This window comes from Triturus cristatus, chromosome 8, assembly GCF_964204655.1.
Source record: "Triturus cristatus chromosome 8, aTriCri1.1, whole genome shotgun sequence".
NCBI classification, from domain to species: Eukaryota; Metazoa; Chordata; class Amphibia; order Caudata; family Salamandridae; genus Triturus; species Triturus cristatus.
This window is the reverse complement of record NC_140591.1, coordinates 800,031,695-801,185,127: the sequence shown is the minus strand read 5'-3', so window position 1 is coordinate 801,185,127 and position 1,153,433 is coordinate 800,031,695. Positions and strand designations below refer to the sequence as shown.

The following is a 1,153,433-nucleotide window of genomic DNA, read 5'->3' as shown; positions in this document are numbered from 1 at the left end:
GAGATCTGGGCCTAAATCCATCGTTTTCTTGCTCACCATGCCATTCCAGTTTAAACCCAGCCATATGCAAATCAGTCTTGACCCTGTGCCTCATAGGAACAGTCCAGCCCAAACTGCCAAGCCAGGTCCTCCCTGGACTGGAACCAAGCATCCTAGGACCGGTTTTGGGGTTTCACCCCTCTTCAGCCAGGATAGCTTGATTCCAGTGGCATGGACAGCATGGGACTCACGTCTGAGCACACCCGTCCCACTCGGGGTGACAATTGCATCAGGGAACAGATTTACAAATGCAGACACACACACAATACACATAACTACTATTCACCACTATAAACCAGACATTCCTGTAGCCTGGCACACCACACAAGCACCACTTATGCTCAGTTAAAGCTTCCTGTTAGTAGATAATATACATAAAATCTGCAAATAAATACATAAAGTGTAGTATCGGCATTCTTTGAGAAATATCTCTGAATCATGATGATGTACATTTATTACATTGAATATGTACATAACTTAACAATGACTGTAATTTCTTGAAAACTGATTCTTTGAAGACCAAAACCATAGTTGGATGGGCCTCATTTCTACCTCCTCCTCATTTCTTTTCTCCTTTCTTGCAGAGTGATGCCCAGGATGGATTGTAGGTAAAACCTCTGCACACTAATTCAAACCACTGTTATTGCATCCGGTAGAGGGTCAGGCAGAAGAGATTAAAAGGAAAGCTGTAAATCCTCATTAAAAGTATCTGTCTAACCATACAGGCACTGCAGTTGAGCAACTTGGGGTTAGGTGGAAGAACGTGCCCCAGGCCTCGTCTGGTGCTTGATCATTTTTTTGCAGGCGAGCACTCTTTCGTGGAAGGTGATCCATTGAGCTATTAATGAAATAAAATAATGCACTGTGACATCACACACAAACGTGCTACTAAATTACCCTGACCTTTTTTTTTTCAGTTTTATATAGCGCAAACCCGGCCCGAATTTTTGCATGGGGAGATTAAGGGGCTTCTTTATGAGCCCCTTGCCTCGCTGATCGTCTCTTTTTGTGACGCACCGGCTGCTTAAAAAATGCGCCACTTTGCACCATATTTTGTAACCCCCTGCATCAGGTATAATGTATGCAATGTGGGCGTTCCCCACAAAAAAGGGTAGTAGAAGTGGCGCAGTGAAAATCTATCAGATTTCACTATCCCACTTCTAGGACACCACTGCGTCATAACCTTACACCTCTCTCACAGCAGGTGCAAGCCTGAGACTGATGCAGGCGCCTTTAACATCGACTTGCCCATGTGTAATGACACATTGCTGGATTTGCATCTGTTTTGCGGTACACTCTTCCAATGCGTCATTACTGCGCCAACAGATACATCAGGAATATTGACGTATCAGTTGACTCCTTGTAACATAGAGCACTGTACAGTAAATACGGAGCATCCAAAGTGTCACAAGGAGAGCGCACTGAAAAGTGTTGCATCATTGATTTCACCAAGCGATGTGAGACTTTTCATAAATGAGGCCCTAAATGGTTTGCCCAGAATCACAGGATGTTTGAGTCTCCCGCCAGACTCTAACCTGGTTCCCTAGCTTCAAAGTAGGCCCCACCCTCTCCCTTGTGAATAAAGGATAACTCCTGCTCCCTATCATTCTGCGGATCCCTCTTCTGTACTCTTAATAAAAGCTCCAGCGTCAGACAGCTAAGGTTACATGTAGTTACACAAGTTGCTAGTACTGACAAACGTTGGTTCGCATTCCTTTATGAACAGACAGTGTCCGATGCAGACTCTCATTTAAAAAGCCCTATTGGGGTACACCATCTCTTCAGTTACAGTGTCTCCGTATTTCTCGATACAAATGGTACTGTGTCAGGGTGTTCCTCTTTGACTCCTGGATTTTGCATGTTTAGTCGTACCTGGTCATTTTTGCACAGGTAGTGAGAACAATGACACCCACCCTCTTACACTATTGCATTGCAAACCTACTTTAGAAGGGTGTGCAAGAAAGGTTAACTTAGCACTATTTTATCAGCTATAGAGAAACACATTGCGAATGATAAAATGCAGTACTGGTCACTGACAACACTGGTGAAAATAACCTGCATCACATTGTGAGCCTCTCTTTTCATTTTATTTAATTTTTATGTTATGATGCAATATGTACAATAATCCAGGTTAAGTACATTGGGATACATGGAAATTCTGCAATCACTGCATAAAGATATGTGACTTTTTTATTGTACATGACATCCCTAATCACTTGAAAAAGAAAAAGTTGTGACTATTTCAAGGTAATCCTTTATTACAGTTGAGTTATGACAACATAATCACTGCTGCCGGAGTCAGCAGACAGTGTGAAGAGCATTGTCCTCTGCAGACACCATCTGTCACTGAAATAACTGAATCAAAGGATAGATTTCCAGATTCTTATTAACATTTCATTCTGAAAATCCACTCATTGTTTTACATTGTTAATGGCAGAATACTTATTCTACTGCTGGGGATCAATGTATTAGAGAGGAAATCCCGTTGCAGGTTATACAACAATCTACACCACACTTAGCTTTCATAGTGTTGTACATAAAATATGTGCTTGCTATAAATTACAAGCTGTTGATCAGTGTGTCTGTTTTAACAATACAGATTCCACATTTTCTGCAGTAGGGACATTTTTTATTGAGAAGGAGCAACAAGACAAGAAATTAAATTTTTTTTGGGGGGGGGTTTGATGACATATATATGTATATTGTCTACTGTCCATGAGAAGGGTATTATTTGACCACTCAGAGTGCAGTGACCTTATAAATGCCCCGACCTTTACCTTGTGCCTCTCTTTGACCATTCATTCCTTAATTGTTTGCCATAAATTTATACCATGAGGTACAGAGTTCTATGAGGTACTCTATGAGGCTAAAGGCAATGAAAGCACAATAGTACTTGCAATGTATTAATGCTGCTTAAGCAGCTTCCATCTCTGAGTGATGTACCAATCTCTTTCATGTTTAGAGCATCAAAAAGCAGGATAGATATGGAAGAAAGGAGAGCGTGTGAGAAAGATATCGGGTGTGTGAGAGAGAGAGCGACAAAAAAAGAGAACAGCAAGGCTGGTGGCATTACCAGTCCTCGGGGTGTGGGGGGTGCTGATACGAACTGTGTCGTATTCTGTAACAGATGTGGGGCTCAAGCACTTCATCCTGGCTATTGTATTGCAAGGCTAGATCGATCTGGGAAGGGAGCTGGGGATTGGTTGCATTCATAAAGAAACCTTAAAAGGCATGTTTTCCCCTCTTAAGATTGATAACTGTGAAAGTCTTGTCTTCACCCTTGCACTTAGCCTCACCTTCACTTTTCTTGTATCTTACTCTATAGACTGCCAAGCACCTATGCTCATTTTTTACAGGTCCTCCCTGATTTGGTCACAAGTTTAACCGGAAACAAGGCCAATTTCACTGTGCTTGGTGATTTCAATCTTCATATTGATGATTCTAACAATGCGGCTGCAAAAAATCTGTTACTTGATCTTGTATCTATGCAACTGCTTCATTTGGTACAAAGGCCTACTCATGAAAACAGCCATACCATCGTTTTTGTTTTTAGTAATATGTCTACTCTTTAGGTGCAGAGTCCTATTCTTCTCACGTGGTCAGGACAATCTATGTTCCAAATCATCTTGCCTCCTTTTCCCACAAGAAGTTTATAGACATCTACGCATGTGTTGTTGTCCATCCAACTGTGTGGGGGTTGCGGGTCATATGTTTGATATGTTTTACATGTTCTGTTGCATGTGTTTTTCTCTTTGTGTAGTTACCTGTGAATCTTTTACTGTTACCTACCTGTACACGAGCGCCAGTGCAACCAAGGACTCTACATGGTCACATGTGCGCATGCATGCGGGGGCAAACATGAACTAATACCCAAGTTTCATTGGACACTTAAGACTGTGAGATATACATGAACTACCATGTCCTTATGTCCCCTCTCAACTTCCCTTTCTCCTTTCCTCGCCTACATATTCGAGATGTATTGGAAATGCTCATATTGACCTTGTCCTCCCAGATTTGTTATGTTGCATTGGGACATGTACTAAAACTGTATCAGCATCTGTATGTGACGCGATCTGTAACAACTGCAACGCCCAACAGTACATATATCTGTAATTGCCATGATACGCTTATATGAGAACTTAATAAAAACAGATTCACAAAAAACGAAGGTTAAAGACATCTACTACTCATTTTCCAATGGTTCCTTCACCAAGTAGCCTTTAGGAAGCATGCCTAGTTTGACGCAGTCAAACGGTACTCTCTCTACCTTTCTTGACCTTACTGCGAGTCTTCTCAAAGACCTGTTAGGAGCAGTAACTTTAGACCGATTTCTTTAGCCACCGCTACTTCTAGAACTGAAAGGGGAGTTCTGTGGTGTATATCTTCTCCTATAGGTTTTCATCTGTGGTGACTCCATGAGACTTTTTGTATAGTATTCATCCGTCACATAAGGATAGGTGGTGTCATGGCTAAATTTCTTTATTTCCTTCTGTAATTTTGTAATTTTCAACTGTGTCAGGAAGTCTTTTTGTTGTGACAAATCCTTGTTAATTTCTTCCAATCTTTTTATGTGGGTTGTAATTTGAACAGTTTTTTTCAAATTGTTCTCGCTCATCTGGATTAGGATTAGCATTTCATCAGAGATTTGTTTGGCTGTGTTAATAATTAACACAAGCCAGTCCCTGGTACATTTATATGCCACATAGGACCATTCTTTCAGAAAGATCTTGTCGCTCAAGAAGATCCATGGTTCGTGGATAATGATTAGTTCCTATGGGGCAGCCTTTGCCCGCAAATATTCAGTCATCATAGCGCCATGCAGCGCTGTCTTGATCAGATTGCGTTTTAGTTGTGTTAGGGATTCCCAATGATTAACCTGCGCTAACGCCAGTGATACGTTCAAGTTTCCCAGTAGTGGTGGGGCCAAGAGAATGGTAGCCACTGCTTCAGCATCAAATGCTAGTTCATTAGTTTTAGACATGATTGTGAAGTGTGTTGTCTGCATGGGCAGGGAGGGTTTGAACAAGTTAGTGTTCCTGGGATAACTTTAACCTCCAATAAAGATTAGAAAATAAAAAGCTATAGACTCCCTGGGACAAGCTGCCGCTCTAACTTACTTTACCACGTTAGACCACCATTATATAAGGTACGAGTGAGTGAGAGAGGGTTTTATTTCCCTTAAGGGAAGCGGAAAGGGAACCGTTTGTGTTCTCACTAAAAGTCACAATAACCACACAAAAACAAACGGACCCCTACCGTCTGGCTTATTGCACTTTGTTATGTAGGTATTTCCATAGGAAAAAGTGAACACCCGAGGGGAGGGGGGGGGGGGGGGGGGTGAGGCCATCCTGATTAATTTTTTGAACACTGATGTGTAATAGGAAATACTGCAAGTGGAAAGTGGCCAGTTAGTCTTTGCACTTTTTATTAAGGGAATACCTATATAACAAAGTGCGATACGCCAGAAGGTAGAGGTCCGTTTGTTTTTGTGTGATTATTTTGATGAATCTCCCCCACCACCAATCTGCAAAAAAGGTTCTGAGGAATCTCCACTGGCTCCCAGTTTACTTATAATCCCACAAGGAGAAGGTATACTGAATGACTAGTTGAAGCCTGCCTGTTGCTGGACTTTCTTTCCCACCTATGTTAACTTAAAGTACCACATTTATGTGAAAGTACTGTTATGATTTTGAATTAAACCCAAACAACTTAGAAATTTCTAAATGTAAACCGTAACTTGCACACCAAAGGCAATCCTCATGACTTTACCCTTGATCTGACAGATACATTTTTAAATGTTTTAAGTTTTCTTATAAATGCATTACCTATCACATTACCCTTAACACTATGAAAAAGAGATTACTATAAATGTAGTATTATTTAGTGGTTTAGGCATGTATTGTTTTTAGTAATGTTGTGCTTTTAGGGACTGTCACTAATTGGTATAAAACATGTGCAGTAGTAAGTTTTGCATTTAGTGTTTGCATTAGGGTTTACAGGTCTATCATGCGAGGTATGGAATGGCAAACAAACTTTAGCTTAAAGAGTTCAGTGTTTTTTCAATTTTATTTCATAAATATAGCTGTACATAAAGGTGTTCGAACCACAGCTGACACAAACATGATTTTACCCATGTCTTTTTCAGTAAAGTATTTATCATCTACTACATCCAAATTCTACAGAAGCATTCCCTGGCCCACGCAGTCAGCCACTTGCTGTGAGTTGAGCCAATGGCCAGGCCCTGGTGCTATATATCCAATCCTCCACAGGGCTTGGCCTACCACCGGACCCTGTCCAACCTTGCATCTGGGCAGCTCCAAGAGTAGCCATTCACCCACTGCACATGACCTTCAACTATATGCAGCATTGGCTGGCCACAGTGCCTCACCCACTGTGGGCTGCCATTTCCTGCTATTCACTGCCTTCAGTCATGTGGAGTGGGCTTGCCTGTAGGGCCTGGCCTACAGGAAGGCCCCCTGTGTAATTGCTGGGGGCAGCAAAAACCCACGGTGCATCATTACTTGGCAGCCAAGCTGAACCTGGCCTCCTTTTTCTTTTTTTTGGTTTTGCGCCTCCAGTTATTGTTTGTAAACCAGCAGAAGTCTCTGCAAAGGGTCCAGCAAGAATCCATGAAGGTTTGCAGACCAAAATGAGCTTCTTAAGAAAACTGAAAACACTTCCTCCCTCCCACACGCCCAAGGACCTCATCATGGCATCCAAGCTCTGGTGATTCCCAGGTTGGAATACGGTAGTGCTACCCTAGGTGGTTTTACCAAATCTACAAAGGCTCCATTAAGGGCCTCCCTTAACTCTGTGGCAAGACTCATCACTGGATCTAAAAGAAACAACCCCACCACTCCTGACTTGAAATCCCTCAACTGGCTCTCCTACGAAGCCGAAATTCACCTGTACATTGCCTGCATGACCCACAAAGTCCTACTCTTCAATACTGAAAGTTACCTGGCTCAGAAGCTTGTACGATCTAGAGGTTCCAGATTCTCTATCGCAACCTTGGCCAAACTGCAGACAACAGCCGTCAGGTACCCGGATGTTTTGATAATACACCTGGGCGACAATGATCTCGCACAGCTTGAGAGGAAGGAACTCCTCCATGACATCTTGCTAGAGCCAACAGGTACGGCGCCTGGTCCTTTGGCAGCATCCTCATTATGTGGTCAGAAATCTTTCCCAGACAGACCTGGCGTGGGGCCATGTCAATAGGGCAGTGGAAAGTTACAGGAGGAAATTAAACCTCGCATTCAGCAAGTCTGCAAGGCAAATGGCTTTGAGAGTATCAGGACTGGCTCATCAACCAAATGCGCCTGTAATTGTAACCATGGATGGGGTGCACCTGTAAGATGAAGGCATCAAGGTGTTCTGGGCCAGCCTATGGGCAGCCATGACAATGAAGAGCTGTGCCTAAGAAAGACAGAAATGTACCCCGAACTCAAGGGGGAGCAGTCTGGAGACATGAGCCCCACAGGCAGCGAGGCAGAAAAAGAGGAACGACTGTTGGCAAAAGATGTACACTGGCAGGAGAGTGTGCCGATTGAAGGCCACCTACCTGGGAATGTCCTATTGCAGGGCAAGTCGGCCAATGGGGGGAGCAAGTGGATTAGCCAGACCTGCTGGATGGCAGGGCACAAAAGTGGACAGACAAGATAGCGAGTTGAGCCTAACATCAGTTAGAAGCTACCCACCCCCCTCAGGGCAGAGAAAAATCCTCAGCAAAAAAAACTTTATTACCCCACAAAAGTGGCGAGTATGATTGATGGCATATCAACACGTAAAGGGTGTCATAAATTATGATGGAAAATGACAATACATGGTTTATTTATGGCAAATATGATTTGACCTGTCACCTGTTTATGACCCTGTTAGAATGATTTATGATAATTGTCAAAGTGATTTATGAATGCAATGACAAAGTATCAATAAAAAACATGTTGTTGTGGTTAAGACATTGATTTATGCAGGACAAGATTGTGAGCGTGAGGTTCCCGAAAGGGTAAGGTGACATCAATCATGGAACCTTGGGATTGGGACAGTTGAGGGCTGGAGTTGGCGTTAAAGGTTGTGTGGTCCTATATCTCAGCACTTGTGCCAATAAAATTCAAAAATACATTTCCATGTGCAGCGCTTATTTTTAAGAGACACCTCAACATATTTTGGTGACAAGCAGGCCTTTTAATTTGGTAACAGGACTACCAACTGAGAACTTTGCGTAGCCTTCCTGCTGTCACAAGGGGGAGATGCCGAAATGAGCATCCAGCTTTGGACATCAAGCGGCGGACAGCAGGAAAGTTTGGGGACTACTAATGCTGCTGCGCTGTTTGGAAGAGAGAGTGTCTAATGCCTAAGACTCTTCCACAACCCAAAACTGCTATCTCTAGCAGGCTGTTTGAGGAACAGTAAGACTATGTAATGTTAAGCTCTTCAGGGTGGCTGTGCAAACATTGAAGTGCTTTTACAGTTTTTTGACGGATTAGCACTGTTAACTGTAGCGGCATACTATTAAAGGTAACTTGTGGAGAATAAGGGTTATCGAAATGTGCGGTCTTCAAACTGTGCCTTTTGCAGTTTCATCCAGGATTCCATGCTGCCTGGTGGCTCGAGTGTGCTCAGTGACATCTGCCAATTAGGTGTACTTGCATCTAAAGACAGACTCACGTATGTGGGTGTGCATGACGTCAGCCATCTTTGATTGGGCTTTTGCTTGCTGTTCACCATGATATGCACACCAATAAACACTGCGTGTCAGGGGAGAGTTTTGCAATGCACGTTGTTGATCTCGGCTCACAGTGGCAGGCACATCTTATTCCTTGCACGTGTCTCACAACGTCTTTATACTTGGTTTGATACCCCCACCTTGTTGTCAATGTGTATTACAATTTTCTCATGATTGAGTCATTGGAAGGATGAGGCACCTTGTTCTTTACGTGTGTCACAAACTCCTCATTTGTTTTAATTGTTGGATGAATTGGTGACCCCCACAACTAATAATTTATACTCATCATTGCTTTGCAGGAAGTGGTGACTGGGCTTGTAGTATCTGGGTTCTGGGCTTGCAACGAAAGCCAATTTGTCAGGGGATTTCGACCAGGTTGGTTCTTCCATTTTGAGGAGTTGTTGTATTATTGTACTTTTCTCCTCAATGTTGCAATGATGACCTCCAATATGTTCCAGCCACTAGCATTTCTATCAGAGAAGGGGGAGCCATTGCTCACTTTGGAAGCAATGGAGGAAGTTATTTGAATCCTACCTGGTTGCTAAGGTGGAGAACAGTTTGCTATACCTAAGAAGTAAGCTATATTGTTGCATGACCTTGGTCTAGAAGGAAAAAACATTTATGAAAGTCTAGAGGAAATATCGGTGGGAGGTGGAGATCGAGACCTTGGGGATCAGTGTGAAATGTCCTTAATGATGCTGGAGAAGCATTTTGGTAGTAGGAATAATGTTGTTCACAAAAGACATGTTTTTTTCAAGAGCTCAAGAGAAAACTGAGGAATTGGGGAACTATGTAGCCTCTTTAAGAACACCATCTCGTACATGTGACTTTGGGAAATTAACAGACTCAATAATAAGAGACCAGTTGGTGAGATGCACTAATGAACAGAGAGTGCAATGGAAACATTTAACTAAGGCTCATGATCTCAAGGAGGATTTAGCCGACATGGAGGCTATGGAGAATGCTTCGACCAGGGTTTGGGACGTCTGAGGGACATAATCGGTTGAGCGTATTAATGAAATTGATGGAGCCAGCTCAGTTGTAGGAAAGGAAAGTGAGATGACTAAAAAGGGCCCAGGCTAACTTTAATTCAAAGCCTGCTCAAACTGGAATGAAGGCCAAATAATTCAAATGTTACAGGTGTGTCAGTACTGCATATCTTTCTAATAGTCCCAAGTGTTTTGCCAGAAATGCCTACTACAAGAATTGTGGGGAAAAAAGGCCATTATACCATGGTGCGTAAGGCCACAAAAGTGAGAGTTGTGGAGGAAAATAAAAGAACATGATGGTAAAGTGGTGTTAACTGTATCGGAGGACTGTGTGACTGATGGGTGTAGTTTGAAAATGTCCCAAGATGTTGTGATCATTGGTGGAGTGACATTGAGTGTTTTGATGGATTTGGGTTGTCCCAAAACCATGGCAGGTGAACAGCAATGGCATACAAATTATGGAGGGGAGGACATTAAGTTGCTGTGATCTGATATCAGTCCAGTGGGTTATAATGGAACGTGGATTGATTTGTTAGGTTACACCGTCATGAGGATTCGATTCTGGGTGAGAGAGAGACTGTGGGGAAGGTGTATGTTGCCAAGCACAGGGATAACCTTTTTAGGTTGGAGACATCGGGGGATATGAGAATCATCCTTAAACACAATTCATCCAAGCCTATCATGTTGGAACCAAACAATGGTCAAGAGTATGACATTATGAATGACTTTCCTAGAGTAGTTACTAAGAAGTTAGGTCTGTTGCATGGGTTTGAGCACATAATTGTGCTGAAGAAGAATGTGATGCTGTGTGTGTTCAAAGTCAGGAAGGTTACCAACCTGATGAGGAAACCCCTGAAAAATTGGTTGGAAAAGTTACTGATATTGGGCATTATTGAGGAAATAGAATCCTCTGAAAGATTAGCTCCGGTGATCTTAGCCCCTAAGGATGGAAGAAAGAATGTGAGGCTATGTGTGGACTTGAGATGATTGAACACACACATCTTGGTGGATCGGTAGCCTCTCCCAAATATATCGGGGACCTTGGCGTTTCTCAAGGAGGCCAACATTTTCAGCACATTGGACCAAGCCTCGGCCTATCAACAGGTTTACCTACATACAGAGTCGAGGCATCTTACATCTTTTGTCACACCGCTAGGGGCTTACCAGTTTCTGAGAATGCCTTCTGGGCTGGCATCTGTGGCAGCTTGCTTAAAGAGGGTAATAAAACAGGAGTTTAAGGGGGTGCCACAGGTTTCATTTTTCCATGATGGTATTGGTGCACAACAAGGATAAGCAGGATCATGATGTCGCCTTGAGACAGGTTCTGGAGAGGGTGCGAAAGGCAGGGTTGTTGTTGAAGAAAAAAAAATGCAGATTTGGTGTCACGACGGTCACCTATCTTGGGCACAAACATTCTTGGAAAAGGATCAGTCCTAAGCAGGAATTAGCCAAGGATATTGTTGAAGCTCCACGTCCCAAAAATAAATATCAGGTCAGGTCATTCTTCGGGTTGGCAGATTTTTGTTCCAAGTTCATTACCAATTTTGCAAGCATTGTGCATCCGTTAAAGACTTTGCTGAAAAAGGGTGTAGTGTTTTTATGGTCTGATGACTGCAAAGTGGCTTTCCAGGCAGTCTAAACAGTTATTAGAAAGTTACCCATACTGGGACTCTTTGATGTGTGTAAACAAAATGGTACTGACTACTGGACTGGGTGCTGTTTTATCTCCGGTGCCTGAATGAGAGCAAAGGGTAGCAGCATTTGCACCACGCTCCTTGAGGTGGATGGAGGAGCGCTACTCTGTGATTGAACAAGAGGCGCTGGCAGTAGCATGGACAATCCAACATTTCAGTTTTTATCTGTGGGGAATACCTTTTGTGGTGAGAGAAGATCAGACCATCGACCGTTAGTACAGATTTTCATGAGTAGGGATCATTGTTGCGTAACACCAAGGATCAGGAGATGGATGGAACGATTGATAATTTCAATTTTCAGGTGGAATATTTACTGGGAGACAAGAATGGAGCAGTGGACCACCAGTGGATACTCAAAATGTTATTACAGAGGTGGAGCAATGTATTGATGTTGTGGCAGTATCCTGGGTGAAGGAGAAGGTCATAATGGAGGGTGAATCGGTGCAGGCGAGGACAGATGATGCGCTTTCCAAATTTTGTCTGATCTGGTGCTAAAGTGGTGGCCAGTTCATTAATATGTCCCTGGTTTGGTGAAGGACTTTTGGAATGTGAACGAGGAGCTGACCTTTATTGATGGCAACTTGTTCAGGGGACCAAGGTTAGTAACGCCAGCCGGGTTATGAAAACAGATTGTGAACCTAGGGTATGAGGGTCACCTGGGAAGACATTTTACAAAGTCTTGCATACCGGAACTGTGTTGGTGGCCGAATTTGGATCAGCAGGTGGAGAATGTGACGGTTGGCTATGTGCCAAGAATGAAAAAGGCAAAGCTGCATGTGCTGTACCACTTTCTTCCGTTGAGATACCCGGAGGAACCTTGGAGAAAACTAGGGTTGGACATTATAGATCCTTTTGAACTGTTTTCCCCAAAGGAACGGTATGTTTCGTTGCTGGCAGATTACACAACTAAGTGGGTGGTCACAGTTTGTGTGAGTGTGATAAAAACTAGTACAGTCACTGATTTCCACAAAGATGAGTTCGCATATGAGGGTGTACCAGAAATCATTGTTCCTGACAATGGGGTTCAGTTTATCTTGCATGAGATTAAAGAATTCTTGAGAACCCTGTCCGTTGAACATCACAGATCAGCTCTGTTCACAACTCAATCGAATGGTATAGCAGAGAAAATGAACCAACTAGCCCATTCTGTGTGTGCACGTCTTTGAAGGAAATGTTGAGGGAAACTTAGTGTGCACATCGCAATGCTCCCAATTCATTTACCTCGAAATCACCTTCCCAGATGTTGAAGGGAAGAACTCCATATTTGGAACTTAAACTGTGTCTGGTGTTGAGAGTTTGGTGGAAAACAGAAAGAAGATGGTCAGGATGGCAGAATTACCAAGAGAAACACAAATCTTGGTATGATAAAGGGAACTGTGCCACATTGGTGGTGTGGAAAGTCGGTGACACAGTTGTGGTGAGAAAACCTGGATTTGTCAAGAAGGGAAGAACCAAGTTTCTGGGACTATTCAAAGTATAAGAAGTAAAGAAGAATGTAGTGGTGTTGGACTCAGGGGATGTGTTTAGTATGTTCCAGTTGGTAATGGCAGATGAGAATGTATAAAGAATGTGTGATGCATCTGTTTCACTTGATCTGGAGGATATTCATCCAGGGGCACGGGGAAACGCTAATGTCTGACCAGCTTAAATTCAACCCAAAAGAGTCCAGTGTGGTGTAAGGACTATATTGTTAAGTAGTGGTACAGCTGCTACAGTTGTGTTTTCTTTATTTGGCATTTTTCTATGCTGTAGGCTTACCTTTCCTGTTGGGTTGTTTTCCACAGGAGGGTATAGTTGAATATTCTTTCAAAAGGAGAGAAATGTGTTATGTTTAAGACATTGATTTATGCAGCACAATATTGTGAGTGTGAGGTTCCAGAAAGGTTAAGGTGACATCAATCATGGAACCTTGGCGTTGGGACAGTTGAGGGCTGGAGAAGACTTTGAAGGTTTATTTTTAAGGCATACCACAACACATTGTTGAATGTAGATTTAGATTCCATATATAGGTTTCCCGATGTGTGCCCTTATATAGGTACAATTCATATTGCCCTTATTTAGGCATAGAAAATCCAGCCCTTATTTAGGCATTGTCCATGCTGCCCAAATACAGGCATGGTCTCCTACATCCATCAATCCACGTCACAACGAGTTCTTGGAAAACCAGACTCTTAAGCCTTTAGGAATTTCCCTTGCTTGGATATTGATTTCTCCAAGAACTCATTATTATGCATGAACATCTATTCCTTAGGGGTTCATTCATGATGTTCCGATGCCTGATTTTTTTACGTCAATACAGGCATTCCTAAACACCTTCAAGGTATAAATATACCCGCACTTGCCCTGGTAAACCACGGTTCCGGTATGGTCCATTTCGACTGCCTACTTGCGGTTCGCCACAGCAAGTTCGGAAGGAGATCGAGTTTCAGCCTGATGCACTGACCAGACGCTGTAATCCTCCTCGCAGAGAATCCAGCTGTTGCAAGGTGTTAGATATCGAGTCCCGGAAAGAGATTCCAACCTCACACATTCTAAGGTATGGAGCAGACTAGAACTTAGAGAAGCTTTTGGCAACTCTTGGCAAGACTAAACTATAGCTAGCTATACTTTAGAAAACAGCACCTATTTCTTACCTCATACTACACTTAGGTTAGGTACACTGGGGTAGAACAATTTAGAAGCATCAGATGAGTATCCACATTTTAGCCTGTTTTATTTATTTATGTATGTATATTAATTAATATATGTCATAGCTACAAACCATGTTATTACAGTATTATTTTATCTTACTGCTAACTCTGTACATATTGTACTTCGCAGCCTGTCTTCCGATTGTAGCAGTTCATATCTCTTGCACGAGAAATAAGACTTTTAAATAAACCCTTTTCTATTGAAACGCCCGTCTCTCTATTTCTATGCAACTCTGTAGAAATGAAGCATGCACGATTGACTGAGTGAAACTGTTATCTATTGGTTCCACGGTTCTGAGATTGTTCCGATCCAAGGGAAACAAAGTTGTCATGTTTATGCTGTTGTCAGAAACGAATCCCTTCTTGTATTTTCGAGAAGTTTCTAGTGACCTCTGAGTTATCTGGCACACACAAGTAATTAAGTTTTAATGTACTCGATAGAGACATGCTTACCTCAGTCCTATGTCAAAACTATAGTGTATATTATTCCAATGCGCAGAGCCTATCAGGGATATAGGAACTACACTACATGGCGCCCAACGTTTTGGTAAGGCACTAATTTAATGCTAGATAGTGAATTAACTCAGTCGTGCTTTTCTCAGAGACCCCTATACATAATACTCCATAAGACGTCTGGAGTGGGTAGGGAAATATCCGCCATAGCTGAATAGGACAAAAATCCTATGTATTAGCTGTTTGGTTTGTTCACCGTTGAAGGATACAGTGTTCCAAAAATATTGTGCACCTTATCTTTGTTCCCTTGAAACTTGCTCTGACACTTTCATTAAATAATTACCTAAAACGGCACAATCACCGTTAATGGTGGAGCTGTACCCAACGATGTTGCGGTACTTTTTGATAAAACAGGTTTTAATGAAACCGATGAAAATGCAAAAATCATCGCTCCAAATTTAAGGAGAGCCATCACTCTAAAACCTATAAAACCTGGCCTAACACCAAGAGGTGGTAGAGCAGTTTTTGTGATAAAGGCACATGAATCTCACCAGACAGAGGTATTCTATTCATGGATAGTATTCCCATAATCAAATTCAGTAACTAAAACGTTTCACTTCTACAAAGAAGATGAACCACCTGAGGAATATATTCCTTTCTCTAACCATGTTCCAGTACATTTAAAATATACTTATGCCAGGAAATGGGCAGTGGCCCAGGCCCCAGCATTATACAAGAATCATGTAGGATGGGATGAGGACTCACCTCACCACAAAATCCAGTTAAAAAAATCAAACAACTGCACAAAGGCAGTAGCCAGTTAAGCAAGAAGCTAAAAAACAAGTCAGGGAGATGTTACATCAACATGAATACCAGGGGGTGATTGAAACATGCACCTCATCAATAAACAATCCTTTGTTTCCTGTTTCCTAACCAGACAATACATATCGTCTAGTTTTGGATTACAGACACTTAAACTCTTGTTGTAATTCATTTGCGGTGCAGAATGCACATAGTACAGCATTAATGAATAACATTGTGCGTAAAAAGTACAAAACCACATTAGACATTTACAAATGGTTTCTTTTGTCAAAATATTGCGCCTGAAAGTAGATATCCCACAGGGGTTCAAAAACAGCCTGGGGTTATTCTCAGCAAGGGTAACAGAGTAACTGCAAATTTATGATGACGAGGCATTGTCATATGTCGATGATATATATCTGACAGACGATGACCTGGACAGACACTTGAACAGGGTGAACACCATTATCTTGGGCTTCGCCTCTGAGGTTACAAATACAACTTTAAAAAGTCCAGAATTGCCCATTTCAACGTCCTTTTCCTAGGATATGAACTTTCAAGTGAAGGCAAAAGCCTGGCAGCCAACTTTTTAGAAAAGTGTGCACTGCTCCAACCTCCAAAAACGCTGAAAAACTTACACTCGATTCTAGGTTTCCTGAATTTTGGAAGAACATACATTCGAAACTACGCAGAGAGGGTTAAACCTCTCTACGAATTATTCAAACCTGATTTCAAAGCCACAACTAGGACACAAAAACACACAGAAATTCTGTGTTCACTTCAAGCTGACATGTAAGCAACTAAACACTTACAAACATGCATAAACGTACGCAACTTAGTGATCCAAATCATTCCGGGTCAATGCGGATTCACCTACTTAACTTTTAATGAAGGTGAAAAAGTACCAATTGCATACAAATCTTATATACTCAAGCAGAAATGAAATTCACTTCTACAGAAAAGATTCTGACAGCAGTTCAAACCGCTATAGCAAAAGAAAGAGCCCTGGCACAGGGGTAACGCATTATGGTCGTGACTCCTGTACCAGCCTTAGAGGCAGTTACTAAAGCTAGCATTCCGAATGCAAAAGCTTTACATCCGAGATGGATACAGTGGCTTAATTCTCTTGCTGCAACTGATGTTAAATATGTTTTTGATCCTTATTTGAAAACACAAGCATTCCTGCAATACGAACACAAATGTCCTCTGCCTACTGAAATTCTCCCTCTTGATCAGTACAAATTTATAATTTATACTGACGGATCTGCACAACCCGCTACGAGGAGTAAACAAGCTTACAGTGCAACATGCGCGATCGTTAAAGGTCATATGCGCGATGGCAAATTCAGTCCAATGGTCACAAAAATACAATCTCTAGGAGATTGTACAGCTCAGCGAGCTGAACTACAAGCATTTAATATGGCACTTGAAAACACGGATCGCAAATTTCCCATACTCATAGTGTGCGATTCTTTTTACTGTGTTCAATCTTACAATTAATATTTACAGAATTGACTTCAAAATGGTTTCAAATATGCAAAAGGTGGCACAATCAAGCATAAAATGCTTTGGGAACAAGTAGTTCAGTTACGAAACGGACTACAAAACACTCACGTGATACACACGCTGAGTCATCAACGTGATGGCGTTCACGTTGAAGGGAATTCATTGACTGATGAAGCCGCGAAAGGGGCTGTGCAAACGGCTTCCGTTGCGGCAATCCCTCGTTCAAAAACAAAAATAGACAGTGAAAGAATGCTGGCTGTCAATGCTTCAAGCAAAGGCAGCGGTCCAGCGTTACCTAAAAAATTTCCACTCAAATACTCATATATAATTTATGCGAACAGTGTTCTGTTTGCTTGATTCCCTGGAGTGGGGGATAGGGTAATACCAAACATGGAACGAAGAGCAGCTTTGATTTACGAAGCACATCTGGGAGAGGGTCTGACAAATCAATTTTAGAACTAAAAGAGATGTATTGGTGGCCAGGAATGAATACATTGATTCATATCTTCATCAATAACTGCATAGACTGCAATAGAGATCACAGTACAGCACGCCACCAGATACCTGACTACAATATAGCCAGCCCAGTTCAGACACCATTATTAGACAGCATTAGACTATCTACATGCAGGCGTCCTCTTGGACAAATGCTATCCCACAAACACTAAATCTAGGTTCTTATGGATGTGGCCTCAGCGCTTGGCTGACAATCGAACTGTTATAAAAGATTTCCGAATCTTTATCGGCACATACTTTTTAGCTCTCGAGCTTACAAAGAAGCCATGGCCACTTTGGGCGTAGCATTGCGGTATTCTTCTCCATTCCATCCTGGGGGAAATTCTGTTGTGGAAAGGAAAAACCAGGACATAAAGCAGTCTATAACGGCTAGGATATTAGGTTTGGGTGATGGGTGGGTCAAACATCTTTATGGGGTCCAGCGCGCACTTAACAAGTAGCCAAGAAGTTCTCTAGGGGGTGTCACTCCATATGAAGTTCTATTTGGAACTAGAATGTTGGTACCGGACTTTGATAGGCAAGGCACAGTTATGGAAAATAAGAAATTTGATATCAAAGATAATTTGTCTGTTTTACAGGACTTAAATGAACTAAGAACGAAACAAAGCAACGTGCTCCTGAAGCCAATCATCATTGGGGAAAAACCGGCCGTCCCAGCAAAGCCTGTCTGGATCCCAAAGCTTGGTGATCTAGTCAAAGAAAAGATCGCGGACAAGAAGGAATTTGGGCCTTCTTACAGACAACCAGTACGTGTCCTAGCAATCCACGGAACAAGAACAGTACTACTGCCGCCCCTTTGTGGTAAAAAGGAGAAAAGATTTGAGTCCATCGACCTGATCAAACATCTCAATGTGGCCGATATTAAACAGTAGGCCAAGTGGATTCCGAAAATCCAAGAGGTTCAAACTGAGAGACTCATCACCTTTGAAGATTCTGCAGTGAGAAATGAAGGACTAAGCAACAACGCTATGGAACTCGTCACACTTGAGACCCAAATAACAGTTCATCCTGATACACCTGTCTACAACGAAGTAACAAGTGATCAACTGGTTCCAGTGATTTCAACGAATCCTGATGCAATTCCAACCATTGACAGAACTGCCTCTGGCTATTTCATTAACTTTGATATGTTTTCTGAGGATCCCAGTGAACCGGAAACGACGCCAGCACAAAGAACTTTCAAAGAACAAGCAACAGACTTTTTTCATCTCCTGAAAAAGACTTATCTGGTTTCACCATGGATTGAACTTTGGATTGTTTTGGGAATATTCTTCTTTCTACTTTGGTTAGCTCTGGTATTAACTCTGGGTATGCTGATAAATGGAAGATATCTTCAAATGGACACAGCAAGTAAGAGAGTGAACTTCCTTCTCCAGCCACACAAATCATCCCATCGTGAAGCAAGAGACTTGTCAGCAGTAAACATCACAGCCGTTCCTATATATGATGGTATATTTTGGGACCAAACTCAATATGAAATTTTTGGCCCGTCGGAGCTTTTGAAGATTCCACATTTCTTTAAGATTTCATTGACTGACTTTATTACCTCTAGTACCTTTTCTGGTGATTGGGACTTCGAGACTGTTAATAACATGATGTCTGATCTAGAGATGTCTACAGTATTCACGAATCATGAATATTTAGAGGGTTCATCAGACTATGAACAAATGTATAGTCATAACCGCTATGGTCATCATTTCTGGCATAAATCTGCAACACCTAGAAATGTATTTATATACAACCAATGGGAACATTGTAATACACCTCCAAAGGGTAATTCGAAAACTTTTGCAATGGAATTTCCATATTTTTCAGGCTACAATTTGTCTAATCCAGAAACGTTTTACTTTAAAAATGTGAACAAGACAGGAATTAAAAATATGTTAACCAATACAAAACAGATTTATTCTGCAGCCTTTATTGCTACCCCTGTCTACCACTGTCTACCACTGTCTACCACTGTCTACCTCTGTCTACCTCTGTCTACCTAGGTCCACCCCTGTCTACCTAAGTCCACCTCTGTCTACCACTGTCTACCACTGTCTACCTCGGTCTACCACAGTCTACCTTAGTCTACCTCTGTCTTCCTAAGTCTACCTCTTTCTTCCTAAGTCTACCACTGTCTACCACTGTCTACCTCTGTCTTCCTAGGTCCAACACTGTCTTCCTAGGTCTAACTCTGTCTAACTCTGTCTTCCTAGGTCTTCCACCGTCTACCTCTGTCTTCCTCTGTCTACCACTGTCTTCCACTGTCTACCACTGTCTACCAATGTCTTCCTAGGTCTATCTCTGTCTTCCTAAGTCTATCTCTGTCTTCCTAGGTCTACCTCTGTCTACCTCTGTCTTCCACCGTCTTCCACCGTCTACCTCCGTCTTTCTCCGTCTTCCACCGTCTTCCTCCGTCTTCCTCTGTATACCTCTGTCTACCTCTGTCTTCCACCGTCTACCTCTGTCTACCTCTGTCTACCTCTGTCTACCTCTGTCTACCACCGTCTTCCACCAACTTCCACCATCTTCCATCATCTTCCACCATCTTCCACCGTCTACCTCCGTCTACCACCGTCTTCCACCGTCTTCCACCGTCTTCCACCGTCTTCCTCCGTCTTCCTCCGTCTACCTCCGTCTTCCTCCGTCTACCTCTGTCTTCCTCCGTCTACCTCTGTCTTCCTCCGTCTACCTCTGTCTACCTCTGTCTACCACCGTCTTCCACCGTCTTCCACCGTCTACCACCTTCTACTACCATCTACCTACGTCTACCTCCGTCTACCACTGTCTACCACTGTCTACCACTTTCTACCACTGTCTACCTCTACTTCTATCTACATCTATCCACCTCTACTTGTATCTACATCTATCTAACTCTATTTCTAGCTACCTCCATCTATCTGCCTCTGTCTGCCTCTGCCTGCCTCTACCTCTATTTACATCTACGTCTATCTGCCTCTGTCTGCCACTGTCTACATCTATCTTCATCTACCTACCTCTACCTACCTCTATCTACATCTATCTACCTCTACCTCCATCTAACTCTATCTACCTCTATGTACCTTTAACTACATCTATCTACGTCTACCTCTACATACATCTATCCACCTCTATCCATCTACCTACCTCTACTTACATCTATCTACATCTACCTCTATCTATGAAAATGCAGCTCTGAGCACATGCAAACTTGAGTCCAAAGAAAGTCACCTGAATGTTGTCAATGTGTCTATCTTTTCTTTAATCAGTCAGCACTTCTTGCACCAGGCAACACGTATTTCGTCTTCGGGTACAGTCACCCACGACTTTCTGAGGGCTGGAATGTTAAGTAAAATTGTCTTACAGATACATCCAATACTAACGATTGCAAAAACGACATCACTCAAGTGCTTATGGGTGTAGTCCCCACACTGATTCACCGGGAAAGAAAAACAGAGAAGGAAAATACTTATAAAGTCATGTCAAGTATAATGATGAAAACCATGCTTGAAATTTAATTTTAAGTGCAACAATGTAGTGCTCACAATATACGGTGATCGTCATTACAAAATTCACCTAATTATAAGAGTCAAATGCATACATTTTAACAGAACATCTTTGAACCTAGCTTTCAATTGCCACTACTACCACTGAGTTTGTGAAGAAAAAAGATAAACATTAGACAAAAGCCCCACTAATACCCAGTGTAATATTGCTATCAAGAGCCCAAGTACCAATAATATCACCCTAATAAGTGATTAGCTTTATATTCAGTAAAATTCTCCAGTCTAAAACAAAAAGTCAGTCAGTTCCACTGGATTCAAGCTAGCCTGGCTGATGAGGGGTGTTGCCCCAAAACCGATCCCAGGATGCTTTTTTCTGGTCCAGGGAGGACCTGGCTTGGCAGTTCGGGTTGGACTGTTCCCATGAGACACAGTGTCAAAACTGATTTGCATATGGCTGGGTCTGAACAGGGGTGGCATGGTGAGCAAAAGAACAATGGTTTTAACCCAGATCTATTGACTGGGGCTGAATGTTTGATTTGCTCTGCATTCCGTCCATCATCTGTGTGCCTTTTGCTTTCTCGCCCTAAGTGCACCAAGTATGCCCAGACATGGGTCCCGGGCTCACTGTGTCTCTTGGTAGCTAGAATGGCGGATGAGGGGTGTTGCCCCAAAACCGATCCCAGGATGCTTTTTTCTGGCCCAGGGAGGACCTGGCTTGGCAGTTCGGGTTGGACTGTTCCCATGAGACACAGTGTCAAAACTGATTTGCATATGGCTGGGTCTGAACAGGGGTGGCATGGTGAGCAAAAGAACAATGGATTTAACCCAGATCTCTTGACTGGGGTTGAATGTTTGATTTGCTCTGCATTCCGTCCATCATCTGTGTGTCTTTTGCTTAGAACCGTTCTAACACTCAAAGGTTGCATATATGTTGTATGTGGTAATCAGAGCTGTGCTTGTACCATGTGGTTTTGCTGCTCTTGTGCATGAATTTGAGGTGAAAAGAAGTGACAGGTTGCGCTTCACTGATTCTAATGTATGGATGGATAGAAGTGGTGAGTGCCTTGTGGCTTATGTTTGGACTATTTTGGTTTGGGATAAAGGGTATTAGTGCAGAAGTGCAAACAGTGTTTCATGCAGTTAAAGGCCCATAAGTTCACCCAATCGCCCCCAAAGCAGCTTCTGTAGAAGGAAAATGCAAAACAACAGTGCATATTGCACCTACAATACACGTTGCTAAACACTACAATTAACTGGAATAAGAGAGGATGGACAAAAAGGGCAGGGCCAATAAATAATATCATTTATAGAACTAAACGACAGAATATAACCTGTCATTAAAGATTCTGTTAAATAGCATCCTATGAATGGTTTCAAGGCCCTAAGAAAATAAAAACAGTCCATAACAATTATATTTTGTCATAAATATTTATGTTTCAGCTCCTTGGGGCTCACAAGGGTTAGGAAAGTGCTACAGAAATGCTGATATAATACACAGTAACGGTCTTGCTCATTTACATTTTATAGGAAACTTGCATAAACTCTCATTTGTGGTACTTAAGAATGTGACGTGGTACTACTGCAGTGTAGTTGGCATTGGAGAAAGATATGCTAATGGAGCTGTTTATCCCTGTTTATCTGACCAAGCCTTTGACACCTTGCAATTGGGTTGAAGAGAGTGCGAGACTGCAGGGGGCACAAGAAGCAATTAAAACAAGAAGCATTGGTAAATGCATTAGGTTTCACCTTTATGATTAATATTAAGCTGTTTTTTGTTGTAAGTAGTAGCTTGCTGAGGAGTTGTACAATATAAGTTACAGAAAATCTGTTAGTGTTAGGACTTGTTTACGTACGAAAAGGCAATATATTGAGCTGTTACTAGTGGAATAGTGCGGGTAAGTAATAGCAATATTTTGAAAAGTGAAGTGAAAGAAGGAAATATAATTAATTGATGTAAAATCTATATATGCCACTGCACCTGCTGTACCATTCAAATTAAGCACCTAGTGCCTGCAAGAAAACTGCATTAGTGACTGCCTGTTTAGTAGAAAAATATAGCAATATTTGGTGTTTAGAAGAGTTATGACAACTTTTGACCCAAGTGCCAGTGCACTTGCTGTACTAAGTAAGGGGGGGAAGAAGAATAACTGGGTTCACCCTCCTGCTGTACCATTCAAATCACGACCCTATTGCCTGTAAAGTAAATGCACTTGTGACAGCCTTTTTAGTAGTTCATTATTGAAATATTTGGTGTTTAGAGGGTTCCTAGAGCTTTGGACTCTGGTATCACTGCACCTGTTGTACCATTGAAATCATGACCCTTGTACCTGCAAGGGACTGCATTAGTGACTGTGTGTGTAGTTGTAAAATATAGCAATAATCCATCTTAAGTGGGGTGCCTGGAGCTTTTGGTCCCAGTGCCATTGCACTTGCTGCACTATTAAAATCATAGCCCTAGTGTCTGCTAGATAACTGCACTTATGACTGCCTGGTTCTCTGCTCGTTGCATATTTAATTTTGCTGGTGGTGTGCTCCCTACCTGTTGCGCTCCTTGGGGGCTGGTCGAGTTTCGCCTGCTGTGTGCTGTCTCCCCTGCTTGCTGTGTACTCCCGCTGTCGCTGTGTGTCCAGCAGCAACCGCTGTGCGGAGACTTCGCAGGACTACAGCACCCAGGCTCCTGTGCTGCAACTTCCGGAGGCGGACACCCTGCGTTTCGCGCCAGAAGGCGCTTTAAAAACATCACCGCCCTCGGCGGAGCAGGTTCTCTGCTCGTTGCATATTTAATTTTGCTGGTGGTGTGCTCCCTACCTGTTGCGCTCCTTGGGGGCTGGTCGAGTTTCGCCTGCTGTGTGCTGTCTCCCCTGCTTGCTGTGTTCTCCCACTGTCGCTGTGTGTCCAGCAGCAACCGCTGTGCGGAGACTTCGCAGGACTACAGCATCCAGGCTCCTGTGCTGCAACTTCCGGAGGCGGACACCCTGCGTTTCGCGCCAGAAGGCGCTTTAAAAACATCACCGCCCTCGGCAGAGCGGGTTCTCTGCTCGTTGCATATTTAATTTTGCTGGTGGTGTGCTCCCTACCTGTTGCGCTCCTTGGGGGCTGGTCGAGTTTCGCCTGCTGTGTGCTGTCTCCCCTGCTTGCTGTGTTCTCCCGCTGTCGCTGTGTGTCCAGCAGCAACCGCTGTGCGGAGACTTCGCAGGACTACAGCACCCAGGCTCCTGTGCTGCAACTTCCGGAGGCGGACACCCTGCGTTTCGCGCCAGAAGGCGCTTTAAAAACATCACCGCCCCCCGCGACGCGGGACCGCGCGCGGGCAGCGCCGGGCTAAGCCCGGGCAAAGGGCGGGCCGTTGTGTGGCCGTTAGAAGGCCGGAGGAGGTCGGGTTGGGCTACCCCCCTTGATCGTATCAAGGAAAAGGATATTGCAAGTATAGTATTGTTAATGGATATAGTCAGTCTCACTTTTTAATTGAGTGTTCAATGGGATAGTTATATAGATCCTACTGAGCCGAAGTGATTTAGTCTCCCTTGTAAAAGACATTTACCTTACTGTTGTATTTAATTCCTTTTGTTGTACTAGTGTTGATCCCGCTCCTAGTGCTCTGTTTGTATTGCCAATTATATCATTAACTGTTATTGTTGTCATGACAAAGGCAAAAGTAACAATGGACAATTACTTAGTTAAAAGGGTCAGTATAATTAATAGTGAAAGACGTAAGTCGTTAGGGAAGGAGACCTTGGCAGACAATTTTGAGCCATGTACAGATGATAGTATTCATAAGCCAGCTACAGGGGACTCATTAACTAAAGCTACTCTAGTGGGGAATTTGACTCATTGCACTGTGGGCAATGATGCCGCTAGTCCAGGTCAAGATTTATTGGAGCCCCCAAGTGAGCTTGAATCCCTTCCATCACCTCCGAAAAGAGCTGTTAGGAAGTGTAGAAAGTCCCATCCTAAAAAAAGTAGTGTGCACCACAAGGTTCCACAAGATCAGTCTCGGAGAATCACTGTGGCTAATGCTAAAACACAGACATTTATCGAGGTTGAGAACTCTACACTCCCGGAAGCTATAGCTAAAGTTTTAGATGAAAAACTAGCGCTTATGACTAAGCCCCTTATAGATAAAATTGAAACCCTGACAATAGAGGTATCGAGGCTGGGTGGTCTTTTAGACGAATTAAAACAGTCTATTGTCTTGCCTAAGGCACCATTGCAACCTGTTTCTACTGCCTCGGAACCCCCCTTAGAGGAGGGGACCTTAAGTGGTTCTAAGAGACTACTGCAACCTGTTAGTGATGGTATTCGAACTAAAACAGTTACACCTAGTCGCAAGGGACCTATAGTTACTGGACATAAATCAAACTACGTTCAACTCCCTCCAGCCTGCGAACCATATGTGGTTATTTTGTCTAATGTCCCTTCACCTGACCCCGTAACCTCTAAATCTCCATACGAAACACATGACTCACTTAAGAGGAAATCAGTTGCCTGGTTAAACAAAAATTGCGGTTTTCCTACTAATTTTTCAAACCAAATACTGTCAACCAGACGAGTCGAATGGTTAGGTACCACAAGGAAAACATGTAAGGGGGATTGTGTTATAATAAATTTTAGACATCCCCAACATGTGGCAACTACTCTACTAAGGGCAGCCTCTCTTGTTTTAGGAGAAAACGCCGTGCATGTACATTCTTTGGGCTATTTCTACAGACACCTAGATAGACCATTACAAAAAACAGCTAGGGGAAGTCTTACTTGTATTAATAACCAATTACCATTTGAAATTCCTATGGAGAATAGATACACAGTGTTGAGCGACTTAGATGAAAATGATTGACTCCCAGAGGTCGGTAAAAATAAAATTGTACTCCCATTATTGGTTGCCCACCCATTAGAGATTTTAAACGGTAGTGAAATCTTTGATTCTAAAGTTAGGGTGGCACCGAGGCTTCCATCTAAGCCATTGGATGGGCAACCACTACCTATAGTTGGGTCTTCTGGAGATAAGCGGGAAGAGCAAGCTGTAGCTGGTTTAGCTATAGCTTCAAGGCTAATTCCAGCATGGGTAAAGCCCTTAGGCGATGCAACCGACACTGACGTTCACCAAGTGGTGGTAGATAGCGTTCCAGTGTTTGATATTGTTAGCAACAACACTGAATTAAGGGAACCTCCTTTAAGGACTTCTGTGAACCCTAATGTTAGTTTACTGTCATGGAACATTGCTGGCCTCTCTAGGAACCTGTTGGACGTTGCAGTATGTTTATTTTTTGATAGACATGATATTATTGTCCTTCAGGAAACCTAGATGGTAGATCCCCCCTATAGAGTGGGTTATAAAACCTTTAGCTCTAAAGCGACACTGTCAAACAGGGGGAAGAGCATCTGGGGGGCTGGTCATTTGGGTCAAGGTTTCCTTAGAAATAGAGGTTAGCCAGTTGTCTATTTCCTGCCCTGATATATTAGGATTAAAAATTGTGACTAGTAAGAAAAGCCTTATTTACTTAATAAACATATACAATAGACCATACCCATCTAATAGAGAATCCAAGGTGATAGAAATTTTGGATTCCACCTTGGAGGGATTGGGAGACAATGATCCTTTTTTAATTTGCGGAGATTTTAATTGTAGATACGAACCTATCCAGGTTCTAGATAGATTGTTTGATGAACAAGATATGGCTAGTGACATAATGCCCCTGGAAGCTTTAAGCTTTGCTAAAAGTACAATAGCTGCTACGCAGATCTTACAGATGACTGTGTCACATGATTTAAGATCATGTAACGGCCGCTTCCCCTTAGATACCCCAGCAGCTCCCACTTATTTCAAGGGAAGCCTTAGGTCTCACATTGATTTTGTAATGGCCTCTCGGAATTTATGGAGATCACTAATCGATTTTAAGATCGATTCTAGACTGGAGAGTGATCACTTTCCCCTCCAATTATGGTTAGATTCTACTCTCTTCTTTCTTAGATTATCTGTAGCAGGTCCATTAAGTTCTCCGATTGGAGATACACAGATTTCTAACAATAGGCGTGTCATAAAATGGTCTTATATTGCGGGGAAAAAAGAAGCACTGACCAACATTTATGATAAATTCAGTGAAATCATTGGGTTGACCCAAATGCCTTCTTTAGGCACCCGGGGAGTTCTTGATTTACATTTGCAGTTGGTCGACGCTCTATCCCCCCTTTTGAGCAAGGTCTATAAAAAAGAAGTGAATAAAGCTATGGACCATGTAGAGTTAGAAAATCAGTGGTACAACCAAGATTGTAGGGTTGCAAAATCACAGTTGATCTGTGCAGTAAAAAATGGGAGCTAATGTGATATTAAAAGTGCAAGACAGGCCTACAAAAATACCTTGAACCAAGCTAAAAAAGAATGGGATGCTAATTTATGGGAAGATTTATTAACTGCAGCTAAGTTACATGACCAAAGCACATTCTGGAATTTAATTTCTAAAGGGAATAAGAAGGGTAGATCATCCAAGGACATATTTTTGGACGAATCGACTTGGTGTGATCACTTTTCTAAATTTTATACGATTAGTAAGGATGATCTGTCCCTAGACAATGTAGATATTATTTTAGATAGTAGTACTACATTATTGCACTTTACCCTAGAGGAAACAGACCAGGCACTATTAGCTGTTAAAATGGGTAAAGCCCCTGGTCGTGACAAAATTCCTGGTGACTTACTGAAACACGATGTTAAAGTGTGGGGGCCATATATTAATTTTTTAAGTAATTCGATTGTGGCCGGTACACCAACTCCAGAATCATGGAAAGGGGCAGAAATCATAACAAATTTTAAAAAAGGTGATCGCCATGATCCAAGCAATTACCGTCCTATTAGTTTAATAGATGTTTTACAAAAAATTTTTGCCAGACATATTTTAAATAGGATTTTAGATTGGATTGAGGAGACAAAACTATTGTCCAAATACCAAGCAGGTTTTAGATCTAAAATTAGCACAGTAGACCAGGTGTTTAGATTTATGTGTATTTGCTGGAAATATGTAAAGATAAGGCAGGGTAGTCTCTACGTGGCTTTTGTAGATTTAAGGGCCGCTTTCGACCTTGTTCCCCGTAGGTTGTTGTGGTCCACATTAAAGAAGTTAGATATTCCTGGTGAACTTCTAAACGAACTCATCAAACTTCATACAGGGAACTACGCAAAAATAAGATGGGGAAAAGCTGGAGAACTATCTAAAGCGATCCCCGTAGATAGAGGGGTGCGTCAAGGTTGCGTACTAGCACCGACATTGTTCTCACTGTATGTCAATGATATTCCAACTTACTTGAGGAATTGTTAACCCAGATTGGTCGCACACTGCTAAACCTACCAGGCGTGTTCCCCCAATGAAAATGGTCCCTGAAGGTCAGCGTCGGCGGATACACCTATGCTCGAGTGTGAATGCAAGTATGCGTGGCGTGTGCCATCCCTGGACACGTGTTTCGAGGTAGTTGCCTCTCGTCAGCAGGGAGTAGGAAAATGTGTGGGGTTGCTGTGTAAGCTGCTAAAATCGTATCAGGTCTAGTACCTCTCGTAGCGCGCAGGTGCGTAACCATGAGTCCGTCGACTCCACCGGCTCAAGGGAGCCTGAATATAAAGTTAACCCAGATTGGTCGCACACTGCTACACCTACCAGGCGTGTTCCCCCAATGAAAATGGTCCCTGAAGGTCAGCGTCGGGGGATACACCTATGCTCGAGTGTGAATGCAAGTATGCGTGGCGTGTGCCATCCCTGGACACGTGTTTCGAGGTAGTTGCCTCTCGTCAGCAGGGAGTAGGAAAATGTGTGGGGTTGCTGTGTAAGCTGCTAAAATCGTATCAGGTCTAGTACCTCTCGTAGCGCGCAGGTGCGTAACCATGAGTCCGTCGACTCCACCGGCTCAAGGGAGCCTGAATATAAAGTTAACCCAGATTGGTCGCACACTGCTACACCTACCAGGCGTGTTCCCCCAATGAAAATGGTCCCTGAAGGTCAGCGTCGGCGGATACACCTATGCTCGAGTGTGAATGCAAGTATGCGTGGCGTGTGCCATCCCTGGACACGTGTTTCGAGGTAGTTGCCTCTCGTCAGCAGGGAGTAGGAAAATGTGTGGGGTTGCTGTGTAAGCTGCTAAAATCGTATCAGGTCTAGTACCTCTCGTAGCGCGCAGGTGCGTAACCATGAGTCCGTCGACTCCACCGGCTCAAGGGAGCCTGAATATAAAGTTAACCCAGATTGGTCGCACACTGCTACACCTACCAGGCGTGTTCCCCCAATGAAAATGGTCCCTGAAGGTCAGCGTCGGCGGATACACCTATGCTCGAGTGTGAATGCAAGTATGCGTGGCGTGTGCCATCCCTGGACACGTGTTTCGAGGTAGTTGCCTCTCGTCAGCAGGGAGTAGGAAAATGTGTGGGGTTGCTGTGTAAGCTGCTAAAATCGTATCAGGTCTAGTACCTCTCGTAGCGCGCAGGTGCGTAACCATGAGTCCGTCGACTCCACCGGCTCAAGGGAGCCTGAATATAAAGTTAACCCAGATTGGTTGCACACTGCTACACCTACCAGGCGTGTTCCCCCAATGAAAATGGTCCCTGAAGGTCAGCGTCGGCGGATACACCTATGCTCGAGTGTGAATGCAAGTATGCGTGGCGTGTGCCATCCCTGGACACGTGTTTCGAGGTAGTTGCCTCTCGTCAGCAGGGAGTAGGAAAATGAGAGTGGGGTTGCTGTGTAAGCTGCTAAAAACATAATCAGGTCTAGTACCTCTCTTAGCGCGCAGGTGCGTAACCATGAGTCCGTCGACTCCACCGGCTCAAGGGAGCCTGAATATAAAGTTAACCCAGATTGGTCACACACTGCTACACCTACCAGGCGTGTTCCCCCAATGAAAATGGTCCCTGAAGGTCAGCGTCGGCGGATACACCTATGCTCGAGTGTGAATGCAAGTATGCGTGGCGTGTGCCATCCCTGGACACGTGTTTCGAGGTAGTTGCCTCTCGTCAGCAGGGAGTAGGAAAATGTGTGGGGTTGCTGTGTAAGCTGCTAAAATCGTATCAGGTCTAGTACCTCTCGTAGCGCGCAGGTGCGTAACCATGAGTCCGTCGACTCCACCGGCTCAAGGGAGCCTGAATATAAAGTTAACCCAGATTGGTCGCACACTGCTACACCTACCAGGCGTGTTCCCCCAATGAAAATGGTCCCTGAAGGTCAGCGTCGGCGGATACACCTATGCTCGAGTGTGAATGCAAGTATGCGTGGCGTGTGCCATCCCTGGACACGTGTTTCGAGGTAGTTGCCTCTCGTCAGCAGGGAGTAGGAAAATGTGTGGGGTTGCTGTGTAAGCTGCTAAAATCGTATCAGGTCTAGTACCTCTCGTAGCGCGCAGGTGCGTAACCATGAGTCCGTCGACTCCACCGGCTCAAGGGAGCCTGAATATAAAGTTAACCCAGATTGGTCGCACACTGCTACACCTACCAGGCGTGTTCCCCCAATGAAAATGGTCCCTGAAGGTCAGCGTCGGCGGATACACCTATGCTCGAGTGTGAATGCAAGTATGCGTGGCGTGTGCCATCCCTGGACACGTGTTTCGAGGTAGTTGCCTCCCGTCAGCAGGGAGTAGGAAAATGTGTAGGGTTGCTGTGTAAGCTGCTAAAATCGTATCAGGTCTAGTACCTCTCGTAGCGCGCAGGTGCGTAACCATGAGTCCGTCGACTCCACCGGCTCAAGGGAGCCTGAATATAAAGTTAACCCAGATTGGTCGCACACTGCTACACCTACCAGGCGTGTTCCCCCAATGAAAATGGTCCCTGAAGGTCAGCGTCGGCAGATACACCTATGCTCGAGTGTGAATGCAAGTATGCGTGGCGTGTGCCATCCCTGGACACGTGTTTCGAGGTAGTTGCCTCTCGTCAGCAGGGAGTAGGAAAATGTGTGGGGTTGCTGTGTAAGCTGCTAAAATCGTATCAGGTCTAGTACCTCTCGTAGCGCGCAGGTGCGTAACCATGAGTCCGTCGACTCCACCGGCTCAAGGGAGCCTGAATATAAAGTTAACCCAGATTGGTCGCACACTGCTGCACCTACCAGGCGTGTTCCCCCAATGAAAATGGTCCCTGAAGGTCAGCATCGGCGGATACACCTATGCTCGAGTGTGAATGCAAGTATGCGTGGCGTGTGCCATCCCTGGACACGTGTTTCGAGGTAGTTGCCTCTCGTCAGCAGGGAGTAGGAAAATGTGTGGGGTTGCTGTGTAAGCTGCTAAAATCGTATCAGGTCTAGTACCTCTCGTAGCGCGCAGGTGCGTAACCATGAGTCCGTCGACTCCACCGGCTCAAGGGAGCCTGAATATAAAGTTAACCCAGATTGGTCGCACACTGCTACACCTACCAGGCGTGTTCCCCCAATGAAAATGGTCCCTGAAGGTCAGCGTCGGCGGATACACCTATGCTTGAGTGTGAATGCAAGTATGCGTGGCGTGTGCCATCCCTGGACACGTGTTTCGAGGTAGTTGCCTCTCGTCAGCAGGGAGTAGGAAAATGTGTGGGGTTGCTGTGTAAGCTGCTAAAATCGTATCAGGTCTAGTACCTCTCGTAGCGCGCAGGTGCGTAACCATGAGTCCGTCGACTCCACCGGCTCAAGGGAGCCTGAATATAAAGTTAACCCAGATTGGTCGCACACTGCTACACCTACCAGGCGTGTTCCCCCAATGAAAATGGTCCCTGAAGGTCAGCGTCGGCGGATACACCTATGCTCGAGTGTGAATGCAAGTATGTGTGGCGTGTGCCATCCCTGGACACGTGTTTCGAGGTAGTTGCCTCTCGTCAGCAGGGAGTAGGAAAATGTGTGGGGTTGCTGTGTAAGCTGCTAAAATCGTATCAGGTCTAGTACCTCTCGTAGCGCGCAGGTGCGTAACCATGAGTCCGTCGACTCCACCGGCTCAAGGGAGCCTGAATATAAAGTTAACCCAGATTGGTCGCACACTGCTAAACATAGGTGTATCCGCCGACGCTGACCTTCAGGGACCATTTTCATTGGGGGAACACGACTGGTAGGTGTAGCAGTGTGCGACCAATCTGATGTAACTTTATATTCAGGCTCCCTTGAGCCGGTGGAGTCGACGGACTCATGGTTACGCACCTGCGCGCTAAGAGAGGTACTAGACCTGATTATGTTTTTAGCAGCTTACACAGCAACCCCACTCTCATTTTCCTACTCCCTGCTGACGAGAGGCAACTACCTCGAAACACGTGTCCAGGGATGGCACACGCCACGCATACTTGCACGCACTCTTGAGCATAGGTGTATCCGCCGACGCTGACCTTCAGGGACCATTTTCATTGGGGGAACACGACTGGTAGGTGCAGCAGTGTGCGACCAATTTGATGTAACTTTATATTCAGGCTCCCTTGAGCCGGTGGAGTCGACGGACTCATGGTTACGCACCTGCGCGCTAAGAGAGGTACTAGACCTGATTATGTTTTTAGCAGCTTACACAGCAACCCCACTCTCATTTTCCTACTCCCTGCTGATGAGAGGCAACTACCTCGAAACACGTGTCCAGGGATGGCACACACCACGCATACTTGCACGCACTCTTGAGCATAGGTGTATCCGCCGACGCTGACCTTCAGGGACCATTTTCATTGGGGGAACACGACTGGTAGGTGTAGCAGTGTGCGACCAATCTGATGTAACTTTATATTCAGGCTCCCTTGAGCCGGTGGAGTCGACGGACTCATGGTTACGCACCTGCGCGCTAAGAGAGGTATTAGACCTGATTATGTTTTTAGCAGCTTACACAGCAACCCCACTCTCATTTTCCTACTCCCTGCTGACGAGAGGCAACTACCTCGAAACACGTGTCCAGGGATGGCACACGCCACGCATACTTGCACGCACTCTTGAGCATAGGTGTATCCGCCGACGCTGACCTTCAGGGACCATTTTCATTGGGGGAACACGACTGGTAGGTGTAGCAGTGTGCGACCAATCTGATGTAACTTTATATTCAGGCTCCCTTGAGCCGGTGGAGTCGACGGACTCATGGTTACGCACCTGCGCGCTAAGAGAGGTACTAGACCTGATTATGTTTTTAGCAGCTTACACAGCAACCCCACTCTCATTTTCCTACTCCCTGCTGACGAGAGGCAACTACCTCGAAACACGTGTCCAGGGATGGCACACGCCACGCATACTTGCATGCACTCTTGAGCATAGGTGTATCCGCCGACGCTGACCTTCAGGGACCATTTTCATTGGGGGAACACGACTGGTAGGTGTAGCAGTGTGCGACCAATCTGATGTAACTTTATATTCAGGCTCCCTTGAGCCGGTGGAGTCGACGGACTCATGGTTACGCACCTGCGCGCTAAGAGAGGTAATAGACCTGATTATGTTTTTAGCAGCTTACACAGCAACCCCACTCTCATTTTCCTACTCCCTGCTGATGAGAGGCAACTACCTCGAAACACGTGTCCAGGGATGGCACACGCCACGCATACTTGCACGCACTCTTGAGCATAGGTGTATCCGCCGACGCTGACCTTCAGGGACCATTTTCATTGGGGGAACACGACTGGTAGGTGTAGCAGTGTGCGACCAATCTGATGTAACTTTATATTCAGGCTCCCTTGAGCCGGTGGAGTCGACGGACTCATGGTTACGCACCTGCGCGCTAAGAGAGGTATTAGACCTGATTATGTTTTTAGCAGCTTACACAGCAACCCCACTCTCATTTTCCTACTCCCTGCTGACGAGAGGCAACTACCTCGAAACACGTGTCCAGGGATGGCACACGCCACGCATACTTGCACGCACTCTTGAGCATAGGTGTTTCCGCCGACGCTGACCTTCAGGGACCATTTTCATTGGGGGAACACGACTGGTAGGTGTAGCAGTGTGCAACCAATCTGATGTAACTTTATATTCAGGCTCCCTTGAGCCGGTAGAGTCGACGGACTCATGGTTACGCACCTGCGCGCTAAGAGAGGTACTAGACCTGATTATGTTTTTAGCAGCTTACACAGCAACCCCACTCTCATTTTCCTACTCCCTGCTGACGAGAGGCAACTACCTCGAAACACGTGTCCAGGGATGGCACACGCCACGCATACTTGCACGCACTCTTGAGCATAGGTGTATCCGCCGACGCTGACCTTCAGGGACCATTTTCATTGGGGGAACACGACTTGTAGGTGTAGCAGTGTGCGACCAATCTGATGTAACTTTATATTCAGGCTCCCTTGAGCCGGTGGAGTCGACGGACTCATGGTTACGCACCTGCGCGCTAAGAGAGGTACTAGACCTGATTATGTTTTTAGCAGCTTACACAGCAACCCCACTCTCATTTTCCTACTCCCTGCTGACGAGAGGCAACTACCTCGAAACACGTGTCCAGGGATGGCACACGCCACGCATACTTGCACGCACTCTTGAGCATAGGTGTATCCGCCGACGCTGACCTTCAGGGACCATTTTCATTGGGGGAACACGACTGGTAGGTGTAGCAGTGTGCGACCAATCTGATGTAACTTTATATTCAGGCTCCCTTGAGCCGGTGGAGTCGACGGACTCATGGTTACGCACCTGCGCGCTAAGAGAGGTACTAGACCTGATTATGTTTTTAGCAGCTTACACAGCAACCTCACTCTCATTTTCCTACTCCCTGCTGACGAGAGGCAACTACCTCGAAACACGTGTCCAGGGATGGCACACGCCACGCATACTTGCACGCACTCTTGAGCATAGGTGTATCCGCCGACGCTGACCTTCAGGGACCATTTTCATTGGGGGAACACGACTGGTAGGTGTAGCAGTGTGCGACCAATCTGATGTAACTTTATATTCAGGCTCCCTTGAGCCGGTGGAGTCGACGGACTCATGGTTACGCACCTGCGCGCTAAGAGAGGTACTAGACCGGATTATGTTTTTAGCAGCTTACACAGCAACCCCACTCTCATTTTCCTACTCCCTGCTGACGAGAGGCAACTACCTCGAAACACGTGTCCAGGGATGGCACACGCCACGCATACTTGCACGCACTCTTGAGCATAGGTGTATCCGCCGACGCTGACCTTCAGGGACCATTTTCATTGGGGGAACACGACTGGTAGGTGTAGCAGTGTGCGACCAATCTGATGTAACTTTATATTCAGGCTCCCTTGAGCCGGTGGAGTCGACGGACTCATGGTTACGCACCTGCGCGCTAAGAGAGGTACTAGACCTGATTATGTTTTTAGCAGCTTACACAGCAACCCCACTCTCATTTTCCTACTCCCTGCTGACGAGAGGCAACTACCTCGAAACACGTGTCCAGGGATGGCACACGCCACGCATACTTGCACGCACTCTTGAGCATAGGTGTATCCGCCGACGCTGACCTTCAGGGACCATTTTCATTGGGGGAACACGACTGGTAGGTGTAGCAGTGTGCGACCAATCTGATGTAACTTTATATTCAGGCTCCCTTGAGCCGGTGGAGTCGACGGACTCATGGTTACGCACCTGCGCGCTAAGAGAGGTACTAGACCTGATTATGTTTTTAGCAGCTTACACAGCAACCCCACTCTCATTTTCCTACTCCCTGCTGACGAGAGGCAACTACCTCGAAACACGTGTCCAGGGATGGCACACGCCACGCATACTTGCACGCACTCTTGAGCATAGGTGTATCCGCCGACGCTGACCTTCAGGGACCATTTTCATTGGGGGAACACGACTGGTAGGTGCAGCAGTGTGCGACCAATCTGATGTAACTTTATATTCAGGCTCCCTTGAGCCGGTGGAGTCGACGGACTCATGGTTACGCACCTGCGCGCTAAGAGAGGTACTAGACCTGATTATGTTTTTAGCAGCTTACACAACAACCCCACTCTCATTTTCCTACTCCCTGCTGACGAGAGGCAACTACCTCGAAACACGTGTCCAGGGATGGCACACGTCACGCATACTTGCACGCACTCTTGAGCATAGGTGTATCCGCCGACGCTGACCTTCAGGGACCATTTTCATTGGGGGAACACGACTGGTAGGTGTAGCAGTGTGCGACCAATCTGATGTAACTTTATATTCAGGCTCCCTTGAGCCGGTGGAGTCGACGGACTCATGGTTACGCACCTGCACGCTAAGAGAGGTACTAGACCTGATTATGTTTTTAGCAGCTTACACAGCAACCCCACTCTCATTTTCCTACTCCCTGCTGACGAGAGGCAACTACCTCGAAACACGTGTCCAGGGATGGCACACGCCATGCATACTTGCACGCACTCTTGAGCATAGGTGTATCCGCCGACGCTGACCTTCAGGGACCATTTTCATTGGGGGAACACGACTGGTAGGTGTAGCAGTGTGCGACCAATCTGATGTTACTTGAGGAATTGTGCCCATGACTCCCCGAAGCTAGATGGTGAACCAATCACTTCCTTGCTTTTCGCGGATGATACTATCCTTATTTCCCAGACCCCGAGAGGTTTGCAAAATTTGGTTAATTCCTTTCAAAACTATTGTGTGGAAAAGGGGTTAGAAATCAACCCAACCAAAACAAAATATATGGCTTTAAACCCAACAAAAACGCCTAGGAAAAACTTGTTCTTAGAGAACCGTATACTGGAACAGGTAGAAAGTTTTAATTATTTGGGTTTGTTGTTAGACAATAGATTGACTTGGCGAGGCCAGCAGAACAAAAGTCTATTGTCCCTCAAACAAAACTCACTTCCTATCCTAAAGGTTCACGGAGCAAGTAGCTCCAAAGCCATCTCACCGGCACTGGAGGTTTTTAAAGCTAAGGCTCAATCAACAGCCCTTTATGGTGCCGAGATTTGGGGATACTGTAACTCCGCCAAATTCGCGCTGATTGAAAATAAATTTGTGCGGAGTCTACTTAAAGTACCGACTCGTACTCCCGTTGTTCCCTTGTTTTTAGATATTAACCTTAAAAGAACAGAGCACTTAGCTTTATTAAGACCACTATTGTATTGGATTAGAGTATGGTCAACCCCTGAGTTGAGAGATTACAAGGCTGGTTTGATTGAATTGATTAAACTGGACGTGTATTTGAAAACCCCATGGTTGAAGTTTATTTTCACGTCACTCAAGAGATTAGGACTCCTTAACTTCTGGGAGGAGCCCCACAATTTAACCCAGTCTTCTAAAAAACTCTTTAAAGTTACCTTTTGGTCCCATGTTAATGGTGAAATAATTCTGGGCTCTCGTATAGGTATTTTGTCTCAACATTTTTCAAATGTAAAAGATTCACCTAACTTTGAGGAATTCATGGATGCGATTGCCCCCCCTCTAGCAAAATCTCTCTACCTACAATTTAGGTATGGGGTGTTATTGTTAAACTCCTATACATGTAGGTGGGCTGGGGAAAATGGCCTGGAAGCGTGTACTATGTGTTCTCTTGGGACCAGGGAAGATACTCCCCACATACTGTTTTTTTGCACTGCTTATAAGTAACCGAGGACCTCTTGGATTAAACCCCTTTTTAGAAATATGGGGGTTGAGTCATACAAAGTAGCGGAACGCATATTAAAATCTAATTCCTCTCAAGTGATGGTATATGGTATAAGTAGATTTTTACTCAACGTATATATCATCAGGAAACGCTCTGGTCACAAATTGTAGTTGTAGAAGGAGGAATTAAGGATCATCCTGCTCATAGTTTTAACTTACTAAGTCTACCTCAGTTTTAGCATTGTTAATTTTATTGACTCTGGCTTTTAGATAATTTAATATGCTTATTTATATTTTATCTGGTATTGCTTAACCATGGAGAATTATTCACCCTCATTAATTGTATGTAAATTGTATGTCATGAGTTATATGTATTGTTGTTCATGTATTTGACTTTTATGGCTAAATACAGCCGAAATAAAGTATTGACTGACTGACTGACTGCCTGTTTATTAGTAAGATATAGCAACATTTGGTGTTTAGTAGAGTTATGACAACTTTAGGCCCAGGTACCACTGCACCTGCTGCAACATTTAAATGAAGCCCCTTTTAACTGAAATTGTGACTGCCTGTATATTAGTAAAATCAATCCGATAATGCCTACAAAGTGCAAAGAAAGGTACTAATGCATTAATAGGAAATGCAACAGACGTTCTAAGGCTAAAGCATCTGCTTTACATAAAGTAATAAATAAGCAAGCATTCCCGCATACGGTTAGAAGTGGTCTGCCTTTTCCCTGACAAGAGATCTAATCTTATAGTTAACAGTCCCTGAAGTCTGAACAGGGAATGGGGCTTAAACAGTGTGAACAGCTTTAGTAGTTGAGAAGTGTTGTAAAAGTGTGCAGCTAGGGGAAGATAAGTATCTGTAAACTACATGCTGTGCAGCCTTAATGAACGAAAAGTTCCATCCACTAAAGTAGATTTGGGGGGGGATGGGCAAGACCTCCTTCCCTCTTAGGAGAACCACTGGTTGCCGTGCACTAGGGACTCTGTACGACGCTGATGGGGTTGTGCCCTTCACACAGTTACGCACTGATTATGGTCTCCCTGAATCTGAGCGCTTGCACTATCTGCAGCTCCGGCACTGGGCCTCACACCCGGATAATAGATTGCAGGCCCATAGACATCTCACCCAGTATGAGAGATGGCTTATCACACGTTCTTCAGAAAAGAAGTTAATTTCGGACCTGTATGGAATGCTTCTGTCCCGCTATATTTATACCATTCATGCAGGTCGGGCCCGATGGGAAAGAGACTTGGGTCGCGATCTCACTAGCAAGGAATGGGAGGGGGTCTGCTATAGGGCGCGACACACTGCGACTCACATAGGTCTCACTGAAACCTTTATTAAGCTCGCATATTACTGGTATTACACCCCCGAGGGCATGCACCACTTTGACAGTGCACATAGTCCGGATTGTTGGAGAGGGTGTGGGAAAGTGGGTACACTTGTCCATCTACTATGGGAGTGTGAAAATCTGACACCCTACAGGACTCAAGTCCTCGATGACATCGATAGGTATTTAGACACAGAGCTTCCTCGACTCCCAGAGTATGTGCTTTTGGGGGTTCCTAATCCGCTCACCTATTCTCGGAAATACATGAGGGGAGAAACAAATCGCGCTTGCGCTGGGCACTGCCACACAAAACATTCTCATACATTGGAAATCCGCACGTATTCCAACACTCACCGGGTGGTTTCACCGACTGTGGCATATATTATGCATGGAAAAGATTTCGCTCACCATGGGCGGCAAAGGCTCGGGATTTAGCAAACTATGGCAACCTTTCCTGGCTCTCTTGGCACAGGACTTTAGGGAATTGACATGCCCGAGTTACCTGCGCCTTCTGCGCTTTGCACCACCAAATACTCACACGTCAGGGTTAGCCTCTCAGGCTAGGGTGCCACTCACATATAGATGGGCTGGGTTGGGTTGGGGGGGTGGTGGGGGAGGAGGGAGAGCGCTATCCTACTCCTTTTCTTTTTCCTTTCTTCCTACTCTTGCGTTATGGTGGGGGATTGTATTTCTGTTCTTATTTCTATAGATCGTTTCACCTTGTTATCTTATATGTCATTCGTTCGCACTGGGGCCCTGCATGGCCCAATTGGTTGCACTGCTCTCTTGCTAGTATACAATGCTTGACATTTATTTCAATAAAAAGATTTTAACCATAAAGTAGATTTGGATGAGTACTTTGGCCTTGGGAACTGATAAGGGAAGCCCCTTTAAAGATACATTAAATTCAATTGATTTTGCAAGCGCTGAGCAGGCAAAACCTAAAATAAACAAATCCTCCTTTACTTCTGAAAAGCTGTGTATGGCCTGTGACATACTAGAGTCCACCAGACTCATCAGATAAGAATCCTGTGCCCTAAAAGCTTTAGCAGCCTGGTTACAGCACAGGAGGCGGATGAGGCAGGGGATCTGTGGTCCTTTTAGAGCAACGGGCATAGTGTTCTTGTATTTGAGAAAAGAGACATGCTGACTAAGTCAGCATCCCATTTAAACTTCATTCGTTTTTAAGTCCCCCTGCTTTTAATGCACTGAAAAAAAAATAACTTTAAACAGGGACAGCTACATTGCTGTCTCTTTTAAAACTGCAGGGTTGTCGCTCTTCCCCCCTCCCAACTTGTGTCCCTCCCCCACCTTGTCCCCCACATTGCAAAATCTGTGGGATATATCACCTGCATCCCCCACACTTCCTAAGACCATGGTGCCTTGTCAGGGGTTTGACCATAGCTATTTGGCAGCTCTGACAGAGATAATTCACCAGTGTTTCCTGACAAATATGGCAAAAGATGACCATGTCTTTGCAACAAACTAAGCTGAAAGGTTCTCTTTTCCCAAAAAGTAAACATTTTCTTTCTTATATAAACACAAACTCTGAAGGGTGGAAATAGTTTTTAGAAAAATGTAATAAACTAATTAGCTCTCATGTTAGAATAGAGAATTATTTTAGGGGGCATGCCCCAGCTTCCTGGAGTAGTGTTACATCCATCTTACCATTTCAACTCTGAAAACTCTTGGGAAAGTCCCTGTTTCTTTGGCAGGTGTCCTGTAATATTTATGCTTTCAATTAATTTAAGGTACAATTATATCTAGCGAAAGGAGATTTTGTATCAAAATGTTCCGCTGTAAAAATATCGTTTAACCACGAAAACTATTAAACTTGAAGAGCCTTGATATAAGAAATTCTCTCCTCAAACCCCTCTTCCAGATGGGAATACACCCATATGCCAGTAATAAAGGTTAACGTAAGGCCGTTCCACAACCTACAAATTTGCTCTGCACTTTATTTTCCCTTTCTTTTTTTTTTTATCATTTTTTTTTCTGGCATCACTCTCTGCAGGCACACTCAAGTGCCTTGCAGTGATAGTTTGCAGGGTGCGCCATATAATGTATACTTTGTTACTTTTTCTAATTGCATTTTTGTTTTATTTATTTTTTGTATTCTGGTTAGGATTCCTAGATCACAGAAGTAGGTGCTGGTAAGAGGACTTAGGATAAGTAAAAAGACTGTGGTGCCGATTACGATCCGGTAAAAACCGGGTACGAACCGTCGGTCGGAGCGTATTCCCCGTCCGACTCGTACCCGGTCGTAAAACTCTACAAACATGGAATTACGATTCGCACGGAAACACCATTTCCGTACGAATCGTAAAAAACACCGACCGACGAAAATATACATACGAATGTGATCCGGGAATGCTGCGACGTGACGTCGGGACGCTTTCAGGCAGCGTTTCACGACCCAGGAATTACGATTCGAACAGACAGCAGTCCGGACGGCAATATTTTCACGGCACCCAAAAAGTGCCGGAAAAGCGAAGTACGGCGCGAATCGACCAGAGTAGGTGGCCCGGTACGCGCCGACCCCCCCCCAGCCCCGTACATACGCGCCGACCCCCCCAGCCCCCGTACGTACGCGCCGACCCCCCCAGCCCCCGTACGTATGCGCCGACCCCCCCCCAGCCCCCGTACGTACGCGCCGACCCCCCCCAGCCCCCGTACGTATGCGCCGACCCCCCCAGCCCCCGTACGTACGCGCTGAACCCCCCTGTATGTACACCCGTGTACGTTCGAGTCGTACCCCCCCCGTGTACGTTCGAGTCGAACCCCCCCGTGTACGTTCGAGTCGTACCCCCCGTGTACGTTCGAGTCGAACCCCCCGTGTACGTTCGAGTCGAACCCCCCGTGTACGTTCGAGTCGAACCCCCCGTGTACGTTCGAGTCGTACCCCCCGTGTACGTTCGAGTCGAACCCCCCGTGTACGTTCAAGTCGTACCCCCACCCGTGTATGTACGGTGCGTACCCCCAGCGCTACGCGCTGGGGGTACGCACCGTACATACACGGGTAAATCGTACGAGGACGTGTCGGACACATTTTCCGACCCGAGGACGTGTGGGGAATGATTCCCAATGCGGTTCGTATGGACTTTTTACCATGCGAATCGTGATTGCCAGTTCGTACGGCACTTGTACGATTCGTACGGTAAAAAGACCGGATACGAGTCGCACGGGGAAATTTTTTACCGGATCGTAATCGCCACCTGTGTCTTTTGGGTAGGGAGGTCAAAAATGGGATCATCACAAATGCATGCCATGTAAACTGTGGGCTCTGAGACTGTATCAACCTATTTGAACACATTTTCTATTTTGATACAGCAATTAGATAAAATCATTTAAAATTACACTAACTCCCAACCCCACATCTATACTAAACTACCACAGAAAGTGATAGGTTGTTGTGTATGCCATAGAAAATATTTAAATGTTTCAGAGCAGGTCTATAAAAAGTGGTCTTCAGCACTTACCTATTGTGTTTCTGTGCCCAATGCTCGTTAAACTGCATTTCGAACTTTTATTCCACTTCAGTACTAACATATAGTCCACTTTGTCAAACAATTTATTTTAAGCCACTTCTGCCAGGATATTTAAAGAAAGCTTTAAATTAAAGAACAGCACTGTTTCATGAATTGGCACTTATACTGCACAAACTTATCAGGATAGCAACAGAGTAACAAACACCAGTTGGGGATTTGTATTTCCAGTAGCATTACACTTCACTTATTTACAATCACATTTTGTACAAATCCACAATGTCAAGCTCGAGGCAATGCAATTACCCCAGATTCAAATGACATATAGAAACATGGTGGAGTCAGGATTAGAGTCCAAGCTGTAAGTTACAAGTCTACAATTTAGTTAATACACCTAATCTTTTGCCTTGCATATGTATTCTCGTATATTGAAACAAATCCCCAACTTATACTTAACTAGCATCAAACAAGCATTGCAAATCCAACCGATCTAGTGTTGAGAAGCTGCTGCAAGTATCTTTCCATGAGCACTTATTATAGGCATATAAACTGTCTTAGTGCACTTCACCTGGATATACAATTACTATTTGAGCAAAGTAAAGGTACCTAGGGTTTGAATTACTGTAAACTGAAGACAGTTAAGGCCCACTAAAAAGGACTTAAGAAAAATATTGTAATACTAAATAATAGAATGAAAAGAAAGAGTACTGCTTAAGTAAAGTACTGTTGAACAATCCCTGGAACTTCTGTATACTTTTAAGCCAATTGTGTACTGGTAATCAGGCACTGTCAGTGACAAAAGGAAAAGGTCCTAAGAGGGAGGCCCATGCTGCATGTTTTAGTAGGCGTAAGCATAATGAGTGACTGGAGTTAAAGAGGCCAAAACAATGAAAACGGCTGACCTGAAGCACCTGTACCAATATATTCATACTCAAAAATGTTTTCATGCTAGCTCTTTGACAGACATAGAAACATGCTTTGGGAGAAACCTTAACTTCTGGGGCCTTTACATTTAGATTCTTACATTTCGTTTTGATAAAGTTAACACTTTTTTAATTTAAAAAAACCTCTCAATAAGCATACACATGAAGAAAACTGCTATAAGCCTACATGAACTACATATGTATATTTTGCAATGACCAGTGCTTAATTTAAGCCGTGGTGAGGGCAGGTTTGGCCCACCTCCACGTGTTTTTGGAGACTGGCACTTATTTTTCCTCTAACTTTGATGCAGAGACAGAGAGAAAACCACAAAAGGAGGAGCAGAGGAAAAGAATGATAGAACACCAGTGACAAAAAAAGAGCATACTACAGTAACAGAGCCAGGAAGTGTATAGTGGTGAACTACACAATATACACTCAAAAGCAGAAGCATAGATTAGAACCCACTTTGGAAGTAGACAGCTTAGCCACCGCACCACTTCCGTTAGTTTTTTACCCATCAGTAGATTTGCAAAACGTAACTGCCTCAGCTGCAATGTAACAAGCAGTTAAAAAATGTGCAGACAAAAAAAAGTATATTAAGTTATTTTATTAACTTATTGATTGTTGACACGATCTACACTTTTAACTCATCATTTAAAATATATTATCTACTGGCGGTCGCCAGTAGATAGTTATAGTTAGGACCAAGTTCCTGTAGGAAATCTGAAAATTCTATTTTGAATAACTTTGGCGCCGGTTGACTTATCTTTGTGAAATTTTCTAAACTAATGGGGCGCTCCGCTCAGCTCCTACCCTGAAAGTCTCGGGTGAGAAAAAAGGGGTCCCAAAACGCATTTTCCCCATGCATTTTCCCATAGGACCTTTAGTCGAAGGTACAGCCCGAACGGCTGAACAGAATTACTTGAAATTTGGCAAAGAGGTAGTCCTCAGGTCAGGCATGTGCCTTTTGCTTAAATGGTGTAAATCCGTTCAGTAGTTCCTGAGAAAATCAAAAGTAAAATCACATATATATCTGGGTGGAGCCTAACCACACATCTCATCGTGAGATCTGATTGGCTGTCAGCACTTCATCCAAGAAGTGTTGGCAGCCATCTTGGGACCAATATACATGATAGCACCTCATTAAAAAGCATTGCAGTTAATAGAAGGTTTTAAGACTTTAGTTACATTATAAATCATTTGTTGATGGTACCATACTCATTTTAGGAATTGTGGTGTGTTCTAAGGTGATTTTACCATGTGAAAAAGCCTTCTGCTGTGATATCATGAATCATGTTTGAGAGAAAACTATTTTCTCATGCTTTTCCCACAGAGGTTTGGAAGGTGATCTATAAGCTAACTGAGAGCATATTTTCTGTGAATTCACATTATCTTTCTCAGTCATGTGAGAATGAAGTCTGACATTCTCAGTAAAACATGTACATCCAACAAGGGCAGAGACTGTCAGTTGATTCCTTTGTGTTCTACTGAAGCTTCCCAGAGTGTTCTAAAGAACAACTAGAGCGCTAACAGTCCTACTTATGACAAACGTATGGCACACCTGAAGCCATCTTGGTTGGAATAAAGTGGTAATTCTTAAAACATTTAATTTAAAAAGGAACAAAATGAGGGGGTTCATTTTGCCATAGAAAGTATGATTAGTGCAGCAGAAAGAAAAATTAGGGCACATTTTGAGTGACTTCTCAAATCCTCTTCTATTTCATTAAAAAATTCTAACATGCAGACTGAAACATGCACTTTCAATACCAGCAGCAGACTTCCCTGGTGAGCAGTAGCTTTACTACAGTGATCTAATAAGCAACTAGAATGCTAACATTCTGAATTTATGGCAAATTTGTGACACATCTGAATGCCTTCTTGATGGAATCAAAGTAAAAAACTGAAAGTATTTCCTACTGAGGAGACTGTAGTAAATGAGGAAATTAGGAAACTTCATAACAAATAAATCTCCCAAGATGGCCACGAGAGACAAAAGAGCCCAAATGTAGCCCAAATATCACCCAGATGTAGCCCAAGTATAGCCTAATGACAGAATGTCCCAGAGTGTTCTTAAGAACAACTAGAGCGCTTACTGTCTTACTTATGACAAACGTATGGCACACCTGAAGCCATCTTGATTGGAATAAACTGGTAACACTTAAAACATTTAATTTAAAAAGGAACACAATGAGGGGGTTCATTTTGCCATAGAAATGATGATTAGTGCTGAAGAAAGAAAAATTAGGGCACATTTTGAGTGACTTCTCAAATCCTCTTCTATTTCATTAAAAAATTCTGATATGCAGACTGAAACATGCACTTTTAATACCAGCAGCAGACTTCCGTGGTGAGCAGTAGCTTTACTACAGTGATCTAATGAGCAACTAGAGTGCTAACATTTAGAATTTATGGCAAATGTGTGACATATCTGAATACCTTCTTGATGGAATCAAAGTAAAAAACTGAAAGCATTTCCTACTAAGGAGACTGCAGTAAATGAGGAAATTAGGAAACTTCATAACAAATAAATCTCCCAAGATGGCCACCAGACACAAAAGAGCCTAAATGCAGCACAAATATCACCCAGATGTAGCCCACATGTAGCCCAATGACAGAAGTGTGCAAAACACTTATTTTTTGTGTATTTGCAGTTTTATATAGTGCAGAGTTGTCAGGTATTGGAATGCTTTACATGAGCAGTGGTTACATCACACAAGATCAAATTCATTTTGGTTGTAGACATGGAGAGATTAAGTGATTTGACCACAATCACAGAATGTTGAGCTGAAGCAGAAACTCCAACCTGGTTCCCCAGTTGCAAAGTCTGCAGCTCTGGAAGTAACACCACATCCTCTCGCCAAGGTGCAACATTTAATCAAGTGGTCAACTGGATAAAAAAACATAAAGATTACAAATAATTTAAAAGTTCTTTGTCGCTATTTGAAAACTCAGAAAATATGTCCTCATTTTAGTTTTTTAGAGCACTAACCATAATTTTGATGCAAATAAGACCCTCTCATATATGTAATTTCTAAAGGAAATACTCTAGGTATTACAGTTTTGATTACATCAAGATGACGTCAGGCGTTCCACACTTTTGTAATAAATATAGAATGTTAGCAATCTACTTGTTCATTGGGATACTGTTGAGAGGCAGAGGCCAGGGGCACGGACTCTGAAAATCGAAGGCAGGTAGGAGAGTGCAGAGGCAACAATTTGACCACACTGGGCAGGCAGGAAGGGCAGTGGCAGCACAACAGACAATGGAGGGCAGTGGAAAGGGGGGCAGGGGCAACAAACCAACAATAAAGGACTGGCAAGAGAGGCTGTGGCAATATAATAGACCATTGTGGGCAGAAGGAAGAGGCAGCGGTAGTACAACCATACATGCCAACAGACCCGTTTCAGCCAGGAAACGTCCAATGTTTTTAAGCTCAAATGGGTTTTATTTGATCTGTCTCCTGTCTACAATATCCTCTTTTTCAATGTAACTCAAAGGGGAAAATCAATACCCCAGTTTTTTTCAAAATCTCCCTCATACCAAGTTCAAAATGTTCGCAAGTATGGTACATTGAATCATGGTAGGCAGGAGGAATTGGGGTAGGGACATGGACTCGGATAACAGAGGACAGGAGGGACATGGAGAGGTGCACCAAACTGACCCTACAGGCCAGGCATCAGGGTTTGCAGCAGCACAATACACCACACAGCGCATGCAGGACGGGAGTGCAGCACAACAATCCATAGAAAGCAATAGGGAGGACGCAGGACCATGCACATGGACAACAGAGAACAGATGGGAAAGTGGCAATGGTAGCTAGCTGACCATAATGGACAGACAGGAGAGAAAGCTGCAGCATAACAGACCATAACGAGCAGGAGGGACGGATCAGGGGCCTTACAATGGAACAGACAAGCCAGGAGGGAGGGAATAGGGGGTCTGCACATGGGAACAGAGGGCTGGGGGCAAGGTGGTAGGGCAGGAGCAGCAAGATGACCATGGAGGTCAGACAGGATGGGCACTAGAAACAAGACACACCATGGAGAGCAACAATGAGACTATGGTGGCATACACACAGACCATGGAGGGAAGGTGGGAGTGGGTCAGGGGCAGCTAGCTGACCACACAGGGAAGGTGGGAGGGGCCATGGCAGCACAGAAGACCATGCATGGCGAGCGGGAGGGTTAGTGGCAGCACAATGGCTATGATGGGCAAGAAGGAGGGTGCAGGGGCATGCACAAAGGACCATGGAGGATAGAAGGGAGGGTCAGGACCTGGGCACAGACAAGAGAGTTCAGGGGAAGGGGCCTCACAACAGACCGTGCGGGCAGGCAGGAGGAGCAGTTGCAGCACAACAGATCAGGGAGGGCAGAAGGGTGTGGCAGTAAAATGAACCATGGAGGACAGGAGGAAGGGGATAGGGGCATGGCATGTGGACAGGCAGGGTGGAGGTGGCAGGGACAGGTTACAGTCATCTGACAATGCTAGTCAGGTGGGAGGGGAGTGGCAGCTCAACAGAACACTCAGAGTAGATAGGAGTGGCAGGTCCATGGAACATAGTGGGCAAAAAGGATGGAGCAGGGGCATGCACAAAGACATCGGAGGGCAGGGGGAAGGAGAATAGGGGCAGCAAGCTAAGCACAGAGGCTAAGCAGGAGGTCAATGATGGGCCATAGAATTGGGCAATGGAGGGCAGGAGGAGTGGACTGGTACATCATGCTAAATGGAGGGCAGTGGCAGCACATCAGACCATGAATGGCAGGAGGGAGGAGGCTAGTCCATGGATTCAGACAACAGAGGAGGTGGATGGGGCAGCAAGCTAACTGTTCAGAGAAGGTGAGTATTAGGAACTTTATTGTTTTTAAAATGTGTGTCTGTGCGAACTACTTAAAATATGAACAAGTTGAAGAACCAGAACCTTTTGGGCCTGGCGGCGCAGGGTACACCTTAATCTCCGGGGTTCTCCTGCTCAGCTACACAGAGACACGGGACACTCTGTTAGGCGTTAGAAGATCGGATTTATTAGCTGCAGTTAGTACAGTTATCCCAGAAGTACACGAGGTAGGTTCTCAGGAGACTGCCACTTCACTCCGTGGCGCACAATCTTATATAGTACATATGTGAAATATACATTAACCAAATACACACCCAAGACATACAAGAAAGAGCCAATAAGAAAAGTTGGAAAACAGAACAGAACCAATAGAAAAGGTTTGAAAACAAAGTATCAGATAACTCAACGAAGCCTCTCCTCCGACTGTGTTTGTCACCCCTCCCTCGAACTAATTCATTAACAGATCTGCAACCAACTTGCAGGTGGCGAGATACGTTTGTGTGTTTTGGAGGACAGTTGTGAAACGAGAGAATGCTAGCAGAGGACAGCGAAGGCCAGACGATAAGATTAAGTCAGAAGAGAATAGTGTGAACCAACAGATAGTTGAGACGGGGATTAGGAAAACCAGACAGGGATTAGTGTACTCGGCCAGTCCTAACACCAGCTTTGTAAATAGAGGCAGAAGGCTTATTTCGACACGAAGCTGCAGGAAAAGCAGAATAGACTTTGTTCGCCGTGCTGCCTGAGTGAGGGCAACACAAAATGGCGGCGGAGCACAAAATGGTGGGTCGATTCGATCACGATCAAAAACCGAATTTTCTCAAAGTATGCAGCATAATCTCACTTTTATTCAGGAAGAAGAGGACGTTTGTGACTGTGACTCCGGGCTCACTTGGCAGAAACACCCCCTGACCCTCCACCCCCATCGCAAAATGTAATGCCCGTGAAAAGGGTAGGTGGACGCAGTGTTATATAGAACATAGTCCTGAGAGCACGATTGAAAATGAAAACTAGATGTAGTATATGGTATAAACTATGCACCAAAAAGTGTGATATAAGATGAACCGGGGCATGAAATATAATATGCAATACATTGTGCGCAATGACAGATTCATTGGAGAGCGCGAGATAGCACAGGTACTAGCGCGTGCTATGCGATATGCGCCTTGAAATGTAATATGCACAGGGCAGTGTTGTGTAACATAACTAGTCTCTAAAGTTGTAATATAAAATATGTGCTGGGGAGTGTAACGTTGCATATGCCCTGTGACAAAGATATGGATCCCAGATTGTAATATGTATGGCATAGCGCTGTGCGTTATAACATACACATCGAGGAAGGCACGTTAGATGGGGCAATATAACCCGTGCGAAGGCAAGTGTGGCATGACATATTCACGGGGTGGTGTTACAGTGCACATGGGCTAGAGAGTGTCATAGAATACGCACTAGCTGGTGGAATACAACACAGAGTTGTGAGGAAATCGGCGGGCACTGGTGGGTGTAACACAGCATTGGGCTCAGCCACGAGCACGCTGTGACTCTCAAGTGAGGTTTGTCTCCTTTCCAGAGAGTAAAATAAAAAGTATTACACATCCGGCGGTGGATGTGTTTTTTATTAACCGTGAGGGGGGTTTCTTGCATAGTTTGGTCGAATTTTTGTAGAATCCCCTTTGAATGGCTTGGTGTGCGTGTATATTAAATGTGCCCGTCAATAGCTACCCATGTTTGTATAAATAAACGACAAGGGTGTCTACTTGGAGAGTACCCACCGGCGTGGCTCCGGGATTAGGCACGGTAGGGCGTCAGACACGTCAGAGCTTCACTAGCGGTGTAAATACATTCCATGTGGATTAATTCTATGCATAGTCGCCTTTTAATGAATATCACGCAAATCGTCATGGTGATAGGTACATACGGTTTGTCCAGCATGTCCTAGGTGTTTCTATAAATATATATATTTTTAAAATAATAAAAAACAAAGGCCGGCCCCGGGGGATGGGGTCCACGGAGCCTTAAGTGGCCTGAGGAGGGGGGCAACGCAGCCCCCTCCTAAAGAATTTAAATTAAAAAAAGGCCATGACCCAGGGGGTTGGGGTCCCCGGGGCCGATTAAGGCCTTGGTAGGGCCAAATTTATTTTTTTCAACAAAAAAAATTAGGGTGCAGGCCCTGGGGGATGGGGTCCCCAGGGCCAGTAAATTAGAAAAAGAAGGGGGCATCGCGCTGGAGGCCACGCCCCCTCCTTGCAGTACTCTCCAAACGCGCCCCCTGGCCAGTTGTAAGTTGGGGAATTAATTCCCCTTCAATACTGAGGGTCCCTGAGGGCCAACTAGCCCAACAGGTATCTCCAGTGTGCGCTAGGGAGCTGCGTTGCAGACAGGTGTTCTGAGGCCACGCCCCTTTTTACACCTCTATGCAACGCAGCTCTGTGGCGCTTACTGGAGGTACCTAGTGGGCTAGTTTGACCCTAGGGACCCTTAGGATTCAAGGGGACTTAATCTCTCAACTTAGAACGGCCACAGGGCGCGTTTAAACAGTGGTGAAGGGAGGGGACGGGGCCTGAGGTGACGTGTGCAAACACGCCCTGTGGCGCATTTTAAGTTGGGGAAATAATTCCTTTTCAATCCTGAGGGACCCTGGGGGCCAACTAGCCCACCAGGTGCTTCCAGTAAGTGCCACTGCTCTGCGTTGCAGAGAGGTGGTGCAGATTGTGCCCCTTTTTACACCTCTCTGCAATGGCGCTTACTGGACGTACCTAGTGGGCTATTTTGCCCCTAGGGATCCTCAGGATTCAAGGGGACTTAATCTCCCAACTTAAAAAACGGCCACAGGGCATGTTTACACAGTGGGGAAGGAAGGGGACGGGGCCTGAGGTGACGTGTGCAAACACGCCCTATGGTGCGTTTTAAGTTGGGGAAATAATTCCCCTTCAATCCTGAGGGCCCCTGGGGGCCAACTAGCCCACCAGGTGCTTCCAGTAAGCGCCACTGAGCTGCGTTGCAGAGAGGTGGTCCAGGCCGTGCCACTTTTTACACCTCTCTGCAACGCAGCTCTGTGGCGCATACTGGAGGTACCTAGTGGGCTAGTTGGACCGTAGGGACCCTCAGGATTCAAATTAACTTAATCTCCCAACTAAAAACGACCACAGGGCGTGTTTACACAGTGGTGAAGGGAGGGGACGGGGCCTGAGTTAACGTGTGCAAATAAGCCCTGTGGCGCGTTTTAAGTTGGGGAAATAATTCCCCTTCAATCCTGAGGGCCCCTGGGGGCTAACTAGCCCACCAGGTGCTTCCAGTAAGCGCCACTGAGCTGCATTGCAGAGAGGTGGTCCAGGCCGTGCCACTTTTTACACCTCTCTGCAACGCAGCTCTGTGGCGCATACTGGAGGTACCTAGTGGTCTAGTTGGACCCTAGGGACCCTCAGGATTCAAGGGGACTTAATCTCCCAACTTAAAACGGCCACAGGGCGTGTTTACACAGTGGGGAAGTGAGGGGACGGGGCCTGAGGTGACGTGTGCAAACACGCCCTGTGGCGCGTTTTAAGAGGTAGTTTTAATCCCCTGCCCTATTATATACTAGGGGCTTACAGAGGAGGTCATGCTGATCACAGGGGGACCCCAACGCATAGTGTTCCCTAGTGTATGTAGGTGTTTTCACTGTATTCTGAGTGTCTTTTAACATAGCACTGGCTCTAGGACTGGTTAGTCAGACTCAGTTACCACCAGTATCCTTCTGAAACAGTTGAGGGTACAGGATGATTTTGCAACAAGGCTTCTTTCTGCTCTTCTGTTTGTTCTTTCTGCACGTTATCCTTCTTCCTGCACTTTTCTTCGTCTTTGAGGACTTCTGTTGCTTCTTTCTGCATTTCTTTTTTTTCTTTCTGTGCGTTTTTTCTACTTTCTTCACATGTCCTATCTCTGTAGGCACAGTTAGAAATTGGCATTTAAAAAACCTTTGAAATTCACTGAAAAAACCATAGGTTTCAGGCACGTTATTGTTAGGAATTAGCATTTAAAAAACCTTAGAAATTCACTGAAAAAACCATAGGTTTCAGGGGCGTTATAGTTAGGTGGACTTTTCACTCGTACAAAACCATTGAAATTCCCCCGTTATAGTTAGTTCAGCTAACTATAACTCGCGCGCCCGCAATGCACTGCTGATGACGTCACATATTACATCACTCATGACATGGTCAGTGACATCACTCATGACATCACTGATGACATCTCAAATGACATCACTAATGACATCACTGATGACATCATCCTTGTGATAGAGTGGCAGACCTCCTCTTCCCCTAATATAACCTTTGATACACACATTCAAAAATAGAAACTACAATGTTCAAAACAATGGACATACCAATACCAGTTACAACAACCTATTCAGTAATTCTAAGATCCACATACACATCCACTCATTCACCAACAGTCCTATACAGTCACTCATACATGTACTCACTCATCATATGTACTCACACACCTATCATCATCATCATTCAAAAAGTCTTTATTTATGATTATTCATCTTAAAAGACATACTATACAAATCGATTTAAAATGCAACAATCAAGTTAATAACATCATAATTAAAATGTGATAACACAATTCATAAAATGGTCATAAAATCAGCTTTATAAGTAAAATGGAGGGAAGCTAAGTTGGGCTACAATCCTCCGCTCCTTTCCCTGATTGCCCAAGACCAACTAAGAAATTTGGCTACTCCAACAATAATTAAGTCTTTGTCACCAATTTTTAACAACCTTTTAGCAGACAGGGCAGAGGCTGTGCCCAGTGAACGACACAAGGGTTTGAGCCATGTGTTTCTAGGTAGTTGGTAAGCTGGGCAGACATAAAGGAGATGGCTTATGTTTTCAGAATGATCAGGGCAGAACGGGCACCTGTCTCCCAGGCCTGTTTTCCATTTTCTGGTAAAATCCCTTAAAGGGAGCGTTTCCACCCTGAACTGATGAAACAGCCTACGATCTCTGGGCTTGGTGATCAGGTCCCAATAAGCTTCAAGAGAAGGTTCGTCTTTAAAGTCCAAAAAGGCTCTGGTCAAAGGAGAGTCCAATAGTGTGTTATTCCTTCTTGATTTGACCAAACACCAGAAAGCCACTCTTAAATCTGATTTTGTTGGGATAACAATAGATGACGGAGAAAACCAGAGGTCTCTCATGCCCATATCAATAAGGAGGTTTTTGATGGTTTTTAGCCATGAAATCTTATTGTGATGGTCCAACCCCCTTACTTCGAGTAGGGCCTTAGAAAATTGGACTAATTCCTGATTCGTCCACAACCTTCTCCAGAAATATAACATTTTTAGCTTGACAACATCCTCAATTGGGTTGCAGCCAAGATCAAACAGTAGGGGAATTTGTGGGGTCGATTGTGGGAGTCCTACTAGCGATCTGAAAAATTTATTCTGGGCCAGTATTAGGTCTGACAAGTTGCAATTCCCCCAGATTTCTGCACCGTATAAAACGGCTGGGGCTATTTTTGTTGAGTACAACTTGATTACTGGGGCTATAGGTTTGCTGGTGGATAACCTGTGTTCTCTTAATAGTGCTCCCGCCAACTGTGAATGTTTTAAAGCCAAAAGCTTCATCTGGGGGGCCCAGCTCATTTTCTCGCCAATGGTAATGCCCAAATAAGTAAAAACATTGGCCTGTTCTAGTGGCTTCCCCCCCATAGACACTTTTGCTGCAACATCACCTGCCCCATGAAGGACCATAAATTTAGTTTTGTCCACATTAATCTCTAACTCATGTTCACTGCAAAAAGCCTCAAAGCGATATAACGCCCGTTGTAGTCCCTGATGAGTTTTAGATAATATCAGGGTGTCGTCAGCGAACATGAGTAGAGGAACCCTTTGTCCATCTAGTTTTGGTGCGTCAGTGGGGTGGTCCTCAAAGTAGTGTACTACACCGTTAATAAACAACGAAAACAGGGTAGGTGCCAGGACGCACCCCTGCCGGACTCCCTTCTCGACCTTAAATCTATTAGTGACTTCGCCAGGTTTCCCCCACCGAACTTGGGCATAGTTGGAGCTGTGGAGCTTAACCACAAAGTCAACTAACTCCCTGGGCATCCCTAGCCTTAGTAGGACTTCCCATAGTTTGAGTCTTGGGACGAGGTCAAATGCGGATTTTAAGTCCACAAAGGCTGCAAAGATGAGGCCCTTGCCCAACAAGACCTCCTTCCAATAAATTAAAACAAATTTAAAAACCTGATCCAGTGTCCCCATGCGTGCTCTAAACCCTACTTGGAGGATAGATAGAATCTTATTATCATCAATCCAGCTGTGTATTCTACCTAGAATGACACGAGCAATAATTTTTTGCAGTGCGTCAATAAGGCTTATTGGCCTGTAATTCCCTGGGGCAGCACGATCTCCTTTTTTAAAGATCGGTATTATTTCAGCGCCCGACCAGAATTCGGGGAAGGAAGTTCCCCCAGCCAGGGAATTCATTAGGTTAGTAATGTAGGGGACCCAAAGATCCTTATCCTGTCTGAACAGGTCTGCAGGAATGCAGTCTGGACCAGGGGCTTTGCCACTAGGTATATTTTTCAGAACCACTTCAATCTCCTTGGTGCTAAATCTTAATGGAACCTCTATATTTATTTGTAAGATGGCGGGACTAGGAGTTCGAACTGGGCCCTATTGATATTGTGCCTTGAAGTGGGCAACCCAACTATCAGGTTCCACATTGTTGTTTTTGGTTAGAGGCCTTCGTCCATCTCCCCGCCTTATTAAGTCCCAGAAATGGGACATATTCCTGCCTTTACAGGCTTCCAGCAGGTCCTTCCAACGACCCTCATCCCACTCTTTTTTTGCATGTTTTATGGTGAATTTATAATTTATCCGTGCCTGCTTGATCAGTACATAAGACCTAGATTTAATAGCAGACAAAAGGGCTTTGTGGGTGGACCTACAATGAGTAATGGGCTCATATTTCTTTTTACTCCCCATGGGTTTTGTGTTAATGAAATATGTCTTAAGCCTATTTATAAGGTCCGAGTGGATTTTTGGCAATTTATCATTAAGGGACTCTTGTGTGTTACAGGTGTTTATTTCGCCCAATGCACTTGATATCAGGGCCCTAACACCTAGCACCTTTGTCTCGTCCAGTGCCACCTTGTCCCATTTAACCCGTCTAAAGTCATTGCCAATTATTAGTGGGGCACCACTTTTTGTTGAATTTTCACTGGTCTGTTGTGCAAATCCCTGGATGTCCACTGTCAAAATCAGTGGGTTATGATCACTTTCTGGTCTAGTTTGTATAACCATGTCAGACACGATGTACCAGATTTCCAGGTTGACTAGAATGTGGTCGATTCTGCTTTTCGTTCGACCGTTATTAAAGGTCGGTGCTCCCTGGGCATCAGATTTTGTTCTTCCGTTTGCTGCCCTAAGACCCCGTTCCAGACACATCCCTTTAAGCTGAAGCGCTGCCTCAGTCCATTTGTTTATAGGTTTGGAGGTTAGCAAGGGGATGCCCCAAAGGGCATCCTCCTCCTCGCTCAACCTACCATCATCGCCATCCAGGGGTTCAAAACATGTATTGAAATCCCCCAGGATGATCAAGTTGTTTTTGATGTAGCCTTCCGCAAGAAGGGATTCCAGTACTGTAATGGTCTGGGAGCTCTTTCCACCCGCTTGTCCCCTGGCATATACATTAACTAGGGATAGTGTTGGCCCATTCTGGAATTTGAGTTTACTAGCCAGGATGTCCGGGTTGTCTATAGGAATTACATCAATAGAGACCCCAAGAGTTTGTCTAACCCAAAACGTCAAGCCCCCTACCGGTCTTCCCCTAGGCCCCTTTCTCGCGGGTCTTGAGAAGTTCAAGTATCCAACGTTATATATATTCTCTACAGCCCATGTTTCCTGGAAAGCCCATATATCCACTTCATTAACTAGGGTTACCCAGTCATCTATGTCAACCTTGGATTCCAGGCCGGCGATATTCCAAGAGGCAATGGCCATGGAATCGCTTGTGGCTGGGTTGGTCGAATTCCCTGCAGCATTTGGATGCACAACAGGGTGTCTATCGGGGCTTGTTTGTGATATATGGATTGCCCTAGATTGGGCAACGGGCTTTGGCCGTAGAGGTTGGTTGCTTATTGGGGCCTCTGGGGTAGTAATAATTGCACCTTCCATATGTGCTCTTGGGCCACCTGTTCTTTGTCAATCTATGTCTTCGAGAGAAGACAGTGCTTCAAAGCGATTTTTAGATACAAATCCTTGCTCGGGGCCTAATGTGGCTCTCCCGAAGGTTTGATCATTTATTTGGTGTCTTACTGTGTCCTGTTTATAGAAATACCCTAATGGCAATACCCGGATTGATGACCAATCGGATGATAGATATCCAGTGGATTCAAGAATATCATAGACCAGATCCGGTGACCTAAAGCTTAGAACCACACAGTCCCCAGCAAAAGATTTTTCAGAGTGACCTACCCAATCTATCCTTCTAACCATTTTAAAGTCCCTGTATAGCCTATTGCCTATATTTGTCATTTTGTTTAAATAGTGCAGGGCTTTGTTCTTGAGAGACGACCAGTGCTCTTGTGAATTGTGTGGTAATATGGGCACGTTTGCCAAGATAATGGTATATGGGGTTGCTTGAGGTGGCAGATGAAGAAAGGGGCACCTGGGATAGTCGCCTGTCTTGTTGTTGGTAGCCTGTCCTCGAGTCTTCATAAGAGTCGAAGTTCCGTTGTTCGATGGTACTACCATGGTGGATATGGGTGGCTGTTTTTTTGCCCTGACTACCCCCTCTTGATCTCCCACGCACCCCATTCGGTCTAGAGAAGGAATAACCCTGATCTGATTGTCTCGATTTTCCTTGGCAGGTGGCAGGGATAAGGGCGCCTCTGCTACTGCCTCAGTACGAGATTTAAGCGTAGCCGCTTCCGCTGCACAAGCACAGGCCTCCTCTATTTTATCTAACCTTAGGACTACCATATCAAGGCGTTTGCATATTGGCTCCAAAATGGTAGCTAGCTTTCCTTCTAGGATAGAGACAAAATCCCTCGTAGTTAGTAAAGGGTTTGCCACTGCTGGGTCGCTAGCTGTGACTTTGTTAAAGGAAGTATTAGAGTCACCTAGGGCAGGGGTGTTGGCCGGATCGTTAGTAGCGGATGTGGTAGAGGCTTTTGATTTGGATCTAGTGATTTTGGGTGTGTGACAGCCCTTCTTAGCCTTTGTGTGTTGGTCCTTAACAATTTTCCCTGCAACTTTCGTTCCCTTGGTCTTAGCCCTTACAGATCTGCTCTGGTTGCTCTGAATGGTAGTAGCGGGGGGAGATACAGAAACAGTTGGAGCAACGCTGTTAGCAGGAGTCAGGGACTGGTCGAGGGAGTCATTTGATGACCTTAGGGGACTGGGGGCATAAAGTGGGGTGTTAGAAGTGGCCCCCCCTCCCAACAGCCTAGGATCCAATAATAATCTTCTCTCAGTGGCCTCAATTTTGTGTATCAACACTGATTCTGCACGTACTAGGAAAGCGTCTAGAGTGCCTACTACCTTGTCTCCGGCTTTCCATTTCGGCATGTTGACGACAGTGGAATTGTTGTCTTGAGAGCTCTGCAGGGCTCAGTATCGTGTCCCCGTGGTGCCAGGCCAGTGTCTGTGGGCAAGGCTAGCAAGGGTTAACGGGGAGTGGCCCAGCCCGGCCTCCCTCGGCCCCGGACGGCCACAGACGGTCCCGCCCTTGTCCCGGGCTTCTCCCGGCGCCACCCGCGCGCGTCCCGCGAGGCGGGAGTCAGAGCCGGTTTTTGTGCGCCTCCTAGCGCGAAAAGACGGCGTCGGCGGCGACTTCCTGCCGCTAGGGTCTCTGGGAGTTGGAGTCCTGGGACCGCGCCGCGGCCGCTGAAGATGTGAGAGCGGCGGCGGAAAACCGGTCAACCAGGGCGTCGAGCACTTGTCAGGGAGGAGATCAGCGTGTCACCACCACGGCCCAGGGAAGGTAGGTAGACACACCTTTACATCCTGTTACACAATGGCACTCATCCATAGAGTTACTCACACACATAGTCACTCATGCTAATAAAAAATCAAACATCCATTTACTTGCATATACAGTTATACACGCACCACCACACTTACTTCCACAGAAACTTACACATACTTAGTCTTTTAAACAATCACTTATAGAAACACATACTTATTCATACAGGAACTCTTTCAATCTCTCACTCTCACATATACTCACTTATATACACCAATAGTCACATATACTAGTTTAAAACATATGTAGTTACTCATAAAGACACTATTGAGACAGTCTATCACTCACTAACACACCCATGCACACACTCATCCACCCATACAGTCCTGCACACATGCTGTCTTCAACACATACAAACAGTGAGTCACTCATTCATGTACCTATGCACTACGTAATACCCCCCACCGAACCATACAGACACTCATACACTCATACTGATACTCAAAAAACCAACTAATAACCTATATAGACACTCATGTAGCTACTCACCAACCCATGCAGCCACTTATACACAAAGTGAGAGACTGATACAGATATTTACACATTTAAACATTACTCACTAAGCCATGTATTCACTAAGATACACTTAATCAGTCAGTTATACAATCAATTTTTCAAAAACAAATCATCCATTTAGACACTTATATACCCATTTATTCTTCCATCAACCTTGAGATATACATATATAAAACATATGTAATTTTCAGAAAAACACACATTCACTGGATGATGTCATCAGTGATGTAATTTGAGATGTCATGAGTGATGTCATGAGTGATGTCACTGACCATGTCATGAGTGATGTAATATGTGACGTCATCAGCAGTGCATTGCGGGCGCGCGAGTTATAGTTAGCTGAACTAACTATAACGGGGGAATTTCAATGGTTTTGTACGAGTGAAAAGTCCAGCTAACTATAACGCCCCTGAAACCTATGGTTTTTTCAGTGAATTTCTAAGGTTTTTTAAATGCTAATTCTTAACTACAACGTGCCTGAAACCTATGTTTTTTTCAGTGAATATATATATATCTACTGTCACAAAACAAATGTTGTTTTTAAAAAAACACCACTAGTGAAATTGGGGGGGGGGGACAGGAGTACTTAAAACACTCCTGCCTGATGCCCGTGTAAGCGAGAGCTCCTCCACGGCAGAGCAGCACTGACAGTTCGTGCATGGACTGGAAGCCCTCAGTCAGGGCCTGAAAAGATGTTAAAAATTTAGTCAGTGCTTTAAATGAATCCAAAGACACCTGAATGGAGCCTAACCCACAGTGGCCCCACCCTGAGCCTGGAGAGCAGTGAGCAGGGCTACAGAGCCAGTGTTTGTCAGGCTGTTAGTTTCAGAACGATTAATACCTCAGCCAGGCAGCAGCCTCTCCGTGATGACAGTCTGTACTGCGACCTCTCTTCTCTGACCAAGTCCGATCAGGCAGCGGCATGATGAGGCACCGGGACCAATTGGGCACAGGCAGCGGTGCGAGCAGTGGCTGCCGTAGCCGCTCAAACCAAAGGAAAAATTCATAATTGCCACTTCCTCGCACCGCAGCCCGCCCCCTCAGGAGCAACTGAACTTGCCATCTCCCTGAATCCAAACGCAGCCGCCCAGGTAGTGAATCCAACAGCCTGCTAACACTCAGCAGCGCAGGCCTGCATACTGACTTAAACAGGGCAGCACTGTGCAGGGTGCAGAGTAGTTCAGTGCCCGTCCATAGTCTGTCCAGTGCTTAATTTGAGCCGGTGTTGTGTAATGTCCGGTTACTTACCGATAATATTCATTATCGTAGCCCTCACCCTCCCAGTCCTAATTACATGAGCATAGCTCCTCCCACCAGAAACTCCCAAGCCACTCAAAACTCACCCCTTCCCTCCTGGCCACACCCACACTCTGCGGCATATAGCCATGTGACCCACCTGCCCACATCCTGTACCACCAAGCACAAGAAGCCGAACGGGGAGGGAGGAATGGGAACCTGGACTGGGACGGGGAGGGCTACGACTCGGAGTAATGAATATTACAGGTAAGGAACCGGACATTACCTCCTCAACAGCCCTCCCCGTCCCAGTCCTAACTACATGAGCAGATACCAAAGCAAGAATCGGCTTCACTCAGAAGCAAAAACAGACTTTATTAAAGCACAGATAAAAGTCACACCACCAGAGCAGAACGCAACACAGCGGTCCCAAACCCATCAGACTCAGTCCCACCCACCACCTAACGATAATGGGACATAAAAGTGTGAGGAGAACTCCAGGTAGCAGCCCTGCAGATCTCTGCCATGGAAGCCCCCTGAAAGCAGGCCCGGGAAGCAGCCACCTCCCTAGTCGACCGCCCCTGAACCGAGCCAGGCGCCATCACATCACAAGCCTCATACGCAGCACCCACAACCCAGCACAGCCAACGACTGAGAGTAGCCCCAGAAGGCTTCAGACCCTGACCAGACAGCCAAAAGGTCACAAAAAGGGAATCTACCTTACGAAGAGGGCTAGTACGCAGCAAGTACACCTCCAGAGCCCCCCGAACGTCCAAACAGTGCAGCCGCATGTCAAATTCTGAAAGAGGATCCGGACAGAAGACAGGCAACACCAGATCCTCCAAGCAGTGAAACAAGGAAGGAACTTTTGGAACAAAGGAAGGATCAGACCGCAGAACCACCCGATCAGGAAAAAAACACAAAAAGGGCACAGAACAAAGCAAGGAGCCCAACTCACCAATCCTCCGAGCCGAGGTAACAGTGACAATGAAAAGTACCTTCATTGTCAAAAACCGCAAAGATACCTCAAGCAGAGGTTCAAAGGGCACCCCCTGCAAAGCCCCCAAAACAAGAGGCAGATCCCAACTAGGCGCAAAGGACTTTATGACAGGCTTCTGGAGGAAACAACTCTGCAACAACCTGGACACCAGGGGAACCACCGGCTCACAGTCCGAACCCCGAAAGGCCCGAACAGCCGCCCACTGAGGCCGCAGCGAGGTCACAGCCAAACCCAGGTCGAATCCATCCTTCAGAAAATCCAAGACGCGCACCGGATCCATCTCCAACGCAGACCATCCCCGATCCGAACACCAAGACTGAAACGACCCCCAATGCCTGGCATAGGACCGAAGAGTGGAAGGGCGCCTAGACCGTTGAATAAACTCAGCCACTGAAGGAGAACACCCCAAAGCCACCAGGTTCATCCTCTCAACAGCCAACCCGCCAGACGCAGATGGACCAGACACTCCCGAGACAGAGGGGGAAACAACAGGGGATAAGGGACCACTGGCAATCTCCAACAAGACCACACCGACAACCTCAACAACAGAGGGAACCAAGGCCTCCTGGACAACTCCGGAGCCACCAGGACCACCGAGGCCTGATCCAGCTTGATCTTCAGCAGGACCCGTGGAAGAAGAGCAATCGGGGGAAAAGCATACAGCAAGCCCCCCTCCCACCCGAAGGACAGGGCATCCACCCTTCAAACCTCTTCCGAGCGAACCAGAGAGCAAAACCTCTCCCTCAAGGTGTTCCCCAGAGCGGCAAACAGGTCCACCACTGGAACCCCGAACCGAGTCATCAGGCAACCAAACACCTCCTGCATCAGGCACATGTCGGACAGGGAGGGAAACACCCGGCTCAGGCGATCTGCCTCCAAGTTCAAAACCCCCGGCAGATGCAAAGCCCTCAGAGATAACAAGTGCAACTGCGCCCACATGCAGATGTGGTGAGCCAACAGGTTGAGGGAGGCCACTCTTGCACTCCCCTGGCGGTTGATATAACACACCACCACAGTGTTGTCCGTCCACACCAAGATATCCCTCTGGAGGACCCAAGGCAAAAAATGAGCCAACACCAACTGAACGGCCTTCAACTCCCTCCAATTCGGGGACATGCCTGCCTCCAGCACAGACCACAGCCCCTGCACTGACTCCTGAGCCAACACCCTCCCCCAAACGAGTACGCTGGCATCTGTCGTCAGGACCAACCTCTCCTGGGACACAAAGGGCGAGCCCTGTAAGAGAATCCGTTCCACCAGCCACCAAAACAACTCCCGGGTGATGGTCACACCCCCCGGAATCAACAGCTCGTAAACCAGAGAGGCCGGATCCCAATGCCTCAGAACATGATTCACCAGGGGGTACAAGTGCAAACGGGCCCAGGGAACAATCATCACAGTAGCTGACATCAGCCATTCAACATGCAACCACTGGCAAGCCGTGGAAGACTGCGCCCCCAACACCCTCCCCAGCTCGTGCACCAGAGTCAGCCTGCGGGGTTCCGACAGGAAGACCTTGCCCTCCCGAGTATTGAAACCCCCCCAACAAACAGCAGTTCCTGAGTGGGGCAAAGATGGGACTTCTCCAAGTTCAGAATCCACCCAAACCGTTGAAGGAGCCTGCAAACCTTCAGGGAATGTGCTTGAGCCTGCAGGAAAGAAGAGGAAGAAATCAACCAATCATCCAAGTAAGGGAACACCTGGATCCCCTTGGCATGCAACAAACCCACCACGGGTGCCAACACCTTAGTAAACACCCTAGGAAAGACAGACAGGCCAAACGGCAATACCTGGAATTGGTAATGATCCACCCCCACAGAGAAACAAAGGAACCGTTGTGAGGCCTTGTGCACTCTCACATTAAAAGTAGGCGTCCCGGAGATCCAGAGAAGCCAGGAAATCCCCCACCGATAGGAAGGGAAGAATCATCTGCAGAGTCACCATTTTGAAGGACCGATGAGGGATACACAAATTCCCAGCCTTCAGATCCAGCACAGGACGGTAGTCTCCATTCGGCTTCTGGATCAGAAACAAGATCGAGTAAACCCTCCCGACCCTGCTGACTCACAGGCACTCTCACCACAGCCCCTTTGGCAACCAAGTCCCGGACTCCGTCCATCAGAGCACGACACTTCAAGCGAGATCTGGGAACAGGGGTAGCCCTGAACACATCCACCGGAGGAACTCGAAATTCGATCTTGTAGCCCAGCCGGACCACCTGCAGGACCCACTGATCTCGAACGAATGAGCTCCCAAACAGGAAAAAAAGACTTGAGGCGACCCCCAACAGGCCTCCCCCCTGAAATCTCCACATAGTCACGACTTGGAGGAACCTGCAGAAGAGGAAGCCCCCTGTTGACCCCAGGATTTGTGGAAGGAAGAGACACCCCGGCCACGTCCCCTACCACGAAAGGGCTGGGCCGCCATCTTAGATTGAAAAGCCTGCCCAAAAGCCTGCTTATAACCCACAAACTTCCCCTTCTGAGTAGAGCAGACCGGAGCCAACAACTTCTTATCCTCAGCTGTCTTTTTAATCAGCGCCTCCAGGGGTTCCCCAAACAGTTTAGTGCCCGTGAAGGGAAGTTTCATCACAGCAGCCTTCTGAGCAGCTTCCTCCTTTCAAGACTTAAGCCACAGCTGCTGCCGAGCAGCCAAAGAGGCCTAAGCCGCCGCCGCTGCACTCAGGGAATCGAAGGACAAATCCGCCAGGAAACGCAACTGTTGTTGTAACAAGGGCAAAGATTCTGAGGATCCTTATCCTGCAAGAGCTGCTCAGAAATACCCTGACAGTCTTTTAGAAGTGATTGAACCAGATAGCTGGTGTAAGAAGCATACCGGACAGCAAGATTAGAGGCAGCAAAGGACTGCTTCAAGGCCCCCTCAACCCGCTTGTCCCCAGGATCCGAAGGAACAGCATCCTCCAACACCACCAGGCTCTGAAATGCCATACCAGCCAGCAGGGAATCCACCTTCACCACAGCTGGGAATTCCTCTGCGAACCCCTGTAAAGGATACCTCTTCGCCAGAAACCGGGGAAAGGTATGTTGGTCAACATCCTTCCACTCCCCCTCCAGCACATTCCTCACAGATTTATGAATGGGGAGGCACTTCGCTCCTTCTTCAGGTAATTGGCGAAAAAGTCTTCAGACTCTCCACCCTCCAAGGTACTAGGGAACCCTAAATTGTCCCGAACATGCTGCAGAACACAGCGAAGGTCTGCACCCTGAACAAAACGACCCTTCACCTCATCTTCAAAATCAATGTCCGGATCGACCTCCGCCGAGGCATCCAACCTTTGCTTTTTAGGCCTCGGGGGACCACGAGCCTGAAAAGCCGCAGCCACTGCGGCCTCAATCATCTTCTGCACCTCATCCAGGGAAGGAGCAGCAGAAGGCCCAGCAACCGCCACCTCCTCCTCACCGTCGAGCACAACAGAACCTCTACCTTCCATGAAGGACACAGTAAATCAGAGAAACCACACGTCCATAAATACCCAGACCAATCAACCAAGACCTGAAGGGCCAATCAGTGAAACACCACCACTTATAGCCAATCCCCAACTGTACAAAAGGCCGGCTCCAAAATGGCCAATCAGAGACAATGGAGCAAAGTATAAAACTACTAATCACGCAGGCCCCTGCCATAAAGAAAACAAGTGGACGGTGCCTCAGAAGCCTCCCACAAGAGAGAACACTCCAGGTAAGGCCCCCCAGACACGACCACAGCCCCAACCATATAGGACAGAACGAAACACCAGGCGCAGAACCCAGCGCACCTAATGAATAAACTCAGCCACTCTGGAGGACCCAATTGCATAGACTGCCAGGAACCACTGCTAAATGCCCTGCAGGCATTAAACAGGCCGCAACACACAGCACCCGCTGCTCCCCGGACTTCAAACCAGAGGCCACATCACCTAAAAGCACACAGCGCCCCGCCGGACCTCTTTCAAAACACCCCTTTCTTAGTAAATCAGATCAAATCATGGGCAACTCGGTCTTGCAAATGAGAGCCCCACAAGCAGAAGACCTCAGAGGAGGAGACCTACCCCCACGCCTTTGGTGTGCAGAGAAAGGCACAGCCGCGCCCACACACCTCCCCTCCCTCCCTGGGTATTCCCGCTAGAGCAGGGAACCACCCGGAAGAGGAGAAGCCACAGCAGGACCGAAACCACGACACAGGCAGCCCGGTCCCCAACACCTGAGTCCCGCTACAGCAGGCACGTAGGGCAGAACGACGGCCGCTCAAGCAGACCGCCACACACTTACCTACGGGAGGCGGAAGGCCCCCCCCCTCACGATGAGACAATCCCGGAAACAGCTCCAGCAAACAGGATGTGGGCAGGTGGGTCACATGGCTATATGCCTCAGATTGTGGGTGTGGCCAGGAGGGAAGGGATGGGTTTTGAGTGGCTTGGGAGTTTTTGGTGGGAGGAGCTATGCTCATGTAGTTAGGACTGGGACAGGGAGGGCTGACGAGGAGGTAATATTTGGTATCCCCTGGCTTTGGCAGACTCCCGACGTCCTGCCTATTGGACAGCTGTGACGGCCCACGGGCAGCTCCTCCCAGTTCAGGAGAGGCAGCCTGGGCTTTAGCAGGCAGAAACAGCAGCGCACCGAGCCGAGTAGCTGTCAGTAATGCACACATTGCTCTGGTTAGCGCTTACTGGGACACTCAAAAAGGGTGTAATAAATAATTAACTCTTTCATTTCTTGAATCTGCCGTGGCCTCTGACTACTTGAAGGGGCAGCCTCGAGATATTAACTACATGTAGAACAAAGGAGAACAATAAAGGGATATCTCGAATACAAAACGAAACAAAAACATTAAGGAAATGGAATGAAATCACCACGAGTTAAACACAATTAAAAGGAAGGTGAAAATATCGCAGTAATGGAAAAAGCAAGGAAATAATGCAAAAATTAAAGAGGAAACAATGAATAATTTCAGGATTGAAAACGAACGAGAGAGAATGCATGACAGGAACATGGAGAAAGAAAACATTTTGGCTTTTTAATGAAAAACATATTCAAAACCTTAAAGATACTACATGGACAGAAACAGCAAAAGCCTTCCTTATTTGTGTGTAGACATGTGCCTGGTGGTGATATCTCATACGACACCTCTCTGACTCTCTGTTCAGCCCAGAGGTGATTATACAACCAATTCACATGGACAGCCGAGCCAAGGGTCAGCCATGGCTCTTAGAGCCCGTGCACAAGCTGGACCTTGAAAATGATTGTATTATTGTATTGTATTGTATTGTCATTTATATAGCGCGGTTGCTGCCCAAGGGCGTCCAAGCGCTGAAGCATAAGACAGAACTGAGTATGACGGATGGGTTTAAGGTTCGGTGGACCTCGCAAACAGGTAGGTTTTCAATTGTTGCGGAAGGAGAGTAGGTTTGAATTAGTCCGGACCTGTAGGGGGAGTGAGTTCCACATCTTAGAGGTGTTTAAGGAGAACATCCTGCCTCCGGACCTAGCTCTCCTGACTCCGGGTACCACAGCCAGGAAGGCCTCCGTAGATCTAAGGTTTCTGTTGGGGTGGTATTGCGTGACTAATTTGTCGGTGATAGCTGGGCCCGACTTCCAGAAAGCCCGGTGGGCAATACATAGTGCCTTGAATGCCACTCTTTGTCTCACTGGAAGCCAGTGTAGGCTGTTCATTGCGGGTTTTGCTGACTGAGTCCGTGGGATCTGTAACAGGGTGCGGGCCGCACAGTTCTGCACCACCTGTAACTTTCGCAGGGTCATCTCTGGAGCTCCAACATACAGGGCATTGTTCGAATCTAGCCGGGACAGAATCAGGCCCTGTATTGCCACTTGTTTGGCTTCCATTGGTAAGAGGGGGAGAACTTTCCTTAGTGTTCTTAGTAGGCCGAAACATGTGGCGGATAGTTTGGTGGCCTGAGTAGAGAAGGAGAGGTTTTTGTCAAGCCAAACTCCTAGACTTTTTACGCTGTCCTTGGGAGTTGGGGGGGTACCCAAGCAGGGAGGCCAGTGGGGGGTGAGAGACACTGGGGATGCTGAGCCCAGGAGCATGAGCTCAGTTTTGTCTCTGTTAAGCTTTAAGGAGGAGCGTGTCATCCACTCCTTAACATCCTCAAGGCATTTCATCAGACCTGCTGACATATGTTTGGTACCCTCTTGAGCCAATGAGACCACTAGCTGGGTATCGTCGGCATACGATACAATTTTTATACCGTATGGTTCGACAATCCCAGCCAGTGGCCTCATATATACATTAAACAGCGCAGGGCTCAGTGAGGAGCCCTGCGGTACTCCACAGTTCAGAGATATACTGGCTGATACTGTATCCCCGTCAAAGATCTGGAAAGATCTGTTGTTAAGGAAAGATTCAAACCATCTCAGAGCATCGCCTGTGACGCCGATGTTGCATAGGCGGTTCAGCAAGGTGGCGTAGCTGACCGTGTCGAAGGCCGCGCTTAGATCAAGGAGGATCACTGCCACTGATCCTCCCTGATCTAATATCTTTCGCGACTCTTCGGTGATTGCAAGCAGGGCAGTTTCAGTGCCGTGCTTGGGCCTAAAACCTGTCTGGGTTGGGTCCAGGAGCAGATTGTTTTCCAGGAATTGTACTAGTTGGGTATTTATGTACTTCTCCAGCACCTTACTTACCCAGGGAAGTAAAGAGATTGGGCGGTAGCTGGAGTAATCTTCTGGGTTGAGAGTGTTTTTTTTTAGCAATGCCCGAACCATGGCTCTCTTCCATCCAGTGGGTACAGTACAGGAGACGATGGAAGAGTTGAGTAGGTCTAGTACCACGGGAAGTATAGATTGGCTTGCCTGAAGTAGTGTCTCCGGAGGGGCCGGGTCGCGGGGGGAGCCAGATTTAACTAGCCGTGCCAGTTTATGAAGGGTGTCCAGGTCTAGTAGAGGGAAGCGTTCCAGAGTAGACTGGTCTGAGGGGGGGGAAGTGCTCAGTGGAGTATGATTGGATATTCCTGAGTTATTGGCTACTATCGGGAAAGAGGAGTATATTTGAGAGACTTTGTTATGAAAAAAATCTGCTAACTCGTTACACTGTTCCGGCGTTTTTGTCAAGGGGGGGGCAGTATTCGCTTTGATGCAATTTTTTACTATGTGGAAAATCTCCTTGGGTTTTGAGTTGGCTGCTATAATTTTATCAGCAAAGTAGGAGGCCTGTGCCGTCCTGATCCCATTTCTATAGGTTTTGATTGCCTCTTTATATTGGGATTTTTTGTCAGGGTGGAAATCAAGTCGCCAGGCTCTCTCTTTTTTCCTGCAGAGGCGCTTTTGGTCTCTCAAAGTGTCTGAGAACCAGGGTGCAGTTTTGTGTGTCCTCTTTGGAATGGATTTCCGTAGAGGAAGGATAGTGTCTAGTGAGTCCCTGACCCAACTCTCGTAATTTTTATTTGCTTGGTTGGGGTCTATGCAGGGTGGTGGGCAGGAGCGCTCTAGGTTAGTTACCCATGGCTCTATAGGGAGTTTTTTCCAGTTGCGCTTGGTTATTATCATTTGGAAGCTTAGATATTAACAGTTCTGATGACAGCGCTGCACTCAAAAGTACTTATTAAAATGGATAGTTTCCTAAAAATTGATTTAGAACCATTTCTCCCTCCTCCCCTACACTGGTGACAGTGCCAGTAGTAAAATAAGAGGCAGGACCATTTTTATATGAATCCTGTCTGCGTCCCAGATCACAATCAAGCAACATTATGGTCTATTAAATCAAAACACTGGGCTTTTATGCAGCTGGTATTCTGAATTCACGTATTTGAAAGTACTTGCGAAGTAAAATATAGGTCTAAGATCTCAAAATTTAAGCATGGAAGCCGTGATTTATCCAGGCTTTCTGGTTTCACTTCGTGAAAATCAGACACTATGATTTGTCTCCTTATTATGTTATGGTTCTGTTTTTACCTCTTTGTGCATTTTTCAGCAATTTTTATATAAAGCAAACTCAACGCTAAGGCATTGGGGTGGTTTAAATCAGCAATATTTACATCAAACATGGTCACATTTCTCTTGGCATGGGGAGTTTAAGTGATTTGCCCAGAATCCCATAATAAGAGCAGATGTTGGGACTTGAACCTGGATACCCAGTTCCAATGCCGACAGCTTTGACTGTAAATGTCAGGGTAGAGCAGAGACCAGCAGAAGGGTAGAGCAATTGATGCCTTCTGCCTGTGTCCTGGGACATACATAGCTGCCAAGGTTTCAGATTGCTTCTGTGAGGCATTTTCATAATTTCAGTGTAATTATGAGTGACATTCGACGACTATGAGTGACACTTTTTTGCGAGCAAAATGAAACATATGAAGACAAGGGAAACATATATAAATATCAGGAAATGACACCTGTTGGAGCAACAAGAAACTCTAAAACGATTTTAAAACTGCTTTAAGGTACCAGAAATGGAAGGGCATTAGTGACCTTGCAACTTCATTGTAGTTAAACAAATGTATACCCATGATATTAACAGACTGCAGGATTGGTAATGTGAGCACAAGCAGAAGGAAAAAATATCTTCTAAAAAATGCTAATGTGAACTGTAGCATAAAGTACAAATAAAAGCTGCATTGCTGATTTTGAATACGTTCAGGAGCCGGGTGCACACATGTGAAGGGCAGGAAGTTCGACCTGAGCTGATAGCTATAGCGCAACATTAAGTTGTGCCAAGGCAGGTAAACTAGTTTCCAAAAGTAGCCTCATAATCCATTTCGTTTTCAGGCAATTATGACATTTCTTATCCAATATAAAGTTGCATTCTGGGACATATAGTTCAACTTTTCTTTGTACTGTTAACTAAAAAGCCAGACCTTACTGAAAATGTTTGATATGACAGATTACACAATGATAAATAAAAGTTGCTTTAAAGACAAGAAGACATGTAATGTATTCCATTATTTGAAACATGATGCTCTGCACGTTGTGTACTCATGAGACAGCCTATTTGTACATGTTGCTGACACTGTGCATTGTAGCTAAATCTTTGGTTCTTTAAAGCATTTGAATCCCTTTTTCTGAGACATAATTCACCAAGCATGTTCTTACTGTTCGTGCATGGACCCTTATTACCATATCATCTCCCGCTAGGTCTCTGTGTTATTAATTGGAGTACACCGTTCTCCCTTCCTACACCTATAACATCACAGAACGGTCACTGCCCTTCTACATAGGTGCTACTGCTTGCAACCCTAGGTACATCTGTGGCATCTCTCACCGTTCTAGTAGTTGCAGAGGGATCCTGCTGTTGGGCGTCTACACATGCGTATGGACTGGCCCAGAGTTCTGCTGACAGCTTCGGTGAGGTGGAGCCAGGCCACGGGGGACTCAGTCCTCCACAGTGGAGGTTCTCGCCTCTCAGAGGTGAGCAAGGGTTCCTCTAGACCATCGAATGGCACTGGACTATGTTAGAATAAAAATGTTCATGATTTCATATTGCCCTGTGTAAGTTAGCATTTGCTGCGCCATTTCCTTTGCAGGCGCCATTTTAGGCAGTTCCAAACTAAGTTAGTTTGATTCCGAGAAATTTTACAGTCTAAGTTTCCTTTTTGCCATGTAGGCCTGTTCCCGTAATGAGTACATTTTTCCTATTAGTGCATATCTTTCTCAGTAGATAGAGGCCTACTTCCATCTACTGAGGCCTACTTCCATGCGACGGGTGACGGGCCCGACTGGAACCTTGTACTTTGCAACTTTGTGTAAGATACGAGTGCTGAGATAGTTTTTTCTTGTCTTTCATTGCTTAGCAGCACCTGCTTGGAAAATTCCACTATGGGCGTGTTTTTGCCCAGTTACGAAACATAAATAATGTATCTCTATGTTTGTCGATTTCACACCCTCTGCAGCACTCCTAGAGACTGTTCAGACTGGGCTCCGCTCTGAGTGTATATAATAAACATTTATTGCTATGTATTCTCTACTGTCTGACCAACTCTTCATTTGGTATGGAAGGCTGAGAGGTGGCCATTAGTGACCCGAGTGACCCTTACCGAGCCACTTCCTTCAGTTGGCACCCGAACAGGGACTCCTTTGGGGGATTGACCCATACCCTTTCGTGGACGGAGGGGGGGGGAGATCGAGGTCATCGTCGAGTCGGACTGACGGTTCAGGGATCCCTGCATGAGGAGTCTCAATTGCTTGCAGCTGCCCCGTCTGTCCTGCCGGAAGGTGCCTTGCCTAGTGGTCATCCCAACTGGGGTCCTGAACGGCAAAACCCTTGGATCTGACCGTTTGGTCTGAAGAGTCGGCAGTGGAGAATTGGTTCGTTTGTGCTACTGGTATCAGGTGAATTTGCTTTGGTTCTTTGTGGATATGGTGCCATTGTGGTTTAAGTTTGGTACAGCCTTACGGTTGTTTTGTTAAAAGGTACTTGCAACCTTCTTGCCAGGTAAAAATAACACATTTTGTTTTCTTTTCGAAATGCCTGGCTTCAGCAAAATCTGGACTTTGTGTTGTCGTTGTTGTTCTGCAGATGCTCGGTTGGAAGAAGCTCAGCCGGCGCCTCCAGAAGGCAGCCCTAACTTTGATATGTATGTGAAGCATGGTCTTGGCCCTAATATGTTTAGTACATTATGGCACAAATATACGAGGGACAATGCCGAGTTACAGTGGCCGTTGATGGGCACTTTTGATGAGCAAAAGATTGGGGGGCTCATTTATGAGCCCCTGCGTCACTTTTGCGCCACCGGTGCGTCACTTTTTGTGACGCACCAGTGGCGTAAAACATGCGCCATGATGCGCCATATTTACAAAGTGACGCATCTACCTAGATGCGTCACTTTGTAAACCCCTGCGCTACATCATACCTGCGTCAGGTATAATGTATGCAGGGTGGGCATTCCCACGTAAGTAAGCATCGTAGAAGTGACGCAGTGAAATCTACGAGATTTCACTGCGCCACTTCTAGGGTGCAAATGCGTCAATATCTTGCGCCTGCCTCACAGCAGGCGTAAGACTGACGCAGGCCCTTTCACATGGGGCTTGCCCCATGTGAAAGGACACATTGCTGGAGTTGCGTCACTTTTGTGACACACTCCAGCAATGTGTCACTTTTGCGCCTACAGATACGTCAGAAATACTGACGTATCTGTGACTCCTTGCAACATGATGCGTCATACTGTAAATATGACGCATCATTGGAGTCGCAGGGAGGGTGCAGTGAAAAGTGACGCATCACTGTTTTCACGCAGTGATGCGTCACTTTTCATAAATGAGGCCCTGGGTTTTTACAGGAACAGTTGTTCAAAAGATGAAGTAGGCAGTCAATGTTTGATTCTCTTCGGACTTGGCAGGAGGAGGCTAGGCTGAGACGATTAAAAATGAAGAGGGACGCACAAAAAGGTAAAATGCAAATATTGACCCAGAAAGCTGCAGTATATGATAGTGAAAAACAGGAGACAGGAGTTGAATGTAAAGATAGAAGGTTTCGGTTACATATTGATAAATCTTATTTGGCTAGAGAGGAAAATGATGCTTTTGTGGAGGAGCTTTTAGATACTCGACCTCTGCCTCCTTATGCCCCGCAGAGGATATAACCCACTGTTCCATTACAGACACAGCAGACTGTTTCATCTGCTTCGGCCGTTTCTATGTCCACGGCTGTTGTCTCAATGGCTTCGGCTAATGCCTCTCCCGCCCCTTCTTTGTCCTCGCCATCTTTGATGACTGTGACCCCTAGTATTTCTACTGCTCCAACACCTGTATCTTCTGTTCTTTCTCCCCCGGTGCAAGAATTGATAACGATGGTGCCCGCTACATCTGTTGCATCTCCTTCTATGGTTTTTCATCCCCTGACACTCCTAACAGCTGAGACGCCAGTAGGTGGGTTTGAGGATAGAGATTGGGCAAAATTTAGGGAGAAAATGGGTTCGTTGGTACGTTCTGATGTAGGAGCTGAAGAGAAGGATGTGCTAGCAAAGCAGGCTATGCAGTGGGTTACTAATCAGGCTAAAAGAGGCTGCTTCCTCTACCATAATGACTCTTGCTGACATTGAAGTGTTTTTGGTCTTTGTTAGAAATGGGGGTCTCTAGTTGGCAGAGGTAGGTACCTTTGACCAAATCGGGACCTTTGCTTCTAGTCAGGGTAAGGGGGAAACACACTGTAGATAACCCCTACTCACCCCCTTGGTAGCTTGGCACGAGCAGACAGGCTTATCCCCAGGGCAATGTGTAAAGTATTTGAACAAACACCCACAGTAACACAATGAAACACCACAAATGGACACCACACTGGTTGTTTATAAAAATAGAGGTATTTTTATCTAAATTTAGGCAAGATCAAAATGACAGAAATCCCAACATACACAGTGACTCTTCTTTAGAATGTTCTTCATAAAAATAAAGTGGTAGATCTTTAAGACAATGTAAAAACTGTTCCAGACGTATGGAAGGTTACTTTTAAAACAAAGGCTGTTTGCTTAAAACTTGCTGTTCTGAATGTTAAGCACTTGTCGATCGGATTCAGGCAAATTACTGATTCCGGGGTCAGTTGCGGTAAAAATATGCTCCCGGAATTGAGGAGAAGCAACAGGCTCTGTGGAGCGGGCCACGGTACCGCAGCACGTTGGTTGTGCCGGTATGGGCTGTCAGGGAAGTTCCTGCCGCGGAGGCTTCACTTTGGTGATGCCGATCGGGGCACTCTCTCACTCTCACCCAGCAGCGCTGGACCGGAGTCTGAGCGTTTACCTGGGGGGGCTTGTTTCGCGGTCTTCTTTCCTCACGTCGGACGTCCTCATAGCTGCTCCGGCACCAGCAGCTGTTCCCTCGCAGAGGAGGAGACTCCTGTTGCCAGGCGACGCGCTAGAGCCAATCGGGTCACAGCACTCTCTTTCTCTTGGCACGTAACTCGGGCCAGCGGCAGTGACGCTTCTTCATAGTGGTTCACGATCAGTTCCCCAGCACGTAACTCGGGCCAGCGGCAGTGACGCTTCCTCACTGTTGTTCACGATCAGTTCCCCAGACACGATCACACGCACATCATGGCGTGGAGAGGCTCTTTTATGAAGTGAAGTATTCCTCAGCACTTCGAGCCTCACGAAGGGTGCCCAGACACACGCACTCAGCGTTTCAGGAATCTTTTGGAAACTTTTATAACCCTGTGTTTCGATAACTGGAGGCCAGCTCTCCTCAGGGCCTTGGAGACATTTCACTTCTGGACACAGCACACAGCAAAGTCCTTGTGGCAAGCAGGGGGGACACAGCACACAGCAAGGTCCCTTGTCCTCTCCTTAGTAGAAACAGCAAACTGCACGACAGCCCCAGACACACAGCAAGGGCAGTTCTTTTCCTCAGTCTCTTCAGCTGATCTTCTTTGGCAGGGATTCGTCTTGATCATGAAGTAGTCTAATTTTCAGGGGTTTCAGCTCTTACATTTATACCCCAAAAGTCTTTGTTCTCTTTGTGTAAGGGGGTCCTTGACCCAGTCTAAACCAGTTCTGGGTGCACTCTGCCAGTGCATATCTTCTTCCTTTGTGAATGTGGGCCAAGGTCTTCAGACGCACTGCAGGAGGTGGAGCCAGCATTGTGGAAGGCAGGCACAGCCCTATTCAGGCCCAGGTGCTACTCCTCCCACCACTCCAAATGCAGATCAGTCTACTCAGCCTAGTGCTGACTCACCCAGACTCCTGGGGCCACCCCAGCCCCTGTCACTCTCAAGCCAAACAGTCAATCCGCAAACAGGTAGAGGCACACAGAAAGGTTGAACAAGAAAATAGCCACTTTCTAAAAGTGCTATTTTCAAACCAAGAATTTAAAAACCATCTTTACTAAAAGATGTGTTATTCAATTCTGAGTTCAGGGATACCAGACTCCAATTTTCCATCTCACTCCTATGGGAAGATATGCAGGTAAACATGTTACACAGCATTCCCCATTCTGTCCTATGGGCAAGGTAGCCTTTCAATAGTGAAAAATTGGCAGTATTTCACTATCAGGACATGGTACACATATCAGTACATGTTGTACCTTTCACATACACTGCACCTTGCTCATGGGGGTACCTTTGGCCTGCTATAGGGGTGTCCTATGTGCATAGAAAGGGAAGGGTATGGCCTGGCAAGTGGGTGCACTTGTCAGGTCAAAATGGCAGTTAGCAACTGCGCGCAGGCACTGTGGTGGCAAGCCTGAGACATCTCTTTGGGGCTACTGATGTGGGTTGCACAATCAGTGCTGCAGGCCCACTAGTAGTATTTGACTTACCAAGCTTGGTACACTTAGTGCACTTTACTAGGGACCTACTGGTAAGACAAATATACCAATCATGGATAACCAATCACCATAACAATTTATACAGGGAGCACTTGCACTTTGACACTGATCAGCAGTGGCAAAGTGCCCAAAGGATTGAAATCAGCAAAATAAAAATCCAGCATGGCATCAAAAACATAGGAAGTAGAGGCAAAAAGTCAGGGAAAGCCACGTCAAGGGTGCCAGGTCTAACAGTCTTCTTGATCCGGTTGATATCTGGCAACAGGTGCATACTCAAGATCATGTTGTAGAATTGGGTGGTATGTGGGATGCGATTAAAGGATGGGATCAGGAAAGGAAGCCAGGCGATAAGTCCCGTGCCGAGATACTTGTTTTGCCTGGTCGTATTATTACATACATGCACACTCTTATTCCACCTAAGAAGGTAAGTTGGGATAGGTTGACAGCTTGTAGGTAGAAGAAGTATGAGAGTTCTTCAGATTTCTTTACTTGGTTTGAAAATACATTTTTGGATTATAGTGGGCAGGATATGTCCACTGAGAGAGGAGTTTGGCTGTTTGTTGACAGGTTTGTTTCTAATCTTCTTCCTGAAATAATGACTCGCTTGCAGGCCTCTGAAAGTACTTAGTCTACATCGTCTCCCTCTGTTATTTTGAATATGGCTCAATATTATGAACACCGTGATCAGGAGGAGAAAGATAAGACAGATAAAAAAACAGAAAGATTTGAAGACGAAGGTGTTGTTGCAGCAAGCGTTTAGGGAAAATAATAGGGTACGGGGTGGTCCTTCCAGGCAGCTTCTTCGAACTAGTAGGCAGTCATCAACGACACCTTTAGGGTCAAGTCAGTGTGCGAACTGTAAGGAGGAAGGTAATTGGTGTAGCAAGTGTCCTGTGCTTTTACAGAAGGTTGCGGCTCCTAGAGGGCGAGGTTCGCGTGGAAGAGGTAGTGGGACCGAAAGAGTTCAGAACGTATTGGTCTCACAGGGTCATTCTGATAACAATTATTTTGATAACCCTCGTGATGGACAGTATTATCATGATGATTATGATACGGATGAGGTGACACGGATGTCTTATAGTTCGGATAGCCAGGGACAGGGTGAGGGACCAGTCCAGATACCTGTTGATCAGCGTGGTCCTTATGTCTCAGTGGACTTGCAAGGCTCGACTAAGGAACTTTTGGGGGACACAGGTGCGACAAAGATCCTGTTTCTTGACATATGGTCCCTGGGGTGGCTCTGTCTGGCCACAATAATGTTTTGGTAGGTTTTTCAGGTGTACCGGTTGTAAGCCCCATCTCACGTCCTCTTACATTGACTGTTGGCCCTTTTACTGCGGCGTCCCCATTCTTGTTGACATCTAATTGTGGCAATAATTTGATGGGTTTCCATTTGCTGAAGCAATTGCATGCTACTATTTCTTGTTCTCCAGCGGGTGCTTATCTTACCATGGGCCCAGATGTAGGTACTACACAATGTTTGTCTCAGGATGCGCCTCTTCCCACCGAATTGGCCGAAGTACCACCCACTTTATGGGCGACGGGTGACACAGACGTAGGTCTGTTGCATATACCGCCAGTTTCAATACAGGTTAAAGATCATGCTATTTGCCTCTCATTCCTCGGTATAAAATACCTCAGGTGGGGGAACGGGCCCTTCTCCAGATTATTCAGTATTTGATACCAAAGGGAGTAGTTGAAGAAACGTCTGCTAATATTTGCAATAGTCCCATTCTTCCGATTCTTAAAAGGACACCTTCAGGCTCCTCTGATGATCATGAGGATGTTTATCGTTTTGTGATTAATCTGCATGAGGTTAATACAATTGTAGTTCCCCAGTATCCAGTGGTTCCTGATATCACTACACTTTTGACAATGATTTCTTCTACTGCTAAATTCTTTTCTGTTATTGATATGAAAAATGCCTTCTTTATTATTCCTATTCATCCGGACAGTAGATATTTGTTCAGGTTCACACTAGCTAGTAGGAGTTTTAGATTCTGTCAAGCTCTTCAGGGCTATACAGAAAGTCTGAGTATTTATAGCCAGGCATTAAAAGGTCAGTTGGATTCTCTCTCGCTTCCCCCAGGTAATGTATTAGTGCAGTATGTTGATGACTTACTTATTGCCTCTAATACAGAACAAGGTTGTAGAGATAGTACAGTTTCATTTTGTTGCATTTGGCGCATCATGGACTTAAAGTTTCTCTTTCTTAATTTCAGTATTGTCGACAGGAGGTCATCTACTTAGGTCACCTGCTCTCAAAGGAGGGTAGGAGGTTGAACCCTGAGCGCATCAGTACCACTGTGAAAATGCCCATTCTACAAAGTCAAAAAGTTGTGCGCGCTTTTATACATATCACTTCCTACTGTCGTCAATGGATACCTAACTATTCTCTGCTAATTAAGCATTTGCTTGCATTAACAACTAAAGAAGTGCATGAGCCTTTGCCTTGGATGCCTGAATGTCAGCAGTATTTTGAGCAATTGAAAACTGCACTTTGTTCGGCTACAGTAATCGGCACCCCTAATTACAACAAGCGGTTGCTCTATGTCCATGAGATGGCTGGTTGCACACTCTGTGTTCTAACACAGGAATTTGGGGATAAACAGAGACCTTGTGCTTATTTTTCTGCTGTGCTTGATCCTGTTGCAAGAACCCTTCCGAGCTGTTTGAGAGCGGTCGCGGCTGTGGCCACTTCAATCAGACAGTCGGCTGGACTCGTACCCGATACTGACCTCATGGTACCCCATGCTGTGGACATGCTTTTGAAAAAGACAAAGACACACTACTTCACCAGTGCATGTCTTACTGGTTATGAATTGACCTTTTTTGCTAAATATATTACGATCAAAGCTGTGCCACTCTGAATCCAGCCACGTTACTACCCCTTCCTTTTGAGAATGATGCAGTTGAGAAACATGATTGTATCTTCCGGATGGAAGAAGAGATAAAAGGATGGGTAGAACTGACTAATGTCCCCTTATCTGACCCTCAAGGGGAACTATATGGTGATGTTTCTTGTTTCAAATTACCAGATGGCACCACTACTGCAGCTTATGCTCTGTCCTAAGCTCGTATCCCACTACGTTGCGTACAGTGGTAGAGACATCGCGGGTACCCTACCAGTCAGCTCAAGTTGCTGAGCTTGCTGCTCTTATTCAAGCTTGTGAATTGAGTGAAGGACCGGTTGTCAACATTTATACTGACAGCCAGTATGCCTTTGGGGTCGCACAATATTTTGACCGACTCTGGGCCAAGCGGGATCCTTACTTCTCATGGCACCAAGATTCTACATGGGCACCTTATATCCGCTTTAACGCTCCCTAAGAAATCGGCTATAGTTAAGGTAAGTGCCCACAGGAAGGTTACTGATGATGTGGGTCAGGGAAAGGCTTTTGCTGATCTGACAGCTAAGGAAACGGCTCAAACAAAGATGAAAAGAATGTTTGTAGCAGATCCTGCTAGGTGGGTTCCTTAGGTTGTCATGTTTGAAGATACCCTTGAAAGTGTAAAGGAGATACGAGTGAAGCCACAATAGAGGAATTAGCAGAATGGCAGGAAAGTAAAGCACAGTTGAATGAAGAAGGATGTTGGATTGATAAATCAGGGAAGCAGAGATGGATGTTACCAGATGCATATGTTCTTCCCATGGTTACTATGGCACATGGTCCAGCTCATATTAGTGCATAAGGCATTTGTAAGTTGTTAGACCCTGTATGGCAGACTGACAATATTTCTATGACAGCCGCACATTTGGTGAAATACTGTATGGTTTGCATGATGCATAATCCAGGGAAGGGTACCCCACATCACCCTGTAATTTAGCACCACCCACCTTTCCTTTTGAAGTCCTTCAAATCGACTATATTGAATTAGAGAGATGTAATAATCTAAAGTATGTTTTGGTGGTTGTATGTGCATTCAGCAAATGTGTTGAGGCTTACCCCACCAAAGATAATACAGCCATTACAACTGCAAAGGTAGTCCTGAAGGAGTTCTCTCCTCGTTTCGGCTGGCCCCGAGTAATCTGGAGTGACAACAGAAGGCATTTTAATGCAAAAGTGATTCAATTAATTTGTGAGGGTCTCCATGTCAAACAAAAATTCCATGCTGTTAATCATCCACAGTCAGCGGGTTTGGTTGAGAAGTGCAATGGTACTCTGAAACTGAAATTGGAAAAAATTCAGGAGACCACAGGGTTAAAATTTCCAGATGTTTTACCGTTAGCACTTTTGTCAACAACAACAGCACATTCTAAGACAGGATTGTCTCCTTACAAGGTCATGTTTGGGCGCCAGGAAATGTCTGGGGCGTCCCGCATCCTCGTAGGTTTTCTGATATTGAGTACCCTGTGTTGCTTGATTACCTTGGCCAGTTAACAGAAAATGTGCGTTCTACTCACCAATAGGTGCAGGACTGCCTACCTCCTATATCAGAGGGGCCAGGCCATGACACTCAGCCTGGAGACTACATCTTGATAAAGAATTTTCAGAGGAAGAAAAGTTTGGAGCCGTGCTGGGAGGAGCCTGAACAGGTTCTATTGGAGACAAGCAATACTGTGAAAGTTGCTGGCCGTAAGAACTGGGTCCATGCATCGCACTGTCGCCGGATTCCTTTGTTATTGCCTTATGATCAGTGGGTCAATGATGGAGTAAGGGATGTTGAGTGTGAACAGGTCCCCAGGATTGTTCCTTTCAGCGATGCAAATCAACGTGGACCCAGTCGGACAAGGAGAGTGAGGAGGCTCTGAATGAGGCTGTTCCCCTGGAAATACGAGCTATCCAAAAGCCTTTGTTCACGGATCACACAGTGCCTCTGGCTACCAGGTACAATTTGTGCCCTCGGCTGAAGGATACGGATTTGAAGGAGAAAAGAGATTAGGGATGGACTGCGTAAGATAGGTTGTACTGAGCTGTGGTACCAACGGAATTAGCCGAAACTAGTGAAGAACGTTTGCTCACTTTATCTTAGTTGTTCAAATATTAGTTAGGAAAGACTGAAGTATACTGTGAGGATATACCATCTTGATCGACGTGGGATACGAGCTTAGGACAGAGCAAGCTCCACCGCCGGTGCTCAAGAGCGCCCACGTATTGATGGACAATAGGAACCTATACCAGTGAGGCTCTGACGGATACTGGGAACTTACATATTCTCCTAGGATTCTGATCCCTTCCTTATCAATCGTTATGCATCCTTTTGGTAGACCGGTTGCTGAGGAACAGCAGCCAGTGATTCTTATTGCCCAGCATAATATGGTGTGGACCCGCAAACAGAAGATAACATGTGTTGCTTTTGTGGTTTTGTTGCTAATAATACTGTGTAGGGTGTCATGGATTTTGGGAAAACGATCAAAATGTGCCCTTACGTAGTACAGGTAAAGTTATTTCCCCAAAAAGAAATAAAAAACAGTCCCAAGTAATGTATTCCGAGATACACATAAGAGGTTCTTTGGAGAAGGAACAGCGTGTTACCCCACTGAATCTTTCACTAGTTTATGGACTGCATATCCATTGTCACTTGTGAACTATACATATTCTTGCCCACTGCAATTTACAGAAGTGAAGGGAGTTTTTGGTTTTGGTTATCCAGGTCCTTGTTTATATTATAGAAAGCCACTGGGCGTGGGTTATCCAGTGTGATGACAACACATATTGCGACAACTTCTACATGGAAGAACAGAATGTCACACTGGTGGGTTGGCATTACAAGGAATTGATAGTCACCCGGGAGGCTTGTTATTATCCTGCTTGTTGCACTATCATGAATAGTACGGACATTTCTTTGTATATCAATTGTTCTGAAATAGTGTTGTACAAAAATACAATCTACTTAGTGAATGACAAAGATCCAAGTACTTTTGGAATGAACACCAGATATGCTGCAGTAGATTATGAAGGGCCAATCTATGTACACCCGGGGTTTTACTTTTTGTTTAACTGTACACATTCCAATGTTCACAATGGCACAGACGACGTGCCTCTTGGGATGGTGTTGCCCTTAGGTGTACCTTGTAAATACGCTAAGCCTAATGTCCATTGGGTTAAAAGGATTTTGGCTAAATAATTCTGTGAGGGAGTGACTAATATAGAGGTCAATACTTATAGTAATGGGATCACTTTTGGATACATCCTTTCTTCCATTTTTACTTTCGGTGGTAACTCTATGGCTAGGGGTGAGAAAGCTGGAGAATACATTGGGTGCTAGTTACAAATTTTATATAATACTACCGTGGCAGCTTTATGTGACATTACGACTCAGTTGGAAAGTGTGCAAATATATTCGGAACAGACTCGATATGCGGTTGAATTTATCTTAGCCGAGAGTGGTGCTGTATGCGGATCTCTGACATATTATCGAAAGACACATTATCGAACTACACAAATATCGCAACAAAAATATCGACATCAAAATTATCGACATTGTATACTTAATTAAAAAACTACACTAATATCGACACTACAATATCGTAATACAATCATATCGATCACACAAAAATCGCAGACATCAATATCGCAATACTAAATATCGACATAAATAAATAAATATAACACATGTAACAAATATCGATAACCAAAATATAGACATCAATAATATCGTTTTTTTTAAATATATTGACAATTCTAATACTAATAAAACCAATACTTTAAACAACATAAATACAATATTTTCCTAAAACATACATTTTCCAATTATATTCTACTTAAACATAAACATAACATTTATAACTATATAAATATTTAACAACATAATAAAAAAACACAGAAATAATTATCACATAGGCATTTCGAACACATTCAAAAAAATTAAAACACATTATAAACAATCTTTTTCTATATAATTATTTAAAACTCTCCTCCTTTAAAACTAAATATACTCTTACTTAGCATTTTCCATAAAAGGAAACCAATTAAATAAAAAAAATTCAAAACATCCAATAGAAAGGCCACATACAGAAAGCAACCAATAACATTCAAGAAACAATTTAAAACCACTATATAAACCAATTAAAACAATTCTTCTACTGTGCCTTAAACCAAAGCATTGAACGAAGAAGAAATTCTGCTAAACAGAAGAAACCTACATCCTACTACTATTTTAAAAACGTAAGTAAATTATCTTTTCTAACTAAACTGCCAAATTAAACTAAAACACTAATTTATCTTTACTCAAATAAATAACTAACTTATATATTCCATCTCTTTATGTTTCCACTACAGATATTACTCAAAACAGCTAAAGAAAAGATTGAACATTGCCAGAAAGGACTCACTAAAAAAGTAAGTATACTATCAAAATACTTTCTAAAATATTAATTAAATCCTACTCAAACCCCAAAACATCCTAAACCCCTAAACAAATCCATGTTCTCTTTTTTAAGTTTTTAAAAACCTGTATAAATTAACACCTATAGTCTATACCAAACAGCAATACCACCCCACTTAAAAAAACGAAAACAACCAAAACAATATATGTTCTTTAACTTTCAGAGACTACATCAACTAAACAGCATTTTGTCTACAAAGAACATCTTCATTCAAATACAACCAAAAACACTTGGTAAGTATATATAAAAAAGATTGTTTTTTGCTATTGTCATAGAAATATATAAAGTACTATTGCATATATTTTCATATACATTTTTTCCAGATTTCTAACACATCACAATGACAGAAGAAGCCCAATTTATAACATCGCAGAAAGGAAAATTCCTATTGTGTTACATGGGTTACACATACACCCAAGAAAAGCAGACGGAACGAAAAGTGAACTGGAAGTGTTCTAAATATTATTCTAACAAATGCTACGGACGAGCAACAACAAGAGAAACAACTGTACTATATACAAGAGAGCATAACCATCCACCCAATCTCTCTGAAATAGAAGTCAGATCAACCCTTGAAAATATAAAAGAATTAAGCACTGGTTCACAAACTGCTACAAGTGTCATCCTAAAAGAACTATTACCTAGAGTGCCCAAAGAAGCAAGAGGCCAATTACCATCAATTGCTTCTATAAAAAGAACAATTGCTAGGACCAAAAAATCAACCACAACAACAATACCATCCCCTAAAACTTTTCAAGATATCATCATTCCACCAGAATTAACTATCACCCACAATAATGAACCTTTTATTTATTTTTATAACAAAAGTACAGAAAAAAGAATTATAATGTTTGCTACTGCAAACAATATAACTAAACTCCAACAATGCCAAACATGGATGATGGATGGCACCTTTACAATATGCCCAAAACCATTCTACCAGCTTTACACAATACACGGTCAATATCACAACACTTCCATACATTTAATCTATGCACTATTACCTAACAAACAAAACACAACATATAATGAAATGCTAGGAAAACTAAAACAAGAATCAAATGATTTTTCCCCTGAAAGAATTATCATAGACTTTGAGCAAGCCATGATAAATTTTATTCTAAAACTGTACCCCCATACAGCTATCCAAGGATGTTACTTCCATCTAAACCAATGTATATGGAGACATTTACAAAAATCTTCACTAAGTGTAGAATATGCCACAAACATAACTTTTGCACATCAAATAAAACTTCTAACAGCCCTAGCTTATGTACCAACCACAGATGTTGCAGAACATTACAATCTTTTATTAGAAAGTCCATTCTACAAACAAAATGAAGTAAAGTTATCTCCCCTCTTAAATTATTTTGAGGATACCTGGGTGGGGAGACTACACAGATCAGGCCATAGACGTCAGCCCAAGTTCCAAATACCTTGGTGGAATGTATATGTAAGTACACTCAACCAACAAGCCAAAACTAACAACGCAGTCGAGGGCTGGCATAATGCATTCCTAACTTCTACTGGGAGAACAACACCAACACTACAAAAACTACTAATTGCCATACAAAAGGAACAAAGTTTCCAAGAATTAAGAATGCAACAATCTGTCCTACAATTAAAACCAAAACAATCTAGACAAACTACTCAAATGTATAATTACCTACAACAACAGGTACAGCTATACCCGTCCACAAGAGGACTTGAGTACTTAAATATAATAGCTCAAACTCTCTTCCTAACCCTTTGAAAAATATTAACCCACAATTCTACTAAAACAACTATCACAACATAAAGAAACCACTTTATTATATCACATATTTAATTATGTGGTCTAAAATATATAAATAATTTATATCTACATATATTTAGACAACATAATTAAACAAAACAAGTACACAACAACAATATTAAATATATAACATTTGCCCACCCACAATTAAAATATTTAAATGAACTTACCTGTCTAGTTGCTCCAATAGGATAATAACATTCCTTCCAAATAAATCCAGGTAGTTCAAAATCCATAGGTATCAAAAATGAATCAAATAAAATGGAAAAATACAACTGTTTTTCGAAAAAAATGTCTACGCCAAAAAACGACAATCCATGAACCATAAAAATCCCGAAAAATATTAAAAAGATAAATAACCGCTCCTGGAAACCCGAAAAATAAAGGAAGTGTAAAATAAATATTAGTAAACACAACTAATACACACTTCCTTAAAAAAAAAAACGGTGTTTGAAAGAGACGAAAATATCTTCTCCGTAAAACCTACAAAAGAGAAACAAACATTCCCACCCACACACAAACACACATAATGCACCTAAAAACATCACTGCAAACATTATTCAAAGACTATAAAACTTTAACACACCTAAATAACAAAACACTAACAAAGCCGCAAACACGGAACACAACGTAAATTATAAAACCGTATACAAACTATTACTAACACCCTAACTTCTAAAACATCAATCCATACACACTTATTACAACATTACTACTTCCACAAAACACTTAAAACTATTTAATAATAAAGAAAATAACTCTTACCTTCTCAAACGCGAAACAGCTCCCGACCGCGACCTGGATTCTACCAAAATAACCCAAAACAACAGCGAGCGGTTACAAAATAAAAGACCCAAACAAACATAACAACTAAAAAAATACCAATAAATGCCCTAACTATTTATTTAACATTACACATTACTTTAAAAATGAGTAAGACATTAGAATAAAATACTCAAAAATAATACCTATTTTTTTTATATATGTGAAAATTATTTAACTTACAATAATAAATATAATAAAAAAATATATTTACTAATATAATAATAAAAATGTATATATTACCAAAAAAAATGTATGAACATGATATAATTAATATATTGTATCTACAACATACCAAAAATAAAAATAAAAAGAACTATTCTAAAATGTAAACATTTTCAATATTAATTATCTAATATTAATATTAATGATTAAAATAAATTAATCATATATTTCAAAACATACAATTTCTTATAAATTCAAATAAAGTCAAAAAATATTGAGAGTACACAATATAAAATTAAAAATATTAAACAGCTATAAAAATCAGAAAAAAAATATTTTATTTATGTTGTCTGTTCATATATTAATGTCCAAAATATACATTACAAAAATATATATCCATAATAAAAAACATTATTACAATAATACAAATGTTAAATATTAATTATTTTATTATATGTTTATTTCAATGATTTAATTATTATAATATGCGTAATAATAAAAAATATTTTCTCTGTAATTAATATACATTCCAACAACTATAAAACAAATCTTATTTTCCTTTCTACTATTTTATACAAAAATTTGCAATTTGCATTCTGATATAACTTCTATATTTTATCCAACCAAACTAAAATCTACAGATTTATTGTAAATTAAAACAAAGTAATTTAACTGTTCCTATTCAACTCTATATTTAATTATAATAATTGCTATTTAACAAACGTAATTAATGTACTACTCCCACTACAGACTGAACTTAATTAATTTACTATTCTCACTCCAAAATATATTTAATTAGGGTAGGTGCTGGACACTGAACTTAATTAATTTACTATTCTCACTCCAACCTATATTAAATTAGAGTAGGTGCTGGACACTGAACTTAATTAATTTACTATTCTCACTCCAACCTATATTTAATTAGAGTAGGTGCAGGACACAGAACTTAATTAATTTACTATTCCCTCTCCAGTCTATATTTAATTAAGATAAGTGCTGGACACTTAATTAATTTACTATTCTCACTCCAACCTATATTAAATTAGAGTAGGTGCTGGACACTGAACTTAATTAATTTACTATTCCCACTCCAGTCTATATTTAATTAAGATAAGTGCTGGACACTGAACTTAATTAACTTACTATTCTCACTCCAACCTATATTTAATTAGAGTAGGTGCTGGACACAGAACTTAATTAATTTACTATTCCCTCTCCAGTCTATATTTAATTAAGATAAGTGCTGGACACTGAACTTAATTAATTTACTATTCTCACTCCAACCTATATTAAATTAGAGTAGGTGCTGAACACTGAACTTAATTAATTTACTATTCCCACTCCAGTCTATATTTAATTAAGATAAGTGCTGGACACTGAACTTAATTAATTTACTATTCTCACTCCAACCTATATTTAATTAGAATATGTGCTGGACACTGAACTTAATTAATTTACTATTCTCACTCCAACCTATATTTAATTAGAGTATGTGCTGGACACTGAACTTAATTAATTTACTATTCCCACTCCAGTCTATATTTAATTAAGATAAGTGCTGGACACTGAACTTAATAAATTTACTATTCTCACTCCAACCTATATTTAATTAGAGTAGGTGCTGGACACAGAACTTAAATAATTTACTATTCCCACTCCAGTCTATATTTAATTAAGATAAGTGCTGGACACTGAACTTAATTAATTTACTATTCTCACTCCAACCTATATTAAATTAGAGTAGGTGCTGGAGACTGAACTTAATTAATTTACTATTCCCACTCCAGTCTATATTTAATTAAGATAAGTGCTGGACACTGAACTTAATACATTTACTATTCTCACTCCAACCTATATTTAATTAGAGTATGTGCTGGACACTGAACTTAATTAATTTACTATTCCCACTCCAGTCTATATTTAAGTAAGATAAATGCTGGACACTGAACTTAATTAATTTACTATTCTCACTCCAACCTATATTAAATTAGAGTAGGTGCTGGACACTGAACTTAATTAATTTACTATTCCCACTCCAGTCTATATTTAATTAAGATAAATGCTGGACACTGAACTTAATTAATTTACTATTCTCACTCCAACCTATATTTAATTAGAGTATGTGCTGGACACTGAACTTAATTAATGTACTATTCCCACTCCAGTCTATATTTAATTAAGATAAGTGCTGGACACTGAACTTAATTAATTTACTATTCTCACTCCAATCTATATTTAATTAGGGTAGGTGCTGGACACTGAACTTAATTAATGTACTATTCCCACTCCAGTCTATATTTAATTAAAATAAGTGCTGGACACTGAACTTAATTAATTTACTATTCTCACTCCAATCTATATTGAATTACAGTAGGTGCTGGACACTGAACTGAATAAATTTACTATTCCCACTCCAAAATATATGTAATTAGGGTAGGTGCTGGACACTGAACTGAATAAATTTACTATTCTCACTCCAATCTATATTTAATTAGGATAGATGCTAGACACTGAACTTTATTAAATTACTATTCCCACTCCAGTCTATATTTTACTAAGATAAGTGCTGGACACTGAACTTAATTAATTTACTATTCTCACTCCAATTTATATTTAATTAGAGTAGGTGCTGGACACTGAACTGAATTAATTTACTATTCTCACTCCAATCTATATTAAATTAGAGTAGGTGCTGGACACTGAACTGAATTAATTTACTATTCTCACTCCAGTCTATATTTAATTATAATAGGTGCTGGACACTGAACTGAATTAATTTACTATTCTCACTCAAGTCTATATTTAATTTAGATAAGTGCTGGACACAGAACTTAATAAATTTACTATTCTCACTCCAATCTATATTTAATTAGGGTATGTGCTGGACACTGAACTTAATTAATTTACTATTCCCACTCCAGTCTATATTTAATTAAAATAAGTGCTGGACACTGAACTGAATTAATTTACTATTCCCACTCCAAAATATATTTAATTAGGGTAGGTGCTGGACACTGAACTTAATAAATTTACTATTCTCACTCAAATCTATATTTAATTATGGTAGGTGCAAAACACTAAACTTCATTAATTTAGTATTCCCGCTCATAAATATATTTAATTACACTAGATCATGTATACTGATCTTAATTAATTTTATATTCCCACTCCAATCTGTATTTAATTACAGTAATTGCAATACAAATAATAAATATTAATATATAAAAAAAATACGTTTTAATCATTATTAAAATGTTTACATAAAACAATACCCACACTTATCCTCTACAAATCCAACTCCCCAATCTAAAATGTATCCCAAAATATTATAATATAATATATATTTTTTTAATATAAATTACTCAATATTACTAATTACCAAACATCCCACTCCTAAAAGAAAACATAAAAAAAAATTCAAATTAAATTTATTAAATATTCCAAATTAAAAACAAAATTTTACAACACTTCCCACCCTTATCCCCTGTAACCCAACATCCCACTCCGAAAATTAAATATAAAATTCTAAATTACATTTAAAAATTATTTTAAAAAATTTAAAAACATTCTAAAATATATAAACATTTTTAAAACACTTCCCACCCTTATCCCCTATAACCCAACATCCCGCTCCTAAAATTAATTTTAAAATTCTAAATTAAATTTAAAATTTCTAAATAATTTTTTTTTAAAATTCTAAAATATATAAACATTTTTAAAACACTTCCCCCCCTTATCCCTATAACCCAACATCCCGCTCCTAAAATTAAATTTTAAATTCTAAATTAAATTTAAAATTTCTAAATAATTTTTTTTTTAAATTCTAAAATATACAAACATTTTTAAAACGCTTCCCACCCTTATCCCCTATAACCCAACATCCCGCTCCTAAAATTAATTTTGAAATTCTAAATTAAATTTAAAATTTCTAAATAAATTTTTTTTAAATTCAAAAATATATAAACATTTTTAAAACACTTCCCACCCTTATCCCCTGTAACCCAACATCCCGCTCCTAAAATTAAATATACATTTCAAATTAGAAATAAAATTTACTAATTAAATTTTACAATATATTACAAAAATATTTAACTTTTTTAAAACACTCCCCACCCTTATCCCCTATAACCCAACATCCCGCTCCTAAAATTAAACATAAAATGCCAAATTTATTTCAAATTTTCTATTTAAATTTAAAAATATGTTACAAAATTAATAAATATTTGTAAAACACTCCCCACCCTTATCCCCTATAACCCAACATCCCGCCCCTAAAAGAATATAAATATTTCTCATATTATATACATTTTAACTATTTATACTAACAACTTCAAAATATTTACTAAACATACAATAACGATATTTTAACATGTCGATCTTATTACTAACGATATAACTTACATCGACATATAATTAAAAAATCGATATTATCTATTTCGATATTTTGTACTTTAGATATTTTTGACTCGATATTTATGTCCCTCGATATTAAAAAGTCGATATATAGACTGCTCACCGGTGTATGCGCGGTAGTCGGAGACCAGTGTGGTCGGGATCAAGAATATGGAAAAGGATATTACGAAGCACAATCTTGATATCCTTGAGAATGTCAAGGGAATGGAAAGTGAGAATTCGAGTTGGCCTCTTTTCGGAAGCTGGGGCTGGATTCTTGAAAAGGTGATTTACCTGATTGTGATATTAGTGATTTGTTGTGCTCTTATTCAGTGTCTTCCTTTCTGTTGCTCTTACTGCACCACTATTCTCACCCCTAAACGGAAAATATCGATTCATGATACTAACACTGCAATTATGGTACAGAAAGAAATAGACTACCTTATGAACATTGATGAGGGCATTTGAGACTTCTTCCCTCCTTACAGTTTCCTTCCCCCATGCTGAAAATATGGAATTCTCAAAATGATTCACTGTTATAGTTGTTTGTGGTTTCTTGTTTTACTGATTCTATTTTTTCCTTATTGCTGTTAATAAATGTTTTAGCTCATGCTAAATGGAGGGTCTGTTAGAATAAAAAAGTTCATGTTTGCACATTGCCCTGTGTAATTTAGCATTCGCTGCACCATTTTCTTTGCAGGCGCCATTTTAGGCAGTTTGAAACTAAGTTACTTTAATTCCGAGAAATGTTCCGGTCTCGGTTTTGTTTTTGCCATGTAGGCCTGTTCCCATAATGAGTACATTGTTCCTATTAGCACATACCTTTCTCACTAGATAGAGGCCTAATCCCACTTGTCTCGTGACAGGCCCGACTGGAACAACCTTGGACTTTGCAACTTTGTGTAAGATACGAGTGCTGAGACTGTTTTTTCTTGTCTTCCAGTGCTTAACAGCACCTGCTTGGAAAATTGCTTGTCGATTTCAGTCCCTCTGCAGCACGCCTAGAGACTGGGCAGACTGGGCTCCGCTCTGAGTGTATATAATAAACAGTAATTGGTTTGTATTCTCTACTTTCTGATTGACTCTTCATTTGGTATGGAAGGCTGAGAGGTGGTCATTAACAGGCCTCTTCCTTCAACTAGGTTACAGGATCATGCACTCTGCCCCCGCAGCACCTACTCCGACAAAATGAGGGGGTGCTACATTACACCGATGATTTGGAAGCAGAGGCTGCACGCACTGCGTCCCCTCCCAAGGATCACCTGTCACTGGCTCCTTCTTCTTCTGGGCTCACCCCGAGGCCTCCGCAGTGTATTGGGGCACCACAGTGACCAAAATCACATCAGGAAGCCTTGTCCAAAGGAATAGCTAGCTTTATGAAAGATACAGGACCTCATACCTTGATATCAGAGGAAAAGAAGTGAATTACAAAAGGAATGACATTACAGAAAACTGCCAGGCTCTGAAGCTGTGAAAATCACGTACCTACCTGGGGGTCAGGTTGCAGTGCAAAGGCACCAGACCCCCACTCGGGCAGCGGCTGCAAGTTATCTGGGAGTCCGTACAGGTGATCATTATGCTGCTGGGTCTCGTCCAGCTCTAGAGGTACAATGCGGTGGGAGTTGCAGCACTGGCAGCAGGCTCCGAGCTGCGCTGGCAGGCTTCCAAAGTTAAACTATGCTGCAGCTGTGGCCTACAGGTGTGGGTCTCACACAGTGTGCCCTGCAAGGTTTTCTCGGCAGCAGCAATTGGGCAATGGCGCTCGTGACATCCTGAGGTAATCAGAGGTGCTGCGCCAGAGTGTGGGGTGAATATCATGTCATACTTTGTAGGCAGCTGAGTGAGTTGACTCAGCCCCCAAGCCTGCCACAAGCAGTGCAGATGCACTGCTGCCAGCTAATAGGCTTTACTCTATTAGTGTGGTTTAATTTGCGGTGTTCAGCTCCATCTTGCTAAGGAGTCACTATAAATGCATGACAATGCATTTCAGTGTGGAGATGCGGACCACCACACTGAAATGCATAAGTCTAATTCCTGATGTGTGGTACTTGGCTAACTGGTTACATGACTGAGATTTACTTAGCTGTTGGTCTTTTTATATTTCTCCCAGTGAGACAAAAGGGGATTAGGCGTTGGCAGACTTGGCCACCCTGCCAGCATGGCTGGGGGAGAGCTGTTCCCTGCCGAATTACAGTTCAAAAGGCTGTCTCCAGAACACACACTAAGGAACCTGGCAAAGGCCTTTATTCACCCGAGACTTCTTGGAGCCTTGGTAGGTTAAGGGAAGAATATTCCAGAACCAGATGTGGGGGTAGCATGGGAAATTCCCCCACTTCAAAGGCTGGCACAAGGTATAAATAGTGCACCGCAGAACATCTCCTCAGTACATTTCTGAACTTTTGGAAGACTTCAGAATGACTTCCTGGACCCCCAGAGGACCGCCATGCTGCTTGAGGCCTGCCTTGGTTCCTAGAGGTCTGCACTGCTGCTACCAAAGGACTGCTCTACTGCTTGAGGAATGCCTTGCTTCCCAAAGGACTTCCCTGCTGCTAGAGGCCTGCCTTGATGCTTGAAGGAGAACCGGACCATCTCCATGAACTTAAGACCACCAGACATGAGTCCAAGGGATAGTTGGCTGGCCTTCTGTGTGAGCTACAGGAGCATAACAAGCTCCAGAGACCTTGAAATCTACACCTCACCTTTGCTGGAGTGAGTGTCAATCCCTTTGGTGCCTCCCAGGTTTTGCACTCTTGGAAGTGGTGTTAAAGGTCCTGCTCCTACCTTGCTCTAAAACATGGAACTTCAAAAAAGTTTAACCAAAAGTACTAGAAAAACTGACAGAAGACAAGGAGCTACCTGATCGTTGATCTGCCCAAGGAGAATTGCCAGTTGGTCTGAATTTGCAGCAGCTCCTGCTACATTATTCCATGCAGGAGCAAATCCTGTTCACCAGGACCTGTCAGTGACAGTGTTCGGCCTCATGGAGCCCTATTCTGCTACAGATTGTAGCTCTGTCACACTGGAGTTTATTGCTTCCAAAACCTTGTCTAAGTCCGAAGGTAAACATTTTCACCATGCTTGATGGTAACCAGCTCCGCATTGATGACGACAAACTCCTCAACCTGAACATCCTGCTTCTACTGCTCAGAGCTTTTACCTGCCATTGTCAATGGCTTCACCGAGACTTCATCCAGCGCTCCCTGGCGATGACGACTCCTCTTTGGATGCCGTCTGCTTCCTTGCCCTGGAGAACTCTACCATCTCCTGGACGTTTTCTTCAAAATGAAATCTCAGTCCAAAATTCAGCCAAGACAAAGCCCAATCCACCTTGTGTACCTGACTTGTGACTTTGTCCTAGTCTCACACAAACAGATACGCACGGTTGGCATTTTGGCATTTTAGGTGCTAGATTTCACTGAAAACTTAGAAAGAATCTGGTTGTACTGATAGGATTTCATTTTGTTTTGGTGTTATTTTATTTATTAAAATGTATCTTATTTTTCCAAATTGGGTTTGGTATTTTACTTATGTTGTGTTTTCACTTTATTATTGTTCGCTGCATAAAAACTTTACACAGTGACCCTAAGTTAAGCCTGAAAGCTTTTGCGCCAGACTATCAAGTGACTAAGCACAGGTTAATTCAGTGAGTTTTGTGGTTCATGCTGACAAGGATTCTGGTTGTTGCTTGAGTAACATTTCATCCCACTCAAACAATAACCCTATTTCTTACAAAATAGTAACTCATTATTTTAAAAAGACATTCTACTGCTGCTTCTAAAGAAGCAGGGTGATGACCAATCCATATTCTTTGTCTAAAATATGTTCTTCATTACATTTTGAAGCCAACATGCTTCTTCCATACTGTTAAAAATTGAGTTTCTGGTTGGCAGAGGTATGCACTCTGTCCAAGCAGGAACCACAAGCCCAGTCAGGGTAAGAGTAGTACACACTTAAAGTTTACCCTGGCTCACCCTCTGGTGGTAAACAGCCATTATAACGAGGCTGTTACCACGCAAGTTGTTACATCGCATGCGTAACAAAGCATGCGATGTAACAACGACTACCATTATAGCGCAAACCATTATATCACATTCCCTTTTTAAACGCATGCGATGTAATGGTTATCCACATCATACTGAGAAAACTGGGCTGTTCTGTTTCCTCAGAACGACGTGCACTGCCCCTCTGTCGATGCTAGAACCAGGAGAGAGGAACCACGAGGAGAGAGAGGTAAGGGGGATTGTGCTTGGGGTGGGGGTTATTTTTTTAAGGGTTTAGGGTAGTGTTGAATTAGTGTAGTAATGCTTGTGTAGTGTAGGGTTGTGTTTTAGGATTTAGGGTAGTGTCGGGGGGGTTCTGCAGGGTAGAGTTGGAGTGTAGGGACCAGACTGGGGGTAGGGGGAGGGTCGTGCTGGGGGTAGTGTTTTAGGGTTTAGGGTAGTGTTGTGGTGTTTGTGTAATGTAGGGAAGTGTTTTGGGGTTTAGGGTAGTATTGAGGGGGTCGTGCAGGGTAGTTTTAGAGTGTAGGGGCTAGACTGGGGGTCAGGTGGGGGTAGTGTTTTAGGGTTTAGGATAGTGTTGTGGTGTTTGTGTAGTGTAGGGTAGTGTTTTAGGGTTTAGGGTAATGTTGTGGTGTTTGCGTAGTGTAGGTTAGTGTGTTAGGATTTAGGGTAGTGTAGGGGGGTCATGCAGGGTATTGTTAGAGTGTACGGACAGGACTGGGGGAAGGGGGATGGTCGTGCTGGTGGTAGCGTGTTAGGGTTTAAGGTAGTGTTGTGGTGTTTGTGTAGTGTAGGGTAGTGGTTTAGGATTTAGGGTAGTGTCGGGGGTCGTGCAGGGTAGTGTTAGAGTGTAGGGACCGAACTGGGGGTAGGAGGAGGGTCGTGCAGGGGGTAGAGTTTTAGGATTTAGGGTAGTGTTGTGGTGTTTGTGTAGTGTAGGGTATTGGTTTAGGAATAAGTGTAGTGTTGGAGGTTGTGCAGGGAAGTGTAGTGTTATTGTAGGGAGAGGACTGGGGGTTGGGGGAGGGTCGGCGAATTAGTGTAGTGTCAGGGTTTCTGCAGGGTAGTGTAGTGTTATTGTAGGGAGAGGACTGGGGGTTGGGGGAGGCTCGTGCAGTGGAACTACATTTGGGATTAGGGTACTGTAGGTTGGAGTCACTTACCTTGCAAATGTTTACCATGAGTATACCTTTACCACGCATGCCTTGGCGTTGAAATGGCATACGTGGTAAAGGTATAGTCCTGGTAAGTTTTGCTTTGTAATGGTACTCGTTGTAATTGACATCACGTAGTGATACCCGCGTTGTAAAGGCATGCGTGGTATTTCTATGCGATGTAACAAGTGCTATTCCCCTCTGGTAGCTTGGCACAGAGTTGTCAGGCTAAACTAAAGAGGCAATGTGTAAATTATTTGTGCACACACACAGTAACACAGCGAAAACATCACAAGAGTATTCCACACCAGTTTAGATAAATAGCCAATATTTATCTGAGTAAAACAAGACCAAAACAACAAACATTCAACATTCACAAGTCAATTTTTCAAGATTAACTCAAAATGCAGTACTTAGAAGTCATTACCTCCTCGTAAGTTTTCCTCGCCACCTGAGTTCCACAGCGAGTTTCAGCTCCACAACAGAACCCTCCAAGCAATTTTAAGCTTCAGTACTCCCATCCCTCCCCAACATGGCTGCCCACCTTCACCCTTGACCCAGTACAAGAGGAGGTACGACCTACCCCACTTCCTATTTTTTTGTTCTATGCTGCAGACTCTCAGAGCGCAATATGCAGGTAAATGGGGCGAGGTTATGCCTTAGCCGGCCCTAACGCCTGGGGTGGAGGCCCTGCCAAGCGGACTCTTGTTGTACTCCGTTTTTCCCTTATTCTACTGGGTTTGTCAGCGAGGCGAGGCAGAGCGAGCTTATTGTGGAGGTTGGAAGCCATGCTTTAGCGGGCTCATTCTGGGGCGTGGGGGCCGTGCATCACAGGTGCTGGTTGCGGTTCTGCCCCTACGCCTACCCCTTTTTTTCACAGAAAGTCCTGACTATCCGTGGGGCTTTGTGGGTTGGCCCCCTGTTCGGGGATGATTGTTGACTTTTTTGGAGACTTGGTAAACGTCGGTCTCCAACCAGTGGGTCCTGCAAATTGCCAGGGATTTTCTTTGACTCTCTATCCCCAGAATGTTTTGTCCACACTTCCTCACCATCAACTTAGTCAAAGAGGGAGGCACTTTTGGTGGGTGTTCAGGATCTTCTCAAGAAAGGGGCCATTCCTCCTGTTCCGGCCTGTCAAAGGGGTCAATAGGTCTTCTCCATTCTTTTTCTGGTAAGGAAGGTTTCTGGGGAATTCAGTCATGTGCTGGATTTGAAAAGGGGGAACTCGTTTGTCCCTCATGTTAAGTTTAAGATGCTGTCTTTGCAGGAGATCCTTCCCTTACTGGTTCAGGGGGATGTGTTAGCTTCCTTTGATCTGCTCGATGCCTATCTCCATGTGCCCATTCACCCTGCATCCCAGCAGTTCCTGTTTTGTGTGGCACCCAAGCATTTACAATTCTAAGTACTGCCATTTGGTTTGTCTTCTGCCCTGAGGGTCGTCACTAAGGTCCTGGCTACCTTGGTTGGTCTCATCCATAGGGAGGCAATTCGGGTGTCCCCGTACCTTGATGACTGTCTGATTTCTACCTCTTCTTTTTCCAAGGGGACTCTTCACATCCAGAAGGTCTGTGAGATTATGGAGAGGCATGGCTTCCTGATCAACCACAAAGAGTTGCATCTGGTTCCCACCCAGGAGTTAGTGTTTATTGGGGCTCACCTGGACATGGTCAAGGGATTGGTGTTTTTGATGGCCGGTGAGGAGGGCAACCTTGAGGAGGGACCTGGGTTGTCTGCTGGCCTAGGATTCTGCAACGGTGCATCAGTGGTTGAGGTTGCAGGGTTTGATGTCGGTAGCGACAAATGTACTGCCATGAGCTCGTTTGCATCTGTACCCATTGGTAAACCATGTCCTGTCCCATTGGTCCCTTTGTTCCGCTGCTGATGATCTACCAGTGGTAGTGTCCCCTCAGATTTGGATTGCCCCGGGTTGGTGGTTGGTGGGGTCCAATCTTGCCAGAGGTCTTCCTTTTCAGGTGACCCCTTCCCAGGTGGTAATGACAGATGCCAGCCAGTTGGGCTTGAGGGCAACCTTGAATTCTTGGTCTGTGCAGGGTCTCTGGGATCACCTGCAGGCTGGTTGCTCGTCCAACTTACTGGAGCTGAAGGCGGTTCAGATGGCTTGTCTGGAGTTTGCATCGGCCCTTCGGCGGCATCATGTTCTGGTCCGAACAGACAATCAGATGGTGAAGGGTTACCTCAATCCCCAGGGGGACTGCAGAGTTCAGTCCCTGTGGCTCCTGGCTCAGAAGATTCTGACCTGGGCGGAAGCCACTGTGTTGTCTCTGTGGGTGGTATATCTCCTAGGGAAAGAAAAGTGTGGGGCAGATCAACTGAGCAGGGTTCCCCCCATGTCTTCGATTTCACTGTCAGGGGAGGTGTTCCATGTGCTGCAAACAAAGTTTGAGCTTCCAACAGTGGACTTGTTTGTGGCCAAGGACAATGCTCAGCTGCACCACTTCTGCATGATTATTCCCTGTCCGGAGGCATGGCGGATGGATGCAATGTCATTCAGGTGGTCGGACACTCTGCTTTACCATTTCCTCCGATCCCTTTAATTGCCCAGGTTCTGTGCAAGATGTGCCTGGACACGGCATTTGTTCTGTTGATTGTGCCAGGCTGGGTTCACCGCCCGTGGTATTCTCTTCTGAGGGAGCTGACCATTCAGGAGTGATGGGCGATTCCCAATCTTCCTTATCCGCTGAGGGATTTGCGTCTTCCTGTGGGGGTTCTGTGTCTGCTCCATCTTCAGGACTGGCTCTTGAGAGGGTAAACCTCTTGTCCTGTTGCTACTCCGAGGAAGTGGTTGCCTAGCTTCAGGGTACCCAACGACTGGTGACTCTTCAGTCTTGTTCCCGACATTGGGGGTCCTTTTGTAGGTGGTGTGTTTCAGTAGACCCGATCAGGGTGCCGGAATTTCGGTCGTATTGTTTTGCGTTGGGCCTGGAATGATTTGTCCTGTCCCAGGCTGGGATCTCCCGTTGGTGTTACAGGCCCTTCAGGTGGATCCTTTTGAGCCCTTTGGGTCTGTGGACATTAAATTCTTGACCACGAAGGTAATGTGTCTGGTGGCCATTGAGTCCGCCGGTTGGATTGGAGAGTTGGGGTTGTTATTGGGATCTCCTCCTTTTTTACTTGTCTTGCCAGATCGTGTTGTCCTTTGCCCTAATCCTAAATTCTTGGCCAAGGTCCCCTTAGTTGCCAACTGTTCCAGGTAGGTCACCCTGCCAACTTTCTTCCCGGTGCCTGGCCTGGTGAGATCGGGTCATAACCTCCTCTTTCCACCCTGAGTAGGTGGATTAAGCAGATGATCCTTCTGGCCTATCGTTCCCAGGAGTCGGAGGTGTCGGCCCGGATTCAGGGTCGGTCTACCCAGTGTATTTCTGTCTCCTGGGCCTCTTTCAAGGGGGTCTTGATTGAGTATATATGTAGGGTCTCTATGTGGGCCTCTCCTGACGTGTCCATGGACCTCTAGTGTGTGGTGTTGGATGGGGTTTTGATGAGGCTGTTCTACAGGCTGGCTTTTCTCTGCACTTGATTGGAGCTCCTTCTGTTGGGTGTCTGTTTGTTTTTCCCCTCTAATTTGTTGTGTGGATTGAAAATGTGTTGTTTGCCACAACCTTCTTGTTGGTGGCCATGAAGCCGCTTGGCTTTGGTATATGCTCACTGTGTAACTCAGGTGGCGAGGAAGACTTACGAGGAGGTAATGCCCCAGTTACTTACCAGTAATCTTCATTACTCCGAGTATGGTCTTCCTCGCCACATGAGTTCCCATCCCTCCCTCCCTGTTTGACTATCAGCTTCATGTGGTTGCTTGCTGGGCATGGTAGTTGTACAGGAAGTGGGGTGGGTCGTGCCTCCTTTTGTACTGGGTCAAGGGGGAAAATGCTTGCCCATGTTGGGGAGGGATGGGAGGAATGGAGCGTAAAATTGCTTGGAAAGTTCTGTTGTGAAGCTCACTGTGTAACTCATGTGGCGAGGGAGACTAAACTCGGAGTAATGAAGATTACCAGTAAGTAACCGGGGCAACAACTCCAATTGGGGCTATCAAGTCGTGCTTGACTAGTGAAAATTCAAAAGTTCTCTCCGACTGCGATGGAGTCATGCACACCCGCTTTCAGTACCTTGGATACATCGGTGCTTGGGGACGATGCAATGTGCAATGTAAGAGGATGCATCGCGGCTGCAGGTGATGTGTCGGTTCCGGGGGAAGTGGAAGGTCGTTGAGGTGTTGGCACTCGGGGACAATGCATTGCACAAAGTAGGTAATGCACCAGTTGCAGGTGTGAGGCTTTGGTTTCCAAAGGCAGTGCAGCGTCAGTGATGTGTGAATGTCAAGAGCGCAGTGAGTCAATTTGATGGTGTTGTAGTCGAACAGCTGGGCTGAAAGCGATGCGTCAGTTGGCAGCCACGCAGGGCCGGTAATTCATTGGAGTTGGGACATTGCACGATGGATGTCGGTGATGCGGTGTCCGAGACTCACGCAAAAGCAGTTCTTTGTAGGTACTGTGCAAATTCGGGGCTTCGCTGAAAGACAAGGTCAAGGGTGTTGCGTTGTGCACTTGGTGAGCATTGTCCATGACTTTGGTGCAGGCAGCGGCGATGCGTCCGTTTTGCAGGGATGTGCAGGTTCCAAATGATGCTTCGGTGTCATAGCCATGGATGGGGGGGCAAGCAGGGCCCAGACAGGCCATGATGTGCTCTGGCCCCCCAACTGAAAGCCTAGATCTTTCAGTTTCTGTTATTTGCTAAAAATATGGCTAAGCTTGATATTTGTGAAAGTGCATGTGATATTCGGCCTAAACTATACCTGCATTACCAATACAGAAAGAACCGTTGCTGTCTCCAGAGTAAGAGAGTGAGGCAAGGAGACAGACAGATGCAAGGGGGGGCTGGGCTAATGCTGTCATGCATACCCCGGTGCACTGAATGATAGTAATATGACTTATGAATCATCAGTACGGCCTCTCCTGGAGCCTCACTACCAAGGATGACATGCAGCATGAACACACTGCTTCTGGGCCTCTCTTATCTGTCCAGCAAAGACCGGGATGGTAGTGGAGTCAATCATGTTTTAAAGCATAGTCAAAATGGGCAATTGCCCAGAGCCCACACAGGGTGGCCACCTGATATGTGGTCAGGATAGTCCCAGATCATCAGTTTTCTAGGTAACAGCTGTGTTTTTTTTAATAGCACATCTAAAACAAAACAGATAGAATAAAATACTGCCACTGACCCGCTGTTGTAAAGCCATTGTAAGGGATGACATGTTGGACTGCGTGTGTGCACTATGTTTCTATTAAAGGTGTAAGACATGTGCACATTGCGTTTCAGTCTGTAGACAGGCTCATTATAGAGCCAGAACTACAAGACAACAATGGAAGAACAGTGTACATGTACACAGGCCTTATGAAACCCTCACTTACTCTGCTGATCTCACATAAATAGTATACTTCACCCAGCTCTGCCATAAAACAGTCAGGCAGACATCTTTGACAGCAGTAGCAGTAGGATCCCAGGCAGGCTGGTGGGTTGGGGTCTGGGCCTCAGTTCAATATGTTATATCAACTTAAGCAAGAGCCACGCTTGATATCTTTTAATTTTACTTCCCTATCTTGCATGGCACGTCTGTACAACTCTCCCTTGAAACAACAGATTCAGACACTTACTCAAAGGAAAATACGTACAACCATGCACACAGCCATAAATCCATCTGTATGGACAGAACCACAAACATAAAGGTATCCATGCCACAGACCAACATGCAGTATATAAAGTCACAAATACCACCCATGCAGACAGACTAACAGATGCAGGCCCTATGCTCACCTGCCAACATTGTGATCAATGTGTGCCTCTGTGGCTGTATGTAGACTGCCTCTGGTAGCAATTTCTTGTGGAAGTGGAAGTGGTATTTAAACACCTTTAATAGTCATTGGGGCATATTCTCAAGGATCTATCGGCACTTTTGCGCAGCCAAAGTCACGATAAATTCATGGCCCCATTCACAAGCTGGTGCTAACAGCCCATATCACCAGTTTACCTGCGATAGCAGCCGCAAAAAACATCGCCACAGATGACCCAGGCAACTGTTGCTAATGAGATGAAGAGTAGGCGTTCCTGAGCAAAAACCTGTGACAACACCACTCCGCAACATTCTCAATGACCAGCCAGATCTGCAAGAAGATCACAAAACAGGCGATAAGGCGGCAGGAAACTAACACCTGCTCTGACCTGGTGTAAAGTCAGATGAGAACCGGCACCAGACAAGGGAGCACAGCCCAGAGCCACACATGAGGAACAACAGATGCCCAGAAGCAACAGAACATGCAGCCCAGAGTCCCAATAGGGCAACAACACCCACTGCCACCACCCCCAGGCCCACTAACCATTCCGGGACCCTACCCTGCCCCCCCACCCTTTTGGACAAAGATATTGCACATCAACTCCACAAAACAATGATCCACACAATCCGTCTGTAGTCGCACAATCACAACACCTAACATACATGTGTGGTCAGAAAAAGGAAAAGCATACATTCACCTCAGAATATCCAAATAATCCGTTTATTATAGATTAAACCCAAAACAACAATTCGGAAGAGTCATATCAGGTCTTGTCAGGACATTCTGTATGTCACAGCCTGCAAGACAAAAACCTAGATAAGAAGGTGTGTCATGGGCTCATCAAAGTACAGAGAGAGAGAGAAAGAGAGAAAGAGAGGAAGAGAAGGAGAGAGAGAGAGAGAGAGAGAGAGAGAGGGAGAGAGGGAGGGAGGGAGCGAGAAAGAGATGGAGAGAGAGAGAGAGAGAGAGAGAGAGAGAGAGAAAGAGGGGGAGAGAGGGAGAGAGAAATTGAATGAGAGAGAGAGAGAGAGAGAGAGAGAGAGAGAGAAAGAGAGTGAAAGAGAGAGGGAGAAAGGGAGAGAGAAAGAGAGGGAGAGAGAAAGAGAGGGAGAGGGAGAGAGGGAGAGAGAAAGAGAGTGAGAGAGAGAGAGCGGGAGAGAGGGAGAGAGAAAGAGAGTGTGAGAGAAAGAGAGAGAGAGAGAGAAGGAGAGAGGGAGAGAAAAAGAGAGTTAGAGAGCGAGAGAAAGAGGGAGAGTGAGAGTGCTGACACTGCAGACCCAGGCCTCACTGTTCACCTGCTGCCACCGGTGTGTCTCCAACCACATGCCGGTACTCACTGCAGTACCCCAGGTCCCTCATCTGAAACACTTTCCAGAGACATGAATGGCAGAGTCCATATCGTACCACACGCCATCATCGCTTGCCCGCCCCTGCGCAAACAGGCTGCTACACCCCAGCCACTCCCGCTGCCCAGCGGAGATTGACCACCCCTGCGCAACCAGGCCTCACTGCTCACCGTCGGCCACCGTCGTGTCTCCAAGAGGGCCCACCATGTGCCGGTGGGAGCTCCAAGCCCGGGGCCCGCGACATTGGCACCCTCCACATCATGCAGCCCCACACTGCGGACCACCAGATCACACACTTGATTCTGGGTCTTGATTTCACTATTGGCAGAGAACATATCAGTGCACACGGCATCATCGCAGGCTGCCCACCCGCTCAGCTCTTGAGGTGCCACTAACTCTGTGAACCGCTAGGCGACGCCATGTGATGGTAGGCCCACACTGCCCGCTGGCTCAGGCCTACACTGCGGTCCGGCAGGGCTCACACTAATGCTACCAGTCTGGGCCGCCAGGACGGCGCATCATCGCAGGATGCACACCCACTCAGCACTTAAGGTGCCCCTACCTCAGTGCACCGAAAGACACTGTCCCGTGGCGGTGTACCTGTGCCTGCCGCAGTGTATCTGGTGCCACCAAGTCTGTGCACTGCAAGCCACGGACCCTTTATGATTGAGTCTCGTGGTGCGGACGCCATCATGTCACCACCGGCACTGGGCAATGTGCTGTGCCCGAGCCCTAGGCCCTCATGCATAATTGATAACCACATGGAGACACCCAGTTACGTAGTGGAAATGGCGTCCAACACGTGTGCCAGGCCCTTTTTATTGGCATGTTCACATGTTCTGTGACGGCTGTGCTGGATGGGGGTGGTGTGGGTGTAGACCAGCCATGAGGGAGTGGCTGTGGCATGCTGACAACTAGACCTGTGAGCAGCAGATCCCTCAGGGAAGACCTGGGACATGTAGCCTTGTCGTCCCCCCTGTGAGCGTAAGCGGAGTGGGCTGGCCTGGCGTATGCCAGTCCAGCATAAGGGTGTGAACAATGACCCCCGAGCTCTGGACGTGATTCCATTCTGGGCTGGACAAGGAAGTATCATATGCATGTGTCTCTGTTCTAGTGTAGGCGCCACCCGGAACACAATTGCAATGTGTCACCCTGTGACCCAACTCCCACAACATGAGCAAAATGGATGTAAGGGGGAATCATTGACCCTACATTCATCCATATCTCCACACTTGCAAGATCATAGACATGACACATCGGTGTAACAATGTATGTTTATTGCACATTCAATGGAGTGTTGTGGCTGGAGCAGTACGGGGCCATGCAAATCCCACCTTGAATTGTTGGCCCGTGGAGGGCCAGCCAGAGTTCTTCAGTCCACAGTCTGATAGCTGTGTCATTGGTGACCAAAAAGAATTTGGCAGTCCATGTCGAGGTCCAAGGTGGGTGTCGCAGAGTGCATCGGGGACAGTGGAAGTTGATGATGCAGAGGGCAGAACCAAGTAGAAACAGGCCATATGGCGGAGATGCATGCTACTGCGTCCTTCTGACCATGGAGGCAGATTCATCCACATCTTCGTCCTCTGCTTTTGCATGTGGGTGGTGGTGGTCTGTCTCCAGCACTGTGTGGCAGTGACACCTCAGGTGCCCGAGGTGGAATGTCTGCCACACTGTGTGGCACTGACACATCAGGGGCCAGAGATGTTGATGGAGTGGTAGCAGCAGCATGCATCAGCGCAAGGCCTTGTTGCAGCAATGCCATTAGGATGGTCTTTAGGGCATTGAGGGACCCAGCTACCTCTCTCTGGTGTGCTGCCGTGGCAGCCGCTCTTTCTGCCCGCGTCTGCTCCATGTTCTCCATGAGCCTCTGCATGAGTCCCAACTTCTGGGCGAGCTTGCTGGAGCCACTCTGACTGGACAGTCATTCTTGTCTCAGAGTCAGGACTCTGACAATGTCAGTCATGGTTCATTGGAGAGCATGGAGCAGACTGTGGGTGTCGGTTAGGGACTGTGAGTGGTCCATGATGGGACTTAAACACCCACTTATGGCATCTAGTTTGTCTGCCATGCGGTAGAACCCCGCCTGCACCTGTTCAGCCAGCTTCTCCTGGCACCCCAACACACGGTGTTGGAAGGCCTGTGTTTGTCGTGAGGGTCCTGGGAGGCAGCCATGGTGCTGGCTACTGCCTGCTGTGTGTTCTGTGTAGGGGGTGGGTTCTGCTCATAGCAGCTAGGCTGCCCTGCTCCTGGAGGTGGGGTGCGGAGGCTCTCCACGAGCTTTTGGAGGGCGTCGTGGTCGATGGTTGGTGGTCCTCTTCGTCATCGGAGAGGAGAGGTTTGGCTGCTCTGCAGGAGGTGTTGGATTTCCCCCTGAAATGTGAAGGGGAGATGGAGTTTAACATTGTGTTGACATGTGTTGACGCATTGTACATGTTTACATTGAGACTGCATGACAGTGTACATTTTGAGTGTTTGGGGGGGAGCTGCCTATTTGACGCGGGACAGTGAACATTTCGACAACATCATGTATGTGTCTTTGTACTTGTAACTCATCATCTCACATTTCCCTGCTATGCCAAATGTGATTGGCCAGTGTCTGCACACAAGCGGCACCAGTTGTGTCCTCTGTTCTGTTGTGGATGTGTTGCGGTTTGTACTACATTGTTGTCAATGTTGCTGTGCTCTGCATGTCATGTGTCTGTGCTGCATTTTGGAAGAGTCGCCCCTGCAGCTCTGATTTGGATGCACCTTATCCCTTTGATGCGGTGTGCCTTTGACTTCTGTGCTTATATAGTGCTGGGATGTTGCGGACTTGGGTACATTGGGCTCTTGTTGGGAGTTGGGACTCTGGGGCATGGTTTGTCCGCAGTTGTGCTATGCTTAATTGTGCATGTGTGCCATTGTGCCCATGTCCCCCCGTCCCCCCAGTCCCTGGTCGTTACTCACCCTGTTGCTGTTGTGTCCAGTCATGTTGAGCAGTGTCCGGTCCCCCAACTCCTGCCACCGTCTCCCCACTGATGACTGTGGACACCATTTCCTCCATCTCGTCCAGCTCCTCCTGTGGCGCTGGGCTCCCACCTCCAGTCTGCATTGCTGCCTTCCGGTTGTTTGCGAGTTTCTGCTTGGTTTTGCGCTTGACATCATTCCAGCGCCTCTTGACCTCTTCCATTGTCTGCTTCAGCACTCCGACTGCATTCACCTTATCCACGATGGTCTGCCATATTCCATTTTTAGTTGCCAGTGAAACAGTGGAGGTGACGAACAGTAGTTGATGGTGTTCTAGCACCTCCGTTATCAGGATCTTGTTTTCCTGCGGACTGAACCTTTTCTTCCTACTCTTCTTGTCCTCGCCATTCCCTGACCCCGAGGTCCCAGGCTGGTCCTCAGGGGGGCTTGTGGGGTTCTGGTTGTCCTCTGCACTTGCTCCGGCTGACTCCATTACGCTTCGCTGTTGTTTGGCTTTTGTATGTGTTTTTTTCCCAACTTTTATAGTGCATTTTCCCGCATATCACCTGGGGATTGCAGGCCTGTGGCTGGTTTTCGCTGATTTTTGTATCACGATTGGCGTCATCGCCGTTTTTTTCACATTGGTGTTTTGCATTTTTGCGGCATTGCGTTGATTTTAATGCGTTCATTTGATGCATTGCCGTGGGTCTATCGCAAGGTGCCGCCATGTTGAGAATACCACGTTAACACCGGGTTATTTTCCCGCAATAGACTGCGATGTGAAGAGTTGCGTTAAGCAACTTTTGCTGTAGTTATCACACGTTCTTGAGAACATCTCCCATTGTTTCTAAAGGATGGAGCTGTTGTTTTGAAAGAATGCATACTGGTAAAGGGGAGTGTTGGTTTAAAGTTAGAGGTCCCTCTGTCCATCTATGGATTTCGATCTTACAAACACCTAGAGCTAAAATCTCTTCTCTGTTAGAATCTAATAAAAGTCATGGATGGGGGGGAGGAGGTGCAGTCTTTCCTGTCTATGAGAGAAGGTATTTATGATTGCTGCTGATCAACAAATAGACAGACACTCATGCACACAAGCTTTCAGAAACACAGGCTCTATGTGCACAGACCAACATCCATACATACTATTTTGTTCTGCAGAAGGCTCTGATATCACCATGTGCACATCTACCAATGGATATTAAGCATGTGCACATCAGCCTGTGCTCACTACTCCACATCACACTATGTCTTCCAATATATACCAGTCTGTGCCCCTTACTGTCAATCACCCTGTCCTCCTAAATGCACAGCATTCATAGCTCCCAATGTACATCGGCTTGCACTTCCCTGACCTGAAGCACGCTATCCTACACTTCCATCTTGCAGAATACCAGTTAGTACTTTGCTGCATATCATCTTTAAGCCTTTGTTGCACACCACACTAATTCTCCCCTGATACACATAGCTTTTGGCCCTTGCTCTTGGGTGCACTCATGTTCTTCCATATCATTATGTGAGAAGTTGCACCAGTTCTGATCTTTCTTGGATTTCTGGTGCTTGTTGCAGGGTAATTTTAGGGCATGGGCAAATTGGCTAATTTCTCAAGACCTCCAGCATCCAAAGGGCTCCCTGTTAAAGTGATCAAGATAGCCAGAAGAACACATCTTTGTTTGTCTGATGGGCATGCACACTTCAGAGAATCTTAAACCACATACCCACCTACACCACCTTAACCATCATGTTCCCAGGTATTTTGTGGTAATTATGTTAAAGAATAACCTTTCTGTCTTATGTCTCTCTTTTGATCACCATATCACCTCTTCTATCTTATCACTCTCTCTTTTCACCTCTACCAAACCCTACATTATGTACCTCTATACTAACTCACTGCTCCACTGAATCAAAGAACACCCTTGTGGGGCCTAGCTCTCCTTTCCCACGTGTGTCCTACCTAGCTCACAGAAATGCAGCAATACACAAATTTGTCTCAGAAAATTCCTCTACCATCTCATGTCTTTACCATACCTGGGTCTTCCAAAAGGGAACCTAAGATCCTCCATTACAGACACACTTGCACTCAGTGCATGTACACAGCCACAGCACACATACTGTCCAGCACTTTTACCTCTATGTATTGTGCCTCCACAAGGACCCATACACCCAGCACACACATTCACCATGTACACACTGCACAACATTATTTTGTTCATATGCTGTACTTCTCATTGGTACACATATACCGAGTACATGCATTCACCATGCATGCACTGCACAGCACTACATCCGTCTCGTTCTGTTCTCCTCGTAGGCACGCACACATCAAGCACATACACTCACCATGAAGCACTGCTGAGCGCTGCCCTATCCCTGTATTGTACCCTTCCCAGGCACACATACACCCAGAGCTGAGTCACATCTATTGCACTGTGTAGCACTTCCACATCTACCTGATGTAGGGTAAGGGTGCATTAAGCACACAGGTGTGGAACTGTAGGTCTCACTTCAGTGACAGGATAAAAAGTACCTGTTAACTACAGCTGCTTTACTCCTGGTGAAGGTGGTAGCCTTCCACCACCATGATGTCGTACTTTAATATTCGTGACCGCGTAGGGAACAGGGCCCTACCCCTGTCTATCTTGGTATTAGCAAACCGCAAATGGTTAATGCGGTATGTACGAGTGCTTTATATATCGTTCTAGCTATGAATGCACTGTGTACACGCTATTCTGCTTCACTACGCGGGTTCCATTTTGGAAGCAGTGGCCATCTTGTCATTGCCCTCACATAGGCTATAATGGAGTAAATACGGGCCTCACAGTACATGGGCTTCTCCTCTGACTTCTCTGTGACCTGGGCAGCTGGCTCTGCTGCCCCGGGTCAAACTGGTCTCACGAGCTCCCCTTCCTCCGTCCACCTGTGATTAGCATCAGGGCTTGACCCGTCATAAAACCCTTTCATTCTACACAATCCTCCGGCTAATCTCTTTCACACCTGCTTGTTCCTGCTTTATGACTTGTTTCCCAAAACAGGAGATGCTCATGTTTATTGGGGGGCCTATTGATATCAAATGTGGGATCTGAACCTTACTGTGTAAATCATTGTGGGCTGGGCGAACTGGAATGTGGGATGGTCATCATGACTCTGCCTTTTCTTTGTAATGTACACTTGTAATGGCCGTATCATAAAACCTAGGAATGTATGCTTGAGGCAAGAAAAAGGGTATTTAAGATGAAGTCCGTTCCTATGATTTTCAGCAGTCTCCTGAGAACATACACGCTGTTGTACTTCTAGGATACCTGTAATTGGTCTGCAGCCAATAAATGAATCTTTGACTTCACCCAGAAGACTCTGTGTTTCTGTAGGTCTGGAACAGGGTGAACCCAGAAGTCATAGGGTGTGTGCCCCTGCACCGCTGGGTCTAAAATACCCAGTACTTCAGTTTGGTGCCCAACTCGGGACGATTTCAGCGGTACCGGTCCAAGCCAGAGGTTCGTGAGGAGCTTCGTGTGGAAATTCTGGAGGAAGGCCGCCACTTCATCGACCCCTGCATGTCGACGTGGTCCGAAAGTCTTTTCTGCGAGGTTCTCCGCGTCCCGACGGCTACGAAGGACTGCTGCCCTGATTAATCGACCTGTTTTGGACCCTTGACGAGTTTGAGAGAGCGAAACAATCGAGAGAGTCTTCTGGTGACGTCATCGATCGGCAATATTCAGTTAAGTATAAGTGGAGCGTCTCCCATTTGTTTTTGGTATCCTTCGGGATCGTTTGATTTGGTAATTTGGTAATTTGGAGTTTGCAAACGCCAAAGCCAGAGGACTCGTGTATTCACGAGACTATCGTAATCGATAATCCTTTGACGTTTGGATCTAGACTAGTGAGCGAAGATGCCTGGTTCTGGAATATTTGGTAGATTATTCTGTTTGGGTTGTGGAAAAGATTTCCAGCTAGAGGAATCATGTCCGGTTCCTCCGGTTGGAACTCCAACTTATGAGCTCTATGTAAAACATGGTGTAGGCCCCATTGCATATAACGAAGTGTGGATCCACTACACTAGGAAAGACGGTGTTTTAAAATGGCCCCAAAATGGTAGTTTCGATACCGATATTTTAGATAATTTGGAAATTAAATTGTTTAAGAAGAAAGCCCGGCCGGCGATGTTTGACTCTTTCCGCTTATGGCGAAAGGAAGCCAAACAAAAGGAAATTAAGTTAGCGAAAAAGAATAAAAGAGAGAGAGGTATGACAGTAATGCAAGCAGCTGTACAATTTAAAGACAATGAGGAGGAACAGATGAATGAGCAATTGCACAGACAGCGTAAGTTAGGGATTGACAAATGTTACCCAGCTTTACCACATTCTAAGCAGAATGAGTTAGAAGAAAAGGAGAAAGATCCCCTGATGTCGCATTTGTTGAGTTCGCCACCCCCATATGCTCAAAATGCCATGGCACCTCCCCAGCTTGTGAATATGCCACCCCCAGTCAATATACTGCAAGCCTTGCCGCTACCGCCAGTTGCTTTGCAGCCGGCTCCTATCCATATAGCGCAGCCCTCTCAAGGGCCGCCAGCTGTGTTCCCGACTGCCCCCGCGCTTCCTGCGACTTTGCCTAATTCAGCAGCCGCCTCCCCTGACATTCTTCCTTGCACCACTCCAGTACCTGTTTCTACATCCTCTTTTCTTCCCTCTGTTTTTCCCCCTGTTTCTGCCTCAACTTCTCCTTCAGCGCGACAGCGTTTAGCTAATGTGGTTACTACATTAATGTCGCCTCTCTTTGAGTCATCTGGTGCAACTCCTGGTTTACAGCGTAAGCAATTGCGTAGCCAATTGCCTAACCCTGATGAGAAAAAGGTAATAGACAGCATGGCGCGTAGATGGATTGTTTTCCCTTCATTGTATGATGTGGAATCAGTTGTCAACGTTTTCCATCAGTGGGATGCCCCAAAACAGAGATATGTGTTCGAGAAAATGTGCGAAATTCTCTGTGAAGAATTGGAAGATAGTGGTAAAAATCCAAGCCCGCAGGAATTGTGTAGAGTGAGGTTTGATTTTGGAACTGGTATAATTGTGGACCGCGAAGTAGATAAAGCAGTTGCGGTTGTATTGTCCTTCAGGAATGATGATTGTCAACAGTCATTGTTTGAACAAGATGTCCTTGTGGGGAAAAAGGTAAAAGCGCGACAATACCCCATGAGAGAAGTTCCCCCGGTATGGAAGGAAGCAGTTGCAGCTGGTGCCGGTATCGCCGCTGTGCCAGCGCATTTCCAGCGTGTTTGGGTGCATGTTCCATGGAAGCGCTCTGAGGTGTTAGCACTTAAGCAGTCCTTACCTGATCCCCGTAAAAACCCAGCAGGTTATTATAAAGAGTTGTCACAGACGGCAGGGTCATGCGTTATGAATCTGGCCGACATAGACATGTTATTTGGTAATGTTGTTCCACAGCCTCTATGGGGATCAATTCGTAATGCAGATCACGATGCAGAACTAGGGGATACATGGGCTAACATCGTTGCTGCTGATGCTAGACAAACTGGTGGCGCGAAACCAGAACCTTTAGTAGCTGAACTGCCTGGTAGAATCATCACGTATATGAAGACAATAATGCCCGCGATGCGCGTAAATTGGGACAAGTTATCTGCATGCAAGCAGAAGAAAGATGAGACAGTGTCAGACTTCTTTACTAGGTTTGAAGAAACATTTATTGACCACAGTGGGCAGGATATGAGTACTGAGGGTGGCCAACGGTTATTTGTGGATAAGTTTGTGCAGAATTTACTTCCTGACCTGTGTAAAAAGTTGAAAGACTCAGAGAGTTCTTGGGCTGTTTCTTCTTCAGCGCAAATACTGGCTACTGCACAGTATTATGAAAATAGAGATAAAGACGAGAAAGATAGAACAGAGAAGAAAACGAAGGAATTAAAGACAAAGGTCCTTTTACAGCAGGCCTACCGCCACGTGGAGGTCAGAATAATTATAGACAACCCCAAGGTGTCTATCACCAACCCCAACAGTTTCAGAACAACCAGCAAATGAATGGGTATTATCAACCACGTGTCCCTGTAGGTCCCAACCAATGTTCATACTGCAAAGAGGAAGGTCATTATAAATATAGTTGCCCTAAATTAATGCAGCGGAATGGTAATGTGTATGGCGCAAGAGGTAGGGGTGGTCAGCAAGCTCCTAGAGGCAGAGGGCGTGGAAGTGTTCCCCAGAACGCGCGTCCTCTTCCGCCCCAAAGTGCCATTAATAGCTTTGATCAGCAAGCTAACGCGACTAGTAATACGGCCCAGTATTATAATAATGATTATTATGCAGAGGACGGCGATGCAGAAAATAATGATTACTAGGACAGCCATAGACAGAGAGAGGGAGTTGTTTCAGTGCCAGTGGATCAGAGTGGACCGTATGTTGAGGTGACTACAGCAAATGTAACGGAGCCTTTTCTGCTAGACACTGGTGCTGCAAAGAGTTCAATCATGCATTCAAAACTCCCTGGCGCACCTTTGTCTGGCGATATAAATGTTTCAGTAGGTTTTTCTGGCGCCCCAGTTAGGAACCCGATTTCTAGTCCCATGTCACTTTCTGTTGGGCCTTGCGAGCTGAAAGCACCCCTGATCCTAACAACAGGTTGTGGTGAGAATTTGCTGGGATTAGATTTGTTGAAAAGATTGCACGCTACACTGTATTGTTCGCCTTCAGGAGTACAACTTACATTAGGCAAGAAAGTGATTTCCCCAATGTACTTGTCTAAAAATACAATGCCGCCTGAAGTGTCATCCCTTCCGGATGCCCTTTGGGCTACTGGTCCCAATGATGTGGGCCTCTTGGAGATACCGCCATACGTGGTGACTTTAAAGGCTAATGTCAGACTGCCACGTATTCCCCAGTACAAGATCTCTAATGAAGGCCAGAAAGCATTGTTAGACATTGTCAGCGACTTAATTAATAAAGGTGTGGTTGAAGAGACAAGAGGCAACGTTTGCAATAGTCCGATTTTACCTGTCTTAAAACGAACGGACCCTTCACAGCCACCTGTTTACAGATTTGTGATCGATCTTAGAGAGGTTAATAAGATTGTTGTGCCACAGTTTCCGGTTGTCCCTGATATAACTGCCTTGTTAACGATGATTCCAGCCTCTGCTGCATGGTTTTCAGTGATTGATTTAAAGAATGCTTTCTTTAGTATCCCAATTGCAGAAGAGAGCAGAGATATTTTTGGCTTTAGTCTGGGAGGCCGAAGCTTCCGCTTCAAACGCGCTCCCCAGGGCTACTGTGAAAGTCCATCAATATACAGTCAAGCTTTGAAAGCGCAGCTTGATGCACTTGTTTTACCTAGTGGCGCTATCCTGATTCAGTACGTGGACGATTTACTAATCGCTGCGGATACTGAAAAGATTTGTAAAGAAGCCACATTGTCATTGTTGCGCCATTTATCTGCTTTCCATCACAAAGTGTCTCTCTCTAAGCTGCAATATTGTCGACAAGAAGTGACCTACTTAGGTCATCTCTTATCGAAGGAGGGAAGGAAACTGACCCCAGAAAGAATTCAAGCCATTGCACAGTTGAGTGTGCCAAAAACACAGAGAGAAGTGCGTGCTTTCTTGGGCATCACTTCATACTGTAGGCATTGGATCCCTAGTTTTTCTTTGTTGGCAAAACCTTTAGTAGCCTTAACATGCAAAGACACACCGAATCCTATCCCATGGTCTGAAGAGTGCCAGAAAAGTTTTGTGGAATTGCGTAATGCATTGTGTTCGGCTCCTGTGTTGGGTACCCCTGACTACAGTAAGCCTTTTACATTGTATGTTCACGAGAAAGATGGATGTGCGTTGTCAGTGTTAACACAGCCTTTTGGCGACAGACCGCGCCCATGCGCATATTTTTTATCAACCTTGGACCCTGTAGCGAGGGCATTGCCAAGCTGTCTGAGAGCGACAGCTGCTGCAGCAATGTCTATCCGACAATCTGCTGGTTTGGTAATGGACAATACATTGATTGTTATGGTTCCACACGCTGTAGACACATTATTAAATAGGACCAAGACACAACACTTGACTAGTGCGCGATTATCAGGCTATGAGCTTACACTGTTAGCAAATCACATACACATAAAGAGATGTAATACGCTGAATCCAGCTACGTTATTGCCAGTCCCCGCAGACTCAGACGAGATTGAGCAACATGACTGTCTGTTCAGGACAGAAGAAGAGACGAAAGGGAGAGTAGATCTAAAAGATACTCCCCTGACTGAGTGTGATGGTACTTTATGGGTGGATGGTTCATGTTTCAAACTCCCTAATGGTGACACGACTGCTGCATATGCTATCACGACTTTACACACGGTCGTGGAAACTGCACGAGTGCCACATAATTCGGCCCAAGCAGCAGAATTAATCGCCCTCACGAGAGCATGTGTGTTATCTGAAGGAATGAGAGTAAATATATACACAGATAGCCAGTACGCCTTTGGCGTGGCTCATAATTTTGGGCGTTTGTGGAAAGAGCGTGGGTTCCTGACTTCGCATGGAGCTAAAATTCAGAATGGCAAGTTGGTGAATGATCTCCTTGAGTCACTGACCCTACCGTTGCAAGTTGCGATCATGAAATGCAGTGCGCACAGGAAAGTCACAGATGATGTTGGACGTGGGAATGCGTTTGCTGATGAGACGGCGAAAGAAACAGCACAGAATGTGAAGACTAGAATGTATGTTGCAGGCCCCGCAAGATGGGTTGACGATGTTGGGATGTGTGAGAACACAATAGAGAGCGTGAAGTCGCTTCAAGCTGAAGCCACAGAGAAAGAGTTAAGTAAGTGGAGAGAAAGTATGGGTAAGTTGGATGAGAATGGTTGTTGGATTGATCTGACAGAACATAGGCGATGGTTGTTGCCTGACGCATATGTGCTCCCAGTGGTTACCATGGCACATGGAATGGCACACATCAGTACGAAAGGAATTTGTAAGTTGTTGGCTCCAGTATGGCAGAATGCTGGGATTCCCAAGTGTGCAGAGAATGTGGTCAAGAATTGCATAGTATGCTTGAAGTATAACCCTGGTAGGGGAACCCCAACTCCAGCTGGTCACTTTGCACCCCCATCATGTCCATTCGAAGTTTTGCAGCTGGACTTCATTCACATGGAAAGATGCAACAACCTGAAATATGTACTGGTGCTTGTTTGTGCTTTCTCAAAATGGATAGAGGCTTATCCTCTGAAAGATAACACTGCCCTATCCACAGCCAAAGCCCTTGTGAAGGAATTTTTCCCTAGGTTTGGGATGCCAAGAATGGTGTGGTGTGATAATGGAAGTGAGTTTGTGGGTAAAGTGATGAAGAATGTATGTGAAGGGCTAGGGATAAAGCAGAAGTTCCATGCTGCAAATCACCCCCAATCAGCTGGACTAGTAGAACGCTACAATGGAGCCTTAAAGCTCAAGCTGGCCAAAATCCAGGCGAGCACCGGTCTTAAATGGCCTGACGCTCTGCCTTTAGCACTCCTGTCCACCAGAATGACCATACACTCACGAGTGGGACTTAGCCCTTACGAGGTCGTCTTTGGCCGCCCAGCCAACGTATGGGGTGTACCGAGGCCTACGAAGTTTAGTGAGATTGAGCATCCAGTACTACTCGATTACTTGTATGATTTGACTGTTAAACTGCGTGTTTTGCACCAACAGGTACATGATACTCTTCCCCAAGCTTCTGAACCTCCCGGACACCCTATCAACCCTGGCTCGTGGGTCCTGGTCCGAAATTTCCAGCATAAGAGCAACGACAAACCTCGCTGGATCGGCCCTCACCTTGTACTTCTGTCGACAAGGTCAGCGGTGCGAGTAAAAGGGAAGAAGCACTGGATCCATGGTACCCACTGCAAAGTAGTCCCCTTGCCTCTGCCATATGACCAGTGGGTCCAGGAGGGTATCGCCGACTCTGAGACAGACACTGTGCCTCGTTTTGTACCATTCAGTGACGCACGCCTAAAAGACACAGTTTCAAACCAAGAGAGTGACAATATTCTGCAAGAAGCTGTGCCACTATCAAATCGACTGGACACCACTGAGCCTGAACTTTTGTTTCAAGACCAAACAGCACCTGGCCGTCTCCGCTATAATTTGAGACCAAGACCCATGGACAAATAAAGATTTCCTTACTATTTCCTTTTTGACATTTTTTGCTCTCCCATCTGAAGGACTTTCTTGATTTTTGTTTTTCGAACCACCATCCGGGTTCTGCCGCAGGGTCGCGGTGCCAAGACTTTGGGGTACAGGCCGAAGACGCTAGGTCAACGATTCTGGTTGGTCTAGGGCGTTTCCCTGGACTGACAGGCGTACTCCTTAGCAGAAGAAACTCATCCGCCGCGAGCGGCCCGATTAGAGGATGGAGTTTTTTAAGATGGAGAGACCCATTGAAGAAATGAACTTCAAAGCAAGGATGTGTAGAATTGTAAAAACTAAATGTTTTGTATTTTTATGCCTTTTTACACTGTGTAGTATAATGATGTTTATTGTAGGATTTGTGTTCTTCTCCGCTCAAAAGCCCATTGCACCCACTGAACAGTCTATACCTCTTTCTACTGCCTCCTCTCACTCTTTTCACCCTTTGTCTGAGCACGAACAGACCAGACGATCAGAGTTTGTAAATAACTCGTTTATCCAGCTCTTGCACCAGCACCAACTGGTAATGAATACGACTAATTGCTGGGTGTGCGGGTTAATGCCACATACCGTTAACAAGGGTATTCCTTATTTGGTGCTGCCGTATAGTTACAATGGATCGTCATGGGCATTCCAGACCATGTTTCTCTATGCTCTAGATACATACTCCCCTCGCCAACCGCGTTCCATTAGACCTATCACCAATAATAAGGCTTTGATGAAAGGAGTTGCCGATATGAGTAGGGATATTGATGCATACTCATCCATTCCCAAAGAAGAGCTGAGACCTTATGTAGGATGGAACGCGACGGGGTATAGTATTAGTCTGGGTGAAAGACAGCGAAAAATCTCATCTCCAATCTGGGTCGTACCCCACATGGGTCGTTTCTGCTTACAGGGTAATGGTCAGAATCCTAGAGCTCAACTGGGAAGAAGTGACTGTACTGAAACGTACACTTTCCCGTCACAGTTCTCCCCTGCGTTTTTGGCTGCCAAGGGCACATATTTCATCTGTAATGACCGAGCATATACATGGCTGCCCCCTGATTTCTCGGGCACATGTTATATTGCGAACTTGCTACCGCCGACATTTACTGCTGCCTCTGACTATCACAAGACCAGAGTTGTGAGAGGTGTGATTAGTAAGGAGGATACTGCCGGTCAGGAAGCGGGAGACTTCTTCTTGGGTTTCCTGCCGTTTTGGGGACCTATGGTGAATAGTAGGAACCTGAGACAACTGACACGTGTGGTTGAATCCACTATAAATGTAACGGCTGGTGCCCTTGGTAATCTGACGGCTGAGCTCCAAGCGGATCGCCTTATGACTTTGCAGAACCGCATGGTTCTAGACGTTATTCTCGCAGACCGCGGTGGGGTATGTAAGGTTATTCAATCCAGTTGCTGCATTTTCATACCAGATAACGCTCCAACAGTGTATCAAGCCATCTCCAAACTCCATAAAATATCTGAATCCATACACGTGGATAAGGGAGATTGGTCACTGGTGGGGTGGTTCTGGGAATTGATATCTGCCTGGGGTTGGAAAGTTCTGATGGTCATTGGAATGATCTTAGCCATTCTTTTCCTGTTCTGTCTGTGTATACAGTGTGCTCCTACGATATGTGGCCTCTGTGCTACCTTATGTGTAAGGAAACCTGTATCGAGGGACGAGCTAAGTAATAGAATGATGCTACAGCAACATCTCCATGACTTCGTGAACATCGACCTGGACTCGGATTAAGATGAGTATAGTGATTGCCTATGTAAGGGCAAAAGGAGGGTCTGTCGTACTTTAATATTCGTGACCGCGTAGGGAACAGGGCCCTACCCCTGTCTATCTTGGTATTAGCAAACCGCAAATGGTTAATGCGGTATGTACGAGTGCTTTATATATCGTTCTAGCTATGAATGCACTGTGTACACGCTATTCTGCTTCACTACGCGGGTTCCATTTTGGAAGCAGTGGCCATCTTGTCATTGCCCTCACATAGGCTATAATGGAGTAAATACGGGCCTCACAGTACATGGGCTTCTCCTCTGACTTCTCTGTGACCTGGGCAGCTGGCTCTGCTGCCCCGGGTCAAACTGGTCTCACGAGCTCCCCTTCCTCCGTCCACCTGTGATTAGCATCAGGGCTTGACCCGTCATAAAACCCTTTCATTCTACACAATCCTCCGGCTAATCTCTTTCACACCTGCTTGTTCCTGCTTTATGACTTGTTTCCCAAAACAGGAGATGCTCATGTTTATTGGGGGGGCCTATTGATATCAAATGTGGGATCTGAACCTTACTGTGTAAATCATTGTGGGCTGGGCGAACTGGAATGTGGGATGGTCATCATGACTCTGCCTTTTCTTTGTAATGTACACTTGTAATGGCCGTATCATAAAACCTAGGAATGTATGCTTGAGGCAAGAAAAAGGGTATTTAAGATGAAGTCCGTTCCTATGATTTTCAGCAGTCTCCTGAGAACATACACGCTGTTGTACTTCTAGGATACCTGTAATTGGTCTGCAGCCAATAAATGAATCTTTGACTTCACCCAGAAGACTCTGTGTTTCTGTAGGTCTGGAACAGGGTGAACCCAGAAGTCATAGGGTGTGTGCCCCTGCACCACTGGGTCTAAAATACCCAGTACTTCAATGAGGGTAGACCTTTGGGGCCCCAAGTCCAACAAGACCACAATCCGTGAGGCAGGCCTATGTCATGGCATGCATGTGTGATCTGTGTCTGCCTATGACAGCAAAAATCAGTAGTAGGGATCCTTGAAACCAGAAGACCGTTCTGTTCTCTTTTTATTTTTTTATTTTTCCAAGGTATACTGCCCAGGTTTTAGTGCACATGTATTTTCCCCATCAGATATTTTACTAACCGTGTCACCCCATCTTTTTTACCCTGAGCCAATGTGACTTTAGCACACCTCTTAGACAACTCAGCTTTTTTCAGAATAATGTCTTTAAGACAGGATTCTCCTTCAACCCACATTCTCTCCTGAATGGATTTGTTCTTTACATACATAACAATTTGGGCCCACATGCATCAAAGCAAAAACCGGTCGCAAACGGGCAGATTCTCAAAATCTGCCCCTTTGCGACCGGTATTTTTGCATTTGGGATGCATCATCCCAAAAGCAAAAATTGCAATTTAAGTAATCTCTAAATTGCGATTACTTAAATTGCGATTGCATTTAAGGAATCTCAAATTGAGATTCCTTAAATGCAATGCATTAAAGTAAAAATATTAGCGATTTCGCTAATGGGGGAGCAAATTACCATGAAGTTGAACTTCATGGTAATTTGCAAAAACGTTGAAAAATGCACTAAAGTGCATTTTTCAAAGTTCCATTTTACACACACACATGCCCTTGGGGCATGTGTGTGTGCAAGATGTACTCATATGCAGATTTCAGGGGTGCAACAGGGTGTCCTTTTGACACCCTGGCACCCTTGAAATTGCATGAGCAATTTGTGATTCTCTAATTGAGAATCGCAAATTGAGAAAGCCTTCCCATTCATTCCTATGGGCCTCTAGGCCCACAGGAATAAATGGGGAGGTATTCCTTAATTGTGACTCGCAATTTGCGAGTCGCAATTAAGGAATGTTTAGAAATTGCAATTTTGTAAGCGATTTCTACATGCATAGCCTTTTGCTATTCCTTATTAGCGAATCCTTATTTTTCGCTAATAAGGAATCGCAAATGGCATTGTTGATGCATGTGCCAGTTGGTCTCTTAATAACTCATCATGTGAATTGCCAAACCTACACGTAATAGCAATATTTTTAAGTGCTGACACATAACCCTCCCTTGACTCATGTTTTTCCTGTTTTCTTTGAAAGAAAGCATGTCTTATAACAGTGCCAGATACTGTGAGTGAGGAGTGCTCATCCAAATCTAGTAAAGCCAGTTTGAGAATATCTGGGCCCGTCTCCATGCAGAGAAAGTTTGAATGGTACACTCCAGGGAGATGCCTGCGATCGTCATCAGCCAAATTGGTGAAAATGCCTAGAGTTAAGAAAGTCAGATCAGGCGGTAGAGCCTTCGGTGTATCAGCTGCCAGACTATGGAATGCGCTTCCGCTGGAACTGAGACAAGTCAGCGATCTTTTCCTTTTTAGGAAGAGATTAAAAACCTGGCTATTTCCCAGTATCTAAGATGATGTCTGCTCCGAGGCGGTCTACCCACAATATGTGCCCTCGTGTTGTTTAGCACCAGGGTGCCTGCAAGGTGATAGTGCGCTCTATAAGTGTTATAAATAAATAAATTCCCAGAGCTGCTTTCACGCTTCTGTAGCTGGCTACAGATTCTCAAACCTTCATGTCCCAGACAATACATTAAAATTATTTTTTGTCCGTTCCAGTTAAAAAAGTTCCACTACTATCCTCCAAATTGACTATGTAATTCAGAAAATACTCCTTTCACTCATTACATTGTATAGCTTGCGCTCCTTGCGAAGACAAGAATTCTTTAGGGGAACTCAAATGCAGACCAGGACTTGGTACTGAGGGTGGTTCAGATGTAGATGTAGACATATCTCTATTATACCAGTTAAAACTTCAAAAAACGTAAACAAATAAAAAGGAAACACCTCCAAAAACACACCTGATTTTACGGCTAGTATATAATACAAGAATTGATGGACTTAAATAAGTTGCGTCACAGGAGGGGTTCAGATTCAGTATAATAAGCAATTGCACTAAATACAAATGAATGATACAGATGAGGATATCACCATAGCCACACTCTCACTTACAATCAAAACTGGTGAAAAAAACAGCAAATAACGTTATGGCTAAAGCATTGGTGAGTGTATCACCATGGATCCAAAAAGTGCTTTAGAAAAAAACACTAAACAAAAAAACACTAAATACAAATAAAAGATACGTGGGTACGGCGAGATTGCTCAGCTCGCTGCTAAATTATGTAGTAACCTTCCAGGACAACAGTTAGGTCAAGAAGTACTTTATTTGAGCTATCTCATACAGCTTCATGAACCTGTCCCAGCACAGGTAAAGTACAGCATCATATGACACAAACATTCGAAAGTGCATGGACTGGAAACACCATTCTGACTCTAAACCCCACATTCTACTCATATAGTTCTATAAGAAACACCATTACTACACAGATCATATTTCCATGTGGCGATCAATTGACGACAGGTCTTGAATGAGGTGGCTTTCTTCTCGCTGTGAAATAGAAATAAAAACTGCTGCTCTTTATACATTTAAGCAACTTTTAAAAACAATACTTCTTTAAGCACATTTAAGAAAAGCCATATTTGCATTAAAAAGAGCCAAATACTCTCAGGGCTGCATTTATGAAAAGTGACAAATCGCTGTGTGAAAACAGCGATGCGTCACTTTACATTGTGCCCTCCTTGCGACATGCTGGATGCGTCATATTTATAATATGACGCATCATGTCGCAAGGAGCTCAGATACGTCACTATTTCTGACGTATCTGTAGGCGCAAAAATGACGCATTGCTGGAGTGTGTCACAAAAGTGACGCAACCTCAGCAATGGGCCATTTAACATGGACAAGTCCCATTTTAATGTGCCTGCGTCAGTCTTACGCCTGCTGTGAGGCAGGCGTAAGATATTGACGCATTTGCGTCCTAGAAGTGGCGCAGTGAAATCTCATAGATTTCACTGCGTCACTTCTACGAGGCTCACTTGTGTCAGAACGCCCACCCTGCATACATTATACCTGGCGCAGGTATAATGGGGCAGATTTACAATAACTGGCGCACATCTGCAGATCAGCAGGGTGGCGCCAGTTATTTTGTGTGACGTTAGGAACCCCTTGCGCCACCATGGATGCGCTGCATTTACAATGCGTTGCACCGTGGCGCAAGGAGAGACAGATGCGTGACCCATCTGTCAGCGTATAGGTGACGCAGTGCTGGAGTCATGTCTCAAGCACGACGCAACTCCAGCACTGCTCGGGGGCATTCTATACTTGTAATGCTGCATCACTCCTTATGCCTGCTACAAGTAGGTGTACCACATGCATGGGTCTACTCAAAGGTCTCCTTCTGGCTATTTCAGTCTAATCCTGCAGAAGTGTCTTATGCTGTTGTTGCTCACTATAACAAGAATAAATAATTTTTTATATGGCCTTAGCTCATTCACTAATATGGCTGCCAACACTACTTCCCATGATACATTTCTGTTGCAGCATGCTAACATTTAAATCAGTGGGTTGGAGCAATAACCCTATTTATCCTGAGAATCCTGTCATCCCCCAATTATTCCAACCGGCAGCCTGGCCCGGGTTTTATGGGTGGCCGTCGGGATATTGAACCGACACCTGCCATAGGGTGGCCATCAGGGTTTTAAGTCCAGGTGATGTTCCTGTGCTAAACGAGTTGGGTGAAAGCAATGCCATTCTTCCCTCTCAGCTAGACGAAGCCACTAGCCCACTACAGGATATTAACCCGCTCGCAGGAAGACTAAGTGGGGGTAGTAGATTATGTTTTATAGACCCGACGGAGGGGGCACTAAACACCGAGCCCCGTAGGGAGCCGGTTGCGGCGGATCCAGACTTTAAGATCTTTAGCTGAAACGTTGCGGGTATCTCGAGGAAGCTGGGACTACCAGACTGGAACGCCCTTGTGGAGGGTTACTCAATTTGCATCTTTCAAGAAACATGGTGCAGGGAGCCCTGCCATAAGGTAGGATATTCAACATATTTTGTTCCAGCTGTCCCCCCTGGTTTAGGGAAGGGACGCCCTTCGGGTGGTGCCCTCATATGGGTTGATGTCGCTCTCGATTGTCAGGTGGTTCAGCACCCCACCAACTCTCCCGATCTCCTCAATATTACTATAAAGGGTGCATGGGGTGGCCTCCTCCTGGACATTTTTAACATCTACGCCAGAGGCACGAAGGGTGGTATACAATCGGCCACAATATCCCTATTAGAAGGTCTGCTTAGGCAGCGCCCCAATAAATCTCGCATCTTGGTAGCAGGAGACCTGAATTGTACGTTCGAGCCTTTGGGCTTGGACGATACATTGGGAAGTGATGAGGAGGACTCCAGGAGGGGGATTCCTGCCCTAGCGCTGCCTCCTATCAAGAGGTGGACCCAAGTGGCGGTACAAATTAATTCCCTCAACATGGAATTTGATCTTAGGGCTGTTAATGGAAGGTCAAAGTCTGACCCAGCGGGAGCTCATACTTACAATAGGCCGAATCATACGTCTAGAATAGATTATATTCTTCTTGACGTAAGTCTATGGAGCATCTTGAAGGATATGGAGATCATACCGACAACTGAGAGTGATCATAATCTCCTCTCACTCGCCCTCTTTCCCCAGTGGTTAACTTCCAAGGGGGGATTACCATCTTATTTAGCTTCAAACCCCCACAAAGTTTTTCCATCCAATTGTGGTAGGCGGCTGAAGTGGGCTAAGCTTATCATGTCTGAGGAGAAAGTGGCAGATATAGGGGCACTCCTGGCTGCAGCACAGCACAAATTGGAGTCGCTGACCCGATCGCTAGAGGAGGTCACGCCGACCTTCTGCGACTTAACTAGGGCTCTGAGCAACCTGTTTATTCTCCCTAGCATGGTTCTTCGTGCTAACAACAGGAAGTTGCTGCCCAAAACGCAGGGTTGGTTTACAAATAAATGCAGAGTCAAGAAAAAAGCGCTGGTAGGGGCTGTCAAATCTAAATCCCAGGTTGAAATTAGGCTCGCTAGGAAAGATTACTCCCAGACCTTAAAGGTAGCAAAAAGAGAGGGGGAGGAGAAGTTCTGGGCGGACCTCTTGACTGCAAGCTTGGACAGGAATGCTAGGGGATTTTGGAGTCTGGTAAGAACCAGGGATAGGCCTGTTGGCACACTGCTGACATGTAATATCCCAGCTCAGAATTGGTTTGGTCACTTCTTGTCCCTTTATACCCCTGTCGAGGGGGTCCTTAATGATTCCTTTGTTCTGGTGGTCGAGGCTAGGGACACTGAGGCCGATGCCTTTACTGACAGAGAAGTGGAGGTCGTAATCAAGTCCCTGGTCCCCCTAAAAGCTGCTGGGCCTGACGGGATACCCGGTGACTTGTTACGTGCCAATCCCAAGCAATGGGGGAAGTTGGTTTCCACTCTATTGAATGCTATTATGGGGGGAGCATCTGTACCTGAATCCTGGAAAGGGGCGGAGGTTGTCCCGATATTCAAGAAGGGATGTCGGGACAACCCCACCAACTATAGGCCCATAAGCCTTATTGATTCTTCCCAAAAGGTGGCAGGGAAGGTAATTCTGGGGAGGATCCTCCAATGGGTGGATGACTACAAGATCCTGTCAGATTTCCAGGCTGGTTTTCGCTCTGGAACCGGGACCATCGAGTAAGCCTTCAGACTGGCGCTCCTGCATTGGAAGGTGGTGGTGCTGGGCAAGGGCAGTCTTTATTTGGCCTTTATCGACCTCAAGACTGCCTTTGACCTGGTACCTAGGGAGGAACTGTGGAGGGTCTTGCAGGGTTTGGGGGTGCCTTCTTATATCCTACCACTCCTGATAAAACTACACACAGACAATTATGCGCAGGTGCGGTGGGGTAAGAATGGGGAGAAAACTGACAGAATTCCAGTGAGTAGGGGCGTCCGCCAGGGATGTGTGCTAGCTCCCACCCTATTCTCTCTCTATGTGAATGGTGTGGTTGAGTATCTGCTACAAGAACCTGCTGATGCAACCTCCCTGGCGGGCACTCGAATCCCCACACTGCTCTTTGTAGATGACACTCTCCTCATTGCAAAGACCCCCCAGGGCCTCCAAAAACTTCTTAACCGCTTCCAGGAGTTTTGTTCCCTTAGGGGTTTGGTGATCAATGTTGACAAGACCAAATATTTGATCATGAATCCTCCTAGGAAACTGGGGCGCCTCCCGGTCTTGAACTCTGCTCACCTGGAGAGGGTAACAGAGTTTGACTACCTGGGAATTCGCCTTAGCGACTCTATGAGTTGGACTCCGCACATTCACAAGATGCTCCTTAACCACAAAAGGGTGGGTGGTGTGTTGCTTAGGGAACATCGTTCTTCCACAAAACAATTTATTGCCCCAGCTGTGGAGATTCATAAAGCTAGAGGGGTTAGCGCTGCCTTGTATGGGGCGGAGTTGTGGGGTACAAGCAATCTTGATGTACTTGCAAAATCAGAGAGCAAATTCTTGAAAGATCTGTTGGCTCTCCCTTTGAGCACACCCACAGTTCCAGTGTTGCTGGATCTAGGCTGCAGATCAATTGCGGATCAAGCTCGACTTCGTCCCCTGCTCCTGTGGGCCCTCCTGTGGAGGGTGCCCAAATTAGCCTCCTATGCGGAGGGATTGTCCGAGGTGATGTCAATGGGGGACTGGCATAGGATTAAATGGCTGAGGGACGTTAAACATCTTCTGGGGGAGTTGGGCTTAGGTGAAGCTTGGGTTACTCGATCTGCCCCTCCTAAAGCCACTTTAAAGAAATTGTATTGGGATTGGGTTTCGTCCAAACTCACTGTCGATCCACGCCTATGTAAGTCAACTGTAGCCTTTTTGAGGATTAAAGACGTGGTAGCTTACGAACCCTATCTCGACATGATTTCCATTCCATTTGATAGGGCTTTATATTTTAAATTTAGAGTAGGGATCTTACCTGTAGGTGACCTGATATCCCGGTGGAAATTGTCCCCCCAGCCCTCCCCCCTCTGTGCCCTTTGTTCTACGCGGGCCGAGACGGTGGCACATATTCTTTTTGAATGCCCTGACTATTGCCTTCCTAGGAGGCGATGGCTCAAACCACTTTGCAGACAGTTGGGAACTCGCTATCACACTGTGGCCCTACGCATTTTATTGTCCGACACATCCACTTTGGTGGTTTGTGGTGTGTCTAAATTTTTAAAGTGGACTTGGTTGAGTCGTGCAAAAAGGCTTTCTGTATCAATTTAATCCTGATTTTAACTGTATTAATTGTTTTATTTGTTGTTTTCCTTAAACTGTTGAAATGCTTTTAAAGATATTTTTTGTATCGAAATAAAGCCTATCAATCATTTAAATCAGTACATTTTTGTCCAACCTTTTTTCATTTGGAGAGAAAGAAACAGTGGCTGAGTACAAGTTTGGCTTGGGTGTAAGTATGTACTTTTATAAGAAAATTAACCTAGAGAATGGGAACTGGCTGTATAGTATTAATTTATGATATTGCCTCATTTCTCTCACAGCATTGCTTAGCCATTATAAAGAAGCATTGCAGGGCCAAAAACTGAAAAACGTTTAATCAGCCATTTGAACACTACATTATATAACAGAAAATACCACATTAAGAAAGATACTTATCCTCACCGAGATCGCTGCTCCACCCAGATAGGTACAATGGAGATTATTGCGAAGTAATTACATCTTCGAGTAAAAATGTGTGTATTGCATGTTTTGGTGCTTTTATTGCACAAAAAGCAGTGGTATAAAACCCATGTATTTTTAAGGAATCATTGACACATTTTTCATGGTCACATGTGAAATGCAGATTTTGTCGATATAATGGTAGTCCCCAAACCACTATGCAGAGGCTTTACTTTGTCCGGTCTACTAGGATTATGCAGCTTGGAGGACCAAAGTTATCTTTATATTATGCGACAAAAAATGTAAATTACGTGTCACTTTGTCTGGCGGCATTATTTTCAACTTTTTGACATAGAAACAACAATTTTAATGAAATCTGCACATTTGGGAAATTATGTGGCTAATTCAGTAAATCTTTAATTATGCTGTAAAGTCTGCAGCCACAGATTCACATAAATCCACAGACTCACCTTTGCCTATTGTTTTATCAAGAATGTATTTATGAAAGATAAACAAAACCTCAACATTTTAATTCCAGTCAATGTCAGATGCGCTTTTAATAAAAGAGTTTGTAATATAAAAAATACATAATGGGTGCTTTGTCATTGCCATCTCAGGCATTTGAAAACTACAGGGCCAAAGATAGCTCCAGAACCCCTCAATAATAATGTTGGACCAGATTACATAGTTAAACTTTAGGCATGCTCGTTATGTACTTAACTTGAAACCATTGTGAGTATACAACTAGATAAACTTCATCCTTAAACAAGAGACAGCTCAATTAGGTACTATCCATGTATAACACATAAATACTCAAATAATTAGCATTCGGTCTGCTCACTAGACAGCATGAGGAATAGGGTCTAATGGCTATGTTGAAACATCCACAGAACATGAGTGTTCACAAAGAGTGATGAAATGGAATGCTTGAAGCTTTTTTTGAAAGTTCTATTACATCAACTAAGGAAGGAGATGTAGCCTAGTGGCTAAGCTGTCGATCTGAAGCCCATGGTTTGAATACAGCTTGGCATTGACTGAAATGTGTCCAGTGTGAGAAATCAGTTAATCGCAATGTGCCTAAAATTTAAATGTTTAAGATTCTAGTGTGGGTGACATAAAGATTTAAGCCACTATTTTCATTTTCCATCACCTCCCATAGTGTGCAATACTCTTTTTCTCTTGGGCTATGTCCATGCTGTAGAAATACCAACACATGCATGCTTGTACAGTGGGAATAGGTACCCAGCTTATTATACTCTGTGGATACCCCTTCCTTCTGAGCTGTTGGTGATCCACCCTCATTTTGTCACAGTCAGATAGAAGCCCTCCACGATATTCTTTATCACGGTTTATTCTTCACACTCAAGTCTACTTCTCAATGTGTGTGGGTGCACTTTCTTGGGCACATTGGGAGATTTGCCCCACACACAGCTTCTTGTTCTCTGGAAGCATTTTATCATTATGCAGTTCATGCTACTTTTAATCAGAAAAGACACTCTTCCAGTAAGCCTTCAGTGCTTTCTTTTCTGTGTGTGCGGTATGCACAGGCTTCGCTTGGTGGCAATCAATTTGCAGACATCCAAAACTTGCCAGTCTAATGAACATTCTCTGAGCTTCAGCAGTGCTCGGTGTTTCAGGGGAATGCATTGGAGTGCACAAAAGATGTAGCTTTAATGTGCTAAACCAGGAAATAACTGGCAGGAGCATAAGCCTTTTCCATGCATCAACACATTAAACCAGACCTATTGGCCTTCCAAATGTGTATTCTAATACAGTCTCTGTCCCCAGTATGTGAAATGGAAGCCCCACCATCACTGTTTATTACTAGCTCCCCCAAAGTTCTGGTCTGTTTGACCCCCTGGTTTTCACCCAGCAATATTGCTAATATGTGTATGGTCAAGAAATGGAAACAAAACTCTGATGGAAAACAAACCCTCAGAATCTCAACTGGATGAGATTTATTGCACGTGAGTCTCTTACTTCATGCTCAAATTCAGCTTCAGTTACACAAAATATGCTATCAAAATTAAACAAATAGATTTTCTGAAAAACATCTTAGCAGAATATGAACACTCAATCTAGTGTCTGATGTGCTATATATAAATGGTTAGTATAACATGCACAGAGCAGTGTTATGGTCTGTCAGACACTTTGTGAGCATATCTGTCAAGTGCACTCTGAGCTGAATAACTCATGGGTGTTCTTAAATGAAATCCTAATACAAACGGAGGTGCAGTGAAGTGATCTGGTATGCCAAAGATCACACAATTCCTTTAAGCAGGGAAGCCATGTTTGGAGCCTGCAGTGCAGGCTCGGGGCATTATATTCTCATGTAACCAGTTTTACACCAAAGATCAATCCCTCCAGCATGGTGCTCTTACAGAAAACATAAAAACTAAAGCAGATAGCGTTCAGTTATGCAGGCATGCAAAGTACACAAATCTCATGATAAGTCGATCAGATGCTATGCCACATGTCTTTCTAAAAAAGAGTAACCTTCTAGAGATCCCTTGAATATGAATCGCAGTGAAAGATGCAATTGTTTTTGATGCCCATTGAAACTTCTTGTTGATTATCCTGGATAGGGAGCGAGATCTGACACCTCTCTCCTTGTTGATATGTGCCTTCATCGTCATATTGTCTGACTTTATTAATACAGCTCTTCCCTCTATCTGAGATGCAAAGTCCTTCAGGGTAATCTCAATCCCTCTAACTGTTTCTATTTAAAAGATTGCTGATTATGTTGCTGGGACCTTAATCCCTGCACCGGACGAACACCTAACCATGCGCCCTACCCTTGCAATCTGATATCTGTTGTGATGATTACTGATTGGGAAACGGATAGAAGAATCCTCTTTAGCAAATTTTCCGTATTTAACCACCAGCTCAAGTCTATTTTTGACTGATAATCCCATACGATCCTCATCGCTGAGTCCAGAGAGCTTGGTAACCAATTTTCTAGGATGAAATTCATGATCTTGTGAAGATGGAACCTGTCCCATGGCAGAGCAAGAAGATAGCCTCATGGTCCCATTAAACTGCAACCATGGAGATATTTTGTAAGCCTTCTGTGAGAGAAGAGAATTTATATGCTATGGATCTTTGCTAGTCTCTTTTCTGAGAAAGTCACTTGTCCACAGTCTGTTCAGAACCTTGCTCCTATTAATCACAGATCCTATGATACCAAAGATTATTTTATTTTTCCCAGTTTATTAGAAATCAGTGGACTGGTAGAACCTTGAGGACCAGTTGTCCCAGTAAGGGTGTGTGAATGGCTCCTGTTGATGGAGTATGGATGCCATTAGAACCTGTATCTTTCTAAAAACCCTCAGAGATGATTTTAGACTGAAGGTGGAACTGTAAACTGTAAATGGCAAACCTATAGAGTGAAGAGCAGCAACCTCTGATGACTTTCTTGAATACGCACATGCAAGTATACATCCTGAATATCTATAGCAGTGAGCTAGTCGTGTGTGTGTGTGTCATCAAATTGAACCAGAAAGAGAATTGAATAAACTCCATTTCCTTGCTCTGAAATGGGAACTTGACTGATGGTCCTTTAGTCATGTCAGGCTTGTATCCCCAACTTTCAACTGGTCCTTTGGCATTTGTGTAGGGATGAACTCCATCGCTGGAGGCCACTCTAACAAGTTTATCGCATAGCCTTCTTTGACAATGTTCAAGGCCCACTGATCTGTCACATCCATCTTCCAAATATGATGGATTTTTTTTTATCCTAACTCCCACTGGATGTCAGTCAACAGCTTGGCCCATTGTTCCATTAGTACCAACAATTCTCAGCAGTCGGCGTCTTCATGAATGGCAACTGCCAACCTATCAAAATCTCTAATGAGAGAGTGAGCTGCAAATGTCCTAGCTTTAAGAGGCAACTAATCTGCCATAAATGATTTTTTCAAAGTGGAGATTGCAGTTTGATCTGTGGGGCACTGTCCTCAGGATTAATTGAGGTTCTACTGATTGAGGTAATTAAAATGCCATTCACCTTGATAGTTTGTGGGAGAAATTAATCTCCCTGTTGTAGCATATATTGTTTCTGAAGAAACCTAGGGATGGAAGCATGATCTAGTTTCTTCCATTTCCGCATCACCAGATCCTTTATGTTCCCATGAAAGGGCGTGGCCAATGTTGATGACACTGCATATTCAAGAAACAGGCCTTCCTCCTCTTGCTATTCTGGGAGCAGTGGAAAGTACAAAATGGGTCTAATATGAGATAAGATGCCCACCATCTACTCCCTTCTCACATATTTTCCAGTTAATGTAGTTTGGATCTCAAAGTCCGTGTGAGTCAAATCTGGAGTAGAACTCATGCCAGAAGTCTAAAGCCTTAGCTGATTTAATCTTACTTTTGGGCTTGTCCACCACCGCTTTTGCTACTGCTTCATTAATCAATTCCTGCACTTCTGTGGCTGTCAAAAGGGTAGTGAAGTTTGGAGAGGGTGAAGGAGATTCCTCAGACCTACTGCTTCTATTTGGGATCAGACTCTCATCATCTGAGGAGGACAATAAAATATGCCTCCTCTTAGATACTCTTTTAATTTCCATTACTTCACACACAGTGACAACATCGTAAACATGTCTGCCAGTTAAGAGCACATCCAGAATGTATGAAGGAACAATAGAGATTTTCATCAGCAAATCATTTGGACCATTGACATAAAATAGTAGCATAAATGGAGCCCTATAGAGCCACATACTGTTTTTCTGCCTACAAAGAGAGACCCCCTCTGTTTGGCAAAGGCAGCACTGATCCAGCACATCAGCTACTGCTCTTTCCCCTGGACATGCAGCCCCAGCCACAAAGACTGTCAGACTCTGTCATGACCATTCCAACAGCAGCGGGAATCAGCCTCCTAGCAGACTGATAGACCTGTGGGACTCCCATGATTTTTGCCAGAGAAACTGCCTCGCAACTACTCCTTGAACAACAATGCTAATTCTTCTTGATCATCCAAGGTGCAGCTGCGGCATTGGCAGAAGGTGCATTGCAGGAAAGCCAGAAGACTAAAACAGAAAATGGTGTGCTTGGTGGAAGGGCTTTTAATTCTTAGCAGTATCATGGTAATAGTTCTAGGGAGGCAAGGCTGCATCCAGTGTAATGGACTGAAGCAAGCGATGGACGAGGGGGTGACACAGCTTTAAGCATTGAGGAGATGTGGTTTAGGTGGTTTAGTGCCTAGAGTTATTTTTATGGCCTCGGTTTAACATCTTGTGATGCTGTCCAAATTACTTAATCTCCCTGTATCTAAAAAAATTGATTAATGTAGTCTATTTTTGTTGTAAAGCGTTCTAATGTCATCTTGCCAAATGTTCGTTATGAAACTGCAAAAAACTTTCTTTACGGCTGCCACTGATCCTCATGGATTGGGTGTAATGAATAAGTGTCTCTTGTTCCATCTAATCTGGAAGGGCAAATTTAAAACGATTATTCCATGATCTCTTCCTGAGAGGTTGGCCATTCTATAGTCCCTCCATGTCCAGTCCTTGCTTTGACTTTCTTATATCACGGTTTGTTTTTGCATACAGTTGAATTTGTCAGACCTGTCTCTCTGACTTATTCCCCAGTTGTATTTTGGCCGATCGTCTCCCTGTCCCTAATTCATATTGTTCGGTAATCCATGAGGATGCCTGCTTTAGTAATCTCAGTTGGTAGGTCCGCAGTGGATCTGGTGAGGCTCCATTATTTATCTTTGTTCATAGATATACATTTTGACAACTGTAGTGTCACACCAATCCAGAGGTGCCATTGCAGCTTGATATCTTATGCATCATGCTGGTCTACATACTTTCCTGATTCTTGTAGTACAGTCTATGGATGCCCAGGTCTCATTTTTATTCTGTTCTTCACCGTGCCTCATGATGTATTTGAATTCTACATCTCTCTGGTGCTGCCTTTCACTGGCTGTTAGTGTTCCAATAAGACTTTCCTTTGTCTTCAGTCGTGCAGGTTCTTCTTTTGGTCCTCGGATTAAGCTGATTTGCCTACAGCCAGATCTGAGTTTCGGCCAAATTTTTTTAAGTTTTCAAAAAGATAGGTCTTTTGAAGATCCTACATTGCACATTCACAGGACATGCTCAACGGCCCACAATTAAATTGAAAAGTGTTTAAATCCACAATGTTACACCTGACCCTGCACAGTAGATTATGACCACGTGGGGTTCATCAAAAATCCAAAAACATGGACCACATCCTCCTTCCCACCAATCCTGTGCATGGGCAGAACAAATGTGCAGTGAGCCATATCCAGACAGGAGCGGGGACAGGTCCTGACTAAAGTTCTCTACCTATATTTTTCCCATACTATGTAAAGGTCACACTCACATACAGCAGGCATACTTATAAGGCCTGAGCCTATGTGTAGCATGTCTCTGAATCCCATGCACACCTCCTATACATTGTATGTCCACAAACAGAATAAAACAAGGTATTTATTAAAAACCATATAATTTTCCCGCTCTGTTTTAATTGCCTGTAAGAAATTGGGTTTCTGTTTGGCAGAAGAATGCAACCTGTCCAAGCAGGAACCACAATCCTAGTCAGGGTAAGTCAGATACACACCCTAAATTAACCTGTGCTCACCCTCTGGTAGCTTGGCACAGAAGAGTCAGGCTTAACTTAAGAGACAATGTGTAAAGTATGTGTGCAACACTTCAAACTGTAAAACAGTGACAACACCACACAAAAAGATACCACATCTAGTTAGAAAAATAGAGATTAACAAATGTATGAGAGGCAACACAAAGCTGGATTCGCTGTGTTAATACAGTATATAGCTGATTGTAGAGTCCACACAAAACTTGTACAGTTCAAGTGTTCTTCATTCCATAATTCGGTGTAACCACAGTCACAGCCAACACGTTTCGCCCAAACATGGGCTTCTTTAAGGCAGAAAATGTTCAGAGTATTCAAAGGATCCTAGTTAATCCAATTCAACACGACGAATACTACGGCACCACAGGCCCCCCATGGAAAGGATGTTACATACGAAACCTTGAATTGGATTAACTAGGATCCTTTGAATACTCTGAACTTTGCTTACACCTGCATACGCCTTTCCACTAATTCAAGAGCCATTACATGGCAAGGCATATTATATATAAAGATACCATTCTTTCCGCGACAACCATTGTGCGTCTTCGCTTTACATTTTCTGCCTTGAAGAAGCCCATGTTTGGGTGAAACGCGTTGGCTGTGACTGTGGTTACACCGAATTATGGAATAAAGAACACTTGAACTGTACAAGTTTTGTGTGGACTCTACAATCAGCTATATACTGTATTAACACAGCGAATCCAGCTTTGTGTTGCCTCTCATACATTTGTTAATATATGTTTAATTCATGGTCTTTTAAGCAGCTGGCCATTTGAGGTGGGCAATACCCTCACTACTGTATAGTGACATGTCTTGGCAGTGCATTCATGTTTTAACCTAGATGCTTTTTCTTCGTAATTGTTAGAAAAATAGAGCTTAATTTATTGAACAAAATATGACCAAAACGACAAACATCCACTAAGTATAACTGGAGTTATGAATTTTTGGAAAATGAACTCAAATGTAGTGCTTAAAAGCATAAAGTGCCAACCGTGGTTATCTGGACATGCTAGACCGGGTCAAACCCCAAATTTCAGGCCGACCACAATGGAGCATGGGTCAGATACAGGGACCAGCTTTGGCCTGCTGGAACAGTACCTTGGTTTGTGGTTGCATTGACATCGAGGACATGATGCGAGAAGCAAAGGAGGTGATGTGTCGGCGTCGGTCCATACAAATGTAGGCGATGAGCCGGCTCCGAGCCGCACAAAGTCAAAGATGGTTTGGGAATGGAGATGATTCACCGTGCCATTGCAGCTGTGCTGATGCGTTGGCATTGATGGGAGTCGCTCCTATGCATCGACGTCAAAAGAGATAAGCCGGTTCCAAGCGGCACTGTGGTGTTGATGCATGGACTTTGGTGGTTGCAGCACTTTATGCCCACTTCTAAGGGACCAGGACTGGATTGGCACCACTTGGCAGAGCAAGACTCTCAGATGGCAGAGTCCAGGTGCTGGAGGCAGATGGGTTGGAAGCCTTTGATATCCCTGACACTTCAAACAGGAGGCAAGCCAGCAAGCCCTTGGTGTCACTTTATTTCTGGATTGGAGAGATGCAGGTCCAGTCCTTTTCACCCCCAGGCAAGGAGGGCAGCTGGCAGCAGGTCAGCACAGAAGAGCAGGAGTTCAGCAGAGTCCAGCAGAGTGACAGTCCATTCATCAGCACAACAGTCCTTCTGGCAAAGTATCCTATGTTCCAAAAGTGTACTAACTTAGTGGTGTCAGGGGTACAGAATGTATGCCCAGTTGTGCCTTCGAAGTAAGGGAGATTTCAAAGAGATTCCTTTGAAAAGCCCAGAGATCCTGCCCTTGCTCTGGACTCACTACAGGGATGTATGCAGCCCTTTGTGGGGGACAGGACACAGCTTATTCAGGTCTTAGTGTCAGCTCCTCCCTCCCATCTTGTCCAGGATGGCCAATCAGGAGGTAGATGGCCCCTCAGTCACATCTAAGCTCCCTTTGTGTGTGGCTGTCTAGAGAGAATGCACAAAGCCCAGCTGTCACCCACCCCAGAAGTGTATTCATAAACACGCAGAAGGCACCAAATGGCTAGAGTAAGACAATGCCAACTTTCTAAAAGTGCAATCAGGGACAGGGGTTGTGCTAACAATACATCAGCAAGGATAGGCCACTAGAACCTAAGACACAACTACAATTGTCAGTACTAACAATCCTTTCATGCATTCAGTGTTAAATCTTCATGATCGCACAAATGAAATCCTGTGATCAATCCTCAGTTGTATTGGTTCCCCCACCATAAGCCATAACACAATGGGACTTCAGATTTGTTTCTTTAGATGTTCCCAGAATTCACAGGGACAAGTGAGGGATCCAGAGATCCATTCCAGAGTTCACATTAAGGTAATCAGAGAAGTTTAGAGTTAGAGCTATTTTTTACACCCCACAAATAAGGAGTCCCAAGCACTAACAATGCCCTATATGTTTTTCCTCGAAGTATCTGGCAGTTCTGAGTCCTGAGGAAAACCCCCAAATTAGATTGTGTTCAAAACACGTTGACAGTGTCCAAACACCAGAGAGTGCACTTATGAGACATCACTGGCATACAGGGAATAAGTAGAAGGAATGGCATAAAAGACATATCCCTCTTAACAGCCGGTCTTCAGATAAATTGTGTTCGCACCTCTGGGTATGGCCCAACAGGCAGGAGCTAGTAGAATTGGTTAAAGTTTTGTTAGCTACCAGTGGGTGTTCAAATTCAGAACTGGGATACACCTGTCATTGTTGTCTATATACAAATGTGTTGATGTTTTTCTTTTGTGTAATTCACATGTGATAGTCATATGGTTTGTTAAATGTCATGTGGGCAATTATTATTGGAAAAAGTTGAAAAATGATTATTGGAAAAAGTTGATATAATGTTTATCATGTCACTGTCTATGACTGTGTTCCAAAACAATTACTGAATGTTTTTTGAATACGAAGAAAATAAACAGTGATCGCAGGAATTCATTTGTGCAATCATGAAGATTAGCATTGAATGTGGGAAAGGATCGTTAGCACTGGCAATTGTAGTTGTGTCTTAACTTTCTAAAAGTGGCATTTTCAGAATTATAATTTAAAATCTAACCCACCATAAATTGTGGGATTTAAAAATTTTATTCCAGAGACAGCAAACTTGGGTGTCCCATCTTTTCCCAGTTAGAAATTACACTTATAAAATCTAATAAGGTAACCCCAATGGTAACCTATGGGAGATATAGGCCTTGATGTAGTTAAAAACACATTTAAGAGTTTTTCGCTACTAGGACATGTAAAACTTAAAAGCACATGTCCTACTTTTTAAATACACTGCACCCTGCCCTTCGACTGTCCAGGGCCTATCTTAGGAGTGACTTATATGTATTAAAAAGGTAGGCTGAGACCTGACAAGAGGGTTAACTTGCCCGGTCAACATGGCAGTTTAAAACTGCACACACCGTCTCTGCAATGGCAGGCCTGACACATTGTTAAAGGGCTGCTGAACTGGGTGGAACAATCAGTGCCCGAAGCCCACTAGAAGCAATTAATTTACAGGCCCTGGGCGCACGTAGTGCACTTTACTAGGGACTTACAAGTGTATTAAATGTGGCAATTGTGGATAAGCCTATGTTATCTTGTTTAAAGCAGAGAGCACATGCACTTTAGCACAGTGGTAAAGTACCCAAAGTCAAGAAGCCATAAAAAATAAAGTCAGCAAAAACAGGAGGTCTGAAGGCAAAAAGTCAGGTGAAACCACACCAAGGATGCCAGGTCTAACATTACTTGCAAAACGTTGAAGAGGTATATTGTGCACCAAATTCAAATTTTGCATATTTATTTATTGTTGGTATTTCAAACAGCACAGACCTATGCTAACAAGCAGTATCAGTCTTTAGTCTGAGAGTGCAAAATGATTTGGTAACCAGTGAATTGAGAAATGTCTGCCTTTTTTTGCCCTTAGTATGATGTTGAATTACAAGAAAAACAAAACTTGCTCCACAAACGAACAAGAAAAAAGGCAAATTCCTTGCCCTAACACAAAACATCTATTGTGTTTGTGTTGTTCACTCTGGACTACAAAATAAAGTCCAGGGATGTATTGGCTACCGATATTGATTGTGATTGTCTTGCAGGAGCCAAAAAAATGCTCCTAGCCCAGGGCCCTATTCTGTTGAAAGTGTGCCACTCACATTGCTGCTCTTTCAGCAATCTGATGGACAACTCTTTCTACAAATCTGAATAGGGCTATGTGCTTGTCCATTTTTGTTTGGGTGATGATGACTGATCCAAAGAGTCTTTGAGTGAACTTTAGGAGCAGCCTGCGACTCTCTCACGTAAAAGCTATTTCACAAAAGTGAGTGGACCACAGCAAAATGATTAGCTGCAGTTCACTTCCCTTTCTACCCATTTTTACACGAAACAGATCTTGCAAATATGGCAGATTCTGCAACCTCTATCTTTTAAAGCAGTGATGCTCGAACTACGGCGCGGGGCCCGCCTGCGGCCCTCCTGACCTGTGCATGCCCCCCCCCACCCCGGTAAATAGCAGCACTTGGCTGCTGTTGACTCGACTAGGCACTAACATTAAAAACAAAGTGTGAAAAGCAGACAATTATTTATGTAAAGGTTAATTGAAGTTAAAGAAAGGAAGTAACTAGGGTGTCCTGAACCGCTTAACTTTAGAAACACCTTAATGTTTAAAGACATCTTGCAGCAAAAATGTAAAAGTATCATCGTCTATTCAGAATTCAAAAAGTGTCTCACTAACATGTAGAACCAGTTCACCTTAGTACATCAAATTATGCCAGTGCAATGAGGTTTATTTTAAAAGTGATAGTTTTCAAACATGAATTTAGAAATATTTATTCTCCCCCCACACTCTGACAGCAATGCCATTAGTGAACTAAAAGACAATTCAGTTCTCTTTGGGTGGCCTGGGTTTCTATTATACATGAACAGCATTACAGTGTATTAAATCAAACACAGAAGGTTTTGTATAGAACACATTTTGAAGTAATGTATTTCGAGGTCTTCCTTTGTGATAATGAAGAAAAAGAAGGAGAAAAAGAAGGTAAAGTGAAATACAATTGTCTAGGATCACACAATTTGGTTAAATGGAGAATACACTAGATATATGCTTTGCCTCCCCTTACCACCAAGACTTTCCCCCAACATGTCCGCTCACCCCTGCCCTCCCCAACCCTGACCGCCACCCTGCTGGCAGTGGCACCAATGCAGCCCTAGGTCACAGCACAGACCAAACTTTGAGGCCCCTGTAAATATGTTTGCGAGTACCTATGTTTTAAAGGATTCATATTAATTACAGCCAGATCATCTTAAACATAAGTTGTCGCCGGTAGAACAAATCTGTTGTATGGAGGAGACATGTTCACATTAGTTTACAGAGATCAGGAGGGGATTGGAAAAGAAAGTTGTAATTAGGATATTATAAGGGCCAGACTGGGAACTGAAACCGACCCTGGCAAACTACTCGGTCGGCCACCCTGGGGGGTTGTGGGGGTGCGGCCGAGCTGTTTGCAAGGGCCGGTTTTGACCGATTTTGTTACCTGGGGCCGATATTGCAGCCCCCCTACCAAAAACGGCCCCCAGTGGCCCAAAAGCGGCCCCACCCTGGTGGCCAACCGGGGAAACACCCGGTGCCCGCTATGGCCAGTCCGGCCCTGGATATTATACGTTTTATATTACGTCGCACCTATTCATGTTTTTTCTTTGGGGCTAAATAGAGCAGGTGCTGACAGATCGGAGCACAAAGAGACAAAGCAAATTCCCCCAAATAACAAGATTTTTGGTGAAGTGGCACAGCAGGTTTTAAAGACCCGACCAAGGTAGAGGAAAGAGTTCTCTTTACTCATCCCTGCATCACTGACAGTAACCAACATCGGGCCATCTAGAACGTTGCCTTGTTCGATGAGGTCTGCTTGGGCTTTCAGTTGTATTGTGGCATCACTCATTGGATGGCCCCTTCAAAAGCACGTTTCAACGTCATCTCCGTGTACACTAGACCCGCCTCCTACAGTTTACATAACACAATATATCAACACAGCCGAAGCCCCTGCAGAACTTGTAACCCTGAATCCAAGAAAACATATGGGGAAAAGCGCAGTGGATAACTCTGACATACAATGTCACGTTACCACACCGTGCGCGTGAGTGCGCGGTATCCCTTGTGTCTTTTCCGTCCAATAGCCTTCAAAGCGGTCAACTTAAATACGAGAACAAATCCTGAGGTAATATCCTGCTGCAATAATAGATGAAGGCGTGAAGCAACAAAGGACGAAGGACAGCACATGACTGCACTACAGATCCTGCTGCACTTGAAGTCCAAATATCCATCGAGACAAAAGGGATGAAAGAGCAAGAAAAGACTGACCAAGCCTCATCAGTAACAAGAGAAAAAAACATGAAAGGAAAATCCCGGGATTTTTGGAAGCTTTCAGTTTATACCAAAGAGACAGTGGGATCGAAGGCACAGGTGAAAATGGAAGCAATTGGACAATGGAGCTCTGGGTTTCTTATAAGTCTCTGAATTCGTCGACCTCTGTCGAGAGAGAACAAACAGTTGTCAGGATTTGAAATTTAAGACTAGGCATTTCGGAAGTCTCTTGTTGCTGTGTGAGATTCTCTTCTACTTACAGGAAATGTTTTTCTGTCAGTCTATTTTATGCATGTGTTGTGCATCAAAACGTGAATGCAATACAGGCGCATAACTTGTCAGGAGGCTTATAGACATATTGATTTATCCAGCAGCTGGACAAATATTACAAAAATCTCTTCTATTTATTTGTCAACCAGCTAAATAGCTGCCACGTTGTTTGCATTCAAGGGTCTTGTAAATTCAGTCCTTGAATGAAAATGGAACTGAATGTTGCCTGAAAGGCAGACAGAGGGAGCCTATTCACAAAGGTAAATTTAGATGTGTCAATTTATTCATGTGTAAATCTACTCCTGTACCTCGATGTAAGTTTAAATTTTTTCACTATGCTCCGTTTTCTACTGTAGCTGTATGCCTCTGTGTGGACTTACATGTCTACGCCCCCTCAGTTCAGGGGTGCTGACGCCTAAGACAGAATTTACAAATGTAAAGTTACTACTAGTGAGGAAAGTGGTTTATTTATTTTATGGTGTGGTTGTGCGACCTCACCATGTAATTAAGGCACTATTCCATGCCAGTTCCAGGTAGGTTCCATTTTAAAGCCTTTGTTCAGTCCTGGGTGATAGCTGTGCTAATTGCGTACAGTGAAGTAGCGTAGGGTGCAGTGGCAAAGAGTAGATCAGTGTATAGTGGAGTGAGGAACAGTGTAGTGGCATACAGTACAATAGCATAGAGTGAAGTGTCATAGAGTGTAGTGGGGTGAGTGGAGTTGCGTAGAGTGGACTAGCCTAGTGTTCAGTGGCGTAGACTGGAGTGGCATAGAATGGAGGGGTGTAGACTGGAGTGGCATAGAATGGAGTGTCAATCAATCAATCCAAGCTTTATTCAGTTTAAAAAGTACAACCATAAAAGCATTCTAAACAAGCACTGGCATAGCCAATAGGTCTCGCCTTTGGGACCTTATAAGTGTTTAGTTATCCAGCACAATATCCTTGGTGCAACAACATCAAGTGTTGCATGGCTAAACACTTATAAGGTCCCAAAGGCGAGACCTATTGGCCATGCCAATGCTTGTTTTCTCTTCATGGCAAGTATGGAATAACAGGGTGAATGGCCGCTTTAAACTCTGGCAGGAGGAGTGGCATTGTGGCTAGCACTGTCAACAATGACCCCTAGACGCGATCATAGTGTCGCTAGATGCCACTATGGCGTTTGACACCATCGAATGGCCCTATCTTTTTGCGGTGCTAACTAAAGTGGGACTAGGCCCAGTGTTTGTCAGCTGGATAAAACTCCTCTACACAACACTACTGGCGCAGGTGGTAGTTAACAATAAAAAATCCAGCGCCTTTGCTCTTGGTCGTGGCACCCGACAGGGTTGCCCCCTTTCTCCACTGTTGTTCGCACTGGCCCTTGAGCCACTGGCAGCTTGGATCCGCGGAGATGTTAGCATTCGAGGGTTGCGGTGGTCGGCAGGCTGGGAGGATCGCATCTCCCTGTATGCCGACGACATACTTCTGTACCTTGCCTCTCCCAATCGGTCGCTGAATGTTGTATTCGACATCCTAGAAGTTTTCGGAAGGTACTCTGGGTTCCGAGTCAACTGGCAGAAATCACTTATATACGTCCTGAATGGGAAACCTCTGCGGCTGCCTCGAAATTGTCCAATCTCAATCGCTGCTGAGGGATTTAAATACCTCGGCATATTTGTCTCTCTTGACCCCGCACTTAGATATGATCGCAATCTGGGCCCACCCATGCAACGGCTTAAAAGTGACATCATACATTGGAAGTCGCTACCAATCTCTCTATTAGGCAAGGCTGCCTTGTTTAAAATGATGTCCTTGCCCCGTTTCCTATATGCGCTACAAAATGCCGCAGACCCAGTCCCCAACTCATACTTTAAAGAAATAGAGGGCCTCCAGAGAGATCTTCTATGGTGTGGAAAGCCCCGCATTGCCCTGCCAAAACGTACACTCAGTTGGTATGATGGTGGGATTGGACTTCCAGATATCAGAAAATACTACTGGGCTGCTCACCTAACAGCCATAAACCATGGCATCTATGACCCCCCTGACGCTCCAGGGTTCCGGATGGATCGCTGGATCCTCCCTAATGGGGCTTATACCCGGGCTCTGTATTCCAAGCCGGCAAAGTACAGGCTTACAGGGCCCACCAAGCACACAGTAAAAATCTGGCACGCGGTGACGCAGTCACTAGGATGGTGCGATAAGCTAACGCTCGCCACCCCGCTCTGGAACTCACAAGCATTAGGCTACCTGGGAAACACCAAAGGTTTTAATAAATGGGGCTTGATCGGCATTTCCAAGATTGGAGATCTGTGGGGTGTGGAGGGAATGAAACCGTTCAGCAGCCTTAAGAGCCAATACTCACTAGCAGACTCTGAGTCGTTTAGGTATCTTCAAGTTCGGCACGCACTGCAGTCTGCAATCACTAGTGACGCCCCCTTACCGGAGAGCTCCCCATTAGAGGACAGACTTTTGGACGGACACATGCCTGAGCGGGCTACCTCCCTGACTTATAGGAAGCTCATAAACAACATGAGCGACCCCCTGACCATGTTGCGAGAGAAATGGACAGAAGACGGTATACAGTTGGATGATGAGGGATGGCAGGAGGCGGTCTCGTCCCCTAAAACGGTTGTAATATCAGCGAGGCTCCGACTGGTGCAATTGAAAATTCTACACAAAATCTACATAACAGGGCCTCAGCTGGTACACATGGGGGGCCAGACGGATGGAAATTGCAGGAGGGGGTGTACACAACCGGGCATTTTTATGCACACATTATGGCACTGCAAGCTGATTCAGGACTACTGGTGTAAGATACACGAAATAATGAGTGACACACTAGACATTGAGATCCAGCCGGAGGCCCCCAGATGCCTCCTTAATATTTGGGAACCAACTGACCTTAACAATGACGCCATGCGCTGGGTCACATTCGGATGCATGGTAGCCAAAAGAAATATTGCGCAACTCTGGGGGGCCTCAAACGCACCCACAACTGCAGACTGGGAAAAAGATCTCGACTGGTGCATGCAACAAGAGAAGTCTGTATACATTGCTTGTGGCTGCCCTCGCAAGTGGTCCAAAATCTGGGCCCCCTGGAACGCATACCGTGGTAATATCTGCCCCCCCCCACTTGTTCAAAGAAGATGTCTCCCTCACCGTTTAATTCCTACTGTATGACATCAATGTATTTTGAAGAACCTTTGTTTTGCTGCCACTTTTGCTATGATTCTGTGCTACTATGCCATGTTGTCGAATCAGTTTTAATAAAAAGATTTACAAAAAAAAAATAATGACCCCTAGGCTCAAATCGCGGCCACAGCTCAACATGCTGTGATTCTGGGCATAGTAAAATATTTATGTGCTTAAAAAAAATATAAACGTGCGTAACATAGTCTGCTTCAGTTGTAAAGCGCTAAAATGCCCTTGGGCCAGGTTTGTGATATAAAAACTGCCGAAAGATCCCAGACCCGTCACGCCCCTTTTTTTGCGGGTCTGTAGGGCTTTGGCATCACCTTTGATCAGGCAATGTTTGATTTTCAGAGCAAGGAAGACCCTTACACTCACGGTACGCTGCAGCTGCTTTCACTTTTGCCACCGCTTTTTCTTCTTTCTATGTGTGCTGCAGAATGCAGCACACATAGAAATAGGAAAAACGAGGAGGAATAAAAATATTTCTCCTCATTGTGCCTCCCTTATGCCTCCCCTGGGGAGGCTTAAGCTTTTGGCGCTGCCTCAGATTTACGATTTTTTGTAAATTCTGGGGCGGTGGCAAAAGGCCATGGATGTTGCTGTGAACGCCCCCGGCAACACCCATTGCACACCCCTTTAACGCAGAACACTGCGTTAAAGGGACTGATATTTATCAGTCAGCATTAAGCCCAAAAAAGTGGCTTAATACTACCTGATAAATATCACGCAGGCTTCTGCACCACGGAACGTCACAAAAAGTGACAGTCTGGAGGCACAAGGAGTCTCAGAAATGAGGCCCTGAGTGTTACTGGCTTTCAGTGTAGTGACGTAGAGGAACGTGGCATATAGTAGAATAGCGTAAAGTAGAATGGCATAGTATAGAGTGTAATAGGGTTGAGTGGATTGGCGTAGTATGGAGGGGTGTACAGTGGAGTGGCATAGAGTGGAGTGATGTACAGGGTAATATACAGCGCATTGTCGTAAAGTGGAGTGGAGTACAGTGCAGTGGTGTAGACTGGAGTGGCATAGAGTGGAGTGGTGTTGAATGGAGTGGCATAGAGTGGAGTGGCAAAAGGGGGATTGGGGTAGAGCAGAGCGGCGTAAAGTGGAGTGCATACAGTGGAATAGCGTATATTAGAGTGGTGTATCGTCGAATGGCATAGAGTAGAGTGGCATTGGGTGGAATAGGATAGAGAGGAGTTTTGTATTGTGCAGTAGTGTACAGTGGAGTGGCGTAGACTGTAGTGTTGTACAGTTGAACTGCATAGTGTGGAATAGCACGCAGAGGAGTGGTGTACAGTGCAGTGGAGTACAGTGGATTGTGTTAGAGTGGAGTGGCGTATAGTAGAATAGCGTAGAGTGGAGTGACTTGCAGTGGAGTGGCACAGAGTGGATTACAGTGGAGTGTTGCAGAGTTGATTGGCATAGAGTGTTGTGAGGTTTAGTGTGGCATACATTGGAAAAGTGTAGAGTGGAGTGGTGTAGAGTGGAGTAGCATGTACTGGAGTGGCTTGCAGTGTAATAGTGTACTCTGGAGTAGGGTAGGGTGCAGTGACATAGAGTAGAGAGGCATAGACTGTAATAGTGTAGATTGGAGTGGTGTACTGTGGAGTAGCATAGAGTAGAGAGGCGTAGAGTGGAATGAGGTACAGTGAAGTGGCGTGCAGTAGAATAGTGTAGACTGGAGTGGCGTACAGTGTGGTGGTGTAGAGTGGAGTGTTATAGAGTGGAATACCATAATGTGAAGTGCTGTAGAATGTAGCATGGTAGAGTTTAGTGGAGTAGACTGTAGTTGTGTACAGTGTAACATCATACTGTGGAGTGGGGTAGAGTGGGGTGTTGTAGAGTGGCGTGGCGTGGAATAGTGTAGAGTGCAGTGGCATAGAGTGGAGTAGCATACAGTGGAGTGGCATACAGTGGAGTGGCATACAGTGGAGTACCGTAGAATAGAGTGGTGTAGAGTGGAATAGTGTTCAGTGTTACTGGTGTACAGTGCAGTGACGTAGAGTGGAGTGGCTTATAGTGGAATAACATAGAGTATAGTGTCATAGAGTGGAGTGCCGTACAGTGGAATAGCATAGAGTATACTATGGTAGAGTGGATTGGGATAGATTAGAGTAGCTTGAAGTATAGTGCAGTAGACTGGAATGATGTACAGTGTAATAGCATATAGTGGACTGTTGTAGAGTGGAGTGGCGTATAGTGGAGTGGCGTACAGTTTAGTGGCATAAAGTGCACTGGCATGCAGAAGAATATCATATACTGCAGTGGTGTACACTGAAGTGGCGTATGGTGGAATGGCATAGAGTGATAAAAAAACTCCTCAGAAATGTAAGAGGTACCCTTACAAAACATAGGGGACAGGGTCAATAAGCAAAAAATGAAGGACGTTGTCCCCTTCATATTTTGCTTATGGCATACAATGGAACAGCGTAGACGGTAGTTGTAGGAGGCTAGCTTAGTATATGGTGCTCACTTATGTAAGTGTAGCACCCCGCACTAATCTAGACAACCCTTATGATGATTTTAGTGGTCTTAGACAGCCATAGAAAGCTCTCTAAGTGGTAGCTGTGGAGAGCAGCCTTCAGGCTTAGTCCAGAAGGAGTGTAAAGCAGCTTGTTCTACCAGCACCTAATCTTATGGTATGAGTTAAGTGAAAAAGAACCACACAGTGTAGTTATAAAAAAATAGGTATTTATTATTAACACTCACTAACACATTGCAGTATTTCCTACCCGGAGATATAAACACAGTACACACAATACTTTGTCAATAGAGTACGTAAGCAGCACAAATACACTGTGGTCTCCAGGGGGAAACCAAACCATATACTAAAATTGTGGAATTCGAACCACGACTCAAATCAAGAACGGACCCAGAAGAAGTAGAAGAGTCGGGGATCCACAGAACCCCCCAAGGTGAGCATCTAGGAACCGCTCGGAGGCCGTGTACAGAGTGGGAACACGACTGCGTGCTCAATAGAAGACAATGGGTAAGCCGCGTCGCAATTTTAAAGAAAAAAAACCCTTCCCAGCGGACCCTGAAGAAAACCTGTGGAAGATGGAAGGTTGGAGAGTCACCCCACCCATTGAAACCCCAGGAACCAGGATACCTACACTAAGGAGGCCAGTTGCATAGGTGTGAAGTGGCGTCGAAAATCACCGTAGACCACAATGGAGGACTTCAGAAAACATGCCGCTGGCGAAGAAATTGAGAGTGTCCAGTAGAAACCAAAGTTGAATTCAAGATGAGAGGTACCTGCAAGCAGGGGGGACAGAGTCTATGCAACTCAGGAGTAACCAGGAGGCACGGAAGACGAATGCCCACGATGTCAGGGGTGCAGGAGAGTTGACGGTTCCCTTGAAGTTGCAGCTGTGCAGACCAGGTGACACAGAGGAAGACCAGGAGCTGTGCACGAGCTGTCCCACATTGGCTGTTGAGAGCCAAGAGGTCAGTGTCCAGCAAGGGCACCAACAAGCCTTGGCAGTGGCAAACAAATTAGTCGTCGAGAAAGGTGCAGTGTCCGGACAAGCAAGGTCCAAGTGACTCACCATGAGCAGGTAAGTAAGAATAGCCCCGGACAAGCAGAGGAGCCCACTGGAGCCAAAGAAGACCCTCAAGGGGACCCACAGTTCAGAGGCAGAGGAGTCGCAAGAGGACCTCGAGCAGCTCACCCAAGGATGAAGGCCCACAGTGCAAAGGATGCAGTGCAGGCGAAGATCTTGGCTGTAGGAGATGCTTGAGGCTGGAGATTCTTAGAGCCCGAAGATGTCTGGAGGAGAGATTCAAGAAGCCTCGGCAACAGCAAGTCGACGAGGTGCACATGGGTTCTGTTACAGCGGTTCTGGCAAGGGATACTGGCCTCAAACTCGGTGAGAAGACAGTGCAGGCCTCGAGGGAATTGCAGAACCAGCACCTGTGTTGCTGAACCTTTTGGAGTCCGTAGGAGCTCAGGAATAGCAGGCCGATCAGCTTCGTTGCTGTGCCTGCAGATGCAGAGGAGTGACTCCTTCACTACAAGGGAGATTCCTTCGGGTGTCTTGGATGTCCACAGGCCTTGTGAAGAAACTGTATGGAGCAAAGACACAGATGATGCAGTAGCCTTGCAGGACAACGAGACCAGGAGCAGCAGGAGTCTTTCCAGTTGCAGTCTTCGTTCCCAAAGCGAAGTCCAGAGAGCCTAGACAGTTGAAGTAGAAGTGGTATTGGATCAGAATATTGTCCCATGATAAATCTAGGGACCCACCCACAGGTAAGCCCTTAAGTACCTTAAGGAAACGGTTGGGCAGATTCAGAGGTCCCTCCCCGAGGAGGGGCTGGACAGTGGGGAGGATACTTCCATGTCCTTTGTTCAGTTTCGTGCCAGAGCGGGAGTCACCATCTCCCTGAAATGGTTTCACCTGGAGTATGGAAGAAAGGCACCAAATGTGCCCTTCAAAGCAGTTTAATGGCGCTGGCATGTGCCCCACACTCTGTGCCGATACACTAAGTCCTGTCTGGGAGGGGTTCACATCTCCCTGTGACAGGAAACCTATTGTCCTGCCTTCCCCTGCTCGAGCTTGCATCAGTAGCAGGAGAGCAGAATCGTGTCTCTGATCGGCAGTATCCATAATTTGCAGTCCAGGTCTAGAAGACTGGTACTGGGAGCACTGTGGGCCTCCCACAGGAGCTTTACAATGCATGGAATCAAACCCCCACACCGTAAAATCATACCTCCCATACCATTTACGGTGTGGGGGTATAATGCCAACATGTTTGATACCAAACACGACAGGGTTTGTTACAGCCAATTTAGAGATAGCCATCGCGTCATGACACATGGCCAGTCTATAGGGCATATTTACAAGAAAGTAGCGAAGCATGTCGTTAAGCCAAGAAGGCTAACGACATACTTCATCAGTTTAGAAATGCAGGGCTGCACCATATTTACTAGAATATGCTGCAGTCCTGCATTTCCCCCTGCGCTGGTGCTAAATTAAGCTGCCTAGCGCCAACGTAGGCACCCTTGCACCATAGTGCAAGGGTACCTGTGTTGAGGGGAAGATTGTTTATGTGCAGGAAAGTCCCCCTTCGTCCACATAAACAATCTTTGGTGTTTAGCTGTTTCTATGTGTGCTCCCCAAGGCAGCACACATGCAAACAGCAAAAACGAGGCGAAATAAAGCATCGCTCCTCGTTTCGCCTGTTTAAGACCAGGTTTTACCTGGTCTCAATTTTGACGCTGCCTCCTATTTATGCTGCTCTTGTAAATAGGGGGCAGCATCAAAATCAGTGGGTGTTGCAGTGGAACGCCCACCAAAACACCCATTGCCATTAAGTGGCTCAACTCTGCCTTGTAAATAAGGCACAGCTTTATCACCATCACAACATCACTAAAAGTGACTTTGTGGTGTTGATAGGGACATGTAACTGTGCCCCTATGTATCTTAATGTCTGATGCACTTACAACCCGGGAGAAGGTTGTAGGGGTGTCATGCTCATGCAAGGGCACTCTCACACTGAGAACCGAGCACCCTGCCTTCAGAATTGAAAGGCCTGCTTTAGAGGTGACTTATAGGTTGGTTGAGGCCACTGGAAAATTTGCTGCTGACGTGAACTGTTTCCAACTTTTGTAGAGAACGTTAATTATATTTTTTTTTTCCCAACAAGTCTTACTTGTTTTTAAAGGTACAAAATGGTCAAGGCCCGACAAGTACATTACATATAATGCAAAATACATAGTGTACCTGATTTTATCATTCCATAACAACTTGGCCTGTAGAAAACCAGGCCGGATAATTAACAAACTACACTGAACTCTGCTGATTATTCGTAATTGCATATTTTTAAAGACGTGTCTTTTAGCTATCAATTGTATCTGTCTATGGTGCGCTAATATGACCCATGTGTTGCCTAGAGGGATTATGAAAGGTCGGAATGTGGCAAGGGTGTAGGTCAATACCCCGATATGTCTCCCAGCGGGACCAAATTTTCCTGTGCTTCTCTAGGAATCCCCGTGCTTGAAAGACTACGATTTCGGCACCCATGCACCTATCCATTGCCTTCTTCCATGCCCCTAAACTCAGCGGCGAGGTTGCTTTCCATTTCTGGGCTATGTCCCTTTTAGCCAGAGTTAGGCCAAAAAGCAGGAGGTGCTGCTTATAACAGTTCACTCCGATCTCCTCTGTGCTATGGAGGAGCAAAAGTCTGGGGTCAAGTGGGATGGTCCAGGCCAGCACCCAGCCCAGGCAGGACGTTACCTTCTTCCAAAATGGCTGAAACACTACGCAACTCCACACCATGTGTAGAAAAGGGCCCTCTTCTTTTGTACAGCAAAGGCATTGGGGGGACTGGAAAGCTCCTATCCTCCACAGCCGGGATCAAGTGTAATACACACGATAAAGGTACTTAAATTGTATGAGGCGGTATCGCGCGGAAACCGCCGCATGTCGAGGGCTGGCTAGGGCCTCCGTCCAGTCGTCGTCTGTCAAGGTCGGTACAACGACTTCCCACACCGCTCTGGTCTTATGTAATGTGTTGTGTGTGTGAGTGATCAATGTCTGGTAAATTTGTGTGTGCGCATTAATTATATTTTTTTATTTATTTTTATTTAATTTTTTTGTTAATTGCATTAACTAAAATGTATGTTTCATAACATTCGCATAACAACCTGCATTGTACAATGGGGATTTCATCATAGCATGAGTAGCTCTGTCAGTCTTTCTATTAGGTTTATTAAATTGCATTGACGTGGTTGGTTGGTGCTTATGGGAAATAAGGCACTACTTTTGTCAGCTTGTTGGCTTTGAGAAGGACAGATGCGGTCGAAACGCGTCAGCTGAAATAAAATTCACCAAAATCACCACCCTGGAGTGTGGGCTTTACTTGCGCTGCTGCGCGGATACACTACTGATTCACACACAATCTGAGTACAGTTCTATTTTCAAGGCAAATTTGGTGTAAGTTGGTTTAGTGTAGTTTGCTATACCAAAATCACATTTTCCTCTGGGAGTTACAATGAAAATGAAACTTATTTTCCTCTTTTTATTTTTTCCCCACTGGATAGATCTGCTCAAAACCTGGCATGCTGAAACCTAGCAACTTACATTATTTGATTAGAAAGTTTGTGCAAATTCATCAAACTGTGCAAAAGCTATAAGCAAAACAAAAATGTCCTTTTAATTGGAAACTCAGGCTTTACCTTAACTACAGTCTCCATTGCTGACTTGCCAATTTTTCACACACACACACATGCACAAACTCACACACATATAAAACAATAACATAATAGGTATACAAATTACTACATTACATTTACAGACATAATTGAAGTTACAATAAAAAACAACATAAACATAACAATAAAATATACAATGTTGTGGGTGTAGATGTTGTAATGATAAAAACAGTAGTATCTTTCTCAGGATGTTGGAGGGGTAAGCAATGTAGAGAACATGGTCCATTTATAGGCATTAGAAATTGGGTTTTAGTTTGTTAGAGGTATGCAGCCTGTCCAAGCAGGAACCACAATCCTAGTCAGGGTAAGTCAAATACACACCACATATTAACCTGTGCTCACCCTCTGGTAGCTCGGCACAGAGCAGGCAGGCTTAACTTAAGAGGCAATGTGTAAAGTATTTGTGCAACACTTCAAACAGTAGCACAGTGAAAACACCAAAAAGAGACTTCTCACCAGTTTAGAAAAAAAAAATTATGATTTTATAAATGAAACAAGACCAAAACAACAAACACCCAATAAGTAGAAGTCAAGGTATGAATTTGGAAGGATTACAAATTAAAAATAGCACTTAGAGGGGGCGTGGCCACGTCTACCACCAAGATGGGCACAACCTTGTGAGGTTCCGGTGGCAGCTGGCCTGTAAGCAGCTGTGTTGCCACAAATCTCATCTCTGCAAATGTGGTTGGATGTCCCGCGGCAGCCTGGATGGCCGGGGATGACTGAACTGCGATCTGGTAGGCCGCTGAGGCACTGCGATTGAGCATCGAGTCGGCGCCAAGTGCAGCCCAGCCTGCTTTGGAGGCCCCACGGTGACAGGGGCTGTGGGTGAGCCTGAGGTCAGGACCACCCGGTACTGCTGGTGCCGCCTCGGTGCTGGCCATATGTCACTGGCCTGGAGGAGGGCCCCCGGGGCGAGACGCACATCATGACGAGCGGAACAGACACAGGTAAGACCCACCGCTAACTGTCTCCTGCCTGCACGATCGGCCCAGTTTCCTTAGAAGACGCCAACAAGAGTGGCCATTGTGTGGAGAGCTGGCCCCTCCCAACAGCATCTCGCTGTGCCTTGGTCTGCGGGAGAGCCGGGTGCCCCGGCGACGGTTTGTGGTGGTGTTGGCGGTATAGCTGAGGAACCCCTAGACGGCCCTGTGACCCGCCGATGCTGCTGACACCCCAGGACCTTGCTGCCCATGGGAGCCATTAGTGAGCAACAATTGCGGCCTTTACCAGCCACCTCAAAAGGAAATCAGCCCTTCCTTAATTGCCTGTATGGGGCAGACCTTATGCGTCCTGGACCCTGGTGCCGCCACTTGTATATCAGCCTGCCCTCACACCACCATGCGAGGCAATGTGGCCTGCCCTGAACAGGGGTATTGTTTATCGACAACTAGGCAACGGCCTGTACCCCACGTGGGGGCGCCCCGCAGGGAATCACCTACAACAATGGGCCGGACAGACCCGAAGCAGCGCAAGCTGCAATTTGATCAAGCTGGACCGCCAAGAGGTTGGGGTGCAACCTCGGATGCGGATGATGCTACCTGTGCTCCCATGGAGATGGCCCCCACAAGTGACACTGCAGCCATTATGCTCGAGCTAAAGGCTGGCTTCCGGGCCATGGATGCCTGCTTTGACACCTTGATGAATCGCATGGACAGGATGGGAGAGTGACTTGACCGTCAGGGGGTACGACTGGATGACGTAGAGGAGAGAATATCGAGTCTGGAGGAAGCATCATCCACAGTCCAGAAACACCTAGAGAAGGTGGAGCACATACTCAAGCAGGTGGCCATAAAGAATGAGAATTTAGAGGCCAGTTCGAAACGCAACAATATCCACATCTCGGGCATTGCTGAGACCACCAATATGGGATGACCGGACTTCTTCATTGAACAACTACTAATAGACTTGTTTGACCGATCCAGTTTCACTCCAATCTTCTCTGTGGAAAGGGAACATCGCACCCTGGGCCCACGGCCCCCCGCTGGAACCACGCCGCATCTTCTTATTGCGCGACTCCTAAACTACCATGATTGGGATATTGCCCTTCGCCTGGCCCGAGAACATGGAGAACTACAATACCGAGGATCCGCTGTCTCCATTTAGCCAGACTTCACCCCTATGGTCAAGGAGGCCAGATGTAAATTTGGCGATGTGAAGAACACTCTTCTCAAACTAAACATACGATATGCAATGCTGTACCCAGCCCGTCTGGAAATTGACCACAATGGGAAACCTAAGATCTTTGAAACCCTGCAGAGGTTGCCAACTTTTGTAAGAAACTGTCCAATGGTACCCCTTCCCGCCCACGGTGCTCCCCAGTGCCGGACAAATAATTTACTGCGCCTACTCCAAAACACATTGGCTCAGGAGAATTGGGTGTTGGATTGTGCTGGCTGCTCGGAAATGTCACAGATGCTGCAGGTGCGGGGGGCCTGAGTGCTGGACAGCGATCTCGACTGCTTTGACCTTTACCTGCTCTATCACTAACAGTAACTGGTGACATAAACCTCTTATTCTTGCTTTCCAACCCTTTCACAACTATGACGGTGCATGCTGGGTCGTCTCTGCGCCCCATTGGTGTACACCATGATTATAAGTTTGTGGTTTCTTTGTTGTTTGTTTTTGTTGACTGGGATTCACTGGAAGTTTTTAAATCTAGGGTGCCTGGGGGCAGGGGGTCATCTTTGACCCTTCGAGTGGATGACGTTTGAGTGTTTTTTCTTGTCTCTATCTTAGATAACCCTATTAGCAAATGCAACCGTTCCGACATTTGAGCACACACATTATTCCTAACCACGCTTTCACACGACACGTCACCTAACTAAACCCCTGGAGATGTCTTGTGTTACTTGGAATATTCGCGGCATTAACAACCCATGTAAGTTCTGGTGTACTTGAGCAGACATGGCGTCAAAATCTCCTGTCTGCAAGAAACACACTTATCCCTGGATCTATCTCTGTTTTTGCTTAATCCTGGAGCACGCATCGCTATTTCTCCTCCTACAGCACTTACTCAAGGGGCACTTGCATAATCATACACAAAAGCATCCATTTTTATCTATGCACATCCCATTCTGACCCAGAAGGTTGCTACATCATCTTCCATGGCCTTCTTGCTGACAAACAGATCCTACTGGTGAATGTATAAAGCCCCACTGTGGATGACCAAGCCTTCATCCAAGACATATATAACCACATGAGCAATTCAGATGTCGACCAGATAAAATTGGGAAGCGACTTCAATTTAACCCAGTGCCCGCAGTTGGACTCCTCTAGCACATGCCAAATGACAAGCCGATAGCCAGGGCTTTACTCTGCCAAATTATGGATACATATGTGCTGCACGACTCCTGGCATTCCCACCGCCCCTCAGACCCCCGTTTCACCTTCTATTCATCATCCCATGGAGTCTGGACCAAATTAGACTACTGATTTCTATTGGCCAATATCCTACACTCGGCAGATGAGGTCAGGATACTCCCCCAAACCCTCTCTGATCATAGCCTGGTATTACTGCGCCTAGCCATTCCATGTGGTGGCGAAGCCGAAAGGTGCTGGCGATTCCCTGGCGATGCTCTCCGTGACCAAGTACTCAAGGGTGACATGCTAGCGGCAGTAGTAGAATATTTCTTGATAAACACTGTCCCCTCCGCCACACAGGCTATGTTCTTGGAGGCCTTCAAGGCCTACATCCGGGGGATAAGCATATCCAAACAATTTGGCGTTCTGCGTGTTATACTTCCCTAAATTAGACGCATTGAATCGGAACTGCAAACCATACATGTGTCAGCAGTGGCGGACGGAAGTCCGAGACTCCACCGCAGGGAAATCTAAATGACAGAATTCTGCACTCTTGCTGACAGAGAAGCTGCATATTTGGGGAAATATTCTATGGTGTGTAGGTATGGAGAGGATGAGTGACCGAGCCGCACGCTGACCAGAATGCTACAGCACAACTGAGTAGCAGACTATATGACTGAGATCCAAATGGATGGGGGCATGCGAATATTGGGCACTGAGGGAGTAAAGGCTACATTTCTGGAATACTATAAACATTTTTTTCCCTCCCGCATTCCAGAAGCCCCTCCAGAACTCCCTTCATACTTGGAGGAAATAGCAATTGTAAGGCTGGCTGATGGCCAACAGCAGTCTCTCCACAAGCCCCTCACTCTTGACGAGATCAAGGAAGCTATTGACACGCTAGATGGTTCCAGAGCCCCTGGACTCGATGGCCTTATCCACACTTTTACAAAGCCTTTAAAGAGCAACTACTCCACAGCTTTTAACATTGTATAATGAAGCCCTAACCACTGGTCTACTACCACCTACTTTGCAAGGACAGTGCTTACTCTGTCAATAAAATCTGGTAAGGATCCCACCATATGCTCCTCATATAGGCCCCTCTCGCTTCTTAATCTATATAATAAAATATTAGCCAAAGCCCTGGCGACTAGATTGGCCCTCCTAATGGAACAAATCATCTCACCAGTACAATCTGGTTTCGTACCATACAGTTTGAGCTCGCTCAATCTCTGCACAATATTTGCAGTTCTCCACGGGATATCCCCAACCACACCTGCGGCGGTAGCCCTTCTAGATACTGAGAAGGCATTCGAGTCGCTCGAATGGCCCTTCCTGACAGCAGTTTTCAGGAATGCTCGGGATCCCCCCTCCCTCCTGTCCATGGTTACTATACTCTGAACCACTGGCCCGTATACGGATTAATTGATCACTAGCTGAACCCTTCGGAGTTGCCAGAGGAACGAGTCAGGGTTGCCCACTATCCCCAATACTTTTCATCATAGCAATGGACTCTTTGATATGCCACATACAGGCCATACACCTTCATCAAGGGCTTCAACTCGAACAAGGACCTTTATTTCTTTCACTATACGTTGACGATATCCTTCTCTTTATAAGGCACCCCTCTGACAACCTCTGCCCCCTGGTGGAGGAGATAGTGCGTTTTGGCAATCTCTCTGGCTTACAGATCAACTGGGCCAAGTCTGAGCTTTTTCCACTCACGGACGTCACTCAACCGGCATCGACCGGACACCCTGTGGAGAAGTGTGGCTCACTGGTTAGAGGAGGCAGACCTGGAAGCAGAGGTCAGCCCGGGACCAGGGTTCAATTCCCGGCTCGGCTGGGTCTTGAGTCCATAAATGTCCATGGACTCGATAATTCTCGCTCCAGTGCATACTCAATTCATGGGTTCACACTCTGCGACTCTGGGCAATAGGTTGCTTAATCTCCACATGGGCCCCTCGCGGCGGGATGCCTGGCTTTCACCTTGCGGATGCCCTGCTGGGTTATCTCACAGGGGAATACCAGGACGGGTTCCCTAAGCAAGCGCTTAGAGACCGCTTGGTGATTTGCGCTATATAAATTCCTGCACATTTACTTCCTGCACATTTACCCTCTCAAATGGACAGATGGACACACCAGATACATTGGTATTCAACTACATCGGGACAAACACCAAATATTGCAATTAAATTATGGACATGCAGTGGAGTTCCTGGAGGTGCAAGTCGAGAGATGGATTAAAGTGCCACTTTCAATGGCTGCCCGGGTGGCCATCATTAAAATGATTGTGCTCCCTGGTTTCTGTATCTCTTTCTCAATATTCCAATACCGTTTCCAAACTCATTTTTTCGAACCCTGCACAGTCACCTCCTCCATTTTATATGGACAGGCTGTAGACACTATGTGCGTTGGGACACTCCAACACTACCATACGAGCACAGCGGCCTGGGAGTACCCGACAGCTATATTACCTGGCAGCTCAATGCCAACATACTCATAGATGGTACCATCAGATGCGCGCATGTCCTATTTGATGCCAGAACTGGACCAGTTGCGAGGCATTCTGCACTCAGCGGTGCTGCCTAAGGGTATACCCCTGGAAACTGCAGATATCGTTACAGTGTCAACGACCTGCTGGGCATGGTGAACACTGTGCCGCTGGCTGGGTGGTGGCAACCTCTACTCTCCGGCAGTCCCACTGAAGAACAATCCATGGCTCCCACTAACTGGTGAACTACTCACACAGTGCACATTACTTCCTTACAACATCCACACTATAGGAGATTTGTTCCCCAATGGCCATGTATTGCAAATCGCTGATGACCCCCGATTCCACGATATACCATACATGCATCGCTTTATATTCCAGCGCCTTTATGCAACCCTTCAATCCCAACTGCCCAGCTATCCCCTTGCTCTAGAAGAATTCCCACCATTAACACTTGTAATATCTAACCCAGATGGTGCCCACCTGACATCAAGGCTATACCGCACATGCCTGGCATTGAAACCAGACACTACCATCAAGGTGCGGGAGGCATGGGAGCGGGACCCAGGCACTCTATTAACAGAAAAAATGTGGTCTTATTGCTGCTCACAAATTCAGAAAACATCACTAAACCACAGACATAAATTATTGCATTTCAAGTTCTTAGACCAGGCCTATCTCACCCCGGTGGATATCGCCAAATATGACGCAAATAGACCAAATTGCTGCCCCAAATGCTAGTCCCCTGCGGCGGACTTTGCGCATCTCACATGGAAATGTTCCACCATTTCTGCATACTGGATTTCCGTATACTCACACATCACAACAATCCTAGGTATTACAATGCAACCTAACCCAGTGGTGGCACTCCTGGTTCACACTGCCAACATTCCCAAATCAGTGCGCAGACTGGCCTCCATAGCCTTTCTATTAGCTAAACGTGAGATTGCGGTCCATTGGGGCAATGATCTACCTCCCTCCTTTACTACTTGGCTCAAGCAAATGTCACACTACGACAGCATCATTGCAGAATATGCCGCCCTCCAGCCCCCGACGTGTTGCCCTATTGATTTCTGGCAACCTTGCACGACTATCTTCACACCCTTGAGCAAGACACTGCCAGCCACTGAGCGTCCTCCCCCTCTACCCTTCCATTGTCACCTTTTTCCAATGCCTCATGAGCTCATCTTACCTCATGTTTTCTGTAACAAGCCCTTTGTATCAGGATATTTCCCCCTTCTCCCACATTTCTGTTCATTTTAATACCTTATTGTCATGTGATTAGAAACTGAACTACTGCGACATAGAGTTGATACATGTGACTTAAGAATTGTTGGTGCATGTTATATCTTGTGTTTGTAAAAAAACAATAAAAACATGTTAAAAAACAAAATAGCACTTTGAAGCAATAAGTCCCTATGTGCCTATCTAGCTGCACTAGAACGGGTTATTCCAGAAGTTCAGGGCGACCGCAATGTAGCGCGGGTTGTACATGCAGCGCTTTGTGTGGGGACAGGACAATGCCTATTCGGTGTAAGTGTCAGCCCCCCCACCTATCCTGCCCAGGATGACGCATCAGGATGTGGATGACCACTCAGTCACACCTAAGCTCCCATCTTGTGTGGCTGTCTAAAGGGAATGCAGAAAGTCCAGCTTTGACCCACCGCAGACATGTATTGGGGACAGGCTGCAGGCACACAGGGTTAAGAGCAGAAAATGCCACATTTCTGAAAGTGGCATTTTTAAAAGGGTAACAATAAATCCAATTTGACCAAAAAAGAGGATTTATCAATACCATTCCAGTGATATGAAACATGGCATATCTACTTATTCTCAATCAGAAATTAGAGCATAAAAGTGTAATGAGGAATTCCCATTGTTAACCTATGAGAGGGGTAGGCCTCACGATAGTGACAAACAAATGTGGGTGTTTTTACTACAAGGACATGCATAGCTTAAAAGTACATTTCCTACCTTTTGAATACACAGCAGCATGGTCTATGGGCTACCTAGCAGTGGTGGCTCCTCCGCTAAGGCGGAGGAGCATCGCGCCACTGCTTTGTAGCAGTGAAATAAGGGAAAATGTAAATGATAATAACTCAAGGTTATTATCTTGTAATTTTTTCCTGCTGCTGCAGCTTTGCGAGCGGGGCTGCTCTGGTGCCAGAGGAGAAGGGGGAGGAGTGGTGGTACACTGTAAGTGCGCATGACTGGCCGGCTGCCTGGGGCCAGCCAAACAGTCATGCACAATTTGTATGTTCTCCACCCAGGCTGCATTACAGCCTGGGTGGAGAACATGCCCAGGCTCTTATTCCCTGGCTGAGTGCGCATCATGGCGCTTAGACCAATCACAATGCTACATTGCAGCCTTGTGATTGGCTCAGGGGAGTCTCAGCCTGGGATGCTTCCTGTTCCTTTACGGCCAGGAGAGACGACGGAGGGATGACGGAGGAGAGGCTCTGCAAGGGGGTACGTTTAAAAAAACGTTTTTTACACCCTCTTACCCCACCATCCCCCACCTACCCTGATCCATGCCAGCCGCCCCTGATACCTAGGGCCTACCTTAGGCGTGACTTATATATAGTAAAAGGAGAGGTTAAGTCTTGACAAGGAATTTTAAATGCCATGTTGATATGGCATTGTAAACTGCACACACAGGCTCTGCAGTGGCAGGCCTCAGACATGTTTAAAGTGCTACTTGTGTGGGTGGCACAACCAGTACTGCAGGCACACTAGTAGCATATATTGTACAGGCCCCGGGCACATTTAGTGTACTCTACTAGGGACTTATAGATAAATTAAATATGCGATTTGTGGATAAGTCAATCAAACCATGTTTTATGGGAAAAGCACATGCACTCTAGCACTGGTTGGTAGTGGAAAAGTGCTCAGAGTTCTCGGGCCATCTAAAAGAATTGTGCAAGATTGGAGGCAAGCAGGCAAAAGTTGTGTGGGAAGACCACTCTAAGGCTGACAGGTCTAACAATAGGTTGGTGAAATAGTGAATGATTCAGTAACATACAATCTAATTAACTCATGATCGTATCTGAAAAATCAAGATGATACAACTTCAGGCTCTTGTAAATCCATAGGTTAATGAATAGTGGCATCCCTTTTCCAATTTGGCTGAACAAGGGTCTTACTTATTGAGTTTGATAGGGTATTTACTGCTACTTGAAATTTGCACCTCTTGTACATACAAATATGCCTGAGTGCCAGGTACACTCAGACATGTATTTTTGCATGTTCTCATGTGGGTGAAAGTATTGATTTCATTTTTAATTTCATTTTCTGTTCAGTTTGGCCGTTTAGGTATTATACGAAGTGCATAATCAACTATGAATTTAAAGCCCAGATAACAGCTCTGTGTATCAATGTTATCTAATCAAAAGTCATAGTGAACAAGTATAATACAGACATTTAGTAGCGAGCAACAAACTCAATATGCTGCCATAATCAAAGGTATTCATTTATTTGACAGCTAGACATTGTACAAGTGGTTTTTATGATTAGGAGCTACAGAATTGTTTTGGTCATCATCAATCATAATTGTCAGTGCCAAACCCTTCTACCTAATACTCACATGTTTTCTCAACAAACTAAATTAAAATATCCAGACTTATGACCAATGGTTCTACAGTTGGTGAATGTTCAGTGATGTGAGGAAAGGAAGTGACTCTGTGAAGAAGTGAGACGAGACAAGATGGCGGGGCCAGGAAACATTGTTGCAGCGCGGTCCCTGCTGGCAACATCAGACCACATCTGACCGACTTCTGTTTCTGCCTGTCAGCTGCCAGCTCCCCCTCTGCCGCGAGCTGAACACAATGGGGCGGGGGCCTAGCAGCTCGGCTGACTGAGGCCCATCTGAGAGCGGGGGCAGAGAAGGAATCTGAGGAATCTAAATGGAGACGCCTCTGACGCCACCGCAGCTGCACCACCCTGCTGTGCCTTTCCGTGGCATGAGCCCTCCTTCGGCCCTTGTGGCTGTAGCTCATGGATGCAGCACCACCGCTGAGGAGGTTTCAGCACATGAGGCGGTGAGTACCAGCCAGCCGGTCAGAGCAGCAAAGGAAGCAGCGTTCAGGGTGTGGAGTGCGCAGGAGTTCTTTGGTCTGAGCCTCAAGAACTTGGGTGGTTTATACCTGCTGCCCGGTTGAGCCCCCGTGCTCACCAAAGTAGCTTGGCTTGGCTGGATGCGGGTTTCGGCCGTGAGGACTCCCCTGCATGTCTACACCTGATGCTCTCTCAACCAGCCTTTCGCCTGCCTCTCACCAGTTCCTGCTATCCGGCCTGCGACCCAGTGTGCTCATGCCACCCCGGTACTTCGATGAGCAATACGTCTTGGCAGGGGAGTGGCAGTGGTGTATACGTTTCTCCATGGCCTTGGGACATCTTGGACATCAAAACAAGCACTTCTCCTGCACGCCTGCACCTGAGGCTCCTCATCGGGCTCTATAGTTTCCTGTAACCAGCAGCAGAAGGAGCAGTGCAGAGGAAGTGAAGAGCGCAATAGTTCTCAAGCCAGAGTCCCCATGCCCATGGAAGCGGCCCTGCTTGGCCGTGTGCGGCTTGCGGCCGAGCGGGCACACCTGCTCTTGACACTTCTTGATGGGCTTGCAGACTCCTTTAACCAGCTTGCCAGCCTTTCACCTGCCTCTCACCAGCAACCGCTCCAGCCGGAGTTCTCCCTTCTTCCTCGGGCTGTCCACAAATCAACTCAACTCAAATTAAACATACCTAGCCTTCCATATCACCGCACAATAGGAGTACAACAGGAGCACAATAGGAGCATTCAAAAGGAGTGAACCAACAATCCAACAACCCAGCTATACCTGTACAGACCTAAGAACGTGAGGCTGTTCACAAAGGAGATTCAAACCAGGAAAGCTTGGGAAGCAGCCCGACCAGGCTTATCGCACCAATATTAGATCAGGGAAAGAGAGGCAAACTGGATCATCGGCAGCAAACAAAAGGAAAATGATCATCTTACCGAACTCAAATACCACTAGGCAATTGCCACAAAACCCCTGTGCACCCTCGATATCCCCAGTGGAAACAGAGAGACCTACAAACAGCACTGAATAAACCTTCTGGAGGCCTACTCAAATGAAACACCGACAACAAGCACTGCTTCACAATTTCAAGAAGTAAAAGAACTCTCACGTGGATGGAAATCCGATGACCTGGGTATCATAACTCATTCATGCCTAATGAAGCTCTACAGAGTATTATCAAATCTGACTCTCCACATGACAAGTCAAGCAATGGTAGCAGACTCAGTGAACTTTACCACTTACAAAGCAGGCTTCAAACAGTGCCCCCGATAACAATTCCCCCCAGAGTGGCCAGATGCCGAGATTGCGAATTGTGACACATCACCTACATCATATCTCACAGCGCAAGAGTGGGAAGAATTGGTAGCTTCATATACCCCTGAATTATCTCAGAAGAAAGGCAGAAAAATGCCCGAAATCACAAACACTGAGAAGAAGCAGAACGGGACAGGCAATATATGGGCATCCATATTAAACACTAACTGACTGAGGGCTGTCACCTGGAATAGAGAGGGCAATCGCGATTGTTTATATAAAACCCTAATCATAGTACTTGTGCACTGGAAGGCACCACGGTTGATAGATGCTTATTACCTCCAAAGAATAGTCTTAACCCTGCCTCCACCCTAAACTTGGAAGATTATACCCAGGTTAGTTCAATCCCTACTTCCACGTCTGTTTTATTTTGGAATGTGGCTGGGTTATGATGTACGTGCAATATTACAGAGTGGCTAGATTTTGTGCCCAGATTTCAAATTGTCTGCTTACAAGAAACCTGGAGTGTTGAACCGATACATCTTAATGGTTTAAAAACGTTTCATACTCAAGTTGTTCCCTCCAATTGTGGTAGGCCTAAAGGTGGTATATGTACTTATGTATCAAACAAGATGATCTCCACTAATATTGTTGTGGCCCCAACTAAAGTATATTATCAAATAATTTACATTAAAATCTCATTGTCAATTATGTTGGTGATAATACATGTTTATAACAACGCCTGTAAACTGGAAATAACATCTGCCTTACGACAACTTGATACTGACCTTGAGTCATTATATTCTAATGAATCAAGAGAATTGATTATTTTATGGGTGGGTGATTTTAACCTCCGACTGTGCCCCCTACCATCCAAAAAGATTTGTGGTCTGGCCAATCCTGAAAACAGTGACACAACACATTTGTCACATACAGGCTATGGAGACCAACTTAACTAGCTACTTTTTAAATATGATTTAGCTTTTTGCAATGAATTATACAACCCTCCAGTTACATTTAACTGTACATTTAATGGGAGCGGGGAGAACAGCGTAATTGACTACCTGATGTTCCCAAATCGGTATTTTGCTCTGGTTACTAATTTTGTTACACACGACATCTTAATAAGCGATCATTTTTCCCAGAGCATAGGTATGAATATTAATCTCATCAATCAACAGGGGTTAAATCATAGCTCACCAATAATTATGAATATTGAAATTTCCTGTCTAAACATATATGCTCTGCGATAGTCCATGGTAAATCCCAAGAAATTTTTAGAACAGTTAATTGCTAAACAGAGTGATGCTTTTGAGATCTGCCTAGACGATACTGCTGGGGCAAAAAAAGTCACTGATGCATTTATGTCAATCACCAAGGGAATCAAAGAAGGGTTAACCTCATTTCAGAAACAAGAAGTAAAGTTAAACAGTGGTTGGTTCGACTCTGCTTGCAACGGAGCCCATAAGAGATTAAAAGCAACCCTACGCAAGCAACCTAGGAATACTCAGGAAGTACAGGATTGTAGATATGCATATGTGCTAGCTTTGAAACTTCTGAAAGAAGGCTTGAAAGAGGAGGCCTGAGAGGATTTACATGAGTCATGTCTTAGTAAAGATAACACGGCCTTCTGGTGTGTCATTAACTCCCATTTTTTAAGAGAGGCAGATCGCCCTCGAATTGAGATCGCTATCACAGAGGCTGAATGGGTAGCTTACTATTCTAATGTATATTCAAAGCATGTAGAGAGTTTAATCTAACCTTCCTTATTGGCACCTACAGCCGACTCCTCTACAATGATATTCCCTCACGATCACAGCTACCCTAATTTCCCCCTTGAGGAGGTCTCTTTGGCTTTAAAGGTGAATAAGAGAAAATGGGGATCCCCGATGTCTTATTAAGATTAATTTTGGCCTCTCATACAGCAATGTGGTATAGAGTCCAGATGGGGGGGGGGAGGGTTAAACCCACAAAGATGCCCACTTTGAACGGCCTAAAGCAGGGCTGCTTGCTAGCTCCTATATTGCTCTCTTTATTCGTAAGTGATTTACCGGAGTGCTTTGTAGGAATAAAGCATTTCCCCCCGGAAATATCTTCCCATGAAATACACACTTTAATGTATGCTGATGATGTAGTCGTATTTGACTTAACACCGATCGGCTTAAAACTTAACTTAAATGCTCTCTTCAGATACACAGAAGAAAATTTCTTGAAAGTAATATTTCTAAGACAAAAGTGGTTACATTCAGGGAAAGGAAACATTATACTAATTTTAACTGGAAATTGGGAGGGAAATCTGTAGTAGTAAAGGCGTACACTTACTTAGGGAGAGTATTCCCACAGACGCTTGAAAATAATTCTTATCTTCGGCACTTGAAATTTAGGGCTACAATCCATTCCAGAGCATTAAAGAGTTTTAATTCTTTCTCATGAAAGAGACATTTTTATCCACTCCTGGAAATATACAGTGCAAAAATCCCCCCCACCCTGATGCACGCACTAGAATATTTACCAATAAATAAATGACATACTCTGCATGAGCGCGAATGGAAACTACTTCTGAAAATAACTACTACAAGTCAGACTACTCCGGTCCATGCACTTCGATTAGACTTGTTGCTGACTAATGCCTATATAAATCCCTTGGCCAGCATAATTAGATGGGCATATAATATGATTCACGCAGAAAAATATACTTTGAGAGCTCTCCTAAAGCACAAAACATTTAAGGTTGGGTTGATTGATTTCATATTTAACGAAAATCTTGCAGCAGCTTTATTATATTTCAAAGCACTATATCACTTTTTCAGTCCTTGTTGCAGGCACATCTAAAGCTGTTTTAAAAAACTATGACACTGCACCTTAGTTTTGACTTAGATTCCGCGTACTGTTCTCAGCTATCTCACTATAGGTGTTATACAGCTTCCCTTGAGTACAAAACCTATCAACAGTATTTGAGATTTGTACTCAAACACAATGTTCAACACTGTATCATCATGCTTTACTTAGGGATCTTGCCTTTAGATGCCTATACTAAGTATTGGAATAAAACAAGCAACAAAACAGGATTTTTTAAGCTCTGTAGTGGAGAACAAGATTTAGCCCACGTGCTACATATTTGTCCAAATAAAGTTTTAGTAGAAGCTATACTTCGCTTTTTAAACCCCATATGCTTTAGATATAGTGTACTTACTGTCAATGATTTGATTGCTTTAATCAATTTACCCCAAATGAATTTGTTTGTTATAAGCTGTATACATTTTGTAAAACTTTTTTATCATTGTTTTAGGTAGAAATTGTACTTATTGTTATTAAGTATTAAAGTAATTATTCTTCACATTTATTCTGATTGTTGTCCTTGATAGAGGTCTAAATCAATCAATAAAACCGGAAGCAAGCTCAAGGGCTAATGGATAGACTATCCTGGAAGTCCAGCCCTGATAATTTTACAGAATAGAGCTTGATATTGTCGTTCATTCAGATGCAGTACCACCTCCAAGAGCTCACATTGTGTTAATGTTTTAGTCCCCATATTAGCAATTCATTGAGGCCATCCACAGGAACTGTTGGAGGTACAACAATTCAGCGGTAATCAGAAGATTACAGGAAAGCTAAAATCACTTAGCATCGCAATGCTATCTCCTGCTAATTTTCATCACCAGAGGATTCATGTAAATCCTTTCTCTCCAGTCGGAACTGCCGGACACAGCATGTTCTCCCGTTCTCAATCATCGTGATACATGTTTTGTAAATCCCAGCAGAAGCATTTGAGTCGGGTTGTGTAATAAGAGAAATGCAAACCCACTGCAAACTCTATGTAAATCTGCGCCGAAATTCTTACATGTTCCACTTCTCAATACGAGGCACCTTACAATGTGGGCTGAAAGGTCTACTTAGCAGTGACGACTTAGGGTCCGATTCGCAAAGGTAAACTGATGAAAGTCTAACTTTATACCTTTCAGTATTCACAAAGGGAAATTACGAGTAGTAAAGTTAGAATTTTGTCTCAGTTAAACTTAAATTTTGGGGGGTGACACGGCTACTGCACCATGCAGAATGGCGGCTCCCATCTGAGCTCCGCAGTGTCGCGGAGTCAGGAAGAAGATTTCGACTGCTGCGGAGCCGCTTCCAGGTATCTTAAGATAGCGGATGTCACCCGCTTCATGGCGGCTTTCTTTTGGTCTGCTTCTCTATAGCGGTACATCCGTTTGTATATCTTTTTGGCCACAATCCTTTTTCCCTCACGAACACGAACGGCCGCCATTTTGTATGCTCGGCGGCCGTCGCGAGTGGGGAAATCTTCAGGAGTGACTCCCTGTGGTCGTGCAGATTTGGTGTTTGTATGCCAAATCTGATAATTCTGCAATGTTACAATCATTGTAACAGAAGTTCTACAAGTTATTGAAAATGTGAAGAGTGGAGAAGAGTTATATGCACTTCAATATACACAAATTGAACTTCCTTTCATTGCTGAATTTTGCTTATCACCATAAATTTAATTGAAGAGCCTGTGAACAAGACTCAAATAGTGCACAGGGGGGCACATCTCCCACAAGGTGTGCTGATACCAGATTGTGTGCCAATTCCTCATCTTCTATACATCTATGTTGCTGACGGAAGACATGATGTTTCTTGTTGAAAGACATTATTGGCTGTTTGCTGGCATCCTTTAATACACGGAGCCTCTTTTCTCTACTACCAACTGCCAGCTGCCTCTACCTATATTTCTATTACTCATACTTGCTTGTGACCACATTTATTAATGCGCTCTCATATATTGGTATGCCTACCTATTACTATGACACGCAAAGATTAGGTTGTTGATATCCAGCTCATACAACAAGCATTTGATGATGTGATAACCTTTCTAGGCTGGTATCATTAATCATTCTACAGGTTATCTTCACTCACACTACTTACCAATGACTGCTGTTGTATGACCTTATATCTCTCTCATCAGTGAGCCAACTTCTGGAGGGTTGTGACTGCTTCATCACATTATATATGAAATAGTGGCTCTTTTGGTTGCTTTCTATAATTTCTTAGTCTCTTATATATGGGAAGGATCTCTAATTTTTAAAATCACCCTACTTCTCAACGTCAAGTTCACTTTGTTAAGATGGCTAACGAATCCACTTCTTCTGCGAGGTCCTCCTCATCTGGCACCAAACCAAAAAGAGTCAAGAATGACCCTCCATCGCCTAGTCAATCATCTTCCAATCCGGTTTTAGATTCCATATTGGAGGAAATTTGTGCCCTAAGACCATTCATGACCGCCAGTAACGAAAAATTACAAATGATTGAAGATTGTTGGATTAACATGGAAGGTAAAATGTCAGAAATGGAACAGCGAATAAGTAACCTTCAAGATGCGACTACTAAAATTCCTTTGTTAGAACAAGAAATTCATAAGCTCAAACTCAACACCGAGTATTTGGAAAATCGCAATAGAAGGAACAATCTTCGCTTGGTTTACCGGAAAATGTTGAAGGTCCGGATCTCCTTTCCTTTTTGAAGAAATTCCTGGCTGATCTCCCAGATCTTCAGTCTTCAGCTCTTCTCAACACCCAACGAGCTCATCGTCTTGGACGTCCACAACCTCATTCTACCAATCCATGCGGCATAATTATGGTATTCCTTGAATTTACTGACTTGATGAATGGTCTCAAAACTGCTAGAGAGAAACGCCGTCTCATCTTCATCTCACAAGACCTCTCCAATGCTACCAATGCCAGACACAAAGAATTTCTGGCCCTCCAGCCTCAAATGAGATCTATGAATATGGTATCCTGCACCCTTGTTTTTGCAAAGTCACGCATGAAGGTGTTTCCCACACTTTTGAAGATCCTCTCCTGCTAAAACAATTCCTGCATTCCATTGCTCGACCGCCTATGGACACCTCTGCTCAATGTTCCTGAACTTTTTAGTCTCCTATATTATTAAAATGTTCATTGCTAATGTTATGCAATTGTTACTGTTACCTATTGTTCAGCTCTAAATGTTCCTCAATTATTGCGGTCCTGACAAATAATCGCTTTCCTATTATTCTATTTATATTATATTACATATTATTTTTTCAATGTTTTTCTTATCCTCTTCCTCTCCTCGTTGCAATGTTGTCTGTCCTGCCCTTGAGTACAGACATGCCCAGTTTCTACTTCTTATTCTGTTTCTTACAGATCTGGCTTTTTGTCTTCGATCGGTCACTTCTTTCTTTTTCTTTTTTATCTCTTTTTTCCTCCTTATCTTGTCCCCTTTTCCTCAATTTCCTCAATTTCCCTATTTTTGTTTATCCTGTCTTAATTTTTCTTATATGCACATGAATACTCCTTTTTTGTACTTTTGTGTCATCTTTTTCACTCTGCATGACTCTTTATCATTCACCATTTTTTGCTATTTCTTTGTATCATTTCCTATTGATAGACGGTGTCTTGTTGTCTTCATGGTTATTCCACTTATGTTCTTTATATTTCTTATTTATTACCTCATTATTGCTAAACAGTCTATTTTTCCTCCCATTGTTGTCTTTGCAGTGTGTCATCATTGTTCCTGTACCCTTGTCTTTAAAGGAACATATGCTTAATGTTATATCGTGGAACGTTTAGGTCACCCTGTCAAGTTTCAGAAGGTACTCTCCCATTTATCAAAGTTAAACTGTCAAATTGCTTTTTTACAAGAAACCCACTGTAATGATGTTGAGTCCCTCAAACTTAAACACCAATGGGTGGGCCAGGTTGTTTTTTCACCTGCATTCAACCGTAAATTGGGGGTTGCAATCCTCTGCCACAAATCTTTACAAATTCACATTTTATCTACTGAAAATGATAGAAATGAACGATGGGCAATACTTCAGATTAAGGTCCACAATAAAGTGAGCACTTTCTTTAATATCTATGGACCAGTTAAACCTGACCCTGATTTTTGGAACACGATTAAACTTAAATTATCTTCCATTTCCAATCGCAATATTATTGTTGCTGGAGACTTTAACAATTGGCTTGATCCTTTTACCGACAGAAAATCAAAATGCAAATTTAAACCTGACAAGTCTCATAAATCATTTCAATCTGCTATTGCCTCTCGTCCACTTTTTGATGTATGGAAAACCTGTAATCCTGATCAATATGAATTTACTTTTTTCTCTAATGTTCATCATACAATGTCACGTATTGATTACATTTTGGTTTCAAAATCCCTTTTACCCTCTGTTCAATCCTCAGAAATTGGATCCATCTTTATTTCTGACCATGCCCTTGTTTTTTCGTCATTTGATCTCTCCCTTACTAATTCTAAACATGCCCGATGGAGATTCAACAACTTTCTCCTATCCGACCAATCATATATGTCTGAAGCCACCTCTTTCATAAATGAATTCTTTCTGTTCAATAAAGCCAGCGACACTTCTATCCATAATAATTGGGACATTTTTAATGCATCTTTTAGGGCTTTCACCATTGCATACACAGCCAAAAAGAAGAAATTACTAAACTCCAAGTATCTGTCTGCTCTCAAATACATTCAATCTCTAGAACACTCTTTCTTTACATCTAATTCTCCTTCACACCTTCGCAACCTAATTAAGGCAAAATCTGACTTAAATAAATTAGCTACTACTGATGCGTGCAATATTTTGCTTAAAATAAAATCCAACTGTCACAGGGGTCAAAGTAAAGCAGGTAAAATGTTGGCTAACTATTTAAAAGTCAAAGCGGAAAAGAAAACCATTGGCCCTATTCGTAACACTACTACTAAAAAATTACTTCATTCTGACTCTGAAATTGTTAATGCTTTTCAATCCTATTACCAATCTCAATATACGGATGATACTTCTCCTTCTGCTAATGATACTCAATCTTTCTTTGATGATCTTCCTTCTCCCCTGCCTGTGCCTAATGAAATGCCTCTTCTCTAAAAAGCTATATCTCTACAAGAAATCCTCGATGCCATTAAATCCCTTAGAAGGGGCATGGTCCTGATGGCTTTTCCATTGAATTAAACTCTACTTTCTCCTCTATTTTTGTCCCTCATCTCCTTCAAATTTTTAATTCTTTCATCTCTAAATCAAAACCTGAGGGATCCTTTTTAGATGCCCTCATTATAATCATCCCTAAACCCGATAAGGACCATACCCTTTGTCAAAATTATCGCCCAATCTCATTAATTAACTATGAGTGTAACATTTTTGCGAAAATTCTTGCTTCTAGATTAGATACTGTTATACCCTTGCTAATCAAACCTGACCAATCCGGTTTTATTAGAGGTCGACTTACCTCTGATAACTCTAGTATGTTATCTAATGTGCTTGCATTGGAGAAAAACTATCCAGACCCTTTAGCTGCATTATCTCTTGATGTTGAAATAGCACTTGATCGTGTAAATTGGCCATTCATGTTCAAAACTCTTCACTGGTTTGGTTTCGGCCCTAAATTTATTTAATTAATAAAATTGTTGTATCTTGAACCCCATGCATCTATTGCTGTTAACGGTCTTTTACCCCTTATTTTAATTTACATAGAGGTACCAGACAAGGTTGGCCACTTTCTCCTCTTCTATTTCTTTTATGCCTTGAACGTTTCCTTGAACACATCCGACAGAATCACCTAATCACTGGTTTTAAACACAAATCTCACAAAATCAAACTATCTACTTATGCAGACGATATTTTGATCTATCGCTCTAACTCCTGCACTGCTTTACCCCCTTTTATATAGGAAATTGATTTTTGTTCTAAAGTTTCTGATTATAAATTACATTTTCTAAAACGTAGGTATTACCTTTAAAATCCACCTGTTATCAATACATGTTCTCTGACATCAATTTCAAATGGTGTTCCTCTAAAATTAAATATCTGGGTGTTTGGTTCTCTCCTAACATTCCTCATACTCTTTTACATAATTTTAATGCAATAAAACTTCAAAATTAATTTAATTCCTGGTCTCCCCCCCCGTTTTCTTTCTTGGTGGGGTAGACTGGATACTATTAAAATGATGACTGTTCCTCTCATTCTTTTCTTACTCTCCATGTTACCATTCAAAATCCCCAATTAATATTTTAAACAACTTAACTCTCTCTGTATTAAATTCCTGTGGAATAATAAACCTTCTCGTATTGCCTTATCTAAATTAATTAAACCAAAGATTGAAGAAGGTGTAAGATTTCCTAATTTTAAATTATATCATACTGCTTTTTTACAATTCTATGCTCTACATAAGCAGACTCACGTCTGACCAATGCCCAGATGGATTGACTTTGAGCGTTCCTTGGTGCACGATTTCTCCTTTTCTGACATTTGCTCTATGACTAAGTGTACCTGTATTTCTCATTATCCCATCTTAAAATGCTCTCAACATCTGATACATTCATTATTCAATGAGGGTGCCACCTTTCAACAAGAATTCCTTACATCTTCCATTTGGTATAATAAATTCATTAAATTCCGACACAAATCCTTTTACTTCAAAGATTGGAAAGAGAAGGGTATTTCTTTATGTTTACCAACTTGTATCTCACAACTCAGTCATATCCTTTACTGCATTACAACAACGTTATAATTTACCTTTCTCCTACTCTTCCCAATACTCACAAATATTCAATGCTTTACAACCTTTTTTGTTATCAAAATTTTCCTCTGATGACACCATTTCATCTAAAACTTTTACGCCCTCGACCCCTTTGGCCACCATTACTCCTGACTCCACTCCCAAAGCTTCTATTATATATAAGCTTCTGTCCACTCCCACATCTGATAGGCCAAAATCCACGATTGAACTATCTTGGGAACATGACCTCGCTATATCTCTCCTCACTAACAGATGGAATAAACTATGGCATTAAATTTTCACTACCTCAAAAGCTGCTAACATTACTCAATCTTTATTTTTTCTCTACAACAGAGCGGTCTGTACTCCTGTTCATATTCACAAGATTAATCCCTCTTCTACCTCTCTTTGTTGGTCTTGTCTCTGCTCGGATGGCACTCTGTTACATTTATTGTTTTATTGTCCTAATGTTTTTAAATTTTGGGAATCCATTTGGTGTATATCTTCCAAGATATTTCATTGCAACATACCATTATCAATTCAAAATGTATTTCTTGGATCTATGTCTACCGATTTTTCTGACGGTACACCAAATTTGAAACTGTTTGTCCTTTTTATTACCCTTGCATTTAAAGTTATTTTAACTGGCTGGAAAGATCATTCTAAAGTATGTATGTTAATGTGGTGGAACCTTATTTGTAATGAACATAGAATTTCTACTGTCTCATCATCAACGCTATCTCAGAAAATCAAATCTGACTTATTTTGGATTCCCTTTACTACTTATCTATCTTTTCACCTTTCTATACCTTAGGTTTATATCTAATCTTTCCCCTATTTCCCCTTTCCTCTTCTCTTTCTCTTCTTGTTTTTCTTTTTTTCTTCACCCTATTTTTCAGCTTTCTCATTCCTTATCTTTAAACAATGTTCATTCTAATATCACCTGTTCTTAATATGTACCCTTTTTCTTCTTTTCATTTCTCAACCATAAGATGGGCTCCTTTTCCTTCTCCTTATATCTCTGAATTAGATTGCTTCTTACTATAATATGTTTTTGATGTTATACACTTTATTATCCTATTGTTCCATTTTATGCATCACTGTAACTTTGGTGATTTTATTATTACATCAATAAAAATTATTTAACAACCAAAAATAAACTTACATTTTGGTCTTAAGTTTCAGTGAGACCAAAACTGAGACAAAGGTCTAACTTTACTACTCGGAAATGCCCTTTGTGAATACCGAAAATTGTAAAGTTAGACTTTCATCTCAGTTTAGCTTTGAGAATTGGCCCAATGTATTTAAAGGGAGGGTTTCCCGCCTGTCAATAAGGTTATAGTGACAGGTCGTCATGAACTTTTTAAAGCTGCAGGAGTCATGAACACATGTAGGCCTGAAGCCATATTTTCCTTGTCAGCCTAGTTAACGGCACAATAGGTGTTGCAGTCCATAGTTGACATGTAACTTTGTAAGCCATATCTTACACCATATACTGTGCCTTCTGGAAAGTTAAATATACCAATTGGACATTAGCTTATTTTATCATATTTAAGAGGTTAGAACACATGCACTGAGTACTGAACAGGAGTACGCCAATTTCGCACATTTTAAAAACCAGCAGCATCAGTCCACAACTAAAAGGGGGTGCCCATGCAAAAAGAGGCAATTTCTTAAATTACATAAATACAAAACAAATAAAATTCAATTACCAATAAGAAAACAATAACAAAAAGATGCAATTTCCACCACCCACCCAATTACAGTATCTGAGGCAGTTCAATGTGTTTTTGTAGGAGAGTGGTTGTATGCATGTGACAAACATTGTGTCCGGGTGGCATACTGGTATGTGGTATGGGTTTGTTTGCTTGTCAAGTCTTTGTAAGAAATGTTTGTGCTGTGTCTGGATAAGTGTGAATTGTGAAGCGTAAAGTAATAAATGAATGTAGGAGAGTGAATAACTGTGAAATTTGTCAGATTGTCCATCTAAATGACTGGTAATTACATGAATGTTGGGGTTTGTTTGTATGGTTACTGTACTCAGGATGTGTAGCTGTGTAAGTCTACCAATACATTTATAGTGAGTTAAAATGCATGTTTTTGTGGCATTGTATACCTGACTACACATTTGAGGCATTTAAGAACCTGTATGTCTGTGGTGAGTACATCTGTATGTGTTAGAGAGAAATTTGTGCTGGTGTGTATATTTCTGGATAGGAATGAGGTTTGAGAGTAAGTAGTGCGTGTCCGTAAGAGTGACAGGTATTTGTGTGCCTGAATAAAATATATTTGGTATTTTATTCGGAAATTTATATGTTTGGTAATCAAAGTATTTTATTCATTATTTTACGTTTGGATATCAATGTGTGTTTATTTTTGCCAGTGTGGCTATTGAAGTGTAAGGGAACTGTTATCTCAATATGCTAATAAGACTAGGGAGGCACCTCCCTTAACAGGAATAATAGAGTTAATTAGAGGTTGTAGCTAGAAGGGGTCTGTGCACTCTGACATCAGTGTGTTGCGAGAGTTCATATAAGGCACAAAGGTTCCAATGGGATTTTGGATGCCAACACATCCCTTTCTGCTTGCAACTATAGTCTTATTCTTTGAATTGCCAAAAGTTGTAGAGGAGTTTACAGGCTCTCAATAGAGCAGCTCATGAAACTGGTGGGATAAATGTAATGTGAAGCTTCACATTTCTGAACACACAATATCTTAAGTGTGTAAGTTTAATTGACAAAGATCATGTGGATACCATGTCAAAGTCCAAGATTAAAAGCAAAATGGTGATTTTTTGCACACATTTAAAGTGCATCTGTGCAAAGTGATAGTACTCAATGAGGAACATGGGCAATAAATTTGATAGCAGCTGTCCTATGAGCCTTGTAGAGCCGCTGATCCTGTTTTGTATTTCCTGAAACCTGCAAAGTGCAACAATTTCCTACAGATTCTGCCTTATAACGAAGAATCATTGTTCCTCCTAAACTGGTACTGTGCTAATGGTTGAGCCAAGTCTCTTTATGTTTTTGCGCCTCCTATTTGTAGAGGATTATGAGGCATGAGTTTGTCTAAGAAACTCTGAAGTTACATTTTGATTAAGGCCAACTAAAAAGTTCAATTGGCTTCTGTTATGTTATGTTATCTTCTGCTATGTCGATTTGTATAGTGCTCTAACTACCCAAGAGGGTATCCAGGCACTTGGGCAGGTATGTAGGTGTGTGGTCCTGAAGGTGCTGATAAGAAGAGCTAGGTCTTCAGCTTCTTGTGCAACTCAAGAAGTGAGGACGTGGCTCTGATGTGTTGAGAGAGGTTGTTCCATGTCTTGGGTGCGATGTAGGAGAATGAGTGACCTCCAGTTTTGCTTCTGCATATGCTGGGAATGTATGTGAGCGAGAGTGAGGCAGAGTGTAGGTGTCTGGTGGGTTGGTGAAAGTGTATGCATCTGTTCAGGTATTCTAGTCCTGTGTTGTGTAGGACTTTGCATGTGTATGTGAGAAGATTGAATTGGCTGCGCTTGTGAATCGGGAGCCAGTGAAGTTTCTTGAGGTAAGGTGTGATGTGGGTGTGGCATGGGATGTCAAGTATGAGTCTTGCAGCTGTTTTCTGGATGGTCTGGAGTCTCTGTAGGAGTTGTTTGAAGATTCCGGCATAGAGAGTGTTGCCATAGTCCAGCCTACTGGAGATGAGTGCTTGTGTGATGGTCCGTCTGGTGTTCTGAGGTAACCATTTGAAGATGTTTCATAGGATGTGTAGGAAGTGAGGTGGAAGCAGGAGGTGCACACTGCGCTGGCTTGAACTGTCATGTTGAGCTTGTCGTCTAGGATGATCCCGAGATCTGTGTGGTCTGTGGGAGTTGGGCATAACTCGGACAGCCACAAGTTGGAGTCCCATGGGGAGGTCTTGTTGCTGAAGACCAGTACTTCTGTTTTGTCGGGTTGAGCTGAAGGCAGTTGGTTTGCATCCAGTCTGCTACCATGGTCATGCAGTTGGTGAAGGCGGTCCTAGTAGTGGTTGCCTTGTCCATCAAGGAGGGAAGAGTTGGGTGTCATCGGCGAAGGGATCTGCCAAGCAAATAATTTAGGTTCTAACATATTACGTGTTCATGACTATTTTCTAAAGCCTGAGTGATGGGACATAACTTGTGCTGTGCTTGGTGCCTTGACCCACAATAGTAACTCTGAATTTACATCTTTGCAAGAAGTGCACACAAAAGTTTCCAGGTCTCAACAGCTCTATGCACCCCTATCAAACAAATTCTCACACACACCAATCAAAGTCTGAAACAAACAAAAATAAATTGAAATTGTATTTATATAGCGCTTCGTACCCCTGACAAGACGTTGAAATGCTTTTCAGCGAGTAGTGTGCTACTCCTAAACCCACAAAGGATTAGTGGTGGATTGACAGCATCACTTTTTCATGGTCTGTGGGAAATCATTGTGTCCAGCACATTGCTTCTGCTGCAAGAAGGGGATCTCATGACAACCTATGCACAAATAATGTATAAAATGTGGAGGAGACACAGCACCCAGCTGGTTTTATCTGAGCTTTTGGGTTCACCTCATGCTTTGTCTACAGTTGTTCTCTTAGGCATGTGAACTCTCACGCCATGGCCTGGCATTATGAGCATTGCAGAGGAGTCTGGATTCAGTTCAGTCATCTGGTGGTGCAGGATTCATCAGGTGAGAGAATGCTGCAGTAGTGATTTATTGCATAACACGGTGTAAAGTTACTCAAACATTTTGGGGCAGAGGCTGAACATGAGCTCTTCTCTGGTAGTAACCCCATGCACGGAGAGTAATCTGCATTCACTGTTCTTTCAAAATCTACAAATAACTCTCTAATGTGTTCATTTAAAAACCACAACACGCATGGTGAATAAATAAGGGGTGGGCAGAACTCTATGAAATCTCGCAGAGTTTTTATGGAACTCCGTGGGAATCCGTGGAGTAAAACTTCACGAGTTCAATGCACCCCTCGTGGAAATCCTAGGTGGCGAAAGATGCGTTGCAGAGATTTCACGGTACTGGAACTTGAGCTTGCTAATTTGTTCACTTGGGCATTCACTGATAACTTGGAGTCCATGGTAATTCCAAGATTTCTTACTTCCTTAGATTTCTAGATTCCTTAGATACTTTAGGAGGTGGTCCAGATCGTTGGCTCGGTGCAGAGTGGGTCATAATTTTTCCAGTCACCACATGTGAGTATTTCTGTTTTAGAAGCATTCAATTTGTCCCAAACGACACATGGGAGGACGTGAATAGTTGGCCGTTAAGATTCTTTAGCTTCAATTGGATTGTTTAAAGACCAGGGAGCAAAGATAATTAGAAATCTGTAAAATAACCCGTCCAAAGTGGGGATTTACCCTCTACTGTGACGCAAGATAAACACAACACAACAAATTATATGCCAAAAATAAAAATATAATGAAATAGGAAATGAACATTTGTAAAATTGACAAACAGAGGACTCGCATATCACTATCCTTGAGATAAAGTAAATCAACGTAAATTGGATAAAGGGTAATCCAGACCCTTTTCTTGATGTTGGCCTACATAAAAAGCAAAGTTTTAATTGTTATACATGTTGTCTACACACACGTGAACTTGTCCTGAAGAAGGCGGGGATTTGATTTTATGTACTGCCGAAAAGCCGCATCGACATTTTTTTAAAGCATCAAACATTATGATCAAATTATCTTCCTAAGAGTTTGAATATGTTTTTAACTATATGTTTTAAAAATTTCAACAAAAAAAATGTGATTATGTTTTGACGCCTGACATGTGATATATAATTTTTAATGGAATCAATCAATAAAATCTTTATTCGAACTATTTATAACAGATCATAAAAGCACACTTTGAGTCAATGATCAACAAAGAACCCCAGAACATGACAAGTTAAGAACCCAAAAGGAGTGGAAGTACTTAAAAATACATTTAAAATGTTTTTACAAAACATTAAAAAACATATGGTGCCTTATGTGCCATATAAACCAGATCCAATTAATTTACAATAAATTGCTCAATTCATACATATGGTTACTACTTAAGGCATTATACCATCTATCAGCCTCGTGCCTTTCTCTTTTTCATACAGTCCCACAAGAATGCGGCTACTGAAAAACAGACAAAAGGGTCAGGTAGAGATTGCCACCCTGCATTTTCAAAAAATTGTGGCAACTTAAAATTAGAAGGATAAAGTCTTTTCTTTCTATCTTGTAAATCTCACAAAACAAGACTAAGTGTAGGTCAAATTGGGGAGAATGATTGTCGCGGGGGGCATAGCGTCAAGTCTTAATGTTTGAATTTTCGCTCGGGGTAACCTAACATCAACAAGACAAGGTTCAGACGAAGTCTTAGTAATATATATCTATGCTGTGCTATTGTAGTGCGTGCTAGATAGGAATATCCTCCCTCTGGCCTGGGGGGATCTGATGGTAAGCGAGGGGTGCCTTTTGACTGTGATTCTTTTCCCTGCGAACATAATTAGCCCTCCGCATGTAAGTCTCAAATAATTTCTGTTTTGAAATCCTCCTGCATGCCGTTTGGTCCTTAAATAGTTCTCCCAACCCAATGGCTATGTATTCTGACTCCACATAATTAAGCCATCTGATCTTATTATAATAGTCCAGTTTCAATCAATCTTTGGTCCTACGCCATATAGAGAACCATAGTAAAATTGGAGCTAGTCTAATGGTATCTACCATATAAGGTATCCCTAGTTCGATATGTAGAATATAATTTGAGTAAGAAGACGGTATAGACACGCGGGATTTAAAAAAGCTATCTTCCAGTATTTGGAGTTGGTCAATATGCGCCATACCCCAGACTCCCGCCCCGTATGTGGATGCTGCCTTCGTCTTGGGCTGACAGATATTTTTAGTTGGGTCAAGGGGGCTGGCGCCTAACTTTTTGGAGAAGGCCTCGATAGCTTTCAAACTCCTATCCATTCCTAATACTCTTGCCACTACCAGATTTGCCCAAGTTTGATTTGTATCAAATAAAACTCGCAAGTATGGAAAGGACTCTACCACTTCTATATGTCAGGAATCCATATGGAAGAGGGGGAATTTATCACCTTTGCCGGTTCCTGCTATGATAACTAAAGATTTTGTTTCAATCAAAAATGGGTGATCTGCTAACGAGTGTTATATTTTGAATGTAATATTGATAGGACTCTCTCTGATCCTTACATCAAGAAGTCCTAACATATTTCACTTGTCCATCCAAGTCCCTTCTTTATGTTTGATTGTATGTCCAAACATTAAACTACGTTTGATATAATATAGGAGACATTTTGTGACTGATAATATTGAGTATGTTAAAATAAGATTTTAAGTCTTTTCAGTGCACACCGATTGGGATAAGATTGTATACTGAGAAATTATATTACAAAAGGGAATTTTGTTTTATTGCTTGGCCCACCCTGTCCCTTTTGGCTAAAGAGGGTGACTCTCTTGTTTTGAGATATCTGTATAGTTATAGCATGTGGGCTGAAATTCATTGATCATTACCGGTAATGGCTTCATGTAGATGTTGAAAAGCATGGTTGAGATGATAGAGGCTTGAGTGACACCTGCTTTTGTGAAGTACAGTTTGGATGAGAAAGGGGAAGAATGGATGGCAAATAGTCTAAATAGTTTGTGACTCACAGGTCGCCAGCCAGAATTTCACCCAGCACACTGAATGGAGCAAGCTTGTGGAGCAACAGCAAAACACATGTTGATATACTAGTAAACATAGGTTTGATAGGGTCATGTAATAGATTATTATACCTAGGTTGAGATCATGAGAATAAGCAAAACAACAAGACATAACATGCACTATATCTAACATGGTTCTTACCGTTAAAAATACAACATGAATTATGTGTTATGACCTAGAAAAACTACTAGTAGCTTAGTAAGAGGCAACCATGACCCAACTATGCCTTGATGGAAGGATCCATTTCACTCACAGCTGGCAGTCATTTAAGTCTCTGATTTAGCATTACAAGAAAAGGGCACTTAAACGAGAAAATGTACTTCTCCAGACATTCATCTCTTGTAAACACACAAAACAGTAGCTAAAGGAATATCCTGCGGGTCAGTGCAAAAAAGATGGATATGCTCATCGGAAGGGTGATTCCGCACTGCAAAGAAACACACATTGAGGTCTTTTTCATTATATAACATTTCGAAAAGACTCTCTTGAAGTTATTTGTGTCTGTGTATTGATTTCATTATATGTATGGTGTCACTGACATTGCAGTCTGTATGTTAGAGTAAATGACATTATGTGTTTCAAGGTAATGTCTGTCGGATATATGAATTAATGAATTACATGTACTTTTTGTATAGAACTGGGGATATTGAACACAAGTAATTCCTAAAAACAACCATGAAAAGGTACTGCAGTTCATTTCCACCAATGACCCTTGTCAAAACGGTCCTTTCTCCTCAACTCCTGGACAATGCTAGTGAAAAGAAGACTGTAGTTTGGGTAGAAACGAAGAATACATTTTTGTATCTATTTTGTTGACTTCCATGTGTACCTGACTAGTTTGGCAAAGGTCCATGAATTAGACCCAGCTGTGCAATGAAAGTCAATCAAACGAGATCTGTATACGGCAAAATGACAGAACTAGACTTGTTAGTGTACTACTGCCTAAAAGCGTCTGGTCAAAAATTTAACAACTTAAAACGTTTATGATGCATAAGTAGATGTGGTGAGATGGGATATTTTTTCTGATTAGAATCCTGAGGGAAACATTGGCAGAAAAATAGAAAACCATCAAGGGATGCAAATATGGACCCAGATTTACTTACACTTTGCACTTGAGCAGTGACACGCAAAGTGACGCAAACTGACACAAAGTGTGTTGGGGGATTTACTTTCACGTTCACTGGAAAATAGCTCTAAAGTAACACGAAGTAGCTATTTTCATTACATTTTCTACAACGCATTGCATGCTTGGTACATGATGGTTCCCATGCAACCACACATAGGCTTTGAGACAAATCCCTGTTTACTAACATTGATAGACTGGGTTGGTGCCAAACAATCCCACCTCTTGAGGTAGGAGTAAAGGTGAAGCATAGTTTAAATAACTCTGAAAGGTTTAGATTTGGAGCTGCATTGTACAGCACAAATACAAAGTGCAGAAACGTCATAAAGTAGCATAGTAGTTGTACTAGATGGGCTACTTTGCACTATAGTGTAAGAATGTGTGCAGGGCACATGGCAGCATAAGGTGCACCAGCAATAGAGGAGAGAGTGATACCACCATATCTTGGTAGATATGGCGTTGTCCTGCTCTGTCTCTTTCACGCAACACAGCATAAATTTGGTTGCAGTGCTGCGTTGTGTGGCTTAACCCCATGTTCTCCATCATTAACCCCTTCGCTGCTAGGCCTTTTCCCCTCCTGTGCTAAGCCTTTTTTGGGCTATTTGGGGTAGTGCACGCTTAGGCCCCTGTAACTTTTTGACCACAGTAGGTATCCACGCCAAATTTGCGTCCTTTTCTTCCAACATCATGGGGATTCTAAAGGTACCCAGGGTTTGTGGATTCTCCTAGAGGGTTCCCAGAAATTAGTCAAAATACAGCAAAATTTTGTTTTTTTGTGAAAAATGGGGAAAAGTGGCTGCAAATGAAAGCGTCTGGGCTTTTCTCTGCAAATGATATCAAAAAAGGGTTTGTGGGGCTGAAATCACCATTTCTACAGCTTTTAGGGAATGACAGATTTTAGTCAGAAATCCAACATTTTTTACACAGTTTTGACATTTTTCTGGGACATACCCTATTTTTGCTATTTTTTGTGCTTTCAACCTCCTTCCAGATAATGGTAGAAATGGGTAGAAAAGCAATAATGGATCCTGGAAAGCTATACATTTTTGAAAAGTAGACAAAATTCTGAATTCAGAAAGGGGTCATTTGTGTAGATCCATCATCGTTTCTTTATAGAAACTAACAGTTAAATATAGGAAAAATTAAAAATTTGTTGAAAAAAGTTGCCTTTTGAGTCAACGTTTTCACCTGTAACTTCTTCTAATTATGACATCTCTTTGCAAGCAATGTACCGTTACATCCGGTGGACCTTCCTGGTTGTGGGGATATATAGGACTTGTAGGTTCACCAAGAGCCCAACGAACCCAGAGTAAAAAACTGAGCAGCATTTTGTAATGTTTTGTTTTTTGTTCCGGGTATATAGCAATTATTGTGGGAAAATGTATACATGGAAAAATCGGTATGAAAGACACCTATGTATTTCTGAAATGGGAACAAATTACAGAGTTTAGAAACAGTGCATATTTGCACATTTTCGAAATTGGGAATACTCATACTTGCATGACAATTATTGGTCATTTTTCAAAATGACTTTTTTTTTACACAATGTCTTTCATTTGGAAGGGAGAAATGCATCACAAATCAATAGGTAATAACAGTTGCTTTACAAAACTGAACTACCCTAAGTCTCCCGATAAAAATGGTACCTCACTTGTGTGGGTAGGCATAGTGCCCACAACAGGAAGTGGCTCAAAACCTAAGGTGAACACACCACATTTTCACACTGAAAATTTACACATTTTTTGCGAAGAGTCTAGCTGTAGTTTTTGAACCCTAGCCCTGCCGGCACCTAGTGAAACCTAGCAAGCCTATACATTTTTGAAAACTAGACACCCAGGGGAATCCAGGATGGGGTGACTTGACTGCCTCCCACCATGGTCTGTTACCCAGAATCCCTTGCAAACGTAAAAAATTGACAAAAAAAACACATTTTCCCCACATTTCTGTGATGGAAAGTTCTGGAATCTGCGTGGATCCACAAATTTCCACCCACCCCGCGTTCCCCAAAGTCCTACGAGGAAAATGGTACCTCACTTGTGTGGGTCGGCCTAGTGCCCGCGACAGGAAACGGCACAAAACGCAACGTGGTCACACCTCAATTTTGCAGTGAAAAATGACCCTTTTTTGGCAAAGTGACTAGCTGTGGTTGTTGAACCCTAGCCCTGCCGGCACCTAGGGAAACCTAGCAAACCTGTACATTTTTTAAAACTAGACACCCAGGGGAATCCAGGATGGGGTGACTTGACTGCCTCCCACCATGGTCTGTTACCCAGAATCCCTTGCAAACGTAAAAAATAGACAAAAAAAACACATTTTCCCCACATTTCTGTGATGGAAAGTTCTGGAATCTGCATGGATCCACGAATTTCCACCCACCCCGCGTTCCCCAAAGTCCCACGAGGAAAATGGTACCTCACTTGTGTGGGTCGGCCTAGTGCCCGCGACAGGAAACGGCACAAAACGCAACGTGGTCACACCTCAATTTTGCAGTGAAAAATGACCCTTTTTTGGCAAAGTGACTAGCTGTGGTTGTTGAACCCTAGCCCTGCCGGCACCTAGGGAAACCTAGCAAACCTGTACATTTTTTAAAACTAGACACCCAGGGGAATCCAGGATGGGGTGACTTGACTGCCTCCCACCATGGTCTGTTACCCAGAATCCCTTGCAAACGTAAAAAATAGACAAAAAAAACACATTTTCCCCACATTTCTGTGATGGAAAGTTCTGGAATCTGCATGGATCCACGAATTTCCACCCACCCCGCGTTCCCCAAAGTCCCACGAGAAAAATGGTACCTCACTTGTGCGGGTCGGCCTAGTGCCCGCAACAGGAAACGGCGCAAAACGCAACGTGGTCACACCTCAATTTTGCAGTGAAAAATGACCCTTTTTTGGCAAAGTGACTAGCTGTAGTTTTTGAACCCTAGCCCTGCCGGCACCTAGGGAAACCTAGCAAACCTATACATTTTTTAAAAGTAGACACCCAGGGGAATCCAGGATGGGGTGACTTGACTGCCTCCCACCATGGTCTGTTACCCAGAATCCCTTGCAAACGTAAATAATTGACAAAAAAAACACATTTTCCCCACATTTCTGTGATGTAAAGTTCTGGAATCTTCGTGGATCCACAAATTTCCACCCACCCCGCGTTCCCCAAAGTCCTACGAGAAAAATGGTACCTCACTTGTGCGGGTCGGCCTAGTGCCCACGACAGGAAACGGCGCAAAACGCAACGTGGTCACACCTCAATTTTGCAGTGAAAAATGACCCTTTTTTGGCAAAGTGACTAGCTGTAGTTTTTGAACCCTAGCCCTGCCAGCACCTAGGGAAACCTAGCAAACCTATACATTTTTGAAAACTAGACACGCAGGGGAATCCAGGATGGGGTGACTTGACTGCCTCCCACCATGGTCTGTTACCCAGACTCCCTTGCAAACGTTAAAAATTGACAAAAAAACAAATTTTCCCCACATTTCTGTGATGGAAAGTTCTGGAATCTGCGTGGATCCACAAATTTCCACCCACCCCACGTTCCCCAAAGTCCTACGAGAAAAATAGTACCTCACTTGTGCGGGTCGGCCTAGTGCCCGCAACAGGAAACGGCGCAAAACGCAACGTGGTCACACCTCAATTTTGCAGTGAAAAATGACCCTTTTTTGGCAAAGTGACTAGCTGTAGTTTATGATCCCTAGCCCTGCCGGCACCTAGGGAAACCTAGCAAACCTATACATTTTTGAAAACTAAACACGCAGTGGAATCCAGGATGGGGTGACTTGACTGCCTCCCGCCATGGTCTGCTACCCAGAATCCCTTGCAAACGTAAAAAAATTGACAAAAAAAACACATTTTCCCCACATTTATGTGATGGAAAGTTCTGGAATCTGCGTGGATCCACACATTTCCACCGACCCCGCGTTCCCCAAAGTCCTACGAGAAAAATGGTGCCTCAATTGTGCGGGTCGGCCTAGTGCTCGCAACAGGAAACGGCGCAAAACGCAACGTGGTCACACCTCAATTTTGCAGTGAAAAATGACCCTTTTTTGGCAAAGTGACTAGCCGTAGTTTTTTAACCCTACCCTGCCGGCACCTAGGGAAACCTAGCAAACCTATACATTTTTGAAAACTAGACACCCAGGGGAATCCAGGATGGGGTGACTTGACTGCCTCCCACCATGGTCTGTTACCCAGAATCCCTTGCAAACGTAAAAAATGGACAAAAAAAACACATTTTCCCCACATTTCTGTGATGGAAAGTTCTGGAATCTGCGTGGATCCACAAATTTCCACCCACCCCGCGTTCCCCAAAGTCCTTCGAGAAAAATGGTACCTCACTTGTGCGGGTCGGCCTAGTGCCCGCAACAGGAAACGGCGCAAAACGCAAAGTGGTCACACCTCAATTTTGCTGTGAAAAATGACCCTTTTTTGGCAAAGTGACTAGCTGTAGTTTTTGAACCCTACCCTGCCGGCACCTAAGGAAACCTAGCAAACCTATACATTTTTGAAAACTAGACACCCAGGAGAATCCAGGATGGGGTGACTTGACTGCCTCCCACCATGGTCTGTTACCCAGAATCCCTTGAAAACGTAAAAAATTGACAAAAAAACACATTTTCCCCACATTTCTGTGATGGAAAGTTCTGAAATCTGCGTGGATCCACACATTTCCACCCACCCCGCGTTCCCCAAAGTCCTTCTGGAAAAATGGTATCTCACTTGTGCGGGTCGGCCTAGTGCCCGCAACAGGAAACGGCGCAAAACGCAACGTGGTCACACCTCAATTTTGCAGTGAAAAATGACCCTTTTTTGGCAAAGTGACTAGCTGTAGTTTTTTAACCCTAGCCCTGCCGGCACCTAGGGAAACCTACCAAACCCATGCATTTCTGAAAACTAGACACCCGGCGGCTTCCAGGGAGGTATGGCTTGAGTGGATCCCCCAACGTTTCCTTACCCAGAATCCCCTGCAAACCTCAATTTTAGCTGAAAAAATCACTTTTTTCACACATTTTGGGGTGGGAAAGTTGTGGCATCACCGGGCTCACACAAATTTACCACCACCCAGCGTTCCCCCAGGTCTCCCGGTAAAAATGGTGCCTCACTTGTGTGGGAGGCCCAAGTACCCGCGGCAGGCAAGGGCCCAAACGTAGTGAGGCGACATCAAAATGGCCTATCGCAAAACCACCTGGTTTTGCAAGGGGGGTCACTTGGGTTTTTGGCCCGGTGCTTGGCGGCCATCTAGGGAAACCTACCAAACCCACACATTTCTGAAAACTAGACACCCGGCGGCTTCCAGGGAGGTATGGCTTGCGTGGATCCCCCAACGTTTCCTTACCCAGAATCCCCTGCAAACCTCAATTATAGCTGAAAAAATCACTTTTTTCACACATTTTGGTGTGGGAAAGTTGTGGCATCACCGGGCTCACACAAATTTACCACCACCCAGCGTTCCCCCAGGTCTCCCGGTAAAAATGGTGCCTCACTTGTGTGGGAGGCCCCAGTACCCGCGGCAGGCAAGGGCCCAAAACGTAGTGAGGCGACATCAAAATGGCCTACGCAAAACCACCTGGTTTTGCAAGGGGGGTCACTTGGGTTTTTGGCCCGGTGCTCGGCGGCCATCTAGCGAAACCTACCAAACCCATGCATTTCTGAAAACTAGACACCCGGCTGCTTCCAGGGAGGTATGGCTTGCGTGGATCCCCCAACGTTTCCTTACCCAGAATCCCCTGCAAACCTCACTTTTAGCTGAAAAAATCACTTTTTTCACACATTTTGGTGTGGGAAAGTTGTGGCATCACCGGGCTCACACAAATTTACCACCACCCAGCGTTCCCCCAGGTCTCCCGGTAAAAATGGTGCCTCACTTGTGTGGGAGGCCCAAGTACCCGCGGCAGGCAAGGGCCCAAAACGTAGTGAGGCGACATCAAAATGGCCAATCGCAAAACCACCTGGTTTTGCAAGGGGGGTCACTTGGGTTTTTGGCCCGGTGCTCGGCGGCCATCTAGGGAAACCTACCAAACCCACGCATTTCTGAAAACTAGACACCCAGCGGCTTCCAGGGAGGTATGGCTTGCATGGATCCCCCAACGTTTCCTTACCCAGAATCCCCTGCAAACCTCAATTTTAGCTGACAAAATCACTTTTTTCACACATTTTGGTGTGGGAAAGTTGTGGCATCACTGGGCTCACACAAATTTACCACCACCCAGCGTTCCCCCAGGTCTCCCGGTAAAAATGGTGCCTCACTTGTGTGGGAGGCCCCAGTACCCGCGGCAGGCAAGGGCCCAAAACGTAGTGAGGCGACATCAAAATGGCCTATCGCAAAACCACCTGGTTTTGCAAGGGGGGTCACTTGGGTTTTTGGCCCGGTGCTCGGCGGCCATCTAGGGAAACCTACCAAACCCATGCATTTCCGAAAACTAGACACCCGGCGGCTTCCAGGGAGGTATGGCTTGCGTGGATCCCCCAACGTTTCCTTACCCAGAATCCCCTGCAAACCTCAATTTTAGCTGAAAAAATCACTTTTTGCACCCATTTTGGGGTGGGAAAGTTGTGGCATCAACGGGCTCACACAAATTTACCACCACCCAGCGTTCCCCCAGGTCTCCCAGTAAAAATGGTGCCTCACTTGTGTGGGAGGCCCAAGTACATCCACTGCAATTTCTTTCCCAGGAGCATAAATCTCAGAAAATCGATCAACAAAGTGATCAAGGACAGGCCTAATCTTAAAAAGACGGTCACACTCAGGGTGATCTCGTGGCAACGCTAAACCATTATCAACAAAATGCATCATCCGAAGCAGAAGCAAATACCTGTCACGACTCATGACTGCCGGAAAAATAGACGTTGCCATCAAGGGACTGCTAGACCAATATGAAGACATTGATGGCTTCCTTAGCAAGCCCATCAAAAAAGTTAAACCCAAGAACTTCTTCATCTCTTCAAGGTTAGTGGGAGTCCACCGGGTAGCTCTAGAGTGTGGCTTAAGACTGGCACTGTTGTCCCTCAAAAACTGTTCAGCATACAAATTAGTCTGCTCAACAATCTCTGCCAAAAACACATCGTCCATAAACAACTGAAAAAAATGTACCGGCAAAAAGTTTTCAGCATTCACTCTACACCCTGGAACACCGGTAAACTCTGGCAATGCCGGCTGCACCATGCCAGGGGCAACCCAGAGGGCATCACTTTCAAAGGGAAGCCTTGCAGCCCCAGCCTGCAGCCCAGATGCCTCTTGCTGCACTACACCAACGGGAAGCCTTGCAGCCGCAGGCTGCAGCCCAGAAGCCTCTTGCCGCACTACACCAACGGGAAGCCTTGCAGCCCCAGGTTGCAGCCCAGATGCCTCTTGCCGCACTATCGGCACATCAGTCTCCTCCTCTAACACAGGCACTTCATCCGCACTAAGAGTATCTTCATCATCCGATGACTCCATACGGAGAGAAAACTCACTGCCAGAATCGTCCCCTGCCTCCTCTCCCTCAGATGCAGAGTCAGTCTCTGAACCATGGTCAGAGGAAGACTCAAACAGCAAACCAACAACCTACTGAGCAGTAATCCTACGGCTAGCCATTATACTTACTAAGATAGAAGACTGCACAAACAAGTCAACAACAACCAACAATGTGCAAACCAAGTAAGTAAAGAAATGTGTACCTTTATCACAAAGATCAATGTACTCAAAAGCTATAGAATGCAATTTCAAGAGACAGCTACACTCACCAGAACCTACTCTGCAGTGACACAGCAAAAACCAACGATATCCGACTAGAAAGAAGAAAAAAACAATTATTCACAAGACAACATCGAGCACGAATGCAAACAGTTTTTGACACTCAAAAACCAAACATACTGCTATTATTACACCATTTGCAAAAAAAATCATGCAGAGAAATGAAACACATTTTACATTGCACAAAAAAAAGTCTCTTACCAAACTACACAAACAGCAGAACCACCAGTAACGAAACGGCAAACTGGAAAGAGCAAAAGCCTTCACCTAGAACAAAAAAGTAAAAAAATAAACATTCCAATTGCAATTCACAAAAACTATAACAATAAACATTATAACATGCTATGTTACTACCCAAATGGTCAATCGGGTTGTGTGCCAGGTGGGGCAGAAAACAGCAGGAAAAAAAAAAAGGCTACTCTGTCCCGGGGCGGTGGGCCAAATACATATTATAAAAATTGCACCCTGGAAGCGACCCTTGCCCAAGGGGTCACTTCCATTTTTATTTACACTAATTCCCTGGTGTCTAGTGGGCTTTTCTGCCCCCCCTGGGCCAGAAACGGCTACACAAAAGAACGATCTGCCCCCAGGGGGGGCAGAAAAGTCTTGAAAAATATTTGGGCCCCCAGGAAGCAACCCTTGCCCAAGGGGCCACTTCCTTTACTCAAAAAAACACATCCCTGGTGTCTAGTGGGCTTTTCTGCCCACCCTGGGAGCAGAAACGGCTACATAAATGACCGATCTGCCCCCAGAGGGGACAGAAAAGTCTTACAAAAAAAGGGGGCCCAGGAAGCGACCCTTGCCCAAGGGGTCGCTTCCTACAACAACACACACATCCCTGGTGTCTAGTGGGCTTTTCTGCCCCCCCCCGGGAGCAGAAACGGCAAATTATAAGACCAATCTGCCCCCCAGGGGGGTAGAAAAGTCTTATATAAAAAATCACCCCCAGGAAGCGACCCTTGCCTAAGGGGTCACTTCCTAATACTAAAAAAGACATCCCTGGTGTCTAGTGGGCTTTGCTGCCCCCCCTGGGAGCAGAAACGGCTAATTAAGACCGATCTGCCCCCAGGGGGGGCAGAAAAGTCTTATAAAAAAATCATCCCCAGGAAGCGACCCTTGCCTAAGGGGTCGCTTCCTAATACTAAAAAAGACATCCCTGGTGTCTAGTGGGCTTTTCTGCCCCCCCTGGGAGCAGAAACGGCAAATTATAAGACCGATCTGCCCCCAGGGGGGGCAGAAAAGTCTTATACAAAAAAATCACCCCCAGGAAGCGACCCTTGCCTAAGGGGTCACTTCCGCAAACATAAAAACACATCCCTGGTGTCTAGTGGGGCATCCCTGCTCCACGATCGCGACGCTGTGCACGATCGTGGAGCAGGAATGCCCAGCATTGAGACATCAGGGGAGAGGAAATACTCTTTCCTCTCCCCCGATGCCTCAAGGCATCCCAATTCCCCCCCCCCCCCCGCCACACCGGAGCGAAAAACCTACCTGCTCCGTTGGACGCGCTGGAAGAAATGAATTCCAGCGCGTCCAACGCTACCTGATGACGTCGGCACGCGCTGTGCGCGCTGACGTCATGGGGAAGCGTGGGGGGGCTCGGGGGTGGCAGCGGAAACTCTTCCGCTGCCATCCCCCTCTGTGGGGGCACGATCGATGCCCCAGGGGGGGAGCGCCAGCGCTTCCCCCAGGGGCTGTGCTCATGACGGAGCGGTTCCGTCATAAGCACAGCCCAACCGATGCTCATGACGGAACCGCTCCATCATGAGCAACGAAGGGGTTAAAGGTGAATGTTGTACAGTATCATGTGACAGTATGTAATGTGCTAGGAGGTGTATACACTGTGGGCCACGTTTATGACCTGGTTTGCGTCGCTCCTGCACCATGCAATGTGGTGCAAGAGCGATGCAAACCAATGTCATATTTTTTAAGGAATGCAAAGCCACTTTGCATGGATTTGAATGACTCCAAAAGTATGGAGTAAAGCAACACAGTGGAAATTGCTGCGTTGCGTTACTCTACCCTGGGCAAGCATGTCATGGGTGGTGGGTGGGTGTTCCCATGCAACTCCCATGGTTTTTGATGCATTCCTAGATTTGCAAGAGCTTGTAAACCTGGGAATGTGCCAAAAAGATACAGGTGCCCAAGAGAGGCGTATCAAGAATAAATATGTTTATTTATACTCGTTGTTTCCTCTTTCTGTGTGTGCTGCTTTCTACAGCACACATAGAAAAAGGAAAAAGCCTCTCAGGATTGTTTTTGTACAAGAAGGTGCCCCTTCCTGCAGAAAAACAATCCTGCCTACAACACAGGCACCCCTGCACCATGGTGCAAGGGTTCCTGCATTAGCAATAGGCTGCCAAAATGTCACCAGTGAAAGGGAAAAGCACAGGAATGTACAGTATTGTATAAATACAGCGGATTCCTACCCTTTCCCTGTGAACCAGGTCAGCACAGCAAGGTGACTTGCTGCGCTGCCCTGCACCACTACAGTTGGAAATATGGCCCTCTGTGTTTAACATTGAAACTGTGCGCACTTGGCGAATGGGGGGGGGGGGGGTCACTGATTTGGGTTGTCATTTCCAGGTGAACTGATGTATTTCTGATGCCAGACATACAATTTATTTCTTCCTGAGTTATACATGTTGGGCTGATTATGGAAACAAAGTGGCATATTTACAAGTGGATTGTGCCACCAGAATGTCACTTTTACCGACGTTGTGGTGGAGCAATGCCCTGCACCATATTTACAAAGTAGCATTAAGCCACTTTTTGTGGCTTAACCCCTTCAGTGCCACGCCCTTTCCCCCTCCTGTGCCGGGCATTGCACTAGTGGGTGGGGTTCATGACGAGATAGTCTCGTCATGGGCACAGCGCAACCGTGCTCCATGACGAGACTATCTCGTCATGGGCACTGAAGAGGTTAATGCCGCTTTGTAAATATTGTATCCTTTCATGCAGGTATCTGCATGAAAGCGGCATGCAGTGGGTGCTGCTGTGGGCGTTCCACTGCAAAACTCATTGCCTTTTGATTCTGCCCCAGATTTACAAGGATCGCTAAATCTGAAACAGCACCAAAAAGTAATGCCATGCAATTGTAGGCAATAGAGTGGCACAATGAAGAGAAAAGCTTTTCTTTCTCCTTGTTTCTGCTTTTTCTATGTGTGTTGCATTCTGCAGCACACATGGAAAGAGGAAAATGCCATTAATGATTGTTTATGTGCAGGAAGGTGTCCCTTCCTGCACATAAACAATCCTTAAATAGTGATGTTTTTCTACTTCTATGTGTGCTGCAGAATTCAGGCAACATGAAAGTAACAAATCGCCATATACCTTCCAGCACATAAACAATTATTCCCTGCAACGCAAGAACCCTTTCACTATGGCGCAAGTGTGTCTGTGTTGCCGCTAGGTTGCTATTTGTAGCTCCAGCGCAAGGGAAAACACAGGGGTGAGCTGTATTGTTGTAAATATAGCACATCCTTGCATTTTGGAAATGGCAGAGCACGCCGCTGAGAAATTTGCCGCAGCGCAGAGCTACGCCATTTCCTTGCACATATGCCCCAAAATGTATAACACTGAAATTATCAAAATGGACCAAGGGATAGATTTGCAAATGTTTCATGAAATTCACTGCAGCAAGGGGATTTGGAGTACTGCATTGCAGAAAACGGAGAGAGCAGAAATGCACCATATCTATTAAGATATGGGGCACTTCTACATCATCCTAGCGCTGGCGCACTGTGGGGCATATTTATGAGAGCTTTGCATCATGCTTGCACCACGCAATGTGGTACATGCACGACGCAAAACTCTAAGTTATATGTATGAAGCCACGCAAAGCCACTTTGCATGGCTTTGAATGGCTTCAATAATATGGATGTTCCATGGGCACTGTGGTCGGTGTTCCCACGCAAATCCTAAGATTTTTTATGCATTCCTAGATTTACCAAACCTGGTAAACCTGGAATTGCACCAAAAAGATACGCCTCCCCAGGTGAGGTGTAACAAGGAGAAATATGTTTATAGCTTCTTGTTTTTCTTCTTTCGATGTGTGCTGCATTCTGTTTAAATAGTTCCCACATAATGTCAACTGTTGGTGTTGCCTTCCAGCCATAAATACAGTCATAAGCAGCTATGTGAATAGATCCACACAAAGCTATGTATGGATCCCAGATCAGCGTCAAAAAGTCTAACTGCATCACAGCTTGATTCGTGAAGGATTGTCTTCAAATATCTTTAGCTGAAAACTTCCACCGATCATATCATATATTCCGACCACTTTGTCATTGGCCACATTGTAGGCTGTTGTGTTAGATATGACGGATAAACAGATGATCGTGGTGTCCGCTATGAAATAGCTAATAAACATAGGTATATCTATTGTATCTTCAACCTCATTATTACTGAAATGCAGACAATTTGGAGATCTGATACTTTTGGATTAATTAACAATATCTTTGGGAAAAAACAATGGGGCATATTTACGAGAGATGTGGTGGAGCGTGGCATTAGCCTCCTTGGCTTAACGCCATGCTCTGACACTTCTGACATGCAGGGCTGCACGCATTTACAAGAATACAGTGCAGCCCTACTTTTCTCTCTGCGCTGGCGCTAATTTAGCTGCCTAGCTCCAACACAGGCACCCTTACACCATAGTACAAAGGTGTCTGCGTTGCTGCAAAATTATTATTTATGAGCAGGAAGGTGTCCCTTCCTGCACATAAACAATCAGTAATGGTGCTTTGCAACTTCTGTGTGTGCTGCTTAATGCAGCACACATGGAAGCTGCAGACGTCATATTTTTTAATGATTATTTATGTGCAGGAATGGACACCTTTCTGCACATACACAATCAATGGTGTTTTGCTCTTTCTATGTGTGCTGCACAACGCAGCGCACATGGAAACTGCAAAAAAGAGGAGAAATAATGCATTTATTCCCGTTTCGCCTGTTTAAGACCAGGTTTCCCCTGGACTTAATGTTGGTGCTGCCTCCTATTTACGCCACCCTTAGGGGGCAGCATCAAAATCAATGGGTGTTGCAGTGGAACGCCCACCACAACACCCATTGCCCTCCCCTTTCACGCTAGGTGTAGCGTGAAGGGGTGCCTTATTTACAAGGCAGCTTTAAGCCACGTTAAGTGACTTAACACTGCCTTGTAAATAAGGCGAAGCCCCTGTCGCCACCACAACGTCACAAAAGTGACGTTGCGGTGGCGATAGGGGCTTGTAAATATTCCCCAAAATATCCAGAACATTAAAGCATGGAGGAGACACATATTCTACTCATGATCCATCTATCAGTCAGCTGTTAGTGTAAGATCCCTGAGACCTCTGTTTAAAACATATATATTTGTGATGAAATCTGAATCAGATTGTATTGTTGAATACTATTTTTTTGCTCAAACAGAGTGATGGTCTGCAGGAGCATCTCAAGGACGACATCACCTTGAAATAGACCCCCTCTCACAAAACAGTTTTCAAACAATACAGATTAGAGTCGAATGTCATGTTGCTGTTTGCATGAGTGACAGCTGAGGGGTCTCCTTGTGGTCGGTCACTTTTGATTGTTATTTAAACAAGCGAGAAAAACATACATTAGAAAGGTTTATAATGATAATCAGATTTCAGTACAATTGTAGCGAGGAAGGACGTTTAATGATAATGGCAGTTTTATTATAATTCTTTTTTTTCCTGAGGACTGGAGTTCTGCGTTCATTTTCGAAGGCTTTTTTCCGAATGCCCTGTTACTTTTTCATGTTGCCCTCTGTGGGTTTTGTTATAATCTATTCTGACAAGTACTTTGTCATGGTATTTTTTGTTACATGTTATCTCTGGCAGTGATGGGAGCAATGTTTTATGGCCTGGGGCTTGTCTGCCAAGTACAGTTATTTGAATGATTTATGTCGACCTCAAGCAGATAACAATGTTTCCAAAGGGCTGTGATCTGCCACAGCTCCTGTCAGCGGTCTCTGCATTCCAAGTAACTGTGTTCTGCTATTCTTTTGTAATACGTGTTTCTCTTTTTTATATTTTCGTTTTTGTTACGACAGCACAAATTGCCAATGGTGAAGCAGGAAGAATAAATTCAAAATGTAAAAACTGTAAGCGTTCTTAATGCACCTGGCATAAACGAATAAAAATGTATATTTTATCCCATGCAGACCCTGCTAACCCAATTGTATACCAAAACACTGTACACGTATACATACGTACACACACACAAACACATACACACACACACATACTCACACTGCAATATGTTATTTAAAAAAATGGTCATTCAGATCAATCTCACTGTTTCTTATACTTTTCCTTGGTAATTTCGATCAGTATCTTGCCTTGCATTTTGCACCAGACAATCCTCTTTCTTCCATTTGTACGGACTGCATGCATTGTCCCTAACATTCCATATACTCCAGGTCTGGCGGCTCAGTGGACTAATGTGTGTTCTGTAGGGGCCTGTGTTTGACCTCATGGTCACAGGTTCAAATCCCGGCGGGTCCACTCAGCCTTTCATCTATCTGAAGTCGATAAAATGAGTACCATTGAGTTGGGTACCAACAAACATCTGTTATTCAGCGCCAAGATACTGGTAGTGGTGAACGTGTGCTTTACAAATACACATGTTATGTTACTCCGGCCTCAACACAATATTCTATGACACACCACAAATATTTAACATTTGTGAAACCACTAATCTGGAACCACAAACTTTAAAGATGATCCAATGACCATTGTATTGCTGTGTCTTCCTTACCCACTGGCCTCAAGCTTCCAAGGTTCCTCCAGTGCCACTGTATGGTCGAGAATTACTCATTTCTGGTGACAGAGGTTGTGCCTGTCACCTTTGAAACCATCAGGCCCTGGGGTTTAGGTGCCTCATCCTAACTTTTCGCACCACTTCCCACTTCTCTAAGTTTTCAAATCTGCGTTTCTGTTTGATCACCACAAATAGAGCCCTAATATGGTTGGTCTCCCTCCTGGAATATCAAAATCGACATGTTTGTCCTGAATTTTTGAGATGAGTGATCTTAGGTGTTATGCTCCAATAACACCTCAAATATAGGTTTCACCAGATCATTCAACCGGTGTAGTTGGCTTGCAAAAAGTGAAGAAATGTCTTCTTGAGATTCATCCATCGCATATACGACTGCACTTATTTCTCTGGACATGAGTTTTCTCGATGTTTCAATGACACAGTCAGCAGGTGAACAATAATTGTAGGCAGTGACTACAAAAAACTGAATAACAGTAGTAACAAAGTTAACACACAAAATGTCTTGTCACTTGGAATAACTTACTAATGTGATTCAATTCTGAAACAAACAAGCTAATTTTCAGTCTCAGATATTTAACACAACTTGATGCTATGCCTACTTTAGTTACTCAAGTAGCAGTAAAAATGTTGCATATGTCACCTTTTCTGTATACCTATCGAGTTGTAGATATATTCTACTAGGGAACACACTTCGATTCAAATTATGTCACAGAAAAGTGACATATGGCCACACATTGTCATGAGCCTTTTCATTCTAACATCACCTTACTATACCTACTATCACCACTAACAAAACACCTTCCAAGGCAATAACCTCATAGGGTTCCCTTACCCGTGGTTTTAAGGAATAAATGGTCAAAATTTAGTTCCCTTACCCGATGTTTTAAGGAATAAATGGTCAAATGTAGCAATTCTTTCAGCTGTTGCAAACACTCTGATTCATACAATCCTTTAAGAACTTTGGCTGGTAAAAAAAAAAGTTTTCATTTTTGAAAAACATTAACAGAGATAGTGGCCTACTGAACCTTAAAGTCCCCCATCCCTTTGATTGGAGCTGATCCTAGTGAGTGGCAAATTGTGATGTACCTAATTAATATTCATTGGGATCGTTGGTCTGTGCCTCACTACGCTTTGGTATTTTGCAAACCAACCTGTTGGTACATAGGCTGGTTTGCAAAAAAAGATACTGGTTGCAAGAGTCACAATTTGCGACCGTTTTTTGCACCCAGTGTCTAGCCCATAGTAATTTGGTAATTGCATACAGGATACAAAGACTAAAAGCTTTTTCAAGTGCCCCATCTTGAAATTAATCTTCCCTAACAATATATGATACCGATAATATCCAATCACAATCCTGACATTAACCATTCCACATGTACATCTAAAAGAATCTTCTTCAAGTATCCTATCTCAACTATGACAATACTACATTTCACAGACATTACCATATGGGTTTTAGCCTTTGGCAAAGGTAGCATAAACAATGTATTAATTATTGATTAGACAAATAATATCATGAAAATCATCTGACTTATACTTATTATTAGCTTTGGTTGACCGTTTCCCAAGGTATAAAACACCCATTTAAAAACAATGTTTAACTGAGTCAAGCTAGGACATTAAGTTAAGAACAACTTCTTAGAACACATTCGTTCAGACAAGACTTAGGCTCTGAACTGTGTTGGCTTCCTGTTGGACATGGCCCTTTCTGCGGGGTCAGCCCCAAACGTTTTCTCTTAACTCCCCCTATTTTTGCTGGATTCGTTTTTGTTGGCCTTAGGACTGCTAACTGTGTTAAAGTAATGATGCTTTCTCATTAAAACATGTTAGAATTGGCTTATACACAATTGACATACTTTATATATTTGTAAGTCTCTAGCAAAGTGGCAATACCTGTTCCGAGGGCCTGTAAATTAAATGCTACTAGTGGGCCTGCAACACTGATTTTGCCACCCACTTAAGTAACAATTTACACATGTCTCAGTCCTGCCACGGCAGCCTGTGTGTGCAGTTCAAATTGCCATTTTGACCTGGTAAAATAAACCTTTTGCCATGCCCAAACCTTCCTTTTGAATACATATAAGTTACCCATGAGGTAGGCCACGGACAGCACAAGGGAAGGATGTAGTGTATTTAAGAAGTAGGGCATGCACGTTTACGTTTTACATGCCCTGGTTGTGTAAAACACTTACATTCATTTTTCACTAGTGTAATTTCTAAATCGGAGCAGGCATCCCTTCATATTTGGTATCTCTGGAATAGCAGTTTAAAATCCAAATTTATGGTGAAGTCGGATTTTAAATTACAATTCTGAAAATGCTACTTTTAGAAAGTAGGCATTTTGTTGCCATAGCCATTTGGTGCCTGCAGCCTGTCTCTGGATCACATGACTGAGTGTGGGTGACAGTTGGGTGACAGTTGGGCTTTGTGCATTCCTCTTAGACAGCCACACACAATGGGGAGCTTAGGTGTGACTAGATGGGTCATCACTGTCAGGATGGGAGGGAGGAGCTGGGCCCAGCCCCATTTACACTTGAATAGGCTCTGACCTGTCTCTACAAAAATGCTGCATACCCCATTTGGTTAGTCTAAAGCCAGGAAGCGGGGTGGGAGCACACTGCCTCTCACCCCAACATAGTTCAACCCATTGTATTCTGATAAACGTAGTACGCTTTCTTCAAAGTTGCAGTAGTTTTTCACCAAAGTTGGTGGAGATAGTGCTGGTATCTCTAGACATGTGTTTCTGGGTTTAGCCCTTCATCAGTAGAGAGCAGAAGTAGAAGAGAGCAAAATATAGCCATCTGGGCTTCCTGGAAATGCTGCCCATATCTACACAGGTCACAGTTCCCCTCACAGGCCCACAGGTGCACCGCCGGAGAGCTTGTTGGCTCAAGGGACCCTTTTAAACAGAAAGGGGTGTGCGAGCATACTGCCTCTCATCCCAGCACAGTTCACCCCTTTGCATTCTGGTAAATGCAGTACACTTACTTCAAAGTTGCTGTCGTTTTTCACCAAAGTTGGTGCAGATAGACCTGGTACCTTTAGACATGTGTTTCTGAGTTTAGCCCTTCATCAGTAGAGTGCAGAAGTAGTAGAGAGAAAAATAAAAAGTAATCAGGGTTGCTGGAAATGCTGCCCAAGTCTCCACAGGTCACAGTACTACTCACAGGCACAAAGGTGCATTGCCAGAGAGCTTGTTGGATCAAGGGAGCCTTTTAAACAGAAAGGGGGTAGGAGCATACTGCCTCCAGAAAAAATCCAGAAACACATGTCTAGAGATGAACAGTACTAACTGCACCAACCCTGGTGAAAAACTACAACTAATATTCAGGTAAGCGCTAACATTGTACTGCATTTACTATAATGCTTAAGGGTGAACTGTGCTGTGATGTGAGGCAGTGTGCTCCCATCCTCACTTCTGTTTAAAAAGGCTCCCTTGATCCAGCGAGCTGACAAGCTTTTGGAGATGCATCTGTGCGAACTTGAGAGGTACTGAGACCTAAATTAACCTGTGCTAATCTCTCTAGTAGCTTGGCACAGATCAGTCAGACTTAAAAGGACCTGCATCTCTTGAACCCAGAGTGACTCCAAGAGCTCATTGGCTGGACTCTTGATCTGAAGCCTAAGGGACACAACAGGCTTCCAACAACCTTGCACCCGCACCTGGACTCTGACATCTGGGCGTCTACCCTGCAAAGTCGTGCCACCCCAATCCTGGACCCTTGGAAGTGGGCTTAAGGTGTTCAGCCAGCCTCTATGGATCCAGCAGAACCAATGCATCTTCTCTGCTGCATGGCGCAACCTTCAGCAGAACCGATGCATCTTCACTGCTTAGTGGATTAAACCCGTCACAAAAACCCAGATCGCCGTCGCAACCCATCAGAACCGCCACTGCATGATGCATCCTCGCATCCCTCATTGATGGCAGCCTGACCACGATGCTGGACTCCGCATCGCAGTACTAAAGATCAATCCTAGGTGGACAGATATTTCTTTTTGAATGTTCTGTGCAGATATGTCCAATAGGGCCAAAATTATGAGATTTAGCTATCACTAAAAGTGTCACCATCAGAGCCTTTGGAGGCTAACAGCGGGTCTGGACTTGCCATTTATCTCATCAACCGGTTCCCGGGGAGGCTGTAGACGTCAGAGGTCACCTATGTCACTCTCCTTGCCTCTTCAGAGTTTACTGTGTAAGGCGCAGTGGGGACCTAAGCAGAGAGAGGGAGAAGGGAAAGAGGGAGAGGAAAAGGAGAGAGACAGGATAGATAGATAAAGAAATGGGGCAGGGGAGAAAGGGAGAGGGGCTGGTTTCGACATGTTTTCCACAGCTGAGTGTAGTTCCTAGTTCGGACATGTTAAAGAGTATAATTTTGACCCACGATTAGTGAACTCAATTATTCGTGCCCAATCTGTGGCCTATGGCTCAAAGCGGTAGCAACATTGTAGGAGTCTGTCTAGGTCATATTCAGTTACTCGTGTGTGAAAAACACATTAGCCATTAAATAAAATTTCACCATATTTGGAAAGGAAGTGGTGCTTGGGTTTAGTCCATACAAAAGGTTAGTGCCTAATGCACAAGAATGTCCTATGTATATATCTTTCATAGCTGGCAAACAGCAGTAACATTTGGAAAATGTAAGCTACAATTACTGATTAGCTGATCGTTCATGTTTTTAATAAATTCTAAAGCATTTCAATTGGCTAGAGTCAAACCATCAACAGTTCAAGTGGATGGCCATGTTGTTTCTCTTGCATATATTAACTGTAATAAAAGAGAAATAAACAATAAGAAGGCCTTTCTTGAATTCCCACAACAGCGAACATCAGTGAAGGCAAAAACTGAGAACAAATAAAATCACATAGCAGGGTTGGAGGGGTAGCAAGCCCCAGCTTCATCCAGCTGTTCCTCCTTTGCCTTATGCACCATTGAGAAATTGCTTGTGAGTTTAGGAAAAGCTGGAGTTTTTCCACTCACCTGTTAAACGCCCTGGTTCTAAAGCAGTAACAGGAAGATTCTCATTAAAAGTGTACTGGAACAACCTCTTAGTATCCTTATCCTCAGTGGCCAGGGAATCATATTATCCAGCTCTACAGCCTAGCACAGTGAGAGAGAAAGAAACCCTGTAGTCAGTACTTCCCTACAACCACAGCCTGCCAAGCTGTGAAGTGGTGAGTAGTTAATGAAATTGACTATAAACGGGGTGGAGTGGAGTGAGGTGAAGTGGGGTAGATTGTAGTGGGGTAGATTGTAGTGGGGTAGATTGTATTGAGGTGAGATCGGGTAGGAGTGGAGTGAGATAGGTTTAGGTTGAGTGGAATGGGGTCGCTTAGAGTGGAGTAGGGTAGAATTGGATTGGGGTAGATTGGAGTGGAATAGGGTAGAACTGGAGTGAAGTAGATTGGAGTGGGGTAGGATGAGGTAGATTAAGGAGGGGTAGATTGGGTTAACTGAGTGGAGTGGGGTACATTGGGGTACATTGGATGTATCAGCGAGTAGTAGATTGGAATGGAGTGGGGTAGATTGGGATAGATTTCAGTGGAGTGGGGTAGATTTAGGTAGACTGGTGTGGGATAGATTGTAGTGAGGTGGGTGGAGTGTGGTAGACTGGAGTAGATTGGATGAGACTGGGGTAGAATGAAGTGTAGTGGATTGGAGTGGAATGGGTAGATTGGGGTAAAATGGAATGGGGTGGAGTAGATTGCAGTAGAGTGGGGTGGATTGGGGTAGATTGGGGTGAAGTGGTTTAGTGTGGATTGAAGTGGGGTAGATTTGAGTAGAGTGGGGTAGCTTGGGGTAGAGTGGAGTGGGGTAGATTGTAGTGGAGTGGGGTGTGGTGGAGTAATGTGAAGTGGGGTAGACTGGGGTGGTGTGGGGTAGTTTGGGGTAGATTGGAGGGGAGTGGGCAGATTGGAGTGGAGTAGGTTAGATTGGAGTGGAGTAAATTGGCGTGGAGTGGAGTGGGGTAGCCTGGAGTGGAATAGAGTGGAGTGGAGTGAGGAAGATTATGGTAGATTGGACTGGAGTGGGGTAGATTGGAGTGGGTTTTGATTGGAGTGGGGTAGGTTGGATTGGTGGTATATTAGATTGGGGTAGATTGGAATGAGTAGGGTAGATTGGTGTAGATTGGGGATGATTGGGGTGGAGTGGGGTAGATAGGGGTAGGATGGGGTATATAGGGGTAGATTGGCCTGAGGTGGGGTAGACTGGAGTGGGATAGAATGGAATGGGCTGGATTGGTGAACACTGGGGTGGAGTGGGGTAGACTGGAGTGGTGTGGCGTAGATTGGAGTGAGGTGATAGGGGTATTTTAGAGTGGAGTGGGGTAGATTAGAGTGGAGTGTGCTAAATTGTGATAGATTCTGCATTCTGCAGCACACATAGAAAGAGCAAAAAACCATTAATGATTGTTAATGTGCGGGAAGGGGCACATTCCTGCACATAAACAATCATTCCCTGCAATGCAGGCACCCTTGTACCACGGCACAAGGGTACCTGCGTTGGCATTAGGCAGCTAATTTTAACACTAGCGCTAGAGAAAATACAGGAGTGTGCCATATTGTAGTAAATAAAGCGCATCCCTGCGTTTTGAAAATGTCGCTGTGTGGCACTGCCAAATTTGGCATTTTTCCACTCTCTGATATTTTCTAGTAAATATGTCCCCATATGTGTAAATCTGTGCTTTATGAAATGCACTAGAAGCTGCACTGATAATTAACAATTTTTTAAGAAAATTTTTTAAATTGATTAAGGCGCTTCATAGAGCTGTCCTATTGGGTCATGTTGGGTTTGGCCCTGTCTGCAGGTTCATCACTAGACATTTTGGGCCAGATGTACGAAATTGTGTGTTTGCAGTTTCCTAATACCAAAATTTAGCAATTCGCTATTAGTAAATCGCAAACTGCGATGTACAACAGTGTGAATGACACTGTTAGAGTTTCGCGGTGGGTCACAAATGGACCTGCCTCATCCATATTCATGAGGCAGGTCGCAATTTGTGACCCATTGTGAATGGCTACAATCACAGGGATGAAGGCGTGCTGGGATAAGCAAACCACCATATCTGTGATTGCTTGTTAAATAAAGCAATATTTGTTGTGCAATGCCGCCTGTTTTCCTTAAAAGAAAAAAACAGGATGCATTTCAAAAATAAAAATGAAAAGCTACCTTTTAATTTTTTAAGAGTAGGTAGTGGTCCATGGCACCACTGGCTGCTCTTACAAAATGTTAGTACACAAAAAGATAGTCACAGTGGAAATTATTCACAGTGCATCAACAGCCAATACATGGTCAAATAAAAGAAGGAAATATGACAACACCAAGAAATATCATACAGTAAAGGAATGTGATGTAATCGATTAGGAAACGATTGTCAATAGATCAATGATTAACTGCATCAGTGGCTTATGATTTTGCATTTATTGTGTGTGCCAGAAATCTGTCTGGATAGGTTTTCCTACCATTGTACGTTGATGTATATATATGCACTACCTTTCCACTGCACAACCACTTGCACTGATCTCACCTTTAGCACTTTTCACCTCACGTTATTTGCACCTGCTTTTTAAATTTGCAGAATGTGAAATACAGTTTATCTTGTGAATCATTGATCTATTGACGATCGTTTCCTAATCGATTAAATCACATTCCTTTACTGTATGATATTTCTTGGTGTTGCCATATGCAAATGTAATCAAAGGCCGCTATGACCTTGTTGCACTGGGATCTATTTGTTAAACATATTGCAACTTCGTCCTCGGTCCTAGACAGAACCTCCTGTAAAAAAGTTTCAGGGACTATTTTTATCCATTTCAACCTACGATTTTGGTCTTTAACCATAAGATTTACTCCCCCTCTATCTTTAACTGATTTTAGGGAGATTACGTCTGCGAGCATCAGTTCTAAAAGAACAGGATTATGGTCACTAAAAACTGATACCTCTGTATAATATTTTTAATCACATTATTTAACAAAAAAGAAGTCAAAAAAATATAATCTATAATATACCCCTGTCTTTTCCTTTAAAAGTAGGGGATCTATTTTTCCCGTCCCCACAGCCTGATTCATATAGATTCCATCTTGCTAGGAAGATTTCAAGAAGTTCACCTCGCCTGGTATGTTCTAAATGTGTTAAGGAGGAGAGGGGGGGAGCATCAACATCCTGACTAATGCATGGTAGGGAACATGGGTGTATGTTAAAATCCCCTAATAATATTAATTCAAAAGTATGTACATTGGTACTGACAGGAATTTGTCCAGTACTTCTAAGTTTTGACTGGTACAATCGTTGGCATGAGAATTATAAAAATTAATAAAAAGGATCTTGGCCTTTTCTTGCGAAACAAGTTCAACGATCAGACAGTTTTCCGAGCCAGATGAACATTGAGAAAGTTTACCTTTTATGTCCAATTTAAATAAGCTCAAAAGGCCCCCCTTGGGTCGTCCTGCCATACTGCTGATGGCTGGGATACAAAAGTGGCTATAACCATCCATGGAAAAACTATTAATCAAATCCCAGGTCTCTTGTAAAGCAATGATATCAAAGGCCTTAAGTGTCAATAGCCATTCCGGGTTCCCAATTTTGTTCTTTATACCAGCAATGTTCCAGGTGGCTATTTTGAGAAATGAGGCTGGTAACTGGGTAGGCTTCCTCGTGACGTCGGAAAGTCAATCATTTTCCTCCAATGAGGACAAAGCAGTGTAGCGATTATAAAGGGGAAGAATGTTGTCCATCTGCCTGTTCACTGGTTGATGACCATAAGAATCCCCACCATTATGGTACACAGATGCATTCACAGGCAGATTAGAAAGACGACTAGCCATTCCCCTTGTCGGACCATATCCATGATGCTCTGGCTGTTGGGGTAATCGTAGTTGGGTGCTGGTCAGATGACTATAAAAATATCCAAGAGGTCTAGCACAAACTAAGTTATCCTGGATGGGTAGAGAGGCAGCTCTTAGGAGGACAGTAGCAACATGTTGTGGATATTTGAAGTTATCAATGATGCAATCCCCTCTTATGTTTTTCCTACCATTACCGATCCAACCTACTCTACGAGTGGATATTAAGTCATTTGAGAAAGCCAGCGGAAAACCACAATTCTTGTTCAGCCAAGCAAGTGTTTTATTTTTCAGAGCGTCATGGGTTTCCAGCCTAGGGTTAGACATGCAGGAGTCAACCTCGGGAACGTTAGTTAATACCATTGTGTATGGGACACACTGTGGTGGGAGGTTGACAACATTATTGACTACATTATTCCTCCTGGGTTTAATGGTCCCAGTAACTTCCCCCTCTACTAAGTTCTTCTGGTGGCTTTTTTGTGCTATGTATGATTGTCGTGAGGTAGGTGCTAATGCAGGTAGGGTACCCACTGATAGTTGTATAGGTGGGTTGGTAATCAAAGCATTTACAGCCCGAGGTGCCTGACTACTGCCCCCAGGACCGCCCTCCCTGGTATTAACAGTAGTGTATAATACGGGTTCCAATAAACTATGGCCCGTGGAGCCCGATGGACCTGGTTGAGGGGACGACAGGGAGGAAGGCCGAATCAAATGAGAATCTAGGAGACCTTTCAATCTGGTAACCTCTAGTGAAACTAAATCTAGCTTCTCCAACAGTGGGCTAATCAGAGCCTCTAGTTTGGACTGTAGGATAGATGCCAAGTATTCTATGTGTGCTGGGTGAAGAGTGCTTCCCTCAGCATTATTAATGGGCTCTGACTCTGGGGTATTCCCCCTGCTTAGCGTGGCTGTACCTTGTTTTTTAGGCTTTCGGGTCACCACCCTCTTGACCGGAACCTTCCTGCATGCACGCACCGTTCTCCGCACAGGAGATGGGGTAGAAATATCCTTTAGACAGGTGGCCGGACTCTGGCTGGGACCAGGCTCTTCAGAGCTTACTAAAATGGCCAGGTCATTATTTACATCTACATTCTTAGTGTTAACACAGCCACTATCTAAAGGGAGCATTGGAGTAGTGGACAAGGTTAACCTTATTGGTGACATTTCTGGACTCGATCTGCCAAATGAATGTCTCCTGTCTTTATTAATCTTATTTACCACTTTGACAAGATAGTTATCCATTGTCCTAATATCATTTGTGGCGGCTAGTTTTACAGACCTAGGCTTAGACATGAAGTGGACTGCTGCTACTAGCTATAGATAAATTAAGCAACAATGTCTTCACCAGGTAGTATACACTGTCATGCAAACAATACACCCAGCTGAGGCTACAAACATACACCGCTAGTCTATATGATATCTTACTTGCTAGTCCAGAGCCTTAAAAGTATGGGCCAAGGTCCGTGGCCCAGCCCAGCCTCGTCCAGCCCCGGACGGCCACAGACGGCCCGCCCTCTGCCCGGGCTCAGCCCGGCGACGCCCGCGCGCGTCCCGCGACGCGGGGGGAGCCTCGGGTGAAGTAGCGCCTCCAGGCGCGCTTTCCGCCGGAAGTGGGCGGGTCAGAAGTTGAATGCTGGGGGCTGTAGTCACCCCCTACAGTGGCCTCGATGGAGCAAGAGGCGGCGAGGGAGACTGCCAGCGACGGTGCAAAGGGGTCAAGGGGACTCTACCCTAGAGCCCAGGAGCCAGGTAGGTACTGCTGCGTGGCGCTGCGTGGCGGTTGTGGCTGTGAAGCAAGGCACGGTCTTGCATACAGGATTAAATGGATGCATGATGCCTCCTTTCCTAATAATTTCCCCACAGTGCTCACTGTCATAGCTTGCCCCTTCGGGTAAAGATGAGTTTCCATCAATAGAGATTGTGTTCGATTTTCGTTGGGAAACATCGTTCCTTAGATTGAGTTGATCCTGCCCCCAGAAATATTTTTTCTTGTTCTGGTTTTGGAGATGAGTTTTCCATGTTTACTGTTAACCCTGATGTGAATAGAGTCCTCATTACCTGTTGTATATGTTCTCTGCACTTGTTGGAGGAGTTTGCTCCTAGTAACCAGTTGTCCAGTTAAGCATAGACATGCATGTCTTGCCTTCTTAAATGTACTGTTATCACTGCTAAACACTTTATAAAAACTCTTGGTGCAGATTTTATTCCAAACGCCAGTACTGTGAGTTGGTTTTGAGTCTTGTTCACCACAAATCTGAGGTATTTTTTGTGCTCTGCATTTATTGGAATGTGCAAGTAGATGTCTTTTAAATCTATGGTTGCCATGTAATCCCCGTTTTGCATTTGTGGTATGACCTCTTGCAACGTTGTCATCTTGAATTTTCTCGTCTTTATAAATGTGTTTATAACCCTGAGGTCTACAACTGGTCATAGGGAACCCCCTAGCTTTGGAATTAGGAAATATGTTGAGTAATTTCCTTTGCTGATTTCTTGTCTTGGTACTATTTGTATTGCTTTTTTTGTCCAGCATTCCTCTACCCCCTTGAGGAAGAAGATGTTTTTTCTTTGTAATGGACCTTTCTTTTTGGTTCCCTTGCTGGTGGAAGTTTGTCTAATTCTATGAAATATCTGAACTGTATTATGTTCAGTATCCATTTGTCTAAAAGTATCTTCCTTCACTCCTGAAGGAAGTTTTTTGTTGTCTGTCTTCTACTAGTGTTGTGTGTTGGAGTCCTTGATCTTTGTTTATGCTTCTCACTGTTGATGGTCGTAAGAGGTCGCCGGTCTTTGTCAAGTCACTTATTGGTGGGGGTTGAGCCTCCTCTATGTGGCTGACCCCTTCCTCTGGGTCCACCCCGAAAGGACTGGCATTCTTCCCAGCTTTGTTGTGTTGTCACCCATTGGTTGCCTCCCTGGAAGCTGTGGTGGAATATTCCAGGGTGGAAGCTGCCGCTTCCTATAGGTCTGCGTGATGGTGCTGTCCCCCTTTGTATTCCTCCATGAAAATACAAGGCTTCCTTAGCTCAGCTTTTGCTGTTTTGTTGTCCTTTTTTAGTTCGTTGAGTGTTTTGTTCATGGGCTCCCAAATAACTGCTCCCCATTGAATGGGGTATTAAGAATGATGGCCTGCACCTCCGGCTTGAAACCTGAAGTTCTTAGCCACGAATGGCATCTCAGAGTGATTCCCACCATCATTTGGTGGTTTGATGTGTCTGCTGCTTCCAATGCCGATTTTAGGCAAATGTTGGTGTTTTTTTGCCACTTTCAGCCAAGTGTGCACCCCTCTTTCTGTATTGTTCAGGGAGGTGCTTCATCAGTTCTCCCATTTCCTCCCAGTGTTGATGGGCATGTCAGTTAAGTAGGGCATTGGAATTTGCAATGCGCCACTGCTTAGCTGTAGTGCGTTCAAACTTTCTACCCATGAGGTCCATCCTTTTGCTCTCCTTATCTGGAAGCGACCCTGATGCAGATAGAATGTTGGACCTCTTCCGTGCTGTTGATCTTATAATGGAGTCAGCAGGTATTGTGTGCTTTATATATGCTGGATCCTTCAAAGAAGTCACAGCTCTACAAGTGGCAGGTTCATTGAAGGATTCTCTTCCCTGCTCTAGGATGCTAGGGAGCATGGATAGGAACTGATTCCTTGCCTGTGTCGGTACAAGTGTTTCCAACAGGAAACAAAACTGGGATCTTTCTTCTTCCAACTGTACCCTGTATGTGTCAGCAGCCTGTTTTATTACTTAGTTGTATATGTCAATGTCATCCGGAGGCTAAGGCCTCGTCGAATAATTGTCCACTCCTTCCTCAGGGGAGTTTGTCTCTAGATCCTGCCACTGGGCCTCTGTATATTCTGATTCCTCAGAACCATGTTACATTCCTGCCAACTGTTCATATTTCCCTTTGGAGAAGAATTCCTTTTCTTGAGGCTCAGAAGTTAAGGGAGGCACGATTTCCTGGACCTCCTTTTGACTCTGGTCACTCAGCATAACAATTCTAATACATTTGCAATGTTTAAATATGTTTACACATATTTAAATATTGCAGTTAAGTTCTGTAACCCTTTTTAAAAAATACAATCAAATACATGATAGCCAAACATACAATCCTGGTCAGCCAGTCCTTAATAAAGTGTGGTTATCAGAAATGGTGGGAGGAGGAGTTCTAAGGAATTTTTTTGAGTCCCTTCCCTTTTGACACCTACTCTGAACCAGTAAATAAATGACAAAAGGTATTTGTGATGGCCCATTACAGATGGCTCACTGATACTAATTTTTTCTGCTTAAAACAAAGCACTTTTATCAGCATGATGCTTCTCTTGGTCAGAGCCTGGTGCCCCCCAGTTTGAAAACCTCTGCTTTAGACTTTTGTCAAAGTTCTTCTTTTCTGTAGAAGGGTAGTCATCTCGACTTCGAGATGTCTCTTCTTCTTCTTGATCTTTCTCTTAAGCATCGAAGAGTCTTTCGAAGATGTTTCGGTCATCGAGCTTCGATGGTCTGCTCATGACCTGTCTGATTTACATGTTGAAACCTCTTTTCCATGTTTGTCCTTCGACGACTTGGATTTTTCTGGGTGTCCTCTTTCAGGGATCCGAGGGGCTCCTTGTCTCTGGATGTGCCTGCAGTCAGCGAGTGCTGCAATCCCGATTCCCCCTTTTATGCCCATGGGTCAGTTTTTTGTGACTCAGGCATTTGAATCTGAAGATGGCGACCAAAGGTGAGAGCTTACGGAGGAAGCAGAACTACGCCACAAGAGACACCAAATGTGGTTCAGAAGAAGGACTACAAAAGAGTGGAGAATTCCATTCCCAACCACTAGATGGCTGAATAATGAACAGCATGTGAACCCAGAAAAGATTCACACTGCAAAAGTAAATTTATGTTATCTTTTGAGATTTGCAAATCTTAAGTAAATGAAGGCCTACAAGTTCAAACTTTCCTAGTAAGAATGTAAAAGCCACCAATTATAGTAGACCTTTCCCTAATAGTCAAACAATCATATACACCAGCTACCAATTTAATCATATCGTGAGCTTTTTATTTTTGCCAATGAGGATTGCCTGACCAGCTTAGCTGCTCCATGAATTGGTCCATCTTGTGTTTTTGCTCATCTCTGTCCAATTGTTATTGTATAAAATAGTAATAACTTTACTTATTCAGATGGGTTTCTCATAGGATAATTAAATCATGCAGTTTCCTTAAGTGTCGGACAGCCACATAGCGTCACTTTTAAACCTTTAACACTCCACTCTGTGATCATCAGTCCTGTCAATATATATGCTGAATACACTGTTCCCAGCCCTCTCATGTATCCTTTTACATTGTTGTATTATTTTCAGTTTGTTTATCTCAAATATTTTTCTCTCTGTCTTACTGGGACTTACCTTGTTTGGATGATTTTTTTAATGGCTTGGTGCCATACAACTGATAGTCAAAGAGTGTCTCCCGGTAATCAATGATGTGCTACTTGAAGAGTACACTTTTGTGATGATGGGATTCCCTTCTTGGGCATTTTATACCTGAAACAGCAACTAATTAACAATGATTTGTTCAAACCTAGAGGAGAAGTTCCAATTATTGTACAATGTCCAATTGTGGTCACCCCTTATTGTCCAAGAGGCTACATTGATCTCCTCATGTGATATAGGACCTGATAATGATGACTGTAAGACCGCCACCGACAGCCTCTCGGTGGAGGTCTCACCACCATCGTAAGCATGTTTACCGCCCGCCATATTACAATGGAGGGTGGATGGTTGGCGTTCGGAAAGACTGAGCGCCACGCTTCCGATGGGCTCCATGAGCCCGCTAGTGCATCTGAGGCAGCCATAATCCCTACAATTGTGGTGGTGCCTGCTAGGCACCGCCGTAGGGATTATGATGTCCCTCCCCACCAGCCGTTGCATGGCGGTTTACCTGCTATGAAAAGGCTGGTGGAAAGTGACAGTGGAGGCCTGTAGCGGCCCCCCCTGTTCCCTGGCCCTTAGTTTTGGGGGTTGGAGGGCACCTATGGTGCCCACCTACATATCCCTGCACCATGTGGCAGGCACCGCATGGTACCTGTCATGTAGTGCAGGATGTTTCAGGTATATTTTATGCACTGCAGCGGGTGCTGCAGCCCGCAGTACCTGCCACAATACATTAAATAGACATTGCGACCGCCGTGGTGGCGGTCGCATCCTTATTCAGACTGCGGGACCACTGACTTGTGGTCGGGCAGTCCCTTTTCCGAATGGATAGTGGTTGGACGGAAGTCCGACCGCCATCCTAATGAGGCCCTAAATGTTCAATATGAAACCCTCCACATTTCCTCAAATAGAGCACCAATTAAGCATCTCCTAACATGGAAGTTCACAGTAATGAGGGGCAATAGATGCTTTTCGCTCTTAAGACCCAGGTTATGGAATAAGTTACCTATTACCAAATGGAACGTGCCTTCATTGTTGAATTTTCGGAAGCATTTGAAAGCTGTGTTACTTTAAATGTTTTATATTACGGTTATGGTAAATAGGTAATGATATTTTTTTGACTTTTTGTTTCTACTCTTTATCATGTGGGTGCCCCTTTTGATGCCTTTTTTCTTGAGTAACTTGATGAAGATCCGATTGTGGAGTATGGCTAATATTTCATTTCATTTGTGCCTTTATTTGATTGTGTTTTTAAATGCCGTGTTGTTATGGGATTTGACAATCTGATTAGAGTGCTCATTCTTGGTAAAATCTGCTGTTAGCGCCCAGTATCAATTTACATTTTAGTGCTGTGCTTTGCTAAAAAAAAGAAAAAAAGCCACATTCTATATTTATATAGTTCAGTTCTGATCACAATATAGGTGCAATAAGAAAGTCTAGAAATACCCAAGGAATTATAAAATACATCCTACATTATGGATCAAACAGACAAAAACATCATAACTGTGAAATGTATCATTATTCAAAGCAAGCAAGGGGATATTCTTATTATAAATGATGAGTATTACATAGTGCTGTCAAGATCTAAGAGCATCCCATCACCAAGATCATCTTTGCATCATGTTACAACCTATAGCAAGCTGATTTTATTCAACTAGTTTTGGAGACAGGAACTTTCAAATTGTCCATGATGTACAATGAACCACCACCATATTAACGCTCCATCCATCAAACTGGGTCTATTTCCTTCAAGTAAATGGAAACAATGAGATAAGGTGAACCTTTATTTTTCTTAAATACATCTTCACGTATTTTTAAACACATTTTATCAAAATTCACAAAAATTCGATTCAAGAAATTGAAGCGAAAAACAAGGGCACCATCTTGGGCTGGTTTACATCAAGTGCACCAGTGCAATTTTGCTCAAACATTTGCCCCCACATCTGGCCAAACCAATGTGTGCAAAAATTTAATTTTTGCAGGTGCCAAGTGATGTGAAAGTTTTTCTGCATTTGACAGAATGTGCAAATAATGGTGCAAAATCATATTTGCACTTCACCCCCTCAGCTTCAGAGCAAAGAGCTATTGATCATCCAGAACGGAACTTCTTCACTGGGTATCAACTGGTGACATTAGGAACACCAGCCATCTTGCAGCTTGCGTGCCACAGTTTCCGCTGTAGGTCCTCATCATAAGATTTTTCTGATGATTGTGTCTTTTTCCCGTTGTACAGGTAGCAGCCTCCTATTCCCTCCAGCTCTGGCGCGCAGGCTGCATAGACTGAAGTGGCAGCCCCCTCCTCTGGAGTCTATGGAAAGGAGCAAAAGTAATCAGATATTTACAGGGTAGAAATGATTTGCCTTTGGAGTGGCATGTCCATTAAACAGAGGCACATATTACAGGAAAGCAAGTGGAATATAATCAAATAGCCAGTTTGAGAGTTTGGTTGTAGTTAAAAATTGCTTGATTTATTCAGAATATGCTAAATTTGGATTTGGAATAGAATCCACTGGTGGAATTTCCTCTGCCAAGGAGGAATCCATCTTGTGGAGAAACTTCCACCGGAGGTCTATTCACATGCTCTTGAAATCAGAGGGTTATCCAGTACCACCCAATTATAAATCAGACCCTATGAATCAGACTCACTTTACATCTTTGCGAGGCAAGTGTGAGGAAGTATGTTTTTTTTCTTGTAAAATTAATTTGAAAAATCCATTAAAAATATGTGAAATGTTGCTTTCATAGCAAAATGTGGTTTACAGGAGTCTGGCATTATTTTTTTCATGCAATATATTTCGCATAAACAAGTCAGACAAGATGCTGGCAGATTTGAGCAGAAAATGCCTTTTGGCAGGATATTTTCTGCACAAATCAGACTACGGTGAGTAAAAATGACACACAAGTTGTTAAATAGTGAATCTTCTGAATGATGACAGGAGAAGGTGATGGTTTCTTCTTGGTATTTATTTTGTAAATTGCAGGTTAAACAGCTCATCCATCCAACTGCCTCAGGCTCATCTCTCAAATCATTACCAAATTCTAACATTAAGTCAGAGCAGCTGTAATATTCTAGAATACATAGATGTCATCGAGAGACAGGAACAAAAGGGAAAAAGTAATATGTAAAAGGAAGTATCTCAAGTAAAACAAAGTGAGTAACATTTATAACACATCTCCCTCTGGCATGTAACAAAAAAATAAAAATAAAGAAAGGAACGGAAAACAAAACGAAATGTATAAGCATAATAACTACAGTTAAGTAACATAGTCCTTCAAGTATGAAGGATTATGTGTTTCTCTCTTGGATCTCTTTGGAACTTCAATTACAGTCTTGTCACCAACATCACGGAAATGATTTTCTAAATGAGCAATTTTACCACACACAGCGACTCTGTTTAGATTCCAAACCCTATGATCAGAGGTTCTGACCGCATTACCAAAAACTTTATTAACCTTGAAAGGCTTTGAAAATTTGGAACCAGAAATACCAAAGCCAGGTCTTATAATCCTGACCATGTCACCAACATCAACCTTAGTAGATTTAGCGGCATGTCTCACATCATAGTTTTCTTTACTTTTCAGGCAAATATGATCCTCCTTGCTTTTCCAAGAACTTAAATCAGGAGCCACACCTTTGTCAGAAAGAAATTTGTTAACCCATGGTGGTTCAAGGAATGTATCAGGTTGTCTCCCATGGAACAAGATGAAAGGAGATTTGCCAGAAGTAGAATGGGGTGCAAAGCGATATACACTAACCCTCTTCCAATTAAGACAATTTTGTTTCGCTAATGAGATGGTTTCTTTTATCACCCTATTAAATCTCTCAACAGTTCCATTAGACTCAGGGTGATAAAGGGTACACTTCTTGTGGACAATGCCACAATTGGTAAGAAAATCTTCCATTTATTTGGAAACAAGCTGTACACCGTTATCAGTCAATAAGGTCTCGGGTATTCATTCACTAGAAATTATATTTTTCTGTCATTTCCACTGACGCTAACCTTAAGGGGTTAGGTGCTGTCTTGTATCAAGGGGGGACTAACCCTGATAACACCATTATGTTCGTTTCAAGGAGTTTGAAGGGGGCAGAATCCAGAAATTCAGTGATTGAGAGGGAGGCGCTTGTGGTCTATTGGGTCATTAAGAAATTTTAAAAAAATCTCTGGGGTACTTTGTTTATCGTAAGGACAGATCACAAACCATTATGTGAGGTGTTGACTAGCAAGGGTATTGATTCTATTTCACCGAGAATCTCTAAGTGGATTGTTGGTTTGCAAGATTTTGATTTTTCTGTCAAGCATGTTCCTGGCTCAGAAAACTTTGTTGCTGATACGCTCTCGAGACTAGTTCCTGTTAACCACTCTGACAATCAAGATGATCCTGCTTTTAGTCTACCTCATGATTTTGTTTGTGGGATTGACTATAAAGTAATTTCTCAAGATCGTTGGTCTGCTGCTTGTCTAGAAGATCAGTCTATTCAAGATGTATTGAATTTAATTCGTGATGAGTGGCATCATAAGGAACAAGGAGGACTATCAGTAAAGGAGTTTTGGTCTGTGAAGGACCAATTGTCTAGTTGTCAAGGAATGTTGTGGAGAGGTCACAGGCTTGTTCCTCCTGTGTCACTAAGAAAGGAGTTGTTAGATTTGGCATTTCAAAAACTTAAGAAAGAATACGCTCTACTTACTGGTTGGCCTGGGATGGATATCCAAATTGAACGTTTAGTTAGGGAATGTGTTCAATGTTCCCTCAGTGAAAAATCTTTATAGATCAGGACTCAACCTATGGAGAAGAGGTCACTTCCTGGTGGTCCATGGAAAGACATTGCTCTTGATATTTTGGGACCTCTACATGGTGATGGTTCTGACACTTTTGTCATTGTTGCGATGGATCTATATTCCAGGTGGCCAGAGATTTCTTTTGTAAAGAATATAAACACTAAAACTGTAATAGGGAAAAAGTAATATGTAAAAGGAAGTATCTCAAGTAAAACAAAGTGAGTAACATTATAACACAAGTGCATAAGATGAAATTTTGAGAAAGTCTGGAATTTCGCTAGCCTAATTTAAATTTTGTCCCTGCATTGTGTATACATGATATTGTGCAGATATATTCTCCCCAAATGCTTCACAAATAGTTGTGTTGATTGTAGCTCTAAGGGCCTGTTGAGGAAAGCATTCTGGAGTACATAAAGTAGTACCCCGCGGTACTCTTTTTATGTTCTCCTAGGAATAAAATGTGAACATTCACGAAATATTCTTATACAATTAGTATAAACAGAAAGGTTTATGCCCTCTCTGAATTCTTACTTAAAAGGATTTTGATGTTTCGGCACTGATTCACAAAGGTTTGTAAGAGTACAAGTCGACAATGCAGGGAGCAGACCAGGGCCAGACTGGCCATAGCGGTCACTGGGAGTTTTCCCGGTGTACCGCCAGGGTGGGGGCCGGTTTTAAGCCCATGGGGGCCGTTTTTCTTACAGGGCGGTTTTTGCAGCATAGCTGCAATATCGGCCCCTGTAAAAAAATTGGCCGAAACCGGTCTTGGCAAACAGCTCGGCCGCACCCCCACCACCCCAGGGGAGCAGCCGAGCACTTTGCCAGGGACGGTTTTGGTTCCCAGTCTGGCCCTGGAGGAGATACTAATTATACATGTCTGCGTAGCAGTGCTGTAACGAAGGTTATGGGACCCCCCCTGCAATGTGCACAGAGGGGTCCCGCTCCGGATTTTATCTGGAGCGCTCAGACCTGAGTACTGTGCTGAGGGGACCCCATGCAGCTGGGGGCCCCCGCACTGCAGGGGATGCGGGGGCCTGTGTTACGCCTCTGCTGCTTAGGTGGGGTTTACTGCCAAAAGTTTACCTGCGCTGCTCCAGTAAGTTTTAATTTTGCAAAAACGTTTGGGACCTGAGTCAATAGCTGGGTGTATAAGTCTTTTGTATAGCACTTCAAAAAGCTACTTGCCCTCCACGAGTCATGATTACATGCTATATTGGCAGAGTCAATGGTTGAAGATTTAATGCTTTCTACTTTGAGTCCACGCAAACATAAGCAAAAAAAGCTTGCTTCTTTGGGGTTTTGAGGGGGTATTCAAAGAATATTAAAAACCCTGACGTCATTTTTCACTCTGCACTTTTTGTCATTTTGTCATTCTTATCTAGCTTTCCAAAGCAGCTTCCCAAAGCAGGTAGGTGCATGCAAATTTTGGGCCAGATGTAAAAAGCATTTTACCAGTCGTAAACAGGCCGATTCGTAGAATCGGGCTGTTTGCGGCTTGAAAAATGCATTTTCAAATTAACAAAATGCGACTCAGTATTGGACGGGCGTGTTTAGGGTGTCCCTTCCAAATACCGAATCGGTATTGTATGTATCACTGTTTTGCGAGCGTATTGCTTTCGCAAAACAATGATACTTTACCACCAGTTTAAAACTGGTGGTACCCCATTTGCAAATGGTAAGGGGTCCCAAAGCGACCCCTTCCACTTTGAGAATGTAAATAATTATATTTTTTAAGAGCAGGCAGTGGTCCAACAGACCCCTGCCAGCTCTTAAAAACTGAAACTTCAAGGTTACTTTTTTTTATTTTTAAACGCATTCCTTTGAGGAAAACAGGCTGCATTAAAATCATTAATAATCTTGAGGTAGGTCGATTTGCAAACCACAAGGAAACCCTAAATGAAACTGCACGAGTTTCATACGTTAGGAATCCCAATTTCCTAATTGCAATTTGGAGAGAATCGCAATTAGGAAATCAGTATTCCTAATGTTTGTACATCTGGCCTTAAGTGCGCAAATTGCCCTTTCGAAAACAAGCAAAGCACCAGAGAGGTTGGCCTGGGAATAAATATTGTGGAGTCCCGTCATCACTGGAGATGTGTCTGCAGCATGTAACTCCTTTCAGATTTTTAATTGCCACGATTTCACACTGTCACAAGCAAAATATGAACATAAATGATATTTAGCATACGAAAGTGTGACACAGGTCCTCATTATTGTATTGTCAGCCACATAAAAGACAAGGGGGTGGGAGGGAAACAGTTTATCATGGCTAGGCAAATTCTCCTTTAAGAAAGAAAACAAAGTAGCCAAATGAAATTAGCCTATAAAAAGAAGAGATACATCAGAGGTAGCTGATGTCGCTCTCTCCAGTCAAATGGATTTTATACTAAAAGTTTATGAAATCTCTAGACTGAAAATGTAATTGTGTAATCAATCTACACCCCAGACTTTAGCATTTGCAATGCAATAGGTCTTGCATTTGCGAGAGTTTAAGCTATTGGCATTGTAAATGATAATGCTTTTTATTTATCTGTTTTGATAATCAACACATAAAATACAATGCCAATAGCTCATACTCTTTTTAATGCAAGACCTATTTCACTTCAAAGAAGCGGCCGCCAGTGTCCCGGGCTGCCTGGAAAGTGAAAGCGCGCATGGTGTGCTGAATGTTGCAGGAAAGCATGTTGTGCCTGCAGTAGGAGAAACTCATTAAGGAAAATAGTGCTTACAGACTAATTACGACATACCGTGTAACAACAGAAGTAAAAGGGCCAGTCCTCATGGGAGGTTACAAAATGAAGACAAGGCCGTACTAAGGAGGGACTAACAAACCTTTTAACGAATCAGAAGCCAGCATTTACGAAGGACAATGACACAAGCCAATGGAAAATATACATGGAGAGTGGGCGGGGATTCAAGTCCATTCTCGAATACAGCATGCCACGCAGAGCAGCGTATGCGCTGCCCAGGCTCGACCTGAAAAGGACACAAAAAGGCCTTCTTTTTCCCAGACCGATTTCTGCATTTGTAAAATGTAATCTTTAAACTGCCTCTGAAACACAATGTTCTTCATTTTATGTTTTATAGGAAACGTGTGTTATAAAAAACAATATTTTTTGTTTGGGCTGCCAGTGGAGATGGTCAATATCTGTCAGGAAGAAGAGCTAGAGCTATATATTATATATGGGATAAAGTACCTCCTGTTACCTTATATCGCAAGACACCAATGAGGTCCGTGACCATATAAAAAAAAGAGGCCAAAGGCTGAGTTCCTTTTTAACGTCAGGGACATCTGAGGTGACTTATAATATTGTTTTAACTTAAGGCAGAATGTATTTTTTTCCTCATAATACACGGTCAGATCATTATCCATCTCTTAAACTGCTTAAATCTTTGGTGTCTGCATAAGAAAGATATAGTATGATTGCAAACATGAAGAATAAAAATAGAATATGTAGTGTGAAAATAAACACACCAAAAAGCTGTTATAAGTTAATGTACTCAGAATTAGTCTAATGTAAATGAGATTTCAAAAGGTTGTAGCTCAAAATTGGTAGTAGCATGAATAGAGAGTCACTTTCTACTTGTAATGAACTATGGTGAGCAAAAAATAAAAATGTTGGCATAAATTAGGCTTTAAAAAAGGATGCAGCACAGAAACAACTATTCTAAACATAGTAGATGACCTTCACAAATCCCTGGATAGAGACCAATGCTGCCTACTCATACTCCCAGACCTATCAGCGGCCTATGACACGGCCACAAGCTTCTCCTGTATTCCTTCCCAAAAATGATTGGCACTGACAGGGTGGTCCTAGGCTGGTTCACATCTTTTCTAAAGAACCGCTCTCAACAAATAAAAATAAGCAATCTGATTTCTGACACAACAGCAATTACCTGGGGTATAGCCCAAGGCTATGCCCTTTCGCTTACACTGTTCAATATTTACAGGGAGCCTTTCTCATTCTCAGCCAAAAAAACATTCCCTTACATCTATACGCAGATAACACTCAGCTCTCTACATGGAAATCTCCTCACTAGAGGACATACACTGGCTAAATGCCACTCTCAGAGAAGTACAACAATGACTATCCCGCAACCACCTAAAACTCAACCAATATAAGACAGAAGTTCTCATATGAAAGACAGAGCAGTCCCCCCAGATGCAAGAATGGATATACTTGATAAACACTCTAAAAAGCTATCTAACCCAAGCTGATTTCGTCATATCTCTCGGAATCACACTGGACCCCAAACTGATCATGAAGGATCATATACAGAATAATGTACATAATTATTTCTACAACCTGACACTTCTGAACAAAATGAAAGCCTACCTGCCACTGAATTATCTTAAAACCACCAAGCAGGCACTGTTGCTGTGCAAATTAGACAACGGCAATGCCACCTTCACAGGCACGGCAAAAGTCCATCTTGCACCCCTGAGATCCACTCTCAACGCAGCAGCCAGAATGGTCACAGGAATCAAAAAATATGACCACATCTCCCTTGTCCTGAAAGATCTGAATTGGCTCCCAATCGAAGCTCGCTGTAGCTTCAAAGCTGCTTGTCTAACTCACAAAGCCTTCACACTGGAAAACCAGCTAACGTCGTCTCTAAACTCAAAAAGGCAGGCCAGACAGGAAAACTGAGAACTTCCTTACTTCTCATTCCGCCTAGAGCCAACAAACAGAAAACCATGACAAGCTACTTTTCGAGCAATGCCCCTAAAATCTGGAATTTCATTCCAGTACATATCAGGACAAACCCCTCCTTCCTGCGCTTCAAGAGACAGCTAAAGGATCTCCTCCTCAACCAACATCTCAACTTTGGCAACATACACCGCACACAAGTCCATGTCCCCTCCACTGGTATTTTTCTTCCTAACTTGAGCTTATACTCTGATATGTTTTGATTCAATTCAGTTGTAATGTTTATATCAGTGATCTGTTATGAACATGTATCGATGTAAAGTGCTCTGATACCCTCTAGTCATGCTGGCACTATATAATACTCCTAAACGAATAAATGAAAATAATTAAATCTCTCTTATGTTGATCACTATTCATTATAAAAAACAGAACTAAAAGTAGTGCTGGAAGGATGCCTTGTGATCTGCATTTCACCTTGGCTGCTGGCTCTGGTAGAAGAAATCATAACATCACATTTAAACTGTAACAAGTTGTTACAGTTGAGTAGGTACATCTGTTTCTTATTATAAGGATATTGCAAGCTATAGAGGAGTACAGTGACTATACAGAGGAACGAGACCAAGTTCCTTTGAAGGTCATGGAACTGCAAGGTGATCCGCAATATCTTTTTAACATGCAGTAGATGGTACTTTAGACATAATAAATACATGATCCCACAAATCATTTAAATCCTTGGGATCTTGTTCTTTCATATGAAATCGAGAGTATGAATCCAGACTTTAAGAATAAAAGTGCAATCTGTAGTGAAGAATTAAAAAACAACAAATAGATGTTAGTTATTTGTTGAAAAAAACATATTAGAAACAGTTTCATGTTAATCAGATTAAAAAAAGATTGTGCTCAAAATTGAGTAATAACACGGTGAGCGATTTTATGGCAAGGCACGGAGGCCAATATTATGCATATCTCTTTAATTGCCAACTCACAGCAGCAACTACAAACCAATGAAAAGAACTTGGAATAGTAATCCTTTATATTCTAATGCCTATTTAATCCTGTATGTGGCAGCCATCTTCCTCCTTTGTTGCTGCTCACAGCTGAGATAAGTTCGCGTTTCACTTTTCATTTTGGAAAAAACAATCATAAGTAGAAGAAGTGTTTAAAATACAACTGCAATTATGCTCTATGACCTTTATTTCACCTTGGCTGGTGCTACACACAGCAGACATTATGGTGTCACAACTCAGTTGTAATATCTTATGACAGTTAAGCCGCTATGTCATTTCGTCATTACAGGCGACTAGAGGCACAACAAAAAGACTAGTAAGAAAATTAGAGATGAGCTTTATACAGAGTTTGTAGGCACCCAAGAATTATAACGTTATAAAACACGGAAGCCGCAATCCCACTATAATGACCAGTGAGGTAGTTAGCTAGCAGTCTTTGCAATCTAACACAGTCCAGCAATGCTATGGCTACAAATGAGAGAAGACCTGTCAGACTTGTAGTTGCATAACATTTTTTGACCACCTGCATGGAACACAAAATGGACTTTCACAGGGTGTTCCCATTTATGCCACAGATGGCACAATATTGTGTTTATCAGTGCAGACCACAAGATAAGGGATAAAGGCGCCACTTATGCCCACAAAGGCAAGTGAATATTTGATATGGTATCAAAAGAATCATCTACACAGCTGGGGGACTGATTCATGTAGCTATTTTGTGCCTTCCACCTAATTTAGAGTTGAAACACAAAGCAAAATTATAAGATTTCTAGGGAAGAGCTAAACTTGTGGCAGATGTCAATGGACGTATTTTCTTCAACATAGAGTAGAATGGTGTAGGAAATTCTACTGGCGAACTAGGTTCTACATTTAGCTCTTTATCCAGAAATCAAACGATTCGTCTTTACCACCTAACTCTATTTCAAGCTCATAAATTGACATAGATGTAAACTCTGCAGGAAAGACTGGAAATTGGTTTACGACATCAGTGTTGGATGCACTATTAATCCACCCAAAAACTACACTATATAATTTTCCTCCTTGGACAGTACTACTTACAAGAATATGCGCTTTAAAGGCAGTGGTAAAGAGCATGCCATAAAAAACACATATGCACCTGCAGTTATACTTTTGTGAGCATTTACAAAAAATGTAAACGTGTTGACCACACTTTAGTGCACTTACTTGAATAAATCATATGGTGCAGGCATTGAGGTAAAATGAACAGCATCAAAACCATCTAAAAAAGTTTATGTCCATTAGCACATACATATTTTGGCGCCCCTATTAAGTACATCGAAACTTGATAGGTGTCAGCAAGGGTGAGCAGTCTAAATATCGAAACTTTAATTTCGACCTACAATAATATCGAGTTAAGAATATCGAAGGGACAGAATATCGATGTCAAGAATATCTATGGACAGAATATCGACCCTAAGGTAAGTAATATCGATTTCATTTATTTCGATGTTAGTAATATCGAAATTAGTAATATCAATATGAAATATATCGATGTTACTAATATCCATGTCACTAATATCTATATTTATAATATTATTATGTGTTTTATTATGTCTTTAATATGTATGTGTTAATTATTTATTGTTGTGTTCTACTGGTTTAAAAATATATGTATACAATTTTTATATGTTAATAATGTTTTTTTTAAGTTAATTTTGTGTTTTAGTACTGTAGCGGGTTGTGGGTTTATAGGGGAATAGGGTGGGAAGTAATTTAATTATATGAATTTAATTATACATTTTTGGGAATTATAAATTAATTTTAAATAATTTTAGCGATTAAATTCTGTAGCGGGTTGTGGGTTTATAGGGGAACAGGGTGGGAAGTAATTTAATTATATGAAATTAATTATAAATTATTAAGAATTATAAAATAATTTAAAATAAATTTTGCGTTTAAATTCTGTAGCGGGTTGTGGGTTTATAGGGGAATAGGGTGGGAAGTAATTTAATTGTAATTAAGTAATATGTTTATTTATTTATTGGTATTGATAAGTATATTATTGTTAATTAAGTATTAATTGGTAATGAATTATTATTAATTGGTAATTAGTTTTTATTAATTGATTAGTTGATAATTATGTTAACTGTATTATTTTATTATTTGAGTGCTTTGTGTGTTTATAGGGGAATAGTGTTGGAAGTAATTGAAATCTAATTAAGTAATTATTAAATTTGTTGTTGGGTATTGATAATTAATTAATTGGAGATTAATTATTAATTGGTAAATATTTCAAATTATAATAATTTGGTTATGACAAATAATTTATTGTTGATTAATAATCAATTGGTAATTACATATGTTTAAATATTATTTATTGATATTTCTAATTAATATACTAATGAGTAATTATTAATTGGTAAATAATGTATAATAATTAATAATTTGTGTATAAAAAATATGTAATTGTTTAATATTTTTTAATTGGTAATTAGTGTTTGATAATTATTTTTTGGACTAACATTTTTTATTGTTCAATATTTTTTAATTGGTAATTAATACTCATTAATTATTATTTATTGGTATTTATTAATAATTTATTGCTAATTAATTATTTATTGGTAGTTATGTTTTTAATAAATATCTATTGGTATTTGTAAGTAATTTTGAGTTATTTAATAATTAAATTATTAATTATTTTAAAGAATTATTTTATTTATAAGTATGATATTTTTAACTTCTAAGCTATCCAACACTTGCCTTACTGTTGCACTCTCTGGAGTTAGAATAGTAATTTTTACCCCTACACAATCCAACACTTTCCCTGCTGTTGCACTCTCTGGAGTTGGAATAGTAATTTTTACCCCTACGCTGCCCAACACTTTCCCTACTGTTGCACTCTCTGGAGTTGGAATAGTAATTTTTACCCCTACGCTATCCAACACTTTCCCTGCTGTTGCACTCTCTGGAGTTGGAATAGTAATTTTTACCCCTACGCTATCCAACACTTTCCCTACTGTTGCACTCTCTGGATTTGGAATAGTAATTTTTACCCCTACGCTATCCAACAGTTTCCTTACTGTTGCACTCTCTGGAGTTGGAATAGTAATTTTTACCCCTACGCTATCCAACACTTTCCCTGCTGTTGCACTCTCTGGAGTTGGAATAGTAATTTTTACCCCTACGCTATCCAACACTTTCCCTGCTGTTGCACTGTCTGGAGTTGGAATAGTAATTTTTACCCCTACGCTATCCAACACTTTCCCTACTGTTGCGGTCTTTGTATTTGGAATAGTAATTTTTACCCCTACGCTATCCAACACTTTCTTTACTGTTGCACTCTCTGGAGTTGGAATAGTAATTTTTACCCCTACGCTATCCAACACTTTCCCTACTGTTGCACTCTCTGGAGTTAGAATAGTAATTTTTACCCCTACGCAATCCAACACTTTCCCTGCTGTTGCATTCTTTGGAGTTGGAATAGTAATTTTTACCCCTACGCTATCCAACACTTTCCCTACTGTTGCACTCTCTGGAGTTGGAATAGTAATTTTTACCCCTACGCTATCCAACACTTTCCCTACTGTTGCTCTCTCTGGAGTTGGAATAGTAATTTTTACCCCGACGCTATCCAACACTTTCCCTACTGTTGCACTCTCTGGAGTTGGAATAGTAATTTTTACCCCTACGCTATCCAACACTTTCCCTACTGTTGCACTCTCTGGAGTTAGAATAGTAATTTTTACCCCTACGCTATCCAACACTTTCCCTACTGTTCCACTCTGGAGTGGGAATAGTAATTTTTACCCTTACGCTTTCCAACATTTTCCTTTCTGTTGTTTTTTTTGGAGCTGGAGTGGTAGTTTTATTGTCTCTGCTATTTAATATTTTTTTTATTATTTTAGCTAATGTAGTATATAATGAATTTTAACAATATTAAAATTAAATGTAATAGTTTTAATTTGTTATAAATAATTATTTAATTTTTATTTATGTTATTGTTTTATGTGTGTAATGTTTTTGCAATTGTTAACATTTTTAAATAATGTATAATTTATTAAAATAATTATTAAAACATTATTAAGTAAGTATATATATTATATATTATATGTCTATGTTTAATTAATTTTTTAATAAATTATATTTATTAATTATTAATTTTTAACATTGTGAAATATATTTAATTATGTTTATTTTATTTATAAGTATTATTATGTTTATTTAACATATTTTTTATAACCAAAAAAAACCTGATATTTTTAAAAACGATATTTTTGACATCTATATTTTATTTTCGATATTTTTGTACTTACCATGTTGTAGATAGGATGTCGATATTCTTTTTTTTTTTTTTTTTTTTTTTTTTTTAAAAACCTTTATTTCTTCAAGAGTCTGGACACCGCTATTCAGCCGACAACCCGGAGGTTCGGCAGCTTCGGTAGAGGAGGAGAAAGAAGCGTCCACATTGCAGTAAAGGAGCAGTGAAAAGGTTCCATTTTTAAATAAACACAAACACACAACAAACCCCAGCAAGGCAGAAACACTGAATGCCCATGGTGGTTGCCCCTCAGGGGAGGCCGGACCCCGATCGTCTAACAGTCACAGTACTATGATAAGAGGAAAAAGGGGGAAAAGCAGAGGCCCAAGAAGTCAATTAACAATCACATCTGTATACAGAGCTGGAAAGAATGTCAAGAAGAAAGCTGTTCCTCGGGGGGATCCAAATCAGGGGCAAGACATATTCCCCCTCTGTATTGATTCCACCGCCCCCAGATGGCATGCCACTTCCGAGGGCGGCCTCTAGCGCAATATACTGTCTTTTCCCTGAGCATACTCCAGTCCATATTTTCTTTCCACGCGGTCAATGTGGGGGGCCCCACGGAGCCCCACAAACGCGCTATGTCCCTCTTAGCGACCATGTTACCCAGAGTCACCCACTGGGTCTGTGCCTCATCGTGATCAGTGGGCCCCCAGACATTCAGGAGACAACACCGCGCTTCCGGCTGCATAACAATGCCCGTCACCTCCCCCATCACTGCATGGACTCTCCTCCAAAATTCCATGATGACACCACATTCCCAAATGATATGCAGGAAAGTACCCACCATACCACAGCCCCTCCTACATAGGCCTTCCTCAGAGAATCCCATATGAACCAGCCTTGGCCCCGTCACATACACTCGATGCAGTATTTTGAGCTGCACCAGCCTCAGACGCGACGGGATCGCAACCTCCTTAGGAGAGGAAACAGCAGACTGCCAATCCAGCTCGAGTCCGTCCCTAGTCCACTGGTCCCGCAGCCCCAGAAGCATATCCGCCCGAACATTTATCAATTTCTTGTAGATGAGCGAGATCGTGCTCTCTGGCATATGGCCATCAAGGATCCGGTCCTCCAACGGAGAGGACTCAGGCACCTTCTCACCTTCCACGAGGACTGACCGCAGGGCATGACGCACCTGAACATGGCGGAAAAACTTGGATGTCCCCAACTCATACTCCTTCTGCAACTCTTCAAAGGACTTCACCCTACCCTTAATCAGCACATCTCCAACCCTGGAGATGCCGATCAAGTCCCATTTATCAAAACCTTTTGTATGCCAAAGCCTACCCAATTTTTCAGATTCAAACAGCGGGGTAGCAGGGTGAGCCTATCCTTCCAGCCCAGCGAGTCAGTCGCCATCTTCCACACACGCACACACGCACCGCCACCCCAGTGGGCCCCGTGAGGGACGAGTCCAGGGACCGCGAGTACAACGCTCTATGATAGTTACCGCCGCGCAGCAACCATCTGTCCATGGCATAACCGGGGCTGAGTGCCGGGCCATAGAAACCATGATTAATCGCGCTCAACTGGGTGGCCCAATAATAGCGTCGGATGTCTGGAAGCGCAATACCCCCGTCATACCATGGAAGCGTCAACTTAGCAATCGCTATTCGCGGCCGCCCATCCCACAACAACATTCGTTGGAGGCTTTCGACCTCCCGAAAGTAATTGGCCGGTACCCAATTTAGAGTATTCTGCAATGCGTAGAGGAACCGGGGAAGAGACATCATTTTGAACAAGGCAGCGCGCCCGACGAGGGAGAGCGGGAGCCGCCGCCAGCCCTCAACATCCCGCCGCAGGCGCGCCAGGGGGGGAAGCAGGTTCCTCTTATACCGCAAAGCGGAGTCCATGGAGATAAAGATCCCCAAATACACGAAGCCCTGCTGGGCGATCTGGATCGAACAAGTTCGCGGGACCGGTGGAACCTCGCCACTCAGAACATATAAATACGATTTACTCCAGTTGATGACGAGACCCGAATTCCTACCGAAAGACGTAAGAACGTCACAGACCACTATAAGTGAGTTCTTGGGCGAGGCAAGATACAACAGGATGTCATCAGCATATAGCGAAATGCGGTCCTCGTGTTCGGGCGACCATCTAAGTCCACGTATATCCGGGTGCCAGCGTATCCACGCCGCCAGCGGCTCCAGGGCGAGGGCGAACAACAGAGGCGACAGGGGGCAACCCTGCCGAGTGCCCCTCCCAAGCTGAAACGGAGTCGATGCCCGGCCATTTACCACCACACTCGTAAGGGGTCCCTCATACAGCAACCTCACCCAGCTCACAAAACCAGGGCCAAAGCCGAACTTGGCTAGCACAGCCCACAAATATGCCCATTCCACCGTATCAAAGGCCATTGTGGCATCGAGAGACGCCACGATAGCTGGTTCTCGCAGCGTGCCCGCCCTGGCGATCACACCATGAAGGCGCCGAAGGTTTAACGCAGTGTTATGATGCGGAATAAAGCCAGATTGATCAGGGTGGATCAAGTCTCCAAGTACCCTGACCAATCGGCCCGCCAGGATTTTAGCCAGAATCTTCGGCTCGGCGTTAAGGAGTGATATAGGCCTATATGAGGCACACTTATCTCGAGGTTTACCATCTTTGTGTATCACAACAATTGTCGCCAGTCGCTGATCCAACGGGAGGGTCCCACCCCCCCGCGCCTACACGAACATGGCGCGCAGGTGAGGGGCAACCCTATCCGGAAACAGCTTATACAGGTCAATCGGCAAGCCATTCGGGCCCGAGGCCTTGCCCGAGTTCAGCGCGCGGATAGCTCCTGCCACCTCATCGACCGTTATGTCTCCATCAAGATCATCCCTATCTACGTCAGAAAGACAGGGCAAAGCGATATCCCGCAGGAGGTCACGCGAGTCCTCGGGCGGCCTATCCGACACTGAGGCATAAACCATACGGAAATAGTCAGAGAAACACTGTACAATCCTCTCAGGTTCCACAATCACCTCTCCCCCTTCTCCCGTCAGCTCCGGCACTACTCTATTAACCCGTTCTTTTTTGTCCAGCCAAGCTAGGAGTTTCCCGGCCTTGTCACCAACATCATACAGGCGGCCCTGCTGTTCCCTACTGAGGGTCTTAGCGGCATTCGTCACCAGGTCCTTATACTCGGCTTGCTTCAAGCGCAGCTCATGCAGTGAGGCCTCTGTAACCTCCTCCTCTAGCGCTCCCTCCAGAGCCACGATCTCCTCCTCCACCTGCATAACCTCGCCATCTCTCCGCCGCTTGGCTGCCACTACAAGGGAGAGGGCCTCCCCTCTCAGCACGGTCTTAAATGCTTCCCACAACGACACTGCCGAGTCCACGGACCCCTGATTGTCCTTGAAAAAATTATCAACTGTCTTCAACAGTGCGCTGCGCATCTTGGGGTCTCGAAAGTACCAGGGGTTAATAGGAGCCACCCTGCCCCCTCCCTCGCGGCCGACATCCAGCCTGACCCACACTGGCGAATGGTCCGATATGCCACGGGCCATGTGCCTGGCCTCAGACACCAATGAGGCGTGCGCAGCCAGAGTGAGCAGGTAATCAATCCTAGAGAGGCTACCATGCGCCCCGGAGTGGAAGGTGTACTGGCTCTGTGTGGGGTGCCGGAGCCTCCAGCAGTCTACCAGGCCGAGTGTGTCTAGAAAATCTGGAAGCCACTTCTGAGCCCCCCCAGTGTCTCTGGGCGGGCACCTATCCAGCAGCCCAGAGCCGACAGCATTGAAATCACCCCCCACCACTAGCATACCCCCCGGGAGATCCAGCAAGACCCTACCCAGATCGGTAAACGTGGAGGCCTGCAGGGCTGGAGGGACATAAACCGAAACTAAAACCAAGGTTCGTCCTTCCCACCTCCCCGCCACCGCCACAAACCTCCCCCTATCGTCAACAATGGTGGAGTTCACCTCAAATGGTAGCGAGGCTCTGACTATGATGCCCACACCCCGGGACCCGGAGGAGAATCCCGAATGAGCTATAAATTTATAACCCTTCCTATTAAGAGCATAGCATGTGTTACCTATAAGGTGTGTCTCCTGCAGTAGGGCAACATCCGCCAATGACCGTTTCAAGAATTGCAAGACTATCCCGCGCTTAATGCGATCCCCCAAACCATTAACATTCCAGCTAAGAACACTTAAACCCCTACCCCCCATCCCCAAACACAAAGAGGCCCACCCCACACCCGAAGAGCCACCATGGAACGGTCCTGAAAATGATCACTACGCCTTGCAGAAACGAACCCCCCAACAACAAACCCAAAATCCCAACTATCCCCCCCACCCTGCACCCCTGCTGCAGCTTACCAAGCCCCCCCAACTTGCAGTGTGCCTGTCGCCCTACCAAACCCAAAATCTACAAAAAGCACCCTAAGGGAGGAAAGAGCTCCCCTCGTCCTCCCGCAACCCTCCGCATTTACTGCACTCTGTTCAAGTCATTATCTAGAGCCAAATCGAGTCAGTCCGGCTCAACCTTGCCCATCCCGGCCACTGTCCCCGTCTGCAGCAGTGTCCTCTCCCGTCTGTCGTCGGGGCAAAGCGTCCAGCCATTCATCGGCCATGGCAGGCGACTCAAAGAAGAATGTTCGGTCTTCGTACACCACACGTAATCTGGCAGGGAAGAGCATGGCATACTTCAGATCCCTCTCCCGAAGCCGCCTCTTCACCCCCAGGAAACCCTGCCTCTGCCTCTGCACCTGCTGGGTGAAGTCAGGATAGAAATTCACCGACGCGTTCTGAAAGGGGACCGGGCCCGTCACCCTCGATGCTTGCAGGATAGCGTCCCGATCTCGAAAATGAAAGAGCCGGGCGACAATCGGCCTCGGTGGGGCTCCCACCTTGGGCCTCCCACCCGGCACTCTATGGGCCCGCTCAACTGCGAAAAACTTCCCAAGACCCTTAGGCTGCAGATGATTAAGCACCAAGTCCTCCACGAGCAGGTCTACAGAAGTCTCGTCCGAGGACTCCGGGACCCCGATAACGCGCACGTTGTTGCGCCTGGCCCGGCTCTCAAAGTCCTCCAGCCGACGGGCGGAGAGATCACTCTCGGTCCGCAGCTTACGGACCTCGGACTGTAGTTCCGAGACATCATCAGCGAGGCCCGTGGTCTTGAGGTCCAGGGTTTTAACTCATTCATTTGTTTTGCCCAAATCCGCGCGGATCAGGTTAACGTCCACCAAGATGGTATCCACTTTGTGCGCCAGGGCATCAAACTGTCTCCCAATCGAAGTCTGCATCCCTTCGAGCGCGCCCATGACATCCTGCAGCGAGAGCTCCGGGGCCAAGGGTGAGGCAGTCTTCTGTGCATCCGGCGACTGGCTCGATCCACCCGGCGACCCCTTCTGCTGGGCATAGCGGTCCATATTATTGGCTTGAGTATAGGCTCCCCGCCTGGTAGCCTTAGGCTTCAGCCGATCCACCTCTGCTTTGCCCGACATGGTTGGCACCAAGCAGGTCGGTTCAAAAAAGAAAAGACGGCCCTCTCTCAGCGAGAGGAATCAGGAGTGATCAATTCTGCAATGGGCCGCCAGAGTAGAGCGCAGAGCGTCCAGAGGATAATAAAGCAGCCGAGAGCACTCCCGGGGCAGGGCAAACAACGGGCGAGAAAGTGAAAGTGAAAGGACAGGGACCTCCGTCCGATAGTTCACACCTCGCCTGGCCGCTGTTGTTCAATTAGAGGTCGGGCATCCTGCCAACTCAAGCCCCTGGCATCCCTCAGAGATAGGCCTCAATCTTCCGCCATGCATAACTCCGGTTCCCGGTGGGCGATCCGACCTCGGGTAGCATCAATCGCCTCCCTGACGAGTCATCTGCACGATGCCATGCATACAGACAGGATTAGAGACAGGATAGTCGACGGAGGGCGCGAGGGTCTCGGGAGCTCAAAGCTCACGCGACCATCTTGGTCAAGCGCTAGGCTCCTCCAATGTCGATATTCTTGACATCGATATTAGTGTTGCGATATTTGTGTAGGTCGAATTTCTGACTTTCGAAATTTTGTCAGAGAACCGTCAGCAAGTACATAAGACTGAAATATAAACCCAAAGACAGAAACAATTATGGGCAAAGCCAGTAGGTCTCACCTACATGAGCTACTGACTTTGCCAATGTTTTTATCCAAGTTGCACAGTAGCTTGGCTGTGCAGCATGGCTGAGTAGTGTCCGCGCACAAAGCTTTTTTTGTTCTGGCAGGGGGGTGGGACAAAGCAATGACAATAGACGGGAGGTACTGGTGCATGACATGAATGTTTTTTTTTAAAAAGAACTATGACACAGCAGTGTCTGTAACATCCCAAAATAAAATGATGGATGGAGTATTGAAACTTTTCAATCACTCACCCCCAGTCACAGATCCGGGTTTAATCCATCGTTATTTTCCTCGCCATATCAGCCCAGTTTGGGCCCAGCCATATGCAAATCAGTCTTGACCCTGCTCTTCATAGGAATAGTCCAGCCTGAACTGCAAGGCCAGATCCGCCCTGGACCGGAAACAAGCATCCTTTGACCGGTTTCGGGGTATCACACCTCATCAACCAGGCTAGCTTGAATCCAGTGGCACAGACAGTCTGGGCATACCCTTAGCCACCTAGCGCACACATAGTAACATCACAAAATAAAATGATGGACAGAGTGTTGAAACATTTCAAACACTCGCCCCCAGTCACAGATGTGGGTTTAGTCCACCGTTATTTTGCTCACCATATCACCCTAGTTTGGACACAGCCATATAGAAATCAGTCTTGACCCTGTCCCCCATGGGAACAGTCCAGCCTGAACTGCCAGGCCAGGTCCTCTCTGGACTTGAAACAAGCTTCCTAGGAACCGTTTCAGGGTATCATACTTCATCAGCAAGGCTAGCTTGATTCCAGTGGTGCAGCGAGCAAGGGACCCATATCTGGGTACACCCTTAGCCACTTGGGGCACACATAGCAAAATCACAAGTTTAAAAAAAAAGAATTATGACACAGTAGTGTCCGTGTCACAGTACTTTTCTGTGATGGACGGAGGGTTGGTGGGTGTAATGCAACAGCAACAGCAACAGTATGGTGGGAGTGTTTTGTGCATAACATGAAAGTTTTGTCTTGGTAGAGCAGGCGTGGCAAAAGGAATAATGAGATGAGGTTACAAGCAACAAGATGGACAGCGGTGGGAGGGTGGTAAGGGGCAAGCAACAAGATGGACAATGGAAAGAGGGCGAGACCGACCAGGCAATGATATGGGCATTGAGAGGAGGGCGGGATGGGGCAACCAACCAAACGGACAGTAAGAGAAGGGCTGGAGAGGGCAAAGAACAAGAAGGACAAGGGAGGGTGGGAGAGGCAAGCAACAAGATGAACATAGGGAAGTGCAAGCGACCACAAGGAGGGCAGGATGGCGCAAGCAACAGAAGAAAGGTCAGGAGGGGGCAAGCAACAACCTGGACTATGGGTGGGGGCAAGCAACAACATGAAGGGGGCAAGCAATAGCACAGAGGGGCCAAAAAATGACATGGAGAGAACGTGTGTGAAAGCAGCAACAAATAGCAGAGGGTTGAGCAACAACACGGACAGCAGGTGGGGTTAAGCAAGAACACAGGCTGTGGGAAGGGGTAAACACTGCTTAATTTGAGCCAGTGGGGCCACTGGCACTCATTTTTGGGGATCTGCACTTATTTTTTCTCATTTGACATTTTCTGTAAAAACAAACAGAAAGAAGGAGGAAGAGGAAAAAATAGAAAACTCTCGAATGGAGAAAGAAGGAAACTGCAAAAGTGAGATAAAGGGGCAGGGCGTGTTTGGTAGTCGATTAGAGAGGCATGCGGTGGATTCCAGACTATGCAGCCTTGGTATTCAGCATGCTGATATTAATAGAGCTCAACACAGGCTTTTGAGCATAGCTTAGGACACCAGCACTCATTTTGTTACAAATTAAGGAATGGGAGTAAGCAAGAAACTTGGAGGAGGACAAAAGCAAATGGATAAGAAACAGCCACATGGAGGAGTGGGGGGAGAGAAGCACATGAGGGAGACTGCCTGCAAACACATACAGGGTACTGCAACAAAAAGAAAGAAGTGGCTCCGAAAGTGAGCACAGTGGAAGGACATAATTACTTGGGCCATGTTCCAGGGGTGGGTCAAACACAAGAAGAAGAAGAAGTGAAGATGGCATGCACTGAGCAAAGAGAAGCAAGCAAATAAGTTTGACGATGAAGCCAACCAATAGTTGAGCGGGCTGTAAGCCCACTGTAAGCTAACAAAATGTCTTGCAACAACAGCACAGGCGCTGTCACAGGCAAGACCTAGAAAGACCCGAAAAGCAAATATTTATGAGTATTGTTAAATTTTATTTGTATCAGCAAAGCATTTAGTGCATGAGAGTTAATGTGAACCAGGTATAGCATAATTGCCTCCACTGCAGCAACCATGAGGTTACAGAGATCTTATACGCTTAGGCCTTAGGTTTGCCCCTTTGGTTACAGAGACCGTACGGGCCCCATCATTAGATAGAAGGGCTATCTCACATGTTACACAGATTTCACAAGCTCAGATTTCAGATGGCAGAACTACGTATCAGTATCCATCAGGTTATACATATTTGATAAATTAGGGCTTCAGAGAGGAACCCAATTCCTTGGGTTACACATGCTTACTGATTCACGGCTATGACAGCAGATATATCTCTCAAGTTACAGAGATCTTACATATGACAGCAAAGCTACAATTTAGGTTACACACATCTTATAGGCACATCAAAACTCCTATAACTCATGTTACAGAGGTTATACAGGCTAACGTATCAGACAGAGGAACAATGCATTCGAGTAAAAGCTATCACAGAGGTTCCAGAGACCTTACAGGTTGAGGTTTATCAAAACATAAAAGCTCAGGCCCATGACAATAAAAATATCATTACGTTTCTTCCATCAGAAAAGGTGATCACAGCACTCCAATATTGACAGATCTATATTTCTATCCCTCTGACACAGGATCAAATTCAGAATCTACTGCTTTATTTAAAAAGCGATCCAGATAAACCAAAATACCAACAAAGAGGACTCAGAAGCAGGAGCTCACGCCACCAGTGAACATTGAATTTATAAAAATCCAAGCACTAAAGTACGACTACTGCAAGATATGCCAAACACAGCAGCAACCCAGTGTTCTCCCATTGTATTATTTCTATGGATTTTGTCATGGGGAAGTTGGAAGGGTACCTGCCGCTTTGGTGCACAGACAAGGTAAAAAAACAAACACACCAAACAACAAAAATAATTGATTATCTATTACCATCAGCAAAAAGTCGCAGGTATTTATGTGGGTAGGTTTTCGCATAATAGCAGCGGTAATTGAGTTACTGCACACAAAGTCTAATTTTAACTCAACATTCGGAAGTAAAAACTTACACTAAAGCAGCAGTCTTCAACCTTTTCAGTAGTGTGAGCTACTTTTGATCAGTGAAAAACACAGTGAGCTACTGAAGGCTAAACAACTTGTGCATTGTTACCAGACACCCCCACCCCCAGCTTCACAGAGTATATGCCTAATGTCCATAGAGCTAGATACTATGGTCTGAACAAAATACTTTGACTAGGGGCTATATGACAGGATTGCTGTGTGTGTCAGTGAGGGCGTGGTCTTTGAGGATGTATGAACATGTGTGTGTATGAATGGGATATATGTGTATGGGTGACTGAGATTTTGTGTTGCTTGAACTTGTTACAGGATACACTGTGTGTCATAGGTGGCACCGTTACATGTTTAACACAAACATGCAACCATTTGTTTTAATGGGAAAAATGTTCAGCAATTCTGTTAAAATATGGAAAAATGTTCTGTACTTTAAATTTCTCCCATTTCTGCTGTTTGTAAAAGAGACACTTTGGAATGGCAGAAAATTAAATGAAGAGTTAACGTAATCATTAAGGTAACTTTTCATTTGACATTTTCTTCCATTTAACAGCATGCAGAAACATAATTTTGTTCTCAGCTCCAATAATGAGTTGACAAGGATTTTTTTCTAAGAGTTAATTACCTCACTGCTTCATTTCTTTAGCTCTGTGCCCCAGGCCCAGCCTAGGTCATAATTCTGACTGAGCCCTGCTCATTAACAGACCCTGCTATCTGCAACCTCATAATAATGTAAAATAAACACAGACTTCCCTTAACTTTAAAAGGAAAATGTGACACTGTGCTTCCTTAAAAATTAACTCAAGGCTGACTCGGAAGGTGTCTGGGAGCTACTGGTAGCTCGATATCGACTGGTCGGAGACTCCTGCACTAAATTGATAGACAGAGCTTGATGTTACCAATGGTTGGCTATCTAAATGACCTCTAAAATGTTTTTGGGGCACAATGTGTTGCAAATGAAAATCCAGGTGTATAAACACGTTGAGGCACACCCTTGAAGCCTTAAAATCATTCCTGATTTCTTCATAACTTTAAAAAAAATATATGCTTTATTGAAAGTTTTAAATAAACCATAACAATCAGAACAGCCAGAGTGTATGCAGCTGGATCACACAACCATGAAGCATTCTTATGTCCATATTGTCTACAGCATACAAGAGGGGAGAATATATGGCCATCAAAGGAGATTGGCATCTGAGTAAACCTGTTGAGGGGGTGAGAGGGTTAGGGAAGATTAGGGAGAGAGGGGCCAAGTGGGCTTGTTGTATTTGGAAAGCAGTGGCTATAGAAAGATGCTATGTGGAGGGATGGGTCGATGAAATTGGGCAACTGGGTTGGGCAAAAATAGGTGAAGGGGAGCCTTGCATTGTAGATAGTGTGGGTGCATTCTCTGAAGAAAGCCATGCTAGGCTGTGCTTAGGGTAAGGAAAGAGTAGGCGCATCAGGGTGATGCCTTACTGGTAAAGGTCGACTTTGCTCCCTCCAGTATGGCATCCCAGAAGGAGATAATGGGACACCTGTGGAGCCCCCTGGACTCCTCCTTGTAAAGGGCTTTAATTTCTGCCCCAACCCACTTGAAGAGGGTGATAGCCCAGGCTGAGTCCGAAGGGGGGGGGGTTGTTGCTTTCCAGCAAGAGGTGAGTGTGCGCTTTGCCAGTTGACTTCTTTATAACAAATATGTCCAATCCTTTTCACCCCAAATTGAGAATGTATTGTCCATGCCAAAATGACCATTGCCAGAGTCTAATACCCAAAGAGATGGCCATTGCTAATAACAGTTTGGACACTTTGCATTATACAAGCACTTTTTGTGGATTACTCACGCCCCAAAAAGTAAGGAAAACACCTTAACCAAGTAATTGAAATTAATAAAGTGCCCGTGTAGGATTACTCCCATGTTAGGATCAAGTGTTCCAAAAGTACTCTTGGAAAAATACAGTCATAGTTTTCCAGAGTAAACCAATGACATAAGGTGGAAATGTCTGCATAAGGAAATCTGACGTAAATATGCATTAGCACATTTAAATCTGTTTTTGCTTTTAATTGAGGGAAATGTCTTTCCCAGTGCAGAAATGCCTTCCTTTAAAGTGCTGTTTAATTTGGGTGTGGTCACTCCCCATTTCCATCTTGAAAATGCACATACTCCTACATATTATAGGAGTAAATTGTAGGCATTTTCCAGGTTGAAACTACCAGTAAAAGGATGTGAATAACCACAAATCAATAGGATTGTGGGTTTCTATCTACTTTCGCGAGTAGAACCTCCGTGAAATACCAAATAAACACACCATAAACCATACATAAGTGGATGTTAAATTTCCACCATATTATCAGAATCTACATAGTTGCAAATCTCTTTTCCTGGGTCAAACTGTACATAGATTTTGCACAAAAAAATTAATTTCTTTACACACCAAGGGGCCGATTATGATGCAGTAGCAAACGGTTCCGACCCTCAGTCGGAGCCATTCCCACGCTATGGCATCGTAATCAGCTGTTCGGATTAATTTCTGACCGACCCATTTGGATGGAGTTGGTCAGAAAGGAATCCGAACTGGATTTACGAATGGCTTCCGATGGGTTTGGAGAGCCCATCTGCCATTCAGAAAGCCCCCAGTTATCCCAAGGGCAGCTTTTTCTGCCCGAGGGATTACAATGTCGGATTCCGACAGACTTTCTGTGCCGGCCGTTCCCACAAATAAAGTCTGCAGGATGTAGACTTTGGGAGCCCCATGCCAGGCTCCCATGGGTGCACGGCCTACGGTTGGAGGGCGAGGGGGCACCTATAGTGCCCCTCTGTTGATCCCTGTACCCTGTGGCAGGCACATTGAGCTGCCTGCCACGGGGTGCAGGGATGAACTGCACCTCTTTTCTTAACAATGAGAGCATGCATTCCATTCGTAATGCATGCTCCCATTGTAAAGCTTAGGAGTGCGACTGGACAGTGCTCGTCGCATCTTAATTGCTGGGCTGGGACCGCTGATAGGAGGTCGGTCGGTCCCAGTACCGAATCGATGTCAGACAGTCTCAGGTCCATCCAGCATCGAAACCGGGCCCCTAGGTGGAATTTAAGTGAGCAAATAGCTTTTCTACCCGGGTTCAAAATGTCTAAAAATGTGAAATAAATCAATTTTGTACCCAAATTAATTCTTTAGAGTTTCCTACAGATTATCTAAGCATGAATCACCTAGACTTTGAAGTCTTGTGACCATGATCTCATAGGCACTGGAAGTAAGGGTGTGCAACACCAAACATATTAGGAGTTTCCTCACCGCCACAGTTTTTATGGCGGTTAGCCCACCATAAAAAAGTGTGTCAGTGAGGAAAGAAATGGGGGCCCTTTAGGGCCCTCTAGTGTCTCTGCACCAGGGGATGCATTAGGGGGGCACATTGTGTGCCCCCTGTCTGCATGCACCCCCAGTTCCTGCGGGGCATGGACTTGGCAGTTCATGCCTCGCAGGAACATGCAATGGCTTTCCCATTGCGGTGCCTTGCTAAGGCTCACGTATGAGCATTAGCACTGCACCGCCATGAGCCAGCTGCTGCAGGATTTCAGTTGGAATGTGTTGGGCGGCCGCATTATGCTTTGGCAGTGTGGCAGCGGAGCGTTGGCATGGCAGCCCACTGCCACACCATAATAAGGCCCTATATCTGCAACTTCCGCCATACTCGTGGGTTCAAGGGTCCCCTTTATGAGTGTCTCCATGCGAGTCAGAGGGGAGTGTTGTGAAGGGCCTCTGTCTGTCCCACGTCCCTCTACCATCTTGCTATCCAGCTACTCCCTAGTCGTACCCCCTCTTGTGGATCTCAGGGATGGTCCTCTGTGTTACTCCTCCGGAGTTGACCTTCTCTAGGATGCTGGTCCAGATCTGCATTTTTTGGGCCCCTGGTACTGTGAAGGAGGCCTTCCTGAATAGTTGGTCCATGTGAGAGAACCATTCCTTGGTCAGAACCTCAAGCTCCCTCTCAGAAAACCTGACCTTTCTCTTCCTGCTGCTCCCTGAGACCATGTTCCCCTCTTCAGAAGCCATGGTCTTCCTTGGAAATGGTGTGATGAACTGGCAGCAGTGATGCAGGGGAACTCCTTGCTTTCAGCAGCTTTTTAGGCCTCTGGCCTGTGGTTGCACCCTGTAATTATACACCACCTTGACTCTGACATCATCATTCTGCATCCAGAAAGCTCAATTTCCAAATTTTCGCAAAATTGTGATTTCCAAATTTGCAGTTTCCTAATAGCGAATGCGAATCCGTAAGAATCGCTATTCGGGAATCGGCGTTTACATACATACCCTTTTGCAATTCCTAAATAGTGATTTCAATGGATACGCTATTTGGAAATAGCAATTTCAGGTTTTCGTACATATGGGTCTTTATTTGGTGATGTGCAAATGATAAATTTTTGCTGAAACCTGATTTCCTCACATTATCGTTTGCATACTACATAGTTGTACCAGTACATCCACATGCCAGTGCAAATTTTGTAGCCACTTTAATAAAACAATGTGCTGTCTGTAAATGACGTGCACTACCATACCATGCTTCAGTAATATATTTGCGACAGTCTGCTCCAAAATGTACCACTAACTACATATCACACCCATGCCACTGTCCTGATAATTTGGAGTGGCTCCTTTGCTATACTTGTTTTGTATGTTATGCTTGGATTATTCACAATCCCTAGGACTTGAATACTCAAAAGGCTCCTTACAGTTATCTCCATATGGCACTTTTAATTTGAGAATAACCAAAAATTCGAGGGGAGTATGAAATGAAGCCTCCAACCTAGCTCAATAAGAAGCCTTGTATGCATGAGAGCATGCAGGACATGTAAAGGAGAAGAAAATATTTCAGAATAAAGCCAAAAGACAGTCCAGGGTGGGATGGATGCAAAGTGGGATGCAGAGCAGCAAGCAAGGAGAAAAGATGTGATTGATGGAGGTAGGATATACCCCTTCCTAACTAGCAGAAAAACAAGGAGAAAGAATGTTCAGGTGGGAGGTGAGTTTGAAGCAAAGAATGATGAAGTTAGTAACAGTGACTCTAGCCATGACTTTTTCAATGATTTGTTAGCTTCTCTTCGTCCCCTGTATAATGTTGCCCAGCTTGGAGGAGGAAATCAAACAGTTATAGGAAATCAAGCATTTGGAAGATTGCCGCCCACTGTTGACCTGGGTGTGAGTGCAACAGCAGAACAAGGTCCCCAAGAGAGAGAATTACCATTTGTTACAGGTATGCCTATGGGGGCCACAGCACTACAGATAGTGCCTCCAAACTGTCATCACCCCAGTCACAGTAGTTCCTCCAGCCATAACTATTCCCATTGTTCCAAACACTAGTGCTAATGCAGACCCAGAGGCGAGGAGGAGTAATGAAAGCTCTGAGTCAGACGTCCCAGAGGAGGAAAAAGCCCTGGCAAGGTCATTGGATGTGGTGAAAACAAAGATAACGTTTGAAGAAATCTTAAAAGGGCCTCTGAAGTTGGAACTTATAAATGGAGATAACAAGGAAAAACTCTTGTTCCTGTGCAGAGAGGCTGCTAGGTGCATGTATTAGGATCACAAAGTCTCAGAGGGGTTAGCTGCAGAGTCTGGGGTTGAGTTGTCTAAGAATCCAACTTTGCTGAAGAACTTTAGAATGTTTATGACTGAAGAAACTCTCAACACAATGCAAACGACTGGATTAAAAATACATTTGAAGGAATACGTTGGGAGCTTTCAGAAATGAACTTATACTCAAAAGATCAAAAAACGATGGGCTAATAAAGTGAGGAAGAAGAAGAAAGACGGTGATACTGGAGGGCCAAATGGTGAGGCTAGCAAGAGTGGCTCAGAGATCAGGGCCTATCGAGAGAAGTACTTGGGGGCCCATATATCTTGGAGTCATGGTGATCTTTTTACATTTACATACAATTTCCAAAATGGAGAGAAATTTAGGATCAGTGATATATACACGTCGACAGATTTGTGAAATTTCGAAGGTGCTTTGGGTGGATCTGAACACCTTCTTAGACATTGTTGTCCCAAAATGAGTGTAAAATATCTGTGCAGGGATAGAATGCAGAACCGCAAAGGGATGCTCAACATCATGCTCCCTCTGCCATTGCTATGGAAAAGTATAATCATGTGGTTAACTTTCTGAAAACTAAGGTTCTCCAGAACAGGATTAATTGGTTGAAAATCTTGAGAACTACTCAAGAGTCCAAAAAGTCAGTGCATGCTTATTATGAAAGACTGATGCAGATAGTTGTCAGCATACTGGCATTGAAAGCATGAGCAAGGAAATCTCAGTAACTTTTTGTCCTAGTTTGTTCTTGGTTTGGGCATCCTGAGATCAGCTTACACATCCAGCAGAATGTAATTTGTTGTCAGTCAAAGCCCTTAAATGAGATTTTGCCATATGCAAAGTATTGCAGTGATGATCTGGAAGTCAGACAGAAGAAATTCAAGGAGAAATTAATATTGGCTCAGACAAAGTTAGCCCAGAATAAATTTCAGAATGGTTCGTACCTGGCGAATCATGGTTATGGTTCGGGTGTTGGTGCATGAATGCAGGGAGTTACATATCAAGGTGGTGGTCATGTTATGCAAAATGGGAATGGTATCCCACAAGGCATTGGTTGAGGAATGCAAATAGATCCGAATTCCGCAACAGATTTAGCCATATTATAGAAAAAAAACCTTGTTATCATTGTATTTGGTTGGGCCACTGGAAGTGAGAATGTAGATTTAATACAAATCAAATGCAATTTGATGGCCAAGTGCCTAATGTGAATGTTATGCAAACACAGAATATGCAAATGAAAGAACCTTGAAATCCCAACATGTCCTTAGCTCTGCTAATGCAGCATAATCTAAATACCACAAGGTTTAACCCAAACTCAAACCCCAGAATTCAACAGAACCCTTTCCTGACTTCTGACAGTTTCCAACAGGTCTTCAACAGTTTCAGAGATCCAGGGTCCGAACAATCACAATGGTGTCTGAGAGGGATGGGAGATGTTGTGCTTGGGGCAGTCTTTGTGGAAGACCGAGTGGTTATATATAGATGGAGAGGTGAATATACAAGCGTGTCATTCTTGATCGACACCAACACTACCTGTTCTACTGTAAGGACAGTAGAAGACCCACACCTAGAACTCTTGTGATAACAAGTCCAAGGCATAGGCATTGCAAATAAACAAATCATGATTTCTGTCTCAGTCAAAGTACCCAGAAAAATATGTCCCCTTGAGGAGAACCATCAATTTGTGATATGTGACTCTATTCCCATTAATCTGCTAGGTAGGAAACCTATTTGTGCAAACACAATTTTGTGATTTATTGTTCACCAGATGGTGTTGAGCACCAAGCACAAGATGAGGACGCAGATTTCAAATTAAACACTCAAAGGCAGCTCTTGTGATGTTCCCCATTTTGCCAAAGGAAGATTTACCCCCAATTTAAAGTACTCTATGAGGGTTGAAGTATGTGATTACACTGGTGAATGACACTGGTCTGATTAAAGGTGTAGAAGCTGTGAGAATTACTATAAAGCAGAATGTTGAAAAACACACACTTGAAACAATGACAAACTGGAAAGAAAGCACCTCGTTCACAGAATGTTGAATTCCCTCAAATGTTGAAGTACAACCTCTACCCAGAGGGGGTGGCTGGAATCACTCCTGTGATTGAGTCCATGTTAGAGCAAGACATTTTAAAGGAATTCTTGGAAGTCCCTGTAACACCCTGATGATGGGCATACAGAAACCAAATTGAAAATGGCGGGCTGTGTAGGACCTGCAAAAGATTAATAATATTGTTGTCCCATTTTGCTCTGCAGTACCAAATCCAGTTGTAACATTGTTTCAGATCCCTTGTGATGCTGAGTGCTTCATGGTCATCGACCTATTCCAACTATTGTTTTCCATTCCATTGCATGAGGCCAGTCAATTGCTCTTTGCAGTCCGCTCCCAAAATAAAGTTCTGGAATGGTGCCAAGTTCCTCACGAGTATACAGAAAGAACCTCAACTTTCAATCAGATACTGAAAAAGAATCTAGAGACTGCAGTTGCTATGCAGCTCAGCCCTGGTACAGTACATAGAAAACCTATTGGTGACATTAACAACACATGAAGCGTGCAGACAAGATACTATTACTCTGCTGAATCACTTGACTAAAAATGGACATAAGGTGTCCCAACCAAACTGCAATACTGTCAGAAATATGTCCTGTTTCTAGAATATCACAATGAGAAAAGAGCAAGAAAAGTGACTCAATAGAGAATCTCTTCCATATTACAAATGAACCCTCCCAAAATGCAGAGAGAAGTCATGATATTTCTGGGAATGGTAGGCTGCTGTCATCAGTGGATTCCTATTGTTTCATTAGTGACAAAGCCTGTACAGAAGCTTGCAGATAAAGATGTGTCTGATCAGTTATCATGGGACAAGGAATGCAAGAATGCTTTGTCAAGCGGAGTGTTGAACCCTGCATCTAGGAATACCTGACTATGAAAAGCTATTCATACTATAATGTTCTGAGAAAGAAGAGTGCTGACAGTCAGTACTAACTCAAATGAACGGATATTCCAAATGACCTGTCACATACTTCTCAGCCACTCTTGACCCATAAGTCGCAGTGTTGCTGGGTTACCATGTCGCGGGTTGCAGTAGCTGCAGTTGGTGTCAGCATTCACCAATGTGAGTTCATAGTCATGGAATACCCTCTTACACTTCGAAATGTGCTTAACTTCAGACTCGAGGCGGATGGGGCACCCCTTTTACAACTCAATCACCCACTTAATCGCCCCCTTGCAATTGACTCCAAGGACTACATTTTTCTAGGCAACCTCAAATTTTACCTCGACGACCTCACCGATCCCAACTCCACCCACCTACTCAACAGCCTTGTCACCCTCGGCCACAGCCAACTCGCCCACATTGCTGGCCACACACTCAATCCCATCTTTACTTCAAATGAAGGCTGTAGTACATGTCCTGTGTTCTCTTTTCATGTTGAGCATTCTCTGGGTTTGTAGAATGTTCCTTTCCCTATGTTCTGTGCTGCTTTATGGTTCAGGGTTCTCTTCTTTGGCAGTTGCGGTTGGCTTCTGCTGTGGAGAGTCCGCTCTTGTATTTCCTCTGTATCTCAATAAAGCAACTTAAAGAAGAAAGCTGTTGCGGACCTCGTTCTATCTACAACAATTTTGGCGACGATTTATCCATCAACCCACGCTTGGTACTACTGCTTTCAAGTCTCGACTACAAGAGCGGAACATCTCCACACCTCCACCCTCGAAATAACGGCCCTACAGTATTGTCTCAAGGCATGCTGACATTTCCGATGCAAACGGACTGAGCTTTTGTTTTCCTGCGTGATAAGCTCTCCTGTTTTGCTAGTGGACCCACGGACCGTTTTATGCGTCAGGGGCGAGGCAGAGCCAAATCTGTGGGAAACGATTTGCACAAGGAGAAGTGATTGTCTGAGTCAAAGTGGCGTGGAAACACTCGCAACTCACCTTTGAGCCTGGTTCTGGTCACGGTGACAATCGTGACGATCCTCTGATGACATCATGGAATCTTCAACGCAGAGTGGTTCACGGCAAGAATCCTGAGACACGGCGTCACTGTAGAAGTTTCCTGGACTGCTGTCGTCAAGCGTCTAATTACGCTTCCACGTCTCCGCGTCATCGACATGGCGGCCATCTTTGGTTAGTGCTGTTTCCATGACAACACCTTCTCAGTCAGCCACCGAGCTACGAAACTCTGTTTTCTCTCGGATTTGGGCAGCGCTTCGTTCCCAGCAGCGACACACATGTCGTGTGTCCCATCCTATTTTCCAATGACCTGGTTTGCTGAGGATTTACACTGAATCTTTCAGGTACTGTCGTGCTGTTCTCGCATTGTTCTTGGTTTACTCTCTCACTACAGACTTCAGTTCATTTAAACTGCCAAATTCTCTGTTTTCTGTAGAGGGCTTAGTGCGGTCAGTCATGACAAACGAAAACCCCTCTATAGTTCTTCCTCCAAGTTTTTTGGCCCTTCCAGGACAACCTAGCATTTCTTGGGATGATTGGTTCCCGATGTTCGACAACTACCTAGATGCTTTAGATGCACAGGAATATTCCGCAAAAAGGAAAAAAGCACTCTTACTAGGTTCGTTGGGCAAAGAGGGTCAACGCATTTTTCGCTATCTACCTCAAGCATTACAAGCAAATGGGCAACCTGTCCCTGACGAGTATAAAGAGGCTATTTGTAGGCTGGAGGTAAGATATGCGAAGGAAGAAAATTTAGTCATGAATAGATACAGGTTTTACACAAAGAGTCAGAGAACAGGGGAGTCAATTGATGACTTTGTTGCCAGGTTGAGAGAGATGTCAGTGAAATGCAAGTTCGGTGGAATGACGGATTAACTTATTAGGGATCAACTTATTGTGCAGTGCAATAACAAGAAAATCCAAGAGCGTCTTTGGGCAGCGAAAAATCCTAACCTACAGACAGCAATAGAATTAGCTAAAATCGTAGAGGAGTCTCAGGGGTGTATGAAAGAACTAGAAAAGAAGAGTTCCGGTGACGTCAATGAAATTTCCTGTCAAGAATGCTCAGAACAAACTTACTCTTCTGGAGAACAAGTTGACATAGCTGCAGTGAAAAACAAGAAGCTTGTCAAAAAAATTCCTTTCATCAAAAATCCCACTACACAGAAGTCGCCTTTGACTCGCATGTGCAATAGGTGTGGCAGCACTGTTCATCCTTCAGACTCTAAGTTTTGTTTTGCAGCCAAACAAGAATGTTTGAAATGTGGTCGGGTGGGTCATTATGCGAGAGTTTGCCGTAGCAAACCTCGTTCTTCCGTTGCCTCTGTGGAAGATGGTGCATTATTTGATGAAGAAGGCCACAAAATCCTAGTTGTTGATGGTGACTCATCTGTGGTGTCGAGTGAGAAACGCAAAGTCAGGCCTAAGGCGCTCTTCACCATAGATGACAAAGAAATTCACTTAATGGTGGATACAGGTTCAAGGTACACTATTATTCCACATGAGCTTTTCTTGCACAACTGGGGTACTAGAAACCTTTTACCTAAAGACATCTCCCCGGGTGGATATCAGGGCGAGACTATTGATATTTTGGGGTACTTTAATGCGTACATTGTTTTCTCTTATAGGAACATACAGGGAAAAGTTTATGTTTCTAAGTCAGGCCCAGCAATACTGGGTTGGGTTCACCACATACCACAGAGATCACACGGTCCGACAACTCCATTGTCCACTTCAAAATCACCACCCCCCAGCCCTCCACCCCATGCCGCCCAGAGACCCCCACTACAGCTGGTGCAAAATCTTAGAAACCGAATGGACTGAAACCCTGGCTACCAGCCAGTCCAATCCTTTTAACAACCTGCACCAAAATGCCTTAAACTTCAGCAGGCTCACAAACTGTGCCAACAGCATCACCCCAATTAGCAACACAAGACTCAGGAGATCCACATAACAAGCCAGCTGGTACACCAAGGACCTCAGGTACTCGAAAACGCCTATACAAGAAACTTGAGAGAAAACAGCAAATCATCAGGGATACTACTGACAGCAACGCCTTCTAAACCGCACTCAACCGCTTTCACCAACAGCTACAGGACACAGAGAAGAAGGCAATGGCAACACGTACCGAAACAAGCTCCAACAACAGTAAATAACTTTTCAGCATCATAAAGGAGTTCTCCAACCCCGCAGCCGCAAAAAAACACATCATCCCCTCACAGGACCTCTGTAACACCATCGAGAACATCTTCCATGCCAAAATCGCCAAAATTGATAGGAATTTCAACACCCAAAGTAGACAAGCTAACTACTTCAACAAACAGCACAACAGCCTTACACCCAGAGTGGAACACCGACTCATCACCTGGAACCACCTCATCACTAGGGAAACCACCACCATCATGAGGCCCATACTCTGGAAGGTCCCCACCGACCCCTGCCCATACCACATCTTCAACCTCAGAACCAGCAGGATCAGATAAAATACCTTCCACCCTAATCAGTGCCTCCCTGACCATGACCACCTTTCCTGAAAACTGGAAGCAATCAGAGGCTAATGCCCTACTGAAAAAAACATTGTAGACCCAGGAGAGCTCAATAACTACAGACCCATCTCCCTTTAACCCTTCCCAGCTAAAGCCTTCGAAAAGTCCATCAAACACCAGCTGACAACCTTCCTGGAACAAAACCACCTCCTGGACAATGCTCAATCCAGCTTCTGCAGCAACCATAGCACTGAAAGAGCCCTGATCGCAACCACAGAAAATATCTGGACCCTCCACAATCAAGGGGGAGAAAGTGGTGCTAATTCTCCTAGGTCTCTCCACCGCATTCAACATCGTCTTCTACCACATGCTCATTAGCAGACTGAACCACATTGGAGTCCAACGAACCGCCATCAGATGGGTCCGCCATCAAACACAATGAGTTTCCCTTCCACCCTTTCCCTCCTCACCCAATGACATCAACTGTGGAGGTCCAAAAGGCTCATCACTCAGCCCCGCCCTCTTCAACACCTACATGACACCACTTGCAGGCGGAGTCACATCCCAAGGACTCAACATCATCTCCTACGTGGACAACCCCAAACTCATCCTCTTCAAAGATCCCACCATCACCAGGATGAACGTCCACCACTTCATAACCAGTGTTGCCAATTGGATGAAGTACTGATCTTTGGCAACAAGAACTCCCCCTTGGATGCATCCTGGTGAATGACAGAACTCGGCCCCACACAAACCCCTTCAGACTGTGCAAGAAGCCTAGGGATTATACTGGATGGTAAACTCTCCAAAACTTCTCAGGTCAATGCTATATCATCTTCATGCTTTTAAATCCTGCACATGCTACACAAGATCTTTAAGTGGCTTCCCAAAAACTGCAGACACATCGTCACCCATGCCTTGATCACCAGTCGAATGGACAATGGAAACACACTCTACGTAGGAATCACAAAGCACCTTCTCCAAAGACTCCAAAACCTACAGAAAGCTGCAGCCAGACTCATCCTCGATCTCCCATGAGGATCACACATCACCCCACACCTCAAAGAGCTCCACTGGCTCCCAATTCAGAACAAATGCCAATTTAAGCTGCTCATCCACGCCCTGCACAACTCAGCCTATGTCCACCACTGCCTAAGCTTCCAAAAACCTACCAGAAACCTCTGCTGTGCCTCCTTGCGCTCGCCTGCAAACTCCGCATCTGCCAAGTTTAGGCCATGGTCGCTCCTTCTCCTACCTCACAGCCATGGCTTGGAATGACCTCCCCCTGCACCTCTCGACCTCTGCCACTCTACCAGGTTTCAGCAAGACACCCAAGACCTGGCTCTTTGAATGAACCATTGGGTCCCCGCTAGGGCCTAGATACCTTTACAGGTGACAAGCACCGCTCTACAAATAATTGATTGATTACCCACATTCGAACCCAACACATGACCAATAGCCAACTGACAAAATATAAGGAGGTTATCCTCGCTGCAGAGAACAGCACTCTGTGGAGGTGCTCCTGTCTCAATCCTGCCACACTGTTACCTTTACCTGCTGATGATGTAAATGATGATGAGATAGACGAAGGCTGCCTGCATGTTACAGAGTTGTGTACCGAGCCAAGACCTGACATTCGAGATGTCCCTCTGGAAGGGCCTGATAATATGTTGTTTGTGGATGGCTATTGTTTATGAAATGAAAGAGAGATTTTGAAAGCAGCCTTAGATGGTGTAGTGGAAGCCTCTGGTTTGTGTAATCTAGCCTCTGCATAGGAGAGTGAACTGATTGCTCTTACTAAAACCTGTTCTGTCTCTGAAAACGTAAGAATCGCAATCAACACTGACAGCCAGGTCGGGTTTGGTGTGGTCCATGATTTTGGACAGTTGTGGTCCCAGCGAGGATTTATGACCTTATCTGGATCCCCAATTCAAATTGAGGCATTGCAGATGCCTGCTGAAGGTACTGCTGAGTAGTGTGCAACACACAAGTGTGGAAATTATGTTGTTACCGCAGGCAATGGCAATGCATTTGAGCTAGCCAGATACTGTGGTCTTGCACCTTCAATGGAGATTATTCAGATGAGACTGAAAGTGACACTTCTACGAGCCTTTTGTTGACTGCTGCTAACATGTGGGAAGAGGTGAAAAGTTTGCAGGAAGAGGCACCAGAGTGCGAGCATGAAGACCGATCAGAGCAGGATAAGGTTTTGGTTTCAGTCGATAGAAGACCGTTTTGTCTGACTTCATGGTTTAACCTTAGGTTTTGTGTAGTTGCAGCAGAGCTATGTCACAGATGTGCATATGTCAACAGTTGAATGCATGAAGGCATACAGTAGTTGTCACAAGCAAAATAGAGAGATGAGATGGTTCTTTCAATCGCATGCAGCTTGACTTCATTGAGATGCCTGTATGCAATGGTCTCCCTTACATTTTGGTGGTGATTTGTATTTTTCTGTGGCATACCCTATGAGGAGAAATTAAAATCTTACTGTGGCCACACTGTTACTCAGAGAATTAATCTTTCAATTTGGGATTTCATTTTCCCTGGAATCAGATCTTGGAAGGCACTTCAAAAACAAGCATTGGCATTGCCAATAGGTCGCGCTTTTGGGACCTTATAAGTATTTAGTTATGCAGCACAATATCGTTGGTGCAACAACATCAACTGTTGCATGGCTAAACACTTATAAGGTACGAGGTTTATAGACAAGGGCTATGCACACATGCCCGCTCCCCCCCTCGAAGCTGAGTAGATCACACATTCCGTGAGTTTGAAAGACAAATTGCGGGGAAGCGCCGGAACATCAACGGTGACTATGTGAATAAATATAGAGGCGAAACGATCTTTTTTCTTTTAGAAATACAGGTGATGGGCAGGAAATAAAGAGGCGCAAGTTCGGCAAGCACTTGTATAATTACTCGGCTCTCAGCATAAAAGGACAGGTCTATAGGCGATATCCTACACCTAAATAGCGCTCAGTAGATCGACCTGGTAAAGATAAAGCGCCGGAGAAATACTTGGAATGCACTTAGGTGCAGTAACAAACTGTGCAAGAGGCCTGCGGCACAAATAGTAATTGTGATTAAAGTTGTATTTATATAGCGCTTACTACCCCTGACGAGGCGTCAAAGCGCTTTTCGGCGAGTAGCACTCTATAGTAAATCACCTTTGCTCTTTCCACATCCTGGGAGATCTTTTCGGGTCTCCCAAGAAAGGCAGTGCTCTCCCAAGAAAGGCAGTGCTCTCAGAGAGCAAACACTCCATATATAGAAGAACAGTTCATTTCTGATGAAAACAAATAGTTTAGCTTTACAAAATAAGTTTGTCAGGTTGATACTCGAAGGTTGTTTAACCCTTAATACTGATTCACCCTTAAAGGTAAGATGGAAGATAGGAATGCCAATAATGCTGTAAACAATTAAACTGATGCTATAAAATGATTTTATTCTATGCACCAAAGTATAATAGCTCTATAGATTAATTAAGTGACCCTGACTGGCATTAGAAAAGTATCATGCTAGGCACACAAGCGTTTTAAACGCAGGCGCACAAAGCAAGATATGGGTCCTTCTAGGCACTATGTTGGTGAAGGCATTATTGGATAGAGTCAAGCATATTAGACTGACAGAAAGGCGCACATAACTTGTTGAGAAAGAGCAAAACAGACACATCCTTCAATTAATATGTCAGAATGAACTTCCCCCGTCGGTGCCCGCACTCAATAACCAGGTGACTTCGCTATGGAATGAAAGCCCTGCCATCAGCACCTGTTGATGAGGCGGACATTCCACACAGCTGAAATAACCGAAAGGAAAACAGATTCGGGTTTTGTGGGTCACAACAGGCTTCATAAGGCTGCTTCGCGTCACTCCATTCCCTGGATTCGAGGAGACAAGGGTGAGATCAGTGCGTGGCAGCCGGGATTGAAAAGGGCTGCCGGCCTGCCAGAAGCGGACTTGAAAAAAATATTCAAAGGGCTCATTTATTTGACAGCTCCGCACATGTCCTGTAATGTTAGATTCTCTAGAAATCTGCATTTTTCTCTCACAAAAGCAATTTACGCCTGGGAGTTTTAGCCGCATTTAGTCAAATAATGGTAGTTTCCTTGCGAAGGGTCCGGTTCTAAGGTGCTTAATGAAGAATCCCCTCTCCCTGCGGGAGCGAGGGCTGCTTGTCTCCTTCGGGGGTGGAAGTGTTGTGTTGTTTCGGCCAATCTGTAGTGTTGTTAGTATCTGCGAATGGTAAGAGGAGACGGACATAAGGTGTAAACGGGGATTCCAAAGTCTGAGCATGCCAGGGTTTTGAAACGCGACTCCTGTGAGAGACCAGAAATGTCTTATTTGAAACTAATTGACGACATTTCATAGGCGAGTAAAAGCCCAGCTATGGCCGCGTTGCCATGGAAATACCCCAAACTGTTTCTGGATACAACTTAGAAACGAGGGAGGAAAACCGCTGCTCGACTAAAATTCTATGCATTTTATGTTATCAATGTATTTCTGCATCTCTAAAATACCTATGCTGTGACATTTTTTTTGTTTGTGCAAATGTCAATTCATGCTTGAAATTGGAAAAACTAGTGCCATCTGCGTATTTTCAATTATTTTTTTTTAAACGGTCGTGACATACAAACACCAGCCATGTCGATACAATACTGGCCAGGAAGCAACACTATACCGTATTAACTTCTATGTTGTGGACAGTTGTAGTAACAAAGAGCAACAAGGAAGCTATCGACTTCAGGAATGTGAAAGAAAGCTCTCGTATCTTGAAAACTGATGACCCATGACGAGAGAGGAAAGCCATATGGCGCCTCTGCTCGTAAGCGCATGCCTGCGCACATGCACTCAAGCTGTAGGCCACAGTGTAGCACTTTGAAAAGCCCCTTACTAAAAGTTGAGCAGCAGCGCATGCGCTGCTCTAGGCTCAACCTAATGAACTGGTCAATCCTTTGTGTGCAGCATCGAAGGTAGATCAGAAGTTCAAATGTAGGTACAGACCTGGAGCTTCAGGTATAGTTGAGAAGCTAAACGGAATGCTGAAGTCTTGACTTGCTAAAGTGCGTACATCCTCAGCTTCGAAATGGCATGATGCCCTTCCATTGATACTGATGAGTCTGACAAGCATCCTGCATTGGAGGACAAAATTGTTCCATTAAACATCCCCCTGTGCCTTCAACTGCACTTGTGAATATTACGGATGATATGGTTCTTGAATACCGTAAAGGCCTGGCTGATGTGGTGTGTTCTATTTGTCACTAGGTTGAGTTGGCAACTCCCTTCCAAGGCAAGAACCATCACATTACCTCTGTCCTGTCAACTGGGTTTTAGTGAAGAAACACGTGCGGATGTTGTACTTGGAACCCGATTTCATGGCCCCTATTAAGTAATTCTGGTTATGAACCCTGATATTTAATATGGAAGCCTTCCAAACTGGAATTATGCCTTGCACACCCAGAGAGTGAGAGAAGTTGCAGTCTGATTGGGCTTACTCCATTATTGCTGTGGATTTAAGTTTGGGTAACCCTGAGGCTAGCCTTGTCAGAACCAGCATCATCGATTGTCCACATACCTTGACTTTTATTCTTGAGGAAATCTATGAGATCTACAGGCCTTCAAGCATTACACATAAATCCTTTTATAATTTAGAACAGAATATAAAGAATGGGTCAAGCAACGCTAATTGGACCATTGCATGAACTTACGCTTAAAGAAAACCCAGACCATGGAATCCATAGTCAAATATTCATTAGTGTCAACAACAAGGAGCACAGAGCCCTATTTAGGACAGATCTCAAAACCTACTCATCACCATTATTTTATAATCCTTAGGCTTTGTATATTACATTTTAAATTTGCTTTTCCCCTGTGAGGGGCCTGGCAACAGGATTTAACTCCTTGCTGTTGTAAAAATGTTCATTTGCAAAGCACTTGTCACTTCATACTGTTTTGCACTTTGTATTCAGCTCTGAGGCTTTCTTTGTTGGTTCCTATTCAGTGAAAGCCGAATTTGCGACATTATAATGATGGGCTTGTATTCTTGGAGTGTTTAGGATCACCAGACACTTGTTATGCGATTTTAAATGTCATAAGAGTGGCTTTTAATATTAGGAAACAATCAGATTATTATTTTTTTTAAGTTTGCAACATATAAATACTTTAAATTACACTGGATCACTTTCTCCCATTGAATGAGTTTATGCCTTTAATGAAATGTTAACACTGAGGTTACTGGTTTAAATTATTAGGAAAATATATTAGCTTTTTAAATATTTTGGGATATACATGTATTACGAACTGCACGTGGGCACTTTAATTTTTTATTGAACTAAGATTATGTTTTGCTGAAATGTTTTTGTATCTTTCATGTTGATAACTTGCTTTTATGGCACAAGCCGAAAAACAGATATTTTGATTGATTGACTCACAAAGGCCAAACCCAGTGCAGATCAGAGGAAGAAGAAGAGTGAACACGTGTCTCGAAGTCAACCTAATACAAATGTAGGGCCTGTGGTAAACGAGCCATGAATAGCCACAGTGACCCGAGCTGAAGAAGCTGTAGGCAGAGACTCTGATCCTGGAGAAGGAACCAGCAGATCAGGGGACAACAAACTAAAGATCACCAAGGAGGGTTGAGAGACTGAGAGCGTCAATGTCTGAAGAATAATTCCAGACACTATTAACAAAGAGGCTGAAACAAGTAAACAAAGTGACAATGTCATCAAACAGCCATTTGTCAGAAGATCATGGAGAACTAGGGTACCTAGTCGGAGGTGATCAGCTCCTGAATGGACATACTTTGCTGAAAGTGAGGCTGACTTGAGAACAAGTGTGACTGGAATTAAAAAAACAGTTTTGGAAAGAACCCTTATGACTGATTTTTGATTCTGACCGATCTGAAGTCAACTAATATCTCTGAATGTCTGAACCTGTAGACTGAACTTCATGAGGACACTAAGGACCATGGCTCCAGTAGAAGAGTAGGGATGTAATTTTACAAGAAGATCAGTATACGGTTGGAGGCTGACTTTGAGGAAACTGAACTTGATATTCATTGCAAATAAACCAACAGTTTTGCAGATTTGAACAAGTAGAAGTAATTAGTAGAAATGTTTGTTTTATATTATTTTTGAGTCTTGCATTTAATCCTCCCAGTAAATCAGTGTATAACAAGAGTGGTCATATTATCAATCATTACTATTCTTTTAATGATTTGCTTACTAATATGTTTGAGTTCCCCTGCAGAGCAAGATTCTCCTAAAGCTAAACCTAACATTACTGTGTACACGAGCAGTCTAGATTTGCCCTGACATTATTGTTTAAATTCATGCAATTTGCACACCCATTTGCCCACATCAATATCTGAGGGTATGACCTATCAGCATATTCCCCTTGCTTATAGTATATCCGTAGTATAATTCTAAGCCTTCTATATCATCAGGGTCATTTTGAATATTATTTTTCAAACTATGATTTAGTTCTTTCAGAGGTGTCCATGTATGAACATTTGAATCCTCACTCTAATGCTAGCTAAGTATATGGACACTGTGTGGCCTTTCTTTAGGTCCCAAGGTGAGCTTGACACTGCCCGAGCCCACGGATAACATTTGACCTGTAAGTCAACTAAGGTTAAAAAAGGATTTTATTGAAGATTTGGAAGACAGAATGGAAGAAATTGCATTGACAGCAAGGAAGGGAAGGGATAATTCAAAGGAGGTGTGCAGCAAGGAAGAGGAGAAATATAAAACGCTTGGAACACAACCAAAGTTGAGTTTAGATTGAGAGCAGCAGGGAAAGTTATGTTTCATAAGGAAAAGGAATAATGTTTGGAATTCCCAGATGATGGGTTAGAGTGAATGCCTGCATAGATTATAGGGTACACCTATAAGATATTTGACGGAAATTACCCGACCATTCCTGGAGTTTACTATATGTGCGTAAAGAATGCATATTTCAAGCTTCCTGCAAATTGGGTTGGGAGCTGCTATTTGGCTTTAGTGTTCCCCAAGTGTATCATGTAAATAGATTAGATGACCAGGGAATTGAGTTTCCTGGGAGAGCGAAGCATAGTGCTTCATACATAGTAGGTGACATTTAATTGCCTATAATCCCCTCTCTAGAAGTAGTTCTAAATGATCTGAATATTAGAAAATTGTCTATATTGGCAGATACGCTTGAAGCCAGTACAGCTGGTGTGCTTTTATCTATTAATGCAGATTTAGTTGCCATTACGGCTATGGTTTGGCAGAGTAGATTTCCTTCGGACATTTTACTCGTGAAAGAAGGCAGAGTTTGCAAAATGTTATACATACAACAATGTTGCACTTATGTTTTAAATGAGAGCATGGAGATCAAAAAGTATGTGAAGAATATATCACATCTATGAAATGATCTGAAGGAGTTAGAAGCAACAGGTGCCTAGGAAGCAATTGGTAAGGGATTTTCTGCTGTAGACACATTGCTTAGCAAGATTGGAAGTGGGCTTTTAGGCACTATAGTTTGTCCTTTACTGATTTTTGCAGTTGCAGACTGATATTTGAACTTATTAGGCTGCCTGTTTTCTAAACTGTGCAGTCAAAGTGAGTAATTCCATTATTTTAGAATGAGTAACTGATTTTATTGGTTCCTTGTCCCTTTGTCTGTTGCACCTTGCTACATAATTAAATGATTTTATTATGGTGAGACCCCAACTCCACCTCCCTCCAGGAAAACCTCTGCATCATCGGACTCAGCCAGATCGTACCAGGATCAATGCACTCAGCAGCACACACTCTCGACCCCATCTTCACAGCAGGAAACTCCATCTTCTTCAGCCTCACCTCCGAACTCCCATGGACAGACCACAGCAGCATCCACTCTACCTTCAAAGCAAGCATCTCCAGCAGACGCCCCCCAGCTCCAACGCAGGAATTGGAACGAGATCTCCGATGACCAGCTCGCCACCACCCTCAGCGGCTCCGCTCCCACCACCTCAGACGAAGACCCCACCACAGCCGCCCGCACCCTACACAAAATGGATCACCGACTGCGCCAACACCATTACCCCCTCAAGAAATCCTCCAATCTTCACGCTAAGAAGGCCAGCTGGTTCTCCACCGAATCCAGACGAATCTGCAGACAACTTGAAAAACTATGGAGAAACTCCAAAACCCCAGCAGACCTCGACAACTACAAAACAGCCACCACTGCACACCAGAAACTCATCAGACACTCAAGGAAGAAAGCACTTCAGGAGGGAATCCCCACCCATGCACACAACAGCAAAGAACTCTTTGGCATCATCAAAGAATTTGCCGAACCCAACAGTGAATCCACCGACATCCCACCCTCCCAGGACCTCTGCGACAAACTCAGCGCCTTGTTCCATCACAAAATCAAGACCCTCTATGACAACTTCGATGACAACAACCTCCACAAGGAACCCACACCCACCGCCTCCTGCACCACATAGCTGACAATGGACAGCTGGACCACCCTCAGCATCGAAGACACCCTAAATACTATGAAGACCACCCACTCTGGAGCCCCCACGGACACCTGCCCCCACCACATCTACCGCAGAGCCGCAGACATCATCGCCCCTCAGCTACAGAGAATCATCAACCGCTCCTTCGAGACCTCCTCCTTCCCCGATGACTGGAAACACGCTAAGATCAACCCTCTCCTAAAAAACCCTCAGCTGACCACATCAACCTTCAAGAACTTCAGAATGATCTCCCTACCTCCATACCAAGCAAAGTGATTTAAAAAGCTGTCAACTACCAACTCGCCTCCTTCATCGACGAGAACAACATCTTCACTCCTCCCAATCAGGCTTCGGGTAGAACCACAGCACTGAAACCGCCCTCATTGCAGCGACAGACGACATCCGCTCCCTCCTAGACAGAGGAGAGACTGTGGCCCTCATCCTCCTGGACCTCTTTGCTGTCTTCGACATGGTCTCACACCGCACCTTAACCCACAGACTCCATGATGCAGAAATCCGTAAAAAAACCCTCAACTGGATCCACTCATTCCTCTCAGGCAGTACGTAGCCGGTCAAACTCCCTCCTTTCCTCTCGGAACCCACACCAACCACCTGTGGAGTCCCCCAAGGATCCTCCATCAGCCCCACTCTGTTCAACATTTACATGGCCCCACTCATATCCTTTGTCAGATCACATGGACTCAACATCGTATCGTACGCAGATGACACTCAACTCATCCTCTCCCGAACCAACAAACCCAACATTTTGAAACACAACTTTCAAGAAGGAATGGAAGATGTCGCCAGGTGGATAAAGAACAGCTGCCTACAACTGAACACAGACAAAACTGAAGTACTCATCGTAGGCCCACATCCCGAAGCCTGGAATGACACCTAGTGCCCCCCCCACCTTTCGGAACCCCCCCACACCCACGAACCGTGTAAGCAACCTCGGAATCATCCTGGACTCCGAACTCAAAATGGTTCACCACATCAATGCAGTCACCTATTCCTGCTTCCACACCCTCCATCTCCGCAAGAAAGCTTTCCACTGGATTCCCCTCGCACACAGGAAAACTGTCACCCTCATCAGCAGCAGGCTGGACTACGGCAATGCACTCTACGCCGGAGTCAACAAGAACCTCACAGCAAACTCCAGACCGTCTAGAATGCCTCTGCCAGACTAGTCCTTAATCTACTGCGCCACTGCCACATCAGCTAACACCTGCGGGCACTACACTAACTCCCCGTCAAGAAGAGAATCACCTTCAAGCTTCTCACACACGCCCACACAGCACAACACTGGCCCCGCCTACATGAACCACTGCCTCTCAATCCACACACCCCAAAGATCCCTCCAATCAGCCCAGCTCTCCCTCGCGACAGTGTGCACATCAAGAAGACCAGAACAGGAGGCCGCTTCTTCTCCCTCCTTGCGGCCAGGGCATGGAACACCCTCCCTCTCCACCTCCACCAAACACCATCTCTCCCCAAATTCTTGAAGTATCTCAAGACCTGGCTCTTCGATAAATCACCATGGGCGTCCAGCAACTGCATGAACCCTGGTGAGCCCTGGAAGACCTCAGGACCTACTTGGCCTCTCGACGTATCTCTGTTAGCGCCAAGGAGCTGTGCACCCCTCCCCCTAGCGCCTTGAGACCCTCCCGGGTGAGTAGTTGCGCTTAATAAACCAGTGATTGATTGATTAAAACAGTTTTATCAATATTCTTTTCATTTTTATGAATTTTTGATATTATTCTGTTTTTATTGTCTTTCATGAGTTACTTGTTTTATATCGCATGAAGATCTTGATGATGATTATTGCAGTTTGTGTGATTTCTTTGCTCCTGATGGTAAACTGATTCAAGCTGATGAAAGGGAAGATTCAGAACAGAAAGGAGTAGAGAGATTAGTTGAGAATAAGGAGTTGAAAAGAAAGTGAGAGGAAACATAATTGGGGGAGAGACAGTGCTAAGTTTATGACGAGCTAGAAGGGCTCGAGTAGCCTAGACATAAGCAGCAGTAGTCAACCACGGCTTAAGACTGTCATGAAGGTAAATGGTGAATGTTTTGTATGATGGCAATGCAAGCCATCATAAGGGAGAAATTGGTGATGCAGTCTCACTATTTTTTGTTTCCATTTAAAGACAGTCTAATGCATAACATGCACACTCAATTATTACCTACATTCATGTTTATTTTTATATTTAGACTGACCATAATATATGACTTTTACATTAACAGTTAAGGACAGCTAGAGTATTGTCACGTTAAGTTAGCAGGAGTCCTAGTAGGCTTGATTAAAGAACCCATATTAAATGTAATGTTTTATTTCTGCTTGTTGTGCATAGTGGTGGGAAGTTGCATCGCAATTATTCGAACTCTGCGAAAGATCTTTCCCTTAATGCCTTCCCAGGCACGAGCGCTAGTAGTACAAAGTACTATACTAAGCAGATTAGATTACTGCAATGCGCTGCTACCAGGGGTCCCCGAAATATCTTTTAGATAGACTTCAGCGGATTCAGTCAACAGCAGCCAAGTTAGCATTAGGCTGGACTAGAGATTCCTCACCCTCACTGGCTATGGCGGAGCTGCATTGGCTCCCAATTAGACAAATAATCCAGTTTAAATCTCTCTGCTCAGTGTTCAAGGCCCTGCATGGGATTGGGCCCGTCTCCATGCAGATAAAGTTTGAATGGTACATTCCAGGGAGATGCTTGCGTTCCTCTTCAGCTAGACTGGTTAAAATACCAAGAAAGATAAATCAGGCGGCAGAGCCTTTGGTGTATCAGCTGCCAGACTATGGAATGAACTTCCACTGGAACTGAGACAAGTCAGGGACCTTTTCCCTTTTAGGAAGAGATTAAAATCCTGGCTATTCCCCAATAACTAGTTTGTTGTCAGCTCCTCTGGGTTTACCCACAAATTGTGCACTCTTGATTGTCAGCGCCAGGATGCCTGTTAGGTGATAGTGCGCTTTACAAGTGAGATACATACATAAATAAATAATAAATAGTCTTTTTACCAGTCCAGGAGCTAAGGAGCTACTGTGTTTTCATTAATTGTGTTGTTATTGTTAGAATTCTGTGTGAAGGTCATTACGGTTGCTTTTTAATGGGTTGGATGGAGATTATTAGCACCTGTGTGAAAAGGGAGCAGAAGAAAAATACTCCCTAGTGTGGAAGTTATGAAGGCCACGGTAATGGAAAATTCTGCATTGTATTAACCATGACAAGTGCGCCAACACCAGGTACATCGAGAACGTTAATTTTGATTGATTCTTTGCTTGTGGGAACCATAGTCATTGTACCTTTTTTCTGAATTTCATAATTTGTGCTTTGGGTATTAGACAGTTAGACTTGCTTCTGTCCACCCATGCAGGTGGACATTCCCTTTTCCACTCTTGGGATCCCATATTCCGTTCCTTTTACTCTTGCTCATACAGATAGTTACCCGAGCATGCACATTGTTTCTTGCGCTGATTGGAACCTTCCTTTGGTTCTAATTGAGATAATATATTTACTGACACCTGCAGCTTATGAATTCCCCAACTTTGCCCACAATTTTAGTTTAGTACTAAGGAGTTTCCCATCAGGAGAACAGGATCTGTTATAATTTGCCTATTCTATCCATAAATAATCAACTTTGCATTTGCCATTTGGCTTGCCTGGATTGTATTCACATATGCTGTATTCAGATGATTACTGATTTATGACTAAAGCTGATTTGAAGCTGTAACTTTACTAATGAGTTAATAAACATTTATGGTTTGCAAATGTACTCCTCTCTATCCTTACTGTGGGGCAAATTAGACTTCACTATAATTGATTTGTTATTTGGCCTGATTCACAAAGGGCCTATGCACTTGTGTCGGAGGCCCAGCAGTTGGGGGGGAAGGAAGCTTCGCAATTGGGGCAGAATCTCCTCAATTAATTCTTATTGCACAGATTCTGCCCCGATTGTAGAGACTCCCCCATGACTCAGGGGCCTTAGCCACGAGTCCAGAGCCCATTTGTGAATCAGGCCCAATGATTCTGTGGTGTCGCAGTCTAGTGCTCAGCAACCACGCGACCAGCGCACTGCCTCATGGGAAATAATAGGCATGTGCAGGATATATGGGGACACTGCCGGGAGTGCACGCATGGCTCTCCTTCTCTGTAATAAACCTCTCTTACCTACAACCGCGGCCTCTGTGATTCATTACCTGGAGAGCCTAAGTCTCACTATAGACTGGCGACGAGCTCGGACGGACTCCGCCGACACCACTGCTCTAAACGCCGCCCCACACGGCGCGAGCTGCCTCGAGTCTGGTCCCCGCTACAGAGAGAGGGAGAGCGGCATGATCAAGCCTGCATCCAGCCTGCGGCGGTTGTTAGATGCCGGCCTCCTGCTGCCCAGGACTGAAGGTATGAGTTCGACCCTTGACCCTGAGACCAGGCAGGTCGCTCCCTCTGCCACTACGCAGACCCCCGGATTACCTCTGCTGCTGCCCCCGTGTCATCTGCGGCCTCCCTGCAGACTGGTCAACCTTGTGCTGACCGCCCCCCTCGTGCTGACCGCCCCCCTGGTAACTGTCGTGTTCTCCGCCTCACTACTCTGTAGCCTCCGCGTTTTTCTTTCGATACCCCTTGATTCCCTTCTGTGCCCTTGATTCCCCTCTGTGCCCCGCGCTTTTGTTTTCCTTTCTGTATCCATTGATCTCCTCTCTGTGTCCCTCGTTCTCTCCTTCCTGGCCCCTTGCTTCCCTTCTGGGCCCCCTGACCTCCTTCTGCGCCCCTCGCTTTCTCCCTACAGCACCCCTCGTTTTCTCCTGCCTCTGCCCCCCGTTGTTCCTGCTGTGCCCAATCGCTTTTCCTTCTGTACCCCTTGACTCTCTATGGGATTTTGACTGTACTGTACTGTATTGTGTTTCTCCGCTGTGCCCCTGTTTCCCTCTTGCGCCCGCTGTGCATTTCTCTCCCCCCTGCCCCCTCTTGCCTTCTGTGCCCTGGTTTCCCGCCGCTCCCTTCCCACGCGGCCCAGCCCCCTCTCTACCCATTGGCCACCCCACTCCCCCTCCCAGCTGCTCCTCCCTCCCTCGCCCCCTCTTATGGAGGCCACGCAGTGTTGAGAGGAGCGACCCTTGACCCTGAGACCAGGCAGGTCGCTCCCTCTGCCACTGCGCAGACCCCCGGATTACCTCTGCTGCTGCCCCCGTGTCATCTGCGGCCTCCCTGCAGACTGGTCAACCTCGTGCTGACCGCCCCCCTGGTAACTGTCGGGTTCTCCGCCTCACTACTCTGTAGCCTCCGCGTTTTTCTTTCGGTACCCCTTGATTCCCTTCTGTGCCCTTGATTCCCCTCTGTGCCCCGCGCTTTTGTTTTCCTTCCTGTACCCATTGATCTCCTCTCTGTGTCCCTCGTTCTCTCCTTCCTGGCCCCTTCTTTCCTTCTGGGCCCCCTGACCTCCTTCTGCGCCCCTCGCTTTCTCCCTACAGCACCCCTCGTTTTCTCCTGCCTCTGCCCCCGTTGTTCCTGCTGTGCCCAATCGTTTTTCCTTCTGTACCCCTTGACTCTCTATGGGACTGTGACTGTACTGTACTGTATTGTGTTTCTCCGCTGTGCCCCTGTTTCCCTCTTGCGCCCACTGTGCATTTCTCTTCCCCCTGCCCAACCTTGCCTTCTGTGCCCTGGTTTCCCGCCGCTCGCTTCCCACGCGGCCCCGCCCCCTCTCTACCCATTGGTCGCCCTGCTCCCTCTCCCAGCTGCTTCTCCCTCCCTCCCTCCCTCCCTCTTATGGAGGCCGCGCAGCGGCCACACAGCGGCCGCGCGCTGCGGGCGCACCAAAGGCGCTCCTAAGGCAAGCCCGTCTGCGCCTGTCCGCGCCTGGACCACGCCCAGTGCCAGGAGCCCTGGCCGTCAACATCACCAGCCCACCCGACTGAGGTACGACGCCAACATCCTCCACGCACTCAACACCGGCCGGACCCCCGCCTGCCACCCCGAAACGCACCCACGGACCCTTCACTTGCCAAGCCTGCAAATTCACCTGCCTCCGCACCTGCACCACACCCGCCAGACCAGGCACCAGCAACAACCACCTCAAGTGCATCCTGCTCAACACCCGCTCCGTCCACAGTCACGCCGTCGAACTCTGGAACCTCCTCGACACAACAGCACCGGACGTCGCCTTCCTCACAGAAACCTGGATGAACGCCTCCTCAGCCCCCTTACATCGCCATAGCCATCCCGGATGGCTACAAGATCACCCGGAAGGACCGCATAAACCAACCCGGAGGAGGCATCGCCATCGTCCACAGAAACACCAACCGCATCATGACCAACTCTGACGACAACCTCACCGCCGCCGAGCACCTTCACTTCCAGATCTACACCGACCCCAAGATCACCCTCAGAGGCACCCTCATCTACAGACCCCCGGGACCACGCACACAATTCAGCGAAGCCATCGCAGACTTCATCAGCCCGCTCGCTCTCACCTCCTCAGACTACATCCTCCTAGGGGACCTCAACTTCCACCTGGAAAACAACAATGACAGCAACACCACCACCCTGCTGGACAACCTCGCCAACCGCGGACTCAAGCAACTTGTGAACACCCCCACTCACTACGCCGGCCACACGCTTGACCCAGTCTTCTCCTCCAGCGACCACGTCGCCTTCAGCCACTCCACCGGACTTCACTGGACAGATCACAGCTGCGTCCATTTCAACTTCAGGAAAACCACGACTCACCACCACACGCAACAAGGACCACGAAGATGCTGGAGCAAGATCACCACCGACCAACTCATCATCTCACTGAGCCAGAACCCTCCCACCAACAACACGGACCCCAACGAAGCAGCCCGCAACCTCACACAGTGGCTCGCCAACTGTGAAGACACCCTCGCACCACTGAAGAATCCTCCAAACAGACCCGGCAGCAAGAAAGCCTCGTGGTTCACAAACGACCTCAAAAACTCCAAGAAATCCTGCCTCACCCTCGAGAAAGCCTGGCGCCACGACCAGTCAACAGAAAACATGACAGCCCTCAAGAAAGCCACCCGCAAACACCACCAACTAATCCGCTCCACCAAAAGGACAGCATTCAGAGAACGCCTAGACAACATCACCCAAAACAGCAAGGAACTCTTCAGCATCGTCAAAGAGCTCGTCAACCCCAGCGCCAGCAGCAACGACATCACGCCCTCGCAAGACCTCTGCGACTCACTCGCCTCGTTCTTCCACCACAAGATCGCCGACATACACAATAACTTTGGCGCCCACCCCACGCACCCAACCACGCACCCGACGACAGATCCAACACTCCCCACCACCACCCTCTGCACCTGGACTCCCATCAGCACCGAAGACACCACCCTCATAATGAACACCATTCACTCCGGATCCCCAGCCGACCCCTGTCCACACCACATTTTCAACAACGCCGTCTCCATCATTGCACCCCAACTCCGGAACATCATCAACAGCTCCTTCGCCTCCGCCACCTTCCCGGAGACCTGGAAGCATGCGGAGATCAGCGCCCTCCTGAAGAAACCCACCGCGGACCCCACGGACCTCAAGAACTTCCGCCCCATCTCGCTCCTCCCGTTTCCCGCCAAAGTCATCGAGAAAACCGTCAACAAACAACTGACCACCCTCCTCGAGACAAACGGCTCCCTCGACTCATCACAGTCCGGCTTCCGAGCAAACCACAGCACCGAGACCGCCCTCATCGCAGCCACCGACGACATCAGGTCCCTACTCGACAATGGGGAAACTGCCGCCCTCATCCTCCTCGACCTCTCTGCAGCTTTCGATACAGTCTGCCACCGCACCCTAACAGCCCGCCTCCACCACGCCGGGATCCAAGGAAAAGCTCTGGAATGGATCACCTCCTTCCTTTCAGACAGAACTCAGAGAGTCCGCCTCCCCCCCTTCTGCTCTGCAGCCACCAAGATCATCTGCGGCGTTCCTCAAGGCTCCTCGCTCAGCCCCTCTTCAACGTCTCCATGAGCCCCCTCGCAGCCATCGCGCGCCAACACAACCTTAACATCATCTCCTATGCCGACGACACCCATCTGACCCTCTCCCTCACCAATGACCCCGCCACCGCCAGAGCCAGCCTACAGGAAGGAATGAAAGGCGTTGCGGAATGGATGAAGCTCAGCCTCCTGAAGCTGAACTCGGACAAGACGGAAGTCCTCATCCTTGGACCATCCCCCTCCGCCTGGGACGACTCCTGGTGGCTCCCTGCACTGGGCACCGCCCCCATTCCCACAGACCACGCACGCAACCTGGGCTTCATCCTGGACTCCTCCCTCACGATGACCAAACAAGTCAACGCCGTCTCTTCTTCATGCTTCAACACCCTACGCATGCTACGAAAGATCTTCCGGTGGATCCCCGCCGAAACCAGAAAGACGGTCACCCAGGCACTTGTCACTAGCCGACTGGACTACGGGAACGCCCTCTACGCAGGAACCGCAGCCAAACTACAGAAACGACTTCAGCACATACAGAACGCCTCCGCACGACTCATCCTCGACATCCCTCGCCACAGCCACATAACTCCCCGCCTGAGAAGCCTGCACTGGCTCCCCGTCGGCAAGAGAATCACGTTCAAGCTCCTTACCCACGCATACAAGGCCCTCCACGACATGGGCCCCAAGTACCTCAACAACCGCCTCACGTTCTACACACCCACCCGCCAGCTCCGATCAGCCAGTCTCGCCCTTGCCACTGTCCCACGTATTTGCAGAACCACCACCGGGGGAAGGTCTTTCTCCTACCTGGCGGCCAAGACGTGGAACTCCCTCCCCACCCACCTACGGATGACCCAGGACCATCTCTCCTTCAGGAAGCAGCTCAAGACATGGCTCTTCGAGCAGTAGCAGCACCACCCAGCGCCTTGAGACCCTCACGGGTGAGCAGCGCGCTTTACAAATGTTGTTGATTGATTGATTGATTGAGTTCAGCGTGAGGTGGTCACGCACCCTGACACACACTCCCCGCACGAAGCACCAGAGCTCCGCTACCGCCAAAACATGCACATGCAAAGTACTTCAGACACGGCCCTCAACCATGGTGCAACCCAAGCTCAATACTACTGCTTCACATGTGATAGAGGGCTCCTCAGCTGCCTCCAAGCCGCCTTCTCCCACTGCGTGTCCTGCACCTGGCACCTCAGTGACATGCACACTAGTATTCGTCCAGGCAGTTGTCACCTACACATCACCAAACAGGACAGCGAGAAGGTCAAGGCGTCCCTAGACCACCACCACGGCCCAGAGTCCCGGACGACACTCCCTGGGGCCTGATAGAGCAGCCATCAGGTGCCTCCCAACGTGCCCCGCAACGACCCACTACTGCCAGCTGTGCATCCCCATTGAAGATCTTTCAAAGCTGGTACTCTCTAGTCCATTATGATGTGTGCCCAGACCTTCTCATCAATCAATTCGGTACCATTCCTCCCCAAGCCGGGCGAGCCGGCCATGAAATGGGCATACTGGAAGGAGTACTTTCTCAACTATTTTTCCGCATTGGAGGATGAAGGAGAAGAAGCGTTCTCCAGCAAGCGCCGGAAGAAGATACTGCTGCACAATCTGGGACTGGAATGGTTACGAGTGCATGAGAACATGGTTAAGAAACCGAGAGCGGCAACAGATGAAGACGTATTCCAACATGCCCTAGACGATCAAAACAGTCACTACCAGCCTGTCATTTGCATGGCCATAAACAGATATAATTTCTTCCAACGGAAACAGAGCGACACAGAGACGGTGAAGGACTATGTCGCGGCCCTAAAAAAACTAGCCGTGAATTGTAAGTTTGGTCATCTGCATGATGATTTAGTGCGGGATCAGATAATAAGGCAAACGGTCAACACCAGTGTACAGGAAAAGTTGTGGGTGAGTGGGGAAGCGCCCCTCCATGAGATCATAACGATCGTCAAAAAGGCCGAATTGTCCAAAAGATGTGCTGCAGCAGCCAAAAAAGAAAGTGACAATAAACCCACAGTGTGCAAAGTAAGCAACAAGAACACACACATGGACAAGCCAGTCCCTGCCGCTGGGCACAGGTATGGCCAACGACCCACAAAGAACTCGGAAGGGCTCCACCGGCTGTCCCCTGAAAAGAAAAGCTTCTGCTACCGATGCGGCAGCCAGACGCACATGGCCAATGACAAACGATGCCCTGCCTTCCACGTGAAGTGCTCCTTCTGCGGGGTGACGGGACATTTTGGCAAAGTCTGCAGATGGAGACCCCACAGCAACTCTGTCAAATGTGTCATGTATGACTCAGAACCCGAAGTGGGGAAGGGGATAGTGATGATGACTGCATCTTGTGCATAGACAAACAGGTGTTAGGAATAGAGTGCAACGCCAGAAAGAAACCATCCTGTCTCTTGACCATATGGGGGTCCAGATATCCATGGTAGCAGACTCAGGGTCCCCATTCATGATCATACAGAGGGACACATGGGACAGGGATTTTGCCACCACCATAGGGCACCACCTACACCCTGCAGACGTACATCCTGTCACTTTCACAGGGGAAAGGATCCCCATGGTAGGGTTCAGACAGCTACAGTTCGAGTTCAAGGGGCGGGAGACCACATGCAAATTGTACATGGCCGAAACAGGTCCCTCGGTCCTCGGATGGGTGGACCAAGGAGCGCTAAGCATCCAACTCCACCCCAGTGGAGAAACGCAAGTACTAATGATGGACGACCCTCCCAGTCCTGATGTACCCATGCTGCACAAAGAATTCCCCGACGTCTTTGGCGGGGGCACAATCGGGCAACTGTTGAATGTTCACGCACAAAATCCAGCTGAAAGACGGCGCAGTACCGGTTAGCCACAAAGTGCGAAACATCCCTTTCAACTGCAGGGAAGTCGTGGAATTACAGCGCCTGGAAGACAACGGCGTCATAGAACCCATAGAAAGTGCCGAATGGTTGGCGCCCTTGGTAGTGGCACGAAAACCTAACGGAAAGGTGCACCTTTGCATAGACCTTCGAGAACTGAACAAAAACATAGTAGCTGACAAGTTCCCACTGCCACGTATAAACGACATGTTGGCCCAAACCAACGGAATCAAGTGGTTTTCGACCATAGGTCTCACGGCCGTGTATCACCAGATTTTGCTTCATCCCTCATCCAGGAAGTTGACCTCTTTCATTATCCCATTTGGCTACTACCGATTTCGGCGGCTGCCCTTTGGGCTGGCGTCTGCCGCATCGGTATTTCAGAAACTGATGCATAAGCTGTTCAAAGACTGCGGTGACGTCTTATACTTCCAGGATGACATACTCCAAATGGGTAGAACCAAGACAGAGCACGATGCAAAACTTTGAGCAGTCCTACAAACTCTCTCGGCTAACGGCCTCACTGGGGAGCTGGAGAAATGCACGTACCTGGGGCGTGAAATTGGCAAAAATTGCATATCTCCGAAGAAAGCTAACGTAGAAGCCATCAAGTCGGCGTCCAGACCCAGAACTAAATACGAAGTACGCTCTTTCCTTGGATTGGCAGAATTCTATAGCAAATTCATCAAGAACTTCGCAAACAAGACGCATAATTTGTGTCAGCTGCTGACAGAAAAGAACAACTTCAGATGGTCACTGGAAACGGACGTGGAATTAGAGACCATCAAAAGAGACATCTGTGAAGCTGTTCCACTGCAAGGGTTCGACAGCACAGCCCCCAGCATCTTGACGACTGATGCCAGCGAAAAGGGTTTAGGGGCGGTCCTGTCACAACGTTCCACGGACTGCACAGAAGTCACCATTGGTTTCACGTCCCGCTCCCTCGCTCCAAACGAGGAAAAGTTCAGCGTCATAGAAAAAGAAATGCTGGCTTCCATCCGGGCCATGAAAAACATTTCGGCAATATCTCTGGGGCTCCAAATTTACGCTCCGAACAGACCACAAACCACTGATCAAAGTCCTCACATCCAGCAGGCATGCCAAAGCCACCCCGCGCATCGCAAAAATGACACTCCGGCTCCTGGATTTCGTCTACGATGTGGAATACCTGCCAGGCCACAAGAACAAAGTGGTGGACTTTCTCAGCCGTTCCGCTGCAATGGAAGGGGCACCACGCAACAACGGATGGGAAGAGTACCAAGTAGCACTCACGGCAGACCAAGAGCCCATCCTCAGCACAGAGGATTGGAAAACGGCCTACGACAATGACCCGGAGCTCTCCAGAATGAAGGCCTTCATCACGCAGGGCTGGCCTGAGAAGACGCACTTGAAGGACGATCTCCGGAAGTATAGGGAAGTGCGCAATGAATTGTCTCTCAGCGATGATGCCACGTTCCTACTCAGAGAAGACAAGGTCGTTCCCCGAAGGCTTTGCGGGACCGCCTCCTCAGCATACTGCACGAAGGCCATCTGGGCATCGTCAAATCTAAGAGGAGGGTGAAACAATCATACTGGTGGCCAGTGGTGGACACCTCCGTGGAAAGATATGTACGAGCATGCCAGCATTGCGCCAACGCAGACAAATCACAGACGCTGCTGAGACCCCCGATGGGTAAGTTCACCACGCCCACAAACCCGTGGGAAGAGTTATCTGTGGACATATTGAGCCCTATCCTGGACTCGTGGGGGGTACCCAAATATGTCATAGTCCTCATCAACAGATACTCAAATTGGCCGGAGGTGGACATCTGCGACAAGGTGGACACCGATGCCGTCATCACGTTCCCGACCAACACATTCTTGAGGGAAGGAATTCCGAGAGTCCTCACCAGCGACAACGGTCCCCAGTTCACCTCAGAGAAGTGGATTGTCTCCTCGGGAAAATGGTATCCAGAACAAACACAGGCCAGTGTACCACCCCGCAGGTAACGGCCAAGCTGAGCAGTTTAACCACGTAATCATGGGCTCGGTCCAAGCGGCCATCAGCGCGGGCAAGAGCTGGGAGACAGAAATTAAAAACACTGTGTGGGCCTATCGCATTACGCCCACTCTCACAGGATACAGCCCGTTCCGGATATTGCAAGGAAGGGAACCGTTTACGAGAGACAACCTAGTGTGGATGGATATGAAACTTCAAAGCAGATGGTCACCTGCAGTGGTCAGAAGCAACATACAGAAAGCTCCGAGGATCCACAAGGACAACTAAGACAGGAAGCACGGCGTGCAAGAGGTCTCCTTGGCCCAGGGAGACCGGGTAAGGGTGAAACTGGGCCACTTCGGAAAGAAAGGTGACAGCAAATTCAGCAAGCCCCTACAAATCAGAGAACTATGTTCCCGTTCAGCACTACTGAGCGACGGTAAAAAATGGTCCCACAGCAGAATGGCGAAGTGCAACAAGGTCCTGCAATGGCGCCACCTCCACGGCAGGATCCCAGGGAGTGACTGTTGATCTTGACGACGACATCTCAACCGAAGGTGCCAGGACCGGTGGCCCGAAAAGGGAGACAGAGAGCAATACCGAGACCACAGGAGAAAGGAATAACAACGTTTCCGCACAGCACACACCACCCCAGGAGCTCGATCACACAGACACCCCAGATATTAGGCAAAGGGTATCCACCTCACACGACAGTGGCCAGGAGGAGAACACCAAGAGAATCGGATCACACAAGAGAGAATCACACGAGGAGCCGGCCTCCTTTACACGCACCCGCACAGGCAGGATAGTGGTGCGACCAAGAAGATACAACAAATTTACCATGTAGACACTTAGGGTGCCACCTCACCCACCACCTCTGCTGCCCCAGGCAAGGGCACATACATTTCTCTCTCTCTCTCTCTCCCTCTCCTGACGCAGCAGCAATGTTTACCCAAGGGGCTCTTTCGTTGAGGAGTCACCATACAGGGACCAGGGGTGGATGTATTTGTATGCAATTCATCGTTAATGTAAGCTCAAGCATGTGTTCAGCTACCCTTTTGTATTGTTGTTAAAGAGGGAAGATGTGTGGGGTAGCAGTCTAGTGCTCGACAACCACGTGACCAGCGCGATGCCTCATGGGAGATGCTAGGGGCGCGCAGGATATACAGGACACTGCCGGGAGTGCACGCACGGCTCTCCTTCTCTGTAATAAACCTCTCTTACCTACAACCGCGGCTTCCATGATTTATTACCGGGGGGCCTAAGTATCACTACAGATTTAAGTCTCAGTTCAAGATAAAAACACATCCAAGTAGGTATAGCTGAATGTTGAATTTGCACTAAGTTTGCCCCATGCAAATGCCGTACTTTCATACTGCTATCACTCCTGAGCGGCATAAAGTCTGGAAAAACCTTGCACTGAATGCCATGCCAGCATGCACATATAGATAGAACAATAAACATTGTTCTGATACAAGTGCGTCCAGACTCACTAGTAAATAAACACCTATTCACCACACTGAACACGGAATGTAATGACACAGCTGTCACAAGTTGTTTTCCTCACCATCTGCCTTAAAGAAAAGATATTGTTCTGACAAGGAAATATAATGGAAGACATTTATTTGCCAGAATGGCATTTTTATTTCACTCATTGAGAGCAATGCATAAGATGGTGGATGCTGCTTTGCAACGCATAATTACAATTTATTCCAAAGCAGCTTCTGGCATCATGATTGCGGTTCTCGAAGACGAAAAGTAGTGATCATCTTGGAAGCAGCAATAGTAGTCTGAGATGTTGTGGGGCCTTCAAAAGAGGAAAAAAAAATCATTTTTTATAGAAGAAAATTACTTGTTTTTTTAGAACGGCATATTAGCACACAAACCCTTGCACTTAAGTGGGCTATTTTTAGAGAATGTTCACACTGAGCACTAGCAAAATGCCGTCACTCACAGTCAGTGAAGCCAATGGTGGAAGTGGGCTGTACCATTGTCCCATGTTATATGCTGTGGTGGGAGGAACAAAAGAGTGAATGACAACTGAACAGACTAATGGATGGGGAGGGATGGCAAAAAGCCTGTATATAAAAGTATATTATATAACATTTTTTTCTTAAAAGGAATAGCCTGACGAGGTCAGACCTAACAACAAAGCACCATGAGTTGCCTAAGTATCAGCCTATGGCAGTCCCTTTTCTGCTGTGCTAGCTGTATGCCGGCGAAAAGGCTTCTCACAAATACACAAAATATTTTCATTACTGCCTTGTTAACCCTAGTTTGCTGAAAAGCTTTTAACAAAAAATGACGTTTCAGAAAGGGCCCAAACAGGAAGTGGTTGAAATATGTTGTAATATTATCCACATTTGCCACTCAAACCACAGTGAACTTCTCACTTAGGGCCAGATGTAAGAACTATTTGCGACTCGTGAATCAGTCGCAAATATGTTAGCGACCCAAAAATTAGGTTTCGGTACGTACGAACGCCATTTGCTAATCAAAAAAGTGATGCAACCAATTTGTGAATCGCTATTTTTTGCGCCCGATATTTGTGAGTTGCAAATACTGAATTGGTATTTGGACTCGCAAACCTTATATCTGAGGCAGTCACAATTAGCGACTAGTTGCAAAAACAAATGCTTGCACATACAATTTCGCACTGATTTCTGTCATTTAGTAGCTGTGTGCAAACTTTAAAAGCTGACCCAAAATGCATCAGGGGTTTCCACAATGGCTGCTCTTTATGTGATTGCAAATGAAGAATCCTTTTTAGTAAAACGCAAAATAATATACTTAAAATATAAGTGCAATATTAATGTGCAGAATTAAATTAACAGAATGCATTACTAGCTGTATTTAAATGTACTACGCCTCAAAACTGTTAAAAGCAGCATTGCTGGGGGTTGACCAAGATGGGATACAGGAGAGACGTGTTTCTTGGTCTCTCCATCCCTGTTGCTTCATTGCCTTGCACAGTGCCCTTCCTGCCACCTCTACATGGTCTCCTATGGTCTCCCAAAGTTGGGACGACCGGAGCCCTTGTTGATTCCAGGGAAGATCCTTCTCGTCCATGTGAGGGGGAGCTGAGGAACGACCGGAGGTGTGCACACAAAGGGCTGCTGGCAAAATAGTGACTGCCAGAGTGGTCTGAGGGAAGGTGGCTCGGTGGGGGCCTATCAGGGCCCTGTAAGTTGTTGGTTAGTGGTTGATCCTGTGGCGCTGCCTCCGGCTGAACATCGTGGCTGCCTGCTGCCGCGGGGAAGAGGTGAGCAGACTGCATCTGCTGCTGTGCCCCGAGTCTTGGAGGGGGAGGTGCACGGCCTGGGGCAGAGGTGGCTCTAGAGGCCTACGTTACAGTTCCCATCTAGTGGGCTCCCCCATCCCCCGTTCCTCACTTCTATACTGCAGCTCAGTGGAGGGCCCGAGGGCCAAGAGAAGGGGAAGAAAGCCATTGAGGAAGTCCGGGTGCCAATTTCCTGCCTTGTAGCAGCCATGCTGGGCGCCCGCCCGAAGGGACAGGACAGCGCTGAGGTTGGATGGCCTGTCGGGGGACACTGCACCGCTGCTGCTGTGATGCCTTTGTGATCCTTTGTAAATTAAGGGACTCCCCCGCATTCACAGAGAGGCCTTAGCGGTAGGCTCCGGGCCCCCCAATGGATGGTAGTGGGTGAGGGGAAGTATCCGAGGCACCCAACCCCCGGGGCATCTGAGGATGAAGTGGGGGGTTTGCCGCCCTGTTGCCTAGTGGGCCTTGCCCCTGGTTCAAGACTGAGTACCAGTTCTACCTTAAATGAAGGATTCGCTTGTGGATCTCGCTTGTCAGCCTTGTGGCGGCCTGTCTGGCCCCCTTTGTGGCCCTGGCTGCTAATCACGCCACCCTGGGCCTGCCCAGCATTAGACACACGATCATGCTCGCAAGTCGGTATCAGGCTGTGTGGTGAGGACATTCTGTTAGGCTCCTAGAGTGTCTGCAACATTTTGGGTGGAGAGTGGTAGTCTTCTGTGGATGCCCCCAAGTCAGCCGCTTGTCTGCATGCATGGTCTTGCTCCTGATGGCCCTGTGTGGCTATTACTTCAATAAATGGGAGTTGTGGGGGTCCATCAGTGAGGATCCTGTAGTAATATTTGCTCCATCGGCATAATACTTCCTCTGATGGTCCAAAGGAGTACAGGCTGTCGGAGTTAAGCCATCAGACTGTCCGCACTATTTAGAGGAATATTCTGCAGTGAGAGACAGTAAAATCAAACAATGACCCCCAGCACCATGGGAAAAAAATCTCCAATGGTGTAGGAGCCATTAGCTTTTACTTTTCAAAAACACAAACTCCCACTTTGGGAGTTTGATTTTATGGTTTAAATCTTGTTATTGAGAAGAATGCCAAGAGCAGAGAAAATACTTTGTTACATGTGTCACCATTAGACACCAGTGCTGGGATACTTGGCATTAGTCAAAAGTACCCAGGAAAGAATGGAAAACAACTCTACAAAAAAAGGAAGAGAGAACAAAAAAGAGGGAAAGGAGGGAAAAAAAGGGGGAAAAAATATTTCACCTTTGCTTTCATAATTGGGGATGAGTAGTGCACACCACATATTATCATGGTTTCTCACGTCTTGAAGTTCATTTCTGGCAGCTGTAGAAGCCGCAGATATTTTGGGCATGTCAATGCTTTAAAATCTTGCATTAGGTGGTAAAGAAAGGGGCGCTACAATTTCCCAAAAGCCTCATTCTGATTTGTGAGTGTCAAGGATATTCTCTCCATGCCTAAAATGGACCATAACTTATGCAACCATCCTGTGTGGGTAGGTATCTGCGGAGTACCCCAGTGTGTCAAGATGTTCTACGTTGCAGTCTCCAGCACAAGGCCCATCTGTCTACCCCGTCTGGATTTCAAGGGATATGTTAAAGGGTTTAGTAGGCCTAACAGAACATAAGCGGGGAATCTAGGTATTTGTGCCTCAGATGAGTATAAATCTCATCAAGTACTTGAGTCCAATATGGCTGCAGTCGGGGCAATCCCATAATATGTGCTCTAAGGTTCCCAGGGCTCTGCAGTCCCTCCAACACGTATCACTGAGGTTTAGAAACATCATATTTCAGTCTAGCTGGTGTGAGGTACCAATATGTAGTGAGTTTATCAGAAGTTTCAATGAGGGAGGTTTTGCAAGCAGTATGTCTTGCCCTATAGTATATATCCCTCCATTCCTTCTCTCTTAGCTGCTGTCCCAGTTCCTGCATCCCACCTGTTTTGGCTGGCCTTTTATGTATGTTTATGGCACTGAATCACACACACGTATATCTCTGAGATGAGGCGTTTATCTGTTTTATGAGAAACCAACCAGTACTCGTATGCTGTAAGGGAGGTCTCTGAATGGGGAGTTTATTGCTAGGGTGCAATACCCAGTGACGGTGTTGTTGATACTGTAGTCTTTCAGATACAGGAAGGATAAAATCTTCCTTCAGTTGCTGAAAGGGAATAACCCCAGACTCGACTATCATGTACCCCATTGCACGGCACTCGGAGAGTCTGTATTTCTTGAATCCCCCGGGTCCAGCCCTGGGTTAAAGTCTGGGTTATCAAATAGTAGCATCAGTGGGGAGAGGAAAGAGGTAAGACCGCATATGATGTTTTTTGGTCCCACACTTCCATTATCACTTTTGTGATAGGTGAGAGGCAGAGATTCTTTGGTCTATGGGTTTCTTAAGGAAAGGGACCTTCCACAGAGAAGTACCCGCCACTGCTCTATCATGGAAAAGCCAGTGCTTCTCTGATTCGGGTTGGTACCATTCCACCAGGTACCGTAACTGGGCCACCCGGTAGTACATAAGGAGATCAGGAATGCCCATACCTCTGTCTCTAGGTGAGGCATAACAGAGCTCTCTTCGCATGCGTGGTATCTTTCTGGACCAGATAAATTGAAAGATTTCAGCTTGTAATTTAGCAAGCATTCCTTTTGGAGGGGCGAGGGGTAGTGTTTGGAATAAATAGAGTATCTTGGGAAGCATAGTCATTTTGACTGCAGCGATTCGGCCTATCCAAGATATCTGATGGTGTTTTCAGTTGGTCATCTTGCTTCTAACCTGCCGGTATAGGGTTTGATAATTTATTGATGAGGTCTTTTGGAGGGTGGGCGCCAGCTTAATTCCGAATGCCTTCAGCTCCTCTTGAAAGGCTGGCAAAGTGAAGGCGGGATAATCCAGAGAGAGCAATATATGGTCTGCATACAGACTTAGTTTGTGATATCCCCCCCCCCCCGAAAGGGGGCACCAGTAATACGGGGATTGTCTCTTACTCGCTGGGCTAAGGGTGCCATCCAAAGAGCAAATAAGAGAGGGGATAACAGACAACCTTGCTGTGTACCTCTACCTATCTCAAATCGTTCTGAGATATGGCCATTCACCCGCACTGACGCCATGGGGAGATGATAACAATTTGTGACGCCGTGGGGAGATGATAACAGTTCGTAATTCTCGTCTTCAATTTTTTGCCTAGGCCAAAGTGTGTTATAGAAAAAGATAACAAAAGGGGGAGGGAGTAGAGAGGTATACAGATAGAATCTACCTCCTTTTCAACTTTTTATAAACAATATGATTCTACCCTATATAAATGACCAATAAAATTGTGTAAAATTTTTTAGTTTTTAGTGATTCTAAATAAGGTGTATTAGTGATCCATGAAATGTCACGGAAAGGCAATAAGTGTTTTTAAAATACCCCTCACACACTATGAATCCCAGTATTATATTTTGAGTGAAGTAGGGATCACACTAGGTCCTGATGAGTAAAGCAGTGGGGACTGCTTACGAAACATGTTGACCCAGTAGGGGTATCACATTAACCCCTTCGACGCGCATGATGGAGCGGTTCCGTCATGCACGTCGGTTGCGCTGTGCGCATGACGGAACCGCTCCGTCATGGCCCCGCCCGCGCACAGAACCTTCAGCGCGGCGCGGAAATCCGCGCCGCGCTGAAGGGGTTAAGGTACACCCCCTACACATCCCCTTTCTTAACGTTCCCAGCCAGGGAAATGAATAAAATGGTATTTTCCACTAGCCAGGGAATTTTTTTTTTTTTGTAACTTTCACTAACCCTACCACTCTCACTCCTACACTACACATAGCCTATTTTTTCACAATGACAGTGCTCCCGCGTATCTGCAGGTTGTAGCACGCTCCGCCCCGTAGAGGGACGGGAAGACCCCTATGATGAAGCATGACACTAAGGGATTCATAGTGTGTGAGGGGTATTTTATAAACACTTAGTGCCTTTCCGTGACATTTCATGGATCACTAACACACCTTATTTAGAATCACTAGAATAACTAAAAAATATTAAACAATTTTATTGGTCATTTATATAGGGTAGAATCATATTGTTTACACAAAGTGTTTTATAACCTGCTCTATGAAGGGCAAATGTACCATATAAAAGTTCTTTTCAGCATCTATGGCTAACAACATGATCTCACCTGAGGTCTGCGCTGCTTTTTCAATACTATGAAGGACCCATTCTGTATGCTAAAATACCAGTGAATAATTTAAAATCTACATTTAGCAGAGAGACAGGCCGGTAGGAACTGAACTGTTGTTTGTCTTTTCCTGATTTGGGCACTACCCGGATAGAAGCAGCTAACATTGATGCAGGAATCGCACCGGGTTGTATGAAGGAGTTAAAGAGTCTTGTTAATATAGGGGCCAAAGCCTGGCAGAATGTTTTATAGAAAATGAGGGGATATCCATCCGGGCCCTGTGACTTGGAGCGTTTTAAACAAGAAATGGCTGAGATTACCTCTTCCAATCGTATGTTGCCCTCTAGTGCTTCTGCCTACGCTTGGGTGAGGTGAGATGTGTTCACTGCTTGCAGATAGGTACTGCTATCTAAGGGGTCTAGGTCTTATCTTGTGTATAGCTGTGTATAGAACTTCTTAAATGAGTCTGCTATGTCTCTGTCTCTAGTGATAAGCCCCTTCTTCTGGAATTGCAACAAGGAAATTCCTGTCTCTTGGCATTTCATGCACAATTTATTGGCTAGGAGCTGGCCACATTTATCCCCCCCAAAGTAGTATGAAAGTCGTAGGCAAAGCGCTGTGTATTCAGCTCGGTGAAGGTCTAGGCCAGCTAGCTGAGCACGCAAAGCAGTTAACTGGCGCAACACTCTTGGCGCCCCGGTGTGTTGGTGGATGCGTTCTATCTCCTTAAGCTGGGTAGTGAGACTGTCTGTTTTTCCCTTTGTAGCGCATTGTCAGCAGCAGAGATAGAGAGGAGCTCCCCCCTTATAACTTTTTAATGCCTCCCACAGTGTCGCGATGGATACCTCGAGTGTGTTGTTATGTGTGAGATAATTTAAGATAGCTGTTTGTATTTGGGATATCACTGTGGGGTGATGCAGCATCGTTTCGTGCAGGCACCATTTCCAGCAAGGGGGGTGTATTTGAGGTATGGATAATGAGAGTGTTATCACTGAGTGGTCAGAGAGCACAGTTGGAAGAATTCCAATTTCTGTGTCTGAGCTATGGATGTCCCTTGTGCCTAGAAAGTAATATAATCTTGAGTATGTCTTGTGTGCATGAGAGTAAAAGGTGTAATCACGTTCTTCCGAATGGAAAGCTCTCCAAATGTCGCGAAGCCCCGGGTATCTCACCCACATGAGACAGCTTTTTGATGGTGCCCCAGTTTGTCCATGTCATTGTGATGATCTATCTAGATGTGTGTTGAAAACTAGATTAAAGTCTCCCCCCAGTAAAAACTCTGTACCTAATGTGGAGAGTGCCTCTGCTAATGCATTCCGTAGGAAAGGTTCTTGACCGTCGTTTGGAGCATATAGAGATCCCACAGTGAAAGTCCTATTTCCTAATGTGATCTGGTATGTGAGTAGTCTACCTCTCAACTCTGTATCCCTGCGTCCAATTGGAGCGCACTACTAATACGGCTACCCCTGCTGACTTAGTGGGAGCGGAGAAGAATTGTTGTGGGAACATCCGTGAACAAAGTCGGTGGCAGTCTCTGGATAGGAGGTGTGTCTCTTGGAGTAGGCGTATATCCGCTCCAGAGTTCTCAAGGTAGGATAAAACTGCTTTACGCTTGACTGGGTTGTTAAGGCCTTTTACATTCAGGGTTAATTAATATTTTGAGGTTGTGTCTGGCATCATATTATGAGGGAGAGGTGGGTGGTGGGGTGGTGTATGTGTGGGCCTGAGCACTGCAGTTAGGCAAACCAATCTCAAGTGTTGAAGTGTCGTGTGAGCTGCAAAATGTGACCATGGTGAACCTGAGTATAGTCCCTGAACCCAAAATCCCCAACAATGTGTAAAACGAGATATAAAACGTTTATAGCATGAGTTCCTGAGTCGAACTTCAGTCCCCCAGGTCTGAAAATTGAAAGAAGGGGTCCAATGTGTGGCCAATGATCCCGTCCCTCCACCTGCCCCACCCGGGCCGCATGCATTTCAGGTAGTTATCTCTGCCGGAACCTTATGAGTCATTCGTTTTGGCTAGGACCTCTGGGATAGATCTGAGTGCCGCCTGCTGCCCCTCGGCTATCTCGGTTAGGTCTGGGCATGTCGGTCCTCTCCTCACCCCACGATTCTTCCCTTGATTTCTACGGAATCTCATGTGAGCAGCGGAGGGGGCTGATGGTTGTCTCGCTCTGGGTTAATGCCAAGGATTTGGCAGGTCTCGGTCAGGGAACGTAGCTGGTGGAGCTTGCCTTCTAGACAAAAGATGATACTGAAAGGGTGGGCCCATGAGTTGGCCACTTCCTTTTCTCGAAGATGCTGTGTAACAGGGCTGAACTTGCGGCGTCTGTGTAATGTGATCATTGCCAGGTCTTGAAACAAAATAGGTTTCTGGTTTCTAAAGCTAAGTGCTTGCTTCTCACGCACCTTACGAAGTATGTCCTCCGTCATGGGGAAATCATGTAAACAGACCAAAATGTCTGCCGGGGGAGCCCCTTCTGGTCGTGGTCTCCCGACTCGATGGGCGCAATCTATTTTGATGGTGGCCTTGGGGGTTGTTCCTAGGATATAGTGAAAATGGTCCCCTACATAAGCAAACATATCTTCTCCCTCAGTTTAAATGCGACCCCTCGTATACGTATATTGTTGCCTGTTGTTTAGGTCATCGGTGTGTGCTTGGAGATCTAGGTGTTGCTCTCGGAGCCTGAGTACCTCTTGTTGTAGGGTGTTCATCTCTTCTTCGTGGCTGTCGCCGCGTTACTCCAGTATTGTGACCCGATCCCCCAATGAGTCCACATCCCTTTGGACTTCTCTGATGTCTTGCGATAATTCTCCTTTAACTTCCTGTAAATCATCCTTGAGGGAGGAGAACAAAGATTCTAAGAAGGCTCTAGTTACCGGCTCCTCTGGTGTGACCATCAACTCTAGGTCGTGACATTTCCAGGGAGTGATCCGGGCTCCAGCAGCTGCCCCCGTAGTTCCAGCAAGCATGTCCTTGACTGTACAATCTTTTTGGGAATGGGCAGAGGCCATTTCTAGCATTGGCCAGACTAGTCCACAGAGGTGGCAAAGGGTTACATGTGGTATAACTGTTTCTGCAGGATTACCTGTCCCTTGCCTTGTGCTCAGCCTAAACCTAATTGGCTCCAGATGCAGCTAAAAGACTGCAGCTCTAGTCCTTGGTTCTTGTTCATGCAAATGTGACAATTAAATTCTCAACTTCTTGCCTGTAGGGGCCGTGATATGGTGATGATCTACTGGAAACCCCAGTCCTGTCCAGGGTCTCGGTCTGTCAGAAGTAGGTTGTCTGTCCACCACTTCTATCCTTGGTGCTGCTCCTTGCTTGGGTGGTCTGTTCGTTCTGGGCCTGCTTGCCCACCCCCTCTCCTATTCGGGACTACCTCACCAAGGGCCCCACTCACAAGGGTTTCTCAGCTGCCAGGCTCTGTTTACAGTGCAGTCTATCAGCTTCTAGCAGCTCCTTCATAGCCTCCGCAAGCTTTGCTCTTTGGTTCAAAAGTTGCACCAGGGGCAAGCGGGTCTCTCTATGCCACTCACCTCTCTAAGTTGCCGGACCAGGGCCCAGGCATTGGGAGTCAGAATCTGCACAGGCCTCAGCCGCAATCCCGCCTGGATGAGTGCAGGCCACACCTCGCGGGCCGGCTGCCTCATCGCAGCATGGACCTCCGGCAGGTCTATAGTTGCATCGAGAAAGGAGGGCCGCCCCACCAACTCCTTCCGTCCTCCCTCTGCTGCCAAGTTCTGAGAACTGGGCCCGGTCGCAGCAGCGATCCTGCCTAGATAGCTGCCCAGGCAGTTGCAGGCTGCGACTCATGAACTCTGGCTGCCATGCTGTTCTTTTTTATGCCCTGCGATGCTCAGCGGGAGTGCCGGGAGGCAGGACGTTTCCCGCCGACACCCTCCTTCCCTTGGTCGCAGCCAGGCAGCAGGACAAGGGCAGAGGTGCCCAATCTTCAGGAGCCTGGCTTGACTCGACAGCTGCCACAGCCCAGCTCAGGAGGCTACAGGCCGCTTTCCCTGCTCCGTGTAGTCTCCTTGGCCCGCTGCAGTTGCTCATCTCACCTCCCCCGGGGACATTTACTTCACCCACCGAGTTCAGGGCAGGTTCGGTGACTCCTCTGGTTTGTTTTCACTTTCCGGCAGAGGAGGTCTTGCGCTAATGGGCGGCGGGGACGGAGAGACGGGATCAAGACATCTTGGGAGTTTGATTTTAGGAGTTTTTTTTTTTTAAGTTTGGTATAAGTATCCGCCGCCACCACTGATGGAGACACAACAAACTTTGAAATAGCTTTGTATGAATCACTGTGACAGCAGTTCATGCAAACCCATAGAGTTCACTGCTGGGCCGGTGGAGAACTCTAAATCAGGCTGGCACAGTAAAGGGGGAGTGGCGAATGTAAAGTCCTCTGCCACCCTAATCTAAATCGGGTCCTTGGATTTCCTATAGTTGCATGGCAGCAAACATTTTATGTATGCTCACTGCAAAGAGCTGTGTTTTTACTGTGCTCTATTAGATGCTATTAACTTCTGCACATGGGTATGTCAACCCTCAAATATCTATTGATTTACAACTGCAAGGAAATCAATATGTGTCACACAGCATTACTGAAGTCACTGGTTTTCATTCTTGACAGTACAAGTGCAAGGGCCTAAGCATTGTTAAAACACTGGCCCAGAAAAGGAGGACCTCTCTATAGCACTACCAAACTGGCAGAGTCGGTTTGCTTGCACTGCAATCAAAATAATGTGAATATTGAGAATAAACTTGTGTCATATATTTTAAATGCCCTGGAGTTGTCTGCTGAACATGGATCCAGGAGATCTGTAGACATGTTATCTGTATGTGTCTTGGTGCCTCGTGAGAGGTATTTTGTATTCTAAGTGCTAGAAAACAACTTGTAAGTGTGAAATATCAATGGGAAAACTATGTTTGCCTCAAAGGAAACGAGGGGCCAAGGATTCAAAGTGCTGAAGTCGCTACTTTGCTTGAGAAATTGTTTAGATTAGCAACTACAATGAATGTACCTAAATGAAAAAATGAAGGAAGTAAATTGAGTTTGGGAGCACCTCCCTTGCGCAGCAGTGAGATATACGGGGTGGCACACTGCTACACTGAGCTGCACACTGCTATACTGAGCTGCACACTGCTATACTGAGCTGTATACTGCTATACTGGTCTACACACTGCTATACTGAGCTGTAGACTGCTATACTGAGCTGCACACTGCAATACTGAGCTGCACATTGCTACACTGAGCTGCACACTGCTATACCGAACTGCATACTTCTATACTGAGCTGCACACTGCTATACTGAGCTGCATACTGCTATACTGAGCTGCACACTGCTATACTGAGCTGCACACTGCTATACTGAGCTGCACACTGCTACACTGAGCTGCACATTGCTATACTGAGCTTCAAACTGCTATACCGAACTGCACACTGCTATATTGAGCTGCACACTGCTACACTGAGCTGCATACTGCTATACTGAGCTGCACACTGCTATAGTGAGCTGCACACTGCTACACTGAGCTGCACACTGCTATACTGAGCTACACACTGCTACAGTGTACTGCACACTGCTACTGAGCTACGCATTGCTATACTGAGCTGTGCCCTGCTATACTGAGCTGCACACTGGTATACTGAGCTGCACACTGCTACACTGAGCTGAACACTGCCATACCAAACTCCTAATTGCTGTACTGAGCTGTGCACTGCTATACTGAGCTGCATACTGCTATACTGAGCTGCACACTGCTACACCGAGAAGCACTGCTATACTGAGCTGCACACTGCTACACTGAGCTGAACACTGCTATACCGAACTCCTAATTGCTGTACTGAGCTGTGCACTGCTATACTGAGCTGCACACTGCTACACCGAGAAGCACTGCTATACTGAGCTGCACACTGCTATAGTGACCTGCACACTGCTACACTGAGCTAGCTGGACACTGCTATACTGAGCTACACATGTGTGAATTTAGCAGCACTCTGGCATAGTAGTCAGCACAGTGGCTTAACGAGCAGCACACTGACATATTGAATGCATCATATATCTCTCTTTCAGTACTCTGGCCCCTTCTGTTTTTTTAAATATTTTCTATTAGAAATTTCTTGGGTCATAGTACACAATCGATAAACAAATAAGCAGATGCAGCCCGTACCAAATTAAACATTAAAAGAATACATGCACATGGGGAGAATAAAACCAAATGGTTCTCAAAATAAATCCAATTCCAGAACATAGATTCCTCAATATGTGGCCTAAGGGATTACAATAAATAACAGAAGCTTGCTTGCCTAATAATTGTATGTCATTTGATTAATCCAAATAGTCACTACCAATATTAATAACATCCCATCTAAAAGCCTCTTACTTTAGCCAAGGCAAATTCTAATTCATAGACTTGCTTGAGAAGGTAACCCCATTCTGCATCTTTAGGAGCTACCTCTGAGACCCAAACTCGGGCTATGCAGAGTCGGGCAGATACCAACATAATCATAGCTAATTTCTGCATGCCTCCTTCTAATTCATTTTTAACGCCCATCATTTTCTCTTTAACGGATAGTCTTACCTGAAAGTCGAGGCTAAGCGACATACCATTAGTCACCCCTTCCCAGAAGTTTTGTAAGCAGGTGCAGAGCACAAACATGTAGAGGACATCTGCAGCCGGGAGCCTACATTTACGGCATCTTGTTCTGTCCATCCTGTCTGCAGAGGGGGATACGCCCCACTTTAGAATTACATCTGGAGTATAATATAAAAAACACACTATACGCCACTGCTGCAGCATAAGATTAGTGAAGTGTACTGAGCAATCCAGTAGATCTAAAGCCATCTGAATCTCTCTAGCTGAAACCTCTGATGAAAGCAGTCTACTCCATTTTATAGCTAATAGCGAGGTATCATCTATAGCATACTGTAAAAATAGTTGATACATTATACTTATAGTAGGTTTAATACCAGGTTTAAAGTAATATAGGGAATCCTCTGAATTATCAATGCCCTCTACATGTCTGTGAACTGTTCGCATATAGTCCCTCAGCTGGAGATATTTAAACAAAGAGTGATGAGGCGATCGGTATGCTGCCCGTAGATCAGAAAAGGATCTGAAAACCATTAAGATCAAAAGGTTTACCCATTTTTGTGATCCCACAATCTGCCCAGACCCTACATGTTAGATATTGAGAGATACGCAAAAAAGCAGGATTATCCCATATAGGGGTCTCCTTGTTAATAAACTCAATAGAAAATTTCTTGGAGATCCCTCTCCAAGTATAGATGATATCATTGAGTACCTTGAAGCGTACTCTCTTGAAATAGTTGGGATCATCTAATTGATAAAAAAAGGCTAGCTTCTGCTCCAAAGGGAAGCTGATAGCAAAGCGGTATTTCATTTTTTTCATGATATATCAATAGGCTACACAAGAGACCTGTGAAAGCGGCCCAAAAATATAACTTAAAATACAGAAGTGAGAGCCACCCCCATTCTATAGGAAGATTTCAAAAATCAGCTAGCACGCCTAGCACGCCTAGCACGTCTATACCCCCAGATAAAGCTGGGAATAGCGACTTCCAATTGTTTAAAAAATGAAATAGGAACCCTCAACGGAATTGCCCTAAACAAATAAAGAAATCTGGGCACAACAATCATCTTAATAATATTCACTCGGCTGATTATGGTGAGTGGGAGCTTATTCCAAGATTTAAATTTGATAACTGTAGCTAATAGCAAAGTATCATAGTTTAACTTTACGATGTCAAAAATCGTTGATGTAGTAGCCCCCTGTATTGGAACACTGGGGGTATAGTTCAAAAGAACCTGTGTTTTACCAAGTTTCAGTTGGCACCCTGAAAATTCACACACAATATGTGCTTCCTGCAAAATCTGGGTGAAGGCTGTTGCCGGGTTGGTAGAAAAAACATCATCTGCATATGCATTCAGTTTAAGTTGTTGACCCTTACATTTCCATGGCTGAATGCCTATGTTCCGGAGGAGGGAATGCAAATATGGCTCTATATATAGAGCAAAAAGAAGGGGTGAAAGTGGGCACCCCTGCCTTGTCCCATTCTGAATATGAAAAAATCTTGAATAACTCCCATTGTATGCAACTCGTGCGCGAGGGCTCTCGTAAAGCGCCTGAATCAGTTTAACAAAACCCTCCCATATGCCAAAGGCAGGCAAAAAGACCCACAGGCAATCCCAGGTGACACGGTCGAATGCCTTCTCTGCGTAAAGTAATATCATGCCCATTTTCATGTTACATTTCCCCACAATATCAAATACAGTAATTGCTGTATCAATAAGCTCTGTAGTGTCCCTACCTGGAACAAACCCATGCTGCTGTGGGGATACTAACACTGAGGTCAAAGTAGCAAGGTGTCAAGCTAGGCTTTTTGCAAACCATTTGACATCTGTATTGATCAATGAGATGGGTCTTTAAGAAACCATGTCATCAGCAGGTTTATCCTTTTTTTTAAAAACCACAATATTAGTCATATTCCAACTGTCTGGAATAGTCCCTTCAGTCCGAATGAATTGTATCACATGACAAATTTCTGTACTCAGTATTTTTCTAAATATTTGATAAAACTCTATGGGGAGTGCGTCGTCCCCAGCAGCGTTATCCGATGGCAGGGCCATAAGTGCAGCCTCAATTTCTGGTCTTGAGATGTCTGCCTGCCGGTCAGATGCCTGCTCCTCTGTAAGAGAGGGTAACTGGCACTGCTGAATATATTCCCAACACTTCCCAATATCAAACACTTGTGACTGACTATACAGCCTAAAACAGACACACAGGGGACCTTGTTATGACCCCTCTCCAGCTGCACAACCATATCTGTTATCAATGAATCAAATAAATCAATTTTTATATTTCTTATTATTCTCCAGTTCATCCATTTGTTTGCTGAATCATTTTTCACTTATCATCAATTTATTGTACTCATTCCCATGTTAAATTAAAAAAATGTTCATAAACAGTAGATGTTTCCGCATCTCACGACTTTATTAAAAATTCACCCAATGCAGTTAAGCATGGTTGTAAAATGGAGTACGAAAGGAGTGCATCCCACCACTATTATGTACATTGCATGAATATTCCGTCCTGAATGTTGAGATGCACCCATGGATTAAAGTTTTTTTTTTAATTGACATTTTCAAGAAAATTGGCCAGCATAATACCGAATCTGTACAGGAGTTTAAATAGTCACAGTCTATACAGTACATAATACATCTGTAGTAATTCACGCCCCACCTGCTCGCCTCCAATGAAAAAATACATATTCATCATATATCCAAATAGTTGTGAGAATCAGCAGAATGAACCCAACAAATTAAAATCCCATTGCATTACATAGAGGGTCTAAGACATCTCCGACTCAGTCTATTAAATCCACATTATCCAGAAGTTTAGGAGGGGGAACAGACTGAAAAACAGGTGGAAATCCATATCCCATTATATCAATGCCTCAGTCTGAGTTTTGCTCGCACTTGCCCCTCCAGTAGGTTCTTGTTGTCTCTGAGCCCAGGTCAGGAATGGTTCCCAGATGTTTTGAGGACTAGAAGTAGGGGGCATAAGCTCCCAGAATGTGCTTAGCTGTGTGTGACCAAATGTAACATCAGTAATCCACCCCTTAATGGAGGGCACCTTTCGCCTGCCCCAGTGGACTGCAACCTGCCGTTTGGCAAACAATAAGAGGAGCGCATGTAATTTACGCAGCTTGGGTGGTGTGTCCTTAACATAGCCTAATAGGCCTTAGGTGGGGGACGGGACATCTGACGTGCCAAGAATTTGATTCAATGAGGTGAAAATTAGGGACCAGAATTCAGCAATTTTGGGGCAGTCCCATGCTACATGCAAAAACGAGGCGGGAGTGTATCTACAGCGCCAGCAGCTGTCATCTTCCCTGATTCCCATGCGATATAGACTCACAGGTGTTCTATAAAATCTATGCAAATATTAAAAGTGAATCAATCGAAGCTTGTAATTAGGGGAGAGCTCTGTAAGCTGCCCACAGCAGAAATCCCACTGGGCTTCAGTCAATGGAATAGGGAGTTAACTGTTCCAGTTCTGCAGGGATTTAGGTGCCACCAACGGGGCAGTGTTTTGCATGTGTGTGTACAGTCGTGTAATGAGTTTACGAGGAGATGGGGATCTCAACAAGTTCTCCAGTGCGGGCAAAGGCAGAGGGGCCATCGGGAATCCCTCCCATAGGGTGCGGCAAGCCATACGCAACTTATGATGTAGGAATAGCTCAGCAAATGGCACCGCTTGACCCTCATCCGCCTCCGGCGGGGGCCTGAACGTATCTCCCGGATACAGGTCGCCGAAAGTTTGAAGTTTCATCTTTTGTTCCAGTGTTTTACTGATACCATTCTGGATGCAAGGCAGCATTGGATTCTGTGCTAGGGGAATGGAGGGGGCATATAACACCGGGATATCTGCCCTCTTGCGCAACTCGTCCCATGCCCAACGCAGTGTCCCAGAGGTGTCTATATCTCCATGAGGGCGACGCGACTTTTGAAAAACCGCAACCTTTAGTGGGACAGGAGCCATGGCGTCAGTCTCGACAGCTACATGAGGTTGGAAGGGCGTTGGATGGACCCAGTAGTGCAAGAATTGAGCCTGGGCGCATAATGCATAAAAATGCATGTCTGGGGCGCCCAGACCACCCTGCTTCAACGGGACTGTCAACAAATCCCAGGATGTTCTAGCCTGTCCACCCGTCCACACCAGGGAGATCATCTGCGACTTCAGTGTGTTAAAAAAGTGCTGTGTGAGAGGGAACGGTATGTTAACAAATAGGTATAAAAACTTTGGTAAGACGACCATTTTAGCCAATGCTATCTTCCCGGCCAGAGACAGTGGTAACCCAGACCATATTTTAACCTTCTCTTCTAACCACGTGACAGCCCGCCCGTAATTTAGATTCCACACCTCCTGTGTATCCCGACTGATCCATACCCCCAAGTATTTAACCGCCTCTGCCTCCCATCCCAGAGGGAACTCAGATGTCACCGGGGGCGTACCATCTATCAGTGGAAATATCACCAACTTGGCCCAGTTGATGAAGATGCCAGCCAAACCTCCGAACACAATAAATTCCCTCAAAATGGGGTCCAAGTTCTCCTATGGATTGACAATGTAAAGGGTCACATTGCCTGCATAGAGGGAAATGAGTAGGCTCCGGGAGCTGAACCCTATGCCTCAGTCTGTGTGATGTTGCCGGATGCGGGCAGCCAAGGGCTTCATCGCAATCGTGAAGAGCAAAGGAGAGAGGTGGCACCCCTGCCTGGTGCCACGCGAAATAAAAAAGGGGTCTGATAGTAAGCCATTCACCCTAATCCGAGCGCTGGGTAAGGTGTACAGCAGCCTAATGCAGTTAATGAAGATCGGGCTAAACCCCATGCGGCCTAAAATTGCAAACAGATATGGCCATTTGAGCGTATCGAACGCCTTGGTGGCGTCTAAGAATACAGCCACGGCTCGTACGTCTGGGTGTAAATAATGCAGCACCGAGAATATAGTCCACAAGTTGTGGGAGGTTGACCTCCCGGGAATGAATCCCGACTGGTCGGGGAGTGCAATAATGGGAAGCAGGGGCTGCAATCTGTTTGCAATCAGCTTAGCTAGGATTTTAACGTCCACATTTATCATTGATAATGGCCGGTATGAATCTAACTCTGTTTCCGGCTTCCCAGGTTTTAAAAGAGTAATGATGATCACTTCCCTCATGGAGTGAGGTAGCACTCCATCCTCCAGAGCCTCCACATATATTGCCAACAGCCGAGGTGCTAGCTCCTCCACATAGGTTTTATAAAAGGACGTGGTCAGGCCATCAGGCCCAGTGGCCTTATCCAGCAGTAAACTTTTTATAACCTGGGCTACATCTTCCACAATGAATGGGAGATCCATATACTCTCTATGGGTCTGATTGAACCAGACCAGTGCCAGTGAATCAAGGAAAGTTTGCAGTCCCTCGGGACACGTCTCATGGGTAGTAGTGTACAAGTGAGAATAGAACGTCTAGAATTTCTGCCTGACCCCTGATAATGGCACCTTGTGAGGTTTGTATTTCGTGAATGAATGTAGTCGACCGAGAGGGTCGGATCATACCAGCTAATGTGCAGCCTGGTCTATCACCCTCCCCATACCGCCGCTCCTCCACGTATTTCCCCAAGAACTTAACTTCACGTTGAGCCTCTTCGGCGAAGTCCAAAATTTTGGATTTCAGGAGCGCCACGGTTTGGGGCTCGTTTGTGGAATACAATTGCTCCTCAAGCTCCTTTATCTGAGTTTCCAGTGAGGCAATCATGCCGCGGATAGCCTTTAACACTCCTGCCTGCCGGGCAATACACTGACCCCTGATAACTACCTTGAATACCTCCCAGAGTGAGGCCTCAGTAGCTACCGAGCCCATATTGAGGGTGAAATAATCAGTGATATCCGTCCGTATTTCCTCCTTGAAGGCTTCATCAAGCAGGTCATGCGGCAGGAGGCGCCAGGAGAAAGCACGGAGGAGCGAGCCCAGGAGCGACAGTTTCAATAAGCATGGGGCGTGGTCTGACAAGGAGCGCGGCAAATGCAAAATGTCTGAGGTCCAAGCAGCGATATTGCAAGAAACTAACCAGAAGTCCAAGTGGGACCAAGCAGTGTGATGATCGGAAATACATGTGCCTTCTCTAACTAAGGGGTGTCTCCTACGCCATATGTCTAGTAATTCCCCATCCGAGATTATGGCATTTAAGGCGGCACTGGCAGCTGAGTGTAGGGGGCGAGTCGCACCCTTCCTATCCATGTCATCGTCTAGGATAGCATTAAAATCCCCTCCCCACACTATTGTACTGCAAACTGTCGCCCTGATCTTAGTTCAGATATCCTGAAAGAAGTTGGGGGAGTCTATATTTGGGCCATTTACCGCTACAATAACCAGGGGAACCCCCCCAGCACACCATGTAAGAGGATACATCTCCCTTCGGCATCTCCATGTACCTCACCCTCCCATCAGTCCACTCCCTTTCTGACCAGCACATCCACTCGGTGGGCGTAGTTAGAGTAAATAGAGGAGTACACATTCCCCCACCTGTTATGTCGTAGCCTCTGCGATGGTGTTACATTTAAGTGTGTCTCCTGCAATAAACACACGTCTATATTATGTCTGGATAAGTAAGCATGTACGAGTCTAGATTTCCTGCTGTCGTTCAACCCTCTGATGTTCCACGTAAGAAAATTTAGTTTTGCAGCGTGATTCCATGTGCAGTATCCTGACTTAGTTGGCATAAGCAGTGGAGGCACGACAGCTTCCAATAACAGACTATGCATTCTGACCCACAGGATGCAATCATACTGGCAACAAACAATAAAACATTCCCTACCCTCCACCCACCTCCCACTCCAACCCCCAATCAGGTTGTAGAATACCCACCCTTAACAAACTAAGACTCAAAAAGCCACAGAGTGGTACAGGGAACCTTCCCATGGGGGCGCAGCGGCACCGGCAAACCTCCCTGTTTGCACAGGAGGGCCGGGAGTACTGCGGAGAGTGTTACAGGTCTAGATCAGTAATACTAAATCGTACAGAACAAAAACACTGTGTAACCCGGAACCCATAGCAACAAAGCAGACAGCACCTCCCCAATCCGGTATCATAGCATTACAGTAACCCAGGCTGATGAGCTATAAGATACCCATGTCAGTCATTGTCACTAAGTTGGCCAGCTGCAGACATCGCAGCTCCCCGGGTTTCTTTGTTTTTCTTCCCTCCGACATGTTTGGCAAACTTAAATGTGGACTTCGCATCAGTGAAGCAGTGGGCGGTGCCATCATACGAGACCTTTAGCTTGGCTGGGTATAGCAGGGAATAAGGGATCTGTGCCTGCAGAAGGATACGTTTGGCAGGGAGAAGTTCTTGACGTGCTGCCTGTACAGCAGGGGTGAAGTCCGGGTAAAACGAGAGGGTGTTGCCTTTGTGTGATATCTGACCCTTCTCTCTAGCCAGCCTCAAGATAAGATCCCTATCTTGATAATTCAATAGCTTCGCCAGGATGGGTCGAGGCGTTGCCCCAACTGGAGGTTTCGGCCCCAAGGATCTGTGTGCTCTCTCCACCACGAAAACAGGGGATAGGTGGGGACCAAAAAGTTTGTGAAGTAGATCTGCTACGAAAGTCTCCATTTGGGATATGGCAGTAGTTTCCGGGATGCCAGTAATGCGTAGGTTATTTCTACGTGACTTCGCCTCCAAATCATCGTTCTTAGCCCGGATAATTCCTAGTAGTTTGGCCATATGTAGTAGCTGTCCCTTAGTTTCCACCTGGGACTCGTGCAACTCGGTGTGGCGGTTTTCTAGGGCATCAAGACGGGTCTCGTGTACATTCACCTGGGACTTGACCAAGTCCAGTTGCATAGTCAGGTTATCCAGTTTCGAGTCTATGTTTCGCAGGTTGGAGCGCATCTCCAACATGAGGGTACGCATGTCTTCACCGTGATCCTCCACGTGCGTGTCATGTTGGTTGTCCGCCTGCACATCCGGGTCTGATTCAGTATGACGCGTAGCTCGTTTGTTCTCAAAAGTAAGTTTTGGTTGCTTAGCGTCTTATTTACCCATGTTGCAGAGGCAATAAAGAGGTGCAGATCACAAGGAGGGTCAACCTGAACTCAACACGTCACCCAACTCCAGCAAGAGCGTCGTCAGCCGTGGCTGTACTCTTCTCTCCCCTAAATGCCTCTTAAGTTACCCAGCGCTTCGTGCCACACATCAATCCGTTCCGGCCTACCAGTAGTTACGCGGGTCTTCCGTACCTCCATAGGGGTCCGTTATAGGGTCTCACCTCAGATGTTGCTTGCCTCCAGAGAACCACACCACAACTATCAGTGCCACAGAGTTAACACGTCATAGCTGGCTATATGGGTGATAGATGGGCACACTCCAAGGACCCCCAGGGGCACAGACAGGATGTTGCGTGCCAGCAATTGTAGCCTTCTACAAGGGCAGCTAGGCGACCATCCACCACCAGCCACAGCCCGAGGATCTCCGCAGCATTCAGCGTCTGTCAAATCGCACAGGGTCACACACTCACTGGTCTCCTACACGGGTCCCTTCAATGGCACAGTACACAACCTCCGCTGAATAACAATTCCTCCCTCCGGGTGGTCCTCCATGGTTATAGCCAGCCTGATCTGGAAACTGCGGACTCTCCGCCTATAGCGCTTTGCACCTTCTCGAGCGCTCCTCGCCAAGTCCGACATCCATGCTAAAGCCGCAATTCCTCTCAGCGCTGACTCAGTCCTGAACCTAGTTGCATAACCAGGCTTCTGACCTTCTCCTCTGCTGCAGATCTCAGTCTCAGCGCAGCGCGGTCCCAAAAAGGGTTCCGGATAGGTCGGCCCACTCCTCCTCACACACAGTTCCGGGAAGCAACAAGTAATGACGGTCGCAGCCAAATGCTCCGCATTTCCTCTGTCCCCCTCAGGCAGTGCACATACCTCGAATCTCAGGGACGCTGCAGGCAGGGGAATCTCATCTTCTCCCCAAGTCCGCGGCCTACGGCCCACTAGCAGCCGCGGGCTCGATTTTCAGGTTGCCCGTCAACCGAAGGTCCGGATTATCGTGGGAAGTTGGCGGCTCCACAAATCTCCACGCAGCACAGCCCCAGTATAGCCGACAGCACCGGGGTCCACAAGTGTTCCGCCACCCGTAGGCAATAATAACCGCCTCAACAACTCTCCATATGTAAGGATTTTCTAAGGATTAGTTCCCGGCCTGCGGAACTCACTCACAGGGAGGCCATTCCGCTGTGTGGCAGACAACGCCCCCCCATGGATTAAAGTTTAATATTGTATAATTAAAATGGACTGATTTAAATTCGAACAGTCAACACCATATGAATAAGGACGAAGATCACAGGAGTTTTGCTTCCGGGCATGAGCAACTACCAGGAATATGGAAACAACACAAGAACTATACTGATTGTCAAACTGAGACGATTTATGGAACACAAGTTGTTTTAACAAGAGTCGGAGATGGTAGAAATCTGTAAGGTTGATTTGTTTTACAGAGAAATGTGGTTTTAGTTGTGTTAGTTATGTAATGTTGAATCTTCAAGGTGGGGGTGAAGGGTTGTGAAGCGTGTAATTTCGAGTAGTAGCCAAATAAATGGTATTTTGTGAAATGTAGTTCTCATAGTGAAGTGGGAAACTGCGGGCTAGCGCGATATTGGCTTAATCCAGTACTTAGTTTATTGTTTACACCCGGGCAGGGGATTGCTCACCGGAAAGGAGTGGGAGGGGTCACAGACGATTGAGTAGGTTTAAATAGGGTGCTATTCTCTATGCGCAAAGATGTGCCGGGACATTTGATGAATAATGAGGGTGTCGAAAAGCGTTGACTGAGAGAGTAGAGATTCGCATTTCGTATTCAGAGTATCATGTCACGTTAAGCGCGCTGTTAATTATTGTGAGAATGAACCGTTATAGAAAAGCTTCGGAGTGATACGGGGGTTAAGTCAATTGCGTAAAAGTGAAGGTATCATTTAGATACTAGTGTTGTTTTCCAATAAGTGTGGTGGTTCGACGGAATTTATTGTCTTAATGCATACATGATTAATGGAGAATTATGGGAGGTGATTTAGATTTTGTGTCGTTCAACATGCAGTGTTTCTGCAAGAAATGCTTTGTTAAATTGTTTTCTAAAGTGTATATTGTGTTTCATGTTTATGCATTGTAACTAATCAGATAACAGTCAGGCTGATGGTGTGTTTACGAATTCTTTTATAGATACTCCTGACGAAGGGAAATATCCCGAAATGCATTGGGTGAATTTTTAATAAAGTCGTGACATGCGGAAACATCTCCTGTTTATGACATTTTTTTTAATTCAACAGGGGAATGAGTACAATAAATTGATGATAAATGAAAAATGATTCAGCAAACAAATGGATGAACTGGAGAATAATAAGAAATATAAAAATTGATTTATTTGATTCATTGGCAACGGATATGGCTGTGCAGCTGGAGAGGGGTCATAAAAAGCCCCCCCCCCGTGTGTCTGTTTTATATTGTTCAGCGCAATTGGGCAGAGCGCGAATCCAGCGTGCACGCCGACATATGTCTGAAGAAGTTAAGCATGATTGTAAAATGGAGTACGAAAGGGGTTTATCCCGCCACTATTATGTATATGACTATACAGCCTACCATAAAACTGTGTGAACTGATCCAGGATAAGTTCAGGTTCAGAATAAGACCTATCGTCTAATCCCTTGATGGCCTGAATTTTGCCCTTCATTTGTTGTGCAATTTGATATGCTAAAACACAGCCGACCCTCTCGCTCTGTCACCTTCAATAGCACTCTTTTTAGGTCTCGCCTGACCCAACGCATGCGCTGGTCTGGCGAGACTTATTGAGAGGGCTCCAAAAAGTGCTACCAGGCCAGCCTAGAGCTACAGTGCATGTGCGCGGGCGCGCGCGCCGCGCTTTACAGCGAATACTTTCACTGTCGCTTTTGGGACCTTATAAGTATTTAGTTATGCAACTGTTGCATGGCTAAACACTTATAAGGTCCCAAAGGCGAGACCTGTTGGCTATGCCAATGCTTGTTATTTACAGTGACCTGAAATATATAAGTAACGCACTCATATAACTAGCAGCCCATGGTATTTTTGACTGCACTGTTTATTATTGCCATCAACCGGAAATATTTGAGGAGTACCCAGATGTATATCGGCAGCACTCTGGAATATGATGTCAGCAATCCTGCTGCTATTTTATTTTTGGAGCACAGGACTTACAATATTTAGCAGTAGAGGAACCCTCATGGGCAGCAAACATTCCATAGACTAGTATTTACAACATCTTTTATTTCCCATGCGCAGAATTTAAGATGGGTATGTTGTTTCAAACAGACACAATGTTTCAGACAGGCACTGTTTGTCCTGGGGCACAAATATTCACTGCTGGAAGTGTTTGCTCTGGACACCTAAATATATCTCATCTTTCTGTGAAATGCTGTGCTGCACCTTTCGTTTCGTAACAAATTATTTATCTGTTGTCCTCTTCAGAACTGCCTTTAAAACATATTGCTTTCTCCCAAATATATCTGGAAAACTGTGATATTAAAAGAACTTGTTGGCTCATCACTTCAAAGTATATTCAGATGCACAGCGCCTCAATATTACTTTCCAATTTGTCGCTCTGATTGCTTGATGGCGTAGGTGTTGTGATTTTGCTGGAAAGAATCATAAATAAGATTAAACATCATTTTAAGATTGCCATCATCTGAAATAAAATATCTGATGAAGAAACAGCCTTTATTTCTCAAATTCCTTGAAGTGGTGTACTCCCCTTCCTATATTTTACAAAAACAAGAGAAGTAGGCTCCCCCTGGCAGGCACTAGAAGGACGCACCAGCCACTAGTTCATAGGTAACCAGTTGATGCACATCTAAGAGTGCTGGGGAAGCCACAGTACCTCTAGGATGTGAGATATTCCCCCCAAAAAGCTTGAGTTATAGGATTTAAATCCTATACCTAAGGGTTTACCAAGCAGAGGAGTACATAGTCTAGTGAGTATGCAAGGGAGTCTCAGTGGGTGGCATGGTGGTCCTGCCATCATAGAGGGCTACGAGCTTAATATCATTACGACTGCTACCGAAAGGGTCCGGTGAGTATTTTAATGGCATTCAGGAGCTAAGTATGCCAAAACCCACACCATTACACAAACCAATCAGCACTCATCCGATAACATGAATTCTAGGGTCAACAAAAGGGATTGGAATTAGGAGACACATGCCAACTGCTTCTTCATGTTCATGCACCACACAACTTTTCTAAGTTCCAGGACGTCTGAAAAATAGTACAGCGCGTAAATAAATATGTAAGCATTTTCGCAGAATGTTTGTATGAGCAATGCATGGGGCCTATGAAGAAAAGTGGTCCAAAATAAAAACTGCTTCCAACTATAGCAACAGAGACCATAACAGGTACCTAACACTTTGATAGCAATATGTAACTGCAGGCATTAAGTGCATAAAACATATGGATCTCGAATAAAAATAATAATGATAATAGTAATGATAATGTAAATGATGGCAGTAATAATATTACTATTATTAAAAATAATAATAATAACTTTGTACAATAGACACTTCACATCGGCTTCTCACCAGACTGCACTCTCTCACTTCATTTGACTTGCCACAAAACATGAAGCACACACACAGCACAACCCTACACCCAACAGTGACCACATCATACCTTTGCTCAATTCCAACAAGATTTCACAAAACAACTACCTTCCACTGCACTCCATCCCACTAACATCCAAGCCACAAAACCTCCCCATGCCAATTCAAAACAAACCACTCCACCGCAAAATTTACCAAGCTCCAAGTGATCAATCACAGGACCCCATTACACCACATCAAATGCCAAAATACTATTTCATACAAAAGTTACCGCACATCACTCACATATCCCAAACCACATCCAAAACACTACAAACCACTGCACCTTACCGTGACTGCAAAGCTGAATCCTCATATGGTACAACCATGACGACGGGCCAATAGAAACAATGGGAGTGCTGCTATACAAAATGCAGTTAAATAAAATAACGTAAATCTCTCATCAAAAGGATTTTTTTCCTCGTAGGATGACAATCTGCATTAATAAATCTCAGCACGTGTAGCTGCACATGTAACTTTTTTCAGAACACAAACTGGCACATGCATCAAACTAGGATTTTGCGAGTCCTTAATTGCGAATATTAAGGATTCGCAATTAAGGACTCGCAAAATCCTATGCATGTAGGAATCGCTATAATAATAGCGATTCCTACATATTCCTTATTTGCGAGTGGCAAACTGTGAGTCGCAAAATAAGGAATAGCTTCCCATTCACTCCTATGGGCCTACATGCCCATTGGAATGAATGGGAAATTGCAAGCGCAATTTGCGAGTACCAATAGATACTTGCAAATTGCGCATACAATTTCAGGGTGCAAGGGTGTCAAAAGGACCCCCTGTTGTACCCCTGGAATTGACCTGTGCACATATGTTGCGCACACACATGCGCTAAGGGCATGTGTGTGCGCAACATGAAACTTTGAAAAATGCACAAAAGTGCTTTATTCAAAGGTTTTGCAAATTACCATGAAGTTCAACTTCATGGTAATTTGCGCACCCTATTAGCGAAATCGCTAATTTTCTTACTTGAATGCATTGCATTTAAGGAATCTCAATTTGGGACTCCTTAAATGCAATTGCAATTTAAGTAATCGCAATTTAGAGATTACTTAAATTGCGATTTTTGCATTTGGGATGATGCATCCCAAATGCAAAAATACCGGTCGCAAAGGGGCAGATTCTTAGAATCTGTCCCTTTGCGACCGGTTTTTCTTTTGATGCATGTGCCGGAAAATATTTTCCCTGTGGGGTAATCCTTTTGCCTTTACTCTCATTAAATGGAAATGTTCCTTCCCCTTTTCCAATTGCAAAGGTACTTGAACGAGTAGTTTACCATGTATTGCCAGAGCGCAGTAACCTACAAAATGCTTCGGATTACACACCTAAGGAGTTGTGGGTGCTCCCTGCATTTCGAAGGTTGGCATAGAGGGTGGAACTGGCTGATATGGCAGTCTGAGAGTCCCAGAAGAGATAGTCTGACAGGTCAGTGTATGTGCAGGTTTTTTGAGCTGTTTGTGGGCTTGTTTATAGTCTCGTGGACCGGTATTACGTTCGTTTTCCGTGAGATTACCACAAACATTGACTGTAGCAAGCATGAATGCGTGAAGTCCCATTCCTTAAAAAACGGATGTACCGAATGTTTACAAGTTCTGAAGTGCCAATATTTGCAAATGGGGGCCCCTTTTTTTTGCTGTCTGCTATGACAGTCCGGCCCTAGTCTCCTACCACCTGTAACATCCGCTTTATCATATCTAACCCTCAATTTAAGGTATTAACAATTTGTTCGTTGAGTAGATTACATCTTGGAAATCCCATTATCGGCACCCTCACATTTCTTAGATGGACTATCTAGTGAATGACGTCACAATACGTTTTAGCTCTCAGCCAAATGCCATCAAATGGGCATTACGGAACCATTATTGCTGATGATTATTGATGACGTACCTCTGGGTAAAAATGCACGATTCTTTTCACTGGATGTCTCCTTTAATGATTTGTAAACCAAGTTCATTAATCAGGGCAAGTGATGTTTCCTTTTAGACGGAGGCTAAAGGAATGGCGGCAATTTATTATTGCTTCCCACTACTCAATTTCTCCCTTTCATTATCGCTTCAGAAACCCACATTACTCCCAACAACATCTTAATGCAGGCGCTTAGATCTGTCACGGCCAACAGGCAAACACTCGAGAATTATTGTGGCCTGTGAAACTCCTCAACTCCCGGCGGTCATTTGTCAGTGTCAGCGCTGGTGGCAGCGCCGGAGACCCTGCAATTATCAGCCAGTTAATATTCTCGTGAATCAAAATAAAGGTCAGGCATGTGGTGCAGCTGACAAGCAATCCGTTCACCTTCATTCTGAGCAACGTATGCCCTTCACGCGGGTCCTGTAATGATGTCCGTCATTAGCAGGGTCCCCCAACGGCGTCATCTAGCAAGATGGATTGAAGACAGCAGCCTTTTCCCCAAGCCAGAGAAGAAGTAATAAGAACAGGCAGCGCCCACATCACTCGTGACGTCTGATGGTCGTGGACCTGGTCCGCCGACTACACTGTAGCACTTATATTCCACATTGCCCTTTATACTCCTGATGGGGCCCCACAGCGCTCTGATTTACACTGCTTTTTGGCGCCCTTTTGGCGTGAGGGGTTCAGAGGGAGAATGATGAAGTTTGTACTCTAGGGGAAGTGATAGACAAAGAGTCTGGGAACTGAAGACATGCGCCAATAATGGGGTCGCAAATGCTGCTGTCCGTAAGCATGAGGGGCCAGATGTACAACCCGTCTTAGACCAGTTTGCACACGCAAAAAAGCATGGGCCCTTGTACAAACAGTATTGTGCGACTCGCAAAAGACTGTTTTGCGACTCGCTATTAGGAAGGGGCATTCCCTTCCTAATAGCGACCGCAAAGCTATTTACCAATGTATAGTCTCAAAACACTCGCTAATTACCAACTACTTCAGGTAGGTGGTAATACATTCGCAAATGGGAAGGGGTCCCCAGGGGACCCCTTCCCCTTTGCAAATGCATGCAATATTATGTTTTAAGGGCAGGCAGTGGTCCCAGGGACCACTGCCTGCCCTTAAAAAATAAAACAAAAACGTTGCATTTTTTTTTTTTTTAATCCATCCAGTTTTTCTTTAAGGAAAACGGGCTGCATTTTTTTAAAAAGCTGCTTTATCTAAAAGCAGTCCCAGACATGGTGGTCTGCTGAGCCCAGCAGACCACCATCCCCAAGGGGCTCACAAATTGCGAGACGCTCAATAATATTCATGAACCTCGTAAATTGCGACCCCATTGGGAATCGCAAACAGTGTTAAACACGCTGTTGTACATGCCAAATAAACCTCGCAAATTGCGAGTCGCAAATGCGACGCAATTTGCGAAGTGCTATTTGGCAGGTCGAACGTCTGGCCCGAGGTGTGGCAGTGTGTGAGAGTAGATCCAGATGTGCTAAACTACAATGGAGTGGTCAATTTCATAAAGATGCCTACCATGTGGCTGGCGGAACTCACCAGAAAGTATTCTATATGGTGTATGCCAAGAGCCAACCACTGGAGCAATGTTTTAAGAACTCTGGCCTAGGCCCCCCCCCCTAGGGACAGCTGGGTAAAATCAAACTACCCCAATGCTTATTAACTCGGGCTAGCCTCTGTAACTCCATGAAATGCGGTCCCGTCATGCTGACTCTTATCACTGTAAAGGTATCACCTACTGCATGTTTTTATTACTGGTGGGCGGAACTCACAGAGTTTCACTCCCTGGAATTCCACGGAGTTTCAGAAAGATTCTGTGGAATTCGGACAACGAAAGAGAAATGTGCAGCTCGCGATACAATTTAGCGCCGCTACCACGAGCAGCACTGAAAGTCACTGTGAATGGCACCATGTGTTGCGCAAGAGAAAGCAGCCATTTGTGTTGATTTTGCTGCTCCTCGAGTAGAAAATCAACTCCAGCAGCAGCAAATCTACTCGAACGACCACTCGCGAGCTCCGGCGACCCCTGCGTTAGAACATCACGCTAGGGCACGTCACATTTCGCTAGCGCTTGCCAGCTCGCATATTCTGGAGCGTCAAGGTCTGCTACGTGGCAATTGGTAGCCTTTGGCCAGAACTCTGCATTAAAGAGTAAGAAGGAGTGGCCAAAATTCCGCCAATTCAGCGTGTGCGAAACAGAGCATTCAACCAACACCTAGTTTTTATGTAGTCATTTTAAAGTTGAAGGTCTTACTTTTATAACAGATGGTTACTACTAGTATTTGTTAGAGTACCTGAAAACAAACTGGCAAACTGATTTTGCTAATGTAAAATCATATATGTATGTCCATATGCGTTAGGGAACAAAATTACAAAGAACATCGAATGCAAACTATTACTGGTTGTGGCAACTCACAAATGAAGCTGCCTGGTAAAACACATGCACTCAGTATCACAATTGGTGGACAACCTGCAATCTAAACTAGTTCTCCGAGATTTTATTCAGAAATCTTCAAATCTGTCAGTCAGTGATTGATTCTTGTAGTAACTGATGTTTCTTACAGGAGAGTGTTGTGAATGATTCGGGGTTCGTCTGCTTATTTTCTCACGGCCAAAGGCGTGGGTGACGGCATATCAGTGTTACTAAACTCTACTTCCGTAACAAAATTCCTAATAACATTATAACTATGCAGCATAGCTACAGAACAGCCAGACGCGTAAATAAGCACCAAATAGCCATACATCTAGACGATGATATATTTGATTATTAGATAAGTCTAGCTATACTTAGCACAAAACTTTTAAAAAGTCTAACTGTGAATGAATGCTATCAAAATGTAAAATAGCAAGATTGAAATAACTCTACCTAACTTTAATTTTAAAGATCTTGTATGAAACATCGAATGTGATCCTCAAATGTTTTGGGTGTTCAAGTATAGCTTACATGCAGAAACATTTGCAACAGAGCACAAAACACAAATAATTTTCTCTGAGTAGTTGGTGCTTACTACTGGCGTACATCAGAATTTCCCAGAGTAAATCCCACTGCGGATGGAAAAGAGGCTTGTGACTCAGAACCTCTGAATGTACATTCCTGATTCCTTAGGTCAGGCTATAGAGAGTTTTCAGAGCAGGCCTGTAATGGTTGTGGAACTCGTCCTAAGTGTGTAGTTTCCTGCTCCTGTAACTGACAGCAATGGCTGGGGAGTGGGTGGTGCCTGGAGAGGGTCAGGGCAGTAGGTAAGGCAAATAATATGAACAATGATAACATTGTGACTTTTTGTTAATTCACATACATTTGCAAAGCTGATATCCCAATTTTTTTTTTTACTTCTAAACGTCTACCTAAATTAACCAGGCGTAAGTGGCACAGAAAAGGTGTGAAAATGTATACAGCACACACATCTTTGCACTTATCACAAAAAAAAGAAAATCCCCAAACTCTACACTTGCGGATTTTCCAAACAATGGACAATACACTGAAGTAGGTTTAGGGCACATAAGTGTATGTCACGGAAATAAAAATACTCCTGATTCTTTGCCTCCAAGCAGATCTTGTTATGGAGATGAGTGGATGGGTGTGAAGACATGAGGGAGTAGGTGAATTGCTGATAGCCGGTAAGATCACTGGAGCCCCATACTGTCTGGTATTGGCTTCAACCAGTGAATAATGGAAGTCAGGGAAAATTCCACTTGTCCTTTGTGGTCTATAGAATAGATTCTTAGGGGAGGGATAACATTGGTGGCCTTCACCTTTAATTGTTCTTTATGAAAAATGAAGAAACATGTGATATAAAAAGAATGATGGATTATCCACACCTGTTGGAAATGTATGCTCTTTTGGTTTACTGCTATTTTATCCCAACATAAAAATCCTCAAGAATCATATTAATGTCATTAACAACCAACCAGCAAGAGTCACATTTCACTGATATGCATGGTTGAAGATGGAGTCTGAGCTCATTAAGGTTGGAGGAAAACAAGAAAGAGATTAATGGTGGACAGACCTTCCTGCCGACTGTTCGGAGTTTCAAATTGTCAATCTAGCTACTTTCAAGCTACTAATGATCAACGTAAATCATTCTGAGCTATTCATATTATTAGTGTTGTACACATGGGACAAGGTTATATTAGAGACCACCCCATGCAAAATTACCAGTTGTGATCACCTCAACAGATACTTGGAGAATTTTAATACAGCGCTGTCTAACTCCTTGGACAGTTGCGCCCCATTGAAAATTAATGTATCCCTCAGATGCACTCCATCTGAAAAATGGTATTCTCCTGAGTTGAGACTCGAAAAGAGGAAATGTACATCTTCTGAGCGAGCTTGAAGACTTTAAAAAAAGCCATCTGATCATCAAGCCTATAAACATCAAATGAATGATTACCATAGATTGCTTAAGAGAGCTAAGAAACATTACTTTATCAGAAGATTAGAAGAAAACAGCAGTTCCTCTAGAGAACTAAAATTGTTAAAGAACTCTCCCAGCCCGCCAGCTTATCACAAGTCATCACTCCTTCAGCCCCCCACTGTGAAGCAATAACTAATTACTTCACAGACAAGATCGATAAAACATACTCCACTTTGGACACTAAACCTTCCCTAACAGAGCTTCCCTGGGACCAGTTAGGGCAACACCTGGAAGCAAAAGTTAATTCGGGAAATTTTGCTAACCTGTCAAGGGAACAGGTTGAGATACTGATGTTAGAGGTTAAGTCGGGCTCCCTGCTTGACCCCTTTCCCCATTTCATTTTCTCTGGTCTAGCTCCCATTTTGAGTCATCATCTTACCCAAATTTGTAGCTCTTTGTTGATGAATGTTGAGCACCCGGACACCTGCAAGCAAGCACTAATTCTCCCTTTGACCAAAAAAGTAGTACTAGATTTTTCCATTTTATCTAACTACTGCCTTATTTCCGTGCTTCTGTATATGTCCAAAATCCTGGAAAGACTTGTCAACAGTCAACTAACTTCTTTTCTGCAGGATAACAATCTACTGGACCCTTCCCAGACTGGATTCAGAGCCAAGTACAGTACAGTATCCAACCTTTTTGCTGTACTGGATAACACTAGATTAGAAGTAGATCAGGGCAAATCCTTTGCCCTGATTCTCCTTGATGTTTCAGCGACATCTGATACCGTCCCACACAGCCAAATGATGAAAAAAACTCCATGAGTTAGGGCTCTATTCTACAGCCCTAAGATTGTTTGGATCTTACCTGAGCAATAGGACCCATTCCATTCAGCTAAATACTGTTAGATCCTCCCTGTATAGGTCCAAATGCAGAGTACAGCTAGGCTCATCCTTGAGCCCAACACTTTTCAACGTATATGTTGCATCTCTTGCCAAGGTCTTCCAAAATTGGGAATTCGAAACATGCTTGTACGCAGATGATACCCAACTGGTCATCTCAATAGGGGAGAAGCACAACAAAAACATAAAAAACCTTTCTGGCTGCCTCTCTGCTTAAAACTAAACACCCAAAAAACTGAGATTTTACTATTTAGAGGTGCTCATCAGATTTGGGATTCATCATGGTGGCTTGTATCCCTGGGACAGGCACCTGAGGCAAAAAAAGAGGCAAAAAACATAGGAGTCCTCATTTATGAATCTTTAGCCATGCAGTAGCAAGTCAATGCGACTTGTACTAAATGCGTTGGTTTGCTGAAACTCTTCAAGAAACTTTTCTGCTGGATTCCAGTAAATTGGCCCTGAACTGTAGTACAAGCTTTAATTGCCAGTAGGTTGGACTACGGGAATGCCCTATAAATGGGGATGGCGGACTATCTTTTACCCACTTGCAGGTGATGCAAAACGACCTTCAAAACTCATCTGCAATAAAGATAGATACATCTAGGCTTGGGCCTGCCTATAAACCCTCCACTGGCTGCCCATCCAAAAGAGGGCAAAATATAAACTTGTCTGTCATGCTCATAAGGCTCTTCGTGATGTTGGCACTGTGATCCTTCAATCTGAGGTGAAGTTTTACAAACCTACAAGAAATTTGAGATCCGTAAATCTAGCCTTAGCCAAAACCAATCGTGTCAAAAAAGCCTGAGCCGGAAGTCGCTCTTTGACCCATCTTGCAGCAGTCCAGTGGAACCTTTAACCCCTGGACCTCCGCCCCACTAGTGGCTACGTTAGATTCAGAAAAATGCTTAAAACATGGCTCTTCACAGTATAGCTGAATCAATCTATTAAATTGCCCCTTCCCCCAATACATTATTAGACAGATCGAGTGGCAGTTTCAGGGCTGTGATATCCCTCTGGGATGAGTGTTTGCTCTCTACAAATACTGCAAATAAATAAATAACTAAACTTCCAGTTAGTTCTGGCCTCTTGACCTGTAGTCCACAATAGGCCTGTGTAGCAAAGAGGGGGTCTAGTGGAAAATCATGCCATAGTGTCTCAAAACGTGAACCCTCTCATCTAGTTGTGTGCAGCATCTAAATGGTCTCAAGGGGAGGCATCAATATAGTACCCCAAAAGCAGGTATTTGACCGAATTTTCCACACTGGGTTCTCAGAGACAATTCTGTGGATTGTCTTCGGGGTATAAGAATAGCCCCGGGCTGTTTTCAGATCAAGTAACAGAACTTTTACAACAATTCGATGACAGGCATTGTCCTATGTTGATTACATATATTTCACGGATGATGATGTGTCAGTGCACTTGACAAGAGTAAATTGCATAATTCTGTGATTTGCCCCTATAGGCTACAAGTTTAATAAAAAAGAAATCAATGATTGCACACCTCAATAACCTGCTTTTGGGATACGAGCTGTCAAGTGAAGGCGAAAGCCTTGAGACACATTTCTTAGAGAAGTGTGAAATTCTACAGTCTTCAACTACGTTGAAGAGATTACAACCCATATTGGGATTCCTAAGTGTTGGCAGAATTGACATTCCAGATTACGCAGAACAGGTTAAACTATTCTGCGACCTTATATGCCCAGATTTTACAAGTACACACTGGACTCTTGAATACAGAAAATGTTTGCGTTTAGTACATGCTGACATGCTAGCTTCAAAACACTTACACACATGTGTAAACACCACAAACCTGGTGATCTGCGTATTTGCAAATGTCATCAGGGTATACCTATGTTACATTCAATAAAGGTGACACTGTCCCGATTGCATATAAATCTCATTTATACACCAATGCCGAAATGCGTTTTGCACCAACAGAAAAATACTAACTGCGGTACAAACTGCCGTGGTGAGGAAGAGAGCACTGGCTCAGGGAAAACGAATAATTGTCATAACCCCCATGCCGACCTTAGAGGCCATCACAAGAGCAAGCGTTCCCGAACACAAAAGTGTTACATCCACGATGGATACAATGGCTAACTCACTCACTGCAACAGATGCAGATTACAGATCTGACTCTATTCTACAAACACAAGATTTTCTGCAATATGAACATGAATATCCTCTGTCTAAGGAAGTCATGCCTCTAGATCAGAACAATTCCATCATATATACTGATGGTTCTGCCCAGTCTGCTGTAGGGATAAAGCACCGATATTCAGCAGCATGCGTTGCCGTAAAGGGGCGCATGCAGGATGGAGAATTCCATCCGGAAAAGACCTACACACAGTCTCTTGGTGACTGCACTACACAGCTGGCTGAACTTAGGGCTCTTATTCTGGCACTAGAAAATATGGATTCCGGATTCCCCACACTGATAGTGTGTGATTCAATTTATTGTGTCCAATCTTATAATTAGTATCTACACGACTGGAAACAGAATGGATTCAGAGATTCAAAAGGGTGCACAATTAGGCATAAAATGCTTTGAGAACAGGTGGCTAAGCTGAAAGACTGCTTGCCACCGACTCATGTAATGCATATTGTGAGTCACCAACATGTGGGCATACACATTGCAGGGAATTCCATGGCTGATGAAGCCACAAAACCAACGGTGCAAACTGCTGCAGTCGCTGCAATAACTCATTCAAGTACGAGAATAGATGGAGACATGACGGCTGTCAACGCTACATGCAATGATACCCACCTGCCGAAAGGCTTTCTAATCAAGTACTCCTACAAGTTAGATGTGCAATGTGAGAAGTTGGCCTGGCATATGCTGGTCACTAGTTAAAGTGGCCACCTTGCACCAGTCCAATTCGACTCTTATGGTAGATAGGTTTAAGACAACCTTTTAAAGAAAGCTATCCTAGTGGCAGCTGTGGAGAGCAGCCTTCAGGCTAAGTCTTGGAGGAATGTAAAGCAGCTTGTTTTACCTTATAATCTCTTGAATTACCAAATGAAAAGACACCACACAGGTATATATATAAAATATATATGTATTTATTTCTAGACACACTCTACTAATCTCTTTATGATATTAGAAGTCAGGAACATATGCACAAATCAATGGTTCACAACAAATTAAGCACTTATATGGCTGGGGCCCTAGGGGCGTATCAGACCATATACTAAAAAAAGAGGTATAAGAAGAACGACTTGAGAAGGGAGAAGGCCTAAGGTCTTCAGAAGCGCTGGGGCCTCACTAATCCACCCAAGGCAGGTAAGTAAAGGACCCACGGGAGACGCATGCAGTGTGAGAACACAGCCGCGGATCCCAATAGAATTCAATGGAGCAAGTCGCGGTTGGAATTTTAAAGTTCTAGGGTACTTCGGGAGAGTCTACAAGCAAGTCACTTACAGGGTAAGTAGTTCGAGAGCCAACACACACAGGAGCACCGGAGTGCACGAGTTACCTCACCCAGGGAAGCCGGGTGCATAGGTGTCTTTTGGTGTCGGGTCGCGGAGTCGTTTTCAATGGGAGCCAAAGAAGACTTGCTGCTTGTGAAGACAGAAGACGTGTCCGGTGGAATCCAAGGCTGGATTCTGAAAAAAGAAGACCTGAAAGCAGGGGAGACAGTGTTCAAAATCACTTGCCAGTGACCCGGGCCCAGGAAGATGGATGCCCACAGTCGTCGGGTGATTTCAGGTGATCACGGGTGTCTAGACTCTTTCAGCCACGAGGTCCAGGAGGTGTCGACGACCACCAGGAGCTGGATTCAGAGTGTCCCACGATGTCTGCAGCTTACTGAGGTGTCGGCAACCGGATTGGAGCCAACGAGCCTTGGCAACAGCAAGTCTTGTGGAATGTGAAGAAAGTCAGCGGTGCAGACCAGCGAGGTCTGAGGGACTCACCCAGCAAGGGTAAGTCAGGGCAGCTTGGAGCAATCAGGGGAGCCCTTTGGTTTGATGAAAAAGTCTTCAGGGGACCCACCAGCCAACCAGCAAGGGATTGCGAAGACGCCTTGAGAGGATTCACTTCACAGGAGCCCACGGACACTCGGGACAAGGTAGGCCTCTGATTTTCGGTGGAAATCCTGCTGGAGGCTTGGACCACACGTGGTTCAATGCACAAGTTCGTAGAATGTCGTGAAGGGGTTGCACTAGACAATAGTGCACGGTACCCGGGTACTGCTGTTCCTCGTCACTCGTGGGGTCCACTTGCCTCAGCTTTGCTGGGGGCTCACGATGGCCGTCGAGAAGTAAGGAAATCCACCTCTGGGACTGCAGGGACTTCGGACTCCGGCGGGAGCGGGAAAGTTTGCGACCGTTGATTCAAAGTTTTGGTGCCTGCCAAGCAGGGGAGTCACTTCTTGACTCAAAGGGAGATTCTTCAGTCTTCCAAAGGTAGTGGAATGTCGACGTTCCACGATTCTTCTTGTAGAGCGTTGTCCAGGGATATCTAGATTGTAATGGCAAGGCTTCCCTATGTTATACTAAAGGAAAGGGAGGGACAAGCTCTATGACCACTCCTATGGGAGTGTCAGGGGAGTGGGTGGTTACACCCACTTCCCTTTGTCCAGTTTCGCGCCAGAGCAGGGGCTGGTAGCCCCTGAACCGGTTTGAGCTGGCATATGCACAGAGGAGCCTACTGCTCCCCCAGTGTAGGACTTCAAAGCACTCTAGGAGTGCACCCACCCAGCCCCAATGCACTAAATCCTGTCTGGAAGGTGGTTACACCTCCCTGTGACAGGATGCCTATTGTTGGGCCTCCTCCACTGCGAGTTTCGGTCAGCAGCAGGAGGGCAGCCCAGTGTCTGTGCTGGTGGCATCCATTTTGTGATGCCAGGGCTCTTTCAGGATTCTACTGTGTTTCCACAGTAGGTACATGTCTTTCCCACTAGAAGGGTGGGATCATACTCCCACACCAGTTACTGGTGTGGGGGTATGATTCCAAAGCGTTTGACACCAAACACAACATATTTTGATGCAGCCATCCCAGAGTTAGCATTTACCGCGAGGTTATAATGCACTTAAGAGTATATGGTTTAACCACATCCACAAACAGCTACAGAGAATAGACTCTGAGAGCTGCAGAGGGGCCCTGCTCAGGCAGAGACACCCCCTCACATGGAAACCAAGCACCCTGCCCTCAGGATTGATAGGGCCTGCCTTAGGGGTGACTGATAGGTTTATATGTGTGTGCAGGTAGAGATATAGTGAACCTATATCTCTTTGAGGAGTGCTACCACTACCTCACCCAGGCTGCAGTAGCAGGCCTGTGGTGTCAGATTTAGTCTGCTTCCCAGGGGTGGCATAATACATGCTTCAGCCCCTGGTAGGCCTGTGAAGTACCTATGCCCTTGGTACCTAAGGTACCATATGCTAGGGGCTCATAAGGTACCACAGTATCCAATCACTAGTGCATCTAATATGCACACCATGTTATTTAAGGGTGTAAGCAGATAGGCTGGGGTCCTGGATAGCGGGATCCCAGCCAGACTACTCAAAAACCATCAAAACACCAGGATAAAAGTGGGGGCAACCATGCAGTCAGATTCCACCTTCCTACATGCAAGATATTCTGTTTGCCCACATTCCTGGAGTGGGGGATAGAGTAATACAAATTTCATTATTGCAGCAATGCTATTGGTGGCCAGGCATCTATAAACAGACCAAGAACTTTGCATATGAAGGGTTCCACTGTGGCACGTACACCACAGACATCTCTACTAATTTCAAACAAACCTCCGGCTTGTGTTTACCTGGACCATTGTGGCCCTTTGTTATCAGATGGGGCTTATAAGTACATCATGGTTGCAGTGAATTCCTGCTCTCGATTCCTAAGGGTATAGCCACAGCGGTCGGCTAACACTCGAGCTGTTATAAAGGATCTGCGAGTCATTATCTAGACATACCAAGTTGGCAAACTGCATTCCGAGCAAGGTCCAGCATTCACCTCCAGGGCTTACAAAGATGCCAAGGAAAGTTTGGGTGTGACCCTGTGGTATTCCTCCCCTTACCATTCCGAGGGAAATGCAGTTGTGGAGAGAAAAAAGGGACTTAAAGCAGTCTTTAACAGCTAGGGTACTAGGCTCAAGTCGCAGTTGGGTCCATTATCTATGGGTCCAAATCCCTGGGTGATTGGACTCCATATGAGATCCTGTTTGGAGTTAAAATGTGGGTCGCAGTCCCAGCACAGTTGTGGCTGAAACGCCATTTGACATTAACAAACGTCCGGCTGTTTTACATTAACTGAACAGCTTCCAGGATGAACAAAGCAACGTCCAAGTAAAACGTACAGCTACTGGTGAAGTGAAGGAAGTGCCGGCAGTCCCTGGTTGGGTCCCAAAGATTGGGGATCTGGTCAGGGAAAAGATAGTGGACAAGAAAGAATTCAAGCCATCCTACAGAGCATCTATACCAGTCTTGGGCATTGAAGGTACCAGAAATGTACTTCTTCTGCCTCTTCCCAGCTGCAGAATAAAGAGATTTGTCTCTGATTTGATCAAACCAAACTATGTGACCGATTCTCAACAGCAGGTTGCCTGCCTCCTCTCACTACCATACAGGAAGTTCCAAAAGGAATTTTAGTTGCTGATGAAACCTTCTCTCCTCAACGGGAAATAGGAGGAACCAACAATGAAGTATCCCTTCTACCTGTTACTACAACAACTACTTTACAATCGACTGGTAATGAAACACAGATTTCAGATCGGAATCCTGACCTTCATTGCACAAAGAGACCTTTCCCTAGTGAACATTTCAGCAGTTCCAGTTCCTGATGGGATTGTTTGAGATATTATATTGTATGAGAAGTATGGTCCTACAGAACTTTTACAAATTCTATAATTGTTTAAATGATCATTGTATGACATCATCAACACTAGTACTGTCTCTGATGATTCGAATATTGACACAGTGCATGAATGCTAGAAGATCTTGAGCAGTCAACATTTTTTCTTTCTTCTGTTGACCTGTACAATGGCACGTCTAACTATGATGAAATGTTTTGTTTTGAACAAAATGGTCGTCATTTCTTGAATAAAGCAAGTAGTCCTTGTGCTGTCTTTAATGACACACAATGGGAACACTGCCCTACACCATCACAGGGTAGTTCAAAAACATTTGTACAGAAGGCATCTTGTTTTTCTGGATATTACATATCAGGCAATCTCTTTTTTTGCTACTTTTAAATCTGGGTCACCAATGGATCTTTGTTAGCCTCATTATCTTGGGTCATGCTCATAGTTAATTACACTGCTGCCGTGTAATTTGTGTAATCTCTCTCTTCCCTCTACAGAGGTTCCATATAGGAAACCTGATAGCGTTTTCCCTCAGTTTAAGGAACCAGGCTCTGACTCTATAGTGTTGAGGAACTCTCGCCCCGTTTCCCTGTTTCTTACCAAGATCCTGAAAAAGGGGTTTAATATTGAATTGTCTTCATTTTTGGCAACCCGCTATTAACTGGACCCCTGTAGATAGCACTGAGTCAGTGACACTTGTTGTGGAGAACAAGATTCATGCCATCTTAGAACAGAGAAGTTCTCCCACCTGGATCTTCTTAGACATTTTTGCAACTTTTGACACAAGCTCACACTCTATTTGAATTAACCGGCTGTTTGAAAATGGCATCTGCAGCCCAGCATTGAATTCATTTCAATCTTTCCCTACCAACCAGACTCAATCAATCGTGATGCTCCGAGGAAAACTTAATAACATGCTGAGACTTTTAGGACTCCTTGCCGTACCCTACCCTACTCAATCGTTATGTTTCTCCTTTAACCATGCCTATTAGATCATTTAGGTTTGAGGCAACTTCCAGTGCTGATGACACCCAAAGTGTGGGGTCGCTCACTGATGGCATGACATCTACACGGATTGTTTCTGTTCTTGCATGTCAGCAGTTACTGGATGGATGTGCACTAACGGTCTAAAGCAGTGTTTCTTAACCGTTTGACTTCTGTGGACCCTCACTTAATCATTACTGCAATCCACAGACGCCCAATGAATCATTATTGGATTACGGGACCCCTGACTGTGTCATTATTGGAATCCCGAGACCCTGGCCTAAGCAATTTCGATAATTTGAACCACAAAACAATATACAAAAATACAGAAACAAGCTTTGATCAAACAAATACTCAAATTATACAATATTTTATTAAATCCCCAAAAATAAAAAATGCAAATTTCAATTTTAATGGGATTTAAATTCAATTGAGGCCATCCATCGTCCATACTACGTTGTGTTTGATGTGCTTGCACTGCTCCCACAAATCAATTTGAGGATACTAACTTAATTTCTGTCCTCCAATTTAAAATTCCTTCACATTTACAGAATGCTTTAAAATTTTCAATTTTAGATTTTGTCTCTTTATTTAAATATACTTGACCCCTGAGTAGGTGTTGGGGACCCCCAGGGGTCTCTGGAGCACAGGTTAAGGACTCTGGTCTAAAGATTAACGGGAACAAAATCATAGATATGCTTTTTAGTAGCCATGCTTCTTTCTAGTCTGGTGTTTGGTGGCCTGCAGAGCTCCGCCCCACCTTGATCCTTTCTACTCAGGCGATAAACCTCAGGACTGTCTACGATCATGAGTTTCTTTCTTCACCCAAGTAAACTGGACAGCTGCCATCAGTTTTCCATTCTAAAAACGCTCAGGAAATTTGTTTTATAGTCACTGCCAGAAGAATGGTTATCCAGTCTTTAATCATTTCACAATTGGATCATGGTAAGTCTATTTATTTACGGTGGCCCGAATTTCTCATTAAGCTTCTTCAGACTGTTCAAAATGCAGCAGCATGCACTATACTGGCACATCCTTCCCGCCAATCAGTGGCTGACTTCTTGAAAGACCTGCACTAACTTACCACTCAGAATATGTGAGGTTAAGAAAGTTGTGTCTGACTTTAAGCCCTCTGAATAAATCTGATCCACTCTGAGATGTAAATGTTCCCTGTACTGGGCTAAACGCAGTTCATCAGATCCAGGATGGGAGAGCCCTCTTTTTTCTATCTCTGACAGCAAAATGTTGGAACCCCCTTGCATTTAAATTAAGATCCATCGAGTTCTAATTCCCCTTCGGAAAAAGGTTAAAAACCTATTCTTTTCAACTTCCCTTTTTCCAGCCTTGCTGGTATTTTTGTCTCTGGGCAGCTCTAGGATACCCATTATTGTGTAGCTGCATTTTAAACACCTTTAAATAGATTTTTTTTTAAAGGCCACAGCTATCTGCGTTTACCCACATTACTTGCTAGGCCTGGCAGAAATAATCTGCTTGAGGCTTCACTTAGGCCCGCAGGCCAATACTTAACATTTTCAAAAGTGTTATTAAACAGCTTCAGTGCAGAGGAGCGGTTTACCCTGGAGTTTTCGTTCAAGTGAGAGCATATATTGAAATTGTGTTACTGCCAGTATTGCTGTTTAAAAGCAAGCATGTCACATTCGCTTACAGACCTTGTCTTGCATTGCTTCACCTGCTATGCTCACAAAAACTGGCAAATGTGTTCAAATTTGATTCACGCTGGGTAGGGCTAGGGTAGCTACCTTTTCAAGAGAAAAATACCACAATTTTTTTGTTGTTTTAAGAGTCTGTAAAAACCCTGACTAAATAGGATTTTAAAGAAAACCATATGTATTAATAAAAAAATGGCTTTTCTGCCTTTGTTTACTTATTAGTTCATGCATCATTAACACGGCTCTAAAATACACTTAAAAGTGCTTTGCATTAATATTTGCTGTTTGAAATATGTACAGATAAAGGCAAAAAATACCGGTTTTAGGTGATTTTGCTTGTGTTTGCACCAGAGACATCAAAATACAGAAAGTAAGAGCTCAGGCTCACAAATAGGTGCAACTGCTAATATACATAAGTCATCCAGTCCCTGATAATAAGCCACTCACTGAATAGAAACACAATTGCAATTGCAATTACAACCAAGATGGTGTCTTTCATAAAAATAAGAATTACGCTAGTTCCTTATGAAGAAGTGAGTATAGCACCCAATATGAAGCCTTGCTTAACACCGGAGTTGGGGACTTTGCTCACCAAACCAGTTCACTTTATATAAACACATTGTAAACTTATGGTTTGAAGATTAGGTGACACTTTATTCTTTCTAGAGAGAACAGATGTTCATATAAAAAGTATTGATATTTGAGAAGTTCATTTTTAGGGGGTGGTTATATAACGTTAGGTTTTACACTCCATGTCAGAGGTGTACAAATATTAGCTGTACAGTTTTTTTAATACAATATAATAATGTTTTAATGATGTAATAGAATTTGTTAAAAAGGACAGCTTAATCAAGGTTGAATTTAGTTTAGATTTATATGAATTGGATGTTGGGCTTATCTTGTTAATTACATGTAATGTAGTTTCAATGAAAGTATGGCCTACTTGTTCTCATAGTATAGAGGTCTTTAATAAACGTAGTACATCTATCCTGGGTTATAAATAAATGCTCAGTGAACTGCATTTTTAGTGCCCCCTTATAACAATTTACCATAACAATTTATAATTACATTTTGTCAAAAGCAAAATTTCATTAAATCCGAGGATTTCGTTTAATTTCACATTTTCTAATCTTATGCAAAAAATCGGCTTTGGTGGAAATTGTTTATTATGAAATATTGTATCCAACTGTTCATTATGTATCAAGACATTAAAGAATTTAACAAACTCTCACACCATGGGATGGCCTTTGTTCTCCTTACATTATTACACCATGCAGCTTTTCCTTACATTACCCCTAGTTTCCACAGAAAAATGTGTAGACAATGATAACTTTTAATGCACACCAGGATCTTAAAAATGCCACAACCATTTCCTTCTCCATACCTTCTCTCTGATTTATTTTCCCTTCCTCGTACTCTAGTTTAGCACGTTTTTTATCTTTTTGAGGACACTATAAAAAGTATTGTTATTTGATATGAAGTCAGCTTTTGTGATTCATGTTAAAGATGTATAGATGTTTACTTGATGATGCAGTAGTATGGTTTTTTTTAAACAGAGAAAATCAATGTTAAATTAATTTTGTCTATAAATGAATCGGATGATGGGTATTTCCTGTTAATTACATGTAAACACTGTTGTGCTATTACAATTCAAAGACTTTCTTTTTGGGTCTGAAAAAGAATGTACGAGAATGTAGTGGAAATTCAGTGAATTGACACTTAGCGATAAAATGTATGTGGTCAGCCTGCCACGGAATAAGATATTCTGGATCACTAATGTAGGAATGGTAACACCTTATAAACTAAATAAGGACATGAGCTATAATTTCAATCCTCCACACAAAATATTGTTCTCCTGTGAATCTCACCGCTTCTGTCTTAAGAAAAGGCACTGAAGAAGAGACACAATATTGGCATATGTAAACCTTCAACCCTTGATAACTATAAAAAATAAAATTCTTTTATTTGGAGTGCTGTACAGCATACTGATCTAAAATTACACACTCAGTTGCATGCATGGTACAGAACAGACAGGTGGCATCTGCCCGATAACACTTCTTATCTTCATGCCACTGCACTAGTCACCATATTTTTCAACAGCACCCTGATTAACCCTAAAGTTCAAAAGGGCGGCATACTGCTACATTGGTACTGGTATCAGTTCAAAGGACAGTATCAAGAACTCACTTAAGACCACCTGGGCTGCTCCACCCTGTCTCCATGGTCAAATGAACCCCACAAAATCTTGGAAAAGGAGTAGACATAAACTTTACAAATAGACCTTTACAAGATGGTGTTTAGTCCATTGGCGGGTCCCAAATCAAGATATTGCAGAGGCTCTACCTGTGATGCCAGTTCCTTTTTGAATCATATATAAAGGGTGCTTTATGATAGGAATTGGAAGATGCATCACAATACAATTTGTTCCTTGGTTTTTTTGCGGAATTTAAGTCCCTTGCTACTCTATTTGTCACCGATTTTTGTTTCAAACAGGTTCAATCATTTCCTTTATGGGATCTTCTGGCTTTCTGGGCTGGCTCTTTTTTCCTCCCTCATGTCAGAAAGAGTTTGGTACCTTGCTGATTTCTCAGACTGTACTATCATCTTCAGTAAAGAATTACAAAATTGCCTAAGGGGCTTTTTTCAAACTTTGTGGGCTTTCCTCCGATTGTACGACATCACAACACATACCTTTACTATGCAGGTAATTATAAATAAAAGGTGAGATATATATATAAACCCTAAAATACCTTATACCCTTACCCACCGCTAAACCCTAAAAACACTCTTTCCACCCAATACCCTTACCCATCCCTAAAAATCCCCTTTCCACCCAATACCCTCCCCAACCCCAAAACCCTAAAAACATCATTACAACCAAAGACCCTTATCCACCCTAAAAATACCCTTACCATTCTATACCCTACCCACCCTTGAACCTTAAAATACCCTTACCACCATATGCCGTACCTACCCCAGAATTCTTACAATACCCTTAGAACCGGATACCCTAACCCACCACTAAATACTAAAAATACCTTTATCACCACATACCCCTACCCACCCCTGAACCCTAAAAGAACCCTTACAATCAATACCCTTACCCAACCCTACACCCTAAAAATACCCTTACCATCCTAAATCCCTACACACCCATAAATCCAAATATATCTGGGTTTATGGGTGGGTAGGGATATAGGGTGGTAAGGGTATTTTTAGAGTGTAGGGATGGGTAAGGGTGTTTATCGGTGTGTAGGGCTAAAGGGTGGTATGGGTATTTTTAGGGTGTAGGGTTGGGTAAGGGTATTGGTTGTAAGAGTTTTTTTAGGGTTCAGGGGTGGGTGTTACCTAATGCTGGTAATTCAGAGGCAGTCAGTGTGGCGGTCTGAGCCCGGCTCTAGCAGCCCATAATCTTCAGAGCGATGTGTCTACCCAAATTAAGACACGCTCAGACTCTCATGGGAAATGCAAAGGCACTGTTTGCCTACTGACAATACACAGTACCCGAGTAAAATGATACCTCACTTGTGTGGGTGGGGCAAGGGCCTGTGACTGGGAAGAGCCAAAAACACAGGGATTAAGGGTATAGCACCGAGAATTCTAAGCACTACATTTTTAAAAAAAATAAGTTTTTAGCCAATTCTGCATTGGACACCCACACAGGGGGGATCATTTTACTTGGGAGACTAAGGGGAACGCTGTGGGGTAGGCCATTTGTTCCGGCACGGTCATTCCACACAAAATTAAGAGGAAAATGTGTTTTTTTCAGCTACATTTGTGGTTTGTAGGGGGTTCTGGGTAGGAAAACGATGGTTGAGCCACACAACTCATACCTTGCTGGACTCCCCCGGGTGCCTATTTTTCAAAAATGTGTTTGTTTGGTAGTTTCCCAAGATGGCCATCGAGCCCGGGGCCAAAAACCTAGGTGACCCCCTTGCAAAACCAGGTTGTTTTGTGATAGGTAATTTTGATGTCTCCTCAATACGTTTTGGGCCCTTGCCTGTCGCGGGTACTTGACCCACCCACACAAGTGAGGTACCATTTTCAAGTGGAGACCTGGGGGAACGCTGGGTCCATGCAGATTCCAGAACTGTCCCACACATACATTTGAGAAAAATGTGATTTGTTCAGCTAAATTTGAGATTTGCAGGGGATTCTGGGTAGGAAAACGTTGGGGGGTCCACGCAAGCCATATCTCGCTGTACTCCCCTGGGTATCTCGTTTTCAGAAATGTGTGGGTTTGGTAGGTTTCCCAGGATGGCCGCTGATCCAGGGCCAAAAACCCAGGTGACTCCCCTTGCAAAACCAGGTTGTTTTGTGATAAGTCATTTTGATGTCTCCTTAATACGTTTTGGGCCCTCGCCTGTCGCGGGTACTTGATCCACCCACGCGAGTGAGGTACCATTTTTATCGGGAGACCTAAGGAACTCTGGGTGGTAAGATATTTATGGATCCATGCTGATTCCTGAACTTTCCCACACAGAAGTTTGAGAAAATCTTTATGTTTTCAGTTAAATTTGAGGTTTTCAGGGGATTCTGGGTAGGAAAACGTTGGGGGGCCCATGCAAGCTATACCTCGCTGGACTCCAACGGGTGTCTAGTTTTCAAAAATGTGTGGGTTTGGTAGGTTTCCCAAGATGGCTGCCAAGCCCGGGGCCAAAATCCCAGGTGACTCCCTTGCAAAACCAGGTTGTTATGTGATAAGTAATTTTGATGTCTCCTCAATACGTTTTGGGATCTTGTATGTAGAGGGTACTTGACACACCGAAGCGAGTGAGGTACCATTTTGTATCGGGAGACCTGGGGAATGCTGGGTGGTAGGAAATTTGTAAATTCACGCAGATTCCAGAAGTTTCCATCACCGAAATGTGAGGAAAATGTTTTATTTTTTATTTTACAAAGCTTGAGGTTTGCAAGGGATTCTGGGTAACAGAACCTGGTGAGAGCCAGACAAGTCACCCCATCCTGGATTCCCCTGGGTGTCTAGTTTGCAATAATGTATACGTTTGCTAGGTTTCTCTAGGTGCTGGCAGAGCTAGGTTTCAAAATCTACAGCTATGCACTTTGCAAAAAAGGGTCAGTTTTCACTGTGAAAATGTGGTGTGTCCATGTTGCGTTTTGGGCCGTTTCCTGACGCGGGCACTAGGCTTACCCACACAAGTGAGGTTCCATTTTTCTCAGAAAACATTGGGGAATGCGGGGTGGGTGGACGTTTGTGGATTCACACAGAATCCAGAACTTTCCCCCACAGAAATGTGAGATTTTTTTTTTTTTTTACAAAGTTTGAGGTTAGCAAGAGATTCTGGGTAACAGAACCTGGTGAGAGACAGACAAGTCACCCCATCCTGTATTCCCCTGGGTGTCTAGTTTTCACAAATGAATAGGTTTGCTAGGTTTCTCTAGGTGCCTGCTGAGCTAGGGTTCACCATTTATAGCTATGCACTTTGCAAAAAATGGTCAGTTTTCACTGTGAAAATGTGGTGTGTCCATGTTGCGTTTTGGGCCGTTTCCGGTCGCGGGCACTAAGCCTACCCACACAAGTGAGGTACCATTTTTTTGGGAAGACTTTGGGGGATGCGGGGTGGGTCGACGCAGATTCCATAGCTTTCCATCACAGAGATATGAAGAAACATTTTTTTGTACAAAGTTTGAGGTTTGCAAGGGATTCTTTGTAACAGAACCTGGTGAGAGCCAGACAAGTCACCCCATCCTGGATTCCCCTTGGAGTCTAGTTTTCACAAATGTATAGGTTTGCTAGGTTTCTCTAGGTGCTGGCAGAGCTAGGGTTCAAAATCTACAGCTAGGCACTTTGCCAAGAAAGGGCCAGTTTTCACTGTAAAAATGTGTTGTGTCTACGTTGCGTGAGGTATCATTTTTATTGAAAGACGTTGGTGAATGCGGCTTGGGTGAAAGTTTGTGGATCCACGCAGATGCCATAACTTTCCATCACAGAAATATGAGGAAAATGTGTTTTATTTTTTTTACAAAGTTTGAGGTTTGCAAGGGATTCTGGGTAACAGAACCTGGTAAGAGTCACCCCATCCTGGATTCCCCTGGGTGTCTAGTTTATAAATAAATGTGTACGTTTACTAGATTTCCTTGGGTGCCAGCTGCGCTAGGACCCAAAATCTACAGGTAGGCTCATTCCGAAAAAAGTCTGTGCCTAGTGGGCTTTCTGCCGCCCTGGGGAGGGGGTACATCCATGCTATTACCCCGATATACCCCCAAGGGGGGCAGAAAGACTATGGCTATTTTTGTGGGTGGGTGGAAACATTGAGATGGCCATTTTGGGCAGCCCCCACCCCTACGTATAAAAAAGCCAGCATAATCGATGGCACCTAGCGGGCTCCCTGCCCCCATCTACCTCCTGGGGGAGGGCAGAAAGAATGTGGCATCTTTTGGGGGAGAGGCATTGGCATACCCATTCTGGACAGCCCTCACCCCTGAATTTTGAAAAAAAATATACCCTTGGTGCCTCGTGGTATTCTGCCCCTGAGGAGGCAGATAAGGGATTATTGCCTCCATCTGCCTCCCAGGGGGGCAGACAGACTGTGGTCATTGTTTGAGGGTGGGGGCATTGGCATGCCCATTCTGGCCAGCCCCCACCCCTATGTATAAAAACAAAACAAATACCTGGTGCCTAGGGGGCTTTCTACTCCCCCAGGGGGCAGATCAGGGACTACTGCCCCATCTGCCTTCTGGGGGGGCAGAAAGACTGTAGCATTTTATTTTGGGGTGGGGGCATTGGCATGCCAATTCTGTGCAGCCCTCACCCCTAAGTATATATAAAAAATATCCCTGGCGCCTTGTGGGCTCCCTGCCAACCCCTGGCGGCAGATCTGGGGCTACTCCCCCATCTGCCCCCTGGGGGGGGGCAGAAATACTGTGGCATTATTTGGGGGGGTGGGAGCATTGGCATGCCTATTCTAAGCAGCCCCGGCACCGAGCCATTGCCCCCATCTGCCTCCTGGGGGGCAGAACGTCTTATGCCTTCTTTGGGGGGTAGGGTGGGGGCATTGGCATGCCCATTCTGGGCAGCCCCCACCCCTGGCCTATAAAAAAAAACTGGCATCTAGGTTGCTTTCTGCCCCCCGGGAGGGCAGATTGGCTGACTAGGAAAATTGTATGGGGGGAGCAAAGACCCTTGCCCCAGGGGCTGCTCCCCCCTCCCTGGTGGCTAGTGGGTGGATCCCTGCTTGGGGATCGCCCTCCCGGGAAAGGGTACCATTGGAAAGGGGAGATTCTCCCCTTTCCAACAATACCTCTCCCATGTTTTTCGGTGCTCGGGGGCTGAGATTGCCTCACAAGCACCGAAACTGCAAAACTGAACCTAAGTTTCAGTTTCGTTTTCATTGTAATGACGACAGCGCGCCATGGGCACGATCGCCATTGCAATGAAAACCCTAACCATGCTTTGGGAGGTTCCCCACCTACCAAAGCAAAAAACAAAATGAAAGTGTGCTCATGACAGAATGATTCCATCATGAGCACACTTGAACTTGTGCTCATGACGGAACCATTCCGTCATGAGCGTGGAAGGGTTTAAAATTTCAGAGACGTGTTTCGCCACCATTGTGCCTTTCGTAATTTGAACGTACCGCTGGGGTTATAAATATGCCAACAATGTCCAAGGGAAAAATACTCTCCATGTGCCTAATGAACCGGTCGTCCTTATAAACGTCATTTTCCTCAATGTCCCAGTTCATACAGTGAGTATTTCCACCTGTTTTCAGATATTACAACTTAATCCGCAACCGGCACGATGTTAGGATGTGGCATCATCTTGCTGTCACTCGCCCATTAGGACTCATGCCTCTCTCTCCACACCACCGCCTGGCTCCATGCCATTACAGTGCCCTGCTCTAGAATCCTTGTAGTTTCACAGGCAGAAACAGGCTTTGCTCAGGGGCACTTTCTGGCAGGTGCCGGAAGCTCCTGACTCGTCTCCACTCGTAAATAGGTCTAGGGGCTGGCCGACTTTTAAACTGCCACTGACGGCCAACACCTGAACGCAGGTGGTGTAAGAGAGGACGCCACCGATATATATATATATATATATATATATATAATATGTCAAAATATCAAAAAATATAAATAACCTACTGGCGGTCGCCAGTTATAGTCAGGACCTAATTTCCATAGACAAAGTGGTTTTTATTTTGCTAATAACTTTGCCGCCAGTTGACGAATCTTCAGGAAGTGTTCAAAACTACTAAGACAATCACTTCAGCTGCTCTCTGGAAAGTTTCGGGGTGACTCATGAAGCGGGGGCTGAGAAAAAGGGGGGGTCCCAAAAAGTGTTTTCCCCATGCTATTTTGTACCCAACTACAGCCCGAACTGCTGAACGGAATTACACCAAATTTGGCAGAAGGCTAGCTCTTGGACCACAAAGCGCCCTTTCTTTAATTTGGTGTAAATCTGTTCAGTAGTGTTGGAGTTCTAAAAGAAAAAAGATTTATAGATATCTCGGAATCTAACAGATCTCATTTTGAGATCTGATTGGCTGCCAGCACTTCAAACAGGAAGTGCTGGCAGCCATCTTGGGACTCAGACTTAGCTGAATCCCAAGGAAAAACTATATAAAAAGAAATTCCCTGACCCCTAGGCCTGATGGTTGGGTCCTGGAGGACCCACTCTGGGGCCCAAAAATTTCCTTTTTTTAAATTTGACGCAAATTTACAGAGGATCCGTGAATCCACTGTAAAACTAAAAAAAGAAAAAAGCGCAGGCTGACATGCTTGTTGTTTATATGCCCCTGGGGAGTGTGAGGTCCCGGGGAGGATTTTTTAAATCTAATTGGGGGAGGGGGGGGTGCACGTGGCTCCCTTCTCGGGCTGATTTCGACACCGGGGTCCGCCAGGGCCTGGTCATCAAAAAGAGGGGAAGGGCAGCTGCGAGGCACCGTTCCCTGAGCTGTTTTTGCTCTTGGGGCTCAGACCACCAACAAATGGGAGGGTGGCCACCTGGCCACCCCCCTGGTGCCATTAATATCCCTGGGGACCCAATCCTCTGGGGCCTGCTTCAGCTATGTCCTGAGGTGCCCACCCCCGGGACAAAGCGGCTCCCTGCCCGCACTGGTGTGTGCAGGGATACCTGTGTTTGCTCTCACTTGGTGGGAGCAATTTTAAAGCTCCCACCAAGCGAGTGCAAACACTAAGTCTTCTCCCAACTGGCGGGAGCATTAAAAATGCTCCTGCCTGCTGGGAGCAGACTTTTCATCTGTTTGGGCAGGGAAGCAGATGAAAAAATTGCTCCCACCCGCAGTTAGCAGCATTTCTAGCTGCTCGCTGCAGGCGGGAGGCAGGGGGCTGGCTGGAGCTGCTGGGGTATTTGGGCTCCCCCCAGCTCAGTGGTGCCCAGTGTAGGCTCCAGGGCACCCCCATTTACTGGCCAGGTCCTGGGAAATGGGGTCCTCCATGCCAATATTAGCCCGGGGAGGGGGCTGCGTGCCCCCTTCATAAACTGGCCGGGCCCCGGGGAATGGCGTCACTGGAGACAATATTGGCCTGGGGAGGGGGGCTCATTGCCTCCTCCCCTTCATATACTGGCTTGGCCCCCCGGGAGACGGGGCCCTTGGGGCAAAATTGGCCCAGACGAGGGGGGCTGCATACCCCTCCTCCTTTGTACATTAGCCGGATCCCAGGAGATAGGTTCTCCAGAGCCACTATTGGTCCAGGGAGGATGGCTGTCTACCCCTCTCCCCTTCATAGAATGGATGGGCCTCAGATGATGGGGTTCCTGAGGCCGAAACCAGGCTGGGAAGGGGGGCCCCTCCCCAATTATGAATAAAGTAGGCCTCAGGGGATGGCATCCTCATGGTCAATATTGGCCAGTGTTGGGGGCTGCGTGCCCCCCTCTCCATTTACAATAAGGCCAGGAGTTGGGCTCCCCAGGGCCAACTTAGGCCTGGTGATGGGGAACACATGCCCATCTCCATCTTCCACATCTCCCAGGACTGGGGCCTGGGGTCAACAGGGCCAGAAATCGGCCCAGGGAAGAGGGCAGCGTGATCGACTCCACATTTACAATAAACCCGGGCTTGGGAATGTGGGAGGCATATACCCCCAAACAATGCTGCGGGCCCCAGGGGATGGAGTCCTCGGAGATGAAATTAGCCCACTGAGGGGGGGCTGCATGACCCCCTACTGGGTTGGCTGCTTTTAGGGGCTTGGCCACAGGACACAGGCCCCGGCATGGGTTTTGGTTGTATGCTGGGGCTGTTTGCAGGTCCTTGCTGCAGGTGTGGGGCTGCCTACAAGCAGGCTCTCTGGCCAACCCCCCGCTGCATTAAAAAAAGCTTGGAAACTCACTGAAAAAACGAAGGTTACAGGGACATTATAATTAGGTTGACAACTTACACACACAAAACCACAGATATTCATCAGTTAGAGTTATCTCTAGAAACTATAACTTGTCGCCTAAGGTAACTATAACTCTTGCCCTCACCATGCACTGCTAATTACCCCAGATATTACAACACTCTATTACATCATTGATAATATGAGTACAGCATTTGCTTATGAAATTATTGATAAGACAACTGTGCATGGCGGGGCAAAAATTACAGTTACCTTAGGGCACACAATCCCCTCCCTGAGCCATTGTAGGCCCCTAGGAGCCCAACTCCAGGGCTGAAATTTGTCAAAAAGGGGAGGGGGCAGCCCGGGTCTTTTCCCTGAGCCTCTAAACCCTGGGGACTCTATCCCCCAGGGCCGCTAACCCAATTAAAACAGGAGGGGGTGCACACAGTCTTAAATGTTTTAAAGAACAAGGGTACCCCAATATGCGAACCTGGGGTGATACAATGTAGAAGGAAACAATGGTTCTTAATGGCCTATGAAGGTCCAGGACAGAGAGGGGCCCTTAAGAGGGCAGGTGATTTTGTATAGGTACAAAGACTCATAGGGGAGAGTGATAATTAATATAGAGAAAGGGGACAAGAGAAGTCAATATATGACACTTATTTATTATACATAAGATGAATTCAAGTGCTCACATATTCAGTGACAACAAGCGTGACGTGAAGGTGAGGGTGAAATTTAAAAAAGAACATCGCATTTGCAACAGTTGTGAACCATTTTTTGTTAGATCAGTATAAAGGGTTCAAGTTGTGTAAGGTCGACGACGTTTCGAACTCAGTTATTCGAGTTCATCTTCAGGACAAATGTGAGCATATGAACTCTAAATATAAGAAATGCAAAGAAATAAATATAAGTATAAATAACTCATAGTGTAGTCCCTGAACTGTATACAGCATCACAATCAATTAAATGTGTGGTACATAATGCTCTCCAAAAAGTGATGCAAAAGAGTACACGTTTAGAGTGCCTAATTGTGAAAATGAACAATTGAAGAATTAATCAATAATGAAATTAGATAAACTGTGTACTACCATAATAATTGACACATTGATCATTTTTGAAATTATTCGCATTACACCCTTATCGACGCAAGGGAAGAGAATTAATTAAACATTAATTAAACGCCTTATGCGCAACCCCCTCCAAGACATCAGTGATCTCATCCTCACGGTTACCAAAACGGCTTTAGAAGAAGGTTACATTAGTAAACATGAATTCACCTTTCTTAACAACAAAAGCCCCAGGACTCCAGTCCTATACACCCTCCCCAAGATCCACAAGAATCTGGAAACTCCACCAGGTAGACCCATCCTCTCCGGTTGTGGTTCGATTTTAGAACCTTTAGGGAGATATATTGACTTTTTTATAAAGAATATGGTACAAGACACTACCACATATGTAAAGGACACCACACACTTTATCAATCTCATTGAATCCCAACCTTTTGACCCCCAAACAGAACTCCTTGTCACTCTTGACATGGAATCACTATGCACCAATATCCCCCAAGACAAAGGTATAGAAGTCATCAGAAAACACCTTAATCTACGTCCAGCTCCACATCAGGTCCCCACAGAGTTTATCATTTCACTCCTTGAAATAGCCCTTACCAGAAATGACTTTATGTTCCAAGATCAGTATTACAGACAATGTAAAGGTACTTCGATGGGGGCCATTTTTGCCCCCAACTTTGCCATACTTTTTGTTGACGACATTGAGACCAATATCATTCTCAATAGGACTGACCCATTTCTAGATAAAATCCGTGTCTGGCGCAGGTACATAGATGACGTGTTTATGATTTGGTCTGGCACCGAAACCGAACTCCAACTATTCTGCTCATGGCTCAATAACATCCAGACTAATCTCAAATTCACCTATAATTTTGATAACACCAAAATTGATTACCTAGACGTCACTGTCAAGAACTCCAATGGCAAACTCTACACTACCTTATTCAGAAAACCGACAGAGCGTAACACCCTCTTGCAATATGATAGCTGTCACCCTAGAGCACTGAGGGATGGCTTACCCTACGGACAATTTCTCAGAATTCGTAGAAATTGCAAATTCAAAGAGGATTTCTTCCTGGAGGCTGAAATCCTGTACAAGAAACTCACTAACCGGGGCTATCCTAGACGGTTAGTTAAACGATCAATGAAACGAGCTTGGTACTCACATCGTGAATTTCTACTACAACCCAAAGAAAGAGCATCCTTTAACACGATCACATGTGTGACTACTTTCTGCCCAGTCAGCAATAAACTCACCAAAATGATAAAAAAACACTGGTCAGTACTAGGCCCATTGGAGCTTCACACAGGCACCCCGCTATTTGCTTTCAAAAGAGGACGCAATATTAAGGACCACCTAGTCAGGGCCCTAAAACCCACACACAAGGACAATACTCTACATTCTTTTCTTGGCCTCCCTCCCTTACAGGGCCACTATAAATGTAACAATTGCATGTCATGTGATTCTACATGTAACACCAAGTCTTTTGAATTTAATGGCATGAAACACACTTTACAGTTTTTTTCTAACTGTAATTCACAAAATGTGGTCTACTGTATTAAATGTCCTTGCCAACTGCTCTATATCGGACAAACCACGCAGAAAATCAAGACAAGGATCTCTCAACATAGAAGTAGGATCCGCTGCAAAATACAAACGGCACCACTGGTGGAACATTTTTTGGCCAAAGGACACTCTGAAACTGATTTCACATGGCAAGTGATTGAAAGTCTACATCCTAACCACCGAGGAGGAAACCAACAACAAATCCTTAACCGCATGGAATGCAAATGGATTTTCAAATGCCGCACTATCGAACATGGGCTTAACACTCTGGATGAATACAGGACCCTTCTATAAACAGATATCATGGCCACATATGTCAACAATTCTGTAAACCCAGTCCAATTGGTTGTTCACTCCACCGCTACATGTATGTATCCTTGTCCAAATTCTAGCCATGAGACTGGTTAATGTATTGTATTTAATTTAATTTATTTTTGACTCAAGACTGATCACGCAATTCCTAGTAATTAACCAATCTAGCGTTTTGGCAGCTTATATATTATTTATTTTATGTGATTTCATCAAGATGTAGCAAGTATTTACACTCCATTGTCTTGCATCATGTAATCATGCACTGCCCCCGAGTTTAGCCCCTTTCCCTCAAGTGCAGTCAACACACATGTGTCTCTTACCAATCACCTACTCTGCACCCACACGCATGCTCTCTTTCTCATTCGTTGCCTATTGTAATCGGGCATGTCCCGAGCCTACTACCGCCGTCGGTTGCACACGCGTGCTAGCGCACGCAGCTGCTTCCCCTTAACGTAACCAATAGCAACCCTCTGTAATATATACCTAGCGCTTCCGGCTCCATTCCCAGTCACAGCGCGTACTTGCACGCGACCAGGACCCGCTCCACCCCTCCTTGAGACTCCCATTTATTAGATTGTGTGCCGCCTCAAAGAGTAAGTAACCCTTAATCCGTCCTTCTCCTCCCTCGCGGCCGCCTTGTCCGCTTGTTCCTAATCACTCCCCCTCCCTTGCAGATTCAATTCCCGGCACCAGAACACCCTCGCTCCATTCTAAATTGATGTGTTTGGACACAGCGGTTTTCTCAAGTAAGTCCTTTTTAACTCCGGCCCAGCCCCGTATCCTTGCACGCAACATTGCTGTACGTTTCTTTTACACAAATTACCCCCTCTCCCCAGGCCTTCGATCTTCCTCGAGGCACTCACTGAAGTGGTGACACCACCGGTGAAACGCTAGTTAATTGACTACACCTTCAATGATTAACCCTCCCATATGCTAAGTAAGTGATTTAACTACTCTCGCGCTGCCTCAGGTCCCCGCGTCATAGATGGCAATTAGTATATACCACTATGTTAGTACCTTCTCAATTTTTGTTTTCCCCTGTTTAATTAATCCTCTTCCCTTGCGTCGATAAGGGTGTAATGCGAATAATTTCAAAAATGATCAATGTGTCAATTATTATGGTAGTACACAGTTTATCTAATTTCATTATTGATTAATTCTTCAATTGTTCATTTTCACAATTAGGCACTCTAAACGTGTACTCTTTTGCATCACTTTTTGGAGAGCATTATGTACCACACATTTAATTGATTGTGATGCTGTATACAGTTCAGGGACTACACTATGAGTTATTTATACTTATATTTATTTCTTTGCATTTCTTATATTTAGAGTTCATATGCTCACATTTGTCCGGAAGATGAATTCGAATAACTGAGTTCGAAACGTCGTCGACCTTACGCAACTTGAACCCTTTATACTGATCTAACAAAAAATGGTTCACAACTGTTGCCAATGCGATGTTCTTTTTTAAAGTTCACCCTCACCTTCACGTCACGCTTGTTGTCACTGAATATGTGAGCACTTGAATTCATCTTATGTATAATAAATAAGTGTCATATATTGACTTCTCTTGTCCCCTTTCTCTATATTAATTATCACTCTCCCCTATGAGTCTTTGTACCTATACAAAATCACCTGCCCTCTTAAAGGCCCCTCTCTGTCCTGGACCTTCATAGGCCATTAAGAACCATTGTTTCCTTCTACATTGTATCACCCCAGGTTCGCATATTGGGGTACCCTTGTTCTTTAAAACACTTGCACGAGCAGTGGCTTCACTGCAAGGGTTCCACTTTTTGAGTGGTTATATTAAGTTATACTATATTGCAAAGCAATTACTCTATTCATCTTATGCCCTATGTACATTCACCTACCTCATAGGCTAGTCAGAACTCTTTCCTCATATAGTATACTCGCTTTTAGACTATGTCTACACCTACTATTCCGACTTACACCGAGGAATATATCGCGAGACTGATTAGTGGGCCTTCCCTTTTTCATACACCGATACCTGCCAACAATACATCTTCTAATGTGGCAAGTGAGAAACTTACTAGCCTAGAAAGCTTAAAAAAGAAACACATACGTACGGAATTAGACGCACGTATGCTCACTGAATATTTAAAAGCCGACATCATCCCGGTAGGCCTGCAAGTACGAAATATCCCTGCAATTTTCTTACAAGATCCGAAATTTAAGAACGGATTCGCCCACATTGGTACCACCTGCTCCCGCCATTGGATGGTGCTAGGCATCGACACTGCATTAGAACACAGCAGAAGAGAATTACTAGAAATCCGAGAACTAGAAAAGGCAATCTTAGAATTAGATAGCCTTGCAGATGCCAAGTCAGCCCTAGAAAAACTAGAACGCGCGATTATTGATTTCCAAAATTTTGATCACCATAAAAAGTCTACCAAAGTGACAAAAGACATAAGAAATTATAATAAAGAACAAACCTACCCCTACCTCAGAGAAGATTTTTTTACATCAAACAACCAAGATCAACAGAGGTACCCAACGGGCACTTGGGGAAGATTCAGAAATAGGCAACCGGTTACGTTCTCTAATTCCTCTCTAGAATCCGACAACTCTGACCCCGGGGAAGGCACTAGCACCTCCACACACAATCCCAATTTTTTAGGGAGAGGCCAAACATTCACAGGGGAGAGATCTGGAGGCAGAGGCAGAGGGAGACCCAGATACAACTTCCCCCCAGGGGAACGACAAACACGCAGGAAATGTTACCAATGGGGCTATCAATACTGAACCCTCCCCCCTCACCTCCCATTTCCAACATGGACCAAATGCCTATTTTTAACTTATCCAAACACCAACTGGCCTCCACTGATATTGCCCTACGCCCTACTTAGTAGAGGTTTGTCTTTTGTCATCACGGAAAAACCCAAATGGTTTGACATCCATACCGAAATTCTTCAGTTTTTCAGAAAAGTAAGATTGAATGTATTCTTTCAGGATAAAGAGACAATCACCAAAACTGACATTACAGGACTACGACCCAAGTCCACATTCAACCCACCCAGTGGCTCTATGCCCCCGGAAGTCATTGCATTTGAACACCTTGTAGTAAAAGACTTCAATGAAATAAAAACTAACTACAGGTTCACACCTTTTAATGTTAGTCTAGAAGAAAGGCACAGCCTTAACACTCTCAAAAACCTGGACGATGTGGTTATAAAACCCTGTGACAAGGGAGGTGGTATCGTCCTACAGGACAAAACCGCCTACGACAATGAAATTCACCGCCAACTTAATAACACATCTCATTATGAACGCCTTATGCGCAACCCCCTCCAAGACATCAGTGATCTCATCCTCACGGTTACCAAAACGGCTTTAGAAGAAGGTTACATTAGTAAACATGAATTCACCTTTCTTAACAACAAAAGCCCCAGGACTCCAGTCCTATACACCCTCCCCAATATCCACAAGAATCTGGAAACTCCACCAGGTAGACCCATCCTCTCCTGTTGTGGTTCGATTTTAGAACCTTTAGGGAGATATATTGACTTTTTTATAAAGAATATGGTACAAGACACTACCACATATGTAAAGGACACCACACACTTTATCAATCTCATTGAATCCCAACCTTTTGACCCCCAAACAGAACTCCTTGTCACTCTTGACATCGAATCACTATACACCAATATCCCCCAAGACAAAGGTATAGAAGTCATCAGAAAACACCTTAATCTACGCCCAGCTCCACATCAGGTCCCCACAGAGTTTATCATTTCACTCCTTGAAATAGCCCTTACCAGAAATTACTTTATGTTCCAAGATCAGTATTACAGACAATGTAAAGGTACTTCGATGGGGGCCATTTTTGCCCCCAACTTTGCCATACTTTTTGTTGACGACATTGAGACCAATATCATTCTCAATAGGACTGACCCATTTCTAGATAAAATCCGTGTCTGGCGCAGGTACATAGATGACGTGTTTATGATTTGGTCTGGCACCGAAACCGAACTCCAACTATTCTGCTCATGGCTCAATAACATCCAGACTGATCTCAAATTCACCTATAATTTTGATAACACCAAAATTGATTACCTAGACGTCACTGTCAAGAACTCCAATGGCGAACTCTACACTACCTTATTCAGAAAACCGACAGAGCGTAACACCCTCTTGCAATATGATAGCTGTCACCCTAGAGCACTGAGGGATGGCTTACCCTACGGACAATTTCTCAGAATTCGTAGAAATTGCAAATTCAAAGAGGATTTCTTCCTGGAGGCTGAAATCCTGTGCAAGAAACTCACTAACCGGGGCTATCCTAGACGGTTAGTTAAACGATCAATGAAACGAGCTTGGTACTCATATCGTGAATTTCTACTACAACCCAAAGAAAGAGCATCCCTTAACAAGATCACATGTGTGACTACTTTCTGCCCAGTCAGCAATAAACTCACCAAAATGATAAAAAAACACTGGTCAGTACTAGGCCCATTGGAGCTTCACACAGGCACCCCGCTATTTGCTTTCAAAAGAGGACGCAATATTAAGGACCACCTAGTCAGGGCCCTAAAACCCACACACAAGGACAATACTCTACATTCTTTTCTTGGCCTCCCTCCCTTACAGGGCCACTATAAATGTAACAATTGCATGTCATGTGATTCTACATGTAACACCAAGTCTTTTGAATTTAATGGCATGAAACACACTTTACAGTTTTTTTCTAACTGTAATTCACAAAATGTGGTCTACTGTATTAAATGTCCTTGCCAACTGCTCTATATCGGACAAACCACGAGGAAAATCAAGACAAGGATCTCTCAACATAAAAGTAGGATCCGCTGCAAAATACAAACGGCACCACTGGTGGAACATTTTTTGGCCAAAGGACACTCTGAAACTGATTTCACATGGCAAGTGATTGAAAGTCTACATCCTAACCACCGAGGAGGAAACCAACAACAAATCCTTAACCGCATGGAATGCAAATGGATTTTCAAATGCCGCACTATCGAACATGGGCTTAACTCTCTGGATGAATACAGGACCCTTCTATAAACAGATATCATGGCCACATATGCCAACAATTCTGTAAACCCAGTCCAATTGGTTGTTCACTCCACCGCTACATGTATGTATCCTTGTCCAAATTCTAGCCATGAGACTGGTTAATGTATTGTATTTAATTTAATTTATTTTTGACTCAAGACTGATCACGCAATTCCTAGTAATTAACCAATCTAGCGTTTTGGCAGCTTATATATTATTTATTTTATGTGATTTCATCAAGATGTAGCAAGTATTTACACTCCATTGTCTTGCATCATGTAATCATGCACTGCCCCCGAGTTTAGCCCCTTTCCCTCAAGTGCAGTCAACACACACGTGTCTCTTACCAATCACCTACTCTGCACCCACACGCATGCTCTCTTTCTCATTCGTTGCCTATTGTAATCGGGCATGTCCCGAGCCTACTACCGCCGTCGGTTGCACACGCGTGCTAGCGCACGCAGCTGCTTCCCCTTAACGTAACCAATAGCAACCCTCTGTAATATATACCTAGCGCTTCCGGCTCCATTCCCAGTCACAGCGCGTACTTGCACGCGACCAGGACCCGCTCCACCCCTCCTTGAGACTCCCATTTATTGGATTGTGTGCCGCCTCAAAGAGTAAGTAACCCTTAATCCGTCCTTCTCCTCCTTCGCGGCCGCCTTAACCGCTTGTTCCTAATCACTCCCCCTCCCTTGCAGATTCAATTCCCGGCACCAGAACACACTCGCTCCATTCTAAATTGATGTGTTTGGACACAGCGGTTTTCTCAAGTAAGTCCTTTTTAACTCCGGCCCAGCCCCGTATCCTTGCACGCAACATTGCTGTACGTTTCTTTTACACAAATTACCCCCTCTCCCCAGGCCTTCGATCTTCCTCGAGGCACTCACTGAAGTGGTGACACCACCGGTGAAACGCTAGTTAATTGACTACACCTTCAATGATTAACCCTCCCATATGCTAAGTAAGTGATTTAACTACTCTCGCGCTGCCTCAGGTCCCCGCTTCATAGATGGCAATCAGTATATACCACTATGTTAGTACCATCTCAATTTTTGTTTTCCCCTGTTTAATTAATCCTCTTCCCTTGCGTCGATAAGTGTGTAATGCGAATAATTTCAAAAATGATCAATGTGTCAATTATTATGGTAGTACACAGTTTATCTAATTTCATTATTGATTAATTCTTCAATTGTTCATTTTCACAATTAGGCACTCTAAACGTGTACTCTTTTGCATCACTTTTTGGAGAGCATTATGTACCACACATTTAATTGATTGTGATGCTGTATACAGTTCAGGGACTACACTATGAGTTATTTATACTTATATTTATTTCTTTGCATTTCTTATATTTAGAGTTCATATGCTCACATTTGTCCTGAAGATGAACTCGAATAACTGAGTTCGAAACGTCGTCGACCTTACGCAACTTGAACCCTTTATACTGATCTAACAAAAAATGGTTCACAACTGTTGCCAATGCGATGTTCTTTTTTAAAGTTCACCCTCACCTTCACGTCACGCTTGTTGTCACTGAATATGTGAGCACTTGAATTCATCTTATGTATAATAAATAAGTGTCATATATTGACTTCTCTTGTCCCCTTTCTCTATATTAATTATCACTCTCCCCTATGAGTCTTTTTACCTATACAAAATCACCTGCCCTCTTAAGGGCCCCTCTCTGTCCTGGACCTTCATAGGCCATTAAGAACCATTGTTTCCTTCTACACAGCCTTAAATGGCCATGGGAGCCCATCTCACTAGCTACCTCCCGGGGAGCTCACCCAGGGACATAACAGTTTTCCATGGGTGGAGAATTTTTCTTCTCCCGACAAGCAGAAGCAAACACAAAGTTTCTCAGCAGGTAGGAGCTTTACAAATGCTCCTGCTGGCTGGGAGCAGAATTTTGATCTGTGTACCTGCCGGTAGTGATGCGGGCAGAGAAACAGATCAAAATATTACTCCTGCCTGGAGGGAGTAGCATAAATAGCAGCTCCCTGGAGGCCGGAGCAATGCCAGCTCCTGCTGCACGCGGGGAGCCAAATGGGTCCGCGGGGGCCCTGGGGTTCCCCTGAAGCCCCCAACAAATGTATGGTGGGTGCTCTGGGTGGGCATGAAGGCACCCACCTTTAATAATGCTGGCCCAGGGGGATTGGGTCAGGAGGGTTAACAATGGCTCGGGAGGGGGTGGCGTGCACCCTCCCTCCCCTTTATTTTAAGAGTGCCCTGAGGGATGTGGTCCCCAGGGTCTCAGAATGCTCAGGAAGGGGGGCACACAGTCCCCCCTTTAATTTAAAAAACAGCTCTGGGAGATGGGTCTCCAGTCCCTAACTAGGGTCAGGGGGCAACATGGCCCCCTCCCCGTTTAAATAAAACAAAAAATGGAGATGTCATCAGTGATGTCATCAGTGATGTCACTGACCATGTCATGAGCGATGTAATATGTGATGTCATCAGCAGTGCATTGCGGGGGCGTGAGTTAAAGTTAGCTGAACTGACTATAACGGTGGAATTTCTCTGGTTTTGTACGAGTGAAATGTCCAGGTAACTATAACACCCCGGAAACCTATGGTTTTTTTCTGTGAATTTCTAAGGTTTTTTAAATGCTAATTCCTAACTATAACGTGCCTGAAACCTTTGGTTTTTTAAGTGAATTTCAAAGGTTTTTTAAATGCTAATTTCTAACTACGCCTACATGGACATGTGAAGAAAGAAGAAAAAACACACAGAAAGAAGAAAAAGAAATGCAGAAAGAAGCTACAGAAGTCCTCAAAGACAAAGAAAAGTGCCGGAAGAAGGAAGACGTGCAGAAAGAACAAACAGAGGAGGAGAAAGAGTCTTTGTTGTAAAATCATCCTGTACCCTCAACTTTTTCAGATGGGTACTGGTGGTAACTGACTCTGACTAACCAGCCCTCGAGCCAGTGCTATGCTAAAAGACACTTAGAATACAGTTAAAACACCTACATACACTAGGGAACACTATGCGTTGGGGCACCCCTATTATTAGCATGACCTCCTCTGTAAGCCCCTAGTATATATTAGGGCAGGGGTATTAAAACTACCTCTTAAAACGCGCCACAGTGCGTGTTTGCACACTGGTGAAGGGAGGGGGGGCTGAGATGACGTGTGCAAACACGCCCTATGGCCATTTTAATTTGGGGGATAAAGTCCCCTTGAATCCTGAGTCTCCCTTGGGTCCAACTAGCCCACCAGGTACCTCCAGTTAGCACCACAGAGCTGCCTTGCAAAGAAAATGGGCACGGCCTGGACCACCTCTCTGCAACGCAGCACAGTGGTGCTTAATGAAACCACCTGGTGGACTAGTTGCCCCCCATGGGCCCTCAGGATTGAAGGGGAATTATTTCCCCAACTTAAAACGCGCCATAGGGCGTGTTTGCACACGTCACCTCAGGCCCCGTCCCCTCCCTTTCCCACTGTGTTAACATTCCCTGTGGCCGTTTTAAGTTGGGAGATTAAGTCCCCTTGAATCCTAACGGTCCCTAGGGTCAAACTACCCCACTAGGTACCTCCAGTAAGCGCCACAGAGCTGCGTTCCAGAGAGGTGTAAAAAGGGGCGTGGCCTCTGAACACCTGTCTGCTACGCAGCTCCCAGGCACATACTGGAGATACCTTTTGAACTAGTTGGCCCTCAGGGACCCTCACTATTAAAAGAGAGTTAATCCCCCAACTTAAAACGCGCCACTGGGTGCGTTTGCACTGTGGTGAAGGAAGGAGGCGTGGCCTGAAGTGACATGTCTGTAAACACACCCTGTGACGCGAATTAAGTTGGGGAATTAATTCCTCCTCAATCCTGAGGGTCCCTAGCGGTCAACTAGCCCACCAGGTACCTCCATTAAGCACCACAGAGCTGCGTTGCAGAGAGCTGTAAAAAGGGGCATGGCCTCAGAACACCTCTCTGCAACGCAGCCCCCTGGCGCATACTGGAGGTTCCTGGTGGGCTATTTGGCCCCCAGGGACCCCCAGTATTCAAGGGGAATTCGTTCCCCATCCGCAAACGTGCCAGGGGGGGCTTTTGCAGAGTGCTGAAACGAGGGGGCGTGGCCTCCGGCACGATGCCGGTATTTCCTTTTTTTAAAGGGGGGCTGCATTATTTTTGGGCCCTGGGGACCCCATCCCCCAAGGCCTGCCCCCTAATTTAAAAAAAAAAAATACATTTTGGGAAGGTGGCCCCCCTCCCGAGGCCTTAACCAGCCTGACCCTATCCCCAGGCATTGGCTTTTTTTTTAAATTATATTTTTTTGGAGGGGGGCTATGTTGCCCCCCTCCTCTGGCGACTAAAGGCCCCGGGACCCCATCCCCCAGGGCCTGCCTTTCTAATTTTTTAATTTTTATTTATTTTGTATTATTTGGGGGGAGGGGGGCTGCGTGGCCCCCCTCCCGGGCCACTAATAGCACCAGGGACCCCATCCCCCGGGGCTGGCCCTCTCCGTTGCGGGCCGTGGGGGGGTCCCCAATTCCCCCACGGTCCCGATGGCTCCCCGCCTCCTGCGGGAGCCAGCATTGCTTTTCCATATGGAGAGCTGCTAACATGCAGCTCCCCGTGTGGAAAAGCAATTTGGTTTGAATTTTGAAAGAGAGAGCAGGTTTCCCTGCTCTCTCTTTCAAAATTCAAACAAAGTTTGCTATGGCAGCAGCTCCCGCCCTGCCATAGCAAACAGCAGTGTCCTGGGGGTGGGCACCCTGGGACACTGCAGGAGCCAGCCCTGGGGGGTGGCGGTCCCCAGGGCCATCATTGGCTCCAGGGAAAGCCGCACAGCCCCCCTCCCACCAATTTAGAAAGCCCCGGGGGGTGGTGGTCCCCGGCGGTCCCCGCGGCTTGGAGGAGCCTTTGAGCCCCCCCTGCCATTCATTTTTGTAGCCCCGAGGGGTGGCGGTCCCCGGGGCTGGGAGGGCTGTGAGCCCCCCACATACTTACATAAAGCCCCAGGGGGTGGCAGTCCCCGGGGCTGGGGAAAAGCAATGCCGGCTCCCGAGGGATGTGGGGAGCCGGCGGGATCGTGGGGGGATTGCGGACCCCCCCACGGTCCCAAACAGAGAGGGCAAACCCTGGGGGATGGGGTCCCTGTGCTACAAGTGGCCCGGGAGGAGGTCCACGTGGCCCCCTCCCCAAAATTAAATAAAATAATAAAAAAACAAAGTCCGGCCCCGGGGGAGGAGGTCTCCGGGCCCATAGGTGGCCAGAGGAGGGTGGCAATACAGCCCCCCTCCAAAAGATAAAAAAAAAATAAAGGCCATGCCCCGGGGGATGGTGTCCCCGGGGCCGATTAAGGCCTCGAGAGGGGGGCCACGTGGCCCCCTTCCAAATTTAAAAAAAAAAAAAGGTGTCAGGCCCTGGGGGATGGGGTCTCCAGGGCCAATAAATTAGAAAAACAAGGGGGGCCACACAGCCACCTTCTTAAAAAAAAAAAAAAGGGATCGTGCTGGAGGCCACTTCCCTCTTTGCTGCACTCTGCAAACACGCCCCCTGGTGCGTTTGCAGATGGGGGACGAATCCCCCTTGAATACTGGGGGTCCCTGGGGGCCAACTAGCCCACCAGGAACCTCCAGTATGCACCAGGGGGCTGCGTTGCAGAGAGGTGTTCTGAGGCCACGCCCCTTTTTACACCTCTCTGCAACGCAGCTCTGTGGCGCTTAATGGAGGTAGCTGATGGGCTAGTTGCACCCCAGGGACCCTCAGGATTCAAGGGGAGTTAATTCTCCAACTTAAAACGTACCACAGGGCGTGTTTACAGACATGTCACATCAGGCCACGCCTGAGGGTCCCTGAGGGCCAACCAGCCCAACAGGTATCTCCAGTATGCACTAGGGAGCTGCGTTGCAGACAGGTGTTCAGAGGCCACGCCCCTTTTTACACCTCTCTGCATTGCAGCTCTGTGGCACTTACTGGAGGTCCCTAGTGGGCTAGTTTGACTCTAGGGACCCTTAGGATTCAAGGGGACTTAATCTCTCAACTTAGAACGGCCACAGAGCGCATTTACACAGTTGTGAAGGGAGGGGACGGGGCCTGAGGTGACGTGTGCAAACACGCCCTGTGGCGCCTTTTAATTTGGGGAAATAATTCCCCTTCAATCCTGAGGGCCCCTGGGGTCTAACTAGCCCACCAGGTGCTTCCAGTAAGCGCCACTGCGCTGCGTTGCTGAGAGGGGGTGCAGGCCGTGCCCCTTTTTACTCCTCTCTGCAACAGCGCTTACTGGAGGTACCTAGTGGGCTAATTTACCCCTAGGGACCCTCAGGATTCAAGGGTACTTATTCTCCCAACTTAAAACAGCCACCGGGGATTTTAAAAAGTTGACCATGCCCCGGGGGATGGGATCTCTGGGGCAAATCATGCCACAGGTTTCAGGGGCATTATAGTTAGTTGGACATTTCACTCGTACAAAACCATAGAAATTCCCCTGTTATAGTTAGTTCAGCTAACTATAACTTGCGCCCCCGCAATGCACTGCTGATGACCTCACATATTACATCACTCATGACATGGTCAGTGACATCACTCATGACATCACTGATGACATCTCAAATGACATCACTGATAACCTCATCCAGTGAATTTGTGTTTAAATATGTTTTATATATGTATATGTCTTGGTCGATGGAAGAATAAGTGGGTATATAAGTGTCTAAATGGATGATTTTGTTTGTGTGAAACTGATTGCATAACTGAGTGATTAAGTGTATCTTAGTGAATACATGGGTTAGTGAGTAATCTTTAAATGTGAAAATATCTGTATTAGTCTCTCACTTTGTGTATAAAAGTCAGCATGAGTTGGTGAGTAGCTACATGAGTGTCTATATGGGTTATTAGTTGTTTTTTTGAGTATCAGTATGAGTGTCTGAGTGTCTGTGTGGTTTGTTGGGGGTATTACTTTGTGCACAGATGCATGAATAAGTGAGACAGTTTGTATGTGTTGAAGACAGCATGTGTGCAGGACTGTATGGGTGGATGAGTGTGTGTATGGGTGTGTAGGTGAGTGAATGACTGTCTCAGTAGTGTCTTTATGAGTAACTACATATGTTTTAAACTAGTATATGTGAGTATTGGTGTATGTAAGTGAGTATATGTGAGAGTGAGAGATTGGAAGAGTACCTGTATAAATGAGTATGTGTTTCTATAAGTGATTGTTTAAGAGAGTAAGTATGTGTTAGTTTCTGTAGCAGTAAGTGCGGTGGTGTGTGTATAACTGTATACGCAAGTAAATGGATGTTTGATACTTTCTTTGCATGTGTGACTATGTGTGTGAGTAACTCTATGGATGAGTGGCGGTATGTAAGTGCATGTATAGGTGTATGAGTACATATGATGAGTGAGTGCATGTCTGAGTGACTGTATAGGACTTTTGGTGAATGAGTGGATGTGTGTGTAGATCTTGGAATTAGTGAATGGGTATGTTGTAACTGGTATTGGTTTGTCCATTGTTTTGAAAATGGTATTTTGTATTTTAGAGTGTGTGTATCAAAGGTTATATTAAGGTGAGAGGAGGTCTGCCACGCTATCACAAGAATGATGTCATCAGTGATGTCATTTGAGATGTCATCAGTGATGTCATGAGTGATGTCACTGACCATGTCATGAGTGATGTAATATGTGACGTCATCAGCAGTGCATTGCAGGGGCGCGAGTTATAGTTAGCTGAACTAACTATAACGGGGGCATTTCTATGGTTTTGTACGAGTGAAATGTCCAACTAACTATAACGCCCCTGAAACCTATAGTTTTTTCAGTGAATTTCTAAGGTTTTTTAAATGCTAATTTCAAACTATAACGTGCCTGAAACCTATGGTTTTCAGTGAATTTCAAAAGTTTTTTAAATGCTAATTTCTAACTATAACGTGCCTGAAACCTATGTTTTTTTCAGTGAAGTTCAAAGGTTTTTTCAATGCTAGTTTCTAACTATGCCCACAGAGGTAGGACATGTGAAGAAAAAAGAAAAAACACACAGAAAGAAGCAAAAGAAATGCAGAAAAAAGCAACAGAAGTCCACAAAGATGAAGGAAAGTGCAGGAAGAAGCAAGACATGTGCAGAAAGAACCAACAGAGGAGCAAAAAGAGGCCTTGTTGCAAAATCATCCTGTACCCACAACTTTTTCTGACGGGTACAGTTGGTAACTGACTCTGACTAACCAGGCTTAGAGCCAGTGCTATGCTAAAAGACACTTAGAATACAGTGAAAACACCTACATACACTAGGGAACACTATGCGTTGGGGTACCCCTGTGATTACCTTGGCCTCCTCTGTAAGCCCCTAGTATATAATAGGGCAGGGTGATTAAAATTACCTCTAAGCCAGAGGAGCAGAAATATGCTACTTTAACTAATAGCCGTGTTTGCAGAGTGGTGGAGAAAGGGTGCTGGGCGTCCAACCAATGCTCAGGAAATCCGCTGCGTAGGACTTACAGGAGGTACCAGGAGGGATTCTTGGCCCCCAAAGTCCCTCAGGACTAAATTGGACTTCATCCCCCATCCCATAGTCTGCCCCGAGGCCCGTTTGCAGAGTGGTAGAGAAAGGGGGCCATGGCCTCCGAAGACGTCTTAGCAAACCCACTGTGTGGGACTTACTGTAGGTAACAAGAGAGGTAGTTGGCCCCCAAGGACATCCTTGGGGGCCAACTTAACAAACTATTACCTCCAGTCAGTTCCACACAGCAGCATTGTTATGTACTCGTACCAGGCCATGCCCACTTTGCCCACCACTCTACAAACGCACTCTCTGGCACGCTCCTGGATGGGGATTGAAGTCTCCTTCACTGCTGGGGGTCCTTTAGGGGTCAACTAGCCTACCATTTACCTCCAGTAAGCCCCACGCAGTGGGATTGGTGAGAGGTAGACAAAGGCCATGTCCCCTTTCTCTACCACTCTGCAAACACGCCCCCTGGCGCGTTGTAAGTTGGGGGATTAAGTCCCCTTGAACCCTGAGGGTCCCTGGGGTCCAACTAGCCCTCCAAGTACCTCCAGTAAGTGCCACAGAGCTGCGTTGCAGAGAGGTGTGAAAAGGGATGTGGCCTGGGCCACCTCTCTGCAACGCAGACCTGTGGCGCTTACTGGAGGTACCTGGTGGGCTAGTTGGCCCCCAGGGCCCCTCAGGGTTGAAGGGGAATTAATTCCCCAACTTAAAACACGTCATAGGGCGTGTTTGCACACGTCACCTCAGGCCACGCCCCCTCCCTTCACTACTGTGTAAACACACCCGGTGGCACGTTTTCAGTTGGGGGATTAAGTCCCCTTGAATTCTGAGGGTCCCTGGGGTCCAACTAGCCCACCAGGTACCTCCAGTAAGCGCCACAGAGCTGTGTTGCAGAGAGGTGTAAAAAGGGGCTTTGCCTGGACCACCTCTATGCAATGCAGGTCTATGGCTCTTACTGGAGGTACCTGTTGGGCTAGTTGGCCCCCGGGGGCCCTCAGGATTGAAGGGGAATTAATCCCCAACTTAAAACGTGCCACAGGGCATATTTGCACACATGTCACCTCAGGCCCCGCCCCCTCCCTTCACCACTGTGCAAACGCACCCCATGGTGCATTTTAAGTTGGGGGATAAAGTCCCCTTGAATCCTGAAGGTCCCTGGGGTCCAACTAACCCACCAGGTACCTGTAATAAGCTCCACAGAGCTGCATTGCAGAGAGGTGTAAAAAGAGGCGTGGCCTGGACCACCACTCTGCAGCCCTGTGGCGCTTACTGGAGGTACCTGGTGGCCTAGTTAGCCCCCAGGGACAGCCAGTATTGAAGGGGAATTAATTCCCCAACTTAAAACATGCCACAGGTTGCGTTTGCAGAGTGTTGCTGAGAGGGGCGGGGCTCCAGCACCATCGTGTCTTTCTTTTTTTAAAATCTTTTTTAAGAAGGGGGGCTGTGTGGCCCCCCTTCCTTTTCTATTTTATGGGCCCTGGGGACCCCATTCCCCGGGGCATGGCCAGTGTTTTTCTGTAATACATTTATTTGGAGGGGGGCTGCGTGGCCCCCCTCCTCAAGCCATTTATGGCCCCGGGGACCCCATCCCCCGGTGCCGGCCTTTGCGTGTTTAAACATTTTTTTTATTTTATTATGGGGGAGTGTGGGCCGCGTGGCCCCCTCCATGGCCACTTCTGGCCCCGGGGACCCCATCCCCCGGGGCCTGGCCTCTCATTGGGGACTGTGGGGGGAGCCCCAATTCCCCCACGGTCTCTACCGGCTCCCCACGTCCTGCAGGAGCCGGCATTGCTTTTCCACATGGGGAATCTGCTGACATGCAGCTCCCCGTTTGGAAAAGCAATGTGGCTTGGGTTTTGGAAGAGGGAGCAGGTTTCCTGCCCTCTCTTCCAAAACCCAAACCACAGTTTGCTATGCCAGGGCGGGAGCCATAGCAAACAGCAGTGTCCCGGGGGTGGGCACCCCGGGACACTGCAGGAGCTGGCCCTGGGGGGTGGCGGTCCCCAGAGCCATCACAGGCTCCAGGAGGGGGGCCGCGTGGTCCACCTCCCACCATTGGCAAAGCCCCAGGGAGGTGGTGGTCCCCGGGGCGTGTGGGGGGCTCAAGCCCCCCACACAGGTGTTTTTTTTTTTTTTAAAAGCCCCAGGGGTGGCGGTCCCCTGGGCTGCGGAGGGGCTGCGTGCCCCCCGCAACTAATTAATCAGGCCCCGGGGAGGTGGCGGTGGGATCCCCCTACACTTTTTTCTCTGCCCCCGGGGCCTGGCCCACCCGGGGGTTAAATGATAAGCCTGCGCTTTGTTTTTTTTATTTTTGTGACAGGATCCGCGGATCCTCCGCGACTTTTGCTGTTTTTTTTAAATGCTTTTTTTGGCCCTGGGTGTCCTTGTGGGACCCCTTAAGCAGGCCTAGGGGGTCAGGGTGTTTCTACCCTGCCCCCTTTTCTTGTTTTACGCCTTTGTTTCCCTGTTTTCGTGTGCCTCGAGGCTGCCAACACTTCCTGGTTTGGAGTGGTGACAGCCAATCAGAATAAAGCTCGCGGTCGGGATGGTCCGCGGATCCTCCGTGCCTCTAAATATCGAAACTTTTATTTTTTGATTTTCTCAGCAACTACTGAACGGATTTACACCATTTTAAAAAAAGGTCCCTTCTCGAGCCAAAGGCTACCTTTGTGCCAAATTTGGTGTAATTCCGTTCAGCAGTTCGGGCTGTAGCTGTGTCTAAAGTTTCCTATGGGAATTAACATGGAGAAAACACGTTTTAGGACCCCCCTTTTTTTCGGCCCCCGCTTGCCAAATCACCCTGAAACTTTCAATATAGGAGCTGACCGGAGCGCCCCAATAGTTTTGAAAATTTTGCGAAGATTCATCAACCGGCGCCAAAGTTATTGGGCAAAGAAAAAATGCTTTTTGAATAGAAACAAGGTCCTAACTATAACTACCTACTGGTGACCGCCAGTAGGTAATATATATATATATATATATATATATATATATATATATATATATATATATATATATATATATATATATATCACACACATATATACTAACTACCATGCATGGTAAAGGTATGCGTGGTAAAAACACCAAAATAAGCATGCGTACAAATGCATGAATGGTAAAAGCTGTGTGATGAAGGCACTGTGTGGTTAACACTGCATACTGAAAGATGTTTCCCTTTCCTCCTCACTGTGACCCTCCAAACGCAAAACTGGGCAGCTTTTAAATATTATTTTAGGCTGGGTGCCAAAGTGCCTACCTGGAGGAGTCATCCTTTCCTTGGACAGCCTAGATGGGTACTGAACAGACCTTTCTCTGTCCAGTCCTTGACAGGATAGAGGGGACTCTTTTTTTTTATTTTATAATCAGCACGCTATGGAAGGGTATATGTTTTATTGCTTCCCTCCCCTGCTACTCTTTTGATTCCCCCCCCCCCCCCCGTCTCCAGTTCTCTGTGATTTATTACTTTTTTTTCAGAGGGCCCGGCAGCTGCACAGTGCATGCACTTTTTCCCAAGCTCTTTTCATTTCCCCTACCCATGCTTCAAAACGTGCTCCATGTCCCACTACTCTTCCTGCTGCCCATCCCACTTTCCATGATTTATTTATTTATTTCCAATTTCTTGGCCTGTTTATGCACTGTCTGAATTGCTTATTAGTGGTTTCACTATTTAGAAGACTTACAAGCCAGGTATTAATTAAAGTTATTTGCCTGCATTCAAAGCCTGCCTAGATTTGCTGAAAGTGCAGAGCAAGTGTGTGAATGCAATGGGAGAGTGGGTGAGTGTTAGTTTGAGAGTGGTTAGTTTGAGACTAACAGACATAGGGCCAGATGTATCAATGGTTTTCCCGTTCGCAAACGGGCCAATTCTCAGAATCGGCCCGTTTGCGAATGGGAAAAAGACTTTTGGGATGTAACATCCCAAAAGGCCCTTGCAATATATGGAATCACAAATTTTGCGATTCCCTATTTTGCGAATGCATTTAAGGAATCGCAAATTGCGATTCCTTAAATGCAATGCAGGAAGCACCCAAATTGTGCGATTTTGCCCTAAGAAATAGCAAATTATCACCAACTTCAAGTTGGTGGTAATTTGTGATTTCTTTGAAAAATTCACTTTTTTGCATTTTTCAAAGTGCCATGTGGCGCACATACAGGGCATGTATGTGCGCCACATGTGTACACATACATATTTCAGGAGTGCAACAGGGTGTCCTTTGGACACCCTTGCATCCTTGAAAATGCATTCGCAATTTGCGAGTACCTAATGGGTACTCGCAAATTGCGAATGTCTTCCCATTCATTCCTATGGGCCTCTAGGCCCATAGGAATGAAAGGGAAGGTATTCTTTGATTGCGAATCAAGGAATATTAAGAAATCGCAATTATTATTGAGATTCCTACATACATTCCATTTTGCGAGTCATTAATAGCGATTCGCAAAAAATCGCTATTAAGGAGTCGCAAAATCCTATATTGATACATCTGGCCCTTGGAACATATTTACAAGCCTCTATCGCCACCCCAACATCACTTTTTTGGACATTGTGATGGCGATAGAGGCTTCACCTTATTTACAAGGCAGCGTTAAGTCACTTAATTTGGCTTAACGCTGCCTAGTAAATAAGCCACCCTTTCATGCTATACTTAGCGTGAAAGGGGAAGGCAATGGGTGTTACTGTGGGCGTTCACCGCGACACCCATTGATTTTGATGCTCCCCCATATTACAAGGGTGGATTAAATATGGGACAGCCCCTTGTAAATATGGGGCAGCGCCAAAATTAAGACCAGGGAAAACCTGTCTTACCCTGGCGATACGAGGAGAAATGTTTGATTTCTCCTCGTTTTTGCTGTTTCCATGTGTGCTGTGCAGCACTCATAGAAACAGAAAAAGGCCATTGATTGTTTAATTGCAGGAAGGTGTCCCTTACTGCACATAAACAATCATTTAAAAAAATGGTGTTTTGTACCTTCTATGTGTGCTGCATTAGGCAGCACACATAGAAACCACAAAACACCATTTAAAGATTGTTTTTGTGCAGGAAATGGACACCTTCCTGCAAATAAACAATCATCCCCAGCAACGCAGACACCCTTTCATTATGGTGCAAGGGTGCCTGCATTGGCGCTAGGCAGCTAAATTTAGCACCAACGGAGGGGGAAACGCAGGTTTACACAATATTGCTGTAAATATGGTGCAGCCCTGCGTTTCAGAAGTGGCGGACTGTGGTGTTAAGCCAAGGAGGCTAACATCGCGCTCTGTCACTTCCATTGTAAATATGCCCCTTATTCTCCATAAACTGCGGGACATTGATAGCGTTTTTTGCCGTTTTCCTCATAGCGCCAGGACACCTACTTGGTAATCGCGCGCTTTACAAGTCACGATAACATAAGCCCTGCTTTTATTTATCATACTTACCAGAGTGGCGGTATCTTTTAATTAAATCTTGATCAACAAACACTTGGAAGTCAGAAATAAACAAGATCAATTTCAAGCAAATCGCAGATGCAAGTCCATTGTGACACTTTTTCAGACATGCTAGATCTCTTCCCTCCATCCTAATTCCCCTAAAAGGTTATATTGTGAGGTTACAACTGGAATGCGTCTGCGGCAACGCCGTTACACAGTGGTGGGCCCCTCTGCAGAATGTGATGTGGAGCCCATGAGTCAGTCACATCACACAGATATTCATTGACCTTAGGCTGAATGGGCCCCCTTGAACTGTTAGGGGCCCTGTAAGGTTGGTGGCCCCGTACCCCGCAGGGCTGCAGGGGCCTGCGGTATGCCCCAGATCTGTGACAAGTGTTCCTCTGAAACAAACGTGGACAGCTCTGATTTCTTCATGGATTCCCTCTCCGGTTTTGACTTTGGATATGAAAAGTCATCAAGTGTCACAGGAAAATATTCGTCTGATGTCACCGTACTTGATGCTGATGTGCGCCTGCCTTGGGCTGCCCTATTTAATTTGTAGGCCTCTGCACCGCTCGAGTTAATGTGTGCTTCCGAGCTGCCTTCTGTCACCTCACATTGTCTGCTGTCACTGCGACTGCCCGAAGGGACCAAGTGCCTCCCTTTGAACGGCAAATGTGATACTGTTCGGCCCCTGCGGCACTGGACAGAAATCCTGATTCATTTGCTTCTCTGTGGTATCGTACGGCAACCGAGGGCGAGATAAAAGGAAGAGTGGAGAGAAGGAGGAATCAAACCCTCTCCCAGTATCTTTCAAGATGGTGGCGGCACTTGTAACATTTAAAGGAGCCCCGTAAGTCGTTTAACACGTGGAATTACTTCATTTAAATTCCTGCTAAAACCACTCGTTTTCAGTGTCATCTTTCCTTCAATCTTGGGGATATTCATACGTTTGCCCTAAATTGAAAACATTATCAGGCACATGCATCAAAGCTATTTGCGATCGCAAACGGCGCGAATCGCATAAATCGGCCGTTTGCGATCGCAAAAATAGCTATTGCGATGCATGAAACAACTTGCCACTCGCAATTTAAGAAATCGCAAATTATTGTGATTTCTTAAATAGCGATTGCATTTAAGGAATCCCTAATTGAGATTCCTTAAATGCAATGCATTACAGTTTCCAAAATAGCGATTTCGCTATTAGCGTGAGCAAATTACCATGAGGCTGGACCTCATGGTAATTTGCGAAAACTTAGAAGAATACACTTATTTGCATTTTAATAAGTTTCATGTTGCCCACACATATGCCCTTAGAGCATGTGTGTATGCAACATTTGTGCAGAGTGAACATACATGGGTGCAATAGGGTGTCATTTTGACACCCTTGCACCATCGAAATTGCGGGAGCAATTTGCGTGTACCTACTGGTACTCGCAAATTGCTCCCGCAATCTCTAATTCATTCCTATGGGCCTGGAGGCCCATAGGAATGAATGGGAAGACATTCCTTAATTGCGACTCGCAATTTGCTAGTCGCAATTAAAGAATTTGTGGGAATCGCTATTTCTTTAGCGATTCCTACATGCATAGGGTTTTGCTATTCCTTAATTGCGATTCCTTAATAATCGCTATTAAGGAATCGCAAAACCCTATGATGATGCATGTGCCTGTAAGTATAATTTCATGTTAAGAGGAGTTTCTACTCACATTGGGATCGTGAGATATATGGTAAAACTGTAGATTATGTTTTTGCTATGAATACATTTCGCCACTAAAAACCTGGAAGACTATGTATGGGGGAAAAACTGCCCTAAATATAGGAAAAAACGATTGAAATTGGTGAGCAAATACCGATTTCCGCTACAATTCCTGATTGCACACATTATATCCCATGATAGTGTGTTAATCTACCACCTCGTAAATACCACACCTTCCTATATTGATTATCTTAGATGTGGTATATCTGCTCTGGTTTTTCTAAACACCTCATAATGAGGTCCTAAAATACATTAAAGTAATCTTCTCCTCATAAATTGGTAGGTCTACCTATGGATCAATACAGGTAAGAATTATTATGATATTTTTATTGCATATATACATTTAATGTCATCAATGGTGTCTCAGTATGCGTCTACCCCACAAAAGAATAATCTGCCTCCTAACAAGCCGTAATCAGTTTGGTAGTAAATACCACAGATACACTGTCTAACGTGTCATTTTAAAATGTTTGCACTATGCTCAGGACCACATTCATTTAAAGTGAGATGTAGGGCACCAAAGTATGGTAGGAAAAGCTTTCACAAAGCCAATAGGCCTCGTCTACGAGACAAGGGCTATTGGCTTTTTGAATGTTTAGCTATTTTGTATAACAGTGCGGCTGCTGTATCGCATGACTTTAAAAAAAAGTATTGGCAAAGCCAAGCGACCTATTGTCTGCGCCGGTGTTTATAGCAATGTAGAGCAGCACAGCTGATAGTGAAAAAAAAAACGCTGGGATGTTTGTCAGCACAGGCCACGTCATAGTGGTTTTTATTGAGTGGGGGCAGGAGTCAACACGGAGGGAAGGCGTATGGGGCAACAGTGACAGAGGGTGTGAGGGGAAAGCATTATGAGGCGACCTGCACTAGCCATGTCATAGTTCGATTTTTTATTTATAGCTGTGTGAGGGTGGGAGGCAGCATGGTGGTAGAAGGTTGGAGAGGGAGAGAAAATAACAGTGAGTGGGGTAGAAGGTTGAGCAACAACACCACGGATGTGGTGGGTGAGTGAGCAACAATATGGAGAGTGGGTAGGAGAAAGCAACAACATGGACAGCTGGTGCGGTGGGATGGAGAGCAAAAACATTGGCAGTGGGTGGGAACAAGCAACAGTGGGTGGGATGGGGAATCGTGGAAGGGAGAGCAACAATACGGATAGTGGCTGGGGGCAAGCAATAACAAGGACAGCAGGGAGGGCAAGTAACACGGAGGGCAAAGTGGCATGGATGGTGGGGAGACCCAAAGCGAAACTGAGGATGAGTATATGAGGGAGACTGTAGGTAAAGACATACACTCCAGTTGCGTGCTTACATAAAAAGAAAAATGTAACACCCAATTAAGGGAGCAGTGGGAGGTTATAAGCATTTGGGCCATGCTCTAGGGAGGGATAAACACAAGAATTGGAAGTGAATGCCACATGCTCCAACCTGTGAGAAGCAAACAAATGAGAGTGACAATGAAACCAAGCAATGAGCGGCCTCTAAGCCCCCTGTAACTAAACAATATGTCTTGCAAGCGTACGTGTATGTATGTATATGGTATTTCTATAGCACAAACAGACAAAAAGCTGAAGAGTGATGTACAGTGTAAAAGTTCAAGCATATAGTCAACTAGCAAGAGGAGAGGTTGCTGTGTTGTGGATGTTGATTGCAAGTAGATGGTAAAGGCATGGATGCATTAGTTTTTCATGAAGCACCTACTATTAGATTAAAAACTGAAGCGGATTGGGGGAAATGCTATTTTTAGTTTATCCTGTCCCAATAATAAAGCAAACTTTGGTCAACTTTAAAGTTTGGCTGTGCAGATTTCATCACTCGTCCTCATTCTTCAATGGCTGCCATATGGATTACTGGGACTTCTTTAATTACCTCCTTTTTTGGTGTATGGGTACACAGCATTCCATTGCCCCTGTGTATAAGATCATTAGTCTCTTATTACAATTATAATTTGTGCATCTATCTCTCACATACCCTTATCCTTACACACAGCCAGGCGCGGCATCCCATAACACAATAATCACACCTCGGTGATCATCACGCATGTCTTGAAAACTTTCTCCATGTTGACTCAAATCAAAAACACCCTCCCAACCACACACCCTACATGGTGTAGCTTGCTCGCTGTGTGGGTAAGGCGCTTCTGTGCCCCACACAGGGCTAGTAAGTGCTATACAGAACCTACAGTACACTACTTATCCAGGTGCCTGCCCCAAGAGAAGTGTCTTCAGTGATCTACACTGCATGTTGTTACATCATTGCTCACTCAGTTAACCTCCACACACTGGTATCGCCATCCCTAAAGAACTGCACATCACACTAATGACGACTCCATGGACCTTCCCATTACACTGAGTTCCAGATAAGCTCCCAACCAGAAGCATTGCTCTTTGCACATAATGCCACAAAAGAACTGTATCTCCATCAAAGACACCCATAAAGAGTTCTGTCTTACTCAGATACTTCCCCCATTTGCTACCTATGACAGTTTCTGATCCCAACAACTGAATTTAGCAGACACTGCCGAGCCACAGACTGTAACCAAAGTTTTGCACTTCACGCAAAGTATGAATATAATAATCCAATAAATTATGCGTATAAATAAAGTGTTGATGATTTAATTAAGTTAAACACCAGTGAAGAGAAAAACACCCATGAAGAGAAAAAAAAGTGAAGAATGACTAAAGTGATTTTCAGATTTGGATTAAAGTAACCCTAAAATAAGTGAAATACCAAGGATCTAAATCAAAATGTGTTGGAGATTTATAGACTAACAAGAGATATTCACCAACCTGTGTGTGGAATTGAAATTATATAGTGAAGGGCTAACTAATAACCTCATGTCCAAAAAGTAACTTAACTTACTTTCTTTTTCTCATAAATCTAATCTGATGATTAAAAGGCAGCAGGCTGAGTATTTGAATAGAATCTATTGGAAAGAAACCAAATTAGCATTTAATTGGCACCTAATTTTATTGTAAAAAAGAGACGTGTTTAGGCAGTATAAAAGCGTAAAATTACATTAATGCCTAAATGTATATAGGTTTAATATGGATTTTTTTTTTGAAAGGGAGGGAAAACATAGTTGAGCAGTGTGCAGACGTAAATAGCATTGTATATCAGTTTAGGCGTAAATTGTAAATTGCATAGTCCTGCCTCCATGTATATGGACGCTTAGATAAACGTGCTTGGGCAGTATATGGCATAAAAGACATTATCATGCCTCAATACATATCTCTTCACAGGTGTTTTCCTCTTCACAGGTGTTTAACGTTCTTCAATCATCAACACTTCATTTATACACATAATTTATTGGATTATTCTTCTGTTCACAATATAGAAATCTCGTCCTGAAGATGGTTAAAAAGATGAGAACAGATAGACCGAAACGTCAACATGCTAACCTAATTCCTTAAACAAATGAATTGTGTAAACAAAACTCATGGCATCTTCTACAATGCTGTTCGTGTTGTTAAAAATATGGAATAGGTGTTGACAAAAGTGTCAATGAGAAACTGATTAGTGTATAACAATATTTCACTCATTTCACTTTTGTAAACTTGAGATTTATATTTCATGTACCCTTAATGAATTTTTCTGTATAAATGTATGTTTTTCAGAAAAAGTATACATCCATCTTGTTCTAGTTTTTCATTTATTCATGTTGAAATTATAGATGTTTAACTCCCCAAATTTTTTGTTTGAAGTCACTATTTAGGACTCCATGTACATATGAGAATCGTATGCAAATCTAGAGATAAACAAATTCCCTTGTAAGCACATTTACTTATTATTGTAATTTACCCAAGCCTCCAAGGGTGTATTGGGTTGCCCAATCTTGTTGTAGCTATTAGTAGTTTAGCAGGTACAGTGGCACTGGAGCACAGGGGGATGAGGCGCCAACTGAAGCCTGCTCCTGTCATGCAGTATTGGGGAACAATTATCATTAGGGCAGTAGGCGCAGCGGCACCAGGTCACAGGTGGGGTAAACAGCCAGATGCAGCCTGTTCCAGGTATGGAGGACAGGGACACCACTATCACTGTATTCTGCTATTCACACCTGAAAGCTAAAGACTGTCAGATTGAAAAAGATTAAGTGATTTTTGAAAACATGCCTACTTTTATATAATTTCCCCTTGATATTCTGCCCTCAATATTCTTGCACCACAATATTGTAGGGGTGAATATTGAGTAGTACAACTGATTCCAATTTCAATTGTTGCTTTTAAGGAGTGGTTCCAGGCACATTTCACAAAGTTGTTGAATATACACATGAAACTTGGAACTAGCCTCGGGTCTTTGTATTGCCTTCAGCAGTTTAGAACCTTTTTGACCAAAATCAGTTTGAAATCTATGTCGCGTAGTTTTGATTTTAAATTTATAAAGAAGATCTTTAAATGCCACCTTACGAAGGGCTGTAGGATAACACCTCAGTGCTTGCTGAAGATGTCCTACATGTTGGGGCCAGATTAAGGTGTTCACTTAGTTCCCAGCTAGGTGCTGCCTAAGGTGTTTCTGTTTTGTGAGATTTTCTCCGCTTTTGGCATGTTCAATGGAAAGAGAGATTGCACTGCTGTTGCTTATTTTCCAACTGTTTTCTAGGATGGAAATGTGCCCTGTTGCTGCCTTTTCTATTATATCCTATTACAAAGGGTGAAATAATCCCCATGGCTCCCACTCAACTCCGATCTCAGCACTCTTTAAAAGCAGCATAACTTATATGGGGAAGATATTGACACAACAGAGGTGAGTAGATGTAGAGCAACGGATTCATCAGGGTGAAAAAGTAAGAAAATGGAAAAGGTAGAGAAAACTTAAGGCAAAGCATAAGAAAGGAGATAAAGGCAACAATATAGGGACAGAAAGAGAACATGGAAATGAAAGGTATTGAAAAGAAAGTGGGTGGCAAAAGAGAAGAGGATTGGAAAAGAAAAATACGGTGTAAAAGCGAGAAAAAGAAATGGAGACACAAACTAGAACGAGAAAGAAACAAAATTATTGTCTCTCATCGAATTAGATCATATGAAAAAGACCATGGAATTGAAGGGAAGGCAAAGGGATGGAACAGAGAAAAAGAACAAAACGTGGGGCTTGAGAAAGGAAAAAGAAATAAAGGACCACGACGAAAAACACAGAGAGAGAGAAAAATAAATGGGACATAACAATGTATCAAGAGAAAAGAAATGGCAAAGAGGGAGAATAAAGAAAATGGATAGAGAAAGGTACAGAAAAGAAAGCCTGTGGGAGAAAATGAAAGAGTGGAGAAAAAAAACATGAGAAGGATACCGTGAGAGGGAGACCAGGAGTGGGAATATGAGAGTGCAAGAAGCAGACAGCAAAAGAGAGAGGAGGGAGCTATACGGTGCAAGGTTGATAAAGAGTAAGAGAGGGTGGACACGGATGTAACAGTATGAGTGCACACATGGGAGAGAAAAGGTAGATGACTGTGATTGGGGCATAGATAGGAAGTATGCAAATGGAAAGGGAGAAGAGTTAGACAACTTATCTGGCCTAAAGGGAAAACTGGGGAAGAGAAAGATAAGACGAAAAAGGGGAAATAGGAATGCAGAAAGATAGACAAAGGCAGAAACATGGGTGAGCATATGAAAAATGAGAACGTTTTAGGAAAGTGAACTCTTAAAGAGAACGGGTCAAAGAATGAAAGAGGTGGGGTGAAAGTAGTTGTGAAACTGAGAGAAATGTAAATACGATTAGAGAGGTAGAGATCGGGTGAAAGAGACACTGATTGATGAAAGCAAATGAGAAGGATAAAGCCGAAAAGAATTTGTGGTGAACGATATGGATGAAAATTAAATAGAGACTGCATGCATTGAATGGAGTTGAGACAATGATGTGCAGATGAAAGAAAAATGGGAGAAATATAGAGATAAACATGAGAAGGAAAGTGGGTGCAATTGAGGTAAGTGCAAAAGATAGAGGAGAGAGATTGAGTCTGATGGAGTTGGTGGTAAGAGGCAAATCGGGAGACATAAATTATATGAATCAGAGTGGTGGGAAGAAAAGAATATCAGAAGATACAGATATGAGAATAGGCTTTAGAAGAAGTCAAAGATTAAGAAGTAAAGGTGTGGTATAAAAGACGAGATCTAGGAGAGGGTAAAAGAGCAGTGGATGTGAGATGATAAAGCACAAGATATTAGAATCAGAAGTACATTTGAAAGATCCGAAAAATTGAAGAGATTGATACAATTAGATGACAAAAGCGAGGTTAAAAGTGAAACTTTGCAGAGATAAAAGAGTGACGGACAGGGGAAGTAAGAAAACCTGGGAAAGATAGACATGCAAATGAAAGATGAAGAGTTGGTAGAGAAGAAACTAAGAAGGAGATAAAAGAGGAGTGCAGGTGAGATCTAGAGTGAAACTGAGATGTTCATTAAGAGAGTGAGAGATTGGGCAATACGCTAAGGGCAAATTGTTTCTGAAGACATGAGAATTGGGGATAGAAATAAAAGAGACATTGGCAGAGGTGGAGGTAAGACATTATAGCAAGAATCTGTGAGAAATCATATTGCTGCATTGAAATTGTACTGTGCAACAGCACAAACGCAGCGCTCTTGCTCATTGTCATTTCTGAGGTGTTCATTGCCTGTTCAATGCTACCCCACTATTTCACCCAGGTTTGCTCCTCTTAGCTTATTTCACCCAGTTCAGGTTATTCCTAAGTGTTACACCTTTACATGGGTTCAAATTTATCACTTAATGGGATTCAAATAGATTAGTTGTACACCTGGAAACCTGCGACAATCTAAAGTTTTTAAGTTTACTACTGGAAAATAATTGTCAATTGAATTTCTTCATGTACAAATATACGTCTCTAATCTTCCATGAGAAAATTGGCAACATCAGAGTAGATGCACTTGCTAACTTTGGTTTTCCCCATGAAAAAATCGTTCCTCTACATCCTCATCAGTTTTGGGAGCGTATACCATTATTCTTCCCAATGACAGGATTAAAATACTACCCTTTTAGGGAATCGAAAGGAATTGTAACATGTTTGTGAATACCCACAAACCTGTAAACTTGCAGGTATTCTGAAACCTACAAGACATTCCTGTCTTACAACACTCACTTCTCATTTCCTCACCACTACTCGTTGATTTAGTCACATGAAAACCTATGTTTGACTATATCCTTTTACAGGTGCAAAACCATCTAACAAAAGTAGAAATCAAGGTGTATTTCTGCTAGCAAAAAAGCCTATTTTCATATGTTGGTCAGGTTTACATATCCAAAATCCTTTGACAACTTGGCCCAATAAACAAAGTTCAGCTTTACTTAAAATACAGGAAACAATCTTGGAAACATAAACTCATTAAATGAAGAATTGGTAGTCTCCCCACCTCTTCATAGACATATGGTGGTGCTTTTTGAGTGTGCGACTAAACAGCAGTGAGATGGTCTGTATACGAGGTTGTTGCAGTTCTTTAGTCCTGTGTTGTCATTGCTTCAAGCCCTGTCAGAGGCATGCTGTGCACTGTGGCAGTGTGGAAGAAGCGCAAGTGGCAACGTGGTTTACTGGGATGATGTGCAAACCTAGTATTAGGATATATCTGTCACCTGCAGGTAAAATGCTGTCTGAGCATACAGAATCTGTAACAAGGACAATGTGCAGCTGTCAATGGGCGTAGCGTCTAGATCAGGCTTCTCCAAAGGAGGGCCGGATCTCTGCCAGATTTTTAGCATATCCCCATTTGGATAAATGAATTTGTCTCAAAAATCTGGCTTGGATCCGCTCTCCAGGACCGACTTTGGAGAACCCTGGTCTAGATGAACACCAAGAACAATGCACAGTCTCTGCGGGATACTGAGCATTCTTTTCTAAGCTGAGTAGCACCCCTCACAGGTAGTTTGGAAAATGCGAGTATTATATTAATATTGGAACCCAAGAATATTTGCATACACTGGAATATTACAGAAACATGTACATATAATGGAAATACGATGGCATATGAGGGCAACAGCCCGAAAAAAACATAACACCAATCTTTTGCTATTATACTATAATATCAACTGTTTGTGTGGAATTTCGTTTTTGTTGAATCTAGGGTTTAATGAGCTATAACGGACTGAGGTGTAGTAATTTACACGCAGCATCAGACACTCCTTGCATAGGCACACATGGTTGTCTTTTGTGCATCCATTGTTTCAGAAAAGCAAAGACTTGATTTGCTCAGAGTACTGTGGCAGAGTATAAAGCACTTGAATATTCCAGCAGCTTCACTGTAGAACAGTCTGTAGAACCTGTAAATAGACAGCTAATGTCTCTGGTGTTTAGCTCTTCAGCCAGATGCTGTGTGCTGACATGTCTGTTCCTGTAAATGTAAAATGTAAATTTGATACTTGTATAGCGCACTACTCACCTGCAAGGGTCTCAAGGCGCTTGTACGAATACCGCTGTGGAACCCATCCTGGCTTTCCCTGTGAGGCGTCCACTCCTGGGCACCCCCAAGGTGGAGGCCAGGCATCCTTAGCGTTGTGGAGGCCGTTGTGGAGATTAAGCAAGCTATTGCCCAGAGTTGCAGAGTGGGACTCCATGATTGGAATAGGCACCGAGGCGAAAATTATCAGGTCTGTGGAATTTTTGAGCCCAAGACCCGCCGAGGCGGGGAATTGAACCCTGGTCCCAGGCTAGACCTCTGCATCAGGGTCTGCCGCTCTAATCATTGAGCCACACGTCTCCACTGGAGCCTCCAGTGCAGACAGGAAGCAGCTGGGTCAGAACCATTAGAGGCCGGCCATGGAAACAGCAGTGGCTACAAGCGAAGAAGCCTTGGGGTGGGGCTTCTGGTGAATGGGGGCGGAAGCTGCACGGGCTAGAACATTCCCTGCATGCACCTGAGGTCGGCTGCAGTGTGTGCTATCGTCAATAATGGTAGAGCTTTCATCACCTCTCACATTCTGGCATTTTCCCTTACTTTGACTTTTTCCACCTGCCACTTTTATGTTTCTACTAAACGTGCCTGGTCACTTCTTACTGACTGACCAACACTTTCCCAGTTCTCTGGTTTTATTGAACTAATCCGTGATTCTGGGAGTTTCCTTGCTGGAATTAAGCCATTTCGACTAGAAATACATTAGGAAAATAAAGCTAGAACCGAAATATGATGCACTGCCAAAATGTCCTACTCTGTTCTCAGAAATGCATTGAGCACTGAAGGCATTGCACAGGCCACTTGAAAATTAAACCTGTGCAAAAAATGCTGTACTGGGAATTAAAAGCCTTACTTAAGGTAAGGGGGAGTACGCAGGACATACGAGGCCCTTACTTGCATATGGGAGACTCCACTGAGCATTTAAGGTCATACCAGTGCAGGGCGATGGGGGAGTTGCATTTTACATTTCAGTCCATATCTGCACGTTGGAGGGCGCACTGGGCAGTCTAGGTCATGTTTATTCTTTGAGCGGATGCACTGGACATGTGATGCTAGTGCTCACAAATAATAGAGCTGCAATGCGCATATGTGGCTGCACCTGGGCTGTTGGGGCTGTAATTGGCATATGAGACTACTTTTCTGCATACGTTGATTATGCTTGGACACATTATGGCGAGCTGCTGATTAACTTGCCCTCAATTGTAAATATTTTTTCTTTTATTTAAATTGCTTCCAGAAGTAGTAAAAGAAAGAGTTATTTCTCTTCCTTAATTCAAAAATAACAAATATAGTATTGAGGGGAGAGAGGGTTGTTGGATATGGCCCTTTCTGCAGGGTCAACCCCAAACCTTTTACCTTCCTCCTCCTACCTATTGCTGAAATCATTTTTACTGGCCTTAAGACTCTGAGCACTCTACCACTGTTAACCAGTGAAAAAAGTGCTGGTGCTATCGCCTTAAAACATGGTAACATTGCTTATACCCTACTGACATATTTAATTTACCTGTAAGTCCCTAGTAAAGTGGTACTACATGTGCCCAGGGCCTGTAATTTAAATGCTACTAGTGGGCCTGCAGGACTGATTGCGCCACCCACTTAAGTAGCCCTTAACCATGTCTCAGGCCTGCCATTACAGAGTTTATGTGTGTAGTCACACTGACATTTCGACCTGGCAAAATAATCCTTTGGCCAGGCCCAAACCTTCCCTTTTTATACATATTAAATCACCCTAAGGTAGGCCCTGCAGAACCCAGGGGGCAGGGTGCAATGTATTTAAAAGGGAGGACGTGTACTTTTATGTTTTAAATGTAAAGAAGTGAAAAGTTCTCAAATTCGTTTTTCAGTACTGTAAGGCCTAACTCTTCCGTAAGATAAAAGTCGGGTTACCTTATTCCATTTTATAAGTGTAATTCACAATTGGGAAGAGAGAAACCCTTCAAGTCTGGTGTCTCTGGAATTACAATATAAACCCCAAACTTATGGTGAAGTCTGATTTTAAATTGCAATTGTGAAAATGTCAATTTTAGAAAGCTGGCATTTTCTTACTTTGGCCAGTGGCGCCAGCTTCCTGTCTCTGATCACATGTTCCTGGGGGTGGGGGGGGGTGATAGCTGGGCTTTGAGTATTCCCCTTAGACAGCTACACACAATGGCAGCTTTGGTGTGACTTGATGGGCCATCCTGGCAGGAAGGGAGGGAGCAGCTGGACCCAGCCTCACTTACACCTGAATAGGCTGTGCCCTTTCCACCCACAAAGAGCTGCATACCACCCTGTAGTGAGTCTGGAGCCAGGGCAGGAAGGGAGGACCTCTGTGACCTCTGTGAACTTCAAAGGTATGTCTTTCAAGTCTACCCCACTTCAAAGGCACCTCTGGGTATAGGCACTGAACCTCAGACTCCAACATTTCAGTACATTTCTGGACCAGTGGATACTCTGCCAGGAAGAAGGCCTGCTGTGCTGCTGAAGGACTGACACTCTAATGGACTGCTGCTTTGTTTAACTCCTGCTTTGTTGTGCTGACTGGATCTGCATCACTTGACCCCAGAACCCAGAGTAACTCCAAGGGCTAGATGGCTGGCCTCCTGATCTGAAGTCTCAGGGACATAAAAGACTTCCACCCCCTACACCTGGACTCTGCCATTCGTGGGTCTACCCTGCCAAATGGTGCTACTCCAGTCCTGTGGATTGAAGGTGCTTTCCAGCGGAACCAATGTATCTCCTTGGCTGAGCAGTGCATCCCCGAACAGAAGCGATGCATCGTCGCTGTTGCGTGGATTGGACCCATTGCAAAAGACTTGCATTGCCGCATCCTCCTGCATCTAGGACCGATGCATCGCCTTCGGAACCACCACTGCGTGATGCCTTTCCTGGTGTAATCTCCGCACAGCCCTTGTCGACGGCAGCCTCAACAACGACGGAGAAACTCTGTATTGCAGCTTCACAGCTCAATGGGACCTATGCATCGCCTATGCTGCACCTCGCATCCTCGACATTGGACTTCGAATCGCAAGCCCTGTCAACAGGATCCTTGACGTCGATGCATCAGGACCTTGCACCAGAGGCTTGTTGCATCTTGAAACCAACCAAGCCTCTGCTGAGTGACACATCTTCAAAGCGGATCCACGCACCGATCCGCAACGAGGATTTAAGGTACATTGTTCAGAGGGACTAACTGGGTCCCTGTAGCCTGCCCATGCTTCATTGCTTGTGCGCAACCAGATAGCTCCAATAGCGCTATTTGCTTCTAGGCGCTATTTTACTTAAAATATTTGAAATTCAATTTCTCTTGTTCTACTAATTGGATTTTTGTCGGTTTGGTCTTGTTTTATATATTAAGTTAAGCTCTATGTTTCTAACCTGGTGTGGATCTTTTTGTGTGGTGTCTTTACTGTTCGAAGTGTTGCACAAATAATTTACACATTGCCTCTAAATTTAAGCCTGACTGCTCTTGTCCAAGTTACCAGAGGGTGAGCACAAATTAATTTAGGGTTTGCCAGTTACTTACACTGACTAGGGCTGTGGTTGCTCCTTTACTTGGGTTAATACCCCAGACAACCACCAACCCAATTTCTAACAGGGGTGACTTAGAAATGTGGTCACCTTTCTTTTGTCGAAGTAGTTTTTTTGTAGCAAGTGTTCCAAAATGTATGTTCTAGACAACTTAAATTCCTTTGACTGCACTCCTTCCGCTGCACTTTCTACAGTTGTGTTTGACACTTCCTCTCTTTTCTCAAAATACTGTGATCAAACCAAAAACCAGCGAAAGTGCTCTAAAACAAACACACCATTGCATAAAGAAATTTTGAAGTTGTTAAAAATAAGTTCTAGATTACTAGCATTAGCATATCTTAAACTTAATGCACTGATCTCACTTTTGCACATGTGTGAGGCTTACTTTGATGGCAGAGCCCTCTAGACAGGTGCCATTAACCCTTGCCAACATAGATGTTTGTCCAGTGCCAAGTTCTTTTTTAGCTAATAGAAGGCTTCATAATTTAGAGTGAAGGATTCCCTTATGTTTAAGACCTTAGTCTACAATGACAACCACAGAAACTTTAATTGAACTAGTCTTAGAGCATCAGTTATTCTATACAATAAAAATTCCACCAACAGTACAGGTTTTCAGCACGGTGCTTAACAACATATATTTGCACATGCATGTCTTAAACACATACAAGGCAGATACAAAACATTGGTGTGTGCAAACTATCTTCCAATATGATTCAGGAAAATGTTCCAGGTTTCTGTCCTCTTCGGTTGGTGGGAAAAAAGAACCAAGGTGCAGCATTATATATGGGGGAGCAAAAAATGGGGGCACAAATATTAACCTGCAGACAATCCACATGCTTAAGAAAACAGGCCTAAAAATGGAAATGTCAATTGATATAGCTCTACATGCACACTTCTGGGAAGTCTCTAACTTCTTATTAAAGTTAAGACATTGTATGGTTGCCCAGCTCAAAAAGTTCTGTCATTTTGTGGGAACAGTAATCGTTTGGAGTCTGTCATACACACCTTCACATTTTGACAACTTATCATCCCTCCGAAACCTGTGAGAGTCTGAAATCCCAGTCTCTACCATCTCTCCTTCTTAATCTATGTTGATACTATCTATTCAGTAAGTGGTGTCTCTTTATCCCCCGACTACTAGGCAAGGTCATTATCACAACTTATCAGGCCACAAACATTTATAGCTCTAGTAAGTTACACACACAGATCAAGTCACTTTTCCCATGCACTATGCAGCATATACATAGAGTTGTTGATTTACTGAAAGACTAGTCACAAACCTTGAAAAACAACCAGGCTGTCATCCATTTGACCACTCTTCCAGCCCAGAAGACATTTCGGTATAGGTTAGTGTTTACCACTCCTGGGTCTACCACGTTAGCAGTCACGTAACTTCCTTCTGCCATGAGATGATGTTGTAAGTGGTAGGTGAACAGAACAAGGGCAAGCTTGCTCATGGCATAGGCTCCATGGGGGGAATAACAAGAACTGTTCAAAATTTGAGAAAGAAAAAAGAATAACGTCAAAGAGTGGCCGAAACAGAGCAGACACACTAACAGAAATTAATAGTCTTATCAATGGAGATAAAATAAAAAGAAGAAACATATAACGGCTTGACATTGCAAATGCGCTTTTGGTGTAGCCTTGTACTTCTTAAAGGGGCAGTTCAGCAATGTTTTCCCACGTCACTTGGGTCATAAGAGGCCACAACCACACTGCGTGAGGTCACCCCCTGCATAGAGGTTGAATGATATATAAACAGTGTACATTAGCCATGGTGGCTTACGTGGTAGCTACTCAAGGGCTTTCTAGGTATGCCTGCCGGCACTGTTCTGTTGATGAGGTAAGAGAACACCACGGGGTGATGACTGCAGGGCATATCCAAGCTTATTAAGTTCAGTTCCAGAAAGTTAACAGTTATTTGCTGGCTTTATTTAGGTGTATTTCAATCCGAAGGGGATTAAGTCATGTTTCTGTTATGTACTCTTGTTTTTTTTAATTCGATACTTACTAGCCTCTGTTATCATTTATATGTGGCCCCACCCTTTACATTAAGACAAATGTTGCTAATATATTATCAGAGTAACATTGATCATGAATTTAGCGTATGTATTTTGATGCAGGCACTCAGAAATTTAGAAGGCCGATTAGCGCTTGCTACTAAGAGAATGTACTCATTTAAAAAAAACTTCCATACAACTCTATATGTTTTGCCAAAATGAATGTATCTTTCCCTCCCCGAGCCTTTATATAATTTTAAACAATATTGAGTCAGGTCACAATTGAAAGGTGGCCATACATAGACCACTGGATGTTGATTAAAATATCTACTTTTTAGTGTGTGACTACAGGAAGATGCCCCCTCAATATGGCTATGATACCCAGATAACCCATATTAGGGGTAAGATAGTTAATGAATGTATGAAACTCACATATGCATGAACACCATCAGGATGTAACACAGTTACATGGTGGAATGTTCACAACCAAGCATGATTGGCACATGTGTTTGTGTGAAAATTACAGACATACCTGTAGGCGAGTGGGATGCTCAGGTGTATCAGCAAGCACCAACACTGCAAGTAGTTTGCCTAATTTGTGTACATCATCTCAGCCTATCTAACAACAGGCCCACCAGTGGTCCAAATGCCAATGTAAGCAGCAGTGGCAGCTGGTAATTTTAGCAGGGATGAGGCAGGCGAGCCACACACGTACACATACACACTCACACCCATGCATCTACACATGCACACACCCATTCACAACATTCACTAACAAATTTCTAGCGTTGTGAGACTATGTGCGCTGGGGACCCTTGCGGCTCTGAGCGGAGTCAATAGAGGAATTACGTAACTTGTGGGAGGTGTTAAGGTGTGGTCATTAATGGTCATAATGCAATCAGAGTGTTGTGTGTGATTGTATGCAGAGGAACAAAGATGTTCAATCCAGAGCTCCGAGTGTGGCATGTCATTTAACTGCTGCCGGGCTGGGGAGGACGCTACAAAATTAATCCCTTCATATATACACACACACGCGTGCACCAAACATTCAAAAACATAAAACTTACCTGCACTGCAGTTTGGGAGTGAATCCTCGAAGGTCCCAGGAGGGTTAGGACTGCTGCCTCCTTTTGAAGGCTGACCTTAGATCAGCCAATGAGAAGAAGCAGCAGTCCCTCACTTGACACAGCGTGGGATGGAGTCAGTGAGACTGCTGATCAGTCAGGAATTGGGAAACTAAACAGGACTCTACTATTCAGATTGCAGGTGCAATGCAAAAAGTTGATGTAAAATCAGATGATCCGCTGGTTACTGGAGATAAAACGTAACCTTGGAGATCGTTATGGCGTAAATGGTCTCTTAAGATGGCACCTACCTTGACTGAAGGTTACTGCTCTGTTTATTTGCTGAGACTCGAGAGCAGCAGAGCAGCGTGAAGTGCGCTCACAGCCTGACTAGTGGCGTACTTCACTGAAGTTTCCTCATGGAGGAGCAACTTTACTTGACATGGCACAGCTAGAGTAGTGTTTAGAGTTAGTTTGTGAGGCGGCGGATTAGTATAGGGATATGTGTCCTGCTGCTTCACTGAAAAGTCACGCGAGTCATCTCCTGGAATAAAAATTTCAGTCCGAATTCCTGTCAAAGAATACATTTCTACAAGGCAACACGAAGAGTGAAGTGAAAATTCTTACCAGAGAATTCCTGTGACTCCTTGTCGTTCCGGTCATGCAAGTATCATCAGAGAAAGAATTACAGATTTATGATATGGTGATATGTTAAGTATTTGAGGGAATTCTAATTACTTGTGTTTTTCTAATTAATGAAAAAGAAAGTTCCAAAAGGAGTCTGACAAGGAGACTAATAGCAACCCCAAGAATTAGACGAGGCAGTCTCTCCTTTATCACCACTTCCCCTTTCCCCGTTGAAGTCTCCCTTAATCTCAATTAGTCATTACAGAGAATTGAGCGCTTTTGAGAGGGGCATTGGGTATAAGCGTCATTCTGCTACTGTGTTTCTTTTTTTTGTGACACATTTTGCATAAAAACATTGTGCTCTTTAAAGATATGGCAAAAAGCATTGGCAAAGTCGATAGGTCACAAAGACGAGACCTGTTGGCTTTGCCAACACTTGCTTTTTTTGCTTTGCACCTCCTGTAATGCCTATTTGTACTTGCCTGCTTCCTTTCTTATCTCTGCTTTTAAAACCTGGTAGTTATCTGAGTAACTTTTTCCTAGTCTTAATTCTAAAAAGAATTGTTTTAACTGTTTCATCTGTTTAATTTTTTTTATTGCTTTTGACCTCAAGTGTAACTCATCACAAGTGACACTCATACTTTTGGAGTTGATGTATTCTTTTCCACAAGACTGAATTCCATGTCCGATGTGGAGACTTGGAGGTGTATGCAGAAAGGTGCATGAAGGCGAGTCTCCACATGGATGTTGTCTCTGTGTTGTGCGACACAAGTATTACAGCAAAAAGAACAATTGATGGACAGAATGCAGAACAATGTCATTCATTCACCCCAATACAGAGACCTTGGCCTAAATCCATTCTTTTTTTGCTCCCCATGTCATTCCAGTTTGAACCCAGCCATATGCAAATCAGTCTTGACCCTGCACTCAATGGGGACAGTCCAGCCCGAACTGCCAGGCCAGGTCCTCCCTGGACTGGAAACAAGCATCCTAGGACCGGTTTTGGGGTGTCACCCCTCATCAGCCTCAACAGATGACTCACCTTCTACACCCCCAACCACCAGCTCCGCCGACCTCGCCCTCGCCACCATCCCCCACATCCGAACAGCGACCTCCGGTGGCAGAACGTTCTCCCACCTCTCCGCCAAGACCTGGAACACCCTCCCCATCCTCCTGCGGCAGACCCAGGACTTGCTAACCTTCAGGAGACTACTCAAGACCTGGCTATTCGAGCAGTAGCAGCATCCCCCTGTCCCCCTAAACCCAGCGCCTTGAGACCCTCACAGGTGAGTAGTGCGCTTTACAAATGTTCTGATTGATTGATTGATGATCAGCCAGGACAGCTTGACTTTATTGGCATGGAGAGCACGGGACCTACGTCTGGGCATACCCGTCTCACTTGGGGAGACAAATGCAAAAAGAACAATTGAGGGATAAAATGCAGAACAATGTCATACATTCACCTCAGTACAGAGATCTGTGCCAAAGAACGATGATGGATTCAACCCACATCTGTGACTGAAGGTGAGTGTCTGAAAAGTTTCAGCGCTCTATCCATCATCTCCTTGCTTACACAAGTATTACTAGCACTCCCATTTCATTGTTTAAAGTACATCAAAAATGTCTGTATGTGCATAATGAAAGCAAATGTCTGTGCAGAGGTAAGGGATCATACCATCCCTCCCACAACATAAGAAATAAAATAACATTGTATATTTAGCAGGCATTGTCACTTACTTAAGTTCTTAAATTACTTTGAGGTTTAAGTGGGCCTGTAATATTTTGTAGAAAATAGAATTGAGATTAGTTCTGTGAAACCTAGATAAGAAGAGATCCAGCCAAGCCGTTAGTAGGTTTGCCGGCTGTAGGCATTTTGATAGCCTCTGTGTCAGATGATGCACTGTTCAATGCTTCCTTTCAACATGGCAGGTTCGTATCATGATCAGAAATTAAGTTATTAAGTAGTGTAGTAGTAGTAATATTTCATTTTCAAGCAATGTTTCGAAGCATAATACAAAAAGTTCTGATAATGCCGATCTTAGTCCCGACACTCAAACCTTGCCAGTTGGGGGGCAGAGGCTTCATGCTAGGAGCCGCAAAGGCGTGGAATAATATCTCCCTTGGACCATGACATCACAACCCAGTCTCTCGACCTTTAGGAAGGTCCTCAAAACATGGCTTTTTGTTTGCACCTAAAATTCTGACTCATGGTCTTTTCTCACTCAGCTAGCGCCTCAAAGCCCTTTGGGGAGTTCGAGCGCTCTACAAAATCAACTAACATAAAATAGAACATAACATAAACATAGACAGAATAACAATAGGAAGTCCCCTTGCATAGATAGGACTATACAATTTTAAACAGTTGACTTATAATCTATTCTACCAACTAACATTTTTGGGCATACCTCTAAAATTTCACTGTCATATAATGGGTAAACGGCCACTGCAACACGCCCGTTTCCACGCATAACCTTAACCACGCATGCATTAACACGCATGCGTGGTTAACACGAATACCCTTTACCACACATACCATTACTACGAGATACGTAGTAAAGGCATGTGTGGTAAAGGGTAAAATTAAAAAAGGGCGCATAGGGGGGTCTCACCCCACCACAAAAAAAAATGCGTTAAAAAAGAAAAGGGGGCACCATATTTTAAATGTGCAAGGTTTTAATTTACAGATGTGGGCACAACGTGGAAAGTGCCTGCATGTTGTATATGTGTGAATTTAAAAATGGAAGTGTCTAGAACGATGGAACGCACGCGCCTACCTTTGTTCTATGTGAAAGTCGCGTGCAGTTTCTAACGTCCATATCGGATTCACCACGTGTTCTGTGACATTTTCACCTCTCGCATGCTGCTCTGCAACGTTATGAAGCGCGTCTTGACTGAAAGTCACCCGGCGCGGCCGTCACTACGTGCCGCAGTATTGTGACTGGAGGCGTTTTACAGTAGTGTGATCAAAAAATGAAAACCACGTCATTTCGAGCGTGTTACAATATAGCTTCAACATGGACAGTTGGTAACGGGTCACAACGCAGAGCTTGTGTGGGCACTCCAAGTTCAAAATTGAAAAGGACAAGGGGACTAAGATAACCTTTAGCAAGAATATGCCCTTACCATGCATACATTTACATCAAAAATCGTTGTAAATGTATGCGTGGTAAAGGAATATTAGTGGAAAAGGTTATGCGTGGTAATGGCATTCGCGTTGTAATGCATGCGTGGTAAAGGCATGCGTTGCAACGGAATGCGTTGTAACATCATACAACCCATATAATGACCCCAAATCATCGCTCTAAAGCCAACAGCTCCTGAGGTAGAGTCTCGAAACTATATGTTAGCATCAGCTTGATTTATAAAAAAAAGGTCCCGCTTTTAGGAGTCCAGCACACCACAGAGCAACTGTTGCCAGCGATACCCAAATTCACAATAACACATGAGCTGCAGTTTAAGAGTGACCCTCTATCGATCAACATAACCCAGTTGACCTCTGTCCACCCCTAGCGCTTCCCGTGAGGTAAACACCAGATATGGAACAAGCCTCAAACACACCTGGAAGAATGCAGCAATAAATCAGGAGCTAATATTTAAAGAAATGAGTAAGATGCACACACTCATTAACACAGACAAATGCACAGCAGAGGGCCTGCATTCAGCCCACGGATGCAATATCAGAACAGCCGGTCAGTTGCATTCATCAGATGAATTTCACACAATGCCCAATGGTAAGTGTCACCCTAGGTTACACACACAACACACCCGGCCACCTGGACAAACTCAGAATGTAACCTCCCATAGGTATTTATGGCCCATCCTATCAGTGGGGGGTTAAATTTAATTAATTGTTATTTGTAAAGTGCGTACATATCACCCCATCAAGGGTTTCAAGGCACTGGGGTCCGTCGGGGAGATTAACTGAGCTATTGCCCAAAGTCATATGATGCTGAGCTGAGCTGCCGTCAGCAATCGAACTGTGAGCTCCGCCCTCCAGAGTCAGCCACTCTGGCCCCTGTGCCACACCTCTCCCGCTCTAAGGGTCATGCATCTAAACACTCAAACACACAATTTATGGCCCGTTGTACAGTATTTCTGCCCCCCAAAAGGGGACAAGCTTCTCTTTATTGCACCCACTGTACAGTATAAAGCATGTCATGTACCTAATGCAAGTTGATTTCCAGCACACAGCTGTAAGAGATGTGGATATTATTCCCAGCTGTTATTGTTTAATTAAACTGTTCCTGACTGCCATGCCTCGCTGTTCTGCTTTTTGATAGTCAGTACCTGCTTCCACATTTGGTGAGCCAGCATAGGAGCTGATCATGGCGGATACCTAGACTGCAGCCTGGGGACAGGAGAATCTGGCAGCCCGAGCCCACTCTGCGTGCATTTTGGAAGAAAGAGGTGCAACAGGCACCTCACTTTACTGCAAGCCCGCTGGCCTGTGTTGGTCATCGGAAAGGGTAAGATGTCGTGATTAGCTTTTCCTTTCGTAAATAATACGAGCTGCAGAGCATGGCAAACAGAAGCGGTAAGCGTAAATATAGATTCACCCAGCTCTAGTAGATACAAGTTACCTAGAGGTACTTTTTTAATTATTTTTTTTTTTGGACTAGTCATCCAGCACTCTTGATCAGAGTGGCCTGGTGGTACTCTTAAGTGTGAAAATGGTTTCACCCATCACTCCTGATCAGAGTGGGCATGGAGGCATGTTAGCCTGAACCTCATATTTTTTAGATAACCACAAGCTTAATGCAGGAGGGTTTCTGAGCGCTCTATCTATCTGAAAGGAGTGTTGAGAGGGAAAATAAAATGGAATAAGCCGTTTTAAATTCAGATCTCGGACAGTGTACTTAGGAGTCTAGGCTTAGCTCTAGAAAAGCCCAGGAGGGCCTGTACAACAATTTTGCCCTTGAATTAAGGTAATTATGTACATCATTGTTGTCTGAGTGAGAAAAGCCTGCACATTCTCATTGTTTGCATTATCGTTGTCTGTGGTCAAGAAGCTATATACAAAGAGAGGGACAAGGAGAGCACAAAGGTCTAGCATACATGTTCCAAACAATTATAGAGTAGCAATGGGGGGCAGGGGGAATGCAGTTCCTAAGGAAAACTAATTTGACGTGAATTACACAATTCAATCAAGACATTTGTAATCAATCAAGACATTTGTAAAGCGCGCTACTCACCCGGACGGTCTCAAGGCGCTAGGGGGAGGGGGGTCCGCTACTGCTCGAACAGCCAGGTCTTGAGTTGCTTCCTGAAGGAGAGGTGGTCTTGGGTCAGTCGGAGGTGGATGGGGAGGGAGTTCCAAGTCTTGGCTGCCAGGTAGGAGAAGGATCTTCCTCCCATGGTGGCTCTTCGGATGCGTGGAATGGTGGCGAGGGCGTGGCTGGTTGATCGTAGCTGGCGTGTGGGAGTGTAGAAGGTCAGGCGGTTGTTGAGGTATCTGGGGCCCAGGTCGTGGAGGGCCTTGTGCGCGTGGGTGAGGAGTCGGAACGTGATTCTCTTGCTGACGGGGAGCCAGTGCAGGTCTCTCAGGTGACCGGAGATGTGGCTGTGTCGGGGGATGTCAAGGATGAGTCGTGCGGAGGCGTTCTGGATGCGTTGGAGTCTTTTCTGTAGTTTGGCTGTGGTTTCGGTGTAGAGGGTGTTTCCGTAGTCCAGTCGGCTGGTGACGAGAGCCTGGGTGACCGTCTTTCTGGTTTCGGTGGGGATCCAACGGAAGATCTTTCGGAGCATGCGTAGGATGTTGAAACAAGATGATGAGACGGCGTTGACTTGTCTGGTCATCGAGAGGGAGGAGTCCAGGATGAAGCCCAGGTTGCGTGCGTGGTCCGTAGGTTTGGGTGCGTTGCCCAGGGCGGGGGGCCACCAGGAGTCGTCCCAGGCGGAGGGTGATGATCCCAGGATGAGGACTTCCATCTTGTCTGAGTTCAGTTTCAGGCGGCTGTTCATCATCCACTCGGCTACGTCTTTCATCCCTTCGTGTAGGTTGGTTCTGGCGGTGGCTGGGTCGTTGGTGAGGGAGAGGATCAGCTGAGTGTCGTCGGCGTAGGAGATGATGTTGAGGTTGTGTTGGCGTGCGATGGCTGCAAGGGGGCTCATGTAGACGTTGAAGACGGTGGGGCTGAGTGATGATCCTTGCGGGACGCCGCAGATGACTTCGGTGGCCTCGGATCTGAACGGGGGGAGGCGGACTCTCTGGGTTCTTCCGGCGAGGAACGAGATGATCCAATCTAGAGCCCTGCGGTGGCAAACAGTGTCGAACGCTGTGGAGAGGTCCAGGAGGATGAGGGCCGCTGTTTCCCCATTGTCGAGCAGGGCTCGGATGTCGTCAGTGGCTGCGATGAGGGCGGTCTCGGTGCTGTGGTTGGCTCGGAAGCCGGACTGCGAGTGGTCGAGGGATCCGTTTGTCTCGAGGAAGGCGGCAAGCTGTCTGTTGACGGTCTTCTCGATGACTTTGGCAGGAAAAGGCAGGAGCGAGATGGGGCGGTAGTTTTTGAGGTCAGAGGGGTCTGCTGATGGCTTCTTCAGGAGGGCGCTGAGCTCGGCGTGCTTCCAGCTCTCCGGGAAGGTGGCGGTGTTGAAGGAGCAGTTGATGATGTCCCGGAGTTGGGGTGCGATGATGGAGTCGGCCTTGTTGAAGACTTGGTGGGGGCATGGGTCGGTTGGTGAACCGGAGTGGATGGTGTTCATCGTGTGGATGGTGTCTTCAGTGCTGACCGGGGTCCAGGCGCGGAGGGTGGTGGTGGGGGTCGTCGGTTCGGTGGTAGGGTGCGTGGTCTGTGCGCCGAAGCTGTTGTGTATATCGGCGATCTTGCGGTGAAAGAACGAGGCGAGGGAGTCGCAGAGGTCTTGTGAGGGAGTGATGTCGTTGTTTCCGGCGCTGGGGTTGGAGAGCTCTTTGACGATGCTGAAGAGTTCCTTGCTGTTGTGTGCTTTGTCGTCTAGTCGTTCCTTGAATGCTGTCCTCTTGGTGGTGTGGATCAGCTGGTGGTGTTTGTGGGAGGCGTGCTTGAGGGCGGTCATGTTGTCTGTGGTCGGGTTTTTTCGCCAGGCTTTCTCGAGGGTACGGCAGTTCTTTTTGGAGTTTTTGAGGTTGTTGTTGAACCAGGAGGCTTTCCTGCTGCCGGGCCTGCTGGGGTGGCTTTTCAGAGGTGCGAGGTCGTCAGCCCAGTTGGTGGTCCACTGTGTGAGGTTGTTGGCTGCTTGGTTGGGGTCCGTTGAGTTGGCGGGAGGGTTCTGGCTCAGTGATGTGGTGAGCTGGTCGGTGGTGATCTTGTTCCAGTTCCTGCGGGGAGCCTGTTGCGGGTGGTGGTGATGCGTGGTTCTTCTGAAGCTGAAGTGGACGCAGCTGTGGTCTGTCCAGTGGAGTCCGGTGGCGTGGCTGAAGGAGATGTACTTGCTGGAGGAGAAGACTGGATCAAGCGTGTGTCCGGCGTAGTGGGTGGGGGAGTTCACCAGTTGCTTGAGTCCGAGATTGGCGAGGTTGTCCAGCAGGGTGGTGGTGTTGTTGTCGTTGTTGTTCTCCAGGTGGAAGTTGAGGTCCCCTAGGAGGATGTAGTCAGCGGAGGGGAGGGCGTGTGGGCTGATGAAGTCTGCGATGTCTTCGCTGAATTGAGTGCGGGGTCCTGGGGGTCTGTAGATGAGGGTGCTTCTGAGTGTGGTCTTGGGGTCGGTGTGTATCTGGAAGTGAAGGTGTTCGGCAGCTGTGAGGGTGTCGTCGGAGTTGGTCGTGATGCGGATGGTGTTCTTGTGGACGATGGCGAGGCCTCCTCCTGTCTGGTTGACGCGGTGCCTCCGGGTGATCTTGTATCCGTCCGGGATGGCGATGGCGATGTCGGGTGCTGAGGAGGCGTTCATCCATGTTTCCGTGAGGAAGGCGACGTCTGGAGATGTGGTGTCGAGCAGGTTCCAGAGTTCCGTGGCGTGTCTGTGGACGGAGCGGGTGTTGAGCAGGATGCACTTCAGGTGGTTGCTGCTGGTGCTCGGCTTGGCAGGCGCGGTACAGGGCCGGATGCAGGAGAACTTGCAGGAATGGCAGCTGAATGGTCCGTGGGTGCGTCTTGGGGTGGCTCTGCAGCAGCCGGGGGTCCGGCCGGGGTTGAGTGCGATGAGAGTGGCGGTGTTGTAGGCCTTGCGGGTGGGCTGGCATCTGCGGGGGCCAGGGGGTCTGGCGCTGGGCGCGGGCCAGGCGCGGACAGGCGCAGACGGGCTTGCCTTAGGCGCGCCTTCGGCGCACCAGCGGTGCGCCCGCTGCACGGCCACTGCGCGGCCTCCATATGAGTGGGAGAGGGAGGGAGGAGCAGCTGGGAGGTGGGAGCGGGGCGGCCAATGGGGTGCGAGGGGGGCGGAGCTACGGGACGCGGTGGCGGGAAACGGGCATCGAGGGGGAGACGCGGTGTGCAGGGGAACAGAAGGCAAAAAGGAACACAATCTGGGCAAAAACAGGAGAGGGGAGCAAATCAAGGCAGCAAGGACACGGGTACAACGGGGGCAAATACAGGCACTCACTCGAGGGAACAGAAGAGAAGGGGGAACAGATCCAGGCAGCAACAAGGCACAGGTGCGATGGGGGCGATGCAGGCACTCACTCGAGGGAACAGAAGAGAAGGAGGACACAGGCACTCAAATGCAGGCAGAACAAAGCAGCAGCGGATGGCGGACACCACTTTAGATTACCTGCCTGGCACCCTCTGTGAGGTCCTTGCTGACACTCACTTATTTACATAATTTAAACCTTTTATAGGATCTGCACCCCCAGCAGTTATTTCTATGATTTGCTCCAGTAAGCCACCAGTTGGCATTTTCAACCTCTCTAATATGGAGTTGATAATACAACACCATAACACCCCTCTTTGGGCGGGCCATTGGTTGTGGCATTTCACCCATTGCAGTATGGGAGAACAAGGGTACCCCGAAATGTGAACCTGGAGTTAGCTTATGTTTAGGGAAGACAGTGGTTCAATGTTAGCCCGAATGGGTCCCGTGCAAAAAGTATGATCCCGGGGGGGGGGGGGGGGGGGGGGGACACTGGGTTTCAAATTAAACTAGACAATTAATCATCAACGGAGCACAAAAGTATGGGAGCATATGTAGTGTAAAATAGACAATTTATTTTACACAAGCATGATTTTTAGTACTCAAAGTAATCGGATGCTCACATAAAGTGAAAGGTGCGTGATGTGACAAAGTGAAGGTGAACTAAAAACATAACATCACATTGACAACAAAAATTGGAACTCCACATGAATATATACAATTGAAGGAGTTCCTGTTGTGGGGGTCGATGGCGTTTCGATCTTTTAGGGATGTAAGATCAATCAATCAATCAATCAATAAATGCTTTATTCGATTTTAAAAGATAATAAAATCATAAAAGCACATATTCAATAAAATCAGGTCATTAAAAAAATTACATTAAAATATCTTGATAAAATATAGCTGTTCCAAAAGTACATAGTTTTACAACATAGGGATTAACAGGTTAAACTTTTTCTTTTCCTCATTATACTCTTCAAAAGCCCTGTCATAGCTCCAATACAGTACACATTGTCCAATAATTTTAAAAAGAGAAATGCTGGACGACATTGCTGCCAGCCTCCCTGCTTTAAAATAGGCTTAATCCATCTAGCTCTTTCTTTAACATAAAATTTACAGAATAAAACAACATGCATTGTAGATTGAGAAGCAGTGTTGTCACAAGGACATGGGCAGAGTTTCCTGGACCAGTCATTTACAGAAGGAAAAGAGACAAGACGATGGAAGCAATCAAATCTGAGCCTAGTCAATATATATCTGTCAAATTCTTGTAGACAGCATACTAAATAGAGCTGGATGGAATAACTAGACAGGCTCAGTTGATGCTGGATCACAGAGTATTTACTTATCTCCACCATTAATCTAAGGGACTCAAAGTGCTGTAAACATAAGGATTTAAGCTCCTTTCTCGATAAAGTGCACATAGTGTCTGGGTTAGAATAAAAATCAGGTCTGCATAAGTCGTGAGATAAATTACTTATATAGTTTAACAAAGGGATTTTTTTGGCCTGATCTAATCCCATGGAGTCCAATATGATCTCACGGTTCAAACCTAAACTAGGAGAGGTCCAAATCCTATGCCAAAGTAAGACTGGTTGGATTTTAATCAAGTCAGAAATATGGGTGATTCCGAGCTCATTATGACAATTAAAAATGGAAGAACTCCGGGGAACGGCAAGAATGAACCTTAAAAAATCATTTTCAACCACTTGGATTGGTGAAACGTCTTGGAAACCCCAAATCCCTGCACCATATGTGGTTATACTAATACATTTTGCTTGATATATTTTCAGTAGTATTCCCGGGGGCCTTTTCCCTATTTTCCTTGAGAAAAGCATCAGTGCCGCAGTTGCCCTTTTAAATAGGAGCGTTCTTCTCTTAACGGCTGGTCCCCAGGAACCCCGGTCCTCCAATAAAATTCCAAGATAAGAAAATGTTTTAGTTGATTCGATTCTGCCGTCCCTCGTTACTAAAGTTCTACACTTATTCTTTCCTTTCCCACAGGACATCATAAAAGTCTTTGTAACATTTATTTTTAGGCCCCTATTGTCCATAAAGTCAATGTAGGTTGACAGGGCCCTCTGTAGGCAAAGCTGGGTTCTCGCCATTAGCACTGCATCATCCGCGTAGAGAAGGGAGACAATCTGTTGGTTCTTTATTATCGGAGAATCGTTCACCCTGGCCACCAATTCCTCTTCCAAAGCGTTGCTATATAAAGTGAAGAGGAACGGGGCCAGTACACAACCTTGCCTAACTCCCTTCTCCACACGGAATGAATTGGTGCAATCACCCTTTAATCCATACCTCACTTTGGCTGAGGCCCCCTGGTATAATTGCCTCAAAAATAGTACTAAGGGGGGATCAACTTTTAGTTCCTCTAGAATACTCCATAACCTGCTGTGATCAACACAATCAAATGCGGCACTAAGATCGACAAATACCACAAATAGGTTCCCTGCCTTCGCTTGTGTATATTTACCCTGAATCAACGAACAGTTTAAAACCTGTTTGATAGTGCCCATCCCTTCCCTAAACCCATATTGGACCCTACTTAAGATGTTATTATCCTCGGCCCACTGTTGAAGTCTATTTAATACAACCCTTCCTGCGATTTTCATAAAGGAGTCTAGGAGGGAGATAGGGCGATAACAAGCTGGATCTTCTCGGTCCCCTTTTTTAAAAACTGGAATTATCACAGATTCCGACCAGGATTTTATAAACCCCTCAGCACAGCAGGCTTCTAAAACTTGGGTTAGCAGTGGAGACCATAGCTCTATTGTGCTTTTATATAAATCAATCGGTATCCTGTCGGTACCTGGAGCTTTACCACTTCTGCTCTCGTTTATTGCCATCATCACTTCATCGTGTGAAAATTGAATGTCAATCGGCGTAAACTGAATAGGAAATCCAGATAAAAGAGGTTCCCGACATAAGTTGATATCCTCACTGCTCTTATTACCATACACGTTAGAGAAAAAATTTACCCAGGAGAGCTCATCTATTGCTATCTCAACTCGAGCCTCCTCTTTTGAAGCAAAAAATGGTGCTTTGACCGCCTGCCAAAAATAAGTACAATCTTTGCGTAGGGAAGCCTCGTACAAATTGTTCCAAGCTCGATTTTTGATTTCTTTCTTACGATTACTTCTTGCTAAATTGTAGGCCTTCCTACATACTCTAATTTCCTCATAGTTCCTCACTGGTTTATGAAGGGCAGCCTTTAACAACGAATATGTCTTGGAACAGTTTGTATCAAACCACCCCTGGTCTTTGTTGGGTACAGGCCTTATTGGATGATTCAGCAAATTTTGTATCACCGCTGTTACTTCGGAAAAAGCATACAAGATGTCCCTATAGGATGACCCTTCCCGCAGGCACTCGGTGATAGGAATCAAAGCCTTAGTTATAATCTTAGTATTCAATGTTTCAGGGTCCTTCCTACTACACTTCATGGAAAAACCATTCTGGCGGGCCAGTACAACATCTTGATTCTGAGCCAGACTTTCCGAAACCGAAAGAGTGCATTTAGTTGGGAGTAAAATATTTATAGTTAATGGCAGGTGGTCACTTAGGCCACTAGTGTGAGTACAAAATTGGACAAACCATTTAGAATAGCAATTTGGAATAATGATAAAATCTATCAGGGAATTAAATCCCCGTCCGATGAATGTGGGACTAAACTCAACAGAAGGAGAACACAATGTATTTGACTTAAGATCATCTCTAGGACAATAAGTGAGCAGTCTGAAATCTCTATTGAGGGGCACTCTCCCTGGGGAGGTCGAGGTCGTGGTCTCCCTACTGGTGCAGGGGATGCTGCTTACGTGGGACGCTCTATCGGTTCGTGAGTCATCAGAGAAGGGCCTACTTCCAGCAGGAGGTAGTACGTATGGGCAATCTTAATCTGGAATTGTTCCAGAACCACTTGTGTGATCGGAGTTAAACCTGCCTAATTTCAGGGCAGCGGTGGCAGACTGACAAAGCTCGATGCCGGCATGCAGAGCTCGGCGGTGTCCTTGTTGCCGTGGTAATTGGCAGAAGCGCCAGTCGCTCAAGGTCAAATCACCACCAGGATGGTGCTTCACTCCCCACCGGAACTCTGACTTAAATTCAGACACGGCACCACAACACCAATTACGTGTACCACTTCATCCTGGCGGCTCACCCCGCGACTCTCTAATTAGAGGGACATCCCTTCTGCCAATTAACACGGCCATTAATAGAGCCATCTTATGGGTGGTAGTACTATTTAGTTTTGAGAATATTTTAAGCCAATGACCACAAGTACTTAATCATCTTATTTAGAATAACTTGATTCAAAATATTTTATGTTTATGGAAAGAATAATCTCCACTGAGACTTTGTTCACAGGAATATAGAAGTGCTGAATGTGGCTTTCCTTGAAATGACTTGAGAGATGACTATGTAATGGCGGACTCAGTATCTTACGTAAATGAGATAGTAATGAGTTAATCATATATATTTTAATCAGTTGTATTTTTAAAATTTGTTTGTTTATGAAGTTTGCTCTAGAGTCTAGTTCACATCCATAACTGCCATTATTTTCCAAGGCAGTTCATAAGGAGATTCCTAAAATTTCACATGCTCCCTGTAAACATTCAAGGCTAGAATAATCACCACTGCTTCTGAACAGCACCCACTCCATCAAGTAATAAAATACCTTGGAGAAATTCACTTCACCAAACTTTGCTTAAGTCCATTCATGAATCCACAGAATTGCTATGATGCAGAGCATTCAAGCCAATATTCTTGTGCTACATTGATGCTGATCATAAGGCATATAAAACAACTGACCACATAATATAACTGCAGAGGTTACAGGATTAGGAAAGATTCATAAGGAGAGCCCTAGACCGAATCAGCAAAATTTGCAGTGATGGCAGTCAACTGTGATTCTGGTGTTTGGTCATAGAGACCAAAATAGCACCCCATTTCAATGGCCACGAATTACCATCCCAAAATCATCATCCATTTTTAAGGCAAAAACGTGGAGATTCTGTTTGATGTCACCATGTTATCGCAGATGATTTATCCCAATTCCACTGCCCCAATCATGTGTAATAGACAAGATCCTAAGTATCGGTAAGGAAGAACTCTTGTAATGAGAAAGAGGACTTTTAAAAAAAATTATCCAAAAACGCAATGGCTAAAAAACCCACACAGCAAGACTGTTTCAAAGCTTCTTAAATTGTGAACTACAAAGTCAACATTAAAAACGCTTCACTGGCCAGAATGAAGGACAGGATGAAAAGCTGATCAGGTTTAAAGTTCACAGTATTGTACATAAAGCATGCTAGAAGCATAGCCCATGTTACATTTAGAATATTAGTAATGAGTTAATCATATATATTTTAATCAGTTATATTTTTAATGAGTAATTTTATGCAATGGTTTTTATCAACTAAGCATATAATAAACATTACCTTACCTTACCTTAACATCTGGACTCTGTTAGAAGAATGGGCAATTGAGGACCTCACAGCTCAGCCCACTGTTGAGGCTTCAGCACCGCCCCTCCATACACCTGCATGTGTGTGGTTACCCAAGTAACACCAGCCTGGGGGTACTTTAATCTTCTCATAGTAAAAGCAGAGGAACTACCCACAAAAAAGGATCCCACAGAAGTGGAGTTGCACAGACAGATGGCGAACCCAATCACCATCACATCTAAACACTCTACATAGCCTAGGCCTGCCCCTGCCCAAGGCCAACCCGCTCAGGAAACCAACTCGCATTGTACCACAGTGGACCCGGACCTCAACCCCTCCAGGTTCAGATGAGGCAAGGTGCCTATCTGGGTGATTCTAAGCTGTTCTAGATAGAAATCCAGCAAGTTTGGGTGACGAAGGAAGCTCTAGCTCCCAGGGGTGAGAAAGCGAAGGCAGCGCTACAGGGGGATAAGAGTGACAGAAGAAGAGACACCCAGTGGAGGGAGCGTGATTCTAAACATCAAAGTCATGTTCGCAGATGGCTACTCTGTCATAAATCAGGAAACTGAAATTAGGCACTCTGGTCACATGAGATAGTCAGACGTCCTCAGATTCCCTGCAAATCACAGCACAGCTGGCATTGCTCCTGCACCTCTAGTCTCTGCACAAGCAGCCAAGTTGGTGGCACTCACTGAGGCTGCCACACAGTATATTCACGGTATATTCCCACTCAGCCTATGCTACAACTACCACATTCCAGTATTAGCAGATGGAAGAAAAGAGTCTTCCTCCCATCTGACAGCACACCAGTACTGCTCAGGGATTTGTTAGAGCTCCTCATCAATGCATTGATGCTGCCAAAACGAGGAGCAGTCATCAAGTGCACTTCACAAACGGGAGACCAGGACTTTATCTCCTGGGGCAATGCACTTACCGACTGGTATGCAAAGCAGTCAGCCTACGGGACTACAGAAGCAATCCACTAGTTCCCAGTACAGGAGGCTGAGAAGAAACCCTCAGAGGACTCCTCACCACCTTCCAAACTACCATACACTGAGACGGCTAGGTTATACCTTAGGGACTTACAGAAAGCAGCATTCCCACATGAACAAGAACTTTGGAAGTCTAGGGGATGCATACAGACTCCCCATGATCTCATCTACAGGGAGATTTTTGCAGGGAGACCGTCATGCCCCAAAGCCTACTCTAGACAGATGGGGTGGGTTGAATAATACCCTACTGACACAATGCCAAAACAACTGGAACACAGAGGCAGGAGGGTAACACGTGGCTAGAGGATAAGGAGTAACCCTTATTAATCAAGAAGCTGTATTCCTTGTGTTTTAGGGGGAAGGGGATGATACCCATTGGGTTGAACAGCAATTGCAAGAGTATAACCTATAATAATATGCAGTGAGGCACCTCCAGCTTGATGGACTATTACTGAGAGTGCAGCGAGCACGCCTACACCTAGCTAGTCCCAGACTGGAGAGGTGTTTGCTCACTGGTCACCCTCTACACGTTCACCTTGGTCATTCCCAAATAAGATCTTAGCACTGCATCACCACCCCATGGGCAAAAACACTGTGCTGCTACACCAAGTACGCAAAAGAAGATCAGCCCATTACGTTGGTTGGGACAGATTCAAGGACATTCCTGAACAGTTCCGGCTCTTCACCGATGGGCAAATAGGTGTAGGAGGCTCAATCCCCTGCTTCACCATGCAAACCAAGGCCAACGCCCGGTGGCTGCAGATCACAAGGTGCGACCTGCTAAAAATGATGAACACCACCGAAGATAGCCTCAATGCAATCAAAGAAGAGATGCGCTCCATCTGCCTCATGGTGATGGAGCATTGCAATGTGTTGTACTTATTGACTCCAATGGAAGGGGGCGTATGCGCCAATATAGGTACAGTGTGCTGTAACCTCATCCTCATGAACGACCTGGACAATGGCACCCTGTCAATCGCCATCCAAGCACTGCACAACCTACAGCAGGTCATAATTAAAGAAGAAGGTGCTCCAAACATAGAATGGTTCACAGGTTTGTTTGCCTGGGTACCAGTGTGGATCACAAGCCTATACAAGGCTTTGTTACCAGTGGTTGTAATCTTGCTCTTGCTGTGGTGCACCCTGCAACTTATATGTGTCTGCGTGAAAAAGGCTACTCTGGAAATAAGATGAATACATCCTGGTTAGGACACTCAATGCCAAGAGAAAAACACACACCACAAGCTGGAAACACGACACCCCCATACACAAGACCACAACATAAACAGCTAGGGCAGCAATTGATAACTCAACTAGAGGGGCAAATGTTATCGTCAGATCGATTTACAAAAAGGTCCTGCTTTTAGGAGTCCAGCACACCGCAGAGCTACTGTTGTCTGCACTACTCAAAAAAATGGTTGCAGTTTCAGAGTGACCCTTTATCAAATCAACATAACCCAGATGCTCTTTGTCCACTCTTAGCGCTTCCCATGATGGAAACAACAGATATGAAACAAGCCTCAAACACACCTGGAATATTACAGCAATAAATCACATATGGCCCCAGAAGGTAATACCTAAAAAATCGAGTCAGATGCGCACACTCATAAACACAAACAAATGCACAGCTGATGGTCTGCATTCGGCCCAAAGACACGACATCAGGACAGCCAGTCAGTTGCATTCCTCAGATAAAGCACAAACAATGCCCAATGTTAAGCGTCACCCTAGAGAACCCACAAGACACACCCAGCCACCTGGACCACCTCGGAAAGTGACCTCCAATTGATATTTATGGCACCTTCTATCATCGTGGGCTCATGCATCTAAACACACAATTTGCACAGTTTAATGCATTAGAAAATCTTTCATTTTCAAATTGGAAATACAATAACTATTATTTTCTGAGACCCTTTCTAAAACCATAGATTCTTCAGCGAGGACCGATTTCAATCCCAAATTGGAGAATAGCATTCCGTAACCATTTGTTAAGGACCTGAGGCATCTAATGAAACATGCCAACCGCCCCCATATTTCCAATAGAAAGGTCAACTGAGCACTTCCACACAAGGTATTCTCTTTCAGTGTCATTGAGCGTTTCCTTAACCTGTCATGATAGGCTCTCCTTACCCTATTTAGAGACAGAGGCCCATCAACTTTAAAAATTCTAAATTCCCAAATCTGTAATTTTTGCTAAATCAACAATATTTTGCGAAAGATTATCAGAGAGTGTCATTATGTCCTGAAGCATGAAAGCTGAAAGATTATCTTTACAGTTTCATCGTTTGATTTTATACAGAAACATTAAGGGCCTCATGTAGGTAAATAAATTTTACCAGTTCTTAAATACCGAGCCGTACCGAATCGGTAAATTAGAATCGGTAAGTTATATGTAGGTAAAAATTCGGTAACAGTTACCGATTCGGTAACATTCGGTAAATACGAATCGGAATTCACCGATTCGGTAAATACCGAGGTGATAATTACCGAATCGGAAAATACCGAGGTGGTATCTACCGAATCGGAAAATACCGAATCGGTATGTACGGATTCGGTAAATAACATCACATGACTTGACGAAACAGCTAATCCTGTGCAACGACAGCCCACCCAACCAGGAACTGCCCACACCCAGGCAGGTGTACACAATTAGCCGACGTGGCCACACCCAGGCAGGTGTACATAATTAGCCGACCCTGGAGAGGCTTGGAGTGCAGAGGAGAGGCAGGGAGCAGTTGCATGTGCGAGCGGGAAACGAACGGCATGTCCAGCCAGAGAACACAGAAAGACGGAGGGGAAAGGAGGAGGAAGCTCAAATTCAGCCCCAAGGAACTCCAGGTGCTGGTGGAGGAGGTGGTGAAGCAGCACCAGAAGCTGTTTGGGAGGCAATCCCTGCAAGTGCCTGAGGCCGAAAAGCGCAACATATGGCTGGCCATCCAGGCGCAGGTCAATGCTGTGGGAGTGACCCACAGGGACATTGAGGTCCTCAAAAAGCGCTGGTATGACCTGAGGATTGTGACCAAGAGGAAGATGGGCGACATCCAGAAGGAGGCCAGCCAGACCGGAGGTGGAACCAACAGGGCACCTGCCCTCACCGAACTGGAGGAGCTGGTGGCGGCCACAATCGAGCAAGAGAGCGTCGTGGGTCTTGGGGACGCCGACAGCTCTGCCAGAGCCGCAACACACCAAGGTAAGACGAAAGCACAGCAATGTAGCCTCCCCTACCCCTATCCCACATCCCCCATTGTGAAACGAGAATCACACTGCAGTCCACACGTGTCAGTGCAGACAGGCAATGCATTCCGGGAGATGTAGTCAGGGCAACACTAACCATGACGTAAATGTCACAGGGCAACAAGGCATGTCACGCACTCGAGGCACAAGGAGACAGAGGACAGATTGGAATGTGAAATGATTTATTGTGACGCTTGCAATGCAGCCCTTCGGGGACACTGAGCCAATGTTGTTTTTCTGTCCACAGATGTGACATCATGCAGCACAGGGCATGCTGCAGGGGAGACGGCACACCGGCCACAAAAATCACCTCTAGCCAGCACGAGTTCAGACCAGGGAGCAGGCCCACTGGCAGCCGAACCACCAACACAGCCAGCCTCGCCGCACACAGAGCCAGCATCACCTCACCGAGAGCCAGCATCACCACAACCACAGCCAGCATCGCCACTCATGTTCGAATCACCGGCCACATCTCCGCTTGCAGGTGTGAGAATGAGGAGGCGTCCAGCAGCCAGGCTACGAGCCTTCGACACCTCGTCAGACGACAGCATGGGCCCAGAAGACCGCACCGGGCACCAGGAAGGGAGCCATCCCACTGTGCCCCACACCTCACAGGCAGCACAGACGGGAGCAAGAGGGCGCCGCAGGTCGCGTGTCCAGAGTCCACCAGCACCCACTGACGGCCATGGTGTCTTCTTGGGGCTCGAGGGCCAAATGTTGAAGCAACAGCGCCTGCAATCAAAGGCAGTTATGTCAGTCCAGAGGCACATGCGGGTGATGAAGACAAGCTTAGTCAACATGGACACAAACATTGGCGGCATGGCTGCGGGCATTCGGGACATGTCCCAGTCAATCCAGCAGTTGTGCAGCAAATTAGATGCTGACATCGAAGCACGGCGCCGGGAACGCCAGAGAAGGGACACTACCAGCAGGGCACTCAACCGTCTGGCAACTGCGACTTCCCTACTTTGCCGGCGCTCTGTGACGATGCAGGAGGGCCTAACACAGTGCTGCAGCGACCTGTCTCGGGGGATGGTGCAGGTGACAAGTGCACTAGGGGTGCTATTGACTAGTCAGGCGTCGACAACTGCTGCAGGGGATGCTGCGGAGAGCATCGACACCAGCAGCAGCATCACACCCCCCGTCCCCGAAGCACGCAGGAGCAGCAGGCGGCTTGGGGTTGGCTCTAGTGAGGATGCACAGGCCGTGCAATCCACCACTGCAGCGCGTATGCGCAAACATTGATGTGGCCCTGCTTAGCCACTTCCCATTGGGTGACGTAACCCTGGACATACTCCTTGTATAGATGGTATATTGCCAGATTGGCCTGTTCATGTGTTCATGGCGTGGTGCCACATTAAATTACGTCATGACTTCTCACAACTCGCTGTGTCCCCTCACTTACTCAGAAATAGTTGCATGTGATCTCTGCCCGTCTCTCTCTCCCATCGATTGCAGTTGGCACTCTAGCTGCGTTGCCCTGTGGCTGGCCTGACTCATCCTCGTTGTCCTCAAAATATGTTAGTTCCACATCTGTACCTTTTTTCGTGGCAAGGTTGTGCAGCATTGCACAAGTGGCAATAATCTTGCAGCAGGTGATGGGTTTGTACTGGCGTGCGCCTCCGCTCTTGTGGAGGCAGCGGAACCTGCTCTTCAGTAGTCCAAACGTGCGCTCCACCACATTGCGTGTTGTTTTGTGGGCCACGTTGTATCGTCTCTCACTCTGGGTTGCTGGGTGTAGGTAGGGAGAGAGGATGAATGAACGGCATGCATATGCACTGTCGCCTGGATGAGTAGAAGGGAACCATCAGTTACATGCCTCTATACACTCTGATTTGCAGGTTTCAAGGGGCGTCACTGTTACTTACCCAGCAGGTATCCCTCTCCGAATTCGCCGGCACTCAGTCGTGTGTAGATCCCACTATTCTGGAAGATGTAAGAGTCGTGGGTGCTCCCAGGAAACTTTGCAACAATATCTGTGATGATGTTCCCTGCATCACAGATCACCTGCACATTGATGGAGTGGGTGGACTTCCTGTTCCTGTAGATGTGCTCTGTATCAGCTGGTGGACAGATTGGGATGTGTGTACCATCAATACAGCCGATGACATGGGGGAACTGTGCCATGTGATAAAAGTCTGTTTTTGTTTTCTGCAGTGCAGCCTGTGTGTTTGGGAAGCTTATGTAGTGGTGCATTCTCTGCATCATGGCATCCAGGAACTTCCTGAAGAAACGGGACAGGCAACTCTGGGATACACCACCCACCGCAGCTATCACCACCTGATAACTGCCGGATGCCAGTAGATGTAGGCTGCAGAGCACCTGCACATGTGGTGGTATGGCGTGCGCCCTTCTTGTTGGCTGGTCCAGGAGTGGGTGCAGGTCCCTTATCAGGTCCATGATGGTTTCGGGGTGTAGCCTGTACCTCTCATGTATCTCTGCATCAGTCAGCTGTAATAGTGTGATGCGCTGTCTGTAGATTTGTTCCTCCCGTCGCCACACCCTCAGTCCTGCTGCCTGTAGACGTAGGCGCCTTGCAATGACGTACATGGCGGCCATGTTGTCCACGCTGTTGCATTTTGGGATTGCTTATGTGCATTGTTGATGGTTACCACCTGCTTTCAATCCGTGTTAATTACCGACTCTTATTTACCGATTTTCCTGGATTTCTTAATTACCGACTGCTCCTACATGTCATTTTAAATTTTTACCACTTCATATTTACCACTTCATATTTACCGATTCGTTAATTATGTATTCGGTAAATATGAATCGGTATTTTAGAATTCGGTAACTATGAATCGGTATTTACCGCCTCATATTTACCGAAAAGTGGTTTTTGGACTCCTACATCTCACTTGTCTGAATACCGGTCGGTAACGGCATATTTACCGAAAATCGGCCGTTACCGACCGGTATTTCGCTACCTACATGAGGCCCTTAGACTTGAGATTGGGACAAACAAATCTAAACCCAACTCAAGCCTTACTGCACAAGTTAGCAAGTAGTAGTATTCTGTCAAACAGGTGGTGTGAGAAGCTGTGGTAATTTTTAGATTATCTTTTCTCTTCTTTGAACTGTGAATGTCAAAGAAAGTGGCCAGATGAAGGTCACTGAACTTTTTCATAGCCTGTATCACCTTTTACTGATCCCTGGAAGATCTTTTAGGGACTTTCCTTTTTCAGTCTAGGTCCTTGAGGTGTGCTTTGTTACATTGAGGCTGGTCACCTTGAATTCAGGACCTTTGAACAGTCATGCTGTGACAAACAGTTCTTGGTAGATTGAGGATTGAAGATTAGGTTGCAACCTAAAACAGAACCAGGGTACCTTATTGTCCCTGGTCGGTGCTATCTAGTTCAGTGGGTGCTCGGGGTCCAAGGGAGACCCACTCACTAGAACAAGTAGACCACAACTAGCCAGCATAAACTTTGTGACACACAGCTGGTGCCAAACACAAAGTACAAATACATTTCCAGGTACTATATGGCACCCTTGACATTGTGCGTTTGGAGGTGCTATAGTTCCCATTTCCCATTGATTGTTTAAGCTAACACATGTTACTTTTACTGGAGTCCATGGATACATGCTATTCCAATAAATTGAAACCCTGTCAAGTTTCCTTTGCCAGCAAGTAATGCCCCCTTATAGTGGTTTAGAATCAGGTTCACTTTTGGATAGTGATTTACTGGGCTTCTGGCGCAACCTCTGTGGTACTGACTCGTGCCTGAAACAAAAGGGTCCTCTGCAAGAGCAGATAAGCGCATAATTTCTCAAACTTTACAGCATATTTTTTCTCCTATGTCTGCAAGGGACTTCTTAATGAAGGGTTAGAAATGAATGGTTGAGACATGCATGAGAAACAGTTGTACACAAAACTATCTGTTTATATGAAGCACATTAGTTGCCATGCCTTTCATACAGCATCCTCTAAAAAGACCCCATTTGCAATTGTATTATTCATGCTCAGGGGCATTTGCTGGCAGCTTTCTAAACTAGCCCCAGTAAAAGGCATACATACTGACAGGTCACTGCATCTCACTGGATTGCCACTCACTGTGGGAAACATCCACTACAATGCAGTCATTACAACGCACTATCTTTACAATGTGGTTGTTAGAACGCAACTGCCTTTACATCGCATGCCATTACAATGCATTCATTAAAACACATATCACTACAACGCATGTCACTACAACACATGCCATTACAATGCATTAAAAGGTAAGTAATGGGGATTTATTTTTACATTTTAAGGGGGTATGGGTTTTAGGGGTACATGGGAATAGTATTATTTACCCCTGCACTATCCAACACTTACCCTACTGTTGCACTCGCTGGAGTGGGATTAGTAATTTGTACCCCTACACTATCCAAAACTTACCCTACTGTTGCACTCACTGGAGTGGGAATAGTATTTTTTACCCCTACACTATCCAACACTTACCCTACTCTTGCCCTAGAAGTATTATGTGTTGTAATGGTATGCGTTGTAATGGAATGCGTTGTAAATGTAGTTTCTAAAAATGCGTTGCAATGGGATGAGTTGTAAAATCATGCATTGTAATGGAAGCTGCGGTGTAAAAACCGCATTGTAAAAGCATGCGTTGTAAATGTTTGCATTGTAGTGTCATATATTCCTCACTGTGTGTCCCTCTGGTCAAAAAGTAAATATATATAGCTATGGAATGAGTATAGGGGTACATGTTCTGTTTTGCTGTCATATGGTCGCTCTGAACCTTGTGAAACTGTGCCACATTTACAATCCCAAACCACAAAAGCGCCCATATGCCCTTTCTTGATTAACCCACCCCTAAATTTGGATGGGTGTGAAAAGCATCCATATAGAACTGAAAACCAGCCTACCCACATGTACTGTGTCATATTATATCTGTAGGTGAGAAACTGACAACACAAAACCTGGCCAAACGATTGAACGAAAAGTAAATAAAATATTTCATAAAGCATCACAGCAAATAACACAAAAATCATGCACCTCATGCCTAATACCATCTGTTCAGCTACACCCATCTTCAACTTCCTCACTCTGTCCAACCATCAACATTTAGCCATAAACAAATTCTGGGGTCTAATTTGCTCAGGCACCCATTTCATGGTACATTTGCCATTTAATCTTCCTATAATATGACAAACCATGACTCTCAGAATGTCAGTCATAGTCTAAATGACAACCACACTGCACCTTTAAATCACCTTGGAAAACTCACTATGTCTGATGGCCACATTCCTGTAGTCTATCTACAGAGATGGGAAAAAGGGCAAACAGTGTTTGGTCTGACAGACCACAACTCTAAACATAAATTACAAACGGGCAATAACCCCATAAATTGTAAGAACAGACATATAAATAAGTAACAGAAAAATAGTATGTAATGCATCCACACCCATTCAGCTACACAAGTGGAAAGACAGCAAATCGTATGTGCAAATCATTCAGTGACATACATGGGCAAGCATTGAAGACGCCAATAACGTTGACTTTCAAACAGGTGATAACTGCAGAGTAAGCTCCATCAAATAGAACACATGCCGGAAACAGCAGGGTTAAGACAAGAGTGACAGCAAAAATAGCCCCCTCTCATTACATGAGTGGTTTGTGACTACAAATTGCCTTCTTTTCGGCTGTGGGCAAGGGGGTTGTGGTAAGCAATTTAAGATAATTTCCAATTTCCAATTTCCAAGCTTTATTTCGATCATAACAGACCATAAAAGCAGAAGCTAAAAAGACATATAATACATTAAAAAAAAATGTTAAGCATCACAGGATATAACCGATAACAGTTCATTATACAACCTTAATGACAAGTTAAAAAGTTATTAAAATTTAAAAAAGATTTTAAAACAATGAGTTCATATTTAATAAGTTCAAAGCTGTGGAAGACGGAAAAGGTACGTTTAGACTGCACTAGTGGAATTTAAAAACTTGCGGCGCCTAAGTCACATGGAGTTGAGGAAGCGGGACACTGCAAAAACAATCGGGGGGTGCGTTCCAGGTCGCAGGACTCTAAGAGCCTCCCGTGTCTGTCTGAACCCCAAGTTCCTGCATATTGGTAGGAGCCAGTACCTTCTAGTTGCATTATAACCTGAGCAAAAAAGAAAACATGTGTAGGGACTCTTCCTGATTCTCACAGGCCGGACAGGCAGATGGAGAGGCTTTCTAATATGATCTTCTTTTCAATGAGAAATGAGATCATTTTTATGTGGTACCTTTAAGTTTTCAGAAAAACAGAGATAATTCATTTAACCTCAAACCATTTTACCACCGGCTGAAATTGATCCAGGTTGCAGAGGAGTGATTTTCACAGGAGGGCATCCTTTCTCCATTCTGAAAGAGACAGTTTCTTATTTTTACAGAATTCCCAACAAGCTATAAAATCACCAACAGAGGACGCACCAAACCGGGGATAATCCGGGGCCTTTTTTTACTTGAAATGAAACTTCCGGGTGATTATTGTTGGTCCACAAATAATTTTTCGGGATTCTTAGAAAAGTGTCTCAAGAGCAGACTACATTTTTTGTTTACAAATTAAACCCTGTCACTTGCCTGTCGGTGGACTACCGGCTCTTCATTGAGCCGTTTTTCCCTGCTCAGTATGTCTGCATAACTAATTTTTCCAAGTTGTAGGTTAGAATCGTTTTATTTTACAAACTAATCTTAAAATTTTTAAAAACATGAGCAATTTCCTTGAGTCAAAAGCTCTATCTAGAGAAGCAGTGAGGAAGTTGCAGGATTGTTTGGAATACCACATCTATAAGCAGTTTACCATTTGTAACTTTCAGTGCAATTTTATCTTGAACAAACGCTTCCCAGCTGAGTCTTTTATTCATTTAGTTTAATGCAGTGTTTGCTTTCTTCTCCATTGCTGAAGTTTAATTCCCTCTCTTTGAGCCCTTGAAGTGAAGAAAGACATCCCTCAATGAAACAGCTCCTCGGTGACCATGAAGACAGCAGATGCGAGTTGAGATTTCGTCTCAGGCTTGTTTAAAAATAAAACTTGCAATCTGTTAGCAAGAGCAGAAACAGAGCTTCGCCTGACAGCCCTTCACACAGAAGAGCCTCCTAAAAGAAACTGACATACTCCAAAAATACAAAGGGCCCCACAGGCTTCAAAGCTGCCAAGTAATCCTGAACAGATTTGAAGGCAGTAGCACAAAAGCAAGAAATCTACTAAGTGACTCAAATATGCAGTGGAAGTACTTATTTGAGACCAAACCATTTATTTCCTATTAAGACACAATCTCAAACATAAAAGCAGAGTTGCTATCTATGTGGTAGAGACTCAGCAATAGTTATTTTTATTGTGTAAGAAAACTTTGTATAACAAATACACACCAAACTCGCACCTAAGGGGGCAAAGTGACTGGACAAATGTTTTTCAAAAACTGCTCAGTTAAAGGACAAGACATTTTAAAGGCAGTGAGGGGGTCTTTAAGAGTATGGTCATATAAGGAATTGTTTCATTTTTTTTGGGGGGGGGGGGGCGGAATTTGCCTATAATAAAGAGTTATCTTTTAAGTGTGTGTAAATGGGAATAGCTTGACAGCTCGAAAATAGCCTTGACAGTATAACTTTAGATACCCAGGATCTTGCTATTAGTCCTTGACTTCCTCAGATTTTATCAGGTCTGCATTCAACTTATTTCTCTAACACAATTTCTTTATCCATAGGGGAATGTCTGTAGGTCAACTTCCACTTTCTCCTATTCTGTCTTATGTTGTTTTGGGTGCCTCTATATTGGATCCTGTCAGCTGTGGCTGCAGCTGCGAAGGGGGATAATGGGTGGAGGTCTTGTTTTAAAGAACCTCTTCCCACCCACCCTAAAAATTGCAACATGGATCCTGAGTCAATCCTGGACAGTCTTCTCTTTAATCATCCTTAGAGGGACGTAACGTGATCTCGCCATATTTTATGGTGCATAATTGTAACTCACTGTACTGCTGTATCATTGAATTAATCATCTAAAATACCATCCCACGTAGGTATTCCCATGGCATGTGACACTTCACTGTAAATTTATCTGCTCTCTCATATGACTATGACAACAAATTTACTCTATTTTAATACTATACGATGCCTCGGGTGTATGGCTCACTGTTCATATGCACCTTTTTAGCATCTTCTTCAGATACCTTTAGCTGCCTGTTTCCATGCGCTAACAACTTTGGTACAGTAAGGAAAAGTAGGTCGCACACCGCTCGTCACACCAGCAAGTTGCCCCAAAGGACTGTGGGAAATGTAGTGGCGACGGCGGGTACGCCTATGCCACAGAATGTAAATAGAACAGTATGTGTATGCGTTAGCCATCCCTGGACACGTGTTTCGAGGTAGTTGCCTCTCGTCAGCAGGGAGCAGGTCAATGTTAAGGGGTGCCGCGTGGACTGCCAAATGTAATTAAAAGCAGGTCAAGTACCTCTCCTGGCGCGCAGGTGCAGACTCAAGGCTCGTCAGCCCGTTAGCTTAAGGAAGCCGTTTAAATTAAGGAAAAGTAGGTCGCACACCGCTCGTCACACCAGCAAGTTGCCCCAAAGGACTGACGAGCAGTGTGCGACCAACTTGTGTTCAAATTATTACGGCTCCCGTGAGCTAACGGGCTGACGAGCCCTGGTTCTGCACCTGCGCGCCATGAGAGGTATTTGACCTGTTTTAATTACATTTTGGCAGTCCACTCGGCACCCCTTTACATTGTCCTGCTCCCTGCTGACGAGAGGCAACTACCTCGAAACACGTGTCCAGGGATGGCTAAATGCAACACATACTGTTTTCTTTTTACACATCGTGGCATAGGCGTACCCGCCGTCGCCACTACATTCACCACAGTCCTTTGGGGCAACTTGCTGGTGTGACGAGCAGTGTGCGACCAACTTGTGTTCAACTTTGGTACAGTACAGGGCATGGTATATTGCTAAAAGATACACGCCATTCCTTCGCCATTATTTAGCTAGTGTATAGCTGGGTAATTTTCCGATTCAAAACTCCACATGCATACTATTCTGCTTCCACCTTTTCTCAATCACTATTGCCACATTCTGTGTAGAAATGTTCTACTCTGTTGCATCGTGCTCTGCAGACCTCATGGGTTTAATTTACGCTTTGTAAAACAATACAAAATAAAAAATAAAAATGGTTCTGTGTGGAACACATTTGTCTCTTGTTATGGATTTCTTACCAGGGTGGTGTGGAAATCTGGCATCTTGTAGGAATTAGATGCTGACTATGATGGCAGAGTTGGCTAGGAATGTATAGCCCAAAATTAGGCTTCACAAACAACAGGGGTAAACACTTCACTGCTTGATAAAAGGAGGGCCTACACATTAACAAATCAAATATATTTTTATAGGAAGTCGATTATGGCTTGATGGTCATTGGTATCAAAAGTTACCAAGAGCAGGACCCTGTGGCATATTTTCAATGGATGGGAAGTGTTTTATCCACAATGTACATAGTTGCAGTCTTGCAGTTCGATGACGACTAAATGGTCGGTGAGTGATGGGGCTTTGCTATCTTAAAACACACCTTAAGGGAGTGTAGATTGTAGACATTGGCTATCTGGGTGATGTTTGGTGTATTCAGGAGGGAGCTGATGTCAGCTGTCGAACCACTTCTTGCTGCAACAGTATCTGTTGGGTTTCTGTTGACCATAGTATGTGATGGATGATGAGCAAGATGTAGGAGTGATCGCACCAATGGCATCATAGGCAGACACTTGAAAGACTGCGAATCATGACTCACCATGCACTGAACCAGGAGGAGTTAATGGTCCAACAGTGCATGTTTCTGTCAGTGGCTCACCCAGGTGGGATTGAGTATGTACAGAGAAGGTTGATGGGGAAGTTCATGACAGCGATGGCAGTCAGCACAAAATGGCACTTTTGGAGCGGAGCAGGTAAATCCGCAGCATATCAGGTGTTCATACTGCTTCAAGATGGCTTCCATGTTAAGATCACAGATGCAACCATCCCAATCAAAGTTGGTGGCCACGTTACATACAGTCTGCTTCCAGGCATGTTTCTTGGTCATGGAGCATGGCACCTGCATGAGAGGTACATGCAGGCAGTAACACATTACATAGCAAATTAGTATGTTTATGAAGTTTGCTCTAGTTCACATCCATAACTGCTATTATTTTCCAAGGCAGGTCATAAGGAGATTCCTAAATTTCACAGGCTCCCTGTGAACATTCAAAGCTAGAATAATCACCACTGCTTCTGAATAAACCCCTATAAATTCTCCAGCACTCACCCCATCAAGTTCTAAAATGCCTTGCAGAAATTCACCAAACTTTGCTATACAAGTCTATTTATGAATCCACAGAATTGCTATGATGCAGAGCATCCAAACCAATATTCTTGTGCTACATTGATGCAGATCATATGACATATAAAATAACTGACCACATAATACTACTGCAGAGGTTACAGGATCAGAAAAGGACCATAAGGAGAGCCCTAGACTGAATCTGCTAAATTTGCAGTGATGGCAGTCAACTGTGATTCTGGTGTTTGAACATACAGACCAAAAAAGCACCCCTTTTCAATGGCCACGAATATACCATCCCAAAATCATCATCCATTTTTAAGGCAAAACATGTGGACATTCCGTTTGATGTCACCATGTTATCGCAGATGATTTATCCCAATTCCTCTGCACCAATCGTGGAATAGACAAGATCCTAGGTATCGGTAAGGAAGAACTATTGTAATGAGATAGATACAGGACTTTACAAAAATGATCCAAAAAACGCAATGGCTAAAAACCCCACACAGCAAGACTGTTTCAAAGCTTCTGAAATTGTGAACTGCAAAGTCAACATTGAAAACGCTTCACTGGCCAGACTGAAGGACAGTATGAAAAGCTGATCAGGCTTAAAGATCTCAGTATTGGACATAAAGCATGCTAGAAGCTTAGCCCATGTTACATTTAGAATATTGCTTCTTACAACCAGAAATATCGAGTCAAATACACCACAACAGACAATACAACAAAACGTCAAGACGAAAAACACAGCCGCAAATCCGTAGGAGTTTTTGGCCATAGAGGTGCGATGCTCTGAGGCCAGCTTTGATTAAAAATTCATTTATATGCAATTCAGGGAACTCCGAAAAACAGAACCATTCAAACCCGCCTTTTACTTGGTCACAGAACTGATGGCAGGATGTGCGGAATATCAGAGAGGTCATTCATTCTACATAATTGGATTCCAATTCCATAGACCTCAATCTTAATTTAAAAATTACAGCACACTGAAGTATCTGTGAGGCAATGCACACTGCTTTATAAAACCTCCAAATACATAAATACATTAGTGTTGGGGTTAGTGAATATTCTCATCATAGTTTGGGCTCGGAGACCTGGTCAACTAGGCACTAAGCAGAGAAGGAGGACATGTTGATTAAGTTAGCGGGCCAGGGAATCTGTTCTTCAGATTGTAGGCAGAGACTGCACCCTTAGTTTCTGTAACTAGAAGTCTGCCCCTCAGAGTTAATGTTCTCCAAATTTTGTTTCTGCTGGTGCTATTTTCACTGAATCACAGAACATATAGTTGATCATGAACATACGTATTTTGAATCAGCAATATCTTTGCACCATCATATATATCTAGCCGTCTGAGTAGCAGGGGATGTCAATTTGCTGGTCTGACTGACATGGGGAGGCGGCTAGGTTTATTTTTCCTTGGTGATAAAGAGCTTTCCAAGCAGCACACACTCTTCTTTGCTAATGCTTGATGCCAATTGTTTCTATCGAAATAAGGAGAGGGGAGAGGAGGATATGGCTAGGTTCGTCCTCCTAAGTACTAATAACGCAAAAAAAGATCCGACATCAGGGATCAGAGAACCTAGCTATATGGGAAGGGAGGGGTCTAGTTAGTGAGTAAGACGCACCTCAAATAGAGAAAAGAAAATACTTTTCCTGAGTCCCCTCACTCACCAAAGATTTCCCCTAGGTGACATGCTTCATCATTGGGGCCATCCCAAGCATCTACTGCTTGGGGCGTGCTGCGACTTACGACAGTTACGTTGGAGCACTATTTAGTGAAGACTATGTGTAGTGCAGTGAGAGGGGAGTGGTGTGGGTTTAATTAAAAATTACCTAGCTAGTGAGCGTAAATGAGTTTATTCGTGCTCCTAGTTGGTAAAGGATAAAAAGGGGGGTTAATAAAAGGGAGGAATTAGGTAATAATGTGCTAATAGTCCCTAATATTGAAAGCCAACATGTTTCGAGGTTAGGAGGAGCCTAAATAACCTTGACTCGGCTTGCCTCCATCAACTTGACCTATTGGATCCCATCGGCGGACCGTCCTTTATTCACAGCTGTGGCTGTGAACAAAGGCTTCAGGGAGCCTGAGTATATTTCAATCCCCTCGTGCTCCCTGAAGCCTTTGTTTTATTTGTTAGAACAGTCTGTCCTCTAGTGGCAGAATGTTCTAATAGCCTTTTAGCCCTTCGTAGCTGGGCAATGCTGGCTATTAAAGTCCCGCTCCCTTGTTAAAGGCCCGAGCCAAAGGCGAGGGCCTTTACCGCTGGAACTGTCCTTTAATAGCCAGTATAGCCCGCTACGGCAAGCTATAAGGCTATAATAAACCTGAAGAGCGGAATTTTATTTTATTAGTTGTGGGTATGAGTGGTGGATTCTGTAATGACTCCCTTCTCAATCGCCAATTCAAGGATTTGGTACAATGATGGATTTATGAGTATTATCTAAATGCTGACTTGGAGTGCTTTACAGCGCAGGGTTAAGTTCTGAATGTAAATTGTATGACTTGGAAGGATATTTAAAGAAGACTCAGTACTGTTGACACGAAGGAGGTACAGCATGGACAGTGCCATATGTTGTTTCTTGCCCATCCTTCTATAAACCTCTTGTTTCCCCCATGTTGTAAGATTATGGGCAGCCTTATAAGGATACTTGGCGTGTTATCTTTGAGGCATTGACTATTGTGAAGAAACACTTTGTATGCATTAAAGTGTTCTGGGTTCAAGTGCTATGGGGATTCTTGAACTCATTTAGTAGAAGGATATGAGTCTCCTCGTAAATGTTAACATCCTTTTTATCATTAATGAGTCGATTGGTATGAATATTTTGTACTGAGTTTCTAATTGGTGCATGGCTTAATTAAACTGGACACAAACTATGAATAAGCACACATGGTCTGGTGCTGAGTGTGGGTTCCCAGATAGCCTTAGTTTCTTCCGCTGTTTTCCTTCATTGCTCAGTGCCTTTCTCTGAGCTGTGGGCAAACATGGTACCACAGGGACCCAACAGTTCATAACAATAAGCATTGGTTTATTTTGAACCCTCTACTCTTAAGGTAATCATGCAAAAGCGACAGTGTGCCTCGAGGAGAGGGGGGAGGAGCATGACGCAGGGAAGGGGAGACAAAGGTGGCCAGGCAGGAAAGATCAGCTTGGACTAGCTCTTCATCAACAACAAATTTTGTCCAGAGATAACCTGATCCCTTATGCCAACTGCTACCATGGGGCAAAAACAATTATTAAAATATTGTTATGTATTAATAGTTTCCACATTACATCATCTAAGGTATTCCGCATTCCCATCAATGAGCTAAAATAGTCAAAATTGCTACAAAAATCGGACACTGTAAAGTAAAGTGAATGTCTACTGGAAAAGCATCTCGCATCTGAGATAAACACATATTTGTGTGTAATCAAACGAATAAGATACTCTGTCGAACCTCTAACAAAGGTCAGTAGGCAGTGAAGCTCATTTATATGTATTGCATATGTTGTTCAAATTGTACTACTAAATATCGACTCCCAGCATCTCGTGGTACAAGAATATTCAAGACAGAATATCGAAGGACAAATATCGAAAGGTAAGAGCATATAGGGAAGTATAGATTTACTTTTCTTAACTCCGCATCTACATACCTTGAAGCTATATGTAGCATGTAGGTACATATATGCGGAGTTGGTTATAAATAATCTAGATTTATTTACCTGCCAATATTGATTTCTATATTTTATCCTCAACATCATGACTTATCGATATTCTGTGGTCGATATTCATAGTGCACACTATTGTACAGTATGTCCCTGCATCTTCCTTCAATACACCTTTTCATGTAAGAAAAATAATACATCTGGACTTATGCCCCAGTGGGAGGCCCACAGATCTCTAAATCCTGAAGAAAACCAAGTCTATTTTGCATGCTTATCTGTACATTACACACGCAGCTGTCCAGAAATGTACTCCCAGCGAATCCCCCCCTCACTTATGCCCCAGAGATGTATTAATTATACTGTTATCCGTCCTCCTGTGCAGCTGAATCAGAGTGCAGAACAGTAATTACCATTTAGACAAAATACAGATGTAATTCGGCCTAATTGCTTTAATTTGTCCAGTGAGTGCAGAATAGGGTTGAGGAGAAGAAGGTTGAAGGAATGATTTGCATGGACTGAACCTCATTGGCACTGAAATGTATAACACATGAAAATATATTTGCTGTGAGAGGGGAACAGAAAACCAGATATATTGCAAAACGTTTGATAGTTGATCCAGAACATGCCCCACCTGTGTTCAGTTAAACATCTCGCTGAAATGTGTACCTGATATTATTAGGATGTAAACACTAATATAATGTCCTCCAATTTCCTCTGTGTACTAATTAGCACGTATCCAGGTTCCAGGGCACTGGATCTCCTGAACGAGTTATACATGTGTCTGGGACTAACAGAAAAGCAAACGAATATGTGACAGGATTTGCCTTTATTATTTATTCTTTTGTGAGTAGTTTTGCCTCGCAGCCTTCCAAATTGACCAACAATAGGTCAACTCTACAACAACATATTTGTCATCCTCTTCACTTGCCAGCTTTGTGCCACCCACCAATATATAAACAAACAGTACTTAAGTTATGCTATCCAGCTTTTCTAGCACAGAAGCAGATGTGACATCCATTACTAATGCTGTGTGAGGGCCGAGAGTAAAAACTGGGCCATGGTAGGAGAGTAGCCCTGTGGAAAGTTTCACAGAAATTCAGTTGCAGTGTTTCATTTAGTGTTTGGTGGGTGTCTTCTAACAGCCAGGTGAGTGGAGGCACCGCCTGCCACATTTTGAGATGCCCGCCTGTCTGGTGAGAGTTACTGTGATTTGAGTGCATTTGCTGATGGAGATACAACAAAATCACAGATTAATGCCAGCAGGTGCCACGATTGTTTGGCTTGGCAGTCATTTAAAAAAAAAAAAAATCTGAAACAAACTCTTAAAGCGGAAGTCTGTATGAGAAAAAACAACCCATGGCCCACAGTTGCAGGGAGGTTTCTTCCTGCATGTGGGACTATTTCTTTATTTTCCTGATTGTAGAATAGGTCAAATGAGTGTCAGAACCCCTTCCCTAAACAGGGCGAACCTTCTTACACTTAGTCTCTGGCAGCCCAGTTTTTGGTGGGCTGCTTTGGTCTTTTTGCAGCACAGAGCAAGCTGAGGCTCAGCTGTGAGACACATGGCAGCTCCCCTGACTACAAATGAGGTGGGGGAACCAAGGTTTGGTGGAACAGGAAAATCACTGATTTATGTTACATCACCCATTACGCTAAACCCTACATGCTGTGTAAGTTAATAGTCCATGCAATTTCCACAGAAATAACATTGGATTTCAGTAGGACTTATGCTGGAAGCACTAGCAAGTAGTTGGAATTACATGAGGTATTTTATTGTCCCCAACTGAGCATTCAGCAGCTGTTGTTGAGTGTCAGGAACTAGAATGCTGAGAGCTTTGTCATTTTAACTTTGATGGACCAACGTTTTTAGTTCGACTACCTGTACCAAACGAAGAAGGGATAAACTGGCGATGTTACGTAAAAGGCAAATATAACATAACTTCCAAAACTATTATCTAAGACAGCTTTTACAAGGAGTACTGCAACCTTCATGTTAAGTGCTTTAGTGACTTCTGTACAAAACAGTATTCCACACCTGGCAAGATAGAAGCAGGGCATGTGAGCAGTTCAGAAGCAGTGACCAAAAACCTGCTCCTTGAGCCACATAGTGTTTTAGGATTAAGAGCTTACTTCCCCTGAACTTTCATAAGACAGGGTTATGAAAAAGGGGCTCCAGGAAAGTTGCAGTGGTTCAAGAAGCATAGTTTTAACATGCAGGTTTAAGCAGAAAACCACTGAAGCATTAACTACCCTAGGCATGGATATCTGGGACCTCTGGTGGCTTTCATACTTCCTGATCTAGAGCTAACCTTACATACGGTAAATTCATATATCACACTTCACGACTGAACTCTACATCTGAATGCCTGCACCTGGAACATGAAAAACTAGAACATTTATTAGCCGGGGTATCATCTGGGGTAGGAAATAATTCATACAGGTAATGTGCACAAACAGTAAGTAACAGTACACATAAAGGTCAGTTCATTGATTTACAACACACTGAATAATCAGTGCTGTGTCCTGTAGACTATGAGCCAATGAATGGGATTTCCACAAAGTAGGTTTTTGTAGCAGCAACATCAGCTATGAAGACCTGAAAAATACCCATAGCTAGGAACCTGCTTAGTTGGTACTCTGTTTACACTGGAATAGAGACATCCAAGTAAAATACAATCAACACCTTTCAAGTGGCCATGCCCAAAACCATTTGTGTTTGTTATACAAAAACTAAAAAATATTGATCCCTATACCATGGAACCTTTTTTCCTGGAAGTGAGGGTTATATTTTTTCTGATCGGAACCACTATGTTTTTTCTGGCGGTGACCGACAGAAAAAAAATACATCAGACTCTCTGTCCTAAATAGGGCAGGCAGTTTGATGTCCTTAATTCAGTGCGCTCTTCTCCGTCGGCCCATCGGAGTAAGCGTTCTTCAACCTCTCCCAGAAATAAACATTACCAGATATTCGCAATTTCAAAACTGCTTTACATTTAAAGAGCAATGGGTCATGCTAGGAAGGGGCAAACCGAGAAAGCAAAAAGTCAACAATTTAAATAATTAGGAAGATCTAAATATTATGGTAAAATTGTAATTTTCTGTTAGTTATTTTTAAAGAATATTAGTTACACTGCTATAAACATGCTTGTGGAGATTTGAAATAAAAAGTCCTAAATGTACAATCATATGAACAATCTGTTCTATTCAGTATATCTTCGGTATATCTTGTCTATAAGTTGGTCCTGTCACAAAACCTTGTAGTAACCTTGCCAACCAGGCATATGTTCTCTACAGACCATGATTATCTGATGGCTGAAATGCGGATTTCCCATTTAGTCAAAGTTGTTTATGGAAGTCATCATTTTTTTAAAACACAAGAGCTCTAACAAAGCGCAATAAGGACGATCTAAAACTCTATCCTAAGGAATACTGTACAACATCTTTAAATAACTTTCCTTGTGAAGAGAATAATTTACTTACTATATCAAAAACCCTCTTGTCAGGTACTCTTGGTAAAGGGATGATACAGATTATCATTGCCAACTTGGTAGAATCATTACCCTCCCAATAAGCGAAAGATGGAAGGTAGTCAATGATGTATTTACGCATGCCTAGGTATTTCTAGAACAGAAACATAGCTAGGGGGCAACGGAGCACTGAACAAGAAGGGAACCTTGTTTTATGATTCAAGATCATTTACAATAAAGTTGGATGTTGATGGGTAGTTAGGTTTAAATTTTGAATTTAGATAGAGCAACATGTACCCTACATAGGATATCTTGGGGTTGTGATGGAGCAAGGACTCGTATAAAAGAGACTTGCTCGGAAGCAATCCTCTCAAATAACCCGTAACCCCATAAAAATTGTGTTTGTAAATACTAATTCGCACTACATACAAATCTAGGGGAAGCTGGCGTATGTGTTTTACTAACAAGTAACCCGAGTGTTTCTAAAATGGCTTCTAAACGTGGGAATTCTCATTGCGCATGCATGTACTGCATCTACGTAGTATGAAGACCCTTTGCTTGGAGGGAAATCTTTGCAGCTGCGCAGTTGCTCTTAAAATGGCTGCATGAAACCCACATGATAATGCGCATGCCTTGCTGAAACTAAATCATGCAAATTTACTAAAATGCTAATGCGAAAGATTTTTAAATGGGATTAGAGTAGAGATAGGTGGTATACAGTGAAATCATTTATTTCTGATTTTAATATTCTTTTTCTTTGACCTCTCTATTAGTTCGTATTTGGGCCTCTGAGGGAGACTGAAGCTTGTGCATCATGTGAATACTTCACAGGTGCAGACATAACTAGCCAAGAGCCGCGATGCAAAGCCTTGAATGCCATCCAAAAGAAAACAGCAATGAGTCCTGGGAACAAGCATGATGTCCTGTGAACGGAACCGAACTGTATACAATGTATTGATTAAAAATGTGACTACGGGCGGGAAATAAAGCTTGGGAAAGTAAATTAAGGGGTGGAAACATTAAACAATGAGCTTTAAGAAATATTAAAAACTTAGCATGCTGTGATGATCAGTCCCCCTTGTTTGTCCAATCAGAATTAGGCGTTTCATGAACATTGAAACATTTGGGGGAGGTGGTTTCCATTAGAAGAATATAATTGAGGTAGTTTAGTTAGTTAGATAGATCGCTCTTGCTGCAGAGAGACTGAGAGCAGATCCTAAACCAGAACCGAACTTCAAAACTTAGAACCAAAGCTAAATTAGAAGAACATCGCGGAAGAATCGAAGAGGGAATTAGGTAAAGAGCTAGAAGAAGATTGTGGAAGAATCGAGGAGGAAGAGAGTATCAGAGAAGGGTGTGACGCAGGCGTCGGATATCGAAGAGGTCACCTATCCTGTCCTATATTCTTTGGTCTCCTGACCTGTCCCGGGGGACCCTTTCCAGCTCCTAGGCCCAGGGGTTGGTTTCCACACCATTCTAGGTAAATATAATTCTGTGCAGTATGTCATTGTACTGCTCTCTCTGTTTTTCTCCTTTTTCAGGTACTGTCATTATTATAACTTAGTCTAAAGTTTCAGAATTAATTTGATTTTCCTTCCTTGAAAGAAAACGGTGTTCGAGCTGTACTTTATATTTCTTGGTTCATATGAAATTTACTATATAAACATTTAAAACTGTCTCGAGTCTGTGGTCATTTAAAGTATTTACCTTGATGATATTTGCACCTAAACTGCTAACAACTAGGTCCATTGATCAGAGGAAATTATACTCGGACGAAAGGGATGATAAGAATTGGTGAGGTAAATTCATCTTGCAGGTTTTAGCACATTAAATTGATCAGAGCGGCGCTTACTAGTTTAGTTATGGATGTTTATGGGCCTTGGTGAGTATGTGGATTGTGTGTAACATTTAGCTGGTAAGCCCTCGCTTCATCAGTTGTTAAACCCAAGTGCCACATACTCCAAAATACACATTAAGCAAAAACATAACAGAGAAACTGCGCCTGTAGTTGTTAGGTGGAAACAGCAAAGTCTTCAACAGTTTCTGATAAATACAATAGTGGGCAGAAGTAGTGACATTCCACATCTTATAGAACTTGGCTCCTTATTATTCTTATCAGTATTTAAATAATTTCTGAGGACATGAGACTATCCTGTGGTTATTGCTTGGCGTTAGGCACTGAATGTGCAGCAATTCTTCCTTTGTTTAAACAGATATGGCTGAAAAGTCATTATTATATACTCCACTATGCATCATCTGTTTAAGAGATGATTCAAGTCACATTCCTTACACAATCTGAACATTTTCATACCTATATATACATTTTAATGGGAACTGGTGCTCATTTCTGTTTTAATAGTACTTATTGCCCATGTCTTTATTTGTACCTGGAGGCCCTCACACTATGAATAAGGAAGGGTTTCTCAAAAGTCATGACAATAACCAATGGAACCTGAAAACCTCTTAGAGACTAGTTCACAATAGGTGAGGTCTAGCATTCAAATTCCAGTGACACTGAACACAGAGAATATTAAGGGCCTCATTTTGATGTCAGTCGGTAAGCCTCCGACCGCTTGTCGGAGGCTAACCGACCGACATCATAGGTTTACAGCCCGACTGCTGAATTATGAGGGCGGCGGTCGGAGTGTAAACCGGACAGTCAAACCAACTGGCTTTCAACAGGCTCAAGGAGCCCGTCAGCCAGTCGGAAGCCGCACATGATCCCTTTAGGATGGTGTTTCCGCCATCAGGATTCTGATGTCGGTTTCTGATAGGCTTTCCATATCAGGCTTTCCGAAAGTCTGTCGGAAAGCGATTTTGGGGGCCCCTAGCAGGGCCCTCTTCTCTCTGCGGCCTACTGTCGTGGGCCTGGTGGTGACCTATGGTGCCCCCTGAAAAACTCCTGCACCCTGTGGTAGGAGCCATGAGGGGTCTGCCACATAGTGCAGGGATTTACATAAACTCTCATTTCTCTATGGGAGCCTGCGCTGTGGGTGGTTTCTGCCCGCACCACAAGCTCCTGTAGAGAAATGAAAGTAACATAGTGAAAACACTACAAATGGACACCACACCAGTTAAGAAACATAAAATATCTTTATCTAAACCAAACAAGACCAAAGCGACAAAAATCCAACATAGAAAACTCAAACTATGACTTAAAAGGATTCGAGCAATTCTGTCCATAGAAATCTATGGATGCATGATTTTTACACAAACTACCACAAATGCGTCAAATTCCACAAGGCAAAACAGCCACAGAGGAGGGAAACTTCGAAAAACACAGCAATGCGTCAGTTCCTGAGTCCTTGGGGAGGTAATGCAACAGTTCTGCTGCACGCAGGAGAAGTGATGCGTCGAATTTGGATGGTAGGGGAAAGTGATCCATTCATTTCCCAGGCAATTCTGGGCTGCGGGCGTTGTGTCGGAAAAACTTGCTACACAGATGTGATGCATGAGAAAATTCAGGTGCTCCGAGTGCTGTGTGGATTTCCATAGCTGCTGACTGGGGATGCGTCGATTCTTCTAGCTGCACAGCAATACTTGATTTGGAGTTGGTGGCGGGAGGTTTCTCGGACGATGGGCTGGCCGTGCCTTGATTTCTTTGGCTGTATGGGACTGTAATACAAAAATGTGTCCCGCATGGCAGTGCTGCGTTGGAAATTCAGCTGCAAGAAGAGCGAAGCATCAATTTTGTAGAATTCTATAGTTCTTCACAGATTCCTGTAGCAGCAACAACCTTTAGGGGCCCAGGACTGGAAAAGGCACCCCAGGTAGACCAGAACTCCCAGCAGTGGAGTTCAAGGAGGCTGTAGGTGAAGTTTTTACATCCCTGAGACTTCAGAACAGGAGGCAAGCACACACAAGCCTTTGGAGTTTCTTCTCAAGCAGGTTTCACAGCAAAGCCCAGTCTAAGTCCTGTCTTTGGCAGAAGCAGCAACTGCAGGCCAACCCAGCAAATAAACACACGGCAAAGGGGGAGTCTCCTCCTCACAGCTCTTCAGATCTTCTCCTTGCAGAGGTTACTTTTGATTCCAGAAGTAATCTAAAATTCAGGGGTTTTAGGTCCAATACTTATGCCACTTTTTCCCTTTGAAGCCTTTGCTCAGTAAAACCAGTTCTGTCCTACCTGGTTCAGTTCCACTACAAAGACAGCATTGTGCAGAGCAGCCACAGCCTATTCAGGTGTCAGTGGCAACAACTCCCACCACTCTAGCCCAGGACGGCCCATCAGCATCAGCAGGGCACACCTCAGCTCCCTTTGTGTGTCTGAACTAAATACACAAACAGCCCCTGTTAGTCTGAATGGTGAATCCACAAGCAGGCAGAGGCACACAGGATGGTTAAAAGAGAAAATGCCTACTTTCTAAAAGTAGAGAACATAAAGGGTCAACCCATATGAAGTCGCTGGGACCTGGGTAGGGAACAGTATAAAGACAGGTGGTCCCAGCATACAGTTCATTGAAAACAAAACATTCACATTAATGGGACATAATATAAACGGATGACTCAAAAAAGTTCGGATGTTATTTAATCACATCGAACATGTTACATTCTTTCAAATAGAATCAAAAGGGTTTTTAAGCAACAATTTGAAAAAGTAAAACATGTGTTTTTTGAGTCATCCGTTTATATTATGTCCCATTAATGTGAATGTTTTGTTTTCAATGAACTGTATGCTGGGACCACCTGTCTTTATACTTTCTAAAAGTGGCATTTTCAAACACACAATTTAAGAACCACCTCCACTAAAAGGTATGTTTTCAAATTCTGAGTTCAGAGAGACTAAACTTAAATTCTCTAGCTGTTCCCAATTGAAAGTTACACTTGGAAAATGTTACAGGGCCGCTCCAATGATAGCCTATGGGAGAGCTCGTCCTTTCAATAGTGAAGAACGAAATACACAGAATTTCATTGTCAGGACAGGTAAAACACACCAGTACATGTCCTACCTTTAACATACACTGCACTCCGCCTATTTGGGTACCTTGGGCCTATCTTTGGGATGACTTAGATGTAGAAAAGGGAAGGTTAGGGCCTGTCAGGTGGGAGCACTTGCCAGATCAACGTGGCAGTTAAAAACTGAGCACTCAAACACTGCAATGGCAGGTCTGAGACACATCTGAAGTGCAGCACTGATTGTGCCACACACTGGTGTGGGTGGAAAAATCAGTGCTGCAGGCCTACTAGTAGCATTTGATTTAAAGGCCCTGGGAACAGACAGTGCACTTTACTTGGGACTTACCCGTAAATCAAATATGCCAATCATGGATAACCAGTCATATTCACAATATACATAGAGAGCATTTGTACATTAGCACTGATCAGCAGTGGCAAAGTGTCCAGAGTACCTAGAGTACCTAAACCATCAAATACGAAATACAGCACAGTCAAAAGTCAGGGGAAACCACACCAAGGATGCTGGGTCTAACAACTGGGGAAATAATTTCATTCGGTGGATGGTAAATGCATATTTTGCTTTCTGAATCATGGATAGTATTTTGCTAAACCAAAGCTTAAGAACTTGCCTGGAAAAACACAGTTGAGCAGACTAACAAGGAGTGTCATTAGAGGATTAATGCATGTCACTTGTACTGCACTTATTATACAATTGTATATAACTAGTGTTCCTTTTTCTATGTGCACTACTCTAAGCTTTAGAGCTCTTTAGTTGCAATGAATATAGCTGGCTTGTTGAGCTCACTTTGCTCTGATGTGCTCGGATAAGAGTTAAACATGCAACAGTAGTTGCTTTTACTCTACTCCAGGTGGTTTTGAGTGGTATTTTACTTAGCCAAAAGATATAATAACCTGCCTGGGAGAGTATTTAGTAAGTCTGGGCAGTGAACTCGGCTCCGCTTGCGGAGTTTGCGGGGATTTCGGCACTCCGCGTTACGCGGAGCTCACAGAGTTCTGAAAAACTCCACTCCGCATAGCGGGCGGAGTTTTTTCCCTAGCTCGCGTTCGTCAATGTCAAGTTGGCGAGCACGAGCGAGCAAAATCCACCTTCCGGTGAGATTTTTCCTTGTTCATGTTCATCAACATAACGTTGGCGAGCGCGAGCTTGGAAAATCAACCTCCCGATTAGATTTCTCAACGCAGGCGATCACATTTCTAATTGCGAGTGGTCACGTATGCTCACGACTTCTCGTGTTGAGAAACTGTCCGTTAGCTTCGAGAAAGCGGCCGCTCGAGTAAAAATCTACTTGAGCGGCAGAAAGGAAGCAGCGCCCACTTGCGCTTTACAGGGTGCCGTTTGCCGTGATTGCACAGTGCAGACAACACCTGACACTGAAAATCACAATGAACAGCATTTATCCAACGCGCTCCGCCGCTTGCGGAGCTCCACATAGCGCGGCAAAGATTTCCTTGCACTTCGCGGAGTTCCGCGTAGCAGAACTCCGCGAACTCCGCCCAGAACTTATTATTTGGTTATCATGCTTTCTTGCTTAGCATAGACTATATATATGACTATATATTGCTAATGTATTGCCAAAAGACCTTTTCAAAATACAGGTTGTTCAGTAGTATTTATCGTAGATTGATGTTTACACTTGAAGTGTCCGCTATGTAAAATGGGAACCTAACTAAAGTTTCTTCTTCTGATTTGAATGCTGCATGTGACACTATAATCTATTTTGGTTTCAGTTTTAAAGCTCTTTAGCTGAAGAAGTCTTCTGTATTCATCTTTGAATCTGCTTCAGGCGGTTCTTGAACTCCAAAACCAAAGTTCTCATCTTGAGGGAGCTTCATATTAGCCACAGATCATGTTCCCTTGGCTCGCTGTAAGGAATCTATTCATCGAATCCTCAGGTTGTTACTCGCCCTTCTTTGCCACCCGACATAGAAAACGCACTCACATCTGATGTAGATTTTCTGTCAAACCCAATGACGCTAACTAATTTTTTTTAAATAAGGAAAATCTAATGGGAGGATATGCTGGGGACCTGACACCTGATGCTGGTCTCTGTCCTGCACCTGCATGCCTACCTGTCACAGACTATCAGCAGGCTGACCTTATTGCTGGTAGTCTTGGATGGTATTTTTCTTATCCAATATGTCTGGAATGGCAAATACTTATATTGTTTACTTGCTTACCATAGACCGCATACTGATAATTTAATGCTTGAAGGCCTTTGCAGAATACAGGCTTTTCTGTGGGATAAAACATGACTGTGATTTGGTGACTGATGCTTTCACTTGCAGTGCCCTCTATGTAAAATGGGAACTTACCCAGGGTTTCTCCTTCGGTTTGCATAGCATATGCATCACTCTTGGTTTTAGTTTTGAAGCTCTTTAATTGTGGACAAACGTTCTGCATTTAACTAAGCATCTGCCTCCCAGCAGTTCAGCAGTCCAAAACAGAATGGCCATCTTAAGGAAGCTTGATATAAACATATGTGCCATCAGTCTATAAAACTATGTGAGCAATGGCCGATAGTTGAAACTAGCCAATCACACAACGAAAAAGGCTGGTGAAAGTGGCAAGTCCTGTGTGACTCCTCATGTTACTGTTAATGTTAATGTTAGTGGTATTTGTAGAGCACAACTGCTACCCGAAGGTGTCCTGGCGCTATGTGAAGGCCTGCTGTTGGCTAAAGAAGAGTGAGAGTATTAGAAAAGCCAAGTTTTTAATGCTTTCCTGAAGGCCATGAGATTGGACATTTTTCTCATGTATAATGGGAGAGAATTCCAGGATTTAGCTGCATTAACAACACAGATTATGCCGCCCCAGTTAGCTTTTTTTACCCTGGGTATCCTCACTAGTGTTGCATCCAAAGAGCGCAGTGCTCTGTTTGGTGTGTTCCAGCAGAGACGTGGTTTTAGGAATTCAGGTCCTGTTCCATGAAGAGCCTTGAAAACCAGACAGACAGACTTAAATAGAGTCCGTTTCCTGATTGGCAACCAGTGGAGTTTTTTTATTTTAGCTGAGATAGGCTCGTATTTTGGTGTATCAGTAATCAGCCTGGCCGCTGCGTTCTGCAAAATCTGTAGTTTGTTCACTGATCCCTTGTGGATCGTGAAATAAAGGCTGTTGCAGTAGTCCAATCTGGACATTATAAGTGCAGTGAACACTGTTTGTTGTACATCTTTTGGAAGAAGTGGCATAATTGTTTTGCAAGATTTCAGGATATAAGATGTGGATGATATAACTGTGTTGACCTGGTCCCTGAAACTTAATTTGTCATCTATCCAGACTCCAAGATTTTTCGCCTTCCTAATGGGAGTCAGTAGGGGACCCATATCTTCAGGCCAGCATTTAGGAGTCCTCAAGGTAGGGTTGTTGCCAAACAACACTACCTCTGTTTTCCCAGAGTTAAGTTTCAGGCAGTTTTGGGCCATCCAACTCCCTACAGCTTGCATGCAGTCCCGCAACCTTGACGTTGTTTCCTGGATAACGCCTGGTAGTTGAGGAAATTTGATGATGGCTCCATCTTGCGCATTGACACCATTTTCATGTTGCCCTCACTCAGGCGCCAACGACCTTCGTAGCGTTTCTTCGTACTCTGAGCTGTAACATGTTAAATAACCTTTTTCCTGTCTCTGAGGAAAGTACATTCTGGGACCCGACTCGAAGAAACTAATTCCTGTGATAACCATCTATTGACCCTTGGTGACCCTTCTCTGCCTCTCCTTTTGTTTTACGAATCACCACCTGCATCACGCAAACACGTCCTGTTGTAAATTAATTAAACTTAGGAATGCTCATGCCACCTTGTCTATAGGGTCAGGTAGAGAACACGACCCTAGGGAAGGAATTTCTATTACCTATTATCCTGTATCTTGTACAAGGAATGGTTGCTAGTGGATGACATGTTTGTTTTTTATTGCACATTGAGGGGGTTGTTGCTTCAGGGGATTCAAGCGCTATAAAAAACTGTGACCCACGGATTGAAATGGCAGTCTCCTGAGAACCTACCACTGATGTACTTCTAGGACAACTGTACCTAACTGCAGCTAATAAATTGAAGTTCCTATGCCAACAGAGTGTTCCGTGTCTCTGTACAATTTGGAAGGCAAACTCAGAAGATTTCAGGCGTACCCTGCGCCGCTAGGCCTAATTCAGCCTGGTTCTTCAATTGGTGCCCTCTGTGAGGCGGCTTCAGAGGTCGTGGGTCCAGCCCGAGGATCGTGAGGAGCCCCGCAAGGAAATTCCGGAGAACGCGCGCCACGTGATCGACCCCTGCATGTCGTAAGTGGACCGAAGGTCTTTACAGTGTGGCTTCTCCTTTCCAACGGCTGCGAAGACCTGCTGCCCTGACTGCCGCCACGCTTTGGCTCCCTTGGTGATTGGTATTGCGAGACATTAGACAGACCTCTGCTGATGTAAGAAAACATCTGGTTAAGTTAAGTATAGTGGCCACTCCTTTGTCTTTGTTTTGTCTTTGTTCGACTTTTGCAAAAGCCGAAACCGAGGGGTGAGTGCAGTTTTTGTACTATAAAGTGACTGATTAACCCCTTGAAGTTTGTGAGGAAACTAGTGTGACAGCGATGTCTGGTTTCAGTAAGTTTAGAAGATGGTTTTGTTGTTGTTGCGATAGGGATTCCCGACTGGAGGACTCTTGTTCAATGCCTCCGACCGGGACTCCCACTTATGAAGTATATTCTAAACATGGTATTGGCCCCATAGCCTTTAACGAGGCGTGGGTTCGCTATACTAGGAAAGATGGTGTTTTACGGTGGCCGCAGAATGGCAGTTTTGAGCTCAATATCTTAGATAATTTGGAGGACACTTTCTTTAAACGAAAAGCCCGGCCGGCTATGTTTGACTCTTTCCGCTTATGGCGTAAGGAGGCCAAACAGAAAGAAATAAAACAAGCTAAAAGAGATAGGAGGGATATGTCTATTATACAAGCTGCCCAATAGTTTAAAAATAATGAGACTGATCATGCGATTGAGGTTTTAGATAGGCAACATCGTATGGCATTAGATAAATGTTATCCAGTGTTGCCGATTTCCCCTACAGAGAAAAATGTGGACCCTGAGAAGGATCCTTTAATGTCCTATCTGTTGAGATTACCTCCGCCCTATGCGCAGGGGGCTAATGTACCTTTTACACTACCGCCTGCCCCGGGAGCGAATGCACCTTTATTATTAGCACCTGTCCAACCTGTTCCATCTGTTGTTCCACCCGTCGCTCATCAATCGGTTCCTGCACCCCCATCACAGCCTCTTCCGGTATTACCGAGCTCTCCCTTACCTTCGTCTCCCTTTGTACCTAGTACTCCCTTTTCTGCCGGCCTAATATTCTGTCTCCTGTCCTAATGACGAATTCTCCCTCCGTTCGGAGGCGAATGGTTGATACCGTTTCTGGCCTTCTGTCCCCTCTCTTTGGGACACGTCAAAGGACCCCTATTCCTCATCGTAGACAAACTCGTAGTCAGCTCCCAGGTCCAGATGAACGGGAAGTGTTAGATCTTCTTGCCCGAAGGTGGATCACGAATGGCCCCCAGTATAATGTGCAAGACATTATGGTCACCTTTCAGCAGTGGGAGGCACCAACGCAGAGATATGTTTTTGATACTATGTGTAACATTTTAGGTCAAGAGTGGGAGGATATGGGATTGGGACCAACCCCTCAGGGCCTGCTAGATGTTCAGGCCGAGTTTGATAAAGGGCTGATTGTGGGCGCAGAGGTTGAGGATGCGGTAAGGACGCATGTCACATTTAGAATGATGTTTGCTTGCCGGTCTTTGCCAGAACGCGGTTCCTCTGTTAGACGAAAATTAAAACACTATCCTATGAGAGAGGTTCCCCCAGTGTGGAGAGAGGAGGTTGCAGCTCAGGGTGGTAATCCTCTTATACCTGCTCACTTTCAAAATGTGTGGGTGCACGTTCCTTGGAAACGATATGAGGTATTGGCCCTTAAACAGTCCTTACCGGACCCCTGTAAAAATCCTGCTGGGTACTACAAAGAGTTGTCCCAAACTGTTGATGCATGTATTATGAATTTGGCCGATATAGACATGCTAATGGGTAATGTGGTCCCACAACCATTATGGGCTAGGATTCGGAAGGAGAACCCTCCCGGGGAATTGGGGGGTGATTGGGCTGCCATACTTGCCGCGGACAGACTCCAAGTGGGTGGTGCCAAACCTGAGGCTTTAATTACAGAACTCCCAGCTAGGATCATTGCCTTACTGAAAACTATGATGCCCCCTCTGTAAGCAGAAAGCGGATGAAAACGTCTCTGATTTCTTCACTCGTTTTGAGGAGACGTTCATCGATCATAGTGGTCAGGATATGAGCACGGAAGGTGGCCAACGACTGTTTGTAGATAAATTTGTGTCTAATTTGGTCCCGGAAATATCTAATAAATTGAAGAATTCTGAAAGTGCGTGGGCGGTCTCCTCTTCTGCCCAGATATTGGCTACTGCTCAGTATTATGAAAATAGGGATAAAGAGGAAAGAGAGAAACTTGATAAAAAGACTAAAGAGCTGAAAACAAAAGTTCTTTTGCAACAAGCTTATCCTCCTCGCCCTGCCCAACGCGAATTTCAGCCGCCTCCACAATTTCAGAGACAGTTGCAGAGGCCTGGGCCTTTTGTTCCCCGCCCCCCACTGGGCCAGAATCAATGCGCATACTGTAAAGAAGAGGGCCATTTAAAGTATAATTGCCCAGTTTTGTTACTGCGTACGGGCAGCATTCCCGGGTCACGAGGCCGGGGTGGTTATCAGTCAGCAGGTAGAGGACGAGGTACGCCGCCTAATAACCAACGTTCCATGCCCCCTGGAAACTCCACAAATTATTTTGATCAGCCAAATGTTCAGTCTACCAACTATTACAATGATGATTATTATACCGAGGATGAGAGTCAGAATTTCCAATCTAGCTAGGACAGCCATGGACAAAGTAAGGGAGTATTATCAGTTCCAGTGGACCAAAGCGGGCCTAATGTTGATGTGGTAGCACTAGGTGTTACAGAGCCATTCCTATTAGACACTGGTGCGACGAAGAGCTCTATAATTCACTCTAAACTCCCTGGGGCACCTTTGTCTGGCTGTACGAATGTTTCTGTAGGTTTTTCTGGCGCCCCAGTTCAAAACCCAGTTTCACGCCCTTTACCGATTTCAATAGGTCCTTACAAATTGGAGGCCCCGCTCTTTTTAACAACTGGTTGTGGTGAAAATTTGTTGGGTTTGGATTTATTGAAGAGATTGTATGCGACATTGCACTGTTCCCCTTCTGGTGTACGTCTTACCTTAGGTAAGAAATTGACCTCACCGATGTATTTGTCTAAAGACCAGCTTCCCCCTGAGTTGCACTCTCTTCCCGCCACCCTCTGGGCCACCGGCCCCAATGATGTGGGCCTCCTGCGGATTCCGCCCTACATTGTTACCCTCAAGCCTAATGTTAAATTACCTCGCATTCCACAGTATAGAATTTCCAGTGACGGCGAAAAGGCTCTTTTGACTATAGTTCATGATTTGGTACAAAATGGTGTGGTTGAAGAGACTAGGGGAAATGTATGCAATAGCCCTGTTCTGCCTGTTTTTAAACGTACCGACCCCTCTCAGCCACCTGTCTATCGTTTTGTGATCGATCTCAGAGAGGTCAACAAGATTGTAGTACCTCAATTCTCTGTTGTCCCAGATATTAATGCCCTATTGACAATGATACCCGCCTCAGCTTCCTGGTTTTCTGTCATTGAAGTTGAAGTTGAAGTTGAAAGGGTTTTATATAGCGCTCGATTAAACGGTTTCTTGACGCTAGAGAAGGAAAACTGAAAAACTGAGGAGAGAAGGGGAGTGAGGGTTTAGAAGGAAAAGGCAGAGGAGAAGAGATAAGTTTTCAGACGCTGCCCGGAAGTCCAAATAAGAAGGAATAGACCTGATTGCCATAGGGAGTGTGTTCCAAAAGAGGGGGGAGAGTGTCGAGAACCTAGAGCCACCCAATTTCTTCTTACGGAAACGGGGGACAAGGAGAAGGGACTGGGTGGAGGAGCGAGGATCTCTGGCAGGTATATATGCATTGATCTTAGATCTAATGAATGTAGGGGCGGTGCCAGCTAAAGACATAAAGGTCAGACAGCCCATCTTGAACAGCGAGCGCTCCCTAATGGGGAGCCAGTGGAGATTCTTAAGCAGGGGGGTGGTATGACTGGATTTGGGAAGACTATAGATAAGGCGAGCCGCCTGATTTTGAATAACTGTAAGCGACGGCACTCGTAGATAGGGATGCCGACATATAGGGCATTCCCATAGTCTAGGCGGGATAGAATCATTGCCAGGACAATAAGTTTAAGGGCTTCGACCGTAAAATAACGCGAGACTTTCCGGATGGTTCTTAAAGCCAGAAAGCAAGAGGAAACTGTCGAGCTTATCTGGGGACGCAGAGAGAGGTCCTGGATGACTTTGATGCCCAGAGCTTTAACGGAGGCAGAGGGAGACGGGGGGGGGGAACCAAAGATGGGGGGCCAGAAAGCAGGGGACCAGGGATTGGAGGGACCACCGAAAAGAACCAGCTCCGTCTTATCATTGACCTCAAAAATGCTTTCTTCAGCATTCCCATAGCTGAGGAAAGTAGGGATATTTTTGGTTTCTCCTTAGCAGGCCGAAGCTTCCGGTTCAAACGGGCTCCTCAAGGTTATTGCGAGAACCCCTCCATTTATAGTCAAGCATTAAAATCACAGCTCGATACTATGTCTTTACCACCAGGGGCCACTCTCATTCAATATGTGGATGACCTGTTGGTTGCAGCAGATTCTGAGGACACTTGTAAAAAGGTTACTATTTCACTGTTACGCCACTTATCTGACCACCACCACAAGGTTTCACCATCTAAATTGCAATATTGCTGCCAAGAGGTTACCTATCTAGGTCATCTCTTGTCAAAGGAGGGACGGCGATTGACCCCAGAACGTATTCAAGCAATTGCCCAAATGCCTATTCCATGTACGCAAAAAGAGGTGCGTGCGTTCTTAGGTATTACCTCTTATTGTAGACAATGGATCCCCAATTTTTCCCTTCTGGCGAAACCCTTGTTGGCACTTACTCTTAAAGATACTCCGCACCCTCTCCCATGGACTGCGGAATGTCAGAAAAGTTTCACTGATTTACGTACTGCCTTGTGCTCTGCTCCTGTGTTAGGTACTCCTGATTACAGTAAGCCTTTCACACTCTTATGTTCATGAAAAAGAAGGTTGCGCATTATCAGTTTTAACGCAACGATTTGGGGACAAGCAACGTCCCTGTGCCATGTTAGATCCAGTGGCCAAGGCGTTACCTAGCTGTTTGAGGGCTACAGCAGCAGCGGCAGTTTCCATTCGCCAGTCTGCTGGATTGGTATTAGATAATACCCTCATTGTCATGGTGCCGCATGCAGTAGACACCCTCCTAAATAGAACGAAGACTCAACACCTCACGAGTGCCCGCCTTTCGGGGTACAAATTGACGCTCTTGGCTAGCCACATACACATTAAACGATGTAATGCCCTGCCCGTGGGAAGACGCCCGGTTCTGACGGACTGCCCATCGAATTTTACTCCACGTTCTCTCCTTTACTAATTCCCAAACTACTACAACTCTATACGACATCACTTGCAGAGGGGAGGCTACCCCCTACCACTCGGGAGGCGATTGTCACATCCCTTTTAAAGCCGGATAAAGATCCCTTAGAAATGTCTTCCTACCGGCCCCTGTCAATCCTGAATACCGAATATAAGATTCTTAGTAAGCTTCTTGCCAACCGCCTTCTCCCGCTTCTATCACGGCTGATTCATACAGACCAATGCGGCTTCGTTCCACGGAGGAGTACGTCGCTGAATCTCCGGCGCTTCCACGCGATTCTGCGGGCCTCCGGGCTTGGGCCGTCGGGGGCAGGGTGTCTGTCCTTGGACATCTCGCAGGCATTCGACACCCTAAGCTGGTCTTATATGTTGGCAGTACAGGCAAAGATGGGCATTCCCCCAGAGTTGAGTGCCTGGATTTGACTGCTCTACACCGCCCCCACGGCCAGGGCAAGGACAGGTTCGTTAATTTCCTCGGCCTACCCTATTTTTCGGGGTACGCGCCAGGGTTGCCCATTATCGCCCATTTTATTTGTTTTGGCGCTGGAACCACTGGCCCAGAACCTTAGGCGGGCCATGATCCCCCATGGCATTCCAATGGACGGTGCCCTGCTTTCAGACTCGCTTTATGCAGACGACATGCTGCTGTATTTTCGCAATCTCCAGGCCGTTAAAGGGGAGGTGGCAGCTCTTTTTCTTCTTTTCGGGGCGGTCCCCGGACTGCACCTTAATGCGACTAAGTCCGTTGCCTATTCCTTTGATGGGACGATCAGAGCCCCGGAGCTCAGTTTCGGGCCCTTACCCTTTAGGGTGGCACCAGTCACTTTTAAGTACTTGGGGCCTTATGTAGGTAGCATTCAATTTACCACTTCATAAATACCGAATGTTACCGATTCGGTATTTAAGAAGTGGTAAATTGTATGTAGGTAATAATTCGGTAAATATTACCGATTCGGAGAAATACGGTAATTACCGAATCGGTATTTACCGATTCGGTAATGGGGCATACTTCCCATTGATTCCTATGGGCTGGAAGGCCCATAGGTATCAATGGGAAGCCAGTCACCATTACCGATTCGGTAAATACCGATTCGGTAATGGGGGGAGAAAATACAAGGGTGGCAGGGTGTCACATTGACACCCTGTTGCACCCCTGATGCTAGCATGTGTGCACATGTGGCGCACATACATGCCCTAAGGGCATGTATGTCTGGCACATTGCACTCTAATGTCAGCAAAATATTGCTTTTTGCAATGTATTCGGTATTTAACACCAACCTATTATTGGTGGTAAATACCGAATTTTAAATAGTAATTTTCACTCTTGGGAGTGCTCCCTACATTCCGGATTCGGTCATTTTACCGATTCGGTAAATACCGAATCCTGACAAATGCCCCCTACATCTCAACTATCTAAATACCGGTCGGTAACGGGTTTTTTACCGAATTTCGGCCGTTACCGACCGGTATTTAGCTTCCTACATATGGCCCTTGGGGATTAATATATATCGGTCGGTACCGGATGTCATAGCAGGTAACCTGGTGCGCACGATTTCTTCGTTACGCTCCCAAATCGCATTCTGGAATACACTGCCTCTTACTGTGGCGGGACGAGTAGCGATATCTAAGATGGTGATGCTACCTCGCCTGCTTTACTATTTTGTCAACATCCCGGTGATATACCCCGCTTGGATCTTCCGAGAGTTAGATGTACTGCTGACCTCGTTGGTCTGGGGCCCAGGGAGGCGCAGGGTGGCATTAGCTAAACTGAGACTACCGAGCGGCGCTGGGGGGATGGGGCACCCGACTTCAGGGCGTACTGCATTGCGGGTCAACTGCAATGGCTGGCATACTGGCTGGCCGGGAAAAACCTGTTTGAGATTGGATACACCACGTCACTACTAGCACGCAGTGCATTACAGCCGCTGTTGTGCCCCGGTGCCCCTAGACCATCGGATCCCCCGGCCCTCTTCAGAATAGCACTTCATTATTGGTCATCGGCATGTAAATATGCTAAGATTCACAATCCATATTCCCCTAACATACTGCTGTGTGGTCTCCCTACGAGGCAGGGAATTCTGAGTGCCGGGCGAATACGGAGTTGGGCACAGCAGGGGGTGGAGACACTTGGAGCCTTTTTTCAGGAAGGCAGTCTGATGCCACACGTGGATTTTGTGCGGGTGAATGGGGTACCCGATACCCAGTTTCTGCTCCATGCGGCGATCTCCCGGTACATCCGGGCGCAGTGGAGGGCGACACCTGCAGAACCCTCAACGTTTCACCTCCTACGCTCCCTGCATATCATGGGCCATGGGCGCTTCCTGGTTCGCTGGCTGTACCGGGGACTCCGGGAACACACACAGATCTCCTTGGCCCCTCTTAGGCTGCGGTGGGAAACAGATCTGTCCCGAGCATTTAGTGATAAAGAGTGGTCCTTTATTCTGGAATACCCCAGGAAAGTGTCCCGCAATTGCAGGTTGAAAACGATCCAACTATTTATCCTTCATAGGGCTTACCTTACACCCCATGCGCTAGGTAAGATGTACAATGCGGCAGTTACGGCCAGTCCTCGCTGCCCGGCGCCGGATGCGGACCTGATGCACATGCTGTGGCAGTGCCCAGAGTTGCGTGGATACTGGGGTAGGATAACACAAATCTTAAGTGCAATCACCGAGCGCCCCTCCTGGGACGTAGCAGAGGCTTGTTTATTGGGTCTTTTACCTATCCCCCTTAAGGCGAAACTATTGCGTCATTTTGCCAATCTGTCACTCGCGCTAGCGAAGCGCCTAATAACGCAGCGTTGGAAATACCGTGGTCCGCCGCGGGTGGAGACCTGGGGAGAGGAGGTGTTGAGATGGGCGGTGGCAGAGCGCGAGGCCCTATACCGCGAGGAGAGCCGGGGGCTGCGAAACCTTCCTATATCCTTAGAATGGGCGCACCTAACTGAGCTGTTTAAGGGTGAGATGGGGGAGGTGGGGGGTCTGAGGGGGCTGCCCCCCGGGATCCCCGATGTCCCTCTGCGTAGGTGGGATGTATGTGGACGATTGGGTTTGATGTTTGCTGGAACCAGTCCCCTGGCATTAAATGAAGACGTATCCCGGCTGATGGAGGCCGCATGCAGGTTGGGGGTGTCGAGCCTCCTGCCTCCTGCCTCCCGCCCCCCCCCCGGGCCCTCTGGGGAATTTTCATTTATCTAATACTCCCTGAATGTGGCGTTGTGTGGATGACTTCCTTCCCCAGCTGCGGGCGTGGGATGTGGTTCCCTTCCCCTCTCCTCCCCTTTCCCCCCCCCCGCTCCCCCTAGGGAAATGCCTTGCGGCACTCAGACTGATTTTTAGTGGCGGCATGTTTTGGTATAGTGGGTGAGTTTAGGGTGGGTCTGGGAGTTTCGGGGGTTGTGGGAATGTTAGACGGGCACTGTCCCCCCAATGAGTACGATATACTGTGAGATGGGTATACCATACATTGCAATGTACCAGGTTGCTGGACCTCCGGGGATCCTGAGGTGATATATGGCTGCAATCCCATACTTACAACATTTGTTTACAGGTTTGACTTTTATCGCCTGCATTTTCTCCCCTACCTTCTATATGTTGAATGTGATAAATGCGAATTGTAACCCAATGCTCCTTCTCATGAAAACTTAATAAAGTGTTTTAAAATTTAAAAAAAACGATGTAATGCCCTAAACCCGGCAACATTGCTGCCAATTCCAGTAGAAAATGGTACTCAGGAGCAGCATGATTGCTTCCTCCGCACGGAGGAGGAGACAAGAGGCAGAGTTGATTTAAAGGATACTCCACTCCCGGACCAGGATGGGATCCTATGGGCGGACGGTTCTTGTTTTAAGCTTCCCAATGGTGAAACGACCTCAGCCTATGCAGTCACTACCTTGTACACTGTTGTGGAAACAGCGCGTATTATGCATAATTCAGCTCAGGCAGCCGAATTAATAGCACTGACTAGAGCTTGTGTGTTGGCTAAAGGAAAAAGGGTGAATGTGTATACTGATAGTCAGTATGCATTTGGAGTGGCCCATAGTTTTGGCCGCCTGTGGAAGGAAAGAGGGTTTCTCACATCCCATGGCACTAAGATACAGCATGGCCAATTGGTAAATGACCTTCCTGAATCGCTTACCTTGCCCACTCAGATAGCAATTGTGAAGTGTAGTGCACATAAGAAGATTACTGATAATGTAGGTTAAGGAAATGCTTTCGCAGACCAGATAGCGAAAGAGACAGCTAGAGACACTACAAGCCGCATGTATGTTGCAGGCTCTGCTAGATGTATTGCACAAGGAGGCATGTGTGAGAATACTGTGGACAGTGTAAAAATGATCCAGGCAGAGGCCACAGAGAAAGAATTGAGTAAGTGGAAAGAGAGTATAGGAAGGTTGGATGTGACAGGGTGCTGGACAGACTTGTCGGAACATCAACGCTGGTTGTTACCAGATGCTTATGTACTCCCAGTAGTTACCATGGCACATGTTCCAGCCCACATTAACGCTAAAGGTATATGCAAACTTCTGGCTCCGGTATGGCAGAATGTGGGGATCCCTAAATGCGCAGACAATCTGGTTAAGCATTGTATTATATGCTTGATGCATAACCCGGGGAAGGGAACACCAACACCGGCAGGCCACTTTGCTCCCCCAACGTACCCTTTTGAGGTTTTGCAAATAGATTACATTCACATGGAATGATGTAACAATCTGAAGTATGTTCTTGTTGTGGTATGTGCCTTCTCCCGATGGATAGAGGCCTATCCCCTGAAAGATAATACTGCTCTATCCACGGCAAAAGTCCTTTTGAAGGAGTTTCTGCCGAGATTTGGGTTACCCAAAATTATTTGGAGTAACAACGGAAGTGAATTTGTAGGTCAGATCATGCAGAGAGTATGTACAGGCCTTGGCATCAAACAAAAGTTCCACGCAGCAAACCATCCTCAGTCAGCGGGTTTGGTAGAATGCTATAATGGCACTCTTAAGCTTAAACTCGCAAAAATACAAGCCAGCACGGGTCTTGCTTGGCCTGATGCTCTGCCCTTGGCTCTCTTATCAACTAGAACAACCACCCATTCCCGTATGGGGCTTAGTCCTTATGAGGTTGTGTTTGGACGCCCTGCAAATGTTTGGGGAGTCCCAAGGCCAAAGAAATACTCCGAGATAGAGCATCCATTGTTAATTGACTATTTGCATGATCTCACCACTAAGTTACGTGTCCTTCACCAACAGGTACAAGATACTTTGCCTCAGGCTTCAACGGATCCTGGTCATACCATACGGCCCGGAGACTGGGTCTGCATTAAAAACTTCCAGAGGTCGAAGAACTTGGAACCTCTCTGGAGAGAGCCTCGTCAAGTACTATTAACGACGCGTACTGCAGTGAAGGTGGTCGCCAAAAAGAACTGGGTACATGGGGTACATTGCAAGAAAGTGCCCCTACCCTTGCCTTATGATCAGTGGGTTCGTAACCAAATTGGTGATTCTGAAAGCGAAAGAATACCAAGATTTGGACTGTTTAGCGATGCACACCTAGACTTTGCCAGATCAGTGAAAGAAGACGAAGAGGTCCTCCAAGCAGCTATACCACCGGCATTGAAGTTGGACACTACTGAACCACATCTCCTTTTCCAAGAACAAACTGTACCTGGTTCCCAGAGGTACGAGTTAAGGCCCAGGCTGAACAAAAATACCTCAATAGTGCCTCATTGACTTTGTCTTTATCCCAATTTCCACATGTTGCAGGGCCGTGATCGTAGTCTCAGAATTGTGACCCAAGGTGTGGCTCTAGGCCTGTGGGACTTGTAGAAAAATAAAAAGAACTACAGACAATCACAGCTGAGTGAAGCAACCTCCCATCACAGGCAACATTTAGAGATGGAAATGACTGTTCAAAAGGGAATGGACAAAATACAAAGAGTGAGCACGAAGCATTGTAAATTATTGCATAATCGTTTTGTAGTGGCTTTAATAATATTGATTTTAATGTGTATTATATTGTCTTGCATAGGATGGGGTCTACATGTAATTTTTACGCAGCCTATTCCCAAAGTTACCGTTGAAATGCATACACATGTCGCTCTACCCCCTCATGTTGAGTCGAGAAGGAGTGAATTCCGTAACAACACATTTGTTTCTATGCTACACCAACATCAATTGGCTACTAATGCGACAAACTGTTGGGTTTGTGGTCTTCTGCCAAGTTCGGTGAATACTGGAATACCATACATTACCCTTCCTTTTTCGTTTAATGGTTCTTGCAGTGCATGGTGGGAATTGAGTGCCAGTTGGGTATTTTCTGGAGATGGTGATACCCGAGACGTAAGGAGCTTAGGAGTACACCTATACCATTTATGTTGGCGGGACAGAAAAAGGATATATGGGACGAATAGTGAGAAGTCAGAATATGCTGATCGCCAAACCAGATCTACGGATTTGTATTTCCTGCCCTCTAATAAAACCTCTCGAAAAGGACAAACTTTTCTAGTGGTAACTGGACAAGCACCATTCTGTATTAGGAAAGGAGGGTTAGAATATAAAGGTACAAGCAAATGCCAGCATATTGTGACCTTGAATGGGACAGATTGGCCTCGCATGGTTCCCTCACGTAATACATACTTCATGTGTGGAAATAAGGCTTACACTTCTCTACCTGGTAATTGGAGAGGCACTTGTTATATCGCTTGGTTGTTGCCCCCTACATATATAGCGGATGCCAAGCATCATTTACAGAAAAGAAGAGTGGTGTCTGACCAGGATACGTCAGGACAAGAAGTCGGGGATGTCTTGAAAGGACTCCTTCCATTCTGGGGCCCAATAGCCAACAGTCGAGACATAAGACAACTAATTTGAGTTGTAGAAGCCACTGTCGATGAAACAGCTGGAGCTTTGAGTAATCTCACTGCAGAACTCATTGCTGACTGCCTTGTCACGCTTCAGAACAGGATGGTATTAGATATTATTCTTGCTGACCGTGGGGGCGTATGCAAATTGATCGGATCTAGCTGTTGCATTTATATTCCAGACAACGCCCCTACAGTATACCAAGCCATCTCTAAACTACATAAGATCGCTGAGTCCGTTCACCAGGATGAAGGGAATTGGTCTCTGATGAGATGGTTTGGGGGACTACTGTCTACATGGGGATGGAAGATTCCTACCTTTGTCGGAGCGACTTTGGCTATTCTCTTCTCATGTTGCCTTTGCCTACAATGTGGTCCCGCTATATGTGGGCTCTGCGCCACCCTGTGTGTTCCAAATCCTGTATCCCAGAAAGCAGAGAACACAAAAGTAATGCTGCAACAACAGCTTGTAGATTTTATGGCTATTGAAGTCGATTCTGATTAACAACAGCCTGTGTGTTTTTTGCCTGAGTAATGGCAAAAGGAGGGTCTGAGGAAATTTGATTACGGCTCCATCTTGCGCATTGACACCATTTTCATGTTGCCCTCACTGTTGCGCCAACGACCTTCGTAGCGTTTCTTCGTACTCTGAGCTGTAACATGTTAAATAACCTTTTTCCTGTCTCTCTGAGGAAAGTACATTCTGGGACCCGGCTCGAAGCAACTAATTCCCGTGATAACCATCTATTGACCCTTGGTGATCCTTCTCTGCCTCTCCTTTTGTTTTACGAATCACCACCTGCATCACGCAAACACGTCCTGTTGTAAATTAATTAAACTTAGGAATGCTCATGCCACCTGGTCTATAGGGTCAGGTATAGGGTCAGGTAGAGAACACGGCCCTAGGGAAGGAATTTCTATTACCTATTATCCTGTATCTTGTTCAAGGAATGTTTACTAGTGGATGACATGTTTGTTTTTTAATGCACATTGAGGGGGTTGTTGCTTCAGGGGATTCAAGCGCTATAAAAAACTGTGAGCCACGGATTGAAGTGACAGTCTCCTGAGAACCTACCACTGATGTACTTCTAGGACAACTGTACCTAGCTGCAGCTTATAAATTGAAGTTCCTATGCCAACAGAGTGTTCCGTGTCTCTGTACAATTTGGAAGGCGAACTCAGAAGATTTCAGGCGTACCCTGCGCCGCTAGGCCTAATTCAGCCTGGTTCTTCATAGTAAGGTCACCACAAGTTGGGTATCTTCTGCGTAGGAAGTTAGGGTGAACTCGAAGGACTCAATTAGGGGTGCTAATGAAGATACGTAAACAGTAAAAAGTGTTGGGCTCAAAGATGAACCTTGAGGCACCCCACAGGGCAAGGAGAAGGATTCGGCTTTAAATTCACAGAAAGACACTGTTTGCATTCTGTCAGCTAGAAACGATTTAATGAACTTCCAGGCTTTACCCCTGACACCTAGCTCATCCAATCGGTCCATCAGTAAGACATTATGGACCGTGTCGAATGCTGCGGACAGGTCCAACATGATCAGTATGGCCTTCCCCCCTTGGTCCAGGATAGTCCTGATCTCTTCTGTGGATTTCAAGAGCGCTGTTTCTGTACTATGGCCCGCTCTAAACCCGTACTGAGTTTGGGCAAGGGCCTGGGAATCCTGCAAAAATTTATTGAGTTGGGCATTCATATTTTTTCCAATTATTTAGCCGGGTGTGGAAGTCTTGATATTGGTCTAAAATTATTAGGATCATTAGCGTCCAAGTTGGGTTTCTTCAGAAGGGGCAGGATTGATGCATGTTTCCAGTCTTTGGGCAAGTATCCTTCTAGGTATATTGTATTAATGATAGGGGTCAGTGTACGAGAAACTGTCTCTGCTGCGTTTTTTACTACAGTACATGGACAGGGATCATAAGGAGAGCCGGACATCACTTTCTCCAGTAAATTAAAGGTGTCTGATTCTGTTAAGGGGGCAAAGTTATTTAGCTACGGTCCATCAAGAAGTGATTTCATTTGGTCTTTGGCCAAATCGGGATCCATTTTGGGAGAGGAGACTGAGAAGGTTGAAAAAATACAATTAACTTTATCAATCAATCAATCAATCAGTCTTTATTCGATTTAAAAATACAATCATAAAAGACACAAACATAGTACCTAAAAAACATACATTTCAATAAATACATTAAAATACCTTATTAAAAGAGCCTTGTTAAAAAAACATTAAACACTTCAATGGACTGACATATAGTAATAAAAAGATTTTTGGATTAAAATTGTCCCTGGTGCAGCTTAGAAATAGGGAAAACCCAAACACTGAATTCATTAGGGACCATCAAGGGTGCGCTTGATTGATTTTCTCCGCAATGCCCATGCCCAGCCCAGGTATTTTGCCAATGCGACAGAGACTAATGTCAAAGAGCTAGTGCGCAAAATGCGTAAAGCTACAGCGCTGCTCCTTGTGCCGAGAGATCTACACAAGAGAACTTGGCAATTTTATCACACAGCTTGTACCAATGACCATGGAATGTGTGTTTTATATATAGGGATAAAGTATTACCACTCATACATTATAAGGATACTGCAAATCACTGAGGAGTTCCGTGATCATATACAGGAAGAAGGCCGAAGACCTTTTATAAGGGCATGGAGCTCTGAGGTGATTTGTAATATCCTTATAATGTACGTCAGGTGATACTATATCCCTTATGATATATGGTCACATCGTCACCCTTCCCCAAACCACTTCAATCCTTGGTGTGTTGCTCTTTCTTATGAAAGAGATGAGATATTTGTAGACATGAAGAATACAAGTAGAATGTGTAGTGCAAAGCTAAACGCACCAAAAAGCAGTTCGATATTTGTTGCACAAATATATTGTAATCAGTTTTCAAGTCAGGTTTAAGAATGCTGTACTCAGGACATACAGAACCATTCAGAGACATTCTTTCCTATTTTTACCTAAAGTGTGCTAAAAATAAACAGATTGTCAGAAATATCTCCTTGTCTATGATCGCTGTTCTCCTAGAAAAACAGAGCAGAAGAAGGAAAAGTCAGGTTTCATTTTCGATGTTTAAACTGCACCTGCAATTCTCTGCCTTCCCCCTTGGCTGCTGGCTCCGGCAACAGGCATTATGATATCAGAACTCAAATGTAATAAGATATTACAGTAGAGCAGCTATGCCCTTTCTTTTTAACAGGCCACTAAAGACATTAAAATGTGTTTGTAATAAAGAGATTAGAGACAGGCTTTTGTACAGGGATTGCTGGCTCCCATGTCTTGTTCAAAGTATAGTCTGCTGAGAAGACTATAGGGCTGCATTCATATTGGGCTTATCCTCCCTGACTGAAGAGGATGGAGGAACTCATGCCCACACTGAAGAACTGCAATGTAAGATTCAGTGAACATACAGGAATATTGTGATAGACTGAGTGAGCCCTGTCCATGCTCTGGTGAGGGTTGAGGATGGCATGAGAGTTGCTGCCTCCAATATCGCATAAAAATGACCTGAGTTTATACCATGCGGCGCAACTAAATGCTTAAAATATGACAAAACTATTATAAAAGATAATTGTGGATGGGAGACAGAGGATGGGCAGCAGTGCATAATTTATAAACAAATAAGTGTTGGAGACCAAGCTTGTCCTTAGGAGCCTGCTACATGCACTGCTGAATGCTTCAGTGGCTAAATACTAGTACTGACTAGTTTTGATTCAATCTTATGCCCTGTTCGTCCACCACCCCACTCTTTCCATTTCTTTATCTCACACTTGCAGCTTACATTCGATCCCAGCTTTATAAATTTGTCACTCTATTTCCATCAATCTATGCCTCCATCCTTCTTCCTTTTCGGATTTTCCATCTTTTTTGCTGCAAGTCAAAGTCTGATGATGAAAAGTACCACTTGCAACCTTTGGCACAAATTATGTAGGAAGAGGCAATAGGACATTGAATATTTTAATTGAAAATAAATCCCTAAGTGGATTTTATTTAACAATACTAAAGTTAAAATATTCTTATTAAAATAAAAAGAGGAAGTTATAAACAGTTGTATTATGAATGCACGGTAAAGGAACTCTGATTTACACACAATGACTGCCTGAAGAAAGAGGTGCTTCCTTATACGGCCTCAAACCTTTCTGGAAATCCCCAACTACACTACTATGTTCTTCTTACAAACTGATGCCTTTGGGTTAAGGATAGTAGCAATGTTCTACCCCAGACAGACTGGCGAGGAGAAAGATGCCTCAAATATTCCTATGTCTTGATGTAAAAATGGGCAACAGAAATTTGATGGGTCGCTGTTTTGGGACGTTCTTAACAGTCACAGATCTTGCTCCATTGGTCTAGCTCCTTCGTTATAACTAATCCATTCTTTGACTACTCTGGTGGTTTCTTGCTCTCCTTTGTAATCACACATTGAAAGGGCCCTCACATGTCAATGCAGACTTTTTGTAAAACCCTTGATGCTGATACTTTTTATAAACCGGAAAACACAAAAGGGCAGAGTATGTTGACAACCTAATATCTGAGACTGGTTTCTGGCCTGAACGTCCATGTCTTATAGGCTATCAGCATACAGACCCGGCTACAGGTTCTTGTAGTAGGTAGTCGTCTTGCTTCTATCTTCTGGATCACACTGCTGGTTCTTGCAGTAGTCTTCCTTCCCCTGTTCCTAACCTGCAAGCCAAAGTTCTTTATTCTTGTGCCAGTTTTCCAACTCTTACTACCTGTCATTAAATTGAGTCTCTACTGAGGAGAACACCCGGCAGCTCCTGCGGTAGAGTCTCAGACATGACACTAACATTTACCATGGGTATGGTTCAGAAAGAAACAAATGAGTGTATACAGAGCAGGAAGGCATAACTGGGGAACAAGATGCTAATCTGACCTCCTTCAGAGTAAATAGGCCAGGGGGTGAAAGGGAGATGATTACCCGACACCCAAGTCCTTCAGCTCCTCACCTCTTCCCCACAGAAGATGCAGAAGTAACCTGACCACAGTTGTGTTATGGACTGCTTCAAACAAAAGAAGAATTGACGGAAGGGAAATGGACAAAGAAGTTGAAAAATCACAGTGGTCTAATGGGAAGCATTACAAAATATGTAATAAGAAAGCTTTTTTTACTCTTCTTTGCTTCTCTTTCTGACAAGCCTATCCAGATAAAACCCCTAAAGTTCTCCTGGCGGATGACTGCCAATGCCAGTCTCATTTAATGAGAGGTACTCCTAGGTAAGATGCTCTTCGAATACCATTTAACCTGTGGAAGGCTGGGAAGGCTGCTTTGATGCTATGGACTAAGATACAGTCTAAAGCCCTGCCAGGTCTCCCTACTGCCACAAATACCCTCTAGGGTCATTGTTCAGGAGAAAAAACTGACTTTTTCTTTGTGTTACAAAGAGAGGAGAAAGGTAGGATACAATTCTTCAATTGTGACTCTTTAAATCCATCTGTTTCTCACTGCTATGAATACAAACACTTAAAATTAGGCACCTGTTTTATTGTGGAAAGTATTATAAAATAAAAATGGAAACTTGAGATGTATCCTCTATAGAGGTCTGAGATGACTATACTTACTTTGTGATATATGTTTTCATAAACAAAAAATAGTCCATTGTGGTACACAAGACAAGCCCAGTAACAACTTATTCATTTTCCTTTCCTATTATTACATACTTAATTTAGTCAAATATCAATCTACATCACACCTGATGGATTGCTTTCATTTTAGTTTCTCAAGATGAACAGGATGTGTACCTGGTCCAAAATAGACAAAAATATATTTCTCTGGGTAAGTAATCTTCAGTACCAAGTTCACTGAGTGTTACCCAAAATCCTACAGAGCGATTTGCAGAGGCTAGGGCAATTTGAATATTGCTCACAGCACACTTGATAGTAACTGCCACAACTGTTGGCTCCCAACTTCACTATTTTAAAAACCGCTTGATGATCACCTGCTGGAATGTGGTTGGCTATTTAGTAAAACAGGGAAAAAACATTGCCTGAATTTAAAGAATCTAGCATTTACTTACATAAAGGAAACTTGGGCATGCTATAATTCTACCTTAAAAATTATTTTTAATTAGTAGCCCAGTTACTTGCTCTTTATGTGGCCAAGCAGGCGGTTGTCTTGCTAGTCTTTTAAGGACCGCTATCCTGTGAAAAATAAAAAATAAATAGATATTACTATTAACAATGAACTAGGAACCATTGTTGTTGTGCAGTGTCTACATCTGTCAGGAAGGACGTTTGATCCAGTGGCATAACGAAAATTGAGGGGCCCCCCGCAAAGTACATGGAGGGGCCCCCTCAAGAGCTCTTAGGCCAAGGTACAGTGTTGATGGAAATCACCCCCCCCCCCCGCACCACAGGGGCTACTGGGGCCTATGTTACGCCACTGGTTTGATCAATTGGCTGTTGATGTCCTCCAACTTATTACGTCAGTAATGTATTTATAATATAATGATAACATTATTATCCTCAGAAATATATATTTTAAAACATAAAGTTTAGTAGTCAAACTATAAAGAAATAAAAAGCTAGACACAGCTCGGAACATTCTAGAACCTATATTCAACGTAAGGTGCCATGACAACTGGGGTCTCTCACCCGTGAGTCAGTTTTTCTAAATAGGTTGTGTGTTAATAAATGTCTGTATTGAGGGATGATCTAGGAAGTATAATCTTGGTAGGGGGAAAAACATAATCCTTATTTGATTTTGGTAGACTAGCTTATGTCTTATTTCCACTGTTCAACAATTTGGCAATGTTTACTGACTGTTAGAGGGAGCATAAAATAAAAGGTTGTTATACTTCCTCTCAAATAGGTCAGGATTTGAGCCTGAACTTAAGAAACTGACACATACCTCAAAAATTCTATATATAATGAGCGATCCACAGAAGTTGACATCAACTTTGGCCAGATAAAATATATTAGCAAAAGTAGGCAATGTCTTTTCAACGTTTGGCCAAATTCCCTCAAGGATGGCTGATAAGTCAAAAACTCCATTGAGCATACAAAGAAAAGCAAATGTGTTCTGATTTGAATAAATATATACATATGCAATATGTTTCCTGTTGCTCTGTAAATCTACAAATAATACAAAAACTGAGAAAAAGTGTAAGAATTGTATAAGAAACCGAGATGGCAATGATGTTCTCTTCAGATAATTGTTTTTGAAACTACTGGCGTTTGACTGCCTTACACACTGGTATAAAAACAACTAGAACCACTGTCACAATAATAGATCAAGAATGGATTACTTATGTCTCCTACTTTATGCAGAGAATACTGTCTCTATAAATAGTTGGGATAATCACATTGTAAATCCTTGCTTGCTCTGTGTATCTCCTGCACCTATTGAAAGTTCAACATATATAATAAGGCAGGATATTTTGGTGCTGAAGGACCAGATGACACCCCTGTTGTGATAATGAAAAATACATTATTAAACTGGGGTGGATTTTTGTCTACGTTATTTAAAAAATGGTATGTGACTGGCTTGGCCCCTAATTCTTAGAAAAGAAGTATCATTCTCCTCTCCGCATCCGAATTATCAGAAAATCGCCTTTTTTGGATGCTAGTGGAAAACCATTTTCATATATCTCATTTTGGTTGTCGCAGACGTGGGCTACTGAGAGTGTGATAGTCACCTTAGAACAATCCAGCTTCCAGGCTCAACACTCTCTGTTAGAGAATGTAGTTATGGTTTATACTGTTTTATATAAATATAACATCATTAAGCAACATCCAGTTTGATCCGCCCTTACTGACTCTTCAATGGGATCCGATTTTATTGATAGATTAACTCTCTGGCCCAAATTTAACACCTTAGGCACCCATGTGGGCAGGGCAAGACTGGGAACAGAAACCGGCTCCGGCAAACTGCTCAGCCGGCCCCCCCTGGGGTGAGGGCAAGTGCAGCCGAGCAGTTTGCAAGGGCCTTTTTCGGCTGATTTTGTTACAGGGGGCCGATATTGCCGACCCCCGGTAACAAAAACGGCCCCCCAGGGACCCAAAACTGGCCTCCACCCTAGCGGCCTACCGGGGAAACGCCTGGTGCCTGCTATGGCCAGTCCGGCCCTGCATGCGGGTCTACTGAATATAATGTTTCGAACATAATTGTAGGCAGACAATGTAAATATTTTTATCTTAACACCTATTGATCCCCAGTAAGATCTTAATGCTTTGGAGACTGTTAGAAACTGGGTTACTGGTTGACTGGAGTGTGAACCCTATTCAAGCAGCATTCCCAATCCTAGTCAAGGTAAAGCAAAAGCAAACTCCAAATTAGCTTGTGCCAAACCCCCTGGTAGCTTGGCACAGAGCAATCACTCTTAACTTAGAGACAGTGTCTAAAGTATTGGTGCAACACTTCAAACAGTAAAACAGTGAAATTACCACACAATAAGATCCCACAACAGGTTACAAAAATAGGGCAACATTTAATAAATAGGCCAAGACCAAAACGAGAAACATCCAGTCAGTACAATTAGAGTTTTTAAAGAATGAACTGTAGAATAACACCTGAAAGCACAAAGTGCCAATCGGCCTATCTGGTCAAATTCAAATGTTCAGGCCAACCGCGATAGAGCGCTGGTCAGATACAGTTCTAAATTTTTCCTGCTGAAGTTTTATCTTCTACAGCTTGTGTGTCAAGAGACCCGTTCGCATTGGAGAAGGTTGCAGGGAGCAAGGAGAGCGACACGGGTGGTAGTCAGCTTGGTGCGAAAAGCAGGCCGGATGTTACAGACGTGTGGGCTCGAGCTTCACGTTGGCGGTCCCCTGCAACCTGTTGATGCTGGTGTGTGAAGGGACGGGCTGGCGGCGGCTTGCGCTGATTTTTGGCGTGAGCAGCATGGTTTGGTGCAAAAGGGCCCATTCGTGGTTGTGAAGAGCATAAACCCTTGTTTTAATGAGCTGTGAGCCACACCAAGGGTCGTGGACCTGAGAGGCACCACATGGGGGTCAGGATCTCACTGGAGATGGGTCCAGGAGCTGTTGGAAAGCCTTTATGTCCCTGAGGCTCAGATAAGGAGACCAGCAGACTAGCCCTGACAGTCACTCCAGGGTCCTGGGCTCAAGATGAAGTTGCAGCTCCAGATCTTCTTCCCCAGGCAAGAGGGCAGCAGGTAGCAGGTCAGCAGGGCAGCAGTTCCTTTAGAACAGCAGTCCAGCTGAGTGGCAGTCCATGTAGCAGCACAGCAGTCCTTCTTCCTGGCAGAGTATCCACAGGTCCAGAAGTGTACTGAAGAGTTGGTGTCTGAGGTCCTTCTTTTATACACAGATGTATCTTTGAAGTGGGGAGAAGGCTTTAGAGGCATGCATTAGAAGTGCACAGATGCCCTGCCTTCCTGGTCATGCCTCCATACGAACTACAGGGGTTATGCAGCCCTTTGAATGGAGGCAGGACACAGATTATTCATGTGTAAGTGGGGTTGCGCCCAGATCCTCCCTCACATTCTGCAAGTGATGGACCATCCAGTCACACCTAAGTTCCCATTCTGTGTGGCTGTCAAGGAGGAATACACAAAGCCCAATTGTCACCCACACCCAGTCATGTTACCCAGAGACAGGCTGCAGCACCACATAGCTAAAGCAAGAAAAAGACAACTTACTAAAAGTAGCATTTTAAGAATTGTAATTTAAAATCCGACTTCACCATAAGTGAGGATTTTAGATTAGGATTTCAGAGACATCAAACATGAGCTGGTCATCTCTTTCCATTTGGAAATGGCACTTATAAAATGTAATAAGGCAACTCCAATATTATCCTATGGGAGAGATAGGCATTGCAGTAGTGAAAAATGAATGTAAGAGTTTTTCACTACCAGGACATATAAAACTTAAAAGTACATGTCCCATCCTTTAAAAACATGGCACCCTGCCCTCTGGGCTGTCCAGGGCCTACCCTGGGGTGACTTATATGTGTTAAAAAGGAAGGTTTGGGCCTGGCAAAAGATTTATTTTGCCAGATCGAAATGGCAGTTTAAAACTGCACACACAGGCTCTGCAATGGCTGACCTGAGACATGTTTACAGTGCTACTTAAGTGGGTGGCACAATCAGTGCTGCAGAACGACTAGTAAACACAAGGAGATGATGGACGGAGCACAGAAACTTTTCAGACACTCACCCCCAGTCACAGATCTGGGTTGAATCCATCATCGTTCTTTAGCTCAATTCGCCACCCCAGTTCAGACCTAGCTATATGTGAATCAGTCTTGACCTTGTGCCTCATGAGAACAGTCCAGTCGGAACTGCCAAGCCAGTCTTCCCTGGACTGGAAGCAAGCATCCTGGGCCGGTTTCGTGGTAACATCCCTCATCATCCAGGCTAGCTTGAATCCAGTGGCAAAGTAGCATTTAATTTACAGGCCCAGGGCACACGTAGTGGACTTTACTAGGGACTAGTAAATTAAATATGCCACTTGGGTATAAGCCAAAGTTTTAAGATGAGAGCACAAACACTTTAGCACTGGAAAGCGGTAGTAAAGTGCACAGGCACCTAAGGACAGAAAAACCCCGAATTCAGTAAAAAGTGGAGGGAGAAGGCAAAAGGTTTGGGGATGACCCGGCTGAAAGGGCCGAATTCAACAGAGACCAATTCACAAAGTCAGTTTTAAAATTGAATATTGGAAAAAAGCAAATTTGTTGTTTTCTCCGAATATCAAAGCTTCGTAGAATTTAGCTGGAGATTAGATAAAAAGGCAATGCAGAGAGTGATGCACAATACCTATCTTAGCATGGTTCTTTCTCCAAATTGTTCCCCGAATTCCCACAATCAACAACAGATTGTTTAAACAACATCAGTCGGAGAGAGCCCACAAAGAGCGTACAACGCATTAGGAAAAAGGCATTTCACAATCTGTTGAAGATCTGACACTAAGGTACCTCGAACTTCTATGTATGCAGTTGAGTTTTTGCATCATGGCAAACTACTCATTTTAAAGGAGAAAGGGGATTTATCTTAAAAAGACCTTTCCTGTGCAAGCTTTGCCCCACATACCAGTGCTTACCATAATGTCCTTGGGGCGACTTCTCACTTGGACTCTTTTGCTAATAGATCTACAACTGATTCACTGACAGACTATGTTGTGAATGAATTGCTGGCTGGCTCAGGGCACCTGATAGGATTTTTAAGAAACCTAGGGGCATATTTACAAGAAACTGACGCATCTGTAGAGATGCGTTAGTTTCCCTGCACCAGCCTGCGAAACGCTTGAGCCACCATGGATGCGCCGTATTTACAATACGGCATACCATGGCGCAAGGACTGACAGATGCATCAGAAATTCTGACGCATCTGTTGGCGCCAAATTCACACATTGCTGGAGGCGTGTCACATGCACAACACAACTCCAGCAATGCATGCTGAGGCCTATTCTCACTACACTGCGTCACTCCTTACGCCTGCTTCAAGCAAGCGTAAGGTTTTGACGCAGTGGCGTCCTAGAAGGGGCGCAGTGAAATCTTGTAAATTTCACTGCGTAACTTCCACAAGGCTTTCCTGCGTGGGAACACCTGCCCTGAATACATTATATCTGACGCAGGTATAATGTGACACAGGGCTTTACAACGTGACGCATCTCCCTAGATGCATCACACTGTAAAATGGCTCCATTTTTTATGTCTCTGCCACGTCACAAAAGTGACGCAACGGCGGCGCAAAAGTGTCACAATATGCCTGTAAATCTGCCCCCCCCCAAGTTTTCATTTGGCCAGTTAAACATATCTTTTTCAGATACGATGGAATTGAGAACTAATGTACCGATGAAGCTTGAAATTAAGAAAACAGTAGCTAGAGCTACGACATCACTTCCCTAAATTAAATTCCCTCCCCTTCATCTATATAGGTTACTGCTGCCTTCCAAAGCCTTACACCTGCCCTCACCCTTATTGCAATAACTGATTCTTTGAACAGCACTCTTCATCTGTGTAGCTAGATTTGCAAGACATAAATCACATATATACTTACATACATATATGCACATGCCATGTACTGTATACTTTGGAGCGGATACATTTTTGCACAGAATGTCTGAAAAGCAGGAGGTGGCATCTCGGGTTACTTAGGCCAAGACATGTCACACCAAATGTCATCGCGACACTTGACTGACAGCTTCCCTACCTGCTAATTTATATGAGTTGGAGCTAAAATTTGATTGGGGTCACCTCCGTTTTGCACATTAGCATTTTGTTGTGAAGTGACCAGGGCGTGAGTTGGTACTTGAAATTAACAATCCACAAATCAAAAACGTAACACGAAAAAGGTGGAACTCCCGGCTTTGTACTATATATAAAGTCAGGATATTGTAAATCGGACTAAAACAAAGCGCGTATTTTTAAACTAACGGTTTGCCTTAAAGTGCCGTTTGTCGGTCGCTGAAACTTGTAAACTGCGCACAATTGCTTTCATGATGTTGAGCCCCCCCCCCCCCCTGAGAAACATCAGTGCTATAATTTACACCGCACTGTCACAAATATGAAATAGCAAATATATATATCCCCCATCATTAATTATAATGCTGTCAGAGTCCTGCTCATGTCCTTTCGGATTAAAAGCACCAAAAATCCCTTTGAGGCATTTCCTGTGAACTGCTCGCAAACGCCTCCTGGCAGGCCTAATTAAAAGGTCAGCACTCAGCGCGCTGTTTTTATAGCACAGAAATTAGGAGGCGTTTGAGTTAATTTAAGCTGCGACCTTTCTTGGCTCTAAACCTTTGTGCGTTCATCATATTTTACTGAGATTGCGAGACCTTTGTAAATAAACGTTGCAGCTTCCGCGCGAAGCCCCGCAGAAAGCATTACTAATTGAACAGTGTTCGTGGGAACTCTGCACAGATACTGTTCCCCGAAGAAAGGTGGGGCGTCCCACCGAGGAATTCAGCTAGATGTTGCCAGGTCACCTCACGATCACAGGGATGACACCAGGTCAAAAGGTACTGGGTCTCAAAAGCCTTCACCTCAGCAACTTCGGCCTCATCTCTGACAGGAGCGACAAGGATGCAATGGGCACTGGTGCGAGTAAGCAATATAGGGGCATATTATCAAGACATGCGATAAAATTATCGCCGCTTTGGAGGCAGAAAACTGCCGCTAAAACGGCGATAATGGGCTTGATAATATGCTCTATGGAATTCCAATTGAAGCCCATGTTAGATGTGAAGGACACCTAACCTGAGCTTCAATTGGAATTCCATAGAGCATATTATCAAGCCAATTATCGCCGTTTTAGCGGCAGTTTTCTGCCGCTAAAGCGGCGATAATTTTATCGCCTGTCTTGATAATATGCCCCATAGCTCCTTTGACTGCTGTTGGGTTAGTAGAATACAGCATTGCCAGGGTTCAATGGCCCCTTCACGGCTCCGGGCCCCGGTGCCACTGCACCTGCTGCACCAGTGGTAGCTACGGTTGTGATCGCTGACGATAACGAACAGTTCGCAGTGCCAGGCACCACCATGGGCCACAGATACTGTATACATCAATTTTGTAACGGTGTAAAATTGGGAAACAAATCAATTTGGACGGTTACTGCTTCTTGGATATTAGGGAATGGAGAAAAAATAAAGTTCTGCGGCCCATGTTCAGTGCTTCAAATGGGGAAAATAGAAATGCTGGTACTCACCAAACTGAGTGGGATGAGTAAAGCGGGACTGACCAGCATGCGGGCATTTAACGAGACCTGATAGCTGTGCAGTAGCAGGGGCTTGGTGATCTTTGAAAGTGGTGGAGCTCAGAACCTGAATTTTAGCGATCGGCCAGCTTTCTCCACCCTACACGTGTGTTTTTAGTATGGTGGGAGAGTCCTAATCCACATTAGGTTCTAAACACATTCTAGTGAAATATTTCAGTCCTCTCATGAAACGTCATCCCAGGTGTATAATAGTCTGTCATCTGCCTTAAGACAGTTTTGAGAAATGGTACATATGTCATCAAAATTGCCACTAAAAATATCTATAAAGGCAGCGATGAGGCAAGCATTTCAGACCATTGGGGTGTGCTTCATCTCAAGTCAAAACCAAGCACACCCCAATTGTTCTCCACATTTTGCAAGATGGAAGCTAGGCTACAATTTGCTTGCACTTTGACGTAAAGGATCATTTTTCTGGTCTTCTATCCTAGACCTAGTTTTGAGAATCATAAAATTAAGGCATCCTTTTGACTGACATTAGATTTTTTACAAAAGGCAATGGTAAAGTGATTCAAAGACGCACTCGTTGAAAGCCCAATATAGAGCCCTATTGAGTCATGATCCCTGGATGGTGTGTGGTTCCTAAGTCAACCATCATGTCCAGGAGCACAAGCTTCTTTCTTTCTTACTCCCTTAAAGATCTCCTGCCCAATGTTCCTTTACCCAGTATATCCCAAGAAGCAGGAGATTACTGATCACAATATTCCAAATGTATTCAATTTTCTCTGTTGCTTTTGATTTCACAAGTCGAACCACTCGTGTTATAAAATGTGTTCACTGTTTTTTATGGAATCCCTATATTGATGATTAGGGTTCATCTAGGCTCATCTTTGGGAACTAGGAATTTGAATTAGGTGGAACGTAAAGGTGGTTTGCCCAGGAAATTTGCAAAGGGGGGCAGGCTGACATTGAAACCCTAGTCTCATTTTATCTACAGGTGACAACTTGAACATCAAAGGGCATTTCCATCTCTACGCTGTGAAGCTTTCTGTGCAGATGTACTGTAAATGCTAAAACGTGTCCAATGAGAAGCAAAATGTATTCTGTGATTTATCTGTGCAGAAGAAGTACATCAACCATAAGACGTTTTTCCAAGTGCTCATAAATACATTGTTTTTTGAAGAAGTAGCTGGAGAACCAAACCCTTTCATAATAATCCAAATACTAAACCTTTTAGCGTCCCTAGTTGAAATAGGCAGAAATCAAATAGGTCTTTCTTCTAACAAAAGAAAGGAAAGCAATATAATATTGGTCATTAATTTAATTATCAGGATAGAAATAAAATTCTCTTTAGTGATAGGAAAATGGAAGAGGTATCTTTTTGAATCTAATCATGGCTTCCATACGTGACGACTTTGTGTGATCTTAGACAACATGCATCATCTCCCTGTCTTTCTGCATTCAGTATCTGTAAAAACAGTTAGTATTTAAAATTGATTCAATGTCTAAATTAAATGCTATTTTATTTTTAAATAAAATGATGCAATACTGTAAATGTAAAATAAGCACTTTAGAGTAAATTAGGCTTGATTGGCTATTGGCTAAAAGTAGAAAGGTTTTTAAGATTACTAGGTTGATGCTTTTCAGGGGAACAGTCCGCCACACTGTGGTTTTCGTGCCCTTCGAGAACACATCCAAGACTTCTTGGCTACATTTTACTCCAAAAAATGGATGTATGAATGAGTTTTTCCAGCTGTATAACGTTTCAATGTGCTGCAGATCAGACGCAATGAGTATTGACTACTTAACTACAGGGGTAGCTCCTCCGCAATGGCGAAGAGCGTTGCACAACTGACTTAGAGACTGCAGGTGAAAAATAAAACTATATTCTATCATCGTTTTATTTTTCACCAGCTGACTGAGCCAGCGGGTGTAGGGAGGGGCGGGGCGGGGCTGGGGTAATAGGTGGGGGGAGGACTAGTTTGTGCACTTCTAAGTGCGCATTTTTGTTTGCCCGGCCGTCTTAGCTCTGACATAAAATGTCTGTGCTGGGGTTGCAGAGGACATGATGAAAAAGCAAATGAGATTCTGCCACTCAGTGCAAATCCACGCCAGTGGCATAGGAAGGGGGGTGCGGTGGATGCGGGCCTCCCCGGGGTGACCTCACTGAGCGGAGTAACAAAATAAAAATATATGTGTTATAAACACATATTTTAGCCATTTTGTCAAGCTGGGGGTGACAAGATATCGCTGAGGGGGGTGACAAAATGGCAAAATATGTGTTTTAAACACATAATTTTGCCATTTTGTCAAGTCAGGGGTGACAAGACATTTTCCGCACCGGGTACCACCTGACCTTGCTACGCCACTGATCCATGCTGGTGCTCAGCTGCCTGAGCAGTGCGCAATTATTCTCCCATCTAACAGTCTCAATCAATATTGGAGGCAATTGCACCTGCCAAAACTATTGAGCCTCCCATGCTGTTCCCATGGGTACCGGTACTCTACATGGCACTCTAGGGGCAATAATTAGGGCCAGTACTCAGTACCAGTAAGTACCCGCCTGTTTAAAGTGCTGCCCATACCACATTAACATGCTTGCAGCACCTAGGCAAGCACAAACGAAATAGACTGTGAGAGATCTAAAGAAAGGGTACACCCGTCTTCTACTTTTAAAAATATTTAGTGCGTGCATTAATATATTTAAACAAAATAAATCAATAATACAGAAGTGAAACAAACGATACAATCCAGTTTTATACTATTTATGCTTACCCTAAACAGCAATACTGCAAGCTGAGTATACCTAAAACCCAGTTTCATTACCCACATTTTAAATGGAGAGAAAACTGTATTTTTCCACTTCCTAATACCAAACCATGATAAGAATAGGGACACGGGTCAGACTTTGAGGATGGGATATTTATTTGGAAACCGCAGTTCTGTCCGGACCGAGGGGGGAGGAGGTGGTGTATCTTAAGATGTGGATAGTATGTACTTGTTATCGCACGACTATGACTGACTGTGACATGCTTATTGTTTTGTTTGAAAATGCAAATAAAAATATTTATAAAAAATATATATATATACTAAATTCAATTTCCTTCATTTTTCGCCCCAGTCCAAAATCTAGATTTAATATGGACAGGTTCGATTTACTCGTTTTGGTGTTACACCGGCAACAAAAACTTAGACAAAGACAGTTTAGGTAGCAGTGCATCACAAAGGACACAATCTGGAATCTATGTACCTTTTCTGTAGATCCTCAAGATTCAGTTCTCCCACATAATGCGTGGCGGATGAGACAGTGACAATTCTAGCGTGGTGGCTGCGTGTCCCCGCCTCCTTAAGGGAGCTCAAGAGGAGATTGGTCAGAAGGAAGTGGCCCAGATAGTTCAAGCCAAAATGCTCCTCAAACCCGTCCACTGTCTTTCTTTCTGGAACCAGCATCACACCAGCTGTAATACAAACAAGCACAAACTCAACCCAACAGTAAAAAGTATTAATGGTGTAAGGAGCACAAACGCAAATATTATACTTGATCAGTGTCATCTTTTGGGTCCTCAGCAAGACCAATTTTGGAACCTCTGTTCAGAAAAACTTTGAATTTGATTGCCCATTTTCTGCTTATTCAAAGTGAACATGATGTTAAATAATACTGAATTTTGCAGTAAACTTTTAGAAATGAGGATACATAAAACAACCAAAATATGTATTGCCTGGGCCCTGGGTAGAAAAAGACAAGGTATGGGGTAGAGGTACACAGAGAGAGGGAGAAAGAATGAGATTAAGTAATTGGCAGGTGAAAAAGAGAAGTAGAGAGAGAAAGAAAGAGAATTAAAGAGAAAGATCACTTTCCCAGAGGTGTCCTTGGAAGGTGGGGGCCTTGTGCAATTGCCCGCTTTGGATTAGTACTAAATAATTGCTGCCAAAATGCAATACATTACTTCAACTGGCTAGAAGGTAATATTTTATTGTATGATTATTAAAAACCTTTACAAATCAAACAAAAACATAATAATAAAAAAAACAAGACATATTGCAAAAATTACAGTAGAAACCTGTACGCAACAAACAAACATATCACAGAAACAAAACAAAGGCAAAGCACATTACAAGGGTTAAAAAAAGAAATCTCATATAAAATTCAACTCTGCTCTAAAACAGAACATGATCTATAAAGTGCCAATGCACCTATATAAAGAACAAAGTGCCAAAGAAAACAGGTCTGTTAAAATGAATGCAAATGGTGCATAATGGCAATTCGGATTACTATATGTTTTGGCTGACAGGACCCAAATCACAGAGGGATATTTGCATGGAGAAAGAGAACACCCCTGATAGAAACGTATTTGTTGTGAAAATTGAATTTGCATACATATTCATTGCAGATTAGCTAGAAGATGTATAACTTTAAACAAACGTTGCGCATTACAAGAAACTGGGATTTATGGAAAATATTTCACGGTTCCCTATGAAATACTGATCTGAGCTTCACAATGATAGCTCCCAAACCAAAGTTATCAACATTACATAGCAAAAACAAGCTATTCATGCAGCACATTCTTATGCAGTCTTATTTCAATCCACTTGAACTAAAAACAACTTTTTTTGTGAAATATGCAACTTCTGCAAATTATATGGCAAATATAATAGAGCCATAATTATGTGTTGACATCTGCTGTCACAAGAATCACTTTCATCCACAGGCCGCTCACTATTGTCCATATGTTTAACAACATATGGTACACTTAACTAATATAATTCTAATCAGTGCCCATTGTTCACTGCACTTTGAAGAAAACCGATTTTTAAAGCAAAAGACTCCAAAATCAACATTTCACTCCTTTACTTTGCATGAAAAAAAGCCTACAAATTCACTGAAAAAACCAAAGGTTAAAGTGACGTTATAATTAGGACTTATAAAATATAACAATTATTGTTTTAAAATACAAAAACCCTGAAATTATAGTATACTAAGTTAACTATAACTTGCATCCCAGCCATGCTCTGCTTTTATTACCTCACATTACATTACTCATTACATGTTAATGACATCATTGATAACATCACTGATGACATCATTGATGACATCACTGATGAAATCAAGCACTTAGTGTGACACCGTCCAGTGGGAAATGCCAAAAATATACACTTTGGATACTGGTAGGGAAATGTGATGAATCACCAGATTCTGTTGTTAGAGGGTGGGAAGATTCTAAGCAGGGTCTGGGCCGTTTGTTGTTCACTGCCCCTCCAGGAAGGCTGACGACAACCAGATGCAGATCTTCACGCTTAGGACCCCATTTCGATGTCGGACGGACCTGAGTATGTCCGACATCGATTGAGTACTGGGACCGAACAACCTCCTGTCGGCGGTCCCAACCCAGCAATTAGGATGCGACCAAACACTGTTCGGTCGCAGTCCGATTCTTTACAATGGGAGCATGCATTCCGACAGTAATTCATGCTCTCATTGTAAAGAAAAGAGGTGCAGTTCATCCCTGTGCCCCGTGGCAGGCACCTTGGGGTGCCTCCCATGGGGTGCAAGGATCAACAGGGGTGCACCATCCGGAGGCCTTGCACCCATGGGGGCCCTGCTGGGGCCCCAAAAGTCAACTTCCAGCACAGAAAGGCTGTCAGAATCCAATATTGTAATCCCTCGGGCAGAAAGAGACGCCCTTGGGATTACAGAAGGCTTTCCAAATGGCAGATGGGCTCCCTGAGCCCATCGGAAGACATTCGGAAATCCAGTTTGGATTAATTTCCGACAGACTCCATCCAAATGGGTAGGTCGGAAATGAATCGAAACTGCTGCTTATGATGCCGTAGGACCATCTCCACCCGAGGGTCTGAGCCGTTTCCTAAGGCATCGTAAACGGCCTATTTCTGTACTCATGCCATGGGTACTCTGGCTTGGAACCAGCATCATCACTTTCTGTGCAAGAGCCATCAACTTGCACAAATAAATGTCTGAACTGCAGAAAGAAGATGAAGCTATGAAAAAGAATCACACCAACCACTGCTATAATCCAAGGCTAGTATCAGTGATAGCCAGTCTCCCAGGGCCGAGGGGACATTGCCTGAATTCTGCACATCTAGCTGGCGAAGATGTGGGTCTGCTTCAGACCTGGGAGCCTACTTGCCTGCTGAGAGGGGAGACGGTAGTGCCTTCTCCAGCAGGGGCTGCCTGCTTGAGGAGAAGAAGCCCAGCTGCTGAGTATGGAGAGAGGGGTACCTCATAGTGGCCCAGAAGAATAACACTGTCAAGGGAGTGTGTCCGAAGCCTGCCTATATGGACCCAAGGGTCCCTAGGGTCTTCAAATGATCAAGAAACCTAGGGTCATGTGTACTAAAGCTCTCGCAATTATATTTTACCAATAAGCTAACTTCCTTATGACAACATTCAAGAAAATCACAAAACATTACTTCGATTTTACGTTTTCTTAGCCACAGAGCCAACACATGTTTCGTAGATGTTTGGGATACACCCGCGAATTTGTCAGGGCTATAAAAAAAAAGATAATGGCCCCATATGTAATTATTACATTTCATAACACAGCTGGTGACCCCTTAATTAAGTGTCATTCGTGAAGATTTAATATGCAATTGGATTGTACTCAATCACATTGGCTAAAGCAAAGAATAGGATTACAAAAATAAACAGACATGATTCTTTAAAAGACACACCAGGAAGGAAGGGAAATACAAGGACAGACGATACTCGCCTCATTACGGAATATATTACACTATCCCGTAGATTGAGAAGCAGCATGAGAAAATAGTGGCATATTCTCCAGGCAGACATACCATTGAAGAGTTTTATTAACACCAGACCGGCTGTTTCTTTTTCGAAGAGGTAGATCTCTGAGAAATGTACTAAGCCCTAGTTACCCGATAGTAGGAACACAAGAACACTGGATTAATGTTTATATGCTGGACTTCCACAAACTTCTGAGGTTTCAACAACAGGGAGTTGGTGCCTCTCAAGGACTGTGTCCCACCAGATAGTTTGAGTTTTTTGGAACAAGTAAATAGGGGTTTTGTGATAAAGAGCTTTATGTATCATGCAAGCTATCTTCAAATGGTTTCTTGCTTCGAACAGGAGTCAGTTTAGATGGTCTAGAGCTGGATTAATGTGGTCAGATCTTCTGTTTCCTGTGATGAGCCTAGCATCTTAGTTCAGTGTGACCCTTAGTTGAACCAGCTTTACCTTAGGTAAGCCTGCGAGAGTAGCACTCCCGTAATCTAGTCGGGAGATTACTAGGTCTTGGACTGCTAGTTGAAAATCATCTGGAGGCAAGAAGGGCTTGATTTTCCTTAGTGTGTTCAGATGGAAGTGGGCTACCTTAGTGGTTGCACTGTTATGATCTTGCATATTTAGGTTTTTGTCTAATGTAAAATCTAATGATCTAGTGGAGTCGATAATGTGAGGGATGCAGTTTAGGGCAGTGAGTTCTTTAAGCTGTTCTTCAACAGGAGCCAAGCGGTTATGGTGGGCGAGAAGGAGGAACTCAGTTTTGTGAGTGTTAAGCATCAGATGACTGTGGGTCAGCTGTGTCTACTATTTGGTAAGGTGCAGTTGAGCAATTTGATGTCTTCTTGTGAGGAAATTAATAGATAAAGTTGTGTCATCAGCGTACATGTGGTACTGAATGTTTGAGAGCTTCAGAAGTTCGGTAAGAGATTCCATGAGCAGACTGACTAACTTGGGTGAGAGTGAGGATTATTGAGGCATTCCCATTATGACCAGAGTTGTGTCAGATAGGGTTTGATTGACTTTGGATCTTTGTGCTCTCTTATGTATAAAAGAGGCAACCCAGTTTAAAATGGGACCCGATAGCCCCATACTCTTCTCAAGAAGGTCAATCATACTGTCATGGTTGACCGTATCGAAGGCCAAGGAGAGATCAAGAAGTATAAGCAAGCAGGGTACATTCTGGTCTAACATTCTCACACCAATGTGTGTTAGGGACATTTCAGTGCTATGACCCAATCTGAAACCAGGAGTTCAAACTTTTTGAAGTGGTTGCATAGTCGCAGGGTTACTACTTTCTCTAATAGTTTTGCAAGTGTTATGATACTGGATACGAGGTGGTAGTTGTTGAGGTCATACTTGTCCGCATTCATTTTTTTTTAAATTGGGGTGACCAGAATTGGGGTGACCTGTCCTAACTTTAAGCAGTCAGGAAACATGTCCTGAGAGAGAGAAGCATTGAAATTCTTGGACCAGAGAGGATGAATGGAAGGTATAAGCTGTTTGACAAGCTTAGAAGACAGCAGATCACAGAGGTGGCTGGTGAACTTTGAAGTTGATGGGGCAAAAGCACATGCCAAACTCCACATCCTTAAAGGGTTTTCGGGGTCCTCCTGAGATTTTAAACATCACGTCCAATATGTTACGGAGAGCCTGCAATTTATCATGGCCGCCCACCCAAAAGAAACTCGCCCAAAAATACCACAATGACATCTGCTCAAGGAGACCTTTGCGGTCTATCTGGGGTGTGAAGTCCTTTATAAAAATGTATACTAGAATTAGCAGTTTGGGGAAAGGAGGAGTACATTTTGTAAGATGGCTGGCAACACATTAGTGCAGCTTTTCTTCCCCTCTGCCCTAAATGTTCTGCTCGTTGAGCTCTGGCCTACAACATCTGACAACTATTTTTTATGATAATGAAGTTTGGAAACACTTCCACTCAAGTACAACTCAGGGCCACTTCCACATTGCCAAGACAACTGTTAACAACCCTGCTTAGGCACCCTTGCTCCTGCTTCCCGAAAGAAAAGAAACTATGGGGAGATTTTTTAGGGAAAGAAGCCTGGAAGATAAAATTGCTGGACTTCACATGTATTGCATATGTGTACTTTCTTTATCTAAAAGTGGGACACTTCCTGGCGCATGCAGAAGCTAGTCAGTATTTCAAAGGCCGACATGGTTACCAGCTGACATTCTGCAATCTGCAGGGTCTCAGTCAGTGAGGATGCCATCAGCCGGTTGGAATATTTGGTGCTTTTCCGCCTCCCGGTGGTGGTGTGCCGACCTGGCCTACCACTGCATCACCCTAAACTGCCCTCTCAGGGTGCTCTTGATGTCTGCGAAGGCAGACTGGGAGTTGCTGACTCCAGGCACATTGTCTTCATCATCATGCTCCTGGGTGATGGGGAAAGACGTTCTAAGGCTGTAAGTGGCTTGCTACCTTTTCACTCATTTCCGTGAACTCCACAGGGGTAGAAGCAGAGGGAACCACACCAATAGCCACAGTGCTAGGGGGACAACTGTGGAACAGCAGTAGTGGCAACAGTGGCCATAGCAGTGGTGGCAGCTCTGGTATCAGCTCTGCTGGGTAAGGAGGAAGCAGTGGTGGTACTCCGGCTGTTGTAGCTGCAGTGGGTACAGATGTTGCAAGGGTGGTTAGCCCTCATAGTCAATAGTGGGATAATTGCTTTAATGCGTCCCAGTACAGCTACGTTCCCTGCTAATGTGATATATATATTGCATATGCTCACGTCCTTCTTTTGCGCGGTTAATATAAGTCTCTGAAAATCTGAGAAGCTCATCTTGCTAAACATTGCACTCTTTCTTCAACTCCTTTATACCACTCTATTATTGCTGTTGTCCTCACCTAAGGTAACCACATGTCTGCCTTTCATGGGCCATCCATAATGCCTTGTGAAATGGCAAGGTGCACGTGCAGGGTCAGCTTGCATGTCACCGTGGGGATAGAAGTCACTACCAAGCAGGAATATAATTAAATTCACTTTAAAACTGGAAAAAAATAATATATTTTACAGGAGACAGCTGGTGGAGAGGGGGCAACACCCTGGCGCACCTATGGATACACTGCCACTGGCAGACCATTAAAGTGGTTAGAGGGTTTTATAGAAGCTAATGTTTTGAGTAACTCTGCTTCATCCAGGATTTTGAAGGAATTCCAGGTGTTGTTTTTTGAAGTATAGCCAATAGTTTTGGAACAAACATGGGGATGTATTGATAGGATGCTGGGCTGAACCAGAGTTGGCAGCAGCTGGGAGGAAAGTCGCAACTCAGATTCAATCCTTCTTGTCTTTTCAATGAAATAAACAAAACATTCCTCATCGCTAGGCAAAGACCCAGTGTCTACTGAGTGATGGTTAGATTTGGAGACTGCTTGTTGTTAAACAATTTCAAATAGGGGTTATGTTTTTGGCCTTGTCTAGTTGTGCCGTAAAGTATTCTGCTTTGGAACCACAGATGTGTTTATTGAGCTTCTTGATGCCCTCAGGTGTTTGAGATGAGCAATGGAGGGAGATATTCTCCATGATCTTTCTGAAAGCCGTAAGTTACACTTTTCCTCATTTAGGCAGCCATTGAACCAGGGTTTGGAGAGTCTAGAAAGGTAATCTTTTTAGTTTCTTCGGAGCAATTGTGTCAATAATATCTGACATGGATTGCGTGTAACACTCTGTAAGATCTTCTTCATGCTTGAGGGTGGAGGAAGGATACTCTTGCTAAAATAAGTTACATTATATTTCTCAAGTCTCTTGACCTTTGTATGAGTTTAAACAATTGGCCTTTTCTAGTCAACACCTTAACCAAGATGATGAAGGCGATTTGGTAGTGGTCAGATCAATCACAAGGTGTTATGGATTCCAGTTGAATGGCATTGTCCTTAACGATGATTAAAATTAGGACAGTGCCTCTATTGTGTGTTGGTCCATTACATGACTGAGTATGGTTAAGGTTCATGAGGAAGGCCTTAAATGTTTCAGTATGGGGTCATTTGAGTCATTCCAGTGTATGTTGAGCTCCCCAGGGAAGCTATGGTTGGTGTGCAGATCCGAGATAGAGGAGATGGTCTCCATCAATTGTTTGATGAAATAAAAGTTATTTCCCAAGTTGTGGTAAATCATGTGGAGTTTATAAACTATTTTGTCCTTACTCCATATTTCAATACTTAGGTATTCGCAGGAGGTCGCTGGCATAGTTTGTGATTGTTTCAAGGTAAGCTTCGAGCAGTAGATGCATGCAAGGGCACCACCAGCTTTTCCAGATCTATCTAGTCTGATGTAGTCATGGTTGGGTGGCACTAGAGTGCCCAGGATAGGAGATAAAGTGTAATTGAGCCAAGTTCCTGTTAAGATTAGGAGATCAAGGTCTTGTGCAAGAATGAGATCTGAAATGTCAGCAGGATCATTTGCTGCTGACCTGCAGTTAAGAAGCATGGATCTGAGACAATATTTGGTTACAAATGCATCTTGGTGAGTTATGGGCACTTGTATTAGGTCATTTATGATCAAGTGTGGCTCTGAACAATATATCAGCTACTGATTTCATTAGATTAATATTTAAATAAAGTAGGCATCGATGTTGGTGTGCACTGAAAATATGACAGAAGTGTCTTCCAGATTGAATACAATATCTCCTTATACAAAGATGGAAGACCCAGGTTTTTTGATCCATACAGACATTTGTATTTGTCTATTTGTATTTAGTCGAAAACAGAACATTACAACAAAAAATAAAATGCATTGGAATAAACACTTTACAACAGTTCAGTCTGTTGGTGGCTAATAGTTTGCAAATTAAATAGATGTTGTACATATACAAATCTGTGGACAATCCTTTTGAGAAATGAAAGATTCTACCAGGATTTGAAGCCACAGTTATGAGATTATTTGCTGTAGTACAGAACTATTGTGCTTGCTGCTGGATATAGGCTTATCCCAGCTTCACAGCTGAGCAGGTAAGGCTTAAGGGTGAGAGTTGGGCCCAGCCAGTTATTAGACCATAGTCTGAGGAGCCACAGTCTTAATATGAGCTGTGGCTGAGCTTCAACGCAGTTAATCTAGGCCTTATTCAAGAAATGGGTGTGTAATACATAAACAGCAACACCAAAACAACTTTAAAGTTAAGCAATAAACAGGTTACAATTCCCTAAGTAGGTTAGCTAAAAATAACACAATTTAAGACCAAAAAGACACGAAAGCAACTTTAACTGATAGTGATAATCAGAATTTGTTGGGTTAAGAAAAATAGCAAAAGAGACCACAGAGAACAATGGAAATCAAAAAGGTGCATATTGTCTTATGGGGACCTTTTACCTTATCCCATATAGCTTCTAAAGTAGAGTCATGATGGAACAAGGTTATCTATGGTCCTGTTTTTCATCAGTCAATGATTTTCTGGAAGGTCAGATTCCACCAGAAGGGTAAGCTCGTGAGCTGCAGTGGAGGTGGGATCCACAAGGTTGGATATGCTGGTTCTGTGGTTCCATTGCTACTCCAAATAGTGCTGCAAAAAGCAACAAGCCGGACAGACCTTGAAATCATAGCTGCAGAGTGTTCTTCATCATTGGGGTTACCCCACCGTTTCCTCTTTTTCTCAAATAGAACCATTTCTGGAGGTTGAAATCTGCAAGTGGGCAAAGGCTTTGAACTGTGATTGGATAGGGCTCCACAAGGGGAGACACCTTCAAGAGGTCTCTCTCCTACTAAGGGTGTACCATTATTGGGTGTCCTTGGAACCTTCTTACAATCCCTCAGAGGTGAAAATGTTTATAAGTTCACTCTTTTGACATTTGTAATAAAAACTCTGTATCTTCTTTATTGGTGGTCTAACGTCTCCAAACTTTCAGGGACAGCTCCTTCAACACCTGTCATGGGTTCAAATGCTATTCTCCACCCCCCAGTCAAGACCACAGACAGAATTCCTGGTTCTTCTTGGAAATATTTAATGGATAATCTTCTCCCTGTGGATCAGCATGCGGTCGAACTGTCTGACTTTAATAGTAGCGTTGAGGGTCAAACATTTAAGGAAAAAGAGTCCTCAGTCCTTTACAAGGCTGACAGGAGCTCTTCGAACAGCAGCCTTCTTCTGGTTTTTTTCTCAGATTCCTACAGCACTCTGAGATGCATGTGATGGAAGGAGTGCTTTCTAAGATTGGCACACTAGTGTTTGGCTTAATTCCATAATAGAAATCAATCTATACCTGTCTTTTGTAGCATGGGGATTGAGTAATTGTGATTTACACTGGGAGCCTCACCCACAACACAACATTTAAGCATTTTCTAAAATGGCAAAATAAACCATTGTCTACGATTCGGATTCTTTGTTTCATAACCCTATACAAAGCCCACTCCTCCAGCCGCACCCGGGCATGATCAAAGTAAAGCATGCTCCTTGAAGCATCTGCCATCTCCACCATGGAGTATGATGATTGACTAGCTGTGGTCTCATTCACACCTGTTCACTACTATCCTGGATATGAGAGGAGTTTGAATAAAACTAATTTCTCATACTTCATGGGAAGACAAGTTAACCAGCAGTTACCAGGTAGAAAATTTAAGCCGTATGTTTAAAAGGTAGAGTATAATATCCTTTGTAAAAGTCAAAGTCGTGCTACACAAAGTAAAATTCTATATTAGCCAATCATTTTTATTTGTGCAAATTACTTTTATGGCATGCAGATGGGGGGTCTCGGTGTACTCAATCAGATGTTATAGGTTTAGGTATACACTTCACCAGTTTAACAGAGCCTACACAATCCAGGTCCATAACAAGCAAACCTTCAAGTAAAACACTCATAAAAGACTGATTTTCCCTATATTGGTGATCTAATGTCAAGGGTAAAAGTGTTACAGAACAGTGCGGCAAGAAGTTTCATGATCAGAACTGTTAAGATGGACACAAGCAATACTGATTCTACTAGAAAGGGGGATCAATGTCAAGGAATGAGGGAAGCACAATGGTAAGAAATGTAATGATTTCCTACTCATACACTTTGAGTCACTCTCCTTTGTTTAGGGTAGCCAATGTCTGGGTGAAATGAATTGATTATATAGTGTCTGACGGACAACGTTCTGTTCATTATCTAGCAGCTGAAACAAGTAGTCGGGCGGACCTTGGAGACCACTGCAAAGGAAGGCAGTTTATTGGTTAGTCCTTGAGATGATTAGGGTTTTGGTGATGTCAGAGTGTTTTAATTAATTTGAAAAATAATGCTTGCTTCGGATGAGCTTCACATGGTATGACTAGGCTGCCGCCAGCTTGCACTGACATCTATTTGGATTCACATAAAGAAATCTGAACAAGCTTTTTAGGCGTATGAGTTTATCTGTGTGCTTTTCCTTTTCAGAAAATTGGTGAAATAGAAGCCTAACCCTTGGTCCCTGTATTCATCAATTGTATTAACTTGCATAGCTTACAAGGATTTCAAATCCAGAATGCTCGCCTTTCTTAAGGAACATTTAGTAGTTGAACTGTCTATTGTATTTCCGTACTATATAAATATTATGTTACATCCTTTGCTATTCACATCTTTTCCATTAACGCGCAGAAGAAGTAGATGTTTCTAAATTTACCTTATTTAATGTATCTTATGAATTGGAATATGAATTGGCTTATTATAATACTAAATTGCTAGTTCAACACTGTTATGTCACATCTCACCACTGAATTTGAGTGCTTTCCAGTCCAAAACCATATACAAATTATATTTTTGGAATATGTACCAGACGTTCTTTGCCCCCATAACTGTGCAGACTCTATGCCACTCTGTCATTTCATCTATACTTAGTTCTGGCTTCTTGTTTTCTTTGGAAGTATACCTTATGTTGGTCCTCCTATTTGATTTTGATTTACGATTGAGACATTGATTGCTGTTGATTAACTAAACACCTTTTGCAATGATCTTAATTTTAAATAACCCCATAAGATTTAAATCGGAACTCTCATGCATACGTTTATTTGATTGGCTTGGACTCAGTCTTATTAAGACTTAGAAAGTCCCCATCCCACGTATCGACCCTCTTAATAATTTTAATATAGCATGGAAAGTATTGGGGGTGAATGTTGTGCATCTGATTCCACAGTAGTGAAAGAGGTGATAAAAATTCTCAGACATCACTCATGCACCACTGTACAGTATTCCCAGATGGAGGTAGTGATGAAATCAGGGTGAAAGGAGATGGGATGGATCTCCTTTCAGGTGCAATGGAAACTGGGACTTTGGAGGGATACACATTTGGCACTAAAGCAACATTATGAGCCAAAGGGGTTAAGGCAGTCTTAGATGCTGCAATGGATGGGAAGGAGCAAGATATGAGGTTGTTGTATGCAAAGGGATTATAGAAGAAACTTAAGGATGATGTAATGTCTATCGAGGGATGATATAAACTGTGACAAACCAGGGACAAGTACTGATACTCTGGAACACCTTTTGGGAGATGCTTGGGGTAGAAGTCTGGCAATACCTCAAACAGGCAAATGAAATAAATATTCCATTTCAAATGAGATAGTAGTATGCTCTATATTAGAATTCTTTGTATTTGTATCTGTGTTATTTGACTGCAAAAAGTGGGGCAAAAAGTGAAGATGGTTGTTTGCACGAAGCTTCAAAAGTGAATGTGTAACAAAGGCATTTGTGCAGCTATAAAAAACATCTGCATCCCAATCCAACCCCCTACTGCTCTTCAAGTTCTCAAGTTTCAAGTTCAAGTCTATTGCCCTTGGAAAATTGAAGAATGTGAGGCTTACATTGAACTAATTCACGAGTGACATTCTTGATGATCTAGAACAGTTTTACTCTGTATCAATACCATTATTTCAAAAAGAAAATGCTGGTTGACAAGTGCTGCCCTGCAACCATCCAGGACGCCAAAGCACATTTTCCTTTCCTGTTGGATATGTTCCTTTAAGGATCGCGTCATAAAAGCGTACAGATATCTTTAGAAGAGAACTTGAAGTCATCTCATCAATCTTTGTGATGAGGATAGGCATTCGAAAATGCATCAAAATGAGACATGGCGATATCTTGCAAAGTCATTCATTAATAAAAGCTCCTTCAGCTTCCTGTCCAGCCGAATAAAGTATATTGCACACTTAAATTAGATTTATTTTTGCCTTTTTCTGCCATCACGTTTTTTATTTATCATTTTAGACCATACTGATGTTACAAGATGGGTACTGCAATCGTGTCTAATTGACAGAGACAGATTATTTTATATAAGTTATTCTGTTCTGTTAATTTAAAAATATGCAGAAGCCTGTTCTGCAGGTGCTGTGATTCATTGGCATTGATGAAATTTGCTTCCAAAGGTCATATCAATCCTGTCTTACTCCTCCTGTTGCTGTTGGTTTGTATGCGTCTCAGTTTTGTTGTGTTAAGATGTATGATACATTTTAGTCGTATATCTTTTGTTTGTTTTTTCCTGATACGTGTTTTAAGTAATTTTCCAAACAATTTCATGTCGAAGCACTTTTTTTTCTGAGTTCCTTCATTTTCTTACTGTGATGATGCTAAAGTCGTAGACATTTTTTAAGCTTTCATCTCACAATGCACAGCCAGTTGTTATTCTATTATCGCTAGCATTTTGTGTCGGTAAGTGTTTCATTTTCAATTCTCTTAGGCATGTTAATGTCCCTGGACTGTGGGTTGATGTTTTTTAAAAAATTTGAACTTTTAGGTACGAAAGTTGCTGCTGAAGCAGTACCACACCCTCTGTTTTTTTGGTAGCTCTGACTATTACAATTCATTTTGTGGGATGTAATTCATTTTGGCTTTTACACCAGGCACTCCCAGCAGACTGCGAGCGGGTCACTATGACGAACCTGCTGGGTAGGAGCGGGAACAGCAAGGAGAAAACAGTTTGTAAAACCACTTTGGTGGGCTAATGGGGTTTAGGTTGGCAGTGAGCTCACAGGATAACTGAACTGAAGCCGATGACGTAAAAGCAGGTGGGCGGAGTCAGTGGTGTAACATTAGCCCCCCGCAACCACTGTGGTGTGGGGGGTCCCCAAGCTCCAGCGGGCCCCCTCCAGCACTATGCAGGAGCCTCTAGCCTGAGAGCTCCTGACTCGGTCCGGAGCGTCGAGGGCCCCCTCCATGTACTTTACAGACGGGCTCCTCAAGTTTCTTTACGCCACTGGTAGGAGTCCCGACACAACACTGCTCTGGTGTTGTTTCACGGGCTGCAGGATGGCGGATGTCATGATGCTGATGGAGTTGGTGAGTTGTAGGGGGCAGGCTGCAGAAGTACTTTGGAGGACTTTCACAGGCTTTGGGAGGCAGGCTGCATGACCGTTCTAGGGGACTTTGACAAGCTGCAAACTGGAGACTGTGACACCACTGATGAGGTAGGCCATTAGAAGGAGCCAGGCCACAATGCTACCGGTCCCGGGAGTGGCCGCAAGAACAAATACAGTCTGGGGAGCTGCGGCCTATAACAACATGACTGAGAGGGATCTGCGCTTACTGGATTTGGCATCTGATGAGGTGGTGAGCTTTGCGCTGGGGTGCGGGCCCCTCCCTTCCTCCCATGAGTTGCATGAGCGCCTTTGACCAGAGCGGGGGACTGCATTGATCGTGGCTGTGGCCGGATGGCCATCACACATTGGGGGCAGCACCTGACTTTTATGGAGACTAACCCCGAAGTGATACAGTGATATGAACCCCCCTGCTTCCGTTGGTCGCTGAATTCGACGATGTGTGCAGTGATTAGCACCCTGAAGAATTGTTGCCCCTGAGTTTGGGGTGGCCTGCGTGGCGAGGTGACGGAGGCACCTGCAAGCTATGCTCTGGACCTTGGTTAATCCTAAATTGCTGTAGCCTTCCCCCTGCCCTGTGCCTCAAGATATTGCCCAGATTTGATACCTGTTTCGCTACCCTGCCATTTCAACCAATCAAGCAGTATGGGTCGGAGTGATCCTAAACAGAGGCAGCTCACCTTTGAGGCCTCTAAAACCCCAAGGAAGGATGGTGGAGATGATGGACCGCAGGAGGACCCTCCTGATCGCAATGATCCCCCGGTTGCGAGTGGTGCTAAGGCGGAGGGAACCGCCGCCATTATGGCTGAATTGCGTGCTGGGTTTAAGGCCATAGATGCGCGTTTCGATGAGCTGGGGGCGAGGATGGATGGCATGCACGGCCGCCTGGAGCAACATGAGGCCCGCATAGATGATGCTGAGAGGCGCATTTTTGAGACAAAGGACACGGATGCTGCAATGAACAAATGCCTAGAGTGCGTTGAGCGCCTTCTAAAGACGACAGCAGCAAAGGCGGAGGATCTCGAAGCGAGATCGTGCCGCAATAATTTGCGAACCGCGGGAATCCACCAACACTGGTCCTATGGCAGCATTTGGGGAGCGGGTTCTGGCTGATATCTTTGGCATAGATAGTTTTTCAACCACATTTTCGGTGGAGCATGCTCACCGCTCCCTGGCCCCCAGGTCTGCTCCTGGTGCGCCTCCCCGGCTTGTCATTGAGCGACTGCTGATTTACCAGGACAGAGACACCGTGCTGAGGAAGGCTCGGGAGATGGAAAACCTACAATTCCAGGGAATTACTCTCTCGTTCTACGTGGACTTCACGCCTATGGTGCAGGAGGCCAGGCGCAAGTTCCAAGACATCAAGTGCACTTTGAGAAGCGAAAATGTCGGCTACGCTATGTTGTATCCGGTATGCCTACACATACAGCTTAGCGGTAAACCTTCGTTTTCGACACACCGGCGGAGGTGGCAGATCACTGGAAACGCCATAAATCGGGCACACCTGCCTCCCCTGGAAAATAGATGCATGCATGGACTGTGGGTATGGGATGAGTGACGGGTGCTTTCCGCTCCCATGAGGTAACATTGACTTTGACACAAACTCAGACACATTCAACAACTTGGCCGATGTGATGCCTTTTCTTGTCTTCCACTAGTGACACAGCTGTTATTTTATTTCTACATGCCTGCGGCTACATATAACTGTTGATGTATTGTTATCATAATTCATAGCTCGCTCAGGGCGTTGCTGTCCCCCTAGGAGACCTCCTACGACTCGCACTCGGTGCGGGGCTTTTTCTTCGCTTTGTTTGTTTTGTTAACTTGGACTGTCTTGGGATTCACCGGATATAGGTTGAGTGGATATCAGATGTGGGTGGGGGGTGGATGGGAGCGTCTTCTGGTTTTCCTTTTTTGTTTTTCGGCGCACAGGTCATGGACAGTACCTACATCAGGGTATCCAAACATAACCATATTGTCACCCTGATCTGCATAGCAATACACCTGTAGTGGTGGGGACAGGGAGCGGCCTGGAGGGCTTGAATTGTGATGCATGACATGGAATGTCAGAGGGTTATCAAACCTGCATAAGGGTTGACAGGAGCTTGCATACCTAACCAGGCATAATATACATGTTGCATTGTTGCAGGAGACCCACTATGCCCCACACTCAGACAATAGATTTGCAGCCGCCTGTGGGGACAATCATTTTTCCGATGGGTATAGTACCTATTCCCGGGGAGTCTGTATACTGATTCGTAAAACACTCCCTTTCATTACTCAGACTGTGATCAAAGACCCAGAGGGCCGCTATCTCCTGGTGCAGGATCTATTGGTGTACAGCGACTACTTTTTATTAATGTCTACGCCCCTACGCCCCTTATGTGGATGCTAGGGACTTCCTCGCTGGCATCTCAACCCTCATCACAGCCATACCAATCGACTCTATAATATTTGGTGGGGACTTTACCTTACTCTACAGTCTTGGGTGGACACCACGGGCACTGGGCACAACACTAAACCATGATCCTCGAGGGAGCTCCTGACATTAATACACACACACCTGCTGGCGGATGCCTGGTGGCACTGGTGCCCGGCTGATCGGGGGAATTCATTTTACTCGGCGCCACACGGTAGCTGGTCGCGCATTGATTGATGGTATGTTACCCCTGATTTGCTTATTAATATACAGGAAGTCGACCAACTGCCAAGTACTCTCACGGACCACTCGCCTGTTTTACTGTCACTTGTTTTGCCTACCGTTGTGCGTCCGTCTGTGGCCTGGCGCTTCCCTACTGAAGCACTTCTGGATACCATTTTTAGGAGCAAAGTGCAAGACATGATTCTAGAATACTTTCAGATCAATACTGGTTCGGTACCTCGCTACGGCACCATGTGTGAGGCCTTTAAAGTGTACATCAGAGGTGTTTGTATTGCCCAAAAATCTGGGGTGTGCGGAAACTACTGGAATTGGACCCGTGGTCACTGACCGGTGCGGGCCCCGCTCCGCTTCATCAGCGCGCCATGCTACTGGGAGAATTCCTCAAACTCAAGGGGAGTGATTCTATTTAGGACCAAAGAGGCTGGAATGAGGTAAGTATTGCAAAGAAAGGGTACCTCTTGGACCATAGATCGTTTCAATTCTCAATAACGAGGGTCTACGTTCTTTACCTTTGTAACTACTCTCAATGTGAGCTGGAATGGTTTCAAAATACACTTCTACTGGAGAGAAGACATGCAAAACCTTTTCATAACGTGCAATAAAATTCATACAAACAGTGTCTTATGTATTCATCAAAACGTAATTTACTTCAATTTTTCGTTTCGGCTTTTTTCTAAAGTCACATACACAAAATTACATGATCATATCATACTGTACAAATTTATACTTGTGTGTAATACTTGCAAACTTTTGTATAATGCATGCAAACTTTTTTATACAGTGCAAAAATACCAAGAATCAAAGAAATAGCAAATTGTAAAGTCCAAAAATAGTGACCAGTATTTACATGTGCAACAATGGTAAAAATGTGTTTTGTCCTACTTCTTTTAATACATGTACCAGGATAAGTGAGACCTAACTATCCTTAGTACTGGTCAATTGTCGGTCCAAATAGTTGAGAGAATGGAGCAGATCTCAAGATGTTATTTGTCAGTCATATATCAGTTGTATGGCTCATTATTCGCTTTGTGTTTCAGTGGCCGCTGAAACCACAATGCGAGTTCTGAAATAAGAAAGCGATGCCCCACTAAGGAAGCGGCTGAGTCTGCCCTGATGGAGGTCTTGGAGGCAATTGGGGAGTGTCTGGACGCCGGCGGGAGGGCTGCATTTATTTTGCTCGACCTGTCGGCAGTGTTCGACACGGTCGCGCACTCTCTCCTCCTCACGCGTCTAACCGAGATCGGTGTGTCATGCACTGTTTGGGGCTGGCTCAGGTCCTTCTTGGAAGGACGGGCTCAGCAGATCTGGCTTCCACCGTCCTCTTCTTCTCCCCAGTTAGTGACCACTGGAGTCCCCCAGAGGTCCTCCCTTAGCCCCCTTCTTTTTAACATTTACGTTAACCCCTCTGGTGTATCTAGCACAGGACCTTGGGGCTAAGGTTGTGGCTTACACTGATGACCCCCAGCTTCTCTTTACTTGGGATAAGAATGTGGCCTCTGTTTCCTCTGCTCAACACTGCTTGTCTTCTATTTTGAAATGGCCAGCCGCTGCGCAACTCAAATGCAATGAAGAGAAGTCAGAGATTCTACTTTTTGGAAAGTTTCTTTCCAATTTTAAGGAAACTTTTTGGCCACCTGAGTTCCCGCTTCCCATTTCAACAGGGAAGGCCGCCAAGAACCTGGGGGTGTGATTTGAGGAGAACCTTTATTTTTATACTCAGATCAGGAAACTTGCAGGGACCTGCTTTGGCCTTTTAAAAAACTTAAGGAAGTTTCTCCTTCTCCTGCCTAGGGCAGCGAAAGAAACTGTCATCTGAGCCCTTATTCTGTCTCGGCTGAACTACGCCAACGCCCTTTACGTTGGCATCCCGGACTATCTGCTAAAAAAGCTCCAGGTGGTCCAAAATGCATCAGCCAGACTTCTTCTTGAGATTCCCACCACGATTAGCGTGAGATCTCACTTACGCTCTCTGCACTGGCTTCCCGTAGCTAAACAGGTCAAATTTAAATCTTTAGTTATGGCCCATTGCGCACTTCATGGTCATTGCCCTTTCTATCTGCAAAAACGCTTTTCTTTTTATACTCCAGCGAGACACCTGCGTTCAATGTCCCAGTGCCTCGCCCAAGTCCCTCGCTTTAAATGTCAGAGGCTTGGAGGCAGCTCTCTTGCCCGTAAAGCTGCTGTTGCATGCAATGCTCTTCCTTTTGCCCTTCGGAACATTCAGGACCCGTTGATTTTCAAGGAGAACCTGAAAACACATCTCTTTGTTTAATATCAGACTTTTGCTCCTCATTGCCTCGAGCCGGGACACCCCTGAGTATCTGTGCGCGTTACAAATCAAAATAACATAACATAACATAACATAACATAACATGCTCGCCACCGACTGGTGAATCATTAGCAGAATACATCAATGAAATAGCAATGGTGTGGCTCAAGAGGAGACAGCAGGAGTTCCTTGCCTCGCCTATTAGAGAAATTATTGAAGCCATAAATAGCCTGGAGGGCTTGCAAGCCCCTGGCATGGATGGCCTCACTGGTGCGTTTTATAAGGGTTACAAGGAGCAGCTCGCCCCGCAGTTAATAGAGGTTTATGCAGAGGCGTTGGACTCAGGTGAACTTCCTCCTACTATGCGCAAGGCGATAGTGACTTTATTATTAAAACCGGCTGACAATTGCGCCTCATACAGGCCATTGTCCCACCTAAACCAGGATTACAAAATATTGGCTAAAATACTGGCCACGCGCCTTTTGCATATAATCGGGCCCCCTTTCAGTCGGGTTTTATGCCCAACAGGTCCACATCAGTAAATTTACACACGTTATTTGCAATCATTAACCAGATTAATCCTGAGCTCCCGGCCGCAGCGATCCTGTGAGATGCTGAAAAAGCATTTGATTCTCTTGAGTGGGATTTCTTGCATGCGACGCTGAGTAAACTTGGCTTTCCTCAAAAGTTTCGGTCACTGAGCCGTCGTTTGTATACTAGTCCAGTTGCGCAATTACGTATAAATGGGGTACTGTCCAATAGATTCCTACTGTCAAGGGGCACCCGGCAGGGATGCAAGTTGTCGCCCTTACGTTTTATTATCACAATGGACCCACTGGTGCGGCATTTGCAGGAAAAGCACTTGCAACAGGGGATAGGGTTCAATCGGGGTCTTGTGTTAGCGTCACTATATGCTGACGACATTCTTTTGTTCGTCTGCGAGCCGGCCCTAAATCTTCCCCCTATCATGAGAGAGGTGGTGCGGTTTAGCGTCTTCTCTGGACTGGTAATAAACTGGAATAAATCCAAACTATTTCCTTTAACGGACGCCACCTCGCCTTTCGCACTGGAATTCCCATTGCAATGGTGTGATGAACCCCCAAAATACCTCGGGATAACTATACACCGCGTGGCCTCGGAGTTGGGGCAGCTGAAAAATGGCCCGGTTATTAAAAGACTCTATGGGCAGATAGATCGCTGGATTTCATTGCCTTTATGGATCGCGGGGCGCATTGCAATAATTAAGATGGTTGTGTTGCCCAGGTTTTTGTATCTTTTTTTGAACATTCTCATCCCCCTCACGGTAACCTTTTTCAAAACTCTCTGAGGGTTGCTGACCCGGTTGAAATGGGTGGGGAGGCAGGCGCGATTCGGCTGTAGGACACTCATTCAGCCCTTCGAGAGAGGAGGGTTTGGTGTACCTGATTTTTACCTGTATTATTTAGTAGAACAGGAACACTACGCTCACCTTTGGTACCACGCCTTCAGTTTCTGAAACCTGAGCACACACAAGCCCGTCCTTATACACTGTCCACTATCCACCCTCGCTGCCTTAGGAGAACCCCGGCCGAAATCCATACCCTACAAAACACGAGTTGGGCCTGGGAGTGCTTGCATAGGTACCTGGGGGCTGACCACCTCTTTTACCCACACTTACAGATTTTAAATAACCCCTGGATAGCACCCACAACTGAAGCACTGACACAGCGGTTACTTAGCTGCTGTCAAGTGCACAATATAGGCGGCATGTTCAGGAATGGTCAATTACGTACGGTGGCAGATCTAACGGCGGATCAAGATGTAAGCATGCTTGCCTGCTTCCTGGTGAATAGAACACGGACCGCGCTGGCTACTGCACTCTGCCCTGAGACTGGGGAGCCCATGGACCTCCCCCCATTGACCACGGTTAATGTGGCGGCAGATGGCATGCACTAGGGGCCATATGTAGGTAAATTACATTTACCGATTCTTAAATACCGAATTTTACCGATTCGGTATTTATGAATAGGTAAATGTAATGTAGGTAAATTATTACCGATTCGGTAAATATCGGTATTTAAGAATCGGTATTTACCGAATCGGTAATGGCAACTGGCTTCCCATTCATTCCTATGGGCCTGGAGGCCCATAGGAATGAATGGGAAGCCAGTTGCCATTACCGATTCGGTAAATACCGAATCGGTAATAGGGGAGGCATTATCATGGGTGGCAGGGTGTCACATTGACACCCTGTTGCACCCCTGATTCGTGCATGTGTGCACATGTGGCGCACATACATGCCCTAAGGGCATGTATGTCTGCCACATTGCACATTTCAAATAGCACAATAATGCTTTTTTACAGGTATTCGTCATTTACCATCAACTTTTAGTTGGTGGTAAATAACGAATCCACACACCGACGAGACACTCCCCCTACATACCATTTCAGGATTCGGTAATTTTACCGAATCGGTAATTTTACCGATTCGGTAAATTACCGAATCCTGAAATATACCCCCTACATAGCAAAAGCCTAAATACCGGTCAGTAACGGGATATTTACCGAAAATCGGCCGTTACCGACCGGTATTTGGCTTCCTACATATGGCCCTTAGTCTCAAGACTATACCGACAGGCACAAACGTAACGACCAGTGATGGGTGGTGGAGCCCGTGCAGCCTGGGAGAGAGACTTAGCACATCCTATGACTGACAAGATGTGGGCATATTGTTATGAACAGACACGGCTAGTGTCCAATAATTATAAACAAAAACTCTTGCATTTTTAAATACTTACACAGGATTTATGTTACCTCAGTGCTGCTTGCAAAGATGGACCATTCGAAATCAGACCATTGTCAGAGATGCACGATGGCACAGGCTGATATTCTGCATTTGGTGTGGAACTGCCCTGCATGTGCTGGCTTACTGGGTGGCAGTGTTTGGGCATCTTGGTCAGATGGTTGAGACCGAGCTCTCACACACACCATTGCTTGCTTTACTGGGATATGTGCTTCAACTGAGTCGAGGGATAAGGCGCTTTACTGCCAACGCGCTAGTATTAGCCAAGTGACAGGCCTCTTTGAATTGGGGAGGAACTGCACCACCCTTAGTGAGGGCATGGCTCAGGGATATGATGTCTTGTGATAAGACTAGTGATGTTTATTCGTCCCTACTTCCACTTGCCTCACGCCCCAAAAACATATGGCAGCCACTCCGCTCCTATCTGTTATCACATCTGGAACTCACTGATTGACGTATTGCACAGAATGAAGTGACTCTTGGATTTGCCGACCGGTCCTATGGATCAGGATTGTTAAAGTGTCTTTATTACCTGACCTGTATTGTTGTTTTTTCTACATTCACTGATTATGGACTTATTAACGTTCTGTGTGCATGATTCTATGCCGATACTTGTCAAGCTGTGCTTTATGTACTCCACAATCTAAGGATAAAGTGCTTCCTTTTTATTTATTTCGGTATAATTTGTTGATAAAGGCAAAAAAAAACAAGCTAAAAAAATGCTACCGGTCAATTAGCTTCAGAGCAGGACACGTTATTGCAGACCTGGCAACTCACACGGTGCCACTGTATGACACACAATATCGGCTCCCATCACACAGTCTCCCAGTGAAAAGCAATATCACACAGTAACACAAAAGATGTGCGAGAAACCATCCACAGGGTGGATTCCAGATGTATCTGGAGAACCAGCACAGACCTATCCATAACAGGAAGTGAAACCTCCCCGGGAGACCAGTCATAGGCTTAGACACTTTTGTTTTTATTTTTGGGCTGACAAGATGGCAGCTGAGGTATGAAAGAAGATCACACATAGTAAAAGGACAACCATGTTTTAAAAACCTCGGCTCATGAAAGTCCACAGGTCGGTGCCCGCATGTAACAACAGGGACACCAATCTTTACAACTCAATTACATTGCTTACTTACATTCACTTCAGTGCAACAAGCTTTTTTCCATTTCTGCCACTGTTACTTCCAGTGTACTGCTGCTACTGCCTTCTTGTGCCTAGTGATGACTTGTTTAATTTGTATCTATATTCTACATCCCCCAAAAAATCATGGGATTGGGATCATTTTTGTTTCCCAGCACTATCTTACCATCAGAAATTGGGTGATTATTGTTATCCACATAATTGCTTAAAATTCCATATGTATTTGCAAGAGTGAATATTTGTGGTTCTTCTACAGGCAAACATGTTATGTCAGGTCAAAGCATTCTACAAGTGATTATCTGTCCTTTGCCCTCGCTCCACTCCAGCAACGCAATGGGATTTCCTGGTCTCATTTGCACTCGTTGTGCTTACAGTAAGAGAATTTTCAGGCTGTAGTGTTGATCCACCACTAATAAGTGACCTCTCACCCCATTCATGTTCACAGATATTACAAAGAATTATATTGATGGACACATATGGGCTACATAGTGCCACAAAACTACGTGAACAACTTATACAGAATGGCTGTGCTCATATATTAACTATGAAATATTGCTAGCTGCAGATCCTTGAGAGATACAATCATATGTTCAAAGTATTAGGTTGCTGGTACTTGCTGCTGCAAATAATCTTCCACCTTATTGGCACTCCTATTAACCTTGCAGTGAGCGCTCAACTCACTGAGTTATATGACAAGCTAGGAGAGTAACAAAATATAGAATCATAGACATTAACTTGGCATATCAGGGATGTTTTTCACCAGGGGGTTCAGAGTGACTTACATGAGAGCGAAACACGAGTTATATATGAAGCCTCTCAGAACCTTGGGGTGTCATGCTGTGATGTAACTCAGAATCAAGTATTCACAATGAATCCATACAAGCCTTAAAGTACTTTGTGCCTCGTTAGGGGTAGTAAGCACTATTTAAATGCAATTACAATACAACAGTGTTGCATATCTTTTGAAAACAAATATCCCATAGAGCACTTTTCTTGAACTCTATGACAAAAGATTCACCCTCTTCCAGTGGTGGCTCCTCTGCTATGTTGGAGGAGCGTCGCCCCACTGCTTTAAAGCAGTGCAAAGAAGAAACATAAGATGATAACTTTGAGTTGATATCATTTTATGCTTTCTGCTGCTTTGCGGGCGGGCAGGTGGGCAGGGCTGCTCTGCTCTTGGAGCGGGGCAGGGGTGGTCTGCCCACTCCTAAGTGGGCAATTACTGTTTGGTCCGCCCTCTCGGGCTGCCAAAAACAGTCATGCGCACTTTCCCTGTTCTCCATGCAGGCTGCATTACAGCAAGCTTGGAGAACATGCCCAGGCCCCCATTCCCTGGCTGAGCATCCAACCAGGACATTATGACCAATCACAATGCTGCACTGCAGCGTTGTGATTGGTCAGGAGAGCCTGGGTGCTTACCAATCAGAATGCTGCATCGCAGCGTGTGATTAGTCAGTGGGGCCTGCTTCTGGTTCCTAGAGATTTCCCCATGCGCGACCCCCTGCACTTGCCCAGCCACCTCCGAGCCATGCTGGCCACCCAACCTCATTTTAAAACATTTATCTGCAGACCTATTTTTTTAAATATATTTTCAACACCAATTGCTGACATTAAATTCAAAGAAAAAAATAGAAAGCACATTTACTGCAGGTTCCAAGTAAAAAGCAATATCCTCCTGAGATTTTCAGTGGTAAACAAACCAAGATGAATTGGATTGTTTGTCTTTGCCACTCACAGATGCGTAAGTGCACACTGTTAGGAGCAGGCTGTACTTAAAGTATACCTTCCCCACTGTTTGCCTCAGATCTGAAGCTGGGAGTCGTATCGACACTTGTTCTTTTGATTCGCATCCGGCACTCTTCTTTCTGCGCGAATTGCCTTGAGACTTAATGTAATGTCTAGAGTGGTTTTTAGACTGCATTTGAAAGCATGTTTTGTTGAAGAAATGTCAGAATTCAAAATATTACTGCCAGATGATTCTTATTTTGATAGAGCTGTCGCCTGCCTTGTGTTCACTGAGTCAGAAGTACTGACAGCGTGGATCTTTGCACTTCAATGAGAATTATTGGGAAGCACAACGTGAAGCCAGGCACAGGGATGTGTCTTTGGATGCAAGTTTAAACAAGCATTAGCAAAGTCAATAGATTTGGCATGGGTGCCAGCTAGAATATATATTTTTTTCACCAAAAAAACAAGCGTTAAATGGACGTTATTGTTAGGTGAAAATGTCAGTTAAAACATATGTTTTAAATTAATAAAACCATTAAAATTCACCTGTTTTAGTTATGTCAATTAAGTATAACTTGTACTCTAAGGTAACTATAACTAGTGCCCTTGCATGCACTGCTATTTACCCCACATATTACATCACTCATGACTTGTTCTATGACATCATTGATAATATCACTGCAATATTTGTAATGGCATCACTGAAGACAAAGCTGTTCATGGTGGGGCACAAATTATAGTTAGCTTAGGGCACAAGTTATAGTTACTTGGCATAACTATAACTGGTCAATTACAGTGGTTTTTATAACTTTAAACGTATGTTTTAACTGACATTTTCACTTAACTATAACGCCCCTTTAACCTTTGTTTTTTTCAGTGCATTTCTCAGTTTTTTCTTTGATGGAAACTAAGATATTATTGCTCTACCTATCTAAAACATCATTTTAAACTTGTTTTTTTCAGTAATTTCTAGGATTTTTTAATGTAAAGTAATATGTTATTACCATATGTAACGCCCACCACACGCTGCAAACGGCAGCCAACCCCACGTCACTCACAGTCTTTGGCAATGCACGGCATGGAATTGGCCACAGGGCCTGGCTTGAGGCTAGACTCTGCATCCAGCCGCTCGTGCGCAGAAAACTCTATGCCGCTGGCCAGACCCTGCGCCCAACCTCCTGCACATGATCCAAGCCTATCAGGGAGTTAGACACAGGGCCTGGGTGTCATTTTAAGTAAGGCTTGTCAAAGGGTCCCAATATCAAACATTTAAAAGGGGCTTTATGAAGGGATGTGGATAGCAACATATAGTCAGCACCAGGCACGCAACGCCCATTGGGCTCAAAGGGCTGGCGACTGTCTTATTGCAGCCGCTCCCAAGTACTTCACAGGTCTTTAAAAGACCATTTACATGCTAACAACGGTTTGTTGTGTTTTCACCCCTTCTTAGAGCTTCTGCGGCTCGACTATTGCTGGAAGACTTAGCCCCACCACCCCGACGTTTGTATTAGCCCACCCCGAAATTGCGCCTCTGGTCAGCACACATGTATTGTCTTTGTTAAAAAAGGACCAATTATTATAATTATATTTTTATTAATTCACACAGTGCAATGTTTAAGAAAAATAGATGTCATTAAAAAATGTTATAAAGTTCTCTTTAAAAAAAGAATCAACATGTGTTTGATTTTCTTTTTAAAAAAATCTTTCAAGCTACAAAATGCAGCTATAAAATCCATCAGAAGGTGACTCCAGCCGAAGAACAAAGAGCTCCAGCTAGAAGTGCTTTAAAAAAAACTACAGTAAGCACCCCTGACTCAGGAGACTTACTTTTTTAAGGCTGCTGGGTGGCTGCTGAAGTCTCTGCAGCCCCCACAACATTCAGCGAGTGGCACTCCATAAAAGGTATTGATTATTCTACACTGGGTTTTCACTGGGGGTGGATCATGTTGGACATGACCCTCTCTGCAGAGCCATTCCAAATGTTTTGTCTTCACCCGGCTGTTTTCTGAACCCGTTTTCTTGGCTTTTAATACTCTGTGCCCTTTACCACTTCTAACCAGTGGTTATGTACTTGTGCTCTCTCCTTTAAACATGGTAAAATTGGCTTACACCCAATTGAGACATTAAATGTACTTGTAAGTCCCTAATAAAGTGGTATTGCATGTACCCAGGGCCGGCAATTTAAATGCTACTAGTGGACCTGCAGTACTAAATGTACTTAAGGAGCTGTTTAAAGATATCTCAGGGGATGCCTTTGCCGGTGCCTTGGGGTTTAAGGTCAATCTGTCCAAATCTATAGCGATGAACCTCTCTCTGTCACCACGGGAGTTGGAGACCCTACGGGCTCTCTACCCCTTACATTGGTCCGCAGACACAGTCCTGTACCTGGGGGTACAATTGGCTTCGACTCTACAAGCCATGCGCACCATCAACTACTCCATTCTCCATTACCACATCCGCGCTGAGCTGCAGTGGTGGAAGCACGATCAGATCTCTTGGTTGGGTCGGGTGGCGGCTGTCAAGATGACAGTCCTCCCCAAAATTCTCTACTTATTTCAGGCGCTCCCCCTGCAGCCACCTACTGGCTGGCTCCACAAGGTGCAGTCGGAGCTTTCTCACTTCATTTGGCAAGGATGCAAACCGCGCCTCAAACGGTTCGTCAGATTTCTCCCACCCTACGAAGGGGGTCTGGGTATCCCAGATCTTACGCTTTATTTTTAAGCTGCACAGCTTTGATACTGAGTGGAGTGGAGCCGGGCCAAGTCTGAAAAACATTGGCTCTTTCAGGATCGGGCTGTGGCCGGCACGTCCCTCATGAAAATACCCTTCCTGTCACGGGGTCACCGCCCTCCCAATCTTTACGCCTCTGAAGTGACGCGCTCACTTCTCACCATCTGGGATCGGACAAATAGACGCCATGGCCTCACAACTTTCCCATCTCCGCTCACACCTTTGGTGGACAATCCAAATTTTGGGCACGGAATGGGCCATCAGCCCTATCGGCTGTGTCGGGACTCTGGCTGTCGAGCACTAGGTCTTTTATTTACCCGGGGCGACATCATCCCCTTCTCGCAGCTTTGGGCGGACTACAGCCTCCCAGAATCCGAACGGCTGCACTACCTACAAGTCCGACATTGGGCCATGCACCCTGATAACCGATCCCAGGCCACTCGACTCCTTAACGCGTTCGAACGATGGCTCATCACGCGGACCTCCAATAAAAAGTTAATTTCTGGCCTTTATAAGATGCTCTTATCCAGATATACACACACATATCATGCGAGCCGTGCGCGCTGGGTAAATGATCTGGGCCGCTCCCTTAGTCTTGAGGAGTGGGAGGGTGTTTGCTACCGAGCGCGCCACACTGCAACACACACAGGTCTCACTGAAACCCTCACCAAGTTGGTGTACCACTGGTATTATACTCCGGCGAGGCTACATCGAACTGACCCGAAGCAAAGCCTGGATTGCTGGCGGGGCTGTGGGAAGAGAGGCACACTGGTCCACCTCTTATGGGATTGCGAACATCTGCAGGACTACTGGACGCACGTTCTCGACGACGTGGACAAGCACCTTGACACTGAACTTCCTAGGTTTCCCGCCTATGTCCTCTTGGGGGTGCCTAACCCGCTCACCTACCCACTGAAATCTAGAGGAGGGAAGCTGATAGCTATAGCACTGGGCACAGCCGTACAGAACATACTAATTCACTGGCAAACCCCACGCATCCCTGCACATTCAGGTTGGTACCACCGACTGTGGCATGTACTGGGCATGGAAAAAATCTCACTCACGCTAGCTGGGAAGGGTTCCTAGTTCAGCGACTAGTGGCAGCCTTTTCTCTCACTGCTCACGCAAGAATTCCGGAGCTTTATTGCCCAAAATATCTTCGCCTGCTGCGCCTCACATCGCAAGATGTCCCTGCATAGGTGGGCTCCCCTGTAGGACTCTCGCTTCGCTTGACACGGCGCTCCTGTGTCAATATGGACCGGGTAGGGGTGGGGGGTGGCTCTCTTTCAACATTTCTTCTTCTTCCCTTTCTATCTCTTAGGGAGGGGGGTGGGAAGGTTCTCGTTCTTATTTTCTTTTATGTTGTTCTTGGCTTTTAAAATATACTGATCGATACTGCTATGGAGCCATGTGGCTCGGCTTTTGTGAACTTGCCCTTTTCGCAGCGTGCAATAAAATAATTAAACTATAAAGATATCTCAGGCCTGGCATTGCAGTCTGTGTGTGCCGTTTTACAATGCCATTTCGACCTGGCAAAATAAACCATTTGCTAGATCTAAACCTCCTCTTTAATGCATATGTCACCCCTAGGTATGCCCTAAACAATCCCTACGGCAGGGTGCATAGTATTTAAAAAATTTGGACATGTACTTTTAAGTTTTACATGTCCTGGTAGTGAAAATTGCAAGGCTTACCTCTCCCATAGCATAACATTGAGTTATCTTATTACATTTAATAAGTGATAACTTTTGATTAGAAGCAGGCAAGAAAGCCATGTTTGGTGTCTGAGGAATTGGAATTTAAAACCCCCTTAATGGTAAAGCCGTATTTTAATGTTAATACTCAGCGGGACATTAACTATGCCTTTGTTGCCTACTACAAGGCCCTGTATGCGGAGGTTGCCACTCCTTCCGCTGATGAAGTAGGGGATTTCTTCAGTGAGCTCCCCCTCCCCTAATTAGATCTCCTGCAATGGGCAGAGCATGATGCTCCCCTACAGGTTGAAGAGATCCGTATGGCTATAGTGCAGAATGTTCGTGCTAACGCCCCAGGTACGGAAGGGCTCCCAACAGAATATTATGCTGTCTTCAGTGCCTCACTATCTCTCAGACTGCTCGAGGTGTATAATGAGGGGAGGAAGAAGGGTCCACTCCTAGGACGCCCTCTGGAAGGTATTCACAGTGATACTCCCCAAATGGGGCAAGAACCTGCTGGACTTTCAGTCCTATTGAATGTTTTCATTCTTGAACCTCGATTACAAAATTCTAGGTAAGGTTCAGGCAGCAGATATCCAATGGTTTTTACATACAACAGAGCACTTGGCAGGAGTGCCCTTTATCGCCGATGATCTCCAATTTAACAATGGGACTGCTGGCCTGTAAATTACGTTTGTGTGAACGTCATTGGAGGATTGAGGCACATGATGTCCACCATGTGGTCTCCTTATATACTGACGATGCCATTGTCTACCTATGTGACATTGGGGCCTCGCTCCCAGACTTGATGGTTCTACTGGGGGAACTCAGGGCAATATCGGGCCTTAGAGGGAATTGGCCCAAGTATTGCTTGTTTCCCCTTAACCAAATCTCAGAGCAGGACAGGGGGAGTCTACCACCTTCTAGGCTTATATGGTAATTCAATACATTTAAGTACTTAGCAATACATGTATTTCACTTCAATGCAGAGCTCCTTGAAATGAATCTGGGTGGGGTTCTGAACTCCATCCCGGGATCCTTACGGTTCTGGACGTTGCTGCCTCTCTTCCCTGTGGGTAGGTTGGCGATCTCCAATAAGCTCATTCTCCCTTGCCGGCTACACTTTTTCATGGAACTGCCCCTTAGGCTTCCCACTCGCTTCTTTGCAGATCTTAATAAGCTTTTGTGGAACGGGCAGGCGGCGTGTAGCGTTCTCTTGGCTCCATAGGCCTATGCAGGAAGAGGGCCTTGGCGCTCCTAATTTTGAGCTCTATTATGTTATGTTATGTTACGTTATTTCTACTTATAGAGAGCACTGTTACCCTGGGGTGTCCTGGTGCTAAATACTGGTTACCTGGAGGGGCTGACAAAGTGCTACTGAGAAAAGAGCCATGTCTTCAAGCCCTTACGGAAAGAAAAAAGGTCTGGGGCATTTCTAAGCTGAAAAGGGAGCTCATTCCAAGCTCTAGAGGCACAAAGAATAAAGCTTCTACCTCCCCAATTGTGTTTTTTTGAAGGAGGCAACTTGCACTTGTTTAGCGCCTGTTGATCTTAACATCCTGCCTGGGACATACCATTGGAGTTTACGTTTGAGAAACTCAGGACCTGTTTCATTGACGGCCTTAAAAACAATACACAGAGCCTTAAAGTGTGTCCTTAGATTTACTGGTAGCCAGTGCACTTTTTTCAGTTCTCCCTTAACAGAAACAAACTTCGGTGTTCCAGACAGCATTCTGGCCGCTGCGTTCTGGACCAATTGAAGCCTATTCAAATGTTGTTTTTGCGCATTGACATATAAGCTATTACAATAGTCCAGACGCGACATTATAAGGGCCATCACCAATTTTCCTGATTATTCTGAGAACCATAAAGCAGGCTGAGGTCACCATACTTATTTGGTTCCCCATAGTAAGTTTGTTATCGACCAGAACTCCCAAATTTTGGGCTTTTCTTGAGGGTACTGGACATAGATCAAGGTCCTCTGGCCACCACTCCGGTGTCCACACCCGGGGATTATTACCAAACTTTAGGACCTCGGTCTTGGAGGAGTTGAGTTTTAAACAGTTGGAGGACATCCAAACCGAAACGGTGCTCATACAGTCATGAAAACGATCCCCGGCCTCCTTTTCAGCTCCCTCTGTCAGCGATAGCACAATTTGTGTGTCATCAGCGTAAGAGTTGAGCTGGAAACCAAAGGACCTGATAACTCCAGCCAATGGTGCCACGTAATTATTAAATAGCGTTGGGCTAAGAGATGAGCCCTGTGGCACCCCACAAGGAAGTGAAAAAGGTTCCGAGCTATTACCATCCAGGTCGACCGTTTGCGACCTATTTGATAGGAAAAAATGTGGAAGATTCCAAGCAGATCCCTTTACACCAATTTCAGACAACCGGTCCATACACACTTTATGATGGACTGTGTCAAAAGCAGCGGATAGGTCCAATAGGATGAGTACAGCATTTCCTCCCCTGTCCACGGCTTCTCTGATGTCCTCCGTGGATTTTAACAGAGCCAGCTCAGTACTATGATCAGCTCTGAACCCATATTGCGATGAGTCAAGAGAATTATTGAGATGGATAAATGTGCAGATTTGGTTGTTCATTGCCTTTTCCAATATTTTGGCGGGGAAATGAAGCCTAGAGATCGGTCTGTAGCTATTAGGATCTTTGGGGTCCAGAGTGCTCTTCTTCAATAAAGGAAGAACTGAAGCTTTTTTCCACACATTAGGAAATATGCCTGATGACAGAACGGCATTCAGCAAAGGGGTCAGTGCTGTACCAATTATTACATGGTGGCCCAGTTGCAGTGGCTGGTGCAGTGGCTGAGAATGGCCCCTTGCCTGAAGTGGGTGACGGTGTGAAGCTTGCTTGATGGGGCACTCATATACACCTGGCTCTCATCGCTGGGACCTCGGCTACCTCACACGATGCAGCAGCTGCAGGTTGCACATCACTGTTGGCAGAGGTATATAAGTGGCAAGGCAGCCCTGTTACCATACTCCCCATTGCTCTCTCTCTAGAAAATGCCAGCGCTCCAGGGGGTTCTCTGAAATCATGAGATACTGTGCGGGGTGTATGCGATATACCTTGAGGTTGCTGCACACTGGGGGTAGGGACGAGATGCCCATGGCACTCCTGCTACACATGGCCCTATCTCACGGGGGTGCGTGCAGACTCATAATGGCCCGCTACATAGATTTAATTGACTCAATGCTATCAGCTGGAGAATAGGGTGAGCAAGCTTTGGGTGCGTGATTTGTGAACGCCTCTGACAGACAAGGAATGGGATCAAGCACTGCTGCAGGTTTGAGGGATATCGCGTAATCCAAGTTTCTGCTTTGCGCTGTTAAATTATGTACACCAAACATACCCTACACACGACGTATCATGCACATGTTCCTGATTCATCATCGGCTTGCCATCGGTGCAGACTGCTGGACTTGGGCTTCATTCACATGGTGTGGGAGTGTCTGGTGCTGGCACAAACCTGGGTAGAGATTGTGGGATTACCTCGATGCTAGTCTATGGAGCGATTCTGGTTATGCCTGAATCTTGCCTGTTGGGTATAAGTCCCAGGGCCAAGGGGGATAAATACCTACATAGATTTGTGGACCTGGCATTCACACTATTCAAAAGCCTGATCGCCATGTCCTGGAAGTCACAGGCACACCTGAAGTGTTGTGCTGGCTCTGCATGCTACTTAAATGGGTGCACATGGAGGTGGATGTCCTTGCGGAAGCCTGCAGGTAAGGTGGGGATGGGACCAAGGCATGATCTGCGACATATGTCAAAAATTTGGAGCCGAGAGATGATCTGTGCCCCCGTGAACGTCCCGGCTACTATCTCCTGTTTTAGTTGGGCACGTGCAAGACGGTTTCTGGCACTGTGATACTGTACTGTATTTTATTGATGCTTATAACTATTTGGTGACCTGATGATGGTAAAAATATGTAAATGTGCAACTCCACTGTGTTTGTATTGGGGCCCAGTTTGGGCTCTGAATTGTGGGCCAGATGTACGACCATTTGAAATTTCAACTCGCAAATTGCGCTCGATTGCGAGTAGCAATTTCAAATGTACAACGGTGTCTGAGACACTGATTGTGATTCCCAATGGGGTCGCAAAATGCGAGCCTCATGAATATTAATTAGGCACTCACAATTTGCGACCCCATTTGGAATGGCTGGCTCTCCCAGGAATGGTGGCCTGCTGGGCCTAGCAGGCCTCTATGTCTGGGACTGCTTTTAAAAAAACTGTTTTGTTTTTTAAATGCAGCCCGTTCTCCTTAAAGGAAAACGGGCTGCATTTAAAAAAAAAAAAAAGAAACGTTTTCGTTTCATTTTTTAAGGGCAGGTAGTAGTCCATGGGACCACTGCCCGCCCCTAAAAAATATATTCCCCTGAATTTGCAAAGGGGAAGGGGTGCCCTGGGGACCCCTTCCCATTTACGATTGCATTAAGCAAAACATTCGTACATGGCTGGTGAGCCGCTATTAGGAAGGGAGCGCCCCTTCCTCATAGCGAGTCGCAAAATACTATTTTGCGACTCACAAATTATATGCGAGTTGCAAAATAGTGTTAGTACATGGCCCAGAGGAAAATTGCATGCACAAACGAGTCGCAGACCTGTTTGCGCATGCAATTTTCCGTCATACATCTGGCCCTGTATGATGTGTTTTCAGCACAATTTATGTTTATGTTTTCTTTAAAATAATACAGACATGGGGAAAAAAAGTCAGATATTAAGTCACATGTATGCAAATGTCACTTTTAGAGCATTGCCATTTTCTTATCCTAACCATTTGGCGCCTGAAGCCCGTTCCTGGGTCATATGAATAGGTGTTATTGGCGGTTGCCCTTTGTGTATTCCCCACAGACAGTATCACACTAGAGGGTTTGGGAGTTGGCAGGATGAGCCTTCCTGACTTAATGAGAGAGCGGAGCTATCACCAACCACAAATGCACTTTAAAGGCACTGGCCCTGCACACTCACAAAATACTTCACACTAGCCTACTGTGCCCCCAGACAGACTGGGATCAGGGCAGGGAAGCAGGAAATTACAGACACTTCTATAGGAGGAACTGTCCAGAAGCTTCTCCCACTTCAAAGGAGGCACTGGGTATAACAATGGGACCCTCAAACCAAACTCTTAAGATCACTTCTGGGACTGTGGAAGACACAGAGGAAGGACTGCTCTGCTTCTCAGCTGCTCTGCTGCCCTGCTGCAACAAGCACTGCCCTTCAGCTCTGCTGCTCTTCACGCAAGAAGGACTATTCTGCTGCCCAGCTGCCTGAGGAAGAAGAACTGAACCTACACCTTGAACCCAGGTCCACCACAGTGGACCCTGCACCTGGATTCTGCCTACTGTGAGTTCTAACCCCCCTAGTGGTGCCTCTACAGTCCTTGAACCTTGGAAGTAGGGATTAAGGTGTTCTGTCAGCTCAGCAGTGCTCCCCATCCGAATCGACCCAGCATCAAGCAACCCGACACAGCCCTCGCAGCTTCTCATCTGAACTGAAGCAGCATGATGCAACATGACGCAGGATCTCGAATCACAGCCCTCCTAGCTTCTCACTGGAACTGACCCAGTGTGACATAATTCGATGCAGTCCCCGGCATTGCTCCTTGGAACCGCCGCTGCACGGTGCAATCCAGGCCACAAGGTACAATTCTGAGCGGGCCTAACTTGGTCCCTGTAAACTTGTGATTTTGTCCTGGTATGGCGTGACCAGATAAACACAGTTGGTGGTTTGTGCTTCTAGACTATATTTTTTACCTGAATCCTTAAAACTGCATATCTCCTGTTTTACTAATTGGATTATAGACCTTCAAATAATATATTAAATTTTAGTATTTTTTTTACTGTTTACACTTTATTACTGCATGTGTGCTGCATAAATAGTTTACATATTCCCTCTAAGGGCCCGATTCCGATCTCGTTCGGAAAGCTCTCCGGACGTCTCAGATCCGGAGAGCTTTCCAAAAGACTCGCGCTCCGGGAATCCAAACGACCAATTCCGATGTGTCCGTATATTGACGGACTCGGTTTGGTCGGAGTCCCATTGAACTCAATGGGAGCCTGTGTACCAAATGCGTACACAGGCTTCCCATTGCAAATAGCAGTGGGTCGGGAAAGTGTGCACCATGTGGCGGGCACCCCATGGTGCCTGCCACACTGTGCATGCATGCATGGAAAGGGGGGACTCATGGGTACCCCCCGCGACCGATTTGGAGGGTCCAGTGCTATGCCCCCCCTGAAGTCTGATTCCCACAGCCGTTTTGTCCAGTCAAAACGGAGTCGATACGGCTGTCAGAATCGTGCATCGTACTTGCTCTTTCGGGAAGCTGGCTCCATTGCATCGCACGATTCAGATGCGAACGACTCGGACTGCCAGGATCTGGTTCAGAAAATATTCTGTCAGCACGGACGAGATCTTCGCATCGTACTTGGTCGTTCGGAAAGGGGGACGAATCGGATTTGCACGTTCCTGAACGTTCCACCTGGGAGCCTTCCTAACGGGATCGGAATCGGACATAAACTAAGCATGTCTGCTTTTGTGCCAAGCTACCAGAGGGTTGACCAGAGGTTAATCTAGTGAATTCTTTGGTTCACCCTGACAAGGATTGTGACTGTTGCTTGAGAAGGGCTCACAACCCCTCAAACATCTTCCCAATTTCTCACAGTATTGTTGAAAAAAGTCTTAGTTGCGAAATTTATCAAATTCCATAATGAAGATTTGGGTTTTAAGTCAATGATTTATAATTTTACACATCTGTTGGTAATAAACTGAGTGTTTTGTCACGGCTTGTAAATGTGCTTGAAAATTACCTCACTAGATTCTAGTCTTGGTACATAACCACAACAAGGGTTTCTGCAAAAAAGATGTTCTGAATAGTAACTATGGGCGAGTAGTGACTGCACTATGCAGAATGTCCACTTTCTGATCCTGAATCCCAAGATCAGTAACAGGTCAGATTGCTCTAACCAAAATGGTGGTGCTGCCAAGGCTACTACATTATTTTGCTAATCTCCCTATGACTCTTCCCCCAAAGTTCTTTGAGGCATTGCATTCCATATCACCTGACATCACATGGGGTAAGGTAGCAATCCCTTGACTTTGCACCCTACAATTTCGTCATCACCTTATCATGTTGGTACCCTTCCCCCCTTCCGATCTAGAAATAGCCTTGCCCATGCCTGCCCAATTAATGCAATCATATATTAATCCCACTCATCATTATTGTTATCCTTTCTTGCGCTATCAAATGTAACATGATCTCTCAAATTGTGTGCTTGGACCTTCACACATACTCATAGAATATTGCACCTTGCAAACATAGTCATACAGTTTCACAGACATTTGAAGGTTGATCTCAGATGCCTTTAATAGTCCATCAATAGGGCCTATTAGAGTTTTGCAGATAGGCTACTCAGTCACAATCATGGGAGATGTTCCATCCACCACATTACAAGTGAAATGTAGCCTATGGCACTTTTAATAAGGTGGAAGGGATATCTGCCACATTTTGACAGAGAATTCTGTCCACCAAACTCTAAATAAGGTCCATAGTCATTAAGGATATGAATAAAATGACAACATTTGCACATGCACACAAGTGTTCCTCTCTAGATCACAGGCCATTTCTCCTCAGGTAGGGTCAAAGTTCTCAAAGCAAACACGTCCCATTCTCGCCAACATTTGCTTTTTGTAACAATGCTTCTTCTAAACCTATAACACTGCCATTGGTATTTGCTAAACTCTCCAGACTTACAACAAATCTCCTTAATGGACCTCACAAATCATTTTCTTCACCTTTTTGAATGCTGTATACATGATCAATCTCATATAAACTGTACACTCTTCTTTCGTATTGTCTGCTTCGGATTTGTCATACACTATTAATGGGGCACAGAATTTGCAAAAACTACTCAACTATCCAAAAGGATTTCATTGCATCCTTAACAGTATCTACAATAGGAATCATGTAACCAGTAAAGGCATGTATAGCAGCCCCAAGTGCTATACAGGTGGTAACAAAAATTAACTTCAATGAAGAAGAATGGTCAATCACAATAATCAATACATATATACACCAGTAGCACAGGTCAACAGCTGGCAAATAACCAATTAAAGAACTGTCAAGAATCTTAGAAGAGGGTAATACAGAGAACATCATATGAGCAGGTGACTTTAACCTCCACCTTCTTGGAACTGCGAGTGAAGACGAGTTAGCACGGGAATTAGCTGAAGAGTGAGAAATCCCGAACCAGGGGGCAGCATACTTAAACAAAAAAGATCATCAACCTATTTACTAAAAGAGATCGAACACCTAAACATGAGGGCTTTAAACGGTTGATTTATCGAAGATAAACCACCGATTCCAACCTTTTACTCAATGACCACCACCTCACATCTTGATAACACCTTTGTAACTCTCCCCTTGTTTCACCAAAGTGATCACTTACCACAAGATGTGCCATTAAAAGTAAACTTAAGAAACCTCCTGGAGGCGAGCAAAAGCAGTGGTACAGAATGCACCTCTGACTTCAAATGGATAAGGTGTAGCCTCACCTCGATTGAGGAGCTAACTAAATCCACAAAGACCCTCCATTGCAAAGAAAACAACATGACAACTCAACCCACAACAGGAGGGAGCCAGAGAGCTGAATTGTGTGCACACCAGAACGCCATTGCCTCGAGGCGAGTGCACTGCTGCCGAGGGAAGCGGAAAGCCACCGCAGAGAGCAGTGAGCAAGGGAAGGGAAAAGAAAAGCAGGCTGCCGGTCGGGCGGCCGGCCCTCGGCTTCACACCTGTCACTCGTCCCCATCTGCCGATTCAAACGGCTCACAGGCTGGTTGCTCCCTGCCCTGTGGTGTGCAGTGCTGACCAGAGCGCGGGAGCTCGACCGCAGGTGGCCGCCAGAACTCGCAGCCTTTGCAGCAGCGGCCGCGGGCAAAATTCGGGAACGGCCCGGTCGCGGCGGGAGCCCTCGGCAGGCAGCCGGCCGGGGCCACGAGAGCTCTTGGTCAGCTCAGGGCCAGTCTGGAAAGCGGAGAGGATTGCAGCAAGGTCCCCTACAGCGGCAGGAGCATTCCAGAAGCCGCGGGAACACTCAGCAGCAGGAACAGTAGCAGCGAGGGCTTCCCCTGAGGCGGTGGGAGTCGCAGGAGCCACTGAGACCAGCCTGTACATCTGTGTATCTGCCGACGCGGGAGACAAGAGGTAAGAGGTGGAGGCAAGCGTGGCAGCCGTTAGAGGTCGCCGCTAAGTAAGAGCCAGAGGGTGCGGTCTGAGGGGTTGGTAGACTAGGTCTCCAGCTTGCAGCCCCCCTCGTGTGCACCGCTTGCTAACCCCCTCCATCCCCCTCCACGCCCTCAAAACAAAAAACACAGCTCAACCCAGGGGCCCACATCAGCACTAGTACTGGTATTCCCTCCCCCCCAGCACAATCAGGCACAAACAAGCCTAGCCCCAGCAAACGGCGCAAAAAGAGATGACGCTGAGGAAGACTAAATCCTGCACGGAGGATGAGGGGGAAGTGAACCCTGAGAGTCTAGCTCAAAGAAGGGTAACCAGAAGCATAAGCACCCAAAAATCCCAGGATCTGGTCTCTGGCAATTCCCTCCCCCAAGGCCTTATCACTCAATTCTTTCAGGCCTCAAACTGCCCCTCACCTTTGGATGAAACGTCACAAGATCCCGCGACCAATGCCATACCGGGGATCCCAAAGATCCACCTGGACCTAAGGGATTCTTACGCCTGCGAGTCTGCTAACTTCGAATCACCTGGGAGCCTTGATGCTTGTTTTCAGCCTGAGGCCAGGACAAAGAGCCCGATTAGGGTCATTGCCGACATTCACGATAGGCCAAATCTGGGGGCAAACGTGGATTCAGATACTGGGAGGACAAGCGAGGCTGTCGCATCCTCCTCCCCAAAGTGCACAGGCACAGGCAAGGGTCTGAATGCAATTGTGACACCTAGGGAAATACAGAGGCCAATCCCCCAAGGTACGGAGGTTCCAACAACTTCGTTTTTATTAAAATTGGAACAGACCATTGAACGAACACTTGAAACTACCCCTATTAATATAGGAAGAGCTAAGGCCCCGAGAACTGCACAAACGGAGGGTTGGAGTCCGCTGAGTTTAACTCATCACCAAGACTTAACCGACCCAATTGATGAACCCACCTCTAAAGACCTTAACTTGTCAGCAATAAGAGAAGTCCAGGACACAATGGCCAGGGCACTGCTATGGCAGTCCGCAAAGATGGAACTCCAAATCGAACTTTTGCAGTCGATAGCCCAGCATTTGGTGTGCCAAGATGATAAGCTGGCAAAGCTGGAAGTTCAACTTAATGTCCAACAAGCTCATGCCGCCAGCACCAATTCCTGTGACGTCTTAATTGATAAATGGGCAAGTCTACCTGAAGTCTTAAAAGAGATGCTTGCATTAGCCAAGGGTCAGGGCGAGACAACCACGCAAGAACAAGCCGCGCAAAAGCCACCACCACAGACGACAGAGCATGCCGAAACAGCAACCCTTAGTACAACGGGCAATAGCGCCTCAAAGGTTCCCCTAGTAGGGCCCCGCATTAACTTTACTTTGGCTAATAAAGGGAATGGTGACCCCGAGGTCTCGGATCTCGAGTCCGTTAGTGATGACCTGTCTGTTACTACCTCTCAGGTGGAGAGGGTCGAAGGAGCATTAGCAAGTGCCAAAGCCCCGTTATCAAGAAGAGCCAAAAAAAGACTCAAAAAACAACTTAAGAAGTCCAAAGCTAGAAGCAGAAACACACCCTCGGTGGTATCAACTCTGGGCGACACTGAAACTAAACGCATCCCTAAACCACTCTTCCCCATTTTCTTACCCAAGCAGGTGTCTAAAATGGACAAGTCATGTGACGCACCTCTTGTTCGCGGTGAGGCCCAAAGTCAACAAATCCCTCTCATGGAGGGTCAAACCAATGAGCCTCTCCAACAAAGGCCTTCACAGGTGGCCGTCGCCGCTCCATTAAGTGCCCCCAGCCCTTCTGGTTGGGTTCTGAAACATGAGTCTGTAACAAATCCCAAACTACAACAGGGCACACAGCCAGTACAGTCTAGAGTGGTAGGTCTACAAACTGAGGGGCAGGGGAATCAGCAACCAGGAGTTGCACTCAAAAATCACCTAAACTTAGCACCAGACCAGGGGGAGTGGCAAGGATGTCCGAGTGTGGAAGGCCAATCAAGCATGGGGCCCAATGGGCAGCAGCCAGAACCCACTCACAAAAATCCTTTAAATTTCAGTTACCAGAGGCTAAAGCTCCAGGGAGAAGGGGTGAGTTTGTGGTCCATCACACAAAAAAACAAACAATCCACCTATGAGCTGCAGTTAACCCCAAGGTACACAGCAAAAGGCTCATTTGACATCTTGAACAGGTCCAACATTGTCCGCCTGTTTGGCCATATTGCCTCCCTGGCCCAAATCACCTCAGAAAACATCAAGTGGGTGACATTCAAGAGACTGGAGACAGACACTCATGACGATTCCACCATAATCGGACTTGCGAGTCAGCAAGTCCAACAGGCTGTCCTTAAGGAAGCAACACTGTTCGCTGAATGGGGCATTGAAGTTGCAGCACCAAGTACACTGAAATATCCACACGTCCTGTTGCCGCAACAGGACACCCCAGAACCGTCATCCATTCTCAAAGGCATAAGGCACACCCGCCCAGAAATAGGGGCGAAATCAGGGCGGGCAAAAACCCCGCTAAAAATTAAAATCCAGCAAAATGACGGGCAACGGAGCGTGCGGCGGCATTTCCAGACATCGGATCACCTGGAGGCCACATGGAGACAGTGTCCCTAACCTAATAAACAGCCATGTAAATAACGCCTGTTCAAAACCACTTAGGGGCCTAGTCCGCGAGTTATCCATCATCTCATGGAATATTGCGGGGATGAGCAACATCTTTAGGGACATAACTACACCTGAATACCTCGCACAGGGGGACATACTGTGTATTCAGGAAACCTGGGCAAGGGCAACGACCGCCATCGGTAGCTTTTACGAACATTTTAAACCAGCGACCAAAAGGACAATCTTCGGACGCCCGTCAGGGGGCCTCTCTATCTACGTAAGTCATGCGTGCAAAATTAACACAACTGAATTAAAGTTGGGGTCTCCTGATCTTCAAGCCATCCTAATCAGTGGGTTGTCATCGGGTCGAAAATCTCGCCCCTTTTTACTAATTAATTGTTATTTCAACCCAATCAAGTATCAATCCTTCCAGGCCATGGAATCACTTATTTCAATTTTGGAAGATCTTTTAATAAGTTGGAAGGACCAAGACGTAATAATCGCGGGCGACTTCAATCACAGAGGCTTGGGTTTAACTTCGGAGACTCCATCAAGCAAGAAGTCAGTCCCATTGACTGAATTTCTCGCAAATTTTAAGCTGCACTCCACTCATAGAATACAAAAAAAGACCCAACCAGAATGGACCACCATTCCGACCTTTAGAAATGTCTCTACCATAGACTACATCTTTATCAATGAAGGGCTTGCCCACAATCTTTGCAACTTCACAGTGGACGACAGAGAGGAAAGCGATCACAGGCCCCTCCGCGCCACATTCAATCTGGCGCGGGTACAAGCAGAATTACAAGCAGTTATTGGAACTACCACGGGGGAGGAACATCACAATGTGCTTAAAAGAATAAAATGGTCAACCAATCTTAGTCATAGCCTGCTAGACTATGTAGCTAGAAGGGAGGAAGAACCTAACCCAGTTCAAACTAAGAACATCACCCACCTCTGGGAAACTCTGACCTCCGACTTATTGGAACGTCTGGGCAATAACCATCATCCAAGAAGTCGCCAATTCCACTCTGATCCTCGCCGTGTAACATCGTGGTGCCTGTCACAGTGCAAGCGTGCTCTAAACAAGGCAATCAGGGCACAAAAGAAAGGCACTCATTTGTCAGGGAGATATTCCATTGCTGCTCTGCGAACAGACTATAAAAAGAAAGTCTGGGCCCACAAAAAACTGCAGACTGAACAGAATTGGTTGACTGTGTTCTCCTTAATTAAAGGTAATGACAATAGCAAGCTTTGGCGTTTCATTAACAGTCTGACCCCCAGAGGAGAGCAAAAGGAAAATAGTGTTGCAGGGAAAGTGTGGGAACAGTATGCCAAGGGGCTGTATACCTGCGAGTCAAATCAGGCCACTGCAGGAAGCCGTGCGTGGTCCAAGGTGGCGGCGGAAATTATCGAATCCGAAAGAGCTACGTCAGAAGGCGTAAACTCGACCTGCACCGGATCATTCACAGAAATGGAGGTACTAAAGTGCATCAAGGCCATAAGAACTGATGGCGCTCCAGGCCCAAATGGGATTCCGGCCCAGGTTCTGAAAACCGCCTCAGCCTTTTTTGCATCCAGACTCACCCCTTTATTTAACCATTCTTTTGCCACGGCAATGTTGCCATCCTCTTGGAAAGGTTCTATTCTATTCCCCATCCATAAAAAGGGGGACCACACGAACCCGGCCAATTATAGGCTTATAGCTCTCCTCGACATAGAAGCAAAGATTTACGCCCGCCTTCTTCTCAGGGATCTGGAGGATTGGGTGGACAAGAACGGCATTCTTCCGCCCACACAGACCGGCTTTAGGGCCCATAGCTCCACTCTTGACAACATCTTAGCCCTCTCCTACCTCGCGAAGAAGGCCAATACGAGGAACAAACCGCCCCTGTTCTGCTGTTTCATAGACTACTCCACAGCCTTTGACCGAGTGAACAGGGGTCGGCTCTGGGCAAAACTTGACTCGTGGGGGCTACCACAGGCTCTGCTAAAAGCTATAAAAGCGCTCTATGAGGGCACCTGGGTCAAGGTGAAGCTAAGCCCCACAATAACAACTGAAAGAATTGAAACCAACTCGGGCCTCAAGCAGGGGTGCGTCTTGGCCCCCATGCTTTTCAACTTGTATACTGCGGACATGGGGACAGCTCTGAAAGATGCCAACTTAGCACCTCCAAAACTGGGGAGGCTCGTCTTGGGAACACTCCAGTATGCAGACGACACGGTGATCATGGACCACACTAGGGTGGGGCTCCAAAGAGCCTTAAGCAGTTTGGCCCTATACAATAAGTCAAATGACTTACGGATCAACGTGAGCAAGACCAAAATCGTCATTTTTGGCAAATACCCCCTCAAAAAAGAAGCTTCATGGTCTCTGGGGGAGCACCGTATCGTCACTGCCCCATTCTACAACTATCTGGGCACCTGGGTCTCTGAGAGTGCCTCTGCAGTCAAACATCTGAAGGAGCTTAAACCCAAAATTAACAAAACCATTCTGTCGTTAAGACGCTTATGCCACCGCTTGGACAGTCCCTCAGCAGAACCAATGTTGACAGTGCTCCGGGCAAAACTGATCCCTGCCATTTCATATGGGCATATAGCCTACCCTGGTGCATTTGACAAAGTGGTAAACGCTGCCCAAGCGAAAGCCTATAAGATGGTGCTACAGGCCCCTAGATACGCAAGGAACACTAGATTAAGGCTAGAAATAGGCCTTAAGCGACCTGAGCTGGTATTACTGGGGGACCTTTTAAAACTCTATATTAGAGTATTGAAAGCACCAGAACATTCGCTAAAGCACTCCCTAAAATCAATCTTTGATGAGGTGGGCTCCCCCTGGTATTCAAAGGTAGGACAAGCTATTGCAGCATTGAAAATCGAAAGAAGGAGTTTGCCCCTGCATGAAATTCCTTTCTCAGCCTGGGCCCAAGCAGTTAAGCGCCAAGTCCGGATCATCTCCTTTGGACTTGACCTTGCATCTCTTCGGCAAAATCCACTAACTCAGGCCCTGGACAAATCATATATTCCAGGTAAACCCCAACCTTACTTGCAAGATCCAGTATCCACTTGCGCGAGAAAGAAAATTTTGTATTTTCGACTTTTGGCCCTCAGGATCATGGACTTCAACCCCAAATGGGCCCGTACGGATGGCACCCTGGCCTGTCGTCTATGCAATTACCGCAGGGAATCCTGGCTACACTTGCTGTGCTGCTGCACAAAGCTGGCCAATGACCGCCATCGCTTGCTGCTTCCGATTTTATGGAATACGGACTACAGAACTTGCAGAGAGGCTTCGGACTGGTGCCTCTCAGTCTCCACGACCTGTCTGATAGCCAGAGTTGCGAAATTTATACACCAGGTAAAAATGGCACTCGATTCCCACTCAACGGCATTGTCTGCAAAGTAACTGGAAGCCTTTCGCCCCAGTTATCTAATCTGGGCTGGTTTAAAGACCCACGAAGAATCCATCTTTCGTCAACAGCCCTTGGTACATGAATTGACTTTACCGAACTTTCATGTGCCTCCCCTTATCAGTTGGGAAATACTGGTACAACCTATACATCACTCCTTTTAAAAGAACTCTGCTCTGGACAGCTAATCAGGACTAATATGCTAATATTTAACCCAAAGTGACTTTCACTTTTATGTGTGGATGGGATTTGTGAGGGGGTGAGTCTGGACGTTCATAAATCTTTTTTCTTTTTTTTTTTAATCTTATACTGTAAAGATTTTAAGTAATCATGCAGTTTATTAATAAAATTGTCAAAAAAAAAAAAACAAAAAAAACCCACAACAGCATGGCTCTAGGAAATAAATTTGCAACCCGGATAGGAACGAAAATGGTAGCAAAAGCGGCTCTTCCGTCTACAAACATAATCACCCCTCAGATAAGAAATCTTAAACACTCAATTATTCAAACTTTAAGGCAGTTACGCAGGAATCCTCAAAACATAGCACTGCAAAGTGATCTGCAAAAATTGAAGGCAACATTAAAAAGGAGATAACGGGCCAAGAAAAGGCAAGGAAATTAAGTACTCTGGGCAGGGATACTGCATGACTCAAAACTAAAGAATAGTGCCAGGTTTTGGCAGGCAATCAACAGCCTGCAACAGCCACTTCACCAAGGGATAAATCCTCATTTCACAGAGGACAACTGGGCAAAATACTTACATAATCACTTCATCAACAAGAAAAATGAGGAGAAAGTGGTTGGGGAAGAAATCCGTGCCAAACAAAGGGATAGGGGTAATACGTTCAAGGAAGAGACCAGCGTCAAACCTAATGAAAACTCAAGTCGAGGTGCTGTTCTGAACAGACAAAAATACCCCAGGGCCGGAGCGCCAGTAGGTAAAGAAGCATCACCAAACAGCAATGAAGAATGCTATGAAATACCAACATCACAAATCATGATAAACATAGCTAAAGGAAGGCTGGAAGGTGCCCAAGCCCTAACCGAATACCACCAATTCTGTACAAACATGATCCAGAGTATTGGAGTAAAGCGCTTGTGCCAGTCTTCAATGACATACATTAAACAAACATGGAAGAGATCCATGATTAGCCACACCTATAAACAGGGCAATAAGACTAAAACAAACAACTAACGACTTGTTGCTTTAATCAACGTAGAAGCCAAGTATTACGAGGGAGTGATCCTGGAAGAATTAACAACTTGGGCCTCGTCAAAATCCATCATCCACATAAACCAGACTGGGTTCTGCAGATGGCTGAGAACCGCCACTAACATCATGGCTCTGGCACTGCTGATTGATGCAGCCAAAGAGGCAAAGCAACCGCTATTTGTATGCTTTATAGACTATATTGCAGCATTAGATCATCTAGACCACGCTAGGCTATGGCAGAAACTGGAAAAATGGGGGATACCGAGGGCCCTTTTAAACCTGTTGATCTTATTACACATGGACACCTGGGTCAAAATCAAGCTTGGAGCTGGGACACACCTTTCCAGGCTAATCAACACCTCCAAAGGTCTAAGACAAGGGTGTGTCTTAGCACCCCTGCTTTTAATCTCTTAATGGCAGACCTCCCCGGGGAGCTGGACAAAAGCATATCGGATGTCCCGAAATTAGGAAAAATGCTCCTTTCCAATGTCACCGACGACCTAGTGTTAATAAGTCAAATGCCAATTGGCCTGCAATATCTCTTGAATACAAATAACAACTTCTCGTAAACCAATGCATTAAGTATGAAGCTAAACAAAACATCATTATGACAGTGAATTACTCAAGGAAGAAAAAGCTGAACTGGTACCTGGATGGGCACCGCCTAGACTCGGCAACTGAATATAAATACCTTGGAGTCTTACTGGACAGCAGTGGTTTGTACAAACCCCAGCTGGAGGCCCTGCTCCAGAAGAGCACTACAACCTTTTTAGCAATGAGGCCATTAAGGAAAGCTCTGCCAAATTTAACCCTAGATCCTCTACATACAGGTTGTGTGAGCAAAACTACAACCAATGCTAACATATGGGAGCAAATCAATGCAAGGGCAGGGCTTAATTTGAGCCGGTGCTTTCCGGTGCTCGGCACCGGCCCTTAATTGGTTTCCGGTGCTTGGCACCGGCACCTACTTGTCAACACCATAATTAGAACAGTCCACCACATGGTGGCGCTGTTTATCTAATTTGGGGATGAGCAGAACAACGGTAGTTTAGGACAACAATATACATTAAAATTGCTAATACCTGCCTCCCCAACCATTCCTTTAGCTTTGGGGACCTGGAATAATTTGAACTGTTGCATTTACATGCGAGAGAGATGGTTAGTAGTTGTTTTGGCAGCGATGACAAAGGCGATGGGTGTTGCAAGCTGCAGTGGCCTCTTGGTTAGAGCCCTGACACTTAATCATTTTCAAATTAAGCACTGGGCAAGGGAGGGGTGCAATTGCTCTGGATAAAATAATCACCAGTGCTTACAGAGCAATCTTTCATCTCCTGACCTATGTGGCCCCTGCCCAAATTCGCTTAGGATTTGGTTTACAGAATCAGTCAGTAAAAAGAAGGGGGCATATATAAAAAGCTGTCATGAGATTAGAGGAGCTGAGCGAGGAACACCAAATTCACATATCTGGAGTGAACTGACATTCCGTGAAACTTCACCCGCTAGAGAGTACCTGCTCGATTCATTATCAAAACTGAGGTTAACTGGTCTATGGGCCACCTCTACAACCAATCAGAGCTTCAAAAATGTTGTAACAAAGGAACAACAAGCATTTTCAATGCAATATGTCTCGCATTTGCGAGAGTTTAAGCTATTGGCATTGCAAATGACAATGTATTTTATTTATCCGTTTTGATAATTAACACATAAATAAAAGTCTTTGTCATTTACAATGCCAATAGCTCACTCTTGTAAATACAAGACCTATTTAATTTCAAATAAGCAGCAGGCATTGTCCTGGCTGCTTGGGAAGTGAAAGCGCACTTGGTGCTCTGAATGTTGCAGGAAAGCATGTCGTGCCTGCAGTAGGAGAAACTCAGTTCAGTTCAAATTCTTTATTTCGATGGTTAAAAAATCATCATAAAAAGTACATGTTAAAAACACAACAACACATATAATCATACAATTCATTAAAAAATGACCATCAACTGAACTGTTACACTTTATCACAATACGAAAAGTAAGCTAATCTCTAGTGTTCCTTAGTCTTACGGCAGCTTTCAAGAAGCTTATTACTGAGCATAGAGTATACATATCATTTGCTCTTTGAAGGAACAACAAAGCTACCTTCGCATGTCGAAATTTCCCACATTTTAAAATATTAATTAAAAACATGCGTCTAGGGAGACAATAAAATGGACACAACAATACAAAATGAAGGGTGTCCTGCGGAGACAAATTGTCGCAGCCGCAGGCCCCCTTCTGCTCAATAGTCGCAGAAAAACCCGATGGATAAGATAAAATATTATGCAACAAATTGAGCCTAAAACGACACATTAAAAATCTCTCTTGTTGATTATGCAGCAGAAATAGATAGGGTTCCATACCCACTGTCTCTTTAGCTAAACAGTGGGCTACCACTGAGCGTTTTGATATGAGAGCTTTAGTTTCCCTATGGGATTCCATTTTGTCCAGCAACAATCTTTTAATTTGCATTTTACTATTTCTTGTAATTAAAGTAGGGGTACTAAAAAGTGCGTGTTGGCCTACAGATTCTAAGGTTGCTTTAACATATTTCAGCCATGGGATTGACATTCCTTTGTCCCTTTGTAAACAATCATTAATAATTTCCTTGCTTAGTTCAGCATCCGGGTTAGCCCATATGCTGAGCCACGCCAAAACTGGCTTAGTTTTAACCAAATCGGCAATATATGGGATACCGAGTTCAGAGTGTGCAATTTCTGCTGGTATCGCGTGTGGGATCTTCAGAATTCTACGGATGAATTTATTTTCTTCCAGTTGCAGCTGTTTAACATCCCTGAAGCCCCAGACCTCTGCTCCATATGCCGCTTTGGCTATACTAATTGAATTGTATAAGGTCATTACTTGCTCAGGGGACCAGTAGCCTAATCTTTGTGCAAAATTCATGATTGCACCACATGACGAAGCTAATTTAGTGCAGCGTTCCTCCAACAACTTATCAAACTGAATTTTGCAGTCAAACAGTAGACCTAAGTACGGGAAGGTGGTTACTATTTCCATAGCATGGGTCCCAATGTTAAATGTCGGTTTTTTGATCGGTTTTTTGCCTGCGATCAGCGCAAAGGATTTAGTCAGATTGACTGACAGATCTAATTTTTTCATAAAATCTACAAATCCATTGATCAGTATTTGGAGACTACGCGGTGTCCGGGCAAGGAGAACCGCGTCGTCCGCATAAAGGAGGACTGGTATTTGGCGCTTTCCTACCCTGGGACAATCGGCTGCCTTAGCTATGAGGGTTGACTCCAGGTCATTTATGTATAATGAGAATAGGAAGGGGGCAAGAATGCACCCCTGTCTTACGCCACTGGAACATTGGAAGGAGTCAGTTTGCCCCCCCTCCATACTATATCGGACCCTCGCTGTAGTGTTCCAGTGTAACTCTCTCAAGATGTTTATCAGTCCTTGGTCAATCCCCAGGGAGGTCATCATTTCCCAAAGCTTACTTCTATTTACGTTATCAAAAGCAGCTGCTAGGTCCATGAATCCCATGTAAATGGTCCCATTACTTGCAATAGTGTATTTAGCGACCAGGAGATATAAGTTTAGGCATTGATCACTGGTCGATTTTCCTGCTCTAAAGCCATACTGAGTGTCAACGATTGTGTGCTGCTCTTCAGTCCAGGCCATTAAGCGATTTAGGACCACCCGCCCCAGTATTTTAGCCGAAACATCAATTAATGATATAGGTCTATAGCACTGGGGATTGTCCTTATTTCCTTTTTTAAAAATAGGAACTATTAAGGCAGTGGACCATGACCTCGGGAGGCCTGTTTTGATAGCTGCATTTAGCACTCTCATTAAAATTGGTGCCCACAAGTCAACATTGCTTCTGTACAAATCTGGGGGAGTGCCATCAGGTCCAGGAGCTTTATTTGGTGTCAAACCGTTAATTGCTTGCACAATCTCGGTGAGTGTAAAGTCCTGAGCCTTATTCCTATTACCAACCCATTCCCCTTCTTGTTTGCAAGCCTCGGTATGATTATAAAGCTTCTCAAAGTGAGCTACCCATTGCTGTGGAAGGATATTTGTACTAAGAACCGGTGTATTGCAATCATAGAGAGAGGGCCTATTTATAATCCTCCAGAATTCGGTGAAATCCCTGTTTTCACCAGCCTCTCTTAGGTCAGCCCATAATTCCACTTTTAAGGTGGTTTTTCTTTCTTTAATCTTAGTTCTGTAGATTTTCCTATTTTTTGCCACCTCCACTGAGTTTCTCGGGATTGTCTTAAGACTTGACTTAAGATTTCTTAGTGCTCGCGCACATTCTACATCAAACCATCTTGGGTGGGTCACTAGTTTTCTAGGGCCTTTTGCCACTAATAGTTGCCCAGCACATTTAGTTAGCTCCTTAAAGGCGGCAATTAAATCGACTCCCTCTATTTGCAGATCTAAACACTCCTCAAACCACTTTCTCCCCTTTTGTACTAATGCAATATAAAAATCAGGGGCATTGATTTTTGTCCATTTTAGACGCCTTCCTTGATCGGTGGGTTTTAAAATGGTATCCAGCTGCTTATTTATTTCGGGAAGATCCTTATATGGTATTTCTATAACCAAAGGGTTATGATCGCTAAAGGCACTCCATTTAGCGTTTACCTTCCTGATCCGATGTTTAGCAAAGGTGGATATAAAGATGTAGTCTATAATAGACGAACATCCCCTTCCTTTAAAAGTTGGTATCAGAGTGCCCCCTGGTTCAGGAGTTACCAAATCAATAGTATGCGCTAGTGAGTGACTCCCTAATATTTTTGTTATTAATATACCCTCAGCTGTATGCTCCAGATGTGGGCCCTTTTTAATTGGGCAGAGATCCCAGTGGGTAGTTACCGGTGTCAAGCGTGGGCAAAGATGACAATTTAGGTCCCCCATTAAAAGTACAAATACATTTTCACCGCCTTTTCTTAAATCAAATTCTTGTTTTAGTCTAAGGTCTAGTTCCTCAAGTGCGGCATTAGTGCCGCTTCCTGGGGCAGGGTTATAAAAATTGAATAATTGTATCCTCAGCCCCTGTCCCTGGAAGGTTACTGCTTGCAAGTTATCGGAGGTCCAAGATGGCACAGTCCATCTCCCCTTCAGATTTACATCAGCATATATTATTAAGCCTCCCTTTGCTCTGCCAGCCCTGCTCTCCTGAGCTGGTACAAAGAAGGACTTAAACCCCTCTAGATGATAGTTATCGGGATCAACTGCCCATGTCTCCTGTAGGGCTATTATATGGGAGTCCCTTAATTGGTTCTTCCACTCTATGTTACTTATTTTCCCCGCTAAGCCTGCAATATTCCAGGATGTTATTACCACCCATGGTCCCTGTGTCCCAGACAGCCTTCGACCATAGGTATCCAATTCATGTGCCTCTTTCCCCTCTAGTGGTGGGTTTTGCCTTTCCCCAATCTGGCTTTGCGGGCAGATTTCTCTGGGGTTCAATGTGTGCCTTCCCACTGATGTTAGTTCAATTATTTTTGTGGGTGTCCTTGTTTCCGTCCCTACCAAACCTGCCTCTGGATTAGTCAGTCAATCATTTTCATCCAACGATTGGAGGGGACTAAATCTATTCTCCCACTGTGGGCCATTAGAATGTAATAGTGGTAGATTAATATATTCACGATTTCTTCTCCAACCTCCATCTAATCCTCCTCCCTTCCCACCCAAATTGTGAGCCAAAGGATATGTAAGGATGTGTCTGGGATAGAAATAGGCCAGAGGCATAGTTTGAATAGTACTGGTTACATTTTTATTATAATTTCCCAGTATATACTCCACTAACTTTGGGTTCCTGAAATTTGCAATAATGCAATCGCCTTTGATGTCCTTTCCTCTGTTGCCCAACCATGGTACCCTTCTCACATGGATAATTTCTCCCCTTTCCTTCCCTTGAAGAGGTCTGTGTATATTTAGCCAGTATATAATCTTATTTTTTAGGTCAAGGTGTGTCTCCCTTTGACCCCCCCTGAGTTCGGGGACCCCGGCGAAAATCACAACATAGGGGCTTGCTTCAGGTGGTAAATTTACTCCAGGGGGGGGAGGGGGAGATTTTCCCTTGCTAACAGGAACTTTCTGCCATACATCCCTCTGCTCATGGGACACATCCTGACCTGATTTTAACTGCGGTCTCCTAAACTGGTCCTTATTTATAGGGAGACAATCTTTCATACTTTCAGGGCGGCATCTATCCTGTAACTGGTCTACACTTATGGGTGGAGCATGAACCTGTGCAGTAGTGCATAGCTCATTTCTGGTACCAATATTCTCCATAGGCAGTAGTTCTGGGGAGGGGGTTACAGTTGAAGTTAAATTTCCAGTAGAGTTAGAGTTATTTTCCTTCAGCTTCGTCTGTTTGTGGAGCTCATTAGTAATTTTGTCTAGTTTGCTGCAAAGAGGTTTTATTTGAGCAATAATTAAGGTTTCTATATGTTTTTGCAGATCGTCTATAACTAATTGTAGCCATCCTGGAGGGCTTAATGGTGTGGACGTATCTACTTCTATGAGCTCATCCTCCCTTAGTTGTTTCTTCCCCCCTTTATTGGTTGGTTTTAGCTTCCTGGCTTGTGTATTCTTGGGACCTCTTTTAGGCAGCCTAGACTTAATTAGGTCGGGTCTTTTTGTTACCTTGCCAGTTAATGGGTCGGCCTCTATTAACTGTTGGCCACAAGGTAAATTTTCAATTGAGATATCCGGGCTTTTATCCAAAGGACTGTCACAAAGGTTTATTTGTGGGGCTAACAGAGGACTGCTGTGTGTTTGTATATGGGAGTTGTGCGTAGGGGTCAATGATAAACGTCTCTGAGTGCGTTCAATTTCTCCGTTTACTGCACCAATGACCTTCCGTAGCATTAAATCTATGGCCGTTGGGGGTGCAGAATAGCCGGCAAGAGTATCTGTGTTAGATTGGCTATTTGTCGTAATCAGCGGGGTACATGCTTTACGCTTGGTCGATCTAGTCTTCGGTTTAGAAGCCATGACACCCTTTCTGTTGATATCCCACTTTTCCCCTAATACAAGCAGGACTACGTGGTCAGATATTGGTCAGCATGTATTTAAACAACAATTGCCTACTTGTGGAATCAATGGACCTCGTATATGTCAATTACAATATTGTCCAACGTGCTTCACAATCACCATAGTAGTCCACCTATAGGTGCTGCGCAAACCGAACACTGCTACCAGTTCAACAAGTTAGCTACAGGGCTCTGATAGTCTAGGCAACTCCAATGCCCAACTTTTGCAACAATAATTGGTGAGACAAGAAATGGAAATGGCCCAGCCCGGCCTCTTTGTGCGGAGTTAACAGCATTAATAAGCGCCCATAGTACGTTACTCTATATGAGAGTTCTAAACAGTACCTCAGAGGTCAGGTTCCTTCGTGCCGATGTTAAGGAAGTGGCCCAGCCCAGCCTCTGCCTGCCCCTGACGGCCACAGACGGCCCGCCCTTTGCCCGGGCTTAGCCCGGCGCCACCCGCGCGCGGTCCCGCGACGCGGAGGATGTCACCGCTTTCGTGCGCCTCCGGGCGCGTGATTGTTGTCAGCTGGTGCAGAGGCTGACGGTAGTTGTGGTCTCCCCCTCCTCACAGCGGCCGCAGGCTGTTCTACTGCAGCGGCGGGAGGGAGAGCAGGACAGCTATGGAGGGTCGAGGGAAACAGAAAGGCAGGTGAGGGTCCTCCAATTCCCCCAGCAGCAGCAAGCGTCCAGGAAAGCCCCGCTCCACCGAGGGTGTCACCGCTTTTGTGCGCCTCCGGGCGCGTGATTGTTGTCAGCTGGTGCAGAGGCTGACGGTAGTTGTGGTCTCCCCCTCCTCACAGCGGCCGCAGGCTGTTCTACTGCAGCGGCGGGAGGGAGAGCAGGACAGCTATGGAGGGTCGAGGGAAACAGAAAGGCAGGTGAGGGTCCTCCAATTCCCCCAGCAGCAGCAAGCGTCCAGGAAAGCCCCGCTCCACCGAGGGTGTCACCGCTTTTGTGCGCCTCCGGGCGCGTGATTGTTGTCAGCTGGTGCAGAGGCTGACGGTAGTTGTGGTCTCCCCCTCCTCACAGCGGCCGCAGGCTGTTCTACTGCAGCGGCGGGAGGGAGAGCAGGACAGCTATGGAGGGTCGAGGGAAACAGAAAGGCAGGTGAGGGTCCTCCAATTCCCCCAGCAGCAGCAAGCGTCCAGGAGAAACTCATTAAGAAACTAGTGCTTACAGACTATATAAGACGTACATGTAACAACCGAAGTAAAAGGGCCAGTCCTCATAGGAGGTTACAAATGAAGGCAAAGCAGTACTAAGGAGGGACTAACAAGCCTATTAATGAATCAGAAGCCAGCATTTACGAAGTACAATCACACAAGCCATGACAAATATGGGCGAAGAGTAGGCGGAGTTTCAAGTCTATATGCTCATACAGTCTGCCTACTACAGTAGTAATTTGATTTGATTGGTCAAAATGAAGGCTATGCAGAATGTGAAAAAAAGATTCCCAGCAAACCTAGGGAACTTAAAGTTGATAACTACACAATCCCCCTTACATCTTTTAAGTAGCGGGCCTACCCATTCTACCTTCTACACTAATAGAATGTTCTTGTAATGGGTGTCATTATAATCTGAATTTTTGGTTAGCCAATGGCTTACTTTATTATTTAGCTGGGCTGTCATTTTAACTTTATTTTGAAGCACAGGAGTATTTGGTAGGACTGCCATACATGGACGGGCTTTCGTGGAAAACTAAGGCATGGGGACGGGATAGGCTGTCTTTCAACCCCTGTCTGCTCATGATCAAACCCCCTCTGCTGCCTATTCGTGGGTGTTGGTCTATGACCTCTGATGGTTCTATCAGGCACCTCACATTGTGGACCTTGGAAGTCTGAGGGCCAGTGGAGATAGACATATCCCCATCTGGGTGCTCTGAGGGACAATCGGCAGCTGGGGCTAAAGAAGAAATAGTTATACTCGCATCTGCGATATTAATAGCGTTTGTATTATTTAAATTAGCTTCGAGTTTGGCAATTACTCCATCAATTAGACATAAGCGCTTTACAAGGGGGCTCAAACAGTTCTTTATCACACTTTTTGGTCTCTCTATTTTTTTTTATTTTTTATTATTTTTTATTTTTTTATACAATTCAGTGAGGCCAAAAAACTTAAACAAAATTCATAACATACAGAAAGAAGCCTTATATCATGGGCATATACAAACAAACAGCCAAATATAACATAAATAATCCATCATTTACAGACATGAATCTGGTACTGATCAGTAAAGTATATTACTATACCCAATTAGCAATCGGCTCCCAAATTGCAGCCCCCAATTTCTTCCTTGCCCTACCTTTTAATTTATAAAGAGCGGTTTCCAAATTATACAATGAGATAAGCTTAGCCCTCCAGTTAACGAATGACGGGGGTCCAGGATCAAGCCACTGAGATGTTATACATAGCCTCAGAACTGACATACATATGAACTTTAGGCCTCTGTTGGGTACCAGTTTCCTCCCCGCGTCCATACCATGTTCTATACCAAACAGAACCAAATGTGCAGTCAGAGAAATCGGTATGCCCAGAGACCCTGAAATAAAGCATTCAATATCCAATAAAAGTTGACAGAGCGAAGGGCAGGAGAAAAACATATGTATTGAATCTGCCCCGTATAGCCCACATCTAGCACATCTCGTACCCCTTCCAGGCTTCCACTTTATAATCTTTGCTGGCGTATAATATAAATTAAACATAGCCATATAAGCTTGACTTCTTAAGCTACCAGAAAGCAAAATGGCATAGGCAGTCCTCCATACCAGCTGAAGATCGATATTGGTCAATGACAATTTTCCCTCCCACATTGCTTCACATTTACGGATATCATCGGGCTCTTTCAAGATAATTTCTTCATATGTTTGACCTATTTTAGTTTTCCCTTTTATCAACTCCAATAACCGGATCTGAGACCCCTGACAATTCCCCCTTGCCATTTCAGCCAGTAAAAAACTTCTAAGTTGCAAATATTTAAAAAAGTCAGACCCACCGACCCCAAATTTCTCTTGTAATGTCAAAAAAGAGTGGATATTCCCCATCTCTAATAGGTCCCCTATCACTCTTATACCTTGCTGTGACCACCTCCTCATAACTGAATCATGACATACAGTAGAGAGCAGAGTATACGAATCAAAGGTGTGTACCACGTAATGGTAGGGATAGCTAGCTGTTTCCTGAGCCTCTTCCATACTGCATATGCTGCCTGAATGATCTTAAACCGAGTCTTTTTATAATAACTTGGCTCCAAGACTTTTACCAACAACCCTCGTGCCGATTCACCCAAACACCATTCATAAATAGATGGGGAAAAAGCAGCCTCCTGTACCTCAGTATTCCCAGATACCAACACACCCATAAATTGGAGCATCGTGGCACAATAGTACACATAAAAATTAGGAATAGCCAAACCTCCCCGCTCTACCGGCAGATATAACCATTTCATCGCCCTTCTAGAACGCCGATACCCCCAGAGAAACCGTGAGCACATTCGCTCTATTCTCTTAAAAAAATATTTGGTAACATAATTGGGATCGCCCAAAACAAATATAAAAATTTCGGGAAGATTGACATTTTTAAAACATTCCCCCTTCCATATATAGATAGATGGAGCCTGTTTAGCCGCTCCAAAGTGTTATTTGATGATATAATCAGCGGTTCGACATTAATCTTTGGTATATCTTGAATTTTACTAGAAATGAGTACACCTAGATACGTTGCCTCCGTGGCTACGTCCATCCCTAATGGTAAACCCGCCTCCGTATGTAACACCTGTGTCTTGTCCAGATTTAATTTATAGCCAGATACTATACCAAAGTTGCTAGTGGCAACCACAATTCTTTCATTCATATCCGCAGAGAGCACCGCAAGATCATCCGCATATGCCAGGGCTTTTACTGAATACATATGCGCTTTAACCGGACAGATTTCAATGTCAGCCTCCAGCCTATTTATAAGAGGGTCTATATACAGAGCGAATAGGAGTGGGGAGCAGGGGCACCCCTGCCGCGTGCCCCTGCTAACCCTAAACCTCTGTGACTCTTCTCCCCCTAGTCGTATTATTGCCTTCGGCATACAATACATAGATTGTATTGCTCGTATAAAATCATTAGGAAAGGATTTCCATCTCATCACTGCCCATAAAAACTCCCAGGAGACCCTGTCGAATGCCTTTTCGGCATCCAACAGGGCCACCCCGGCGGGAGCCCCCGTTGCCTGCGCCCAATCAAAAACAGAAATAAGTCGCCTAACGTGATCCGTAGTACCTCTCCCAGCTATGAATCCATGTTGTCGCAATGAGACTAAGGGTGTAATAACCGCCCCCAATCTCCTTGCTAAACATTTCGAGTATATTTTGTTGTCGGCATTTATAAGGGAGATTGGGCGATATGAAGAGTGCTCGCAGGGATCCTTTCCCTTCTTCCTAAAAATTATTATGACTGTTTCCGACCAGGAGGCCGGAGGAGATCCCCTAAATGCAGCCTGGACAACCAAGGTCAGTAGCCCAGCTAGGCTCTTCCTGAACTTGGTATAAAACTCTAACGGGATTGAATCAGACCCCATCGCCTTCCCTGTTGCTAATGACAGCATAGCTATTTCTATCTCTTCCCAAGAGATCCTTTCTGCCAATTCATCTTTCTCTACCTGTTCTAATCCGGGAGAGCCTATTTCCTCTAAATATTGTTGTATTCCTCTGACCGGTTCTGCCGTGTATAGTTTTTCATAATACTTTTTAAAAGAATCATGAATCAGGGGGGGAGTCTCTAATACATTCCCATCTATATCCTTAATCTTTAGGATCCTAGAATAAATCTCCTTTTGTCGTAGCCTTTTAGCCAGGACACTCCCAACCTTTTCCCCATATTCATAAAACTCCCTTCTATGTACTTGATATTTGGCGGCTGCTTCATCAGCATGCCCTTGGTATATAGTTGAACGAAAAGCAGCCACTTCCGCTTGAGCCTCCCTAACCCTACCATCAGACTTAATCTCAGAAACTAGTTTTTGCTCTAACATAGAAAGGGCCGCCAAATCATTTAGAGATTTCAGACGGTCCTTTTCCCGCTTCCTTGCAGCAAACCTTACTGTCTCACCTCTTATGCCAGCTTTAAGAGCGTCCCACACAATCTCCGTCCTAGCAGATCCACTATTAAACTGAATAAACTCCGGGATCCATTTTTCAATCCAGCTACAATAGTCATGATTCATCAATAACTTCCTATCAAAGGTCCACTTCCTCCCCTTGGCCTTTAGCCCAGCACATTCAAACTCTAATACTACAGGACTATGATCCGAAATTATCTTGGGGGGTACATTTATAGAAGCACTTGCAAGTATAACATCTGAGACCAAGAAAAGATCGAGTCGTGCCATCTTCTTGTGTGGGGCAGAGAAATATGTAAACCCATCTTGCCCAGATTTTAACTCCTCCCAAACATCATAGAGGCCTTGGTCTTGAACCAATGCCTGCAAACTCCTAAAAGCTCTCGGTTTCCTACCCGTATAAGATTTGACTGTCCTTATATTTAACTGCGAATATATATGCATATTTAGATCGCCACAGATCAACATAGGCTGGGGATAGTGAGATAGCTCTGTATTAATTACTTGAAAAAAATCTGGATCGTCCTCATTTGGTGCATATATTGAGCACAACGTCATAACTTGCTGTAAGATTGCAACCTCCATGACAACCCACCTACCAAATTTATCCACTTTGTATTTTTTGACCTCCAACAATCCCCTTTTAGCCAAAATTGCAACTCCCTTTTGATTAACTGCCTGAGAGGTACAAGCCAACAGCTCGAGCCCTAAAGAGCCGAGCCAGGCCCTGTTGGACCATGCTATATGCGTTTCTTGTTAAAAAAGCAGGTCCCAAGAACTTGAATAAACAATTCTGGCTAATACACGCCTTTTCTTATAGTCATTTAGACCACAAATATTCAATGAACAACAAGTTATTTTCATCATTCATAAACAAAAAAAATTCTTACAAAGAACAGCCTTGAAGGGCCCCCACCGCCCTACAATTTCAACAGATAGCTTGCTCTGCTTATATTTGATACAATCGACATTTATTAAAGACAATATAGAGTCCTTATACCTCACTGAATTGATTACAACCCACCCCCAACACCCCCTTCTCCCCCCCCACCTCCGTGACCCGCCCCAACCCACCCTGAACCTCCCTCAGCGAGCATTGGGAAAAACAATTTCCCTATTGATGGTAAAGCCCGTGCTTGAGACCACCTCTTCCACCCTCCCGCACTCCAAAAAAAAAAACCAGAAAAAGGAACAAAGCAGTAAAGAAGCGCATAGCATAATTCACCATATAGCTACAACCATAGCTATATCACAATAAACATAATAACCAATAATCCTCAATTTATCTCCCTTATCCCTCCGACACTATGCACCCCCTCAAATATCTCCAAAATACCATCAGATTGACTGGAGATATTCTTTTGCCGTGATTTCCGACGTAAAAAACTGACTGTGACCATCCTTAATAACTTTTAGTTTAGCTGGATTCTGTAGAAATGCCTGAGCCCCTTTTGCCTGAAAGCCTGAGATAAGCTGTCTTAGCCTCCAGCTCCGCTCAACAGTATCCTGACAATAATCTGGCCGCACAAAAAACTCACACCCCCCGGCATTTCTTTTTTTATTTGGGCGGGCTAGATCATATAACTCCTCCCGTGCCCTAAAATTATTCAAAGATATCAAGATAGCCCTACGAAATTCTGCCTGCTGGCCCTTCTTCTGCACAAATGGAAACCTATGAGCCCTTTGGACCTCTTTTTGCCACTCCCAGTGCCCCAGCTCCGGAAAAGCCTCCGTTAGTAGCCCCACCATAAACCTTAGCATGTCTGACCCCTCCTTTCCTTCTGGTATCCCAAGCACCCTCAAGTTGTTACGTCTAGACCTATTTTCAAGATCAGAAAGCTTCCAACGCGTATCGTCGCGCTGTACTTTAAGGGACTCCGTTAGCTCCTTCTGGGCACTTAATTCATCCTCCAGTGTAGAGATCCTTGTCTCTGCCTCCGTCATCCTTGTAGAGACGTCTACGCAAGTCTTGGCAACTCGCCTGACAGCATTTTGAAGGCGTTTACACGCATTCTGGGTACGTAGTAGACCAGCCTGAGTCTCTGCCCTGTGAGTCATAATTAAATCATAAATAGTGGCAAGGGTAATTTCTACAGGGGTTGAATCCTCCAACCTTTGTTGACCCTGTGAAGGTACGGCTGATTTGCCAGGTAAGCATGACATAATAGAATTCGGCGAACTCTGCTCGTCCCACATAGATGATGCCTCTGAGCCTCTCAGGGCTCCTCCACTGGATATCTTCCCCCTGCTCCTCTGAGGGTCAGCCGAGTCCTCTAAATTCTCCTCTTCTCCTCCCAAACTGGCCCCTTCCAGCCAATCTTGCACCACACTGTCCACTGAGGATCTATCAGACATGGAAAAAAAATCCTCCGTAGTGGATACCTTATCCGGCACCTCCGCCGAACCTATCGGCATCTCGAGAAGTCCAGTTTTAGATTTTAATGGCTTAACCACATTCATACCCTCCATGAGTGGTGCTAAAGACGTCTTCTCCTGCTGAGTGTGCGGTTGCTGCGTCTGGTGTATTGCCTGCTGCACTTCTAATTCCTGAGTCTGTCCCAGCCCTTCTTGGACTACAACTCCCAGAATTCCTCTATCGGGAGTACTCAGGGTCAAATTCGGGTTTTGTAAATCGTGTAAATCCTGTTGGTGACCCTGCTGAGCCTCTTCCGTCGAAATAGCCTCAGAATTTACCGGATTGCCTATTTTATGTTTAGCTTTAAACATTGCAGGGATATGTGAGGCAATAACCGGCTCTGACTGAATCTCAGCACCCGCCTCCTTCTGATTGCATGGAGCCTTCCCGGTCTTACCAGCCCCATTCGGTTTTGTAACAGCGTCTGTCTGCCGCGTTCTCACTGGTGTGACGGGATTACCAGCCCCTCTGTAACGGCTCTTTCCAACCATACCTCCGTCCGAAAACCCAGCAGCAGCGAGTAAACACCAGCGCCAGGAGAGCCAAACCCCCAGCTCAGAACGAGCAGCCGTTGAGAGTCTCCACAGCATACACGGAGTTGACAAGATTGGCGTCGGAAGGCCCCAAAGCAGGAACTTTGGAATCTCCCAAGGACGGGAAGAGGGACTCCGGCTCCGCTTCAAACCATACAGGGGTATTTGATTTCGATTTTCAGCTCACATTCAGTTCACACTCCTCCAAACATGTATCTGAATCCAGCCTTGAAATTTTTATAATTTGTATATCACAGCCACATCACGTACGGGAGAGGGGCTGAGAGGTGGAGAGCACTCGCTTAACTGACCACAGCAGCGGCCGCCATCTTGCTCCACATCCACTTTTTGGTCTCTCAAAAAGAAACTAGTGATGCCTCCCTCCAGCCTAGGCACCACCAAAGTGACATGACACCACCACCAAGTCACAGAAGGACCAGAAGAGAAATCTCAAAGTATATAATCACAAGGTGACTCAAAGTCGGATCTGCAGTGGAGGAGAAGTATATGTGGCCTAGCAGCTACAGCTGCTGGATTCAGATCTTGGGAAGCAGGTTAGAATCTTGGCCTCGGCTCAACATTCTGTGATTCTGGGCACATAACCTATTTTACCCGGGCCTTCAAAAATAAATCAATTAAAAACGTGTAATGTATAGTTCTCATCTAAAATGTGTGGTTCTCATATGAAGTGCTCTTACGCCTTTGAGTCAAGTTTGCAGTTTATAAAATGGCATGCACAAGAAAAAAGAAAGAAACCCCAGAGTCACTTGTTGAGGAACCCCCAGGCAATGACAGTGGTACGAGGCCATACTAATGGAAGACTGCGCGTTATAGAAACCCCAACAACAACATACCATAACAGAGAGCTTATGTGACAGGCGTGTGACAGGCCAGAGGCACCATGATATGGCCTCAAGACAATAGGACAGAAAAGAGATAGAACACAGATAAGTCATGGCGAGGAACGTGAGAAATGTGAGGTCACACTGTCGACAAGTGACTGTCACAACAAAGACAGCAAGAGCACAATGACAGTACCGAAGTGCAATAGTAACGCAGGGAGGACTGATGGGACAGGCATGTGTAACAAGAAGAGAGGTTTTACTGTAGGTAAGGAAATGTCACGCTGGGCTAGGCGCTAGGACTGACGTGATAGGGCAATGCACATAACAGGACAGAGGGATGTGAGAGCACTGGAATACACAGCACTATGGAAGCGAGGGGACAATGATGCCACAGAGATGTCCGAGAAGGCGGGAACAGACAGCACAAAGAGAGGCTGAAGATAGAGAGAAACATAAGAGGGCATTAAATAGGAGAAGAGAGGTGACGATTGTAGATAATGGGGAAACGTATGAGGGCATTAAATAGGACAAGAGAGGTGAGCTGACAGTCAAAAATGGAATTAAAAGAATCACATGGCACCAGGAAGGTGGGAGGACAGACATATGTGGCACAGCAAGAATCAGACAGCATCAAGCAAGTGATACGACAGGCAGGTGTGACAGGACACGAACGAGACACGAACGAGGCTAGACAGAAACATGCGGCAGAGTAGGAATGAGAAAACATCAGCAAAGGAAAGACAACAAGCATTGGCCTCGCGATAGTAAACGCCCGGCCGCGAAAGTGAAATTGATCGCGTACACGATCAAGCGAGCGATGCGCTTAATAAGCATGAGGAGGAAAGCCTCTGCTCGTAAGCGCGCGCCCGCGCACATGCACTGTAGCTCTAGGCTGGCCATGGCAGCATTTTTTTAAGCCCTCACAAAAAGTCTCGCCAGACCAGCGCATGCGCTGGGTCAGGCGAGACCTAAAAACTAAATCCACAATTGAAGATAAGGAAACCCTCGCTAAAAGGGCTCATGGATGGCTGGTGCTTAATGACTAGAAAGTCCTTAAGCCACAAACCTATTTAAGCACAGGTTTCAACATGAAGACTAAAGAAAAATTCTTGAGGTTACGTTTTGGGATTTTACCAATTCTCCCGCATTTTTCCCCCTGGAAAAGGACATTAGGAGAGCATACCTGCCGTCTCTGTGGAATGGGAAGCGAGGACCTTGTGCATATCTTCTGTATCTGCCCAAGTTTAGTAGACATTAGACGGACTTTACTTCGTCCAACCTTTAAACGGAGTGGCATTAGGTCTTGAAGGCAGGCAGTGAAGCTATGCTTAAACCCAACTCCAAATCAGTTAAACTGCCAACTTACAAAGTTCTTCGATGCAGTGGAAAAGAGACTCACTCACAAATCCCAAACTGAACAGTGATTGGCTATATTGCACTTGTTATGTTACATCTTGATGCACTGGCACTTTAATTTGGCATGTTTCATTCGATACATTGATTGGCTAAATTGCACTGATTATTTTTACACCTTGATGCACCAGCACTTTAACTTTGCATAATTCCTTGTGCTTAACAAGACATTAGGATCGATACCCGGGTGTGGACCTCCCCTTATGTCGCACTAATAGCGAACTATCGATAACGACTGAACATTTTGGCGCAAACGCACATGGTGTACAAAACAAAAAGATTAAGAGATTTTATGTGGTTTTAATGTGATGTTTTTTTTATTGTGAGTTTTAATTAACTGAACAATACATTTACCACTACTAGCACACTGGATGGCTGGGAATTACATCATGAAAGTGGATAAACAAGTATCAGATGAATGTCACTGTAGCCCTTAGAAAGCACCCAAGAATAAATACCATTAAGCCAATCCTACTCCAATTGAACCCACTGCCTCCCAACCCACAGACGTCTTTCTCTGCTCCATGACCAAACCACCCAATCCACACAGATTCAACTGCTGATATATATTGTTTAAAGATGATTTTTTTTCCTATTCAATCAAAAGAATGCCTACCAAACAGAAAGTGCGTTTAACAATGATCACTTAGCAAATACTCAAATCTGTATCATATCTATTCACATTTTGTGCTTCCTATGCACATCACAACTGCTACTTGTCTACATTATAGCTCTCTGATTAATAAAAATAATTTGCACATGGGGCTGGTCACAGTTGTCTCTCATCTGGGAGTTGATTAGATTTTTGGATAGAGCCTTCCAGGTTTCAAGATCATTCTGTAGCTTTTCATCCCATCTGATCGGTTTCAAACATATCTCCTCACACCACTCGAAGATACCTTCTATTCAACTTTCAACCATCGGTTTCTTGGGTGTTAGCCAGGGCATTGTAACCTGCCTCTTAGCATCCTTAGCAGTGGGGCTGGAGCCAAGGTCTTGTCTCCCTCAGGTTTTCTTTAGGTTTAAGGACAACATCACTGACTTAATCTCCAAAGGTATATCACAGCTGTCAATGAAGCTGCACATTTAGATATTTCGACTGCCAGCCCTTTTTACTTCAACTTACCAAAGACCTTTTTTAACCTCTTACTATGTTCTACTATGTCTGCTGCTATCATGTGCATGTACTCCTAAAGCACACAACGCCTTGCAGTCTCTTGCTTAATGAATGCCAAGCAAGTCTTCAACTCTCAGTGCAGCAGACCTGGTGATACAAGCCTAATATTTCGATCGTGTTATACACTATTCCCAAAATCAGCTCCAGCATATAGCCAGTATTTGGTAAAGGGTACATTTGAACTAAAATACTGTTGTTCATGTAACTCAACGCTCTACCTAGCTGTTGTATCCCTGCCTTATGGTTCACAATCAGGGTAATAACCTAAAGTAAAGATTCAATGGGCTCTAGCCTCACAACTTTTCTAACTTTTTCAGTTGCTTTACAACTTCACTCCTGATAGAGATTGTGAAGGTTTTAACTTTGTATACCTGTCATATGACGTCCTCATGCAACACTATTTTATGTAGGAACGCCTTAAGCACTTATGGCCTCATTACGATGTCAGTCGGTAATCCTCCGACCGCTCGTCGGAGGCTTACCGACTGATATCATAGGTTTACAGTATAACCGCCGAATTATGATGTTGGCGGTCGGGGTCTAAACCGGCCGGTCAAAACGATTGGCTTCCTACAGGCGCGTCGGCCTGCCGGAAGCCGCACGTGATCCCTAACGGATGGCATTTCCGCCGTTGGAATTATGATGCTGGTTTCCGGCAAGATTTCCAGGCTTTCCGTCATGGAAAGTCTGTCGTGGCCTACGGTTGAGGATCTGGGGGGCACCTATGGTGCCCCCCTGAAAATCCCTGCACACTGTGCAGGGATTTACACAAACTACCATTTCCCTACGGAAGCTTGTGCTGCGGGCAGTTTCCAACTGCACCACAAGCTCCCATAGAGAAATGGGAGTTTGCGACGGCACCATGTGCAGTTGCATCGTAATATGGTGTTCGGAACTGACGATCTATATCCAGTCAGTTCTCTCACCAAGATGGTGTTGGTTGGAGGCAACTCTGACCGACATTGTAATAGGACCCTTAGAGTTGAATAGTGAACTATTGAGGAAAATGTATCTTGCTTTTAGGACCTAATGTAGACAAGGCCCAGACAAACTTTTTTGTTCACCAGTCTTGCGTAATTACAGCATTTCATGTTGCGCTTTTTATGAGAAATGCCTGACTTTTCACCATTAGGTCACATTGCATAATTTTCCAAACATTCGGGGGGAAATTCTATTGTGGGAGCTTGGGAACAACATGAAAGAGCAAAATACAAGGGACTGCTGATTGCATCCTATCCTATACATTGCTTTCTTTTAGCACTATATCATTTTGCTCTACAAAAATAATGTTAAAGGCCGGGATTGATGTTCATGTAATTTCGTGCAGTTTAAAAAAAAAAATTCACGTAATCAGACAAATTTCACATACCTCCTACTTCAGACTTCTTGGGGTTTCACCTTTTGGGACACACTTGATCTATACTGCTGGGGTCAAGCTTAATGAAGCGGTCTCTCCTTTGCCAAAAACAGCTTCGAGCTGGCTTTCTACCTTTACACATGAACCTCCGGAGTTCATTCACAGTCATACCAATGCTACCCGCTTTATAACCTTTGGAATGCACACCAGAAACAGCCAGGTATTCCAGACCTTTTTAACTTCAACAAAGAAGGGAGAAATAGAAGCTACGCTACTATTATCCAGACTGCCCTATGTCCATCAAAAACTCAAGGATATTGTACTTCACTCCATAAGAGCTGAACATTCAGCTCAATGTCATGCTCATGTTTTTTCTCACTTCTGTTCTCCTCAACATACTTGACAATATTTACCACTCTGTTCACTTTAGCTTTATATTAACATCAAGGTGGTCACACAATTCAAAAATATCTACTTCATTCCTTCCTCTAAGCAATGGTTCTCCTGTAACATGAAAAAAAACAACTTGAAGCGCCATAAGGAGATGACTGTGCTTGGTAATGATAATGGTGGAATTGTTCAGCAATACAGCATCCACTCTTCACCGCCCACACACAAGCCACCCACTTCAGTTTTATTGGTTTAGACCTCATCAAGGATAAACAATATAGAACATTCATGACCAATACAAAAATTGTAAAATATAACATGCTAAATATATTTGTTCTATTTAAAACAATGTTACTAATGCTTTAAAAAATCTTTAGAGCTTATAGCACACAAATTCATCAGGTGGTGACCTTACTGAAGCAATCAAATCTTTAAGTCTAGCTATATTATATTCAAAACACATAGGTTTTATAAAGCGACCCCTAGCTTTTACCACAGCTTTAGAGCAGACGTATAGGACATGCACAATATCTTGGACGCCTCCCCTGCATAATTCACAAGTTCCTACCTTGTCACTTGTGTCTCTCCAGTGTTTAATATAGGCATTTAATGGTAAAATGCCTAAATGTAGAATTATGTTACAGCGCAACATGCTGTGATATGGTTTAAATCTCAAATATTTTTGATGAGTCTTGTATTAGAGTTTTCACCAAAAGGCCTATAATTAACTTACTGGGAACAATGTGCAATATCGAGATCATAACTCAGTCTGGATGTCTTACGTTTTAAAAACAGCTAGCTTAAAAAGTGTCCGTGACCAAGATTGCAAGAGAGTAATAGAGTATTGAAAGTGCTCTACGCGGTCACAAGATTTTTATTAATGGTATAGGACCTTGTTCCTTCATTAAAGTTTTCCCTCTTGAAAAGAGCTCTCAGACCAATAGCTGTAAGGTAAAAAATGACCACGTCATCAGCGTACATCAAAACATACTGGTTGTGTGACACAATTGTTGAAGGAAAATTATTTACTTTCAAGAAGCAATCGGGCAAATCACTGTGGAATAGGGAGAACAGAAGAGAGGCTAAGAGATATTCCTGCTTCAAGCCGTTTAGAGTAGGTATAATCTTGATCAACCATTTATCCCCCCTCCAAGCCACCCACTCCATACCTTACTTTCTCTATAGCAAAAACCCACAGGCCAGCATGTTCAAGGCTTGGCATACGCTCCCAAACCATTAATGGCCTTTCTATGCACCAGGTCTGCTCCTACTTCAGGAGAGGCAGCTGTGACTCCTCTGTTCATACAATGTACAAAGCACAGACCTAGCCATTAAGGGCAGAGGAGCACTTTACATACAACTTAAGACAAATACTGCAACAGGTTCAACATAGCTATATGGTGGTAGAACTCCAACAAAAGCAGTAATTGTTTGGGACCGGTAATTATTTTTCCTCAAAAGACTTTGACTAAGAGCACGAGAGAGCAAAACACCAAAGGGGGAAAGGAGGAAGAGGAAGATTTAAAAACAGTAACAACGAGAGAAAGTAGGGATGATAAAGAACCTGAAAGTGTGATATAAAGAGGAAGGGAGTATATGGTGGTGGAAGTAAAAGGCACGAGTTTCAATCAAAACTTGGTAGCCCTAGGGGGTGTAGCCTGGAAACAAATGGAGCTGGTCGGGTGAACAGAGAGCTTTGGCATCCACGGCCCACAGAGCATGATATCCTGCTGCATGAGGGGGTGTCCGGCGATTCATGAGCTGATGTGAGGGTGCCTGACACCAGTGAGATACATTGGGGCCTGCTTGAGTCCAGGGAGATGGAACCACTGCCTGCAAGAGTCTCAGGTAACCAAGAAGCGACCCTCCAAAATGGCGGCAGAAAGGGATCTGGCGATCAGACGACTAGCAGGGCTGGAGGGCCCAGCTGAGGCATTAGTGAGGCAGACAGACAGGGCAGCACCTTACAGGAGAATACTTGAGCAAGCAGCTGGACCACTGTGCAACCAGCTGGATGGCCGAACTGAAAAGCGAACCAGGGCCCAAGTGAAAATGCAAGCAGTTGTAGTGCAAGGGCCTGAAGGGAGCCAAAGTTGGCGGGTGCAGCCAGGGTCGGACAGGAACGATTCAGAGTCACCCAGTGAGTGCAGAGAGAGAGAGGGGGTGCTGGGGGCGTTTGCGCCCTGCAGTGGTGACTGGCTGCTCGGTGGAGGGCTGGTGCTCACCTCCAGTTTGGACTGCTTCCGGGCCGTGATTGGAGAGCCAGTTGTGGGCCTGGTGGAGGTGGGGGGTGATGGGTCTCAGGGCAGTGGCATGGCTGCTGCAGGACGGCCCCCTCAGCCAAAAAGAAGAGCCCTACCCAGATGCGGGGAAGATGGGGTGAGTCAGGTGCCTCTGTAGAAGGGTGCCCTCACCTCACTCTGATTTGTTGACTAGACCCAAGGCACAAGGATGGGCTAAACTATAGGTGTGAGACAGGAGGACCTCCTGAAAATGCCAGGACACACAGATCGCCTGCTGAAAGAGGCAGCAGAAGATGACCTTGAGCACACAGAGCAGCGATTTTGGTGACCATAAAAGACTCCAAATCCTACCAAGAATGCAAAATAGAAGCATTAGTGAAAGAAGTGGGGCTGCTATGGGTAAACCACAAGAAGTTGTCAGAGAGAGTTGCGGAAGCTAATAGGACCCTTTTTCAACTAATACCAGTCGTAAAGGGAGGACAAAATTGTATTGGGGAAATGAAAAGGAACACATGGCCATGGAGGTGAAGCTGGAAGACCTAGAGGGCCGCTCTCTCCTTAACAATGTGTAGATAGTGGGTCCCCCTGAAAAGGCAGAGGGCCGATAACCTGAATTGTATGTAGAGGACTGGTTAGGCTCAGTGGAATTGGAGGACTGCCCAACAACACTGTTTACAGAGGAGCAGGTGCAATGGGTGCCGGGAAGGCACCCCCCACCTGGGGCCCAGACAAGGGTAATGGTGGTCCGTCTCCTCGATTTACACAACAGAGGCCACATCTTGTTTAGGGCACGCGCACATGGCACCTGGATGGAGGGACCATAAACATTTACCCATACTACATCATAAATGTGCAGAAAAAGAGAGAGATCTTCCTTGAAGTGAAGCATACACAGTGACAATTGAACCTCAAATATGCCATCCAGTATCCTGCTAAACTAAGGATACTGGAGAGGGCTGATACACTTTTTTAAGACTGTGGCAGCTATCTGGGACTGACTGGAGATACAAGGTCAGCAGGCACCCGGACGCTCGTAAGACACCCTGCACGCCAGACTGGAAGCCGCAGGATCCACGAAGAGGGAGATGTCACAGACCTGGATCCACCACTACAAAAATCCAGGTGGAGACAGAAAGGGCAAAAGTGGTGGCCGAACTGTCAAGCTGCCAGGCCTGGACCACAGGAAACAAATGGGCAACATTAGACAAAGAAAAAGATTTGGACACATCTGTGTGAGATGGGGAGTCCTCAGCAACAGGGAAAGACCATGAGGAAGGTGGACTGCCTGAGGTGACCCCAATGACTGGAGGTACAATTATATGAGTCAGAAAGGAGTTTCTGTGGGCAACGGTCCCGTCTCTACACTGTTACTCTAGGTGCTTGGTCACATGGAGCGGCAAAGGTGGAGACAATTGGAGGGGCGACAAAAGCCTTGAGCATTGGGGGTGGGCAGTTCTAAGATGGGACAACGGTAAAGAGCAGACCTTGATGGGAAATGGGCAAATCAAAAAGGATAGGGGTAACTGGGCCTGGATCGAATGGAGATTTTGTATTCTATCCTGGAATGTAAACAGACTTGGTATTAGTCTGAAGAGGGTCATTGTTTCAAAATTCCTGGCGAGACATGATCTAGATATTGTCCTGGTGAAGGAAACACACTTGGTGGGGAACAAATGCTGGTTATTCAACAGGGGTTAACATACTATGGCGCTGCATGCAGGATTTTCTGCAAGTTCTAGGGGAGTTGGAATACTGGTTTAGATATCTGTCCCCTCAACTTTACTCAGACATGGGCGACAGCTGATGGATGCCGGTCGGCCATGGCTGGTACATAGAATGGGGTCCCCATCTTGATTGTGTCATGGTATCTGCCACCATGGTTGCAAACAGAGGACCTAGCAAAAATGGGGGAATGGCTCTTGGCTGATCCTGATGCTCTCACTATCCTTGGGGGTGATCTTAACCTGACTGCCCCAGGAGACTGGGACAGGATGACAATCTTCAAGCATCAATCAAAGATAGACACATGCTTTCCAATATTCTTAGAAGCATTGGAACTGACAGATCTATGGAAGACACAGAATCCGGACTGGCGGCAATACTCATACGCTGCAAACATCATGTAGTCTGTGTCTAGAATAGACTATATCCTGGTCCTGCAACATCAGTTGAGCTAATTCAGAGACACACAATATTTGCCCATAGACATTTCAGACAACTCACAGATGATCACAATGTGTCAGCTAGCCCTGGATGAGTCGGGAATCGGATGATGTCTAGACCCATGGGAGCTTACCAGCCGGACACTAGGAAATATGCGACAGAAATAACAAAAAGATACTTTGAAGAAAACAAAGGTTCAGTAGCATCAGTGTCATCATGTGGGAGGCCTATAAGTTAGTGGTTAAGTCTCATCTGATGGCCCACACCTTGGGGTAATAGAGTAAGATGAACCAGGAATGTATTGAACTGGAGGGGAAACTGGTGCAATGGGAGGCGCACTATGTCACCTCATCGACGGTCGACTTGGCAGATAAAATTAAGAATGCCCAGGAGGATTATAAAAGCCTGGCCCAACAAGAAAGAAGCCAGGACGTGCTACAGGGCAAAACAGACAAAAATATATGAGCACAGCAATAAAGCCGGGAAACTCTCCTCTTAGTGGACGCAGAAGGAAGATTGGCAGAAATGGATACAGGGCCTGCTGGGACAGGACTGAGTCCTGGTTGAGACACCAGAGGGGATAGCACAGGAATGTGCAAGACACCAGGGGAAAGTATACAGATCAGGAGGGCCGGTGGATGAGAGGGGACTAGCAAACTTCGTCAGGGACCTCCCGACTCCTACATTGGGGACAAGGACTAGAAAAACTAAGAGGCTTAGATATGCAGACATGCTGACATATTTGAAATGCAGGAAAGCGTTGGGACACAACGGATTCCCACCCAAATCTTCCAAATGTCGATGGGCGCAGGTGGTACCACAAGATGCTCCGGGACACAAGGCAAAATGGAACACTGCCTAGGGACCTAAGGCAGGTGGTGATTGTCCCAATCTATAAGGTGGGTTAACCGAGGGAGGACTGTGCTTTGTACCGTACTATCTCGTTACTGAATATAGAGGTGAAATTGCTGGTCAAGGTTCTAGCAAATCAGATTCTGCAGGTCATGGAAACCCTGGTGGAGGCGGACCAAGCAGGGTTCATACCCTTCAGATCAATGTGTCACAACCTCAGGTGCTTATTCAGATGCTTAGCCCGCAGTTGGTGGGACTGCAGGGTCAGTGATAATTTATAGCTGGACTCCAAAAAGGTGTTTGACTCAATGGAATGGCTATACCTGATGGCGGTCCAGGAGAAGATCCGCTTCAGCCCAGCATTTATGGGATGGTCAGACTGCTGTACCAAGATCCTATGGCCCAGGTGAGAGTAAATGGCACTGTGTCAGAGGAAATATCCATAGGGAAGGGCACCCAGGCAGGAATGCCAGTTGTCTATGCTGCTGTTTGTGGCGGTGCTTGAGCGGCTAGCTGATTGGAGATGCAGAGACATCCAGATTCATGCCCTGAGGTGGGACCCGGAATGGGAGGATGCCATCTCTCTATACATGGATGCCATCCTTATATACTTAGCGGACCCCTATAGGTCGCTGCCACGAATACTTGAGATCCTGAGTATTTTTGGGAAGTATGCAAGACTACAGGTAAACTGGGATGATCAGTCCCCTATCCACTGACAACCTGGAGTCTCCTTCCCAGTATGATGGGAGCCACTTGGCTCCAAATACTTGGGGATATATGTCACAACAGATTGGGAGCTGTCCTTCAGAGAAAACATAGACAGCATTTTTTAGGCTTATAGACGAGACGTGGGTCACTAGTGCAACCTCCTGCTGTCACTCATGGGGAGCCATTACAAAACAATGGGGCAACCCAGTAGGCCGTAGGACCTGGGTGATAATTGATATAGTACACAGTTGGTCCCACTGGCAAATATTCAAATCATATATCACTTTGTACCCAATATCATGAATTACAAAATACTTTAAGACATTAGTATCAAGTTTCTTTATATGAATTATTAATTGATCACTTTAAGACACATTAAATCATGTGACCCCACCGTAGTCTTATGTGTGGGGTGGACTTGGAATTGAGGTGGGAGCTCCAATTGTGAGGAAAACGTGAACCTCTCTAGGTTCCAGGGGGATGAATTGCCAGAATGCCCATGCATACAGAGATACTCGGAGAGGGTAGCGGACAGATTATCCAACATGGTTGAGGTATGGATACATCTTACACCCCAATTAGTGACAAAGAGTATCTGGGAGGAGCAAACAAAGGTGAAATAAAAAACACTTTTGCGATATAGCCCTAGCTGTTGCACGGTGGGATATAATTAAGAGATGGGGCAGCCCATCAATTCCCACAACGCGGGAATGGGAATCAAACCCAGACTGGTGTATGGGGGCGGAGGAGTATAAGTCAAAAGGTTGTCTCCAGAAATTTGAGGAAATCTGGAATTCCTGGAGAAAAGACAACACTGGCCGGTAATAGCCTTAGCATTGGGAGGGTCTGCGATATAGTGAGGAGGGGCAGGAACGGGGCCACACAGGCCCACAGGCAAGAGGGCCAGACAACAGACAGCGCAAATGATGGACCTAAGCGGACACGCCCGGAATGGTTGCCAGAGGACATTTGATGGAGTCTGCATAGCCAATTTCACTTCTGTTATTAAACACGTACAGGGGTATAGGGGTTTCTTATGCCAAGCCTGGTTGCAGGTGCTATGCATGGCCAGCTTTAGGGCAGTGCGACTGGTGCGGCCGCACTGGGCGCTGACCTGAAAGGAGTGCTGACCTCAGGTAGAGGGGGGTTTTGTTAGCAATAACTTAAGTTTGGAGAGATGAGGGGCACTTTTGCCCAGTGATAGTGAAGGAATTCAAGGTGTGTGGGGGCGCCAAAAATGATTTTGGCATTGGGCGACACCAGCGCTAAAGCCGGCCCTGATGCTATGTGTCAATTGTCTGGGGGTGAGAGTGTAGTCGGGGGAGAGGGAATTACTGTTCCTGGTTGGGGCACTTGCTCAACCGAGGACAGATTATATAATGCATTTTGTTATGTTGAAACGCAAATGAAAAAGTTTATTAAAAAAAAGAATATGTAGGCTTGCTTGGTATTCAGCACCCAGGCTTTCATAGCACTGGCTGTGGGCTTTTGAAGAGAATATTGGGCCCAGGCACTTATTCTTTTACAAATAAAGCACTGAACAGGCATCTAGTAGCACGCTGGAGTGACAGGGACAAGGGTGGTGCAACTAAATTAAATGAGGGGGGCGGGGGAACTACATTTGTAGATTGAAATAAACTGTGCAATATGCCAGAGGGTTTGGGCAGTTAGTGAGCACATTATTAGGTTAGATAAATCTTGAGGGGGAGCCTTGGTCGCATCATGCCCTCTGCCCCCTTCACAAGGAAACCGCTACACCCCATTACATTATCCATTTGTTACATTTACATAGGTATACCCGCGTGCAAGCACACACACGGATAGCAGGGCCTGACTGGCTGTAGCAGGCATCAGGCATTTGCCTGGGAGGCTGGAAGGGTGTTGGGCGGTTTTGGAGCAGTGGAAGCCGGTTTGGCATCGACGCTGCAATATCGCGGCCACAAGTAGCAAAAGCCACAGTACTGGGGGCTGGTTTTGTTAAGCAGCAGTGCTTTACACTTGCCCCCCCCCAACCTCCCTGGGTGGGGTAGGGAAGGTGGTCTGAAGAAATTGCCAGGGCTGCTTTGGGTTCCCAGTCCAGCCCTGAAGGGCAGACCCAGCAGACAGCTGTAGAGGCAACTATGCAAAGTGGTGTATCTGCCAATAAATTGGAGCAAATCAATTTTCAAATGCGACAGGACGCCACGTTCTCCAGGACTGCCTTATATAAAGCTATGCGGTTCCGAACGCAAGAGGCACAAAACTGCTACTATATTGCACAGAAAAGGAAATCTATTTTGCTGAGCAAAACGGCCCGAAAAAACAGAGCTCCTTCTAACATGAGAAGTTTTAAACAACTGTTTGTACCAGCGTGAAGACAAACAAAACATTCATGGCGGTGTTTAATTGTCTAACGTAAAGTAAAAAGGCAAAATGTTGCGTGTCTTAAACAAGAGTAAAAACATATTTATGCAACAAATCTATTTAAATGTTAAATATTGCCAGAACTCCAGTCATCTCATTGTGAACAGAACAGCAAAAATAAGATGGGAGGAGGTCTCCAGCACAAAACGAAGGCGTTCAGGAGAAAGAGGCACTAAACAATGTTTTCGAGCACAAATACATGTCTTTTAGAGAAACACCGTGTAGGCACAAGCATATATAAAATTCATGCACTGAAAATCATTTCTGTTTCCTTTTATAAACAGAGAAACGTAACAACTTGCGTGAGCCTCCAGTGAAACAAGCAGGAGACAGAAATGATGATTGACACCACGCCCTTCCCGCCCACCTCGTCAGGCATACTGCGGAAAATTATTCTTAAAGCTAGCTCTCAAAAGGCTGCCGGACATAATATGCATAAAAAGTAATTGCTTTCTTGTCCTTCGCTTCTGGTTCTGGAATTTAACCAAACGAAATACCAGGAAGTTAATATCGCAGTGCACACTGACTCACTCACCTTTGTAACGTTCACCCCACTTAGCGTGCAATGTCACCCAAACATCCACACATACCCTTGAAGTGCTCTTGTGGACATGAGCTCTACAACGAAAGCCACTTTAGCTGCAGAAAATATCATGTCTTTGTTTGTGCTCTGAAATTTAGCTGAGCAGAGGCATTTTTAGAAAACTGATTAGTGCTGCTTGGAGTTCTTTGATCTATTATTCAGTCCTATGTGTTCATCCACAAATCATGAGCCCAATTCTAGGCACGAACAAAGTGTTCATCCACAAATCATGAGCCCAATTCTAGGCTCGAACAAAATTTCCGCCACCGTAATCTTGCCAATTTCGTTTTATGTTTGTTATGTGAGGTTCCTGAAATGACACAATTACGTCACATTGAGTTTTTATATGCCATCCAGGGGCGGCTCCTCCATATGGACGGAGGAGTGTTGCGCCACTGCTTTCTCGCACTATGAATACAATTTTTTTGTTACTGCTGCTCGCACTGCGAGAAAGCAGAAGGGTTTGGTTGGGGGCTGGTGGGTAGGCGGTACTGCAACAGGGCAGGCAAGGAGTGGCTAGCGCAATGTTGTGCACTATGCCATTTTCTCCATGTAGGCTGCATGCAACGTACATGGAGAAAATAGCCTCTCCATAGGCGCCTGGCTGGGAGCCGTCCCCACCAATCACAACGCTGATTGGCTTAGGGGAAGGGAGGGAGACTGCCTGCTTCCTGCTTCCTGCGAGGAGCAGAGAAGCAGAGACGACACGGGACGGGATCGGGCTGGCTAAGGTATGTTTTTAAAAAAAATCTAAATTACCCCCCCGCACGACCCCCTCCCGCGCGACCTGCCCACCTGTGAGTCTTCCTTTATGCCTGAATTAAATATGTGATGTTCTCTCCCCATTTTCACCCTGGTACTGCACGGGCAGGAATACATTTTCAAGGTGGGAAATTTTAAATGTGTGTGAACCCTCAAACTTCTGGGTTTGTCAGTGGCCACCTATTTTCGCAGATGGAACCTCTCAGGAACACCTACCAACTTGCATCTAACCCTCAATTTGCTGAGTAAAATCCATCTATAGTGACGTGACGGGATGAGTTTGGAGATGGTGTCCTCATGAATAGTTTTATTGCACTAAAGTTAAACTTACCTTTGGAAATATGACCCATTAGTTTGTTGCTTTAAAACCATCTCAAGGAATGGCTCCTATTAATGAGACTTTCTTAAAAGGACATTGTACTGTATTTGTTATTGGCACCTTGTGCGTGACTCACTGCTATATCTATATACTTATCTTGTGTATTTGTTTGTTTTAACTTTATATTAGATAGATAGATAGATAGATAGATAGATAGATAGATAGATAGATAGATAGATAGATAGATAGATAGATAGATAGATAGATAGATAGATAGATAGATAGATAGATAGATAGATAGATAGATTTATACAACATGAACTTGGCACAAGGGCAGTAGAGCGTTTTACGTGATTACTGGAGAAGTGTAATCTTGATCCTATCTGAGATACAGTAAGAGTGCATCATAATCATGAGTAGTCAGCACTCAAATATATTCTGTGTGATTAATGTTACTAAGGAGAATGAAGTATTACATATTTAAAGTACTTCACCTGAACAATTTGTGTATAGAACGTGACTAATAAAGGTCTATGTAACATTTAGATATTAATGTGACGGCTCATCTGTCTGTGGACACTACCAAGATATTTGGGAACCTAATAGTGAAAACCTTGTTAAGGTTTATAAGGAGAGAAAAATAAGTATTGTTCCACTACACAATTAAAAGTGGAAACTTTAAGTGTTTAAAGAAATGTTAATGTTCTTCTTTGGCTCTATCTTCGTAGGTGCTTCTCACCAGACATTTCTAGGAATTCACCTATTGGAACCAATTACTAGCCCCTTCAAACCTTCTGGAGACTTTCTAAATCTGTAGTTTGCCAAGATGAATGGTTTGCAGGGGGATGGTAGCTCACTATTAGCGAGGAGGTCCAGGTGCCAATGTTTTGAGACAATCCTGCTATGCTTTGGCATCGCTGTCATACCATGATCAATTTGCCATTGTCTTGTTTCTTAACTGTGGTGTATTGGGAAGGACATGGTGTATATGATGATGAAAATATGTCCACCCTCTATTTTCTCCTAAATAACTAGAGATAGACCAGCATGTCCACAACAACGTGGTGCAGTAGAGAGTTCCATCAGATAAACTGATTGAATTAAGTGGCTGGTAGAAAGTGGTAACCAATTCCCCATTGGTCAAACAAAGTAAATTACACATAGAAGTTGTTTACTATTACACCGTACATACAATTCTAGAGTTGCCGTAGGAGCGCAGATAGGCTAGTGTCCCATCAGTTTTCTGTATCTAATGGGTTTCTTAGTTTTGCCACTTGGGTCTCCTAATAACATGAGTGTGCTGATATTTGTTTGTGTGTTTGTGTGCAACTAAGGGAAGGAATCATAATTGGTCAATAAGGATCATATCACTTGTTACGTTAAGGCAGCATTTTGAATAGGAATGTCTATTGCACGGTGGTCTGGTTTAGTCCAGATTTGTGGCCTTGATTACTCTTGGGTGGTCAGCGGTCATGCAGGACACAAGAAAGAGGGAGTGGATTAAAAAGGCAGCAGGCAACCATGCACACGCTTCAGCGAATGAGGCTGACATTTGCTTCAGCTCAAAGTCACATTGAACATGCAACGTTGTGTCCTCAATTGTGGAATGATTCATAGAGGGATCGTTCAGATAGTCTCCCCAGGAATAAAGTTGACAACCATAACCACACCCTACAGCCTCAACACAATGCATGTTATAAGTGGAGTGGGTGCGTAGGAACTTACGGACTACATCCTTCTCCCTAGGCAGTTTCCAAGGCTGCATAAGTGGGAGGCACCCAGATATGAAACTATCTCTACACCATATTACTTTGTGCTGACGACCTAAGCCAAGAATTCAAGATGAGGCGTGAAGACTTCGAATCCAGTCCCTTAAGCGCAAGAGCCCATCCGTGATCCCAACAGTGCATCGTCATTGTGTTACACCCTTTCAGGATTACATTTTGGTGAATTTATAATTTGTGCAGTAAACTGTATTAAGGTGAATGCTTATACTTTATTCTACAGACTCATCGGATCTGAGTCACACAAGCCACTCATGCCTCTTAACCTATGTTTACAGCTGATATTGGCTCCATTTATGCCTAACAGCTATCCACAAAATGTTATCTGTTAGATTTAAATGGCTTTACTACTGAGGAATTGTAAACCACAAGAATGTGCAATTACATAGTAGTAAACCTTGCATAAGGGGCAGGGATTAGCAGGCTGAAGTTGTGGTTTGTCTTTAGATTTTGTGAAGGTCCAGACATAAGTTTTTTGCCACTCTCACCTCTTCCCGCCCTGGAAAGGTGGGAGATTTACTTCAGCAAAGGGTTGGAGTAACGCCTTTACCAGGCTGGGAAAGGGAACAGAACACCCCCAAACTTTGTAAGGTGTAGTGAAAGGGGTTTCTGTACGGGGAAACATCTGTACTTTCTGTTGAAATAGCAGACGTCAGATAACATTCCAAGTAATAGTCCTGGAAAGCACAGGCTGGTGTAGCCTTCCAGCCATGCTATTGGAAATGTCTGCAAATATTCCAAAGTCTACACATGGAAGTGTACTTTTTTGTGACTCTTCTTTTAAATACAGCTTTATTATGTGTTTTTCTGTGCAAAAAAAGTGCCTTCATCAATGACGTGGACATAGCTTCTCAGCTCTTTTGTCATTAAATAAAATACAGAATTGGGAGGAAAAACATGACGCCTACTAGTCTGATGATAAAAGTTTCCAACTACAAACCCACTCTGCAGCAGTTTGGGTCTCACTCTCGTATAGGTTACAAAATGCCCGGGAATCAGTGCCTAGATACAGGGCTGAAATTAATCATTCTCGCCAGTATCACCACCCTTGATCTGGGCATTATGAATGAAAGGAACCGGAATGGGGAGGAATTCCTCCAAATTATTGGACCTTTTCCTGCATGCAGTTCCCAAACCAAGGGCCTTTACTGCTGATTTTTCTTTTACCTAATCTGAAGATGTGAAATGTACCAGCTGAGCTGCAAGTAGTTTTACCAGATACATTTGTGCACTAGCGAATCCGAGCATGGTATTCTCGCAGTCGGTAGTTCCACAGATGGGAACACTGTCCACTCAGAATTTGCCAAACCGGTATCCTCCAGTGGATACTGCAACAACAACAGCTGACTCACAAGGAGGGCCTCAGCTGCAAACATGAATACAAAGAGCACATTGCATCTGCCTGACTTGAATGCCCTCTATTCACAAAACAAACTTGTAAAAATATGGGCAGAGATTTCCATCTTCACCTCTTCCTACTTTTAGGTAGGTCAAGTTGTTTCGTGACACAAACAACCCCAAATTTTCACCTGGAAATTAACCCTCCCTGCATGTTTCCTGGCATCATTCTGGGAGATTCAGGTAACCTTTCCTAAAGGCTCCTATTCTCTCTGTGCGGAGAGGGATTTTCTGTGCTTTGAGGGGAAAACATTTCCCATAAGGAAAGCATCTTCCCCCAAACCTCCAGAAGGTCTGGGGCTGAGTCCTTCCCTTTTCAATTCAGGAAGGTGACTTACAGCCCTTGAATAAATCTCCAGCCATTCCGGGGTGGAAAGGAGTGAGAGAGGAGTTTGGGAATGCCCACAAATGTACAGGTTTAGGAGTGTTACCAAACGTCCAAGGCAAGTCATACCTTGGAATGCCCACTTCCCACCCCTTGAGCGGAAATCACTACTGCAGATTTCTCCACAACTGTGGCGGATAAATCCTTACACCTATGCATTTAATGTCCCCGGCAGACGTAAAACGTGAACTTAACTTTACAAGTGAAATTATCTTTGTGAATAGTGTCCACCTTATGTGTGTAAAGAAAATACATGAAGAGCAGGCTTTGTTATGTAGGTCACCATCTTAACACAAATAATCAAGAAGACAAATGCATTCACAATGTTGGGGGCACTGAGATTACTGTCACCCATATTGTAACCCTAGAAAATCCTACATTTTAATGACAACGTAATTCTTTCTTTTATTAGAAAGGTACCTTCTCATATAGCAAATAATAGTTGCAAGTGAACATAATCAGGTGCCACAGTTGGCGCATCATGCCCTATTCCCTGATAGTATCCAGTGCTTAATTTGTGCAGGTGGTTTCTGGTGCTCAGCACCGACACTTAATTGTCAGCACCGGCTCTAGTGACAGTCCACCACACGATGGCGCGGTCTTTTTCATTTTGAGATGCGCACAAAAAACGTGTTTATTAAGTCAATATACATTGAAAATGAATAATACCAGTCCCTCATGCCATTTTTATGGTTTTGTGTAGCCTGGAATAGTCTGAATTGTCACACTTGTAGGAGTGCGATGGTTAGGTGTTATGTTGGTATTGTCATTGGCAGGGTATGGGTGGCGCAGCCTGCAGTGGCCTTCTGAGAAAGGCCCTGCCACTTAATTTTTTACAAATGAAACACTGATAGTATCTAAACAGGAAGTCATTGTAATGTGGTACATTTTCCTTTCTTGATACCATTTGCTTCACGATTGGAACATAGAATAGTGTACCTGCTCTGTTCCGTTCTGTTCTGGAATAAGAGAACATTGGGTGTGAGGCATTTGTGTGCTGGACAGTTGAAGAGGGACAGTTGGTGGATGAGGTGAATAAACCTACCTGTCTCACGTATGCTCGTTTTCCTGGTCATCCTTTCTGAAGAACACCACATTAATTTGGCAATGATCGGGCGAACCGACACCTCAACACCAATCCGCTTTCATATTCTGTGAAGCGCTTCCATATCAGGGCAGACGCTGCTTCGAGGACGGACCCGCTTTTTTTTTTGTGAGGATACCTATTCTCAGGTGTCAACTGAGGACATCGTGAGAGTCTTGGCGTTCAAAACGGAATGTGCATTGCGATCCGTTTTGGGGAGAAAGTTGTGAGTATCTGCAGTGACGCGAGCGCGTCTTTCTGCGCATGCGCGCTGCCATTCAGGAAGGAGGCGCGAATCCGTCCAATCGGAGTAGACGAGTCCTTCCCAAACCGAGGCTTGAATCTGGCCTATCGGTCAAGGACACATCACAAGGAAAACTGTTTACAGTGCAAGTTAAGGAGTGCTGCGCGTCTGAAGCGCGTATTCAAGAGGAGTTCATCCTTTATTGACAAAGAGAAAAGATATGTGATTGCGCGTCAAGCCAGCAGGATTGAAGGTATTAAGGGAGAGTTCCTGAGAATGTGATGTTGGATACTTTGCAGATAGTACGTCCAGAGGATAAAAAGGTGGCACTTGTTATAAATTGGCTCATTTTTTCTCCTATAAGACACCAAGCAAGGCATATAAGAATGAAACTTTTGGATTTGGATTCCTGCCAAATGTTAGAGTTTCGGTGACTGGCACACCTAAAAAAACAAAAACAAAAAAAAAACAAAGAGCCAGTTATTTCTGAACTTGATTAGGGTTAATGGTATTCATTTGTATTTTCTTTCCACCTGTGTTTCTTTTTTTAACACTTGTTTTGGTTCTTAGTATATATTTATGTTTGTAAGCTGTTTCAAATGTAAGCAAGTTAAAGAGTTACATACTTGCTTTTGTGCAGGAGTTCAAGTTCTGGTTTTCTAGATTCATTGCAGGTGAATATTTTAAAGTACAATTAGCTAAAAATGCAGAATGTAACGCAACCCCCTTTCTTTTTAACGAGCCCAGGAGAACCTAATGTGAAATGGCAGAAGTGGAAAAAAAAATATTTGTGAACTATGCAAGGGTGTGTGGGACGAATTTAAGTGCAGAGCGTAAACATTCGTTACTACTACATTGCCTTGGGGGTGAGGGACAGGAAGTGTTAGAACATTTACCAGACCTAAGTGCTGCTGAACAAAGAAATCTGAATGAGTACGAAATATGCATCCTACAATTAGATCACCATTATTTACCAAGATTGAGCACGATAATGGAAAGGTACCATTTTGGGTTAAGAGAACAGAAAAAGGATGAGTCTGTTGAAGACTTTGATTCAGCGCTACGGAAACTAGCGTCTTCATGCAAATTTGGTCCGGCTCTAGAGGAGAGAATCAGGGATCAATTCGTTCTTAAATGTGCTCATGATAACATAAGAAAGGAGCTCTGGTTGAAGGATGAACCTCCACTGGAAGAAGTCATTGCTATTGCTAAACAAGTTGAGCACATGATGAAGTGCGTCGATGAACTTAGTGGTGAGAAGAGTAAACTCACCGCAACTGAAACTAAAGTAGACGAGGTTGTGTGTCAGGTACAGAAGAAAGATACAACAGGAAAAGATAATAGTACCTTTCGGTCCTGATAATGTTACTAGTTCAACTGTCAGTGGCAAGCCCATTTGTTTTAGATGTGGTCGTTTTGGGCATCTTGCAAATTCGTCCTTTTGTCCTGGCATACGGGTAATTTGCAACACATGTGGATGCAAGGGGCATTTTGCAAGATGTTGCAAAAGCAAAAATAGTAGAGGTGGTCGCACTGTCATAAAAAATCAACCTGAGGTAAAGGTGGTCACCTTCCAGGTTGATGTAAGGAAGGGTGACCATCCCTCACACATGGTGAACATTGATGGTGTAGCACTGGATTTCAAGTTTGATTCTTGCTCGCATTTAACAATGATTGGCGAGGATGATTTTTTAAAGCACTTTGGAAACAATGCTAAACTCCTTAGGAATGACCTTTCTCCTGTAGGTTATGGTGGGTTACCTATAAGGATGTCTGGGTATTTTACAGCTACAATAGAACTATGTGGAAGAATCATTGCAGGGAAAGTATATGTAGCTAAGCATGGTGACTCCCTCATGGGTTGGCCTCATCAGCGTCTACTTGGGGTGCGTTTGAACGCCAACGCATCTCCACAGGTTTAGGTGCAAGCAGTTGAAGTTTCCGCTCTTACATTTGTAGAACAGTTTCCTGACATATTTAGGGATTCTCTAGGGTGTCTCAAAGGGTATAAACACCACATCAAGGTAGGGGATGGGGATGTGCCTGTGGTTGCCGAAGTAAGAAGGATCCAACTAAACGAACAAGCGGGTGTGCAGAGGGAAATTGACAAATTGGCAGATGCAGGTATAATTGTACCGGTGGAAGCAACGGAATGGCTCGCTCCCATAGTCGTAGCTAAGAAAGCCAGTGGGGAGCTTCGTCTATGAATTGACTTACGCGCTTTGAACAAAGAGGTCATTGTCGATAAGTTTCCACTACCCAACACAGACAAGATAGTTAGTACCTTGAGTGGAGCGAAGTACTTCTCTACCCTGGACTTGTCATCAGCCTATCATCAGGTTGAGTTGGATAACTCTTCTCAAGATTTAACGGCCTTTGTAACTCCCATGGGTACGTTTACATTTTGTAGAATGCCTTTCGGTCTCATTTCAGCAGCCTCGGTATTCCAACGTATTATGTCACATATTCTTAAAGGTTTGGCTGGTGTAAAATGTTATCAAGACGATCTACTAATATTTGGTAACTCTATTCAAGAGCACAATATTCGCGTGTCTGCTGTACTGGATCGTTTAAGGAAAGCTGGTCTTACTCTTAGGAAAGATAAGTGCAAATTTGGTTTGGAAGAGGTAAATTATCTTGGCCATCGTATAACTGGTCGTGGTGTCTTTCCTAAGAAGGAGTTGGTAGATTCTATCATGAAAATTTCTGAACCAGTTAACAAGGAGGAACTTCTGTCCTTTCTAGGCATGGTAGAATTTTATAGTAAATTCATTCCTGATTTTGCTGGGAAGACCCTCAATTTGAGGATACTCACTGTAAAGAATGTTGTGTTTCAGTGGTCAGCAGAGTGTGAGAAGGAGTTCGTTGCAATCAAGGAGGAACTTTGCAAGGCTCCTGCGCTTCATGCGTTTGTGCCAGGTAATCCTACCTTTATTATGACTGATGCAAGTGAAAAAGGGCTAGGTGCTGTCTTGCTTCAAAAGAAGAATGGTATGGATTCACTTATTGCTTGTGCCTCGAGATGTCTCAGGGGGTCAGAAAGGAATTACTCGGTTATAGAGAAGGAGTCTTGGGCTCTAAGGAAATTTAAAATTTAATTTGGGGAACAAAGTTTAACGTTTTGTCTGATCATAAGCCTTTGAAGGAGGTGTTTTCAAAGAAAGGTCTCAACTCCATTTCTTCTAGAATAAAAAAAATGGATCATCTCTCTTCAAGAATTCGATTTTGAGGTAGATTATATTCCTGGGGTCATCAATAAATCTGCTGACTGTCTTTCCAGGTTAGTTGATCTCAGTGGAAATTTGGATGAAGAGGTCACTTCTGATTCTGAGGTGGTAAATGTATGTGAGATCACGGACGGTGTTGTTACTCAAGATGATTGGAAAGTTGAGATCAACAAAGATGTTGTGATAAAAAAAGTAATTGAGATGTTGGGTGAGAATAAACGGTTGGAGAAGCCATGGAGTTTAGTTTCTAATGAACTTTCAGTAGTAGATGGCTTGCTTGCTAGAGGGACAAAGTTGATTCCGCCACTAGGACTTAGAAAGAAGTTACTCACGGTTGCCCATGTGGGCCATCCTAGCATCGTTAAAACCAAAGAATTGTTGAGATTGCAGATTTGGTGGCCAGGCATGGATGTTGAGATTGAGAGGTTAGTTCGTGAATGTGCTGAATGCTGTGCTAGTGACAAAATTTTGAAAAGAAACAAACTCCCATGGTTTGCAGAAAGTTACCCGGTCACCCTTGGGATGAGATTTCAATTGACATTGTTGGACCATTGCATGGTGTGTGTGATACACCCTATTTGATTCTGGTATTAGACCTGTACTCTAGGTGGGTAGAGGTGTGTGCTACAAGAGATGTTTCCACAGCTAGTGTAATTAAGTTCTTACAGGATGTATTTAAAAAAGAAAGCTTTCCCAATAGCTTACTTTCGGACAATGGTCCACAATTTTCTTCTGAGTTTAAAAACTTTCTTGACAGCTGTGGTATTATTCGCAAAAAATGTGCGATCTATCATCCGGAAACAAATGGTGCAATTGAAATGCTCAACAAAACTCTTAAAGAAAGTATTCAATTGGCGAGGGCCAGTGGTCTAAATTGGAAGGAATCACTTCAGGACAGAATCTCGTCTTATCGGGTTTCTCCTCACTCGACCACTGGAAGATAGCCCTTTGAACTCTTTAAAGGGAGATTTCCCAATACGTGGTTATGCCCTGGGTGGATGAAATTGAGCAAGGGTTTTGTCAATAATCAGATAGGAGATTGGAGAGTTAAGGAGCTGGAAAAACAGGCCTTGAGAAAATCTTACTCTGATGAGAAAAAATGTGCACAACACCAGGCGATAAAAGTGGGGGATCTGGTTAAAATAAAAGCTCCAGTTGGATGTCAACCATGGTCAAAATACACTAGTGTCAGACCAGTGGTTAAAATTTTCAATAATGCAGTCAAGACTAGTGATGGGAGGATTTGGAACAAGAGTCGTGTTGTGGTGGTGGGTCCTCCCTCCTCATCAGACCAGTCTGATAGTAATGGTGTGGACTCACGTTTGAAGTTTTCAAACTTCCCATCTTCTTCTCTCTCTGGCATGCCCAGTGTCTCGGGTTGTGTTAGAGAGAGAAGTCAGAGGGTGCGCAGATGTCCTGCGTATATGAAAGACTATGTTTAAGGGGTTTTAGATTTGTGCAGACTTTCTGTACATATGTGATTAAAGACCAATCTGGTTTTAGATTTGTGCAGACTTTCTGTGCATATGTGATTAAGGACCTATCTTTGTTTATTATAGCACTTCATTGTATAGCGATGTCCTTGTATAATGCTTAGTTACACTTATAATGTATGTTTATTATTCTCTGTTCTTACTTGTGGTGAACTTGTTATTTGTTGTTGTTGAAGGGGAAGATGTGTAATGTGGTACATTTTCCTTTCTTGATACCATTAGCTTCACGATTGGAACATAGAATAGTGTACCTGCTCTGTTCCGTTCTGTTCTGGAATGAGAGAACATTGGGTGTGAGGCATTCGTGTGCTGGACAGTTAAAGAGGGACAGTTGGTGGATGAGGTGAATAAACCTACCTGTCTCACGTATGCTCGTGTTCCTGGTCATCCTTTCTGAAGAACACCACAGTCATATCTCCAATTCCTTTAAAATGACAGTGCATCTTCATATACTACTATACTTATTTCAAATACGCAAATCATGTCTAGATTGTGAACATATTACAGTTACAGGATATTAACCTGTACTTGTTCATAATTCATCAATTATTTCAACATATCAATCATATTTGAATTAAAACAAAGGGACGGTGCATAGTCACGCATGGCTATACTTCTGAAACATTTATCGCTTTTAATTAATTGTGAAGTGCATTTCATTTCTAAGACAACTCAGTCAGCTCTAATATCCGACGGTCCTCATTTCCTTTCTTTAATAGGTTATGCTATGTTATGTTTTGTTAAAAATTATTTGTAAAGCGCAACGAATACCTGGAGATGTCTTGGTGCTGCTTCAACATTGCTGAGATCTGACGACGCAGTTAAAAAGGTAGGTTCCCAACAGTTAAACAGCCATGTTTTCGCAGCTTTCCAGGTCTGGGATAGATTTAATATGAGCCGGGAGGGTGTTCCGCGGCCCAGTTGCGTTCCGTATGAGGCTCCTTCCGCCCCAGGAAGCACGTCTGAAGGTTGGAACAACATTTTTATTTGCATTGAGGTAGAGCAAATGTCTGGTTAGGCAATACCGGAAGAAACTCTGCTGTTGATGTTTCAGGCCTATGCCATGAAGGACCTTATGTGTGATGCATAAGGCCTTAAAATGATTCTCTGTCTGACAAGTGACCATTGAAGTTTACATAAAGCTTCTCCGGTGTGTTGAAATTTAGGGATGCCCATGAGCAGACATGCTGCTGTACTCTGAAGGACTTGGAGTATGGTCGGAAATTGTTGTTGAATATTTAAAAATAGGCCATTGCAGAAATCTAGTCTGGACATGACTAGCGCTCTCAAAACTGTTTTTTTAACGTCACAGGAAGATGACGAAGAATGTTCTTTACTGTTAAAGGCAGACGAGATGACAGATTTAACTTGGCTGCCATATGTCAATTTACCGTCCATCTGCACCCCAGGTTTTTTGCTTTCTTTAAGGGTTCAGGGGATTACCTAGCTCTTGAGATAACCAACTCGGGGACCAAAAAGAAGTGTCTTTGCTAAACAGAATGACTTCTGTTTTTCCTGAGTTTAGTTTGAAGCAGTTAGAACTCATCCATTCACTGATTGCTAGCATGCAGTTGTTAAATCTAATGTTGGTATTTTTGAAATTACTGGCTAGGAAAACAACAACCAGATGCCGTCAGCATAGGAAGTTAGAGAATCGCAAAAAGATTTTATAAAAGCCACTAGAGGAGTAACATAGACGTTGGATATGGTGGGACTCAATGAAACCCTGGGGGACAATATATCAAAAAACCTCCCATCTGACCTCAATTTCTTTGCTCTTTAGGGCTATAGCTACTCCTCTGGGTTACTAATATATACATGCAACAATATTGCTTTATCAAAACATTTTTATTGTTTTCTTTTAGATTATTTCATTATTGGTATACAAAAAACATTAAAAACCATATATATTAGAAATACTTTTTTTTCCATTTTTCCTTGTTTAGACATAGATGTTGTACCATTTATACAAATGCAAATATCGTAACCATTTTTGCGCACAAAGTATAATTTTCTTGAAGAAACCCCTAACACTTCATTGCATACTCATGCTAGCTCTTACATCTACATTCAGTCTCTTACATCCCTTCCACACTAACAACCCACCCAAGAACACAAACAGAAAATGATCAAACAAGGGACAAAGATGTTGGAATCTCTGTGACCGTGTTGTGGGTTGGGTGCAAACACAGACGGGTGGAGGTACGTTTCGGTGGTCTTTGCTACGTTTTAACCAACTTCTTCAGGACCATACAATTTTACCAATTTTAGGTGAGTGGTAGGGGTATAGGAGGATACAATATGGAAAATCTCCTAAAAGCACCACTGCTCGATTAATCAATGAAGTAGGTGTCACATCAGTTCGGTGTGTAACCTCTTCTAGAGACAAGACGCTTAAACCTCGATTTTCCACTGATGAAATAGGGAATTCACTACATCGTTTCACTTGAAATAAATATTGTTAGCCAGGTAGTTATACGTCCTCTCACTAGTTATGGATTGTCCTCAGTCCCTGTTTGTGAGTTATTTCTTTTTTCTATATCATAGAATATAATCATATATCTTAGCCTCAACGTCGATAAGCGCTATTTCTGTAACTGGTTGGGTCTTAACTCACCCCTGCTTTGTATATCGGTTGTAGGATACTTCCTCGCCATGAGTCTGGGATGGTATATGTCCCCAAGGCATAAGCAAACAGGGGGGTTAGGTGGGTGGACTAAAAAGCTGTATCTTCTTTGAAGAAGGCATTGGGCAAGCCATTTAGCCCCAAGGCCCCATCTGATCTTTGTTGTTTCATGGCATTCAATAGCTGCTTTTGCGTGATCTGTAGATGAAATTCTGTTGGTTCGATCCTTGTTGTTACTTGTGCTGCCGACTGCAAGTAATCTTCTAAGTAATTATCTTGGGTATTTCTTGGGACTTAGGGAGATTTGTTGTTATTGATGGGCAGATTGTGATATCTGTTTTCAATTTGTTTTTGAACACTGGGGCCTTGGGACTCATTCTCTGGATGGAGGCCAACTGGGTCACTTTCGATGTTTCATTGATAATTGCTACACGAGAGTAAGACATCTTTTTGTATGTGGCTGCTATGTGGGCACTCCAGGTATGTTCCATTACATATGAATTGAAGTGTCAGATTTTACCATTTAGTAAGATGTTGATATTCGACCAGAAAGGTTTTGAGTTTCTTTGCTGATTGGCATGGAGCATTTTCATCCAGATTTGCTCATTATGTATGCTTTGCCTCCCTAATGTCCTTTTTTAGATCTCTTTTCATTTTTGCGGTTGTTGCAAGTGAGTACTGGGTTGGTTGTAAGCCCTGGGATCACATTGAACTTAGGTGTTTATTTCATTGTTTTTTTAATCCTTAGGTTGTGTGAATACCCGGATGCACCAATGCTCCCGGATACTTTATGACTGAGGGTGCAATAAGAAAATGTTGTGTTTAAAGTGATGACAAAGGCCTCCCATACCTCTATCCCAAATGGCTTTGCATTGGTTGGAGCCAGTAGGGAGGAGCAAGTGTCCATGATGGCATCTATGTTGTTTTCGGTCCATGTAAATCATTTTAAATTATAAATGTGGGTTGGTAATGTAAGAGCCTTGGCTTGCCCAGTCCTTTCTTGGATGTTAGTTAATGTAAAGGTTTGAGGGTAATGGTCACTTTCTGCTCTTTCCTTTATTTGAAAGTTGGAGATATAAGGGAACAGATCTGGGTCCGCCAAAGTAAAATCGATAGTTGCACCAGTTTTGTCCATTACTCTTGTAAATGCTGCTGGACTATCCACAGGGCCTCGTCCATTTTGTGTGAACAATGAGAGTCCTTCCAGTAATGTGGCACATCTCTTGTCCAAAGTGTCACATCTTGTTGTGTTGCCCTGCCGGGCCTGTATGTAACCTGCTAGATTTTTTTCTTGCCCTTGTAATACATTCATATTAAAGTCCTCTGACAGAATTATGTTAGAGTTTGGATAGGTGAGTTTTAAAATTCTAAGCGCAGCAGTCAATGGCTGGATTTCTTTTCCTTTTGGGATGAATGAATGTAGGTGTACAGAATTAGCAGAATAGTGGAGGATGAAACTGCGCGTTTGATGCATTGCATCCAGGGTGAGTCTAAATCGATATCTTCATCTTTCCAAAGGATGTCAGTCAAGATGAAAATCGATAGACCGCCTTTTGCCCTTCCATATTTTGCCTCTTTTATGGCTGGGTTAAAATGTTCTTTGTAGCCTACAATTAGGGAATTTGTTGACTTCCAGGTTTTCTGAAATAGGAGAATATCATGCTTAAGGAGGAAATCTGCTAAGTAGGCGGCATCAAGTTTGGAGCCTAAACCATTCACGTTTCAGGAGCAGATCTTGCAGCCCTTGGCTGTTTTGGAATCGTTACATGCTTTGGTTCATGCTGCTCCATGTTTCATGTTTACGGATCTCGCATGTGGGTTATCCTCACAATTAGATACTTGGGCCTGGGGTATTGTAGTAGTAATTTGCCTTGTGGATTGGTCTTCACCTTTGATTATGATAAGATTGTCAGGCCCTTTTTCTCCTTTCAATGCACCCCTGGGTTGGTTGGACTGCTGTAATGGGCTTGGGTAGCGAGGTAACTAAACCTTTTTTAGCTCAATGCCCCATTTTGCGAAGGACTCCCTGTGCCGCAAAATCTGTTCTAAGGTGGAGTGATCTGCCCAGTTTGCCCTCTTTATTTCAGGCCTGAATCGGTTGGGGTTGGGCTTCAACTTTATTCTTTCCAGGTATCTAGATTTAATGTGCCTCAGAGCTGGGAGGGCATCTAGTAATTTTAATATTGCGCTTCTATTCAATATATCATGGGCTCCCCTCGAGGTGTAGTGTGGAACCAGCTCTATCTTTTCATTGCATGTGGTTAGGGAATCGGTCGGTAGTGTTTTGGCACGGTCAGTCGGGGTCTCTATTGAAGCTTCTGTGATGCCTTGGTAATGTATATATGCTTGTGGGCATGGTCCTATGGAGTTTTGTTGGATGCATTCAAAGTTTTTCTGATTGGGCCTCCAAGCCTCTCAAGGTTTGTGACGTTATCTCGACTTCTTTGCGTCACTTCCTAAACCCAGGTGCCGTGGCCTAGAAGTAGATGTTGAAGCGTGGAGTGTTTTGTGAGCCACTCATGTCTTCTCTCACATCTTACCCCCCTATCCCCAACCCCTGTGCTTATTTCACTGTATAATGTTTAGTCTGTTTTAGTGGTGCCAGGGAGGAGACCGCTGAACTAAGCCAACTGGAATAGACACTGAATAGTAGCTGTAAGTCATCAGTTATAAGAGGTTGGTGTTCAGATAGAAGCTTGTAGGATATGCCAGGCCCTTTGCATGTGATGTATGTGGGACAGTCTTGCGCAAGTGTTAATTTGGGACAAGCTTATTTAAAAAGTATCACATTGTGATCAGGTTATGCGGATATTCTATTCATCCTAGATTGATGTCATAATTCACTCTACATTTTTAGTTACCAATTACCTTCACATATAAAAAGTAGTTATAAAATTAACACAAACAGCTATAATCATTGGTTCATTATTCCATATTCATCAGTTATACCCGAACAGCAGATCATATCCCACATTACTATAACATGGCAGTGCATATTCATATACAACTATACTTATTTTGTAATACATCAATCGCATCCAAGTTGTAATCCTATCTCCATTTCTGATAAAGTGACAGTGCTTCATCATATAAACCTACACTAATGCATAATTCATCAGTTATGTAAAAAGTCAATAATATTACTGATTCCAGCCACATTACAATGCATATTCACTTATAGCTATACTTCCAAATGATTTATCATTAATCACAAAAAGGCTTAGCATTTCTAAGGTGTCTGAATCAGTTCTGGTATATCCAGCTTCTCAAGTTTTTTGGGATATGCTGAAATATTATGTATCCTTTTGTGGTACTACAATTCATGCTGACTGAGTCTTCTCATTTTAATTGCCCATTCAACATATCTAGGACTATCCAAGTATAGGAAATTGGGTTAGTGGTTGAGGAGAGGGAAACCCTACTCAAGCAGAAACCACAACTATTGTCAGGGTGAAACACAATCAAACCTGAAATTAACCTGTGCCTAAATCTCTGGTAGCTTTGCACAAAAACAGTCAGGCTTAACTCAGAGGCAATGTTTAAAGTATTTATGTAGCACACAAACAGTAATAAAGTGAAAATACAACACAAGAAAAACCCCACGCTAATTTAGAACAATAGAGTACATTTTATAACATATTTGACACCAAAACACAAATCCAATCAGTAGAACTGGATAGATACAGTTTCAAACATTTAGGTTAAAAAATAGTGCCTAAAAGCACAAAGCAGCAACTATGGTTATCTGGTGACATCGGACAGGGACAAAGTCTCAAGTCCAGGCTGAATGCGATTGAGCGTGGTTCGGATACAAGGACCAACTTAGGCCGGCTGAAGAAAGTACCTAAAATCCTGGTTGCGGAGTGTTGCAAGATCCCGCGTCAAGGATGCTTTGCACCGTCACAGATGTGAGGTCCTGTATCGAGAATGTATAACGCAGTGGTGGTTCCGATGAGATGCGGGCTGCAATGTTAGGTCCTGCGTCGAGGATGCATCACACAGCAGCAGTTCTGAGGAGCTGAGGGGCTGCGTTACGAGGTACTGCACTGAGGATCCATCATGCAGCGGTGGTTCCAAGTAGCTGCAAGGTCCTCCATTGCAGGATGTGTTGTGGAACTATATTTCTGATGCAGAGCTGCAAGGCGATGCTTTGTGTTGCATCGGTTCTGCTAGGACCACAGCTGGGCCCACTTCCAAGGATCCAGGATGGGGGTTGCACCACTTGGGGGTCAGGACTCAAGCAGGCAGAGTCCAGGTGCAGGGTTCAAGTTGGTTGGAGCCTTTAATCTCTCTGAGGCTCTGAGCAGGAGGCCAGCCAACTAACCCTTGATGTCACGCTAGTGGTATTAGGTTCATGGGGTAGGTCTAGTCCTTCTCACTCAGGCAGCAGGGCAGCAGAGTAGCAGGGCAGCAGAGTAGCAGTCCTTCTTGCAGCAGAGCAGCATAGCAGTCCTTCTAAGTCTTCCACAGTTTCAGAGGTGTACTGACAAGCTGGGTCTGAGGCTCCACTAGGTATCTTTGTGCCAGATTTGAAGTAGGAGAGGTTTCTAGAAGGTTTTACCCCCAGAGGTGTTTGAAATGTCCTCCCTATCCTTTGCCCCAGCTTGCCTGGGGACACACAAGACTAGTGTGAAACCCTTTGTGAGTGTGCGGAGGCAGAGTCTTTGTGATATGCAAGTGTAATAGATGACAGCCTCGCCCCTTCATCAAGTAGGAGATGACCCAACCTGCCTACACTTATTTCCACTTTGTCTCACTATCTGGGAGTAATACACAAAGATCAAAACATAAGAGCCAGGAACAATCTCCACGGTGGGTAGCTAGAGGGCCTAAAGGGTGAGCTGGCCTCAAATCAAATCCTATCTCACACAAAAATCCACCAGAGTGAATTTATAATACTTTACAGTTCTATAACATTTTGGATTACCAGCCTAATCCTAAACACAAACAAAAAAGTTTGCTGGGATGTCCTCACACACCTACCAGGTGCCATGCTTTATCACAGGATATCCCCACGCTCTCCAAAAACTTTGGTTCGATGGAGAACGAGCCAACACCATGAAGTCAGGGATGCACTTGCTTCTAGCCTAGGATCTGTGAACTAGATTAAAAGCCAACGTGATATCCAGTCCGAAGTTTCCTATGTAGGGTACCACTTGGTATTAAAAACTATGTGTAGAGCTTCGGGGAATTAGTATCCCAAACCCACTATGATGTCAACATGTTTGTACCTAGCAGCTCAACCGAGTCCATGGCATTCATCAGGGTAGATGTTGGATCCTCTTTAAGCATATGCCCTTCGTATATACTAATATTCTGGGGGTCTAATGCTTGTTGCCACCCAAAGTTCATAGGTCACTTAGTTACCCTAATAGAGGGTCATCTGGGTCCCATGGAGAAAGGCCTCAGGAATCCCCGTAATTACACTTGCACCTAGGTGAGTTCCTCACAGTCCACCTATTCGTAACAAGTGACTGCCTGACTTCAGGGTGTAGGACCGCCCATCCATCAAACTGAAGTTATTAGAGAGCGTGGGGCTATCCTATGATGAAGCATGACACCTGGTGTGTGTGTCAAATATTTGGTTGTGTTCAGGAATAGGCTGGTAATCATTTAAAAACAAAATGTTGTAGAACTGTAAAATAATACAAATTCACTTGGGTGTATTTTTTGTGAGAGATAATAATACACCAAGACCAACTGCCAACTACATCTAGTAATGTGACCCAGGATACAGGTTGCATGTACCAAGTTGTAAGGACAAGAAACTTTCTCAATGTGGCATTTTCAACATTGTGACTTAAAATCCAAATTTACCATTAAAGAGGAATTTAAATTACAATTCTTTAGGCACCAAACTCGACATTCCCACCTGCTCCCAATTGAAAGGTATTGCTTATTAAATGTAATAAGGTAACCCAAGGCCTGACTATGGGAGAAGTAGGCCTTGTAGTAGTGAAAACCTAATTGAAGCGTTTTTCAATATCAAGACATGTAAAAGGTAAAAGTAAATGTCCAACTTTTTAAATACATTAAACTCTGACCTATAGACTGTTCAAGGCGTCCCTAAAGGTGACTTATATGTATTAAAAATGAAGGTTTAGGATTAGCAGGTTGAAATAGCGTGTTAAAATGCACACACAGGCTGCAATGCCAGGCCAGAGATATGTTTAAAGGGCTACTAAAGTTGGTGGCACAATGAGTGCTACAGGCCCACCAGTAACATTTAATTTACAGGCCATATTTAAAGAAGAGAGCGCAGGCATTTTAGCACTGATTAGCGGTGGTAATGTGCACAGAGTCCTAAAAGTCAACAAAAACGGGTTCAGAAAACAGGAGGGTGAAGGAAAAAGTTTGGGGATGAACCTGCAGAGAGGACCAGGTCCAATACAGAAGTATTCCAATAAGTTGTTATTAATGACCGGAGTAGCAACATAATTATACAAAAAAAAATTCTGCATTTAGATCTTCAAGAATAAAAACATTTGCCAAACCCAAAAGAGTGTTTTTGAGGATGCTGGAATAGCCTACCGAATATTTATGACAACAGTTTTAAATATATTGTTTCAAAACATTGTTAATGTACTGCAAGACCAAAACCAATCCCCTTCTAAATTACATTTTGGGCATTTGTTGGCAACAGATGGGAGAATCTTATTTATGGTGTGCAACGATAAGTTGAAAAAAGCCACACAATTGAAATTCTCCCCCCTCAAACTGGAATAACCAAGTCTTTTTACTTTACTTTAGAAACTTTATTTGATTTTTTTCCAATTAAGATCATAAAAGTACATAAAACGAGAATACATAAAAAGCAACAGTTAACATAGGGTCCCAGTTCCTGTTAGTAAAAGACTGGCCAGTCATCATCATCATCATACAACTTTATTCGGTTTTACAGTGTGAAAACCATAAAAGTCACAATATATATACACATCCCATAAAAAAAAAAAAAAATACATTAAAATAATTTACAGTCCATAGCCATAAAAGATTATAGAATAAAATATGGCAGGTACGATAAGTACATTTCTGTGCTAAAAATAGAAAACACATAAGAGACATACCTTAAAACTATGAGTACCTCCTCCCCCTGAAATAACTAATATTCCAGGCAGGCCCTGGTTCTCACCAAAGATTTCAGATAGCCTACAATAAAAATTATACAGTCTGGTTTCAACAGCTGTAAATACAAAAGTGCTGGGCGAACCTGGTTAAAATTAAGTTTCTTTAAGAGGGGGAGTAAAAAATGTCTCTGAGGTACTTCGTAGAATTTACAGAGGAACATAAAGTGTTACAGGTCCTGTGGAGACAGGTTGTCGCAACCGCAGGGTGCTAACACCTCTCCTCTGCTACACCCTTTCGGAACGGCAATTAAAAGATGGAAAAAGTCGAGACGAAACCTGGACAGTAAAACCCGCTCATAGGTGGTCAATGTTCCCAAAAGGTATGGCTCAGCCAATGGATGGGTTTTAAGGGTCAGAAATTTACGGACACTTGGTTTGCATGATTCCTGTTCGTCTCTTTCTAGCTTCCTGGTGCAAATAAATGCTTTTTTAACCAGTTCCACATCCTTTTTAGGTCTCAGCTAGCGAAGGCTGCGCTTGCGCAGTCTCGCTCGCGAGATTTAATGAATTTGAGAAGTGGGGCTTCAACCCACCCCTCTTCTTTCCTCTTCTCCATTGGTTGGCCTCTTAAATGCTGGTCAGCCATTGGAGAAGAGCTTTGTCTCTCCAAACAAGCCCCGTCTCTTTCGGATTCGTGGGCGTGTTTTTTCGATTCTTTCTGTTTTTTTCACACGCTCATAAGACAGCGAGTCTACGGCATGTCTTGCTCACACTGCCTACACGCGCCAGTCGGCTCTCTGATTGGTTGGCAACTACCAAATAAGCACTGTGATTGGTGGACCTTGTCAACCAATCAGAGAGCCTACTGGCACGTGCAGGCAGCATGAGCAAGACACGCTGTAGACTCGCTGTCCCAAGGGCGTGTCGATCTTCATCATTTGGTTTCACATCATGCAGTCTTGTAGGTCTCGCTTCTCCACTCCCGAGATTGTAGTGTAACATGAGCCCCTTGCTCAGGCGCTTAGGCCTCGATAGCGGCAGCAGTGAATTGAACCGGAGGTATCCCTGAAGCTAAACGGACACGACAGGTAATGCGACTGGATGGCGTATCTGCCCTGAGAGCAATATGGGCCTAATGCTAACTCTGACTGCCTGCCTGGATGAATCTAACCGGGCCCGCAATGCTGCCGTAGCACAGAGAGGAGGTGCCTCGGAGGTGTCCCTCTTTCTCACATCACATCCTGATTTACCTACAGCAACCATGGCCGGAAACTATAGGCTACTCGCTGCGCATGCGCAAAGTGTTTTAAACACCATCTGTCTCCTGTGCAGGGGAGACGCCGCTGTATCCCATCGCAGTCGGAACCAACCTTCCCAGCCAATGAGGAGAAAGGACTGATAGTCATGGAAGAAAAACACCCCTGAGTGAACACGATTGACTGCGAGTCTGTCCAATTCCTGCGCGGAGCATATGTTGTTCGCACCCATCAATGAGAGGAGGCGGAGGGCAGGACGTCGTCGTTCGGCACGCGAGTCTGGCGTTAGTAGGGACTGGTGAGCGGGTCGAGAGGAGAGGATGGCAGTTGGTGTTGTGCTCGCACCTCGCTGGAGGTTCTTGGGAATCATGTGCCTCGCGCTGGGGTTCGGTGAGTGTTCTTTATTCTCCTGGGCTCACGGGAGCTGCGTTCTATGTGGGCCAGTGACGTCTGTGCCTGAGCACTGGTCCGAAGCTGTGGGGCGCGAGAGGGGAGGGTGAAAGAGATACTGGAAAGGCAGGGAGGTGAAGGAGGGAACGAGGGATAGGGAAGGGCGAGGGACAGCCTGCAGGGCTTGAAGGGTGTGGGGTAAGTTAGAGGGGAAAGAAGAGCAGGAAGTAATATTGAGTGAGAAGAAACCGAGATTGAAAGAGATGGAGGCAGAGATTGACCAGGGCAGATAGACCGGAGGCGTCGACAATACAAGTGCAGAGAATAAAAGTACCAATGGGGCTAGCCTGTATTGTCAAGTGGGAACTGAACATGAAGGCGGATGGTAGTGTATAGGGCAGTTGGGAGTGCATTGGACAGAGAGGGGACGGGAGTGTATTGGGCAGAGGTGTTGCTGGGGGTGTATTGGGGACAGGAGTTTTTGGGGATATATTGGGCCGATCGGGGTTGCTGGGAGTATATTGGGCCGATCGGGGTTGCTGTGAGTATATTGGGCCGATCGGGGTTGCTGGGAGTATTTTGGGGAAGGGGGGTTGCTGGGAGGACATTGGGGAGGGGGGTTGCTGGGAGGACATTGGGGGAGTGTTTGCTGGGACTATATTGGGGACGGGGGTTGCTGGGAGGACATTGGGGGAGTGTTTGCTGGGAGTATGTTGTGGAGAGGGGGTTTGCTGGGAGTATAGTGGGGAGAGGGGGTTGCTGGGAGTATGTTCGGCAGAGGGGGTTGCTTGGAATATATTTGGCCGATCGGGGTTGCTGGGATTATATTGGGAAGAGAGTGGTTTGCTGGGAGTATATTGGGCAGAGAGGGGTGAATTGGGCAGACATGGGTCCTGGAAGTGCCTTGGACTCTTCAGGCGAGGAGTACTTTTGTCAAGACAGGGCGTCTTTGCTATAAAGTAGGTTCTGGCAGTCACTTGGTTAAGAATCCTAGTGTGGTGATGCAGTCCGATTGAACAAGTACAGTGTAGTTCCCAAGAGGAGTATACGTTATAGGATACTGATTTTAAGCAAGTATTTTCTTGACTGACCAGCGTCATTAGTGATAGTTCTTTCAATGGTCTGCTCTTATACTGCCTCAGAGGAGAAGAGACCATACGTTGAATAGGTAGAGAGTAAGTGGAGGTTGGGCATGACATGGAAAGAGGCCACAGAACTCTGTGCATATCGGGAAGAGGCTGGTCGTAGCTCATGACAAGAGAAAAGGCAGAGCCGGGGCCTGGTCAGAGGAGGGGCGTAACAGTAGCAGATTAAATGGGTCCTTTAGTAGGTCTCGGCTAGCGAAGGCTGCGCTTGCGCAGTCTCGCTCGCAAGATTTAATGATTTTCAGAAGAGGGGCTTGAACCCGCCCCTCTTCTCCATTGGCTGGCCTCTTAAATGCTGGTCAGCCATTGGAGAAGAGCTTTGTCTCTCTAAACAAGCCCCGTCTTTTTCGGATTCGGGGGCGTGTTTTTTCGCGTCTTTCTCTTTTTTGTACTCCCTGCCCCTTTTACACATGGTGGGCGTGTTTGTATTTTTTTTTTTACATCGGAAGGTTCGGCCATTTTGTGCGCGGCCATTTTGTGCGTGGCGGGATTGGGAACGGAGCATTTTTTTTATCCTCGGCAGACAGGAGTCTGCAAAGGTACAGAGCGGTAGCTGTACTCCCTCTCTCTCACCTCCGTTACTGCGCACTGGAACGGCCCTAACATCAAATACTAATTGTATTGTATTAAGTGCACATAATGTAAATAGGTCAGTGGGGCTACTGCGTTTGTGTGTGTGTTTGTAGGTGGCTCTGTGGGTGGTTCTATTTGTGTGTGGGTTGCTCTATGTGAGTGGCTCTGTGTGAGTGGCTCTGTGTGTGTGGGTGGCTTTGTGTGTGTGGCTCTGTGTGTGGGTGCAAATGCAATAGGTCTCGCATTTGAGAGTGATTCAGCTATTGACATTGTAAATAACAATGCAGTTTCTTTAAATGTTTTAAAAACAAAAACATAAACAAAAATAATGTCAAGAGCAATGCCAATAGCTCTAACTTTAACAATGCCGAGACCATTGCATTGTAAATGCTTGTTTGTTATAGTTGACGGTTTTAAGAAAAGTTCCGGGCGCCCCAACTCCGTAAAGCGACCTCTAACATACTGCAACAATGGAATTCTGGACATATGTTCCAGGATCATACAGTCTGTTAGGATCTGCTGGGTGAGCTTTAGCTCCTTATTTGGCCAGCACTTAAGCCAGAACACTAAGGGACGCAAGGCAAGAGTATCACATAAAAATGGGGTCCCCAGTTCTTCATGAGCTATTAGGTTAGATAAACAGGTTGGCATTCCCAGTAGGCGCTTTAAAAAGTTATTCTCTGCCACCTGCAGCACATCAGCTGTGGTATACCCCCAGACTTCACGGCCATAACATGCAGTTGACACACCCTTAGCCTGATAGATTTTCAGCAAGGCTGCAATTGGGCGCTTCCCCATCTTAGCAGAAAAGTTGAAAATGGCGGCAGTTATTCAGATAAGCTCCCCCTTTTTCCTTAGAATAAGGGGCGCCCACTTCAAGCTATCATCCAACAGGACCCCCAAGTATGAAAAAACTGATGTTGTGGGGACCTTCGCAGAACCTACGGAAAAAGAATACTTTTTCGTGGGACGAGCCACTGCCTGCAAGACATAGGATTTTGCATTATTAATCGCTAAGTTACGGGACCCCATAAAATTAAAAAAAGCGTCTAGTTAAGATTGGAGTCCTCTAGCGGTTCTCGCTATCAGGACGGCGTCATCCGCATATAGGAGAACGGGGAGACCCCGTTGACCTACACGGCCAGTCAAATTGATTAAACAGTCTGTGCATATACACTTATGTCCATTTAAAATACAAGTTAAAATATCAGTTATTAAATGTCGGAGTATGTCAGAATAAAAGATTTTAAAAAGTCCAAATCCTGGTTATGGGCCGACTTGTTTCCTTTTTTTCATACATGCCCATAAGAAAGACGCTACTGAAAAGCAGACAAAAGAGTTGGACAGGAATTTTAAAAAGTATAATGCAACCCAACATAATTTAAAATTATGCCGCTTTAAAATAGCGATGATGAATTTCTTTCTTTCCTGCTGGTTAAAACCATAGAAAAATAATAAATGGAGGTAATTTTGGGGAAATTGTGTATCGCAAGGGCACAGAGTCAGTTCAGAATGCTTGAATCTTCTCCCCGGGGACCCTAGCATCAGTGGTATCGAATTCAAGCGGAATCTTAATAGTATAAATTTGTGGTGCGATATGGGGATATCTGCTAGGCAAAAGTATCCTCCTTCTGACAAAGGTGGAGTTACTTGGTACATAAGGAGAAACTGTTTGCAATAGTTCCTCTCCCTGTGCATATATCGGGCCGCAGCATAAATGTATTCATGAGCTTCTGCCTAGATGTCTTTCTACAGGCAGTTGGATCCTTAAAAAGGTCTTTCAGCCTAAAGCGGTCAATTCCATTTCAACATAGTTCAGCCATCTGATCCTGGTGTAGTTCTCCGATTTTAAGGTGTCTCTTATAATATTTGTGTGAAGGGCACCGTGTCCCTGCGCCATATGGAGAGCCACAGTAGGAGCGGGGATAATCTAATAGAACCAGTAATATACAGTAGACTCAATTCTGTATGAAAGACATAATTAGAGTAGAATTGTGGGAGAGAAGTTAATGATTTAAAAAATGTGTTCTCAATGGTTTGAAGAGAGTCAATAGGCGCCATACCCCATACACCAACCACATAGGTTGCTGCTGATTTAGTCTTGGCGTGGTAAATCTTTTTACTGGGGACTAATGGTTTTGCACCCAGCCTATTAGAGAAGGATTTTATCACTGTTACACTACTCTCCATACCCATGGCCCTTCTTTCATCCAGCTGTGACGACTTTTGGTTTTTGTCAAAAAGTACACTTAGGTAAGGGAAGGAATCGACCACCTCGATTTTCCCTGAGTCCATGTGGAAATACGGTGTTTTGTCTCACTTCCCTGCACCTGCAGCAAATGTAAATGATTGTGATTGGTTCACTTTTAGGTCCAACGAATACATAAAAGCAGCATAGGCTGATATGAGATGTTGGAGTCCTAACCCCATTCTGGCCATCAGTACGGCATCATCGGCATAGGCCAGAATTGGTAGCCGGTGGGAGTCAGACGCAGGAACATCCAGGGTTGGTAGCCGGTGGGAGTCAGACACAGGAACATCCAGGGTTGCACCCAAAGGCACTTTTTCTACGCCGTTCGTATAAATGGAGAAGAGGAATGGTGCGAGGGTGAACCCTTGCCTTACCCCCTTAACCAAGTCTAAAATAGCTTTGCCACTGTAATTTAACTAGTCCTACCCCAGTGTGTCGCTCCTATTTTAGCCTCATCTTGAGTAAAGAAATATATAGGAAAGCAACAAAAAAATACCAATGTGCCGTAAGACAGGCTAGAATTTCTTACTTCAGTGCAAAGACAGAAAATTACCCTAATTCATTTAAGTTAGGCCCGAGCACTCCGGAATACCGAAGAATACACAGTTCACTGTACCAGCTCAGGAGTACTCCCATCATTGTTGCGTGACTCACAGCACCTTTCATATATTTCCAAACTGGATTGGTTGCCGGCATTCGTGTAAATAGGTTACCGTGCCTCTCCATACCAGTACCCTCAATTGGGAATTCCCCCAATCCCACCCTACCTCCTTTGCTATGCGTCAAGACGCTCAAGTGATCTAACGTACCTCCATGCGACCGCAGTAATCCCTTCCTGGCATTTTCGCAATTGCCTCATTGCTTGCCCCCTGCTATATGCTTGGCTAAAATTCCTTCAAAATGTAATTTTTACGTCCTAATGATGATTCCAAACTTGTTTCTACGGAATTGAAATGTTGTCGACCTTATATGCACCGTAAACACAATTGAATTAATTACTGATGTGTAACGGTGCCTCTACATATTGTTTGCTTGTTGCATTTCTTTATACAAGTTACTAGCATTTTTTGTCCTGCCAGAGCCTTTTTCCGAATTTGTGAATTTCTATTCATTTGTGTCTTTGTTATATATGTTGCATTGGACGCAGGGTTGTGTCCTACTTTATTCTTGTGTTTTATATGATTTGATACATTATTACATTTTCTGTCCGGCTGGACAGCTTTAATATAGCACTGATTTCAGATCTATATTCATTGTTTTCTGTGTGAATCTCCCCTGTCAGGGACTATTTTGTAATTGTAACGTACTACTACCCAAGGTCCCTGACCATTACAATTGGTTTCCCTTGTTAATTAAACACCTAATTCATCTAAAACATTGTTTAAGGTGGCGAATAGCCTCATCAAATCACCTACACCTCTGTAGCCCCCCTCCACTTTCCAAACAATGCTGTGGCATGTTCGCCACCTTCTTCCTCAGCAAAGTAAACAAAATCCTTAGCTCCCTGCCAATAATCTCAGGTCCCAGTCTTACTCCACATGCAGGGTCCTCGACCATAGCCAAACATAGCTTTTTCCAGCCTTAAGTAATGAAGACACTGAAGTAATTCTAAAGTCTATAAAATCAGGCTTACCGTTTGATCCGTCACCCCCTGATATTCAGAAAAAAGGTGGCAATCTCCTCCTGTCCATTCTAACAGACATTTTAATCACTCCCTGGTCAGCGGCAAGGTCTCCCCGCATGGAAACAAGCTATTGTAAAACCCTTACTGAAAAAACCCACTGCCAATCCTCTCCTGGCAGAAAACTATAGACCTATCGCCTTCCTCCCAGTAGCAAGCAAAGTTCTAGAAAAACATGTCAACAAATACCTTTCCGGCTTCTTGGAAACTCATGCTATCCTCCATACCTACACAAACAGGTTTCAGACCAGGCAGTAGTACTGAGACCGTCCTGTTAGTAGCCCCTAAGGTTGATCTTGGACCAAAGCAGCTAAGCATTCATGATAATGCTAGAACTGAGTGCAGCCTTTGATACTGTCTCACACTCAATCCACATTCAAAGGATGGAGGAAGCTGGAATCTCCGGGGCTGCACTAAATTGGCTAGCAGCCTTCCTGGAAAATAGGAGCTTCCAGATCTGCGAAGAAGCCCTTTTTTCAGTCATCCACCCGTAAACTGTGGGGTCCCACAGGGCTTCTACCTGAGCCCCACACTTTTTCATTTATACGTACTCCCCATGGTGGAGATTGTGCATGGACACAGCCTTGCACCCGTCTCCTATGCAGAGGCCTTGCAGATCATCACAGCTCTTACACCAGAAACAGGGCATACATCCACTTAACTTAGTTCCTGTCTAACACAGGTTACCGGTTTGATGTCTGCGAGTAGCCGAAAACTCATTGACGAAAAGACAGAATTTCTAGTTGTTGATAACAGCCTCTCAGGGTGGACAGAACTGTCTTTGCCAGACTACCTTGGAAAGTTTCTAGAGCCCACCTGAGCAGTAAACAGCTTACGATTTTGGGTCGATGATAAACTCTCTATGGAAACGCAGGCCAGGAAACGTGTTGGGACCTGTTTCAGAATGTTGAGAACCCTATAGAAATTGCTACAAAGGCTACCACCATTCACTAGGGAAGTGGTCATGCTGGGAATGATCAACTCTCAACTTGATTATGGAAACTCCCTCTATGTGGGAAGTCCCAAATATTTGATAAAGGGACTGTAAGTCGTCCAGAATGCAGCAGCCCGGACACTCAAAAAATCCCCAAACATCTATTGGCTGCTCTGGATTTAGCCACCCAGCACTGCTTTCCGGTACAGAACAGAATTCACTAGTATCACCCATCGGGCTATACACAGGAAAGGCCCACTCCTTATTCAGCAACTGCTCTACCCTTATATTTCCAGGAGATCTCTGCGGTCCAGGAATCTAAGGTTGTGAGAGTGCCTAAAATCATCAAGGCAAGATTCGATGGTCACTGGCAGGGTTGTTGTCGTCAGCACTGGGAGGCCCGGTTAGGTAGCTATGCGCTATACAAAAACACCTGAATAGAATAGGATAGAATCTTACTGGATATAGAATTAGATTTCAGGCAGAGTTTTTATAATAAAAATTAAGGGTTAAGTTTATGTTTCCCCAGACAGCATTTTTTCACTAAATCGCTGAAAAAACAAATCTCTTCATTTGATAAATTATTCAGAATTGAATTTAGTTGGATGTATATAAAATAATGGTAGCAGCGATGAACTAGATTTGCTAGGAAAAAAGTTTTTAAAGGTGTTTACTCTAGCACCATGAAAAGAAGTCCCCAAGTTTTGTTATTAATAGATCAGATCATTTGCAAATTGTCCCTTGTGTCAAGCTTGGCGATAAATAACTGCAGCAGCACATGTGGTGTTTGGCAAGAATTAAAGGGATTTTATACTTATTATGATTTTTGAGGTCCTCCTGTCTGCCTGCCACCATCACCCAGAAAGGAGGACCGCCAAGCCTGTTGTGCACCTGCCTGCCGGATTATGAGTGTAATTTAGGGCGGGCAGGCGGTGCTGTGGTGGTCTCACGGCAGCGGCTGTGTAAGACTCATAGGAGAGCCTTAAAAGCAGACCACCACGTGACAGCCCCTGCAGCACGTTCCTGCACAGTGTGGCAGCCATGCCAGACCACGCAGGAATGGGGGAGCAATTCCAGGAAAGCACAATATGTGCCCCCAGCATGCACCCCAGGCCCAGAACCAGCTGGGGGCCCTGTAAGGGCCCCATTTCCTTTATGTCCGCCACCCTTTTCATGGCGGGCTCACCGCAATATGCTCAGCGGTGCCGGCATATTGAGGCCAGTTGCAGACTGCCGGTGCAGCGGGATCCTTGATCCCAGCAGAGCCAGAGGTCTCATAGCGGTCCGACCGCCACACTCATAATACTGCAGGCAGACACGCAGTAGTGGTTGGACTGCCACTGTAGGTAAGGTGGTGCTCAGGGCCGCCATACTCTCATAATCCAGATGTGATTTCAAAATTTATATATCACTTTTTTGGGGACTTGGGGGTTTTAATTCTCCAAGCCAGGTCATGTATGTTGTACTTATTAAGCATAATTGTTAATAGAGTACTAGTTCCTTCTGGAGCAAAAACACAACTGTAGCAAAAGGATACCATATAATATAAGCGAAAAGCAGGAAGGTCTAGTCCGCCCTTATCTTTATTAATTTGTAGGATTTTTAGCTTTGTTCACAGATGTTTTGGTTCCAAATAATAGAGAACAGAGCCCTCTCCAATTTATCAAAAGAAAGAGAAATCTATATTGCAAGAGATGTCAAAAATAAAATAAATATCGAAGTAATCAATAACTGTTAATGGAAAGGTATCCTATTCTTCAAGATTATTAAGAGTTTTTCCAGTGATATAATTAATAAGCAATAAGTCACCTGGCTTTCTGAGTAATGCATGCCTAAGTATCAGTCAGTCAGTCAAGAAATCTTTATTCGGCTTAATGACAGCCATAAAAGAACAAATAAAACATTGTTTTAACAATAATACGCACACGTATCTTTTAGGGCCTTTTCTACTGTTTTGCGGGAGGGACTCTGAGGTGGTATTACATAAGAAACACAATGGGGCTCATAACGATGTCAGGTGACATTGTAGCAGTCTGGCACCGCATGACCTTAGGTCAGTGGTTCCGACTTTAGTATTAGGATGCAACCGCCCATACAGCAGTTGGAAACATCCATTGTACCATGGCAGCTTGTGAGGCGGGCGGAAAAGGCCCACAGCACAAGCTGCCTATAGTAAAATGGATGTTTGGAAACATCCCTGCACCGTGTGGCAGGCACCTCACGTTGCCTGCCACACAGTTCAGGGCTGTGTAGGGGGCATCAAAGGTGCGCTCCAGGCCCCATAGCCGAGGGCTAGGATGCCAGGGGCCCCCAAAGTCATATTCTGACTGCCATTTCATGTCGGAAAGGCCAACATGGAAAAGCTGCTGGAAAATGACATAATAATCCTGATGGCAGAGCCGAGGCTATCTCTGCTGCCACTAAGGGATTATATGCATTTCCAATGCTCCAACGGGCTCTAGCAGATGGTCCCTCTGCCCGATGCTTTCGCCCGCCGTAATGTAATGTAATGTAATGTGGTCGGCAGAACGCAGGAGCAGATATCGGACGGACCGCACCCGACTGCCGGTCGGTTGCGGTCTGTCCGACATCATTTTTTTTTTTTTAGTAAATCATTTGTTTGCTTTAATTTTTTTTTTTATTATTGTATTTTATTATTTCAACACAATAACAGAGAAAAAAAAAATGAAAAAAAACAATCATACAAAAAGCCGACATAACAAAAAAGAAAATTACAATGTCAAGCAGTGAAGGCATTAATATGGATCACCAAGGTCAAAAAAACCAATAGCAAGGTCACAGTTGTAATACAGAGCAAAGGTGCATGATAATATGAGTGGCAGCAAAGGTGCATACAGTACATTAACAGACACTCAGTACATTAATGGTGAGGTAATGCAACAGAACCATGCGGGCGCCAATAGCTGCGGACAAGATGGAGGCCGTGTGTCAGAGAGAACCAGGAGGAGGGTATATGCAAAACTATCCAATGAAGAAGTGTAGCGAAATCGTGCAGTCTGTCCGACATCATTATTAGCCTGTAAGTCTTTGTCTCATTGATCTCATAGTTCCCAGCACAGTATATGTATTTATTGCTTGTAGAGCAGAGATTGCATTAATTGAGGATGGGGTTAAAAATAAAACAATAATGTTAGACCTGGCCCTTTTTGACAGGTGTATCGCCAAACTTTTTGCCTTTTGCCTCTTTTTTACTGGCCCTTTATCCGTTGGCTATAGGATTCTGGGCACTTTACCACTGCGGATCAATGCTAAAGTGCAAATGCTCTCCGTATAAATTATGACAATGATTAGCTATCCATGATTAGCATATTTGATTTACTGGTAAGTCCATATTAAAGTGCACGGTGTGTGCAAAGGCCTGTAAATCAAATGCTACTAGCGGGCTCACAGCACTAGTTGTGGCACCCACATGAGTAGCCCTGTAAATGTGTCTCAGACCTACCACTGTAGTGTCTGCGCACGCAGTTGTAAACTGCAATGTTGTCTTGGCAAGTGCACCCACTTGCCAGGCCCAAACCTTTCTTTTTCTTACATGTATGGCTCCTCTATGGTAGGCCCAAGGTTCCCCCATGGGCACGGTGCAGTGTATGTGAAAGGTAAGACACGTACTGGTGTGTGTGATATGTTCTGATAGTCAAATACTGTGTATTTAGTTTTTCACTGTTGAAAGGCTACCTGTCCCATAGGCTTATCATTGGGTATGCAATGTAACAGTTTTACATGTGTAACTTACAATAGAGACATGGTAGCAAAATGAAGTTTAGGCTCTTTGAACTCAGAATTTAATATTGCATTGTGTGGTAAATTCTGTGTTTGAAAATGCCACTTTTAAAAAGTGGGTATTTCCTTACTTTACAATTGTGAGTGCCTCTGGCTGTTTGTATATTCAGCGTCTGGTGTGTAAATGATAGGAGCTGAGATGTGCATGCACTCTAGACAGTCACTGGCGGGGTGGAGGTGTGCCCTGCCTTGCCTGGGTGACCCATCGCAGGGCTGAACTGATCTGGTCTGCATTTAGAGTGGTGAAAGGAGTTTCACTTGCACCTGAATAAGATGTGTCTCCTTTTTCACAATGCTGTCTCTGCCCCCTCTGGTCATTCTTCACCAGGGAGGACAGGACTGGTTTGGACTGGGTTCAGAGACCCTTACAGAAAGTAAAAAATGGCATTTTGGGGTATACGTATTACACCGAAGACCCCAGGACTTTAGATTGCTTCAAGGAACAAGAGGACCCTGCCAAGAAGAAGAGCAGAAAGACTGTGTGAGGAGCACTGCCTTTTCTGAGAGAGGGATGGGTTGGCCTGCAGTTGCTGCTTCTGTTTGTGGTGAAGGAAAAGGACTGACTCGTTTGGCCCTACAGTGGCATCCTGCTTGTGAAGAATCTCCAAGGGCTTGTGTGTGCTTGCCTCCTTTTGGAAGTCTCAGGGATACAGAAGACTTCAGGAAAAGACTCTTCTGGGGTCTAAAAGTACCCTGCCTTGTGGGAGGGCTGAGAGCTGTGTGAAGAGCGCTGCCCCTGTTATAGGGTGGGCCGACCTGCAGTTGCTGCATGGACACCTTATTTGTCAACTAAAATCGTGTAAAGGACCATGCGTGGGAAAGTGCTGCTTCTGGATCCTGCCTCTGATGCCCAAGGTTACTGAAGTGTGCTCACATTCAGCTCTTGAAGAAGCGATGTGCCCAGGTAAAATCAGCAGGGGCTGAGCGTGTTACTCATTGTGCCTGCGGAGCTCTGAGGCTGGGTATTTGTTGTTTGCATGACCGTGGCAGGAGCATCGAGACCGGCCGCTCCCAGATGCCAGGCCAGCTTTCCGACACAGGGCGGACTTTGCAGAGACTGTCCCCACGGCAAACAGGAAGCACAGCCTTGTGGTGGTGATCTGACCTGGAGTTGCATTTCCAGAAACTCCTCAAGGCCGTGGGACTGCCTAGCGGGTAGGATACCGCTGCCTACCAGTCTCATAGCTTCTCTCACCTCAATTTCGGATATACGGTTTACTAAGATGGCAACCCGCATCGGTCAAGCTTGCCCGTCTAAGATCTTTATGAAATTGATCTATTGTGCGTTTCAAATGCAGGCCGCTTTGATGAAGGACTCAGGAAGTGAGTGAAGTAAAGAAGATTTATTCAATACGATAATGCACCCACGACTGGAGCCGTCCAGCCTCCGTGAGTCCAGAGCGCAACTGTTCACGTTGCTGTTCACGATGCTGTTCAGCCACGGACGTGGAACAGCAGTCAAATATAAACAAAGCTTGTGAACAATTGTACATATAAGAAGAGTGTGGCCATGTGGTGTCAAGTGACCCTCACTCTGGCTACACAATACAACATCTTCCCTTCAAACACCATAAAGAATAATTGCATTAAATGAATCAGGAAATGACGTATATAATAAATAAAAACACAAAAGGGGATAACAACAATTGAAATAAGAGAACAGCATAAACAAACAATACAAATTCAGTCTAATACATAGTCTTCTAACCTACATGGCATTATCTTCTGCCACCTCACCCTTGTACCAGACATCTCACCTGTCCCGCGTGTTGCTGCAGCTTGTTGTACCACAATCTGTGTAGGTGTTGCAGAACCCATTCCTGATCTAGGTTGCTCCTCTCCTTTTTGAGGCCATTCAAACCACTCACAGTGTTCAGTATTATTGAATCCATGTTTGTTTATGATGTCAGCTTGGGAACTAGTGATTTTGACCAGGGATCTTTTATTACACCAACCTTTGTTGTCAAGGAGGGCTGAACCTTTGCTCACCTGTATCACAGTCATGGGTGATGAAAATCTGGATCTGCCTTTCATATCTATCTTGGGTTCTTAGTAAGCACCCAGTCTCCTTTCTGTAACGATTGAGCTTCAAAGTGTTTTCCTGCATCAAAGTGTGCTTTCATACTAGCCTGCTTCTGTTGCAAACGGCCTCTGTGTGCAACCAATAACTCACTTTTCTCACCTTTTTAGCACAAACAATTAGGGAATAGACCAGTGTGTGCCTTCCTGCCTCTAAGAAGGACAAAAGGTGCGACACCTGTTGTTGAGTGTGGAGTTGTGTTATAAGCCCAAATCTTGCTACGTACAAACTGTAAAGGGTCTTGCCCAGAAGAAATTTCAGTTTATATACCCTCTTTGACAATTCTGTTTTCCCTCTCTACTAAACCATTAGAGGAGAGAGAATATAGTGCAACCTTCAAATGACGGATATCATGCTATTTAAGGCGTGAACACATACGTTGTGACATGAAGTGTGTACCGTTATCGGTCACAATAACTTTGGGAGGGCCCTCCACGAAAAATACTTTGCTCAAGAGCTTAATAACATTGTCAGTAGTTGCTCCCTCACAAAAACAATAGTACAACCATTTAGTATGATAGTCAACAAGTAGAACTAAATATTTGTTGTTAGATGGTAAGATTTCATATGGACCAAAAAAAGTCTAAACCCACTTTGTTTCATGGATTCTCTGGGAATGGAACAGGATGAAGCGGGTGGATAGCGTTCTTCAATGCTTGTCTGACAGCAAACATTCTGTACATTTCTCAATCACAGCTCTAACCTAAGAATCAATGGACTGCCACCAATAATATTGCTTTAAGCGTTGACAAGTTTTAGTGACATCTAAATGTCCCTTATAAGCAGTCTGGATAATTGTGTTGCGTAAGTTCTGTGGAGGGACAAAGAGATCATGGCACATGATCATATTCTGAACCACAGACAACTCATCAAAGACATTTGCAAATTATTTTAGCTCTGCAGATAGAGTTCTGCAGTCAGGCCAGAGGCTTGTTATGAATTCTTTGACCTCAGATAGTGTCCCATATTTGACAAAGGCCGTGTTCCATTCATTCTCTGTAATAGGTGCACATTCTATTACAGCATCTATAGCTGCGACTACAGACTCAACTTTATCCGCTTCATTCAGTACTTCATTCAATGCCATTCTTGAAAGGCAATCTGCCCTAAAATTCTTTACATCAGGTATGTGTTTAATGGTAAATTGTTACTAAGTTTAGATAGTAAACAAACCAATTTGGCTGAGGCCTTGTTTGCACCACTGCTACTGAGCATGTGAATGAGTGGTTTATGATCACTGTACAACTCGAACTCACGACCCCATATATATGATTTAAATTTCTGAATGGCCCAAACACATGCAGGAGCTTCTCTCTCGATGGTACTGTATTGTGTTTCTGCTGGTTGGAGAATCGTGGAAGCAATGGCAACGGTGCGTTCTTTACCTGCTACACATTGCCCTAAAACGGCTCTAGGACCAGTAAGACTGTCAAAAAGCATTTGTATCCATCTTGAAATTAGTGCAAAGCTGGAGATTCCTCAATACGTTTTTTGACTTGTTCAAGAACAAATTGGAGCTTGCCTGACCATACAAACTTAACCCCTTTTTTAAAAAGTGCTCTTAGGGATTCTACAATCTGTGCGTAACCCTGCACAAAATAGGGGTAGTATTGTGCAAGCCTTAGAAAGGAATGTAGAACTTCCCTATCATTAGGTAGTGCATCATTTCTAATGGCTTTGATGAGTGAAAACGTGGGTTTGATACCATCAAGAGAAAGTGTGTGTCCCAAATATTCGAGTTCTTGAACAGCAAATTTGCACTTGTCATGTCTGACGGTCATTCCTGATTTATCAAGTGTCTCAAGAATCCTGACAAGAATTTTGTCATGCTCTACTTGACTGCCTGCGTACACCAGAACGTCGTCCTGGTAAGCCTGTACACCAGGAATGTTTTCCAGCAATGTGTTCATGAATTTCTGGACTACGCTGGCAGCGGACACCAAGCCAAGGGTAGCCTTAGATATTTGTATGCCCGAATGGGGTACAAATGTGGTGAGCTCTTGTGATTTGACGGAAAGAGGAATTTGATGGTATGCCAACTTGAGATCTAATATGGAAAAGTACTTGACCCCGCTCAAATTGGCCAATAAGTCATGGATTTTGGGTAAGAGATGGCAATCCACCAAGATGTTATGATTGAGTAAGCGCAAGTCGGCACATAATCTGACCTTTCCTGACCTTTTACAGGCCAAAACTATGGGGGAGACCCATTCGGAGGAATCACAAGTCGCAATGACGCTCTCAGCGCACACATTTTTTAATACCTTTTTCAACTCCTCTGTGGCACTTTATGGTAAAGTGTGAACTTTGTGTATCACTGGTTGAGCATTGGGTTTGAGTCGAATCTCATGCTCAAAACCAATGGCGTTGCCAACTTTGTTACGAAAGACTCAAGGAAATTGATCAAAGATGTTATTGATACAAGGTTCTGACATGGAAAGGTTAGCCACATTTCCATCCTCCGCATCAATGTAATCATAATAATCAGATGGAATATCACCAAGACCGGTTTGAGGTACAGACCCATTTTTGCTAAATCTTGCCAACCTGTGATATTTCTACCCTAGAGACCAACATATACTTTGATGAATGTACGCCATTCTAACCTGGAATGGAAATAACCCAACATATCAATTTCTGTTTCTCTAAAGGCTTTTGGGTCAACATCAAACTGGGTAAGGATAACACCATCACCCCAATTTGCATGAAAAGTGACGTCTGATAATATAGTGATAGGGGAGTCAGCAATTACTTGCATGGGAACGACCCCAATAATCACTTCGAACCAAGGCCCCTTGACTTTGCATACGTCAACTAAATTGCATTAGATAGTGAAAACTACATTGTTCAGTTTTTCAGAACAACTGTCTATATCCTCATTAATCTCTACACTGTTAACTATGGTGAACCTTTTTTCTCCTCTACACACGGCTTGAAAATGTCCTAATTTTTTGCAGGATAAACATCTTTTGCCAGAAGCTGGACAGTTGGGGAAATTACCAACGTGGTTTCTTGAACCACACCTGAAACACCACATGAGATTCTTCCTGGAAGGTTGTTTTGAAAACGTGTTTCCGATGCTTACTGCACACAGCGATTTGTCTTCGACCATATGTATGCTATGGAGTGAGTAGCTTTCTTGGAGCACTTTTGAAGAAATCATGGCGCATTTTATTCCTTTCGCAATATCAACTGTTTCCATTAAACTGGGACTTCTGCAGCTAAGCAAAGTTTCTTGATTTTTTATTTGAAAAACATGAAAAAATGAATTAATCTCTAATGCACGTGTCTGTAGTTGCACTAAAATCACACGTTGCCGCTAGGATTCTTAATTCAGCAATACACTCTTCCACACCCTCATCAGGACTCTGCTTGCGCTTAAAGAAATTGTGACGTTCAAGTACAATAGTAGGTTCTTCAGGATATTGTTCCCCATGCACTCTAAAGCCTCTTTATAGATGTCCCAGTCGTCACCTGAACCACCTGGTGCTGGAAATTGGGGAAGATTGTAAACACTTGTTGTGCAGCAATCTCAATGCACCCACACAAAATGGCTACTTTACGTGCTGGAGAATATTTCACTGCATCAATTGTGATGAGATAATTTTAACATTCTCTTAGCCACTGGCGCCATTTAATGAGTGGTTTACTGTAAGAATGGGGCAGGCTTTTGGAACAGCTGTGTGGAAGCCATAAGTAAGAGTGAAGCTGAAGCAAAGACAAATAAGTAGTACGATAGGTCAAAGTGAAAATTGTTATACATTTTTTTTTAGCCTTGGGATAAGGTGGAAGCTAATTAATTGTTTTGTGCAGATGGTTTTGAATTGGTGTCTTTGGTTACTAATAATTGAGCGCTGTGCCTTTAAGGGAGAAAGAGATGTAAATAAATGTATCCTTGGCTTCCCCATGAGCAGTGGCAGGGAGAAGTAGAAGAGAAAGGTAGCAAAGCACAGCGGAGGCAACATGTAATCCTTAGTTTTGAGGAAAGGAGCGCTGTGCCTTTAACAGATTCATGGCTCCTTGTGAATGAAGGCTGGACAGCATCAAACAAATGAGCGTGGCTATGGCAATGCGCGTAGGCAGCATTGACCAAACATTACTATGGCAACGGACATGAGATAGCCTGAGCCAAATCCTGAGTTACCAAGCAGGAGCGCGTAGGGGTTCACTGTATCTTGTTTTAAGGAAAATAAATAATCAGCGGAGGAATCCAGGACTGGAAGGGAGCCGGAGAAAGTGCTGCTACGGAAGAGACACACAAAGGTAGCAGACAGCAATGTTAACCTGCAGGTAATCCCACGCTGAGGCAGAATTCAAATCTCGGCGGTGGGTGCAGGGGACAGAATCCGAATCCTGCTCGTCGCCAAGTTGTGCTTAAGGACTCGGGAAGTGAGTGAGGTAAAGCAGATTTATTCAACACAATGATGCACCCACAAACTGAGCCGTCCAGCTGCCATGAGTCCAGAGTGCAACTGTTCACGTTATCAGGACACTCATAACAGCTGTTTAGCCATGCTCGTAGAACAGCAGTCAAATATAAACAAAGCTCGTGAACAATTGTACATATAAGAAGAGTGGGGTCATGCGTGTCACGTGACCCTCACTCCGACTATACACTACAGCCACCTAGCTGTGATTCTTGATATAGTATAGTATAATAATCTAAACAAACTTTTTGAATTCCCCTGTGTCTTCAATAAGTTGATTTGAATTTGGATCTTTAATTCAAATTTTAACCTTTTTTGCCTTTACAATTTCTCTTTAAAGCTAAAAGTCTCTAGTTTTCTCCATCATTTCCCACCATGTTTTAAAGAGATGTCGGATCTATCTATTATAAAAGCTTGTCTAGCCCCGTCTATCTTTCTCTTTCAATGTAGGTCTTGTGCATAGGCAGTTTCTGTGGCTCTGTTCGGTGACAGTGGGTTTTGATATGCTGTGAGTGTCTGGGGTTCTAAGATTCTGTGACTGTGTGGTTCTTACCTGCTGCCAGTATTTGTAGGTAGCTTAAGAGTTTGCCACTGACCGCGGCCCCCGCAGGGGGCCACTAGAGCGGTCGGCGCCCTAGTGTCGCCTGGGCACCGGTCACCCCTCCCCGCCCCCCCCCCCTCCCGGGGGGCAGGGACTCCGGCCGGTGTCCCTCTCCTCTTTCCTGCCCGGAAGTGACGCGAGGGGCGTCACTTCCGGGGTTCCTCTGGGTGTGGGGAGAGGCTATTTAGCCCTCCCCCACCATGCTGGCATCCTCTTGTCCCCTCACACGCCTCATCCCTCCCTACCGCTTACCCGGCGTGGTTGGCAGGTGGGGGTGAGAAGATTCTAATATTTCCTTTTTTCGTTGCAGGCGGAGTTACAGGGCGATCTGGAAGCAGGCCGTTACCAAGGGTACCTCTGCGCGGCACCATAGGGGGTGCCAGAGCCAAATCCGAGGAGCCTCAGGGGAGGGTCCCGGAAGCCGTGTCGGCACCCCGCTAGTCCTTCGGGCGGTTGTGGGCCTGAACAACCGGGGGTTTGCTATGCTACGCTCCGCCCCAGGAAGGGGCGTGAGTAGAAGGTACCAACGGTCACGTGATCCTGGAAGAGAATCACTTGGACGGCAGCAAGGCGGGGTTCGCCCCAGTGCTGCCCGGCTCATCAGGCAGGCAGGCGGCCCAGTTGGTTGCCTGCCCTTGGATCGCCCGTAAGATAACCCACCTATTACATAACGTCTATGTAATAAAACTGCAGCATTTTGTACCCAATCAAACAGTCTGAGTGTGTGATATTATTGGGTAACGTATTATGTTGGAGGGGGGACTGAGGGGTGCCAATGGCGATACTATGAGTCCTTCCCTCTTACAGGCATTGGTTTCAGGCCTACTCTCAAAGTCAGTTGTTTAGATATAATGGCCAAGTAGGATTTGCAGAGGGGGAGTGCCCCTGAATCGCAGGGTTGAATGTACTTGCCCAAATACACACACAAAGCTTCTCTGATCCTACCTTAGAGCAGTCACGAAAGAGTGTTCATTATTCTCATGATGAGGACCATATTCAACACTACAGAAATGTTCCTTTCCCGAAAATTGGCTTCACAGACAAGGTGCAACCAACAGTTGTTTCTGCTGCCATGTTGGATATCACTCTGCATTCACTCCTATTTCACAGCAGTGAAATGAGAGAGAAGCCCATTAGGTCTCCAAATCTAAAAAAACACGTTGCCTGTGCAATATGGATTTATCGAGCAGTAGCAAAACGGTGATTGTTTTTTTTTCTGAGCCGGGGAAATATCCAAGTAGTTTGTGTTGTGCTCGTTGCAGAAAAATGTATTATTTCTGCAAATGCCCTCACAGGGAGACATTGTTATTCAGGGCATGCTGTCACAGACTCCATCAGAAAACAGATAAGGCAGCCTCTGTTTCCAGGTATGCTGAGAAATGCTGCTGAGTGGCAGACATTCTTTTTGCATTAGCATTCAAGCTGCTTTCATTTTCAGAAGCGAGGCAAGGGTCATTGTAATTCAGCAAATGAACCCTTGTGCCTGGCCGTCAGGCACATCGCCAGGAAGTATGTCATTTTTAAAAACACAAGGCTTCTTTCAGTAGTAAAACAGTGAAATTTAAATCACACACGATGTAAATAATGTAATGTAAACTAGCAACTATTTTACTCTGGTGATAAACATGATTATGTGTGGGTGATAAATGAGCCATTTTTCTTCCAAGTTGCGATTACTGAAGAGCAGACTTTTCTTTGTACAAACAGGGAAACAAGGAGACACAATTGACCGATTTGCAGTGCTGAAATAATATTGTACTTATTTTATGTTGATTATTTTTATAGTTGTGTTTGATGTGAGACTGCCTCAAAGCTCTGATACAGATAATATTGAAAGGTGAGTCTACGAGAAAGGAATGGAGGGCATGGTGAGAGTGAGGGCACCGCCTTCTGGCAACAGGTGAGGCGCAAGTACACCTTGTAAATAGCAGGCCTCAGATATCTGGCCAACAGGAAAGAAAGAAGGCAGGGAATAAAGTGTTGAGGGGGCTAACAAGTGACACATGAAGAGAGCTATTCTTATTGCAGCGTGTTTCCATATCGTTCTGAACCACTATATTTAGGTTCTGATTATGACAAGGAAGTTACATTCTGATTCTAGTGCAAACAGGTAATTGGGTAGGGATCAAAATTCTAAGTTCTGAGATACTTGTCACAACCTCACTTTCTTCCTACAGGTAAAAAGGCAATACATATGGATTTCGGTGCAATAAATACAGAATCGGTATGTTGTGTCTAGGTCCTAAGACCAAAACTTGGAAAAGTAGGGATTTACCACACCCAGGTCATTGGTATTTACCAGGTACTAAAAATACCGCCCACTAGTCGACATACTAAAATAAGAGTTTCAGATAATGCTTTCAATGATGTCCAGGCAATGTCTGGACAACTACCAGTCGTGAGATAGGGTGAATATTTCAGTTCCTTGCTTGCAGAATCTCTTTGTGAGACCAACCAAAAGTTTTTCCTGGTTAATTAGCTCCACCCGCCATTACCCATGACAGTAACATTTATGCTTATTTGTTCCACCTGCCTTGGTTATTGGTGCCAACTGTCTTGACCTATTGACACCAACGGCTAATGAACTTTAGTTCCGCTGGCCATGGTTAATTGATTCCAAACGTCACTTGTATCAACCATTAAAAAAAGTTCAAATCTGTTATTTTAACATGTTCTCTCTCCCAGGTTTCCTTTGGAACTCTCTGGCCTTCCATGTGAGTCACATGCCCTTCTGGAACATTCTCTTCCATCGGGTCTATAATCCCCTTCTGAACCTGGGTCAGGGCTTGGCCTCGTTTCAGTCCTGCGCATGCATCTTCCCAGCAATCACCTTCTGAGTTGCCTGGAACCCCCAGTGCTCAAGTGTTCTAAGCCTTCCGATTCATCCTGTCATCCTGACTCGATCTATGTTTACAGTGTGTTCGTGCCCAGAACATCGTCGATGTTTCCAGTATCTTCGCGTCCAGTGCTACGATTCTATCTTCTTGGGCTTCTTGCACCACACACTCCAGTCTTTCTCCAGATTTCACACTCCAGTTTTTCTCCAGTCTTCAGTTGAAGAATTAAAGACAAGACAAAGTACTCGATTCTCAGGTTAGTGCGCACTAATCCATAGATATGTTTGGAGATTAAGCCAAGACTGAGTTCTTTGAAGGTGAAAACCCATTTTTGGGAATCAGACATTATTTATTTCTAAGTTTCTAAAAGTCAAAACATAAAAAAAGTCAAAGCACTCCAGACACCTTTTCTTGTGAGCACTCCAAACTTTATTTCCACAGGAACTAAAAGTCTAAACGTCATTGTTTATTAACCCATTTGGTATCACGAACCTGGAAAGACTTTGAGCGTACATTTCATATATTCAGGTTTGATCAGAACATTGTGAGTGCCAGAAACTCCAGATTACTTTTTAATTGTATCTGCTCTCAAGCATAATTTGTGAGGAAGCCTGTAAGTGCTATTATTATTGTATATAACAGTTTAAGCACTATTTACCGAGAACTGTTAGTAAACAACTTTTCTTGTTGCTTCTAGTGCACTGCACCTATTATTACACTAAAAGGTCCAGAGGATATAGATCCTCCTGTGCAGTGTCAGAAGACATGAGAACAGATCCAGTGACGCAGGTCTATCTTTTTTTTGTTTTATTCCAAACCCCATCTCCTCAGGGGTAGTAGGTGAAATAAGGTTGTAGTTACTTGTTTCAATTCGCTGCCCCAGGATGGGATTTGAGGTCCAGCATCGTCTCCGCATTTTTAACCAGGTGAGTATAAGACAGAGGATAATCTCACACCACTGAAACTACTATGTAACCAAGAAAACATGTTCAACACAATTATGTAATTTGAACTAGATATTTCTAATTTGATAAAACTATGCAAATGTAATTTAAGCGTCCCCAAACACTTCCTCAAATCAATCCACTCATCATCAAACTTACTTCTCTGGGTTGTAAATCTTTAATGCCTATATCATTGTAAGTTCTTTATGAGTGTCTTTATGATATAAACACAGCCTTTGATCTTGTCCCCCGGGCATCCCTATGGGCTGTTTTAGATAAGATGGGGATGCCTGCTGTTCTAATCTCCCTAATCGCCAGACTCCATGCAGATAATTTTGCACAGATTAGATGGGGTGGTGTCGGCCAAGTGACCAAACAGTTTCCTATCCAGAAGGGGGTCAGACAGGGATGCGTACTCGCACCAACTTTATTTTCCTTGTATATTAATGATGTGGCCAAATTATTAATAGATGCAAATGTCGATGCCCCCTCTTTGGCAGGTGGAAAAATTCCTATTTTAATGTTTGCTGACGATTGTCTTATAATCTCTAAAACACCGAGCGGTTTACAGAAGTCATTAGGCATTTTTGAGGACTTCTGCTCAGCCCGCGGCCTTGAAATTAATGTTTTAAAATCTAAATGTATGTCTTTTAATCAGTCCAAATCTTTTAAAAGTAAAATATATATGAATAATATGCCATTGGACCAGGTTCAAGATTTTACTTATCTAGGTATTTGCATTCAACATGATCTGGGATGGAAAAAGCAAGTAGATTTGGCATCCCTTAAACACTCCCAGCTCTCTGGCGCGTTAAGTAAAGAACATACCAAATCCCTGACTAAACCCATCAACCCTGCACTTCGGGTGTACGATGGTAAAGTGGTTGGTGCTGCGCTCTACGGAGTCGAGTTGTGGGGATTTGATAATGTATATAAACTATCTACCTCTGAAAATAGATTCTTAAGGAATCTTACTAAACTACCTCAGAGTACTCCCCTTTGCCCCCTGTCCTATGACCTAGGTATAAGGCCAATAGCATTAATTGCCCTATTTCGCCCCGTATTATATTGGCGGCGCCTATGGGTGACTCCTGAACTTAGGCTCTTTGCTCTTGGCCTTATGGATATTATTAAATTGGACACCTTTCATAAGGTCAAGTGGCTCCGTAGACTGCGTGACTCGTTCCAGGACCTGGGCTTAAAAATATTGTGGGAGGATCCACTAAACGTTAGCTTCCCGTCTAAGCAAGTACTGAAGGCTTTATATTGGGAAAAGGTAGCAACCCGAATTTTTAGATCCACAGCCCCGCTCTCATTGTCTGGTATCTTTCTTGATTTTAAGGATACCATTTCTTTGGCACCTTTTTGGGATGACATTACAAATCCTTTGGACAGGAAGCTATACTTTCAATTCAGGGTTGGCAGTCTCCCAGTAAGAGAGTTTACATCTAGATGGGCCGTGTCTAACGTGCTTAACTGTCCTGGCTGTACTGCACCTATTGAATCGGTCAATCATTTCCTGTTTCAATGTCCATCCTATGTAATTCCCCGCCAGTTCTGGTTAAAATCAATGTGCCGACAGCTGGGTACCAGAAATGCTAAGGTGGCAGTGCGTATCTTGCGTTCTGCTGAAATCCCATTTGTCTACATATCTGTTGCCAAGTTCCTTGGAAGGGCATGGGTGATTAGGAGCAAAATGTTGGAGGGGTAACCACCCCTATACCCTGAAATGTCAATCTTTCTGCAAATGCCTTTATTTATTGTCTTAAACTATTTTAATATGTCGTCTGTAATTGTGTATATATATAAATTTTGTATGCTTTTATGACAATCGTTGAATAAAGCTTTCTTGACTTGACTTGATATAAACACAATGAAACCATGGCAGTTGACAAATAAACTTGCCATGCTGATTTTGAAAGCATACCCTTAGGGCCAGTTAACACCTATGTAAGACAGTTTTATTACTACCAATTGAATGGAGGGCAAGGTTTTGTGCCTCGTTCATTGCACAGTCTCAGATAGGAGCTCATCTTACCTCCATTCCAAGTTAAAAAGTTAAATCCTCATAAGATTTCTAGACTCATCCTACAAACATTACCGGTAAATAAATTCAGTTAATATCCAGCTTAGGAGTCACCCTATAGAATTAGCTTCGCTCTCTTCTGGTATTATTGCCGAAGATCAGACATTTTCCATTAAGCTTGTTGGTAGTTTATCGTTCCCCTAATACTCATTTTAAGTTTCTCCTGGACTTTGTTTAATTAATCACCGAATACTCTACTAATAATAAAAATGCCTTATTCTTGGGGATATCAATGTTCTCGTTGATAATCCAGAAGATACCCATGTCTTACACTTGCTCTCTTATTGTACAGACATGTTCTTTGCAAATAAATTAGTTTCCTCACTCCTTCAGCTGGTTATATCCTAAACGAGTTCGGCGTTCTCTTGAGGTTATTCCCTAAGCTTGGTACAATAATTCTCCGAACACTTAATCTCTTTAACTGTCAAAAGATTATACATGGAAAAAATCCTCATAAACATTAATGACCCTGGTATAAAAAACAATTGCCAACTAAATGAACCATTTTCTTCACCGTCATAGTTGCTTAGTCATTATCATCATCATCATTCAACTTTATTGATTTTTATGACAAAAAATCATACAACTGTACAGTTCAACCACATTTCATCAAACATCAATACAGAAATATGAAGAAAAAAATGATACTAAAATACGATATCAAATATAAAAAACAATAATGGGGAGAAATGAAAAATCCTGCAGACAGCCATAAACAACACTCAAGGTACTGAAAAAGATAGCAACCTAGTCAACAATTCGGACTAAAACATGTTGACAGAAGGCTACAGACTTGACACACAAAAACATATTTTAGATACAGATAAAAGTTGCAGATATAAAAATGCAGGTCTCACTAGCCTCAGATCCGTTGACAGCAAAAGAGGCCTTATATACTTATGGGTGATAGAAATAAATTTGGGACAGATAAGAACAATGTTCATAGTATCACAACCTGAAACATTATCACTAGTGCAGGGCGGCAAGTTAGATGGTTTGTACCAAATACCTTTTGAGAACAGTCTCTGATTAAATATGCCAAATCTAGAATAAGTCAGTAGATGTTGATGGTGGTTGGACGTTTCCAGAAGGAGATGAGGTTTGATCCCACTAGGAGACTTTACCATAATATACTGGTGCATCACCTGCTTGGTTAGATTAGAGTCCTCCCACTCTACCGCCACCCTGAGGGAGAAGGCCTGATTACTCAAGCAAGATCTTTTTATCGATGCCCTTAGGATCAGAAAATAACCCTGGTCTCCCTAGGGCTCTAAAGTTGGTCTTCATAATGGAGCCAAGGTGTATGAAGCATGTTATCCAAGGTCAGGCAGTCCTAGAGGATTAATCTGAATAATTGTAATTCCTCCTTATACCAAACTGAACGCCAAAATAACAGAGGGCGAATGCAAATAATGTCCGTAATAAAGCTCATGCCCAGTTCTTTGTGCACAATCTCAGCTGGGATACCTTGTCCTACGCCCAAAAGACCACTTAAGAACTTGTTTTCTGTCACCTGGATTTGATCAAAAAGGGTATATCCCCAGATCATATCCAAAGGTGGCCATTAGAATACATTTGGCTTTGTATACGTCACTCAATAGTAGTGGTGGCTTATGTCCTAGATGACCAGCAAAGTCGTTCAAACCAGAGATAGCCCTCTTTAGATTCCCTACATTTTTCTTGATCAGCAATTGCCAACTAAGACCATAATTTAAAAGGATCCCCAGGATTGAAAAGGTACCCACCCTGCTTAAGTTCTGTCCCTGGGCTGCAAAACTAGATGTTTTATTATTCTTAGGGTCAACCACTATAAAATTCGATTTTTTTAAAGTTAGTGGACAGGTCCATACTGTCCATAAAAACAATAAATAAGTCTAAAAGGCGCTAAAGGCTTTTGGCGGTGCGGGCAATCAGCACAACATCTCCGGATATGTAAAAGAGCGGGAATCGATCTTGGACCTGGTCTGGATACATCAAGACCACAAACAGATAACGCCCGCTCCAGGCGATTAACATATAAATTAAAAAGAAATGGCGCAAGGATACAGCCCTGTCATACACCTCTCTTTAAATTAAAAGCTGAGTGCATTCTCAATCAGTTCCAAATCTTACTGAATCTGTGAGGATGTTGTGAAGATCTCTCAGGAAGGTGATGAGGGCTGAATCAACCCCCATAGACCCTAGCTTCACCCAGAGCATGTCTTTGTTTACTTTGTCAAAGGCTGACCTGAGGTCCATAAAGGCCAACTGTACAAGACTTTGTGTATTTGGAGATTAATAAGTTTAATTTAGGTTCTGCTCCACTGTTCCCCTGTCAGGTCTGAACAGGTATTGTAGATCAGATAAGATGTTATTCTCATTGACACAGCTAGTCAGTCTCTCCAAGATGACCGTCCTAAGATTTTAACCTCTAAGTCCACTAACAAAATTGGTTTGTAGCAGGGCAGGTCAGCTCAGTCCCCTTTTCTGTACACTGGTAGTATTACAGCGTTTCATCAGCCTCTGGTAACGATCATTGGATAGCCTTGTTCACATGGAGGGTCATAACAGGTACCCACAGGTCCACTAAGGACTCAGCAAATCCCCCGGTATCCCATTAGCTCCCTGGGACTTGCCTACGGGTAAGGATAGAACTGCGTCTCTCACTTAATCCCAATTTATTATAAATCTGTCAGCCTCTTGAACTGTCAAGGTGGGTAACTCTGAGAACTCACTGTCATAAAGGGCTGAAAAGTGGGTCACCCAGGCCTTGGCTGGCACTGTGGCTGCCTGATCAGATAGCTGTTCTTCTTTCTAAAAAGGGTGGTTTACAACTCTCTAGAACAAAGTGCTGTCTTTCAGGTTACTCGCTATCAACATGTCCCTCCCCCCAAGTTCATTCTTTAAGTGACTTGCCCTATCCCTATGCGCCACTCTATAGGAGACCCTGCACCTTTTGACCTCTAGTATGTCTTGAAGTATTTTTTTTAGCATCACTAAAAGCTTCTTCTGGGTCCTCATACACTTCTTGCTGAACCATCTATAGGGCAAAGGGGGACCTGCCATCCCCGGTTTGGTAAGGGCTGACTTGATATAACCACAAATCATGCAAATGCCTTAAGAATGCTGTCCTCCGGGGACTCATCAGCCAGGCAAATCTGAAAATCATACTGAAAGGCCAATGCCATTTCAGGATTAAAGGCCTCTGGGATGCCTTATCCCACTTCAGTCTATGTCCCTGGTCTTTAGTAGTGGCCTGGGCTTTATAATAGGAGCGTGGATCTAACTGTTTCTTCTCCCATAGAAAGGTAGCAAAGAGGGGATTGCGGTCACTGTGGACATTCAATTTTGCTGCAAACCTACTCAGGGTAGGGAAAAAGCCAGCTGAGATGAAAATATAATCAATAGTGGACCCTTTCCCTGGACCTTTACAAGTAGGTACACCATCAGTCCCCTCTAAGTTTCTTTTACTAAGTAAACTGACCAGGTTATAGTCTAAAACCTTAGGAAATCTCCTTGTGCAGTATAGCACCCTCAAGGACCGTAGGAGCATACAAATGACATTCTCTACATGAAAGGAGGATATCACTAGCACTGTATGTTGAGAGGGACTAGAAATAGAGAAGCCTTTTAAAAACTAGCCATGTTCCCCTGAAATATCTGTGGTGGTTATATGACAGATAAACACATGGCTGAACCACGAGTGCCTCTACCATGCACCCCAACAACTAAAGCATCTAAACAATGCACTTCTTTACCACGCATATCTTTAACATGCAAGTTCATAGTAAAGGCATGTTTGGTAAAGGGATGTGAAGTAAAGTTCACACCCCACCCCCTCCACCCTGAGCCCTAAAATCTGGCCACTGCCCTATAACCTGACCCCTCAAGCCATAAAAATGACCCCACCCCTAACACCTTTAACTATCTCGACTTGACTCTCCATGCCCTGAGCCCTAAAAACTTCCCCCTGCCCTGAAAACTGAACCTACCTTAAAACCTACCCAGATCCCCCCCTACCCAGAAAAGTCCCCCTTTACCCCTGCCCTGAGCCCTAAAACTCTGCCCCTAACTTAAAACCTACCCCTACCCCAGCCCCCCCGCCCTGATCCCTAAAACCAGCCACTCCTTTAAAACCTACCACCTCAGCCCCCCCAACCTGATCCCTAAAACCGGACCCCTCCCTTAAAACCCACCACTCTAGCCCCAGCCCAACTTACCTCGCCACATTCCCGTCCTATGTGCAGGTCCTCTCTTCTGGTTCCTTTCCGTGCCCACTTAGTAAGCTAGAATGCCGACTGCCTTAACCACAAATATGCGTGGTTCAGGCAAGCGCTGTTCAGCTTGCGGTGAAACAGAAGGTGTGCTTGAAGCCTCGTTGTAAAGGCTGTTTCCCATCTGTGGTTTCTCTCCCATCAATGGCATTATAAACATTAATGAAAAGGATGGTCAAGTTATTTTCAAGGGGCAAATGGATACCAAGGGAAAAGGGGGAGTTAGAGGTAATAACTTTTGCCTTGTATCCCAAATCTAGTTAGATAAAGGTAACTAGACCCCCTCTGGCTCACCTGCACGAGGATGGGATTTCCTTAATGCTAAAAGAGGTGCTACCATCTAGGTGTAACTCCCCTTCCGAGTCCCACACCTCCTGAAGACTAATAATGTCTTGGGAATTAAGAATCTTGATCAATTCAGAATCCCCAAATTTCCCTTGCACACCCGCAATGATCCAACTTAATACTTTCAACTCCCTTGTCAAGGTACTGACTCTGGCGGAAACAATATGGTAGGCTTTACCATCCAGTCAGTCCTGATAGTTCAACCCTCTCAATAGCTCATAACAGTTACTCAAGGGTATGAAGGGGTTTGTGTTTGAAAAGCATTGTAATCAGGTCTCTGCCTCAGTGCTGGTTTGAGCCCCCATAGCCGATTCTCCCCCCTTCATGGGTTTATAAAAAAAACTGTGATAGCTCTATAATTCTACTAGAGGTGGCTGCATTAGTCATAAACTTGTTCAAAATGATGCCCACCCTATGAACATTACAAAAATTAACTACAATTCAGTCCCCTTCATGAGTGTTCCCAATCCATCCTACTCTTCTGACCATTATGATCTCCTCAAACAATGGCTGGCTAGAGAAGTTTGGAATCCTCTCTACCAATCAACTTGCTTTTAATTTGCTAGTAAGATTCTAATTCAGAGTGTTTTAGAGGAGTTACATTGGCTGGGACCAAAACATATGGGGTGCATGCTGGGGGGGAGTTGGAGAGTGGCATCACAAGGGATGGGGCCCCAGTGAGACCTGGATGGCAATTGGGGGTCTCTCCTTGGTGTGTTTAATTCTAGATTTGTCCCATGCGAGTCTCCTGTGGGTTTACCCGCTATGGTCTCGTTTGAGTCAGATGATACGTGGGTAGCCATTGATGGAAATGAGGAATGGGGGGGATTTCGAGTATTGCTACCGAAAGACCTCTTTTTACCAACCTGATCTAATATTTGGGGTAGAGGAATTTCCTTGTTCCCGACCACAATAGAAGAAGAACTATGGCCTGGAAGGGGGGTTGCTGGAGGAGATACTTTCAATACAGTGGTTCCCAACTGCTCTCACAGGGTCCCCACCGCTTTTCCTAAGGTTCCCACTGTTTCCTCCAACTTAGTGATTCTCATGTTAAGGGCATCGAAAGCAGTTACAAATTTAAGTCCCATTTTTAAAAGGAGTTCCTGTGTCATGCTTGTCTCCGGAGTTACTAATGGTAGCCCCTTTTTAGCACCTCTAGTATTTGTACTGCCCATTACCTGGCCTTGAGAAGGTATCCCCTTTTTTTTTTGGGCCTAGCCCCAATTTCCTCCCTACCACCTCTGAAGAATACTCCAAGACCTTGAGAATGGGAAGGGGTAGGTTTACTCTGGACCTCCTGAGAATCTGGGAGAGTTTGGAAATGAGAAGATGGCTGCGCATAACCAGACAAGGGAGTTACAGCGCCGTTTGGAGTGTGTATCCTCTAATGCTGTTGGGTAGTCTGTCTCCTGTTGTGTCTGAGCAAGTTGTTCTTCAGCACTAGATATCTCTTCTGAGAGCACACCCACTGAATTATTTAGGAAAAACTAAATGAAATTAGGTTAAATGGCAATGTTACTGATAGTTTACTGTTTGATAAATAAGAGGCCCTTCCCCATTGTAAATGCATATCTGCCAAACATGTTAGCTTTACCTGATTAATTTGATATCTCAAAATGTGGTCAGCAGAGGAGGCGGGACTATGTGTGATTTTTATTCAGCCTTTTGCACTCATTTAAACTTTAGTGCTGAGCAATACAAAGGATAAAAGGGGACTGGATTCTTCTCAAAGGTTTAAAGACATATGCAGGTTGGTAAACTTGTAAGAGACTTCACAGAGTTTTTAACGTCCATTGCTCCACTTAAAGACTTCATTATTTTTTATTTGATGAAAGCACCACAATACGTTCCATCATCTGCTCAATAACCCTTGATGATTCAAATGTGACAAGCTATGGAGACTCCATCCATGTGTTCTCTCAGATACAAAATATGTAGAACGGGTAAAACTGTAAATAAAAAATGTCTTTGATGACAATGATATGACTACAGTGGGGGACATGGACATGGTGTTGGTATAAAGGCTGAATTAGGGGTCGTATCATATCTTTTAAAACAGAAAACTAAGGGGACAGAGCATACTGAGTTGGAGAACTCTTTACTGGAATAGGTGAAAAAATAGCACAAAATCACTTTTTACTTAATGGCAACAATAAAATACAAGCTGACTAGATACATAAAAAGTGCATAGTGCATAGTTTGTTCTGTTTACATTGCATTAGGAATTGGGGAAGGAGAAGAAAAGAAAGGCTAATTGTCGGCCTATCACTTATAGAAAAAGAAAGTATAAATAAATGCATGGCATTAAGAAATTATCATGGGTTATTCACAGAGATTAAACAGAGACTAATCAGCAATTTCACCTACTTTATGTAAGATTGATGTAATTTTTCTCCAGTTCCCCTTTTTGTCATATTAGAACTACTGAGTTCAAGATCAGCCTATCTCTTGGAAGGTAAAAAATCACAGAGTACAGATTTTTTTCTTTCACACTTTAAAACAAGAGATTTCTTCAGGATTTTTAATAACAAACAACATTGACAAGGGAACGCTTCCACCATAAATTAAGGGTTCACCGATTTCGTAATCAGGAAAAAAAGATAGGGACCTGGCAACCTGTGCTATGTTTAAGCCGACATCAGTATACTTACAACAAACTATTGATCTGTGCAATAATATTGGGTAAAGACAAGTGTATTCTGACTTTATGTGTATGTATTGTTTTTAGTCTTTTTCCTTTTTGTGATTGTTCGTAAAAATCAAAAACATGTTATTAAAAAAGACATCAAAAAGGAAAAATACTTACAAACTGAAAAGAATATACACAGTGAACTGATCATTCAATGTAATGTGATAACGAACTAAAATTTACAGAGAACTCTCCAATACAAACTGAAAACAATGATGAGAAAACTGTTACATTAAAAGTGTGGACTTACCATTGTTGATTAACACATGGAGAGGCAAGTTCTTAGCTCTGAAGGCCTGCACACACAGACGGATGGACTTCATGGATGCCAAATCGCACTGTAAGTACTCAACTGCAAAATAAAGAGACTGTTAATTTTGTACTTTTGGTGAAAAAAATATGTTATTTTAAAAAGCCACATAGTGGCTATGTCTATATGCATCTAAATGTGCAAAGAACAATGTGTCCAGAGAAAACAACTGTAATGTATATGAGGAACAACACAAAGTACTGCAGCAAGAGTAATCTGGAGCTAAATGGAGACCATTTTATGTATGAGGGACTCGTGCATCATTTTCTATAGCTCACTATAGACTGCTCATCTTTGTTAATGAGCCATTAAAGTAGCAGTATTACCTGACTACCTCAACATAGTGTAGGATTAGCATGGAACTGAGATGTTTGCATTTGCTTTCCTGAGGAGACCCTTTGAATCAATGTGTGAGTCAAAACGTCAATACAACACTAAGGAAGGGATTGTCCATACAGATTTATTTCTGACAGAAGGAATCAGTAACCTCCATTAAGGGACACCTCTTTCTTTTTCATTATATATAGCCACTCTGCAGTTATAGTTACGGTTGCCAGAGATAGGAATTCCCACGATTTTTGTCCCTTAATAACTTTCCACCCATTTGACAAATCTCCCCAAATCTATCCAGAACTATTCTTCGCTGTACATTGGCAGATGATGGAATGTTTTGTGGTGTTTGGTCGAGGTGGTGCAATGGCAAAAGAAAGGTCCCAAAACAGATGCATTTTACAAAGCCTTTTTATATTGGCCGTAGCAGCAAAACATCAGTACAGATTTGAATGAAATTTTACAGGAATGTACAGTATACTATGTAGATGATCCTTTGTTACATGGCAACTAAATTGGTATAGTGGTTATTAAGTTATAAGGCAAAACAACTTAGTAATATCTGTTGTAACTGTAGTACCGTGGTAAATAGAGATTACATCACAATATATGATTGGCTACAGACAAATAGTCCACAGTGGAAAGGCAGCCATGTTGGATTAGCAAGTGAGATTTGGCATTGTGTTGCATATTATTATAAAAAATACAGAGGAAGAGGTTATAAATGCACTGTAGTTAGGCTTCAGAAAGGCCACATAAAGTAGTAATTGTAGGGATATGCCATTTAATATGGTTGTATGTTGGAACAACGAGTTCCACAACAACAACTTCCCTAACGAGGGCATTACCACGATCTTGTCTGAACCGCAATTTTTTTACCACGCGTTCCTTTACAAGGATTTTTCATGGTAAAGGAATGCGTGTTAAAAAAAATGCTTACCAACTACTACCCCGATTCCCCCCAAATCTCCCACCCCTAAAAACGTATTACCCCATCCTAAAAATAAACACGATCACCCACACTCCCTAAAAACTAACTCAACTCCCTAAAAATGAATCCCCCCACACCCTAAAAACAAACACGATCACCCAAACCCCCTAAAAATTTACCCCAAACCCTCAACCCCTAAAAACTAACCCTAAACCCCTAACCCTTCGATACTAATCCCAAGCCCCTCACTCCCTAAAAACTAACCCCAAACCCCTCCCACCCCCTCAAAACTAACCCCAAACCCTGCACCCCTAAAAACTAACCCCAACTTCTCCAACCTCCTCAAAACTTACCCCTACCCCCACCCCCTGAGAACTAACCCCACACTCCCTAAAAACTAACCACGAACCCCTCTTACCTGTTCCTATGTAACGCTCCTCCGAAATCTGCCCTGCTGGAACACTAGACCGAGTCAGCCTTAACCACACACTTGCATGGTTAAGGCTGAGTCATTGTTCGGGCAAGTCGTTGTTCAGCTTTCGTGACTCCGGAACGCCTTGTTCCGTAGTCGTGGGAAAGGTCGTTTCCTATCTAATATGTGTATATTTTTTTCAAACATACAGACTACCACAATAGTTTCTAGGAAGTACCGCAATACTAGCAAAACTGGTAAAAAAATTCTCACTGTACTTAATTATATTTTACATAATATAAGGTGGCTCTTACAGGAGCCTGTGATTTTTTGGAAAAGAAAATAAACTTAAATATACTGGATAAGCCAATATTTCAGGTTTGACAGGAAGATAACGTGTCCATTGGTAGTAAAATGGACACCATCTATGCAGCGCCACGCAACACCACTCCACTGTACACCTCTCAAGTGTACACTATTCCACTGTATGTTACTCAACTCTATACCCGCTCAACGCTGCGCCAATCCACTCTACGCCACTTTTCTCTACCCCACTCCACTCCACTGCACTCTACGCCACTCCAGTGTACAGCACTTCACTGTGTGATATTTCACTCTATGCCACTCCACTCTACTCTATTACAGGCCACTCCACTCTACCCAACTCCACTGCACACAACTCCACTGTACTCTGTTCAATAACATTGTACTCCAGGGAACAACAGTCTACGCCACTCCATTCTACCACACTATTCTCCACTTTATAGCATTCTACTGTGCAACAATGTACTACAGTCAATGCCAGTCAACAGCCCTCTAGTTTAGTGTATGGCACTATGCAACACTCTACTCCACTGTGCGACACTCTACGCAACTCCCTCTATGCCACTCCATCTGACTGTGCAGTACTCAACTCAATGACACACTACTCCACTCAACTCTACTGTACTACACTAATCCAGTGTCCACTACTCCACTCTCTTCTACTATATGCCACTTAACTCTACTCCACTCAATGACACTCCGCTCAACCACATTGTACTGCACTCTGTTCTACTTCACACTACTCCACTCTATAACACTGCAATCCACTATGTGGCTCTCCACTGTATTCCACTCTACGGCACTTTCCAAGACTGTACATCATGCAAGATTACTCCACTGTACGGCCACACTACTCCCCCATGACACTTTACTCGACTGTATGCTATGCCTCTACTCCACGCCACTCTACTCTACAACATAATACTCCAATCTATGACAATTAACTCCATTCTATTCTACGTGACTCTACTTCATTATACTCCACTATACAATACTTTATCCCACTCTTCACTGCTGTTTGACACTCCACTTGATGGCACTTTCCTCCACTTCATGCAACTCCACTGTATAAAACTGTACTACACTGTATGCCACTCTATGACACTCAACTCTTCTCTATCCCAGTACACTGCACTGTACAACTCTGTGCTCCACCCTGTCCCAGGACCCTCCACTGTACAACTCTCTACTCCACTCTACAAGATTTTCCAGCACATTATGACATAGCACTCCACTATACTGTACGAGACACCACTCCAATTTATGGCACATTACTCGACTCTACTGTACTCTATAAGATGCCACTCCACTGTATGACACTTTACTCCACTATGCACTCCGCCACACAACTCTACTTCACTCCACGATACTAGGCTTTACGACACTACACTGTACGACACTGTCCTCCAATGTGCTGAACAATACTCCATATAACAGCACTCCACTCGATGACACTGGACTCTACAATTTGAAATCCATTTTTAATAAAAAAAAGAAAAACAATATTGAAATTCAAGGAAAAAACAAAGGTTAAAACTTAGTATTAGTAAGGAAAACTATATTTATTCTTTCTATACAAACCACATTTTTAATGATACAAACATTAAAAATTCTACAGTTATTGTTATACCTTAAATTTCTAATGTACACACCACATTTATGTTACTGTAACATTATTTCTTCTTTTTATACAAACCGAACTTAAAGTACACAAAAATTACAAATGTAAAAGTTATAGTATACCTTAAATTTATCATGTATGGACCTCTACATTATCATAGCTAGCTCTCCTCCATATACACTGTTTTCAGCTTGCTACCTACACAACAATAACTTTAACTCACCACGTGTACTGCTTATACCCTTTCACATTACATCACTTATACCACCTGATATCATAGCATTTATAACAACATTTATGACATCTAAAATCCCATCATTTCTGAGAACACAGTGCATGGTAGAGTGGTGAGTTATAGTTATTGTTGTATGGTTAGTAATTAAATACATGATACATGCCAAGAACTTGGTAAAGTCCTTAAAATATGAAAGGTTCATGATGACTACTACCATATGATTTTCTTGAACTGTAAATGTTCTTAATGAAGACATTCTATTGTAACAGAAACAGTAGTTGCTCTATAATTTCCTGATTGACATCAAAAGATGTATTGCCACCACGGTACCAAGAACAGGTACTAGTGGAGGGGCAGTCACCGGGTGTTTGTGGAGGCTCTGATGGAGCACAAGTATTAGGAGGTACTATTGAAGTGGCAGATGCAGCAGGTGGTGATGGAGGTGCTGATGAAGCTGAAGACATTGAAGTTGCAGTAATCTTAGACGTCCCACGGTTGATATTCCTGCTACAGCCTCTTCTATCTCCTTCTGACACTTTCTTTGTGCACGTGCCAACCTGGTTGAATGAATTGCCTGCAGGTGTTTTCTTATTCCTGTGGTACCGAACATGTATTGTTAGCTTGCATGTAACACATTTGGAATTTACTGTTTTGCCCTTTAGGTGACAATGAAAAAATCCCATACAATGGATTCCTTTATTTTCTTCCTCAATGCCATCTCTTCTACCTCTTCTGGCAACAACACAGGTTCATCTTCTTCAGTTACTGCAGCTATAAAAGTTCAAAGGTGGCTTACGAACAAAAGATATTCTCTCATCCTAAAAGCACAGCCTTCTACTTTGAAGATATCAAATTGAGTGGGGGCTAAGGGGTATACACTTCCTGTTTCCTATAATTGACAGAGTTCTAAGCCAATGAAATGCTTTTTTACAAAAGTGAAAGTATGGTGTACTATCGCAATACTATTGTGGTACATGTATAGTTCACAAACACAACCTACAGTTGCAATGCTAACACATATACCTTTTCAACAGGCTTGTATTTTTTATTCTCCCATCAGACACTTAACCTATCAAACAAGTGGTGCCCTAATAGGCACATAACTTTTAAGGCGATTTGCTTGGTCTTCCAATATAAGTACACAAATTGATATCTGTTTGGGCAGTGAGATCACTCAGAGCCTTATACAGGCACTATGTGATTCTGGTTTCTCAATAAAAACCTGTGTGAAACATGGCCACATTTGGTAAACACTATGGGGCACATGCATCAAGGTAGGATTTTGCGAGTCCTTATTTGCGATTATTAAGGAATCATAATTAAGGACTCGCAAAAGCCTATGCGTGTAGGAATCACTATAAAAATAGCGATTCCTTAACAATCCTTAATTGCGACTCACAATTTGCGAGTCGCAATTAAGGAATGGTTCCCCATTCATTCCTAAGGGCCTACAGGCGTATAGGAATTAATGGGAGATTGCATGCGCAATTTGCGAGGACCAATAGGTACTCGCAAATTGCGCATGCAATTTCAAGGGTGTCAAAAGAACAACCTGTTGCACCCCTGAAATTCTGATGTGCACCCATGTTGCACACACACATGCCCCAAGGGCATGTGTGTGCGCAACATGAAACTTTGCAAAATGCACTTTAGTGCATTTTTCATAGTTTTTGCAAATTACCGACCAGTTTAATTGCTTGGTAATTTGCAGCCCAAAATAGCGAAATCACTATTTTAAAGTGGTTCTTGCATTGCAATTAAGGAATCGCAAATTGCAATTCCTTAAGTGCAATCGCAATTTGAGAAATCGCAATTAATTGTGAATTCTTAAATTGCGAGCGCCGTGAACCATGATGCATCGCAAAAGCCCCTTTTGCGGGCGCAAAAGGCTGATTTTTGCGAATCGCGCCATTTGTGCTTGCAAAAATGGTTGATGCATGTGCCTGTATAATACTTTGTCAGTCACAGAAAATAACTTGCAGGCCTCATTACACTCGAGGAGCTAAATCCCAGAATTTCTGGTTTACCCATGAGATTATATCTCTAAAGAAGAACTTAAATCGGGTTGCTAAATAGGAGCTACTCATGCAGGTAAGAGCAGTGGGGCAGGGTGGGGGGTACTCGACAGGTGACGACAAGGGAAAATGAATTATTTATTACATTTTCCATCATCGTTGTTTGTCAAGTCCCCCTCCCCTCCACCCCACCCCACGCTCTTACCTGCACAAGCCGCTCCTGTTGTTACACAAACCAGAGCTCTGCCAATTAACGCAACAAACTTAAGGTATGTGCAAAGCCTACGCAAATATTATAGGCAGACAATATAGGAGGCAGCAAGGACACAAACAGACAATCGGTGGCTAAAAATAGTGGAAATTAGCAAGTCAGGCTCTTTAAAACAAATTCTGGCAAGTCATAAACACGCTTGACACATAGCAACTTGTTAATATGGGCAACATCGCTGCTGAGACTGCTTGTATCTCCCATATTGAGGCACTATATGTTGATCGGTCCATTCACATCTGTTTATGTACATTCTGGCGTGACGGACCAATGCCCTGTGGTCCATTATCAACTGGTCTCATTCAGACGGTGCCCAAGGCCCCAACGGGCTCCCCAATAACTTATTTAAATCCAGAATGGACCTCAGGCTGCCACTTCCAACAAATTCCGCCATATATGCATTTAAAACACAGAATGTCCATATATCATGGCAAGGGTCCATTCTCCATGAAGTTTTTAAGAAAGGTGACCCCGCCTTACCAGAAAATTACAGGATGATTGCTCAGCTTGACAAGGAAGATTAATACTACGCCAGAATACTCATAAAAGAACTCGAAACCTGGGCTGAATCAATTAGTTTAATATTACCAACACATACGGGGTTTAGGGGAGCCAGTAACACGCTAGACAACATACTTTGGTCATATTTATTAATCTAGGAGACATTACAAGTAAAAGTGTCCAGTCTGTTTGCCTGCTTTATAGACTATAGAATGGCCTTCAATGAAGTAGAAGGATCAATCTTTTAGTCCAAAATAAATTCAAAGCCAGAGGATGAGAAATGCCTTGGACTCATCTCAGAGGGCAGCAATCTGGTCTGCTATTTCATCAGATTCAGTTAGTTTCGCTCTCTGGAAAAATGTACTTTCCTTTGTCATAAATACCCTGCAGGCAGAAGCCACATGAAGCTTACCACCATCAGTGGAGCAGTTTAAAAAGGTGCTAGAAAATCAAAGAAACATTTGTTTACACTGCAGACTTGGATTCTTTTAACCACAAAAAACACTCTCTCTACATGGCTGCTTCTTTTGTAGAAAACGTAACTCCGGCTAATCTGGTCTGCAGCATGAGCACTCCAGTGAGGAACTCCTTTATCTGCTTGCCGTTCTTAATAATACTAATATTGGAATTCCGTCATGCCTGAGCAAATTATAACCACTCCATAATTAGTTGTTATTTATGTGGGCATACATTTGAATCTTTAGCTTATACTGTTTGCTTATGCCCCATATATTAAAAGAACTTGTTAAATATCTAAGATCCACCTTTTCGAAAGGTGGCTGTTGCAATGTGAATGTAACACTACTGTATGCTTTAAGTAGGAAAAATGTGCAAATGTCATATGGTCTGGTTAAATGTATTAATGTGGCCACTAAATGTTTTGCCGCAAAGGAAGAAGGTCCTATTTAGTGACCTGTTTTATTTTTCTGCTTTCTAGAACAGGCAACTCATATTGAATGGCGTACACATATTTATATTTTGACCAAGGGCCAGTTGTCAAGGTCACTACTTCTCATTACCCAGTTTCATGAAGCTTTATGATTTTATACTTATATTAATGGATGACTTACTTGTTTTATTTTGTAATTTAATTAACTTTTTTCTGTGTTCTTGTTTATATATACTGTATTATTGTACCTTTTTCGCATATAGGATTAAAAAACATATCTAGTCATGAGAAGCTGAGTCAATTTTCTAAATAAAAAATATTTCTTTGATGTAAATATCTATCACAAAATTTATGTAGGTAGCTCATTACTCTCGAAGGAGCAGAAGTGAAAGCAAAATGACAACGCAGACGACACTGACAATCATAATGAACTTTGATCTTTCTCGAAAGTACAGCAGTGCCAAACGTTTTTCTAAGAATTAATACCATAATGAACAACATTATCTTATGAGAAACAAATCTGTATTAAAAATAACATACAAATTCAATTAAAAAAACAAAGGTTTACGATTAGTTATAGTTAGGTAAACAATATATTATCTCTATGCAAAACAATCTTAAACTACACAAACATAAGAAACTGGAAAGCAGCCAGACTACATTAACTATAACTTGACCCCCTATTATGGATCGTGTTCTCATAAATGATGTCATTTGAGATGTCATAAGTGTTGTTATGAGTGCTGTGATTTTACATGCAACAGAGTGATGTAACATGAAAGGGCATAAGCAGTGCATGGGGAAGGCGCGAGTTATAGTTAATGTAGTCTGGCTATTGAGTTCACAACACTGTACACCGAGTAGCTCGGGTTATAGCATGTTTTAGGCAAGGCGCAAAATATAACTTCAAGTTAAAACTTTAAATTTCCAATTACTAAGGTTTGTGTAGTTTAAGTTTGTTTTGTATGGAAATAATACATTACATTTTCCTAACAATAACTAATCTTAAACCTTTGATTTGTTCATTGTGTATACATATAAGCATGGTCACTAAAAAAACTACAGCTGGGATGTAGTTATAGTTAGGATTGGTAATAGCACACTAAAGTATGTTCACAAAAATCTACACTGAAATTGACTTATAAACACAGTTAAAGTGAAGTTATGGTTAGAAAACAAATCCTAAAACCCACTAGAATTCAACTGTCATGGGTTAGTTCCATGATCTATATAACTCGTTCAACAGTCATGCAAACCTACCTCACACACCAGATGCAATGCTAATAGCCGCACATTTGAAGTGACAGATGCAATTACAAATGACATGCATGGTCTTTAGGTGAGATTACATATCACATTATCGTTATGGTATTAACTTGACAACTACAAATGTAGCAATCTATATTGTTTTCAGTATGTGTTGTGATTTACAGGCACTGTGCTATTTACTTATTGGCATAAAAATTGTGAGGTAATGAGCATTACATTTGTGTATGAGTTGTGGTTTGCATGACTGTTATAGGAGTCCACTACCTCTGCTTGGAACACAGCTGATCCTTGCACACACCTTAACCTGAAACTTTGAAGGCATATACTTTCTTCTTATTGTTGATTTTTGTAAGAAGGGAATTCCAATAAGTGGGAGAAGCAAGATCATACCGATTCTTAGAGATTTGGAGAATTACCCCATTTTTCAACTGCAAAAGAGAGGACCATGGGCCTGATTCAGTTTGTCAGCTGGGATACTCCATCACAAACATGACGGATATCTCTCCTGCAAAATTACAAATACATTATGTCCTTTGGCACTTGTATAGAGTGGTTATCTATTACGTCAGACTCTCAGTTTAAGGCAAATTCAGTTCCTTGTATTTTTATTCAATGTGCAGCAAAAATAATGCAAAATAAAGGCTTATTCATTGCAAATGTGTTACATATGGTTTCACAACCTAATTACTGCACTTTTGTTACTGTGCAAAAGTTTGGCCTTAATATGTATGGATGCAAATACTGCTTCCCTCAATCTATATTACAGAAGCAGCAAAGATAATTTAAATTGATTTGTATTGTTTTTTGCAGCAGGCTAGAGTTTCTTTAATCTGGACTCAATATAATTCAATGTCATTCTAAAATGGGCTTTAGTCATAGTACATTTGTGCAGTACATTTGTGACCCTATCATTCACTAAGTAGCACAAAAACTATTGGCAAACGCTGATGACAGATCATGATTTATGAAGTCAGGATCTGCAGATATTTACTGTTGCAGATGAAATTTACATCAACTCAGCAATGGAATTTCTGATCTCATTAATGTAATACCAGAGGGTGATATTAATATGAATGCAAACCCCACAACGTTCCTCAAAGCCATTCACAAGTTTTTCCTACCCTAATTACCAACCTAATTTGAACAGGAAATTAGTGCTGAGCAAGTGTGAATTTAGGAAATCAAAAAGCTGTCACATCACAATTTTTGGGGGGTTTGGGGAAGGGAACAGTGGCCGTATTCACAAAGGTATCTGGAGCATGTAAAGTAGTACTCATATACTACTCTTATACATACTCGTACAGGCCTTTATGAATTGGCCCGAAACATCTGTAATGAGAATGGTATAGCAATAGTCATAAAGAATTGTAAAAACAGAATTTGATTGTACTTTTACTAATATGGAGTTAGAGGTGTCGGGTCTATTCATAAAGCCATGTAAGAGTATGCAAAAAAGTACTGCTGTAGTACTACTTCCTGTACTCATAAATACTTTTTTTGATAATTGTCTCTAATGCTTCATTAGGGGAGAAAAACAAGGAAAACAATGTGCAAACACATATTTTCCCATAACTATAAAACATAATCTTGTCTGTCTGCGGACAATTAATTACAAACACAGGTTTGGTGGAAACAGGTTTACCTCTGCACCTATGTGATCTCATGTGTGACGACATTGTTTTCATTTGTGATGCCAGCCATCACATCATATGTGAGCAGCCATTGGGCAGAGACTCATGGTTTGGGTGTCGTGGGTACAGGATGTTGTTTGTACACTGAACCAGAAGAAGTGAATTTCATGGGTGGTTTGTTTTTTTCCAAACCATAATCTCACTTGGTTATGGACTTTTTCTCACATTATAAAATATCATGAGTAATTTCAGTAAAGACCCTCAGTTGAATGGATTTTATATTGACCATCTAAAATAAAACCTTTAAATTCGCGTATGTCCAAGCCCAGGAAGCATACACCACATGGTGTAGTCCATTTTCGCTCCCCAGTTGAAACTGGGCATACATAATCTTTGGGCAATGGTTTTGGCATGCTCAGTTTATCAATAATTCAATATCAAAATACCAATAGAAAATGCAACTGCTAGTAACACCTTGAGACTTTCTCTCCCTGGACCAATCTGCACGCAACTTTCCAAGATCAAGCTGAGGGGGAAACTTTTTATTTTGGGATTTTACATGCAAAATCGTTTCACACAAAGCCAATTGATTTCGAAAAATATATTATTTAGAAACTTTAAATAAGTGGGGTGTGGCCTAGTCAGGAATGGCGTAAGAAACGTGGAAGTTGAGAGCTCCCATAGCCCTCGGGTCCTAAAGCCTTATAAAGCACCTTTAACACCCTGATTTCGCCATCAGAGGTGCCAGAGTCATTACAGACCACATTGGTTGCTATTGGGATGTGCTTGGGGTCCCATGAACCTGCAGGGCACTGCAGCAGCTGTTGACCCAGTGGCCACATGGACCCTTGGTGCCATCTTGCCCTCCGCAGCCCCGTGCAGCCGCTCAACCAGAGGACCTAACGCCCCCGTTAGTCCCCTCAGCAGGACAACCCTTACATATTATCACTGTGGGACACCCGGTTTCCCTTGCTGCAAGTGACTGGCCTGGTGACAATTGCCCTCACCGCTGAAGAGAGAGTTGTCACTGCCCAGAGCTGATCATGGCCTGGTGAGCCTAAGAGGAAAGAGCTAGGAGTATACAGGGCCAGCATCAGGGCGGAACGCCTTCCTCCCTCCGCTGCCTGTTGAATGCACCCCTGCGTGGAGCTGCTGCTGCCCCCGGAGTTGGTGAGGAGCCGCCTCCACGGCTGGGACTCTGCTGCACTTTTTCTCTCGGCCTGGGGCCTGCTTCCTGCAGCCATGGTGACAGCCTCAGTGAGGCCTGTTGACTGCCTTGCCACTCAGCCTTTGGGGGCCCCATCTCTGGAGGGTCCTAAAGATTAATTGGACACACCTGTTGGGTGGATTGTCGTGCCCCCCCTAGACATCACCGGTGCTCTACTCCTGTCGTGGGCCCCTTCCTCGAGGTGTGGATGTCGGCAGAGACTGCCTGTTTCTGGGCCTGGGATGGCCTGGTTTGCTCCTGGCCTACACTTCCCAGACTGGTCACAAGGATCAATAGTTCTAAAGTTGAGAAGAGGCTCACTAAAACCACAGGAGAGGCTCCTCTGTCTTCATCCACCAAAACACTCATCAGTAATTGGAAGGATGTAAATGCATTCATAACACTAACTTTCTCAACAGTACCCATTAAGACCACCCCACCTCCTTGTTCTGTTCCTTACAGTATGAAGGTGCCATTATGTCCTGCAAAGGGGTCACCAAGTCCTCCCTGGAAATATATATTGTTATCTCTTTCCTTTGATAAGCATATACTCGTCACCATCCCTCACTTACAAATTTATGTTGGTTTCCCAAAGAAAAAGGCAGGCAACTATGGGTTAAGATTGATGCTGCTCTATATGGCAAGGCTATATTTGTTTTGAAAAAATAAGCCAAGACTCCCTTGTAATGCGATGGGAGCAGCTATGTTCCTTCAGGGCTTTTGCTTGGCCACTGTTGCACATACTGATGCTATTTATTCTATCATTCAATGTTGTGCTTTTAGTTATGGTTTATTCAAGAAGCCAACACCCTCCAGAGCATGTTTGAGATCTTCCACCCGTTCTGGTTGAACCCTGACCTGGCCGTTGAGGAGGACAGCAGTGTTAAACTGTAAGTAGGGGTTCATTTTGGAAGCAAATACTGTGGTGCAGCAATGACCACTGCATGGAGATCCCATATCTCTAGGATGGGCAGAGGTGAAGTGCTTTCTCTTGAAATCTTAAGACACTCTTAAGAAGACTTTTGTCTCCCAATACTTGCTCTCATAAATCCAATTCCCTAATTAAAAGAAGTGCATCTTCCCCCACCGTCTCTTAAAAGCAAATGCCCAGATGAGAGAGTGTCTCACCCTACTCTCGATTAAAAGCCAATGGCATGCTGAGAAAATATTTGCACCCCACCACCCTTAAAAGATAATTCACTGCTGAGAGGTACTGTGTCTCCCCAGAAATTCACCAATGTTTGCTGTACCAGGCTCAAAGGTTAACTAATTTTCTTACAATTACAAATAGACAGGGGTGCAAAAAAGTGAAAAAAGTATGCAATGTGCACCTGATGGGGATTTTTAATTTGAAAATAGGAGCGTTAGTAGAATGAACGTATTGCTGGTCATCTGCCTAAATGTATGTTTAAGTAATGAGATGGCGTTAAATTGCCCATCTGAAAGTCAATTGTTCCATGTTACAGACCCGATTTTGGAGGCTTTAACGTAGGCTGAAGGTATGATTATTGGACTGAAGAAAAATGAACGTTCTTAACACAAGAGTGGTCTTGCTAGTGAGGAATGGTGCAAACACAGAGAATACCTTCAAAAAAGTGAAATTGATGTTATTATAAGCAAAAAGGGCACTCTTTACTAGAACAGAATAACAAAAAACATGTGCAGAGCAATCACATCAGAGTCTTGGAAGTTTTGAAGAATCTGGAGGGAGATATTCCCAGACAAACATTTTACAAAATAAATGTTCCCAACAACTCCTTCTACGTTTAAATCAAGGAACCAAGAAGAACATCGGGGTACCATCTTTTTGTTGAGAGTAAGTGATAAAGACAGCCATGCAATAGATCCTGCAGGAAATGAAGAACGAGGAAGTTCTCAGATCTGACGGGCAAAAGTTAAAATGTTCCCAGGTATGGCCCTTGAAACTATGAGGAGGAAACTAAGTTGAATAATGTTAACCAGGGTTGATTGAAAGGGGTCAAGACAGAATTACTGCATCCAGCTAACTTGAGAATTACTAGGAAAGACAGGGAGTACTTGTTCTAGGATATAAATCGTGGAAAGTTGCTTCTCGCTCTGGTCCAGGGGAGAAGCATGGAGAGTTGAGGGCCTTATAGAAAGAGGTATTCTTTCTTGCTAGTGTGAAGGTAAAATAGAGATCCTCTTTTCCAAAATGTGTGATGTTCAGGGGTGCACAGTGGTTGCTGGGATCAGAGTACACTCTGCTTGAGACAAATATAATGGATGTGGCTTAACTATCCAGTCCAAATGTTAACTCATACTTGCTCAGAAGGTTTATGCACTTCACCTGTGAACATTTCAGAGTTGCACGTGGGGTAACCCACAGGCAAATGTAAGAGTCAACATCTAAGTCAACTGTGGGTAGTTTAGGGGTAATGTTGTAGAATCTTGGTGAGGGCTGCACCAGTGGCATTATATCACCATTTTATGTTACCAATCTCGGTGGGAGAATACTGTGTATAACAGCTCAAACTGTATTATCTACAGAAATGTTAAAAGTTCATAAAAAGTATAAAAGTATGGCCGTGGCTTGACCACCGAACATGGCGGCCTCAACTTAACTCAGCTCCGTGCAGTCGCCAAATATCCGATGCAATCCTGGCCCACATTGCATGGTGAACACAAAAATGTTAGTCCTCTATGGCCCATTGCGTTAAGAGAGGCTGAGGGTGTAATTTGGAGCTGCTGGTGACATCTTGGGCAGTCTGTGGAGGTGAGCGATTGCGGCAGGCCAACGACTGTGTAGACCGATTGGCAGTCTAGGATGGAGGTGTGGCTGGGGGCTTGTTTGAGTCAGCGGCCCCCTCCCCATGTTCCACTGGGGTAACTTGAACTGCGGGAGACCACTAGTGATGGACCTCGTGGCTCTTCCCCTACACCCTGATTGCACTGGGATTTAATCCACAGGAAGAGAGGGATAACTGTGACGGCAAACTGCCTCAGATCTCCCCCTCGGGATCTGCCGGTTCTCATGAACCTGCGGTGTAGCGATACCACATGTGAGCTGCATATTGTCTGGGAAAGCCCTTCGACCCGACACCCACTGTGAGATTGGGGGCCCTGCATGGCCTGGTGACATAGGAAGGTGTGGCTCATAGTCCTGACTACAGCCCCTCCCCACCTCCTCCTCTACTATTGGGTGTTTTTGCCAGACCCACGCACTATTCCACATATAACTCCATTAGGGGGCAGTGCTAAGAGCAGGTGTGCCTGCTTCGGAAGCGGCCAGGATAGGTCCTGGTGCGGCTGGCGGCAGTACACCCACTGGCACTATTTGACTGGACATACAGATCCCGCTTGTGACCCTGTGGATCAGTTTAAGCTGCGGATAGTGGCGACTGCTCTAGCTGCTGAATGTTCATGCCGCCCCCTACGTTGGGTTGTGGGGGGTCTGGAGGGTCAGTGGTGGTTCCCTGGATCCAGGAGTAGTGAATGTGAAGTTACTGATCTCCTTAGCCAACATGGCACAAAATAAAGTTCCCCCTGGTACCAAGTAAAGCACCATGGACAAGTTTGCCCAACCGGAAAGATCCTCTTACACCTCTGTAGGATGCGGCCAGGTGGATGCTGTCCCAGACAATGCTACGCTCTAGGCGGCCATTACCAAGTTGCGAGATATGCTGGATACTAAGAATGGGGCAGTGGGTTCAGATGCCACCTTGCTCCAGCAGGACCTTAGGAGGGCCATCAAACAGATTAGGCCGAGACCAGAATTTCCAGGGTGGAAAACTCTGTCACTGCTCTACAACAGAAGTGACTACACTTATGTCCATGACCAAGGAGCTGGCAGCGAGAGTGGAGGATGCTGAGGGCAGAGCCCACTGCAATAACTTAAGGTTTGTGGGCTTTTTGGAGGGGTGTGATGGTTCATCGATGGACAGTGTCCTCGACCAGTGGCTTCGGTCTGTGATGCCCTCAGAGCTCTATCATCTTGTTTCATAGCCAAGCAAGCCCACAAGAACGTTGGTACAATGCCCTCCTCCCAGGGCTCAGCCCCGTCCGATGATTGCCAGAATCTTGAACTATATGGACAGAGATGCAATCCTGAAATATGCCCGGACAGGGTTGCATATCAATCTCGCCACATAATGATATTCCTAGATTATACCAGGATGGTACAACAACGCCAGTCCTTCACGGCAGCCAAGCAACGACTGAGAACTGAAACTTCAATATATGCTCCTCTACCCAGTTTGCCTGAAGGCTATCTTGAACTCGCAGATTACCTTCTTTGAGTCACCTGAGGAGGACTTCCGATGGACCAGCAAGAAAGCCACAATCTCCACCCCGCATTTACGCAGACTCGTCTCAAGGGGATAGGGGTGATTGTTCAGTGAAAACTCCGGCAAAGCAGCGCAACAGATCTAGATCCTCCTGGAGAGTCGCCCGGCGAGATGGAGAGGCTTGAGCTTGGGGCAAGCGGCTTCCAGATCCTCCACCAGTAGTTAAACTGACCCGCACATGATATTGATAAAAAAGTTTGAGTCTGTTAATGTCCACAGAACAATGTTATGTGGTCCAGAACATTTACGATGGCACACCCTAGAGACAGTGTCTCCTTTGTCTCTAGTGGTCTAATCTTGTTGAGAATGGGGATCCATTGGGACGGTCCTTATGGAGTCCCCCATTGGGGCACCGCAAGGGTCTGCCCCATGACAGATACTTCTTGCTTCTGCAGTATGTGAGAGGGGGAGTTTGTGGATTGTTCGTGTTATGTTTTGTTTTATATGCGGAATGTCTGGAGGATTCTAGATAAGATTAAGCAGGCAGTCTTGAAAAATACTAAGGGGTTGGGGGCTAACATCATGATGTTACAGGAGACTCACCTCCTAGGTATCAAAGTTCTCTGCTTGGCCAGGTGGGGCTACACTCAGGTGTTCCATTCAGGGTTTGTGAGGGGTTCCATAGGCATGTGTACTCTAATTCAATGCCATTTCCCTGTCCAACATGTTAAAACCGTTAAACCAGGGTGTCCTATCAGGGCAGGTACACAGCAGTCTCAGGCACATTATAGAGTGACTCCCTTTCACTCCTCTGTGTATATGCCCCTCCCCATATAAGTCAGTCCTTCGCCCATGTAGTTGCGGGCATATGGGGTGAGATCCCGGGGGGCCCGACAGTGCTGGGAGGTGATTGGTTGGGCGTGATGGATCCCTTGGTGGACCAGTGGCATGCTCAGTGACTCTCCATTGAAACAGCAAGTCACATTTGCCCTCCTTGGCATCTGCCTTGGGTTAAATCGATGTTTGGACGGCACATCATTCCTCTAGGGAGGGATATACATTTTCCTCCACGGTGTACAGCTCCTTTTCCCGCATTGATCATTTCCTCGTCCCCAACATGTATATAGATAGAGGCTTTGATGTTACTATCCTGTTGTGGGGACTTTCTGATCACTCCCTGATAACCATTAGACTTCGTATTGGGCAGAAACGGCCTGTGTTCCATCAGCGTCTCTCGCCATGGCATCTGCAGAGTCCTGCCTATGGGCTACATATTGCATGCTCAATTGAGTACTTTACTCATAATACTGGTACCATATCATCCAAGGCGAAGCTGTGGGAGGCCTTGAAGCCCACGGTGCAGGGATTAGATATTAGTTACTGTGCCAGGGACGAAAGATGTCGGGCGCAAGACCCGGTGGATTTTGAGTCATACATGCATGCCCTGGAGATGTGGGGCCGTCGGCTGATGGGCACTGAGTGTGATGACAGCTGGGGCTTGTGCAGCAGCAGTACCAGCAGACTCTGATGGAGGAGGCCAAGCAGTCTAGGCAGGTGGCTCAGAGCCGCATTTATCAATCGGGGGACAAATCCAGTAAAATGCTCCACAGATTGTGTCAGGCCACCCAATACACTTCGCCTCTCCCTCTAGTTTGAGACTCATTTGGTGCACTGCTTGCGGCCTCTACGGAGGTGGCTCAGAGCTCTGCTGTGCATTTCAAGGCGGTATACGCTCAGACAGAGATTTTATGTCTGAAACAAATATACAAATTTGTGGATGCCCTACCTCTTTAAACCCTCTTATCCATGGCTCGGGACCAATTGGAGGGTGATATCACAGGGGAGGAGCTCTCGTCTGGTCTGATGGGGTTAAGGTCGGGAGGGCCCCAGGCCTAATGGGTTCCCCTGTGAATACTTCAAGGCATTTCTGCCCTAGCTTGAGATCATCTGTTGGGGCAATTCACTCTGCCACTGCAGGTGCAGCATTGCCGCCTGTTTGGGGACATGCAGATTTCATAGTGTTTACTAAACTGGGTCGTCATCCAGAGGATCACTCCTCTTATTGACCAATATCCCTTTTAAATTTGGAAGTGAAGCTTTTAGCCAAAACACTGGCAAATAGACTACTGGGTTTTATCTATGATCTGATTCACCCTGATCAGGCTGGATTTATGCCTCACCATGCCATATGCTATAATATCTGGTGCATCTACAATGCCTTATCCCTCACAGACCGATCTGCGACAGTACTCCTAGCAGATATAGATAAGGCATTCAACTCGGTGAGCTGGAAATATCTATTTTTACTACTCCACCGGTTGAACTTCAGCCCCAGATCCCTTTCCTACGTAAGGCTCCACTACACAGACTTGATGGCGATGGTGCAAGTAGCCAAGTCCCTAAAGATCCCTTTCCAATACAGCAGGAGAGGAGGCAGGGTTGTCTTCTATCCCCCCTACTGTTTGCCCTCCCTATGGAGCTTCTGTCAGTGTGCGTAAGGATGGATGCTCAAATTCACAGCTTTGAGCGGAGGGACTAACTGACAGAATCGCCCTATATGCCAATGTTGTTTGTTCTTTGTGACTGCCCCTGAGATTTCGTGACCACATATTATGCAAATCATGCATATCTTCCGTGAAACATTGGGCTTCTAACTGAATCAGTCGAAAGCAATAGAGTTTCTGGTGGGAGGCTCTGCACGAGGCATGGACTGGGCTACTGGACTGATGATTGCTGCAGGATGGTTCAAGTACCTAGGTCATTTTCGTGTCCCCAGATGCTGCACTGCGGTGGTCCTGTAACATAGAACCAGCCATGAGCCAAATTAGGGAGGAGGTGAAGGTTTGTCCTGCCTTTGCCGCTGACTGGTAGGTCAGTAATTTTTTAAATGGTATCTCTGCCTCGGCTGCTGTACCAGCTACAGAGCTTCACATATGACATCCCACAATACGGGTTCCGGAAGCCCAATTTTATTCTCAGAGGGTTCCTCTCGGGAGGTGGGAGGGTGCTCCATGTATTGCTTTCAGTAAATGTTTCCAATTGACCTATTGTGCCGGTATCGCGGCGGCAGATATGAGCTCTTACTATTGTCTGTTGCACCTGCTGATTATTAATAATTGATGGTGCGACCTCTGAGGTGACCCGGCCTATGTGGCTGAGAGATGGTCAATGGGGATACCACCCTAATCGCCTATGTGTGCGGCAGGGGTATTGTTGACACCCTCCCTTCAGCAAACCGAGTGTCTTAAACCTGTGGACATTTTCCCTTCATCGGATGGGTTCATGGGGGAGGATGACAGAGTGGACACCCCTGTGGCAGGGATGTATGTTGCAGCAGGTGGCTCAGCCGGAGGGTACCCTGGGGGTCGTCATGACTGGTATGGTCCTTCAGTCATTCCAAGACATCCAGACAGATTACGAACTCCAGCACAGTCAATTTCATCGATATCTGCAGCTCTGCCATGCGCTGACCCCCTATGTTTCGCATTTGCCCAATTTCCCTGAATTTAACCCCCTGAGGGTAAACTTCTTTTAGGTGATCTGGGAGATGACAAGATGAGCAAAATTTATCAGACCTTTATCTCTAACAGTCCAGACACATTTCTCACCCTTGGGGGGCATAGGAGGGGGATATTGGTGCCCTAGATAATATAAATTGGCCTTAGGCCCTGGGGGAACCCCGGGAGGCTGTTATTTCTACCCGCCTCCATTTAATACAACTCAAATATCTCCACAGGGTATACTACACACGTCAGTGCCTATGGCATATAGGGGTGATTACTTCTCAGCTTGCCTTTCTTGCCATAAGGAGGAAGGAACGTTCTTACATACAGTGTGGGGTTGCTCTGTCCTGGACGGGTTCTGGTGCAGCGTGACGTCCTGTCTCGGTGGGGTCTTGTTCTGGTTAATCCCAGTGGACCCGAATTGATCCTCCTTCATTTTACAGATAGTCTGGAGGGTGACATTTATAAAAGCTATCACTCTTCTTTTGGGGATCGACCTTGGCAAAGCGAGATGTAGTTAGGGGATGGATCATTGCATTGGCTAGGGGTGGCAGTTTTCCAGACGAGGGGCTGCCCGCAGAAACACCTCAAGATCGGGCAGCGGTGGGCGGATTATAGAGGCATTGTATTAAACTCTGTTCAACCCATGGGATCATCGCTGGATGAGGAGATTCCATTGTTCGGGGAAGGGGAAAGAGGCGGGAGGGTGCTTGTCTATGCTGGTGCCATGTTTTATTCTATTGCATTGGGAGAGGCGGATGGATGGGGTCAGACGTGCAGGTTCATGTTTGTGTTTATGGGTATGTTGACATTATCATCCTTTGTTTATTGGATGGCCCACTGGGCTATGAATCTCTGTCAAAACTCAATAAAATTTGTTTTGACAAAAAAAACATAAAAGTATGCCAATTCTGTTGTGTGAAATATTAATTGGATAACCTACAATGGCCACTTAAAAAAGGTAAAGGGCTCATTTACAAACAATGGAATACACACTAACTTAACATCAATTACAACATTACATACGGAATATTATAAGTTACGTCATTAGAGTTCCAAGACCTTGTAAATACAATGAGCCTGTAACCTTGTGCCTTTATGTGGTAACAATATTCTCAGTGGGGGGCGGAGCTTGCTCGCGACCAAGATGGCCGCTTGAGCCTTTAGCTCTGCACATCGTCCACCGATCTGGCAAATATCTGACAGCCTCGCTTACCCAATACCGGGAGCAGCGGAGGGGTTACAACTCCAGGACACGCTGGGCGCCTGATGGCGGTACGCCGGTCCGTTTCTGCCCCAAAATAACGAAGATAGGTGGCCCTAGCGTACCCACCTCGTAGGCCTCGGATCCCCGGGCTCAAGTTGGGCAGAGGCGCTGTGACGCCTGAGTCACGAGCATAGCTGAGGCGGCCAGATAGGACAGAAACGCTGGCAGCGCAAGCACGCCCCTCGCACTGTGACACGTCGGTGTAAAGCCTAGACCTGGAGGAGCCATGCGACTGCTTGCACCATCGCCTAGGACTGCTTGGGGCGGATCGACAGACAGATGCGGGCTACGACACAGATTGCGGTGTCAGCCGCTGAGAGTGGGGTCAACTCCGCGGCATTCCGACCCGCTGTGTGGGCAAAGCAGGTAGATCATCTCCTGTCCTGCGACCTCTGTAGGGTTGCTTTGTCTGCCTGAGAGTCTGCCGAAATCGCGGCCCTGAGACCCACCATCTTGCCTCCGCGAAGTGGGCACTCTACGCCGTGCCGCGGGCAACCTCAAGGTGAGAGAGGACAGTGCTTGTCATGCCTGGGAAGTGGGACCTCGTGGCAGCACATTACTCGCCAGGCAAGTGCAGGCTGGATTGGCAATCGCCGCAGACTAGTGGCGGTGTGGGGGCCCCTACAACAATTGGTCCCTTGGTGCATGTACCTGGTGTGCACGGTCCTGAGAGACGCAGGCGGCTGGTAGTGGGCGGAAAGACGGGTTGGTTGGTGAGCCCTTTTGCAACGATGCCCTAACTTCATGGGAGTTCTCCAGTTGAAGCGCTCCTGTGGTGTATTATGGGACTGAGTGGCTGAGCAGGGAGTCACAAGTGGGCCTGTTGCAGAAAGTGACCTGCACCGAACGGGTAAACCTTGCTGCTGTTCATTGTTCCCTGACTTGTGCCCTAGTGGAGGACTCTGGTGACAGGACCTGACATCCGACAGCAGGTCCAAGGTGCCTCTTGGATTGGGGTATTGCCCATTGCGACACCCGGAAGTGGTGTAGAACTGCTGCAGCTTGGAGTTGCTATAGTATTGTTTATGTGCCTGCGGAGGTCTGTGGTTAACGGGTCTGCGATGCTGTGTATATGTTTGGGGCGATGTGCGGGGTGGGGGGCTGGTTTATGATCCAATTGTTCCTATTGTAACGTAGAGCAACATCTGCCCACGAGTGCAACACATGAGTGTGGTTCCTTCTGATGGGGGGGGAGGTGGGTGGCGGATTGGGTGTCTTTGAGGGATGCTTCACGACCAAGTTGGGGGAGGTCTGTCGTGGGTTGGGGAAGGGAAGGGAAGGGAGAGGAAGGAGTGTTTTTGTTGTTGTTGTTTAAAGTCTCATATTGGCCTCTACATGGTGTGCATACTGACTACAGGCCGCTTCGGTCGGGTTATATTATAGATAGAGTTACTAAAGATGGCGGGAACTAGTGATGCCCCTGTGCCGAAGGCGATAGACACCATGCTAGTGCTTACGTGGAATGTCCGGGGGCTCAATGACCACCGTAAACTGTGCAAGGTACTAAACTACTTGCAGAGGCACAACATAGATGTAGCATTGGTGCAGGAGACACACCTCCCACTACAGAGCGCACTTTTGCACAGTAGAGGCCTGGTGGATCATGTCAATGTCTCGGGCTTCACCACGCATGCCAGGGGGGTTCTGACATGGGTTAACCCTAAATCTTCTTATACACTGGTACAATTAGACGCAGACCAGAATGTCCGCTATGTGATTTCCAGACGCCAGGGGAGAGGGGTCAACCAAACTATAGTGAATGTCTATGGCCCTAACTATGACTGCCCCGAGTTCTTCACAACGCTTGCAAGTGCGGTATCCAAATTCCCAGATGCAAGGTCTCTTTGGGGTGGGGACTTTAATTTGGTCAGAAACCCAAATTTGGACAGGTCTGGGGGCCCGATGAGGAGGCCTACAGCGGCGGCTAGGGGCTTGAGAGTGCTATGGTGGGCCTGGACCTTTGAAATGTATGGCACACACGACACCCTGACAAGGGAGGATACACACATTTTTCTGCCTACCACAACCTGCACACTCGCATAGATTACTGGTTGTCCTCTTCTACGCTCATGGGGCACACTCTGGAATGTTCGATACTTCCACGTACTCTTTCGGACCCCTCTCCTCTGTTGCTGGTTCTTACCACGCCTAGGAAGGCCCTTCCACCATTTACTTGGCGCTTTCCCCCTTATTCCGTATTAGACCCTCTTTTTAAAGCAGAATTGGCAGAAGCCATAGAAACCTTTTTCATCATTAATGTGGGGTCAGTGGACAGCTTCCAAGTAGTGTGGGAAGCATTCAAAGTTTATATTCGAGGCGTGGCCATGGCCAAACACAGGGGTTCTCCGCTCAATCCGTGGTAGGCTATTCACTCTGGAACGGGAATTGGGCGCTTTGGAACAGCGTCAGATAGCGGGTCCAGATGAGTCTATTACGCAGGCAATAAAAGACAAGTTGGGGGAATATCAGGAAACTGCAGGCGCGTACCTATGAGTAGGATGACAGGCCCGGCTCGGTCCTGGCGCAGGTACTGAAGGCGAGGCGCGGTAGGACGCTGATCACTGAGCTTAAATCGGAGGAGGGGGAGATACTAGTTGAAGAAGCGGACATAGCAGATAGGTTTAAAAGCTAATTTGGGGAATTATACACTTCCCGGTCGTCCGGTACGGAGGAACAAATCCTTGATTTTGAGCATATCAAATTGCCTTTCCTCACGAATACACACAGTGAGTTCCTCATGCGACCCATAGGGTAGGATGAAATCTTATTGGCCCTGTACGGTATGAGGGTAGCTAGTGCCCCAGGAGCGGAAGGCCTATAAGGCCTTTATAGACTTATTACTTCCTCACCTCTCCATGCTTTTTGACGACATGTGCGTGTCAAGCACCATGCCACCAACGATGAGGGAAGCGGTGATAGTCACCATCATCCCTAAAGCAGATAAGCCTCCAGAGGAGTGTGGGTCTTACCGCCCACTCTCTTTGCTAAATGCAGCCACCAAACTATTGATCCAGAGAACAATCTATCCACTGTTCTCAGGGAAGTTGTGCACTTCGGGCACTGTCGGGACTGTGAGTTAATTGGATTAATCTATAATTTTCCCGCTTACCCCTGCTACGGCGCGTTTTGAACCGGACTTCCCATTACACTGGACCACTGATGCGATTCGATACCTGGGCATACGCCTCCATACAGACTCGGAGATTGTGTTTAGGGAAAACTATGGCACTGCGGTCAGTCATCTGGAAGATGATGTGGAAGCCTGGATCAAGCTACCGCTGTCGCTGCTTGGTAGGGTCTCCATCATGAAGATGGTGATTTTGCCCCTTTTTCCGTTCCTATTCACAAACATTCCTATTGTCCTCCCTACCTCATTTTTTCATAGAGTCACTGCGCTATTAATAAAACTAGCCTGGGCGGGTAAGCAGGCGAGGGTACGATGGCAGATACTAACTCTCCTGTATCATAAAGGGGGTCTAGGCGCGCCAGATTTGAATTTGTATTATAGAGCGGTGCAAGGCGCTCAAGCGTATTACTGGATGCACGGTTCGCCGGAAGTCCCATTTCTCCGCATGGAGAAACTTTTTGCTGACCCTCTTCCCCTTCCAGCCACGATATTTGAACTCGCTGATCGTCAGACGGGGTTTCTGGACTCCATTAACTCGACACGCCATGCCTGGCATACTTTGCTGCAACTGCAGGCAGGGGCCCTGTTGTACTCCTCGGTTATGCCTCTGGAATGGACCCTTTGGTTGGCTCCATGTTGGGATAAAGGGGTTGTTCGTGCGCTGCAGACACTGAATGTAGTGACCGAAGGAGACCTCTTCAAAGACGGTGCGGTTAAGGCGTGGGAGGATGTGGAGGTCTCGACCGTGAATAGCACCCAGCTACAGAGATTTCAGTTTCATAGAGTGTGGAGGGCGCTACGGGATGTACTGGAGGAGGATCTACAGGAACCGCCTGAGATGCTGGAATTGTCCTACATTATTAAAGCTAAGTCGTCTCGCAAGGTGGTTTCCAGCGTATATAAACTGGCAATGTCTCACAGAGCGAAACACTATACCAAAGCCAGACTAGCCTGGCAATGTGATTTACAACTGGAAATAGATGAGTCTATGTGGTCATATTGTTGTACTAGTACACGGCGTATATCATTACACAACAGACATAAGCTGGTCCACTTTAAGTATTTGAACAGAGCGTATTATACCCCAGAGAGACTATTCAGATACGAACTGAGGGAGAACCCTGCTTGTGACAGGTGCCACGCACACACTGCAGATTTTTTCCACCTGGCCTGGCATTGCCCGGAGGTGTACCGGTACTGGGAATCGATCTTTCTGGAACTAGGGAGGGTGGTAGATATTGAGCTTGCTTTGGATCCAGCACTGGCCCTTCTGGGGTATTCTAAAACGTTACCTAAGGCTGTCCGTAGACTGGTAGATATGGGTCTCCTTCTAGCAAAATGACGGGTTGCAATGTGCTGGTTGAAAGGCCCCGTATCCACATTGACGCAATGGTCACACGATATGCTCTACTGCAGTACACAAACTGAGAATTTCAGCGAATTGCTCCCCCTCCCCAGGAGCAGACCCAAGAACTTTTGGGGATTATATACTACATATCTACTGACTAAGGGCGTGAGCCCCGATGGAGCAACTCCTGACACTCCTGACGATAATGAACCCATATCTAGCACTTGATTTCCTGCATATAATGCGCACCACATGACTCTCCTCTGAGCGCCTTGTTAACGGGGGGTTTGGTCACTGGGATGTCTGGTAGGTTGCATCGGGGGGGTTCGGTAAACCGCTAACTGAGAAGCTAGGCGCCCCGCCCCCTTGATACCAGTGTTCGTCACTGGCCTTTGTAAGCCGTCTATGGGTAATGCTTAAATTTGATTATTGAGAGATATGTATGTTGAGTATTTGCTGTTTTATGGCACACCTAGACCATTATGACTGAGTGGTCTAGCGACATCTGCGGTTCCTGTATGCTGACTGCCCTCATTGGGTTGTTGGCTCAATAGCTGTGTATACCATTGTGGAAAGTAATGCCGCCGCCCCCCCCTGGGTTGTAGGCGAGAGGCTGTGTTGAAATGAGACTTCTTTTTCAATAATAAGTTTAAAAAAAATATATATATATATATTCTCAGTGACTAGAGAGAACTGCTCCCACCTCAAAGTCGCCCATATGGTATTTGGGGACCTTATCAAGTTCACTTGGGTGGATTTGAGACAGAGGGGCCGGCGGGGAAACTATTGCTAATATGATGGATGAGTGATAGACTCAGTATGCCTCACCCTTGGGATATTGTCATTGGTGTTTGGTGTCTGCGTAGATTATGTGCCTCTGGTCCGGTGGACGACCATTCTTCCTGTTAAACCAGGCTTATACGGTTCCCAGAGTGAGTTTGAAATTATCAGGCACCATGTTGTGTTGATGTTTGACTGCTGGTCATCCTTACTGTAACCACCACAGAATATTTGTGTTCACTTAGTTTGTGTACTTGTACTCACAGCCATGTCTATGCCACGTTGCCATATTCAGCTGTATGTTTGATGAGAAACTCAAAATAAATTTTACAAAAATAATAATCCTCAATGACTTATAAAACCCTTATAATGTACAGTATTTATTTATTTATTTGTGTATTTTTTGTAGAGCACTACAAGCCACAAGTAGTCATCTCAGAGTGCTGTGGGAGAGGGGGAGATGAGAGGTTTCTAAAGAGGCATATGGGGCAGCAACAATCATAACTAAGGTCAAAGCTAGCACACAAGAGAAATAAGATAACTACTGTGGTAAAGACTTGAGGTAAATATTGGTATTTTCAACTAGTATAAAAGAGTTTGACTGGTGAGGCTGTGCGGGAGGACTGGTTAAAAAACAGTAGGTAGGCTGATACCTGTAGAGTCTGAGCCATATAAGAAGTCGAAGAGGTCTGTCTTTAGGCCTTGATTGGGGAAAATTGTTCCACGAGAGAGGAGGCCTGAACTTGAAGAGCCCAATCTAGCTCTTTGGGAGTACTTTATCCTCTGCAATAGTATTATTATCATGATTTTGTTTGTTATTATTAGTATTGTCACAATAATAAAATAACTACCACTGAAACTGATAACAACTATAGCAAATTATGATGTTAATAACAACAAAATTAGATTATACATTTCAAAATTGTGAGTTGTTTAAAATCTCTTGTATTTAAAAAAGAAATGAGTGCACCATCCGCTTTGGTTGTAATCCACTGTTAAATCCTCTTTGAAGTATACATAGATTCCTGGTTATGAGGGAAGCTCTCCTTACTCAATCCTTCACTTTGAGTCTCTCAAAGGCTTCTTTAATACAAACCTAATTTGTATGACAGTCATGCATATAACATGAACAGCCCTCCCATAAATGTATTGCTTCTCTCAACATGCTACCAGGTCATGCATTTCTCAGTCAAATTTCACAATTCCTTCTTGTGGTTCAGTTTGAAAATTATTGCTGGGAGTGCCTCCTGCTTCTGTACAGCTCATCCTACAGTTATTCCTCCATAGCACTACTCATCCGGCAGAGAGCATCTCCACAATGGAATCGGTTCACCTTGCTCACTGGTTCCTCTGCTGTGCCACAAACATATTCTACTAATCCGGTGACAACCTTTGAATTTCTTTGCTCAAATTAGATTACTAGTCTGCTGTTGGCATTTATGCACTTGATAGTTTTGCCTGACAGGTTTATTAATGCACTAGTAATTGTATCCATAATAGATGACTGGGAAAATTCACGCCATGCTCTATGTCAGGTAAGAAAGCATTACCAAACACTCCTTTTGGAGAATAACGCAATAATACCACAAACCGAGCAGGTTTCCAAAATAAACACATTTTCAGTTGGAATTCTTAGAATTCTTGTTTGGAGATGCTGACATTTCTCAGGAGGAAAGTCATGAACTGGTGGTATCTAATACACAAAGATGGAACATCTTCAGATTGGCTTGGTTGAGGATCCCAGTCAATTTCCTGCGTTATAGTAGGAATCCAAATTGTATGGTGAAGGTTTCTTATACTTCAAATCCCATTCAGGTTTGATTTACATCACGCATATGTTTTGTCAAAACATAGGTACGAATTCGTTTTAATGCATGTGCAAAAGCGGGTGATGGCAGTGCCCCCACCTTCCAAAGGCCCCCCTTCTAAAATGATCTGGGCATTCAGAAGTTCTTTGGTAAATTGCGCATTCTTTTTCAGATTAACAGTGGTGCCTCCTGACCTGCCCAACCTTAACTATCACACTCCCAAATAGCTGGCAGCACTTAAATTAAAAAAATAATATTTTGACCTCTGATCTATCACCTTTTCTTCACCTCACTTCTTCAGCCTCACCCAGATGTATTAACCTCTCTGCCTGTCTCTCACTATCTATCTCTACATCTCCACAAACCTACCTCCCGTTCTCGCTACATTAAACTCATTTTTACAAACCCTTTACTTAAGCATGCATCACTAGGATCCTGTCCCTCACATTCCCCATGTAGACAAGGACATGTCAGGTCAGTGGTGTCCTCTCTCTCCATTATTGTTCACACTAGCAGTCGAGTCATTGCCGGTATGGATGTGCATGTAAGGCTTGCAACAGGGCCTGGACCGTTGGAGGAAGAGATCAGCTTCTGTGTGTCAAGTGTGCTTAAGGGTTAGGGCAAGGACTCATGCAGATCCTTCGGAAATTCAGGATGTTATCTGGCCTGCTAGTTAACTGTGATAAGTCAGTCATCTGCTCGCTACAAGGGAGAAATGGCATTTAAATGGAAATTCCCATTTATATTAAATATTTACAGTTGAGACATTCACTGGTAGCTCACAGATATTCTTTGTGGAATATACCCGACAAAGGCCACTGGAAAATAAATTACCAATGAACCTTATAGAAGGAAAGAAAATCTTGCAGATATGTTGATGACTCATGAGCCCCTGACTAAATTGGAGATATAAAAATCGTCTGGGAAACAGATGTCGGCCCTCTGTGCAAGAGAGACTGGTAAGAGCATTCAAATCCAATTGTCTGCAGTAGCTAGGACCTTCTCCAATGTACTACTGATATCTATTAACCCATCCCCTAAGATGGTTTTTCTGGGAATAATAAAGGAAGAGAGCTTCTCAAGACAGGACAAGATATGAAGGTCCTCATTCCTGCTTCCCCTGATGCTGCTCATTCAGCCATCCAGTCCGCTTGCCCACTGACTGCCTGACTGCCTTTCTGCTCTGCCTGGTCAGACTGAGTATGTCAGTACTGAGCCTTTAGCATTTCCTTGGCTTGGTTTTGGTTGCCATTTGTTTCTTCCCTGTATTGTTTTGCGTCGGATCGTGCTCTCGTCGCTCTCCTACCAATTTTCTCCTGCCATTTCCCTTCCGCTTCTCACCTCCCACCAGCCCCGCCGCCCTCCCAGGACCTACTTAATGAATGCCACAGCACAGCTGCACCACTGGTGTGCCAAAGTTGTGCGGGAGGCAATCCCGCCAGTGCCCGTCTGTGCCTGGACCATGCCCAGCAACAGGAACCCTGGCTCTTCCACTCTGCGCAGCTACACCGCTGCAGACCTCCGAGCCCTAGATCCCGGACACATCGACAACAACTGCTGCTGCACATCTCCACACACCACCAGAGGACCGTTCTCCTTCCAGCCCTGCCACTTCACCTGCAACACCGAAGCAACCATCAATGTTAGAGACACTGCAAACACGACAACATCCTCCACAGCAACCCAGAGGCACCCTCACCTACAGACCACCAGGACCACACCCCAGCTTCGCACCTATCGCCATCTACTCTGAGCACTACATCTTCCTAGGGATCTTAACTTCCACCTCGACAACCCCAGCGACACAAACACTACCGCACTCCTGGAAAGCATGAGCAACACCGGCTTCAAGCAACTTGTCACCAACCCTACACACATAGCAGGACACACGCTTGACCCCATTTTCACATCCAGCGACAGAGTCAAGTACACACACGTCTCACAGCTCATCAGCACCAACCGCTACAGAATCCATTCATTATGTAGGACCTACCAACTCTGGCACTATGCACCCCAGCTCCACGCACAAAAACTGGAAAAACTTATCAGACGACAAGAGGAACAACACCCTCAACTCCCACCTCCCAAGCACAACATGTAACCCTGATTAGGCTGCGAAGAACTTCTCACAAGGGATAACAGAATGTGCCAGCACAATCATGCCGGCCATACCAGCAAAATCCAAAGGACCTACCAGAAGCGCCAGCTGGTTCACAACGAAGTTGTAATCCATGAAATGCAACTGCAGGCAAGTAGAAAGGAAGTGGCACAACAGCAAAGAGACAGGAGACCAGACCACCTTCAAGACGGCACTAAACCAGTACTACCAACTCTTGACATAGAAACAAAGAAGAACGCCCTAGCAAACTGCATAGAAGCCAACAGAAACAGCAGGAAAGAGCTTTTCGCCATCATGAAGGAGTTCTCCAACCCCACAGCCACTGGGAACATAATCACCCCCTCCAAAGAACTGTGTGACAACCTAGCAGACTTTTTCCACAACAAGATCTCAACCATCTGCGAAAACTTTGAACCCTAACCCTCTGCTGCCAACAGCATCAGCCTGTTCACACCCACGAACACAAACCCAAACACTTGCTCACCCATTGGGACCCACTCACGAATCAAGACACTATCTTCATCATGAACTGTGTGCACTCAGCAGCACCCATGGACCTCTGTCCCCACCAAATCCTCATCCTCAGGAGTAAGACGATTGGCGACGCGCTCATAAACGTCCTGAAAGCCTCCATCACATCTGCCTCCTTCCCTGAGAAGTGGAAACACTAAAGTGAGGCCCCTTCTGAAGAAACCTTCTGCCAACCGAGCAGAACCAAAGAACTTCTGACCCATCTCCCAGCTCCCCTTTCCAGCACAGGTTCTCAAGAAAGCAATCAACCAGTAACTCAGCGAACACCTAGAACACAACAACCTCCTGGACCCTTTTCAATCAAGATTCAGAATCAAACACAGCACTGAGACAGCTCTGATCACAGACACTCATGACACCAGAGCCCTCCTGGACCATGGCAAAACAGCTGCCCTCATCCTCCTGAATCTGTCAGCCGCCTTCAGCACCATCTCCCATCATATCTTGATCAACAGACTCCTCCACATTGGAATCCAGGGAGATGCCCTCAAATGGATCGCCACATACCTCACCGGAAGAATCTCAAGAATCCGTCTCCCACTGTTTACCTCTGAACCCAAGAAGATCATCTACAGCGCCCCCAAGGATCGTCCCTCAGCCCCACCGACTTTAACTCGTACATGACCCCTCTGGCCAACATCATCAGATTGTACGTACTGAACATCATCTCCTATGCCGATGACACCCAGCTCATCCTCTGCTGTCAGAAAACCCCTCTACCACCAAAGCCAACTTCCACAGATGCATGATGACTGTCGCTGAGAGGATGAAGAACAACTGTCTCAAACGGACAAGACGCAAGTACTCATCTTTTGAAACAACACCTCGCCATGGAATGACGCATGGTGGCCTGCTGAACTCGGCCTTCCCCCGCCCCAATAGACCATGCCTGCAACCTCTGTATCATCCTGGACAGCAAGCTATCCATGAATAAAAAGGTAAATGCAGCCTCATCCACCTGCTTCCACACCCTACGCATGCTCCGAAAGATCTTAAGGTGGCTCGCACTCAAGACCAGAAGCACCGTCACACTGGTCCTTGTCAAAAGCAGGTCCACTTCGGTAAGACATTCTACGTAGGAATCACTGCACACCTGAAGAGACTACAGACAATATAAAACTCAGTTGCAAGACTCATTCTTGACCGCTTCACATTGACCCACATTATACCCCACTTCAAGAAGCTACACTGGCTCCCGATCCAGAAGAGATGCTAGCCTACGATCAACTTCCTTCTTCCACGCAGACTACCTCAAATCTGCCGGACCAACAGTGGAGGGCCCTCCTTCTCATACCTGGTGGCCAAAGCTTGGAGCAACCTTCCCCTGCACCTCAGGACCGTCCCAACGCTCCAGCAATTCAGGAAAGGACTCAAGACCTGATTGCTCAAATGAACGAACAGATAACCCTGAAGCAGCTAGCAACCCCAGTACCTCGAGACCCTCACGGGTGATTTGCTGTGCTTTACAAATCCTGATTGATTATTTGATATTATTCAGCCTGGGACTTAGACTACCTAAGCAAAGCGTAGGCTTTCACCCACTGCTCCAGCAGAGCGCAACTGGTTCCAGGGTGTTGACAGGTGTGCCATTATGGAAAAAATAATGTAACTTTCAACAGACTGCCCCAATAAACATTAAAAAGTACAGAAAATATGTACTTTACATTTTAACATAGACACATGAACAAATGAGGGGGATATGAGAATATGACCAAATTGTATACTGTAAGTAGAATGTATGCTTCTATATCGTGATAATGTAAATGGGACAGTGTTGGATATGTCTTCGTCTAATGTTATTTATGCTGTTAAAGTTGAAATGCCAATAAAAAGAATTACATATGAGAAAAGAAACATCCAGTTTCCTTTTTGCAAGCAACCACTACCCCAATATGATGGATAAAAAGATTCACATGCAAAATATTAGAGTCAGAGCACCTTCAAGACCACCCCATGCATAAGATATTAAATAAATAAAAAAATAGAACAGCAACTTTCCGAATCCTATTATAAAAGTAAACCTCAAATAAAAAAAAAAGAATGTATGACCATGAAATTTGCAAAATTCAAAATACAAAAAGGAAACTAGAGAGAGATGGAATGACACCAAAGCTATGAGGTCCAGTAGAAAGCTTACTAGCTGAAATGTTGTAGAATTTGTAAATTCATTATAGTTAAGAAAAAAGAGTTTTCTGTAAAACGTTTCCTTTTCTGCACAGAAACACACATGGGCAACATTTAATGAACTTCAAGGTGCAGAAATAAAAAAAACATGTGGTGCACATACCCTATGTGGTGAAATTACATATTTCTTAACACAAAAAGATAAAATTCAGTCTGAATTCGATAATAGCCTGCTAGATACAGAGAGTTATAGCTATGCTTTGAAAGGTGAGGACGTTTACTCGCCTCCCCACCATGGCCTATTTTCACTAGAAACACGATTATGACATTAAATACATATAGAACTTCAGGTTCTCTTTTGAATGCCTAAGAAAAGCAGAAGTTTACTACTCTAGTAAAAAGATGCAATCTCATCTAACTGATTTTCCCCACCTTACTTACCTGTCAAGGTTACTGGAACAAGCTGTGAAAGACCAGCTTCAAACATATATTGAGGTAAACGAGATAATAATGATCACTCAGCCAGTTTTCACCCATTTTATAGCACAGAAACAGTTGCCACAGCAATTATGGATTATCTCCACCTGTGAGCAGATGAGGTTGGTGTAAGGCCCTAATTTAAATAGATAAGTCAGTGGTCTATGACATCAATTTGTACGGATTCTCTCCAGTGGTTAACTTGAGCTGGTGGTTGCAGGTGAGGCTCATGTTATGTTATGGAATATTGCTTTGTATAGTGCACTAATCACCCAAGAGAGTATCCAGGTGCTTGGGCAGGTGTGTAGATTTGTGGTCCCCAGGGGCTTATACGAAGAGCCAGATCTTCAGCTTCTTGCAGATCTCAAGAAGTGAGGAGGAGGATATGATGGGTTGAGGGAAGTTGTTTCATGTCTTGGGGGCTATGTATGAGAATGAGCGACGCCCAGTTTTGCTTTTGCAAAGTGGAGAATGTGTGCGAGTGAGAGTGAAACAGAGAGTAGGTGTCTGGTGGGCTGGTGAATGTGTATGCTGCTATATGGGTATTTTGTCTTATGTTGGTAGGGCGTTCTATACGTGTTTGAGAAGTTTGAATTGGCTGCACTTGTGGATGGGAAGTCATTGAAGCTTCCTGAGGTGCGGTGTGATGTGAGATCGAGTATGAGTCTTGCAGCGGTGTTATGGATGGCTTGGAGTCTGTGTAGGAGTTTTGGGGATATTCAGCGTAGAGAGTGTTGCCGTAGTCCAGCCTGCTAGTGATGAGCACTTGCGTGATGGTTCATCAGATGTTCCGAGACAACCGTTTTAAGATTTTTGCAGTGATAGAGCGCGATTATGCTCTTTCATTTGTAGGGGTGCATCATACTCATGGGTAGTTCGCACCTGCATTTATTCTTTTGTCGCATTAACATGAGACAGCAGAATGTGTACTGTAATAATGTGGAGGGTGATGTGTTAGGTGTATTTTCCATGTAAACGTGGAGAAATTATTGTTGCCACACATACATGCTTAGCTGAAAACTGGTTCACAAATTTTACGTATTTGATGTGCTCATGTAACGCATTGATTTAGAAATGCTTAGTAAAAGGTTCATTTATATGTGGTTTTCCATACGGCCTATGTGCCATGCTCTTATGTTGGCCAATTTCTGTAGGCCCAAAATGTATTCTCCCTGAAGGCTCTTGTAGTGGATAAAGCTGAATTGTATGTGCATGTTGAATTTGTTCTGTTCTCACGTTTCTGTTGCAGGTGGAGATAGTCGTCTTTGTTAGTTAGAATAACACTTTTGTTTTAGGAGTTAGGCTCAGGGAGAAGAGGATAAATTGGTACAAGGAGCACTGATAATGTGAGACGGTGTTCTTTCTCACTGGAGAAGGCCTGGAAATCAAGGCTATTGAGCCAGGAGCTGGGAGTATTGAAACTAAATGGAAAACTACCTATGAGGAGGTGCCCAGAGGAATGAGGCGATCAAACGATACCTAATGGGCGTGTTTATGATTTGGGGTTTTGAATTAGGGACAGTGCCCCGGAGAGAGAGTTAGGAGAAGAGAGGAGATCGATGGAGAGGGAAGGAGCATCTTAGAATGAGCTCTGTAGCCTTTTGCTACCTGACCCATACAATGTGAGTGCACTTCTTAGGAAGTCCTCGTGCGCTGACACCTCTTCCTACCTTGCCTAGGTAATGCTAGGTAGGGATGCCACGTTAGTGGTAGCATAGGGACAGACTAATGCTTTTTACTTACGAACCTCCAATGAAGACTGATCTAGATGTGGTGGCACTTACTGCCAGCGTCCTGGTTTTGGAATTCATCATTCTTTTCATGCTCCAGAAGTTTAACTTTGCCCATAGGTTTGGCTTTGTATTAGTTCCAATGTATTTCTACAACCTCGTCTTGAGGTGTCTGTATGTTCAGTTAGTTTTGGCTTTGTAATAAACCCCTAAATTGGAAAACTGGAGTCTGTGATTCTTCGGAGTCATGATTCTTTGAGCCCGTGAATCTGAACTAATGAGCTTTTTCTCCCCTCTACACTTCTAAAGCAGGTACAAACGGACCCCTGGCTGAGGGTTCCAGAGTACATTGATGAGAGGGAACCCGGCTCCTTCAGCAGCATGTGTAGGATGTGGAAGCAGGAAGTGCACACTGCATTGACTTGAGTCGACATGTTGAGCTTGTCGTCTAGGATGACCCCTAAATTTTGTGCATGGTCTGTGGGTGTGGGTGTTGGTCCTTGCTCCGACAGCCACAAGTTGGAGCCCGATGAGGAGGTCTTGCTGCCGAACATCAGTACTTCCGTCTTGTTGGAGTTGAGCTGCAGGCAGTTGGTTCATATCCAGTCTGCTACCATGATCATGCATTTGATTCTGGTGATGGTTGTTTTGTCCATCAGGGTGAGGATGATTTGGTTTTCATCGACGTAGGAGATGATGATGATGTCTTGTGATCAGATGATGTTTGCGAGCGGTGTCATGTATATTTAAAAAAGAATGGGGCTGAGGAACGATTCATGTAGGACTCCGCATATCAATTTTTTGGTTTCTGATGTGAAGGGTGGCAGCCAGACCCTTTGGGTTCTTTCCATCGGGAAGGTACAGATCCATTTTAGAGTGATCTGCGGACAGCAAAGAATGACCTTACAGTCATGCCCCTTATCAACCCCCTTCTCCCTGCAGTCTAAGCCTCTTTTTGTCATAGGACACATCTCCAAAAACAACGCCTCCTGGAATCAATTCAAAACTTTGACAAAATCACCATGCCCAATGTTCTTACAGCACTGAAACCCTCAAAACACACAGATCCTCTACCTTCCAATTTCTTCAATGAGATGAAGAAATCTTTAGTCCCACTCTGGACCAAGATAGTAAATGCCTCCCTACTTCACAGTGTGATCCAGATTGCCTAAAGTAGGGGCAGTAAGCTCTATTCTGAAAAACCTATGGCAGATCATGAAGACCTAAACAACTGCCGTCCAATCACTAACATTGGACTCTGGTGAAGCTCCTCGAGAAATGTATCCATGTCAAACTATATAACTAGAGAGATCAATTCCATCTCCAAGAGCAATTCCAATCTGGTTTCCGTCAGGGTCACAGCACTGAAATGGCCCTTAAACACATGTGTTAAAAATGCTTGATCTGAATGAATCTTGGCTTCTAATCCTCCTCGACCCCTTGTCAGCTTTTGATACTGTGACACATGACAACTTCCTAGACCTACTGGAACGCAGGATGGGACTCTCTGGGTCAGTGTTAAACTGATTCACAGGTTTCTCCACAACAGTACACAATGAATCAAGGTCAATCAGTCCTTATCCAATTCCACCTCAATCACACTAGGGGTATCATAGGGGTCCTCGCTCTCACCCACTCTCTTCAACATGTTCATGGAGCCTTTAACGGAAATTCTGAAATCAGCTAACATCCACTATCTCATGTATGCTGATGACACCAAATTGTACCTGAAAATCTCTTCCCCTGATGATATCAGGTCTCTCAACACAAAATCCTGGGCGCTGACAGGTGTGTTTGCAGAGTGGTGGAAAAAGCGGCGTAGCCTCCGAGCACCTCTCTGCAATCCCACTATGTGGGGCTTACTGGAGGTAACAGGTGGGCTAGTTGGTCCCTAAGGACCCTCAAGAGCGAAGGGGACTTCCTCCCCTGAACAAGAGCACACCAGGAGGCATGTTTGCAGGTGAGTGGAAAAAGGGGGCAGGCCTACGGTGAGTTGCCAACTTTAATTTTTTTTTTATTATAGGAAGGGAAGCTGTGTTGCCCCTTTCCCATGATGCTTTTTGAACCCCATCGCTGAGGCCTGACTCATTTTTTTGATTTTCAAATAAAAAAGGAGAGGGACCACTTCCCCCTCCTAAGGCTGATTTCGGCCCGTTTACCCCATCCCCGGGGCATGGTCAATTTATTATTCTTTCAAGGGAGGTGGGTCGGCGGCCCCTTCCCAGGCCATTTTCGGCACTGGGGACCCCATCCCCCGGGGCCAGGCCATTTAATTTTCTATTTTTTCATTATTTATTTTAAAGAGGGAGGGCTTCATGGCCCCCATCTCTAGGCCGATTTTGGCCCCCAGAGACCCCATCCCCTGGGGCATGGACATTTTTTTTTTTTTAAAATAAAAAAAGGGAGGAGGGACAGGTGACCCCCCTACTAGGCCATTTTCGGTCCAGGGGACCATATCCCCCAGGGCATGGCCAGCTGGTTGGGGACCGCGGGGGAGCCTGAAGGTCCTTGTGGTCCCCGCCGGCTCCCACCTCCTGCAGGAGCCGGCATTACATTTTACCCCCAGGGAGTTTCTAAGATGTAGCTCCCTGGGAGTAAAAAGCAAAGTGTGCTCGCTTTGAACAACCGAGAGCAAAGTGCTCTTGCTTGTTCAAAGCGAGCACACTGTTTGCTATGCTTTTCTATAGAAACTGCAAGGTACCCGGGGAGGGCACCCAGGCACATTGCTGGAGCTAGCCCTGGGGGGTGGCGGTCCCCAGGGGAATTTATGGCTCCAGGAGGGGGGCAGTGTGGCCCACTCTGATTTGTAAGTAGCCCCAGGAAGGTGGTGGTCCTCGGGCTGTGTGGGGGAGCTTGAGGCCCCCACACATTATTTTGAACATAGCCTCGGGGAGGTTGTGGTCCCAGGGGCTCGGTGGGGGGGCAGCAGCCCCCATGCCTAGTTATACAATTAGCTTCAGGGAGGTGGCGGTCACAGGGGCTGCTTGGGGAGGCAGAAGCCCCCCACATTCGTTTTGTTAAATATTGCCCTCAGGAGGTGGCGGTCCCCGGGGTTGCGGGGGCCTCATAGCCCCCTGCATCAGATGTATAAGCCCCGGGGGGCTGCGGGGCCCACACATCTCAGATTTTTCATTGCCCATGGGACCTGTCCCACCGGGGAGCTTAAAGAAAACGATGCGTGGGAGCCAGGGCTTTGTTTTCTTTTATTTGGCCAGATTCGTGGATCCAGCGCAAATCCTGGTGAAAATAAAACTAAATGCTTTTTTGGGTGCTGGGGGTCCTTATGGGACCCCAGAGCAGGCCTAGGCGGTCAGGGTGTTTCTACCCTGTCCCCTTTTCTTGTTTCTTCAGATTTTTTAAGCTTTTTTTTTTGTGACTCGGTTCAATCGAGTCACAAGATGGCTGCCAACACTTCCTGGTTTGAAGTGTTGGCAGCCAACCAGTTTGCAGGCACGAGATCGGGAGGATTCACAAATCCTTTGTGTCCCCACTTGGATATCTGAGAAATATTTAAATTTGTCAGGAACTACTGAGTGGATTTACACCATTTAACAAAAAGAGTGATTTCTGAACCAAGAGCTACCTTTTTGCCAAATTTGGTGTAATTCCGTTCAGCAGTTCGGGCTGAAGTCTTGTCTAAAGGTTCCTATGGAAATGAACATAGAGAAAACAAATTTTGGGACCCCCTCTTTTACTCGGCCCCCACTTGGTGAATCACAGCAGCGGACCTGAATGCCCCATTAGTTTTGAAAATTTTGCGAAGATTCGTCAAACGACGCCAAAGATATTGGCAAATCAAAAAACGCTTTTTCTAGGGAAACTACGTCCTAACTATAACTGTCAAAATATTCATAATGATTCATAGGGATTTGACGCAGTGTAAATTACACTTACGCCTACAAAATGTTGTAATGCAAAGCACAGGCCACAAGTGAAGATAGACATGTTCAATCAATGCATACAAGTATGCTGTGCGTGTGTATTGTTTGTAACTCATGCATGCATTAGGCACCCATAAGGGCACTAACAGGTGTATGCTTCTAAATCCATTTTATAAGATGTGGAAAATTACTTTACTCTCTGGGTTTTTCCGTAGACAAATTCCTCCGGGTATAACTTGGGGTAAGTAACTCATTTCCATTTGAACGCTGCTATAAATAGAACCCTTAAACCCAGCTTCAGAATTTTGTAGTAAATCCAGACTAAGGCACAAACAGGTGTTCACATCCAAAACAAGTTTACTGTATGTGGGCAATTACTGCACTCTCTGGGCTTCTCCCCAGACAAATTCCTCCAGGTGTGATTGGGGGGCCTTGATCAGACGAAAAAAGGTTGGGAAGTGGTAAAATGTGCAGAAAATGGGTGTAGTGACAATGATTCCACAGATTATCCCTTTATCTGACCTCTGAAAATTGAAAGATGACCCTGGAAAAAATACCAACAGTTTGCATTGTTATTTTGTGGGCGGTATTACCACACAGTAATTCTGAGGAACTTGTAAAGAGGCCTTACATTTTTCACTGTTCTTTTCTTTGACGGCTATCAATTAGAACTTTATTTCTCCTAGGGCTGTAAACAGAATCAGCAAAAAGCATTGTTTCCTCATGCAAACTGAAGGGAACAATTAACAATGTTAGAGGATAGCTTGTGTTTCTATATTCAATTACCCTTTCATTAGCCTGTTGTGAAAGGTCACCAGCCGGGGATTATCAGTAGTTTCAGGCCATTAAACAATGTTGATGAATCATGATCTATTTTCATCCCTAATGAGAATGGACAGGAGCAATCTGCTCTGCGACCAGAAGAAAATGAGAAATTGAAGAAGGACAGAGCATAAGCTAAAAAAAATCCTTCCAGCAAAAATGAGGTGAAAATTAATACTAATTTAGGACTTTTAACGTGTTCACTTGCATCTGCATAGCTATCTGTGCATAGCTCCTTAAAACAACGATTTACTGGCTGCATTTGCAAGTGTTTCCCTACCGCCTAGTCTACAGCTGGCCATTTATTAAGGAACGACCTACAGATATGAGCATGAATGATTTAGCCACTCTAGTAAACCAATCATATTTATGAATTAATGGCACCGCCTCGGTCCAATCTGAATGCTGTTTTCCAAACGTCTAGATATGTGTGCTGTGGCACTGGATGTACCTTGCGTGACAAGGTTCTCTGGTCTTAATTACCCTTTGGCCAGATGGGGTGAGGTTTTTATTATACTCGATAAACACACCATTTCCCCAAGATGAGGTATTTAGTAAGACTGGTAAATGTAGCATCTTCTCCAACTTGGGAGCATGCAAGTGAACACGCCACACACGGAGCTCTGTAACAGATATCGTTATTACTCAGCATCCAACCACACACTGCCCGCATTGCGTTATACCTTTTTATAACCACACCTTAACACCTGCCAGCAGATTCCTAATTCCTGTTCAGAGTTCACCCAGAACCACAAGGGTCGTAGTGCCCATAGTATCACGACAAAACAGTGAATACCTCCTACTCCGAAATTGTTTTTCCAGGACCTCTCCCGCCATTACATTTCAGCAGGTATGAGCTGCTGTATCTGGAGGGCAGCAGGGTATGATAAGTAGTATACAGTTAAGAATTCAGATCCTTTTGTAACCACCTGCTTGAATTCTGCATTTTGGGGAATTTAACCCCCAAGTTGTAACCAGGACCACCCTTATAAAACCACACACTGTTATTGTGTAACATTAAAAAATGCAGTAAATCCATATGTTGTTTTTTTGTCTCAGTAGTTTGTATTGCTTTACCTGCAGACATCTACGGGATGAATACTGCAAAATATCCCACGGTGCCCCTGTCACCTGCACAGCAACCAAAGTATGAATTAATTTCTTAAGCTGTATGTGTATGAATGCTATTCTCTTACACCACCAAATGCTCTTTTGTGTATATGCTCTACTTGTAATAGAATTTGCTGTACTGTACTCTTATACTCACGAGGCCTGGTTTGTGCTCTACAAAACTATGCAAATACATGTAAATCTTCCAAGGGATTTCTCAAGACTGTGACCATTAGAATCAGATTTTGGACAGAATAAGACCAACCCTTAACAGTCATCTCATCTCATGCCTTGAAAATACCACATGCCCAAAGTTCACTCTCTCTCTATATTTGTTTTATTACACTTTTATGATGAAGAATGGCATAAAGTCCTCCAGACAGCTACAACTATCTATGTCAGATCTATAAAGACGCAGAATCTTCCTAAATTAAAGGGCTTGTCAAGATAAAAGCAAATGTTGTAACTACCGATGGCTCAACAATACCTTAAAGCACATCACACTGATTTTACAGATTACACTAACGATAACTTTTGTAGATATTGCTAGATACTGTGGAACATTTAACTCTTCCTTTCTTCCTGTCCTGCTCAGTAATTTGAACTTTCTGCATTGCAGGTTGTTTTGATAAATGTACTATGCATATGCTCTGTTGAGCACCATATTCATTTAATGGTGTTTGACTTCTGTTTTCATTCTCCCTTAGCATAGGAATCAAAGTACACTGCGATAATTCCTCCTTCTCATTATTCCAGTTTGCTCAGTGTTACCAGTGATAATGACACCTCACATGACCTCCATCAGAATTGAGTGTGATGTAGTATTGAAGGCCTCTGACAGGACCAAATATACATCTGCATGAACACATTATCAATTGGATAGTGATATGCAGATCCAAATATGGTGTCTGCCAGTTAGTGGGGTCGTAATCTTGGTCTTGGTGGTTTGAACGGTGGGTGCCTTGTACCTAAGGTATTACTCCAGTATGTTTGCTTAGGCCACAAGGTGCTCTACAATAGAGTTACAGAAAGCTTGACAGTGGGAATCGCTGTAGTGGTACATTATTTAGTGAGTATCTTATTGAGTTCTTTGTGATGGCATTTGGCGTTGGAGATCCAGGTGAAATAATGTAGACTTTTCGTCTTCTTGATGGAAGATTTACGGATCCTGTTGAGTCATTGCAGATTGGTTTTGTCACACATAATGCTGAATTTCTTTCTTTGATTATTTTTAATTTTTTCTTCTTTATCCTTACATTCAACAAACCGATTCGTATATGTTATTTTGCCAAGAGATCACTGATGGATGAGAGTGAAGTACAGAGAAGTCATCTTTTCTGCTATTTGTAGATGGCTGACGTCAGAGTATTGTTGTAATGCTTTTTCTAAAAGGGAGCTGGGCAGTGAAAGAGATGAGATTGTGGTTGCTCCAGATGACAGGTGCCCATTACTGGAATGAGCGTAATAAGTCCGGGTGTGAAGAAAATTTCATCCATAGTGTGTTGACTGTAGCTGTTCATCCAATGACACTTGCAGTGAAGTTCAAAGTCTGTGGCGGTTCTTGGCTGTTGGGAAGAGATTTGGTTGACCCAAATGTAGCTGGTGCTGCGAACATAGAGGTTAAGATTGTTTAGGAGGTGTAATTTGTTACAACATCTATGGAAATTCTGTTACATATTTGGTCTTTAGATCGTCAGAAAGGCACAAGAGAAGGTGGGCAAAGCTAAGCAAAAGACTATGAGTGATTTGTAATCTGTAAGGATGATGTTTCAAATGCTCGATTTTGCTAAGGATTCTTAGAAAATTGCAACGTATTTTACCTCCCTAATTCTTCTGGTGGCTTCATGTCAGCACCATGTTTCAGTAATGGAGAGACGCTCAGGTGGCACGTCTGAGATCAGTTCAAAGTTTAATTTGTTTTAGTTCATGGAGTGATCATCGGTTATCAGGCAGCTCAGCTGAGGTGGCATGTCAGTGGGGGCAGTTTCAAGAGCTCTAGCTCTTAAAGAATTGTGAGGGTAATGTAATGCAGAAAAGGAAGGGGAAGAGAGGTGGGGAATGGGAAGTTGAGGGTAGAAATGACAAAAGTGCTGTCACAGATGCAGATGAGGGATGGCCCTTCTTCCTGCTCTAAGAGTTGAGTAGGGATAGTTCATAGTGTGTTAAGAGTTGGGGTGGGGGGTGGAAATGTGAAAGGCGGAACTGAGGCGAAAGCATTTAGGGGTATGGGAAGAGGTGGAGGACAGGGGCACAGTGACCCCTACTCTTTTCTTTGGTTGTGGAGGTTTGGTATGTGTTAGGGGGACTGTTGGGGTTAGAAGGAGGTTGGACTGCACAAATGGAGGAAATTGATGTGATGTATGAGGAGTGCAATGGGAACATAGTGAGAGGCTGCCAAAAGTAGTAAGGCAAACAAGATGTAAAAAAGAGGCAGAAGATGTAGGTAGAGAGTAAAGCAAGAGAGAGGTTAAAAGGGTAAAAACATCCTGGAAGTCAGGGTGCAGGAAGCATGAGGGAAGAAGGGTTAGTGAAGTGGAAAGGGATGTCAGAGGAGTAACTAGGAAGTCATAAGGATGAATTAGGTGGAGAGAGGGGTTAGAGGATGTTAGAATATGCTCTGAGAGTGGGCGATCGCATCAAGATTGATTCATTTTTTCATAAAATTCAAATCCTGATGGTGTCCCAAAAATGGCGAGAACAACTTGATAAACCTATCACGTCACAGGAAATAAAGAAGGAGAGGAAAAACATTCAGCCAAACAAGGCCCCGAGACCGGGTGGGCTTACAGAGTTCTTTTATAGGGAATTTGCGCTGTATTTAGTACAACCATTGGCAGACCTCTTTAACTCATTTTGTTACGCCTTCTATGAGAAAAGCGGAGGTGATAGTGATCTCAATGCCAGAGAAACCAATCAATGAATACAAGACGTTCTGACCGATTGCACTTCTGAATACTGATGTGAAGATCTTAATGAAGCTCTTGGCTAAAAGCTTTAGGATAGCATTACCAACTAAAATTGAGCCTAACCAGTTGGGATTTACCAAGAAACAACAGGGCCCCGACAGCGTGCGAAAAATAGCACATGTAATTGAAAAATGTAAAAAGAAAGCTGTCCCAGCTCTCTTGGTTTGGCTAGATGCTGGGAAAGCATTTGACTGTTTGAACTGTCACTTTTTAAAGAAATGCTGGGGAAAATACACTTGGAACCAAATTTCAAGACATGGATTCTAGATATCTACTCTAAACCAGAGGCTAGCTTTAAGTTAAATGGATTGAATACAAATAGATTTACCCTTTACAGAGGAACCAGATACACTCCTTTTTTCTTTGGCTTTAGAGTCTATGGTTGCCTACAAAAGATTGCACCCCAACATTAGGGGAGAGAATTTCTGGGGGGAAATTCATAAAATTGATCTCTTTGCTGATGATATCCAGCTGACGATAACCGAACCTGAACTCCCATTGAGGGCATTACAGGAGGTCTTTTTGGAATTCAAAGAAGTAGCGGGTTTTGAGTCACTGCAGAAAAATACCAAATCTTATATGTCTCCATACTTAAAGACAGAGAAACTCATTTGAAAGAATTGCGCCCAATGAAATGGGCTAAACATTCTAATAAGTATTTGGGAATACACATTACCAACACAGTAGAAACTCCGGTTGAGGGAAACTGGCTGCGCCTTTAAGCCCAGATAATTGCAGATCTACACAAATGGAGAGGTCAATGTATTTTCCGGCTAGAAGCGATCAATCTAATAAAAATGAATGTGCTGCCCTGCTTGCTTTACCTCTTCCAGGTTTTTCCCATGGCACTCCCACTAATTGAACTCAAGCCACTACAGCAACAGTTAATTAATTATGTCTGGGGAGGTGGGAGAGCCATATTGAACAAGAGATTATTAATGGTCCCTTGGTGAAAGGGAGGCTTAGTGCTTACAAATATTATTCAGCATCACAGTGCAGCCCACCTCAGAATAATAGTTGAGTAGTCTCCAAGCGAATCAGAAAAGAGGTGTTTTTTCATGGACAGGGCTGTGGCAGGCTGGGATGTGTGGGATTTACCATGTCTCAGCAGTAGGACGAGACCCAAGTCCCTCTATATCTCATAATTAACAAAGACGGCATTGGAGCTGTGGGACCGCATTGCTTTTACATTTGGTCTTTAGACGCAGTTATGCCATTACAACTTCATTCATGACAACCAGGAATTTTACACCAGAGATAGAAGCTGGGAGATTTGAGACATGGAAACAAGGAGGGTGTCTTTCGATACAAGACATGTTTGAGAAGGGGGAAATTGAATCATTTGGAGACTGCAAAAGGGGATTCCAAATCAAAGGATCAGAAAGCATGTAATGTAATCAAGTCCAGCACTGGGTTAAGCACCCCTCAATTCAAAAAGCTCTGAACAGGCCACAAATAGCATTTGAAACTTGCTTGGGTACTTATGAGATGACTAAGGGTTTGGGCAGCTGGGTCTTAGCCCAGTAGATTCACCCTGAGGTGAAGCCTCACCAGTCATAAAGGAAGTACTGACAGGTGCAATCTACCTTATGACGTATTTTTGGGGAATAACGATGGAGCGATTATATACATATATACAGAGTAGATCGAGGAGGATTGGATGGGCATGGGTAGGGGATTGTTGTAGGTACTTATCTTTATTCTTCTGGTTTTCTGTTTGGTTTAATGGCATGTATGCACCATGATTATTGGAGCTCTAACAAACACTTGCTTCATATCAAGCCCTAGGGCGGGTACCATGCAATATTTGTCCCGCATGCTAGTTACTGTATAACCAAACCTGTGCAATTCAAGCAGATGTTAGAGTTGAGGTTATGGGTACTAGAATAATAAAGGGAGAGTTTTGAGGAACATATAGACGAGAGCATGCTGGACTAGGGCTAAGGGGAAGGATGTCAAAGAAGGAAACAAAAAGAGGACGCAAGAAAAGATCAGCGGAGGAGGGCAAGATGGGGACTGCTGTTTCGGTGTAAGAGAGGACAGGGGACTTAGAAAAGGGACATTAAGGCAAAATAGTAGTAGGTGGAGGAGTTAAGGGGGACAGTGGTTAGCGGCGGGAGGCAAGAAGTGTGTTTGGGCCTGATGAGGTCATTCAGAGGGGTAGGAGGAATAAGTGGGTGGGTGATTAGAAGTGGTGAGGAGGTAAAGAGGGATGTACACTGGTTAGGGTGAAGCATATGTGTATGGGTGGAGGAAGGAAGACTAAAAGAGAGAGTGGGTTTGGATGATATCGTAAAAGCAAACAAAATGTGTCAAATACAATTAAATGCAGGAAGACAGACAGTGGCTGGAATCCTTAGATAGGAAGCCAAGCCATCAAAATCTTTACATGTTTTCTAAAAAAACAAGTGTTTTCTTGGCACCTGAATAGTAACGGGAGGGAACCCCACATTGTTGGCTCCCAAACTTGGAAGTACCTTTGACTTAGGAAGCAAGGGGACAGATGTACGACCACCCAATTTGCGACTCGCAAATTGCGACTCGCAAATTGGGATGTACAACAGTGTCAGAGACACTGTTTGCAATTCCCGATGGGGTCGCAAATTACATGCTTCATAAATATTTATGAGGCACTCGCAATTTGCAACCCCATTGGTAATGGCTGGCCCTCCCAAGTATGGTGGCCTGCTGGGCTCAAGCAGACCTCGATGTCTGAGCCTGCTTTTAAATAAAGCAGTTTAAAAAAAAAATCCAGCCCGTTATCCTTAAAGGAAAACGGGATGCATTTAAAAAAAGAAAAATTAAACATTTTCATTTCTTTTTTTAAAGGCAGGTAGTGGTCCCTGGGACCACTGCCTGCCCATAGAAAATATTTCCCCCTGCATTTGCAAAGAGGAAGGGGCTTCCCATTTGCAAGTGCATTACCACCCTCTTGAAGAGGGCGGTAAATTGCGAGTGTTTTGCGACCACAATTGCAGCCGCAAAACATTCCTACATAGGGTTGAGAGTCGCAATTAGGAAGGGACGCCCTTGGAACGCAATTCCTATTGAGCGAGTGGCAAATAAATTGTGACTCGCTAAATAGGAATTGTACATGGCCCTGTACGTTTTTGCATGCACAAACGGGTCGCTAACCCTTTTGCGCATGCAATTTAGGGTCGTACATCTGGCCCAGAGTATTGGACACAGTCTGGAAGTGATTGACTTTAGCAACTCGGATGGGCTCTCTTGTTGCTTATGTGCGGGGGGCTTTCCTCGGTGTGCATTTATGATAGTTGAATGAATTGAAGACTGTTGGAACAGTTGACAATAAAGGGGGCGTGTATCATACATAAAGCGCCTGATGCATGTACAAAGTTTCCCTTTAGGCTATGGACTGCACAGTTCTGAACCTTGCACATGTGAAAACAAATATGATGGTGACGCTGCGAGTAGCAAATGTCTTTGCAACTCATAATGTCAACACTGGCCTTCGTTGTGAATTGCGAGGAAAAAAGGCAGCAACGATGAGCTTCTCTTTTCTTTGTGATAAACAAAGACTTGTATTAACGGGGCGCATTGAAACACTGAAAGCTTCATGACTACTCTTGTCAGTGGTTACCTATTTCCGAAGTGGAAGCTATCGCAGAGAGACTACCACCGATGCCCCTTTCCTAATGTGACACTTTTATTTTGTCTGGTAAAGGACAAAAGCTGCAATGCCCACACTTTGGAAATGAATAATTGAGGACTGCATTCCCTTCAAGGCAGCCATTTGCAAGCACTCGCAGAAGAAACACTGCCTCTTGAATAATGATAAGTTTTTAGTCCTTGACAGTAATCCCATCAACAAACAACTGGGTCAATTGCAACTGAAGTAAGCCAATTGTAAAATGTTAATTTTTCATTGCATGACTATAACTGCTTCAGCCATGTTTTTCAGATCCTGATATCATGTGCCTAAAGAATGTCCTGGTCTCTTACATTTGAGCCTTTCTTTCACATCTTGTCTCCTTGACTAGATAGCATTCATTAGCTTGCTCAGCCGAAAATGTGTACATTTTTGTACAATGTAAAAGTAATCTTTTCTCATGATCCTACACTATGGACTTCTGTATGCTACCTTTGTTTAGCTATACTATGTGTCTCCATTGCAGAACCATTCAGCAAGTGCTATATATGTCTGTCTTGCCTTGGCGCTCCATCCCAGGTTTCTAGCGGGAAACCCCTGGCTAGACTGATCTGCGATTCACAAAACCATTGGGACTTCGAAGGAATAGAACAAAAACAATTCATGGTGTCAGACAGACCTTCCTGGACCTGGCTGCTGGTGGAAGGGCACACATGCTCCCGAGAGTCTTCGGGGTCTGTACTCACGGACAAGGAATGGGGGGAGAGAGGTGGATCATTATGTAAAAGTGTCTTGTGAGGCTTGTTTCAAGCTTGGGCAATGTATTTATCTCCAAATAATCTACGTCAAGATAAATAAATCATCCGAAGATGCGTGTCCCAGATGCAGAGTTAAAAGCCCCAACTCATTCCATGTGGTGTGAAGTTGCCCGGCTCTGGGAGCTGGTGACAGATATGGGTTCAACCCTAACAGATAAGACGAGCCTGCATCATCAGCAATTGTGTTTCTAGACCCTACTGGCCCACTGGAAGGGATGCATCAGCAATTAAGATTTCCTGATCCAGTGATATTGCTTGTCAAACAAAGAATATATAAGGCGGGGACATTTGTCTGCCCAAAGAATTGCATTCTGGTTGAATCATGGGTCACTGATCGATTCATGAGTCACTGCTGAGTGCGTACCACTGAGACTGGTGCTCAGCACCATGGAATCTGTGTAAAGCTTGCAGAAACGTGGGCGGCCATACTTATTGAATTTCCCAGACAGGCAGACTAGATGCCTCGCTAAATGGGTACCATGCCAACAAACTGGGGCAAATGTGTCCCTGTCCCCTGGTTGACCTTTGGTTACCATTGACTCCATTGGATTGATGGGTGGCGAGCACACATACCAGCGCACTAACATTGATAATGCTGCTACTGGCCCATTAGCAACACACACGTTGCCCTATGGGAGTGTCGGTTTCTGAGTGGCTGCGAGGAATTGCAGTGACATTATTTTGTGTTACTGCAGCTGAATCAATTTATTTTCTTAAGTTTACATGATATTATTATAACTTGCTGCTTTATTTACCTAGCTTTACCTATTGTTCTGTATGTTAAAAAATTAGAAAAAAATGTATTGGTCCACTTTTACGAATACTGAAGACTCAACTAACCAGCTGGTGAATGTACAAGAAACCTTATCTAATAAATGAATTAAATAAATACATTACAATATCTAGTAATGCACTATAGTAGAAGGTATATACGGAACTCATCTAAGAAAATTATAGTTCTGGTAAAAAAAACATCTATCTTCCTATAACGCTAATAAGGAAGGCCATAGATTCTTACAATGTTTTTGCAACTCAATTCTACATCCACAAGTTTATTGGTTTGATGCACATACATTATAAAATAGAAAATACATAATATATGTTCAAGTGGAAAGGTTCATGAATATTAATAAGGCAGTATTTTAGTTTGAATCCTTGCGACCTCTCTTCTTGTGTTGTAATGCAAAGATACATTTGCTACAGCGCAAAGATTTGGCAACGTCTTTTTCTATGTCCTTAGATCTTCAGGGCAGAAAATCGGGTTGATCCACTTTTTGCACAATATAGAAAAGTTGAGAAAGTGATAAAAAAAAAATGGAACGCTGTGCCAAGCTAAATTCCATAACAACTGCAAAAACGGGCGTCAGAGCTTGTTTTAACTATTTAAATATTTCATCAGAAAAATTGAAAAAATCCAGTCTTGTCTCAAGATATCACATGCCTTTTCCAGAATCAGTTAGTATGTGGACACTTTACTCTCTAGATTACATGCACAAGCCTGCTTTAAAATTTCAGATCCGTATGGCCAGATAAGTCCAGGGTATCCCAGTAGAACAAGTCACTTACCTTTGGTAACACTCTTTCTGGTGGATACACCTTCTAACTGCATTTTCCTCACCTTGTGAATATCTTGAGGCCCCAGACTGGATCCGGAAAATTCAAAGCCGTGCACCTCCGCATAGGCAGGTAGCTCCATGTGATTCCATATTGACGCTATTTCACTCCAGAAGTGACAGAGACACATATATGCGCTACTCATGAGTACTGACATCAGTGTCTTTAAATTATCCATCCCATCCTCAGATATGGAGCCAACTGACCAATTAAAAAAACAGTTTGCAGATTCCTACCTAAATTGGGATATTTTTAAATGGAAGAGACAATACCACAAGTTGGGGAGGCCGGACGAAGGTGAGCAGTGAGTGACAAGACAAAATATCCCCCAGACAGAGCCTTACCAAAGGAACGTAAATTATTCTTCTGCTAGATAGCTAAAATTGCAGATTCCTTACCTTGTGAATGGATACCTAAGCAGTACCTCTCAAAGTGGTGAGTCGGAGGATGTCTCAAACTAAAAAGTTCTGTAGGTCTGAGCAAGCAAAATGTCACTTGCAGTAGACCTGACTGTTGAGGCAATAGTGGTTTGTGAATCTGTGCACTGATGCCCACGTAGCTGCCTGGCAAACATCCAGGACAGGCACTTCCCCTGCTAAAGAAGTGGAAACAGCCTTGGGGCAATAATGGAGTGAGCCCACAAACCTTCTGGAGGCTGCTTTTTAGCAAACGCATAGCAAATATTGATGCAGAGAATGCACATGGTAGTAGTGTTGTCCATTTGATCCTGCACCTACTCCCCTTTTATGGTGTGCGAGAAGGCCTCCAACACCAAGCAAATTGCCTCCAACTCCACAAGTTGATGTGGTGGTGGGTCTCTGTCAGACACCAGAGTCCTCTGACCCCCACCTCTCCTAGCTGGTCTCCCCAACCAAGTAGCAATGCATTTGCCATCGTTTTCAGCTCTGGTTGTGATTGATAGGGTCTGCTGCTGGTCCAATTGCGGTTCAGCAGTTACCACTGAGATCTTTTCCAGTCTGCTTCGATACCTAGATGAAATCCGATAGGTTCTCTTACTGCTGGACCCACTGAGACGTCAGATCTCATTGCGAAGATTGCATGTGCCACTGGCATGATTGGTGGGCAGGATGCAGGACACTAATAGACCCAGAGGCCTCAAAGCCATCCTTAGTGAGACCCAGGACAAAAGTAAAAACATTGTGATCATAGCCCAAATGTCCTGGCCTCGCTGGTCCAGACGAAAAGCTCAAAAGGGCACTCTAACCAGCATGAATCTGAAAAAAAGGGAGCATCCGAGAAGCAGTGAGGTATGACTTCAGCAGTTTGATCGAGAACCCCAAATATTTAAAGAGGTCTGCCATTGTCTGGAGGTGATCTATGATTGATTATGGTGGGTCTGCCTTCAACAACCAGCCTTCAAGGCAGGGAAAAGCTGATAACCTAGACTATCTTAAATGGGCAGCAACCACAACCATCATTTTTTGTGAACCCCCAAAGTGCACTGGTGAGGCCAAAAGGGAGATCTACAAAACTGAAAATGCAGTGACCCACCTTGAATTGCAGGTAACTCCAGTAGGCCTGCTGGATGGGGATGTGAAAATAAGAATCCTGCAAATCCAATCCATCCTCCAGTCTCTGGGATCCAGGGCAGAAAGAACCTGGTCAAAGTGAGCTTCTTGAATTTGTCTTTGAGTAAGAAGGCATTTAGAGGTCAAATATCTAGAATAGGATAGTCACCCTTCTATGGCACAAGGAAGTAATACGAATAGCTGCTAGTCCCCACTTCTGATGCTGCCAGAACTCTCTCTCTGTGGCTCCTCTGGACAAAAGAGGCTGCGCTTCCTGGCATAAGTCGGTCAGGTGATCCTCTGACAGGCGGTACGCTGTAGGTGGCAGGTGTCATAGGTCAAAAAGGAAAGGCAAGGTGCAGCCCTGCTCAACCATTTTGCCAGATGTGATGTTTTGCCACCCCTGCGAGGAAGTGGCTGATCCTGCCCCCCACCAGATGGCTGTGTGCTGTTATGGGCGCACTAAAGAAGTTTTGTAGTTGTTGCTGGAGGAGCAGAAGATTGTGAGAAATGCTGTCCCTGATAGCAAACCACTTTCTGCCGGAGCCCTAGCTTTGAGCACTAAAGGGCTGCAAAGTCTGTTTTGCAGGTTATGGGTGTTGGCGTTGTTGATATGCACCATCCCGGCATATCCCCTAAAATGTTGAAGTTGTTGTAGGGGTTGCAAGACTGGAGCTGAGAGTTCCAGAGATCTTGGCATGGCCTGGGTTGCTTTAAAACGTTCCATGGCAGAGTCGGCCTTTTTGCTGAACAGGGGGCAGCCACTGAAAGGCATGCCCATTAAGGATGCCTAGATGTCACTGAAGAAGCCAGCGGACTTCATCCCTGCATGGCGCCAAAGCACCACACTAACTATGGCTCTTTCACACAAACCATGGTGTCCAGGTCTGAGCAGATTCCGAATATTGCCAAATCCTGACCATCTTGAATGCACTGGGCTAGCGAAGGTCGTAGGTCTTCAAGTACCATAGGTAAGATCTCATCCACCTTGTCCCAAAGTGCATGGGTATAACCCACTAGTAGACACAGCAAGCAGCAACTAACCTCTAGACAATGCTGGGTGAGAAGAACATACGCTTGCCAAAAGTATCTTCTACTTTTGTTTCCCTGTCTGAGGAAGTGACTTGAAAAGCGTTATGGTTTACCTTACTTACTAGTAGACACATATCCCACCAAGCTCTCATGTGTCGAATGCAGGGTCAAAAATCCGAGTGGACTGGAGCATGTCTATGGCAGTGGGTGATTTGTCCGTTAACTGGAGGGCCAGATCATGGATTAGCCCAAGTGAAAAACAATGTATCAGACAGGGCTTCATTGAAAAGCAAAAGAGGTTTGTTCAGTTCCTTGCTAGATTGCAGGACCTATGTGAGGACGCTAGTTTTGAACTCCATCGCTGGAAGTAATGTCAAGAACCTTAGCAGCTTTTTAAATTACTGTGGCGAAGGAGGTCCTCTCCTCTATTGCTAGTCCAGGGTGGACACTAACCCTGGGGATTCAAATTGATTGCCAAAGAAATTTAAAAGAGATTTAAACAACATTGGCGATCTGAAATTGATGATCAAACAATCTCCCTTGGTCTCCTTTTTACCAGGGCCTATCCAGGGGGTTCTTCTAACCATTATAACCTCTGATGACAGATCGTATGGCCGGCCAGCCTTACTTTAGAGCCAATGTACTGTTTTATTCTTCAAACCAAGAAAATCTTTATGAGTTGATGTAGAAATAGTCGGAACATTATTTAGCACTAAAACATACAGGGTGCATTCAGGGAAGAGTCGGGGGAATGTTGGATTTTTCGCCACAGTTTTTTAAGCTTCCCCGTTCATTCCGTCCCTACCGGTCTTTGCTTGACCCTTCCTTGCTGGAAAGTCTTTTCCCGTTTGATTGCACCTAGGGGTCTTGGAATGAGTATCCAAAGTATTCTTAGAAGAAAGGGATATGGCTTGTTTCGTACTACAGGAGCTTATAACCATAGGTAAAGACACTCCAGACCTTGCCTCAGGGCATGAGGTGTTTGATGGTGCCCCAATTAATTGATGAGCAGCAGAAAGGGAGGCCAGATTGCTTAGTTTGGCTTCATTAACCCCCAGGTGTGCATAAATAGGTTTAAGCTTACTCAGTATACATTCCAATATAGATTCCTTGGGGTCACTATGGAGGGTGTTTATTTTTCCAAAGAGAGAGTCCTCTTTTACTGGCCCCTTGTCAAGCATTGATCAAGGGCTGAAATGCCGGCCTTTTTGACTTAAAGCTTGCTACCACTCTCTTCCTTTTTCCTGTCCGGCCCATGGTTGTACTACCATTCGATTGAGAATTGGGTACCTCCCCCAGAGCCAGTGCTGATGAAAAGGTGCTAGTTGTTACTAGCTCTGATACCCTAGGGATTCGCTCTACATCTAGATTGGTGGTTTTACCACTAATGCTACAGTTCTGGGCATCCATCAAAGCCAGTGTGGGGATTAGGGGTACAATGGGGGGGGGGGAGGAGAGCGACAGGCAGTGCTCCACCAGCTCTATCTCTTTCAAAATGACACAACCACTCGTTTTAGGAACCCATCCAAAGTAGTTCCCATAGCCCCTGGGGGGGGGGCCGTGATCTGATGCTTTCCCATATGATATCACAGTGTGATCACCAAAGGGAATAAGATGAGATAATTTCAAAGGAACAGTACCTGTACATGAGCAGAGAAAAGAGGACGGCCCAGACCAGCCTCTTCCTCGCTCTATTGGACTCTGGCCTCAAATGCGCTCTAGCAGACAGTAGATTGAGAAGGAGGGTGGTGTAATTGTCTTCCATGTGCCCAAAAGTATAGAAAACTCTTACCAGACTTGCAGATGTCCTTGCACAAAATCAAGGGGGGTGGCACTAATCTGCCTCTCCCTGGTGCTGACGGGAGCAGGACGGGACCACCCTTGGTCCGGCTTTGTCCGGGCGCGTACCACACAGCAGGAATACGTACAGCGCTTTGTAGCAAGATGAAAGCACAGCCCACCCCCTGGATTCCGAGGCTTGTTGGCGCATGCCTGGTGCTGTGATCTTTGGGACTTGGTGACCCTTCCCAATAGCTTGTGTTGTCAGTAGGGCTCAGTAACTCCTCTCAGCTGCACAAGGCAACCCGCGCAGTGGGATTACAAACAGTGCTTTATAGTCCGATGCGAGAGCAGCCCGCCCCCTGGCTTCCGAAACACTCCCAGACTCTTTATCTCTTTGTTACAGGTACTTTTTCATTCCTGCTTTCTCCCTTTTTAACTGTTTTCCACAGTTCCATTCCTCTCTCTTTTCCCTTTTGTGGTTTTTGCCCTCTTGCTCTGGATCAAAAATTGTTGAGGAAAAATAAGCCTGGTCCCCAAAACCTGAGTGTTGGTAGGCCCCATCTGCAACCACCAGCTCAAATTAATCATGGGAGCTTCCTCGGGTTGAATAATCTCTATTTCAATTAGTTTCTGTCAGATTTAGTTAATTTTCTACTAGGATAAGATACACGTATGATAAGCATGCAAACAAAACGACTTTTTCGAAGCTAACGTAACACACCTGCATGAAGCTTTATGAATAGCCTCCTAAGTAATATAATATTAGCCACCCCAACGGTGGTCTCACAGAAGGCACAAGGTGTACATCAGCAACTTGGAAACTTAGGAACACTGTTCCTGAATGGGACCAAAAAATGCAACGCAATGGCTGCCGTCTCCTAGGCTCCCTGCCACGTGCTAAATCCGTACAGGCTTTCTGTAGCAGCATTTAATCAATCATCAGCATTTAGTGAATGAGACACTTATCTTTTGAGTCAAGTAATTAGATCTCATTCTAACATTGTTCCTACGCATTTCAAATGAATTACATTCCTTATATGGCGCAATTAATCACAGCCTCCCAGGTCATTCTCTTTTGCCTTTTCTGTTACCAGTTCTGCATATTCATATGACTCAGAAAAGCGGTTCCTAAGCTTTTGGCTCCTGTGGAATCCTACTGAATGACTACTCTGGAAACCACTTCAGCAATTTCTACAATTTGAACCTCAAAATAAAAATACAGAAACAAGTATACATCAAACATATACACAAATTATGGACTATTATATTTACTTCACTAACAAAAAATGGGGAAATAATCAAAATTTTAATCGGAATGCCGGAGGTTTCAAAATGTAATTTAATTTCTAAAAGACAATGTTATGGGCCCAGAATTTACTTCTTTTTTTTTTGCTGCGAGTGTGTACTCTCTGTCAGTGCATTCTAGTACTTCAGTTGAGACCACCAATTGTCCATAATCAATTCTGTTCCTCCTTCATTTGCAAACGTAATTGACTTAAATACCAACTTAATTTTTCGACCCCAATTTCAAATTCCTTCACATTTACAGTGTTTGAAAATGTTTAAGTTTCAATTTAACTTTTGTCTGTCCATTTACTTTATTAATCTGCTAATTATAAATTTTCTAAACAGCTTGAGACTGATCGAATGGGGTACTTTATTAGCCATTGGTTACATTAGAAGATTTTTCAGGTACAAAAGCACACCCAATACATTGCACAAATGGCAAATGGATCGGGGTGTTTTTACCCCTCTCTTGCCAAATTCAGAACAAGGCTTGTATTAGCCACTCTCCATTGCATGCTTATTTTTGGTATTTAAACAGTACGATTACATTTGTTTGGTATAAAGGAACAAACAGTTTCACAAATGTCAACAGACCGTGGTTAAGGTGTTGCAATCATTTGCACATCCTGGGAAATGTCTATTTGCCCACCTCACAACTTTGGTGGTACCCGCTGGATAGTGGGTGGGGGCCTTCCTTCCTATGCCTTCATCTCTCCTCTGGATGACTCTCTCTCTTCTCTTAAACTTTCTACCCTTATCCAAAAATTCCATTCGACCCTCTGTCTCCAGTCCTCTCTGTCTGGGACCTTCTCATTAGGGAAGAAAATTTAGCGTGATCCTAGAGTTCATCCTGGTTTGGACTCAAGTGTTTTACAAATGCTTGTGCTTTTTTCGATGTGAATTTGGAACCTGCTTCGGTGATTTTATTTTTATTTCAGGTTTCCAACTCTCTCTATCCCACGTCCGCCTCCCATTACTGAGCCAGGGATCGGACAAAACCTTTGGGGTGAGATGATCAACATCTCCAACACTCTAGCTTCTCTAAGGGTGTTTTTCCTTTAATGTCCAAGTAAATTACAGACATGTATAGGGTATATTCCTCTACCTCAGTTTGGTATATGGTACACCTGTGTTTGTTTCCCTGGACATAGACCACTTAACCACTGCACTATGGTCCTGACCGGCAGCCTCCCCACTTTGCAATTCCAGAACTTAATCACGCACATAAAGACTAGTCCTCTGCACATGTATACAATACTAGCATGATCGACAAAAGTGTAAATCACAGTCGAATTTCTTTTCAATCCACAATTGTTTTATTCTTGCTTCTTCTGTGGTTGGTGTCTGTATACACCCCAATTAGTTTCTTACGTTCATAGCCAACACGTGTTTCGTCGCTTTACATGGGATGAATCTGTGACTTCTTCAGGGCTAATTCCTTGTCTTCAAATTTCTTAAGATCTGTAATAATTCCAACTCGAAGTAATTTTCTTTACTGGGTTTGTTCGTGTACAATTTTATTTTTTTAAATGCAGCCTATGTTTCTTAAAGCAAAATGGGATGTGTTACAAAAAGATAAATTAAAAGTTTGCTCTTCATGTTTCAAGATTATGCCTGCTCTTTTCACCAACATTCACAAAGGGGAAGTGGTCCCTTGGGGACTCTTTCTCATTTGTGAATGGGTTACCACCAACTCGGAATTGGTGATAAATGCAAATGTTGTGTGACCACATTTCGGTCTCAAAACATTTAGACATACTATTGCACCCCTTCCTAATATGGCATCGCAAACCCTATTTGCGATTCAGTAACAGGTTACTGAATCACAAATAGGGCTTCATACATGGAAAGGGCATTTTTTTGCAAACAAAAAATAGCTTTGTACATCTGACCCCTGGTTTCGTGGAGCCCTGCCTGCCTACAGCTTCCAGCCTTGCCATGCTAGAGGATTTTGACATCCAAAGAAGTGATTATGTCTGAAAGTTAAACCATAGGCAGTGCCAAGGCAGCAAATATACCCGACTGGATATGCAGCCCCAGCGCATATGAAATCCAGATGTGCCCCACTCTGAGTTTCTGGCACAAAATCCAATGGCTTCAGCAAGGAGGTCGATGATGACATATCTGACTTCAAGGGACCTCAACCAGCCCCAGTCTTGGACCTTGCCCGCTGGAAGATTTTGACTGTAATTGCAGAGACTAAGTTTGAAAGTAAAGTGTTTGACTGGAACAACCTGCTTGGCATATTGGACCTCTGCTACATTGGAGTTGCCCTGAAATCTCACTTAGGTCTAGGTCAACATTGAACAGTGATTTTTGATTGGCACTTTACATTTTCTTGGGGCTTTTTTCTTTAATTTAATTTAAAAGTTATACATCAGGTTGCCCTTAATGTATTTTGTTGACCTTGGTGTCCATTTGCTCATATATTGTCCTCTATTTTTCTAAGTTGGTTTGAAAATGTTATTGTGTTGGTACTGCTTGAACTTAACATACACTTTTCTAGAGATTATCTGTTGCTTGTGCCATATGTATCAGGGCCTGAACAGATATTCTCTCAGAGCTGTATTTTGATCTAACCAGAGCGAGTTTGTAAAATTGGGGTCCCAAATTAATACCCTTGTCTAAGGAGAGTGGGGGCAGCACTCGTCATGCATAAAAAAGCTGCAGCACTCCTGCAGCACGGGTTCCAGAACTGGGAGCAGACTTTCTGCTCCACTTGGCTGCATTGTTTTCCTGAGCTACGGCTAGGGTGGGACTATGTCCCCCAGCTTTAGCTTGTCGAAGGAGGGGCGTCGCAGCCCCGTCTTACTTAAAAGAGCTACAGCAGTCCTGTAGCGCGGGTTCCAGAACTGGGAGTAGGCTTTCTGCTCAACTTGGCCGCATTGTTTTCCTGAGCCCTGGCTGAGGAAGTGCATGGCATCACTCATTGCGCTAAAAGAACTCTACAGCAGTCTCGCAGAGTGGTTTCTAGGACTGGGAGCCGACTTTCTGCTCAACTTGGCCACACTGGTTTCCTGTGCCCTGGCAGGGGTGGGACTATGTCTCCGAGCCTCCCCTTGTCTTTGGAGGGGTGTGTCAGCACTCATCGTGCTTAAAAGCACTATAGCAGTCCCACAGCATGGGACACGTTTGGGTCGCACCCCAGGCCAAGACTGGGCCAAGACAGGGCCCATCTATGTCCATCATCACCTGGAAGAGGCTGGGCTAGACCACCCCTCTTACATCCTCATTGGCAGGTATTTTCTTTGACAGGTTTGTAGGAGAGTAAAGGGAAACAGAAGCAGATTTCGACAGCCCCAGCAAATGGGACTACTCTTGATGGGGTTCTGCAATGGGCAGTAGGTGCTTTACACAAAGAAATCGAATTAGCTGAACAACATCTTTCGCTATCCTCCCCTTCATCCACTCACATTGCATTGGTGTAGGATCATGTTGGGGAACTATTGACGCTCATACTACTTCTCACAACCCGGTTTTATTCTACTGCAATCGGAACCTGTATCCCCTGCAAACTGCATAGACTCCCCTAGACACTATATTGGTAACAAGATGTGTCTAAAGGGGGCAAAAGAAAACACATGGAGGGAGGAGTAAAATCTAAGTGATAATGCTTGGCCACCAAGAATCGCGCACAGAATTCCATCCAAGATCTACCTAATATAGATATTGTACAGGTAGAAGAAAGTGAATTGTCTTTCCCAGAAGGGTTCTGCTAAAGCATTCACGCCATGCTAAAGAAAGTTATAAAAGAAGCACTAAATCCGCTAACATGCCATCTAGATAAAATCGAAGACCAATTTTCATGCGTCTATCGCACCATTGAGGAGGGACCTGTAGCAAGGCCCTCACCGCTTGGCATGGTAAATTCATCTTTGAACCAATTGCAAAGGAGCAAAATCATTCCACCAGATACTCATACATGTTCATATAATATGGGAACTAATAGTAACCCCAGGGGTGAAGGTCATGTAAGAGGGGTTCCAATTTGCGGAACATTAACTACTCTGATTGTCAGGGGTGACCACCCCATGGCCAACAGCAAACTTTTGGTGGGAGCACAAGAAATATAGAGAATCGGATGTCTTCCCAGAATCCTTTGGGCCCTAAAGAATTGCATTTGCCTCTGCAAGTGACCCCTTATGTAGTGGTATTAAAAGCTGTCCCCCACTTTAAGGAATATTGGGAAGGAAGATCATGAACAACTTAAGAACGAGGTGGTGCATTGGATAAATAGGAGTTCAAGTGGCAATGACATATCTCATGAAAAAATAATCCATGTCCGTAGAGTATCTTGGGTCAGCACTATTCCAAAAATAGACATAGGCGACTGGTCAGCTTTAGGAGTGAGGTGGTGGCAAAAAATTCTTTAATAGGGCTAAATCACTTTGACATTTCACACAGAGGGATTAAAGCTCTTCCTTTGGTCTATTTTTAAAAGCCATCTAAGCTTTCTACTCCCCTTCCCTTCTACTCAAACTCTGCACTTTATTCAGTGCCTACATCAAACATATATGAGCCAATTTCCTATCCTGATCAATCGTACTGACTCCTAACTGTGGCTCTTGATACTCATCCTCCTCTGCATGCAGAGACTAGTGAAGTTGCTGTGAGTTCATCCCCAGTTAGGTTGGGCTGCATGCAGCATTATGTCCTTGAATATTGCTGGGGTATGTTCAAATCTTGAAAACCTGGATTGGATTGAATTCATAAGCTCATTGAATATTATACGCCTCCAGGAAACATGGATGAAGGAAGATTTTTATCTAAATGGCTACCATGGCTTTCAGGAGTCTGCTCGTCCCTTGCCCATAGGAAGAGCCAAGGGAGGTTTAGCATCTTTGTTTGTAACTCTTCAAATGCCCTGTTGACAAAGATTCGATCTCCTTTCTTTTTGGTTATTTTACTGTACAGCCTAAGGGAGCATAAAATTATTATGGTGAATAACTATTACAATAATTTCAGTCAGTTGACACCGCATGACTTTGACCCTTCTGACAACTTTGTGGCCCTGTTCTTCCTGACAGCCAAGCATAGGACCATGTTATGTTGCATTGCAATTTTAATGTCAGTCTATGCCAGCTTAGTGGGGAACAGGGCTGTGGTTTTATGAATACATTTTGGGAAAACCTAACACATTTTAAACACTCGCCTTATGGGGTAAATTTGAAAAGCCTTATTTTAAAGGATAACTTGGTTCTGGCAAATGACTTGGTTGCTAGGGAGGTAAGTAGAGTTCGGGGGACACCCGTATTTTGCAGGAGGTGGGGGCAGGACTACACACCCCAGTTTTATCAGCGGCCACTAACGCCACCGCTGCTACGCCAGTTATTCAGCATCCGTTGGCACCTACTTTACCGGCCTGGGGCTCCCACTGTGTGGGATGCCCGTGTTTTGCAGGAAGTGGGGTCAGGACTTCACATCCCAGCATTGTCAGCGGCCACTGACGCCACGCTGCTACGCCAATCATTCTGTTCAGAGGCACCTACTTTACCGGCCTGGGGCTCTCGCTGTGCGGGACACACCCGTGCCCAGGCAAAGACCAGGCTAAGAGCGGGCCCATCTGTGGCCAGACGAGGCTGGCCGCCCCCGTTGGATTTTTAACAGGATCTACGGTAAGTAGAGTGGCCTTATTCCTATGATATAACAGTTTTACTTTATTGAAACAGTAATTACAGCAATGGGAAGACGGAAGCTAGCACCGATTTCCACTGGCAAGGGAAAGACTACAAATAACAATACTCCAATAACAAGTTATCTGAGAAATGCCGTGAGTCTAATCAAAAATGAAATTGTCAATGCGGAGGAGCGTCTTGCTGCTACAAAGACATCATTAAATGCAGCCTTAAAAGAAACCAGGACCGACATGGTATCCATAGAGATTGATCTGAACGGATCAAACATTGACAATAGTAAAGGGATAGCCAATTGACCCAGAAACATACAAAAAAAAGCCCCATGTGTTTCGACTTCACCACTGGAGATATCTGTTTTGTCAAATAATACTGATCTGATATCCCCCCAAAAGAGCAAACAACAGGCTAAAATATCAGCAACGGTCTCTAGTGTGAAGTCCTCAAAGATAAAGCCGAAAAAACCTTTACCCGGGGTAGGGAATGTATCAACAATGAATCATACACAAAATCTGAAAATTCTTTAAAAAAAACTACATGGGAAAATTGATACAAGATATCATTATGATAAGAAGAGTAAACTGGGTAGGTAATACGATAAAGCGTTGCCAAGGGGACTGTATTCTTGTAACCTTTCGCTGCCCTGAGATGTAAGTATGTAACGACATCGAACTATCATAATGACACTATTGTTGCAGTCCCACTGGGCCACTTCCATAAACCTGTTGTTGATTAATTCTCTTATGCCAGCTAAGGATCTGCCCCTATAGACCAGCCTATTCTCCTACCCCTGACAAATAGATTTTTACCTCTTAGGAGCTGTAGTAAAATTGATTGACTACAAGAGGATGTAGATCAAACAACGGTTACCAATCAAGGCACCCTATGTATTAGTAAGCGTATTATTCACAACTGTAATTTAAGTAGGCATTTGTCATATGAAACCCTGACTGTTATTACATAGGATATAGCCGGGATAAGAAGCAAGTTAAAAGAAGAAGAGTGGCTTAAATGTATTGAAAATTGCTCCATAATTCTTCTACAAGAAACGTGGCATAATTAAGTTTTCCATATTGATGGTTTTGAAATGGTCCCTACTCAAGCGTGCCCCTCCCAGAATGGAAGGATTAAAGGAGGATTAGCTACGTTGGTTTCAGTTACTTCACCGCTGATTTTTTAAAAAGCCTATACCAATTTGCAGTTTTTTCAATTTTTGTGTTTTCAAATTACAGGAAATCAGTGTATACCAATGATAAAACTTTTATAATAATGTATTCGATAACTCTAGACATAGGGTAGTTGTGACCTTAGAGGAGGAATTAGATACATTTCTAAAAGATATAAGGGGAGACAACCTACTTACAGGGCTGGTGATTTTAATTGCAAGAAATGCGCAATCCTTGAAGGGGAGCACTTTAACTATGGAGATGAACATGGCAATGCTTACTCTAATTTTCCCCACGACTTATATGGTAACACAATTAATGGGGTAATGCATAACACAATCTTGAACTCACAAAGCAGACAGGAAAAGAAGGACAAATGACTATACCAACTTATGCAGTGGTTCGATATTCCTTGATCATGTCCTAATATCAGGAAATGACAGAGGACTAATTGAAAAACTCGAAGTGAAACTAAGCACATTTAGTGATCACCATCCACTATTTCTGATGCTCAGACTAAGTACAACGCATAAGGAGAAGGTGTGCCTAACTGCTGACAAAAAAACACAGGGAGAAAATGGCATTTCCATTAAATGGTCAGGTGTTAATCCCTCTTTATTCTTAGATAAAATAGTACATGACAGACAAGAAGAGATTGATATTTGTATGGACGGAGTTTCCACAAACTTACATATTTTTATGGCATTTTGTAATATTGCGTCTGCAATCTCAGGAGATTTAAAATGAAAAATAAGAAGATCTCACACCAAAAAAACAGTTAGTTAGAACAACAAGGTTCCAAATTACACCAGGCCCTAAAAAAAGCATTAAAAGCCAAGCCTAGAGATAAGGAAAGGGTCGGGATCCTAAGGAAATCCTATAAACAGATTTTAAATAAAAGGAAAGCAAATATACGGGAACTAGCCTGGGGGAAACTAGTACAAGCGACAGATAAATGGGATGCACTATTATTTGGAAGACAATAAATCATCCCTATTTTAAAGACAAATCCGCTGCTAAAATTGGCACTTTAGTACAGCTCTCAGACTGGCTAAAGTATTTTGGACACATTTTTAATCTTAATAATGATGAATGCTCCTCTTCTGAAAATAGGAAGTTCATAGCCATAGATCCCCCAAATCTGGTCCCAATTACTTTAGATGAAATTAAAGATTTTTGGTCCCCAATTTTACTAAGTGTGCAACGCGGCAGCTGGAGGTTTACTGCCTGCAACTTGGGTGGAGAATGTTATTGTTCTGATTTTCAAGAAGGGCGATAGAGGCGATGCAAAATGCTATCGCCCCCTACTCCATTCAACATCGAAACTGATAAGAAGAATTCTCCTAGAGAGATTAGAAAGCTGAGCAAGTGACAACCAACTGGCACATGCATCAACAATGCCATTTGCGATTCCTTATTAGCGAAAAATAAGGATTCGCTAATAAGGAATAGCAAAAGGCTATGCATGTAGAAATCGCTTACAAAATAGCGATTTCTAAACATTCCTTAACTGCGACTACCAAATTGCGAGTCGCAATTAAGGAATACCTCCCCATTTATTCCTATGGGCCTAGAGGCCCATAGGAATGAATGGGAAGACATTCTCATGCAATTTCAAGGGTGCCAGGGTGTCAAAAGGTCACCCTGTTGCACCCCTGAAATCTGCATATGAGTACATCTTGCACACACACATGCCCCAAAGGCATGTGTGTGTGTAAAATGGAACTTTGAAAAATGCACTTTAGTGCATTTTTCAAAGTTTTTGCAAATTACCATGAAGTTCAACTTCATGGTAATTTGCTCCCCCTATTAGCGAAATCGCTATTTTTTTTACTTTAATGCATTGCATTTAAGGAATCTCAATTTGAGATTCCTTAAATGCAATCGCAATTTAAGTAATCGCAATTTAGAGATTACTTAAATTGCGATTTTTGCATTTGGGATGATGCATCCCAAATGCAAAAATACCGGTCGCAAAGGGGCAGATTCTGAGAATCTGCCCGTTTGCGAATTATGTTTTCTTTGATGCATGTGGGCCCAAGTCCTTACTGAAACTCTATATGGATTCAGAATGGATATAGGGACCATTGAGCAGTGTGTTAACCTCCAATTGTTGATCAGAAAATATGCACTCTCTAAAAAGGGCCATCTACACCTATGCTTTGTAGATTTAACAAGTGCTTTTGATCTAGTCAATCAGGCAAAATTTTGGCAGATCCTGACGGGATGGGTGCCCCAACTGACATTATTATTTATCTATCACAAATATATGAATTATTAACTACTAGAGTCCGTTATGGACCCAAAGGCGAATGTACCCTCCATTTTAGAGTTCCGCACGGTATAAGGCAAGGCTGGGTCCTTGTCCTGCTTTATTTTTTGTATCAATGACGTTGATATATGTTTGCAAAAGTTGAACGCTGACGCCCCTAAAGTTGGTAATCATCCTTTTGTGTGCGGATGATGTAGTTTTGTTATCTAGGACGGCACATGGACTCCAGTGTTTAATTGATAATGTTGCTAACTTTATGAATGAAAGGATTTAAAACTTAACCAAAAAATACATTTACGGTGACATTTGGAAAAGGGAAATCAAAAAGCAGGAGTCATCATGTTGGGGTGTGCCAATTGCAAAAACACATTATTTTTTGTACTTGGGTCTACTCTATACATCCGAGGGGCATTGGGGAGCACACATCGATTTATGTAAAATAAACTTCTTACGGTCAATCAAAACCCTCTTCAGGTTTTCTAAAAAAAAGGGAGAATAAGCCAATTAGGGACATTTTGACCCTGTACAGGAGTAAGTGCCTTACAAGAACTTGCTATGGGGCAGCATTATGGAGGATGGCTAATTATACCGCACTGCAGATCCAGGAAAACATATTTTTAAGGAGGTTATTAGCAGTCTCTAACTCAACTCCTTCATATGCTGTTCATAAGGAATTGTCAGTCCCCTATATTAGTGATTTCATTAGTACAGCAGCTCTTACTGTTTGGCATGGGATATGGAGCAAGGATGGAACTAAATTTACTCAAAAAACCATAATGGATTGCCTTGCCCTTGACCACAGCAAAAAGATCCCATGGCCGCAGTATATTGAACAACTTTTAAATGAAGTGTCAACAATGCTGATTTTAAAGACCCTAAGTATATTCAATATCATAACAAAAGGGGTTTAAAAACAGGGCTTATAGGAGTTAGAGAATCATTAAGAGACATAGAAGCAAGCTCGAAATAGATGATCAAGTCAGACTGTGAAGGACCACTTGCGATAGGTACACAACAATACTTACGGCGGGTAACAAATTTACAACACAGGTTTTATTTTACATTTCCTATTATGGACAAATGGAACCGAAATCTCTCAAATTAACCCTGTGACGGAACTTCACCTCAATCAACATTGCATTTGATTCTCTTTTGGACTTTTTATAGAGATATTAGGAGGAGCATCTTACGACCTTTATTTCTTGACAGTAAATTGTATTTTTATAAATCTGCTTTTAACTTTATCCACAGTCTAGAAAATGAAAAGTATGTAATGCTGTAGTAGTTTGTATACAAATGGCGATTAAAAGAATAAAAGATCATTCCCATCTTGAAGCCCTCATGTATGGAAACATATAGGACATAGTATATATCAATGCATTTTATAATAAATACTTATAGGTCTTATGGCAAATAACTAAAAGCTGCATCTATATCAATATCCGTACACCTATATAGTAATCCGTATTGATCTCCATTAAAATTCGCAGGACATATTAGATTGTAATTTATCCTATGTACTGTATAACTGATGTATTGTTATGCTAACTGATTTATAGAATTGTTTTTAAGAATCTTTTTTGCTATGTACACGTGTTATTTGATGGCATTGGCTATCTGATTTTTTTGAGACAATTGTCTTTTAGAATGCTTTTATGTTTGTACTTTTTAACCAAATAAAGCTGAATTGAATTGACTTGGTTGCTAGGGAGGTAAGCAGGCTTCCAACCTGCATGGCATGCAATAAGGGGGGCTATATTGACCTTATTGTATTGTTTTCTGAATTGGTATGTTTCTTTGTGAACTATAAGGGTGTTAGAAATGTTATGAACAATCCTCTGCTCCTAGTTTTGAATGACCAGCTAAAGGATCCTAACACACCCAAGTACAGTAGTAGTGTGTATCCAACTAAGAAGGGCCTAAGAATGAAGTGGGAAAAGGTATATGTACAACATTTCACCAGGCCGATTGTTGGGCAGAACATGGACTTAATTTCAACCTGTCTATCAGCATATACCTGCCCATGCGGTCTTGAATACGTGGGGATGACCACTAGACCAGTCAAGATTCGTGTAGGAGAACATCGAAGTAATGTCAGATGTGGTAGGAGTACCACAAAGATGTCCAATCATTACATATCTAGCAAACATGGAATTGATGACTTACAGTGGACAGTGATTGAACAACTTGACGGAGAAAATGGCCTTCTTGAAAAGGAACAGCTTTGGGTGTTCCGTCTGGGTACCCATATCTGTGGGCTCAATGACGACATACCATGGAACCAATTCCACTTGTGAATTTCAACACATCTGTGCAATCGATAAATTCATGCCTGGTTATGCGATTTTTACCTTCCCTCCCCCTTTTTCTTTTTGAAAGGCTGCCCTCTGATAACCGAGTTTTTTTGTCCCAACAACACTGTACTTCTGGTGTTTTTTGCAATGACTATACAATACAACCACCCCCTCCCCCTTTTTCCATAAGGTATATGGCTCCCACTGAGCACTTACGGGGACTTCTGTTGAAAAACCCAGGTGCCACCCCTACATTATGTCTATTTTTGAGGCTCGCTGTCATTGAGTACACGCGGGTCTCTTTCGGACATACCCATGGATATCATCCTTTTTATATTTTGGTGAGTGACTGTGCTCATACCTGGTTACTGATTCCGAGGTTGTTGCTCGCTGCCATTAAATACAGCGGGTCGATCTATGTCTTACCCAGGGATTTAAATCTTTCTATACTCTGACAGTGACTCCATACCCAAGGTTTATGTTACTTTATTTGTATCGGCAAAATCCCCCTTTTTTCACCGATGCGGAAATATATCTTTTTTCCACACCACCAACGGAGCGTTATCCCGCGTTCCGCCCTCTATTTATCCAATACCATGCCTTAGTCTTCTTTGGGTCTAGTAATACTTTATTAACCACCAAAACAATTACACGCCCTTGACCCAGCCGGTCTTTTTCCGGTTCCGGGTCTTTGTCAACAGAGTCAGCGGGTGAAAGCGCAACGATGTAGCCGCTGGTTTTCGCGCGGTTTCCTTAATTGAAGCCTATACTTAAACACCCGCCTACCCGCTCAGTCTTACCGACTGAGCTGACCGGGCTGTTTATCGTGGCAGGACATTGTTCCTTTGAGTTGTAAGTACGGCATAGCCGTTCAGTACAGGTGGTGCCCCATCTGGGCGCCTTCCCCGTAAGTCATGTGGCTCATTTTTTGCATATACCTTTCTCTCCTTTTGCCTTGTAGATAGCAAATTTGGCACTCCTACCACTCGGTCTACAAGCTCATGAGGTCATTTATTTTCTCTACAGCAAGTAGGTTGATATTTTCCACCTTCCCACCGACCTGGACAACTATTGATTTGGGATAGTATGATCATAGGAACTGTGTTCCTTTTGGTATAGAGTGTGTGCTTTATGTTACATGTGCGTTTTGTCTAATGTCTGTGTTTACTTTCACCCATTATTTTCACCACAGACCACGTGATAACGTTATGAATAGCGTCAAAAGGAGATTATTATATCACTTTTTTTCAGATCACTGAATGCTCACGATGGACTAATCATCTAGCTACGTGAATATGGCTTTTATCTCCCCCTTTTTGTGTTTTTTCTAGGTTTATGGACCATACAAGACCTATTTAGGCACTACTTACCCTAGGAGGTTACTTACTTCCTGGTACACTTTTTTTTAGATTACACGACACAGTGAGTTCTCAGGAAGGGATCCTTAAGGTCCTGAAGAAGAATCTTGGGGAGCTTCGAAACATGTCGACACATATAGGAGGCACAGCTCATTGAGGCATCCACACCTCCTCCCCTTCACACTTTTATTAATACCAGCTCAACGGTATATTAAAATTTTCTAGACCACAGGGCCAGGTATTTTTTAATTCACTTTTCCATTCACTCCTGACCCTTCCTCTCACACCCTCGCATCACACATAGTTGTCTCATTAAGATCAGTGCTCCCACGCAAACATAGGTAGTAGCACGCCCCATCCCATAGAGGGGCGGGAAGACCCCTATGATGAAGCATGACACCAAGGGCCCTTTTGGTGTGTGAGGGGTATTTTAACAACTAATGTGTATTTTCCACCTCCGTGGGATACATATTTAATGTGGGAGATTCTGACATATTATACCTATCTGTGGGTGGATCACTGTGTTTATGAACTACTCTTATGAGTGGTACCTCTCTACTCCCCACTTTGTTCCTTTTCATATCAGCATATACACCAGACCAAATTATATGAGAAGACTTTGAGAGCTCGTGTAAAGCGATTCAGACAACTTAATTACAGATAAGCCCTTAAGGGAAAAGCCCTTGCACAGATGGTTTAATCAATAATGTATTCATCCCATAGGAACCTGAAGGCTCTTTTGAAAATGAATCCTCACCCAGTGGGGAGATTAAATTAGCAAGAAATTTGTGTAAAGCAAAGATAGAGTCAAGGAAATGGAAGATCCAAACGTTAGCGGGGAAGAACTTCAATTAGCAGCTTCAGTTGGAGATAAGTTATTTTGCAATACAATTAATCAGCCTTTATTTTCAGATAGTGCTACTCTGAAAATTGAGACATTGATCTCTGTGGACCTATGGGTGTTCAATTTTTCAGCAATTTTGCAATCTGAATCTAATCTCTTCCTTAGTACCATTTTAAATCAAGAATCAGATCTGTTTGGTCAAAATTCCCAGGATTCTCTGGCTAATATTGAAGTACAAGAATTAATGTATGCCATTAATAAATGTGCAACAGGGAAAGTGCCAGGTCCAGATGGGATGCCTGCAGATATTTTTATATCTAACATAGATCTTTGGGCTATCAAATGTGTATAGAAAAGTTGAAAAGGTTCAAAATCCGAACTCCTGGAAAAACGTTATAATTATCCCGGTTTATAAAAAGGGAGACTGACATTCTCCATCTTGCTATTGACCCATTTCATTAATTGATTCCAGCATGAAAATAGTTGGTAGGGTCCTCTTGGCATAGCTGGAAACTTGGACTACTGAAAATAAAATGTTATCAGACCTCCAATTCGGGTTTAGACCAGGCCCGGGTACAGTAGGTCAGTATCTAAATCTCTACCTGATCCCTTGGGTGAGCTACTCAAAGAAGGCTTTTGCCTTAATAGGTAAAAAGGACCAGTTTTAAAATCCTTCTATGATCACCCAAAAAAGTAAAGAGGAAGTATAGTTGCGCTACCAAAATTATTGCCCAAATATTAGGCTTCAGAAATGCCCGTCCATGGTAGCAATTTAAAGATATGCACCGATCTCTACAACAGACAATCTGGAACAATAACTTGTATGGAGAATAAACCCGATTATTGCTGCTACTTATCTCTTTTGAGATTTTTAAAGATAGAAGTTAAGGTAGCTTTTCTGGTCCAAGCTGTATGGTCACATGGCTTACTGCCCTGTCCGTGTGAGCAAGCTACCAAACAAAGTACTAGTCACTTTATTCTCTTTTGCCCTCTCTTTAACCCCTTCTGTGCCACGCCCTTTCCCCCTCCTGTGCCGGGCGTTTCCCACGCGGGTGGGTTTCATGACGAGATAGTCTCGTCATGGGCACAGCGCGACCGTGCTCCATGACGAGACTATCTCGTCATGGGCACAGAAGAGGTTAAGGACTCCAAAAATGAACTTAGCGGTACAAAAGGGGGTGGTGATGGACGGAGCATCACAACCAATCAAACACTCACACCCAGTCAACAGATCTGGGTTCGATCCATCACCGTTCTTTAGCCCACTCTGCCACCCCAGTTCAGACCTGGCCATATGCAAATCAGTCTGACCCTGTGCCTCATGGGAACAGTCCAGCCCGAACTGCCAAGCCATGCCTTCCCTGGACCGGAAACAAGCTTCCTAGGACCGGTTTCTGGCATTTCTCCAAAAATAAACTTCTATTACCTGTATTGTGGAAGACTAAATTGAGAACACATCAGGAAGGCTTAAGGTACTTACAAAGTCTCACTGAAAGGGAAACTTGCTGAACTGTTTTAGATTTTTTAAGACAAGCAATAGCCATCAGAACGAGATATGAGATTGTCTCCCAGTGATAAAACATTGGCTGGAATGTATTGTCATATGCAGATGTGGCTGGAAATGCATTAATACATGTTGTTTAAATATTGAATGTTTTATGGAAAAGAAGGTCTTTAAACGTTTCCATTTTATTACCTGGACAAATATTGTATTCATTTTTATTCTTGTCTTTTATGGCTTATGGCAGAATAAAGAAAGTTTGACTGACTAATTTATTAGCACATGAAAAAACTATCTTTTAAATCCCTGTGCTGAAATACTTAATCCAGCAGATAGCAAATGATGCATTGTATGCAAAAGAGGCATCACATGTATCCTAGATTCGATATAAAATAACGGCACATAAAATTTCCCAAATTGCCTTAAATTGAAAGCATGTCTGGAGTATTTATTGAGGTGTATGCCAGCATATAATTGTAGCTCGTCTTCAACAGTGTACAGTAGCAGCATATCAAATATTATCTCTTCAATGTACATAGGTGAGAAGTTAAGAAAAACAAATATATACTTGGTATTCTATATTCTGGTTAGAAAACTATACAGGCTGCCTATATCTTTATTATGTGCATTGGCTGTTACAGTGCCTGTGCTTTGAAAGGGCCATAGGCAAATTGTTAGCAAACCAAATTCAATGAACTTCAAAATCAAAAGGTAACTTAAACCTACATTTGCACATTGAATGCTGTGGCTTTGCAGAGTACAAATAATAATCTGACAATTTTAACTAAAATGTGGCACATGAAGTTTCTTGAAAAGGTACTTGCAAATGAATTAAACAAAGATATGACCTGCTTAACATGAAGACCAAAGTGGTTATATGCTGGAAAGAGGACAGCACAGAATTTGAGAAAACTAGCATATGTGATAGTGAATCTATAACCGTGAAAAAGGAAATAGGGTTGGCCTCACTGGAAACAGAGAAGGCCTTCAACGCAGTCTCATGGTCTTATCTGTTCCAGTTAATGCAGGATACAGGCTTTGGTCCTATGTATTTCTAGCTGGATATGTTATCTAATAAGTAGTTGTAGGATTGGGCACTTGGAGGGATGACCAGTATTGCCTATATCATTTACTCTAGCAACGGTACCTTTGGCCATAATGAAATGTGGATAGGTTAGAAAACATAGTGTTATTATATGCAGGTCCTGTTAGTACAGTTGAAAAATTCAATTAATACAACATAAACATTACTATTTATTCTGAAGGAGTTTGGGGTTATCAGACCTCAGAATAATCATCATTGTTTCTACTAGTTACTTTGAGGCAAACAAAAGGCCTTGCTTTCCCTGATTTAGTGATAACACGGGTACAGGAAAGTTATTGATACCTAGGCATATAAGGTATATGGATGACATAAACAAAAACAATGTGGACTGTTTTAATTGTTAACAATGTGATTCAAAACAGAAAAAGTTATTTAAATTTTGGTTCACTTCTATTCTGTTTCAAAACATGCAAAAATGACTTCAATTCTATAGTTTCAATGCTGCTTATCTTCAATACCACCAGCGAAGTTTAAAAGGTTGAATAGCTTAATAGCCTAACTGATCTGGAGAGGGAAAAGGTGTTGATTGAATCTGTATACTCTTAAAAAAGACAGTTTAAATAGGGCAGATTGCAGGTTACGGTGCAGGAACATTACTTGGCAGCACAACTTTGCAGAGGGCTCGTATTGAGGAAAAGAACACAGATGTACACTTGCTAGAGGGTATGTTGACAAAAAGAGCTTCTGAAATTGTTCTTTGGTAAGCAGAAGCTGACTAAGGTAGTGCCACATTTAGCAAAAGAATGAATGAATACAACAGAGTCAATTGTGGTTACATGATAACAAAATACAATTTTCATCACAGGTGGCAATATTACTACTTCAGGACTTACAGAATGTAGATGGGATAGGTCTTTTTGGCAGGGGTTTAGGGTGGGCAGAGGTGCAACTGTGCAATAATGAGTGACATATTTGTGGGTGGTACACACATACCTCTAGAAGATGCACAGTCGCAATTGACTGTAGCGAGATGTCACATGCATAGCAAACTGCACTACAGATGCTGGGAATATCTAGAAGCAACGTCTAACTTGTGCTGCTTGTACGAATGCTGGAAATATCTTCAACTGCACTACCAATACCATAAATAGTTTGTACATTATGCACATTAATGGATAGTGAAACAGCTAAGGGAATGATGTCTATATTGCACAAAGCAATCTGAGGTGACATGTCACACAAGGAAAGCACAATTAAGGAAAACATGGCACACGGGCCGGTGATAAGTTAACAGAACCATATAATTGACATAAAACATTGCTGGTAATAAAGAAATATTTCAGTAACAGAAGTTTATGATTCATTCATTTTTATATGTTACACAAAACTTACATCCTACTCATAGCATTGATTAAAATCGATTCCAGTAGCTCATTACTGTCACTGAATTGTGGTACCAGGAAGGCCACATTTCATCACTTATCATGGGAATGTTCCAAATGTAAAGACAATTAGTTAAATATAACAGGTCTAATAGGAATGCACACGTACCATTGCTGTTAACTTCAAAGTCACTGCATTTCTCCCGATTAAAAATTAAATGTGTAAACACCATAAGATTCGCACTGTTGTTAGTGAAAAGGTGGGTCGCAATACACTGGCTTGTGGATCACAACCCCAGGGTACAAGACTAGAGCAGGCATATGATTGAATGGTCAATTGCAGAGGAGATACATATGTCTACATCCCGATCAGGTGAAAGACTGAGAGATGACCTACCTGCCTGGTGCACTTTTATGTAAGATTTATTACATCCATCAGGCTCAATGCCACTCTGAACATGAATCTCATCTAACAAAATGCAGCAAAATTGTGTATGAATAGGATTACAGCATAATTATGGGATGGAAAATAAAATAGCTTGACCTTTATATATTGATGTATACATTGTCTTTTGTATGACCAATTTTTATTGGACACTGTGAGGGATACCCTGTTAAAGTACACAATGATGTGACAAGATACTGCAGAGCATTGCCTTTATAAAAATAAGCTTAAGATGGAATTAAAGTTAAAGATATCAAATACAATTAAAAATAGAATGTTGCTTAAGTAAATGTCTTGGTTGACCACTGTACACTTGGGAACAGAAACTACCCTACTACCTAGTGGGACAAATTGAAAAAAAAGGTCTCCTTAATAAACAGAAAAATCAATTAAAACAACCCAGGGTTTTGTATATTACAATCGCAAAGGTAATAACAGCAGTTAACTTGCTAAATTAACCACACTTTTCAGGCAAGCGTGTATATCTAGTGCCATAGGATATAATGCATTTGTGATGTAGTAACATGTCTGCCAAATTCAAAACCAGGCCCTAACTAGTCTAAGAACTTGTAAGGCACACTATAGACAAAAAAGAAACATCCACCATGCGTTATGTGTACAACTATCTATACTGTGCAATCAATGACACCAGGGAAAATGCAATTAAATGGCCATGATGGCAAAGAAAAAAAATGTATTACGAACATCAAGAAAACATCTAATACTTTTGCATCCAAGGACATCAGACCACCCTCTTCTGATACTTCCTGATAACCAACTCTTGACAAATCACCCATCAGCCAAGTGTTTATTTCTAAAGCGAAGATGTTGTTTTTATGTTTCCTCAGCAAGTTAACAAGCTAGGTCCTCTTCTCAGATTTAGGGGGGCAAGTCCAGATCCCGATTCCCAGACCACACAATATTAACAGTTTTCAAATTGTTTGTTTGCTCTACAATACTGCCTGTGCATGCGTGTTTATATGTTTTTGGCAAAATGATGTGCTATATGTTTATATCACTTTATCTCCAATAAGGTCCTGTGAAAACTTGTAAAGCTAGAGCACTATCCCAGTAAAAAAGCAGTCAACACCCCCTATCCACAAAACGAGATTCTATAAAGACTGACACACTTCAACATGACACACTATCAACATGACTACTTACGCCTCTCAAGTGGACATAGATATTCCAATGATATCCTCTTTTTTGCACCATAAGACTGTGTTTTCATAATACACCATATAACTTTTAAAATGCACAACCAATTTTACATTATTTCAATTGTAAGCACCCAAACATGTACACACAGTGACCCTGTGCTAGATATGACTATAGGCCTTTTACTAACAGGTTTATTTTTTTTAAATGATGTAAGCATTTATGAAGTAGTATGGATAACAGTATCATGGATGATGTCATCAAATAATTCATTCAACAGGTCATGAGTGTTGAAATATGTGGGGTCATAAAAGATGCAAGATGGGGGTACAAGTTACAGTTAGTCTACTAAACTTAACTGAGGAATTTCAGTGGGTTTGATGGTTTTAAAATGGTAATTCTTATCTAATTTCAACAGCAAACATAACATCACTTCGACCTTTGTTTTTACAGTGCATTTCTGGTTTTTAACATAAGCTAAAATCATATTACCATACCTAGCCATAATGTCACTTTAACCATTGTTTTTTCCAGAAAATACAGTTTTTTAAAAATGTATTCAAAGCTGAGTATACACACAACCTGCAGTTAACACCCCTGGTGGAGGCAAAACTATACAGCCACCCACCATAAATTTCAGACATCATCAGCGATGTAATGTAAGAGGTCATAAGAAGTGCATCAAAGTGGAGTAACTTATATGTATGCTAGTTATGTATAATTGGTCCATATCCCTATTTTTAAATGGTAGTACTCCCTCATGTATAACTCAGCATACAGCATATGTTTCAGTGAATGTCTATGTTTTTGATCATAAAGTAATATCTTATTACAGTAGGTTTGGAGCCGAACCCTTGTTGCGCATCATTTTCGGGTGTGAGTGGCATGGAATTGGCGCCCACACTCCACTTTTTAAAAATAGTTGTTTGGTCCTGCGGGTCTCTCGCAGGACTCCCATGGCAGGCCCATGGGACTCCTCAGGGGCTGCACTGGCTCCCACAGCCTCCACAGCAAACCCAAGATTTTTTGTGAGGGGTGGGGGGGATATTTGGTTCCTACCTTGGCCTCCGTATGTGGTTTTCGTTTTTTTTGAGGACTCGAGGACAAAGTACCCTGAGTCCTAAAATGGTGGGTGCAACATTTTTCTTCATGTTGCAGCCGCCAATCACATTGCACAGCCTTGTGTGTCTCCCGTGGACCTAATTTTGCCATTCAGTCCCACGGGAGTCCCGCAGGAGTGCTGCAGCAACATATATCTATGAATTTTTACCTTTAATTACTCTAAAGCAGCTTAACAGAATTACACCAAATAACAACAAGTACACTTTCTGGATAACTATCTAGCTTTCTGCCAAATTTGTTAAAATTCTGTTTAGCCGATTTTCTGTATCAGTGTCTAATGTAGAAGAATGTTTTTTTTGGGAACGTTTTATGGAGATACGCCAAAGTTTGACAAAGTTAATAGCAAAACAATAAATGCTCTTTTGCAATTGCATAAAAATTCACCAGTCATAGGTATCTCAAGTAAATCAAACTCGTGCTGTAAAGTAACTATAACTGGACCCCCCGTCATTCACAGTTTTGTCATCAATGATGTAATTTCAAATGTTGCAGTCATGTTATCAATGATGGTATAGAGCATGTCATGAGTGATGTTATATGAGAGGTAATTAGTATTGCATGGCGAGGGCATGAGTTATAGTTACTTTAGGGCACAGTTACAGTTATTTAAGATAACTATAAGTAGTGAATTTCAGTAATTTTGTTTGTTTAAAACAGTATGTTTTAACTGACATTTTCACATAACTATAATGTCCCAATAGCCTTTGTTTTTTTCCAGTGAATTTCAAAGTTTTTTTTTAATGCAAACTAAGATATTATTACCATGCCTAACTTTTACCTCAGTTTAACCTTTGGTTTTTACAGTAAATTTCTAGGGAGTTTTTAATGTAAAGTAACATTGTATGACCATAGGTGTGCGCGGTGTGAGGTTGGCTGCAGGGCCTGGACCCTGGCTCCAAACCCTCGGACACAGCCTATCCCAGCCCCCAACTCGGGCACCCACCCAGGAGCACATAAGGCCAAGTGGGATGGGGTCCCCGGGCCCTTAGTGACTTGGGGGGCTTTCTTCCCCCTACCCTTAATTATTAAGAAAGACCTCGGGGGATGGAGTCCCTAGGGGCCCGCACTGACTTGAGGAGGGGGGCTGCACATCCCTCCCCTCTAAATATACATTTTGGCCACGGAAATTTTCAATCAACTATAATGTCACTTTAACCTTTGATTTTTCATATATAGTTATGACACAGGGGACCCCACCAGTTTTATCTGTGTCCTCCACTAACAATCACTTCTAGAGATGCCACTGGCCACCCTCACAATTGTTTCAGTTAACACATCCAGATTTACACCTTAATGTCCACTTTATTTAAATGTTATTTAGCACGGATCATTAACAACATTGGATGCCATGATTCTTCACAGGATTTAGAGGCAAGACTTTACTTCTTCACTCAATTACACAAAAACAGCACACAATCACAGGTCTGAGGAAAATCCATACACTCCGCCCCCTCCTTAAAGTACATTATAGTAAATAGACAATGAATCAATGTACCATACAGGGTGTTAGGGTATTAGGAAGTAAATTAAATGTGCAAACCTGACGCCAAACTCCAGCTTGCAGTAGGCATTTATTTGGATATGTTCATTGTAAGGTGCAAAAATGTACTGTTCTTACTTCTCCCTGCATTCAAAAAGCATCTTTGAGCAAACTGAAACAGAGACAATTGTAGGGCAGCAAACCTTCCTAATGGTAGTGTTGAAGAGAAAACAGTAGTCCAAGGGAGTATCGCAGGACCCTGCAGCCCCTGAGGAAAAGAAGGCTCCCAAGCCCTTCAGGGGGCCCCAAACATTTCAGGTGCCCCACATACAGCACATGTCAATGACTATATGTGAGATATGGGAGACTCAGGGGCCCCTCATCGCATTCTGCAGGGGAGTAGCATTTTGCATTATACCACTGCAGTAGGCAGGCGGATATATTCAGAAACATTTATTATGTAGAAGTAATAGGTAGTTACAGGAGAGAACCCACCCAGGAGCTAGGTGTCACCAGCTCAACTCTCCTTCAGAATCTCACTCCTGGATGTCTGTCACATAAAGAACGGAGACATGAAACAAGACATGTCAGAGAGAGGTACAACAGGACATAGGACAGCACTGGAGCTGGTGCGTATAAATGATGACCATCTCAGGACACAAAACTATAAGGCTTTGATTATGAATAGGGGTACATTTCAATCCCTAAATTAATTATTGCACCTCCACTGTTTTTCAGTAGCGGCCAGCATGGGTCACGGGTGAGGGCGTAGGGTCTCGTGGGGAGGGGGGTCAATAATAAAAAATAAAAATAATTGAAATCCACCTTTCTGCCGACCCGGGTCCCGCATCTTCACTGCTCCTGCTCTCCTGCCTCCGACTGGAAGCAGGCAGCCACGCTACCTTCCCCAAGCCAGTCACAATGCTCCAGTGGAGTGTTGTGATTGGTGGGACATCACCCAGCCAGGGGCTGTTAGGGATGGCATATTCTCCAGAAGGGCAGAGTGCGCATGACTGGTTTGGGCGACCTGAGGGGGCCGACCAAACAGTCTTTGCGCACTCAGGAGTGGGTAAATCACTCCTGCCCTGCCCTGCTCAGAGAACAGGGAAGCTCCACCCACCCACCCATCTGCAGCGCGCAAACAAACATAAAATGGTAATAACCAAAAGTTAGTGGGGCGATGCTCCTCTTCCCCTGCTGTTTTTCATGACAGGTTTCACCAGGTTAACCTGGTGAAATTTATCTGATGAAAATGTCTGGTAACAAAATTGAAAACCTGGTGAATTTGCTGCAATAAAAACCAACCTTGCATGTTGTACCTCATTTCCAGGGCCATAACATAGACTGGGGAGCATTTACAGTAGCCAGTAAATGTCTCCCTCAGAGGTATTGTCATTTATCATGCAGGGTAATAACACCCCTATAACAACTTTTTGGGAGTCAGAGCCTAAACAAACTCATGCTATTGATGAAAAAGATGGAGGTAATTGCTGTGTTTCTATCTTTCTAAGAGGCACGGGCAGCCTTGTTAGACGTGAGGCATTCCTAGCTGTTTTAGGATAGAACATTTGGCTGGAGTAGGTGATGGGTACAAACGTTTATTATTTCGGCCATTTGTCTTTGTAAATAAGTATTAAGAGATTGACGTTCAATATTCCAAGTGCATAATATGAAGTGGTTATGCCCCTGAATATCAGCTTGCATCCCGATCTGCTCGCATTGAAAGTGAGAGGCGCATAGATTGCTCCCAAGAATTCAGAATAATGAATTGGAATTCCAAATTCAAAGCATGAAAGCATTTGGAAGCAAGAATGCGCCTGAACAAATGTACATGGGTCTGAATTCAGGTGTTTTAGCCAACCCCTGACTTAGTCCTAAAAGACCAGTGGGTGTCCATTTAAGACAGTGAGGTACTTGAGCTAAACTAAACAGAGACAGGGTACAACAGCCATCACATGTGGTCAACCTGTCCAGACCACACAATGATCTGGTCTTTAATGGCATTCACCAGATGTAAAAAATATTTGCTTGACCTCAGTATGTTATTTTAGCAGTAAAACAGTCAATAAATGTAGTGAGACAGAAAAACAGCAACCGTAATGAAGACAGATTTGTTATCAATGGTAACTATGCCCTCAGAGTTTATAAGCTATTACAAGAGAATATGACCATGTGGTAAAAGCAGGTCAAGCACCAATATCTAATAATCATTAGCTAAAGATGAAGCCTGCAGGATTTTCCTGACAGAAATACATTAGCCTATCACATCAAAAAAGGAGTAAAGATATAGGACCTTGGTAAACATTTTTTACTTTTCTAATGCTAAAGAAAACCACAGACACTAGTTAAAAAGCACACCTCACATGCACCAAGCCAAAGTCAACCAACAACCTGTAAAGCTGGTGCCAATATTGACTATAAAAGGCACACAATATCCTAAGTGAAATATTCTACCACATGCTGTAAAACACTGAGATCTGAATTCTGAGATTTGCGGTATTTACCGTATCTCAGCAATATTCTCCAAGTAAATTTCAGCAGATTAAACCTTCTAAAATATATTGAGAGAAATGTATGGTAAATACTGAATCGTGGAATCTGGTGTGCAAAGAATCACACTCTACATGTAATTCTTCATTTTCAGGGGGAGAATTTGTAATTAGAGGTACGTGATATTTGCATGTGTGGAGTCCAGCAAATACCTTACATCTATCCTATCCTGTCCACTTATAATCCTTGCCTGTCAGAATTGGATTCTCAGAGACATGTCCTTAAAGGCTATCCAGCATATATTGTTGAACAGAAAGTTTCCTCAGGCTGATTGGGCACCTCTATACCATCGCTACCATCTTAAATGTAGTTGTTTACTGACTGTACACTTAAGTTGGTGCCATCCATCATGGGCTAGTTGAACAATGTTCTAGAAGTAGAAAAGTACATATGTCAAACGTCCAGATAATATTTATCAGATCTTATCCTTATGTATGTTCACCCGCCGGAGCCGCCAAAGATTTTCACTTGATCATGAGGGTGCATCATGTTCTATTCTACCAACAGACCAATCCAAAATATCCGCAAACTTTCCTTGTCAATTTTGGAGACTTTGGAATAAAGGAATCAATCATAGTTGCAGCGATAAAATTGAAAGGGTTCTAGACTTTGGACAAACATTGGTTCAACATCTTCATGGATATGTCAACGAGTGCAGCAAAATGCCATCGAGAATTTAAACTAATGGTGAATCAATTTAAGGAACAAGGAATCCAGGCCGCAATAGTCCAACAGTACAAAACTGAAAGTTCTTGTCAAAGGACATTTCCATAGTTTACTCTCGATTTAGCAGGCAAAATAAATTCCACAACAGCCAAACTAAGGCAGATAACGCAGCAGAGAGGTCAGGTTTGGAAGCAGGATGCATCCGCCAGGAAACAGAGTATTCCAGATTTAAAAATAAAAATAAAAAAAGAAGTAGGAACACAAAAAGAGTAAATCTTCAGCACATTAGGATAATTAGACAACAGAAGGGAGCAAAACGGGGTCATCCCGTCCCGACAGGGCACACTGGGGTTTTAGAGGGAGGGCAGTCAGGGTGAGGATGGGAGCCCTTCCGCATTTGGAAAAAAGAGCAGATTTATGTAGGACAGAAAGAACATTGTAACCTGAGGGGGTAAGTTCAGTGCGACAGAATAGTAAGGAGTGAGAGAGAAGTTAAGCAAGCTTGGACTACTGTAACCTAGTCTACATTGGTGCCTTCCAAACAATGCTCACTGAGAGACTGCAAAAGATAGAAAACTAAGTTGTCAGATTGAGCCTTAACCTGAAAAGGTAAATACACACAAAACCAGCCATAAAACCATGTCACTGGAGGACACGGGATACCAAAATCATATTTAAGTTCACTTATAGACACCAAAATATCTCTTGGTAAAAAGCATAGGGCTATCACGAGAATTTCTCTGCTTGTTTCATGTCAGTCCAGGAGCTCATGGTGGTTAATTCACACACCAAGCAAACTCTCAGGCATACAGTGCACAGAAGCAGGTCCAAAGATGCAGAAAGATGAAAACTTTGAGATGCTCTCAGGCTATCACTAGAGCCAACATAAATAACAGAAAATGAATTACATTAAAGACCTGCTTACAAGTGGGACAGTGCTGGAAACAAAGGAATACTGGGCCCGAATTGACATTTACAGAATAGCAGTTTATGGTTTTTGAGGTTTATGCCCTCTTCTCCATGTCTATTGTTGAAAAACATTTTGGTCTTTAACTCCTTCAGTGCCCATGACGAGATGGTCTCGTCATGGAGCGCGGTTGCGCTGTGCCCATGACGAGACTATCTCGTCATGAATCCCGCCCGCTAATGAAAGGGCCGGCACAGGGCGGGGAAAGGGCGGGGCACTGAAGGGGTTAAGAAAGTTCCAAGATCTCCTCATTTATGTGACATGATTGTATGAAGATAAATATTGTATTCTTTCTTCTCCTTTGTTCAGTGGACTCCTGATGGCCTGAATTTCAGAGAGCCTTTGCTAATAATCATGTGAATTTTGATGCGGTGCTATAGATTGCATTTTAGTCAATGTTATTCCACTGTCACTCTAGCTAAGCTAATATAATGGGATATGGTGTAATTTTAAGACTTTATATAATGCCACTGCACAATTTGCTATTTCGAGATTATACCTAAATCAATGGCATTGGCACTTTCCGTGCATTAACCTCATAGTCCGGATCCAACAGGAGTGATATATGTTTCTTCACCTCTCTCAATACTCTAGCAACCATAGTCAAACAACTATGTGTGGTTAAAAGCAGACCCAAGTAAAAGTGACTGGGATAAGAGAGAAAAAAGATACACTGGATATCACTTCACTAATTTGTCATTCAGCTGGGCTCTAACTTCATCTGGGGAGCAATGACATTTAAAATTGAATTTGAATTGGAAATCTTTATTTTGATTATTATAAATAATCATAGAAAAAGTTACATCATAAAAAGTGACAAAAAACATGAACCAAAATTTCATTCAGAGGAAACATAAAAACACAGATAAGTACTACAGAGTAAAAAACAATATTTATTAAAAATAGCATTAGCTTACCCTAGCAATCCCGATACCCCATAGGTTTAAAACAAAAGACATTAAAAGTTCATTTTTTTGTTCAGATGCAAGGCATTTTTTAAAAAGGATCCTACAGCAGAGATCACGTTGGGCTCAGATAACATTTGGAGGTATAAGAAGGCTGGTTTAAACTGATAAAAGCCTCTCGATTTTAAGAATAGTCACCAGCTTCCTACGCCGGGGGGATCATAATGCCTACAGAATAAAACCAGGTGTACTAGGGTCTGTGGTGAACTGCCATAGTAGGGACAAATCATTATAGTACGTAAATCATATTGCCTGGAGGAAAACAGAGACAAATCGAATTACTCACATTTTTAACTTTATAAGCAGGGATCTCTCCCAGGGATTTCTGACTTGGGAAAGGTATAATTTAGGACCAATATTGGTTTGTTTTCAGGGCCAGATAGGCACTCATAGTTGATTTCTCCAGAGCAATTTTCTCTCTGGCTGCAGAAGCCCTCTTTAGAAACAGCTCTTTGACTTTCACTCTATCGTCTTTGTTTAACAGCTGTGGCATATAATACAATTCTGGCTGACCCAAAGATATAGCAGTGTTCCTAATGTAGTTGAACCATGGAATTTTATGACCATAGTTACAAGCACGACAATCTTGAATCACACCCCTGTTAAAAGCAGTATGTTCGCTGCTCCTAACTGTTATCCACAGGAGCATAGGGACAAGTTTAATGAAGTCTTCTACAGAAACTAAATTTAGCTCTTGGAAAATTAGAGGTAGCAGGTCCGAAGCCTAATAATTTTCTGCAATATAAAGATAAAATAGACCTTTCATGTCTTATCAATCTCGCTTCTGCGTCTAGTTTTGGATCTTCCATATCATATATCTTCAAAACAGCTATGTGTTTTAAACCCTCTAATTTGGTGAGACTGAGACTTCATAGAGCTAAAACATAAATGTCATCTGCGAAATGAACATTAAAAATATTGACAGCTGTTTTTACTACAGACAATTATCTGCTGTATTGTAAGAACACACCAGGAGCAGCCCATGCAGGTAACAGCACTTGGGTGGTGGGGCCGGGTTGGGAGGGGGTTCGACAGACGACGACAAGGGAAAAATAAATAATTAATTTCCCCTAGTCGTCGTCTGTCGAAATCCTCTCCCACTCGGCCCCACCATCCCACCGCTCTTACCTGTATGGGCTGCTGCTGGAACACACTATTTGATTCCGAATTATGTTCAAAGTGATAGCTGCATAAACTGGAATATAACTATAGATTAGGATTATAAAGTTCACCTGACAATAAGCAATCACTTTTCCAACCTACTGCAATACTTTTTAAGAATGTCAAAAAGCAATGTAATCAATCTGTGAAGGGATAAGGATGCCTTCTGTTCCTCACGTTGAATACGTGCAAAATACAAATGTATAACCCTTAAAGGAGTACTTAGAAATGCAGTCTCAATAATCAAAAATAAAATGTTTCCAAAAATACATCTCTATATCCAGTTCAGTCTTTCATTAGATTTGAAGTTTTCTCTCTTAACTCTGGCAACATGGTCCTGGCTGAAGTAACTATTCCCCAGCAAGAACTATCTTTTCCACAAGGAACATGGAGACTTCAAAATGGCCACCACAATTTGCAAAGGTCATAGGATTTCTCTGGTTCCATGGACATATAGTTCCATTCAGTGAACTCAAGTGTCTCACTAAGCACGTACAGAAGAACATGAAGTCTCCCTTCAAGCGGCTGCCAATACATCATGCACATTAGCACCCTATCCTGCCTCTGAGTGTGCATACAGTCTGGGAGCTCCAATTATTGCACCTCCACACTAGTTGAGCACGAAGAGGTAAGCTTGGGCCACAGATCATGTGCACTTTATTACACCTGCTAATTACCAGGTGCTGTAAAATCCTGATCTCTTGTAATTGCGACTCCTGTGCAGAAAGGTGTTTGTTGTGGGTTTGTAATACATCAACATACTTGTAATTGAAGTCTATATGTACAGATGGGTGTTAACTTTAAGTTTACGATATTCAGTACTTTTCACATGAATATGGTAGTGTCAGAGTGGAGTTCTAAGTCATTTGCTAAGAAGGGAGTTTTCCCCTGAGAGAGGTTTAACCTACAATAATGACATTACCCACACCATGATAACTATTCAGCAGGCAATTCCCAGAGAAACGTGTGTTGAGTTCAGTCAATACCAAACAACATTAATGTTAGGAACAGTACACAATAAATTATTAGCAAATTTAAAAAACATTGTTTTTTATAATCGGATAAGAAAATTGAAGGAACTTTAAAAATTGACCAAAACACACAAAACCCAGCAGAGCAACGCATGCCACAACAGTGAAGGTTAGCCATGGAGAACAATCACAAGTGCAGACAGGGGTGCACTATCCCTTACCAATCTTGGAAGCAAATCAGAATCCCCTCTGCAGTACAAGATGGAGTGAGATAAACGTATGGAGACCTTTAGGGTAATGAAAACCCTCTCAAAGATGCAAGAGTGCAGTAAACTGAATGAGGAGCTTAATATCCTCTGAATAATGGCTTGAGTAGCAAATAGGCAGTGAAACAAACACCCGCTAGAAGGAGATGTATCAGGTAAGCTGGTGATGACAGAATTGTGACCCATGAGACCTGTCTCCTTTCGGTTGTCACACTGGCAATGGGAGAAAGCAAAGACAGACTGCCCCCAGCAATAGTAAGGATAAACCAAAAAAAGCATGAAACAGCCATCCTAGGAACTATGAATTATCATATTGAGTAGAATGGGCGGATTGGTTGTCTTTTTTAGATGCATAATAAAACCACATATTTAAGAGAACGAGAGGACAGTGGATTCAAAGAATAAAAGGTAAATCATGAATGGAAGGAATTGTTTGTAAGCTATTAAAGTAGCTTTGGTTCAGGTTTAATTACCGAAGTCTCAGTAACAATTAAAATCTGGGTCTAAAGTCAATCACACTGTCTGTCGGCCATGAAGAAGGGCAGGGGGTATGTTTGGCCGTAAGAATAGCCTGTGTGAACACTGAGAAAGACAGCTCTTGGCTATCCATACTAAGAGAGGAACCCAGTTGTCAATTTCTTAAGCTTGAAGTTTAGTCCCATTGCACAAGTTACTTACCTTCCGTAACAATATATCTGTAAGAAACATTGGTTAGTTATAGATTCCTTACCTTAAAATTACCCCCAAATGTCAGACTGGATCCGGAAAGGTTTTTCATCAGCAGTACCTCTGCGCGTCGGAAGGTGGCGTCGGTTTGCTCCGCGTTTGTTGTTGTCATCGTGGTCGGTGGGATGACGTCACGATAGCCTCTTAGACGACACCCTCGTGCGCTGATGTCAGTTCTGTACATGACTTTCCACGCCAGAAACGCAGAGCCATGCAAGACACTGACCATTGGGGCACAAAACTAGGGCCCTGAAAGGATATCCTTAACCCTAGAAATCAGTTCGCAGAACGGGGAGGATGGGTGGGGTGGTAAGGAATCTATTACTAACTAATGTTTCTTACAGATATATTGTTACCGAAGATAAGTCACTTATGCATGTGAAAGAAACACGTTAGTTATAGATTCCTTACCTTAGAATAAATACCCCAGCAATACCAAACCCGGTGGTGGGTCTGCGAACCAAGATCGCACCAGAAAGTCCTGGAGAACAGAACGGCCAAAGAAGCCGTCTCTCCGGACTTGGCTGTCCAGACAGTAGTGTTTGGTAAACCTGTGCAGCAATGCCCACGTAGCTGCCTGACATATGTAATTTAGAGTCACTCCTCTTCCGAAGGCAGCAGTGGCTGCCGTCGCCCTGGTGGAGTGAGCGCGTAGCCTGACTGGAGGCTCCTTTTTAGCCAGAGAATAACAAGCCTTGATACACAGCACTTCCCATTGAGAAATGGTGTGTTTGTGTACGGCCCGGCCCGTCGTTGCACCCATGTAGCTAACAAAAAGTCGATCATCCACCCGGAACCGTTTTGTGCAATCCAGATACAAGGAGAGCACACACTTTGGGTCTAGATGGTGGAGCCTCTCTTCTTCCTTCGAAGGATGCGGAGGCGGAAAGAAGGTGGGCAAAGTAATGGTCTGCCCGATGTGAAAGGCAGTGACCACCTTAGGAAGAATGGATGGATGGGTCCTAAGAACCACCTTATCCGGATGAACAGACAAGAAAAAAGGTTTGGAAGAAAGAGCCTGGAGCTGACTCCCTCGCCTAGCGGAAGTGATGGCTACCAGGAAGGCCGTTTTGAGAGTTAAGAGGCGTAAAGGACAGTTATGAAGTGGCTCAAAGGGAGATCACATTAAATAGGTCAGTACGATATTCAAGTCCCACTGAGGCATAACGAATGCAATTGGAGGAAAAAGATGCATTAAGCCTTTCAAGAAGCGGTTAACTACCGGGGACTTGAAAAGAGAAGGCTGATCTGGTAGCCGAAGGAATGCAGAGATGGCAGAAAGGTAGCCCTTGATAGTGCCCAGAGCAGAGCCCTGCTGGGCTAAAGAGAGAAGGAACAAGAGTACTTCAGAAAGAGGGGCAGAATGGGGATCCACAACCTTTGCTGTGCACCATGCCACAAATTTGTTCCACCTGCAGGCGTCTTTGTGGAGGGATGCCTGGCTACCAAGATTACGTCACAAACTTCAGGAGGCAGGTTGAAAGACGTCAACTGCCGCGGCTGAATCTCCACGCAAAGAGGTGGAGACTGGACAGGTTCGGGGGGAGGACCGTCCCCTGCTGCTGCGACGGAAGATCCTCCCGAAGAGGCAGTCTGATCGAAGGATCGATGGCCATGTGGAGCAGCTCGGGATACCAGACTCTTTGTGCCCGATCCGGTGCCACGAGAATGACTTGGGCCCGGTCGCGCCTGATCTTCTTCAGCACTCTGGGCAGAAGTGGTATAGTGGAAAGGTGTACAACAGACCACAACTCCACTTGCGACGAAAAGCATCGCCGAGCAAGTGCTGCCTTGGAAATTCCAACACGCAGAATTGCTGACATTGCGCATTCTCTTCGGTGGCTAAAAGATCTAACCAAGGTTCTCCCCACTGTTGAAAGAGACCTTGCACCACCTCTGAGTGAAGATGCTATTCGTGATCCATCATGCACCTGCGGCTAAGTTCGTCCGCCCTGGCGTTCAGAGAACCTGCCAGGTGTTGACCCAACAAGGAGATGCCTTGATGTTCCAGCCATGTCCAGAGGCGGAGGGCCTCCTGACATAGGTTCCATGACCCCACCCCGCCCTGTTTGTTGCAATACCACATGGTGGTGGTGTTGTCTGTGAACACTTGCACTACTCTTTACCGGACAGAGGGAAGAAAGTCCTTCAGTGCAAGACGCATCGGCCGGAGCTCCAGAAGGTTGATGTGAAGCCCTGACTCCGCCGGAGACCAGAGGCCTCTGATCTCCGCCTTTCCCATACGGCCGCCCCATCCCAGAAGGGAGGCATCCGTCACCACCGTTTGGTCTGGTTGAGGTAGGGAGAGGGATCTGCCATTGACCCAATCCTGGTTCGTAAGCCACCACTGCAGTTGTCGAGCAGTGCCCTCTGGACGCAATCGGACAGATTCCCCTGATGCTGCGCTCACTGGAACTTCAGGTCCCACTGCAGAGCCCGCATATGCCACCTGGCATGATCGATCAGCAGGATGCAGGAGGCCATGAGGCCCACCAGCCTCAGGGTCATTCTGACTGAAACCCGGGATAAGTGCAGAAAGATCGGAATCGTAGCCCGAATATCCCGGACTCACTGTTTGGGAGGATAGACCCAAAACTGCGTCGTTTCCAGAACCGCTCCGATGAAGAGGAGCTTCTGAGAGGGAATCAGGTGCATCTTCGGCACATTGATGGAGAACACCAGCAAATGCAGGAGGTCGGTGGTAGTCTGGAGGTGAAATACGACTGCCTGGGGCGAGCCCGGCTTTAACAGCCAGTCGTCAAGATAGGGGAAGACTGAGACCCCTAATCTGCGCAGATGAGCTTCGACCACCGCCATCACTTTCGTGAACACCCGAGGGGTGCTGGAAATGCTCGTGGCCTACCGTGAACCGCAGGTAATACTGGTGGGCCGGCAGGAGTCTAACGCTACCATCCAGTCTTGCGGGTTGAGGGCAGACAAGACCTGAGCAAGTGTTAACATTTTGAACTTCTCTTTCTGGATGAAGCAATTGACTTCCCTGAGGTCCAAGATAGGACGCAGGCCCTTGTCCTTCTTGTGAACCAGAAAGTAGTGGGAGTAACAACCACAACCTACTTCTGGGACAGGAAAGCGCTCGATAGCTCCCTTGGCAAAGAGAGCCGTAACTTCCTGCTGGAGAAGGGCCAGATGATCGTCTGACATGCGGTGGTACCGGGGTGGCATGGCTGGAGGGGCAGTCTCAAAGGGGAGGGAGTAGCCCCTTCAGACTATTTGCAAAACCCACCTGTCCGAAGTGATGGTGCACCAGTGGGGGAGGTGATGGTGAATCCTGCCGCCCACTGGCATTTGATGGGACTGAAAGGACGGACTTGGAGGGTTTGGAGGCTGCTGCAGAGAGGGATTGGTGGATTGGCTTGCCTGCTGCCCCACTGAACCACGACGTTTGTTCCCACGTCCACGGCCGCGCGAAGGTTGGGTAACCTGCTGCGGCCTGTGGCCCTGGTTGGGAAGTAGCGGGGCACCCCTTCTGTAGCCACGAACGGGGGGGAGAAGCAGACTGCGCCAGACGTGAGGAGAGGTCCAAGGACTTGGCAGTAGCCCGTGAGTCCTTGAAGCGCTCTTGGGCGTTGTCTGCTTTGTTGACAAAAAGGCAACGGCCATCAAAGGGCATGTCCATCAAGGTGTTCTAGACATCCCCTGAAAAACCAGTGGACCTCATCCAGGCATAGCGTGTGAGTGCTACCGACGTTGAAATGGTCCTGCCCAGAGATTCGGCGGTGTCCAGTCCACAACGAATCGTAAACTTAGCTGCATCTCTCCCTGCGGCGACAGCCTGGGAGAGCACTGCCTGGGCCTCCTCCAGACACTGAGGCAGCACTTGCACCACCGTATCCCACACAGAGTACGAATAACGGCCCAAGAGACATGCAATGTTTACAGACCGCAGTCCTAAGCTGGCAAAAGAAAAAAAGAATTCTTGCCAAGATGGTCTAGCTTCTTGGATTCCCTTTCCGGTGGAGCGGTGTGGAAGGTGCTTTTGGAGGTTGAGGCTTGGACCACCAATTTCTCCGGAGTGGGGTGTTGGGAGAGGAAAGTGGGGTCGCCCGGAGCCGGGCGGTGGCGTTGAGCGATCATCATGTCCACGGTAGACCCCGTGTTGGGCCTGGACAACGTGCCTAAAAGGACGTCAGTGAGGGCCTCATTTAACAGAAGCAGGGGGTTCGAAGAGCTTGCCGCCGGTTGAAGCACCTCAGTCAGGATGTTAGTCCTGATAGCCACCGTGGGAAGCTCGAGGTTGAGAGCCTGGGCCGCCCTACGCAAAACACCACAGCGTATGACACTCCCTCCTCTGTAGTCACTGTAGGAGGAGACAACATGCCAAGGTCGGGTGAAGTGTCAAGACCACTGGCATCCCCCAGTTCCTCTCTCCAGTCCTGATCTTGCTCAATCTGGTCAGTTAAAGGGTCACCTGACCCCTACCAGTCCTCCTCATATTCCTTAGGGTGTTAATGTGGTTGGAAAGAGGCCCCAGAAGTGAACAGGGGCATGAAAACCCAACCCGGCGCCGGATACGGAGTCAGTCGACGCTGGTTTGGCTCCGTGTCCACATCGGGAAGGAGGCTGTGGTCGATGCCGGCCGGGGGGTAGTGTTGCCATCGGAAGCGGCGCCGGTGGAGGTGTAATGAGGTCAACCGGCGCCGATCTGGATCCAGGCCTGGATCCAAGGGGTGCCTGCGGCGCCGGGGCCAGAGCCACCAGCAGCGAAGACCTAGGCCCCCCAACCGAGTCCGCGGGGCCCGAACATGCACCGGCAGGGTTGGTCCACCCAAAGATGGCGTGCATCACCTCGTAGAACGTATGAAGCTGGGCGAGGGTCGCTACGGGCCCCAGAAAGGGAGGGAAGCTCGGAGTCGACCCTTCGTCCTGCGCGCCAGCTCCGTGGGGTGGCACTACCAGCGCTCCTTGTCGGATAGGCCGACCGACGAGGAGAAGTCGAAGAGCAATGATGCTTCTTTGACTTCTTCTTATGCTTCGACTTTCCCGGCTCCGAGTGCAAAGACTTGGATGACTTTGAGCCAGAATGACGATGGCTCCGCGACTGGTCCCTCGACCTCCCTCTGGACCGGGACCTCGAGCGGCGTGGAGCCGACTGCCGGTGCTCGAGCAGCTTTCGGGACTGCTCCTGCAAAGCCTTTGCTGTCAACAACTGGCAGTCGGGGCACGACTTGGGGTCGTGGTCGCGCTCCAGGCAGAAAAGACACACGCGGTGCGGATCCGTCACTGACATCATGCGATGGAAGGATCCACAGGCATCAACACCGGACATCCCTCATGCACCTTACAGAGTCGAAGACTCGAGAAAGGACGTCAACAAAAGTCGAGAAAAAGTTAGTCAAAAATTGACTGAGGTACCGCTCTTCCCGGATCTGCGCTGGCTGGCGTGGAAAAAGAAAGAACTGACGTCAGCGCGCGAGGGTGGCGTCTAAGTAGCTGAAGCGACGTCATCCCGGCAACCACGACGCCGACGACAAACGCGGAGCTGACCGACGTCACCTTCCGACGCGCAGAGGTACTGCTGACGGAAAATCTTTCCGGATCCAGTCTGACGCCTGGGGGTAATTCTAAGGTAAGGAATCTATAACTAACGTGTTTCTTTCAGATTCTAACTTTACATCATTTGAAAACTCGAGCCATTAATGTATTACAAGAAGAAGACATAGAACTTTGAATTTTTGGGGCCTGTAATAGAGTGATGCAATCATCAGTATGGCTTCTGTCTACATTCTGATCCATGACAGTTTGTAACCATGCCATTTGCCTATATACATACATCCGATGGCACCAACCTACTCATATGGCCTGACTGGAATACAAGTGTGTTGGTTCCATTGGCAAGCACCTTTCGAAACTATCAGTGCTGGAATGGGAACCAAAACCGGCCCTGGCAAACTGCTCGGCTGGCCCCCTGAAGGGGAGGTGCGGCCAAGCTGTTTGTTAGGGCTGGTTTCGGCCGATTTTGTTACATGGGGCCGATAATGCCGGCCCCCGGTAACAAAAACGACCTCCCAGGGGCCTAAAACTGGCCCCAACCCTGGCAGCCCACCGGGGAAACGCCCAGTGCCCGCTATGGCCAGTCCGGCCCTGGAAACTATTCTGTCCGACTGAAGATCCCACTACAGCTGCTGCAATTTTGAGTTTCTGTTGCTCATCTGACTGTAATATTTATTGTGTGACTTCTTGCATTGTGATCAACTGAAACTGTTGTGCCCTTGATGCTGTCAGGATTCCTTTTGTTTTACATTGACACACATATATCTGTTTGAGATGATCTGAACGTACTCAAAAATCCTTTCAAAAAGGAGAACTTTTTCTGGGATTGGCCCATGGCACACACTTTTAAACCTGTTAATGCCTCATAAGGCTGGAACATATGGAAGAGCAAGCTGCCCAAAATCAGACTGCTTATTTCACCATCCACTTGGTTGGAAATCTGCAAGTTTACTTTTCCCTGTCTCTTACGCTCCAATCTGAGAGTTTTTACTCAAATTGAATGCTGTATTACATGCCAGAACTGTACATACATTTAATTATACACTCTCTAATATGTGCCCCAGTTGCTGCAATGACAACATTGAAAATTGGTTAAATATCATAAGGCATGCCAAAGCTCAGAAATGTCTTGGAAGGCTAGCATTAGATTTATGTATGAAGTTGTGTCAATTTTGATCAAACCTAACACAGGAACTAAGTGAATACACTACAAATGAATGGTATAGATAAAGCTAATAATTTTTTTTATGGCTATGTTAATAACTAGCTTTATAACAAACACAAAGGTGGAAAGAGTTAAAGGTGTTTCCCCCCCCCCCCCCCCCCCCGAGTCCATGCACTGGATGCAAAAAATGATTTGTATATGGAAACTAGAATATTATTATCTCTTGAGAAATGGTGCACTAAAAAATGTTCATCAAAACATGGAGTCTGTTTGATTTAATGATCAATGAAGTACTTTAATAGTTGACGAAAGTGGGAAAAACTACGTGGAGATACTTTAAAAATAATCTTATTGTGCAAACCATTAGTACTTTAGTTACCCATTTTGGATGCTCACCTGAATGAATTAGGTTTGTCGACCGGGGAGCGGGGGGCATCATCTGTGCCAGGACCAGGCACCGCAGGGACATGAAGGGGAGGGGTAGGTGTGGTGGGTGCAGGGGTGGACGTCCCCACCCCTCATATGTCTGACCACTGCTAGGAGTCATATGCACCCACCCCTCATATGTGTGGACACTGCTAGGAGTCATATGCACCCACCCCTCATATCTCTGTCCACTGCTGGTAGTCATATGCACCAGCCCCTCATATTGCAGGCCACTGCTGGGAGTCATAGGCACCCACACCTCATATGTGTGGACGCTGCTAGGAGTCATATGCACCCACCCCTCATATGTGTGGACACTGCTAGGAGTCATATGCACCCACCCCTCATATTGCAGGCCACTGCTGGAAGTCATATGCACCCACCCCTCATATGTCTGGACACTGCTAGGAGTCATATGCACCCACCCCTCATATTGCAGGCCACTGCTAGGAGTCATATGCACCCACCCCTCATATCTCTGTCCACTGCTGGTAGTCATATGCACCCACCCCTCATATTGCAGGCCACTGCTAGGAGTCATATGCACCCACCACTCATATGTGTGGACACTGCTAGGAGTCATATGCACCCACCCCTCATATTGCAGGCCACTGCTGGGAGTCATATGGACCCACCCCTCATATGTCTGGACACTGCTAGGAGTCATATGCACCCACCACTCATATGTGTGGACACTGCTAGGAGTCATATGCACCCACCACTCATATGTGTGGACACTGCTAGGAGTCATATGCACCCACCCCTCATATTGCAGGCCACTGCTGGGAGTCATATGGACCCACCCCTCATATGTCTGGACACTGCTAGGAGTCATATGCACCCACCCCTCATATTGCAGGCCACTGCTGGGAGTCATATGCACCCACCCCTCACATGTGTGGACACTGCTGGGAGTCATATGCACCCACCCCTCATATGTCTGACCACATTGTTTACACATACATTTAGTCAGGAATTATTGTGTTAGATCTATTTAGTATAGTTGAGTTTTGTACATTAAAATGATAACTTTTTATAATGACTGCCTGAAATCAATAAAACATCTAGCTATCTAACTTGCTAGATAGCTACTATATAGTGTTGAAAATTGAGTAGTTATGGGTTAGCTGCACTTTCAATTGAAAAGGCATCTCTTGATTTACCTGAATCTTGTGACACCAATGATGGATTTGAATCAAATTTAGCAATGGCTTGGGTTAGTCAGATAAGGCGGGCACAATAATGTTGAGGGCGGTGGGGGAGTGTGTGAAAAATTAGTTTTCCCAAAGGAAATGTTTCTTGTGCCTACAGGCCAAACCGAGTAGAAGTTTACTGAGAAAGTGTTTTTTTGTTGGCTTGGCCAAAATGTATCCAGTAGCTTTTGAGATACAAGCATTTTAAAAACAAGTTGGGGAGTGGGCTTTAAAGGGTTACCACTTTGGTATGTATGTCCTGATTAAAATCACAAGTCATGATTCACACCTCATCAAGCACATTTTACATTTTTTGACAAATGTGATTGGATGGAGAAAAGCTCAGAATGTTTTTTCAGCCTTCTTGAAAATTGCGAGATGATTTTGATTTGCCATTTTTGCGCGGTGGAAGTGTTTTTTTTCAACAGCCATGTGTGGGGAGAGTGGTTGGGGGAGGGTACACTCAGAGGTGTCCGACCCCAGGGGAGTAATGGGGGTGGGCTATTTTCAGGTCCCTTCACTATTTTCAGAGCCCTTCTGCAATGAATAACATTTGTCAAAATATTCGAAAAGTGATTGACAGGAGCTGTGAATCATGATGGAGGGAGAGCATCATGTTCCACTTCAAGGATATTACTCTCGAGGAGAACACAAAAATTCACATTTGCATTTGCACTGCCTAGAGCTCGTTAACTTGAGCTTTCATTTTTAGTAGCATTTGCAGATTTTGATTTTATTCCACATTGTTACTGCTACTCATATTGGTGTACAATAAATTGCATTGTTAAACCAAACACTCAGGTAATTGAAAATGATACTTAAAATTAACACATGCAATTAACACGTCATCAAGTGAAAAACACAGTTTATTAAAATATGTGCTGGAAATGAACAAGTGGTGTCCATTCGACAGATCGTCTGCAAAGGGTTATTTTCATTTTCAGAAGACTGCTGATTGAATGCTTATGTCAAGAGCTCTTCTAGGCACACCTTCTCCTCGAGCAGACAGAGGAAATTCAAACAGGCGCAATCACAGCATCTGGGGAGCAGGCGTGGGGCAAAGAGGATGGTTTGTCATGTCCCAGAGGTGCACGACCAGACACATGGACTAGAAAGGCACATCAAGCATAGAAAGAATCTGAGACTATGGCAGTGTGATTAGTGCAAGAGGTTGAGATGTGCTTTGCTCTCCTCTCCTCCCCCTTTACATCAAATGCATAAAATAATGGAGGTTAACTACGATTTTGGGAAAGAAGACATTAATGCTCTTTTATGCACCTCTGTCCGATCAACTCTAGAAATGCTAAATGTAGCAGTTTAAATTGGTTTAAATATTATACCTGTATGCATTACTATTCTGTCCATGTGAACATGCCTATGCACCCTATAGATCTGCATAATCAAAGCATACGACGTTTCTGAACAAAAAAGTCAAATCTCAATTTAAAAATACATTTCCTTTTTGTTTAGCAATGCTCCGCCACTTCATTGTACATATCCCCCTCAGTTTCCTTCAGTGAACTCAAGTGCCTCACAAAGCACTTACAGCAAAAACATAAAGTCTCCCTTCAAGCGGCTGCCAATACATCATGCACATTACCGCCCTATCCTGCCTCTGAGTGTGCACGCAGTCTGGGAGCTCCAAGTATCGCACTTCCACACTAGTTGAACACGAAGAGGTAAACTTGGGCCACAGATCACGTGCACTTTATTAAACCTGCTAATTGCCAGGTGCTGTAAAATCCTGATCTCTTGTAATTGCGACTCCTGTGCAGAAAGGTGTTTGCTTTGGGTTTGGAATACATCAACACACTTGTAATTGAGGTCTAAATGTACAAATGGGTGTTAACCAGCCGCGGTCGGTAGTAGGAGTAACTGCAGGGCGGTGACGTGGGGAGGGGCAGGGGGGGGGGTAGTAAACTATGGATTACGGCGGTTTACAGATAAGTTAACATATAAATTATTAAAACGAATTTCGTTGCGTGCACTGCATCGCATTTGGGGATGCAGTGCACGCAACGAAATTCGTTTTATTAATTTATATGTTAACTTACCTGTAAACCTCCGTGATCCATAGTTTACTACCCCCCACACTGCCCCTCCCCACGTCACCGCCCTGCAGTTACTCCTACTACCGACCGCGGCTGGTGTTAACTTTACGATATTCAGTACTTTTCACATGAATATGGTAGTGTCAGAGTGGGGTTCTAAGTCATTTGCTAAGAAGGGCGTTTTCCCCTGAGAGAGGTTTAAACTACAATAATGACATTACCCACACCATGATAACTATTTCGCAGGCAGCAGGCAATTCCCAGAGAAACGTGTGTTGAGTTCAGTCAATACCAAACAACATTAATGTTAGGAACACTACACAATAAATTATGAGCAAATTTAAAAAAACATTTTTTTTATAATCGGATAAGAAAATAGCAGGAACTCTAAAACTGACCAAAACACACAAAACCCAGCAGGGCAGCTCATGCTACGACAGTAAACATGGAGAGCAAACAAAAGTTAAGACATGATTGCACTTTACCCTTACCAATCCCCACTACAGTGCAAGATGGAGAAAGATAAACGTATGGAAACCTTTAGGGTATTAAAAACCCTCTCGAATATGCAAGAGAGGAGGAAACTGAATGAGGAGCTTAATATCCTGAGAATAATGGCTTGAGTAGCAAATAGGCAGTGAAACAAACACTCGCTAGGAGGAGATGTAGCAGGTACGCTGGTGATGACAGAATTGTGACCAGTGAGACCGGTCTCCTTTGGGTTTCCACCCTGGCAATGATTGGAAGCAAAGACAGACTGCACGCAGCAATAGTAACGATAAACCAAAACAAGCATTTGCAATGCAATACGTCTCGCATTTATGCGAGATTGAGCTATTGACATTGCAAATAACAATGGCTTTTATTTTTGTTTTTAAAACATAAATAAAAAAGTCATTGAGATTTACAATGCCAATAGCTTAAACTCGCGTAAATGCGAGACCTATTGCATTGCAAATGCTTGTTTGTGCATCGCTGCCATGAAAGTAAAACAAAAGAGAGCATCAAACATGCCCCTAAATTGGAAAGGTGTGTAAGATATTTACACAAGTCATGCTGACAGCAATATGCTTTCACAATGTCTTTCACTGTGGCTTTTGTACAGTAAGAAACGATTCTCAAACTTCAATAACACACGGTTACAGGTGCAACCTGGAAAGCTGGAGAGCAAGCTTCCCTTACACACAGAGCACTGCAGAGCATTGCCACACACACACAGGACTAGTACAGCACAGATTGCAGCTCTTGTACAAGCTTCTGTCACACAAACCAAAGAGGTAAAGCCAGGCAATAGCAGTGCAAGCTTCCCTTACACACAGAGCACTACAGAGCATTGCCACACACACAGACAGGTCCAGCACATACTGCAGCTCCTGTACAAGCTTCTCTCATCCAAGTCGAAGAGTAGAGCCTGGACAGCGGGAGTGTAAGCTTCCCGTACACGCAGAGAACAGTAGGGCATCATCAAACACACAGGGCAAGTTCAGCACATACTGCAGCTCTTGTGCAGGCTCCTTTCAAACAAACTGAAGAGGTACAGTCTTCCCTCACCCAAAGTGAATTACAGAGGATCGCCACACATACAGGACAGTACAGCACAGACTGCAGCTCTAGTACAAGTTTCTGCCACACAAACCAGAGAGGTACAGCCTGGGCAGTGGGTCTACAGCACACCTCCCTCACACACAGAACAGTATAGCATCACCACACACAAAGGAAAAGGACAGCATAGACTGCAGCTCTTGTTCAAGCTTCTACCACACAAACCAGAGAGGTACAGCCAGGCAATAGCAGTGCAAGCTTCCCTTGCATGCAGAAAACTGTAGATTATCACCACACACACACACAGAGCACATACCGCAGCTCTTGTACAAGCTTCTGTCAGAAATATCGAAGATTTACAGCCTGGGCAGTGGGGTACAAGCTTCCCTTACACACAGAGAACTGCAGAGCATCGCCACACACGCAGGAAAAGTACAGAGCAGACCACAGCTCTTGTACAAGCTTCTGTCCCACAAGCCAAAGAGGTACAGCCTGGGCAGCAGGAGTGCTAGCTTCCCTTACACACAGAGAACAGTAGTGCATTGTCACACACACTGGAAACATACAGCACAGACTGCAGCTGTTGTACAAGCTTCTGCATACCAAGCTGAAGAAGTACAGCCTGGGCAGCGGGGTGCAATCTTCTCTTACACACAGAGAACTGCAGAGCATTGCCACACACACAGGAAACATACAGCACAGACTGCAACTGTTGTAAAGGTTCAGTCACACAAACCGAAGAGGTACAGCTGAGGCAGTAACTGTGCAAGCTTCCCTTACACACAGGGAATGGTAGAACATCGTCACACACACATGACAAGTACAGTACAGACTGCAGCTCTTGTATGAGCTTCTGTCACACAAACCTGAAGAGGTTCAGCTGAGGCAGTAGAAGTGCAAGCTTCCTAAACACACAGAGAACTGTAGAGCATCGTCACACACACTGGACTCATACCGCACAGACTGCAGCTCCTGATGAAGCTTCTGTCACACAAACTGAAGAAGCACAGCCTGGGTATCGGGAGGGCAAGCTTCCCATACAAGCAGAGTGTATCGAGGCAGTAGTACTGTGAGAACAAGGGTACCACGTAGATTGCGCACATAGAGGCAGTAGTACTGAGAGAACCCGGGCAGTTCTGAGAGAACAAGGGTAAGGTTGGAGTCCACGTAGGTTGTGTATGTAGAGGCAGTAGTACAGTGAGAACAAGGGTAGTACTGAGAGAACAAGAGTATCACATAGATTGTGCATGTAAAGGCATTAGTACCAAGAGATTGTGTATGTAAAGGCAGTAGTACAGTGAGAACAAGGGTAGTACTGAGAGAACAAGAGCACCACATAGATTGTGCATGTAAAGGCAGTGGTACTGAGAGAACAAGGGTGGTACTGAGAGAACAAGGTACCACGTAGGTTGTGCAAGTAGAGGCAGTAGTACTGGAAGAACAAGGGTACCGCATAGGCTGTGCCTGTACAGGCAGTTGTACTGAGAGAACAAGGGTACGGTTGTAATCCACGTAGTTTGTGCATTTAGAGGCAGTAGTACTGAGAGTACAAGGGTACGGTTGTGGTCCTGGCGGACCCGTGCAGTGAGTAGCCGCAGTCTCCGCCTGCGGGGCTGAGGTGTTATGGAAGCTCAGCCTGCAGGCCCTAGCCCACCCCCCACCGCTGGCAGATGTGTTACTAGTAGGCAGGGCCCCCGCCTAAACACAACCATCCATACTGCCTGCCCACATCACAGGCCGCCGCCGCTCCCTGACCCGGTCTCCACGAGGGGGTGGGGTTAATTAAAGAAGGATGGCTTCCCGTAAGCATAGGTGGTGGGAATTTTGGGACACATGGGTGAGTCAGTCCACCTCTTATTAGTGAGTCTCTCTTCCCCCCAGTCCCTCCACGACCAGATGCCTTACAGCTCAGAGGCAGGGTCTGCTCCTGGAAGAGGTGCTCCCAGCCCGGCCAGACGTGCTGGCAGAGGGCCCGACCCTGCAGGCTGAGGGGAGGAGCCTGCTGCTGGGGCCAGGGCACTCAGATGGGGCCTGGCAACTCTCAGACCCAAACAACACATGGCCAGTGACAATGGTGAGGCAGACAGCACTTCACGCTTTCACTATCACACACGGCAATATACTAGTATACACAAACACAGGGCCTCCCGGCTGCAGCCAGGGCACTCAGACGCCCTGACAACACACCGCCCAAACACAGAGACCTAAATAACGGTGAGGCAGAAAGCGCTTCACGCTTTCACTATCACACACGCCACTGTACTAGTATACACAAATACAGGGCCTCCCGGCTGCAGCCAGGGCACTCAGACAGGCCCTGACAACTCTCAGAACCAAACAACACACGGACTGTGACAACGGTGAGGTGGAAAGCGCTTCACGCTTTCACTATTGCACAAGCCACTATACTAGTGTACACAAACACATTGCCTCCCGGCTGCAGCTGCGGAATGCAATAAAAAAGTGCTTATCCACTAATTAAAATACACTGTCTACCACCGCAAGTAAAAGATCCAGTCCGGGTGGGCGGGGCCAAAAGGAGGCAGGGCGGTAACAAGGAGGGACTAAAAAGCCTCACTTACAATCGAAAGCCAGCGTTTAGCATGAATGATGACGCCAGCCAATAGAAATGATGGGCGGGGCTTCAAGTCCCCTTCTGATATCTTATCACAATAAGCTTTGCAGAGCGAGGAGCGCATGTGCGCTCCAGCGCTAGGTCTGCGAGACCTAAAAAGTATGAAACAGCCATCCTAGGAACTATGAATTATCATATTGAGGAGAATGGGTAGCTGTGGTACTGCCAGGTCAAAACGTTTTCAATGCCACATAAAAAAGATCTTGAAGGAAAGTTGTCTTTTTTGGGAGCATAATAAAACCACATATTTCAGAGAACGAGAGGACAGTGGATTCAAAGAATAAAAGGTAAATCATGAATGGGACAGAGTGTTTTTTAACTATTAAAGTAGTTATGGTTCAGGTTTAATTACCAAAGTCTCAATAACAATTAAAATCGGGGTCTAAAGTCAATCACAGTGTCTGTCGGCCATGAAGAAGGGCAGGGGGTATGTTTGGCAGTACGAATAGCCTGTGTGAACACTGAGAAAGACAGCTCTTGGATATCAATACTAACAGAGAGGGACCTAATTGTCAATTTCTTAAGCTTGCAGTTTAGTCCCATTTCCAATTTTACATCATTTGAAAACTCGAGCCATTAATGTATTACAAGATGAGGACATCGAACTTTGAATTTTCTGGGCCTGTAATGGAGTGATGCAATCATCAGTATGCCTTCTGTCTGCATTCAGATCCATGACAGTTTGTGACCATGCCATTTACCTATATACATACATCCGATGGCAGCAACCTACTTTAGAATTCAACTCACAATCATATGGCCTGACTGGAATGCAAGTGTGTTGGTTTCATTGGCAGGCGCCTTGCAAAACTATTCTGTTTGGTTGAAGATCCTGCTACAGCTGCTGAATAAGAGGACCAATTTTTAGATTCTGTTAATTCTGTTGCTCATCTGACTGTAATATTTAATGTGTGAATTGCATTGTGATCAACTGAAACTGTTGTGCGCTTTATGCTGTCAATATTGCTTTTGTTTTATATAGACAAACATATATCTGTTTAAGATAATCTGAACATATTCAAAAATCCTTTCATACAGGAGACCTTTTTCTGGGATTGGCCCATGGCACACAATTTTGAAACCTGTTAATGCCTCATAAGGCTGGAACATGTGGCAGGCAGAATAAGCTGTCCAAAATCAGACTGCTTATTTCACCATGCACTTGGTTGTAAATCTGCAGTTCACTTTTCCCTGTCTCTTACGCTCCAACCTTAGAGTTTTTACTCAAATGGGATGCTGAATTACATGCCAGAACTGTGCATAAATTTAATAATACACTTTCTGATAAGTGCCCCAGGTGCTGCAATGACAACATTGGAAATTGGGCAGATATGATATGGCATGCCAAAGCTCAGAGATGTCTTGGGAGGCTAGCCTCAGATTTATGTCTGAGGTTGTGTTAATTTTGATTAAGAAACTAGGCGAATACACCTCACATGAGTGGTCTAGAAAAAGCTATTACAAATAATTTTTTATGGATATGTTAATGACTCGCTTTAATATAAACACAAAGATGGAAAGAGTTAGAGGTGTTTGCTCCCCACCCCCATCCCATGCACTAGATGCAAAAAATGATTAGTAAATGTAAACTAGAATATTATTATGTCTTGCGAAATGGTGCACTAAAAAAAGTGCAGCAAAACAGAGTCTGTTTGATTTCATGGTCGATGGAGTACTTAAAAAAAAATATATTTTTTTTTATTAACATTAAGTGGTACTGTTATAGCATCAGTTTAAATGCAGATTAGTGTGCAATCACTCAATAACGCTCACATCGTTTTACTTCCCTATTATAATACATAGCATATTTTTGTTTCATAGGTCCACATAGATGAAGTACTTTAATAGTTGACGAAAGTGGAAAAAATTATGTCGAGATACTTTAGAAATAATCTTATTGTGTGAATCATTAGCACTTTAGTTACCCATTTTGCATGCTCACCTGAATAAATTACATCATATTTTTTACACATACATTTAATCAGGAATTATTGTGTTAGACCTATTTACTATAATTGAGTTTTGTACATTAAAATGATAACTTTTTATAATGACTGCCTGAAATCAATAAAAACCATTTACAAAAGATCTAGCTATCTACCTTGCTAGATAGATATTATATGGTGTTGATAATTGACTAGTTATGATTTAGCCACACTTTCAATTGAAAAGGCATCTCTTTATTTACCTATATCTTGTGACACCAAGGATGGATTTGCATCAAAATTAACAATGGCTTGGAATAGTCTGATAAGGTGGGCACACTAATTTTCAGGGCGGTGGGGGAGTGTGTAAAAAATTAGTTTTCCCTTTTAACTGCCAAAGGGAATGTTGCTTGTGCCTACAGCCCAAACCGAGGAATGGAATAACAGTAAACGTGGCAACAAAGTAGAACTTTACTAAGAAAGTGTTTTTTTGTTGGCTTGGCCAAAATGTATCCAATAGCTTTTGAGACACAAGCATTTAAAAAAAGGTTGGGGAGTGGGTTTTAAGGGTTACCACTTTTGTATGTATGTCCCGATTAAAATCACAAATCATGATTCACACCTCATCAAGCACATTTTACATTTTTTGACAAATGTGATTGGCTGGAGAAAAGCTCAGAATGTTTTTTCAGCCTTCTTGAAAATTGTAAAACGATTTCGATTTGCCATTTTTGCGTGGTGGAAATATTTTTTTTCAACAGCCATGTGGGGGGAGGGTGGTTGGGAGGGGAGTACACTCAGAGGTGTCCAACCCCAGGGGAGTGAGGGGGCGGGGGACTATTCTCAGAGCCCTTCACTATTTTCAGAGCCCTTCTGCAATGAATAACATTTGTGAAAAAATCCGAAAAGTGATTGACAGGAGTTGTGAATCATGATGAGGGGAGGGCAACACAAAAAAAATCACATTTACATTTACACTGCATAGAGCTCGTTAACTTGAGCTTTCATTTTTAGTAGCATTTGCAGATTTTGATTTTATTCCACATTGTTACTACTGTGCATATCGGTGTACAATAAATTGCATTGTTAAACCAAACACTCAGGTAATTAAAAATGATACTTAAATCTAACACATGGAATTAAAACGTCATCAAGTGAAAAACACCGCTTATTAAAATATGTGCTGGAAATGAACAAGTGGTGTCCATTCGACAGATCGTTTGCAAAGGGTTATTTTCATTTTCAGAAGACTGCTGATTGAATGCTTATGTCAAGAGCTCTTCTAGGCACACCTTCTCCTCGAGCAGACAGAGGAAATTCAAACAGGCGCAATCACAGCATCTGGGGAACAGGAGTGGGGCAAATAGGATGGTTTGTCATCTCCCAAAGGTGCACGACCAGACACATGGACTAAAAAGGCACATCAAGCATAGAAAGAACCTAAGACTATGGCAGTGTGATTAGTGCAAGAGGTTGAGATGTGCTTTGCTCTCCTCTCCTCCCCCTTCACATCAAATGCATAAGATAATGGAGGTTAACTACGATTTTAAAAAAGCAGACATTGGGGGCGTGGCTTGATGCCCACGGACAATGGCAGCTGATCTGTGAGCTCCGCACCGAGGGCACAGACTGAGGCTGTTTTTTGCGGGTCCCGCGACCCATCACCACATTGAGGCGCGGTTTCCTTGCCATGAACCGCCCGTCGATATTCTGGTAGTGCTATTTACATACCAGCAACGTTCCTTTTAAGGCACTTTATCGAACTTGCTGCCGCCTCAGACACGGCTGCCAATTTAGGATGCGGTCGCAGCAGTTACCCGCCTCGTTCTCCTGAAGTGGCGCTCCTCTTTTTTGTTTATTTTTCATTCCTGCATTTGGAACCCTGGGTTTCTGTGGCCTTTTCTACCATGCCAAACCCTAATAATGGCAGGACTTTACTGATATTGGGTTTCCAAGCGCTACACATGTGATTTTTATTTTCAAACAACCGGCACTTTTCTCTTCACAAGTCCAGTTGCAACAAACTTTTCTACTACTACGTTGACTTACAACTAAACATGTACATCACTTTTTTCTCTCAAAAATGCAGTTGCCATACTTCCCTTCACTGCTGTGTTGACGCTGAATATTCTACTTACCTCCTTTCTTCTCCTCTGTTTTACTCCTTCAGTGACCCAACGTTTTACTTTTTGAGGCACACATATCTCCCTCTGCAATTCTTTTAACGGCTGCCTCAAGTGTTTTATGGGGAGAATACGGAGGCTTAATCCCTCAGCCTCATCTTCTATGCACAAATTCATAAACAATTCTACAATATTCTTAAGGTTTGCTGCAATGGAGGCTGCCTCTGCTCCTCCATCAAAAACTGACATACCCTCACCTCACCTATGCAGTCTCTGGCTTCCACTCCGGCGTCCTCTGCCAAGGCTAATCCTAAACGCCTTAAGAAAGACCCTCCATCCCCAACAAAATCGCCTCCTCCTGCCTCACTGGATTTGCTACTGGAAGAAATACATGTCCTAAAGCCTTATATGGAGGAGACAAACTCTAAACTTCAGTTCCTGTCTGAGCGCTGGTCACAACTTGATGAGAGACTTGTTGCTGTGAAACAAAGTGTTTCCTCTCTCAGCGCGACTGAGAGTAAAGTTCAGGTTCTTCAATCACAAGTTTCCTCTTTGCAGAAGCACGTTGAAGATTTAGAAAATAGAAATCGAAGGCACAACCTACGTATTTATGGTTCGCCGGAGAACGCAGAAGGAGCAGACCCTCTCACTTTCTTTAAATCCTTTTTGCCTAAAGTACTGGAACTTCCTTCAGATACCATCTTGAATATTCAACGTGCCCATCAACGTGGACGTCAAAATACTGTTACCTCTGGTTCTAACCGCCCAAGAGGTGTCATTCTCTACTTCTTGGAATATACTGATCTGCTTAAAGTTCTTTCAGCTTCTAAAAAGTTACCACAAATTTCATGGTTGGGTCACACACTGTTTTTTTCACAGGATTACACCAAAAGTACTGCTGATCGTCACAGAGAGTTTCTTAACATGAGACCGGATCTTCGTGCTCTAGGTGCTAGATATGGCCTGTTCCACCCATGTCTTTTTAAGATCACCTACAAAAATAGAACAACCTCCTACGAAGATCCTGTGAAATTGAAAAGTTTTCTTAATGCCTGTAGAGCTGAGACTATGGATACGTATGGTGCCTCATCTTCTCACTTTGTTTGACTTTACTGTTTTACTTTATGGATGTTGTTAATTCCACTTGTCACATCTCTCATTAGTGTGTTTTCCTCTTTTACCTCCAGTTACATTCACTTCATGTTAACCTGAACACATTGTGATACCCCTGTTCTTAATTCGCAGTTTAATCATTCACTCTGTCTTTTTTCCTACAGGTTCCCCTGTTATATACATATCCTGTCGTCTCACATTGTGTAACACCTAGTCACCCTTGTGCCCCTCCCTTCGTGTACTCTGGATGCACCGTCCCTCCATGTGGTTTCTCCCCCCCACCCTCATATTTGGATCTGTTGTAAGTATGTGGTATCTCTTTTTTGTTCCTCTCTTTCTTTCCTTCTGTTATCATTGCTCTCACACTTCGTTATATCCGATATTTTCTGTTTCTCTCTTTTTCAACATGTTTCTTCTTTATTCTCTTTGCTACTTCTCGAATCTAGAAGTCTTACTTTTTAACTTTTATACCCTTGCTTTTCCTAAAAGTTATTACTTCAGCTTTTTGGACATCATCTCCCCCTTTCTCCTCGCCTTCTGTTTCTTATATTCCCCTTTCTTCTCTCTTATAATTCTGTTTCTACCCTCTTATTTCTGATACTTCCCTCCATTTTTCCAGTTTATTCTAGTTCTGACTTAATTCACATTGTTTTCTCTCAAGTCAATTACTTATTTACTGATATGATTCTTTCTCCAAATGTTATTCTATCCTGTTTCACTAATAAGCATTTATGGCTACTTTTGACAAGGTTATTGTTTATCTGATCTTATCTTGTTTTATTCCCTTAATGATTTTTAGATGACATTAAATGTTGTTACATGGAATGTCCGGGGTTTACGTTCCCCGATTAAAAGACAATGTGTATTATCCCATCTATCTAAACTGAATGCCGATATAGCCATGATTCAGGAAACTCACCTCACTGAATCCAAATCCCTGAAGTTAAAAAGAGATTGAATTGAAGAGGTTTTCTTTTCTCTAGGCGACGGCCAGCGTAATGGCGTTGCTACCTTTGTCACAAGTCTCTTCATGCTAAACTTGTTTCTCAGGAGACTGATGACATAGGTCGCTGGTTACTTACAGACCTATTGATTGGGAAGACTTCCCTTACCTTATTTAATATATATGCTCCGACTACAGGTGACTGCGCATTTTGGTCCCACCTTACAGGGAAATTAATGCAACTCCCTCATGATAGTTTGATCTTAGCTGGGGATTGTAACCAAATTGTTGAGCCCTTTATTGACCGTAACTCTATTTCCTCTTTTATACCCTCCAAACCTCACAAAGCTTTTTTGCATACCTTTCAGCACAGACACCTAGTTGATGCCTGAAGATTGTGCAATCCCTCTTTGAGGGAATATACTTTCTTCTCTCCAGTACACCATACACAATCACGCATTGATCACATTTTCATGTCTCATGTCCTTTCTCAATCTCTAATTTCTTCTGACATTGGTTCCATCCTAATCTCTGATCATGCCCCAGTCTCCGTCTCCTTAGACATTCTTCATAAGCCTTCTGCCCCTAGACGCTGGCGCTTCAATAATTCATTACTACTCGATCCTGTCTCTACTTCTGCCTTTACTTCTTTTTTTATTGAATACTTCTCTTTTAACGAATCGGACACCCGTCCCTTTTCTGTTGTTTGGGACGTTTTAAAGGCAGCAGCACAAGACTTTATTATTAACTATGTCTCCAAGAAACGCCATATGGCCCGGAAATCCGCCACATATCTTTTTGCTAAAATAAAATCCCTAGAACATGCTTACTATGTATCTAAATCAAAGGATTGTTTATACACCCTAATAGCTGCCAAACTTAAATTTAATAAAGTATCTACCGATAGCGCTTCCTTATATTTACTTAAATCCAGTGCAAAATTTTATAGCGGTAACAACAAATCAGGCAAAATACTGGCAAATTACCTCAAAGTCGAAAAAAACAAATTCAATATTGACTCAATACTGGATGCTCAGCAACACCCAAGTTTAAAGATTCAGAAATTTTACAAGACTTTCATATGTTTTACAACTCTCTATATACCCCTGAAACTTGTCCTATGGATACATCCATCACAGATTACCTCTCCTCTATTATTACTACCCCAGATCGTAATTTAGGCTTTCATTCGTTGGAATCGGATGTTTCAATGAAGGAGCTACACAATGCTTAAGAATGACAAAGCCCCAGGTCCTGATGGATTCACTGTCTAGTTTTTTCCTCATTTTTTCCAACTTTTCCTTCCTAAATTACACAAACTCTCGATCTTTTTCTTGCAATCTGGTACTGCTTCAGGTTCCTTTTTAGAAGCTCTCATTTGTCTTATCCCTAAAGATAACAAAGATCTCAGTTTTTGCAAAAATGATAGACCAATCTCATTGGTTAACATCGATTACAAAATTCTCTCAAAATCCGGATCTTTTAGGTAAAGAACAATCAGGCTTTGTGAAAGGTCATTTTCTTATTGATAATACTCGCTTGTTCTTCGATATCCTATTGAAATCCTCTCACTCTTCTGATTCTTTAGCAGCTATAGCACTAGATGCAGAAAAAGCATTCGACAGAGTCTACTGGCCCTTCATTTTTTCATCTCTCAAATGGTTTGTCTTTGGTTCTAAAATTATTTCTTTGATATCTCTCTTATACTCAAATATTAAAGCTGCTATATTTGTTAATGGCCTCACTTCTTCATATTTTAATTTGGGCAGGGGTGTCCATCAGGGTTGTCCTTTATCCCCCTTTTTGTTCAATTTAGCTTTAGAACCATTTTTATGTAAACTTCGCCAGAATACTGATTTTCAGGGTTTCACCTATGGTGACTCACACGTTAAACTGGCAGCGTATGCTGACGACATATTATTGTTCATGTCTAACCCCGCTTCTTCTCTACCTCCTTTTCTGAACCTCAATCCTATTCTTCCGTATCTGGTTATAAATTAAACAATGACAAATGCAAAATCTTACCTCTAACAAAGTTCACATTTAAAGGACTTTAATACTACCAACTTCACTTGGAACAATAATCATATAAAATACTTAGGAATATATTTCTCTTCCTCTATCCACTCATCAGTTTCCATTAATTTGGACAAATGCTGTTCAAAAATGTCATCTCTTATTGATAGATGGCATCCCTTGTACCTATCTTGGTGGGGGAGGCTAGATACCATCAAGATAATGTTATCCCCAATTGTCTTATTTACTGTCTCTAACATTCCAGTTACTATACCCCAAAAGCATTTAAAAAATATCAATTCTTTGTTGTCTTCCTTTCTTTGGAGTAAGAAAAAAGCTCAAATGTCACTAGCAAAGCTTAGTCATCCTAAAACAGAAGGTGGGGTTACCTTTCCCGACTTCCCTGCTTATCATAAAGCTTTTAACCTTCGTCAGTCATCTCATTGGCTTACTACCCCCTCTTCGGACTCCCCTCTCTGGATATCACTTGAACAGTCATTTATTGCTCCTTTCTCCTTTTCAGAATACCTCTCTTTTACCCAGAAACCTCAAAGATTATCTACACCTATTGTCAAGCTTACACACAAATTATTAGACCCATTTTTATTAGACAGTTCCCCTGATTTCAATTCATTTCTTAAATCCTCAGTTTGGCACAATCACCACATATTGATCAAGGGCAAACCTATCTATTGGAAGTCATGGAGACAAAAGTGCCTCATTTGGGTTCATCAACTATTTCAAAATGATCAACTTATACCTTTTTCCCAAGCTAAACTGCTATTTAATTTCCCTACTTCTTTTTCTAATAAATAACTTTTGCTGCAACATGCTTTAAGTATAGCAGTTCTAAAAATTGTCCCATCCTTAAATCAACCGATGGCTTCTTCCACGAATGCTCATACTTTTTTGAGTTCTGGACCCAAAGCCTCGGCCATTTATAACTACCTACACAAGCCGATCCTTACTAGAGACAAAACCAAAGTAAAATTGGATTGGGAACGGGATCTTCAGGTTGACTGGTCCATTCAAGTTTGGAATCACATTTGGCTTAAAATAAAGAAAACATCCAGAGCAGCTAATACCACACAGACACTCTTTTTCATAAACAGATTACTCCTTTCCCCTTCTCTCTTGCATAAGATCAATGCTGAAATCCCTGACACCTGTTGGTCATGTTCATCCACTAATGCTGATTTAAAACACGTTTTTTCTGTCCTTTTGTTCAAAACTTCTGGAAGAATGTCTGGAAACAAATTACCCAAATTTGTCATCAGTTAGTTCCCTTTTCATATGTCAATATTTTTTTGGGCTCTCTTTCTGAGGACTGGTTGAGCTGTTCTTTGCCTTTGCACGTTTTGGACTTACTTCTGGGAGTAGCATTTCAGCAGATTACCAAACATTGAAAACATTTATCTGACCTGTCCTTTCAGGCTTGGTGGTATGACGTGTGTTATAATCTCAGGTTAGATACTGTATACGTATTCCCAATCTCCTTAGCTCCCAAACGTTTGTTTTTATGGTCCCCAGTTACAAGTTTTATAGAATGTCATGCTAAAATTTCCTCTGTACGCAAAATCTCGAATCAAGAGGTGTTGAAACCCCCTTGACATTCTCATTTGTTCTTATCTTTAATACTGTTTATATTACTATTTTCTTTGTATTTTATGCATTTTTTAAGTACTTGACCAGACTTATATTGTACTTGCATTTATCTTTTTATATTGTTATATGATCTTTTAGCTATGTATTTTTAGGATTTTCAGAAAAATAATTTATATGTATTTTTACTGTATTTTCTCCCTCCTTTCCCCTTTCCCCTTTCTTTTTTCAATACATTTTACATTTTTCAAACTGAAAAGAGAAGCAGAGATTACTGCTCTTCTATGCACCTCTGTCCAATCAGATCTAGAAATGCTAAATTTAGCAGTTTAAATAGTTGTACATATTATACCTGTATGCATTTCTATTCTGTCCATGTGGACATGCATATGCACCCTTTGGATCTGCATAATGAAAGCATACAACGTTTCTGACCAACAAAGTCAATGTTCAATTTATAAATAGATTTCATTTTTGTTTAGCAATGTAAACCTTCATATTACAAAAATGTCTCCAGGAGATGCAGGGTAAGCCTATGTCGACCGATATTCACAGAGAGACAGAGCGCAGCAGGGTCAGACTGGGACAAAATTTAGGCCTGGGCACCAAAATAAAAATGGCACCCATTAGTGAAGAGAACAGCTAAAAAAGTGCCAATATCAGGGAAATCAACAGGAAAAACGTCCCACTTGGCCATAAAAACACCCTATAACGACAAAAAAAATGGCCCATAGACTGATCTATCAGACCAACCAATCGGGCACTGCCTGATTGCCCTATTGGCCAGTCCGACCTTGTGGCACAGCACACACAGGATCAATGTGTTGCTGCACATACAGATCTGGTGACCTCTAATGGGTGCAATGCCAAGTAAGCGGAGTGATATCTCTGACTGAGTCTGAGTTCACTGGGTGTTAAATTGCACCTAATGTCTCCCCTGTTTTGCATGCTCAGGCGGTAAAGAAACAAAAATCTATGAAGGAAAATATGAACAGGATTGGGAATAAACATGCAGGGAAGTGCTCAATAATTACTGGGCCTGCATATTGTTCTCATTACTGCCCTCCAAAATGGGAACTGTATGATATAGGGGTAAAAATCCCATCCTGAAAAGCCTATAGTGGCCCTGGCATTCCTGTATCTGCCGTGCCCTGTACATTTGAATCAGGCCCAATATTGAGTATACACTATAACTTTAATACCTGATGGAGAGAGCTATACAGGCTGTTAAAGGCCCTGACCTGAGTTATAGACCAAGGCTGCAGGTGAGGGCCTATAACGAGGGAGAAGGCCATTAAAAATCTTGTGTAGAGCAAGACAGAAGGGAGACTCTTAGAACATTCCATCTACTGAGGTCAGAATGTTCTAAATTTAAAAGGGAGAAACAAAAGACAAAAAATTGAAGATTGGAGCAGAATGCCAATACCAGCCATTAATTGCCCTGAGCCACTCCATTGTCCTCAGTAGAGCTCTTAATATTATATTCCAATGTTCTAATATAGCCTTATAGCCCGCTACCCAGTGGCTGCTGGCAGGGAACGGGGGTGGCGGATGGAGGGGTTTGAAAAAAAGAAAAAAAACACTTACTTTTTAAACGGCCACTGTCTCTCCATCACGTGGACACTCTTGCTGGTGAGGAAGGAAGAGCACAGGCTCCCCATAGCCAATCACAATGCAGCGTTGTGAATGGTCTGAGCCCTGTGGTTCGGTGCTCAGAATGGGACAGGGATCCTGTGCATGTTCCTCACCAGGCTGTGCATTACAGCCTGGTGGGTAAGATGCAAAGTGTGCATGACTCTTTGGCTGGCCCATGCCGGCCAGCCAAACAGTCATGCCACTTGGAGTGTGCAAACCACTCCTCCCACTGTGACCCCAGCCCCGCCCTGCTCTAAACCAGCCTTGTAGCAAAGAAAAATATAATAATAATAACTATTATTATTATAATGTGATTTAAAACAAGTTCTGCTCTACAAGCAGTGGGGTGATGCTCCTCCGCCTTAGCGGAGGAGCTGCCCCTGCCGCTACCGAAGGATATACCCGTTGTTAAAAGCACTGAACCCAAGTTATTGGCTGGAGCCACAGACACGGGCCTATGATGAGGGAAAGGGCCTTTAACAACCGGTAGAGCCCAAGACAGAAGGGCTATAAGGCTATTTGTTCACCTGCTGAGGTCAAAGTATTCTAAATAATAAAGGGGTAAACTGAAAGACAAACATTGGAATGTAGGAGCGGAAGGCTTAAACCAGCCATTATTAGCCCTGAGCCATTTAATTGTTTTCAATGGAGTTCTCAACATTCCAGTGTTCCAATACCATTGAAAGGCTGAGTTAGCAAGTTTACATGAACCTAACAACACTAATTATTATTAAGGCCAAACTGTTCCATAGAATTACCCCTGCATCTACCTTGGGCAATAAACATCTGGGGTGCTCAGCATGTACTAGAGCAATTTTTCGAATGTTTTCATGCCAAGACCCCATTCATAAAATAATTTGGTCCCCAAAACTGACATATTTTCTAATTGTAATTATTGAGAGTGAGGTAGAGTGTGGTTTAAGGCAATTTCAGCCACCAAATGTAGACAACAACTTATACTAAGCGTTCTTCTTAGTAATGCATGGGGCATTTCGAGCGAGATAGGAAAATCGGTATCTTAAAAGTCCAAAAACTACGCCTTGCACTGTTTATTTCCGCAATAAATTTAGTAAGTGAAATAAAAAGCAAATGGCAAATGAACAAGCTAAAGCATCCAAAGCGTCTGCTAAAAATGTCTTTTAATATTTCTGTTCATTGTTACTTTTTATTTTTGCACATTAATATATTTAACATTGCAGAAACTGCACAGATGTGCAGAGAACCCTTTTAAATGTACATTTTGTCAAATACATCGGCAACATTATATTGCATTTTAAAGACACATAGCAGAGGAAGCTTCTGTGTTTTTTACAAGTTTGAAACACCTGCCTCCTAGACACTTGCTTATGGCCTGTCCACGGGTCAGCACACCCCACATATTGGAAGATCACTGTCAGAGCCTGAAGTCATTCAAGTTTAGGTCACAGGATCCCTGCAATTCATGCTAGAGATACTGCACTACTGTTGTAGATCTTCAAACTCTAAGTGACACTGACGCCAACAGTGATCATTGCCCTTAATCTTTGGTGTACACATTATATTAAGTATGTCTTCCTAAGGCAAATTGAGTCAACCAATTTCTTTACCATTAGTAAAATCAGGAGTATTTCACATATATCACATTTGCACTTTCAGTGTGGAGTCCACTGTACTGTGTACAAGGAACACTGGAGTAGTAGGTCGTGAATTCCAATTTGCAGACAGTAGTCCACTCCCTGTCTCAGGCAATTATGACATTTCATGGCAAATGAAATGCCGGTTCCAGAATGAAATTGGCCTTTCTTTCTGAATGTTCCTCACAAATCCCGGTATTGTTTCTGCTCACAAATTACACATGATGTTGGGGGATGGAATATGTGAGTGGAAAGGGTGGGAGGCTCACCAGGTGCAAGTTCTCTCCTGGTAAACTTTAAGTTTTTGGGGGGAGGCATGCCACACAACATACAGTTGTACCTTTAGCATCTCAATTTTGCTTTCTTCTACTAGTTGAGGTCAATTATGGGCCAAACCACATCATGCCTCCTGATCATAATAGTAATAAAAACATGGTACCTTTAATGATAATTGCCTGTGTGCAAAATATCAAATACACAAATATAATGCTACACGAATATCGACAACCAAAAAATTGTTACGTTTAGTGTATATTGATAAGTATAGATTTACTATTCTTAACTCCATATCTACATACCTTGAAGTTACATATATGTAGAATTAGAACATTGGAATGTGGAGCACTCCATTGTAGACAATGGAGTGCTCCATGCTTCTACGGGCCGGTAAAGGCCCGCAGAGCAACATTCCAATGTTTTACAAAAGCCTCTCGAAGCTCGAGGGGATTTAAATCCCCTCGAGCTTCGAGAAGCCTTTGTTTAATTTATTAGAACATTCTGCCCTCTAGTGGCAGAATGTTCTAATAGCCTTATAGCCCTTCGTAGCAGGGCTATACCGCTATTAAAGTCCCGCTGCGTTAGTTAAAGTCCCTCGCCTTCGGCTCGGGCCTTTAACGCTGCAGCGGGCCTTTAATAGCCGGTATAGCCCGCTACGGCGGGTTATAAGGCTATATTAACTATATCAAACATTAACTTACTTTTATATATTTAGCTCCTCGATATTTGCCCATTGATAGTTTTGCTATTATAGTTTTGAAGCAGGATATTTAAAACTCAATATTCCATTACTGTGCCTATCACCATAACTGATAACTATACAGTGGTGAACACGTTATGACAAATGGAGTGTGAAAAGCTGAAAATTGATTGATATGTTGTAAAAACAATGGGAATGGGAAGAACATACATGAATGACTAGATGAAATTAACTGAAAAACATTTGGATTTTGTCAAAAGCTTATTATTATCTTAGATTTCAAGTTCTATAAATATTCAAGTAGTACCTATGTCTTCAATTTTATGGCTAGTCATTGGACCTCAAAAATGAAGGGACTCCACCCTGGTTATAGACCTACATGGCATCTGTAGAAACAGTGAAGCATTTAGCTGCTTTAAAAAGTTGTAGTGTTGTTTGGCTGTGTTTTATGTACGAGATGACTGAGGGCCTGCTTTGGAGTTGGGTGAAATAGAAAATTCTCAAATTTCTGGACGAAACTGCTAAATCTGGAGGCAAAACAACAAGAGGAGTTTCTTCCATCATTCTGTCATTATGGTAGAGAAAAGTCCTTCAGTGAAGTACCCTTCATATAGTCCCATATGTGTCTGGCATGCTTCTGATTCCTTAACTGCATGTGCGAAGTCACCACACTGCAGAAAATATACACATGCAGAGTCCGGACACTGGGGACTATTTAAAATATTACCTTTTGTTGTTGTTTTATAAAATATTTTTCACATGAATTATTTTCCTTTTACTCCCCAGGAACCTGCAGTGAAACTTTGGACTACTTAGGGAAAATAGAGAATAGTAAAAAAAATTGAGTTTCCTCCTTTTTTCGCTTAAATGGAAAATGATTTTCCTTAACCCCTTGTGTGCCCATGACGAGCTGGACTCGTCATGGAGCACAGTCGCGCTGTGCCCATGACGAGTCCAGCTCGTCATTAGGCATTCCCTGGGGAATCCCTCTGGTGCGGGCACCAGAAGGATTCCCTTTTAGTGAAAATAGCCTCGGGAGCTGGGGAAGAGCTTCCCCAGCTCCCGAGGTCCCCCCCCCTGCTTTCAGTGTAATGACGATCGGCGCGCACGTCGCGCCGACGTCATTACACTGAAAGTGAAACTGAAATGAGCCAAGAGGCTCATTTCTGTTTCTCTTTCTACGTGCTAAGGGGGCTATCTCAGCCCCCTGAGCACGTAGAAAGACGGGAGAGGTATCGTTGGAAAGGGGAGAATCCCCATTGGATCCCTGCTTGGGGATCGCCACAGGAGGGCGAGCCCCAAGCAGGGATCCACACTAGACACCAGGGAGGGGGGAGCGGCCCCTTGGGCAAGGGCCTTTGCTCCCCCCAAATAATTTTGGCCACATTTAGTCTTTTTGCCCCCCCTGGGAGGCAGATGGGGGTAGTATCCCACAATGTGCCCCCACCGGGGGGGGGCAAAAAGCCCACTAGACACCAGGGAATTTTTAAAAAATTAAAAAAAGGGGTGGGGGCTGGCCAAAACGGGCAGGCCCATGCCCCCTCCCCACCCCCCAATTATCACAGTCTTTATGCCCCCCTCCGGGGGACAGATGGGGCATTGGCCCCTAATCTGCTACTTCGGGGGGGGAAGAAAGCCCACTATACACCAGGGATTTCTTTTCTTTTTTTTTTAGGGTGGGGGCTGCCCGAAACGGGCACGCCAATGCCCCCACCCACCCACCACCATTACAGCCTTTCTGCCCCCCCTGGGGGGCAGATGGGGTATTGGCCCCCAATCTGCCCCCCCGGGGGGGGGGCAAAAAGCCCACTAGACACCAGGGAATTGTAAAAAATGTGTTTTCAGTTTGTTTTAGGGTGGGGGCTGCCCGAAACGGGCATGCCAATGCCCCCACCCACCCGCCACCATTACAGCCTTTCTGCCCCCCCTGGGGGCAGATGGGGAATTGGCCCCCAATCTGCCCCCCTGGGGGGGCAAAAAGACCACTAGACACCAGGGAATTTTACAAAAAATAAAAATAGGGGTGGGGCTGCCCAAAATGGGCAGTCCCATGCCCCCACCCCACCCCCCAATTATTACAGTCTTTCTGCCCCCCCGGGGGGCAGATGGGGCATTGGCCCCTAATCTGCCCCTTCGGGGAGGGCAGAAAGCCCACTAAACACCAGGGATTTTTTTTGCGCAATTGTTTTTAGGGTGTGGGCTGCCCGAAACGGGCACGCCAATACCCCCACCCTCCCCCCCACAAAAATGACAGTCTTTCTGCCCCCCAGGAGGCAAATGGGAGCTGTAGGCCCCAATCTGCCCCCCCCTGGGGGTGCAGAATGCCCACTAGAAACCATGGATTTTTTTGTTTTATTAGTGTAGGGGCAGGGGCTCCCCAAAATGGGCATGACAATACCCCACCCGCAGAGAAATTCCAGTCTTTCTGCCCCCCCGGGAGGGCAGACGGTGGCAGTGGCCCCTGATCTGCCCCCTGGGGGGGCAGAAAGCCCACTAGGCGCCAGCGAGTACGCAGGCTTTTTTTATGCGTGGGGGTGGGGGCTGCCCAAAATGGTCATACCAATGCCCACACCCCCACAAAAAATAGCCACAGTCTTTCTGCCCCCTTAGGGGCATATCAGGATGAAACCCCCTTCCCAGATTTCCCCCCAGGGCGGCAGAAAGCCCACTGGGCTCGCGGGTACTTGGGCCTCCCACACGAGTGAGGCACCGTTTTTATCGGGAGACCCGGGGGAACGCTGGGTGGTAGGAAATTTGTGTCAACCCGGTGATGCCACAACTTTCCCACACAAAAATGTGTGAAAAAGGTGAATTTTTCAGCTAAATTTGAGGTTTGAAGGGCATTCTGGGTAAGGAAACGTTGGGGGATCCACGCAAGCCATACCTCCCTGGAATCCCCCGGGTGTCTAGTTTTCAGAAATGTGTGGGTTTGGTAGGTTCCCCTAGGTGGCCGCCGAGCACCGGGCCAAAAACCCAGGTGACCCCCCTTGCAAAACCAGGTCGTTTTGAGGTAGGCAATTTTCATGTCGCCTCTATACGTTTTGGGCCCTTGCCTGTCGCTGGTACTTGGGCCTCCCACACGAGTGAGGCACCGTTTTTATCGGGAGACCCGGGGGAACGCTGGGTGGTAGGAAATTTGTGTCAGCCCGGTGATGCCACAACTTTCCCACACAAAAATGTGTGAAAAAGGTGATTTTTTCAGCTAAATTTGAGGTTTGCAGGGCATTCTGGGTAAGGAGACGTTGGGGAATCCACGCAAGCCATACCTTCCTGGAATCCCCCGGGTGTCTAATTTTCAGAAATGTGTGGGTTTGGTAGGTTTCCCTAGGTGCCGGCAGAGCTAGGGTTCAAAAACAACAGCTAGGCACTTTGCCAAAAAAGGTTCATTTTTCACTGCGAAATTGAGGTGTGTCCACGATTCGTTTTGCGCCGTTTCCTGTCGCGGGCACTAGGCCGACCCACACAAGTGAGGTACCATTTTTATCGGAAGACTTTGGGGAACACGGGGTGGGTGGAAATTTGTGTATCCACGCAGATTCAAAAACTTTCCACCACAGAAATGTGGAGAAAATTTGTTTTTTTTGGCAATTTTTTAGGTTTGCAAGGGATTCTGGGTAGCAGAACCTGGTGGGAGGCAGTCAAGTCACCCCATCCTGGATTCCCCTGGGTGTCTAGTTTTCAAAAATGTATAGGTTTGCTAGGTTTCCCTAGGTGCCGGCAGAGCTATGGTTCAAAAACTACAGCTAGGCACTTTGCCAAAAAAGGGTCATTTTTGACAGCAAAATTGAGGTGTGTCCACGTTGCGTTTTGCACCGTTTCCTGTCACGGGCACTAGGCCGACCCACACAAGTGAGGTACCATTTTTCTCGGAAGACTTTGGCGAACACGGGGTGGGTGGAAATTTGTGGATCCACGCAGATTCCAGAACTTTCCACCAGAGAAATGTGGAGAAAATGTGGTTTTTTTGGCAATTTTTTAGGTTTACAAGGGATTCTGGGTAACAGAACCTGATGGGACGCAGTCAAGTCACCCCATCCTGGATTCCCCTGGGTGTCTAGTTTTCAAAAATGTATAGGTTTGCTAGGTTTCCCTAGGTGACGGCAGAGCTATGGTTCAAAAACTACAGCTAGGCACTTTGCCAAAAAAGGGTCATTTTTCGCTTTGAAATTGAGGTGTGTCCACGTTACGTTTTGTGCCGTTTCCTGTCGCGGGCACTAGGCCGACCCACACAAGTGAGGTACCATTTTTCTCGGAAGACTTTGGGGAATGCGGGGTGGGTGGAAATTTGTGGATCCACGCAGATTACAGAACTTTACACCACAGAAATGTGGGGAAAATGTGGGGTTTTTGGCAATTTTTTAGGTTTGTAAGGGATTCTGGGTAACAGCACCTGGTGGGAGGCAGTCAAGTCACCCCATCCTGGATTCCCCTGGGTGTCTAGTTTTCAAAAATGTATAGGTTTCCTAGGTTTCCCTAAGTGCCGGCAGAGCTATGGTTCAAAAACTACAGCTAGGCACCCTGCCTAAAAAGGGTCATTTTTCGCAACAAAATTGAGGTGTGTTCACGTTACGTTTTGCGCCGTTTCCTGTCGCTGGCACTAGGCTGACCCACACAAGTGAGGTACCATTTTTCTCGGAAGACTTTGGGGAACGCGGGGTCAGTGGAAATTTGTGGATCCACACAGATTCCAGAACTTTCCACCAGAGAAATGTGGGGAAAATGCGTTTTTTTGGCAATTTTTTAGGTTTGCAAGGGATTCTGGGTAACATAACCTGGTGGGAGGCAGTCAAGTCACCCCATCCTGGATTCCCCTGGGTGTCTAGTTTTCAAAAATGTATAGGTTTGCTAGGCTTCCCTAGGTGCCGGCAGAGCTATGGTTCAAAAACTACAGCTAGGCACTTTGCCAAAAAAGGGTCATTTTTCACAGCGAAATTGAGGTGTGTCCACCTTACGTTTTGCGCCGTTTCCTGTCGCGGGCACTAGGCTGACCCACACAAGTGAGGTACCATTTTTCACGGAAGACTTTGGGGAACGCGGGATGGGTGGAAATTTGTGGATCCGCGCAGATTCCAGAACTTTCCACCAGAGAAATGTGGGGAAAAGGTGTTTTTTTTGGCAATTTTTTAGGTTTGCAAGGGATTCTGGGAAACAGAACCTGGTGGGAGGCAGTCAAGTCACCCCATCCTGGATTCCCCTGGGTGTGTAGTATTAAAAAATGTATAGGTTTGCTAGCTTTCCCTAGGTGCCGGCAGAGCTAGGGTTAAAAAACTACAGCTAGGCACTTTGCTAAAAAAGGGTAATTTTGCATTGTGAAAATGTGGTGTGTTCACGTTGGGTTTTGAGCCATTTCCTGTCGTGGGCACTATGCCTACCCCTACAAGTGAGGTACCATTTTTATCGGGAGACTTAGGGTAATTCAGATTTGTAAAGGAACTGTTATTACCTATTGACTTTCGATGCATTTCTGCCTTCCAAATGAAAGACATTGTGTAAAAAAGAAGTCATTCTAAAAAATGACTGATAATTCTCATGCTAGTATGAGTATCCCAATTTCGGAAATGTGCAAATATCTACTGTTTCTAAACTCTATATTTTGTTCCCATTTCAGAAATACATAGGTGTCTTTCATACCGATTTTTCCATGTACACATTTTTACAGAATAATTACTATATACCCGGTACATAATAAAAAACCATTGCAAGTTGCTGCTCAGTTTTTGTCTCTGGGTTCGTCGGGTTCTTGGTGAACCTACAAGTCCTATATATCCCCACAACCAGTAATGTCCAGCGGATGTAACGGTATATTGCTTTCAAAGAGCTGTCAAAATTAGAAGAAGTTACAGGTGAGAACGTTGACACAAAAGGCGCTTTTTTCAACAAATTTTCAATTTATCCTATATTTAACTGTTAGTTTCTATAAAGAAATCTTGATGGATCTACACAAATGACCCCTTGCTGAATTCAGAATGTTATCTACTTCTCTAAAATGTATAGCTTTCCAGGGTCCATTATTGCTTTTGCACCCATTTCTACCATTAACTGGAAGGAGGTTGAAAGCACAAAAAATAGCAAAAATAGGCTATGTCCCAGAAAAATGCCAAAACTGTGTAAACAATTTTGGGTTTCTGACAAAAGTCTGGTATCCCCTAAAAGCTGGGAAAATGGTGATTTCAGCCCCACAAACCCTTTTTTGATAACATATGCAGGGAAAAACCCAGATGCTTTCATTTGCAGCCCGTTTTTCCCATTTTCCCCCCCAAAAACTAAATTTTGCTGTATTTTGGCTCATTTCTGTGACCCCTCCAGGGGAATCCACAAACCCTGAGTACCTTCAGAATCCCCATGATGTTGGAAGAAAAGGACGCAAATTTGGCGTGGATACCTTATGTGGTCAAAAAGTTACAGGGGCCTCAGCGCGCACTACCCCAAATAGCCAAAAAAGGGCGTGGCACAGGAGGGGGAAAAGGCCTGGCAGCGAAGGGGTTAAAAAATGTACTTTTCAGGAAATACAACAATTTGCTAACTACCACAGTTTTCTAGGTTTACAGAACCTTAATTGGTAGTACAAAAAGGGCCCTGGGATTCAACAGGCTTGTTTAGATGCTTTTCGTGCCCCCCTTGGCATTTTGCTATTAGAGAAGGGGCTGCAGACGCTTGCGTAACCCTTCTTTAATACAGATTGCACCAACGCACATTTGGCGCCAGATCATCACTAAGGCAGTGTTCCCTCATTTCCATGGAGGGGTGGCCCAATGTAAATGAAGGGAAAACTTTTCCTCTGCATCTATTCCGTATTGTGGACACAGGCACAGCAGCAAATAGGCTGTCAGAAATTGCATTAACTATATGCCACAAAGAAGTGTAGTATAGTCAGTGCACCTCTGAAAGCACCCAATGAAAAGGGGTCCCAGGGACCCATCCAGAATTTTACCTGTAGACAGATGCAGTCATTCACTCAACCCACTTGCATTGAGATCTCTCTTTACCCTTGTAAAGCAGGCCACGTACCGCCTGCACTGAGAAATACAGAGCGGCTGCTTCAAAGAGTAGCTCTGCCTTTCACATATGTACTGCCTCCAGGGCAGGCACGAGTTTTGTGGGTACCCTACTGGTAGTGCATTATCTATAATAGGGTATACTGCACCTGTTTGTGCCCAGCACTGCAAGTTAAAGATGCACAATGATGACCGCCGGTCGGAGCCATTCTTACCGCATCGTAATCTCCTGTTTGGAATAATTTCAGACCGACCCATTTTGATGGAGTCGGTCAGAAATTATTCCTAACAGGAGTTCCTAATGGCTTATGACAGGCTAGAGAGCCTATCCACCATTGGAAAGGCCTTCAGCAATCCCTTGGCCGGTTCTTTCCGGCCAAGGGATCACGTTGGCAGTTTCCCCACTGTCTTTCTGTGCTGGCCTTTCCGACACAGAAAGGCATTAGGAAAATGTCTTTGGGGGCCACCATGGGTGCAAGGCTGCCGAATGGCAGCCTAGGGGGCACCTATGGTGTCCCCCTGTTGATTCTTGCACCCGGTGGCAGGCACCTTGAGGTGCCTGCCACAGGGTGCAGATATGAACCGCACTTCTGCTCTTTGCTATAAGAGCCTGCATTCCATTCGGCATGCATGCTCCCATAACATAATATAGAATTGCAACCGAACACTGTTCGGTCGCATCCTAATAGCTGGGCTGGAACTAATGACAGGAGGTCGTTCGGTTCCATTTCCAGAGCGATGTCGGACGGACTCCGGTCCATCTGACATCGCAATCGGTGAGTAAATAAGGTGAAACAAACATTCCCCATGCTTGTGAATATCCACAAATGTACACATTTGTGGATCTTCATTGTATTTCAGATGACCACCACAGTGGCATTCCCCGTATCTGCACACGGACAACACCGAAAAACAGCGAGAGATGCTGGGGGAAGAATATGGACATCAGAGAGTTAGCGGGTGTCAATAGGGCAAGCACACAGACAATGGAGGGTGGAAGGAAGGGGCTTAGTCAAGCACAGGAACAACAGAGGGTGGGTGGTAGGGTCTGGGGCAACCACATAGACCACAGAGGATGGTTGGGAGGAACTGCAGCACACATATAAACACTAGAGGGTGGGCAGGAAGGGCTGAGGCAGCACACGCATAATAAAAGGTGGGCATGGGTGGACCAGAGAGGACCTAACAACAGCTATATATTCCTTGGGTACTGATTCAGAGTTCAGGGTTCTTGAGTGGTAAGCTGGAAAAAGTTATTACAGGTTTTCAGCAAGGGCCTGGCTCACAAACGAGAGAATAGAAAACATTAGGGCACCAAAATGAGCATCAAATAAGAATAGCAGAATTGGGAGGGAAAAAAAATTATGTACATAATAACTAAAATGCCCGAATCTGACAAAATACACTGCAACAAGAGCATGGAGAAAACAGTAGTTTCCTAAAACCATTTAAAGAAACGTGTAAAAAGTTAAATGAAAAGGAGCGGAGGAGCATGGAAAACAAAGAAACACAGACACAGGTCCACATGTACTAACACATTTTTCCACAGACTCAGAATGAGTAAAATCCTTTGAAATACAAGCCCATGAATTCCTTTTGCAGCCAGAAAATTACCAAATAATGTTACCTGACCTCACACATGACTTAAACTAGGATCGTTCCATCCAACTAAACGCAAATGACATAAAAAACATACAGCTCTAAACAACATCATTCCCCCAAACAACAAAACACAGTGAACTTGTGACTGGTCAAAACACACAGTGTGGGGGAATGGTTCAGCTCACTAAGTCCACTGGCTTTCTTGCAGTGTGAATAATGACTTTTTCTAATCACATATGAATATCCACCAAGAAAGAAGAGCACTTCAGTCTCATAGCTGCTAGACTAATACTTTTCTTTCCAATGCATTCTTGTTTTTAAGTCTTCTGTCCTTTTTTACTCATCCTATTTTATTTTTTATTTTTTTATTTTATTGTTGTTGTTTACACACATAGGAAAAGGGAACAAACTAAAAAAGAGTAAAAGGAAATATAGGAAACATTGACAAGAAAAAACATTACCAATTGACACATTATACCTAATTCCTGGATATATACAAAAAAACAATAAGCAAATCCATATTTCATTTCATATTGGCACATTGTGCCTAATTCCTTAATATGTGCCCCAACAGGGATATTCTGCCCTTATGTCATCTGAGATAGGCCAGCATTTGATCATGAAAATAGATACAATTAATAACACCTTGGATATCTGAAAACCATATCATAATCATAATCACACAGAACATCAATCACCGAAAAAGAAAAGAGTTATAGCATATTTACATATTTACATGTTTACCCCTGAGGGGGCTACCAGCAATTGATATCCATCAATACCCATATTACTGAAGCCAGTCTGTTATAGGGGCCCACCGTTTTTGTCCCTTTTCTCGTCTCCTTCGTCCTTTTAGCCGATACACTGAGCTTTCTATATTATATACAGCTAAGATCCGAGAGCGGTAATTGCAGAAAGTAGGGGGGGTCAGGGCTAATCCAATTAGAAGTGACACATAACCAAGCTACGGCCATTGCCATAAAGAAAAACCCAGTAACAGCACACGACCAGCTCCCATTCCTCCCCACACCCATAATGATCATGTCTGGAGAGATAGATATAGGAAGCCCTAAAACCTTACTCAGAAATTGTTCCAGATCCTGATAAAATGTCATTAACATTGGCAAGAGAAAAACTTATGCACTGTATCTGCTAATGACGTCCCACACCTATTACAGGAGCTGCCCACACTCCCTTCCCATTTGGCTATTTTTGTCGCTGTATAATAAAGATCAAAATTGGACATGAAATGTTGACTCCGAAGACTACCTGATAATAGAGTCTGATTAGCTACTTCGAGTGACTCTTCGATATTCATACCCTCCTTCCCGAATTTCTGCTCCCATTTATAATTCTGATTGGCTAAATCATCAGGCAGGGATTCCAACAAAATCTGATACAACACCCCTATCCAGGATTTCTTTTGAATTGATTCAACTAATAATACCGTCCCATATTCCCCTCTCGAACCTTGTGTTTTGCTATCTAAGAAACTGCGGATCTGTAAGTATTTTTAAAAATCCCGTTTGTCCAGACCATATTTCTCTTGTAAAAAAGAAAAAGAGGCTAATTGATCTTCCTGACCCAAATCCCCCACCATGCTGATCCCGAGATTGCTCCATCTGTGTATGATTTGATCTTGGAAGATTGGAGGTAAGACCCCAGAGGCCGAAAAGGGTGTATAGCTGTTAATATTTAGAATTTTAAATCTGCTACGCACCTTCCTCCAAATCAGATAAGCCGCCTGCATTGTCTTAAATCTAGTCTTTTTGTAATAACTAGGTTCTAGGATCTTAACCAGGCAGTGTTTAGCATCCTTCCCCATACCAATTTCATAAATGGTTGGGCTGACCGCCTCTGAGTGCTGACTCCTATCTCCAACCAAAAGTACCCCCATATGTTGCAGCATACATGCCCAGTAATAAAACAAGAAATTTGGGATGGCCCAGCCCCCACGCAGTTTGGGGAGGGTCAGCCACTTGGCCGCTCTCCTAGATCTGTGATAGCTCCACATAAACCTGGAGCACATCCTTTCAATCTTTTTAAACCATGGAACGGGAAATTCCAAAGGAATAGTCCTGACGATGTATAGTATTTTGGGAAATACCATCATTTTGATGACGTTACTTCGCCCATACATAGACAGGTGTAAGTGGTCTAGTCTTTCCAATGTCTGATTAGTTGTATTGATTATGAGACCTATATTTATATCTAGGATTTGATCAACCTCTACAGTAAGCTTAATCCCCAGATATGTCACAACTGACACGATTGGCAGATCCGGAAAAGACTCCCTGCCAGAAATAAAGAATCTGAATCTTGTTGGTGTTTAATTTATACCCTGAGTGGATACCATAGCACTCAGCCTGATCTTTAACTGCCGGATATGCCGAGATTATGTCAGATGTGAATATCGCGACATCATCGGCATAAGCCAATGTCCTATATTCAGAGCCATTAACCTTTACAGGCTGAATATCGCCACATTGTTCAAATTTATGCAAAAGGGGATCGATATATAACGAGAACAGAAGGGGAGAACAGGGGCAACCCTGCCTGGTGCCCCTGCTGATATTAATCATATTGGACTCCTGTCTGGAAATACGGATCCCAGTCAGGGGTAATACATATAAAGCCTGGATTGCCCTAATAAATTAATTGGCCATTCCCTTCCAATGGAGGACGGACCACAGGAACCGCCAGGAGACCCTGTTGAATGCTTTCTCTGCGTCCAACAGGATCATCCCGAGCGGGGACCCCGTGGCCCGCGCCCAGTCAAAAAGGGAGATAGCTCTCCTGACATGATCGGTCGTGTCCCTTCCCGGAATGAACCCGTGCTGTTGTAGGGAGACCAAAGGCTTGATAACGCCGCCTACTTTAGATGCCAACATTTTTGAGTAAATTTTACTGTCGGCGTTAGTGAGATGGGTCTATATGATGAAGGATTCAATTCTGGTTTCCCTTTCTTTTTGAATTACGACAATAGTAGTTCTCCTCCAGGACTCAGGTATGCAACCCTTTTGTGCCGACTGGAACAAAGATATTAAGACTGCTCCTAATATATTCCGAAATGTTCTAAAAAATTCGAGAGGGATCCCATCCAGGCCCACAGCGTTACTGACAGCGAGAGAAGTTATAGCTGTCTCTATCTCTTCCCACGTAATTGGGGCCACAAGAGACATATTTTGGTCTGATGTAACCGTAGCAGTTTAAAGATCCTCAAAGAATTCCTCTAAGGGTTCCTGTCCATTTCCATCTACTCCTTCCCTGACTCCCCCAGTATAGAGTTGCTGGTAAAAATTCTGAAATACTTTCAAGACCCCTGTTGAGGAATCATAGATTCTACCAGACTGATCTTGTATTCTGTCAATTCTGTTTGAGACCTCCCTCTGCTGTAATCGTTTAGCCAGAACCCTACCCGTATTTTCCCCCAATTCATATGCTTCAGTTCTGTATTGAACGTACTTAAGAGCAAGTTATTCACTAAAATGCTGGTGTATCTTAGCCTTGATAATAGCAATTGACTGCTGACATTCCTCAATATTCTGACCAGCATGAATCCTCTGCATCAATTCCACCTCTGCCAGTCTAAGATATTCAACCCAGCCCCTCATCTGTTCCTTAAGTGTCTTTCGGCGATAGCCAGAATAATTAAGGGTCTCTCCCAGCACAGCTGCCTTAAAAACATCCCAGACTATAATTCCTGAAGCCGAATTTCTCTTGAAGTAAAAACATTCAACCACCCACTTGGCCATATGCTCACAGTAAGACTGATCCAGCAACAGTTTACGTTCAAAAGTCCAGAGGCGTGGAGTCACCATAAATCCGCTAGACGGAAGTTCCATTATTACAGGGTTATGGTCTGAAATGATCCTGGGGATATACTAATGCTGGTTCCTTCTGCCCTTTGATATGAAACAAAAAAAGAATCCAGGCGGACCAACTTGTTATGGGGGGCAGAATAGAAAGTATATCCCATGTCCGTCCGTTTGTGTCTGTACCATAAATCAATTAACCCATGCTCCCTGACCAGCCCCCGTAAAGCCTTAAAAGTCTGAATTTTCCACCCATGAAATGGAGAGTCACTAGACAGATCAAAGTTGCTCCCCAAATGAATATTAAAATCCTCACAGAGAATTAATGGGTGTGGCCACATAGCAAGTTCCATGCTCAAGAAATTTAAGACGTCAGGATCATCCATATTAGATCCATAAACAGAACAGATTGTAAAGGGGGCACCATTAATTATAAATTCAACAATCACACAGCGCCCACATTGGTCCTCCTTAACTCTCCGACATGTTCCTAAACCACATTGTGCGAGTACAGCCACACCCCTAATAGTAGTGCTTTGCTGTGTATATGCCACAAGATCTAAACCAAATTCCTTCAGCCAACAACTTTTACTGCTAGAGATGTGGGTTACTTGTAGACAAAGAATATCAATCTGCATAAACTGTACACATTTGGCTAATAACCCCCTTTTTTTCTGTCATTTAGACCACAAATATTCTATGAGCATAGAGATATTCCTCCCCTTCTACCTGTCATCTTGCACAAAATCAAGTTCTGCATCGGGCCTAGACATTTGAAGCAAAACACAGTTCCGAGTTATACCAATATTTACCAGTTTCCTTGAACAAACAAAATCATGAAAGAATGTAAACAACAACAGCATTACACCACCCCCACCGCACCCCCACCCCTCCACCCCGCCACCCCCGCCACCCCCCTGCACCCCCACCACCCACCACATAGGGCATGGGGACTAAGAGTCCCAAGTGATGCTAAGCTAAACCTCCACCCTCCCTGCTAAGCTAATCCACCCCCCTCCTAGGCTATCTGTCCTACTGCCTGCTCTACAAATAGTTCCCTAGCATTACAATAGCCTATTAGACCCCAGCATAATACAAACTGTGGGGAAAAAACATTCAATCATATACATATATATAGATCCTCCCAAAATTATAATGAGAGCGAGAATTCCTTGGCTTGAATCTCAGACTGGAAATAATGGGTCTGCTCCTGATGAACCACCTTCAATTTGGCAGGATTAAGAAGAAAGGTCTGTGCCCCCTTTGCCTGAAAGGCTGGCATTAATTGGCGCAACAGCCACCTCTTTTCAACAGTCGCAGGACAAAAGTCAGGCCTTACAAAAAAATCACAACCTTTTCCAGCTCGTTTCCCGTCCAGCCTAGCCAAGTCATACAGAGCCTCCCTAGCCAGAAAATTATTAAGGCAAATAAGAATAGCCCGTGGCCTGCTATCTGCCTGACCGGTCTTTTTGCGCTGGTTAAAAGGGAATCGATGAGCCCTCTGAACTTGCACTTTCCAATCCCATTGTTGTAGTTCAGGAAATGCCTCTTCAAAAAGTTTAATCACGAACTGCCGGGCATCAACAGTCTCTTTGCCTTCAGGGATGCCCAGGACCCGTAAGTTGTTCCTCCTTGATCTATTTTCCAAGTCCGTTAATTTCCAGACTCTATTGTCTTTTACAGCTTTGATAGATTCCGTCAAATTTTTCTGTACTACCAGCTCATCCTCCAATTGTGAAATCCGAGTCTCAGCTTCACTAATTCTTATTGCGAAATCAGAGCATGTCTTCGCCATCCGTCGCATCGAGTTCTGCAGTTTACAACACGCCCCTTGTGTCCGAGAACTCTCTGCTCTGGTTTCCACACGATGAGCCATGATGCTCTGATATATCGTTGACAGCGTGACTTCTTCAGAACCATTAAGTTTGTCATCTCTAATAGTTATCGGTATATCCCCAGAGGCCGCCTCGCTACCATTCAGCTGGGTTGAGAAAGAATAATCCCATGTGAATGACCTGGGTGCACCTTGCTCTGGGAAAGTACCTGGCTCTTTTATTTTGCGAACTGTTCACTGCCTTCCTCCTCCCATTGCAAGCTACTATCGTCGCTCTCTTGTGCAGCCCAGTCTTTACCATTGCTGTCTTCACCAGAAAGGCTGAAATGGTCTGATAAAGAGAAAAAATTGTCAGCAGTCTCCTCTTCTTTAGACGATAAGGAAGTAGGTTCCAGGAAGGCAGAGTCCCTAAGAGTCTCCTCCGTTACAACCTTTGACTGATCATGGTTTAGAGAGACTCCATCTCGGGGGGCGTGGTCTGCAGCCCAAGATGGCGGTCGCTTAAGTGACGAGCTCCGGGCCAGGGCATACAATCCGGAAGGATATCCGACTCTCCCTACCTGTTCAGGCGGCAGGCGGAGTGCGGCTGACGTGCCATACCGGTGGGGCAGCTCCGTCTGAGTTTTCCAGCGATTTGGAATCCCGGGGGACGTCCCCTGTGCCGGAGTTGTTTCCTGGCCTGATCGGGGCCTGCGCGGAGGACCGAGCAGCAGACTTTCCTAAAGCGGGCCAAAAAAAGCATTTTTTTTTTAAACGGCGAGATTCGCGCACCCAGCGCTTCGTTTAATTAAAGCCCCCGGGTGGGCCAAGTCCCGGTGGCAATGCTTATGTTCTAATGGGGGGCCCAAAGGGGCTTTTCAAAAATATTTGTGGGGGGCTCACGGCCCCCGCAGCCCTGGGGACTGCCACCCCCCAGGGCTTGTCTCTTAAATGGGAGGGGTGCCTACACGGCCCCCCAAGCCCCAGGGACCGCCATCCCCTGGGCTTTTCTAAAATATTTGCGGGTGCACATGGCACCCCCGCAGCCTCGGGGACCGCCACCCCCTGGGGCTTGTTTTTGTTTTAAACTAAAATAAAAAATAAATTAAAATAAAATACCTTTGTGGGGGGCTCTAGCCCCCCCACCACCTCCCCGGGGCACTAACTATGTAAATGTGGGGGTCCATTACAGGCCCCCAAGCCTCGGGGGCCACCACCTCCCCGGGGCTTTGACAATGTTGGGAGAGGGGCGGCGCGGCCCCCCTCCTGGAGCCAGTCATGGCCCTGGGGAAAGCCACCCCCCAGGGCCGGCTCCTGCAGTGTCCCGGGGTGCCCACCCCGGGACACTGCAGTTTGCTATGACAGGGCGGGAGCCTCGCGGTTTTTGGAACCTGCTCTCTCTTCCAAAATTCAAACCACATTGCTTTTCCACACGGGGAGCTGCATGTCAGCAGCTCCCCATGTGGAAAAGCAATGCTGGCTCCCGCAGGAGGCGGGGAGCCGGCTGGGACCATGGGGGCATTGGGGCTCCCCCCACGGTCCCCAACGAAGTGGCCAAGGCTGGGGGATGGGGTAGCCGGGCCAGAAGTGGCCCGGGAGGGGGACCACGCGGCCCCCTCCCCTTAATTAAGAAAATAAAAAATAACCAGATGCATCTGGTTGGCTAGTTGGCCCCCAGGGACCCTCAGGATTCAAGGGGACTTAATCTCCCAACTTAAAACATCCCACGGGCGTGTTTGCACAGTGGTGAAGGGAGGGGGCAGGGCCTGAGGTGACATGTGTGCAAATACACCTTGTAGCAAATTTAAAGTTGGGGAATTAACTCCCTTTCAATCCTGAGGGCCCCTGGGAGCCAACTAGCCAACCAGATGCATCCAGTAGGTGCCACTGCGCTGTGTTGCAGATGTGATCCAAGCCACGCCCCTTGTTACACCTCTCTGCAACGTAGCTCGGTGGCGCTTACTGGAGGTACCTGGTAGGCTAGTTGGCCCGAAGGGGCCCTCAGGATTGAAGGGGACTTTATCCCTCAACTTAAAACATGCCACGGGGCGTGTTTGCACCCGCCACCTCAGCCCCGCCCCCCCCTTCACCACTGTGCAAACGCGCCTCCTCGCGCGTTGTAAGTTGGGGAATTCATTTCCCTTGAATACTGAGGGTCCCTGGGGGCAAACTAGCCCACCAGGTACCTCCAGTATTCACCAGGGAGCTGCGTTGCAGAGAGGTGTTCAGAGGCTACGCTCCTTTTAACACCTCTCTGCAAAACAGCTCTGTTGCGCTTACTGGAGGTACCTCGTCGGATAGTTGGAGCCCAGGGACCCTCAGGATTCAAGGGGACTTAATCTCCCAACTTAAAACGCGCCACGGGCGTGTTTGCACAGTGGTGAAGGGAGGGGGCGGAGGCCGAGATGACATTTGTGCAAATACGCCTTGTGGCACGTTTAAAGTTGGGGAATTAATTCCCTTTCAATCCTGAGGGCCCCTGGGGGCCAACTAGCCCACCAGATGCATCCAGTTAGTGCCACTGTACTGCGTTGCAGAGAGGTGGTCCAAGCCACGCCCCTTTTGACACCTCTCTGCAACGTAGCTCTGTGGCGCTTACTGGCGGTACCTTGTAGGCTAGTTGGCCCCCAGGGGCCCTCAGGATTGGAGGGGACTTTATCACTCAACTTAAAACGTGCCACGGGGCACGTTTGAACAGTGGTAAAGGGAGGGGGCAGGGCCTGAGGTACCATGTGTGCAAACACACCCTGTGGTGCGTTTAAAGTTGGGGAATTAATTTCGTTTGAATCCTGAGGGACCCTGGGGGCCAACTAGCCCGCTAGGTGTTTCCAGTAAGCGCCACTGCGCTGCATTGCAGAGAGGTGGTCCAGGTCATGCCCTTTTTTACACCTCCCTGCAACGCAGCTCTGTGGCGCTTACTAGAGGTACCTGGTGGGCTAGTTGGATCTCAGGGACCCTCAGGATTGAAGGGGACTTTATCCCCCAACTTAAAACGTGCCACGGGGCGTGTTTGCACACGTCACCTCAGGCCCCCCCTCCCTTCACCACTGTGCATACGCGCCCCGTAGTGCGTTTTAAGAGGTAGTTTTAATCCCCTGTCCTATTATGTACTAGGGGCTTACAGAGGAGGTCATGCTAATCACAGGGGTACCCCAACGCATAGTGTTCTCTAGTGTATGTAGGTGTTTTCACTGTATTCTAAGTGTCTTTTAGCATAGCACTGGCTCTAGGCTTGGTTAGTCAGAGTCAGTTACCACCAGTACCCGTCTGAAAAAGTTGTGGGCACAGGATGATTTTGCAACAAGGCCTCTTTCTGCTCCTCTGTTGGTTCTTTATGCACATGTTTTGCTTCTTCCTGCACTTTTCTTCATCTTTGTGGACTTCTGTTGCCTCTTTCTGCATTTCTTTTGCTTCTTTCTGTGCGTTTTTTTTTCTTTCTTCAGATGTCCAACCTCTGTAGGCATAGTTAGAAACTAGCATTTAAAAAACCTTAGAAATTCACTTAAAAACCATAGATTTCAGGCACGTTATAGTTAGAAATTAGCATTTAAAAAACCTTCGAAATTCACTGAACAAAACAAAGATTTCAGGCACGTTATAGTTAGAAATTAGCATTTAAAAAACCTTAGAAATTCACTGAAAAAACCATAGGTTTTAGAGAAAGTTATAGTTAGCAGGACATTTCACTCATACAAAACCAGTGATATTCCCCCGGTATAGTTAGTTCAGCTAACTATAACTCGCACCCCCGCAATGCACTGCTGATGACGTCACATATTACATCACTCATGACATGGTCAGTGACATCACTGATAACATCTCAAATGACATCACTGATGAAATCACTGATGACATCATCCATGTGATAAACTGATGCATCTTCTCACACCCTAATATAACGTTTGATACACCCACTCTAAATTACAGACTGTCATTCTCAAAACCATAGAAACTCCAACAACAATAACTACATACCCACTAACTGATTCTGCGGTTTACACCCACACATCCACTCACTCACCCATACAGTCCCTCATATTCACTCAGTACAGGACTATCATATGCACTCATACACCTATATAGACACTCACACACCGCCACTCATACATAGAGGTACTCAGACACCTAGTCAGTCATGCAAATAATTAATCACACTGCCATTTACTCACCTACACAGTTATACACACACCAGCTCAATTACTCATACAAATACTAGCACATTCTTGCGCTCTTATACAATCACTGATACAAGCACACACTCATCCATACAGCCACTCTCACAATCACACACTCTCACTTATAGCCATTTATATACTCCAACACACATATATACTGCCTTTGACATATGTAGTTACTCACACATGTACCACTGATATATACATTCACTCACTAACACACCTATACACATACTCACCCACCCATACAGTCCATCACAGATGCACTCTTGAAACCATGCACCCAGTGAATCACCCATTCACACATCTATACACAGAGCCACACACACCCCACCCACACAAACACTCAGGAACCCATACAGATACTCAGAGAACATATCAATAACTCATATAGACACTCATGTAGCTATTCACAAACCCATGCAGCCGCTTACACACCAACAGACAGAAGGATACAGACATTCACACCGTTTAGTCACTAACCCATGCATTCAGTAAGATACATTTAATCACTCACTTATAGAGTCAGTCACGCACCTAGTAAATCATCCATTCAGACACTTATACATCCACTCATTCTTCAATACGCCTTTCCCTATATATATTATACATATTTAAACTTTACAGAAACACAGTCACTGGATGATGTCATCAATGATGTAATCAGTGATGTCATCAGTGATGTCACTGACCATGTCATGAGTGATGTAATATGTGATGTCATCAGCAGTGCATTGCGGGGGCGCGAGTTATAGTTAGCTGAACTAACTTTAATGGGGGAATTTCACTAGTTTTGTACGAGTGAAATGTCCTGCTAACTATAACTTTCTCTATAAAACCTATGGTTTTTTCAGTGAATATATATATAAATATTTTTTATTTTATATATATATTTTTTAAGTGTTATTTTCTCTCTTCTGCTCAACAATCCTCAGTCTCCACTACAAAGAGTTCCTTGAATGTGTTGGGGGAAGGATATGCAATTCACATCCGTTATCTGGTTCACCTTCCAGCCCTCCACCTTAGGTACTCCTTGAATTCAGCGTACACAGCATAGAACCACGTGCTGTCACTGTCACATCTATCAAACAGGCATCAGACACATCCTTCAAACAAAACACACATGCAACAGCCAATTCCCACATGGATGGGCAAAAGACCCCATTGCAGGGGACTATCAAAGCAAGTTTAAAACACATTGGGCAGGCTGGTTGGGCACGCTCACGGGTAGGTGACAGAACACAAGCCTGTCCTGCTTCTAGGCTAAGTCATATTGCTGCCACGAGTGTTAGTTCTATTCAGGCCTGTGAGCTGACGGTAGTAACCCTTGACAAAGAGGGTGCAGATGTTGGTGAATTTATCTACCACACTCAGCCTTGTTTTGGGTGAAAGAATAGTGCTGAAAATCATAATTAAATCAAAAGGTATAAAATCTCAAAATGTTGTCACTACACTGCTAATTCACAAACGTGCAAAGATGGATTTCTATTGTATTGTACTTTGCATTCGTACAGCATGCTGCTACCAGTTTGTTACCCACAGAGGCCACTGATTTGGTTGTATCCTTAACACAGGATGCTACATAGTTGCTGGAAGTAGGGGTGCTGGGGGTGTTGCAGAACCGCCAAAATAAACATACTGAGGTTCAGAAGGCGACTGAGCAATAAAGATGCATTTAAATGTTGTTTTTATCTTGTAATATATGCTGTGCATGCGTTCAAAGACAAAGATAAAATGTCAGGTTATGTCTTCTGACAAACTGCTGCTTATTCTTTTAACATGGAGATTGTTGTTTACTTTTCCTTCTCTGACTGCAGTGAGAGGATCTCGCAAAGTGAAGAATATGGCAGTATTGCGGGTGTTAAAGGAAAGGCTGAAGGATGCTGTTGTTTTGATAACACACAATACATTTTAAATACATATAAATGAACTGTACAAATATTTCAAAATAGTTCAGCACTTAGGAAAGCACAAACTGCGCTCTTTTTTGGTACTTCTGGAGTGTGATGGAAACGAAGATGTAAATAGGATCAAAGCATAGAAAGACACTTTACTTGGCGATGACCAAATGACATTCGCTGAAACCTGATTTCCACACATTATTGTTTGTATGGTTTTATAAGTAAAACTATGCCTGTACAAAGTTAGCGGCCATTCCAGTGGACAATGTGCTGTTTGTAAATGACAAATAGCTACCATACCATGCTTTAGTGGTATATTTGCAAATTTCTGCTGCAAATGTCACCATTAGCTATATACTGCACCCTTACCGCTTTCTTGCTAAATAGGCGTGGCTCATTTTCTACACGTGTTTTTAGTGTGACACTTGGACTTTTCACAGTCCCTATGAGTTCAGTGATGCAATATTGATGGCAGCACCCTCACTCTTAAAATTGTTCCAGCACCACTGTGGCGCTAGATTTGTGATCAAATGTGATTAGGAAAACGCATGTATTAAACGTATTCTTATTCAGAATTAAGTTCACAAAATGAATTTGTAGTTGTCAGGACCTGGCTCCCTTGCTGATAGTCAGTGTTTTTTAAGCGTGGTCAAGAACATTATGTGCAAAAAAAGACACAATTAGATTGTGGAATTCTGGGTCATCGCATAATTCTATTACTTGATTAAAATCTTCCTATGCCTCTTGCCTACTGAATTTGTAATCTATTTTTTAATTCCAGCTTTAGATTGTAATCGTATTAAAAATGTAATTATGGTTATGTGGCTCACATTCAGTTTATGATCTTTGTTTAATACATTCGTGAATGAATCAATGTTCCTCATTACAGGACTTTTTTAAACTATGGGTCTGTTATCACCCACTTAGTCTAACCTTGGCCACTGTTACATATATGCTGCATTTACTGGACTTTAATCCTATGCCTTATATTAGTTAATGATCATTATATTAAAACTTCCAGATCCCTTTCCAAAACAATAATGAGATTACACTTGGTTTAGACTCCTGTGAGCTGCAGCATTTGTTTCAATCCTTGAATTGCCTCAACATTGTCACGCTACTGTAACCTTATTGGCGGAATCCCACCCCTTACCCCTGACCAGAACAGACAGACAACAGGCATGATGTACATAAGGCAAAAAGTTTATACAAACAGTAACGCTGTTCCCTTTAGGATTCGACTTAGGCACTGTACAATGAAGGAGACAATAACATACATCAAAAGCAACACACTCGTCTTACAAATGTTCTTATATACACACACACACAATCTCTCTCAAAAACCATCGCCTAGAAGCCCACCTCTATGCCCGATTATGCAGTCCGTGGTCGGTGCAAAACGGTGTCGTTCGAAATGGAAAAAGTCACAAGTTACTATCTACTAGCAGATTGCAAGGAGGAACAAATTAGAGACTCTTAGGTCCACCACCCGACCAACTCTGGATCATCCACTCAAATGTACATTTTAATCTCTTATACATTATTGCCCAGGCTCCTATTGGTACTTTTAAATTAGAAGTGGTTCGTGAAAGATGGCAGGCCAAAGACACCACCCATCAGAAAAGTCATCTACAGGACCCTAACAAAGCCCACCTAAAGTACAACAGGCCTGCATGGCATTGCCAGAACGGCAGACCAGGACAATCCAAAAAAGGTACCTCCTAATGAACGTCTGAAAAAGTAAGCACCGGACCCAAAAAACAGGGGTAAAATCCAATCAGGATGCATCAATAGACATACAATGGAGAGGAGCGCCAGACACTGCAAACTTTGGATGAGAGGGGGTAGGGCTCTCCAATCTGATCACTGAACAAATAGAAATGGCCGAGATTGGCATGGTCAAACAAGATAATGAAACATGACATCACATAGAAGCTGTGCTTGATTTGCAGGTGATTTCAAGTGAAGGGCACAATCACTCACTTTTGGGGCTCAGAACCTATTGTTCATTATTAGACTTTAAACCAAAGCAAGACAGAGAAAGGCAGAAAAAAGGGGAAAGAAGGATGAAGCCAAAGATAAGAAAAACGTGACAAAAAGAGAAACTAAAGATTAAAAGAACCTGTGATAGTGAGATAAAGAGGCAGGAAATGTAGGGCAATTGAAGAAAAAGGCAACTGGTGTAAACAAAATTAGGAAGCCTTAAGCCTTGGTCCCTGATTTAGCTCTGGCAGGAGGCTCTCAAGCAAATGTTTGGTCTCTTTACACATTAAGCACTGATAATTATTGATTACACAGAATGATGGTGTAATACTGTACAGTTACCAATTACAGGAAATACCTAATTTAACTCCTTGTGTGCACCACAGTAATATGCAAACTCCAATCTTAGCCAGGAAAAAGACTCACATTCACAATGGCTGCCACAGGCGGAATGGTAGTGCATGATGGTAGGACAGGAAGTCGGCAGACTAACTAAAAGGCAGAACAAGACTCCTACACACTCTGTCACTCTTATTAAACTCAAAGTATTCCCTCAATCGTTACTCAACCTACTGTCCCACAACCTCATTTATCACTGAGAAGAGCATCCGGAGCATTAGGGCTGGTCTCAAGGCCTTTCTTCTAAACCACCAGGAATGGCCCAGGAACATCGTGATTGCACACACAAAAAATGGTCTTGTGTCAGATTTTAGTATGCACGGGACTGCTCAATAGACACGAGTTCTCCGAGTTTTCTGCAAATGGGGATTAGCCATTCAACCCTAGGTTTGGTATATGCAGTGCAAGCGAAAATAACGTGACCTATTGATTCAATCAAAGCAGGGCAATAAGGGCAAACTTTGGGTTGGGAATCATTACATAGCCAAGCGTTTGTGAATGCATTAACCAGCAGATTGTCATGCCTAAATTGTATATAGAGCTTCCTGTCGGCAAGCACCTTGATAAGATCAAGACAACTTTCTAAGGAGTAACTGACCTTGAAGTCTCTAAATTCCTCAGTAAGTCTGCCTTGTTTGCTGTCATTAAGATCATTCTGCTCTACCCAATCCCAGTACAGCGTTTTGATTTGTTTTTTTGTAAGGGGTGGTGGGCAATTCATACTGTGCCCTGTTAGCCCAATGCTAGACATGAGGTTTCTGATTTGTTTAATCCAGCCTATTTTGTTCATGGAATCTAGAGCACAAAACACATTAAAGGGCAACTGTATATGAGGTCAGTTCTGGGGTGGTGACAAGCCTCTGCCAAAATAAAAGAGGGCAAAGCTTCACTAGGTCTTTGATTGGTTTAATGCCCATATCCAGCTTTAGTGGGCAAAGTGGAGTACTTTGCGGAAAGGACACCAAGTTCCTAAGGAACTTGTTCTCGGATGCTGTGAGATCGCCCAATTTTTCAAAGCCCCAGAGCTCAGCCCCATATAGGGCACTACTCACAGCCTTACAATTATATAGCTTCAGGGCAGGTGCAATAGGTTTTGGGTGGGAGAGGCCGTGTTCCTTCCTTAGAGCCCCAGTTACCTGTGAAAGCTAAAGGTAGGCCTTTTCGAGATGTTGTTTTCAGGCCATGCCTTCAGACAGTTTAATTCCCATGTAATCAAAGCATCTCACTCTCTCTAAAGGGATATTATCTAGAGTCAGGCACCCTTTAAAAGATGTATGTGGGTTCAGCAGCATCAATTTTGTCTTTGTGGTGTGTATTTCAAGACACCTCTCCTTTATGGTACTACTTCAGACAGGCGGAGGAGTTATCTTTTATGGGAAGAGGAGCTTCATGAAGAACAACTTCCTTTTTCCACCAATCAGACTCCTAATGCTATGAGGAAGGCCAAGACTCAGTCCAAGGACCCAAACCAGGATTTGGGCATGGACTGTAACAGGTGATGGACCCGAGGGAATCACCTTTATAGGCAGCAGCATCCCATCCCATCAGTTGCGGATGAGCTGCCTTTTTCACTGGCCATCCTTTTTTTTAGGACAACTGAAGACCAAACTGAAAAAAGGCAAGACATGGTGGATACTGAGCTCAGCTCCTCACCCCAAAGACACTTAACAAGAACAAGACTGATAATTCCTTAGTCTTTTAGGAGCTTATTTATATTTCCTGAGCAGGAAGGATGTGCTGATGAGCTGGGACAAAACAGGTTCATACTCATTTTTGCCTTTTTGGGCTTTCTCAGGTGGCTTGCCTATCTGACTGCGGGAGGAATGGAAACTGTGGTGTCTACTGTACCGTAGCCCAGTAACATTTCGCTGTTACTCAAAGAGCATAGCAAGCTGTGAATATATATGTGGAGTCAGGCACATTAGAAAAAGAGAAAAACGACATCTGCTGAAGTAATTGGACACACCAAGCACTTTGTGATCTACAAGAGGTAGGTGTTGCAGCAAGGCTTGTGCAATATGCCTAGAATTGATACTCATTACAAAAACACTGCCATATGAAAGGTAAGGGAGATTGTGCAAGTTGAACCACTGTGAAGACCACAAATGTATCTCTTGATCTCCATCAATGGCAATAAAGCTCTCTTTCATCCAATGATGTGGCGCAGTACCAGATACTCGATTTGTGATAGTGCTGAAATTAGCACTATGCATGAATATATTGATTCAAACACTGAGAAGAACACCAACCTCCAAAAATCTTGACGAAATCACATTGACCAATGTTTTGCTAAGGTACTAAATGCAGTGCTTTAAACATTTTTTCTCCTGCTGAAATGCACAGTGGCATGGGGGATTGTATGATTATGTGTCAAGAGCAAATTAGGTGGTGCTTTGACCCTGTACAAAGGGAGATAAGCAAGGTGGGAGAAACAGAGAGGAAAATAATGGTTAAGGGGAGAGGCAGGAGGAAGAAAACTGCTGAGAAGGATAGGACAGAAATTAACAGTCACATCTAAAAACCCAATTTGATAAAACCAAAGTAAAGGAATCAATAGACCTTATTTTATATTCTATGTTTAAACACAGAAGCCACAGTCATGTGTATCAATCAAAGAATGCCTTGCAAATGTTCGCAAAATATATCAATGAAAACATGGTACAAAATAGGGTTACAAGTTTGGACAAAATCTAGTACAAACCACACACCTATTTTCCTGTCAAGTAGGCTGCCCCACACTTTAGCGATAGTTGAGAGAGATAAAAGAGAAGAAGGGTGAGGTAATAGAAAAGATAAGGAGTTGGCACTTTAAAATATTTCTGTCCAACTCCTCTGTGTGGCCCATCTTTCTAAAGGTCACAATGGACAAAAAAACAGAAATAAGGAACACACACGGATGTCAATTAGCCACAATGCCAAGGGTAGCGGAAGTGACATCACACACCCTTGGCCTTATTGACATAACAGGAAGTGACATCATATGAGCTTTTGTCCTCAATCTTTCATGGAAGTGATGTCATATGACCTTAATCCTGATGACATTGCAATAATTGACATCACAGAAGTTCCATAATAAATTCATGATTCATATAATAACACAGACAAGTGTCTGTTTTAGATACTACCTGTATGAGGGTGTTGACGTGATATGCTGGAGAAAAGTTACTTGTTTCTCTTAGCATTACTGGAAAAATTATGTTTTCATCTGAAGAGGATATTGTGCCACAAAACACAGAACAGTACTGAGAACCTAAAATAGGCACCTGTGATAAAATGCTAGCAAACAAGGGCACACATGAAGCATGATAACATACATATAGGCTCTCTCTCAGACATACAACTCTCATATGCATGCACACAACATACATTTAAAAGCATTTTATTTTAGTTAACACTGCTGCCAGAGAAAGTTCTGTTCCAGCTCCTGCTGCTTAATTTTTTATCATCCTCACAGTGAATAAAACACTATTATTTGCTATTAGCATAATACAAAATGGGCCAAAAAGGAGCCCTATAGGTGGAAGCTACCCCTATGACAGCACTGATGTTGCCACCTCTAAGGCCAGGGGTCTCAAAAGCAGTGTCAGGGGTAGCAAGGAGCAAGCTCACAGCTGCTTCCCCTTGTAACACCCAAATTACATCCATGGGAGGAAATCACTCACATAATGTACAGTGGTGCTGCACTTAGCACATCCAGTCAATGTGTGCAACATTCTTAGGCAGTGCTTAATTTATAAAAAATAAATAAGCGTAGATGCACTAAAACCTTCCCTGGAGCTGTCAGTGCTGTTGAATGCTGGTGTTGCATAACATGAAGGCTGCTTGTTTTTAATTCCACCTTATGCATCTTTCTTCCACTATCCTACACTTCCTGACTCTTTATGTCACTATTGCAGGTAGTTTTAGATCCCTGCTTTCCCTTTGTCACTCTTTCCAAATCTTTCTCTTGATTTTTGTCCCCTTTTCTGCCTTTCTCTCTCTTGCTCTGGGTCAAAGTTTGAGGATGAAAAATAAATCCTGGCCCCCAAAATCGAGTGCCGGTGACCACCACCTACAACCACCGCACAAATTAAGATCTGGAGCAGGAGACCTAGAAAATGCAACCTTTCTTTTAGGAAATGTTTTAGTAGTTCTTACTGACCTGAAGCAGACATCTTTTGAGCCAAACATCCTATTGTTACCTCAAGATAATAAAGTCTATTTCAGAGAATTGCAATATGTTCTTGTAATGGCTTGATACTTCCTTCAGTCATATATTTCCAGTTCCCTACAGATGTTCCAGCCTGGGTGGTTTTAAACTGAATTATCTTAGTACTCCAACACTCTCTGTAAACAAGAGCTTAGACCAGCTTCCCTTCAGACTGACCTGGCTCGAAAATACCAACCTCAGGCAGCTGAGCTACAGCCGCTTTGTCTGAATCAACCAAGGGTCGCACTGTAAGAGAAGCGGGAGGCATCATATTGTATCCGATGATGCCAGCCGTAAGAGGAAAAAAGAATGTTATAGATCCTCTGAGTAGAACCCTATGCTGCTCAAAGAAACCCTGATAGTAGGTGGCCATGGGCCATGCACGTTCATCAGACATCCTCACAACCAGCTCCTGAGAAACTGAACTCCGACGCTGACCTCTGGATCTGACTGGGAGCGCTTATTGATCCAAGGATGTTGCACCTCCATCAGATGCTCTTAGGCTCGCCTATACTAATCTATATAACTTCAACAATAAAAATAATAACAATCGCCTGGCTTATTACTTAAAATGTCTCTTCATTCACTTGTGGGTTTAGTCACCTAAAATGTCATCATAAATGCAGTCTGAGATCCATCCTTACACTCATGCATTCATTCAACCAGCTCCCGCCGACACTCTCTTGCATTTAACTGCTTACCCATCCACAATAACACATGAAAAAGCTCAGCATGCACATGCCATAAAAATTTGTAGAATAAAAGTTCAAAAAAAGGAAAAATGCTGTTGCCTAATTGGTATGCTTCAATAAAAACTAAAATTAAACATAGGAGCGAGCAGACATCTTGCAATGATATTGGGTATTGTTTACTGGTATTTTAAAGTCCAAACATGGCCACCAAATTTATGAGAAACATGTTGGCCATCTTAGACGATAAACAATGGAACACTATGGACAATAACATTTCAAGATTGCTCAATTTAGAATCAGTGGCTGCGTAGGATGAGGGTCCAGCAATGATTATCAAACATGTAAAAAGTGATGGGAAGAATGCTTGCAAATAGTCTAAACCATTCGCTCTGGGCAACATTCGTTTTACATCCACTATGCCACTCTAGACAGAGGCTTGCTTTGTCTACATCAGTACTGCCCTGCCCATTATGGAAAGCCCATTCCGAACTGTCAGTCAAATCCCTCTCTAGAAAGGAACACATGCAGCTTCAGACCAAGAACACCCAAATGTTAGCCCGTGCTCACCATGCCATAAGAGCCAAGCTGCACCCTACTGAGCAGACATAAACTGTCCAAAACTAGTTTAGCAATGTTAGTGTATCATTCTGGAAGGGGCCTTGCTTGGCAGTGGAGAATGGGCACAAGCAGGACGGTCCGCATTTATTAGCATAAGGTGGGCCAAAAATGATGGACTTGAATGCAGTCCAAGCGGTTGCCAACAGCTGAATATATCCAAACATTCTATCTATTACCCTGCTTTCATGATTTAGGATCTTCTACACCTAGAGGTAACTGTTACCAAACCGTTTGCCTATTATGGTAATTGGTGACATTCTATGTAACATCATATCTCTTTAAAGGCTTTGACAGGGTGCAATAATAAAACACCGTTAAGACATCTTGTCTTTAACATGTGCTTTTGATATTAAATCGGTCTGGCCTGCTGCCTCTGTCGTAACATTTCATAACAGATCAGACCTATGGCGTATGACATAACTTTTCCCACTGAACCAATCAGGCCTATATCTTTGTCACAAAAATCAACACTAGCCTGCTACATTGAGCACAGGATTTCCCAAAAGGCAACAGTTAGACATAGTCATAAAGTTAAAAATATGTACACAATTACAGTTGACAAAACAATATCTAACCATTTCCGGGAACCCAACATGGATCCAAACAGTATACATCTACTCCCAGGCTTTGTCAAATGGGGTGAAAAGCAACAGCATCTTCAACTAGTGCGGTGATCTCTGACCATCCCTATAACAAAATATCTGTCTACTGTTTTTAACACAGCGTAATACCAATTTACACTTGAGGCCCGACTGGCATTAACCCATGCTTTTCACAATAAATATGGCAGGCCTACTGGCTTTGTTATAACTTTTCATTTTTAAAAAAAACTATGGCACTTGACATAACTTTTCCCATTGCGACAATCAAACCTATATCCTTTGTTATTGGATCACCACCATAACCAACTCAGTTCTGCTGTATTAAGCATATGTTTTTCCACACAAAATAAAAATGTAATACAAACACTTTTTCAGCAGAAGCGCACACCTTCTGCCCAATCAAATGCTTTACTCTAGGAAATCAACATGTGTACAGAGCCAAAGTCCTTCTCTAAGTAGTGCTTATAAACACTCTTCTTCTGTTGATCACATAAGGTCTGCTGGCATCAGCTGTGCTGTCAAAACAGCCCTAACGAGTACATCCACAGGCAATCTTTCTCAACAGAACTAACATCTGCTTCCAGCAAACAAGGTCACATTCCATCCGACTTAACATCTGAGCCTTGCTCAACTAAGCCCTTTCACACAGGCACCTAGTCATCCTTCAAAACATATTTTTAACATCCTTTGGCCTTAACTCCTCTAGAATATATATTTCTTGCATTTCCTTTTTCGTTTTTTGTACACAAAACCGAGGCATCAGAGCACCATCCAGATATATATAACAGACACATTTCTATGTATGCAATTTCTCAAGTGAAAATTAAGAACCCAAATGCCCCGCACAATTTTTATACAAGAGTACACCGCAGAGAGAAGCAATATCTTATACAAAGGTAGAGAGAAACATGTTCAGGATAACAGAGAAAATGTATCAGGGCATGTAGATTATGTTCAGAGGCCCTCAATAAGGCATAGCAATAAATGTCCAATCTCAGGAGGAAGAAGGACAGCAGCCATAGATGACAAAGCAGAGCAGAACTGCAGACCCTAACTAGAAAGATGACAGGGTGTTAACCTGGACTTCTTTTTAAGCTAACTTCAAGTAGCATGGTAAAGATTTCCAAACATTAACAAAACCACGATTGGTCCTTCATGCAAAGACACCAAGCTGGTGGAGTATAGACATGGCCGAACTGGGAACAGCAACCAGCCCTGGCAGAATGCTGCTTGACTGGCCCCAGGAGGTTGGGGGGGCTGCTAGTGAGAAGCACCGTTCTCGCTTCTGTCAGGGTGGGGTATATTGCAGCACTGCTGCAAAACCGTCCCCCAGTAACAAGACAGGCACTCGTGGGTACAAAGCCAGCCCCCACCCCTCTGGCCCACCAGGGAAATGCCCGATGACCGCTACGGCCAGTCCGTCCCTGGGTATAGAAGGGTCAAGGCTTGATGAGAAGAGTGGAGGGGAAGGGGGTGGGTATGGTATGAGTCGGGAAGGGTTACTCAGTAGAGCGGTAATCCTTGAGTCCTTGAATCCTGTGAGCAGAAAGATTCATAAATGGCGAGTGGGGTATCAATTGTAACCACTTGTGTATAGAAATGGACCTGCCCATATGGAAATCTTTTGAATGCCTAGTCTTTTTCTGACTTTGCATACACTTAAGACAATTTTGTGGAATTACCCAGAAGTGCATCGCTATTACCAACTTTCTGAATAGGGCATGAGTGTATTTCGTTTATGATTGGCCGTAAGTGTATGATTTTATTTTGAGATCATAATATGGTGCTTCCGTACAACTGCACTCTGCAGAACAAGTCTCTCTGAAATGTTAGACGATTCAAGAACTGTTGACTTGCCATGGTTATTTAATGCTTACACCTTAGTAGTAAACGTGCATGATCTGGCATTTTGTTAAATTATATCTCAAATGTAAGGTACTTGGTCCTAGAAGATAAAGATCGATAAATACCCTTGGTGGTTTGGATACCAGTTGCTACTCAACTATGAGAAAAATTCAGAATTTGTTTTTGAACGGCTTAGTTCAGAGAAATGCAGAAATATACCACTGCTTTTACTTTTCTGTGGTAGTATCCTGTATGCTGCGTCAGTGACAAAGAATTGGGGTCGAAAATATCCGCAATCTGATCTTTTTGGGTCTGGCTTCACACAGCACTGGTCTGCGAAGCCTACATTCTTCAAAATATGCCTACAGGGGGCGTTGGCTTCACCCAGGGGAGTATTTTTCTCTCTTCCCATGCTATTGGCTGTTTTGTTCACTATTCCACCTCCAAAGGAGTGCCTGCATTGCAACACGAGGCACTATTTTTTCAAATGTGTTGCACCACTGTAAAGTTCACCTGGAACTTCCTTCATTTCTGTCCAGTACAAGCTGCATTGCACTGAGTGGCAGTACTTATTTTCCATATCGTAATTCCTGTTCCACTCTTGAACTGTATGAGGTAATTATTTAGGAACTGATCCAAGGCAGACATCATAGGGCAACAACAGAATTACCAGTACATGACTTGTTTTCAATTTCTATTGATGTAATGCTCGTTCTTATAAAAATTATAAAACTCTGCTTTTTTCCTTCCTGTAAAAATCTCACCAATTGTGGGTCAGATGTAACTACTCTGTTTTACTAAATACAATTGGTAACTGAAGGCCAAGTATTATTGTTTATATGTTACGCAATGATGTAATGGGGACTTTCTGAAATACATTATTGAAGATGATGATAATAAAATTAGCAAACAAATATACACACTAGCTTGATATGTATTGTAAAAATAATCTACAGTGTATTGTACTCCGAGTCGGCAGTTTATGGTTTTTAATCCTGTCTGAAACATCATAGTACACCATGGGACTGAAGCACATTTTATCCGTCTCTCTTTTCCCCTTGTGAATCCACGGCTCCTGGCCTTTAGTAAATCTAATCAATGAGATCTGCGCAGGCTGCCTGCAGCACACAGCCCGCAATACTAAATACATCCAGATTCCAGCCCAATTCAGTGTTCATACTACCGCCCACCGACAACATTGAACCAAGGGCCAGGACCTCCATCGTATAACATGAATTTGGCTTAGGCAGCAGCTCTCACAGCCGCAATACTTCACCGGGACTGTCTGGAGAAAAGAACAACACTTTGCGCAATAATTAAGTCATGCTGGTGTAATATGAAGAAGCCGCCATGTGTAGACCCGGCCCTGAAAAGTAAGTGCCGGTGCTAAGCACCGGAAAGCACCGGCACAAATTAAGCACAGAGTGTATGATTTTATTTTGAGATCATAATTTGGTGCTTTTGTTCAACTACACTCTGCAGAACAAGTCTCTTTGAAATGTTAGACGATTCAAGAACTGTTGACTTGCCATGGTTATTTAATGCTTACACTTTAGTAGTAAACGTGCATGATCTGGCATTTTGTTAAATTATATCTCAAATGTAAGGTTCTTGGTCCTAGAAGATAAAGATCGATAAATACCCTTGGTGGTTTGGATGCCAGTTGCTACTCAACTATGAGAAAAATTCAGAATTTGAATGGCAACTGGAACATCCAATCTTATTCAAGCAGGCTTAGTTCAGAGAAATGCAGAAATATACCACTGCTTTTACTTTTCTGTGGTAGTATCCTGTATGCTGCGTCAGTGACAAAGAGTTGGGGTCGAAAATATCCGCAATCTGATCTTTTTGGGTCTGGCTTCACACAGCACTTGTCTGCAAAGCCTACATTCTTCAAAATATGCCTACAGGGGGCGTTGGCTTCACCCAGGGGAGTATTTTTCTCTCTTCCCATGCTATTGGCTGTTTTGTTCACTATTCCACCTCCAAAGGAGTGCCTGCATTGCAACACGAGGCACTATTTTTTCAAATTTGTTGCACCACTGTAAAGTTCACCTGGAACTTCCTTCATTTCTGTCCAGTACAAGCTGCATTGCACTGAGTGGCAGTACTTATTTTCCATATCGTAATTACTGTTCCACTCTTGAACTGTATGAGGTAATTATTTAGGAACTGATCCAAGGCAGACATCATAGGGCAACAACAGAATTACCAGTACATGACTTGTTTTCAATTTCTATTGATGTAATGCTCGTTCTTATAAAAATTATAAAACTCTGCTTTTTTCCTTCCTGTAAAAATCTCACCAATTGTGGGTCAGATGTAACTACTCTGTTTTACTAAATACAATTGGTAACTAAAGGCCAAGTATTATTGTTTATATGTTACGCAATGATGTAATGGGGACTTTCTGAAATACATTATTGAAGATGATGATAATAAAATTAGCAAACAAATATACACACTAGCTTGATATGTATTGTAAAAATAATCTACAGTGTATTGTACTCCGAGTCGGCAGTTTATGGTTTTTAATCCTGTCTGAAACATCATAGTACACCATGGGACTGAAGCACATTTTATCCGTCTCTCTTTTCCCCTTGTGAATCCACGGCTCCTGGCCTTTAGTAAATCTAATCAATGAGATCCAACAAGCAGTGAGTGCCCTGTGCTGATTACAGGCACATCTCCAGCGGCATCTTGGCTTTTCTTGTGAGCTATCACATAGTTGCGATCAGCACAGTACATGGGCATGTTCTAGCTTGACAGTACAATTTCATGCAATGTATTTGTTGTCTTATCAGCCATTTCTGGATACCCCAGACACCCAGGGGCGGCTCCTCCATTAGGGCGGAGGAGCATCGCGCCCACTAACTAAATTGATCCCAGAGATGGAAAAATAAAATGGTAATAAAGTACATTTATTACCATTTTATTTTTCGAAACCCTGTTCCGAGCAGAGCATCCAAATGGGAGACCAGTCAGGCAGCAGCAAAAAACAGTGATAGACAGGGCACTTTAAGTTTAAAGTGTGCATGTCTCTTTGGCTGGCCATCTTACGATGGCCAGCCAGACATGTACATTTAAAACCTCTCTAAACCACCTGTCTAAGACAGCTGGGCTAGATATGGCATAGGGCTCCAGTGTCCTCGGGAGTGCCCATAGGGGCCGCTCTCTCCAATCTTTTCGCTTCTTTTATGCTGCATGAGAGCAGAGCCAAGATTGGTTACTGTGGGATCCTGGGTCCCGTGTTGGAGCCTGCCTGCCTGGAGAAGACCCGAGTGAGGAGAACGTCGTGCCAGGAAGGTAAGTGTAATCATTTTTAAACATATTTATGTACTTTTTTTAACCCCACCCGCCCCTCCACCCTCCGTATATATTCCAGCCGCCACTGCTAACACCTTTATTACAGTAGGTCCAATGCAGGAATATAAGATTGTTTTTGTATTGGGCCAACTAGGGAAAGATTTCATACCATGTGTGATAGTACATAGCATTGTGATTTTTATTTGGGTTCAGACTTTATTTCAACATATGATTTGTCATACTTGAGTTTGTAATGGTGTAAGTTGGCTAGATCTAAATGCAAATATAAAGAAACGTATTTTCTGTACCATATATCTTGATCATCCAAAAAGTGAAATGATAAGGCAATGAAAGGGCTGGAAACTGCTACATAACCAAACATTTACCAATCCACTAAACATCATCTGACTCCTGTAATCTATTTGAAGGCAATGCAAATGTTGTAGGAACTCGCCTGGCAACTTATAACTCTCTTGAAAGACTGTCAAAGATAACCTGGTATGCACCATAGATGAAAGAAAGGAGCCCAGCTGCAAGGTGGCAGTACTGGTAGGACAGGGTGTCATTTGGTCTTAGTTGAAAGGGTCTTAAAAGGAGATGGTGTGTAAGAGGTTAAAATGTGTTGGTGTGGGTTCACTTAACGTCTTGACTCCTCTCTTCTCTGATGCCTCAAATAATAAGATGCAGAAAAAAGAAGCTACACAACAGAGTATTTGAAGCTGAGCTTTTGACCTTTGAATCAAAAACTGCAGCTTTGTCTTTCCAACAGAAAGAAGTTCAGCCTCAAGATTCTGTCCATAACCAAATAAATTCCCACAATGGCCACTGCTTCTGAATTTACCAATGTCTTTTGAGTTGACTGTAAGAATGGCTATTGTGTGCAAACACTTCACTGACCTGTTCCAAAAAAGTTCTCCGTTCGTACTTCTGACCAACAGTCATCTAGTGTGCACAAGATTAATGACATTTGTTAACATCGAAACCTACAAAAGACCTTGTGTTGAATAAAGAACACCACACCCAGGAGCTTTGTTACCATTGGTTCAGTGAGGGTGGTGTTGCATTAACATGTCACACACTTTTGTTTTTTTCCAGATGGACATGTCCCAGTTTAATGCCCAGTCCATGTGGATAATAGCCAGCTGCTAAATAAAGCGATACCCTTAATCTTCGTGCTTCCCATGTATGTTGTTGTTTAGTTTTCATCCCAGGATAAAAAAAAAATTCTAGTAATAGGGCCCTGAATTCCAAGGTGCGGATGTGACAGACTATGCCCTTGCCAGCTTCAAAATCAACACTATGTACCACAGAAGACCAACCACTACAGGCTTGGCCTTCCACTACTGGAAGAACATAGCAGAAAAGGATTGGGTTCCCGTACTCCCCAAGAACCACCCTGAAAATGCAGGCAACCTGCCAGAAGACCTCAAGAACTTCAATAACTGGTTCACGCCTGTGTCGACACTCTCGATCGTTTTAGGTCATGTTATGCAGATTTGTAGAGCACACTATCACCCAGAAGGATTTTCTGTTGCTGAGTAGTTGTGAGTTTAGGCACACCAAGGGCCTAGTGGGACTACTTGAAAAGACAGGTCTTTAGCTTCTTGCAGAATTGGGGAAGAGTCTCTTAGGTGAAGCGTTGTTCCACGCTTTAGGAGTGATGGCTTATTTCTCCCACTTTCTTACTGAACTGCGTTATTCTCTAACCCTAGCATTTACCACAGCCAAAACATTTATACTATATGATGTCCTATCCTCTAGTACGTCTACCTCACCTACATGATACAACAAATCACTATCACTAACTTTACTCTAGTACCTCTACATATACCACAATATCTATACTCTTGCATATACTCTAGTATGTCTAATCCATCTATAGTGTAGGGCCTCGCCGCCTATCTTTACCCTCTAACCTTAGGTATAACCAGGTACCGTTTACCCCTTCCGCATCTCTAGTACTTCTTTCCCTTTTTCCTGTTTGCCTCTTTTCTTCTGCTATTTTCTTAACCCCCTGTTCATGATCTTTAACTGTTTTTGTTAAAATTCCTTTTAGATTTTCTTAGGAAAAATGTGGTTCCTCTTTTTGGAAATCCCACAAAATTGAGTTTTGCTAGCCTGGAGGTATTGCACTGCTGTTCTCTGTCTTGGTAATTCTCCAAAACGAGCTAAAGCCATCACTAACACCAATGAATGATCAAATTGATTTACATGATGTACTGTCACATTCCTTGAATTATTGGAGATGGTCAGCATTAGACCTGGCATCCTTGGCGTGGTTTTCCCTGACTTTTTACCCCTATCTCCTGTGTTTTTGATGCTGTGCTGGATTTCGTTTTTGCTGGCTTAGATGATTTGGGCACTTTGCCACTGCTGATCAGTGTCAAAGTGCAAGTGCTCCCTGTGTAAATTGATACTGTGATTGATTCTCCCTGATTGGCATATTTATTTTACCAGTAGGTTCCTAGTAAAGTGCACTGAGTGTGACAGGGCTGGTAAATCAAATTCTACTAGTGGGCTTGCAGCACTGAACATGAGTAGCCCAGAAAAGAGGTCTCAGGCCTGCCACCGCAGTGCCTATGCACACTTTGTTAACTGCCATGTCGACTTGGCAAGTGCACCCACTTGTCAGGCCCTACCCTTCCCTTTTCTTAAACATAGGACACCCCTACGGTAGGCCCAAGTTACCCCCCCCCCCCGGGCAGGGTGCAGTATATGTGAAAGGTAGGACATTGGTGTGTGTGACATGTCCTGATAGTGAACTACTGCCAATTTCGTTTTTCAATTTTGAAAGGCTATCTTGCCCATAGGACAGAATGAGGAATGCTTTGTAGCATTTTACAACATATCTTCCCATTGGAATACGATAGAAAATGGCATTTAGTATCCCTGAACTCAGGATTTAATAACACATCTTTTAGTAAAGAAGGTTTTTAAATTGTGTGTTTGAAAATACCACTTTTAGAAAGAGGCTATTTTCTTGTTCAACCATCCTTGTGCCTCTGCCTGTTTTGGATTGCATGTCTGGCTTTGGAGTGACAGTGGCTGGGGAGGTAAAGTGGCTCCAGGAGTCTTGATGAATCAGCACTATGCTGAATAGGCCTGATCTGCATTTGTAGTGGTGGGAGGAGTAGCACCTGTACCTAAATAGAGCTGTGCTTGCCTTCCATAATGATGGCTCCGCCCCCTGTGATGTGTCTGGAGCCAAGGCTCACACTGACAATGGATGTTGTGGTGCACTTGCAGTGTGTCCCCCTAGAACTGGTTTGAACTGGGCTCAGGGGACCTTGCACAAAGAGAACACAGACACTTGCTGTATGTCTGGGGTTGGTCTGCAGTTGCTGTTTCTGCCAAGAAAAGGAGAAGGACTTTGCTGTGTGCTGGGTCCCCTGCTTGAAGGAGATCTCCAAGGACCTGAAGTGAGCTGGCCTCCTTTTCAGAAGTCTCAGGGACACAAAGACTTCACACCCAGCTCCCCCTGAACTCTGCTGCTCTGAGTTCTGACCTGCCAAGAGGTGCCTGTGCCAGTTTTGGGCCTCTGGACATTGTTGCTGCTGTTTGGGAGCTGGAAGAAAGAAGAGACTCAAAGAACTACAGGAATCGAAGCATCGCTCTTCTTGCTGCTGTTTTTCCGAGACATCTCCAAGGCGCGAGACGAATTTCCACGCATCGCCGTGCCGCGGCAGAAACCGCCACAACGCCTGTTGCCCCTGCAAGAATCGAAGAATCTAAGGATCGCGGCTGAAGAGGACCGATGTAGCGCTACTCAACGCCGCTGAAGCGTCTGCCAGAAGCCCATTCAGAGAGCCACAGGGGCAAGCAGAGCTATGGGGCCCAACCGTGGGGGTGAGGCCTTTTAGCCTACTATGGATTTTGAGCAACTGAACAAAATACCCCTTCAGCACCTGACTCTCAGGAACAGCATGGTCCAAGCAGTGCAAGGATCCCTGAGGGTAGTGGGTAGTGGATACAGAGTGTGGACACAGGCTCATAACTCAAAGTACATGCAGTAGCAGTAACACATGATTGTCCAGTCAAATACTCACTCAAAAGAAGTATTTTATTTTACAGCTAACAGCACAAAGGTAAATACGACATTCACAACAACTACACAATCCCCTGAGATAGGGGCTCTAGTGGTTAGTAGGCAGTTCCCGGTACCACTTCCTCCTTGCTCTAGCGACAGTGGTTATTTCCTATTTACTGTAGGCAACATCCAGTAAAAGGGCCACTAACAGTCTGAGTTTCAAGAGTCCACTCCAACTCTGTTTTAATGTCAAGCGTTTGTTCCAGCGCGGAAGAACTTTCTAGCAAGCAAAATTCCCAAGGGCCGACTTGCCTGAATTCAGTCTTCCCCACACCTGCAGGATCAGAGCATCCAGAGTTCCTGAGCACACAATGTCTGCGGGCACCGAAGAGGTAGCGGCTGGTTCAGGTGAGTTCACTGCAAGTGGCCAAGACAGGCTGCACTCAGTCATTGAGTTCCTCACACACCGCCTCATACCTGCAGCGACCAAAGGTTCCTAGCAGCACTTACTTGCAGGGTAAGTCTTTGGTCCATGCCACAATGGGGGAAAGTGGCGCAAAGTTCCTGATCCTGAACCCTTGTCCCAGGGTAAGTGTGTAGGGGTTCCCACAGTGTCCTCACTCCTCTGGTGACACTCTGGGTCAGATCAAACTTCCTTCTAGTTCCGTTGACCCTTTTAGTATACGGGGGTCACCATATCTCTACTGTACACAGGCACTGAGATGATTGGCATGACAGATTCCGGCACAGTGGCCCCTCCTAGCAAGCGGGGTCACTGGCTCTTCACATGCAAGGGCTACAGCCCACTACGCATGGTAATCCATCCATGGCAGCTCCTCCTGGCATATGGGGTCCCCGCTCCCTCATGGCACACAGGCTGCAGCCCGATCAGCACAGCGGTGATTGCAGCTCAATGTCACAATGGCTCCTCCCGGCATAGAGAATCCCCGACACCTCATAGCACACAAGCTTTGACCTGATCAGCAGAGTGATATCTATGGCTCACTACCTGGCAGTCCTCCGGCATACGGGGGGGTCACTGAATCAAGGAGCACCCTTTGAAGTGTACGGGGGAAGCCTAGACCTCCACTCTTCAGTGTGTCCTACCCAGCTTACAGAAATGCAGAAATCCAAAAATCTGGCTGGGTGGATTCATCTACCTCCTCTCAATGTTTCACCATGCAGGCCTGGGCCTCCCAAAATGGAACCCATAGTCTGTCATTTATTGTACCATTCACAGGCACACATACACTCAGTACATACATTCAACATGGACGCACTGCACAGCACTATATCCTTCATGTACTGGACAACTCACAGACACACATAAATCTAGCACATACGTTCAATATGCACGCACTGCACAGTAATGCACTATCCCTGTATTGTACCTTTTTCAGACATAGATACATCAAGCACAGACAAACCATTCATGCGCTGCGCAGCACTCCACATCAATCTGATGTAGGACAAGGGGTGAGTTAAGCACACAGCAGCAAAACTTTGAGTGAGTGAGCCTATAGATCTCACTCCAGAGACACAGGTTAACAAGCAATGGCATAGCCAATAAGTATCGCCTTTGGGACCTTATAAGTATTTAGTTATGCAGCACAATATCCTTACTGCAACAAGATTAACTGTTGCATGGCTAAACACTTATAAGTTCCCAAAGGCGAGACCTATTGGCTATGCCAATGCTTGTTTTAATTGTGAGCAGTAGAGCATACAACCTGCTCACTTCCTCATTTCTAACTGAAAATTATTAGTCAGTGTCTGCATAAAAGAATACACTTTTACACAATTAAAAAAACAAATACATTCAAAAAGAAAAACCTTTAAAAATCATCAAGTAATCTTACACTTTAATACCCATAACATAAAACAAATTCGGGTCTTCTATCAAATGTGAATTGCACCCATAAGATGGAACAATAATGGAGCAATTGGAAAACAACCTGGAGCAACTGATTTGCTTATGATCTGTAATTCACTAAGTAGCTAGGGAAGATCAGCAGTCGTACATTAGAGGGGATTACAATAAGTTTAAAATGTGCACATCTGACAGTCCGTAGAGATGAGCAATGGGGCTGTCTCATTTCTTATGGCACTTATTTACTTCTTTAGGGCCCACGACCTGGAAGCAAGGAACGGATTTGCAAAAAAGTAACACCGTCTGGTATTCTTTGATTACATCACACATTCAGTAAACTAAGGTAATAATTAGTCTTGTTATTTTTGATGATGATGTTCAACATATAAACTTGCCATAACAGGAGAAATACTGTAAAATCATATTACTGTCCAATGTGGTAATTTACAATATAAACAACACATATAGCTTGTAAAAAAAAACACTTATGTTAAAGTTCCATCTTGCTACACAACCTAAACAACATAAAGTCCATTACTGTGCCAGACAGGAACAGGGTGGGTGAGGGAGAAAGAAAAACCTACTGTTCGTTTGGGACTACTATGGCCTCCTGCAAGCAGAACTACCCCTTAGTGTGTAGTGGTTTTAATGATACATGCCATCACTATGGGAAATCTGGTGTTCCAGTGATGATTAGCGGGTACATTTTGGGCAGGTGGGTGCTAGCCGGTAACAGGCTGGTATCCTTTGGAATTGCTTTGTTGTTTTTATTTTACACAGCCACTGCTGTCACAATAGACCAATCAGGAGGTGAGGTGTATGTAGCTCTAACCTTCTGGAATGAATGCTGCATCATTAAGTACTGCTGCCAAAGAGAGTATCAATCTTTCAATAGAATTTAAATGTATTTGCAGAGAGCTGGACACATGGCTATTTATTGGTCATCTTTCCTATTGCTTTGTCATCTTTCTCAACCCATGAAAATATAGTTATGAGAAGTGGCGATAGTGTACTCCACATCCAATAATCCCATTGGATGGGACTGTTTATGGCTTCTTTGGGGCAATTGATACCATCTCGTGTCAGGGAGGTCAAATTGATTCCACTGCTAGGCAATGGAGTAAACTGCAGAAACTAAGGTCAGCACATTTATGATGCTTACGTCCTTCTACAGAGGGCAAGGAAAAGAAAAGGAAAACTATCACCACTTTGCATTCACTATAACAATATATATTTTAAAAAGTCTGCTCTGGGACATTTAGGCAAATTTAAAAAGGGACAGAGGCACCCTAAACTTAATTTATTAAATGAAATTATAAAATCTAGAATAAGAATATTAACAAGGGTGTTTCTTCTTTTGGCTGTGAAATCTCATTCCTCCACGAGTTACTTGGACCAACTGTATAGGACTAACTAATCAAGAGATATCACATTATTCGGGAGTAGAGAAAGAACCCTAGCGGCTGAACCAGTAGGTCAACATAAGTATTTCTGTCATCATTCAGGCAGACTGCTCAAATATATTACATTTTCAGAACAGCCTAATTCTTTTATATGGATATGCAAACTCTCAGATGTATCTAAGTACAGCTGTTAAGAGTCTCAGAAAAGCCTTGTTGTCAAACAAGTTAGGTGGATGAAGCCTGAAGCCACTCCTCAGTTGGGCTCTAGAACTATCTCCACTGAGATGAAGGAGGACACTTCTCACGAGATTCAGGCGATTTTATAAAGAATGCTGCACGTTACAAAACTCTTCCCCGCACAATTGTGTTATAGCTTATATTGATGAGATTGTATTCCAGGGGAGTGTTTAATGCTTGATGGCAACAAATCAAAAACATTTCTAGCGGTGATGCTGCACTTAGTTACGATGGAACATACGTGAGACCCTGTGGGCGAATGATGAAGACATTAAACACGCGCTTAAAAACAGACACAAAACAATCTCTCCCACCGCAATAGGTCAGAGACGTTATCTGATCAAGGGTTCCACAAATTAATTAGACAGCGACACGAGTGTCAACCAATACATAGTAACCGAAAGTTTGCGGCTTTTGTAGCTATGGCCGCTAGAGTGCACGGAGGGCGCCAGCATCACAGCACCCAGGAACGAGTAGGTTTACAGTATTTTAAGAATTAACCATCAAGTCACTCAGATGTAACCTGAACGGGCGGGTAAGTGAGAGACGCAGCTGTGGAAAGAGACGGGTTTTATTACAAGTAAAGGCCGAGAACTGCGCTTGCGTATGCCCCCTGCCTGGGGGCACTGGCTCTCGTTGTTTTTACATGTTCACATTTTAGGAAGGCCGTCAAAGCAAAAAAAAAAGAAATTGAGGGAGATGGTGCCTCTGCTCGTCATAGTGCGCGTAACCGCACGCTCTATGCCACCAAAAAAAGCTGTGGTTGGATTTCTAAAACTCCACTCCTAAATGTCTTGCCAGAGCAGTGCATGTGCTGGCTCAGGCGAGACCTAAAAAGGACCAGTTCACTTGCACTGATCACTACACAGTATGCTGCTACCACCCCACTCATGCAGCTTAACTCTGTATAGGCAGTAGCCTCCCACCACTAGGGTAGCACCTTGAGTGCCCCTCCTGGTCCATGAACACAATCCGTGAGATAGGCCTATGTCTTGGCACACGCACATAATATATGTTTGCCTATGACAACAAAAATCAGCACTAGGTATATATACTCAGAAAATCGCATACATATTTTTGCATGACAATATTATTGCATCCACTACATCACCCTAACTACTATATCACAAGCAATGTCTACATAAACAGATATGGGGGTAAAAATATGAACTATATTCTTATCTAGTGGTGTGATGCTAGTTGATTAATGGTTGCAATATTACTGTAGATCGGTATATCAGCCTTTATATAGTGCCCCACAACCTAAGAGACGCACACCTCTCATACAGAATTTTGCGCAGCCACCACACTTGCTCCAAAGCAACAAGATTTTCGAAAAAGATCAAGAATTTTTGGACCAAGACCTTAACAAAAGAAGATTAGTGTCCAACTGTGAAAAATATAATTGCACCGAAAAACAGCCACACTTCAACAGTAACACAACATAAATAGACCGCGCTGTAAAAATATTACAAAGAAGGTGGAAAATATTTTCCAAACACTGACTGATTTCGCGGTCAACAATTGTTCTTTCCCTGATTGTAAACTGCATGCACCCCCAAATACAAGAAACCGGAAAATTGAGAGGAGTTTAATGAATATTGCACTTCCGGTAATCTTTCAGGTTGAGGAATCCTGACTAGCGTGCAGCATCTGCTTGCTATGCTTCAAGGTCACACTGTTTTTGTAGTTACAGCGGTTTGTACCTCCTGTGGTGGGGTGCACGCAGTCCATCCTGGTTTATTTTCAGACTCCACTTTGAACGGCACCGAGAATTCAGTTTCATTTAGCAGCGAACGCACTGGGAGAGGTGAACTGGAATGACTGCAGGCTCCCAGATTGTCATTACCAGTTAAAGCTGTTCTGTGAGTCGTGAAGGAGATGGTAAGCGATCGCAAGTGCTCTCTTTTGCAATCCTCCACTGGAAACTACAGTATTGCCCTCGCCCGGGGCAACGTCATCCCTTCTAAAAATAGAATGAAATGCAGAAGCATCAACCCTGAAAGCGTATTTTTGGCATTTGTGCACTACTTGGAAAAATTATGCGGCTGAGTGTCTAAAAACTGATGCCATGCAGTCAGTCTTTCGTTTTAGTTTGGTGAAATAGTTCAATCGTAGTGTCAGAATGCGAAATATGATTATTGAGTCAAGAAATAAACAGGAATGTTAGAATGCCCTACCTACCTCTGTGAGGAAATTATCCATACAGATATATTAGGATTCCCAAGTTTAGGAATTCCTTAAAATTTGGGGGGCAGGTTTGTCAGTTTCCCTGCACCTGCGTGCGAAAACCCTTGCGCTACCATGGATTTTTCGTAGATACAATACAGTGCACCATGGCACAAGGATTGACAGATGCATCAGAAATTCTTACGCATCTGTTGGCGCAAAAGTCATGCATTGCTAGAGTTGTGTCGCAAGCACGACACAACTCCAACAATGCATGGGGAGGCCTATACTTATTGTGCTGTGTCACTCCTTACGCCTGTTCCAAGCAGGCGTGAGGTTTTGATGCAGTGGCGTCCTAGAAGTGGCGCAGTGAAATCTTGTCGATTTCACTGCATCACTTCTATGAGGCTTTCCTGTGTGGGAAAGCCCACCCTGCATATATTATACCTGATGCAGGTATGATGTGGCGCAGGGCTTTACTACGTGATGCATCTCCCTAGAGGTTTCCCGTTCCTCACAGCTGAAGAGTCAAGATCACTGTCATCACACCTGAAGCAACCAACATCAGGGGGCATTCATCTACCGAGCCCCTGGTTACTCCAAAGTGACCCAGACTCTGTGCCCTCTGCTTTCAGGTTCTTCACATCTAGAATCCACGTTTGGATTTCACCGGACGCTTTTCTTACTTCCAGCAGCAGCATTTCTTTGTCGACATCCATAGAGAACGACAGAGTTTTCCGACGCCATTTTGTGCCTATGCACTCGGCTCCTCTGGGATAGGTAACTCTGGTACAAAGGTATCCACGGGTGGGGTGGCACTCCAAACTCCTAAATTCCAAGAATTGTCTCCGTAATCCGCTGGGAAGGGCCCTTAATCTCTGATTTTCCAACCGCGACTTTCCCATTGAATTGTACAGAGCACGCGGTCATGTTCTCACTCTGCACCCGTCCTACGTGGGGTCCCTACTCACTCACCTTGGGTGGTTCCTTTGTGTCCCAGTGATTCTACACCTTCTAGACCAGGTCTAGTCCCGAGTTATGGTTCTTGTGGTATATGGTTTGGTCTCCCCGGGAGCCCACTGTGTATTGTGCTACTTACTTTGATTCTTTGCAACTGTATTATTTGATTTGTGTTCTCTCCTCATGTAGAGGATACTAGAGAGTGTTATATATAACAAATACATATATTTATAACTACTGTGTGTTTTCCCTTTCATTTAACCAATACTATAAGATTGCATTCTAGTTAAACAAGGTGCTTAACATTCCTTCAAGACTTAGCCTCAAGGCTGCTCTCCATAGCTACCACTAGGATAGCTTTCAATAAAGGTTATCTTTGACCTAATCACCTTAATGGTTATTTGGAGTGGTACAAGGTGCTCACTTAAATTAGTGGACAGCATACACCAGGCTAAGTTCTCAAAACTACACATTATGGTGAGCAGGTGATCTTTTTGGGAACTACTACACGTAAGTGGGGGAAGTATTTTTAGGTTAGCAGGCATTTTTACTTAGTGATATCTGTAGTTGTGGTACAGTTGAGCTCTCAGCTGCTGCCGGGAGAGGACATGCGTTGTGGGTCCCTTTCTCCCTGCGAGCAGCTCCGGGGTCCCTCACTTTGCTTCCTGCTAACCCCGCGCAGAGACAAGCAGCGGCACCGGCTGGACTCTGGGTGCTTTCATTGCAATGCCGGAGGAACTATTTTACACTGGAAGTGCAACCAACTGAGGCGGGAGCTCGAGGAGACACATCCAAGATGCCGCCCTACAGAGTCTTTGAGTTTGGATGGCCGCTGTATGTTCGCGCTGACGGGAAGAAGAATCACTGAGGAGGTAAAGAGAGTCTACGCACCTACGCGCCGACAGCGGGACAGCAGGGTCGAGAATGATGCCAGTTCTGCCTGCTTTGTCTGGGTTCTACCGCTAACCGGCTCTACTGCTCTCGGAGGCAGCATATGAGCTATTGTGGCTGATTCGCTGTATTTTGAATAAGCTGAGGAGGAGCTGAGCTTACCTTACCTGGTGTTTTGTATTTCCTTTGCTGCCGCCACCGCCACCGCCAAGAGAGTCATCTGGGTGCTTGAAACGTTCCGGTCCCAGCCGTGAGCGAGGTAGGACCACAAACCCCAGCACCTCCAGGGGACCTCAAGCACAGCACCCCCACGCCGCCCATGTTGATTTGGAGCGCCAGGAGGCGCTTAAGAAGTGTGCAGGGCTTCCGCGGCGCGGGACGTGGCAGGGAGAGGCTGGGCTGGGCAACATCCCTTGGCTCTTGACAACAGACGTATAACGAACATAAAAGTAAGGAGCGGGGAGGCGTAAAAGTCTGGGAAAAAGCCGAAAGCTGTGACATTGTTTGGTGACATTAGTGTGGTGGAAAACTACCCCCGCGCCAAAAATGCACTGATTCCATATTAGATGGCTTCTTGCAAAAAGCTGTGGGGGCGCTAAATAAAGGGATTAAACTAGCGGAGCGTAGATTATCGCTGGCCCCACAATCTGTCACCGAAGACGTTCATACGCAGCTTGCCCAGATTGTCACCCTAGTAACTACAGAGGCCCCCGAACGAACAGTAAATGTTGACCCCCCCTACTGGGAATAATGAAGCTCCAATTGTCCTCTCACCTACAGTCATGACCCGGAGTCAGGGCCCCCTGGGTGAAGAACCTAAAGCCTTGGAGACTGTAATACCTATGACAAATGGAGACCAAAACTCAGTTGGGGGAAAAATGAAGCGCACTGATCTATCTGAACCTGAACAGCGGACTTTGGGACAGTTGCCCAGGAATAAGCGGACAAAGCAAAATCCCCCGGGCTCTATGGGAAAAAGCAGAGGGGGAGGGCTGGAAAAGTCAAAATGCCCACCTGATGTAGATATGTTGGTAGCCCAAATTGGGACAATAGTGGCGAATTCTTTAGAGCCTATTTTACTTCGTTTAGGCCGTATTGAGGACCATCTGAGCCAATTGCTGCCACCATTAGTGTGTCTGGGGTCAACAGGGTGTTTGGCTAAGCAAGTTGGGAGGGAGGTAGGATGCCCAATGGGCAATTGCCCGACAGAAAGAGGCGAGGATGTTGCCTCTAATGCCACTCCATGTGGTGATGTGAGTGAGAGATTAGCAAAAGATAGATCCACAAACCCTAGAGCAGAACCTAACATACCAGGTAACTATCATGATAATGCTAGTCACACAGACACCCAAACTGGCTGGCAAATTCGGACAGCTGGGTTGGGTGGCACAGGGTGGAGGGCCAGTAATGCCCAAGGGGACCTTAATACCCTGAGCATCGAAAGGGACTCTAGTGGGAGCAATGGGTCCAAACAGTTGCCTAGTAGGGACCTAGATGAAACTCGCCAGGATGGAAATATGATCCTAGACCTTCCTCCAGAATGTACTCCGTATACGTTGATTCTGACGGGGTTCTGAGGCCGCATTTAGGCAGGCAGGAATCCTGTCAGAGCCTTATAAATAAATCTATCCATTGGTGTACTAGTAACACACATGCCCATGTAAACTGGGGTAAGCACATCATAATGGCAAGACGTGTGAACTGGCTAGGGAGAACTCAAAAAGACATAGAAGAAGATTGTGTAGTTGTGAATTTTAACGATAAGAGATGGGCGGAAATCGCTTTGCATCATGCAAGAGATTCCGCCTCACAGCACATAAAAGCCCACCCCTTGGGTTACTTTTAACCACCCCCTGCGGGGGGCTTCACGCCCTGCCAGCAGCCTTTACATAGAAACCTTCCCCCCCAGCCTGCCCCATGGCTTCACCCCAACCGCTTTGAGGTATTGTCAAGTCTAACAGATATTGATTGACTACCACAGATTTATATAATCCAGATAACCCAACTGAGCTGATAGGAATACAAGTGTTACCTAGGGAAATACACTTTTCAGGGAGTAGAATAGAAGGAAATGGGAAGGGGCTACACCACTTGGCCGATAACATATGCACTTTGCCGTACACACCTATTAGTGATGAGAGGCAGGTGAATTTGGATGACCGTTTAGGCCCTTCTATCTTATCAGATCTAGGCAGGGGAGGGACTGGTTTAGATCCCGTAACACCTAGTAATAGGGAGGAGCAAGGGAGAAGGCAGCGCATAACCAGACCTTTGAAAATCATTTCCTGGAATATCTCGGGCATCTCTTCAAACCTTGAGGATGAGAGTTGGTTAAAGTATGTAAAGACCTTCGATATTATCAGTATCCAGGAAACATGGGCTAGGGAGAATATTGAATTGGATGGTTATTATTCCCTTAATGTGCACGCAATCACCTCGCCTGCCGGAAGAGCGAAAGGAGGCCTGGCGACTTTGATCTCTGTAAAGTATGGGTCTATTAATGTCAAATCTATAGTTAATTCACCGTGGTACCAATTGATTTTGATCTCAAATCTGTTACAGGAAAAAATTATTTTAATCAACTGGTACTATAATTTCTTCGATTCAATAGATGTGACATTAGTGTAAATCTCAAAGAGGAAATTGAGAAAACTGTGGGGATATGGCAACCCTTGTGCATCTATTGGGTCGGGGATTTAACTGTGCAGGCACAGTGCAGAAAAAGTATGTGGGTTAACAGATACTGAGGGTCCACCCTTAACCCATTTTTTACATGCACCACAGGGAGAGGCCTTAAATAATATTACTGTTACAAATGATTTGTGTTTTATGGATACACTGGTTAGCAATCCCGAAACTCCCTTTCCCACCTATATGGGTAGAGGAAAGCGAAGTGTTATTGATTTTATGTTAATATCTAAAAACTCGGTAGATGGTTTGAGGTGGTGCCAAATAACGCTAGCGACCACAATCCGCTCATTGACTCATTATATGTAGTTGCTCAATAAAAAGGAGGGTGATGGTCGCCCCCTTCACTACAGCTCAAATCAAGGTGTGAGAATAAAATGGAATAAGACAAATTCCATTCAATTTGAGGAGAAAACGGTTAAGGCAAACTTACACAAGATCTTGAAATGCCTTTATCATGATGCCCCCCCCCCCGTAACGGTTGTGCACAGGTTCCAGGAAATTGGTAGAGACGTGGCAAATAACTTGACGAGCTCGCTGGCATCAAGGGAACCTAAGGGCATCAAATGGTTTGATGTCAAGTGTACAAGGGCCCAGAAGGACCTAAAGAAGGCTCTGGATACCAGCCCACGAGATCAAGCTCTTATTAGGAATGCAAGGCAGTCCTATAAGCTTATAGTTACACAGAGGAAACAGGATTTAGGGAAAAAGGCTTGGGAGGACCTAGAGAGCAGGTGCATTAAGGGACTCTAAAAGCTTTTGGGAGATAGTAAATCGGCCCTTGTTCTCCGAGAATTCAAGGGCCATGGATACTTTAATACCAGGCGATATTTGGGAATCCCATTACACAAAAATATTTCAACCGAACGGTATACTAATTTGGACATAACTCAGGAGGTCCCACTTGACATAATATCTGCTGAACTTCTGAGCTCCTCGCTACTTGTGAGCGCGGTGGAGGAGGCTCTCAAAAAAGGTATACCCTTAAAAGCTCCTGGCCCAGATGGGGTGCCCCTTGATTTATTTAAGAGTAACCATCAACTTTGGGCACCCCTCTTGACAAATGTCTTCAGAGCCGTAATAACTGGCCCAATCCCAGTATCATGGAAAGAGGCCATAGTGGTCCCCTTGTATAAAAAGGGATAGAAGGAAGATCCTTCTTGTTATAGGCCCATTTCTTTAATTGACGCCACGGTCAAGGTGTTAGGGAGGGTGATCATAGCGTGCCTTGAGACGTGGGCAGATTCTGAAGGTATGAAATCCCAAACCCAATATGGATTCCGAAGAGGCATGGGGACAAATGAACTGTCACTAAACCTACTACTGATTATGGGCAAGTACATGAAGGCAAGGAAGGGGTCCTTACACCTTGCCTTTATGGACTTGTCCAGTGCCTTTGACACGGTCAATAGGGGTAAACTGTGGGCCATGAGGAACCCCCTAGTCACTTTATTACGTAGGCTGCATGCATCCACCACGGTGTCTATACGATATGGTCCATGGGGTGAAAGAACAGGGCCCATTGTCTCTATGGAGGGAGTACGTCAGGGGTGCATACTGTCCCCCTTCCTCTTCCTCTTGTACACTAACAGCCTTGACTCTGCCCTGAAAAGCCAGGAGTTAGATCTACCAAGAATAGGGGGGAAGCCAATTTCGTTGTTGTCATATGCGGATGACACGGTTTCAATGGCCTTAACCACTAACAGCCTACAGAAGTCATTGATTGTTTTTAATACATTTATGTCAGCTTTGGACCTAAAGGTAAATTTTAATAAATCTTATATTATGATCTGTGGTCCTAGTCAGACCAAATCAAGAAAGTTTATGGTAAACGATAAGAATATTGACATGGTCTCAAATTTTAACTATTTGGGGAATGTTTTTAATGATAAATTGAATTGGGAACAGCTTATCACATCCAGGGTCCAGAACACTAGCTGGGCAGTGGAGGGTCTCTTCCGCTTTGCGAGTAAATTGGGCCATAAGCCGGTAGTGGAACTGATAACTTTATATAGATCAAAATGTTTGTCTATTGCCACCTATGGGGCGGGAGTATGGGGTTATTATAAAAGCACAAAACGTCAGATATTAGAGAATAAGTTCCTAAAGAGACTACTGATGATTCCCCAAAGCGCCCCTTCGGCATTATGCCACACTGAGCTAGGGGTTGATTTTATTGCGGATCGGATTAATATTGCCCCATTAATCCTCTGGGAGAAAGACTTAATGCTAACAAAATAGATTGTCAGGGAATGCATGATGTTGGACAATGCCGAGGCCATTCCATGGCTTAGTTACGTAAAGGGAAAGTTCACCCTGTCCGTGCGACAATTTAACAAAACAAAGCACTTTGCACCTTATTCTATCCTACGCACTTTATAGGGAACCAAGGGCCCGGTTCCTAATTCCTTTTTTTTAAAAAGCTCGTCCTTGCAACTACCAGGAGGGTTTTAATCTTTTATTATCCTTATCGAATGAAGTAATTTGCACTGTAGTTATACATTTTATCAGGAACACTTTCATAATAAGGAAACGGTATGAATCCTAAACAAAACTGACGTCTCCTGCTTATATTCGTAGAATTTTAGAGTTCTGTATTCTAATAATTTCATGAGAAATTGTGGTTTATTTGAGTCAAATGACATTTTATTGTATTAACTCGAGATGAAATATTTGCATATATTGTGTATGAATGTCTTACTTTTATGGTTTATTTAAACCAAATAAAGTTATTTGACTGACTGACAGCATATGCCAGGCCAACTTCTCACAACTACACATTATGGTGAGCAGGTGATCTTTTTGGGAACTACTACACGTAAGTGGGGGAAGTATTTTTTAAGTTATCAGGCATTTTTACTTAGTGATATCTGTAGTTGTGGTACTTTGGCGGTATCTCGTGCAAGCCGTTACAAAAGTTAAAGGCAGCCATGTTATTTTTAGGTACACTGTGGCTGTGTTCTGCGCTATGCCTTCAGATATAGGTAAGTACTCAATTTGACCATGTTCCCCTACTTATTACCACTCTATTCAAATGGTAATAAGTAGGGAAAAATATTCTTAAGTTTCTATATATTTTTAAAAATGTACGAAGTACTGCGGTACTGCATAGGGAGTCCTGTAGTACTTGAAATAAATTTAAATAAAAAAACTTTAAAATACACAGTTAAAAATGATATTTTACACATATAGTTTACTAGAATGTATTTTCTAATTAAACATGTTAAAATATATACGAAAAAGTCTATGGAGTACCACTGTAATATCTATAAATTATTGGGCAACTTAAAAACATGTTTTTTAAATGTGAAGTTTTCCCTAAATTGCTGGAAAAATATACAGAAAATTATAAATAAATGTCGCTAACTATTATTACTTTAACAAAGTGGTAATAGGTAGTGAACAGCAATAAAGCCTACTACTTACCTTTATCTAAGACTATAACACAGAACGCAGCAGAACGCGGCCAAACTGTGCTAAGAACTACATGGCTGACTTTTACTCCGGGTAAACACAGCCATTAGCCAACCACATGAAGGTTCCGGAGTTAAAGGTAAGACTAAGCGTAGTTACTTTGCTCTCTAACGAGACACGATAATATACTGTGTAGATAAGAGGGGTTAATCCGTTCTCTTTATCTTTGATTCTTCCTGCCAGGACTCGGAAGAAGCTGTTAATTTTATGGTGGCAGGCGGTGGTTTGAGATACTTCAATATACACTTGAAGTTTGAAATAATTGGTAAGAATACTCTCGCTGTGTTCATTGTGGCATTTCTAATATTTCTCAAGCGGCGAAAGTACTTTGAAACTAAATTTTGTGTATGGTTTTACTCTGAGGATTAAATTAGCATTTACGAGCCATTAGGGGCATTGATCAGCTGTTGGTTGAAAGTTGTAAAATAGACTTAGCGATAAGCTTTAGAATATATTCTGAATGACATGAGAGACTAAATAAGTATACTTATCATGACACTTGTTTGTGATGCACTAGACGAAGTGTAACATGACGTCATTTTTGATTTAGATTTGAAATATATTAATACCGCAACATCCACAAGAACTATAAGGAAGGAAGATATAGTTATATTATTGAGAGCTGTCTGTAACAAGGTATGATTTCTTTAATTAAAATTAATAATATTGTTACTAATGATCAAATGATTGGAATAATGAACCTTTTGCCTCATAAATCTAGAATGATAAGAGACTTTATGTCTTATTTAATTTAACAGGAATACATTTTGAGGAGTTTTGAGGTACTGGCGTCGGAAGACGTGGTTTTATACTTTTCACACTGGCTTTATAGATATAAATACACTGTGGTTGAAATGAAGAAAACTAAAGAGTTTGGTCACAATTCACTAGAGAACTGGATGTACGGGAAATAAAAGATCAATATTAGTTAATGATTTGCGCTTAACATGATCTTCACAAAATATGTATTATAAGAAATATGAATTTATATTTATAGGTGCATATGAAGTAACATGTTGCACATGATGAAAGGCTTGAATAATCCATTTGCGCTGGGTTTTCAAAAATGTGGGCTCTATGGTATAAATGTAATACACCGTAGATTATTATTACAAATACGTACTCTGTGTTATTTCCAGCCCTGACGAAGCCGTAGGTTAATCCCACCCCGGCGAAACGCGTTGGCAGGCATATGGGATTGGAGAAATTGAGGAACAATAAAAGAAGAACAAGAGCCCAACTGATTATTAGTGATATTGTATTTTATGATTTGAACTATAGATGCAATTGTGTGCTCCCAAAAAATTGTGATTAAGCTGTTCAATCTCTTGATTGAGTTTAGGGAAGTAGGGTGTTTTCTTCCCCTATTTTTTGCATGCACCTTAGACTTTGTGCTTTGCAACTAATTCACTGTGATTACTATATGAGCGCCAGCATATCCCTTTACACCCAACAAGTAACGAGCCAACCACATACTGACTTCTCATCCGCATGTACCACAGTATACCATGAAGTTAAAGCAGTATATTGCGGCATAATATATAACTTAGTTTTTTCAAACTTATAACTTTAACACCACTTACACTATTCACACATACTACCATTTCCATCTCATAATGTTTATTCCTGACACATTACATTTACATCTGTTCACACACTTTCACGCTATGTCTGTTTCAATTGCCACACTCTGCTCAATGCCAATCCACTCTATGCTATTCACTCTATGCCACTCCGCTCTGTCAGTCCACTAAACGACACTCCACTCTAATCCACTGTACATCACTCTAATCCAGTCTAAGCCATTCCTCTCTACATGACTCCTCAGTGCGCTATTACACTCTATGCCACTCCTTCTATCACACTCCAGTCTACGCCACTCCACTGTATGACTCTTCACTCTACGTTACTACACTGTATGCAACTACACCCAATGACACTAGACTCTATGCTTCTGCTCTGTGCCACTCCACTGTATGTTACTTCAGTGTGCACCACCGCACTGTAAGCTCTTTCAATCTTTGCCACTCCACTCTGCGTCACTCCATTGGACGTTTTTCCACTATACGGGACTCCACTCTACGCCACTCCACACTACAACACTCCACTCTACGCTATCCTACAGTATGCCACTATAATGTACCTCATTCCACTGTACACCACTGCACTCTATGCCACTACACTCTATGCTACTCCACTGTATGATATTACACTGTACAAAACTCCACTCTTCACCACACCTCTGTATGCTATTCTACTGTATGCCACTCCACTCTACCCACTACAAAACTCCACTGTACGCTGTTCCATTGTACGGCACTCCAAGTCACTCCATTATAGACTATTTCAATGTACGTGACCACACTCTACGTCACTCAACTCTACGCTATTTGACTCTGTACTCTACTCCACTGTATGCTACTCCACTGTACCCAACTCCTATGTACGGCGCTCCAGTCTACACCACTTCTCCGTGTACCACTCCACTGTATGCTACTCAACTGTATGCTCTTTCAGCGTACGGTACTCTACTTTATGCTTTGCCACTGTATGCCACTCCACACTAAGCCACTCCTCTGTACACCACTACAATGTATGCTATTCCACTGTATGGCACTTCACTCTATGCCACTCCCCTGTATGCTACTCCACTTTATGCCAAACTACTGAACACCACTCAACTCTATGCCACTCCACTGTATGCTAATCCACTTTACACGACCATTCTATGACAGTCCACTGTACACTACTCTATGACAATCTTCTCTCTGCTATTCCACTGAAAGCAACTCCACCCTACGTGGCTGCATTCTATGCTATTTTACTGTGCCCTACTCTACTGTACACTAGTCCAGTGTATGCCACTATATTGTACATATCTCAACTATATACTACTCCACTCTAAGCTATTCCATTCTATGGCAGTGCACTGTATGCCATTCCAATCTATACTATTCCACTTTATGGCACTCCACAGTACACTAGTCCGCTGTACCTCACTCCACTGTATACTACACCACTCTACCCCACTCCACTCCACTGTATTCCAATCCAGTTAAGGACACACCACTATATGCAGCTCCACCCTATGCTACTTCCCTCTATGCCACTCCACAGTACCCTTCTCCACTGTATGCTATTCCATTGGACGTTGCTCCACTCTATGAGACTTCATTCTACACTATTCCACTGTATGTCACCGCACTGCACGCCGCTCCACTCACTGGCACTGTATGCCGCTACACTCTACAAGAGTATATGCCACTCCACTTGAGCACACCGTATCACACTCTAGTCTACTCTACCTCACTCCACTCCATGAAAGTTTCACACAGTCTACAATATGGCATACCACTCCACTGTACGATATGCCACTTTACTCTATAACATGTAACTCCACTGTATGCTACACCACTACGGTGTAATACACTGCACAGCACTGTACTATGTTAGACACCACTCCACTATATGACACTTTAGTCCACTCTACATTATGCAGCTCCACTCCACTCCACTCAACTCAACAACACTTTACAACAGTTTAGCCCACTGTACACCACTGTACAACACTTCAATGTATGCTGCTCCACTTTACAACACTCTACTGTACTCTATAAATTGCACTTTACAAAACTCTATGCCACTGTACAACAACGTACTACACTGAAAGTACGACACTCTGTGACACTCTACTCAACCTATGCCACTCAACGACACTCCACTGCACTCTGCGATACTCCACGACACTACAGTCGCCGATACACCACTGTACAGGACTTAACTGTACTGTACGACACGCCACTCCTCCGTAGAACACGTCACTATACTCTACAATACTCCACTCGACTATACAACACACCATGCACTCAAGTATGTAATGCTTTACTCCACTATACATAACCCACTCCAATCTGCTCCATTCCATTGTATTGCACTCCACAACACTAGACTCTATAACACTACACTGTACGATACGACACATGCAATGTCAATGGGAATTTTGTTAATTTTTAGACACGGCTACAGGCCGAACCGCTGAACGGATTTACACGTTTTGGCACAAAGCTAGCTTTTGGTCCAGAAAGAGCCCTTTTTGTAATTTGGTATAAATTTGTTCCGTAGTTTTGGAGTTATGAAAGAAATAAAACTTTGCATATCTAGTGATGCAGATCCTCTGTGGATTCGCAGATACCCAATCCAAGTATATATTACTTAGAATTTGAAAAAGCCATAAAAATCCACACAAAACAATAGAAATTCAGCTGCTATAGGTATACTTATAGTTACATTAAGGTGAAGAACCTATAACTTGTGCCGTTAAGTAACTTTTGGCCACGATGTAATGTTTGGTTTCTTAACATTACTGTAAGTTTAACAATAACTGGTGAATTTTTATGGTTTTGTGTGGGTAAAATATGAACCTAACTATAACATCCCTGTAACCTTACGTTCTTCCAGTGAATATCAATAAAAATATATATAGGTAGTTATAGTTAGGAACTGGTTTCTATAGGAAAAGCGTATTTTGTTTTCCCAATATCTTTGGTGCTATGTGACGAATCTTCACAAACCTTTCAAAATTAATATGATGCTCAGTATAGCCGCTGTATTTACATTTTTGGGGTGATCCGTCAAGCGGGGGGAGAAACAATGAGGGGTCCTAAAATGCTTTTTCCCAATTTTAATACCAGTAGATATTTTATACACGACTACAGCTTGAACCGCTGGACGGAATTACACCAAATTTTGCAGAAAGGTAGCGCTTGGTACTGAAAGAGCTGTTTTTGTTATTTGGTGTAAATCTGTCCAGTAGTTTTCGAGATATTTGAGGAAAAACAAATTTGTGTATCTAGAGGGGTGAAAAACTGTGCGAATATTAAGCAATGAATTGCAAATGCACGTGCCAAAAGGAATGCTGTGATTGACTGACCACAACCTGAGCAGAAAGTTATCATTTTATGTAACAGAACACGGTCCTGAGGGCTTAAAATATTTATTCAAAGTAAAAGAAGAGGTCAACATAAAGGTACCCTGCCTCCATGGCTGGTATATAGGGGTGTTTGAGGGACCCCATATGTGTAAAACACGTTGGAAAATGTTTTTTTCCACATACGATATTTGCAAATGTGTTGCGGTGCACAGCGTCTCCCCATGTAACGATTTCACAAATATCACCGAAAACATAAAACAAAATTCATTCACAGACTCATTCAGTCACTAACACATTCCCTCACAGAGGCACTCACACTATCTTACACCCACTTAGAGACCCACTCAGAGGCTCATGACCTCATATACCCACTCAGACACTCATGTACCCACACACAGAAACACCCAGAGACTCATGCACCCGTTCACACACCCACTCAGAGTCACGCACCCAGTCACAGACCCACTCAGAAACCCATGCACCCGCTCTGAGACACAGTGAGACACTCACACACCCAGTCACAGACCCACTTAAACACAGATGCATGCATTCACAGACCCACTCAAAGACTTATGAACCTTCTCACAGACCTACTTAGAGACTCACGCACACACTCACAGACCCGCTCAGACTTCATGCACTCACTCACAGACCCACACAGACACACATGCACCCACTCACAGACCCACACAGGTACTCACACACTCACTAAGGGACTCATGTACCCACTCACACATCCACTCATTCATGCACCTACTCACAGACCCACTTAGAGGCTCACACACTCATTTACAGACCCACTCAGACCTCATGCACCCACTCACAGACCCACTTAGACACTCAGGCACCCACTCACAGACCCACTCAGAGACTCACACACCCACTCAGACACTCATGCATCTACTCACACACTTACTCAGAGACTCACACACCTACTCACAAACCCACTTAGAGACTCATGCACCCTCTTACACTCATTAAGAGAATCACATACACATACACACTCACAGCCCCACCTAGATACTCCCACACCCACTCGCAGACCCATTCACAGACTCCAGTATCCAATCACAGACCCACTCAGACACTCATGCATACATTCACTGAGAGACTCACATACCTGCTCACACACCCACTCAGGCATGCACCTACTCACAGACCCACTTAGAGACTCACACACTCACTCACAGACCCACTCAGACCTCATGCACCCACTCACAGACCCACTTAGACACTCATGCATCTACTCACACACTCACTCAGAGACTCACACACCTACTCACAAACCCACTTAGAGACTCAGGTACACACTCACAGCCCCACTTAGATACTCCCACACCCACTCACAGACCCACTCAGATACTCATGCACACCCAGTCACATATCCATTGAGAGACCCATGCACCCACTCACAGACAGTGAGCCACTCACACACCCAGCCACAGGCCCACTCAGACACTGATGCATGCACTCACAGACCCACTCAGAGACTCATGCACCCTCTAACAGATCCACTTAGAGACTCATGCACCTACTCACACACCCACTTAGAGACTCATGTACCTACTCACCGACCGAATCAGAGTCATGCACCCAGTCACAGACCCATTCAGAGACTCATGTATCCACTCAGAGACAATCTGAGACACTCACGCACCCAGTCACAGACCCACTCAGAGAGAAAATTGACGGCGGACTAATGCTTCTGCACCTTACACTAATTTCAAATGCAGTAAAAGTCCAGCGCAAAAAGCCCGGGCATCAGCCTTCAGGTGACGCCTCTGTGGTTCAGATGCTAAATGAAGCAAGGGATGGGCGTGCGCCAGGTAATGAAGTCCAGAGAATTGGTATTGGGTTTTCAAAAAAAGTCTTTGTTTTCAATTGCTTATTTCTCACGATATGGGAGCATTACACTCAGCCAACGCGTTTCCTTCTCACATGGAGAACTTCATCAGGGCTCAATAAGGCGAGTATCCTCACGAAACTGAAGTCTGGCTACACATAAAGTGTGTTCCAATGAAGTACACTGGGCTCAGTGTAGGATGAACAAAAGGAGCGGTCCGGCCTCACATCTGTGTAGAATGAAGAAATAGTAGGAATGTATGGTCGGTGCTCCAGGCATTTCTGACGGCTGCATTGCTTTTAAGAGGCCACATTTGGCCCTGGGAATTCTAGATTGCGTCCAGTGTTAATGCCTGGAGCAAAGACCATACATTCCCACTATTTCTTCATACAGACCAGGCACTTTGCAAAATGGGTCAGTTTTCACTGTTAAAATGTGGTGTGTCCACGTTGTGTTTTGCGCCCTTTCCTGTTGCGGGCACTAGGCCTACCCACACAAGTGAGGTACCATTTTTCTCGGAAGACTTTGGGGAACGCGGGGTGGGTGGAATTCTGTGGATCACGCAGATTCCAGAACTTTGTACCACAGAAATGTGAGAAAAATGTGTTTTTTTGACAATTTTTTAGGTTTGCAAGGGATTCTGGGCAACAGAACCTGGTGAGAGCCAGTCAAGTCACCCCATCCTGGATTCCCCTTGGTTAAAAAACGACCGCTAGTCACTTTGCAAAAAAAGGGTCATTTTTCACTGTGAAAATGCGGTGTGTCCACCTTGCGTTTTGGGCCAGTTCCTGTCGCGGGCACTAGGCCTACCCACACAAGTGAGGTACCTTAGGGTAACACAGAATTGTAGAGCAACTGTTATTGACTTTCGATGCATTTCTGCCTTCCAAATGAAAGTCAATGTGTAAAAAAGAAGTCATTTTGAAAAATGTCCTATAATTCTCATGCTAGTATGGGTATTCCCAATTTTGGAAATGTGCAAATATCTACTGTTTCTAAACTCTATATTTTGTTCCCATTTCAGAAATACATAGGTGTCTTTCATACCGATTTTTCCATGTATACATTTATTCCAGAATAATTGCTATATACCCGGTATACAATAAACAATTATTGCAAGTCGCTGCTCAGTTATTGGCTCTGGGTTCGTCAGGTTCTTGGTGAATCTACAAGTCCTATATATCCCCACAATCAGAAAGGTCCAGCGGATGTACAGTATATTGCTTTCAAACAGCTGTCATAATTAGAAAAAGTTACAGGTGAAAACGTTGACACAAACTGTTGTTTTTTTCAACTAATTTTCAATTTTTCCTATATTTAACTGTTAGTTTCTATAAAGAAACCTTGAAGGATCTACACAAATGACCCCTTGCTAAATTCAGAATTTTGGCAAATTTTCTGAAATGTATAGCGTTCCAGGATCCATTATTTATTTCATACTCATTTCTACCATTTACTGGAAGGAGGTTGAAAACACAAAAAATAGCAAAAATAGGATATGTCCCAGAAAAATGCCAAAACTGTGTAAAAAATGTTGGTTTTCTGACAAACGTCTGCTTGTCCCTGAAAGCTGGGGAGATGGTGATTTTAGCACCACAACCCCTTTTTGATACCATTTGCAGGGGAAAAAACAGACGCATTCACCTGGAGCCCTTTTTTCCCATTTTTCAAAAGAATAGCTACAGTTTGCTGTATTTTGGCTAATTTCTGGGTCCCCTCCAGGGGAATCCACAAACCCTGGGTACCAATAGAATCAGCATGATGTTGGAAAAAAAGGACGTAAATTTGGCGTGGATACCTTATGTGGTCAAAAAGTTACAAGGGCCTAGGCACGAACTACCCCAAATAGCCAAAAAAAGGCTTGCACGGGGGTGGGGGGGAGGCCTAGCAGCCATGGGGTTAACCAATTATGAAAATGGAGATTGACTTGAGCTGGACTGGGATAGTCTATTAAGAGTCTATCACATCATCTCATCTTAAATAAACAATGTGTTGTTCTAGTTTTGAACAGTGGAAGTTGTATATTGGCTCCAGTGTATGTGTTAATCTCTTTAGAACAGACAACTTGTCTATCACATTTAGCACTTTCAAATTCTTATTCAACAAAGTAAATGGCCACGGGATCCCAAGTTCGGATTTCATTGGTTGAATAAACCATGGTTTAACTGACAGAAACATGCCAACGTAATTTCTGGCTACGTTAATTTTAGGAGGCTAATTTGTTTTAAATATGCCTGTACAAATAAGCAGTCCTGAAATGGAAAGCTGCCAAAATGCATGACAGACTTGAGGATAAGGTTCTACTATGTTTGTAGTGACTCCTCAAAAATATATCAAGATTCTATGAAGTCACAAAATGCTTACTCTTCAGCCATGGTCAACTCATTTTCTCACTAATGAAAAGTGAACTTGCCTTCCAATAGGGTGAGCCTGTCTCTGTGGTCTTACATTTAAAGGAACTCCTAAAACAGTGTTAAAGTGAGAGTCTTAATTTTTAATGAACTATTTATAGAATCTCTTTTCACTAACAGCAGAGAGCCTCCTAACAGGTGTATCAGTAGTTTCTCTGGCAAGGACAGAGAGGCATTCCACCATTATGTTATGCCTGAACAACATACTCCACTGAAAGAAGGAGAACTACTCATTCATAAAAGAAGTAAAACAGAGATTCTCGTGTTGGGAGGATCAGAGCCCCATTCACTGCTATTCTGAAAATCAAACTCTTCAACAACAATAAACTTTTGCCTGAAGTCTTCTCTTTAGATCTGTGATTGAGAAACATCAGAAGGTGGTGAGCACCTCATTCTGCCGTGCTCTAATGGTCCACTACAGGCTTTGCTTACAGTTTTGCTATGCTCTTTTGTTGCCCTGTTCAACCCATTCCTCTATAGTTATTGCATGACGGTAACCATGCTTCTCAAAGAAATTAAAAAATACACTGACTCCCATGTCTTGGAACAATAACAATGATTTCACTGAAAGTAAGGAACCTGAAGTTTCTCTTCAATTCTGAGATCCACCTTGCACAACAAGTCAGTAAAATTCCTAATTGCATCAAAATAAATCTTATCAGCCTAAAATCCTTCCCACTACTCTAAACAAGACTTCAGATGGAGCACACAAGAGCCCTCGATGTTGCACACCTTGACTTCTGCAATGCAACAGCTTTCAAAGAACCTCACTGACAGACTCCAAAAGATAGTAAACCAAGCCACCGCATTCTGCCTAAACTTTCACTGGCACACTCACATTAAATTAAATCAGCTCTAAAATGATTCCACTGGCTTCCGGTGGGTGTCAGGATCAATTTTACAGCCCCTGACTTGTGTACAAAGCTTAGGGAAAGCCTAGACAACTTGCAAATATGGCCTCCCGCTACACACTAACCAGGATTCTACACTCTGTGACAACACAGCAAATCGTTTAGTGATTGAAACATTAAGGCAGATTCCTGGCGGGAAAACTCTGAACTAAAAGTGAGAGCTTAATTAATTACAAGTATTTTGGTAATCACTTGAAAATTGAAAAGAAATCCTGACTAATGAACATTAAATGAGGCCTCCGAGTATCACAAACCTTTAGACAGAAGGTAGTGCAGAGTATTCATAAGGGGTAACAAAAATGTCTGAACAATAAAACAACAACAATTACATCTATGTACATAAAATGTTAGGCTGAATTGAAAAAGAGGACAGGATCAAAAGGCAATCATTGGCTAAGTAAGACCAGCATGCAGGAGTTAGTTGTATCATGTGTTATTTAATTGAAAAGCCGCTTTGAAATCCTGACTTGTTGGAATACAGCCATTATATGGAAGTGGAGAAAATAAAAAAAAACAAGGGAAATTAAATAAACATGATTATATTAGAAAACAATTACCTAGGAAGAATAGTATGTTTACCCTTCATTGTCCTGTCTGCAAATACAGGCAAAGACATATTTTTTAAAATGTTTTTGCAAATGCTATGCATCTCAGATGCTACCAAAGAAACGTCATCAGTCTGATATGGCTTGAGATCACATGGTAAATAGAAAAATGTGTTATGGAGGGGAAGTAGGGCTGGCGAGTGCCCATGATGGCTGCTCTGTAATGTGGTCTGTGATATTACCTCTCGGTTTATCCCAATTTACTCCATGGACTGACCAAAGGCTGCCAGATGTGGTGGCAAATTAAAGTGGAAGAGTATTGCCTCTGTCAGAGGAGGACAAGAATGCTGGAATTAGGGCACCCTGGAGATCCAGGAAGAACACATTTTGCCCCTCACTTACTGTGCTAACACAATATGGCACAATGGAGCTTGGAGGTGGCAAACCAGCTCTCATGGCTCTCAGAGTCTGAGGGTTGTTGTGAGTAGCGCTTATGCCTAAGCGAGTTTCGGGGAGTAAACTAGATTGCCCAAGACCTGGATCGGACCACCGCTGCAGGAACCACGAGTTCAACCTCAGAAGGATGAGGAGCAGGCTGAGAGATTCCCAGCGGGTCATTATGTTTTCCTGAAGAAGCCAGTGGAGGCTCCAGAGGATAAATATTGTGAGCCTATGTGCTGGGCATAACTAGAGTATGGGTTGGTGACATTGTGGCATATTGCGGCCTCCTGGTGAACACCCTACACCAGTCTATTGATCTGCTGCTGAGACCCCTGATACCACCTCAGCTCGGTCCTTTCCTTGGAGGGTAAAATGGCTGAACAGCGATCCTAGGAGGATCTCTTCGGTACAAGAATTCCTTAACAGCACAAGGGTCACAGACAACAGAGTTTGAAATGCTTCCATTACCTTAACGTGAATTAGTATCAATCTAAAATGAGTCTTGTATATGAGGCTGTGTATTATCTCCGGAGGTCTGCTTAAGTGCAGTGTTTTTGAACATGAATTACACTATTACCAATGCAACATTAATAAAAAATCATGAGCACAAACTGTGTACTATAAATCAAATTGCAAGGCGCATGAAGGAGGAAGTTAGAGGTAGCACATGACCAAACTTACTCCAAGCCACATGACTGAGTAGCAATGCATTAGGTGAGGGAAGTTAGTGCTTAGAGATGGAAGGGGAGGTTGCGCAAATGGAAGTGCTACAAACCTCCCTGTTAAGTGCATTCTTCTATGATGCCATAGATATTTCTTTAGCTCTGATGGGGTGCTCCAACTGATCTGAGTTGAAATCTGAATTTCTCTGAAGGACGAGTTGCCCTATGAATTACTCCAAAAGGAAGAAAGTTTCCCAGAAAATGGTGGTGCATTGCAGGATCTGAGATATAAACTGAGGGAATATAATATATTTCTGAAATTATAAACTAGGTTGAATCCACTGCCTGAAAAGTTAGATACAATGAAACCTTCTGTGATCAATGGGTACAACAGAGAAAATAAGCAAAATGGAAAGGAAACATTTCTAAACAGCCTTAACAAATAAAATCCCTGATTCGTTATTCACCATTACAGGTAATAAGAGCATACTCCGAGTGACTGTTAATCCTCCTGGATAAACAACTTCTGCTTTCTTGGTTTGTCTTTGGGAAATAAAAAAAAAATCATATCCAAACCGTTTGGATTTAAACTAACCACAATTTCATATTTAGACTGAATTTGCTTCCATATACCATGGGAGGTACTTTCTTCAAAAAGTCCCTACTGTATTGGCATGGCATCTTGATATGGTGAATGGGCTGCTGGTGGTGCCTTGGAGGTGGTGCTTCCACCACAGGTGCTGCTTGCTTACCACTAAATGAGGTCCTTAACCTTCTGAAATTGTCTTGGCATGAAAGCAGAGAAGGCTCTACAAGAAATAGTATTCCATGGTGGGTTAAAGTGCAATAGCTAAAGTAAATATGAAGGCATTATCAGTGTGCCGGGCAGTCCTAGCATAGTCAATACATTCTTCAGTGTGATCGAAATGGCAAAAACATCAACATTTAGCTCTGGTACCTTGTCCCTCACATCTTGTAACACTGCTGAAGAAGTACACTAATCATGATGCCTTAATGACATAGCTGAAGAAATAGGTCTTAAACTGGACGGCACCTTCTTCAAGGTGCTGACCCTCTTGTCCTCCATCATCCATGGGAGTAAAAACTACCCCAATGAATAAGGGTGGGTCTGGAAACTGACTCTGATCAGGCAGTTCGGCTATTGATGTGTCTAGGACTTCAGCAGAGACCGAAGTGTGTATAACATTCAAAGTTGGTCCTGTTACCATAAGATGATTCTGGGAGACCCCTCTTGTAACATGGTCATTTATTCCTTCGTAACAAGGGCTACATGTTCTTGGAACAAAAGAGGTTTTCTCTTCTGAGACTGCAAACTAACCATGCTTGATTTAAGGCTAGTTCAAGGTTGCTGCGCCATTTCCGGAATGACCTTCCGGTAAATTTAACCTCCATGAATTTACACTTCTTCTTTTAAAGACTGTTTGAATAACTAACACCTTTCCAGTGGCTATTGTGCATTTTATCCTTCTATCATAAAACACTACTGTATATAAATATTACCAACCTGAATTAAAGAAACTGTATGCCCGCTTACGAAGACGTTTTTATTTTAAATTGTCAGTTACCCCACCATGGGTTTATAAAACCATCTCCAGATTGTTTTACAAGTTTCACATTTTAATCAGCAGGGTACAACAGTCTGGCTCTATTATTTTCAAGATTAAGTGGTTCCGAGTGAAAAGCTGCCTGTACAGTGAATCAATATTAAGACTATTAAAACTGTCAAAAATGCAAAGCTTGCTGGGATGACACAACATGAACGAGGGGAATGACTAAATGCAACTTTGCATTTCGATTGGAACGAGGTGCCTAATAACAGGTACTGATCATAAAATGCAATGTGTTTTTTCCAGAGTTGACGAATATTAATAATACCAGAACGCTATTATGTAAATGCTATGCATTTCAGAATATCGAACTTCAGCGTACAAAAAAGAAACGTTTTAAATAGAAATCAATAAAGCAGCTGGACTGTAAAACCTTTCAGTGTAAGAGACAGGCACCAATGAAATCATGTCAATTTCCATGAATAAATAACTATGAAAGTCAGATCTCGGCCAGAAGTGAATGACAGCCATGAAAATGTAACTTAGTCAACTGAAAACAAAGTCACCCAAAACAATCCTCAGCCAAGCCAATGTTATGTTATGTTAATAACATTGTAAAGCGCAACGGTTACCCTGAGGTGTCCTGGCGCTGTATTGATGCCTGACCGGAGGGGGTGGACAATCATTGAGTGAAAAGCCAGGTCTTCAAACCCTTCCTGAACAGAAGAAGACTGGGGGCGTTGCTCAAGGAGAAAGGGAAGTTATTCCACGCCACTGATGCACCGGCTCTGAAGCTCCTACCACCCCAGTTAGCCTTCTTAACAAAAGGCGTAAGAACTTTTTACGCGCTAGCGGACCGAAGGGTCCTGGTAGGAACATACCATATAAACCTGTCCTGCAAGTACTGAGGGCCAGTCCCATTTAAGGCCTTAAAAAATGTGCAAAGGGCCTTAAAACAAATCCCAATAGAGTTCAACCTCTTCTAAAGTACTTTTAAACAACTGGACCGTAATTACTAATCAAGTTCTACTTTTGTGTCAGCAGTATTTCATTTGTCAGTGGTATTGGCTTTATTGTGTATACTGATTTGTGTCAGTGTTATTTGAATTTGCCAGTGGTAATGTCTTTATTGAGTATAGAGATCTGCGTCAGTTATATCTGAATTTGTCAGTGGTTTTGGCTGTATTGTGTTGATAATTATGCCAGAAATATCTGAATTTCCTGACGCTAAAACCTGCGATTTAAGAAATTCCTTTGATATTAAAGAAAAATACATTACTCAGGGAGATATTATGTTAGTATAAAGCATTTCATAATTTAATACTGATGAATTAAAGTAACACAGACAGGTTTTACCACCAATTGATAATAGAAGCATGGTATTTAATAAATCATACACATGAATAGACCATGAGTTAAAGTTCATATATTCATGACATTAATACTTTATTTCTGTTCTCTTATACATTGTTGTTAGTTTAAAATTTTTATATTTTTTTGTGTTTGTATTTTGGACAGTAAAGTTAAATGATTACTGGATACATATCAGAACAGGCATTGGCAAATCCAATAGGTCTCGGCAATCCAAGAGCTGTAGGCATTGTCAGTGTTAAAATCTATAGACGTTGTCAATGCGCAGTCAATAATAATGGCAAATTATCGCAACCTTGCACACTTGATGTCAGGTGAGGCATGCCTTTCTCACAGCGTCAATAGCGGAGTGTATAATGTGCCCTCACTCTTCCGTGGGCCGAAGCACTGAGAGCAACACAGCAGAAACGCAGCGACATAGAAAAACAGCATCTCCACGACAGTTCTCTGCTTACAAATGGCATTATATAATAACAATGTAATAAAAATCTTATTTACATTAGCTGGCAAAATGTAAACAATTGTTGTTTGTTATTGTGGTCTCCCTGCATGCATTGAGCAATGTATATGTTCCTACTGAGTATGTTTCTTTCCACTATGTATTTATTTTTCCATCATGTGACAGAGCTTAATAAAAGGTATATAGAGGAAATGTATGTTGGTAAATATAACGTAGTCACTTGTTTCCATGTGATGGTCATCCTTTAATCTGATAGATGTGGCAATTAAAAATCAAGCACACAGGCATGATATAATAATACGTCAAGGTGAAATGTAAATATAAACTCGCACTTCTATGTATTTCATAGAGGCTTTATGTGAGTGCAAGTCTGAAGCCTGAAATGCAAAACTAATGGAAAGCCTCTTTTGAGCGAGTATTGTGAAAGTAAATCAGAATTAAAAGTAATGTTGGACTGGGAAATCATTACGTATATTTGTATCTTCATTTGCTGGTGAAACATTTTTAATTGTGATTGCTAACAAAACACACACATAAATCACACTTCTATCACTGCAGTGGAAAGAGTTTATTTAGGTCTCTACTTACAAAGAAAATCATGCGATTAAAAGTCTTCGTTTAAGAGGTTGTTTTGCAATGAAATAAGATGCACTCAGAATGACGATTCTCCAATTATTATGCAGAGAGAGAATCTTGATTTCATTAAAGACAAACGGAGGCTAACATTATGCAAATACTTTTATTTGCTGCCCAAACATGCAGCCCTTTAAAGAATGTAAATACATCATAATAAGTAGAACTTTGACAATATGATGAGTGGACTGAGTAGGCTCTCATCTTCCTCGTGGGCTGCGATGACACAGCTGAACAACTTGAAGAAACTCCAGAAAAATCCAATTAGTCTTTAATATTTTTATCTGAAGATAAAAAAGGTTACAATGTATAGTCAAATGTATAAGGACTATTAAAGTAAGTTACAACAATAATCTTAAAAAAATAGTGAAGAAATACTAATACATTCAAAATGTAAATGAATTGTACCCAAACCTCTTCAGGGAGAGGAGGGTGGGATAATGTTAGCCTCCGTTTGTCTTTAATGAAATCAAGATTCTCTCTGCATAATAATTGGAGAATCGTCATTTCATTACAAGACCGGAGGCTGCCATTATGCATGTTTAAAGCTATGTAGAATCACACTGCTAACATGCTCAATAGGTCTCAAGTAAAATTTAGAGAAGGTAGCTGCGTTAGACCAATCTGCTGCCTTAAGTATTTCGGGAAGAGAACCTCCTGCCCAGAATACTTTGCTAGCCATTGCACCCCTTGAAGAATGAGCTCCAAATTTAGAAAGGTCAATACCGGCTTCATGCATGATCCTCCTTATCCACCTGGCAAGGGTGGCTGAGCTTACAGGTTTAAAAGGTCTAACATAGGATAAAAGAAGTTGATCAGAATTAATATCTCTAAAATTCGAAATTTTGTTTTCATAACATTTCATACAATTAACAACGCATAGTTTTTCACATTCATGGAAATAAGGATAAAAGATAGATTCAGACATTGTTTTCGTTCTTTTCCAGATATCAAAATGGACCCCTTCAGAGGAGTAAAATCTGTTAGAAATTTCTAGAGCTCTAATATCAGAAACCCTTCTAAAGGAAATTAAACATAAAAGGGTAGCCAATTTCATTGAGAGCCTTTTAAGGGAGAGTACTTCGTTGACAGATTAGGAAAGGAAGAGATTAAAAATAAGATTAACATCCTAAAGGGAATGGTAACGGGCCTTGGGAGGTCTTTTAAGTCTAATACCCTTCATAACCCTTTTAACAAGGGAGATGCTACCGATGGCAATATTATTAATGAGAGCGTGACCTGAAGAAATTGCAGATCTATAGCAGTTAATAGTTCTAAAGGAAAGACCCAAATCAAAGAGGTGAGCAAGATAGTTAGCTATTTGTTGAAGAGGGCAAAGTACGGGATCCAAATCCCTCTCCAGGCACCAACAAGACCATTTTCTCCATATGCCCTTGTATCTTTTCCTTGTACCTGGAGCCCGTGAATATTCCATTAGGCTTTTAGCTTCTCTTGAAAGATCAGAATCTCTTTCTGAATTCCTGATATCCTCCAAGCAAGAAGGTTCAAATTCCCTTCTAAGACCAAGGGGTGTTCTTCTCCGTCTGGGCCCTTGAGAAGGCCCGGAGATGAGGGAATCAGAAGAGGAAAGTCTACTGCTAACACCATCACCCCCGGGAACCAAACCTGCGATTTCCAGAAGGGGGTTATCAGAATGATTGAGTAAGACTCGAGTTTGACTTTCCATAATAGTCTCTGAATCATTGAGAAGGGGGGGAAAGCGTAGGCTTTGAACCCTGCCCAAGATTGTAGAAAAGCACACACTCCTGATGCATATGGGTCCGGTCTCCAACTGAAGTATCTCGTTACTTGGTGGGTCAGCCTGCTGGCAAAGAGGTCTAATTCTAACGGCCCCAAATCACTTGAATCTGAGAGAAGATCTCCTTCCTCAATTTCCAATCGCTTGCATCGTGGAGGAAACGAGAGTTCCAATCTGCTCTCACATTCTGAGACCCAGGGATGAATTCTGCTCTTATGGTAATCTTGTGTTCCCAACAAAAATACCATATTCTTTGGGCAAGTTCTGAAAGCATTTTTGATTTCGCGCCCCCAAGGCGATTTATATAGGAGAGAGCTGAGAAGTTGTCTATTCGTATTAGTATGTTTGAGTTTTTTAACATTTCCTTGAAACTCATAATTACATTGAGAGCTGCAAGCATTTCCAAAGAATTTATGTGAAGGAGTTTTTCTTCCAGAGACCACCTCCCACCTGTCTCTAAGTCTTTTAAGCGGGCATCCCATCCTTGGTTGCTCGCGTCTGATTCTAAGGTAAAGTCTGGTACTTGGCCGAAGATAGCTTTCCCGTTCCAGGCTTGGAGGTTTTTCAACCACCAATGAAGATCTTCTCGGGCATCTTGTGAGAGAGGAACGGAGTCTTGGTACCAGAGCCCCTTCCTCAGGCCTAAAGCCTTTAATCTTTGTAGGCCCCTGTAATGAAGCGGACCTGGTGATATTGCCTGGATGGATGAAGAAAGGAGTCCTAATATCCTGGCCAGGTCTTTTAAACGGATAGACTCTTTGGAAAGAGTATGAGAAACATTTTTTCTTATTTTGGCAACCTTCTTGTGAGGGAGGGTTAAATTGGAAAGAACGGTATTCACGTTGAAACCCAGGAACTCTAGGTTTTGAGAGGGAATCAAAATAGACTTTTCCATATTTATGATGAATCCCAAATCTTGAAGGAGATTCATTGTTGTGTTTAAATGTTTCGTAATTTCCAGCTTGTCTTGAGACATGATAAGGATATCGTCTAAATAAATTATAAGATGAATCCCTCTTTCTCGGAGAAAGCTGACTACTGGACATAGGACCTTGGTAAAGCAACAAGGGGCTGAAGATAGGCCGAAAGGAAGGCATTGGAATTGGTAAAGGATTCCTTTCCAGATGAAACGAAGGTACTTGCGATATCCCTTGTGCATGGGAATGGTAAAATAGGCATCCTTCAGGTCTAACTTTACTAACCAGTCCCTGTTCTGTAGGATGTCCCTCAAAAGATGGATACCTTCCATCTTGAAATGTCTGTATATTAGAAAATTGTTTAATAACTTGAGATTTATGACGGGACGCCAGCCCTTGTCCTTCTTTTTGACGAGGAAAATGGTACTTAAGAAACTCTTTGCAATTTGAGAATGTGGGATCATAATAATGGCTCCTTTGTCTAACATTTGAGAAATTTCTATTTCTATTAATTTTGAATTTTCCTTGTCTAGAACGATTTCCTTTGGAATTTTCTTTTGGAAGGGTTCCTTCCAAAAATCTATCTTGAACCCGGTTACGGTTTCAAAAACCCATGGGTCTTGAGTGATTCTGAGCCAATTGTTCGCAAAATTTTGAGTCTCCCAGCCACTTGCAAAGGAGGGGAGGAATTCACACTTACCTTGGAAGGATTGGTACCTAGGTCTTCCACCACGGGACCTTGAACCTCTTCCTCTTTGGGGGTAAAAGTTCGATCTGGTTCCTCTGTAGGGACGAGTGTCTCTTCCTTCTTGAGGATAAAATTGGGACTTAAAGTAACCACGGCTGACAGATTGTCCCCTCCTGTCAGCCCTTCCAAAAAGTGGTCTTCCACCAAAAACTCTGCGCATGTTGGATTGCGCCTTACTGAATGCGTTAAAGGTGGAGACATATTTTCCCAGAGATTTTACGAAGTTGTCACCAAACAACAAGCTTTTAGCATCACACATGTCCTCTTTCGCTGAAAGATCCGCGAGTTTTGGGTTCATTCTAAGTTCATCCTCCGTTCAGTGATTAAATTTGCGTTAGCATTTCCAATGAAACAAATTGAGCGTTGAGCCCATCCCCTCAAAGTTTCAATGTCAATGGGAGTACTATTAGATCGGGCTTGTTCAGTCATATCAAGAATTCTTGAAAGTGGTCCCCGAACATCAAGAAGTTTATCTTTGCATTGTTTCAGGCATCTTTCAATACCTTTCCTTGGGTCTCTGCCTGACTTAAAAAGGAAGGTGATTAGTTCTGGGTCAAGATTGGGTGTATTGCAAATCTTGTCCTCCGAAGAGGGGCGAGGGCATTCATTACGCAATAAATTGCGTGTATCTCTGTCCAGTGCTTTTCTTACCCATTTTGATAAATATTTACCCACGTGAGGCATAGGCCACCACTCTTTGCTGCGAGGGTGTCTAATGGCAGTGGGGTTGAACATGTCTTGACCAAAAGAGTCTTTAACAGTGAGTGAGGAAGTTGAGGGTAGATCCAAGTCTTCATCAAGATCCTCAGGGGTATCTTGTGGATCAAATATAAATTCATCCTCCTCTAGGTCGGCCTCATCCATAAAATCATTGGTGTTATATAAAATACCATCCTCTATAATGCCGCTAAGGGCACCTCTTCTCCCAGTCCCAGGAAACTGGGATCTCTCTATTGTGCTGCTATGAGCACCAGCATCTATTGTAGCGCGGGGGCTACCAAATCCAAAAGCATGGGTGGATGCCTCATTTGTGTGTTTTTTCTTCATAAGTACTTTACCCCTAATCTTGGGTGCACTGCCAGAGGGTGAATCCCCATCTGAAAGAGAGAAATACGTCTCTTGTGGGGGGGAAATTCTTTTCCTTTTTAATAGGGCAGCATTAACTGCTTCTTTAATTGATATTTTAACCTCTTCATCTATTAATTTCTTTAAATTGTCCCCTAGAGGTTCTTTGTTTGTTTGGTTAGCGTCAATATTCATTTTTTTAAGTATATTAAAGCAGTAGTCTTTGAAAAGGATGCTAGTCTGTGATAATCAGTTTACTCACAGTTACTGCCAGCGCTGAAAGGAATTGTTGGAAATCTAAAGGGAGGGCTTAGAAATCCTTAGTAATTTTGTTATGGGAGAAAGCCACCGGGTGGCGATCTTGTCTCATTAAATAACTTGTATTCCTTTCAAGGACACCGGTTTCCGATAAGTAACAGGCGTCTGAGTCAGTTAAGCTAATGCGCTCGTAAAAGCAGCGTAGCCATAGAAACTGACAAATAGGATGAGGCGCGCTTCCTGTTGAAGCGCGTCTCGATTCTCTCTGTGTTGCTAAGACACAGAGTCAACAAAGGGTAGCTGACGTAGGAAACGAGATGCGACTTCCTGTTGAAGCGCGTCTCGTTTCCTAGCATTTGTATGAAAACACTGCTCCGTTTAGGAGGTAAAGATCGACTTATTTTCAAATGTTTCACGCTAAGTTCTCTGAGCCCTCAAGATAATAAACAGTATTCGTTTGGTATGTGTAAGAACAGTTGAACAAATGATTATAAGGCAATAACATCGCAATGTTTGTAAAGAATTTAGGATTATTCCGCTTGCCATAAATTGGACAAGGGGATGAATGTGAAACCTGAAAATAAAGGTTTAGTTAGAGACATAAACAGGTTCTAAAATGAAAAAGGTCATTCGAATACAAGGTAGCATTACAACAGCAGGTATAAGGTAGTATTACAACAGCAGGTATACAATGAGATCACGATATTGATAATAAAGTTACAGAGAAGGCACAAAAAAACATCTTTTGGCAAATATGGCACAATTATCATAAATAGACAGGAGAGATATAAAGGAGTACTTAGCTGTGTCAGAGCAGCGAACAAAAGAGGAAGATGAGAGCCTACTCAGTCCACTCATCATATTGTCAACGTTCTTCTTATTATGATGTATTTACATTCTTTAAAGGGCTGCATGTTTGGGCAGCAAATAAAAGTATTTGCATAATGGTAGCCTCCGGTCTTGTAATGAAATTAAAAGCAGTGTTGCACCGGCAAACCAAAATACAAAATAAACGCAGTACGTTGAAAGTATTTAACTTTGATTTGTCTGTACAACATTATTAATTATGAATGCGTGTGAATTACTTTTTCAACATGAGCTTAAACAAAGGCTTTACATCGCTTGATTTTGTTTGTAAACACGCACCCAAATAAAGTTTGAAATTTAAGTGATTGAAGTGTGATTTAGCCACATGTTTGAAAGTGAATCACAGAAACGCAGAATTACAAGTATTTCATACCAATGAGTGTTAACGTACACCAAATATGTGTAAAATAGCTAAACAGGCGCCCTCGGAAAACAGCATTTGGCATTAGACCTCTGTCTTTGAATGCACAAGAATGTGACGAGATAAGAACAAGACTTACAGGCCTGTTTACAGAAACAATTAAAATCCTTCATTTAAGCATATGTTTTGCAATTGAATCACATGCACTCTGAATTAACGGTAATTTTGCACCGCCAAATCAAAATCAAAAATAAACACAGTATGTTGATTTGGTGGTGCAACATTCATTTAATTATGAATGTGTGTGAATTACTTTTACAATATTCAGTTAAACAAAGGGTTTGCATCACTTGATTGTGTTTGTAAACATGAACCCAAATAAAGTCTTTAAATTGAAGTGGTAGAAGTGTGATTTAGCCACGTATTTTGAAAGTCAATCACCAGCACTCAAGTATATCATACCGATGCAGGATCTGAGTGTTGACGTACACCAATCATGTGTAGAATGCGTGTAAATTATTTTTACAAAAAGCACTTGAACAAAGTCTTTGCATTGCTTGATTTTGTTTATAAACACACACCCAAATAAAGTCTTTAAATTGAAGTGATAGAAGTGTGATTTACCAACGTTCTTTGAAAGTCAAACATGGGCACCCAGAATTCCAAGTATATCATACTGATGCCGGACCCGAGTGTTGACATACACCAATTATGTGTAAAATAGCTAAACAGGTACCCTCAGAAAACAGAGCCTGGCATTTGACCTCGGTCTTTGAATGCACTGCAAATGTGACGAGATAAGATCAAGATTTACAGGCCTGTTGTTTGGAGCAGTGAGTGAAAACATGAGTGTTAAGTGCTCTCTAACAAAGACAAGCATTTACAATGCAATAGGTCTCGCATTTACGCAAGTTTGAGCTATTGGCATTGTAAATGACAATGCGTTTTATTTATGCTTAAAAAACAAAAACATAAAAAAAAGGCATTGTCATTTACATGCAGATAGCTCAAACTCGTATACATGTGAGACTTATTGCATTGCAAATGTTTGTTCCTCTTACTTGTAGGAGATTTTAATATTCACCGCTGTCAGCACGGGTGTGTTGCAGAGCAGAGTTTAGATGGGAAATGGGTCAAATAACAAGCATTATGAACATTCTAAACAGGGGCACTCCTGGAAGAGATTATGGCTCATAATAATTTGTTTTGTATGGACCAGATCGAGGGAGACATCACGTCCCTTCGTTCTCTAGTCGGGGATTTCCCTCCACTATAAATTTTATAATGGCATCAGCCCTATATCATCACGTTCGAGGGTGGAGTAGAATAATTTCAGTGATCACAATCTGTTTTTGTTTTTTAGAACTAATACGGGGCTTGGAAATAAATAAAACTCAGGAAGTAAGCCCCTCAAAACTGGAAATTCTCCCCAGCACTAAGAAAGAAGACTAAAATGGGATAGAGTGATCGCAGACACCTTTTTGAACAAGTAATGGTGGGAAAACAGCAGCAAGGGGTGCTGTAATCACGCACTCTGTATGTTATTCCCCATTGTGAGCCAAAAACCGCTATCAGCACAGAGGTCACAGGTGATACACGCTGTAACTAATTCCAGGAGAGGTTGGCCTCACCCCCCCACCATAACAGTGAAAGTCATAATTAGGCCCCTATTTTTCTATATCTGTGCGCACACTAGCACTCAACCCATGATATGCACATACTAACACCCATCTGAACACATTAGAGACACCCCCACCCCGTCTGTGCAGCAGCAAACAGCGAAACACCCACAACGACAATAATAATGTTCTATAATAATGCCGGACCAGTTATCCTCCAAATCATGCATCTTGTCTCAATCAATCTCATTTTGGTAAAGTGTCCTGACATGTATGAATGAACTGAAATAGAAAATAAAGGAAAGCAAGCTTTGCGAAACAAGCCATGAATGCATACACAATCAATTTGGATCCGGCCACATAGCTCAGCGAGTTAAACACTCGCCAACGAATACAAATGTATTTTCTATTAAGTTCTGTTTTTTTCTGCGTCGGAAAATTGAACAAACATTAAATTGCATAAAAAATAACACCTGTTATTTACAGCGCTTAGAAATGCGGAAGTGCGGTTTGAAGTGCTACCTAAAGACAAGTTATCTTTACTATAGGTCTTATCTAGATGTCCAGCAGTTATTGCCTGTTCTGCATCCGTGTAATGCTAACATGAGAACTTTTCTGTAAATGCTTCTATGAGCTCCGATCTCTCCTAAGAGAGGCAACGCTTCAATTTGCATCTATAAACAAACCCTTGGTTCCAGGCAGCGAACTGGTAGCTACCAATGGCTTCCACGCCACAATTCCCTCCGGTCCACGGTGTATTTTGTTAACCAGAGAGAGCTCTGCTAATTACCATTAGCTGTAACAATTCTAGCTAAAGGAAGGAGGTGGGTGCAGAAGCTTAAAACATTGGTTCTCTTAAAGAAATGTACTTGAAATGCGGTCTGGTGGCTCAGTGGGTTAATGTATCCTCTCCAGGGACCCGTGTGGGGCCTCACAGTCACAGGTTAAAATCTCGGACAAAGCCACTAACCCTTTCATCCTTCCTAGGGTGATAAAACGAGCACCACCGAGTTGGGTAAAAAGAGTATTATACTTACAGGACAAGGTAAGGCATAATCCGACGGAGGAGCCCTCTGGTGGAATGCACCCCGCCATGCTCTCTCCTCCTCCTCTGTTGGAGACAGGCGCCCGGAGGAGAATCTGCTCAGAGCGTACCCTGGCTCAAAGCACTGTCACCATGTTGTGGTAATAGCTCGTGCTAAATGAACATGGGAGATAAAACCCGAGCCCTTAACTGGGGCCGTAAACGGAGCTCACAAGCGAGTGCCCCCAGAGCCACCTGACAAGTGGAGTCTCTACAGCCCTCTTTATGGGGCGTGTTCATCATTAAAAGAGCGTCCCCTGTGAGAACAGAGCCGAGCCGGCTAATGGCAAAGGCTGAGTGTCTCACAAGCTCAGTAGTCCGTAAAAGTACATAAATAGCTCCCACACAAAAACAAGATGGCATCTGCACAAGCTCAGTAGTTACAGCAAAATAATATGTGCACGTATTGGCACAACATGACTACGGCACAAAAATGAGCAGGTGAAACAAATACAACTAGCGCACCTCCTGATCCGAGAGAAGTGGGACTTACGTCCGAGCACACGAGGCTCTTAACGTAAACAAGGGCAGTGCCAGGGTCATACATACACCCGGGTGACAATACCGCTCGCAGTAAGAAATCAGACAAGGAAGTGGCCCCAGGATGTAATGCCCTTTGTAGCGCAAGCACAACACATGGCATCATCAGCATGCCACGTGGTCAATCTGCCGCTATGCAACTTTTTACCATTTGCACAACGCAGCGCTGCTGATTTTCACACTACATGAATGTTAGTAAATCTTTGCCTCAGTGTGGCGGGTCATTTAAGTACATAAATGAGAGTATTATATGAAGTATATAGATATGCTTTATTCATTTCCTCATTTCTTTATCCGTATAGCGCTCCATGCAGCTAAAAAACAACTTCTTAGCGCTTCAGTATTATCTACGAACAATTTTGATTTGACTGCAAAGTAATTGTTTATAGTAAAAACGCAACATGAGCACATTTACTATATCGCGATTTAACAACTGTATTCATTGGTGTTAATCTTAAGGGTGGCACTTTAATCCATTCATGACCTAGTCTCGGTGCTGGGAACATTCCTGTAGCTCTGGTGACCGCCTGCTCAGTATACTGAAGCAGTGCAATGCCTCTGCCCCTGTTGGTACGGCAGACAGTGCTGACTTGCCGGTCGCTTTCATCGGCTTTATCTTGAATAAAGTCTTTCCAGACAGTGTCACACACAGATATCGGCAGTTCCCCTGTTAAAAGAAAAGCAATCAGCCTTCCCATGCCACTGAATTCGGCCAACTCTATCGAACTGTGCAGCCGTATAATTCCGGTGACGATGCCTCATGCGCTGAGAAATAAGCACTGCGTGTAGGGAAATCTTTTGCTGGCGTATGTAAGAGATTGGATGTGCACTGCAAGAAAGTAAAACATCCTAACCAAGAGCGCTCCCTTTCCTGAGACTGCACTCGCCAGGCAGCGGGACCAATAGTGTATTTTGAAGATGAGCCGGCTGTCCATTACCACCTGTCTTGGGACATACTGCTTCCACTGGGACAGGCCGTCCTCCGCGCGGGAGCCTGCCTCCCAGTGGCGCTGGGAACGGATTCAACAAGAGAGAAACCGATATTGGGTAACACGTGGCAGGGAGAGAGACAGAAATGGAAAGAGAGAGGGGAATACCAACAAAGGGAAGAAAGTGACAGTCAGTAAAGTGAAACAAGCAGGAAGTGGGATAAGGGAGGGGGGTAGGGCACGTTGCGTGCACTAAGGCGGAGAGAGGCACGCAGGCTGGCAAATGGTGTGCACTTTCCCGGCTGCTTTGATGTTCTCAGTGGCCGCGTGGCTCACTGAGAACATCAAAGCGGCCGTGAAAGTGATCACGCAGGCTGCCAAATGGTGCGCGCGCCCGGCGCACATGCACTGTAGCTGGAGGCCTGAAAAGCCACTAGTTTGCACTTCCAAAACCCGGCTTACTAAAACTCTCGCCAGAGCAGCGCTAAAGCGCTGGCTCAGACGAGACCTAAAAAAAGATGTTCCTGAAACAGATCCTAAAATGCAAGCAGTAGAGGGACCGTGTAATTGGTCGATGCTCTCTGGGTGGGCTAAACACATGATGAGGCACAACAAATGCATGCCATGGAAGATGGGGAGAAAGAATATGTGAGCAATGACTGAAGGATCAGGTTGCGGCTACCACTGGAACCTGCTTTCATATGATGAGTCTGATAAGCAGTCTTTACATTTCTCCCACTTTCGGTGCGGAAAACCCTAGTACAGGCACTAGTGATCAGCCACCTGGACCATTGTAAAGTTCTTTTAGCCACCTCCAGTGAGTGTCTACTTAACAAACTCCCAAGATGTACAAAACACAGTGGCCCGCCTAATTCAGAATATGTCGGCCAGAACTGTCTCTCTCCCTCTCTTTCGCCCACTCCACTGGCTTCCTATACGCAAGAGAATTACATTCAAGATCTGCTGTATAGTTCACAAATCACTGAATGGCAGAGGACCCAGTTATCTGACAAAGAAACTCACTTCGTACCTGCTGAGCAGATATTTGCGATCCAGGGTGAAATCTCTTCTCACTATGACCCGCTTTAGGAAAACACACTTCAGGGGTAAAGCCTTCTCCTAGTTGGTCCTCCTATACTAGAATCAATTACTCTCCCACCTACAGAAGTGTACGGACCACCTTCACTTCAGAAAACTGATCTTTTCAGGTATTAATGTTGCTTGCTGGTTGTTCACTGTGGTGCTGAGATACCCCTTCAGGGGTGATTCATGTGCTTTATAAATTATATTCACATAACATAACATGGAGACAGCAAATGGGAAGTCTATGGGCAGGCTGAAGTCCACAAAGTATATACAATATGTCTCTTCAATGCAGCACATGCACTGTCTAGCTGAGACCTAAAAATGGCAACACCAAAGGATATGTCCCTTAAACAGTTTTATGTCTGTTGCACTTTCAAATTAGTATGACATTGGGGCCAGTGGCTTACAAATGGTTGAACTGCATAGCATGTTTATGGGCTGGCTTGACAGTGAAGTTGGCAAGCAGTTTTGTGCGAATCACTAGAGTGACTTTGGCTCCGCCCACATGTTGGGAGCCTGGAGTACATGTTTTGATTGGGCAGAAGGTGTGGGCGTCCACAAAAACGTGCTTGCCCTGCTCACAGCTGTGATTATTTTGCTTTTTTATCTAGCTACCTGAGCTTGACATTTCAGAAGCACACATGGCATTGGAAAGCTGTTAAGAGTGTCTTACATAATTAGATAATTTATGTTGCTTTTTTCTCTGGCAGCAGCACAGATTGGAGGAGAGCAGTCATTACGTTACATGGATATTTAGGTCTGGCTTGACAGTGCAACTGTTACCTAACCTTTTACCTACACCAATATTCTTCTACAGTTCTTTGCTTACTCACAAATACGTATCCATTCTCATGCAATTTACTTGCAATGCTTCACTTTATCATACACCATTTTTCTGAAGTCAGACCTAGTGGCACTGTCAATGTTTGTTTTATCTTAGTGCACTCATGGATGTTGTTTGATCCCTAATAAAGGACAAAAATAATGACATGAATTCCGACTGATGCATAATTATACTGATTGCTGTGTCTTTGAGGATACAAAATACGTGCCGGAAACTAGCTAAATAAATGTACATAAGTTGCACAGCACAAGTAGCCCAAAGGCCTTATTGCCCACAGTGAAGCATGTGTCTGCTATGTATTCTCTGATGTGAGAAACATCTGAACACTGAACGGAATATATTTATGCATACTTGCCACTTGAAAGGTACAGCCTAGAAGGGATTCCTCTTCATCTAAGTGTTAATAGACCAGAGTCCTTTGGTTCAAATTATCTATCCTGAACACTTATATACCCTTAATCTATTCTCTTTAATGCTTTAATACAAAATCATACAAAATCCCCTCCACTCTCAATATTAATGAAGATTTAGATCAGATTCAGAATATTTGCCATGCTTTATATGTCCTTTCACTAACCCTTCAGTAAAAATGTGTGTCACACATTAGAAACATAAATTTGAACTATTATTCCACTCACATCATTGCATCAGCTGATATCAGTGTTATTCACCTCACATGGACCAATTTACATGAACACACATTCTTTGTCCACATCTACAGACCTTAAGTGCGCAAACACTGATCAGCGGGTGGGACGTTCATGAACCTGATTCACCGAATCAGAATAAGCAGACATTTCTGCATGCAGATTTATTTTAGAAGTGCAAGCAATCAACCCATTTTACAGGTAGTCTGGTGGATTGAATATCCAATGTGTGACAGGACAAGGTGATATTTCCAAAAAGCAGTCTAACAAAAAAAAGTGGTGGTAAACACTCACAAAATCATGTGTCTGCAGGCATTCGGAATATGTTTGTAGTTTTAATCCGAATGTGAAATTAATACAAACCCATTTCTATAAACAGCAGCACATGTGAATTTCCAAGATTGGAAAGGTACTCTGCTATGTACCGCGTTGTTTCCATGGGGGAAAATGTTTTCCTCAAGAAGGAAAAAAAAGCAAAGAAAGAAAAGTGGTTTTGCCACATTTCACCATTCATACTAGTCTGTGCATGGAAGGCTTGAAGCAGGCTTAGAAACAGCTAGCCCAAATTACAAAGGTAAATTTAGATGTGTAGATCTATTCACATGTACATCTACTCCCACACCATGGTGTAAAACTCCACTTTTTGCTGAAATTTACACCTAGATGTAGACTTAAATGAGAGAGAGGAGACTGGTACATCTCAATTTACAAGTGTAAAGTTACAATTAGTAACATTCCACCTGTTTGTTAAGATTTCCGCCGCCAGGGTGGAAATCTCTGTGTAAGAACACATAGAGAAATTTAATAAAGTGTATTACTTTGTTAAAAGAAATAAAAAATCATGTAAAATAATTTTACATAAATAATATTAACTTAGAAGTGTTTAAACATAAGGTTTTGTAAAACAATTTTAAACAAATAATATTAACTTAGAACTACTAAAAGTAAAAGTTACAACACTTTCCTCGTAAAAGGAGCATGTTATCCATGAAGTTAAACATACTTGTCCAGAATATTTTTGTGTCTGAGAACCCTGGTTCAAAAGTCAGATGACTAAATTAGTCTTTCATACTTGCATTTTAATGTGAAAAACTCAGTGCATTTTTCTACAGGCAAAGACAGGGGTAGTTCTGAAATCCTATTCCCACACTCTGTGACTCATTATTGGATATGTTGAGATGGTAAACCTGGGGATTGCTTTGTTGTCCTCCTAAAGATCTGCTCTCTTCAATCACGGATTTCTTGTTTTTATATGCTGTTTTGTTTCATCCGCTTCCAGCATATGATAGAGGGTTGTTGATTTCTTGGTTCTAGGATAGGAAAACAAACTTTCTTGACTTCAAGGGAACCCTGTGCTTAAATGTGCCTGTGCTGGCATCATATTACCTTATGAAATAGAGTATGACCCTCTTTTAAAGTCACAGATCTTCACCGTTTTGATAATGCCTCGCTATTTGGGAGTTCTTGCTTTCAGAAGAAAAGCAATTTATTTTGTTGGGGGTAATGTTAAAAGTGCTGTTGATATTGCTTTGTAACAAGTGTAATGTGTATGAAACTCTTTGAAGGATGCCATGTCTGTAGCATTGCCAAGACGTTCTTTGCACAAATAATCATATCCAAACTGAAGATATTTAGTCCACAAAGCTTTTACAGCACGCAAAAATCTTTGGTAAACCAATTTTCTTAAAATGAGCTAGAGCTAAATGAACCAGCTTTACTGTCCCTAATTATCTTTCATTGTTTTTACTCATGTTACTACTTAGCATTTATACCATTCGGTTGAAACTCAATAATGGGGTGTTTGTACTGTTTTTATGGGTGCACTTTACCCGCTCTGCCCACTAGATGGTGCCTCACCACATTGTGCATAGTCCTGTAGTTCCACAATATTAGTAATGTTCCATTGTTATGCCTTATTTAAAAAAGGAACATAAAAATTAATCAAAAACTTCGAGGCCTGTGTTTCATGATTGGTTTTACGAACTTTAAGGGTCTGATTGCGATGGCAGTTGGACAAGCATCCGACCGGCATCGCCGCGGGCAGGTGAGCATCCGACATTGAGTAGGCGGTTCCATTTGTCCTATCATGATAGGACCGCTGTGCAGGCAGTTGAAAAGTACCATTTTCTACTGCGGCTGGCGCTGCGGCCCAGGAAAAGGGTCACAGTCCCAGCCGCAGTAGTAAAAGGCACTTAGTACACATCCAGGCACCAAGTGGTGCCTGGTATACAGTGCATGGATGTGTGGGGGGCACTACATGTGTCGCCCAGGCCACTTATCGATCCCTCCACCAAGAAAAGGCAGTCGGAAAGGGACATCCTAATCCCTATGGGGGTTCCTGCGCAGGCACCACCCTCATGGTAGGTATAGGAGTCCGACCGCCGCCCCGACGGGATCCTTGATCTTGTTGGATGTGGCAGTCTGTCCTCCAGACTGCTGCGGTCCAACTGTCCGCATCGTAATGTGGCAGTCAGACAGATGGCCTGGATGTCAGTGAGACTGCCAACGATGGTCTGTCTGCAGCGGTCCCACTGACATCATAATGAGTCCCTTACATTTTGAGGGACATTAGCCTGGTTGTACCAGCACTATGGAAGCCTATTTACATGTTTATTTAATGATGTTTTATATATAAGGTACTATACCAATATGGGTAACAGAGTGGTTTCTGTAACTGCATACATGGATTTCTTTGCACAACCGTGGGTAGAGAAAATAATATTGACAGACACCTTAAGATACATAACAACAGCGGGTCTTAAAAATACCATAAGGAAATGTTAGATAACATAACTTGCCATAACTTGTCTGGCAGGAAACAATGTTTTTTAAACAGATACATAGTTAACACATATTATCGGTCCTCGTGTAGGTGAATGGGCATAAGGCCTTTGGGTCTTAAGGGTGCAGTTTTCCTAATAATAATTTTGGCCAGTAATATCTCTTAGTTTGGTGGCTGACACCTTCCAGTACAGGGTATTTGGAGCCATCTCTCTATTATTTTGTGTATGATAAATGTGTTTTGATTCATTGTATTTTGTGCTGAGACTGATTGCTTCCTAAAGCACAGCAGAGGCTTGCAGCATGTTCTGGGTGGGAAGGATAGAGAGAGTGCTGTAGTTGATGAGACTGTGGAAAATGGAATTAGTATCCCATCAGTGTAGATATCAGTGATGTCATCTTTAACTGTTAGTTTTTTTATGCAATTTCCATAGGGTCAACTTGGCCTGAGGGCATTAGAGCCAGGCGAACCAGATGCTACACATTTTTAGACACAGGGAGATTCAGTGATCAATTCAGAATTACAGGATGTTGAGTTTAGGCCAGGATTCAAACCTCGCTCCCGAGTTCCAAGGTCGGCAGCTCTAGTCGTTAGGCCTAACCATTATCACAATCTGATGGCATCTTATGTCAATGTATTTTTCAATACACATTTGTTTTGTGTTTTGAAGGAATATAATTCATGCTGTTCTAGATATAGCATTGATTCTATGCCCCTAATAGAATTTAAACCTTCTGTTACGATAGCTAGGACATTTTTTGTTCTTGTGTTACATGCTTGGACTGCTAAGCTTGACTTTTACTTCTTCTCATCATTTTTCAGACGGTCTTCTCAATGCTGAATCCTTCTAACCTTTGTTTCTGTGCCAAGCATTTGGAAACCTCTAGGGTACTACTTTGGGTTAACTGGTGTTAATTGAACTTTCCTTCTTGTAGATGAATTGAATTACCTACCCCTTCCCAGAACCACCTGTGTATGATGAAGCTGAATTATTATTGCACAGTACTATCACCAGTGGACTGGCATCAGCGTGTCTATATAATTCCCCAAACCTATACATTCTGTTAGCTGATGACCACGTGAGCTTCCTGCTTTCATGTCCATTTATCAGTGTTTGTCCTTTGGCAATGTGTGAATGTGTGAACGGTTCACTGACAAAATATCTCTTCTAAAACTATCGCCCTACCAAAATATTGTGACAAAAAAGCGTCATCCTATACTTATAATGGTAAGTACAAAAATATCTAAACAAAATATTGTTGTCATTACTATTGTTGTATTCACTATAGTTTTTTTAATATATATAAATTTAAATATTAAGGGGCCGCTTATGATATGGCCCGTAAAGGCTCCTACCTTCAGGGCCTTTGGGTCGCATTGTAATGGGCAGGTCGGTTTACTTTCCAACCGCCTCATTATTTTGGAGGCAGTCGGAAAGTAAACCGGCTGGTCATTCCGGCTGGCTTCCGACAGGCTTGGAGAGCCCATCTGCCAATCAGAAGTTGGCAATTAATCTCAAGGGCGGCCCTTGAAATTATGATCACGGTTTCCGACATGGTTTCCATGCCGGTCTGTCTGACATAGAAATCATGTTGGAAAGCGTGTTTGGGGGCCCCTTTCATTCACAGCCTCCAGTTGGAGGCCAAGTGGGCACCTATATATTCCTTGTGGCAGGAACCTCCCATTTCCCTATGGGAGCATGCATTACGGCCGGTTTACGGCCGTAATGCATGCTCCCATAGTAAAATATAAGAATGCGACCGTACAGTGTTCGGTCGCATCCTAATGAGGCGGTCGGGATCGCCGAGCTGGTGTCAATCGATCACATGACCAAGTCGGTGTCGGGCAGAAGTGATTCCGCCCAACATCAAAATAAGCCCCATAATATTAAATATATTAAACAGTAACATTAATTTAATAAAAATAAAATATTCAATGCATATTTAAAAAATATAACAATAAAACTTATTTTAAAAACATTAAACACACATATATTAATATATATATATTTACATTTATCTAGTTAAAAACTATTGTTAAATTAATAATTGTAAGCTATGGTATAATTCCAAAAATGTTATCTAATGTAATAATATAACAAATATTTTTATATATACATATACTAACAACATAAAATATTTTACAAAACAAGACATTTTAATTAGAATGCAAAAGTAAACAACACAAATAACTTACAATTTACTACAAATATTTTACACATTAAAAACATTAATAATTAGAAATATTATAATTTTAAATAAATAAAAACATAATATAAATTGTAACAATATAAAATAAATAATAACATTTTACATTTAATACATATACTATTCCCAATACAATTTATACAAAAGTAGGCAAAGTGTTGGACTAAGTATGGATAACATTTACTACTCTCACTTCATGCAATGCAACAGTAGAAAAACTGTTGCATCACGTAGGGGTAACATTTACTATTCCCACTGCAGTCACTGCAACAGTTGAGTAATTATTAAATTGCAGAGGGATCTATTTTAATATTTCCACTACACTCAATGCAACAATAGGGAAAGTGTTAGATTGCGGAGGCGCAAAATATACTATTCCCACTATAGTCAGTGCAACACTAGAGAAAGTGTTGGATAGCGGAGAGGAAAGATTTACTGTTTCACTCCAGTCAGTGTAACAGTAGAAAAAGTATTGGACTGTGGAGAGGTAAAATATACTAATTCCATTCCAGCCGCTGGAAAAGTAGGGAAAGTGTTGGATTTCAGAGGGATACAATGTACTATTTCCACTCCAGTCGTAAAACGAGGGAAAGCATTGGATTGCGGAGGGGTAAAGTTTACTATTCCCACTTCAGCCAGTGCAATGCTATGGAAAATGCTGGATTGCGGAGGGGTCAGATTTACTATACCCACTCCAGTCAGTACAACAGTATAGAAAGTGTTGGACTGCAGAGGGGTAACATTTACTATTTGCATTCCAGTCAGTGCAAAAGTAGGGAAAGTGTTGGATTGTGGAGGGGTAAAATTTACTATTCCAAATGCAATGAGTGCAACAGTAGAGAAAGTGTTGGATTGCGGAGGGATAAAATTAATTATTCCCACTCCAGTGAGTGCAACAGTAGGGAAAGTGTTGGATTGCGGGAGGGTAAAATTTACTATTCCCACTCCAGTCAGTGCAACATTAGAAATAAACATATACTCTTCAACATAATAAAAGAATTTCAAAAACAAATAAAACAATTAAAAATATAAATATGTATAAAAAAGAAATACAAATAATATTTTATTTTAAAAATACAATTAAATAAATTTGTATTACATTCTTAAATACATATCATAAATAACAACAAATAAATATATATTATCAACATAATATTAACTAATAAGTAAAATATTATTTACATTTAAAAAACACAATTAATACATAGAATAATAAATAACATAATGTTTATAAAACAATTACCTACATTTAAATCTGTTATAACTTATGTTACATTCTACCCTATACTTCAACAAAGTATACAATACATATCTGAAAATGTTATTTTTCGTTAAATAATATTATTTACACATGTTACATAATAAAATATTAGTAAAAATATCAATAATAAAAATGTATTCCTAAAATAATTATAGTTCATTACCACCCCACAATTTATCCTAACAAATAAAAGAACTCACCCCAAACATATAATTAAAAAATATATATTTTCATAATGAAGTCTCAATTAAGCAGTTATTATTAGTAATTAAGTAATGATAAATTACAAATATTTAATTAACTTCCCACTATTTGCTCATATGACATCAACTCACACCTAATAAATAATTAAAAAATATTTCATGTACATACTTTACATAATTATTTTTCATTTCTATAATTATTATAAATTAACTTTATTTATTATTTAGTATAATTAATTTCCTATACACACTTTACACACTCAAAAACTACACCACACTAAAAAAAGTAATATATTACACAATTTACATAATTATTTATCATTTAAATAAATAATATTATGTAAACATTATTTCTTAACAAAAATAATTTGTTAAAAAATACGAATTTAGTTACTTCTCACCCTTCACCACGGCAAAACTCATAACCCACACCTAAAACTTACCTTCAAAAAAATATTTACACTATTAACCTAAATATTTATTAACTTTCATTAAATAAAAATTCATTATTACTTAATTATAATTAATTTACTTCCCACAATATACCCCTACAAAACGCTCAACATTATCCTAAAATTTAACTTAATAAAAAATTAATTACACAATGAACATAAATACTTACCAATTTAATAATTAATATCGATTACAAATTAATAATTACTTAATTAAAATTACTTTGCTTCCCACCTTATACCCATACTAAAACCAGAACCCACACCTAAAATGTAACTAAAAAAATGTATTGCACAATGAACATAATTATCAACTAAATAATTAATATTAATTAAAAACTAAATATGAATTAATTATAATTAATTTACTTCCCACACTGTACCCCTATAAGCCCCACAACACACACCTAAAAGTTAAATAAAAAAAGAATAATTGCACAATTGACAATTAATTATAAATTAAATCATTATTAGTGATTAAAAAGTAATTAAATTACTTCCCACCCTGTACCCTTATAAATCCACAACCTGCTATGGTACTAAAGATCACAAAACTTTACCAAATTAAATGTAATAACTACTTAAGGCGTTATTACGATGTCGGTTGGAGTTGGCTCCGACCAACACCGTCTCGGATTCAAGACCGACCGACCTGAGGTCGGTGTTTCCGACCACCTGATTACGATGCGACCGAACACTGTTCGGTCGCATACTCACTTTTTTCTATGGGAGCTTGTGTCACGGCTGTAAACCACCAGTAATACAGGCTTCTATAGAGAAATGTACGGGGGTGTCATACCCTGTGGCAGGCAAACCTTGGTGCCTGCCACACAGTGCAGGGTTTTATAGGGGGTACCCTAGGTACCCCCTCGACCACTAACTGTAGGCCACAAGGTGAAAGGGCCCTGCAAGGGGACCCCAAAGTTTCTTTCCGACAGCCTTGCTGTGTTGGAAAGGCCAGCATGGAAAGGCTGTCGGAAACCGACATCGTAATCACGAGGGTGGAAATACCGTCCATTCGGGATTACGGTGCGATTCTGACTGACTGAAAGGCTCCGAGAGCCAGTCAGAACTGAGTCGGAATGACCGGAGGGTTTACATTCCGACTGCCAACATCGTAATCTTGCATATACTTCGAAAGTGAGATTGTAGAACAAGCATTTACAATGCAACGGTCTCGGCATTGTTAAAGTTAGAGCTATTGGCATTGCTCATGACATTATTTTTGTTTATGTTTTTGTTTTTAAAACATTTAAAGAAACGGCATTGTTATTTACAATGTCAATAGCTTAATCACTCTCAAATGCGAGACCTATTGCATTTGCAGCCACACACAGAGCCACACACACAAAGCCACCCACATACACAGAACCACTCACATAGAGCAAGAAAGACCATGAAAGGCGCTGCGTGTTCTTTCACTGTTACGTATCACCATTTAATGGAACAAATTAGTAAAAACTTGTGACCATAAGAAGTAGGAAAATAAAACAATTTTGTGACATTAAAAACTCCAGGTAGCTCACTGTCCGGCCGGGTAAATGTTAAACAGCCACGCCGTGTTGACATGTTAACCCTAGTGATCTGCGGGTTAGCTGTTAAGCGGGCTAAGCTTTAATACTTTCAAACTCGGAGAGCAGAACCTTCACAAACCTAGTGACTAAATGCAAGGTCCCAGGAACCTCCTGGTAGGATGTGCGTGACCTGGGCTGCGTGTGAGGATAGACATTTCTTATTTATTTGACGTGAGCCCATCGACGTCTGGGGCGGAAGTGGTACATAACATGATATGTGGTTGTGTCAGGGAGCACATGTACAAAGGTGCTGATTGTTTGTGAGGGATGTGTGCACTTGCCTGCGGTTGGTGTTTCTAGGGCAGAGTGTAGTGCTTGTGTGTGTCTGACAGTGAATTGACCACCCCATGTGCGGAGAGGCCATCGAGTGAGGGCTCCCGGGCCCTCTATGAGCGAGGTCAGCCTCTGAGGCCCCAGGAGGGTGGGCTCGGAGGCTGACCCCTGACATATTAACTTGTCATTTTGTCGGGGTCTCTTCATCCACTCCTGCCTTTCATGGCCCTTGTCGCAAGCTAAAGCATGAAAAGCATGGGGGAGTCCGGGGGGCAGGACAGGCTTTCACGTGGTAATGGCGCTGCTGATGAGCCATCGGGGAGAGATGATGGACCCTAAGAGCTGTTCACGGCCCATTAAATGCGTGTTTGTTGGACGCAGGCCGTCTGGGGGAGCGGGCATCCAGTTCCTGCCCATCTTCTGTGGCCATACCTCCGGGCCGCTCTGCGCCTTCTGTTTGCCCCCTGCCTGAAAGGTGACAGGTGGGAGGTTTAAATGAGCGCTGGGGCTATTAGACCCATATCCCTTCCTGGCCTCCCTGCTGGGAGCACTGCTGCCCCACCAGCGCTGCCCAGGCTCCCCGCAGGCCCCTTTTCTCCCCCCTGAGACGGGCCTCAGCACAGAGAGCACCAGGAAATGCCATAAAGGGGCAGAAAGGCCCAGGCAACAAAAGCAGCAATCACTGCCGCGTAATGGCGTCATTACCAGCCGATTCAAAGCACAGAGCTTTATTGGCATGACAAATATAAACATTCATGTCTGGGACAATGGCGAAGCGGTCGTGCTGCCTGGCAGTCTGCACAGGTCAGGTTGGGCACATGCGGCTGCAGGGCCAGAGGACGAACCAAGGTCCAATGGAGAGACGCTCGGTCTGTGAAATGGGGAGATCTGGGCTGTAATCCCGGCGTCCTCACTTACAGAACATGTGATTCTGGTCAGATTCACTTATCCACCTGTACTTTACTTCCACTAACTGTTGAACTGAGTCAGATCTGTAAAAAGTGACGTATTGATCCCCCATATAAACAATCCTCTCCATTCCCACCTGCATCACCCGTCTCTGCATTCTGTCCATCAGTTGTTCGTTTTGCGTCTTTTTAAAGAAGCCAATAAGATAACCTCAGTGAGCTAAGGGCTTGCTCACTAGATTTGCTTGCATTGCACAATCACCTGCTCAGTATTCCACAGGTCTGGCTGAGCCCTTAGTCGTCCAGAGCATGATATATTGAATGCCATTGAGATGTACAAGTCAAACACTTGTTAATAATGGTGCTGCAAAACCGATAACTGCGGTAGCGAGTTCTAGATTTTTTTTTTTTTTAAATCTTATGTTGTAAGGTGTACTTTCTCTCATTCATTTCCACACACATGCAATGTCCGAGTATATGTGAACAGAATTCCTTGTTTGTAGTTTCAGATAAGGGGCCTGAGATTGAATGGTCCGGATGCCTGACCCCTTCTGAGAATTGTTATGTTATATATAGCACACAGCCTGGCCTCGTAGTGTTTTGGATCCTGCGAGCTTCTGTCCACACATTACGCAGCTTTCGCACAGGAGCATGAGAGGGGCCCTGATGCTTACGCCGTGGTTGTGACCAGTAATGTTTCCCCTCACCACAAACGAGACAAAGACGGCGCACCACCCCGGTTGTTGGATTAGCAAGGGTCGCATATATTTGACATTCTTCAAACTTAACATACAATTATGCTTATATTTACAGTATCAAAGCAAATTATAAAATGTATGGTCATAGTTAGCACCCAGGACTTTAAGGGTTAATTGTTTTTATTCTGTTTCATCTGTTCACATCCGGTGAAACCATCTGTTCATTGGATGCCGGCCATGGACAACGGCCCGCCCGGGCTCAAGGCTCACTCTGCCGCCATGCGCCTGGCACCGGAGCTCCTACCATAGGGGTCAAAGGCGCCTTGCTCTTCCCACAGCTTGATATCGTTTAGCTCACCCCTGGGGACAGGACACAGACTAAAACTGCCCAAGTGAATACCTAGGTGAAATGCAAGCAGGAACAACATTGTTACCTTAACGCTTTTACTCACCGGACTTGAAATGCCGATCCAGCAGCAAGGAAGAGGCGACCCCACGTCCGCTCCGACCGCGCACAAAATGAACGAATCTTCCGACGCTAAAAAAAAACAAAAAACACGCCCACCACGTGTAAAAGGGGCGGGGCTTCAAAAAAGCGAAAGAAGTGAAAAAACACGCCCCCGAATCGGAAAAAGACAGGGCTTGTTTGGAGAGACAAAGCTCTTCTCCAAAAGCTGACCAGCATTTAAGAGGCCAGCCAATGGAGAAGAGGGAAGAAGAGGGGAGGGTTAAAGCCCCACTTCTGAAAACATTAAATCTCGCGAGCGAGACCTAAAAAGTACTCAAACCAGGGCCATGTGGTAAGCATGAATTGTGAGCAAATTCTATTGTTATGGCTGCCTATCAGAAGACCTGCCTTTGTTTTCTATACCTTCATAATATATGTACTGTGACGAGGAAGAGGGATGAAGTGATAAAGGTGTAATCACTTACCAGCATACTGTGTTCAGCTCTCCCTTCTCACCGTGCTAGGTTCATTCCACTACTTGCGATCTGTATTTGATTATTATGTTACTGCATGAGTATTAGAAGCAGGACAACTGAGTGAAAGGTAAAGTATTTATATTCACATAGCAAAGAGGAGGGGATAACATGCATTATTCATTTTAAAGGGTTAGCATGGCTCCTTGTTTCCGACACATGACTCACCCAGCTAACAAGGTAGAGTGGAACTTCGCGTAATACAGATTACTGCTAAGTAGTCAGAGCATTACTGACACTTAGGGGCCCATTACGATGGCGGGGGGACACCGTATCGGGAAATGGGACCGCCCGCCATTGTCACTGCGGTCCCGCAGGTGGCATTAGGATGCGCCCGCCAGACTGGAGGGCGCATCTTGCATTTTAAACATTGCAGCGGGCGGTGCTGCAGGCAGCACCCGCCGCAATGTGTAAAATGCATGTTGTGCATTTGAATGCACAACGTGACAGGCACCGCGCGGTGCCTGTCACCTTGTGCATGCAAATGCAGGCGGGTACATGCGCACCCCCCGAACACCCTGGGGGCCCGCAACGGGCCCCCAAGACATAACCACCTGCCTTTCCATGGCGGAGTCTCCGCCATGGAAAGGCAGTTCACGGCAATGATTATAATAGGGAAGGTGGTGCCTGCAAGGCACCGCCACCATATTCCTGAGCTTTTCCGCCTGGTAGGCAATCGGGTGGATTGCCTACCGGCGGAAAACCGGCAGGCGGTCTTCCCGTCCGCCGGGGTCCCCCCCGCCATCGTAATGTGGCGGGGGGAAAAGTCATGCGGGCGGATCGCCACCGCCATATGGGCAGTAGCTTTCCGCGCGCTATTATAATGACCCCCTTGGTCATATTAGTCTGATAGCTGCTCATTCAAAGATCCTTGTTTCTGACACATGACTCACCCTACTAATGTAAGCACTGTAGCAAGGGAGAGTAGAACTTGGCGAAATGCAGATTACTGGTAAGTAATTAGTGAATTACTGACACTGGGTCACATTAGTCTAACAGCTGGTCATTCATGGTTCTTTGTTTCTGACACATGCCTCACCCTGCTAATTTAAGGATTGTAACGAGGAAGAATGGAACTTGATGTAATGCAGATTACGAGCAAGTAATCAGAGCATTACTGACACTGGGTCACATTAGTCTGAGAGCTGCTCATTCATGGCTCCTTGTTTCCGACACATGCCTCACCCTGCTAATGTAAGGCATGTAACGAGGAAACGTAGAATGTGCTGTAATGCAGATTATTGGTAAGTAATCAAAGCATTACTGACACTGGGTCACTTTGGTCTGACAGCTGCTCAGATCCAATTAAACATTTATGTGATGTCCTGTGAGGTTTCTGCTCTAAGGATAATACATACGAATATATTTATCTGTTATTACCATTGCATGCTGCAAAACATGCTTATTCTTGCAGGATTTTTCACCTATGCTTTCTCACTGCTTTTCTCTCCTTCTCTCCCTCCCTCGATCGCACTTTTTAGTTTTTCTCTCACCTTCAATCGTTCTTTCTATGCACTGTGAAATCGAGTAATCTTTGTTCAGAAGATTGGAAACACACCGCATATTAAAAGGTGAGGGAAGGTGGGGGCAGAAGAAATTGGAAATTAACGAAAGAGTGGTACTCTGACGTCATCCCATGCTGGCGGATCACGCGGTTAAAGTACAAAAAATGCGGATCCACATATTCCATTATGCCCGAAATATGCTGTGAATAACTCCGAGATGGTTCTGTCAAGGTGTCTGCTGTGATAGAGAGTTTTTCATTACCCAGTACAAATAGAATTTTTTCTACTACTCGCTTTCAGGTATGTGTGCAAAACCACCCTAGCTGCAGGCCTAAAGTTCAAATGTATCATTATTCAGTGCGCGGATACTTAAAGGTGGCCAACTTGAAAAAATACATCTGTTCACGATGCAGAGAAACGCACCGGATGAAAAACCTGCACTTGGCAAAATAGCTCTGAACTTGTAAAATGTGTTTTTGATAGTTTCCTCGTTGAAGGTTGTATTTGGTGGCATCTGGAGGCAGGGCACATGCGATTCCAACCGCAACATATTGATAACATTGGTCATGACTACACATTAACTAGGGATCCATTTGTATATGCCCTTGACCTTTAAAAATAAGCCCCAGGACACCACAGTCTCTTAAATTCTGTTTACAAAGTACTTGTTCATCCTTTGCACGATACACGTGCTCTCAGCAGCTACCAATAAATTTGCTCTATTCAGAATTGGACTTGTCGTGTTTAACTTCACGTCTATGTGCCTTGGTGATATACATACAAATATATAATATATATATACAGAGAGAGAGAGATTTTTTTTCCAAGACATATAAATGTAGAGTTAAGAATGGTAAATCTATACTTAGCTATATATACTTACCTTCTCGATATTTTGGGCATGGATATTTTTGCTACAATATCTTGGTGGCTCAATATTAAAAACTCGAAAGAAAATGTTCACATACAACTCACTGTCTCTGTGTTCCCTTAGTCTCCTTGCCCTTAACCCTACCTTCAACTCAAATAATATCTGCCCTCCTCCAAACCATCTACTTTGGACCTGCACAAGATGTGGCTCACAATCTACTGGGTCTTTGTTGGCACCCTCTTCTATGTGGAGGAGTGTGGCTCAATGGTTAGAGCGGCAGACCCTGAAGCAGAGTTCTGGCCAGGGACCAGGGTTCGATTCCTGCCTCGGCGGGGCTCGGGCTCAATTTCCTCGGACCTGTCTATTCTTGCCTCGGTGCCTATTCTGATCATGGGCCCCACGCTGCAACTCTGGGCAATAGCTTGCTTAGCCTCCACACCGGCCCCAACAGCGCTAAGGATGCCTGGCTTCACCCTGGGGGTGCCCAGGAGTGGACACTTCACGGGGAAAGCCAGGAGGGGTTCCACAGTGGTATGAGTATCAGCGCCAGGAAACCGCAAAGGCGACACCGCAAGGTGGCCGTCTGGTGACAGTGTGCTCTATAAGTACCTTGACATTTACTTTTACATTCTATAAGGCTGTAAACATGTTTTAGTAACCTCCTTAGATACATGCACATGTGCAAGGCCTTGCTGATGTACTGGGCGTTCCATTGAAGACATTAGCGTGGCAGTGAAAGAACAATGGTCCTTAAGGACCTTTTACTCCATTTTAAGCCTTATCTGTTTCTCCTCGTTTACTCTAGAGCATTCTAACGTCAATGTCTAAAATGTTCAAATGGCATTAAAGTAGGGTGACCAGAATTTTAAAGCCAATAACCGGGACATTTGCCAAAAAAAGAAGGACTAAAATTTTATTTCAACCCAGCGCACAGTATGACAATGCTCCTTAGCAGAGAATTACAGAAAAGGCAGTAAGAACATACATAAAATGCCGATTCTGTACACTGTAGGCTCAATTTTTATCCTGATTCTATCGCTCAGGAAAAACCACCTTTTACGACCAGTTGAAAAATACTTCTTTGACCGTTATAGGCCCAAATGTTTTTTGGGCCTAAAACTCCAGGAAAGGGCCTTTAAGCCAGTCGCGAAACACCCTTTCGGCCACTAAACACCCAAAGGCTGGCTGTAACTCAGGGACAGGGCATTTAACAACTAGTTGTGAACTACCTCTTTGCACATTCACTCTAGATAATTAACAACCAGTGTAGCCATTTTCAGTGTGCATTTCCGGTATAGTGTTGTATATCTAAAATCACTGACGTTGCAGAGCGTGACCTACAAATTGGCAGTCAGTGGTGCAGCCCTTGGAAAATCCCTTGAAATTAATTATTCACACCCCAGATTCCTTTGTGACCTTTGTGAACATGGAGGAATAAAGCAAGTCCTCCAGCCTCAGTTCTGAAGCTAAATCAAAACGAAGCAAAGAGCTTGAATACAGGCCATGAAGCATTTTAATTTTCCATCTATTTCTGAATGATTCTTTCAGAAGATTTCTACTCTGTAAATACGATTTTCTCTGTTCACTTTTTTTTTTAATTCATTTATTTTAATTTCAATGAAAAAAACCAATGCATACTATCAAGGTTGCATTGTAAGACACTGCATAAGTCGCAACTCAGCACAGTCACATAATCTTATAGTATAAAATATTTGGCAATTCAAAGCATTACCCATACAGCAAATGAGCAGCATCACATCAAGATTAGGCAGCCCGTCAAACCCCTCTACTGCACAGGATAGCGGAAGTCCGTGCACAGTCTACACTGTCCTGCAGACTATCTGCATAACCCAGTATCTGGCATATTCATGCGGTGTAGTAGGTCATATCATTGTCTCCAGTACAAGCTCCAGATATGCTATCCAACAGGTTCATCAACAATCGCCACGTCATTCACCAAATTGGTAGTCCCCACTCCCTCATCCCTAGTGTTCCAATGAGAACTGTACAGGGCCCAGAAGTTCTTGGGGCGGTTTCGAGGGGGAAGGAGTTCACTGTAATGCTCCGTTTGGGTGCAGCAATATAGCATGTCCCTTCCCCAAAGTGTGATTGTGGGAAGCGGCCCTCGCATCCAGCTGATCACAACTCTGCGTCTAGCCATTAACAATCCCATATCCACTAACCTATGGATCCTCTTCAGTAAGACTTTAGAATAGCCCAGCAGCGCTAAAGCCGGTTCCGGCTCTCTATGTCCCACCCAATTATTGCCGATAACTCTGAGAAAAGGTTGACCCAAAATCCCGCAATGCCTGGGCAACGCCACGATAGGTGCATAAAATCTGCTGTGTTTTCCGTACATCTCTCACATTTAGGATTATCTCTAAGACCATTACGATATAATCTTTCCGGGGTATAATACACTCTGTTTAAATACTTAAAGTGGGTCAGTCGATATCCCCCATTAAGGGAGACCGGCTTAGTACTAGTGCAGCAATACTTCCATGTCTCATCACCCATGTCTCTTTGTAAGTCCCGTTGCCATGCTAGGCGGGCTTTAGTAAAAAAGTTCTTCTGATAGGACTGTGCTAGGGTGTAGATTCTAGATACTAGCCCCATTGGTTCTTTAGCTTTAATAATTAGTGTAAGAGTGTCTAGTTCTGGAGGTTCTTCCATGTCACTACCCAGAAGGTGCCCCAGCACATGGCGTGTCCTATGAAATTGGAAACGGACGAGGGGGGTGGGCCCGGCGACCTCTCTATCCATACTATCCCAACTTCTAACCCTTCCGTCAACAAAGAGGTCACCTACAGCCTGAATTCCCATGGAGCAAAGCGCACGCACTACTCCCGTCTCTCTGCACGGAGGCAGCTATTGGCACCAATCCAAAGGGGCAAAGGGAGAATACATAAGTGCCCCGGACTGAAGTTTAAGGAGATGGTGCCATGCATGAGCTGTCGCATTGATGGAGTCCAATATACAAGTCTGTCGGTCCGGGTGAGACAAAAGCATCATGGGCAATGGGCGGGGGGCAGTTACCGCTCTCTCAATGCGCAAATGTGGTGAATTAGGTAGGCCATGTATCCAGTGATAAGCGTGTGTGCACTGTGCCGCCATGTAATACATATCAAAATCAGGAGCGCCCAGCCCTCCCATGTGGTAAGGCAGTGTGAGTAGTTGCCATGTAGCTCTGGGTTGTTTACCCCCCCATGCCAGCTTCGACCATAAGGGAAGTGAGGCTCGTGAAAAACACACCATCGGAATATTGGTAAAATGGAAGAGAAGACGAGGAAGTACCACCATTTTCATTATGGAAATTCTGCCCACGAGTGACAGTGCGAGCTTTATCCAACGCTCAACTTCGTCTTCCAATCTGCTAAACAGAACCTCATAGTTTTCTTTGAAAACCACGTCCGCGTCAGAATGGATTTGGATTCCCAAATAGCTCACAGGGTCCGACGTCCATTGCAGCGGTTAGTCAGGGGTGAACTGTGTCATGGCAGGGGTGAGGGGGAAAATGATCGATTTAGACCAATTAACGCTCAGTCCGGAGACCCCACCAAACCGCACTATTTTGCGAAGGACAGAGGAAAGGTGGCATTCAGGGTCACGGACATATAAGAGGGTACATCCGCGTAAGTCGAGACTATGATTTCGTAGCCAGGGATGCGAATTCCCTTGTATCTATGATATTCGCGGAGCGCACAGGCCAAGGGTTTGGCCACCAAGGCATAAAGGATCGGGGGAGAGTGGACAACCCTGTCTCGTTCCTCTCGTGATGCAAATCGGGCTAGTTACCAAGTCACCAATTTTTATTCTGGCTATGGGCTTACAGTACAGCACGCCTAACAACTGTAAGAGTCAAAAGCCTTTTCCATATCTAGAAAGACTGCGACTGCCGGAACCTCTGGTTTGGTATGTTGGAGGGTCCCAAACACCGTACATATGTTATAGGTAAGGTTGCGGCCCGGGACAAACACCCCCTGTTCCGGGGCTATGAGCATTGTGGCTAAGGGAAGCAGTCTGTTCGCCAATACCTTTGCATATATTTTAGTGTCCACGTTAAATAGTGAGAGTGGACGGTATGACAAACACTCCCCTGGGGGTTTATCCTGCTTTAATATAGCAATGATTATGGCCTCTCTCATTGAGGGAGGCATCATACCCGAGGTGCACATATCATCAAAGAGAGCAGTCAAATGTGGGAGGAGTAGGTCAAGGTATGTCTTGTAAAAGGCAACCGTCAAGCCATCAGTGCCAGGGGCACTACTAGGATTCATGTTAGCTAACGTGATTTCCTCCTTCTCTATAGGACGCATCAAGAAATCACGGTGAGTGTTGGTAAGCCAGCGTAGCTTAATGTGAGAAAGATAATCTAATATGTCTCCCTCCATACCTGAGCTACAAGAGGAATAAAGGGCCGAGTAGTACTGTCTGAATCTCTCAGCGATATCTATATGGTCAGTAATCTTCTCTTGTCGATTATGACGGCTTGATTCCGCCACTTTTGAAGCAGGCGGGCCAGCACGCCTCCCGGATGCTCGCCCACACCGTAAGAATGAGCCGTTGCATATTTGCCAAGGTGTTTGACCTCGGTGTCCGTGGTGTCGTGGTACTCCTCTAACTGGGTCTTAAACTCCCGTATAATTGCCTCATCCTGTCCTTCGAGCAAGCGTTGCTCCAAGTCAGCCAGAACTTTTTCCAGATCGGCAAGCTTCTTGCATAATGCTTTAAGGACTCCGGAGTGTTTAGACATGGCAACTCCTCGTATATAACCTTAAAGGCCTCCCACACTGTCAGGAAACTCTCAACAGTACCAGCGTTTTTTTTCAAAATATAGTTCTATTTCTCCAGCTAGCTATTCCTTGAATAGTGGATCCAGTAAGGAGTACGGGGAAACCGCCATATAAATGGGTGAATCTTGTCCTGGGGGTTTCAAGGAGCAATAAGACAGGGGAACGGTCAGAGAGAGTGCGGGGTAGGACCTCACACTTCTGCACTTGATAATACAAGGGGCTAGAGGTAAACCAATAGTCAATGCATGTATGCAGGTTGTGGAACGCCGAGTAGTGTGTAAACCCTCCTTCGTCAGGCGTCCTCCATCTCCATACGTCCTGTAGGCCTTCCTGCGTCATAATCTCTAGGAGCGTTTTAGCAGAGGTAGTAGGTCATCTGTCCGGCCCACTCGAACAGTCACAGGCAGGGTCCAAAACCAGGTTAAAGTCACCTCCCCAGAATTGTTGTTCAATACCACAGCTGGCGACCCTGATATTCAGTACTGTATAAAAGTCTGGTTTGTCATAGTTTGGACCGTACACATTAATAATCAATATATTCAGGCTGTCCTTGGCAGTGAGACACGACATAGCGACCGTCAGTGTCAGCGATTAATGGTTCAAGGGAGAGGGATGATCTAGGTCTAATCCAGACACCTCGGGTGTGCATTGTGAATCCTGCGGCATGGATGGAGCCCTGCAGGCCCTTAGTGCGGAGCGTGGGACTGTCAAGGGGGAGGTGCGTTTCCTGAAGCAGAGCAATGTCAATTCTGTGTCGTGTTAGATACGCTAAGACTTTCCGCAATGTTCTGTGGTTATTAAGGCCCCTTACATTCCACGTAAGGGCACGTAAAGTCAGCTGCGCAGGAGCAGTAGGTGACGAGCCATTTGTCAAGTCAGGAGAAGTTGCAGTCAAGCTATTTGAGTCTGTCATTTGGGCGACCAAAAAATACAAAGAACGTGAGTGCGGCATAGTGTCTACAGCAAATACCAAACCAAACAATACCCCTATCCAACCATTCCCCCGCCCACACAAGACAGACCCCAACAGAGCCTAGGCAATTAGCTACCCCTCCACTCCCAATCAACACCAGAAAAAATTGAAAACATAAGCAGTGCATTTTAAAACCAGTAAGGAGCAACCCCCACACCCCCACCCCTTAATCACAACTCCCCAAGAGTGTGTGACACGCGTGAGCGGAGGTAGCACTTGCTCCCGCAACACAAGGAAGCGTGCTAGTAAAGTTCTATCAGCCCTCTGCTCAGCACACGACCGTGCTGTTTTAGAAGCGTTCTTGTCCCTAATAAGAATACTCCAGGCCTCCCCGGCCACCTCAATTTGACCCGACAAGGTGCCAGAGAACAGTCAATTGTCAGCTGTTATCACTACCCTCTATCATGCCCATTTATATCTGATTCAACAAATGCATACATTACCGTGTCAGGCCAGAGGAAATAACCAACTTTGACTGACTATAATGAGCATTCTAAAGATCCGTACCCCAATAACTATATATGAACAGAGCTTATCTGTGCCAATGGAAGAACATAATGTTCAGTCTTGGTCGCTAAGGGGCCTGGCCTCCGCCCCATCAGAGGAGCGTTGTTCGGGGCTGCGCTGCTTATCCTTGGACCAGTCCTTCAGTGCCTTCTGAAGGGACTTGGGGTCTGTGAAAATCCTAGACTGACCCTGACGGTTCACACTGAGTCTAGCCGGGTATAGCATAGCATAGTCTAGACCCTGGTCTCTGAGCTGCTTCTTTAAGGGTGCAAACTGCTTACGAGCCTCTTGGACTCGCAGCGTAAAGTCCGGGAACAGAGAGATCGTGGAGCCCTCATATTGTAGGGGATGCGTGCTCCTGGCTACCTTCAGCTCCGCATCCCGGTCTCGATAGTTAAGCAGTTTGGCAATGATGGGCCTCGGGGGAACTCCCGGAGGAGGGCGCGGACCTAGAGACCTGTGGGCTCTCTCCACAACGAACATCTGGGAGAAGGTCTCTCTACCGAGCAGGGTCACCAGCATTTGCTCCACGAAGTGTTCCATGTTGCCAGTTGGGGTAGATTCTGGCAGGCCCATGATCCTCAGGTTACAGCGCCGAGACCGCGCTTCCAGGTCTTCTGTCTTCTCTTGGAGGATTTGTATCACTTTCCCCAATTGTTTATGTTCCGCGTCCAGCGTTGTTTGGGCTTCCTCCACTTCAGTAACTCGGCGCTCCGACATGTCTAGTCATTCCGCATGTTTGGCCAGCCGGTTCGACAGCGATCAACATTATTATTTTTTTTTTTTAAACTTATTTTTATTGCCATTTTCTTTTTTTTTTTTTTTTTTTTTTTGAAAAAGTTTTTATTGAACAATAATTCGGTTACAAGTATGGGCCTACAACCACCCGGGCCGGCCGCTAGGTACATAAGGCAATACACACATATCAAGGCTACAATCGGTTCCCAGGGCACTGCCCCGCAGTGGCTCAAGATAGTTCTCGAAGAACAGCAAGCGTCAGTCCAACAATAACAAAAACAAAGGGAAAGACAATAAAAACAAAAGGCGAGGTATGAGGGAAACCAGTGCGGGTCAGGCTCCCCCCGGGAGACTCCAGTCAGGACAAATGAGCAATCCGCTAAAGAGAGGAGTACCGGGAGGCCGGGGACGGAGGGGGGGGGGAAGGGGGTCAAGGGAGATGAACGTCCAAATGTAGTTGTTACAAAAAGCGCCAGGAGCCATCAAGGGTCAGGGGGACATGGCGATATCAGTGTCTACCAGGGGGGGCGTACAGATGCCTCCGCGATATGTGTTCCATTGCCCCCAAATTCTACCCCATGCCCCCGGCTTGCCACGGGCCACATACACTGTCTTCTCCCTAAACATACACCAGTCCATATTCTCCTTCCATACTGACACGGTGGGCGGCCGTTGAGCGCCCCAAAGTTGCGCTATATCCCTCTTGGCAATCATGTTCCCTAGGGCCGCCCACCGAGTCTGAGCCGCGCTGTAGTCATTGGGCTCCCACACATTCAGGACACAGCGACGCACCTCCGGCAGCAGCACAACCCCAGTGACCTGTCCCATAACCGTGTGGACCCGGCGCCAATAGTCCGCCACCTCGCGGCACTCCCAAAGGATATGAAGAAAGGTGGCGCTGAGCCCACAGCCTCGCTTACAGAGCCCGTCGTCGGAAAATCCCATCGAGACCAAGCGCGGACCCGTCACATACACCCGGTGGAGAATCTTGAGCTGTACCAACCGGAGACGAGCCGGAATGGCAACCTCCTTGGGAGACGACAGTGCAGACTGCCAATCTTCGTCGTCCAATTCGACCCCATCCCCAGTCCAAGCCTCCCGAAGGCGCACCAGGAGGTCCGCCCGGTGATTAATCAATTTTTTATAAATTAAAGAAATAGTACTATCAGGGACATGTCCGTCAAGTATGCGGTCCTCGAGGGGCGAAGAAACAGGGATCTTGGTCCCCTCCCCGAAGACCGAGAGCAGGGCGTGTCGAACCTGGGCGTAGCGGAAGAACTCCCTGTCGGTCAGCTCGTATTCGGCCCGGAGCACCGCGAAAGTCTTGACCGCGCCCTTGTGCCACAGGTCTCCCACTTTGCTGATACCAATCGTGTCCCACTGGTCAAACCCCTTGGTGGTCCACAAGCTGCCCAGGCGGTCGGAGGCAAACAAGGGAGTAGCACATGTTAATCGCTCACTCCAGCCCATGGCCGCAGTGGCAGCCCTCCAGGTCCGCACAGCAATCTTAGTAGGACCCGTAAGGGTCCGGCCAGCCAGGCGAGAATAAAGTGCCCTGTTGTAGTTCCCGCCGGGAAGCAGGAACTTGTCCATCTCATACGCCGGATTCAAGCCGGGCGCATAAGTGGCGTGGTTGATGGCAGATAGCTGCGAGGCCCAATAGTACCTGCGAATGTCAGGAAGCGCGATGCCCCCGTCATACCAGGGGAGAGTGAGCTTGGCAAGAGCAATACGCGCCCGCCCGTTCCACACCAGTCTCCTCTGCAGGCTCTCCACCTCTCGAAAGTAAGCCACTGGGATAACGTCGAAGGAGTTCTGGAGTGCATAGAGGAACCTGGGAAGGGACATCATTTTAAACAGCGCGGCCCGACCCAGCGGGGACAGGGGCAGCCTGCACCACCGGGCCGTGTCCTCCCGCAGTCGCCGAAGTGGACGCAGGAGATTCTGCTCATAGCGAGCCACCGGGTCCAGCGAAACGTATATCCCCAGGTACTTAAAGCCGCTCAGAGATATTTGAATCGGGAGCCGAGGCGGCAGGAGAGGAAGACCACCAGAGATGGGATAAACGCAGGATTTAGACCAATTGATCGTGAGACCCGAATTGTTCCCAAAGGAGGTCAGAACGTCAAAGAGGACGTTGAGTGACTGCCGCGGTGAGGTGAGATACAGGAGAATGTCGTCCGCATAAAGCGAGACCCGATCTTCGAAGCCCGGGCCCCACCGGATCCCTCTAAGCGAGGGCTCCCAACGGAGCCAGGCAGCGAGTGGCTCCAGGGCGAGAGCAAAAAGCAACGGGGACAACGGGCACCCCTGCCTCGTGCCCCTGCCAAGGGCAAAGGGCCGAGAGACCCGCCCATTCACCACCACTTGAGCCATGGGTCCCGTATAAAGGAGCCTCACCCAGCCAATAAATCCCTCTCCAACGCCGAATTTATCCAAGACGGCCCAAAGGAATGGCCACTCAATAGTGTCAAATGCCATCGTGGCATCCAAAGAAACCAGCACGGCCGGTTCGGAGAGGAACTCCGCCCTGGCAAGGGCACCGTGCAGACGACGCAAGTTAAGAGCGGTGTTGCGGTGCGGGATAAAGCCGCATTGGTCCGGATGAATAAGGTCGCACACGACACTCAACAATCGATTGGCCAGGACTTTCGCCAGGATTTTGGGCTCCGCATTGAGCAGTGAAATAGGCCGGTAAGAAGTACAGCGGTCACGCGGCTTGCCCTCCTTGGGGATAACGACTATAGTGGCCAAGCGCTGGTCGGCCGGAAGGGAACCCGCCGCAAGAGAGTCGCGGAACATGCGGCTGAGGAAGGGCGCAAGCTTATCAGGACGCAATTTGTATAGCTCAATGGGCAGACCGTTAGGACCCATAGCCTTGCCCGAACGAAGGGAACGAATCGCGGTCGCTATTTCATCCGACGATAAGGGGGCGTCCAGCCGCTCCCGGTCCTCAACGGACAGGCCGGGCAGAGCAATATCTCTCAGTAGGAGGCGAGAGTCATCCTCATCCCTGTCGGTCACCGGGGAGTACACCGCCCGGAGGTGGTCAGCGAAGCATTCCACAATCTCATCCGGCTCAGTCACACACACACCATCCGCAGCACGCAACTCGGGGACCACACGATTCACTCTCTCCTTTTTGTCCAGCCACGCAATCAACTTTCCCGCCTTGTCCCCCGCGTCATACAATCGGCCCTGCTGCTCCCTATACATAGTTTTGGCCGCGTCAGTGACCAGGGACCTATATTCGAACTGCTTCAGGCTAAGGGCATGTAGCCCGTCCGGAGTAACATTCGCCTCCAAGGCCGACTCCAGCCCCGAGATGTCAGTCTCCAGCTTCACCACCGCCTCGCTCCTAACCTTCTTGGCCACCACTATCTGGGCGAGGGCGTGTCCGCGTATCACAGTTTTAAAGGCTTCCCAAAGGGACAACGCAGACGACACCGACCCCTCGTTTTCACTGAAGTATTGGTCCATGGCCTTAACCAGGCTGTCACGAGTCACAGGGTCCCGCAGGTACCAGGGGTTAATGGGAGCTATCCGCCCTGCGGACCGCGACCCGGTGTCAAAGAGAAGCCACAGCGGAGAATGGTCGGAGATACCACGCGCCAGGTGTCTGACCTCTCGAATCCGACCAGTCTGCGCCGCGGGCATAAGGAAGTAGTCTAACCTGGAGAGACTCCCATGCGCCCCCGAATGAAAGGTGAACTGACACTGGGTCGGATGCATTAGTCTCCAACTATCCACCAAGCCGAAGGTCTCCAACATCCCACCCAGCCATGACTGGGCAGCGGGGAGGGTCCTCGGTGGGTGACGATCCAGTTCACCCGAAACAACAGAATTAAAGTCCCCGCCCAGGAGCAGGAGGCCGTCCGGAAGGTCAAGCAGCATTCGACCCAAGTCAGTAAAGGTGGAGTTCTGGAGGCCCGGGGGGACGTAGACTGAAACCAGGGTAAGGGGCTGCCCCTCCCACCTCCCAATCAAACACACATAGCGCCCTCTGTCATCCGAGACTATCCTCGTGATCTCCACCGGAAGGGAGGTTCGCAGGAGAATGCCCACCCCCCTGGAGCCAGTTGTGAAACCAGAATGGGCTACGAGGCGGTATCCCCCCCTGTTCATCGCATGGCAGACATTGCCGACCAAATGCGTCTCCTGGAGAAACACCACATCAGGAGTCAAACGACGCAAATATTGCAGTACAACACCCCGCTTAATACGGTCCCCCAACCCATTGACGTTCCACGACATAAGCCTCAACCCGTCTCCCCCCATCCCCTCCAATAGATCAAGAGGCCCCCAGCCCGCAGCACTGTTCCCAAATATGGATAAAAATCAATACCTCGCCCTGTAAACAAAAAACACACAACAAAACAACCCCTCTTCCCCCCCGATCCCCCCCCAAGTCCAACGCCCCCCACCCTGCACCCCTGCGGGCCAAAGACCCCCCCCCAACTTGCAGTGTGCCTGTCGCCCCACTAACCCCATTCTACAAAAAGACCCCGGAGGAGGAAAGGGACCCGAACCCGCCCGCACCCCTCACGGGTCCTGGTAAGACACAGTATGCAAAAGAAGTAAGACCCAACTGTACAGTGCAAAACCGCAGAAGCAAGGACCAAAGGTCAGTCTAAGGGGACCCGTCACCTGCGGTGCCCCCAGAGGGCCCGGGCCGGCCGCCCCCGTCCGGCAGCGAGTCCAGCCAGTCACTTGCGGCCACTGGAGAGTCAAAAAAGGCTGTCCGCTCTCCATGCTCCACTCGAAGTTTCGCCGGGTAGATCATCGAATACTTCAGGCCTAGCTCGCGGAGACGGCGCTTCACCCCTTGGAATCCCATCCGCTGTTTCTGGACCAGTTGTGTGAAGTCCGGATAAAAGTTGATGGTCGAGTTCTCGTAGCGGACCGGGCCACGGGTCCGTGAAGCCTGCAGAATAGCATCGCGGTCCCTGTAGTGGAACAGTTTAGCCACGATAGGCCTCGGGGGGGCCCCCGGCCGCGGCCGGCCGCCCGGAACTCGATGGGCCCGCTCCACAGCGAAGAATTTGCTTAGGCCAACCGGGGACAGCTGTTGCAGGATAAGTTCCTCGACCACGAGGTCCACCGGGCGGCTGTCGGAGGACTCCGGTACCCCAATGATGCGGATATTGTTGCGTCGGGCCCGTCCCTCGAAGTCCTCAAGCCGCCGGGCCATATGGTCGTTGACCACTCTGATGTCCCCAAGCGCGGCCCTCAGATCCGACACCTCCGCGCCCAGGGTGGAGGTCCGTGTATCAAGGGCCTGGACCCTCTCGTTGGTTTTAGAGAGGTCGGCCCGAATCAGGGTGACGTCGATCGCGACAGTGTCGATCTTACGGGCCAGGGCCTCATATTGCGTCGCGATGGTTTCCCTGATGCCCTCAATGGCGCCCATAATGTCCTGTAGGGAAGGTTCCGCAGAGACGGTCGTGCCTCCCCCTGCAGCATCCAGGGAGAGGCCAGCAGCGCCAGTGGACCCCCTGCCCTGGGTATAGCGGTCCATGTTGTTGCTCTGGACCGCTCCCCCGCGCAGTGAAGCCTTGGTCTTGCGCCCCTCCGGACCCCCCTTGCCCGCCATGTGAGCGCAGTCTCTCAATGGGACCTCCGATCAAGAGGTGTGCCGGGCGCCAGCGAAAGGACCACAAACTGTCGGTGTAGGGGTCGGAGGCGTTAGGCCCACCAGTAGCAGATGGAAGCAAGCCTCGGGCAGAGGCCCAGGAGGCACCTCGCCACCCTGAGCACGCACGCCAGCTGATCTCCTGAAGGCCAAAACCGAAACCGAAAGTGCTGAATCGGCAACTGGCACCGCGCTGAGGCCGCTGTTGTTCAATTGCAGCCCGGCCCCATGGGTCACCTTCACCCCGGCCACCTCCGTCGGGTGGGTCCCAAAAGTTCCGACGACGACAACTCAGGATTCCCAGGTCCGATTAGAGTTTTGAAAAGAGATATATGATCAGCTGGTCTTCATCTCCCAGATTCCATAAACCAAATCAGGATAGTCTCAGGATATATTCCGAGGAGCAGAAAGGGTCCGGGGAGCCCTGTGCTCACGCGACCATCTTGGATGCGCGCTAGGCTCCTCCTCCTTTATTGCCATTTTCACATTTCTTATATTGTACATCATACATATTCGTCAAGTGGTCATATCCGATCATGCATCCTGTAGGATTACTCAACAATTATATTTCTTGATAATTCGTTATCATGAGGCCTAAACTGTGTATGCAATCATCGTGACGTTCACAGCCTACAATCTCGGGTTCCATACATGGCAAAGGAACTGGGGGTCAACAGTGGTGCAAACTAGGGGATGAATATGGAAGAATATATCCACTTGCACTAAGGGGGGAAATGCAGCGTCGTGATGGTGAGGTATCTCTGATACTATGTGTGTCTATCTTGGTCGTTGCGACCCAAAATCGCAACAGTGCGCCTGAAGTTAGGGTCTGTCAAGGCTTTGCACAGCTGGGGGCCTACGGGTTCAGGTGGGCAGAGCCTGTGATTGTGCATTCCGGATTAGTTGTGTAGATGCGTCGTCTGGCGGGTCCGCCCCCGGGGAGAGCTGCCTAAATTGGTACAGTAACATGGCCCATTCCATTGATATAGGGTGCTTGACAGCGATAGGAGTGGGAGTCAATTTTGGAGCTGAAGACAGCGAGGCTGCCATCCAGACCCTTTTCCATTGCGGCTGGCAAGGAGCGTATGTCGCAGTCTGCTTTCTCTTGGGGAGGGTCCTGCACGGTATCTGCATCGTCTGCAGTGGTCTCCCGTCCCCTGGGCTTCCGCTAATCAAATTATATTTTCGGCTGTGCACGGTCTACTTTGCCCATGACTGTGGTGAAAAGAAAAAAAAACCAAAAAACTGTGTGCCAATCACAGTCGCCAAGTCCAATGGGGGTAGCGGCACTGCTGTGGCCAAGCTCCCCAACCCAATAGTGCCAGAAGTATCTAGGAGGGCCAGCCAGGCAGTCAAGCCGTGCAGGGGCTATTACGGAGCACAGGACATCAATTCACAGTTCCAATTTACTCGATGGCCATACCGTGGGGGCCCACACAGGCAAAGAGAAGGGCGGGAGGGCCGCTGAATGACGTCCTGCCACAATAAACACTCCGCGGACACCGCTTCCGGAGCAATATCCAGGATAGTGCCCCAATCTCCCCACACAGTCAGAGACAGACGGAGGGAGGTGGGGTATCCACAGTCCACCACGCCGGGTGTTTTTCCCCCTTCACGGGGCAGCAGGTCGTAGATCTCACAGACCATCAGCCAGGGTGTTCGCGGCTATTTCAGGCTCACAGGCCCAGGTCCCAATCAGGTAACAGGGACTCCCCCGCTGCAGTTGCGCTAGTATGCCTGGCACACAGGAGTCATCAATCTCCCCTTCGCCTTGAAGGGTGCAGGGACGCATCAAGTATGATCCGCCGGCGAGGCCGTTAGAATGCAGACTTGCGGCAGAGCACATGAGGTGGGCTTCCAGAATGGCGGCGTGCGCAGTCCCCCTAGTGCCAACCTCCAGTCTCACAGGCCCCAAAGAGCGAGATCACTAGCAGGCCCAAGCAGCTCACAATCCACACCGCAGCAATATTTATCCCCAGTGACCAGCAGTGTTGGCAGGCAGCTGGTCGGAGATCCCGCAGACTATCAGCCAGGATGTTCACGGCTTTCACAGGCTCACAGTTCCAGCACCCACCCAGGTCACAGGGGACTCCACTGCGCCAGTTGCGCTGCTATGCCTGGCACACAGGCGAAATCGAGCTCACCTCGCTACAAAGGTCGCAGAGACGCGCCAAGCACAATCTGACAGCAGCGCCTTTGGAATGTAGGTGTGCGGCAGAGCACACGGGGCGGGCCTCCAAAATGGCGGCATGTGCAACACTCTCAGCGCTGATCTCCGGTCTCCCGGGCTCCAAGCAGTGAGGTCACCAGCAGGCGCAGCCACCATACAGTTCACACCGCATGAATGTTTACCGCCAGTGTTCAGCCGTGTTGGCGGGTTACTCTCAGGAGTCGCAGCGTCTCAACCGCCGCTCAAAGCGGGTGACGCCACTACAGCCTCCGGATCCATTGAAGGCGCAGCCGGCCACAGCAGGCGATCGTTCGTGGCGCAGGAGTTTATGCCCCGCCGGGCGAGATGGCCAGAGCGATGGCAGCGGCGTAAAGTATCCCCGGCACCAGAGTGTAGCAGTCCTCCACTGGCTGCATGCAGCGAGGTAGGTTTCCGGTCCACCCCTGTAGATCAGGCCGCGACAGTCCCACACGCGAACCCGGGGATCTGCTTGACATCTGAAATCAGGGAGGCCAGGGCCGATAACTACACCGCCCGAGCAGCCCGAGAGGTCGGAAGCAGATCCCTCAGCGCCAGGGCTCTGGCGTATGCCGCTGCAGTTGTTAACGAAGCTCAATACTCGCTTCTGATGCCGGATAATTGATGAGTAAGTCGGTGGTAGCACAGAGCTTCTCGTTTAGACGGCCATCTTAGCCGTGCGCTAGCTCCGCCCCCTTATCTGTTCACTTTTACACTGTTCAAATCTTTATCCTTTTCAGGGGAAGGGAAACAACTTGAGGCTAACTACAACAAAGGCTGTATTTTCCTGAGCACTTTTACTTCTCTTAAAAGAACAAAGGAAAGGACAATTCATTTGACTGATTATGGGTGACGGGGTGAAGAGGGCATTTCGAACCTTTGTCACAGAGCAAAAAACACAATTTGTACTTTGAAACTGTACATCCTAATACACAGAACGAGCAGAGTAACAACATTTTCAAAGAGCAAAGTTAATTTACAAGTGTGGGGCACCTGCTTGAAGGCACATTTTTCACTATTGGAAATGTAGGTCTATGGCAGAGAAAATGGGCTTTATGTGGGAGGATATTTGAGTATGTAGTAAGAACTAAAAACTCATAAGTGTTGATATATTCATTAATATTTTCTAGAGTTACATAGAGACATGAGGGTGGTAGTACGTTATAATATGGATGGGTCTTGTTCTCTAGCTCCTTCAAATTGAAGAGTGGAGTTAGACAGGGACGTATAGTGGCTCCTCTTTTGTTAGCGCTGTACGTAAACGAACTGGGGGCCAGGTCACTTGATAAGCCAGTTGATTGCGCACGAATAGGTTCCCGTTAGATACTCGCACTGCTGTATGCAGATGCTACCATTTTACTGGCAAGAACAGCCTTGAATATCCAGACATTACTTGATGGTTTTGTGCAATATATGAACACTTTAGATCTGTCTACTAATTAGAGCAAATCTCAGCTGATGTTTCTGGGACCCAAAAAGACCAAGCTCATATATTTTCATGTCCAGGGTAACAGGTTATCTAGGGTCCAGACGTACACCTTTTAGGGAGTTGTTTTTGATGATTGAGCTACGTGGAGTCCTCTGATAAAATTTCAGAGATTATCACTGTCAAAAATCATTGGTGCTCTTTTTTCTTTTTCCACAAGAATAGGCAGCAACCACTTGGTTCCCTGATTAAGATATGGCAGGCCAAATTTGTCTCAGCTGCTACCTACAGTAGCAACGTCCAGGGTTATGTCAACTTCAAGAAACTCCAAGTGGTCGAAAATGGATTTTGTAGGCGCTTATTAGTGGTTCCTGCTTTTACTTTGGCTTTTATGGTTCATGAGGAGTTAAGGTTGTCGTTTTGTCGGTTCTCATCGTCCTCCGCCCGTTGATTATGTGGCTCACTATCTGAAAACAGTTAGTTAAGGATTGCTTGGAGCTTGATGGGTGGAGATCGGTTAGATGGCTGATGTATATCAGCTTTGTTTAAGTAGCCCTCTTCCATAACAAAAGCAGATATTGCATGGACCCATGACAATTTCCTGTTGTAGAGGAAAACTGAGAGGGAGGCAATTGAGCTTAAGAAATCTTTTGTTCGTCGACATGCATTAATTGTAACTGGTCCCACCATTGAACCTTATTTGCTTAGCACTCTTAACGTTTACCACTGTTTCCTCCTCATCAGATTTAGGTTTAATTATTATTATATGCTGTTGGCATAACCTAAACACAGTACTTGGAGCATGAAGATATGTCCCTGTGATTATTTTTTCCCACTGGATCTCTTGCATTTTGTCTTTTTTTGTAATTTTTATGAGAGCCCTCGAAGAATATTTTCATTGCCTGTGTTGAAATCTTTGCATTGTGTCCAGGTTAGGCCCGCCTTAATGTTTTTACAGCTACTTTTGATGTACACTCAACTTAACGCTGTTGCTTGCATCTTCGTATTCTCATTGAGGCTGAGAAAGTCGATTAAAATTGTGGGGAATCCCATTTGAGTGTCTAGTTTCTTCTTTTTACAAAATGTACTTTATCATTTTTTATTGTGTTGGTCATTATCAAGTTTTTAATGTTTTATTAAGTTTATTTGTTGACCAAGAAATCAAGCATAATATGTTTATTCAAGACTACATTTGTTGGGCTTTAAATTCGGTGGTTTTTATATTAAAAATTACCATTTGTATAATTAGTCTGTAGGATTGACAAGGGAGGGATTGTTATAGGTCATGTTGTTTTTTAATTGGCAATATATTTGTATTTATGTGTTTTATGCTTTCATAAGGTTTTAATATTATAGCCTGAATATTGTCAAGGCAATTTGTTCAATGTATGTATCATGTTTTTATGCACTTTCATAGTCTCATGTAGACCGAATAAAGTAATGCTTGATTTAACTTGACTTGATATATTCATAAATCTTTTCTATGTAGTTTCTGACTGGATTCAAGTGAATATCCAAGACTCCGGCTTTATCTTCCAGCATTTCAGTCATTTTGTGTTAAGCTTGTAACATGAAATTCCTGAAATTAAGCTATTAAGCCATGTCATGCAATTACGCGCTGTTTGCGGAAAAATCTAGCACAAGGAAGCAACGTGAACAACCAGAAAGCAGGTAGCGGCTCTTGTTTTTCTTCTCTATTTTTTAGAGTAAAATGCATCCCTGCACCCACAATGAATGCAAGGACACCTTTCATGCTCAAATACAGTCCTAAATAACAGTTTTGCATTTCACATCGTTTTGTGTAATTTTCCTGGAATTTCCCGTAAATACACAAATTACATGAATTTCACACACCTATTTCTGAGAAATCCTGGGAAAATCACATAACCTACTACCTGAGTAGTATTACTAGCCCAATATGCCTGAATAAGATTTTTACAATCTATTCTTTGCGATTCACTAAAATGGCAGGAATATAGTACAAACCTAAAATTGCTGCAGTGGCTGTCCAATCACTGCAAGCCCCTCTTAATGAATCTGCCCCTTTGTGGGCAGGATTAAACAAGATTATGCTTTCGTAACATTTCCAAAACAAGATATTTGATCTCTGTGACTTGGTATTGAAAACTAAGGGCCTGATTTAGATCTTGGTGGTAAAGGTACCACCATTGGTTTTTCGGCGGATTTGCCGCCTGTGTACTTGGCAGTCCGCCGGCCCTAATTAGATGTTGGTGGGTCCATGGCAGGGGGGCTCCATCAACTCAATGGTGTATTTGAAACTGCCACCACGGAGGGACGGCGGGAGCGCCGCCAAGATCTATATCAGGCCCAATTGCCAAAGTAACAATTCTAATGCCCAGACTAATTTTTCTCGGTTTAGTAATGATTCCTTTTTGTTTAACAACGGGGTGAAGCCCAGTGACGACCCGGCTCGGAGGGAGAGTACCTCAGACTCGAAGGTTTGAGAGGGTGGTGGTAGGATGATGCTGCTCCCTGCACTCTGAAGGACACCTGGTACCTTGCCACGCAATTGAAGGTATGATGGGTGCTAGGGTGTACTGCGGAGGTTCCTGGTTGACTAATGGGAGATAATCTCTGTTACCTTAGGTAGAATCACTAGCACTGCAATCTGTCCAATTGAACGTGCTGAGGGGTTTGCGAGGCTTTCATTGATTTATTGTGTAACATGTATCCATCCTTCATTCACGGCGACGGTGGGAAGGTTGTACACCAGCATCCACATATGGGAGGGGGGGTGACAGGCACTCTGCCTTGTTGAGGGGGTGGGTAGTTTGAAATCCACTGGCAGGGGGGAAGGGTGGGGGAGCAGGGGTGGGGTGGTTGGAGGGTTGATGTTTTTGTTATTGTTCATTGTCACGATGCAAAGAGAATTCTACTTCGCTTGATGTCTTGTAACCAATCCCAAGTGTTGTCATATCTGAGATATACAGATGTTCGGTCCCCCATGTCAGGTGCCCAGCCCCTTCTGAAACATATGGATGCTGTGGCTAAATCACTACTTCACTATGACTCCTACCACAGATATAAAACTGTCCGCCTTGAAGTGTAACGTTAACGGGCTAGGGGGCAAAATAAAGAGGGGCGTAGTGTCACAGTACTTAAAGAGGCAAGCGCCAGATATAGTCCTGCTGCAGGAAACCCATCTTATAGGTAATAGTTGCAAGGCTCTCAGCAGGTGGGGTTATAAACTATTGGTGCACGCGGGATTTACTTCTGGTTCGAGGGGGACTGGTATCCTAGTGCGCAAGGGCCTAGCACTTGCACCCACCCGTACCTGGGCGGACCCACAGGGCAGATTTGCGGTTCTGGAGGCCTTCTGGGAGGGGAGGGTGTTAAATGTGGTTTCGGTATATCTCCACCCTGCCCTGGGAAAGGAGGATCTTGGCGACTTATGTAAACTGCTGCTGGACCTACCGGACAGCACCCTGATAATGGGAGGTGGTTTTAACTTGACTATGGACGACACAGTAGATAGACATCCCCAGCGACCAAATGCCCGACCAAACACTCTCATGGCAGAATTCACTCAGGCCATGGGACTAGCAGACATCTGGCGTTCACTGCAACCACACATGACATACTACACCCACTACTCAAATGCACACAAGAGCATGTCCCGCATAGACTACTTTCTTACACTTCTTACGGATGTGGGTCACTTTTAAAATCCCCACGGGCTCCCACGGGGATCTCAGTCCACTCCCCGGTATGGGTTGAGCTTACCTTCCACCGCAAGAAACAGCATAGCTGTATAGTTATAAATCTGTGGCTTCTTAAGATACCTGATATAAAAGAACAATTAGCTGAACACACAGACCACTACTTTGCAGAAAACCTTGGGTCGGTGGAGTCCGCACAAACAATCTGGGAGGCGTATAAAGAGGTATTGAAAGGCCACGCCTTGGCACTCAAAATGGGTTATATACGAAGCCATAACGAACACATCCTTGAGATTGAGACCGAACTACAACAGCTAGAATCCCTTCATAACTCCTCACCCAGTGACACCACTGCGCACCGCTTGACTATTAAACGCCTGGAGTATAAAGCCCTGGTCAGGGAAAAGGCAAGGGCGCGACTCCTCTCTACACAACACAGGGTGTATGAGATGGGGAGAGAGCAGGGAGGATGCTGGCTTGGCACGAACGTAGGGAGCAGGAACACAGATGGGTGCCCGTATTATCCACTGCCACAGGTGCGAGGGTTTCCGCCCCACAAGAAATTGCAGATATGTTCACGAGCCATTTGGAGAAGGTATATACACCCTCCACTACTTATACGTCGCAAGACTCCCGGCAACTACTTATGGACAGTAATCTGCCCTCCTTGTCCGCAACTGAAATAGCCAAGCTGGAGGACGATCACAAATGAGGAACTCTGCAAAGCCATTTTTAGTGTACAATCCGGGAAAGCGATGGGGCCTAATGATATTCCGATAGAGTTCCTCAAATCTATGGCGGTGAAAGTAGCCCCCCACCTCAACCATATGTATTCGTAAAGCCTTGAGAAGGGCGTGCTGCCACTGGATCAGAGACTAGCGTCTATAGTAGTGATACAAAAGCCCAGGAAGGCGGCAGATTGTTGTAGGTCGTATAGACCGATCTCCTTAATAAATGTGGAGGCTAAGATCTTAGTGAAACTGTTGGCCTCCCGCCTAAACGCCGTTCTGCCCTCCCTAATCCATGCAGACCAATCTGGTTTCGTGCCCGGTCGAAACACAGCGCTAAATATTCGCCGGGTGAACAATGTACTTGCGAGACAACCTTATGTGGAGGAAGACGCAGTAATTATGTCCTTAGATTCCTCTATGGCATTTGATTCTATAGAATGGCCATACCTTTTTGAAGTAATTGCGCGCTTCGGCTTTGGCCCCAAGTTTATAGCCTGGGTGCCCCTGCTTTATACTGACCTTAGAGGTCAAGTGTGGGTCAATTATCGTACGTCGAGGGAGTTCAAGTTACGCCGGGGGACTAGACAGGGCTGCCCCCTATCCCCTCTGCTGTTCGCGCTTGTTCTTGAGCCGCTAGTGGTATGGGTAAGGCGAGACGTAACCTTAAGAGGCCTAAAATGGGATAAGGACGCTGAGGACAGAATATCGCTATATGCAGACGATATCCTAGTCTATTTAGCTTCCCCATGCTCTTCGATCCACAATCTACTCCATATTTTTACCAATTTCGGGAAATACTCCGGCTATGCCATCAATTGGGTAAAATCAAAACCTTTTGTTATTTCCGGCCCCACGCCTAAACTACTTACAGGATGTAATGTGGAGGTGACCAGAGATGGCTTTAGATACCTGGGGATCTTCATCATCCCAGACCCAAACACTTTTTATGACAAAAATCTTGCCGCCTCCTTGCAAAGATTTAAAGAAGACGTCAAACATTGGAGATCGCTGCCATTGTCGTTATCAGGTCGGGCGGCCCTGTTTAAAATGCTGGCATTGCCACGGTTCCTCTACTCACTCCAAAATTGCCAATACTCTATCCCCAACTCGAATTTTGTCAGTGTGGAGGCGGAGGTTCGGACACTGTTGTGGGATGGTGGGATGCCACGTATCGCCCTAGGGAAACTGACGAAGAGTTGGTACGATGGAGGCATTGCACTCCCAGACCTACGCCTTTATTATTGGGCGTCGCAATTAGTGGCATCTAACCACTGGTTATACAGCCCCCCATTGAACCCGGTGTACCGTCTAGAGCGATATCAGACTGGGAGAGAGGGCTACCTAGGAGCCCTATACACCAAAACCCGCAAAGGGAGGTACCTGGGTCCCATGGCTCATACGACCTCCATTTGGTAGTTAGCTAACAAACGCTTGGTTGGCAGGCGAGGTTAACGAAAGCTACGCCTCTATGGTCATCTCAGCAACTGGGGTTGTTGTGTTATCAAGCAGGGTTTGACAGATGGGATATGATAGGGATCTCCACTGTTGGGGACCTCCTACAGAAAGGGAAATTACTAACATTTAAGGAATTACAAGTGAAACACGAACTGGCACCCAGAGAAATCTTCCAATATTTACAAATCCGACATGCGCTTCATTCACCCCTAACAGACCTGACGACTGTCCCTGACACGTCCCTTCTGGAGGATCGACTTCTGTCTGAGCCCCTCCTGACTAAGGCCATTTCCCTTACATACCGCAAGCTGTGTAATAACTTACAAGACCCCTTCCTGACCCTTAGAAACCAATGGCAATTAGATTTAGGGCAACTCGATGACGAGGACTGGCAGACCGCCTTGATGTCCCCTAGAGAGGCTGCCATTAACCAACGCTTTCAATTGATTCAACTGAAGGTCCTCCATAGAACATACCTCACCGAGGTGATGTTGGCCAAGATAGGGACTCGACAGGATGCGATTTGCTTGCGAGGGTGTAACCAAGTTGCCACTTTTTAACACATACTATGGGATTGCCCCTACATACGGTACATTTGGGAGCGAGCTACGACCAAGATGCAAGAAGCACTGGGAAAACCACTTGAGTTGAAACCCCCATTGGGAATCCTTAACATTTGGGAGTCAACTGACCTCACGGACATAGAACAACAATTCACCACCCTGGGGTACACTCTGGTTAAACAGCCATCGCTATGAAATGGGGAACAGCAGACAAGCCGTTGCTAATTGGATGGGTGACAGAAATGGACAAATGTATGGCAGCTGAAAAAGAAGTCTACAAAAATAGAGGATGCCCTAAGAAATGGGATAAAAAGTGGAGGGCCTGGAATGCCTATCGGGGGGAACAGTGCATCTCGCCAACTGTGGAACTTGAACTGTCAGCAAGATGAACCACTAGATTGTAATATTTGACTGTGTTGTAGCATATATAACAGCATTTTTCTCTTTCATGCTACAACTGTATATCATAAGATCTGTATGTGACTATTGTTATGTTAACAATAAACTGTTATTAAAATAATAATAATAATTCTTATTATTATTCCTTTTATAAATAATGGAATGAATATACGCACAGCTCACTCTATGAATAAATAAATTAGTAAACACAGTAAAAAAAAGCTGTGTTAGAATAATGTAAAAAGTAGTAAAATGCAAATATTTCAACGTGACACCACAGCACATTGTGAGCATCTCAGTTGCTCAATCATAAGTAGCTTGTACAAGAGTGGGCTACAGCATATGAGGTTTTGTACAATGGACCAACAATACCTAGCAGAAAAAAACGGTGTCAATTCTATTGGTTAAATACAGATATAAACTTATAACTACAAACAGCATTAGACACTGTCACACTGACAAGGCTCCCAGGGTGCAAAGGCTGTCAGTTGGAATTACCTTCATGCAGCTCAGCAGAAATAAAAAACACACAACGCTAGCAAATCCATTAGAAACATTCATAACTAATAAACTGGAATTTCAACCAGGTCTAACACTGTACTCTTTAATTTATTAACCGATGACAAATAATCCTATACTGCATTATTAGGGTAACTGATAATACCATTGATGTTATTAGAACTCTTCACAGACTGGGAACAAAGGTAATGGTTTTATATTTAAAAAAAAAATCCCTTTTGCCTTCATTGAATGGCATCTAACTCTCAAAATAGTAGAACAACATTATAGCATCTGCTAAAGATGTCTGTTCTGTCAATGCATTTGGGCTAAAAGCCCTGTGAAAAATATGTGACAGGTGCCCAAAAAATCTGAATAATTAACCTTACCCCTGACCACTGGGCCACAAATGTGCCAAAGACAAGGATGAGGCGAGACAATAGAAGGGTGTGTTTTTTAGCTTCACAAATGAGTAGTGAGTGAGAGATAGATAGATAGATAGAGAGAGAGAGAGAGAGAGAGAGAGAGAGAGAGAGAGAGAGGTGCAAGACAATTTCAATTTATCTCACTTGTACATAATCAAAAAGTCTTCATCGCTCTGACAAACAAGCATTGGCATAGCCAATAGGTCTCGCCGTTGAGACCTTATAAGTGTTTAGCCATGCAACAGTTGCATAACTAAATACTTATAAGGTTCCAAAAGCGAGACCTATTGGCTATGCCAAGCGGCGAAAGTGAAAGTGATCGCGATCAAGTGCGGTGCGCGTGCCCGCGCACATGCACTGTAGCTCTAGGCTGGCCTGGTAGCACTTTTTGGAGCCCTCTCAATAAGTCTCGCCAGACCAGCGCATGCGCTTGGTCAGGCGAGACCTAAAAAAGGAAAGCCAGAAAGCTTCCCTCTCAGAGCGTGAAGAAAGGCCGGAACAGCTTGCCCTCGTTATTGAGATTTTAAAAGGTTGACACACAAGCTCAAGGGACACAGCAAAACAAATTTGAAAGCTATACTCATAGCTGGGAGAACATATTGCTCACACTGCACAGTTATTGGCAATTTATTTCCTTGCTATGCTCATTCTGAAAGTCCACGACATCTCGAAAATTGAAGTCCATTACAATAAAAGAAGCTAATAGGTTAGGGAAATTAACTGAGCTACACCGTCTTTTACATTTTGAACAACTGCATGGAGGTCATTGGGGGTAGTCAGGCCCCTAGTTTGCTGCCTGCTACTCCTGGCACTTTCTTTGCGACCCCTGGCCTCAGAGGGGGCAAAATGTTTGCCTCGCCTGAGGCTAGGAGTCACACAAGAAGTTCCAGGAGCAGCAGGGAGCAGGCTAGAGGTCGCAGTTACGACCCTTCACTATCACAAAAGACATCCATGAATAAATGAGATTCAAAAATATACGGATCACCCCAAAACATTTTGGGGCTTTTTTTCCTGATAAACATTGTAAAATGTGCAGTCCCATAGGGACATAAATATGCTGTAAAATTTAGACCTTGGATATTTTATGCAAAGGTTTTGCAGTCTTCATAATGGTCTATGCAGGGATTTAAGTGGGATGAAAAAGTATGGGGACTCTAAAAGGAGGGTAGCCTAAGATGCGTAACGAGGAATCCATTGAAAGGGGCATGGCCTATATAACTAACTGTGTGTATTATATAACAATTATTTTTATACATGAGTGACTATCCTATATGGTATATATTGTACTAATGCATTTTTGTTTACTGTGTACACTTTGATGGTTATTCAAAACCGAATAAAGTATCTTCTACTACTCCTAACTGTGTGCGGCTTAAAACATGTAAAATAAAATCCTGTGCTTCACATAGCACCATCCCACAAGTATTTTGGTGTCTCTCTTTAAGCTTTCGTCGAAGACATATCACACGGTAACAGACATGCACCTAAACCAAGTCAAACCTATCAACTTTGCCAGTGCCTGTTACCAGTATTAGATGAATGAATGGCAACAATGATTTTTTTGTGAATAATTAGATTTGAAAAATCGTTCAGTTTTGAAAATATGACTGAATTAAAAATGAGAAGATCTGTGGAAGGGGTGGGAGTCTTCTGGGAGTCCCAAACATTCCCTTTCTTCCAGTCACACTACTTTCCTCTGGTCTCCCTGCTACACACATATGCCCATTTTCTCCCCTCATCTATGAGAAATCCTCCATTTGCATTTCTCACACCTCATCTCTTTCCTCTTCAGCACCCTCTTTTCACCCTTTCCTGCATGTACTTCCTTGCATCATCTCCGCTTTACTTTCCCCACACACAGAATGCACTCACTAACCTGTAAGCACTTAATTGTCTTTTACTTTTGCAAGGTCAATGTTTCAACAGCTGTGTACCTCTTTCCCACACATTCGCATAGAATCACAATTCCAGTTGGCATGCATGACCATTGCTCAATTTGATCTGCAGAGAGGCCAGTGATTGTATGAGCACCTATTCTGAACTACTTTATGGCCCACTGAAAGACATTGTGAGAAACTCACACTGCCTTCAGCTTCAACTGCAGAGCTCTTAATTGTGGTGTGCTATAAATACCTACTCACAGTCTGAACTCAGATAAACCTAGATACAATGTTAATATGCTGCACAAAAAAACTCCAAAACCACAACTTCGTTGAAACATCAAACACTCTTAGGGAATGCAGGATTTTGTGAAACATATCATATGTAAACAGCAACAACAACGCTGGCATAGTCTGGTTTGTACAGTCATTGATTCCCTACCCCCCACCCCTTCACCCCCGGTTGGAGGGTTTTGCTTTAAAGGACGGAATTATAGGCCCCAATAGAGAGCCATGTCAATGTCTGTTTTTAATTGCTGCTGGGTCTGAGACCCAAAGAGACACGGCCCCCTCAAAACCCTGGGTCTATGGAAATTTCACGATTTACCTAAGAAATTTCACTTTTTCACTTTGTTATATTTAATCGAAAATAGTGAATTTTTTTTTTTACATTTTTTTTTTTATTGCACCTGGAGTAAACACATGATATTATATTACAACACAAATCCTCAGCCTATTTAACAATCTAAGACAAAAAATTATCTTAAAGGCAACTTTACTAAAATTCATAAAAAGCTCAAGCCTCCCATAACTCAATCAGTTCTCAATAGCAATTTCATATATCTCCCATGGCTAATAATCAAAATCGAACTTGGTACCCCATGTTTTCTCAAACTTCTTAAGGCCTCCAATGCGTGCGGCATAGATATATTCGCTATTCTTGACCCTCCTCATCTTCTGAGCCCGTTCCATAACTGAGGGTATGGAATCCGAACTCCATTTTTGTAGCAGAAGCGATCTTGCTATCGCTGTTGCTATATAGAGCAACCTCGTCATGGATTCCGAGAAGGGAAGATCTGGGTCATATCCAAGTAAAATTAGCCTACTATTAACCTCAAGCTTTATATTGCACTCTTGTTCTAAGGAAAAAAATACCTCAGTCCAATAAATATTAATATTTGGGCAGCTCAACATAATATGTGACCAGTTGGCATGTGTATAATTCATACAGTGAAAGCATTGAGAGGACTGGTTAGTGAACATCCTAGCTAAAACGGCGGGAGTTCGATACAATAACCACTTACTAAAAAATAACATCCTACGCCAATTAGCCCCTCTTAGGGTGCAGAAATTTAACTTATTAATTGTAGACCAAATCTGAGGAGAAACTACACAGTTCTCATGATCTGACCATTTCTTAATTGCTTTTGACTCAAGATCCGGTTGTTTGAAAGAAGCCAGGAATGTTTTCCAAGCACCTGGATTCTTCTTGACTGCTTTAACTAACAAATCCTCTACAAGCTGATTTTGGGTCATAAAAGAAGTGGGGTTTATTTCTGTTAGATATTTATATAGACAACCATAAGAGTTAACCAGAATAAAATCCTTAGCAATCCCTAGAGATATTTCTGCTACCGTCATCCAGTTACCATCCCTTAAGAAGTCTGATACTTTAAGGTACCCGACTTCCGCCCACTTTAATGTCAGGTGGGTAGGTTGTTTAATTCCTGTTAAGGGGAGGATTTCTTCTATTAAGGTGGCTGAATTAATTGCTGGGATAGAATATTTTTTAAAGAAGGCCTGCCGTCTTTTGAAAATACATTGGGGACATTTATATCGTACCAGCTTTGGGTACCTGAACAATACATGGGAGGGTTAATCTGAGTTTCAGTGCAAATTAAATTCAGAAAAAAATTGCAGTAAAAATGTATTTGTGGTAGAGGCTTGAACCTAGATAAATACTGTGCAAAATATGCGTCATAGTAATATTTCAGATTCGGGAGTGGAAGCCCTCCATGATCTACATCTTCATATAAAGTGCCAAGTGCTAAACGTGTTTTTTTTTTTTGGCCCAAACAAAAGTTGTAAACATAGACTCAACCTGAGAGAAAAACGAGCCTGATAAAATGCATGGTATTGAAGAAAACAGAAAATTAAACAATGGTAAAACAGACATCTTGATAAGAGCAACCCGTCCTAAAATGGATAAAGGAAGCATATTCCAACGAATCAATAACCCTTGAAATTTCCTTAAAAGTGGCGTATAATTTAGTTTAAATAAATCTTCGAACGACACTGAATAGAGAATCCCCAGATATCTTTTTGGGTTAAGAATTACTGAGCCTTGGATGTCTGGATGTAAATCGAAGGCAGCTCTACCACATTGTATAACTTCCGTCTTAGCTCTGTTTATTCGATACCCTCCTAATGTTTCAAAGTCCTCAAATGTTTGAAGACTTTGATTTGCACTTCTATTGTAGGCTTAATTAAAAGCATAATATCATCTGCATAAAGTTTTATAGACGGCATAGTCGGAATTGGAGGGATGATATCTGGGGAGTTCCGTATTGCGTTTGCCAAGGGTTCAATAAAAAAGGCGAATAGCACTGGAGATAGAGGGCATCCTTGCCTAGTGCCACGCTTAATATCAATGGACCCTACCACAGTCGAATTAATGATTACATTTGCCACTGCATTCTTATACAGATTCTGAATTAAGAGTATAAAAGACGTTGGAATATTAAAAGAATTCAAAATACAAAACAACGTCTTCCAAACCACCAAATCAAAAGCTTTTTCAGCGTCTAACAATAAAACTAGCGCGGGGATCTTCTGAATTTCAAAATAATCCAAAGCTTCTGCGAGAAAATGGGTATTGGTAGCTAACTGTCTACCCGCCAAGAATCCATTTTGGTCGACATGTATCAGTTTTGCCGCATATTTGTTGAACCGGAGAGATAAAAGTTTTGTGACAATTTTGTAATCCGAGTTCAGCAGTGTAATTGGGCGATAAGAGTTGGGATCCCTTTTGTTTTTACCCTTCTTCGGAAAACTAACAATATTTCCCTGTTTAAAAGATTCTGGAATACCACCCCCCCCCCCCTTCTAGCATTGAGATTTTAAAAGTTTGACACACTCAGCTCAAGGGACACAGCAAAACAAATTTGAAAGCTATACTGATAGCTGGGAGAACATATTGCTCACACTGCACAGTTATTGGCAATTTATTTCCTTGCTATGCTCATTCTGAAAGTCCACGACATCTCGAAAATTGAAGTCCATTACAATAAAAGAAGCTAATAGGTTAGGGAAATTAACTGAGCTACACCGTCTTTTACATTTTGAACAACTGCATGGAGGTCATTGGGGGTAGTTAGGCCCCTAGTGTGCTGCCTGCTACTCCTCGCACTTTCTTTGCGACCCCTGGCCTCAGAGGGGGCAAAATGTTTGCCTCGCCTGAGGCTAGGAGTCACAAAAGAAGTTCCAGGAGCAGCAGGGAGCAGGCTAGCGGTCGCAGTTACGACCCTTCACTATCACAAAAGACATGGATTTAAGTGGGATGAAAAAGTAGGGGGACTCTAAAAGGAGGGTAGCCTAAGATGCGTAACTAGGAATCCATTGAAAGGGGCATGGCCTATATAACTAACTGTGTGTATTATATAACAATTATTTTTATACATGAGTGACTATCCTATATGGTATATATTGTACTAATGCATTTTTGTTTACTGTGTACACTTTGATGGTTATTCAAAACCGAATAAAGTATCTTCTACTACTCCTAACTGTGTGCGGCTTAAAACATGTAAAGTAAAATCCTGTGCTTCACATAGCACCATCCCACAAGTATTTTGGTGTCTCTCTTTAAGCTTTCGTCGAAGACTTATCACACGGTAACAGACATGCACCTAAACCAAGTCAAACCTATCAACTTTGCCAGTGCCTGTTACCAGTATTAGATGAATGAGTGGCAACAATGATTTTTTTGTGAATAATTAGATTTGAAAAATCGTTCAGTTTTGAAAATATGACTGAATTAAAAATGTGAAGATCTGTGGAAGGGGTGAGAGTCTTCTGGAAGTCTCAAACATTCCCTTTCTTCCAGTCACACTACTTTCCTCTGGTCTCCCTGCTACACACATATGCCCCTTTTCTCCCCTCATCTAAGAGAAATCCTCCATTTGCATTTCTCACACCTCATCTCTTTCCTCTTCAGCACCCTCTTTTCACCCTTTCCTGCATGTACTTCCTTGCATCATCTCCGCTTTACTTTCCCCACACACAGAATGCACTCACTAACCTGTAAGCACTTAATTGTCTTTTACTTTTGCAAGGTCAATGTTTCAACAGCTGTGTACCTCTTTCCCACACATTCGCATAGAATCACAATTCCAGTTGGCATGCATGACCATTGCTCAATTTGATCTGCAGAGAGGCCAGTGATTGCATGAGCACCTATTCTGAACTACTTTATGGCCCACTGAAAGACATTGTGAGAAACTCACACTGCCTTCAGCTTCAACTGCAGAGCTCTTAATTGTGGCCTGCAATAAATACCTACTCACAGTCTGAACTCAGATAAACCTAGATACAATGTTAATATGCTGCACAAAAATCTCCAAAATCACAACTTCGTTGAAACATCAAACACTCTTAGGGAATGCAGGATTTTGTGAAACATGTCATATGTAAACAGGTACTACAACGCTGGCATAGTCTGGTTTGTACAGTCATTGATTCCCTACCCCCCACCCCATCTCCCCCGATTGGAGGATTTTGCTTTAAAGGACAGAATTATAGGCCCCAATAGAGAGCCATGTCAATATCTGTTTTTAATTGATGCCGGGTCTGAGACCCAAAGAGACACGGCCCCCTCAAAACCCTGGGTCTATGGAAATTTCACGATTTACCTAAGAAATTTCACTTTTTCACTGTGTTATATTTAATCGAAAATAGTGAATTTTGTGATGAATCATGTCACACATATCCTTGATTAACACTAAAAAAATCTTTTTCAGAACATAAACTTAGCAGAGTACAGTGTTTTTAATCTAACCTGCAACACCACTGTACACAGAACAGCTCTGCAAAATGATGAAAAATGTACATACATTTTCCACCACAGACTTATAGGCATTCAACTAACGTGAATGGCACTTCGCAAGTGGTGTTGGCTTGGCTGACTTCTACATCAACAAGCATTTGCAATGCAATGGGTCTCCCACTTGCGAGAGTTTAAGCTATTTGAATTGCCAATGGCAATGCCTTTTTTTAAAATCTGTTTTGATATTTAACACATAAATGAAAGGCATTTACAATGCCAATAGCTCAAACTCTTGTAAATGCGAGACCTATTTTACTTCAAAGAAGAGGCCGCCATTGTCCCGGCCTGCTTGAAAAGTGAAAGCGTGCATGGTGCACTGAATGTTGCAGGAAAGCATGTCGTGCCTGCAGTAGGAGAAACTCATTAAAGAAAATAGTGCTTACAGACTAAATAAGACGTACCGTGTAACAACCAAAGTAAAAGGGCCAGTTCTCATGGGAGGTTACAAATGAAGACAAGGCTGTACTAAGGAGGTACTGACAAGCCTATCAATGAATCAGAATCAAGCCTTTACAAAGGACAATGACACAAGCCAATGGCAAATATGGACGAGGAGTGTGCGGGGCTTCAAGTCCTTACTCCAAAACAGTATGCCTCGCAGAGCAGCACATGCGCTGCCCGGGCTCGACCTAAAAACGAATGGGCTACTAAAAAATAAACAACCTTGCACTGGTGAAAACAAAGGAAACCCGTGAAACTTTCCAAACAACACGAAGGGTGAACATCAACATCTTTGCAAAATGTTGTGCATCCCTAATTTGATAGGTGTAGGAGGGATCCACTTAAATAGTCTTACATATCCCAAAAAATATTATCCAAAAGCAAAAATTATTACTCTTGTAATTGTCTTGGGGTTTCTGCCAACATTTATGGCCTACGTGTAAAGCAAAGGATTAATACATTTTGCACTCTTTGCCAACATGCTGATACTTGCCACAGATAGTTCCAGCATATATTGTTTTCCACGTGCATAATTTATTCCACGTGCATATACAAACATAATCATATAGAGCAGTGTTATTATGGAAACCTGCTTGCATACACTATAGTTTAGTCGCATAAAATATCTGTGAATATGAACAGATTGTAGAAATTAAAATGTATTAAATAATGTTTTATGCTTTGTGGAACTATGCACCGACTATTTCACTATGCTACCTAATTTAGGGTACAGAGACATACATTTTGTAAACGTAATTTTACCATAGAAAAGGAGTAGCTAGTCCGGACAGGATGGATGTAGGGGATGGATATAAAGCCTTGTGAGGAAAGGGCTACCTGTATTAAATGGTATTAAATATACACTTATGGCAAGATAAGTTTGCAATATGTTGCATGACAAATCATCAGGTGACAAAGTTATGCTGGACATCATTGGCCCAATTCACAAAGCTATTGGTGTACCTGGCTCTCACTTGAGTGTACAAACGCCTTCATTAATGAATGCACATATTAATTTTCTGAATTTCAAAAACAGGAATGGTGTGATTTTTATTTATCTATATTTTTTATATATGCTTTTATTAACAATTTGTTACTACACAACACCATATCATATATACCATACAGTGTTATTCTCTTTACTACGAACAATATTGAACATAGTATTTAAATAGGCTGGTCAATCTCACAACTAGTATGAACAGCAGGTTAGTTGTGGGATTAGGTACGACAGATTTGTTTTGCATGTCTCAGGACCGTGAAGAGATCAAAGAGTGTTACAGATGAAAACAAACCTCATACATTCAAAAAGGCCATTTTATTTGTCTAGTATATCTAAACAACTACAGGAGCATGTTGTTAGAGTCAAATGCACCAAATGAATGGTGTGAATGTTCTTTAGTTTTTTAATGAACATTCTTTAATGGGAAATTTGTCATTTTAACCCTCCCACCTCCTAACACAGAGAGAAAAAAAATGTCATCCATTAATATACACAGCACTGGATCACAGCATAAGTAACCATGTTTCATAAACATTTGTAGCAGCATTATAGACAAAAGCCATTCTGTTGCACCACTGCTAAATAAAGGAAAAACAGGGAAAACACAGTTAACTAAAAAGACCCTTTATACTGCCCAATTGCAAATTTCATAGTATGGTTCAATATTCATCTGTACAAAGCTCTATCTATCTCTATAAGATCCATACTCCCTTGACAACCCTCCACTTTGTCTTGTTTTCTTTACGTTTGCTGTTCTGCGATCCAGTCAGTGAGGGGAGCCCATATGCATTTCCCTTTCGCTCTGGATTTCCTCCCATTATGAGAATATAACAATATTTCTAGATTATATATTGCCAGGAGTTGCACACACAATTACTGAAAAGAGGGTGGAGATTGATTGAGCCAGGCAGAGGCTATACATAGACAAAACACCACCATCGATACAAACATAAAAAGCTGGGCCAAATTAGGGACCTTTTCCCTTTGAATACCCAACAGAATAAGCTGGGGTGAAAGGGTTATTCTAAGTGTAAGACTGTTCTTGAGGAATTTACTTATCTCTGATTTAATCATCTCTTGCACAGGGCAGCTTCCAAACATGTGTACCAAGTCTGCCCCCAAATATTGTGATCTTGGACAACTAGTACATGTATCACCCCATTTAATGATCTTCCAGGGGGTATAGTATAGGTCAAAGATGGTTTCATAATGTTGCACAGCTAAGTTGGCTGACAGTAATATAGAGTAACCTAATTCCAATGAATCCACAAACAAATCTTCTGTGGCCCCCAGTTTCCCATGCCATTTCAAAGATTATTTCTCCACATCATCATACGAAAGAGAATTTAGAGCCCCACATGCCTGACCTATCTTAAATGTTGTCCCTCTTACCAATAGGTCCATGAGTTTCATTCTGGAGAACCCCTGAGTTCCCCTTCCTTCTTAATTAGAAAATCACGAATTTGCAGATATTCAAAGAAGTCCCTTTGACTAAGTTCAAACTTTGATCTTGATTCCTCGAAGCTGATAAAGCCTAATTGATTAAATAAGTCCACAAGAATGCACAAACTCTTGTTTCTCCATCCCAACATATGTGTATGTTGTGGATTTTCACATGTGAACAAGATTTACCACACAGAAATCTTCTCTAGTATGGTGGAATTGCCATAATAGCCAATCTAAGCTTGTGGTGAATTTGTGAATAGATCCACATATGAAAGTTGGTGAATACCCAAAATGTGCACATTTTTTTCCACCAGGTAAACAGTGTATTGAAGGAGGAAATCCATTTCCAGGGTGGAAATTGGGAGGGAAAGGACCCAAAATATTTTCCACCTGGAAAATCAAAAAGGAAACGATACCAAGTGCAAACGGATTACATCGTGGGTACTTCACATGTAGAAATATTAACCAGTACCTTTGATATGCAGAAATGGCTAAACATTTGAGTTTTCTTAAGGAGAGGTGATATTCGTAGATTCCACAGAATTCTTTTGAGTTTGAGCAAATTTAGAAATGTACTCAAAATGCTGTGATACGCATACATGCATAAAAATCTGTCTGTCCCTACTTTTCTTAAGTGATCCAGAGTCAATGCCTACTTTTGTTTTCCATTATGGGCACAAAGAATTTGGATTTTCTTCATTCGCATATGTTTTGTGCACATCAAGGCTATTTGAATACCAGAGTTCTTCCAGACAACTAGGGTTAGCATACAATATATTAGTATCACTATGGAACACCTTGTATTTAACCTTACATTCCCTTCTAAAAAGATCTCATTTCCTTGAGTTTGGCTGACCTGGAATAATAGCCTCAAACACACAAACGCTGTTGGTACCATGCTTGCAATAAGTTTAACCACTTGCAATTGCTCAGGTAGCCTTCAAACCCATTGTTCTTTTGCCCACGAATCCCCCTTCCGGTTGGACCCAGCCATATGCAAATCAGCCTTGGTCCTGCTCCAATAGGAACAGTTAAGCCTGAACTGCTGAGAAAGGGTCTCTGTGAACCAGAATACAAGCAAACCAAGACCGATTTCACACTGATTTGGGATCTTTATTTGGGTGTAGCTTAGTTCCAGTGGCACAGTAAGTAGGGGACCCACATTTGGGCATATCCTTGGCCACTTAGTGTGCTATATCAAACACAAAAAAAAGGTGATGAGAGGATGTTTACAATATGCTGAATCACTGCAATCACTCGGGGTAAAAGGTCCAACGCATAATTCGTTTGCCCACCATGTCACCTCAGATTAGACCCAGCCATATGCAAATCAGTCTTGACCCTGACACAATAAGAACAGCCCAGCCCAAACTGCGAAGCCAGTTCCACGCTGAACTGGAACAGAAGCAACACTAACGGTTTGACACTAATTGGAGCTCTTCAATCTGGTGCAGCTTGGTTCAAGGGCAGAAGGAGTAAGGGACCCATGACTGGGAATACCTCTGGCCACTTAGGGTGTTACATCAAACACACAAAAAGTGATGTGGGGAGACTTGCAATTTGCTTCCTCCCATGACGTCCTAGGAACTGTAAGCACAAAGACAAAGTTACAGAGCTCAAGTATAAGAAAAGCTGAAGAACTAGGATTTTACAGAAATATGTACAAAGACCATCTGGGTCTGGTGACTTTCCTTCATTTAAACTCAGCTAAATAACCTTATGCTTCTCATGAGAAATCTTTAGGACCTAGAATTTGAGTTGGGCAATACCCAACAGTGGTAATGAAAGGGCATCAAGGTAAGCAGATATTTGAGGTTGCTAGAGAATTTTTAATAAATACAAATTAATGCAATCAACTTGTAGGAATAACGTGTAGGCCTCAAACGAAAAGTCCAATTTTAAAAGCAAATGAGAGCACCAGGCTTTCACAGCCTTGTGTAGTACGTTACAAAGACTTCTGAATGCATTTTTTCCTTTTCCTTTTTTTCTGACCTAAGTTCAGGAATGTCAGTAACAAAAGATGTGAGACTTTCAATGATACAAAATGCAAAATGAACATGAACTAATAGAAAAAGTTAGAATTCAACCTTTTCAGATATATTTCATAGAGTACAATAGTGTATAAAATCGTGTAGTTTAATTTTCGTAAAATGTTTCTTTAAGAGAAAAATGTATAAGTTACAACATGTAAGAATTGCATGATTTCATCTATGGGATGTAGCGACCTAACCATGAACTGTTGTGTCTTGTAGTAGAAATGAACAGTGGAAACCAAACCTTGAATTGCACAATTTTTCTTTTTAGCACTTAATATCTGTAACCCTTTTGTCCTGAACTGCTTCCACGACAAAAGCTTTCCTGTTCCCATGATAACACTCCATGTTGATTCGCTGAGAAGAATGAAGAATGCAACATTTTACCTTAGTGAAAGATATCAAAATATTACATTAGAGTGTGTTCCTAAAGTAGTGTGTGGCGATTCTTTAGACCCTTTCTAAACTCTCTGCCAAGACCTATGCTGAGATTTTCTCTGATCACTTCTCAATTGGAACTCTTTATGAGTTCTAAAGATACCTTTTTCTGTCATTTTCCTAGACTTAGAATAGAGATTTACTTGAATGGAATGTGCTTCATGCAATTGTTCTGTATTGCATTACTAAGGAATTGACTACCTATTTTGAGAACAAAGATATACCTACTAAAAGATTTAGGAAAACTTTGAAAAACTCACGCCAAATATCCTCATTGACTGCCAAAAGATGTGATTTGAAATCTGATGTATAGAAAGTAACAATTGTTGATTTGCAGCCTCTGATTGTTCTCTTCTGACATCCAAGGTCTTTCGGCCTTGGGGCCCAGCAAAGAGCAGGTACTTTCATCCAGATGAGTAATAAAATTAATACTGTAACCAAATAGTTATTTAAATTCCCTGCTCCTCCAAAATTGTGTCATCTCAATTTATTTTTGCTACAGGGTCTCATAATTTGTGAACAGGCTGATGGCATACCCTTCATATCTTTAGCTAAGTATCTGGTCTTGGAAACTACAACACTTGAACATTCTGTTACTCAATTGATTACTTTTATTTCCAGGCTAAAAAAGATTTACTTTTTCCGGGAGTCAAAGGACCAAACTCTAGATATTCCTCCAACTTTACTAAAGCTTTTATCTAGCAGCTGGTCTACTTTTACCTTAATTTTTTCAAGACCTATTTGCCTCAATACTAGAACCATCTTAATTGGAAAGCTATTGAAGCCATCTTTCATCATTCAGTAAGGTGTCCACAGTCTTTTTTCCATGTTGTTGATTTTGGCTGAGTGTTCAAACTCAAATATTCATCACCTTAATATAGCTTGATTACTAATCATTCTTCACTGCCTTTATGTTCTGAAGAATAGAATTCTGACTTCTTTCTTTAACTCTATTTATCTGTTAATTATTAGCTCGGAAGTAAATATATGTATCTCTGAAATATCTCTGAAGGGTATGAACTGCAAGTGAAACATGTAATCCTTGGAATGTGGAGAAGTTGTGCAAGATGCTATTTCGAACTCTTACGAATAAAAGATTTATCTGGAGTAATGTAAATCAGTCAGTCAAAAGAGCTTTATTTCACCACATTTCTGTGGCATAAAAGCACTGCAGATAAAAGAATACATCACATTAAGAGGTTCATAAGTGCATAAGGAAAACATAAGGTAAACAGTATTACATATTGTGCAATTAACAAATTAAAAATACACATCATAAAAGCATAAAACAGTGGCTAAGGGCTAGCAGCAAATATTATAAAGTGCATGAAAAAGCAATACTTGAAAGCATTGCATGTCCATAGAAGTAAAAAGGAAAGAACATTTCATATTGGATCCAAGAAAGGAAATGTTAAAAGAGGCTCATGAAAATATAAGTATAGTGTTCAGGAGGACTAGGGCAATGGATTATAAAATCAGTAAAATCAATATTTCGAGGATTTGCACGTTTCCGGAGTTTAACTGCCTGACAAATAAATGAGGCCACTGCATAACGGACCCAGGGGCTCTAGAGGTTTGTATGAACAGTAGCGTTGGTCTGCACTGCCTATATTTGTACTTTCTAAGAATAGGGATAAAAAATGTTTCTGGGAGAATCATATAGTGCGTGAAAGAACATAATATGCAAAGTGGATTGGATTGACACTATATTGAAAGGGCACAAATTCAGATCAGCGAAGGAAAAACAGTATGCAGGGTAACCAATCATAAAAGGTAAAAAGTTCAACAAGTAATGATGTTGAGTATTCTGTGTATAAGATAGGTATGGCAGGAGACCCTCTTGATAGTGTAAAATATTAAAGGCAACTACTGAGGATTTCCTTTTATACCCCTCAAGTCTTTTTGACTGTGCCTTATTCAAAAACATATGCTTCAGAGATAACTAGGTAACCTTTGAACTTGAATCTGGGTCATTATACAGATCGGATCATCCAAGCTCCACACATACCGATTGTACATAAGAGAGCCACAGAATCTCCTGTGCCACATGCAATTGGAGACAATCCTTCAAAATCAATTTAGTTAAGGCTGTTTCCTCCCTTCTCCATATGGAGTGCCAGAGTAGCAAAGGTGCCATATTAATTGTATCTATTATGTAAGGAGCCCGAAGTTCCTCATGAAGTATAGCATTTGAACAACTTAGCAGGTAGCAGGCAGCCAAGAGTTTTCAGAATTGCATTTTCTACGGACTGAATGACTTGTACCTTCTGAATGTCCCAGATCCCAGCCCCATACATGGAAATTGACACACGTTTAGATGCGTAGATTTTTAGAATTTCCTTAAGTGGTTTGGAACCCAACTTTTTGACAAATCAGTGTATAGCCTGTTCAAGCAGAGCTACTCTATTTGCAATCATAGGTTTCCAGATATATTTGTTATCAAATAGGATTCAGAACCAGGCTTTACTTATTTTTCTGCGCCGCATCGTAAATTTGTTCGCTTAGATTATTTTTTTATTTCTCCTAAGGTTTCTGATGATGTAAGTATAGAGGTTTTACCACAAATTATTTCTGACCATAACCCTATTGTTCTAAAACTTTTAATTCCTTCTATTAAGCATTGTAACAAGAGGCAATGGTCATTTCAAAGGAACCTACTGTTAGATCAGGATTACCTATCCCATATGGATGGGATTATTAAGGAATTTTTTGCTAATAATAATGGGTCTGCATCGATACAGGTAGTTTGGGATACTTTTAAATCGATTATCAGAGGTGAGACTCTGAGGGCCCGATTCACAGAACTAACTTAAGACAAAATCCTAAACTTACTACCATTTTGGTATTCACAGAAGGCACTTACTCATTTTGGTATTCACAGAAGGCACTTACTCATTTCGGTATTCACAGAAGTTAGGAGTCCTAACTTTAGGACTCCTAAATGCCTTCTGTGAATACCGAAAGTCTTAAAATTAGGATTTTTCGCAGTTTAGTAGTAGTATAGTTAGGACTCCTAACTTTAGGACACCTAAATGCCTTCTGTGAATACCGAAATTCTTAAAATTTGGATTTTTCTCAATTTAGTAGTCCTAAGTTTAGGACTCCTAACTTTAGGACTCCTAAATGCCTTCTGTGACTACCGAAAGCCTTAAAATTAGGATTTTTCTCAGTTTAGTAGTAGTATAGATAGGACTCCTAACTTTAGGACTCCTAAATGCCTTCTGTGAATACCGAAAGTCTTAAAATTAGGATTTTTCTCAATTTAGTAGTCCTAAATCTAATTTAGGACTACTAAATTGAGAAAAATCCTAATTTTAAGACTTTCGGTATTCACAGAAGGCATTTAGGAGTCCTAAAGTTAGGAGTCCTAACTATACTACTACTAAACTGAGAAAAATCCTAATTTTAAGGCTTTCGGTAGTCACAGAAGGCATTTAGGAGTCCTAAAGTTAGGAGTCCTAAACTTAGGACTACTAAATTGAGAAAAATCCAAATTTTAAGAATTTCGGTATTCACAGAAGGCATTTAGGTGTCCTAAAGTTAGGAGTCCTAACTATACTACTACTAAACTGCGAAAAATCCTAATTTTAAGACTTTCGGTATTCACAGAAGGCATTTAGGAGTCCTAAAGTTAGGACTCCTAACTTCTGTGAATACCGAAATGAGTAAGTGCCTTCTGTGAATACCAAAATGAGTAAGTGCCTTCTGTGAATACCAAAATGGTAGTAAGTTTAGGATTTTGTCTTAAGTTAGTTCTGTGAATCGGGCCCTGAGTTTCTCACAACATCGTTTAAAGAAAAAACAAGCTGAATTTATGGCTGCTTTGGATAAAATTACTTCTTCAGAAGTAAATTTAGCTTCCTGTATTGGAAGTGGTATTGGTATTCAAGAAGCTCAGAAAACCGTATCAGTGGAACGCTCGATGGTTTATTCCTTTTTGGCAGAACAGGTAGCGATAAAATACAAATTATTCAAAAAAGACTGTTATGAACTAAGCGAACAGACGGGTAGGATTTTAGCTCAAAGGCTGAAACAAAAAGCAGCCAACACGGAAAATTTTAAAATAATAGATCAAAATGGCGTAGCTCAAGAGACTACCTCTGGCATATTAGGGGCATTTCGGGACTTTTACCAATCTTTATACAATAAGTCGAATGATGGCACCAGTATAAGGAATGATGTGGTTAACTACTTTTCAAGTTTAGATTGCTCTTCTTCTCTCACTGCTGTACAAAGTACAATATTATCTGCCCCAATTACTTGGGAAGAGTTAGAAGAATCGATACTGGGTTTGGCTATTGGCAAAGCGATGGGTCCGGACAATATCCCTCTAGAATTTTATCGCACTTTCCGCAACACCTTGAAATCTGAGTTATTAAAAATCTTTCAAGAAGCCTTTTTAGGTCGATCTCCTCCTTCATGGTCATTAGCAACTATAGTTGTATTTAAAAAAAAAGGTAAAGATGCTTTGGATGTAGGGTCGTATAGACCAATTTCTCTACTAACTTCTGATAGTAAGATTTTTTTCCAAAATACTAGCAAACCGACTGAAAGACTTTATGCCTAATTTAGTTGCAAAATTACAACATGGTTTTATTAAGAATAGAGATACAACAGACCATATAAGAAGAATCATTACCCTTCTAAACTGGGCTCAGGCTTCGGGATCCCCGGTCGGTGTGGCACTATTGGACGCAGAAAAGGCGTTCGATAGGGTTGACTGGGGATTCCTCTGGTCTGTCCTAGTCTGGAAGGGATTCCCAAGTGAATATATAACAGCCTTGAAAGCTTTATATACTGACCCTAAGGCAAGCATACGAATTGCTTCGGATATTTCTACAACATTCTCAATAACGAGGGGGACAAGGCAGGGATGCCCCTGTTCCCCCCTGTTATTCGCACTATATATAGAACCATATTTACAAAAAATTATGCGAGATGGCAATATTCCCCCAGTGATGATCCACCAAATCGAGTATAAAATTCTGGCTTATGCCGACGATGTCGCGATAGTGACCTCCGACATTAATCAAGCTTTTCCCAAGATTATAGAAACAGCTACTGAATTTGGATCATATTCTGGGTACAAATTAAATATCTCAAAAACACAGATGATTCATTCAGCTACTGGCGTACCAATTGGTTTGCCATTATCCAAGACGGCTTTGTATTTAGGCGTGATTTTGTCACCTAAAGTAGAAGATATTGTCGGGCTTAATCTTGACCCCTTACTTGTCTCCACGAATAGGTCCCTTGAGAGGTTAGATAATCTACATCTTTCTTTGTATGGTCGTGCTAATGTTGTTAAGATGCTTTTTTTCCCTAAATTTCTTTATTTCTTTCGGACCATACCATTACTCTTCCCATCTAGTTTTTTTATTAAATTAGATAGGATAATCTCTAGATTTTTATGGGGATATAAAAGAGCAAGGAAGTCCCTTATTAGTTGTACCTTACCCCCGCTCCGTGGTGGCTGGGGGATTCCAAATTTTCATTTATACTACATGGCGATATCACTTAGACTAATGAGTATTTTAATTTTTGAGGGGATATTTTTGGATGATTTTCTATACCCTTCCATTTATACAATGATTCTTGGTAGTCAAGCACAAAGATGTTTAGTCCGTTTTTTAGAACCAAGTTACTATAAGAAGACAAGATTTAAAGTAATGGAAACGGCCTTCCAATTATGGAAAATATGCAAACGAAGACTCCGTTTAGATAGTAACTTCAATTTTTATATGCCCTTATATGATAACCCATCGCTGCCACCAATATTTTCAGACCATATTATGCAGCGCTGGCAAAATTTTAATATTTGTCAGCTTGGGGATCTTTTTCCAAATGAACAATTTACAACATTCTCGTATCTTCATTAATTATATAACTTACCTAAAGCAGACTTTTTTAAATACCTTCAAATACGCAGCTTCCTAAATTTTAAAAACTTAGTGAATTCTAATAAAATTAAGAAACACGAGGTACTAGAATGCTGTTGGAAACAAAATAGAATTGGGGTGATATATAAGGCAATGATTAAAGGTTTAGAAGACAATCTCATATCTTATAATTCAAAATGGCAAAAAGAAATGGGTATTGTAAATATAGACATATTGGATGCTTTAGTTTTGTCTGACCAAATATTATGTAATGGATCTTTAAAAAGTCGGAGTTTTATGAGTACATTTGATTTATATTATACTCCAGCCAAGTTATTAAAATGGAAAGGGAATGCTGGAGACAAGTGTAATCGCTGTGGATGTATAGGTGCAAACTCCATCCATATGTTTTTTTTATGTCCTAAATTATCTCAATTTATTTCTGAAGTTCAAGCGTTTTTAAATCAAATAACGAATATTCCCTTAGTACTGTCTGTTGATCTCGTAATACTCGGCATCCAAGCTAATCCAGTTCGGCTGTACACACGTGCAGAAGAAGGTTTTCTATTTATATCAATGTCTATTTTCAGATACTGTATCACTTCGCACTGGCTTGATGCTGATCCTCCTTTATTTTTTCAATGGCAAACTAAATTGTTAAATATCTATCAATTAGAGAAAGCTGTGTATTGTCTAAAGGGGACGAAAAATAGGAATTTTGGTTTAAAATTATGGGCTCCAATCTACAATTGGTTACAATGCTAAAAATATAATTTGTAATTAACCTGATCTTCCTGTTATGAAGTATGTAAAACAACTGTTTTAATTAATTGACTACCTATGTGCTGTATAATCCATTGGACATTATTGTGTTTGGTCAACTATTTACTTGCTGCTGTGAAAATCAATTAAAAAAAAAAAAAAATGTTATCAAACCGGATTCCAAGATACGAGAATGTTGCAGTCTCCATCACTCTACTGTTATTAATAATATGCACATGTCTTCTCCTCGTCCTTGCTCCACATATCATTGTAAATGTTTAGGATGTGTTAACTTGTAGCTCAAGGTTGTGCATAAAGATGATATAGTAATCTATCAACCCTGGAGCCTGAGGCCTGTTTGTGCAATACACACTGTGTCATCCACATAAGAACGAAGCAGTAGGGGGAGGGAGCCAACATAGGATGTGCCCTGTGATCTTGAGCTCAATTCTTTTTCCTCGCTGTTCGTGTACAGAGAGAAGAGAAAAAAGGGGCAGTACGCACCCACGTCTTACTCCTCTCAAAATCTTAAAGTAACAGGTGTATTCCTTATATCACTAGTAGCAAACACATACATTTGCATCACTATACATTTGTCTAAGGAAACTAATGATTGTCTCCTCTATTCCTAATTCTGCCATGATGACCGAAAGTTTAGAATGTGATACACCGTCAAAAGCTGGAGACAAGTCCATAAGAAAAAGACAGATTGTGTCCTTTTTTGCACCAAAGTATTTCCTGATAAGCAAGGATAAATTCAAGCTTTGGTCCACCGTGCCCAATTCTTTTTTTAAAACCATACTGTGTATCTGTTAAAATATTATTTCAGTGGCCCAGTCCTCCAAACTATGCAATTAAAAGTGCCCCATCACCTTTATTGATTAATCCACGAGGGATATGAGCCTATAGTTTTTGGGAGGGATTTATAACCTTTTTTGAATATAGGGATTATAATCGAAGTGCTCCATGTGGGTTGAGGAAATATGAATTTTTATGATCAATTGTGTCCCCTATCTAGACCCCAACGGCTCCATGCACATGCTACAAGTACATGTATGTTCCCTCCACTTCAAGCTATGAAGACGCAAATACAATTGTGTCCAACGTTAATATGTCCTCTTTCAGATCTGCCATGAATGGGTCAGATATTCCGTTCCTAAGTATGCCTTGCCACCGTCTTTATATGGTATACTTTTCACGTTTTTCACGTTTTCCAGCTCTGGCAAGGTAGGCCCTGAATTCTGCCATCGAGCTTTTCCTGCTTCTGCCTCTGAATGCTCCAGCCTGGACCTGTATCTGTATCCATGAACTTTGTCTTACTCCCTGCGCGGCTAACGGTGCCTAGCCCGGCCTGTTGCCTGCCAAAACTGTATTCAGCCTTCAAGTTATCTGCTCCGCTCCTCGAGAAATGCATTCCTGTCTAGTAGCTTAGGTAAACATCCCTCCAGCTGCAGAGCAAAGGGCCTGGCCTTACTGTCTCCGTGCAAGTAATTCATGACTTTCGTTACCATGGTAGGCCCATGCCCCCTCGCATCTCATGTAGACACTTAGACGCTTGTACACGCACTATCAGTCAGTATAGAATAGGCTCTGTCCGAAAGACCTTTCCTTCCAGATAATATAGTTCCTTAAACACAAGATATTAGATACGATTTGGGATTAGGTTGTCCTGACATCCCAGACTTCTGTCTCCTCATGTAGGGCTAAAATGTCAAGTTCCCTTCACCCTCTAGTTACACGTCAATCACACGTCATGCGGCTGTGCGCGCATCTCTGCCATGTATTTCTGCTGACTTTGCAAGATTCTCTTTATGCACGCCTATTGCAACGCCTTTTTCATTACGTATGTGTATTCTTATCTCTCTTCTCAGCTGTAACGCCTTCTGCATATGTCTTTACTGTAATGCATTTACTATAAATATGAAAACCTGTCAATAATGTATTGCTGATCCCTTCCTGAACCTTCGTGGTGACGGAACTCGATTGCCTGGTTCGAACCATAATTCCTTTGTAAGGAATAAATTCCCTTTTATAACCTCAAATACCACGGATTCTGCCTCTTATTTTTACTGAGTTATTCTTATTGAATTTTACCGCATAAATTAAGTCTAGGTAATTTAAATTTACCACATAATTGGCGCCCGAACAGGGACACCTCTCACACCCCACGCGCCGGAGGTGCGTTGCAGACCCGGTCTCCTGCCACAGCCGGACGGACAATTACGCGTACCCGCAGGATTTCCTGTATCTCCCTCAGGCCAACGGGGGCGACTGAGGCTGCGATCAACACCCAGACGAGGCGGTGAGGAGTGCGGAGAATCCCGACCAGAGCCTAGCTGAGAGAGCAAGATCCGAGGTATACAGAGGCCCACCAGATTCCGAAGCTCCGAAGTAGTAGTAGTCGAGTCCAGTCCAGTTTGGTCTAGTCCAGTCCAGACTTCCGAGGCCTTCCGTTCCGTGCTTCCCGGTGAGTACCGTTGCTGGGGACGCATCTAGACGTGCACATTAGTTTGTGCCGGTCAAGACGGGTTTGGGTACACAGACCTGGTCTGCACTGTTTCAGCAGTGTATCTGTACTGTTTAGCAGTACATCCAGTATATTTAGTATTATGCAGTTAACTAGTTTTATTCTAATTATTATTGTTCGTTTCTAAAAAGTTTTTGATATGTTTTAAATGTCGTGGTATGAGTGATTGTTCGATCTTCATTATTGTGTTTATTGTAATTATTGTGTTCAAGACCGAGTAAGAATTAAGTAGCAAGGTTCAAAATGCCGTTATTTTCAAAATTAAGACAGATAAAAACTAGAAAAGGGATACTCGAGGAAGCTGTTCCCATTCCACCTAGGGACACTCCAGGGTACTTTATGTACCATAAACATGGCCTAGATGCCGTATTATATCTTGATCTATGGGTGGACTACACCAAGGATTTAGCAGAGAGTCAGAGATGGCCCGCTGCTGGGACATGGGATGCAGATTGCATCATGAGAGTAGAAGAAGTATTATGGAAAAAGAAAGCCAGACAGTCACAGAAAGATGCCATTGAACTATGGCGTAAAGAATCGCATAGACGCACAGAGAAAGCGCTCAGAAAAGAAGAGAAAAGTAGGGAAGATTCAGAAAGAGCCCGAGAAAACATATTAATTAACGAAGGTATCCGAGTAAAAACAGAACAAGTAGACAGACAACGAAACACTCTTATGAATGGTATGTATCCTCTTCTGGCCGAGGGTTTGCCTAAGGCCACCTTGGAGGTACCAAAAGATCTGCCACCTCCATTACTCCCGATTAAAGTACATCCCAAGACCGCAAAGGACATTTTCCTTTCTTCCTATTTAGATGATGCAGCCCCCGAATATGCTAATGGTGCGCAGCCACGCACACCACCTGTTAACGACGCTCAACCCCAAGATCAGCTGCCCCCACCTCCGCAGCAACAAACTCCTCCTCACGTTCTAAACGTTCCACCTGTTTCTACAGTCCTTCCTGCATCTACACTCTCTACCTTACACCCAACAAATCCTTTTGGACTTGGCACCTCAGGAGGTGCGACAGGAGGTTTTTCCACGCCACCGCCAGCATCTAGATTGACTTATAGGGATTTAGCACACCAACGTACACCCCAAACAGCTAATCACAATATATTTAATGAGCCTCTTACAGATTGTAGATATGATCCAGTGGCAGGTAAACACGACAGAATGTTGCTATCATCAGTACGTTTACGACGAGTTGCAAACTATTTAATGACATTACCAGGAATGGTTGAACATCTAGACAAAATATATCGCTTTGTCCAAACAGGGCAAGGTCCTGAAAGTATTGGCGAGGCCATGGAATACCAGAAGGTGGACATGCAAAAATTATTGTTACGCTTTTTCATAAACTGCTTGATCAGAAACAGAGATAGGCCTGAGGTAGATCCGGAGGAAATGCAAGTACTTACCAGATGGGGTCAGAATATAGCAGACGGAAAACATGATAAACAGAAGAATATAGAAGTCATGCACCGAAAGATCAGAAAAGAAGTAGAACGAATACATGAAAGAAGATTAGAAGCAGATAAAACTGAATCAGAGGAAGAGGAGGAGGAACAGTCAGAAATGAACACAGGACAATTAGAATTACCAGCTAGACAAACGATAGCTTATGTAGGAAAAGGAATATCTTTTAATAATGCAATACGTCCGATACGTCCAGAATGTAACAGAATTTTTCAAACAGCTATCTCAAACCCAAGGACCCCTGAACACTTATTCCAGGCTACTGATAAATTACTTCAAGAACGAAGGGGGTACCATGTGCTCGATTCTATGGATGAACAAGAATTAGCCAGGTCAGCAGTACAATGGGCTGACAGTTCTGAAAAATACAGTGATGATGCGCTAGCACACACGCTTCTGAATCTCACCCCAGATGAACAGCGTTTAGCTGGTATATACATGATACAACATCTCCTTATATTATATAAAGGCCAACACTCCGATCCTGGTCCCCTACCTGATATACTGATAGAACTACTCATGAATAAATGGAGAGGTCTAGGTACCGATCTAATTAAAGTAATTATAGAATACCGACATAGATATAGTGCCTTTTTGTGTCCAGAACATGATCCAGCTCCTTCCATGGAAAGAAAAACGTATTACATAGACAGACAGAATCCCTTACGCGAAGTACACCCAGTTAGAAATGATGATAATACGTTTAGACGCGTGTTCGTGTACACGCCCATAACTAAAATAGAACTATTGGAAATGAAAAAATTTGTGCCCAGCCATGACAAAGATCCAGCAGGTTTTCACCGTGAACTAAAGGACATGTTACTCATGGGTGATTATACCTATCCTGACATTATGAAAATATTGAAAGTATTACTGCCTGCCGGTATTTACGAGAAACTCAAAGAAAAAGAGTGGGAAGTGGGAGACCAAAAGATTGATTGGACCGCATTAGAAAATGAAGAAAATGCCCGAACTGCAGGCGTAGGGCTGGGGGACAAAACGAAAGCATTACCAGGATTATTAGTACAAGTATTGCCACGTTTATTAACTACGAAAAAGGAAGACTGGGGAGCAATCTCAGCCTGTAAACAGAAACCCGATGAAGACACTAGTGATTTTTATTCCCGATTTGAAAAATGTTTTGGTATTAATAGCGGCCTGAAAGCAAGTAGCGATTCATATCCACATCTTTTTGTAACAAAACTAGTCGAGAATTCCCTGCCACAGGTTAAAAACAGAGTATTGAAAGTTGAGAGCACTTGGCAAGCTAACACTCCTTCACAAATGTTACAAATGTTACAGTATCACCAGAATAGAATTAGAGAAGAACAAGAACACGAACAAAGACGTATGAAAGACATGAAAATGAAAATGCTCGTCGCTCAGTCAGTTCCAGCTGACGGTCATAAAAAGGGTGCGACACAGTCCAGTAATTCAGCGGTTCCCGTTAAAGGGACATGCAACTATTGTAAACAGCCAGGTCATTATATAAACGATTGTGCAGTTCTGAAACATAATATCTCTACGGGTAAAACCAAGGAGAGACCACGTCCGTCTAGACAGGATCAGATCCAACAACAAGCACCTCAACATGTACAGCCTATGCCGGTTCCACAACAGACCGTAGTGGTACCACAGCCACAGCCTATTGCCGCAACACAAAACACGACACAACAGATGTACCAGTATGCACAAAATGACTATCCAGATTATCAGCGCTACACATGAAATAGCCTAGAGAGGGAAGTTGGCTTACCCCTTATTGAGGTTCCTGTAGATCAAGAGGGTCCTTATGTACAGAGTCAAGTATTAGGGAAAGACAGAAAGTTTCTACTTGATACAGGGGCAAGCAGAACAACTATAAGTCACGACGAAGTCCCAGGGGCACCCCTCTCAGGCTCACAAAATATTTCCCTTGGTTTTTCAGGAAAGCCTACTATTAACGAAGTATCGCAACCGCTTCCACTTACAGTTGGTCCGTTGACACGGACTACAGATTTATTGCTTACAAAATCATGCCCAGAAAACTTGTTAGGTATAAAAACATTGAAAGCTCTAGGAGAAATAATATGTTGTTCTCCGGACGGAGTACGACTATTTTTGCGTGACTTTAAAGGTCACTATGTGTCAAGAGACATGGATCACCGGTTACAGAATCTACCTGCACATTTATGGGCACAAGGCCCCACTGATGTAGGTTGTATGCACATTACACCATATCGAGTCACACTCAAAGCAGGAGTGGTATTACCACGAATGCGACAATACAAGTTACCTCCAGATGCTGTAGTGGCTTTACTGCAAATCATTGACGAGCTCATTGCACAAGGAGTGGTTGTGGAAACCGACTCCAATGTATGTAATTCTCCGATCATTCCGATTCTTAAACGAACTGATCCAAAAGCACCCCCAGTATATCGATTAGTTATTGATCTGCGCGAATTGAATAAATGCATTGTACCACAATATCCCGTGGTCCCAGATATCTCTTCATTACTAACAGCTATTGATTCAGAAGCAACGTTCTTTACTGTAATTGACCTCAAGAACGCCTTCTTTAGCGTCCCAATCGATCCGGAAAGCCAATATTTGTTCGGATTTAGTTTAAATGGACGAAGCTTTAAATTCGCACGCGCACCTCAAGGATTCACAGAAAGTCCTAGCATATACAGCCAAGCACTGAAAAGACAACTTGACAGTATCCACATGCCTGTTAACACTGCACTGCTTCAGTATGTCGATGATCTGCTGATCACCGCCCGAAGCGAACCCGAATGTGAAAAAGCATCACTGACGGTTTTACATTTTCTGGCCGACAAGGGGCACAAGGTGTCCCCTTCGAAGCTACAATTCTGTGTTCAGCAAGTTGTGTACCTTGGGCACTTGCTGTCCAAGGGGGGGAGACAGCTCACACCTGACCGCATCCAGTTAATTGTAAACATGCCACCACCCAAGACACAAAAGGAGGTACGGGCCTTCATAGGCCTCACTTCGTACTGTAGGCAGTGGATCCCCCAATATGCATTTCTAGCAAAACCACTCATTCAGTTGACAACCCAGGAGGCAGCGACATCGACTGTCCTCCCTTGGACTCCAGAACATACACAAGCTTTTGAAGACTTAAAGAAAGCTTTATGCCAAGCACCTGTTTTAGCGACACCATGTTACAGTAAGCCTTTTACACTCTTTGTTACAGAACGTGAAGGTACTGCCTTGTCAGTACTCACTCAGGAACAAGCAGGATCACACAAACCATGTGCTTACTTTTCTAGCACATTAGATCCCGTAGCTCAGGCTCTTCCTGCGTGCCTGAAATCAGTCGCAGCGACAGCTCTAGCGATCAGACAAAGCGATTCCATAGTATTAGGACATCAATTGACAGTACAAGTACCACACGCAGTAGAGGTTCTCTTGAACCGGACACAAACACAACACTTGACTATAGCACGACTGACAGGTTACGAACTAACATTGTTTCAGCCACACATAGAAATCAGACGTTGTAGTACATTAAATCCTGCCACACTTTTGCCATTAAGTGGAACAGACCCATTGGCACATGATTGTATTGAAGTCATTACTATTACGACAAAACCCAGACAAGACTTGACAGATGTCCCATTACCAGACCCAGACCTGACATTTTATGTAGATGGTTCATGTATGAGAACAAGTACAGGAGAGTTAGTGGCCGCTTATGCAGTCACAACAGACACTGAAGTCATTGAAACGAATTGTATTGACACATTATCAGCTCAAGCAGCAGAGCTCATTGCTCTGACACAAGCCTGTATTCAAGCCAAAAATAAAAGAGTCAACATATATACAGATTCACGTTATGCATTCGGAGTTGTACACGACTTCGGAGTCCTTTGGCGAGAGAGAGGTTATTTGACTTCTCACGGTGCCAACATTCAACACGGTCCCCTCATTCAAGCTCTGTTAGATGCAATATATCTACCTACTGCGATATCTATCATGAAATGTAAGGCCCATACAAAGGTCACCGATATTATTTCCCAGGGTAACGACCTAGCAGACCGAACAGCTAAGCAAACAGCACAGAATAGGACTCATGCAACTGACTTGACAAAGACAATAGTTCCGACACCGACACACTGCATGACAGTTAGGGATCCCGCCCTTGATGTAATTGACATACAGACACATGCTACACCAGAGGAAATAAAGAAATGGACTGAATTAGGAGGGATCCAAACAGATCAGGGATGGATGACGAAGGGAAAATCTATATGGTTTCTCCCCGACTCAATGGTTCAAGTTATCATTAACACAATACATAGTCCAGCACATCTAGGAGAAAAAGCTATGTTAGACAGTATTCAACACATTTGGTTCAACAAACACTTACGAGCTGCAGCCAAACAGAAAGTCCGAACTTGTATGATTTGTTGTCAGTTCAATCCAGGTAAAGGCGTACCTGTAGAGCAGGGTGGATTTCAACCTCCCGATCACCCTTTTGAAGTCCTCCAGATGGATTATATCCAGATGGAACGATGTCGAGGATTCAAATATGTCCTCGTAGTTGTATGCGCTCTTTCCCGTTGGACAGAGGCATATCCCGTCTCAGATTACACTGCCCCGACTACTGCCAAACAGTTAGTTCGTGAATTCTTCCCACGGTATGGTTTGCCCCGTATCGTGTACTCAGATAATGGCCAGCCGTTCTCATCCGAGCTAATGAAACACATTTCACTCTTGTTAGGCTATCAATGGAAATTCCACTGTGTCCGACATCCCGAGGCAGCAGGTCTCGTGGAACGTCACAACCAAACCCTGAAAATTCGACTTTCAAAAATCTGTAGAGAGAAAGGTGTCGACTGGATAGTAGCCTTACCAGTTGCACTCTTTTACATGAGAATGGTAGCACATTCTCGCACAGGGCTATCCCCGTACGAGGTGGTCTTCGGTAGGCCACCAAATATGTGGGGGACGCCTATACCTCGTAAAATCACTGATGTTGATTGTAATATGCTGACAGATTACCTTGCTTCCTTGATGTCTGCACTACAATCTTGCCGTTCACAGGTAGCTGCAGCCTTTCCCGACAACACCGAGGTGAAGCCCCATGAAGTGGTTCCTGGAAACTTTGTTTTCATAAGAAATTTCGACAGGAGGAGCCCGTTGGAGCCTCGTTGGCAAACGCCAAAACTGGTACTTCTAACCACGAGGACAGCAGTGAAGGTCGAGGGTCGCAAGGGTTGGCTACACTCGAGCCATATCAAGAAATTTCATGGACTACCATCTGATTTGAACTCTCAGCCCTGCCTTCCCCTTCCACAGACTGACTCAAAACTCCCCCTGGTTGAGAAAACCGAATCACAGGAATACAAACTGAAACTAAGGTCTAGCAAGTCAGACAATTCGATTGTTTAAGTCCTCTCCTAGGTGAATCGGTTGAATTAGTCTCTGACATGTATCCTCTAGACCGAATTAGAGAGAGAGATAGACAGAAACAGCTCAAGAAACGTGCATATTGTAAATCACTTCATAGTCACTGTATAGTGACATTGTTGATTATGTTTTTTCTAAGTCTTTTGATTATTGCTGCAAGTATACTGTTGCACATGTACTATCCTATTTTCAAGCGTGCTCATTCTGCTTACAATGTTACTGCCGAACATTCTTTTAGCGAATTACCTCCACATGAGTTGTCCTATAGATTTGCGCTGCGCAACAACACATTCATTAGTATGTTACATCATTCTCATCAGACCAGCAATGCTACAAATTGTTGGATATGTGGCCGACTCCCTCCCTATCAGAAATACAAAGGAGTTCTGCCTCTCTTTCCGTACCCGTTCACACACAATGGCTCCTGTGGAGCATGGTTTAGTTTGATTAACTCTTTAGATTCAAACACTGTAGTTTACCAGAGCAACTGGGTATGGGGAAACCTGAACTTAGTTTTGCTTAAAGCCTGTTACCCTAACAAGGAGGGACTTCCCAAAAGAACAGGAACTGACCTAGAAAATGAAGTATATGGATTAGGTAATTTTACACTTAACCTCATGATTCTGAATGTTGAATCTGAAGCTGCACTAGTCTTGCCTGCTATGTCAGTATTACCAGTCAAAGGTGAATTATGTGTAAGAAAGAATGGTTCAGTACACTTGGGTCATAGTAAATGTACTACTGTGATCGAATTCAGTGATCAAGGCAAGTCTACATTTAGAGCTTCCCGTCATTCCTACTTCATATGTGGTCATACCGCATATATACGTTTACCTTTAGATTGGGATGGTACCTGTTACATTGCATTCCTTCTGCCACCTGTTTTCCTAGCCCCTCCTGATTATCATAGAAATACCAATCTAGTACACCATAGACCCCAGAGAGATATCCCGATTGTTGACTACACTGAAACAGCATGGGAACAATATACAGACTTCAATAAAGGTCTCTTTCCTTACATAGGTGTTGTCTCAAATAGTAAACTGATACGTAGATTAACCAGAACCCTTGAAGCAGTAGTGAATGAAACTACTTCCGCCCTAGGCAACTTAACAGAGGAGCAGTCTGCGATGCGGATTGTTTTTCTCCAAAATCGTCTTGTCCTTGACGTCATCCTAGCCGATAGGGGCGGAGCCTGTAGGGTCATCGGATCAAGTTGCTGTGTTTTCATTCCAGAAAACGCGCCATCCGTATATAAAGCCATAACTCGTCTTCACAAGATTGCAAACCAGATACATCAGAATCCAGGCACCTGGACATGGTCCGGTTGGTTCTGGAGCGTGTTGTCAGCCTGGGGATGGAAAGTCCTATCCTTCCTAGGTATTGGCCTTCTCATAGTATTCAGTTGTTGCCTGTGTCTACAATGTGGACCAGCGATTTGCGGCCTGTGTGCCACATCGTGTATTCCACGTTCAAGTTCTCATTCAAAATTCCGGAAGAAGAAAGAAGAGCAAATGATGTTACATGAACAGATTGATGGATTCCTGAAGATCGATATTTCATGAAGGGTCCGTAGGGGACAAGGAGGGAATGAGGAAATATGAATTTTTATGATCAATTGTGTCCCCTATCTAGACCCCAACGGCTCCATGTACATGCTACAAGTACATGTATGTTCCCTCCACTTCAAGCTATGAAGACGCAAATACAATTGTGTCCAACATTAATATGTCCTCTTTCAGATCTGCCATGAATGGGTCAGATATTCCGTTCCTAAGTATGCCTTGCCACCGTCTTTATATGGTATACTTTTCACGTTTTTCACGTTTTCCAGCTCTGGCAAGGTAGGCCCTGAATTCTGCCATCGAGCTTTTCCTGCTTCTGCCTCTGAATGCTCCAGCCTGGACCTGTATCTGTATCCATGAACTTTGTCTTACTCCCTGCGCGGCTAACGGTGCCTAGCCCGGCCTGTTGCCTGCCAAAACTGTATTCAGCCTTCAAGTTATCTGCTCCGCTCCTCGAGAAATGCATTCCTGTCTAGTAGCTTAGGTAAACATCCCTCCAGCTGCAGAGCAAAGGGCCCGGCCTTACTGTCTCCGTGCAAGTAATTCATGACTTTCGTTACCATGGTAGGCCCATGCCCCCTCGCATCTCATGTAGACACTTAGACGCTTGTACACGCACTAGCAGTAGCCCGTCTGCGCCCGTCCGCGACCGACCGAGACCAGAGGCCATACACCCTGCCTCTTGCACTCAATATTCCCGCTCGCAACTCACCAGCCTCCAGGGCAAGTGGACCCCACCGGCTGCTACCTTAGCTCGCATCTCCAACCTAGGGCTATTAACCCCACAGAACACCGTCCATATTAACACCTTGCCTACGTCTCTGAACACCAGTCCCCCTATTCGGCACCCAGATGCCCTTCCCCCCACAGCAATATCTGCTATATACTTAAACACAAGATCGGCAGTAAAACATCAGCTCGATCTTTTCACTCTTTTCGATGTTCATAAACCTGACTTACTGTTCCTTACCGAGACTTGGTTCTCGGACAGTTCCCTTCCCTCCCTGCTAGCGATACTCCCCCCGGCCTACTATGCCATTCGAGCTGATCGCTCCTCTGGCAGGCCCGGCGGAGGGGTCGCTTTGATTGCCCGCAAAGAACTCACTTTCCAGCCTCTGGTCTCCCCCTCCATGGGAATCTCAGACTGCCTAGTGGATCGCTCCCTTTCCTTCACCCCTCCGTTAACTTGTGTCCTGGTGTACAGACCCCCGTCCTCCCCTCAAACTTTCCTCCCCTGTTTTCAAGACTTAATGGCAACCCTGGTGGTTAACCACGCCTCCATCTTAGTCTTAGGAGATTTCAACTTCTGGCCTTCTGACCCTGCGGAATGCGCCACGTCCAAGGAGTTCTCAGACTCTCTTGGGTCGCTCAACTTCTCATCAGTTGTTAATGCTCCCACACACAGGTTGGGGCACATCCTGGACCAAATTTGGCAACGTGATTGCCCGGTCAACTCCCTCTCAATTTCCCCATGTTCATGGTCAGATCATTCACTAATCACCTTTTCCCTATCCCCTATTCCACCACCCAAACCTACCGCTGTGAAAAATGTCTGGGTGCGCTCATGGAACCGAGTTGACATCGTAGCCCTATCGTCTCTCCTTTCTTCCTCCAGCCCTGAACTGACTGCACTGCCTTCCTCTGGCCAGGCAGAAGCAATTACTAACTGGCTGCGGGCCGGGTGCGATGCCATCGCCCCGCTTAAACGCATCGCAACCAAACGCCCCAAAGACGCTAATCGCTGGTTTTCAGAGGATTTAAAAAACAAAAAACTCACTCTCCGCCAAGCCGAACGAAAATGGAGACGGAATTACTGCCCAACTGCCAAAAATCGTTATACAGAACTTCTTACCCAGTACAAGACAGCTATACTTGACACGAAGAAAAGTTATTTCTCCTCTAAAATCCAGCTTGCGGAAAATCGGCCTAGAGAAATCTTTTCTATCATCCAGGATCTTGCCTTTTCCGACAGAACATCGCTCAAACCACTACCCTCTCAAACATTATGTGACTCGCTCAATTTCTTTTTCTTGGACAAAATTAACAAAATCAAAAGCAAAATTCCCTCCCCATCCCAGACCTTCACTGACCCCCGCTGCCCTCCAGCCACCGCATATTTGGACTCAATTCCTCCTCTTTCGACCGACTCATTTCTTTCTATTCTCCCGTTGGTCAAGTCCGGCTCCCCGCTGGACCCCTGCCCCGCTTATATATTAAAGCAGATTTACACTCACTGTCCCTCACCACCCTTAGTGCTCTTAAACAGCTCGCTGGCTAAGGGCATTGTTACTCCTGCACTCAAATCGGCTGTGATTGTCCCGATCCTGAAGAAACCTGGTGTGGACCCCTCCGATCCAGTTAACTTCCGTCCAATTTCCCTCTTGCCTTACCTGGCGAAGGTATTGGAACGGCATGTGGTTAAAACCTTGAGCGAGTTCGTGGAAAGTCACGGCGTGTTAGCCCCTAGACAGGCCGGCTTCCGCCCAGCCCACTCAACTGAGTCCGTTATAACATCGGTTCTGGACAATCTCCGACAAGGAATGGATACCAACCAACATCAGGCCCTGATCCTCTTAGATCTCTCCGCCGCATTCGACACGGTGGACCACACCATCTTACTTTCCCGTGTCGAAGCGGCGGGAATCAGAGGAACAGCGCTACTATGGTTATCCTCCTTTCTGAACGGTCGGACTCAAGCGGTTCGTCTGGGAGAGTTCTCTGCAGATTTTCAACCAATTCAGTGTGGTGTTCCCCAGGGCTCCTCTCTGTCCCCTCTCTTGTTTAACCTCTACATTGCCCCCCTCATTTTTGCTTTACAGCGTCTGGAGGTCTCTGTGTACAATTACGCAGACGACCTCCAGCTCATTTTTTCCCTTTCCTCCACCCCTGAGTCTATGTCCAATGTCCAGTCCATTATGACCTTTATTCAGGACTGGATGAACCTCAACCACTTGAAGCTCAACCCCGATAAAACGGAGTTGGTGCTAACGGGTGGTTGCTCCAGTCCCTGGACATCTTCTTTTTGGCCCCCTTCACTTGGCCCCCCTCCCACCCCTGTACCCTCTGTCAAAACCCTTGGATTTAAAATTAATAATCAACTCTCCTTACACTCTCAAGTGTCTGCTGTGGTTTCCTCAGCCTTCCTTTCACTTAGGACCATCCGCAGAGTCTCTCGATTTTTCGCCCCAGAAGCGCTCAAACTAATTCTGTTAGCCATGGTAACATCTCGCCTAGATTATGTTAATATCCTTTACCATGGCATGCCCAACTACCTCTTGAGACGCCTTCAGCTTGTCCAAAACCAGGCTGCTCGGCTGGTCTTTAACCTCTCTAAGTCACATCATGTAACCCCTCTCCTCTCTACCCTGCACTGGCTCCCTGTCCGACAACGAATTTTATTCAAGCTTGGTTGCACCATCTTTAAAGCCCGGACAGGATCTGCCCCCTCCTTCATCAACTCAACCATTCAATCCTACACGCCTTCACGAGACCTTCGATCCGCCTCTCACCACCTTCTCCTGGTTCCCCGTTTTAAACGGAAGAAGTGGGGTGGCTCTAAATTTTCTACCACGGGTCCAGTCTTCTGGAACTCTCTTCCATTGCACCTCAGAACCTGCACCCAGTACCCCCTCTTCCGTAGAGACTTGAAGACCTTCCTCTTCACCCAAGCCTTCCCATCTTAAACGCTCACCTTACCCTCTCTCCGATCTACCAAGTAGCAATTGTCAGTGAGCGCCAAGAAACCGCCAGGTGTACGAGCGCTATACAAATCCCTTCAAATTCAAATTAGCAGTCAGTATAGAATAGGCTCTGTCCGAAAGACCTTTCCTTCCAGATAATATAGTTCCTTAAACACAAGATATTAGATACGATTTGGGATTAGGTTGTCCTGACATCCCAGACTTCTGTCTCCTCATGTAGGGCTAAAATGTCAAGTTCCCTTCACCCTCTAGTTACACGTCAATCACACGTCATGCGGCTGTGCGCGCATCTCTGCCATGTATTTCTGCTGACTTTGCAGGATTCTCTTATGGATCCACCCACTTGTGTCATCATCATAATGACGTTTCTAGTATACGCCTTTATGCACGCCTATTGCAACGCCTTTTTCATTACGTATGTGTATTCTTATCTCTCTTCTCAGCTGTAACGCCTTCTGCATATGTCTTTACTGTAATGCATTTACTATAAATATGAAAACCTGTCAATAATGTATTGCTGATCCCTTCCTGAACCTTCGTGGTGACGGAACTCGATTGCCTGGTTCGAACCATAATTCCTTTGTAAGGAATAAATTCCCTTTTATAACCTCAAATACCACGGATTCTGCCTCTTATTTTTACTGAGTTATTCTTATTGAATTTTACCGCATAAATTAAGTCTAGGTAATTTAAATTTACCACAGGGTGATGGGCCTACTTTAGCAATGGCATTAAAGACATTCGTAATTAGCAGAGTCCACAGGTCTAGGGGTTCACAAAATACATCAAGTGGGACCCCGTCAGGGCCCTGGGTTTTCCCCCTACTACTTTCTTTCAAGGCCCTGTATACTTCCTCTAATTGGAATATTAAATAAATAAAGTTACCCCTAGGAAGACCCTAGGTATCATCAGGTCTGACCTGTTCCTTGTTCTTCACATTGTATATACTAGAGGAATAATTTACCCACTTCTCTTCTTATATGTGGACTTTGATGTTTGGGTCAGAGGATTTCTTAAAATAAGGGTGTTAATAACTTTCCAAAAGGATACACTATCTTTTAAGTCACTTGCCTTTTGGAGCTCCTCATAGGCATCCTACTTTATCTGGGTCTTCCTAGTCTCACAAGCCTCTTTATAGAGCACATGTGCTGACCTAAAGTGTTCCAGTTTTCTAGGCTTGGCGCACAGAGCCTTATAGGGTTTACTCCGTTCTATGGTACAGCTCGCTTCAAACCAGCCCTTGGTATCAGCCTTGATAGAGCGGTGGGCCCACCTCAGTGACTGGTTAATATTGGCTAAAATACCCAAGAACACACTTTTAATTTGGGCTGGGGCAGCCAGCGGGTCCAGGCAGATGGCCACCTCATACCTAGTGTGTGTCACCGTGGAGGCAAGAAAACTATTGGGATCTACCTTGCCCTATTTGATAGTATACCCATTCTTGTTTGCCAACTGTGGCAAATATCACAGAGATGAGGGAACCTTAAAATAACCTCTTAACCCCAAACTACACATTAGAGGCGCATGGTCGCTATACACAGTGAATGTACAGTCAAATTCAGTCACCCTACTAGTTAGTTCCTCTATAATTAAAATATAATCAATAGTGGAGGAACCTGTATGCCTGAGGAAACATTGGAACATTGGAGCTAGCCCCCATAAGCCCCAGCTCATTAATCATCCTAAGATCCAACTTAACCAACAAGTTATTAAAGCAGAGCCATAGCTGTCATGCCAAAAATGCATCAAAGATTCATTCTTGGGATCCCATATCCCCTATACTGATTTTAAAGAAATGGGGTAATAATGGGCATTAATATCACTTGCCCAAAAAAGACGTATCAAATGGAGGTGATCCCTAAATATTGAATGTCAGGCCATGTCTAAATCAACAACAACATGAAAACTCACCCATCAAAACAGTTGGTATAGATGTTCACGATTAACAAATCCCAATCTTCGCCCTTCCTCAATGCAACATTTCGCAAACTAGGCATAGCCAACAACTTTATTGTGCTAATCTCACTCCTATATTCCTCTCCCACAGCTAGGTTTCGGGTGGACAGCTCCCTTTTGGACCCTTTCCCCGTGTCAAGGAGCATGGCTGCCCATTATCACCGCTCCTCTCTATTATAGCCATGGATCCCCTGATCAGGCACCTACAGGAGAACCACATGCATCACAGTCAACGGTTCCATACTGGCCCTCTATTAATATCCATGTACGCGGATGACATCCTGCTGTTTATAAGACACCCTGCTGAAAATCTAAATCCTCTTGTGGAAGAGATCGTTCGCATCAGAGATATGTTGGGTCTGCGTATAAATTGGGATAAATCCGAGCTTTTCTCCCTGACGGATTCGACAACCTCCGTATGGCGACACCCCCTACGTTGGCAGCTGATTCCACCAGATATCTTGCAATCACACTTCATAGAAACAAAGATCAGATTATACGTCTGAATTACGGCCCCACCATGGATAGGCTGGGTCAGACCATTGGATCCCTCTGCCGCGGTCTATGGTTGACCACAGAGCCCTCATCAAGATGAATGTCCTTCCCCACTTCTTATACCTCTTTGTAAACATACCTATCCCACTGATGAAGGCGTTCTTCTCGCAGCCATCTGCTCCGCCTGATATCGGCAGGCGAGAGGCTGTGGATAGCATAGGACCCACTCACATTCTCCTACGAATGGGAAGGGTCGCAGTTCCAGACTTCCACTTATACCATCTGGCCGCATAAGCCCAGTTCGCTTACAACTGGTTCCACCCGATGCCTGTATACCCTATACTAAGCCCAAACAGGACCTAGCAGACCCTATTCCTCTCAATGCAATATTTCTACAGTGCATACGGTTTGACTGCACTGATGTTCAAACGATTTCCACTACGTGTTGGGCCTGGCGAAAACGTAGCCTGCTTTTGAGTTCTGAATCTTTGTTACCATTATCCCACAGTCCATTGATTCCATTAACATCTGAGAAATTAGTGCTACGTATTTTACAAAAACTGCGTCTTCACACATTCTGGGATCCTTTCCCGGACGAACATATTAGAACACTATCCGACCTATCCCATGACACAGAATTATCCTACATGGACAGAATCATCATTACCAGACTGCACAGTGCCATACGCGCAGTAATACCGTCCTTCCCTCTTTCCCCAACAGAAATTCCACCCCGTACACTTCTTATAACATACACTGACGGCTCACACCTGATCACCAAGCTCTACCGCTCATGTATGACTCTGAAAAGGGTGCACAATAGGGTGGGCCGCCGCCGCTGGGAAGAAGACGTGGAACACTCGCTCACGGGGAAGGTCTGGGCCTGCAGCTGCACACAAATAAATCTTATATTGACTAACCAACGGCACAGACTTCAACTCTTTAAGTTTTTCCACAGATTTGATATCACCTAAACGGAACTGGACAATTATAACTCTTCCAAATCCTCGCAGTGCCCCAAATGCCCTGGGAGCGGACTTTGCCCACATGACTTGGACATGCCCTGTGATATACTCTTATTGGGCATCGGTGTTTCAGGTACTATCAATCATGATATCCATAATTCTCACACCGTCCCCAAGGCGGGCCCCGGTGGGCATCGTTTCTGAGATCCCAATCTGCTATCGAAGATTCACAGCTATACCCTGTTATTGGCCAAGAGGGAAATTGTAGTACACTGGGGGGGCCGGCTCCACCCTACAAAGGAGGCATGGCTCCATAACATGTCCTACTGCGACATGCAAACTGAGATTCACTCTACACTACAACCCGCCCATTTACCGCCCTAAGGACATTTGGCATATATACCGCACCTACCGCCTCACTCTGCAACCAGACTCCTCTGCACCACCCTCCCTTCCAACTCCAGAATGCGGTGCTACCCTTCCTGCCCCTGACCCTCCCCTGCATGCCCTCAGTGTTAACCTCTCGACACCCTTCACTGCTCTCACACAAGGGGCTTCCTCACACAGCATTAGATATACCCGGACTCTATCCCTCTTAAATGCATAACTGCATCTTCGTCTAAACAAACTAAACTTGATAGTTTGTATGTCTAATTTCTCCACCCCTTCATAACCCCTCCCCTTTTTTCTTTCTTTCTATGTATGATGATATTATACGATATCTGCTGTCTTTTACTTAACAATCTGCTAATGTGCTGTAAAGTATGGTTCATGGAAGCGATTTATTACTATGTATGATACATATGCCGTCGAAACAGCATGAGGTTCACCTTCTCTGATAAGACGAAAATTCGCTTTCCTTATGTATGCTTGATATTTTTTCCTTAATGAAGCAATAACATGTAATTAAAAAAAAGAAAAAGATCCCACTATTCATGGATATCACATAAGAGTAGTTGGACAAACAGGGCATTTTTGATCAATTTGATCACCTTCCCAGAAAAAGTATTGACAATATAGATGGCCAAACCTCCCTTTGCTCGCCCTCCAGGCGAGGGGGTGGCATTTGTATGCTAAAGAGAAAACCCATCAATAAAGTATCCCTGCATGTCACATGTTCCCAGAAAACAGATAATGTCATAAACCGCAAACATATCCCACAAATCAGATAGCACAATTTTGTACGTAAACCTGCAATGTTCTATGAGATAATCTTTAATTGATGGCTAATCCCTTCATTACCTAAGGATTTCTCTTTCAAGGTCTGCTGTGAAGGAGCTATCAAGGGCTCACTAAGCGGATTACCATCCATCACTTGTGGAGTGTTATTACTAATGAAGGAGGGATACTGGGTTGTATTGTCTTTGCACTTATTTCCACAATGTGCCAGTCAATCCAGTACATTAAGGTCACCAGGGTGACCAAACCTATTCCCCTTTATCCAATCATACTTGAAAATCGTCTGTTGGACTTCGGTCCTCCTACTACCAGCCATTAAGTCCATACAAAGAGCAGAATGTAAACTAAAGATAGCACACAAATCTTGATATAGCAAAATACCTCATTCCAGGAGGTCTAATTGTGGACTCTACGCCAGGAAAATGGAGGAGTGGAAGTACTTGTGGCAGTAGCAGTGGAAGTAGTTCTTTCCCAAAGACGGAGGTACAGGTTTGTGTTCTGATTTGGGTTCAGTAGGTTGTAGTAAAAACAGCAAAGGTAGATGCGCTGCATGCATCTGTTAATGGAATTAGCATCACGAGGAGAGAGTGCTATTTCAGTGCTTGAAGTTACTGTACCCTACTAATTCCAGCCCCCCAGTTCACAGTCCATCATTTTGTGCTTGTGGTAAAGATGATGCACAGTAGGCAAAATCTAATGAAGGTAATAATGAAGACCTTTTGCATATGGTTAAATGGAGAGAGGTGAACTGCAACACAAAGAGAAATGTTTCCTCTGTCAGTGGCACTGAACAGCACACTTATCAGAGATACAATTTAACTGCCTAGTTACATTGTACAGTAATATTTGGAAGAGCTGGGTAGGCTTGCTACATCTGGGTATGCCCCTATTACATATGTCTTCACACTTAGGAAAACAAAAAAGTAAGAGGTGCAATGCTTGAATTCATTTGATCACTGACAATGAATTTGGCAGCATTTTATTTTTTTGTTAAAAGAGGCAGCATCATCTAGATGGTTTGGGGAAATTCGTGCCTACTGTGGCGTGGGACTGAAGCTGCCCCTCACTGATGAGATTGACTAAGTCAAACCTGATCTTTATTTGCTTGTGATTTCATCAAGAGGGGACACATCCTGGCTTATCAGGCTTAGCTGTTTTTGCTTGAGCAGGACCAAGTCAGATTTTCATATGGCTCGTCTCTGTCTGGAGTAGACTTACTCACATGGAAATGCTGCCATAATGGGGGATTTGTTTTGTGGACAAATCACATCTATTAGGGCATACACCTACCATTCCTGATTCTGCAAAACAGGAATGGGATACGCACAGACACAGAAGGGCTGCCAGCAACAGACAAATGGTTTTGTTTTTAACAGTCCTAATCAGGATGTTGAACCTAGTAGAGACTATTATGTGGGTAGCATACCATACAATTTTAAAGCCTATGGGCATAGTGGCAGAAACAAACACATTTTATATGGGGAACTCGCATACAGTATGTTTGCAGTATATTGAGCACAAAAAAAAGAAGTCCTCAACACAGCTTCACCCCATTGTGCAAAGAAGAACTTACAGACTGATATTGTGGAGAATGTGCCAGAAAAAAAGCACTAACCTACAAAAAATTTGAAGTATTTGAAAAAAAACTAGTCTGCAAGGTAAATGAACAGATAAGATTTTTTCAATAAAAATAAAAATTGAATTTGAATAAAAGGTTTCAATATACAAACTCTTCCCTTTGCAGATGCCTCTTAAATCACCATTTATGAATTTAGTCTGAATAAAAGACAATGCTATTCTATAACGTAGTACGCGTTATTACCATTGAGAATCATGCCCAAAAACAGAAGCATTTCTGTTGATTAGTCATTCCCCTCATTTGCCAATTATGTAATAAATATAATGATCCCTTTAGCAATGTGCCAAGAATCAAGAATGAGGATTGGATTATCTGTAAATAATAGTAATAGTGATATATAAATGTAACCTATCATCCATTTCCAATTATTTAGATCTATTTATTAATATAGATATTAAACATTTTGGGGCTTATTATGATATCGGTCGATGTTGCCTCAGACCGACACCTTCTCGGTCTTAGGACTGACCAACCTACGGTCGGCGCTTTCCATCCACTGATTAGGATGCGACCGAACACAGTTCAGTCAGATACCCAAAGTTCTGTATGGGAGCCTGAGTTATAACCTCAAACAGGCTGTAATACAGGCTCCCATGAAGAAATGTGTGTGTAAAACCCTGCACCCTGTGGCAGGTACCCAATGGTGCCTGCCACACAGTGCATGGATTTACAGGGGGCCACCCTAGGTACCCCCTCAGCCACCAACCGTAGGCCGGGGAGGCAAGGAGCCCTGCTCGGGGCCCCCAAAGTTGCTTTCCGACAGCCTTTCCGTATCAAAAAGGCAAGCACAGAAAAGCTGTGGGAAACCGACATCACAATCTCAACGGCAGAAATGCTGTCCATAGGGGATTACGGTGTGGTTCTGACCGGCCGGAAGACTCTAAGAGCCAGTCGGAACCATGTTGGAATGACCGACCAGTTCACGCTTCGACCACCGACATCGTAATTCGGTGGTCAGACCGCAAACCTACTGTGTCAGTTGAAAGCCTCCAACCACGGACGGAAAGCTTCTGACTAGCGTTCAGAAGCTTTTCGACCTACATCTTAATTGGTCCTTATGTTCTTTGTGATTTGTATTCACAAGAGTGGTTTATAAACTTTTATAGCCTCTCTAAAATATTTCTAAGATCTTGGTAGTAGAAAATATTTCTTTGTTAGTCTGTTAATTACCATTGTATAAATTAATATCAAGAGCTTCATAAAAAAAATATAATGTATTTGTAGGATGGGGGACACATCAAGCCCTCTTGAATTTGCTATCTGGGTAAGTGCCAGCAGTGTTTGGAAAGATAGGCAAGAATGCCTTCTGTTCTTTGACTGGTCCTGAATATCATGTTTGTGATGTTGTACTAGCCTTTTGCAGCACTCATGATTTTGTCACAGTTTGTCATGAGAGGGGTATTTTTGAGCAGAAAAATATGGTACATGCTCACATGGATGTCAGATATCCTACACAAGTCAATCAAAAACACGGTTCCAGTCAGGAAAAAGATTATTCTTTATGAACAATGCTTGACGACTTGCTACACATCATAGAGGAATAAAATATCAGTAATGTCCTAGAATGTTGTATTTACCTTCATTTTGTGATATCATGCACACATGGTGTAAATGCTGATTTGCCTTACAGTGTGTTCTACACTCAAGTGATCAAGTGCTACCCTAATGGTCCAATGCAGCAGAGGTGGGAACTAGCAAAATACATTTGTTAAAGTGTTAATCATCTAGGTTGGGTGTAAGGACCTGCAACTATATATAATTTGTTTTATTTTTTTTATTTTATCAAACAAAAAGCAATACAACACATCTCTCGACCTGCAACTATATTGTAAGGTAAGAGTTTGTGGGTATCAGGAGAGGTGAATGGGACAGGACACTAAGAGAAGGCTAACAAAAGTTGTATTTTGGAATTCTTATTTACAACAGTGTAAGAAAGTATTGAAATTAAATGTTTTAACATGTTCTAGTTTTTATAATGTAGCACTCGGTCAAAACAGAGGCATCTCTTTTACCCTTCTAACAGAATTAACAAAACCTTTTCCAGCACATATTAAAGGAAAGGAGTCTCATGAGATATATCATGATATATACGTTTACCTTTTTCGTTCTGTGTGTCTTCCTTAATAGTTCTTACTGCTTCTCTGCATTCACAGTCATTGATTCCAGCTGTCAAAATGAACAAAGTACAGGTTGTCAAGTAAAAATTATAAAATTTACATGAGCACATAATAAACAGATCAACATATTAGTAGCAATTACACACTGAGAGTCTATAAGCGGGAAAACATGGGGTGACTCAGTGTAGGGTAAGTGCATGGTCAGACCCTGTCTTCACTCTCAATGATAACCATGTATATTAGTAGACAAGCTTTGCCACTGTCTCCATTCATCCAGAAACACCAACTACCATCTGCTCCCATGAGCAGATGTAAATTTTACTGAAGATACCTTGAGTATGTAAAGAAACAGAGTCCCATAGAAAACCAATGATCAATAAAAAAAAGTACTGAAAAAGCTGAAGGCGCTGCATTAAAAAAAAAAACGTCAAGTTGCCAATTGTATTCTCCTACAATGCCTTTAGTTGGGCTTCCCCATGGGCAGAATTTCTTTACCACCAAGCAAATCTTACAATGGACTGAGGTGGGAATTGTTACTGTGGGGGGATTGTTACTCAGCCGGGAGATTATCCCCTTAGAGATAGATAATGATCAAAGAGTGTTATGTACCCGATCATTTTTTAACCTATGGAGCTCTGATGCATGCATGTTGGGACTTCTAGAGCACGTGTATACAAAAAGCCTCACAGAATGATCTTCTACAGCCCCTAGTTACGATTGGAGCTGAGTGTGACCTGGTTACCTGACGCTATAAAACACTAAATAAAATGGTGAAAACAAGTCTCAGCAAAACTAAGACGCATTGGGAATCCAATCTCGAGGGAAGAAATTGGGAGAGCATTCTGGCATACACTAAGGGGCCGATTATGAGTTTGACGGTGGGACCGCTCCAACGCCTCACCGCCAAACCTGCGTGAGAACCACCCACAATATAATACATTTTTTAGTTATTGGAGGGCGATTCCTTTGGCGTTTCCACAGCAGAGCACATAAAATAAGTACCACAATGGGAATGTCAAAAACAGTTTCAGCACGGCATAGACTGAAAAAGTCCATGCTGTGCTGGAACTTCTGTGCATGCACGCAGAGGGGGCACATGTTGTGCTCCCCTTTTTGAATCCACACGGCATGAGGAACAAAGGGGCCCTGAAGGTCCCCCTTTGTTTCCTCTCCACCAAGGTTTTCATGGAGGAAGAACCGCCATGAAAACCCTGGGGGGGAGGAAGCTCGTAATATGCTTGGCGGGACCACGACGGTCCGCCAAGCACAATAATTCCTCTGGACCACCACTTCACCGCTAGGGAAGGGTGGTTCCCTGGCAGAGTCGGCGGTCCCAGGGCACCAAGACCACTAGGGTTGTAATGTGGCAGTAGTAAGACTCGCAATTAGGCCCTAAGAAGGTTCCTAGAAACACCATATTTAAATATGCACAACTTAATTATTTCCATCATACCTACCTAGCACTCCAAAATCTTAATGAGAAATTTTCAGGAGATTCCATCATATGCACCCATTGTGTATATGGTATGAAACTGTCCCCTAATCATTACATATTGAGTACAAGTAACACAGCATCTTGAGGTTACACTGTGTAGGATAGACTTATGGAAGCTGAAAGCATTGTTGTTAGGACTATTCCAATGCCTTAGATAAATGGCTTGTTAATTGATTCCTGGATTCAGTGTTGGAGTTAGCCAAAAGATCGACAGCAATGACATGGAAGGTGGCGAGAGGCCCATCTCACATTTGGTGAAAGAGAGTTGATGCAATGGACCAGTACTGATGGTCTGATACTGAGAGAGGAGGAAGCTCAACGCATATACAAATGCAGAATAGCTAATTTATGTGGTGACGTTCTGCATGACTTTGAAAACTATTCTCAGGAAATAGAAATGTTGGATTTGGAAAGTTAAGTTTATGCACCCAAGCTTATCTCATTAATAGATAAGCCCCAATAATTGATGTGTGGGAGGCACCTGCTTGAGGGGTGTGACACAATTCACCCTAGGTATGAGCTCCTAACCCTTGAATTAACCTGCTCAGTTCATACCGAAAAAGCTGTACTGTACTAAGCTGGAAAAGGTGTATGAGTTTATCTTATGCATTATGCTATTTATGTTCACGTTTGTCGACTCAATCAACGGAGACGACACTAAAGAAAAGTGGTAATATGTAGCAGAATATGCTAAGTGTGTTGCATCTGTAGACATGTATTTGGACCATTTTCAATAAAAAGATTTTAAAAAGAAATTAAACAGTACTTACTTTACTTTTCAATAGAAGACTTGTATTTCAGGTTGTGAAATTGAAACAACTAGACTAGTGGAAGCAAAGCATTGTCATTTGACAACTTTTAAGTGGCTCCTGTGTATGTTCAAAATATTGAATAATTCAGTGCTCTTATAGTGTGCTTTGATGTTAACAAGACTGTCATTGGCCTACTGTGTGCACTTGCTTTTGCTATTTCATTATGCGGAATGACACAAGATTATAATTATCATAAAATAATTCTACAGAAAAATAATTATTATAGAGGGATATGAGTCCGGTAACACAGGCTTCATAAACATTAAACATATTATGAGGAAATAGAAAGAGTTGATAAATCCTTGAGATGCAACAGAGCATGTTAACAGATATCTATGAACTGTGACTCCATTTCCAATTTTGGGATTTTAATTTTTGAGCGAGAGATGAGCGCTCAATAGTTTGAGGTTCTTGTGAATAAAAAAGGAGAGCAATTTCAACGAGGAATCACTATTATTAGTGTTGAGCACTGCAATTCTCAGTTTAACCTTTCCCGTGGATATTTTCTTCTCACGTGAGATCACTAAAACAGCAAGATGAGTCTTATCACTCTAAAATGGTAAATGTCAACTAGAAGGAGATACACCTAAAACTAAATAGAGATATGAGTCTTTTCATCTCAAACACATAATTTATCCTGGTTGAAAACTAATCTGTGCTCTGTGAGAACAATCATGAAATTACAGTGATACACTTCAACCTGTTAGAAGAAATGCTCAGATTACTTAAAATTAACATTCAATACGCAAAGTATTTTCATCCTCTTCCCAGTCCTAAAACATAAGGATTTTCCATCCTAGAGATAGGTCCCTGAAAAGCCCTATAGCACTAAAACATATAAATTAGTGCCACCGCTCCAGAAGAGGGATAAGAAGGACACCTTGCCTACATTCTTCTAGTTTGTGCTTGTGCCTCCCAATGAGTCAGCATCCTAGATGTTTAACCCCCTGTCCTAGGAAAAGGTAAGCTAATTTTAGTATCCTTCGTTGAGTCCTGAAGTTCTGAACATATGTTTGTAATGAATAACTTTAGAGAACACTGCCATGCAATTATCTTCTGTTCTCATTTGTGTTGAGTGTTGCCATTAAACCCAAACTCAAAATCAGTTTTATTCGGATTAAAAACAAACCATTAATGCACACAAAAAATACAGGTTAGAAATATATACATTATACACTAAATCACATTTCCACAATCATTTTATCTAGTATATACAGAAACAGAATCAAAAACAAAACAAAGATCTACATGCATGTGGCTACGCCATAATTATTTCTAACGGACAGTGCACATGATCCAAAATTATCCTGCATACCCTTGGTGAATTCAATTTCTGCAAGAACTCTAGTGCTAATTTATACTGTCTAATGTTTGCCACAGTTCAATTCAAGTTCCTTTATTCGGCACACATATTGCCATAAAAGATACATACATAAATAGGAGCAGCATAAAATCCATATAAAATGTACATGGGATTTCAATCATTTCATTTTGCCAAAGATCATAGTCAAATCCTGATCAAAAACAGGGTCCACTTGACCATGTGTAGTGGTCTATCCTTGATGTTACTGCTGTTTGGAATGCTCATGCCTTGGATGTTCCTGTTGTGAGCGTTCCACTTTGGAATATAGAAGTCTAGTGTTTGAACTGTTTAGTCAGTGACAAACAATGGAGGAACTTCACTTACTCATTCATAATTTTCATAGATCTTACCACTGCCTTTAACAATGCACGAACACCGTGGCAAACATCGAGGGAGCTTAACAATTGTAGATAAAATAAGGCAACATCCAATTTCACAAAGGGACACTGTTCCTATAGCAGGATGCAAAAAAGTCATCCATGCTTAAGGGTGCAAATAGTCACCCGTGCAAATAGTCACCCGTGCAAAAAGAATACAAAGGGTGAAAAAGTAGAAAAAGAAGAAAGAAACAAAAGACATCCTAGGTAAAGGTGACCCAATAGTGAGGTGGAATAACCATTTATTTGTCCTCTGTTGCCCTCACACACCCCAGGAGGTGTCATGCTTCATCATCGGGCAGTTGCTCCTCGTGGGGCCGGCGCTGCAATTCCCCACGGGTCCCCCGAAGGTTCTCTTTGTCGGAGATCTTTTAAAGAACTGCCGGATGGTGCATGCGGGTGTGTGGGGTGTGGGTCTAAAAAGGGTGAAAGAGAGTGCGTGCAAGGTGATGAAAATTTTAAAAGAAAAAAAAAAGGGTAAACATAAATCGAATGAATAAGTTGTGAACACTTGGCAGATAAACTGCTACATAAAATCTTGTCCAAGAGGCACACTATGCCCAGGTGTCAAAAGGTCATAGGTCAAATAAGGCATCCATACATTTCCTGAGCCTCAAGTTTTTAAAATCGGCTTGATGTATGATATAAAATAGGGCTTGTAAAAAGCACAGAAGAACATAAAAAGCCTCACCAACTGATCTGAGTGTCCTTCACATGGGCAGGCCACCGCTGGGGTCCCTAGATGTACATGCGAGCCAGAAAGGTTCAAAAGACAGATCACAGAGCCAGCCCTAAAGCGGAAAAGTAATGATCTCTTCCAGCGTGTAAAATGATGTTGCTAAGTACAACACAGGGACCTCGAGTGCAAGAACTAGGAAGGTTTTCTCGCGCTTAATTCATTGTCCATTCTCTGACAGTGACTAAATTCTAAAATACGCAACTTCACCATCTTCTTATCTTAAAGTGCGAGGTGCCTCGAACAAGTCTGATACATTCAGGGATTTGCAGACCTTTTGTATATAAGCCAGCCAGGGGATAATAGAGCTCTTATCTAATTTCAGACATTCCAGAATAATGTCTCTGCTCAGTTTAGTCTCAGTGGTTGTCCATACAGTGACCCAGAGTAAAAGGGGAACCCGCTTGGCTTTATCTGTGATGTACCTAAGTCTGAGCTATAAATGTATAATAAAATGAGGACGCAAGGAGGGTAAGTGCAGGATCTGCCCACAAATTTGATTTTCTTTTAACTGCAAGGAATTGATGTCGCAGTGCCCGTAAATCCCTGCGCAGTAAAGAGTAGCAGGAATACGCTGGGCATTATAAAGATTCCGAAAGGTAAATACTGTGCCTCTTCAGGTGGCCTGAAGCAAATTAATTAAGGCACCAGCCGCTCTACTAAGCTTCAAGCTTGAGTTTCTTATCTGCGGCTGCCAAGAGCAAGCGCTATTGAAAACACCCCCGAGGAAATTAAATTAATTCACACTAGTTGCCACTAGTTTCCTCTATTTCTGGGTGTAGCAAATCCAACTTTTCTGCATGGTCACCCCAGATTGTTAACTTATTTATAGACCCTACTTCTTCTGGCTTTAAGGCCTGTCCATCTCCTGTAAAATATACTTTACATTCAGACTCCCTTTTGGCCTATTTAACTAAAGTGCACCTATGGCATGGATAGTTAAATGCCATATGTGGAATGCATTGTGCATTTACACCACATTCATAGATGACACAAATAAAAGCATGTAGGAGCCCTGCTGTGCTTTCACTGAGCTGCAGTTTAAATGCAGTGAGGTCGAACATGGCAAGGACAAATGTCATTACCATGAGATTTTGATATATATTCATAAATCATCCCTAAAGTGTGCCTTGTAGGCTCACTAGTCAGGGGGCTAATATGGAAAACAGAGCACACTACATATTAGAGTTAATGTGCTCTCACATAGAAATAAAAGCCAAATGTTATTTCAAATTGTAGACATTGCTAGACATTCCCCTAATTGATCCTATATGGGATTAATTTCTTAATTCCCTACCTCCGCTTAGGAAATGGCTAGGAAAATGCTTCAGAAATATTAGCATTACAGAATGTCGTTCTCAAACAACTCAATGAGAAGGAAAAATAGAAGACATATATCCCATACAACATTTTCAAGGTTGAGAGGACAGCATTAATTGCATTACAGCACAACACCAACATCCCAAGAAAACCTGCAAACAAGGGTGGGGCTGTTGTGATCCAGGAAACTGATAAGTAGGAACGTGAGATTCTCAGACACCTGGAGAATTTCATGCACTATAAAAAAGTACTCAGGAGTCCAGTACATGAGCTACAAAGATGAGATTAGAAATATCACAGAGATAGGACTGTTTGCTAGAGGAAGAGTTTATTAGTGAAAAGGAATGTGCATTACTCATTAGACCTCACCCTGGGACACTAGTGATATATACCCTTCTGAAGATACATAAGAATCTTTTTGAACCACCAGGCAGACGTACAAATGTTGGTTGTGACTCAGTTTTGAAGCCATTATGAAACTACGTTGATTAATTCATTAAATTATAAGTTCAGAAGATTGCATCATATCTAACATACAGTATTAATTTCATTGTAGCATGGAGGGTACTGCATTTAATAATGAGTAACACAATTTAGTGGTTTTAGATGTAGAATAATCCCTCTACACAAACATTCCCCAAGATGAAGGCCGACTCATTGTACAGCAGGCACCCACATCCAATAGCAGGGACAATAATATCCTAAGTGTGTTCATTATGGAACTGACTAATATAGAATTAACCAAAAATGACTTCATGTTAAAAAATGAACACTAAGTGCAAAATCAAGGGTGTGCCCAAGGGCGTCTGTTTTGCTCAAAATATAGCAATTCTCTATGCTGCAGAGTTTGAAACGAATGCATTTATGTCTCATGCTAATCCATACAAACAAAATATCTATGAATGGAAGAGGTATATAAACAACTTTGATTTTTAATATGGCAGATGTGCATGTGCGCCTTTATGTGAGAGATAGATGTCTGCATGTGCACTTTTGTGTGTTATCAATGTACAAGGGATGCTTTATGCTGATATAAATATGTAGACACTTGAGCTTTTCACTCAGGTGTGAAAAATGTAAGTAGTAACTACATATTTATAAACTTGGCTCCACCACCTGGTTACAGCAGATGGAGACATGGGAGTCTGCAAATTTGAGTAACTCAACACTCTGAAATAGTGAGTACCTAGAAGTAGTTGAGCTACCCAGATGTGTAAAAGTAAATTTCCTTGTAGTAATCAACATGTGTAAATTTGCCTTTGCAAATAGGCTCCTGTGTGTTATAAACAGACCTTCCAGTATTTCAAGATTTGCAATAAAATGTTGAAATCAGCACTTTTGTAAAAAGCCAGCACTTTTTTACATAGGTGCCTGTAAAATCTGAAGGAATGAGACCCTCCCATATATTGGTACAGTGGCTCACGGACACTGGGCCAATTGTAGCAGGGTCTCACAGCAGGCTGGTGAGGTGGTGTTTATTTACTCCTCACCTGCCCTGCTATTCATTCCTTTGTTGCCAGGGAGAGCCTGCTGCACCTGACCTCAACATCACCTTGTACTTGTTGCTACAGACTGGGGGAGTGGAGGGACACCAGTTAGGTTATCCTAATTCCTCCTCTGCTCCCAGAGGCTTTTTTTGGAGGGGGGGCATCGCACACGGGCAGGCGACTGGCCGAGGGTGGAATTCACTTTTTAAAATGTTTTCGGCCTGCCACGTGCCTTGTGTGCGGTGGGGCCTAGGGCTGCATTTAATTTTATTTTATGTTTTGGGCCACCCTCACAAGGGGCACGCAGCGGGCCCAGGGTGGCATTGATTTTATTTTATGTTTCATGCTCGCCACATGCCCCATGTGTGACGGGCCAGGTGGCATATTTTTTTGGTTTTGGTCCACTGCAGTTAGGGCACACGGCGGGCCCAGGGTGGCATTGATTTTTTAAATATTTTGGAACTGCAGCATGCCCCGTGTGTGTTGCGGGCCAGTTTGCCATATGTTTTCATTTGAGATTGACGCACACTGGGCACACGTTTGGCCCAGGGTGGCATTATTGTTTTGAATGTTTTGGGCCTGCCGCGTGCCCCATGTGCAGCAGGTTTTGGTCCTTCCGCACACAGGTGCCGCAGTGAGCCGGGGGTCATACATTTGTTTTAAAGGTTTAATTTTGTTTTAGGTCCAGCTCACACGGGGCACACTGTGGCCCAAGGGGGTGCATAATTTGTTTTTAAATGGTTGTTTTGGACCTACCGCACACAGTGCACACGGCAGGCCCAGGAAGGCATTTTTAAAACAAATGTTTTTTTTGTGCCCACATCACATGAAGCACGCGACAGGCCCATGGGGGCATTGTTGTTTTTTAAATCTTTATATATACTCCATACATTTTACCTGCTTGGCACACATCATGAACCTTATTTATTTTTTATTTTTTTTGAAAAACCTTTATTACAGTTTCAGAGACATACAAGTATGGGCCTACAACCAACAGGCCGGCCGCTAATGCACACTATAAGCCTAGACACAGCTTAACAATCACATCGATGAAGCAATAAGAGAGCTACTGTAGTGCTAATCAACTCAGCCGGCCGCAGCCGCAGTCCATAGACAAGCAAAGAAAGGTTTCATATTTTTGAAGAAAACGAAAAACATCACACACACAAGGCAGAGGAGGTTAATGGCAGTAACATGTGCTCCCCGTATCGAAGGAGTAAACAAACCCAGGGAGACAGAGGGGGGGGGGGGGCAGGCAGAAGAAACCAAATGCGCACGTCGCAGGAGCATATAGGAATGCGCGGGCTAGGGAGACAGAGCAGCATCCATCTCACGCGTCTGGGGCGGGGCGCAAATACCTCCAATCATGAACCTTATTGGTGAGTTGTTTCGGAAGCCTTTTGTAGAGCTAAATGCTTTCGTCTGCCACCAAATCTTTTATATGGCCGGTAGCAAAAAGCGAACGTACCTGCAACACCTTACTAAGAACTATGGAATGAAACCACGGAAGGTACCCTACCCTTGCAGTACCCGCTGGAATTCTTGGTTTGCTGCTGTCCAGTATGACTTTAAGCACTTCGATGCCTATGCTGGGTTTGTTGAGTCTGAGATGCAACTCAGCAGGACTCCCCCAGATTCCCTGGAAAATCTAAAGAGGATTCTGAACAGTGACCAGAAAAACTGTATTAAAGTTCAATTGGACATTGTGGCAGAAAAATGCCAAAACATTTTAAGTCTGATTACCTTGTTGCAGAGTTAGACACCAGTGACAATAAAGGTGTATAATTATCTAGAGCCCCCCCCCCCACATGAACCTCACAAACAATTCAGTTCTCAATCTGGAATCAATGAGATCATTCCTAGAGACTACTGCACGGGCTACATTAACTCTGACACAGAAAAAAAGATAACAGTGCAGCTTAATGAAGCATTTGAAAATTCCCTTGAAAAGGTGGGCAATTACATGGGGAGGCCCAGCCAGGCACTGGATTATCGAAACAACTGTGCCTTTTCAATCCTGCACGACTCTGCAACCTACCCAAGGACAAGTGTGCATATTCGGCCATCCCTGGTTTGACCAACGTTCCTGATCAGGAGCTTCACCTTACTTCGAACATGCAGACTGAGAAGCAGTACAGGCATCAGTTTCAGGGGTGATTGAGACTGACCTTTTTTGGCATGGGATGGCTGACTGCATTCCAGTCCTTTCACAGCTTGCAGATTTGTACAAGGACTGTGTGGCCAGTTCTGCAGATGCTGAAAGGAGCAACAAAATTTACAAAACTATTTTGTCAGCCATATGTCCCTCTCAGAACAATCCATCTGGGCATTATTGTTTTTACATTATAATCGGCAGCACAATATCGGGCTAGTTTTGGGCTGATCAGAAGAATTGCACATACATGGCCAAGATTAAAACCTAAGGAGACAAGCATACAGGTTCCGTGAGCATTATTCATTTACAGGTTTATGTCATATATGTAGACCTTGACCAAAAACAAATTGTCTCAATAGTAAATAAACAAAATACACATAGGCATTCCCATTGAAAAGCATTACAATTGTATTCTCTACAAAGTATAGAAATCCATAAGTAATGATGGACAAAAGTAATGTAAACATAAATACTACATATTACATACAGTGAATAGACCTGGCAGCATAAATACTGTATACAATGCCTTGGTGTACACTTCAATGTGGTAAATTACTTCATAAAAATAAGATCTCTGTGTTTGGTGTGGAAAGAACTGCAAAATAAAGTGCCACAAAAATGGTGCAAAATTCCCATATTTGGGCCGCACAATTCGTGAATCCATGCCGCAATATCCTGGAGGGTCTATATAAATAGTTGTATAGAGCAAGGCTGTCGAAACTTGTTCCATTGAGGCTACATCCAAGTCAGAGTTTCGGATACCCACATGGGTACATTTTCATTAAATGAACCTAAATGGTAATTGTCACATAGTTATTCTTAAAATCTGCCATGGGGTCTGCACTTGGGTGCAATCGTTGGTCACACCATCTCTAGAGCTATCCTAATTATGTAAACTGTATACTGCTGTTTGGAATGCTCATGCCTTGGATGTTCCTGTTGTGAGCGTTCCACTTTGGAATATAGAAGTCTAGTGTTTGAACTGTTTAGTCAGTGACAAACAATGGAGGAACTTCACTTACTCATTCATAATTTTCATAGATCTTACCACTGCCTTTAACAATGCACGAACACCGTGGCAAACATCGAGGGAGCTTAACAATTGTAGATAAAATAAGGCAACATCCAATTTCACAAAGGGACACTGTTCCTATAGCAGGATGCAAAAAAGTCATCCATGCTTAAGGGTGCAAATAGTCACCCGTGCAAATAGTCACCCGTGCAAAAAGAATACAAAGGGTGAAAAAGTAGAAAAAGAAGAAAGAAACAAAAGACATCCTAGGTAAAGGTGACCCAATAGTGAGGTGGAATAACCATTTATTTGTCCTCTGTTGCCCTCACACACCCCAGGAGGTGTCATGCTTCATCATCGGGCAGTTGCTCCTCGTGGGGCCGGCGCTGCAATTCCCCACGGGTCCCCCGAAGGTTCTCTTTGTCGGAGATCTTTTAAAGAACTGCCGGATGGTGCATGCGGGTGTGTGGGGTGTGGGTCTAAAAAGGGTGAAAGAGAGTGCGTGCAAGGTGATGAAAATTTTAAAAGAAAAAAAAAAGGGTAAACATAAATCGAATGAATAAGTTGTGAACACTTGGCAGATAAACTGCTACATAAAATCTTGTCCAAGAGGCACACTATGCCCAGGTGTCAAAAGGTCATAGGTCAAATAAGGCATCCATACATTTCCTGAGCCTCAAGTTTTTAAAATCGGCTTGATGTATGATATAAAATAGGGCTTGTAAAAAGCACAGAAGAACATAAAAAGCCTCACCAACTGATCTGAGTGTCCTTCACATGGGCAGGCCACCGCTGGGGTCCCTAGATGTACATGCGAGCCAGAAAGGTTCAAAAGACAGATCACAGAGCCAGCCCTAAAGCGGAAAAGTAATGATCTCTTCCAGCGTGTAAAATGATGTTGCTAAGTACAACACAGGGACCTCGAGTGCAAGAACTAGGAAGGTTTTCTCGCGCTTAATTCATTGTCCATTCTCTGACAGTGACTAAATTCTAAAATACGCAACTTCACCATCTTCTTATCTTAAAGTGCGAGGTGCCTCGAACAAGTCTGATACATTCAGGGATTTGCAGACCTTTTGTATATAAGCCAGCCAGGGGATAATAGAGCTCTTATCTAATTTCAGACATTCCAGAATAATGTCTCTGCTCAGTTTAGTCTCAGTGGTTGTCCATACAGTGACCCAGAGTAAAAGGGGAACCCGCTTGGCTTTATCTGTGATGTACCTAAGTCTGAGCTATAAATGTATAATAAAATGAGGACGCGAGGAGGGTAAGTGCAGGATCTGCCCACAAATTTGATTTTCTTTTAACTGCAAGGAATTGATGTCGCAGTGCCCGTAAATCCCTGCGCAGTAAAGAGTAGCAGGAATACGCTGGGCATTATAAAGATTCCGAAAGGTAAATACTGTGCCTCTTCAGGTGGCCTGAAGCAAATTAATTAAGGCACCAGCCGCTCTACTAAGCTTCAAGCTTGAGTTTCTTATCTGCGGCTGCCAAGAGCAAGCGCTATTGAAAACACCCCCGAGGAAATTAAATTAATTCACACTAGTTGCCACTAGTTTCCTCTATTTCTGGGTGTAGCAAATCCAACTTTTCTGCATGGTCACCCCAGATTGTTAACTTATTTATAGACCCTACTTCTTCTGGCTTTAAGGCCTGTCCATCTCCTGTAAAATATACTTTACATTCAGACTCCCTTTTGGCCTATTTAACTAAAGTGCACCTATGGCATGGATAGTTAAATGCCATATGTGGAATGCATTGTGCATTTACACCACATTCATAGATGACACAAATAAAAGCATGTAGGAGCCCTGCTGTGCTTTCACTGAGCTGCAGTTTAAATGCAGTGAGGTCGAACATGGCAAGGACAAATGTCATTACCATGAGATTTTGATATATATTCATAAATCATCCCTAAAGTGTGCCTTGTAGGCTCACTAGTCAGGGGGCTAATATGGAAAACAGAGCACACTACATATTAGAGTTAATGTGCTCTCACATAGAAATAAAAGCCAAATGTTATTTCAAATTGTAGACATTGCTAGACATTCCCCTAATTGATCCTATATGGGATTAATTTCTTAATTCCCTACCTCCGCTTAGGAAATGGCTAGGAAAATGCTTCAGAAATATTAGCATTACAGAATGTCGTTCTCAAACAACTCAATGAGAAGGAAAAATAGAAGACATATATCCCATACAACATTTTCAAGGTTGAGAGGACAGCATTAATTGCATTACAGCACAACACCAACATCCCAAGAAAACCTGCAAACAAGGGTGGGGCTGTTGTGATCCAGGAAACTGATAAGTAGGAACGTGAGATTCTCAGACACCTGGAGAATTTCATGCACTATAAAAAAGTACTCAGGAGTCCAGTACATGAGCTACAAAGATGAGATTAGAAATATCACAGAGATAGGACTGTTTGCTAGAGGAAGAGTTTATTAGTGAAAAGGAATGTGCATTACTCATTAGACCTCACCCTGGGACACTAGTGATATATACCCTTCTGAAGATACATAAGAATCTTTTTGAACCACCAGGCAGACGTACAAATGTTGGTTGTGACTCAGTTTTGAAGCCATTATGAAACTACGTTGATTAATTCATTAAATTATAAGTTCAGAAGATTGCATCATATCTAACATACAGTATTAATTTCATTGTAGCATGGAGGGTACTGCATTTAATAATGAGTAACACAATTTAGTGGTTTTAGATGTAGAATAATCCCTCTACACAAACATTCCCCAAGATGAAGGCCGACTCATTGTACAGCAGGCACCCACATCCAATAGCAGGGACAATAATATCCTAAGTGTGTTCATTATGGAACTGACTAATATAGAATTAACCAAAAATGACTTCATGTTAAAAAATGAACACTAAGTGCAAAATCAAGGGTGTGCCCAAGGGCGTCTGTTTTGCTCAAAATATAGCAATTCTCTATGCTGCAGAGTTTGAAACGAATGCATTTATGTCTCATGCTAATCCATACAAACAAAATATCTATGAATGGAAGAGGTATATAAACAACTTTGATTTTTAATATGGCAGATGTGCATGTGCGCCTTTATGTGAGAGATAGATGTCTGCATGTGCACTTTTGTGTGTTATCAATGTACAAGGGATGCTTTATGCTGATATAAATATGTAGACACTTGAGCTTTTCACTCAGGTGTGAAAAATGTAAGTAGTAACTACATATTTATAAACTTGGCTCCACCACCTGGTTACAGCAGATGGAGACATGGGAGTCTGCAAATTTGAGTAACTCAACACTCTGAAATAGTGAGTACCTAGAAGTAGTTGAGCTACCCAGATGTGTAAAAGTAAATTTCCTTGTAGTAATCAACATGTGTAAATTTGCCTTTGCAAATAGGCTCCTGTGTGTTATAAACAGACCTTCCAGTATTTCAAGATTTGCAATAAAATGTTGAAATCAGCACTTTTGTAAAAAGCCAGCACTTTTTTACATAGGTGCCTGTAAAATCTGAAGGAATGAGACCCTCCCATATATTGGTACAGTGGCTCACGGACACTGGGCCAATTGTAGCAGGGTCTCACAGCAGGCTGGTGAGGTGGTGTTTATTTACTCCTCACCTGCCCTGCTATTCATTCCTTTGTTGCCAGGGAGAGCCTGCTGCACCTGACCTCAACATCACCTTGTACTTGTTGCTACAGACTGGGGGAGTGGAGGGACACCAGTTAGGTTATCCTAATTCCTCCTCTGCTCCCAGAGGCTTTTTTTTGGAGGGGGGGCATCGCACACGGGCAGGCGACTGGCCGAGGGTGGAATTCACTTTTTAAAATGTTTTCGGCCTGCCACGTGCCTTGTGTGCGGTGGGGCCTAGGGCTGCATTTAATTTTATTTTATGTTTTGGGCCACCCTCACAAGGGGCACGCAGCGGGCCCAGGGTGGCATTGATTTTATTTTATGTTTCATGCTCGCCACATGCCCCATGTGTGACGGGCCAGGTGGCATATTTTTTTGGTTTTGGTCCACTGCAGTTAGGGCACACGGCGGGCCCAGGGTGGCATTGATTTTTTAAATATTTTGGAACTGCAGCATGCCCCGTGTGTGTTGCGGGCCAGTTTGCCATATGTTTTCATTTGAGATTGACGCACACTGGGCACACGTTTGGCCCAGGGTGGCATTATTGTTTTGAATGTTTTGGGCCTGCCGCGTGCCCCATGTGCAGCAGGTTTTGGTCCTTCCGCACACAGGTGCCGCAGTGAGCCGGGGGTCATACATTTGTTTTAAAGGTTTAATTTTGTTTTAGGTCCAGCTCACACGGGGCACACTGTGGCCCAAGGGGGTGCATAATTTGTTTTTAAATGGTTGTTTTGGACCTACCGCACACAGTGCACACGGCAGGCCCAGGAAGGCATTTTTAAAACAAATGTTTTTTTTGTGCCCACATCACATGAAGCACGCGACAGGCCCATGGGGGCATTGTTGTTTTTTAAATCTTTATATATACTCCATACATTTTACCTGCTTGGCACACATCATGAACCTTATTTATTTTTTATTTTTTTTGAAAAACCTTTATTACAGTTTCAGAGACATACAAGTATGGGCCTACAACCAACAGGCCGGCCGCTAATGCACACTATAAGCCTAGACACAGCTTAACAATCACATCGATGAAGCAATAAGAGAGCTACTGTAGTGCTAATCAACTCAGCCGGCCGCAGCCGCAGTCCATAGACAAGCAAAGAAAGGTTTCATATTTTTGAAGAAAACGAAAAACATCACACACACAAGGCAGAGGAGGTTAATGGCAGTAACATGTGCTCCCCGTATCGAAGGAGTAAACAAACCCAGGGAGACAGAGGGGGGGGGGGGGCAGGCAGAAGAAACCAAATGCGCACGTCGCAGGAGCATATAGGAATGCGCGGGCTAGGGAGACAGAGCAGCATCCATCTCACGCGTCTGGGGCGGGGCGCAAATACCTCCAATCATGAACCTTATTGGTGAGTTGTTTCGGAAGCCTTTTGTAGAGCTAAATGCTTTCGTCTGCCACCAAATCTTTTATATGGCCGGTAGCAAAAAGCGAACGTACCTGCAACACCTTACTAAGAACTATGGAATGAAACCACGGAAGGTACCCTACCCTTGCAGTACCCGCTGGAATTCTTGGTTTGCTGCTGTCCAGTATGACTTTAAGCACTTCGATGCCTATGCTGGGTTTGTTGAGTCTGAGATGCAACTCAGCAGGACTCCCCCAGATTCCCTGGAAAATCTAAAGAGGATTCTGAACAGTGACCAGAAAAACTGTATTAAAGTTCAATTGGACATTGTGGCAGAAAAATGCCAAAACATTTTAAGTCTGATTACCTTGTTGCAGAGTTAGACACCAGTGACAATAAAGGTGTATAATTATCTAGAGCCCCCCCCCCCACATGAACCTCACAAACAATTCAGTTCTCAATCTGGAATCAATGAGATCATTCCTAGAGACTACTGCACGGGCTACATTAACTCTGACACAGAAAAAAAGATAACAGTGCAGCTTAATGAAGCATTTGAAAATTCCCTTGAAAAGGTGGGCAATTACATGGGGAGGCCCAGCCAGGCACTGGATTATCGAAACAACTGTGCCTTTTCAATCCTGCACGACTCTGCAACCTACCCAAGGACAAGTGTGCATATTCGGCCATCCCTGGTTTGACCAACGTTCCTGATCAGGAGCTTCACCTTACTTCGAACATGCAGACTGAGAAGCAGTACAGGCATCAGTTTCAGGGGTGATTGAGACTGACCTTTTTTGGCATGGGATGGCTGACTGCATTCCAGTCCTTTCACAGCTTGCAGATTTGTACAAGGACTGTGTGGCCAGTTCTGCAGATGCTGAAAGGAGCAACAAAATTTACAAAACTATTTTGTCAGCCATATGTCCCTCTCAGAACAATCCATCTGGGCATTATTGTTTTTACATTATAATCGGCAGCACAATATCGGGCTAGTTTTGGGCTGATCAGAAGAATTGCACATACATGGCCAAGATTAAAACCTAAGGAGACAAGCATACAGGTTCCGTGAGCATTATTCATTTACAGGTTTATGTCATATATGTAGACCTTGACCAAAAACAAATTGTCTCAATAGTAAATAAACAAAATACACATAGGCATTCCCATTGAAAAGCATTACAATTGTATTCTCTACAAAGTATAGAAATCCATAAGTAATGATGGACAAAAGTAATGTAAACATAAATACTACATATTACATACAGTGAATAGACCTGGCAGCATAAATACTGTATACAATGCCTTGGTGTACACTTCAATGTGGTAAATTACTTCATAAAAATAAGATCTCTGTGTTTGGTGTGGAAAGAACTGCAAAATAAAGTGCCACAAAAATGGTGCAAAATTCCCATATTTGGGCCGCACAATTCGTGAATCCATGCCGCAATATCCTGGAGGGTCAATATAAATAGTTGTATAGAGCAAGGCTGTCGAAACTTGTTCCATTGAGGCTACATCCAAGTCAGAGTTTCGGATACCCACATGGGTACATTTTCATTAAATGAACCTAAATGGTAATTGTCACATAGTTATTCTTAAAATCTGCCATGGGGTCTGCACTTGGGTGCAATCGTTGGTCACACCATCTCTAGAGCTATCCTAATTATGTAAACTGTATACTGCTGTTTGGAATGCTCATGCCTTGGATGTTCCTGTTGTGAGCGTTCCACTTTGGAATATAGAAGTCTAGTGTTTGAACTGTTTAGTCAGTGACAAACAATGGAGGAACTTCACTTACTCATTCATAATTTTCATAGATCTTACCACTGCCTTTAACAATGCACGAACACCGTGGCAAACATCGAGGGAGCTTAACAATTGTAGATAAAATAAGGCAACATCCAATTTCACAAAGGGACACTGTTCCTATAGCAGGATGCAAAAAAGTCATCCATGCTTAAGGGTGCAAATAGTCACCCGTGCAAATAGTCACCCGTGCAAAAAGAATACAAAGGGTGAAAAAGTAGAAAAAGAAGAAAGAAACAAAAGACATCCTAGGTAAAGGTGACCCAATAGTGAGGTGGAATAACCATTTATTTGTCCTCTGTTGCCCTCACACACCCCAGGAGGTGTCATGCTTCATCATCGGGCAGTTGCTCCTCGTGGGGCCGGCGCTGCAATTCCCCACGGGTCCCCCGAAGGTTCTCTTTGTCGGAGATCTTTTAAAGAACTGCCGGATGGTGCATGCGGGTGTGTGGGGTGTGGGTCTAAAAAGGGTGAAAGAGAGTGCGTGCAAGGTGATGAAAATTTTAAAAGAAAAAAAAAAGGGTAAACATAAATCGAATGAATAAGTTGTGAACACTTGGCAGATAAACTGCTACATAAAATCTTGTCCAAGAGGCACACTATGCCCAGGTGTCAAAAGGTCATAGGTCAAATAAGGCATCCATACATTTCCTGAGCCTCAAGTTTTTAAAATCGGCTTGATGTATGATATAAAATAGGGCTTGTAAAAAGCACAGAAGAACATAAAAAGCCTCACCAACTGATCTGAGTGTCCTTCACATGGGCAGGCCACCGCTGGGGTCCCTAGATGTACATGCGAGCCAGAAAGGTTCAAAAGACAGATCACAGAGCCAGCCCTAAAGCGGAAAAGTAATGATCTCTTCCAGCGTGTAAAATGATGTTGCTAAGTACAACACAGGGACCTCGAGTGCAAGAACTAGGAAGGTTTTCTCGCGCTTAATTCATTGTCCATTCTCTGACAGTGACTAAATTCTAAAATACGCAACTTCACCATCTTCTTATCTTAAAGTGCGAGGTGCCTCGAACAAGTCTGATACATTCAGGGATTTGCAGACCTTTTGTATATAAGCCAGCCAGGGGATAATAGAGCTCTTATCTAATTTCAGACATTCCAGAATAATGTCTCTGCTCAGTTTAGTCTCAGTGGTTATCCATACAGTGACCCAGAGTAAAAGGGGAACCCGCTTGGCTTTATCTGTGATGTACCTAAGTCTGAGCTATAAATGTATAATAAAATGAGGACGCGAGGAGGGTAAGTGCAGGATCTGCCCACAAATTTGATTTTCTTTTAACTGCAAGGAATTGATGTCGCAGTGCCCGTAAATCCCTGCGCAGTAAAGAGTAGCAGGAATACGCTGGGCATTATAAAGATTCCGAAAGGTAAATACTGTGCCTCTTCAGGTGGCCTGAAGCAAATTAATTAAGGCACCAGCCGCTCTACTAAGCTTCAAGCTTGAGTTTCTTATCTGCGGCTGCCAAGAGCAAGCGCTATTGAAAACACCCCCGAGGAAATTAAATTAATTCACACTAGTTGCCACTAGTTTCCTCTATTTCTGGGTGTAGCAAATCCAACTTTTCTGCATGGTCACCCCAGATTGTTAACTTATTTATAGACCCTACTTCTTCTGGCTTTAAGGCCTGTCCATCTCCTGTAAAATATACTTTACATTCAGACTCCCTTTTGGCCTATTTAACTAAAGTGCACCTATGGCATGGATAGTTAAATGCCATATGTGGAATGCATTGTGCATTTACACCACATTCATAGATGACACAAATAAAAGCATGTAGGAGCCCTGCTGTGCTTTCACTGAGCTGCAGTTTAAATGCAGTGAGGTCGAACATGGCAAGGACAAATGTCATTACCATGAGATTTTGATATATATTCATAAATCATCCCTAAAGTGTGCCTTGTAGGCTCACTAGTCAGGGGGCTAATATGGAAAACAGAGCACACTACATATTAGAGTTAATGTGCTCTCACATAGAAATAAAAGCCAAATGTTATTTCAAATTGTAGACATTGCTAGACATTCCCCTAATTGATCCTATATGGGATTAATTTCTTAATTCCCTACCTCCGCTTAGGAAATGGCTAGGAAAATGCTTCAGAAATATTAGCATTACAGAATGTCGTTCTCAAACAACTCAATGAGAAGGAAAAATAGAAGACATATATCCCATACAACATTTTCAAGGTTGAGAGGACAGCATTAATTGCATTACAGCACAACACCAACATCCCAAGAAAACCTGCAAACAAGGGTGGGGCTGTTGTGATCCAGGAAACTGATAAGTAGGAACGTGAGATTCTCAGACACCTGGAGAATTTCATGCACTATAAAAAAGTACTCAGGAGTCCAGTACATGAGCTACAAAGATGAGATTAGAAATATCACAGAGATAGGACTGTTTGCTAGAGGAAGAGTTTATTAGTGAAAAGGAATGTGCATTACTCATTAGACCTCACCCTGGGACACTAGTGATATATACCCTTCTGAAGATACATAAGAATCTTTTTGAACCACCAGGCAGACGTACAAATGTTGGTTGTGACTCAGTTTTGAAGCCATTATGAAACTACGTTGATTAATTCATTAAATTATAAGTTCAGAAGATTGCATCATATCTAACATACAGTATTAATTTCATTGTAGCATGGAGGGTACTGCATTTAATAATGAGTAACACAATTTAGTGGTTTTAGATGTAGAATAATCCCTCTACACAAACATTCCCCAAGATGAAGGCCGACTCATTGTACAGCAGGCACCCACATCCAATAGCAGGGACAATAATATCCTAAGTGTGTTCATTATGGAACTGACTAATATAGAATTAACCAAAAATGACTTCATGTTAAAAAATGAACACTAAGTGCAAAATCAAGGGTGTGCCCAAGGGCGTCTGTTTTGCTCAAAATATAGCAATTCTCTATGCTGCAGAGTTTGAAACGAATGCATTTATGTCTCATGCTAATCCATACAAACAAAATATCTATGAATGGAAGAGGTATATAAACAACTTTGATTTTTAATATGGCAGATGTGCATGTGCGCCTTTATGTGAGAGATAGATGTCTGCATGTGCACTTTTGTGTGTTATCAATGTACAAGGGATGCTTTATGCTGATATAAATATGTAGACACTTGAGCTTTTCACTCAGGTGTGAAAAATGTAAGTAGTAACTACATATTTATAAACTTGGCTCCACCACCTGGTTACAGCAGATGGAGACATGGGAGTCTGCAAATTTGAGTAACTCAACACTCTGAAATAGTGAGTACCTAGAAGTAGTTGAGCTACCCAGATGTGTAAAAGTAAATTTCCTTGTAGTAATCAACATGTGTAAATTTGCCTTTGCAAATAGGCTCCTGTGTGTTATAAACAGACCTTCCAGTATTTCAAGATTTGCAATAAAATGTTGAAATCAGCACTTTTGTAAAAAGCCAGCACTTTTTTACATAGGTGCCTGTAAAATCTGAAGGAATGAGACCCTCCCATATATTGGTACAGTGGCTCACGGACACTGGGCCAATTGTAGCAGGGTCTCACAGCAGGCTGGTGAGGTGGTGTTTATTTACTCCTCACCTGCCCTGCTATTCATTCCTTTGTTGCCAGGGAGAGCCTGCTGCACCTGACCTCAACATCACCTTGTACTTGTTGCTACAGACTGGGGGAGTGGGGGGACACCAGTTAGGTTATCCTAATTCCTCCTCTGCTCCCAGAGGCTTTTTTTTGGAGGGGGGGCATCGCACACGGGCAGGCGACTGGCCGAGGGTGGAATTCACTTTTTAAAATGTTTTCGGCCTGCCACGTGCCTTGTGTGCGGTGGGGCCTAGGGCTGCATTTAATTTTATTTTATGTTTTGGGCCACCCTCACAAGGGGCACGCAGCGGGCCCAGGGTGGCATTGATTTTATTTTATGTTTCATGCTCGCCACATGCCCCATGTGTGACGGGCCAGGTGGCATATTTTTTTGGTTTTGGTCCACTGCAGTTAGGGCACACGGCGGGCCCAGGGTGGCATTGATTTTTTAAATATTTTGGAACTGCAGCATGCCCCGTGTGTGTTGCGGGCCAGTTTGCCATATGTTTTCATTTGAGATTGACGCACACTGGGCACACGTTTGGCCCAGGGTGGCATTATTGTTTTGAATGTTTTGGGCCTGCCGCGTGCCCCATGTGCAGCAGGTTTTGGTCCTTCCGCACACAGGTGCCGCAGTGAGCCGGGGGTCATACATTTGTTTTAAAGGTTTAATTTTGTTTTAGGTCCAGCTCACACGGGGCACACTGTGGCCCAAGGGGGTGCATAATTTGTTTTTAAATGGTTGTTTTGGACCTACCGCACACAGTGCACACGGCAGGCCCAGGAAGGCATTTTTAAAACAAATGTTTTTTTTGTGCCCACATCACATGAAGCACGCGACAGGCCCATGGGGGCATTGTTGTTTTTTAAATCTTTATATATACTCCATACATTTTACCTGCTTGGCACACATCATGAACCTTATTTATTTTTTATTTTTTTTGAAAAACCTTTATTACAGTTTCAGAGACATACAAGTATGGGCCTACAACCAACAGGCCGGCCGCTAATGCACACTATAAGCCTAGACACAGCTTAACAATCACATCGATGAAGCAATAAGAGAGCTACTGTAGTGCTAATCAACTCAGCCGGCCGCAGCCGCAGTCCATAGACAAGCAAAGAAAGGTTTCATATTTTTGAAGAAAACGAAAAACATCACACACACAAGGCAGAGGAGGTTAATGGCAGTAACATGTGCTCCCCGTATCGAAGGAGTAAACAAACCCAGGGAGACAGAGGGGGGGGGGGGCAGGCAGAAGAAACCAAATGCGCACGTCGCAGGAGCATATAGGAATGCGCGGGCTAGGGAGACAGAGCAGCATCCATCTCACGCGTCTGGGGCGGGGCGCAAATACCTCCAATCATGAACCTTATTGGTGAGTTGTTTCGGAAGCCTTTTGTAGAGCTAAATGCTTTCGTCTGCCACCAAATCTTTTATATGGCCGGTAGCAAAAAGCGAACGTACCTGCAACACCTTACTAAGAACTATGGAATGAAACCACGGAAGGTACCCTACCCTTGCAGTACCCGCTGGAATTCTTGGTTTGCTGCTGTCCAGTATGACTTTAAGCACTTCGATGCCTATGCTGGGTTTGTTGAGTCTGAGATGCAACTCAGCAGGACTCCCCCAGATTCCCTGGAAAATCTAAAGAGGATTCTGAACAGTGACCAGAAAAACTGTATTAAAGTTCAATTGGACATTGTGGCAGAAAAATGCCAAAACATTTTAAGTCTGATTACCTTGTTGCAGAGTTAGACACCAGTGACAATAAAGGTGTATAATTATCTAGAGCCCCCCCCCCCACATGAACCTCACAAACAATTCAGTTCTCAATCTGGAATCAATGAGATCATTCCTAGAGACTACTGCACGGGCTACATTAACTCTGACACAGAAAAAAAGATAACAGTGCAGCTTAATGAAGCATTTGAAAATTCCCTTGAAAAGGTGGGCAATTACATGGGGATGCCCAGCCAGGCACTGGATTATCGAAACAACTGTGCCTTTTCAATCCTGCACGACTCTGCAACCTACCCAAGGACAAGTGTGCATATTCGGCCATCCCTGGTTTGACCAACGTTCCTGATCAGGAGCTTCACCTTACTTCGAACATGCAGACTGAGAAGCAGTACAGGCATCAGTTTCAGGGGTGATTGAGACTGACCTTTTTTGGCATGGGATGGCTGACTGCATTCCAGTCCTTTCACAGCTTGCAGATTTGTACAAGGACTGTGTGGCCAGTTCTGCAGATGCTGAAAGGAGCAACAAAATTTACAAAACTATTTTGTCAGCCATATGTCCCTCTCAGAACAATCCATCTGGGCATTATTGTTTTTACATTATAATCGGCAGCACAATATCGGGCTAGTTTTGGGCTGATCAGAAGAATTGCACATACATGGCCAAGATTAAAACCTAAGGAGACAAGCATACAGGTTCCGTGAGCATTATTCATTTACAGGTTTATGTCATATATGTAGACCTTGACCAAAAACAAATTGTCTCAATAGTAAATAAACAAAATACACATAGGCATTCCCATTGAAAAGCATTACAATTGTATTCTCTACAAAGTATAGAAATCCATAAGTAATGATGGACAAAAGTAATGTAAACATAAATACTACATATTACATACAGTGAATAGACCTGGCAGCATAAATACTGTATACAATGCCTTGGTGTACACTTCAATGTGGTAAATTACTTCATAAAAATAAGATCTCTGTGTTTGGTGTGGAAAGAACTGCAAAATAAAGTGCCACAAAAATGGTGCAAAATTCCCATATTTGGGCCGCACAATTCGTGAATCCATGCCGCAATATCCTGGAGGGTCTATATAAATAGTTGTATAGAGCAAGGCTGTCGAAACTTGTTCCATTGAGGCTACATCCAAGTCAGAGTTTCGGATACCCACATGGGTACATTTTCATTAAATGAACCTAAATGGTAATTGTCACATAGTTATTCTTAAAATCTGCCATGGGGTCTGCACTTGGGTGCAATCGTTGGTCACACCATCTCTAGAGCTATCCTAATTATGTAAACTGTATACCCTATGTCATCTATCTTGTCTGTGGGCAATATTTATGCTTAGGCTCTTATTACTGCATGTGTGGAAAAATCAGCTAGATGATTTTGCACCAAGAATTTCTGATAACACGGAGTACTGTAATTCTGATTTTCAGTGTTAATGTATGGAATAGGGAATAACCATAGGAATCGGTGTTCATTACACATCAAGCTGGACATACCCTTGATGGTCTGTTCACCAATGATCCTGACATCTCTGTGTTGGACATTATTCCCATCATGTGGTCAGACCACAGGGCTATTATATTTCAGCAAAATATACGGGCCCTACATTCTTCTCTTCCGAGACCCCGAACTAGGGTGGGGACACGTGCTTGGAAAAACGCTGACATTCCTCAGATGCTAGACTCCCTTGCCTCCTCCCATCCTCAGGGAGGAAATTCTTCAGCATTATCAGCTATAGATTTCCAAGATTGGATCCGAAGTGCCGCCGATCTAGTGGCCCCAGAAAAACTCACAAGACCTAACAGAGCATCTCCTTCGGCTGCCTGGTATAATGAAGATTTAAGACTCCATCGCCAACACTGTAGGAATCTAGAAAGGCGATGGAGAAAAGCTTACTGCCCCACAGCCAGACAAATTTATAAAGATGCCCTTATGATTTACAAAAAGGCAATTGTGGCCCGAAAAACAGTCTTTTTTTCGGCACAAATTGAAACCGCTGCCAACTCTGCCAGAGAGCTGTTCTCCGTTGTTACGACCCTGTCCACCCCCCCCCTCTGGCCCTGGGGTAGAGCCCTCACATGTAATGATTTATCCACCTTCTTCACCACAAAGGTGGCAGATATATATGCTTCATTTGAAGGGGATACCAAAACTGAACACAGAGGCGGTAGTGTGAATGAGGTACCTTCTCATCATAATTATGACTCTTTCTTATGTTTTTCACCTGCCTCACTTGATGATGTTATCACCCTCATCTCATCCACTAAATCGGGTTCCCCTTTGGACCCTTGCCCTCCTTCTGTGATGCAAAAACTCACAGAGGTGATTTCAAGCCCCCTTATGGAGATCTGCAACACTGCATTTCAGACAGGTCAATTTCCTAGTATATGGAAGAAGGCTGTTATAAAACCCCTTCTGAAAAAACCCTCCCTAGACCCCACAGCCGTCGCCAGCTATAGACCCATTGCGTGTCTACCCTTTGCCGCCAAAGTATGCGAATCCATGATGAATAGACAGCTTTCACAGTTCGTCGAGACCCACCAACTTCTCGATGAAACGCAGTTTGGCTTTAGGAAAGGGCATGGGACAGAGACCGCCCTGATTAAGGCCTCTGACGAGATCAGGGCAATCATGGATCAGGGGGGGGCGGCTGTCCTCATCCTTTTGGATTTGTCAGCGGCCTTTGACACGGTCGACCATGCCACCTTAGTCGACCGTGTCACAGCTCTGGGCATAAGCGGTCTGGCCAAGGATCTCATTTCATCTTTCCTGGCAGACCGTACCCAGACTGTAAGGCTGGGAGATTTCTATTCACCCACCTCTGTACTCCCTTGTGGAGTTCCACAAGGTTCCTCGCTAAGTCCCATGCTATTTAACATTTATGTAGCGGACTTAGCGAGGGTAATAAAGGCACATGGAGTACGGCTAACATCCTATGCAGATGACACCCAGCTGGTCCTGGGCATCCATAAGGACGGCTGCACTGTGGCAGCCAACTTCCAGAGAGCTATGCTTGAGGTCAGTACCTGGATGGCCTCTAATTGTCTTAGGCTCAACTCGGACAAGACCGAGGTTATGACCTTTGGAAAACTCTCTCCAGAATGGTCCTCTAACTGGTGGCCGGAAAAGCTCGGCTATCCACCTGTCCCAGTGGAAAAAGCCAGAGTCATTTTTGACAGCAAGTTGGTATTTGACCTTCATACAAACAAGGTTGTGTCGTCTTCATTCTTTATTCTGAAAAAGATTAAGAAGCTGCTCCCTTATCTCCCTCCCTCAGCTGGGAAGACTCTGGTCTCTACCTTAGTCTTCTCCAAAATGGATTATGGAAACGCTCTCTTTCTCCATACCCAGAAGCGTGTCATAACAAAGCTGCAATCCATCCAGAATGCGGCAGCCAGGATTCTCCTGAGCATTCCTCGCCGCAACTCCACCACTCTTGGCATTCGTCAACTCCACTGGCTGAGAGTAGAGAGCCGCATTAAATTCAAGGCCCTCTGCATTGCATATAAGGCAGTACACGGCATAGGACCCAGGTTCCTGACGGAAGCCTTTCAGCCATACACTCCTAGACGGCAATTAAGATCGGCCAATACCAACCTCCTCACTTTTCCACGCACAAGAACGGCCACCTGGGGAGATAGACGTTTCTTGGTGGCCACCCCAAAACTCTGGAATCTTTTGCCACATTCCATCAAAACTGCCCCGAATCTGATGAGCTTCCGCAGGCTCTTAAAAACGTGGTTATTTAACCAGTGAGAGGATGACTGACCCCAGTAGCTCCACAGCGCCGAGACACCCCAGGGTATTTGTTGCGCTATAAAAATTACGTAAATAAAAAAAATAAAAAAATAGATTCACATGTTTTCCCATCCCCCGGTGGTTTTTCCTCAGACATGTATTCCACCTTCTGCTAGCAGGCAAAATGTGTATGAGGAAAATCCAAACCGTGAGAGTGCACAAAGTTCTCATAAATCCGATTCAGCCGGTAACTCCTGTTTGCTTGTCAAATCAGGATTTACGAGACATATGTAACTTAATGAGGGCCTTAACTTTGTGGTAGGTTAACTATTTTGACAAGAATCTTTTTTGATTAGCAACATCAAATAAATAGAGGTCATGTTTCGTCACATTGTTTGGAATTGAGGCAGAAGAACAGTGGCGACTGAGTTCTGCTACACAGGAAGACAACAGAAGGCAATTTAAATGATAATCCAGCAGGCAATGATTTATTCTTCAGAGAAACAGTAGGTGAAAATATTGCACTGAATGCAATAGGAGTGAGTATTAACTGGTTTGGCTTTTTTGGCAGAGCCCTTGATAGTAGGAGAGAGGGCAAAGAACGTAAAAGATAAAGAAGGATATTTACAAATATTGAAAACAGTAAAACACACAAGTCCCAATTAAGGAATTTGTAGGAATCGCAAAATTTAATGCGAGTCCTACCTGCATAGGCAATAGCGTTTCTTTAATTGCGATTCCTTAATAATCGCAATTAAAGAATCGCTATTGTCTATGTTGATGCATTTGCAGAGGCCCATAGGAATAAATGGTACTCGCAAATTGCGCATGCATTTTCAAGGGTGCATGGGTTCCAAAAGGATACCCTGTTGCACCCCTGAAACTACAATATAACCAAATTTTGCGCACACACGTGCCCCAAGGGCACGTGTGTGTGTTACATGTGACTTTGAAAAATGCACTTAAATGCATTTTTCAAAGAAATCGAAAATTACCATCAACTTTAGAATGATGGTAATTTGCGAGTCTTTTTTTTCTTTTTCTCTTTTTTTCCTTTTTTTTAATTGTGTTTTTGACTGATAACGCACAGTGACATACATAGCTTCTCGCCTACAACCCTGAGGCCGGCGTACATAGCTTCGCAAGTTATTCTGCATCACATTTTACCCCACATCCCGGAGGTCGGACACCAATGCACGCTAAACACACCTTGCATTAGTTGCAACAACATATTGCCGGTCTGTACATCAGTTCTAAATCAAATTTCCCCACCGGGAAGCACAGGTTTCTTATTTAACACAACTAGAACCAAAAAACAAAAAAAACAAAAAGAAAAACGCCCCCAGATCCCACCCCTCCCCTACTCTAACCATTAGAGGTATCTAGTCACTATTCCTCCCGTAATACCTACTCATACTATATTGCCAATCTGTGAGGTCAGTTCTCTGAGGCTACCTCCCTATGCTCACTTCACCTTGTAGCCAGAAAGTCGTCAGTAAGCATCCGTCTCGTCCCCCCTCGACCTCCTGACCCCATCTGCGTCACAGGTAAGTCAATTCTTCATTCCCTATGCTCCCACCCGCTTTTGTAGCCTGTCCCTAACACCACTTAGGAAACTACTACGTCCGCACGCGTACCATTGACCACCCCCCCGACAGCGTCTGTTGTCGTGTTGTTCCTTTTGAGGTAATCCGCATAGAGACCCCAGAAATTTTTTGGCCTACTCCGAGGCGATAGCAACTCACTAAAAGTCTCTGCTTGCGTGCAGCAGTATAGCACGTCTCTATCCCACTGTGCCAGTGTTGGCAAGGGGCCTCACATCCAGCACATTGCCACCCTGCGTTTTGCCAATAACAGTCCCATATCCACGATCTTACGTGCCGCCTTCGGCAGACCCCTGGAGTATCCCAGGAGTGCTAGCTTAGGATCAGGAGTGAGTTCCAATGTGACTATGCTTCCTATCGTCTGAAAAATAGCTTCCCAAAATTTGAAGACTCCTGGGCAATCTTACGCCAAGTGGTAGAAGCTTGCCACTGGGCACCTGCATCTGTCGCACGACGCCTCACCTCTCAGGCCATACCTATGTAGTCTCTCCGGTGTGTAGTAGACTCTATTTATGTACTTAAAGTGGACCAGCCTGTGCCTGCCATGTAAAGATATACGGCGTATTCCAGCGCAGCAATACGCCCACATTGCGTCGTCTATGGGACTATCTAGCTCCCTTTGCCATGCCAGTATGGCCTTAGAGTACTGATGTATTCTCTGTGACATCGCTATGCTATATAATTTGGAGATCAGCTTGCGAGGGCTTTTTTGCTTGATCAAATAAGTTAACTCCAAAACCTCTGGGGGCTCAGCCATATCATCCCCCAGGAGGTGCCTCCAAGCCCCCCTCATCCTCTGGAATTGAAAGCGTTGCAGTTGGTTAGGGGCCTCGACCGTGTCTGCCACTTCTTCCCAAGTCTTAACAGTGCCCCCTCCGAACATATCACCCACCGTGCGGATTCCCAGTTCCCGCAGGGCGCATACAACTCCTGTATCCCTGCAAGGTGGTAGCCACACCGCCCAGTTCAGAGGCATTATCGGCGAATATAGCAACGCCCCCCTGTGTGTTGTAAAATGCAATGCCAAGCATGCCTGGTTGAATTGAGTGAATCCAAGAAACCCCCCCTTCAATCTGCCGGTTCACAAATAATCGCCGGCAGAGGTAGTGGATCCGCAAACAACCTCTCTAGCTTGAGATATGGCACCGACTCCTCCCCGTGTATCCAGCTGTGTGCTTGTGCTCCCTGCGCTACTCTATAGTACAGCTCCAGGTCTGGGGCCCCCAGTCCCCCCATGTAATCAGGCAACATCAGAACATGCCAGCTAACCCGTGCCTGCCCATCAGCCCATGCTAGACGTAGCATGGACTTATTAAGTCTAGCGAAGAAGGACCTCGGGAGAACAATCGGGATGTTGGTGAATAAAATTAGGAATCGGGGTAATATTACCATTTTCATGATTGATATTCTGCCTATTAACGACAGAGGTAACCCACTCCAAGTCTCCACTTCATCTTCCAGCTTGTCAATGGCCCTACCATAGTTCTAATTTGCGAGTCTTATTAGCGAAATCGCTAAATTATTTTGTTTAATGCATTGCATTTAAGGAATCGCAATTTGTGATTCCTTAAACAGTGATTTTTGCATTTGGGATGATGCATCCCAAATGCAAAAATACCGGTCGCAAAGGGCCATTTGCGACCGGTTTTTAGGTTAATGCATAGGGCCCATAGTGTTTCCATATGATTCTTTCCTTACACTGGGACTGTGTAGGACACTGTATAATAATGCACATACACCATAGAAAACTTAAGGTGCTTTAGGATATTGTGTTTATAAAATTACAAAGGTTTACAATGTCTCAACATGGTTCTAACAAAGCTAATACGCGTGCTCCATGGGAAGTACTTTTTCTATTGCTAGAAATGGCTGACACTGAACCCCCATTTTAGGTCAGTCTGACCATAACGTTTATTTTGAGATCATTCTAGAGAAGAGAGTCAGTTGAAACAGGAATGGCAGTTGAAAGTGAGAGCCTGTCTCAAAATGCAGCTGTGTGAGTGAGCGAGCATGCTTAGTAGAGCCTGAGAGGAGAATATCTCTCACTGTCATTCTGTCACTTTCGCAGTAGACTGTGTTAGAAACCGGCTGCAGCTACCTTAAAAAAGAGGTTGTCAATTTCTGATCTCCTCTGTGAAAAATAAAGCACTAGTAGGGGTTGGCGAGATGATCAGAATCCGGCAAAGAGTAAGAGGTTGGGAAATAATCCACAGCCATTAGAAAAATAGTGCATACCCCTTGTAGAGGATACATTTAAACTTATTAGATTTATGTTCCAGTCAATTGCCTTTGCGACTCTTTGTGGATAAGACTGGGCCTCATTGCTAGTGTAAGCTATGTGACAAATAAATAAAATATCTGTGTTAAGGGATCAGATCTGGCAAAGTGAGATACCAATTTAAAATATGTACTAATCGTAATTTCATGCTCTGTGTTTCAGATTTAAATAAATATGCACTATCAAATAACATTGCGATTAGAAAAGGATCAGAACGTGGCGGCTGGTGTCCTTAAAGTGATGGGGTGTATTCTTTGGCTCAAATTCCAGTGAGACAGCCTGACTTCTCGGTGGGTTTGAGGGGGGATCACTCAGTCCTGACTGGCTCACTTTGTCTCACTCACTCTCAGTTAGACTAACTCAGTCTCACTCAATCTCATTCATTCTCACTCAATCAATCTCACTCTGACTCACCTATCACTCAATCTCACTCTGATTCACCTAGTCTCAATCAGTCTCACTTGTTTCCACTTAACCCTACTCATTCCAACTCACTCTGTCTCACTCATTCTCAGACTCAAGTCAAGTCAAGTCAAGTCAAGTCACAAAACTTATATAGCGCACTACATACCCATAGGGTTTCAAGGCGCTTAGGAAGGGGAGGAGGATTACCTTTCAAATATCCAGGTTTTAAGTTGCTTTCTGAATGCTAGGTGGTTCTGGGTGAGGCGAAGGTATGCGGGGAGAGAGTTCCATGTTTTAGCAGCCAGGTAAGAAAAGGATCTGCCTCCCATGGTGGTCTTGTTGATGCGAGGGATAGTGGCGAGGGCTTGGCTGGAAGAGCGTAGTTGGCGGGAGGGGGTGTAAAAGGACAGACGTGAGTTGAGGCATTCTGGTCCGATGTCGTAGAGTGATTTGTGTGCGTGGGTAAGCAGTCTGAAAGTGATCCTCTTATTGACGGGTAGCCAGTGGAGGTCTTTGAGGTGACCAGAGATGTGTTCGTTGCGTGGGATGTCTAATATGATTCTGGCTGAGGCGTTTTGGATTCGTTGGAGTTTCTTCTGGAGTTTTGCGGTAGTACCTGCGTAGAGGGTGTTTCCGTAGTCCAGTCGGCTCGTGACCAGAGCGTGGGTGACAGTTTTCCTTGTTTCGGTGGGGATCCAGCGAAATGTTTTTCTGAGCATGCGAAGAATGTTGAAGCAGGAAGAGGATACGGCGCTGACTTGTCTGTTCATTGAGAGTGAGGAATCCAGGATGACGCCTAGGTTCCGTGCGTGATCCGTCGGGATGGGTGCTTTTCCGAGGGCTTCCGGCCACCAGGAGTCGTCCCATGAAGAGGGGGACGTACCTAGAATGAGTACTTCAGTTTTGTCTGAGTTCAGTTTCAGACGGCTGTGTTTCATCCATTCGGCAACTTCTTTCATTCCTTCGTGTAGGTTAGTTTTGGCGGTGCTGGGGTCATTGGTGAGAGAAAGGATAAGTTGGGTGTCATCCGCGTAAGAGATGATGTTGAGGTTGTGATGGCGTGCGATGGCCGCGAGGGGGCTCATGTATACGTTGAAGAGGGTGGGACTGAGTGAGGATCCTTGTGGTACGCCGCAGATGACTTCATAGGCCTCGGACTTGAATGGTGGAAGGCGGACTCTCTGGGTTCTTCCGGTGAGGAACGAGGTGATCCAATCAAGTGCTTTTCCTTGGATCCCGATGTTTCTGAGGCGCTGTAAAAGGGTGCTGTGGCAGACTGTGTCGAATGCTGCAGAGAGGTCAAGGAGGATGAGGGCGACTGTGTCTCCATTGTCCAGTAGAGTTCGAATGTCGTCTGTTGCTGCGATGAGGGCGGTCTCAGTGCTGTGTTTTGCTCGGAAGCCAGATTGTGAGGGGTCGAGGGATTTGTTGGCTTCGAGGAAGGCGGCGAGCTGGTTGTTGACAGCTTTCTCGATGACTTTGGCCGGAAATGGAAGAAGCGAGATGGGGCGGTAATTTTTGAGTTCGGTGGGGTCTGCTGTGGGTTTTTTCAGGAGGGCAGTGAGTTCAGCGTGTTTCCAGTCTTCTGGGAAGGTAGCGGAGTTGAAGGAGCAGTTGATGACGTCTCGGAGGTGCGGTGCTATGACGGAGTCTGCTTTGTTGAAGACGTGGTGAGGGCATGGGTCTGTGGGGGATCCTGAGTGGATGGAATTCATCAGGCGGATGGTGTCCTCAGTGGAGATTGGGTTCCAGGCGTTAAGGGTGTTCACGGGGGGAAGGTGTACAGCAGATGGTGGGGTGGGTTGGTTTCCGGGTTGGTTGTCAAAGCTGTTGTGGATGTCTGCAATCTTGTTGTGGAAAAATGAGGCTAGGGAGTCGCAGAGGGTTTGAGAGGGGGTGATGTCGTTGGAGTTGGCCGAGGGATTGGAGAATTCCTTGACGATGTTGAAAAGTTCCTTGCTGTTGTGGGCGTTGTTGTCAAGTCGATCCTTGAATGCTGTTTTCTTGGCTTTTCGGATTAGTTGGTGGTGAGTACGGGTGGCGTTTTTGAAGGCGTCCTTGGTGCTGGTGGTAGGGTCTTTTTTCCAGGCCTTTTCGAGGGAGCGGCAGAGTTTCTTGGATTTCTTAAGCTCATCGTTGAACCATGAGGCCTTCTTGTTGCCGGGTTTGTTTTGACGTTTTTTCAGTGGAGCTAAGGTATCAGCGGTGTTGGATAGCCATAGGGTGAGGTTGGCGGCGGCTTTGTTAACGTTAGAAGAGAGGGCTGGGGTGTTTTGAAGGAGTAATGCGGAGATTTGGTCCGTGGTGATTTTGTTCCAGTTTCTTTGCAGAGTTGGTTGGAGGTGGTTGGTGGGTTTGGGCTTGTTGTAGGTGAAGTGGACGCAGCTGTGGTCAGTCCAGATGAGATCCGTAGTGTGGCTGAAGGAGACATGATTGCTGGAGGTGAAGATGGGGTCGAGTGTGTGACCTGCGATGTGGGTGGGGGAAGTGACCAGTTGTTTAAGTCCGAGGTTGGCGAGGTTGTCCACGAGGGTGGCGGTGTTGTGGTCGTTGATCTTTTCGAGGTGAAAGTTTAGGTCTCCCAGAAGGATGTATTCTTTGGAGGGGAGCGCGTGTGGGGTGATGAAGTCCGTGATGTCTTCACTGAATTTTGCGCGGGGTCCTGGTGGCCTGTAGAGGAGTGTGCCTCTGAGTGTGGTCTTGGGGTCGGTGTGGATCTGGAAGTGAAGGTGTTCGGAGTTGGCGAGGTTGGCGTCGGAGCTGGTTGAGATGCGGATGGATTTCTTATGGACGATGGCGATTCCTCCTCCTGTGTGGCTGGTACGGTCTTTGCGAGTGATCTTATAGTCTTCAGGGATGGCAATGGTGATGTCTGGTGCGGAGGAAGCGTTCATCCATGTTTCCGTAAGGAAGGCGATGTCCGGAGAAGTGGTGTCTAGTAGATTCCATAGGTCGATGGCGTGCCTGTGGACCGATCGGGTGTTGAGCAAGATGCATTGTAGGTGGTTGGGGTCGGGTATCTGTGGTGTGGTCGTAGTGGAGATGTTGTTGGTGCCGCTGAATTTGCAGGAGAAGCAGGAGAAAGGACCGTGAGTTTGTCCAGGGGCGGCTTGGACGCAGTTGGGGGCGCGACCGGGGTTAAGGGCTAGGAGGGAGGCGGCATCGTAGGTAATGCGGGGGGGCTGGGCAGCGCGAGGGGCAGGGGGTCTGGCGCTGGGCGCGGTCCAGGCGCGGACGGGCGTAGACGGGCTTACCTTTGGCGCACCTTCGGCGCGGGTTGGGCGCGGGCGCTGCGCGTGAACGCTGCGCGCGGGAACAACTGTCATATATGGATAGTGGAGGGGGAGGGGCGAGGGCGGCTCAGCTGGGAGGCGTGGCGGGCTCAAGGGAACAACAACAACAGTAACAGAGCCAAAATGGAGGGGAGGGCAGAGCAGGGCGCCGATAGCACACGATGTCAATTACACAATGCAGGAAAGTAATGGAGCGACCAAGCAAGCATCCGGTGAAGCAGTGACCAGGCGGTGGGAAATGATAATGATTCCTGGCGCTGTTTAAATAAATAATTAAATGCTCACACGCTCTAAAATCTTTTCGCTATGCAAATATAAAGTACCGCAACTCTGAAACGCTGAAACGCTATGGCGCTATTACAATCAATGAATCACTCAGCTTTGTAGCACAATACCGCCTTTCAGCAGCAAGCAGGCAGGGGAGCGACCACTCGAGGCAGGAGCAAGGAGTGGATCACGGAGCACAAAGGTCAGAGGGCGCTCTATATTGTTAGTGGGAGGGCGGCTCAGCTGGGAGGCGTGGCGGGCTCAAGGGAACAACAACAACAGTAACAGAGCCAAAATGGAGGGGAGGGCAGAGCAGGGCGCCGATAGCACACGATGTCAATTACACAATGCAGGAAAGTAATGGAGCGACCAAGCAAGCATCCGGTGAAGCAGTGACCAGGCGGTGGGAAATGATAATGATTCCTGGCGCTGTTTAAATAAATAATTAAATGCTCACACGCTCTAAAATCTTTTCGCTATGCAAATATAAAGTACCGCAACTCTGAAACGCTGAAACGCTATGGCGCTATTACAATCAATGAATCACTCAGCTTTGTAGCACAATACCGCCTTTCAGCAGCAAGCAGGCAGGGGAGCGACCACTCGAGGCAGGAGCAAGGAGTGGATCACGGAGCACAAAGGTCAGAGGGCGCTCTATATTGTTAGTGGGAGGGCGGCTCAGCTGGGAGGCGTGGCGGGCTCAAGGGAACAACAACAACAGTAACAGAGCCAAAATGGAGGGGAGGGCAGAGCAGGGCGCCGATAGCACACGATGTCAATTACACAATGCAGGAAAGTAATGGAGCGACCAAGCAAGCATCCGGTGAAGCAGTGACCAGGCGGTGGGAAATGATAATGATTCCTGGCGCTGTTTAAATAAATAATTAAATGCTCACACGCTCTAAAATCTTTTCGCTATGCAAATATAAAGTACCGCAACTCTGAAACGCTGAAACGCTATGGCGCTATTACAATCAATGAATCACTCAGCTTTGTAGCACAATACCGCCTTTCAGCAGCAAGCAGGCAGGGGAGCGACCACTCGAGGCAGGAGCAAGGAGTGGATCACTCATTCTCTGACTCATTCAGACTGTTACTCACTTAGACTCACTCACTCAGTCAGTGTCACTTAGTCCCACTTATTTTTTATTAAGTCTCAGTCAATTAGTTTTACTCTGATTCATTTAATCTCCCTTACTCACCTAGTGGCAATCATTCCCGCTAAGTCCCACTTATTCAGACTCACAAAATCAATCTCACTGATTCTCACTCTGCCTCACTCATTCCCACTCACTCAGGGTGTGACTCACTAAGTCTAACATATGGTAGGAATCACTGTCATTCTCCCTCACAGTAACACTCACTGTCATTCTCCCTTACAGTTATACTCATTCTCATTCTCCCTGAAAATTACACTCACTGTCATTCTCCCTCACAGCAACACTCAGTCATTCTCCCTCACAGTAACAATCACTGTCGTTCTCCCTCACAATTAAACTAATTTTCATTCTCCCTGACAGTTACTCTCACTATAATTCGCCTTCACAGTAACACTCACTGTTATTCTCTCTCACACTTCCCCTCATTGTCACTCACAGATACACTCACTGACATTCTCCACCACAGTTACACTCACTGTCATTCTCCCCCACAGTCACACTCAAAGTCGGTGTCCATCACACTCTGTCCTTCTCCCTCACAGTTAAACTCACTGTCATTCTCCCTTAAAGCAACAATCACTGTCATTCTCCCACACTCACTCACTATCATTCATTCACACTCATACTCACTCTTTCTATCCCTCATTGTCACTCAATAGCTCCCTCCACTGATTTTTTCACTTTCACTTACAGAAACCCACACACCCACACATGCACAAGACCCACTCTTACCCACAAACACACGGACTTACACATTTGCAAAACACACATATAAAAGCTTCAAGGCTTTTTACTTACCTTGCTGCAGGTCTCGTTTGGAAGATTGCTTCTTTCAGTTCTGGGATTTGGGCATGAATATGAAACCTCAAACCTGCACAACCGCAGATTTGAGGTTTTAGTCTCTGCTCCTTCACCCTACCCTTTCCCAACTCTCTGACGAGTTAGGAATAGTGTGGGGTGATAGGCTGATTGGTGTGTAGCCATGGACACTGCAGGGCTTAAGTCTACAGCGCCCAGGTTTACGTTTAGCTACGATGCCTAGCATTTCACAAATAGGGGAGGCACAGAGGCGTGCGAGGGCCCCATTGCCAGGGTTGGAATTTCTCCAGCCCCGGTGATCTTTTTCTGAACGTTCGCGCAGGCGCACAAAGGCAGTGGGGCCGGACCGAAGGAGGACAGCCTTTTTATTATACCAGCAGTGAATAATAGATTATTATTTACTCTTGGCATCATAAAAACAAACAGGCCAGAAAACAGGAGGGGCGGGTCCCTTAAACCATTAGGTTTAGGTAAACCTAGTCTAAGCCCATTAGAATGATACACCATCCCATGTCATACCCAAACTATGCTATAAAATGTAAAACTTATAAAGAGGTTATGCTTGGGTTTGTTTTGTGTTTACTCTGACACAAAGACGTTTTTGTCGATATAGTGACTAAACTGCAGTATTTCTATGAGGGTAGTAACCATAACACAGAGAAGCTGGAGAAGCACACTGTATCCGGTTCCCTAAGAACTGTTAAGTTAAGCAATAAGAGAAAAAGTATGCTATTTGGTCCCACTGGAATACTTCAACATTGACATCTACTTATTTGAGCATTCAAAGGTGTTCTCTGTACAGTCTGTCCTTCCATTAATTGCCTTAACACAGTGGTTCTAAACTTGTGATCCGGGGACCCCTGGGCGGGCTGCGATGCCTATCCAGGGCGTCTGTGGCTGCTTAAAAAAATTAATGATATTGATATTATTAGATTAATAAAGTGTATATAAATAAAGAAGCAAAATGTACAATTAGACATTTTAAAACATTCTGTAAGTGTGAAGGAATTTGAAATTGGAGGCTAAAAATTAAGTTAGAATCCTCAGATTGATTCGTGGGAGCAGTGTATGTGGATTGGCCAGAATATAGTATGGATGATGAGCGGCCTAAATTGAATATAGAAACACTCCAGCCTTCCTGTTAGAATGATAATTTGTTGGTTTTTTATACTTGTTTGTGAATTAAATGAAATATTTCAGGATTTAAGTATTTAATGAATGCTTGTTTCCGTATTTTGTGTGTTGTTTTACAGTTCAAATCGTAGAAAATGCTTAGGCCTGGGTCCCTGGCTTCCAATAACGACTCATTAGAGGACATGTATTCCAATAATGATTCAGTGGGGGTCCCAAGGTTCCAGTAATGATTAAGTCGGGGACCTCAGAAGTAAAAGATTAAAAAACACTGCCTTAACAGATGGGAGTCCATCATGCTACAATGGAAGGCAAGCGACATTACTGCTCCCACCGTGGCCTATCAACACAGAAACAAAGAAGGATTGTGTACTGTTCTTATAAAACAATCTCATCTATGATATAGGTATAAACAGGTTTGACCCGAGGCAGTATCCTCTCCCTATCACATTATTGAGGCTATTCAGTTCAAAAACTGTGGAAATTCTAGCAGCATAGTGTGTCTGTCTGAAAGCTTCACTGACTCCTGTAAACAGTGCTTAATTTGAGCTAGTGATGAGCCCTGACACTCATTTTTAGGAACTGGGATGTGCTTTTCATCATCATATGTGAACCCAGAACAAGAAAGATAAAGTCAGATAAAGCAGAAAGATAGGACAACAATGGCAAAGGAAGAAAGCAGGGATATAAAAAAAACTATAAGCATATACAGGAAGTGTTTGGTAGGGGAAGAAAAAGGCATGATGTGAAATCAAGACTAGGCAGTCTGATATTCGTCCCCCATGGCATTCAGTAGCATTCAAGGAAGGCTCCTACAAAATGAAATGCATAAATGTGTAACTTTTTGGCATATGCCTGAATGTCTCATTTCATCACAGGATTAGGACGAAGAGGGATCATGCATATGTGAACACATAGGTAAAGAGCGGTTTGCAACTGTTAATAGAGGGCAAGTCCATATACTCTTGTGATCTCTCCAATGTCATATTGACCAGCACCCTTGCATATCTGGGGGGAAAGCTCACCACCTCAGATGGCACACCAGAAGCCATAACACCATCAGTCTGGCGGCAAAAATGGCACAAACAAGACAACATGCCTTCTCCTCCTATGCATTCGTGATCTGGGACAACCCTGGAACCATAAGGACAGCCACAACAATTTAAGAAGGTGCTGAACACCTCTATAAAAAACTATATATCATGATAAAGTAACAGTCCAATTTCTCTACCAGAACCGAGTTACCAATCTAATCACTCATGACTGTGTCTTTCCCATGGCCCTGTAGAGGAGCACTATAAACATACCTGTATGCTTCCATGCTCAGGACAACCCTACATATGCTACCTGCAGAGAGCGCATATGTAAGCATCTCATCATGTCACAGGCAGCTGGATACGTTGCATACTGAATTACAGGACGTATATTAAGTCTACAGTATCGACATTAGTTGTAATGGAATTTCATGGAAATCCTGTACATATCACAGGTCTTACTTTTAAAAAACTTGGTTTTCAGACACCAAGGATATATGTAATATTTCTCAAATTAGAGGCCGTGTGGAAAAGTAAGAGTCTGAAATCTATATATAGAACTAGTCTTTTATTAAGCAGGCAGGCAGTAATCAATCGTTTTTTGTTTATGCAATGGCACAGAAGAGCACAGCAGGTGCATTTCCATTTGTCTGCTGTTGTTTTGGTTTGGTTTCTTTGTCAGGAAATCAACCACCTCGCTTACGTTGTTTCCAGCATTTAGAGAGTATTCTCTGGAGTTTGTACATGCAGCCAGTCAGAAAAACAAAACAATTGAATAAAAAAGTGAGTGAATAATCAGCTTTCTCTAGTGTTCCATCTGGTGTGGTAATGCCCTAAAGTTGCTGCTTTCTGGGAGCGGACTGTTGAGCCTGAATGTTGAGCTGTGCCCTAAGGTGTGGAGTACACCCACCCATTAAAAAAACAAAAAATCAAAAGCAGAAAAAGCATTGGCAAAGCCAATGGGTCTGACATTGGTGCCAGACTTCCAGCTCTGTTAATGATTGTTTTGTTATGGTTTTTGCAGAACGTTGAGGGGTCTCAAAAAGCACACATTGCTATAGTAGTTCCTGGCACAAAACGGAACTACTTTGTGTCGATGTGCTCACTAACACAGGCATCCATGCTGACCCAGAGTCTAGTTAAGCGCAAAACAGCAATTAAGAGTGTGAGTCCAGAAGGGCCAACTTTGAGTGATTGGCTCAGGGATGTGGTGGAATGTGCAGATTCAGAGGTGATATTCTTGAAAATAGACAGGATGATAAACTTTTGGACAACCTGGCAGAATGGAGAGCATTTGCACATGCCCTGTTGTATCGCCTTGAGGTAGGCCAGAGTATGCTTACACCGAACACCACCACGACATCTGTCTTGCTCAGCAATGTATGTTATGTTTACTACACGTGGGTGTGCAATGTGTATGTCTACCTAACTGTGATGAAATATTAGTAGTAGCAGTAGTATAAAAATGACTCTCATTTAAAAAATACAAGGTTCCTACTAATTAAGTAGGACTGTGTATCCGGACAACATAACCATCAGAATATGGGGACTGAGTCCACACGTATCATCAGAGTGTGTTAGCCCAATTCCTAGCTAGCTCACAGTGCGCCATCTGAACCCCTGACCTTCCAGGGTACCAGATGGTATCTGCAACCCCAAAACATCACCACTCTGATTCCCCAAAGAAATCGTGGAAACAGATCTACCCTTTTGTTGCTACTCAGGTATGCCCAAGGGAGACACAAGAAAGAATCAAATTGATTTTTCTAACATTTATTGAAACAATTGTATTCTTGTGTAACAAGCGGGAGCTTCAATTATTAGTAGGAAGAAACAAAGCATTGTAAGAATATAGCACCTTATATCGCATGCGCTTACAACACATGCGATTACAACGCAGTTGTTACAACAACCGCATTGTTACATCGCAGTACAAGCGCCCGGGACTTAGGAATAGTATAATTTACTATTCCAACTCCAGTGTGCGCAACAGTAGGGAAGGTGTTGTAATAGTAAATTATACTATTCCTCAGGTTAGCGCACCCGCTACAGCAAGTCGATGTAACGACTTGCATTGTAGTGTACTGCGATGTAACAACGAGGTCGTCGTCACAAGCGAGTTGTAATCGCATGCATTGTAATGCACGCAATGTAATGGCTGTTTCCCATTGTAACCAGTATTAAAAGAATGGTGAAAAAGAGAAACAGATCAACCATTCTAACATTACAGTGTGATTATGCTTATTTTTATACTCCTACCTAACACTACCTACACTATCGAGAGCATAGTTGGAGTACCCTCTGCCAGATATCCTGGGACAACCCAGCCTCCAATACCTATGAATGAAGTATCAGGAAGCTGATCTGGTATAGAACAGGCTACAGTCCTTTTCAAGCTAAAGGTTTTAGTCAGCAGGGTTGCATCTCACCCACAGGCGCTGAGTTCCAGGAAAATACACAGAAGTGCTCCTCTGTCAAACAAGGCTGAGAGTTAGTTTATATAATAAAAGCACTGTTCCAATTGCACTATGTCAAAGAAGCAACTGTGATTGTTTGTCTTGAGACTCAGAGCTGTCTCCAACCAGACAACCAAATGCAGGGTATCGCGTTGAGTGTTCCTTGGCCTTGTACAGAGTGTACGAACGACATGATCAAATGCTTACTAAGAAATGTGCTGCAAGCAAAATAATTCCTAAGTCTGTTATCATGTAGTGCAAGGCATGTAAAAAGTCACAGTTTAGAAAAAGATGTCAAGATTAAACATATACCTTAAATGGAGACTTGTGCCACTCTTTGGTCAGAGGAAGACTTTGCTTTAAATTAAGAGATTAAAAACTGGTCTAAAAATTGAACCTAATATCTAAGTCCAATAATTATAAAATGAATGTAAAGTGCACTTTAATATTAAAAGGGGACAAATGCCATAATGTATTCAAAATGGCAATTAAAAACCTGCAGTTATTTCAAATAAATAAAAATCAATTTGATGTAAAAAAAAAAAAAGGTGCTGAATTAAACTTCAGGAGGCTCCCAGAAAGTTTTCCATGTTCGAAGAGTCAATAGGATCCAGGAGGGAACCCGCAACTGCAGATGATGTTTCCACAGTGGCCCGGACTGCAAATTCCAAAGAACAAACATGGTTGTATCCAGCCCAATCAGCAACCGGGTGTGTTGTGCAAACTGACAGCATAACCACAGAGGAGGAGTCAGGAAACAGAAATTTAGGAGCCAAAGCATCCATAAATGGCTCATGTTGAGTATCCTTTAGCAACAATAATCTCATAGGGCAGTACTGAAGATGGGCTTTCAGTCGACTTAACTTATCAGAAGACAGGTGGTTAGTGGGGCCAGTAGACACTAATAGTTGTCAAGCGCGTTTTTAAAATATCACTAAGGGTTTTAAAGGAAGCAGACCAGACCCCGATATGAGAAGACACAAAACTCAGGAGCGGTTACTACCTACAGTATAGGGAAGCTATGCCAGCAATGGTTACAAGACTCAACTTTATCTGCAGTTGAGGAACACGTATCTCTCCTTTCTGTTGACATGGATTTACAAGATTGTTTTTTTAAACAGATTTTCTTGGTTTTATTGTACACATGCAAAAATACAGCAAGCAATTAACATTAGCAAGTAGGCCATTACAGTTTAAGGTGCCTGGCACATGGTGCATGGATGTTTGAAACCATACATTTTTCCAATGAGGCTTGTGCTGTGGCCCTTTTCCAGTCGCGGCACAAGCCACAACGAGAAAATTCATGTTTCTGACCACCTCATGAGCGGTCATATCCTAATTCGTTGGATGAAACCTCTGACTACTAGCAGGGTGATTTTCATTCCAAAACGATGTCGGTCAGACGAGTGTCCGACCGGCATCATAATAAAGTCCTTAGAAAGGTGTCTGTGGTGGGCGAACTGTGGTGGAACTTTCCATTTGCTGACAAATGTCACAGCTAAAGACATATTGCTTATCTGTTTGCAGAGACCATGCCACATGGTATTCGGTTGATAATGGAGGTGGTCAACTGTATCCATCTAGGATGTAAGGCTTTTGCATCAGTAACGCTGGCCTTTGTGACAACCACTAAGGCTGGAATGAGAGCAACCACAATTATGTGTTTCCCCTGAAACAACGGTCTTTCGTTTATAACAGTTGTCTGAACTGTAGTCAGTATTTTTTCTGTAGATGCGCAATGCATTTCAGCATTTGAATATAATTGTGATTTATATGCAATCGGTACAGTATCACCTTTGATGAAACTGACATGTGTAGTCAATGGCTTCCACAATTATAAGTTTGTTGTGTTGACACGTGTACAAGTGTCTGGATGCAAGCATGCCTGTTTGCAGTACTCTCAGAATCTGTGTATGTTCAGGTGCTCAATGTGTGCTTTAAAAGTCTGGATGGATGAATTCATAAAACGATTTTACCAGTTGTGCATAATTTGGTATGTATGTTCTACCAAAGTTGAGAACACCCACAAATTATTGTAGCTTTTTGATTGTTTTTGGTAGTTTGCCTTCATTCGAAGACCCGTATCCCAAAAATAGGACACTGAGATAGGCAATTTTTGTTTTTTTGGAAGTTGAATTTGTAGCCATGTTCAGCAAATCCCAAAACTATGCGATCTACTCTGGCTAAGCGAGTGTTAAAATCATCATCCAGTAGATATATGTCATCAACATAGGACAATGGTTCTGAGTCAATTTCCTGTAAAATTGATGTTACTTGGGCAGAGAACAGGCTAGGCTGTTCATGTACCCTTGAGGAAGTTGACAGAATCATTTCTGACTCCTTAAAGTGGTGACTCCTTAAAGTGGTGAATGCAGTTAGATTTCTGCTTTGAGGTGCTACGTTTTGGCATAAAAAGCTAGTTAAAATGACAAAAGAGGTTCTGTAATGTTTGCACACTATTTTGTTCATTAGTGAGGCACTGTCTGAACTTTGTCATGCAAAGGTGCATGTATGACTGTTTAAATGTCTATAGTCTAAGACTAGGAAGTACGAATGATCTGGTTTCACTACTGGAAACAAAGGATTGTTTAATTGAGAGATTCAAGGCTAATTTACGCCTTGCTATTCTAGATGTGTTAGAATTTCTCTCACTGGGCGTTTAAATTCATGCTCAATTGGATATTGTGGTTGCACTTGCGGGCTGGACCTTATAGGTATAACATGAAAGGTTAGTCTATATCCCAGCCTACATGGATGCAGTATAATGCCAAGGCATGTACAAGAGCCCACTCTGTGGCATATGCTTGTTTGACAAACTCAGGTTGCCAATCCACTTCAGCCAAGAGAATATCATAAGTATTTGTTAACTGTTCCCAAAAATTACTTTAAAGGAATGCGGTATTTGCTGGTCTGGTATTTCAACTTGAATAAATTCATTGGCTGCTCTTGCAACCAGAAACTCTTGAAGATTCTGGTGAAGTATTGAGATCTTTTCCATGCTTTCTAGTCGTTTCAGTGCCCACCCCTTGTTCTAAAGCAGTGTCCTCAATATGTGTGACATACTTAGTGGAAATACCAGCCACTTTTGTCATTTTGAATTGAGGTTTTGCTGTGGATGTTTCTCTTCCTTTTTATGATGATGATGTCAGACGAGCGTTGTGAGTCCTTCCTCAGTTTCAAATACTCTTTTTATCTGTGCTCTAACCGCCCTCCTCTCTTTGAGAGTTTGTCAGGTGAGTCCTGAAAGGAACGAGAAAGACGTGTATCAGTATGCTGATACCTATCAGGCTATTTAATTGATTCACCATTACATAAGTCATAACGTTTTCCAGTGCGCTCCAGTTGTGGAGATCCACACCGTGTTTTTTTTCTTTGTTTGTTTTGTTTATCCCAGCATTTTTTAGAAGACTCTAGTGCCTGTATGGTATTATCCATTTCAGTATTACCCTAAATCTGGGGCTTAGTTGGTCTGGCTCCCAAATTATCTCAACCTACTGACATATAGGTTTCAGAAATAATTTTTGGTAGTTCACGCTCCTGGCCCACAATACAGTGCAGGGGCAGCTCCATTTACATTATGAATCTGTTTTAGCACATTGGGTAAAATAGAGATAGATGGTGTACCATGTGTTATGGTATATAATGTATTGCAGCAAACAATGTGCCCCAGGTGGCACATTCATTGATTGGGGGAACCATCCCTACTGTTAGGCACATTGTGAGAATTCCATGTTTATCTTGGGGTCCGGTATAGGAAACTCTGCTTCAAGCTGGTTTGGTTTTTTTGCAATCCAGAATGGAATTTCCTCCTGTCTGGCAGGAACTTTACCCATAACTGTCTTGATTGCTACTGGACTAATTGCAGGTATGGCTAAATGTGACTTTATAGCTTGAACAGCCCTCGCTGGGGTTGCTGTTATTGTTCGCTTAATGAAGAGTGTTAAATGTCTGTATAGTCTAACTAGACCTGTATAAAGAGAATGTAGCTCTACTGAATTTATTGGTGCTAATGTTGGATATGGAGTATAGACAGCTAGAACTGGCCAAGTTGTGCCCTCATTACTGAGGGGACCCAGTCTTACATTGTTTACTGCATGTGGTAGGACACCTTGAAACCAATTTGCATGTTCCTGAAATGTTAATGGTATTTCTATTCATGGGCTCTGTATTGGCCTGGTATTACTGCTGGAGTGTATGTGTGAAATGTTTGTGTAGTGGCGTTCACTGCAAGAAAAGTCACCCATGGATAGAATACCACAGTTTTGTATGCTTCTTGGGCCTCAATCATGATAGTAACATCTCACTCTGTGAGAGGGAGCCCTTGTTGTTGTAACAGTGCTATTATTATAGCTTGTCTACAATTAATAGGAATAACTTATGCCATATTTAATTAATGGAATTCAAAGAAGGGATAAAACTATAGTGGGGTGACCCTTTTAAAAGGTTCAAGCTTGAACAACCTACAGACAAAAATAGAGATTCCTATTTAGCTGAGGAGGATTAATCCCTAACACCATGGATGTCTCCATATAAGGTGAATAGGGGCCTTGTGCACGGGTAAGAACTACTCCGGAGACCCATTAAATAAGTACCTGGCCTTGAACATTGATGGAGCCATATAATACGGTTCCTACAAATTAAGTAGGACAGTGTATTCGGGCAACATAAACGTCAGAATATGGAGACTGGGTCCACGGATACCATCAGAGTAAGTTAGCCCAATTCCTGGCTGGTTCACAGTGTGCTATCTGAACCCCTAAACATCCAGGGTACCAGATGGTATCTGCCATCTCAGAACATAACCACTCTGATTCCTCAAGGAAACTGTGGAAACAGATCTACCCTTTCTTTGTTACTTAGGCATGCCCAACTGAGACACAAGAAAAATATTAATAGGCTTTTCAAACTTTTATTGAAACAATTGTATTCTTGTGTAAAAAGCGCAAGCTGCAACCATTAGGAGGGTGAAACAAAGCCTTGTAACCACCATTACAAGAATGGTGAAAAAGATAAACAGTTCAACCATCATAACATTACAGTGTGATAATAATTACATCTATACTCATACCTAATACTTCCAACACTATCAAGAGCATAGTTGGAGTATCCTCTACCAGATCTCTTGAGACAATCCAGCCCCCATACTTGTGTATGATGTATCAGGAAGCCAATCTGGTGTAGAGTAGGCTACCGTCCATTGCAGGATAAAGGTCAGAGTCAGCAGGGCTGCATCTTAGTCACAGGCGCGGCATTCCAGGAAAATACGCAGAAGTGAACCTCTGCAGAATTAGGCTCAGAGGTGGTTTATATAATAAAGCAATGCTCATATTGCACTGTGTCAAAGGTGCAGCGCTGATGTGATTGCTTGCCTTGAGACTTAAAGGGGTTTCTCCAATCGGACAAACAAATGCCAGGGCATCATGTTTAGTGTTCCTTAGCAAGGCATGTAAAAAGTCACAGGTTAGAAAAAGATGTCAAGTTTAAACGTACAATAAAAATGGAGACATAAGCGCGAGCCCTGTGGTATAAAAGAACAGGAATAAGATTTGTTTTTATGACATCCAACAGAGGACTTAGTGCCCCCCTCCCCATAAAGAGCAGAAAACCTTGTTAGTGCTTCACAAATAGTTGTAATTCTACTTTTTAAGTTGTCCACGTGACAATTCCCAGGAAAAAACTGACTATGTGAAATCCTATGTATGGGTAGTTCCTGACCTCTGCATTTGTGGCACCTATCTTCCAAGTAAACTTTGAACTAATTTGACCAAAGGACATCACCTTGGTTTTGTTGATATTAATGAAAATGATATTTTCCTGGGTATATACTTGGACTTGATTGAGTTGCCTTTGATGACCAATTCATCGATATAAGCCAGAAAAGGGACTTTAATAAACCCTAGCTGCAGGGTATTGTCTAGGCTATGAGTGAGTACGGCTTCTAATTCCGATATATACAGGTTAAAAAGAAGCTCCGCTAAGATGTACCCCATTCTTAAGACCATCGAGGGTGGGAATTTTAGAGGCAAGATAATGATCATCAGACATCCTTATTCTGACCCATGTCTTGTGGTGGAGTTCTACAACCAGGTGTAAGTGACCTTGAGTGACCCCACTCCTGAAGCTTCCTCCACAATCTCGTTCAATTCACCTTATCAAAGGCTGTTGAAAAATCCATAAAATTAAAGCGAGTTTTTTTGTTCTGTGTGCTGGCCTTCTGCCCTACCAATGTAAACGCTATGATATTGTCAAGTGTGCTGCAGTTAGGGCAGAAACCTGCCTGATGGAAAGGTAATCTTTTTGAGTTATCCACCCAAAGCTGTAGATTAGATATTAAGTGTTTAGCAAATAATTACCCATCTACGTTCAGCAAGGCAATGTGGCAAAAGCTACTTGGTAAACTCTTGGGGCCTCGTTTATATATAGGGTACAAAATTGCTCCTTTCTATGAAGGTAAAACCCAACCGTCTTGTATTACTGGGTTGAACATGGGAGTTAGAAAGAAGCCCCATTTTTCAGGAGTAAGCTGCATTAGGGCATTAGGGAGTACGTTGATTGATGAAACATTATTTGCTGTTTTCCTCTGCCGTTTTATAATGGTTTATTTGAAAGTTAATACATTACATGCAGCATTTCTGCCTTGCTTTTGTCCTGAACATGCACCTGGATACTTTACCCCAGTTTAGACAGCACACCAGGTGGCATAAAGATCATTCCCAATACCTTATGGAGTAGTAAAACAGGAGATGGGGTCTTGCTGTCTTAGGTAGCTGTGGCGTAGTCAACCTGAAATCTTGATAATCCCTTAATTAATCTAACCTACAATAGGAAACTGTTAATGTATATATATTTTTTTAATTCTTTTTATTAACAGACATCCGCTTATTGATTACAATACAGAGGAAATAATAAGCTAGGCAACAAGGAGACACTAGGTAAAATCAGTTAAGTCAAAATGTCACTTGGAAGATCTAGGGTGAAGGGGGGTCATCACAACTGACAGTGAGGGGCGGCTGACATATGTCCCCACGATAGGAATTCCACAAGCCCCATACGCGGGTCCACTTCTTTGGGCAACCCAGGGCCACATACACTGTCTTCTCTCTGAACATGGACCAATCCAGATCTCTCTCCCAGTTTCCAACTGTGGGAGGAAGTGACAGTCCCCACAGCTGGGAAACTGTTAATATTAAGGATATCATTTGGGACTAGATTTAGACTGAGGCGGACTGTGGCAGATAGGTACGTCAAAGCAAATGGGGTGACTATCTCGTCTGCCTTATTACAAATGCATTAGGATATAATGTAGTTGTAATTAGGGGGATAGGATATCTGTCAACTTTGTGATGCATTACTCATCAGCCAAACTCAAAATCAGGCACATAGTTAAGATTCACATGCTTCTACTTCACCCATACCTTAAAAGGACCTCAATTTTGCATGATGGGCAAAGACATCATCAAATTTGTATTTCCCGTGGCCTGTGTTTATTCAATAAAACTCTAGTCTAGTCACAACTTATTTGGGTGTCAAATGTTCTATATTACATTTAGATAAAGAGAACTTTAGAATATAATTGGTCAAACTCTGCTTGAATTGTTTATCTTTAAAATCATTCATTAAGAATATAATTAAAATAAGCCTTTGATTAGATTATTTGGCATTTTAATGTATGATCACTCCTAGAAAACCTAGATCAAATATGTTTTAAATAGCACCCCTCTTGTCAAAAACAAGCTCCACTGTAGTACACTCCAAATGTCAACACATTAGTAACATTAAGTAAGATATGGTGTAGAGCTGTCACTCTATCTGTGCACAAGTACGGCTCTCCAAGATCCAGCGTAAAGGTGTCCTTGTGAATGATGTGAGGAAGAACCTAATGAATCATCACTACCTTACCTACCCTCTCTTTTGAACAGGATTAGCACGTTTTCGACTACTCAAAAGTACATTTCCTCATAATTCAATCATTCATCACTTTTTCTCAGACCTACCTGAGTGTTGTCTGCCATTTCATAGGAATGATACTCCATTACAGCAGTGCTACCAAAACACGGAACCCTTATGGTTTACCTGGGCACTAGTTACCAAAGGATCATCTCTAAACCTGCTCATCTCAAACTAAGAAAGGGAGTTTAGTTACCTGAAGCATAGCTTAAGATTTCAGGAAACTAGTATCTCTGCTGAGAGAGGTCTGGAGCGTGCTTTAAAAATAGAGCTACACAAGGGATACTGGTGCGAAGGGATCTTCAGGGTCACAAATAAAGGATCCAGTTATTGACTGAAACTGCTAATACCTGTTGACTGACTTCCAACTCTCAACTGTCAAGCATCTCTTTTAACCCAAAGACAAAGTCTCAATAATCCATTAATACATAACAATAGGCTTCAACTCTTGCTGACACACTCTCTGTGCAGGAGAACATACACATGCAGAAGTCATAAACCCTGAACCTTGGTAAAAAAGAACTCCCAGCTAGTAAATGAAACAAATGTCACTTTAAACCCTGCTCAAACTAAACGACAGTAGAGCCACTGTGCAGTGGGCCAACATACCTTTGCTCAGCGGTCATTCCAATGCAAATACATTAATTAGTCAACCTCACCAGTAGGCATATATTAAAAATAAATAAAAGAAGAGATCTCGACAAGGGTATCAATATTCTGTTTGACCGATTTTATGTTTTAAAAAGAGGACAGTATAAAAAAGAAATGATGTACAGCACCCTATGAGGAAACTGTATTGCCAAGTTTTGCTCAGTTGGAAATATTACAGGCTGGGCTTAGCTGATGACATCACAGATCCTGACTATTCTTCTCAGCACATTAGTAATCAGTGACCTGAAATGACCAAAAAGTGCACACAGAGCAGACACGTCTTCAACTGCAAGGTGACCAAATTCCTTTGCTCTTGCTGCACTATTAATTCAATAACTGCAGTACAGTATGCAAGGGGGAACCCTTAGCAACTTAATAAACACACCCTCGTGAGGCCTAAACACATGGCTCACAGAATCTCTGCTCAGCCCCTGTTAGCTATGGCAGAAGCGTCAGGCAATTTTCCAGGGGAACATGTGTTAAGTTTAAGCAGTACCAATAATTTTAAAATAAAAACCACATTATGATAAAAAGAAGAGAAACCAACAATAAGCAGAAAAACACCAAAGAGAAACCAACAATAAGCAGAAAGACACATAAAGATAGTAAAAATATTAAACTCAATTTAGGGAAGCCACAGATATGCTGTTTTAAAGTTTTAAGTCAAAAAGCACCTAGAAAAATGAAAGCAACAATAAGCAGTAATAGTTTGTGGTTCACTAGGCCCTGGGCATGATTTCTGAATATTCGCGAAGACAGCAGAGATAGTATACAGCAAGGGATTCCCAATCCAATTTTTACTTTTTGACTTAAAAGAAATTCTAGAAGTTAGAATCCTCAAGCAGGGCAAGGTCCTAGGCTGAAGCCAGCAAGTGTCCCTCAAAGTTGATTACATTATTGTGAGGCATTGGTTTTGGTGCCAAAATCTAAGAGTGGTCAACCTTGCTGGAGTCAGACTTCATTTTGCTTTTTGCTTCCCTGGAGAAGGAAAACAGAGGTAGCCACCTAACTCTTAGATGGCAGTTTCAGTCGGTGCATGACAGGGAGAAGGTATAAGTCTCCTTTGCTCAGAAGGGCCTTCTTCCTCAGGTGTAGTCTTTCCAGGTCTAGAAATGTTCTGAGGGGCTGGTCCTGAGGTGGCAGTCTTATCCTGTGCACTAGCCAGTGATTGGCCAATTTTTCTCAACCTATCCCTTCTACTTTCTTGTCGTATGCCCACTTCCTTTTGCAGCACTTCCTCTTCGCCTTACTGTAGAAATTCTCTGAAGCCTCAAATCTCAGTTTGCTGAACATTTCCTCCACTAGGATGAACTCAATCTCTCTGAAACCATATCCCTATATAGATAAGTTCTTCCTTCCGCTGGGGTTAGTGCCAGAGGGTCTAGGAATGGCTTTGGGGAGTGAATGTGAGCAGGCCCACTTGGCATCTCCAAGAAAAATGAGAAATAACACATGGGGCTGGAAATATTATGTCTTTTTCTCTATTTTTTATGCAGACATATTCTGCAGGTGGAAAATCTCAGAGAAAAAGCAGGTAATTTTATGGGGGGCAGTTCCACCCCAGGTAAAACTTTGAATCATGTGGGAGCCAAGTTGTGAAGACCATGCGTTCTTATAGGAGATGAGGTCTCGGTTCCTGATTCTTATGCTTCAGTATCAAAAAAGCTATGCGACCACAAATTTGGAGTTAGACTCAGAAGCCAGTGCATTACATGGATGAAAATGAAGATATGAGTTTCAAAGAGAGAGGTAAAGCTTACAAAATTCTCTAGGTTGAATAAGCAATACTTCACACCTTAAGCACAATATTGCAATTATATTGATAGGATAGATGAGAATTATTAGAATAAGTAAATAACAGTGACATTTACACAGGATATTTCAGTCTAGGACTTACTAGACCGCTCAAGAGTACTGTTGGTAGCGAGGTGAAAGGGGTATCAGGAATCCCTCCCACAACTTGCAGGACTTGCGGGTTTTGAGGAGATGGCCACAGAGATGGAGGGAGTCAAGATAGGAGAGTAGTAAGCAAGAGGTACAGGTAGATGTATAGGTAGCAGCAAATTGTACACAAAGAACAAGCTCTAATCACTTTACATATGTAAGCATGAACCCAGTGGTAACTGCAGAAAAGGAAGACGTGGTGAAGGAAAGGAAAACACAGCAAATGTTTGGGGTAGGAAAATGGTGGATGAACTGCCGTTCAAGGAACCATTAAACGAAAGAGTTGCGAGGCAGTGTTCCAACTAAATATCGACTAGAAAGTATTGATGACCATAATATTGTGGCCCAAATATTGTGATTACAGCAAATTGTGGACAAAAATAGGTAAGTACATTGTTTTTTACCATTTTAAAATAATCAAAGTTTAATATATTGTTTACTAAAATATTGGTTTTTATTAGCTTGTTTATATTAGGTTGCTGTTTTGTAATGTATAATTGTTTTTAAAAGTATATATATTTATTAACGTCAATTGAAATAATATGCTACTTTTTATTTGTTCTTTATTTGTCTACATGTTTAAGAAGAGGTTATGTTTTTTTCTTATTAACAAAGATACATTATAATTCAATAAGAATTAAACAAAAATTATCAATTTATGTTTGTGTGTTATATCAGGTGAGGTTTAAGGATGCTGTTTATTTTACAGGTTATTTATGTAAGAAATGTTTTTTAAATGTGCTATTCTGACACATTTCTTAATTTAAATTAATATTTTTTTAAAAAAATTGTAGGGATTTTTAAAGCTTCAATTTACATTTATAATATCATTGTTAATATTTAACTATATTATGTGGATGTGTTGTAGCTGAACACTCCAATTTATGGAATTTCTCAAATTGAAGTTAGAATTAATACATATGAATCCCATCCCCCCAATGCATGCACTTTCCCTGATGTTTGTTAGACTGGATTTGGAATAGTTCATTTAACCTCTCACAATGCCTGCACTTTCCCCAAAGTTGGTTAGACTGGAGTTAGAATGGTAATCTGACCCTCATATATGATCTTTTCACCATTCTTTGTTAGATTAGATGGAGAATAGTAAATTGGCCTCTCTCGTCACCACCCCTATGTATGCATTCTCCTCAATGTTTGTTAGAAGGCAGTTGGAACAGTCAAACTATAATTTATAATAGTAAATGTGATCCAATAACAATCATGTGCTAGAGGATCCTTTAAATTGCAAAGCTTTTTTTTATTTAAGGTGTGATGTTCAGACAACTTAGCCTCTAGAATAGAATGCTTGTCTGAATAGCAATATACATTTTTTGTATTTAAATGCTCAAGATAATTCCTTTTCAGCAAGGGTGACAGCACTACTTCCTTCATCTCATAGCTCTGCCTATGTATACATGTAATATTTTTAAGACCATCTCCCTACATCACATCAATAGAGGTCATGTTGTGTTCAGAAATGTGGTAAGAGAAAGGGAGCGGACTTATGTGTGCAAAATAAGTAAACATCTGACTGTCCATTTTGGGCAGTGACAACATCCTTATGCTGTTGGTTCCCAGGTTACCGGGAAAGCAATTGTGCCTCAACAATTCTGGTTTGGGGTGGGTGTGAGTCTAGGGAGTCTGATGGAAAAAAGGCTTCATGAAGACCTCCACCAGAAAGGGAGATGCCATGAAAGTCAATGGGGTCTCACTAGGTATTTTGACTCGGAAATTTGATAATGATAGAAGTCCCTTTGAGTCATGAGGCTAGAAACTGAATCCTGGGCAAAACTATGAACCAAAAGGGACTTTTAGAATCTGAGCATCTTGTGGGTTGCAGGCACAAAATGTGGACAACCATGTCAAACTGGCATAGGTCCATCATCCTGAATCATGTGGATCAAGTTCTTGAGAATGCTGTTGTCCAAGCCTTTGATGAAAAGCTTCTCAGAGTCCTGGGGGGATTTGTTCCTCAATGCATTGAAAACGCTCTGAATCCAAATCATATCAATGAAGATGTTGATGAGCTACAAAGAGTGTACTTTCAAACTCAAACATTGCTGAAAATCACCCCACCTAGATCTCAGATTAGGGTTAAACTGCTTGCCAACCACCAAGATGAGATGTTTACCAATGAGAACCGCAGAGAAATCACTGGCAGTCACACACCTGACTTTGATTTTATGGCTATCCGCACCCCCACCCGCAATATATATATAGAACATTATTTCTGCCCCCAGCAGGGTAAATGGGGTGATTATCCTCAATACGGCCCCCTGGGGAGCGGAAAGCCCACTAGACACCAAGGTCAATTAACTAAAAAATATACATAGTGGTGGAGGCTGCCCTTCATGGGCATGGCCATAGGGCACCCCAGAAAGGGCACAATCTTTCTGCACCCTGGGTGGTGATCACCTCAATCTGCTCCCGAGGGACACAAAGTCCACTAGACACTAGGTAAAAAAAAAACATGGGGTGGGCGCTCCCCAACATGGGCATATTGATTCCCCGTATCCTAAAAAAAAGGGTTTAACAGTCTTTCTTTCCCCCCATTGAAGGTGGATGGGACAATTACCCCAGTTTGCTTCCCCGGGGGCAGAAAGCCCACTAGACAGGAGGGCTGCATTTATGCAGTATTGTTTTGGGAGGTGCGCCCCTCCTTGGGCATGGGTCTGTGCTCGCTCCACCCCAGGGCCCAACAGACTTTGTATCCCCCACAAGGGATAGATAGGGTACTCATTCCCGATCAACCCCCATGGGGGCAGAAAGCTCACTTAACACCAGAGATTTTAAAATGGTGCCAAAACAATCAAAAGGAGGTGGCGGCCTAACATGGCATTGAACCATTTCTGTGCCTCCAAAGGGGCGGTAGCATCTTTCTGCCCTCTCACTGGTAGATAGGAAGTCTGTCCCAATTAGGGAAGCTGCCCCAAATCAGCAACCTGGGGGGTAGAAAGCCCACTAGACGTCAGGCATCTTTCATTTGGGGCAAACTAAATGAGGGTGGGAATTGCACTCTGGCATTGACCACGCCCCCACCCACACCCCAAAAAGGGACAATACAATAATCCTGGGGGTTTGCCCCCAATTTTCCCCCAGGGGCAGAAAGCCCAGTGGATGACAAGGCTATTTTGTTTCATAAAATATTGAGGTGGGTTTAGCCCATCTTGACATCGGGCCTCACCCTAAACTTTCTGCTCTCCTGTGGACTATAACATCCCATCCCACATGAAGAGTGAGGACATTTGATTCTTTTGGGTGATGTTTTCCCATATAGGTCAGGAGAAAGGGGCTATATCCCAATTTCTTCCCACTTGCAATGGAGAATGGATGCACTTTTTGGGTTTTGGAAAGCCGCTACCTGGAGAAAACTACCAGACCTAGTCGATTCTGAAAATTTAGACATCAAGAGGAGTACATGGTGATGTGCTTCACATGGATCCTATGAATTTTTCTTACCCACAATGCCCTGCAAACCTCAAACTTTGCCTAAAACACAAATTTTCCTTGCTTTTCTGTGATGGAAACTTCCGAAATCGGGAGGAATCCACAAAATTGCTACCACCTAACATTACCCCATTGCCAATAAAAACACTGCACCATTTGTGTGGCTGGACCTAGTGTCCCTGACAGGAGCGAATCAAACCAAGGTCAATGAGAGACCTTGCGAAGGGGACCCTCATTGACCTTGTTTTGATCAATTCATGTTGCATGCACTAGGCCCAGCCGTACAAGTGATGCACCATTTGTATTGGCACAAATGGGGTAACCCTGGGTGGTAGGAGTTTTGTGGGCTCTTCCAGATTCCAGAAGTTTCCATCACAGAAATGTAAGGAAAAAGCGTGATTTCAGGCAAAGTTTAAGGTTTGTAGAACACCTCATGGGATCCAAGCTAGTCACCCCACCCTGGATTTCCCCACGTGTCTAGTTTTTAAAAATGTTCAGGTTTGCTAAGTTTCCCATGTGCCAACTGAGCTAGGGCCCAAAATCCACGGCTACCCACTTTTAAAAAAAAGGGTCAGTTTTGAATGGAAAAATGTGATGTATCCATGCTGCGTTTTGGGCCATTACCTATCGCAGGCACTAGGTCTACCCACACAAGTGAGGCACCATTTGTATCGGGAGACTTGGGGAAATGGAGGGTGGAAGGACTTTTGTGGCTCCCCACAGATTCCAGAACTTTCTGTCATAGAAATGTGAACAAAATTAGTATTTTTTTGTGAAAGTTTGAGGTTTGCAAGGGATTCTGGGTGATAAAGCTGGTGAGAACCTCACAAGTCTCCCCACCCTGGATTCCCATGGGTGTGTTGTTTTTAAAAATGTACGTTTGCTAGGTTTCCCTATGTTCCAGCTGAGCTAGTGCCCTAAATCCACAGCTACCCACTTTGCAAAAATATCAGTTTAGAGTGGAAAATTGTAATGTATCCATGCTGCATTTTGGGCTGTTTCCTGTTGCGGGCCCTTGGCCTATCCACACGAGTGAGGTACAATTTTTATCGAGAGACATTTGTGGCTCACCACAGATTCCAGAATTTTCCATCACAGAAATATGAGGAAAATTTGTTTTTTTAGTGAAAGAGTGAGGTTTGCAAGGCGTTCTGGGTAATAAAACTGGAGAGAACCCCACAAGTCACCCTACCCTGGATTCCCCCACATGTCGAATTTTCAAAAAGGTATAGATTTTCTAGGTTTCCCTGGGTGCTGGATGTGCTAAGGCCCAAAATCCACACCTACCCACTTTGCAAAAAAGGGTACATTTTGAGTGGAACAATGTGATGTATCCAAGTTGTGTTTTCGGTCGTTACCTGTCGCTAGTACTAGGCCTACCCACACAAGAGAGGAACCAATTTTATTAGGAGACTTGAGGGAATGCTGGGTGGAAGGAAGTTTCCATTTCAGAAATGAAGCGGAAAATGTGTTTGAAGTTTACAAAGGATTTGGGGTAAAGAGATGGGATGGGAGCCACACAAGTCACCCCACCCAGGATTTCCTCTAGTTTTAAAAAAAGTAAAGGGCTGCTAGGTTTTCCTAGGTGCTGGCTGAGATAGGGCCCAAAATCCTGAGCTACCCAAAATGTTATGCATCCATTTTGCGTTTTGGGCAGTTTCTTGTCGCGGGTACTAGGCCTACCTACCCATGTGAGGTATCATTTTTATGGGGAGATTTGGGGGAATGCTGGGTGGAAGGAAGTTTGTGGCTCCCCGCAGATTCCAGAACATTACAACACAGTAATGTGAGAAAAATGTGTTTTTTTAATCAAAGTTTTAGGTTTGCAGGGAATTCTGAGTGAAAAAAGCTGGTGAGAGCCATGCTTGTCACGCCACCCTGGATTCCACCTGGTGTCTACTTTTCAAAAAAGTACAGGTTTCCTAGGTTTGCCTAGGTGCTGGCTAACCTAAGGCCCAAACCCTACAGCTACCATGTTTGCAAAAAAAAGGGTCAGTTTTGAGTGGAAGGATGTTGTGTTTTTGGCCATTTCCTGTTGCGGGCACTAGGCCTACCCACACAAGTGAGGAACCAATTTTATTAGGAGACTTGGGGGAATGTTGGGTGGAAGAAAGTTTGTGGCTCCCCGCAGATTCCTGAAATTTTCCACCACAGAAATTAAGAGAAATATGTGTTTTTTTAGTCAAAGTTTCAAGTGAAGTACCATTTTTAGTGGAAGACATGTGAGAACAAAGAACAGTAGAACATGTGTTATTACCAATTGATTTCATTGAATTTATTCCTTCCAAATGTCAGCCAGTGTGTAAGAAAGAAGACATTTTGAAATCATGGGTACTCGCAAACATTTCACCGGGGGACACAAAGTACTGTCTGCGGCATGCCTGAAGGCCGCACCTATGCCAGCGGGGCGAGGGCGGGGTGATGAAAGGTGGGCGTAGGGGGACGTGAAGCAGATGCATTGTGTGGACAACAAACCGAACCTTTAAATAACTTCTGTCTGCCACCAAGGCTCTATTCCCATGCACCAAGAACTAAAGTAAAAGTATTAACTTCTAAGCATGAGAGAGAAAGATACTTATTTAGTGGCTGAATTGCAAAATGTGAAACCAGAAAACCTGGTATCAGTCCTTGTTTGCCCACTTGGCCAAACTGTGTGATCCTAGGCAATTGGTTGCTGTCACTTTGCCTCCTTTTTCTTTCATTACCACGTGAGAGCCCCTTGAAATACACGTGTTCAGTAGGAGTGCTGTACAAAACCTTCTCTTGTGTTTTATTTAATAAACTGTAATGTTCCAGTTATATAAGAACCAAGGCTACACACAAGGTGAACCTGAGAAATGATGTACCTCTGGCTTGACTAATGGCATTGTTTTCAGAATGGAGAAGGCATGAATGTTTCCAAGATCATGTTTGAAAAATGCCTCTCTATGCAGTGATATAATCTGATCTACTAAGGTAGAACGCTCATGCATGTTAATAAAATACACTTGTTTGAAGATTGCAAAGAGTTTATCATGTTTTTACATGTTTAGTGCAAGATGTCTTTAAAAGTTAAGGTGTTCCTAAAGATACGTCGTCTAAGACACCTTTGTTGCTTCTTTACCGTAACTTTACATGTAAATAATATGTGCCCGTTTTTCAGCTTTCTGAATGTTCCTGCTCTGTCAAGTAGACAGCAGCCCGGTGACCGCAAATAAAGGTCAGGAGGGCCGCATGTGGCCCCTGGGCCGTACTTTGAGTATTCCCTTAAATCATATGCTAGAATGAGCACACTCAAATTCAGAGATGTACAAATAACCACTGCGCCTAAACTCCTTCTCTTGTGCCCATTTCAGAAATATGCAGGTTTCCTTGATACCCATTTTTCACTTTACATATTTCAACGTATGAGTTGGTCTATACTTGGTACACAATGAAAAACCATTGTACGGTGCAGCTAAGTTATTGTCTCTATGTACCCTGTGTTCTTGGAGAACATACAAACCTTATTTATCCTCAAAATCAGAAGGGTCTAGTGGACGTAATGAACAATATACTAATCCTCTGGTAACGCCTTATCTGGTATAGACTCTATCTAACCGCAGATTCCTTACCTTGGAATTATCCCCAGGCGTCAGACTGGATCCAGCAACTTTCCATGCAGTACTCCTGTGTGCCGGTAGGTGGCGTCAATTGTGTCTGCATTGCATCGTCGGTATTAGATGTGACGTGTGCAGTACCTATAAAGGCCCCACCCCAGCGTGCTGACGTCAGTTCCTTTTCGCGACTTTCTGCGGCAGGAGAGCAGAGCCACGAAGAACACTGACCACTGGTGTGGAAAACTAGGGCCTTGAAAGGGGAGCAGCCCTGTCCCTAAAAATCAGTTCAAAGAGGGGGAGGATGGACTGGTCAGTAAGGAATCTGTCGCTAGACACTGTCTCTACCAGATAAGTCGTTACCGAAGGTAAGTAACTTATTCATCTGAGAGACTTCTAACCATGGATTCCTTACCTTAGAATACATACCCAAGCAATATCTCCCCCGAAGTGGGTCTGCAAAACAATTTTGAACCATAAAGTCCTGTAGGACAGAACGGGTAAAGTACCAAAACCTATGGACCTGACTGTCCAGGCAGTAGTGTTTAGTGAATGTGTGCAGAGAGGCCCATGTTGCTGCCTGGCAGATGTCCAGGACCGGGACTCCAAGTGCTAACGCAGTGGTCGCAGCCTTGGCTGTGGGGGAATGAGCTCCAAAAGCCTTCAGGGGGTTGATTTTTGGCCAATGCATAGCAGATCCTAATGCAGAGCACGATCCGTTGTGAGATGGTCTGCTTCTGCACATCCTTTACCTTCTTCTCTGCAACATCCCCCCATGAAGAGTTGGTCGTCCACCAGGAACTCTTTCATGCGGTCAAGGTCAAAGCTCTTTTTGGGTTGAGGGATGTGGCAGAGCATTAAAACAAGGTAGTGTAATGCACTGATCTACATGAAAGGGAGTGATGACTTTTGACAAAATAAAAGCTCTAGTTAGAACTAGCTTGTCTGGATAGATGTTCCAGTACGTAGTCTTGGATGACAAAGCTCGAAGCTCACTGACCTTCTGGGCAAATGTTATTGCATCTAGGAAGCCCGTCTTGATGGTAAGAAGCCCGAGAGCACAGTTGTGAAAAGGTTAAAAGGGAGTGCATATAAGAAACGTCAGGACTACATTAAGACCCCACTGAGTCATGATGAAAGGAAAAGGAGGAAACGCATGTTGCAAACCTTTAAAAAAATCTACATATAAAAGGGGATTTGAAGAGGAATAGCTGGTCAGACAACTGCAGAAAGGCTGATGTAACAGAAAGGTAACCCTTTAAGGTACCTAGAGCAGAGCCCTGATGAGAAAGGGAAACTGAGAGAGGAAAGCAGAAAGAAGGTCAGTCTGTTTTTCTGTACACCATGCCACAATCTTGCCCCAACGACAAGCGTATACCATTTTGGTGGAGGTACGCCTGGCTGCCCGATTAACATGGCAGACTTTGGGCAGAAGGTCAAAAGCTGTCACCTTTTGCCACTCAATCTCCACTCAGGAAGGTTCGGATGGAGAAACCTCCCTTGATGCTGCGACAGAAGACCCTCCCGAAGAGGCAGCCTGACTGGAGGACCGATGGCCATGCTCAACAGCTTGGGATACCAAACTGTTCAAGCCCATTCTTGAACCACAAGGATGACTTGGGCCTTGTTGTTCCTGATCTTTTTGAAACCTCTGGGCAGGAGTGGTATGGGTGGAAATGTGTACAGGAGGCCTGAGCTCCACTTGAGATGAAAAGCGTCTCTCAGTGAAAGACGCGTTGGAAACTCCAGCGTGCAGAACTGATGACATTGCGCTTTCTTAGAGGTGGCAAACAGATCTAAGCAAGGCTCTCCCCACTGCTGAAAGAGATCATGCGCCACCTCTGGATGGTGATGCCATTCGTTGATCCACTAGGCATCTTAGGCTGAGTTTGTCCGCCCTGGCATTCAGAGAGCCCGCCAGATGTTGAACCACCAGGGATACACCCTGACATTCCAGCCATGTGCAAAGATGCAGGGCCTCTTGACATAGGGTCCATGACCCCATCCGCCCTGTTTAGTGCAGTACTACATGGCGATGGTGTCCTTAAACACCTGCACTAGCCTTCCCTTGATGGAGGGTAGAAAAGCTTTCAATGCCTGCCTGATCGCCAGAAGCTCCAGAAGGTGGAGTCCAGATTCGGCTGGGGACTAGATGCCTCTGATCTCCACCTCTTCCAGATGGCCGCCTCATCCCAGGAGTGATGCATCTGTCACCATGTGAGAGCCGGTTGGGGAAGGGAGATGAGTCTGCCGCTGACCAATCGCGGTTCATTAACCACCACTATAGATCTTTTGCAGTTCCCCCGAAATCTGGACCATAAAGGAGAGATTTCCCTGATGCTGCGCCCACTGGAACTTCATGTCCCACGCAGAGCCTGCATATGCCAGTGGGCATGTGTCACAGACAGGATGCAGGAGGCCAAGTGGCCTATCAGCCTCAGAGTCAGACTCACCAAAATCCAGGATAGAGGCTGAATCATCGGTATCACAGCCTGAATATTCTGGACTCGCCATAGGATAGGTCTGAAACTGCATTGTCTCCGGAACAACTCCAGTGAAAGGGAATGCCTGAGAGGGAACCAGGTGTGACTTCAGCATGATGATAGTGAACCCCAGCGAGTGAAACAGGTTCACCATATTCTGGAGATGAAGACAAAGGCCTTGGGTTAACCCGCCTTTAACAGTCAGTCGTCGAGATAGGGGTAGACTGGCACAGAGCTGGAACCACTGTCATCACCTTGGTGGACACCCGAGGGGCACTGGTAAGGCCATAGAGGAGCACAGCAAACTGAAAGTGCTCATGGCCCACCATAAACCATAGTTAACGCCCGTGGGCAGGCAGGACCGGAATGTAGAAATATGCATCCTGCAAGTCCAACTCTTCCCTATCCGGTGGAGCAGTAGGGAATGCACCAGGATTTAAATATGAGGTAAAGGCTTGGACAACCAAGCTCTCAGGGGTAGATTGTTGTGTGAGGAAATTGGTGTGCCCTGGGGCTGAGCAGTGGTGGCGTGTAATTGTCCTGTTCACAGGAGCCCATGTGCTGGCCTAGGAACAGCTTCCAAGCATGATGTCAGTAAGGCAAACATGCCAGTATCTGGAGAAGTGTCCAGTCCACTGGCCTCTGCCAAGTCCTCACACCAGTCCATGTTTGAGTCTAAAGATTGGTGTTCCTCAAGGTCCAGCAGCCCCTCCCAATTCTCCCCAAGCCCAAGCCCATAGTAATAGAGCTCAGTCTCTGAGATAGAAAGCATGGTTCCAGTCAGTGCCGGAATCAGCATCGGACAATGCCCCTCTGTGTCGGAGTTGGGGATCAAAATGGGGGGCAGCACCCCTGTGAGGGGGGGTGCTGCCGGCATCCACGGAAAGCTGAGATGGTACGACCCTTGCCGGTCCAGATCCATCCATAGAACAAAGGCACCCGACTAGCGCTGGGGACAGAGCTGCCATGGTGGAGCCAGTAGGAGCCCCTTCCGAACACACGGGGCTCAAAAGTGCCGTCAAGAACGGTTTGCTCAAATATGAGGCGCATGGTTTAACAAAACTCCAGGAGTTTAGCAGGGTTAGCTCCAGCTCCCAAAAACTCGGAGAAGCGCAGAGCCTCAAATGTCGACGTTCCCTCATCTCATCGGCTGACAGCTTATCCTTTTTTTTTTGTTTTATGGAACCTATTCTAGTGGACCTTCCTCGCGAGCGGGATCGAGAGCGTTGCTGTGATGCTCGTCATGCAGCAAGGAACTTCAGATAACATTACATGAAGGTCTTGGGTGGCATGGAGCGGCAACCGGCGCAGGTCTTTGCGTTGTGGTCGTGTTCAAAGCACTAGAGGCATACCAGGTGCAGGTCCATCACCAACATCTGTCAAAGACAGACGTCTCAGAGCTTGAAGCTGGCCTTTCCAAGTGGACATCCCTGTGACACCATCAGAAGAACTCTCAAAAAACTTTTTGACAGAACATCGAAAAAGTACCGTCAAAAACTGACTGAAGGGGTAGCGCTCTCCAGATCTGCGCTGATTGGCACAGAAAGAAAAGAACTGACGGTGTGCGCTGCAGTGCCGCCAATATAGGCACCGCGCACTGCACATAAGATGTGGACGATGTCATGTGGAACAAATCTACACCACCTACTGGTGCCGGGGTACAGCTCACAAATGTTTTTCGGATCCAGTCTGACACCTGGGGATAATTCTAAGGTATGGAATCTGCAGCTAGAAGGTCTATCAGATCGTATAACGCTTTTGTAAAACAGCCATCGTGTCAAACAGTTACAGATAAAAACGTCACAAATAGCTGTTTTTTCCTACTCATTTTCAATATTTCTTTATTTTAACTGTTAGTTCTTTGGGAAACCCTTGAAGGATCTACACGCATGACCCCTTGCTGAATTCAGAATTCTGTTTGCTTTTTTGAAATCTATAGTTTTCCTATATCACCCATGGGTTTCACACTGGTTTTCCCCACAAACTGGAAGTAGGTTGAGAGCACAAATAAATAAGAAAAGTGAGCTAACTCTTTGAAAAATGTCCAATCTGTGGTAAAAAGTTGTTTCTTTCATTCAGCTCTGCATTTTCTTGAATTCCGGAAAGATGATGACTTTAGCACAACAAACCGTTTGTTAATGCAAATTTTAGGGGGGAAAACAGATACTTTTATCTGGAGCAATGTTTTCCTATTTCCCCCAAAGACACAAACTGTAGCTATATTTTGACTATTTTCTCGGTGTCCTCCAAGGGAATACACAAACCCTGTGTACTTTTAGGATCCCTAGGATGTTGGGAAAAAGGACACACATTTGGCATGGATACCTTATGTGGAAAAAAGTTATGGGAACTACCGCAAATAGGGATAAAAGTGCTCATCACTTGGGGGGGCAAAAGCAAAGGTGGTTGATTTGCTAAAACATACAGACGCAGACAAGCACTAATGCAGTTTTTATGAATTGCATATTAAAGCCACACCCACTGTTTTTGACAATACTTGTTCCTAAATCGCTAGAGGAATACAAATAGATTGGCAAATGCAAAACTTGTTTGAGGCTGCACTATATTGAGATCTGTAATGTAATTAACAACAATAAAAATTGTGTCTTCTGAATTTAAACAGACATTCTCTGAAGAGGGAGAACATCGGGGTATCAAAGACACTCAAACATACAGATATACAGTCAAGTAGAGAAGGTTAAAATATTCACCTATTATTACATGCATCCCAAGTCTTGCCAGATGTTTTGCAGTATAGAATCCAATTCCTTTGGCACCGCCAGTCACAAAAGCAACGGTTCCCTTCCGAACTGGAACGTCTAGGAAGGAGAAGAGTTTATGTCAGTACTCTTTAGCGATCATACAGTGGCAGAGCAACCAAGAAATATATATCTTAACTTTAAAGCACATTTTCTGTGCCACACTGTATGCTGAAGATTTCTACATTCTCCCACAGACAGGGTCAGACTGAGTAATCAAAAGCAGCCCTGGCAAAAATGGTCAAAATAGCCCCGTACTTCAGCTCATTGCTCCATCTTTTTCTTTCAATCCATTCCTCCTCTCTCTCTCTCTCTCCTTCCGCTCTGATCGCTTTCTCTCTGCCTTCCCCCTCCTTCCTCTCTTTTTGTCTCTTGTAGTCACCTCATACCTGCTGAAATTAACCTTGGAGACCTGGGGAAAATGACAGAGGCAGCAGGTGCAATACTGGGCTTTCAAAACTGGCCTCAAAGGACTCCAGCCCACTGGGGAAATGCCCAGTGGAATAAAAGGCCTATCTAGCCCCGCCTGCAGGACCCTAAATGCCAAGCAACCCTTCTCCTTGAAGCCCAGTTAAGATCTGAACCCTCCATATACAGCCCCCTGCATTTTAAAGCAGAAGTGTCCAATAGGGCGGAGAGGTCTTGGGTGAGGGCTTCAAGAAGGGGATTTGGGGAGTTTTCATATGAAATCCAAGAGAAGAACCTGGTCTATTTTTCAGGCATTTCGCTTGAAGAAATGACATACAATTAATCCAAATGTAAATCATGTACCTAGTCAATGAGTATACTGAACATCTGGCATGAGTCTGGCATACTGGAGCAGCATGAGGTGTCACTGCTTCACAAGAACTGTACATGCCTCTATACATATAGCAAAGACTGAGTGGGTATTTCAATGCTGTACAAAGGTTTGGAAAGTTGTTCTTTATTCGTGACTAAAATGCCCTATTTTTATCCCCAAATTGCTTGTCTTTCCACTCTCCTTTGACAACTTCACCCTCCTTAACTTCTTAAATCTTCCTATTTCGCATGGTGTACCTGTAATTCTTCTGCCAGGCCATTACCCAATCCCACCTCCTCCCATTCAGCCTACCTGAACCTGTGATTTGTACTTCATTTTGTTGCTCTTTTTCTATTCATATTTCCTCTGTTGCCAACTACTGCTGCTTCCATGATTTTTCATATTGAAACAGCATGCCTTTATCCACGAGCAGCATCGTGTACATTCACACTCCCCCAGTGCTATAAGTGCTATGCCGTTCATTACCTATATATTTATGCATGTCAGTTCTCCTTCTTGCACTGATTTGCTATTTCACATTACCTGAGTGTTAACAGCAAACTCTTTTACACCTTCATCAACTCATCAAATGCCCCCTTTCGCCTCCCCCACTCTTTTGAGCCCGATGGTTTGACCCCTTGCCTTAAAACCTCAACAATTCATATGTGCTGCAGGGAGGACTGGTGAAAGGGAATATTCCTCCTTATAACGCATGCCTTCACTCCGCATGCAATTACAATGCTGTTGTTACAACAACCGCGTTGTAATAATGCATACCATTACCCCGCAAGTCGTTACAACGACTTGCTCTGGGGGGGGTCTGGATGTTGGAATAATAGAATTTACTATTCCAACTCCAGTCTGTACAACAGTAGGGAAGGTGTTGGATTTTAAATCCAACACCTTTTCCCCCCTAGAGCAAGTCGTTGTTATGATTTGCGGGGTAATGGTATGTGTTGTTACAACGTGACCGCGTCGTAATTGCATGCAGAGTGAAGGATCCGCTGTAAGGGCTGTTTGCCGGTGAAAGGGCAAGAAGCGGAAATCACAGAAATGAAACAAGACTCCTGAAGCCCTGTTTGCTTCCTGACGCCCAAATTACTTTTTTTACCTGCTGCTACCTCTGTGATCAGTGAAACCAGGGGCTGCAAGGACAGTGCCAGAGGTACCAAAGGCAAGCCAAGCATAGCAGCTGCTTCACAAGTTCTGAGGGTCATGGAACTTTTTACCCCTTCGCTTTGTAGATTGATGTGCGGGGGGGAGGTAGGGGGTGGGTGGGCATCTTGTACATTCACACTCCCCCAGTGCTATAAGTGCTATGCCGTTCATTACCTATATATTTATGCATGTCAGTTCTCCTTCTTGCACTGATTTGCTATTCCACATTACCTGAGTATTAACAGCAAACTCTTTTACACTCTCATCAACTCATCAAATGCTAGGGTAAGCAAAGGGGACAACACCCCCTTTCGCATCCCCCACTCTTTTGAGCCCGATGGTTTGACCCCTTGCCTTAAAACCTCAACAGTTCATATGTGCTGCAGGGAGGACTGGTGAAAGGGAATATGCCTCCTTTTAATGCATGCCTTCACTCCGCATGCAATTACAATGCTGTTGTTACAACAACCGCATTGTAATAACGTATACCATTACCCCGCAAGTCGTTACAACGACTTGCCCTGGGGGGGGGGGGGGGCTGGATGTTGGAATAGTAGAATTTAGTATTCCAACTCCAGTCTGTACAACAGTAGGGAAGGTGTTGGATTTTAAATCCAACACCTACTCCCCCCTAGAGCAAGTCGTTGTTATGATTTGCGGGGTAATGGTATGCGTTGTTACAACGTGGTCATTGTAACGACCACGTCATAATTGCATGCGGAGTGAAGGTTTCATTGTAAGGGCTGTTACCGGTGAAAGGGCAAGAAGCGGAAATCAGAGAAATGAAACAAGACTCCTGAAGCCTTGTTTGCTTTCTGACGCCCAATTTACTTGTTGTACCTGCTGCTACCTCTGTGATCAGTGAAACCAGGGGCTGCAAGGACAGTGCCAGAGGTACCAAAGGCAAGCCAAGCATAGCAGCTGCTTCACAAGTTCTGAGGGTCATGGAACTTTTTACCCCTTCGCTTTGTAGATTGATGTGCGGGGGGAGGCAGGGGGTGGGTGGGCATCTTGTACATTCACACTCCCCCAGTGCTATAAGTGCTATGCCGTTCAGTGCCTATATACTTATGCATGTCAGTTCTCCTTCTTGCACTGATTTGCTATTCCACATTACCTGAGTATTAACAGCAAACTCTTTTACACTCTCATCAACTCATCAAATGCTACGGTAATTAAAGGTGACAACACACCCTTTCGCCTCCCCCACTCTTTTGAGCCCGATGGTTTGACCCCTTGCCTTAAAACCTCAACAGTTCATATGTGCTGCAGGGAGGACTGGTGAAAGGGAATATGCCTCCTTATAACGCATGCCTTCACTCCGCATGCAATTACAATGATGTTGTTACAACAACTGCGTTGTAATAACGCATACCATTACCCCACAAGTCGTTACAACGACTTGCCCGGGGGGGGGGGGGGGCTGGATGTTGGAATAGTAGAACTTACTATTCCAACTCCAGTCTGTACAACAGTAGGGAAGGTGTTGGATTTTAAATCTAACACCTAGAGAAAGTCATTGTTATGACTTGCGGGGTAATGGTATGCGTTGTTACAACGCGACCGCGTCGTAATTGCATTCGGAGTGGAGGATTCGTTGTAAGGGCTGTTTACCGGTGAAAGGGCAAGAAGCGGAAATCACAGAAATGAAACAAGACTCCTGAAGCCCTGTTTGCTTTCTGACGCCCAATTTACTTTTTTTACCTGCTGCTACCTCTGTGATCAGTGAAACCAGGGGCTGCAAGGAAAATGCCAGAGGTATCAAAGGCAAGCCAAGCATAGCAGCTGCTTCACAAGTTCTGAGGGTCATGGAACTTTTTACACCTTCGCTTTGTAGATTGATGTGTAGGGGGAGGCAGGGGGTGGGTGGAGATTGTAAACCTACATAATGCTATTTAATTATGTTTTCTATGCTAAGTATAGTTCGGGCTTTCCATTTATCCTACTTTAATTAATACTGAGTGAGCCACTGGTGTGAAAGCCACATATCACAGGCACAGGGCCTTATTTTAGATCTTGGCGAATGGAATACTCTGTCACAAATGTGAAGGATATACTGTCCCCCGTATTACGATCTCCATAGGATATAGTGGGATCGTAATACGGCAGACGGGATGTCCGTCACGTTTGTGATGGAGTATTCCATCCGCCGAGGTGTAAATCAGGCCCACAGTGTCTATTTCACTGGGCGTTTTCCCTGCACAGTGGTGCTGGAAACCTTTGTGGAGGTACTACCTCATGTCATCACTGCCATCACCTCACTAAAATCATAGGAGTTCTGATACCTCTGAGTATTATTGAGGGGTCCTTTGAAAGCAAGCCAACCCTGCCAGTCATATTCTTATTAGATACCTTCTCTCTGATTTTAGTCTCTGTACGAATACCTGACTGAGCTGTGGTTAGACTTACTTAACACTGTTCATCCTCTGCGATCCCTTTTATTTACACTCTTCAAATTCTAACTGTTCTCTTCTTTCCTTTCACTGTAGACATTTCATAGTTGCGTCCTCTAATACATATGGCCCGATTCACAAAGGTAAACTGAGACGAACGTCTAACTTTATGACTTTCACAAAGGGCCTTTACAAGTAGTAAGGTAGACTTTTGTCTCAGTTAAACTTAAAGTTTCGGCCTTAAGTTTACTGAGACCAAAACTAAGACAACAGTCTAACTTTACTACATGTAAATACCCTTTGTGAATACCGAAAGCTGTAAAGTTAGACTTTCATCTCAGTTTACCTTTGTGAATCCAGCCCATAGTGTGTATCCTTTCACTTTGAAGCCTTTATGAAATTCCTTATTTTTTTGTCTTTACAACGAGTCTACTGGGATGAGGTGATTGGTTAGACAAGCAATCAGTAACTTGACTCTGTCAAAAGGTGGCCCTTGATGGTACACTGCTAGTCTTCAACAATTTAGAATTTCTCATATCTTTGTTAATTCAGTAATCTCCGTGTATGGCGGGGTCGTATACACAAAACCAGTAGAGACAGACAGGCCAGAGGCAAATACTGAGTAGTGCAGAGATGCAAATAGAGAAACAGTTTAGATCGTTGAGCTTTACTATACAAGTTGGTCCAATCATTCATTCGTCAATTCAGGGAGAAAAAGACAAGCAGAAAGTGAGACAGGGTGAATAAACAGACACCGATAAGACAACGCCGCCCTTGTTATGAAATATGTGCTTTTATATGTTTAAGTAAATGTAAAAGACAAAGAGCAAGCACTGAGAGACAGACAGGAAGAGAGGGAAAGAGATACTTGGACCATCCAGTGAGATTCCCTCAAAGAAAAACAGAAAACGAGGGGAAAACGCAGATGGGTAGAGAAACAGAAACACAAAGATGATTAGGCAGAAGCGATCCTAGCACAATGGAAGATGGTGTGTTGTAGGCTTACGATTCCGGATTTGAACACCCAATTGGCTGATGTAGGGCACAACACTGAAATGCTGTTTAACAAGACAGGATTGGTAGTGTTCTGAGGGGCCACGGGTCATGGACCTAGTGGTTGGGGAGAGGTTAAAAGGTTATTGTAAACAAGAAGAAATCTAGTGGTTTCCTTAATGTTAGGTGGTCATTAATCATTCCTATGTATTTCAAGAGTATGTTCCTGAGGTTAGAGCTATACATTGTCAGCTACTACTGCTTTTTAGGAGTGACTACAAATAGCTTTACATTTTAGGATTTTATGATGACCTGATGTCATAATTTCTTCAGAAATGTCCAATAAGAAATAGTCAGTGAGATGGCTTTGGTCCAGTCACCTTTAACCAATGTCTTTCATATGTTTTTAATGGTTTGCCATTGTATGGAAAGGCTGTTCATCAAGACTATGACATTTTGTATGTGATTACATTGTCCCATGGGTCTTGGCAGTTGGCTTTGTTGTTGAAGCATTGAATGTTCCTTTTGTTATACTGCAGTTGGACATGCTGAATAGCTTGTAATAGAGAGCCAGTGTATGTTTCTTGAAGTATGTACTTTCCAGACGTGAAGGCATTTTAATTGTTTATTTATGGCTTTTTTTGATTATTAAGGTTGTATGTTTTGGGCCCTTCGCCCGTCAGAGAAACATAATGCTATTTGCTAATTGCCTTTTTGTGTAAAATTGTGTAGCGTCATGATAACATGTGGTAAGATTTACAGCTTTTGTGCTCAGAAATTAAATAAGTGCATGTAGTTAGGCTTGGCTAAAAAAGTAATGAAAATACTGGAACTTTGTCATAAGTACCTACAATGCAATATTCTGAAATCTATGCCTTTCATGTTCATCACTTACAATGAAAACTTCATCTTCTGACTCCTTCCATAAATCCTTTCTTTGATGTTCAGCTTAATGCGGCTGATGTGGTGTTTTAACACAAGAGACCTTATTCTTATTATTATATATTTAAAATAAATCATGCTTTGTCTTCTCCTATAGCATTTTACAAAAGCAACAAGATTCAGTGCTTTATTGAAAAAAAATAATTGTGCTCTCTGTATTGCCACATCAGATTAAATGGTAATAATTAAGCCCACAAACCACTAAAGCCATGGCCATTAATTTAACCATGGCCCGCATGAAACAGAAAAGAAATGACTTTGTAATTAAATCAATCTTTGGCAGTCACCTTTATTCAACCAAGCACTGTGACGTATATTAAGAACTGCGCCTATTATGCATATGCATTTGCATCTCTGTGGGACTCTGCATGTGTGTCTACTTATTTTTGTATGTGGATATGAAAAAGTGTATATGTGAATTCATATGGGCCCCTGTATTTGTTTTTGTGTGTTAATTCTTACTGCATCCAAACACAACAACAGCATCATACACCTTTATAAAACAGGATATATACACCTATAACAAGACAAACTCATTGGCTTTACCAATGTCCTTTTTTCGTGAAGTGCCCTTCTGGTTAACACCTAGAGTACTAGATCCCAAAACTCTTGTGGGGTGTTGAGTAGGCTTGGATTCAATACACCTAAGTGACTCTATTACTGCTGCTCACTCTAAGCACACTGCTAATGAGTTTACAATGTGCCCAAACTTTCACCAGTAGCTAATACACTTCATTCTGCGCCTGGGAGGCATGAACTTCCGGACCTAATCTTAAAGATGAGAGGAGCACTCTGTACACTCTCAGTTATTGTTTTGAAAGGCAGACACATAAATACTGCTTGTTACTATAGTCAAGCCAATAATGAACACATTTGCTCCATAAACAGTTACAGTGATTAAAAAGGACGTACTCTGTGATGTTCCTGTAGGAAATTGGGTTACTGATGGAGGGGGGTAAAACCATGCTCAAGCAGTGACCTCAGCTCCTGTCAGGGTGAAACACAAGGAAACCCCAAATTAACCTGTACTGACCACACTGGTATCTTAGCATAAAAGGAGTCAGGCTTAATTTAAAGGCAGTGTGTACAATATTTAAGCAGCACTTCAAAAAGTGAAAACACCACACAAGAAGATTGCCACACCAATTAAGAATAATAGAATAAAATGCATTACTTTATTTGAGACAAAAAAAACAAAATTCCAATCAGTAAAACCAGAGATATGCCATTTTAAAGATTTAAGCGAAAACTGTGCTTTGAAGCACAAAGCACCAACTGTGGTTATCTGGTTTCGCTTGACTGGGACAAAGTCACAAGTTCAAGCCAACCGCGATTGAGCATGGGCTGGATACAGGGACTAAGTTAAGCCCACTGGCAAAGTACCTTAAATCCTGATTTGCAGAGCATTGTGAGAACCTGCATCAGGGATGTGTCATGCAGTGACAGTTCTGAGGATCCTGCGGGGTGGTGATGCGGAGTCCTGCATCGTCGAGGATGCTGTCGATAAGAGGCTTGCGATGCGAAGTCCTGCATCAATAATGTGTCACACACGGCGGTTCTAAAGAAATGGTCAGGTGCGGTGTGGAGTCCTGCATCGTCATTGAGGCTGCAATCGACAAAGGGCTTGCAATGTGAAGGCCTGTGTCGTAGAAGTGTCGCACAGTGGCGGGCTGCAATGTGTGGTCCTGCATAGGAGATGCATTGTGAAGTGGGGGTTCCAATACAGCTGAGAGACAGTGCATCTGTTCTGCTCACAGGACCAAAGTTAGGCTGGCAGAGCACCTTCAGGCCCAGTTCCAAGGGTCCAAGACTGGGAAAGCACCACTTAGTGGCAGAACAGGCAGAGCCCAGGTGCTGAGTTCAAGGTGATTGGAGCCTTTTTTCGTCCCTGAGGCTCTGATAAGCAGGACAGTCAACTAGTTGCCGTGCACATGGCGTTCTTTAGGGTATCAAAAGTAGTCTGGCATACCTCCGTACAGACCACAAGTCTGGGCTGCTCTTTCGAAGTCAGCTCTGTCAAGGTAGCAGAAATATCCCTTGAAAAATCTCTTCTAGGACTGTGGTGAGGCCCAAGAAGACCTTCACCTATGTCTGGATTTTGGCCTGGAGGAGATGCACCCTGCCTCACCCATCTCGGTGACCCATGTAGACCTCTATACCCTGCCCTATCTGGCACTGTGGCCTTGATAGTCAGACCTGCTCTCTGTAGAGCATGAAGCATTTTCCTGAGGTGGTAAAGGTGGTCCCCCCAGGTAGAACATAAGACTGCAACGTCGCCTAGGTAGGCAGTACCGAAGTTCTCCAACCCAGCCAGGACTTTGTTGAGCAACATCTGGGAGGTGGCAGAGGCGTTCTTCAACCCGAAGGGTATCACCCGAATTGGAAGTAGCCTTCTGGGATAGAGAATGCAGATCTCTCTTTGGCCCCCTGAGTTAAGGCAATCTGCCAGTACCCAGACTTCACATCAAAAATGTTGAGGAACTTGGCAGCCTCCAACCAATAAAGGAGCTCATCAGCTCGGGGGATAGCGTGACCGTCAGTCTTAGTGACTGAATTGAGCCCCCAGTAGGCCAAACAGAACTGGAACTCAGAGCTGGTAGCAGGAGTGGGGATCCTTGGAGACCAGTACCATTTGGCTGGATCAAGGGCTACTTGAGGGCTCAATTACCTTTTTGTCGCCCTTAGAGGGAAGGGTACGCTAAGACATGGGTCTTGTGCTCATTGTGCCACTGATTTTCAAGCTAGCCTGGCTGATGATGGGTGATACCTCGAAACTGGTACCAGGGGGCTTATTTCCGGTCCAGGGAGAATCTGGTCTGGCCGGTCGGCCTGGACTGTTCCCAGGTGGAGAAGGGTCAACACTGATTTGCATATGTCTGGGTCAGAACTGAAATGGCATGGTGAGCAAAAAAAAACAATGGATCCAGATCCAGATCTCTGTACTAGGGTGACTGTTTGACATTGTTCAGCAGTCCGTCCATCAAGTGTTTTTTTTTTGCTTTCGCAGGGAGGCCCACTAGTAGCATTTCATGTATAGGCCCTGGGTACAGGTAGTACCACTCTAGTAGAGACTCACAAGTAAATTAAATTTGTCTTGGGTATAAGTCAACTGTGCCATGTTCAAGGAGAGAGTACAAGCACTGTAGTACTGGTTAGCAGCGGTAAAGTGTGCAGAATCATTAAGCCAGTAAAAATAAAGTCAGCAACAACAGGAGAACGTAAGGTAAAAAGTTGGGGGAAACCACAGCAAGGGTGATAGGTCCAACAATGTAAGCTGGTGTTTACAGAGTTTGATTAATTTATTTTTGGGTTGAATTACAATGTTTTGTCAAATATTACAGCATGATTACAGAGGTTGACCACAGGAGATAAAATGTGTCCCATTACTGGTGTACATCAATAAATGGTGCAACCACACAAAATGGCATTTGTTTCTGCATCAACAGATTCCAGCCTATTGTTCTTCTTTCAATGTGCATACCAGCGAGAGAAAAATGTGTGGCATCTGTCCACGTCTGGCAGTTGACTCTTTCCTTTTCCCGTAAGACATGACACTTCCCTTTCCATATAAAGTTTGATTTCTAAGAATATATCTACAGATAACGTCTGCATGATACTAAATAAAATACTGAAGAGGTCAAATCTTTTTTGCCTAGACCACAGATCGTAATGACTTAAATCCAGGGGCTCATATTGCAAGTGGCAGTCATGCTGGTCCTCATTAGAGATGGGGGCTGTAGCTTTTCCTCTGCAGTAGGAGAAACCTGTGGTCTTCCTGTGACCTGCTGCTGATATATGAGATGTCCCAAAAACCCAAATCAGGATGGAGGAGAGAACGTAGGCCCTGTTAAAGCCTAGAGGTTGAAGGGCAGGCATTTAACACTAAATTGTGGTACACTTATTTATACAGTATGTACTGTTAATAATTATTCTCGGTTAATTGTTGATGTAATGCAGAGTCGCCACAGAAGACAAAGAAAGCCATTTATAGCTCCTGGTTGGAATTGACAAAAGCACTCAAGAAAAAGAAGCAGAAGTACATTTTGTGCTAGGATTAGGTATCATAAAAGACCTCAGGTGCAAAATGTAGGACAGGAATAGAGTGAAAAGTGTTATTTATGGGTGAAAAAGTATGGTCTGCTGTATATTGTAAGGCTATTGCAAGTCACTGAGAAGTTCCATAACCGTAGAGAGAACCGATGCCGAAGCCAGAGTTCCTTTATAAAGCCATGGAACTCTGAGGTGACTTGCAATATCATTACAGTTTAGGCAAACAGTACTTTATTCCTTATAATACATGGTCACCCCAAAACGCTTCCCACAACTTGCTTAAATCCTTGGTGTCTTGCACTTTCTCGTGAAAGAGATACTATAGTTTCAGACACAAAGAATCTATAGGACAAAATTAAACTCACCAAAAAGAAGTTAGTAATTAGTTGTAAAAAAGTATGACTACAAATATCATTGCTCAGAATATGCAGAGAAATTCTATATTTCCTTTAATGGCCTGTAGTGTTGAGAAATAAACTTGTTGCCATAAATAGCTCGATTCTGATAATCACTTTTCATTTAAAAACAATAAAAAAAATTAAAAGATCAGGAGAATGATAGCCAGTACTTGTTTTTGTTGTTTAAACTGCAGCTATAGTTCTGTTCTGTGAACTGCCTTGACTGCTAGCTCTTAGATCAGCCATTATGACATCACAACTCAACTGTAATAAGGTATTAAAGCCGAGCAGCTATATTGTTTCTTTATTACATGTGGCAAGAGACATCATGGCTCACCTGTAATGTATCAGATAAAGCGCCCCCACGTACATAAGGATATTGTGAGTCACCCAGCGGCTTCTTCTTTACAGGGTCATGAGACTGCATGATGACTTGCAATTTCCTTACGATGTACATCAAGAGTTTCTTTATTCATTTTAATGCATTGTCACACCATCATCCTCCCCAAAAAACACATAAATTCCGGGGAACTTTAATGTGAGCAGGGGATACTCACATACAACAGCTGCTGCTGCCGCAGGCGCTGAACTGCCGCCGCCGCTAACGCTAACCTCCCGCCCTGAGTATCGGGCCACCTGTGTTGCTGCTGCTGCCGCCTACCCGGGGACTACAATTCCCGCCAACACCTGTGGCCAGGACGCTGCCTACGTTGCTCCAGCGCCCGGTGGCGCATAAAATCACCTGGGAGCTCCCGCGTCGCGGGACGCGCGCGGGGAGAGCCGGGAGAAGCCCGGGACAAGGGCGGGACCGTCTTAGGCCGTCAGAGGCCGGAGGAGGCTGGGCAACATCCCTAACATCCAAAGTTATTGATTGGACAATGAGGTATTGCCGATTTTTATCAATAACTGGACATGCACATACATTGAAATAGTATTATGTTACAATGTTAGTGTTATAAATGTCTATAAAGTTTAATTATTTTGTAATTGTGTTGTACCCTGGGATTGCAATTGTATAGATGTCATCCCCCGGTGCCCTGGGGGATGACATCTATACAAGAACCACCTATAAGAAGGAAAAAGGGGCAGGAAGTGGTCAAGGAAAAGGGCAATCAGGGTGGGAACCATATTGAGGCTAGGCCAGAACCCATTAATGATCAACCCGTGTGGGTTTCATTGCTGGTGACGAATCTCCAGCAGCAAATAAGAACTATCATTAAAGAAGAATTAATTCCTGTAGTGGCAATGTTAGATAGGCTGTCAGCAAAGTGGAACGGATGGGCAAAAAATAAAGAGACGTCTAAAGATATAACTAACATAGACAGTATGCCGTGTGCTCAGGTCCCTATGAGCAACGTGCAAGTTGGGCCCCCCATAATTACCAAAGATCCTTGCATTTCGATATCACAAGAAAAATCCTCAAACGATAGGGGGGAAAATGATATCTCTGTGGGGCAATGCCTAGTGACAACAAATTTGGCGCATCAGGACCGCCTTCGGTTGGCAGGGAAAAGGACACTGGAGGACACCCCTAGGCGGGGGACAATTGATATCCCCTCAAATCAGGACCGTAATGATCTAGATCAAAAAAACCAAACATATTGCCCCCCAATTATAAATTTACCGCCGGAGTCTGCCCCATATGTATTGGTACTTGCAGGGGCCTCAGAACTAAGAAAGGGATTAATTGAAACACATCAAGAGCTAAAACACAAAACCATTCATTGGTTAGCAAATCATAGTGATTTTGGTTATGAGAACACCAATGAGATATTAACTACAAGAAGGGTAGGATGGATAGGCGAGCACCACAAGGATATTCACGGGGATTGCGTAGTAATTAATTTTAGAAACCCAAGCATTATTGAACAAATTTTAGCGACAGAATATGGGAGGAATAGGGGGAGTATTATTTTACTCCCTTTAGGATATTTCTATCCCCCAATAAGGCCTACCACCAAGATCATTTCTATCAGTCGAAAAGGAGATTGCCTCCTAAAAGAGCGGTACCCCCAAACCCAGGCGAGCTGCTGCATAATCTCCCAATTTTTTATATTCCAACAGGTAATAGGTTCAGTCCCCTTGAGGGAGTGGACTGACTGAAGGGACCCAATATTACTAATAATGCGGGAATAGCCTCAATAACATTAGACCTAGAGATTCAGGGTAGTCTTATAGGGCCAAATTGTGAGTTTGAGGAAGGATTGGCCAGAGGGAGCATGAGCGGCTCCCGAAATCTAAGCCACCCTCTCTCTCGGTTTGACCACTTTGAAAACCTTGAACAATCGTTGGATCCAGACCCAAAGCCCCCCGATGCTGCTGAATTAACAAATGCTTCTTTAAATCAGCCAATACTGGTGACCCCATATAAGAACTCATTGAATACCCAGGCAACAAGGGTTTTGTCTTGGAATATTGCGGAACTAAACTGTAAATTAGATGACCTCGAATGGGGAACTTTTATTGATTATTTTGAAATCTGCATGTTCCAAGAAACCTGGGCAAGTAGAGAGGTTTCCAAATTAGGCTATACTAGTTTCAACATTCCGGCAACCTCGGGGGTGAAAGGGAGACCATCCGGGGGCCTTACAACCTGGGTGGGGTCTCATCTGGGGTGTACAGCGGTTCAAATTGACACAGGGTCAAGTGACATTTTAAGCGTCTTGTTACGGTTTCCTTCAAAGCCCCCTGTTGTCTTAATAAATGTATATTCACGACCCTCTCCTAATGGCAATGAATCCAACACAGTGGAAGAGTTAACTACTTTCCTAGGTTCTATTGATACTAATCAGATGATTATAGTAGGTGGGGACTTTAATTGTCAGTTTGAGCCGCTAGAGTGGTTACCTCCTCATGGTTTGTTTGATGAGGACCACTTTTTGAAAATCCCAGAGTCAGGATGTCCAAAAGTCAAAATATGGTCCCCACTAGTGATTCAGATGAGTTGTCTCACTTTGAGACACTCCCTCCGAGCTTGCAATGGTAGATCTCTATCCGAATCATCGAATGGTTATAACGTTCCATAGCAAAAATCGTGGGTCTATATTAGACTATATTTTTATTAACTCACATTTTTGGGATAGGATGATGGATTTTAAGATAATCCCACGTCTAGATAGTGACCATTCTGCACTAGTTGTGGAACTTAAAGCATTGAATATGGGGAGCCTGCCAGTTACAGATAACCCTTCTGATTCTAGGGTGGTGGTTTCGCATTGCAGGAAGAGAGTGAAATGGTCAAAGATTGGCCAGTTTATATGATGCCTTGTTGCCGGTTTTTACAGATGCGTCTAACTTATGTAGCCTTATTAAGGAGGGTATAGATCTACAGCAGGTCCAATCGAATTATGATAAATTAGGAAAAGTCACTTTTGAATTTTTTTTCCCAAATAAAATTTTAAAACAAGATAAGTCGCCCCCCCCCCCCACCCTTGGTACAATACTTCTTGCCGTCAGGCTAAAAAGGCTTTAGTAATATCTATTAAAGCCAAAGATCGCCTCTCAATACGGTCAGCAAGAGTAAACTATAAAGTAGCTACACAAGAGGCTAAGCAAAGGTGTGAAGAAGAAAATTGGGCCACAATTAAAACTGCCTTAGGAGACAGAGACATGAGGACATTTTGGGGAATTGCTAATTCTGGTACAACCACCCTCCGAAGTGCGGTTGAGCCAAACCTAGACGAACAGGCTTGGCGGGAGCACTTCGAATCCTTGTATGCTAAGGAGCCCGGTGATGATTCTGTTTATGGCTGCGATCCATCAGTTCCTTGTCCTGCAGGTAATTGGGATTTAAACCCTTGACTAATGGAGATGTGGGCCTGAGCATAACCATAAAAGAAAAAAAGGTTGCACTAGCAAGAATAGCTCCGGGCAAAGCTCCAGGTTTGGATAAGATACCTGGAGACCTCTTCAAGAGTGAACCTGCTATTTGGGCTCCATATCTTTGGATGCTTTTTAATTCAATTATGCAAGGCATGAAGATTCCTCCGAGCTGGCTTGGTGCGGAAATAATTCCGATTTTTAAAAAGGGCTCCCCACTCCTCCCAACCAACTATAGACCTATAAGTCAAATAGATATTTCTAAGAAAATATTTGCGCGAGTCTTACTCCTTAGATTGCAGTCATGGATGGAAGAGAGGAAGGTTCTGTCTGCCCTCCAGGCCGGGTTCAGGGAAAAGTTGTCGACCCTGGACCAAGTACTAAGATTACAATTGCTGTACTGGAAGACTGTATGTGTGCAGGGGGGTAGTCTCTTCTTAATTTTTGTAGATTTGAGATCTGCATTTGATCTAGTACATAGGGAGAAATTATGGTTGGTTTTGGCTGAGATGGGGGTCCCAGTATATCTAATTCGACTTTTTAAACGTTTACATGAATGCAATTATGCGCAAATTAGGTAGGGAAAGGACGGTAATCTCACAGCCCCTATACCCATTAACCGCGGTGTACGCCAGGGGTGCGTGCTTGCGCCAACTTTATTTAGCCTCTATATTAATGGCCTGATTGATGTCTTGCTTGTAGAAAAAGATCTTGACGCCCCTAAGTTAGCCTCCCATAGAATCTCGGCAATGATGTTTGCCGACGATACCCTATTGGTAGCTAAATCGCCTATGGGGATACAAAGGGTTTTGGATAAATTTGAGATGTTCTGTAGAGATAGAGGCCTAGAAATAAACCTACAGAAAACCAAATTTATGGCATTTAATTGCCCAAAAAGTACACGCCCTAACCCGTCTTTAAATGGTAAACCCCTTGAGAGAGTGTCATCCTTTGTGTATTTAGGCATTACAATTTCCGAGTCTATGGAATGGGGTGCGCATATTACAAAATCCACGCTAAAATTAGCACAATCTTCAGGTGGCATCATGAAGGTCTTTAATAAGTCCAGCAAAAGAATTGTTAGTCCAGCAATAGAAATCTATAGGGCTCAAGCGAAAGGTGGGGCTTTATATGGCGCAGAGTTATGAGGCCACCTAAACTTGAAAAAAATAACACAGGTGGAGAACCAATACTTAAGACAGTTATTTAGATTACCACGCAGTACCCCGTTGGTCCCACTACGTCTCGATACAGGTATAACTTCAATAGCTGAAGTAGCGAGTCTCAAGCCTATAATGTATTGGCGCCGCCTCTGGACTTCCCCGGAACTCATATCCTACAGGGAGGAATTACTAGAGGTACTGAGGGTACGGGGTGCTGTAAAGATTCCGTGGCTCGACCACATAAAATCTCTGTTAGTTAGCATGGGTTTAGGGGATTGTTGGTCTGAACCTGAGTCAGCCAGTCTGCTAATATCTAAGGATCATATGAAGGCATTCTATAAAGAGTACAGACTGACTCAACTTCATATCCTTTCTGGGACTGGGAAATTTACTAGTGGTTTTTTAGAAATAAAAGATTTTCCCTGCTTTGAGTCGGCAATAGATCTCATAACTCCACCAGCGGCTAGGAAGCTCTATTTACAATACAGATATGGAGTGCTTCCACTTCGCTGCTTTACATCTAAGTGGAGAGACCAACAAATGATTCAGTGCCCGGCATGTGACTATCCTGAGGAAACTGAGCTTCATGTTTTTTTTAGCTGTTTAGGCTATCAGAAGGCAAGGAGACGTTGGTTGGTCCAGATTTGTAGGAATCTTGGTAATAGGCGCTGCCTCGAAGTATTTAGGATACTGAAATCTGATTCAAGCATCCCAATAGTATACTCGGTTGCAGGTTTCTTGTTTTCAATGTGGTGCACTAGAAGGGTTTACCTGAGATCTCGAAATAATGCATCGATTGCCCTGTAGCAAGTGTGATAGTACAGTAAATCCACTAACTATTTCTGTGCTTCATGTATAGTATTATATTCAAGAGCTTTTTGCTTCTTTTTATACAGGTGTTTTTTTAGCTAATTTATGTATTTATTGCACCACGCACTTTTCGAAGTCAATTGTGTAACCCTTGTCCAAATCCTATATCTCAAAATCTAATGTATTCTTAATATGAAAATGTGTGTACAATTACCATTGTTTTTATCTTTTTTCTTTTAATCATGACTGGCAGCATGATGTAATCTTAGATGTAAAATGTTTGCTGTGTGTTGTACTTTTTAGGTCATTTTGTCCGAAATAAAGTCTTTTTGAATTGTTATTGTTGTTAAATTCTTAGCCTGTTGTTCTTGCATAAGAAAGAGATGGGATGCTGGCAGACACAATATATAAAAGTAGAAGCTGTGGGGGCGTGGCTATGCAGCGTAGCGTGGTGTCCGCTGACTAAAGCAGCTCCGTCCATACCGATTCTTCCCCAAATATCCTCCACAAAAATCCGGTAACCAAGAGGAGTTTCCATGATCGGAAGGTGAGCAGAACCCGATCCAGAAAGAACGAGGTCGAACAATCGTCGGCAGCCGGAGCTACGCACTTCACAATCTGCGGCCTACACCGGGTGCCTAAGCTGGGGCCTGGAGTAAGAATAGAGATCGAGAGCGTGCTGACGTAAAGAGGCGAGATCGGGCGCAAATTCGGAGACGTGACCCAGGCACCGTAAAGCAAAGCTCTGAGACCCGCAACTTTTGGCCTGGGAGTGGCTCTGCCTGACCACAGCGACCGGGTACCAGGACAGTCGCAATTTGCCGGCAGCTGATGAGCGACTATGCAGAGAATGTTCCTCTTTGGTGACGCAGCACCTTCATGACCTTGACCCGGATGCCGCTGGAATGAGTGGTGTGACGGTGGCTGGGCGACCAGGGTGAAGTGTGGAACCCTCCTGCCCTTCCTGCGTACCCCCGCTTGCTCTGGTACCGCGACTGCAACGGAGGTGAGCCCCCCCGGCACCCTATGACTGAATGGTATACTGTCTTTTTGGCTACGAGGATGGAAACTTTGGTATTGTAGGATAGTATTCCTCGCGGTGGGTTTAGTATAGAGTGATACCTCAATAGTTCCTTCAATGGCCTGAATTCAAACATCCTAACATTCTATCTTTTCTCTTCTTATGTTTGGACTGAATTTCAAATGGGGGTCACATAGATTGAGCCAAAGAGTGAATTCAATGAGTTGTTCTTCACGGCCACCTCAGATAAAAAAGATGTTGTCAATAAAGCGGTGCCAATGGTAGATATTTTCATAAAATGGGGCAATCTCATTAAAAATACATTGTTCTTCAAATGCCCCCATATAAATATTGGCGACATTCGCCCATACTATTGCCCTGGACTTGTTTAAAGATAGACTTATTGAATTCAAAGTAGTTCTCCTGTAATACCGTGGCTAAACATTCAAGGATAAATAGTTTATCATCCTGGCTATTGCTCTTCTCAAGAGCGCTTTTCACTGCTTCTAAAGCACCCCTCTGGGGGATGTTTGTGTAACGCGCCTCCATATCCATAGAGAACAAAAAATCAGTATGAGGGTTAAATGCCAATCCTTCAATCTTCCCAATAAGGTGACCAGTGTCTTTGATAAATGCTGGGAGTTTGTTTACCAGCGGTTTAAGGAACCTGTCGACATATTCCAACAACGATTCCGTGATCGATCCAATAGTAGATACTATGGGTCTAAAAGGTGGCTTGATCGTATCTTTGTGTATTTTGGGTACCAGATACAGTATCGGGATGCTGGAATAAGGCCTATAGAGGTACTCAAACTCCTGGCGGCAAATCTAGCCTCTATCCAAAGCTCTCTGTGTCATAAGCAAAATATCATCTTTAATTCTCTTGTTGGGGTAAGAATTGACTCTGCAGTAATGTTCAGGGACATCCAACATGTCTAGAATTTGTTCCTTGTAGTCAGTACTATTGAGCACCACAATACCACCAGCCTTATCATTGGGTTTAACAGTGATTTCCTTATTAGATGATAACTTCTTCAGCGCCATATATTCCTCATAATTGAGGTTATACATAGGTTTGGGAACAAATCTCGTCAAATTTTGTATCTTGGTATACACTGTCCTTTCAGTCCATTTTCCTAAAAAGGGACTGTATATCCCGATTGAGCTCAAATTTATTGAGCATGGTACTGGGGCCAAAAGATAATCCACGTGATAGTAAATTCAAGGCATGATCATCCAATGTGGAGAGAGATAAATAAAAAATCGGAATGAGGTCCATATGTGTAGGAGTCATCATTCCCTAAAATACTGGTTTCTTCTCATTTGTAAGTATTGGGGTTGATTCTCCAAGTGTTGGTACTGGTTCTCTAGGTGCTGATATTAACCCCTCCCTTGGGCTCTGTATCTGACTCGTGGTGTTCCCCGACGATTCCCTAAAAAGCGGTTACCTCTGTTCTGGCCCTCAAAGGGTGCTCTTCTATTGCTAAAGCCACCAGCAGAACTAGGTCCAACCTCACCCTCAGATCCCGAGGTGTCAGAGACCGTGAGAATTTTTTTATTGGACCAATGTTGATAGTCCCCTTGATATGTATGGTCCCTTGGTGTATTATAATATTGGGGTCCTAGGTAGGGATATACCCTCTCCTCTGAAAAATAGCGTATGTCTTTTTTAAGTTTATCCGTTTTCTTTTTAATAAGATAGTCGCTAAAGGAATTCAATCCAAGATTTACCTCATCTAGTTATTTCTTTGCTTCGTCTACAGGTTATTCTTCTTAAGAATCTCTTCTATGTCAGATATTTCTTTAAGAAGTTTGTCCAGTACCTCACAGGCTGTCTCGATGATCAGGATCATTAGATCCCTAGAACACCGATTAGCGATGAGTGACCATTTTTCTAGACATTTTCTGATCTCCACGAATAAGCCAGGTATATTTCTTATTCGGAGACCATTTGGAATAACATCCAGCCTTTAAATACTCAAGCATAAATTCTGCGTGAGATTCTGTTCTCCTTGGGTTTTTTTTTAAGTTCAACAATTTGAATCACTCATTGTTACTGGTTTTATTAATAGAGAATTGACGATCAGACGGGGCACCCTGTCCTATGAGTCTGGAGAAATCCTCATCACTGAAACCAAAAGTTTTAATGCTATCCATAGATAAATGAAAACCCTAATCAGAATATCCAAACTGAAAATAATATAAATCCCAAAAACATAAAATACAAGAAAAGGGCAATAAACAGCCAAAGGAGTAGATAGAGAAACAGCCCGCCACTCATAGAACTATACACGAACTGAACAGGAATTGTTTTCGAAAGTGATAAAGATAAGTGCCAAGCTCCGGACACGAGAACAGCCTAACTACCCTCACAAGCAACGTGCTGGGAATACAATCAGAAACATGAAAGGGTCCCTGAAACACTGGATATAAGGAGAAGAAAGCAGGGAACAAACAAAAAATAGCAACAAAGAACCTCTCCTTAACAATCAATTAATGCACAGGTGGTACATCCAAACTCAAAAATACATTGTCCCAAAATAACATTGATTATTCATATTTTATTTATCAAAAATGTATTTTTTTCAAATATATTTTTTACTTACAAAATTTCACTTGTACATGATTTCCAAAAAATAGAGCCCCATGAGCATGTTATTGAAACATCTCAAAACACAGTCAAACACCACAATGCACACAACCAACAATCATACAAAACACAATCATACCCAGTAACATAAACAGACTAAACACATTTTTATATAACATAATTCATTTCATAGATAAGTTAGAAGAAGACAAAGTGCTGACGTGCGTTTCGGAGTGGAGTAAGAACCCACAATTCCTTTGTCAGGGCGCAGCAGACAGGTAACTCATTTGGTGTCAACCGACATCCAAACGTCAAGAACATTTTTTAAACGTGGGGCAGAGGGCTCTATATGACAATTAGTTTATAGATTTAAAAACAATCTGTGGGAACAATGAGAACTAATATAAACATATATATGTTACATAACAATTAACATGGAGCATTGGCAAGAAACCCTGGATGAACCCAAAATAGAGTGCCCAATATATTTAATATTTATAGACCCAGTGGTATGAAAAGTAGTGCATATACCGATAACAAAAACCCAGTCACACACTAAAGAACATGTGCATAGAGAAAGATAGATAAGAAACTGATAAAATGCCAGAAGACCTACGTTCTAAATGTGGCATAAAATCAATTTAGCAGATTCAGCGAATTAGAACGTCAACCAACGGAGATTATTTCTGTCCTCATAGGAGTACTGCATGGCAAGAAAGACGATGGAACAAAATGAAGGATATTATACACATTAAGAACCTGAACTGTCAGTGGTAAAACTAGTTAGGGTGCATCTATTATAATCTTGTACTGTCTACAATTTATCTAGTCCAATCGTCATACTTTGCCAAAAAAGTTTAAAAAGATGGAAACACAAACAAATCTAGAAATGAAGAGGGAAGGACCCTGCTTTGGTAGGCTCTCTGGGGGCAAGGACCCCGTAATTTTAAGTGCAAGTCATACTATCCAATGCACCGACCACTAAACAGTGCTAGATGTAGCGAATGCCCTGTACAGCTATAAGCGGTGACAATCACTCAAGAATGCGATACCCGCTGGCTCTTACCTAATTAGGCATCTCACTCCCACTTGGTCATCATAGCTGGTTAGCAAGAATAAAATCATAAGCCAGGGAAATTTATGGTACCAACCGATTAGAATCTATCGAAGTTGGGCGTCTTAGCTCTATATGGATATCAAGCAATGTGCTGTATAGGTTGAGGCCCAATCCTGATACTAGAAAACAAGAGGATAAGAGAATCAAAGTCCCTCAATATTGGATCTAACAACGTCTGTCCAGAGACATAACCGAGACGTAAACTAGACAGAAGGAAGTGTAACTTACATATCAACTCCCTCTGGGGGCTTATTTCTTTGCAGTCTTTGCTAAAATGGGGTTTGGACCAAGCTTTATTCGATGGGTACGGCTCTTATACTCGGAGCCCCTGGCACAGGTCGTAGTTAATAATAAGAAATTGACTGTGTTCAAGCTGAGTCGAGGGACCCGTCAGGGATATCCTCTCCCCCCCCTCTCCTATTCGCCCTTGCCCTAGAGCCTCTGGCTGCATGGATTCGTAGGGATCCTATTATACGTGGTCTCCGCTGGTCCTCCGACTGGGAAGATTGTATCTCACTTTACGCTGACGACATCCTACTTTTCCTAGTCTCCCCGAAAGCATCATTAATACGCGTTTTGGATATCTTGGTCATATTTGGGAGGTATTCTGGCTTTTCCGTTAATTGGAGTAAGTCCCTCATTTATGCCCTAAAAGGGAATCCACCTACCCCACCACGGAGCAGCCCAATACAAATCAGTACAATGGGCTTCAAATACCTAGGTGTATTTATCTCCCTAGATCAGACACTTCGTTTTAGCCGTAATCTTCTCCCTCCACTACAAAGGTTGAAACGAGACATAGCAAGCTGGAAATTGCTTTTGCTTTCGCTGCTGGGCAAAGCAGCCCTCTTTAAAATGATGCAGTTGCCCCGCTTTCTTTATGCACTGCAGAACTCCTTAGACCCAGTTCCGGCATCATACTTCAAGGAAATTGAGGGCCTACAGAGGGACCTGTTGTGGGATGGGAAACCTTGTATAGAATTAGCCAAACTAACTCTAAATTGGTATTATGGAGGGATTAGCCTCCCCGATATTAAAAAGTACTATTTGGCGACACATCTCGCAGCCATTAATCAGGGCACCTACGGACGCCTGGATGATCCAGGATACGCCATGGATAGGTGGCTCCTATCGGGAGGGAATTATAAGAGAGGACTTTATCCCCGACCCCAGAAACACTCCATAACTGGCCCAACTAAACACTCAGTCCACATTTGGCACGCTGTAAATAAGCATCTGGGATGGGACCGGAAACTTACGTTGGCAACCCCTTTATGGGACTCCGAGAGGCTGGGGAACCTGTGGAGGACGAAAGGCTTTGATAAATGGCATCTTATTGGGATCTCACAGATCAGAGATGTATGGGTTAAAGGTGAAATGAAGACGTTTGCCTCCTTGCAGAAACAATATGAGCTAGCCGACTCGGAACATTACAGATACACCCAGATCCGACATGCCCTCAAGTCCCAGCTCTGAAGGGGCTCGTCACTAGAGGACAGACTTCTAGATGGCTATCTGCCTGAGAAGGCCATCTCCCTGACTTATAAAAAATGAATCAATAACATGACGGACCCACTTCAGTCGCTCATAGAAAAAGCATTGGCATAGCCGATAGGTCTCGCTTTTGGAACCTTATAAGTATTTACATATGCAGCACAACATCCTTGGTGCAACAACATCAACTGTTGCATGGCTAAACACTTATAAGATCCCAACGGCGAGACCTATTGGCTATGCCAATGCTTGTTATAAATTGTATTGGCATTCATATCATGTTGTGTTTTCAGCTTTTTAACTGTTTTGGTGCTGATAAATGCTTTACACATTCCAGTAAGTTAACCCTGTCTACTCTGTGCCTCAGATGCCAAGGGTTGAACAGAGCTTTAAAGCATAAAGACCTAACTGGCACCAGTAATGAACTGAGTCATTATTACTTAAAGAGGGCTCCCACCCACTTAAACTAGTAACCCACTTTCTCACAATTGTGCAAAATGCATATTCGTCTTTTAGTATTTAACACAAAATGTGTCCTCCTGTTAATGTTTGATGCACGGCCACTAAAAATAAAGAGAAAAACACAAGTGCTGCAAATAGCTGTTCACGTTCTGGTTGTTTGTGTTGTTTCTGTGCTATAAATTTCTGCGCATGACGATGCAATTACAAAATGTGGTGTAATGGCAGAATTTAATATATGAAACATAACACAAAATCCCCATAATTATGCAAATCACACTACTATAATTAGTTTTTAGCCCCAGCCATCCAGGAGTTTAGCATTATTTGAAAAGGCCCGAGTTCGGGCTAGAAAGACGTCTGTGTAGATATAGGTCTGTGTTTACATCGTCTGTCGTCACTGTCGACGGCCATACGAGGGTTCTTATGTCAACATCAGAAGTGGTAAAGCTGGTTAGCGTCAACCTCTTGTCACCAAGGAGCGATGTACCTGTTGGTTTTGTACAATGTTTCTTTTGTACATGTTACTGACACAACTCAAACTAAATGTACAAAAGTATATTGGGGATCTGGAGATGGGAGAGGCGGGGTGAGATTACCTCAGAAGGGTGATGTGCATGGGGCACAAAGAGGAACGTGGAGCGCACAAGGGACAAGGAGAAGACCCAAGGCGACGGGAGGGCCTGGAAGCGTGCCCTAAGGCGCTTGTGGTCCGCGCGAGGGAGGGGATAATGTCAGGAGGAAGTGTGGAGAGAGGTAGGGGGTGGAGGTAGGGCCTCAAGGCCCACGAGAGAGGGGCTAATTTCAGAAGGAAGCACTGCGGGTGCAGAGTGACAGGGGTGGAGAGAGGGGCTAATGTCAGAAGGAAGCGCTGCGGGTGCAGAGTGACAGGGGTGGAGAGAGGGGCTAATGTCAGAAGGAAGCGCTGCGGGTGCAGAGTGAAAGGGGTGGAGAGAGGGGCTAATGTCAGAAGGAAGCGCTGCGGGTGCAGAGTGACAGGGGTGGAGAGAGGGGATAATGTTAGAAGGAAGTGTGGAGGGGGTGGAGGGAAGGGGCTTATGGTCCACCCAGGGAGAAGATAATGTCAAAAAGAAGTGTGGAGGGAGACAGGGGGTGGAGGGAAGGGGCTTATGGTCCACCCAGGAAGAAGATAATGTCAGAAGAAAGTGCTTCGGGTGGAGAGTGACGGTGGTGGAGAGAGGGGCTAATGTCAGAAGGAAGTGCTGCGTTGGAGAGAGACAGGGTGGAGATAGGGGCTAATGTCAGAAGGAAGTGCTGCGGGTGGAGAGAGATAGGGTGGAGAGAGGGGCTAATATCAGAAAGAAGTGCTACGAGTGGAGAGAGATGGGGGTGGAGATAGGGGCTAATGTCAGAAGGGAGTGCTGTGGGTGGAGAGAGATGGGGTGGAGAGAGGGCCTTATGGTCCCTCAGAGAGGGGCTAATGTTAGAAGGAAGTACTGTGGGTACAGAGAGACAGGGTGGAGAGAGGGTCAGGTGGTCTCTCTCACCCGCAGCCGGCTCCAGCAGGCGGAGATGCGCTGCGTGTTTTGTGTGTGATGTCCACAGCTGGCGGGAGATGTTTACTGCTGTGTATGTGTATGTGGGGGAGGGGGCTCTCCCCACATCACCTGAGGCCCATACATGAGTTATTCATCGCGGATGCATGTCATGCAGCAAGGAGGGGGTCCCCTCTCCCACGCCAATGTTCTCCCACTGTTGCTTTTGTGCACAGCCCCCCTCTATTCTGGCGCCACATCCCATATACCCATGCTGGTGCCCCCACCTCCGCTTGGGTCCTGCCCCACCACATGTGCCCCCTCCCCATCCCCTCTTGGATAGTGGTCAGTCAGTCACGCTGGTGCCCCCACTTCTGCTTGAGTCCTGCCCCACCCCATGTGCTCGAAGGTGAACATGGGCACAGGTAGCTGTGTGCATCCTCAGAGAGACGGCCAGCTTCGGACTGTGTGCGGACATGCTCATACACACACACACACGCTTTCACACAAGCACTGTCAGACACACAGCCCCCCCTTCCCGGCAGTGGTCATACACTCACGCTGGTGCCCCCACCTCCGCTTGGGTCCTGCCCCACCCCGTGTAGTCAGGGTGGACATGGGAGCAGGGAGCTCTGCACGCTGTCAGAGAGACGGCCATCTCTGGACAGTGTGCGTAAATAGACGCACATGCTCTTCAGATGCACGGCCCTCCTTCCACCTCCACGTATCCGGCCACGGAAGGGAGACACACAACAATCAAAGCACACATACAACAGGGAACGCACATAAAAACCCCACGCACCCCCTCCGTGTGTTCACTTCCTCATGCTCGATGTGAGTGCAAGCCTGCGTGGTCACTGTCCACGGTGGTGAAAGGCGGAGCAAGGAGGAGTTGAAGGATCTTTAATAACTCTTGTCCACGAGCTCCTCCCTGGTGCACGGAGGGGGGAGCACACGCACCACTGCTCACGGCGCAGACCCCCACCACCCAGAAAGGCACAGGAGACAAAATGTGCATGTTTGAACCTGAGGGACAGTGAGGGTGAGGGTTAGACACACTTGCACATGCGCGCACTACACACCGACATTCACACAAACCAAATACATCCCAGGGCACAAATTAATTTTTGGGAATCCACAGGTTGGCTAGGTCCACCCACCATAGTGTCAGAGGTAACTACTGTGCTCCCACTCAAAAACATTATGACATTCTGGACTATACCAGGCCACCTTATGCTATAATGATGGATGGACTTACTGTTTTATTATTTTTAAAAGTATGTGGAACTGATAAACACTCTTTTGTTTTCCCCCTTCAAAAATAGAAAGGCAGCGCCACCCTGTGCCAGACGGTCATAATCAGGTTTCGGTGTTTATAAATAAGAGCTTGTACTGAGTACCCTCAAACAGCAGTGCATATTAACCACTGCGCAGAATAATCCACCATCCAAAAATGACGCGGACCATGTCCCACGTGCTGAAAGGCTGAGGTTCCAATTGAGTTGCAAGTTTATCATCACGAGAAACGTAATAAATAGTTATTATACAAAATCTCCAAATAGTCCGGCAGGTGACTGGCAGATGTATTTTATGCCCCAACAGAGGAGATTCACTCTATTATCTCTCCCAGCATCACAGACTCTCTAAATAATACGCACTTAACAGCGTGCACTTAATGGCGTCACGCCGATCATTCCACAAAACAAATTTAAAAAACTTGGTTTAACAAGCGGTGCCCTAAGGGCCTTCACGCAGTCTCCATGCCCGGACCAAACAGACAAGCACGCGAGTGGTGCGAGCGCGTGCCCCACAGCGAGACATCTGTTTTCAATTATCACGCACGCATCTGTGCGAGATAATTGAAAACAGATGTGGCCTGTGCGGGTAACCGCAAGCAATAGGCCGTGGGCGGAGCAAAGGTGGGACATGCACCCACCTTTGCCCAATTGCGTGCAGTCTTTTTCAGAAAGACGCACGCAAAGGCGAATAGCCTCTGAAGGGCACGAGCGTGTGGTGAGCTTTCCAAAGCTCTTTTACTGTTTACACAAAGTTTCGCCAGAACCGCGCATGCGCGCTGCTACAGGCTCAACCAAAAATGGATAAGTGATGGGATTGAGTTAGACAATGAAGAGTGGCAAGAAGCGGTGTCCTCCCTGCGCGAGGTGGCGATCCAGGCTAGACTGAGATTAGTCCAGGTTAAAATTCTTCACAGAGTTTATATTACAGGGCCCTGTTTGGTACGCATGGGTAGAGCGGAACGAGGAGGTTGCAGGTGACAATGTGGAGGAGAGGGCACATTCATGCACATAATATGGGAGTGCGATCAAATACAAACATACTGGGGCAAATTACATTACGTCCTAAGTGAAGTGCTCGCATTAGACCTACGCCCAGAAGCTCGGAGATGTCTCCTGAACGTGTGGGAACCCACTGACCTCAATCATTATAACAAACAATGGGTCACACTGGGGTCAATATTAGCAAAGAGGATTATCGTATGACTCTGGGGAGCCTTGCAACCACCTAAAGTAGAGGCCTGGAAAGAAGACCTAGATTGGTGCATGTTGAGGGAAAAGACAGTTTATGTACCGCGGGGCTGCCCTAGGAAGTGGGCCCGGGTGTGGAGCCCTTGGAATAAGTTTCGAGGAAACATCTGAAACCCACCACAGTGCACTGACTCTGATGAGTCCCCTACCCCATAAAATGTCTATATAACGTGCCGTTGTGCATTTCTGTATGATGATGTATCTGCTGAAAGTAAGTTTACTTTGCCTCCTCTGTATTCTATATTGCTTGTCGATGAATAAGTTAAATGAAAATAAATATATTTTTTTAAAGTAGAAGCTGTGCTGCAAAATGTAACACAACAAAGAGCAGCTAGGCATTTGTTGCAAAATAGTCAGATTTTTTTTTAAACGCTGCAGTTCATAATGTGAATACACATGCTCAGAGATTCTCTCTTGGCTATAATTACTAAGCCTGGGCGGAGTTCGTGGATTTCCACTAAGTGCAAAAAAAACCTCTGACGCACTACAAGGAACTCTGCATGTGGCAGAGTGTGCTAGAAAAATGCAGTTCGCTATAAATTTCAGTGCCAGGTGTTTGTCCGTGCTGTGAAATTATCGTGAATGGCACCATGCATAGGGCAAGTGGGCGCTGCTTCCTTTCTGCTGCTAAAGTAGATTTTCTACTCGAGCGGCAGCTTTCTCAATGTGAACAATGGTATCTCAACGCGAGTGGTCGCGAGCACACGCGGCCACTCGCATTGAGAAATGCGAACACCGGTTTTGAGAAATCTCGCCGGGAGGTGGATTTTTCCCGCTCGCACTCACCAACTTGATGTTGACAAGCGAGAGCGAGGAAAAAAAACTCTGTGAGCTCCGCATAACGTGGATGGTGGAAAACTCCACGAGCGGAACGGAGTTCCCGCCCAGGCTTAATAATTACCTAAAGGGACAAAAAATAAACTCATTGCCTTGAACATCTATTTAATGCAGATCACTGCTCATCAAAAAAAAAGCAGCAGAACATACCAGGCTGAGTTTTTGCTGTTTAAACTGCAACTGCAATTATGTTCTGTGCCCTACCTTTCACCATGGCTGCTAGCAATGGTAGCAGTAGTTATAACACGAAATTGCAACTTTGAAAAACTATTACAAAAGAGCAGCTAAATCATTTCCTTGCTAGAAATTTCACAAGACGCCTGTACCAAGGAAATCAGAAAGCGGCTTTTATACAGGGATTGCAGGCTCCCATGTATTATAAGGAAATTACAGACTTTTCGGAAAGGATTGCAGCCTCCCATTTATTATGTATTGATAATTGTTATGTGCAGACAACATTAACAAACACAAACCCCTATCACATGATCTGATGAATGAGTGTCACCCGATAGCAAAGTACAATGCAGACTCATGTTGATGTCCATTGACATTGAGGGCTTACAAATCATGGATAAATGGGTTTAAACATCTGGAAGAGAGTCCATAATCTGCTCACTTACATACCCCTACATGATTTCAGATGAGAGGTTGTTGTAGGATGACAGAATAGAGTGAGGCTACTGGGCACAGATTGCTCATCTATAGGGGCTATAAATGGAAGAGAAGCAGATCCAGTGGTGAAGCCACTAAATAGTAGGTCAGGGTTTGATGACCTTTCTATTACATTCATATCTCTGGATCCATGCCGTCAGTAGACTTAGAAGGGTATACCAAGCTAGCCACTACCTCCGATTAAACACAAGAGATCAGTATTAGTTGGTGTGTCTATTAACGTGTTTAGGAGGATCTACTGCTTCTTTGTTGAAGCAAAAGTTTGTTCCCCTCTCTAAAAAACGTGATATGCCCATGCTTGAGATGGATTGTTTGTTTCAATTGGAAATCTTCATGCTGCACTTAGTGCAGATGCAGTGCATTTTGTCTCTATAGATATCCAGCCACATCTTTGACGATAAAGGGCCCGATTCATGATTTGTTTTATACAAGTAGTTGTTTCATAAGTGGCAACTTTGTATGTAAAACGCAGAACATACTGATCACCCAAAGGGCATCATTTAAAATAAGGCTGATGTTCTGTCAATCCTTCATAAACTGAGTTATCCGCTGATGTAGCAAAGTATTTTAGGCTATAAGGTGGGAGCATTGTCTGCAAAAGTGTAATGCTGGGCAGGCTATCAAATCAGGGCACCCGCTCAATATCCTTTTTGTTTTCATAGACAATTATAATTCTAAAATAGGGGTCTTGATGTGACAAACAATAAAGAGCAGGAGGGAGTTGTCTCCAAATATGTCTATACATTTTTTTCATTTTTCCTTTGTTCAAAAAAACATTTTTAACAAGATGCATGCAAACAGCAAGAATGTGGCATCAAAAGTCCTTTCAGTGTTCTAAAACTAGTGGCCTGGGGCAGGTGGCCTACAAGCTAAAGGTTTCCAATGCTGGAGAGAGCTAAAGCTCTGTTGTTGGAAACTAAGTGGGCTGCCTCATTTCTGAATGAGGTGAGAGAAACATTTAATTAGCTGGAGGGGCACCTTCTGATTTTTGGTAGCTGCTCCATACGTACCTGTTTCTGAAAGGGGTCCAAAGTCTTGAAATGTAGATATACGTGTGGACGATCTTCAAGGCACATGCATTTTTACATTGTTATGAGTACCAAGTAGGAGTTCAGAACTTGGGGCCGGATTCCGGAGATTCTGCCATGAGTGCGGAGTCTCCCCCATGTCTGCGGGACCTCCACCACGAGGGCTGGGGCCCTTTATGAATCAGATCCACAGTTTTTTTCTAGATAAGTGAGTGGGCATTGTAAACAGTGTGCCCTCCAAAAGTTATAACATTGTGGATATTCACAGACATTTAACATATCTTTTTGTTACTTATCTGCATTCCTAAAGCTACATCTACGATGACCAGGTATACTCTGGGCAGTAAGGGCTGGAAACCCCATGCAACCATTAGGTTTTGTAAGGAGCTATTGGGTAATGGAAGTCTTAGCATGGTAAATGATTTCCCATGTGACGAAAAGCAAACAAAGGAATCATTGGAATTACACATAGAGTAAAGCCAACCCTCCATTTGCAGAATATCCACAAATTGGACACATCGCTCATGTAGGATTAGATCAGACCAAAAAAGCGTACGTTGGGGAAACTATTAAAATCAGTTTTCCTTAAGGTAATCAAATTGTCCAACAGTCAGATATCTCCTCAACATGTAGTACAAATACAAGGACTTTTGATAATTTTGTCACTGAAGTCTTTTTAAAATAAAATTATAGTTCAACGTGGATAATAATAAACAATTGGCAAGTTTGTCAGTCATAATATGCTGTTGGGGCCTGATTCACAAAGGTAAACTTAAACTTGTAACTTTACGACTGTTAGTTATTCACAAAGGTATTTATGAGTATTATCTTTATGAGTGCAGACTCTCCGCACGTAAAAAGGTAGGACAGTCCTTTTTTTATGTGTGGAGACTCCGCACAAGTAAATATGTTACTCGTAAAATCATTTGTGAATACCAAACAATCATAATCTTACACAAAAGTGTAAATTTACCTTTGTAAATCAGGCCATGGTTTTCATTCCTTACATGACTAAATAGACTTAAGAGACAGTTAAGATGTGTGCTTTTAAGTTACTTGTTTCTAGTTTTTATCAACAGGACAACCAGCACCAACCACACAGGGTGTTCATGTTTGTGGAATATCATTTATAGCTTTTGGTTAATCCTGAAATCTTTCTCCTCCCTTTCGCTGTATTACCCTGCTAGGTGTGGTGTAACTTTTTGGAAAGAGCTTTTTTTGTGCCAATGCTTTCTTGTTTAAATAGCTCCAGGAATCATTTGATATTATTCTAGAATGAATAACTTCTACTAATGATCATTCAGGTAATTATGAGTTATTGCATTTTCTTAAAGTCCTTATTCTTCTTTTCCTAATTAAATCTTGATAGTCAAGACCTGTTTTCAGTATAATTGATTTTACAGTTCCCATGGATGTTAAGAAACACTGGCTATTAAACGAGTATTATATTGAGATTTATGTCTTTTTTGATGACATATATATTTAATATCCAGCTAATATTTCTTATTTTGCCTCTCCCAGATGATGAATGTACACTCAGCATCCGTATTAGGCTGCTCTCTAGTGTGTTATAATACTTCTTTTTTAAATAACGATGCACTTTCATACACCCAAAGTATAAAAAGCATATTTTCTTCACCAGGCTCCTTAGTATCAACAAATAATATGTCAGTGTAGAACCTTCTGTGTAGGACGCATCACATACCTGACTACAACTAAAACCTCGGCTATGAGATGTTACATGAAGAAATGTATTTTGCACCTGCATGAAGATTCTTTTTAGGTCTGGTTGATAGGTTATAGCACCCAGGCAGAGCAAATGAAGTGAAAATAATACAAAAATACAAAGGGGTCTGAGCTACTTGTAAGAAGCCAAGTGGTGGCAAAGCCAAGTACATCAATCTTCATTGATGGTTCAGTGCGCTGCATTCTTTTTCAGTGGTTAATGGCAGTGAATTTAGGAATGTTGGAACACTTTTTCCCTCTCCAAGTACGAGTAGCATTTCATTGACTTGTCTTAGACTGTTAGTCATGGCTCTTGAGCAGGTAAGGAAGGTTCTCTGCATGCAGGGCACTCTACCTTATTTTTGCCTTTAGATTATAGCAACACAAGTCTTTTACTGGTTCATACTTTCAAAGAACAGCCAGCCATTAGGGTCCTGGTTCAATCCTTTTTCGTTCTGGAATTCAAAAGGTAAACACCTTTTACTGGATTACAAGGTCAGTGTATATTCCAATGTCGTGGCGAGATGGGGTGATCAATCAATCAGCTACTTGGTACTGGTGCACTTGAATTTTGGAGGGTGGATCCAATCAGCTTCATGTGCCTCTTGTTCAAAATTCAGTTCAGTCTTTTGGTAACAAACAAATATCTCATATTAACTAAACATATGGGTTTATTGTGATGGCAGGCATCCCATTATATCACTAGAGATTGTTGCTTTTAGTCAGACTTTAATCTTCAGCTAATCGGGTTCTTGTTGGTGGGTTTCATTCCTTATATGGAAGACCTGATCTCTATGGGAGAGGATAGTCATTCCACAGATCTTTCTTCTTGATGTGGTAACAGCTCCATTTTCTCGAGTAGTACCTACTGTAATATTCAGCTGTAGACCTGCCATGAGTTCTACTCCTCCTTCCTATGAAATGCTTAGAGTGTGGGCCACAGCTATATTTATTGGCCTAAAGAGGCTGCAAAAAACAAAGGTATCGACTAAGTCTGAGCGATGAACTCTGGTCGGCTCGCTGAGCTCACAGAGTTTCGAGAAACTCTTTCCCTCGCTTGGTTCGTCAACGTCAAGTTGGTGAGCACAAACGAGGAAAATCCACCTCCCGGCGAGTTTTTTCCTCATTCACGATTGTCAACATCAAGTTGGCGAGCGCTAGGGTGGAAAATCAACCTCCCGGTGCGATTTCTCAATGCAGGCGGTCAGATTTCTCATTATGAGTGGTCGCGTATGCTCACGACCGCTCGCGTTGAGAAACTGTCCACTCTCTTTGAGAAAGCTGTCGCTTGAGTAAAAATCTACTCGAGCGGAAAGAAGGAACCAGCGCCTGCTTGAGCTGTACATGGTGCCGTTCGCTATGATTGCACAGTGCAGACAAGCACTTGGCACTGAAAATCACCGCAAACAGCATTTATCAAATGCACTCCGCAGCTTGCGGAGCTCCGCGTAGAGCGGCGGAGTTTTGCGTAGAACTCCGCGAACTCTGCCCAGGCTTAGTATTGACAGGGACTTGAGTTTGCCAAATGTGGAGATTAGTTGGTTTGGCCAGAGAGGGTTAAAGTTTCATCAGCTGTTGCCTTTGGGGTTCACTGACAACATATCGATGTAAAAAATAAAGAAGTAAAAAGTATCGATGAAAAAATATAGAATGCAAAAATATCGACTCCCTATACGTAAACAGGTAAGTACAAAAATAATGAGAAAAAAATATCGATGTTAAAATTATAGTTGTACAAAATATCGATTGTTATACATATATATATAATATATATATATATATATAGAATAAAATAATAAATATTAAATATATTGAATAATAAAATTAATTTTAAAGAAATAAAGTGGATTTAAAATACATTTTAACAAATATACAAATTAACGTTATTTAAAATAAGAAACACGCATAAATAATAATTAATATATATATATTATCTACTGGCGGTCGCCAGTAGATAGTTATAGTTAGGACCGAGTTCCCATAGGAAATCTGAAAATTCTATTTTGAATATCTTTGGCGCCGGTTGACTTATCTTCGTGAACTTTTCAAAACTAATGGGGCGCTCCGCTCAGCTCCTACCCTGAAAGTCTCGGGGTGATTCGTCAAGCGGGGGCTGAGAAAAAAGGGGGTCCCAAAACGCGTTTTCCCCATGCATTTGCCCATAGGACCTTTAGTCGAAGGTATAGCCCGAACGGCTGAACAGAATTACTTGAAATTTGGCAAAGAGGTAGTCCTCAGGTCAGGCATGTGCCTTTTGCTTAAATGGTGTAAATCCGTTCAGTAGTTCCTGAGAAAATCAAAAGTAAAATCACATATATATCTGGGCGGAGCCTAACCACACATCTCATCGTGAGATCTGATTGGCTGTCAGCACTTCATCCAAGAAGTGTTGGCAGCCATCTTGGGACCAATATACATGATAGCACCTCATTAAAAAGCATTGCAGTTAACAGAAGGTTTTAAGACTTTAGTTACATTATAAATCATTTGTTGATGGTACCATACTCATTTTAGGAATTGTGGTGTGTTCTAAGGTGATTTTACCATGTGAAAAAGCCTTCTGCTGTGATATCATGAATCATGTTTGAGAGAAAACTATTTTCTCATGCTTTTCCCACAGAGGTTTGGAAGGTGATCTATAAGCCAACTGAGAGCATATTTTCTGTAAATTCACATTATCTTTCTGAGTCATGTGAGAATGAAGTCTGACATTCTCAGTAAAACATGTACGCCCAACAAGGGCAGAGACTGTCAGTTGATTCCTTTGTGTTCTACTGCAGCTTCCCAGAGTGTTCTAAAGAACAACTAGAGCGCTAACAGTCCTACTTCTGACAAACGTATGGCACACCTGAAGCCATCTTGGTTGGAATAAAGTGGTAATTCTTAAAACATTTAATTTAAAAAGGAACAAAATGAGGGGCTTCATTTTGCCATAGAAAGTATGATTAGTGCTGCAGAAAAATTAGGGCACATTTTGACTTCTCAAATCCTCTTCTATTTTATAAACAAATTCTGACATGCAGACTGAAACATGCACTTTGAATACCAGCAGCAGACTTCCCTCGTGAGCAGTAGTTTTACTACAGTGATCTAATGAGCAACTAGAGTGCTAACATTCAGAATTTATGGCAAATGTGTGACACATCTGAATGCCTTCTTGATGGAACCAAAATAAAAACTGAAAGTATTCCCACTGAGGAGACTGCAGTAAATGAGGAAATTAGGAAACTTCATAACAAATAAATCTCCCAAGATGGCCACCAGAGACAAAAGAGCCCAAATGTAGCCCAAATATCCCCCAGATGTAGCCCAAGTATAGCCTAATGACAGAATGTCCCAGAGTGTTCTTAAGAACAAATAGAGCGCTTGCTGTCTTACTTATGACAAAAGTATGGCACACCTGAAGCCATCTTGATTGGAATAAACTGGTAACACTTAAAACATTTAATTTAAAAAGGAACACAATGAGGGGGTTCATTTTGCCATAGAAATTATGATTAGTTCTGCAGAAAGAAAAATTAGGGCACATTTTGACTTCTCAAATCCTCTTCTATTTCATAAACAAATTCTGACATGCAGACTGAAACATGCACTTTGAATACCAGCAGCAGACTTCCCTCGTGAGCAGTAGTTTTACTACAGTGATCTAATGAGCAACTAGAGTGCTAACATTCAGAATTTATGGCAAATGTGTGACACATCTGAATGCCTTCTTGATGGAACCAAAATAAAAACTGAAAGTATTCCCACTGAGGAGACTGCAGTAAATGAGGAAATTAGGAAACTTCATAACAAATAAATCTCCCAAGATGGCCACCAGAGACAAAAGAGCCCAAATGTAGCCCAAATATCCCCCAGATGTAGCCCAAGTATAGCCTAATGACAGAATGTCCCAGAGTGTTCTTAAGAACAAATAGAGCGCTTGCTGTCTTACTTATGACAAAAGTATGGCACACCTGAAGCCATCTTGATTGGAATAAACTGGTAACACTTAAAACATTTAATTTAAAAAGGAACACAATGAGGGGGTTCATTTTGCCATAGAAATTATGATTAGTGCTGAAGAAAGAAAAATTAGGGCAGATTTTGAGTGACTTCTCAAATCCTTTTCTATTTCATTAAAAAATTCTGATATGCAGACTGAAACAAGCACTTTTAATACCAGCAGCAGACTTCCGTGGTGAGCAGTAGCTTTACTACAGTGATCTAATGAGCAACTAGAGTGCTAACATTCAGAATTTATGGCAAATGTGTGACATATCTGAATACCTTCTTGATGGAATCAAAGTAAAAAACTGAAAGCATTTCCTACTGAGGAGACTGCAGTAAATGAGGAAATTAGGAAAATTCATAACAAATAAATCTCCCAAGATGGCCACCAGACACAAAAGAGACTAAATGCAGCACAAATATCACCCAGATGTAGCCCACATGTAGCCCAATGACAGAAGTGTGCAAAACACTTATTTTTTGTGTATTTGCAGTTTTATATAGTGCAGACTTGTCAGGTATTGGAATGCTTTACATGAGCATTGGTTACATCACACAAGATCAAATTCATTTTGGTTGTAGACATGGGGAGATTAAGTGATTTGACCACAATCACAGAATGTTGAGCTGAAGCAGAAACTCCAACCTGGTTCCCCAGTTGCAAAGTCTGCAGCTCTGGAAGTAACACCATAACACCACAACCTCTCGCCAAGGTGCAACATTTAATCAAGTGGTCAACTGGATAAAAAAACATAAAGATTACAAATAATTTAAAAGTTCTTTGTCGCTATTTGAAAACTCAGAAAATATGTCCTCATTTTAGTTTTTTAGAGCACTAACCATAATTTTGATGCAAATAAGACTTCTCATATATGTAATTTCTAAAGGAAATACTCTAGGTATTACAGTTTTGATTACATCAAGATGACGTCAGGTGTTCCACACTTTTGTAATAAATATAGAATGTTAGCAATCTAGTTGTTCAGTGGGATACTTTTGAGAGGCAGAGGCCAGGGGCACGGACTCTGAAAATTGAAGGCAGGTAGGAGAGTGCAGAGGCAACAATTTGACCACACTGGGCAGGCAGGAAGGGCAGTGGCAGCACAACAGACTACGGAGGGCAGTGGAAAGGGGGGCAGGGGCAACCAACCAACAATACAGGACTGGCAAGAGAGGCTGTGGCAATATAATAGACCATTGTGGGCAGAAGGAAGAGGCAGTGGTAGTACAACCATACATGCCAACAGACCCGTTTCAGCCAGGAAACGTCCAATGTTTTTAAGCTCAAATGGGCTTTATTTGATCTGTCTCCTGTCTACAATCTCCTCTTTTTCAATGTAACTCAAAGGGGAAAATCAATACCCCAGTTTTTTTTCAAAATCTCCCTCTTACCAAGTTCAAAATGTTCGCAAGTATGGTACATTGAATCATGGTAGGCAGGAGGAATTGGGGTAGGGACATGGACTCGGATAACAGAGGACAGGAGGGACATGGAGAGGTGCACCAAACTGACCCTACAGGGCAGGTATCAGGGTTTGCAGCAGCACAATACACCACACAGCGCATGCGGGACGGGAGTGCAGCACAACAATCCATAGAAAGCAAAAAAGAGGGGACAGGACCATGCACATGGACAACAGAGAACAGATGGGAAAGAGGCAATGGTAGCTAGCTGACCATAATGGACAGACAGGAGAGAAAGCTGCAGCATAACAGACCATAAAGGGCAGGAGGGACGGATCAGGGGCATTACAATGGAACTGACAAGCCAGGAGGGAGGGAATAGGGGGTCTGCACATGGAAACAGAGGGCTGGGGGCAAGGTGGCAGGGCAGGAGCAGCAAGATGACCATGGAGGTCAGGCAGGATGGGCACTAGAAACAAGACACACCATGGAGAGCAACAATGAGACTATAGTGGCATACACACAGACCATGGAGGGAAGGTGGGAGGGGGTCAGGGGCAGCTAGCTGAACACACAGGGAAGGTGGGAGGGGCCATGGTAGCACAGAAGACCATGCATGGCAAGCGGGAGGATTAGTGGCAGCACAATGGCTATGATGGGCAAGAAGGAGGGTGCAGGGGCATGCACAAAGGACCATGGAGGATAGAAGGGAGGGTCAGGACCTGGGCACAGACAAAAGAGTTCAGGGGAAGGGGCCTCACAACAGACTGCGCGGGTCAGGCAGGAGGAGCAGTTGCAGCACAACAGATCAGGGAGGGCGGAAGGGTGTGGCAGTAAAATGGACCATGGAGGACAGGAGGAAGGGGATAGGGGCATGGCATGTGGACAGGCAGGGTGGAGGTAGCAGGGACAGGTTACAGTCATCTGACAATGCTAGGCAGGTGGGAGGGGAGTGGTAGCTCAACAAGAACACTCAGAGTAGATAGGAGTGGCAGGTCCATGGAACATAAGGGGCATAAAGGATGGAGCAGGGGCATGCACAAAGACATCGGAGGGCAGGGGGAAGGAGAATAGGGGCAGCAAGCTAAGCACAGAGGATAAGCAGGAGGTCAATGATGGGCCATAGAATTGGGCAATGGAGGGCAGGAGGAGTCGACTGGTACATCATGCTAAATGGAGGGCAGTGGCAGCACATCAGACCATGCATGGCAGGAGGGAGGAGGCTAGTCCATGGATTCAGACAACAGAGGATAGGGAGGAGGTTTATGGGGCAGCAAGCTAACTGTTCAGAGAAGGTGGGTATGAGGAACTTTATTGTTTTTAAAATGTGTGTCTGTGCGAACTACTTAAAATATGAACAAGTATGCAGCATAATCTCACTTTTATTCAGAAAGAAGAGGACATTTGTGACTGTGACTCCGGGCTCACTTGGCAGAAACACCCCCTGACCCGCCACCCCCATCGCAAAATGTAATGCCCGTGAAAAGGGTAGGTGGACGCAGTGTTTTATAGAACATAGTCCTGAGAGCACGATTGAAAATCAAAACTAGATGTAGTATATGGTATAAACTATGCACCAAAAAGTGTGATATAAGATGAACCGGGGCGTGAAATATAATATGCAATACATTGTGCGCAGTGACAGATTCATTGGAGAGCGCGAGATAGCACAGGCACTAGCGCGTGCTATGCGATATGCGCCTTGGAGTGTAATATGCACAGGGCAGTGTTGTGTAACATAACTAGTCTCTAAAGTTGTAATATAAAATATGTGCTGGGGAGTGTAACGTTGCATATGCACTGTGACAAAGATATGGATCCCAGATTGTAATATGTATGGCATAGCGCTGTGCGTTATAACATACACATCGAGGAAGGCACGTTAGATGGGGCAATATAACCCGTGCGAAGGCAAGTGTGGCATGACATATTCACGGGGTGGTGTTACAGTGCACATGGGCTAGAGAGTGTCATAGCATACGCACTAGCTGGTGGAATACAACACAGAGGTGTGAGGCAATCGGCGGGCACTGGTGGGTGTAACACAGCATTGGGCTCAGCCAGGAGCACGCTGTGACTCTCAAGTGGGGTTTGTCTCCTTTCAAGACATTAAAATAAAAAGTATTACACATCCGGCGGTGGATGTGTTTTTTATTAACCGTGAGGGGGGTTTCTTGCATAGTTCGGTAGAATTTTTGTCGAATCCCCTTTGAATGGCTTGGTGTGCGTGTATATTAAATGTGCCCGTCAATAGCTACCCATGTTTGTATAAATAAACGACAAGGGTGTCTACTTGGAGAGTACCCACCGGCGGGGGCGCCGGGATTAGGCACGGTAGGGCGTCAGACACATCAGAGATTCACTAGCGGTGTAAATACATTCCACGTGGATTCATTCTATGCATAGTCGCCTTTTAATGAATATCACGCAAATCGTCATGGTGATAGGTACATACGGTTTGTCCAGCATGTCCTAGGTGTTTCTATAAATATATATATTTTTAAAATAATAAAAAACAAAGGCCGGCCCGGGGGATGGGGTCCCCGGAGTCATAAGTGGCCTGAGGAGGGGGGCAACGCAGCCCCCTCCTAAAGAATTTAAATTAAATAAAGGCCATGACCCGGGGGTTGGGGTCCCCGGGGCCGATTAAGGCCTTGGGAGGGCCAAATTAATTTTTTTCAACAAAAAAAATTAGGGTGCAGGCCCTGGGGGATGGGGTCCCCAGGGCCAGTAAATTAGAAAAAGAAGGGGGGCCACACAGCCCTCCTTCTTAAAAAAAATACAATAAATAAAAGACCGGCATCGCGCTGGAGGTCACGCCCCCTTCTTGCAGCACTCTGCAAACGCGCCCCCTGGCCAGTTGTAAGTTGTGGAATTAATTCCCCTTCAATACTGAGGGTCCCTGAGGGTCAACTAGCCCAACAGGTATCTCCAGTGTTCGCCAGGGAGCTGCGTTGCAGACAGGTGTTCTGAGGCCACGTCCCATTTTACACCTCTATGCAACGCAGCTCTGTGGCGCTTACTGGAGGTACCTAGTGGGCTAGTTTGACCCTAGGGACCCTTAGGATTCAAGGGGACTTAATCTCTCAACTTAGAACGGCCACAGGGCGCGTTTACACAGTGGTGAAGGGAGGGGACGGGGCCTGAGGTGACGTGTGCAAACACGCCCTGTGGCGCGTTTTAAGTTGGGGAGATAATTCCCTTTCAATCCTGAGGGACCTTGGGGGCCAACTAGCCCACCAGGTGCTTCCAGTAAGTGCCACTGCTCTGCGTTGCAGAGAGGTGGTGCAGGCCGTGCGCCTTTTTACACCTCTCTGCAATGGCGCTTACTGGATGTACCTAGTGGGCTATTTTGCCCCTAGGGATCCTCAGGATTCAAGGGGACTTAATCTCCCAACTTAAAAAACGGCCACAGGGCATGTTTACACAGTGGGGAAGGAAGGGGACGGGGCCTGAGGTGACGTGTGCAAACACACCCTATGGCGCGTTTTAAATTGGGGAAATAATTCCCCTTCAATCCTGAGGGTCCCTGGAGGCTAACTAGCCCACCAGGTGCTTCCAGTAAGGGCCACTGAGCTGCGTTGCAGAGAGGTGGTCCAGGCCGTGCCACTTTTTACACCTCTCTGCAACGCAGCTCTGTGGCGCATACTGGAGGTACCTAGTGGGCTAGTTGGACCCTGGGACCCTCAGGATTCAAATGAACTTAATCTCCCAACTAAAAACGGCCACAGAGCGTGTTTACACAGTGGTGAAGGGAGGGGACGGGGCCTGAGTTAACGTGTGCAAACAAGCCCTGTGGCGCGTTTTAAGTTGGGGAAATAATTCCCCTTCAATCCTGAGAGACCCTGGGAGCCAACTAGCCCACCAGGTGCTTTCAGTAAGCACCACTCCGCTGCGTTGCAGAGAGGTGGTCTAGGCCGTGCCCCTTTTTACATTTCTCTGCAACGCAGCTCTGTGGCGCTTACTGGAGGTACCTAGTGGTCTACTTGGACCCTAGGGACCCTCAGGATTCAAGGGGACTTAATCTCCCAACTTAAAACGGCCACAGGGCGTGTTTACACAGTGGGGAAGTGAGGGGACGGGGCCTGAGGTGACGTGTGCAAACACGCCCTGTGGTGCGTTTTAAGAGGTAGTTTTAATCGCCTGCCCTATTATATACTAGGGGCTTACAGAGGAGGTCATGCTGATCACAGGGGGATCCCAACGCATAGTGTTCCCTAGTGTATGTAGGTGTTTTCACTGTATTCTGAGTGTCTTTTAACATAGCACTGGCTCTAGGACTGGTTAGTCAGACTCAGTTACCACCAGTATCCGTCTGAAAAAGTTGAGGGTACAGGATGATTTTGCAACAAGGCTTCTTTCTGCTCTTCTGTTTGTTCTTTCTGCACGTTATCCCTCGTCTTTGAGGACTTCTGTTGCTTCCTTCATTTCTTTTTTTTCTTTCTGTGCGTTTTTTCTTCTTTCTTCACATGTCCTATCTCTGTAGGCATAGTTAGAAATTAGCATTTAAAAAACCTTTGAAATTCACTGAAAAAACCATAGGTTTCAGGCACGTTATAGTTGGGAATTAGCATTTAAAAAACCTTAGAAATTCACTGAAAAAACCATAGGTTTCAGGGGCGTTATAGTTAGCTGGACTTTTCACTCGTACAAAACCATTGAAATTCCCCCGTTATAGTTAGTTCAGCTAACTATAACTCGCGCGCCTGCAATGCACTGCTGATGACGTCACATATTACATCACTCATGATATGGTCAGTGACATCACTCATGACATCACTGATGACATCTCAAATGACATCACTAATGACATCACTGATGACATCATCCTTGTGAAAGAGTGGCAGACCTCCTCTTCCCCTAATATAACAACCTATTCAGTAATTCTAAGATCCACATACACATCCACTCATTCACCAACAGTCCTATACAGTCACTCATACATGTACTCACTCATCATATGTAGTCACACACCTATACATCCTGTTACACAACGCCGCTCATCCATAGAGTTACTCACACACATAGTCACTCATGCTAATAAAGAATCAAACATCCATTTACTTGCATATACAGTTATACACACACCACCACACTTACTTCTACAGAAACTTACACATACTTAGTCTTTTAAACAATCACTTATAGAAACACATACTTATTCATACAGGAACTCTTTCAATCTCTCACTCTCACATATACTCACTTATATACACCAATAGTCACATATACTAGTTTAAAACATATGTAGTTACTCATAAAGACACTATTGAGACAGTCTATCACTCACTAACACACCCATGCACACACTCATCCACCCATACAGTCCTGCACACATGCTGTCTTCAACACATACAAACAGTGAGTCACTCATTCATGCACCTATGCACTACCTAATACCCCCCACCAAACCATACAGACACTCATACTGATACTCAAAAAAACAACTAATAACTTATATAGACACTCATGTAGCTACTCACCAACCCATGCAGCCACTTATACACAAAGTGAGAGACTGATACAGATATTTACACATTTAAACATTACTCACTAAGCCATGTATTCACTAAGATACACTTAATCAGTCAGTTATACAATTAATTTTTCAAAAACAAATCATCCATTTAGACACTTATATACCCATTTATTCTTCCATCGACCTTGAGATATACATATATAAAACATATGTAATTTTCAGAAAAACACACATTCACTGGATGATGTCATCAGTGATGTCATTTGAGATGTCATCAGTGATGTCATGAGTGATGTCACTGACCATGTCATGAGTGATGTAATAATATGACGTCATCAGCAGTGCATTGCGGGCGCGCGAGTTATAGTTAGCTGAACTAACTATAACGGGGGAATTTCAATGGTTTTGTACGAGTGAAAATTCCAGCTAACTATAACGCCCCTGAAACCTATGGTTTTTTCAGTGAATTTCTAAGGTTTTTTAAATGCTAATTCCTAACTATAACGTGCCTGAAACCTATGGTTTTTTCAGTGAATATATATATATATATATTATCTACTGGCGGTCGCCAGTAGATAGTTATAGTTAGGACCGAGTTTCCATAGGAAATCTGAAAATTCTATTGTGAATAACTTTGGCGCCGGTTGACGAATCCTCGCGAAATTTTCAAAACTAATTGGGCGCTCCGCTCAGCTCCTACCCTGAAAGTCTCGGGGTGATTCGTCAAGCGGGGGCTGAGAAAAAAGGGGGGTCCCAAAACGCGTTTTCCCCATGCATTTTCCCATAGGACCTTTAGTCGAAGGTACAGCCCGAACGGCTGAACAGAATTACTTGAAATTTGGCAAAGAGGTAGTCCTCAGGTCAGGCATGTGCCTTTTGTATATATGGTGTCAATCTGATCAGTAGTTCCTGAAAAAATTGCATTTAAAAGCACATAAATATCTACATGCGCGCACCGTGCGCACACCATGGCGTGCGCGAGCACAATTCTGATTGGTGGTTACATGTCAGTCAACATTCGAATCGGTCGAAATCAGGAAGTGTTGTCCACCATTTTGTGTGTGACAGTGAAAAAGAAAGGTGGAGAACGTGAAAAGGGGGCAGGGCACAGAGTTCCTGACCCCCTAGCTTTTGTCAGGGGGTTCCTGAAGGACCATGAAGGGTGAAAAAAACATTTTATTTTTTTTCAAAAAATCGCGGGGTGCGTGCACCGTCGCGAGGTGCGCGCACGGTGCGCGCACGGCGGAGAAAAAATCATAAAAAAAATAGAATTAAAAATCAAATTTAAGTGTTTAGATGTTAGGTGGCTCTAAAAAGAGCCGTTGTGTTAATTGAGGAACAAAAAAATGACAAAAATTATAGGATGCCGCACGTGTGCTGCTGTATCTTGCTCTCTATTAAGGGAATGCTAGTGTCCCCATAAGAGAGAAGAGCATTGCACGCATTGCACCGTATATGCACCCTCTTAAACAGAGGGTGTATATCCAGAGGAACAGAAGCAGGTGAAGCTGCCGCCGCAGATGAAGTGCTCGGCTGAGCTGCTGATGATGTGCTCGGCTGAGCTGCTGCGGATGTGCTCGGCTGAGCTGCTGGAGGGTTTTCTCTAGCAGCTCGAGCATAAGCCACATGATGCACATCTCTAATGTGCCTGATCATAGTGAAGATACTAAAAGAGTATTTCTTTTTAGGATCTCTTCTTGATAAGACACCATTACAAATAGTGCAGGTGACTTTTGGAGCATTCACCTTCTTCTGCCCCTCTGGAAAAGTGAAAAATTGCCATATGAAATAGTTTTTCTGTTTCCTCTGTCTCTGTGGCACAAGGGTCTCCTGCTCACTCCCAGAAGATGACTGCTGCTCTGCCATTCTCAAGTACTAGAGTGCTGGAAAAGCTGCTCAGCTCCTTCTCCCAGGGAATCAGAAGTAATAATGAGGGGAGTGGGTGTGGTGTTGGAAGTTTCTGGAACTGAAACTACTATAAACCAATGAAAAGTGTTGTTTCTAAATCACATGACTTGCCGTGCGCGCACCGTGCGTGCATGGTGCGCGCACGGAGCACGCACGCATGCGCTTACGGTGCATGCGCGCATGTGAGTACGCGCACGGAGCACACACGCATGCGCGTACGGAGCACACGCTCATGCGCGTACGGAGCATGCGCGTACAGAGCACGCACGACGTACGCATGCGCACACGGAGCACGTACGCATGCGCACACGGAGCACGTACGCATGCGCACGGTCAAAAACACTTAAACAAAAAAAAAAAATAATTTAAAGTGTTTGTAAGTTTATAGAAGATATTAACTATGCTGTTCAACTCTATCCAAATTAAAAAAAAAAAATGAGCCATTCCATATTACAGGATAAAGTTAATCTATAACTATATATATTGGTATCTTATTGTAAAATAAATATTTAAAAAATATAATAATACATTCATAAATTAGCATTTAAAAAACCTTGCAAATTCACTTAAAAAACCATAGGTTTCACACACGTTATAGTTAGGAATTAGCATTTAAAAAACCTTGCAAATTCACTAAAAAAACCATAGGTTTCACACACGTTATAGTTAGGAATTAGCATTTAAAAAACCATGCAAATTCACTGAAAAAACCATAGGTTTCACACACGTTATAGTTAAAAATTAGCATTTAAAAAACCTTGCAAATTCACTGAAAAAACCATAGGTTTCACACATGTTATAGTTAGCTGGACATTTCACTCGTAAAAAACCAATGAAATTCCCCCGTTATAGTTCGTTCAGCTAACTATAACTCGCGCGCACGCAATCCACTGCTGATGACGTCACAAATTACATCACTCATGACATGGTCAGTGACATCGCTCATGACATCACTGATGACATCTCAAATGACATCACAGCCGAACTTTGCACTTTTTCACGGTTTTTGTCAAGTTTCATCAAATGTCCGTTTCACCTCATTGGGTTTTACAGATCGGGTGCCTATTACAACCCACTACAATGGATTCAAACTTCCGTTTCTTTTCACTATGTTTTTATAGATTGGGTTCTCATCACAACCCAACACGATTGATTCCCTATTATGGTGCAATTACGTTTGTAACCGGTGGCTTTCCTTACCATCCATAAATACAATCCTAAGAGTTTGCATGTTTGAAACGTTATACAAAGTGTACTTATTGTGATACGTACTTTCATGTATGTTTTCTCACCAGCCCTGAAGAAGTCTGGGGTTTTGTGCCCCTTGACGAAACACGTGTTGGCTGGCTGGAATATCCAAACTCCACATAAACAGAAAGACTGAATACATGCTTGTTTCCTGTGGTCCCTCGCTTTCTTCAGTTGCTTTGTACATTGAATAATTGTGATTTAATTTGCTAATACGCATTATACACTGAACTAAACGTGTGAACAGTTTGTATTCTAATTCCTAACTATAACGTGTGTGAAACCTATGGTTTTTTACAGTGAATATATATATATATATATATTATCTACTGGCGGTCGCCAGTAGATAGTTATAGTTAGGACCGAGTTTCCATAGGAAATCTGAAAATTCTATTGTGAATAACTTTGGCGCCGGTTGACGAATCCTCGCGAATTTTCAAAACTAATTGGGCGCTCCGCTCAGCTCCTACCCTGAAAGTCTCGGGGTGATTCGTCTAGCGGGGGCCGAGAAAAAAGGGGGGTCCCAAAACGCTTTTTCCCCATGCATTTTTCCATAGGACCTTTAGTCGAAGGTACAGCCCGAACGGCTGAACAGAATTACTTGAAATTTGGCAGAGAGGTAGTCCTCAGGTCAGGGAAGTGCCTTTTGCAGGTCTGGTGTCAATCTGTTCAGTAGTTCCTGAGAAAATCAAAAGTAAAATCATATACATATGTGGGCGGAGCCTAACCACACATCTCATCCTGAGATCTGATTGGCTGTCAGCACTTCATCCAAGAAGTGTTGGCAGCCATCTTGGGACCAATATACATGATAGCACCTCATTAAAAAGCATTGCAGTTAATAGAAGGTTTTAAGACTTTAGTTACATTATAAATCATTTGTTGATGGTACCATACTCATTTTAGGAATTGTGGTATGTTCTAAGGTGATTTCACCATGTGAAAAAGCCTTCTGCTGGGATATCATGATTGAGAGAAAAATATTTTCTCATGCTTTTCCCACAGAGGTTTGAAAGGTGATCTATAAGCTAAACTGAGAGCTTATTTTCTGTAAATTCACATTATCTTTCTCAGTCATGTGAGAATGAAGTCTGACATTCTCAGTAAAACATGTACATCCAACAAGGGCAGAGACTGTCAGTTGATTCCTTTGTGTTCTACTACAGCTTCCCAGAGTGTTCCAAAGAACAACTTGAGCGCTAACAGTCCTACTTATGATAAACGTATGGCACACCTGAAGCCATCTTGCTTAGATTAAAGTGGTAACTCTTAAAACATTTAATTTAAAAAGGAACAAAATGAGGGGGTTCATTTTTCCATAAAAAGTATGATTAGTGCTGCAAAAAGAAAAATTAGGGCACATTTTGAGTGACTTCTCAAATCCTCTTCTATTTCATTAAAAAATTCTGACATGCAGATTGAAACATGCACTTTCAATACCAGCAGCAGTTTTCCCTGGTGAGCAGTAGCTTTACTACAGTGATCTAATGAGCAAAAAGAGTGCTAACATTCTGAATTTATGGCAAATGTGTGACACATCTGAATGCCTTTTTGATGGAATCAAAGTAAAAAACTGAAAGTATTTCCTACTGAAGAGACTGCAGTAAATGAGGAAATTATGAAACTTCATAACAAATAAGTCTCCCAAGATGGCCACCAGAGACAAAAGAGCCCAAATGTAGCCCAAATATCACCCAGATGTAGCCCACGTATAGCCCAATGACAGAATGTCCCAGAGTGTTCTTAAAAACAACTAGAGCGCTTACTGTCTTCATTATGACAAAAGTATGGCACACCTGAAGCCATCTTGATTGGAATAAACGGGTAACACTTAAAACATTTAATTTAAAAAGGAACACAATGAGGGGGTTCATTTTGCCATAGAAATTATGATTCATGCTGAAGAAAGAAAATGAGGGCACATTTTGAGTGACTTCTCAAATCCTCTTCTATTTCATTAAAAAATTCTGACATGCAGACTGAAACATGCACTTTTAATACCAGGAGCAGACTTCCATGGTGAACAGTAGTTTTACTACAGTGATCTCATGAGCAACCAGAGTGCTAACATTCAGAATTTATGGCAAATGTGTGACAAATCTGAATACCTTCATGATGGAATCAAAGTAAAAAACTGAAAGCATTTCCTACTGAGGAGACTGCAGTACATGAGGAAATTAGGAAACTTCATAACAAATAAATCTCCCAAGATGGCCAACGGAGACATAAGAGCCCAAATGTAGCCCAAAATCACTCAGTTGTAGCCCAAATATAGCCCAATGACAGAAGTGTGCAAAACACTTATTATTTTGTGTTTTTGCAGTGTTATATAGTGCAGACTTGTCAGGTATTGGAGTGCTTTACATGAGCATTGGTTACATCACACAAGAACAAATTCATTTTGGTTGTAGACATGGGGAGACTAAGTGATTTGACCAGAATCACAGAATGTCGAGCTGAAGCAGAAACTCCAACCTGGTTCCCCAGTTGCAAAGTCTGCAGTTCTGGAAGTAACACCACATCCTCTCCCCTAAGTGCAACATTTAATCAAGTGGTCAACTGGATAAAAAAACATAAAGGTAACAAATAATTTTAAAGTGCTTTGTCGCTATTTGAAAACTCAGAAAATATGTCCTTATTTTAGTCTTTTAGAGCACTAACCATAATTTTGATGTCAATAAGACCCTCTCATATATGTAATTTCTAAAGGAAATGCTCTAGGTATTACAGTTTTGATTACATCAAGATGACGTCAGGCGTTCCACACTTTTGTAATAAATATAGAATGTTAGCAATCTAGTTGTTCATTAGGATACTGTTGAGAGGCAGAGGCCAGGGGCACGGACTCTGAAAATTGAAGGCAGGTAGGAGGGTGCAAAGGCAACAATTTAACCACACTGAGCAGGCAGGAAGGGCTGTGGCAGCACAACAGACTATGGAGGGCAGTGGAAAGGGGGGCAGGGGCAACAAACCAACAATACAGGACTTGCAAGAGAGGCTGTGGCAATGTAATAGACCATTGTGGGCAGAAGGAAGAGGCAATGGTAGTACAACCATACATGCCAACAGACCCGATTCAGCCAGGAAACGTCCAATGTTTTTAAGCTCAAATGGGCTTTATTTGATCTGTCTCCTGTCTACAATCTCCTCTTTTTCAATGTAACTCAAAGGGGAAAATCAATACCCCAGTTTTTTTTCAAAATCTCCCTCTTACCAAGTTCAAAATGTTCGCAAGTATGGTACATTGGATCATGGAAGTAAATGGGGTAGGGACATGGACTTGGATAACAGAGGACAGGAGGGACATGGAGAGGTGCACCAAACTGACCCTGCAGGGCAGGCATCAGGGTTTGCAGCAGCACAATACCCCACACAGGGCATGCGGGACGGGAGTGCAGCACAACAGTCCATAGAAAGCAAGAGGGAGGGGACAGGACCATGCACATGGACAACAGAGAACAGAGGGGCAAGAGGCAATGGTAGCTAGCTGACCATAATGGACAGACAGGAGAGAAAGCTGCAGCATAACAGACCATAAAGGGCAGGAGGGACGGATCAGGGGCATTACAATGGAACAGACAAGCCAGGAGGGAGGGAGTAGGGGTCTGCACATGTAAACAGAGGGCTGGGGGCAAGGGGGCAGGGCAGGAGCAGCATGATAGCCATGGAGGTCAGGCAGGATGGGCACTAGAAGCAAGACACACCATGAAGAGCAACAGTGAGACTGTGATGGCATACACACAGACCATGGAGGGAAGGTGGGAGGGGTTCAGGGGCAGCTAACTGACCACACAGGGAAGGTGGGAGGGGCCATGGCAGCACAGAAGACCATGCATGGCAAGTGGGAGGGTTAGTGACAGCACAATGGCTATGATGGGCAAGAAGGAGGGTGCAGGGGCATGCACAAAGGACGATGGAGAATAGAAGGGAGGGTCAGGACCTGTGCACAGACAAGAAAGTTCAGGGGAAGGGGCCTCACAACAGACCGCACGGGGCAGGCAGGAGGAGCAGTTGCAGCACAACAGACCAGGGAGGGCAGAAGGGTGTGACAGTACAATAGACCATGTAGGACAGGAGGAAGAGAGGGGCATGGCATGTGGACAGGCAGGGTGGAGGTGGCAGGGACAGGTTACAGTCATCTGACAATGCTAGGCAGGTGGGAGGGGAGTGGCAGCTCAACAGAACACTCAGAGTAGATAGGAGTGGCAGGTCCATGGGCCATGGTGGGCAAAAAGGATGGAGCAGGGGCATGCACAAAGACATCGGAGGGCAGGGGGAAGTAGAATAGGGGCAGCAAGCTAAGCACAGAGTTTAAGCAGGAGGTCAATGATGGGGCATAGAATTGGGCAATGGAGGGCAGGAGGAGTGGACTGGTACATCATACTAAATTGAGGGCAGTGGCAGCACATCAGACCATGCATGGCAGGAGGGAGGAGGCTAGTCCATGGATTCACACAACAGAGGATAGGGAGGAGGGGGATGGGGCAGCAAGCTAACTGTTCAGAGAAGGCGGGTATTAGGAACTTTATTGTTTTTAAAACGTGTGTCTGTGCGAACTACTTAAAGTATGAACAAGTATGCAGCATAATCTCACTTTTATTCAGGAAGAAGAGGGCGTTTGTGACTGTGACTCCGGGCTCACTTGGCAGAAACACCCCCTGACCCTCCACCCCCTATCGCAAAATGTAATGCTCGTGAAAAGGGTAGGTGAACACAGTGTTATATAGAACATAGTCCTGAGAGCACGATTGAAAATGAAAACTAGATATAGTGTATGGTATAAACTATGCACCAAAAAGTGTGATATAAGATGAACCGGGCGTGAAATATAATATGCAATACATTGTGCGCAATGACAGATTCATTGGAGAGCGCGAGATAGCACAGACACTAGCGCGTGCTATGCGATATGCGCCTTGGAGTGTAATATGCACAGGGCAGTGTTGTGTAACCTAACTAGTCTCTAAAGTTGTAATATAAAATATGTGCTGGGGAGTGTAACGTTGCATATGCACTGTGACAAAGATATGGATCTCAGATTGTAATATGTATGGCATAGCACTGTGCGTTATAACATAGGCATCGAGGAAGGCACGTTAGATGGGGCAATATAACCCGTGCGAAGACAAGTGTGGCATGACATATTCACGGGGTGGTGTTACAGTGCACATGGGCTAGAGAGTGTCATAGCATATGCACTAGCTAGTGTAATACAACACAGAGGTGTGTGGCACTCAGCAGGCAAAGGTGGGTGTAACACAGCATTGGGCTCTGCCAGGAGCACGCTGTGACTCTCAAGTGATGTTCGTCCCCTTTCCAGAGAGTAAAATAAAAAGTATTACACATCCGGCAGTGGATGTGTGTTTTATTAACCGTGAGGGGGGTTTCTTGCATAGTTTTGGTCGAATTTTTGTCGAATCCCCTTTAAATGGCTTGGTGTGCATGTGTATTAAATGTGCCCGTCAATAGCTACCCATGTTTGTATAAATAAACGACAAGGGTGTCTACCGGGATTAGGCACGGTAGGGCATCAGACATGTCAGAGCTTCACTAGTGGTGTAAATACATTTCACGTGGATTCATTGTATGCATAGTCACCTTTTAATGAATATCACGCAAATCGTCATGGTGATAGGTACGTACGGTTTGTCCAGCATGTCCTAGGTGTGTCTATAAATATATATTTTTTAAAAATAATAATAAACAGTGGCCGGCCCTGGGGATTGGGGTCAAAAAAATATAATTAGGAGACAGGCCCTGGGGGATGGGGTCATCAGGGCCAATAAATTAGAATAAGAAGGGGAACCACCCAGCCCCCCTTCTTAAATAATTAAAATAAATAAAAGACTGGCATCGTGCCGGAGGCCACGCCCCCTCCTTGCAGCACTCTGCAAACGCGCCCCCTGGCGAGTTATAAGTTGGGGAATTAATTCCTCTTCAATACTGAGGGTCTCTGAGGGCCAACTAGCCCAACAGGCATCTCCAGTATGCGCCAGGGAGCTGCGCTGCAGACAGGTGTTCTGAGGCCAAGCCCCTTTTTACACCTCTCTGACACGCAGCTCTGTGGCGCTTACTGGAGGTACCTAGTGGTCTAGTTTGACCCTAGGGACCCTTAGGATTCAAGGGGACTTAATCTCTCAACTTAGAACAGCCACAGGGCGCGTTTACACAGTCGTGAAGGGAGGGGACGGGGCCTGAGGTGACGTGTGCAAACACGCACTATGGCACATTTTAAATTGGGGATATAATTTTCCTTCAATACTGAGGGCCCCTGGGGGCTAACTAGCCCACCAAGTGCTTCCAGTAAGCGCCACTGAGCTGCATTGCAGAGAGGTGGTCCAGGTTGTGCCACTTTTTACACCTCTCTGCAACGCAGCTCTGTGGCACTTACTGGAGGTACCTAGTGGGCTAGTTGGACCCTAGGGACCCTCAGGATTCAAATGAACTTAAACTCCCAACTAAAAACGGACACAGGGCGTGTTTACACAGTGGTGAAGGGAGGGGACAGGGCCTGAGTTAACGTGTGCAAAAACGCCCTGTGGCCTGTTTTAAGAGGTAGTTTTAATCCCCCTGCCCTATTATATACTAGGGGCTTACAGAGGAGGTCATGCTGATCACAGGGGGACCCCAACGCATAATGTTCCCTAGTGTATGTAGGTGTTTTCACTGTATTCTAAGTGTCTTTTAACATAGCACTGGCTCTAGGACTGGTTAGTCAGACTCAGTTACCACCAGTATCTGTCTGAAAAAGTTGAGGGTACAGGATGATTTTGCAACAAGGCTTCTTTCTGCTCTTCTATTTGTTCTTTCTGCACGTTATCCTTCTTCCTGCACTTTTCTTCGTCTTTGAGGACTTCTGTTGCTTCTTTCTGCACTTCATTTTTTTCTTTCTGAGCGTTTTTTCTTCTTTCTTCACATGTCCTATCTCTGTAGGCATAGTTAGAAATTAGCATTTAAAAAACCTTTGAAATTCACAGAAAAAACCATAGGTTTCAGGCACGTTAAAGTCAGGAATTAGCATTTAAAAAACCTCAGAAATTCACTGAAAAAACCATAGGTTTCAGGGGTGTTATAGTTAGCTGGACTTTTCGCTTGTACAAAACCATTGAAATTCCCCCGTTATAGTTAGTTCAGCTAACTATAAGTCGCGCGCCCGCAATGCACTGCTGATGACGTCACATATTACATCACTCATGACATGGTCAGTGACATCACTCATGACATCACTGATGACATCTCAAATGACATCACTGATGACATCATCCTTGTGATAGAGTGGCAGACCTCCTCTCACCCTAATATAACCTTTGATACACACATTCAAAAATAGAGACTAAACTTTTCAAAACAATGGACATACCAATACCAGTTACAACAACCTCTTCAGTAATTCTAAGATCCACATACACATCCACTCATTCACCAACAGTCCTATACAGTCACTCATACATGTACTCACTCATCATATGTACTCATGCACCTATACATCCTGTTACACAATGCCACTCATCCATAGAGTTACTCACACACATAGTCACTCATGCTAATAAAGAATCAAACATACATTTACTTGCATATACAGTTATACACACACCACCACACTTACTTCTACGGAAACTTACACATACTTAGTCTTTTAAACAATCACTTATAGAAACACATACTTATTCATACAGGAACTCTTTCAATCTCTCACTCTCACATATACTCACTTATATACACCAATAGTCACATATACTAGTTTAAAACATATGTAGTTACTCATAAAGACACTATTGAGACAGTCATTCACTCACTAACACACCCATACACACACTCATCCACCCATACAGTCCTGCACACATGCTGTCTTCAACACATACAAAGAGTGAGTCACTCATTCATGCACCTATGCACTACGTAATACCCCCCACCGAACCATGCAGACACTCTGATACTCAAAAAACCAACTAATAACCTATATAGACACCCATGTAGCTACTCACCAACCCATGCAGCCACTTATATACAAAGTGAGAGACTGATACAGATATTTACATATTTAAACATTACTCACTAAGCCATGTATTCACTATGATACACTTAATCAGTCAGTAACACAATCAATTTTTCAAAAATAAATCATCCATTTAGACACTTATATACCCATTTATTCTTCCATCGACCTTGAGATATACATATATAAAACATATTTAATTTTCAGAAAAACACACATTCACTGGATGATGTCATCAGTGATGTCATTTGAGATGTCATCAGTGATGTCATCAGTGATGTCACTGACCATGTCATGAGTGATGTAATATGTGACGTCATCAGCAGTGCATTGCGGGCGGGCGAGTTATAGTTAGCTGAACTAACTATAACGGGGGAATTTCAATGGTTTTGTACAAGTGAAAAGTCCAGCTAACTATAACACCCCTGAAACCTATGGTTTTTTCAGTGAATTTCTGAGGTTTTTTAAATGCTAATTCCTAACTATAACGTGCCTGAAACCTATGGTTTTTTCTGTGAATATATATATATATATATATATATATATATATATATATATATATATATATATATAATAAACTTCCCACACTTTTCCCCTATAATCCCCACAAACCACTGGTAAAATTAAACTGTAAAAAAATTAATTACACAATTAAAACTTATTTTCAATTAAAAATATAAAGTAAGTAAAATGTATCTTCTCCCCACCCTTTACCCCTAAAAAAGTAAAACCCACACACAAAAAATATAAACTACCCTAATTAAATATCAATTAATTAATTAACATTAATGATCAACCAATTATTAATTAAACATAAATTACTTCCCACACTTCACCCCTATAAACCCCATAACCCACATCTAAACTTAATTAAATTCCATATTTAATTTTCAATGAATTAATCAGTATTAATTAGGAACTAATTATTAATTAATTACAAATAAATTACTTCTGACCCTTTACCCCATAAACCCCACAACTCACACCTGAAAGAAATCACACAATTACCATAATAAATTATCAATTAATTAGTTAATATAAATTAACAACTAATTATTAATTAAACATAAATTACTTTCCACCCTTACCCCAATAAATCCACAACTCGTACCTAAAATTAATTACATGATTTCCGTTATTAAGTTTCAATCATTTAATTAATATAAATTAACAACTAATTATTAATTAATCAGAAATAAATTACTTCCCACCCTTTACCCCTATAAACCCCACAGCCCGCACCTAAAAAAATAAAACAATTAAAATAATTATCAATTAATTATTATTAATTAACAACCAATTAATAATTAATTATAAATAAATTAATTCCCACAGCTAACACTATAAAATTTAAATTAAATAAATAAAAAATAATCATTAATTTATTGTAATTAAATTACTTCCCACCCTATTCCCCTATAAACCCACAACCCACTACGGAACTAAAAAACTCAAAATGTTATTAAATAACTACTAAAATGTTAACACACATATTAAAAAACATAAACAATACTTATACAAAAAAATATACATCACATACATTCAAAATATAAATTAAAATACATAACACTATTTTAAAAAGAGATATTTTAAACAACTATATTTTTGCAAACAATATTAATGACTTCTATATTTTTTTAACGATATTTCTTACCTTAAATGGAATATTCTTGACCACAATATTCTTGCTGTCGATATTTCTGAACCAGGAAATTTCCAACTCGATATTTGTGTAAGTCGACATTTCCTACTCAATAATCTGTCTCAACACTGCCTTTGGTTACAACCATTGTGGACTTCTAAGCTCGTCACCTCATGATTGTGCACTGCGCTGGCAATGATATAGGCACATTGACTGGGGTAGGGCTGGAAATCCTAATGAAACATACCTATGCAGAACTGATATCGCTTTTCCCTCACACAGTCTTGGTGTACTCTAATATGTGCCAAAGACAGAAATGGAAGTGGCCAAACAATTATGTCCACAGATTGACAAAAACAGGAAACATGTTACTAAAACTGTTGCTGCTTTCCTCAGAGACCATAAAAATATGTGTTTTCACATGCATGGAATATAAAGAGGTGATGGAGTTCACTTTACAGATAAAGGGAACAGGGTGTTTATAGATAGTCTGAAATTTTGCATACAGTCTTATATGTAGCTGTCTTATACACACTCTCAACACAAGGGCTCTTGTCAGAGCCACCCAAGAGTCAAAATGTTGTTAAATGATTTTTTTTTTAGCTCCGCGAACAAATGCAAACATTCAACGACCACCACCACATAAAAAAATTATAACTTAAAAAATTCATTCTTACTATTACAATACACATATTACTAACTTAAGGAACATGTTTGTACACATATATTTGTAGTACTCTTTCTTAAAAACTGTGTTTGAACCCTACTTCCTGTCTTCATGATTACACCAAGAGTCGCAATAACTTCGGTAACCGTGACGATCGTGCCTTTTTTAAGAGGTGTAAAACACATATATGTACATATTCTACAGTATTTCAGAGACTAGGGGTTTATTGCTGCACTGTTCAAAGTCATATTTTTATTGGGAGTTTGTATAAAAACAATCTTTGAAACCAATTTTCTATGTTCGTGAGTATTCTGAGTATCGCGAGGATGTCGGTAGCCGCGATGATCGTACCTTTTTTTTTAATAAAGTGTAAAACACGCATATGCACTCACTTTACAGTATTTTAGACACTAGGGGTTTATTAGTGCTGCACTGTTTAACCCCTTCGACGCTTGTGATGGAGCGGTTCCGTCACGTGCGTCGGTTGCGCTGTGCGCATGACGGAACCGCTCCGTCATGGCCCCGCCCGCGCACGGAATCTTCAGCGCGGCGCGGAAATCCGCGCCGCGCTGAAGGGGTTAAAATCATATTTTCAAGGTAGTTTGCAAAAAATTCATCTTTAAAATAGATCTTCCTTGTTCGCGATGACACCGAACGTCGCGGATAGGTCGATAACTGCAACAGTACACGGGGGGCCGAGCTGGTGGCCGCTTCAATGTCGCAAATATCTTGCACGATAAAAAAAATCTATTTTGTACACATAACTTGTGTCACTAATACCCCCCCATAATAAAATATAGGGCCAGAGTGTCTATACCATAACCACTTATGTCACTTTAAAAAAAAAAAAGTTCCCAATACATAAAATGGTGGCCACAACTTTCTGTTCAGGTTTTATCCAGCCAATCACAGCATTCTCGATGGTGTGCTTTCTCGGTTTACGCAAACTCCTCGCAATTTAACCGTGATCACCGCAAAATATCCACAACCAGAGATATATCTATACTGTTCGGATTTAATTTCTCAAGAACCACTGAACAGATTTGCACAAAGTAACAAAAAGCACAATCTGCGTAACAACATCTACCTTTCTACCAAATTTGGTGTAATTCCGTCCAGTGGTTCGGACTGTAGGTTCGACAATGCGTTCCTATGGGAATTAACATTAGAAACACACCCTTATTTTGTGCCCCTATTTCTCGGCCCCCACTGTGCGGATCCCTCCCAAACTTTCCATGACACACAGAACCTACTTTGACACTTTTTGGGAGAAATTTCATGAAGATTGGTCAAACTACGCCAAAGTTATAGGTAAGTTAAAAAATGCTTTTCCTATGTAACTAGGTCCTAACTATAACTACCTACTGGCTACAGTAGGTAACATGTATATATAAATATATATATAAAACACACTGACTTACATGAACTTTCAGTCAATCCTCTTCATCCAATGGTCTCTTGTTGTGTCAAACAAATGTTTTTTCTACCCACTACAGCCTACAGCATTGGGCAGCCCATATCAGACTTGGCTAACTTCAATGTGAATGATGGCATTCTGCTCATGCACCAGGAGCCCATCCGCGCACTGTAGTTCCCTTATGTGCCAGGGACTACTAAAACAATGTTTCTTTCTTTTAATGGCAAAGTTCTGGCAGTTCCTCAAAAACTAAAGTTTAAAAACATTGCAAAATGATCATTGACAAAGCCAAAAGGCTGGCACCCAACACCAGACCTATTGCCTTTACAGTGGGCGAGGGTGCAAGGAGCAACTGCAGACTATCCCCATATAGATATTGCTTCCCTTAAGAATAAACAAATATCACTGATATCATGTTGAAATATATTCATTGCAAAGGATGCAAATTCACTTTGTACTGTAGACAAATGCATGCTAAGCATTGCAGCTCTGCAAAAATAATTCCACTTCACAGGTTGAGCTAAATATTATTCACCTGTTAACATATTCAATACCGTTACAGGCCAATGAGTAATATTATGTGTGATAAAATTGTGTTCTGTAATTAAGACTTAAACTTTCAATACAGAAATAAAGGTAAAGCACAGACCAAATTAGGCGCTCTGCAGATAAAAAAAAAGTTTCATAAACATAAAGTAAGATGAAAGTTCTTTAGTGCAGTGCACAAGTGGAAACTCTCCTTACAATCTGCTACTTAAAATTAATCATTGTCAAAGCTAATCGGTCTCATCTATGTCAGAGCAAGTTGTTTGCTAATGTATTTTACCCATGTTGCACAGTAGCTCGGCTGCTGAGCAGCAAGATTAAAAGTTACAAAAAAGGTGCTATGACGTGGCCAGCACTGGCAGGGTCATACTGTTTTTTTTCTTATGGCAGGTGGGTAGGCAACATGGGCACCAAGGAACATGGACAATAGGAAGAAAGGTGGGAGGCAACAACACAGACAACAGGAGGGAGGGTGGGCCATAGCAGATGGACAGGGGAGAAATACAGGAAGTAAAAAGAAAAATATATTTCCCAAAAGCATGAGCAGTAGACAGGCACAAGAACTTGGGCCATGCTCCAGGGAAGGGCCAATCACAAGAAAAGGAAATGGCTGCGGCACATGCTAACAGACCAGAAGCAAGCAAATTAGAGTAATGATAAAGCCAACCAATGGTAAGCAATGGGAGGGCACTAAGACCCCTGAATGTAAACAAAATATCTCACAAATGACTGTGCTTGTGATGTATTAGGCAATATCTTACAAGCAGGAACTGCCACAAAATATTATTACATTGTGGTTTGACAAATTGGAATCTCTTTTACTCTCTAATGTATGAGAGGACTATAGCTAAAACAAGCATTTTGGGACCTTATATGTATTTAGCTATGCAGCACATTAGCCTAAGTGCTGAAACATCTACTGTTCTTTAACATGGAGGGCAAGTAATCATCAAACTGCGTGACATGCCAGGTATGGGAACACATGGAGAGAAATATTGCCTTTCAGCGGGAAATGGTATAGTCCAAAGGTCTGTTTTTAATATAAAATCAGGGCCTTCAATGGTCATATCACTGAAAATACAAGATTAGAAAAAAATATTATTTTCTGCGGGTGCTCGTGGAAGACAATTTCTAAGGACTGGAATCTAGAGAATACTGAAGTGATTCTGGTATTTTAATGACCTCTGCTGGTTGTTTTCTATCAAGAAAGTTAAATAGAGGCAATTGCCAGAAAAATTAAAGAAAGAAAGTCCCTAAGCAGAAAGCAGTTCTGTTATTATACTGACCTCCACTGGTCGTTTTCTATCAAGACAGTTAAATAGAGGCAGTTGAGCAAGCAGAAAGCCATTCTGCTATTTTACTGACATCTACTGGTCGTTTTCTATCAAGACAGTTAAATAGAGGCAGTTGAACGTAAAATAAAGTCCCGAAGCGGAAGCAGATAATCCTAGGGCTGATCTCCAGAGCCCACAAAGTACATACACATATAAGTATATACTAAAGTATATACAAGAGGTCTCGAATGCTTGACCTAATAAGTGTATACTAAAGTATATACAAGAGGTCTCGAATGCTCGACCTAAAAAGAGCAATCTCCTTTTTAAGGTTACCACTCCCAGCATGTGGGGGATGGCTGATGTTAAAAAGGAAACCATAGTTGGCTCACCAGCACTTCGTTATTAATAACAGAAACTGCCCTTTGGCCAAAAATTAAGTTGCATGGAAATTACAAATGAAGATGGGTTAATTTCTAGTGAGCACCAATAGATTTATTCCAATACATTCTTTTTACAGTTCTACATAACGCCATGAAGGGCCCTACTCTCAAAGAAAAATTAAAAATCATGGGCAAAGATTCAGATCTCCGTCTAAACTTACTTTTAGTTTCTTGTGGGATTCACAAAGGTTGCCAGAAATTTGACTTTTTTTCCCCAAAGTCTCCTTTTCCCCTTCTGCGGAGTTCTCCATAGCAGATAAATCCGCATACTAGGAACAGATGCCTCCTGGAAAAATGCATTTTTTTTGTTTCCCTGGAGGGAAAATATTTTTCCCGGTGGAAGGCCTCCTTCCCCTACAACCCCAGAAAGTCCTGGTGTGATCTTTCTTATTTTCATCCTGATACATTCAGTCATACGGATGAATTATTCAGTCATACGGATGAATTTATCTTCGTGAATAGGGCCCATAATGTTTAATGTCTGCACAGCTGAATAATGCAGAGAGGTAGGAATCAGTAACCGGGCCCTTGCAGTGGCCACAACAACCAGAGATGGAAAGTGCTCACTGCATAAGTTACTGTGCAGTTTGCTACTCTACTCCTGATATGTGTATGATCCGTTGGCGGATTTACCTTTGTACAAGGATATAGAGCGACTGGCCTGACATCCAGGCTGCCTCTTAAGATCTTCCAGTCAGCTCTGTGGTCCCCTTGGACTTCACCTGCCTTTAGCTGTGGCAGTCCCATACACACTGTGCAGTGATTTGGACAAGCTCATAAGCAGCAGATCTGTCCATGAAGATGTTTCAGAGTGTATACAAAAAGGAAGTAAGGAAAGAGAGGAAAGGAAGAGAAAGATATAACTGGTCAAATTAAGAACGTGATAAAGAAGAGGAAAAATGAAAAAACAAACAACAGCAGATAATAGAAATGGAGAGAAAAAAGACTTAAGGAAACGTAAGTAAAAGTACCAAACTAGAAAAGTGGGGCAGGAAGGAGCAAAAGAGAACAGAATGAAAAGAAGTAGCATAAATGCCCGAACGTAGCCAGAGCTTGAAAAGCGAGGCAGCATGGAGAATAGAAATATAAATAGGTTCTAATGGTACAGGTCAAGTGTGAGTCAGCATCCACATTGGATTACTGTACCTATTCAGGAGCTAGCTGTGAGTGTAATCTGCAGGTCACCGGGTTTAATCCTTGTGAGTCAGCTTTAACTGTTAATATATCAACTGCAGAAACATATGAATATGTAAGCTCGAAGTCCAATGTGTGAATCCCACTCAGAAATCTCAGCGGGTTGATGCACGTGCTGTAGAAATGTGTGTGTAAAATGATCACAGGTTTCAATAACTGTAAAACAGAACAGTGTGCCAGAGTGCTGAGCTAGCAACCTCTGGGCAGTGCACTTTCATGTAAGCTTTACATAACAGAGGCCCATGGTTAAAAAGAAGACACTTAAGAAGCAGACAGATGAAACTGTGAATTAATGTAGCACTGAGGAGGCGTGTCACATTTGCATTGCTAAGCATTGTGAAAACTATGCAACCATGTCGATTTTGCAGCTTTTTACAGGTTTAGACAAACAGGTTCCTTAATGCAAAACTGTACAGAGGTGGGGAAAATTTATCATTGTGGAATCTACTGTAGAAAATTTGAAAATATGTGAATTAAGTGACAGTGTGGTGTTGTGCTTGAGGTCTACCTCATGTGGCGGTCTACTAGGGCATTCCATTCCATTTTTAGGTCAAAGCCTACTAGACAGCGCAGCTGTCTGGTTTTCTAACTATATCTTGGGGACATTCGTAAAGCTTCCTCGGGAATGCATTCCACCCATTGCTTACCATTGGCTTTGCAACTCACATTTGCTTGCTTTCTTTCTGCTGGCTCTATTTGTTTTGGGCTCTCTAGCTTGAGTTCGTCCCTTCCGTTACCCAGACCCTACTTACTGGATTTCTGTAAAGAGGCCTTTACATCTTGTTCTCATCTTGTGATATTTGCTCTGCATTCAAGGACAGAGGTAAATGACTGGCTTTGTCTTCCGTGGAGCTTAGTGTTTACTTTTCTTTATCTGACTTCAAAGTAAGAGGATTTAAATGAGAATCATGATGGCTACTAGGGGTGTGCTTGAGGAAGGCTGTATGATGTTATTTGTTTTCTGGCACACATTTACATTTAAATGAAAAATTCAATTCCTATGCACACGCATTCAAGTGATACGAAAGTTCGCCAAATCGTGAATAGGTGAATAGATGGAAGCAAGTAATGTCTCTTGATGTATTCTCTTTGTATTTATTATGCCATGAGTCTTTAAGTTTTACTTCTGATGCCATGACTTAAAGACTCACAGCGTAATACATTTTAATTGGATTGGATATATTGGATTACTCATGACCAGACTGGTCAGAATTATAACCGGTAATTAGGTTTGGAATATCGTATCTATTACACTACAGCCCTGAAGAAGTCGAGGGTTTACACCCTAACGACTAAACACGTATTGGTTGGACCTTGTGTTGTTATCTTGAATAATGACAAAGAGAATACATCAAGAGACATTACTTGCCTCCATCTATTCACCTACGATTTGGCGAACTATCGTATCACTTGAATGCGTGTGCATAGGAATTGACATTTTCATTTCGGACCCTTGGGTCCTAACTCTGAGGGTTTAGGGTTTTTTCCCTCACTTGTGGCACCACAAGATTACTTCTGTTTATTTACATTATGTTATTTGACGAGAGCCGTTTTTTCCTGTGTGAATTAACACCCCACTTTTGTAGAGCATCTAAATTTTAATGGCTATACATGAACTGTACGGATATTTCAGAATATAACACATTCAGAAAAGCACAAATAAAGCACATTTTTGGGTAATTCTGAAGTGTAAGGGAAACAAATATTTTAATATGATCAAAACAAATCAATACATTAGGTGACGACGTTTCCACACATTATCGCTTGTGTGATGTTTACTTTTATCACTAAAACTGTTTGTCTGTGCAAATGTATTGGTAATTTGAATTTAAGATGTGTTGTTTGTAATGGCCCTACGCTACCACAGCAAACACAGGGAGATGATGGCCAGAGCGCTGAAACGTTTAAGACACTCACCCCCAATAACAGATCTGGGCTGAATCCATCATAGTTCTTTTTTTTTTAGTTTTATATCGCAAAGGTATCAGAGCGCTTTATATGAGAATAAGTTGTGTTACACAAGTACACATTCTTTTTTGTTAGGCAAGAGGAGATTAAATCATTTGTCCAGAATCACAGGATGTTGAGTGTCATTGCCAAGACTCGAACCCTGGTCACCAGATTTGAGATCGACCGCTCTAGCTGTTAGACCACATCCTTGTCCCCCTTTAGCTCACTTCACGATCCCAGTTCAGACCCAGCCATATGCAAATCAGTCTTGACCCTGTTCCTCATGGGTACAGTCCAGCCCGAACTGCCACACCTTGCATACTTCACTTTAACCCACTCCACTCTACTCTGCACCGCTCCACACCACGCCACTCCACTCTATTCTGCACCATTCCACTCTAAGCCATTTCACTTTACACCTCTCTATTCTATACCACTCTACTCTATGCCAATACACTCTACCTCACACTACTCTACTATGAAGTACTGCACTCTTCACCACTGCAGTCTACATCATTCCACTATTCGCCACTACACTCAATGCCACTCTAATCCACAACACTGCACTCTATGCCACTGCGCTGTACACCAATGCACTCTACTCTGTACCACTCTGCTCTATGCCACTGCACACTATGCCAATCCAGTTTACACCACTCGGAGCGATTCTGTACCATGCACCACTCCACTGTACTCTGAAACAATATACTCTACGCCACTGCACTCAGCGCTACTCCACTCAGCGCCACTCCACTCTGTGCTACTGCACTCTGCGGCACTCCACTCTACTCTGCCTCACTGCATTTTACACCAATGCACTCTAAAGCACTTCACTTAAAACCAATGCACTCTTTGCCAATCTACTCTGCACTACTGCACTCTATGATACTATAGTCTACTCTGCAACACTTGATGTCAATACACTGTACATCACATCACTCTATTCTACTCTTCACCAATGTACTCTCCGTCACTCTACTCCCCACCACTCTATGCCACTGCACTTCACACCAATGCACTCTATGCCACTCTACTATACACCACTGCACTCTATGACAGTCTACTCTGCAACATTGCACTCTATGTCACTGCTCTCTATGACACTGCACTCTATGCCACTGCACTCTACGCCACTGCAATCTACTCTGAAAGAATCTACTCTAAGGCACTGGACTCTACACCGCTCTTTTCCTCTCTATGCCATTCCACGCTATGCCACTGTATTCTACCCTGAACCTCTCCACTCCAATCCACTCTATTTTACGCCACTGCACTCCACACCACTGCACTCAACGCCAATGCACTTTACATCACATTACTCAAAACCAATACACTTGATGCCACTGCCCTCTAGGCCAGTCCACTCTGCACCACTCAATTCTACGCCGCTATACTCTACTATGCAACACTTTATGCCACTGCCATCTACTCTATACTATTGTACTCTCTATCACTTTACTCTACACCACTGCACTCTACACCAACGTACTTTATGGCACTTTACTGTACACCATTACACTCCACAACACTTTTTTCTGCAAACAGTGCACTCTCTGCCACTGCACTCTACACCACTCTAATCTACTGTGAACCACTGCACTCTATGTCCCTGCACTCTATCCCTCTCTAGTATGCACCACTCCACTCTATTCTGCATCACTCCACTCTACACCACTCCACACTATGACACTATACTCTGCAACACTGCACTCTACGTCAATGCACTCTTCACCACTCTACGCCACTGCACCTTACACAACTGCACGCCACGGTGCACCTCTCTATGCCACTCTCATGTATGCTGCCCACTCTGCTTTATGCCAATGCACTCTAGGTCAACTACTATGCATCACTTCACTGTACACCGCCTTATTCTACTCTGTAAAACACTACGCCGCTGCAAGGGATGCCATTCTACACCATTGTGTTCTATGTATCTGCACTCTATGCCACTCTTTTCTACTCTGCAACACTGTACTCTACACCACTGCTCTCTTCACCACTTTACTCTGCACCACTTCACTCTACGCCACTGCACTTTATGACAGTCTACCCTACAAAACTGCACTATCCACCACTAAACTCAATGCCCCTCTACTCTGCACCACTGCACTCTATGCCCCTGCAAGCTACACCACTCTACACCATTGCACTCTACGCCACTCTATTCTACTCGGCACTAATGTACTGTACGATACTGCTCTCTGCAACTTCCTAGTTTACGCCAATGCACTCTATGCAACTGCACTCTATGCCACTGCACTCCTCTCTGCACCACTCAACTCTAAGCCACTCTACTGCACTCAACACCACTACACTCTATGCCATTCCACTCTGCCCCTTCCACACCACTCTAATATATTCTGCACCACTAGACTTCATGCCAATGCATGCTACTCTATACCACTGCACTCTACACCGCTCTTTTCCTCTCTATGCCATTCCACGCTATGCCACTGTATTCTACCCTGAACCTCTCCACTCCAATCCACTCTATTTTACGCCACTGCACTCTACACCACTGCACTCAACGCCAATGCACTTTACATCACATTACTCAAAACCAATACACTTGATGCCACTGCCCTCTAGGCCAGTCCACTCTGCACCACTCAATTCTACGCCGCTATACTCTACTATGCAACACTTTATGCCACTGCCATCTACTCTATACTATTGTACTCTCTATCACTTTACTCTACAATACTGCACTCTACACCAACGTACTTTATGGCACTTTACTGTACACCATTACACTCCACAACACTTTTTTCTGCAAACACTGCACTCTCTGCCACTGCACTCTACTCTTGGCCACTCTAAGTCAATGCACCCTACGCCACTACACTCTACACCACTCTAATCTACTGTGAACCACTGCACTCTATGTCCCTGCACTCTATCCCTCTCTAGTATGCACCACTCCACTCTATTCTGCATCACTCCACTCTACACCACTCCACACTATGACACTATACTCTGCAACACTGCACTCTACGTCAATGCACTCTGCACCACTCTACGCCACTGCACCTTACACAACTGCACGCCACGGTGCACCTCTCTATGCCACTCTCATGTATGCTGCCCACTCTATTTTATGCCAATGCACTCTAGGTCAACTACTATGCATCACTTCACTGTACACCGCCTTATTCTACTCTGTAAAACACTACGCCGCTGCAAGGGATGCCATTCTACACCATTGTGTTCTATGTTACTGCACTCTATGCCACTCTTTTCTACTCTGCACCACTGTACTCTACACCACTGCTCTCTTCACCACTTTACTCTGCACCACTTCACTCTACGCCACTGCACTCTATGACAGTCTACCCTACAAAACTGCACTATCCACCACTAAACTCAATGCCACTCTACTCTGCACCACTGCACTCTATGCCCCTGCAAGCTACACCACTCTACACCATTGCACTCTACGCCACTCTATTCTACTCGGCACTAATGTACTGTACGATACTGCTTTCTGCAACTTCCTAGTTTACGCCAATGCACTCTATGCAACTGCACTCTATGCCACTGCACTCCTCTCTGCACCACTCAACTCTAAGCCACTCTACTGCACTCAACACCACTACACTCTATGCCATTCCACTCTGCCCCTTCCACACCCCTCTAATATATTCTGCACCACTAGACTTCATGCCAATGCACGCTACTCTATACCACTGCACTCTACACCGCTCTTTTCCTCTCTATGCCATTCCACGCTATGCCACTGTATTCTACCCTGAACCTCTCCACTCCAATCCACTCTATTTTACGCCACTGCACTCTACACCACTGCACTCAACGCCAATGCACTTTACATCACATTACTCAAAACCAATACACTTGATGCCACTGCCCTCTAGGCCAGTCCACTCTGCACCACTCAATTCTACGCCGCTATACTCTACTATGCAACACTTTATTATTATTAACGAATTTTGTACCGCGCACGGTTACCCAGAGGCATCCCAGCGCTTATAGAGAATCAGAGCAAGCTGCCTGTGTGAAGCAGAACAGATTTAGAATTATTCTGGAAATAGATAAGTTTTCAAATGTTTCCTGAACCTGAGCAGGTTTGGTTCAGAGCGTAGTGAGAGTGGGAGGGAGTTCCAGGCGTGTGCAGTATGGATGGAAAAGCTCCTGCCACCTGAACGGGCTCTCCTAATTCTCTTTATCTGAAGGAGGTGTTTATTATCGGAGCGTAAGGCTCTGGTGGGCTTATAGGGCCGAATCATGTCCTTCAGAATAGCAGGTCCTTTCCCCTGAATGCTCTTGTGAGCAATACAGAGGGCTTTGAAGGTCACTCTCTCTTTGACCGGGAGCCAATGGAGTGCCTTTAGAGCGGGCCTGGCTGATTGCCTGGCCGGAACGTTCCGCAGCAGCCTGGCTGCCGCGTTCTGCACTTGTTGCAGGATTTTGAACGTTGATTCCGGTGCTCCGAGAAAGAGTGCATTACTGTAGTCCAGGCGTGAGATGATTAGACCTTGGACTAACAGCTTCCGGGAGAGTTCCGGTAAGAGGGGGAGAACCTTACGGGCCGAGCGGAGCAGTCCATAACACACGCCAGCGATCTTCTTGGCGTGTGTCCTAAAGGACAGATCAGGCTCCAGCCAGACCCCCAGGCTCTTAATTTCCTTCTTTGGGTCAGGCGGAGTGCCCATACAGTTGGGCCAGCTGCTCGGCGAGAGGGCGAAGTTTGAGTGGCCCAAGATCATCAGCTCAGTTTTTGAGCCGTTCAATTTGAGCGATGACCTGGTCATCCAGTCAAACACCTCTCTTAAGCATGAATGGAGCGTTTCAGGCTGCTTCTCCAGCTGTGTCAGACCCACTTTATGCCACTGCCATCTACTCTATACTATTGTACTCTCTATCACTTTACTCTACACCACTGCACTCTACACCAACGTACTTTATGGCACTTTACTGTACACCATTACACTCCACAACACTTTTTTCTGCAAACACTGCACTCTCTGCCACTGCACTCTACTCTTGGCCACTCTAAGTCAATGCATCCTACGCCACTACACTCTACACCACTCTAATCTACTGTGAACCACTGCACTCTATGTCCCTGCACTCTATCCCTCTCTAGTATGCACCACTTCACTCTATTCTGCATCACTCCACTCTACACCACTCCACACTATGACACTATACTCTGCAACACTGCACTCTATGTCAATGCACTCTGCACCACTCTACGCCACTGCACCTTACACAACTGCACGCCACGGTGCACCTCTCTATGCCACTCTCATGTATGCTGCCCACTCTACTTCATGCCAATGCACTCTAGGTCAACTACTATGCATCACTTCACTGTACACCGCCTTATTCTACTCTGTAAAACACTACGCCGCTGCAAGGGATGCCATTCTACACCATTGTGTTCTATGTTACTGCACTCTATGCCACTCTTTTCTACTCTGCACCACTGTACTCTACACCGCTGCTCTCTTCACCACTTTACTCTGCACCACTTCACTCTACGCCACTGCACTCTATGACAGTCTACCCTACAAAACTGCACTATCCACCACTAAACTCAATGCCACTCTACTCTGCACCACTGCACTCTATGCCCCTGCAAGCTACACCACTCTACACCATTGTACTCTACGCCACTCTATTCTACTCGGCACTAATGTACTGTACGATACTGCTCTCTGCAACTTCCTAGTTTACGCCAATGCACTCTATGCAACTGCACTCTATGCCACTGCATTTCTCTCTGCACCACTCAACTCTAAGCCACTCTACTGCACTCAACACCACTACACTCTATGCCATTCCACTCTGCCCATTCCACACCACTCTAATATATTCTGCACCACTAGACTTCATGCCAATGCACGCTACTCTATACCACTGCACTCTACTCCACTCTACACCTCCTCACTCTACCCTGCACCACTGCACTCTATGCCACTTCACTCTACTCTGAAACAATCTACTCTACGCCACTGCACTGTCATTGCACTCTACGCCATTGCACTCCACCATTATACTCAAAACCAATGCACTCTACACCACCATTGCATTCTACACCAATCTACCCTGCACCATTGTACTTTATGCCACTTCACTCTATGACACTCCATTCTACGATACTCCACTCTATGACTCTCTACTCCATGAAACTCTACTCCATGTTATGACTCTCCAAAACACTACTCCACTCTAGGATGTTCTACTCAACTCCCACTATGCCCTTCCTTGCCACTTTACCCAACTCTACTCTACAACACACTACTCCATTATATTCCACTCCACTACTCCACTCTACGCAATTCCAGTCCACTCTATTGCACAATATGCGACTACACTCTACTTTATGCAACGACTCTACAACACTTTACTCCACTCTGAGCTATTCCACTCTATCACAATCGACTCGGTCTACGTCACTCTACGCTACAACACTCTGCGCACCACCCTCCATGCCACTCCACTCTGTTTTACACTACTCCATGCCACTCTACTCTTCTCCACTCTATTGCACTCAACTCTACGCTCTTCCACTCTAGGACCATCTACACCCTCCATGACACTTCACAACACCATACACTACTCCACGCCACTCCATGACACTTCACTTCACTCAACTCCACTCCACTCTACATCCCTCTACACCCCTCCATAACACTCCACTCAAAGACACTACACTCCAAGCCACTCTTCTTTACCCACTAAAATTTAGCCACGCTGAACAGCAGTCAGGCTGATGTAGAAAAAAGCTTAAACAATTTGGCAAAGCCAATAGCTCTTGCACAGGTGAGACCTCTTGGCTTTGTCAATGCTGCTCCCTTTAGTGTAAAACTGAAACATTTGTCATAAACTTGGAGTACCTGCAATTCCCACCCGTATAATTGCCTGTAAATTGTAAGCATTTTTACCAGTTTTATTTCATGATGCACTTAAAGGTGCACCATTTGCCAGATTGATTTCCAAAAAGGTTTCCTTTAAATAATTCACGGTTTAGACGGCACAATATTATTGAAACCCCATCACATCCCATAAATATTCCTTAAAAGACGTGAAGCGCGTTACATTTAAAAAGAAAAAAAAACAGACCCATGTTGTTAAACCAAGAACCCTCTCATTCAGAGGACGAGTGAGGCATTCGGGGTGTTTACTGAGGGGGCCACTGACCTCACTAGCATTAGGGCCCATCTCATCTTCGTTACGCCGAATGAACAATGTACTACTTTTACTTGTACACTTAGTCACATTCTACCCCTCTTATTACAAGTTCTTCGAAAGCTGGTCATACCAGTCTCCCCTAGGTTTCAAACAGAGTCACACCTTTTGAATCTTATATCTACTCTCGCCCCTTTCCTAGAGAGACCATTGTGGAAAGGGTTTTACAAGTGCTTGATACGGATGCTGTCCTGTAATTACTGGAAAGCTTTGTCTGCTGCTTCTACTAGATGTCATCATAATATGTAGGTATTACGTTTCTTAACACCCTTTGGAATGTCACGATTTCTTGACATTAGAGCTCTTTAATTACAGATCTCTTGTACTTCGACAAATGAGGGCCCATTTTTAGGGTTATGTTTTATGACAAATCTCAAAAAGAAGGAAGTCAAGCTTGAAAGTAGAATTTTAGGCATAAATGGTCTGTGCTTGAAAAGCAAGCAATGTGTGGCAAATGGACGACACTATTTGGATGGGATTTATTTCTGTTTTTTGTTTTGTTTTGTTTTGTTTTTTTTTTCAAAAAAAAAGTGCCTGTCGCTTTTTCCAATGTATACTGCATATTCCCTATCCTGAACATGTTGCGTTCACTGGGAATCTTTCACAGGCTACCGCTCCCAAAATATTAAAGGATCAGTTGCATGTTTTTATGGCTTGATTTTTTGCCCAGATACACAAACTTGTACACACTATTGAAGCATAAGCTGTGGCAAAATATCAACGTTGGCCACATTTGTATTATTTATCCATCCACAAATCTTTGTTATCAATATATTCACCGATGCTCACGAATCCGAAGATCCATCCACTCACACGTGCATGCATGCATTCATCAATCTGTGTGGGGACTGTAAGTGCACGAATGCATTACTTTGTGGACTGTCTGTGTATTTGGGTGCCTGAATTGCATGTGGGTGCATGCTTGCCTGTATCTATGTTTTTCTCCTATTCTGTGTTCTAGGCTGTCTGTGTGCCTATGGGTCTTTACTTCTATTGTTGTCTGTAGATGTGTTTCCCTGCTTGTGTACAAGTGCTCCTCTCTGTTCTACGCCTCTGTGCACATGCACTATACAAAAATGTAACTGATTGGATTTGTCAGTGCTCGGTTTTGTATGTTTCCTCTTGTCGACGTTAGGATAAATAAGCTAATTTCAAACATGTTGTTTTGCAAACATTTGCAAAGACTTATATGCTCATACACTAGTGCCACTTCAATCAGGGCCCCATTTCTTAGTTTATCTCTCTGCAATCATGCACCAGTCTTCTGTCTGGAATGTTGCCATTTTATTGAATCAGCTGTGGGTATTTTAAATAAGAGTTTTTTGTTTTGGAAATATACTAGTGTTTTGTGTTGTAATGGACCTTGGCCCACGAATCACTGGTAGATAAGACATAAGGTGTGTGGATCTATGTTCTCTGACCCAGTGATAGCCAGAGCTGACTTTTTAGGTCTCGCCTGCAATAGCGCATGCACATAAATACACAACCCTTGTGGGGGATATTGTATACAGGAATTAGCTCTCAGCCCACCCACTACTTACCAATTCATTGGCTTCATTGTCACTCTTATATTCTGCCTTCTAATTGTTCAGCGTGTGCTGGCTTTACTTCCTCTTGTTCCAGCAGTACCAAGTACTGACTGCTTCGGCTTGATTGCTCTTTTTAAGTACTGTTGCATTGTGTTTTAAACCAAAGCTTTTGCATTCCTTTTCAGGTCTCGCTAGCGTAGGCTGCGCGCATGCGCAGTCTCGCTGAATGATATGGGGATTTTTTAGTAAAGGGCATTAAGCCCCGCCCCTCTTTTCCATTGGCTGGCGTCACCATTTATGCTAAACGGTGGCCAGCCATTGGAAAAGAGCTGTTGGTGACGTATTTGCTCGGCTTTTTGAGCCGTCCCACTTGGACGGGCTTGCCTGAATTACGTTCCTCGCAAAAGGTTTCTTATCTTTATGGGGCCAAACACATGGTCCCATAAAGACAAGAAACCTTTTAGCAGGCGAGGCCGTCCAAGTGGGATGGCAGAAAAAGCCGAGCAAAGCGTCTCACCCGGACAGTGTCTCTGCTCTTCCCTCTGTCTTTAGTATCAGTAGCTGTGCTAACAAGAGCCCTAGAGAGTGGCTCATACCCAGACAGTGTCTGCTCTTCCCTTGGCCTTGGCACCATATCATACCCTGACAGTTCCCTACCTGTAGGGTTTGACGCTGTGCTCACAGGCGCCCTTGGGACCACTTCAGACCCCGACAGTGAATCGGATTCTCCGAGATACTTCATGTTAGTAGCTGCGCTGAGGACAGTCTGAAAGTATTTTAAACCTCTCGGTAGGGTATGGCGCTGAACTTACAGGTGCCAATGACCAGGCCCTCGAGTCTTCCCTCTCTTTAGGGTCTGAGTTGTGCGCTGTAACAGGCTCCCCGAGGGACCCTCTCGGATCCCGAAAGCAGCCCCATCTCCCCTCGCCAGCAGAGGCGCTCGGTTTTAATATAAAGCAGTTCGGCACACCATGAATCAGTGAAAACATAACCCGTTTACTTAGGGAAGACATTACCGCTTCCCCTCAGCCGCTGGAGTAGCGGGCAGGAAACCGGGCCCGATGCCCACACAAACACACAGAGGAGCGACTGTGGCCCCTGGCGAGGGCCCTTTTGGATCAGCTTAGAACCTCGCTTGACGGGGCTGGATGTGGCCAAGAGCCCCTTTCTAGGCCTGGAAGCAAGCGCAACCATGCAACAACGAACTTCCATGCAACAAGTTGGTGCTGTCACAAAAAATAGTTTTAACAAGACTAAGCAAATGCCAAGAAAAGGTAATAATATAAGGCAAAATGACAACTGCATATAACATTGCTCATCCTCAAAAATGCACCGAAACTAGAAAGTGATTTGCGCCACCGCAAAATAAACACATGGCATATGGGGGCAAAAACAGGCATAGGGAAGCCCTGCTTTGGGTCGCACCTCCTCCGCTGCTTGAAAGGCGCATACTACAGCATAAGATCTGATCTACCCATGCTGCAGTCCCGTCATTTAAGCGCAGAGTGGTCAATCGTCCAGAGGGTGGAGTCGGAGGAGGCCTCGCCAGGGATGGGGTGCGCGGCTCGCGGCCCTGTACAATATGACTGGTGGTGGGAGATGGTAATGAACCAGGGCCAGACGTTCACGCGTGCACCGCACTCTCCCTACACCAGTGACAGGAGGGCGTGCATATACCCCAAGGGGCGCTCTCTAGCAGGGGGCAGCCGCACCACGCAATGCCTTGCCCTGTTTACTGAAGGGGTGCCCACTAGACCCACCCATGGAGCCGGGAAACGACGAATGCGCGCCAAGGAAACAGCCCGGGCTCCCTAGCACTGGAGCTAGCGCAGCTCGGAAAGCATCGGCAGGAAAGAGAGATCTCGTTCAAGGGAAAAGATTCGTAGTTTGTGGCCACCACACACGACCAATCCGCTGCCGTGAGCGACGCGCACTCTAGGCCACTCGGATTACATACCACGGCAACCTATTACCTGACCACCCTCGACTCGACATCGCAATCACAGGCAGCCCTGGAGCACGCACAGACGGCCTAGTTTGACTAGACTAGAGTACACGCATGATGCAGGACTACACAGACAGCCCTTAGGGGTCCACAGCACACGCATGATGTGGGCCCTTAGGGGTCCACAGGACACGCATGATGCGGGACTGCACAGACAGCCCTTGGGGTCCACAGCACATGCATGATGCGCGACTGCACAGACAGCCCTCGGGGTCCACAGCACTCCTGTGACTTAGGACTACACCAACAGATGCACTCTGTGCAAGACCAGAGAGCTCACACAAGGCCCCTGGGCTCTAGAGCCGTCACAGATACTCTGTGCAGGACCAGAGAGCTCACACAGGGCCCCTGGGCTCTAGAGCAGTCGCAGATACTCTGTGCAGGACCAGAGAGCTCACACAGGGCCCTTTGGCTCTAGAGCAGTCGCAGATACTCTGTGCAGGACCAGAGAGCTCACACAGGGCCCTTTGGCTCTAGAGCAGTCGCAGGTACACTCATAAGGCCCCTGGGGTCAGAGCAGACCCTGCAAACCATGCGGGTGGATGCCTTGCTGGAGTACAGGGCATGCACGAGGGTGGGGTGGAGAACCCACGAACGCACAACGGGCAGTCCCTACGGAAAGAAGCGTGCTCACAACCTGCTGCAGACCCAGAGAACCCCCGTACATATTTCTCCTGCAGACTCCCAGGCTCTCACCTGCCATCTTTCCCTAGCCCTGCATTTCTGCCGGGCCCGGAGTTGGACATGTGGCCTTCTGGTTGTACTAACTCCCTGCGCAGCCCGAGCTCTGGAATGTGTTGGAAGCGCTGCTGTGCCTTAGGTCTCATGCCCCAGGGGAGACATTATTAGTCCCATAAAAACTTAACAGCCCGGCCCAGGGGAGCCCTGAAGAGGAGCCGCTTCCCACACGGGGATCGAAGGCATGGGTGCAGCTGTCAGCTGCCGCAAACCGCAGGAGTGATGCCGCACCTGGGATTAGAGACTGTGGGCCCCCGACAGAGAAAGGGGCAGACGTGAGGCCCCAAACGAGAATCGGGAAGACGGAGAGAGGATGTAGCCTTAGGCCTAGAGCGGTCGACCTCGAGGCTGGGGAACCCGGTTCGAGTCTCGGCAACTATGCTCAACATTCTGTGATTCTGACCAAATCACTTAAACTCCCCGTGCCTAACAAAAACAAGCATTTGCAATGCAATAGGTCTCGCCTTTGCACAAGTTTGTGCGTAAACACACACTTTGCACTTATAGTCTTTGCTTACGTGAAGCAAGGCTGGCAGTAAAAGAGGTGCAGTTACTGCCAGCCTTGCTTCTCGTAAGCAACGACTATAAGTACAAAGTGCGTGTTTTCGCACCGCTTGCAGGTTTTCAAAACACAGAAATAAAAGGCATTGTCATTTACAATGCCAATAGCTCAAACTTATGCAAAGGGGAGATCTATTGCATTGCAAATGCTTGTTATACTTAGCAATTGACAACCGTCGCCTAAATTGTTTACATTATGTCTGCCTTAAAAACAGGGGCCAAATTGACGGTAGCTTAGCTGGTGCATGGGAACCATATTTACAAACAATCTGCATGCTCTAAAAGAGAAAGCAAAATATGCATACTTCCTTGCTTTGCACATTCTCAGTGCAGGAGTGACTGAATAATATTCTTGCAGCCATAGTGTATTCAGCAGTTAGATTTATTACTTTACTTACAGATTCTGACCTCTAATTAATAGATGCAATAACCATGTCTCCTTTACGTGTTTTTTATTCTGGGTTTGGTATCTTTATTCTTTTCTTTTATTCTGCTTTAGGTATTTTTTATTCTTTTCTTATTTTTATTCTGGTTTTGAAGTTTAGCGAGCAAGGATTTTATAACATAAAACGCAAAGTATTCTTCAAAGTTGACCAATCAATATACAATACCTGGGGCAAAGGTGATTATCTGTTTCATAATTACACAGGTTGATAATATGTACAAAACAATATGAAACAGAGTGATGCATGTGATATCAGCCTGAACTCTTTCCCTGTTTAACCAGCCGTCCTTTGAAATAATTGCTAGTTGAAGAAATGCAGGTTGACTTCTTCAAAAGAGCCTGTTGGTAGAAAAAGTATATCTTTGGTCAGCGTTATATGGATGATAAGTGTGGGGTGGTGAAAGCCTTTCAAAACCAACCAATATTACGGAAATATTATTTTCAGAGTTGGCATGTGTTTATAGTATTGTTGCCTATCTTTTTTCAAAGATCTAATTAGGCTGTGTTTAAATTGTCTTCTGGATATAGTATAAATGGCTTATTCAGGGTATGTGAAGTTAAACAGGAGGCAAAATGCTATTTTACATGGATCCCTGAAAATCCTTAAATCCTTGACAATCAGTGCATGCTTTTGTGGTCTCTCCACCTGAATTGGTATATTTTATCGTAAGTGAAAAACAATGAATGTATTTGCAGCGGATTTGTATGCCCACCCGAACTGCATGCATGCATACATTTGAAAAGATGAATGTACACTGAGCTCTCTGTAGCAACATAACCACCAGCCTTCAGGTAAGTTTGCACTCTTTGAAAAAGCAAATTAACTTTTAGAGCCACTCTTGAGTGCTGGCTACGGATTCACACTCAGTGAGATCAGAGAAATAATGATAACATTGATGAAACTGGATTGATCCATAATAATGAAATGAAGATTTTTCTGGTGAGAATATCAAATGACAGAATTAGTGATAGATGGAGTGTCGTGACGGAAAAGGGAAAACATGGCGGCCAGTGAATAGCCGGTCGCGGGTGAGCTCCCGGAAAAGCGACCACGGTATCTGAAACAGACCCGTAAATGCAGGAGCTGTAAATATTTTGAGTTTGCCCTTGACTGAAGAAGGAAATGTTTGATAAATCTACGGGCCCGTGCGGGTTAACAAAATATATCGCATAAGCCCCCCCTGTGTACCTTGTTTACAGGCTCCTGGTTCTCGGCTGCTCTGAGGCACGACGAGAGAAGCTGATCCCGGCGCGTTGCTATAGGAGTTCTGTGTGGGAGGCGGCGAACGGAGGTGGGCTGATGCGGCTCGGTGGAGAGTGCATGCAAGCCTGACGGATCATCACGGCGTCGGAGCGGGTCTGGCATAGAGCGGCCCTGGAGCTCCAAAAGGGGAGAGGAGCAGCGGCGAAAATCTCCTTCCGGGGGGGGGGGGGGAGGGAGGCAGAGGAGGCTTCCTCCGGAAGGAGTCTAGCGGTGCTTTCCAACGAGGAGAGGAGGCTCTGATGAGGGGCAGCCTCGCGAAGACTTCTGAGAGGCAAGGTATCGACGAGGAGGAGGACACAGCGCCCCCGCAAAGGGGTCACTTCAATACAGAAGTTAAGAGGGGTAGGAGAAAAGCTCTCTTTGGGGACAAGGCGGAGGGAGTATTTACATATGCTCTCCGCAGTTTGACAGAAACTCTTGGAGAGGGAGACAGGGTAGAGGGTGAACCTTCGAATTGCAGAGAGTTCTCTACTGGGCAAAATGGGAGGCAGAAGGGTATCAAGGGTGAAGAAGGCAGCAAAAGCGAAAAGGAAAGAAAGGAGAATGAGTTGAGGAAAGATGTAGAGAAGGTTGGGAAAATAGAGAAAGAAATAAGAGCAGAGGTCCCTGAAATTTTACGCACCATAGTTAAAAACCCAATATCCTCTGCTCCAAAACTAAGGCATAAGAAATCTCTACATAGAAATAGCTCGCAGGATCCTAAAGTAAAAATCACTCCCTCTCTTAAAACTTATTTTAGAGTCCTGCCTAAAGTATTAATTCTGGGTGAAAACACTATGGCAGGTTCAAACAACTCCCTGGAGAGGGATGCTGAGAGGCAGCTTATACCCCCCGAAGCCTTCCCAGACTCTCTAGACCGGATGGAAAATGGAGCAGGTACGTTAGAAACAAACTCCAGCAATAACTCAGACATTTTAACACTGAATTCAGGGGCAAAACTCGACCTAGCCCCCAAGTCTTCAGATAAAGAAGACATATCAGTGGGAGCCCTTCTAGCAGGGTTAGCAGCCGAAATCAAGAACAGATTTGAAATATCAGAGTCCAACCAGCTCGAGATAAAAAAGGCCTGCGAGGTAATCGAAAGGAAGATAGATGACCTCAGAAGCAGAACAACATCACTAGAGGGAGAGGTCAAGGAACTTAGGGAGACGGTCCAAGCGAATTGTGCTGAAATTGTCAAACTAAAGATCGCAGAAAAAGAGAGTATGAATAGAGTTGAGAGGTTAGAAATTTTCCAGAGAAGAAATAATCTTAAAATTCTGAAGGTGCCTGAAGGTAAAGAAGGCGACAACATTAAATCATATGTTGTAAAATTGATTAAAAACAAGCTCCAGCTGGAAGAGTCAGAAGAGGAATTAGTAAAAGATATACAACGCGTTCATAGAGATCCCTTCAGACTTAATACAAATAGGTCCAAGCCTAGGAAAATCTTACTAAACTTTTTAACTTATTCGCTGAAAGAGAAAATCCTCTCAAAAGCTCTGAGGGCGAAGTCAATTGAGGAAGATGGGGCTAGATATGAGATAAGATCGGATGTCTCTGTCACCACCTCTAACAGGCAATGGGAGATGGGGCAAAGGATCGAGAGTTTAAAACGCTTGGGTGCCTCAGTTCAGTTAAGGTTTCCGGCCTATTTAAAGGTTATGTTGAACAATAAAATGCATATTTTCTACTCTGTGGATAAGTTGGATGACTTTATTAAAGGTTTCCAATCAAGGAGTTAGCATTTACCTCTCTTTCCTTTAGCTATTAACTTTGCTACAGTACTATACCATCCATAAAAAAAAAAAAAAAAAGAAAGAAAAGTGAATTATTTTGTGATTTACAAATTAAGGCGAAAATTAAGGGCCATTAACTAAACTAAACCTGGCTAATTAACTAATTAACTAACTAAAAAAAAAAATAATACAAAATATTTTTTAGGCAAACTCACTCACTTTAATCAAGAATGTACGTTTCGAGGGGGGGGGCACTCTTATGGCACTGAGCCATGTAGAAGTGGGGGGGGGGATTCCACGGGGTGGGAGAGCTGGGGGGGACACAGGGTGGGGAGCAGTGGAAAAAAAGGGAAAAAAAAGATCCTCTAGAGCCTCTGAAATATTCTTAACACTTATTAGTCATTTTTTACCTCTGTGCTGTGTTAAAAGTCTCTAAGAGAGATGGTTGAGAGAAGTAAGGCTGTAATAAAAGTTCTGTCATGGAATGTAAATGGCCTTAGGGTACGAGGGAGAAGATATAAAATTCCACAATACTTAAGAGACTTTTCAGCCCAGATTATTATATTGCAAGAGATCCACCTATCAGAAAAGGAGGGTCTGGACCTCTTTAGATGCCAAAGTTGGATCTCTGAAGTAGCTTGCTCATCTCAGTCGGCTGTTACAAAAGGGGTGGCGATCTTAGCTAAAAGAGGGTCGCAAGTGGTGTTTGGTGCCCATATTTCAGACAAAGCAGGAAGATGGTTAGTGGTTAAGGCAAAGGTTTTAGGCTACCCTTTCACGCTAGTGGGATATTATGGCCCCAATAACGACAACGTCTCCCCTTTGGGTGATTTAGTAGCTGAATTGATGGATTCCTCTGATCCAATCATCATGGCCGGTGACTTTAACGCTGTCTTAGATCATACTCTAGATAGGACCTCTCGTAGTAGAGCCTGTGTAAACCCAAAAATGTCAACGTTCATTAAACAAATTATGACCCAATTGGGACTTCGTGATATCTGGAGGCTGAAGGCCGGAAACAAAAAAAAAGGTTTTACATTTTATAACCATAAATATAGACATCAGTCAAGGATAGACTATTTCCTCACCGATAGCAATCTAACTAAGTGGATTCAAAAGGTCGAACATGTGGGTGTCCATTTGTCAGATCATTCGGCAGTGGTTATACATTTAGAGTTATATGAGAAAGTCTCCCAATCAAGATGGACTTTAGACCGCACAATTCTACAGGAAGATGATATTGTAGCCGCACTCACTAGAGAAACAGAAGATTTTTTCCTATTTAATAAGGGTTTCGCCACATATGGTGTAATCTGGGACACCTACAAAGCCTTTTTGCGAGGCAGGTTAGGGACATTAGTGGCTGAAAAAAGGTGCAGTTATCATAAAGAGGTGTTAACAATTGAGGAAAAGTTTCGGTCCCTAGAGAAAGATCTTTCTGAACCTAAGACGGAGGAAGAAGCCCGGGGAACGCTATTCCAAGAGGTGCTGAGAGAAAAATCTAAAATGTCAACAATCTTACATGATAGGGTCAGAAAAAAGTGGGAAGCCAGCAAATTAGCCCACCTTAAATATAGTGAAGGCTGTAGTATGCTGCTGGCCTGGAAAGCCAAAAAAGAACAGGTGAGGAATAGGATTGACCAGATCAAATGCGACTGTACAGGCGCCCTCATTAGTAACAACAAGGAGATCGAGCAAGTTTTCCACAAATATTATAGCAAGGTTTATCAAGAAGATCTAAAACCCACTCAGGAAGAGGTTCAAGTATGGCTATGCCAAGGTTCAAAGATTGGTCTTACAGCTGATAAATTCAGGCTTTTGAATCAGGAGATTAAGGAAGGGGAAGTCGAGCTTGCACTAAGACAAGGAAAGAAGGCCAAAGCCCCAGGCCCTTTGAGGTTTATAAAGTTTTGGCAAATACACTAACACCCTTTCTTTTAGAAATCTTTAATGATCTATTCATCAACGGGGCCGAAATGCCAGCTTCATGGAATAAGGCAAACATCTCCTTGATTCTGAAGTCTGGCAAAAATCCAACAAACTGCGATTCGTATCGGCCAATCTCTTTATTAAACTGTGACTACAAGATTTTCACTAAGATACTGGCCGACAGACTGAATGGTTCCATGACAGAGTTGATCCAAACAGACCAAAAATGTTTTATTCGCGGTAGGTATTTAAAGGAATTAACTTACTCATTGATAGGCTCAATAGACCTTGCATCCACCTATGCGCTTCCACTATCGGCAGTTGCCTTAGACGCCACCAAAGCTTTCGACCGAGTTAATTGGGTCTTTCTACAAGCAGCGGCAAATTCTGAAAATCTTGGTCGAAACTTTTGTAGAATATTGGAAGCTATATATAGTTTGCAAAAGCCAGATTGCTAAATAATGGTTCTTTGACAGACCCAGTTTTTATTAGCAGAGGCACAAGGCAGGGGTGCCCTTTATCGCCGCTCCTGTTTAATCTGTAAATAGAGCGTCTGGTTAGAAGAATTAGGGAAGACTCTGAGATCATTCCTTTCCAATTTCAGGGCTGGTATAAGAAACTGGGCCTTTATGCAGATGATATTCTTATCTATACAACTAATCTGCATAAAACTCTAGGCAGTATCAATGCATTAACAATGGATTTTGGGAAGGTATCGGGATATGATGAAAACAGAAGCAAGACCGAAATTATATCCTGAAATGGGGGAAGGTGCCCCAAAGGAGGTAATGAGATATTTGGGAGTCTTGATTCCACAAGATATCTCTAAACTAACAAAAATAAACTTTGAGAAGGCAAAGAAAGAGATTAGTGGGCTTTTAAAAATCTGGGCACATCTTCAGCTTACTCTGCTAGGCCGAGTTAATTTAATAAAAATGATGATACTTCCAAAACTATCTTTCCTGTTTGATACCACTCCCCTCTGAAAGTGAAGCACTTAAAAAACTGCAAGGCCAAATAAGTAGTTTTATTTGGTCAAGCAGAGGCCCAAGAATAGCCTGGAAGAAATTGAGACGGAGGGTAGATAAAGGTGGCCTAGCTTTGCCGGACTTATTATTTTATTCATGGGCATTCCTATTAAAAAATGGAAAAATGCTGTTTAATACCCCCACAACATCGGAACTTGGGAGATTGCTAGATGCTATGTCAAGACAGGAGCCTGGAGCCAGTCAGGGTTTTTTTTTTTTAAATAAGCTGACCCCAAATACTTTAAGAAAGTCAGGCTGAAGATTTTGAAAGGCCTGGCAGAGACCTGGTACAGGGTCAGAAAGGCTCTAAAGATACCATATTACAGTTCCATGGCTCCTATCTGGGACTCACCAGGTTCACCGGGTTGGACAAAAGATGCCTTAGCCAGACCATTGAAAGAGGCAGGCCTAACTAGATGGAACCATATTTTGCTTGAAGCCCAATTATTAAGCTGGGATATATGTAATCAGCTGTTGAACCAACAAGTATCCAGATTCAAGTATATTCAAATACAAAGCTGGTTTCAAGATCCTACTACGGTGATAGGAAATCAAAATGATCTGGAAGATAGACTTATGGAAGTGACTCCTGACGTTCTTTCTGCCAAAATAGGATCACAGGATGCAGTAAAATCAGCAGGAATAATTTTAAGAAACATCCTGAAAGATCAAGATTCTGGACTTAATGACAAATTTTGTGATGCCCCAGAGCTTCACAAACCATGTGAGTCAAGAAGAATGCCTGATGTTGTCTTAACATTTTTTACATTGTTGTTTAATATCAGTTCGGAACAGAAGCCAACAATATTGATGATGGCTTTGAAGATATAGGCAAAGAAGTGCAAGACATTCCAATGAAACAACAGGCTATGATGTGCAAGTGTACTGTCTTTTCCAAATCACGTTTTATAAATTACATCGCGGCAAAAAGAAAACTCCTCTACATATGATGACTGCTCATGCAAACTATGACAAGCACAAAAGTAGAGAGCTAATCACTTCAATTAATAGGATTGGTGTACCAACAAGTTATAATCACATAGAACAGAGCAGGAACGTGTTAGCAGCTCATGCTGTAAAATCTTGAGAATACAACATCACACCACTTGCAAGTCATTTTACCAGGAAAGGTTTTACAATTGCTGCTCTTGATAATTTTGGTTTTGAAGACAGCTCTTCTATGTCTGGAAAATCCAGCACACATGATACTGCCATTGTACTTTTTCAAGACGGTGATGCTGCCATGGTACTTTTTCAAGACTGTACCAATGAAGTACCTACTGTAAAACAAGCTGTAGGCATAAACAAATAAGCTGCAAACTTATACCCCAACTGTCTTGCCAATGTGTGCACAATCACTACAATTGCAATCAGGCTTCCGCGATGGGCACAGCACTGAGACGGCCATCACGCATATAGTGGACGATGCCCTCTCTTTGCTCGATCAGAATGAAGCTTGCCTACTAATACTACTCGATCTTTCATCTGCATTCGACACAGTCAAACATGACAACCTTCTTAACCTCTTGGAATGTAGGATGGGGCTCTCTGGCATTGTCCTAAAATGGTTTACCTCTTTTCTCAACAACCGATCACAAAGAGTCAAAACCAATCAAACTCTAACCAACTCCAGTCCCTGTACTCTGGGCGTCCCTCAAGGGCCCTCTCTCTCCCCCACGCTCTTCAACCTTTTCATTGAACCTCTAACTGTAATCCTCAAAGCTTCCTACATCCAATATCACATGTATGTGGATGATACCCAACTGTACATGAAACTATCTTCTCCTGAAGATATCCAGTCACTCAACGTAACCCTGCACAAAACCTTAAACTGGCTAACCTCCAACCACCTCAAACTTAACGCCCTTAAAACTGAATTCCTCCTCATTGCACCAACTAGGCAATCCCTCATTGCGGGGAAATTCCTAACAAACCTCACTGCACTCAACTGCACACCACACATCAATGACTCCACTAAATCACTGGGAGTTGTTCTTGACAAGAACCTAACCATGCAAGACCATATCAGAGTATCTATCAAAGGAGTTAACTGTCAATTGAGCATCCTTCGAAAACTTAAACCTTACCTCCCACAAGAAGACTTTAAATCAGCGGTGCAAGCACTAGTCATCTCACGGCTTGAATACGGCAGTGCTACTCTATGCGGTCTCCTGAAACAGAGTTTAGCCCCACTCAGAGCATCTCTCAATGCGGCGACTAGACTTGACACTGGCGCCAAGAAATCCAACCACATCTCTCCTGACCTGAAAGCTCTCAGCTGGCTCCCATTTGAGGCAAGGATCCAGTTAAAAATTGTTTGTATGATCCATAGAGCACTACACTTCAATACCCCTATCTACCTGAAGAATAAGCTCGAGCTATCTGGAAGCGCCAGGCCCCTTAAGGAGCACCAGCACTATGCTCCTCAAGCCAAAGAAAAAAAAAAAAAAAAAACCTACAAACGCACTTTCTCTGGCATTGCCCCGAGAATATGGAACTCCTTACCTGCCGAAATAAGACTAATTCCCTAAACCCTTGCCTTCAAAAGGGAAGTGAAAGCTCTACTGACTGATGAACAGTACACTGACCTAGAAGCACTGCCCCTTTTGGCGACATGCCTGTTTTTAACTGTCTTAGTCATCTCCTGGCCTCTGCTATGGACCTTTGTCACACGCCACCTTTCCACTGGTTTTCCTTATGTATTGTGTTGCAATTGCTATCTGACCACTGTCACGGACCAGTATAACCACTTTTTCACAGTTGTTACTGATGTATACTGCCTTAAATGTCTCCCACATCTATGTCCTCTACAACCGTCATGTAAAGTGCTATGATACCCGCTTGGGTCATGTTCGCGCTATACAAAACGTCAAATAAATAAATTAAAAATAAAAGCCATCAACACGTCCCAGCCTACCAGAATGTTTCAAAGTGGCTAAGGACATGGATCTTCTTCTACTTGTTGCTGTGGTTTGTAAAGCTTATTTAACTGAATGTATCATATTGCTTATTCAGTGCGGACTCAAGGATGAAGAAAAGCCAGTTCCTCCATTGGGTGGAATTCATTCATGCTCTGATGTCTCAGAATACCATCCCACTGAAGAAGGTTGGGTTCTTACCAGTTACGCCATCTCCAGTCACAAACTACGCAACAGTATAAGCAGCTCTAAGAAATTTCCAAAATGTGAATGCTCAGCCTGAAAACCAGCCTATCCTGTCAATTTTCAATGATGAAGGTATTTTCCAAATTGAACCAGACACTTTTAAGAGCAATCCAGTAGAATTTGATGATCTTTATCCAATGATGGGTGTTTTTCTCACATGACAAAAGTTGTGTTGCAGTGTGCAGGAGGTTATCTCAGCTGATGTGGCATAGACTATGCGCTTATTGACAATGAAATATTTGGAAAAAGTGAAAAAGCTAGAGGTGAAAATCCATACCCCTACACAAAATTCCACAAACATTTTATGGTGAAAGACAGAGAGGGAAGGTCCAATGTTGTGGGTCCAAATATGAAACTGGAACAGACAATCCAGAAATCAAAGAAAATCTCCAAGGGAATTGTTGGTCAGATACGTAAATGTGAATATGATGCTCAATGGTAGCTAGTTCACCATGAAGTACTTTCTATTTGCAATGTTTTCAGAGAGATGACAAATTCAAAATTGATGGACCATCGTCAAACTGTTCTTGTTCCTCACCACAATGTTGTGGGAAAGAGAGGTTACTGTTTAATAAACATTTTGACAGCCTTCTTCATTTCATGCAGCAGCAAAGAAATCCCTTTAAAATGACTGAGCTTGGTGGGCGTGGCCAAGATGGTGGCGGTGTGAGACGTGTTTCTCGCTCCTCCCAGCCCCGGTGTGGTGGGCATCCCTGCGAACCCCCACAAAGAATCCTATAGCCATCCACTATGACATATCTGAAAAGTTTCAGCGCTCCGTTCATCATCTCCTTGTGTTTGCTTTGTTCACCCTAGGTTGGCCAAGTATGCCCAGACGAGTGTCCCTTGCTCACTTTGCCACTGGATTTAAGCTAGCCTGGCTGATGAGGGGTGTTACCCAAAACCGATCGCAGGATGCTTATTTCTGGTCCAGGGAAGACTCGGCTTGGCAGTTCGGGCTGGACTGTTCCCATGAGGCACAGAGTCAAGCTAAAAAATTATGATGGATTAAACCCAGATCTGTGACTGGGGTGAGTGTCTGAAAAGTGTCAGCGCTCTGTTCATCATCTCCTTGTGTTTGCTTTGTTCACCCTAGGTTGGCAGGGTATTCCCAGACATGTGTCCCTTGCTCACTTTGCCACTGGATTCAAGCTAGCCTGGCTGATGAGGGGTGTTACCCCGAAACCAGTCCCACAATGCTTGTTTACGGTACAGGGAAAACTCAGCTGGGCGGTTCAGGCTGAACTGTTCCCATTAGGCACAGGGTCATTACTGATTTGCATATGGCTGGGTCTGAACTGGAGTGGTGAAGTGAGCTAAAAATGTATAATGGATTAAACCCAGATCGGTGCCTTGGGGTGACTGTCTGAAATGTTTCAGCGCTCCGTTCTTCATCTCCTTGTGTTTGCTTTGTTCACCCTAGGTTGGCAGGGTATGTCCAGACATGTGTCCCTTGCTCACTTTGCCACTGGATTCAAGCTAGCCTGGCTGATGAGGGGTGTAACCCCAAAACCGGTCCCAGGATGATTGTATCCGGTCCAGGGAAGACTCAGCTTGGCAGTGCAGGCTGGACTGTTCCCATCAGGCACAGGGTCATGACTGATTTGCATATGGCTGGGTCTGAACTAGGGTGGTGAAGTGAGCTAAAAATGTGTAATAGATTAAACCCAGATCTGTGACTGAGGGTGACTGTCTGAAATGTTTCAGCGCTCCATCCATTATCTCCTTGTGTTTGCTTTGTTCGCCCTGAGTTGGCAGGGTATGCCCAGACCTGGGTCCCTTGCTCATTTTGCCACTGGATTCAAGCTAGCCTGGCTGATGAGGGGTGTAATCCCAAAACCGGTCCCAGGATGATTGTATCCGGTCCAGGGAAGACTTGGCCTGGCAGTTCGGGCTGGACTATTCCCATGAGGCACAGGGTCAAGCTAAAAAATGATGATGGATTAAGCCCAGATCTGTGAAGGGGGTGACTGTCTGAAATGTTTTAGCGTTCCGTTCATCATCTCCTTGTGTTTGCTTTTTTCTCCAATCAACCATTTATTAAACTTGACATTGTTATTCTTGCAAACCAACTGAGGGTGACAATGTGCCCTCCTTCTCGTCCCCAGAATCAACACTTTACTTAGGGCTTGTGGTCAGATCGCAACATGGAGCTACAACATGAATATGCTAGACCTGAAAAAGTCCATGGCCAGAAATTGTTAAGACTTTGTAATAAAACAGAAAGTCTCTGTTTGACATCACCGCTGAAGCAAAACCAAAAGCCTGTTCTCCTTCATTGATTTTTTGTGACAAAACTGTTCTTTCTCTGAAGTTTCTGTCCAAAATATTTCAATTTCTGTACCCATACCTTTCCCTTTTCTGTGCCAAAAGTAAAATTAGACCTCACAATCAACTTTAGCACAATCTCCAAATCCTCATTGTGCTCACCCTCCATTATATTAAAACTATATTAGGAAAATACAAAACGTCTCTAATAAATATACTTCCTGCACTGAATACCTGACACCATGGATGCCACACAAAACTGCACCACAGCACATTTTTAAATGTCTTCCCTTCTTAGACAAGCAGTGAGTGCCTTGGAGCCAGTATGCAAGCACGTCTGGTTATACACTAATGTGAGTTTTGCAAAAAAGGTTTGCCCTTGTCTGTAGGAACTCCTTTCAGTGCTAGTTGCTGCAGCAAAACTACCTTCCGTATATTTTTATTCAATGGTCAAACATCTAAACAAAATCTTACGTTTCAATCCTACTTACAACTGATGACAACTGGAGACAACCATTCTGTAGATTGAGTTGACTCATTAATCCCTTCTATATCCATCTCTTGAAACATACCCCATACTTACTTGACCACTACAGTAATTTTCCTGTCAACTTTTATTTTTAAATGTGGATGAAAATGAAAATGTGATTTTTTTTTTAGTGAATCTAAATGTTGTCAGTCATGACTGAGCAGATTGAGAGGTAAGGGGTTAAAAAAGAAAGGAATTTTAGCAAAGAGTCTCAGACACGAGTAGATATGCACAACCTTAATTCTAAAAAAATATCATAAAACCAGGAGCCCCACTTACAATAACTTCAGGCCATAATTTACCATTTGTTCCTCAACACAACACCATTGTTCGCTTATCACATTAGAATCTTGCAAAGGGCTTATTGTGACCACATCCACTAAACTGTTTAACAATAGCAGTAACTGATGCTGTGGTATACCTCCCTTCTATACTTAGCCAACCCTCTCCTTGCCCATCATACCGAAATCACAAATTGTAGCCAAGGGCTTCAAAGTGGTGGCAAATTGGTCAAGTATTTGCCCTGTTTTTTGTGGGCTAGTATAAATCATGTTGTAATTTGTAGGAGTTGAGTCAGAAATGTATAACGTTGCAGATAGATTCATACTAGTGGAAACACTCAAAATAAGACAACCCACTACCTGCCCTGTTGCCTTCTCATTCTCAACAGGCTTCCTTGGAATCCCACTCGCTAATATTTGGTTATGCCATAAACATTCCAAAATCGTACTGTAAAAATGCTAACTACAACATTCTCAGTAAAAAAAATATATATATATATTTACGGGTGCCAAGTCAAATTGAAAGGGGACAAATATAAACAGAAAAGTTATGTTTTTAAATGTATAGGTGCAGGTAGCAGATGTAACTTTGTCAGGTTTCATGCCATTGAGGAATGCATTTTCCTTAAGAATGTCACTCCTTTCCCCACAAAAAATTACTTCGAGGTAAAAAAAAATTGGCCTGCTATTTTCCCAAATCGCTACATTGGGCAGCAGCATCAGCAGTGGAAATACATTTATAACGAACGTAATATTAAACTATTTGTGTAACTTTGACCGAAATTTTCTGCCAACATCGCACGTATACTCCTGCAAGGCCTGCCACCGAGAGGGAGGCTGTGAAACACGCAGTACAAGAGCCCTGGAATTGTCTCGATTACATGAAGAGACTGCCTGGGAACTGAGGAACACGCGTTTTCCGAGAAGCCGTTTGAGCAACACTTGGATGGCCCGTCTTCCAAGAATTTCTGTCAGGAGCTTAAAGGGGAATACACTACAGGCACGATAGGGCTTATTAGCAACTGAGTTACAATTTAAATCAACATTTCTAAGGTGAATGGACCTCAACGAGGCTGTCCTGCTGGGGAGTTAATTGCTAAATAGGATTTCTTATTACGGGATTAAGGGACTAAAGACTTTGATCACAAAGTGATTTCTGATTAAGTATCCTGCACAAAGTGCTGCAGTAAACTGTGTGGGTGGGTTGAGCTTGCTGCCAATATGTCACTCAAGGAACAGCCAATGCAGTTATAATATGCCATGTTTGGGAGTGACTGATTCAAGTGAAGTAAATTTGACATAATTGACCGTGGACCCGAAGTTGCGTTTGAAACAATGCCAGTAGCAGCATCAATACCTCCCAACGCCTGACTATAAACGCAAACAGAAAGCACCAGGGCACAAGTCCTAAAAAAAGAAGTGGGGGGGACGCTGACGTCACGAAAGGTGGCTTGCACCATCAGACTCATTGCCTCCCCTCGCTCACCCCTTAGATGCGATTGCATCAGGGAAGCCAGGCGTGAGCAGCGTTCTGAATGAGCTCCGATCTCGCCCCAGAAAGGCCAAAGAGTGAATGTGTGGCTCCATTTGCTCTAGTTATAGAGCTCCCGGTAAAATAAGTGGGGGGACGCGGTCCACCCGAGTGGTACCCCGACTCGAGCCCTGGAAAGCACCGAGTTCCACTCTCTGGGACAGTATGTATCTTGTTGCTAAAAATCAACCCGACATGCAAGTGGTTGACAAAGGCAGAGAGCCGCAGTGGATGGCTCACCTCGAAAGGCCTGTTACTCACTATATGACTTTTCTGGATAATCCTGTTAGAAAATAAATTCCATTTGTTAATTATCTGCAGATCAGGAGGATCTTGTCAACTTCCTTCTCCCTCCAAACAGTGACAAGCACTGGGGAAGGCAGTAGGTCTTGCTTATTCAAGAGCTACTGGCTTTGTCAAAGTCTTTTAGCCATGTTGCAGAGCAGCGCGGCTTATGTACAGAAAGTATGGCTAAAAGTTATATGAACAAGCATTTGCAATGAAATAGGTCTCACATTTACGCAAGTTTGAGCTATTGGCATTGTAATTGACAATACCTTTTATTTATGTGTTGTTTTTCAACCAGATAAATAAAGGGCATAGTAATTTACAATGGCAATAGCTTAAACTCTCGCAAATGGGAGACCTATTTCTATTTGGAAAAATAATGCTCGGAGACTGTAATTAACCCCTTCAGCGCGGCGCGGATTTCCGCGCCACGCTGAAGATTCCGTGCGCGGGCGGGGCCATGACGGAACGGTTCCGTCATAAGCACAGCCCAACCGACATGCATGACGGAACCGTTCCGTCAAGCGCGTCGAAGGGGTTAAAGCATACTGAGTAACAACACTCCTAACGGGCTGTCGCCATGGGAGGTTACAAAATGAGACAAGACGATACTAAGGAGGGACTACTAGGCCTATTGACCAATGAACAGCCACAGTTTACAGTGGACGATGACGCAAACCAATCGAAAATATGAGCGAGCTTCAAGTACCTACTTGAATACAGCATACCTCGCAGAGCAGCGCATGCGCTGCCCAGGCTCAACCTAAAAAGCACTATGATGCGGCCAGTGCTGGTTGCATGAATGCGTGTAGTTGTGTGCATCCTGTGGGATGCTGTGATGTTAACAATGTTTGTTGAGTCTCAAACCTATGGTATACAACGGAAGCTAAACATAATGGGGTACACTGTACTTTATGAACACAAAAGCCTAAACTTCAACAATGATGGCTATACTTAGAAGAGGGGGGTCATGGAATACACCAGCAATGTGCGTTTAGCTAAGTTCCAGCACCTAGTCTAACAATACTGTTGGTTGACATAATGTGACTGAGAGGTCGGACTTCCGGTCGGTTGTTTAAGTTTGGCTATTTCTGCAAAAGGAAGAGGGCAAGGTTGGACATTAACAGAAAGCATCTAACATTTACATGAAAATCTAATCCATCCTGTATCCAAACCCCTGTACCAATTTTCACTCTAAAAGAGAGGATTGCTGGTTTCACACAAAAATCCAAATCCAAAAACGTCTTTAACATCTGCACCCCTCACATAGATTTCATGTCAATAAAATGTATAATGTCCCTCGGAAGTGTGGCCTGTGCTGATCATAGCAAGAAAGGAATGTACTTACTTTTAGTTTGTTTGCTATTAATAGGAAAAAAAACAGTGCTTCACGGAAAATTAAATATAGAAATCATATTACACACAGACTATGTATACATATATAATATTTACACGTGCGCAATGATAGCACATTTTCCAATTAAATTATATCTTTAAATCCGCAGTCTATACCAATTAAAAGAAAGTGCATGATGTCTAATCACAAAACTGCGTGCAATTCGATACAAAGAGGGCTGCTTTGGGGGTTGAAGAGTGACTGAAAAGGAACAGGTCTCGAATGAAAATACATTCAACATGCTTCGGATAAGACTATATCGGAATGTGGGAACACTCAAATTGGAAAGCATGATGTACATGTATTTCCTAGGCAGTGGGAAGGAAGGGGGCGTGGTGGAAATGTCATGCAGAGTTATTCAGAAAATGGAGTCCAGGATACGTATTACCTTATTACAGAAAGTGCTCCTGGGGGCACAACGAATATGTGCATACGTTTTGTGCACCTCCGGGGCACAGTAGTATCACAGAAGAGGCCGCAGATGCTTGTGCGGACCCTTCTGTAATACAGATAGGGCTGACGCAAATTTAGTGACAGCTCTATCGAGAAAGGGCATTCCCTCACCTGCATGGTGCGTGGCCCCATGCAAATAGGGGAGTCACTTTGCCTCTGCACTCATGTAGTATTACCAACATGGGTTCAGAGTCAAACATGACCTTAGGAGGAGCATTGAAAGTGGACCACACAAAGGTGGCACAACTTCAGTGTGCCTCCTGAGGGGTGAATAAGGTTCCCATTGAACCCCTAGTGACCCCCTTCAGGCGGGTGCAGACACTCACTGCACACGCTTGCAAGGGGATCGCTAATCCATTTTGAAAGTGCAGGCAGGTTGCCGCCTGCACCGTGAAACACGGAGCAGCTTTTAAACAACAACATCGTATTTCACTTGAATGCACTGCCACCAGGGCAGCCCAAGTTTTCGGTTAACATGAGGGCAGTGCATTGTTCATCAGGGCACACTTTCCCTTTGTTTTACCGACACACCTGCTTACAGGTGCACCATGGTGCAAACAGGGAAAGTGCACCCTTCTAGTAATATGAACCCTGGTCTACTCTATATGAAGCAGCACTAACATAATCACCGACAGATAAGAGATTATTTAGTAATAAAAGGAGAGAAAAGGCTTTCTTTTTGAGAATGTGGCGACTGCATCTAAAAAACAAGCATTGGCAAACCAGTACCTCTCGTAGATGAGAGCTATTGGCTTTTTCAATGCTTTTAGTCAAACTTCACATAGCTAGAGGTTATGGAAAAAGTGCTACAATGCAGACAGAGCTGGCCAAGTCATAGTGCTTTTTTGTTTCTTTTGCGAGTGGGGATACAGTAGCTGAAGGAACACTAACAAGCAGTGGCGTAACGAAAGTTGAAGAGGCCCCCCTGCAAGGTACACAGAGGGGCCCCCACTCCAGATTTAATCCGGAGCTCTCTGGCTTGAGTACAGTTCTGAGGGGGCCCCCTGCAGCTCGGGGGCCCCCCTGCACTGCGGGGGATGCGGGGGCCTGTGTTACGCCCCTGCTAACAAGGTGGGGCAGAGGATAAACCAACACGAACAACAGGTGGTGGGAGTTTATATATCAACACAAATAACTGCGTGATTGGCGGGGGTAAAGCAGTATGAAAAGGGTGAGGTGGGAGAAGATAAAGCAACACAAACAACATGAGGGAGCAGAAGGAGGGCTAGAGAAACACAAACAATGGGAGTGTGGGGCGATAAGGACACTTGAACAACAGGCAGATTGGGGAGATAAAGAAACTAACAACAATAAAGAAACACCATAGACAAAAAAGAAACATGAACAGTGTGTGTGGAGGGGGAAAACGGACAATAGAAACAGTACCTGAATCACAGCGCAATCAGTGCAGGGACACTAATTACAATGAATCAGTCTGTGCTTGGTGTATGCGCCACAGAAGAAGCAGGAAGTGACACCAAGGCACATGCTGCCCAATTAGGAGGCAGCAAAGAAGAGTGACAATTAAGGCAACGAATGGGAAGCAATGGGTGGGAATCAAGCCCCTTATTTTGTGCAATACGTCTCGCAAGTGAGGGCGCATGACGAGGTGCGACCTAACAAAGGTTTCCAGTTGCTCCATACTAACTAACTAAAAATGAATTTGGGGATTATGTTTTTTTTGATTGATGTTGAATGTAAAGGTATATTTTTATCAATAAGGTATATATTTTTATCAATAGGACGTCTAGAAAAATGAAGTTGGCAGGGACTCTGTAGCTCTTCATGAGGTTAGCAGAACGGTTCGGGCCACACGCTATGAGAATCAGAACATAGGGGGTCCAAATCCAGGTCCATATGTATCATGTGTATATATAAATTTAATTTGTGATACCGGATGCTTTTAAATATCGGATGATGTTTATTGATTATTTTTCAAGTTGTTTGAAAAAAATTGGACTATCAGTTGACCGAGGGTATGGAGTTGCAAGGTAGAAGACATGTTATGATGGCAACGTATTATGCGATGTATTTAAACTACGAAAAGGGCAAATATTTTTATCATTTTCGGCCTTGGAATGTGGTTAGTAGAATGGTGCTGGTCACATGAAAAGTAAACTTGACTATAGAGGGTTCAAATTTAGGCCCATATGCATTGTGAGCACATTTAAATCCCCATTTTTATATACATATTTTTTTAAAGAATTTACAATATGAGTTGCCATTAGACATGGAGCTTTCAAGTTACAAACACTGATTCTGTTAAAATTGCTGGGATGAGGTTAGTAGAATGGTTCGGCCAACATAGTAGGGAAACTGAAACCGAGGGGGTTAGAATCCTGACTTTGACAATAGAGTATGTATATAAAATATTTTTGGGGCATATTTAATGTTTAAAATCATTTGAGGATATATTTTTCAAACCACTGATAAATTTGAAATAGAGGTTAACTGTGGTGTGCAGAGTTTCAAGTTAGAATACGCATTTTGCTAAGGTGTCAACGAAACACGCAATGAATTTTTACTTTAAATTGAGCAGATTTTTTTTATCTGTTTCGTCTCTTGGAAGAAGGTTAACATTTCGAAATTGGAGATATTAGGATTTGAATCGTTGAGCGAGATTTGTAATCAGGTGTAGTATTTAAAGGGAGTAGTTGCTTTGGAATCAGTGACATGCAACACAGTTATGGGGAAGAGGCAATGCAGCTGATCACGGAATGCATTTAACATTAAAGCGAGCAAGTTGGATGTACCGTAAAAATAAATGAGATATATTGTATCTAACCCGTTCGGGGTTTGTTTTATTTTAGATGACAGAATAGTTCAATATAAAGTGCACGAGGGAGCAGCAAAGCTTTAGGTATGTTTTTTTAACTTTGTACTCGGCATTGGGCAGGTCTTCTTGTTACTAAGTTATCAGTTCAAATTTGGTTTCAATTCAGGGGTTTCATGTGATGTTTTCGACAACTCAGGTGGCGAGCTGATATGGTAGTACTATATAGTATTTGGCCTGTATTGGCTCTCCGTGCATTTCAGTATTTAAATTAAGAAGTTGAGTCTATAAGGAAGCGACAATGCAGTTTTATTAGATTCATCTATAAGAAATTTGCATTTTTTGCACTTGTTTATAAATATTATGAGTTCAAATTTGTCTGTTTTATGGTTTGTTAATAAAAAAGAGTTGTATTGTAAATTAGGGCCTTTGAGAGACCACTATTACAATAGAGCGGGCTGTGTGCAGAGTCTGAATTGTAGTTTTTCAGAAGTGGTGTTTACTAATGAGTTTGTTTTATTGAACATGGCTCTTTTGAAACACAATATTAATTAGCCCTGTCTGGATTGCCTTATAACATATCTTCATTTGATTTTATCTTCAGTATAGAAAAGGAATAGTGCTGAGCAAACTTATTTTGGGAAACTGGTACATATTGCAAAATAAATTACCCGTTACTGGCCACCTTCACCTACTTGGCGTAACACTTAAGGGTGAGTGTGATAATCTGTGAGAGATCATTCATTATTATTGTAGAATGTTGCGGGGGGCTATTTAGAGGGATGTGCCACCTTCGCGAGCTATCAAGATGTGTTAAAGTTTTATTAAGGATGAAAGAAAAAAAACATAATTATGATCGAACCAAACAGTTGCAAACTCCAGTGAATGTGAATTAGGATTGTGTAGTACCTTGGTACATTTATGAGACCACTTTTGGGGGTTTGAAGTGTTTATATATGGCTACACCAAGAAAATTGTAATATAATATGAGGAGATATTAAAAATGACAAATGGAAAATTGTTGATTGTTACTTAAGAGTAGACAAGATGGCATATTTCACCTTTTCTACCCTTCTATATTTTGCTGTCTTTTCTTTTCATTCAGCAAGACATTCATAAATCTTTTTTGATTGACCTAAGAGGAAGATTATATCAAACTTCAAGAACAAGGATTTTAAACATTACAAGAAATTGGTAATAGTATTACTTAATGTTACTTGTTATCAGGAGAATATGAAAATGGGAAAATAGTACTAAAATCAGATATTTCTCTGTAGCGATATCTTGAAAAAATAAGTGTACTGAAAGAGGGATCACAATCAAGCGACACTAGGATTCCACTATACAAGATATGTGTAGTATTATTGGGTGAGTGTACTTTGAGACTTAGTGCCAGCTGTTTGAGACAACTACTAGAAACAATATCCGATTTCAGGATAATAACTGAATATCTTTGACATGTAATATGTTGAAATTGCATTTGAAAAGGGTTTGATGAAACACTAATTTGGACTTCCACATGGTTACACAATATCATGATTTTGTCTCTATTTACATTTGAATGTGTGTTATATGAACAGATTATGTACAACAGTAAAAAACAAATCTCTTTTTTTGTTTTTTCGCTATTTCAGCGCTGATGAAATGGCATGTACCGCCACCTAACACGTGTTGGCTGAAAATATATTGTGTTAGGAATAGGTTCATTTGCAACTATCTGTGAAAACACTTTGTAATAATGTGGAACAATGTTTTCTGTATGTTGCTTTTCTGTTATTTTCTATGGCAAAGTGCCTAGAATACATTTGTGGAACAATGTTTTCTGAATAATGATTTTCTGTATTTGTTTTTGTTTGGCAAAGTGCCAGGAATACATTTGAACGAGAATTCAATAATTAGATGTTTATTTGTGAATTTGGTATATTACTGTCACAATTAGCTCCTCACTGAACATTAAGTCGGTACCTAAAAATGCACACAGACCTCCCAGTCTAACACTCCTTTACAAAATGGTCCACAAAAGCACTGAATAATGCCTCCTGTTCTCTGTGAATGTATGTAATTCACTGTTATAACATTTATTTGGACAATTATTATCATATGTTCACATACGTAGTATTGGGTTACTTGCCATCTGAACAGCCAAAAACATGCATTATTTAGGACACCGTTCAACAGTTCCTCATACGCAAAGAACATGTGGTAATTTTGCATATGGTAACCCTGCATGCCAGGTCTGGTGGCTCAGTGGGCTAATAAATTCATTGCAAGAATCTCTGCTTAACACAACAGTCACAGATTCAAATCTCATTGGGTCCACTCAGCCTTTCATCTTTATGCAGTCGATAAAATGAGTACACAGTTGTGACCAATAAAAATGTATTGTATCTTAATAGCGCAGAGATACCCCCATTGGGTGAAAGTGTTTTCAACAAATACACTTCTTAAGCACAATGTATGCACACAGTTTGGTTTTCTGGTGAGTCTTATGCCAAACTACCACACAACTGCAGAGATACCTACATCAAAGAAATACAAACAAACCTTAACAACTGATGATTATGTTGAAATAATGCGGATTTCAACTACATATGATGTATCTGGATTGCGAGAGAGGATGTTCCTGCACGTGGATTAATATCATGGTATCATGTGGTTTAGAAATGGTAGGTTAGTATTTTATGCTAGCTACAAGCAATTATGGGTGAATGGGGTCGCTGAAGCAGGCACATTCTTTACTCATTTGCAACAATATTGCAAAATGTTTTCTAATTAGGCCTATATATGCTGGTGCTAGTCACACTGAAGCTTGGAGTAAGACACCTACTTCCAGAAAATGCTTCCTGAAATAGGCCTCAATATTCAGATGTTAATCACTCTCAAACAAGTCCAATTGTAGTGACAAATTTGAGAAGTCATGCTCCTTGAAAGTATACTACAGGAAGCAAATAAGAATTTTTTTGATATAGGAAGATTAGACAGCAAGGACAAAACAGTAAAATGAGACTACAGAATATCACTCAGGAATTTGAAGAGAGACAGAACTGAAAGGCTTGGATACAACTATTTTTCATGATCAAGACTAGAAATACAATTACAAGCTGGTCATGAGTAGCAATGGAAAGAGACAAGGCCAAAAATGTACAGATTGTGGAACAACATTTGACACTTAGAAAACATATTTGGGTACTCTCTATACACCAGTAAACAACAAATAAAAAACTTTAAATAATAGAGTAACCATTCTTGACATAGCGATTTTGGAACAAGAAGTACAGTTTGTCGTTAGACCGTGCAAACCGCCATAGGCTCCAGGAATAAAACAGAATCCCCGTGGATTTAATTAAGTAAGAACCACAGACATGGGCATCAATTTCAATTGTGCCCTATAAAAATAGCCTTAATTACGGGTAAATCCTAGAATCTTAGAAAAGATGTATTATCCACACTGAATAAGTCATTGGAGTGACTCACCATTTTACCAATTAATTCAATTGTTAGATACAGAAGAAACACTATTTTCAAAAATACAGCTAGGCAACCCACAACAATAGTCATATGACCAAGATCTATTTGATCTGGTTACATACATGCTTTATAGGCTATGTTGATTATGGCCATGCGTTTGACCTTGGGGAGTTCACGTTCTTGTTAAAACCTTATTAAAGATCTTCATAACATAACATGGATAAGAATTAAAGCAGCACACAACCCACCCAAAACTGCATCCCACAATGGGATACACAGTCGGTGCACTTAGAAGTTTTACGAATTGGTATGGTGGAGGGAGCTTTAACAACTAATGAGACTAAAATCAACCCTATACTAGCTTACAGGGTCTGTCTTTCTGTGGGAGACTAAATAATTTGCTAAATCTAATTATAAAAAATGTGATCAGAAAGTTATTGAGTTGTATTTCTGTCCACAAGCTCAAATTCAATTAGAGCTAAGATGTATTAGCCAAGTGCCCACAGTCAGTAGACACTACATTATTTAAATGCAGCACTATGCATTTTCTAATGAAAAAATATATAATCCTTAAAAAACATTATCTGGGCACAGCTTGCTCAGTTAGTAATTACCCAGGGAGGTTTCTCACCAACCTGTGTACTCTAACTTTATACACAACCAGAATGGAAAAAGCCTTTTAATGGCTCAATTTCCTGAATTTAGATAGCAAATCAAAGTATCAAATATAAAGTGCATACCACTGACATAGCTAGCATGAAGCTGACACTTAACGTAAGATTTTTGGACCTCATTAGGATGTCGGTGGGACTGCCACCGACAGGCCGTCAGTGGCGGTCCGACCGACATCCAGTAGAGCGGTCCAACCGGTGCATTTTGATGCGGTTGGTAGGACCGCATCGGTCGGAGTGACCGACTGACACTTCGAATGGGCTCAAGGAGCCAATCGGCCAGAATGAATTCCCTACAATAGAGGCAGTGCCTGCTCAGGCACCGCCGTTGGGATCCCAATGTCCCTTTCCGACAGCCTTTCCATGGTGGTCCGACCGCCATGGAAAGGCTGTCGGAAAGGGACTTTGGGGGCCCCATTCAACGTTGGCCTCCGCTATGAGGCCTAGGGCCAAGCATCCATGTCCTATGTGCCAGGCACCACACCGTGCTTGGCACACGGTGCATGGGTATTACAAAACTCCCCATTTTGCTTTGCATCTTGAGCAGTGGTCCTCTTCAGGCCGCAGCACAAGCTGCAATGAAAAAAGCCATGATTGTGACCGCGTAAAGGGGTGCTGCATCATAATTTATTTATTTTATTTACTTGAGTTTTATATAGCGCTGGCTAGACCCGGAGGTATCAGAGCGCTTTACATGAGGAGAGTTACATAGGTTACAAGTTACACATTGTTACAGAAGGTACATCAATTACAAGTTACATCCGTTGGTTCATGGCGTGTATAAGGGTAAGGGGGTAATGTAAAAGGGTGACGGGGAGGGAGATTAAGCGGAGCATAGGCTCAAGGATAAATAAAGCAGGTAGGGGGAGAGAGATTCAGGGGAGAGAGGAAAGGAACAGGGGAGGCAAGCAAAGAATGAAGGAGGGGGTAGGAGATACAGCGAGGAGACAAGGAAGTAACTGTGTCTGAAGTCCGGCTGGGTGGGAGACGGCTCCCTGTGGTAAAGGGATCATTCCTGGTCTTCCATTATGTGTTATTCCCTTGTCGTGGTGGACTCTCTCAGCGGGGTTGCTGAGACTCCAGGACATAGATGCTGGATCCCTCCCCACCAAGGGGAGAGGAGTGCTTGGTCACGGGCACACTTAAAAGAATGAAGGAGGGAAGAGGAGGGGGAGGTGGTCGAAAACCCAGCGTGAACACAGTGTCCGACGTCCGGCAGGGTGGAAGACGGTTCCCAGTGGTAAGGGGATCAATCCTAGTCCTCCACTATGTGTGACTCCCTTGTCACTGTGGACTCTCTCAGAAGGGTCTCTGAGACTCCAGGGCAAAAAATGCTGGCTCCAACAAGGGGAGTGGGAGTGCTTTGGAACAAGGGCATACTTATGGGGGACATTTTAGGGAGTCAGGCTGGTAGAGAAAGGTACTCACTGTAGAAGGGGAAATGTGATGTGCTGACTAAAGGAATCTGTAGATCCCGGTAAGACTGAGGCTGGACTTCTCTGTTAAGCCTCTTATCAGATGGTACGGCAGGACCCGGATGCAGGGTCATCCTCTCTCTGTGGTGATATGTCTCTGGTGGGCGCCATTTGGAGGTCAGGCGAGGTGTATCCCGTTCATCCCATCAGGGCCCAGTTTGGGTACCCTCCGGTCCTCAGAGCTCCCACCACCTCTGCACTGTAACTACTAAAGGGGGCCTCCCTTGGGGTGATTGCTTTTGACCCTGGGCGATGATCCCCAGCAGGCACCATGTTGGGGTCAGGCGCATCCATAAAAAAAAAAGGCTCTTGTCCAGCGAAAGGCGTGCCTCATCCATACCGGTGGGCTTCACACAGCACCCCAGACGTGCAACTCCTGAGTGATCGCTGCTCCCATGGTGAAAGAAGGTGCCGATTCCTCATCTGCTCCGCTCTCCCAGGGCAGACAAGCCCGGCGGTGCCCACTCCATCGCAAGCACGAATATCTCTGCAAAGCTGGATCGGACACCGGTCAAATCTAATTCCAAGAATCAGCCCGTCATCCGGTGGCAGGATCACTGCCCTAGGAAGAAAAACAATGCCTCGGAGCGCTGTTTAGGAGGTCGAGAAGAAGGCTCACCACGGAGCAACAGCTCCGAGCGGCCATGATGGGGCTGGCTCCATAACAACCAATAATTTGGCGGCTGGGACAACTAACTACTTGTTGGTCAGCCCCAATCTCGCTGCGATGGCTATCGGAATGCCATCATAATCAGGCCCTCTATTCTAAACTTATGAAGACAAGCGACAAGGTTTTATAGACTGCACCCTTACTGCTATAACTAAGAATAACTTTCAACATTTTTTAAAGTTCTACCCTTCTTTACTGAAGCTTAATGGAGGATGGAAATCTTCTAAGCATTATCAAAGATTATGTTGACTTTGGTAATAATACCAAGACACAATAGATCATATTTCTACAATTTGTTCTGCATTGCTAACAGAATAGAAAGCCAATCTTTAAAGAGGCGGGGTATGATGCTGTAGCAGAAGCTGTACAACTATGCTAGCAGGTATCTACAAACAGGATTATAAGTAGACTGAAGACATTTATGTCTGTAGTAGAAAAAAAATAAAACACTTGGTAAACCTGACTACACTGCATTTATACGTATCCATTGCTGGAAGTTTTTAGGGTGTTCTACTTCATCACTAACTATTTCTCTGTTAAGAGAGCTGATCTGGTGTTCTGATTTAAGCTTGCACTGGCAGAAAAATAAATGCCTTCTAATCTCAACTCCACTGATTTTGTATGACATCTTTTTCTAGGCACTTTACAAGGCTACCTTATTATGAGTAACCAAATTTACAGGGCTGATACTGTAGCCCAATTTTAACTTTCTGATAATAATTTACTGAACGATTAGATAAATGTGTGAATTTTGTGTACACAGATATTTGTAACTAATCAGTAAACTGATTTACCTCTGTTAACCTGACAATGTCTAACCCTGGAATAAGACACTTATATTCTTAAAAAACACGTTTTGTGAATCAATCAGGGTGATTTACTCAAATGAAAATTAGAGTTCCGTAGAGTGCCTAAATTGGGGTGCACATTAATTGCTATCTAATGAGTAACACGTTATCAGAATGCATGGAATTGTACATCGCTATTCTGCCCATTAGATCTATATTATTTAAAATATAACACATACAACTTTAACTAGAATGTTTGCTTAGATTTAAAAGACTAGGAAGATATTCTATCTTTCTAGTCATCATAGGATTTTGAGAAAAAAAATCATACTACTCAATGCCAAAAATGACACGATAAAGACCAGCAAGGAAAGAAAGACAAAAACTATGTTACCAGGCATATACTCGCGTCAAGAAACATTGAGGTTCTCATCTTGTATGCTATGGGACTTCCAACGCAGTAGTACCTAACCAGTAACTCTCAATAGCAGGAATTATGGTAATTTCCATGTGCACTATTACCATACTAGTCCAAACTGTTCCCTGATTAATGATGAATTTCAGCAGACATCATTGTTTATGCACTGGTTTCTGCCTGTAATTTCCACATTGTGCAAAAATGTTTCCTGGCAAATACATTGCTAGGTTTTACCTGGAAAATATGTCCTTGCAAAACACCAAGGGTGTATTAATACTGCAAGTATAATTACCAAAACACATTTTGGAGTACCAATATGGCTGGTAACTTTTGTCACCAGCTGAAACAAGACTTCAGAGAAATTTGTAATGAAGAACCTTATCCGTGGCAACAATGTTGTTAAGAAGCAATGGAAATAATACACATTTTACATGTCTAAATTAATTACAGGTATGCCACTTTCACTAAATTACTACAGCATGGCAATGAATGTGAAAAATAAATTAAGATAACCAGGGTACAGTGGTTGGATAAGATGGATTAGGACACTATACTTTAATATAATGGTTTGCGTGAATAAGTGGGGTTTTGTCTTGTACCAGTACTGCATATTCCACAGTGCCCAAAAGAACTAGCCACCTTGTAATGTAATGTAATGTAATGGGGTTTTTATAAAGCGCAGGTTGCACTCCAGGGAGCATCTTTGCGCTGTAGAGAAAATTCAGATCCTGATGATGCTCCAGGTGGAAGGTAATTACACTAGATTTTTGCACTCCCATTCAGGGAGAGCAAAAATCCAAGTTTTGAGGGCCTTTCTGAAAGTTGCTTCTGTGGGGATTTGACGGAGAAAGGAGGGAAGAAGGTTCCAGGCCTTGGACCCAAGTACTGCCAAAGATTTTCCTCCTTTAGTCTTGAGTCTGAACTTAGGAATGGTAAGAAGATTGGCCGCTTGAGACCTGAGGCATCGCGTGGGGTTATAATGTTTGAACATTTTTAGTATGTAGTTGGGTCCCTTTCCATTGAAAGCCCTAAAGGTGATCAATAGAATTTTAAAGAGCACCCTTTTGTTAATGGGCAGCCAGTGTAAGAGGTTCATTGCTGCCGTAGCTGAGGTCCTCTTTTTCCACCCTAGTACTAGTCTGGCAGCCGCATGCTGTACCATTTGTAATTTATGGCGGACTTCTTTGTTAGTCCCTGCATATAGGCTATTACAATAGTCAATGCGGGAGGTGATGAGGGCTACTGCGACCGTTTTCCTTGCAGAGAAGGGAATTAGGTCGTAGAATTTCCTGAGCCCTTTAATGATTCCGAAGCAGGTCCCTGCTACGGCTGTAGCTTGCTGTTTGAAGCTCAGGGTGGGGTCAAATTTGATCCCTAGATTACGGACTGAGGAGGCAGTGCTAGGGGGGGCAATGGCATCGTCAGGCCACCACAATGAGGGATTGAAGAAATTATTTTTGCCAAAGGGAAGGATTTCAGTTTTCCCAGTATTGCACTTGAGATGATTCGAGTTCATCCATCTGAACGTGGCGGTAAGGCAGCTTTGGAGCCTTCTCTCGGCTTCTTGGGTGTCATTTTCCAGTATCAGAATGAGCTGCGTATCATCTGCATATGCAATAGTGTCTATGCCAAAGGATGAAATAAGGGTGATTAGTGGGGCCATGTATATATTGAAAAGTGTAGGACTCAAGCAGGAGCCTTGAGGGACTCCAGATCCTACTAACTTTTCCTCTGATCTGTACTGTCCTAGGACCACAACTTGTCTCCTATTTACGAGAAAGCTTTTTATCCAGTTCAGTGCGGTTCCAACAATTCCTGCCGCGGCTAGACGGTCTAACAGAATGGCATGGGACACCGTATCAAACGCCGCAGATAGGTCCAATAGAACCAGGACTGCTTTCTTTCCCTGATCTAATGCTCCACGGAGGGTTTCAGATGAAAAGATTAGGGCTGATTCTGTGGAGTGTTGAGATCTAAAACCTGCTTGGTTGGGATGCCAGATGTTATTACTTTCCATAAAGGCAGTAAGTTGTTTGTTAACAGCTTTCTCCGTAAGTTTACAGAAGGCTGGGAGTAGGGAGATCGGACGGAGGTTTGTAAGGGTAGCGGGGTCCGGTAGTGTTTTTTTTTGCAGGGGTTTAACTGCTGCGAGTTTCCATTCCTCCGGGACCAGACCCTGGGTAAGTGAGGAATTTATGATACTATTGATGAATGGATTAACAACCACTATTAGTGAATGGAGCACTAACGGAGGACAAGGATCAAAAGGAGATCCTGATGTAAGTTTAAGGATTTCTGTCTGCGTTTCTTCTTTGCTTACCGGTTGAAAGGAAGCAAAGGTATTGGTTTTTAATCCGGAATTGATGACCTTGTTCTCCTCCCCTCTTATTAGCTACTACTGTTGAACCTCAAGCGGCAGTAGCTCCCGAGGTTGGGGGACGGGGTGGTCTAGGTGCATTCCACTGTGAGACTCAGTACATACCATAGCGCTATATACAGATGATTTATTACGTCGGTAATAGGGTTGTACATTTACTACAAATGTTGCAGATTTTGGGGATTCAGACTGGCCTTCGGTGCTTAAGGCAAATAGCTCCAAGACATATGTCCTTCCAGTTAGTCCAATCTGGGAGAAACACAAGCTGGAAAACATTAGAATACAGTGGAAAACCCAAACTTTTAAATATTCCGGAGTAAATATACAGCATCATTCAATAGACCTGACGGATGGTAACCTGGGTGTAGTGATGAGCGCATTGAAGGGATCTGTGACAATTTGGCGGTCCCTCTGCTTTCCATTGTGGGAAGAATAGCCCTTAACAAGATGGTAAAATTACCAAGACTGCTGTACTGTTTTTACTAATCTTCCAGTGTGGGTCATTGTCAAGTGCTTTATGTAGTTTGGCACACTTGTTAGAGTACTGGTGTGGGATGGCTGACAGCAAAGGGTTCATTAGAGACGCTCAAGATTCCAATCATGGTGGATGGTCTTAGTTTTCCAGATTATGAGCTATAGTTCCAGGCGGCACAATTACAGTGTTTTGCGTTGGCTTGACAGGGAATGCACTGAGGAACTGCAAGCGATGGGGAAGAAACCAAATCAAGTAGCCATGATTGCACTTTTCATGTGCAAAACCACTAGAAACCAAAGTCCTAGACTGCTGCTCTCTGTAGTACTGAGATGCCAGAAAAGTTGTGTTGTGAAGATGTCTAGTACCCACCTGTATGCTCCAGTGTTACCCCTGATTGGCTTCCTACACAAAGAGTCCCCTATATTTATCACTGCCCGCCAGCTAATTACTTGGGCAGAAGTACACAGGGGGAGGGGGGGTTGCTATTCAAATGGGGCGCTAATCCCTCTGGATATATTTACGAATGAATATGGTCTGGCTCATGGACGGTTTTTGAATTATGGAGCACGATGCAAACATTCGAGGATTTATAGAACGCAGGAGTAAATGAACCTCCACATCATGTGCTCTTACAGCTTATTATGGCAAAAGGGAATTGTGGGCATCTGGTTACTTGGCTCTATAATGCGATCATGAGGACTGTCTTGGACAAACCCAAGGAAAGGGGGGCGAAATTCCTTAGATAGAAGATATGGAATTGGAAACAATATTGGCATATACTCAGAAAGTGTCAAGAAACATGAGGCTGAAGTTCACTCAATTTAACTTCCTGCATCAGACATATTTCTGTAAGAGATTAATACAGAAGTAAGCTAAAGTCTTGTCCAACACTACGTTTCTCACAGGCAGCTTTTTGCACTTTTTTGAGTATGTGGGTGGAGCTCAGGACAAAGAGATTGAATGTAAGCCTGAATTATGTTTGTTGGGAGGATTCCCATATCCTAAACAAAAAAAGCGGGAAATAGATTCCTAGACTTGGCATTAGTTCTGGCCAAAAATTTAGTAGCAATGTTGTGGAAGGCAGGTAGCAGTCCCTCCTATAGTAGGAGAAAAAAGAAGGTCGATTTATGGCTAGGGCAGAGGAGGAGTCTTTGTGGCATGAGGAAACATGTGGGTTACATAGGCACCCATTTGATTTGAGGAGAAAAGGGATACAGAGTGCTACTGAACACAAGCTCACATAAGGGCCCCAATGCACAGTCTCTGTAGAGGTTTGAAGCCTGTATACATTATGTCTTTAGTGAATGTCAAATTTGGGTGAGCTAGGTATAGGTCTGTGAAAGACCTTCAATGCAGCTTTATCTCTGCTAGAATGAACCAGAATTCTCTCACTGCAGGAACTTTACAGATATCAAATGATTTAGAAAACTCAAATAACTATCTGGCAATAATTTCTGTGAATGCCATTTTATGAGTGGTTGAAGCACAGGTATTGACAACTTGACAGATTTCCTTGAAGGCTCACACGGGCAGTCTACAGCAATGATGGATCTGGTCAACACGCCGTAAATCACCCTTGGATCTGCATGAGTAATTTGTTGCACCTCACATTCAACGTTACCCTAAAAGTGATTATTTAAGAGATTGAGCATTTCCTTTCAGATTGAAGTGTGGCACTTTTGCCTGCAAATTATTTGTGGAAAAGATGTTTATTTTGAAAGTGTCATGGAAACACTCTTTGGCCCTGATGAAGCGACGTCAGTCTCGAAACACAGGTTGGCCTGGTTTCTGTGAGATAAATGATTTGAGTTTTAAATAGAAATCTATGAATCAATGACTTACAGAAGTCTCCAGCGTGATATCCATTTATAACAAAGTGACTTCAAATTCTGTCTGTAGATTTTCTTGAAGGCTTAGTCCTGTCAATGAAATTTTTATAATGATTAAGAAGAGTCACAACAGCAGAAAATGCCAGAGACCTGCGCTGAAAAGTATAATAAGCATTGGTATAGCCAATACGTCTCGGAAGGCAAGATGGTGTGTGGTTAAGCTGATTGGAACACTATCTCCTCCCTGAATGGATCAATGTGATGGACTGTTTAGCTATAGCCTGAGGTCAGACGCAGTAAACGAGGTTGAGGATGCCCTTCTCTTGCTGCTGGCGATAGTTTTGCGACTAACAGAAACGTGCTCATGTAGTGAGAGGACAGAACTGATTCGACGGACGCGAAAAAAGTTATCAGAATTATGGCAGCAAGAAGCGGCAAGGGGATCAAGGCTCGCGCTGGCACTGGCAGTTCTACGGGGAGTGGCCCCACAAAACTGGCGCCAGCAAGCCTAAACGAGGTGAGCGGGAGCACTGGCACTGGCTAGAGCAAGCAACGGGTCACCACAGGTAGAGGAGGAAAAAAAGACCCTGGAACTAAGAAGGTGTTGGGGAGACCGGGTCGGCAGGTGGAGGATGACCCGGCGCAGCCCACTCTCACCGCGATGTTCGGCAACCTGCCTGCTAGAGAGGCTACAAGTAAGAGGCAAATACCTTCTCAAACCGATCCAACACTCGGGGTGAAGAAAGTGTGTATTGCGGGGAGGCGGACACTGAGGAAATAGGACAGATGCATAAAAAAATGTATGTACCCTCAGGAAGTTTGCCCCTTGGCCCAGATGAGCTTGCAGGTGATAAGGTAGAGAGAATAGAAGACAGAGATGATCACCGCAATGTCTCAATAACGGATGAAAGGGGAGCCAAGACAGCAACCACGAGGAGTGAAACATTGCTACAAAAGTGCACAAACGAACAGAGGAAAGACGAAAGCCTGGTAAAGAGTGATACGGTGAGAGTGGGGCAGAAGAATAGAGGGAAACTCTCCCCCGATGGGATAGGAGAGAAGTTTTTTCCCTAACCGCTGAATCTGATCCTTCAGAAAAAGACGACATTTCTACGACTAGTAGTGAAGGGGGCCTGGAAACAGATGACTCCTCGTCAGGAGTTCTGCTACAAGCAACCAAGAGGAAGAACAATACAGGGAGTCGCAAAAGGAAAGAAAGCCAGAGATGGCAAGTGGAGAGACAACTGAAATGGGACTACTCAGACACGCGACCTATCCAGGTGGAAGAGATGAGGGAAGTTTCAAGTGAGACGGTGGAACCGGCATCCCTGGACATAGTATGGAACACATTAAAAGTAGGGATACAAGGGGAAACAATGCAATTTGCAATAAGAAAAAACAAAACGAAGAAACTGGAATTTCAAAACCTGCAAAGTGGGTTGGCCCAAGCTGAATGCAATTTAATTAAGGCTATACAGCAGAAGGGAGACATAGAAACCGCCTGCCTAGGGGTAGAAGTAAGTAAAACCCTGATAGGGGAGAAACTGTTAAAAAAAATTAGTGGACAAGGCAATAGTGCACCAAGAGGAAATGTATGAATGCAGCAAAAGGGTGGGACACTTCCTTGCGGTAAGAACAAGGCAGGAAGTTACCCGAAATGACATTAGGGCAATCAGGGACTCCGTGGCGGGATTGAGTACTGAATCAGGGGAAATTTGAACTGCTTTTTGTAATTTTTATCGAACTCTCTAAACAGAAGATAAGGGGGAGCACAGAGGGAAGAATGGATAGAACAATATCTGAGCCAACCAGCTGAAGTTCTCTTGCCAGGAGAAGAAAGAGATCAGCTAGATCAACCCCTTGAATGGGAGAAAATAGTAAATGCTCTTGCCAGCCAACTAAAGGGTAAAGCGACGGGACCAGATCTGATCCCCACTGAATTTTATAAGGTCTTCCAAGAACAGTTGAGGGACATTATGAAGGTTCGTTCTTTTTTTTGCAAATCATAGAGGGGGCGGATCCACCAGCCTCTTGGGCGATCAATCAATCAATCAATCAATCAATGCATTTATAAAGTGCACTACTTACCCGTGAGGGTCTCAAAGCACTGGGGGGGGGGGGGGGTGCTGCTACTGCTCGAAGAGCCAGGTCTTGAGGATTCTTCTGTAGGTGAGCAGGTCCTGGTCTGCCGCAGGTGGGTGGGGAGGGTGTAACATGTCTTGGCGGCGAGGAAGGAGATGGATCTTCCGCCGGCGGTCTTTTGTTGGATGCGGGGGACAGCGGCGAGGCTGGCAGAGCAGAGCTGGCGGGTGGGGGTGTAGAAGCTGGTCCGGTGTTGTGGAGGGCTTTGTGTGCGTGGGTGAGTAGCTTGAAGGTGATCCTCTTTTCGACAGGGAACCAGTGTAGGTCTCTCAGGTGGGGGGTGATGTGGCTGAGTCCAGGGACGTTGAGGACCAGCCGGCTGGAGGCGTTTTGAATGCATTGCAGTCGTCGTAGGTGTTTGGCCTGGATACCTGCGTAGAGTGCGTTGCCGTAGTCTAGCCTGCTGCTGACGAGGGCCTGGGTCACTGTTCTTCTTGTTTCGGTGGGGATCCACTTGTAGATCCTGTGGAGCATGGGGAGGGTGTTGTAGCAGGAGGAGGTGACAGCGTTGACGTGCTTCGACATGGAGAGGGAGGAGTCAAGGATAAAACCCAGGTTGCGTGCGTGGTCGGTGGGTGTCAATGCTGTTCCTAGCGTGGACGGCCACCAGGAGTATTCCCAAGCTGAGGGGGTGGAGCCGAGGATGAGGACCTCCGTCTTGTCCGAGTTCAGCTTCAGTCTGCTGTTCCACCAATCTGCGATGGCCTTCATTCCCTCGTGGAGGTTGGTTTTGGCGGTGTGTCGGTCCCTGGTGAGGGAGAGCATTAGCTGAGTGTCGTCTGCGTAGGAGATGATGTTGAGATTGTGCTGGTGGTACGCCGCAGATGATGTCAGTGGCTTTGGAGCGGAAGGGGGGGAGACGGACGCTCTGGGTTCTGCCGGAGAGAAAAGAAGTGGTCCAGTGCAGGGCTTTCTCTTGGATTCCGGCTTCTTGGAGGAGTGTCTTTAGTGTGCGGTGACAGACCGTGTCTAAGGCGGCTGACAGGTCCAGGAGGATGAGGGCCGATGTTTCGTCGTTATCCAGATGGGCCCTTATGTCATCTGTGGCGGCGATGAGGGCTGTCTCGGTGCTGTGGTTTCTTCGGAATCCGGACTGGGATGGGTCCAGGGTGTTGTTGTCTTCGAGGTATCGGGTCAGTTGTGTAGTGACAATTTTCTCGATGACCTTCGCCGGGAACGAGGAGCAGGGAGATGGGTAAGAAGTTCTTGAGGTCCTTGGGGTCCGCCTTGGGTTTTTTGAGGAGGGCGTTGATCTTGGCTTGCTTCCAGCTTTCCCGGGAATGTGGCTGTCTCAAAGGAGGTGTTGATCAATTTCCGAAGTTGGGGTGCCATGGCTGCGTCAGCTTTGTTGAATATGTGGTGAGGGCAGGGGTCAGACGGTGATCCTGAGTGGATGGACTTCATTGTCTTGTGGGTTTCGTCGTCGTTGACGTTGGTCCAGGAGGTCAGGCTGTTTAGGCGGGTGTGGTTCGCAGGTGGTGTCGGGACTGGTGTTGTCGGGCTGGTCATTGTTTTGAGGCTGTTGTGGATGTCGGCGATCTTGCGGTGGAAGAAGGTGGCCAGCGAGTCGCACAGTTCCTGGGAGGGTGGGATGTCGTTGGCATTGGCGCTAGGGTTGGAGAGTTCCTTCACAATGCTAAAGAGCTCTTTGCTGTCGTGTGCGTTGTTGTCCAGGCGGGTTTTGAAGGAAGATTTCTTGACGAGTCTGATGAGGTGGTGGTGTCTGTGGGATGCGTCTTTGTGGGCTAAGTGGCTGTCCGGTGTTCGTTCGTGGAGCCATTTCTTCTCCAGTTTCTGGCAGGTGCGTTTGGAGGTCTGGAGTTCTTCGGTGAACCAGGTGGCTTTCTTGCTGGTGCGGCTGTCTGCGGGTTTCTTGAGCGGGGCGAGGATATTGGCAGAGTCGTCGATCCAATGTCTAAAGTTGCGGGTTGCGGTGTCTGGGTCGGTGGATTAGGTGGGTGGATTCAGGGCGAGGGTGGCGGCCAGCTGGCCTTTGGTGACTTTGCTCCAGCAGCAATGGGGCAGCTGTTGGGCGCGGTGGTGCGTTGTGGCCTTCTTGTAGGTGAAGTGGATGCAGCGGTGGTCGGTCCAGTGAAGTTCGGTGGTGTTGTTGAAGGAGACGTAGTAGCTAGCGGAGAAGATGGGGTCAAGTGTGTGGCCGGCTGCGTGAGAAGGGTCGGTGACGAGCTGTCTGAGGCCGAGGTTGGCGAGGTTGTCGATCAGGGTGGCGGAGTTGGCGTTGTGATTCTCGAGGTGGAAATTCAGGTCCCCGAGGAGGATGTAGTCGCTGAACTTTGGCCGGGGTCCGGGGGTCTGTAGACGAGGGTTCCCCTGAGGGTGGTGTTGGGGTCAGTGTATATCCAGAAGTGCAGGTGTTCGGCGGTGCTGAGGGTGTCGTCTGAGTGGGTGGAGCCCTTGAGGGTGGACAATGGCGATTCCTCCTCTAACTCCATTGGTGCGGTCTCTGCGGGCGATCTTGTAGCCGTCCGGGATGGCAATGGCGATGTCGGGAGCCGAGGTGTCGTTCCACCAGGTCTCAGTCAGGAAGGCGACGTCTGGGGCGGAGGTGTCGAGCAGGTCCCAAATCTCGACAGTGTGTTTGCGGGTGGAGCGGGTGTTGAGGAGTAAGCCGCGGAGGTGGTTGGGTACGGTCCTAGGTGGTCTGTCGCAGGCGAAGCTGCAGGTGCAGCAGGAGAAGGGTACGTGGGTGCGTTTCGGGGATGCCTGGAAGTAGCTGTGGTCTCGGCCGGTGTTGAGTGCATGGAGGGTGCTGGCGTTGTATCGGAGTCTAGCATCGTGGCGTTTTCGGGGGCCAGGGGTTCTGGCGCTGGGCGCGGTCCAGACGGGCTTGCCTCTGGTGCGCCTCCGGCGCGCCAGCGGCGTGGCTGTGCAGCGGCCACCATAAGTAGGGAGGTGGGAGGGTGGAGCAGCTGGGAGGAGGGTGGGAACAAGCGAATGGGAGCGGTGGGGCGGGGCCGCAGGGGCCGCAGCGGCGGGTAACGGCGAGGGAACAGAAGGCAAGGGGGCGGGGCCGCAGCGGAGGCAGTGGCAGGAGAAGGGACGGAGAAAGGGGGCCGAGGACAAACGAGGGCACAGAAAGGAAACAGGCAGTGAAATAAACAAGCAGTGTGAAATACAAAATACAATTACAATTACAGTTCAGGCAAAAACAGAACCTGCAGTGACACAGCAGCCCAGGGGGGCTTTGAACACTCTACAGCAGCGGCACGGGGACGGGCGCAGTCAGGTGGAGCTGCGCTGCGTGGGGAGCGACCTGCCTGAAACCAGGGTCAAGGGTCGCTGTCACTGCCGCGCAACGGCTGCCATAAGTAGGGAGGTGGGAGGGAGGAGCAGCTGGAAGGAGGGTGGGAACAAGCGAATGGGAGCAGTTGGGCGGGGCCGCAGGGGACGCAGCGGCGGGAAACGGCGAGGGAACAGAAGGCAAGGGGGCGGGGCTGCAGGGGAGGCAGCGGCGGGAGAAGGGATGGCGAAAGGGGGCCAAGGACAAACAAGGGCACAGAAAGGAAACATATTCTAAAACTTTGGCCTCTCGCTTGGCATTAGTGCTCCAGAAGATAGTGTCCCAGAGCCAGCACGGCTTTGTCCCCAGTAGAAGCACCATTGAGCATGTCAGGAAAATCATTACACTTTTTGACGTGAAACAGGTAGGAGGAGACCCTATGGCCGCAATCTTTCTAGACGCCGAGAAGGCTTTTGATAGGGTCTCCTGGCAATTCCTGTGGGCCACTATGTCATGGAAAGGGATTGGTGAACAGTTTATCTGTGCAGTGAAAGCCTTATATAAAGAGCCAGAGGCTAGAGTGTTGGTTAACGGGGGACTGACCAAGGCATTTAAAATAACAAGAGGCACAAGTCAGGGGTGCCCTTGCTCCCCGTTATTGTTCGCAATTTACATAGAACCCTTTCTGAAACATCTAGAGCTTTCACGGAATATCCCTCCACTATTTGATACAGGGCCCATAGAAAAGGTTTTAGCATATGCCGTTGATGTTGTATTAGTCACTACACAATCTGACATGGCTATGAGCGCAATTGAAAATGAGGCCCAAAGGTTCGGCTTAGTGTCCGGTTATGCTCTGAACAGGGACAGAACCCAAATAGTGGTCAACGAATTTGCTCCAAATACGGATAAAAGAGTTGTAAAAAAGACGACATATTTGGTAGTGGTGATAGATGAGATAGTTAAGGAAAATCTGGAACCATGCGCTTCAGAAATGAAAAAAGCACTTAACAGAATGGACAACCTACATCTTACATTGATTGGAAGAGTAAATATAATCAAGATGATCTGTTTTCCTAAGGTTTTATATATTTTAAGAAGCAATTCCCCAGATTTTGACGAATTTCTGGTTTAAAAAGTTTGAAAGTATTTTTGCACAGGTCATATTGGCCTATTCAAGACCTAGAAGAGCGATAACAATTTTATTCCTACCTAAGGAACGTGGTGGTCTGGCCTTACCCAATCTTAGAATATACTGGTGGTCAGCCTCCATTAAATATTATATACCCTTGTTGAATGCGATTCCCGGGGTGGACACTACAAGTGGCAGTTATCCATACGCACAAGTAAACTGCCATGATGTAAGAGGATGCCTATGGCACCAGCTTAATTATGGGTACTACAAAAGAGTACGTTTTAAGACGCTCTTGGCGGCCTATAGGGCATGGTCGTCGGTACAATGCCTGGTAGGGCTAGCAAAAATAAACTATTATATACCACTTGTACAGAATGCAGAGTTAGCAGATATTTTTAACGACCACTACTTTTAGAAGTGGACAAGCGCCAGTATAACACAGGTCGGATGTCTCTTTACACCAGGAAGTTTAAAGTCTTTTGAAGAAGTAAAACAGGAATTCATTTTATCTAACAGGGATTTTTTTTAAATATCTACAAGTGAGGGATGTTTTGTTAAAAAAGGGATGAGGTATGCAGAAATTTGAAAGGTGTGAATTAATGGAGAGACTAAGCCGGTCCGAGGTACCGAAGATTGGACAAATATATGCATCATTAAATAATGATATGAAAGATGATCTGGGAAAATGTTCAACAAAGTGGCAAGAGATTGTGGGAATAACAGATGGGGATTTTCAAGAAGTATTTTTAAACACCTTAGGGATTTTAATGCCATCTAATCTCCAGGCACAATTTTATAAAACATGCTTTGAATTGTATTGTACGCATTACCGGATTGCCAAATGGGGAGAGGGGAAAGGTACATTCTGTCCAAGGTGTGCACTATATAAAGCGGACTTGATACACATGTTCGCCACCTGTAGTGAACCTATACCGTTCATAAGAGAAATAGAGATTTTGTTTGCAGGGAAAGCTACTGGTACAGGTGAAGATTACCACACAGGTAATAATGCTTGGAATAAATAACCTGGGATTAGAAGAAGGTGGGGTCTTTATCTATATATCTATGGCATTTTACAGAATTGTCATAGCGTCGGCATGGCTAGATGCCAATCCACCAACCTTTCATCAGTGGTTAGCCCGCTTATTGAAAACTTACAGCCTTGAGAAAGCCATATATGATTGAAGGGGTTTTAAGGCTAAAAAGAAAGGAGGAAAAATCTGGAAACATCTCTCTACTAGGAGGGATCAAGTGGAAGAACAGCCTTTTTAAAATGAACTATGGAAAAGGTAAAAAGCCTGTAGAGATTTCACATATGCACTTTATTGAAATATTACATTAATATGGCTGCTAGAAGCTATTGTAATGATGCACTTGCACTTTGTGAGTTGTTACCAACTGAATCTAGAATAGTGGGCGATCCGGATAAGTGAAATATGGCTGAGATTGCAAAAAGCCTGTAGAGATTCCAGATATGCACTTTGTTGAAACGGGGCTGCTATAAAACCAATGTAATGCTGCATTTTTACTATAGGAGATGGTATGCTCATGAATATGGGGTGAAATGGAGGGCTACATTTGGGCTAGATAAACAAATGCTTTGAAAGCTTCTCTGTGTATGCACTTTCTCAGAATCTGGCACTTTGTACTTTATCAATTAAGCTGTTAGTTATACTAGGAAGAGGGGATCTATATGCTGCTCAGATGATGAATATATATGTACTGTCACCTTTTTTAAAATGTTTTTTTAATGCTAGCTCTTAGGTAGTTAACCCTATCAAATATTGTGAATAAATATAAAGTCTAATGTAATGTATGCACGTGCACTTTATGTTAGGAAGAGAGTTTGTACAGGGAGCTTGGCGATGAATATTCATGCATAGGCACCTTGGTGAAGTTAGGTCATGTATACATTCTAAGAATCTCCTTGTGGCAATGTGATCAATTATGGCTGGTTTAAATATGTATGACATTATGTAAGAGAACAAGGTGCTGTGATAAGGAAATGTTAAATTTGAAAATACTGCTATACAAACGTAATAAGATTAATAGAACCAGGGGAAAAAGGAAAGGGACTTTGCTTGGTAAAATATAGGACTGGTTAAGGGAATGACTCTGGATAAATGACTTGTTAAAAGTATAGTTTGGAAAAACCCATCAGGTAATTGTCTGTTGGATTGGGGATGGGTGGTGGTTGTTCAGGCACGGGGAGGAAATGTTAAAAAAAACATGTGTGAGATTTCTAGAAGGAATTGGAATTGTTTTGTATTTCCTGTTTTTTCACTCAATAAAAAGACTTTTTTTAAAAAGCATAGCCAATAGGTTTCGCTGTTGGGACCTTATAAGTGTTTAGCTAGAGATATTAAGTAAGAAAAGAGATAGATAAAGTTTGAAATTGTGTAAGTGTATGAGCTTCAGAGAGAGAGATAGAGGATGAGAGAGGGAGAAAGACGGAATCAGAATGGTGTAGTAGATAGCTTGTTTTTCATTAATTGTTATTTTTAGGATATAGTAAAATAATAATAGTATTAGTGCTTGTGCGATGTTTAAGTTGAGTCAGAGATTCTGCAATTATGTAAATAATGGTTATGATGTAATGTTTTCCTGAAGCTGTCTGTCTCTTGTAATTCAAACATGTATATTATTTTTGCAACAGTAGGGTTCTCCTTAACTTTCCAATGTAACTCTATTTGTATTTTCAGTATGATGAACAGCCAATTATACCTTACTATCTAGATGAAAACACTAATGAAAGGAGCTTACTTTAGACAACATGAGTGCTGTACCACAGAATAAAAATTCAGTTCTAGAAGGAATAGTGTTTAGTATTTGAGAAGTTCGTGTTTTGTAGCTGAATTCACATTTTTCCCTAAGTCCCTTTAAAAGTTTAGCAGACCTATTTGTTTATTTTTACTGGAATAATTAACAACGTAAGTTTTTTTTTATTGCATTCAAATATAGTAATTGTGTAGTGTATGCAAATCTACTCAACAAGCAGCAGCTGACAGCACTGTCTAGAGGACTTAGAAGGAGGAATTACCACCGGGACTAGAGAAGCAGATAACATCACTGCCTAGAGGACTAGGAATGATGAGGAATTACCACTGTGACCAGAGAAGCAGCTGCAACACTGCCTAGAGGACTTAGAATGGGAGAGTTATTGACAGGACCAGAGAAGCAGCTAGCAGCACTGTTTAGAGGATTAAGAATGAGGAATTACCACTGGGAACAGAGTCACAGCTGTAGCACTGCCTAAAGGACTTAGAATGAGGAATTACCGATTTTTATTTGATTTGATTTATAAAGCGTAGCAATTACCCTAAGGCATCAAGGCGCTAGAGACTGGCCGTCCATAAACAGGAAGTAAGGGGAGAAGAAACTCCAGCTAGATGCTAGATCACGAAAAAACAGGTCTTAAGAGCTTTTCTGAAAGGGAGCAGAAAGGGAAAAGACCTGAGGGCAAGGGGTAGGGAGTTCCAAAGCTTGCATGCTGCCACCTAGAATGCTCCCCCCACTTCGTCTTCTTGGTTCTTGGTACAGCCAGTTGCATTAGGAGCTTAGAACGCAGGGGTCTGATGGGGGAATACCACTTGAACATAGTCTTTAACCTTGACAGGTAGGGAGCATGTAGAGAATATGAACCATACAAAGTGATTTGAAACTAACACGTTTTTCAATGGGGAGCCAGTGCAGGAATTCCAGTCCCTTCCTGGCAGATTGTTTCTTGTGAATGACCAGAACGAGTCTTGCCAGTGCTTTCTGCAGCAACTGGAGTTTGTTCTGCATACTCTTATTGGCGGTGAGGTATAATGCATTACAGTTGTCGAGTCTGGACATCACCAAGGCCAGTGCTACCTGTATACGGGCTGGTCGTTGGATAAAAGGGAAGATTTTGTTTAACATTCTTATGAGCAAGGAGCATGTTGAGATGGTACGGTTCATTTGGATATTAAAGCTGAGTTCAATATCCATCAGAACTCCAAGGTTCTTAGCCTTTTTGCTCTGGGCAGGACAGCATTCTAAGGATTGAGGCCAGCAGTTACTTTTCCACTTAGATGACCCTGATCCAAATATTATCACTTCGGTTTTCTCCCCATTGAGTTTCAAAAAGTTAGCAGACATCCATTCTGCCACTTTGCTCATGCATCCAAGAATATTTTCTGACGATGGGCATGGCCCTCAAGGGATAGTAACCATAATCTGTGTATCATCTGCATATGACACCACCTCCAGTCCAAATGAGCGGACCACAGTTGTTAAGGTGCCACATACAGATTAAGAAGAGTAGGGCTCAGAGATGAAACCTGCGGAACTCCACAGGGTAGAACATAGGAGTCTGAGTGAAAAGATTTTTCATTCATCCTTTGGGATGTCCCAGTCAGAAATGAGGACAGGAGGGCTAGCACTTGATGCGAGATACCGAGACTCCAGAGTCAGTCCTGCAGCAGAATAGGTGAAATGGTAACAAATGCTGCTGACAGATCCAAGAGAATCAGCACTACCCCCTGCCCTTCATCAACAGTACGCCTAATATAGTTAGTGGCTGATATTAAAGCTATTTCTGTTCCATGATACCTCCTAAATCCAAACTGAGAATCATTGAGCCATGATTGTTGTTCTGCAGTTTCTATGAGCTGCTTATTAAGATACAGCTCCAGGATTTTAGCTGGGACAGGAAGCAAGGATATGGGACGGTAGTTCTTGCAGTCCCTAGGATCTAAGGTAGATTTTTTTAGAAGTGGTCTAATATTGGCCTGTTTCCAACTCTGGAGATAAATTCCAGATAGAACCGATGAGACCAGAGACACAGCTGCAGCACTGCCTAGAGGACTTTGAATGAGGAATTACCGATGGGACCCGGGTAGAAGCTAACACCACTGTCTAGAGGACTTAGAATGAGGAATTACCACTAGGACTAGAGCAGAAGCTAGCACAACTGCCTAGAGGACTTAGAATGAGGAATTACAGACAGGGCCAGAGAAGCAGCTAGCAGCACTGTCTAAAGGACTTAGAATGAGGAATTACCAACAGGAGTAGAGAAGCAGATAGCATTATTGCCTAGAGGATTAAGAATGAGGAATTTCCACTGGGACCAGAGAAGCAGCTGCAACAGTCTAAAGGACTTCGAATGCAGGAGTTACCAACGGGAACCAGAGATGCAGCTTGCAGCACTGTCTGGAGGACGTAGAATGAGGAATTACCACTGGGAACAGGGACACAGCTGTAGCACTGCCTGGAGGACTTAGAATGAGGATTTACCGATGAGACTAGGGACACAGCTGCAGCACTGCCTAGAGGACTTACAATGAGGAATTACTGACAGGACCAGAGAAGCAGCTAGCAGTACTGCCTACATGATTTAGAATGAGGAATTACAGATGGGACCAGAGAAGCAGCTAGCAACAATGTCTAGAGGACTTAGAATGAGGAATTACCAACGGGACCAGAGAAGCAGATAGCATCACTGCACAGAGGACTAACAATGAGTAATTATCGCTAGGACCAAAGAAGCAGCTGCAGTACTGTCTAGAGGACTAAGAATGAGGATTTACCAATGGGAACACATGCAGCTTCAGAACTGCCTAGTGGACTAAGAATGGCAAATTGCCACTGGAAATAGAGACACAGCTGCAGCACTGCCTAGAGGGCTGCAAATTGTGGAGTTATCGACAGGACTAGAGAAGCAGCTAGCAGCACTGTCTGGAGCACTTAGAATGAGGAATTAACACTGTGAACAGAGATACAGCTGCAGCACTACCTAGAGGACTTAATATGAGGAATTATCGATGAGACCAGAAATACAGCTGCAGCACTGCCTAGAGGACTTAAAATGAGGAATTACCGATGAGACCAGAAAAGTAGCTAGCAGCACTGTCTAGAGGACTTAAAATGAGAAATTACTGCTGCAACCAGAGTAGCAGCTACCAGCAGTGTTTGGAGGACTTAAAATGAGGAATTACCGATGGGACTAGAGTAGCAGCTAGCAGCACTGTCTAAACAGACCCTCCAGGATTTTGCGATTTGGAAAAAAATCGCGAAATCTGCAGTTTTGTAAAAATGCAGCGATTTTTACAAATCTGCCCGCGAAATTTCAAAAATTTGATTTTTGTTTTTTCACAAAGGGCTGTGAAAACAGATAAGTCAGCAGTCTTACTTCAAAGAACACTGAACACTAGCAGGTCTAAACCATCATTCCTGTCACCTCACACGACAAGTGCTGTTTCTCTGGTAGTGGTTTACATACTGCAGTCTATATGTAGGACTTTTCCTTATATCAAAGAGTGGCCCAAACTGCAGTAGGTGGTTGTATGGCTGTACAATGGAATGATCTGCATGTCCTACATGATGACAACAGTGTCTCTGACAGTAAAGGGCATCAACCCTCCACTGACTTAGATTGCCCTTCTTCCACCGCCACAGCTATTGAATAGCCACACACAGCGGGAGTCAGCATCATAGCCAGGTTACATAAAATATGATTTGTCATAGCTTTCACTTTTAGATAGTGGAATTATTGAGAAAGATAATGTGAATTTACAGAAAATATGCTCTCAGTTTAGCTTATAGATCACCTTCCAAACCTCTGTGGGAAAAGCATGAGAAAATAGTTTTCTCTCAAACATGATTCATGATATCACAGCAGAAGGCTTTATCACATGGTAAAATCACCTTAGAACACACCACAATTCCTAAAATGAGTATGGTACCATCAACAAATGATTTATAATGTAACTAAAGTCTTAAAACCTTCTATTAACTGCAAGGCTTTTTAATGAGGTGCTATCATGTATATTGGTCCCAAGATGGCTGCCAACACTTATTGGATGAAGTGCTGACAGCCAATCAGATCTCACGATGCGATGCGTGGTTAGGTTCCGCCCAGATATACATGTGATTTTACTTTTGATTTTCTCAGGAACTACTGAACGGATTTACACCATATATGCAAAAGGCACATGCCTGACCTGAGGACTACCTCTTTGCCAAATTTCAAGTAATTCTGTTCAGCTGACTTATCTTTGTGAAATTTTCAAAACTAATGGGGCGCTCCGCTCCGCTCCAACCCTGAAAGTTTTGCGGTGATCCGTGAAGCGGGGGCCGAGAAAAAAGGGGGGTCCCAAAACGCGTTTTCCCCATGCAATTTACCATAGGATCTGTTGTCGCAGCTACAGCCCGAAACGCTGAACGGAATGACACCAAATTTGGCAAAGAGGTAGTCCTCAGTTCAGACTCGTGCCTTTTGCATTTTTGGTGTGAATCTGTTCAGTAGTTCCTGAGAAAATTAGGGTAAAAAAGTTAGTGATATCTATGGCCGCGGAGGATCCACGGACCGTACCCGCACCCTCCCCGAACGGAGCGTGCACCCTCCCGATCGCGCGCTGAATGCTAATTGGCTGTCGAGCGTCTCTCTACATTCGAAACCAGGAACTGTTGGCGCCCATTTTCTGCCTCGGTAGAAGCGAGGCTGAAGAAGCAAGGGGAATAAGTGCGTAAAACATATAAAGGGGGCAGAGTGGAAATACTCTGACCCTCTAGAGGTGCTTAGGGGGTCCCAGAAGGACCCCCTGGGGCCCCCCTTTTTTTAAAAAAAAACAAGCGGCGAAATGTGCGCACGGTGCGTGCATCCTATCGCGTTGGATGCACGGATCCTCTCGCGGTGGGTTCGCGGATCCAAGGGAAAAAAAATGAAATTGTTGGCAGATAAAGATTAAGCTTAAGTGTTTTGTTCTTGAGTGGCTCTAAAAAGAGCCGTTGTGTTCATTGAGAGTTTTTGGTACTTATAAGTATGTACCTATACAGAGTCTAAAGTTGTTGAGGAAGACTCTGTTTCCTTCATCAGTAAAGTGTACTCCATCTCTCCTATACATCTCTTGCATATGAAAGCGCAGATTGTTATTCTAAATGGACCCCATTCTGTAGTCCCAGAGAAAAGCAGAAACAGATTTATTCACATGTTTCCTAGCTTTCTCAATCTGTGGACAAAAATGATCGGACCAGTTCCATTTCTGCCTTTGGCATATGTTAGAATACACAAAGGCAGTTTTAGGAAAAAGTGAAATCAGTTGTGCAAAGGTGTCCTTCATGAGCATTTCCAGACCTACCCCAGTCAAAGTGCCTAGGTCATTGCCACCACAGTGCACTATTATGAGGTCAGGGTGTTGGATTTGCATGAAGGATTTCACCAATGGCATCAATTGGTGCCACTTTAACCCTCTCTGTCCAATCCATTTAATGTCTACATTTGGCAAAACTAGGTCTTTGTGAATGCCTTTGTTTTCTGCATACCTTTGGCTCCAGAAAATGTAGCTGTGTCCCACAATCCACACTGTAAGCATCTTGTAAGGAGGTCTGGATGCACTCAGATGGTCCCTGTAAACGAAATGGCAGTTTGGAAACTAATATGTTTCTAAAATGGTGGCTAAGATGCAATTTTGAAAAAAGACAAGAAATCATTGGTTGTTTGACAACCTTCTACACTGAAAGGTAGGGTGCATATTTCCTTTTTTTAAACGCTTGATTCTTACTGGTTAACAAAAACAGATTGTAAGGAACATTATATATGATAAGCTGATATGTTGAGAAGTCAAGCACACTTGCTGTTTTGATTAGCAACAATGTGTGTGCTGAACTTGTGACCTGTGTGCTCAGTACAGTGTTCCATGACCAGTTTCTATGGTAACGGGCAGAAGGCAGATTGGGGGAAGGGTTGAAGTTTATGTCATTTGGAAAGGGTTGAAATGTTTAACCAATAGAAATGTGTGTTTGCTTTTGAATTTATGTGTGGAAAATGAGAGGGAAACTTTGCCATTCTTTGGTTTTGCTGACAGGTGCACAGTGCAGAGATTCTGTATAAGAAAATCTGGTGTGTGACTGATATCTGGTGTGTGACTGATATACTTCTTAATCTACAAAACATCTTGAAAGGTGAGTTATTTAATTGTGAGGGGATGTATGTAGACTATTTTTATTTTAATCAGACTAATGTATTTTTTCTGCTAAAGTGTAGGGAGTATTTTCACTACAATCTTATTGACAGTGTGTGTGCATGTAGAAACCATTTTGTGTTAGGGATTTGTGTTTTTTCATGCGTTTGTAGACAGATAACTATGCAGTTCTTATATTTTGGTAGATTTAGAAACCACTTATTGTTTATGAATTTGTGAAATGAGTTATGTTTCTGCAGTAAAATGTAGTACTCTTTGTAGATAAAGAAATGTGTTTTGGTATAGTGTAAGGGATAGTGTTGTTTGTCTAGAATCACACAGAGAGCCTCTGTGCATTTGGGAACCACTGTGGAGAAGCGTTTGGTAACATCGTGCATTTGCTGACAGATAACTGTTTTAAAACCGGTCATGTTTTCAAGCTTTAGTAGCATTAGAACACAGTTATGGCTTATGCTTTCATTAAATGAGTTAGGTATTGACAGTAAAGTGTAGTCGTGAAATATATAGATTGTGTGCAGTTCCCTTACCACTTCCAGTGTAGTGAATGAGTTTTGGTAAACTCCTAGGAATACTGGTGCTTGTCTAGAATCACACTGTGAGTCTGTGTACATTTGGGAACCACTGTCAGAGAAGCATTTGGTAACATTGTGCATTTGCTGACAGAAAACTGTTTTGGAACCTGTCATGTTGTCAAGTTTTAGTAGCATTAGAAGCCAGTCTTTGCTTATGTGTTGATTAAATGAGTCAGGCATTGACACTAAAGAGCAGTCGTGAAATATGTAGATTGTGTGCAGTTCCCTCATCACTTCTAGTGTAGTGAAAGAGTTTTGGTAAACTCATAGGAATACTGGTGCTTGTCTAGAATCACACTGTGAGTCTGTGTGCATTTGGGAACCACTGTCAGAGAAGCGTTTGGTAACATCATGTATTTGCTGACAGATAACTGTTTTAAAACCTGTCATGTTGTCAAGTTTTAGTAGCATTAGAATCCAGTCTTTGCTTATGCGTTGATTAGATGAGTCATGCTTTGACATTGATGTGGTGTACTTAAATATGTAGATTGTGTGCAGTACCATTAACTCTTCCAGAGTAGAGAATGAGTTTTGGTAAACTCCTAGGATAGTGTTGCTTGTCTAAAATCACACTGTGAGTCTGTGTGCATTTGGGTAAGGATTGTGAGAGAAGCATTTGGTAACATCGTTTATTTACTGACAGATAGCTGTTTTAAAACCTGTCATGTTGTCAAGTTTTAGTAGCATTAGTAGCCAGTCTTTGCTTATGTGTTGATTAAATGAGTCAGGCATTGACACTAAAGTGTAGTCGTGAAATATGTAGATTGTGTGCAGTTGCTTTACCAGTTCCAGTGTAGTGAATGAGTTTTGGTAAACTCCTAGGGATAGTGGTGCTTGTCTAGAATCACACTGTGAGTCTGTGTGCATTTGGGAACCACTGTCAGAGAAGCGTTTGGTAACATCGTGCTTTTGCTGACAGAAAACTGTTTTGAAATCTGTCATGTTGTGAAGTTTTAGTAGTATTAGAAGCCAGTCTGTGCTTATATGTTGATTAAATGAGTCATGTCTTGACACTGATGTGCTGTACTTAAATATGTAGATTGTGTGCAGTCCCCTTACCCCTTCCACAGTAGTGAATGAGTTTTGGTAAAGTCCTAGGATAGTGTTGATTGTCTAAAATCACACTGTGAGTCTGTTTGCATTTGGGTAAGGATTGTGAGAGAAGCATTTGGTAACATCGTTTATTTACTGACAGATAACTGTTTTAAAACCTGTCATGTTGTCAAGTTTTAGTAGCATTAGAAGCCAGTCTTTGCTTATGTGTTGATTAAATGAGTCAGGCATTGACACTAAAGTGCAGTCGCGAAATATGTAGATTGTGTGCAGTTCACTTACCTCTTCCTCTGTAGTAAATGAGTTTTGGTAAACTCCTAGGGATAGTGGTGCTTGTCTAGAATCACACTGTGAGTCTATGTGCATTTGGGAACCACTGTTAGAGAAGCGTTTGGTAACATCGTGCATTTGCTGATAGAAAACTGTTTTGAAACCTGTCATGTTGTCAAGGTTTAGTAGCATTAGAAGCCAGTCTTTGCTTATGTGTTGATTAAATGAGTCAGGCATTGACACTAAAGTGTAGTCGTGAAATATGTAGATTGTGTGCAGTTCTCTTACCTCTTCCACTGTAGTGAATGAGTTTTGGTAAACTCCTAGGGATAGTGGTGCTTGTCTAGAATCACACTGTGAGTCTGTGTGCATTTGGGAACCACTGTCAGAGAAACATTTGGTAACATCGTGCATTTGCTGACAGAAAACTGTTTTGAAACCTGTCATGTTGTCAAGTTTTAGTAGCATTAGAAGCCAGTCTTTGCTTATGTGTTGATTAAATGAGTCAGGCATTGACACTAAAGTGTAGTCGTCAAATATGTAGATTGTGTGGAGTTCCCTTATAACTTCCACTGAAGTGAATGCGTTTTGGTAAACTCCTAGGGATAGTGGTGCTTGTCTAGAATCACACTGTGAGTCTGTGTGCATTTGGGAACCACTGTCAGAGAAGCGTTTGGTAACATTGTGCATTTGCTGACAGAAAACTGTTTTGAAACCTGTCATGTTGTCAAGTTTTAGTAGCATTAGAAGCCAGTCTTTGCTTATGCGTTGATAAAATGAGTCATGCTTTGACACTAAAGTACAGTACCATGTAGTATTGTCTTTACTGCCCCAGAACTGAAAATTTAATATTTTTACCCAGGCACTGTCCTAGAAGTAGTCTGATGATTTAGTCAGTTTCTAAGTACTTATATTGTGAACCATTCATTGCCAAATAGACTGCTTCAAATGTCCATGCAGTATGCATGTAGTTCTCTAACCACCTAAACAGTTGTTTCTCTCACCTTCAATTTTTTAGACAGTTTCCATACACTTCCAGGAAACACCCTATCACTCGGTTTGTAGTGTTCTAGTGACCCATTCAGCACCATGTAGTAATTCATTCACTGTGCCAAAACCCAAACATTTATAAATTCACCAAGACACTCTCTTTCCAGTACTCTAATGATTCAGTTACTGTCTAAGTATTCATGCACTGAGCCAGGACTTAACACATGGACTGCTTCAAACCCCTATGCACTATGCATGCAGTCTTTTAACCACCCAGAGATTTGTCTTTTATACTTTCAATTCCCTAGTCAATATCCATATAGTCCAGCAAACATCTTGTCACTCCCTTTGCAGTCTTTTAGTGACCTTTTTAGTACCAAGTACTAATTCATTCCCTGTGCGAAAAGTCTACCAGTTATAAATTTATCCAGGCAGTCTCCTTGCTGTAGTCTAATCATTCAGTCAGTACCCAAGTACTCATGCAGTGCACATGGACTGCTTTAAATGCCTATCCGTATGCATTCAGTTCTCTAATGAGCTACACAGTTGTCTTTCGCAGCTTCAATTCCCCAGTTAGTATTCATACACTTCTAGCAAACACCCTGTTACTCACCCAGTGTGTCTCTTTTTAGTACTGTAATCATTCAATTAGTTAGCATGAAGTCTTTTAGTGAGGTAGGCTTTAGGGCATGAACTGCTTCAAAGTAGTATGCATTATGTATGTAGTGTTTTAATCATCGTCACACTTGTGGTTCAGGGCTATAGTTTTTTACTCTGTTTTTATATAACATGTGTTTGTACAGTAATGGAATATTGTAAATTTGAAAACTATTAATATACATTTATTTGTGACTCTTTTTTGCAGATACTGTTTTTCAACGTTAAAATCGAGAAAGTATGCCAGAAAAAAAAAGAAAAAGAAAAGAACAGAGACAGGAGGATTATTTGAAGAAACATCAACCATAAGTATTGAATGAAAAAGATAATGTGGCTAAAAGGAAAAAATCTTCTGGTAAGATCACGGAGCAATTTATTAAAAATGTTTGTAGGAGCAAACAGAATGTAGAGATTGCTGCAACTTCAAATAATTTTTTAAGTAAGAAAAAAAATCCAAATAAGAGGAAAAGTAAACAAGCAAATGTTCAGTCAAAGGAGATAAAGTATGGTAAAAGAAGACAAAATCAGTATAAGGAATTACGCAAAAAAATATTTTACAAGAGAGTAGTGCATAATTTGCTGAAAGATGTAAAGAAATATAAAAAGAGAGCTTTATTTTATAAAAAGAAGAAGCATATTGAAAGCATTGTGGAAAAGGCTTTTGAAGTAAAAAGGAAACTGTTTATTTTAGTGTTAAACAGAATTCGATCACTAGATAAATCAATATATGTAATGAAGGCCAAAAGTAGGAGGAAAAGAGTTATTAATAAAAAAAAATGTTGTGATGTATTTTTGGGAGAATGGAAACACAGTTCTAGTTCAGAGCCTTTTTTTAATGAAGAGAGTTATTCACTAAGTGAAAAATTATTGTATGCAGTTGACAATAGTGGTAGAGGTTATGAGGTTAGTGATGGTTGTCCAATGGAGAAAGAGAAAATGGTTGAAAGAAATGCAGAAGAAGTGATAGCTGATGAAGTTTTAGGGAGACGTGCTAAAAACCCTGTGTACACTTGGGATTGCAGTAGTGTTTGTAGTGTACGACAGGAATCTATTGAAAAATTATGTCGTTTTTTACGAGTCTATACTAAAAAAAGTGTAAAACAAAAGATTAAGCTGTTGCAAGGACTAGAGCCTTGCAGAGTGAGAAAACATACTGGTTTGCAAGGTCATTCTCTGGCTTGTCTTTCTAGGAAAGTTTGTGAAAGTGTTTTTCACCATTTCAGAATGCTGGCAGTATATCATACTCAAATGCGGAAGTTAGTGAGAAGGTTGTATTATGCAAAAAGTCCAGCACTAACGTTAAGTGAGTTGAACAGTGCTCTTTTGCGTGGGTCAGTTTCAGATGTGAAGCAGGTCTGTGAGGATATTGAGTTTTGTTACTTTGGGCCTCAGCAAGAGAGTGAAGAAACTGGCACATTAGTAGAACAAAATGTTGAAGACAATGTAGAACCTGTAATTACAGAAAAATTTGAGGATGAAATGACAAAGTTTAAGGTAATTTAAGGTGAAAGACCAAATGTTTCTTGTATTTGTTGTCGGCGAAGTCACTATAAAAATCAGACTAGGGGTGTCAATCTGTATTTAAAAAGTGAAATAGAAGATAATGATAAGTGGATGGAATTTGCAACTTATTTGTTGGTAGAGGATTGTCTTGATTTGGGATGTGAGCAGCGTATTTGCAAATATTGTTATAATAAATTAGATGAGAATAAAATGCCTGCTAGAGCTGTTCATAATAATCTAGAGTTGGTTGCTATTCCTCCAGAGCTGATAGATTTAAATACGTATGAGTCTATTCTGATACAATGTGTTCACCCATTTCAGGCTATTGTTCGTATGGAGCCCAAAACAAGTAAATTACCTCCATCAGAGTTGCAAAGAGGATTGAAAGGAAGAGTTGTGTATTTACCATTAGATTTAAGGAAAAATGTTGAAACTATTGGTGTAGATCATGCAGAAAATGAGCCACTAGTCATTCTAGTTAATGGTGTTCCTACTAAGAATAAGAAAATCTGGCAAGAGTTAGTGGATGTTAGAAAAGTGCAAAAGACATCATTGTATCTGATAAAAAATAATGAGTACTATAGAAATGTGTTTGTTGGAGAAGATGAAATAGGATTTAGCAGAAGATAGTGAAACAGTAAGTGGACAAATTGAAAAAGTGGACAAGTCCAGATGTGAAGAGATCTATGAACATTACAGTGTACATCCACTTCATTCCAAAGAGGTGATGGGGAATACAATTGAGTTATTTCAAATGAAAAAAGCAACAGGAAGTCCCATGAGTGTATGGGAAGAGAGTTTGGAAGGACGTTGTTTCCCGCAGTTGTTTCCAACAGGAAAAGGTGGACGATATGATGAACGTCCTGTGCAGATTCCTGCATCTGAATATCGGAAAACAAGATTATATGCAGAAGATCCAAGATTTCGACAATGTATCCCTTATATGTTTCATCTTCTGTTTGAAAGTGACTTGTCTGGACTTTCATATGCAGTAAATCACATTTTAAAAACTGGAATGCATCTGCAAAATGTAACTGCAAAGGATTTTATGGATAAAGTGTTTCAGAGAGATGATCATTTAGAATCTCAGTTGATTAATCTGATGGCATGTCAGCGTGGGACTAATGAATATTGGTACCGTCGACATGGAGAACTGAAATGCATGCTACGGAACTTGGGAACTCCTACATGGTTTGTTACACTAAGCTGTGCTGAGTATGCTTGGGATGATTTACTTGAATTTCTTCGAGAGGCAAATTCCAATATAAATAATATTGAATACAAGACACCTGGAGAATTGTGCTCTTTGGATCCTGTCAATGTATGCAGATATTTCAATCACAGATTTGAAGCTATGATGTCTTTCATCTGCAATAAAAAGAATCCTCCTCTTGGAGAAGTTGTGGATTTCTTTTGGAGAAAAGAGTATCAAGCAAGAGGTGCTCCTCACATACATATGTTGTTATGGGTCAAGGATGCCCCCAAATTTGGAACAGATTCAGATGAAAGTGTTTTGTCTTTCATTGAAGATTATGCTACATTTGCTGTACCAAATAGCAGAGAAGACAAAAACTTAAAAGAACAAGTCTTACGATTTCAAAGCCATAGGTGTGGAAAATACTGTCGACGAAAGTACAAGTCAAAGGATAAGTTCTATACCAAATGTCGTTTTGGATTTCCACGTCCTGTATTAGCCAAAGGAAGAGTGAACAGTTTCATGTCAGCTGTATGACATACCATCACAAGAAAGTCTCTGAAAAACACCTACAACTTAAGAAGAAGCGAAGAATCAAAATACATAAATGACTACAACCCAGTTATTTTATCCATGTGGAACGCTAACATGGATATTCAGTATGTTGCGGACAATTCTATTGCTGTTGCTCGATATGTAACGTCTTACATTACTAAATCAGAAAAGACTGAATTGAAAGAAATGTGGGAAGAGATTTCTCACTAGAAGAGTCTAAGTAAGAAATTATACAGTTTCAGTTTGAAAAGGTTATCGCATCGTGAAATTGGGAGCATATGAATGTTCAGATCGGTTATCATCTGCAAGTCTATATTCCAAAAGTAGAAGAATCATTTGGGTGAGTCTAGGTCTTGCAGGAATGCGAAATCGGGTACTGAAATCTGTTCAGGAAATTGAATATTTAGCAGAAAATGACCCTGAAAGTACAGATATTTTGAAAACCAATATGTTGGACACATACTATCCAAAGAGAAGTCATCATCTTGAGAACATGTGTCTCTATGAAGTGTTGCAAAACTACACTTTTAAACGGAATATTACAGAGAACATCAAAGATGGAAAATATGGAGTGATTGGTTCTGAAGGATGTCTGGTGAAACAAAGGAAAGGAAATTTAATTAATCACAGAAAACTGAGTTGCGACACTGCTGACAAAAGGGAATTTTACTATTTAGCCCTTTTGCAAATGTTCAAACCATGGCGTTTTGAACTGGAATTACTTGGAGATTTTCCCAGCTATGAAGATTCATTTAATGCTTGTAAAGATAGCATACAATGCAGTGCTTTCGCAAATTATGTGAAAATGTTGAATGATGAAATTGATCAAGAAGTTACAATTGCAGCCGAGATTGCTAGAGACAGTTCTCAAGATAGTCAAAGTTCTGCTGCACTGAGTCAAGATCCACTTGGACAACCAATTGTTGAAAATGAAGCAGCGATTGCCATGAATGAGGTGGAAACAGCAATGTATCAGGCACAAGAAGATGCAATACAGTTAGGAAACTTGGAGGAGCAACTAAATGTTGAACAGAAACAAATATATCAGCAAGTGAAAGAGCAGATTGACCATGGATTACTTCATGAAAAGAAAGACTGCTTATGTACATCATTTCAACCTATCCGAATGTATGCGAGTGGTCAAGCTGGAACAGGAAAAAGTTTCTTAATTAAACTAATTACAAGTTATCTGCAAAAAACAACTGAGTCGCATTTGTCTTGTGTTGTCACTGCTCCAACTGGGTTGGCAGCACATAACATTAAAGGAATTACATCGTTTACTAATGCTGCCAGTAGACCATGAGAACAAATTGGAATACCACAAGCTATCTGGAGAAGATTGTTGTGAAGTTTCAAGAGTGCTGAAGAAAATGAAACTTCTCATTATTGATGAGGTGAGCCTGGTTTCAAACTTGATGCTTGCCTTTGTGCATTTAAGAATGCAGCAAATTCTTAAAACAGAGTATGACGTGTTATGTGGAGGAAAACACTTCATAGTTTTTGGAGATCTACTGCAACTGACACCGGTAAAAGACAACCGGTATTTAAAACACTTGTCCATGAAGATACTAGAAAGTCTCTTGGCAGTGTTGGTAATGTGAACATTTAGAGTAATTTTGAATACAAAGAACTGTCAACAAATATGCGACAGGCAAATGATGCTGAATATGGAAGTATTCTTCAAGATATAAGAATTGGAATTCTTTCAAAAAAAGGGAAAGAAGCTTTGGAGAGTCGATTACTTTGCAATGTCTTTCCAAATGAAAATGGAGTTGCTGCAAAAGTGTACGTGTAAATTGCTAAAAATAAATTAGTGATTTGCTTAATGCCAACACTGCGTGAGTGTTCAATATTCAACGAAGAATTATTAAAATTGGAAAATGAAGAAATTGTCAAAATGGAAGCCATCGATAAAATACTACATGAAGGAATCACTATTATTTTAACGGGTAAGTTGAGATCAAAACTAGATTGTTTAGGAAAAAAAATATCTAAAACTGCTGGTTTGGAAAAGACACTGTATGTGTGTGTAAACTGTCGGGTAATTTTAAGGCGTAATTTGGATGTAGAGAAAGGTTTAGTTAATGGTGCAATGGGCAAAGTGGTGGATTTTGTGAATTATCAGAAAAAAGAAGGAATTGAATTTTTAAAAATTAAATTTGATCAGATTGATGAAGTTAAAGAAATTGGTCGTTGTTCAGTTCATTTTTTGCTTGTTAAAGATTTATATGTCCGTAGGAAACCATTTCCATTTTCTCTGGCATATGCAGTGACTATTCATAAATCTCAAGGATTAAGTGTAGACAGTGCATTGGTGAACATTGGATCTACTGTATTTAAAGAGGGTATGGCATATGTTGCTTTGTCGCGAGTCAGAACATTATCTGGCTTGTTTTGATTGATTTTGATGAGACAAAGGTTACTGCAGATTCAAACTGTGTAAAAGAGTATAATAGGTTAAGAAGGGTGTATGCTCCAAATGTAGGTCAATATCCTGTATTTGAAAAGCGTGTGGTTGGTCGAAAAAGAAGGTTAGAGAATATCTGTTCTGAAGGTATCAAGAAAAGAAAAGAACAAGATAATGTTGTGATTGCAGGTAAAAGGAAATTGGACACTGTTGAAGAGATTGTTGGTTATCAGTTTGAAAATAGTTCTGGTGTCAACTGCTATGCTAATGTAGTGGTCAATGTTTTTTTTATCTTGAAGATTTGCAAGAGCAAATTATGGAGAATCGGCAAAAAAGATTTTGTTCTCTGTTGCACTCTGTTTATGGAAAATTGACAACAGATAGAAGTAAAATACAATCTGTTTCAGATGTTCAAAGTCTTTTGGATGTGTGTTCTGGTTCTACACAATTTACACAAAATATCCAACAAGATGCTCAGGAATTTTTAATGTATATGCTTACCATTTTTGAAAATGAAGGTGTAGAAATAGAAAATATTTTTGGCCTTTCTTACAAATGGGAACATCATTGTGAAAATTGCACGTATACATGTAGCACCAATGTAGACACTGAGAGATTTCTGTATTTAACATTACCAGACTGTAAATCAGTGGCTTTCAATAAATTAGTGAAAGGTGCAATTCAAAACATGGAGTGTAGCCAATGTAAATCAGAAATGTTATCCACATTATTGTTAACAAAATATGGAAAATACATAATTTTAATGATGCAACGTTGTACAGCTGATGGAAGATAATTGGATACTTTAATAAAACAATTTGTAGCAGCACAAATATCAATATCAGGAAGGACTTTTGTAGCAATTGCAATAATTTTCCATGATGGTCCTTCCACCACATCTGGACATTACACTGCCTATCTAAAATGTGACAAAGGCTGGACACTTTGTAATGATGCCCAGTTGGTTTTCAAACAACGTTTGCCGAGGGAATTACAAAATTCCTACCTAATATTTTTGAAGCCAAAGTTTTAGGAAGCTAATTCACCCTCTGAGGAATTTATTATTATAATTTAATAGAACTACCATTGGACAGTTTACATAAAGAAGAAGTGCAAAAATACCATTTGGCCTCAAGGAAAGGTATATTTCTGAATTATGGACTTTTTGGTGGTCATTTATTCGGTGAATATTTTAATGTGGCAACATTTACAGTTTTATAAGTTAAAGTTATAAAATTTTGTAATCTGTAAGCATTTCATATATTTATGATTTGTATTTTCTGGTATTTTACTGGGAATAGCATGTTGTGTTTTTTTTAACAATCTTTCTGATTGTTTTTTTTTTTGCCCGCTGTTAAGTGATGAGTACCATTGAAATCACTATTTCGAGTGAAATTCAATATATTCTGAGAACAGCAAAAAAGGCAAAAAAATTACTTTGTGGAAATTATGTTGTGTTGTAAAAAATGTATTATTATAGGTTATAATTTTTATTTTATTTTGTTTCACAGATCCAAATTTTAAAATGAGCAATTTTTAAGAATTTATATTTTAATGAAAAATAGGCAAAAATGAATAACATTTTTTATTCCTATTACTGTGAAGGTAAGTTTAACTAAGTCTCAATATGCAGAATGAAGAGGCCTGCAAGAATCTACAAAGTTGAAACACGTTTCTTAAAACACTTGGTTTATGTAGTTTTGAAATCTAACCATAATCAGATATCAAGTGACCTGCAAAAAAAGAGATTTATGGGGTTCATAATATTTCATCTTTTTAGCTGTTGAAGGACCGCAATCATTTCAATCATTCTTCTTTGAACATCTTTGCAGTCAAAATTCTGTGCTTACCTTCTATCATTCTCAAGGAAATTTAAAAACGGAAATATGTCACTTTTTGTAACATAGTTATTGTGTAAGATACTCTTCCATATTTTCAAAGAGAGGAAAAGGCACTCTGTGCACTTTTTATACTCCATGAAAATATAACCTCATCATGCAGACCACTTTCGGTTGAAAGGGTGTTCTAAAAGTGTTGTTGTGCATGATTGCACTTAATACTCATAGAACAAGACACATGTCTAGATTTATTAGAAATCGTAAATCTCGATATGTGTGCGAATGGTGCACCATTCTACAATTGGTGTAGGAAAGCACAACAAAGAGAATTGTTTTAATTTCTCCATATTTTTATATCTTCAATGCATGCTGAAATGTTCAGCATACATTGAAGGAGAAAAATGCATTTTCTCATTGTTTTTGTACAGGAAAGTGTGTCTTCCTGTAGAAAAACAAACCGCACATGACACAGACATCCTTGTACTATTGTGCAAGGGTGCCTGTGTCACCACATGGCTGCAGTTTAAGCAGCCGTGCAGAGAGAAGCATAGATTTGCAACATATTTATGTACATATGTTACATCCCTGTGCTTCGGAAGTACTACAGCACACTACAATTAAAGAGGTTACTGTGTGATGCTGCAGCACTTCCTTATAGTTCTGCACTTATACATCCACCATACGCTACTAATGCATTCATTCAGTCAATTACGTACTACACATACATTCATCTAAACTTTCACATACTAACAAAGAAATTTAGCTCTTTTTTTAAACCAGGAAAGTTAGTTCTTACAAGAACTTTTGTTTTTCTTCTTTTATGCTTTTTTGGGGGTTTTCTGAACAATTTTGTGATTTTTTTGGTTTTTCTGAAAGAAAAAAACTAGCAAATATGACTTTCCTGCCGGCGGCAGATGAGGTCGATTGACTGCTCGCCATAGCACAAAGTCTTTTTACACTTAGTGCAGAGCACTTTTAAAAATTTAAATTGAGGACGGATGTCCAAGGTTTGATCTGAGGGATGCACTCTTGACGTGCTCGGCTGCGATGAGGTGGATGGCGCAGGAGTGTCTCTCATCCGTCGGCACTCTTCACGTGCAAGATTGTTTGGATGAAGGCTCCTCATGTGCTTCATCATACTTGCCATGCCGCAAGAGTATTTCTTGGTAGGATCCCCTCTCAATAAGACTCTTTTGCAAATCTTACATGTGACCAAGGTGCCATTGGTCTTATTCTGTCCTTCGGGAAAAGTAAAAAATTTCCACACCACTGAATCAAAACGTTTTTTGTGTGGTTCCTCCGGCAAAAATTCATCCTCAGAGGTTTGAGGTGATGCAGGTGATGCCTGCTGCCCTGAAGCCATTTTTGGTTGCAAAAAGTTAGAACTAAGTGGATACTTAGTCTAAAAAAATCTTCTTCTCTCCAAATAGATGGTTCTCCAAAGAAGCTCAAAGAAGAATGATTGAAAAGGGTGGGGTCTTTCAGTAGTTAGAACAGGAAGTGTAATGAAATCTCTTTTTTTTGCAGGTCACATGGGATCCGCGCACCGTGCGCTTACGCAGCACGCACCCAGCGCGCATCCGCGAAATTGAATTAAAAAGAAATATAGGATTAGATGTCAAAATATATTAGTTTTAAGACTAGTTTAGAGTTTGTATTCAATTAATATTCACATGCAATACATAAATGTTTTTTTAAATGTTAAATACTTCGCGGGATCTGCGGACCTACCGCGTCACGGACGCATATGAAGCATCGCGGAAGCGTGTAGACGTCGCGTTACGTACATCATCGAATGTATCGCGTATAGGCTGGGAGTCGCATACCGATCGCGCACTAAAAACGTACCCAACGCATTCCATGCGCGGATGCTATCGCGTACGGATCGTGAACGGTACGCTTAGGGTGCGCGGATCCAAAAGCATTGAAAAAAAAAATATCTAAAATAAAGTTTTGCACTTATAGTTAAAAAAATATTTTGAAAAATATAAAAAAATATGTTTGAAAAACCCATTAAGTTCAAATAATATTTTTTAATTTTTAAAAGAATTAATTGAAGAAATATGTTTAAAAAATGGTGATAAAAAAGTATTTTAAAAAAAATAATAATTAATGAAATTGACACACTGAATTTGAAAAATATAGAAATCATTAAACATGATATCTTTAGAGATAAGTTATAGATAGAAATTAGCATTTAAAAAAATCTTTGAAATTCACTGAAAAAAACATAGGTTTCATGCACGTTATAGTTAGGAATTGGCATTTAAAAAACCTTTGAAATTCACTCAAAAAACCAAAGGTTTCAGGGGCGTTATAGTTAGGAATTGGCATTTAAAAACCCTTTGAAATTCACTGAAAAAACCATAGGTTTCATGCATGTTATAGTTAGGAATTGGCATTTAAAAAACCTTAGAAATTCACTGAAAAAACCATAGGTTTCATGCATGTTATAGTTAGGAATTGGCATTTAAAAAACCTTAGAAATTCACTGAAAAAAACATAGGTTTCAGGGGCGTTATAGTTAGCTGGACATTTCCCTCATACAAAACCCTAGAAATTCCCATGTTATAGTTAGTTCAGCTAACTATAACTCGCGCCCCCGCAATGCACTGCTGATGACGTCACATATTACATCACTCATGACATGGTCAGTGACATCACTGATGACATCTCAAATGACATCACTGATGAAATCACTGATGACATCACTGATGACGTCATCCATGTGATAAATTAGTGCATCTTCTCACACCCTAATATAACCTTTGATACACCGACTCAAAATTTCAGACGGCCATTTTGACAACCATAAGATACTCCAATACCAATAACTACTCACCCACTCATTGACTTTTAGGTCTACATACATGTCCACTCACTCACCTCTACAGTCACTCATACTTACAGTCACTCTGTGCATTTATACACCTATATACACTCACACACCGCCAATCATCCATTGAGGTACTGACACATCTAGTCAGTCATGCAAATAATTAATCACAGTCCAATTTACTCACCTATATAGTTAAACACACTCAAGTTCACTTACTCATAAGAATACTAACAAATTCTGTGTCTTCCTGCAGAAAAAACAAACACCACATGACACAGATATCCTTGCACTATGGTGTATACAGCCACTACCAAAATCTCACACACTCAGATATAGATAGTTATATACTCTTACACACATATACACTGCGTTTCACATATGTAGTTACTGACACATGTACAACTGAGATATACATTCAATCACTAACACACCCATACATACACTCACCCAACCATACAGTCCATCACAGATGCACTCTTAAAACCATGCACCCAGTGAATCACCCACTCACACATCTAGTCACAGAGTCACACACACCCTACCCCCACAAACACTCAGGCACCCATACAGATACTCAGACAACTAATCAATAACCCATATAGACACTCATATAGCTATTTACAAAACCATGCAGCCACTTATACACCAACACAGACATTCACACAGTTTATTCACTAGTCTGCAGTAAGATACATTTAATGACTCACTTATAGAGTCAGTTATGCACCTAGAAAATCATCCATTCACACACTTGTACACCCACTTATTCTTCAACAGGCCTTTCCCTATATATATTAAACATAATAAAACTGTTCAGAAACACATACTCAATGGATGATGTCATCAGTGATGTCATTTGAGATGTCATCAGTGATGTCATCAGTAAAGTCACTGACCATGTCATGAGTGATGTAATATGTGACGTCATCAGCAGTGCATTGCGGGGGCGCGAGTTATAGTTAGCTGAACTAACTATAACAGGGGAATTTCTAGGGTTTTGTACGAGGGAAATGTCCAGCTAATTTGAACGCCCCTGAAACCTATGTTTTTTTCAGTGAATATATATATAAATTATAGACATAAAGTGCCACTTCTCCTTCAGGAAAAATTCTAAAAATGAGCAGATCCCATTATCAACTTATCAGTGAATACTACTACCAGGAAGAAAGCCAAGACTGTACGAGGAAGAGTAGGAGCCAGCATAATGAAGATTACAAGGAAGTTAATCAAGTATTACAGCTACCACCCTCTTCCTTGTCATCATCCTAACATTAGGATATAACAAGCAAACAAAAAGACTTTGATATAAATTAGAACTTCACATTTTCTAATGATCCTTTATGTACAGATATAAGGACAAGAAAACAGATATTTAAACAGGTAGAGAACTCAAAACATCACCAAAAGCAACTCCAGAATTCATCACTTGAAGATTACAATACCCAATGAAGCCGACGATGCCTGGCTAATGACAGGGCCGCCGCTCCCGTCTTTTTGCATACCAAAATCTCCTCACTCTTCTACGAGAAAGAGGCCGGCACACTCCGGTTGGTACATCAAATTTTTTTATTGTGGCAAAAAAGGTGGACCTTTCTATGCATTTCGGCTTCAACTGAAACATTGGTCACCAAAGTTTCAGTCGAAGCCGAAATGCATAGAAGGGTTCACCTTTTCTGCCACAATACACTACGTTGATGTACCGACGAGAGTGTGCCATTCTCTTCCTGCTTCAAGAGTGAGGAGATTTTGATATATATATTACCTACTGGCAGTCGCCAGTAGGTAGTTATAGTTAGGACCTATTTTCCATAGGAAATCAGCAACATTCTATTTGGAATACCGTTGGCGCCGATTAACAAATCTTCGCGAAATTTTCCAGACTTTTGGCCAGCTCCGGTCCGCTCCTATACTGAAAATTTCACGGTGATTCATCAAGCGGGGCCCGAGAAAAAAGGGGGGACCATTTTCTCCATGCATTTTCCCATAGGAACTGTTGACGCAGCTACAGCCCGAACTGCTGAACGGAATTTCACCAAATTTGGCAAAGAGGTAGTCCTCAGTTCAGACTCGTGCCTTTTGCTTAAATGGTGTAAATCCGTTCAATAGTTCCTGAGAAAATTAGAGTTAAAAAGATAGATATATCTGGGCAGAGCCTAACCACACATCTCATCGTGAGATCTGATTGGCTGTCAGTACTTCATCCAAAAAGTGTTGGCAGCCATCTTGGGACCAATATACATGATAGCACCTCATTAAAAAGCATTGCAGTTAATAGAAGGTTTTAAGACTTTAGTTACATTATAAATCATTTGTTGATGGTACCATACTCATTTTAGGAATTTTGGTGTGTTCTAAGGTGATTTTACCATGTGAAAAAGCCTACTGCCGTGATATCATGAATCATGTTTGAGAGAAAACTATTTTCTCATGCTTTTCCCACATAGGTTTGGAAGGTGATCTATAAGCTAAACTGAGAGCATATTTTCTATAAATTCACATTATCTTTCTCAGTCATGTGAGAATGAAGTCTGTCATTCTCAGTAAAACATGTACATCCAACAAGGGCAGAGACTGTCAGTTGATTCCTTTGTGTTCTACTGCAGCTTCCCAGAGTGTTCTAAAGAACAACTAGAGCGCTAACAGTCCTACCTATGACAAACGTATTGCACACCTGAAGCCATCTTGATTTGAATAAAGTGGTAACTCTTAAAACATTTAATTTAAAAAGGAACAACATGAGGGGGTTCATTTTGCCATAGAAATTATGATTAAAACTGCAGAAAGAAAAATTAGGGCACATTTTGACTTCTCAAATCCTCTTCTATTTCATAAAAAAATTCTGACATGCAGACTGAAACATGCACTTTGAATACCAGCAGCAGACTTCCCTGGTGAGCAGTAGCTTTACTACAGTGATCTAATGAGCAACTAGAGTGCTAACATTCAGAATTTATGGCAAATGTGTGACACATCTGAATGCCTTCTTGATGGAACCAAAATAAAAAAACTGAAAGTATTTCCTACTGAGGTAAATGAGGAAATTAGGAAACTTCATAACAAATAAATCTCCCAAGATGGCCACCAGAGACAAAAGAGCCCAAATGTAGCCCAAATATCACCCAGATGTAGCCCAAGTATAGCCCAATGACAGAATGTCCCAGAGTGTTCTTAAGAACAACTAGAGCGCTAACAGTCTAACTTATGACAAAAGTATGGCACACCTGAAGCCATCTTGATTGGAATAAACTGGTGACTCTTAAAACATTTAATTTAAAAAGGAACACAATGAGGGGGTTGATTTTGCCATATAAATTATGATTAGTGCTGAAGAAAGAAAAATTAGGGCACATTTTGAGTGACTTCTCAAATCCTCTTCTATTTCATTAAAAAATTCTGATATGCAGACTGAAACATGCACTTTTAATACCAGCAGCAGACTTCTGTGGTGAGCCGTAGCTTTACTACAGTGATCTAATGAGCAACTAGAGTGCTAACATTCAGAATTTATGGCAAATGTGTGACATATCTGAATACCTTCTTGATGGAATACTGAGGAGACTGCAGTAAATGAGGAAATTAGGAAACTTTATAACAAATAAATCTCCCAAGATGGCCACCAGAGACAAAAGAGCCCAAATGCAGCATAAATATCACCCAGATGTAGCCCACATGTAGCCCAATGACAGAAGTGTGCAAAACACTTATTTTTTTGTGTATTTGCAGTTTTATATAGTGCAGACTTGTCAGCTATTGGAGTGCTTTACATGAGCATTGGTTACATCACACAAGATCAAATTAATTTTGGTTGTAGACATGGGGAGATTAAGTGATTTCACCAGAATCACAGAATGTTGAGCTGAAGCAGAAACTCCAACATGGTTCCCCAGTTGCAAAGTCTGCAGCTCTGGAAGTAACACCACATCCTCTCCCCTAGGTGCAACATTTAATCAAGTGGTCAACTGGATAAAAAAAATAAAGATTACAAATAATTTAAAAGTTCTTTGTCGCTATTTGAAAACTCAGAAAATATATCGTCTTTTTTGTTTTTTAGAGCACTAACCATAATTGTGATGCAAATAAGACCCTCTCATATATGTAATTTCTAAAGGAAATGCTCTAGGTATTACAGTTTTGATTACATCAAGATGACGTCAGGCGTTCCACACTTTTGTAATAAATATAGAATGTTAGCAATCTAGTTGTTCATTGGGATACTGTTGAGAGGCAGAGGCCAGGGGCACGGACTCTGAAAATTGAAGGCAGTTAGGAGAGTGCAGACGCAACAATTTGACCACACTGGGCAGGCAGGAAGGGCAGTGGCAGCACAACAGACTATGGAGGGCAGTGGAAAGGGGGGCAGGGGCAGCGAACACTGTTTGCGATTCCCAATGGGGTCGCAAATTGCTAGGCTCATGTATATTAATGAGCCTCTCGCAATTTGCAAGCCCATTGGGAATGACAGGCCCTCCCAGGCATAGTGGCCTGCTGGGCTCAGCAGACCACCATATCTGGGACTGCTCGTTTAAAAAAGAAAAATTTAACTTTTCAGTTTCATTTTTTTAAGGGCAGGCAGTGGTCTCTGGGATCACTGCCTGCTCTTAAAAAATATTTTCCAACATACTCACAAAGGGGAAGGGGTCCTCTGGGGCCCCTTCCCCATTGTGAGTGGTTTACCACCTACTTAAAGTAGGTGGTAAACTGCGAGTGTTTTGCGGCAAAACATAAGTACATAGCATGTTGACTCGCTATTAGGAAGGGACGCCCCTTCCTAATAGCGAGAGTCGCAAATGTTATTTTGCGAGTCAGTGACTCGCAAAATAGCATTTGTACATGTTATTACCCTTTTTTGGGGACGCAAACGGGAGGTTCTCCCTTTTGCAGCCGCAAAAAAGGGTCGTACATCTGGCCCTTGGTCCCTGTGTCCTCAGTAGTTTTAAAAAAAACATATAAGGTGCCAGGTTAGAGACACCCTTGTCATAACTCGTTCCCTGCATTCTCGTGCCCACCACCAGGGGGCTGATTTGTGGGGCTCTCCATTGTTCTAATAAGCTTCAAGACCCTCCCCTTCATGCATATACTGACTTCCAGTCATTTGGATTCTACTTTCATCCATTCCCAATCCATGCCGGGTTTTTGAAAGCCAGCCTGCTCATGCTTGAAGCCAGCCTGCTCATGTTTGATACCTAGAATACCCTGCTCACTGCTTCGTCTCCACCCCTGCAGGCTAAGGAATGGTGGAGGAATTCAGCTCACCTGTGGCTGGCTGCTGCTAGCCTGCTCATACCTGCTGCATGTGATTACTGTGAGCTCTTTTAAGCCCCAGCTCCCTTCAGTCCAGGGTTGGTCATTTTAGCTGTGTTCCGGTGAGACCGATCCTGGTTTCCTGAGCTTTTGATATTCCTTGATTTCTGAGTTGTAGTTAATCCTTGTTCCTTGATTTCTGAGCAATAGCTATTCATTGTGCCTGAATTAGCACTGCCTGCAGTGCTACCTCGTTTCCCGAGTTCCTGAGGGATAGTTATTATTTGTTCCTGTTCCTGGGCTTCAGCTATTTCTTGTTCCTGATTTGCACTGCTTGTAGTACTCTCGACTCCTTGTTTCCTGAGCTGTAGCTAGTTCCTGTTTCCTTGAACTAGCACTGCCTGCAGTGCTACCTTGACTCCTGAGTTGTAGTAATGTTCCTGTTCCTGAACTAGCACTTTTTGGAGGGGGGGGGGGAGGGAGTTTTATACAGCGCGAACTAGACTCGAGACATCGGGTAACAGAGCGCTTTACATGAGCACCAGTTTGGTTACAGGACACATTTAGTTTTGTTAGGCTAGTTTACTGTCTTTCTATTCCAGTTGTCTTCCTTCTTTTACCTTGTATGTTTGTTACTTGCTTTCTGCCAAGTGTGCCCTGTGACTTCCTTCCTTTCCTTTTAAGCACTCCTCCTAGCTAGCTCATTGTCTATTGTGCTTGTATTTAGTTCTAACCCTTTGATGTTACTGCCTTGCATTTTCCTGTTTGATCGCCAGGATACGTTGGCACAGCTGACAACCTAAGTGGGGTTTCTTGTTCACTGTGAGATTTGTCTTTGAGTTACATTTATAACATCACCATAGGCATCAGCTCCACAGACCATGCCTTTGCATGCATATCCTATATGTGTGTATTTGCAGTCAGTATCTGTAACAGCAGTTGTGGGTGAAGAACTTACTGAGCTTCAGTCTTCCTGTGTGTAGCTCCCGAGTGCTTTAACCACATTTCGTTTATTGTTAATGTTGTTGTGTGTGTGTGTGTGTGTATATATGTCTGCACGTCCATCCTGGGTGTAGTTATTCTGAATGCCAAATTGCCTATTGAGTGCCCATCCTTTGAGTCTTAGCCATTTTGTTCACTTGTACAGGCTTGCTCTTTGGATCCCCTTTCTCCTCTGACTTCCTGAATGATCCTGGGCCGCGCTGTACTCCTCTTTCTGTGTACGTTTTCTACCCAATTCCCAGTCCTTGCCCAAGTCCCTTACTGTGTTCCAGACAGTCCTGGACAGTACCCGACAACCCTAACCCCCTGGCACTGATGGGGGTGGAGAACCAGAAGGACTAAAAAAACGAAATGTGCACCCCGGGAATGGTGGTACTCTTGCAAGACCCAGCATAGCGCTTCCGTAAAGTAAAATAATACTCCAGTGTAATATTTTCTGTGGGACTGTACAAGCCTTACTAGGTGAAGTTTGCATGGTCCAGCTGTACCAGGGATGTGACACTTGATCACAAGATCATGGGAGTACTTCAGTCCTGTGAAAACGGTTTTAAAAAAGAATATACTTGTGGGATGGGAGTTTGTTGGAGGATTGGCACCCGTGGGAGGTTGGGCACCTCTGCAGCCAACTCCACGCCGCATACAGCCAAAGGACATGCACAGCAAGGATTGGGTGCCTGCGGGACGTTGGTCACAGGCCAGGCCAGCGGCTGGCAATATGCAGCAGAGTGCCGAGTGCTTACAGGGTGTTGGCAGCAGGTTAGTCCTTACAGCCAACCATATGCTGCCAAATGACCAAAGGCTGTGCATGGTGGGGGATTGGGTACCTGTCGGGGATTGCTCAGAGGTGACCCCCCTGTGGCCAAACCCATGCTGCGCAGAGCCTAAGAACGTGCACAGCTGGCCAACAGCCAGGCACTGTGACCAACCCTCAGCCATGCACAGCCTTTGAGGTGTCATCAGTGGTCATCAATGATGTCATTTAACATGTCATGAGTGATGTAATTCGTGAGATCATACGCAGCGCCTGTGATGGTTAGCTCCGTGAATTAGAACTGGTGAATGTAAGCATTTTGGGGGTTTTCATTAGTTTTTGTGTTATTTCACCTAACTATCACATCACTTTAAGCTTTACATGAGGACTATGAGATGTAATGGTATTCCTGATGTATTTCCTTTCAGTGTGCTAGATGTGATGTAATGACTGCAGTGTACTTACCAGCAATGTACAAACATAGATTTTTACAAATTACTACTAGATGCTAAGCAGTTCCCCAGAAGGAGACTCACATGCCTGGACAAATCCATCTAAGACATAAACTTTGATGGAAAATAATAGAAGCCTTTCCCCTGCCAAAGAATGATTAATTTAAGAAAACAGCTTTTTGAAAGAAAACCAAAATGCCGAACCCCTATTGAGAATCAATGTCAGGGAACTTAGTTTTAATATCACAGTGTGAAAACAGACAAAAGCAACAAAGGTAGAGAAAGGCAGGTGATGAAGAGGATGAATTTAGGTAGGGACGATAGTCCAACAAAAGGAAATAAAGTGTGGGGAAAAAGGAGTAATAACAAATTATAAAAACTTTGTGTGATAAGACGTTATCTGAATACCGGTAAAAGACAAGGACAGCACATTGTGCACATATTTTAGTGCAGATTGCAACTGCTCAATAGTGTACCATGGGTTGCTGGGTGTTCAGTGACTACACTGCATGTATTTAAGACACTGTCAGCATGAAAAGCAGTTCTGAGATGACAAATACTTTTTATATATATTGGATTTACATCACTGAATGAATGCGCATGAAGTAACTGTAAGTGGCGTCTGGCACCATTCATATTAATTAATCAGATTCCACTTCTCAGGATTAGTTATCTATAAAAAAAAAACAGAAAATCACTCTTCTGTTCTTCACTTCTACTTTCATTCAAATTTACTTTGCATTGATAAGAGGAGACAAAGCAAAATACCAAACTGCAACTTACACATCCCTGTCTATTGAATTGCCTGGTTTTAATGCACAACTTTGGAGTGTAGGTATTTATCAGTCTGCTTAATTAACTGCTTTTTGATTCAGTAATTAAAATATTCTGCAGCTGCAAGCCGACAAAAGAGATCTATTTGTTTAAAGCATGTCTGTATTTTATAGGCTGTGTCTATCTTTATTTTCTGAGCTTTCACCATTTGTTTTTTCGCCTGCTACTACCACCACTCAACACACGCAGAATATTAAAAATCTATATATCCTCACTGGTATTTATTTTAAGGGCCTTAGGGTGTTGAAATGCTATTGTGTCCCAGAATGTCACACAGTAATTTCAGCTCGTACCAAGAAACAAGAATGTGAGAAGGAGGTTGCACCAGTATCTCTGTATAAGGTATATTAACACACTGACCTGGCTAATGCTAACTGGGATTATACACTTGGACGTGCTGTTTATATGCAAACCCACATTAAGAAATTGCGGTTCTGATATGCAAATTACACAGTTACCTCTGCAGCAGACACATTACCCAGCATGACATTTACCAGAATTCAATCAAGTGACCTGTATCTTACATGCATGCACAAAACAGTTTTGCCAAAATGATATTCTGCTACCAGCAGGTCTTAAACCTGGGGGTAAGCCTTCTCTACTTGCTATCACTAACCTGGGAGAGTCAAGTGTGAAGAAAGAAGTAACTTTATTACTGAATTAGAATGAAATAGAATTGCTGCTAGTGAAACCAGAAAACCTAAGATTAGTCCTGGATTCCCCACTTGACCAAACTGTGGGATTCTAGGCAATTGTTTTATTTCACTTTGCCTCCATTTTCTTCATTTTCACATGTGAGAGCACCTTGAAATATATGTTTTAAGGGTATGCACTATAAAAAATTACAATACACATAATTTAATAAACTATAATGCTGGCCATTTATGATACCAACCCAAGCCCCTCAGAGGGGTTGGCACAACAACTGACTTTCCTCTAAGCTAACTATTGGTATTGTTTTCAGGGTGGGAGGAGGCATTAATGCTTCTATGTTCATTTTTTTAAAGCTATCCCTTTTAAAAAATACTTATAAATGCAATGAAATAATTTGATGTGTTTAGGTGAAATGGTTGTGCATGTCAATGAAATAAATGTTTTTGAATTTTGAAGAGACAATGTCATTTTTATACACCTTTGTTGCAAGAGGTCTTAGAAAATGAACAATTTCTTAAAGTTACATGCTGCTGGATACCTTATCTACTTCTTTGCCTTCAGTTAACTTGTAAAGAAATGCGTACTCCTATATTTAACATCTTTCTGAATGTTAGTACTCTCTTAACTAAACAGCAGCCCAGTGGGGTTGTTTAGTAGAGAGCCACATGAGAAGGTCAGGAGGGCCATCCTTTGAGTATCACTGGCTTAAAGTAAGTTGTCGCCTCTTTGGCACGGCGTGGGGTGCCAGTGTTGCTAAAGTAAAGCACCTCTCGCAAGAAAAGCTCGACTCGGCATCTTTAAAAATGGGTCTCATCTGCAAGTCTGTTGTTGGAAAGCTGCGACTATGACTGTATCCCTTCCGATTGTCTTTCCTTCTCACTCGCTCACACTCCGGGTCCCCTCTCTTACCCTGCAAAGCCCACCTTTCATCTCTCCCTTTCTCCACATCACTCTCCCAAACTCTTGCTATGCATGTTTTGTTTGCTGTCTCTCCTTTGCTCCCTCTCAGTCTCTTCTGTTTTCTTTCTCTGCCCCCTCTGGCTGTCTGTTTCTCTCTGCCACTCTGCGACTCTTTCCTCTCTCATTCTCTCTTTTTCGCTTGCTGTCTCTTTCTCGCTTTGAGCCTGTCCCCGCACTTTCTCTCCTGTTGCTCTGTCTCGCTCTTAATCCCGTACTCTATCCATTGTTACTTCTCCCTCTCCACTCCCCCTCAGCATTCTTGTTTGTCTTGGTGATAAATACTGGAAGGATGGTAAAACATCTGTACACATTTCTGTAATTCTCAGGGTTTAAATATAAAAATGCCTGATACCTTCCGAGTTTAGTAGGAATATCACTTGAAGAGGTCTAAACGTAGCCAGTGCTTTAAATGGGCCGGTACTCACCGCTTTATAGTACCACCAGCAACTGCACAATATATTGCCTTTCTCAATTAACAAATCATTAAACTTTAACGGAGTATCAGTAACATATATTGCACAACTGCTCTGCAATCTAAAACTCACAACAAAAAACAACTTATTATTAAGCACAAAGGCTAAACCTATTGCATTTACCAATGTTCGTTTCTCTTCTTTCTAATGCGCACGTCACTGGAATGACAAAGATGCTAAGGGAAATGAAGTAGAGTGGCAAAGCGGGATGAACATGTGCATGTTGAGGAAAAAACTCAATAAATTATTCAAGAGGGGTGCCATTCAAAACATCAACATAGATTCTTGCATTTCAAGAGAAACACATAAACAGAGATGAATTCCCTTCAGTGACAAGGACTGCTATGGCAATGTGTGCTTTTTGAGACCCAAAAATATTTTTGCTTTTAGCCAATTTGTTTTATATACACTGGTGAGGGCCAATAACATTATTAAAAAAAATTACAAAACAAAACTGCCACTGACAATGTCAAAACGCTGGTTGGCCTATGCTAGAACAATTCCCTTTGCCAATGCTTGTTTGATATGAAAAAGCGGTGGAGTTCTTGTGGAACACAGCCGTTGATATGCAATAAGGTAAGGGCATCCTGGGAAGAGAACTAATTGTTGCTGAAACTGAAGGAGATATTACAGACCACTGGATAAATTATGTTTTCTCAAGTAAAATGCGATTTGTTAATCAATAATGGCAAGTAGGATTCTTCTTTTTTTAAAATAAGTGTTAAGTAAGATTCATGAATCCCTCTTTGTTGGTGTTTTTCTGTTTAAAAACAGTGCATTTTTTTCAATCCTTAATTAAACAAGTGTTAATGAAAATACACTGAATAGTATAAATACTGAAACAAATTATTTTTGTAAAGTGCATTTATTGAGTTTGGAAGGCAAGTGATAAATGTATTTGACTCAGTATTTAGCTCCAGCTAAGCAACTATTAGATATGATGATGTGTACTAAAACGGGCTATTCGGTACACCGGTAGGATGGGTACAGTAAAGGTAAAAGTGCCCGAAAGCCTTTACTTTGAAAAAGTGACGCTGTTTTGGACGAACAGTACTTCAACACTGCATTTGTGTCGCTTTAACTATAGTCACAGACATGCCCCTCTGATGCCTTCTCTAAACAGCTTGAGGAGAGAATAAATTGGGTGTTTTATTTTGCTGTATGACTATGACACCTTGCAATCTTGCTATCACACCTGATGCTTGGTCTTGTACCAGCAAAGAGTTCCAAGTATTGAAACCGAAACCCACTCCATTCAAAGGAGGCACTCTTCATCCATGATAGACAACTTTGATAACAAAGGCGAACTACCTCTAGATAGTGTTAGTGGACAGTTGCTTAATCAGAGAATGTTTCCAGATAAACCCGGAGTAGGTCACAGGAGAGGCAGCCAATGGGAGAAGCCAACCACAAACTGTTCATCTCTTGAAGTCAAGTGCTTGCATAGTAAGGTAGACCACTACAAATCAGTGGGAAAATTATTCATTACATTTAGAATCTGAGAAAGCGGCAAAAAAGGAATCAAGGACGAAGGGCACATTACATAAATTTGCATTGGTGAGGGGAAAGTTACCTTGCCCCCACGCAGTTTTTTATAATCTGGCTCCGGGTGCGCAAGCGGAGATGGGCGATAGAAACTCGTAACATGGGCAGTATTCCTTTCCAAGAATGATCCCCAGGGACACCTTGGGAAGCCTTATTTAAAGCTCCCGTCCTCAGTGTAAGTTACCACATCTCTCTACAGCCAGAAATATGAGAAAGCGAAAAAAAGAAGCATGGAGCACTAAAGTCGAGGCATTTAAAAAGAATTACAGACCTGCATATTGAGATTGGAAATTATCAGCAGCGTATCTCTTCCAAGTAATTATAAATCTGTGAAGACAACTTTCAAATTGGAGAATACATAATCACGTTTGCAATAAAGCACTATTCTGGAACTTTGCGGAGTGCACTTATAAAAGTATATTCACAAGAAAGGCTTAATACAAGGTTTGAACAGGTTGTAACTGTTTTAATTGTGCTAGGTAACCACAAACCCTTTTGATTTCTTTACCTTTTAACAGATAACCCACTGGTAAGCATTTCTTACGTTGTAACCACAATTGTCATTGAAGCTGAAAACGAGCCTACATCATATTGTTTCACTATTTTTTGAAGATGAAAGCATACAAGATAAATAGTTTTTGGTAACTCAGGACAAATAAATTCATCATTATTTAAAATATTTTAAATACCCACAAGCATTTATTTAAATAAACCCACTGTCTCTTATGGTAAAGAAACTGCTGCTATCACTTAAATTAAAAATGTGTTCCTGTTGCAAGCCCCACTCTCCTTCATCTTCGTCTTCAGGTTCAGGTTCGGACCAGTTCCGTGTGTTTTCATACAAAAATATCTGTTCATCTACATGGGCTGGGGCTAATCGGTTGCGCTTAGCGCTTACAACGTTTGCTGGTGAACCAAAAAGGCGTTCTGGGAAGACCCTAGTGGCTAGAATACACCAGTACTTTTGAAGTACCTTTGGTAGAACAGGAAATAGGGCTAAACGGTCTGACCACCATTTCAGAGGGTCTTCATTGAGACCAAGAACCTTTTGTGATTTGAAATTGCTTAATTCCTCAACCACCTGGGCATGCAACTCCTCTTGCCCCTCTGTGCCACCTGACTGGCAGAAGATTTCGGCCAGCATGTTGTTGATATTGGTGGTTGGAGCCTGAGATGAAGAGATGATAATCTTTTTTACAGGTGGCTCTTCGGGAAGTGCAAAGGTTTTTTCCTCAGGTTCAAAAGAGCCATCTTTTCCCCGCTCCAAAAGACCTTTTGCCTCCTCCACCACTCGATTCTCTACTTGCGCCCGCTCAAATGTAGAAAGAAAAGGAAGCTTTTTGTACCTTGGATCCAAAAAGGTTGCAACATTAAGAAACATGTCTATCTCAGGAGTATGCTGGTAGGTTGAAGACAACTCTTTGGCTATTACTTCCTTGGCCATACTAATTTCTTTCAAATCTGTGTCCTTAACATTCAAAGTTGTATTTAGCAACATATGAAGAAGAGGTTTCACCATACTAATGGTAGGGTATTTCGATGTACACATCATCTCAGCCACTTGTTTGAAGGGCTGGAGAAGTTCCACAAGCCCTTCAATTATGTTCCATTCATTGGTTTCTAACATTAGGTGATGGTTGTTGCTGTCTTCCACAAGGACAGCTGCAATGATAAACTGTTGTTCCTTTAGACGTTGAAGCATAGAAAGTGTGTTGCCCCACCATGACACACGATCACTTTTGAGCATGCAGATTACTACATTTTGTTGTTTTTGCTTCTCGCTTAACATGTACATCGCCACTGAGGATTGCTGAAAATATTCTACCAGTTTTCTGCATCGAGTAAGAATTGCATGCAGTTTAGGAAGCTGAAAAGCACGTTGTAATCCCACATTAAATGTATGACCTAGGCAAGGCATGTTGACTGAAATATCAAGAAGAGAGCAGGCTTTCACGATGTCTTTGCTGTAATGTGTTGTAGCCCCAAACACTTTCATATTGATATCCCACTCAACAAAGGTCTCGTACAAGACACGCGTAATCGTCTCTGCTGTATTATCCTCTGGGATTTCAAATGTTTTTAGGCACCGAGAGTTCATTGTCAGGCAGTGAGAAGGTCCACCGTCAAGGAAGTGAACCGAAAGCGTCACATAGGATCGGTTCTGATTTTCGCTTTTCCATGTGTCCAAACTTATTCCGCACCAAGAGATTGTACTAAGTTCCTTTATTACAAGCTCTCTCACTGTGGCATACTTTTCTGGAATTACTTTGGTGCACAAGTATTTCCTGTTTGGAAGCTCATACCTGGGCTCTGCAGTTTTCAAGAGGGACTTAAAAGTAGGTTCATCTACTATTGAGACAGGATGCATGCCTTCGCAAACCAGGCTGAGAACTGCAGAGGTGATTTCTTGCTGCTTCTTGCTTTCATAGCTATGGCTGGTCTTCATGACCAAAGTTTCTTGGACAACTTGTTGAGACGATTCTGGCTTTAATTTCAAGAACGCAGTAGCAAAGGCTTCCCTCATTTGTTCAGTGTTGCTTTTCACAAATTCACAAAACTCATCTGGATGGTTTTTCTCAAGATGATACGAAAGGTTGGACGTGTTTCCAGAATAGGCAATTTGAGTCATGCAGATGCGACAGTAGATCTTTTTCCATTGCAGTATGCATCCTTCGGCATTCGTATCAAATCCGAAGTACTTCCACACCTTGCTCTTTGCCCTTGGATGTGCAACGAGCTTGTCAGCCTGCACATTTTCAGAGTTTTTGTTCTCCATATCGTCTCAGCTGCCGTTCCAAATCTTGATCCTTCACTCATCGAAGAGTACCTGCTAAGAGCAGGAAAATAAAGGTAGAATGAGAAAGTAGACACCTCGTAACACTAAACTATGTGAAATTTAACACTTACGGGTATTTACAAGCATACCATCATGTTGGACACCATTAAAATAACGGGAATTTAACTAACAGCCTTCAGAGTTAGTGGCTGAAAAGCACCCTTCACCAAGATACTTATTTGGCCCATGCAAAGTGTTTTTATTTTAAAACTTTATTATGCATCTAATAACATTTTCAGATTTTTGAACAACACTTTGTTGGTAGCCAAATGTCTCTTTACAGGTAGACATGTGACAGATATGCTTAAATATTATACTTGTGTCCTGATCATAGGGGGGCAGAAAAAATGTGAGATATTTTCTGCACCTGGTACTACTACTGCAGGGTGAAGTATTTACAAGGTGCAGTAAACAATTCTATTACATTTCCCTCTGGAAAAATGAGACATTACAGGCAGAATGTGGTATTTTGAGCACTGAATATAGCATGTACTGGCACTTAATGTCTGTTTCACCCTTTAAATTTAAGGTACATATGCCACAAATTATCAGGGAAGAACTGCAGGAGCGTGGGGTTTACCACTAATCATAAAATGACAATCCCAGTACACATAGGAGTTTGCGTAGGGATCAGATTTTACCCCCGCCCACCTATAATCAGAACATTTAGATGACTCATTTAGGCATCTTTCTTTGCTGAAGTTAAAAATACTGATTACAAGTTTTGAGTGTACTCTGTCCTTAACACATTACTAGTGCCATAGACACTGGATGAGACAATGCAGTAAAGTGAATAGCAATCGTTCACTGAAAAATCAAATAAATCCTATTGCATCAACAACACCTCTACAGAACTACTTAAAATAGATATTGTATTATCAGTGTCCATCCTATCTATAATGAATAAATGCTACATTCCATCCACAGAAACTACTGTGTGTGTGAGGGACACAGAAGAGCAGGTCTCTATTTATAATAGGTTACCAAACTTCTACTAAGAACTACTTAAAAATTTCACTTTTGAGACGGTTAAGGAAGGTATTTAGGAAATACTTCCCTTTTATGGCAAGATGGCTTAGTGACACTAATGTCTGCTCTGACCAGGAGATCATGAGTTTGTAAGCCAGTACAGCCAACTCAGTGTATGGGCAAAAGTAGATCTTGTTATTTTCCATGCTTAGAGATGCCACACTTTCTAAGTTATTATTATGGTCCATAAAAACTTGCCATGGAAAATCTCAATAAAATCCTCCACCCAATCTCGTCCGACGAAGCACTGGACAAGAAACTTACACCAAATCCAACACCTACATTACTCCGCCATCTGAACTGACCACCACCGAATATGTCACCTTCCACTACAACACAAAGATGACTGAACTTCTTCACGGCATCGCCCCCCTAAAACAACAAAAAAATCACTAAGTGCCACCTCTAGATCATGGTTCAACACAGATCTTAACAACGAGATGCACCCACTCAGACTGATAGGAATAAAATGGATAAACCAACCCACTGTAGACCATCTCTCTCTCCTCAGAGCAGAATGCCTTAAATATAAAAAACACATCTTCAGAGAAAAATCTGCCTTTTTCAGATCCTAACTGGACCATACCAGAAACCGTCCCAAAGACCTTTTCAAAACCATTAAAAACCAAACCTCTTCGATTACTCAACACCCTATAGATGTCTCAACCACTCTCTGTAAAGAATTGGTTAAATTCTTCTAGGACAAGATATCAAACATAGAACTCTCGCTGATCCCCCTAGCCTCTTCTCCACAAATTAAAGCTCCCGCCACGAACGATAGCTCCCCGACTAGCCCACGCACCAAAAGAGAAGACCTCTACAACTAGCTCTGAATATCTGAACTCCATTGTCAATCACCCTCATTCTAAAACAACGCAACTTGGTCAAAATTTGAATACATACTTGAAAAGGAAGTCTGTGAAATACTATCTTCCATGAAGCCGACCTCCCACCTCTCTGATCAGCTTCCCTTCTCTCTTGTCAAAAACATCTGACATATCATTGCTCCATCCTGGACCAACAGCAGCAACTCCTCTCTATCCAGCAGCCACTTGCTGGCCTCTCTCAAACTTGACCAAATCATCCCCATCATCAAGAAACCTGATGCCAACTCAAATGACCTTGATAATTACAGGCCCATTACCAACCTCCCCTTCCTTGCTAAAACCATCTAAACATGTGTCCTCTCTCAATTAAACAATCACATTGAGAAATGTAATCTCCACGGCACATTCCAATCAGGATTTAGAAAAGGCTGTAGCACAAAAACTACAATTCTAAACATTACCGACGATCTACACAGATCCCTCGACGTAGAGATGCCTGTCTCTTAATCCTCCTTAACTTCTCAGTGGCTTTTGATAAGTCAACCACAACATTCTTCTCAACATGCTCTCACAACGGGCTGGCATCAGAGGCATCATCCTACAATGCTGCTCATCACACTTGAATGAAAGAACCAACCTAATCAAACTTATCAAGTTAACTTTGGCAGCAACATTAATCAACCAAGGAGTCACCAAAGGCTCTATGCTATACCTTGCTTTCTTCAAACTCTACATGGAACCCCTCGCACTGACTTTGAAACACAGCATGATTGCCTAACATCTCTATGCTGATGACACCCAAATCTATATCAAAATTACCGCACTTAAATACATCCACCACCTCAATGACACTCTCTCCCTGATACACACCTGATTCAACAACAACCACCTTAAACTAAACCCCCCCAAAATGAACTCTTCATCAAACCAAGACAAAAAATCCTCATCCCAAACACAACTGGTTTAACTGCACTAAACTGTAAACTATCTCTATTCAAGTCTGTTAAATCTCTTGGAATCAGTCTTGACAAATGCCCGAACATGAAAGAGCACCTCAATGCCTCAGAAAAAAAGTGTCTTCTACAAACTAAAACACATTAAAAAAAAAAAATCAAACCATTTATCCCTGCTGAAGACCTACAACCCGTAATACAATCCCTGGTCTTCTCCAAGCTGGATTACGCAACCGCCACTCTCACAGGTACTCCAAAAATCCACCTCATGCCAATCGAGTCCACACTCAACTCGGCAGCTAGACTGTGCCCTGGAGGAAGACATTTTGATCACATCACTCCAACTCTCAAAAACTGAACTGGCTAGAAGTATATTCAAAACAGCTTGCATAACACATAAAGCCCTCTACTCTGGAAAACTAACCTACCTCACTAACAAATTCACAAAAGCAGGACAAAAAAGACCACTATGAAGTTACAACACTCTCCTCCTCATGCCGACCAAGTTAAAGACAACCAATTCCTTCACCCGATCCTTTTCAGGGAATGACCTCAGATTTTGGAACGGCCTCCCTAAGGACCTTCGTGGCAACCAATTCTACCACCACGTCATAAAATTGTGTAGTCTCAACAACTTCCTAAACTTATCTTCCAAAAAGGCTATTCTGTTTCAAATCACCTCATCCATCTATTTCACTGCTCAACTTGACCTCTTCCACCACTCTCCCCGGCCCCAGGCTTTCCCCACCACTACCTCTTACTATTTACCCATATCCAACACATATACAACCCAATCTAGAGCCTACTTGCCTTAAATCAATATTATCCTATGATACCTCATTGGTATGTTGTATATACAATTCCCTGAAAAGGCCTATAACATTTGACTCCTTCCTTTCCTTCCCCTATACCCCATGTATATGATGCATATACCTCTCATAAATTATATTTATGTAACACATGTAAACCTTAATGTTTGACTCCTTCCTTCCTACCTCTCCTACACCTCATCTAATCGATACTTATGTAACGCATGACTCTTTCCCTCATACTTTTGTTTCGCCTCCTTCTTTTGAGGTCCATGTAAAGCGCTCGGATGCCTTCAAGTCAAGTTTGCGCTATATAAAACAACAACAAAAAAAGTGATACCACTGCTATTGCAAATGACCAATTTTTGTGTAGTGTATACTCAGATGTTTGCCCTGACTGTTTTTGCTGGCGATAGGTCTCTGTGCACTTTACCCCTGCAAACCAGCTGTAAAGTGCCTGTGATCCCCCTTCCAACATAATGAAATTGGCATACCCCTAAATGGGAAATGTAATTTACCTATAAAACCCTAGTATACGGTGCTCACAGTGCACCTAGGGCCTGTAAGTTAAATGTCACCAGAGGCTTGAAGCACTCATTGTACCACCCACTGCAGTGACAATGCAATCATGACAGCAGGCCTACCACCAGTAGCCTGACTGAGCAGGTTTAAACTGCCAACTCAACGTGTCAAAATAACTCCATTTCACAGAACTAAAACCCTTCTGTTAAATATTTATAAGTCACCCTAAGTAAGCCTTATAGATGATTGACAGAGTATCATAGTATTTACAAGTAGGTCATGTAAAGTTTTAATGTTGAACAGGTCCTGCAATGTAAAGGCCCTAAAAGTTATTTTCACTTTAGCAGGAATAGCTGTTTGACAGGAAAGCACTAGGGTAAAATATTACATTTAATAGTGATATCTCCAACTAGGAAACAGCTACAGTGTTAATTCTTGGACTCTTAAAAATATTTATTATAAGCCCTCTTCATTGGTAAAGTCAGATTTGTAATAAATATTTTAGAACTGGTACTTTAAAAAAGTTTGCTGTTACCTACTTAAAGCCTCTAAAAGACTATTTACATAAGCTTTAACCCAAGAGTTGAGGAGGCATGAACTTGCTCCCTGACTGGCCAGCATTTCCCCCACTCAAAGGTTGGTGCCAGGCATAAATGTGGCAAATAAATACCCTCCTCAGATCAATTGTGAACCTGTGGAAGAGAAGAGGTCTGGACTTGCTGTATGTGATTTCAGTAGAGATCTGAAGAATGGACCTGATCTCTCCTCTTCCCTCTGTTTTGCCTTTTCTGTTAGTTTTTCTGCCCCCTGCTTTGCCCTCTTCTGCTCTTTTTCCTTTTCTGCTTTTTTTTTGCCTTCTGTTTTGCCTTCTCAGCTCATTTTTCTGCCCTTGGTTTTGCCTTTTCTGTTCGTTTCTTCCTGCCATTAGGTCCTTCCGCCGCCCAGCGCCCCAACGTCCCCCCAGGACCTACTTAATGGAGACCACAGCGTGACCCCATTGAGCAGGACTTTGTGCCAGCTCCCCCTGTGACCATTCTCTTTTGTCCAGCTTGCCTGCTGTCTTCTACCCTTTTCTGCCTGTCTACCTGTTGCCCTCTGTTTGAACCTTCTCTACTGGTTTCTTGCTCTGGTTTGCATTTCTGCTCAATTTTCTGCCCTCTGTTTTCCCTTTTCTGCTAGTTTTTCTGCCCTCTGTTTTCCCTTTTCTACAAATTTTTCTGCCCTCCGTTTTGCCTATTCTGCCAGTTTTTCTGCCCTCTATTTTGCCCTCTTCTGCTCGTTTTTCTGCCCTCTTTTTTAAGTTTTCTGCTAGTTTTCTGCAGTGTTTTGCCTTTTCTGCTAGTTTTTCTGCCCTGTTTATCCCTCTTGTGCAGTGTTTTGACTTTTCTGCTTGTTTTTCTGTTTTGCCTTTCCTGCTTGTTTTTCTGCCCTCTGTTTTGCATTTTCTGCCCTGTTTGGCTTTTCTGTTAGTTTTTTCAGCCCTCTGTTTTGCCCTTTCAGCTCGTTTTTCTGCCCTCTATGCTGCTTTTTCTGCTCTCTCGTTTTCCTGCCCTGTGTTTTGCTTTTTCTGCTCGTTTCTTCCCACCATGTCCTCAAGACCTGGCTTTGCAATGGAGACTTCGCACCCCATCGCCCAGATATCCCCATGGGTGACAGTGCCACCCTCTACAAATGTGGATTGATTGATTGTTTTTTGGGCCCATATGAATATCAGTCGATTTTACTGCCCTGTTACAAAGAAACAGAGCATCAGCGCTTTGATCATTCTACCTTACACAGAAAATTCACAAACTAATTTGATAAAAGAATGAAAACAAGATAATGTAACAAAATGGAAGTAGGAAATATAAGAGAATAAAAAGAAAGATAGTAACTGCTAAGTTGTTTGTGTTCTCTAGAGGAGACATCCTTGTGGATTACAAGCATGAACGGAAATATATTAGAAGGAAACCAGTGAACTCACAAAGAAATTTGTGACGGAGGTGGGTTTCCTCTCCTGAAGGACCATTCTTTGCAGAATGTACAGATAGATTATTCTGGGAAAGACCAAAAATAGAAGAGTCTTGTAAAACTATGGTGAAAATACCAAAGACATATTCACCAATAGAACCCCTTAACTGCTTGGAAAATTAAATGCAAACATTTTCTAAGCTAACAGAAGTAAAATGAGCATTTGGATGACATCGGACCATAATGACTAGGTCAGTGCTGTGTTTGAAGCAGCACCATGGTTTGTGAATTTAGTTTAAGATAAAAATAAATAGATTCTTAAAAAAGGCAGCACCTTTTTATTTGCCTTGTTCTTTATAGCACTGACCAGACATGATAGGCGGAGAAAATGTAATTAATAATTAGTATTACAGAAGTAGACAGTTGAATCCTTGTAAGGGTTTGCTAAAGTATCCAAGCACGGCCTTTATAATGCCAATCTGTAGCGTGGTATTGGGTCCAATCTGGTGACCCTTAATCCAAACATACGTGAGATGGGCCTTAATGCTAGTCAGCATACGCAGCCGCGTTAGAGTGTGGGATATCGCATTAAGTTTTATGCGTGGTGCTGGAAGATGTCTCACTGGGGTCTGTCTCGAACATTCGCCCTAAGTGTGCTTAATATGCTTTTGTCTTTTGGGATGTTGCTTGTTAGTGTCATGCTCACATGGTGTCGCACACTCGCAACACTATCTCAGCCGCATATGGCAGCTTTTGCATTAAAGGACATGTTTTATATTTGGAAAGAGAATGAAGGGAGAAAATAGAATTTAAAATAAATAGGTAACTCCAACATCTGGAAATTACCCCAGCAGCTGTGTCTAACTAATGTTGTAAACATCTGACATTACTAATCTTAAGTGGATATGTCTTCACTGAATGAGGGCCCAATTTAAAGTTCGGCCCATGTAATACTCTGTCACTCATTTACTATTGACAACCATTGAGAAAGTGGGGGAGGAGTCAAGATGGCGGGCTGACACGCCATGGAGTTACAGCAGTAGGAGGTCGGTCTCTGCTAATATATTCTGATCTACTTGTCCATTAACACCGAGAAATAACGCTCTGAATACCTACCCGGCTTATCAAAAGGCGAAAGATGGCACGAGGATTGGTCTCTCTGCAGTAGTCAAGGACTGATGTATCAGCTCTTTAGAACCCTTCGGCGGCTGCTGTTGACGGCGCGCTCAGCATTACCGGCGTTCAGTTTCCCGGAGCCTCGCCTGCCTGCATCCCTTGTTTCCCCGGCGTTATCAGCTCTCAATCTGAGACAAGCTGTCACGGAGAAATACTTAAATCTTTTCCTTATGGCCCCTAAATCAGCTGCACGGGGCGGCCGTACAGGACGGAATGTACTGATACAAACGAAGCAGGCTGCAGCACCCACGGACGCCTCTCAGACTAGTCCTGTTTCTTCTACTACAAACAAGACTGCTACCAGTGTCGGAAGCAGCCAGAAGCTACACCCGTCAGATGGTCATTCAGCAATCATGGGTAAGCTGCTGATCCGCCCTTCTCTTCTAGCCATCCCAAACGATTCTCGGCGTGAAAGGGAAGTAGAAGGTGGGTCCCCCATTTATAATAATGGCTTTTTAAAGAAAGCAGTAGATGAAAGGGGGCACTCTACACCGGGACTCTGTCTCGCCGAGCTCGAGGTTTTGTCAGCTTCTATAGCCCCGAATGAAACACGCATTTCAACTGCCGGCTTGTCGGGGGGCGCCGATGGCGTAGAGCTGAATACGGTCTCTTCTTATAATCAGGGGGAGGTATCAACTGATAGCAGGAGATCTAATGAATTCACTACTGATAAGGAATCAGCTGATACCTCCTATGTAACAAACCCTACTATAGCTGATGTATTTGAGAAAAATAGCTCCATGGAGCCTGCTGTGTCTAACTCTGCTGGGCTAAATGATCCAAACCAGGGATTACAAGAGATGGGTGAGACAGTTCTAAATCAAGAAGATACTGCGCTAAATGGAGACAATGAGGAGGAATCTAATGAGGAGTTTGAGACATTACTCAACTCACCGACTGACTCTGTAAAAAAAAATAATACACGCAAAAAGGGGAAATCTAAGGCCCAAAACAAGCTAAAAAAAGGCAAAACTACGGCTTTTAAAGCTAGCACAAGCCGTTCAGAGCCACATGGGAGATCCACAGTGGACAATAGCCCACTTCGCAAATGGATCCAGGCTAATGGGAAAGTGAAGAAAATGGCTCTCCGCCTTTCTGGCGCTAGTCTCGTATTGGAAGATCAGACAAAAGAAGTGTCTCTAACCCAATTTCAAACACAAGTGGATATATCATCGTCCTCTTCATCTCCCCCTCCTCAGGTACTAACTGACTCTTTGCCAACCGTTTCTAACTCACTTAGTGGTCCTGATTCTGCAATTGCGGTACCTACTGAGAAACTAGTACCTATAGGTAATATCATCACCCCCAAACAAACTCCAGATCTCATCACGTCGGACACTCCTTTACTTTTTTCCTCAAATTCTCTTCCTGCAAATGACTCCGATAGGTCTGAAAAACAAAGTCTTCCGTTAGATATCATCTTGCGGACTCTATCTGACCAACATAAGGAAACGCAGCAGCAATTTCTTCAATTAAGGGAAGACAATATCAAGATTCAGCACTTCATGCAGGACTTAAGTAATAAAGTAGGAGGAGTTGTTCAGGATTTGGAATCTCTACAGCAAAGGGTCTCGACTGTTGAGGAAGCGTCTATCAACAGTCAGAGTGTGGTTAACAAACATCAGGAGCAAATCGAGCAGATGGGGAACAAGCTGGAAGACATGGAAAATCGGCAAAGAAGACTCAATCTCAGACTTTTTGGTATTCCCGAAGGATCTGAAGGGGCTGATCCAAGGGCATATATTGTGCTATTATTCCAAAAGGCTTTCCCCGACCTATCCGACTGGGACTGGGATTCCCAGATTCAGAGAGCTCACAGACTACCACTTTATGTAGCAAATAGGGGGAGCAAATTTCCTCGCCCTTTTCTGATCTATTTTGGGAATTTTTTGCTCAGACAGGCTGTTTCACTCAAAGCTAGGCCCAACTCCCCAGTCGCGACTGAATCTATATCCTTTTTTGTACGATCTGATCTTAGTAAGAGCACTATGGATAGACGTTGGAGGCTACGTCAGCTTATTGATCCGTTCAAGGCTCTGGGAGGTCAGGCTTTTTTGCAGGAACCAGCTCGATTAAAGGTGATTAATGGGGGGCGGACATATATATTTACAGATGAGAAGGAGGCAGAACAAGTGCTTTCTAAATTAACATCTTAGTGAAGGGTGGAGTTTAAATAATAAAAAAAATGGGGGGAAATATTGGAACATGGAAAGGTTACTGCTACTGTTTAGTTCAACTGGTCGGAAGAAAGTGGTGGGGGAGTGATTAGAGGCCAGGTTGTGGGGCGGGAGCAGAGCACCATAATATTTGGATTCTATTGAATTTTTGAACATACACAAAGGAATAAATGTATGTTGGTTAGCAGGTTGATCTCCTCTGCTGTTACTCTTTAGAGCTGCCCAGTCAGCGGCAGCAGGGTATAAGAGGTATTCCTCCTCTTAGGGATTGGGGGCAGGGGTTCGGTCTGACCCCTTTGGGAGGGTCTGCAGGGGCGGACGGGGGGGATAAAATTGTTAAAATGATCAGGGTGAGTGGGAAGATATTTGGTTATTTTAATTCTTTATTGAGATATTTTTTGGAAATTCGAAAATGGGCGGAGGATCGAAATGTGTTTAAATGATGTACAGAATTAGATGTCTTGCATGGAATGTTGCAGGTCTCAATAGTAGGAACAAGAGACGACTGGTCACCGAAGAGCTAAAAATCTATAAACCTCAGCTTGCTTTACTTTCTGAGACGCATATTATTTATAAAGACCGTAAGCTTCTTGGGCAATTAGGATATGACGTGATAGCATGTGCAGAATGTAGCACCCCAATCAGAGGTGTCGCTATTTTAAGACAGAAAAGGCTAAACATGGCAATAATTAAAACTAAGGTAGATAAAGCTGGCCGGTGGGCCATAGCTCAGATACTATGGCTCGGTAATACCTACACTCTCTGTGTATTCTACGGTTCAAATACTGACGACCCCTCTATTATCGACAGGTTAAATATAGAATTACTAGATAGCAGTGGAGAACTCATTATAATGGGGGATTTTAACTTGATTATGGATTATGATATCGATACTACAAGACACCGAGCATTTCGGAGGATGCGTCGATCCCGAGCTGCCATTATCGAACTGGGACGCATCCATAACTTAAAAGATGCTTGGAGAACATTATACCCCTCTATTGCTGGCTTTACTTATTATTCAGCACCTCATCAACTTTGCTCAAGAATTGATATGGCCTTGGTATCAGACAATATTTTGGCGAACAGCTCTATGGAGCTTTGTCCGAGAGTGTCTTCGGACCACAATCCAATTATACTATCGTTTAATATGCCACAGACTGGCCAGAAACCAAGGATATTTACTTTTCCCCGACATCTCTTGTCCAATAAGGATTATATCTTACAACTAAAAGCACATTTAGTGGAATTTATTACAATAAATATAAATTCAGCGTCACCCAGTATAGTTTGGGATACTGTTAAAGCGAGTATACGAGGGTTTACACAACAGTTTATTCTAAATCAAAATTTGTTATATAAACGCAGCTGGGAGGAGCTGGGCAAGGCTGTCAGTATGCTAGAAAATCAACTGGCACAGGCACTGATACAGGGAATATCAAATGTAGCTGATATATGTCAGAAACTAGCCAGCTCTAAGCTTAATATTAAAACTAGGTTAATGGAGAAAAATATGAACAGTCTACATAAGTATCATCTCTCCCAATACGAGAGCGGGGACAAGATAGGAAAACTTTTAGCATACAAAGTCGCTGACGACAAATCTAAGACACTTATAAAAACAATCAAAGGTCAAAATAATATGGTATATACCCAACCAGAGCAGATCCTCGAGCAGTTTGTGGCATATTACCGGGTATTATATACTCCAGATGAGCAGCCGGCCATGAATAAGATTCAAGAATATTTGGACACTAATTTAACTAAGGGAAAACAGATTGAAGAAATTGCGCTTCTCTCTGATAACATCAATGAATCAGAGATTAGAAAGGCTGTCGCTTCGCTTCCCTTAGGCAAAGCTGCTGGAGAGGATACTATCCCATTAGATATTTACAAAATATGCTCGGAGGAACTGTTGCCATTATTATCTAATGTGATAAGCAATATAGGAATCATTGGAAAGGCACCTGAATCTTGGAATACAACCAAGATTGTTTTCTTTCTAAAAAAAGGTAAACCAGGAGATCAGTGTGGGTCATATAGACCCATCTCGCTTATCAATGTAGACGCTAAAATTTTTGCCAAGGTGCTAGCTACTCGATTAGCCCCACTTATACCTCAGCTGGTGACCTCTCAACAACATGGTTTTGTTATGGGGAGAGATACTACTGCTCATATTAATATGGCCATTACTGCATTTGATGTGGCCAGACTTGGTCCCACCCCACTCGGAATGATACTCCTGGATGCTGAAAAAGCGTTCGATCGAGTGGGGTGGGACTTTCTTTGGTCAACAATGACCACTTTGGGTTTTCATGGCCAATATCTTAAATGGCTACAGGCTTTGTATGATCATCCAATGGCTAAACTCTGCTATGCCGGGCTAACTTCGACTAGCTTTCCTATCAACCGCGGTACACGGCAAGGATGTCCATTATCACCTTTGTTATTTGCACTATCGTTAGAGCCTTTTCTTGCTGCGTTACAAGTTCACCCCAATATCACTCCTTTTAAACATGGTCAGAATTCGTTAAAAATCACAGCCTATGCCGATGACATAGCGGTTTATTCAACTAACACACCGGAAGCAGTATTGGGTATTATCGAGGAGGCTGATAAATTTGGGGCCGTTTCCGGTTATAAACTTAATTCACACAAAACGCAAATTATTTTGAATTACAAATCTCCAGTCCAGATTATAGGCACTTGTAGAACAGCTGTATATCTTGGCATTAAAATTTCTTCTGAGATAAACGAAATAATTAAACTTAACTATGAGGCTCTTATTAAAGAAACTGCTACAACTTTAAAAAAGTGGCATAAGGTCCCTCTTAGTATTATTGGCAGGATTAATTTAATCAAAATGAATATATTACCTAAATTTTTATACTTATTTAGGTCCATACCACTTTTTGTTAATAACATGTACTTTAAACGCCTAGACGGGATTTTTAGTAGCTATATATGGGGCTATAAGAAGGCTCGCCGATCAATCTCTCTGCTTAAATTACCTCTTAGCCAAGGTGGTCTTAACTTCCCCGATTTCAGATTGTATTATTTCTCAGCTTTTCTCAGTCGCCTTCGCAGCTTGTTTATTCACAGCAAGCAACTGTATTATTGCTACCAATTTTCGTTGGGAGAGGATTCTAACATGTTTTTAGCTAAAGTGATTGACCCAAACTATTTCAAGCGGGTAAAATTTAAGACCATTAGAGATACCGTTAAAATATGGCAACTCATTTTGGCAAAATGTAATACGACTCTTTTCCATCCTCAATTACCTTTATGGGCTAACCCTGGTCTTCCAGGGATATTCCACGATGGGACATTCTTATTGTGGAAAGTGGCCGGAATAGAGACACTTGGCGATCTATACGGTAATGATGGCCTACTGGCTTTTGAGACACTAAGAACACTATATAAACTATCTGAAACTTCACGTTTTAAATATATTCAAATACATGACTACTTAATACGTAAAATGAAGTTATTAAATATAACAGACTCAGATATTTGGAAATGTTTCTATTCTAGCAAGGTCAGAGCACTCATCAGTTTTGGATATAGTGTCTTAAGCTCCTTTAAACTAGACGACTGTGGGAAAATAGCGGAAAAATGGAGCTAACGATTGGGCCTAAGTATCACTGCTAATCAGATCTCTTCTTCGCTCTGCAGTATAAATCGCTCCGTTCACTCTTCTAGTTTGAGATTACAGCAATATAAAACTATTTGCCAGATATATTATACTCCAGAAAGAATTTCAAAATGGTCCAACAATAGCTCTAATACCGAGCGGACAAGATGTCCTAAATGTGACCTTTTAGCTGCAAATCTGGAACATATGTTATTTATGTGCCCTAGACTTGCGGAATTTTGGTCTAAAATTAGTCAAGGTATGGCCCAGATTCTGTTACAACCAATAACACTTAACATAACTAATGTACTACTCGGAACTCCGATCTTAAGCAATTCATTAGCAGTCCCACAAATAGATTTGAGTAATATTTTGATTGGATGTGCTAGATTGATTATTGCACGGACATGGATCACAAGAAATCCACCGCATGAGATGGAGTGGTGGTTTCTTGTCAAAGAAATTTATATTATGGAACTCTCTCTAGCTAAGATTAGAGGTGCTAAATCTCTTCAAAAGATAGATAGAATCTGGGGGTCCTCATTCATTTGAAGGAGCTGTAGAGGCGAGAGACGAGGGAAGGATTGAAGCCTATCACTTCCTAAGAACTCTTCCCTTTTTTTTTTTTTTTTTTCACTTTGATTAATGCTTGTTATACCTGCTCTATTATAAGTAATATTTTTCTGATCTCTAACTCTGACTTTTGTACTTCTGCTCTGCTCGATTTATCTGATACTTTAATTTGTGAATTGTTTTGTAATGTTTTATACTCTGCCGAGCGGACCGCTTGCCCTGATTTCAATAAAAAAAGTTTAAAAAAAAAAAAAAGGAATACTCTGTCACTACCCTGACAGAAATCCGGTCTGCCTTATTGCAAGTGCATTATATCTTCCCTGGCACGTGTAATAAGGCAGACAAGATATCTGCCATGATGGAGACAGAGTATCCTATCAGCCAAACTCTAACTCGGCCCTGAGTGTCTATTAAATTGAATGTGCTACACAGCAAATGTTGCAGAAGTACTATATATTTAAAGACGAAACACACAATGCTAATCAACATCTTTTATTTCTTTTTCCATCTTCAATTAGCAGTTAAATAGAATATCACCTTATTGATACAAGATCAATATTTTACGTCTAAATAAAGACTAAAAAAGTAAATGAAAGATATGCGGACTAGATATACCACAATGCTTCGGGATCTTACACCTATTCTTTGTTCCAGTACTACTACAATCTGTGTTTGTGCTCAACAGGATTAAAGCGCCAGTATTCCCCCTTTTAACATGGTTATATTGGCTCATCCCTGATTGACATATTTATCTTGCAGACAAGTCCCTAGAATATGGTCTCACTCCCTTATTAAAATGAAACGACTATCATCGTCATGCAGTCCAAGGCAATATGGCAGCATTCCACTTTAAATATTTGTGATTCACCCCTCTTCTGGAGTTTTTTCTATATTTAGAGGAGAACATTTAAGAACACATTCCACTTAGTGTCACACAAGAATGTTCTTATGGGAGTAGTTAAAATCAGATCACTCTGCTCCTACTCCCCAATATGTGACAGATAAGGAAATTTTCAAGCCTCATCAATGCGGCCCTTCATAGAGATCACTATCCATCAGACTTCAAACAAGGTGTTTTTTTCCCCCTACAAAAAACCTGGAATAGTAAATTGCTAATTGTTGGTCCATTTCCACTCTACTCTTCCTTGTAAAGATTCAGGAGGCAGATGTAGTCTGCTGCTCGTACCCTTCTCCCCCTCCCAGCGCCTTAAGACCCTCACGGGTGAGTAGCATACTTCAAAATTCCCCGACTGATTTCTTGTCTTGCGTTAAGGGTTTTTTTAAATAAGAATTAATATCTCTATTCAATGCTATATGTTGAGCTATGAGAACGAGTTATTAATCGCAATAGACGTATGCGCTCTGGATGTAACCTTATGTTGGCCACGTATTGCTTTTTTAACGTTCATACTATATTCATCTTTTTTGAATATCTCAGATGTTCTATTTTTGAATGTCTTTATTAGTGTTTTTGCACAGCTAGTGCACTCTCTATATGCACTGTTGGATTGAGTGCCCTGAAACCCGCCGGAGAGTTGTTGTTTTTTCCTTACACACCTGGAGACAGCTCTTTTTAAAGAAATCTCCGGTCTGGAGCCCGTGAACCGTAATACCAATAATAGTGGGTGCCTGCGAACAGGGGTTGTGTTAAAGAAGCGCTATGTTATGAGAGAACCTTAATAACCCTAATAGTGGGTGCCTGCGAACAGGGGTGGGGTTAAAGAAGCGCTGTTATGAAGCGGAGTTTGCACCCTGAGGGAGGTGGTTGTTTATGGCGTCACACGAGCCGCTGGTTAGCACGCCCTCATGTTTGTGCACTCTTGGACTCTCCACCGCGTGCTTCTTTCTGTGCTTGCTTTAACAGTGGTGATAAATCAATGACGGCGAACTGCAGGCCGAGAGAGCCAGCTCTGAGCTATGTATTCGGGCCAATAATTCAAGTTTACACCAAACGGGATTCAAATTAAACTTACAGCGCTTCTAACTTTACTCTCCGCCTCCGGAAGACCATGAAAAAATGAAGAGCGCAACTCTGTGAAGTTTGGTTTGGGATGGGGAAAGGGAAGTGAGGAGTGGGTAGGCTTTTCAACGAGGAGCCAGTAAACAAGCTACCAGCACACCCTCCTACGTCATGCCAAACAAGGATGGCGTCGGCCTTTCCAGATGGGCCATCTGAAAAATAGACAGGGTGGTAACAAAGAAGCCCGATTCCTAATCACATGCCAGCGTTTACCCTAAACGATGACGCCAGCCAATGGAAAAGAGGGGCGGGGCTTCAAGTCCCCTTCTGAAATTGTATCGATTACAAGAAGCCCTCGCATAGCTAGCAGCGCTTCGCGCTGAAACGCCAGGCGGGACATAAAAAGGAACTGAATCTAAAAGACCAAGGGGATCCTTTAGCACAAGTCCCACTGGACTTCTTGGCTGTCTTTGATACTATGGAAAACAGGACATGACACTCTTAAATTGCTTACAAAGCTGGTTTAACTACTCAGGATAAATATGGGATTGGGTTAAGATATGACATCTGATTAAACTAGTCCAATGCAACTGTGCATGCCTTTGTGATACCATTCTTTGGTGTATCGTTCTTTTTAGAGTAGTGACCAAAAAGTTTTATTTTGCTTGTGCTTTCTTTTACAGGGGTTCTTCCTTAACCACTTAACTAATGAGGACCACGCCCTCCACCCCTCAATACTGAAACTTTGTTTTGATGTTTGGGCACTCTGAGTTTAAGCAATCAAAAACATTTTTCCACAAACAGAGTCAAGGCCAATTTAGCAGCCTTTTCTTCCCACACATTGGGGATTTTACAAATACCCAGCGTTTCCAGATTGCACTAGAAATAACAGATATAATAGGAAAAATATAGTTGTTTTTTTTTAAATGTTGAAAAAGTGTTGCGAAGAAAGCGTTTTCTTTTTTAAAAAACAGCATCAACACAAGTTTGCTGTACTAAGACCACCATCTTTCAAGCATTCAGGAACAAGCAAAGTAGAGAGAACAAAAAAATCATGTTGTACTACAGTATTTGAAATTTTCTAAGTGGTAGTCTTTTTAGGTCGAGGACTATCCGGTCTGCCAAAGGCAGAACCGGAAGTCGGAGATTTTATGTTTCCTAGAGTGGCTCTTTAGCCCGCCTCTCTTTTTGCCTCTCCTCCATTGGCTGGCTTCCTAAATGGAGGCCAGCCATTGGAGGAGAGAGCCGTCCCTCCAAATAGGCTCCGTCTTTTCCAGATTCGGGGCCGTGTTCCTTGCTGTTCTTTCCACTTTTTAGCCACGCCCTTTTAGAACAGCAGGCACACGCCCCCGAATCCGAAAAAGTTTCGAAGCTTCCATCCGCCATGTTTTAGGTATCGTCTGGCCGTGAGGATCTTCTTGCTGTTGTGCACGAGTAAGGTTAGCCATCTTGTTTCTGTGTGTGCGTTTGTGTACATTCAAGACCGAGGATGTTATCCAGACTCTTTCCTCTCAGTCTGGAGCCGACTCTTTCCTTCTCCTATTCGTCGAGCCCGTCTCCACAGTACTCTCTCTGATCGGTGTAGCCCTTTAACTTATAGCGCTTTGGAGCCCTATGAGGCGCTGCACAAACACCGCCTAAAGATAGTGGCCAGAAGCGCCGAGTTTTCCTGCATTCCTTGCTCCTTGTTTGCTGGGTTCTCTAGAGTTTTGCCCTCCTACCAGCTTCAGCGAGGTGCCCCGCACCCCCAAACGGAACTTGACAGCTTCGGACACAGTGATCTATCGGGTGAGAAGCTGCGGGCAAACACTGGAGGCTTAAACCCTTGAAGCTGCGTTTGGCCATTTCTATTTTTAGGGAAAAAATGAAATTCTCTTCAACCTGGATTAGTTTGATAGTCTGCGGCTGTACTCTGGAAATGTCCATCTCGTGTGTAACTTCGTCGGCTAGATTACCGACTTTGGTGCTGGAAACCAGGGTTCGAGCCTCGGGGTCGCGTCCACATCCTGTGATTCTGGGCAAATCATTTCATCTCCCCGTGCCTGAATGTGTAACTTGACCGGTGCTCATGTAAAGCGCTCCAATACCTTCGGGGAGAGTTCGCGCTATATAAATCTGCAAAAAAGAAAAAAAAACTCCACTTCCTCCTTCTCAGTATATGTTCAACTCTTTCCTCTGACTTTGCTCGTTCTTTAGCGCCTTGACACCTCGAGAAAATAGCTGTTGGCACGTCACTATAAATATTCTTCATGCAACTGTAGCGTGTACTTTTTCAATGGTTCTTGTCGACAGTCTCAAGGTAGCTGCTGAATCATAGGACTGCGGCTGCTGTCCTGCCGGCGCTGTTCGACCAGCTCCACTGACCACACACCCCTTCACCCCATAGCACAAAGGTGTCTGTCTGCGGTCCACTCCAGCATACACAATCCTGTGCTTAGACCAACTTTAAACCGTACTCGTTGGACGGGAGCGCCGCATACATGCAATGAGTGAAACCGAAATACAAACACGTCTCCTGTCTCAAGGAGCTGTTATTTATTTTCGATGCAAAGTTATGTCAAACAATCTTGCTAGAGATGGCTTTGTGTCAAAATCCAGGGGTGCCCACCTTGAAATACACCTGTGACAGAAAGTAGCACAAAGCCATTCAATGTGCTACTTAAGGGTTACCTTCCAGCGCCCAAAAAGTGTTGAAATGATGCACCTTGCATCATTTCATGGAGGCACACATTCTTGAGGAATCTGCCCCTGGACCTACCATGCAAAACAGGCTTTTATGTCTGTCTGCAGCTCAACGTCTTACCAAGCAGAACATCCTTATGTCTTCCAATAATCTTATTTTTTTTTTATCAGGTTATTATGATACATTCAAATTGCCCCAAAACGTATACATTCCCGAATTCACACACACCAAAAGCGCTAAAGAAAAACACGATGGATTTAAATATAGGTGTAATAATCTTGCATACCTCCTCTCTGCTGAAGTAGAAGCTGGTTACTCTCAGAATTCACTTCTCCACAATGCAGGATATGGACTACCTCACTCTCTCTTTGCTAATGCAATAGGTATCACGTATGCAAAAAAAAGCTAATGTCAATAGAAATGACAATGCCATTATATTAGGGATACAAAAATGATAAAAAAATAATGAGCAATACCAATAGCTCTACCTATAATATTGCCGAGACCATTGCATTGTAAATGCTTGTTTTCCTATGATTTGTTGTTTCCACCTACTTGCAGTTTGTGGTGAAAACAAGTTGAGAACCATGGGTGAACCTGGAGAGCTATACATTTCTCAAAAGATAAAATGTGGGTTTCAGCAAGGGATCATTTGCGTAGACGGCTTGTGGTTTACCCAGACAAACTAATCATTGAAATCTAAAATAATGTACAAACGTAAAAAAGGAAAATAGAAACAGGTGACTTTTGCGCTGTAATTCTTTTGCCTCAATGGCGTATTTACGAAAGCAATATACTGCTACCTCCGTCTGACCTTTTTTGTTGCAGGGATGTGCCAAGATGCGGGTGCCACTGTGCCGTTTTATTTATGCAGCACTGGACTGAAGAGCCCCAATTAGGCCGAAAACGGTCTTGAGTTGCTTATGTTACAGTTCAGAGAAGATCTGGCATAGCAGTTCTGGCTGGACATTTCCTATTGGACCAAGGCTGACTTGCATAGGCTTGGTCTAATCTGAGGTGGCATGGTTGGCCAAAACAATAACAAAACACGATAGACTGGGATGTGGCTCTGAGTAATTAACTGTGGCTGTAATTATTTCAAACATTCCATCCATTACTTTTTTGTATTTCCCAACACCTCACAGGCACCGAACCCATCATAAATACAGGACCTGTGTCAATTTCATTTTTTTAATATCATTTTTTGTCATAAATGTGTTCACTGTTTTTTGCTTTAGCAGTGATTATTGTGGGCTGCATTAAAACAACATTTTTCGACTCTGTTTGTTGCCTGTGGCTAAAAACGGTCTGCTCCTAACCTTCTGAGTGAAGTTGTTTATCAACAACACTGGAGCCAGGGTTCAGGTTCCGATCATACATAATTTCATCACTTATCTCTGCTTCCATAAAGTCAAGTAAATTATTATAACGGCCTCCTGGTTAGTCTTCTGCAATAATCTTTCTCTCCAATGGACAGTCATAAATCTAGTCATTTGAGTCAGACTTGGGGTGGGGGGGGGGAGGGGGGGTGGCCAAGGTGGCGGTCGCAGCTTGAAGCTTCTCCACACCCCTTCACCATCTGCCATAATCCTGCACCAGAAAAGAAGCTTCCAAGCACCTGCCGCTCTCCCCCACGCCCCAGCCGAGACTGAGGTTGACAAAGGAGAGCCGAAACTGCAAGGAGATGGAAAACCTTGGGTCCCGTGTCATGGCCTTGGATGTCACTGTCATACAGCCAGTCGGCTGGGGCCGGAGAAGGAGAGGCGAGGCGGCCTGCCGCTTGGATGTGGCCGCCCTGCAGAGGCCCGAAGGCCGCTCTATTGTGTGCAGGGCTCGGTGCCTACTGCATCGTCAATTCGACCCGTCAGGGCACTGTGAGCCACGGTTGGGCCCTCCCTGATTCTGGGCCAGAACCGTTTCTCTGTGTTTGCTGGGCTCGCGTGCGGGGTCCTTGAGGTACTTGGGCCGGCCCTGGAGGAATATCATCTGCTATATGTGCTGCGGAGAGGGGTGCCTCCGTCCCGCATGAATGGCAAAGCCTGCGTGCTAAGGGAGGCCTTCCCATCCTTGGATTTGCGACCTGCTTGCTGAAAGTGCAGACCACAGCTAAGGAAGGCCCCTGATCTTGCTTTAAGTTGGTGTTACTTCTGTTGCTGCCCTTGGACTGGGGATGACAACCTGTTGTCCCTTGCCTCCTTGCCCCTGCGGCCCCCTGAAGCTATCCCTGGGGCCCCACTGCACCTTTGGGGACCTACCACACTTCTGCTTCATGCCGACCCACCCAGTGGGGTAACTGGGGGCCTGGTGGACTCGCGAGGAGGGCACTCTCTTGGCTTGATTATGCCCCCTCTGCTTTGTGATGCCCCAAGACTTTTGCACCACCGTGGAGCCCATACCTCAGCAGGGGGTCTCGTCTCACCTAGCTTGACACCCCAGGTGACTGCTCCTGGCGACGACAGCTGCTCGTGCTGCCGTACTTCATCCTCACCCCGCATGCGGCTACACCCCACAAGCTCTGATTCATGTCACGCCCTGGCTGCTTGTGCTACCTAATTGTAAGCAGGCCGGGTGAGGATTTTCGCTTCTACACGGCATTCTGAAATTGGCACCCTAATACCTACCATGGGCAAGGACAAAGCTCCACCACCTGCCCCAACCCAGGGCATAAGATTTTGGGACACGCCAGCCACCATCCTCAAGGCCAAACAAGATTTGAAGGTGGCCCTAGAAAACAAGGTGGACACAAAGTCCAGATGGATGTGGCTCCTTCACCAACATTTCCAAAATGTTGCCACCAGAGTCAATGAGGCTGAGTGCCAGGTGTCTTCCTTTGAGAGCGATGCTTCCATCCTGAAAAGGCAGGTGGCCCGATTTCTCACCACAGTGGCTGCCCTGGAGGAGCAGGCAAAGGATGCAGAGAACAGCTCCCACTGCAAAATCCTACAAATAGTTGGAATCCCGGAGATGCCTAATGCTGCAAAATTCCTGGAGGACGGGTTTCGCTCATGGGCCCCGGAGTCAGTCCTCTCGCCTTGGTTCATAAGCGAATGGGCCCATAGATCCCTGTTCCAGCACTCCCACCCCCACTCCCCTCCCGCGGCTCCGGCGCACCACTTGATTACCAGGATTCCCAACTCCCGGGACAGCAATGCATACCTCAGAGAGGCCCATGGGCATTTCGAACTCTGTTTTCAGAACACACGCATTATGGTATTTCCTGACTATACCAGGACTGTCCAACAGCACCGCTGCTCCTTCACAGAGGTCAAGGAAAAACTCTGGCCATTAAATACCCAATACATGTTCCTCTTCTCTGCAAAAGTCAAAGTTCCCTGAGCAGGCCTAGGAGTGGGTTGAGGAGAGAAGAGATCTGCACAGCCCTTTGGACCAGTCGGACCCCAGTGGTGGGCCATGCTGAGGTGCTACTAGTCACCAAACCCCCCCACCCCCCCCCCCCCCCGAGGCCTCAGAAGAAGCGGAAGGCCACTTCTGACTGAGTAGGGTCACGCGAACATGGACCTCCAAGGGAGAGACATACCCGCTTGAACCTGTCTACGCCTGTTTCCACGATCCTGGGAATAAAGAGTTTGCGGCTGTGTCCCACGGAGACTGATTATGCTTCTTGGTAACTGTATGCTGCACTTAACCCAACTTTTTCTGGTACAGTGTCCTACTTGAAGAGGGTCCATTTGAATTCCTGGGCTCACGCTATGCCTCCATTTTTGCTTTCTATTTCTTCCTTATTTGTTGTCTCTCCCTCTACTGAGGTCCGGTTTGGGCAATGGATGCTTCAGGGGTGGAAGCATGGGGAGGGGGAGCTGGGAGGAATACAGAGAATGGTTTGTTGCATTGGTTTTTGTTATGCTTGTGTTGCAGACAACACCAACTTTTTAAGCGCCTGCAGTACACCTCACACGTGACCCACCAAGGCTCCCCCCCACACCTATGCCGCCCACGCTCCCGCCAGGATTCACCTGGGTACTGCCCAGCATTACTGCTAACATCTGCCATACCCTCACTTAAACTGATGTCCTGGAATGTGAATGGCCTCCTGAACTGCATTAAAGGGACCGCTGTCCTGCAATTTGCCAAACTCTTCCAGCCTGCGGGTCCCATTCTTCAGGAGACTCCTTTGCTGGGAACTGATGTCCATTCCTTCGATGTTATGGGTATGACAGTGTGTTGCATGTGGGGTTCAGTTGGGTTTCCTGGGACACCATCCTGCTACATGGGGGAATTCCTTTGACAGTTTTTAACTCACACATAGACCCTCAAGGGTGTTATGTGGTGGTGGAGGGCCTCCTTGAGGGCTGCCACTAAGACTTCCTCTCGATCTGCTTGCATAACCAAACCCCTGCGGAGACGTTCTCCTCACTGAACGCCTTGCTCACAGGTCTGTCCATGGGTGTCTCTATCCATGTGGCGACTTTAATGCAGTGCCCAACCCTGACCTAGATCCCTCCGATTCCCCTACCCAGAGCTGTGTCGCCTGCGCAGGCCTACCCTCCGCCTGGATGGATGCGTTGATGCTCTGTGATGTATGGACAGTCTGGCACCCTTGAGAACAGATAAATACTCATACCTCGGCAACGTATAAAAACAAATCTCAAATCGACCTTTCCTTGCTGTTGGCTACGGATGTATGCCAGGCGTGCTATGTGGCTGTCCTCCTGAAGGTAAATTCAGACCATGCCCCCGTTATCATGACATTTGGTGCTGCTGACCAGACTCAGAGGCCCATCTGGCGTCTTAACACCTGGTACCTCATGGACCTCCAATTTGAGGGTTTCTTGGCACCCGAGATCCAGGCCTATTTTGAAACTAACCATGGATCAGTTGATTTGGCGGCAACTCTGTGGGAAGCTGGTAAAGCTGTGATCCACGGTGTGGCAAAAGGTCTTGTGCCAGGACGAAAGGGAGAAATTATCAAAAATGACAGCCCTCGAAACCCAGTATCACACCCTGGAGTGTTAGGGCCCTGTCCACCATAAGCCTGATTTTACATAGTGGCTCTCGGCAGCCAAATGCTAACTGCGACGACTTGCCCTTGAGGATGCCAGTCAGTGCTGGCAGACAAGAACGCATAACATTTTCAAACACAGCAATAAATCAGGGAAGTTCCTCTACTGGCTCGCCACCCATGACAGCATCTCCTGCATCATACCCCAACTGGCGGATGTGGATGGTGAGCGCACGTCCCAAACCCACAAAATCCTACTGACTTTTGCGGCCTTCTACCAGGAGCTTTTTGCCTGCAGACCTCGTCCCGACAAGGGGGTGAAATACCCACTATTACGTGACATTCCACTGCCTACTATTCCCTACTCCCTGGCCCTTGAGCTGGGCAAGCCCTTCACTGAAGACGAGATCATCTCTGCCCTATCTGATATGCCATCTGGGAAGACACCTGGTCCCCACAGTTTTCCTGTCAAGAACTACCGGCAGTTCCGTACTGAGTTGACCCTCTTCCTGCTCAAACATTATACTGAAATGGCTAAGCAGGCCACATACTCCCCTGGATAAGACCTCGCTTCAATTGTAGTTATCCCTAAACCAGGACAATCCCATGAGAAGTGTTCCTCATATAGACCTATTTCCTTGATGAACACCGAAATTAAGCTTTACGCTAAACTCCTGGCCAATTGGTTGGAACCTGCTTTACCATACTTAATTCACCAGGATCAATGTGGCTTTATGCCAGAGCGCAGCACGAGACACTGCATCAGAAGGGTTCAGGTGGCACTCTATAGGTTGTATGCATCTCATCCCCCAGTGGCGCTATACTTCAAAAGATGGTGGAATGGTCGTTTCTCAAGGCTGTCTTCGAACACGCCAGTCTGGGGAAGTACATGAGGCGCCTTATTGGTGCTCCTTACCATGAGCCCCTTGCACAAGTCAGGGTCAACAATTCACTGCGGGATCACTTCCCTGGCTGGAGGGGCACAGGTCAGGGTTGCCCCCTGTCTCCATTACTATTTGTACTCACGCTTGAACCCATTGCGCGACTCTTGTTGCGATGCTCATCTTACGGGTGGTCGTGGGATGGGGGCAGAGGAGAGGATCGCTGTATATGCAGATGACGTTCTACTGTTCTTGGCTGACACCCAGACTTCAAGGCCCCTCTGTCTCAAAATCCTTGCATTATTTGGCAAGCCTCCGGCCTCCAAGTGAGCGCATCCAAACTAACTGGTCCCAGTCAGAGGCGACACAATGCCCACTTGTGTCTGTCCAATATCCCAGTGAGGTGCCCCGTGCCGCTACTTCAAGTACTTGGGGTTTCATATCTTCCTGACCTCACAAGACACCTCAACTTGACCCTGTTAGTGTCAGAAATGAAAAGTGGTTGCAGCTTTCCCTGCATGTGATGGGCTGTAATACCCTCTTCAAAATGGGGATTTTCCCTTGCTTCCTACAAACATTCCAACACTTTCCACTCCCAATCCCACTGAGCTGATTTCACACGCTCAAATCTGCTACTTTTTTTGGTCGTGAAGTGTCTCCCAAATAGCATTCCCCAATGGTCAACAGTTTCCGTATGATCGTGGGCAGGGGATGGTGAATCTGCAATGCTATTATCTGGCCTCCCAACTAATCTTTGTTAACGAGTGGCTGAGCAGTGTGTGGGATGATCGAAAATACTGAGGAGAACTTTCTTCTTTGGGTTTTCACCTCATTCTAGATATGCTATATAGTGCTCCAGTAGCCTCTAGCCTGCCTAGCATCACTTGTGTGATCTTTCTTTGCTGGAGATCTGTGCTGCGATTCCTAGGCAGGAATAGTAAACTGACAGGGAAGACCCCCTATGGAAGGGATTCGGTTTCCACCACTCAGCCGGCTTAGAGGGCTTCCACAAATGGGATATGATCGCTGTCAAAGTCCTTGGAGATGTCTGGGCGGGCAAACACATTTTGCCCTTTCAATACCTACACGAACGCTACAATCCTAATTAAACGTAATTCCATAGATTAAACCAGACCCCCATTATCTCAGACCCCTACTTCTCAACAAATAACGGACTTATAACTAACGACTTAATCTTTTATACGCATAGACGAGCCCAATGGCGAAAAACCTCTCGCCTTATTTGCATTCTCATCCACTAGAAAGACAGCACATGGTTTCAAGATTTCGATCACCCCATCCATATTTTACAGAGCTGCAGCCACTATCGCCATTTATCACAATGGAATCATTCTCATACAATCCTCAGACCGAATCCTACTACTATTTAATAATATCTTTTAACTAATTAAGGAAAAAGTCGGTCGATCCCACTGCCTCTCCACCGACCCCCCCAACTCAAGTACGCCGCAGAACAGTAGTGCAAACACACCCATAAATCAAACCCATATGACAACCCTTCTCACTCAGCCTCACACACCTGTCCCAATACACACCTCAGGATACGACAACCACACCACTATAAACAACAGCACACTTTCATCACCTAACACTCACATAGGTAGCTTCCCTCCCACCCTCACCCCAACTACCCTGAACATCTCCTCAGCCGCAACCCCTCCTCACATCCATCTGCCACTTCCCCCGCCTCCTACCATCACTCTGCCCCTCCACTCTCCCCCTACTCATCCCATCGCACATCATCTTGCCGAACTAGGCCATCCTAAGCCCCTTAGTCACATTCCAGACCCACCATCCCCCCTACACAACTACCATACAACAATCGCACAATCCACACCTGACCTCAGATTTGATGAAATCCTACTTTCACTGCAACAAGTCAAAAAAGACATCCAACTCCTACAAGGTCTGATTCTCAATACACCGAACAGCAGAAGGAAGGTTAGAGAGCCTTCCACACATGTCCTTAGTAACCGCCCCCCACACCCACAACAACTAAACCTATCACTCCATATGCTGCCGCCCCCCCCCCGAGTTATCTGACACCAAAATTGAGAACTGTCCCATACCCCAATGCCACATCTCGACCGGTACGTAGAAAAGACCCCTTGTCACCCAATGACATACACTCTCTACTCTGCTCCTACGAGCTTCCCTACCCCATCCAGAGTACAGAATGTCTCAACAACATCTTAAATGAACCCTCCCTAATCCAAATCATCCCCCTGAATTCACCTAGAGCTCCTAGACACAACCCTAGAGGAATATCCACACGCGAGTCCCCATCACACAAGAACATCAAACCACCATCAAGCCACATCTCAAATGCATCCTACTCAACTGAAGATCAGCTTCAAGACAAGCAGCTGACACAGCAGACCTCATACTTACTCATGAGCCAGACCTCCTAATATTGACCGAAACTTGGTTAACTGAATCATCTACTCCTATCCTAGACATTCTGGTCCCCTCCAAATCACGAAATCATCAGACTTGATAGATCTGATAGACCAGGGGGCGGAATTGCCTGCATTCACCGAAATAGTCCATCAGTGAACCGATCACTCTCTCCTTTACTTTCATCATGTGAATACCTCTGCTTGGACATCATAAGCAACAACAAACCAGTTTGCGCATTACACACTTTCTACCACCCCCAAGCGACAACCTCATTTTCGCAGAACATTTCATGGATATCGTAACGACAAATACCGGTCCCCAGATTGCCCAAATATTCCTCGGAGATCTCAATGTCCATTGGAACGACATCAATGACCCCCATAGTCAATAGTCTCAAAGATTTCCTCACAACCTAAACCTCACCCAAATCTGCAACAGCCCCACACATGACAAGGGTGCAACCCTAGACTTAGTCATCTCCAACGCCGACTCCATTCAACAGAATACAATCCTCCCCTGCGACTGGCCCGACCACCATTACATCACTTTCTTTATTAATAAATCAGTAAAAACACACTCAGCCCAACCCACGAAACCCAAAATATGGAAAAGGAACCTAAAGAGTGCCAGCACAGACTTACTCATATCATCTAGTGCCAACTGCCTATTGCCCCCTACAGAGTTATCGGATGTACACGCACTGAGAAACCACTACTTCACCTCCATGACCGCGGTACTAGACTCAGTCACACCGTTACAACTGAAAAGGATATCCACAAAAGATTCCAAACCTTGGTATGATGGCAGACACAATGAGGATAGACGATCCCTAAGACTAATGGAATGCAAATGGAGATCATCTCCATCCCTTGACCACCTTAAGCTTCTAGGAGCGACCAGAAACTCCTACTATTGAAAAATCAGAAGATCAAAAGCTACCTTTTTAGATACCAGTTAGACCAATCCAAAAATCCAAAAATTGACCTAAAAAACTATTTGAACTAATTAAAGTACAATCTAAAGGCTTACCTCACTCTCCACACGCTGATCCCAGCTGCGAAAACTTTGCTTCCTTCTTTACTGAGAAGACAGAAAACTTAAAAACGGACCTGCTTAAGACCCTAGCAACTCTAAAAGGCATCACGAGAGCACCCCACCTCCCCCTCCAACATTCCCCTGCCCATTCTCTCCAAAGTTCGCCCTCAAAAATAATGCTAAATGGACCTCCTTCAACCTCTACACAGAAGATGCAATACTAAAAATAATCACATCACTCAAACCCGCTAACCACTTCATTGATCCTCTTCCTGCCAATTACTTAAGAGTTCATACCGCTGATTCTGCCTCTATGGACCAAGATTATCAACACTTCTCTGCTTCAAGGAGTCATTCCTGAAAGCCTTAAATCTGGGCAGGTATCACCCATCCTAAAGAAACCAACGGCAGACCACACTGACCTGAATAACTACCGCCCGATCTCTAACATTCCAACTCTGGCCAAACTCCTCGAAAAATGTGCCAATAGTCAACTGGGTAACCACATTGACCAGTTCAACCTGCTCAACCAATTTCAATCCAGCTTTCGTGCAGGGCACAGTACGGAATCGGCCATGACTCACATAATAGATGACGCACTAAAAATCCTTGACCAGAACGAAGCCTATCTACTAATCCTTCTTGATCTCTCCTCGGCATTCGTCACTGTCAAACATGATAATCTTCTAGACCGTCTAAGATTTAGAATGGGCCTATCAGGATCAGTCCTAAATTGGTTCACCTCTTTCCTCCATAATAGATCCCAAAGATTTAAGGTTAATCAATCCCTATCTACGGCCGTACCAGTCACTCTAGGAGTTCCACAGGGATCATCCCTCTCACCTACACTCTTCAACCTCTTCTTGGAACCCCAGACTGAAATGCTCAGCTCCTCAAACATCCATTATCATATGTACGCTGACGACACCCAACTATACCTAAACGTCACCTCTCTGGACGATATCACAGCCCTCAATTCAACTCTGGAAAAACCCCTGACCTGGCTGGCGAACAACCACCTAAAATTAAACACCCTCACAAATGAATTCCTCCTAATGCCCCCCCCCCCCAACAAATCCACCAGTATCAAAGAATGGATTAAACAACTCACAGCACTCAATTGCCAACCTCATTTTGCTGACTCAGCAAAATCCTAGGTCTAATACTGGATAGAAATCTTAACATGCAGAAATATATCAGTGCTGCAACAAAAGGAGCAAATATCCAGATCAACAACTTGAGAAAACTAAAACCATTCCTTCCGGCTAATGACTTCAAACTGGCTGTTCAAGCATTTGTAATCCCAAGACTTGACTATGGGAGTGCAACACTAAGCGGTCTTTCCATATCATCAACGGCTCAATTCAGCAGCTAGGCTAATCATGGGCTCAAAAAGAAATTCTCATATTACCCCTGACCTTAAAACTCTTAACTGGCTTTCTTTCGAAGCTAGAATTCAACAAAACATTGCCTGCATGACATACAAAGCCATACATCACAATGCTCCGAGATACCTGGCACAAAAACTGGTGATATCCTGTGGAAACAGAGCCTCTAGAAGTACCAGCAATCTTCTTCTGAAACCACAACGCTTCACCAAAAACGAAAACTTACAACCGTGCCTTCTCTGGTATTGCTCCTAGGATTTGGAACGCACTGCCCACCAAAACCAGACGGAACCCTTCTCTCATCTCTTTTAAAAAAGAAGTAAAATCATTTGAATCCACGCAATGAGATCCGTATGTCAAGTTCTTGTACACTTATATCTCCGCAACTGAGAACTGGATCTCGAGTTTTTAACTATGTACTCATACGTTCCTTTTGTTCCTACTCTAGACCTATGTCAAATCTTGTACATTTGCATCCACGCAACTAAGACTTATATTTCAATTCTTAACTATGTTTTCATATGTTCATTAAGTGCTCTGATACCCGCAAGGGGCATGTTCGCGCTATATAACACCTTCAAAATAAAAAAATGTTTAAAAAAATCTGCAACAACGCCACGCACTCTTGGTTAACATCCCATCTGACACTGAGATCTTAGGATTTTAACCCCTGGAGGTCAATCATCTGATAGGTCTCACTGGTAAAGGTGTAATCTCCCAGGTTTATTGATCACTCATTGCGAAAGCCCCACATGGTTTTGACACACGCCGATGAGAGAGCTGGGTTGGTGAACTCGATGAGGCAAATTGGACAGAGGCCAGACCGGCTCAGCGCACATTGGCTATAGCCACACGCCTCCAGCAGATTCAATTAAACTATCTACCCACAATGTACCTCAGTCCGAAATACTCCAACCTGGGCCTTGAGGTCATCTCCGTATATTGGCAGTGAATACGCAGCGAGATTTCGGAGGTCTTGGAGCACGACCTTGGATTGACCCCCCCAGGTGGCCATGCTGGGCATGGTTGATGAGGTTTGCAGCTCCCAGGCTGACCGTACACTTGCGGGTGTTGCCACATTGATTTCTAAGTGGGACAGGACATTGCGCGGCAATGGAACTCCCACAGCGCCCCGTCCCTGGCAGAATAGAGAGCGGGAGTCGACTGGTGCGCTCAACTCAAAAAGTCTATTTATATTGCACAAGGCTGTATATGGAAGCATGATAAGATATGGGGGAGGTGGGGGGCACGCTATGGTTTGGAGATGTGAATTGTCAAATGGCTGATTACAATGTGAAAGTGAAATCCGGCAGTAACTGTTCTTTACTTGGTGGTTTAAAAACTAATGAAAATTTGTCATCAAGAAAAACAAAAAACTTCAGACTTAGGGCCAGATGAATCAACATTGAATTTTGCAAGTCCATAATAGCTAATTTTACCAATGCGCTATTATGGAATCGCAAAATGCAATGTATGTAGGTTTCGGAAAAAAATTGTGATTCCTACATATTCATTAATAGCGAATCGCAAATTGCGATTCATTATTAAGGAATGCCTTCCTATTCATTCAGGCCCATAGGAATGAATGGGAAGACATTCGCAATTTGCAAATTGGTAATCGCAAATTGTGAATTCAATTACAAGGGTGATAGGGGGCCAAAAGGCCACCCTGATGCACCAACAAAAAAGGTAAGTGTGCACATGTGGCATGTGTGTGTGCCACATGGCACTTAGAAAAATGCAAAAATGTGCATTTTTCTAGGAATTTGCAAATTACCACCAACTTGAAATTGGTGGTAATTTGCAATTCCTTAAGGCAAGGTCGCAATTTTTACCTGCTTCCTGCATTGCATTTAGGGACTCGCAAATTACGATTCCATAAATGCATTCACAAAATAGTTAATCGCAAAAATTGTGATTCTCTATTTTGCGAATGTCTTTTGGGATGGTACATCCCAAAAGGCTTTTTACCGTTCACAAATGGGCCGATTCGCGACCGGATACATCTGCCGCTTAGTCACTTGAGCGCTCTTTAAAACCCCCTTCACTGGTGACAGGAAGTCTCATGCAGAGGTGGTGATCATGTAGTTTGGGATGAACTGTCAGTTTTTGGAAAGCTTCAAGACTGATTTAGGTTTGGTCCCTGGTTACAATAGCCCACAAGCTAAAAAATGTTAAAATAATAATCAGTGGTTCAAATTGATTAAACTAATTTGGGCATTCCCATCAATTGCTTTTGGGTTACTTAAATATGACGTCCTATGTGGTATAGGTATACCCACATGAGGGTCGTGAGATAGCTTTGTAGGGTACTCATGTGTGAGAGGCAATGAGGCCTACCAGTTTAGAGCTTGATAGTACTGCTTGGAGAAGTGCCAATAATAGCTAGCAGTCTCTCTGACAGCACAGAAAAGTTTAAACAAATGGAATAGAATGTCTCCAAAGTAATTACAAGCGGTTCAGTTTGATTTCATTTTTCATCCATTACTTCTGAGTGGTGCAACCAATTTCACTATTCTAAAACAAAAAAACAAGCCGCTCTGTCTTATTTTGTAGTTAATTGTGCTCAGCCCTAACACTTAAAAATGTACTCTGCATGCCATAAAACTGATGCAGTATGCTTTGTTCTAACCCCCTTCATCGTCTAAAAAAGAAATAAAAGAAAAAGACCATAAGATGGACAATTTAGTAAATGAATAAAACACAACATACTCTTATGTATTCAATTCAATTTAATCTCTTTTCGGTTTAAAAAAACCGAGAAAAGATACACATACAATTTATACTGCATAACAATTCATGTTCCAAAGGTGTCGCTAGACCATTGCACAAGTATTGAAATTCATATTTTCAGTACTGACCTTTCTCGCCAATTAAAAGGTAAGAACAATTTAAATGGTATAAATAATTAAAATATATTGAGGGATTATAGCAAAATACATTGTATTAACCAAGGACATACAAATCTATCTAACATCATTTAATTAAAACATCCTAATTAGGAATCACTTGTTGAAAAGTGCAAGTGCTTTAAGTGCAACGTGTATGCTGGGTATGGCCTTCCACATATTTTCTTATTAATTAGTAAAGGGCAAATGCAAAACAAATATGATAACAATGCTCCAAATGTGATGCATAAACTGCAAGTACAAAACTGATAAAATACCAACATTTCGAGCATGGTACACTAATATTTCAAGCCTTCCTTTGCTCTTACTAAGCCTACATCAAATAAATACCTACTAACACTAAAATCAACCTTTTGTGAAGTATCGGTTATTATTATTCTTTCTGCTTCATGGCAAGACCTAATACCCAATAACCGACAAATGGGTTTAATACATTTTTTCCTAAGTTTTGCATAAGCTGGACAAAAAAATAGCAAATGTAAATCATTTTCTTTTGCACCCTATTGGCATAATACACAGCGCTCAATACTTTCTTACCCTTATTTGCGGGCCCATTTTGATGTGTTTGAATTAATTTGCAGAACACCATATCGAAATTTCATATATAACGATTTTGCTAGCTGTGGCTGCACCTCATCCATAAATGACTCAAAGCTCCAAGTTGACTTCATTAAAAGAAACCGTGTTGTTAATGTGCCAGTAGCTGAGCTATGGGACACACTATCTTGGATATAGGCCCAAAAAACTGATTTTAAAATTTTCTTAGAGGCAAAAGACAGTTGAGCAGGTTCCTCCCAAAAATGACCCAACCCTAATTTATGGAACCAACATTTAACATGCTTCAGCCACAGCAAACCCGTTCCGTGATGAAACCTTAACATTTCCTTAAGCCCTTCTTTATAATGTATGAGCTCTGCTGTAGACCAAAGTCGCACCCAAAATAATAGCGGTCTTAGAACTGCCTGATGATCCTCTCGGTTGAGACGCCACGGGAAGCACGGACTTAGTTGGACGCAGCGCGCCTTTCGGCTGGAAACGAGATGCACAAATGAATTCCGTTCCCATCCTTTTAAATAGAAGGCCCGAAACACTGCAGGAATGATTGATGCCACGACTGCAGCGCGACAGCCTGTGTAAATATACCTGACAGGACTGTACAAATGTTAATTGATTGACCGGGACACATTATCTATGGTTAACTATCGCCTGGATATACATTAGATACAGAGTCGAGTCAAGGACCACGCCAGGTTGCTCTTATCCCCCCCTGTTGTCCTGAAGAAGACCCGCATGGTCAAGGTCTCAAAATACCTCTGTACCCCAAGACGGGTCGAAACGTCGACATCTCTCTTGTTGTTAAGCCTGGTACACGCAATCCCTCAAACGTGCTACAAATTGAATTAAATTCTGTGCATGAAATATGTAAACTCATTGATGATATTTCTGAACGTGACCAGGACATTTCAAACGGTGAATTATAACCGTGCACTTTGTAAAGGTTTTTAATAAATTGTTCTTCTGTCCTTCAAATCTACTTTTCTACACACTCACTTCTTATCACTCCTGTTCTATGCACGTTCCTTTTGGAGCAACCATGTGTCAAATCTTATATAATCTATGGTTTTTTGTAAATAAATATACGATGAATTAAGTTTTGGATGTTGCATCGCTTCATGTCGGAATGTTATATTGAATATTTTTGAGCTATCCTGAATTCATTTGCCATTTAGCTCTAAACTTTGAAACAACGTAATTGGATGTGATTATTGTATTTTGGTAATAATTGAGTTAGGACCATTGTTTTTTGTATTGATGATCCATATGGCGCACACTTAGGTCCACCACAATAGATATTAGTGGTGTACGCATTGGAAGGCGTAATAATTTCCTAAAAAACATATTTTCTCCCACCATAAAAATATTGTTGCTTGAAGGCCCCCATAGCTCTGCCCCATAAAGAGATGATGATTGTGCCCTATACTTTTATACCTCAAGGGCAGGGGATACCGCTTTAGACATACTACACTCATGTTTTTTTACTATAGGTAGAGAGTTTTGGAGTAATATAATTTTACTTTTATCCAATTGCGGTTTCCAAGTCATTTTAGAGTCCAAGGTTATACCTAAATAATTAAAATTATGCACATACTCTAGCTTCTGATTTTTTACTGTTAAATTCTTTTTAAAAGACTTATGTGGATTCACTACCATATATTTTGTTTTGCTAGAATTTATTTCCAGGCTTTTAGTTTCACAATATGCATCAAAAGTGTCTATTAAACATTGTAAGCCTTTTGGGGTTTGGGATATTAAGATAGTATCATCTGCAAATAAAAGTGCAGGTACTGGTTTCCCACCTAACTTGGGAGAATCATGTTCGCAGCGCAATAGATATTCCGATATATCATTCACATACAATGCAAATAGGGTGGGCGCCAGCATACATCCCTGGCTTACGGCCCGGTTTACTAGAATTGGCTCCGTAAGCTCACCCCTCGGACCCCACCTGACTTTTGCAAAAATATCCTCATGCAATCTTATAATCTGCATGAGTATTTCCCCCGGTACCCCTTGATTTTGTAGGGATTTCCAGAGAAGATTTCGAGGAATGAGGTCGAAGGCGGCCTTCAAGTCGATGAAGGCGGCCTTCAAGTCGACAAAGGCGATATACAGATGTCCCTGCTTAAAGACTGTATATTTCCAACTCATGCAGAGGAATCTAAAGACCTGGTCAATTGTGCTTGTTTTGGCTCTAATGCCAGACTGATACTTTGATAAAATACTATTCTCCTCAATACAATCATTTAATTTCATCAAGCATATGTTTTTTGTAAAACGTCTATTAAACGAATCAGTCGATAATGCGAAGGGTCTTGGCGATTTTCTTTCTTAAAAATTGTTGTAATTTCAGCCCCTTTCCATGATCCTGGTATTGGTGCACCGGCGGTGACTGAATTACATAAAAAATTAATATAAGGGCCCAAACCTCTTTATCATATCTTAATAGATCTCCTGGTATCTTATCTGGGCCTGGTGCTTTTCCCGGCTGTACTGCATCCATTGCTACCAAAGTATCTTCCAAGCTAAAATGTAAAAGGGCTGTAGTTGGGATTAATACATAATCTTGTATATTAAATTCTGTATCAGTTGTAGATATTGAGTAACGGCAGGAAAAGTGGCTGACCCAAGTTTTGGCATCCAGGAAAAGGTCCTTGCTACATCTTCCCGCCTTATTACACTTTGTGATCAGTCGCCAAAAACCAGAATGGTCCTTGAATAGTTTGTAATAGTAATCTCTTATACTTGTTTCTTTTCTCCCTTAAGGTCACTACATTTCTGGTTTTTGTAACCAAAAGGAGTTCCTTTTTTGCCTCACGGCACTCTTTATTATACATGGGGTTCTTTAGACTACTTATTTCAGTCTTAGCCTTTTTACATTCTTTAGGAATCCTACTCAAAATAGGAGTCAGTGCATCTACCAATGCATGATGTATGTTTATATGTTTCTTACCTGTCGGTGTAGTATTGCAGCTTGAAGACTTTCTGGATTCACTATGCTGTGCATTATTCCGCGGTCTAGTGGTTGGGTCCGGAATCTTAGTATTTTCTCTCTTTTTTTTTCGTGGCCCAGGTGGGCATCGATTCTTTTTTTCTTTCTTGTGCTATTCTTGTTTTTCCTCTTCTTTTTTCAAAGTCTTTTTCCATTTTTAATCCCTTTCCTCCTGTCTCATCTTTCTGGCGGAGGTGGGTGGGTTCGCTAGTGAATCCAGAAAGTCTTCAAGCTGAAAAACTACACCGATAGGTAAGAAACTATTACTTTTGCAGCGTGAATCTTTCTGGATTCACTATGCTGTGCATAGACTTTGTAGCGGTTTGCTATGTTTGTGGCGGCTGGGTGGAAGATGAGCGTTGGTTGTTGAATATATGTTGAAGCACTTTTTGTCCTACTTGTGCTTACTTGTTCATCTGTATATCCATGCAGTAGTGCTTAGTGAACATGTGCACTGAAGCCCATGTTGCCGCCAGGCAAATGTCTTGGATGGGTGTGTTTGCCAGGAAAGCTATTGTTGCTCCCTTTTTTCTGGTAGAGTGAGCTTGTGCTGCTCCTTGTAGTTCTTGGCCTGCCTGCTTGTGGCAGAATTGGATTGTCTGTGCGATCTATCGTGCAATGGTGTTTTTAGTTACCGGTCTTCCCATGAAACTGCTTGCGAAAGACACAAAGAATTGTTTTGTCTTCCTACAATCTTTAGTCCTTTCAATGTAATGCCTCACTGCTCTCCTAGCGTCCAGAGTGTGCAGTGCCCTCTCTGTGCTTGTGGATGGTTTTTGGAAGAAACTTGGTATCTGTATTGCCTGGCTTATGTGGAACTTTGACACCACCTTTGGCATGAATGAAATGTGGGTCTGTTCTCATTACCACCCTGTCATTGTGAATTTGAATGTAGGGTTCTTGTAGTGTTATTGCTTGCAATTCGCTCACCCTGCGTAGCGAGGTGATTGCCACCAGAAAGGCTGTCTTTATGGTGAACATATGTAGAGAGGCCTTGTGAATGGGTTCGAAAGGTGCCTTCATAAGTTGTGTTAGAACTATATTGAGGTTCCATGCCGGCGGTGGCATCCTCTTTGGGGGTGCGATTCGTTTGGCCCCCTCCAGGAACCTTTTCACCACCTGGGATGTAAAGAAACTTTTCCCCGTTTCTCCTCTTGTATAGGCTACAATTGCGGCTAGGTGTACCCTTAGCGAGGTGTAGCTTAGGTTACTCTTTAGCAAGTGTGTTAAGTATCTTAGCACTGTTGATTCCCTGGTGATTCTCTTCTGGAGCTTTTCCCTGATGCACCATTGGGTGAACCTTTTCCATTTTGCTACATAACACTTCTGTGTGGTGGGTCTCCTTTCCTCCCGCAGCATCGCCAGCGTGCTCTCTGGGAGCTTTAGGTGGCTGAACGCTAAGTCTTCAGGAGCCAAGCTGTTAGGCTGAGGCTCTCTGGTTCTGGGTGGACCACCCTTCCGTTTTGCATCGATAGCAGGTCTCTTCTTTTTGGGAACTTGTGTGTTGGCCCCTGTGCCATTTCCACTATTTGTGAGAACCAGGACTGCCTGGCCCATTGTGGTGCTACCAGAATCAGTGTCATGTTGCTGGCTCTGCACTTGCTGAGCACCTAGTGCATCAGCGGTATCGGAGGAAAAGCGTAGGCAAATGTCTTCAACCAGCTTATCCATAGGGCATTTCCTTGGGATTGCTGACCTGGCTGTCTGGATGCGAAGTATTGGCATTTTGCATTCTGGTGTGTTGCAAACAGGTCTATTTGTGGGGTCGCCCACTTCTTGAATAGCTTTTGCGTTTCCTGTGTATTGAGCTCCCTCTCGTGGGATGCTGATGTCTGTCTGCTGAGTCTGTCTGCTTCCACATTGTCCTTCCCTGATAAATGTATCGCCAGGAGGTCTATTTGTAGTGGGATGGTCCACTTCCATATCTCCTGCGCTAGCTGTGATAGCGCCACTGATTGTATTCCTCCCTGCTTGTTGATGTAGAACATTGTTGTGGTGTTGTCTGTTTGTATTAACACCCTTTGGCCGTACAGATGTTTCTGGAAGGCTTTTAGGGCAAAGAACACGGTTTTTAGTTCTAGGTAGTTGATGTGTTTGATCGGATCTGCTTGTGTCCACAAGCCCCTCACTTTGAGAAGGTTCATGTGCGCACCCCACCCCATTTGGGATGCGTCTGTGGTGATGGTCACTGTTGGAGTTGGTGGTGTAAATGGCTTCCCCCTTGTTATGTTCTCTTTGTTCCACCACGCTATCTCTTCTTGCACTGCGTTCGTTACAACCACTAGATCTTCCCTGTTGCCTGTGACCATTGTTGTTGGAGCCATTCCTGGAATGGTCTCATGTGGAGTCGAATATTGGGGACTAGGTGTATGCAGGATGCCATCATCCCCATGAGCCTCACTGTCAGAGCTCACCCCTTCCGGTATTGACGTGTCTCCTTTAGCAGGGCGAAGGTTCTCTTCTCGCTGGGGAACACCCTGCCCTGAATGGTGTTGATCTGTGCGCCCAGAAAGATCTTCACCTGTTCTGGTTCCATCGAGGACTTTCCCCAATGTATCATGGCATGTCCACTGGATGAAAAGACCCTTCTTCTAGCTCCTTCCCTTGGCCAGACCGAAGTTGACAGTGTTTGAATTTTGGATTTAAATTTCACATTTATATATAGATCATATAAACATCTCTGGTGCGGACTCAAACAGGGAAACGTCCCAGTACCCAGTTTGCAGTGTAGATGGTTGTATAGGTGCCTTGCTTGGGAGCGTTCAGACAACTTGTCTGTTAGCACACGCCAGCTGTAGTGCCTTTAGCCCTCACTATAAATGGCGATTGTTGTTTGTACACAGTTTTGTTAAAAAGTATTGATCCTGCTCTATGCAAGTTATATATAAAAAGTGAATCTTTTAATCTTGACATCACCCTGTGTAATCACTGTAAATTGCTCGTCATTGTTACACTATTGAATATGTGACTTATTTTGAACTGGATACAATGTACTATGTTTTACTATGATGTTTTTCTCTAGGAGTCATTCAATGTATATAGAGCGAATAACATACCTATGTAAATAACTTTGCAGCATTTAAGGTAGTGCTTAATTTAAGCTGGTGGTTTACGATGGTGCCCACCGGCACTCATTTTTGGGGACCAGCACTTATTCTTCCTCATCAGACTTTGACCCAGAGCAACTGAGTTGAAAAGCACACAAAGGGGAAAAGAAAGAAGGGAAAAAACGCGAAAATGGGAGGAAGCAGGGGCTGCAAGACTGAGATAAAGGGACAGGGAGTGTCTTGTTATGTATTAAAGAGGTATGAGGTGAAATCAAGAATACACAGTCCCGGTACATGGAACTCTGACATACAATAGCGCCAGCTGCCGATTTCTGAGGGAAACTTTGGCCCGGCACTTGTTCTTTTATAGATTAGGTACTGATTTAAGGCGCAGGATTGCAACTCTCTACTTGAGTGGCTAAAGTTAGATTTACGTTTAATACTTGTGCACAATGGTACACCAAATTTGGATTTTCAGACTCTTGGTTAGTATTGCACCACACAAAAAGGTTGAACTGTTGAAATAATTGCCTGATCTTGGATCCGAACCATAACCTACTCCAGGATAATTAATGGCGAAATGTTATGTGGAGAGTTAGGCACTGGCAATAAAATTGCTTAGTCCAAAACAAGAAACTTAAAAAAAAAAAATATATAGGAATAAGGTCTGTTACCATTCAAGTATTTGGGAAGAGACTCATTTTACTACAGCGTTTAATGCTGGTAACTAGATTGAAGCCCATCATTGGAGTTCAGATAGCATTAAAGGAGTTACTGGAATTGATCAAAGGAATATTCTTTTTGTTGCCTACCTGAATGTATTCATCCTCTTTGAGAATATCAGCTATAATTTCAGACCCATCCCCACCATCATGATTTCAAAGCAAGGGACACACGTCTTCTACGTAGATGTTATTTTTGAGTGTCTTCATTAGAATTTTCTTCTGGTTGAAGACTGCTCTGGAATCCGTCTCAGAAAACAGTTAATTATGAAGCAATTCCTAAGAGAACTACGCAGTCCAAAACATTCTGCAATCACAACATCACGCTTTAAGCACAGGGTGCACAAAACACCAACATTAAGTCACATACACTGCTAATTTTTGACAGATGGAAGTCTCGAAGAGAAGAGAAAACAGCTTTCTAACTGCAAAGAAGGCTGAGTTAACAGTGCTGTATCACGGTAGTGGGTGGAAGCTTGAACAGTCTCAGTTCAGCGTGCAGAACATTAGGGGCATGATGACTGGGGCACAGTGCTCATCTCAAGTTAGAATTCAGGACAATAAAATATATTTTAACATTCCTGGCCAGGGTACCTAAGATCTCGAGGAATGCCCAATTCAAGCTGATTAATTTTTATGTTGTGCATCAGGCATACCTCACCCCAGAAAGCATTGACCGATATTTTCACAGAGAGGATGTGGGGTGCCCACGGTGTGGGGAAACTGGGGCGGATATGCTGCACATGTTCTGGGGTTGCCCAACCTTATACACATACTGGCAGGAGGTTACCGCTGCAGTGACTGAAATAACCGAACAAGAGGTTCCTTGAGCACCGGCGCACTGTCTCCAGAGCCTATTTCCCCACACATCTAAATCAAGGTGCACTGATAGATTCCAGGACCTTGCTTTCATACTAACCAAGCGTGAAATCACACGACACTGGAAGACACCCTAAGGACCCCGAATCACAAGGCGGGAACAGAAACTGGAAACCTGGTCAGGGTGCGAGAGTGGACAAATCTTAGAATGGCATTGATTAAGCCTCCAATCTTTCACATGACTGATGTGCATGAGTGGGACATTTTAGGTTGCTAAAGTCAGCCTAAGGTAGGAAAAAGACTTTACTTCTTCAAGCCACACTTCTCAGATAAAGAATGACGTTGTTATTCTTCTGGTTTTATGAAGACCATGTTTTCTGTTTGTTTAACTTAAACCGGTTTACCTTGCAGTACTTGTACAAGGTATGCAATTTGGCCAGAAGACCTCTGAGTGTGTAAGTGATCAGGATGAAGTGATCTGCGAGCAGGTACCTCGAAGTTCTCTATCAATGGGATGTCTTGGGAAGCTTTCAAGACTTTGTTGTTAAGGTTCTTGGTATAAAGGGAGAATATTAACGGGGCGAGGAGGCAGACCTGTCTGACTCCGCACTCAGGTGTCTTCAGAGGTGCTATCCTCCATAATGTCCCTTCTGGTGCCAAATCCGTCACCAATTTTCTGTCAAACGTTTTGGTAATCATTTTTAATGCTACTTGTCAAGAGTTTTTAGCTATTTTCCCCTTTCTTTAATATTTTTTATTAGTGTTTTGTAATCATTCCTGGCAGTGTGAATTGCCTCTGATGGGACTTTTGACTGAATTAAAATGTTTTCAGTTCCACGGTAGAATGTTTTCAGAAATCATCCAACCAAGACGTGTTCATGGATTTTCTCTTTTTTTACCAGATCTCGGTCTGCTTATCTGCTTGGTTGACTCAATACCAGTGGAGTTATTGACTCAGGGAATTTGGTGGCAGGCCGAACAGTTTACATGATACATGATTCGTTCAAACGAAGAACAAAACAATAAAAGAAGGTGGAGAGAGAGCATTTGAAGAGGTGGCATAGATGGTTCAATTGCCCCCAGCCCTCTTGCCTTTTTGAGGGGCTTCGCACTTGTGCTGCAACATATTTTTAGATTTGAAAAAGAAAGCTGTCATCTTTATTATTGAAGAGGCAGCTGGCATGGCTTAATCCACTAGAAGGTACCAGGTGTAGATTTGCCATGCTCTCCCTTTCCCCACATAACATATTTAAAAACTTCGAAACAAGTTCTCCTTGCTTCAATATGATTGGCAGGCCCCCGAAAAGCACTTCTGACGTGCCTGAGAGAGAATGTGCTCACCAAGGGGAGTTACTACTAACCTCACCGACACTTGAAGAAGTTTCTTATGGCAGCCCTCCTCCAATCTCAAAAAATGAACGGGAGAGGGGGTTGGAATGGGCGATTGCGCTGCCCTTGGCCTTGCTGAGTTAGCAATAACTATGCTGTCCGACATGTAGATGTTGTTTTCAGTTAAGTGTAATCTTAATAACAGCTGCAACGCTAGTGATCATAAAATATCTCTTGAGCGTCAACATTCCGGCGTTAGTAAACTTATGCAGATACTTTCTACAGTGTAGCTCCTGTTACTACCCCCCCCCCCCCCCCCATTGGGGATGCAAAGGTGAATATGTGAACTCTATAAAGAAACAGCCTTGCTTATAATTAAGGATGTAGATAGGCATGTCTCTTCAAAGCTTAAAGAAAATCATTCACTTGAAATCCTGAAATCTAATTTTAAGATGTGTGGGGACTCTGAGAAGTTATTTTCGTGAAACAGATTCCCAGCCTGTTGCATTTACAGTTATGCAATCTACTACACTTAATTGACCTTAAGGAAGCCTGAAAAATATTTGTTATGCTAGAGGCCTCGTTGTGAGTGGCATTGATTACTCTCCCTTTAAGAGTTACCATGAGGGTTGCATGCGGAATGAGGAATTACCTCAGAAATCGGTCATTCTATGCCCGATTCTGCTGGGAACTCCTTGTTTTACCACGAATTTCACCCAAAGAGTTCTCCTACTGTTAGCAGCTGGAGTACCAGGGTGAAGCTTGTAATTCCTATGAGGCCACAAACTCTTGTTACCGAGCCCATTGGAATTGAAATGGCAATCTTAATCAAGTCCTAGGCCGTCTATGTCAAATTCAGGATTTTCTATTTCACAGCTATGTTTGTATAGGTTGAGCTTTATAGTGCTGGTATGTGGTGTGCATATTACAAACAAAGGGCAAATAAAAAACACAGAACAGATGAACACAACTATTAAATGAATACATTTTCAAGAAGTAGAAAACTAAGTTCATACTAAGACTTCAGCGTTCCTCAAGTTTAGGTAGAATTAAACATTTAATTGGATACTTGCCAGCAGAAATATGTGCCTGTTGCAAGATCTACTGCATATCCCAGAAATGCAATCTAATGCAGTAGGGCCTATTTTAACAAGCCTACAAACGCGTGTGCACTGATGACTTATCTGACTGCACACATATAACCCATTCGAATCAGGCTTATCTCTAGGGGTGGGCGGAATTTGCGTAATCGCGTTACGCAAATCTCTGCGAAACGGTACAAAATCTCCGCGAAAACGCAGAAATTCCGCGAACACGTGGAATTGCTTGTTCGCGATGCTTTTTTCCTGTTCACAATCGCTGTTTGCGTGCTCGGGGAGAAATATCTCGCGAACATGCATTTTGAGAACGCGAACAAGCAAAAATTTCGCGAAGTCGCGGAAAGAAGCATTTTGGGCAATTTTGCGTTCTCCGCGGAACGCAAAATTACCCAAATTCTGCAAATTCTGCAAATTCCGCGAGCGGAACGGAATTTACCGCCCAGGTCTACTTATCTCTACCTCATTCTTAAGCACCAGGTCAAAAAATGGATTAAAAAAACAACCAGGAAAACTACTTTTAAAGCACAATATACATTTTTTCGCTGGCGGTTTTTGCACCCATTTATTAGCTTTCACCTCTGAAATGGAGAATAACTTGTGGCAACCGTCTTTCTGACCAGCATTACCCCATGGTATTCCTCTTTGTGTGAGGTTTGTGTGGCACAAATTCCTTCATGAATGTTCAGCCTCTTGGAGGAACATGGGATCAAGAGCAATTTGCGGGTGGCAGGAGATCTAAAAATTGGAGCCAACAATTTGTGTGCTCAATTTGAAAAATAATGTGATATTCAGATTGAGACATTTAGTTACAAATTCGCAGCACTGTGCGTGTGGTATTACGTTGCAGAGGCAAGTAATCCAGGAATTGATAATCAATAATTATGATTAGGACTCAATTACAAATTAGACTTTCTACAGAACTAAAATACCATTCATTTTTCATTCTAACGTGGCAATAAATATCCATATGTGAGGACATATCTGACAATTTAAAAAGCTAACAGTGAGCGCTATTGGATTTTAAAAATCCGAAAACATCAATAATGATTGCTTAAATATTATTGTAATACATTAAAATTTCTAAATCACTTACGTTTTGGTTATCACCAATTACAGAAAATAATTGTAAATTTCATATTCTCAGTAGGTTGCTCTTCACCCTAGCTCCATGCAGTCACAGACCAATGATACAAGGGATTATAAATTCCAGGGCAGAAAAACTATGTTGCCTACCCTGCTTGTCCTTAAACATTCTACTCAACACCTCACACCAAATGAACCTAATTGCATTCCAAGGAACTTGAAAACAAGCAATGGCAAAGCCATTACACCTGGACTGAAATGTGTTAGTGCAGGTGCTGGGGAGCCAGAGTAATTAACTAAGGCTAATAATTTTAAAGTAGCCACCTTGCCGTCCAATGCAAGCACTCAATTGGAGGCAGAAGAATAAACCCAAACATCCAATAGCATAAGGTGACGGATGAATTCCCGTTTGGGCTGAGCCAATACTTGACTGACAGTTTCAAGCCGATAGCTGAGGAGGCTGGTCGAAGAAAGTCACTGGTTGCACACACATGCTCATTCACATTCTTTAATTACATGACACAGTGGCGGTCACCACTGTGTAGCTATAGTTAGGCCGGACTTTTTATAGGAATAGCATTTTTTGTTTGCCAATAACTTTGGCGCTGCTTGACGAAACTTCCTGAAGCTTTTTTAAATAAAAGTCATCCCCCTCAGCTCCTTCCTGGAAAGTTTTGGTGTGATCTGTCAAGAGGTGGCAAATAAGGGGGTAAGAGAGGAGTCCCAAAATGCAATTTCCGCATACAATTTCCAATAGATTTTTTAACAGTGATCCAGAGAAAATATAGCAGAAAGCAAGGCATTTACTCAGATGTGCTTTTTGTGATTTGATATGAATCTCTTCAGTTGTTTTGGAGAAACTAAGGTTAAAAAATAGAGCTATCTGGACGCATGATCACACAGGAATCCCGCACGACCCCAAATTAAAAGAAAAGAGCACTTCGAGTGGTCGCCCTTTTTACCCCCTTCGGCTGATTCGGTCCTGCAGACTAAGTGATCTTATTCACTAGCCGCAAATTGAAAGAAAATGTTGTGGCTGTCATTACAGTACACAAGGACTTGGTCCCCATGTCCAGAAACTTTCAAAAGTGAGGTAGCAGAGGCAAGGTAGAAGCACCCTGACCCCATGTCCCTTATGGCAGGGGGGCCCTCCAAGGGCAAAAATATCTGGCATGTGGGTCTCGCAGTACTGTCGCAGGAGATTTTGACAGCTCCCGCAGGAACCACCACTGCACCCATGTCATCCCACAGGAGTGCATCAGGAGCCAACAAGACTCCTATCCTCCAGTGGGAGTCCCCTGGGGTTGAAAAATAACACACAAAAAAGGGAATGTGGGGTGAGGGTTCATGGGCATTTGGTTGCTCACTGGAGCTTTGCCTGTGGGGTTGGGCCCACCTCCTTGCTGCAGAGGTTTGCTGCAGGTGAGGTTGTATATGGAAATAAGATCCTACTTTACTCTTCCTTTATGTAAAATAAAAAAACACAGAAATGTACTGAAAAAACAATGAGCCGCTGCTCAAGCGTATACCAAATGGTACCGAGGTACAGTGTAAATTTCACTAGGCAAGCTTGCAAGATACCAAGTGGTTTAAGCCTACGAAGCGGGTAGTGCAGGACTACCTAGATACCTGTAAAAATTAATTTAAAAAATATAAAAAGTGCTATGTGGTTTGGGTGTCCATGAGGGGTTTGCCTTCTGAGGAGGGTGGGGCACACGGCTAAATCTTGTGAGCAGTGGAGGATTGGCAGCGTGCAGAGTTTGGGCACAGGGCCCTAGAAAAGACCAGGCCCTGCAGTCAGCTCTCCATTGCGCTTCGCCGAGGGCCAGGCCATACAACAAACTCATGCTGCGCATGCCCAAAGGCCTTGCGCTGGGTCATTGGCCACCAATGGGGGTATGGTGAATCCAATACCCTGCTGCACACAGCCAAAGGCTGTGCACAGTGAGGTATTGGCTGAATATGGCAAAAAACAGAAATTCACTAAAAGAAACAAAGTTAAAGTGATGTTATAGTGAGTTATGGTAATAAGATATTATTTTACGTCAAAAAGAAACTCATAAATTCACTGGAAAAACAAAGGTTGAAGTGACGTTATAGTTAGGTATTGTTATAAAATCTATCATTACATGTAAAGTAACAGTAGAAATTCACTAAAAAAACTAAAGGTTAAAGTGACATTATAGTTAGGTGAAAATGTCAGTCATAACATCACATTTTAAACACAAAAAACACTGAAATTCACAAGTAATAGTTTACTGAACTAACTATAACTTGTACCCCAGGCATGCCCTGCTTATGACCTCACATTTCCCGTCACTCATGACATGTTCAAAGGCATCAGTTTTGGCATCATGTTACCTACTGCTGTTCAAATTCCTCTATGAACTAGTACAGTATTGCAGATATGAAATGAAGTACTAAATGATGTAAAATGATGTATACCATAAATTACTATTCAACAGTCCCCCTAGCTGAACCAAGGTCCTCATATGAACAGCCTTTGCCCTGTACCAAACACTTTGTGGATATCCGAACTCATGTGGGCCATCAACCAGACACAAGTGGGAAAGCTCATGCTGCTGACGATATTTCTCCAGTGAACAACTTTTCATGGAGAACCCACTCTGTCCAGAAACCAAAGCCCCAGTAGGTGACCAAGTGCTTACTACGCACAGCCGTTGTCCTGTACTGAATCCTTGCTAGAAAGTCGACCGCTTGTGGGCAAACAACCACACATGGATGGGAAAGTACCTATTGTGAACAGATTTCACCCAGTGCTGAACCCCTCTACACACCCAAGGCCCCTTAGGTGGTGAAGGTCCTAATATGAACAGCCTTCACCCTGTACTAAACACTTTGCAGATAGCCAAACTCTTGTGGGCAACTAATTGGGCCGTACAGGCTTCACTCCTATGCACAACTTTTCTTGCAAGGATCACTCCTTCCAGACACTCAAAGCCCCTCAGGAAGGAAGCATCTACTATGTATAACCTTTGCCCTGAAGCAAAGCTTTTACAGATAGCCGAATTCCTGTGGACAATCAACGAGACACGAGTCTGCTGGTCGGCATTTAATCAGAGATGTCAAATATGATGTCACTGAACATTTCACGAGTGATGCGATATATGAGGTCATAAGCAGGGCGTGGCTCAAGGTCTAGATAGCTCAGCAAACTCTAACTGGTGAATCAAAAAAAAATGGACCTAGAACATGATGCATTGACAAACATTTTCACCTAACTATAACATCACTTGAACCTTTGTTTTTTTCCCCAGTATATATATATCTATATATATGTGTGTGTGTGTGGCAAAATAGGTCTGCATGACAGTCGCACAAGCAAAGCCCAATTCTAAAAAGAGCCTCCTCTTTCACTAAAACATACAAGTGGGAAAAGGCGCTAGTTTTCCAAAGGTTAGGAAGCAAAAAATATCAAAATAACGCTATGATGGATATGACAGAGCAAGCTTGGGTAGCATGGCAAGGAGAAGACAAACTAAAAAGTGTACCTATGTTTCAAAACCTAAAAATAATTTTAAAATGTCAATTTTGATGATGTAATGTGATTTAAGAGTCGGTCACAGCGTTGTAGTTTCACTGATCCTTATAAATCAATTCAATTCAGGGGTATATGCAGACCAGAATACAATATAATTTAGTTACGTAAGGAAACTAGTCTTTTTCAACAATATTCAACATTTTTGATTGAAATAGATTACTGAAAATCAAATCATGGCACGTTGGATTTAAGACAACAGTTCTGTAGGTGAGTATGACCTAAGAACCAAAAAACCGACCTGGCCTAATATTAAAGGTACTTAATACGACATGAAGAGAAATGTGGATATGGCTGTCACAGATTTAGCCTGCACTCTTTGAACAAGAAACATAGAAAATGTGGCAGTATCACATTTCTGCCCATCAGTATCGCCTTCTAGAAATTTGAAACTAAATGCAGAGAAAACACAGATTGTATTATAAACTTTGATGTTTCGAAACGGAATCAAACCTAACAATTTTCGAAGGCAACATTTTGCCAAAGACGACGTTTAACTATTCACGATGAATTGTCATAGTACATATTTTTAATGAATATTGAATCACAACAAAAGTGCACAACACCCACGGGTAGCAGCAACTGTGCCTATAGAACAGAGCTCCTTCCAACAGTGGCTTTTAAACAAGTGGACTGGGCCTAACAATATGGGCTAGACTGAGGACCAGGAACGCAATACAGATGCTTTGTCACTGTATGTATAGACACAGACGAGCAACAATCTATGGAATGGAAACTACTCTAAGTAACTACTCTAAGTAACTACCCTTAGTAACTACCAGTGTTTCCGACTGATATATGTATTGGGATATTTATAGAGTGTGACAAACAAGCTAAGGTTCTTCGCGCTATCCTGAAACATGTGAAATATCATGGGAATAACACTTTATTTACTGGTTAACTAAGAAAAGTTTCAACAGAAGAAACAAGGGATGATTGTACAGAGAAAAAAATAAGAGTGTTTTAGAGTTTAGCTGCTTTTATGGAGAAGGCACAATACCTAAATCTTGAAAGTGAGATTTCAGGACTAGTAGAAGGCATGTCTGCTCTGAGCGCAATTTTAGGTGGTTTATACCAATTCTTTTGACCAATAACTTTAGCTCATTTGCATGGACTGCCCTAAGAACTACAGTTAATGCAATATAGGCAATTGTTTTGTGGGTCGGTAACCAATGCAGAGGTCAGAGATTAGGCAAAATACATCCAGATGTTTGTAAATTGCAAAGGAGAAGGGCTGCTGCGTTTTGGATAAATTGCTGGCAAAAGATTAGATATTTAGAGGCTGCAGGAAAAACAGCATGACAATTCTAGACAGTGTTATAACACTGGCAATCAGAATTTTCAGATCATTGTCAACTTAAATAAGAATGTAATAAAAAACCTTCAAGTGGAAAAAAATGGATCATGTGGCACATGGGATACAAGTGTCAAGTAGGAATCAGCATGGATCTCTAAATACAGAAAGCTTTAAGAAGGTGACTGAGGAGGGCCCATCTCAGCCTTCTTAATTTGGGATTGGGCAGGGTAAGAAGCAATTCGGTTTTGATGTGGTTTAGTTTTAGATGGTCCGTTGTCATCCGCAATCTTGTTACAGATAAGCAGTCTGCCATGTAATGATGAGGGTTGTTGAAGTAATCCTCAAGTTAACAGTATTGTCGGTAACCATGAACATTTTTGTGTTCATCTGATGTAATATGTGTGCCAACAAGAACATGCAAACGTTAACAAGCATTTGCAATGCAATAGGTCTCACATTTTAGAAACTTTCACCTATTGGTATTGTAAATGACAATGCCTTTTATTATTGTAGGTGTTTTTTAAACACATAAATAAATGGCATTGTCATTTACAATGCCAATTGGTCAAAATCTAGCAATTGTGAGACCTATTACATTTTTGCCAAGGCTGCTGTTCGGTCCCAGCCGGGCCTGTATGTTAGTAGGACTCAGAATGCAGATGGTCAGCGTTAGAGGTGAAGGAAGAGGGAGCACAAAAGCAAGCGTGCTAAAAGACAGAAAACCCACCACCCCCTCCCCTTAAACATAAACACTAAAACCTTAAGACAGATGTCTGGCAACGAGTCTCTAACAAGTCGCTATTTTTGAGGTTATATTTGCTGGATCTGTACCGAAAGCCCATTTGTTACGTTTTCTCAAATGTTCAATTTGTCTCTGGCAGCAGGGAATTAGTCAGCTGGTCATGTGGCTGGGACGAGCACAATTATATAATTAAGACTGTTCTAAGGGTTTTTCAGGTTTGATTTGGAACCTCAACAATAAAAGCAAGGGGCAGAAAAGAATGATTAACAAGAGGATCGGGACTTCCATTGAGGGTTTTACCTCATTCTGCCTCCTCCCCCGCAACCAGGCGCCACCCCAAGGTATGCACCAACACGGGGGGAGCACACTGCCAGCGTCTGCGGGGAGACGTCGCTGGGTCCCCACGACTGCATTAGGCATAAGCCAGCAAACATGCGGAGCAACTGCAGGGCAAGGCGGCTTACGGTCATAGTGAGGACAATGTTGAAGCATGTATGGTGCCCTCCGGGACCTTGAGGACCGTTGCGAGAGAATGAATAATGCTCCAGAGCAGGGCCTTCTTCAGCACTACAGTGCTGGGTCGCACACTGGGGATTGTGTGATATAAATTGGCACAAGGCGCGGTTTGTGGACTCAGTCACACCACTAGGGAGCACAAATCACGTACGTGACAGGCCAGTTACTTCGGCTCATCAGAAATACTCTTAACTGCTGGAGTGCAGTGCAGTGCAGCACAGTAGAGACCGCAAGGGTCCGGTTTCTAATTAAATGGCCACTCCCTCGTGACACTGGGGCTTGGAGATGAACTCCTGTATGTCGAGGCACATAACCATACCAATCCTTCAGCCTTTCAGAGTGTTGAACATGTGCTAGGCTGGTTAGAAATACAGTGCTCAGTACACGTTCACTCTGGGACAAATGGGCCGTCCATAGCACTCCCCACATGCTGAGTGGAAGGACACAGGGCACGTCCCAGAGCAGAGGCAAGCCACCTCCTCCTGCTTGTTGTACAAAGAGCGAGACACTGTAGCTGCAGTCTGCGCCATGTTGGAAGTGCACGGCTTCCAGTTAGTTTCCTTAAATGGGAGGATAATATCAATTAATTCCTCTCTTTCCCCCGTATTTTTTGTGGCCTAATGGCAGGAAAAGCAAGCATCCTGTGACTCAAGACAAATCCCTTAATCTCACGGCTGATCAAGTAAAGCGATGTCATACCGGCGGGTCAAGTTTTCACTATATAAAATAGCATTAGAAAAAAGCGGTATTGGGAGAGTGCTGATCACCGGGACCCTTACATTCCAATAGAAGACACCTAGCTTCTCCAATTCAGCGATGCTCATAGACTGGTTGGGCTGCCACCATGATTGCAGCTCTGTGCATGCAATTGAAAATAAGCCCAATATCCTTTTTTTAAAAAGCCCAAAAGAAAGTAAATCCTACCAGAAAAAAGCCCAATTACCGTGGACACCAAAACGTTTTAAAAAGCCAAATAAATACAATAAACAGACCGGGAGAGTGAGAGGCACAGTGCCTGAGGCATCACCAACACAACTGGGGCAGTAAAAGGAGATGGGAGAGATGCTATATTTCCATGTAAGCAGCAATGGCACCGAAGCTAAACACAGGGAAACCGTAACAGACTAAGAAAAATAGCGCCACTAAGAACACATAAAGACCCATAGTGGAATGAGACAGCAGTTAGTCCCTGCTGCCTGGGAGGAACTGAAGAGAAAAAGGAGGGACAAAGAGGCAAGACTGACCACTAGCAAGCAAGGATTTTTGAAGGACACAAACAATCAAATCAAAAGCAAGGGGATGGCTTTAAGCACACAAGAGAAGGTACAACAGGTCTCAAATGCTTGACCTAAAAAGTAACAGGGACAAAATGGATCCCTGGGGGACACCATAAATATATTTTGTTGGTTGTAGGGACTGATGGAGACCGCCTGACTCTGGTTAGAAGTTTTAATCCAAGTTAGGACAGAATACCCATCTATGTTACCCTGGTGATGCGGATACCATGGTCAACAGTATCAAATGCTGCTGAGGTGTCCAGGAGCCCCAAAGCTGCTGGGCCTCTGGCAACTCCAGCACAAATACCTTTCCCATCCATCATTGGTTTTATACACCCTTTTAGTACACAACATGCTTGCCGCATTTACTGTAATGTTATGATTCACTGTCATTTGCCATTATCTTTAGTAATGTGCATTAGTGTAATATTCTATTTCGCGCTAACAGTGCATCAAATTGCTTACACACAATTAACTGCTTCCAATAAGCCCAATTAGCATATTGCCCATTTCACTTTCAGCACATATTGGCCACTTCCCTACATGTCCTATTTGTACACAGTGGATAGCTTCCAATAGGACCATTGAGCACATAATGGCAATTTTCCAACAGCACCAGTTAGAACATCGTTGATAGTTTTGAGGAGGCCCAGTTATCAATCAGCTGTTTCTATTAAGGTCCCTCACCACATATTTGAGAGCTTCCAATACACCCAGAGGAACATAAATGACAACTTACTTTCTGAGCAGTTGACCAGACGCTGAGGCAGCACTTCATGGCCAGATTTCAGTTGGCAATCATGAACACTTTCCAAAAGGACAAGTTCCTGTTTGATCATCATTGCCAGTTTCCGGTATGCTCAGTTGCCAGGTCAAGAGGCTTCTGCCCACTTAGAATAACATTGTTTAACTACTTTTAACTTGTGCTTTGCCACACAGGAGAGGGGGTGCAAAGTGACCGCTACGGTTGTGCTTGGGTTTAGTTGGGACAAAATGCATACTCCGTGCGGCCTACTTCCAAGGGAGCTGTCTGTAAACCAGTGTCAGAGTCTCTGAGCACAACCTTTATCAAGCTACTTAGTTTGGAAAAAAGGTCTGAGCTGTGTTGAACTGCTACTGAATAACGTATAATTTGTCGGTGCAGAAGCTTGGAGGTGGATGTCAATGCCACAAAAGCACAAAGAGGCCAGATGGGTTATGGTCCCAAAAATGGAAGGGCCGCCATGATTCCTTATGCACTGCATATCAGCAAACTAGACCGTCAAAAAATATTAACCTTCTGATGGCAGCTTTCTTCCACTGTGGAGTTTGGAAGAGCGTTAACCATGCTAGCAGGAGGCTTTCAGTGAGCTTCTCATTCTCTAAACTATGCAGCTGAGGAGTGCTGCATATGGAGGTCAGATAAGATCATGCCTGAAAGTGCCCAGTGATTTATGGGACTGTGTTAGTAAGTGATCTCTGCTGCACCAGGGTGTAACTATGCAGTCCTCACACATCTAGCTGACAGTGTACTGGTCCTACATAGGTTTGATGAGTAGGTAGCATAGCAAAAGCACGTTCCTTCTTGCTCTCTGGAACACCAGCAGGGATGACCCGTGGACCTTCTACTGTGGTAGTCAGTGTACTATAGAGACTTGCAGACTCTTACCCCAGTACTGGCCAGTCAAAATTCACCCCACTCTTACTGAAATGACTTGCCAGCTCTTGAGTCAGAACCAGAAAGTGGGCATCAAAATTGAACCGGCACTGTGTCTTCTTTAGGTCGATGTGCAAGCACCAGCTGGATGATGTCTAGGAAATTAATTTTATTATTGAAAAAGTTTCACCAGTCTGTTCCAAATAACTGTGATTGTGCAGTAAAATTTGGCAAGAAAATGACATACAAATATGCTCCGGGGCTAACATGAAATGTTTTGCCCCTAGAAGAAATAGTGCTCCTAATTTTAAAGTCTAACATTCGCCCCAGAAAATAAGTGAGGAGAAAAACCCAAAGCTAAAGTACCATCTGCCAGCCACGATGTTGCAGCAAGCAGTGTACATTCATCACTTTCCATTTCCCCACTATAATCGAAGTCACCCGCAGCAGCTGTCCCTGGGACCTCTTCTTATGCGTCTGTTCTGCTTACTTCTCTACTGCCTTCTGGAAACTAACTGGCACATGCATCAAAAATGCCTTTTGCGATTCTTTATTAGCGAAAAATAAGGATTCGCTAATAAGGAAGCGCAAAAGCCCATGCATGTAGAAATCGTTTAAAAAATAGCGATTTCTAAACATTCCTTAATTGTGACTCGCAAATTGCGAGTCGCAATTAAGGAATACCTCCCCATTCATTCCTATGGGCCTAGAGACCCATAGGAATGAATGGGAAGACATTCTCAATGTGCGATTCTCAATTAGAGAATCGCAAATTGAGAATGCAATTTCAAGGGTGCCAGGGTGTCAAAAGGACACCCTGTTGCACCCCTGAAATCTGCATATGAGTTCATCTTCGACACACACAAGCCCCAAGGGGATGTGTGTGTGTAAAATGGAACTTTGAAAAATGCACTTTAGTGCATTTTTCAAGGTTTTTGCAAATTACCATGAAGTCCAACTTTATGGTAATTTGCGCCCCGTATTAGCGAAATCGCTAATTTTTTTACCTTAATGGATTGCATTTAAGGAATCTCAATTTGCGATTCCTTAAATGCAATCGCAATTTGAGAACTCGCACATATTTGCGATTTCTCAAATTGCGAGTGCCATTACCCTTCATGCATCGCAAAAGGTCTTTTTGCGGACGCAAATGGCCGATTTTTGCAATTCGCACCGTTTGCGCTCGCAAAAACCTTTGATGCATGTGCCCCCATGGCCCCTAAAGCATGCTAAGTAGGAGAAGGCACCAATACTTTCCAGACGATGCATCAACGCACGAGGATCTTCATTGGGCATTTGCCCTGATACCGTTTCAAAAACCAACGCTGCCACAGTAGGTCCTGCTTAAGGTTTTACAGCAGGGTGAGACCACTAATATCTTCTGACCAAGGTATTTATTTACTTTTATTATAAATTATTCTTACTTAGTAACAGCAAGCCAGGTGATAGTCTGCTACCATTAACTGACAACTCTTGTGATTTAAAGGGTCCTTGTTCAACTATTTCGCAATTATTTGAAGCTTTTTTGAGCTCCTATTTTCATTTGAGGGGACTTAAAATCCCTTCTTGTCCGCCACAGCATAGCAGAACAAGCATTTGCAATGCAATAGGTCTCGCATTTACGCGAGTTTGAGCTATTGACATTGCAAATAACAATGACTTTTATTTTTGTTTTCTTTTTTAAAACATAAATAAAGGTCACTGTCATTTACAATGCCAATAGCTTAAACTTGCGTAAATGCGAGACCTATTGCATTGCAAATGCTTGTTTTACTGAGGGCATAAAAGTGGCATTAAATCCTTCATCAAGAATATTATTTGAAATAATGTATTCAAAATATTGTGCTATTGACGATGGAATAAAGAAATTCTCTACTTGTCAAAATACCTATATTACACCCAGTGCGTTTTAAAGTTGCATTTCAAGCAGCAGCTAAGGAGGTCAAGGCACAAAAAGTGTGATCATATCAGCCAGTCTGACTCCTGATCACAATGCAATAGCTCCGCCCCAAGGCAAAGATTATGCGTTTGTCAGTCTGGATTACCCTTAAAACAATTCACTCTGGCTCAGAAATTGGCCATCTCAGGAGGCCACTGCCAATATCAGAATGCACAGTCACTCCTTCTTGAAATCACATCTTTGAAAAACACAAAGACGCTAGAGCAACTGTTCTGTGACCCCTGGGTCAGGAACTTTATCCTCTACCCATCGGAAATATGTCTTCTGATGATACCTTTAAAGAATTAAAATGCCTGTTGCTTCAGTGCCGACTCATACCCCGGGGGGCTAGATCACAAAACAGTGTTTTTACAGGTTATCTCTCTTCTAACCTCTTGCAGATAACTTTGCCTTGTGGTTCGCGCCTTGCCATCCACTGAGCATAGTCAAAGGTATGGAAAACTGCTAATCAATACAAACAGCTTTATGAGCGTTATTCATTGCGATCCGGGTCTGTCAGTTCAGTGTTCAAGGTGTGCAAGACATCGGCAGGCTGCAATGATACACAGTGACAGACAGTGTGAGCACTGTGACTTTGTGCAGGAAGCGCAGTGAAAGGCTATGAGAAGTGTAGCAACAGTATGCTTGGAGCATTGTCAGTCTGCGAGAAGCACTGTGACAGTGTGCAGCTAGCACGGTGAAAGGCTGTGAGAAGCAAAGCCACAGTATGCTTGGAGCATTGCCAGAGGCAGAGAGAACCACCGTGACAGCTGTAAAAGGCATAGTGACGGGTGGCATAGTGACAGGTTGTGAGGAGGAGAGAGTCGCTTCGCGGCGTAGTGACAGGCTGCGGTGAGACTGCAGTGAGACGCTGTAAGAAGTTTAGTAACATGCTACGGAGAGCGCATGGGCAGAATGTGATCAGACAGCAGAGACAGGCTGTGAGGAGCACTGACAGTCTCTGAGGAGCAGAGACAGGCTGTGAGGAGCACTGTGACAGTCTCTGAGGAGCAGATATAGTGTCTGAGGGGCACTGTGACAGTCTCTGAGGAGCAGAGACAGGCTGTGAGGAGAGCTGCGGTGCACAGTGACAGCCTCCTACCCCAGCAGGGAGCGAGGAAGGTGGGGAGGGCACATCGTGTCACCCCATGGATTACATGATGACTAGAGTTAAGGACCGATCACACCGGCCCCAGACACACACGCTCCTCCTCGTACCTGTCGCCAGATCCCGGGGTGCCACCAGCCAAGCCCTCTTGAGGGGAGCCCCCCACTTGGAACCCCTCAGGCACCTCAGCGCCACGGCCATTATTACTGAGGACCCGGGCAGATTCAAAGTGCGAGCCCCGAGCAGGGCAGGAGCTGCGACATAGAAGACGGACGCGCCAACGCGACCGCCATCTTGGAGTGGTGAGTGATAGGCTGGTCCCTATGGGCAGGACCGAGAATCTGTAGGGGGAAGCCACTGATGCACATGATATACTGTGAAGTAAGTGAACTAACATATATGAACGGACAGTTATCATAGGGAGGCTCTACATTTAATTGTATTACTTATTGCACTCAAATAAAATTTAGGAAATTTAGAGGCATCTGTTAATTCTATTTAGTTTTTTAAATAATATTATTCAATGATTAGGTGTTATTGGAGTAAATTGATTAAGTTTATTTCAAAATGCACTGCACTCTTACCTTACGGTACAGGTTCAATAGACCAACGCACCATTTATCCTTGAAATATCCGTGTGGGTTTTTCGTTTTGTTCTGACTTTTAAGTCCGTAATCACTACTTGCCGAACCCGCACACCATTCTACGCTGCTAAGCTTTGCCACACGCAACATGGTGAAGGCTGCGAGTGACATAATTGGCTATTGGACATTATTAGTCAACATTATGGAACACATGGCAGGGCGGGAGAGTAAAAGAGTGAGAAAGAGAGAGAGGGGGAGAGACAGCGAGAGAGGGGGAGAGAGAGAGCGAGAGAGAGAAAGAGAGAGCGGGAGAGACAGAGAAAGAGAGAGAGAGAAAGCGAGAGGAGAGGGAGAGAGAGAGCCCGGGAGTGGTACGTGCATGCGCAGTCTGCTCTTTTTGGAAGCACTGCACTCGTGCTTGTGGCACGCCGCTGCGCGCTCCCGCAAGCTGGATGCTGCCACAAGCTCGAGTGTGTGCTTCCAAAAAGAGCAGAACGATAGCTAAAGGTCCTCCTATGCAGCGCACACACGCTGCGTAGGCGAGACCTAAAAAAGGCACTACGTGGCTAGCTCAAAAATCTCAATCTATACAGGTTGTCCTCGGTTATTTAACTTTGTGGGGTCATTCAGATATGTATCTGTTATGTTCGACTACTGCAAATGGGTTTCTATTGGAAAATAAATCTCCGCCAATTTTTGCTTATGCCTCTTTTAAGTTATATGACTGGTATGTGTACACCACACTTCCACCAATAGTGTAGCCTCTTAGCTGCAGATGCCATAGCAGTCCAAGTCAAAAAGACAAAGTACCCTGGCCTGGGTTTACCTTTAAAAATTAACTGCTCGCAGGTGCATTAGTACATTTTATTCAACTGAAGAAAACAAATGCTTCAACCAACAGAACGCAATAGGTTCTTAAACAAAGTCAAAAACTAGCAACTTAGAGAGTCATTCTAAGTTAGCAGTTACAATGCATCCATCAAAAATTAGCTGATGTGCCTTCCACTGAGGTCAGTTGCATCCTTAACCTCTCTTAAGAAGGCACGAGGTGCTCCACCGCCGGGGAAAAAAACACTCTTTGTCAAGCAGCTGTGGGTGGGCAAGATGGGATGTCAGATGTTGGTGATAGATCCGTCCATAGACAGACATACGAATGACAAGCCAGCCATTTCTCTTCTTGTCCGTGACTATCACCAGTAGCATGGTAGTACATGACAGTGAACAAAAATCTAAAATCTCTCCTCTCTCTAATCCCGTCCTGGTGCTTGGAAAAACACCCAGAATGCCATGCACATTGCTTTTTCATTTTTATGGGGAAAACATATCTTTACAAGTTTTTTCTCTGAAAATTTAAAAAGTTGCCAACCAGAACCGAACTCAATTTGTTGCCAGAAGCTGGTCCTAGCATGTTGGCAGGTACAGTATTAACAAACAAAAAGTCCCACCAACCCAACAGAAAGTCTCAATATGGCAGGTTCTCTGGGCTGGCCGGACAACTGCCCCTGCCATAGCGGCTAGCACGCATAACTCATAACGCAATTCTTAGTGTCCCAGTGACCTACAGTTATCTGGTGAGTAATTTCAGTACATATGAACAGTCTCTATTGTGCTCTGCTGCTCTACTTTGGACTTTCTGGAAGGAGTCTTGACACACCCTTACCAGAGGCACGTGAAATTAGCCATATGTATCTAGGCAAGACACAGACGCCTTCTTACACCCATATTCTTGTAGCAGAATTGCATGGGGATGGCTGTGCTTTGTAGACTACACTGCACTATATCACACAACAATGCAAGTATTTTCAGAGAAACTGCATTTACTATGCTGGCTTAACCATGTCTGCCAATTCAACGCAAGCGGAACAAAACTTGCCTTAACCATGCATATGCATTAACCACGCATATGTGTGGTTAAGGCAGTCAGCGATCTAAATGCAGAGCGGATGGGCAGGGAGAGGGACAGGAAGGACCGGGGCGCAGCTTGGTAAGTAGGGTTTTTTGGCCCAGGCTCAGGGTTGCTTTTTGGGCTGGGGGCTGGTTTTAGGGCTCAGGGTAGTGGGTCAGGGTAGTTTTTAGGGCTCGGGCAGGTAGATTGCAGGGCTAGGGGATGGGTTGTAGGGCTTAGGGCAGGAGGGCTGTGGTGTTATCTTTTACCACGCATATACCTCTACCAATCCTGACTTTACACAGCAAATTTTGTTGTAAAGGCATGTGTGGTTGTTGGACTTGGCCCTTTTTGCAGGGTCATCCCTAAACATTTTTCTTTTCTCCTAGCCTTTTATTTTCTGACATGGTGCTGGTGGTTTTAGGACTCTGGGCACTTTAGCACTGCTGTTCAGTGTAAAGTGTGTGTGCTCTCTGTGTTAAATATGGTAAGATTGGTCTACACCTGTTTGGCCCATTTAATTTACCTGTCAGACCCGTATCTCATATAACCAGGGCTGGTAAATTAAATGCTACTGGTGGGCTTGCAGTGCTGAATGCGCCACCTACCAAAGTAGCCTTTCAAACCTATCTCAGGCTTCTGCCATTGCAGGGCCTGAGCGCGCAGTGTTACTGCTGCTGTGACGTGACACCTAAAGTGGGTGCCATGCCAGTGACCCCCCTTTTACTACATGTGAGTCACCCCTAAGGTAGGCCCTAGCTAGCCATATGGGCAGGGTGCATTGTAGGTAAAAGATAGGACATGTACTTTAAGTGTGTGACATGTCCTGGTAGTGACAAACAGCCATTTTGGTTTCTTACTACTGTGGGGATGCCCTCCCATAGGAATGCATTGGGGATTCCCTGATAAGTGTTTCAGTGGTAATTCCTGATAAGAGAGGCGCAGCGTGGTCAAGTTTGGTATGTTTGGAATAGTGATAATAAATGCTACGCAATGGTGTGCGCAGATTTATTATAACTATTTTAGAAATGCCACTTTTAGAAGTTGGCACTTCTGTGTGCTATGTGTCTGCCTGCCTGATGTGAATTGCATGTCTGGCTTTTGAGTGACAGGGGCTGGTGAGGTGTGTGTGGCTCCAGGAGGGGCAGGGTGAGTCAGCGCTTGGCTGAATGGGACATCTGCATTTGGAGTAGTGGAAGGAGTTGTCCCTGGTCCCTGAATGGGCCTGTGCCTAGCCTGTACAATGCTGGCTCCGCCCCCCTGTGGTGTGTCTGATGACGAGCCCCCACCTGACAAAGGGGAAGAGGAGCCTTGTAAACAAAGTGCTCCAATTCCCCCCTGAGCCAGTTGCATATGGTTCCCCCAAAGCCCTGTGCTGCAGACAAAGAGAAACTATGTATAAATACTGGGGCTGTGACCCCATGAGTGTGTGCTTTTTGTGGATGCCGTTTGGTGCCTACTTGCGGCTGGCAGGATGCCAGCCTGCCAAGAGGAATGCCACATCGACTGACCTGCTGTCTGCTGGGGGAGCTAAAAGGACTCCCCCTCTCCTAGGAAGCCCTGTGTGCTGGCCTACCTTTGCCCAGTTTTGCCCTGTGTGATTTGGAGCCTCAGCGCGTGGTGAGTGCTGGGATAGAAAATCTCTTTTCCCCTCTCCCGTATTTTACTGGGGCGGGAGAGATCCCCCTTTTGGGACTTTTCGGGAGCGCTGGTGAGCGCTGCATGGTTCTTGTTCCTGTCTCCATGGCGGAGACCAGCTGAGCGGTCCAGGATCCCACTTTGCACATGTGGGTGTGTGGCTTTCACCCAGTGCCACCTTTTCCTGAGTCCAAGCAGAGGGCTTCAGCTCTGCTTGTTCCGAGCGTCGGCACAGGAAGCCAGGCAAATCGGTGCCTGTCTGTGGCTGGGCCCCCGTGAATAGAGGGAAGCCCCGCGTGGTGTCTGGAGGCTGGCCGGCGGAAGCAGAGACAAGTCAGAAAGCCAGGCCAAGGACGCCTGTTGTGGGCGGGGCTCCCGTGGAAATGAGGAGTGCCCCGCATTTCGTCTCTGCCTGAGGAGAGCCCCGAGTGGTCACCGAACCCTGCTGTGGGCGGGGTCCCGTCAAGGGAAGAGGTTCCAAACCGGAGAAGAGTGGAGCGGGTAGTCGTTGCTTTGGGCTTCCCGGTCCAACGGAGCCCGAGTCCTTCAGAGGCTTGCCCCCATTCCTTGATGCCCCCGGCGCAGAGGTGAGCTAGATTGGCACAGCGACCATGTTACCTGGCCTCTGCTGCCTCCCCTGGTGTTTACAAGCGGCTGCCGAGTGTGGCTCCAGTCACTGTGAGGCGGGGCATTGCCATTTTTTCAGTACCTGAGAGGGGCCAGCCTGAGGCACGAGCTGCCATCTGAGAAACCGCTGATGGTTCCAGACGTGTAGCACTGTGGCGAGGAAGACTGTGGGGGCAACAAGCTGCACCACACGTGCGTGGGCAGCTGTTGTAGGCCCGGTGAGTGGGGCCTGGCCAGCACACTGTTGGTGCAGGGAGATCTTAAAGCTGCACCGCCGGATCGCGGCAGCTGTAACGTTGGGGGTATGCGTGTTGTCCCAACAGCGACCAGGGTGAGTTGCACCCTCTCCCCCATCATAGCCAGAGGGCCAGTGGAGGCCTCGTGGCAGAAGGGATGCGCGCAGTAGGCAGAGCCCCTGCTTTTGAAAAAGGGGCACTGCGGGGTCAGCCCAGGACAGGGCCCCCCTGCTTGAGAGTGTACTGGCAATGGTGACAACAACAATGAGTGGGAATACGCCTGTTGAGGGGCTGAGGTTCACAATAAGTTGCACAGTAATGGTGGGAATACTGATAATGTGCAGTGATGGTGCCTTGGCACCCAGATGTATGGGCATAACTTGCTATACGGTGTCATGTTGTGTTGTTGATGCCTAATGTGGTTTATGCCTAATATGATGCCCCTTTCATCATGTGTTTTTGCCTACAGATATTACTATGAGGTCTATGCGTAATGTGATTTATGCAAAGTGATATGCCTAATGTGATGTCTAAATGTGATTTATGCTTAGGAGGTAATTGCATACTGTATTTATGCTTCTGATGCCTATGACATATATGTGTTTATGTTTAGGATGTTTATGCATAATGTGTTTATGATGGTGAGGCCTAGTGCGTAATGTGTTTATGCTAATGAGGTTTGGGCCTAATGTGGATATGCCTGTCATGCTATGATAATTTCAGAGGGTGTCTTATGCTAATATGATAACGCTTAGGTCATTATGGTCCCAGTAGTTACTGGTTGTGTTTTGTATTTACTTACCTGATCTGATGGTTCTGACCGTGGCCCGATTGGCTTGGTCCTGTATATAATCCACTGTGAATATTGCCCGTGCCAGTTGGCACAGTGTAAATGTGTGATTAGGTTTCTAATGTGTTTATGATAATACAAAGGCATTTTTTTATATATAACCTTGTGTGGAGTTTCTTTTGTAGTGTGCCTAGTGTGTTGCTGCTGTGTGTGTGTGTGTTGCGCAAACGCTTTACACATTGCCTCTGGGATAAGCCTGACTGCTCGTGCCAAGCTACCAAGGGGGTGACCAAGGCTTATCTTCAGCGTGTAACTCCCTTGCCCTGACTAGGGTGGTGGTTTCTGCCTGGCTTTGGCGCAAGCCCTAGCCAACCAGAAATCCCATTTCTAACAGTGGTAAAGAAGCGAACGGTGTTAAGACTGTGTTGTTAAGGCATGCGTGATTTAAGGAGTCGTTGTTCCGTCATACAACCGTATTTTCGTACTCTAAAGTGGGACATCACTTCTCATTTCTTGTTTGATTGTTCAAACCATACCCGATGATGAAGGAGCTTCAAATTAATAGCTTTGTTTTGCTTAATTGTAGGTCCCTTAAACTTTGTTTCTTTAATGTTCACCAAATTTTAGCATGAGTATTTTATGACTGAAATGTTGGGAACTAAACACAAAGGGGCTGATTCACAAAAGTATTTAGAAGAACGGAAAGAGTAGTACAGCAGCACTCTTTTAAATACTCTTACATGTTTTTGTGACTGCGGCAAATCACACAACTCCCTATTAGTGGAAATGCAAAGAGGGCACAGTGCTTTCTATATGTACTAATTGTATATGAATATTCCATGAATATTTCCATTTGCGATGTCTTAGAGCCAACACACAAGGCATTTAATATGGAAAAGAGTACCACAGACGCACTACTTCAGGTACTCCCAAATGACTTTCTAAGAATCGGACCCATTGATGTGCATTTCTTTCCTCACTCGTCTAACTCAATAGAGTCCTCATAAAATGAGCCTCTGTCGCGTCAGGGTACAGATTTCATCTACAAAGATAATGTTTCGAATTGGCCCCTACCAATATGGGCGCCACAGAACTTACTGTACTTTAACTCATAAAGGAGGGCCCATCATTATACACATGCTGCTTTTACTTCAGTAGGGTCATCAGAGAAAATGTTTCACATAGATGAGCTAAGTAATATTTTTTGGCTTAATTACTCATTCTTTTAATTATTATTTAACTAGTTTTTCCTTTCAGGAGGCAGATAGGCCTGCCACAGCGGCCTTCCTGTGTACCCTGGTCCAAGTTTCGTAAGGTGGATCATTGTTTTTTTTTAGGTCTCGCCTGGCGATGCAACGCGAAAGCGCTGTCGCCAGCAAGATCTATTTTTACTGACTTGCTTCGGAAGGGAGACAGGACATGTGCACGCGCAGGGGCGACTGGAGGTTGTGAATGCGCCCGTGAACGCGTACCACGGCGTTAGATTAATTTGCATGCAACAGCCTATGAACATGCCCGTGACGCGTACCACGGCGTTAGATTAATTTGCATGCGACAGCCTATGGCGCGTTGGTAGTCGCATGTACAACTGGCTTTCTCGCTAAATAATATTTGCCTCGGAAATGTTCATGGTTGTTGGCTTCCTCCTACCACGCTGTATCTAAAACTGCTCACAGGGCTTCGTGCACATTACCTGCTGTCCACGGTGTCTCTCCCAGATAAAGATGCTATAGTCTCCCCGTTCCTACTTACACTCCCACTGCAGAGGTGGGCGGCAGGTGAAAGATCTCCGTGTCCTTGGAGGGGGGCTCCGGATTTCACCTTTGCTCCCCGCCTGACCCGTTCGAGAGAGTTTTGTTTTTTCCCATGGCGCTTGCCTTCCTCCGCTCAGTGGCTGCAGACAGAGCTCCATTGTGCCCAGCGCGTGCTGGGCTCACAGCCGCGAGCTTACTCAGCACCAGCCAAGCACGTCAGAGACAACGTCAGCGCATTCAAGACTCTGTGACGTTGGCGAGGACTACAAATAACCCATGGTCACACAGCGCAGCTGCACAGTGGAAACAGAGGAAGGACAACAATGATAAATCGCTCTGACCCTACACCCCTCCCGCCCACGAACGTCGGCAGCCATCTCTGAATGGGCACAGTGCCAATTTAGTGAGAAGGCGCTGTTCTCTGCTACATAGGAGTGTTGGTTTCAGAGGGTTTCGCCAAGCTAATATAGCAAGCAGATTTGTGTTCATGGCTTATTTCATTGAAACGAAATCACAGCCACATACGTTGGAACTGAAAACGGATAGTAAGGAGGGGTATCCCAGCCCTAGAGTTTCCTCTCCAACTGACGTCAGCCAGGCAGGCCCAGCAATCTGAAGCCATTACGCAAGCCATGGCGTGCGACGGCTCTCACAGCCTGGCAGCAAGCCTCTGGTGCTTATGTAATACACTTCGGAGAGTTTCCATGAGCGCTAATAGCTTATATTTAGAAGGGCTGCCGGAAGGGACTCTCCGCCTGGAGCGTGCTAAACGGGGAGCTCCAACCAAATAACTTCCAGGGGTGTGTGCAATAGCCAGCGCGTGACCCCCTCAGCACCACCATGACATCCCCCGCAGGTGCTATATTTGCTTTCTCTCAGAAGGGACGCCTTCTGCAAGAGTAATTAGAAGATCAAGCGCTTTTATTGATCTCCAGGATGAAAAGAAATTTAAGAACTATGATCGCAGAGACTGATTCAGTGTTCGGCTTGAGAATGTTTACCGAAGGATCACTGAGGCGGAAACAACATTCAAACCAAGAGAGCTTTTAATTCACGTTTTGGGTTAACACGTTTTATAATTATACTGCCTGTATCGGCGACCTCTCAGTGGGCAACACGCATTTTCTTGCCTTAAAAGAGTACACTTGAGTGGCTTGAAAAAAATATATATGATCAGCTCCCAGTCATAATATATCTCTACTTGTAAACGAGGACGTTAAAGCACAATTGTATGCCGAAAAAGTACTGTAGAAGATATGACTATATAAACGATGTTTACCCAAACGTCACGAGACCCACTTCTTGAAAATTTTATATGGAGAAAGTACGTAACAGAGATGCCAGAAGAGTGGTCTCTTACTGTAACAAGCATTTGCAATGCAATAGGTCTCGCATTTGCAGAGTTTAAGCTGTTGGCATTGTAAATGATAATGGATTTTATTTATCTGTTTAACCTCTTGAGTGCCCATGACGAGATGGTCTCGTCCGCGGTTGCGCTGTGCCCATGACGAGACTATCTCGTCATGAACCCCGCCCGCTAATGAAAGGGCCGGCACAGGGCGGGGAAAGGGCGGGGCACTCAAGGGGTTAAAAACAACACATAACTAAATGGCATTGACATTTGCAATGCCAATAGCTCAAACTCTCGTAAATGCGAGACCTATTGCATTGCAAATGCTTGTTTTATCAGTTTACAATATAAAGCTTCAGGTCGGGATTATATATGTGCCGCCACCTCCAAACAGCAATTAGGGGCACAGCACATAAGGAGTGGTTTTGTTTCTCAGAAACTGCTTCCTTTCTTTAGAATACTTCTTTCCAGAGGACTGCGTTGCCTCATCCTAACATGGCAGCAGTCCCACTCTATTTCCTGGACTATCGCAGATTGATGCTTAAAACTGGGCAATGTGGGAAGCCTGCTCGCTATCAAAAGCAGTTTCAGGCGGCATGCCGCTCATTAGAGCCAGTAGATTTGGTAGGCGGAGTGTGTCTGGCAGACAATTCGGAATGGATAAATAATGCCTCTGCAAAAGAAAACGAATTACATACATCTGAGTCCTCTGGTATTGATAATGTCCAGGTTTCCTCTGATCCTGATCCCACCCAGTCTGATATGGAGCTGCTATATTCTATAACTAATAATGGAAGCTACTTCTGCAGTCAGGGATGGCCCTCCTCCTCCACCTAATAAGGACAAGATTATTCAGGCTGTGGAGGCTGATTTGTCAGAAGAGGAGGGTGAGAAGTGTGGGAGATTTGTCCAGGAGGCAGAATTAAAAGATGTCATCAAGCACTGGAGTGTCCTCCCAGGTTGCAGAAGTGAATTTCTTCTTCCAGTACCTTCAAAAACCAGATGCTTTTCCAATACATAAAGTAATTAGGGGTCTCCTGACCAGGCAGTGAGATGTGGATAAGTTCAGTTTCCCCACGTTCCTCTCAGGACGGAATCATTTAGAGAGCTTGAGCAACCGTCAAAATTGTCTCTCTGATGGCTGGACTTGCATCTGGTGGTACCATCATTTCAGAGAATGCAACAACAGCTGATGCTACTGACAAGAAAGAGAAAGGGGCTATTAAAAGAGCCAATTCAGCATCTAACTTTGCTTTAAGAGCAGCGACTTATGACACCTACATGGTCTAGTCTCTCTGATGGGATTTTCATGCACTGGTAAAAGAACTTTAGCAACCATAGGGTTGGAAGTCTATACCTTCAATGATGGACCAGCAAGTCAGATTTCTAATTGACATATTTTTGATACCCTTAGCAGAGCTGCTTCTGCTTCTCGTTCTGCAATTGCGGCTAGAAGATATATCTGGATGAGGTCATGCAGAGCAGACAACTCCCTAATAGCAGTTTTGAGCCATCTTCTGTTCAAGGGAGCCAAGCCTTTTGCAGAATAATTAGAGGAATTGTTGAAGCAATCTGCAGAGGACTGCAAACCTTCAGCTCCTGGTCATCCACTGTCAAGGGGAAGAGATTTTGGCTTTCACCTGGCTTTTGGTTAAGCCTCAACATCTAGGGGATCTAGTCAACCCTTTCGTGGCACAGGTTGAGGCTAGGAAAATCCCTTCACTTATAAAGCCCGGCAACAGTGCTCTCTCCCTCTAGCCCCACAAACAGCTCCCAAGTACTGACTACCCCGTGAATGTGGGAGGAACAAGTCAACAATTTTTTGAAGTATGGCAATCAATCATTTCAGGCTCAGACTGTGCAAAAGTGAGACAAAATTGGATTTCTTTGTTCCAAACGCTACTCCCTGTTGCCCAGTCAGGTGTCAAGGATTGCTATAGGGAGTTCAGTACCTAATACACAAAGGTGCTACAAGCGCAGTTCCAGTAGGCAAGATAGGACAGGGTTGCTACACTTTAATGTTCGTAGTTCCAAAGCCTTCCATGGATTTTTGTCCAATTCTGGACCTAAAGAGAGTAAATCGGTCTATTCCATAACAGACAATAGAAATTGTGTTATTGCAGAACATTCTTACCTTAGTGGCTCCAGGGATGTTTCTGGATTCCCCCCGGGACGCCTATCTACATACACCAAACCACCCAAACTTTTAAAAGGTTTCTACGAATTTCACGCTTAGGAAACCATTATCAGTTTTATATTCTTCCATTTGGACTGGCCTTAGCTCCAAGGGTGCTTAACAGGACTTTAGCTCCTATGGTGGGTAAACTTAATTCCCAAAAATTGATGGCTTTTCCATAATTCACCGATGGTCTAATTTGTGCTTCTTCTTTTCTAATAGTCTGGAAGAGGTGTATCCAGTGTGCAACACTCTAACACAGAGGTCTTAAAAAATGTGTGCTCAGAGCCTCCCCAAACAAAATGTTTTGAGGTCCGGCCCTCTGAAAAACTTTATTGTAAGGATTGAAGGAGTGGAATGGGAAGGGCAGAGTGAAGGAGGTGGGTTTATGAGATCATTTCAGGGAAGCTTTTTCCTTAACTCATGAGGCACACTAAATGTGAGACTTATGAAAGAGTAAATGCATTTAAAAAAAACAAACACAGAAAGCACCAATCCCCATAATGGGCGTGTTGTAAGCCACTAGCACTCCTCTGCACCAATGCAACTGCATTTGCTCCACTAATGATAGCCGAGGCTCTAAGTAGCAGGCTATCTACTCCACGTCTTTCATCTCTTCCTCGCCATGTCTGACCATCACTCCAATCTTGAAATAGGCTCTTTGTACCCTTCTGGAAAAAAGTTGCTCTCACTTGTTGCCCCCCTTTTTGCAGCAAAGATGCCCTTGGCCCCAGTGCTTGCAAGGAAACTTTGCCCCCATGCCCATATTTTAAAGCTAGACAGTCATAATTTTTATCACTGGGCACCTCCGACACACCTCTGACACTGTGCTGCTGCATCTGTTTCACTAATAATAGCTTCTGCCAACTCTCTGACACCCAACCTAAAGTGTTTCCTCTACATACATCTTTCTCTCCCTTGAGCCATTGCTCCAAGGCCCAAACTAACACTTTGTTACGAGTTTGCGTCCCAAAAGTGGCACACACCCAACGCAAAGCGTTAAGGTGGTGTATATCCAACGCTAACCGGGATTTGCATTGGAAAGGTCCCCAAAGTAACACAAAGTTGAATTATGCTATACTTTGCATCAAGGGGGAGTTCCATGGGTGGTACATGTGCATCCCCAAGCCACCACCTATGGGACTTGACTCAAATCCCTATTATCTAACATTAGTCGAATGGAATTTGCACCAAAACCTTATGCCTCCTTGAGAGAGGCCTAACAAGGAACTTTGCTTTTGCATGGGTGCTGCATTGTACAGTACGCATACAAAGTGGGAAAAGTCTTAAAGGATAGCTTTTTATTCTGAAAGGTTTCCCTTCAGTAACAAAACCTATTCTCTATGGTACAAGTGTGTGTGTGTTGCCGCATGGCAGCCAAAAGGGTGCTAGCGTTGGGGGAGAGAAAAAATGTGCCATATTTTAATTCTCTTTCCCAGTGATGCAAGGCAGCACAGAAGCTTTGATTGCTGCATTGCCTTGTTTCAAATAATAGTAAATCTGGGCCCTAATCTTTTTGAGAGGTCATATCAGGGTGGTATCAGTGTAATTCGAGAATGCGTCTTTAAAAAGAAGACAATAATGTTTGCACTACATACAGTCTGATTACTAATTTCTAAAATATATATTTTTTAACACTTGTTTTATCTTAAAAAATACGTAATTTTGACGCAGGCTGTCATCATGTTCGAAATACAATTATACAATAATGACTTTCACAGTGCTTGCTGTCACATGCTGGGACCACGTAGCACTATAAACAAGCCATTATTCCCAACTGCCAACCAGCAATTAATTCGGCTACACTCAAGTCAAACACATATCTGCAATGATTGCCTTAGCGAATTCAAGTTTCATAATACAAGAGTATATTTCCCGCCAATTAGTTTAGCTTGCATTCATTTTTCATTTATAGTGTGCACATTATTTTATAAACAATTGCCGGAATCTGTAAAAACAACAAAATACTTGTAGAATTATTTATTCTTTTTAGCCACGTCTTTGAACCTGTCCCCTCCACCTCACACTGACTACATCACTCACCCAGCCCCAGGGCACTCAGCAACACAGTTCACACACTTTTTTATGTTAATGAAGACAGACTGAAAACGCCTCGCGCTTCCAAGTCATATTCATTTACAAGTAGTTGCTGAGAACTCTTCTTCATTGCAAACGAGCCCCGGCAAGACAACGGCTGGTGCTCTAGGGGCGCATAGCAGCTACCTTACTATTCTCTTTCATTTGGTAAATCATCTACTGTCCAATTGGAAACCAAGAACAAAAGACTACGAGTTTAGGGTTCCTATTTCTTCAGTGGTAACTCAAAAATTACTAAAAGGTGGCTACATTCCTCACATCTGGACAAAGGAATGCTGCGGGCTCCTCCTCTTCCAATGAGTGGCTACGGATGCCTGCAGTGTGAATGGGGTGCCACTGTGGGGATTCACGCAGCCCAGGGTCTGGGGCTGAGAAGAGCAGTTTATCTCTTCAACTGGAAGGAGCTTGAATGGTACAAAAGAATGCTTTGATTTTTGCTCCTTATCTCCAGAACTAGGCAGAGCAGGTACGTCTGGGAAATCAGATCACTAGGGCTTATGTAAACCCTTTAGGTAGTAACAAGTCCCTCAGCACATCCGGTGGAACTCACTGGAAGTTGGGCGGGGGAAAATGTTCTTTCTAACTACAATCTATATGCTGGGGAAGGATTATGTGCATGTAGACATGCTGAGTCACTCCTTCCCATAATCAGTTACCATGAGTCTTTGCCGTCAGGTGATACAGAGGATGATGGGGTTTCCTTGGTGAGACTTTTTTTGCCTGTCCTAGGAATGCTCTTCTCCCAAACTTGCGTACCTTCCTGCCATGTCCCCTGGCATAAGCAGTGGATATAGTGAGCTTCGGGTGGTCCAGGAGCCTCTTTCTTTGCCTTTCTTCCCTCTGCTTTACTCAGCAAAGTTTTCTGCAAAATCAGAAGGGAAAAAGAGGAGGTCCAGGTGGTTCCTTAATGGTCTTACCACACCTGGTTTCTCCTCCTTTGTTAGTTAGCAATCCAGTCACCGCGTTTGTTAGCTCTTTTTTAATCCTCCTGCGGACTGCATTTCAGTTGGCTTCCACCGCTTTGGAGAGAGGAAGCTGACGTCGCGCTCCGAGGTACTTTGGAATCCCTTAATTTTTTCTAAAACGTTTTTGTCTCAGTTCCCTTGAGACTGACTAGTACGAACATCTAACCTGGTTTGCCTTTCCCCTTTTTAGCAAATTGTTGCTGTGGTTTGTACTGAATTTTCAGTCCCCACTACTCTTTAATCCCCGATTGCTGAAATTGTTTCTTCCATTCATACACCGCATCTTAAACAGGTAAGTTGCAAAGCCCATAATTGTCTTAGGACAGCCTTCTATATGGATTTCCATAGTGGCACTTTAAATTGGTTACTTCTATTGCTTTTTTAGGAAGTCACGCCATATTTATATGGAATCTTTGGGTGCCACACCGCAACATTGAGGCAGCTGAGTGCTCTTCTTACTTAACTCCCTTCTTGACATCATTGTTGATCCAACCTCCCTTCTGATGCGCACTTCCTTTCGCCCTAATTTCAGGTCGTCACACCGGGCTTCAATTATACCCGCAATCTGCTGAGGTGGGTAAGAGAGATATGATGGTCATGGTTACCTTAAAGATTGAGGCCTTTCAGTAATTTGAACCTCCTTTCTGTAGGGTTGCACTTTTCCAGTTCCCCGTCCTGAGGAACATCCGCGTGGCTGAGGTTGAAGTTTCCCTCTTATGCCGTCAAGTCGGATCGAAACGTCGACGCCATCCCCTATCAAACCTGGACCATTAACCCCTTGTTGCCCCCTTCCCAACTACAGGAGATATCTCTGTTCCCTACTGAGAAATGTGTGAATTTATTGTACAACATTTTTACATTGTGTTTGGGCAAGATATGAAGACTGTTTTTTGTTACCAGTCCCACGTATAGTTTTGTAAATATATGCTCCTTGATTTTCCTTGGAATTCGTTTCCCCTTTTGAATTCCCTTTCTACTCTTTACTCCTTTGAGCACTTTTCCTGCACGTTCCCTCTGAAGCAACCCGATTTCTTTGATTCTATCTGCTTCTCCAATGGAATCTAAATAAATATTTACTGTTTTTGAAATCATTGGTCGTTGCACATCATATATTCTTAAATGACAATGGTTTCATGTAACAGTGAGCTGACGTTTTGTAAGCCTTGAAATGTTTAGTTACTAATGGTTTGAAAAGTAATTATTTTCTGAGATTGGTTCAGAACCATTGTTTTTTGTATTAAATCATCATCACCATGTCCCCTGGCATGAGCAGTGGATATAGTGAGCTTCAGGTGGTCCAGGAGCTTCTCTTTGCCTTTCTTCCCTCTGCTTTACTCAGCAAAGTTTTCTGCAAAATCAGAAAGGAAAAAGTGGAGGTCCAGGTGGTTCCTTAATGGTCTTGCCACACCTGGTTTCCCCTCCTTGGTTAGTAAGCAATCCAGTCTCCTTGGGTTATTGCAATATCTCCATCTCCCCCAGAAGTTTTTTCCTCACAGAGAAAACTCTCCATAGTCTGTCCTTGGGGGCCTGGGAATTAAAAGGCAAAAGTTGGAAGCATTAGCTAGTTTAATAGTGGTTGCTTTGTCAATTCGAAATTCTAAGAAACAGAGAACTTTAGAACAAATGGAGAGACATTAGATACATTGTGATTCCTGGTGTGTTCTAAAAATCTAAAAACCTCTTCCGGTAAAAAGTTCTAACATTTTTGATTTTTTCAGGAATGGCTTCCTTTCAGGACTCGCTGTCTCTATATTATGTAGCCAGTGGGCAACCATCAGAGCCATCACAGATTCCTCTAACGCTGGGTTCGACTCTCTTGCATTCTGTCTGCCTAAGAGTTTCATTTAAAAAGACCTTAGTAGTCACCCAAGTCCCTTCCTGGAACTTTCCTCTGGTGCTCAACGCTTTGCAAGAGACCCATTCCAAGCCATTAAAGTCAGTCTCTTTAAAATGTCTTATGTTGAAGGCCTTATTTTCTAGAGGCTGTCTCAATGGATCGTAGACTAAGGGAATTTGGGATATTTCTTTCTAATGAATCTTTCTTAACGTTTTTTGAAGAAAATTTGGTTCTTAGGCTTAACCCTAAATTCCTGCCTAAGACCTCCTCATCCTTTCCTTTTTCTCAGGACTTGGTGCTGCCTCCCCCCTAACTCCCCCTAACATCAGATCAAGAAGTCCTTTAGCATTCTTTAGATGTCATGGGGCTCTTTCTATTTACCAGCATAGAATGTTGTCATTCTGCCCAGCTGATTTTTTGTTTGTTACTTTTGAGTTAACAAACAAGAGTTACCATCCTTGTACTTCCACCCTGAGTAGATCAGGGGAAATGATTGTTTCTTTGGAGTATCAAAAAGCTGGATCTCTTGTTCCCTCGTTAATTTAGGGGTATTCCAATAAAGGTATTGCCTCTTCCTGGGCAGCAGCTTCTAAATGGATCTCATGCTTATAGATATTTATGTGGTTACTCGGCCACCCCAGACACCTTTATTTCTCATTATAAACTACATACAGGTGAGGTAATCTCGTCTTTAGACACAGCTTTTATATCAGCAGTACAGATGCAAGATTGGTATGATTTGTGACTCAATAAATCTTCACGAGGTGTTGCATGTATGATGTGTTTATTTAATAATTTTTGCTCAGCTTGGGTATGCGCTCATTTTGTGAGGACTGTGACGAGGACAAAGCACAAGGAAGGTAATGCTTGGTTTACTTATCAACAATCTTTATTACTCTAAATCACAGACTTCCTCCTAACTTTCCTCCCTCCCACTCCAGGTGGAGAAATATTGGTAAAATTATTTAATACAGTAAAAATAGTTTCATTTGTCATTTTTTGATTGGTTCTTTGGTATGGACTTCCGTAGTCCTAAGCGCCACTCTCCCTGCTGCTGCTCACACCTGCTTTGGCTCCCTGGGCTATTGACTGCACCACTGTCCCCCAACCTCTCAGTTTGACCCTACTGGGTGGACCTTGATTGCTAGTGATAATAAGACTATTTACCTACTCTATGTTAATTATTTGTTTATTGGTTGTTCTGCCCTTATTTCGTTTTCCTGACTTATTGTACTTTTGCCTTTCCAACATCAGCATCAGCCTTTGCTGATTGTTGGTTCCTTGGACGCCGCTTTTCCTCCATTTCACCGCTTCCCTTCCCACTCCCGCCCACCCGCCTCCCTGTCGTCCCATCCCCCCTCCCTGGGCTACATATGAAGGCCACAGTGTGGCCGCATCAGTGGTGCGCCAAAGGCAAGCCTGTTTGAGCCAGTCCGCGCCTGGGCAGCGCCAAGACTCCTGACTCTACTACCCCACAAACATACACAACCGCAGATCTCCAAGCCCTAGACCCTGGACGCACAAACAATCTCTACTGCCACACATCCCCACTGACCACCAAAGGACCATTCTCCTGCTGACACTGCTGCTTTACCTGCAGCACAGAAGCAACCAACGTCACCTACAGCACTGCTAACACAGCTGCACCCGCTACACCAACTGATACCTTCACGACGACACTCCAGTGCATCCTACTCAACGCACATTCACTCGGGAAACATGCAACGGAGATCTGGGACTTGATCTCCTCCCTCACCCCGGACATCATCTTCCTCATAGAAAACTGGCTTCATTATGCGTCCACACCAGACTTCACCACTGTCATCCCTGAGGGATAGAAGATAGCTCACCGAGACCGAACCAACAAGCATAGAGTCGGAATCGCCATCATCTACAGAGACACCATCTGCTGCACAACAGCAACTGACGACCCAACACTGGTAATGGAACACCTCGCTTCCAACTACACACAGACGGGAAAAGCACCATCAGAGGCACCCTCACCTACAGACCACCAGGACCACGCCCCAGATTCTGCAACGCCATCCCAGAATTCATTGCCTTGCTTGCAATCAACTCTGAGCACCACATCTTCCTAGGAGACCCCAACTTCCACCTCGACGACCCCAGCGACACCAACCTCCTGGAAAGCATTTGCAACATTGGTCTCAAGCAGCTTGTCAACCAAACTCACATCAGACGACACACACTCAACCCCACCTTCACCTCCAGCGACAGACTCAGATACATCCACCCCACACCACTCACCTGGCCCGACTACCACAGCGTACACTTCACCATCGCAGGACGCAACCACCCCAACGCTGGGCTCCCCAGATCCACATGTAGAAACTGTGAAAAGGTTGTAGAAGACCAGTGGAACAACACCCTCCGCTCCCACCTCTCAGACACTACCCTTCACAAGCAGTAAAGAACTTTGCCCAATGGATCACAAAATTCGACTACGCCATCACCCCCGCCAAGACAACCAAGGCAAAAACAAAGCAAAAGAGCCGCTGGTGCACAGACGAATTGCACTCCACCACATTCAACTGCTGACAACTCGAAAGGAAGTGGTGCATGAGCAAAAAAGACAGAAGACCACGTCACCTACAAGACCGCTCTCAACTAGTACCACTGCATCCTGAAAGAAACCAAGAAAAAAGCCATAGCAGACCACATTGAAGCCACTGCAAACCAGAGCAAATAACTATTTGCCATTGTGAAGGAGTTCACCAATCCCACAGCCACCAAGAATGACATCAATCCCTCCCAAGAACTGTGAGACAACCTCGCAGACTTATTCTACGACAAGATCTCAGCCATCTACAAAAACTTTGAACGTCAACCCTCCGCCACAGACAGCATCAACTAGTTCAGACCCTTGAACACAAACACCGAACATGGTCCCACCCACTGGGAACCCCTCACCACTCAAGACACCATCTCCATCATGAACTCTGTGCACTCTGGAGCACCCATGGATCCATGCTCCCACCACGCCTACCACCTCGGAAGCAAGACAATCGGTGACGAGCTACGGAAGGTCCTGAAAACCTTCCATCACAGCTGCCTCCTTCCCTGAGGACTGGAAACACGTTGAAGTGAGGCCCTGCTTCGAAAAACATCTGCCAACCCTGCCCATTTGAAGAACTACCGGCCCATCTCACTGCTCCCCTACCCAGCAAAAGTCCATGAGAAAGAAATCAACATGCAAATCACCCAACACCTGGAAGATCACAACCTCCTGGACCCCTCTCAATCCGGATTTTAAGTTAACTACAGCACAGAAACAGCCTTGATCGCAGTCACCGACAATATCAAAGCCCTCCTGGACCACGGGGAAAAAGCAGCACATCCTCCTGGACCTGTACGCCGCGTATGACACAGTCTCCCACCAAATCCAGATCAACAGACTCCACCACATTGGGATTCAAGGAAACACCCTCAAATGGATCGCCTCATACCTTACCAGCAGAACCCAAAGGATCCTTCTCCCACCATTCGCCTCAAAGCCCAAGAAGATCGTCTGCAGAGTCCCTCAAGGTCGTCCCTCAGCCTGACACTCTTCAACACCGACATGACCCCCTGGCCACCACCATCAGATCTCACGGACTCAACATCATCTCCTAAACCGATGACACAGTTCCTCCTCTCTCTGTCCATAGATCCCTCCACCATAAAAGCTAACTTCCACAGATGCATGATGAACATCATGGACTAGATGAAGGACAACTGTCTCACACTCAACTCGGAAAAAAACTAATTCCTTTTCGTTGGGAACAACACCTCGCTGTAGAACAATTCATCATGGCCCACGGAGCTCTGTAATCCCCCCAAATCAACAGACCAAGCCTCTAACCTCTGCATCGTCCTGGATAACAAACTATCCATGCAGAAACAAGTAAATGCAGTCTCTTCCTCCTTCTATCACACCCTTCACATGCTCCGTAAGATCTTCAGGTGGCTCCCAGTCAACACCAGAAGGACCACCACTCAGGCCCTTATCACCAGCAGACTTGACTATGGAAACACACAGGACTCATTGCACACCTCCTGAAGCGACTCCAAAAGATACAGAACTCAGCGGCAAGACTCATACTTGATCTCCCCAGATGAATCCACATAACACCTCACCCCAAGAAACTACACTGGCTCCTGATTTAGAAAAGATGGCAGTTCAAGATGCTGACTCACGCCTACAAAGTCCTGCACAACGTATGACTAGCATACATCAACAAATGCCTAACCTTCCACCAGCCGCCCACACACCTCCGTTCAGCCTCCCTCTCCATCGCAGACACCCCACGGATCTGTAGAGCCAACAAACGCTCCATCTTGTACCTGGCAGAAAAGGCTTGGAACAACCTCCCCCTGCACCTCAGAACAGCACCGTCACTCCAGCAATTCAGAAGAGAGCTAAAGACCTGGTTGTTTGATTAATCACCTCCGTGCAGCAGCAAACAGCCCCAGCACCTCAAAACTCTCACTGGTCTATAAATGATTGATAGATTGATTGATACAACTGGATGTATATGATAATGGCTCCTGCTTTATGGGCAACAGTACTAAAAAATGTCTATGGGGGCCATACTGTCACTTCCTCCATACCTTCACACTCCCACCCCTTTCCGCATCTTCAAAACGGACCTTAAAACTCTTCTCTTTCAAAGACACTGCTACCAATAATTATTTGACTCTGAGTTCCTCACTGTAGAACTGTTTTGACCTTTCTCTTCAACTGTGAAATATGTACTTTTGTAACCGGAATCGCTCCAACTTTGGTTTGCAATATTTATTTTTTAGCTAATTTATACTAGTTACATTTGTAACTATAATGTCTGATCCTATATACCTCCCTCTACTGTAAAGGGATCTGACACCATTGGGTAAAGTACGAGCTATATAAAAACGCATAAATAAATATTGGTAGTATTGTTAGGGGCCAATTCGAACCTTAATTTCTAGAGGTGAAATCTGTACCCTGGTGTGACAGAGCTCATTTTGTAAACACTGTGACAAAGAAAACTATAACTCGGAATAAGCAAGATTACAAGTATTCTGAGCATTTTCTCACTGCTAACGAGCACAACATACCCACGTACGAAAATTATGTGGGAAAACTAACGAGCATGACAAATAAAAGGTTACAGAACACTACTTGTTTCCTTTTTTCTCCCAACAAGTCTTGAAGCAGGCTGTTACAGTAACGCAGGGATAATACCATTGTGGTGTGAGCACGTGCTTAGAGGGGTAAGGAGCCCAGTGAGGACACTTGGTGCACTGCCGAGCACGCGCATGACCACAAAGCCGCTGCTTTCCGCCATCTAGCTTGCTCTCAGCAAAATATCCCCAGGGGGCGGCAACAACGCGCATAGGGCGGGGCTTATGTGAGCATGCCAAGGTTCTCGTTCAGGACGGTAGAGCTTCTGTCGCGAGCACGCGCGTTTGTTTCCGTCGTCCGCAGCCGTCTATGGTCACAAGGTGTTGCGTGGAATCGGCCTGCGTTACTGTTGGCTTGCCAAGGTCACCTTTAAAAAGGTTGCCCTTAGATCAACTTCTACGAGAGTGGAAAAGAACTGCCTCAAATCTATGCTGGCTGGTACGGAAATATATTTTGTAGTGCGATATCATTTCAGGGGTCTCCAAGTGAGGTAACCGTATCTGCCCCGTGATTCTCACGACCTTGAAAGTGCAAGTGCCTGCACGACAGACGAGGAATGACTCTGTGCACCCATTGTTGCTCGTTTATCAGTTGCCTCCTACTACACTGTTTTACGAAAAACTAAAGTTTGCGTTTATATTGTATTTATTTGTGGAACAAAACCCCAAAGAATGTGCTACTATCGCCAGCGTCCTTCGATACTGCTAACATGGCTGGCGCGACTCCCTCGCCCCATCCTCCCTCTTCCCCATAATGGCGTCGTGCGATATAATGTCGCCTCCCGCGACAGTCGTCTCTAACCTGGTGCGGGCAGGGCGCGGCTGAAGAGCTGCTGCAGAATCACTCTCACTCCGATATAATAGACCCGCAGCACCGTCGCGGCGACAGACAATGGCGACATAGCTTCCTCCCTTCTCCGGGCTGCGAGAGACGAAGAGCGGAGGGAAAAAAGGCTATCCCAGCTTCCTCTCTGGGTTGTGACAGAGTCGGCGCTGCCGAGCCCACACCCAGCGGAAACTGCCGACCTGCCCGCGCCTTCTCTCGACAGCGCCGCTATCACTCCAGGAGCACTGCAGCTCATCGACTTAATTTGTTGCCGACTCTTGGTTGCTGCAGTCTGTCATGATTTAAGTAGGATCGTAAAAGGCTTTTTGGCAGACCCCCCTCCAACCTATTGTAAATGTAGACTAGATTTGCAATAGGTTGGGGGGTCTGCCAAAAAGCAGTTGACGATGCTACTTAACTAGATCATGGTTTATAAACGCACATACTCGCGTCTCTTGGGTTCTACTACAAGTACCTCTATGGTGTTTCGACCTCTGCCACTGAGGATTCTCTTAAACACAAGAGAGAACGTTTTTCTTGCAGCTCCGACAACCTACAATGTCGTACATGCCAACATTTGGAAACCAACAGGAAAAGTGAGATATTGAATAATTAACGATGGTTACTTTCCCCGTTGACTTGCAATGAGGTCGCGGTAATTTTAGGAGGAAGTGAGCTAAACTAAAGTCATTCTTGGTTTAAAAAGCATGATTATCCCTCCCGAATTGGGTCAGTCGGCATGTATGAAATAATTGCATCTCCATTAAAAAAACGTAAATTATTTGTATTTACTTATGACAATGGTCCTTTTCATCACATTTTTGCCTACTCATGTTTATGTGATAAAAAACACTCCAGGCCCTGCTGGACACCCACCCCTCATAAATGCCAATACTCAACAATTCAAGTGCGAGACTCCTGATTTTTTTATTAAAGTAGTTTTATTTCAATGAGGAAATCCATATCCCTGTATTTCTTTTATTATTATTATTGTTAATATTATTTTTAGTATTTCCTTCTTCGCTGTTCCCAGAGAATAGCATGTTTAGATCCTGAAGAGCTACTGATGGGTAAGGTTCCAGAATAATGCTTACTGTTGTGCAGCCAACTAGACTTGTAAAAATGTACATACTCCATATAACCACTGTTAGAAATGGGGGTCTCTAGTTGGCAGAGGTAGGTACCTTTTTCCAAATAGGTACCCTTCTTCCTAGTCAGGATAAGGGAGTTACACTCCTAAAATAACCCCTGCAGACCCCCTTGGTAGCTTGGCATGAGCAGTCAGGCTTATCTTAGAGGCAGTGTGTAAAGCATTTGCTCTTAACCAACAGTAATACAGTGTAAGCACTACAAAAGAACACCACACCAGTTTAGAAAAATATCCAATATTTTTATATACTCAAGACAAGACCAAAAACGATAAAAATCCACAATCCAGTACTTAGAAATTTTCAGTTATCACAATAACCTTGAGAAACAGTTCCTTGAAGTTGATAGCTCCATCTGGGGCTATCCCGGCATCGTGAATAAACAAACCCATACAGTTCTGGCTGACTGTGGCGTCGCCGGTCAGCTACGGTGTCGGGAAGACCCACAAAACAGTACCTTTAAAAATGCAGAGCGTCGGCGACCTCTCGTTGAGCTTCCGAAAGCACGGCGTCCGTTCTGGAGGTCGGTGCAGGAGTCGTCGGGCCCTTGATGTCACATGCATTGCAGATCAATCTCCTCGCGGTTGAAGTGGGAGCGCTGGCGTTGGGTGCGGCGTGCGATGCCCTCAAGTCGCAGTGTGAGCAGTGGCGGCGTCGGTAAGACTAGTGTCGAGGTCCGAAGTGATGCGGTGTTCGTCGCGGTGCTGGCAGGTCACGGTGCAGGCAGCATAGGCTGATTCACTGGAGTCGATGGTGCCGGTAGGCCAAGGCTGCGTTGCGGAATGAGGGCGGTGCATCGTGTAACCTTACGAGCGGTACCATTGTGCGGGCAGCAGCGTCAATTTTGGCGTGGAGTGGCGTTATCGGGGATACCAAGGCGGTGTCGTGAAGTGAGGCGGTGCAGTGTATGGTGCCCACAGGTCGCAGTGCGAGCAGCGGCGTCGTAGACAGTGTTGGGTTACTTTTTCTTCTGTTGTAGCACAAAACGCATAGTCCCCAGTGCTGAGGGCAGAAGAACAGGAAGTATTTGCTGTTCCTTTTTTTTTGTTTTTTTGTTTTTGTTTTATAAAACCTTTATTCAATTGATGAAGTCATCACACAGCATTTTGCCTACATCCTCTTCGGGCCGGCAGCATATCCTTAATAAGCAGAGAAAGAATGATGTACACAGCGAAGTGCCAACAACCCTACAGGGCCGGCCGTGTAACAGTATATATGGGTTTTGCATTTTAGTAGGACAAAGATACTATTGTCCAAAAATTAAAAACAACAACTAAGGGCCCCATCCCAAACTAAGATAATGCAGTGGACAACCCAATATACCCTTGAGGGTTTGGGTAAAATTAAATGATAAAGTAAAGGAACCTTCAAGGGATTTTCTAAATGTCTTGATTTTTGTGATTTCAAACAATAAATTGTATATAGGTTGGTTAAATTCCTATACGTTCTTAATTATAATTACTTCTTATTCTTATTTAGAAAGCTTAGTTTACAGATTAGAAATTAGAGTGATGTGAACAAATCACCACAATAAGGCATTAGTCGCATAGAGCAGAACAAAAGGAAGAAAACGAATGGGTGTATATGTAAAAATAAGTTTATATTCAAAATTCAAATAAGGGTACTCATAATAACAACAATTGAAGATATAGTGAAAGGGAAAACAATCAATTATTCATGCCTTCACATTCCAATTAATCAAACACTTTTTCCAAAGGTATTAAATTAATATGCTGGAAAACAGTGTGACTGTCGACGTTTCGGTCTTTTATAGATTTCTTAACAAGACCATCTTCAGGACAATGCGATCAAAAATCGACCCCTTAAAGTTCTTCGTGTAAATCGTATTTGACCAATAAGATGGTGGTCTTGACCGGTCCACAATTTTCTATATATTATTCAAATCTTGAAAAGCTGGACAAATTTATTTCTTCAAGTTTCCATACTCAGTTTAAAAGCCGTGAGTGGTTAGAAAAACCCAGCAATCAGTCATGGGACATCTGTGCTAATAAGTCTCTATGGTTGGGCTCTTTGGTTTGTAGAAAAACATGCAGCGTGCTGTCATCTCGTTCGCAAGCGGAAAAAGTGTTTGATTAATTGGAATGTGAAGGCATGAATAATTGATTGTTTTCCCTTTCACTATATCTTCAATTGTTGTTATTATGAGTACCCTTATTTGAATTTTGAATATAAACTTATTTTTACATATACACCCATTCGTTTTCTTCCTTTTGTTCTGCTCTATGCGACTAATGCCTTATTGTGGTGATTTGTTCACATCACTCTAATTTCTAATCTGTAAACTAAGCTTTATAAACCATCCCAAACTAGCCTCACGGTAAGAAAAGTAGTCCAAGAATGAAAAACTCTGAGCGATCCAGGAAACATCTTGGTCAGTAGGACTCAGTCTTAAACTCGGACTCGCTACCGTGCACATCTCAACCGTATTATTATCAATTCTTTAAGCAGCCCCTCTGATACACCAAAATCAAAGCCGGTTGCGCAAGCTCCCCGACTGTCCCCACACCCAACTAGCCGCTACAGACGACCCGACTCCAGGAGGCCACAATAGCATCGGGTAGGCTCGCCAACCCAGGATGCCAAAGAAAAATCCCCAGTTTCCCCAGCCAACAGCCAATCCCCGAAGGCATCAAAGATCGTCCACACCTCCTCTGTACGTTATGCAGTCTCTAATCCAGTCGGGGAGGGGGGGGTCGCCTCATCAGGCAGCAGTGGGTTCATCAATAGGTACGTCTTCAGGGGGTCCCATATGTCCCGGGGTCGGGAACCAGTTGGGAGGAGGTCAGAGTAAAAGGCAAGCTGATCTTGCCAAAGGATCATTGTTTCTAGCCACTCTTTGAATTTACGTGCCCTCCCCCTTCCCCATCTACAGGCCACTCTCCATTTGGCGAGGAGGAAGCACAGCGAGGCAAATTTCCTATGCAGCATTGGGAGTGTTTCCGTATATCCCAAGATGCCCATCAGCGGAGTCGGCGGGAGCGAGGCACCCAACATTTTCCCTACTGCTTCAAAGACCTGTTCCCAATATAACTGAAGGGCCGGGCAACTCCAGGCCAAGTGCAGCATATCGGCACAATCTGTCCGGCATCTCTCACATCTAGCATCCTCTCGCAGCCCAAATCTTTGCAGTCTAGCGGGGGTGTAATAGTATCTTTGCAGGAACTTGAAATGCGTGATGCGCAACCTGCCACTAGCAGACACTCTCAGTTTGTGTACAGCAGTAGTGCCATTCCCGGTCCGTGATGTCCTGTCCTAGTTCGCTAGCCCATTTAGCCCGAGCTGAGCCATGTGAGGCGCCAAGCTTGACATATACAGATCGGTATAGAGTGGACACCAAGTGGGAAGCTGTTTTCGCTCCCAGCAGGGCATGCACCTGAGGGAGCACCGGCGGTTCACGTGGGTAGTCCGGCGTACAGGCCCGTATCCCCTCCTGCAGACGGGCATAAATGAATGTCTCCATCACAGTCGGGGGGGTGTTCAGCACATAGCTGCTGGAGAGTAGCGAACCTCCCATCTTTATATATATCTCCCCACGTGCATGTCCCCCGCAGTCGCTGGACCTGTTTAAAAATGCCTTCCTGTAGAAGGGTCAGTTGGGGATGAAACGCCGGCGGCAGGCGGGGGGAGTAGATCATTGGGGCTTGCATTTTGCGTGCAATCCAATTCCATGCTCGCACCGTGCAGTCTACAGTTGTGGGATCTCGCTCGCGCCGCCCCGCATGAAGTAAGAGCGCCCCCTCCAGCGGGACGGGCTCCACCAGCCAGTGCTCCGTGGCCACATGGGCCGTATATTTCGGGCCGTGAAACCAGTAGTGCGCATAATGCGCTTGTGCACAGATGTAATAAAGTTCAAAGTTAGGGAGCTCAAGACCCCCAGCGCATAGGGGCTGGCCAGCGTCTCCCAGCTAATCCGAGGTTGTTTGCCACCCCATACAAGGCGCAGAAGTTCGGTCCGCAATGTGGAGAAAAAGGTTCGGCCCGGATGATAGGGGATGTTCAGGAAGTAGTAAAGAAACTTAGGTAATACAGTCATCTTAACCAAGGAGATTCTGTCTCCGATGGACAATGGCATAGCTATCCACCTCGTTATTGAATCGCGTAATGCGTCAATGGCTCGGCCATAATTATCGCGGATCAGCTCTTCCCGATCCAAGGCGACATTCACCCCCAGGTGCCAAACAGAGGAGTTGCACCATTCCAAGGGAAAATCAACTGCAAAGGGGACGGCAGCGGGAGTGAGGGGCAGGATCTGAGATTTCGCCCAGTTAATGTGTATGCCGGAGAGGCCACCAAAGCGTACAAATTCTCGTAGGAGCGGGTTGAGGTTGTTTATCGGGTCTTTTACGTACAGGGTAACATCGTCCGCATATAGTGAAATCGGGATGGGACGCAAGAGGCATCTCAGGGCTTTCTCCTGATGGTGCTGGCGTACCCTAGCCGCCAACGGCTCCATCGCCAGGGCGAACAGCAGCGGCGATAATGGGCATCCCTGTCTAGTGCCCCGCGACAGTGATATCGCTCGAGACGTGTGGCCGTTGATCTGCTCACGGGCCACTGGGTCAGTATAAAGCAATTTGATCAAGGCGGAGAAGCCAACAGGGAACCCCATACATCGAAGCACCACGTGCAGGTAGTCCCATTCCACCGAGTCGAACGCCTTGGTGGCGTCCAAGAAGACAGCCGCCAGCGGCAATTGCAGGGCCACCTGTTGGATGATCCAGAAAAGAGTACGCAGGTTGTGGGATGTGGAGCGGCAAGGAATAAATCCCGCCTGATCAGGCAGGATTAGTTTATCCATCAGGAGGTTCAGTCGGTTAGCTATCATTTTAGTGAGAATTTTACTATCCACGTTAATGAGGGACAGCGGCCGATAAGAGTCACACTAGTTAGCCGGTTTACCCGGTTTCAGAATGGACAGGATAAGGGCCTCTCTCATCGTGGGCGGCAGTGCCTGTGTCTCCTGTGCCTCTACATATACTTCCCGAAGAATGGGGGCCAGCTGGTCAATGAACAGCTTGTAAAAATCGCTCGACAGCCCATCTGGACCGGGCGCCTTGCCAGACCGCAGCTGGACAATCGCCTCTCTAAGTTCTTCGTTCGTAAAGGGGACACATAAGAACTCTCTCTGATTGTCTTCCAAATATCCCAGCGTGATTTCTTCAAAAAACTGCGGGAAATCCGCCACGTTGGTCCCTTTTGAGCGGTAAAGCTCTGTGTAAAAGTCAGTGAAGGCCTGCAGTATCTGAGCACTATCTCTCTGGCAAGTGCCGTCCCCATCCTCCACCTCTAATATATAGTTAGCATATCGAGGCTGTCTGATGTCCTGTGCTAAGGCTTTCCCGGGCCTCCCTCCCTCTCCGTAGCGGCCTGCCTGGGCGTACTTTCCTCTAAACCGCACCTCTCTGTCCGCCGTGTCTGTGTATTCATTCAATAGCTCTCTCATATTGGCCCTGCCCTCTCCATTGCCCCTACGCCAAATGCCTGCCTCGAGATCCTTGAGCGCCTTCTCCAGCAGGTGTAGCCGCCTGCGAATGTCGTGCAGCACTCCAAAACTTTTGGCCATGCATACTCCTCGTATGGTGGCTTTGAACGCCTCCCAAAGCGTGCCCACATGCTCAACCGATCCCCTATTCCGTTCAAAGAAATCTGTGATTGCCTCCCCCAGTTTGGTTCTAAATATCTCGTCCAGCAACGCCTCTGGGGCAAGTCTCCAGCATCCGACACTGGTAGTCATAGTCGGGATGTCGACCGTCAGGCACACCGGGGCATGGTCAGACAGGGTTCGAGCCAGGTGAGTTGCATTCCATACCCAAGAGCATACTCCCCTAGACCCCAGCCAGTAGTCCAGTCTCTACCAAGACTCATGCATTGTTGAATGAAATGTCCCCTCCCGCTTCCCGGATGTCTGTGCCTCCACAAGTCCACTAGCCCACCATCCTCCAACAATCCCCTTAATGCGCCCTGGCTTCTCGTATAATGATGGGGCATCTGTGAAGAGTGATCCATCATCGGGTCACAGACTGTGTTAAAGTCGCCCGCCCAGAGAACATGAGTGGCTCCTACTTCAAGTATCTGTCCCCACATTCCATTCAAGATGTCCGGGTTGTCAATGTTGGGGCCATAATAACTAACGATGACCACTGACTGCGCACCCAGGGCGCCCCATATCATGCAAAACCTGCCCTCCCCATCGCTTCGCGCACCAGCGCATCTAAAGGGGGTACCTCTCTTAACCAAAATGGCTGTACCTCGCGCATATGTAGAGTAAGCAGAGAATATCCTATCCGAGGCCCATCTACTACCAAAGGTGGGGGAGGATCTAGGGTCAGTATGAGTTTCTTGTAGTGCCACTATGCTAATGTCGTGTCGGTCAAGGTAAGAGAGTATCTGCCGTTTCTTCCTGGGATCTCGCAACCCCCTTACATTCCGTGATAAAAGCTTCAGGCTATTTCTACGATCCCCCTCCATGGTCATATATCAGTGCATAGAAGGTGCTGAAGTACTGGGAATTTTAAGCCCAGCGGTGCAGGGGAACACACCCTATGACTTCGGGTTCTTCCTGTTTCAGACCTACAGAAACACAGAGTCTTCTGGGTGAAGTCAGAGATCAGTTTATTGGCTGCAGACCAATTACAGGTATCCAAGAAGTACAACAGCGTGTATGTTCTTAGGAGACTGCTAAAAATTACAGAAACGGGCTTCTCCTTAAATACAAAATATCATGCTTCAGGCACACATTCCTTGTTTTATGGCATGGTCATTCATATGTATACATTTCAAACGAAAAGGCAGAGTCATGATGACCATCCCACATTCCAGCTAAGCCAGCCCACAATTATTTACCCAGCAAGGCTCAGATCCCACATCAGATATCGATAGGCCCCAATAAACATGAGCATCTCCTGTTTGGAAAACAAGCCATAAAGCAGGAACAGTCAGGTGTGAGAGAGATTAGCTGGAGGCTCGTGTAGGATGAAAAGGCTTTATGGTGTGTCAAGCCCTGATGCTAATCACAGGTGGCCAGAGGACGGGGAGCTCGTGAGACCGGACTGACCTGGGGCAGCGGAACAAGCTGCCCAGGTCACAGAGAAGTCAAAGGAAGGCACATGTGCTCTAAAAGGCCCGTATTTGCTTCATGATATGTAGCCTATGTGAGGGCAACCATAAGATGGCCACCGCTCTAAGATGGAACCCACGGAGTCAATGTATAATAACGTATACACAGTGCATTTATAGCTAAAACGTTACACAAAGCACTTGTACATACCGCATTGACCATCCGCGGTTCACTAATACCGGGATAGACAGGGGTAGGGCCCTGCCTCCTACACGGTCCCAAATTGCAAAGTACGACAGACCCTCCTTTTGCCCTTACATAGGCAATAACTATACTCATTTCAATCCGAGTCTAGGTCAATATTCATGAAGTCATGGAGATGTTGCTGTAGCATCATCCTATTACTTAGCTCGTCCCTCGATACAGGTTTCCTTACACATAATGTAGCACAGAGGCCACATATCGCAGGAGCACACTGTATGCACAGACAGAACAGGAAAAGGATGGCTAAGATCATTCCAATGACCATCAGAACTTTCCAACCCCAGGCAGATATTAGTTCCCAGAACCACCTCACCAGTGACCAATCTCCTTTATCCACGTGTATGGACTCAGATATTTTATGCAGTTTGGAGATGGCTTGATAAACTGTTGGAGCGTTATCTGGTATGAAAATGCAACAACTAGATTGGATAACCTTACATACCCCACCGCGGTCTGCAAGTATAACGTCTAGAACCATGCGGTTCTGCAAAGTCATGAGGCGATCCGCTTGGAGCTCAGCTGTCAAATTACCAAGGGCACCAGCCGTAACATTAACAGTGGATTCAACCACACGAGTCAGTTGTCTCAGGTTCCTACTATTAACCATAGGTCCCCAAAACGGCAGGAAACCCAAAAAGAAATCTCTGGCTTCCTGACCGGCAGTATCCTCCTTACTAATCACGCCTCTCACAACTCTGGTCTTGTGATAGTCGGAGGCGGCAGTAAATGTTGGCGGTAGCAGATTTGCAATATAACATGTGCCCGAGAAGTCAGGGGGCAACCATGTATATGCTCGGTCATTGCAGATAAAATATGTACCCTTGGCAGCCAAAAACGCAGGGGAAAACTGTGACGGAGAGGTGTATGTTTCAGTACAGTCACTTCTCCCCAGTTGAGCTCTAGGATTCTGACTATTACCTTGCAAACAGAACCGACCTATGTGGGGTAGGACCCAAATTGGGGATGAAATTTTTCGCTGTCTTTCACCCAGACTAATACTATACCCCGTCGCGTTCCACCCTACATAAGCTCTCAATTCCTCCTTGGGTATAGATGAGTATGCGTCGATATCTCTGCTCATATCGGCAACTCCTTTCATTAAAGCTTTATTATTTGTGCTAGGTCTGATGGAACGCGGTTGTCGCGGGGAGTACGCATCTAGAGCAAAGAGAAACATGGTCTGGAATGCCCATGACGATCCATTGTAACTAAACGGCAGCACTAGATAAGGAATACCCTTATTAATGGTATGTGGCATTAAACCACACACCCAACAATTGGTTGTATTCATAACTAGTTGGTGCTGGTGCAGGAGCTGAATAAACGAGTTGTTTACAAACTCCGATCGTCTAGCTTGTTCATGTTCAGGCAGAGGGTGAAAAGAGTGTGAGGAGATAGTAGGAGGAGGTATAGGCTGTACAGTGGGTGCAATGGGCTCTTGGGAGGAGAAGAATACAAATCCTACAGTAAACACTACCATACTACATAATACAAACAGACATAAAAATACAAAACGTTTGCTCTTCATTATTTTACACATTCTTGCTTTAAAGTTCATTTCCTCAGCGAGTCTCTCCATCTTGAAAAACTCCATCCTCTAATCGTGCCGCTCACGGCGGGTGAGTATCTTCTGCTAAGGAGTACGCCTGTCAGTCCAGGGAACGCCCTAGACCAACCAGAACCATTGACCTAACGTCTTCGGCCTGTACCCCAAAGTCTTGGCACCGCGACCCTGCGGCTGAACCCGGATGGTGGTTCGAAAAACAAAAATCAAGAAAGTCCTTCAGGTGGGAGAGCTATGGTATCAAAAACAAAAAGGTAAGGAAAAAAGAATATTTATTTGTCCATAGGCCTTGGTCTTAGATTGTAGTGGAAACGGCCAGGTACTGTCTGATCTTGAAACAAGAGTTCAGGCTCTGTGGTGTCCAATCGAATTGACTGTGGCACAGCTTCTTGCAAAATATCGTCACTCTGTTGTGCTGAAGTTGTGCCTTTTATGCGTGCATCACTGAACGGCACAAAACGAGGTACAGTGTCCGTTTCAGAGTTAGCGATACCCTCCTGGACCCACTGGTCATACGGCAGAGGCAAAGGTATCCTTTTGACGTGGACGCCGTGGATCCAGTTCTTCTTCCCCTTTACTCGAACAGCTGATCTTGTAGACAGAAGTACGAGATGAGGGCCGATCCAACGAGGCTCATCGTTGCTTTTGCGCTGGAAATTTTTCACCAGAACCCACGTGCCAGGGTCGATAGGGTGTCCTGGAGCTTCAGAGGCCTGGGGAAGAGTATCGTGCACCTGTTGGTGTAAAACACGCAATTTAGCCATCAATTCATACAAGTAATCAAGCAGTACTGGATGTTCGATTTCGCTGAATTTCGCCGGTCTTGGCACACCCCATACATTAGCCGGACGCCCAAAAACCACCTCGTATGGGTTAAGTCCCACTCGTGAGTGTACGGTCATTCTGGTGGACAGGAGTGCTAGAGGCAGAGCATCAGGCCGTTTAAGACCGGAGCTCGCCTGGATTTTGGCCAGCTTGAGTTTTAGAGCGCCATTGTAGCGCTCTACTAATCCAGCTGATTGGGGGTGATTTGCAGCGTGGAACTTCTGCTTGATCCCTAATCCCTCACACACATTCTTCATCACTTGGCCCACAAATTCACTCCCATTATCACTCCACACCATTCTTGGCATTCCAAACCTAGGGAAAAATTCCTTCACAAGGGCTTTGGCTGTGGATAGAGCAGTGTTGTCTTTTAGGGGATACGCTTCTATCCATTTTGAAAAAGCGCAAACAACCACCAATTCATATTTCAGGTTGTGTCACCTTTCCATGTGCATAAAATCTAGCTGCAAAACTTCGAATGGATATGATGGAGGCACAAAATGACCAGCTGGAGTTGGGGTTCCCCTACCAGGGTTGTATTTCAAGCATACCATACAATTCTTGACCACATTCTCTGCACATTTGGGAATTCCAGCATTCTGCCATACTGGAGCCAACAACTTACAGATTCCTTTCATACTGATATGTGCCATTCCATGTGCCATAGTAACCACTGGAAGCACATATGCATCAGGTAACAACCATCGCCTATGTTCTGACAGATCAATCCAACAACCATTCTCATCCAATTTACCCGTACTTTCTCTCCACTTGCTCAACTCTTTCTCTGTGGCTTCAGCTTGAAGGGACTTTACACTCTCTATCGTGTTTTCACACATTCCAACATCACCAACCCATCTTGCAGGGCCTGCAACATACATTCGAGTCTTCACATCTTTTGCTGTTTCTTTTGCGACTTCATCAGCAAACGCATTACCACGACCAACATCACTGTGATTTTCTTGTGCGCACTGCATTTCATAATCGCGACTCGCAACGGTAGGGTCAGCGACTCAAGGAGATCATTCACCAACTTGCCATTCTGAATCTTAGCTCCATGCGAAGTCAGGAACCCACGTTCCTTCCACAATCGCCCAAAACTATGAGCCACGCCAAAGGCGTACTGGCTATCTGTATATATGTTCACTTTCATTCCTTCAGACAACACGCATGCTCTCGTAAGGGCAATCAATTCTGCTGCTTGAGCCGAATTTTGTGGCACACGTGCAGTTTCCACAATCGTGTGCAAAGTCGTGATAGCATATGCAGCAGTCGTATCACCATTTGGAAGCTTGAAACACGAACCATCCACCCATAAAGTACCATCAGACTCAGTCAGGGGAGTATTTTTAAGATCTACTCTCCCTTTTGTCTCTTCTTCTGTTCTGAACAGACAATCATGTTGCTCAATCTCATCTAGGTCTGCTGGAATTGGTAATAGTGTAGCTGGATTCAACGTGTTGCATCTCTTTATGTGTATATGATTTGCTAACAGTGTCAGCTCATATCCGGATAATCGCGCACTAGTTAAGTGCTGTGTCTTGGTCCTGTTTAACAATGTGTCCACAGCATGTGGAACCATAACAATCAATGTATTATCCATTACTAGTCCAGCAGACTGTCGAATAGACATAGCTGCGGCAGCTGTAGCTCTCAGACAACTTGGCAATGCCCTAGCTACTGGATCCAAGATTGACGAAAAATATGCGCATGGACGCGGTCTGTCGCCAAAAGGCTGTGTTAACACTGATAATGCGCAACCATCTTTCTCATGAACATACAATGTAAATCTGTAGTCAGGGGTACCCAACACAGGAGCTGAACACAATGCATTGCGCAATTCCAAAAAACTTTTCTGACACTCTTCAGACCATGGAATAGGATTCGGTGTGTCTTTGCATGTTAATGCTAACAAAGGTTTTGCCAGCAAGGAAAAATTGGGAATCCAATGCCTACAGTATGAAGCAATGCCCAAGAAAGCACACACTTCTCTCTGTGTTCTAGGCACACTCAACTGTGCAATGGCCTGAATTCTTTCTGGGGTCAGTTTCCTTCCCTCCTTCGATAAGAGATGACCTAAGTAGGTCACTTCTTGTCGACAATATTGCATCTTCGAGAGAGACACTTTGTGATGAAAGGCAGACAAATGACGCAACAATGACAAGGTAGCGTGTTTGCAAATCTTTTCAGTATCCGCGGCGATTAGTAAATCGTCAACATACTGAATAAGGATAGCGCCACTGGGTAAAACCAGTGCATCAAGCTGCGCTTTTAAAGCCTGACTGTATATTGATGGACTTTCACAGTAGCCCTGGGGAGCGCTTTTAAAGCGGAAGCTTCGGCCTCCTAAACTAAAGCCAAAAATGTCTCTGCTCTCCTCTGCAATTGGGATGCTAAAGAAGGCATTCTTCAGATCGACCACCGAGAACCATGCAGCGGAGGCTGGAATCATGGTTAACAAGGCAGTTATATCAGGGACAACTGGAAACTGTGGCACAACAATCTTATTAACCTCTCTAAGATCAATCACAAATCTGTAAACAGGTGGCTGTGAAGGGTCCGTTCGTTTTAAGACAGGTAAAACAGGACTATTGCAAACGTTGCCTCTTGTCTCTTCAATTACACCCTTTTTAATCAAATCACTGACAATTGCTAGCAATGCTTTCTGACCTTCATTGGAAATCTTGTACTGGGGAATACGTGGCAATCTGATGTTGGCTTTTAAAGTGACCACGTATGGCGGTATTTCCAGGAGACCCACATCATTGGGACCAGTGGCCCAGAGGGCATCCGGAAGGGATGACAATTCAGATGGCATTGCATTCCTAGACAAATACATTGGGGAAATCACTTTCTTACCTAATGTAAGTTGTACTCCTAACAAGAACAATATAACGTTGCATGCAATCTTTTTAGCAAATCCAAGCCTAGCAAATTTTCACCACAACCTGTCGTTAGGATGAGGGGTGCTTTTAGATCACAAGGTCCAACAGAAAGAGACATAGGACTAGAAATCGGGTTCCTAACTGGGGCGCCAGAAAAACCTACTGAGACATTCATTTCGCCAGACAAAGGCGCGCCAGGGAGTTTTGAATGCATGATTGAACTCTTTGCTGCACCAGTATCCAGCAGAAAGGGCTCCGTTACATTTGCTGTAGTTACTTTAACATAAGGTCCGCTCTGATCCACTGGCACTGAAACAACTCCCTCTCTCTGTCTACGGCTGTCCTAGTAATCATTATCTTCTACATTGTCATCTTCTGCATAATAATCATTATTGTAGTACTGAGCTGTATTACCAGTCGCGTTGGCTTGCTGATCAAAGCTATTTATGGTATTTTGAGGCGGAAGAGGACGCGCGTTCTGGGGAACATTTCCACGCCCTCTACCTCTAGGAGCTTGCCGACCACCTCTACCTCTTGCGCCACACGCATTACTGTTACGCTGCATTAATTTAGGGCAACTATATTTAAAATGACCTTCCTCTTTGCAATATGAACATTGGTTGGGACCTACAGGGATTCGTGGTTGATAATACCCATTCATTTGCTGATTATTCTGAAACTGTTGGGGCTGCTGATAGATACCTTGTGTTTGCCTATAATTATTCTGTCCTCCACGTGGCGGATAAGCCTGCTGTAAGAGGACCTTTGTTTTCAGTTCTTTCGTTTTCTTATCTGTTCTATCCTTCTCATCTTTGTCTCTATTTTCATAATACTGTGCAGTAGCCAGTATTTGTGCTGAAGAGGAAACAGCCCAAGAACTTTCTGAGTCTTTTAATTTTTTACACAACTCGGGAAGTAGATTCTGCACAAATTTATCAACAAATAACCGTTGGCCACCTTCAGTGCTCATGTCTTGACCACTGTGGTCGATAAACGTTTCTTCAAACCTGGTGAAGAAATCTGACACTGTCTCATCCTTCTTCTGCTTACATGCGGATAGTTTATCCCAATTTACGCGCATCGCAGGCATTATAGTTTTCATGTATGTGATAATTCTACCAGGGAGTTCTGCTACTAAAGGGTCAGGTTTCGCACCACCAACTTGTCCAGCATCTACAGCAATAATATTAGCCCATGTGTTACCCAATTCTGCAGCGTGATCTACATTACGAATGGATCCCCATAAAGGTTGTGGAACCACATTCCCAAACAGCATATCTATGTCAGCCAGATTCATTACACACGATTCTGCAGTTTGTGATAACTCCTTATAATAACCTGTAGGGTTTTTACGGGGGTCAGGCAATGTCTGTTTAAGCGCTAACACTTCAGATCGTTTCCAAGGGACATGCACCCAAACACGCTGAAAATGTGCTGGAGCAGCAGCAATACCTTGAGCGGCATTAGCCGCAACGGCTTCTTTCCATACCGGAGGGACTTCTCTCATAGGGTATTGTCGCGCTTTTCCCTTCTTCCCCACAAGGAAGTCCTGTTCGAACAATGATTGCTGACAATCCCCATTTCTGAGGGACAGTAAAGTCGCAACTGCTTTATCTACCTTGGGGCCCACAATTATACCTGTTTCGAAATCAAATCGTACTCGACACAATTCCTGTGGGTTTGGGTTTGCACCATTATCCTCCAATTCCTCACAGAGGAATTCACACATCTTATCAAAGACATACCTCTGCTTTGGGGCATCCCATTGGTGAAAAACGTTAACAACTGATTCCACATCATAGAGTGAAGGGAAACCAATCCACCTACGCGCCAGATGATCTAACACCTCTTTCTCGTCGGGACCAGGCAGCTGACTGCGCAATTGCTTACGCTGTAAGCCAGGAGTCGCACTGGATGACCCAAAGAGAGGCGACATTAAACTAGTAACTACATTAGTTAGTCGTTGTCGTGCTGAAGGAGAAGTTGAGGCGAAAACAGGGGGATAGACAGAGGGAAGAAAAACGGATTCAGATACAGGTACCTGGGTAGTGTAAGAAGGAGCACCAGGGAAGGCAGCTGATGTGCTAGGCAAAGTCGCAGGAAGCGCGGGCAACAGGTAACAAAACTGGCGACCCTTGAGAGGGCTGCACTGCAGGGATAGGAGCCAGCTGAGGAGGAGCTGGCGGCTGTGGGAAGGCTTGCGGCATATTTACTGGAGGCTGCACATTTACAAGCTGTGGAGGTGCTGTGGCATTTTGCGCATATGGGGGTGGCGAACTTAACAAATGGCACATTAGGGAATCTTTCTCTTTCTCTTTTGTCTCATCTTGCACAAGGGGTGACAAAACAGGATAACATTTATCAATCCCTAGTTTATGCTGTCTGTGCAATTGCTCATTCATTTGTTCCTCCTCATTATCTTTAAATTGCACAGCTGCTTGCATCACTGACATACCTCTTTCTCTCTTATTTCTTTTCGCTAGCTTAATTTCCTTCTGTTTGGCTTCCTTTCGCCATAGGCGGAAAGAATCAAACATCGCCGGCCGGGCTTTCTTTTTAAACAATTTCACTTCCAAATTATCTAAGATATCTGTATCGAAACTACCATTTTGGGGCCATTTTAAAACACCGTCCTTTCTGGTATATCGGATCCATACTTCATTATATGCAATGGGGCCCACGCCATGTTTTACATAAAGCTCATAAGTTGGAGTTCCAATTGGAGGAACCGGACATGAATCCTCTAACTGGAAATCCCTTCCACAACTCAAACAAAACAATCTTCCAAATACACTAGCACCAGGCATCTTTGCTCACTAGTCTAGTTCCAAACTTCAAAGGATTATCGATTACGATAGTCTCGTGAATACACGAGTCCTCTGGCTTTAGCGTTTGCAAACTCCAAATCAAAATGATCCCGAAGGATACCAAATTCAAACTGGGAGACGCTCCTCTTATACTTAACTGAATATCGATGATCAATGGCGTCACCAGAAGACTCTCTCGATTGTTTCGCTCTACCAAAATCGTCAAGGGTCCAAAACAGGGCGATTAATCAGGGCAGCAGTCCTTCGTAGCCGTCGGGACGCGGAGAACCTCGCAGAAAAGACTTTCGGACCACGTCGACATGCAGGGGTCGATGAAGTGGCGGCCTTCCTCCAGAATTTCCACACGAAGCTCCTCACGAACCTCTGGCTTGGACCGGTACCGCTGAAATCGCCCCACGTTGGGCGCCAACTGAAGTACTGGGAATTTTAAGCCCAGCGGTGCAGGGGAACACACCCTATGACTTCGGGTTCTTCCTGTTTCAGACCTACAGAAACACAGAGTCTTCTGGGTGAAGTCAGAGATCAGTTTATTGGCTGCAGACCAATTACAGGTATCCAAGAAGTACAACAGCGTGTATGTTCTTAGGAGACTGCTAAAAATTACAGAAACGGGCTTCTCCTTAAATACAAAATATCATGCTTCAGGCACACATTCCTTGTTTTATGGCATGGTCATTCATATGTATACATTTCAAACGAAAAGGCAGAGTCATGATGACCATCCCACATTCCAGTTAAGCCAGCCCACAATTATTTACCCAGCAAGGCTCAGATCCCACATCAGATATCGATAGGCCCCAATAAACATGAGCATCTCCTGTTTGGAAAACAAGCCATAAAGCAGGAACAGTCAGGTGTGAAAGAGATTAGCTGGAGGCTCATGTAGGATGAAAAGGCTTTATGGTGTGTCAAGCCCTGATGCTAATCACAGGTGGCCAGAGGACGGGGAGCTCGTGAGACCGGACTGACCTGGGGCAGCGGAGCCAAGCTGCCCAGGTCACAGAGAAGTCAAAGGAAGGCACATGTGCTCTAAAAGGCCCGTATTTGCTTCATGATATGTAGCCTATGTGAGGGCAACCATAAGATGGCCACCGCTCTAAGATGGAACCCACGGTGTCAATGTATAATAACGTATACACAGTGCATTCATAGCTAAAACGTTACACAAAGCACTTGTACATACCGCATTGACCATCCGCGGTTCACTAATACCGGGATAGACAGGGGTAGGGCCCTGCCTCCTACACGGTCCCAAATTGCAAAGTACGACAGAGCGTCTCCTCCAACCCAGTGCGCGGTGCATCAGTCTCTAGTGTTGCACAGCGTGGTAGTCGCTGTAATGTAGTGTAGCATCGCCCTTACAGTTCGTGCCTGTCTATCTCTAGCGGCTCCCACTCTCCCTTCTCCGTGAAGCCCTCCCGTCTCCCTCCCTCTCCTCCCACAACGGTGCCCCAAATGCGCCGGCATCCCATAACCCTCCCTCCTTTCCCCCTCCCATAACATAAATTAAATAAAATCAAACAGTAGAATGCAAACAAAGTAAGAGTGGTCCAATCTCTAGACCTTGTCTATCCCTTAACCTTTGAGTGTAGGGGACCTCCCTCAGTGGGGCGCTAGAGTGCCTCCGAAGCCCTCGTGTCCCATCATGCAGTAGGACTCTCTGCCTCCTCTCCAGATAGGCTGGTATGGAGGAGGGTTAGAGTCGAGGGTGCCCTCCCCAGTGAAGCAGACCCCTTCGAACCCAGTGTAGGCCCGTGGACAGGCTTCTTTTAGCATAAGCGTGGTCAGCGCTGCCCATGCGACTGCAGGGGTCCCTCAATTCAACATCATACAATGTCTGCCAAAACATTACGTAAAGTACTCATCCGCCGATGACAGCTCAAGCACAGGATCCTCTCAGCCCAGGCAGGAGTCCGGCGGCCCAGCGCATCACAGCGGCATCGGCCACAACCCGCAGCGACAGTTCTGTCCCAAGGCACCCCGGAGGCGTCCTCCCCCCCAGCGCCGCCGCAGGGCGCGGCAGTGGGCCACTCTGGCTGTTCCAGCTCATCGGAGGAGTCTGATCATAACAGTTAATCCTCGGCCATGGGTGAGTGCGAGCCCGAATGCACAGCATTATTTCCGTGTGTCGGAGGCGGTCGTCGCAAGATCTTAAGGAAGTCCTCCGCCTGCTGCGGGTTTGTGCAGATTATTGTGCGATCCCGATGTCGAATCCGCAGTTTGGCTGGGTATAGCAGAGCGTATTCGAAGTTGGCCTGGCGCAGTTTCTGTTTCACCGCTAAATATTTCCGTCGAGCCTCTTGGACCGCCAGGGTAAAGTCTGGATAGACGGAGAACGAGTTACCTTCGTATTTCAGAATAGGAATCTCTCTCGCCCTGTGGAGGGCCACGTCTCAGTCTCTGTAATTAAGCAGTCTTGCCACTATAGGTCTCGGCGGTGCTCCAGCCGGAGGCCGCGGGCCCAGCGCCCTGTGTGCCCTCTCCACTATCAGATGTGGCGAGAAGGAGTCAGCACCCAGCGAGGACGCAAGCAGCCTCTCCACGTAGTCCTCCATCCTCCCCGTGGCCGTGGACTCCGGTATTCCCACCAGGCGTATGTTATTTCGTCAACTGCGCGCCTCTAAATCTTCGCTTTTGGCTGCAATCACCTTCAACAGTTTATCCATTTGAGCTATTTCGGTGGAGCTGTCCTCCGTGGCGGATATTCGCCTCTCCGCCTCCTTAATCTGCTCGTCGTGCTTGTCCACCTTAAGCACTAGGAAATCCAACCGATTGTTCATGGTGTCCATTTTCCCCTTAAGGGCATTTAGGCTCTGCTGCATTGCGACAAGCATGGTTTTTAGTTCGTCACTGGGGGGGGCGGCCTCAGGGGAGGCAGACGGCCCCGGGGCAGGCACCTCCGCATTTTCGGTAACAGGGCGCATGGACGATTTTTTCTGGTCAAAAGGGAGCTTGGACTGGGGTGCCTCCGCCTTACCCATGACGATAGTCTCTCAGGCTTCGCGCACAGTAATTGGCCTCAGTCTTCGGTAGTTCAGCTCCACCTCCGCAGCAGCCCCGCAGAGCCGCGTCCCAGGCGCCAGCCGCTCGCCGTCACCTTGGCCGTCTGCATGTATTGCGGCCCCGTGATATGTGCTCAGTCAGTGGAGTGTCCGGGTCCGATATCGTGGTATTTACTCTTCTGCAAGCAGGGGGGGTGCGGCAACATCACCCAGTAGCCACCCCCGTTGGCTAATGTCTCGTTTGCCTTCCCTTAGCTATGTGTTGTCGCCTGTCGATCAGACAGCATCCCCGGAAGGCCCCAGGGGGAGGCCGCCCCCCACTCAGCAGATTCCTCCTACCAGCACACGGATCAGGGCCCACCGGCGCAGTACGGGCCCATCAGGCGTCCAGCCCGCCACCCGTTCTCACGTTATGTTCGCTAATCCAGCACCGCGCCGCGGGCACTATGGGATCTATAGCTTGCACACCAGTGCCCCAAGCTTGTCAGTCTTGTGGTCAGGGGGTATGGATGTATAGTCTCGTCCCTCCATGCAGTTCCGAAACTTCCCCGACACCGTCAGAGCCCGTTGTCTGGCGCTCGGAGTCCAGGCAGCGTCGTCTCTCCGCACCACTCGGGTCCCAGCAATTAGTCGGGGCATACACATACCGGTCTCAGCAGTTGCAAATCCCAGGGCATTGCACGGGGCATTCAGCACTGTGCCGCTGCTCCAGTAGCCCAGAAGTCCCCTCGCTCTCGTCGACCGGATCTATGTTCGTTAGTGTCCCGTGCGGTCAAAATGAATCGAGACCGATTAGGGTGCCATTATATGAGGGACAACAACAGCGGGGGGGCCCACCAGCGTCACTCAGCCCTTCGCCTCTCATTAGCTCCGCAATTCGTCAGAGAGCGTCTCCTCCGCGATCACTGCAGCAGCCAGATTTCGCCGGCGGGCCTAAAACCTCGTGGCCGCATCGGCTCTCGAGTAGCTCACGCAGCCGTGGCAGTCATCCGCCAGAAGGCGCACTCCGCCCCCGGGCCAGGTCCGGGCCCGATACCTCCGCAGCAGGCTGACATTGCGTCTTCTTTCGCCCTAGGAGTCCACTTTGCCACGCAGTGCCCTTGTGGGCGAGGGGTCTTTATTCGGATTATTGGCAAATATCAGGGTCGGGCGTCCAGAGCCTCACATCAGTGCGGCCATCTTGGTTCGGCACCACCTAGCGCCCCCGTATTTGCTGTTCCTGAGACTTCTTGAACAGGAGGCAAGTTCCACCTCAAGCCCTTGGAGATACTCAAACAAAGAAGTTGTGGAAAGTTCAGTCCAGTCCTTTCACTGCCCAAGACAGAAGCAACCACTGCAGGCCAACACAGCAAAGCAATCAGCAAAGTGGTAGTTCCTCCTCATAGCTTCTCCAGCTCTTCTTGGCAGTCGTCTTGGTCCAGAAGAGTTCTAAAGTTCAGGGATTTGGGCCCCACTTTTTATAACCCAAAATCCTTTGTCCTCTCAGGCAGAGAGTGTCTGTGCCCAGCCAGAACCATTTCTGCCCTCTCTGGTGTGGCTTCCTCGCAAGAGGTGGAGACAGCATTGTCAGAGGCAGACCAGGCCCATTCAGGTGAAAGGAAATCTCCTCCCCTTACTCTAATTTAAACCCAGGTTTATTCAGCCCTTTCCTGACCCACCTAGACTATCTGGAGCCACTGCTCCTCCCCAGCTCCTGTCATCCAAACCCCAGACAGTCAATACACAACCCCAGCAGAGGCCTACTGGATGGCTGAGCAAGAAAATATCTACTTTCTAAAAGTGGTATTTTCAAACACAGAATGTAAAAATCACTTTCACAAAAAGATGCATCTTTAGATTCTGGGTTCAGGCATACTAAACTTTATTTTTCTACCTAGTTCCTAGGGCCAGTTATGTTTATAAGATGTTATAAACAAACTCCCCATTCTGTCCTATGGGAACTGGTAGCCTTGCTATGGTGAAAAACGAAATTGCAGCAATTCACTATCAGGACATGCCACACACCCCAGGGCATGTCCTACCTTTCATATACACTGCACCCTGCCCACAGGGGTACCTTGCGCCTACCTTAGAGGTGACTGGCATGTAAGAAAAGGGAAGGTTAGGGCCTGGCAAATGAGTACACTTGCCAAGTCGACATGGCAGTCGCAGACTGCACACAGGCTCTGCAATGGCAGGCCAGAGTTACATTTACAGGCTGTTTGCGTGGGTGGCACAATCCAGTGCTGCAGCCCACTAACAGCATTTGATTTACAGGCCCTGGCACACCCAGTGCATTTTACTAGGGACTGACAAGTAAATCAAATATGCCAATCATGGAAACACCAATCCATAACACAGTTTACAACAGGAGAACTTGCACTTTAACCCCTTCGGTGCTCATGACGGAATGGTTCCGTCATGACCCACGGTTGAGCTGTGCTCATGACGGAACCATTCCGTCATGACCACGCCCGCGCAAGATTCCGCCAGCACAGCGGCGGAATCTGCGCAGCATCGAAGGGGTTAACACTGACCAGCAGTGAGAAAGTGCGCAGAAACACTAAACCAGCAAAAGCAGAGTAAAAACCGGGAGGTCAGAAAGCAAATACTCAAGGGAGACACACCATAAGATGCAAAGTCTAACACATGTCCCCTCCAGCTGAAAGTAGGGAGAACTACCCAACCTCCTGGGAGTTCTCTTCACTAAGGCCGAAGAACCTGGACAGACAATCTGGGTTGGCGTGTTCTGTGCCAGGGCGGTGTTCCACAGTAAAGTCCATTCCCTATGGGGAGATGGGCCACCTCAACAGTTTTGGATTCTCACCCCTGATTTGCATCAACCATCTGAGGTGCCTGTGATCCTTCTGAACCCGGAAGTTAGTCCCAAATAGGTAGGGCCTCAGCTTCTTCAATGCCCAGACAACAGCAAAAGCTTCCCTTTCTATGGCACTCCACCTCTGTTCCCCTGGGGAGTAGTCTCCTGCTAAGGAAGACTATAGGCTGGTTTAGGCCCTCCTCATTCAGTTGAGAGAATACCGCTCCCACACCATGTTCTGAAGCGTCGGTCTGCACAATGAATTCCTTGGAAAAGTCGGGTGACTTAAGCACGGCTGCCTTGCACATGGCAGCCTTCAGGGCATCAAAAGCCTTCTGGCAGGACTCAGTCCAGATCACCTTCTTGGGCTGCTTCCTGGAAGTCAGCTCTGTTAAGGGGGCAACAATGAGGCCATAGCCCTTAACAAACCTCCTATAGTAACCGGTGACACCTAAAAAGGATCTCACCTCTGTCTGGGTCTTGGGAGGCTCCCTAGCCAGAATGGTGTCAATCTTGGGCTGTATGGGCGCCACCTGGCCGCTTCATACCTGGTGTCCCAAGTACACCACAGAACCCTACCCAATCTGGCACTTAATCCTTGATCGTGAGGCCTGCCCTCTGCAGAGCCCTCAACACTTCCCCCGAGGTGCTGCAAGTGTTCTTCCCAGCTGGAACTGAACACTGCAATGTTATCCAGGTATGCAGCACTGAAATCCTCCAGTCCAGCCAACACCTGGTTGACCAACCTCTTAAAGGTGACAGGGGCATTCTTCAACCCAAAGGCCATCACCCGGAACTTGTAATGTCCTTCTGGGGTTGAATATGCTGACCTCTCCTTGGCCCCGGTTAAGGCAATCTGCCAGTACCCAGACGTTAAATCAAATTTGCTGAGGAACTTGGCAGCTCCCATCCGATCAATGAGCTCATCAGCTCTGGGGATGGGGTGCGCGTCAGTCCTGGTGATGGCATTGAGCCCATGGCAGTCCACACAAAACCGCAGTTCTGGAGTGGCACTGGGTGCAGCAGCCTTTGGGACCAAGACCACTGGGCTGACCCAAGGACTGTTGGAGGGCTTGATCACCCCTAATGCTAACATCTTAGGGACCTCCTCTTTGATGCTGGCCCTGACCCGGTCAGTCAACCTGTAAATCTTGTGTTTTACAGGAGGGCTGTCACCAGTGTCCACTTTATGGATACACCAGTGAGTAACACCTGGGGTCAGAGAGAACAGTGGGGCAAACTGTCCCAACAACTGGTGACAGTCGCTCTGCTGCTCTGGGGTCAGTGTAGGGGAGAGGATCACACCTTTCACTGACCCATCGTGCTCCTTGGTGGACAAGAGGTCAGGGAGAGGTTCACTCTCCTCTTCCACCCATTATCTGTTGCCAAGAGCATGCTCACTTCGGACCTTGGTGGACAGGAGGTCAGGGAGAGGTTCACTCTCCTCTTCCACCCGAACATCTGTCGCCAAGAGCATGCTCACTTCGGACCTCTCGAAGTGGGGCTTGAGTCGGTTCATGTGCAGCACCCTCAAAGGGTTCCTTGGAGTCCGCAAATCCACCGGGAAGGTGACATCACTTTTGTGCTCCACCACCTCAAACGGCCCAGTCCACTTGTCCTGCAAGGCACAAGGTTCTACTGGGGCCATGACCCACACTTTTTGCCCATGTTGAAATTCGACCAGAGTAGCATTCTGGTCATACCTCTTCTTCATTTCTTCCTGGCTTGCTTCTAGTTTTGCCTGAGCGAGTTTCCTGAAGCGGGCAGTTTGGTTTCTGAAGGATAGCATGTAACTAAACACATCCTGGGGAGTTTTCCTGGGAGCTGCTTCCCAGCCTTCCTTCACCAAACTCAGAGGTCCTCTCACAGGGTGACAATACAGAAGCTCAAAGGGACTGGACCCAAGAGACTTCTGTGGCACCACCCTGTATGCAAAGAGAAGGCTTGACAAGAGGACGTCCAACTTACGCCTCATGGGTTCTGTTAGACCCATAATCATGCCCTTCAAGGTCTGGTTGAATCTCTCCAGCAGACCGTTACCTTGGGGGTGGTAAGGAGTGGTGAACTTGTAGGTTACACCACACTCCTTCCACAGGGATGTCATATACTTGGATATTAAATTGGTCCCCCTGTCAGAAACCGCCTCTCTGGGGAACCCCACGTGGGAAAAGATCCCCATTAACGCCTGGCCCACCACTGGTGCTGTCGTCCTGAGAGGGATTGCCTCCGGGTACCGGGTTGCATGGTCCACCAAGACCAAAATGTACCTGTTGCCCATGGCTGTCTTGGGATCCAGTGGCCCCATAACGTCCATCCCTACCCTTTCAACAACTGGAAAAGGTTGGAGAGGAGCTTTGACCTTCCACCCACTCTTACCACTTGCCTGGCAAGGTTGGCAGGACCTACAATGTCCATCCGACTGCCTTTGCGTTTGGGGCCAGAAGAAGTGGGTGATAAGCCTGTCAAAGGTCTTGTCCCGCCCCAAATGTCCTGCCAAAGGCACGTCATGGGCCAGACCCAGTAGAAAGGTCCTGTAGCCCTGGGGTAGCACCAGCACACGGGCTGACCCAGGCTTGGCAACCTTAGGCTCACTATACAGGAGACTATTCTCCCAGTAGATCCAATGTGATCTGGACTGATCACCAGCTGCCTGGTCTGCAGCCTGCCGCCGCAGACCCTCCAGAGAAAAGCACTCTTTCCGCTCCCTGCAGAATTCTTCGCCTGGTGGGATCCCCTTCTTGCTGCCAATGGGTCAGCTCAGAGATGTTCCCCAGTTCAGCCACCTGCTCCCCTGTAGGCACCGGGGCGTCCCCCTCAAGGTCAGCCTCCTCCCGGTCCGTAGGAACTTCAGGGGCCGGTTTCCCTCGCCCCCTGCTCTTTCTCTCAGCAGGGACCTGGGCCACTATTTCAGGCTCCAGGTCCTTCTGATCACCCTTTCTGACCGCCATTGATCAAGTAGACACACATGCCCACTCTGGCAAACCAAGCATCTCCAAGTGAGACCTGAGCTCAACATCCTTCCACAAAGACTGCTCCAGGTCGTTGCCTAGCAGACAATCTACAGACATGGTAGGGCTCACAACCACCCTCAAGGGACCTGAGACCCCCCCCCCATTCAAAGGGAACCTGCGCTACCATACACTGGCACTCTGAGTTTTTCACAGTAACTACGTGGTGGAATGCCCCTGGGACTACCTGCTCTTCAAAGACCAGGTGGCACCGGACTGAGGTCACACTGGCTCCAGTATCTCTGAGAGCATCTACCCTTTTTCCATTGATGGTCATCCAGGTGCTGTATTTCTTTGTGTTAGGGTGCACCTGGTTTCCTGGGACCATCTCATTGTCCCCTAGTGAGACGAAGGTCATTTCTGCGGGATCCCCACCCTCCTGTGGACACCCCTCCCCCCAAGCGCTACACTTGCCAACACCTTGGACTGCCCACCGGTGGGTGGCTGTGCCCTCTTGGGACACTTGGGGTCCCCCTTCAAGTGACCCACCTGATCACATGCAAAACACTTGCGGGGGCTGGACTCAGCAGGCTTTCCTGAAGAGAACACTTCTTCATTATCTCCTGGGTGGTGGCAACCCTTACCCTGGGTGTTAGTTTGGGGCCCTTTAGAAAACTCTTGTGCTTTACCCTTGTCCCCCCACTTTTCTGCTGGGGACCCTGCTCACCTTTGGCTGAGTCTCCTTCAAACGCTTTCTTGTGGACCCAGGTACTCACCCAGCGGTCCACCTCCATAGCAAGCTTCCTGGGGTCAGTTAGCTTACTAACAACCAAGTGCTGGCTCAGACCTGCAAAACATAGACTAGACAAGTGCTCCCATGCAATCAAATTGTAGAGTCCCTTAAAATCTGTTACATTACTGCCCTTCACCCAGCCATCCAGTGACCTGCAGAACGAATCTACACATTCCAACCAAGTGTTGGCATCATGCTTTTTACTGGACCTAAACTGATCCCTGTACTTTTCAGGAGTGAGTCCATACCTAGTGAGGAGAGCATCCTCCATGTCAGTGTAGGTGAGGTTCTGCCCCTTACCCAAAGCTATCAGGGTATCCCTTGCTTCCTCTGGGAAGAGAGGCCATAACCCTGCCCCCCAATTCCTTCCAGGGACCCCATTCATGTGAATGGACGACTCGTACCCTTGAAGCTACCTTTGTATGTCATCCCCCTTCTTGTACTCTTTACCTACATTCTTGGGGATGTGCACAATCCTATCTGCCTTCACTGAAGAGTTGCTGCCACCATACGCGCTGGATTTGCTCCTCAAGTCCATCTCCTGGAGCCCACACTCATGGTCTAATACCATCCTTTGTGACTCAATCTTGAGCCTCTCAAGCTCTATCTCATGCCTCCTAGCTTCTCTTCTGTCCTCCAGCTCCTATGGGGACAAACCACTGATACATCTTCCTCAGGAGTGGACTCCTCCGCACCCCCACTAAGATCTCCAGACTGCTCGCTGGCATGTCTGGCATGCTTCCCAGGCCTTCAGTGCCTAGTTTTGTAGCTCCTCCTTCCTGGTGAGGCCTCTGACTTGGACCTTTAGGTTTTTACAAATAGCCTTCAACTCCTTGACGCTGTAGGCTTCCATCCTGTCCTCCATGGATGCAAGTGATGATGCTGCTGTGCCAGGCATGATGCAGTAGTAATAATAAATAATAATAGATGATTATGAAATAGGAGGGTTTCCACCAAAACCTCTATTGGTATAAATATGTACTTGTGGTCAATTAAAATTATATAGTCATATAAAATTTACAAAGTAGGTCAGTTACGGTTCTATGTTATATTTAGCCCTAATATGTTTTTTGATTTTTGCTTTAGATTTTATTTATAAAAAAAATTATAAAATAAATCCTGCCATTATATCGATAATCTTCGGCGACTTCTTTAATACAAAGTAGGTCAATTACGTTTCTCTGTTATATTAAAAATGGTCAGCAGTAATGAATGTCAATCATGTCCTAATTAAATATATGGACTATTGCAGAGGGAAAATTCTCCTGTATCCCGGTGTTACCACCGTGTATAAGAATATCACACCTCATGAAAAGTAAGCTATCAGATGTGTATAGACACACAGTAATTTTTATTATATATTGAAAACAACTTTTTGGATATGTAGTTGGGGAAAGGATCTATCTAACTCTACTTCGTCTATACTTTTCTATATATTTTCTTTTTAACCATTGAACAATTGCACCTTGGGTTCTGTACCTATCAATTTTTGGTGTCTAAATGAAGGCAACTATATCACGGGCAGGATGTTATTAAATTGTTAATAAGAAATAGAACTGTTAGAATCTAGAAAATGAGTTCTGAGTGTATTTTTTATTATTTTTAGGTTTACCTGTGGCATTTCCTGACGAAGGCACAACTGTCGCCTTAAACGCGTGTCGAAGATTACAATTTCTGCCACCCTTGATTTTAACTGTATTGTATTTCCAATGTCAATTGTATATGGAGAAAATTAAAACACTGTCAATGTATTGTCATGAAATTGATGTCTTTTTAAACAAATACTCGTTTTAATATGAATGTTATGTCTGTTTTTTATACTTTAAAAACAATTCATTACATTACACATGATAGTTACACTGAACTCTTTTCTTGTATTTCATTTTTTTCATTGTGATAGACTGTATATTGCCTAGGAACTTTATTTTCGACTGAAGATGTGACATCATGTCCATGCTGCCTGCCACAAGTATTGCAATTATCCAGTCACCATTGTCACATGTTGAATATTGGTTTCACTTCACATCATTTGCTAGCACTGACATTTAGCTACACCCAAAGTCCATCCTGGGCTTGCTGCAGGTGAACAAGTCACAGTTGGTATCCTCTGCTTGCAGCACTAGCAAGGGTGCAGTTGTATTTTGTTAGAAGAGTAGATGACCACGTGTGCCGCATGGGATAAGCTGCACAGGTAAGCACCTGCAAAACAGATATCACAAGCCATAGGCTGGCACAAGTTATCTCAGCCCAGTGGGTGGAAGACTTTCATATGCTGATGTCAGAAAATGGATATTCCCTCTCTTAGGGTGAAGGGGCCTGTGTAGAAATCTGTGACAATAGCAAGAGTTCCATGGGCTCCAATTTACACCAGGATAATGGTCTTTTGCCCTAGCTCGGTAGTAAAAAACATCCATATTACAATGCAGTGGGCACCTCACAACCTGGGACTTGGTGAGACTGCACCTGATGCGCTGTAGTTAGCAACACTCCTATGAGAAATTCTGTGAGGTGACTGATACTTCCTATCACTGCCACCCTATCAAGGTCATAAGCTTCTCAAGGAATCTCTAAATTTTGTGTACAGCCCTATCTACTTCTTTCTTGTAGGTCGATGACTGCAGAAAGCTATCTAAAAGTTATATGCCAAGTGCACATTATTTATCCCTTGTCTAGTGTGAATTTTCACAACATACACCAGCAAAATAGCACCCTCAAAGAAGTCCAACATTGGCTATCTCGCAAACACCTAAAACTCAACCATGACAAGACAGAAAGTCTTCTCATATTAAAGACAAAACAAACTCCCCAGATGCAAGAATG

The 1,153,433-nt window shown here is 44.0% G+C and overlaps 2 protein-coding genes across 3 annotated transcripts; both read right to left on the bottom strand.

The window, feature by feature from the left end:
* Positions 1 to 208,755: 208,755 nt before the first annotated feature.
* On the bottom strand, positions 208,756 to 1,124,761 carry DHRSX (dehydrogenase/reductase X-linked). Its single transcript, XM_085622243.1, has 7 exons — positions 1,124,458 to 1,124,761; positions 896,868 to 896,975; positions 833,006 to 833,074; positions 559,483 to 559,584; positions 432,066 to 432,273; positions 355,813 to 356,020; positions 208,756 to 209,294 (listed from the first exon to the last, which is right to left on the bottom strand). The coding sequence occupies exons 1-7, from the start codon at positions 1,124,735 to 1,124,737 to the stop codon at positions 209,106 to 209,108; spliced, it is 1,164 nt and encodes a 387-aa protein (XP_085478369.1). The 5' UTR covers positions 1,124,738 to 1,124,761; the 3' UTR covers positions 208,756 to 209,105.
* ZBED1 (zinc finger BED-type containing 1) lies at positions 1,044,551 to 1,124,596 on the bottom strand. 2 transcript variants are annotated; one of them, XM_085622241.1, is made up of 2 exons: positions 1,124,458 to 1,124,596; positions 1,044,551 to 1,046,935 (listed from the first exon to the last, which is right to left on the bottom strand). In XM_085622241.1, exon 2 carries the CDS (start codon positions 1,046,879 to 1,046,881, stop codon positions 1,044,809 to 1,044,811), a length of 2,073 nt encoding a protein of 690 aa, XP_085478367.1. In that variant the 5' UTR covers positions 1,046,882 to 1,046,935; positions 1,124,458 to 1,124,596; the 3' UTR covers positions 1,044,551 to 1,044,808. The 2 variants fall into 2 exon arrangements, with proteins under 2 accessions (XP_085478367.1, XP_085478368.1); XM_085622242.1 differs by having other exon boundaries at positions 1,044,551 to 1,046,932; positions 1,124,458 to 1,124,593.
* Positions 1,124,762 to 1,153,433: the final 28,672 nt, after the last annotated feature.

Bases quoted from the DNA above. Each gene is read 5' to 3' on its own strand.
- ZBED1 (XM_085622241.1), bottom strand. From the start codon at position 1,046,881: ATGGAGAACAAAAACTCTGAAAATGTGCAGGCTGACAAGCTCGTTGCA.
- DHRSX (XM_085622243.1), bottom strand. From the start codon at position 1,124,737: ATGAGCTGCAGTGCTCCTGGAGTGATAGCGGCGCTGTCGAGAGAAGGC. The intron at 896,976-1,124,457 runs GTTAGAGACGAC...TCTCCTTCCTAG, and splicing joins CCGCGCCCTGCCCGCACCAG to ACGTTCCAGTTCGGAAGGGA. The intron at 209,295-355,812 runs GTTTGTGACTAG...TCCTTTCCATAG, and splicing joins CAGCCTGGTTGTTTTTCAAG to ACTCCAGAGGAGGGGGCTGC.